Genomic DNA, 946,908 nt, shown 5'->3' with positions numbered 1-946,908 from the left:
ACTTAGGCCCATAAACTATAGGGAAATGTCCTGGTTTGCTTTAAAATAAGGTAAGAGCTGCTGTCAGGAAATGCAGAATACTCTTTACAGACATCAGTGTTTCTCTTCCTCCACTGCTCTCACTAAGATTTGATAGCTTCTCTGTTCCACTCTGCAGCCGTATCACAGGCTGCGGCTCCACGCTGATCTATGTTGACTGCTGTGTTTCACTCACTCCTCTCCTCTGTCATCAGTGGGAAGTTAGAGTGTGTTATTATGCGTGTGGTTGTAGCCTCTTTGAAGTGATGTGATAGTCAGAGTCAAGTGTGAGAATCTCTTATTTGTTCCATTATTGAATCTGACACCACGGATCCCTTGGCTGCAGAATGCAATATGTGCATTCAGAGCAAATGCAAATACCGGCACTGAGCAGCCAGTGGCCGAGACGTTGAGGCAAGCAGTGTATTGCAATGAATTAGGGCCAGTGCTACTGTAACATGTGAGACATTGAGATGTCAGGTGCATCAAACACTGAGGTCTGGTCCAGTGTGAATGTGTCAATATGTATTAGAATAATGATATTTTGACAAAAAAAACAAATAGAACATTTATTGACACGTAGCAGGAATGAAGGTTTGAACCGTATCCCTAATTAAAGTAACATGTTTTCTGTGTTTTGGATAAATTGTTGCACTTGACTTGTCGTTCAGAGTTGTGGATTTTTGAGGCAATGCCCTTTGAGATAGAAAACACAAATCTTGACAGCAAAACACAATTTAAGCGTGTGAATGCACCAAATAGCCGTTCGGCCAGATGCCGGAGACGCAGACAGGGCGTGTGAGGGACGGGATGCTAATGTGCGTTCGAGTGGATTCTCACTGCATGATGAGAACAACATAGGCAAAACTTGTGAGCCGGGCCCAAACAGCATCCCAATCTGGAAGAGAGGCTGTGAAGAGCCCGAATACCCTCAGATCACCTTATTTTACCCAGAAGCCTGCGCTCCAACCGACGTCGCAGACAGAAGATTAAAGGGGACAAACAGCAGATAAACACTTCTGGGAGAGCTTCGGAAACCGGAAAACAGAAGGTGTTTGCTTTGCAACGATGCAGCTCACAGTTTCACATACCCGACGTGGTCCAATGCAAATAGACTCTCAAAGCGTATCAGTATCCGTGCCAGTCTTAAGGAACAGCCTTCAAATTAACATTTAGATGGAAGCGACACTTCAGGACCTTCCAAGTCAGAGATCAGGGAGGAGTGGGCGGGCAACAAAAGTGTGTCCATCAAAGTCATTTTCCATGCCGCAAGGAGGAGGAGAAAATGGACTCCAACTTAAATCTCCCTTAATAGACTGGAGCCCATTAACTCAATTATTGACAGGTGTGTTTTATGATCCACCGTGAAACGGTCTGGAATCGTTATCCAGATCTTTCTATTTTAGCCCCCGTGTCGCCGCAGGCAGCGGCGCAGCCGGGACGGGGGGCTGTTCTCCTGTTAGCGTGTTCACACATGCAGACTGGCCTCTGGTCCCAGAGTCCAAGCTGTGCATCCACAGCCGCAGTCCGTTCGGACGGAGCCGAATCCACGCACGCACGCACACATGCACACACACACGGACACACACGGACACACACACACACACACACACACACGCACACACACACACGGACACACACACACACGCACGCACGGACACACACACGCGCATGCACGGACACACACACACACACACACACACATTTGTAACATCCTGCACACAAGGGCTGTGGCGTCACCGTCCCCTCTCGACTCCGGGCTACGACTTACTTTATCTGCCGCCTCTGAGGCCGCGCACAAATGGAGGATTGACAGCTCCATTAGAGCGACGGACGAGGAATAACAGCGACGCTGTTCTCCGGGCTCTATTTGCTGCGGATATAAGGCTGCACAATTAATTGTGTGTTCTGTCCTTGCAAGAACTCCCAGCAAATTGATGCATCAGACTTGAAGTCTGTCATGTTGTGTTTACAGTAGATCTTCCAAGTCTTTAACCGTCCTGAAGAGCTGAATAACTGATGGGCGTTCACTTGGCTGCTTAATGCATTTCCCATTTACATACATTTTATTAGATGTGTATTAACTCTCGGTTCAGTTGCTCAGTCGACCAGGGATCCCCTGCAGTCAGCAGGGCGTGATGCCGCACCACCACACTAAACTACTGTTTTCATTGTTATTGGAGAATGAACAGCATCAGGATGCAACACAGCGAGGTAACAGTCACCACTCGGGTCCACTGGGAGCCTGTTATGAGGAGCAGCATGTCTGCCTATCGCGGCCACGCTTCCGACCCAATAACCATTTGGCTCCTTTGGCTGTTTAAGCGCTGGCACACTGCAGATGAACGGGCCCTGGCCTCTTTCCCTGTGTTTTCTGTCGGTCTAAAAGCAGGGCGGCTTTGATTACCAAGGGAGGTAAAGACACTCATCAATTATGTAAAAATGCAATTAATGACTTCCCCGCTCGTGTTAGATCCCCCATCCTGCACTGCTGCTCTCTCCATCTGACTCCACCCTGACGGATGCAGGAACAGGGACATGTATGAGCACCGGAAGTCATCATTAAAACATGCCAGTATTAACCTTTTGTCAGTATCGCTGCTGGATCATCGCCTGGCGCTTTGTTCTCAGTGTCACATCCCCCTCTGTTCACTTTCCAAGTGTTGGTTCATTCGGCCTCCTTCATGGCTGCTCAAATATTCAGAATGCTTGTTCGCATTCCAATCATCTCCGCAAACATCAACACAAGTGTAATTGCCTGCAAAAATGCAAGTTAAATGATTGGTTTCATGTGAGCATTAGTGCTGTGTTCTTTTACTTGTTGATGTGGAGAAATACTCTCGTTTCATTTGGCACGTTGAAGATGAACTACTAGACAAAAACAAAACATTAAACCTGGTGGGATTTATGGAACAAGTAATTCAGTGCTACACATAAATGGTGACAAATTCCTACACAAGGCAGACACTGCGTCTCAGCACCTGTCAGATCTGTGTAGCAGCGAACTTAGCCACCGTGAAAACAATCTCAAGCGACCATCAGTCATTTGAAATCAGCCTCCAGATCACAACCCACGTACTAGTGTCGATACTAGCATGAGGCCGTCTGTCCCAGCAACACATGTCTGGCTTTTAGTGCTGACATCTCATCCACAGAACATCTACATTCACTGCTTGACTCCTCGTCTTAGCTACTAACAAATGGAAGAGCTCAGGAACTCCCATCGGTGGGACTCTTCCAATTAGTCAAACAAATGCAGTTTCTATTATTAAAATTCACTCAAAATGCTGGGAAATGAACGTGTTAGTGCATTAACTAAGCAAACGTGTTCAGGCAAGTGATCGAATCCATTTTTTTTGTATGAGTGAATATTGGTCAGGCGACAACATGCAGCTGTGTGGCCTGTTCAGTCACACGCATCTTCGCCTTCTCCTGTGACATGCAGAGGCAGCTGCTGTCTGCACGTGTACATAACGACTTCCTAAGGAGATTATTATGTTGACAGTGGCTTGATGGGAGTTGGTCAATGGAGTGGAACGGCACCTAGAGAAGCGCGTGCGTCTGACGATAAAGAGACGACAACGCTGTACTTTGAACACATCAGTTCAGCTTTTAACGTGGACGCCATGAGCGGCTCCAGTTGAAAAAAAAAAAAGAACATGAGCAGAGATGCTTGAATGCGCCTTCGTGACGTTGCTCGGAGCCTTTTGATGGTGCGTGCGCGCGCTCAGCAGCATCATGACCATCAATGGCTTGGCTACGTAGACTCTGGCACGGCGTGATATAAGATACCCCACCTACGCCGCGGCCGCTGATTGGCGTTACGCAGGTACCCAGCTAATATTTATTTCCCCATTAGCCGTGGCATCTCATTTATCCACGCCGCATCTCGCTGCAGGATCTAACGGGTCGCACACGGCGGAGTCTTCTACCAACTCTCCACAGAAAAGCAGGTAAACGCGCGCGCTGAACGCTTGAAGGGCGCAGTTTGGACACAGTGGATGTTTTATCAGTTGTCTTCTTTGGTTATAAATCGTGTTTAAGGTTTATTCTGACTTTAGGCGAGGGATTAGGCGAAGTTAATGTCGCTCCATTGAGCGTTTGTGATAATAATACGTTCAGTAACTACATCTGTCTGAGTCTTAAAGCGCACTTTTACGCACGAATTACGCAGTGACTAAGAGCAACAGGTCCAGTTTCAGCTGTCAACGTGTTGTCAGGGAACAAAATAGACTAACCTTAAATATCCTTTGACAGGTGGGGCTGAGAAAATGCGAAGAGGTTTGCTGCTCGTGACACTGTTCCTCATCATAAAACCTCGGTACAGTCATTCCAGATGCGAGGAGCCAGGGTCGAGCAGATCAACTTTAGACGTAGGTTTCCCTCCAGTTCTCTGGACAAATTTCAGTGCAGCTTCACACAGAAAGTGATTTTTTTCTTTTCACATTTGCAGCAGACGGAGGGGTCGGACAATCTCAGGCGCAACATCCTGAAGAGGTACAGCGATTTGGATTATGACAGCTTTGTGGGTCTGATGGGCAGAAGAAATGCGGGTGAGCTTTGTTTTTGACACAATAGTAATATTTTGAATGGTGAACTAGGAGGATTTTGGATCTATTTGTCTGTATGTTTTATTCCAATTCTTTTTTTTTCTGACCATCAGATGTAAATGCTGTGCAGTCACCACAAAAAAGTAAGACCTTGGTCATTTACTAAATGAGATGAAGTGTTTGCTTTTCAAAATACATCAATAGTGTCATTCGTCTCACCAGGGGAAATGCATGACATTTTTGTTGGTCTCATGGGAAGGAGAAACTCAGAGCCTGGTGAGTACAACAGCTCCGTCCTTCATATCAACTAGACGTTTGTCAGCACTTGAAATCAGCCTATCTGTGGTCATTATACAGACAATATAGCTTTATGGAGCTGTTCTATGTTCTAACGTCAGCTCTCACAGATAATGGTCCCTGGAGGAGAGACTATCCCGAGAGGAGAGGCATTTTTCTCAACAAGTGCAGGCTGAGGTGAGTGGCTCTTCTGGCTTCTTTTTTTCTCAGCAGTGTGCAAAAACAGAAAGTCATTGGAAAATGCAACCGTGTCAAAACTTTCAAAAATGTTTTTAGTTTGAAAAAATTGCATTTGATCAAACTAGTTATTTACTCGATCAACAAATAGAAATGCAAAATGTCTGATGTGTGTTTGGTTGCAGGTTTCTTCAGGGACTTTAGATGTTGAGACTGAAGCAACTCTTTTCTTCTCATCTGGCGACAATGACACAAGATCTCAAATGCACAATGAATTAAATGTCTAATAGAAAAATCAAAACCGATGTACTTTAAATTGTCAATCTCCATCTGTCTTATAAAAGTGATCATACACTACAGATCGCATTTATTTTCTTTGAAAGCAAAACTTTAGAAACATATTTCATTGTCATTTTATTCTTTTTCTTCAAAATAAACAATTTTGATACATAATTTATTCATCGGAAATGTTCCTGCAACTGTTCGAGTGGTTCATCATGACAGACTTCATTAGGTAAAACGAAACGACTGCGCACAGCAGGCGACTTAATGGGAACTGCTGACCAGATTTTAAAGTCTGGTCAGATTGCCAGCAATGGTGCCGCGTCAATGTTGGTGCACTTTATAATATTCCAACAAAAATCAAAGCCAAGAATACTGTGATACAAAAGTTAATCATTTTTGCATGTTGACTCTCAAAACATTAAAAATTCAAAACTAAAGGGGCTACAGCAGAATTTTGAGGTTGCTGTTGAAGTCTGCATGTGAAAAAAAGATAATGGAAGTGAAAAATGAAATAAAAAAAAAGTGGACAAATTATCCTGCATGTATAAATAAAGAATTGGTTATCTGCTTGTCTCAGATCAGGTACATAGTACTTCAGTCAAATACCTGTGACTGTGTGAATGAATTCGTATTAGTATTAGTTGAACAATACGCATCCATAATTTCAACCATTTACTCAGTGAAAGCAGCAAAAATATTTCAGATGTACTGTAGCTTCAGTATTAGTGATTCACAGTCCTGTTCCCAATGAGCTGTGAGTTCAGGCCATCTTTCGCGCCAGTGTGCGACTCCACCTCCACCTCTGTTTGGTTTCCACTGACCACGGTGCTCGTGCGGCTCCTTCCATCGGTCACCGGGTCAACTCCTTTGACCTGCACGGTCGTGGTGGTCTGCAGGACGGAGTCGAGGCGCACGGCTCGGCCCGTGGAGGGTCGGTAGCGGGGCAAGTAGCCATAGGCTCTGAGGTGGTAGGTGTAGTACTCCATGGTGTACATCAGCTCCGGCTCCACGTAATGAAAGGAAACAGCCAGGTCGGAGCAGCACTGAGGACCCTGGGGACGATAGACCACCACCCACATGACAAAAGGCCATTCAATAAATCTGCATTACATCAACTATAGCATTAGTCATTACATCTTCAAGCTCATTCCTATAACAATGCGACTAATTTTGAAGAGGCTATAAATAATAAGAACCAATCAGGGGCTCATTGAGCATTCTGCTGAGGATTAACACAGCGGAGCAGTGTGTGGGATTCACCAGGAAAAGCTGCCTGCGTTTATTTGACAAACCGAAACAGATCAGGTCTCAGGTCCACAGAAGATACTTGGTGAAAAGTGAAACGCTATAGAAAATCACCTGCCTCATCCTTCATAAGACGCCCTATGCTTACTGCATATCAAATATGTCCGTTTGTCCGAAAAACGTAATTACTTGACAATTATATTAAAATGTGACTTCTCTTTTAAAAGGCAGGGGACAAAGCCGCTCCTTTCACAGGCAGCTAATCTGACAGCATCAGTAATGGACCTGTCTCATTGTAATTGCAAAGTACAATAAATAAGTTGCATCATCACTGAGAAATTGACCAATTTTCCTTTTGTTGACGGCACATTGTTTGAGCTGAAATAATCTCATTTAAATGAAGTCATTTCTTTTTTAATTCACCTGCTGCATGAAGCCACATCATTTACATAAATGCTGCACATCACATATGAATTTATTTGGCTGTTATGCCACTAATGAGACATTGTTATCAACACCTACATGTTGTTTATTTACACAACAGAAAAATCAATATATTAGACTGAGTTACCTTTAGGTTCCTAGATTCCATTTTAAATTGGACACTTCTCTAAGTCAAGATAAATTTTATCAAGGGATTTTTTTCTAACTGGTTCAGCTCCTCAGCACGACGACCTCCTTTGCCCCATTTTAATGAGGATTAATCCACTCACAAGGCATCTGTTATAATCCTGGAACCGACCGGCCTCGAGCGACATGACGCAAAGATCGAACATGTACTGAACTGCAACGTCGAACAGAAACTTGCCTCAACAATGGGGTAGTAACAATAGCTCCAGTACCAGAAGCTTTTGGAGAACTTCCCCGTGAGATGGTGCTCGGGCACGAACGGGTGAAACGTCTCTCGATGCAGAGTGTCTCTGGAGTCCCCGGCCTTGACGCCCATCTTTTCCAGACACTGCCCCAGCGCCAGGTCCTCCACGGGAGTGGTGTGGGTGCAGGCTTTGGTCCGGAAGCCTTCCACAAACCTCCTGAGGGCCTCTTTGCTGAGCACGTAGCCTGCCCCACCGCTCATGTAGCCCTGCTTGGTGTAGGGCTTGAAGCGCTTCCCGAAATAAATGGCTTCGTCGGGCGTGTGATTGGACAGAACCCAGCGCAGGTTGTCCACCACCACGAACGTGTCATCGTCGGCTTTCAGGAACCAATCGGCTTCGCGTGCATGGTGCTCGTAGACGTAATGGAACGCCCGGATGGTCTTCCAGTACAGCTGGTCGCGGCCCTCCTTGGTGCCGAGGCCGACAGTGGGGAAGTCTGCGTCGTCCACCGAGCTCATGAACACCACGGCGTTGCAGTGTCGGGACCAGGTGGACCTCACGTGCCGCGCCCGGCTTTCTAAGTTGTACGGGCCGGTCATGACCCAGCAGAGAACACGGACCTTCTGGTACAGCACATCTGCCACCCTGCTGTCTTCATCTAGAGGGGCACAGAAATGATTATATTTATGATAGCACGGTGCAAGGTTAGATGAGGTTAGTGGTGCAGAAGCATTAGCAGCTCATCTGCTCTTCAATAAATGCCAACACGACACTGAATGTCTGAGTATCAGAGAACGACTTCTATTTCAGTGTCAGTGTCAAATATTTACTTAGCTGGAGCCCAGGATACACTTCACAACATGTGTGTGGAGTTGACAAGAGCTGTTTCCACGGACATCATAGTTTTATTATTATCTTCAGGTTACTTTTAGTAGGGGGAGTTAAGTAAGCGGAGTGAGTCTATACTATAGTCTTTACTTCTCTTGTCAAATGAGCTGGTTTATTTGAATGTGTTTTCTTAAGTTGCATTGATTAAGAAAATCAAATGTAGGAATTTAACGCCATGTAAAACAATGTTAAAAGTAATGTTATACCAAATTCAAATCCTATTAGTTCAGGAAATCCACCACCTGAGATGATCTCCCTAAACATACACATGTAAAAGGTACACGTTACCTCCCAGTAACATGATACAGTAAGTACTGTACCTGTGTGGTGAGGGTGGAGCAGGTTGATTAGAGCAGCTCCTTCTCTCCTCCAACTGGCTGCCGGCTTCTCCCAAACACTTGAAGCTCTCTCCTGAGCCTCTGACAGCACAGGGTAGCTCCTCTCAAACCACACCTGGTACCGGAAGAAGAACACGCTGCAGGCGCCCGCCAGGAAGCCCAGGCAGAAGGCCCATCTGGAGCCGGGTCCCTTCATGGTGCCGCGCCGACGTCTCGCTCACCACATGTCTACGCGGAGCCGCAAATCACAAGGTGTGTACGTGAATAAATGGAGGCTTACTGGGAACGCTGGGTTGGTTCAGAATGGTAGCGATCATATTATTACAAACCCGCTGCGTGCTTTAAAGATGGGTTGTTATACACGGATAGAGGCCAGTTTACAGCTGATTTATGCTTCATCTACTTAGTCAAGGCCAGATTTGATTTACTGCATAAAGAAGCATTACAGCAACTTCAGTTAAATAGGATAATATTTAAGCATTGCCTTGTACTTTGCTCCACGTGTGCACCGAAAACAACCATTTTGCTCAGTCATCACTACTGCTCTACTTAAATGCGTCTGTAGTTGTTGGTGCACTCACATAGATGTGGCTGCACGTGTGAACCAAGTCCTGTAAACGGGGACAGTAGGAATTACTGCGTTTGAAGAAACCTTGTTTAAACATTATTTAAAGGGATTTAGATCTATCTGGTTTGTACTAAACAATAACTTGACAACCTCAGCAAATTCAGTAGACGGACTTTAAACTTGCCAGTGTCGCAATGCCTCTGCCTAAAATGTTTATCGGTTGGTTTATACTACGGATCTGCGCGCTTATCAATTTAAAGTTACAAATTGTTCATCAACCTAATGGTGACGCCAACCGAGCTATTATCCGCTTACTGAGACACCTGGCAACCCCCGAGCCGCTACGGCCATAATGAGTCCAGGAATAACCGCAGCCCCGCGGATCCGCGTCGGTGGTGTTGTGTTACACGCGCTCGGCTATGCGCCCATTTCCAGTCACGGTGACAACAGATACAGGCGATGCGCGCGTGCTTTACCTTCGCCGAGTGACCGGTCGTTCGTGGGGGCGACACGCTCTCGACTCCTTGAGCAGCGACACATTTCCCGTCGCCCCCAGCGACGCGAGCCCTCGAGCACCTGCTAACACCTGTCAGTCATGTGGTCGCGCGCCGATCTCGTGCCCGCGCTGCGCTGCTTCGTGTGCGAATGAAGTCGCTCCGGTTACAAAACAATGAGGCGATTAGGGAGAGACCCGCTCCCGTGAACATTCGCATTCTTTAGCATCACGAGCTAAGCTCTGAAAACACGGTCTCTTATTGGTCGGCTGCCGATGACGTACAGAGGAAGTCGTCTTTTTTGCTAGAGTTAAAATGCGTTATTTAACCCCTGTGCTGTGTTCCGCTCAAATTTGGCCGATCTCGACATATTACTTCTAAAAAACGACATAATGTTATTAGACTGACCTAAGATTTCACATACCCTGTCCACAAATAGTATTTTAACACAAAAAACAAGCAGTATACATTTGCTTTCATTTTTTGGGTGTTATTCAACTTTTGTACACTCTTGGTGTTCCAGTCAAAAATGGCCCATCATTAGAAATGACAGGGCAGTGTCATTTCTAATGATTCTAATGACAGGGTAATGTAGATTCTCTCCTATGGGATCAGCACCTGCTGGCAGTTCTCACAGACAGTTGCAGCATGGTTTAAATTCAATATTAACGTTTATATAATGCTTTTTTGGGGCTTTGCTCACAGTTCATTGTGTGGCAGCACCATTGCAGACCAATAACACCCCAAGTGAGGCTCTGGAGTATATATTTAGTCATTTTTATGAGGAGCAAAGGGGTTGGGGAGATAAAACTGAAGAATTTAAGTTGATAAAACAATCTAAGACAAGAAATAGGGATAATAAATATAATTTTACAGTTTTGGAGATGAGTTCAAATGGAACAATCACTTTTGACTAGGAACACTAAATAGTTTAACATGAAACAAACAAGGGCGGCACGGTGGTGCACAGCAAGAAGGTTCTGGGTTTGATTCCCGGAGGCGGCCCTGGTGCCTTTCTGTGTGGAGTTTGCACGTTCTCCCCGTGTCTGCGTGGGTTCTCTCCGGGTTCTCCGGCTTCCTCCCACAGTCCAAAGACGTGCATTAGGTTGATTGGCTTCTCTCCATTGCCCGTAGGTGTGAGTGAATGGTTGTTTGTCTTTGTGTTGCCCTGTGATGGACTGGCGATCCATCCAGGGTGTACCCTGCCTCTCGCCCGTAGCCAGCTGGGATAGGCTCCAGCACCACCCGTGACCCCGCACTAGGGAGTAAGCGGTTAAGAAGATGGATGGATGGATGAAACAAACAAAACATGAGGGGTAAAAATGCTGAGCAAAAAGGCAAAAGACATAACTACAGCTACTACTTATGGCAACCCATGGATCTCCAACTTGTCCATAATTAGATTAGTTAGTAGAGCATTATGAAATACATTATATATAAATAAATGAGAGAAAAAATATAAAAACTGATTATTAAATTATCAAATAATCAAAAACATTTTCCAAAATAATCTTATTATTATGATAAAACTTGTCATTTTGCTGTAAAATCTGCTCATTGTTGTACAATATATTTCATAATGGGGGGGGGGGGGTATGTGTCTGCTTTGCTCTGGCATACAGGCAAAGGTATTCCATGTACACACAGGCACTTACTTAGAAATGCCCGAAGACCACAGGTGGAGGTTGTGCTTACAGCCCAACACAGTGCAGGACGCTTGGCATTTGCCAGAGAACACAAAGAGTGGCAAATTGGCCAATGGTGCCTTGTGATCCTCACAGATCAAAGCAGGTTCACACTAAGCACGTGTAACCGGTGTGACAGTGTCTGGAGACGCCGTGGAGAACGTTTTGTGGCTTGCAACATCCTCCAGCATGACCAGTTTGGCAGTGGGTCAGTAATGGTGTGGGGTGGAATTTCTTTGGAGGAACATGAATGTCTGTGTGGCCAGAGGCAGCCTGGCTGCCATTACCCAGATGAGACCTCAGACCCTTTGTGAGACCATATGCCCATGTGCTTGGCCTTGGGTCCCTACTAAAGCAAGACAATAATAGACCTTGTTAGGGAAATTGTTAGTTCCCTTTGTAAATCTTAAATAAAGCAGACACAATCAGTTGAGACCTTCTTCAGGATTTTACTTGCAAGGAGTGAGCAGTTTACAGCAAAGGCAACTTCCTCTCACTGAAGAGAAGACAAGGATTCAGCTCATAATATGTATTGCATTCTGGGAGGTGCATAGTCACACAGAACGTGGAAAATATTTCCTGCACAAGCATTGGGCTCATCAGATAAGGATGCTACACACCGGTACTCCCTATTTCTTGCAGAGCAGAAGAGAGAAAACTTCAAGGCTATAGCACAGCTAACGAGGCTTCAGCAAAATATGTTTCAATGATTGAATACAGTATTTTTCCAACAGACCTCAAGTGGCTGGAAGCACTAATCATATGGACTGGCCCGCACGTTCCCCAAACCTGAATCTAATTGAACACATCTGGGACATCATGTCTCGCTCCATGCACCACAGACTATCCAGGAGTTGGCGGATGCTTTTGTCCAGGTCTGGGATCTGCTGTTTGTGGCTGGTAAAACGAGATGGTTGTTCCTTCCAACAGCCTCTGTGACGATACGTGGCCGTCCGATATTACCTACGAAATGATGAAATGAATTTTTGAATTAGTACTGCGAGCCAAGCTAATGCACAAAGTAACATTAGCAACGTGAGCTAACACTTCACCCGACAGTCTAAAATGCAACAAGCAGCAGCTCGTAACTTTACTCAAACTTCACAGCATAAGCTAAAACAATAAAAGGTTGAATATATTACTTTCTCAGAGGTGCGTTCTTTCTGTCCTGTCACCAGTGTTGTCCAAATATAGCCTAGAACTTCAACTTTACCAAAGTGGAAACAGCAGCGGTGAAATTCAGCAGAGGTACATTCAGATGTTTACATTGGTGTGAGGTGCAGACCAGCAGCTGTCTCCTGCACAAAAAGTCCTTCATGCTGCATTTGGAATTTCAAGACGAGCACAGGAAACAAAACAGTTCCGCGTCTGCATATTCCACATGGACATGATGCTCATTTTATCTCAAATGTTCAAAAAACGGTGTAATTAATTTGAACATATGGAAGAGCAATTAACATCCAAGCATTTCAAAAATATTACCCAAACAACTGAAAACATCATCTGCTGGCAAATGATCTCTCTCTAGTTGGTCTTCTATAGTAAACAGAACTTCACTCAAGTCGGCCATCTCTCATAACTTCTTGTTTTTTTTATATGGCGGGTAACGCTCAACTTCTCACGAAAACGAATTGATGTGAAAAAGCCAATGGGCGTACAGGTCCCGCCCACCACCACTGATTGACAGACGAAGTCACTACTGAAAGTGGCATTATGTAATAAATACACCGCTGGGGAAAGGGCATTATGCAATGAACGCCGACTTTGGGGGGTAACACATTTTGAAATAAAAACTTCTAGATTTAAAAAAGGCAGATGTGATAATCTAAATGAAACAATGAAATAATGAAAATAATTACTATTAAATAAAATGTCATACATTTATTTTAAAATGCCATATTAACTAATTTAATTAGTTAATATGGCATTGTGACAGTCTGGACTTCCATAGAAATCAAACATACACAAATTAATTATATTATATAATGATAAGCACGGAACATGGGAATCGCCAAAAGGGGAGCTCGGCTTGTGGTCATCTGCTAAATATCCGACAGGGAGTCACATGTTGCTTTAGAATGGATACTAGCTTACAGGAAGTCGGCCACATGAAAAAAAAAAAAAAACCCTGCTGTCAAATCTGTCAGATCCAAAGCAGTGGAACTGGTTTTTCTAAAATTGTAGGGTCTCTCGCCGCAGCAACAAGAAGTGGACTTTGCTTTGCCAGCGAAGCTCATGCAAAATACTTGGGCAGCAGAGATAACACGCTTGAGGAGTGGCCATGTGTTGCCGCCGCTCAGAACTGAAGTTGACGCGGAACGTTCAGCCGCAGTAAGAACCCGCGCTCGTCTTCACCGTGAGTCTAGATGATCTTATCTATACGTTTGTATGATTCAGCAGCGACATTTCCTGCTAAATGTTTGCTTTTCCACAGCTGAACTGAAATCTAAATAAACCTCTGTTTTTACTTTCGCGTAAGAGCTAAGGTGTTAATTCCGAATAACCAATAACCGAAGAATCAGCTACAGTAAAATTGACAGTTCATAATTAAATGCATTATATTTTAGATTATGTTATAAAGCTCGAACGTAGTTCAGATCAATTTAATAACCATAAATAACTGTCGCACGTTTAATTTGTATAACAGATGTTTTACTCAATAGGCCATGTAAGGAAGTGGAAGTTTTGCTCGCAAGCTTGCATCTGTAGCAACACTTCTTGCGTATCAGCAAACCACAAACAGTCATACACAATACTTCAGAATCAGGATGCAACAAAACAAAAGCAAACTGAAGCAGAGACACAATGCACTTTGACACATTGTCATACAGTGAAATGATACAGGTCCAGATCCCTTCACTTTGTAATGACGTCCACAATCTGTGGTAATTTGAGTCTGCTGAAAATAAATTTGTAATATTGAGGTAAAGTTACTTTAAATTGCACAGTTCCCAGTTGTGCAAAACACTGTTTGTTTGGAAACTACAGCTTTGCACAATGTCTGAGTCCTCGAACACAGAGTTTATATGTAAAAATGGGAAAATATTCTACAAATCTACCAAAAGTCTCCTTCAGGGATGAATATAAAGTAAAAGTACTGCCCAGGATCAGTGTAGCTGAGGTAAAACGACTTCAGAGATTCCAGTTTAGACTTGTTTAAAGACTGGAAACCTAAATGAACCAGTTTTCACCGCATGTGGTCCCACGGGCACTTGGTTTTGTGCCAGCCTGTGCTTGTATTGTTGTGTCCCCAAACAGGCTTGGCCTTGCTGCTGCTGCTGCTGCTGATCTGCTGCTTTACTGTGTCTTCTGTGTTGACACTAAGGTCCAGATTGTTTGAGGCATTTATTGATTCTGCAGAGCACAAACACTTCAACTGTACGGACCTTGGTCATGTGGCAGAACAACCAGGCAGCTCTGTGAATAAAGCAGATGGAGGATGTCCTCAACTGTGTGCTCTTTAAGATAAGGAAGTGCACGTTTCTACGGCTCTGCATCTGGTTTTTGTTGAAAGACCAGGTGGTTGATATTCATCAATCTTCGCTGGCGTGAACATTCTATAAGGTTTTTTATGTTATCTTCCACACGGAAGGAACTTGCAGGCGAGTCTGCTGGTGGCATGGCTCTTTATCTGACTTTCTCCTGTGCATCACTTATGACTGGAATTCCTGCCTGCCTTTAGTCAAATCGCTCCGCGCTGAAGCTACTTGCTTGTCGAGTGTTCAACTTGAAGCCCAGAACAGTTTTTATCGATGATTCATGTTCTGAGCAGCTGTGTCTTTTTGTGTCAGTTCCTCCCATACGCCTCAGCCCCTAAGATCCCATGACCCATGTTCTTGGATATGTGACAGCTGGCAAGCAATGGATAATGGGACTGTAGCGCTTCCCTTTGTTGTCTGAAAGTCAATATCTTGCTTTGCTTTGCTTTTTTCATCCGTCTGCCAATATTATAGGATCCAGGATAATTAAATATTGTACTTTTGTACTTGTACCTACTTTAAGTGACTGGACCATTTAAAAAGTTTATAAGTATTTATATATAATTATAAGTGCTTTCTGGCTTTTGTTGGTGGGACTTTCTTTACCATAAAACACACAACACTGGAGCTTGTCACGCTCTCCACCCACACAGTATTTACACTTCTCTTTTCTTATTTCTATTTCTTCTGCATCTAACGAAACCAGAGGAGCAACATTTCTTGGAGGAACAATTATGTTGTGGCTCTTTGCCGACTTTAAATAAACAGTGACGCAGATGACAAAACTTATGTTTAGGGCAATGTGAGCTGGATAAGCAGTCCAGTGAAACGCTCCTCTTTTTGTATTGCAGATGATTAACGTTAACAAGAAGTGTCTTGGGCTGATTTTGGTCAGCTGTGGAATTCTGACGCTGGCACTCTTTCAACCATGGTCCAACGGGTCCAGCTTAACAATCAACATAGAGCCAAGACTGGAGAGTCCGTTAAATGCTCTCTTTGAGGAGAAGCTTAAAGATGGCATCCATGACAACCAGCACATTGGCTTTCATTTAAAGCAGAATGTGGCAAGGTGAGTTATTTCAGCTGCACGCTGGTGCAAGGTCACTGTCGTTCTCTAGCTTCTAATGTGTGTATTTTTATCTCTCAGACAGTTGGCTCACAACACGTGTGTGTGTCAGGCTGATAAGCAGACCGTCCACATTCCCTTCTCAGATCTGCTTTTTCCACGGGTGTGGGCCCACAGTGTTAACCAAGCGTTCTTAGAATCCCATCCCGACCCTGAAGGTGTGGCGCGTCGCAGAGCTCAGGAGTACAGCAGCTTCCAGAGGAGGTATGTGACGCACCCAGCGAACGCACCCTTCGATGGATTTGTCCTTTTCAGTCGACCAGTTGATTATTAATGCGTGGAAAGATTACAAACACTCCAAATCTGTCAGCTGATCGATTAACGTTTCACACAATTCATCTCAATGTACTGATAAGACGGCTCTCTTGTTACCAGTCCATTTACGCTGACATGCCTTAATTAGGACAAAAATTAGGACTAAATTAAACTTTTTAGAAACAATACGATTTCTGATTCATTCATTTTTGTTCGTGTGGTGCTGATCTGGGTTTTTAAGGCTTTAAAGACTTTAGCCTTCACTCCTGCCACCCTGTTTTTGAAGCTGCGTCATTCACCTCTTTCATTTTGTATCAAATGATTGTCCGCGATTTGTACAATATCACTTAAGCTTAGCATGTTCCACAAATCAAAGTCCTCCTGCTGCTTTTTTTTTTGGGAAACTTTATTTATCTCACGATGGGAAATTAACATCTGCATTTAACCCAATCCCTGAGAGAACAGTGTTAAGCCCCAGTCAGCGGATGGGAATGTTTAACATTCCCACTCCACCCTGTTTGTGATTGATTGGAGACCTCCCTACGCTTCACTCCAGCAGACCAGGAACGGTCTAGTCCCACTTTTCTCTTGAAATGGTTATATAAGGTATTGGGCCATTTCATTTGTTAAGGAAACAAACAATGATCATAAAATGTGGGAGTGTGTGTCTAGTTGTTTATGAGTAATGGATGACTTTGCTCTGGGTAGTTAGAAAGCTATGCATACAGTTGCTATTAATAAGCCTTGGCAGCATTCCTGGTTTGTGTTTGGGAAATACTGGTCACCTGACTGCTTGAAACACTTTTGCTCCGGCTGTGACATTAGACCTTAAACCAGAGAGGGGTTGAGGAAGGGTGCTGCATTTTAAACGCGGGCCTTTAACGCTGATGTGTTTGGGTTTTATGTGCAAAGGTCCTACAATCCTGCAGATTTGCCAATTATAGCTGAGGCGAACAGTCCCCTTCAGTATCCGACCCAGGGAGTGATGGTGCGACCCCTCAAGACCATCATCGTTCCTGGTAACGAATCACAACAGAGCCCATCGATCGCTCTGCTTTGGCTTCCGTAGTAATAATTAGTCTCTCTTCAGGTTTGGCCCTTAAAGAAGAAAAGAGTTCAGACCATATGGTATATTCATTTCTGATTTTACTGTTATGCTGCATTTCCAACAAGACTTCGGCTATTGACTTTTATTTCTACAAACTATGTCTCAGGTGTATTTAAGGGCGAAGCTGGGGACGTTTGACGTTGCCGCCACAGTGGAACAAGTCTCTGTTGTCGGAGAGGGAACGAGCATCATCCGTCTGTCCAGTCGTTTGCTCTCCAACCTGAACAGGCAGCTTCAGTTTGTCACATATACAAACACTGTTTTCCATCCCAAGACAGCAGATACAGGTCAAACTCTCGCTAGTGTGGCTTGATGAGCAGCTGCAACCTGGAGCTGACTTATAGTGTTGCTTCTTTTTTTACTCTGCAGTCGAGTACGGGTCCGGTGGTCATCAGGTGTTTTTCAGCATTAAGGTTGAACATGGAGCTGTCCCGAAACTGTACAACTCTGGATCCCATAAAGGTCTGTGAGCTGTTATTTAAAGTTTTTTTACAGTACATTAGGTGTATTTGATGCTAAATGTTTGAGCATTACATTGTATAATACTTATTGTGTGTGTGTGTGTGTGTGTGTGTGTGTGTGTGTGTGTGTGTGTGTGTGTGTGTGTGTGTGTGTGTGTGTGTGTGTGTGTGTGTGTGTGTGTGTGTGTGTGTGTGTGTGTGTGTGTGTGTGTGTGTGTGTGTGTGTGTGTTCAGAGTACAACATCAGTGCTCTCGTTACCATTGCCACCAAGACCTTTCTCCGCTATGACAAACTCCAGGATCTCATTCACAGCATTCGGCAGTATTATCCCACCGTCACTATAGTGGTAGCAGATGATAATGAGCATCCTCAGCCGGTGACCGGGCCGCACATTGAACACTACATCATGCCTTTTGGGAAGGTAAAAGCAGAAGATGCTGAAGACGTTTGATTCTGAAGCATGATCCGTTGTGATTGTGCAACGCGATGTGGCCCAACCGCTCCGACCTTGTGTCTGCAGGGCTGGTTTGCAGGAAGAAACCTGGCCGTGTCTCAAGTCACCACCAAGTACGTGCTGTGGGTGGATGATGACTTTATCTTCACTGCAAACACGAAGTTGGAGAACATGGTGGACATCCTGGAGAAGACCACGTTGGATCTGGTGAGTTGCATCGTCAAGTAACTTTTATAAAATTATTGGTAATCTTTTCAGGAAATTACCAGATCTGGAAAAATCAATTTGAAAAAATTTAATGCAATCTGACATTTTTTGTCATGAGGATCATTTGAAAACTTCCTGCATGGGTCTAACAAAACAAAATCATGGCACATGTGAATGAAGGCATGTACTGAAAACCAAATTTCTCTGTATTTTACCTTTTTTTTTTTTTCTGACCACTGCGTGTGTCTGGTTTTTGCTGTCGTACCATTGGTAGGTTGGCGGTGCAGTGAGGGAGGTGACCGGTTACACTGCAACATATCGTCACATCATTTCAGTGGAGGAAGGTGGAGAGGAGGGCAACTGCTTGCACATCAGGAAGGGGTACCACCATCTCGTGGAGGGATTCCCCAACTGTGTGGTAGCGGATGCTGTCATCAACTTCTTCATGGGGCGGACGGAGAAGGTGCAGCAAGTGGGCTTCAACCCCCGTCTGGCACGTGCAGCGCATCTGGGTGAGTTTGCTTCAAATAAAAAAAAATAAATAAACTGGTGAAACGCCAAAGCCGGCAGGAATTGCAGCTGGATCTAACTACAATCTTCTTGTGACGCCCCAGAGTTCTTCATCGACGCCCTGGGATCCCTCCACATCGGCTCCTGCAGCGACGTCATCGTGAGCCACGCGTCCAAGATCATACTGCCCTGGACCAAAAAAGACTCGCAAAAGGCCTATGAGAAATATCGGTACACGGCCAACGACGAGCAGAGTTTGCTTCATAAGGAAGTCTTCTACTTCACGAAACAGGTTCAAGTGCATGACGAGCAATTGAAGGCGCGTCTGTCTCTGTCCGAAAAACAGAAATGTTTGCCCGTCTCACTGTGTGAGGAGAGCGCTGCTTTATTTTGGGTTGTGAAACCCATTGTATGGTCCAGTTTTGTTCACTGACCAGTTACCCGACAAAGGAAGAAATCATCAGCAAATGCAGCTGTAATCTAATTTATTTCAAGTCAATGTGATTTGGAATCACTCAGGGAACACTGAACAAATGAATTTATTGTGACACATGCTTTATTGGTTAGCTCGAATTAAAGATAAAGGGAGTTTTAGGAGAAGTGAATCCAGATTTTGTATAGAGAGATTGTACAGTTATTAAACTTTTGATATGCTGTCAGTTGGACTTTGATTTGGAATAAAAAGTTTTTTTTTTTTATATTTGTTAGTTGGAATGATGCAATATGTTATCTTTCTGGGTTAAATTAGGCTAGATTACAGACTACATAGACAATGATCACCGGGAACCATCATTGCTCAGCATTGCAAAACACAGTATCCTTCTTTTCTAATGAAAGCAGGGGATTTCCGTGACTCAGGGTTTGCATAAAACAGCAGCAGTTTCATGAGAACCGGACGCTGCCCCAGCAGGTGTCTAAGACTGTGGTGTCAACGCCACAATGTGTGAATGTGAGGGCAGCTGTGCTCAGATCAATGTTTCTGCCCAACGGCAGCAACAAATTATTGAATCTTAATGAACATACATATTCATGTCCAGTTTTAGTTTTTTCTTTCAGCAAAATTGTTGATATCAAAAAAGGGAATGTTGTTAAATTATGAGTTTGTCAGTTATTTCTTTATATATTATATTATTTAAGAGTCGACATGCTAAACTTTGTGGGAGACTGTGATTGAAGCATTCCCCCACAAGATGGAGACAAATGCTCATAATAATCTAATGTTATCTGTTCTGGTACTAAGACTGGGTGAAGGTGCTAGCAGGCTACCGCAGCAGTATTAAACTGATTTATGGACACTCATTGAAATGATGTACATGATGTTCAATCCTGTACAGGTTATAAAAAATGCATATATTTAGAAGTACTGTATAAATATTACTGCACTGGTGTTTGCCTGATACATGGATGTGTTGAGAGTAAGACAATGATGGACATGACGACTTTGAAATGTTTTTATTCATTATTTATTGTTTTGCATTTGATAAGTAGTAAATGTAAATGGTGTAGAGATTAATTTTGAATTGACCTTATCATAAAACGCTGTTTTATAGTGAAATCCACTTAATGTCATTAGATGACGGATCCTTTTGGAGGAGGCTCTTTGGTTCATTCTGTTTGTGTTTGTCCTGGTAAATTGTGTCTTGGTAAACATTTGTCCAGAGCCTTGTGTACTATGTTCTAATTGAAGTGGACTACTTCCTACCAATTAGTGAAACACTCCTTGAGCTTTAAAAGGAAAACCCAGAGGGTACAGTGTCTAGAGGCCTCTTTGAAATATGCACTGGTAAAAAAAGGAGTAACTTGGCGATCCAACTTCAAGCAAGGAAATAATTAGTTTCTTTTTATTTTGTCCTTGTTTTGAACTCGGGCTGCATATAGTTTTATTGGGTCAAGGTAACAGGGTTATGAGGGAGACCTTTGACTGTTGAACTGCAGATACATGTAGCAGCATGGCGACAAAGGAAGTGACCCACTGAGTGTTTACAGCCTAGTAATACACACCTATCAAAATAAGCAATTATCTTGTTTGACAAGTTTTATAATGTTCCCTTATGATGTGTTTTACAGGCTCATAAAGCCTCACCCACTGTAAGCGTTCTGGTCTCTGCAGCGTCTGTTACACCTTAATTGGACCAGTTTTACGGTTTGTTGTGTTACTGTCCAATAATGTTGTTTGAACCATGATGCGGCTACGTTTGTCATTTTTTATATTCCAGTGCAGTCACGAATTTGCGGAGACAAAGACTGCCCTTCTTCTCTCTCTCCAGTGGAATGCTTCACATTCCAGGTTTGCCCCTAAAATGGACTCAAAGTCCACACAAACAGCATTTGTTTGTAAACCTATGACCCCTATAATAGATTTAGTTTAGATCAAGTGACAACGGAGATATATTTATTGTCAAAACAGGCGCTGGATGTTACGTTTGACATTTTTTATAGTCTCACTGGAGACATTTGCTAGAACATATTTGCATAAATATTAATAATAATTATTATTATAATTATTTTCACATATTATTCAGTGCATTTGGTATTGTGAACAAAGAACTAAATAAATAGGACTATTTTAATATCCAGCATATAGAGTAATGATAACAGAAAAATGTAACTGTCACATACAGTTGAACAGTCAAAAGTGAAAAAGCTACATATATGATGAGACTGTCAGATTAAAGCCTTTTGTGCTAATACCTGTGAGAAACCTGTTAACACTGCAACTAAATAGTCATTGAACATTATAATGTGCTACAACGGGCTACTGTGTCTTTGAAACAACTTGGTCCAATGTCCGAGGCGCCGTCCGGCCACCTCACACCCAGACAGTGGGGCTGGTTTCTGGGGGTTTTTCCTGAGACAGACACAAGCAGGAGCATCTTTCATTGAGACGCTCCAAGTCATTAGAAATGTGCACTGTGTCACACGTAGCTCACCTTCTGCAGCTGGATGTACGTCACAGCATCATGAACTGTGACAAAAATATGCTGAGGATTCATGTAGTTCATCAGTCCACTTGATGTTAAGATCTTTAGGACTTTCTCTAAAAAAGATAGAACTCATTGATCAGGTCCATCCGCTGATTTCATTTATGAAAGAAACATCAAGCATATGCATGAAATGGATTCAACAGAGAAAGAATTCCTAAATCTTACCGCTGCAGTTTGCCAAATATACATGAACGCCAATTTTTTGGCATTCAGTACACATCTGGAAAAATCCACAAGCAAACACGGTTGTTAAAGTGAGGCGAAGTGCAGTGAAGTGCAGGTCAGGCTTTCTTACACTAACCTTTGTGAAGAGTCTGGCTCCGGCAACGTCCACAAATACCACACTGCTGCAGTCGATCAACACGGCCTGGACCTCGCTCTCAGGTGTCTCTGCAGAGGAAGAAACACATTTACCTGCTCCTACCTTCATGAAATGACAACACTTAGAATGACTGTTCACCTGCACAGTCACAACTGACCTGATTTGAAGAAGTCATTGTCCGACGAAAACGATGTGTTTGCGATGCCTCCTTCCTAAAAACCGACGGGGGGAGAAACAATTAGACACTGGAATGTGCAACACTCTTGTCTACGCTCCTGCAGTGAGTGCAGCTTCTGCACCACGGTGTTGACGGCGACCCCTCTCTCCCGCTTCTCCAGGGCCTTCCTGGCTTTCTCCCAGCCGCGGATCTTCTCTGGCGTCAGGCCCAGCAGTCTGCTCATCTCCTCTCTGAAGAAGCTGCGGTTGCCATAATAAATAGGCCCGTTATAACTCAGGATCTTCACTCCAGGCACCTCGTGGCACTGAAAGGACAAGAGAATCATCAAACTTTATTCTACGTGATCTAATCAATAACAGGATAAAGTCTCACCTTGTTGTGGTTCTCCAGAGGTCTGTATATTTCTGTATTGCTGGCCCGACCAAGTACTGAGCAACCCGCCCTGTGGAACACGGCTCCATTAGAACATAAAATGAAGCTGTGCCGTGCATGAGCACGTTTTACCCACACACACCACAACATTAAACCGCACAGGGCGTTTTCATGCGTGGGCTCGCTTGATTTCACATTGAAACACAATGGTGTTTCTCACAGCGGAGATTCTGGCAGGGGGCCGAGTGGGCCGCACGTCAATGTACCTTTGTGTGCGACAGATGACAGTCATCATAGAGAACACCACCCCGATGGCAAGGCCGAGGTCCACGTTAAGCACAACTACAGACAGCCAGGTCACGACCCAGACCATCTGCACAAAGACGAGACCACGGCATGTCAGGATATCACTAACAATGAAGGGTGAAGGTCATTTATCAGACGCTGATGTGGAACACATTCATATTTCAAGTCAACTGTGGGTGAAAGACTATAAATAAAACCCCAAATTGCTTTCAGGATTCAACACTTTCCACAAAATAAGGTGAATTAATCAAGTCTGACCACAGCGTGTGGATACTGGAAAGCCCAATTAACTGCTTTATGGGTCAGATTCCAACCTAGTGGGGACTAGGGAGCTAATTTACAAGCCTCTATTATAATCTCTTGTGATTTCCTCGTATGCACGGGAACCACATTCCAGAGCACACTCCTGTGTCTTATATTGCTAAAAAAAGATCTCACAAAGTCAATTTTGCTGATTCTCCACAGATCGGGGAGGTCCTGAAACTGTAGGAACATCTGCCTGAGGCTGGTGACGTTGATGCACGCCAGGACCGCCTGCACGGACAGAAGGAGGGTGAGGTGAGAGCGTTCAACTCCTGGCGCTTCGTCCCGCGGCTGAGCCCGTCAACACACCTTGGGTAGGAAGTAGAAGAGCGGCCCGACCAGCAGAAGCACAACCAGAACCACCAGACTGGTGAACAGGCCGGAGAGCTGCGGGAACAGGGTTCAACGTGAATGCACGTGAAGGCGCAGACTTGCGGAAGCGTGTGCAGTTCACGCCACCTGTGTGTGACCTCCGGCGCTTTCCAGGATATTGGTGGTGGCCAGAGTGGCGGAGCTCGGGAAGCAGGTGAAGAAGGACGACACCGTGTTGGAGATGCCATGAGCCAGAAGCTCCTGAGATCAAACATCGAACACAAAACATGAGATCAGATTCAACAAAACCCCCGCTTTCATGCGTTAGTTACCTGATTGGGGTGTATGGAGTAACCGTGCTTATCGGCGTAAATCATTGCCAGCGAGACGGATACGGCGTAACCAACAAATGTGATGGCTACGGTGTCGCCAGCAATGTCGGGGAAGGTGTGCAAGGCGGGCATTCGAGGCCTCGGGAACCTGCGGATGAGAAGCGAGGGTCACGCGCGGCTGAGGCTGAGTTCATGCGTGTTTGCATGTGATGTGGCGCCGTTACCCGGCTGGGATGTGGCCCACTATCTCAATGGCGTAGGCCGAGTCCAGCGAGGAGGCGTAGGCCACTCCCGTAGCCACGATCACCTGGGGGGGCAAAGCATGAAGCCGTTGCGGTTCCGTCTAATACGCGCTCAGCATCGGGGCCATTGTGCCGCGTCTAACCGTCAGGATCTCCACGGGGATGGGCGTGCGCAGGCGCTGCCGGTAGCGCACGTTCACCTCCTTGACCGGCACCAGCACGGCCAAGCACAGCACGGAGATCAGCAGCGCCGCCAGGTTCGTGTGAGGCAGATTCTCCATCACCGACGCCAAGGTCTGAGGGCGCGCGTCAGCCGTGAGAGGACGGCACCAGATAACATATGCACCGTGTGCACGCAGCCTACCTTGAAGAGAGAGAAAGCCCCGGTGTGGCGAGGAAGCCGCAGCCCCAGCATGCTTTGCAGCTGTGACACGGTGACGTGGAAGGCAGCGGCGCTGGTGAACGCCTTCACTATTGGCTCCGACAGGTAAGTGGAGAGGAAGCCCAGCTGGAGGCCAAACATGCAGAGCTGCAGCAGGACGTTGGACACGGTGAGAATCGGAATTTTCAGAATCATCATGATGCGAGTTGAGCTTTTGAGATTGCTTCTTGCCATAATGATTCCCGAGAGGAGCGCCACAGCTGAGGCCACTCCGATCCTCTGAGCCTCCAAGTCGGCGGCTTCCGGCGAGCTGGAGTTGAGTTCCAGAGGTTTGGGAACCAGCTGCTCCACCACAGAGCCGGTCATGAGACTAACCACGGCGAAGGTTCCTGCATGGGGCCGAACCAGCATCTCAGCAACATTACAAAAGGACCTCCATGGGGTCCACGTGTGTGGGATGATGTAGACGTCTTACCTGTGGACACGTGGCGACCTGTGCCAAAAACCATGTAAAGGACCACAGGGAAGAAGGACGTGTAAAGACCAAATATTGGTGCCACAGATGTGAGCAAAGCAAACGCCATGCCTGAGTATAGAAGAACAAGGGAAAATACACTATTAAACATTTTATTTGAATTTTTGTACTGAAAGGAAAAAATGTAACACAATAAACTGAATAGCCTCGTAATTATGAATAGTCCCTAAAGACATTAGTCATGCTTAAAGTCAGAGGTTTATTATTTATTATTATATTTTATTGTCATTTAGTGGGTGAAATAAATGTGTCCTTATAGATGTAAACATTAAATAGCTGTACATTGTACATCACGTTATTAAGGGTTTTCAAGTCAATCTGAAAAAATAAAAAATAAACGCAGGCGTTTTGTGACGGCAGCATCGGATAAAGGCCAACATTCACGCACCTTGAGGAATGTGAAGGATGCCGACTGTCAGTCCCGCCACTGTGTCTCCTAAAATCCACTTCCTGAGCTTGTACCTGAGCAGCCAGTTAACGACGGGCACCCTCTCCCTCAACAGGTGAAGGCAGCCTCGCCTGGAGCACGTGCACCGGCCCGCGAGCCTGTCCCGCAGCCGCGAGCCGCGGCCGGCGCCGCGCTCGGTGCCGTAGGCCTGCCGGAAGCGGTCCTCGGTGTAGACGCTCCTGTACACGGCCACGGACGCGCTCATGGTCTCCGTCTGAGGGCGCGCGCCGCCGCTTCACGGCCGGTCAAGGTGCTGTCAACACTTATAACGGACGCCGGGGCCATGGCATCTTCCTGTCGCGCTGCTCTCAGCCAATGGCGGCGCTCGAAGCTGCGCACATTTTAATAACACCGTCCGGCAACTTTTTCACATCTTTGTCCTGCCGCGGACGACTCGAAGGTGAGCTGGGCCGTTTCCCCCCCTGGGTCCTACTGCTAAAAGGGTTTTTAATAGCAGTCAGTACGGCAGCACCGCGGCCCCTCCCTCCGCACACGCACCGTCCGCAGCACTGTCCCGCTTTGCGCCATGCGTGCGGTACGAGCGCAGAGGAGGCGCACAATGCACGGCACTGTGAAACACCCACAGGGATCAAAGTCGTAGAGTTGGTGCAACCTCAGATGTCTGTTAGCGGGAGGTCGCTTCCGAGGAGGATGGATGTCTGTAATGGGTGGGTTTTTGAGTCGCCCGGTGCCCGTGAGACACCTGTGAAACCCAATCACACATGGCCGCCTGGTCCATGGATCAAACATGGATGTGTGATTAGCCAGACGTGGCTCCATGTCGCGCTGGAGGCCGGGAACACAAGGGAGCCGTGCACAAGCGGAGCGTGAAGCGGGGACTTGGACGTCGCCTGGCTGAAGCTCATTGTTCGTGGGAAATCCAGCCCTCAGACAGGATCAAAAACACAAAGCGCGGCGACTGGTTCTCGCAATTATAAAACAAAGGAAACGGAGAATTTATCTGTAGCGTGAGCCCAGAGTTGGGTGCTGTGAATGAGCGTCTCCCATCCCACGGGACTACGTGAGGAAGTGCAGGCAGTGCCACCGATTTCTATTGTTGCTCGGAGCAACACCCAAGGATTTTGATGTGAATGGACTCGGACCTTGGCTGAAAGAACAGAAAGGTTCAAAACTATTTTAAGCCACATATTCAGTGAAAAATGTAAATAAACCCCAAACTCCAATTACACATCACCTACATATTTAGCAAACAATCACTTTTCCCAGTTTTCATACGTCCTACGTGCTAATAATTACTTGATAAGTTAAGAAATAGGCCGTGTTCAGACAATGTTTAGCTCATCTTTGGTCTCCACCAACTCAGGCACAGACGTCAGATAAGAGCTGTGACGCCGCAGCTGACAGCTAAAAGAGGTGTAGAGGTGAAAGGTCACATTCTGACACGATACCTGCTGTTAATATGAAACACGTCAACGCGGTGTGAATGCTCAGCGAATGAACCCATCAGCCCAGAGGACGTTCACATCAGCAGCACTGCTGCATTTAGCCCTGATAACGGAGCTGTTGTTGTTCAGAACCGGACTCAGACTGGGAGGTAGAGGCCTCGGACGCCATCCAAAACGCCCCCGAACGCCAATAAACACGCTCACGTGGAGAAGTTGTTTTTCTTTCAGTGTCATATTCCTAGAATGCCTGTGTCTCTGGTGGCGGAGACGCAGTGATATAAGTAACTTCCTCCGAGCGTCAGGAATGCGGCCTATTGTGTTGATCAGCTCCGCAGGATTTATGAACATACCGACGCGGTGCGTCTGCGGGCTGTTTAAACAAGATATTAATCAGTGGTAAAAGGAACAATGTGCTGAATGGAAAAGGATATGGAGCGTTAACCCCACACCAGACCAGTCTGACACCTGAGCGCCGGGCCCGAAGTTCTGCAGCCGAGCCCGTTTGAGTCCAAGTATTTAGACTCGCACCAGCGACACGTGACCCTTGGAAAACAGCTCAGCATCCACTTTTTATTTCCGCCTTTTTAATCAAACGATATAAATACCTCCTCTGTCCTGTCTCCTTCATGCTGAGTGTGTCCTGATTCCAGAGTCCATCTATTATTCTCATTCAGGGAGAGGCTCCAGTCATTTTGTGCACTATAGTTCCTGCCATTGTTCTTTATCTGCTTTATGGGATGCTTGTCCCGACCCCCCGTGGCATGTTACTCTGGCAATGACCTTGTCTGTGGGGCTGACAGGCTGCAGGCAGACAGGCGTCTCGTGTCACTTATTCACATTGTTTGATTTCGTGAGTGATGCCGCATCCTGTCGCTTCATGGATTCGCCGTAATTTGTCAGCGGTGCCAGAGGTTAAGAGGCGAGCGCGAGTCCAGGAACCTGTCTCACGGGCTCTGGTTCAGTCCGTCTGAACGCGATGGAAGGTTTGACTGCTAACTGTAATGGTTTGGTCTGAGCCAAGTGCTCTTTAAAGGTTAAAGCCTCGTCTCTACAGACACACACACACACAAAAGGAAACTGCCACTTGTGTTCAGTCACATTTGGTCCAATTTCTTTATGTTTTTCCACTTACCGATGATCAACTAGAGATGTTTTGACCCGCAGAGGCCCCGAGTTTGTGGGATGTGTCGCTTCCTGAGCAGCATTGTGCAGCTCGAGTACACAACAGCGACTCAGCCTTGAACCACATTGTGAGAGCTGCTGCTGCATTGTCTGCTTTTCACCTCAACACACTGTCGACACTACATCCACAGCCACCGGCCCGGTCCCTGTGTCAGGGGAGGGCTAGCGTAACATTCATGCATTCATCCATCCAAATAAAGAAATGAATGGTAAATAAATAATGTTTTAAGGTTGAGGCGACGTTGCACTGACCCATAATGGGTCCTCTAGGACTTTGTCTACGTGAGACTCTGATGTCGAGGGCCCTTGAGAGTCACCAGTGCAGTCAGGCTCACCTCACACAGGGTTCAGGGCAGGTGTGATGGAGTGAGAAGCTGTGCTCTCACAATCTATTCATTTATAAAGTAAGCAACTACGATGGCTTGACTGACTGTAAGTTGACACAAGAACATGACACAGAGTGTAAAACCCCAAAACCAGCGTTATTAATAGTAAAGGCCTCCAGCGCCGGCTTGGCCTGACGTCAGCGTGGGAAGCGCTCCAGCGCTGTCATCATCCGACAGCCTCCAGCGCACGTAGCAGACACAAAGGGGGGGGGGGGGCAGACGTGGACCCCAACCCGTAGCTGCCAGGCCGCCTTCCTGCCCGGCTTCATGCTCGCCTGACATCACACAGCCGGAGTGCGTTGTGTTATTCTACACTATGTAGCAACCAGTGGAACAACAAATGAGTGGGGCTCACATCCATGCATTGTTGGGCAGTAGTGGCTTGTGTTGAGCTACTGTAGGTGAGCGTCGCAGGAATAAAGTTCAACGTTTCATGCACAAGTGAGCAGAAAGACAAGTGATGGATGCATGATTGAACTTTAGTATACAAGTTAAATGAATAGATCAGGCTATTGATGAGTCAATGTTGATGTTGAACCGCTTAAACAAACACTGGTTTCCATATTTCTCGTGGTTTCTCGCTTTTGCTTTCCATTCCTCTGGTTTCCTCGGAGCTCCTCCGTCACCGCTCCTCCGGGATCAAAGGGCGCCCGTGGCTCCGGCTGGGTGGCCACCAGCTCCTCATTTCCCCTCGTGCTCTCCAGCCAGGCAGCGGCGGCGTGCTCTGTCGGGGCTGAGCGGACCCCAGGGAGTCCACCAGAAGCCTCCGCTCGGCGCTCGCCGCCACTTCCTGCTCATTTAAGAGAGCCCTCAGAATGGAGCGCCATTGTCCCGGCCGTTATCTGATGGCCCCACTCAACAGGCAGACAAAGCCAAGGGCCCGGGCCGCCCCCCACGCCCACCCCCACACCTCAGCCGCTGTGTTCAGGCTCTCCAGGTTTTTTTTTTTTTCCGTTTGTTATACATGTCAGTAGCTGCAGACAGGAGTTCTAGAAACACTGACAGACATGTGTTTTAGCAGAGGTTTTAGTCCGAGGTGTTGAGAATGATGTAGGTCATGGTAGGTAAAACTATAATAGCTGCAGTAACAGAGCAAATCAGCAACCTTTAATAAATTAAACTTGAAATGTTACAAATCTATTAGATTAGATTAGATTAGATTAGATGGGTAAATTTCTTTGCAGCAGCGATATAAAATTGACAGAAACAAGATTGAGCAAAAACAAGGAACTCGAGTAAAACTGAAAAACACAAAATGAGCATCTTTACAACATTTATGTATGGTGTGTTGCACATGTATGTTTATGGAGGTTTATGTTTACTACACAGTGTAGATTATGAGAGGTTGTTCACATTGGTGGTGATATTGTTATTGTGGGTGCAGGGACGTTGTTGCCTCACTGCGGTGTTACAACGTACAATAATGTGCAGATTCTGTCTGCCTGACACTGTGGTTTCCAGGTACTGCAGCCAATAGCAGCTGTGCCTCACGTCTTCATAATCCCTCACGTAACAATCTGCACCGACTTCAAGTATTCAACTCTGACTGAATATTTGCATGAGAGAAAACCTTGATAGACATTAGAGGCGTGAGTGAATCTGTGTTCTGTTCATATTCAGGCTGGTAAACCTGCTCATCATCACACTGACGCACCACAGGGGGGATAAGGATACGAGAGCAGTGTCCTCTTGTGGACACTTACAGTAAAGCAAATGCACCAAAGTTCTCGCTCTTGCTCCAGAAGCGGCTTCTTTTCCTCCCGCACTGGTTTCTCTTACTGTTCCAAACACACACACACAGACGCAAGGGACTTTCCTATAGAGACTCTTTTGTTTGTGCTATATCAAAGGGAGATTTGTTAAAGGAGCTCCGGTGTGCTGCGATATCACCCACATCAGTCAGGACTGCCCGTGCAGGTGCCTACAGCCGGGGGGGAGGGGGGGGGGGCGGCTCCGATTTCACAGGGTTCTGGTCTGACTGACTTTAACTGGCGGAGGATGGTTTCAAAATAAGGAATTTAACGTACTCCTCAGTGCAAACTATGAATATCTGACTCAGTGACAAAGCCGTGATGTTTAGCTGCGTTTCAGTGAGTTTTGTTGTCTCCTCAACAGCCCTCTCTAGTGGGGAGGCAATGAACTGTATGTAATAACGCTTCGAGGTGGGAAAACATGAGCTAGAGGATAGAACTTTAATATGTTACTCAGTTTAAACACGTTTAGAAATGTTACTAGATTAGACAATGCTACAATTTACAGCAAACATTTGCCTGCATCAGTATTTCTGCATTTATTCTGCTTATTATTGTAGATTATTAGTAATTACTGGTTGCTGTGAATCTAGAAAAAGGAGTGACGCTTTTGGATGGTCTGAAAAGCATTAATTGAAAATGTCTGTTTTGCTTTTACAACAGAGCTGAAATCCAGAGAAAGTAAAGATAAGAAGGCGAAAGCTCAAAAAACAACTGAGCAGCACTTCAACTCCAACTGATTCATCCATCTAGATCTTCCCTACTTTTCCCTCTCTTATTTTTGAAGATCAAGCAATGGCAAAAAGTTGAATAATTCTGCCTCTTTGATCTGCGCACACAAGTGAGAGTTCATTTCCATTTTTGATTTTTTTTTTCTCTTCCTTTCTGTAAGAGTGCCAGCATCAAGATTTACCTTGGTGTGCAAATGTGCTGGAATAGGTTAAAAGGAAATCTCGCAGCTCTCTCAAAGCACAAGTGCAGATGTTATGAAGTTAATTAAAAATTTAGCAATTCGTTTCTCCCGTCCCAATTTAGGCGGCATCAAATGGAAGAAAACAGACGGAAAAAGGACTTGTGAGGAGCCCATGCAGTCTGTCTCCTTACATGTGTGGCAACGTCAACAAGGAGGAACACGACTCTAATCCAAGATGCTGCACCGATGCGTTCGCCTTTTCCAACTCGTCACACAGCTCGTATCATTAGGAGAAACGCCAGCATCTGTATACAAGCATACAGTTCTATTTTATTTTTGTAAATGTCTAACTCTTCCTCTTTTTTTAAAATCCAAACAAACTGAAGGATCTGGGGTTGGTCCAGTCGGTTCTGATCTGCTTCCACACCACCTGCCTCATTTAGAAAACAACAGACTTAAACACATTTCAAGCCCCCCCTCCTCTAATCCGCCAATCTTGCCAACAAGTAACCCGGCGTTACCCGTGTTTACTAAAATTGCATCAGTGTGTTGACATAGGCCGCATCTCTCCTACCAACGCTTCCATCTCCTCCCAAATAACAGTGGCATCCACGGAAAGGATGTCAAGTCTCAAGGTGCTGCCCACCCCTCTCCACACCCCCTGTGTGGATGATGCTCCGGGATGGAGGGGGGGGGGGGGGGGGGGGGGGGTCTGCTTCTCTGCACAGGTGTTCCAGCTGCATTCGTACATAATTCCTTTCTGTGTGAGCACCGCTCAGCGTTAGCCTTTCTTGCTGCTTCCCCCCAGTGGGATCCCCCTCCTCCACTGAGTGATATTACAAGCGGCAGCCGTGCGCCTCTGATCTCCTAGCGCTGGGATCCCTTCTGGTCCTGGGTGAATAGCGCTTGACTTGTTCAATTTGTTTAGAAGCCGCGTTCGGCGCTTTGAAGCCACACGTTTTAGCATAAATCATAACCTGTCTCCGCGCGCGCCACTGCTTTGAAATGCAACATCTGCTTTTGAATCCCTCGCTTTACAATTAGTTAAGCAACATCAATAGATTGACTCCCGATCATTTTTCTTGATAATGAACTGGTTTGTTCGCGTGCGGGGGCATTAGCACTGGGCCCGGTTGATTTTCCGGGACCAAAGTCCTTCAGCCGGGCCGGCGTTCGCGGGCCCCGCGGTGGGAGGCCGCGGCGCCGCCGAGGTTCCCTGCGTCTTAAACTGGGTTAGCTTCCACGCTAACCTACTTAGGAAGTGTCATGGTTGTGGGGCATGTTAGCAGGCCGTGTTGTTTACTCTTTCATCACAGTCCTCAAGTTCCCTGTTTGTTGGTTTGTTTTGCAAAGCACAGCCTTCTGTTCAGCTGTGGGAAAAGTGCGGAATCAAAGTCCCGCAGAGCAGCCCGACGATGACACTGATAAGCCGGGCCTGTCATTACCCATTTGTCTAAATGACGCTGATGCTCGGGTTTGATCTCTGGAGGAAGTGGAACGCAGACGGAACCCAGGTGCGTGCGCGGCTGCTGCTGTTCCGCTGTAGGAAGAAAAGTCTACTTCCACTAAGTTCCGCTAAGCTTAATGAAGTTTTTATAGTTAACATCTTCGGGTTAATGGGACAAATAAAGGGGAATCCAGATAATACGGGCTGCAGTTGCTCAGTTCACACTGATCCATCAGTTTGAAACCTCTCATCAGGTGCATTAAGAATTCTTTTTGCAGGTTGAGGGGGGAAATAACAATCCCAAAGATTTTATTTTTTCAAAGGCAGGCATTTGATCAGTAGTCATCAATTAAACTTACTGAGGTGCAAATTACACCACGCGGATTAGATGAAAGCGCCTCCGTGTCATTTCCTCCCCTCCTCCTCGGAGCTTGGCTCGGTTCACGGTACACACAAACAGCAGGCTGATCCCTGGCATGGCGGTGACAGGGTGACACTTCCCCTCACATTACGCGGGCTGAGCTGACGGAGGGGCTTAACAGATAGTGGCATCAGCGGCACGCGTTCACCGCGCTGCACTCCTCTGCACATGTAGTCCTTGTATCTGCAACTCCTGCCTCGCATTTCTGAGTCGCGCTGGAGCCCTGCCACAAGATCCGGTTACCACAGCGGCACGCGGCCCGCTCAGATGACATGTTAGAACTTCCTGGCTAGTATTTATGACATGATTAGGTTAGAGTCTCTTTTGGAGGCCGTTACAGGCCCTCTGCATCACAGTACAGTCATTATAAGAGTTCAATAGGGTTACACACGGTTATTATAAATGCAAGCTGCTTATTTTCAAAAATTGTTTTAAAATTGTTTTAAAAATTGTTCTCTTTTCTGGAATCAGTCCCATCTGAATACAGTGTTTTAGATCAGACGCCAATATCATTATGACAAGTGCTCACATCTCCCACTGCCGCTGAACAAAGCTTTAAGATCAATTGGCAGGGGTCCCTGCATATTACAATACCCACATTAACTTGATGGCTGTAAATGATATTGTCAAGTGTTGCAGCTAATTATTTACTATTGTTTGTCTTTGTCTAAATGCGTTTGGAGACGCCGGATGATTGATAATCCCATTGTTTCTTTTGTCTCTGACGTTTGCTCTTTTATTATTCATTTTATGTGGGATCGTACAGACAGACAATTGCAGGGAATTCATCGTTTTAGGGAATTTACACAGCAATCCCTATGAATAAACAATTCATTTTCTAAGTAAATTAGTTATCATTAATTTTAAATGTCGCACCGCGGCAGGCAAACACAAACGCAGCATATGGAGAAAGGAAGGTGACAAAGAACATTTTAACCTACACAATAAATTCACAGCTTTATAAATTCAAATTTAGACAATAGGTTAAACATAATGTCCAAGTAAAGAAGTGTAGTAGAGAGATTTTATAAAAATTAATCTTATTTTGAACAATGTAGCAATGCTGAGAAAATTCAAGCCACTCTGGTATTTGTCTGCTTAGAATAAAGCTAGAGGCCATTAGCGTAGCGTAGCATGACGTGTTAGCGAACCTGAAGGTGACAGATCCACCCGCCTGCGCCCATTAACTCCTCCAACTCCCAAACTGCTCAACCATTGCTCTAAATACCTGCAAGTGACACCATCCAAATCCAAACAATCGCTTTGTTTCCTTCTGATGGTTTTCTCTACAGCCTGCACTTCTCCGCATGCTGTAAACCACACTTAGCACTTTAGCAGCAGCGGCGCTTATTATCTCTCACTTGACTACATGTCTTTTCCTGCAACTTTGCCACAAGTGTCTTTTGCAGATCAAACGCTGTATTTTAAAGGCCCAAACCTTCAAAGCATGACACATCCTGTCGAGATGATGAAATGATCATGAAGCTCCATGAAAGTGACATTTGGCACACGGACTGCATTCATCTTTAACTCTGCCGACTTCCTGTACTACTTTCTTTTGATAAAACATGAAACGCATCCTTTGCTCATATTTTCAGTCGGTGACAAGTGTTTTAGCTTCGGTGACGTTGCTGAGTGAACAAACAAACCCTTTGCAGCTCGTTGATTGAAACCTCTTGCGCGATGAAACTTGTGGACTCACGTTTGAGGAGGCATCGCAGTTGGTTGGATGTAACATCCCCGTAAAGGTGAACAAGGCAGTGACTTCTTCAATCCTTTTCTTCTACATGTACTTCCCGAACCCGCTCCATCTTCACTGGACCCCCCCCCCCCCCCCCCCCCCCCACCACCACCAAACCCCCCTTCGCCTTTCGTCTCAGGGAGCATGGGCGCATGTCAAGTGATTGTTGAATTGAAATATTGATGTGGAGTATCAAAGCTCGGTGTAGCACTCCTGTGTTTCCAGAACTAACCACGAAGCGCTTTGATCAGATACTCCTGTGATCTGACTTCTGAAGTTGTTAAGAGTGCTGGAAAACAAAATGCAAACAAACTTCAAGTGCTCTTGGTATTGATAAAAGTTTTCTTTGACAAGCGGAGATGCGTGCCGTCTGCCTCTGTCTGCCCGAGACTGGAGATTCTGGGGTTTTCGTACATGCTAATGGACAAGAGATGAGGGAATTATCCTCGCTTTTTGCCTCTCGCACACCCAGCGATCTAAAATTGTACATGAGTGGGAATCACCGTGAAAACATGGTAGGAACAGAGCAAAGCGAAAATGTTCCACTTATGTTAGTTATATTCTCACATTAAGATTAAGATTCTGACATAACATGTTTTAAACTACTGGTAAAATACCACTGATTAAATCTACTACTTTTTTTACTATTTAAAAGGCTTTAGACCAGTTTCTGGTCCTTTTGGACAAATAATAATATGTGTTAACTAAAATCAAATGAGAGGTTAATGATACATAATTGTTTGTCATGTTTGCCAAAAAACAATTTTTTGGATGTCACATTAATTATAGTGATAAGTGAAGAATTGGTTGGTTTAGCTGGAGGGAACGTCTGTTTCGTTTTCATGCTCCACAGTGTTCACCGGTGGGAGAGGACACGCATCGGTGGAGATTAAGTGGAACGGCGCAATAATATTTTGTCACTAGCATAAAGGGGCAACGCGGCTCTGCGGCGAGCGTGGGCTCCTAACTCGGTGGGAAGCAGGAAACAGAGTCCTGGATGAGGTTCTAAACGGCGGCGCTGTAAAGTCCAGCTGCTGGTGCCGCTCCCGTCCCAGTGTGGAGGAGTGTGATGCTAATTGCGGCCCATCTTGTCCTGTCGTGGATTGCTGAATGCTTAAAGAGTGGAGCGTCGCAGTTGGCAGCAGGCTTTCACATGCTGTCTGTCCCATCCATTAGGCCGCATTTGTCACATGAGGGCTATTGAGTCGGCACAGTGCTGTAAAATTGGCTTTTTGACATGGCCACCAGTACAAAGGCTGCTCTCCTCTGTGTCTGCCCCTTTTTCAGTGCAGATGGTCAAGACAGCTGGGACAATTTAGTGATCTGAGGCTTTTAAACCGCCCCCCAGGCATGATAAAAACAGCTTGAGCAGCCACTTGCATATTCTATGGTCTGAGCTTAAGATTATGTTCTCAAGGAAAACAGCACCATTTGTTTTCCACCGTGAGGCTAAAATCTCTTCCAGGGCCGTGAGATTTCAGGACGTTAAGACAAAAAAACCCCGCGTTGTTCGCGTTGGTCCTGGAAGCATTTTCCGCCTTGTTTTACTTGGAAATCGGCGCATGAGAGCGTCTGAATCACCGGGCTGGGATTCAGGTCCGTGTCAGTTTGGAAGCGGGAGCCGCTGATGTAGCCACCGAGTCAGAGCAGCCGGCAACGCGTGACAGAGCGGGGCCTGATTAGCGGCAATCGCACCAGCTGTTTAATGAACACAGGGACCTCTTTCTCTGGAAACGAGTTTTCCCTTGAAAACTGTGGAAGCCGTATCCAGGTCTATTTAAATGAGGTAACATGGGGAAGGTAAGCACCACCACATGAGCATTGTTTTCACAGTTCAAAGTGAGGAGAGAGTACTTTGCACTTCAAAGCCACTCATCTGGGAGGCAGTACAGTGGGGGTGGGGTGGGGTGGGGGTAGAGGGGACAGGAAATAAGAATCAGGGTAATTAACAACTTCTGCCTCGTAATAAAGCACAGACATAGCGCATCTCTGCCTGCAAGACACACTCCCGTTCCCACGTCCTGCTCACGCGTTGCCTTTTACCTTTGTTTGATTCCGTCTCGTCGCCGTCTGCTCAGCATTTATTTAGATTGAAAAATGAATAATTGAAATGTATTTTTGAAAATATTTAGATATAAGTTATAATTAGAAGTCATTGTAAAATGTGTGTGTCTTGCTTTTGTTCAGTCTGATCCAACACTTGGGAAATATCACAGCATCATCGCATCCCAGATCAACACATTAATATTCAGATGTTCTCAGATTTGTTGGTACCTGAAACAAACACATGCTTGTGTCATTTTAGGAGGCTGCTGCTGATTTGAGCAAGTCGTCTGTCAAAGGACGCGGGGTTTGTTACATCCGTCTGGTCAGCTTCTGCACCAAACTCTAGAAAAGCCTTAAGGAAATAAAATGCGATTATACTCAATGTCATTAAAAGCTGTTACAAGTGGGACAGACGACATTTACATTTGTGTTCAAATTCATTTGGAAGTATTTTTCATGTGTTTCAAACTTCAGCTGCTGTTTATTTAAGGATCACAGGCTGTGAAACATGGAGCGGTGGATGAGTGAGGAACTGGGAATTTACATGAGAAGCAGGTTCCCAGCCTGGATTTAAACTCTTAACATTGTAATGGTGAACAGACTTACAGAATGAGATTAAGCCCCAATCTGCATTTAATGGAGCAGATCTGAAGCAGCCTCTACTTGAACTCACAAATGTGAGATGTCACACAGGGCGGCCTATTTGACATGTCACCTACTGGTGAGAACTCCGAGGCTTTGATTGAGTTTTATCAGTTCGCTTTGTGAGGGAAAATACTGTGACTGTCCTGAGAGTGTGTGAGCCTCACGCCTGACCTGCCGGGGAGCCACTTACTGATGCACAGACACAAAAGGCTTTTAAATGTGTGAACCAGGGAAAAACACTAATAAAACAGAGAATTAAGTGGCATGTGAACTGATGCCCTGCTACTTTTTACATCCTTGATAAAATACAAAAGATCATCCAGCAGCTGAGTCATTTTCAAACATTCACAGTTTAGCGACTAACACTGGTGGCGCTGAGGGATTTAAATGAAATAAAACTGTTAATGCAGTTCCAAGACCAAGCAAAAGCTAAAAGTGTTCACCTGATTTTGTTGTGGTGTGAGTCCGTTGTTGAATGAATCATGATTTATATTGATGCTTGTCTCTGTATTCCTTGGCTGGAGAGTTTTCATTAAACATTGCGTCACTGGTTGTTGCCACAAATAAGAATCTATTTATCTACTGTCTTTACTTGAATTCCCACAGTGGAGCCGAGACACTATGCAAATGCTCCCAGAGTGAAAAACACTTGACTAAGTTGGCTGCGCAATTCTTAGATCTTTTAACAAACTAAGCATTTTGTTTGTGTGCACACTGAGAGCCTAAATGTGGAAACGGGAAGTTGCTGAGACACTAAATGTGAACTTCTGGTTTATTTTTCACAGTGACGCGTTCAGAGTCCAGGGAAATAGCAATAAAGTAGATAATGTGCTCTGACGAGTAAAACGAAGTGATGGATTTTTTTTTTTTTTTGCTTTTTTTCAGGACAATCGGAGGAGGAGTCAGTGCTCGAGGTCAGCATTTGGCTGAAATTGGGTGAAATTATGTGTAGCCCACCCCTTCGCCAAACAAGCCCCCCTCCTCCCTCCGTCACGTCTCTCAATTGACTGGTTCGCCCGCATCATGCTGGAGACCCCGTCGAGAGGATCTTTTCTCTCTATAAAGAGAAGATGCGGCTCCGGCGCCCGTGAGATGATCGCGAGGATTTACGGCGTGCGTTTCCCCGCTCCCAGCGCCGGCTGCCACGACACCGAACCGCCTGGACCGCCAGAACACTCCGAATATTCACTCCAGCGGATGACGCGGGATTTGCCGGTGCCGGACGGATCCAGCGCGCGCGTGTGAGCGTCGTGGGGTTTTTTTTCCCAGCTGCAGCCTGCACTTCGTGCGTCGTCGCCCGTCGGCGCAGTTTGTGTCCGCAGGTGTTCGCCAAAGCAGCGCGAGGACAGATGGCTGCGCTGACGATACAAAGGACTGACAACTTTTTACACACCTTTTTACAGGTTGGTTTTAAAATTAGCTATTTTTGCCATACTTTACGGGATTTATTTATGAGTTCACCGAACCAGTATTTGGCAAATTGAGCCTGAGGGAAAATGCTACTTTTTTATTATATAGAGAATAAATCCAGAAAATGTCTACAAGCAGAATTAATTCATGTTTCACATACATTTGTTTTGGATTTAGATCAGATAAAAAATTTTAAACTAGACGTGTAAACTTGTGTTTGTGAACCACCACAGGACCGGACGCCCAGCTCCTCTCCAGAGGGAGCGCCCAACGCCCTCTCCTTCCTGGCCACCACCTGCAGCCAGGCCTGGCAGGTGGGAGGCGCCACGGGCTCCGAGGGCTCCCAGTTCCCCTACGAGGGCGCCGTCAGCTCCACGTCGGGAATGTTCCAGCTCTGGAGCAACGAGATGCCGCCCAGCACGGCCCTCAGCACGCACCAGATGACCTTCACCGTGCCAAAGGTGCAGTTCCCCGCACACGTGCAGTCAGGCCTGGGCCACCACCACCACCACCCCCACCACCACCACCACGAGCTGCCTCTCACCCCCCCAGCCGAGCCGCCCTCCTCCTACTCCTTCGAACTGTCCCCTGTCAAAGTGCTGTCCTCGCAGCCGCAGGCCGCGGGCCCCTATTACCCTCAGCACAACGGCGTGGGCCAGAACTTCTCCAGCTTCCTCCAGAACTCCTCGCCCCGGCACCACCTCCCCGGGGGCCACGCGGACGACGCGCAGCAGTGGTGGAGCCTGCCCCAGACCAACGCCGCGCCCTCCGCCCACCCTTTCTCCCTGGGGCGGCAGCTGGTGCTGGGCCCCCAGCCCCAGATCGCGGCGCTTCTGCAGGGCACCTCCAAGGGGCTGCTCGGCTCCACGCGGCGCTGCCGGCGCTGCAAGTGCCCCAACTGCCAGGCCGGCGGCGGCGGCGGGCTGGAGTTCGGGAAGAAGAGGCTGCACGTGTGCCACATCCCGGAGTGCGGCAAGGTGTACAAGAAGACGTCGCACCTGAAGGCGCACCTGCGCTGGCACGCCGGCGAGAGGCCCTTCGTCTGCAACTGGCTGTTCTGCGGCAAGAGCTTCACGCGCTCGGACGAGCTGCAGCGGCACCTGCGCACGCACACCGGCGAGAAGCGCTTCGGCTGCCAGCAGTGCGGCAAGAGGTTCATGCGGAGCGACCACCTCTCCAAGCACGTCAAGACCCACCAGACCAGGAAGGGCCGGACGGGGCAGCCTTCACAGAACCAGGACCCGCTGCTCGCCAATATCAAGAGAGAGTGACCTCTCAGGTCTGTCCATTTAATGACTGTGACTTACACTGCCATGGGTTTGCACTAGAGCGGAGGCATCCAGCTCCCGGGACATTCAAGTAGTACCATGAAAGTATATTTAGAGATCAATATTGATAAAAAGTCATCGTGTGCTGTTTGAGTCAAGGCACCTTTAAAGAAAACTTGAATTCTTTTGTGGTATTGTGAGAGTTTTTGCTGCGTTAATTCAACAATTCCACAAAAAATAACACAGACTTCATGCCTTTGACAATTATTAGAAATTCGAGTCAAAAACTGTTTTTGAAGGTTGGTTATGTAAATATTTGAACCATGTGGAGGAGGGAGCGGTTCTCGGTGTTGCTCAGACTAAATGTATGCCTTAGTACAGCCAAAGTTGGCTGTGTGAAAATAAAAACTGCTCGCAATCAAGGTGAAAATAGGAAGAAAAAAAAAGTCGGTCGCTCCTGGTAATTAGGTTTTATTCCAAAGCTGATTTTAATTTGTCTACTTGGAGGTGGGGATCTTTTTGAAATGTAAACAGGAACGTCTTTGATCTACAGATAAGTCTCGTCTGCTGATGAGCCGCGATGTGAAGCTCCGCTGCTCCGGATCAGCAAGCGTTTGAAATCTTAGGTTCTTTGTAAATGATGTACAGACATGATGAACAATTTTATTGTGGTTATGGCCGCATGTAAATTTTAATAAACACTGTCCTGCTCAAACAACAATTTGACCTGTTGTTTTTACATTTGGGCGCTTGTCGTGTAATTTGGAATGAAGATAGCGAGAGAAGTTCAACCTTCTTAGCTCATCTGGTACAAGTGTGAATTTCTGAGCTCCTAAAAAGCTAACATTTTACTTAAATAACAATTTAATAGCCTTCAATAAAAGGGCCGCCGATTGTCCTGCTGGTGTGAAGGAAGAAGGTCCTAAAGAAGATCTAACATGGTGGGCTGTTCAAAGGCTTTCGCACCTCAAAGTAAATACTCATCCCATTGATGGGGCTTTTTGTCTCGCCTTCTGCAATCAAGTTCACAGTCATGTGGCTTTTTAATGAGTGTTTTCTTTCCCTCAATGGAGAAGATTGAGTCAACAGATGCAACAGGGAGCGCTGGAGAGGAATTCTCTGTGAATGGGACCCCTGTTGCAGAGACCCCCTCAGTGGTGACAGGAACTCCCTTTGATTTTGCACCCTTGTGAAAGTTAATACCCCCCCCCCCCCCCAGTCCTCACCCTCCATATATAACAGCCATGTTACGATCAGCTCGGCTTTACGGCCCAGAATGGGGCTTTATTCCGCGGCCAGCCAACCAGATGTCTGCTCATCCAGGGGTTTCTTTCCTTTGTTTTTAATCCTGTCTGAACTTTCTCCAAGGGGGACGCCAGAGCAAGCAAGAGGCTCTCCCTTTGTCTCTGCTCCCAGAGAGCCCTTCACGGCAAAAATAACGGCCGACTGAACTGTTAGTTCAACTAATTAGAGCTGAGGACGTCATAAAGGCCACATCTAATGTTGTGGTTTTGAAATGTGGTTACAGAAGCACCTGCAGTCCTGCACACTGAAGCAATAGAAGACTGTTAAAATCTAGATTTTGAAAGAAATGTGCAGAAAAAAACATTTTCAAATATTCCTTTTCAAAAAGACACATTTTTTATTTGATATGATACAGTTCCTACTCAGTCAAAATTGGCATTAACCAGGCCTCACTGGGCTCCGTGTCCTTGCTTCTGGCTCTCTGCAGTGGTTGGTGCTCCTTCAGCCATACGTTACATGCAAAACTGCCTCGAAGGCTCACCAGTTCGCAGTAACTGCAGAAGAATTCTGTCAAACGCTTCAGATTGCAGTTTGCTTTGAAGGATTGTGGATTTTGGGGCAAAATTATCAAGCTGCTTCGTTGTGATCACGGTAATGAAGGTGAGGCCTCTTGATCTTTGGTGAAGCTGTACGAGCCAGCTAAACTGAAGGGAAAGCCTTGTGGGGACCTCTACTGGCCACATGGAAGAACTAACCTGATGCTCATGGCCCGTTACCGGTGTCTCTGTTCTTTTTGTCACTTGGAATATAACCCAGTAACGCAGAGATAACTAGCTGTGTATTAGGTGCATGAAACGTCTGAGCGGAGAGTGGATGTGTTTGGCACTGTTGTCTGGGGAAAAGGCTGCATGCACATTTGAAAGCACTGGAAGAAGTCGCCCTTCGTTTTAAGCAGCTGGAAGGCTGGAGATGTGCTGCATGTTTGCCTTTGTCGCCCGTACTTTACAATATTTAATCCAAGAGGAAGAAACCCGCGAGAGATTATAGAACGGGTGCACAGCTTTGACGATGAGTGAAACACTGAATACTGGCCTAAACCGATGCATTTTGAGGACAACAAAGAAGGAGAAGGAGAAACTAGAACTGGCTTGATATGAAGACGTTTGATGAGGAGATGCATGCGTCGCTTTGGGTCAGCGCAGGTCTCCTGAATGCACCCACGGAGTTTCCCGAAGAGAAGAAAGTATGGCGCAGTGACGTCATACCCACAGAGAACCTCCAGGGGGCTCCCTCACACCTTTTTTGTCTGGATCAAAGGGGGGCGAGTCAAACAGAATAAGAGAGCACGCGCCCTCAGCAGTGTGGCAGGAAATAAAGTTCTTCGCTCTCACATGAAATCCTAGTGTTCACATCAAAATGTTCCGCCGCGCTTGTCGGCACAAACAGCTGTCGGAGGAGGAATGATTTGTCTTCACAACGGGGCGTCGGGACAAGGATAAAACTTGAACACACTCATACGCTATCACATGAACGCACATTCAGGCTCACACACGACTCCAGTGACCGCCCCAATTAGGAATGGATATTTCTTCATCAAACAAACCCCCCTTGCCCTTTGCAGCGGAGAAGAGTGTGGCATCCAAACTCTTGAAAAAGGTAAAAAGCACAGCGGTCAGAAAGTTCCCGCTCGGAGCCCAGTCACGTCTCATCGGGTGCTGCTCACGCACACTGACAGAGCTCGTATTCCCTTCACGCGTTCCTTCATTGTTCTGCAGACGTCAGAGTTGAGCCAGGCAGCCATAGTTCCGCCTGGCACGCAGAGAGTAAACAGGTCTGCCTGTCTCCACGGCGGTGGAAGCAGCTGCCGTCCCCCCGTCCCCAGGGGGCGTCAGGGTTCATAGGTCGTCCTCGTTCAGCTGAGCCAGGTTGCTGGGGCGTCGGCCGGCGGAGGGGCCCAGTAAGGGCTGGCTCCCAGTATCAGCGGCCTGAGTCCGTCGGCAGCCCTCTCCTGCTCTCTGCTGGGGAGAGAGGAGACGTCAAGTGCAGAAAACATTCAGTAGAAAACGTGGGAAGGGGAGAAAATGACTGCAATGACGGCAATGAAATGCAACGGCCCAAGTTCCACGCATTCACAGCAGCACCAGTAACGGGAAGCCGTGATAAGCATCTCTCTCTCTCTCTGACTTCCTGCTTTGGCTCAGTCTGCTTCCTGTTTGTTATGTGCTAAGCTCTATGCATCCTGAGTAAACAGAAAAGGAGGCGGAGAACAACAGCAGCTGACCTGTCAACATGACCGGTGATGACAGAGAGACACAGAACTGAATGACATCCAAAGTCCAAAACAGGATGCCGGCACTGATGACTGGACTCTGGTTCAGACCTCAAAGCAGGAGTGGATGGGCCAGAACTGTTTAAAGGCTGTTTTACACTTAGGGAGTCCAAACAAGTGCAGCAATGCTTTTCATGAATAACTATTATTATGTTTTCTCAGATTTCATCCAGTAGGGGGCAAAATAACTCAACAAATCCCACATTAAATGATCACGTTCACCTCAGTCTGTAATCTTTTAATTAATGCAGTGAGTGTTGCTCAATGTGGAACCAGGGCCTGTCAGTCCCTCAGTGACAGGCGTCCTGGGGTTTCCTCTTCCCAACGCTAGCCATGTCTGGCGACACGCGCTACCTGGAGCGCCGAGGGTCTAAACATGCAGACGCCGCACCTGTGCGCTTTGCGTAGCCGGCGCGTACAGCCCGTTGGACACGGCCGGACGGCCCGGCTGGTCCGTGAAGCCCAGCTGGACGTGTGACAGGGACGCGGCGGCAGGACACGGCTGGACGGGCTGCAGATAAAAGAGACAGAGCCGTTCAGCGGCGCCGCGTCGGTCCCAGAGGCCCGGTGGCGGTGGAGGTGGTGGCGGGTGTGGGGGGCACTTACATCCCGCAGGGAGTACGGCTCGCTGGCCCCCTGGCCCTGGCCGTGGCTGGGCAGGTAGAGCGCGGGCAGCGAGGCGTTGTGCGAGTGCAGGGAGGGCAGCTTGTGGCGGTCGATGGAGGCGGAGGAGTGGGGCCGCAGGGCGCTGGCGGCCGACAGCGGGGGCCTCATGCTGCGGCCCAGGCTGTTGGACTTGCTCTCTCGCCGCTGGTATTCGATGGGCGACTGTAAGGCTGGGGGACACAGAGAGGAATGGGTGGAGTTCTCCTGCAGGCTCCACGTGATTCACGGGGGCATTTAAAGGAGGACTGAAACGCACTCTGCTCCAAGAAACATCAGATGTGTTGAAAAAAAGGCATTTCAACTTTGATTCAATGAAGGAGAGTGATGATGGCGTGAATTTATATAACTTAGAGATTAAAAGGGACACCCCAGGGTTCCCCAACATTTCCCCACTAATGGTAATGTTAAGTATTAATAATTAATCAGCTTTATCTATAGAGGGGGCTCCCATAAACTAAGTCATTACACAGAGAGGACACGTCAATTACAGGGAAAACACACCGAGCGTCGGCTCCTTAATGGCCGAGATCAGCCGGGACCTACCGTTGAGGAAGTTCCGCTGGGTCTCCAGGATCTGGACCACGTCGTTGACCCAGGCCCTGCAGGTGTCAGCGGAGGCGGCCTGCAGCTGGAAGCGCACCACGCTGCCGTCGGGGTTCCGCGAGGTCAGAGCGAAGCGCGCGTCGTCGCCGTCCACCGTGGGCTCCACGCCGAGGCAGCTCACCTGGAGCAAGGCAGCGGCACCAGGTGAAGGCTTCACCAGCACACGGAGGCCGCCAGCGCCGGGTCACGTGACCCAAACCTGTTCCTCCTCACGGATTTCGGCCCATCCGGGCGGCACTCACCTTGATGCTGTTCTTGAAGGTGTATCCGGGGAGCGAGAAGCCTTTCTTCCTGTCAATGGGCTCGCTGAAGATCACCAGCTGCTCGAACAGGAAGACCCGGCGCTCCTTGGCTCGCGACAGGAAGCCGCTGTCCTGCTCGGTGACGGTGAAGGTGTCCTGCTGCAGCAGTTTGCCCTGAGCTGTGATCTTCCCCTGGCGAGAGAGACACAAGGAGCGGAGGCGGCGGTGAGAGCGCGGCCGCCGAATGGAGCCCCAAGAGCGGTCTACGGTCCCGGGCCGTACCTCGAAGCCTTGTAGTCGGCCCACATTCATCATGTCATTGCAGCGTTTTGGAACAAAGCACATGACTTCTACTGCTTTCTGTAAAAAAAAAGAAAAAGAGAACGTCTGGTTATCAAGGCACAAAGGCTCGTGTGGAAGCGTATGCGTGTTGGGACACCCACCTCCAAGTCCTCTGTGTCCATCCCAGCTTTGGTGTAATACTTCAGGAAGTCCTGCTCGAATAAAAACAGCACGGTGGGTTTACTGCTCAGAGTGAGGCGAGAACATCTGGAGGCCTGTTTATGTCTGCTGATGCCAAAGGGCGCTGCTCTAAATTTAGACAAAGTTCAATGCTGCGGATGTCATTTTATGATCGTCCTGAGGTGTGAATGAAGAATGGAGCCTTAGATGATGCTTCCATCTTCCCCTGTGCTTCAACGTGAGCCGGAGGAGACACCCACCCATCACATCCCACGGGGGGGGGGGGGGGTGTGAACGCACCCTGCTGTGTGATCAGCAGCGCCGCGCCGCCCTGTTCGTTACCTTGAGCAGCAGCTGGTACTTCATGATCCTCTGGACAGGTTTGATGAGCAGGTCGTTAAGTTGCAGCCTGTGGCGCAGCTGCTGTCGCAACTCCTGGAAGGCAACACGGACACGACAGCGCGACACGAGTCAACAGGAAGTCCACGGCAAGTAACATGGCGGCTGAGGAGCAGTAGGATAAATCACTGGGTGTGTGTTCGCCTTGGACTAAGAACCAATAGGTGAAGACTCCCAGTGTTACCTGCTCTATGCTACAGCACTGTCAGGATCTGAATCAATGATTTATTCATAAAATTGGCCAAAAACAATAATATTTATATTTATAGTCTACATACATAAAGTACCCACCTCAAAGTAGGTTTCGATGTACTCTGAGACGATATGTTCCGACTTGGGTTTGTTCTGACAGTAGACAACGTACATGTGCAGACGCCTTTCCTGCATTTCAAGCCAAAAAATACCCAGTCAGACATTTTATACAAATTAGGAACCACAGAGAAAAATCCTTATGTTTAACGTGAGCTTAATGAAAGCGAAGCCAACAACAGAGCAGCGTCGCCGAGCGCCACACGGCATGAAAGCAGAGAACTAATGATTAGTCTCAGACCGAGGACCCTTTGAAGCTGACTGTGTCTGGTTAGTGACTAATTGGCATGGGACTCGCTAATGGAGTTACATGTACAGGTTATGTATAATTTACCGAGGTTACCCTCAGTGTAACCGGAGCCTCGGAGCCTGTCGCTATAAGACTGTGCCTAGCAACAGGCTGCACGTCTGTGTAACCTAGAGACCAGCGAGCCGCTGCACCTGAACACGGCCGCAGATGACGGCGTGACGTGTGTGTGTGTGTGTGTGTGTGTGTGTGTGTGTGTGTGTGTGTGTGTGTGTGTGTGTGTGTGTGTGTGTGTGTGTGTGTGTTCTCATTAGGTGCGTGCTACAAGTCTGCTCGTTTTCAAGTTTGACACCGTGCTTAGATGCGGGTTTAAGTCTATTTTATTTCTCTACAGGCTTTTGTTCATTTTTCTACAGAGAGAGAGAGAGAGAGAGAGTCGCAAACACTCACGCAAAGCCAAGTTACATCACGCCCGTATGGTTTGCGAGTGCCACCATTAAAACGTGCACGTACATTTAATTTTGCTCTGTCATTAGGCAGCAGCTCAGGCTCTGCTTCCATTAGAAAACATATATTAATAGTCAATGCAATTTGCACTCTTTCATTCTTCCGTAAAGATGGAGAATCTGCTTGGTGTTTGAGGTAGAAACAAGCTGTTCAGTCCAACGCCCTGAGCTCAGGGTTTGTTATTTCTTCAACCTATTCATGTTGACTTGCCAACTACATCTCCCCTGATGCTTCCTGGCCGGTCCAGCACACTCCAGAAAGGGGCCAGTGTGCTATTTGTGAGCGTGTGTTATTGTTGCTGTAAAACTCTCCAGCCTCAACTGGGACCTATCAGTAACAGGGACGTGGAGGGGGGGACGCAGGCCAAATGAAAGGAGCATGTTACTGGGTAAACAGCAGCTCTGTATGTTTTCATAGCTCCTATTTACCTTTTGTCCAAAACTGCACCAGACCCAGGCACTTCCAGTGTGTGTGTGTGTGTGTGTGTGTGTGTGTGTGTGTGTGTGTCTGTGTGTGTGTGGACTCACATGTTTAATGAAGAGCTGAGCCAGCCTCTCTGGCTCTGCCAAGCACTTCTCCAGCTCCCCCAGGAAGTAGCTGCAGAGAAAACACAAACACACACACGCACAAGAACAGTCATGTCCACAGCAGAGGGTCACATTTGTCCTCTGACCCATTATTAACGTTTTCCCACTGAGCCACGATCACAAATCATCAAATTAAAGTGAAACTAATGTGAACTCACTCTTTGTGCCAGTCAAATATTTGGTGAATGTTCCCGAAGACGATCTTGTCCTTTCCCTTCATGTCCTCTGGGATGCCTTTGGCGCTCATCGTGCCCATGTATCCCTGCAACGTGGCGACAAAGCTGCTGACGTCCGCTCGCACCTACACTGTGTGAATCTCACCAGTAAATATTGTCAGCTTGTTCTAGCACATTGCCGCAATCGCACGCCAGCACATAACTCTCAGCGGGCGATAATTCCTCCCTGACCCGAAATATCTCCCGCTATTTAAAGCGCCAGGAGACAGATCACCGCGCGACATAACGCTGCTCCGGCTAATAATTCACCAAATGTGCTCTAAGACCGGAGACGCCGTCTGGAAGCAGACGGAGAGCGGAGAGGAGGAGCTGAGCTGCGCTGATGGGGCCTGAAAGGCTGTCTAGGCTCCCTCTGCTCAGAGCTTTACCTCCACTATGTATCCCAGGTCCACCACGTAGTGCTTCTCCGTCTCAATAAGCTCCTTCAGCACATACCTGCAAACATACAAATGAGAAAAGATTCCAGCAGAATATACATACTTTAATTGGAATAATGTGTGAAGCTAATTTGGTGCATTGTCTAACTTAGAAATAATTCTTGGACAAAATTCTATAAGTGCAGTCACATCTTGTGTTTCTCGTCCTGCCAATAATGATGAACTGTGCAGTTAGGTGGAAACACATACATGCTTTTCTCCAAGGCACTTCTCCTCTCCTCCTCGGTGTCAGCCGCCGCCGACCATTGGCTGGAGGTGTCGTCCGTCAACACGGAGCCATAGTCGTCTGGCAGAATGCTGTTGGACTGCGTGTCCTGAGGAGACAGACAGATAGAGAGGCTGCCCATCACATGTCCACTACCTGCTTCCCAATGGGACGGGTTGCCAGGTTGGCGCCGTTAACGAGCTGCTTGGAGCGCCTCGTCCGCAGATAGATGGAGACAAAGAGGGAGCGACAGGTCAAGTAAGGCCAGCTTCAAAATGATGGAGGAAATATATACGATTCCACAGCAACATGTTCTTTTGCTGCCTAAGATTTCAAACGAATAAATAACTATATAAGATGCCTTTTTATTTTTACTATTATTATTATTTCTGTAACACTACAGCAATATCTGCTTCAACACTTCCAAGTACTGCCCCCCAAAGAATGCACACAGGATAAACCCAAGGCTGTCCTGATCCAGTCCACTGTGTTAAATACATGAGAAACCTTTTTTTCATGCTTTTTCCTGGAATTGATATCATTTCCTGTGGGGGTTCTTGCACAAATATACTGTAGCAGCGACAAAGCAGAGACTGACGCCCTCATCGATTCCGTGGACGCGGGATCTGCACATTTGGAACCTGTTTCTCTCGGGACGTTTATACCACTTACTGGTTGTGAAATGGTTCACTTCCACCTCTCGGTCCTTTTAGTTTCAGCCATGTGCTTTTTTTTCATGACCGTGTCTTCTGCTGCACCTAAATTCATGTGTATTATTGTGCGCGTGGAGCAGAACGTCCCCACCTTAAACACACACACAGACGGGCGCATTCCCTCGGCCTCCTCTGGCAGCCAGATGCCCGATGGATGGAGGAACAGAGGGAGGGGGGAACCAAAACAACTCCTCTCATTCATCTCCTTCATTTCCAACTCGCTCACCTGCCATCTGCACAATAAACACGTTGCCTCCTTCTAGTTGTCGGCCATTATTCTGCCACAGAGACAGTGAATGAAAGTGGCAACGTGAAGACGAGCGTGCGGCTGGTGAGGACAGACAGCGAGGCTCCACGGAGGCCCTGGATATCCCAGCTTCACCCCACTAGGAGTGCCCGGACCGGCTGACAGGTCTCCCTGCTCCTCTGATCACTTCCAGATGCTCTGTGGTGAAACCCACAGGAAAAATTCCCTCTTGTGTCTCTGTTGCAAGTTTTGTTTTTCAACCCCGAGCGCTCACAATTTACAATCCCTGACAAAACGGTACAAACGTCAGACAAACAACCCACGTGTCTGTGTGAGCGCTTATGAAATGCTATACTAACACTCTGTTCACCGTGAGAGCAAGCGAAAATATGTTTCATTTAACGAATTGTTCAAACGCTGGCTTCACGGCAAAAAGCATTTTCGTTGTTCTAAGATAAGGTTCAGTCACTTTATTGTAAAGCGAATCTCATTAATCAGTTTTAGAGCTCTCAGAAACCACAGCACGTGACGTATGAACAGACAAGCTCAAAAGCACAAAGATGAGCTCATTCAGTAACTCACCAGCTCTTTTTACTGTGTTTTATAGATTTAATTCCTCTGGCTTCCTTAGCGCCACAACTTGATAAGCTGCTGACATTCGCTCCCTCAGTCTTTCCACTGGCGAAGACATAATAAACCTTGTATCGACGTAACCGTTGCTGTGAGATTAAAGGTGAAAAGCATTCACAGTGGACACGTAGCCAGTGGAGGTGGTGCTGAGAGACAGGAGGCACCGTGAAGAGCTGACTGACCTACATAATGGAATCTCCACCCCTCCCTCCCTCCATATCTTTGTCTTCCTCCAAAGATTGGCAGTAAAAACACCAAAGCGCTGACCTCATCCCTGTGATGTAACCTAATTAATGGCTTTTGATGTGTCGCTGAGGCTGAAATTAGAGTTTAAGGGCTCTGGTGTTGATTCACCAACAGGAGACACTCTAGCGCTCAGATTTCGGTCCCGCTCGGAAAATCCTGTTTCTGCCAGATTTTCATCTTGCAGTCAAAAAAAAAAAAAGAAAAAAGAGAAAGGAGGACCTGAACAAGCAGCATCTTTCCTCGGCTCAGAGAAGTGAAGTCACCTTTCCACACATCTGCCGTTTGCCGCTATTTCTACTTCCTGGCGTGACCTTTTGTCACACATTGAACGGGAAGCGTTCATTACGCGGCCTAGGGCCCTCTGCTTTATTGATCTGTAGGTGCTTTTACTCTGACTGAGCCTGCCTCCCAGTCGCTGGAGTCATGTCTAGATCTGACTCTACTGTAGTAGTCATGTCACCTCCCCACAAGGCCTGGCATTAGCGTAGCGTTGATCTCACCTCAGCCGGATGATGGATTGTGTGAAGCGTTAGCTGCTGTTGTGAGGGACCTGTCACACACCTGGTTGTTTGGCAGCGACGTGCAGCCGATCAGCGAGTCCGTGACGTAGCTGGGAGACTGCAGCGTGGCCGGCGACAGGTCCTCGGGGCTCGCGAGGCCGTCCTTCCACTCCTGCAGTCAGAACAGCACACAACGGCTGAGTGCATGGCGGCGCTAGCTGGCGGCGCTAATGCTACGTAGCCGCGCTGCCACCGGCTCATTTTTGCGAACCAGCTAATGCAAACAAGCAGCGATCAGGATGTTGGCTCGAGTGCGTGTTTGCTTCAGAACCAGTTTATATCAAGGACTCTACAGGGATTATTCTATTACCAAGGCTCCACATGAGGTGGCGTGAAAAGGGACAACGTGTGTTTGATTTGCCCATTAGAGCAAGACATGAAGACTAGATCCTTGTTATAGCGTCACTTCTCACCCCTTCTCTGTGCGTGGGACCCTCGTCGGGCCTCGGGGGGCTGCCGAGGTCATGGCTGTGGCTCTGGGACAGGAGCGGCGGCGGCCTCCCCTCCAGTTTGCGGACCTGGCGCTCCCCCTTGGCGGCGGCGCCGGCGCTGAGCTTGCGGACGGGGTTGGTGAGCCACTTCTTCAGGGTGCTGACGGAGCGCCTGGAGCCCGGGGAGCTGGGGGCCGAGCTGCCCGACGCCGCGGGGGGCAGCGACGCCACGGAGGTGGAGATGCTGCCCTCGCTGCCCGCGGCCGAGTACGAGTCTGCAGGGGGGAGGGCAGGAGACGGTAAAGGCCCGGGCTGACCATTAAAGGACAGCGGTACTGACGGCGAGCGCCACCGGCACAGAAGTCAAAACAAAGCGTGGATACATAAATAGGCTGTTCAAACACAGCTGTGCAGCTGCGAGTCGCACCATGAGAGAGATGCACTGTTCGAGACGGCCTTTATGTTTTTGGATGAGACTCCACTCACACACTGTGATGGAAGACAGACAGCGGAGGTCACGACTGCTGGTGTTTGCTATGAAAAACAGGGGATTTGCAGAGTGGCTGCTGCTCAGTGGTGTCAGGGGGACGCGGGAAGTCGGGGGGGGGGTCGGTTTGGTGCTGGGACCGGACGTACTTTTTTAACCTTTGTAGAGAGGAAGGCCCTGTCCTGTTTGGGACTGTTTGTTTTTTCTGCCTTTTCCTCCATTTCCATCCTGCTTCATTCAGCTTCCTGATCCCAGATCTTCCAGATCTCACGGCTTTAGCTCTAGTGCTGCGTCTAGAGTCGCATCTGTTAAACTCATCCCTCCTGTCAAGCTCCTGATCTTTGAAAACCATTCACCTACACTTCTTAAGACTCACTTGAAAGGTTTATCATTGTTCAAGTTTGGCAGGTAATTTAGGAGAATTTACAAAGGTTCACGTCAGCCATTTCTTGCATTCAGCAGTCGCGCCCTCCTCTCTTCACCCCTCCACCCCCATCATCACAGAGAATGGGGTGCAGCAGTAGATCTGAGATCAGTTATTTTCCTGTCCTCTGCACTTTTATGAAATCTTACACAATCTACTAAGTTTCTTACAGAAACAGCGAGGAAGCTGTAAAACACCAAAGGAAGGGATTCCCCTCGGAGCTGGTGCCTCTGTTCCCCCCACACACTGTGGGATGACAGGAGCAGATCATTATGCGCCCACACTAAGGGAATTAGGAAATGTCAAAAAACAACTTTTCTCTCTGTTTAATGCTGTTCAGTATAATGGCCCAGCTGAGGATCCAGAACCCAGGTTCATTTGGTACCTTCACATTTAATTAGGGGTGTGATAAGCTTCAACAGGGATCTATGTTGATCAGTTGATGCTGAACATTAGCTCCACATTGTTTCATTTCCAACTTTGTCATCTGCTTGGTGAGTTCATGGGGAACGAGGAGTCACATGAAGCAATAATCTCAGCAAGGTTGCTGCGTTTCAAAGCTAATAAGGCTAAAGAACGCATCAGCCGGGGTGTGCTACGAGCGGTGGAGTCTCCTTTTATTGATCGGCCGATAAGTGAATCCTGCCGTGCTGATGATCCGGACCGGCTGTAATGGAGCAAGCTTCATGCAGACACTCTGTTCCGGAGCTCTGTCAATCCCACTGGCCCACGGGACTGAGTAAGCAACTTAGGCATTAGGGGTTTACACACACACACACACACACACACACACACACACACACACACACACACACACACACACACACACACACACACACACACAGATAGACGTGCATTAGCCTCAGATGGGCTGACGACTGTTCACCTGTGATCTGAGCCTCAGCGCATCAGAGGCGGGCGACCCGCTGGTCACCACTTGTCAGAGGTCCAGCTGAGCCTAACAGGCTTTCAGAGCCGTCAATCAACACCAGCTTCCCGCGGATCGTAACCCTGGGGTTCCGAGGCTGCGGTGGTCATCACACAGGCAGCAGACGTGGTCCTGCGTCACCGCTAACATCGCTAATGCTTCTTTTCCTCGGTTCCATCGCCCTCCCACCTTATGCGTATCGGCCCAGATTCTGCCTCTATATTACATTTCACCCACTCAGAGTAAATGGACACTCTCCCCATCAACTAGCAGGAGCTGGGCTGCACTCAGGCTCCCTGATGTGTAGGCTAAAAAGCCGGGAGGTAATGAGGTACTTAGTACCTGAAGCCTGTGACCATAAACCCTTGAACTGTACCGAAGAACCTTTACTCACTCTGCATAACATTTACAATCTCATTATGCTCCTCTCAGCTCCTTTCTTCAATGAAAAGCACATTTTTGGACCTGTTACAAGTGGGATATTTCGTTATTTCCCCCCGTTCTTCATTGCACCTCACCAGTTTGGCCCCGGTCTGGTCTGTTGTGCTTGTGATTAACGTGTGCTGACGTTTGGCTGCTCTCCATTCATTCTCCTGCTCATTCCTCTCTCTCTTTCATCCGTTGCCACCCTGTGGTTCACACCTACTCCCGCTTCCTTCCGCATCACGGTGGATTCTGCAGCAGTCCTGGGTCGCGCCCTGGGATTAGGGCACGCAGCTCCTCTAATGTAATGATCGCTCTGGTGCAAAGCTGCTGAGACCAGCACAACCTCAACATGCAAAGCCAATCAACAGAAGGAGTCTCTCCTCCCCTCTCTCATTTTTCTCCATATCTCTTCTCTCCTGACTTAATAACAGTCATTTTAAATCACACTACTCAAAACTCTTGAGTCTTATAAAATGATCAAGCTGACAGGTCTCTCCAGGTAAAACAAGTGTGTGTACAGTATAATAATAACGACGTGTTTAATGAGCAGCAGAAGGAGGAAGAAGCTGCAGGACAAGCTGATGGGGGAGGTTTCCTGATCTAAGCAAGCAGTAAAAAAGGTTCAAGTTGTTTAAAGCAGATGGATGCGAGACAGACTGGAGCTAAAATGGGAGCGAGAAAGGGAGACACTAAAAAAGAACAGAGCGAGAAGACGGTGATTACGAGCCTTTCTCCACACTTTAACGTGTAAGTGTTCACCATCACTGCGATCGTCGCTGAACTTTTGCAGTGACGCGTCGCCGTCAGACGAGTGAGCAGAGATTTCCTGTCCTCCCACTGACCTACTTTGTGCAGACGCACACAGTCAAGTGCCATAAACGCATCACCTGTGTCCGTCTGCCTCCAGGAAACTCACACACGGGCCCGTTTTTCATCAGCGTAAAGCACGAAGCGGCCCGAGTCCACCGTGCCGGCGTTAATCCTGCTGTCTGTGGAACAATGTGAATCAAACACTTCTCCTGATGAGAGCTTACAGTGTGAGTCAGGTCAGCATGAGCAGTGGTGCTTTTCTGGTTCAGGCGGGAGTCTGTGTCATAGTCGCTGATTCCTGTTTTTGTATTTATAAGGACATTAGCAGGTATTACTCCTCTGGAGCGGCCTGTTCCTGTTCCTTGACGGCTCGGTTGCAGAATAACACGGAACTTCTGATGTCTCTTTAAGCTGAAGCCAGTTTTAATAACTTTGTAAACTGCTGTGAAATTCCACCAAGGATCCAAACGTCTTATCGTAATCCGTAATAATAGAACGTTACTCATTTGTTAGGGCTTTGCAGCCTGCAACTCACTGTACCATGTGCGATTAAACCAAATTAAGTAGTTTAATCTATTTTTAATTGTTATATTTAATCTGAAAGGTAAGAAATGTTTTCAAAAACTGAAAGGCACAACAGGCGAGCTACAGTACAGGACTAGAGCCTTTGACTGCCTGGTTACCAAACTGTGCGACACGGTGCATGACCCACTGCTGCAATGTCTACATGACACATGTCCCCACACAGTCACAGCGGTCGTCAAGCGTCCCCTGCAGCCTCGCGAGCAGCAGGTAGCGCTCACGCTGTGCACAAACACACACGCGCTAATGAAAAGGAGCAGCAACGTGTGACGTGATTGAGTGTCTCACGCTTCGGCTCGGGGATAAACAAGGCTGCAGCCGACCTCACGGCTCTGGGGTCACGCTGGGCACAAGGTCACGTCTGTGCAGAGCTACGAACGTGAGGATGAGGCAGCCTGATGTGACTGTGGGTCGGATGGGTTTCAACCGCCTCAGTGCTGAAGCTGCTGAACACTGCCTGTTAAAAGCCTTCAACAGACAAAACATGTGGGGCAAAAGTGTGCAGACAGACAGCGTGTGAAGTCTGAGTCCTGCACATGTAAAGATGTGCTGGTGCAGCGTTTCTCCCTCAGACTTGATGGACTTTCCATACACATTTTCATTCCTTTCCACGGCTCTCCACCTCTCCCCACGTTTGTCACCATAGCAACTAGAGAGAGAGAGTTAGGGACAGCGCACAAAAGGCCTGACAGCAAGACATGAAATCAACCTACACATGTGAGTACACACACACACACACACACACACACACACACACACACACACACACACACACACACACACACACACACACACACACACACACACTAAGTGCAATAATTAGCATAGATTTGCATAGATTTTTATCCAATAACTGTTTCTGTGCCTTGGGGTTATTTGTTAAACAATACTTTACACACAGATGGCGCCTTTGAAAAGCTAATTCCAAATTCCAAAAGCCATCTGCACCTGTCAGCTTTTGTCTACTTCAGATAAATCCTGCGTTTGGCGCATAGCGATGCAGGTTCCACCCGTGAAATCCAACCACTGGCACCGTCGACTGTAACGGTGACGATCGCCTCTGCATTGGTCAACTATTATTATGGTGATGAATGGAATATTGCCAGAGGTTACTGCAGCCTCATCCGAGTCCTCGTTTGTTCACTGAACCATTAAAAACCAAACCAATCATGTTTTTCTTGTTTCGTCATTGCCTTGAGGTAAAGTAATTACATGTACGGGGTATTTTGCTGCGTCTTTTATGCTGCCATCAACAAACCGGCTGAGTTCTCGTGTTCCACCTGCCCATGCAGACGGAGGTGACCTTTCCCAGACACAACAGGTCGCAGCGCTCAGCGTCAGCAAACCCACAGCGACTGTGTCAGCGGCTCAAGCTCCTCAACACTTGGTTGCGTCCCTCCCAATAATGTCACTTTCCATTTGTTTGCTTTGCTTTGTGCGCTGCATCTCTCTGGGGAGGACGCAGCCAGAAGCTCACAGAAGCCATCGCACGGACGACCTGTTGCTCGGACCATTCGGAAGCCACGTGAGCGGATGAGAATATGCTGCTGTTAAATGCTGTAAATTGTAAATTTAAAAAAAAATCGCGATTATAACACAGTTCCCATGTTAGTAGGCACCACCAAACGGCCCAAATGGGCTGAAAGTGGGGGTAGAAGTGCTGAGGAAAGCATCTCCCCTCGTCCCGGCGCCGTTGGAGAATTCTTTCTAAACAAGGTATGGAATGCACTCCTGTGTTTCATAATTTGTTCCCTCATTCTTCTCCTCTGCACGTTTACAAACAGAGCCCACGGGGAGAGAAAAAGGAGAGCGAGAGCGGCCACTCTGGAAATATATCAGGGAAAGGTCATCTGGCGGAGCGAGACCAACGGGAGAGTGAACTGTGAAAACAGAGACACGGCGAAAACGAGGGAAGGACATAATTAATAAGTGTGTCTGGAGGCCAACAGGGGAGAAAGGGATGCGGGAGCGGAAGAAAAGAGGGAAAATGAGAAGGATCGCGATGCTCCACTTGGGGATCACACGTGATTCAAGCTGGACACCTACGTCTACCTCATGCATGTGCAAGAAGGAAACAATATGGAGGCGATGAGCTGCAGAGCAGAGGAGGCCGGGGCCGGGTGGGGGGCGAGAGGAGACGATGGGGTGGAGGGTGGAGGGTGGGCCGGGGTTTGCAAAGTTTAAAAATATCCCCCGCTGCTGAACACAAGGCCGGGCCGCAGCACTCCAGCAGCATACCTTCAATTTCTGCTATTTTTGTTGCTTTTTCCATAATGTCTAAAGTCTGCCTTATAAGCTGATGACACAGCGAGCTCCACGGCGCAGACATAAAAAGACACATGGCCTCTCTCTCTCTCACGGCGATTTTCCCTCACATCTGCCAGCAGGACTGCTCTCTATCACAAGCACACGCCGCTTGTTATCAGGACCCAGTCACGGGGTCACGGGTCCGCTAAGGTTAGCTCGTCCTCCGGTCCACTGAGGTTAGCCTGTCCCCCGGTCCTATGAGGTTAGCTCGTCCCCCGGTGCACTAAGGTTAGCTCGTCCCCCGGTCCTATGAGGTTAGCTCGTCCCCCGGTGCACTAAGGTTAGCTCGTCCCCCTGTCTGCTAAGGTTAGCTCGTCCCCCGGTCCTATGAGGTTAGCCTGTCCCCCGGTCCTATGAGGTTAGCTCGTCCCCCGGTCCTATGAGGTTAGCTCGTCCCCCGGTCCTATGAGGTTAGCTCGTCCCACTGAGGTTAGCCTGTCCCCGGTCCTATGAGGTTAGCTCGTCCCCCGGTCCTATGAGGTTAGCTCGTCCCACTGAGGTTAGCCTGTCCCCGGTCCTATGAGGTTAGCTCGTCCCCCGGTGCACTAAGGTTAGCTCGTCCCCGGTCCTATGAGGTTAGCTCGTCCTCCGGTCCGCTAGGGTTAGCCTGTCCCCCGGTGCACTAAGGTTAGCTCGTCCCCCTGTCTGCTAAGGTTAGCTCGTCCCCCGGTGCGCTGAGGTTAGCAATGCGGGGACAGAGGGACGGCAAAATATATATATGTCATTAGGGGTTTTATTGGGAAATGATGGAAACTGCAGCATGTGCAAAAAATGAACGCTGGCAAAGCATTGGTTTAAGGACGACACTCGTCTGCAGCCCGATCCTAAACAAGCAGGTGATACAAACTTAACCCCATAAGTCTTCGTTAAATACTTGTACATTGTCTGATTATTTTCCGCCCGTACTGTCTTTGCTCTTTGACCAAGTGAATGTACTGCATGTATGTGCGTTTGCTGGGGGGCGTCCTTGTCCTTACTCAGTGCATGCATGAGTCAACACCAATAAAAAGCCCTCACAGACGCACATGGAGCTCGTCTCAGCGCTGAGTACAGTTATCAGGCGCTTTTCCCTCTTTAGAACAGGGGGGGCTAAAAGGAAATGACAGGAACAGAAAGTGGTGGGGGGAGACGTGGCCGTGTTGGCTTTTCTTGCTCTGTTGCTTTAGCTGCAGTCAAGTCACCTCAACCTGAACCCGACAAGTGTAAAGCCTCGCACTGTAACGGAGCAACACCATTAATATTTATCATGACCCAAAAAAGTCTGAACACACTATTATTGGGAATCTTTGCAACGTGGATCCTTCTATATATAAAAACATTTGCCAAAACACAACCCTCCAACGAGATTTGACCTGAGAAGTCCACACTGTTCTGAACACGGCTGCAGACGATACCATCTATTTTTAAATGATTTGTCAACAGTCTTTGCTGGGAAGCAGCCTCCACTAATGGGCCTCTGGCAGCCAATCTGCTAATGTGCAGAGCGTCGGGGCTCAAATAATACACGCTGCTCTCCCTCCACCTGTCCGTCCATCCATTCCCTGTGATGCTGAGTAGTGTTCAGATCCATAATCCCAAACCTCCCCCCACTCCACTCACATACACGCTAGCTGTATTTACCTGTTGCCAGTCCTCCTAAAAAAGCAAACTAGGACTCGTGAGAACGCTGGACAAGACGTTCTTCTGAGTGAATGGACGCGGACACAGGTGCACGTGGGCCTTTTCCAGCGTGGAAGCGCTTTTCTGCTGCTACGAGAGCAGGGAATGATTCATGCCCTGTAATTTCCACTTCCTCCTTGTGTCGGTGAATCAGTGGATGGTGTGGACTCACGCTTGTCCGGCTCAGTGGAAACTGTTTGATGTTACTGTCACAGAACAAAACCCCAGGCAGCTCATGGAGCAGAGGGTCCAGATGATGGTTCTCCACGGAACCACGCGTGATTGTTTCACACCGTGAGGTGCTCGACCTGCGAGGACAACGTGCTGCCTCCAACGTCTTGTCCAGTGAAGTCACCCCTGCATTGTTCCGCGTGTTTCCTGTCAGCACCACAGCAGAACCGCCCAGGTCCAACTGGACCCGGTCCAGCTGTGATTAGCAAAGCAAATGCATCCGACAGAATGTGAAAGACGGGACAAGAAGAGGAGGAAGTGCTGTTAAAAATTCCACCACGGTCGACTGTTAATTATAGAAACTGCTTCATGATGATTGAAGAGGCCTGAGCGGCTCGACCAATAGTAGAACGTTCTAAACGCGCTCTAGGAGATTCACATTAATAGTTAAGAGATCACTGGAGCTTCACTTTTGCTGCATCTCGGCTGTTTGACGCGCGGTGAGGTGAGCGTGCATGCGTTCAGCCCAGCGGGGGGCCGAGGGGGGCAGCGGGGGCCACGGGCGACGACGGGGAAGGAGAATATCTATTACATAAGAGATTAAACTGGAGGAATCTGAGGCATGTGTCGGCCGCTATTATGAAAGCCCCCCCACCACCACCACCACCTCCGTACAGTACGGAGCCCCAGCGCCGCCGGAGCCTTTGATGCTAACATGTGCCAGGGAACAAACACACAGCTTGACGGCGCACGGAACAACTGACAGCCGTGATTAAACGGACCGGGAGGAGAGGTTTGATCTCCCTGCGGCTGATGTTACAGCTCCGCCGGCCTCGCTCTTACTACACGCCAGGCCCCTGCTGCCGCCGCTCCCACCACAGACACGGACAGCACAGGAGGGGAAGGGGATTACTGCCGTTTAGTCGGGCGCTCGCTGTTCGGGGGAAAAGCAGCGTTTCATCCACGCACTCGCACCGCGATGAGGACGGACGCTTCCCAAAACCCAGCACACGCACACGTTCAGCTCCTTTTGTGTGATCCGAGTCATAGGCTCGGCTCCTAAACGCATGTCATCTGCAGGAAGGACTTTTTTCCAGTGTGTGTGTGTGTGTGTGTGTGCGTGCGTGCGTGCGTGCGTGTGTGTGTGTGCGTGCGCGTGGGACACATCTGTTGCCGTAGCTGGAGGCTGACGGAGGATTGAGGCTTACACTTAAAGCATTAGCATATGCTCAGAGGAATGGAAGGGGAGATAAGGGATGGGTGGGCGGACGTGAGGAAGTGTGGAGGAGAAGAAGAGCAAGAGAGGAGACGGCGCTCGCAGCCTCACAGAGAGAGGCTTTAATCTCCTAAGCCAAGTCAAAAGTTAAACAAAAACTTGATCGCCTGCAAAGAATGAATGAGAAGCGTGACGCCGCCATGTGTTTACGTGTGAGACACTGACCTCGGACCCGGGCATAGCAGCAGCCACACTTGGCCAGGACTTTGCGGAACAAGTGTTGGCAGCCGCAGCCTCGGTGGTGGCGCTGGTGATGGTGGCCCCCTTTCATGGTGCTGAACCATGTGCAGAGGTGGACATGGCCCGTTCGCTCGCTCGCTCGCTCGCTCGCTCTCTCTCTCTCCTGCTCTGTCTCTCTATCTCCCTCACTCTCCCTGTCTCACCTTCGCAGTAGTAGAGCACCGAATCCCCAAAAAGGTGTCAGCGGATCCTCCTCCTCCTCCTCAGCTGACTGCAGACAGAGTTAAAGCCCACAATGGAGTAGAGGAGTCCACAAAAGCGGCAGCCAAGAAGAAAATCCACACTCCCAGGATTGTTCAGCGAGTGACAAACAGCCAAGAAAACCCTCCAGCAAATCCTATCGCTTCCCTCGGGTCCCTCTGTTTTTCCTGTTTTCGTTTTGGTGCTCGGCTCTCGCCTCTGTGAACTGCCTGGTCAAATGACAGACTGGGAGACTGCATCGGAGAGCGAGCGGGCGAGAGACAGCGAGCGAGAGAGAGAGAGAGAGGGGGAGAGAGAGAGGGGAGGGTTGACAAGGGTGGAGCCTGCAGCTCTGGTTCTGGCTATTCCAGGATAAGGTTCCCACTCCCCTCATTCTCTGCGTCCTGCCCTCTCACCTCCCTCCTCTCAGCTGTTTTCTCTCCCTTCCTCCCTCCCTCCCTCCCTCCCTCCCGCCTCCCCTGTCGCCCGTCTCTTATCCTCTTTTCTACGTGGCTGAGTCTCACTCTGTGTGAACGCTTGAGAGACAGCCTCACTCTGGCCGCGCACCCTGGAGACAGCGGCGCTCGCCTCTTCTGATGATCCATTAGGCTATTTACGGAGGACGGGCCATGTTGGGCTGCTGGTGTCGTGTGCCTTCCAGTAAGACGCCCAGCGCATCGCCACAACGTGCAAGACCGATGCGCCCTGTGAATGTGGGCTCCCTTTATAGACTGCAGAGGCGTTTTACGGTCGATGCAGCGGCAACGTTGGCTTCTTTGCTCGTAAATGACGGCGGGGCCAGTGAGTGGTCTCCTGTTTTTCCATGGGGCGTGTGGAGAGTCTCCAATTTCACAATGTTGGCATTCCTGGTGTGTGTGTGTGTGTGTGTGTGTGTGTGTGTGTGTGTGTGTGTGTGTGTGTGTGTGTGTGTGTGTGTGTGTGTGTGTGTGTGTGGACCCCTGCGCCGACTATATTTAGACGTGTTTTCGCATTAAACGTAATCAACACTAGATTATGACTCATCATTTCTCCTCGGAGATCAAATCAGTGATGAGATGTCGGCAAGAAGGAAACGGCTCCACGTGTAACCGGGCACACGGAGGGAAAACAAAGCAGGTCGCTGAAGATGCTGTTATGAGACACAGCGGTTCTGGGACGCGGGCAATTATTTCTGACCAGCAAACCACGGCCTGTTGCTGCTGAGCTCATGAGTCGGCGTTTGATCTCACTGCTGCAGCGCAGATCACACGCACATCGTTTCCAGCTGCCGCGCGCTGGAGATGGCCGCCTGACCCCCTGCGGTGGAGGCAGGAAGCGTCGCGGGCTCAGGTGCGTCGGGCCATCGCCCGCGTGCTCGCTCGCCCCCGTGGCGCCGGTCAAGCGAGGGAGCGCTCGGCAGGCCGGGTGGCTCAGCGCTGACGGGTGGTGTCACGCTGCTCTCAGGGTGTTTCTGTTGTTTACAGGAGGCAGTCCGTTTCAGAGCAAACAGAGGAGCCCGTGACCTCACCCTTCAGCGCACGGACGCGGGAATCCACCCGTCCTCAACGCTCCCTTCGCTCGCCCACGGTGGGCGATCGACGGAGCCGATCCGCCCGTCTGATGCCGACACGTCTGCTGAACACGTCCCCGACGGCAAAGCCGAGGCAAAACAAAGACACCGAGTGACACTGTGCCTCAGTGGTTCCACACAAAGCCTGGCTGCACAGCCCAGGGCCGGTGAAGAATGCAAACTCCTGTGTGATCCCCTCAAACTGTAATTGAAGGCAGGGGGGTTTTCATGTGCTCTTTGTTAGGAGATTGTAGTTCTTCAAGGCTCCCAGCGGGGGGCATTTGTACTTGTTGCACAGGCTGTTATTGCGCCGCATAAAAGGGAGCGACAGACGCTCGTCTGCGTGACGGAGCGCCTCATTCACGCTTACTGTGCCGCTCTGTGTAAAAGCCCAAACAGATTCTACAGAACAGAATGTGGAAAATTTTCTCCTCCCCTTGTTCGAAGCGAGGAGCAGGTGATGGGGGTTGAGACCTGGGTTAACACCCGTTTATCTCCTTTTTTCCGACTCCCACGTGAGGTGCGTTCACGCTCAAAGATGATTCATCCGCACGCGTGTGCGCACACAAACAGGCGCGTGCGCCGGTTCATCCGCGGAGCTTCCGCTCTGCGCCGCATTCGCATTCAGGAAGCGCCGTTCACAGCTGTATGGATGCAGATGTGCGCACACGCGCCCCGCTCTCCGCGTCCTGCCGGAGTGGAGTCGTTCATTATGTGCGGCGTAATGCGCAACGTGTCCAACCCGTGGAATAACGAGCGAACGTGCAGCGTTCGCGTGACATAAGCGCGCACGCTAACAGCCACAGCAAGTCTCAGACGTGCAGCTGCTTATTCGCAGTGTGCTGCTCAACCCCCCACTGACATTAGCCTCTCCTCACCCCATCATCCAGCTGAAATTCTGCCAAAATATGCTCACATAAATTTCATTTTCTTCCTGCTCTTTCCTTGCTTCTTCCCCTTAGTTGCTCTCTCTCTCTCTCTCTCTTGCTCTCTCTCGCTCCTTTCAACCCTTCATCCCTAAGCTGAGCGCCAATTAAGGCAAACTGGCATTCTGGACAGGCCAGTGTGTGTGTGTGTGTGGGGGGGGGGGCTTCGGGGGCTTTCTGGCTGAAGCCCTGTCACAGAGCAGAAGACACGGAGTAACTGTCCTGCTCTGTTCTCTCCTGTCCAGCTTTTCTGCAGAGAGCTGCTGTTTTTGTCCAATTAGACCAAACTACAGTGCCGGCATACACAGTGTGTGTGTGTGTGTGTGTGTGTGTGTGTGTGTGTGTGTGTGTGTGTGTGTGTGTGTGTGTGTGGGCGTGGGGTGTGGTGAGGTGTGCGCGTGTGTGGGGTGTGTGTGTTTGTGTGTGTGTGTGGGTGTGGGTGTGTGAGTGTGGTTGTGTGTGTGTGTGTGTGTGCAAGCGTGTGTGTGTGTGTGTGTGTGTGTGTGTGCGTGCGTGCGTGCGTGCGTGCGTGTGTGTGTGCGTGTATGTGTGTGTGTGTGCGTGTATGTGTGTGTGTGTGCGTGTATGTGTGTGTGTGCGTGTATGTGTGTGTGTGTGTGTGCGTGTGTGTGTGTGTGTGTGTGTGTGCGTGCGTGCGTGCGTGTGTGTGTGCGTGTATGTGTGTGTGTGTGCGTGTAGTACTGCTGGTACCACTCAGTGCCTCCCTCCCCGCTGCTGCAGCTCGTGCGGCTCCCAGACAGCAGCTCGGCTCCTCTCTGAAGGGAAGCTGCACCTCCCATGGAGACTCAATCCTCAAAACAACATCCACAAAGCGCTCGCGATGCCGTCTCGTGATTACACGCTCGCACGCCGGGACGCACGTGCACGCGCACACACAAACACAGGACGCTGGTGACCGTCGCGTTTCTCCTCTTCGCGACCCGCGAGCTCCCGGCCCCTCTTTATCTCAGAGGACCTGGGCTGTGAACCTTGCCCCAGAAGCAGCGCAGAGACTGCGGCTGAGCTGAAACACCACCCAAAGGAGAAAGCGCTAATTAAACACAGCAAACCCCAGGACCACACACGGAGACACGCTTCATCTTTGATTAACAAATACTCGGAGCAGCGTTATTACTGTTAGAGCATTCTGGCACAACAGGGGATTGAGATGCTGAGTTTTATTAAATATGGCAACTAAAGGCAAACTAGCAGAACTCCAAATGTGTGGAGCAGCGACTGTTGCTGCCGTCTGTCCGTCCCTGCAGGTCACGGTCTAAATGTCAGCTGTTTTGTGGATCAGTGGTCTGTGAGGCGTCTGCATGATCTAACTGACCCGCGCCTCCCTCCCGGCCCGCTCTGCGTGGCCCACTTCTTCCCCAAACAACATCTGTGCTATTTTTAAAAACACGCAATAGAGGAAAGCGCACGGGCAGCTTCACGCGGGGCGCCGTGAATGCACAGATAATGAAGGAATAACGAATAGTAGCGCTGCTACGTCCCTCCTGTTACACACTGGGACCCACCAGGGCTCACAGCCACACGAAACCCCCGACCCCACGCCCCCGAAACAACCACTCTGCCTCCAGACTCAGTTCTCCCAGATGTGGCAGGTGGAGAAGACCTCAGCAGTCAGCTTTGACCTGAGGTGTCTGATATGTGTTGTTTCTAACCCTTTCCCACGTCTCCTACGGGAAGTAACAGGAATATGAATCTTTCAAATACAAAAACTGTGGGACAAGACATTTATTCATTGGCCTTCATATACACAGAATGCGCCTTTGACATTACTGGTGAGTATTTACGTCTAATCTCTGGTCCTTTAACACAACATGATGCTTCTTAAGGTTGATATCTGCCCATTTAAGGTCTCACACACACAGTTCGGTCTCAGGATCAGCACTTTTTCCCTGCATGGCACAGCCTCCCAGCCCCTCAGCAAACCTTATATGGGCAAGGCTATGCATTTTCTGCATAGTTTACAACTATATATAAAAATATGAATTGTTGTTACATTTCCCTATTTCTATGTGGAAAACATTTTATTACTTTAGAATTTTGTAAGTACACATTTATGACAACAAAGATTATTACCTTTTCTGTTGAATTTTTAAATTATTGGCAGAACTTTGTTTAAACCCCAGATGAGCAGGAGGTCAAATAGCTTGTAGTCGCTACAGACCAGACACAGCTGAAAAGTTAAATAAAGAGTTTTATGTCGAGGGCTGAAGGAGCTAAAAGAGAGCGAGAGAGAGAAAAAAGCTGTTAAGATTTGAGAGAAATATGATCAGCTTCTCTGCGTCGTCAGTGCGGAGGCCAGGTTTTAAAATTGAAATTCTCGCTAAGGACACACTTTGGGACAGGACGGGAAGCGAAGCGGTATTTATAGGGACTGAGAGAGAAAAGGAGACGGAAGAGGAGGAAAACAAAGGCGATCGGAACGAACTGTACAGAGACTCAGGAAGCGCGAGGTGGGGTGGAGAAAGTGAAAGAACTGAGAGGAAAGATGGGACTTTTGAACGTGTAGAGGCCTCGCCGTGTGCTGTGATTTCTGGGAAGCCGCTAGCAGGGATTCAGTTTCTAACGTGTACCAGATGGCGTTACGGCCTTATGGAGTGGGGGGGGGGGGGGGGGGGGGGGGGCAGCGCGGAACAGACCCGTCTCCTCTTCTGCTTGTTTCAAAGGGCTTGTTGTTGTTGTTGTTGTTGTTGTTGTTGTTGTTGTTGTTGTTGTTGTTGTTGTTGTACAAACACTGAGACATTGCACACGTGGAGCCCATTAACGACGCCGCAGCATGTCATAACAGCGGCGTTGCCCGTAGGTGAAGTGAAGTATTTATTGACGGACCCTAACGCCGCGCGACGACAGTTGTTGTTGTTGTGGTTGAGACGTTTTCCTGCTTCGTGTTGCATTGATTTTTACATCCAATTTCCCATCCGGAGGAAATTGGGCTGCGCAAAAAACAATTGAGCAGAGGAGCTGGTCTGGGACTGATAAAAACAATCATCCTTTCAGTCATCATCGCTCCTCGCGGCCCTGCATAATGAATAATGCATCTCCTGTCTTTTGCATTACTTTGGCTGTGAGCTAAAACAATATTTGGGAGCGCTAACCTCAGCAGCACAGCCCGTCTGAGCAGGACCACTGCAGATAAGCATCGCTGACAGCTTCCTCTGGCTCACTCACACCCCTTCTGTACACCATGTACTATTCTGCACCACAGCTAGCAGCCATATACTACTCACCATTAAAAGCTCTCACTCACACACACACACACACACACACACACACACACACACACACACACACACACACACACGCTTTGCCTCTAACCCAAACCCAGATCCAGCTACAAAGCCCCTTTTGTTTTATTGCACTCAGGGAAAGTAGCGACGCACGCAAGCCATTCACGGCAGAACCAGAGGACGGGCGACCAACAGTGATGGAGCAGAAGGGGAGCGCAGGCATCTGAACATGTTTCCCCGCCCCATCTGGAAAGGGTTGCTGTGTGCGCATAGACGCACAAGCACTCGTTGTTGCACCCATACTTGTGCATGGTACATTACAGCAAAGTCATTTACTGCCAACACACAAAGAGTGGGTTCAGTAGGACAGCACCCACACACACACACACACCCAGCACTCACCTGAGAATTCTGGTAATTGAGGTAATATTGTTTAATGACCCTTATTAGATGTGGCTCACACGCAGGAGCCAGACTACTCATATATAGTGTCCACACACACACACACACACACACACACACACACACACACACACACACACACACACACACACACACACACACACACACACACACACTCTCTAGAAGCCGTCGCGTAGCCAAACTCTCAGCTCACCTGTTCTTTGTCGTTGCTGGTCCCACTCCAGCCCCGTCGTCTCCCACTGGCCCTGCGCCGGCCCCTTCCCCTCGTCGCGTGATGGGAGGTCCGCCTCACCCCCCTCTGAGAGCTGCGCACAGAGATGCCTTTGTCAGTGGTGGGGCCCCGCGCTCCAAGAGGAAGCGATGGCAAGATTGTACACAGTACTTACAGTCGCACAACCACAAAACATCACACCACTGGCTGCCGTTTTTCCATAATGCTCTGCATCTTTTCATCCTTTCCTCCATTACACAGTGAACAAGAATGCAATGGAAATAACTGAGGTCCAGCTTTTACCGCACAGCCTGGATAAGTACAGGAAATAGGATGGCAGTTTGCATTTAAATGCAGCAGTGCCCGTGTGGGGGGTAGTTAACGCACACAGGGCTATCGTTACTGCCCAGGGATGGAGGAGGATGGAGGAAGATGAAAGACAGGGCAGAAAACCACTGAATCAGTGAGAAGCCTGGCCCCTACGTGTGTCAATGACATTTCCAGATGGGTCAAGACAGCGCTTCAGTTAAATGAAGGGGCGCCGTTAGAGTTGTTTTCTTGAGAAACGCATCTTTGAGGAAACCAGCAATCGCCCGAGAGGCAGAACTCTTATCTGTTTTAATGGGCTTCTTCATGCGGCTGTACATAAAAATGGGAGGGAGGAGAGGAAGGGAAAGATTAAGGCCGGGAGGGAAGACGGAAAATGAATTTGCAGGGGTGCAATGAGGCGTAAGACCTGCATGACTTTGTTTATAGTCAGACGGTTTAATCACCGCCACTCTGCTTCCTGTTCCTCGGAATCATCCAAGATTCCTCCCAAGCAGCGAACGGAGACCAGCAGCTCCTGCGAAACATGCACATGCACAGACTCCGAGTCAGGACTCACCCACTGCTGAGTGGCTGCAGCCGTGGACGGGGCTTCAGCCAAGGAGCCCAGCACCTGGTCGGAGCGCCCCTGGTTCTTCTGTAGCGCCTTCATTCTCCCCCGCTGCCGAACCGGACCTCCTCCCACAGAGCCTTTATCCACTGTGATCGCAGACCTCGTTCCTCTCTGGAGTCCCTCTGGTCCCCGGTGTTTCCTGACTCGAGGTCTGGCCTCACAGTGAGCTATGCCACAGTTCAAGCTGCGGTACACACAGGAAACCGCACACACAATTATCCTGGAAGAGGGGGCATGGTTCTGTCTGGAGCTGGGAATGCGCCGGGGCCGGAGCCGCGGAGCCCTTCCTTCCTCCAGTTGACACAGGTGAGCTGACGCTGGTTCACTCCGCTCAACGCGTCCACTTTGTCTTGTTCATTGAAGCACAGATAGACGATCTCGGGGCCTTTGGGGCAGAGTCGCCTCCTTAGCCTGTATGAAAGTCTTGGTACTTCAGCTCCCGCACTGACAAAGCCAGCGGTGACTTCAGGACTTTAGCCTCCTTGAAGTGCTCCTTTCTCGGTCTTCATTGGCCGTACAGGCTCCCCACCCCCACCCCCACCTCCCTCCTCCTCCCATCATCCTCTCCCATCCTTCAAATGTCCTCCTTGTCTTCGCGACCTGGACGTTTCCTGTTCCCTGACCACCTCAACCTTCCCTGCGTCTCCTCCGGTCTCTGCTGAACTGTCCGGGCACTCCACGCTCTCGCTTCATCTCTACCCAAGTCTCAGGCGGTGACACATGGGTTGTGTGAACTCCTGAGCAGCAGGGCAGCCCCAAATATGGTCTGGACCCACAGCCCATTAAGCTCAGTTATTTAAGAGACTGTCACCCGTTGCTCACGCGTTACACAACGTCTGTAACTGCAGAAGCGCTGATTAATGGCACCAGCACCGTTTGCTCTGGCAGTTTGAAATATCATTTTGCACACAACATATGGACGCACACTGAACAATGTCAGCGCACTCACACATTTCTCTCTGTCAAACCAACATAAAAAAGTCTAAATTTGACAATATCCAAAGCAAAAAACTCTAAATGATAATAATAATTTTGGTAAGATAGAAGTTTATTGTGTTTTGATAAATATATGGGAAAAAGGGAAAAAAGAACTGGATGCTGATGAAGGTGGAGGTAAAATGTGGGAGCTGGGAACGGATAAGACTGCTTGGTGTTCACACAGCGATGCCCTGTTGCTGCGTCTACACCAAGCGATGCGTATCTCCCAAAAAGCTCATTTTTCTCCCAGAAAGACTCGCCTGCGGGGCTGGATGCTGATTATGAACTGCATTTCCCTGACTCCCGTCTGCCGCCGGACGTTCGCCGCGTCTCTCGCCGTCATTCTTTGTGATTTAACGTCCTCACTAACTAATAAACCCACACAACAAGTGTGAAAAGGCACATAAAACTCATTCCACTTTGTATTGTAGTGCGTCTGGCCCGTCATTATAAAACAGTCCATTCAAATCCCTGTGCTCAGAAGCATGAAATGAAAGAACTGAATGAATATACACATTTTCATTCTGCACTTGTGTTTTATTGACCTGCCCTCAGCAAAGTTTCAGGAAACTTTAAACCTGTCTATTAACTGAATTCATGATGTGGAGTGTCCACTTCCCGTTTTGAAAAGGACAAGTGCCTGAATTCCCCCTTTTGTCCTGGGTTTCTGCCATTTAGCCCACTCTAGTGAAACCCCAGCACAGATTCACGGTGTCGGTGACTGCCAGCGCTCTAATATTAGCCGCGCACATGTCCGTCTGCTGGAATCAGCCGCTAAGCTGACTAATCTTAGCTCACTGCTTCCCAAGCCGCTGTCAGAGTCTCTTTAGCTGCGCTCACCGGCCCTCACAGCGCTGCCATGTCGGCAGAGACGCGGGACTCCCTTTGGCAGATGATGAGTGATGAGGAGCGAATGAGTCTGTGAGGAATTTGCGAAATAGAAGGAAAGTGAGTGTGACCCTAAAAGGAAAGTGTTGAGTACATCAGGAGGTGGAATTCAGGACAAAATGTTCTGCAGCGTGCACGCTGGCAGTCCTTTGGAAAATGGGTTGGAAGTTTGCTGCCACTTTGACGTTAAGGTTTGTTCCGTGCGCTCTGCTGCCATCGTCTGGTGAAAGAGTTGAACTGCACTTTGGAGCTAAAAGTTTAGGGGAAGCATTAAAATCACAGTTACTACAGTGTCCTGCTGCTCCGACAGACTTCCCATTATGTCCTATTGACTTTACGTATGTCTTGTTCTTGCAGGTTATAAATCTTTGCCTCTGTGCATCATTAGTCCTGCCTTTCACCTACCTCAGACTTGTGTATGTACACTAACACCTCTCCTTGGTGGTCAGGTGACCACAGAGGCAGACTCTCATGAGGACCTGTCTGAGGCATTTGATGGGATTTAGCAGGATTATGTTGCTGGAGCGGTTTGGGCTTCAGTCGGCTGCTTTCAGCAACATGTCTGTGTCCTTCAGGGCAGATCAGCAACTATGAAGTGCTTTATGAGATACCAAGTCTGCTGGTTCATACATAAAGAGTTCATAGTCACTTAAAGTAGGATGAATACGGTAACATGTGTCTTGTTCTGAGTAATGGAAACGGAACATGTGACCTGCAGTGAGTTTTGCTCCTACTGCTCCTTTGAGCTGCCTGAGTCGGTCTCTTCTCCTCTATGGAATATTGTTGCGTTTCCCACATTGGTCCAAAGGGGGCAGTCTACACTCCTCTAACGGGAAGTCTAAGGGGTGTTGTGCAACACGTGCACGTGCACATGCACAAATTCACAGACTGGCTCTTCTCCAAATCAGCATGAGGATCATGTGTTAACATGAAGCTCTGAGGCTCTGACTGATTTTTAAAAACACTTTGATTTGTCTTAGTTGAAGTTTGCTGAGACAAACTATTTAACCTGGTAAAATATGTCTCATCATGCGTTTGTTTGCTCTACATTCTAGAGAATTTGTGGGACTGTCTGCGGACACACAGACAAACACGTGTTACTGAAATAATTACTGAAATAATTACTTCCACGTCCTCCTGCTTTAGAGGAACAGCAAGAATAGTTTGTGGTCTCACCAAATGGATTTCCATGGGAAAACAGGCTGACCGTGCGTTGACCCAACAAAATACACACTGAGGTTGTTCAAACAGGGGGTCCTCAGGAGCAGCAGATGTACACAAATCAGACACTTGGTCTGACACAGAGAGTCGTGGATGGACAGACTGAGACAAGAGAAACTGAACAGGCAGCGAGAGGAGCAAGCTTGGCTGCTTTCTGTCTTCTCTTAAGCCGTAAATCTTCTGTAATCAGGATGAGAGGGTGAGAGCATGCTGCCTGACTTATGACAGCGGAGTCTATGTTGGGACCTGGACGGATTGCTGGCTGGTGAGACACCCGATCTGGCCACTAGGAGAGATGCAGGGAGGGGAGAGGCTGGAGCCGCAGGCACTCTGGGACAAATAACGACCAAGAGGCAGCAGGACGACCGCGGGTCAAATATGTGAGGATGGTTCACCCTCCAAGAGCAGATCCGAACAGAGAGAGAGCAGAGGACAGGAGCACCCAGTCTGGACCGCTTTAGGGTGAGACCTTAACCTTTTACTCTAATTCCAACACTTTAGAGAAGTTCAAGTTCAAGTCGTGTTCAGGAAGAAGGTGGAAGGTGTTGCTCAGCAGGAGGTCATGAATGTCAGAGCGTTTGATGTTGCAGGAGGAGGAAGCGAGAGAACTTTCACATTCTTGTGTGAAACAAAAAAATGTCCTCGTTGCATTAAAGAAGAAATAAGGATTTATAGTTCATGCAAACCCTGAAATGCAGAACCTGGCAGCAGGTTCGAGTGTTTCTCTCTCGCTGCCACGCGTCTCTAAGTGAAGTCAAGGTGTCGAAATACTTCGATAGCGACATCACTTTATGTGCACATGAATGTCTTTTTGTAGTCTATTGGAGTAAACAAACATCAGATTCCTCCATGTGCCTGTGACCCGTTGTCACTGACCAGTGTTTCAGCCTCCATATGGCCTTTCTCACCTCGCTGCACCTACTACACCTCCATTCATATTCATATTAACTTCTCCCGCTCATCACGTGTGTCTGCATGTCCCATAATTTAAAGTTTTATACATCATCCTGCATCTTTCACTGTTGTAGCATGTGTTTTCCCTACTCTGAGGGTTATAACAGCTACTCATGTGCTCCTCCATTCTATTTACAGCCGAGGCCACAAATAAACGCTGGCAAAAACATATAGAGGCGGCTTATCTGTCCTGTAAAGCGCAGACTTACGGATCAGGTGCTCTGACCTGAGGACCGGAGGTCAGGTGAAGCTTCTCATCCTCTTTAAGACCAGGCCTTTTTAGGGCAACAGATCTTTTTAACACTCTAAATGTAAAAGCCGCCAGTGTTTGAAAGTCAGTTTGGTTTAGTCACGTGAAACTGTGAGAAGTCAGGCAAATGGCAGATGACAGTCCCTTAATTGTGCTTATTCCAGATGTGGGTGGTGCACAGCAGACCCGACGCCCAGCTGTGATCCCAGGCGGAGGGGTGTTCAATGGCCGCGGCGCATGACGACCCCGACCTGGGCGAGGGCCCTTCGGACGACACCGACATCCTCGTGGACGACTACGACTCAGAGAGCCTGTTTTCGGAGGACTCGGTGCTTCCCATCTACGAGGACAATGAAAAGTACACAGAGCCGGCTAAAACGCTGTACGAGGCCTGCAATCGGAACGACCCCACGGCGCTGGTTCAGATCCTGGAGAGGGGCGTCACCAGAGACGAGGCCATGGAGCTGGACATCAACGGCAAGGTGGGAGGAAGCGCTTCTGGTTTTATTAGTGAAATAAAGCCTGCAAAGACTTACACAGAATCATGCTGAAGTTGAGTGTTCTCCCTCCGTGTTCCTTGACAGAACGGACTAATGGTGGCTGTGGGAAAGGGTTTCGTGGACATTGTCACCAAGCTCCACGTATGTCCGCTAATAGACATCAACCATCAAGACAGTGATGGAAACACTGCCCTCATGATCGCCGCACAGGCAGGTACGTGTGGAGACGCACTGTGCAGCACAAACCCTGAGCAGCCACTTCTGCCCTCTTCATGCTACGGCGTTTTTTCCACCCAGGCTTCATCACCATTCTCAACTACATCCTGAACTACTACACCGATGTGGACACCGAGGTCCAGGATCCCAGAGGCTTCACGGCGCTCCTCAAGGCGGGCATGCAGGGCCGCGAGGACTGCGTGTGCGCGCTGCTGATGCACGGTAGGCTAATGCTAATGCTAACGCTACGTTAGCGTAGCCATGAAAGCAAAGCCAGCTCAGGAATCACTGGCGTGTCTGTACGGAAGTAGTCAGCAGGAAGAAAGACGATAAGAATCTGGGTCTCAGTGCATCCATGGTGCAGTTCAAACTAATTAGAAGACAACTCAACAAGTCTATACTAGATATGGTACACGTGGCGTACAGGGTAATCCAGGACATCTAATCTGTGAACTAATCGGGTTCTCCTCTTGTCTACAGGGATTATTCCCACGTTAAACTGTGCAGGGACACATTTAGCATAGTGCTATTTAAAATCCACACATGTTCTATTAAAGGTTCCGTTATGTCAGAGACCCACTGACAGCATTTAACCAACAGACCTCTGTGAAGCATGATGAAGGTTATAGTGTGAAACACACACCTGACCGTCACCTACAATAATCTCACATGTTAATCATATCTATGATATCTCTTCACTTCTTCTACTTCATGTGTAGGTGCTGACATAAATGCGATGGACATGGTGCAAGGGAGAGGTCTGAAGGACTGGGTGCTCAGGACGGGCCGCTTCGAGACGCTGGTGAGGCTGCGGCGCCTGCAGGCCAAACCCGTCGCCGAGCAGTTCTGCGAGCGCTACGTCCTCGAGTGGCCCGAGCTCAAACAGCTGGTGGCGAAGGCCACCGCTGCCAGGACGGCCAGTCAGAGGCTGAGGCAGTGCCTGAAGGAGAGCCTCACCTTCAGCTTCCCCAAGGACCCCCAGGACGACGGGGTTCTGGACCACATGGTGCGCATGACCACCAGCATCCACAGCCCCCTGGTGGTCACCGGGTGCCGCCCGCTCTGCCCCACCAGCCCCCCCGAGATCGGTAGGCGGCGGTTCGCCGTCACGGAACTGCTGGAGAAGTACGACAGCAGGGAGCTGGAGGAGAGCACCGTATCCCACAGGAACGGCTCCCTGTCCTCGGCGTCCTCCACGCTGGTCTCCACCAACTCCGCCTCCACCACCTCCTGCTGCCAGGACTCGCAGCCAACAGGCGGCATGCGGAGCTTCATCCCCCGCAGCCTGGCGCACAGGAACAGCATCTTCCCCTCGGGCTGCATCCCCAGGATTGAAGTGACCAAATCCACGGACCCCACGCCCAAGAAGGAGAAGAAGAAGAAGAAGCAGAAGGGCTACCTGGAGCCTCCCGTGTGGAAGTACAAGGAGGCCAAGGAGGAGAAGAAGAAGGAGAAGAGGCGCAGCGAGAGCGACAAGAAGTCGAAAGAGTCCAAATCCAAATCACGCAAGAAGTGAGACTGACAAACAGGCAAAATATAGTCGTTCCTAAATACTGTGTATTTATATGAGAAGGAAGGCCTTCGGAAAATACTCAGTGGGGGTTTTTTGTGGTGGTGGGGGGTGTCTGCCTTTGCACCCAGTGATAAACGATACGATGCGAGCACTGACGCTGTGCAGACACGATCGGAAGGTTTCCTCCCGGCAACATTTTACAGATGTTCACAACGACTCAGTGTGAAGCAGCATCGGAACCTGAACACACCGCGAACGATGCTGCACAGTGATGTCATATCGACGGTTGTGCGACTGGACACGTCCTCAGGCCGTCTGTGCCGTGTGGACACTGGGCTTTTACACGTGCTGCTGGGAAAGAACAGAAAACCTCAACTATATTGGCGCTGTATGTTACTCAGGAAGTGTTTTAGTAATATGTCAGTATTTGTCAAAGCAACAATTCTTCTGTTTGTAGCTCAAACTGGTAAATACAAAAGTACGTAATAATCATGAACACAAAGCTGCAATATGTACAAGAAAATATATAAAAATGTTTGTTATCTGAAGAACAATGTAAATAAATCCTGTTAAGAATGATTATCTCTGGAGCTCAGAATAAATTCATTGACTTTTCCAAGAGTTTGTTTTCTTTTCTCACAGTGAACTGGTAAAAAATGTCACACACGTAACCTTAGTTACACATTAGCATTAGCGCTACTTTGAGCCTTTAAGACGCTTCTGCACTGTCACGGGACACTTTTGAAACGGCGCCGGTAATCTTTAAATCCAGTGTGAGCGATTGTTACACAACAGGTGGCGTTTAGCAGCAGTGACACAAAAATGAACTTTTAACAAACTAATGTTGTGCGTAACTAAAAATCTATTTTTGTTTTTCTGGGTAATTGTTTAGGTGTGACAAATAATCACTGTATATTTAGCCTTACTTCCTCTTTACAGTGGGAACAAACCTCACACTAAATATGAGACGCTAGACCTCTGACAGTGCAGTAATGTGACATGATGACACTCAACAGGCAGGACATATATATCTTCATCTGGCCTGAAGATAATATACTGACTTTGTGATAGTATTAAATTGCATGTGGGGTAATTCAAAATTCTAAAGAATCACATTATGATAAACTATCTGTAACATTATCTCTGCTGCAGTCAAAAAGAGGCTTTTGAGCAGAACCTTAAGGAAACACTGTAAGGCCATTTGACTCCTTTAATCAGACCGATTAACAGGAAAGAAAAGTGAGCGCTGCTCTAAAGAAGGGGAAAACAATTTGCCTACATGACAGTTGATGTGAGAGCTTCCAGCTGTGTCTGCAGCCATAAGCCAAAAACAGAGAGATTACAGGGCCTGAGAACAAGGAGGGAATCTACGCTACAGACAGGACGACGGAGGCTCTGAGGCCGAGCTGAATGCAGCGTTCTCATCCAGCGCTGTCTCTCTGGCATCTAAACCATAACTCTGTTTGTCCTCAGACTCTCAGACGTCACAGCTGCATGAACACGACTCATCCACAGTGTAACGTGTATACGTTGCAGTATTTACCCAATACATGGGGCATTTCGCAGTGTGAAGCCTATGACTCTACTCGGATGTGCAGATTGATGATGGAAAGCTGTTTGATTCATCTGCCTTCAACTTCACACAAACACCAAGAAGGAACCCTTCACTGCCGGAGGCGTGTCCTACCTGCTTTGTTTTCTCATTTCCAGCATCAGGGAGGTTTCACAACTTGTTTTCACTGCCTCCAAGTGGATGAAAATCTGTTCTTTATCAGCAGTATGCATTTTCACGGCTGGAGAGGCTCATATCCAGAAATAAGGGCAACTATCAACGCGGTTTTACGGAATTAAAGAAATTATTTATTTACTTATAGACAAACTGGGTCTTGCATCTCTGAAAAAGTTCCAAAAACGTTGTATAGTTCTTGTTTCTTTATACTCAGAAGAAAGAATAAGGAAGTAACTATAATAAAGTATATATATATATATATATATATATATATATATATATATATATATATATATATATACACACATATACATACATAGTTTATACATACAAACTAAAAAATATATAAATTATAATTTTTATAATTAAAAAAGAAAAGGGGGGACTGTGGGGAAACATTTCTAAACATGTATTTCTATACATTTATCTTATTAGATGAAAAGAAACATGTGGGTTTTGTTGTGTGTTTTCACGCATTCCTGTCGGGGCTGCGCAGACACCAGTCCACGGGGGAAAAGGAAAATGAGAAGTTTTAGCAACAGGAAAAGCGCTATGAGAACACATTCCAGGCCGAGCGGACCCCGTCCGGGACAATAAGGGGTGGGACAAGACTGCTCGCTATTTAAAATCTGTAATCTTGTCTCCAGATCAGACGCTGGAGCTACGACAAATGTTGATACTAAATGAAAGCGGACCTGCGGCGACTTGCGTTGACTTTTGAAGACGTCAAAGCGGAAGGAGCCTGGTGCGGGTCCGAGGCGCCGACGACCGGAGCTGTAGCATTCGCTTTATCTGCGCAGATTCGGAGCCAGATGCGATAGGCTCCGGCCGTTCGCGGACCCAGCTTCACTGTCATTTGTCCGAACTCGACGCACTCGGTTCACGCTTTGGAGTTCGGGAGGAACAACTGCGCGCGCGTTTCTTTCCAGCAGCGAAGGATGTGAGCTGGAACATCTGCACCGCTCACGGCGATCGAAGCGCAACTCCACGGGCTCGAGCTGTGAAATGGAGCCAGTCGTGGTTTAAACTCACGCTTTTCCCCGACGAACGAGTGAAGCGAACCCTGATATGCGGCATTTGCGTCTGTGAAGTTGAAGGACGAGCACAAAGCAGGTGAGAGCACGAGAACCATCAAATGTGTGTTTGGATGCTTTGCCTTTCTCAACGTATGACAGCGTCACGCCACGTGTTTCCAGATGTGAAGCCACAGGTTTCAACGCGAGGTCACCCCTGACCCAAACACACGTCCACCACTGGGTTCTGGATCCTCCTTTTATTAATCTTACATCATTAATACCAAGGTTTCTCGTGTCTATCAGATATCAGTTCTTACATTTGCTTAGTATTGATAGATCAATAGCTTAATCAATACGTACTAATCAGCCACTTGTGCTAATTAGCAGATGGTAACATTCCCTGCATTGCAGATGTTTTGCCACATCAACTAGCACACAATATTTATGAATTTAAATATAAAAGGACCAGGATTTGCCGTTTAATTCGCTTTCAGACACAGACTTTCTGGGCCTTTTCTATGATGAGGCCGGTGTGAGAGCTCGCTGCTCTGCTGTGCTTCGCCTCCCATCGTACCAGTGCAGCCGCCCAGTCATCCAGATGGAATGAGAGATCTGCCTGCGTGAGACTAAGCTGTCCAGATGAGAGGAAGAGATGACAATGCAGCTTTTCCCCTGGGTCACGCGGGTGTAGCGTTGAACAGAACTGAAAAAAAAGCACCAGAGAGCCTTGAGAGGAAGTGTGCCGGGGTCTAGAGTAGAGCTGCCGCGATGGAGGGCGTGATTACTGCTCGTCAGGACCCCGTTAAAGATAAGACCGTGGACAGAGAACTAGAACACGGTTGTTGAGTGTATTCCGAGGACAGAGTTTATGCAGAGCAGCTGCTTCATCCACTGAACTACCTCTGACTCTGACAGGAAGTGCGTGTTGCTCCTTATAACTCCTCCTTGTGGTTTTACCCATGTAGAGCGAATCGCCGTACTGTGGGCAGTACTGTGATAACTTCCTGTAGTTCACTCCTACAGAACCTGCTAAATATATATAGCACTGAGGAAATCCGTAACTTTCTGCTGACATTTACAAGATGCATCACCAGATGCGCCTGACAGGTTTCTAAATGTGGCTGCTAAACAGTACACTTATGCAAAGACTGCATTCATTTTAATTTCACAGATTCACAAATACATAACATGCTTATCTAAACCAAAGAGAGAAAGAAATAGGAAACTTGGTGTAATGGTGAAGTGTATGTGTAGCCTAACACAAGTTGTTGTTTTATGTCCCCAGCATAATTCACAGGAAGCTCTGCAGGTGCTGCATTCAAACTAGAACAGAAACAATGTCCTCCGACGGTTAAATGAATAGTCTGTAGGTCAGTGCAGAGTAAATGATACGGCTCCACATGCTCACTGTTTTTACAAGTGACGCGTTGTAGCTGCTGCTATTGCTTTTCCAGATTGTGTAACTTTGTCGGATGCAGTGACACTAAAATAACAGAAATAGAGTCCAAACTGCACAGAGAACATAAAAACCCAAAGGAGGTTTAGAGCCAATTTCTTTCTTAGGGAACAGTGTGTGTGTGTGTGTGTGTGTGTGTGTGTGTGTGTGTGTGTGTGTGTGTGTGTGTGTGTGTGTGTGTGTGTGTGCGTGCCATGGCTCCTCCGCTTGCGTGACCCTCGGCGGTGCAGCCCTGAACAATGAGCAGAGCCGAGTGTCGCCGGGTGGAGCACGCTCAATGGCAGGAAGCGCAGCCATCAATATTTACTCTGCAAGCACGGGAGCTGGGGAGCTGACAGACCTGGAGCCACGCACACACACACACACACACACACACACACACACACACACACACACACACACACACACACACACACACACTCCGGCCTGCTATTACAGCCCTCTTCCCCTAAGCCCCCTTTTCCCACCCGGCGCAATTACCACACAGTCAGACAGACTGGGACCTCAGACTGTTGTTTTTGACCTCATGGCTTCCTCTGACAAAGAGCCCAGATTTAACCACGGCTTCACTCCTCATGGACGCCACTATTAAGTTGGCGTCCATCACACAGCATTTCAAATGTCGGGTAAATGGCTGATTTTGCCCTGATTAAATCTCTGCTTTCTCATTATAACAGTTCGAATTAAACAGACAAGACTAACTGCGTTACCCTCATTTCATTAACCGCTGTAACTCATTATTCTGCTCCTGTTTGTAGCGATGGGAAGCTCTGCTCTCCTCACAGCGGTTGGAATGTGTGTGTGGATCGCTACCATCCACGCGGGTATGTTCGTTTTCCACTCTTCCGACTGCGACGGTTCATTCTGCAGCGCTTTCATATTGGTGCGTGTGTCTTTTTCCGGGCCTCAGACACCGAAGACGTCAGAAACATTCTCTGCGCGTGTGAGAACAAGAAAGGCACCTGCACGAACGGAACCTGCACGGGGCTCAGGTGCTTCTTCACCTGGTGGGACGCCACCGAGGAGAGAGGATGCTTCTCCGAGAACATCATGGAGCACTGCAACACCGCCTTCCAGGGCATCTACATCCACTGCTGCAGCTCCAACCTGTGCAACGCCGGCACCACGGCCCCTCCGGGCGTCGGTGAGTGGGCCTGAACAGAACCTGTGGAACCCGCGCCGCGACCTCAGGCCCCGCCCCGCTGCTGCTGGGGTCCAAAGCTAGCGTGACTGCACCGCCTGCTGCCGAAGCGAAGCCGCCGTGCCCTTAATAACGTGTGCTTGCAGGAGGAGGCACGACGACCGCCCCCCCAGAACCGCCCGGTCCGGAGCTGTGGATCACCGTGTGCCTGCTGCTGCTGATCGTGACCGGCACCATGTGCGGCCTGGTGCTCTTCCTGCGCTTCCGGCGTGCGCGCTGCAAGCTGAGCAAAGCCGGCGACCACGACACCACCATGCTGAAGGTTCCCTATGGAGACGACCCCACATACGGCGTGAGGGAGTTTTCATTGCACAATGGTAATGATATTTAAATGAATGCTGGCGTTTGGACATATGGATGTATTTTGTGTTCCTCCAGGAAATCTTTGATGAATTTAATGAATCAGGGAGTGGGACGGGGCTGCCCTACCTGGTGCAAAGGACCATGGCCAGGCAGATTTCACTCGCCCACTGTGTCGGTCAGTGTCCGATCACAGCTGCTCCTCCTTCATTTAACGCTTGTTGCTGAACTGTCTTCGTGCTGTTTCCAGGTAAAGGACGCTACGGCGAGGTCTGGAGGGGAACTTGGATGGGAGAGAGCGTGGCCGTGAAGATTTTTTCATCCCGGGACGAGCAGTCCTGGTTCAGAGAGTCGAAGATCTACAACACTGTGCAGCTGCGACACGACAACATCCTGCGTACGACGGCGCGTCTCCCTCTCCCCGTCCGGTGCCGCTCCCAAACGCACTAAAGCGCCGATCTCTGTTCTGCCCGCTAGGTTTCATAGCCTCCGACATGACGTCCAAAAACTCCAGCACCCAGCTGTGGCTCGTCACCCACTTCCACGAGCTGGGCTCGCTGTACGACTTCCTGCAGCACAGCAGCCTGGAGCCCGAGGGCTGCCTGAGGATGTGCCTGTCCGTGGCCTGTGGCCTGGTGCACCTCCACACCGAGATCGTCAGCTACCAGGAAAAGCCCGCCATCGCCCACCGGGACCTGAAGAGCAGGAACATCCTGGTGAAGCGGAACAGACAGTGCTGCATCGCGGATCTAGGTGAAGGCGGAACGGATCTCGTTTTCATTTAAAGAGACCCAGTTGGCACCAGTTAAAGAGCTGCGCTCCTCCTCAGGTTTGGCCGTGATGCACTCTCAGTCCCATGACTACATCGACGTCGGCAACAACCCCCGCGTGGGGACCAAGCGCTACATGGCCCCCGAGGTGCTGGACGAGACCATCCGCGTGGACATCTTCGAGTCCTACAAGCAAACGGACATCTGGGCTCTGGGCCTGGTCTTCTGGGAAATCACCCGCAGAACCATGGTCAACGGTAAAAAGGCCTCGCAGCAAAGCGTGTTTTTTCCAACGTGTCTGTCTGGTTCTGGCAGAGTGGACGTGGGCGGGAGCTGGTCCCATGTCTCTCAGCACTCCACTGTTTTCCTAGTCTGTGTCTGTCTCTGCTATCCTCTCTCGTGATTAGCGCGGCAGTAATTATAAACAGTCTTATCTGGTGTCAGCACTCGCTTGTACATGGTCCAGATGCCGGCGGACACAATTTGTAGAGACAAGTACACACAGACATTCATAACTTTGTGTGCGCTCCCTCGGCCCCAGTGTGGTCGCTGGGGGTTTCATATCGTGCTCTTTGCATGAAAACGACTGTATGTTGTAAGTGTCCTCTTACAGTGATCAGCACGGGTCCGATCGTCATGACTAACGTTGCTGCTGTGGTGTTTTGGGCCGTTCAGGGATTGTAGAAGAGTATCGTCCTCCCTTTTTCGACCTGGTGCCCTCAGATCCCAGCTTCGAGGAGATGAAGAAGGTGGTGTGTGTGGACCAGCAGAGGCCCAGCCTGCACAACAGACTCCATTCCCATCCGGTAGGTCATCTGGGACACACACAGACACGCACATGCGCCTCTAAACTAAAACATGCACTGAAAACCAGAAAACGGAATCTAAAGCCAGCACACGGCTCTAATGGGACACGTTCCCCTTGTTGTTGGTACCAGGCGCTGTTTGACATCTGTCTGTGTGCGTCTAGATCCTGTCAGCTATTGTGAAGATCATGAAGGAGTGCTGGTACCAGAGCCCGCCGGCCCGCCTCACAGCCCTGCGTGTGAGGAAGACTCTCTCCAAGTTGGACCACGACAGCGACTTCAGCACTGACAAACTCAAGCAGGATATTTAGTGCAGAGCACACAGGACACATGGTTCGTGTATCACCTTCTCACACGCAGCTACACAGCCTGCATCACTGCTAGATCTATGTGCATTTCTGCAGCCTCACCTTCACTCTCTGCCACATTAATGGTGATTCCAGACACGAAGCATCAAAAGAGAAACAATCTAAACATATTAAGATATTTTCCTTTTGCATTGTTCGTCTAAAAAAAACTTTGGATGTAACCTCTCACTGCATAATGGAAAACGTAGCATAACGCAATGAATCATCTTCTTATCTCAAGGAGGAGCTTTGACAGAGGATGGCAATGACACAATACAATGAAATTATACATGTGGATTTTTTCTATAGTGACCGAAGCCACAGAAAACTACAGAGATAACACACCCTGACTGTGGAGATGTGAGCACACACTCAAATCAGAGCACATCTGCTCTGTAACACAGAACGAACACACACTGTGCTATGTACATGTAGATATTCATACAGCACTTAAGCTGATATCTCACCTTTGGATGTATTGTAAATATATTTTAAAAGGTTTCTACTATAAAACACACTTGATATACTTTTGTAAGACATTGCATTTTTTACTTTTAGATATATATTTTTCTTTAGACCTGAAATGCACCCGTCACTATGGCTATTTCACAAACACGGGCGTGTATTATTGTATATGTCGAATAAAGGAGTGTATTTTTCAAGCGCCGTAGGTGTTGTCCTGCACCGTGTGTTTGCAGTTCTCTTCTTGGCCAGTAGAGGTCATCAGACAATAGACAAACGATGAACTATGTCTCAAATATAGAACACGCTTTGTGATACACTGTGCTCAGCTTCACAGCTGTGAAGTAAAGGATGAAACTTTACACAACTAATTCTCACTTAGCTCACAAGTGTTGACTGACAAATCAAACTAATAATTAAATGAGATGCAAGACAAGAGAATTATAAAAAAAAATAAAGTATAATTAATATGACTGAATGGAGAGTTGTTTAGTAAGAATTTAAAATGTAAACTCTTCATTATTATTTTATTATTTAATTTGAAATAAATTCATAAATTTGCTAATAAGAAAGGAAGGCTGACTTTGAATTCAATCTGAGTCAAAGTTTTCAAGTAAATCAAGATATATATTATTTTGTATAGAAAAATATAGAAATTATAGTTTGTTGTTAAAATTAAGTAAAGTAAAGCTTTTGTGTAATATCCAGATAAGTCAGACATTTGGTTTTTAACATTTTAACCTAGTCATTTAACAAAACACTGGTGGGAAAATGTGGTCAAAGCAAGTCTGAGTTCCTTAAAGACCACAAAATGTCCAACAACTATCAGAATCGAGCAAATAACTGTATCAGCTCCATCCTTTTCATGTAACATCTGCATCCCAGTGTTTTCTTTCTCTATCTGTCGCGCTTGCACTTCCTTTAACAGTTGGTGTGCATGCGTATCCATGTGTGTAGTCTGTCACACTGGTTGTTGAACAACCTCCAGAGAGATAATAGTCCTCAAAGCCCCAGTCTGTCTGGCCAGCCAGATGAAGCGCAGGTTATTTTTAACACTGCGGGGGGGGGCTCAAGTGTCAGAGAAGCCAAACTCCCTGTCGGTGACTGCAGCAGCTCACTCCTGCCTCAGTCTCCCTCCTCTGTGTATTCCCTTTCACAGTGGGATCATTCCAAATGACTTGATGCAGACAGACGGGTTTGTTCAGCAGACATTGTGCACTGAAGAAATGTGGAGATAAATTGGACAGAGCCAGTAAAGTGTAGATATGAAACCACAGAGGAGACGATGCAGACACAATTAGTCTTGAGGATGGGGGGTGGGGGGGGGGGGGCAGTACCTGGTTACTGCCTCGCTCACCTCTCACTGAGATTACCTTCTCTGTCAGAGAAGTGCTGGACATGTTGAAGTTGCATGGACAGGCCTGCTGTCCATGGACTATGTCTTATTTTACAAATTTTTAATGAAAAATCTGCCACACAAATACTGTAGTAAGAGACAAACAGGTTTTCTACATGCATAATAAAAGTAGAGTCTAGGAGTTACAATGACCTTTGCCTTGATTTGCATCACTATCACGCCTGGCTTCCGTATGGATGGACGTAGGCGTAGCCTAGTTTAAATAACGAGTTTGGCAACTTATTGACTGACCTTAATAAGTTACTGTGGATACAGTTTGGTGGTACAAGATATTACCAGTGTTTATTTATGGTCACTGGTAGAAGTTATAGTCCAAAATTCCTTATTATAATTTGTGGCTTTCCCTCGTTTTGATGTGGAATGTAGCCAATTAAACTTGGACTGCCGGAGTCTTTTCAGGAATACATGAACTCATTTAAACTAATCTTTGAAGAATAATCATTGAATCCCCGGTTACGTATTGAAGAGGCTACTTCTGCAACTTTTAATGCCATCTAAATGACTGCCATTTAAAAAAGATTTTCAGCAAAAACACCAGCCCCCGGTGGTTGATTGGATCCAGTTTGTTCCCTGAATAGGTCTTTGTTTCTTAGTGTTGCGTCATGACCTTAATCAAACTTAATAATAATAATAAACTTAATCTTCAAGATTTAATTTTGTAGCTTACAAACCCACAGAGAAAAACACTGTTCAGATTTTATGTTTCTTCTTAAACACATGATCAAATATAATATATTGTTTGTAATGTAATGTTTTACTCTGAATGAATGAAACGCCTCCTATAATGGTCTCCACAATTAATTAATTACTTACTAAACACTTTGTTTTAAATTATATAAAGAATTATTTAGTCGTATAATAGCATTTTAATAGAATTTTTGGAGAATCGGAAGTCAAGGTAAGTCTTAATATTAACTATTAAGGATCTGAAACTACCTCTCACTCCTGTATTTACAACACGCAGCCCTGACCTCGGTGGCAGAGAGGACGTGTAGCTGCCCTCCCCTTCACACACACACACACACACACACACACACACACACACACACACACACACACACACACACACACACACACACACACACACACACACACCTTTAAACGCGTCACCCGCCCGGCTGCCTGCTTAGTATCTGCCTGTGTGGTGCGTGCGGTCGGACTGTGGTTGTGGCGAGGACGACGCTCTTCCGACGCATTTCATCGCGGAGAGATGGGATTTTTGGAGCAATGGCTGTGAAACGAACGACCCTAGCGCTGCTGGCCCTGTTCGGGTGCGTGGCCGTCGGTGATGGTGAGTCGAGCGCGTCTCCGGGTTCTTGTCTCGCTGTGTTTTCCTGGACTGGGCATCGCCTGTTGTCGCTGTAGCGTCATGGCGCTCTGGGTCGGGGATTTGGCTAACCGTGTGTAGCTAACAGCGACCCGGACGCCACGGCTGGGTTCCAACAAGAGCCGCGGGCTCTCGGATAGTTTATTATGCTCGTATCAGGCGGCAGCATCCGGCGTATTAACGGTCGTTATTAGTCAAACAATAGACCACAACAACTCAACAACATGGTGGAGTTGTTTGTTTCGAGGCGCAGCTAACGCTTGCTAGCTACCGGATAATAAACTGTAAACTTCCAACGTCGCGTGGGTAATTGTTCTTTATTTGCGCGCTACAGGACTATAATATAGTGAGATACTAGTCCGGTGTTATTGATCCGTGTTGACACAACTGGTGAATCCTAATCTGCTGTTGATGTTGAACTTATCTCTCGGTGACTGTTTTGCTAACACGACGTTATTTACACAAACACGCTTATCGCCGCCGCTGATACAACGGCCCATTGTGGCGCGGCGCAGCCGGACGGGCCGCCCCCGGTGCGCGCGCGCGGCGCCCGCCGCACGCCGCGAGCGCCGGGCGCCGCGCGGTGGCCTCTCGGAGCCGAGGCCGGACCTAATTTGTGCGTGAAATGCGCTTGTGGGGGTGAAACACTGGCAGCTCCTCCGGTCGCTGGCCGCTTGTGAGCCGTGAATGGGCCGCTCAGTGGCCTCCGGCGGAGCGTGAATGCGACGGCGGCCGCGCATTCAAGCGCCCCAGACACGAGTCAGAGTTGAAGTCTGGCTTCATTGTGATGGAAATGCGGAGGCTCCAGTTGCGGGGCTGCTCCAGTCTGAGACCTCCGTCTGCCGGAGCTCCACCTCAGGTTGGGCACATGTTCCAATAAACCTGACGCTCCTCTGTTTGTTTTCAGACCCAAGCATGTCCCCGTCCTCGCGCTTTGTTGTGATCTGCATTTTAACGCCGGCAACTCGTTCCCCGGCAGTTAAAGTAAATAGGAGGAGAACAGCAGAAGTCTGGTCCCAGTGCCAGAGTAAATAGCCCGACTGCATTGTCATCTATTGATGTGCATGTTGCGCTTTAAACACTTGAGTCATCCCAGCGAGATTCGTACAAATAGTCCTCCCCCGCTTAGTTTAGATAAGGGTGCAGTGCACCAAGGTTGGTCTGTGCGTGAAAGGCATGCTGGGAAAAAATCTCACACCTGAGCGGCCAGTTTGTTTGACTGGGCTTTTCTAACTATAACAGAGGCCTGTGAGGGGCTGAGCGAGGCGGGCCCGGGTGGCCCGTGCCGACGGGGAGGGGGTGCTGACGGGTGCCCCGCGAGTCCTGTCTGCAGCCGCGGGTTCACGCCACGTAATGGGTCACAGCCCCGAAACCAGACGGGCCAGAAAGCAGCTACGCCACCGCGTCTCCTGGGCCGGCGCTGAGCGAGCGAGACAGCGCTTTACTCACGGAATGGGTCACGTGGCGTTGACTTCACACGGTTTACGAGTCACCGGCGCTATGGGCATTACATGCTTGTGTGACACAGTCGGCCCGGTTGCATTGAGCACAGAAGCAATGTGATACGGGTACAGTCGGCCACAGCGCCAGGAGGTAGGGTGCGCCTCTCTCTCTCTCTCTCTCCCTCTCTCTCCCTCTCTCTCTCTCTCTCTCTCTCTCTCTCTCTCTCAGGCCTGGCATTTTTATCACATTTGTTATCTGTGCTCGCCCTTCTGCGTTCACCAAGTCGCTGTCTCAGCATTCAGATTGAGTCGACCCGTGTTCTCTTCTTCTTGTCCCAGGCTTAAAAGCTGTCTCTGAGCTGCGTGTGTAAAAGCTCCGCACCGGCGCAGGTGCTACGCGTTGTCAAGCTCTACGTGACGGCGTTCAGGTGTTCACATTGGAACATGCTTACACCTGTCGATTAGATCAGAGCCGAGGGGAATGCACAGAGGAGCCTGTTGGGTTCAAAGGTGTGTGTTGGAGAGGAGTTTGGACAAGGGAGGAGGCGGCATTGTCGTGTTCCCATCTGTTTTTTTTCTTTTCTTCAGCGCGAGTAGTTGTTGAGACCTGTTGGATTGTGCCCGTCTGATCCCTGCAGCTAAAATTATGATCAAATTAACTCGCACGTCCGCCGTATACGGTTTCAGCTCACTTCCTGGCCCAGATAAATTCCTCCCAGGCTGTGTTTACCAACAGTTTCTCCATTCTGGCGCTGAGCCAGCGAGCGCCGGGTCGGGCCGGGTCGGGCCGGGTCTGGGGTGGTCTCCTTTTGCCCCTGTAATGTCCAGTGTCGTTAATGACCTCCGATGGCCCGAAGGCACAGAGTCCTAATTGCTACAGGAGACGGCGTACCCTCTGACTGACCCGGCGCCGCCATTAGCGAGCTGGGCCCACAGGGGATTAGTGCTGCTGCAGAGCCAGCCCGCTTGGCCCGTGTCATCACTCTGCATACGGCTACTTGGCCATACGTGGTTCTGGCCCCGGTCGGCCCAGACGGACCCTGTAGAGGAGCCATGCACGTATAAATCCATTACGCTCGTCTTTGTAGCCGTGTTTGAATTGCTTCTTTAGCTCCCGGTGGAATGCAGATCCGACCTGTTCTGCCTTGTAAATATCCATTCAAAGGTGTCAGCGCGTCGCGGTTTCCTCGACACTTGCGTGAGAAAGATTTGTTTTGACTCGTGTGCGTGATCTGGGCGACGGCAGTAGGAAACATTTAGCTATGAGGAGGAATAGTGAGATCATGACCTTAAATGGTTTTTGATCAACAGTGTGGACCAGTCCTGTGTCTCTGGCTCAGATAGATTCTGATTGTGGGTTCCGCAGCAGTGACGCTGTCAGACACGGGTTAACGTTATTTGCTGTGATTAGTGTGAGACTCTTAGTGTGGCTGCTGCATCATCGCTGGGTCCGGACCCGTTGACGATCAGAGGAGGCTGTTTTGGGGTCGTAACCTGTAGCAAAATGAGCAAACGTATCCCATGTGACACCAACAGACTTCTTTCTCTCATTTCTGGGAATCAAAGCATGCTTCAGCGAAAACAGTTAAAAACAATGGGACTGTTGTACTGCATTGAACTGGCCGGAGGACACACGAACGCAAACCGGGTTTTGCTCGGCTCCTGACACCCGATGAGGCCACTTTAAGTGGTGGTTGGTTCTGCACACCCAGCTGTTGACCCGTTCAGGAATATGAGCATCAGCGGCGAGTTCTAGGGGAAAACTGTGCGCACACTTGTGTCTTAGGACACAAGTCCTAAGACATCCTGTCATCCAGGACAAGAGACAGGATGGGATGTAGCCTTGAGGTTTGGTAGAAATAGTAGAGGCAGCCTCACTTTGGAATCGGATCAGTAATCTGACCCTGAGATCCAGACAAAGGTAATGACTCTCCTCCTTCCCTTAGCATTGATTAGGACACAGTTGTGGTGTGCGTGCGTCTGCGTGTGTGTTGCACTTCCACTGTCTGGTGGCGTCTGCTTGTCTTGATCAGCCCTCAGTCTGGCATCTGTACGGATCTAATTTCAGGTAGTGCATTTTGGTAATGGTGCTCTGCCGAGTGCCTCCGTCTGCAGCGCTCTCGGCCCTAGCGGACCCCCCCCCCCCCCCCGAGCGCCCCTCGGCCGCGGTGGAGACGTGGGCCTGATCTGCGGCGCGCACGCACACACATAACGCCGTCATCACGCGCGTGTACAGCTGTTTAAAGTGGGCCTGTGCTGCGGTTTCTACAGATGCTGATTATGACAACAATGTTTTATTAATCTCTTGCCGCGTCTGCCGTTTCTTGTCTTAACATGAACGGAATGAGAGGAACTTCACTCGCGCTGCACAAAGACATCACTTCTTGTGCTGTGTTTTCCCCCCTTTTTTTCCTGTTATTGACCCCCCTCAAAAGTCAAAGTCTAGACGGGGTTTTAATGACGGTCGCAGCTGGTCACTCTGCTAGTCCTCCATCGCAGCTGGGGGGCCGGGCCCGCATGTTACCCCCTCGGCCCCCCCACTCGCCATATTGTCCTACCCCACATGGGACCGGCCCCCATCCTGTCTGGCTCAGCGCAGCCCCCAAACATTCGGCCTGTTACTCCGTCCCCTGAGCGCCACCCATCCCCCCTCAGTGCTCAGCGCTCCCCCGCTCCACTCAGCTCTTTGTTCATGCAGGGCCAGTCCAATCCCTCCTCATGTTGTCTTAATCTCCATACAAAGGACCAGTGTAAAGACCACCAATTATGTGGCTACACGAGCAGTGTTGACTCAAAAAACCACACACCCAGATCTATGTTTATATGGCTTAACATTACTCCACATTAGTCCAACACTTCTGCTCTGAAGTCATGTGCAGCGCGCAGGTTAGTCACCATCATATTTGGGGAAACGCTGGAAGGCCAAGAGTTTGTACCTTACGTTCATTATGTAGTTATATACACTGTAATAGAGCAACGACAGGACGGCTTGTTTCTATTTGAGCACATTGACGTATTCGGTCATAGCTTGTGAACAGTTGACCTCCCAGATGGAGGTTGCGTGTTATAGTGGAGCGCAGCCGTTCTGGGAGGCGAGTTCTGCCACAGACCAAACTCTTGGTACGCCACAGAGCAACCACGGCGGCCTCCAGAAAGGGAACGTGTGTTTCCAGCCATGTTTGCTTTGCTTCCTGGGCTCCTGTCTGTGTGTCTGTGCACCATCTGTCCCACCACACACAGGCTCCATGATGGATATGTCTGTTCACGTCACGTCATGGTTTGCTGCTGCTGATTTATTGCTGGATATTGGTGCAATATGTTTATTGTGGGAAATCTTTTACAGGCTTCTGACATTTTTTTTGTTGCATGGAATAAATTTTAGTTTGTGGTCTTTCGTTCATGAAGGATTGGTCCAAATGACTCTTGTCTGGCCTCATGTGCTAAAAGCTTAAGTTTCACTAAGAACCAAACTAACAGACTATGATGATACCAGGTTTCTGCTCATGTTGCTTCCCTTTTTAAAGAATCGATGCTGCACAGTAGCGCGTCGCGGCACAAGCCTTGTGTTTTTTGTCTGCATCGGCCCCGGCCTGCTTCTCCTCCGTGTAATCTGCAGGAAATTCCATTTGCATGCGAACTTAAGTGAATTTGGACACATTCACCGGAGTCCCCCCCCCACACACACACACACACACAACTCGCCTCCTGGAAAGACACGCAAACGCAGAACAGATGAGAAATATTACCGAAACCTCCCATCAAGTGTTCCACGTTTCCAGTTACTAGTCATGGGACAAGCATAGACACATCAGCGAACGGTGCGTGCGAAAAGCGCTCCCACACACAATGCGGCCTCCCAGACTCCGTTCGAATGGAAACCACTCCTGAGACAGCGGGGACTGTGGTCTGCTGCATACCGATGGCACGACCGGTGCCGTGAGGTAAATGCCTCATAAAACGACAACTCAGCTGAAAAGCACGCTCTCCTGCAGCCGGGTCGGTGCAAACGGGAGCGATCAGTCAGCTCGTCTGGCCACCACGTCGGGATAAAGCGGAGGATTAGCCGACGCCTGCTACCCTTAAAATGGTCGGCTTCACCGTGGCCCAGACGCTGTCGGCGATCCAGCCACGTCGGTGCAGGAGGCCGGGCGTAATTGGCCTTTGTTGTTGGTGCGGTGGTCCCGTCTTCGCTCCGTCCACAGCGATTAGTCCTGAGTGATCCGGCTTCTGCTTTGACCGAGGATCAGCTCTCTGAGCGCAGAGCCGTGAGGCCGTCGGTCTTTTAACAGCTGTGCTTTGCCCTGGCGCTGGCGAGACACCTCGCCAGAAAACTTTTGTTGACTTCGGTCTAAATGGGAAGCATGTGCGTTGCGACTCTAAATCACATTTCCCCCCAAATCGCATCAGTTTGCAGTTTTGTTCTGTGTTCTTCCCGGAGAATGTGGGTTCGGTTTCCTATGTAGCAGATTTGTGCAGACTTACTGGAACGGACCTCATTTTAATGTGGACCACCATAGTTTTATGGCAGCAGCAGTTCCATTGTCGGCTTTAATAGGTCCCTGTGCAGGCGTGTGCTGTGTTTAATAAAAGCCCCGTCTCATTAGCTTAAACAGTGGCAGCTCTCTGTGTCTGTGTGATGGAGACGGCGAGCGGAGCAGAATGCTGCATCGGGGATTTGGCAGCAGCCTTTTCTCCCCTTGTTGGATTTCACTTTGTCCCAACGGGCAGGCCCGTCTCCTCCCTGCGTGTTTGGGTTCATCTGCAGTGAAGGATCTGATTTCAGGGCCATCAGGGCCGTCTGGCTGCTGCTGCTCAGCTCCAGGCACTGTGTGCACGTCACAGAATGCCTACAACTGAAGGGGACACAGTCTGGGTTGGACCTGTAGGGATAGTTTGCCCCCTACTGGCCACAGCAGAGACTCGCAACAGCTTCTTTGTTTTTCTCCTCCTATCCACCTATTTGGATATTGATATTTACTGAACTCTGTCTCTTCCCACAGCCCTGCGTTGTAACTGCACAAACTGCGAAAAGACGGGCTACGAATGCGAGACCGATGGCGCCTGCATGGCCTCAACGTACTACATCCAGGGGAAGGAGGAACACGTGCGCGTCTGTATAAACCGGGAGAACCTGGTCCCCCCTGGACAACCCTTCTACTGTCTGAGGGCTGAAGGGCTGCTCAACACACACTGCTGCTATGTCGATTACTGTAACAGTATTGATCTGGAGGTCCCTGGTGAGTCACTAGACATCTGGGTTCCTCCTGTTTATGGAACACAATTACTGAATGATTTTACGTTTGTCTTAATCCACTCTCCTTTTTATTCGGCACGCAGTTCCAACGAAGGTGGGCTGGTCGGGCAAAGGAAACCCGTGGGGGCCCGTGCAGCTGGTTGCCGTCATTGCCGGGCCAGTGTTTGTGCTGTGTGTGCTGCTGATGGTCGGCGTGTTCCTGTTCCAGTATCACCAGAGGGCCTACAGTCACCGGCAGAGACTGGAAGTTGAGGATCCATCCTGCGACCACCTGTACTTGGCCAAAGACAAGACTCTGCAGGACCTCATCTATGACATGTCCACCTCCGGTTCAGGCTCTGGTCAGTGCATGGCCATTGTCCAATTTGACACACAAAAACTAACAAACGGGACAGACTCAAATAGTTTTGTACGCCGTTCTCTGCAGGTCTGCCCTTGTTTGTGCAGCGCACTGTGGCCAGGACCATTGTGCTGCAGGAGATCATTGGAAAAGGGCGTTTTGGGGAGGTGTGGCGAGGGAAGTGGAGGGGGGGAGACGTGGCTGTGAAGATCTTCTCATCCAGAGAGGAGCGCTCCTGGTTCAGAGAGGCTGAGATCTACCAGACAATCATGCTACGCCACGAAAACATCCTGGGATTCATTGCAGCGGACAATAAAGGTGAGATCGTTACATAGTGAGAGTATGATGTTAAGTGTCTCTGAATTGTTGTTATTTGCTCTTTTTCAGTGTTGTGCATCCACTGATTCAACAGTCATGGCTGTTGTTGTGTTTTCAGACAATGGTACGTGGACTCAGCTGTGGCTGGTGTCGGACTATCACGAGCACGGCTCCCTCTTTGACTACCTGAACCGCTACTCGGTTACCATAGAGGGCATGATCAAGCTGGCGCTGTCGGCGGCCAGCGGCCTGGCACATCTGCACATGGAGATCCTCGGCACCCAGGGTGAGCTGAGCGAGCGCTCACGCAGGGCACGCGGTCCGTGTTCGCTCCGAGCGCAGAGTAACGATGTCCTGTCCGTCCTCCTGCAGGGAAGCCGGGCATCGCCCACCGCGACCTCAAGTCTAAAAATATCCTGGTTAAGAAGAACGGGATGTGCGCCATCGCGGACCTCGGCCTGGCAGTTCGCCACGAGTCCATCACAGATACGATCGATATAGCGCCGAACCAGCGTGTCGGCACCAAGAGGTAAACGTTTCCATAGTCGTCCAGGTGTAAACAGTGATCCATTAGCGAGACGGGTGAAAGGATTAAAACGGCCGTGAAGAGATGCTTAAGCGTCATTTATATTTAACACCAGCACTTCTAAAGCATCTCACCACAATAAAAATGATCATTAAAAATAAAAAGGTTTTAAAATCCTTAGCCTCTATTATTGACTGTTGTCCTTCATGTCCACTCCAGGTATATGGCTCCAGAGGTTCTGGATGAAACCATCAACATGAAACACTTTGATTCCTTCAAATGTGCTGACATTTACGCGTTGGGCCTGGTTTACTGGGAGATCGCGCGTCGCTGCAACACAGGAGGTGAAGCCACAGTGTGTTTGAAATGAAATGATGAGCTGGAAGATAAAGGCGGAGAGTGACGAGGCTTCTGTTTTATGCACCGCAGGCATTCATGAGGAGTATCAGCTGCCCTACTACGACCTGGTGCCCTCTGACCCGTCCATAGAGGAGATGAGGAAGGTGGTGTGTGACCATAAACTGAGGCCCAACGTGCCTAATTGGTGGCAGAGCTACGAGGTACTTGACGTTCAGCATCTTAAAACTCATAACATGAGGTTTTCCCTTTTTTTAAACACTAAAACGTTTCCCCTCACGTCCTTCCACCTGCACAGGCGCTGCGTGTGATGGGGAAGATAATGAGGGAGTGCTGGTACGCCAACGGCGCCGCGCGGCTGACCGCGCTGCGCATCAAGAAGACGCTGTCGCAGCTCAGCGTGGAGGAGGATGTGAAGATGTGAGCGGCCCGGCCACGCGCCCGAGACGCACAATCAGACCACACTCCTATAGGAAACGAACACTAAGGACTGACTGCGAACGAGAACCCTGCCAGTTTTAAAGCCACACTCCAAGTTGTGACAAGGCCTACCTCACCTTTTTAGCCAAAACTACTGAGAATCACCCCCATCCATCCCCCCCCCCGACATCTCTCCCACCGCCTCCAAGTGTACCTTTTGTCTCCTCTTTCTGTGAAGCCGTCACCCCTGACCCCATGGGCCACCACACTACACCACTGTTAATAACATCACACTGAGCATTTTTGTTTTTTTACATGGCAGGAATTACTATTGTACAGTGATGGGATTGTTTCTTGTTTTTAGCTCGCCGATATTCTCCCATGATGGACTTCCCATTTCCAGCATGACGTGGTTTTTACGTTTGAAAGTAACATTTACCTTCATGTTCTGTTGGCCACGCGACGTCCCACTACGTTGCCGTGTGTGAGGGAGGTGGGCGGCGCCGTGACCGTGCATGTGTAAGAGGTGTCTGGGCCACCAGCGCGTTTGCGGTACACTACAACGTTCTCTGGCTGTGGTTCGTTGGACAAATGCAGCCGTTGAACACTCGGTTTTTAGCGTCAGCGGACAGAATGTGCTCTTCAAACCCTCACCAACAGAAATGAGTTGCACTCAGTTTGTAGCTTCCTCGTCACATGAGACCTGCAGGTATCACTCAACGGATGTGGTCCCGTCCTGGTGTCCGTTTGAAATGTGGCAGGGATAAAGTTTGGGACGGGATGTTTTATTTATTTGTTGATAGTTTCCTTTTTTTTGTTTATTTCATATTGATGAACACTGTGAGATGTGACGAACTAGAATTGTGAAATGAAAGTGTCTGTTGTGGTCCAGGTCTTCTTCATCTGTCAGATGTTGGATTCCGGGGTTGTCGCATTCATTTAATAAGACACTCGGCTGATGTGTGGATGCAGCCAAACCCCCGCTGGTGATAGTCAAAGACATTGTGCACATTTAGCAATTAAGGGGTATGGAATGGCAAAAAATCCTATTTTTTAAAATAGTATTGTGTAATGACATCATGATTGGTGTATCATTCTGACTTGGACATTAGACACTACTGATGATGGGTACATATGATTTTGTATATAAAACTTGCTTATTTTCTCTTTTGGTGACATTTAAACAGTGACTTTGCTTGAATGGTACTTATCTGAGGGCTTTTTGATCAGTTTGTGGTTTTCTGACTGTGCCAGTAATTAGACCGGCATCAGCTGGAATGTTAAGTTTTTACTTGCTCCTCCCATTGCAATTTGTTGGTACTACTGATTTTATCGCAACCCCCTCTTAGTGGGTTTTTTAGGACATTGCATCCTCTGGGGTGACATCTCTGACACTGGAATATTAAGAGCATCGTCTTGAAATCTGACACTGCCAACAGCTGTTTGTTAACAAATAAAGAAAGCTGCTGACAGTTCATATATGGGGAACAACATTTTTCAGCTGATTAGATGTGGAAAAGCAATTCAGGGGTTTTTCTTCAAAAACTTTATTGCTGCGAAGCTGCACTTTGCCATTCTTCAACCTGACTATGAAAGTATTACACTGACCTTCGTCACTATTGGGCTCTGCACTGTTACCTCCACACGGACCTTAGTTAATGTTCATTATGTCATCACTCCATCCAGAATCCATGTATCATGTCTATCTATTTTTGCATGCTGTCCCAAACACTGGGTCCTCTGCACTGAAGTAGATTAATGTGGTTTCATTCTCCTCTTACTTTTCTTCCTTTGGGCCGTTGGTCATGTACTTCAGTTTTGCTGCTGCTGTTAACATGGGTAGAAGTTCAGCAGATAGAGCAGAGGAAGAGGTACGTGAGGAAATGGGAGACTGCTGTCATTTGAACATGATTGTCAAAAACACTCCTGTCCTTGTTTGGTTTGTTGCCATCGGTATATGACCATCAGACGTCCAGTTCATAGTTTCAAAAAATTGTGCAGATTTTTTCATTTACTTTAAAAGTGTACATAGATGATATACAATAAATTCCTCTTTCTTACTTGTGTCAGCTGATTTTATTAGCAGTCAACTCCACATAATAATCTGCAACACATGAAACCTCCAGTCAGGCACATGACTCAATGCAGAGTCAAGGAGGTGAGAGCCCACTGAAATGTAAGGAGAGTTTCACGTCAGTGTGACAGCACAGGAACTGCAACGAGTGTTTTCATATTAATGTGGCCACTTGGTTCATTGAGCCTTAAATGTGAAATCAGATCTGTCCTTCAGTAAGCAGAAATGAAAGCAGCGAGATGTGCCAGAAAGCTGCACAATAAGTGCATTAAGTGGACCTTGGGTTCAAGACAGAAATCTAAGTTCACCATTTGTGCTGATTGGACTAAAATGACTGAGCACATATTTAAAATGCATTTTATTTTCGTTTACAAGAAACCAAAGCAGACAAATAAGATGAAAGGGATTGGGAAAGCCGTATATAAAGAGATGCAACCTCTGGCGCCTTGAAAAAAATATGTACAATTTAAAATAATATCCATACAAAACATGCCACATACATTAAAAATGATCATTATATTTATTCATATTCCCTAAAAGTATCTCTGCTGTACAGATGCAATATCTTTTTAAAAAGTAGGTGAGGTTAAAAAAAACCTTCAATTTGAGCAAACTTTATTAAATTAGAAGATATGCAGAGAACTTAAATTAAGAGGTTCAGAGAAGTTAAAAATTACTCAGGCTAAAATCCAGTGAGCGGCGCAATGTCTCCTCATGGTCTTCCCTTGAAATAGAAACATACCAAAAAATATATATATCACTGCTTCAGAATATTTACCACTTTAGAGAAGGTCTCTGTTATACTATGAGTGCAATTCATTACCAGGTTAAGTATGGGATTAACTTTGAGTATTACATCATAACATACATTAGGCCAAGGAACCATTTCACAAGGTTTACCAACACATTCACTTCTATAGGGAAGATATTCAAAAGCAAAACACTAACAATATTCTAGGGAATTCAAGATTTTCCATTCAAGAGTATAATCAATCCAATTGTAGTGATCATGGGACAGGTTTTGGTAATCAACAAGCAGTAGCATAAATAAAAAGAAAAACAAACACAAACAATATTACATAAATACAAATGCTATGCACCATTGTACTGCTTTATGCAAGAAGTGATTTCATGTCTAATTATCCTCCTTCCATGTGAAACCAAGCCGTTTTGTAATCACCTTGCCTCCTTGTACTGACCGGAGAAGACCAGACTTGTTCTCTTAACCTATTTAACAAACTTGTCTCTGAGAGCTTATAGCAAAAACACTAATAGAAAAACAAGTAAATGCAAAACACTCTGGTTCATATACATAAAGATATTAGTTTGCCATTTTACATATATTTATATTTATTTACAGCTTTATCTTTGTTAAAATGATATCCAGTGGTTGATTTTTTTAATTTTATTTCTCTACACGTCTGACTGTATTGATTACAAAGGGGCTGGATAAACAGTTGCTGTCCCCTAATGCATATACTATATATACAGTTTGTACAACTTTGCATTTTTAAATCATGTGAGGTCTTAGGTTAGGGAAAGAAGGAAAGAAAGTAGTTTGGGAAGGAGGAGTTTTAGTAAAGCTCCCTTTAAAGACTTTTTTTTTTTTTCATTCATCTTACATAGAAATGAAATCAAATGCCCTTTTTTCCAATAAGTCTTTCCCTGCCATCAGTTCAGCCTCGAGAGGACAGTACCAGCACTAGAAAAAGCACATGACAGGGAGAGTAGAAACACTGCAGGCTGTACTCAGGCAGAAGAAGACTTACTACAGTAAAATTGAACAACAGTCCACTAAATTATACAGAGAGGAAGAGGCATGATTCAAAGCTTAAGGTTGAGTTGTTAGGGAATAAAAAGCATTATATTGGACAGTAGTCAAACATCCACCAGCTGTTTTTTTGACAAGTGGAACTTCAATGTATGAAGCAACAAGCAAATGTGTCCTTGGTTAATGTCAGACTTTATAGTCTTCTTCGAAGACCAAGTGTCCTGTGATCCTAGAGCCGTTCACTCACACCATTACTGCCTTCAGCAACTCATAAGTGGATGTCGTTGTGCTTTCACACAGCTAATAGCATGATTCCGAGATGCATAAATAAAAAGTACAAAAAAAAAAAAAAAAAAAAAGACGCTACATCAATATCAAAGATGATTTGGTGGCATACAGGACACCTGCTAGGCTTTTGATTGTGATTTTAATGAAATATCTTATCAAAACTGTCATATAGTTCCTCTGTATAAATAATTCATGATAATAATTATGTTGGCTCATTATTGTAAATCATCATCAGCATAGAGTAGATAGAGCAAACCTGCTGCTTAAGATTCCCTGCTTGTCCGAGAAGGCTAAGCCCATAAAAACATCCCTCCCCCCGTTCCACAGTAGCAGTTAACAGTTTTCATACAAAGCAGTCACTTCCCACTAAATCAATGAGGTAGACTGGGTCCAACTAACCCACCTTGGGACTCCACACAGAACATCTGGTGCGTCTGGAGCCCCGGATCAATAGCATCTCAAATTTTATATTAACTTACATCTTTCTTGTCTCCATCGATCATATGCAGTTCTTACACAGAGCCACATCAAGATTGTCTAGCTAGCCAAAATCTGTGTTGTCTTCATTGATGAGGGATGGGGAAAGTGCCTTTTGTGGGAGGTGAGGGGGAGGTGTGGTCAGGTGGGTCAGGAAATAGGTCCGACTTAAAACAAAAATGCATCATTAGTTCATTCTTAGTATTTCAAAATGGCTTTTTGATGAAGCTCCAGGGGAGCTCTGCTCTACGAGTACTGGTATCAGAGGGTCAGAATCATTTGGTAGGTGTTGAGGATTGTTTTCCAGCCACTGTAAGCTTATTGAGAACAGTCGAAAGGGGAAAAGGGTTTTGGCTGAGGAAAGGGTGATTCACGAGATGAAAGTTAGTTCCACCATCAAGCTACTGTTGATGGAGGTGGTCGGTTGCTTTTATTGATTAATGCTCTTCAAACCTTTGGCTACAGGTATCAATGCTTCAGTCTTTGAGTGACAGAGGCCAGCCTTCCTCCACATCTTACAGAACAGCTTATGGACTGGCTATGTAGGATTCAAGGCTTTGGCGCAGGAGTGTTCTGGCACCAGAGAGAGGAGACTTCTCCGCTTCTCCTTCTAGTTCATCCACTTTCTGCAATTCCAGGCTCCACAGTGGCAAGGGATCTTGTGCTGATCATCTTCAAAATCAAACTGGTAGTCATAAGTCAGCTGGAATGAAAAAGAAAACGGTTAATACCTAAATGTAAAAAGTAAAACCAAAACGCTAGACGTTTCTAATGCACTGCACCTCTTCTCCCTTGGGGATCCTGCGGCTGGAAATGATGATAATCTTGTCTTCTTTGTCAAATGTTACAACCTCTGCAACACAGTTGGGTGCACAGGAATGGTTGACGTAGCTGGAAGGAAACAGAACAGGCAGTTAAAGAAAATAATAATAATAATAATGGCAACAATTCAACACGGCAACGTCATTACCACCAAGTCAACACTCACCGTGCTGGGCCACCTGTCAGAGTAGCATCTATCACCTGCTCGTTGTTTATGCGGAACATGTAGATGCCACGGTTCTAAGAAAAACAAAAAAGTACAAAAATCAGAAAAGCTGACTATACAATTTATTTCATTTGCCCAAAGTTCTGCTTGGTTCTGAAATGTTGCTCAGTTGTAAAATACAGGCTTCCACCCATGCTAAACCTTCTTATACGGATCTTAGGCCTACCTGCGATTCATAGATCTTCTCTCTACGATTTGCCACCTCGTTCCGTATGACAGTTCCGATGTATTCAATGACCATCGTGTGCTTCTCCAGATCCTTGGCCGCGTACAGACCCAGACCCTGAATACGGGACCGTGCCAGATACACATTGTTCTTCCACTCAGTCTTTAGGCGCCGATACTGGGAGGACTTGGAGTGGACAAACTGCTTGCTGTATGGTGTGTTGAGCTCTCCAGTAAATGTACTTTGGTAGGCTTTTGACACGCTGGTGCTGTTTAGAGTGTGAGGCCTGAGGGCAAACAAAAGAGTGTCAATTAAAAAAGCCATTTATTTCTTTTCTTAATGTTTCTACGGTCAAGACCAGCCTTACCTCTTGCAGAGTGTGGGAACCTTGGGCTCAGAGCGAGCACAGCCAGTAGGATTGATCATGAGGGGGAGCTCCATCAGGGGGTGACGGCCATATCGAAACTGATAGTTCTGACAGTTCTCCACTCCAGGCAACTAAAACACAAAAAAACCCTCAAATACAATGAACTCTTACACACAGCAGGCACCTTATTGCAACAGGTGGTTGGTTACGCTCTTACCGACTCAGTGATCCGCATGACAGCATGAACTGTAAGTCCAAACATCTCTTCTCCTTTGACTTGTTCGGTGAAAAGCTTCAACATGGAAGATTCATCCCGGAGTTTAGCAACCTGCTTAACTACCTGCTCCCAGATCCCTATAAACAAACCATTGAGTAAGTGGTAAGTTGTTATTTCAGGTAGTAAAGGTACAACCACGACAGACACCATATAACCAATTGCGCCTAATATTAAAGTTCTTACCTTCAGGAGTAGTGTCACGGTACTGCAGGTCCTCCAGGCCGTGCTCCAGGACACGCACCTCAAACAGTGGACAACCTTCATCTTCGCTGATGCGGCATCGGTAGCGACAGCGCTTGTTGGGTACGCGCGTACTCCAATAGATCCGTGTAGCCTCATAGCCAACAGGAAAGATGGCAGTGGGAGAGTGGAAGTTGGCCATCTGGGAGGGCAACAACTGGCCAACAGCGTGAAAGATGAGGCCCCCAACGCGGAACAGGTGAATGCGGTCACCTCGCTGCAAGATGCTAGCAATCTGCTTCACTTCGTCACGCTCAATATAAACGCGCCGTAAGACGGCAAACGTGCTGAGCTCGTCTTCACTGGGGCCCTTCAGCTTGTGCTGAGTGCACAACATGGTCTTGTCCTTGAAGAACATGCAGCGTGCCCGGATAGCACAGGCAAAGTGGTAGACGTTTGGGCAACGCAGTCTGTTGCAGCTATTGGTGGCACCCGTTTTCTGGCAGAACGCGCAAAGAGTCCGCAATCCACGGCGCAGGGCCACCTCCACGTTGATGAGGGCACCGCCCTGGGTCTCGTACACTTCCGTGGACCAAAGGGCACAATTCAGGTGCACCCACAGGTCCACGTCGATGTTAAGCAAGCGGGCAGGCCCATCGGTGGCTCCATCACCTTCCTCGTGGCAGAAACAGCACTTGCGTTTGTCCCGGGGCAGCCTGTCCGGACGGAGGGTAATGCGCAGGCGCTCCATGAGCTCCGACACCTCACGGCTGCTCTCTTTCTTAGACCCTCCCTTACGTATGGAGATGACAATTTGAAGACGCTTCCAGCGAATCCCCTTCCATTTTTTCACTTTAGGATGTACAACCTCCTCATTAGGGGAGAGAGGTCTGCGCTGCTTCAAGGCTGCCTTAGGAGAAGCCTCCATGGTGTTTGGTGATGCTGGGGCCATTGCTAGGTTCTCCTCTTTGGTGGCAAGATTGAGGTCCTGCTGATCTTCACTAGGAGCAACAGGATCAGACACTACAGTAGCGGTTGTTGGATCAGTGACTGACTCTGGAGCATCAGGTTCTGACTTTGTGACATCAGTTGGTTGAGCAGCATCAGCAGAGGGAGAAATATCCTGATCAGGTTCAGTCTTGATCTGAGCTTTGGTGGGACTGGAGGGAGAAGCCAACTTTTTGGTAGGTTCAGCTTCAGTAGTTGGAACAGTAATAGATGGAGAAGGTTGTGGAGGAGGTGGTGATGGGGGCGGAGATTCCTCCACTGGTATAATAGGGAGGTGGCGCACGTCCAAGTCACTGACATTGGTTGTATAACAGTGTTGGACTGGTTTGTCCTCGTTTTCAGTGAATTCCTGAGAGAAAAATTACACACGGCTTTAAAAAACAATACATACACCACAAAACATGAGATCAGTAATAAAAGATCAACTGTTTAAAAACTCGACCTGTTTTATAAGTGCCAGGATGTCCACTTGTTTCTTTAATGTACAGCCTGGTAAAGACACATCAAACTGCCTGAGCCACTCATCCTGACTGGATGAAGCATCGTCCTTTGCACAAACTGCCCCTGAAAAGTAAGAACATTAACACTAGTCAGGTTGTCACCCTATTCATATGCTGTATTTTATTTTGTGTTGTGAATTCTGTGCTTCACATACCTGACTGGCCAAGTCCTTTTCCCGTCCCATCCACTCCAGACACATCAGGGTTTTGTGGAGGCAAAGTCACCTCGTATGAACCAGGCATTGTAATGTTAAGCAACTGGGCCATGGCCATCATCACATGGTTTAGTTTCTATGAAATTAAAGTCAGTTCAGGTTTTTAGTAATTATGCATGAAGATAGAAGCGATGAAGGTAAATGTTTCATGTCAATGGGTGACATTACACCATGACTCAATACCTTGGCTGCAGCAGAGGACAATGTGAAGGTAACAGACACCTCATTGCTTTTCGCTTTGTCCCAGTGGCCAGATGTGGAAACTAATTTGCCATCAGCTGCATCAAGTGGTTTGTTTTCTGGAAATGCTGTAAGAACAAAAAGGAAGCAATATTTGGGGTTTTTTACTACTAAATAATAATGTTTTAATAAAAATGTATCCTTAATGTTAAAAAACAAATTCTAGATGTTGCTACGACACTTGAATGTTGTGTAATACCTGGAATAGCAGTGCGAGGTATGAGCGGGATAATGGGGGATATTGCTCTCTCCGTCTCCTCCTCTTTGGGTTCCCTTAAATGGGGGAAACGTGGCATTTCATCCCCTACGTTGCTCTCGGGAGATGATGCTGGGATGATACTTTCTGGGGCATCTTCATCGTCACTCTCCATTCTGTAAAAAATAAAATAAAACCTCAGTTTATAGTCACTCTAGAACTTTTTTCAGGCAGTATATATGCTTTTTTTTATTGTACCTGATGTCCTCATTCTGGTTATGTGGTGGGGTTGGGAGAGCTGCTAGAATGTCTACACTCTTTACCTCCTGTGTAACGGAATCTGCAAAAACAATTTTAGAGAATTTAGAATATAAATACTTCACAAATATACACGAAAATGGAAGATCCTTCACTGCTTACCCATTGACTCGTCTGCTGCCTCTCTGTCTTTCTGACCTTCGGACAGCTCTTCACCAGAGGTAACACCGTTCAGCAGTTTATGCTGTACAGAAGGCGGAGGAGTAGGTGGCAGGGAGGAGGGTGGGGTTGGTGGATTGCTGAGGTTACTCTGTGAAGCCACAAAACAGCAGCATGTTAAAAACATGTAAGACTTCGTTCTTGAAAGAGTATTAAATATTCCACAAGCATCACAGCATGATATGGATTTTACCTTGGTGAGTAACTGTGAATAGTAGTCTGGGATATTGTCCAGCATTGCATTTCCAAAGGACCCCTTGAGCTGGGCTTTACCATTAGCAGGGCTGCTTCCAAACGGGGCAAAGAGATCCAGACTGGCAGTGATCGAGGGCTCCATCAGTGGCAGCAGAGAGAGACCCTACACAGTAAATGTTAGTCCACATAATACAGAAACACTTTCTCGCATCACTTTATGCAACACGCCAGGAAGTTCATTTTTCTCATCCATTTACCTGTTTGAGTTGCTTTATCAGGGCTTCAGCACTTTTTCCCACATCATCTTTTTTGTTCTTCTTCCGTGCATTAGGCCCTCTGTCTCCTGGTGGTTTGTTATTGCGCTTTGGCTTTTGTACAGGAGCCCTTTTTGTTATTGACTGTAAATCCTGTGAGGTTTGAGAAAGTCAGATCTGCCCCCTACCCAAAAAATAAAAGTGAATGTAAAAATAACTGTAGGTACAGCGCTTACCTCCATATTGCGTGGAGTCCCTTGAAGTTTCTGCTCCAGCATTGCTAGTTTGCTGTTGATGTGTCCATTAATCTCATTATGAATGCCTTCAGAAGGTCTCTGAGCACCAAGTTGAACATTCTTGGTTCTTAACAGTTTTTGAAGTAGTTGCTGTCCAGTCTCAGATCTAGGGCATTGGGAACTGGGGTCTCCAGTCATGTTTCCAGCACCAACAGAGCTTGCATTATTCCCAGTTGTAACCATGTCACCTGTTGCTTCTCGTTTTATGCCTCCAGAATGAGCCTCTGTCACACCATCGCACTGAACCTCCCTCGGTTCTTGTTTGATGTTCTGTAGCGTCATCTTGCACAGCTCCCCTTCTGCAGAGCCATGTTGTGTGTGAGAAACATGGCTCTCTGTTACGCCTTGCAACTGAACATTACTGCCTTTTTGTGGTCCATTTGGAATACTTGAGACCGTCTGAGATGTTTCACCTGATGTCTGAGCTTCTACCTTCAGACCTGGGCAATCAAGTGGACTCTTTGCACCAGGTGACCTGAGTGGGGATGCCTTGACCTGGCTGTATGGACTACCCCTTCCTGCCCTACTGTCGGCTACTGAAGGCGAGGGGACATGAGATGAATGAGGAGAGGCCGGATGGCCTGGACTCATACCAAAGGGACCTCTTGGAGAATACGCATGAGATGGAGAGCCCTGCAAACGGCCTGCTGCAGCTGACATTAGTGCTTGATGTTGGTTCTGAGTAGGAGGACACATGCCCATAGTTTGATTAAATGGGTGCCGCTGTGGATCCCCAGGAGAGTTAGTTAAAGGCTTACATGGAGATATCGGTCTAATACGGCCCTGATCCATTGGCGAACGTGGCACTGAAACCTGAGCTCTCATGTGTTGCTGCATCATCTCCCCTACTTGTGTTGGTTGTTGCCCAGGGACAATCATTCCTTGCTGCATCTGAGGTGGCACACCCAGCATACCTGACTGTTGCTGGATGCCCACTGGTCCTGACTTCCCCATAGCTCCATATGTCATCTGTTGGCCTTCCATTACTGGCATTTGTTGCCCAACTTGTGGCACTTGTCCAGGTGGCATGTGAGCTCTTAACTGACCTTGAGGGCCTTGTCCCATTGGCATTCGCATCATCTGTCCCTGCTGGAGCTGTCTCTGCGCAATCATAGCTTGGATGTGCTGTATTTGCTGGTTTGGTGGAAGATTGCGGAGTTGAGGATTCTGAGCAATAATAGCCTGAATGTTTATGGAGGTGCGGATCTGTCCAGGTGGAACCCCAGGCCTCTGTACTACCATACCTTGCTGCTGGGTTCTCATTAAGCCCATCATGGCCTGTTTTTGCTGCTGGGCTATGAAGGCCTGCTGTTGTGGATTATGGCCCATCATGATGGACTGTGGTTGACCAGGGTGGTTATGGCCTATGATCTGCTGCTGGGCGTTAGGATCTTGTGATGGCTGCATGGCATTTTGAACCGTTTGTTGTTGATGGGCTAGGAAATCTATTTGTTTTCCTTCTTCTTTAACAAGCATCAAATTTGGCTTGTCAGCACTGAGGGAGCCTTGCCTTTGGAGAGGCAGTTGTTGCTGTGGCAGCAGAACACCAGTTGGTTGGTTTCCAACCAAACCCGTTTGCTGCTCAGGTATAGACTGAGGATTTGATTGTTGCTGTTGGGCTATAAAAACCTGGTTTTGATGCTGATGCTGTAATTGCTGTCGTCCCAAGTCATTCTGATGGTCATTTGCAGAGCCTAGTTGGGAGAGCTGACTGGGAGTGGAGGGTCCACTATGCTGTGGTGGTGTTTTTGAACCAGGGCTCAGGATCCCACCCTCTTTGGGGATTGTGTTCTGGTTGTCGGGAGGTCCCTGTGGCTGCGGGGTTACACTTCCTGCTGAAGGGGAGGAAACCATCTGTGGGGTAGAGGGTTGGGAGAGACCTCCTTGTTCTTGGCTAGGCTGACTTATCTGTGTTTGCGGTCTCTGCTGTACCATCTGCTGCTGCTGAAGGTGGGCCAAATTCTTTGCAACATTCTGCTGCTGCTGCTGTTGAGATGCAAGCATGCGTTGGGCCACCATAGCCTGCTGCTGTGGAGTTAGTTGGGCCTGGGGACTCCTGAGGCCAGGGTGGACTGTAGACCCAACCATTCCCTGCTGACCCATCAAGAGCTGTGGCCGCTGTTGCTGTGACGGTGCAACTGGCTGGTTGGCCATTGTCCCTGGTTGTGCTGTCATCATAGCCTGAGCATGGTTAATGGGCTGCCCCCCTACAAGGTTTTGTGTTGGAGGGAGCACAGACTGGCCTCCAACAATTCCTTGTGGAACCTGCACCATGTTTTGCTGATTGGTCTGATTTGCTAGCATTCCTTGCTGAGCATTTCCTTGTTGCTGAGCCATAAGTGGGTTTCCCATCATAGCTTGCTGTGTCTGACCAATCAAGCCAGACTGCTGGTTTGGATGTGGCATTTGTTGCTGACCCATCATTGCCTGTTGCTGCTGCTGCTGGAATTTTGCCATCTGCATTCTATGTTGAAGCTGTCTCTCTTGTAGAAGTCTGGGGTCTGTGCCTTGCATCCCAGGGCCTTGAGGGAAAAAACCTGTCGGTGCCCCAGGAGGACCTGGTACCCTGACTCCAAGATTTGAAGGTAGCTGGGGTTGGGCTCCTCCATGAAAGGGCTGTCCTTGGGGCATCCTGACGGGCATTCCACTCTGTGGCACCATGCCAGGATGCTGGCCCATTACTGGTGTTCCCTGTTGTCCCATCATCATCTGGCCAGGCATCTTGGAAAACATGTGAGGGGGGGCTCCCTGTGCAGAGTGACCTGGGGTAAGAAGACCTGAGCCTTGCTGATGCTGCTGCTGTTTGCTTCTATACTCTGCGATAAGATTGGTGTGCTCCTTCTGCTGCTTGCGAACCTGAGGCAAAACATTTTTGAGCAGACATTGAATTAGCATTTAAAATTGTTATTGCCAGTGACAAGCTGAACAAAATTTAGGGGATTGAGTATAAAATTATTTACATCCACATACCTGGTCAAGCTGTTTCTGAATTTTGCTCTGTTCTTCTGTGATTAACTTTAGTTTTTCTGCCTCAACAAACTCCCGGCCAGCTTTCTTAGCAGTGCGCTGCTTAGCACATAGTGCCTTGCGGGATTTGCGGTGAACTCCTATCTGTTCCTCCAAATATTTCAACTGCATCTGAAGTAACTGTTGAGTGTGGAGAAGCCACTCTTCATATTGGTGCTGTTCTGCATCATCTGTGACAAAAGAATATATTCCAACTGAAAGCATTTATAAAACAAACAAAAAAAAGGATGCATTTCTTAACACATACTGATGATTCCTTGCACAAATTGGGGAGGGTTAGGTCTTGATTGAGTAGGATCACTTGCTTCTCCCTCCTAAGACAAAAAAAAGCATCCAAAGCAAAATCAATTAGCTATATAAGCACTAAATTGAAATCCACCAATCTGACAAACAATACACCATACCTTTTGAGATCCAGGTGCAATTTGACCTGCTTCTGTGCCAGGGGCAGAGGCAAGTTTCTGTGCAAGCAGAGAAACCTGTTGTCTGAAGAAAAAACAAAACATTAAATGCAAAATTACCTGCGGATTATAGACAGGTGCGGTCTATATAGGAAAAAAAATATTTAAAAACTAATGGGATCAGGTACGCTCTACAGCCCAGAAAATATGGTATATCTTCAGTTTACTGAACAAGATTCCACTAACTGTAAGGGCATGATAAAAAATGTACATGTTATCAACTAAACATAGTGACACCAGTTACTACTCTAAAATGTATATATATGTAATGTATATACACTAATGTATAAAATGTTAACAAAGCAAATTACTAGTAATAATACTACTAAGTACCTGTTAATTCCAGAGGGAACACCCATTGTTGGATCCTGTGCCAACACTCTCTTAATACCCTTAAGTGCCACCATTTTTGCCTTGGCAATGGGGTCGATGATGTCATCAGAAGCAAATTTATCTAAATCTGCAATAGAATATTAAAACAAACATGATTCAATAATATAAAAAAATATAAATTTTTATGTGAAGTAATTGCATTAAAAAGGAAAGGTCCCTAACCTTTATCAGGGAAGAAATTGTTGGCCAGAGGTGGCTGTTTAACCACTTGTGGCTGCTGTTGTTGTTGTTGTTGTTGCTGCTGATGAGTGAGACCAGGATGGATCCCTGGCTGCCCCATTCTGATTATGGCTTGCTGCTGGGCCATGTTCATGTGAGGTGGAGGGGCCATTCCAGGTCCCACAGGCCTCTGCTGCGGCAGCATGTGTGGTGCACGTTGTACCATGCCTGCCTGCGGCATCATGCCCTGAGGGGGAGGACGATGGTGTGGTGGCAGCATGATTTGCCCAGGGGCCTGTGAATTTGGCTGTTGACTTGGGAAGCCAGAAAAGTTAGATGCCATGTTTCCCTGTCGAAGGGAACTCAGCTGCTGCTGCTTCTGTAGTTCTTTCTTCTCATGCTCCAACAGATCCTGTATTAGAAGAGGCAATTCACCATCTAGAGAGCTCTCTACCTTTGCCAAATCTACTGCAGGGGAGTGTTCTCCTCCTACGTCAGGCAGACCCAATGGATCATCACCAATATCTGCATGTGGAGTAGCTGGAGGGAAAGGCAATGGATCAGCTTGGCCTGGCAAAGTGAATGGAAGACCTCCTAATCGTACAGAGCTCAGCGAAGCTGACTGGTTTTCTGTTTGAGCAGGCTTGGTTGATGGTGTGGGCCCACCAAGAAGCAAGGACACAGTCTCACCCATTTCACTTTTTACTACTGTCTGCCCTGGTTGCAGGTGAGGGGCCATGCTTTTGTCTTTTACCTTCACCTTGGATGCATCAGAAATTTCTGTAGAGGTTGGCAGTCGGCCAGCAGACCCCCCTGCAGTAACAGGGGCAGCTGTGAGAGGACACTGCCCCGTCTCCACCTTGATTTTATCTTCTACTTTAACAGATCTAAGTGCTTCACTTTCTGCCTCCATCAACCGAAGCTGGTCTGAGAAGGCATCTTTAGGGTCTCCTTGGTTCAGTTCAGGGTCAGTGTAAGCCAACAGGTCAAACTCATCACTGTTAAGCAAGTCATCTAGATGAGGATCATTGGTTTCAAGATTGCCCAGGTTGCCCAAGTCATCATCTCCTTTGTCGGTGTCCAAGTCTAGGGCTAAATCATCCTCATCCTCCACACCACCGTCACCTGGAGCATCCCCAAGCCCTACAAGATCAGGGTCTGGTAATTCCTCTGTGTTTTCTACTCTAGCAGTGTGGGGCTGTGCGACTAGGCTTGATTGTGCAAGCTGATGCTGCTCAGTAGTGGGAGTGCTGGTAACCGTCTGGGTCTGAATGTGGGGCTGTTGTGTTGCTGGGATTGTGGGTTGTTGAGGCAGTAAAACTGAAATTCCACCCTGCTGTGAGTCACCTTCTGTTTGAATATTACCAGCCTGAGCAATGGGATGTTGCTGAGCAAAAGAAGCTGCCATTTCTTGTTGTGGGACATAGAGACGAGCTCTGGGCTGAGGTCCACGAGGCATGAACTGGGGACGCAGAGGTAACCTCTGTGAATTGTGTCTCAGTTCAATGAACTGTGGTGGAGGCCCTTGACTCATTGGTTGTGCAGCCTCTCCTCCATGGGTTTGCATCATAGTATGATGGTTGCCCATGGTCTCTAAAGCTTGGATGTTGACAGCAGAATTAATATTAGGTCTGATGCCCATTCCCTCCATACCAGGCTGGGGGAACCTTCTTGGACATGGAGCCTGGCCCTGCCACTGAGGAGCAAATGGTGGCCGAGCAAACATGACTGGAGGTCCTGGGGGCCTAAAATAAAAAAGGAAATACACATACAATTTCTATATAAACAATGTTTAATGCAATTAGGAATTCTTGAGAGTGATGAGACCAACCAAAACAGCCCCAGTAATATCTTGAACTTTAATTTTGTTTGTTTATCGTTTCCTTTTTCTTATGGGTGTAAGCTGTGATTTATAGCTGCTAAGATTGAGATTGTCACACACACACAGAGACACACAGAGACACACAGAGACACACACACAGAGACACACAGAGACACACACACAGAGACACACACACAGAGACACACACACAGAGACACACACACAGAGACACACAGAGACACACACAGAGACACACAGAGACACACACAGAGACACACACAGAGACACACACACACACACACCTACCTTAGTGCACTATTATCCATGATTGTGGGGGTGCCTGGATGTAGTGGCCGAATAAGCTTATCCTCCATGCTACCAACAGCAGTCATGGGCATCTTCCCTGCCACAGGAGCCTGGGCTCCAGGAGTAGTTGCAGCAGCTCGATCCTAACAAAAGTACAAAAAATAAAAAGGTAAACGTGCCATTCCTTTAAGTTGTAACATTTCTAAAACTGTTCTTAAACCTTGTGTAATTTTTTCAGCATTCTGTTCATGCCACGTACCTGTGGATAAGGTGGTGGTGCTCTGTGGACCTTATCTTGTTGAAAGGTGCCCATCTCGCCTCCAGACCATCCAGGTGAAACATTTCCAGTAGCAGCAGCAGCAGCCTCCTTTTTTTGCATTTGTTGTCTGATTAAAAATTCCCTCAGTTTCTGGCGCTGCAAATCACAGGAAGCACAGGTCAACAAGACACCGAGGAGGCATACAGAATGACAGAATGACTTTTGGCTAACATTTTGATACCTGTTTATGCTTTTCCAGTTCAGAGGGGCTAAGGCCTACTAAAGCAGGGTCCTGCACGGCTGACATGTCGGGTATTTCTGCATTGCCTGATAAAGATGGCTGATGTGGTGTGTCTGGTGGGCGGACACCAGGTAGTTCTTGAGATCCAGTGGGATGTGGCAACCTGGAGTTGAAGCCATCAGCTCCCAGTGTTTGCTGTGGTTGTTGCTGTGGTTGCTGACTTTGAACCATCTGATTCGGCTGTTGAGTTATCTGGAAGCCTCCTGTGTTTGGGCTTCGATTGAAATTCGAAGCTGCTGACATTTTACCAGACAGGGGATCTCCCATGGAACTATTGGTAGGATGGACTGAAGGCAGCTGGTTAAGATGAGGTGAGCCTTTATAGCTTGTAGTCTTATCAGAAGCAACAGAGGGTGGACGAGGAGGTTTGTGGATATTAGCAAAAGGATCTCTAGACTGTGGCCTTGAAGGTGGTTGAGAACAAGGATCTGGAGACTGAAAACGAGGGGTAGAAGGAGACTGGACAGAGTAAGCATCATTGGAGATTGCACCGGGAGTATGGGGAGACTGAGAACTGGCTTGGGACTGTGGACTGGAGGGCACTCTGGGGCACAAATCTTGCTGAGCTACAGAGTGTCTCTGGGTTCCAAGAGAACAACTGTCACCCGACTGTGGTTTGGAAATTAGCATTGACTGACAGTGGGGGTCAGAGAAAGGGTGGGAGGGAGACTGCCTATAACCTTCAGAGGGATGTCCAGGGGAAGCTCCGGGATGAATTGCCCCACCCTCCCCTTGGTGCATTCTTGGTGTCATAGGGGCTTTGAATAAACCATCTCCAGACTCTAGCATCCCAGCCGGGGAGCCAGTGGAATGGTCGGGTCTTCCAAGTGCAGAGGAACGTGGAGAAGGTACATTGATATCAGCCCTAAGCTGTCCTGTGCTTGCAGGTGAGGCAGCAATTGCAGAGGGCGATGGGGACAAACCATATTCTGGCCGTGCCATCCCTTGCTGGGTTCTGAAGGTGTCTCCATAATGAGTATTATGAGTTGGTGAGAAAATGGGTGATTCCCTAAGCCCAGCACCTCTTGAATGAGGACTTTCTGGGTGGCCTAGGGACTCCTGAGAGCCTTGCTGTAATTGTGTTAAATGTCCTTGCTGCTGCAGCTGTGATCTGAAGTAGGGGTCAACCTGCTGAGCCCGTCTGGGGGTTCCAGGAGTTCCTAGTTGCATGTCTAATGGGCCAAGACTGCCTGGCCGTCCCTGAGGAGGACCCTGTGGACCGGAAGCGGAATAACCTGAGGAAGAGGCCTGTGAAGGACTGGCCCCAGTTTGAGAGAAGTGTTGGACTGGGTGGGAATGAGAATGGGGTGACTGAGGAGGAAGCTTGGCCAAGGGATCTGAACGAATTTCAGCTGACCCCGGGGTCTTAACAGGACCGTCTGAGAAAAAGACAGACGACGACCCTGAATCTGGAGGATGGGGATAAGGGCTTTCTGCAGAGCTGGGCTGGGAAGAGACTGATGTTAAGCCAGAAGGTGGAGGAATCTGGAGGTGTAAACTAGGTCTTTCTCCTTTCACACGTCCCATCTCTGTTTTGACTGGCCTACACACCTGACTCTCTGCCTGCTGTGAGAACAGAAGAGCACAGAGAAAACATGAGCAATGTGCACCACTAAAGTACATTTATGTTATTTACCTTGATCATAATCTATCTCACCTTCTGTGCCTTGTTGATTCTCTGAGCAGCTCTGTTATCTTTGGCCTTTTGCTGCAGAAAACAATTTTGATTTGAAATTGAAACGTTTGCTTAACAACATTAGACGCCTAAAATATTATTTTCAAATTGTTATAGCATCTTTTAAATCAAAAACACAACATACCAGATATGGAACCTTGTCAGCAGCCGACACTTTCCTCCAGATCTTCATTATTTGCTTGCAGCGACTAGCCCAGTCTATGACAAGAGAAAGATTTAACAGCTGTGCAATATCTGTGCCTAAACCCTTAGTTTGATAAATCATTACTGTTTGGCATAGTATTTCTTTTACACTCACCTGGATAGTCTTGTTTCAGAGTAGGAAAGTTGGTGTTGGCATATAACACAGGAGAAATGGTTGAGAGTTCTCCCAGCTCCTCATCTTTCTCCCAGCGTTGAAGACTGCGCTGGTTGTAAGACAGCCCATCACCTTCTGCCTCCGTGGGCGTTGGTGGGGAAGAGGGGGTTGCTGGAGTAGATGGAGTAGCCCAAGGGCTCTCCTCACCAGCTTCTGGACTGAAGAGCCCTCCTCGGTCCCTGGACATTATGCAAATTAGTTAAATGTCACATGTCAGCTTCAGATACGACAGGATGTGAAAAATACAGTAATGTACTATTCTAGGAGCGACTATTCTAAACTAAGATGTACATTATTAGTCCTACCGCATATCAAAGAAAGGTGACTGAGAGAGCCCAGGAAAGGCATCCATCATTCCAGCTGAAGGCAGAGACCCTGCACAAGTGATTTCAAAGCCCAACTTTACTCAGGATTTTCTTTCATTACTATTCTTTACAAAATCCTTAAGCACACAGCTCAATGTTTTATTTGAATCACGTTTTGTACACACCTGAGAGGAGAGCCCTTTGTGGCAAAACGCTACGATTGAGTTCTCCCTTACTGCCCTCCAAAATGGGCTTCATACTCCCCAAAGAAGAGCCTTCTGACACTCCCAAAACCTTTCTGAAGAACTGCTCGGAGTCCTGACTCTCCACTCCTTGTGGAAGACCTGTCACACAAAGACAATAGCATGTAATGTAACATGTTTGGGCACCAAGCTTTTACCTTTGTGTGGGTTCATTTAGGATGCCAGGGCCATACTTTTACCTTTCTGTGAATCGGATTCTTGAGGATCAGTTGTGGCCTGGTCCTTCAGTGATGAGGATGGTGCAGAAACTGCAAATTTACCAAATTGGAATTATGTTAGCACCATAACAATAACTGTAACATGTGTTCAAACAGATGCTTACCTGCACCTTCTCCCTGAGCGGCCTCACCCCCCTCCTGCTTGAGAGGAAAATTATTTTCCACTGTATGTTCATTGCCTTCACCTAAAGAGAAAAGCCGAAGGTCACACATCCATTATCACAAATTATTTGTGATTTTCAGGAGTGACAGATCAAGTTTGAGTCCTTACCTTCTGGGGCAGTGCTTTTGACCCCTGATGGAGCAATTAAAGGCTGAACAAGGCATGTGCCTGGCCTTTGAGGTGCAGGTGTCATAACAGCTTTCTTGCCCAAATCTATTAGTGTCTTTCCAAAGAAAGCCTCCTATAGGGAATACATAGGAAATATACATTAGACAACTGGACGCTACACATTTAAAATCTTGTATTGTGTATTGAGCATTGAAAATATTAAAAACCTGCAGATAAGCTGGAAACATGTCCTCAAGCTTGCTCTTCTTCCGGCCTCGACGTTTCTTGGCTTGCTCTTCACCCTCTGCTGGTTTAGGATCCATTATGTTATCCGTGTCAGGATGAGGTCCTACAAATATAGCCGTGAAATTCAGTTATTTGGAAAAAGGTTGCACTGCCACTAGAAAAGACAAATGTATGAGAGGACACTCAGACCGGAACAAACAATGGACATAGGCTCAAAGTTTGAGGTGATGACACTGAAACTTATGTGATCAAATTTGGGCACACTCCCTTTTGTTGCATCACTGCTACATTAACAGAATAACCTATTCAGATGAATGAACAAGGTTACAAGGCTAAGGACAGAATGAACCCAGCCTTGCAGAAAAGAAATCCTAAATAGAGGGCTCATGTTAATTGCAAGATAATGGCTTAGTTTGCACATCACAATTTTCTGAAGGCAATTCAGTCTTGACAGCATGTTGTCAATGCGGTTCTATAGGAGCAGAAAATATGAAAATGAACATGTGTAACAAAAATGGAATTTATTAGGATATTGGGTCACTTACCTTCCTCAATAGTTCTCTCTATTGGCTGTCCATCTAAAGTAGTCTCTCCAGCAAGCTGGGCAAAGAATTCTTTCTTCATTCGTGTGTGACATTTCCTCTGTCGCACCATAAAACCGCCAATTCCTAATTTAATTGAGGAAGAAAATATTGATTAAACTTTTGTGATAATTATTTTTCCATGATATTTTGACTATCTTACCTGGCCTGTAAGGTTTCCTCTTCTTTTTTTTGCTGTCCTCTGTCTCCTCTGCGCCTCCTTTGAGACTCTCAAAATCAGCCATGCTATCAGTGCCTCCCTCTCCACGTGCACCATCTCTATCAGGGCTCCCAGGGTTCTCCATTTTGGATTCGCATTCCATAGGCTCTCCACAGCCTAAATATACATAATTACGTTACGAAGAACATCCTAGAAAACAGTTAATGTACTAACTCATGGGAGAGAAGTGTGTCTACATTTTCCATCCTCACCCTCTCCTTCAATCTCTCTCAAATCCATCCCATCAGGACCTCCTTCAGAACACAAAGTGCCAAGTCGGGAGCGGCGCTGACGTCTCTTATGCAGAGGAGACATCGAAATGCTGCGAAGCTGGGACATTCCTGATTCTGTCAGCCACACACCCTCCAACCGGTAAAACTGAGGTTCTGTAAAAGTAATAATAGCAAATAAAAACAACTTTCACAGTATGCTTGTTAAATTAAATTAAAAAACATCAACTTTACAAACCTGGCTCTTTGATCTTTATTGAAGCCATAATAGCAGACTCTACTACTATGAACAAAGGCAAGAAGCAATGAAAAAAGCAAAAGAAAAACATTATCAGTACGTAATTATTCTGTATTTGTACATTTTAAAAGTTTTTGGTTGCGTGTCATTCTAGGACTTACCCACAGGTTTTGGAACAAATGGAGTGCAGGATGTGCATGCAAAGCCCTCATCAGATGCTTGTTCTACCTCATCCTCTGTATACAGACTTTCACACACAGCATGGACCCATCTGTATAGTCACAAATACAATGAAAGCCATATGTACAAACAAACACAAATATTACATAAATAATTTATTAATGTGACAAATAAAATATTTTCTGTGCATCTTCATTTGGGGGATGAACCGTCTAACAATGTGTGTATTTCTAAAGCGCAGCACCCACCGATCGCAGTATTGACACTGCAACAGCAACTCCTCCTCCATGAAGTTGTCTCTGCATACTGGACAGGTGACGAGGCTGGCGCAGGGACCACAGTGGGTGTAGTTGTTCTGCCACTCACAGTGGAAACCGGGAGAATTGGAACCACACTGCACACAGCACACACACCTGGGCAGAAGCAGCAAAGCACGGTGTCAATAATACGAGACAAAAATATAGATGCAATGGGGGTGTAACCATTCTGTTGCTATACAAGCAAGCAGCAGGGAAATGGGCCTTTGAATTGCTGATGCTGGGGCTGAGTGTTTTACATAATATGCAAATACTCATGTATTAATTTCCATTTGACCCCATTTAAAACTCCTAGGCTGAACGTAGTATTGTGCACTCAAGAGTTTTTATTATTTTTACCATTTGCACTTCCAACCACCCTTGGGTACAGTGTGCAAGGGTGGGTCCAAGCAGTAAGTGTGATAGCTGACATCACAGTCATCACACAGCAGCAGACGGGAGGGATCCGAAGCCTTTCCACACACCTCACAAACAATACATTCCAAACAGCGCCAGCCCTTACGTAGCATCGTCTTGGTGATCTAGAGAAGAAATGTGCTTCAATGTCCTTGAATTTAGAAAATACTGTAGAAGAAAAGTGATTTAAAAAGATCACACTGCTTACTTTGCTGTTCACACAGTAAGGATGGTAACACTGGGCACACTGAGCACAGGCCAACAACTGCCCCTCCACACCCTTTCCAAAACTCCCACACACCACACACATATCCTAAATCAGGGGACAAAAAAGTAACAAAGAAAAAAAAATCAGTCTGCAGTTCATTTACAAATAAAACAACTCTGGTTCTTGGTCACAGGGTTAATGAATATGTAACTACAATCAAAGCTGTACCTGAAGCAGGACAAATCTGTCAGTGTTTGAGAAAAGAACCACAGTGTTCTGCATGGTGTCATCCTCCTCATCGTCTTCCTCCTTGCTCAGTCCAGTGTCTGAAGTCATGCTTAACTATAGTTGGGGGAGGAAATAAAAAAAAAAGTTATGGAAGTGAGTATAACACGCACGCATACAAACAAACAAACAAAAGAAGAAGAATAGCAGAACAATGCAAAAGACAACTCACTAAGAAGGCATCAATGCATGAGGCCATGGCTTTGAGCCGTGACCTCCCACCACGCCCTCTGCCTCCACCGCCTCCTCTGGGTCTTCGCTTTCCAGGAAAACTATTGCTTCTTCCCTACAATTCGATAAAATAACTAAAAGTCAATATCACTAAAATGTACTAAACCTTTCAACAGCGTAATGTCCATTTGAACCAACATTCATGTACAATGGACAATTGTCCAGAAAATCCAGAGCGAATGAGTGGGTGTTCCCTTTCAGCTGTTAGGTTCAGCACAACACCAGAAAATATGGGATGAACTTAATATGCTTTATAGTGTGCTGCTGTTCTGTCCTACAGGACACTTGTTATAGACATTGAAGAAATCTGTCTTTTGTTGACATAATACTCAAAAGGTTTATAAGCAATGTACCTTTAGTATCACATCACGGCTGAATCAGGGACCACCCATCGCCAAAACCAATGACAGTTTGTCCCCAGTGAGAATGTGTTTGACACGGACAATCTCTAGCATGTTATAAACTATTACTGGCAGCTTAGGGAGAAAAATCACAATTAAAACGAAATAGAATAAAAATCAAAAGTGGTCATACCTGCTTGACCCTTGAACGTCCTGGGGACCCTCTGCGTTTCACCTTCTCTCTATCACTTCTGAGGGGCTCGAAGGGAAGTGAATCATCAGTCTCTGTGAGAAGGTTATCTGTATGTGAGCGGCCAGCAGAGCCAAAGTCAAGCTCCATGGATAGTTGAGGATCGGGTTCTCCTGGAGAACCCAGAAAGCCACTGCTGCTCTCATCTCCATGGCTCATATTGGACATCTCATCCATCAGGAAATCAGGCTTGAGCACTTGCATTTGCAATTTTCGTTTCATGTCCTCAAGTTCTCCTTCTCCCTTCATTTGCTCATCATCATCTTCCTCATCGTCTTCCTCCTCCTCTTCAGAGTGAGGTAGCAACCTACCCTCTGTGTTCATAACAGAGAGGGACTTTTGTGTCTCTATTGACAAGGAAAGGAGAGACTGAGGGTCCTGGCATGGACTTTGGCCCTGGTGATCAACAATGGGCGAATGTTCCACTTTGTTCACCGAGGAAGGAGAGGCTGGAATCATACTTGATGGCAAGCTGTCAGAGTGTAACTTCTCTGGCGATAGGTTTTCCTCCAATGAGGGAGTGGTCTCCAGATCCCTATTTTCCACTGTAGGGGTGTTGGACTGTGCCTCTGCGTTGGAGCCATGGGAAGGACTTGCTTGGGTAACATGGCTGACTGCCTCTTCCTCTGTCACTTCGTCAGCAGCCAGACAGGAGGTCCCCTGTTCTTTCGTTGCCCAATCTACATGAAAGTAGGGAATGCGTGCTGTTATGATTTATAAATCTGTGTTTAGTTAGGGCACACCATTACGCACAGAGTAAATTACTGTTTTGTGTTAATTTTAAATATAATGACACCATAGTTTCTGAGTTCACCTGTAGAATCAGATGGAGCAGCAGTAACCTCAGAAGTGCCATCTGTTGGTTCCAACACTGGATCCACTTCCATGGGTTTCTCCACAACATCTACAGCCTCCGCCACTTAAGTCAAAAGTTGTTTACATGAATATGTGTCAGACACATAAGCAAAACACCCTTTTACCATTTTAAAAAAACCTAATTCCTGCCATGTCTGGTAACTTACCTAAGTCTATGTGTGCCTCAGGTGTGCCTTCATTCTGACCCTTCAATGACATGCCCGTCGTTTCTGGTGCCTCTGACAAGTCTGTCTGTGCTTCTGTCACCATATCTGTTTGGATTGTCATCTCCACAAACTTCGTATGTCCCTCAGTATCCTCAGATGCCTCTTGAGTTTGGATTTCTATTGTGTGCAGTTGAGTGACAGGTTGCTGTTGCTTCTCTTTGCAAAGAAGGCAAGTGAACTTGGCTTCAGGAAGCTCCCTTGGTACAGCACACTCATTGTGCACCCTCCTAAGATAATAAGATGAAAGAAATTAATCTATAGGAACATCAAAGCATAGTAGCTACCGTCAAAGATCACCTTTTGGTTTGTGCACTGACAAACCTGTGGCAAATGGTGCAGCACTGCAGAATGACAGATGGGATAGCACTTTTGCTGCAAACCCCACATGTAGAGCTGCGCTGGCGCTGGCAATCCTCACACACAGCATAGTTGTCAAACCACTGGGCTGAACCTGACAGCACTAGTCCCCGGACACCACATTCCGTACATATACGACACCTCTGACAAAACAACAACAGTGATATATTGTATAGCAATTACAAAAAAAAAGTATGTGTTTCCTTCAAATATTTATATGTGACTGCTTTCACACGTTTGTTGGATAAGAGCATGTCTTCATACAGAGGAAAATGTCTGGCTTACTCTGCATTTCCATGGGTCACATGGAAGAGAATCCATGGCTGGCTGGAGACAGAAGGTGTGATAACCCTTATCACAGGCATCACAAACCAGCATTTTGGAGTCTTCTCCAGGTTGTCTGTGAAAATGACAAATAAATAAATTGCTTTTAGGAATGAAGAAACAACCATGAGGAACAACATCTAAACCACATAAACAGGGACAGGTGTGAACCAACCTGCAAGTCTGGCACACTTTACACTCTGGACATTGCCATCCTGCCCGCTGGATGGGTGTGGCACCAATTTCCAGACAGGCCGCGTGATAATGTTGCCCACAACCCGTACAAAACAGCAAGTCTGTGAGCTCCCCTGCTGAATCACACACTGCACACCAAGAGTCCTCACCTGCTGTTGGACAAATAAAAGCTTAAATGTTGTTAACATTGAACAGTGTTTTAGTGAAAACTAAATGGATCGTTAGTTGAATAGTGCATTTATGAACATATGTATGTAGTCTTACCCAAAACTTCTGCCTTGTCGATGTGCTCTGGGCAAAGGAGGATCAACTGCTTCATGGCCTGGAAGGAACCACTGGCTGCCGAGCAAGGGAAGTGGTAGAACCGTGAGCAGCCCTCAGCATGGCATCGAATGGTTGCACCAAGCCTTTTGCAGTATTCACAAAGCTGAAAGAAACAATTGTTACAGCTTGGATTTTGTCAAGAAAGAACTTAATCCCTATATTCACATCCAGTATAAGATAATCCATGTTTATGGATAGTATACTCACACGCTGCGTCCCTGAGATAACGGCCTTATCCACATTGTCCAGCTGTTCATTTTCCATTCGTTCCACTCCCTCAGACCACACGGCACACCAGTGATGAACCCAACAACCCCCTGTTCATTATAAAGTTCAACATCAGTAAAATTACTAACCAAACTTTAATTTAGCCCAGAATGTTGTATTTTATGGGCTTTTATTAATTAATTTATTTATATGCAATTAAAAATATCTTAAAACAATTTAGGATTGACCTGAGTTGTCAAAGAGTGCTGCCAGACAGGGGGAATCCGAAAATCCAATGGAAGACAGGTCATCATTCCCAGGCTGTGGCAGTGGGGAAGCTGATGGTTCGACAGTTGGCTGCTCGGGAAATGGCCCAAAGAGTCTTAGTTCCCGCTGTCCATGCAAGCTCCGCTCCACACAGTTGCAAAGCGCACAGGCTCGAGCGCATTCTCTGTACAATTAAAAACCATGTTGTATTTAAAATAACTAAAAGTCCACTATTCACTAATAGTAGGGTGTAAAGGTTTAGCATTAGACTTTATGATCTAAATAAATATCTTATAACTTACACAGGTGTACTAGAGGAGGCTTTTGTAGCACCAGACATGTCCGCAGCAGCAGAAAGGGTTTTGCACTCCTCCTCTGTGGAGACAGGCTCCTTTGCAGGGGCACTGTCATCAGCTAAAATATTTAAAAGAAAGAAAGAAAAGTTTTAAGAAAGCCCCAAAAATTATATTAATAATAATTATTATCTCCCATTGAAGCTAAATTTACTTTTATCAAACAAGAAAGCAATATTCTTATATATTCTGCCCACAGCTTACAATAAATAATTCGGCATGTTCCACAAAATAATACCATAAAGAGAACACAATACCTGTTGGTTCGGAATCATTTTCTTCGCAGTTTGATTTCTGCTCATCCATCCCCTGTACTGATTTTGACCTCCCTGACAGAGATCTGCAATTTAAAAACAAATGTTATCATTCACATTACTAACAGCATGTTCCCAATCCCCAGGCCTTCTATCGAATACTGAACATTTACCTATTAGCACCATATGAAGTATCACTGTAATGTACAACTACTCAATACATCACTCTTGCATATGCTCTTAAAATAATGACCTGTCACACTGCATGATGACTAAGTATATTAAATTAGCCAACATCATGAAAGGGAAAACCTTACAATGCATCTTATTTTCCTTTTGGTGACTACACTAACCAAATGACCTGAAACCTGAAACTCCTTTCCACATAAACACAACAAAATACAGCTGTTACGCCAAAACTTAACTTATTTCCTTATACTAATCTAACTAACGATAGTATTACTGTAATCGAGGTTTCTAGCAAACTCATGAAAATAGCGCGCGTATAAGATCAATCGAAACTACTTTAAACGTCCATGTAATTATTTACCGAGCAGTTCATAATCCAAATCGGTAAAACAGATCTTGGAAAAGCACGAAAGAATCTTACAAAATGTATGTTTTCCTAAATAAAACTACCATAAATCGGGATACACAAAGAAAACACAACTTCCGTGTGTAGAACTTCCTGTTGCAGCGGGGTTCCTTTCGTGCAGAACCTTTGTCCGCCGCATTATAGTTCCGCTATGAGATTAACGCCATTAACAGTTCCAAGACTTTACAGACTGCACAATTCCCCTCATTCAGCTTTAAATAAGATGTATTATTTTGTATTTGCGTGTTGTGGTAATTACAATTAAATCGATCGGCTTAGATTCGAAAGGTCTCTTTTACTTGAGGTAACGCAATATTGCAGCCCTGCCAATATTTATCAATTTTCAAAAGCTACAGAGTACAGAGACAACAGAACGTCGACGTGCGATATTTTATGCCCCGATCTTGTTTGCTCAAAAGACAAAGAAGAGGGCGGCTGGGAAATATATACCCTCACTGGCCACTTGATTAGCTACACCTGTGCTATCTAACGCCTCCTGTCATGTATTTACATTTACAAGCTCATAATTTCTTAGCTTTTGTTGACATTGTCAGAAGGGTGATATTTCTACAAAAGGGCTATTGCTAAAGATGGTGAAGAATGGCCGTACATTATTTTAGGAAGTATCCACCCTATTTACATAAACGAGGGAGCCAAAACAAAATAAAAGCGAAATTCATGGCAGGGTTGGTGTATATGATTCAATTGTACATATTAGAAAGTGGCAAATGAGTGTAGTTACACAACAGCAATTGGACCATCATATTTAAAAAACCGTTCTATGAAGTAACGTGTGTGTAATGTGTGTTATAAACGCACACGTTTCGAAAGGCTACCTACAGTACTGTAGTTCTCACCAGAGGACTGTAAGCAGATCCCAGTCCCATGACGGGGACGCTTTATAACTGTGTTTAATGCACATGTAGGGTGGATCACAAACGAGTGTGTACTATAAAGCGTGCTTGGCAAAATCATTAGGGGGTGTTTTGTACGTCGGATCAATTAGTAACCGCACATCGTGTGCGTCAGGTCAGAAAATAAAATGCTACATACACAACGTTAAACTATTACCCTGACATACACAACGCGTGGCGCTGCGTTGAGGTGTCGTTTAGCGAACTGACCCAACTGCGGCAAAAGGCAAAATGAATTATGAGCTAAATTAATTTCTCCAACGTTATGTCACGTTGCGCGTCCGTAATAACCGTGGTCGATGGCAGCAACATCGGGAAAGCACTCTCATCTCGCCAAAAAGCTAACATCGATCCCAAGCCCCACTAAAACTAGCCGATGTTATATCACAGTTGATGAGCAGACGAAAAACGAAGTTGGCAATGTCCGACGCAAAAGTGATGACATGGTGGCTAAGTTAACGTCTTAACATCCTGGCTAGCTAAGTTAACGTTCAAGTGTTAGCGTTACAAATTAACTTTCACGATCAACGTGTTTGTGTTTATCTTCTTGTGTAGATTCCATGTGACGCAACAAATAGCAGATCTACTTGGTGAAAGCTATCCGGGTTTTATAGTTGAATAATTGCAGCGCTAAGCACTATTTCTCAATGTAAACATCGACTTCAAAGGCTTGGTTACGCCCAGCAAATAGTCTTATCCACAGTACTAGCGACAGATTGGTGCCAAAAGCTAACAACTAAAAATTATGACGTAGCAACAAAGTATCCGGACGACGCTAAACATTTTGAAAATACATCTAGTATCATGCACAAGCGCATATACTTCAAAACACGTAAAGCGACTAGGCTGAATCTAGAATAGGGCACAAGCGATGTAGGACGTATTCCAACTCAAACTTGGCACCCAGGTATCGCTGCTAGTTCACCAGTAAGTAGACAGCCCCATCTCGTCGAAGCTAACCGCTAAATGTTACCGATAGCAGAGATATCATTACCCGGTCTAAGGTCAGGGTTGGTGTGTCTTTAGCTATGTCTCATGCAAGTAGTTTAAAGAAAGCATAATTAAACCCGCTCACCTTACGAGAAAAATGTCGTCTCCTCATACATCAGAAAAATCCAAATAGCCGCACAGCTTCCCAAAATGTTGATGGTCGCTTCATTTTATGTACCGGACTAACGATGCGGCTAGCCGGCTGTTGGGAGAGTGGGGGAAGTGCACGTCGGCGGAAGGCAGATTGTGCAGTGGTGCTAGCTAACTCCCCAACCAGATTGTTACTGCTATGGTTGGCTAGCGGAGTAAACCAGCAGCTTACAATATATAGAGAGTGGCCGTGTACTGGCATGGAAGTGTTAACCACCGAGGAAAGCTTAGAACCAGTACCAACTGACCCCCCACAGCTTCATATAGTGAATCCAAAAACTCACTGGATCTGGGTTGTGTTTAGCTTGAATGCTAACGAGCTAACATCACATAGCTCCTGCTACTCTGTGCTGGAATCTCGCTCGCGAAGTCGTTAATGCTGTTTGAAGTTTGCACAAAGGAATGCACCCGAAAATGACAGCCTCGAGCTTTGTCGGCACGCATGGAAACACGTGTTTCTTTTAGTTTTAGCCGACTTCTGGCATTCGTCTATCTAACATGTGCAGCTGAACTTTACATGGGTCCCCTTGTTTGGGTCACTAGCATCTCTTCACTTCACTGAACTGTGTTGTGTGCGCAAACGGCGGTTCCGCCAAGCGGCTAGCTACTGTTAGCCGCGCTAGCTACGTCAAATTGTAATTTTGCAAACATACGAGCAAAATTGTCTTTTTTTAACTACATGGTAGTAAACGATGAACCCACTTGAGTTCGGTAACGAACCACACTGTGTGAGTTAGGTGTTTTCGGACACAGCGATGTGATCTGAAAAGCGCGGACCACTGAAATATGGTGGATATAAGATATTAGGTCATTAGATTTACGGATCGAGGGAAGCCATTTCATTAGATTGTTATGATTGTAAGACCAAAGCGTCTATGACATGCTCAAGGATTAATGCATTTTAATATGTGTTTTGATCGGTGTTTAACGGCGATCAAACATAGATCGAAAATTAGTGCTTGCTTACGCAAAATAATCATATAAAAATCAAAAACAAAGGAAGAGCATAATAGTTTTAATATCCTGCTTTTGTACCGCTATGCGTTTGGTGCTATAGAGATGGAGCAATAGCGTAATCGTAACGTAAATTAGCTTTTGTATAAAATAAAGATTAATGCTGATTAGCTCGCCGAATATGTCTCATGACAATTTAATGTGCGTATTGTTAATTTGTGGTCATTTTGTTTTATTTTCCAGGGATGCATATCTGCCATTATCTATTTTTTAAAGTCTATAAAGCAAGGAAGGCATAATTAAAGTGAAATAATTATACAGATCTTTATTACACATAATCATAATCATGTTAAACATCATCATTAGCCATCCAGTATGAAGGTTGAAGTGTTCACTGGCCTTTGTTGATAATCACTGAATGACCGGACGATCATTTATAGAGGATAAATATTTGTTTCATGTAAAGTGAGTTCAAATCTGATCCTCAGCTGAGGTTACGGAGCAGTGGAGGGGTTGAACATAACACTGATCCTGTGGGGGTGGGACTGCGTTAAGCCTTCTTTATTTTTGCTTGCCTTATCACTGTGAGCTAATCACAATGGATAATTTCACGCGGGCGCCCGATCATCAGGAATACACTGTGCGCTCTTCTGTGGGCAGCGAACGAGCCCCTGGTGCCGAGGAACGACACTGCGAAACGTCCGTGGCAACGCACGTGTGCACCTCAGGGTCGGGAGGAGGCCGCGGGAGAGAGATGTGCCGACACAAGAACCTAATGAAGCAAAAAATAAATGTTTACTCCCACAGTAAATAACTGATACTGTGGTGTTTAAATGCTTATAAACACCGCTGAAATAGCTGGAAGGTCATCAGATCTGTTGCCATCAAGTCAATACTGACCCATTTTTTAGGAGTAGCTCATGAGAAATAATCTGGCAAATTGTTCTGTTTTCAAATTTAATATAAGGGCATTAAAATGCCCACAGGTTCAACAATTCAACTTTAGAACCTATTATTAAATGCCAGAAATATTTGTCATCAATGTCTGATGTCAGGCAATGGGTGAGGTTTTGAGTGCCTGAATGTGAGGTGTTAAGGTTTTCATTTTCAAAATAGGTTATTACTGGTCCCCCTGACAGGATTAGTTAACTCCGCATTCAGCTTTAGTGAGATTGGATTAGATTTCAGGGGGCTGAGACCAGTTGAAAGGCAGTAACTGATTGGCCTATGGATGTAAATAGAGGGTGGTATTAGGACACAGGCTCTCTCCTATTGGTCAGTCAGGGCAGCCGGTGCTTTTCCATCTGCATTCTGTATCTCAAGGATAATCCCCTAGAAAACCTTCACAGATGTTGTACAGGTTGGATGTTCAATGTTACGGTTGTAATGCTTAATAAAAATGCAATAATGTATCAATAACGGTAATATTTATAGTTGCAGTTCTGTGTGTGAAGAAATAAAGGAAGTGAAGTGCATTACATTTCACAGCCATGATATCACTTCTACCACAAGAGGGTGTGTAATCCCAGAAAACGTTTCCTGAACGTAACACCACAGAAACCATGGAACCTTTGAGAAAATGTTTTCTGTGCAAAGTACATTTTTATTAGTGATCACATGAAAATGTCAAGGAGTAAAACATAAACTGGTACAAGTTTAGTTGGGATGTGCCAAACAAACAAGGCTGTGGACAAAATGCATCTCAGTTTCAAAACGCTTGTAGATCAATGAGGCTGTGACATGAAGCCAAGGTGCTGGCACAGTGTGGGGAACAAGAAGTATCTCTGGGCTTTTCATTAACCAGTCTCTCCTCGGGGCTTGAAAACTAGACCGTACAGAGCATTATGTATAATCCTCAAACATTTTGATGCAAATAAACTTTCTGCTTATATTTACTTCCAAATATAAAAGTAGTAATTTGCTTAATTAAATGACGTTTATTTGTTTTTGACAAGTGGAGACACCTATACATGTAGTGGAATTTTATTAGGCTAAAACATTTATATATATATATTATGATTCAGAAAGTACAAAAATAAAAATTTTATTGCGGGAAGATTCCTTCCTATTCCCAAAACAACAACAACAATATATATATGTCAAACAACAGTAAGAAAAGTCAACCAGTTGTTCCAATGCTTTTAATATATTTAGAACAGGAAGTGTTAATGTAAGTCAACAGCTTTAGCTTTAAGTTTGGAATGAGTTGGAATCTAAGAATAAGCATCCCAGACTGTACAGTAACCTAGCATACCAGTGCACATGTGGAGTCTGCCTCCTCACGCTCGCGCGCTTCCTGTCGCCCCCCGTCCTCAGAGGCTCACTCAGATTGTCTCGTTTGCTTGCTGTTTGCTCACTCACATGAGCGTCTGCCTTGTCCTTTATTACCCGAGTGCTGCAAAGAAACGGAGTCCCGGTGCAAGCTGCGTTGCCGTCGCTCGTCTGCTGCTCGTTCGCCACCCCCCGCCAAAGTAGCTGGCTGAATGAGAGGAGAAGCCGCAGAGGTCCGAATGCCCGGTGAGCCAGTCTGTGGTCCTCCACCAGTGCATAGCTGGACACCAGCACTCCCTCAACGAACAGAGTTCCAGATTGCGTGAGGGGCGCATACACTCCCACACTCTCCTCCACGGAAACCGAGATGATTTGCGACGGGTGCACTTGGCCCGGTGCTGTGTGGATGAGAACACAGTCCCCCGGCCTGGCTCTGCTGGCAAACTGAGCCCGGTAGCCGCCGGTGTCGAGTCTGCACTGGGCAGCTAAAAAGACCAAGTGATTGGGGGTGAGGGTCAGTCTGTGGTTGTCCACCGTCTCCAGAGACAGAAAGCTAGAGCTGCTTTCTTGATCCCAGTGCAGAAACAGGAGCACTTGGCTAAACACAACTTGACCCGTCTCAGACACGGCCAGGACTCTGTCCCCAGGAGCCAGTGATGACAGACTCCTCTGTCTCCCTCCAGCTACAGTCACCCGGGCCCAGCCTGGGAAACAGCCTCCTTTTTCCACTGCAACCGAGTGATCTGCAGGAAGATGAATACACAGATTATCCTTCTCAAAAGCACCGTGATACCTACGGAGATATCAGATTGTCACCATCTTACCAGCCTTTACTGAACAGTGGACGTGATATTTGGACTCGTAGTAGACCCAGTCAAAGCCAGCTTCCACCGCCAGCTGGGCGAGGAGGCCGTACTTGTCCGTTTCTCGGTCATCGGTGGTTATGTCCACAGCCCGGCCCTCGTAGTGCAGAGAGCCGGGGGGGTGGTGGCCGTCCTCGTCCCAGGCCTCCGTCACACGTAAGTGGACCCCCGGCCACTGGTTCATCACCGCGATCGCCAGCCTGTTCAAACAGTCCTTGCATCGCTGGAACAGAACATACATCAGGCGAAGTCATTTAGTAAGTTGTGTATGAACATCTAGTAATTTATCTTAAACAAAGTGTTATATTTTATATTTTGAAATTAGTAATAAAAGAAGCTTTTAATTCAATGCTGGCAGAGCTTTATGTCTACCAGTGGGAATTATTTTTAGAGTTGTTTGTTAAAATAATAATTTCTATATACATCCATTGTTTAGCTTTTTAAATGCACTGTTGCAACCTGCTGGGAGCGAAGGAAAGGATTAGGGCGGCGGGTTGTTTTCAGAGGCAACAATACTGAAGTACTGGAATAAACTTCACATCTGAAAAGTTACCAGGGTATTAAAAAAAGAAGTGTTCACATTTAAGTAATAAAGTATTATCAGGAGGTATTCCGCTTGAGCGAAACTCAAATAGAAGTGATCATTTATTAACAAGGGTAATGGCAGAGCCCAAGAAACCAGGAGGTATGTGGAGTACGTGACTCCATCCTACACCTCAGTGCACAGACAGACCTCAGTGCAACGCTGAGCAGATTATGCCCAAATGTGAGCGTCGTCTCCCAGGTTATGAATGTTTGTCTGCTGGCATCATCACTCAATTCCTCCTCTACTCCGCTAAAGGCCATCTCAACCTTGCTCAAACAATCAGGGTACAAGAACAAAGCTACTGTAGCCAGTTTGGCACATTCCTTGGCCTTTTCGACAGGGTGACAGAATAATCAAGGCCATTCTCTGCCTTTCCAGATAGTTCCAGGCATGAGTTTCTCAGTTTCACCCTTGAGACATTTAATCAGAAATGGGCTCAGTGACTCCTAACACCCCCGTGGGCCATAATGTTACACAGACTGTGTCAGCATTGTCGCGAAATAGCAGGCGGCGAAATGATGACGTTAGCATCCGAGGTGAGACGCTCGTAGTGATGCGATGGGACAGGTCTTAAACTGAGCAGTGTTGATCCGGTTGGGACAGAAGTCAGATATAAAAAAAAAAAGAAAAAAGTGATGAGCATGAGGGGCAGAGAGAAAAGTTATGGGCAGGGTTAAAGACTTGGGAATGTGACAGCAAGAGTGAGAAAACGAGAGGCAGAAAACAAACTGGCCACGTCTCTCCGGCGATGCCATTGAAGAGAGGCGTTTCATTGTCACAACTACAATAGTCGCTTTTCCGACGGTGCCATTACTTCAGCAGGCGGGAATTCTGTATAGGCGACCCCTCGGAGTCCTGAGACGACGCACAAAGGGCGCCTTTCACATCTGGGCAAACGAGGGGCACATGTGCACTCAAACTGGGCATCACAGGGGCACACACGCGACCGCAGAGTTCCATCACAACCGCCCGCGGGGGGGAAACGCAGATTCATATCCTAAACAAGCGCAGAAAGCCACCGCATCCCAAACAGAGGCCACCAGCGCGAGTGCAGGTACAGGAGTGTAAAGTAAAAAGGCTTGAACCAGATTTATTAGCTACTCTGAGCTGAGACCATGTAGGCCACAAACAGTCTTTAAAGGATTCTGAATTTGCCCAGTAAACGGCCAGGATTTCTCCTGGTAGCCAGTCTGAGAACCTGCCATAGGAATAGTTGTACTTCCAGTAACAAAGACTTTGGTTAAAGATTAAAAGGAAGTGTTCCTGAAGGGGAGCGCTCTACCTCTCTTAAGGGCTAGTGTTGAATTACATCCTGATCTTCTTATCTCAAGAGAAGGGAGGGGATGTTTGGTTAAAACCTACACACTCTGTGGTGAACATTTGTTTTTCCATTCACAGCAGGTAGTGCAGCGCATGGCGAACAATGAATGAGGCCGTGCGATTTGATTTAAAGGCCCCGCTCTCCTCCCAGGACGGACAGGCAACAACCACAGCATCGCCCACGGGTCTCACCTTGGTCATGAAGCGGTCTGCGTTCGTGTTCTCCTCATCCTTGAAGACGATGTCCGGGTTGTAGTTGCACACGAGCTCGTTGAAGCGCTCCGAGTTGCGCGTGACCTTGCCCTCCGCTCTCCCGCTGGCCCCGAGGTTGTTCTCCGAGAAGTTGGGGAAAAACTGCTTGTAGTGCATGGCCGCGAGCTTCCTGTGCCGGGGCCGGATGCCGTAGCCAGGGCCCGGCCCGCATCCCTGGACCAGCCAGATGCAGGTCCAGGCAGCCAGCAGGCAGAGCTGGGCCAGGCGGGCCCACCAGGACTGCTTCATTGGGGAGGCGTGCGGCTCCCAGGAGTCAGTGGCTCACGTGAATGACGCTGAAATCTTGGCCCATACCAACTCATGGAGTGTCTGTGTTGAGGGTTTTATTTTGAAAATCCACTAAATGTCGCAATAGGTAAACTTTCGAAATGAGACTCAAGTCAAAAGGTCAATGAAAGGTGCTAAAGCTGACGTTCCAGCTGTGTTTACTGCACTGAGGAGCTGCAGCCCGGTGAGTGAGCAGGTTGAAGGTTTCTCATCACTGTTCAAAGTAAGACGGAAAAATGTTTTGTCCCAAGCGCTTCTAGTTCTGTGGGGAAGCCAAAGTCATCTTCGGAGGAACCTGTCCCGACGCAGGTGCTCCGGGGCTGCGGTTCACTTACCGCTTCTCTCCACGCAGCTTCCCCGTCGACGCACACGAAGCGACGCGCAGCTCACGCGCGACGGCTCCTACGCACGCTCGCGTGGCGCTCCCATCCCCGTCGTCCGCGCGGCTGGGCGCTTTTCTTCCTCTTCCTCTCCTTCAACCACCGTCTCCTGTCGCGTCCCGGCGCTCCTGGCCACCTTGCACCAGCCATTGGGTCTTATTAGCGTCCGGACAAGATTGCCCTCCCTTCCTCTGCGCGCTCCCAACGCTCCAGCACACGCCTCCAATTCAGCCTTACAATGGACACATGATTAGCTCACTTACGTTCACTCAGACCGCTCCACCTCATTCAAATGAGTCAGAAGCTGGGTTTTTTTGGTCAGCTGACAGATGAGATAAATTCCCAAAAACTTTTAAAAATAAATATTTAATGTAGGTATGAGGTGGAACCTTTCGGGTGTATTTAAAGCAATTCTTAGATTTCAGAAATGAATCCGTACATCAGCTGTAGTGTCTTTAAACCAGTAAGCATCTCTTTGCTCTTATTTGCTCCTCTCTCACCAACCAGAGTGGACGGGTCGACTGTAATCACTCTGTGCTTGTGATATTAATAGACCGAGTCAAAGGTGAGGGTCCGAGAGCGAACGCGAGCGTCCAGCCTTGACACCCCTGGCTGTGACTTACAGTGCTGCCTTCCTGTGTTTGGGGAGCCAGCCTGACCCCCCCTCGACTCAGTGCCCCCAAGACCCCTCTGCTGGAAACACCCGCCGACCACATCAACATATTATTTTTATCCATCCCAGAACAATAGCTGGGAGAGTCGCAGAACGTGTCTGATAATGTCGAAGACGAAGGAGAAGAGGAAGGAATCCTTGTGTCTCACGGGTCTGACATGTGTAATCACATACGGAAGCCTGAATTAATGACGGTTTAGAGGTTAAAGCGTGTCACCGTCATATCGCTGCCTTCCTGGAACACTTGAGGACTCAGTGCATCAGTGTTTCTGCAGCACTGACTTTGTGTCAAAGAATCTTTAGCCCACTCACAAAGAGCTACTCAGGGCTGTCTGTGTTTATCCACGCTGTTTTGTGTCAGGCCAATATCTCGGTGGCTGGCTGTGATTGAACGCTAAAGATGCTTCGAGATGAAGTCACTGCTACGAACGTACACAAAGCACCTCATCTCACAAGCACCTGGGGACGTCCGACGGCAGCAGCTCTTAGAGCCGGCTTTGCTGCAGCAGCACCGGTCACCGAGCTCCCCAGTGACCATGGAAAGGCATCCTTGTTATGGAAGTTACCCGAAGATCCCAGGATGTTGTCGGGAGGGGTGGCGGCGCAAAGCTGCATCTTCCTGTCCCTGCGATAAACATGGAGGAAGGTTCATGTCTGGCGCAGGCAACACAGATGGGAGATATCAGCCGTCATGACAAACGCGGAGCGGCTCAATCAAAAAAAAGCAACAAACACTTTCGTATCTGCAATTACCCACACAGGCGTTTTCTCTTCAAAGGGACGAGATTTCCATCGGACATGAAAGGGAAAGGAAGGAAGCAAACATCTGCAGGTTAGAGATGGAAATAAGGCCATTCTTATTAGTTTTTATTTTGGTGCCCCCATCCTCCGGCTCCTGCATCCTTTTGGCTCTTAACGCTTCACTCCCCCATTTCAGGATGGGAGTACATGACTGGGTGAATGGTTTGGTTTCCTGAAAAGCCACAGCACAGAAAACGAGATCTTTCCTGCCTGCGCCGGTCTGCCCCCACTTTGAGCCTTCCAGCAGCGATGCATCTGCTTGCACCTGAGCGAAAAACGAGTGCATGCAGGAGAGGTCTCCAAAATGGAAAACTTCATGGAAAAATTCATTTTAGGATTTTATAAAATATTTAAACTCTTTTCTTACATTTATTGTAAAACATGTGATTCGAGCACTTGCTGGCATGAATGTCTCAAGTGTTTGTCTCGTCCCTTGGAGCTGAATAGACACTCTGCAGGATCCACTTCCTCAGATGGAGGCCGTTACAGGGGTTGGGGGGAAAAGGAAAGTCAAGGAACTGACACCTTACAACCTCCCTCCTCTCTCTCTCTCTCTCACACACACACACACACACACACACACACACACACACACACACACACACACACACACACACACACACACACACACACACACACACACACACACACAAACAACCCTTCTCTCTGCGCCGCCCATTCCACTGTCTCACCGTGTTATCAGCGCAGGAAGAGGCAGGGTGGTGCATTCTGACATGGCTGCATTGGATGATTCTTGGCTTATGGATTTTAACTTTTAACCAGAGCACAATTTATACATACAGCCACTGCATGTATGTGCGTTTATCTCAGGTCAAACCCTTTAAAGTGAGCAAACGCAGCCCGAGTCCAAGTTTAAGGTGCATTGTTCAGCCCTGATACGGTCGTTGAAAGAGCGCAGCGCTGAGCTGAGGCTGAGGCGATGCTGCAGTGAAGTGGACAATAGACTGAGCAGGGTGGAACTTCCTGGTCCCAGACAAGCAGGTCAGAGTTTAGACATGATCCTATACCTTGTGAAAAAAAATATTTACATTGTATGGATTGGCACACAGTTCTGTATTAAACTGCAGGTTTACCCAATGAAACAAAGGCCTGTGTGGAGCGACCGGCCGAGTGTGAAGCAAGTGTGCCGCGCCGGATGGCAGGCGGCTACGGCGAACGGACAGCGGGAGCCATTATCAGTTGATTAGCGAGCGGGTCTCGCCTTTTCCTGACGGCGGCCGTGTATATGCAAGTGTCCAAACGCGGGAACAACAGCCCCTAATGCATCTGGCATCAACTTCAAACAGCCAACTGTCAGGAAGGCTAATCGCGGTCCTTTTCCCCCCTTCATTCTTATGTTTTGACAATAAAGATAGCCTATCTCATCCCATTACGGCTGCCCGGCTCCCATGTTGGCGCGGATATGCCCGACCGCCAGCCCAATAGAGTGTGATACCCAAAGGGACACTTTGATCACAGCGTCAACCTGTATTATGATGTTGTAGGGAAAGTTTCCAGCCTAGCGTTACCGCTGACAAAACAACAAACATTCAAACTTACGTTTACAGTGTAAATGTCATTTTTGTCCTCAACGACTCAACCTCACAGCTGAGATCATACAACCACACTAAACAATGTGCTTTTTAAGGCAATCATATCTTGCCGCTCTCTCACTCACACTGTATGCATGTGTCACTTCCTCAGATTACAACCAGCCTCCAGATGTGCAAGTAATGTTACAGCGACTTTGGAGTTCATTTCCTTTAAGCAAAAGGAAACAGAAAGCAAAACAAAATCCAAACCAAATAAGCTCAATTACAACATCTAACAAAACAAAACAAAAAAATGCAAACAAAAATCAAGTGGGAGAAATTAATCAGTCGGGGTTTTCTTGAACCAACTTCAGACAAGCCAAGAAAATGAGAGGAGAAAAAGGAACAATAGGTAGAATAAGAGGAGGTGGGTGGTGGTGGTGAGGAGACGGAGCGAATGTGAATAAGTGTCACTTGTCGTGATTTGCAAGGTTTTTATCGGACTGTTGGATCGGAGTGGGGAAAGCGTGGGCTGCTTCTGTAGTGGCGTCTCCGCTGGACCCTGGTGACAGACAGCTCAAAATATGGCTTTCTTCTACTGCTGATTAAAGAAGTGCAGCAAAGCGGATGGAGGCTCCATCCCCACCAGGCCACTCAACGCACTTCAAATGATGTAACAAACATTTAACAGCATCAGAGGAATCATTCGGAGTAAAAGCCACCTCGTGCATCCAAAGAGAAAAGAGAAATTCAAAAACAAGACACTTTTATTGCCTTCTGCTCAAAACAATGGTTAAAATTTCAGATGGAAAATATGAAACATTTTAAATGTAAACAATAAACACTTTTTAAAAAAATCTTTGAGAAAAACTCTAAAGATGTCATTTTTTTCAATTCACAATTGTAATAGGTCAGTATAGGAAGTATAGATACATAATTCCCCATAAATAATAACAGCCAACTATCAACTTTGTGTTAAAAAATCCCAGAGAATTTCAAAGTGGTAAACTGGTTCCATCGAGGGCCACTGTCCCTGCTGGTTTTCCAGCTCTCTGCTGATTACCTTGATCAGGTGTGTCAGTTGGCTTTCCAAGCTTGTCGTTCACTAACTACACCTGGTCAAGGTAATCAGTAGGAGTTGGGGCAGGAAGAGCTGGAAAACCAGCAGGGACTACGAGAGAGATCATGTTGGGTTTGAGAAACAGCGCCACCTGCTGGCCAAAGCAGCAGCCATTAACCTGCTAGTAACACGTTGAGGCGGATGCTGGAAATGAAAATTAGAATTTTGGTCCTTATGACAGGAAGAAAAAAAGAACAAAACACTGACATGATTGTCTCGACCGTTAGTCACAGTTGCATAATGAATAAAAATACTCCTAACTATTCTAAGCTTTCACCGAAAGTCCATTAAAGAAATGACTTCACAAAAGATTGTTCACACACAAATGAATGGAAAGCAGTTTACAAATTAATTCTAGTATAGTTAAAGTGTCTGTAGTAAATATTACATATTGCACTTCCCCATACAAAGTCTTAATTCACAGTTAAAGTGGTTCAAGGCAGATGTTGCTCTTCATGAGTATTGATAAAGTAAAGCTTCTGCCCACGTTTGTTTTTGTCACAAACTAGTCCACAGACTCCATAAGCTTGCAGTCATCAATGAAAAAAACGTCTCATAAAAATACCGTTGTTCCCTGTCTATCGGTTCATCTACAAACATACATTTTGTTAATGACTTTGTCTCATTTATTAAACAACACTAGTGCTGGCTGGATCACCAGACACACGGAAGAAAATTAAAACAGTGCTATGACCTAAGAAAGAAAAGCACTGGGAACCACGAAGAAAGAGAGCGTGCAACCGACCCGGAGGAGGAAGAGGAAATTATGTCACAGCTGCAGTGAAATATTTCAAAATAACTACCGACTTTCACCGTCACCGAGCAACGGTTCTTCAGGAGATCCTCTTTTAATAAGGCACCGTGTTTGCTGGACGTCTGTCGCTGTCCACTGAAGGCAACATGGCTTGATCCCTTTTTGCTCACTCCAGCCATAACCATGACCTGGTCAACTGTACCAGCACAGTGCTTTGCATTCAATATACTGGTCAAAGACTTCAGCGTCTAACAGTGCTCCCAATGTAAACAGGCTCATCACCGTCTCCAGTCTCACGCTGAAAACCCTCTCGACCCTCATCCACCTGGCGAAGGCCTTTAACCCAGTGGATGCACATCTGAAGTGGTTGCGCTTATGAACGGGGTCTGGAGGGGAAATCACTGGATTTTAGAGAGTCCACTGGCCAGTAAGAGTCTAAAAGGGTCGGCGGAGCGTGACACCTTTAAAGGCAGTCTGTGCAGACCTGCAAGACCAGAGAGAAAAGCACAACGTCACACAGTGTCAAGGGCAAGAAAACAAATGTATGGCTAAAAAAAAAACAAAAAAATAAAAAACAATCAAACAACTAGTGGTTTATTTAAAATGAAAGTCAATTAATCACAGACAAGTGTTTTGGAGGCAATGGGAAAGTACAGGAGATCAACCATGAAGCAGAGATGCTATCTGTACTACGTGTATGCGAGAGCTTGGTGTTTCCATGCTATGAAGGCTTGTTTGTGTTGGACGGAAGGTTAGAGGGCGTGTGTGTGTACGCTGTGAGGGGGTCTTGGGTGGTGTGCTTGAATATCCCAACGGGACCTGACTCTCCTCCTGTCCCTTTACGCTTTCCTGAAAGAATTGTATTCTTTCTATCTGAGGAAGAGACCAGCCCAGAGGGAAATGGGGCCAAAAGGTGGGAACCCTATGACACAACTATCAAACGCCTAATGCAATTCTGCACAACACAGTTCTAGAAAGGGAAAACGATGTGGACTGACCAAAGGCACGGATCAGCTCTCTCTGAACGGCCCAGGTGACGGTTTTGATCAGAGAGGCAGAGGTGAGACCAGCAAACAGCATGTTGTACAGGAAAACGATGTAGAAGTTCCCCAGCCAGTCATACCGACCAAAGTCTCCCAGTAGATCAAAGCGGGTGATTCCTGGCAAGGGAAGGAAAAATTAAGAGTCATGTGACCAGTGTTCAAGCCTGACGCTCTAGGTTTCATGGGACATGATTGCCCTCTTGTGGGAGGGATCGAAACTAGCAGATCAGTCAGCAACACATTTCAAATCCTGCTTCTGTTTTCTTTGAAGAGTTAAACTCAAATTTGAATGTTGGTTGATTTTGGTGCATCATGTTGTGGGACAGACGTGTACGGTATAACAGCACCGGCACTTGGTGTGTCCAATATATTTACATTTCGCTCCGTTTGGTTTAAAGTACAGTTGGGACAAATCTCTACACACTCACCAAGGGTGCGTGAGAACACCGGCAGTGCAGAGCTCAGGATAAGCAATGACACACAGTTAGCGATGATCTGAAAGGAACAGAAGTTCAGACATTATGACAGTTAGCAAAGCGAGGACATAACATCATATGAAATAAGGTTTAAGGTTTCTATCCTTTGAACCACTGTGATTTAAATGAAAACACTCAACACAGTTGGACACCAATTTGCTACAGATCATTCAGGAACTGCAGCCAATTTTAACACCGGACCAGGTCAACTCACATCTACAGCGTGAGGCAGAGTGCATTTGGCTGAATCAATGAAAACCCGTTCTAACGGCAGGAATAGATGCTCCAACCACAACACTGCCTTCACCAAGTCTGACAGATAACATAATACACTTTGGATCATTACTTTATTTATTATTTCCAACATATTCCAGATGTGGTCAGGCCTTTCAAGTCTAATCTGGATTTTTTGTCCATGATTGAACTGTTTGCATTTCTATTCATAGTCTCTTTACTCTATGCTGTGGCAATAACATGCCGACCTTCACAAAAATGTTCCTGAATTAACTGGGTGTTGTGAAAAGGATCTCGATCACTATGAACATACTTCAGGCATTCATTTTATTTGTCTTACGTGATATTTCAGGCATAGCTACCAGACGCATATGTAATACAGTGAATCACCTTCAAGCCTTTTCTCCGCTTCACCAGTAATGAGGGAACAGACCACCCATGAACCACGCAACTGCTTGTCAGCCACGTGTGTAATGAATGTCTGCGTTCACTGACTGATTAATGACCACCTTCAATTAAAACTCAGCATCCTGGTCACACAGGGTTTCATTTCAAAATATAAAAAAGGGGGGGGGGGCAGTAAAGCTCAGCTGTGATACCTCAGTAAGGTTGGTGTCTTGTGCACGGGGCAGAAGGCCAATGAAGAGGGGGGAACTGTAGAAACCCACCAATGAGGACATCATCAGATAGCTGTAGTGTGTTTTAAGGACAACACGGGCACAGATACAATACGACACATACAAATGACACCAACTGTCAATGCAGTGTCAACACACGCAGATGAAAAGGATACAGGATCAGGACCACTTGAATGGCAGCACCCAGGGAACCGAACATGGAGAAAGAGGCCATCCCAAGGTGAGGGTCCTGGAATAACACACGGGGTAATCAGCAGCGTGCACAGACGACTAGCTGCCACGCATCGAGCACGAAACCTTGTTTTTTCTCACCTCCATTCCTCGGGGCATAGCAGCCTCATCCAGGAGCAGCTCCAGCACATTGAAGCAGACCATGAGTACGCACACAACCTGAGGAGACAAACAGCAGTTAGACAACAAATACAAAAGATATTCTTAAATCACATCAACATGAAACCAGGGTGCAGTGATTTTGAAGATAAACATTTTACCGTCATTGCAAGGAGCATGAGCATGACCAGTGGATAGCCCACGTTTCTTTGCCATGGGGACGCTTTTCTGCGCATCTCTATAAAAATGTGAGCAGAGAAGCGACAAATAATTTACAGTGACACAAGACTATACTACATGAAAGGAGAAACCCAGCTAGCAGCAGCAGGTCTTACCAAGGGCCAGGCGTTTATTCTGGACCGTTTCATACTCTGTTTTGAGAGCCTCCTTGTTGACCTTGACGGTAAATGTTGTGCTGTCGCCTTCATTGAGACAAAATTTGACAGAGAACAAAGGCCAACGTGTCAGTTTGAAATTGGATCATGGGAAAAGGCCAAAGCAGGACGGTAATAGTGGTCCTCTTACAGCTCAGTTTCCTGGAAAGTGAGTCTTCCTCAAACGTGGTGCAGTTTAGCGTATCTTCTACGTCTTCCAACAGCTGAGGACGGAAGGATAAACACAGCCGTTAATAGTAGTTATTGTCAAAGCTGCTCAGAGCATCTGTTATTCCAGGCAGTCGACTCACCCGAGGCTTGACCAGTAGGCTGCCAATCACACTAAACATTCGTGACAACCCAAAGGGTGTGCACACTGAGGAGAGACAGAGACACAGAGAAAGCAATAAGCCAGTGTGATCCACTTTCTGACTGTTTGAGTAAATGAGACGGGGATATACGTACACAAAAACAGCAGCACTCCAAACAATGAGATGCCCGAGTAAAGGTAGGGAAGGTAATACTCCCACAGGTCTGGAGATTCAGAGCAGAGGAGTATAAGACAGACTGAAAAGCGACCTGACACTAATGGGTTTTCAGGTATAATACACATGACTCACCATAAAGGCTTTTTCTGGCTATGTTGTCGTGGAGAATGGCTGATGCCACCCACACAATGCCCAGCACAAGCAGAGCCAGGAGCAACAGCAGAACGACGGCTTCGTACACGCGGGCCATAACCCCCTTCAACAGAACACATGCTCCATTAGCTTTGACCTCCCAGTTAAAACCAAAGCCGGCTGTTGAGGTGATATTTGATTTGATGATATTTGCAATGCCTCCAAACCTTTTTGGACCCTGCGAATCCTTCAGACTCGGTGAAGAAGTAGGCAAAGGGCATGAGAAACACCAGGGACAAATTGGAGAACAGGAAGACTAGGTTCCACAAGCCTAAAAAAATCATTTCCAAAAGTTAGTTTTTACTGTAATGGCCTATTAGGAACACAGCTGCATTGAAGATATCAGTATTTTCAGTACCAATAAAAACTACCATGAGTCATAGTTCTGACATATACACAAATTAAACCGTGCACACAGGAAGGTCACGTCCATCCATTCTCAAAAACCTCATCGGGTTCAAAACAGTATGAACTACAACTAACACAGATAAAGAAAACACAGTACCGTGGATTAGAGATCCATTAAGCCACTGCATGTAGTAGCTCTGTGGGAATGTGAGCAGGACCTCATTGGACAGAATTGAGATTGGGAGAAGGAGCACAGCACACACGGCAACAGACAGGGTGAACGTACACAGCCACAGTCTGGGAGAGAGAAGAGAGAGACAGCTCATCAGTGTGTGTGTGTGTGTGTGTGTGTGTGTGTGTGTGTGTGTGTGTGTGTGTGTGTGTGTGTTCAGTCTCAGCCCAACACCACTGCCTAGTTGAAAGGTTAGGTTGGCCCAGGATGTGGAGCCAACGTGTAGGGACAAAGGGCAGAGTGACACTGAAATGAACATATCCCAACAAACGGCTGCATTAACACACGATCAAGACAGAGCCATAAATTTAGAAACAAATCGCCTCAGGCCACTGCACATATCACACTGACAAAGTTATCTGCTCAATCATTCACACAAACTAATCAGAGCGAGTGACGGAGGACAGATCGCTGTGCATTAGTTAATCATTGGAGGTCTGGACTTACGCAATTTTGTTGACTGTGGCGTCTTCAACATCATCTAAAAAGAGCAGGGAAACAAGTGGGATTGAATCAGTGAGAAAACTGCTGAGGCCAAACAGCATTTTTACAGTGTTGTCACGTCAAACACATTTGAAAATGTTAGAACTGGGACACTGCTTACATGTACAGCAACTACATAAAAAGGGATGTTTAGAAGAAGGTGTATGTACGAATTAAGAGAAAACAACCTTTCATTGGACTTAATTTAACTTTGACTACCTCTCCCTGCTTTAACAGGTGCAGTGCAAAATAAGGAAGTAATAAGAGTCATGGATTCATGCAGTAAACTGCACAAGTCTAAAATTATACCGTTAACACAGCTGTTTAATACCGAGGCAAAGCCTGAGGACCAAGAACCAGTTTCTGTTTGCTCCCAGTCGAAAACAACGCTGTGGAGTCGTATTGTGCAATCCTTTAGCTGCAGGATACAACTGCTCAGCTGTTTGTGATGCACAGGCGTTTAAAACGGCATAAAATATAGTAAAACAAACCAAAAAAAAAAAGACCTTATGTCCCAGAGCCCAGTCACAGAGCAGCACAGAGGCCCATCTAGCTGGGACGTCCCACATCTGCTCCCAATTGTGGCAGGTTATTGAATTGATTATGCAACTATCGCCTGAGCCTCACAACAACAACATTAAAGTTGAGTTATTACCAGAGAACAAGTGGTAAATCAAGGTTGATAGGGTCTTTTGAATTTATGCAATGACAGAAGATCGTTCTAGTTTCCCACTGAGAGAAATGACAGTAAGTAAGTAGGTTTATTTAGGTACTGAAAGAGCTTATGAGAGGTTTCTGTCCAAGCGCTGGTGCCTTAAACAGCGGCTCAAAAGGTGCAGTTTGGTTTATTCCGTATCAACATTCTTCACCACCACCCTAAATCCCAGCAATACAGTTTGAAGAGGTGGTTACCCGTTACATAACATGACATCTGAACGGTTCCAGCTGAGGTCCCTCACTAAGCTCAAGCCTCTAACAGAGCTACACATGCATTTTACAATGCATTTAAAACTATTTCTTCGAGCATAAAGCTAAACTTTTATTTTATAAATAAGTTTATTAAACAGAAAAGTAGGTCTATATTATCTGAAGATCCACATCCATGTGCAAGATCAACCACCAAATAAGACCATTTACCAATAATGCAACAGACGCTTTTGAACACAGTCTGTGTTTGGTTGAAAACTAGACTTCAAGAAAAAAAAATAAATTCCTAAACACCAGTGTCATCACTTCCTTGTCAACATCACCATTTTCCCCTCGCCGCCAGTCTCCACAAGCCTTTGTTGGAACGATTTCTGACACTAAATCTTTTTGTGCTGCATGCATTAAAAATCCTTGACAGCGGCGACATTAAAACTCACCTGTTGCAAACTCTGCATTCTTCTTGAAGTGGGTCAGTATGAGGTAGGACACTATGTAAAGGCATATGAAGAGGAGCACACATATCTGCAGAGGAGAAGAGAGTTGCATGTGTCATTTTCACATTCCACAGTTGGAGAGCACGTTTAAGCAGCTAATCTTAAATAATGTTCACCCTTCTGAAATAATCATGTACTATTGATGAGCAAAACATGCTTTTAGGTTATTTTTTCACATAAGCATCAATATCAAAAACATCCATAAGAGACAGAAAACATTATAGGGACACCTTCAAAAGATCCATTCTCTTGACCAGACCTGCACTGTGTATCGACACAAAAGCAAACAACTACGAGTTTCCCCACTTTGCCCCAGTTCAGAGAGGCAGATGGTATCTGAAGATTACCACTATATTCCAGAAGGAGAGTGAAATGGGTGACTGTGCTAACGCTTGGAGGATTAAAAGGGGGGTAACAGGAGAGAAGGGTTAATACAAACAACAGGGTGGCCCCATGCTGTTTGGCCTTTTAAATCCACCACTGCAAACTGTAGATGCTAAACCTTCACTATATTCATGGAGCATCTGTCATCTGTACACATGATAACCTCAGAACCACAACAATCACTGTTTTGCAAACCAGTTCCTTCAATGAGTTAAAAAAGTAAACATGTATCATAAATACGCTTCCGCATGTTTCACGTTGAACTCATTTGAACCAATAGCTTTTATTTCATGCCGTTTGCAGCCACGCTGTCACACGGCTCCTCTGCTAAAGGAAAAAAACAAAACAAATCAACTTTCATCAACGTTCGTCTTTAAAGTACATATAATATTTGGGGCTGACAGATTAATTAAAAGCGATTACCCAAAGCCCAAGTATTTATCAAAATATACTAGCATGACGGCTCAGGGGAGCCCTGTACGGGAGCATGAAGTTTGTTTCCATGGCAACAATAAACAAAGACAAAGGAGTTAAAAGCGCCTACAGGTATGAAACCTGTTTCTTAAAAGCACAATAAGCTCTTTAGACGAACAGAGTCTATAAATCAGTACTTTGTGTTTAGGTTTGTCAGTTTAATCCCACACTGTCCAGGACCAGAACAAATGTGTATCAATCATTCACATGGCATGAATCATTAATACAATGGACTAACTTCTAAATAAAACTGGGCTGTGGCCTACATCATGAGATGTTTTCTTCCATGTTTAAAGAAAACATTTTACTGTGCAAATAGAAATGGCACATTTTTTGTGTTAAACACTACACATTCAAACTAAAAGGCTCCGTCTGCAAAATAGTTCAATAGTACAACATAACTAGGAAAGAAGCTCTATGGTTAATTTAACCAAAAGGAGAAGCAGGGACAGGAAGGGTACTGGGTGAGGACTGGGCAGAATAACACCCACTAAGTCCACGTGTTGACTGGCTGGGAGTACTGGGAGCTGGCGGGTTAGTAGGCCGTGTATAAGAGCTCTCAGCATTCAGCAGCCTGGGCGTCTGTGTATGAGTCTCCACATTTTAATATTCACAGAGCAACATAAACATCTCTGTGCTGATCCAAGTGAAAAACAACGAGTCTCAATGTTTTCTTGCAGTCCCTGTAAAAAAGCTTAAACCGTAGAGACTGATCGCAGCCCTGGAAAATGTCAAGTGGACTCGCTCAGAGCGTGTTATTTCAGGGTCACATCTTACTCAGCTGAATAGACTCAGACAGGTCATGACGGCCTTTGTTTGCAAGTGAGAGGATGGAGGATGAGGCAAGACCTATTCAAGGTTTATTCAACAGCCAGGAATAACTGGATCACGCATTTATCACTTTCATGAACACCTACCAACCTTCCCTTCTTGTAATTAAAGCCTTAGAAAAAAGGGAAAACTGTCACGATGTGCTTGTCTTTTCCTCAAACTCTGAACCGAAGCAAAGCAAGAAGTCGATCTGATCCACAGCACAGTGTTCATGACAATGCATTTTGGTTTGAAACGTCAGGACATTTATTAAAGCAACCATTGATCATTCATGATCCCTCTAGGCTCAGAACAAGCTGTGGGTTAATACTCCTGGCTCATTTACAAAATATTTCCTTTCTTTCTCTCATATAGACCATATAGACCCTTTGCTTTGTCATTTGCCAAATGCTTTTACCCAAGACAGCTCAAACTCTAACAAAACCCAAGACCTGGCTCTTATGAAACCTTCCCACTGATTAGTTGTCCCTTTAAAAAAAACAGAAAACAACCACATGGGTGCTATTTGGTCATTATACAATTTAGCTAAACACGACATTTTTGCCCTTTTCTCCTTCTTCTAAATAAACTAGATCAATATCATCTTTAAAAAACATTTACACGCAGAGACCAATAGATGCAGATGCTGAGTACTGTTTGTCATAGTGAGGCATCTCGAAGCTTTAGATCAGTTATTGACTGCTTACATTTCAGCGTTTGCTATATTCATCCATTTGTTCAAGCACATTTAGTTACTCTTTATTTTATACCACTCGGGTTATTTGAAACAATCCTCTATCTGCCACTTAGCTTTAAGCCCTGCACTACAGTTACCACAAAACACTGCTTGCAATATGCTGACATTATTTCGACTGCATGTTTTGCAAAAATACTGCAGCGGTTACTTAAGACGATATCACAAATCCATTTTTTCAAAAAGAGCTGATAAATGCTAAGCTTGGTCTAAAGCCAGTATTAGGAACCGGTGATGCAGGCAGCTGACGAGCCAGAGCCAGCACTGGGAAGAGGTGGTAGGCTGATGAGAGGCCAGCAGTGGCTTAAGAAGGGGAGTCAACTAAGAGCATTAGATCTTTATGTGAAACAAGGACCATAAAAGGGAGACCCAAAAAGTTTTATCGAGCTTTTGAGGCCAAGTAACTTTAATTAAAACATCACATGTGATTACATAAGCCTTTTTACAGGAGGCGCCGTGACCTGTCATAGCAGGAAAATATCCAGGTATTAATGCTACCAATAGCGCAGTCCTGTGAATTGTGCAACACAAAAGCTCAGGTATTAAATGGAGCATCTAAAAGAGAGTGTTTGCCCTGAAAAAAGCGCTCACTGACTTCACCAGTTGCTGTATCCAGATAATAAACATCTTTGCTGGACTCAAACACATCTAAAGCGGTTATCGTCATCTTCTCTTGCTGCACGAGTAGAATTTCATCTTAGAGATTTTTCCCCTTATCTGGTTGCAGTTAAGTAACACAAGACAAACTGATAAATCGACCCGTAACTTTACAAGAAGCTGCTGAAAACACGCCGACGCGGTGCTTTAAAGCTCCCCGTATCAGTCAGGTCTCCGGTCTCAGGAAGTGTCCGTGGGTCCCGGCCCCCCGCGGGGGTTAAAGGTCGGTGCCCGCGCGCCCTGCTGTAACTGAACACGTCTCTGTGGCGAGTCTGAAGTTCAGCCGCGCCGTCGCAGCGTGTCGAACGTGGAACCGGTAGTAAAGCAGGGCCGCGTCCCAGCGGCTGCAAAACAACCGGAGCCCAGATGTTGCAGGATGTTCCAGTTCACCGCCGCAGCTGCAGCGGAGCGACAATTAACGGGCGGCCGCTCGTTTGGCCCCGGAACAAACACGTTCCACCACGAAACGAGCCCGAAGGGCCACGTTTACGTCGCGTGCGGCTGTTCGACGCAGAAACGGGACCCCGACGCAACTCACGGCACCTGGTTAAAACCCCCACAGTCGAGCGACGCCGCTAGCGTTAGCTAGTTAGTGCACGTCGGGCGCTACTCACTATGGTCTCCCGCACACGGTTGTGGAAAAGTTGCTCTCGAACCGACACGTCGTCCGTTTCCATCCTCCGAAACCATTACAGTGCCTCCGGCTCGAACGCGCTGCTGGGGCCGCAGTTTAAAAAGTTAAAAGTCGGCGCATCCTCTCGGGGGAAGCCGCTCGCCCAGCTGAGCCCGCACGCCGCTCCCTCCGCTCCCATAAGAGGCGGGGGGAGGGGCCACGCGGGGGGAGGGGCCCGGAGCAGCAGGTAGCTGTCAATCACCCTTGATTATGATATGAGTCAGATTTTACCTAATATTTAGACATTAAACGCCATATTCATACGCCGTGTTCATATAGTGCAGAACCAGTTCCATTAGGTTCCATTAAACTACAACGCAGGCAACAAACTTTCAGGCTCAAACTTCATTAGACTATTGTAGGGCTGTACATTTTAGATTATTGTTACACAAACGATACATAAAAGATATACAACTGAAAATAATATTTAAAAAGTTGCGTACATATAGAAATACTTGAGATACGAAGACCTAAGGGAAACTGAATGAGAGTGTTTAGATGTTTTCTCTTGTCAGATGGTATTTTCCTCTAACACACCACACCTGTTGGATATTAAGGTGTGGAGAGATCTTATTCCTCTTTGACGAGTGATAGTGAGAAAGGATCTCAGCACACACTGTACTTAATAACTGTTCTGAAGTCGAATGCACTAGTTATACCAGTTCAACTTACTGTGAAACAATAATCATTCAACACCACGGTGCCAGATGTCAAAGCAAGACGTAGCTGTACGGAAGCACGGCAGCGGGTATATACAATACACAATATCCTTCAAAGTGTCACCATAACACGTTTCCTTTATGGTCTCATGCGTTCATCCAGGGTTCCTGTGCCTGTATCAGCAAAACTGCCCCACAGCATGATTCCACCACCGTGTTTAAGTGTTGGCTATATTTAGAGGCCCAAGGCTGAGAAATATCTAATATTTGCTTTGCAATGATGCACACATTGCAAAGTAGCCACTTGGAAAGGCTGTATAGTATCTCACCGTGACACGAGCACCCACTATCTTGCGTTCCTTGCCATTCAGCATGATGTAATTACTTGTTATCAAGCTTTGAGGCTAGTTGCTCTCAATCAGATGCCACTAGACTGTTTACTGGAGTTCTTTAGGTAATGTTCAATGTTGATTAATTGATCAATTGTGTTTTAAACAAAGAAAAGATCAGGACAAACGTTGTAGATAAATATCACTCATTTGGTTTAAATCCGAACATTAGGGTTAATGTGTCATGATCTGGCTTTGTGTTTCTAGTTGTTTCCTGTTTTATTTTGGTAGTCTCCTGGTTTCTGTTCCTGTTTTAGCTTTACTTCCGGTTTCTTGTCTTGTCACAGCTGTCCCTGCTCATTACCCACACCTGCACTCTGTTAGTCATCAAGTCACTGTGTATTTAACCACCACCTGTGTCCTTAGTTCCCTGCCAGATTGTCGTATTCGAGTCCCATGAGTGTTCGTGTTTCTCCAGTGTATTCGAGTCTCATTAGTGTTTCGTGTTCCCTGAGTGTTCCTAGTTTCCCGTGCTTTTGTGTTTCGTGTTCCGTGCTCATCGTGCCTGTTCCTGTTTTGCCTTGCTCCGTTTATCCTGCCTGTGAAAGAACCTGGACTACTACCTGACCGTGAGTTTTGCCTGTTCCTTGCCTGTACTTTTGCCGAGCCATTCTTGTGTATGACCTGGACCGACTGACCGTGCCTTGGATAATAAACCTCTTTGATTATACCTCGCCTCCGTGCTGTGCATGTGGGTCCGCCGCCTGCCCGAGTCCCTGACAGAACAATCTGGCCACACTTGGACCCAGCCAGCACTTAGCCTCCGGTCAGGTCAGTGACTGTTTTTCCCTTGTTTTTTACGGCAAATATAACTCCCCCGCGGAAGTATGGTTTCGGTTTCATCCTCTCCGCCTCGTCGGATCGTCGTGCCTGCACCAACCTGCCCAGCTCCATGGTTATTTCCCTGGGAGGATTTCCTGCTCTCACGCGGTCCTCAGCCTCCAGTTCAGCCGCGCGCTGCTCAGTCTCCAAGTCAGCCGCGCGCTGCTCAGTCTCCAGATCAGCCGTGCGCTGCTCAGTCTCCAGATCAGCCGCGCGCTGCTCAGTCTCCAGATCAGCCGCGCGCTGCTCAGTCTCCAGTTCAGCCGCGCGCTGTTCAATCTCCAGCTCAATCGTGCTTTGCCCAGTCTCCAGCTCAATCGTGTTTTGCCCAGTCTCCTGCTCAATCGTGTTTTCCCCAGTCTCCAGCCCAAGCTCCAGACGCCGCGGCCCCGTTTCACCATGCGGATCCCGGTACAGAGGTCCGGTCCACACCGCGCCCAGCGCCTCAAACGACGGACAGTCGCAGCTGCTCCGGACGGCGACGGCGGCGGCGCGGGTCCAGGATCCCGGGTCCCGCGGTCTCGGTCATGGGGACCGAGCAGCCTTCTTCCCCGACAGAGGAGCCCCTTAATTCTCTGACTGACTGTGTCCCTCTGATGACAGGCATTCCAGACAGCGTCGCCCGACGGGTCCACCTCCTCTGCTCTCCTCCAGTTGCCTTTCTCTTCGCCCACCTCATGAACACCGCCAATTCGGCTACAGACCAGGGCGCGAGAGAACAACTGTTCGAGGAAGCAGCCGCTCTCGTCCGGAGGGAGCCTGTCCTGCGTGAGGCCCTGCAACTCCCGGGCCTGCAGCCAGCGGCCGCTTCATGTCCCACCTCTCAGTCGGGTCAGCCTCGCCATGCTCATGCCCTGGTGCAGTCCTGTCGCCTCCAGGCCCCAGCCCAGTCGAACCTAGTCCAGACCCCAGATCAGTCGTGTGTCGCCCAGACCCCAGATCAGCCGTGTGTCGCCCAGACCCCAGATCAGCCGTGTGTCGCCCAGACCCCAGATCAGCCGTGTGTCGCCCAGACCCCAGATCAGCCGTGTGTCGCCCAGACCCCAGATCAGCCGTGTGTCGCCCAGACCCCAGATCAGCCGTGTGTCGCCCAGACCCCAGATCAGTCGTGTGTTGCCCAGACCCCAGTTCCGTCCTTGTCCCCGTCAGAGGGCACCGCCCGTCTGACGATTGTTAATCCCACCCAATCAGGCCCGACGTCTTCCCCGTCGAGCTCGGCAGCTGTAAGCTGTCATGCCAGCTCCGGAGTTGACGCCGTTCCAGCTCCTGTCGGCCATGTTGCGGCCGTTCCAGCTCCTGTCGGCCATGTTGCGGCCGTTCTAGTTCCTGTCGGCTCCTCAGAGGAGGACGCCGTTCTAGTTCCTGTCGGCTCCTCAGAGGAGGACGCCGTTCCTGTTCCCGTCGGCCATATTGAGGCCGTTCTAGTTCCAGTTCCTGTCGGCTCCTCAGAGGAGGACGCCGTTCTAGTTCCTGTCGGCCAAGCAGAGGCCGTTCCAGTTCCTGTCGGCCATGTTGAGGTCGTTCCAGTTCCTGTCGGCCATGTTGAGGTCGTTCCAGTTCCTGTCGGCCATGTTGAGGTCGTTCCAGTTCTTGTCGACCAAGTTGAGGTCGTTCCAGTTCCTGTTCCTGTCGGCCATGTTGAGGTCGTTCCAGTTCCCGTCCCTGTCGACCAAGTTGAGGTCGTTCCAGTTCCTGTCCCTGTCGACCAAGTTGAGGTCGTTCCAGTTCCTGTTCTTGTCGGCCATGTTGAGGTCGTTCCAGTTCCTGTCGGCCATGTTGAGGTCGTTCCAGTTCCTGTTCCTGTCGGCCATGTTGAGGTCGTTCCAGTTCCTGTTCCTGTCGGCCATGTTGAGGTCGTTCCAGTTCCTGTCCCTGTCGACCAAGTTGAGGTCGTTCCAGTTCCTGTTCCTGTCGGCCATGTTGAGGTCGTTCCAGTTCCTGTCCCTGTCGACCAAATTGAGGTCGTTCCAGTTCCTGTCCCTGTCGACCAAATTGAGGTCGTTCCAGTTCCTGTCCCTGTCGACCAAATTGAGGTCGTTCCAGCTCCTGTCCCTGTCGACCAAGTAGAGGGCGTTCCCGTAGGCCAAGTAGAGGGCGTTCCCGTAGGCCAAGTAGAGGGCGTTCCCGTAGGCCAAGTAGAGGGCGTTCCCGTAGGCCAAGTAGAGGGCGTTCCCGTAGGCCAAGTAGAGGGCGTTCCCGTAGGCCAAGTAGAGGGCGTTCCCGTAGGCCAAGTAGAGGGCGTTCCCGTAGGCCAAGTTGAGGGCGTTCCCGTAGGCCAAGTTGAGGGCGTTCCCGTAGGCCAAGTAGAGGTCACCCCTGTCTCTGACCCTGTTCCTGTCGGCCCTGTAGCGGTCGTTCCATTCCCCGCTCCCGTCGGCCCTGTAGCGGTCGTTCCAGTCCCCGTCACCCTTGGAGCTGCAGCGCCCGCCGGCCTCCAGGAGGAGGTAGCACCTGCAGTTCCTGCGCGCCTCCAGGAGGAGGTCGCGTCAGCCGCAGTTCCTGCGCGCCTCCAGGAGGAGGTCGCGCCAGCCGCAGTTCCTGCGCGCCTCCAGGAGGAGGTCGCGCCAGCCGCAGTTCCTGCGCGCCTCCAGGAGGAGGTCGCGCCAGCCGCAGTTCCTGCGCGCCTCCAGGAGGAGGTCGCGCCAGCCGCAGTTCCTGCGCGCCTCCAGGAGGAGGTCGCGCCAGCCGCAGTTCCTGCGCGCCTCCAGGAGGAGGTCGCGCCAGCCGCAGTTCCTGCGCGCCTCCAGGAGGAGGTCGCGCCAGCCGCAGTTCCTGCGCGCCTCCAGGAGGAGGTCGCGCCAGCCGCAGTTCCTGCGCGCCTCCAGGAGGAGGTCGCGCCAGCCGCAGTTCCTGCGCGCCTCCAGGAGGAGGTCGCGCCAGCCGCAGTTCCTGCGCGCCTCCAGGAGGAGGTCGCGCCAGCCGCAGTTCCTGCGCGCCTCCAGGAGGAGGTCGCGCCAGCCGCAGTTCCTGCGGATCCCCAAGAGGGGGTCGCGCCCGTCGTAGTTCCTGCCGACCTCCAGGAGGGGGTCGCTCCCGTCGTAGTTCCTGCGCGCCTCCAGGAGGGGGTCGCTCCCGTCGTAGTTCCTGCGCGCCTCCAGGAGGAGGTCGCGCCAGCCGCAGTTCCTGCGCGCCTCCAGGAGGAGGTCGCGCCAGCCGCAGTTCCTGCGCGCCTCCAGGAGGAGGTCGCGCCAGCCGCAGTTCCTGCGCGCCCCCAGGAGGAGGTCGCGCCAGCCGCAGTTCCTGCGCGCCTCCAGGAGGAGGTCGCGCCAGCCGCAGTTCCTGCGCGCCTCCAGGAGGAGGTCGCGCCAGCCGCAGTTCCTGCGCGCCTCCAGGAGGAGGTCGCGCCAGCCGCAGTTCCTGCGCGCCTCCAGGAGGGGGTCGCGCCAGCCGCAGTTCCTGCGCGCCTCCAGGAGGAGGTCGCGCCAGCCGCAGTTCCTGCGCGCCTCCAGGAGGAGGTCGCGCCAGCCGCAGTTCCTGCGCGCCTCCAGGAGGAGGTCGCGCCAGCCGCATTCCTGCGCGCCTCCAGGAGGAGGTCGCGCCAGCCGCAGTTCCTGCGCGCCTCCAGGAGGAGGTCGCGCCAGCCGCAGTTCCTGCGCGCCTCCAGGAGTAGGTCGCGCCAGCCGCAGTTCCTGCGCGCCTCCAGGAGGAGGTCGCGCCAGCCGCAGTTCCTGCGCGCCTCCAGGAGGAAGGTCGCGCCAGCCGCAAGTTCCTGCGCGCCTCCAGGAGGAGGTCGCGCCAGCCGCAGTTCCTGCGCGCCTCCAGGAGGAGGTCGCGCCAGCCGCAGTTCCTGCGCGCCTCCAGGAGGAGGTCGCGCCAGCCGCAGTTCCTGCGCGCCTCCAGGAGGAGGTCGCGCCAGCCGCAGTTCCTGCGCGCCTCCAGGAGGAGGTCGCGCCAGCCGCAGTTCCTGCGCGCCTCCAGGAGGAGGTCGCGCCAGCCGCAGTTCCTGCGCGCCTCCAGGAGGAGGTCGCGCCAGCCGCAGTTCCTGCGCGCCTCCAGGAGGAGGTCGCGCCAGCCGCAGTTCCTGCGCGCCTCCAGGAGGAGGTCGCGCCAGCCGCAGTTCCTGCGCGCCTCCAGGAGGAGGTCGCGCCAGCCGCAGTTCCTGCGCGCCTCCAGGAGGAGGTCGCGCCAGCCGCAGTTCCTGCGCGCCTCCAGGAGGAGGTCGCGCCAGCCGCAGTTCCTGCGCGCCTCCAGGAGGAGGTCGCGCCAGCCGCAGTTCCTGCGCGCCTCCAGGAGGAGGTCGCGCCAGCCGCAGTTCCTGCGCGCCTCCAGGAGGAGGTCGCGCCAGCCGCAGTTCCTGCGCGCCTCCAGGAGGAGGTCGCGCCAGCCGCAGTTCCTGCGCGCCTCCAGGAGGAGGTCGCGCCAGCCGCAGTTCCTGCGCGCCTCCAGGAGGAGGTCGCGCCAGCCGCAGTTCCTGCGCGCCTCCAGGAGGAGGTCGCGCCAGCCGCAGTCCCGGCGGACCCCCAGGAGGGGGTCGCGCCAGCCGCAGTCCCGGCGGACCCCCAGGAGGGGGTCGCGCCAGCCGCAGTCCCGGCGGACCCCCAGGAGGGGGTCGCTCCCGTCGTAGTTCCTGCCGACCTCCAGGAGGGGGTCGCTCCCGTCGTAGTTCCTGCCGACCTCCAGGAGGGGGTCGCTCCCGTCGTAGTTCCTGCCGACCTCCAGGAGGGGGTCGCTCCCGCCGTAGTTCCTGCCGACCTCCAGGAGGGGGTCGCTCCCGTCGTAGTTCCTGCCGACCTCCAGGAGGGGGTCGCTCCCGTCGTAGTTCCTGCCGACCTCCAGGAGGGGGTCGCTCCCGTCCCGGCTCCGGCCGCACCAGCGTCGGTTCCTGGCGGTCCGGCTCAGGCCGCACCAGCGTCGGTTCCTGGCGGTCCGGCTCAGGCCGCACCAGCGTCGGTTCCTGGCGGTCCGGCTCAGGCCGCACCAGCGTCGGTTCCTGGCGGTCCGGCTCAGGCCGCACCAGCGTCGGTTCCTGGCGGTCCGGCTCAGGCCGCACCAGCGTCGGTTCCTGGCGGCCCGGCTCAGGCCGCACCTGCGTCGGTTCCTGGCGGCCCGGCTCCGGCCGCACCTGCGTCGGTTCCTGGCGGCCCGGCTCCGGCCGCACCTGCGTCGGTTCCTGGCGGCCCGGCTCCGGCCGCACCTGCATCGGTTCCTGGCGGCCCGGCTCCGGCCGCACCTGCATCGGTTCCTGGCGGCCCGGCTCCGGCCGCACCTGCATCGGTTCCTGGCGGCCCGGCTCCGGCCGCACCTGCATCGGGTCCTGTCTCTCGTCGCGGTGGTCCAAGGAGGACGCCGCTGGTTCCTGTCTCTCGTCGCGGTGGTCCAAGGAGGACGCCGCTGGTTCCCGTCTCTCGTCGCGGTGGTCCAAGGAGGACGCCGCTGGTTCCCGGCTCTCGTCGCGGTGGTCCAAGGAGGACGCCGCTGGTTCCCGTCTCTCGTCGCGGTGGTCCAAGGAGGACGCCGCTGGTTCCCGCCTCTCGTCGCGGTGGTCCAGGGAGGACGCCGCTGGTCCCTGCCTCGTCCTTGTCTCGGCCGCCGGACTGGTGGCCTTGCCCTCGGCGCCTCCTGCTGCCCGGATGGCGCTGCCTCCTGCGGCGACGCCCGCCTCGACTCCTCGGCCCTTCGGATCGGCGTCCGCCTGGAGGACGTTGCCATTCGGGGTGGCCCCCGGGGACATCGGTCCAGCCCAAGGGCACTGGGAGTGCCACCCTGGCTCAGCGGCTGCTGGGCAGGGTCTCGCCACGCCATCACCCTCCGTGAGGGAATCCCTGAACTTCGTGTCTTCCCTGTTCGTGGACTTTGTTGTGGACTATTGTTTTGGCCCTCCCCCGGTCCTCCCTCCACCCACCCTGCTCATGTACCGTGAGGGGTAGGGATTCGGTCCCTCCGCCTGGGACCACCCTCCGCCCGCCCTGGTTTGGGGGGGGGGCTTCCGTAGGCGCCGTGGAAGGCGCCATAGGGGGGGGGGTACTGTCATGATCTGGCTTTGTGTTTCTAGTTGTTTCCTGTTTTATTTTGGTAGTCTCCTGGTTTCTGTTCCTGTTTTAGCTTTACTTCCGGTTTCTTGTCTTGTCACAGCTGTCCCTGCTCATTACCCACACCTGCACTCTGTTAGTCATCAAGTCACTGTGTATTTAACCACCACCTGTGTCCTTAGTTCCCTGCCAGATTGTCGTATTCGAGTCCCATGAGTGTTCGTGTTTCTCCAGTGTATTCGAGTCTCATTAGTGTTTCGTGTTCCCTGAGTGTTCCTAGTTTCCCGTGCTTTTGTGTTTCGTGTTCCGTGCTCATCGTGCCTGTTCCTGTTTTGCCTTGCTCCGTTTATCCTGCCTGTGAAAGAACCTGGACTACTACCTGACCGTGAGTTTTGCCTGTTCCTTGCCTGTACTTTTGCCGAGCCATTCTTGTGTATGACCTGGACCGACTGACCGTGCCTTGGATAATAAACCTCTTTGATTATACCTCGCCTCCGTGCTGTGCATGTGGGTCCGCCGCCTGCCCGAGTCCCTGACATAATGATTCTGTTGGATTTTATGAAAAGGGTTAATACATTTGTATGCCTGAAATTTTGTACCTTCATACAAGACTTTAATTGACAGCCCTTGGATCTTAATGTCTAAGGAGGTATTCAATCAAACAGTACAGAACAAGCACTTTATAGCATTTACAAACATCTTTAACCTTTACCCTTATCAGGCCGGTGCATCAACTACGCGGATGTGTATCGTGCCTCGTGTCTGCAGTGTAATTTCATTGTAAAGAGCCAAAGTCCAACTATTGCAACAACATGCAGCAACGTCAACTATGAAACGGACTAGAAGGGATTTATCTGGAAAAAGAACCTGAAATAAGGAGCTTGGTAAGTAACGTAGTCTTCACTAGATAAAAACAAATGGATATTAAATGTAAATGGTCTGATTTAAACCTTTTTTTGAGCCTTTAAAGTATTTTTGTCTTCGGGAAAAAACGGGCATAATGACACAAACAGTTACAGCCTGTGCTCGCATGATGTAATGAGTTGAGTTAAAATGACAATGCCCATCATGAGCTAAGACAAATCCCTCTTATATAACATATTATTTAACAAGGATAGTGGGTTGGAGAGATTTGAGCCAAGATGACCAGCAGCACCCGGATTATAGGAAACAGAGCGTAACGTAACCTCGTCCTAAGCAGGCTCGGTGCAAAGCTGGCGACTAACATATTCACATACTTGTCATTTAGGTTAAAGTGAGACTAAACACGTGTCGCTGCCTTGCAGGTACTGATCCAGCATCACTAGCATGTTTCTGTACAGAGACTGAGCTACAGCCGCCACAGGATGGTAAAGAGCGTCATGGTGGCCTATGCGCTCTGGGCAGTGGCTGGACCGTTGGGGCTGCACCATATCTATCTGGGCCGAGACAGCCACGCTCTCCTGTGGATGCTAACCCTGGGGGGATTTGGGCTTGGCTGGGTCAGAGAGGCCACGCGGATCCCCGCCTACGTCCGCGAGGCCAACGAGGATGCTCAGAAGCAGCGGCGGAGGTCCCCCACCGCCGTTCCACCCGTCAGCCCCGTCAGATTTGCCGGACAGGTGTGCGTGGGGGTCTACTTCGGCGCCGTGGCCCTGATCGGCCTGCGCTCCCTCAGCTTCTTCTACCTGGTCGTTTTGCCGCTGTGCGTGGGCGCAGGGGTGCACCTGGTGTCGAGCGTTGGCCGACAGAGCTCCGATCTACACAAAACGCTGACGGCTTGCCTCGTGACGTCGCCGGTGTTCTACGGCAGCGCCCTGTCCCCCCTTCCTATCAGCCTGGCCGCCAGCGTCACTGCGGCGCAACACCGCCGCTTCAAACCTCCACACGCTCATGGAGGCACCCAGGAGCTAGGTGAGATCATCTAACGACTATGACATCACTTCCTTTTACTGCCTGATAACGTTTGCCCGCCCTGAACCTTGCCGTGCTTTGTGCAGGTCCGAGGCTGTACAGGCTGGGCCTGGCTTGGCTGGCCTTCTCTGCCCCCCTTGGTTACTGCATTTTCCATAACACCACAGCGACTCTGTACTACCTGTCTGACTGTGTGTCAGCGCTGCTGGATATGTTCTGGTTCCTGCCCTGGTTCCGGGGCGTGTTAGAGTACATTCTTCTGATTCCATATCGGATATTGTGTGCCCTTGCGGGAGGGGGGTACTATGAGGAGACTTGGAAGAAGCTGCTGGAAATACTGCTCAAAGAGTACACTGACAGAGAGAAGGAGGCCTTGCAGGTGATCACTTGAATATCTTTAAAAAAGTGACACCGTGTTCGTTAAGCGTAGTCGCAATCGAGAACCTGTGCGTGTCCAATTATGTGTGTTGCAGGTGTTGTCGCTGAAATCCGAGGCGTCTCTTGAGGAGATAACTCGAAGCTACAGGGAGCTGGCCAAAACGTGGCACCCGGACCACAACCCCAGCAAGGAGGCTGAGGCCACGTTTGTGAAGATCCATGAGGCCTACGAGGTCCTTCTACGCAGACACAGACCCGATCGCTTCAGATAGTTGCCCCGACCTTACGCTGGCTGTTTTTCAGCCATCAGTTTCTATTGTCACGTATTTTGCTGACACAGTCAGTTATTGGCGTCCTTATGCTTGTCAAATTTCACTGCTCTCATTGGTTGCTTGGCAGCGCGTTGATAAGAAACAGCACGTTGGCGCCACCTGGTGGCGCCAAAGGTGAATTGTCAGAATAAACTATTTCATCACAAGAATTTTTGTTTTATTTTCTGCTTTTTTACCAGTAAGCGCTGCCATTGACACGAATGTATGTCTCACCCACACAACATAAAGGCTGCGCATCCACAATAGGAACAATAGGCAACGTCACTTTGTACTGCTTGTTTTGACAAATGTCAAAGAGAAAGACACTAAAATAACCCGCCTACTTTATTCTCCACTAGCATTTCCGGAAGAGGCTTTGATCAAAAACTGTGCCTGAATCTTTAAAGAATTTCCACCGCATCCAGGATCGAGCCGAGCAGGTTTGAGGCAGCATTTCCTATAACAGATGCCCATATTCAACGCTCTGTGGCCGCTCTGCTGTCGGGTGAATCCAATGGCATAGATTTGGTCACATTTCCCCACCTGTACCCCGGGCTGACATGCATCGATGCATTCGACAATCGCTGGATCAGGAGCTCTGTTGTACAATTATTCAGTCTGTATCCCAGCATGGGCCCGGAAGTTGCTTGGGATTCCCAGGTAAAAAAAAATCCCGGAGATGCTGTCGTCGCCTGGGAAAACAAACAGCTTTCGACGCGGCTAAAGAGGAGAAGGCTGATCGGCTGCCAGGTAAGGAAGGGGCGCGTGGACCTCGCCGCGGCGCTCGCGGAGACCGTCCATCGCTGTTTCATGTGGAAGTGCGGCGTGTTTTTGAGTAGTTGATGGGGTGAGTGCCATTTGTCGTGTGGTCGGGTGCCATAGCAACGGCTCATGAGAAACACTATATAGCCCAGGCCAGCTCGGGGTGAGTGACAGCTGTGTTTATGCGGACGCCGCGGACGGCGGCGGCTCCCGCGGCAAATTGCCGCTGCGTCTCGAGCGTCGATGAACTGAGCGGCGCCGAGCAGCCGAAACAAGTGGACGCGGATGCGCGGGGAGATGTGGCGGCGCGTTGGAATCGTACATGTTCGATCCCAGCTGAAAGTGGAGAGGATCGGATCGTCAGGGGCTGGTGCGCGTCTTTCTCTTTTTTTTTTTTCCGCCGCCGTGCCCTGGTTTGACTGGCGCGTCTCCCGGCTGCTGCGCCTGTTGCTCCCCGCGCGCGATCACTGCGAGGGTATTAATTCATTGCCTGCGCCGCGTCCCCCCCCCCCCTCCATCCACCGGCTCCACAGTCTCTTATGTCCACTGTTGTCATCCATTAGAGCAAAAGGTGCAGCGTTAAATGCAGCTATTTTAATAACTGACGTTAAACACACCAGTGGTCATGTACAATGAGCACAGGTTGGACATGCGGAGTGTATCCTGCGTACCTCACTTAGTGGCAGCCTCTTATTGTTCTATGTAACCCACAGTAAATGTCGCCTATTATTTATTTATTACTGGCCTATTGCACACAAACGCAGCCCGTGGATCCAGTAACAGACAATTAACAGTAAAAGCTGCAGCAATTCAAGCAATACATATTTTATATGTTCAACTTAGCTGATAGTGTTATTAATAATACAATATTTATTTTAGCCCATATATAAATGTTGATATTTATGATATTATTAATTCTGCAGCCTGCATTGTTTGGTTTTTCAAATGTGATGCACTTTTGAGAGTCGTAGCAGCTTTGCATTCTCGTCTAAAGTGTTCTCCAGCTTTTTTTTTGTCCTCCCCCATGAATTTTAACTCCTCCTTTGACAGATTCTTTAAATGTGGCTCTTCAGTCATTCGCAAGCTGCCACTGCGACTGAGCCTGCGTGATTCGGAACAACCTTGGTTCACCTGATTACTTTATTACAGCGAGCTTGTTTCTACACACTCGCAACTGAACCTGTTTCATACTCGTATTTTTACGGTTTGTATCTGAAATATAACAGGTCTGGTGTTATATTTTAGATGTAGGTTTTGTGTAGCTGAGAATAATCGTTTTTTTAAATCATATTTCATAGGCATCTGGTCACATAATGAATGCTGATGACTGCAATGGCCGCTCAAATGCACAAGGTAAGACTATTAATAAAAAAACAAACTAATAATTTTAGTACATTATCCCTTCATCCATATTTGCGTAAATACTGTAAGAATTACTATTTTTCAGGGAACGGAGGACAGTCATCAGCAGAGCAGGAGTTTTACGGTGCGGTGCAGGGCCCTGCAGTGAGATCCCCAAACAGTCAGCACTCGTCACCAAACCGCTCGCTTAGTGGTCAGTCATTTTATTTGTCTGCATGTGGTCTGACAATAAGAACAATTAAACAAACGTACACGTGTTGGTCTCCACACAGCAAACTCCATCAAGGTCGAGCTGTGCAGCGACGCGGAGTCGCCGGGCGGTCCACCGGCGGAGAACCCGGAGCCTGAGAAGGACAGCGGCAGGAGGGATGACGGGGGGGACCCCGTGCAGGAGGGGGGCGCGGAGTTCTGCGGCGCCGAGCGGGACCGAGCGGGCCTCTACAACGAGGTGGGCGGCGCCAAAGCGTCCCCGTCCGGACCCATCCGCCTGCCCAACGGGAAGCTGCAGTGCGAGGTCTGTGGGATGATCTGCATCGGGCCCAACGTGCTGATGGTGCACAAGCGCAGCCACACAGGTGAGGCCGGCGCCCGTGCGTGCACGCAGGCAGGGAGCAGCCGCGCTCCGAAGGACTCACGCCCCGATCTCTGTGCCCGTCCGTGTTCCAAGGCGAGAGGCCGTTCCAGTGCAACCAGTGCGGGGCCTCCTTCACCCAGAAAGGAAACCTGCTGCGCCACATCAAGCTGCATTCGGGAGAAAAGCCCTTCAAATGCTCCATTTGCAACTATGCCTGTCGGCGGAGAGACGCCTTGGCCGGACACCTCCGCACGCACGCAGGTAAAGCAGCAGCAACACAATCGAACACAATCGAACGCACACGAGAGCCTCATCCAGATATTTACTTGATGCACGTTCCATATCAATATCACTACTTGTTCTGATGAGTGTGTGTAACAATGGTGATAAGCCGATGTAGGTTTCATTAGAATGGTCCAATCCCCCCCCCCCCTTCTGTGAAGCTCAGAGGAAGTAGGTGTCCTTCACCAGAATGTACAGAATGGCAGATCACAACACATGACATTTAACACTTTGTGAAAACAGGAAATCCTGCTGGTGCTTTTTTTTTTTTTTTTACAATTTGTGAACACACAAAGGTGCTCACGTTCAGTCTTGGTACAGTAGATCTTGGTCGATCCGCGCGGGTCCCGGTGTTGATTTTCGCGGAAGAAGCTTCTGGTGAATTGACGTCAGACCTTCCGATGGCTTACTAAGACAGAGCGTTGCGGTGAAGAGTTGGAAGGTTTTTTTTGTCATTGCGGGCGACCAACGCAAAATAATTGCAGGAATTGCCGATCAATGTGGAAATCCATTCTTTCGAACCTAGCCGGTGTTTATGGTAAACCCCTCCCATAGACTGTATCTGATGGCTCCGCGTGGCTTTGACCCGGACCATCCGCCCTGTTGGGTGAGGCGTCGCCTCCTCGGTCCGACTCGGAATAAAGCTGCTCGTTTCCCATTGCAGTCTCTTCTCCGACGGTGGGGAAACCTTTCAAGTGCAGCTACTGTAGTCGCAGCTACAAACAGCAGAGCACACTGGACGAACATCTGGAGCGTTGCCATAGTTATCTGAAGAGCTTGGACCACCAGTCAGCCGTCAGCACGCAGACAGCGAAAGGTAAACTCATGCCTGACCTCATGAAAACACACTGAAGGGGGGACTTTAAATATACTTATTCTTATATATTCTTATTATTTTTCTTGTTTTTATTCTTATTCTTATTCTTATTCTTATTCTTATTCTTATTTTTATTCTTATTCTTATTCTTATTCTTATTCTCATTCTCATTCTCATTCTCATTCTTATTCTCATTCTCATTCTCATTCTCATTCTCATTCTCATTCTCATTCTCATTCTTATTCTTATTCTTTTGTTTGCAGGTGTGGAGTCAATGACCATGGAGTCACGTGCAAAACCTGTGCTGCAGCCGTCCAGTGACAAAATCCAGTTTGTGGACAGAATGGCTATTAGCACCAAACGCAAGAGGTCAACCCCACAGAAATTTCTGGGTGAGCTTTTTTTCACTATATATTTATTTCTCAATTGTAGGGTAATAAGAAGAGACCCCGGCTCTAACTGGACTTTGCTTCCTGTAGGTGAGAAGCACATGCACCTTGACCTGCCCGAGGCCCCGTACGAATTGTCGTCTGGCTCTGAAAAAGACGGCGACATCATGGGCCCTCAGGCCGCCGGGGACTCGGCGCCGGCCGCCTCCCACCTCCTGGGGGTCCGGGGCAAAGGCGACAACCACGGGTCGCCCACCCTGTCTCACCTCCATCCCGTCTACCTGTCAGAGCTCCGCACATTTATGGGCTCTGTCAACAGCAACGCCACCCCTCAGGGCCCCCGAGGCCTCGCCGGAGGCGCGCTGGCGGCGGCCTCGCTCGGCCTGGCGGCGCGGGAGGCGGGCGAGGACCCGCCCTCGGCCTCCCCCAACGGCTGCCCCGACTCCACAGACACAGAGAGCACAGCCGAGGAGCAGAGCACAAGGGCTAGCGCCCCCACAAGTACCTCCAACAACCACCACCTCCACTACCAAACCCCAGCACTGACCCGCAGCCGCCCCACCTGCAGCCCCAGCCAGGCCAAAGACACGGACCCGGAGTGGGAGCGCGGCTGCCCGGCGCGGCCCGCCCGAGGGAAGGGCTCCCTCCCCCCCAGGGAGGCGGTCCAGGTGCTGGACCGGGACGGGAGGCCCGTCAGCTCCTTCCACTGCCGCCACTGCCACATCCTCTTCCTGGACCACGTCATGTTCACCATCCACATGGGCTGCCACGGCTTCCGCCAGCCCTTCGAGTGCAACATCTGCGGCCACCGCAGCCAGGACCGCTACGAGTTCTCGTCCCACATCAGCCGCGGCGAGCACCAGGTGGGCTGAGCGGGGGGGGGGGGGGGGGGGGGGTGGTTACGGGCTCACGTCTGCTCTGCACCAGATCACTAGCTTTAAATCCCCAGTAGAACAATTCGTCATCGCAGAGAGTATCCTATAAATTCAAGCGGAGAATCTTTACACCATTTAAAAAGTTAACGGAGGTAAGTTACGTTTAGTGAATAATTCTAATCATTCTGCAAAGTGCCTTTTTGGAGGATTTCCTCTCAGAATTCAAAAACGTGGGGAATGGTGCTCATAGGGTTTGACCCGCCATCCCACAGTTGTGCGTTTCCATCTGGTGCATCGTCTGCACTCAGTGCTTTGCTTTGTGGCGAGGGAAGGTGTCAGGGAGGCTCAACATGCACTGAGAGCTCGGCGCCTCCGGGTTTCGGAGGAGCTTCGGCGAAGGACGGAGCACAGAAATGGATTGCCTTAACTCCCGCCGCTGCAGCTACGCGGCGGCGGGAACACTTACTGTTTACAGCACGGTTCTACAGTGTGAAGCCGCCTCAGAGGAAAAGCAGACGGGACGTTGCACATGGAGACGACCTTCAGGGCAGAGGGGGTTCTGGCGGGTTTAAAGCGAGCCTTAGGAAGCTGGTGCAGATCAGAGCGTGGGCTGCGGGCGTGGACCGGAACCGGGGCCCGACCCGACGGAGACGGCCCGGGGTGCTAAACCTACACATTATTGCACTTTTGGGTTCCCTGCTTGTATACGAACGCCGTCGCCGACGCACCCGGCGGCTTCGCGACGTTCCTCCGCGATTGTTCTGCTGCACTGACCAATCACGTGACTGATCTCGGAGTTTCGCAACCCCAGTGTTTCCTTGGGAGCCGGCCTTCTAGAGAACCCCACTGCATTGCACTGGTTCTGCGGTCTACACTCAAGTTTGCTGCAACGTGTGACTGAGGATTAAAATATCAGTTCAGCTGAAACGCTTTGTTGTTTTTTTTTTGGTTTTTGCTCTCAGCAGCTGAGGCTGAGACCCGAGAAGATTTCCATCACTTCAGCAAATTAGCAAATGAATTAGACCTGTTGAGTTCATCACTTGTGATTATCTATTTAGTGTTGTTTGTTTCAGCCTTGGTGTATTTAATCAGCTATATTCCAAATCTTATCCAGCATATTCCTCAAGTCCATGAAATGTTACCTCCTGCTTCTTTATAGCACCCAAATACCTTATTGCTACAGTACGGTGAGTTATCTGATCATTTTAATATTGGGAACATGAATGAGACCAAACTCAGTATTCTTACTTGTTATTGTGGGTTTGCTGCTTCATAGTTTAACTTCATTTCCTTTAATCGCAGGCAAAATGTACTTGAAACTGTTTGAGAAAAAAAAAGTTATTTAAAAATGCACTTGGTTTGTAGAGAAGCGTGTGTGAATGGAACATAGCATGTGTGCTTGTCGTTTTCCGCTTTTACTGGAGTTGTGAATTATTTTTGAAATGTGAAGTAATTTTAGAAAGTGAAAACGAGGCATTGTTTTTGTCTCCTTGTGTGGACTTTTCAATGTTATATAATATTTTGCGAATGATACGACATGACAGAACACCTTACCTCAAAGTTTAAGATGTACAACTGCCTCATTATTTCAAGAAGTCATGTTGCTTTCCGAGATGTTCTTGCAGTTACAAACGCGTGCCCCTCGATATTCTCAAAACTTTTTACTGTCAATAAAGTTCAAGTTTGTTGTACAAGAGATTTTTCCTTCTAGTTTGACTCCAGTGGTATTTTCAATCGCCTGCATAGTTGTGGCTTAAAATACATTCAGAATGGTTTACTTTGTTAAAAAGAAAACACAAAGTATTTATAACTTGTTCTAACTTATTTATAACATGTAAAACTGTGATTACCACTACAACAATCTACACAATGTTATACAAATTCTAGTTCAGTCTTATATTTAGAAATTGTGCAGCAACATCTGCCAGTCTGAGATTTATACAACCTTACGTGACCTTCTGCCTGATAAAAAGGCTTGAAACTTTTATGAAAAGACAAATTAATACAATAAATAATAAAGATGCATCTGCTCCATATCTGCTAATTAAGATTTTTATTTCAGCACCTTTAAGGGCAACTTTTAAATTGATTTCAAAAACACACATTGTACATTTTCTACATTAAGCATGTAACTTGTTACAGCAAAAACCTCCATATGACATTTAAAATATGAAAAACACATTTTACAGCCAACCTGAAACCTAAGACTTAGACAGTTTGGGGTTGACATGACCCTTTGGCCTACGTGCGACACACATACCTTTGTTGTGTGTCTTTCAGGTTACTCTGACTTTTTTCCCTCTGCAGTGGAAAATAGTTTGAGTTCACTCCTACGTAACATTCCATGGGAAATTTTAAAAGCGTTGAATTTAACATGCTACACAGAAAGCGAAAACTAACCAAAGAAGCACATAAATCCCTACACATGCAAATTATTTGATTAATATACATATTATGTGTACTTTATTAAGCGGGGGTTCAGATTTCTGTGATTCTTCAGTCGAGCAGTGACTGTTCTTGCACATAGCTAATAAAAAGTGAGAGCTGATATGACGGCTGTCTAAGAAGATATTTCATTTATTTTATTGGAACAGATTTTCTTACCTGTACTCAACAAAAGCCAGCATTATAAGAACAAAGTCAATATTTCTACTCCGAATTCCTACTGTGTCCCCCAAAGTAGAATAGCTGATGAGCAGCAAAGCACTTTAATTGTGACATGTGTTCTGACTGTGTGTAATCCAAACCACCTGTTACCGCTGCTACTTGCTTTTTTTCTCAGTTTGTGGTAGAAACAGCTCATAAAAACACCCCACTGTCGTTCCCACCCAATGCACCGCCTGTGTATGTGTTTACTAGTGTTCGACCTGCGCGTCACTGTCTTGGTAAACCATTTACAGTAAGAAGACGGCTGTGGAACGGCGCGACCCTGTGGACCTGGCACCACTCGTGGAAGGCGTGCACTTCTGGTATGTGCAGCTTTTACAATTCTGAGGAAATAAATCTGCTTGAAATCCTGAGTTACAAAGAATTGCCCGCCACCTGTCATCAACAGGAAGCTTTCAGAAAGCGCGTTATTTAGATTTATTCTGCAGTTTGTTTGTCACACGTGTTTTATCCAAACTACTGCACATCACTAATGCTTAACAGATTAATACAGTTTCTTATTTTAACCAGACACAGCTTTTCAGCTCATTTCTGTGTTGCATAAAAAACATGCACACTATATTTAAGATCTTGAGCAGCCAGCTGCACTGATTAATCAACTAAAATGAACAACAGTCAGCTCTGAAAAGCAGATGGTGCGTTTATTCGACTTAAATATACTTAAACTTGTCATTTTAATTATGCTAGACACACAGTTAGTTTGCTGGTGACAGATTTTTATCAAGATCTTAATGCTGCAACATAAAACCAATCATAGCAGTCGTCATCGCCTGACTCTCAAAGAGAAAAAGATTTTCTGATATTGATTTTAATCTTTGGAAAGAACTTTACTAAAATCTTCTATTGTGAGCTGATGATTACGACATTGTGCTGGGTTGATTTTCTGGCATTTTATAATCAAGCCATTATTTAGGTGTAATTGCTGGTTACGGCCCTGTTACCAGTGTACGTATGCAGTCAGCTCAGACATGTAACTGCACACAAGTACATGTAAGAGGAACAAAAATACAGATACAATATCCTGTAGAAAAATGTGTAAAGATATAAACTACCGTATAAAAAATAACACTTAAAGTAAACACAACCCTAAATACGGCGCTCCTTTCCCTAAATGCCAATGCACTGTTTTATTAGATAAGGATAATTTTTTTTTTTTGTATTTTAGTCTGCATTGCATTTTAAGCTGTTTTGTGCAAAGGTTGACAACAATCTAACTTTTCTTTTTATTCATTTGTTTGTGTGGAGGTTTATACTCTCCTAAAGTTTAACGTAAGAGCGCGTTAACAGCTTGAGAGATGCAGTGACAGCATTTGCTTCTTCTCACCTACAAAACAAAACCAACAAACACAAATAAAACGACATCTAAACAAAGGACGCAATAAGATGCTGCAGTTTCGTTATTCGCCAGACGGTGGCAGCAGTCACCGCGTTCCTACTGACAGACATGCTCGTTTACTGTTTATCCTCTAATTTAAATGAGCAGCTATGGATGCAGAAATGAGCACAGATTTAACGCTATGGTTCCAGTGTGTAAATCCAAAACAGTTATAATGAGGGTGACAGGCTGCGTATCCAGGTGAGTTTCATTCATGTTAATAACTTGTCGGTCACCTGACGCCAGCTAACTCAGTAGCATTATTAGTTGTGACTTTCATTTTGCTTCCTTGGTAGATTTTTGAGGCTCGTTCAGTCTCGTGCTCAAGCTCAATTTGCGTCAGAAAGTCAACATGTTAGCTTGATTAAAGTATGAAGGACTCCTGCATTAGTTTCACTCAGCTGCCGCTAATTGACCGTCAAATGACGGTACGTGTAGATCGGCCTCTGAGCCGCTAGATGGCAGCATTTCACAGTGTCCAAGTCAGCTGTGGGGCCTAGTTAACGGTGCTCACAAGGTTTGACTTCTGTGATGACCCGTGATTTAAAACACACAGCGCCTGGGGTAAAAAGGCAATAGTGCACAAAGAGCTAAGAAAATATTAAATTATATGAAATCTTTCATCCCCTTACACGTTCGTACCCCCACTTCCTGTGGGTGTGCTCCAGATGCTGCACCCGATCACAGAAGAAAATGACAAAGAAGGAGGCCACTTCTACTACAAGCAAGACAGGAGACCCCGTCTAACACCTGCCCGTCCCGAACAGGTGAGTGCACACATCTTTCTACTCTGATTAACGGGCCCAGAACCTGACTCACATGGGCCTCGCAGACCACGGCGCTTCCCGCGCCCACTTGTTCTCCTAATTTCCAAAAAGCGAATCAGGCTGTAATTTAACGAACTTGTTTGTTTCCCTGAGGATCTGCGAGGGGAGCCCTTTGGCTGCAGACCAGATGTGTAGCTGGTGGCCTGTTATTCTATCAGGCTAACACGCCCATGTATCTCGTAGCTTATCCAGATGCTGGAAGACGTGATGCCGAGCAGCCAAGCAAAACAAAGATGTCTCCCCACATAATTGCTGTTTGGATAGACTGCTCCCTGCAGCTGTACACGGAACTGGCTGGAATATGCACGGTATTAATTAATGCACTTATTCTGCCATTTCAATTCTATAAAGAATGTTTATTTTGCGTTCAGGTGAATCTATCACGCATTGATCTGGCAGCTGTCGCTACCAAACCATGTTGAAGGTCCACCGGCCTTTCATCATTCACTCTCGTGAGCAGCTTCGGTCACTGTCCAAGTCAACAACATGCATCGTTTATTGTCACCAAATTAAACACTCTGCACGTGTGGCTTCTGTGCTGCAGCTTCATCCACTCAGACAAGTTTCGTTCGGGTCCAGAAGGAACTTTTTAGGCTGCAGAACGTATTGAAAGGCTCCTGGCGGGGTTCTGTGGGATGCTGCGTCTCTGGAAGCGATTAGCCCACAGAGCCGGGGTGAGTGTGTGTCAGCGAGACGAGGGTGGGTGGGAGCAGGCGTGTGTGGATGTGTGCGCAAGCGTGAGTGGGAGAGAAAACGCGTGTTTGGAGAGGGCAGGAGTGGGAGAGTGGAGGTGCTGTTATGCAAGAGGTCAATATGCGCCTGGAGCGGAAGATGTGTGGCTCCTGTGGCCGGTCGTCCCCTGTGTCACTGCCTCAGAACACGGTCGCCAGAGGTGTGTGACAGCCATGCAAGGGTGCATGCGCGCACGCACACACACACACACACACACACACACACACACACACACACACACACACACACACACACACGCAAACGCACACATGCAAACACACACACACACTCACACACATACACACACACACACACACACACACACACACACACACACACACACACATCCACGTTCATACACACACACACAAGCACACGTGACAGGAAGTTGCCGTTGCGCCAGCGTGCGAGTGCGACGCTGCGTCTGCGAGCGAGGCAGTGACACAGGAATGTGTCACAGTTCCTGCGCGGCGCTCGGCTCCCAAACTGCAGCAAATAAACATTCCTCGGCTGCTGTGTCAGTGCTGAACCCGCGCCCGCTGTCGCTGTAAAACACAGCGTGTAATTAAAACCAAAAACGGAGCGTTCCTCCTTTTGTTTCCAGCAGCGTTACTAGATTAGAGAGAATGGCCCTGTTCTGCAGAATCGGCCCGGTTCTCTGGTTCTGGTAACGTCAGGGAGTGGATGAAAACAGACTCATAGGTAATGAAAACAATAAATGAGACCTCATTGACTTTGTTTATTCAGATATTCACAGTGTTAACGTCCACCGAGGCCGGTTTATCGCTGACTCGTGTGTTTGAGCCCAACGAATGATGCGCAGACCTCTGTCATGTGATCTGCACCGCGGTTCTCGCTCCTGCACACGCTCAGATGTGTGTAAACACGCTGGCGTTGCAAGTCCTCGCCCAGAGCCGTTCCCTGTCATCACAGCTCTGTTTACAGGAGGAGCCCCGGCGTTTGCTGCCCTCAGGTCTGAGGCTCCTCAGATGGAGGCGCAGGTCCGTGGTGGAGGCGCTCACCTCAGCACGCGCGAGGTTAAGTAAAGGATTTCATAGAAGAAGAGAAGAGGAGCCAGAGGAGAAGCGCGCGTCGGGCCAAGACAATCACAAGGTTCCGCTGGTGGGAGGAGGCGGGTGTCGATAATCCGAAACACATTATCAGCACATGCGCAGGCGCTCTCCTCCACCGTGGCCTCTGTGCACGGGGCCCCACCGGGCACAGACCCCGGCTGGTCGCCCACCGTAGCCGAGCGGCCTGTCGAGCGAACAGAGCCGTGCGCCCGCGGTTGCGCGTCCGCGGGGACCTCCCCTCTCTCCCGCGTGTCAGGCTGTGGAGGCCGTGATGATGGAGCGACGCGCGGAGGCCGCGGCCATTGTGATGCTGGGTGGCTGTTACTCTGGAAATGCCATCTGCCAAAAAGGTCAGTTGCTAGGGGATGGACTGTGTCTGCCTCGCAGCTGCCACACACACACACACACACACACACACACACACGCACGCACACACACACACTTAATTGTTTCCAAGAAACCTTAATTGAATTGGAGTAAATATGACCCGTTGGACTGACCACAGCCGACCCACTGGGCGTAAAGTTCATCCTCAGCTGATTATAATTCTCAATGTGATGTATGTGTGAGGAGCCGGTCCATATCTCCTTACATAATGGCCGTGTGGTCACTGAGCGGCACCAAACAAATGCTTCTGACTGTTACACGGCCGCTGGAATGATGTTCCTGTCATAACAGCGCACTAATTAATTGGAGCGCGGCCGCAGTTGAACAGCGGGATTATAATAAAATGCGGGACCCGAGCCGCGCTGCAGCGTCCTCCATAACCGCGACTGCAGCGGCGACGCAGGCCCAGTCTCAAACTCCTCACCGCGTAGCCGCCAAATTAACGCCGGCTCCACCCAGAGGGCAAGTTCTCTCCCACAGTTCGGCAGGAATTTGAATGTGGGCTGCTCTGCGTCGTCTCTGTCGATGAACCCGATGGAGGCTCCTGTTCCACTTTAAGTCCGGCCCTTTGGTTCCACCCTGTTGAGCTGCATTAACAGCCAGTGACGTTTATAAAAGTATGCATTACATTAACACTGACCTTTATGTTGACGCTGCTGGTCCAGTAAAGACCAACGGCTGCATGTGTGTGTTTTTTAATGGAATGTGACGGTTATCTGCTACTGTCCAAAGCGAAATGTGCCACCTTTGTATCTATTCTTTTGTGTCTTCCATCTCTTCCATCCCCCCCCACCCCCTCCCTCCACAGCTTCACCTCCAGGCTCCGCTGGCCCTCGGCAGTCGCCGGCCGTTGTGCGCTCGCCCCTGTTTTTGTTGGTGCGCTCGCGGCGGCGGCGGCGTGCTCGCCGCCTGGCAGCCCCCGTGTGTCAAAGGTGGCCGCGGCAGAACAGACTGTGGGAACAGCCGGTTAGCCTCCCCTGGTCCCCCCCCCCCCCCCCCCCCCCCCTCCCCCAGCGGAGGGGCGGCCATCCATCGGGCTCTAAAACACAAACACACAAATGCCCGGCCGAGGACACACTCGCACAAAAAGCCTACAACGCTCACACCCTCTCCCAATAATCCTCGGAAGCAATTTCATCTCGACTCGGGTGGCGGCCCATTGTTGCCGGCCCCTTCAATCTTTCCTTATTAACTCTCGCTTTGTCCCGCATCCGAGCTTCTGGACTCATCTCTCTTACATTCCGATCGGCGCTGCTCCCAGCACTCCCGGGCAACCTCCACTCGCTAATCCCCCCCCCCCTCAGGCCGACCCTCCCCGAGGATCTGTTGCTGCTGCTGCTCTTTTTTTTCCTTCCCAACCTGCCGATCACCTACTCACAGACTAAGGTAGGGGCATTGACGCCATGGTTTGGCTGGAGACGGAGTGTGAAGGCGGGGCGGGCGAAGGAGGAGGCAGCCACAAAGTGACTCCAGCCTAGACAATTAGAACAATGAGCCGGGCCTGTAGGGGGCTAACTCGCTGCGTCACGCCTGGACGGTGGGGTATTTTGTCAGTTTAATGAATTGTCCGTCAGGCCAGGGCCACGTCGCAGGCTGTGCAGGGAGAGGCCAGCAGGGACCCAGACACTAAGTCGGTATTTATTACACTGCCTTTGTCACTAATTGAGCTAATTATCACTGACTCCTCAGCACTCCCACAGGCAGCTCCCCCTCTCCACTCTCCACCAACGCTCCCACCTCACTCTCACGCCTGGGATTTGAACCCTGTCTTCCCTCTCCTTTTTTTAAATTGTCGGCCCCTTGCGTTTCCTTTGTTTCCTTCTGTGTATCGATGCCATTGCCCATCAGTTGGCCCAGACACGAGGCAAAGACGGCCAACAGCGTTCAGGCAGGGCTCATTTTAGTTTGTCACTTATACATTAAGTCATATTACATTTCATGTTTACACATATGTGACTTCTGTAGATATCATACTTTTTTATGACCACTATCAGTTTTCTACTATTTATTTACTTTATTTCACTTTAGTTTGATTCGTTGTTTTTATTTTGGTTATCACAATCTCCTTTAAGATGCTAATGGAGGAAGACATTACATAACTTCTGGCTCTCAGTTCATGCCCCTAACTTTTTCTTATGGAACCTGTTATTGTGAACATTATTAACGCGTTCTCTTGCTCAGCCCTTTCAGATCTTGAGAGCGTTGTACTTCTGGGAGCGTGAAGGCCTCGCTGCGTCTGGATGACCCCAGCTGCTTGTGTGCTGTGGGCTAAAGAGAAGGCAAGAAGCTTTCCAGACTCCTGTGGTTGGTGGAGACTCTGGGCTTTCGTTATTTCTGATAATATTTCCTCTTGGCATTAAGACCGTTAGGTATAAGTGAGCATTTAATGGAGAAAATCCCGTATGGAGGTATGTGAATAAACGGAGGTCATTTCTGTGCTTGGCAGCACAGATGCAGAGATGTTTTGTGCGCTGGGGAAGAGGCTTTGGTGGTAATAGGATTAGGCACAGGACACCCAGGGACAGGCTTATATGTTCACTTGGTTGGCTGTCAAATCCACCTCAAACCAACAAACTCTCTTTGCACATATTCAGGAGGCACATTTGAAAATATAAACTTTATTGTCCTATAATACAAACCTAAACATTTTGCTCAAAATCTAAAGATGTCTTGACTCAACAGTATAAAAATTCCCAGAAATAAATATTTTCTATGTACACACACATAAAAGATACATATTCAGTGCACAAGGAAACAGTATATTTTCCAAAAAAACAAACAAGGTTTGTAGTAAGAGTCAGTTTTGTGCCAGTCGCATTAGACCAAAATGAAAAGGTTAAAGATCAGATCCTGACTGGACACTAATGAACAGATGCCTAAAGCATTCAGCAACGTTACAACAGACATCATTATAAATATATTTATATATTTCATTATTTACAGTATTTTGGTTCTTTTAGCTGATTTACAGTATCTGCAGATAAATTCTGCACAGGCTGTACAGTATCGTTCATCTCAGTTTCTGCAGCTTAGCCTGGATTAATAAATCTGTATCACTTGTTTATTGACAAACACTGCATTAGGTCAAAATGCTAATCAAGTGGCATTTGTTTTCATTTTGAGATCATGGTTCGATATTCCATGTTATACGTACCCCTATAATTGGACAGGCTACATATAGTTGTGCTGGTCAGCATATTCATAAAACATTCTGAACTTGGTCCCAGAAAGACTGGTTCCAACTCTTCCCATCTCCCCTGGCGAGAATCAGGGTCCTCCAGGTCAGTCAAAGCAGCAAATTAGGGTTGAGGTGTTTCATCTCCAGAGAAATCTAAATATGGTAAATGGTAAACGTAGCAGAGAAAGTCGGGGAACAAAGAGCTCGTCCACAGAGATAAACTTCTAATGGTTTGACATGAACGAAGCCAAACGTCTTTTAAAATAACTTCCCACTTTCTACAGATCTTCACCAGTTCATTAGAAGCTGCTTGTGGCTCTGACCACAGGACATCTGTGAAACATTCTGGCTCGTTTCTCACTGGGTCAGAGAGCAGCTTCTAGTACCTGGTTACAGTAATTCCTTCAGCCACATAATTTTGTCCCTCTACTGATACTTCTTTTTATGTATATATTCACAGTGTAAACATTTGAGGGACGCAGGGTTCTATAATACCATAAAACATCAAAGCAAGGAGCAAGCAAATACTCCTGCTGTACCCTGTTCATGCATTTGTGCTTTTCTCCATCTCCATGATTGAATCTTTTGTGCCAGTGACGTACTTGTGTCAGTTTACACATCTATTGTTTTCTAGCTTCTACCTAAAGTTTTGACCGCCCGCCCGCTAGTGGTTTCCTCAGCCAGCTACCTCATTTCCTCCTGAAAATGCCTAAATATTCACTTGGCGGCTCCCCTGGATCATAGACACTGGTGTAGGGTCCGTGTACTGGTGCAGTTCAAGCAGCTGACGTGACAGCACCAGTGGAAGGTGCAGTGACAGCGTTCGGTCACGCTCTCGGTCCGGGTCTTAAACCCACGTCCACAGCACAGCAGTTCACATCCATCCAGGCCCGGAGAGGAGCTGTTGCACGTTCTCCCAGAAGTTCCCAAAGTGCCGGTTTTTCCATTGTAGGAGCAGAAGTTTGGAGATTTCTCGAAGTAGACCAGGTCCATGGCGGAGGGGGGTTTGTGAGCCGGGTTTTCGGGCTCCAGGTGCTGGGGATCTGCTCGGTTGGAGGCGCGGTTGCTTCCCTTGTTGGCATACACAACCCGGGATGCACCATCGAAGCGGTCCTTCAGGAAGTCCCCCACTGTGCGAAAGCTGGGCAGTCGCATCCAACACGTGCGCACAGTGCACGAGCCGGACATGCCGTGGCATTTACACTCCTGCCGCATCTCTGACGCCACCGTCTGCATGGGGAAATACCAGCGGCTGCTGACGACGTCTTACGAAATGGAAATCACATTGGCATTGACACAGAACAGACGGACGCGGCTCCTACCATTCTGCCGGCTTCGTTGTTGTGCAGGTTGGTGAGGTAGCGCAGGTCCCTGCCCCTCTCGCTGGAGTCCACGAACTCTCGGCTAAACATTCGGCCAAAGTCCACGTTGTCGCTGCAGCCGCCCCAGTGCCAGTCCGGCCCGCCGGGCCCTCGGCGGCGGTAATCGCATGTGCACGACTCGATGGCCCCCTCTGAGCAGGAGCGGGCCACGGCGTGGGTCACGCCGGCGCTGGTGATGGCAAATACAAACGCTGTCTCCCGGCAACCTGAGGGAACAACGTCACACCCTCCCATTAGAGCACGACCCAGACTTTTAAACTTAGCATTGCCCATTTGGCTTAAATTAGAAAGTGTTCAGAGACTTGACTCTTTAGATGAGCACAGGAGATTCCATTGCACGGTGCCCAGAACGGGGCCAAACGTCGCCTGGTCAGATGAGAGACTCACCACGATTGACGATTTTGCCAAAGACGGCCGGACTGTGGGTGGTCGGGCAGTTCCAGCGGCGGTTGCGAAACTGCCACTTGCACTCCTTTATGGCCGTGTGCAGCCCCGCGGCGATGGCGTGCAGGATGCCGGGGTTCTGCCGGATCAGCCGGCGCTGGCGTCGACTCAGCAGGGCCAGGCTCGGGTCCAGGACCAGCTGCACGTTCTTAGAGTTGGTGAGGAGGTTGGAGGAGGAGGCCACATTGACGATGCCCCTGGTTCAAACACACGGACGAGGGGGTTCAGGGCCGAGGAGCAGGCAGTTCACATGTGTGAGCCTTCGGAGAGCCTCTAAACCCTTAAACTGGGGGTCAGAGTCAAAGGGTTTCTGCTTTGGAGGCCTGTATCTCCCTGTACCTTAATTTAATATCTATATACTTTAGTAAAATACTAAGACCCAGTCACACTGGTCTGCATCTGCAGACTCCAACTCAGTGTGAGCTACAAGGTTGTTTTTTACAGTTTGACAAAATATGCCATGTTTTAGGCAGATTTCCCTAAAATAAACCTATATTGTGTCCTTTATGTCAGAAAGTCTTCCTGTGTGTAACCAGTGCATAGGTGCGACTGGTGAGTTGTGTCAAGCATCGTTTCATTCCTTTGTACTGGAATGTTCGTGTCTCCCGTTAAAGCCTTGGGCTGTTGCAGGACTGAAAGCATTAATAGGAATTCCGTCCCTTGGATGTTTTCCCATAATTCCGCGGTGGCGCTCGTTGTTTTCCTGCATCTCGGGCAAAGTTTTAAATATTTGAAAACGCACAAACGCTGTGCGCAAATACTGTCCATTTGATGGCGCCGCAAAAAATGACTAACGTTCGTTAAGTCGTTCCCTCAACAAATCCTTCCCACAGTTTATGGATTTTTAAACAAACACGCCAATATTCCCAGTGACGCAAAACGCAAAACTACGCAGACCCAACTTTATTTTTGCTCTCTGTAAAAAGCATGAATGATGCTGTTACAGCAATGCGCAGAGAAATGCACAGAATATCTAAGCTATTTAATAAATTCACATTCTATGTGACAGAGGAGCAGAGCCGGAGAGTGAGCTCTGAATCTGGCGCAAATAAAAGGTGAACGTATAAACTCATCATTACGCATGCCAGTCGTTATCTTAAATACTATGTTGTGGCTAATGGCTAAAATAGTAATAAAATGAAAATGTTAAGTGGTTTATTGGAGCGGTTTAATAGTGACGGATGAACTCCCACAAGCTTTAATGTCGTGCGGTTGCTCTCTTTTTTCAAAGGCTCCGCAGAAGTTGTTAACGGTGCCAAGACAAACACAGAATTTCGAGCATGCAGCGAGGATTGCGGTAGCGCAATAACGCCGTGCGCGGCGGCAGGATGCCGATAACGGCACCGGTGATCCCGGAAACTCACCACCACCGGCCGCTGTTGTTGACGGCCCCCGTGCCCGAGAGCGAGGACACCAGCAGGATGCAGGCGGCTTTCACCCCGAGCAGCAGCGCGAGACTCCGCATCGTGTCTTCGGGTCAAATGTGAGAGAGAGGCAATGTCAGACTTCAAGCTCAGGCAAAGTTCGAGTCCAGTTCTAAACACCGCCGACGCGTATCAGCATAAACAGTCCAAGTTATAACTAATGTCAAATTACTTGCGTTCGGGTATTTATCATAATTGCGTCTTAAATTATTGTCAAAATGCAAGGTGCGCACACTCACCACTCCACGGTCCACTGAGAGGGTTTGATGGGCGAGACAACCAGGAAGCCCTAATTGACTTAAATGGGTCTTGAGTGGAGACGGGCTGCTAAATAATGTGAAGTGTCCAGGTGGGATGCTGCTGCTGCTGCTGCTGCAGTCCTCTTCACTCTGTCTCACTCAGTGATGCTCTGCACGGCGCATTGAACGCGTGGGACAGTCCCGAAGACTTGATCCCCTCGGTGACTGATAGGCAACACATTCTTCTCTTATTGAGCACTACGAGGGGAATAAAAAAGGGATTTGCTGCTCTCATCTCCCTCTGTTTTTCCCTGAGCCTTTTCAATAGGATTGGAGGGAGGGATAGTTAATGCTCTTCATAGGGCGCACAATGAATAAGGAAACACAACTGGGTGGAAAGAAAAAGGAAGAGAAAAAAATAGGGCAATCCACAGTGTTGCGCATATTACTACTCACAGAATCAATTCCCTGTAAACGTGTGCAGCCGAGAGTGCGCGCTCGCTTCCACCTCCAGGTTTGCAAAAAAAAAAAAAAAAAAGGTGCAGTGCTCCGTGCGACGCTCGTGCAGATGCTGTGGGTGCGCCCGGTTCCGTGCTCCCGCGCCGCTCCGAGCTGGTGTCACGGTGCAGTACAGTTACAGTGGAACATGAGCCATCGAAATGTGCCCTTTTTACCCGGCGGTTGGATTAGCCTACTCCCTAACCGCATCTCCTCCTCTTTTCTGGAAACGGGCTTTTAAAATGTGTCGTGACTAAGGACATTTCTGTGCTTCTACTCGATTCTTTCGAGACTAGTGCTCACCTATTGCATTTGTTTGTTCACCGATACATCGTTAAAACACCACTTTTTGAGACCTCACAGGATGTTAAATACTAATTTATGCTCCCCCAATAAATAAAACAATTATCACCAGACTTTATAGCCAGAGACTTGTGCTCTATGTCTTATTTCTATTGTGGACGCAGAAAGAAGCCGTGATAATAAACTCTTAGTTCGGCTATAACTCACACCGCCTGCTGGGCTATCTCAATACTATTTTGAATGCAGGGGAGATGAAATACTGTCTCCAATCAGAAGTCTGATGCATGATGAACCGGGAAAGGGGAACGAGCAGGAATAAAAACCATTCCAAACATCTGGCCTGCAGACCTCCCTCGACGCACATGGAGCCCAGAGTAATCACAGCTTGTGCCACTTTGCGGCATCTCCATCCGAGCCAGACCGAGCGCAAACTTCAGTGTCCCCAAACGTCTCCGGGTCGGTTCAGAGTTGGTTATGTGACATTTATCAGCTCATTTGCATGTAGCACATCGCGCATTACATCGGTCGTAGGTTGAATAGTCTTTCTGTCGTTCCCTTAGACGACAGTAAAAGGAAGTGGGCTTTTGTAATAAGGCTTTAATGACACCAATCCTACGTATACTCCAGCTTTATATGAAGGTGCTCAAACGGGTTTCCTGGAGCAGTCATGCGACACAGAGCAGATTAGGGCTTCAATCCGGATAAAGGGGGCCTTTTATATACAAATCAACTTCAAATCACTTTTAAGCCACTTAGATATACACGCCAAGGCAGAATGCTAATGCACTTTTCATTGCTGCAGCTTATGGAATGGAAGGAGATCAGATGAATCGGTGTCACTATGCGAACCGTGTTTGAGGGGGGTTTTAACTCAATTTAATGAAAGTAGCCCACATGCTGTTCCGATAGAAGTGTCTGCTTTTTTAATTATGATCGAGAAAGCATTATTTAATTTGTTGGAGAATTACTTGTCTTCCTAAAATGTGTAATTGAGCTGTTAAATCAATAGCAGCGATTGTTATGCTTAATTTAATATCCAAAACCAACATCCTGAAATCTTGAGCCTTTAGATTTATAGACCCACTGATTAGTAAACAGGAAAATCAAATTAGAATTTCTTTCTTCTTACAATGTCGGTAAACGCATCACATACCAGTTTAATTTAAAAGAATTGAATGGATCCAGATATTTGAAATAAGAATTAAGTCTTGGGAGGCTGATGCTATGCTCCTAATAATAATCTATAGATAATACTGCCACCAATCCGTGTATATATTTTACGCTATGAAATAAAGACTTTGAATTGACACAGTGAAGTTGTTTCAAACACAACAATGAGGAGCAGCCGCTCTGGTGGCGGTGGGAGGAAGGGGGGACCACATGACTAAAAACAGTATTGTTGGAGGGTCTGTTAGCGGAGCCGCCTGCCTGCTGCTGCCTCCCTGTCGTACAGTCGATCCTGCAGCTCCACCCTCCCCCCCATTCATCATTTTTAACTCACCCGTTTATGAACCAAATCTTCTTTGACTCATGTTTCGTTTACTGAGCTTCTTTTAGTTATTCCTCTTTTTTAAAAGTGGAAGTTTTTGCTCCATTTTCTACAGACCCATCAAAATGTAGGAATATTTCAATTCATATTCATATTTGTCGCTCTCTATGAAGTATGTTCACACTATTAGCTGTTTTTGAATACCTGTTCAATTTCTAAAACAGTTTTTGAAAAGTGGAGCCCGTGCGTAAAAGTTTGGAGACGTAGTTTTACGCTTAGACAAATGACCACGGTCCACGACGCGATGATCAACTGGTGGTCCAACGTTCATATTGGACAATATTTTGCAAACAGCCGCCTGTAGAGGCATCTCCTCCCCTCCCCTCCCTCTCTCCCCCTCCCGTTTACTCTCGCCCCCGAGCTCCTCAGCTCCTCTGTTCTCTGTCTTCACTCTTCGGTCGTTTGGCGGTGCATCGATAATACTCCACCCCGCTTCTTTTTTGTTATTCTCTTTCCAAATTAGCTTTTATTACGAGTGTTTTAATGTCACCTTGCGAAAGACGCTTAACGAAATGGAGCTATCAAACAAACTCCGTTGGGACCAATTCCTGATTTTGGCAGCAGCACTTATGTCACCTGCATTAACGTAAGTGCACTTGAGAGCGGCAGGAGAGCTGGTCTAGTATAGGATCCGACAGGAGTTAGAGAAGTTATTGTGTGTTGCCTAAAGTGTGATTTTTAAACGCATCATTTCCGTATTTTGTGAAAATGTGAAACATCTGCCCCGATTTATGAACTGATTTAGTAAATGCACCCAAACACTGGAATAAATTTCTCGTCTTAATGAAACTCTAAAAAATTCGTCGTAAACCAAGCAGGTATTTTTTGTCTATAAGATGTAATGGTCAGTTTACGTTCTGCTTCTCAGCCGGACGATGTGTTTAGAATTATAATTTTCACGAATGTAAAGTAGTGAATACTTGTTCAAGTGATGAACGCATTCTAATTTGCATTCAATAAAAAGCTAAGAATGAGGTGAAGTTTTGAGGATGTGCTTTTTGAATCTTCACGTTTGTTTAATCTTCTCGTTTTATAATATTTTCTTTTTTAAATCGCATCACCGTGTCCACGTACTGCTGTGGGTTTGACTAATCGACTCCTTCCAGCTCCGGTGACCCCATCACTTCTTCTCTTCAGGGTGCTGTGCAATGACATCCTCAGCCTGAAGGTGGCAGGAGATCCAGTGCTAACCCCAAACTCGGTGTGCCTGAGGTTGGCAGGTCTCAGCAAGCGCCAGATGCGGATGTGTGTGCGGAGCCCCGATGTCACGGCCTCGGCTCTGCAGGGCATCCAGGTGGCCATCCACGAGTGCCAGCACCAGTTCCGAGACCAGCGCTGGAACTGCTCCTCGTTGGAGGGCCTTGGCAGGCAGCCCCACCATAGCACCATCCTTAACAGGGGTGAGAGTCTGAGGCAAGATGATGACGCTGGTCCAAATGGGACCTGGCGTTGACAAAAGAAGGATATGTTTAGAGCCATACAGTCTGTAATGTTTAACTCTTTCATCCGTGCTTGCAGGGTTTCGTGAGAGCGCCTTCTCCCTGGCCCTGCTGGCAGCGGGTGTGGCTCACTCTGTGGCCTCCGCCTGCAGCATGGGCAAGCTGCGGGGTTGCGGCTGCGAGGCCAAGCGTCGCCAGGACGATGACAAGATCCGGCTGAAGCTCACGCAGCTGCAGCTGCAGACCTTGCAGAAGGGTGGGCTCGGCGTCGGCATGACGCGGGCCCTGCCCTCGGAGCTGGGCGGTCGCCATGGCGACCTGCCTGCTAACCTGCACTCCAGCTACCCGCCCACCCTGCTCAAGCCTTTACCGGACGAGCTGAGCTCCATGCAGGAGACCTGGGAGTGGGGGGGCTGCAGTCACGACGTGCGATTCGGGGACCGCTTCTCCAGGGACTGGCTCGACTCCCGTGGGTCCCCGAGAGACATACACGCACGCATGAGGATGCACAACAACCGAGTGGGGCGCCAGGTGGGTAGTGTACCTGTCTATAGTGTTCACAGAGGGATATGTATATATATATTTATGACCCATCTCTACACAGATAGTCACTGACAACATGAAGAGGAAGTGCAAATGCCACGGCACATCAGGGAGCTGTCAGTTCAAGACCTGCTGGCACGTGTCCCCCGAGTTCAGGCTCGTGGGCTCCCGGCTCAAAGAAAAGTTCCTGTCGGCCATCTTTGTCAACTCCCAGAACAAGAACAACGGCGTGTTCAACTCCAGAGCGGGGGGCGGCGGCCGCCGGCGCAGCATGTCCCGGGAGCTGGTGTACTTCGAGAAGTCGCCGGACTTCTGCGAGCGCGACGCCTCGGTGGACTCGCCGGGCACGCAGGGACGCCTCTGCAACAAGACCAGCTACAGCACGGACGGCTGCGGCTCGCTGTGCTGCGGCCGCGGACACAACATCCTCAGACAGACGCGCAGCGAGCGCTGCAATTGTCGCTTCCACTGGTGCTGCTATGTGATGTGCGAGGAGTGTCGCCTCACGGAGTGGGTCAACGTGTGCAAGTAGACGCCACCTGCAAGAACCCATCCAGGAGTCACGACGGGAAACCTTTTCCCAATGAATGTGTGTCCTTCATCCGGGATCTATTTGTAGATTGATCCTATTGAGGAGGGGACTCGTGTCATGTTATGCCATGGCCTCTCACCCTTGTAAATGATCTAAACCCCTTTTATCCTGATGAACATGGGGAATCGCTGACTCATCCTATTGTACAATATGTGTGTATTTACTGTGTACATGTATATTTGTAAATGTATTAATATTATTGTGTTGTGAGGTTCTGGTTCTAATTGATAACAGACGGGATGGGAAACCGGCGTGGTTGGACAGTAGTTTATTACTGAGTGCTTCTAATGATCTCCAAGATATTTATAACAGAGACAGATCCAAGAAACTTGTTTAGGAGCGAGTAACAAAATCTAAAATCTAAGAAGGCACAGTGTCCACAAGGACTGATGCACATGATAGAGAACTTTCATCAGGATGTTATTGTGATTATCGATGATTGTGCACTTGTGGAGATCGAAATGGGAAACTTTGAAGTCGCTTATGCTTGTACATCTGTATTAATAGTAATTAATTCCTGAGTGGTCACTAGTGCTGTTTTTATAATATAGAATCGCTCACTCTTGATCTAACTGTGATGTGATGTGTGTCATTTTGCCATGAAATCAGCCTGAGACTTTATTATTTGGCGCTTGCTTTTTTCAGGCCGACCACTGCTTAGATTCTTCCCACATGTCGTACATGTCAAAGTGAGAGATGGACCTGCTTTAGGCCTGAACTGATGCTTAAGGGCGTGCATATGTCTGCGTGTGTGTGTCTGTTGCTGTGTAAATGAGGGCTAAGCTCGGCACACTGCAGATCTGGGAGGTGAGAGCCGTTTTTATGGCTACTTCATGCTGAGAGAAGGACTTTTTACGGCCGCAGGATATTGTTTCCTTAAAGTATGACTTTTATTACTGGAGAGATGCATCAAGAGACCGTGGAGTGGGGGTGATTGTACCAGTCTTTGCTGTGTGAGCATCTGAGGGGATCATCTGTCCAGAGTTCATAGCCAAGGAGGGGACTTAGTGAAGCACATGCCACTGGGATGCTGGGTCCACGTTACCTGGGAGACAGACTACACAAACACAAACACAGCCGCATAAACACATGCATGCGTTTAGGTACAAATTCACTGACATGTAGAAATACCGACGATGATGTACAATCAAGAACATAAATGCTGGTTCACACACACGAACTGTCAGAACCGCCGGTGATGCAAGTGATTTGCATCCTCATTCCAGTTCGTCTGCAGATTTAGTGAAACGCTAATGTCAGCACCTGACCGGATTTATGATCGCAGCATTTCAACATCTCTTGGATGATCGAAACTGTCTACATGTGCAGTCTGCTGGAAGGAAAACCTGCCCCGTCATGCATTGTATGTGGGTTAAGCCTTGCTTCTTGGGGTTTGTGTAAATATCACTGGTGTCTTGTGGAATGGCAATGCCAGTGACTGAATCAACTCCTGTTTGTATTTTAGCAAGAGAATGTAAAAAAAAAAAAGACGGAATGATAACAGCCTGGATTTCTGGTTTGCATTTCTTTATTCGTTTATCATTTCACCCTGAAGCTGCTGCAAAGGGGAATTTCCTGTCACTGTCTCTCCCATGTGTGAGACAGAGGTTGGTGAAAAGACCGGGACTGCTTTTCTTCCCCCTCTGTGCTCTTTTCCTCTCGTTCCCATTCTCCCCCTCGTCGCTTAAGAAATAGACACATGCGTAGCAACACATTGACTGCCCCCTGAGTAATGACAACCAGACTGGGCTGAAATTAAAGAGAGGGAGGCAGAGAGAGGAAGTTAGGAGAGATAAAAGTTACCCGCTTTGACTGACAGAATGATTATATGTATAAAGTAAGGCGATTTTAGTGTGTTTAGCTGGATAGAGAGAAAGATCCTTTCTGCGCTGCTGCAGAGATGCAAAAGCAGAGGACAAACGGGGTACGAGGACGGGGGTGAATAAAGTGTACTCTGTATATATACATGCCTCAAAACATCTGCTTCTCAACTCCCCTTTCATTTTTGATGTGGGACAGGCAGAGAAGGAGAGCGGGAGAGAAAACACAAGGAGCCCAGAACATCAAAGCCCCTGCCCTCAACGCACAGGCCCTCATTAGTTCAGCTAGCAGAACCAACCAGACTTGTGATTGTGTTTGCTGGGGTGCACGCTGGCAGACACTTCAGAGGAAAGTCTCCTTTAAGTCATGATTCCCCACCCCACCTCTGCTGCCACCACCCGGGCCTGCTGTAACCCCCCTGTAACCCTCACCACGCTCCCCGTGCACAGAAACTCGGCATGCTTCCCCGCCATCCACTCCACCCCGTAATCTGGTCTGCAGCTGCAAACATCTGCTTCCCTCTTTATTCCGCTGCCTTCACTACTGAATTGATAAACACATCTATTACCCGACCGCCGACTGACACGCAACAGAGAGGAAGATCGAGGCGAATGTTGGATGCACCTTTGGATGAGCATGCGAGATGTGCCCTTTAATCACGCTGAGCTTTTTATATTTCCCTTCATTGGTAGAAAAAGAAAATGTATATTTATGTTAATATTTGTTCACCTGCAAAAACGTTTTACAAGAATCACCTTTGAAGCACACATTGCAACAAAATCATGTTAGAAACTTGCTGGAATGTTGATTCAGTCTATTTTTGTGGCCTCCTGTCACCTCATTATCTGTGACACACTGCTGCCAGGAAGTATCACTTGGCATCCTGTTACAGCCAGCCATTTATTTATTCATTAAGACCATTCCTGTTTTAATTATTTAGGCGTGTTTGCCTACAGAGTCTCGGCTACGTTTCGTATTGGTATAGTGCTTGTGCGCCTACTGTATATTAAAGCAAAGGCATTTAAAGTTATTTTTCAGGTGTTGAAATCATAGAATAAAGGATGTGTGCTCGAATACAATGTACGTCTCGCCGCAAACGAAGGCTTGTTAAATATAATTATTTGATAAAGGTTCAATCAAACCCGCACCTGCCCTCCAGAGGTGCTCTCTTGACTAATCGCCCGGGACAAGCGCGAGAGGCTTTCATGACACTACAACTACCGCGAGAATAGGCGCCTTCACAGTCGCGAACTATCGCGAGACTATGATCCAGTCCTTCAACTGAATCCAGCTGGTAGCCTGCCTTCGGTTGACGGGTAAGTGACAATGAGATGCAAATGGTGAAAATGAGGTGTGTACCAGTAAAACATGATGCCGCAACGTAGCCGGCGCTTTGTTTTAGACAAAATAGGGGTTTGGGGTGAATAAGCCGCTGCTAATCTACGTCACCAGGCCGACTGGTGCGCTCGTCGTGACTGTACGACGGGATTACAGAACACAATTTGACCCGGAGAATTTTTCGATACTCAGGACATTATCGAACTCCTAGCGTAGCCGACGAATAACCCTGAAAAATATCCAATATGAGGACGTGACTGTCGACGAGGTCCGCATGCTGCAGCACCAGCCGTCGTCAAGTCGTTTGTGACCGATGTGCGGCCGCTGCAGCTGGAACAGGCTCAACTAGCTAGAACCTGTGCTGTAGCATAAATGAATGGAAACGTAGCTACGGGCCCTGGCAGCGTCGGCTACACACGCTGAGGAAAACGATCACTTAAAAGACAGGGCTCGATAATAGGCTGATGCTGAAAAGCCCTTGTTCTGATGCTGCGATCCTGGTCACATTCACGCCTGGTGTCGTTCATCCTTTGCACCATAGTCCAAATGGACGGCACGGCCTCACAAGCTCGGATGGTGGGGCACGTAATGAAATTGACGGACACGTATTCAGCTGCCAGCAAACAGCATAACGGTGGTTAGTGTGCACCACATGAAAGCTGATCCGCGTGACACGGTTTCCCCAGTGAGCAGTCAGAGCCGGCTGAGGTGTGAGGTGTTGCTGGCTTTAAACCGTAATGGTCCAGAGCTGCTGTTTTGTTCTTCATGTGGTTTTGACTTTGACTCAGTTCCCTGTGACATTTCTGTTGCAGTCGGTGAAAGCTGCTAGTCGCCATGGGAAACATCTTTGGGAACCTGCTGAAGAGCCTAATTGGCAAGAAGGAAATGAGGATTCTCATGGTGGGGCTGGATGCTGCTGGGAAAACCACCATCCTCTACAAACTGAAGCTGGGGGAGATCGTCACCACCATACCCACCATTGGTGCGGGAGAAAATGACCCAATACTGGTACACACATCTGTCCCTGAGGTTTGTCCAGCTTACGTAACTAATTTTAACTGGCTCTTTATTCAGGCTTCAACGTGGAGACAGTGGAGTACAAAAACATCAGCTTCACCGTGTGGGATGTCGGTGGCCAGGACAAGATCCGTCCCCTGTGGAGACACTACTTCCAGAACACGCAGGGTGAGCCAGAGCAGCAGCCTCTTACATGACTCACTAGCTGGACATGTTGGAGTCAACGCGGCCTCTTCAGTCCTGTGGCAGGTCCTGCAGCACATGTTCGCCTGCAGCACATGTTCGCCCCCAGCACCTGAGGGCCTGTCTGACTAATGCTTCAGATGAAGTCATTTGCATACAGCCTCCAACTGTTTCAGATTTTTGCTGTGTTAGTTACGTGCAAAGCCTTCACAACAAATACATTTGGTGAAGCAAATGTTTTTCCCAAAACACTGATCCCAAAATTGTAGGATGGAATTCATAGTGAAGTTGATCATTTTCCCTTGTAGTTGCTAGGAAGACGCTGCTACGTTGTCTCCTGTCTCCATAGGTTTGATTTTTGTGGTGGACAGTAACGACCGTGAGCGGGTAAACGAAGCGCGGGAGGAGCTGATGAGGATGCTCGCTGAGGATGAGCTACGGGATGCTGTTCTCCTCGTCTTTGCCAACAAACAGGCACGGGCCTTTTGTGTATCCTCTTATTTAACCCTATGTGCACCTTGTTGAGCTGAGCCTCCACTCATATTCTCCTGTACATGATTTTGTTCAGGACCTGCCCAATGCTATGAACGCCGCCGAGATCACAGACAAGCTGGGCCTGCACTCCTTACGCCACCGCAACTGGTACATCCAGGCCACGTGCGCCACCAGCGGGGACGGCCTCTACGAGGGCCTGGACTGGCTGGCCAATCAGCTGAAGAACAAAAAGTGAGGAGTGCAGTGAGTCGAGCGGGGAAGAGCCTGGGTGCCAGCTCCAGGTAGTGGTTGTAATGGATCCATTGTGTTTACATGGAGAGGCAGTGCTGAAAAGCTCCCAGGGGTGACTCTCAATGGCCTTTTCCCCCAAATACGTCTATGTTCTTGCTTTACTTTAATTAATTTATTTCTTTCAATCTGTAGTGAGTGTTCTTGATTCTCTACAAACCAATGGTGTTACAGTAAAGTTGACCTAAACGACTTACATTCTATAAGATGAATACAGACATATAAGGATGAAATAGTATAATATATTCTTTGCAGCATATATGACCCTCAATCTCCCTCAATTTAATCTGTTGAGTGATGAGTGATGAGTTCAGACACATGGTGGTAGAATGACCTGACACTACATTTAGTATAGTGGGAGTACTATTACTATATCAGATCATTGTGTAACAATATTAGATAGGCTCATATTTAAACAGTGTTGTCATTTCCTGGCCATGCACCAAGTTATGGACTTATGAAATAACATATACATTTTGTTTAAATGTATTCAAAATTTGTTTTTTACCTGCTGACATTAATGAGTCTTAAATCATTTGCAGTTTTATTAATTGAGTTATTTATTTATACATTTCTTGTTTGTTTTTTTTTATTCTAGATGCATATTTTTCTCCCTTTTCTTGCAATATGCTAAGGCAGCTGGTAGAAAAAGAAATCGCAGTATTACTGTATATTACCGCTTCCCAATCTGCATGGAGACGTCCCACTTGCTCGTGGGCTTATAAGAGCTGTGTACTACTGCAGGCCGTTGCTGTAAATAAAGATGTGTTCTTAGTGGACTCGCCCGGACCGGTAAGAGTTTAGACAGCAGCTCTGTGACACCGTGTGGAGGGAAATGCTGCTATGGAGAGCATGTGACTGGCAATATTCGAGGGCTTTACATGGCTGTGAATGTTTACTTTTCAAGTCCGTTTGTACAAGCAGCTGCATGGTCGAAGGACCTCCCATCGCTGGTCATTCTGATTTAGTCATTCCTAAGTGACGTGACATCACACCGTACGTGTCTCTTGTGTTTACCGTTGCACAAAATAACTCTTGATGCATTATTGTTGTACAAACTGTAATGGCTGTTTTTTTTCTTGTACTTTTGGATGGAGTTTTATTTATTTCGTATCCAAAGGCGAGTTTTGGTTTTTATTGTCGTTCGCTAACTAAATCCGTCTTTTCCAGTGTTCACAAACCCCATAATTTGAATATTATAGGAGAGAAGATGGTACTTCTGCATCAAAAGGCATGTTAATACTGTACAAGACCTGTAATAAAAGTCAAGTATAATAGCCTGTTTCCTTAGACTATATTAGTTAGTCTAACTTCATGCTGCTGGTTGGAGCAACGCTGTACTGATAAATGTTATGGATTTTGTGTAAAGTTTACCGAACAACCTTCTAATATGCAAAAGCATGTTTTTCTATGTCAGCGCAACTGTATATATGTTTATGTATTAAGAAAAGTATATCAACATGAACGTGTTATTGACGCACCTGTAGATACTGGGACGGGTGCGTAGAACTGACAGCGGCTTGTATGTGCGACGTGCCCCCTGTTACACTCAGTTTGATGTGAGCATTGTTTTTTTTTTGTGGCCTTATAATTCGCCAGTGATTCCTTTCTCTTGGGTAACAGGTGTGTACGTGGGAAGTGTCTCACTCGTGACCCGTAACACTGATGCGTTTGCAGTACTTTGTGGCTACATGTCCGTCTTTTTACGACAGTTGGCGGAGTTGAAGAAGAGAAGCAGGACCACACGACATTCCAGCTGAGAGTGGTTTTCAGAATGCTGAAATGAATTTGTTTAACCTCGAGGAATATTGTCAAAAGGAAATAAAAGCAACACAAACAGATGTTATGTGTTAAAAGTGATGATTCTTGGCACTGCATCAATACAATCAATAAAAAGTCCAAAACACTAAACTGCTCTGGATTCACGTTTTTGTTTTTAAAAAGTTTTTAAACCAAAGCGTGTCCTTAGTGGAGGCCTCACAGCTGAAATCCTGCAAAGGTTAATCTGTTTGCCCTGTTCAGATTTCAGCCTTTAAGCAAGAAAATCCAAATCCCAGAGATGTTCTAAGATTTATATGAAATATACAATAAAACTATTAAACCGAATTCTATCGTGTGTCCAAGTCTTTCCACAAAAGTTGAATTCCCTCGCTTAAAAAAACGCTTTAAATTCACTACTTGACTAAGTTCTGAACATGTCAATGTTAATATTTAAAGTTAACCAAGACTCAAGATTCTAAGTGATTTTGTTCCATTTCCCTTTGTTCTACCAGTTGGCAGGTAATCAATTACCAACATGCTGCAGGGAGCGGGGACGGAGAAGGGCACATAGATGTGTGAGTCGTTCTTTACGGCCCTTTGCTAACTGCTGTCATCAAGACGCGTTTGGCACCGTCAGGTAGTTTCCCTGCACTTCACAGAGGCTCATTTCATCTGCACCAATCAGAGGCCGCCCCTCGGGGGAGCGCTGCTGTGTCTCCAGGGGTGTGACAGCAGTATGTGGGTCAGAGCTTCTCTCAGGGCCACCAGCCCCCAGGGCCCCCTGCAGGACGGCTACAATAGTAGCCCCAGGGCAGATGCCATAGTTGGGATTCCCACCCGTAACCGGGACGCCTTTACCCAGGGCACAGACACACTGGCAGCAGCCCCACAATCAATTCATCAATCTCTGAAGGGAGTGGCAGCCGCAAAAGGCCACGGCACTCACCCCCACGGCTCGCCTTGGAAGGGACAGGGCCACCGGGGCCGCCGCCGAGGCCGACACCACGGTGGCGCTGTGAAAGTGCCAGGCTGTGCAGAAACCATGGAATCCTCAGGTTTGGCCTGAACAAACCTCCAGACAATGTGAAAGAATAAGCACAAAAACGTGTTTGTTTGCCTTGGCAGTAGGGAAAACTCCACTGTGATATTGTGTGTTTTACTTTTCACCAATTTAATGAGAAAGAAAAACTGTTTGTGCAACTACACAACTGAGTCAAGTCATTAAAACGTCTTCCAACTTCCTGCGTTTTGCAATTCTGCAGGGTTTTCCAGCATTCAGTGGGCAAGCGCATAAGTGTCAGCTGATTGGGCCAAATACGCATTAGAGCAAAACACAGCAATCATAAAATACGACGTGAACCCAGACATGCGTGTGCGTGGGTCCATCGGGTTTGAAGTGGGTTCAGAGCATCAGACTCTGTCTCCTCCTGCTGGAGGGAGAAGGTTGTTAATAACTTAGCTTCTAAAAGAGACAGAAAAAAAAGATGAGCGAGACTGAAACTTTCCACTGAAAATCACTCAGTTAAAAATAAGTAATTTTTTTTAACATCCATATAAGGTTAATACCAAACAAGCACCAACTGTTATGTGCCTCTGTCTCTCTCAGCAAACAAGATTAACGGTCCGTGTGTCGGAAGCAGTTTCTGGTCGTCTGAGCTCTGTGTTCAGGAATCTTCATCGCTCTGAAGCCATTTACTCTAATTGTTCTTGCTTCGGGTTCAGAAGTCACTGGGACTCTGACAATGTGCCCTCTGTGGCATGCTGCTCCATACGCATCAAAGAAGTGATTAAGCAGTTGACAGGGCTGCGAGGACAATACTGCTCTTTACGGGGGAAACAGAGCAGCCACTCACAGTTCTGGGCTCAGACTGGGGCAGCGCAGCACTGCGTTCATGCAGCCGTTAAATAAAAAATAAGTGCAAGAGAAAACGCGAAAGATGCACGGTATGAACTCGCAAAAATCACTGTTCAAGTGTTTTTGGCTGTTATCGATTTGTTCAGTCAATAGGCAGTGAACGCAGCATAAACCGATGAATGACAGATTGTCAGCTTTTCATTTCTTAGACCTGCTCCGGTTTATTCTCGGACGGCTCTGCGCGTTCGTGCACCAACAAGGTGAGGCTGCAGCGCGCACGAAACGACGGACCGGCCTCTGATTGGTCCACGCGCGCGGCCGCTGCAGGAACACGCGTCCTCTCTGGGAGGGAAACCCCAGCATCCAAACAAACCGCCACTTGTTGCTCGCCCCTCGCAGCAGTTCGTCCGCGCTCGTTACAAATGTTTGGCGTGACGATTTAAAGGAGTTGCGTTTTCTCTCGCTGTTTAAACTAAATGGACGTGATTTCGTTTTCCTAGTGTGGAGCCTGAGCTGCGTTTTACTGCTCAGCGTTGATCTTTTTGCGGATCACACAGCTCTATATGATATGATTTTGCTTCTGTAAGTGAACTCGACATCAACATGAACCAGTGGCGACTTATTCTGCTGAGTGTGACTTTATGGTGCAGGCTGCAAACAGCATCAAGCCAGACCCACGAAGGTAAGTGCTTTTTCTCCGTTGCCTGTTCGTCGTCGCCATTAACCTCCAGTGTAGCACTCAACTGGCCGCGTTGTGTGGATACAAAGTGGTTTTGAGCACTGCAGGGAAACAGTGCGTGTTCTTTGGAGCTGTGTCATTGTTTATAGACATGGAAGCAGTTATGGACAGTAGAAAACTCAAACTACACCTTTCAGCTACATGAAATGTTTATATACAGCTTGTTAATTCCCAATTATCCACTTCATAATAAAAACACAGAGCCTCTGCAGATGAGCTGAGTTCCACACAGTGTCAATATTTGCCTGAACCATTGGAGTTTTTCTTTCCTGTTTACACGCACGTCTGCTGTTTTATCTACAACATTTGAGGCTTTGAGGGTTCTCTATGCAGATGCTTCGCTCCCCAGCCTCTGGTTGACGCCTCCTTCCCAGTGGAGGCAGGGAACGGGAGGTGTTTACTGTTGCAGGTGCCCTGCTGTTGCTGCTCGGTGCGTGCTGGCGTGTGCGTCTCCCTTGCTTTCGCGATATTTCCCCTGCTTGTGCCAGAATGTCCATCTCACACACGCTCCATTGTCTTTTGGTATGATCTCAGCGACGCAGACCCCTCTGACACACACATGCACGTACACACATGCATACGGACAGAAGCACTCTGTCACTGCATCACTCTTCAGTCACTGGACACACTGTCCACATTTATAGCTTTATTACAATGAGGCACTTTGTGCGAGAAAAGCCCTGCTCCCTCGACCCACGGCCTCCTCTCAACGGGCCCCGGGGCCTGAACTGCTCTGTGTAGCTGCCATGTTACGGCCTGCTTCACGTCCAGCTCCTCAGCCACCGGCGTCAGGAAGGAGCACCGGCCCTGCAGAGACAAATGCACGCTGATTCATCTGTTCCAATTCAAAGGAGCTGCATGCGTTGGATTGATGAATGTTAAAATCAAGCTCTAAGCTCATGTTGGTTGACACATACATCTTCTGCCTTCTCGCTGCCAGTGGTGTGTCCCGGCACGCAGAACGAGCTGAGCTCTACGGGCTCCCAGGAGAATCAGTACAACCTGATCAAGGACCGGTACGATGGCTGTCAGATCATCATGGGAAACCTGGAGATCACTCAGATTGAAAGCAACTGGGATTTCAGCTTCCTCCAGGTGAACGTGTGCTCATTTATGCCCTCCTGGCTTTGATCGAACGACTCAGTCAAGCTCCTACGGACCAGTAACTGACCTGTGGCTCGGCCTGCTACTGGTGTTCCCTGCAGACCATCCGGGAGGTGACTGGTTATGTCCTCATGGCTATGAACCACTTCCGGGAGATTCCGTTGGGGCAGCTACGGGTCATCAGGGGAAACAGCCTGTACGAACGGCGCTTCGCCCTCTCTGTCTTTTTCAACTACCCAAAGGACGGATCCAACGGCCTGCGGCAGCTGGGCCTCGTGAATCTGACAGGTGAGCGACAGACCCACCTCTCAGTGGGTTTATCTTCTTCAGAACAGCTGATTTAGTGCAATGAGCTTAACATTACACAATGACAACATAAAAAAAAAGTAATAATACTTACTCGTGTCATGTGTCTATTTCATCACAGAGATTCTGGAGGGAGGAGTCCAGATCATCAACAACAAGTACCTGAATTACGGCCCCTGGATCTTCTGGCAGGACATCATCAGGGACAGCAACGCACCCATCGACATCCAGTTCAATGGAGAGCGAGGTCAGTGTTGTCACCGTCCCACCACACAAGTCTTATCTCTAGTTGTTCCTGCTTTAACGTATTTGCCCCGTTTTTTTGTTCTGTCTCAGGACAATGCCATAAATCATGTGGCGACTACTGCTGGGGGCCAAACGTGGACCAGTGTCAGATCTGTGAGTGGCCTCTTTTCACGTCTCCCTCGTTTCCGGTCCTTGTTTTTTTCTTCCTCCTCCTTCTTGGACAGAACACACACACACACACACACACACACACACACACACACACACACACACACACACACACACACACACACACACACATACACATACACACACACACACACACACACACACGCGTGCGCACACACACACACACACACACACACACACACACACACGCGTGCGCACACACACACACACACACACACACACACACACACACACACACACCTCTGTTAACCGGGTCTCTCCTGCTCTGTCTCAGTGACTAAGACCGTGTGTGCGCCTCAGTGCAGCGGCCGCTGCTTTGGGACCAGCCCCAGGGACTGCTGTCACACCGAGTGTGCAGCAGGATGTAAAGGCCCACTGGACCGAGACTGTTTTGTAAGTCTTTCTCTACCTCTCGACTGGACAATATCGGCGTAGTCATTCATGAGACAAATTTGTCTTTCAGCTGAGTTACTTTTGATTTATTGTTTAACGGTGAAACTCATTTAGTGGAAATCTCTGCAGGCCTGCCGTCACTTCAACGACTCCGGAGCCTGCGTGCCTCAGTGTCCCCAGAATCTGATTTATAACAAGCAGACGTTTCAGATGGAGACCAACCCCAACGCCAAATACCAGTACGGCTCCATCTGCGTCTCCCAGTGCCCCAGTGAGTGAGCCTGCGTTTCATCCTATCTCACTGCTTCTGGTCATGATGCTGATTTGCTGCCAGTGGTTCTGAGTCTCCTGCCGTCGTCTTCCTCCTGCAGCTCACTTTGTGGTGGACGGTAGTTCCTGTGTGAGCGTTTGTCCTCCTGGGAAGATGGAGGTGGAGCGAGAAGGCCACAGGCAGTGTGAGCTCTGCAGTGGACTCTGCCCCAAAGGTTCGGACTGGTGGGGGGCTCTCACGGCTGGATTGGGCTGTGGGTCAGTAGCGCTAATGATGTTCTGGACTCGTCCCTGCAGTGTGTGAGGGAACCGGCGCCGAACACAGACAGACCGTGGACTCCAGCAACATCGACAGCTTCGTCAACTGCACCAAGATCCAGGGCAGCCTCCACTTCCTGGTCACTGGGATTCTCGGGTAATTGTCAGGACAGTTTCGCAGTGTGGCCGCGCATCGGTGACGGGTTCATGTCATGTTTTGGTTCTTCGCAGAGACGAATTTAAAAAGATTCCTCCGCTGGATGCCAAGAAGCTGGGAGTGTTTCACACAGTCAGAGAAATAACAGGTTTGTCTGTAATTGTTCTATAAATGTAAGAATCTGTAATGTACAGTAACTATTGATTTACTATATCGTCAGATATTAACCATGAGCTTTTGGATTGGCTACCTTTACATGCAGTCACATGGTTGTTTGTGAATAAACAGGTTAAATATGAAAAAGTCCATTTTGCTGTTTTTGATCTAACACAAGTTATACAATACTGGTGGTCGTTAATTTATGCAGTTTCATTCTAACTGTTGTTTTCGTCTGCTTGTTTGTTTGTCAGATATTCTGAACATCCAGTCATGGCCCAAAGAGCTAAATGATCTTTCTGTTTTTTCGAGTCTCACCACAATTCAAGGACGATCGCTCCACAAGTACGGCTTGGTTACACACCATACGGAACACTGTGCCTGAATTTAAAATTGAGTCTCTTTTCAAATCCATATTATTTTATTGTATAGTAAATATAGTTTCACATATTTTGTCTGTCTAATCGAAGGCGCTTTTCACTGATGGTGATGCACATCCCCTCTCTCACCTCACTGGGCCTGCGCTCTCTCCGGGAGATCAGTGACGGCGCCGTGTACATCAGTCAGAACACAAACCTGTGTTACCACCACACCGTGAACTGGACCCAGCTGTTCCGAGGCCGCAGCGTCCGGGTCAGCCTCAGCAACAACAAGCCGAAGACAGCATGTGGTGGGTAGAACGCTATTATCAATGTATTATTATCTATTTATTATTCTGTGACATCTGCATGCTAGATACGTATAAATAATATTGCAGTTTTGATCCTTGTGTGCAGTTGCCGAAGGCCGTGTGTGTGACCTGCTGTGTTCGGACTCGGGTTGTTGGGGCGAGGGGCCCGACCACTGTGTCTCCTGTAGGAACTACAGCAAAGGCGGCACATGTGTCGCCAGCTGTAACTTCCTCACCGGGTCGGTAGACGACACCCCCGACACCCTTTACATGAATGAACGTCTTATTGCTGTGATGTATTTACCACGTTGTGTCTCGCAGAGCTCCAAGAGAATTTGCCGGACCCGAGGGCGAGTGCGTGGCGTGCCATCCAGAGTGTCAGCCTCAGCACGGCAAAGCAAGCTGTACCGGACCGGTAAGCGCCGCTCGCTCCTGCTGGCGATCGGCTGCCCATGCACTCAAAGTGACGCATGTGTGTGTCTCTCTCTCCCCTCCTAGGGTGCGGACGAGTGCGTGGCCTGTGCCCACCTCCGAGACGGCCCTTTCTGCATGTCCTCTTGTCCCACTGGGGTCAATGATGGGCAGGAGGGGCTGATCTTCAAGTTCCCCAACAGAGAGGGCCACTGTGAGCCGTGTCATCAGAACTGCACACAGGGGTGAGTCTGGAGTCTGTGTATTTTTAAATGTTTCCATCCATGTAGGACAATATGCAGTTCATGCATTTAGACGATACCCACTTGTTGATCTGATGCAGATGTTTTGGCCCAGGATTAAGCGACTGCTTAGGGAAGAGTCTGGCAGTGAGTAGGTGAGTGTTTCCACCTGTTGGTTACGCTATGTTGCAGCTTGTTTCAGTTATACTACCCCTCTGCCTCCCTCTCCAGTGGTCAGATCACCGGCATCGCTTTAGGCGTCCCCGCTGGCTTGATCTTCTGCCTGGTGCTGTTTTTCCTGAGCGTGCTCTACCACCGTGGTCTGGCCATGAGAGCCATGAGGAGGTACCTGGAGAGCGGAGAGGTGAGGGTTTAAGCCACATTCCACTTGATTGGATTTGGTCGTTGCGGGACATGCGTTTGCTGATGACTTGGTTTTCGGCAGAGCTTCGAACCGCTGGGTCCCGGGGAGAAAGGCACCAAGGTCCACGCTCGCATCCTGAGACCCTCCGAACTGAAAAAGGTCAAAGCGCTTGGCTCAGGAGTGTTCGGCACAGTTCACAAGGTGAAAAGTCTTACACGAAGATCAAACGCTCAACAGAGAACTGCTGACTCCAGCTGTGTGTTCAATATGTCTTTAAGGGGTTCTGGACTCCGGAAGGAGAGACGGTGAAGATCCCTGTGGCCATTAAGACCCTCCAGGACACCTCAGGCCGTCAAACCTTCACTGAGATCACCGACGTGAGAATGAGGCCATAAAAATATTTAGAAATAATATCAGCTTGCATGAAATGTAACACAGGAGAAGCTAATAGGTGACTGCCTCTGTGTAGCATATGCTGGCCATAGGCAGCCTGGACCACCCCTACATCGTTAGACTGCTGGGCATCTGTCCTGGTGCCACCCTGCAGCTGGTGACCCAGCTCAGTTCACAGGGCTCCTTACTGGACCACCTACGACAGCACAGGAGCAGCCTGGACCCCCAGCGCCTGCTCAACTGGTGTGTGCAGATTGCCAAAGTGAGTGCTACCGGACTCATGGGGACATTTGGAGCCACGGCACCTTTCGGACGAGCTTCCAGGAGACACAGCTTTATTTCTGTCTTAGGGTATGTACTACCTGGAGGAGCACGGCATGGTCCACAGGAACCTGGCCGCCCGCAACGTCCTGCTGAAGAACGACTACCAGGTCCAGATCTCAGACTACGGCGTTGCAGACCTCCTTTATCCTGATGACAAGAAATATGTCTACAGTGACACCAAGGTTGCTTTGACTCTTTTAGCGACGTCACCTGTCACATCCAGTAATGGAACCAGCTTGTTTGACTTGTCTGAAATGTCTCTCCATATGCAGACGCCCATAAAATGGATGGCACTTGAAAGCATCCTGTTTCGAAGGTACACTCATCAAAGTGATGTTTGGAGTTATGGTACGTACGTTGAATGATGAACAGTGTGTCACAATAAATCATCTGAATTTTGCCAGTTAAAGTGAACACCTTCTCTTGCACAGGAGTGACTGCGTGGGAGATGATGTCATTCGGGGCGGAGCCGTACGCGTCCGTGCAGCCCCAGGAGGTGCCGGGTCTGCTGGAGAAGGGCGAACGGCTGTCGCAGCCCCACATCTGCACCATAGACGTCTACATGGTGATGGTGAAATGTGGGTGTCGTCGCTGCATCGGTGAGCACAAACACACAAGGACGCGTAGCGGTTCTGACAGCAGCTCCTTCGTCTCCACAGGCTGGATGATCGACGAGAACATACGGCCGACCTTCAAGGAGCTCGCCAGCGACTTCACCCGAATGGCCCGGGATCCACCCAGATACCTGGTCATCAAGGTCAGTCAGGGGCGGATGACGTATCCAGATCACTGACTGACAGCAAACCACAAAAATACTGCTCATCCATTTCTTTTGTAATCATTAATTGTGTATTGTAAAAAAAAGCATATGGGAATCACAATGAGGTTTACCTGTTCTGTCAAATAAATGATTACTATCAGGCAGCATTTTACACTTTTGATGAGCTGGAAGCATTTAAAAACATGCACTATTAGGGCGACTGTCCAATACCTCCTCTGTGTTGCTCTTTAGTTAGAAGGACGAGAGCCAGCCTCTACAGAAATCCATCGCAGAGAATCCGAGCGAGGACTTCTGGATGCAGATTTAGACCAGGATGAGGAGCGATTCGAGGATGCTTTGGCCACGCCTCCTCTTCAGCACTCCCCGTCTTGGAGTTTGTCTCAGTCACAGATGAACTCCTACAGGGTAATGACCCTTTGTTTGTTTGTACCTTTGTTTCTGCGTCAGAATAAAACACGCTTACAAATAATGATAGAGTGATACCTTTCAGAGCAGACCTACCGGATACCTGCCAATGACCCCAAGCCCCGTGGACAGCCTCCGCCAGGTGTGACAGACCCGCAGTTGTACAAAAGCATGCAAAGAAATACAGTTCAAAGCTTAGCAAAAACGCTGCTGCACCAGTAACAGTGTGCTCCTCTTCCTCAGCTGTGGTTCCAGAGATCTCGCCTAAGCTCAGTGAGGACACTGCCAGAAAGGTCAGAGGTCATGGGCGATGAGGGCCTGCAGCCTGGCGGTGCTCGCAGGGCCCGATTCGGATCTGAGACGTCCAGTGCTCGTGCAGCCGTTGGCCGACACAGGAAGCTTTCAACAGCTTCGAGCCCATCATCGTATAAAGTGTGGTCAGCAGGTGAAGAAGAGGAGGTGGACAACTATGGCTATGTCCTGCCTGGGTCGCCTGTCAGCCCAGACAGAGGTATGGCATTTATTTTGTTGACTTCTGAATTTGTATCATAAACATTTGAGAAATATTTCCTAATTTTCTTTTTCATTTTACACACTTACTGCTACAACTCACAGTCTCTAGACTATCTCACTCTGGACGCAGCACCTCAAGACTGAAGAACAACCTCTCTCTCGTGGTGATGAATCCCTCCCAGGAGTATGAAACGATGAGCAATGAGCCTTCTCTCCACGCACCCAGAGACTCCTCATCACAGGCAGCTGCCCTTTCAGAGGCAGTTTGCACTAACACGTCACCTTTACCTTCTCCAGCACCCATGCCTTCATTACCTGCAGAGCACATGGCAGATGCAGAAATAAAAACCCAGCCGGTCAGTGAGGATTCTGAGGTACCAGCACATAGAGACTTGACAGAGGAGCAAGGGCCAACTGGGGATTGTGAGAGTGGGATTAGAGCTGTGGAAAACGAAGGCACAGGAAGGTACGAATACATGGATATCAGACGATCTGAGTCTACAGAGGGGGAGGATCCAGCAAAGGAGGGAAGTGGGGATCAAGCACCTGCGGTGGAGACAGAAGAAACAGACCAGAAAGAGGAGGTGTCGATGAAAAACGAGCACGAGGACAAAGAGGAAGGAGCAAATCGCCAAAACACGAGTAAACAACCCACGCTTCAGGGGGATCTGAGCAGCACAGTCGTCCCAGAACCAGATGTGCCCACAGCTGGGGGGGACGAGGTGGCGGAGTACGAGGACATGACCAGACTGGAGGAGGTGAGCAGTGGGTGGGAGCGGGCGGACTACCAGAACCTCCCCGTGAAGGGGAGGGCTGTTTGCGAGGACAGGGGCGGCGGCAGGTGCATGGGGATCGGGGGGTACATCAAGGTCTGCGCAGGCATGGGGGATCCCAGCAGCAACACATCGTTTGACAACCCGGACTACTGGCACAGCAGGCTGTTCCTCAAACCAGATGCTGTACGTATCTAATAATGTGGACTGAGACAGACACTCGGCAGCTTAGTTCCTGTCATACGTACATATGATTCCCCTGATGTGCTTTCTTTGTGTTTCAGCGTCCATATTTGTACATCATACATATTTGATTCACATTGCACATTTATGGTGATTAAATAAATATATATGAACTGTAAGCTGTAATTGATGGTAGTCTTTTGTACAATTTAGAACACAAATTAAGAAATGCATTTCGTAATTAACCAATCATTTGTGTCTTTTATTTGTGCTCTACCACCTGTTATAATGTGGTTGCAGTGTTTATAAATAAAAACAATACTTATTCGAACATTATGCCCACTTTCTTTGAAATGTATACTATTGTTGGTTTAACCTTAATTGTTGTTAATGGCTAAATAAAAAAAGTTTAGCTAAATTAACATATACCTAGTTTTATCCAGAAGCACTGACGTTACTAACTTCAGCAGAAGGCGATGGAGGAACGTAAAAGCATCGGTGACGCACTGGCGCGCGATTTGGTCAAAGTCAGAACAAAGATGATCAGAGAACAAGAGAGTTATTATGCTCATCCGTTTTCGTGATTATATTCAGTTTGGGTCTGATTTAGCTTATTTCACTACGCTTTACCATACCAAAACAATATATGCTTCCCGAAATTTATTATTTATCGAGTCAAACTTAATTTTACATGTGCTATTTACATTTTTTTTACTTTTACAAACCGACGTTAGCTACATTTTGCTGCGTTACTGAGGTGAAGTAAATCAAGCAGCAATTAGTGATCATGTATTTTTATTGCTATAGTTTATTACTCAGGTACAGATTTTCAAAAACAAAACCATAACAGTCATTCTCGTATTTTTTAGGCAGAGTAATGCGCTGTAGTGAAGGCAGACTGGGATCTCTCTTGACTGAGCAGTGTGTCTTTGGCAAAAGGCGGGATCTAGTGATCGGAGTCTGCCGGACGAGCTCGGGGTGGAGAGCAGCGTGGTCCGTCCTGTGACTGACTGACACCCTCCGGGGAAAAAGTTACTCTGAGTTCGTGGACAAACTGCCAACATGTCTGGAGATGACGAGACACAGGAGCAGACCATCGCCGATGATCTGGTGGTCACCAAGTACAAGATGGGAGCCGAGATTGCGAATCGTAAGTGAAAGGCAGCGTTAAGGCGCCGTTTGTGTCAACGGTTTCTAAGTATCAGAATCCATCCACCGTTAGCTAGCCGTGTCAGCTACCCTGGCTGCAGCTGTGCCATGTGCCGCGGCAGTGTCGGCGATGGCGCTTATCTCAAACTGGGCCTTTGCCCGGAACACACAAAATGCCTATCTTGTAAAATATCAAACCGAGCACCTTTTCCTATGGCTCGGGTGTGTTTATCGGCGTGTGGCTGTCACATTAGCCCGGTGAGCTGGATAGCTAGTTGGCTGAGCTAACGAGCCTTAATAGCTAGCATTAGCTTGCTATACGTGCTAGCAGATAACAATGACAAGTGAAAATGTGAATGACAAAACGGCGCTTGTACGAAGTATTTCCGCCATTTATTAAGAAAAATTCCTATCCAACCAGATAAAGTTACAGCGTAAAGACCTGACTCTTGCGTGAATACATTAATATGTATGCAGTTTGACAAACCAGCGGCAGCACAGCCAGTTCTGTTTTAGCGTGACAAACAAATTTACTTTAATTAAAGGCTGTAACACAAGCAACGACTTGAAATGAAGTCAACATTACCTGTTTAGTAAATTTTGTACGCATTGTGTTATTTGCAAGAGGCCAGAGACGTTATTTATGGTCTAGAATATCAGAATTATTGATGCATTAATATGAACTCTCCTTAATCCAGGGAAGTACCAGTACACTCTACATTTCTATATTTTATTTTAGTAGTAATAGTTTTTGTGCTGTTATGACAATGATCGCATGCCTGGCACAAACTGCTGGGAAGGTGCCTGGCCAGGCTGATACACAGCTTTCAGATAGACTGTCATGTGGGTGTCTTGATGCTAAGATACTCAACAGCATCATAACAGCATCATCTTAAGGTTTAGCACAGGGAGCCAGAAGACCATCTATGCTAATTAATGGCACCTGGTAACCTTGAGGAAAGTACCACCTGTCTTTAAAAGATTAGTTGAATACATTAATATATTGAGAACATAGTGGATGGGTTCTTCAGTCCTGGATATAACATGGATGCAGTTTCTTTTTATCTGACTTACTCAAACAATTAACAATTGGTCAGAGACAATTAGGGTTTTAGGGATAAGGGTGGAATGGTCTGAAGCAGTGACAGCTTCAACAGGTGCACTGTACTGCTTTTCAATTTTAACCACATCATTGCCTCCCCATATCATTTTCTGCAGAGGCCCTGAAGATAGTTGTCGCAGCAGCTACGGCTGGAGCCTCTGTGCTCTGCCTGTGTGAAAAGGGAGATGCCTTCATTGTGGAAGAGACTGGAAAAATCTTCAAGAAGGAAAAAGAAATGAAGAAAGGTAAAAGACGTCAATTTATTTTGTCCCCATGAATGTGCAACGGCATTTCCTCATTCGTTGTCCGCTTCTCGCAGGTATTGCTTTTCCTACTTGTGTGTCAGTCAACAACTGTGTATGCCATTATTCCCCTCTGAAGAGTGACCCTGACATCATACTAAAGGATGGGGACCTTGTCAAGATGTAAGCTGCTGGATTTGATCCTGTCCATCCTGTGGGCTGGATGCAAAACTGTCCATATTTCATTTTCAGTGCACTATTTGTTTATGTCAAATTTTCCTGCTGGTTGTGCACAGTGACCTGGGCATTCATGTTGATGGCTTCATCTCAAATGTGGCTCACAGCTTAATTGTTGGGGTGACCAAGGTATGTTATCCTTGCTGTTTAAAAGTCTGATTCACAATGGGCAAATGTGTAGGTGTACCTGATTATTTCTGACCGTCACCATTAAAACCTTGTGATTTTTTTGTTACTGCAGGACAACCCAGTGACAGGGAGGAAGGCAGATGTCATCAAAGCTGCACACCTCTGTGCTGAGGCTGCCCTGCGTCTTGTCAAGCCAGGAAACCAGGTAAATATCCTGTCATCTACCCTAATTGTGCGTTAAGTCACTGTTTCTTTTTTTGTTTGTTTTTTAATATTAAATCTCTTCTATCAGAACACACAGGTCACAGAAGCCTGGAACAAGATTGCAAAGTCATTCAAGTGCGCCCCTATTGAGGGTGGGTGATCTGTACATTTGGTACTTTTAGGCTGATTTCAGCATCATACAGTAAAGCTTGAAATGTTTGACCCACCTTTGTGTATGTGAACAGGCATGCTGTCTCATCAGCTCAAACAACACGTGATTGATGGGGAGAAAACCATCATCCAAAACCCAACCGACCAGCAAAAGCAAGTTCTCACAGAAACTGATTATTGGTGGCCTGATGAGTTGGGTTTCTGCAGCTATGATAACTGTTTTGTGTTTTGCAGAAAGGACCATGAGAAAGCTGAATTTGAGGTACATGAGGTATATGCTGTGGATGTCCTCATCAGCACTGGAGAGGGGAAGGTGAGAGTTTGTTTAAGCTAATAGAAATCAAACATATAGTAATGTAGATTTTTTGTAAATACTTTTTCTTTTTTTTGTAATTTAGGCAAAAGATGGAGCTCAGAGGACCACTGTTTACAAACGAGACCCCAACAAAGTGTACGGTTTGAAGATGAAGACATCCCGAATGTTCTTCAGTGAGGTGGAGAGACGCTATGATTCCATGCCTTTCACTTTAAGGTAGGTTATACATTTCCGCTTTTCATTTTAGAATCAGAGGTTTCAACCCCCTAATTTTTATTTTTGTTTTGTGTGTTCGCAGAGCATTTGAGGATGAAGGAAAGGCAAGGTTGGGTGTTGTGGAGTGTGCCAAGCATGAGCTACTGCAGCCGTTCAACGTGCTGTATGAGAAGGAGGGTAAGTGATGTGGAGCTTTGACAGTTGTGCATTCTGGACAATTCTTGACTAAACACATAGTAGTAAATTATTTTTTTTAGAATGCACATGTCATTAAAATCTGATCAAAATCTGCTAGGTAACAGTCTGTTTCGGTTATAGGTTCAAGTAGTGTGAGTTTAAAGGACAACAGAAAAACTTAAAAGCCTCAGGGATGAAAAACCCTCAAAGAATGTTCTCCGTTCCACCCTCATACAATCAGTCTGGCCTATTAATGAAATATGTCATACAGTTAGCATCTGTTTCACTCTTCACTCTTTGTATTGTTCAAACTTCACGGATTTTCATCATCTCATTGTAACTACAAACCTACAGGACAGTATGCATGCAGTTTCCGGTGATCTAAGATGTTTGATGTCCAGATCATTTCCCAAAGAGGACTATATGCATCTACAATTTCTGTGTTCAGGTGAATTTGTTGCCCAGTTCAAGTTCACTGTGCTTCTCATGGCCAATGGTCCTCTGCGAATCACCAACAGCCTCTTTGAGCCAGACCTCTACAAATCTGAGTTAGAGGTGGAGGACCCAGAGTTGAAGGTAAACAGCTTTTGGTAGTATTTTTGTTCCCTACTTGAAAAAAAAATGGCTTTTTACTGACTTGGCATTTTTTCCCTTTCTCACAAAACAGGCATTGCTTCAGAGCTCTGCAAGCCGTAAGACTCAGAAGAAGAAGAAAAAGAAGGTGAGTTACGTTTTAAGAGTTTTTTTTAAAAGAAATGCACATAGGTTTCTTATAATCTTGATCTTTTCTGTTATAAAGGCTTCGAAGACTGTTGAGAACGCAACAAGGCAGGCGATGGAGACGGAGGCTGCAGAATAAATTAATTCTAGAAATTCTGATGACCCAAAGAACAGATGTCATTGATCGTTCGGTCCCAGCTGTCTGAGGCACTTGCAGGCAGAGCCCCTGTGGAAACCTCTGAATCCGATGTCAGTCTGGGATGATGCTGCTCCTAAATTTACTCCACTCCACTTTCAACACACGTGCACCCAGTAAATTTCGCTGTCCATGAGACAGGTTCATTCCCTTAACAGTGGACGTTATTCTGCTGCGAGAAGGGATATTTTGTGCAAAAGCATATCTTTAACATCGACCTATTTGACTGACATTGAGCCTTCATCCATTTATCCACATTGACTGTAGTGAAAGATATGAAAAATAAAGTTACCTTGATAGAGTGGCAAGGGATGATAAATGCACAATGTGTCAGTGTAACTGTGTGGCATTTAGTTAACTTCCTTGAAGACATAAGCCTGAAGCCATGCTGAGTGTTGACCTGTTGTGGGTTATGTGTAACACTTATTGAAACATGAAATTCACATAACTTCTAAGCATGGCATCCTTTAATTATCATTACTGATGACTTTCCTGCATTTATACTACTCTTGCTTAGGTCTGTCTAAAAGTACATTGTATACTTCTAGTTACTCAGCTGTCAATTTCTGAAACTGACATTTTAGGACCTACCAGCTGAGTAATTTAACTAGTTAAATATTTTTTTTAGGTTGTGGAGGGTCTAACTCCTGCCAAGGGTTTAGCATTCAGTCTTCGGGTGCCACCACTGAGTCTGACAGTCTGTGTTTACATAAGAAGTCCATACCTGTAAAATATATGGATGCTTTTGTAAAACAAAACCCACCTTCAGAGACTATTTTTGGGAACATTAAAAAGCCACCTGACATCATTTGTGTGATTGTGTTTTTGACTGTTTTTGCTGAGGCCTGTTATTCACATTCCAAATACTTTAGGTTTTAAATTAATTGTGCGCAATTAACAACAGAAGAGCAGATCATTTGCTGCACAGCTTGTCTTTCAGTTGGTTTCAAGGTTATTTTGTTTGACTAGATGTAAATACTTATTTTAGTTTACATGAATTCTCTTCTCAAATATATGCCTAAACGTCAGCTTACTTAAAAATAGAATGAGCTGTGGACTATAGTAAACAGAAGATACAACGCTTACCCCTAATACCTAAATGTGAATAATCTAAATCATTATAATAGCGGACAAGCAAATACATAATAATTAATTTCAACAACTGGCCGATCAGTTTCGCTTCTACAGCGGGTTTATTCTATATTTGGTATCTTTCATTTTTATAGCGGCATTCGCACCTGAAAATTTCCCATAATTCACTGCGGCGAAAGACTGATAAATTTGCCGTCGCCGGGTTATGACGTTCTTCGTGGAGACCATTCCTTAGCGATCGGTATGTGAGTTTGTGCTTGGTGTTACAATCCAAGTAAATCACCTTCTTTTTCAAGTAATCCAATTAATATTTAACGTTTTCTCTTTTGTTTGTAGCCGTCCAGCACCGACATGAGGGCTAAGGTTTGTGCTTTATGTTTGTATAACGAATTAAACACGGTTTTCCTTGACGCTAATGTCTCCTAGCATGCTGGAGCAACTGTTTGGTGTTTGTCATTGCAGATATTGGTCATTCAAAAGTAAAATACACACGTTTATTGTCTGATTCGGTTTAGTCTTTTTTTAACCGCGTGTATTTTCACAAATGCATAAATTATAACATTAAATTATCTTCGCTTTCTTTTCCGCAGTGGCGAAAGAAGCGCATGCGCAGGTGAGTTAGTTTCTCACATTATCGTTGAGTTACGATTTAAGGTGAATAGTAGTAAAGACTTTAATTAGTATAGCTCTTTAATATGCAAGCTGACCATAGCTGGTGACTTGAAGTGCCATACTACTTTTTTTTAATTTGTGAAAGGTAAAAGCTTAAAACACAACTTTGTGGCTGTAATTGATTTTTAATTTTGTGAAAACACTAGATATGTCTTTCACACTACTTTTATATGTATGTTTTTAGTTTTTAATAGTTATTTAATATTGTCTTTATAGGCTGAAGCGCAAAAGGAGAAAGATGAGGCAGAGGTCCAAGTAAACTGTCCCATTCACCATGGCTGTGACATCACCAGAAACGTGACCATTAAGCGCACTTGGAGACCTGTGATGCACCTGATGTCGTGTCTACGCCAGTGGCCTGTGTGAGAGCCTGAGGCAGTGCAACAGCAGGAACCAATTGATGCTGGAAAGCTGATTTAAAGATCTGCTGGGTGTCAGGCTTTTACTTTGGGACATTTAAGACCCTGATTTTAATTCCTGGTCTTTATTCCTCAACTTTTGTCATTTGTTTTGTTTATACTGTGATTAAAGGTTTTGGTGTAAAACAAGTTGTTACTGTTTTGATTACAAATGTGACCACTGAAATAACTAATCAACAATGATCCAGCTGAAACACCACATTCTTTGTATTGTAATTTACCCGGGCCCTCAATATGAAAGTGTTCAAGATTCAAAACTTTATCCCAGAGGAGAATTGCTTTGCCCACTTAGGGTTGCTTTCCCTCATAGAAATGAAATATTAAAAAAATATTACAAAAGTCCTCTTATGTGTACCTGTGCAGGCGAATGGTTTAAAATTCAGTGATTCATCTGTTCCATAAATTCATGACTATTTCAGGTGAATCTTAAAGCTAATAATTGATGATTGTCACTGAGATCAGTTGCAGTGTATTGAATATAGATATGGTTCTGTCTCCTAATGTCAGACTCTAACTTTGCAGATGCAGCCACTAAAATATTCAGCAGATGGCGTAGTTAATGGGTTTAAATGAAAAAAAAAACCTAAAATCCTTTTTTAGCCACTACTTTGCTTGGAAGAATCTATGATAACCTTGTTAAAAAATATTCAGCGAATGCCCAGAGCAACCTACAAAGTACCAAGGAAATCACAAAGTCTTGATTAATGGAATAATGGCCACTCTGTGCAAAGTCTTAATCACAAGCTACAGTAACATACCAAGCAAAGTTGGTATTTTCTTACTGCAGATGGATTGTTGAGCATGACTGTCAGTAGGTAATAGGACTAACAGTTTGAACTTTGACTGTTGTTATCAAATTTGCTCTGTATTATTTCTACATCACACACACATGAGGCTCATCATCCTGTGACTGCTACTTCTGCTTCTCCGCTCTGGGGAAGAAAACAGCAGTTTTTATTTGGTTAACTAAAATGTGCACATTGTTCAACATGTGACAACTATTGTGCTGGTTGGGGTCATTTTGGCCACTGTACAGACTTCTGGCATCCACAGCAATGAAGCCACAGTATTTCATTATTGTAATGCAGGAGTTTGACAATGAATAATTTGTAAACATTGTTGTTTATCGTTGAACCACAGTTTACTGTAGATAACTAGACAAATAAAGGCCTTTGTCTGTTACTGTGGGTGTTTGGAGTAGGGTTGTAAGTGTTAGACAGTGGTTTCTATTCACATAGGCAGTGGATTGGTGCACATTGTGAGAACAAGCTGACACAGAAGCTGGTTTTAGCCGCTCAGTCCTCTTTTTGTCACCTGTTTACAGACTAGAGGATAATCAAACAGTTCACCCTCTGAGCAAACAGCCTCTTGACATCCTGGCAACCAACCCGAGTTGTTTTATCTGCTCGGCACAATTTTCCACAAGCCTTGAGACCCACGAGACAAAACACAACCTCGCACGGATACCAGTGTACATTTCACCCCGAGGGAAACCTGGACGAGTATCTACAAACGGAATCTTCTCTTTTAAAGTACACACCGAGCCGGCTAGTGTATATATGCAGATCAATAAAGTAGCTATTAAATTGCTTGTACACCTTCGTGTCGGTGAACCTGTTGGCGCTGCAGCATGTTTGGTCGTAGAGCTGCTGCAGTGGAGATCGGCGCTTGCGCACGCGGGGGGGGGGGGGGGGGGGGGGGGGGTTAATCCGGGGTTACGTAAAGCGGACAGCGGGGTGAGCCACCTGTGCCGTGCGTTATTACGGTGTTTTTAGTTTACGACGATAATGATGATGATGATGATGATGATGATGATGATGATGATGATGATGATGATGATGTTACACTGCGCAGAGGCAGCAGCACGCCACAAGTGAATTCTTGGGTTTCCGCTGGCTTTAGGCTGAAGGAGGGCTTCGAGCAGAGCCCGCCCTCACGGCTCTGGTCTCAGCTGGCTGCACGCGCATATAAGACGCGGAATAGCCCCGAGGGAGCTCAGAAAAGCCGTGGCCGTGATCTGATTGGCCGAGGCGCACGTTCTATCGGCAATCGATCGATGACTCGCGAGGCACCGCGTCTGCCGCTCGGTCGCAGAAGCAGAGGTTGAGCCGGGGAAGTCCGACGGATCGCGCGATGCCCAGCGCGGATGCAGAGCCGGGTTTGGACGGAGACACGGCGGCCTTTGCGAACCGGGCCCCCGGTGAACGCGCGGTGACGGTGCTGTGGTCGTTTGGGAAATGCCTGGGCGCGCTCCTGCCGGTGTACCTGGCCGGATACTACGGCTTCAGCATCAGCGTTGTCCTGTTCGGGCTCATGATCTACATGGGATGGAAGCACAGTCGCCTGGAGAAAGTGATGAGGCTCAAGTCTGCAATGTACCTCCTGGAGAACGAGAGGGAGTTCACCACTGAAAAGGCTTTCAGGACCAAAAGAGACCTGCCTCCCTGGGTAAGAACTGAACCTAGGTCCAGATTCTCTAGTGTTGCCATGCAGTTTGCATTGGCTGTCACATCTGTCACATCTGTCAGGCTGAAGTTGAACTGCATCTCAGCTACTTGTGCACGTGCTCACCACGCTCTGTAAACCGAGCATATAAACATTTAAACAGAGGGACTACATACAGTACGTGCACGGCGGTCTCCCTCCATCCCCATATTTAGACATTCCCTCTGAGCAGTGCTGCGTTCTGCTGCTGAGGAATCTGAAGTTGAAACAAGTAACAAGGGAAAAAATTGAGGTTTTATGTCGTTCGGGATGAAAATGATCACACTGACACTGCAGATGGAGGTCACACATCTGGCGAGAAGATCTATGAGCAGTTTCACATGTGTGTGGTCATACTGTAGGTCTGAGCCTGAGATCACATGTCTGTGGTCTGGAGGAAGCGCTTCCTTGTACTTACACTTTATAAAAATACTCTGGCACCACAGGCACTTTTGAAATCACTAGGATTCTGTATCTGTTTCTGTTCTGAGTTAACTGAATTTATTCCTGACCTGCACTGTATTTTGCCCACAGGTCAGTTTCCCTGACGTGGAAAAGGTGGAGTGGCTCAATAAGGTATCATGCTTTTCACATCACATTACACATGTGCAGTTGATCTTCCAAACACATCCTTCTTTAGTTAGTGTGATGAGGTGTTTGCCCTTCGCTAGACGAACCTCAGTGGTGGTTTAAGTGCATCACGTCTAGTATTATAAAGATACAGAACCTTTGTGCAGACCGTTCAGTGACCAAGCTCCCGCTGCAGCCGTTCCATTAGGGCAGTCAATCTGCTGGTGTAATTAAGCGGCAGAGAGCCCCGGCTGACCATAGATCAGATCATATCACAGCCTCTTTGTCTCTGTCTGTACAGTAACTTTGCGTCCGTACAGGGCAAGTGTGGCCGTGAATACTAATGGGCCTGAGCACCGTTCTGGAGTGAGAAATGAAATGAACTCGCTGACTGCGATTCGCTGGGCTCATCCGTCACCAGGCCTCATCTCTCCTCCAGGCTTCATGAAGTGTGACCCGGCCGCCCACACACGCTGCACCACATAAATTATCCCCACACTCTTATTACACTGTATCATATTTGATGGCGCCACCTTTATATTTAGATTAGCATCGAATTATTTGTTATTTATTTTATATATAGCCAATACACATGTGTGCAGCCAATGCTTCAAAGCTGGACTTCATGCTCTGTTAGATGGGTTTTAGTTGAAGCCTGCAGTGAAGCGCAGCTCACCGCAAAGTGAAACAGTGTGTGGTCGTGGCTTTGTGTGCTAGTTCTTTTTAGCTCTGTTGATTACGGTTGATTTCATCAACTGTTTAACAGCTGTTATCCGTGTCCTTCAGTTCAGTTCTGTAGAGTGGTTGCCTTGCAACAGTATGTTGTGTGCCGTAGGTCTTACAGCAGGCGTGGCCCTTCATAGGCCAGTACCTGGAGAAGTTGCTGGTTGAGACCATTGCTCCGGCCATCCGAGCCTCCAGCGTCCATCTGCAGACGCTCAGCTTTACCAAGGTCAACATAGGAGAAAAGGTACCTCAGTGGATAAAACATACCTGCATGACTTTTCATCCCACTAAACTAAAGATAGGCAGTAGATTAACCAGTGAAACATCTGAAGGCATGTAAGTGTCTGTTTTGGCTCCAACACTTCTTTAGGTTTGTTTATTGAGTTTCTTTGTGTGCAGGCTTTGAAGATTGTTGGCGTAAAGGCTCACACAGAAAACGATAAGAGACAAGTTATCTTGGATTTATATTTAAGGTAAAGCATCACATCTATTATTTCATCATTCTGGGCTGTTTTGTGTCCTTGCTTGTGCATAACGACGTCATTAAAGTCAGTTAATGAAGTGAGCTAACATGAACAGTCTTCCGTATCTGAAACACAAGATTATTATTGACTTAACATCAAAAGGTAGAGCAGCTTTACACAGACACACGTCAGACGCTTCGCCTGATTGAACTCAATCCCGCTCCACTGTCGCAGCTACGCTGGTGATGTCGAGGTTAATGTTGAAATCAAGAAGTACTTCTGCAAAGCTGGGGTGAAAGGAATACAGGTAAACAGGCATTTTTAAAAATACACAAGTGGTTGGTCAACATCCTATTCACGTTCTTCATTAAAACAGTATTTGTTCCCTTGTAGCTCAGCGGGAAGCTGCGCGTTATCCTTGAGCCCCTGATTGGAGACGTGCCACTGGTTGGAGCTGTCACGCTGTTCTTCATCCGAAGGCCTGTGAGTGTTTTCTGGTTTGCTCCACTTTGTTATATATACGCTATATATACAACCTTTTTATATGTTATCTGCACTGTATGTTTCGTATGTGTAGAAACTGGACATTAACTGGACTGGACTCACCAACCTGCTGGACATCCCAGGACTGAAGTGAGTTTGTGAGGAGCTAGCTACTTAGCGCTAATGCACATGTGTCAAAATGCATTACTGATTTAAATTGCTGAATGTCAATGATTATAGAACAATGTCAATGTGATTTTGGCCCCCGGAAAACAAACCCCAACAATGAATTGATCTCACTGACACTTTTTCAGATAGATCATTTTCTAAACAAGATGAAAATGTTGATCCAGCTAAAGCCATGTCTTCATCTCGTTTAGAGGATGATTTAACGGAGCCACGTAAAAGCTCCTGACTGATCAAGCCTCGTTGGTTTTGTTTTCCTCCTGGTGTCCTCTGGCAGTCAGGCCTCTTCATGACAATGTCAGGACGTGTTTCATACTGTGTGTGTGTGTCCGGGACCACAAAGCTGCTGGAACGTTATGGTCTGACATTTAAAGTGTAACACCATGACTTCATGCATTTATATTCTGATACTTCTAAGGTCAGAATGTGGAGAATGCAGAACCAGCTGCAGCACAGCTCTAGTTTATAGTCACTGTGTTGCATTGTTGGCAGAATTAAAGCTTTGTGTAAATGTGTTGCTGACATAGCAAAAAGTACATTACATTGACCTTATGCAACATGGACTCGGCCTCATCTTGAGCCACAAGCTTTCTGTCGGCTCCTGGACGTCTCGTTATCTCTGCATGTTCACACGATCGGCCTGTTTGTCTGTGTGTCCGTCCCTTGTGCGTCCCCCAACATCGTCCTTGCATTCATTTGCAGTGCCATGTCGGACACTATGATAATGGATGCAATAGCCTCTCACCTGGTGCTCCCCAACCGCCTCACTGTTCCCCTGGTAGCCGACCTGCACGTTGAGCAGCTCCGCTCCCCTCTCCCACGGGTAACTGTCTCCGTACTGAACGGCCTCACAGCCTCACGGACCCGACGGCCCGGCTCCGCCTCACCGCGCTCTCTCTACCTGTCGCCAGGGAGTGGTGCGCATCCACCTGCTGGAGGCCGAGAACCTGACGGCCAAGGACACGGTCATCAAGGGCCTCATCGACGGCAAGTCGGACCCGTACGCGGTGCTGCGCGTGGGAACCCAGATCTTCACCTCCCGGCACGTGGACAGCAACCTGAACCCACAGTGGCGGGAGATGTACGAGGTGAGAGGCTGGAGAGCGGCGCTGTTGATCGCTGCGTTTTCCTCCACGTCGTGAGCTTCGAGGACGACGCTGCAGTTTCTCTCAGAAACGGGTGTTTGTCGAGATTTTATCGCCTTCTTTGGAAAGAGGAAGCGGCAGTTTGTGAGATAAGAAGTTCTTGCGCAACGTTGTTCAGTGATGCATCTATTTTGTGTTTAGTGAAATGTGATTCAAGTAACTTGTTGTTTAGGGAAATGACTAACATCTAACAAGCTCAAAGATGAAAATCTGTTTGCATGTGTGTTTGCTTGGATTATTGAGTCCCGTGCGTCTGTACTTATATTTGTCGTGTGTACCATGTATTTGTCCATTTGTGTGTGTGTGTGTGTCAGGTAATTGTCCATGAAGTACCTGGTCAGGAGTTGGAGGTGGAGGTGTTTGACAAAGACCCAGACCAGGATGACTTCCTGGGGAGGTACTTTACTCAGCCTCATCATTAACCCGTCCTTACGTGCTTCTCGTGTCACTTCCATCTTCGCCCATGACTCTGTAGAAACTCGCTGGTCCTGCTCTCGGTGATTTCTCTCCGCCTCGCTCTCTTTCAGGCTCAAGGTGGATCTGGACATTGTAAAGAAGAGCAGAGTGGTGCATGACGTAAGTAAAGCCGCTCTTACGTTTCCGGATCTCAGCTAAAATGATGAGCGGCGGACGCTGGAGCACAGTCACTGCATTGTGTGCACCCGGTAGAACTGCAGCAGCTCTGTTGTGCGACACCGCAGACCCCATGCTCCTCCTTGTGATCTTCTCTGATCTCACGTCTTTAATCCTGTCATCCTGTTCAGCCTCAAAGGAAGAACACGCGTGTTTTGTCCCTGTGTTGTTGTAAACAGTGGTTCAGTCTGAGGGACGTCCCATCTGGCAGCGTTCACCTCCGGCTGGAGTGGCTCTCTCTCCTCCCGTCTGCAGACAAGCTGCCCGAGGTGAGTCTGCAGCGCCCCCTAGTGGCGCTGGACAGAATGCCTTGTTGATAAATGCCTTGTTATCGCATCGCGTGCTCTCGTTCATTTACCAGGTTATTGAGAAGAACCAAACCCTGACGAGCAAACTGGGCGATCCTCCGTCTGCTGCCATTCTAGCCGTCTATCTCGACCAAGCATATGAGCTGCCTGTAAGAGCTGCTAACACACCTACAACTAACGCACAGTAATGTGAGGTGTTATGTATTTAAGTTTATTCTCTATTTCTGTTGTAGCTGAGAAAAGGTAATAAGGACCCGAGTCCAGTGGTGCAGATCTCCATTCAGGATACGACAAAAGAGAGCAAGGTACGAAGGGAATTCTACACATACTCACCAAACCCAGAATGGCTGATATAATGGAACCTCCCCCTCTTCTTCTCTAGACCTGTTATGGGACCAACCACCCTGTGTGGGAGGATGCGTTTACCTTCTTCATTCAGGATCCTCACAAACAAGACATCGATATCCAAGTAAATATTGATCAGCATGTTTAGCAGCATGTTATGTAGATTAGAGCATCTTTGATTCTCATTTTATTCCCACCAGGACTCTTACTTTGGCGACGTCTTCTTTCTCACTCTATGTCTACTGTTTTCTTGTCTCCCTCAGGTTAAGGACGATGACGGTGCCCTGGTCCTCGGCAGCCTGACCGTTCCCCTCAGCCGCGTCTTGGCCACCTCCGATTTGACCATGGACCAGTGGTTCCAGCTGGAGAACTCTGGCCTAGCCAGCCGCATCTACATGAAAATCGTTCTTAGGGTGGTTCAAATTCCCTTTTCTGTCATCCTGAAGTCCAGAAGCCGATGATTTCCCCAGTTCATCAGTGACTTACGGTCGTGCTGCTGCTCACCTGTGTCCTGCTAGGTGCTGTGGCTGAATGATGAAGCCACTCCTACCACTCCGTCTTCTCGCCCTTCATCCTCTGGGTCTGGAGTGGGCCTAGAGGAAATCACATCAGAAACAAACCCCATGGGGCCCGGTGGTTTAGCGAAACCGGCGCCTGGACGACCACCGCGCACCACCCCCGACTCAGAATTTGCCACAGAGGTAAAAAAAAAAACAGACGATCGTAGAATCAGAGAGCAGCAGACGCCGCTGAGTGTCGTGAACGCCTCGTCCTGTCGTTGTGTTCACAGGGAGTGTTGAGGATCCACCTGGTGGAGGCCCAGAATCTCATAGCTAAAGACAACTTCATGGGGGGCATGGTGAAGGGGAAGAGCGACCCCTACGTCAAGATCCGGGTGGGAGGCATCACTTTCCGCAGTCACACCATCAAAGAAAACCTCAACCCCATCTGGAACGAGCTGTTTGAGGTACGACTCTGTTGAACGCTCCACTGGTCATTAAGGTCTTCCACTCGTCGCCACGAAGTTCAATTGAATGCATTTCGCCTGCAACACAGGTAATTTTGACGCAGCTTCCAGGTCAGGAAATCCAGTTTGAGTTGTTTGACAAGGACATCGATCAGGACGACTTCCTGGGAAGGTCCGTCCAGACACGGCAAGAAAAACATGTCACTTAAAAAAAAAGAACAAATATTAACTGCTTGTTTTATCGCAGGTTCAGGCTCAATCTGCGAGATATCATCAGTGGACAATTCATCGACTCGGTGTGTGACGCATTTGAAATCATCTGTATGAGTGATTTCCGTTCGTACCGTGACCTGGATGCTTTTGTGCTGCTCCTCACACAGTGGTACACGCTGAACGACGTGAAGTCCGGCAGAGTGCGCCTGGTTCTGGAGTGGCTGCCCAGAGTCGCTGACGTGTCCAGACTGGAGCAGGTGAGATCCGTACCAAGACGTGTCTGTTTGCATCGGTGATCCGGTTACATGTACAGTGGCACGCTCCAAATAATGTGTGCAAGACATGCGAGGTGTGTGAAGATAGCAGGAAACGATAGGAGAATCGATGCCAGGTCATCCACATCTGCATCCATCAACATCAGCTGCTGGACTAGTTCCTGCTGTCACTTCAGCTGCTGAGTCGTCTAAAACGAGTGCACGCTCTCCATATTTACAGTCTTCTTATTATCAGGCTTCGTGCTGACTGTATTTCCTTCCTCAGCCACTTCTTTGTGTCTGGTGTCCCACTGATACAGGCGGTTTACTGAGGCCTCACATGAACTGTGCAGGATGATCTTTGTCGCTGGGTTTTGCCAGAAAGAGGCTGTTTCCCATAAAACATGGTCACAGCAACGTTAAAAACCCGTCCGTTCGATGAGTTTTTCTCGCTGACGTTTCCTTTCTAACGGCCGTTGTCCTGCAGATTCTACAGTACCACTCCCAGCAAACGTACCAGAACAAGGCCGTGCCGTCAGCGGCAGTGCTGTTTGTGTATGTGGAGCGTGCACACGGCCTGACGGTGAGATCCCAGCCCGTGCGGCCAAAGTGTAGAGCACCAACGTTAACGTGTGGGTGTCATTGTTTCTATATTACACGATTCATTTATCCTTTCAGTTAAAGAAGAGCGGGAAGGAGCCAAAAGTCGGGGCTGAGCTTATCCTCAAGGGCGTCTCATACAAAACCAAGGTAGGAGCTCGAATTCCACCATAAGCTCAACAAAAACTGTTGCCGACAAAATGTATTTATTTACGTGTGTTGCCAAGGTCTGCGAACGCTCCACGTCGCCCCGATGGGATGAGGCTTTCCACTTCTTGGTCCGTGACCCCAGAGATGAGATCCTGTCCGTGAAGGTGAGGCTCGTTAGTGCGAGCTGCTCCTGCTCTGGAGCTGGTGTGTGACCCTGTACGTGCGTCTGTGCAGCTCTCCCACAGCTGGGGCCAGGCCCTGGGCTGCTTGGCCCTTCCTCTGCAGGACGTGCTGGCTGAGCCCGGCTTGGTGCTGGACCGCTGGTTCAATCTGGACGGAGCTCTGCCAGAGAGCCAGCTCCTGCTCAGGGCCACGCTCAAGGTACTGATAGCACGCGGCTAATTTTAACTGTGGTTCAGGTTGATGTAGTACTTTACATCAACAGCCCTTTGTCAAACAGATACTGAAGAATTTGTGAGTGCATGCTAATCTAAAATAACTGTCCAATTTACTGTATACGTTAGTTTAATCTGTTAGCATTTGTTGTGCAGTAAAAACAACACAAACTGTAAAGGTGCTGTATAAACACAAAGTCACTCTTGACTGGAGATCTTAAATAAAATCCAACCATGTTCCACTTGCTCGCGTGCTCATAGTGATCTCCTGCAGCTTTTAGACACCCAGCTGGCCGCGTGCCGTCGAGCTGCAGGGGACGCGGGTCCTGACGGAGAGGTCGTGATCCCCCGGTGGGACCCGTCGCACCTAGACCTCAGGCACAGGCCTGGGTTCTCCATGTGAGTCACACTCAGCCGCCGTCCCGTCACCGCCGCTGATGGAAGGAAGCGGTTGGATGACGGTGGTCTTTGTGTCCACTTTAGAGCTGCTGAGAATAAAAACACGGCGGGGCAGGTGAAGCTCACCATCGGCTACTCCGTGGACGAAGGGCGACTTTTCATCACCGTTCACTCCTGCAGGTCTGGTTTATCATCAGTGCGTTGATGAAGTGTTTTGCCGGCGCCATCATTCATTGTGATTGCGGTCTGAACGCGCACACAGAGCCCTGAAGTCCTGCTCCAAGGACGGCGCCGACCCGTACGTTTCCTTCATCCTGCTGCCTGACAAGAAGGCCAACACCAAGAGACGGACGTCCACCAAGAAGAGGGAGCTCAACCCGGAGTTCAACGAGAGGTAACGAGCTGATGATGAAGAAGAAGATGACGATGAGGAGTAACGATGAAGGTTATTACAACAGCGCTCTCCCGCTGTCTATAGGTTCGACTTTGATTTGTCACTTGAGGAGTCCACACAGAGGAGACTGGAGCTGTCTGTGAAGAACAGTGTGTCCTTCATGAGCAGAGAGCGGGAGCTGATTGGCAAGGTGTTAATCACTTATCACCCACACAGACGTGTTATCTTCTCCTTGACAAGTCTTTAATTAATATTTGTTTTTGTATTTCAGTTGCAACTTGATTTGGACCAAATCGATTTAAAGACTGGTGTCACACAATGGTAATAACTGAAACAGCAGCAAACAATATGTTTATGTTTCATTATAAGTTTTCCACATCAAACCTGAACCTTGTTGTGTTTTCTAGGTTTGACTTGGTAGCAGAGACCAACTAGGAGAACTTACGCTTGCCCATCACTACTATATAACGATTATAGCTGTTGCTTTTGTGATGTGTGATTTGTGCGTTTGATCATTCAGCTTAAATTGAAACTTCCACCGTCACTGAAGACAGAAAGCACATCACACATGGCACATCAGCGCCACAAACACACAATCCATCAGTATTTATGAGGAGACCCACCACATGTAGCAGATCATTCATAGTGTTGCTTGTCTTCTAGCCTCGCTGTCACGCTGATTCTTCAGGAGAACAATTTTGCTGAATAGGTATTTGATAAAAATGCAACTATGTTGCACAGCCATGCAAGTTTCAATATATTTAAAAAGCATGTGAGTCCTCTTTGAATTTGATTTACCAAAGGACTTTTGCTGTGGTTTTTATCCAAAGGTATAAAAATGTTTGTGGATTTAGATTAGATTTTATTATTTTTTACCTTTGACTCTTTAAACTTTTCCAGATGTTTCCTTGTTTATATATGTTGATATTTTTTGCCTTAATTATTATAAAAACTGTGCACAACTTGTCAGTGTTGATACATTCAGTTCCAAATGAAAGTTACTTTTATAAATGGACGTATAACAAACCTCGACCGTTGCCACTGGAACCAGAGGTGACACTGTAAACGGAGTCTAGATCACTGTGCTTTAATAGACTTTGTAGGTGGTGAACACACATCACTGTGTTTTAATGCTTCTTTGTGTTTGCAGCGCTGCGTGCTGTTTAGTCAGACAGCATTTATGTCACCTCTACACAAAGGCTTTGGACACAGTTTGGAGAAAGGAGGAAAAAAACTGCTGTGCTTGACATGATTTGAACATATCATCATGTAGCTGCTGAAGTTGCTGATTAAATGCTAATTAAAGCTGCACTTTCATCAAAGCGAGCGGGTTTTGTGATTTATGTGTCTGGAACCGTTATTACAGCTCTGATAAAATGTCATAGTCCCGTTTCGCCACCAGGTTGCGTTGAAACGCTGACGAGCCGCGCAGTTTCCCGTTTCCCGTCCAGCTGCGCGTCAGCTCACTGCCTACAGATGTGAGGGGCGTGGCAACCGATGGAATGATCGACAGGCGCTGAGGCCAATGGAGGCGCCGCTCCCCTCAAAACCCGCCTCGCGGAGCGCAGGCAGCGGCGGAGAGCTTAATCAGGATCACACAACAATAATGAATGGAAACACGTCGTAGCCAAGAAAGTTGAGCAGCGAGCGAAGCAAATTGTTGGTGGCTTTTCGAATGTTGCGGGAGGAAATCTGCTGTGGGTAATGGGTCGGCCGGGCAGAGGACAGGCGACGCTGTGCAACAGAGAGCTGCTCCACTTTTATTGTTACTTTTGAAAGTAAGTTGAGACGGGCGCCTACAGTGGACTTCACTGTAAAACTAAACGCGTGAGTGTAAATGGCATTTGGGGAAAGTAAGACGAGCCCGCTGCGCCGTCACCTCCTGATCTCGACTCGGAGAAGTGGATTATTAGGCTGTTGATGAAACTCTTGGAATACTCGGGAGATTCTTTTTTGCCATTTTCTCGCGGATTATCATCATTTGGAGGAGCTGAAGGGTCGCCAGATTCCTAGCCGAGCACAGGCGCGCTGCCGTGGGGGAAAATGGGAAATCTCGAGAGCGTGGACGGACAGTCGGAAACGAAGCATCACATCATGCCCCTGAAGGTGCCCATGCCCGACCCCACCGAGCTGGAGGAGAAGTTTGCCATTGTGTTGGTGAGTTGCAGCCGTCACCAGTTCGTCAGAGAAACATCTGGCGCTCATCGTTTCACGTTTGCTGGCGGTGCGTTCACGTGCGTGCGCGTTTAAGTGTAGCCCTCATCCGCCAAACTGCCTCGTTAACTAATTCGCTCCACTCAAACTCGTAACAGTGCAAACGCAAACAGGCCTGTTAGACGGTGGCCATTATAGGTACTCATCATTATGATTCGGGTTCATTTACACGTGTCGGTCCCATTATGAGCTGTTTAAAATGAATCGACCTGTGCCATCCCGCCCCTCGCCCTCTGCCCGTTGCCCCTTCCTCCTCCTCCTCCTCCTCCTCCTCCTCCTCCTCCTCCCGGGGTTCTTTTGTCTCCTCTAAAGTCAGACAAGTCAGCGTTGGGCTGAAGAGTCCGACCCTGAGCGCAGCGCGTTGAGGGTGAACGGGGAGACGAGGCGTTTTTGCTCTACAACAAGGACGTTTTTACTGTACGGCACTCAGAGCGTCTCCGTCTGGGTTTGTTTAAAGTCTCTGAAACTGCATTTTCTGAATTCCCCCAAAATCCCACGCCGAACACTCCCCCCCCTCCTCCCCCCTCCTCCCACCGCGCTTCGCGTCAGGCTAAAATTGAGCTGTCTGTGCGCTTTGTAATAACGAACGTGCAGTCAACACCCACTTTTAGCGACTATCAGCAGTCAAGTGATCTGTCATCCTCCTTCAGGGAGACGCTTTTAGGCGAATCACCAGAGGGGATTTCACCAAGTGTCTTGTTTTGGTGAATAATCAGATGGAAATGATAAATAAATGGATCACAGACTTTATTAGTTTTAATTTGAAGGATGAAAATGATCATATCTTATTTCATATAAAGTCAATAGCAGGAGCCCTCAACCTGGGTTTCAGCTAAATAAATAAAGCTAAGGTTATAGTAATAAAAGTTTTCACCAGATGATCAAAATGACCCATAAATAAGTCAGCTACATCAAACCACCAGTAAAAATATTTTTCCATGTACAATCCCAGAAACATTTTTATGTTCTGTCCGTCATCATGAAAATATCTATCTTAATGTCCAAGATCGGCGTTATCTCTGTCAGGCCTCTGCCCGAAGGTTCATTTTGCTCAATAACTGTCTTAAAAACTGCCATCAAACAGCTGCGTAGCTTAGATGCTCAGTACATAAACTGGAAAAGTCCAAAATCAAATCAAATCCAAGCTGTGGTTTTACAGCATCATCATCACAGTGAGGTTGCTCTGCAACCACCTGAAGCTCTTCTGTTATTGGTGACACAAGCAAGAGTGATGCTCAGCTGACCACCTCACGTTGGGCAAGAATGCAGTGTCCATGTTACATATAGTGAAAGCAACCCTTTGAATCAGAGACGTCAGGAGGGGAAATCTTCTTTTGCTTCAACTGCTCATGACTGATGTCCCAACGGAGGCTGTAACCTGTGACGAAAGGAGGTCACGAGTGCTTCACTGGAGGTCACAGGCCACAATAAGCAAACGACTCTCTCTCCTAAATGGTTGTAGAATGATGCTTCTGTCCTATCTCTTGTGTAGGAAATCCAGCAGGACAGAATCAGATAAACAAAAGGTTTAAGTGGAGTTAAAATCGAGAACAGACGCCTTGTGGGGGTATTTTTCATCAAACAGTAGCATGACGACTTCTCACAGACGCTTATTTCGTAGCCCTCCCTCCGCATTTCTACAAAACCACACCCGGCCTTGATTCACAGCCGTTTAAGATCTTAATTGCAGCGCGTCCTACGCAGGCTAGAAGCCTCGTCTGAAGCGACGGGCACAGCCTGAGGCCCTCAGAGCCTGCCTGTCCAACAGCTATTATGACCGTCACACAGCGCAGCGACAACAGCTCGGCCTGTGTCGGGTGACTCACAGCCGCGTCGAGTGGGAAGTCAGAACGAGGCATTTATAGGCGACTGCGAGGTTGTTTCCAAGCACCAGCATAGGACGATTCTCACTACATTTCTAGTACAGAAGCCTCAATGCGCAGCCTGCGCACAGACTGTCTGCAGTTGTTTGACTTCCCTGCGACGCAAGCCAATCCCTGTTATTATCCTAAGCCGTGCAGGGCAGAGGATTTCTGTGCTAGTGGCAGCACACTCAACAGTTCGGGCTGTGTGTTTGACTGGGAAAGGTTGCGAAGCTCTCCCACCCCACCCACCAGCTGCACGTTTCCTCTACTCCGTGGGAAAGAACAATACACCGGTGTATTTCAGTCTGCTCATCAGACAGTGGTTCTGTCTCTGCCCTGTTTATCCCCCGCCACAAGATAAAGGTACCGCTTTGTGATTGGAGCGGTTCTTGAAGATAAGGCATCTGGCCGCTGACTCTAGCCTGAGAGTTCACTGTGTTGTTTCTGTAAATTGAGCGCATTTGTTTCCCCACTGTTTGTTATAAGGAGCCAACGTGACTTTTTCCTAACCTCAAAAGTCAAACACTCGCCATAAATGGCTTATTTTCCCGTGGCTGATTTCCCACCACTTGACTGCTGCGCTTCCTGCTTTCTGATGGCATATGTGTCTGCATCCACACAGTGGGACTGCCCCCACCCGGCCCACAGACGTCCCAGCGGACTGACAGAAGCCCACTATGATGTCATGGGGGCAGCAGCCTTTGCCAGTGTAGTAATATCCCTGAGCTAATGACTTTAACAGGAGAGGGCCGTGGAGGAGGGGCGAGGGCCCGCGCTAGCTGCGCTGCTAATGAAAGGCCTGGGTCAGGGCTCACCAGCAGCATGTGCTGAAGGCATCAGCGCTCATCTTCTCGGGTTCTTGTGTCTCAGCCTCGGCTCTGTCCTCGGACGCCTGGCATTTCCCTTTTCCTCGTTTTACAGGGAAAATTGCATCGTAGCCAGCGGCGGTTGTGGTTGAGTCCTGCTACAATGAGAAGCCACGTTCCTGCAGGCTGCCGGTGAAGCGGAACGTGTGATTAGTTCAGACGGAGATCATGTAGAAGAGCAGCGGAGACACAAGTGTGTCCTGAAAGTTTGCGGCGTCTCTTTGTTCCCGGTAATTTTTACCTCCTTTCTTGGTTTCGCACGAGTCCAAGATGGAAGTGGAACCTCTCATTCACTCACTCGCTCAGTGTTTCCTACTCCTCCATTCCTTGAATTCATTGTCCCAGTGGGTCTGAGCTATAAAATAACTCTCTCCATATGCCTCAGTCCGTATGAAATGATCTGGAGACGGGTGAGTGGCGCATTGGAAGGTGCGTGTTTGACCTCAGATCCTCTTTCAAAGCGCCCCAACACCGATCCACCGCTGGATTCCTGTGGTCTCGTCTCGGCCGAGGCCACAGGAGAACTGGGAGAGAGAACATTCCCTTTGAAATGGCGGCCTACCACTGGTCCTGGTTGCAATGATCTTAGCCACAGTTTTAACCCGTGCACACATATTATTATTTGTCTATCACAAGAGCAGCGTGGGATTATTTATACCACTTAATTGCACTGGAAAAAATATCCTGACGGAGCCGCTTACTTGACTCCACTGGTCTTTGACGCCCTGACGTCAGGTTGAATCCAGCCTTCGCTTTGGAGGTTTGACTCTTCCAGGGGAAAGTCTCACAAATAAGACGCGTGCACACGCTGGGAAAAATACTGCTAGCAGGAAGCCAAGCAGTAAAAGCAGACATGCTGACAGTGTATCTCCAGTGCCGTGTGTGAAGTCACCGTTTCTTGATGACTACAGAAAAGAAAGCTGTGTCTGATAGATGCCACTCAAGTGGAACTAATGGAGTCAAGCTGTGCAGTGTGTTTATGGCACACGGAGCCTAAATCATTTTCATTTGTTCAGCGGTGGTTTCGCCTTATTTACGGCCCCGATGCGTCCACCACTCCCTTTCTCACACGCGTCATCCTTCCCATTCGTCTTTTCTGTAAAGATAAAGCGTGCCTCCTACGTCACTGCGACTGGAGGCCGAATATCTGGCACAGCCACGCACCGCCGTGCCCCGGGAAAGGGAGGCTGATGGGAAACGAGCGAGCACGCGTAACTTGGTTTGGAGCAGCAGCACACGGCCGTCCACCTGGCGCTCCGCACCCTCGGGCTACAATTCCCCGTCTGGACCCGACTTTATGGGGCGTTTTAGTGCTTCTCCGTTTCTATTTTGAAAAGCAAAGGTCAAGACCACAAGTAATCTGCAATACGGTCGAGCCTTATATTAACAAGAGGGATTTTTATTAAAGGAAGCATTAATATGCAGAATGTCCTGAAACATAACGTCTTAAGCTCACAGATAAACACATTTGCTTGCATTTCTATATCGGGTGTCTACTCATAAATGAATCTGGGATGAGTTTGTGATGTTGTGTGCTGCTGGGAGGTCGTCGGGCGGAGAAGTGGTTTCCTCCTCAACACAATGTGGACTCTGTCAGTCAGTGTTGTTTTAGGAAGGGGGCCTCGTCCTCTGGTGCCTTTTGTGCCCCTCTGCTCTTTGTAGGTGGACACTCAGAGGAACAGCCTCTATTACGTTTGACTTCTGGATGTATTCTTCTCCCTTAAATGGCTAAAAACTGAGAACAGAAAGGGAACATTAGAAGAAAAATGAGCGCTTATGTCGTTTCGGTAAATTCCACTTTTAGTTTTCCTTCCTCCTATTTTTTGACCGGTCTTCGTAGAAGTTTCCCCACAGTTTAGGTTAGAAAGTTGATTTGGTTGAAGGCCTTTATTTGTACAAGGCTCAGACTTCGCCGCGCTGCGCTTTCTTTCATCTTTTTCACTTGGCTGGGCTTAAAAGAGGAATCCGTGCACCTGCATTGCTGACGCTCTCTGTGTGAAGCGGCGTTTGGCTGCAGCTTCACCACAGGAGAATGAACAGGATGTCGGCCACAGGAACGAGTGAACAGCACCGATTCCTTTATTTATAGCTCACTTATGTCTGTTTGTGCTCACGTTTCCTCGATACAGAGCGTTGGAAAACATGAATGAGGCTTTGCTGGTTGTGAAACGTCCTCATTTCTGAAGCTCATGTCGCTTTTGAGACTTCAGGAGTCTCTGGTTTCAGAACAACCTTGAGCACATTATCATTCAGCCTTTTACTTACGCCTTAACGAGCTGATGATACTGGTCTCTAGCTGAACCCTGCTCTCTCTCTTTGGACCCACCACTGCAGAGTCACGGGGCGAATGGTTTATCCAGCGGTTACTAGATGATGTTCTCATCATTTTCTCCAACTTCCCGTTTCTGTGTGACACGTTCCTTTACTGAAGAGGCAAAATTCCCTCTGAGCAGAGTCGCTCAGCGGTCACCGACTGGAGGACGGGAGTTCATGAGCGGAAGCTGAAACGGGTTTGAGGCTGAAAACATGACACCACAGCTGTAAACAGTGTTGCCTTGAACCCCTCGTTTCATGGGGATTTGTCTCTCCAAAGTAAAAGTTGTTACCTCCTACAGAACCTTTCAGCAGAGTTTTGACCTTTGACCTGCGGGCATTTACGTTTTAGCATGAATTCAATATTTATGTTTATACTGTTTTCACTAAATCAGCATTCACCATCTCTGATATTTTGGAAACGCCTCTAAGGACGGCTAAGGTTTCGCTTAGCTTAGAGAACACAGTTTGTCGACTAACACTAAATCTGCTGGTCACTGAGGTGCGTGGGCTTCTCCATTGCATTTAATGTCCTAATAAACAGGCATTTACCTGTTTATGTTTGCTTTGTAAACAAGAGGCCGCGTTTAAACCCCTTCTTTACCGCCTGTTGTTAAAACAGCTTCTTCTCCCTCCCAGCTCCGATCTGTCAATGGCAGCGCCGCTCCACCGGCCTCCTGTTCTTTTGGCATCTTTGTGCAGGACTGGGGCTTTGTTGTGATTGCCTGGTTCGAGTTACCCAACAAAGGAGCGATGTGGGGATTGGATGTCAGCTCAGAGAAAGGGGGACGGTGTTTTCTCACACTCTGCTCTGCTGCTTCCAGTTCGCTAAGGTTTCCCCCAGCAGCAGAAGAAGCCCATTTACCCGTCCACTCGTAAACACACTCATGTCACGGCTTCAGAACAGCCCGGCATTGCTTTTGTCTGTCTGTCTGCGTCTGTGACGGCAGCAGCGGCGCCTCCCATCCTGCCTCCACTCGCTCCGTGCCAGTTCGCAGGGAAAGGTGGGATTCCCAGCATTTGTTAATGAGAAGCCACAGATGTGTTTTGATGCTGTAATAAGCTGATTCACGCTTACGTTCAGCAGGACTGATGTCATCTGATCAGCTCCACCTAATGTTGTCATAGTCCAGTGTGAGCGGCTGTGACATGTCAGACGCAGGTCAGGGGCTTTTTTTCAGACTTCATGCTTTTAATGAGGGTGTGAGTGCGGATTTATTTCTTTATTTTTACTGGAGCATATTTGTAGCTATATCCATCCACTGTAATTAGTAAATAAGTCGCAGCGTCGACCTTTTATCAGACGATGAAATGACAACACTGACAAGTTTTGTATCCCAAAAGGATGTAAAAAAAGCTGATCCATGATTTTATATTTTGTGGGTGTAGCAACTGTGCTTTTTCTGGTCACAGCTGCTGCTGAAGTCTCAACAACAACACAAAGAACCAAAGCTGAACTGACAAACAGAATCTTCAGTTCAGTTTTAGGTCTTCTTTTAAATCTGTGTTTGCTCAGATCGCTGTTGTGTGCGTTCGTGACCATTGAGCTTGTAGAGGAGTTGTGTCCATCTTTCCTGGACTCCACCCTCGTGAGCAGACGTCTCGGGGGGTAAAGAGCTCCGTCCGTGCCTCAAACGCCACAGGCTCATAGGGCATGTTGAGCTCTTCAGCCGCCCACTCGGTCTGGGTTAAGGAACCATAACAAGCTCACCAAAGACAATAGTACCATGGAGTTAGCTTTTGCAGAATAAGCATCTGTGCAGGAGAATGGGCGACTATGGGGACATCGCTGTGACATCGCCGTGGGAACTCTGTCTTGTCTTATGGGGTCTGTGGGTCTTTCCCACTGGTTCCTCTGGGAGCTGGAGTTGCAGGTCATAAACTGGCATTGTAAATCAGCTTGGACCAGGAAGCTGTGCAGCGGAGGGCAGATGGAGGTGCCCTGTTGACTCTGGCCCGTCTAGCTGGGGCTCTGTGCGTGACCTCAGCTCTGCTGAGTCCCTGATGACTCTCCTGGACCTTCACGGCCTCTTAACCAGCAATCTGACTCGTCAACCACTTTAACCACTGAGCAGGTCTGAGCTGCTTAATACCTATAGCACCGTGGGGTTGTGCATGGTAACACAAACCCGAGCGATCCTGCTGGTTCTGGGACCGGCCCGCCCGGCTGCACAAAGGGCCTGAGTTGTGTCCGCGCTGCGTTCGACTGTACACAGTTCCAGGAGCATACGCCGACCCTGCCCACCAGCCATTGTTGTTGATTTTCTATGAGGAAAAGAAATAGCTCAAATGTCAAAGGATGGGTATGGCACGGCACCAAACCAAAACAAAGCTCCTCATTGAATCCTTTGTCCGGCCAGTTTTAGGTCAAACAAGAAAGGCCTTGCTGGAGCCGAGGGTCCGTGGGCATCGTGGCCCCAGAAAATGCCCCAAACATTGTTGGCATTTCTGTAGTATTTTCCCTCCGTCGCCCCCACGTAACCTCTCCTGATAAAAACAGGAAGTGCACGACTGTATCACTCTGGGAGAAAGTGAAATGAAATTAGCTCAATTGGGTTACTGGCTCAAATTACCCAAATCTAGTCAGAAAGAAAACATCCACTCGTAGCAGCAGAACCTCTCTGTGGTCCTGTGTCCGTCTAAGTCGCATCGGACCTTTTCTAAATGCGGCAGCACCTCAGAAGAAGAGGCGGAACCTCACCTGAACCTGGAAAATGTTTAAAACCAGTCGCATTTTAATTCGATCTTTATTATAAATGGATAAACATCTGTGTGCGTCTGGTCCACACGTCCTCCAGTAATTTGAAAATAAACGACTGCAGAACCCATCTCGCTTTTTGCCTCTGTGCCTTTTTGCCCCCGAGTTCTGCTTCAGTATGCATGACTGACCGAGACAACAAAGAGCCGGGCACTGGGCCTGACCACATTTGGAGCAGATACGTGAGCTTGTGTTTTCACTCACCGCTGCTGGTTTTGTCTCGTAAGCAGGTTTAGGGAATGAATTGAAAACATCCACTTAATATGACAGATACAGAGTTCAGATCATTAGTTTTACTACATTTTAAGCCTGAAACCTTTTTTGTGCTGCATTTTATTTTGAAGTCAATTGCTTTTTGATTTAATCACCAGTGAAATATACATGTGGGGAAAAACCAGAAGCACCAGCGCTTGTATGATCCATGACTGATGCTGTGAGCAATGCGCTCCCCATGTGGAAAACTCATTTTAAAATTCTCACGTGCTCCTGCGCCGCCACAGCAGGAACGTCCGTGTGCCTTTTCCATCTGGCAAACGCTCCGACAGCGTCTGGCCTGGGACGGGTTAATGGGACAGGGTTCGCCTGCAGGCTGAGTTATAGCTACAGGTTAAAAGTCGACCCGACAGCCCGTTTGTGGTCGGCTCGACTGTCGAAGCGGGTGAAACGAGTCACAGAAACACAGAGATGAGCAGTTCCACAGAGCGTTGAGCTCCCTCATGATTAACAAGCTCCTGGATTGGTCCAGGACGTGATTAATCAAAATGTTGTGTCATATACTTTGTGTTATTTATTCACATTCATAACGAGCACATAAAATGCTTAAGTGAATTTGTGTCTGAACACAAATTGGAGCGTTTAGGGTTTAGTCTGGGCCACAGTAGTCTGGCTGCCCGAGTGTTGAAGTGTTTTATGGCTAGAAGCGATGACTTGTGGGTAATCGGCCCGCGCTCTGATAGCGGCGTGTTGTGGTTGAAAGCAAAGCGTTGCCTGAGTGACACGAGGGCGCAGAGGCGACTCGGCTCATCTCCTGTGGCAGGAAGCCGAAAGTCAACACAGGAAGTGAGGTCACGGTGTAAGTCCCCAAAACTTCATCCGGTGCCTGGCCGTCGGCGCCAGCGTCCCATGAAGCTCCAGTGACGCACACTAAGTCACCGTGACTAGAAATAAATGGCGTTGTGTTTTCTATTGACAGAATTCTATGAACCTGCCTCCAGACAAAGCCCGGCTCCTCAGACAGTACGACAACGAGAAGAAGTGGGACCTGATCTGCGACCAGGTGCCGCCACGAACCCTGATTCACGCACACACGTCTGCACCAACACACATAAACACTCATGACAACTGTTGCTTCAGGAGCGGTTTCAGGTCAAGAACCCGCCTCATACCTACATCCAGAAGCTGCGAGGCTACTTAGACCCTGGAGTCACGCGAAAGGTGAGATTTTCACATGAATTTCTGTCTCTCGCTGGTTTGAAAAAAGAAACTGGCATCCCAGATCTTTGCAGCAGACTCTTTATCTCCTCACTCAATGCACCATACCAGGGCTTAAATGTGCATTTTAACAATGAGAGTTTCTTCCAGTAGATGAATGGAGTCGCTGCTCATCGAGCAGTTCATAACAAACCTCCGTCACATCTTTTCGCCTTCATTGTGTTGCAGAAGTTTCGCCGGCGGGTGCAGGAGTCCACGAAGGTCCTGAGGGAGCTGGAGATATCGCTGAGGACAAACCACATCGGGTAAATAGCTGTTCGGTTCATTCACTGGCGTGTGGGGCCATTGTGCTGCCTCGTCCACCGCTCAGAGTGGAGCAGGAAGCGCTGTTGTGCACGCCGGAGGGACAGGAAGCCGGGTCGACCCGGAAAAGCACAAACACACACGGATGCGTCCGTGTTTGCACATTTCTAACATGCCGGAGCCGACTTCATCCGTCAGCACTGTGTGGATGTGGCGTTAGGCCTTTCTAGACTTCGCAGACCTCATCCCGGACTCCAAAAATGTGCTGCATCGACTGAAATTCCCAAAGCAAGAAGGAGCCTTTGAACGGCCTCGGTTTTCCATAGCTCCAAAAATAACTCAAGTTAGGCTTCATCAATAAGGGTTTTGTTTCAGCGCTTTCCCCAGAAAAAGTCACAGGCGAAGGAAAACGAGAGCTATTTAAGACTTTTGTGGGTGGGATTAGTCGAAGCAGATGCTGGTTTATAGTGTGTCTGAATCCTGGGCCCTCTCTGATGTGTTATTCCTGAGATTGCCAAGAAAATCTGAAATAGCAACTGGTCGGAGGAAAGTGGAGGGAGGGGGCGGCGGGTGAGGAAGGAGCGAGGGGTCGGGGGGTGGCAGACAGGAAACTGATGATCACCCCCCCCCCCTTTTTCCCTCCTGCTCCCAATCTCACTGCTTTGTTCGCTTTCCTCCGTTCCTCCGCTCACCTCAGTCCCCTTTTCCTCCCTCCTCTCCTCTGTGGCTCCTGCTTGTTTTCCTGCCATTGGCTGCCTGAGCGTCTGTCATCGCACCCAGAACCTCAGGACTATTTTAAGAACCTTTTACCCCAATACTTCTCCCGCCTGGAGCTCCTTGGAGCGGGGAGGAGGTGAAGGGCTGTGTGGGAGGCTCACTACATACCGCCGACTGTCAGAGAGCGACCTCAGCTCCTTCAGCCATATGGCCTCCACATTCCTTCTCTCAGTGCAATGGGAATTCCTTTTGTTTGGAATTATTTCTGCCTGCAGAAAATGAGCGGAAATCTTAGACCTCGCTCTAGTTTTCTTTCCATGGCTGAGATTGTTCAGTCATGGCAGCTGCAGAGCTCTTCAGGGTGATGGACAGTTTTCTGGGGTTTATGAAAACTTTCTGATAAACTCATTAAAATACTAAGTAAACAACACAGTTGATAAACTAGATCATTGCAACATATATTGCTATAATTAATGTTTGTATTGAGCCAGATATTTGTGCCCTGTGTTTCTCATCTGACCTCTTTCTTGTCTCCTTGACTGATGCTTCGACCACCGGTGTCACACGCCCTCTCTGTCTTCTCTGTTTTGTTCATTATTGGGCGAAGGCCTTCCTGAAGGACCTGGGTGTGTTCTTGACTTAGTGCCCTGTTCACGTCCCTCTCTTCCTGCATCACAGGTGGGTGAGGGAGTTCCTAAATGACGAGAACAGAGGCCTCGATGTGCTGGTGGAGTATCTGTCCTTTGCCCAGTGTGCAGTCATGTGAGTACACACACACACACACACACACACACACACACACGCATGTCGTGACTGTAGCCAAAAGCTTTCCTAAGGAACTGGGTTGGGCTGTGAATCCGACTGCTGAGTTAACACAGCGTGTGCTGTAGATTCTAGCTTCTGGTGCGCTGCATCCTTCGACTGTGTTCGTTTGCCTTGTTGCACACTTGGCAAAGTGTGTGTGTGTGTGTGTGTGTGTGTGTGTGTGTGTGTCTGTGTGTGTGTGTGTGGGCAGATGCTGTGCGCTGTATTGCTGCAGCACTCCTTCCCTGAACGGGCTGAACCCTGAGCTTTATGGTGCAGCTTGATGACAGCTCTTGTGATAACCCTGAGCTGCCTCGCTAACGCCCTCCCTGCGTCTCTACATCCCTGTGCCTCTATGTCGGCTCGTCCGTCCGTCCGTCTGTCTGTCTGTCTGTACGTGGCCCAGGTTGGATTTTGAGGGGCTGGAGAATGGGGAGGATGGCTTCTTGGACAAGGCAAAATCTTGGAGCAGGTCTATAGAGGATCTGCACCATGCAAGTACCCAACCCTTCTGCAACACACTGGTGCGCTCTGCCCGTCAGTCTGTGCTCCGGTATGTATTGCCAAGCTAACTTCCCCGCTTGTACCTGTCCCACCCTCTCCTGTCCAATCCCATTGCCTCTCTCCGCTAACCTTGAGTGCTATAAAAATGTATTGGCATGCAAGCCAGTTGTCTCTGTGCTGTTGGGTTTCAGAACATAAACTAGGGGCCTCGCTGACCTTCCCGCTGACCCCAAATTTAATCACATGTTAAGCTGTATCAGACAAAGGAAGTCTGTGACCTTCGGCCCGATGTGTGTTGTCAGTGGTCCTTCCCCATCTGTCCAGATGTGCATCTGCACTGCCTTCAGATGTCAGCCAGCTGTGAGCAGAAGCACATGTTGGACTGAGCCACACACAGACAGGGGCTGCAGAGACATTAGCTGTAAAGTCTGATGAGGAGGATTAAAAAGTGATTAAGTTGGACAGTAGAAAATAGTTCACATTAATTTAATTAATAATTTAAGTTATAGTAATAGAATTACAGAACTTAGATTTTTCTTCACTACACTTTAAAGGACATTTATAAACAAAAACTGTAGCAAGATAAGCATGACTCAGCGCTACAGTTCCATAATAGCAGCCTGGGTGCACAGCAGCAAGGAAACCGAGCTCCCATAATGCATCTGTGACCTCAAAAGCCGTTGAGTTTTTTCTGTCAGACATCATTCTGTCATTTTCTCTCCCTGCATCTCTTTGTGTCAAGAGTCAAGAGTCTCACGAGTAGCAGATGCACATGGGGATATACATGAAAGCAGCCATGATTTACTGTCAAATCACTGAACCTCTACCAGATATTAACGGTGGCGTCTGTTGCAGCTACGGCTCAGTCTCAAACAGCAAAACCATCAAGAACTCCCGCCTCGTGAGCCAAAAAGACGATGTGCACGTGTGCATCATGTGCTTGAGAGCGATTATGAACTACCAGGTATCAAACATCCTCACCACACTGTGACTTCAACATGCAGGTGACATAGACTCTGTAATCAAAAGCGGGGATTGTGTGTTTCTGGTGCAGTCAAGTGCTGAACATAGACTCTGTTTTTTTAACCACATCCTGTCTCTCTCTCTCTCTCTCTCTCTCTTTTTCCCTCTACAGTACGGCTTCAACATGGTCATGTCTCATGCACATGCCGTCAATGAAATAGCCCTCAGCTTGAACAATAAGAATCCACGGTAAGAACCGAGGCCCCCGTCTCCATGGACGCAGGGCTGGGCCCAACAATAGGGGAAACCCCGCAGCCAGTTCATATGATATGCTCCCCATTCTCCACGGAGCTCAGCTCCTCTCTGAAGCTCAGGATCAGAGGTGTGGATACAGGCTGTTAAAGGAATGTTTACCAAAGGGGGAGCAGGTCAACTGTTGGGGTTGATCACTCCATAAGAAGGATTAGAAAGGCTGACGCTTCAAAACAAGAAGTCCTCCCCTTGCTTCAGACTCGGGTGTGGATTTAATATTTCCTCCAGGCTTGCTGTCCTGATCACTGTCTCCTGCTCTTCCAGGACGAAAGCGTTGGTCCTTGAGCTGCTGGCTGCCGTCTGTCTAGTCAGAGGAGGCCACGAGATCATCCTGTCAGCGTTTGACAACTTCAAAGAGGTGAAAATCTAAGCCATCACAATGTTAAATAGTGTACCTGACTAACCACCCATGGATTTTATATGGAAAAAAAGAAGTTTATAAAAAGGTTATCTGTAAATAGTTACCGTCATTTCCCACATCACTGGTGGAAAAGGTTCATGAACATGGTTAAAAGTTCAGGGGCTCTGGCAGTTGTTGTGTATATTGAGGGTACAAGCAACGTGAGGCCGATTCAAGGTCATTAGTCTCATTAAATCACGGGCTCCGAACCAGTCCCTGAACTAAGATAAGGATCAACTCCCTGATGGGAGCCGGCGGAGCACAAAGGTTTGCTTAGCCTCCCGGTTTCTGCCTGCATAGTCGTCTAAACACCGGAACCGGCCAATTACGTCGCGATCCAAAGCCCCAGAGAGACGCAAGATCTAATTAACCGAGCAGTCAAAACAAGACGGTCCTTCTGTGGCGGCGTTTTCCTGCATCACACGTTAATACGAGGTGACAGGTCTCTGAAAGCTCAGCGAAGGCCACCGCTGGTGTTCATCCATGGACGCACCAGTAAACAAGGATTAGGCTCACAGCTACTGTACAACTACGTCTGGAGCACAGATTATTATTATCAATTCCTTCTTGTTCCAATGAACTTATCCTGCAATAAGTTTATTAAACCACTACCAGAAAACCCTGGCTTTAATCAGCGTGTTTTCCATTTTAGGTGTGTAAGGAGAAGCATCGCTTTGAGAGACTGATGGACTACTTCCGCAGTGAGGAGGGAAATATCGACTTCATGGTGAGTCAGGCTTCATCTTCTCATTGAGTGACACTGCCTTCTATTCAGCTGTGTCTGTGGCTGTGCTCCAGGTTGCCTGCATGCAGTTCATCAACATCGTGGTCCACTCGGTCGAGGACATGAACTTCCGAGTCCACCTCCAGTTTGAATTCACCAAGCTGGGACTCGACGACTACCTGGAGGTGAGGAGGAGGAGGATGAAGAGGAGGAGGGGGACATGTCTGCGGACATGGCACCAGTTCTCACGCGTTCTTTTCCTCGTGTCAGAAATGCAAGCACACGGAGAGCGACAAGCTGTCCGTGCAGATCCAGGCCTACCTGGACAACGTGTTTGACGTGGGCGGTCTGCTGGAGGACGCCGAGACCAAAAACGCAGCGCTGGAGAAGGTGGAGGAGCTGGAGGAGCACCTGTCCCATGTGAGTGCACCACCCAGCCCGGACCACCTGCGGTTCGCCCGCTATGTACTTAAGTGGGCTTTTCTACGTGGTAATTAGAAATCTACTCAGTGTTTGCATTTCACAAGTGGTTGGGGATAATAACCGGGTGGAGAACGCTGGAAGACACGCCGCATGGAACAGGCTTAATATTGTTCCTGCGCCGGCTCGCTCCTTCTGGGCTTCGTATCCCACGCTGCTCTGCAAAGACCTCCTTCACATGCAGAGGTCGTGGGCAGCCCAGACATCACTCGAGGAATTTCATAACAAACTCTGCTCTCAGGGGTCAGGAATGATGGGGGAGGGGAGGGTGAAGATTCCCAGTGAATTCCTGGGCAAAATCCAAAGTGAAAGCTGTGTCATCCGGGTGCTGTGTCATGCTGCAGGGCAGATCCTGTTTCCTATTGATGATGCACAGTGTTTATGGAGAGTGGGAGGGAGCGCCGCGGATCAATGCCTGAATTCACCCCTCGTCATCCCTCCGCTGCTCCTCTCATTCGCAGGTGACGGAGAAGCTGCTGGAGGTGGAGAATGAGACGATGATGAAAGTTGCGGATCTGGAGAAGCTGCTGCTTCAGAAGGACAAAGACCTGCAAATAATACGGGTAAGCTGGCGTCAGAAAGGCTTCGCATGCAGAGATCCGTTTCAGATGCTTGTAGTGGAAATGCCGCGATAGCAAATGAGGTCATGAGGAAACAGGATTGGCCAGAGGAGTGACTGTGTTCTGCTCTGTACCGCCCCCTGGTGACCGCCCAGGAGACGTATGAGTCCACCAACACCCAGGTGCACACCCTGCGGAGGATGATCAAGGAGAAGGACGCCGCCTTCCAGCGGCACTTCAACATCGAGCGGCGGCTGCTGGAGCTGGAGCAGCAGGGCACCATTCGCCTGCACAAGAGGCCGGACGGAGACATCGCCATCGAGCCGCTGGGCGGCGTGGGGGGCGGGGCCCTCGGGCCCCCGCTGGGCGACGCCGGCCCGCTGGCGCTGGGCCCGAGCGCGGCGCTGCCGCCGCCAGACGCCGGTTTACCGCCGCCCAGCGAGGCGCCTCCTCCGCCTCCTCCACCGCCGCCGCCACCCCCTCCACCCCCCCCTCTGCCATCGGCCTCAGGTGACGCATGACTCGCAGTGTTCGCGTCTGGTGGCACATATGAAAGTTAACTCAGTTTGACTGTAGGCCCTCAGAGTTTCAGTTCCTTCCATCCTGACGCATCTGTGCAGTCAGGTGATGGGTCATTGCAGGTTTGTGCCCCAGACAGGAAGAGGAAACACCAGACGTGGTTTCCTCTTCACGCCTGCCTGTGGGCGGATGCGTCTCCTCATAGAAACATTATCCAACCTGAGACATGTTTCAAAACCGTATATAGGAATTAAATGTACTCACATCATTTGTCTTGCTTCTACTTTACTTCAGGGCTGAGTGCACCAGTCCCACCACCAGCACCTCCTCTGGCGCCGCCTCTGCCTGAAGCTTCTCCCTCAGTTATCCTGAGTCTGGGTCTGTCAGGTGAGGGTGGTCCCCTCATAGCATAAAGCGCTTATGGACTGATCAAATGTTCATACAGTCATGTTTTATTTTCCAGCCATCAGAATAAAGAAGCCCATTAAGACCAAGTTCCGCCTGCCCGTGTTTAACTGGACGGCCTTGAAGCCCAACCAGATCAACGGCACCGTGTTCAACGAGATCGACGACGAACGCGTGCTCCAGGTAAACGAGCGCCTGCGCAGTCTAACGTTGACGTTAGCGCAGAATGAGACCCGTCGCTCGTCCGCAGGAGCTCGATCTGGAGAGGTTCGAGGAGCTCTTCAAGACCAGAGCCCAGGGTCCGGTCGTGGACCTGGCGTGCACCAAGAGCAAGGTGTCTCAGAAGGCCGCGAACAAGGTGACGCTCCTGGACGCCAACCGCTCCAAGAACCTCGCCATCACGCTGCGCAAGGCCAACAAGACCACGGAGGAGATCTGCAGGGCTATAGAGAAGTAGGGCCTCGCCCCGCAGCCGCCGGCGCGGGCGCGGGGCCAGTCGCTAACGCTAGGCGTCCTCTCCCGCCCAGGTTCGACCTCAAGGCTCTGCCCGTGGACTTCGTGGAGTGCCTGATGCGCTTCCTGCCCACGGAGGCCGAGGTCAAGGCGCTGCGGCAGTACGAGCGCGAGCGGCGGCCGCCGGAGCAGCTGGCCGAGGAGGACCGCTTCATGCTGCTCTTCAGCAAGATCGAGAGGCTCACGCAGCGGATGAACATCATCACCTTCGTGGGGAACTTCGCCGACAACGTCAGCATGCTCACGCCGCAGCTCAACGCCATCATCGCCGCCTCGGCCTCCGTCAAGTCGTCGCCGAAGCTGAAGCGGATGCTGGAGGTGGGGGGCTGGTTCCATTCTGGGCTTTGAGCTGTGTTCCTTCCCGCGTCGTCATCCTTTTCTTCTGCTTTGCTGCAGATCATCTTGGCTTTGGGCAACTACATGAACAGCAGCAAGCGAGGCTGCGTCTACGGCTTCAAATTACAAAGTCTGGATCTTGTGAGTAACGCGGGTCTCGCTCGTTCGCCCGGTCGAGTCCTCGAACATGTTTGCTGACGCGGTTTTGTGTTGAACAGCTGCTCGACACTAAGTCCACAGACAGAAAGATGACGCTGCTCCACTACATAGCTCTTATTGTGAAGGAGAAATACTCCGAACTGGCCAACTTCTTCAATGAATTGCACTTTGTGGACAAAGCTGCAGCAGGTGAGTCTGCAAAACAGCACGAATCTGTGCACTGAGGATGTCATCAAAAGGTTTATTATTATTTTATTACACCTCGTAGCATAAATAACTGATTAAACCATATTGTCTGCTGGCTCTTCTGTGAAGTATCTCTGGAAAATGTGCTGCTGGACGTTCGGGAGCTGGGCAAAGGCATGGACCTGATCCGGAGGGAGTGCAGTCTACACGACCACGTGGTCCTGAAGGACTTTGTCCAGGCCACAGACGCGCAGCTGGACAAACTGCAGAAGGACGCCAAGACAGCGGAGGTATCCAACGCTGCCCTCAGCCCTCGAGTATCTGCTGGAACACTCGAACCTGGCTTCAAACATGGCTTCCTTCCATCCTCCTCTGTCCGTAGGAAGCCTTCAACAACGTGGTGAACTACTTTGGAGAGAGTCCCAAGACGACCCCGCCCTCGGTCTTCTTCCCTGTGTTTGTGCGCTTCATCAAAGCCTACAAGGTGAGCGGCAGCGGGAAGTTCCCGGGTCGGTCCCGCTCGGAGCCAGCAGAGAGTTCTGGCTGCGGCCGTGCCACAGGACGTGGCAGTTTGTCCGAGGCCAAGAAAACAGGAAGGGCCAGCTGGGTCCGAGTGCAGCGCTGCAGCTGCGGGGCTCAGACGGCTCCCTGCCTCGGCCGCGCCCTGCACCAGCGCTCGCTTCCTGAGATTGTTCTGTCGGGATTTATGGGATTCACTGGAGGAAATGTTCAGCACAAGGATTCCTGTATCTGTGCAGACTTAAAGGAATAGTGACATGTTTAGCTGATTCACTTTCTTAGGAGAAAGATGAATAACACAGTCATCTGACTGGGAAATCTGTCTTCTGTTCTAACCTTGAGCAATGAAAAATAAAAGAACGTATATTTCCTGAAGTGTTTAAACCCATCAGTCATATTGTTCCCAACTCTCATGAAATTCTGCGTTTCCTGATTCCAAATGAGCCACAGCTTCTTGACTCGTCACCTTTTTCGTCAACTCGACAGGATGCGGTGGATGAGAACGAGCAGAGGAAGAAGCAGGAGCAAGCGATGAGAGAAAAGCTACTGGCTCAGGAGGCCAAACAGCACGACCCCAAGGTACGGCCCAGGATCCAGCATGAGTCGCATCAGGTGTTTATCCGGTCCTGAGCGGTGCGTCTCCCCAGGTCCAGGCCCAGAAGAAGCGGCAGCAGCAGCACGAGCTGATCGCAGAGCTGCGCAGGCGACAGGCCAAGGACCACCGGCCCGTGTACGAGGGCAAGGATGGCACCATAGAGGACATCATCACAGGTGGGCCAGACCGCAGCCAGAACAAAACGGGCCCCAGCGGCGCCGGGCGGCCCAGGCGCAGGATGACCGTGGTCATCCACTGCTCGGCGCCTCTGAACTGCACCCTGTGCTACGTGGTCCAGACGCCGGCGCACGTGGAGCACGGCGGCTCCACGTGCGCATAGACGTAGAGACAGCAGGAGCATCGTGGGTTAATAATAGGTCACACATGATGCAGCTTTAAGCAGAGCAGGGTCCAAAGCCTCAGGACAGCACACGTGTTAACTAACGCACCAGAGCTTAAGTATAATTAATACAGATGTGTCATTTAATCACGCTCTCAGACTCGTCCTGTGTGTCTAATCTGGGGGTCTTAGAAGCTACGACGGCGGCGCCCCTCAGCCGCGGAAATGCCGTGTCCCTGGTGTGACTATGTTTTCTCCCCCCCCCCCCCAGTCCTGAAGAGCGTGCCCTTCACAGCCCGCACGGCTAAACGCGGCTCACGGTTCTTCTGTGACGCCAACCTCTGCGACGACGCCAACTGCTAGCCCTCCTCCTCCTCCTCCTCCCCCCCTCCCTCCAACGCCAAGGTGGTCCAGGTGTCTCTCGTACGCCTCCCGAGCACTGTGCATGCAGCATGCTCCCCGTCACCCCGACCCCTCCCCCCAACTACAACGCCTGTGAACTAACCCGGGCCGCCGGCGATCGGGGCTCCCATCAGGCGTCTGGTGATGGGAGCCGGCCAAACCTCTTTGCTTGACCCAGAGCTACGCGCTGGAAACAAACCGGACGCGCGCTGAGCGGCGGCATATTTTGCATGTTGTGGCAAAATATGTGGCTGCGCTCGGTCGCTGCTCGGGAATGACTGCGATTGGATTGAATTGTGCATGGCACCTGTAAAAAGCTGCTCATTTTCACGGCACATTTAAAGCCATTTCATTTCATAAGCAGCTGATTTTATCTTAACCTAAAGAGGTTTGGCTCATTTACTGGTTTAGAAATGCCTTGTTCCATGAGACTAACTTGTTTGGTGTTGGTTTTTTTCCGGCTAACGTGACTCTTCTTTCCTCAACCCCCCCACTGTTGATTCCACCCCCTGCAGCTGAGAAGAAGATTAATGACAGTATTTCCCACTCCTAAGCGAGGGTAAGGAAGGTCGGCCCGGCTGAACCCGGGCCCGCTTGGCCCTCCGGCCCCTGTGTGCCGCTACAGTGATGTCAGCTGCTTCAGCTAGTGCTTCGGATGCAAAGCGAAAACAAGCTTGATGCTTCACAGCACTGAGACCTGCTTCAATCGGATCATTTACTTAATTTATAAGCGCCGACAGCCATTAAAAGGTTAAATCAGCTTCAAACTCAGAACAAGTCTTTGCCTCAGCGATGACAAATTTTCTTTAGATTATTATTGTTCTGTTTTGCTGCATAAATGTACCATTTAATACCATCATCATCCTCACCTCTCCTGTTTTGTGTTGCATGTTCATTGTTCGTTCATGTCTCACCTGCAAACAAAGTCCACGTTTTTTTGTCTTCGCTCACTGTCGTCGTCTGTGTCGAGCAGCTGTTTGGTCAACAGGCTCTCAGAGGCGCAGAAGCACAGTCCAGTAGATACGAACTCACAGCCTGGTGGCATTTCTCAGAGAGATGAAGGTTTTGTTTCACTTTATTTTCACACGCGTCCCGACTGTTGCTCGGCACACTGAAGAGCTTGTTGACCACGGTGCCGTAGCTGTGGTAATATCAGCTTTGTGTTTCGTGCCGCTGCAGTATTTGTAAATCAAACTTACCACTTTCCCACAGCCTTAAATTTCACCACCACTGGTGAAATGCACGACTATGGGAATATGTCATCCACTGTTTAATCTGCATTATATATATATATATGTAATACTGGGCTTCTTACACAAGAAGAGCCAGATACAAGATGCACTCAGTTGTCAGTTTATTAGCTAAAGCGAAAAAGATCGCACAATAAATCGCACAGTCACAAAGGTTCTCATGAGGGTCCACTTCAGATGTTGGTGTTTTTGTGCTGCTGTTAAACTGTCCTACCAAGAAACGTTTTTGTTTTCTTCTCATCGGTATAAACTCTCCAGTTTATAGCTGATAAACTGGCAACTGTAGCGCACATCTGCTATGTTTAGGGCTTAGAACACATCACGGTAGAAAAAAGAAATAAGACATTTAAGTCAGTAGGAACCTGTTTGCCGTTTGACCTTGTGCTCCTCTAACATGTGTGCCCCCCTGTCTTTCACGCCTACTCACAGATCTCCGAAGCCAGCCTTTCCTGCGAGCTGACGCGTTGATCCGAAGCGGGTGGAAGAGACCCTAAACCACTTGTTTGTCTCTTACGCTCCTCTCCCCATCATAACCTTCCTCCCTGTGTCCCGATGGCCAACTCAACCCTGAGGCTTCAGATCACAAAGACTGATGAAAGGGGGAGGACAGGACAGAGCCCTTGTCTTAGCTGGGTAATTTATTTATTTATGGAGGCCCTTTACAGCCACTTAAAGTGAACGGGCGTCATTACAGAAGCACAAAGGGTCGTGCCTCTCTCACTGCAACCATGTGGCCAGACCCATTGGAGGACCACTACGGAGCCACAGGTGAAGGGATATGAGGAACAACCAATGCAGGACCAACAGTGTTTCACTAACTAGCGCCTGCTAACATAAGGCTCTCGGTCCAGAGCCTGTTGATGGACATCATCCACAGGAGGACGTCAACTCTGCTGCTGGGATGTTCGCCTTTCAGATGCAAAATCTTCCTCCGAGTACAAAAAAGCTTCAATAAGCCAATTAATTAATTTAATTAGGACTTAATATTGTTGTTTTATATTTTTGTCTCTGGATGGAAGGATGATCTGAGCTAGTCAAGCCAAACCAAAACAAACAACAGTGCCTTTTTATGTAACAGTGTTATCTCTCAGCCATCATTAGTTTTGTTTTACATCTCAACCCTTTGTTGAAGATAGCATTTTTATTGCTTTGTACTAAAACATTAGCGTTTCAGTACTGATGACGTACGGATTGAAGAAGTTAACATTTCCAGCTTTGAAGGTGTAAACAACTGGAGGAGAGAGGACCTTTAAGGACTGCTAATCTCTTATTTATATCTCTAGCACATCATAAACGTTGACATGAGTCGTCATGTCCCTGTGCCTTGTTACTAACTGAATGTTAGACGCCTCAACGACACTTTCTGTCACACTGCACGTGACATTTGTGAAGTGACAAACGTTTGAAGGTTCCACGTGGACTGCTCTTTAGGGGCTTAGATGATGCTAAAACTTTGGTGATGGATGAAGGACATTCCTATGAGATCTTGTGTTCATTGTTTTTATTTTTTACATCCTCAGAAAAGGTTGAATTTGTCTCCACCTAATGGTTGAGGCTGTGTTCTAATATGACGTTGACATAAAGGGAGCATAAATTTACACTACTTCATTTGGCTTAACATTTTATGAAACACTATTCTTTAAGTGGACATATATATTATTGTACACTGACATCATTTACTTTTTGGAAAAATGATATTGACTGAAAAATGACACTTCTGATTAATAAATAAGATGAACTGATATTGAAATTATAAGACAGACTGTGATTATAGTGAAGTGTGTAGACACAGTCTGGTGGTTTTACTTTGATGAAGCAACATCCAAACAAGCAGTTTCTGCGAAGTCATGATTTATTTTTTTTTACCTGTTATCTTACTATTTCGGAAGAACGAGCAACTTTGTATCCGCTCCATCTTTCCAAATGATCAACAGAGCCGCTGTACATTTCTACTATAAAAATCCATTTAATTTCTTATATCAAAAAGAAACTGAATCATAACAAAACAATCAGAACCACAAATATCCATGTGGGTTTTGCCACCAACAGAAATTCTCAGACTGAAAACTGATTGTTCTAATTTACATGGTCAGGTGGAAAAAAACCCCAACAAAACCAAAAAAGTGAATACTGTTAACAGAGAGGGGCGAAGCCAGAACGTTTCCTCTAAGATGGCTGATTGAGAGCACCGTGCAAAATGATGAGCTCAGACGCAGTGGCGAGCCGTGAGACACAGAGAAAGCAACACTCCCGAGACTAGAAACCAGGCGGACAGACAGGTGTTAGCATTAGCAGCAAAGCAAAGGAACTAACGAAGGAATGCTTATCAGGAAGATGATCAGGCTCCTTCCTGAGCAAGTTAACGATGAGCAACCTAAATTACATGTCCATGTAAATACATAGTACAGCAAAAACGAATCTCCCAGACGTCCGTACCATCAGTCTCCCTGGCCCTTCCTGACAGTACATTTACAATCAAAAGACAAAGAACAAAAGCGAAACGGAACCATTCTCAGCTAATAACTTGACGCGGATGTTTTTTCAGTGATGACTGGAAATTCACAAAGGTTCGCCATCACCCCCGAAAGCCTTTCTAGAAGTCTCAGAGCAAAATCCAGCTCCTGCCCAAAGTGTCCTGCGGTAGGCTAAACCAAGGCCACGAATATCCATCCCAGACTTGGAATGTGGATTTTATTACAATCATCTTCTTCCAGCGCATTCGCACAACGACTCATTCACTGCTGACACAAAGTACGTCAACTATAGAATTAATAAAAAAAATGTTAAAAAGTACAGACTGCTATTTCTTACTGATGTTGGTATTCCTGGGTATATTTTCAAGACACTTGTTAATAGGTTTATATATGCAAATATATATATATATAACTTTAGTCTGTGCAAGGAGATAAAAGACAATCACTTAAATGTAGTTGTTTGAGACAACAGAACAGATGCTGTCTGCGATGCCGAGTCCTCCGTGTGTACATGTGCAGTTAAACGTTAACTCGTTTCTCCCTTTAGACCTCCAGCAGCAAACATACATATACACACAATGTGAAAGACTAAGCCCAACCAGCATCCAGGAAGCATTCATAGTAAGCACTGACTCGCTCAGTAAAAACAAAGACTTGGCAACTCGTTCTAGGATGGAACAATATTTTTTTCCCCCTATACAATTCATACAAAAATAAAAAAATTTAATTGTTCCACTGCCAATTGTATCTATCTTTTACATTTGCACAGAGGTAGTGGCTATATGCGTGAGAAGGGAGGGAGAGTTGTGAGAAGGTGAGCAAAATTAAAAAGAACTGAATAAATGTCTATAAAATGGTTTCCTTTTTCATCAACAGAGGCTTTTTGTCAAAGAACAAAATATAATACTGCAATCACTTAAAAAAGTAGTCCTTCATTTTTTTTTTACATTTTATACAGTGTTCTCGCTTCGTTGTTGCTTTTCTTGTCAGTTGATAAAGGCATAAGATGATGGAGCTCGCCGGCTCAGCACTGGGTCGGGCAGGGCAGTATTAGCAGAGTTCAATCCGGGCCGAGCTCTACGCCAGCGGGTCGCTCATGTCCTCGTCGCCCTGGGAGAGCAGCTCCTTCTTCTCGTCCGTGCTGGCCAGAGAGTTGCGGCTGTTGTGGGCGCCCATGTACAGGGTGGCGTACACTGGGTTGGTGAAGTTGGTGGGCTGCGGAGCAAAGAAGACCACACGGCCGCTCAGAAGCTATTTCTCAGACAAGCCAACATTTCTCCACCTCTTCTTAGTTCACGGAGTTCAGGGGCAGAGCTTTTGACTGTTACCTTGTCTGGGTCCAAAGCAAAGTCTGAATCCAGGAGCTCCCCAGCGTCGTCGTCAGGGTCTCCTTCGTAGATCTTATAGGCAGGGTTGCCAATCTCAACATTCATGGCTCCATTTGTCATTCGGTGGTGCTGGAAGCCCTTGGCGCTGCGGAGGAAACAAAGGCAGGCAAGCCACGTAAGCAACAGACGGGGCGCTTGCTTTAAAGGATCATTTTGGGAGAAACCATAAATTAAACAAGTCACAGTGGCTGAAAGGTTGTGTAACTTTGCAAAAACCAGGCACTGACTCAGCACCAGCAACAGACAGACCAACACAACACACGCTAAAAGGCAGTCAAATGGGCTTTTTTGTGAAAAAGCCATTTGATCAAACCCAGAGAATAAACGGCAGCATGTCTAACGAGGAGAATGCTGGACTTTCACAAAGCAAACGTGTGTTTGCAAGCAATTCGGGTTTTTTTACGGATGCACAATTGTATTATTCACTATGCAAGCATATAACTCAACCGCAACATTATCACATGTAAACAAGGGAACGTATGGAAACAAGACAGTCCGTTTGTTTGTGCATCGCTGGCAAAATTGCTTCTGATAAGAATAGGTCCCTGCGTGGCTGCGTTGGAAACCCCGTAGAGGCAAACATGGCAGGCAAGGACAAAACAGACAGGTTCCTTCAGTGACCAACATAATGGACAAATGGACGGACAAAAGACATGTTAAATCGACTGGGTATTGGGGAGGAGTGGGGGGACAAGTGAATTATGTAACCCTATGGAGTTACCGCGAGGACTGAGAACGAGATTTGCCCGGCCATAGAGACCTGGGAGACAGGAAATAGGTGGTTATCAAAAGGTAGGGGAGAAAGTGAAGCTAGGCAGCAAGAGTGTGAGGAGCAGACGAAGCTGAAGTTGGAGTAAAATGCGCCTAGAAGCGGCGACCTACCCGCGCATTCTCCGCTTGTACCACAAGATGGCGCCAGCCGCCAGCAGAGCCAGTAATACCAGCAGGAGCACTGGGATGACGATGGAGGCAGTACCTGCGAGACAGCACATAATGGGAGCAAATGGGACCCCAGGGCATCATTTAACCGACAACCGCGGCAGGACGCGAGCGACTTACTTCCACTGGAAGTAGAGGAATCTACAGAGGCAGCTGCGACGTCGCATCGGTAGCCTGTCCATCCAACAGGACACCTGGACACAGGCAGCCGGTCACATGTGGCCGTTTATTGGACAGAGTGAAAGGCGGAAGGTACAAGAGGTGGGTGTCGGGTCTTACGTGCACTGCGGCAGCAGCGTGCGAGGGTTGACTGAGCATTGTCCCTTCGTGCAGTAGTCCAAACAGGAGTAGCAGCTGGGTTGAATCCGGCCGTTAGGACAACTGCACACAGAAACAAGCGGGTTTATAGCAGCATTATGGCCGTCGCCGTGGGGAGGAGTCAGGTGTTACAGGATACCCACGTGCAGGAAACCTCCGCTGTAGACGACAAACACTGCCCTGAGCCACAGAACAGACACTTGTCCAGCTCACACTGGCGCCCGATGTACTGGCGAGTGCATGAGCAGAGCTTGGTGCTGTTGGCCGTCTCCAAGCAGGTGCCACCGTTCTGACAGAACCCCTCACATTTACCTGGGGATGAAAGGAGAGGAATGAGAACGGTCACGCGAGCCCCGCGGTGCCGTCCCGGCTGGATGCGCTGCCACTTACTGAACTGGCACTGGTCTCCCTGGTACTCGGACGGGCAGCTGCAGGTCGGCTGGTTTCCCATGCTCACCGAGCAGTTGCCGCCGTGCAGGCAGTAGTCCTGACAAGTGTGGCGGGTGCAGGTGGGTCCCGTGAAGCCTTTGGGGCATCTGCAGGTTGGAGCACCTGCAGCACGGCATTAAAAGTAAATCTCGGGGCCTGTGATAGGGTGAGATAACGTCGGATCGGCGTCCTACCTGTATGAGAAGCAGCGCAGGTGCCCCCGTTCTTGCAGTAGTCCCGGCACTGGTTGATCTCACATCTCTCCCCCGTGTAGCTGGGCTGGCAGCGACACTTGGCGACCTGATGGGCATTGAGGAAGCAGCTCCCACCGTTCTGACACTGAACATCGCAGGGCCCTGAGGGGGGAGCTGGGGAACAACCACAAGCGACCGACACGTGAATGCAAAGCGAGCAGGAACGTGTCGCAGCGCAGGTCTACTGCCAGGAGCGCGCTGCGTGTGCCAAGGCTTACCGAACGGCGACTGGGAGGGGCTCGGCCTCTCTGCGCACGTGCCGTTGTCGGCCACGTAGTTGTTGGGGCAGGTGCACACTGGTCCACTGGGGCTGAGCAGACACAGCCACTCACACTTCTTCCTGTCGCACGGGTTGGTAACTGGTGCACAAAGACGCCATGCGTTCAGTAAGAAGCCTGCGGTATCCAACCATCACCGTGCATCAACACACTCACTCTCTGGCTGCTTGTAACGGTGGTACAGGACTATGTCGGTAGCGTGGTTGATGCCTGTGGTGAGATTCTCCATGGGGCCTTTGCCAAACTTGTTGACCCGGAAGACAAAGTTGTTGACATACGTGACCCCATAAATGTTGTCCTCAAAGATGTCTATGCTGAATGGATGCAGCAAGTCTGCAAATCAAAGAACATGGAACATGCTTAGAAATGTAAACATGTAGGTCAGATGTTAGGACTATTTTGCCCGCAGTTTGGTTTTCACTCAACTGTTTTTAATTCCAGAGGCGGCAATGACAGGATCTGAGCCGTCCAGACGCACGCTGCCGATCACTGAGAGCTTAGCATCAGCCCAGTACAGGCGCTCGTTGAAGTAGTCCACAGCCAAACCTGTGCAGGCGGAACGGAAGAGCTATCAGATCAACACATGACAAGCTGCATCAGAAGCTTGTGTCTCTGTTAGGCCTTAAGGGCAACTCTCACTCTGCTCACAGGTACCAACCTGTGGGCCACTGGATGTTTTCATGGACCAGAGTTTGTCTCAGAGTTCCGTCCATGGCCGCGGTCTCAATTTTAGGGTGGTTGCCCCAGTCTGTCCAGTACATGGTGCTGGGACAAAACACACGGTTTGAACATGAAATAAGAGAAAAAGCTGCAGAGTGAATGACATATTTATATGACGGTGTCATAATGATGACAAACCCTCTCTGTGGATCCACTACGATTGCATAAGGCTCGTCTATCATGCCAGAGATGAGAGTCTTGCAGTGTTGGCCTGACATCTGAGCAACTTCTATTACATCTCGACCAGAATCGGTCCAGTAGAGGTTCCCAGCCACCCAGTCCACCGCTATACCGCGAGGCATCTTCAGCTCTTTGATCTGGACACGAACAGGAAGGATTCACGTTTGTGTCTGAGACACCAGGGGGACGGGTTGTGTTTCTGCAGGCCAGCATTACCTCCAGGTTGGTGATCCTGCCCTCGCTCTGACGGCGATCGCGGTGGGAGTTGGAGTTGGAGGACGATGACGAGGACGTGGACAGTCCTGGAAGTTCGTAGGAGGAGATGCGGCCCGTGTGCCAATTGGTCCAGAAGATGCGGTTGGTTTTGACGTGCAGGTCCATGGCGTCGATTCGCACGCTGGCGTCCCCCTGGAAGACCTGCTCATAGCGCCAGTTGGGCATCCCGGGGTCCAGGCTGCGGATTTCATTGTCGTCGGCTATGTAGAGAATCTGTTGACTGCTGTTCATGTCTGAAAGCACAGGAGCAAAGGTCACAGAGTGTCAACATAGTCCGGTCTTTCTTACGTGAAGGGAGAAGCTTGTGGTCCTCACTGTCAGCCTTGCAGGTGTCGTGGATCTTGGTGAAGTGTCTGTGGCAGCTGCATTTGTAGGAACCTTTGGTGTTGTTACAAATGTGGGAACAGACGCCGAATTGCAGGCATTCATTTTTATCTGAAAGACACAGGTGAGTAATGTTTTTTAGACTTTGGATTAAACCTTTGACTTGACAAGGCAGGTTCAGCGTTTACCTCCACAGGTGCGGTACCCTATCTTCTGGAAGCCTGGTTTGCAGGAGCAGAAAGAGTCTGTGCCATTTGTGACACAATGGGTCTCATCTCCATCACCGCACTGTGTTCTGTTGCTCCTACAGTCATTTAGTTTCGTGTCTGAAAATACAAATAGAACTAGTAATGAATTATTTTCATTTTAAGCACCAGAGACCTTAAACTGTCACATCTAATAAATGAACAATAAAGGCACCTGTCTTGCAGTTCATCTCATCAGAGCCGTAGTCTTCACAGTCATTGAAGAAATTACAGCGCAGAGTGGAGCTGATGCATCTGCCGTTGGCACACAGGAACTCATCCTTCTCACATGTGGGAACAGCTGGAGGGGCCTCTGTGGACACGCAGAACCACATCGCACTTAAAGAAAGTCGGGGCTGACGTTCCCACCCACTCACAACGACCCTCGACCTACCGCAGTTCAGTTCGTCCGACTTGTCGCCGCAGTTGTCGACACCGTCGCACCTCTTCGACACCTGCAGGCACACGCGATCGTTTTGGCAGCGGAAAGCCCTGGTGGGAGGACACTGGAACTTCCCTGGCGACCAAGCGAGGACACGAAAGAGGACGAGGATCAGAGGAGGATCGCATCAGAGCGACGACCCAGCACGTACGGGAGTCAGCGGGGGCACTCACTGCATTGTTCAGGGCTCTCATCAGAGTTGTCCCCACAGTCATCCTCCCCATCACACTTCCAGGCGTGGGGTTTGCACAAGGTGTTGTTACACTGGAACTCATCATGGGGGCAGTAACGTCCAGCTAGAAGCAGGAAAAGTGGCATTTTATTACAGGGGCAACTTCAGGATTAAAAACAGAACTCATATCTAAATAAGAGACAAACGTGTACGTACCTGCACTGCCACAGTTCTCCTCATCGCTGCCGTCCATGCAGTCAGGATCAGCATCGCAGCGCCAGCGGATGGGGATGCAGTGTCCGTTCTTACACTGGTACTGGTCATTGTCACACTTCAGGTCACAGCCATTCTGTGCAAACAGAGGATCAGCTTTTAGTTCGACTCAATACCTGTAAGGTTTGCTTCCAATAATCATCATGAACCATGTAGGAACCTCATCAGATCCATCAGCGCAGTCATGGTCTCCATCACACTTCCACCTCCCAGCAATGCAGCGGCCGTTTGTGCAGGCGAACTCGCTCTCAGAACACTGCCGGGGCACTAGAGAAGAAGAGGAAAGGGTCACGTTCATGTGTTGCTCACATATTGCCATTAGTTTTGCAATGGATAATACATTTTCATCCACACCCATTTTAGCCACGTTTGATTTGCTGCTTTAAAACACATTAATTTAACTCATAATGTTACTGACACCCCCAGAACTGAAGCTGCCCCGAAATACAGAAATGAAGTAAACGAAGCACAAACACAAGTGTTAAATGAATAAACAGACTGTACACAACAGACAAGATGTTGTGAGAGTATGCAGTAAGTCTAGAGATTATTGTGTTTTGTTCATTTTTGACATGGTGTTAATACAAATAGAAATAGTGTTTTGTAGAGTCTAATTTAAAACTCAAGATTTGAGTTGCTCTGCTTGCAGGCTCTCACAGGTAGGTGGGGGGGGGTCACAGTGGGACAAGAGCATGAGAATGGAGGGGTGACACTGAATATGACACACATGCCTCTTTTAGGATGGACTCACTTACCTCTGGCTCACGCCAACAGGACAGTATGAAATTAAACAAATATCAGATGAGGTGAGATGCGTCAGAAATGACAGTGAGCAGATGTTAATGCCGAACACAATAGTATTATAAGGTTAAGGTGAGTATGTTATCGTTGAGGAAGCACACGTATGTGTAACAGGGTGAGATAACAGACGATGGGGACTTTGTTCTCAAGCTTAATGTGGCTCATACTGCAGTTGTCTTCATCCGAGTTGTCCCCGCAGTCGTTGTCGTAGTCGCACTGCCAGCGGCCGGGAACGCAGCGGTTGTTCTTGCACCGAAACTGGTACGGCTCACACGTCCTCTCAGCTGTTTACAGAAAAGGCTTTCTTTAGCACAAACAGTGCAACTTCATTCATTCATCACTTTCAACACTTTATTTTGCAGGACTTTCGTACCACACTCCTCCTTTGGTTCATCCGAGGCGTCGCCGCAGTCGTCCTCGCCGTCACACTTCCAGCGAGCAGGAATGCAGCGTCCTGAGTCTTTACACCGGAACTCATCCACACCGCAAGTCATCTGAGCTGCGGACGGGGACATTTTGGTCGTGGTGACACAGAGCACTAATCAGGATGACTACACGCTGGTACAGGAGAGGAGGCATACTGCAGTTGGTGGGCTCATCCGATCCATCCACACAGTCGTTGTCACGGTCGCACACCCACACGCGAGGGATGCAGCGTTTGGTGATGGCGCACTGGAACTGGGTGGACGCACACGTCACTTCAGCTGTGAAACCAAATAGGAAGAGTGGCGGCGTCAAAGAGAGAAGCAAAACTTGATGCACTGAGCGTTCAGTGGCACCAAGTGTTCTGCAGCTGCGTTATATGTGGCAAAGCCTCTACTCACGGCAGTCCTTCTCGTCCTCCCCTTCACCACAGTTGTCCTGGCCGTTGCAGCGGAAGATGCCGGGGATGCAGCGGCTTGGGTGGGAGCATTTGAACTGGCTGGGCAGGCAAACGTGAATATCTGCAGGGAAAACCATGCGAATGGCTCAACAGTCGAGCGGCGACGGTGCCGTTCAGGCGGTGGCGAGGACGGCGGGTACAAAAAAGGACGTACCGCAGTTGGCCTCGTCTGAGTTGTCCTGACAGTCGTTGTCTCCATCGCAGATGTAGGCAGGGTTGGTGCAGATGCCGGTGCCGCACTGGAACTGCCCTGGCCGGCATTTGAATTCAGCTGTCAAGGACATGAATGCGTAGGTGTTCAGAAATGACACTCAACTCATGTCACAGTGTTTATTAGTGCAGAATCCTCTTTTTGCGGGGGTTAGATTTAAAACTGATTGCACCATGCCCGCGTCTCAATGCTTACGACAGTCTGCTGGCTCGTCCGACCGGTCCCCGCAGTCGTCCTCGGTGTCACACTTCCACCAGAAGGGAATGCACTTATCATTTTTGCAGACAAACTGTAGCAGGGAAAAACAGATTAATCAAAAACCGGCTGAGAGGGCAAAGCACCAGAGACCTGCTGCCTAAGTGCTGTAGCACTGGGCAAAGAGCCAGATGTCCCCAGACAATCAACCGGAGTGAGCAGTTTATCAAAGACGCCACAGCCGCACATGAGAATATGAAAAGTCCCGTATCATGTGTTCATACTGAAGATGCCTGAACAGGATCCCCACCTGACTGGCTGTGCAGTTGGACATGCAGGTGCGCTGGTCGTGGGCGAGGTAGAAGTTAGTGGGACAGGCACATTTGTAGCCCCCACCAGGAGACAGGAGGCAGAGGTTGCTGCAGCCGCCGTTGTTTGTCTGACACGGGTGGTTGAGCACTGACAGACGGACGGAAAGGACACGTTTCAAGGCCTGAGAGCCGCGTTTGAACAGTATGACTGATGTTTTATGATACTTGGTTTGAGATTAGATCAGCAAATGATGCCTTTGCATTATATCTCAAATTGTAACTGAGCATCACTAGATGAAACACAAAACGCTCAAATAGAATCCAAAGTTAAATAGAATTTCTGTTGTTGGCCGTACCCTCAGGCTGACGATAGGGGTGGTAAATGTGGATGTCCATGGGCCGGTGCAGGGTGCTGATCAGCGTGGTCTTGTTGGTGCCCAGAGTCTTGTGAGCTCTGTTAATGGATTTCGTCTCCCAGTCGGTCCAATAGATGTACTCCTCGAACAGAGTCATGGCAAAAATGTGGGGGATGTCATTGCCGAGAACTGTGAAGCAACACAAAGAGAGCGTCACGTCGCTGTTCAGTCACACTGATGATTTACCACGTTTCTATGAGTCTCAAATTTGTATTGTCAACCTGTCATTTCTTATTCCTGCTGATGCTGCTGCCACACACACACACATGCTACTAAACACACATGGGAGCAACGCTGGCTCCAGCGTATCTGTGATGTAATGGGCTACAGCTCATTTGACTTTACACTAATTGCACTGTGCCCCGCTCCCATGTACCTGTCGTTCCATGTGTTTGCTCACAGTGTCTGATGCCGGGACTTTAGGGACAGCAACCATTGTGAGTTGTAAAGCCTTGCTATCCAACAACATGCACACGCTGAAGAATACGTACGAAGCACAAGCACCTTGTCATTAAGTGACCGCAATTAACGCATCGATTTTGAAGATTGGCTCCAAACAATTATAAAACAACGGCAGCGGTTTTACAACACATCAGTGAACTAAAATATTAAATTAACACGCCCTTTGGACATTCCTTATCTGAATTCAAACAGGCGGAGACTTGCGCCGCAAACACACTGACGTTGTGTGTTGTATGTATCAAAGGAGGGATGAAGCTAATACAAGATAGACGGCTTTGAACATTCGAATAAAGCTCTCTTTGTGTCGCTGTAGACACATCTCAAACAGTCTTACGTACAGTAGTGAGTCTGTGTCACTGTGTGTGAGCGCGCACTGCACCTATGTGTCTGCTGGTGCCGTCCAGACTGGCAAACTCGATGCAGTCCTCTCTGGCATCAGCCCAGTATATGCGGTCGTTGATGAAGTCCAGCGTGAGTCCGTTGGGCCAAGAGATCTTATCCTCTATGATGACACTTCTGTTGGTGCCATCCATCCCAATCCTCCCAATGTGCGGGTTGTCACCCCAGTCTGACCAGTACAGGTACCTGAGGAGCAGAGCAGTACTGTTGCAGTGGGGCTCATCAGCGGTTTACCAACAGCTGATAGACGTTCTTTCTCACCCATAGCGCACGTCCACAGCCACGGCGCGGGGCTCCCGCAGGCCGCTGTTGACCAGCATGGTCCTGTAGGCCCCGTTCAGCTTCGACACCTCAATTGTGTCCCTGCCTTTGTCACACCAGTACAAGTTCCCACCGACCCAGTCCACTGCTAATCCATCTGGATTGCTCAAAGAGGTCCTGTGTAAAACCTGGCAGAGCAGCGAATCACAGGGTTAAACATGAAGTCAGACGCTCACGCGACTGCACGCAGGTGGAAGCGCGGCTGACCTCCATGTTGCTGCCGTTCATACGCATGCGTCGAATCATGCTGCCCTGAGTGGTCACATCTGTCCAGTAGATCATCTGCTCTGCGTAATGGAAGTCTAGAGCCACAGCATTATTCAGACCCTGAAACACAGTATTTAGTTATTTAAGTTCACAGATGCTCAGAACAAGGAGAATTCACTGGGTGGTGTTGTTCCCACCTGTTTTATGAGAGTGTAGTTTGAACCATCCAGGTTGATCTTCCTCAGGTAGTACCGGTTAGCAAAGATCAAGTAAGGCTCCTCCTCTGCATTCAAGTCCCAGACACAAAACATGCTTTAAGTCTGAAAAGCCTGTGAGCTATCAGCAAAATGCAAAAAAAACACATGGCTGCTTACCAGATGTGGACTTGCAGATGGTGGGGTCATTGGGGCTGAGTTCAAAGCCATCCACACAGAGACAGTGGAAACTCCCGTGTGTGTTGATGCAGCGCTGGGAGCAGGGGTAGGTGGTGGTGCACTCATCTATGTCCACGCACGTCTTCCCATCTCGCTTCAGCTGGAATCCAGGGTGACACCGGCACTGAAAGCAGGAGACACACAGGGAGACGTGAGACGGTTCCCAGCAAAGCTGCACAAATAGCAACGGTTCTCGTTTGCTGACTCGCCCTGAAACTGTCGGTGAAGTCGCTTTATGTACAATCACTGCGTGAGTATGCACTTAAAATGTAGAGTCAAACATTGTTGCTTATAATAAGCTTAAACTCCAGCCTCAACACCACAGACATGAGGGTTCACACTGAGTTCAAGCTGCTGGAAGACCGCCCCCCGCTTTCACGAAACAGTGCCAAAACAGGCTTCGTCTTACATAACCACATGCCTGCAGTGGGCGCACAACTCGCTCTCTTAAGATCCTTCCCTCCATCGGTAACACCATGCGCAGCATGTGCCTTAAAGGTGACCGACTGCCACAAGACACATCAGGAAGTTTATGGAGCGTAGAGTATAGAGCAGTTACCTTGAAGCCGATCTTGAGGTCATCGCACAGCTGAGAGCAGCCGCTCAGCTTGCTGTGGAGACACTCGTTGATGAAGCAGTTGAGCTCATCGGAGCCATCGCCGCAGTCGTCGTTGCGGTCGCACAGCAGCGTCTCATTCAGACACTTGCCATTATGACACACGAAGGCTGATTCATTACAGGTCCGCTCTGAAATCATAAGCATGTCGCATTTTACGTTAGAGTCACCTTGGAGCGGGACGCAGCTCGTTTCTCGGTCCATCTCATCTATTTCTCATCTGATGAAATGTACCACATTCGCTTGAGACAGGAATTAAAAGGGGTGATTTTGATGCCTACCCAAGTCTGTGCAGTGAGGGTTCTTGGGAGCTTCATCAGAGTGATCTCGACAGTCAAACTCTCCGTCACACTCCCATTTCTTCTGGTTCAGGCAGCGGCCGTTGGCGCATCGGAACTCATCGGGACCGCACGTCGGGTATTCTACGGCCGAACGAGACAACCTCTGTTGGCCGCGCAGCTAAAACAAGCGCTAATCACACCCTCACGCTGGTCTGTTGGCAGGTTTCCCCCTTTTAAGATCCACACTCACCACATTCTGGAGATTCATCAGAGCCGTCCGAGCAGTCAAAGTCATGATCGCACACAAAATGCTTGGGGATGCACAGCCTGTTCTGGCACATGAACTCGTTGGCATCACAAGTGTTGTTGGTGTACGCTGGACCCAGAGGAGAAACAAGTTAATAAACAGTCCTGAACCTGTGTCGTGGGATTTTACATGTGTGGATCCCACTCACTGCAGCCGGCTTTGACGCTCTCGTCAGCTCCATCAGGACAGTCCCTGTCTCCGTCGCACTTCCAGCGTTGAGGCACACACATGTGGGAGCCCGGACACTGGAAAGCCTCAGGACTGCAGGTCTTGAATTCTGCAAACATTAGGGGTAATGTTATGTGATGACACAACATGTACCATCAACCACTGATTGTTAGAGTCACTTTGGTGAGTGCGGGCCACTTACTGCAGTTCTGGCCTTCATCAGAACCGTCACCACAGTCGTCAGAGCCGTCACACACCCAGTGGTTGGAAATGCAGCGGTGGTTCCCACATTCAAACTGGGTGGACGTACAAAACTTGTCTGCGGACGAAGCCAGAAGGATCTCAGAAATAATTGATACTGAACCGCAAGTAACGTTTTTCCATGAGCTGTCTAAAGAAAAACAATCTGCCTAATGTGATTTATAAAAAACTCTTAGAAAAACTGACCACAGTGCGTCTCATCGGCACCGTTCTCACAGTCATTCTCCTTGTCGCAGGTCCAGCTCATTGGAATGCAGCGGCCACTTGGACAAGCGAAGAAGTTGACTGGACATTTGAGCTTTCGTTTCTCTGCAAGACGACGGGAAACACGACATAGAAGCGTTTAAGAAAGAAATCAGGAAGATTCTAAAAAAAAAGTTAAAAACACAGCAGGAACCTGGGCAGTTTCTCTCGTCAGAAAAGTCTCCGCAGTCATTGTTGCCGTCGCACACCCAGGAGGAGAGATAACAGAGGGTGGTTTTCTCACAGCTCTGGAAGGAGGCTCCTTTCACACCCAGGCGGAAAAAGCGGGAGCAGTCGGTAGGTTCTGGGAATAACGGATAAGGAATTACACAAAGAATCGTGCAAGTGTTACTGGAAAGGACACTCAAAGAAAACATGGTTGAAACACACAAAGTCCACTTACGACAGTTCATCTCATCACTGGCATCCTCACAGTTGACCACCTGGTCACAGCGGCTGTAGTTAGAGATGCATTTCCCATCTTTGCACTGGAACTCTCCTACTTTGCACAGAGTCACTGCAGGACGCACAATTAATTATACAAATGTTTAGAATTTTCAAGGAGGATGAATCTGATATTATACATGTGATAGTATATTATATTATATTTTCTGTTGCATCCAGCATACAGTACTTACTATTACAGGGCAGTTCATCTGAATGGTCTCCACAGTCATCTGTGCCATCACACCAAAACTTGTGCTCAATGCAGCGGCCATTCATGCAGTGCCTGTAGCCTTTCTTGCAAATTCGATTCGCTTGAGAGGAAAAACAGGGATTAGAATTAGCCGAAGAGCAGAGTTCTGGTTTGGACTGTACCATCCGGTAACAACTGTGTAATAAACCATTACTGGGTCGATGAGCGCATAAAAACTCACCACAGTAAGACTGCTTCTCATCTGACTTGTCCTTGCAGTGGGCCATGCCATCACAGGTCAGGCTGTAGTTGATGCAGTCGCCGTTTCCACACTCGAAGTTATCCACACCTCCACATGACATGTTCAGAGCTGGTGGGGTACAAACATGTGGATTACACCCTATCCTATCTCATTCGAGTGGAGCTGGACTAAAGACCTTCAATTGTGGTTCTCTTACAAGAGCAGGTGTTGTCCTCCAGAAGTTTTCTGTCTCCACGGCAACTGCAGTTGACTCGTCCATCAGACGTGGGCAGACACAGGTCCTGGCAACCGCCGTTATTGGTTCGACAAGGGGAAAACTCACCTGAGAAACGCGTAACACAGGAGGGTGAAGAGTTGAGTTTACTTCACTTCTCAGTTGGACGAATGATCTTCACGGTAAAAACTACTCACAACTGTTGGTGTCATTAGCGACAGCGATGATGCCCATGGGCTGCTGAGGGATGTCAGCGCGCAGGACCTTCATTTCTCCTCCTGTGTATTTGTCGGCTCTGAGCACCGCCCTCCTGACCCAGTCCGTCCAGAAGATGTAATCTCCATACACAGCCAGGCCAAACGGATGGACGGGCTCGTTCTTCAGCAGGACCTGAGGCAGAGCGTTACAGGCATGAGTTCCCACAACGCTGAAATGCAACTTCTTCTCTTCATGCTTTTCTTTAAAGCAAAAACCGGATCAAATAACAAGCGACGCCTTACGTAGCGGTTGCTGCCATCATATTCGCAGCGCTCGATCTTGTCCAAGGTGGCGTCGGAGAAGTAGAGCTTCTCAGCGCGGTGATCTATTGCCAGGCCGTTGGGGGTTCTGATGTCACTGCCGATGATCACCAGCACATTGGCTCCATTCAGAGAGGCCCTCATGATGCTGGGGGCCTGCTCGTTCCAGTTGGTCCAGAACATGAGGCTAGTGGGAGCAGACACAGCTTTACAGAGGTGGAACAGAAGCTGGTGGAACTTAAAGAACTAATATTAGAACTGGACCCTCGATACAGAACAAGGTTCGCTACTAATGACTCACTCCTGACACTCGTCCAGGACAAAGGCTCTGGGGTGGTCGTCTCCAGACATAGTGACCACCGTGTTGCGATTATAGGCCACAGAGCGGTTCTGGTTCACAGTGTGACGAGTGATGGTGGAGGTTGTGTAACTAGTCCAGTAGAGTGTGTCCCAGCCACGATGATACGCCAGACCCTCCACGGACCCAACATCTGGGGAACAGACAAGGAAGAAGGTGGCATGGGGAAGATATTTTGGACACAATCAAAGCTTTAGGATAAAAAAAAGGCTTAGGAAGAAAAAATTACTCTTAATGAAGACATATATAATCTCTCAGGGGAAAGTGGAAGATATAATGAGGACTTTTAGTGAGAATTCAACAAATTGTCATGATTCATGTTACGTGTCACATCCTGTTTTATTTTGTTAACTTCCTGTCACGCTCCGGTTCTCATCATCCACACCTGTTGCTAATTAGTAATCAGCACCTGTACTTAACCTCCACCTCTCACCCACACCAGTCGCCAGATTGTTAGTTCATGTACTCTTTCCAGCATTCTATTGTAGCCATTCGTGATTTGACCGTGACCGCCTCGACCTTTGATTCTTGCCTGAACCCTGTTGATCCCGCAACCTGTGAAAGACCTGTGCCTGATAATCTGACCGTGAGTTTTTGCCTGAACCTTGTCTGTACTGTCGCCAAGTCTGCTCGTGTACCGAACCCTGCCTGGACCTTGATTCTGAGATTGCCTGCTCCTTTGTATATTGCCTACTGGAACGTACTGTGTTTGACCTGGACTGCCTGACTCTGATTCACCGAATAAACCTGCACTTAATCACATCTGTGTTTCTGCGCCGTGCATGTGGGTCCGACACCTGCCCAAGCCTGACAGAACAATCTGGCCAGAAATGGACTCCGCCGGTGCAGAGAACCTCCGTGCTCAGCTCATGGCTCAGGAGCAGCGCGCAGCAGAGCAGGAGGAGAAAACCAACGCCGCTCTCCAGAGATTGGCCGAGTATGTTTTGCGACAGGAGACGGCGATGGCAGGATTAACTGAGGCAATGAATCGCCTGACCCAGAGCTCGACGGGAGAGACGAGACCGACCCCGAGCGCCACTGCCGCGGCAGCGCCCCTGGCAGCAGCGGTTTCCATGGCCGTCGCTCCAGACGCCAGGCTAGGCGCCCCGCTACGGTTCTCTGGTGAGTCAGGAGACTGTCGAGCATTTCTCACACAGTGTGAGATTCATTTTGAACTGCATTCACCCGCGTTTCCCTCGGAGCGCGCTCGGGTGGCATACGCTATTTCGCACCTGACGGGGGACGCGGAAGCATGGGCGACAGCGGAGTGGCAAAACGGCTCTTCCTGCGTGTGCACCTTCGCCGCCTTCGCCACCGCATTGAAACAGATCTTCCAGGAAGTCACCCCGGGACGCGAAGCGGCTCAGCGGCTGGTTAATATTCGACAGGGCGGCAGACCGACGGCGAAGTACGCAATCGAGTTCCGCACGCTAGCCGCAGAAGCCGGCTGGGACGCCACCGCACTGGGTGATGTATTTATCCGCGGACTCTCTCGGCGAGTCAAGGACGGCTTGGCAGCGAGGGATTTGCCCAGCAGTTTGGACGCTCTGATCGCCCTGGCGATACAAATTGACCGCAGGCTGGGGAGCAACGAACGGGAGCACCACCGAGAGGAAAGCCTGCGGGAGAACCGTCGACTTCGCACCACGAGCCCCAGGAGGGGGCAGCGTGAGCCTGGCGGTCAGTCCGTTCCTCGGAACCCGGAAGTGGGACCGCAGCCAGAGGAACCGATGCAGATCGGCCGCGCACGGCTGTCAGAGGAGGAGAAGCGACGCCGACGCTCCCATGGACTGTGTTTGTATTGCGGTCAGGCCGGGCATCTTGCCCTGCGCTGTCCACTAAAAGACATGGCTCATCGCTAGCACGGAGGGTAGCGGTGAGCCGAACAATTTTAGGTAGCGCCTCCGCTCGCTCATTGCCTACGGTAACACTAGTCTCCAGTACCCGATCCGTCCAGCAGGCGGTCCTCATTGACTCCGGAGCTGATGCCAGTCTGATGGACGCCGGACTGGTGGAGCGACTGGGCATCGCGGCCATTCCCTTGGCGTCTCCCGTGGAAACGGCCGCGCTGGACGGACGACGGCTCTGGAGAGTCACGCATCGAACTGAACCGGTAATAATGACTTTTTCTGACACGCACACCGAGAAAATCACGTTTTTGGTCGTGGAGTCGTGCTACCACCCGGTGGTACTGGGCCACACGTGGTTGAGGCTACACAACCCCACACTGGATTGGCGCAAGGGGGAGGTGAGCCGATGGGATTCAGACTGTATGAACACTTGCTTTCAGCCCGCAGTCTCCCAACAGGCACCTGCAGGGGCGACGGCGACAATCGGTGAGGAGATCGAGCAGGCCGATCTGACGGGAGTCCCCGATTGCTACCACGACCTTCGCGCTGTGTTTAGCAAGGTCCGTGCGACCTCCCTTCCGCCCCACCGAAAGCATGACTGCGCGATCAACCTGCGCCCAGGGACCACGCCTCCCAAGGGGAGGTTGTATCAGCTTTCTCCCAAGGAAACCCGGGCCATGAAGGAATATCTGGACTCCGCGCTGGCCTCGGGTATCATTCGTCCCTCATCCTCTCCTGCAGGCGCAGGTTTCTTCTTTGTGGGGAAGAAGGACGGTTCCCTGCGGCCCTGCATTGATTACCGGGGCCTCAATGACATCACTGTAAGAGACTCCTACCCTCTTCCCTTATTATCCTCCGCGTTCGAGTTGCTAGCAGGAGCTACTCACTTTACCAAGTTGGACCTCCGTAACGCCTACCACCTGGTTCGGATCCGAGAGGGGGACGAATGGAAGACGGCCTTCAATACCCCGAATGGACACTATGAGTACCTCGTCATGCCCTTTGGTCTGACCAACGCGCCAGCGGTCTTCCAGGCGTTTGTAAATGAGGTACTCGGCCCCATGATAAATGACTTTGTCTTTGTATACCTTGATGATATCCTGGTCTTTTCCCGCTCCGAGGAGGAGCACATTGCTCATGTCCGCCAGGTCCTCAGGAAATTACTGGAACACCGATTATATGTTAAGGCAGAAAAGTGTGAGTTCCATGCAGACCAGGTCTCGTTTTTAGGATTTATCGTCAGCAGGGACAAGATCGAAATGGACCCAGCCAAGACCCAGGCAGTTCAGGAGTGGCCGGTCCCACAGAGCAGGAAGGAGGTGCAGCGCTTCCTAGGATTTGCCAACTTTTACAGAAAGTTCATCAGGAGGTTCAGCAGCATTGCCGCTCCATTGCACGCACTAACCTCATGTAAGACTGCTTTTCAGTGGACAGGCGAGGCAGAGGAGGCGTTTCAACGTTTGAAACGCAGTTTCGTCACGGCACCCGTGCTGCGGATGCCCGACCCACAGCGGCAGTTCGTGGTGGAGGTCGACGCGTCCAACTCCGGAGTCGGGGCCGTGCTGTCCCAGAGGGATCCCACGGACGGTAGGATCCACCCATGTGCCTTCATGTCCCGCAAGCTATCTCCCGCGGAGCGGAATTACGACATCGGGGACCGAGAACTGCTCGCGGTAAAGGTATCCCTAGAGGAGTGGAGACACTGGCTGGAGGGGGCAGACCAGCCTTTCCTAGTATATACAGATCATAAGAACCTTGAGTACCTGAGAACGGCGAAGCGGCTGAACTCACGCCAGGCCCGATGGGCACTGTTCTTCAGTCGCTTCAATTTTCACTTGTCGTACCGTCCTGGATCCAAGAATGTGAAACCTGACGTTCTGTCTCGTCTGCATGACGCGCAGCAGGAACCAGCAGAACCTGAGTCCATCCTACCGCCGGGATGTCTGGTGGGGGCAGTCACCTGGTCGGTGGAGCGTCGGGTACGGGAGGCCAACCGCGACCGTCCGGTCCCACGCGGCGCCCCGCCCAACCGGCTGTTCGTGCCACCCGACCTCAGGGGAGAGGTCATCCAGTGGGCTCACGCCTCACTAGTAAGTGGACACCCCGGGGTGGCTGGCACTCTGTTTAGGCTGGGGGAGAGGTTCTGGTGGCCGACGGTGAAGAAGGACGTCCAGGAATACGTCGCCGCATGCCCCACGTGTGCCATGGGCAAGGCGTCGCATCAGCGACCGGCCGGTCTGCTGCGTCCTCTGCCGGTGCCGCACCGCCCCTGGTCACACCTAGCCCTGGATTTCGTCACCGGCCTACCACCCTCCCAGGGGAAGACAGTCGTCATGACGGTGGTAGACCGCTTCTCCAGGTTAGCCCACTTTATATCCCGACCCAAGTTGCCGTCAGCCAAGGCTACGGCCCAAGCCATGCTCGAGCATGTTTTTAAACTCCACGGCTTCCCCTCAGACATTGTGTCGGACCGAGGGCCCCAGTTCGTCTCGCGATTTTGGCGAGAGTTCTGTTCTCTCCTAGGGGCTGAAGTTAGCTTATCGTCAGGGTACCACCCCGAGTCCAATGGACAGGCCGAACGGGCCAATCAGCAGTTGGAGGTAGGATTGCGGCTCCTCGCCTCCAGAAACCCGGGGTCATGGGCCAGCAAACTCGTGTGGGTGGAGTTCGCCCACAACACGCTGCCCTGCGCCTCCACCGGACTGACCCCGTTTCAGTGCGCCTATGGGTTCCAGCCGCCATTATTTCCGGCTTCGGAGGAAGAGGTCCGCGTCCCGTCGGCGCACGCCCTGGTCCAGCGTTGCCGTCGCACATGGTTGCAGGCACGGCGCACCATGTTGCGGGCACGGGACCAGTACAAGCGGGCGGCCGACCGTAAGCGGATACCGGGCCCAGAATACAAGGTGGGCGATCAGGTCTGGTTGTCCACCAGAGACCTCAGGTTGCAGGCCCAGACCCGTAAGTTGACTCCGAAATTCATTGGTCCATATACGATATCGCAAATTATTAATCCTGTTTCTGTGAGGCTCTCATTGCCCAGGACAATGAAGATCCACCCCACATTCCACATCAGCCGCCTCAAGCCCTATCGATCGTGCCCCATGGTTCCTCCACATCAACCGCCTCCTCCTCCTCGGATCGTGGACGGAGGGCCTGTCTACACGGTTCGGGACCTCCGCGACTGCAGACGTCGGGGGCGGGGCTTCCAGTATCTGGTCGACTGGGAGGGCTACGGGCCGGACGAACGCTCTTGGGTGCCGGCCCGGGACATACTGGACAAGTCCCTTATCAGAGACTTTCATGCAACACATCCTGAGGCCCCGTCCCCGGACGGGATGGGGCAACACAGCCACGGCTCTGCGGACGAGGAGGATTCCGGCGCTGGACCCTCCTCCTGATGTCCTCCCTCCTCCCACCCTGCTTCATCGCCCGGGCGAGGGGGGGTGATTCGAGCCCTCCTCCTGTTTCCTCCCTCCACCCGCCCTGGGCGGAGGGGGGAGGGGCTCGTTGGCGCCGTGGAAGACGCCATAGGGGGGGGGGTACTGTCATGATTCATGTTACGTGTCACATCCTGTTTTATTTTGTTAACTTCCTGTCACGCTCCGGTTCTCATCATCCACACCTGTTGCTAATTAGTAATCAGCACCTGTACTTAACCTCCACCTCTCACCCACACCAGTCGCCAGATTGTTAGTTCATGTACTCTTTCCAGCATTCTATTGTAGCCATTCGTGTTTTGACCGTGACCGCCTCGACCTTTGATTCTTGCCTGAACCCTGTTGATCCCGCAACCTGTGAAAGACCTGTGCCTGATAATCTGACCGTGAGTTTTTGCCTGATCCTTGTCTGTACTGTCGCCAAGTCTGCTCGTGTACCGAACCCTGCCTGGACCTTGATTCTGAGATTGCCTGCTCCTTTGTATATTGCCTACTGGAACGTACTGTGTTTGACCTGGACTGCCTGACTCTGATTCACCGAATAAACCTGCACTTAATCACATCTGTGTTTCTGCGCCGTGCATGTGGGTCCGACACCTGCCCAAGCCTGACACAAATCATTAATCACTGCCATAGTAGTAACATATTGTCCCAAAGGTCTGTGAGATGTTGTTAAAGAGGTGTTGGAGGCTTTCCTCATTTTCCAGCGTTAAAACAGAAACGCTGCCACACAGATCTGACTGTCTACCGCTCCTGTTGCTGCTGGAGCCTGTATCATGCGTGCTCATACAAATACACGTTGTCCTGGAAAGAAAACGTCCACTGGAACAGCTTGAGTCACTCCAGGGACACAAACCGGGATGAAGCCATCAGCCATAAATGCATAGCACCATGGAAAAGGACGCCGTACAGCATTTATGACCATGCACCTAACAATAAAAGCCCGAAGTCTGCACGTAGCTGTGTGTTCCTTTACTGAAAGTCAACAATTCCTCCAACGGCCGACTGAGACGAATAACAAAGCCACACAATCAGCGATGATCACAAATTGGAGTGGGAAGAAGAAATGAAAGTCTGTGTTGTCTCATGAAATGCAGTGTCCCCTCCCCTCGCCTCCCTCAGCTCAGCCCCTATTTACTGTGCAAATAATAGAGCGCCTGCTGCAAAGACCAGTCCCACTCGGCGCAGAGGCACCGGCGACATGCTGCTACTCAAGTGACTTCTCAGGAGGAAGCAGGCTGTGTTGCTGTTTATTTTGATCACATGTGGCTGAGTCCAGCGGTGGCCAGTCTCTGAAGAGCGTGTATCTGGACAACGTGATGACCACTTAACATCAAGTAGCATTGACTGTTTTTAAGTGGAATACCGGTCAGCGGCTACTGGGATCAAATTGTTTCTAAAAAAAAAAAAAAAAAAAATCAATACAGCCACAGAAGAACTGCTGCACTGACACCTCTGTGGTTTTGACTCAAACTGCTCCTCCATGGACCACAGGAGATGGTGATGTAGCCAAGGAACAGCCAAGGCCCGAGGACTGCTCTGTAAGGCCACACTCAGACCTTTTTCAGTGTAAGAGATGTTATTGTTAAGTGTATTGTGCGTGTGTTTTGTGACTGTTTTATCGTTTCCAGAAAAGGAAAGTGCCCTATTTGGTGCCCTGTTGTTTTCTTCAAGTTACAAAGCCAAGAAAACATATATTTAAAGGGATTTGGTCAGATAGAGCAGGAGCAAGTAGCAGATTCAGTGTTTACTTCCCGGAAAACACAAGCAAACAATGATGCGTGGTATGTTTACGGTTTACAGCCTCAAGATGCTCAAAATAAACTGCACGATGCTCTTTGTTGCTCCTCTATTTTCCTGCGACAGCTCCGACTAAATGAAATATACTTTACTGACGCGTCAGCTGACCAGTTTATCCTTAAGTGGTAACTAATTGCTATCACTGTGGGAGTAGCGGTCTTAATGCCATGTGGACATGCCTGAGACTAATACAAATTAAAACATCAGCTGGAGCCAATGGATGCATAACCCATCCCTTTAAACATGCTGATCTAATGCTTCACATTAATAGGCCATAAACCTATTCTCTCCACAGACTCGCATGGAGACAGAGGAGCAGCAGGGAAACGGCAGCGATGTCAGTGAAACAACCCGAGACGAGGCCTTCTTTAAAGCCATGGTTCCCGTGCTGGATGGGCTGATTCTGCTGACCGGGCTCGTGGGCCAGGCGCTGGTCATCAGCATCCTTACAGGCAGAAGGAGGAGAGCCAGTCGGCCGCCGCTGACGGACACTCTGCTGCTGGCTCTCAGCGCCGCCGACCTGCTGCTGCTGCTCTGCCTGCCCTTCCACACCTCCGCCATCGCCCTGGGCCTCTGGCCGTTCGGCAGCTTCATGTGCAAAGCCGTGAGCTTCATGGGCGTGGCCTGCTCGTCCGCCTCCGTGTTCACGCTGGCGGCTTTGGCGGTGACGCGCTACCTCACCGTGGTGCACCCCGCCTGGACGTACCGCACCAAGATGTGCAGGCACATGAAGCTGGCGGTGGCGCTGCTCTGGGTCGCCGCGGCGGCGCTGGCGGCGCCGCAGTTCGCCTTCCGGACGCTGACGGTGTCCAGCGCCGTGTACTGCTTCGCCTTCCTGTCGGACCTGAGCCAGCTGGTCTACGGCGTGGCCCTCTTCCTGTTCAGCTTCGCTTTACCACTGGGTGTCATTGTGCTGATGTACACTAAGATCTACTGCTTTCTTCGCCACGCGCTGCTGCCGGGAAACGCCTCCCAGCTCGAACGCTACCAGAGCCAAGTCACTCACACGTCGGCGCTACTGGTCCTGGTCTTCACCCTCCTCTGGTTGCCCTCCTACGCCCTCATGTTCTCCTTCATTGGAAGAACCATAACGAGCTCACCTGGCTACAACACCTTCGCTATTCTGGCCAGACTGCTGGCGTCCTCGGTAGCGGTGGTAAATCCGATATTGTACGGCCTGATGTCACGGAAGTTTAGACGAGACTTGTTGAACGTGGGAAGAGAACGCTGGACATGGTGCAAAGGCTGTGTGACTGGTTGCCTCCATGTGATGAGCAGGGACATGGTTCAGCCCTTTGAGCTGGACACAAGCTCAGAGAGAGGCCAAAACTGAGTCTAACCATGGAATGTGCGTCACATATTTTAGATGTTGTGTATTTTCTCTTATATTTTTTATTTGTTGTCTATTTTATAATTCCCACTTAATCTGAATGTAACAGTTTGTAAACATACAAACCAATTGCTTTGTGTAACAAAAAATAATGTTTTTTTAGCATTGTTTTAGTCCATGGCTTTTAAATGCAAATGTTTTTTTTTATTCTGGATGAAATTCTGCCACTTTCCCTTGAATCATTTAAAAAGAGCAGGACTTAAAGGCCTCTTCAGTGCTGAGCGAAGCACGGCCTGTGTGTTTGTGTGTGTTTTCTACCAGTCGGTCTCCTCTAGTTAAGGAGCTGCAGCTGTGTGTACATCACAGTGGATCCTCCTGGGTGCTTGTGTTGTCAAAATGTGTGATGATGGCTGTTTACAGAGCCGAGGGGCCGAGGGACGACATTCAATTATTAATGGAGATGCTAAAAGACACGGGACCCACCAGGCAACAAAGCCGTAATTCAGTATATGTCTACAGACCCAGGGAGGAGAAAGCTGCGGCTGCAGTGATGAGTGATGGTTAGTGCAGTTCTGTGGCATTTCTGAGGTTCGAAGCGTTTAGTGTGACTGACGACTGCGTACTTACTGTCCACCACTATCTTGCGGTCTGTGCCGTTATCGCTGATCTGCTGGATGTTGCCGAAGTGGATGTCGCTGAAGAAGATGCGGTTGGCTCCCTTCCCCCCGCCGCCGTGGTAGTCGAAGCTGAGGGCGATGACGTTTTTCATGTGGTTGGCGTCCTCGAACGGCTTTATGGGCGCGTTCAGGTTGGTCTCGTTGGACAGGTGGATGCTCTTCAGGATGGTGCGCTCCGAGTACAGCAGGTAGCCGTCGTAGTCGCGGCAGCTGCGGCTGTCCTCCGCCAGCCTGCCGTGTGCACAGGCGCAGGTGCGCTGGCTGTTGCCGCGGTACAGACACAGCTGTTCACAGCCACCATTGTTGTCTTTGCAGATGTTGGTGCCTGCGGAGGGGGACACGTTCGTGCTTAATAGCGAGTCTGGTTAAGCACCATTACATCAATTCCCAAGAGGGTTAATGACTAAATGAGGTAGTTCTGCCGAGGTTTAGAGTTAAAGGTAATTAAGAGACTGCACATTGTCTATTCCTACCTTGTTGTCTGGCCCGGTTAAACACTTTGATGTCTTTCAGTTGTACACCAATGCCTGTTCTGAGCTGCACAGCATCTGTAGCGTTGTCTTTGCTGCCTCTCTTAATGGAGCCATTGGCATGAGTCCTAAACACAATACATCAACGAACATTAAACTGCAATGCAATTGCTCATAAAATTAAAAGCTGCCGTGCATTAAAAGGCATTTGCATTTTAAACAGGACACAAAAAACGTATCCACTTCACCGACCTGTCGCTCCAGTAAATATATTCCTCAAAAACAGACACAGCAAACATGTCCATGTTATTGTTGGCCAGCACCAGCTCTCTGTTCTCCCCGGTCTCCAGGTTGATGCGTTCAATCTTGTCTGTTCTGGCATCACACCAATACAGCAGACCCTCCTGTAGAGAAGAAAGAATACTGGCGATTCTCGGGGGAAGGACACATCTTCGGAACGGATACAATTTAAAAATGACTTGGCAGGGGGCATTTATGTAACCAAAACCCCACGATGCTCCGTTTCTCTAAAACTACAGTTGGTGGAAGTGATATAGCCATCATAATCCTTCTGTAGCTACAACTGTGAACAGGCCAAACTAAAATTGTTCTTAATGTGATGAATACATTAGAAACTCAGTTAATTTTATGACCAATTCATGCAAAAAACGTAGTGTTGTGTACTAAGTGTAAGTGTTGTGATGACAGCTGTGATACACACCTCGTAGTCAATAGAAATTCCATTGGGCCAACTGATGCTTACGTTCACCAAGACCAGCCTCTCGGAGCCGTCCAACCGTGAACGTTCGATACGGGGGTACTGACCCCATTCAGTCCAGAACAGATAGCTGCCCAAAGGGACACAGCAGACATTTAAACACACGTTTTAGATCCCGCTGTAGGAGTAAACAGGTGAAAGGACGTCTTACCCTTTCACCGGATGGACGGTGATGGCTCGAGGTTTATCCAGTCCCTGGGAAATGACAACGTAGCGGAAGGAGCCATTAAGTCTGGCCACCTCAATCACATCGAAGCCCTGGTCGGTCCAGTAAATGTTTTCTATAAAGGTAGAGGCACTGATATCAGCTATATCCATCCTAACCTGGGTTTTTAGAATAAAATCTTGATGGATCTGGATTTACGATTAGTCTTAACCAGACCTGCTATCCAGTCAACAGTGATGCCTTCCACCCTGCCAATGCCATTGGTCACCACATCCTCTCTCCAGGTCTGATCTCGCTTCGCCCTGCTGATGGTGCTCAAGCCCATATCCACCCAGTAGATGGTATCATTCTCTGAAAAGGAAATCACCTTTACTGTCATTGTGGAAATGACTAGAACAATGACTCCTCTTTTTAAAATGTCACTCAGGTGGCGCCATTTGATACCAGATGTCCTCAGTCTCACTCACCAGCATGAAAGTCGATGCCGACTGCCAGAGAAGTGCCAGACACTGGCACCAAGGCGTCAGATTTGTCTGCTGGGTCAAGTGGAATTCCTCGGATTCCCTCATGAACAGAGTAAAGCAGGAACGAGCCCATACCTGCTCAGAGAAGGCGCATGGAGGAGACTGTACAGTATATGTGACTGCAGCTGAGAAGCAGTGTCTTACCTTCACAAGACTGCTGTCCTCTCTTGAGGCTGTACCCAGCGGTACACATGCAGGCCCTGGTTGTTGGTGAGGTGGGTAGACAAAGCTGAGAGCAGTCACCGTTGTTGTTACTGCACAGGTTGATACCTGCTAAAAGAAAAGAAGAAAATCAGTGAAGCTGAGGATGACGGACTGGAGGAACAATAATAGCAAATATGGCACAGTAGGAAAGCTAAGTGCATTTTATTTAAAGTGCCAATTGTGCCTAACTGTATAAACATTTTGCCTCTTGCTGTAGTTCTAGGCATATCTTACCTTTCTGCACATCCTCGTCGTAGATCCTCATATGCATCACAGGTGAGGTGTTGTTTCGCAAAACCTTCCAGTTTCCTCCATCCTTCTTGTCACATGTCCCTATCCGGTCAGTTCCCTGGTCTGCCCACCATAGCTTGTCTCCTACAGTGATAGAATATGATTCATACATTTGTGTGTTAGGACTAGCTACTGATCTAGTGAAAATATAAGAAGCAGTTGGCGTGTAACACAAATCAGAAGATTCATTAGCAGCAGTCTTATCTCCTCGATCTTACCCATAATAGCCAGTGCCGTGGCCTTGGTAAGTTTGCCTTTTACACCTTCCAGGATCTCCAGCTTAGACCCATCCAGCTGACACCGGTTAATGGTGCTGTTTTTTGAGCTGATCCAGTACAGTTGCTCTTTTTCATAGTCAATAGAGAGGCCTGAGTGGAGAGAACCACACATATCATGTTTACACACCTTGTAAAGGTAAAACACTGAGTATTTCTGAAATGTCTTCTCACCAACTGGTCCTTTTTGATCGGTGAAAAGCGTGGTGTGGTTGGTGCCATCCATGTTGGCCATGCTTATGCTGTCACCATCAGTCCAGTACAGTTTCCTAAGAAGATATATAAGCAGGTTGGTGTCTGGACTAGAACAGATTAATCACAGTACAACACATAAAAGGAAGAAGCAGGATGAGATTAGTTACTTACCCCAATAGAGGGTGCAACACCAGGCAGTGGGGCTTGTCTAAACCCTGGATGACAGCATTCTTGAAAGATCCATCTAGTCTTGCTACATTGATCTGCTTCTTATTGGCATCATAGCTGGTCCAGAAGAGGTTTCTGGACACCCAGTCTACCGCCAACCCATTGGCATTAGGAAGGTCTGGGTGAGGGGTGTCAAAAAAGGAAACAGTTAGTTTCCTGGCCATGAACAATTTCCTACTGAAAATATATTGATTACATGATTAAATCAACTAACCAGCAGACACAACAGTCTCCACCCCTGTGCCATTTATAAACGCTCTCTTGATGGTCTGTGTTCGGACGTCGGACCAGTAGATGCGATGCTCCACAGCATCGTAGTCGACCACGGTCACATTGTCTATGTCCGGCACAGTGAAGGAGATGATGTAGTTGTAATAAGGGTTGTCGATGTCTACGCCTCGAATCTCAATCTGACGAGCATAAAGGAGGAACTTGCGGGACTCTGAAAATAAATAAACAAAGTGGGTTTAAGGTTAAAAGGTTAAAGGTGTGCTTTCATGTCTGTGGCGAACAGTCTCTATTCCAACCTTTGCAGGTTCGCTTGTCTGGCTGTAACTTCATCAGGTGAGGACAGGCGCAGGAGAAGGACTGATTGAAGTTGATGAGACAGAGGTGGGAGCATGGACCTTTACCGTCCTCGGTGGCGCATGGGTTGGGAGCTAAATGACACAAAGGGTGATTCAGCTATGTAGTGAATACCAGAAAGACAGTCAAAAAGGGAGTTTGAATTAATTAACCAATGTAAGTATAAAATTATTATTTAGCTATTTCTTTACATCCACTAAAACTGTAAATCAGTGGAAAGTGAGAATGAGAAAAATATGCTGTTTGTCATGTATATGCTGTCAACACAGCTTGCTGTCATGGGCATTTATTGCAGCTGTCAGTCAGCTTTTCCTGCCTCCAATTACAGGCCCCAGTGCCTGTCTGGTGCCCACAACCCTTTGCATCTTGCAAAAACTGTCTACTAAACATCTAGTCATACGCTGTCAATCATGTGTGTCACCAAGTTCCACATTTGTGTCTCTGGAGGAGAGTTTTAGTTCCCACTGTGCACAAGCACACGTCAAACAGTCAAGCGATGTTTACTGATATCTGTGTTTGTATCTCTCTGCTAATGTGTAAAGTGCTTCCTGAAGTGCTGCCTACCCTCAGGCTGCCTGGATGGGTGATACACCTGTAAGTCAAAGGGCTGTGTGTTGGTGCGCTGCACCACAGTGACGTTGTGTCCGGTCCATTTGTTGGCTTTGGCCAGAGTGTTTGTCCTCCAGTCGGTCCAGTAGACCTCGCCTCCGTACATGGTGACGGCAAACGGGTGGGACAAGTATTCATGACCCCGCAGCACTTCAATCAGCCCAGAGCCGTCGTACATAGCAGAGTAGATGGCATCCGACCTGGAGAAGTAGAAATAAAATGTGTGTGAGCTTGGAAATATAAAAACTTAAATAAATCGTTCCTTTCGTTTTTGTATAGGCTGATCAACGAAAGACAATAATGTAATGTAATAAGGGAGTAGTGCAGTATAGGAGCTCTGTAAAATCAGCTACCTGGCATCAATCCAGACGATGCGTCTTTCCATGTAGTCCACTGTGAGTCCGTTGGGCCAGCCGCCGTTGCCGGTCTCCCTATGGATGGTGTGTCTGCCTTCACCGCTCATTGATGCTGCCTCGATTCTGGGCAAACTGGCATCCCAGTCTGTCCAAAATAGAATGCTGCCAACGGAGGAGGAAACATTGAGGCAGCATTAACACAGACATAAGGGAATACGTCACGTGATCTACTGAATGTCTCCTACCCATCACGAGGGTCGAGGGCGATGGCGCGGGGATGTTCCACCTCCCCAGCCAGCAGGGTGGTTCTCATGGTCCCGTCCAGTTTGGCCACTTCAATCTGGTCCAGATTGCTCTCCACCCAGTAGATGTTTCCTGCTATCCAGTCCACAGCCAGACCCTCTGGAGTAGCCAGTCCATATTGGATCACAACTTCAAAACTGGTCAGAGCTAAAAGACACAGCAACAGTGGGAATTAAAACAAGCCTGGAGTTTGGTCCTTTATTACGCAATGAATGAACCCCAGATTTCCCTTGGCTTTTACGATTTCCCAGAAACAACTGGCTCTCGTGCAAAAGCAAAATATGTGATCATGTCTGGCTGAGGGTGATCAGACCAGTTCTTCACAAGTGCTTCCAGTACCAATGTGAAGGAACTGTACAGGCCTTTCTGACTCCTGACATAAAGCGCTGCTGGAGTTATGGTCACCTTCCTGTGTGCATGTGTGGGTACAGGTGCGTTTTATACATTTGGGCACTGACCAGTGCACTGCAACAACTTTGGAGGTGCATGAATGGCTTCATTATCACACAGCAGGATCTGATTAATGAGTTGGTCACAAAATTTTGAGGGAGAAGTTGTGGAGCTGGGAACTGGAGCCACTGTGTGTTGTGCCTCCTGCTACCTCTGTGTCCTGGCTGCAGTCACGCACAGTGAAAACTGAGACAAATGCGAGGAGACAAAGCCTTCCGTACGCCCCCCAAGTGTTGTCCTGGGAACACAACCTTGATTGGCAAGGAGGCCTGGGATGTTGGAGCAGGAAATGCTGACAATGACCTGGGAGATTTATTCAGGGTCACAGACCATCAGTGCTGACCACAGTCTCCTTCTAAAGACATTTGGCTTTGGAATAAAGTCCAGTGGCTGTATTTGCTCAAGTTCCATGAAAAGCCCAAACATGATTCGCTACGATAGATGAAACAAAGCACGTACTAGGAACATGCATACCAAAAGATCACAATAACAGCGGCTGCACCATTCCACCACTTCGTGTATCGCTTAGCTTGACCTCAGCTTACAGAAAGCTGCCTCACCTCCATTGTCAGACAGTTTCCCACGGTAGATCTTGTCTTCCACTACATCAGTCCAGTACAGGGTGCTCTGGTTGAGGTGAAAGTCCAGGGCAATAGTGTTTCTCAGTCCTGGTACCAGCACACTGAACTCCCCCTTGTGCAGCTCAATCCTTCTGATCTCATTACGGTTGGAGAAGATGATGAAAGGCTTGAATGGATCTAAAGGCAAACATTTTAGTTAGAATAGTCAACAGAGTCAGGGGTTAAGTTATGAAGCTATTTGCTGGTCCTGGATCTGCTGCCTGAATGCTATAATCATCCACAAAGTCTCTACGTATTCTCACCAGTGCTTTTGCAGCTCTCCATGTCACCCTCAAGCTCCCAGCCCTTGTAACAGGAACACTTGACGCTGGATTTCTCCTGCTCGCACTTCTGGCTACACTTGAGGTGTCTGGCACAGAAGCTCTGGATCTGGCAGGTCTTGTTGTCAGCTCCCAGCTCCATGCCCAAGGGACAGGAGCACATGAAGCCCTCTCCAGGAATGATGCTGCAGTTGTGACTACAACCGCCATTGTCCAATGCACACAAGTCTGCAGTAAAGAGAGAGGAAACTTTGTATCAGACTAAACAGGTGTATATAGTGTTTGTGGCATTTTTAAGATCAATACAGAGCCTTCAAAACAGAAGATTCTGGCACTGGTACAGTTTTTGCAGTGCTTCCTGTGCAGAAAGGTATTTAAATATAAAGAATTCCTTTACCACAAAGTTTCTCATCGGAGCCATCTGGACAGTCGTCAGTGCCATCGCACAGCTTTTCCGCAGGCAGACAGATGGAGTCGTTGGTGGCACACATGTGGTGAGACAACTTGCACACCAACGCCTCGCAGTTGTCCTCATCTGAATTGTCCTCGCAGTCGCTGTCTCCGTCGCACACCCAGGCCTTGCTTATGCAGCGAGCTAACATGACCAGGGCGACGCAACACAAAAGAGGTCAAACTCACAAAGCTCGTCTTCAGGTGATATTGTTGTTGTAAGTTGGATCACTGCTCCTCCCCTGGTGTTGGAGGGGAACCCTTACCAGAATCTCTGCAGCTGAACTTGACTGCGGGGTCACATGTGTGCGTGACACCCTCACAGTTGTTCTCGTCGCTCAGGTCCATACAGTCTGTGTCGCCATCACAGCGCCAGCGCATGGGAATGCACAGGCCGTCCATCCGACACTGGAACTCATCCACGTGGCAGCCGCCTGGAGGACGGGTGGCTGCAGAGAAGACAGCAGAAGACGCACGTAAAAAAGGCAGAAAAGGACCTGGGTGGTTGTTTTCTTAACAACCTGACACAGAGCCAAGAAGAACAACAATGACACAGTGATCTCGGAGTGATGTCACTGGCAGAAGAATCACTGATGAGGCGCCTCATGGAAAAGGTCAGCAAATAGCTTGACCAAAGCAGGAAATGGGCCAGCAAGTAATACATTACATTCAGACAGGGACAGGGATAGTTTAACGTTTGGATTTCGGTTAATGACTTCCAGACAGTAAAAGAGAACGAACAAACACACACGCTGAGCCAGACACAGATTGCTCATTAGACCAACAGGTCTTGCTGGGCCCGATTCTGCATGCTGAGACCTGACAGCAGTTGGCTGCGTTTCTGCACGGATCAGACTTCACATACAACATCGGAACACACGCGGCGTACGTGAGCGATTGCTTCCATGCAGATCAGCAGCTTAGAAAAGAGAAGCACGTAACGAGAGACGGTTCAACAGGTACAATTCAATGTTCCACACCAGCCACTAGCATGTCCAGTCATCCTGGTGACGAATCTTTGCCACTTGCAGGAAACCAGTTTAATTCTTACGTAATCACATCCTGAGGGGATTTACTGTAAATGATAGGTGGAGGATAGGGCAGGCAAAGACATGACAAGCCCAGGAAACAGGACAGGGGGGAGGAAAAGCCAGACTTCCTCATGACAAGCTCTTGACAATTAAAATATCAACATGCAAACATAGTGAAATAAAATATATAGTTTAGTAGATTATTATGGGCTGTATGGTTCCCCACCCTGGTTGGTACAGTTGGCGTGAGTTTCATCACTGTAGTCTCCACAGTCGTTGTCGCCGTCACAGGTCCAGTATTCTGGGATGCAGCGGCCACTGTTACATTTGAACTGGACGCTGGAGCAGGAGTGGCTGCAGCCGGCTTCATCGCTGTTGTCCCCGCAGTCGTTGTCTGTACACGACACAACAGACCTCAGTCAAAAGGCGAAACCTGAAGGCGAAGCCTCGGCAGATGATACGCACCGTTGTCACAGCGCCAGTTGATGTTGATGCAGCGGCCATTGGCACAGGTGAACTGGGTCAGCGGGAAGCAGGTTGGGTAAGCTGGGAGGAGAAGCCATGTATTAATGAAAAGAACCTCTGTTTAAGTGAAAACAACCACACGAACTAGCAGGAAGCACTCACCACAGGAGTCTGTCTCATCAGAGCGGTCTCCACAGTCATCGTCCAGGTCGCATTTCCAGGAGATAGGGATGCAGCGCCCACTGGCACAGGGGTACTGGTTTGGTGGGCATGTGCGAGCTGGCAGGAGAAAAACCACAATGGGCTATAAAAAGTTCTCCTTTATTTAACGATATCTCTCGCTCAGCTTTGAAGCTTAGATTAACATCACAGCTAAAGAAGGCCTGCACCTCACAGACCAACGCCTAAAAATAGCTAGAGCCCCAAAAATTGTCCACTCACTGTAGTCAAGTGAAAGTCACTATATTTCAGAAAGTCTGAATTGCTCTAAAAAGCACAACGAGCTCCAACATTGTAGATACCAGAACATGTCGTGTTGGATTCGTCTTCATCGTTGCCACAGTCATTGTCTCCATCACACAGCCAGCGCAGTGGGATGCAGCGGTTGTTCTGGCATTTGAATCGGTCAGCTGGGCAGGTGTGCTGGTCTGAGAAAGAAAAACACAAAACCAGTATAGTTTAGTCCTAATTTTTAAAAAACATCCGCCACAGCACTTGACTTATGCTTCTGTATTTGATATCATCCAGCTGCATAATCCTGTAATCCCTTAAGTACAACATGGTAGTGAAAAGTAGAGCATCAAAAACAAATACGAGTCTCTGACTCTCACTGCCTGATGAGAAAGCGGCCAGAGAAATTACAGCCACATGCACAGACGGACACAACTTCGGAAACGCCTGTCACTTGGTCTCAGCTCAGAGACTTTTTGTTATTCCGTGTTGCTGCGTAACCATAACAATCAGGCGGCACACTTACGACACAGGTCAGGTGACTCATCGCTGTTGTCCAGACAATCGTTGTCCCCATCGCATTTCCAGCGCTCTTGGATGCAGCGGTTGTTCTTGCAGGCGAACTCCCCTGGCTGGCACTGGGGCGGAGGCACGTAGGAGGGGTTGACTGGAGATGAGATCAGGGGTCGCAGCAGAAACAGATGGGCCATTGAGACAACAACGAGGCACCACAAACAAAAAGCCTCGGTGTCAGTTTCAGTCTTTCAGGAAACTAAAATGTTGCTATGCTCTGCTGGAACTTTGCCCGCGTACCTTTGCAGGTGACATTGTCCACATCCAGGATTTGGTCGTCAGCACATGCGCAGGACCTGCCGTGAGGGACAGCAAGGCACAGGCTGCTACAGCCGCCATTATTATACCGGCATTTGTTGGTGCCTGTTAAAATGAAAACACAAGACCGATTGAAGACAGGAATTACATGAATCTGGATCCTAATTTCATACTTTAATGTCATTTAAATCTGGACATTGCAGACGAACCTTGCTGCTGGTGTGCATCGTACACTCTGATCTCAAAGATAGGAGGCCTCTCATTGCGGAGTAATGTGACCGTCTTAGTGGCCTGGTCCAGTTTATAGATGCTTCCTCCACGGTACTCATTCCAAAAGAGGAAATGCTTGTAGTGACATATGCCGAAAGCGTGGTTAAGCTCCTGGCCCTCGTACACCACCTGTTGACGGACAGCAGAGATTTGAATCCTTCCTGTCAATTCACATTGGCCTCTAAACATATTCCACGTCCTCACCAACCTTGCGCTCAGTGGTGTTAAGGTAAACCAACTCAATCCGGTCGTAGTACGCATCCACCCAGTACAGGATGCCCTGGGGAATGTCCAGACTCAACCCGTTCGGCCACAGCACTGTCTTGCTGGTTAGAAAAACCTGATGATGTGAACCGTCCATCCAAGCTTTCTTGATCTTGCCTCGGTTGCTCTCCGTGGGATCTTCCTCCCAGTCAGTCCAGTACATCCATCTGGAAGGCGAGAGGAGATATTGCTAAGTTGAAAAGGAATGCGAGATGAAAACATCTTGTGGGGGCTGAACGTGTCAAAATAAAGGCTTGACTTTTCAGGCTCCCCAGTAAACAAAGGGGCTTTTCCAGATAAGTCCCCTGAAAACTCACCAATGTTACCACAGAGCACAACAACAATCTACACAAGCAACACAGGCACCAACTACCATCCTCTCCCACTGCTGCACCAAAATATTGTAGCTGTATAGTCAAACTATCTTTAATGAGGAAACCCCCCCCCCCCAGTTTCTCACCCATTCTGTGGGTCAACCACAATGGCACGAGGATGACTCATCTTTCCCTCAATTAGAGTCTTGCGGGTCTGTGAAGCCTTCTCCAGCTTGGCAACACTGATAGTCTTCTTAGGACCATCGTCTGTCCAGTAGAGATTACCGCCAATCCAGTCTACGGCTATGCCCTCCACTGTGTGGATGCCTGAGATAAGCAAAAGCCGGCGTGAAAAATTCAGGATAATGAAGAGAAATTCTACTAAATCCCGACTACTGGTCATAGTAGTTAGACACTGTTTGATTAGTAGCAATAGTAACCAGACTCCTGCATAAAGGTATCCTTTAATCCTTACCCTCTTTCAGTATGGTATCTCTCTCTGTGCCGTCTATCTTCTGCCGGCCTATAATGTAGCTGGTGGCGTCAGCGAAGTAGATGAATTCACTGGCAGCGTGAAAATCCAAAGCTCTGGGGTTCATCAGGTTCTCTATGGGTATCATGTACTCATCAGGCACCTTAGCATTCATGTCCATGCCTCTGATGATTCCAGGACGACCTTTGCCGTACACCAAAAACAACTCGTGCTCTGGTTCTATAGACAGACGAAAAACACGTCAGGTCTATTATAACCACCTTTACTGTCATCATCCATTACGTCTGCTAAAACTAATGGGATACGGATTGTCTTTGTCAAACCATTTTTGCCCTCAGTCTTGATACTTACTCTTGCAGGACTTGCCATCGTTGCCCAGGCTGAACCCAGAGCGGCAGCGGCAGGTACGGGTCTTGTGGCTGTTGCTCAGCAGACAGATGTCAGAACAACCTCCAGGATTCTGAAACTGGTCCAGCGCACATGCATGACTGCGCACTAAGAGAGGAGGAGGAACAAACACAACACTCTTGTAAGCGTAAATGTTTTGAAGGGACAGGGATCAGATGAGTCAGCTAAGCCGTGACTTGCACCTTGAGGTTGCCTCCTCTGGTGGTACACGTGCAGCGCGGCTCCGCGGTCTACTCGCGTCACCACCTGGAAGTCGGAGCTGTTGAAGCGGTTCACTCGGATCACGCTCGTCTTGGGGTTGAGGTTGCCTTCGTCCGAGTTCGTGGCATACAGGTAGTTCTCAAATACAGTCAGTCCGTACAGGTGCTCAATCTGTAGTGTGAAATATTTAAAAAAATAAAACGATGAGAAAGAGGCGAACAACATTTACATTCTTTTCTAGCGTGAGAAAGACGTATGGGCTGGGTTCCCATTACCTCCCCCTAGCTCTCTGTCACACACAGGCACAAACACTACCTCCCATCCACTCTCCTGATTTCATTAAGATCATTACTCCTCTATAAGCGCGAGCCAAGATTCACAGGGGACACACTAATATGTTTAGAGAAGCGCCAGCCAGGAAAATAAAACTCTTTAAGTAATATCAATCAAGGCAATGAAAAGGACCTATCGCTAGACGGGGCAGACCGTCTACAGTCAGATACATCTATGCGTCGATGCTTCAAACCTCACCAGCAGACCCTGGATGATGGTGTGTCGGTTTTTGCCCTCATAGTCGACCACTTCAATGTAGTCCAGGTAGGCGTCAGCCCAGTACACCAGCCGGTTGACCAGGTCCAGGGTGATGCCATGCGGGAAGACGATCTTACTGTCCACCAGTTTGGTGCGGTTCTGCCCATCCATGTCGCAGCGGTCCACTCTTGGTGTAGTCCCATAGTCTGTGAAGAATAATTTGCTGTAGCAGAAAAAGACGGGGAAACGGGTTAGGAAAGATAAAGATGGTGTAAGAGACAAGACCATTGAATTAAAGAAAGGAAAAGAGTCCGTTTAGTAATTTCATTAACTCGTTATAAGGGATTTAATTTTATTTTTGTCTGAAGGGGAACTGAAAGTTTGGACAAAGGAAGTTGATGGGATACTGTTTTGTCTGTGCCAGGAACCTAAAACAGTGAACTAGACTTCATAAAGAGTTCATGCTCCAGTACTTGTCTAGGTTTCATTAGGTTTCCAGCTGGAGGAAGTGTCAGCATGTTGTCTGATCACAAGATTTTCCCCTGAGCCGTTGCTAAAAATGTACTTTAGGGTTCCTTTAGGTCAAGAAGCCTGAAGGGAAGTACCCACCCCATAGTTGGGTCCAAGGCGATGCCTTTAGGGTTGTACAGCTCTTGGTCCAGCAGGGTCACACATGTCTGGCCGTTCTTGTTGCAGACAAACACCCGGTCGTCCACATCGTCCACAAAGTAGAAGTTTCCGGTCAGCCAGTCAATAGCCATCTGCTCCACATCTGGGGGGAACAGAGCAGACTCATAGAAAACAGACCTTCAGACGAGTCATTTGTTAGTATGATTTCTATTTTGTTTACAGAAAACTTTAAACAGAGTGTCAGTTACCAGCGTGTGATAGGACAGCGCACAGAATTCAACAAAGATGGGACAACACACATCAGAAGAGAAAAATAAGGCTACAGCATCACTGCTACTCACTGAAACTGCTGTAACTGCTTTGTGAACCTATTTATTCAGCTTTACTATTTTGCTGATGGAGGCTTCCATAGTATACACACTCCCAGGAATACAGATTTAACAGCTAGTACTCATAACATTTACAGCATGACCCCCTGGGGAGTCTCAGCTGTAGGAAGGAGTGGGTGAGGTCCTAGGACACAGCCAGACCCAGCTGTGGGCATGAGGGCGGTGAGCTTGAAGATACATACATTCTTGTGTTTTAACAGCTGCTACAGCACTTCCTTTGCAAACAGCACCACGCAGGCGTCGCACTAACACACTTACTATCAAAGTGACCACAGGTGTCTTTGCACTTGATTAAGAGGGGGGCTCGATGCTGGGAACAGGTGTGGGCCATACAGTATACCACTGACAGAAAGCCTTCTGTCATCCTGTCCCAAACATTTGCACTGGAGCCAACAACAACAACTACCACGCTGCTCACAGTGAGATTCAAAGTCAGGTCCAGGGCACATATACATCACACAGGCCCCAGTGTAGAAACCGACCCAACCCACCTCCCAAACACACAGACCTTCAAAAGGCCTACGTGGGATTTGCAGTATAGAACAACAGCCAAATTGGGAGAGAAAATGAGAAACCGTGGGAGGGGACTGGATCAGGGGTCAGACAAGAAACACAGAACATTAAGTACTGACACCCCACAACGCTGGAAATATTTACTGAAAACTGGCAATGGTAGTCGCCATAACTCTAAATATATGACCTTTAAAAAAAATGAGACTCTTAAGAAAAGAAAGGGAGTGAAAACAGTGCAGGATTTCACAAAAAACAGACCTAAAATTCTGACAAAGAAAAAAGTTTGTCACGGAGCTGTGTCAACAGTGATACTCCCACTGGTGTCAGCTCGAAAGCCATGCTTCTCCAAAGTCATCCAGCTGGAAGCCTCGCCGCACAAGGCATTGATTAGACTCATAAAGAATAGAGAGCGAGTTGTGCAATCCTGTGACTATTGCGTTGTGTAACAGCCCCAAACTGGTGAAGCCCCTAATCCAGAGAGCCAGCCAGTCTACTGACGTCCGCGCTCATTCAGTTTCTGGTAAGTGGAAAGTTTGCTGGGAAACTGAAAGAACCCACCAATTCTCTCCGTTTAACAGCCCTGCCCTCACAGCCCCGGCTCACTTCCTGCCCCCGACACCTGCCAGCTCACACTCTTCTGAGGAAAAATATCGCAAACCGGGGAGGTCGTACTGCCGACACACACGCTCTCCACAGGGAGCACAGATATTTACATACAGGGCCACAGCCAATTAACTTCTTCACACTAGCGCCTACACTCTAAAGAGCAGTACTTTAATGTTATTTCCCCCATTTCTAAGTATGAGGGAGTATTACTACAATGTATTTATGCCTGAGCATAAAAGAGGAGATTTCTATATGGCTACATGTGCCATGTTAATCTATGCAGAAATCCTCTATTTTACCTCTCAAGAGATCAGTTTTAAAACTTAGGTAATACATTGGCACATGACCTCTATTTAAAAGACAGCAAACCCAGGCAGCCCACTGCCAAATCCTGCAATGCAGAGAGCGAACACCATGTTAGCCATGTGTTATTAGGTAGAATTTATTAAGAACAAATGCAAGAAAGACACAGAAAGGAGTACTGAATGCTGGGCACATGACGGCCCCCTGTGGAGTTCCACTTGGGGGGTGTAGAGGATGATCCGGTAGACTCTACTTTTCTTTTATCATCTCAGTTGAGGAACCGCACATGCACACACGGCAGGTCACATCTGGAACCCTCGTCTACATGTTCATTCCTCTCCCTCAGGATCCAACAAGCTATAAATCTTCCCCTGCATGAACCTCTACATGTTTAGCTCAATGCTCTCCCCACCTCCAGTCCAAAACATCTATGGTCAATCCCACTGTTTGAAATATTTTTTAGCACTGCACCTGAGCCCTGCTCGATAACAGCAAAACCTGGAGAAAACTGTAAACGACCCAACTTTCACTTTAAAGCTAAAGTAGTAAATGGCTTTGACTGATCTTAAATCTACTTCTGCATTTCTTATCACAGTTGAAAGTCATTACATCAATCAATCACAATTCAACTGCCGTTACAAAGAAAATGTTCCTCCTGTTCACTCCCTCTGTGACTCATGAGAGGCAGAATATGAACAGACAAGACTGGACAGTTTCACCAGTGAAGGTGAAACATCATATCTAAAATTAATAACGCTTTTAAACTCACTCAAAAGAATCAAATAAAAACTGAAAATGTCTTTAAATCTCCACTGCAAACCCTGTAAAATAAATGGCCATTAAGACCAATAGTCATTTAATCACATTAGATTATTACATAACTAATATTAGGTTGATCTCTAGGCAAATCTTCAGATGATACCCAGATGTCGTACTTAGCTAAATCTCTGTACTACGATTCTGTAGTAGATCGCTATACTGGTTTCAGCTGAGACTATTGTCCCAGTGAAAACATTTGGTGCATAGTAAGCAGGACGTTCCAAACAATTAAGCAGCTGAAATCTTTCAAATAAAAATGAAGAAGAAACTTTATGCTCACAGAATGTTTATAAACAAAGAGCTAACTTCTAATCAAACATGCGTGTATATGCTGGGAGCAAAGGAGCCGTTGCACATTACAGAGTTAACTCACATGGGATATGAAAATTAATAAATTAATAAAAGGTAATATGTGACTAAGTAATGGTGCATGGACCAACGGTATCTGGGTTCATGTGTGTGTGACCTGACTAGACAGGACCAGAGACGGCCAGAGGAATGTAGAGGCTGTTCAAGCTGACATAACCTAACAGAAGAATGTAAATACCATCTGCACGCACACACACACACACACACGCACACGCGCACACGCGCACACGCGCACACGCACACACGCGCACACACACACACACACACACACACACACACACACACACACACACACACACACACACACACACACACACACACACACACACACACACACACACACACACTTCTCCAAGGCAAGCAACAGCATATCAGCAAATCACCAGCTTCCCTCTCCCCCTGTCATGTTATCAATCTCGTCTGCTCCATCTCTCTTCCACCCCTCTCCTCCATTTAGGTGAGCTGGGATCGCTGCAGTAAATCAACGCCAGGATTCAGCGGGCGCCCCGGTCTCTGCTCTGCGTGGCCGAGAACGGTGGCGGCCGTTACACAAGCTCCATGTGAAGTCAGACACGAGATCTAACCACGCTGCAGGTTTTGTGTGCCACATTTCAGGATGTGAACACAGGGCTGCTGCGCTTGTTTTGTTCACGTCTGCCGTTCAAGCTCGGGGCTAGTTCTCAAGGGAACGCTTCCCACACTCACACCTATGCACACACACACCACAAACCCACACCTTCACTTTTATGTTTTGTCTAGATTTCTGTCCGTGTTCGCCTCTGTCAGCCAGGTGAATAAAAAAAAGCCTTGTCAGACTAGTAATCAGTGATGAATTATATGTCAACATTATATGACTAAGATGTGTGTGTGTTTGAGTTAGGGAGGGTTGCATAAGTCCCATAACTTTTTCATAAACCACGTAAACACATCCTGCTTCCAGCAGCACTATCTTCAATATTAACACTATCTAGTGGCTTAAACTCTGTAGTAGACCAATGTGTAAAGCTGCTGTGTCACACCTGTTTATCAGACCTCACATGTTTTGGCAGGTTTTGAAACTTAAACAGGCTGTTTGTGATGCATGTCGGACTTGTTTGCCTGTTGGCTGACACTGTTCGTGAGGTGCAACAGTCGTCATCTGAAAATTCTTGACTATGAATTAACTCTGATCATGTGTACTTACTTTTTATGCTAGCAGCCTGCAGTTAGTCTATTTTAAATCATTCTAGCTGCAGCTTTGATATGAATCCCACATGGATAATATGTTTCCGTGAATACCTAATGCTAAATGTCATCATTCTGTAATCCAGTGATGTAAATGTAATATATGGAAATTAATTCCAATGCATTAAACATAAGCCCTGGGCCAGTACATACATCAAGCCATGCAGTGGTTTGCTATTTGCCTGTCAAGGAATGACTGAACTAATGCCTGGAGTCATGCTGGCAGCCTTATATGTATCGTATCGCCGCAAGCGTCAGCGGCACACAAGCTGCCTCTATTGGATGATTTAGTGGTTTGTCAGGACGCCTCTGTTCTTTAAAGACAAGCCATTCAAAGAAATAAAGCTTGATTCAGCATTTCTGCTTAGCACTTTTATGCCGGTATGAGCTGGTTTAAGACATGAGGCTGCTTCACGTGTAACGTAGTCTGAGCTGACAAATGCAGAGGTTGACCATTTGATTCCTGAGGCAAAGTGCAGAAATTTCAAACGAAGAAGCGGACACCTGACAACATGACCACTGCTCCTGTGCCTTTATGGACACCATTCAACACAGATGAGCACATCCGCTTTGTCTCATGTATATCAGTAACTGGTACTCACGGTGCAGGCTGAGGGAGATGTTGATGGTACGGATGTTAGTGACGGTCTTGAGGTCTGGGATGCTGGCGCACTTGAGCTGAGTGGCAGCAGGGGTGTCGCCCACATCGATCCAGCAGACCGTCTCCTCTGCATAGATGAAGTCCATGGCCATGGTCTGCTTGGTGGGGATGGAGGGCAGGCGGGAAGTGGAGCCGCTTAGAGAGGTGCAGCGGATGTCAAGCAGGTTAGCGATCAGCAGCATAGGCAGACGATCCACGGGCACTTTGAAAGATGAAGGAGACGCCAAATAAGCAGGAGATAGTCGTATAATCACCTATAACATGTCATGAAGCTGTCGTAATCTGACATAATACAGCAAGGAACTGCATCCCCAGTCTCAGTTTATTGTGGAGGTGCACTCACCATTTTTGGCTTTGCAGGAGCGGTTGTCAGGCTGCAGCAGGTAGCCCTCCACACAGCTGCAGGTGTAGGAGCCCTCTGTGTTTGTGCACGTCTGACTGCACGTCCCATACACGCCGCACTCGTTGAAATCTACAAGACACAGTCAGCGACAAAATTCATGCTAATTATACAGCACTTATTCACAGCTTTCCACCAAACCCTGTAGCATGCAATTATCTCCTACCTCGAGGCAAGTGGTCTGATAAAAAAGATCTAAAGTGTCTCTACACGCTGCCCCACACAAATCTGAGCCAGTAAGCAGAAAGCCGGAGTAATTAGATGATTACTTTTAGTGCTGCTTTGGCCAAACTAAAATAAATCCCATCCAATGCCAAAGCACCCACTCACCTTTACATGTCTTTCCATCCGCCGCAACCTCATAGCCACTGCCACAGTAGCACTTGGGCCCATCATGAGTCACAGCACAGTGAAACTGGCAGCTCTGTGAGGCACAATCTGGTGCATGCTCTGAAACAGAGAAAAACAGGCAATGTTACATACTGTGTGGGCTGATAGGATTGGAGGGATGTACAAGTCAGAAGCTTTTCAAAAGCCTGGAAAACAAAAACACTACGGCAGCTTCATTTAACCTATTTAGGTAATTGCATACTTCATCAGGTTTCTAATGTTAATCTACATCCCGTGGCATTATTTAGCGAGACCTATTGTTAAATCCCATAATGTGATGCGGGTGCATGTGGGTGTTTGTTCTCTTGTGTATGAAGCTGACAGGTGATCTGAACGTGCACGCGTTGGAGGCCCCCCTTTTCCCGCCCGAGGGAACTTTGGGGCACATCATTTTGGCAGCAAATGAAAGAGGGGCATCCACACATCCCCCCACCATGCTCGCTTTGGTGTGCATGTACATGCAGGATAATTGTGGGAAGGGAAGCCCTTGTAGGCTGCTAATCATAGGTTGTGATGCAGCGAGGTCTTTCTTCGAGTCCAAGAAACTGTGAATGATGGTGCTTCACCAGACAGAGGAACTAGGCTCTAGGCTCTGAGACCCAACCCCTGGATGGACACGGCTTAAACTGATTTCTTTTTAAACACTGTGGCGTAAACACTGATATCATAAAACTGTAAATAACAGAGATAAAAAAGATCCTGCAGAAATAGAAATAAAGGCGGTGAACGGCCCATGTGTACAGTAGCTGGTGATAGCGTGTCTGTGAGGAGCAGAGACTGGGCCAGTGAAGGGCCCTCATTATATAAAGCTTGTGGCTTTCTGTGTGACAATGACCCTTTTGTTGTGGTCCCACTAAAAGGAAGAGTCCCCGCGGCAAACACTGTGGCCCATATCGAATCCATTCACCAAGCCTCACACTGGGAGTTACGACAGACCACTAGAAAGCTAAATTAGCCTCAGAATGCCGCTGTGCCAGGATCAAATAAAGAATGCATCATATACTGTGTCTGTTACATATTTTTTTTTAAATATTGCAGTAATTATTCATGCTTCATGTTTTATGAGCACAAAATCTTGTAAATAGAATTGTTGAAAAAACGTAAAATAGTTTTGGTTGTAATGTAATAATAAAAGTACTTTGATGTAATTTTTAGGGTTGGAAATAATGATAGGCTTATTCCAACCTTAACGTACTTGTGATATTATGTAAAGGGCAAAAAAAAGACACAACAAAAAAAATATGTTGAGAAAAAAATCACAAGACAAAAACAAGTGTTGTGATTTTTGTTATTTTACAACACAGGAAGAAGTGGGTACAAAAGAAGCCACAAGAAAGTTTCTGCTCTAAGCAAACAAGGTGCAGCAGCATGTCGGACATTTGACCAAGGGTTAATCAACGAAGCAAACACATCACACACAACACAGTGGAGGCCTTAGTCCTCAACAAGCACACCAAAGCCATTGATCTGGTCACTGCATGGGTGGCAGCCCTCAGTTTCACTAATCTATATGTCTTCAGGGGAAGACTCTGTTCAAGTGAAAGAGGAAAATGTGGGCAGGCAAAAGGAGGAAGATGAGGTGAATAAGTGCTCTTGGTTTCAGGCAGTCTATGAGAAAATGTATGAAAGTGGACATTGTGGTTTAGAACAGGGTCATGACCACGACATCTCGGGTGCAACGGGGAAACAGCACGTAGTTACAAAACTAATCGGACTAACTTCTATATAAAGAGCTTCGACATATTAACAGCAGAAGCAGGCTATGCTAATGTGAGGTATAAGCGAGACGCTGGCATTCCTGCCTTTGTGCTCTCACTGTTTGGAGCATGTCTACACATGCTTCTAAACTGGACCTGCAGCTGACAGAAGCCAAATTACCTGTCTGCTTCCAGCAGCAGGCTGGTTGTTTCTGAAGCCCTGGTCCTACACAGCTACTGCACATATGTCTACTTGATCCTGCTCTGGATTTTGTATGGATGCAGAGGAGACATAAAAACAAACCAGTTTGGTTTTGCAGTCAAACACAAAGCACAAGTGAGCTGCTCTAATGTGTGAACTGCTTAATGTTTGAGGCTAAATGCTGGATTAGTCAAAGTCAATCAGGCTTAAAGGAGGCGACGGTGTATATGGGAGGGCTGAGCAGTGCGTTTTTGGCAGTTGTTTGTGTGCTACTTAAACGGGGCAAAGGAACTGTTTGCAATCGAGCGGGGCAGCAACTTGAAAATGAGCAAACAAAAGATACCGTGGTCCCAAACAGTGGCAGCACGCTGGCCGTGGCGCCGAGACCCACAAACGCACACACAAGGTAGTACAAAGTGCACACACTGTAAAAGAACACAGCTGCTGCCCCAGAAAAGGTTAACAAATAACACTGTTATCTCTAGATGCGGGAAAGACCGACTGTAAAACTCTAAACAACAACTTAAATGGTAGACAGACAGTAAAAGAATTTAGGTCAAAACCACCGATGGAAACGTGCGTTTCCAGAGGAAGCCTCAAGGAACCTATGACCAATTCTCATTCCACGGTTAGTCGAACACGAAGGACAATGAAGGCACAATGAATGCATAAAACAATAGCTAAAGGCCACTGCAATTATCAGGGTTCCCTTTGAGATGGGAGGCAAACAGAAGGTTCTCAGGAGTATTGTTATGACCCTCTTTTCTCTCCCCTATTAATCAGTCACTTCAGAGAAAGGTGGCTCTTTGAGAGAGGCCTCATCACCCACAAACGACAAAAAGGACAAACGGGGGCCTGCAGATCAATGAATAGACCCAACCTTTAGCCATAGGAAAGTAAAACCCATATAACTGCTAATGATCTGGGAAGAATACAAATAATAGGCTGTTTTGAGTTTGGATCAAACAATAAAATAAACTTGGGACTCAAGTGTGACTAGTTATAGGTCAAAGGGGGACGTGTTGCCTGTATCACCACCCGGTTAAGTCTGGTTGAATGAATGGACTATTCCCACATTCACACATGCTCTGGAAATTGATTTGAGCCCGATAAAATACATAAAACCCCCGCCTCACCTACCAGGCTACAGTCCGCCATCTAACCACTCTTGTCAACACCTCGGGCAGAATTACTTGAGCACACTGTCTGACAAAGTGTGCTTTCAGACACCAGCTCCCAGGTATACTTGCAAAACCTGGCAGTTTGCACAAGCACACACAAGGATGCTTGTGAAAGCCCAGGCCTTTTCCTGAGAAGAGGGGAGCCTACAAACAGCAATGCCACACGTTGTGGACACACTGCTGGCATGTTTGCATGTGGCTCTGTGTTTGCAAGAATGCGACTGGGAGTGCGTGGATGCATTACAGGCACATGAAGGTGTAGGTGTGTGCTGACCACTGCCCCACTGAGGACAGCTGGACTTGTGTCCTTGGGAACAGGGAGTGCATGTTGCCACTGGATGACATCACTACTGTGTTGTGTAAAGGCCTGTTCAGTAGTGATGACCAGTGTGTGGGACAGCAAACACCCTCACCCACTCTGTACAACTGTCCCCTTAATCCGCCCAGGAAGCATTCCTGTTTTTCTGGCTGAATAATGATATGATGAACAAAGACCTTTCACTTTGCTCAATGAAAACTTAAAAGCGATAATAAGATGACTAATATTTGCCATGGCAGATACTGGAATAGATGCGCAGTAGCCTGGACTTTGCTCCACGCAGACTTTAGACTTTGATTGTAAAGATTTGATTTGAAGTGAATTCTCATTCCAGGAAGTGGATGATTACGCTGAGCAGCGTGGATGATTCACGCGACACAAGAGCACGTCATGAGTTCCAGGCAGAGCTGCAGAAAACCTACATGTGCCCATGCGGCGATTTCTGAAAGCGGACGATGTTTGCCGCAACAAAGACCAACACTACACAACCAAGTATTCCATTTCTCGTTCTTCTGTCATCTCTAATTAGTAGCTGAGGATTTGATGAGGATTGAGGATTTCTCCCTCAGTTGCATCCTGGCTGAATGCTCATCATCCCCGCAGGGATTGGTGGACACATAGTGGAGTTGATTGATAAATTAATGACTTTTTCCCACAGAACGAGTAATTCTTCTGTAGCGGCGGAGTCTGAAGCGGGCCGTACGGTACGTACGACGGTCGTAATGCTGGAGATCACTGGATGGTGATGGAGGGGAAGACATGGAGGAGCCACATCACAGAGACACTCGCGTCTACTGTATGTGACAAAGGAGATACAGAAACTGCTGTGAGTGACTGTGGGTTTGTTTATTACCTCTGCAGTGAGGCCCCTCATCCCAGCCGTCGGAGCAATCAGGGACTCCATCACACAGTTTGCTCATGTGGATACACACATCCAGGTCCAGGCACCCATGTTCATTAACAGGACACTGGTTCACTCTGTTGTGTGAGCCTGGAAAACAAACAAAAAAAAACATGTCAGTACAAAGAAAACCCAGCGAAAGCAACACATACTTTTTAGGGAAATAAAAGCAGAGTAGTTGGAAATTTATTCTGATGAAATTAGTAAGATCTTTATTTAGCCACGCGGTCTTATTGAGATCATCACCCTCAAGTCGAGACCTGAGGTTAGACGTTGTCTCATTTTCATTTCCTCCTTTGTCCGTGTTTGTCTGAGGCCGCTCTTGGGCTTGGAGTCGCCTTCAACCAAAGCCTGATGCATTTACACCACGTTTACGCAGCGGCTGTATTCTAATGTTAGCATCATAATCACTATCAGCTATTGCTCCATGCTAACAAACAATATTTAAGGCTTTGTTTCTTCAGGCCTGTGCTGACACTGAGCTTACGACTGAGCTGCATGAAGCGCACAACAACACAAGATCTCATTAGAAAACGGAAAAAAAAACATGACTGGGGGGAGAACCCGGCCTCTCTGGCGCTGAACATCACGCCTCTGGTTTTCTTTGGCTCTTGAAGGGAGCTAATTTGCTCATGTCAGGTGATAGCATCATTTCTTTAGCAACCTGGAAAGTTCATAAATTCAGAGACACATGAGCTAAACTGCTAACACTGCACATCAAGAATATCCCACAACACCGTTCACTGCTTTAATAGAGACTGAGAGGTCACATCTGTATTAGAGGCGTAGAAAATGGAGTAATGGATACAGGCTGTGACGTCCACTCACATACATATTTGTTTAATTAAATGCTGGCCTTGTGTAGTTACCTAATTTCACAGGCTGACATCATGATTGGGATCAGATTAATGATGCAGCACTATAAGCTCCTAACGTCAGTCTGCTGTCGCTCTCCATCAGACTATAATTACCTTCAACTTATTACCTTCAACAAATTATGATCAGAACCTGCGTGCGGCTTCGGGATCGCGTAGTTGTGAACCTGCACACGGGTTTTATGCACCTAATGATAAGTAAGTAGGGAGTGCGACGTCCACTGGTCCAGGAGCAGCGTTCGTACCAGCGTCACGGCAGAAGCAGCTCTCTCCCACTCTCTCTCTGCGCGGCCTCCACTGCAGCGCAAACAGTTTGCTTTGGCTGTTTTCTTCCTCCTCCTCCTCCTACACTCCGCTCTCCCTTTCTCTCGCGCGCTCCCTCGCTAACATCTGCTGACCCACTTTTGAAGAACACTAGAAGCAGAGAAAATAAAGTTCACCTCCTTCACAGGAAACGATCTGTGGCGTTCTGCAGGTTATGTGCCGCGCTTCCAGCCTTTGTGGGAGCGCTGTGCGCCGTGCACGGGCCGCAAACCTGTCTCACAGTCTCTCAGACACACACCTGGATATTAAGTAAACACAGCAGCCAAAATTAAGTTCCTTTAAGCCTAATTCGGACCGTGAACATAGAGGACGTTACACTGTATGTGATACAGATTCTAAGAACGATGAAGGGAGCACTAATGCTGGATGACGGGCATCTTAGTGGGAAGTTAAATTGCAATTGTTAAATTACAGCTACTTCGAGTCACCTAATACAAACGTAAGTATAAAAAAGGCTGTGTGCCAAAATCAAACAAAGAATAAGCTTATAATATACATATGTGGCTCATGGGGACGCTAATATGCTAGCATGTCCCAGATGCTAGCATGTTAGCTTATTAGCATTTTTTATAAGAAAAAGTGAAATATGAGAGTAACTAACATAACAATCGGCTCCGCACATTAACTAGAAACAAACACACACACACAGACACACAGACACACACACACACACACACACACACACAGACACACACACACACACTCCTACCTTTCCACTGGCAAGCGACTAAACTCAGTGTTTTTTTAGAAACACGCTAACAACTGCCAGCAACACACAAGCGGCCGCCACATTCAAGCCAGTAATGCCGTGGCAGGAGCTGAATAGGGAGAGCAGCGGGACAATATAGAGGATTAAATAACTGTGGAGGCATAATGGAGATAAACTTTTTGCTCTCCTGCTCTAGTTCAGGAAGCTGTTCGCAGAGTATTTCTAAAGTTGGCAGAAACCGTTTCCTGTCATCTGTCAGTGGAACCACAGCATAAGTGTGCGGAAAGAAAAATGCATATCTTAGAATGCTTTTCTATTCACTGACAGACTAAACAATGTTTAGAACGTCAGACGTTCCACAGGTACCAACATATAAGTTGCCAGTTCTGATTGTGGGCTCTGGGTTGAGCTGTGGCTGTTGGCTTTTGTTTTGGTGGCCATGCTTTTGACCAGTTCTACATTTAGTCCAGACGTGTCCAGAGACCGTTTTTCCATGTGGATTCCACCTCTCAGATAAGAGCTTCCTGGCAGGAGCAACCAAAACCTACAGACTGCCCAGAATTGCATTTTTATCACAAAGAGAGAGACCTACACCCTATCAAATGCTAATCACGCTGTGTTTTGTCTTCTGGCATTCGGCGTCTTTCTCTGTCAAACTGCAGATTTACATGGTGCCAGTGAAGCAACGATAAATAGAGTATTTCATCAAGTCTGCAGTGCAAAGTCTAAATGGAAACTGTGGAAGTCAGGAGGCACACTTCCCTCATACTATGATGTCATTCAGCAGAAATACAGATTGCTATTACTTCTGTATTACTATTTTTCCTATTTATGCACATCAGAAATCCCATTTGACCACATAAAGTTTTTATCTATCAAGAATAAATGACATTGTCGCAATCATTTTGTGAGAAGAACTAATTAATGGGCAACAAAATGTGAAAAGCTCTATCAATGCACAATGAACAATTGAACGTGTCACTTCTTTGAGGCACTGCACAGGTTCTTCAGTGGGTTTCAGCCTTGAGTTCACTGTACCTGAGAACAGTGTAAGGCATTTGGGAGTAGAGTGGATAACAATCAAGGAAAAGGTGGGACAAATTACAACCTTTACACCTATTACAGTGCGGCATGAGGATAATTACATTATTGGACTAACAGTGGTATTAGCACATCCTCACTGTGTCCTCAGAGACCTTCACTGTTTAAAGCCTATTCATTCTGCTGCATGATTCTCTCTCTCTCTCTCTCTTAGCTCCTTATATGAGTGAAGAAAGACGCACTGGGGCTCATGATTAAAACATAACTTCTCATGTCTCAAGTCATCATACAGAATCTATATTCAGCCTCACAGAAACAAGTAGTGAAGTCTGCAGTCTCGGGACTTTACCCATTTGCACTGACCTTGTGTATACATTGTGCTGTGCATCAGTGCATCATTGCATAGGGCTCTGGCTCCGTTGAACTAGTCTGACCGATGCTCAGAGTTGTGACAAAAGAAGCGCATGTTTCCCTCCAACACCTCAATCTCTGAACCCCACCATCCCCCACTGCTCAGCTCCTGTAGTTATGCAATGACCTTAAATTTGGATCCCCTGTCGCTCTTTTGTCCCAAGCATAAAAGCCCCCCTTTCTTCCTGCTCGCTGGGGTCCGTGGCAGCTCCTGACTGACTTCCATAAAGTCTACTGCCAGCTCGAATTAATATGCTGTGCAAGGTGACAGACAGGGACGCCCAGCGACTGCCTCCCAACACTGAAATCACACTATCAAAGCATCACAAGGAGGCAGCCTCAGCACACAGGACTTACAGCTCATCGTTATGATAATGAATTGTATGAATATAAGCAACAATACATTTAATAAGCCTAATGCTCATAAAGATGATAAATATATATATTTTATTATGTTTACTCGCATTCATAGGCACTAACAAAACAATGCGACAGTAAAACCTTTTTCCATTTTTATAGATAATTCACAGCCCTGCTTATACAACCACTTGTAGTAGGAACTATAACTACAACAATATGACCTCCACTGAATCAATTAGGTGCCTATCACTTCATAAAACGCACACCAGGACACTCCCCAAAGTCGTATATAAGCAGAGAGCCAGCAGAGACAAACCATAAGGTCACCATGAGCAAAGAGGACAGAAAAGTGTGAGGGAATTTCATCATGAAGAAAAGGGTGAAGCCGTGACTCAAGTCAAGAGTCAGTGGAGGTAAGACGGAAAAAGAAAAGAAGAAGAAAGAGAGAGAAAAGAGACAGGGTGTGGAGGAGACAGCAGAGAAAAGGAAGTGGTGCCTGTGTGGCGTGAGAAAGCCTCTGTTTTTGGTCTGTTGATAGGCCGGTGAGGCTGAGGAGGGCTCAGGGCCACAGACCAGAGGGATTTACAGGGCTTTGCTCCTTCCTCTGTGGAAGCAGTGTGTCAACCACTGCTGCTGCAGACCCTCCTGCCCCTGCATGGTGCCCCCCTGTGAGTGCAGCTACATGACTGATTATAGACTATGAAAGACCCCCTCCCCCCCAAGTCTACTGTAAAGGGTCGTTCAATATAGACAAAGGATCAGAGCCATCCAAAGTCATTTCCATTTTCCTCCCCAGACTAAATGCTAATCTGCTCATTTTCCTCCCCACAAAAGCTTTTTTTCTAGGATCATGCCTCCGTCCAATCGCCTTCATGCTTCCAACCATTCCACCACCTCCTTCAGTTCCTCCTGGTCGTCTTGGAGAGGCCGCAGAGACACAACAGGCAGATAGGCCGGACAAAGGGCGACTGGCGACTGTCCAGAGGGGCCTCGGGGCCAGAGATGGACTGATAACCTTGGTGTGTGGCCCATGGCTGACTCCAGCAGCTGCGTGGACATGATAGCTCAATCTGTGGTCCACAGCTCCCTACAACCCCAGCCCCAGGCCATCGCAGCCAGTGACATGAGCCAGATTGTGTTTGTGCCAAGGAACATGGTATGGATGTGTATTGGAAGCAGTTTTGTGGCACTTCTGCCACATCAGACAAACGTTTAGAAGCCCTATCTAGGGTACGAATCAAATACAGACCAAAACACTTTTCAGGGGTCCTCTAGTTTCATTATAATTCTGCATTCCTGGTTTATCCCTTCAAAATGACTTTGTAGCATGCACAGTGAAAACATAATGCTCGTGTGTGTCTGCAGATGCACATGCGCAATTATTTAGCATTTGCAAGCGTTTGCAAAACTACTTTAAGTTATCAGCTCGTTTTCTGCCTGAATCAAACGCTGCATGCAAAGCACAAGCTGGTGTATTTGCATGACTGAGATGCATTTACCCCCTGCCTGGAAACCCTCCTGTGGACATTTTCATGCTAAATTCAGGGCTAGAAAGTCTTACAGGGAATTAGGGGCAGACAATTGTTGCATAAGTGTTTTTGATGTTGAAAGGGATTCCTTCATGGCGAGCACTTCTCATGATGGAGAAAGTGCCTACATGCGAGGGCTTATTGTAACATCTGCTCCCTTTCGCTGGTTCAACCACAATGAATGTTGGTGAGTGCACACAGATACGGGACTTGGACAGGAAGTCGAGTCATTTTATTACAGTAACTGTTCCAAAATATCTTTGAAGAGATGACAGCTGTGACATATCATTTTAAATATGCAGCACTGCTTAAAATGAAAGCATGAGCTGTGCAAAAATGGAAGCCCTCGTTAGAAACAAGAGTTGAGCCAAGAGTCCAAACAATCGCTCCAAACTTTTATATCAGCTCTTCATAAATTAAGCCAGACAAACAAAGAGCTGTAGAATTGCCAGTCCATTCATGGTTCTCACTCCATTCTCTAAGCGCACCTACGTGCTCTCTCCCTCAGCTCTGACACTATACAACAACTAGCTGCGGCATTAAAAAGCATCACGTCTACACAGAATGTAAACTCCTGCGGCCTCTGGGCACATGTCGGCCACTTCCTGAGCTCTGAGCCTGTATGTAATTGATGTGAAAGGTTGTCTGAAGCCAGGCAGCGGGGCTGAGCCGACGCGGTCCCTGGGAGGGAACCACGGGGTCCCACCTGCAGACGGGGGGCCTGCGCGGGCACACTGCTGATGGCTATCTGAGCCTATGGGAGGTCTGAGGGCCTTGGCGACGTGCCCACATCCCCTCCAAATCACTTGCCATGTGAACCGGGCCAGATGCACGTGCAGGAACACGCACCCAGACTCGCCGCTGAGATAAGAGCGACGAAACACAACGGTGAACCCGCGGCGTCTGCAGCCGCCGCCACCACAGCGCGGCGACGCCCCGTATGACGCAACGCCACGGCCCCACTACTACGGCAGAAGTCTGTCTTTATCTCCTCAACATAATTACAGCGCAGATGAATAGGTTTGGAAATGACAGGCAATTAGACCTCCAGACAGTAAACTGAAGTGTACACTTTCTTCCTGGGTACTAGAGGTTTAGATCAAAGATCCTCACCAGACAAAAGGACATGTTTACAAGAACAAGCGAGTGAATTCATGATCATGGCAGGTGGCATTTTCACAGAAACCAAACAACTTCAGCCAAATTAGCTCCACATGTTTCGTGGCTTTGTTCGAAACACTTGAGCTGAAGGACATGCAATACACGCAAATCCTTAGTTTCACTTTGCGCAAGTGCCCTTGAATGATGTCTAAATCACCGAAGTCCCGTGTTGGTTGAACCACTGCCTGCGCTGCCACCGTCAACTGTAAGGAAAAAAAGCAAAACGCTTCTTCTTGTCAAATCTCAAGCACTACTGTGTGTAAACCAAGGCTGTAGTTAGTAATTAACTTGAACTGGAGATAACGTTGTAATTATAGGATGCCTCACTCTCTTTACCTTCAACAATAATACACACAATTAGACTGTGGTCTGGTGGCATGTTGGGACAAAAGGTCCAGGGAGCAGATCATGTGCTGACTTTCCTGAAGTTTGCTGGAAAGAGAACCTGCTTTTGTATTTCAGCTGATAAGAGACGGGACGAAACCCTTGAACTTGAACATTAGGAGATTGGCATCAAGTGAGAAGCCCACGGCTGATCCAGACTCAGACCCCCTCCAGGACGGATCGATGCTCAGCCTGCGTTTTTATTTACAGCTCAGAGTGGTGCTGTTTACAGCCGGCTGGTCAGGTCGCCTCCTTCCAGCCGGGGAGTAACCGGGCGGATGACCTCCAAACTGTTTTTCCAGCGAATGGAAAAGCCAGGATAAAAAGGCTTTTCCATTCCTCTGAGTCACAGCAGGATTTTAAATAACCTTCAGAATTATACTTCTCCAAATTCCTCTGTCTCCATCAATACTGGCTGAGCCTCTTTCACTCTGTGGCTTTATCTGTCGCCCTCCATTCTAAACACTACTCACATTTTAAAAGCTGGATCAGCTAAATCACCGCGGATAAAATCGCAGTCTGGCTGCCTTTCACTGTGACACTTAAAAGGCGCCTCACCTTTGAATGTGCTTGTTAGGCTGCGAACACAGAAGAGCAGCGTATTCCTCGCGCTATCGTTTATCATGGGCTGCCTTAGACTGAATGGAGGAGCACCTTGGCTTAAAGTACGGCGGCAGGCGTAGGACGACCCGTGGGAAGCGTGCAATTAAAGAAAACACGCCTGGACGCTGTGTTTAAACGCCGCTGTGTGTTTGTCCACGCACGGGATGAATCACATCATTGTCAGATACCAAACCACACAACGCTGCAGTAAATTCACTGCCTTGTAGAAACTGAATGAGTGAATATTTCAGATAAAAAAGCTGTAATTGCTGTCACTTGTGAAATTACAACTGATCCCTCACAACAAATTACTGTGAATAATAAATATTTCTGCAGCCAATTTAATGTCTTGTTGTGATTCAGGGAGGAGAACCCGACATTTGCATTTTTTCCATTTCAGGACTGGTAATTAATATTTTATGTGCTTATGACCGCAGCTTCATGTTACCCCCACATGCCTCACACATTTTTTAAACCTCAAGCCTTTGTGTGACTACTTAATTGTGTTTTTACCCACAGTTACAAGTCCCTTAATGCAGGGTGTCAGCTGCTTGTCTCTGCGTGCCAGACTGTCGGGAGAATGCTTGTGGCATGACAGATGTGAGGCGTGGCAGATGCAGACAGTAAAATCACCATTAGCGCCTGCATATAAACAGAGGGGAGGCTCTTTACCAGGGAGACTTTATGGGTGCCGTGGCCGGATGGGGAGGCCGGCAGATGTGAGCGGCTGGGACGGCATTCTTAGCAACGGCGTGGATCCCACAACAGTCCAGACAAGAGCAGACACATCCTTGAACATTCAGACTAAACAATGCCGCATAATTAAACCTATAATTCAACAGAGCACACACGCTGTGAGCCCGTGTCCTTCGTGGAAAGGGCATAATCTACCCTCTTATTCAAGCCTAAATTAAACTGTCTGGATGTTGTGCTGTTGTGATTTAGAGGTAGTGACGTCCTAGAACATCGTGTGTCAAAACATTAGGTGTAAAAGCACGGTTTAAAAAGTTTGCAGGAGGAACTTGAACCCGTAAAGGTTTGCATCACCCGGGACCAGCAGCCTGGACAACATGCAGTATGGGCTTACAGATAGTTGGCGATTCGTCGGAGCCATCTGGACAGTCCTTCTCCCCATCACAGTGCCAGCCTTTAGAGATACAGGTCACCTGGTCCTTACACACAAACTGCGTAGGGCTGCAAGTCTTGGTGTGGTCGTCCGCTTTCGGCGCTGAAAAACAGAAGAGCAAGGAAGGACAGGGATGTGAATGGGATCAGTCTTTACGCAGCCATTCCTTCAGGCATCATGGCTCGCAGCTTAGGTCGGCGCAGCAAAGCAACACACAGAGGTCGATCCGAGTTCACGTGTTCACATCCAGCAGCAGTGCCTTTAAATCCCGGGCTTGTTTGTTGTTCTCTCTCCTCGTACGGACGTCTCATTCGGCCCTGTTTTCTTTTTTTATTAGTCTTAAGGTGCTTTTCAACTCTGCCACAGAGGCCCTTTCATGTGTGGCAGCACAGGACCGGCCCCGCTCTCAGCCTGGGAATCTGCAGCGCCGGGCTTCTGGGCTGTAAGTCAGCGCAGATTGTTGAGGTGCACCACAGTCTAGAGGCACCGCAGCAATGCTCATGACCCACCAGAGGCCCGACACCGCTGACATGCTTCAGCGCAGCGATGCTCAAAGGCCATGCTTAAATCCTGCTGTGTAGTCATGTCAACACCGCGTTAGTCGCTTGTCTAAAAATGTAGCACAAGCGGTAGTTTCATTCCAACTGCTAAAAATCTTTTCTCACTTATCTGTTTTTTTCAGCACTTTTGCATGAATGAAAGCTATTTGCAGGAAAATGAACTGAACTGGATTCTGAACTTCTAAAAATTGGGTTATAATTATAATCACTTATTAGGTTATTAGGTGGTGGCATACATACAGGATTAATATATATATATATATATATATATATATATATATATATATATATATATATATATATATATATATATATTTATATATATATATATATATATATATATATATTTTTTTTTTTTTTTTTTTGTATTACCATGCCAACACATCAGCAGCATCACACACAGGACATCACAACCCTTTAAATTCTGCAAAAATGTAAAATGATTGAAAACTGCATGTAATAATTAATGTTTTATGCTCATTAGTGCTAAAATTGATCACAAAATGAAATGAAAATCCAGTCTGAATACCAAATAAACTGAGAAAGTCTGCAGCAAGGTCGACTCTTGTTCCAACTACATACGTTATGTTGTCAAACATGCATAGAAATGCTTCCTTTTATGTGAGTACTACACACAATGAAAAAAAAAAACCCACAAGAGCCATTATGGACAGGAGGCTGCTGTTACTGTACTGTCGCACAGCAATGCTGTGGGGAGGACGGCACCGAAGGTCTCATTGTGATTCTCTGCAGGGACTGAGCCCTCTCTCGCCCTGGATGACTCGCCTCCCTTCATACTTGGCAGGCAGAGAGGTGTTTGGGGTGGGGGTGGGGGGGGGGGGACACCGCAAGGGGCCTGGGATGTGACTGAAATCACAAGAGAGCATGAGGCTAGTGTATCATTGCAATCACGTTCCCTTTGACTGTGAGACTAAGAGGTTTGGACCCAGGTCGTTTTCTGTGTGGCAGCGAAGTGCATGTGAGGCAAACACTGAGACGTCTGAGTGTCATGTTTGTGCAAATACAATTAGAAGCTGAAGGGGAAGTGGGGCAGAATCACAGCTTTGCTGGTACATACTGGTAAGTTTTTTTTTCTTTTTTAACAACAGCAGAGGTAACGCTTACAAAATAAAATTCATGCCAGAAAATACGACTCAAACCGTAAAATAACCCGTAAAGCTCCGAGAGGGTAGAAATTTCAAGACCAGAGCTGTGAAAGGCAGGATAGAGGGCAGTGACTGAATCAGTTCAGACAAGATGCACACACCCAAGCCCTCGGTGCAGGAATGAGAGGGAGGCTGGTCGTGGCCCGAGGCCAACTTGTTAGTTTAGCCTCCTTTCAGTTTACCAGTGTCCTGATGCATTGGGTCCGGTGGTAAGAACACTGGATCTGACCACGCTTACACACTGTCATTTAATCTGTCCAAACAACCAACACGCAAACAAAGACGCCATTGACTAGCACTTAGTCAAGGTGCCGAAACCCCCGCTATGCGAAGGCATTCCCTCCGTCTCTCCGTCCCCGCGTGAAGCAGCTGGACTGCGCCAGTTGTTCCCCACGAGCGGCCGTAAAAACTGGAAATAAAACATTGTGGCTTCTAATTTTATCAACGCTTCACACACCAGCGCGGAACGACCGCGGAGGGGAGAACCTCGGAGCTTAATTGGAGGCTGTGGCCGAGGAGGGGTTGGAGGCCGGGGGAGCGACTGGCAGCGTTCCCCCTCGGCAGGCCCAGTTCAAAGCCCGCTGGAACATCTCAAACAGAGATGTGAATTGTTAATTCAGCCTGAAAACGTGGAGCCAAAAGGCGGACACTCTCTGGAGGCTTCGAATCAAGCCGGGGTGTAAAAAAACATATCAGCATATTTTAACCCTGAAACGAGAACGGGGAACACTTTTATTCATTTACCTGAGACGGGTTTAACGTAAGTAAGCGCTAATTTCAGTGTATTGGGTTACATAATCCACTTACAGGAAGTCCTCACCTCCTCATAAGGCCATTCTAAGGACAATATGGCAGCTTGATCCCACTGGTGTGACCACGCGGTCGGAAATCCCACAGCATTAGGATATTTAACCACTAAAGAAAGAGATTTTCACGTTTTGGGAAAATAATTGTCTGTGGTTATGACTTCTTACAAACCCCCAAATACCTTTAGGGCAATACTCCATGAAAATGTCATGAGGACTGAGTAGACATGGGATTATGGCTTCTACTCACCTACACACCTAATTAGCTCTTTCAATGGATGTTAAGCCTTTTCTTGGAGGGGGAAACTCCAGAGCACTGCACAAATGAAGCCATTATGACCCACCGGCAACTTTAACTTCACAGGTCTAGCGTTGTCACAGCGATGTGGCTGTGCAGCCTCCTCTGGGCCGCCGTGCTGCGATGCCAGCTGCGCGGGGCGCTGCCGCTGTATTTCCTTTCGCAGAACCACTGGAGCGGCGGATTGTCTAAACTGTGTACACTGACGTGCCCCGGAGGACCGTGCGTGGCAAAAGGCATTAAACACACGCCAACGAGCAGATGCATAATCGCACACGGAGCCCGGCTCCTGCACAGATGTCCCTCCTGAGTGCCCAGCAGAAGAAAAAGCACTTTTAAGGCCGCCGGTGAAAGGACTTCTGCTTTGTTTTCATCCAAGCCAAAAATAACTTAACAAAACAATGTGCATGGAATTTTGCGGCGCGGACGTGGAGCGAATGCCGCGGTGGCACCGGTTCGGTCCAGACACCATCACCAGCTGGGACACGACACTAGCCCACTTTGATCTGCCTCCGTCACTACGGCCAAATCAGCTCCAGATCTACGCATGCTGCACATTCCAGCACCTTCTAATTGATATCGTATGGACAGCGAGGCCTGGGAAGGACGATGCTCAGGCAGGTTAGAGGTCTGAAAACGACTTCTCCTCCAACATCGGGCACATCCCAGCGTCTGACAAACAGAGAAAAGAGCCGGATCCTATGAGCCAGTGCAGACGGGAAGTATTCGCCCCAATGAATAAATAGACGGGATAGAGCTGAGACTGTTTTTCATCAGCTACACGCTCTCCCCTGCTCGGTCCTCCATTGTGAAACTCTGGGCTTTCGGTGTGTTATGGGGGAGTGAAAAAAAGCCGAGTGCAACATGTAATTAGACCCCTGAGGTCAAGTTTGAAGTGATTTCTCTGTGCTCGGTTTAGCAGGGTTTGAAAGCAAGAATCCATGTATTATGAGAAACAATTAAAGCCAAACAAAGACCACAGGGAAGCGAATGAGGGCAGGAGGAATTCTTTAGTCCTTATTCTTGTGGATTTTCATTCTGTATTAATTATACAAACGACAGACAGACGCTGTGAGCGACTGCTTTAGATGTAGAATGTGGTACACAGTACGTTGGTGTAAGACAGAACGTGCCTCGTTTCACCCTGGACACCAGCTTCTTCAATGTGACGCTGTTCATCCAGTGGAAACAACCATTTAGCTTTGTGTCACAGCGAAAGCACCGAGGCGCTTTAGCCGGTTCACAGTGCACGTACACATGTCCACGGGCTGCTCGAGTTCCGATCCACAAAAGCCACTTTCAACGAGCAGAAGGCTCACTTTGAGGTAGTCCCTGCGCTGGTTCCACTGAGCGGTGGCTACGAGCTGCCTGATGACAGTCGTCCCACAGCCTCCCTGTAGCATCTGTGCTTCGCAGAGGGAACGTCACAATGAGGTGCACCAGGAGATGACTGGACTACACGAAAACAGCTAAAAGGCCCGTGGGTCCCAGCGTGCTGATGTCTGCTGAGGTAAAGCATGCTGTGAATACAGTAACTTACAAAGCAGGACGCCAAGCTTCACATAAGGTCAAATATTTCAGTGATTCGCCAACAGTCCTTAGATATTTTGAAAGTTCCATCATGGCTGACTTAACTCTGCTAATGGGCTCCTTTTATGTAGAAAACCAAATGCTGGATGCTGATTCAGGACAAACTCAAGGGTCACAAAAGACTATTAATAATAAAAATACATAATATCGCAAACAGAGGCAACTAGTGCTCACTATGTTTGCTTCCTTTTTGCCTCTCTTCCATATTTTCATGCTATCTGGGTCTTTGGTTGATTGTGTCTAATGTCTTTATAATGACCCTGTAAGTGATGTTTTTTGTGTAATTGGTTAAAGAGTAGGGCTCGTGCACCTGCTGGGCTCTAAGGATGAGCATTCAATTAACCATTAATGGGATATAGTCCATTTTATCACATTTTATAACCAGCCACAGTCCCTCCTCCTGCCCTTCTCACTGCCTTCAATGAGTGGAAGGCCCTAAGTGCAAGGATGACTGGACTAAGAGCAGGGATGTGTCACCCACAGCTAATCTACCTCAAAGATCCAGGTTTTTATTGCATTTTTGGCTTAAATATTTAAATATCCAATACTGCCGTACACGATTTGTGAAGTTCCTTGTGCTTTAAAATCCCAATCCCAAATCCCAGTTTAGCAGTAGTTGCCCACGTCTGCCATATTTGCCACCACAAAGGCTAAATAGCTGCACCACAGACTAACAAAGCAGATGCAACGAGCGGGAGTCAAAGTTGTGAATCAGTGCTGATTCTCTGCAGCAGTCCATGAAATCAGCTGAGGAGTTCATTATTAATGTTGTCAAAGTAAACAAGGGGCCACAAAGACCAGAGGTGACAAAGCTACAAGTCACCGTCAAAAAACCCCAACCCACCCCGTTTGCATTAACACGTCGTGTTCTGAAGAAGCCAAGTGGAGGTGACCAGGTTGAGAGTGATGCTGTTAGCACAAAACACCTCTGCTGTTCACACTCTGATCCTGTGGGCTCAGTTCTTCAGTCTGTGAGAGCTGAGAACACGGTTTCACCTTTTTCACCACGCAAAAAGGGCAATTGCATCAATTTTAACCTAAATCTATAAAACACTTAGTGTAGCGTATATAAAATGAAGGTAATGGAGTGCAACCCCAGTCTGCTGTACGTAACCTGGTTTTATCCTCTAGATAAAACAAGCTCTCTTCTGTCTGCTATTACACTTTCCCAATGTTTCCACTTTAGGTTGAGGCCTAAATGCAAAACACCTGAACATGAGCTTTATATTAAATCTTCATGCAGATAAGACAAAGAATGTCTGAGACCTGGACAGTTATACATCACCCCAAATATGATGTGTTTCTTTGAGTGGAGGCTCTGAACGGCAGAATCATTGCGGGGATTATCTGCGTTACCTGATAGGAGAGCGGTCGACGGACAGCCACTCCCCGGTGACCTCCGCTTGGAAGCGCCGGAGAGAGCGACCGGAGCTCTGTTGTTCTATGAACTGTTAAATGTGCACGAAGGATGGTGAATTCTCCCAGCAGATGTTTCCAGTAACAGTTACGAGGACGAGGTAAGGACAGGTCCCATTAAAGGGGTCGGGCAAACAAAGTGTGGGCTCCTGAGGAATTCAGCCTCTCGAGCCTCTGACCCACATCCACACGCTGCACCAGCAGGATTCCTCTGCCCTTTAAAGGGGTTTGAAAATTTTATGTGACTCAGCAGCTCACACAGCAGGTTCCATTCAACATGACACCACTTGGCCGCATGAAAAACAGAATGACTCAACACATTCAGTTGAAATAGTAAAATATCATATTTACTTTAGTGTCAAATTTATTAACTCTTTCTGTCAAAACTAAGGTTTTTTTAATTGCAACCAACAATTACTTTGCCTAGTGACTAATCTGCCTAAGGTCTGGGCTTCTGTGGCTCAGTAACCAGAGCAGATCTGACACTGAAGCCCCTCAAACCCAAGTCCTTCTGAATAAAAGCCCAGAATCAAAACTCAAGCGTCTTCAGTATCATTCAACCATTTTTAAAAGGTAGAAAACACCTGTTTATGAAAATAATAGCCAAGAATTTTACAATGATTGATTCACCAAAAACTCTGATCCACAACGCAACATAATTACATTAGACTAGAAAACAACTGTGTTTAGGCTTATTTCGTTATTGTCCACTTAACTGTTACTGATACTTGCACGTTAGCAGTCATTCTAATGAGAGCAAACAATCAATCGGATGTTCTTGTTTTACATGATGACTATACGTTATGAAGCTATTGTGGAGCCCTGGACTGGATTTGTCACTGTTTTTTACATTATTAAATCAAACAAGGTAAAGCCGCTAAATGGTTCTTCTGATCTCTCCACTAATCCTTCTCCAGCCTTTGGATCCTACATTTCCCCGCATCCGACTGTTAATAATGACATAACACATATATCATGCCCATCCTTGACTCCCGGTGATGTAACTCTGAATCCAAGCCTAGCGCTGTAACTTTATTTCACTTCACCCGCCCTCAACCCCAGCTCCTCAGCTGGTCCCTCCCCCTCATCCAGTCACATCTAAGTTGGATTAATGGTCTCCCTGTGTCCAGATGTTGCCTGTATTGATGGAGGAGATGGGTGGAGCTGTGACCTCAGGGATGGCTTGTACTCCGAACCACTTCCATCCGAACCTAATGAAGCTTTTATATAAGCTCTCCTGGCACTAAAAGGTGGAGGCAACGATTGTAAATACAAAATGCTGTCTTGTGCTGCTAAACATCAAACTAGTGAACTACTAAGACCAGTGTGAGGGAATAAATATTTACCCATATAAAGGAACAGTCAGGTCAGACAAGAACTGCTGTTTCACACCCACAAACTCTTAGGGATGATTTACAGTGTCCAGAGGGACGTTAAGAAACCGTGTAGGCCATCAGTCTAAATGCAGCATATGGTTCCTTCATCTAGGTCATATTATTCACATGTCATATGTCCTTTCCAGGTTCTTGAGCACGTAGCTCAACAGGTTCGCCATGCACGTGACGCCTCATTATTCCCGTCGCGAGCATTAGGGAGCACGGGGGGACGCACAGTATGAGGGTCGTTCGCGACCCGCCTGTCGCCAGACGGCCGTGATCCTCACGGGCGCCGCCGCCGCCGCTTCCGCCGCCGCGCACCGGGACCGGCCGCGCCGTTAACGTTCCACCGACGGAGCGCAACTGTTTTCGTGCGCGCCGACGCACTGAAAACAAACGGCACGAGCGGTGTGACAAGGCGGCCTCCCCCTCCACAGGTCTGAGAGCGAACTCAGGCGCGCTGATGCGGTTCGGGGGCAAAAACAGCACGTTTGGGTTTTTTTTTTAAACGTGAACAGCGGCTATGAGGTGTAGCCGTTCATTAGATACACGCTGGCAGCTGGATGCCTTTCAGTGAATGGGGAGAGAATAAAGCCGTTATGTCGCAGTCGGCGAGAAAAGGTGCCGTTTGGCGTGAATGGGTCGTTCATGCATGTGTTAAAGCAGCCTTTTACCTGCTGCATATTCCAACTGTGAAAAGCCTCACTGTCTGCCATCCCTGCAGACGGGGCCCATTCCGTCTGCTCACACACGAGCCCTGCTAAGGACGCAGACACATTTTAGGCCAAAATCAGCGGCTCGCTGCCTTTTCGTGCCGCACTTTCTCCCGTTCCTGGCGCTCATCGTCGCTATCGATGCCTCCCTGCGTGGAGCCCGCCGTGCCTCCCCGTGTTATCGCGTGCGCGAGCTATTTTGCGCCGTGGGCTCCAACTCTGGAGAGCGCAGGCCTGCGCGCGGATGATTCGCAGCCGGAGAAAAAGTGGTCATGCTCGAGTATCACAATGCGAGACAACGCAACATGCTTCTTACCTACGGTCGCACCGTTAGGAGGCACGTAGTCGCGTCGCGCCTCTGTACAGAGTATAAGTCCCAAGTAGAACAATCGCATCGCCATCTCCCGAGCAATGCCCGATGGCACCGCCGTTACGAAGGAATAGGGCAAAAGTTGGCCGGATTTCTAAGAGCAAGCGACCCAATCAGCCACCTCATCCGAACCCCTCCAAGGGTCCGGGTGCGATTGTCCGTTCAGCTGCACCCTGTGCCCCGCACCGTGTCCTCTTCAGGCGCGCTGCTGCGATAAAAGGAGACGTGCTACAGCCCGGCGAGGCTATAGGTGATGCAGAAGCTCAGTCATGTAGATTTCAATTGATTATCGGCAGTCGAACATGATGCACAGTGTATCCTCCGTGGCTGTGTGCTTGCTGGGCTCCCTGGTTCACCACACCATGCCACATAAATCGTCCAGTCGTGGAGAAGCCCTGCAGCCGCCCGGTCCGTTCAGCTCATTCCGCGAGAAACTAAAAAGAAAAAATTAAAAAGCAAAAGCCTTTTCCCCTCGGAGCGCCAATGTCGCCCCGTGCTTGTGGCTGCATGAGTGGATGGTGGATCTCTCAAGCCCCAGCACTGTGGACGAGTCCGTGACGTAACCGCCCGACTCCTCAAAAATGGGATAAGCGAGCGGCGCGCGGCCTGCGCATGCGCCAACACACCTCCTTTCTTCTCTTCCAGCGCTTTTTTGTCAAATGTGGAGGAGGGAGACAGAGGCGGCGCCGCAACTGGCGCCCGGGAGCGGCCATGTTGGCGCAACATCCCCACACAATCCTGATTGTTCGGTCGCTACGAAAACAATTATTGAACAGTCATGACCACGATTTACTTCCAGGCGATAAACATTATAAGCGACACCCAGAAACCAGCCTGTTGTCCAGAGCTGACAGTATTATTTTTTTAAGGTTTTCTTTGTTTTGTTTGTCAGCAAACAAAAGACAATAAAAACAAAGGATAATGAGGTTGAAAACAGCCTGGAAGCTGTTCATCACGGCTCTCTGCAGACTGAACAGAACTAATTTTTGAAAGTAGTGAATAATCCCAAATGAATGATATCATTTTTAAGATATAATGGCACACATCCACAAGATTAATTTGACTGTTAATATTACTTTGTTTCAACGCATTCAATGATAATGGCAATATATATTATATTGTGTCACCATCAAAAGCGAGTTTTACCTGCGTTTTATTTCAATGTTGTTTTAACGCTAAGAAATGAAGACACATGAATTGAAGAAAATCAGAGTACACGTAGGCCCTGCTTTGGGAAGCCGGTTCCACATTCCTCACTAAATAACGCCCTCTAGTGGCACATTAATGCTGTTTTAGATTGGATTTATAAACAGGAAAAATAATCCACCCCAACTGATCATGCAACTTGTTATCACAGGTATTAATATCGTTTCTGAAATATATCTGTTTTCCACAAGCCAAACTTGATGCAAATGTTACATGTAGCGGTTACAGTTGTTAACAGTGCGTACAGTACAACAGTTAACAGTGCGTAACGTTTGTAGCAACCCTCTGTAGTATTGTGGGCAATGTCGTTACCATCTGAACCTGCAGGGGGAGCCAAACACCTGCATTGAATCCAGACATTGAATGCAATATTTGGAGAATGTCACGGCCCACCCTTTGAGAAACTTTTGATCCAGCCGTTATTCGGTAAAAGTAGAGAGAGTATCAGATGTAGTTTTCTATCACCAGAGCTGCTATAATATAAACACTATTTATATTACTATAACTCTCTGTATGTCTGTGTTGTTCATGCATCCTTTTCCCACTACACGCACTAAAAGCAGCTCACTGCAACTAGTGTTAGGAATAATCATGTCTTTCAGGGGGCTTCAGTTTACAGATGTTTACCCAGAGCCTGAATCACAGAGGAGAATGTGAAGCATGTGGAGAATCTGTGAAAAACTTGCCTCTAGTGCTTGAATCTGAGCACATTTTCTACTCTAAATCCAAACAGCATAATACATGTTAAAAGGGAATTAGTTAAAACTACATTGTTTGAACATTCAGCCCCAAACGTTCAATCCATGTGTTTCAATGAAGCTGTTTTTGACCTAAATTTTAATGCAAGTACATTTGTTTACTTTTCAATTTACATGTCTCCTGTTTGTCGGCACAATTGCCGGTGTCACCTTCGACTGAAAATGCCCCCTTTTGTTGGAGGACGGCTGAGGGTTGTCATCCAGGAGAGAGCGACGCCAGCATGCTGTGTGGGAGATAGCTTGAAAGAATGCCAGCGTAAACACTCCCAGACCACATGTTCTCCCAGGGCAGAGGGCCTGGCCTCTCTCCAGGCACATCTGCACACAATCCCTCAGCTTCTCGCAAGCCAGCCAAGGAGACGGTGCGGGGCGGAGGAGGGGGAGGGAAAGCGTTCCCAGACAGGGAGAACCTGCTTCATCTGCGACAGCAGTGCCAGTGATAAAAGTGATGACATCCAACAGGAACAGGGAAGAACAGACGGATTAAGAATCCACTCCCTTCATCAAAAGCAGATAAAACTTCAGTGTGAGATCTTTGAAACATCTGTAGATTCAGATGCCAAGGTCTGCTAGACTTTAGTCGCTACCCAACCTGCCCGTATCCTTGAGAGAAGACGGATTGCTGCATAAATCAAGCCCCTGACATTGACACAACCCCAGTGTGTGTATGTAGCTGGAGTGCACACACTCGCTGGAGTGTGTCTGTAATGCTCCGACAAACATTACTCTGGTGGTTTACAACAACAACCAGTCCATGCCTGCATGCGGTGCCATTCGTCTCTGACAACCGCCCCCCCCTCCCCCCCAGCAGCCCTTCATGGGTGCTGCCCTTTGCTTCGCTGTAGCTGGTGCAGCGCGTGTTCATGTAAAGTGTGGCTTCGTGCGTGTTTTCACAGAGAGGTAATTACTGAGCGAGCTATGCTGACAACACCTGAGGAATGCCGAGCATGCACCAGCAGCCAGCGCTCCCCATCACTCACCCCACCTCGCTTCTCCCCCATCTGCAACCATCCCCCATGCAAACCGCAACCGAGAGCCCCGGTCCAACACAAAGTTGAGCGTGACATTTTCACAGGCGTCTTGGGTTTGCAGAAAATGCGAGTCAGACTTTATATAATATTTTCGTTATTCTACCTGGCAACTGTAGCTTATTCTGAAACTATTTTAATAGTAAAATATAGTAAAGAATACATTTACAACACATCGGATTGTTTTGCTTTCTGTCTGTTGGTGCAGGAAACCTTATCCAAGTGCCCACAGCTCCCAAAAGGCCCCACAGTTCCTGTTACTGGTGAATTCAGTGTGTGCTGGCTGGCTCGGGCCCTCTGCCGACTGAGTCACTCCCCAAACTGTCCTTGAGCTCTGCGGAACTCGCAGCCCATCTGGCTGAATACTTGCACACGCATATCAGAACACTGCATAGATTGAAACAGCGGGAGGGAACAACTCTGGGTGACCTAATTGTGGTCCAGTCGAACAAGCGTCAATATCTGGCTGCAGTGAGTGATTGCAACCCAAAATAACACTGGTTTTATGAAACGCTGGTTAGGACGCGGTGTGTGGGAAACAGAGAGAAATGAGAGATTATTAATGCAGCCGAGCCTCTGCCGTCTGTCTGACTAGACTGTCATGATGAAATCAGGATGAAATCCCTTGTGCGTGTAGATCAACATTAGTGTATAGGCCTGTCCTGTGCCGTTCCGTGCCGCTGAAGTTGGCTGTTAAATATGTCTTGTGCAAATGCTATGTTTAAAGAGAACACCCAGCATGGCTGAGTGAGCAATTGCATATGTTCCCTACACACTTGAGGGCTAATCAGTCATAGTACGCAAGACAAAGCAAAAGGGTCATGGGATTTAGTTGCCAAGCAACTTCTGTTGATGCAAACACAGTTTTATTAATATGATGGGGGATTGTTTAAATAACAGAGGCAGGATATCCCATAATGTTTGTTAGAAAGCTATCAATGAAGAATTTGTGCCAGACGGAATCCCAGAATTTAGAATTGTCGAGTTAAAGTCTGGTACAAATACAGGAATGGGGTCTGAAGTTATTCTGTCAAACCCTGTGGAGGCAGGTCTGGGTTTATTCATTACGCTCAAACTGAATCATGAACAGCAGATGCATTAAGGAGGAATTCTGGCCCTGTGGCTAATCTGCGCACCCAGTGTCCTGATTAAACGGGTTCGGTGCGTGGAGACACAGTGAGCTGTAGCGCAGAAGCACACGGCCGCTGTGGTGTATGGAGCGCATCACGGCGCTGGGAAGAGCGGCTCCAATCACCACCGCTGCTCCTGGCTGAATTTCCCTGGCTGACGTCAGCTGACTGCTCCGCTCTCCGCTCTCCGCTCCTTCGGACACAGCGCCGCGGTAAAAAAAAAAAAATGCTGCTCTCTGCGCCGCCACGGACGGGAATCAACTCGTATAACGGCTACGCCGGCAAAAACGCCAAGAAGGTAAGGAGCCGCGCCGCCGCCCGCCTCTCGCCGTGAAACTCTTGCGTAAAACGCGCGACGCGGTTCGTCCGAGCCTCTGCTTAAAGAGCGGCTCGGCTGTTTAAGCTGCAGTGTCCTTGAAAGTGGATCCGGGGCGACGTTTGAAACTGTGTTGCGCGCTGTTGCAAATCTTTGCCGTGGGTTTTTTTTCAGGGGGCTGTTTGACTGTTGGGAACCGCCGACACGGGTCCGTTACACTGTTGCCCGTGGATCTCTACTACGGTTTGCTGGCGTTCGTTCCCGACGCGGCCGCCGCTTTCTTCCTATTCCCAGCCTGCACGCGCGCAGTCCGGCGTCCCGACGGCTCGTATTCAGGCTCCTCCAACGAGCCGGTCGAACACAGACGCATTCAACTTTTAGCCGAATCCACCGAGTCACAATTTGATGCCTTTTCATTGAATTAACCACAAGTTAGCAAAGTTTTCTTTCCTCTTTTACGCGTACATGATACGCCCCACCCCTTTAGTCAAGCAAATTATGACTGAGAGGGTTTTACACTTTGAAAAGGAGGAGAATTACGGGGGCTGCGCGCTAAATCTAATATGGATCAGATATTTGTGGACGCGTTAAGTGTGCAGATGAGTACAGGGTAAATGATACGCGAGGTCCAGTATTGATTAGCCTTCTCATATGAATAATTCATGTGGTGACATTGTTGGCTGCAGCCAACCACTTTTCTGTGCATCCTCTCTAGGTTATTTCTATAGAAAGATATAAAGACTTAGACAAGTGTAAACTGGAGCAGTGAAAGTGTTAACGTGCTAAGATTTCATCCCCAAATGTCTTAAAAATGTTGCAGCTACTGTGACTAGAATTATATATGAGATGTGCCTTTTCCTTCATCCTCAGCCTTTATTGATTAGCAAAGCTTAATTTCCCTTCCCTGCCTCATGGCTGGCAGGAACTCACATTGCATAGATTAATGACCTGGAATTCCTGGAATCCTGGATTCAGACAATGTGCTCATTTCAGGAGGGTGTCTGCAAACTCCGGGCTGTTCCTTGAAAGAAGACGTGCGTTCACTTTTTTTTTTCCCTTGCACATTTCCCATTGTTCGAATGCCAGAGTCACAGAGGCAATGCTTGTAAATCCAGCGTCAAGGGGAAACGCCTGCTCTGTGCTTTTTACTACGAGAAAAGGGGTGGAGAAAAGAAAAGGATTAAGAGACCCCCCTACACACCACACGCCCCTTCCCCCTGCTTTCGATTACCCCCCCCCTCTTTTTTTCTTTCTCCCCTGTGTGTTCCACATACCTTGATTTCTTGTCAGTGCTTCAGTTCACATGGATAAGAGAAGCTGAACATTCCTCCTAACTGATGAACCTCTTGTGCCGAGAATTGACTTTCTGCTCCCATCAGTGCTGTGTATCTGCAGGAAAACTGACTCCGTTCATCGTTTCAGTAGAAAAGATTTTTCAGCTTTTATATCTCTAAGAAACTGGATTAAGTCAAGAGAAGGAAACCACAGAACGCAAAGGCGCATCATCATTTTTCTATTGGGTTATTTCCACTTTGCACCGTTTTCTGGCCGCCTGCAGCTGCACACATCACACAGAGGGATTGTGTTGCTAAACACCATGATCTTTTCCACGGTGCCTTTTAAGGTTTCCTTAACCAAGCAGGTATGACCTCAAAATTCTCACTAACAATATGTCCGTAGCATAGTTGTCAGAGTATAGTAGTAACAATGATCCTTTGACTTAATTATGTAATAAATGTGTTTAACACTTTCTGCTTCACTTGGGATAAATTATCTGAGAAAAGTTGTGATTGTCCTAAAATCCTCAGCGTCAGCTGGACACAGACAATCAGCCTTGTAACTTTTGTGCTGGTACACTTGGACGCATTACATCCTGCCCTACTTAGCACTTATTCTCTCTCAGATGTAAAAGTCCTTGAGTCACCTGCACTCCCCACGGGCATCAACCCTGCTCCCTCCAACTGTAATCACCCCATCGGTCTCCAGCCGCTGCCCGCAGCACCCTCCCTCCCTGCACTGTCCTGAAGGCCACTTGTATTGTGCACAATAATATTAGCGCAAAGTGATGATTTGTCTTTCTGCGACTATAATTGCATATTCCAAAAGCAATGGGGCCCAAAGCCTATGCACATTTCCAGGGAGACTGGAAGGAACCGATCACAGGAGGATTTCCTGTATTAGGCTTCTCGGCATTGACTTGTCTCACTCGGCTCCCACACAACGGTGATGCCTCTAAGAATGCTGTTGAGCCAGCTTGAAGTCCAGCGCAGCCCCCCACCCCTGTGAACACACACACACACACACACACACACACACACACACACAGACACACACACACACACACACATACACACACACACACACACACACCTGTCCACTTCAAGGAGAGAAACACAAACATTTGTGTATTGCAGAGGAATGCAAAGAATGCGTAGAGATGACACTGTTTCGTTTAATGAACAGTGTAAACACATATGTGGGTGGCTGTGGACTGAGGAATAACAAGCAGGAAGGAAATCAGTAAAATGCCAAGAGGTCAGGTTTTGGGCACAGAGTACCTAAGACTGCATGCAGTTTTACTGACTATAAAACGAGCTATGTGATTCCCAGGCATGCAGGTTGAGGGCCCTGCACTCGCTGACCCTCCCTTCTTAACTGCTAATGTGCTCTTCTGCATGCATGTTTGATTGTGTTTGCTCCGGTGTATGAGGCATTGCCTTAAATGGCTAGCAGAACATCTGGGGCTGATGCCGGGCACCGGGTCAGATGGGGAACAGGTATGGAGCTGAGTCATTGCCATCCTTTTGTCGGAAGGAGCTCAGTAGAGTGGTCTTAATGAGACACTGCCTTCTGACTAAAGATCACATGAGAGGGATTAGCACTTTCCACTAACAAGCTCAGATCCTAATTAGACAGGCCTCGCTAGCCAGGCATGGGCGCAGACTTGGTATCCTGTCAGATCCTATCTCCCCAGGACTCTGCAGGTGCATCCCTCCTGAAAGTCTGTGCAGGCCAGTGAAGCACAGGAAGCAAGCGGTGGTGATTGTGAAAAAGAGAAGATTGGAGAAAAACTTATTCCTCAGCTGGAGTAAAAACAAAGGGAGAACGATTTAAAGGCTGAGCCCAAAACAGAATGGTTGTGAAAGATTTGCAAAGGACGTGCTGCTCTCGTTGCTCATGTCAGTGGCGTCTGATGATCTGACACAGTGCTGTGCATTAATAAACTGAGGAGGCTCTAAAAAAGAATGCCACTAACTAACTTGCTTGCGTACACGTTGTCCTTATCAGTTTTGATTCTCTCAAACCTGATATGAGAAGGGCTTGATTTGCAAACATCACAACAGATATCTGATGGATTTAAGAAGTCAAAACCACTGTTGGACCTGTGTCTTGCTGGATGAACGGGATCATCTCAGTTAGTTTGGACACATTCCATAATCCGAGGAGCTTGTTCTCGTAAGAACCGTGGAGCTACTGCAGCCAGTCCAAAGTGAGGCGGTTCCACACTGGAAACACTTGTTTTAGCACCTTCAGCATCACTCAGAGACGAGCTGTGAGGTTTGGGCGTCAGAACTTCTCTTTTTGCGCTCTGTGGCGTTTCCACTGCTTTGGTTGATGTTCAGCCCCCAATGCCACCCCCCCCTACACACACACACACACACACACACACACACACACACACACACACACACACACACACACACACACAGAAATAAAGCCTGAATCCATGACACCCCTGATTAAACTTGAACAGATCTGCAGCAGAGAGAAACAAGAGTTGGTAATTAGCTTGATTCCAGCGGTCCTTTGAGAACTCCCGCTCCTTTAATAAGCTTGTGGTCCAGTTGTGACCTTGTGGCGTCCAACAAGCTGTCCTATTGTTCCGTGGGGCTGCCCCCACTGACCCTAACTAATCAAACACTTCCTCCTCCTCCAGCAGAGAAAGGGAGGCAACGGCAGCACCAAACATAGCTGACATTTCACTTCCTGGAAAGCTCGAGCTCAGTTTCTCTCATAACATGGTGCAAGATTTTGTTTAGTTTTTTATGTGAAAACAACTCATTTTTCAACTTAACTTTTCAAAGAAAGTCTCTTAGCTTTTTCTAAAGGAGCTGGAAAGCTTAATTCTTTTACTGTAAATTCCAGCAGCCCGAGTTGGTTTGGTCGCGTTGCCTTCAGGACACTGGAGGCCCGAGCACCTCCTAACATGCACGTTTAGTGTCCTGGAACAGATCAAACACCGCCATGTTGTTGAGACTAAATATTAAAATCTCCAAAGCCTATTGCTGCCTGACATTTTAGGCTGATGGCCGTCAACGAGAATTAGCTTGTTGCATCACTGTGAGTGAAGTCTCAGCATAGTGCTCCTTTCATTCGAGCACACACCTGTGAAGAGTATTTAGGCAAAGTGAGGTGTTGGGTGACGACTGGGTCAGCGCCGCTAACGTGAACATTATGGGCCTGTCACCCGGTGCACACGTTCATCATTCATTCATGTATCACTCATTCATTTCAGCTCATCGTCTTCTAACTCCTTGTGTGACATTGTTTTGCATCACGTACCCGTTTCTGTAAAATCTGAAATGTGACCGAGCCCCTTGTTTTGTCCTGCAGCAGACGTATGTGTCCCCCTCCAACCATCAGATGGCTCCTCCCAGCCCCAACACTAACAACAGCAGCAGCACCACCTCCATCAGCAACGGCAGCGGCGGGGCAGAGACGCTGAGCAAAACCAACCTGTACATCCGTGGCCTCCACCCGGGAACCACAGACCAGGATTTGGTCAAACTCTGTCAACCGTAAGTCCCCCCGAAAAACAATGGCTTCCGCCTCCAGTGGCAGGCCAGATAAGCATCTCCTGCTGGTGGATTGATGGGTGGACGGTGACGGGGAGCTGGCTGCTTGGCTGGAAGCCTGGATGGGTTGCATAAGTCCCTGAGCAAATATAGAGGCTGCACAGTTTGCTGAAACTCGAAATGTGCATGAATGCTAATGCACACCTTAGCAGGTACGCGGGAGCGGAGCAGGGATCATTCACCGGCCTTCTGGACAAACCAGCAGCCAGCTGGGATTTGAACCAGCAGCCAGCTGGGATTTGAACCAGCAGCCAGCTGGGATTTGAACCAGCAACCAGCCGGGCTTTAAACCAGCAGCCAGCTGGGCTTTAAACCAGCAGCCAGCTGGGATTTGAACCAGCAGCCAGCTGGGATTTGAACCAGCAACCAGCCGGGCTTTAAACCAGCAGCCAGCTGGGATTTGAACCAGCAGCCAGCCGGGCTTTAAACCAGCAGCCAGCTGGGCTTTAAACCAGCAGCTACGTACAGAATGTTTAGTCTCTGACACTTACACTGTTTATTATTTATGCAAGTCCCCCATTGCTCCTTTTTGAAGTTATGGCTCCACTCTGCTTCCTTTAGTAGACACCATATGATAACCTTGCTCTTGACAGTTTACTATATGCAAACACAATGTTGCTTGCACGTCTTGTGACTGTGTTGTGGGCAGCTTTTAGTCAGACACCAAAGAAGAGCATCAAGCAGTCCATATGAAATGTTTGTTAGGTCTGCTGTGGAACACATCAAAACAAGCAGGGCTCAGATGAATGATCTGGGTTCACTTAATTGAATTCTGGAGCCTGGTGATGAGAACCAGAGGAGCGGCGGGGGCCGGGTAAGAGAAAAGGAGGAAAAGGAGGCTCGGGGAGCGATTGAATAATGGAGAGAAGGGAGGGGTCTGGTATTTTACAGCTGTCTGGAAGATATGGCTCACATGAAGCTGCCCAACCCTACAGGAAACGGTGAACCCAGGGGAAAGGGAAAGACAAACAAGGGCAACGGCATGAGGCGGGGGAGGTAAGGGGGGGCGAATGGAGGGAGTCAGAGGGGGAGGAGCGATGGGAGGCAGTGGGGCTCTCTGCGCGCGGCGCTGCTGCTTGGGTCCTCGCCCCGGTCCGTCGCCGCTACCGGACTCGGCACCGGGCGCTTCTGCACACATGGCTGAGTCTGTTTTCACTACGCATCATGTGCTGCGAGACCTTTGAGCGCCGTTCGGTAAATGGGTGTCTCAACTGTGTGAGCGTGGGGGGGGGGTCAGTAAGCTGACATCTTAAGCACCAGTCATCATTCTGAAGCAGTGGATGGCAGTGTGTCTGTAATGATGCACATGACTAATGAGGAAGACATCTTTCCAGTCCAGTTAGTAGCAACTGGAAAATATATGCATGCAAATATACAGAAATATACAAAGAAATTAATATTATTTCACCTTATTCATGGTTCTCTCTAAAGCCATGAAGTACATGTGAAGCTACATTGAAATATTTATATTCCCAACATGTAGCAGTGTAGCCTTCCGTTGCACTATCAATAATTTATAATTGCTAGTTGTTTAATGTTTAAAATAATAATGTCACCAGGTGACCTTAAGTCATGTCAGTAAAGATTACAGATTAGATGTTTATTTCAAAAAGTAGTAGCAAACGGGAAAAAAATTTATTTCCAATTCAAAGAAATTCAACAGATTAACTGTGAGATTACATTTTTAGCAGATCATCTTTTAATCCTTTTTTTAAGTGTATTTTGAAAGTGACTCCTGATGAACAGTGTTCCTTATAAAAGCCGGGTGGCGATGGAGGGGCACTAGGACCCGGTGCTGGGCTCTAACGCTGCTGGGAGAGGAGCTGGTTAGTAGAATGGGAGTATGGCTGGGAGCCAGCGCTGGACGGGGCAACCGAGGAGAGGCGGATCAGATTACACTGCATGCACATGCCTGCAGAGATGGGAACGATAGACGCGCTGCGGCACTCAAGCACCGGCCCGAGTCACACGCTGTCCTGTGGATCCGCAGTACCAGCCCTCAGTCACACTCAGTCCTGTTGGACTCCCCTGGAAGGATTAACCGCGTTACGAATACCAAATGACTCAATATTTACCTATAAAGATAATATATGTAGAAAAATATTCAGTGTATTCACGTTCCATTTTCAGCTCACAGTCCAACAACAACTGTTAAGTGAAAGATGAACTGTTTTTCAGGTACGGGAAAATTGTCTCCACCAAGGCTATTTTGGACAAGACCACCAATAAGTGCAAAGGTGAGACGTGAGTAAGCGCTGCATTAGGCCAGAAGGCGCTTCCCCACAACATGGCTCCTTAAGCAGAAGCCCGAGGCCTCAGAGGCCTCTAGGATGCTTCCTGTCAGCTGACTGTACTCTCACCGCAGGTGAACAGCCATGACGCATCTACTGCGGGTTGTTGGTTCTAGGATTAGTGCAGCTCATTGACTCATTCCGGGGAATAGACTGCAGTCAGCAGCCATGTTGTGGTGGAGCTCTGCCTCGGCCCAAACCCGTCTGATGCCACTTTAAATTGCATACACGTGTCTATAGACTGGAATGCATATCCTACTGCTATAACTATGCGTCGGCTCCTGCAGGCTACGGCTTTGTTGACTTTGACAGTCCGGCCTCGGCCCAGAAGGCGGTGACGGCGCTGAAGGCGGGTGGGGTGCAGGCTCAGATGGCCAAGGTAAGACTGCACTTGAACCGTCGACACGCGGCGGCGTTCCTGTGCCTCGCGCTCCACCTCCGTTTTCCTTTCTCCCCGTTTTTGGTTTTTCCACGCTCTCCAAATAGAAGTCAATTTAAAAAAATGCCCCGGTTGATGCGAGTGTGTGTTTGTGCTGGGCGGTCCGTGAGTGGGGGTGTGCTTAACTCTGTGTATTTAAAGGTATTAATTCTCGGGGGCGTTTGTGAGCGGCGCGTGCTGGTCCGTGTGCGTGTGCGCGTCGTGCTTCGTCGCGGTGACGGCGTTGGGGGAGTGTGTCCCGGGGCCCGTTCTCCAAGCTGCCTGCACAAAGGACCTGCCTGTTCTCCCCAGTGGCATCTGAGTCAGTGTCTGAGCAGTTCCCCAGTCAGCAGGGCCCTGTGCCCGGACTCCCGCCCTGTCAACACACACACACACACACACACACACACACACACACACACACACACACACACACACACACAGAGGCGCACACACACACACACACACACACACGCACGCACATGCACACACACACACACACGCACGCACGCGCACGCGCACGCACACACACACACACACACACACACACACACACACACACATGCACACACACCAGCCTTGCCTCAACCGGATTATGACACACACGCACAAGCACGCACTCCACCAACACCCTGGGAAAGCTGATCTCCCGTTAAGCTGGATCACTGACACTCATGCGGCGTCGTGCTCGCGAAATAACTCGATTTCACTCACCCCCTCGCTCCGGTTTACGGCGAGCCTCGCATTTGCGTCAGATTTCTCTCTGACTCAGTCTGAGTCACTTACGGCCCAGCGCCGCTGCAGGTCTCCTCTGCTCCGGGCGGCTGCGAGCTGGCGACGCGGCCGCGAAGGAGGGAGGTGAGGAAGAAATCACCTTCAGCAAAGGTCGCAGCGATTTCACATGCATTATTCATGGGATTGAAATTAATTCACGCTGCATTTACAGCTTTTTAATCACATCTGCGCTCTTAGATGATGAATATGCATCATGGTTGGAGGGCGACACAGATCGGTTATCTTACAAGATACTGATGGTCAAATTAAATTTGTTTGAGCAGGAAGCACAGAGAAAAGTCAACAAGAAAGTTCAAAAGTGTAAAATCAAAGTGAAGCACTTTGAGCTTCTTTCAGGTTGTTTTCGAACTATTTCAAATTCAGATTCGCATTGAGAAGCTGCATAATGTGTGTGAGTTATGCAAACAGACAGCGCTGGTCCTGTGCATGCGTTCAAGGTCAGGATTACTACATGGAGTAACTGCTTGAATGCAGGCGTCTTATTATTTCCATGACCTAAGAAACAAGATTATAATGTTTGCCTTGTGGGGAGATTAAAGCACAATGCGTTAGATGTTCTTGAGATCATTTCCAAAGGTCTTTGTCCGAAATGTCTTCGCTGTAATTCTCCACCGAGCGAAAGCACATCAATTCCGATCATCCGAGGATGGAGCGCCTTTGGAAATGTAATTATGCTTTGATATCACATTACCTGGATCCTGTGCGTTCGCCCTCTTAAGAGGCTAGTCGCACACAATGGCCCTGTCTTCTGCTCCGCTGGTAATAACCTGTGAGTGACTGAGTGCAAGGGAAGAGTGTGAAGAAGAAAGAAGAGCGACCGGGATGAATCCAAGTTGAACAGATAGAATTAAAATGGAAAGAAGTTCAACTGGAGTTCAGCTAGAACCAGAAATGCCTCCAAATATTGAACATCTAAAAGTTGCTGTTATGAGCAGCTTCTTTCAGACCTCGCGGTTTTCTGACCCTCTCTCCTTTTGGCCTCTGTGCATTCAGCAACAGGAGCAGGATCCCACCAACCTGTACATCTCCAACCTGCCGCTGTCCATGGACGAGCAGGAGCTGGAGGGGATGCTGAAGCCGTTCAGCCAGGCCATTTCCACGCGCATCCTCCGCGACGCCAACGGGACCAGCCGCGGCGTGGGCTTCGCCAGGTACGAGCTCCATGGTGTGACGTAGGTACAGCGACGGCTCGTTTCCGGTGTGGCTCAGCCGGGAGGTGAACTCCCTGTGGAGGGTGCGCCCCCTGGTGGCCGGCACGTGTAAAGTCTCCAGGTGGAAATGGAGACGCACAGTGGGAACGTTTTCACCTGCTGCCGTTTAACTCATGGCGCTAACTCGTCCCGTAGGATGGAGTCGACAGAGAAATGTGAGGCCATCATCCAGCATTTCAACGGGAAATATATCAAGACTCCCCCCGGAGTACCAGGTGGGTCATTTAGTTCAACATCTTGATATGTTTTCAATTTTCAGTCTAAATTTCTAGTCCAAAGTAACACTCCAGTCCAAATGGCTTATATGACTAAAGTCAATGTTATTGTTCATATAATATGGAATATTTAATATTCTGCAAATCCCTGGTCCAGTGCCGTCAGAACCCTTGCTGTGTAAATTTGCTGATGGAGGCCAGAAGAAACGTCAGAGCCAAGGAAAATATCTGCAGAACGGGCGGCCGTGGACGAGGGACGGGGAGACTGTGAGCCTTTGCCCGAGTCTTATTTCAATATCTGGCTTTAGGCTTGGGGCCATTGATCGCGTCCCTAATTGCATGCTCGATGGTCTCTTTTCCCCAGGGAGGAATGACCCTCACCTACGACCCCACCACGGCCCTGCAGAACGGGTCAGTGCAGTAGATCTCTCAGGGAGTGGGCTCATGCTGCTGGGACTAACGACCTGCTGTCTCTTTCTGCAGCTTCTACTCGTCTCCCTACAGCATCGCTCCTAACCGGCTGATTGGTCCCACCTCCCTCTCCCCATACATGCATTCCCCTGTGTCCACCTACCAGGTACTGGAGCTGCTTCAGAGCCTTAAAGCTGCAATCAGCCTCTATGTTACTTAGTTGCTTCTATACGTATTCTTTGTATATTTTCTGTGGATAAAGCTGTTGGTTTAATGCAGTCTCAACCTGCAGGTACACAACCCATCCTGGATCCACCACCAGTCATACATCATGCCCCCAGCAGTGAGTGAACTTTGAACTTTGCTCTCTGCCATCGACGCTCTCAGTGCTAACGTGTGTGTGTGTGTGTGTGTGTGTGTGTGTGTGTGTGTGTGTGTGTGTGTGTGTGTGTGTGTGTGTGCTCTGCCGCAGGGAGCGGTTCTGACGCCGGGAATGGACCACCCCATGTCCATCCAGCCCACCTCCATGATCGGGCCTCTGACGCAGCAGCTCAGCCACCTCTCCATGGGCAGCAGCGGCGCAGTAAGTGGCCCAACTCGTAGCATTTAGCCGTCGCTGGTATTAAACCTGCTGAGGCTCCACTAGACATCCGGAGCAGATATCAGGTAATTACGTTTTTAGCGACGAGACAAATGATTCCGGTGGAGATAAGTAAATGAGGTTTGGCCAAATGGGGCCGGTAACAATAACATGTTGTGTGTAGCACAGCTTTATGTGACGTGTTGGTGCCAGTAGAGCTGTAATGTCTAATGAACTCATCCATCCTACAGTACATGCCTGCAAACACGTCTATGCAGGGGACCTACATCCCACAATACACCCAAGTGCCTGCCACCAACATCTCAGTTGAGGTGAACACATCTGCTTTTCGTCCCTGCAGCAGTTTAATGGTCCGACGTGTGTGAGGAAATCACTCATGTGTTTCCACCTCCCTCTCAGGAAAGTGCCGTCCAACAATCTGTTGCCATAGAGACGCCTACAGAACACACGACCTACTCCTACCAGCATAACAAGTGAGGAGGAGGCTGAGGTGGGTTTCCTCCTGCCGGTGTTTGAGTCTGTCTGTTTTCTCCTGCGCCGCGCTCCGCTTCTAATCGGCTGCTTTTGTCGCCCCGTGGCAGATTTTCCTCTGGAGCCGGAGACGCTCTCACGGGACCCAAGTGCTGAAGCTATGGTGACTCTGCACTCAGACACTCGGGAGGAACATGGACTGTTACACAGAAATGACAAACAAAAGATATTTTCTACAAACTCAAATTTTACAACAAACTCTTTCACTCCACACGAGCGCGACGGGACGATAGCGGGCGACGGGAAACGGAAGGAGCGTCTATTTTGATAACACTCACATGCAGACTCGCATTCTACACGTTTAAAAAAGGTTTTGTTTTTTTAAACACTATTTCGCAAAACTAGAAGAAAACAAAAAGAACATTTCAACACCATGTTTTACTTGGAGTCATGTCTTGTTTTGATCTTGTGCTGATTTGACTCTTTGTTTTTCCGTCTGACACATTTTGTACATACTTCTTTGTTTTGGTGTGTTTCTACAGTAGCTTCACGTGTCCTTTTCTTTTGAATAAGTGGTGCAAACATTTGAACACGGAAGGTAGACAGAACCGTCTGAGCTCATCCAAACAGCTGATGGCTCCCAGTCTAACCACACATGGTGCTGACCCGCATTAGTTTCCTGTCGAGTGGCCGCGACTTCTCCCGGGATCAAACCTGAGCTGAAGCGGCCTCGCTTCTTCTCGGCACTTGTTTCTCCAGTAACTTGTAGTTTCAGCAACGCTTCAGACAATCAGAAGATCACAGAGAACACGCAGAAGCAACGGCGTTTAGTGGCAGGTGTCTTCTTTAAACGAGCCGAATAGTTTTCAAGCATTCCAGAGATTAACAGAAATACAGACGACTCACTTTGAGCTGCTCCACTTGATGAAACCCAAAGTGCAACAGGGATCACGTCACACAGAGCTGCCTGTAAATAAGAGATTTAAATGGTTCTGGCTTTGTTTTGATGCGGTGATGCTTCCGTTGATTTGTTAATGTATCAAATTGTGTGATCGTCGCCAGAGCGTGTTCCGCAGCATGAATTGGATGCTCGTAGACTATGTAGATGAGCTGGTGAAGCATGGCTCTGGCCTGTGCTCTCAAGGCAGATTATTATAGCGTCACACATTCTGAAACACAGGCCACTCATGCATGTTTGCATTTATTTCCGCATTATTTTTCACCCACATTTTTATTTAAAGGTTCCCTTTTTTAAATTCATTTTTAATACTTTTAAGATTGATCTTATTTTTCAAAGAAGCGTTGACTTTATTTTTGATAGCGTGTTGTGTAATTCATAGAGAGACGTAACTTAGAAAGTAGCGATTGTGCGTTGGCAAACTTCCGTCCTTCTGGTTCCAGTGCTGTCGCTGAAGAGGCTTTAAGGTGTATTTGTGGCCGTTACCGTTCTGTCCGTGTCACCAGTATTGGCACTTTATGAACAGGACTCCTAATCGTGGATGAATCATATGCTCGGTTCAGATGCATTACTAGAGTTTCGACCCAAGCAGCTGGATCAAATGTTAGGAGGAATATATGTTGAAAACCTTGACGTACCTCATCCTGCCTGAGCAACGTGGGTTCAGTTTGTGTAAAAAGGTTCACCGGCAATAAACAACTAAGTTAGGTCTCATGGCTGTTCACAGCTGGTACTGTGTCCACTTTTCCGTCCAAATTTCGTAACGCATGCCCAAGGTCCAAGATCTATGCAACTAATTTATTATCCTTTTAAATGCAATATTACAAATAACAAAAACACCTCTTTCTTTCATTACGTACATTCAGACTATTTTTGGGATCACGTTGTTCATTGAAAGGGAATGATTTCACGCCACAGTTGTCGATACAACAGTGGGAAATGTAGCTTCTCCAAAAACGTATGTGGCAACTGCTGTGTGTGTGTGTAGGTGCGGGAGTCACCGGTCTATCCAGATTTTATTCTACATCCTGTTTGTCTTTCACCATTCCGTCCATTCGTGACGTTTATGTAAAAGGTTGCATCTTCTGAGTTCTGTCTGGTTGGACTTGATACCTCCCACCTTGCTGAGTAATTGAAAATCACAGAACAGTTTATTTCCCAGAAAAGAGTTTAACTTCACAGAAATGCCTTAGATTTCATGGGAAGGGATGGTGAAGGGCTAGGATTAGGTAAGCTTGACCTCTGACTGGAATTCTTTTCATACACTGCTAATGTTGAAAGGATTTTTATTACAACGAACTACTCTGAACATAGATATGTGAAGCTAAGAAATGTTTGCAACGTTGCTATTACGCTCCATTGTCATTCCGTTGTTTATCAACCACATTAGCAGAGAGGTGGTTTATTGACTTTGAAAAATGTTGCTGCTAATTCTGGACTGCTAAGTATTTAGAAAACCTTTAGCTGAAGCTCATTCAATATATCAAGTCACTTGGGGTTTGTAACTCGTGTTCAGTGATGTCCATGGAGTCTTCTGCTTGTTTTGTTCATCAAATAACTTCTCCTCAGTAAATGTTTGTCTTTCTGTGCCATGATGCAGGTCTTTGTCTTCTCCATAGAAAAAAAACACTACAGCTGTTAAACATTAAACTTTGATTTCAAAGTTGTCTTTTTTTTTAATAAATGTTTTTTTTTCCACTGTGGGTTCTGTACTTTTATCATTTACAAACATCTTTTACCAAAAAGCCAACACACACATTCTTCTCATACTTCTCAAATGTGTCTCTTCAAACCCAAAAGACTGATGTCAGTCACATTAGATTTTTTTCTAAAATGGCGTTTGCTCTACATAAAAAATATAGGAAATACGTAAAAAAAAAGTATATTACACTGTTCAAGAGGTTGTATATGTACAAAGTTCAAAATATACTGAATATGCCCAAATTTTGCAATTGAACTAAAAAGACTTAAGTACATAAAATAGACTTTGACAATTAACTTACAAGCTTTTTTGAGACATAGCAAAAAACAGAAAATTACCATGTTTTTGTGACCTGCTCCTCCAGGTTGAAAGTAGGACTTTGTCACAATTATGGGGTAAGACACAATGTTTTCTTCAAACCTTATACTCTAAGGCAATTTCACATTGAAGTGTTGTGCACTGAATCAAATTAATGAAATAATCAAGTTTTAGATGTAATGTTTATATTGCAAAAACATAACAGAACAAATCCCAAATTGTTAGAATCTTCGCCCAAAAACAGTTTGTGTGCATTGACAATTTTGAGGTAAACTGAAATTTTGCACGAGTATCAAATACTGAGTAAAACCAAAATAGAGTATTACTGTCATAAATATGCAGCATAACAGACTCATCTCCCTATGAGACAAAATCATGTAAACTGTGCCTTCGTCAGACTGAGGACACGGTCAAAGTCAGTACAAATGTAATCTCACCACCCGTTAAGGCTGCGAAATACAAAACGTGCAGCGTTCCTGCTGCTCTACTGAAGCCCCGTGACTGCACAAAGTCACGAAAACTACAGAAAACAATTGAGAGGCAGTGCTTGTGTTCTCTAGCAACTTCCCATCAGCTGATCAACTGAGGACTTAACTGAATGTAGAAGATGGAGAATTACAGGGCTGGTTCCTGATCTAAGGAGCTGGTGTACAAGACTTTCTCAAAACAGGACTTGTCCTGGAACTTGCAGCTGAATGTCAAAATTTGCACATATAACACTGCAAGACGATGAGAGACGAGTTCACGAACCTCATCCTGATATCACAACAGCTTGTGATGAAGAATCTCCCAAACCATTCTTTTCCTGAAATAGGGCATGTGTGTCTGGGAATAAGAAAAAAAAAAAGGTTGTAGGAGCGGTTCAGGCAATATTCCAGGTAAATTGTCTGCTTTATTGCTGGTTTTATTACCTGTGTGAATGTGATTGGTCTGTCTTTGGTAATGTAATCTGCATATTTGCAAGTGAACATTCCACAGTCACTACCATTCATCTGCTGAGGAATTTCCTGAGAGCAAATTAGAGATAAAAGTTATGATACAAAACTTAAGACAAAGTAAAAACACAAGGCTGCACTAAACACGGCTCCTATGCGTCTACACATCATATGATGCCTGTGTCCTTTTACATCTGCTACACAATTCTGGTGACTTGTATTCAGACACCGGCAACCATGAAATACAACCTGGAACCTTCTGATAACAGAAATCCATTTTCAGTTCCATAATACATGTAATATGATTACAACACATCAATTAAATTAAGATACATGATGGTCATGCGTTTAGAACTTACATGGCGCTTTTTGCTGTGCAGAGTCCAGCCTGAGGTATCTAGTTCTTTGCCCTTCTTGTCCTTACTTTCCTGCTGTAGGTATTCACTGGGGAAACAAATAGAAGCAAATATTATATGCATTAATTCCTTTTTATACAACATTGAAGTGTTTGCCATTCAAAAAATAAATCTTAAGAAAAACTTACAACAATATTTTACATGCTTCATCGTTGTTTCCTCCCATTGAATCAAGGTACATAATAGCCTTTTTCCGGAAATCTATGACCTGATAGGAAGTACCAAAAATGAATATAGAGCAATTTATGTGCCAGTCTGTTGTCTGGAGTTCACTGTTATGATGAGTAGAACTTACAGAGAGGCACCAGTGCACCCCCAGGTGGACAGGGATCAAAAGGATGTCCTTAGAAAAGATGTCCATCTTTTTGGTCCACCGGCGTACAGCAGAGTAGCCGCTGCTGCGCAGCTTTGGGTAGAAAAATGTGTTGAATGTATTGACTGATGGCAGGCTGGGGTCTTTACTTCGCTCAACCAGCAAATTCATGTAAAAGTTGATCACCTGAAAGATAAGCAGGGAACAAGTTATTTAACCTCCATGCATAACAAAATTATATCTAACTGGGGCAAAATTAAAGCATGCTGATTAGCACTCACTTCATCATTGAGCCAGTTAAGGTTGCTGAGGGTCTGCAGGTCTTTGCGTGTAAGGCTGAGACCAAAACCTTCACTCAGTACTTCATGAGGACTACCTCCTCTAAATGCCCTGTTGACTGCAGCTTCCATTTCCTTGGCAAAAAAAAAGAGTAAAAGCAGGTGAAAACTTTTAAATGACATTAATGATAATGATAATAATTACTTTTTATTAGAAACTGCTGAGAAGACATTAAAGTATTTGTATAATTATATACAGAAAACAATACCATTGAGAGTTCAGGAAATTCTGGTTTCTCTTTCAGAAGCTTTGATTCTTCAATCACAGGAGACAAAGGAACCTCTTTCTCCAAAGGAACTCGGATATGGACCTCAACGTCTGGGCTGCGATGCCCTTCTTCAGAAAGTCGCTGGGAAGCATTAACCATTTGCCACATGTTAGTAGAATACCTAGAGGTTGAGTTGAGCTGAATTAGAAAGAGGGTCTCGGTGGTCCACAGTCACCTGACGGAGCAGCCTGGCAGCCAAAGCCTCCTGCTCTTCAATCTGTCGCCTTCTTTCTCTTGCCCGAGAGTCATACATACTTGTCCTATGATGGATAAAGAAAATACTTTTGGGCTCTATCTGGACACAAAATTTAAAAAAACATTTAAGCACTTATGTGCAAGCATCTATTAACCATGCAAGCATGTACTTACAATTCTTTTATCCATAACTCAGCTTGGAAACACGGGACACTGTAACAACAGACAGTTGAGGATGACATATTCAAAGTCTTCTACAATCATTATCATAGTCTTTGCTTCATGTTGAGGGTCATTATTGGAAATTAAGGCAAAGTTTGTCAGTAAATACTAACCTTGAGCTGTCCTGCTTTTTTCCCTTCTGCTCATGCACAATAATTACAGAGTCACCATCACAAGCTAAACAAAAAAGGATAAAAAATAATTTACTTAATTATTACCACAACCAGTTTAACTGTGCTTAATGTAGGTTTGTAAATAAGTACCATACCTGATGACTGCGTGTCCTGAGAAGAGTTATCGTGCAGAGCAGGTGGAGAGGGAACTGTTAAGGCTGCTGCTGTACTGAAGCTCAGGTCAGTATCCAGACACCACGGTTGAATCACTGGCTTGCTGGACGTTCCCACTGGGCTGGGGAGGTTGCTGGAACTTTGACTTGACAACCCTCTTGGACTGGGGGGGCTACTGGGTTCCTCGGAAGTACCTGCTGCTGCTGCTGACCCAGGTGAGGACGAGAACTGCAGCAATCTACGGCTGGTTGTCAGAAAACTAGAGCTGAAAGATGTGACAGAGGAAAGCAGGTGAGAGAGCAAACATCATTGAAACATAGTCTAAAAGGTGTTAGATAATCACTTACAGTTGTGTTAATTGTATTCTATTCATAAAGCATACACCCACAACTCACGCAACTTACATTTCATCATAATTAGTCCGATGTTCTAACTAGACTATGCATAACTTTCTTACACATATTTTCTTAACAGTGTGACGCTGACATTAAAAATCTGTATTTCTATGAATACTTACAAATCTCTGTGTGACCTCACGAATGCATGTGAACCGCCATTGCGAAGGCATGCTGATTGGCCACCAGAGACCATGGTGAGAAGCTGCCTGTAGACCTCCTTCTCTTCTTCACAAACCGACTGGAAACACAACAGCAGAGCCATTAAATATACATTGTAATGCAACAACTGTAGCTGAAGCAATAGCATAGAAACTTATGGTGATGGCTGACCTCCTGTGCTGTGGAGTGAAGCCTGGCTCGATTTAAGCAGCCAGATGAGGTGCTGTGGGTCGGGCTCTGCATCACTTTGATGGGAAATGTCTTCTCATACATACTTGTGCAGGTGCTGTTTGTTGTCCCAATGCCACTACACAAACTACAAGGACAAAAATACAAACAAATCTGATAAACTGAACATGTTAATTATTCAAACTTCATACTACAACAGACATTTTAACAGGATTTAAAGCAGGATGTACCTTGGTGTTGCATGTGGACGGAGGTTTAGGGGCCTGCCAAGCCGTGGTGAGGGTTGCAATTTAGGCGTGATGGAAGGTGGCAAGTTAACTGAATGTCCATTTGTTTTTGGCACTTCACGATGTGTAGGACTCATACAAACTTGCCTCCTGCAGACTTTTGATCCCATAAAGGACTTCTCATTGCGTGACCATTCTGAAGTAGCAACAAAAATACAAAGCGCTACAATCATCATTGTGCTCAAGTGTATACAAACTCTGGCAAGCTTCATATGCTTTAAGTGTTTTTACACAAGCCATTAACAGGTGGGTTTACAGTTTCTATGCGCCACCCGATTTTGTTCATGTTAATAAACAGTTAGATTTAGCTTTGTTGGTCTAATTTAAGTGACCAGACATAACACTACGCAGGTGAACTGCCATGTGCAAATCTATAAAAAAATCTTTATCCACAATATTTTAGAAGCAATGTGTATTTGGCATGTTGCAAGCGTTGTGCTCTTGCCTGTATTAGGGAAAAAGTGGGCCATCTTTAAAAACACAAAGGAGCCGCATTCTCCTTCAAGAGAGCCAATGGCCTTACCTAATTTTGATGTTTTCCATTCCAAAGTTGAGGGAGCAGCGAACTTTTCGGTCACAGAGTTTCTTCCAACATCCTTAGACAAAGACATTTATGGTATTTTAAATAACAGAAACTAGTTCAAACATAATAAACAGTCAGGGACCAACAACAGGTTCCTTACCGGCCTTCCTGCCCAAACTGCTGCTGATGTTGAGGGCTGTGGCTGGGATTCTGGAGGCGGAGGACCAGGGGAGGCAGGCAGTATATTTCTCAAGGTAGGGCTTACATTCATCCTCATCCACGTAGCCACACTGGAACTATGGCTCTTAACCCCTTCAGCTGCAGTCTTGACTGTGTCAATTAAGTCCCCTATGTAATTCAAAAGCAGACATTAGTCAAGCAAGACTGCAAATCCTCACACCAACCGTCAGTGATTTGAAAGATGCTACTATTACCCATTCGTGACCTCTTTATCACTAAACCGTCTTGGTCGAGGTTGTGTCCATCTTCCAAACTAAAGCACAGAATGACGTTAGACCGTTAGTAACAAACGTTTCGGACAACTGAAATAACTTTCTTCAAATTATAAAATTAGGTTGAAAACGCTAAATGTCTGTTAAATGTACACTTCAAAATGTTATTTCAGACTAAGAAGCAGACAACCGGTTACACAAGAGAAAAGCCTTTTAAATCTCATACCATTCAAGCGGTCTTTTCCTCCTGATCGGACCATCTCTTGGCTCCCGGCGTGCATCTATGTGCTCTTCAGCAGGTACATCATTGCGTAAATTGGCGAAGTTTGTTTCGATCCATTCGTAGATTTTATTCAACATGGCTCAAAAGTTTTAGAAATAGCGCCGCGGGTTCAAAGCAAAACGGTTATAGTTGCTTTCTACCTGTCAATACACCGAGCCCAAGCTGTGCTGATATACCTAATTCGACCGAGGCGGGCTAGCTGGGGCTACTTCAAATGTTAACACTCCTCACAAATATCATTGTATATTCCCACGAAAGACGCTAACCTTTAATATTTGCTGCTTGCCTAGCTAGCACGCTAAGTACCCAACTACCTTGCTAGCTACCGTTGCTAGCCGCGCGGCTAATTTATGGAAGTGTGCCTAATTTCCACCAGGAATGCGATACGTCGCAGCCAGCACGTTCGGAAAAACGATTATCATTTTGAGTCACACCCAGAATTATTTTTATATCCTTAACGTGAATTTAAATAGCAAATAAACTCGCTGAAGAACAACATCTCCCGCTTCTTCCTCATTCAAAACCACAACATGGCTGAACGGGACGCTCCACCATTGCAGGCTGCGATTGGATGGCTGTGTGTTGTAAATCCGAGTGTGCCCGACGTCTACTGGTTCCCTGCGGACAGGGTCGAGCGTTGAATGTGACGTCACACCCGCCGGCATTTGACTTCGCGTATAAGCTATTAAACCTAAAACATAGCGCAGCATATTTATGAATGATTGAATAAATAGTGGCCTGTAATCTTAGAGACGCTATGATATGTTTACATTGTTGAGGTCAAGCTTCTTTTTGTCTATTCAAAATTAATATTATAAATGGATTATCTTGTCTTTAACACTCAGTAAGCGCATGGTTGAAGAGTTGATAAACCATTAATAAATAAACAAACCATCAAATAGCAAGAAACCAGTAATTGCATTCATATTCACCCTTTATTGAATCCATACATTAACACCAACACTAAAGTGAAATACAGGGCGCTCTTAAACAATAACTACAATATCAATGCATCATCATCAAAATGCAAAAGTAATTAAAGGTCACTTTACAAGACATAAATTAATCTTCCTGTTTAATTTCCCCTTAATATTCCACACACTTTCTAAAATATATTTCTATTGTACAATCAGTCTTTATCAATTTGTAAAGTCCATCTATTTATGGCACTGTCCTGTATGAAATACAAACTGATTTTTGTAAGGAAGTTTAAATTATATATAGTTCAATAAAATTAGAAAAACACTATATTTACACACACATTAAAATTTTTTAATACAATAAAAATTAAAAAATGCCCCAAAACATTCTTTACTGTACGTCTGTTGGTTTATAGCAATAATCCAGTCATGCATTATGTATGAGACAGATCAGACACCTATTGTCTGTCTAAATCTTGTGATAACAACAGCTTCACAGCTTTATATGCTTTATCTGAACACTCATCTTCACATCATCTGATTTTTTCTATAATGAAGCAAGGTCACAAATGAGGGAATGTTTCTACCTGGGAAAACTAGAAGGCTCCACAATGTGCTGTGCATTTGCATACAGACATGCCAGAGAGCAGGGTGTCAAAAGTAAAGCTTTTGCATTTGGAAGCACTGTTACCACAACGACCCTAAAATAAAATATTTGCCTACTGGTGCATATTATGTGTTTAGGTCAGTAATCACATGTGATTGGTTAGTCCTTTTTTCCTCCAAAGATCTTGAGGATATAGGGGAAGATGTAGATGATGTCCAGATAGATGCTGAGACTAGCAAAAATGCACTCCTCTGGACTCAAGGTTTATCGCTTGTTCTCCATCAGAAGCTGCGTGTCAAACGCTAAGAAACAAATAAAAACAGCAAGTAAGACATTGTGTTATATGGTATGATTTTCAATAATTATTGCTTTTAAAAAAATATCTCTTACCGTGGTAAAAAGTATGTCTCCCAAGACACTATAGGCGTCGTCTTCAATGAATTGTTGAGGACAGAAAAGGATAATGTTTCTTACCTTGGTTTGGAAGCTAAAGACTATAACAAGAAGACAGACTGCTGCTGTGATGCCCAGGCACAACACCACAGACTTGGTGGCATAGAAACTAAAAATCAAGAGACAGTTCAAACAGACAACAGTACAAAGTACAGATTTATTCAGATTAATATATGTCTGAACTCTCTAAACAGCTGTGAGCAAACAAGAAGTTCACCTGGACAGCATCCCTGTCATGTAGGAGAGGGACAGGGTCTGTAACAGGGCGGATGCACAAACTGCACAAACTATGGTTTGTGAAAGTCTTTTCACAAACCATGTGGACAGTTTAGAGATGATTCTACTTACAAAAAGGGCAAGCAGAATTGGGTTCCATGGAAATTGTCTCCTGTTGGAGCAAGTACACATAGATTGTTTACACATGGGTGTTTATTTGGTTCACTTTTATTCATTTTTGTTATGTTAAAATGTGATAATTTGTGTATTTCTTTTACCTTGGTGCAGAACAGCAAGAAAGAGTCAAGTATGTCACAAAAAATACAGCGCTGTTAAGAAACGAGTATTATCAGATACAGTATGTTGTTAAATAGAAGTGACATAAATCAAAGCTGCAACTATGAGACAGGCTAAACTGTTACTTACAAAGAGGCCCAGTGCCACGCAGGTTTATTTTGAATTTAGACCTTCACGGGGTCGCTAGAGAAACAATAGTCACTGTCAATAGTACCTCAGCAAACTGTGAGAACTATTGGTTGATTACTGTTAAATCGGTTATTGTACTCACCAGAATGTGAAAAGAGCCACAATAGCAAGCGTGACCAAATGCTGAACCATCATGCTGACCATTATATAATTGTATGTGTATGTTATCATTGTCCAATACACAGCATTCACTGCATTAATGATGTGATCATTGTAATGACAACAATGCTTTTGATACTTTCCGGATGAAAACCCTCCTGATGTTGTGGTCGTCCCATTTGAACTCTGTGAGCAGCTGAGCATCGCTGTAACACGGTGCACTGGTGCCTGAACAGCACATTTAGTTACAGTAAGACTTGTTGTTTGACTTTGATCCTTTTCAGCTGACTGGTAGTTCCCATCACAGCATGACCGTCACGTTCATTGCTTAAAATAACCAGCGTCCGGGTCCTACCTGCTGTGGCCTCCTCATAGATGGGCAGCGCTGGGGGCACTAAGCCCTGTTCACTGGCCGTCTTTAGGTTATAGCCTCTTATACGTTTAAGGTTGGACTAATGAAAAAACACTCCACATTTGAACCTATTTGGGCTCTTGTGTTAACAGTTTTCTGTGTTAACGCGCCATTTCGAGGTTTTGTTGTGCAGCATGTCCAGGTCATTACAACACTCTATCCTAAACACGTCACCTGCCTCTTCAACTTCTTTCTTTGATTCATTTGTGGCCTAAATATATAAAGTGGTAAATTGATTTAATTTTATCTGTATTATAGGTGTTTTGCAAACCAGAATATTGGGGAAACTATAAAGTATGCAGTTCATTTATTAAAATAGTTATCAAATGAATATATTTTTAAATCTCCAGTGCCAGTGTGGATGTGGTTCACACAGAGACAGAATTAGGCTTTAATGCATAGAGAAATCTAAGCTTTCTGGTTGTCATGCAGTTAACTAACATGAACTCTGCAGTATTTTAACGCTCAACCATAACACGTATAAAGACATTAGGAATAAGAAATTTTAATAATGAGCAGCGGAGGACTGAAAACTGAACAAACGGGCCGGACTGAAGCGGGCCCTCCTTGCTCTGTGTCATGATGCTCATCTTTCGTCCCGGCGGTAGTTTGTCCCACGCTATCTGACACCCGCTCCAAGCAGACGCAGTGTTTCCTTTCACGAGATCGTCTCACAGAGAGATGTGGGAACACTCCAAATAATCTCTGATGGAGCGATGCACAGCGCAGTGAGCGCTGGGGCGGGTCCCCCTCCCTCACCCATGGGGAGACGTTCTAGCAGCATCCCGGTGGAGCTGCGCCAGAGAGAGATGCTGGGGCTCTACCACAGAACCAGGGGAGCGGGGAGGACGGAGGCCTGCGTGGTGCGGCTCGGCTCTGGGAAGTTTGGTTCGCAAGCAAATGCAGCAGAGGTGGTTCAGGGGCTACGTTTACATCGCGCTACTAATATGCTTTAGCTACAGAAAAAGGAAAGAGGTTAAACTAAACACTTGTTGATATATTATTACCAAAATATTACTTACCTATATGTAAAATAATGAATGATGCAGGGTGATATGTTTGTGCAAATGATTCTTTAAATGAATTAAAAATGTAAATGACAAATATCAATATAAAACATACACATCACATGCATTTTTATTTCAAAATGTTAGAATGCTGGAAACCTTGAGAGTACAGAAAAACCTTGTACATGGTGCAAACACAGCAGAGAAAAACTGACCTACAGTTTTATTTAAATAAAGAGTAAAAAGTCAAAGAAACATGGTGAGAACTGACATTCACATGCTGATTATGACTGGATTTCTTTGGATACTCATTCAGTTGACTGTCCATGTTGTTTCAACATGGCCCCTTTTCTTAGAGCTGCACAAACCAAAGCAACAACATCTGAAAATATTAATGGAATGATAAAGTTTTATACAACTGATCCCAGCGATTTATCTGACAAATTAAAGGGACATTATGCCAAGATCCCAAAGTGTCGAAGAAGGTAAGTAAAACAAGTTTAACAATAGTTAAATGAGTAAAAAGAAATGTTGGTCTTTGATTTTCTTCATTGATGTTTGGCAAAAATACTTCTAACTATTCCTGTATTTTACTGTGTGTGTGGCCCAGCTCCTCAGAACATGTCCGCCTCCCCTCGGTTTCCCTCCAGCCGCAGGTCCGTGTCATTTCTGCCCAGGGTGAACAGGCTGACGACCGCCATCAAAGCCGTCAGCATCATGACTGCGCAGCCTCCAAACATGTGTCTGGTGCCGCTGCCACCCTCTCCTCCACCCGTGCCGGAGACCTCCCCGTGCAGGGCCAGCAGCCCAAGGCAAGCCAGCAGGTGGAGAGGCAGCCGGAACCAGGCCAGCACACCTGCCCGCTTCTCCTCTGGGATCACCCTGCCCTGGAGGAAGCTGACTGCAGGGAAGTAGAGGCCACAGGCCAGCTCCAGCAGCAGGAAGGCAAGAAAAGATTCATGAGCTCTAGGCTGACCTGCAGCGGTGGAAAAAGTCAGCATGAAGAAGGAGAAGAAGGCCATCAGCACAGCCAGGCACAGCACGTGGACAGGTTGGAGGTGGTAGTGGGTGGAGGTGGCTAGGCGGTACAACAAGGAGCCAGCCATACTAGCAGCCATTAGGCAGGAAAACACTATTCCTAAGGGAGGTCCATGAGGGTCCAGTACTGGGGTCCACAAGAACACAAAAATGTAGAGGACGCTTTCAAACAGAGCCTGCACTCCACCCAACAGCAGCACTCTCCTGTCTGAGAGCAGGCAGCGCAGCCCGTCATGACAGCTCCGTGAGAACCGGGCCTTTGCGGACAAACGGGTCGCACCGCCATTCTGTTGGCCAAGCAGTAATGTCTGTTTCTCCACTTCGGGACCTCCTTCAGCCTCTTCCTTCCCCCAGTCTGTTAGCACCAGCCAGGCACAACACATCAGGCAGGGGACCGCAAGGAGAAAGGGAGCCACCGGGCCCAGGTGGAGCCACTCGGCCAGTAGGTTGGCTATCAGCCCTGCTCCCACAGCCAGTCCGTGGTTCCAGGTAGCTGCTTTTGCGAACGTTGTCGGGATCCACTCCTTGGGGAAGTCATGGACGTCCACATGCTGATGGACATACCAGGCTTCAAATGTGGTGGCCAGCAGAGATGTGGACAGACCCCCCAGCACACGGCCCACAATCAGAACAAAGTAGTCTCTGGACAGCTTGGTGAGACAACAAGCGGAGTAGGACAGGCAGAAGAGCAGACATGTCTGTCTGCGGCCCAGGACCTGAGGCAGCCAGCTGGAGAAGGGCGCAAACAGCACGCAGGCCGCCAGGCCGCACACGTAGAGGATGGCGATCTGCGACTCCAGGAAGCTGTAGTGCCGGTACAGCTTGTAGAGGTAGGGACCCTGCAGCCAGTCTGCCCACAGAGCCAGGAGGTACGCCCGCAGGAAGACGGCCTGGAAGCGACGGAACGCCGGGTTGGCCACGGCCGTGGAGGCGGCCTGGGGGGGCGTGAGGCGGCGGGCTGTGAGCTCCAAGGCCACGCACAGGGCGAGCAGGACGACGATGGCGAGGTACGCCGTGACCAACATGGTGAGCGACACTGCACCCAGAGGCAAATCCACGGGTCCGGGGGCGACTTCAGCTCGTTTCTCTCCCTTTTATCAGCACCTGTATTAAAATGAGGTGAGTATGAAGGGACACAGAAACTGGCAGGAGACGCTATTTACACCGAACCACAAGTTGTTTCAACACGAACCTGTTTAGATTTGAGCTGCCAAGTTGTGCTACCGTAAATAACTTAGTAGCTAAAGTTAGTGCGAATTAACAGGTGATTGTCTGCAACGTGGCCAACAAGGCCACTCAGTAAACCAACACACACGGCGGCACACACCTACCCCCGCATACTGTTTATCGCTTAATATGTAGTCACATCTGACAGCCGGTATGCTGAACGTTTGATTTAATTTACCACGAAGCTAGTTTACGATGCTCAAATGTAACGTTGTCCTGATGCTAATGTTATTTAGCTACCATTAGCTTACAAGGTAACCTACTGCTAAGTAGGTCTATGTTCGACCTGACGTCGAATATTGAAATACAGAATATACTTCACCGTGTGTGTTGTCGGGCGTCTCATAGTGGAAACACTGCGTGAAAGGTTATAACATGAAACATAACTAATGTTAAACGACAGTGGAGGAGAAATCCACATAAGCAAGTGCGCCTTTACAAGCAAACAGCGCGTTCACTTCCGGGATGCGAGGTTCGCTGCTTCACCACTAGGTGGCAGCACCACGCTGCGTTTTGATTTTCAAGGTTGGACGAACACCCGGCATCTCTGTATGAGCTCTCACATGCGCGAGACTCTTACAGCACTCGTGTGGTTTACTGGGAAAGGCCTCACTGCTAAAGTTACACATGAAACTTATTTAAGCCTAAATATAGTTAACAAACTAAGTCATCGTTTATTATTAGTAATTTTATGTTACCAGCTGTACATAACCTGTTAAAGTCTGTTCCTCATTCAAACTACTTCAATATTAATAATCTGTGTACATTTCTGCATGGCACCTTTACTTTTAGTACTCTAAGTTTATTTATATGTATATGTGTATAAAGTGTATATACGTTAAATCAGTAACTTGAGTAGAAATCACTTATCACTATCTCTATAATATGTTTTTCCTGGTACTTAGTAATCTGTACTGTAAGAATATGAAATGCTACTTTTATTGTAGAGTCCTGAAAGTTTGTATATTTCTGCCAACTTGAGTGTCTGTATGCTGACTCCCTAACTACTTATCAATGTAATATAATCCTTCTATGTGACTCTAATATGGAGCAGTAATTGCGCAGAGTTTTGTTCCGATAATAAGACAGTTATAATCCTTTCAGTTGTATTATTATTTTTTTAAAATGCATGTCACATGCTCATTTTTCCATTAACAATTTTATAATTGTAATTTTCCGCTAACAAACACAAAACAATGACACACAAGCTGAATCATACATAATCTTTATATCTTTATGTCATTTCTATTTAGGAATAAAGATTTACAAAATGTACAAGATGTGCTCAATCATCCATAATCAAACAAGCTAACGGTGAGAGGACCAATCAAACAAGACCTCTCACCCAAAAATATCTCTTGTGTTTGTATGACAAACATTGGCGGGCAAAGGATGGGTGTGTAGGGTGAGTGCTGGTGATCTCAGGGATTACGCTGGTTGGTTACATCATCTGATAGCAGGAAGTGTTTAAGCTGTCTGAGAACCCCTACAACCATTCTCTTTTGTGCAAAGCCACCTTTGCACAGCCAAAGCCCCAGCTTGTACAGAAAACTCAAAATAGTCTCCTTTTATACCAAAAAAACATCTGTCTGCACCAATATATCATTATAATACACAGACATTGGGGTAATGTCATATTTACACCAACAAATAAACAAAGAAACTACAAAACCCAACATGTGATATACACAGACACATTTTGGTGGAACTGTTAGAAAAATGCCATTGATGAAGAAGTTGGCATATTTAAAAACTGCCAAATGTTTTCTGGAAGAATTGTCAAAAACAGTAAGAGACAGAACTCGTGTGCAGCCGACTCGTGGTGGTCTCCTTCAGTACTGATGCGAATGGTGTGTTTTTGAAACAGTGATGCACTTTTGCCGTAATACTTCAGGTTTCATCATGCAATATATACAGGTTCCCTTTCTGTGAAACTCAAACTGGCTTTAGTTATGGTCCCTACGTAATAGTCTTCTTGGATCTACTATGTCCGTCCTTAAGCCAATGCGTAGTGATGGCCTGCTAATACTTTATGAATTAAGAATTAAACACAAGTGAACTGGCTTTTATTCTTAAGTATAGTGGATATAATGAGCAAATGAACTAATGGTTTGTCCAGAAGGGTAATAGAAGCTCTACACATTGATTTATTTTTTTTTACTTGAATAATGTCTATGAAGAGGTGTTAAGGAGTATGTGTATCATTGAGTGTGTATGTATATATACTGTACATTTGTTCCAAAAAATCAGTAGTGAATTCGACACATGTCCACTACTGCCTTCATTCATCCTCATGAAATATATTTCTCAAATTGCACGTTTCAGTGGAAGGTAACGTGTATGTGTGATGTGCTTCTTCTGTTGAACTGTTCTTTGTGAGCCAGTGCCTTGCTCATGGGTCAATGCGAAAGGCCAACAGTTTGTCGGAGTGCATGTTGTTGAGGGTGCGCAGGTCGGGCAGACGCAGGAGGAGCTTGGGGAAGAGGGCGCTGTCGTCCGGGCGGCGCCGGGTGATCAGCGAGCGCAGGGCTCGGATCAGGCCCTCCTGGAGCTGCTCCACAGCTCGCATGTCGGCGATGCCGGAGCGGTCTGAGGAGCACAGAGGGGCCGGTGAGCGCGTGACACGACACAAACGGGGGGGGGGGTTCATGCTGTGGAGCCACACAAGAGCGCTCTCTCACCTGCAGACACCAGCACCACGGCCATGAAGAGCGCCATCTCATCCGGCTCCAGCCCCAGCGAGCCCAGCCGCTCGCTGAACTCGAACATGGCGTCCAGCAGCGAGCCCATGCCCAGGACCCTCAGCGTGGACAGGGGGTACGTCTGGCCGTTCAGGAAGGTCACCGTTCGATCCGCGGCGTTGAACAAGGTGCAGAACCTCACCATCAGAACCTGAACACAAAGGGAACGCAAGGTTTGAGAGTTGATCCTGCGAATACGTTACCAGAGCCCCATGTTTGCTACTGGACACATGCTGTAACTGTCCGTGTATCAGGTAGTACCTGGAAGGTCCCCGACTTCAGCAGCATGACCTGGTCTTGCTGGCTGAGCTCCTGGAATCCCGGGATGCCCTTGGCAAACTCTACCACCTCCTTGACGGCCGGAGTGAAGCACTGGGAGAAGGATTCCCATATCTCCTGGCTGGTCCGCTCGGCTCCTGATACGGGGCACGCGTTGAGAGGACAGGCCTTGGAGGAGACAGAGTCAAGAGTCAAAAACTTTCCGAAAATCACACCCGCAGGGTTAGTCGTAGCTACGTGTCTCCCTGCGCTCACCAGCACTTTAGCTCCAGGAGCCAGTTTCCACGGGCAGGAGGTGGGATTCGTGGCAGCTCCTGCACCGCGGAAGCTGTTGGAATGGGAGCAGGTGCCGCTCTGAGCTGCCGTGGCACTCGGCTGGTGGTGGTCCCGGCTCGCTGGCGCTAAGTATGCGTAGCGACTGTTGTCCACGTTATGGAACGCGGGCGGGTCGTCGCCCTGGGCGGCCGGGCATGGGGCGGCGTCGGGGCAGGGCTTGTAGCTCGGGGCAGACGTGGGGTGAGACGAGACCTGGGGGAAGCTGGCGTCCTGAGAGAAGGGGGATGCGTGGGGCTTGTCACTGTTGCTGGCGTGAGCCCTTTTGGCCGCTCGCTCCCGGCCGCCGCCGCCGCTGCCGCCGCCGCCGGTGAAGATGTCGCGGTAGGCTCTGGAGATGGCCCCGATGGCCTCTTTGGGGCCGACGTCTGCGGGGCTCGGGGGGGCGTCCCTCGCCGATGACGGGTCCATGTCCAAGGCTGCCGACTCGTTCAGACTGTTCATGTAGCTCTGCATCTCATCCAGGAGCCGCTGCTTCTCTCGCTTGGGGATGCGGCCGAAGCGCACAGCTAGGGAGGACACAATGATGCCAGAATGTCAGGTACTCGTTCAGGATGAAAGTGCATTCTACCCTTAAACCCAGTATCCTTCCCTTAACACACTTACATCAAAGGAACTAAACATTTCTGTAGAGTTGAACACTTTTAAGGAGACTCATGCTTCTTGTGAGATTAAAGCCTCCCCCTCCTCACCCGTCTCCCCATCCTTTCCCACAGTAACCATCAGCTGGAGATGCTATTTATAGACCCCCCTGCTACCATCTGCCTCATCCTCTCCTCTATTCACCCCTTTCTCCTTCCTCTCCCGCTCCCTCCCTCCTTCCGTAAGTAGGGCAGTGGGGCAACGTGAGCGTGATGTCACTGGCACTCAGATCGTTGGGGGGGGCGCGGACGAGGGAGAGGTGGGCTCGAGGCGCAAAAACGGGCTCAGAAGACGGTAACGAGCGCATAAAGGCCACACGAAGATGGGAGAGGCTGAGAAACATAGAAAGCGAGATGTAAGTTGGGGTTTGATAAAGACTAGATGAGATGGTAAAACTCTTTCAAGCATTAAGGTGAATTTGTGTAGCAGTAATAATTTTTGCGCAGCATTGACATGGGCAATTTTCATATAAATCTATTATTCTGGGTCAAGTGAGGCAATTGTCTTGGCCCCATTACAAGCATAGCAGCTACGTTCTATGCAGTAATCTGTAGGATGGGGCGAATAGAGGGCCACGCGATTCATCTCTGTCACCGATGTCCAACATATAGAGCCTAATGAGCCGCTGCCCTAAAAAGGTGCTCCATTTAGGCAGGACCAACGTGCCATCGCGCCGGCGGACCCGAATAGTCGACTACCGCCGCGCCAGCGCCACACAGCTGCCTGCTGTGAAATCAGGGTGCGCTGTTTATTGTGGGCTGCAGGCAGTTGCCTGCGGTTTTCCTGTTTTCAAAATGGTTGAAACAAAGCAAAAAGGGGTTTCTAGGTTGAGGTCCTCAACGCCTTGGAAATAAAGCTCCCCTAAGAGGGTCAGACTGAGTGTTTGATGGCTCGCCGGGCTGCGCTCTGCCACCCGGTTTCCTCTGTGCACCAGAAGTGTCGAGCACATGCAGAAATAACACTAACCTCTTTACTACATTTGGCGATGCAAGGTGCTGGAGGGTGGAGATAAGCAGAAACCATACGGGGAGGAAGAGAACCTGAAAACTACACCAAGTAGGTCATACGCACACACTATAGAGCCGATGCTGCATTGTTTTTCTGGGTCAGACCAGCTGGTTTCTTAATGTGTGATGATGGGTGATCAATCAACGTTCAGCTCTCTGAGCTGAAAACTGGGAGACGCGAGTGTCACGCCTGATTCATCCTGTCACATTGGCTCGTTTCTTGCATCTTTTGCTCAATTCCCGCCCCGTCCCCCATTAAGTGCGCTGCGATGTTCCACGGGCATCCACAATGTAATCAAGTCGACCCTGCTCCGATTTCCTAAAATAATTCTTGTGTTTGCTGCAGTTTTCCAGAAGACAGATAGCTTTGGGGATTTCAGGGCTCCGCTCCTCATAAATCACCGTCTGGGGGAAGGGGGGGGGGGTGCGAGAGGATGCTGCGAAGGGCGCAGAAACTTAAGCGAGCGGTGCAAGGTGAGTTCTGAGCAGACCTGCTGGCAGCTGAGTGACTGAGCCACTGGCACCATGACCTCAAAAGACTTTCTGCCTGACATTCTTCACACAGACCTACATAGCTGTACTGTAGCTCTCTCCAGCTGCTCTTGGGCCTATTTGGGGCACTGTGTGTGTGTGTGTGTGTGGGAGTCTGGTGTCTCACCATCTCTCGACATGCCGACCGAGAGGCACTTCTTGAAGCGGCAGTGCTGGCACCGGTTGCGGTTCATGCGCATGATCAGGCAGTTCTCGTTCTTCACGCACATCTTGTAGTTGATGTTCTGCTGGATGCTGCGGCGGAAGAAGCCCTGGGGAGAACAGGGAGAGCGGGCGTCACACCGGGGGCACGCCGCCGGGCGGGCGGGCGGGCGGGCGCCTGCGGGCTGGGGCCTTACCTTGCAGCCCTCGCACGCGTGCACGCCGTAATGGAAGCCGGACGCGATGTCCCCGCACACTTTGCAGAGCAGGACCATGCCGCCCGTCTCTGAGGAGAGGCACAGGCGCAGTTAGAGCAGCAGCAACCAGCTGGCAGCAGGGTTTCAATGCAGATCAACACGGGGAACACTCACTGGTGAAGGTTCCTGGAAATCCGCATGGCTTCTTCCCGGCGATGGGGTGCGCGTAGGCGTGCTGCGGCGCGGCTGCTGCCGGGGGCCCGGTGTAGACCTCCGGGAACTGGAAGACCAGTTTGGAGGACGGGGTGGTGCAGGCGGCGGCCCGCTGCTTCAGCGCCCCGATCTCCGTGAAGGTGACCTCCTCCGGGGACGAGGGCTGCGAGTGGGAGGAGGGCGACTGGGTCTGGTACCCGCTGGAGGGGCTGCCGGGGCTGGGGCTGGCACTGCCGGAGGAGCCTGCGTACAGGATGACGCCACCTCCTGCAGAGAGGGGGGTCAGCGAGGGTGAATTAAGATCCCATTAGTGGCATCATGAATCCTATATTTCCTTAGAAACCCTTGCGTTACTTTACAACAGTGGCTGTGATGTAATGTTGCCCAACATCGAACGGCAATGACAATTTGCAGCGCTGTTGCCTCATCCTGCGCGCTCCAGCAGATAAAGCGAGGTCTAAAAATACCGCTGGTGCCACAGCAACGAAGAAGACTTCGGCGGAATCGAAAGGCGCAACGCAACTTTCTGCAAACAACTCCTGCGTCATGCCAGTGCGGGATTTATGAGGCACCCCGAAGATGTGGAAGGCTTTTTTCCCCGTTCAGCTGTGCTACTTCACTTTCGCTTCCTTCGCGTCCTCTCCCTCTCTCTCCCCCTCCCTCCCTCGCTCTCTCGCTCCCTCACACTTGTAGTCATGCGTTGTGGATGAGCCGAGACACGGCCTCACGTGTCTGCGGGGTCTGCTGCCGCCTCTGCTCCAATAATAGCCTCGCTCCCCTGGCACCGTGCCCAGCGCCAGCTAACAGCACGACACCTGACCGCCGCCTCACATGCGTGGACTCCTGACACGGTTACTGGCCGAACCAAATCCGCAGTCTCGTGTCGAAGTGAGCGACGCTCTTAAGTCGGCGCGGCGGCTCTGAACGCGCGTCGACCGCGGAAGCTCCCCCCCGGGCGAGAGGTGGCACCGACTCATCCGCTGCCGTTCACGCGCCACCGACGCTCGGAGGATGTGAGTCACGTTTTTGCAGAGGAGAACACTCGACTGTACGAAGTGGAAGTGATGATGTGCAAATCCGAGTACAGTGGAGCACCAGCGAGTGACCTTCTGAATACGAAATGAGCCGGAAATGATTTTTGTAACCACACTAAAGAATTACAGATCTTTAAAACTGGGCTGCACGTGCAACTGGGGTGCAATTGTTGTTAAACTGAAGTCAATGCAAAGCATTAAATCCCTATTTTTGCATTGACTGAACCGAGGGTGCGTTTGATGGTGCAGTGGGCTGCTCCCTGTGGCTCACTCCGTGCTGCTCTCTGCTGCAGGTATTTGTTCAGCGCCAGTGTTTTGATAATCCCTGGAGCAGCACGTGTTGGTGGATTTGTTGACTCATGCCAGAGCCACAGACCGAGCCAGCAGATGCAGGCCCGAGAGCCTCACCTCTTCCGGAGCTCCCACGCAGGCGCCCGTGGCCCGGCCCCCACTCCACCCAAACACATTGCACATGCACCTGAAGCCTCACATGTACAGTGTTTATGAATGACCTCTGGAGCCACGGCGGTTAATGATCCGCAGCAGCGCTCCCGAGTAACGATAATGAAAGCTGCCACTGAAAGGTCAGTGCTGTTCATACAAACACAGGAGACTCCCTTTACTGTTTTCAGCAAAGTGCAGATCATGCACATGGTCAAAGAAGCGAATTGGGCTTAATATGGCCGATTATTATAGTTAAAACTGCTGAATGTTATTTGATGTGTAGCAGCATCATGATAATGATGAATTCCCTGAAACAATGTGGTTATTCTCAGACTAGTTCAGGTGTTTAATTGTTTTTTGGCTGTATTCCCACAAGAAAACCGCAACGTCTCACACGATGCCACGTAGTTGACAGGACTGCAACAATGTGGGTCAGTGCAGGCAGCGTTAACAGAGGAGTCGGCCGGTCCTCGTGGCCCGTCCTGACTTTAGCCGACTCGTGAAGGCGCTAATCTGCCTGGAAGTGGGGGCGGGCGGGGAAACGTGAGCAGCAGTCCTGCGCAGGCTGCTGCTCTCCGTTCCGCCTCACGCAGGTTCACCTCATGGTGCAGAGCCGCACGCGGGATGTCTGACCGCGTAGGTAAAAACGTGGATCATTGGCTCTGTGCACGTAAATGCCATGTACTATTGTGTCTCTGCAGAGGATGTCGTGGGACCGGTCTATGAGCAGCGCAGACTTCAGTTATTCAGGCTTGTGTAAGTAGGTCAATATCACAAGAACTTGATAGAACTGTGTCTGTGTGCCTCCAGCATCTCTCCAATTTGCTGCTGCCTCACTCCACGTCTGGCTCATGCAATCATCAAGAGGAGATGAATTGGATCAGTGCAAAGTTAGACTCTAACTCTATAGTTTTTGGTCTTTTGCTCCCATTAAATATGAGTCATGCCTGGCGTCCAGCATAAACTGCAAAACATCCGCTTCAGTGTCGTGTGAGCTGCAGCCCCTCGGTATTTTTTTTTTTTTTTTAAATCCGATACTGTTTCAGCCTCGTCTGCGGATGATGTTTTGCCGCGGAGTCACGTTCCAGCTGCAACACACCCTAAGCGGATGTGCGCCCTGCACCGATGAGCTGGGGACAGATGTTGCAGAGTTAAGATCGAGTCCGCTTCAACGACATTGCAGGGTCTCAGAGTTTCGTGGGGGGGGGGGTGATTTCAGTAAGACGCATGAGGCGGGGAAACGTGACGAGAGAGAGAGAGAGAGAGAGAGAGGGCGTTAATACATGGAATCGCTGACCCACTGACCAAGCTCGCTCTCACCATCGCCGCAGGCGGCATCAGTACAGAAGCGTCCGTGAGAGCTCGGAAGCGGCGGGAGGCGGGAGGAGGGTCCGGGCGTCTCACGCGTCGCACGCGGCTCTGCGAGGGAAGCCACGTGAGGAGGCTTTTGACGGAGCTTTCACTGGGAAAGACACGGAGCCGCGCTCCAGTCAGCAGCCAGAGCCCCCGCATTCTGCCACGGGCTAATAATTAAAGAGCCAAATTAAATAGAGCAGCGTGTTGTTGGTCTGAGCGTGCACCACCGGGAGCGAGGTTAAAAGCGCAGGGGTGATGCGTGTCCGTGTCCACACTTTGTTTCATGTAGTGAAGCGCACGAGACGACAACTGTGCACAAACCGCGCAATTATTAATAATTGATGGTAAAGTAGCCTTGTGCGTGTAAACACGCTGAAGGCAGTTTGCAGGAGGTTGAATGGGAATTACCTGTTTATCAACCTTGCAACCAACGTGGTTATGAGCAGATATTAACATGTGACTGACATGATTATTATTACGGGGCTGGTCTTAGCTTTGCAAAACGTGCTCACCGCTAACGGGTGTCGTAGGAATGTTTAGTGAACCAGACGAACTAGGTTGCGCAAAGACTTGCGACGTTGAGCCTGTTCCGCGCACGCAGAGAATGATGCAGGAATCCTCCACCACCAGGGGCTGCGCAGCGTTAGCGGCGGCGCAAAAGGGGGCTGCGCAGAGAGCAGCGCCAAATCATCAGGCACCACTGAATTATATCGACAGCTGAACGCAATTTACAGCAATAGAGCGCTAAAGCTGTTACGGCAGAGCAGCAGGTTTCATTGATTCAGATCTCCTATGGGGTCGCATTTGGAAAGGTCAAAGGTGTAAATATTTATTCTACCAACGTTTCCATGTTTACCTGTTTGAAATATGCAGATTTGAGCCTTTCTGAAACTTACAGTGGACTAACTTCTCCTTTCACTTTTAACCAGGTGCCTCACCCACTGATCTCACCTGTTCAGCCATAACCCGGTCAGCTGTGCAGGTGAACACAAACACTCGTGCAGTGACTCATTGCTCTCATTGACCCTGTCTAAGAAACCCCAGGCCTGCCCCAAACCTCAGTCTGACCTGAACCCTAAAGTCAGGCCTCTGAGGTTGTGAAAAGGGTCATTTCAGTGTCAACAGGTCTCACTACGAGGATTTCAAGCTGAAACCTCTCAGTCCACACAACCGCTTTTTATCTGCTGGAATCTGTGACCAGCCGCTGCAGCCACAGGTTGCCATGTTTAAGGTCAGTGAACCCTGGTGGTGGTGGTGGTCGCTTCAATTCAGACAGAGAAACGGATCACCGCGAAAACTGTGCCATTCAAAGACAAAGTGAAAAATCTACCTCAAGATCAATCTGCGTAAACAGAAATGAGTCGACATTGACCTCCCTCAGGTTCAAACACCGTCCAAAGCTGCTGGCCGCGTGCACGCGGTCATTATCTGACGACAAATACTACAGCTGTTATCTATGATTGCACGTTTGACTGCTTTTTCTTGTTGTAAAAAAACACTGGCCCATTTTTTATCAAAAATAAACACAGTCGTAAACCGATGAGTATATTTAGCGTGGCCCTCAGATTAGAGGGACATCCTGATGGCAGGGAGCGCCCGTCACCTGTGTTGGAACGTGACCGTGGCTCTTGTAAATTATTCACCGTCAATTAGGAGAGGAGCGCGTGTGCATCGGTGGCTGACCTCGAGAACCCCCTGCCAAATGCCGCTCAACGGATGGAAGTCCTGCGGTTATAAACTTTTATAGGCACTTCAGCCTTGAACACAGAACCGCACGCGTTCTTTTATAGCAGCGGCGGAGCTGACAGATTGTGATTCCGGTGTCAGCCCGTGCACTGTAGCTCCACGTGAGTTTGTTTACATGGAGGGAAACAGGAAGTGACCGGCCGCGCTACAACCATATGGCGCGGTTCCCAGCTGCAGTCCAGCAGCCGCAGTTTGACAGTTGAGCGCAGGGAAGCAACGGAGTCACTTTGCGTAAAGTTATTTTTACGCAACTCTTGTTAGACGGTTATAAACAAACTAACGTAATAAAATGACAAAAGAGGAAAACCTAGAGCTCACGAATTGGTTAAAGCTTGTGCGTAATGGTGATTTTTAATACACTAAATCGAGCATTGTGAGACGTTGATATAATATATAAAACATAAATGACAATTGCGCAATTATTACACAAAACGCATTTTGAATCTCGAGAGACAACCATTGTCACAATGAATGAAAAATGCATCATTTTTCATCACGTTTGCTGGGTCTGATTTAATCGCTGGGTAAATTCTAATAAATTACACTTATATAGGTTAATTGTGCAGCATCACTGAGTGAAATCTTGAATAAAATTGTTCTTACCTCCACCCGGGCTGTTATCCATATTTTCTGGTTGATGTTGAAGACTTTAAAAAAACTTTGGGTAAATATCAGCGAATGTCCTTAGACGAGCGCAAAAGTCAGGTGAGAAAGTCGATAAACGCCTGGTCCATGGAGCGCAAAAAGTGGAAACGGAGATTAAAATGCGTCCGGTGCAGGTGAAGTTTTCCCGTCGTCCCTTCAGTCGTTCTCTGACAGAGATGTGCGTTAGACGCGCTCGTCTCCACGAAGATACCTGGACGCCGTCTGAGCTGTGGATACTGCGCCCGAGCTGGAGCGTATGTGATGTTGCACAAGCCAAGATTAAACGATACTCATGAATTCCAAGAAAGTAGAGTCAGCACATCCGGGAGGGTCAGGCATGACACACGCACCCACTGATACAAACACCCACATCAATCACGTTTCCAGGTGAGTAGAAAATGTGACCGCCTTTCCGCTCGCGCCGGCGTGTGTTGTGTATGTTTGTGTGGGATTTAGCTCACTCTTTGTATCTCGCGGAGTCCGTTCTCGCGCGCGCGCTCTCTCTCCTTTTGTGCATTTTCATTGGTGGGGATCTGGGGCTGAGAGGAGTTTGATGCGCTTATTCGACCGTGCTGCGTGTTCAGTAAAGCCACGCTGCATGTGCGCTCTGCATGTGCAGGGGAAGAGCGCTGCCCTACTGATACACATTTTATGCAAAGCGCAGAGCGTGTGGTGCGGGGGGTGTTGAGACTGGAGGATGGAGCACATGGACAATAGGCGTGGCTCACCGTGACTGCTTGTTCTCTGACAAGCGGGGCTGCGAGCGGATGGTAAACACTTAGACATTCCGGGCATCGTGCGAGTGCCAAGTTCAAAGCCCATGTGTGAAAGGGAAGGAGGCGGGCAGGTGGACCCGATGACACCGCAGTGACACGCACCGGGTGGAACTGCATACGTCTGTTGAGAATTTACAGTGTATCACTAAACCGAATTATTTTGACGATTATTTTAGATTGGCACAAGCATGCATGCACTGTAAACAGTTGTGCATTGAAGATTGAATTCAGTTTGTACATCCATACACTCGAGTTTAAAAACGTTTGCGCAACAAGAGGTTGTCACGTTTTGCCAGGACCTAACTTCATAGCCTGTTTCCCCTTCTTGAATACGGACATAACGCGTGGACAGCGTGACCTCTAGTGGCCAACGGTGGTATTACACCTATCTGTGTCTGCCTGTCTGCCTGTCTATCTGTCTGCCTGCCTGCCTGTCTGTCTGTCTGTCTGTCCGTCCGTCCGTCCGTCCGTCCGTCCGTCTGTCTGTCTGTCTGTCTGTCTGTCATTTTTTTAAATCTATCTGTCTATCTGGTATTATTATTATTAATAATATTAACTATAAGTATAAATAATAATAATAGACGATGATGGTTATTATTATTATTATTAGTCGTCGTCGTTGTTGTTGCTGTTGTTATTATTAATTAAATATTGATATTATATTATTTGTCCTTCAGGAGGACTGTACTGTGTGTACTGTGCTCGTCTTTTCCACCACTAGAGGGCGTCACGGTGTCAGAAATCGTCGCAGACCGTAGCTCCCATCGACGCCCCTGTGCCGCCGGGACGCGGCTGGCAAGAAACGGAGGTAACGTTACAAATGACCGCAGTGATCTCCGAGGACCTAATGGCGCCTTCTTCGCGCGCCGTAAGGGAGGATTTGTCTCAAAGTTGCTATGATTTTGTTTAGTCGCCGCCACAGAAAAGTCGCGCTGCGCGTGCGCTTCCCATCCACTGTTTGTTATTTCAAACTTCAGAGGAGAACGCGCTCGCTGTCGAAGCCGAGGCGTACGCGACTTTAGGCAAAGAAGGTAGGAACTTTCCATCAATCATCGCGTGCCGCTGTTCGGTGAACGTGTCTAAGAATAAACGTCGGTCGAGCCGCGTCGACCCGGGCGTGTTTACTGTATGCGTCGACTCATCACGCGAACACGTTACGGCAGCGCACGAGATAATTACAGTCGGCTCAAACGGCCGAGGGGCTGAGTGGAACACGGTCTCTGCCAGCGCACACACCTGCGGAGCGCTGTTTGGCCCCAGGCTTTAAACGCAGTCCTCATCGGCGTCTGCGTGGATGTCACCCGGCCCCTCGGCGCCCCTCCTTTACGCACATGTTGAATGTGTGCTTTGTGTGAGCGATGACCAGTTAGGTGTGTGGCTTCGCCGCGTCTGTGTGTGTGTGCGAACACACCATATAGTTCAAAGTGTTTATTTGGTCCCAGGCTGAAGTCGGCACTTCGTCTTCCTGGATGATTGGCGAAGTTCAGAGACGACTTCAAGCGAGAAGCGGTGCGGAACATTTTCCACCAGTGGATTGCGTGGAATTAGCCTCGCGCTTAGCTCAGACATTCCTCGTCATCTGTGCCGAAACGCAGAGCGCAGGTTCCAGTTAAGCCCAGAACACCAGCCGTATATACACACGGTACACGCGTCATGCGCCTAAAGGCAGAATCAAATGAAAAGTTGTTTTTTTTCACGTTTCCTGCGCAGTATTTAGTGCCCAGCGTTCTCACAAGGGTGGTTTTATGTGCAGGGAAGGAGGCATGGAAAAGAAGACCTTTCCTTTTGAGCTCACAGATTTGCAGTAATTACAGAATCACTTCCATATGTGGCTCTGGCTGCCTTCTCTCTGCCCCCACCACCCTCTCCTCCCCACTGCTCTCTCTCTCTCTCTCTCTCTCTCTCTCCCCCTTTCATTTGCATTCTCCCCTATTCCTCATTTTTCAGCTTTTTTGTTTTTTTGCTACCCTCTCATGCACTCTCCTGCTCCCTCCACCCCCTCCCCTTCCCTTTCTTTGCAAAACCACAGCTTAAACAAAGTTTATGATAATCAGAACATTCTGGCGTTTTTGGCAAACAACTGTGCTTTTTGGTGATTCAATTAGGCCGTGGTTGCCAGAGAGGGCGAGAGAGAGAGAGAGAGAGAGGGAGAGCTTGTGCAGCTCAGAGAGAGAACCGAGACATGGATGGGAGAGGAAATGTTGAAAAATACGGAAATATAAAAAAGAGGAAAGCGAGAGAATGGGAGCGCGGTGAAGAATTCGAGAGGCAGGAGCGCAGCGCGAAGGAGGGAGAGGTGGAACAGAAAAGGAGGCAAGGAGAGGGAGGGCTGGAGTAATGCTCTTTGACAGAGGTGGGTTCAGGATGGGTTCATGGTGACATCATGGCTGATTTCTGAGGAGAGTATAGACAGGAGAGCCGTTCACCTTTCATTGGACGCACATGTGCAGCAGCCGGAGCGCTGGCACGCGCTGGTGGCTGCGTGGACCCCCACATGTCCACGGAGGAGGCCAACAGACGACTTTTTATTTTCCCCGTCGCTCCCTCCCCCCTCCTCTCCCCCCTCCTCATTTCTCCTGCGGTGAAAAACCTTTGGCGCTGTCCTCTCCTGCTTCAAGGTTTGCGCTCATTTGTTTTTTTAGGGAAGGACACAGTGGTGCGTGCCCTGTGCCCCCCCCCATCCCCCCCCGCCATGAGTAACGCGCCTTCCTGTGTGTAGTACTCCTGTGTAGTACTCCTGGCTGTATGTTTTTGCTTCGGTGCGGCTGGACTCTAAATGAGCGGCCGATGCCAGGCAGGATGAATGAGCCCCTTCTTTTCACAGGATGTGTGTTTAATTCTGTAACCAAGAAAGTGCAAGCGCTGTGTATTTGTGTGTGTGCGTTAATGTGCTCCTGCGTGCGTGCGTGTGTGTGTGTGTGCTCGCTCGCCCTGCGTCCCCCTGTCTGTCTCAGCGCGGCACCCGGCTTCGCATGACATCAATCTCGGCGTGGGGAAATAGTGATCTCATTCCGGGCGTCTCGTTACTGATTAAAACCTGCCACCACAGGCAGCGCTGCCTCTCACCTCCTCGCTGTGAATCCCATCAACCCCTCCGCCCTCTCCCCGTCTCCACCTTCAGCTCTGGTTCCCCCTCTCTCTCTCTCTCTCTCTCTCTCTCTCTCTCTCTCTCTGTCCATTTCACACCCTTTCTCCCACATTTCCTGTACCAGCGGCGCTCCTGACCCCCCCATCTCTTCTTTAACCCCTCTAACCTCACATCCTCCCTCTCTTTTCTCCCCTCTTCATCCCTCCGTTGCCCCCGCTCCTCCTCCACTGAGCCCCGAGGCCTCCGCTCCATAGCGGCGTGAATGCAAATATGGTTAAATCCAAAGTGGAAACACACGACCGAGCGCGACGTCCCCATGAATATTTCATATTTGGTAAGCACACCCGGAGACGCTGCAGAGCTGCGTGCTGAACAATGCCTGTGTTTGCGGATGACTTCCTGTGAGGAACGGCCCCTCTGCTCTGGACGTTTTGTCAGACTGCGGCGTGTTAGGATGGATGTCAGGGCAGTGTGCTATGATGTCACGCGCTGTGGTTAATGACACGGGAAGGGTGGGGGGCAAAAGGCCGCGTTTCCAGTGGTGCCCAGAGAAAGAGATAGCACCTTGATCTATCTTCATTATCCCCCACTCTGCAGCCTCCCAGACACAATGATCATAAATCTTTGCCTGGAGCACACTTCACTGACACTGAAACACAAACACTAGTAACCTCTGACCCCCTCGCTGCTACTGCCTGCACACGCTCGTCCATGCATGGAGACACGAGAGCGCACACGTTCATAACACATGCATGCAGAGAGAGAGAGAGACACACACACACACACACACACACACACACACACACACACACACACACACACACACACACACACACACACATATGCAAATACTTGAACAGCAACAGCTCACGCTCAGTGTCAGAATTTATTAGAAGCTCTCTCTCTCTCTCTCACACACACACACACACACACACACACACACACACATACACACACGCACACACACACTTACTTCACTGCACATCCTGACAGCCGTCGTCCTGATGGCATCATGCTGACTTGAAATTCACACTTCTCACTTCTGATCGCTCTAATATGGAGTCAGCCCTTCCTGCGTCCTGCATCTTCAGGCCCGTGCTGACATGGGACTCGTACGTAAACACTTTAGGGATTTCCATTAGCTAGAGTGGCTTCATGAGCAATGCATAAATCAAACGTAAACAAGATAAGGATCAGAAGTGGCTCTCGCAGCACGGCCCTGGATCTGGGTTTCCTGACTGTGAGGTTTCTGTGAGCAGTGAGCAACAGTGCCGCTCGCTGCTTATCTCCCGGCTCACCCCGCGCGTGCACGGCCAGATCCCTATCGAGAAACGCATTAGAGGACGTTTGTGTCCGCCGCTGTGAAACGCACAGCGCGCGGCAGTAACGACCAGGAGTAATGAGAGCAGCGCTGAGTGCTTGCGATGGCTTGAATTCACCCTGGAAGCAGCTAAAGATAAGATCCTGTCAGAATCAGCCATCGAGCAGCAGCTCAACGTACGGGTAGAAATAAGTGCATCCAGCGCTGCTTCAGTCAATGAGACCATGCAGTCATGTGTCTGAAGGGCTTTGTTTAGACCCAAGTAGTCTTTGCAGAAGCAAAAGTGCCCGTTGAGCCGAGGTTTGATGCTCTCCTCATAACCAAAACAAGCCGAGAAGCTTCACGTTCAGAGAAACGGGGCACACGCCCAGAACCACAAACACATAAACACACATCTCCACATGTGATCTGGCGTAGAGAGGGGCACGCTCAGGGGCACACCCAGGTCTGCCATCGCACACACACACACATACGCACACACACATACGCACGCACACACACACGCAGGCACACACACACACACACACACGCACACACACACACACATACGCACACACACACACATACGCACGCACACACACACGCATACGCACGCGCACACACACGCGCACACGCACACACACGCAGGCACACACGCACGCACACACACACACACACACACACACACATACGCACACACACACACACGCGCACACACACGCAGGCACGCACGCACGCGCGCACACACACACACACACACACACACACACACACACACACACACACACACACACACACACACCGCACCTCCTGCCACCCATGTGCCACCGCCAGTTTCACTTTTAGGAAGCGAAATGGGCCAGGCCCCGAAATCTGCACTTCTTTTGACTCAGTCTTTCTAACGGCGTGATGTTTTGCAGGATGTTGACAGATGTTGTGCATTTTTAAGATGTTAGCGTTGCCAAATGCTGGTTTTGATTTATGTTAAATACAGTGGATGTCTTAGATGGTCTATCAGCCGCCCTCGGTCCGCTACACCTTTAATTAAGTTATAAAAGGGTCCAGGGCGCTATCTTTAATGCTACTAGTAGCAGCATTAGCAGTGCGATTAATGGTTGCCGTTTATTATCACTGTCACAGAAACATCGCGAGCAGCGAGACGGAGCCAAACAAACCGCGAGCTACACAAACCCAGCACCTAAACGACATGTCTGCTCAGAGCGGGACACCGTGCATCGCGATCGCGCCATAAATTGATCACGCCACAAATAGAGGCCTGTGTGAAGCGTTCTTGGAAGAGCGAACCTGCTGGCGCCTCATTAAAGCCGCGCCGGCGCTAAATCAAAACACGATAATTGGTGTTGTTGAGGATCCTCAGACATCACCAATCATCGATTAAACCTGATCTGGAGATCGTAGCGTGGCTCAGAGGTGAACCAGAGGTTTAGTCATGTGGACGGGGGGGAGGAAAAGCCGTTTCACCCGAGAGACAAAGAGGGGAGAGGGAATTAAAAGCAGAAACCGAAGCTCTCTGGGCTTTTTCTCCCCCCTCCAGCAATTTTGTGGCTTGTGAAAAAATGCGCCTGCCATATGAAGTGTTGGGTCACGTGACAGAGGGAGGCTTTATGAATCAGAGAGGATAATTATTTCTTAGTGAGTGAGTGCGCGAGCGAGAGAGAGAGAGAGAGAGAGAGAGAGAGAGAGCCTGTGTTTGGGGAGTGAAAGACTGACTTTTAAGAGGTAGACTGCGAGGAGGAGGAGGAGAGAGCGACGGAGGGAGAGAGGGAGACGTGCGGCTGCTCTGTCTGTGCTGTCAGAAAGGCTCTGATGAACGTACACGCAACGTCTTTTCTTCTTCTCTTCGTCCGGCTCCGCTCATCAGGTCTGTTGAACCCAGCGCCTCATCCGTCCGTCCGTCCGTCAAAGCGAGAAGTGGTGAGTAACTTGAAAAGTTGAGGATCGGTAACTTTAGTCACTGCTGGTCCTTTTCCTCATTGACTCTCTGGTAACAGAGGAAAAGACAGAGTCGGAGTCAGAGACAGAGAGAGGCTGCATTTTTTTGGAAATAGCTCGGCAGTTTTTAATTGAAGACAGAGTCTGAGTGTGCAAGACACTTGAGAGACGTTGAGACAATTAATCATTGTTTTCCCAGAGTCCTACCAGATTTTCATGTGGAAACACTAAAGTGTCCCAGCACACACTTGTTTGCATGCAGTGCTTCAGCTTGTTTGTTTCCCTCTGCCTTATAAATGTGAGCAAGTCGCTGAGTTCATACGAAAACATACTGTGTGTGTGTGTGTGTGTGTGTGTGTGTGTGTGTGTGTGTGTGTGTGTGTGTGTGTGTGTGTGTGTGTGTGTGTGTGTGCGTGTGTGTGTGTGTGCGTGCGTGCTTATTAGTGTTTGAAGTGCTACCCGGTGCCCGTGGAGCTCTTTATTGTTAGCACATGTGCGTGTGTGTGTGTGTGTGTGTGTACATGCTCAGTGTGTTTTCACCAGAGCAGTCGCCGTCACCTGTGTTTTCACAACCAACATGTGGAGGAAGCAGCAGACGAGTGTCGCTGGAAGCGCGTCTGCGACTCCTCATAGTTTACATGGGAGTTTATTCATTTGGTTCCCATCGTTAGCGGCGTGTCGATGCAGATTATTTATCGACGCTGGCATGTGTTCCAGGTTAACAGGTTCCACTAGTTGCAGCAACACGGTGCGTTCAGTGAATGGGACAGGAGATAAAGATCAGACCTGGTGTCAGAGCGTCGCTGTCTGCGCTGCTTTGTTTTGGGCCGACAGGTAAAGCTGTGCAGACCCTGCACCTGCTGTCCACACATTGTTACCCTGCTGGACCTGCCGTAGGTGTATTATGGGTGCTTCAAGGAAATAAACAGACACAAGAGTCTGTACTCAGCGTTTGCATCCGGAGAACAGATCAGTAACAGTGTAGTAAAGTCTGCATGGAATCAGTCTGATTCACTCCCACAGGCCGAAACTCTGACATTAAATGTTTTAACGTCACCACATTCACACATTAGGACTGATTCCAACTCCCAACTAACAAAACCATGAGCGTTGCCTTTTACTCTTCACTCTTTTAAATTCCAGGTCCTGGTGCGTGAGTCGTCTTTTGTGCGACGGCTTTGAGCAGCAAATCTGGGAGTTGTTGATACCTGTCTTTTTCTGGAATTCCTGTAGCAATTAAGTGTGAGGGAGGGGCTGGACGGGCGGTTTTAGGGGAATCAAGGGGCTTCGCACTGTAATTAACTGGGAAACTATCTGCACTGTTTCCTGTGACTATTTTTGCAGGTGTGCCGCTCTGATAATTTACATCTCCGGCCTCCACTGCACGGTACTTTTGTACAAAGCGAAACCCGTGCCAGCGCCTGTTGTTTTGCATGTTGTGCTCGGACCTGCTCGTGCCTCGGCTGCTTTGACTCCCGAGGCCAAATGTAATGATGGTGGTGAAATGTGTCCATTATGCGTCTCCTCGCACAGAGCGTGGATTGTTTCCTCGCAGGGAAACACCTTCGTAGCAGCTGCTGCTCGTCACCGATAGGTTCTTCCTCAGTAATTACTGCAGGAGGCGACTTGGAGCCCCCCCGTACTCACCCTGGGCTCCGTCTCTGCGTTTGGGCCGGCGAACGCATCATGGAAACAGCGAGCAGTTAGAATGACTTCATTACGGTCACAGAGGGTTCTGCTCCTCGCGGTGAGATGTCACTCTTTCCACGCAGCGCGTCGCGTGACATAATGTTTAGCAGCACGGAGGAGAGAGGATTATGCTGGAATGAACGTGTGATGACTTAAATGCAACCGGGGTCATGAAGACGCTCAGCGGGGGGCATTCCTGGAAAACAATACGTCTTTAAGCGACAAACGATTACACGTGGGCGCTGCTTTGCAGTGTCGCCGCAAGCAAATATGTGCAGATGTCTAACGAGTCTGAGCTGAAGGCATGCGGGTCCGTTTGGAGGCTCCGAGCTGCCATTAAGCAGCCACTCGTTGAGAGACGGGGAGCTGTCAGTTCCGCATCAGAGAGCAGCGTTCAGACTATGTCGATGCGCCGGCAGCAGATCAGATAATGGCACACGATCCGGTTTAATGTTAAATGTCTGGGTCGCCAGCGTGCAGACGGCTGCTGGCGTCTCTTTGTTGAGCGCTGATGACACAACGTGGAGGCGGTTTAAGTCCGCGGGACGAGCCCAGGCTCAGGACGCATTGTCTGACTGCAGCCGTAGTATGACTTCACTGCCGGGCCAGAACTTCAACATAACTCTCCCTGCTTCAAGCCATTTCCTTTACAAAGTCTCCGCGCATAAATCACCCCGTGATGTTGACAATTGGGAGACGGTGCCTGGAAGACGTGCGCGGTTTTCTGTCAGAAAAGACGAAGCAGGAGCGGGCAAGTCGGAGGTGGAAAAAGCGCGGGAGGACTGTGATTGTGCCAAGCCGTTCCTGCCAGGACGCATGGTACAGTCCATTTACCTCCAGGCGCTGAATTTACAGTGCAGCTCTTCCAGGAAAGGTCTCGACTCGCGCTGTGCTCGGGCTGAGTGACACTCACGCTTTTATTTAGCCCAACAGAAAATATCGGGGAATTGAGTGTCGCGGCCTTTTGGGGAGTTCAGGAAACCCAACAACAACAACAACAAAAAAAAAGTGAGCAGAGCCGGTGTGTGGAGAGAGAGAGAGAGAGAGAGAGAGAGAGAGAGACCGACCACTGGCGAACATTTGCCTTCAAAGGCAAATATCCGCAAGAAAAACATACAATTATACCTCAATATAACATCACACGCAGTTCCTGTAAATTCTGTCAGCGGACTGGAACAAGAAGCGGCCTCCAGTAAACAAACTGGGGCAGCCGTGGCACCCAGAATCCTGCTGAGATACGCAGAGTAATCAACCTGTGGTTTCGTGCTCAGCGCCTCGCTCTCTCTCTTGGTCGTGCGGTGCGGCGTTTCCTGAGACGCACTGATTTATCTGCTGTTTGCCTGCACTTCTTACGGCCGGAGGGGCCTCGCGCCGCCGCCGCCGCTTCGGGCAGCGGCGGCTGTTTTGCTCGCAGAGGGTTTGATGGCCTTTGTTTGACAGACATTCAATCTGTGGGAACCGCTCTCTCTCTCTCTCTCTCTCTCTCTCTCCCCCTCGCTCGCTCGCTCTAATGCTTCATGCATCCGAGGGAGGCGTCCTCTCTCCCAGCGTGCCCCGTCTTGTGTCTGTCTCCCAAACGCCGGCTTGATTCATTTCACTTCATCCGCTCCTGCGCTTCGTTGTGGTTCCACTCAATGGCTCACCTCGAGCGTAACCGGCGTCTGCGCTTCACCTCTGTGAGGTCTGACACTCAAAGTGAAATCCCAAGAGCACCTCTTGGGCAACGGTGGAAAGTCCCGGCGGCGGCCGGACCCTCCCATGGCCGCTCCTGGTGCCCCTCGCCGCCTCCTGTGCCCCCCAGGCCCGGGGAAGTGAGGCCTCCGTGCCCATTTGGCACTGGCTGATGGGGGATGAGGTCACTCCAAATTCCCCTCATCCCCTTATAGCCCCAGACGGGCTGGCGAGGCAGGAGTACCACAGGCCCCGACATAAAACATAAATGGCTCTGTAAAAAGCCGCTGGGCTGATGTGACTCATTAAAAAACAGTGGCGCCAACTCCTTTATTAATTCATTATTGTGTTTGTGGAGCGCGAGGCTATTGGCTGCGTCTGCCTGTATTGTTTGGGTCTTTCGTAACATATTTTCTAACACAGACTCATGGCTTCTTCTCGTTTTAAGCTTGTCTTCTGGATGAATGTGCCGTTATTTCCTCCGGTGGGAAAACAGCAGTCGCATGCGTTCGGCCCCGCGTCTGCTACGAATCTCCTTTCGCTCACACATCTTCCTTTTCTTCATTTTCCTCCTCTCCCGGCACTCGCAGACAGATCGCGGGGCTTGGTTTGGGTTCACGAGGCAGATACCCAAACGGGCCGAACTCTGGCCAAGTGCACACGCGTAACACACACAGCCACTCATGCACGCACGTAATGAGGCTGTGCATTGCTGGCAGTTGTGTTTTTCCAGTCTGTGCCTCTTCTCCCATTAGACTCACTGTGAAATCTTTGGTGATGTTTTTGCGCGTTGGCCGCACAGTCGAACCGACGCACGGGGTCATGGCACACGTTGTATAAGCAGCAGAGTGATGGAGGTCCGCGGGGGGAGACGAGAGGGTATCAGGACTCGATTACGGAGACAAGATGGAGGGCGGAGGCGGAAAATGGGGGCGAAATTGAAAGTGGCGAAGAAGTTGTCGGTGGAAGCGGGGAGGAGAAAGATGGCAGCGCGGCCGTGTTGGCAGGGTGGGGGTGGGTGCCTATCGCTTGCTGCTCCTTCCTGAAACGTGGCCACCCGAGCCTGCCTGGGCCCTGGATGCACATGTGGAACAGTTTACTGTAATGGAACTCTAAATTAGTGGTGGTTTGAAGCTGCCTGCAGCAGTAGGGTGTAATTAACTGGCTCTGTTGAAAGAGAAAGAGCCAGAAAGAGAGGCAGGGAGGGAGCAGGGCGAGAGAGGTGTGTGTGTGTGTGTGTGTGTGTGTGTGTGTGTGTGTGTGTGTGTGTGTGTGTGTGTGTGTGTGTGTGTGTGTGTGTGTGTGTGTGTGTGTGTGTGTGTGTGTGTGTGTTCGTGTGTGTGTGCGTGTGTGTGCGTGTTCATGTGCGTGTGTGTGTGTCATAGGGCGCTCTCACACACGTGTGGTGATTCTTTAGGAGCTGACTGCATGTATGTTTTCTTTATGACTTTCTTCATGTATGTGATCCAGACCGGAGCGCGTGTGCTGCACTTTGGAGCCTGGCGTCTCCGTCCTGGCCACGGCGCCACCTCCTAGTGCCCCCCAGTGCCCGGACCCCGTCACTGTCCCTCTGTGCCTTTCTGCTCAGTTCAGCAGTTCACCAGTTCAGCTTTAGATCTTTTCCCCCCTTCATTTCTTTGTTTATACCGAATTCATTACCAGGATTTTTTCCCCCTGTCTTTTCTCCCAGATTCACAAGCCACAGCAGTTCCAAATTCCTTGGCTCTGCTCTTTTTCAAAGCCACATTTAAAAAACAAGCTGATCACACCACCCACTCACGGAATCACGCTATGGAAGCAGAAGGCAAAAGGAAAACATGAAAAAAGAAAATGGGAGGCCTCGGCACCAGTTCCCCCTCTTACATTAACAGTGGAGCGTGGGGCATGACTGCAGCCCTGTCCGCGCTCCGGCCGGACCCGTCTGGGCCGACGGTGCCGAGTCAAAGTGACGAGCGGCCGCAGGAGGCTAGCGCCAAAATGACTGTGTGGGATGGGAGGCCGACCTCAAGAGAAGATAGTTGGAAGTGACAGCAGCAGTTAGCAATCAGTGGATCTCATTTTCCCTTCTCCCATTGAGCCCCCCCCCCCACGCTGGACCCCGTGTCTGGGCCTCTGGTCCTGGGGGAAAGCGGCAGAGAGGCAGGCTGCTGTGCTAGGCTGGCAGCAGGAACAGAGGAGCTCTTTATATTAGAGTTCTGGTGATTTAAATCATATGGCATAGCCTGGAATCACTGTAGAAGTCTGGAAGCGCTTCAAAACTGCAAGAACAAGAGCTCTCTCTCTCTCTCTCTCTCTCTCCCTCCCCCTCTTCCTCCCTCCCCCCTTTCCTCCTCTCATGCTCTTCCCTGTTATAACTTTTTCCAAACCTCTTTCTTATTTTCTTTTCCCTTCACCCAGTCCCAGTTTTCTGGCTTTTCCTCTCACAGCTCACTCGTTTTTTTCTTTTTTTGTCTCTCGTCTCTGTCTGTTTTGATTCACGCCGTCCCGTCCTTCCTCGCTCTCGCTTCCTCCCTTCACCGCACCGTCTCATACCTGTTGCTATGGAGTCCTTCTTCCATTACAGCTGTAGGTGAACTGTTCTCAGAGTTGACATGTGGTGAACTGTATTTGTGGAGACAAATGGAGAATCTTAACTAGAACCGCTGATTGTTGTGTTTGTGCCATTCAGGATTTTCATTTTCATTTTCTGCTTCTCGTCCTCAGATAACTGAAGCGGATGACTTTTCCAAAGTGGATCCCGGCATTCCCTGAGTAAAACAGAGGCCCCTCTTTTCTATCCATCCTCCGCATCCCTGGAAGGACCTGGAAAGAGACTTTGCCAGGGATTTCCGGGTGCTGTGAGCGTTTTTCCTTTTACCCAGAAGCCCGCTGTGGACCTTTGGGTGCTGCGTCGCCATGGCTACCAACAGGGAACAGCAGGTGGGTCACATGACCGGTTTCCCACCTGCTGTCTACCCGTTTGCCTTCAACTCCATGAGGAGCCACTCTCCCTTCGACCTGCTGGCCAACAGTAGCCTGTTTGGGAGATTCGGTGCTGACCTGCCCAAAGAAATGGCTGCCCTCTGTAAGTCGTTTTCCCTTGTGTTTAACTTAACCCCCCTCTCTTGTGTCATTTTCCATTTCAGCTGTAACTAAATACAGCCTATACCATTATTTGAGTCAAGTGACATTAAACAATCTGGACATGCGCTGGAAAGAGGAAAATCTGGCTATTTAAATTACACTTCATTATGTGCAATTTTGTGGAAATGGAAAACCTAAAGGCCTGTTTGTGATATAGGACAAGTGGTAGAAAGAAAATCCCCCAAAGAAGCAATGAGAAAAAAATCTACTTTCATCAGTACAATGACTACTCCTGTGGTTTTCCTATAGATGCTTGTGTGTGTGCGTGTGTGTGTGCGTGCGTGCGTGCGTGCTTTTATGGGGCAGGCAACCCACAAGTCTGCAATTAGAAACAAAACAACATTCTTTGGGTGTGAGGTGATGAAGGCTCTGAGCATCAACAGATATTTCAAAATGAGCACAGTTGGCTTCTCTGGCTTTTTTCACCACGAGCCCACCGCACACCTTTTTGCAGTGAGAGGGGTGAAGTGGAGGCAGAGGTCAAATCACTAACAGAACCCCCCCCTCTCTCTCTCGCGCCTGAAGCCTGTAATTCTAGACTTGACCACAGGGGGCGCTGTGGGATTCTGAAGCACTGGGATGGGATGATGTATGGTGCACAGAGGACAAAGAGGAGATTGTCTAGAATGTTTTTTCTGTTATGTAAAAACTAGGCAGAACACACACACTGCTGACATACACGGCTCATGGTTCAGAACACCTTGTTTTAGCATTAGGCGTCAGGCGTCATTGGGCTGCAGTCTAATAAATATCATTAGAATGAAAGAGTGTAATTGCTGCGAGAGAAACTGTGGAACTATTTCACTGTCAGGGCATGAGGTAAAGGTAAGCAAGAGTTTGAAATCCTATCTGGGTGCAGTGCTAAAGGGAAGGCAGGTGGTGGTGGGTGGTAGGTGGTGGAGGGGCTATAATGGGTGTGGGTGGCAACAGCTGAGCTGTGCAAAGCCGGAGAGCCCCTCTGCTCTGCCTGTGAGTGCAGCCCCCCGCTCCCCCTCACCACAGCATGCCTGAGCACCTCTCCAGCCTTTCAGCTGTCAATCACCAATTCACCCCCCCTCTCCTTCAACGCTGCTGCTGCCCACCTAATCCTCAAGGTATTTCCACAGAGAGAGAGAGAGAGGAGAGAGAGAGAGAGAGAGAGAGAGAGAGAGAACACCTGGGGTAATGTCCTAGTGTGGTGGAATCCAAGAACACACCCTGCTAGAAAAACACACATACACACATGCAAACGCGCCACCAGAGACACACTTCCCACTCTCTCTCTCTCTCGCTCGCCCGCTCACACACAAGCACATGCACACACAGAGCAGCTCTTTCATGTAAAAACTAGAAACATACCCCTGACGCAGACCCTCCGCACTGACAGACGGATTCTTTTTGGTTTCTACACTGGCACGAGTTAAAACAAAGACAAGTATCAAAGCACAAACAGACGCAGGCAACCACACGCACCGCGGCCTCGTACGCGGCTGCTTGTACCGACACATCCACGCTGGCAGCGGGATCGGTCGCAGGGGTTACGGCCTGCACAGATCCAGGCTGAGCCCTGTGAGCGTTTAAGGCTGAGATTAAACCAGGATCACAGCGAGACACCTCCCTTTAGTTTGTGTATTAACGGGTGTCAGCAGACTCTAATTAGTGTCAGTGATGGCCTTATATTTATGACTTAGAGCATTAGGAAAAGACTGATATTAACTTGTTTCTTGAAAGTATTATTAATTAAATTTTAATTAAATTCACTTCAGTTGATGTCCTGAATAAGAAATCCGTTTTTGTACGTTTTCTTTCATAATCATTGACCTTTTTCTCAAATTTGTGCTAAATCTTCTCTAAACACCACTTTACGTCTCAGCCACGGTGGGAAGCTCTCAGCTGCTGGCACCGGCCTTTAAAACATCCTACTGCTGTAGTTCCCTGACGAGGAATGTTACAAGTCATTTTACTGACAGCGCTTTCATTTCCCGCTCTCTTAAACGTTAGCGAGGAGACAAAGGGCCTTGGTTTGGACGTTCCCCCGGCCCTGTTTTCTTTCTTCTTCCACTTTGGGCCTGACAGACCTGCTCATTGTTGTCAGCGCTGTCTTCAGGCCAGTTCTTCCGCACAAAGCCAGCGCCGCTGTGGATATTTGAGCCGGCGCGTATTCATGCAGAAAGGGCTGCGTCGGAGCCCCGTTCGTGACCGCGGGTCGGACGGTTGCCGCCTTTTGTCGGCTCCACCGTGTCAACGGGTTCAGAGCGCCGCCCACGGCCGCGCTCGCTCTGGAGCCACATGCGCTTTGGAAATACCTGTTTTGCGCGAAGCCGGGAGGAGACGGGCGCGGGGAGGGATGGGAGAGGCACAGGTAGAGCTGCATTCATTCCTATTGCTGAGCAGCGAACGTGGAGTCCGGTTCACTGGTCGTCTGTGGGGCTCTCACCCTTCACAACCACACCTTTATCTGTCAGTGTGCAGCGGCGTCTTCTCATCCATGAAACGGTCCGACAGCTCATCGGCCAGTGTATATTTGGGGCCGCTATCACTTGATCTCTGTCATTATGGGAGTCCTTCAAACAAACAGTTGGAAGCCCATTAAGGCCACTTACCATATGATAACATCAGCATTGAGCCCTGAAACACCTCTCTAAGCTTTCACCAATCAGCACAGGAGCCCTGGCCTCAAAGCCAGCCACGGGTTGTTTGGAAAAGCTAGTAGGTCATTTCCTTCAGCCCACACGGCTCTGAGCAAAATCAAAAACCCTTTGTCGGACCCGGACTATGATTTCTAGCCTCACGCTGAGTGATGGACACAGGAAACGCACGAGATGCTCAGCTGTGTGCGACTGCTGGATTGCTGTTGGGTGAAATTAAGCATTGTATTAATAGAATGGAATGAAAAGCCTGTTGAAACTTGTGTCAGAGCGGCCGGGGTCTGCTCAGCGGCGCCTCTGGTGGAGACGAGGGGAACGGCCGTTTATGTAAAGTGTGTTGGGCAGTGATTAATACAACACGCGGAAAAGCACAGACGGACAAGCACTGGCGGAGTCGCTGCCAAGCATTTATGCATTCCATGCACCTGCGTGTGTGTGTGTGTGTGTGTGTGTGTGTGTGTGTGTGTGTGTGTGTGTGTGTGTGTGTGTGTGTGTGTGTGTGTGTGTTCAGTTTCACAGTTAGTCAGGCTGTGAAAATAACTTAAAAGTTCCATCTGAAGAAAATAATATCCTCATGCAGGGTGACATAATTAAAACACTCATTGCATTCTTTAATGTGCGCGCACACACACACGCATGCACACACACATAAGGAGGTCATGTTGGTTTAGGGAGCTCGGGGAGTTGCGTAAAGGAGCCATTTTGGTGGGAAATGTGGTATGAGAGGGAATGTAAGAGCGAACCGTTAAATGGAGGAGAGGAGAAGAAGCGGTGCCGACCGAGTGGAGCTTTTCCACCGGAGGCGAAGCGGAGCCCGAACGCCAGCGTATTCGCGTTCCTAAAAACGGATGGGCCGGGTCGCAGCCCGGCCGTGATGGAGGTCGGCGCGTGCTAGGTGTCGAGATGCCGTCGCTCCGAGTGTCTGGGAACGCACACGTGCTTCATACTGTACGTCTGAGTGAAAGCAAGTAGAAAGATGAAAGAGAAAGTGAGCTAAGTATAGATATGAAAATGATGAACTCAGCGCTGCGAGCCCTCAATTCCCTGCATGCACAAATATCTCACACACAAGGACAAAACTCCCCACTCATTTTCTCTTCTTTTTCTTTGCTCCTTATAAGCTTTGAAGTTCACTCCTTTCTCTCTAAAAAAAAAAAAAACAGCGATCGGCCTCTGAGATGCCTGAGTGTTCACTTTCCTGTTTGCTCTTCAAAGCAGAGTCGGTCTGTCAATCTTAGCAGCATTACAGCGCTAGCTGATCGTGTTTTGATTCATTGCACTGAGCTTTACGGATAAAATATTACAAATAAAAACCATAAGGAGTGACCTGCATAAGATTAATGGAAACCTTGGGCTGCGGGGGGAGTGTGCAGCGCGCGATTCATAATTCATTTCATTACAAATGTGGTCATCACATATGGATGATTAGCATTTCAAAGAGGCTGCAGTGGAGGGAAGGGATTTCTTAAACCGCTATTGATGAATGAGGTGCATTTGCATACGTATAATTACTGTTATCCCCAAACACATAGATCTTTCCATGTTGTGTGAGACCTTGAAATCATACACGAGATCAGTTCTGGATCATTTTCTAACATCTGGATGAATGCATGTGTCATTTTATTTTAGGAGCAGTTTTACATTAAACAATATTTGATCCTAATATTCATTACATGTTCAGTTTAGACACTAGCGATTCTTCCAAACTCCATCAGAACCCGCCCAGTCTTAGCGCCGTCTGCCTGCTGGCATCTCTGCTCCCCTGGCCACGATCTACGCAGCGGATTAGCGATGCTGTGACTGCACCAATTGTGCGTATTTGTGCACGATGACAGCATGCGCAGCGCCGTTTGATGCCCTTGATCTAACAGCGAGACTCGAGCCTCCTCTGCATCGTCTGACGTCCGCGCTTTCATCTCCCTGGGCGACCACTTGCTTCGAGATGACAGGCCTCCGAGGCGTTCCACTCCTTTTTGGAAATCAATTCCCCGTCACATGGCTTCTTTTGCTCCTCAACGAGCGCTGGCCACGTTTCAATAGCTGAGGAGGGAAGTGGACGGAAAGGCCCACCTCGTTTTACTGGACCAATTATGCACAGAGTGCAGATGTTTTTGTGAAAGCGAGTGGAAGAAATGCACCTAAACCCTGCTGGCTCGTGCGCTCCTCTCTCGTTTCTCTTTTCTCCTCAGCTTTCACCTTGGATTTCCTCTGGTTATCCTCCTCTGCGAGTCGGAGCCAGTTTGCCTTAAGTGCTGGAAACTTTCTGAAACCTGTGTGTGTGTGTTCGTGTGATCGGTGTGTGTCTGCGTGTGTAAAGTTAGCCACGCGTGCGGGTAAAGGAGAGGCCGAGACCGTAGAGTTCTGACCCATTGACAGACGGACATAAAGAAGCTGCTGGGAGGCGTCTGTTTTCGGCTTTATGGGCAACGGGCACAGAATGGTGGGAAAGGACGGACCCTCACAAAGCACAGGGCAGGAGTATGAGAACAATATAGGGTGTCATGCAATGCCAACAAAAATCTATACCTGTAAAGATAGGTGGCTGAATGTCATCATAGCGCAGAGACGGAGCTGAAGGATGGTCAAGACCTGAGAAGCAGCTCCATTGGGCCTTTGTGCCACTGAGGAACAGCCTCACTTTCCCCGTCTTTCCTCAGTGACGCATCGGGCGCCTTCCAGAAATATGTCATAAGGAACTGAGGCAGATGAATGGACGTGATTACACACAAAGTCAGAGGCTGAACATGTGTAAAACCTGCTGCAGGTAAAGCAGTTGATGGATGTGAGGTGAGAGAAAAGGCTCTGATTTCACAAGCAAACATAGCGACACAGCCTCGCATAATTAAGGAGGGAAGGAATGTAGCAGAAACATATTACAGCGTCGTATAAATACCCGGCTCCTTTTTGCTTCGCTGCTTTAATGAAAGCAGTCCGTGTCGGATTGTGCGTGTTTCTGTGTAAACCGAGTCTGGCTGGAGTGGGAGGGCACGCCGGGCTGGTGTTCAGTGTCTCTATCATCACTGGCAATCTGTTTCAGCATGTCCACACACTGCACACATGCTCGCATCAGCAGTGGAAAAGCTCCGCATTCCTTTCAAAATCACCCCGCTGCATTTAGCACATGGGCATTAAAAACAGGCTGCCTTTATGGCCTCGCACACCGCGGTGTTGTTGACCGCTCGGCTGCGAGCTGAATGGCCGTATACAGAGGAAGTGGCAACAATGTGTTGTGTACGTCTTATCTGTAATTGGCATCGCGGTGTCAGACGGCAGTAAAGCCTGGTTTTTCCTGGGTGCCGGCCAACGTGGAGCTGTAAGCGGTGTCGAGCAGCTGATCTGCAGTAGTCTCCCAGATAGAGCGATGGGACATTGTACAAGATCCAGTGTAAAAGTATCACCTCACAGATGAAGTGTTAAAACTTTGATGTGGGAAAATTCTTCTAATCAGCGGAGTGGAACATGATTGAAAGCAGCCGTCACACAAAATGCCCAGTGAGTTGGCAGCCAATGAAAATGAAGGATTTTCCAAAGCGTGAAACAAAGGCAGAGGACTTTGTCAACTAAAACAAATCATGCAGGCAGGAAAAAGTGGCCATGGGGAACTTGATGAAATGGGGAGAGAGTAGTTGCAGAAACAGAGGGGGGGGGGGAATTAAAGAGAGTGATGGAGAGACTTGTGAGCCAGAGTGAGGGAGAGAAGGAGGGAGAGCAGGATAAGTTGGGGGGGAAAGTTAGTGGCCCAGAGGGGGTTTCTTCTGGAGTTCAACCTCTCTGGCTGGGGAAGGAAGGGGAGGGAGGGAGGGAGGGAGGGGAGGCAGCGGCCGGCCTGGGTCAACAGCAGTATGGAGAATGTGTAGATTAGATGTCTAAACTCACTCAGCAAAGCCTCTGAAGCGCTGGCGGTCAAGTCAGAGGCGAAAACAACACCAATATTACATCAGCCGAGGGTCCGATCGGGTCCGATTGGGTTCGTCGACCCCCTAGAACCCAACAGCACATGGTTTTGCAAATTGATGGCGTTGCCGCTCAGCAGCCCCGGCCAACGAGGCCGATGTTACACAGAACGCATGAAGAGCGAGGGACCGGAGCCAGTCTCCAGTTTCCAGGACGCTGCATGAAATGAGCAGCGAGGAAGAAAAAAAATGAAAATAAAAAAATAAAAACCGACAGGAAGGAGACGAAAGACGAGTGTGAGAAGAATGCATGTGGAGAATAGAAAAATGTGGCTTGGGGCTGTGATGATTTAATCAGAAATGCATCCAGATCAGGACTTTTTCAGATGATTGTCTAAGTGGGTGGAGAGGTGGGTGGGGGGGGCAGAGCTAGCAGGAGCGTCGCTAACAGATAACCTCATCCTTATCTGGGCTCACAGTTCTATTCTTGATGTCACTCCGCTTCCTCTTCGCGGCCGGACCGCGGCCGTTTGCTGCAGGACGGCGGAATGCGAGACACAACCAAGAGGAACCGCTCTGAGCTCAGTAAATATAACTTAAATGCTTCAGAGAGAGCATGAAACAGGAAAACGAGTGAAGTGTTAGACGGAGGAGGAGGAGGAGGAGGAGGAGGAGGAGGGCACTGTGTGTTTATGGAGAGTGTAGCCAGCAGCACAGATTGACAGGAAATGGAGTGTTTTTGCCTGCTGGGCCGTACCACTCGTACTGGTCTGACAGGGGGAGATGAATGTGTGGGTCACGCACACGGACGCGCTTCTATTATCATACAGCTCCCATTGTAAGGGAGTGTTTGCTTTGGCCCAGCCAGAGTCTACATGTGTGCTGAGCAACAGTTCGGCCCAGTGACCGGCTCTGATTTATTGCGTTTGGTGGCGCGTTGCAGAGCGAGCGGCTCGCTGCGGTCGGGTTTGAGCGAGTGACAGGTGACTCTGACTCCGGTCACATCCCCGTCCTCCGTCGCGCGTACGGGCGGCGTGGAGTGTGTTCCGCGCGTGGCGCGTTTGCATTCTGTGAGACGCTCCGTGGTTCATCACTGTCCAGAGGAGGAGAGGAAGAAATACCCGTCCTCTGCTCCCTCCAGCAGCCGGAGACGAGGGAGGGAGGGATTTACCCTGGCATCTGGCTTCTGGGTTCAACCCCAGCACAGCTTTCGTCCTCCCTCGGACTCTCTGTTTCTCACACACACACACACACACACACACACACACACACACACACACACACACACACACACACACACACACACACACACACACACACGTCCAGTGGCTGGACTTTAATATGGTTATGATTAGAGACGGAGGCTCAGGGAGGGGAGGGGAGGGGGCTCATATTTACTGCAAGGGAATTGGGGGAGGTGCCGTGTAAAGACGGAGGCAGATAGGGAGCGGGTCTGAATGGGACGCGGTGGGAGGGGGACCGAGCTCGGGCCAGAAATATGAAACACAAAAGCCGCACGGACAAAAAAACAGCGAGAGGAGAATGGGAATAAAGTTTTGTTCTCCAACCAGATCAGCTCTTCCTCCGGTGCAGGCTCCGTGGGCCGGCCCCCTCCCATGCCCCCCCCCCCCCCCCTCTGGCATGCTCTCTCACTCTCCACCCCCTCTCGCAGCGTCACGCAGAGGTAGTTGGTTCGCTCCGCCGTGTCTGGGGCTCAGCGCGAGCTGTGAGAGGCTGTTATTTAGGTCTGTTACAGCAGACAGGGAGCAGCTCACCCAAGGACCGGGGGGGGGAGCAGAGAGTCAGAGTCACGCTCAGCCCAGCTCAGCTCAGGCAGGCAGGACGCGCAGCGGCATTCCAGCCGACACGGAAGGAGGAACGGTCCGGCGTCGGCGGCAAAAGGGCAGCGCGGCGTCAGTGAGGGAGGGCAGTCCGCCGAGCGGCTAGCTGTTGCTGCTGCCTGTTGTTGTCATCGCTGCAGTGAGCGACGCCGGCGGCGCAGACGGACGGGGCAGGAAGCAGGCAGCGCCGGGGGCTCGCAGTGGTTCTCGCTGAGGGAGGGGGGGGTGCCATGTTCGACTGCATGGAGGCTCTGGGAATGGGCCCCCATCAGCTGTACGATGTGGCCAGCCGCGGCGCGTGCATGCTGCGGAAGGCGAGCCCCTTCTTCGCGGGGCTGGACCCCTTCGCGTGGACGGGCAGCGCCAGCGTTCAGTGTAAGTGGCCCCCGGTTCCTCCGGGTTTCCTGCGCGACACAATCGAGGCTCTCTCTCCGTCCGCCTTCCTCGTCGCTGGCTTGTTTACCCCTCGGGGCTCGGCCGACAGGGCTGCTGTCAGGGGTTACGGAGCAGCACAGGAAAAGACGGAGACAGTCTCCTCTGCTGTTGTCTCCTCTCCTCTCCTTTCCTCCGCTCCACTCTCTCTCCTCACCCCCCTTCTCCCCCCTCGCGGCTCACAACCTGTCTGAGCTGCTCAGCCATCTGAGAGGCGCTCCGCTATGATATGATATGCACTGTGTGTCTGCTATTGTGCACTGGTCCCCGTGTGAGCGGCCGTGTTTGACTTGTGAGTTTCGAGTGCGCGGAGTCGAGTTTCTGTGACACTGAGCCACCTGAGGCTCGACCTTGCCAGGTGCTCTATTCTAAAAACAAAAGTAGTCGGGGATGAAAGGAGGAGGGCTGGTGAGTGAGAGGAAGAGAAAACACCGGCGCTATGGAGACACTGTTTAGCTTAGACTCCATTCACGGGGAAGTTGAGCTTCTGATGGGCTTCTCATGAACTGCTAATGACGAACGTGGCTTGTTTATTATCCCAGATGTTGAAAGTTTGCTGTGGACGACCGCAGTGCTGCTAAGTTTGCTTCTGCCGCTACGTGGAAAATGATATTCTTCTGAAGCCAAACAGCAATGAATTAATAAGGGGATGAATTATTTAATGGGTAAATGGATGAATAAATTAGAAATGTGGAATGCACCCACGGACTGAGGGATGCTCGGCTTGCCTTTCTCTGCCGCGTCTCCCTCTGACTTCACACGCGGCTCTGACGCTGACAACAGGCCTGTCTCCCACAGACAAAACTGGGCTCCGTCTCCATACACGTCCAGGGGGCCACTGCTGCTGAGAGCGAGCGTGTGAGCGTGGGGTGTGTGTGGGGGGGGTGCATGCATGGTGCGGTGGGAGAAGTGTGGAGGGAGCCAAGCCAGACACGACAGTGGAAAAACAACCCGCGATGCACGGATCGGGGCGGTAAACAACTTTAACAAGCAACCGTGTTCCAGCTTTCTGAATCGAGCTCTGATTTTGGTTTTGTGTTTTGTGTTCGTCCTTCTGCTTTTTGTTCCCTTTTAACTGCCCCTCTGGGGGAGTCATCTGTCTTCATTAATCGTGAAGACACCAGCGTTTCAGTGGCTGTCATGCACACTGGCTAAGCTTTAATGAAGATAGATGCCCTGTCATTGGAGGCCGAGGCCAAGGGGGACTCCAGCCAGCCTGCTCCGCTCCGCTCCGCTTAGCCCGGGGAGCCCTGATGATAACAAGATGAGATTTGTTTATTTAATCAATCAGGCTTCTATGGCCTCTCCCTTTAACCCATTCACACACATGTTCACGTTTAACAATTAGGCCTCCAGATACCAGAAGTGCATTTTTCTTTTTAGCCTTTGTTCCGGAAAATCAAAGAGATAAAAAAAAAAAGTCCTGAGAAGCTGCCCCGAGGGCGAGGGAGCAGAGTGGAGGCTGGCTGCTGTGGTGTTCAGTTTCAAGCACTCTGGGCCCAGTAACCTTTGTAAACAAGGCGGCCCTGTCCCCACACGAGGAGCCACGACGCCTCTTTACTCAAACGCCCGTCCCTCATTGTCCTCGTCAATGAGGCTGATGAATTGACGTTTGAGGCTGATGTCTCATTAGGCCGGGCCCAGCTGCACCGCAGAGGGACCGGCCCGGCTGATGCCGCACGTTCTGCAGACCGAAACCAGCGCGGGGAAGAAGTGGCTGCGTTAATCCCTGCTGTCGGCCGTCTGACCAATGTTAGTTAGTAGTTGTAATAAATCCGTCCAGATTTCTTTGATAACTAGTGGAACTGCAGTGAAAAGTATTTGTGCCTCTAAATCTTCCACAAAATGACATGATCTCATTGTCTTGGCAATAAATTGCCCGTAGTGATAAGTGTTACTGCTGTTGGCTGTTAGCCAGGGACAATCGGAGGACTTTGAAGTGAATGGTCATTTCTCCTGTTTTTTGTTCACCAGTGTGAGACCTCATTGTCAGAGTTGAGCCAGAGGCTACAGCTTGGCCAGTGTCCGATCGGCACCATGTGTGGCAGCCTCGGTCCAAAACGCTCCGCATGTGTAACGCTCCTAAACGCCTTCTGCTGCGGCGCCAGTACCACATCTGAGCTGCCCCGCGCGTAAGGATGATGGACGCTGATTTAGTCATACGTCAATGAGAACTGAATTAGTCAACTGCCAGGGAAGCCATTGGAGAGGGCCTGTGCAGACCAATCCCCTCTCTGTCAATGTTCATTTGCTTAGAAGAATGAGACAATTACCCTTAGCAGTTCTCCAGGGTCAGAAGAAGGGGAAGAGCCTTTTTTCTCACCAACACAAACTCGTAGCTCCATCTGCCTGAACACCGCTTGAATATTAATCGCGATTCTCGCAAGCGATACCGAACAACAGCCCGACGCGGCGGCGACGGATCGTTTGTGCGATCCGCATGTATACGCGACGCGCGCACACGCCCCTTTGTTTCCTTTAATGTGCCGCTCCAATGTGGAGGAGCTAATTGGAACAGGGGTATGTGGCGGTGGAAAGGAAGGAGAAAGGAGAGCTTCCTGTGACCGCTGGCACATTCTGGCCCCGATCATTTTCTCCCTGATGGAAGTCCGCAGTTATTTCATTATAATTACAAAAGATTCAATTAAAAGATTAGAATGCCTGAGGGGGCAGGACTGGGAATAGATAGTGGTATCTTGGTTAGCAGAGCAGTGTGTGTGTGTGTGTGTGTGTGTGTGTGTGTGTGTGTGTGTGTGTGTGTGGGGGAAAGAGAGAGAGCGTCTTCTAGTAGCATGGTTCCAGTTCTAATGAGGACTTGTCAGTGCTGTTATATATACATAAGCCTTGTTGATCCTTTCAAGATAATGTCAGAAGAATGTGTTGAAGTTAAAAGGCTTAAGTAGTCAGCTGGTCCAAGGTCATTGAGTCGTAATTGATATAGCCGAGGGAAAAACCTTCGCTTGTCTCGGAAAACAATTAGGCCAGTGCTGCTAAATGAGCCGTTTGAAGAAGGAAATCAGTGAAATGTACAAAAGAGTGAAGCGGGAGATGAATCGTGTTTTGTCCTGCGATTCCAAACTGTAATCAAGCAAGCGCTCTAATTTTAGACCAGTGAGGGAGCAACACTTCAACCAGGCTGAAGGTTGACTCCACTTAGAGGTACATTTGTGTGTGTGTGTGTGTGTGTGTGTGTGTGTGTGTGTGTGTGTGTGTGTGTGTGTGTGTGTTGGTTGTGGTTGTTGACCAGTGTCGGTCTAATATACTTGTTAGTGGGTACAATGGTTAAACCTTCACAGCGTTTGTGCCTGGTGACGTTAGAACCGCTGTTGCTGCCTCAGCCCTACTTTAGTGGCTGAGCCCATTAATAGTCAGCGCTGCCTATAAATAAACACTGAATCCCTGCATAATGTTGGCTTTTACTTATGCATTAATAGGAGCGGGTCAACCCGCGCTGCCGTGCGTGTGATGTTTACCTGCTCGGCCGGCGCTGGGCGTCCAGACTGCTGTCGAACCCACAGACAGACAATGTGCCGGGCCGGATTCCTCACGGCCGTGCTGGAATTCAGCTCCGCTCTAATAGCAGTTTATAGCCCCCTCGGCGGCGTCAGTCGCACCACTGTAAATAAAACCCACGGCCGCCGCCGGGCCCGGACCCGTCACCTGTTTGTGTCTCTCTGCCCGTCTTAGCGAGGGTTCGCTCAGCGTTTCACAAGACGCGGCGCCGTCGTAAGAGTGATAGGAATCCCGTTCAGGGATCCGACATGACAGAACAGGCTGCTGTGAGGCAACTAAGCCTCATAATCAGCTCTGGCTGAGAACAAATGTGGACTTTCACAAGTCCTTTCACAAGCGTCCGCTGGCCACAGAGGTATTGTGGCTGCCACCGTGTCTGGCTGCTGCCGCTGTAGCTGTGTGCCCAGCTCCTCGCCTGCCAGGCACATTTTCTCCTGCGAAGGCGTGGGCATTTGGGAGGCCGTGCCTGTGCGCCGTGACATTTTTTGTGCGCGTGCTATTCTCGTGTGAGCACCTGTGGGTTTGTTCCACTGCTTTGGACGCTGCATGCGAGTGCGTGTGGGTCAGCGCGGAGCCTGTGCGGCGTTACTGATTGACAGCTTGGCTCCAGCGTTGCTAGGGGCCGCGCTGCTATGAGGCGAGGGGCGCCTGGCAGGGACCAGAAGCCCGGACGGGCCCGACCGTCCTCCTCTGGTGGCGTGTGAACGGGCCGCGTTGACGCTGTGACAGTGGTTGGCAGAAAGCGTTGAAGGTCGGTTGTAGGGACGGATCCAAGTGTTTTCTTTTTTAATTGTTGCCTGTGTGCAACTACAGCACTGCTTGCATTAATTCATTTGTTGGTAGTATAAACGTGTGTGTGTGTGTGTGTGTGTGTGTGTGTGTGTGTGTGTGTGTGTGTGTGTGTGTGTGTGTGTGTTGTGTGTGTGTGTGTGTGTGTGTGTGTGTGTGTGTGTGTGTGTGTGTGTATTACTGGGTTGTGTCACTGCCACAAATCAGGAAATAAGGTTAAAACAGGAAGTGTGTGTATGAGTATGTTCATATATTAAAAGCCTGACAGACAACTGTTCTGTAATCTGATTTCTGTCTTCTTCCAGACTTTTTTTACTCTTTTACTCAAACTCCACTTTTTTAATGTTTGTGCATTTTACTTTCACTAATTATACTTTTTTTAAATTATTTATGCATTAGCATGATTATGAAATCAGCTCTCTTCCAGGGAAGTGTATCTGTCTCAATCAGCTCTTCCGTCAGATGTCTCATCGCAGAGAATTATTTGCAGACATGTGCAGAAAACAGCGACCAGGTTTGGGTGCTTATGTGTGAATGTTCTGACCAAGTGCCTCCTCACTTACTGGCGATGACACATCGTACACACACTCTCTCCAGACTATTTGAGAATATGTGCATGCGCTCGCTGTTGCATGACCTGCGATTGAATGAGCGCCGGGTGTCGTCCTCCTGTCAGCAGGCTGGGATTTATCAGCTCTGGCTCCACTGTTTGAGCACCTTACGTTTGCCAGAAACACAGAGCGAAACACAGACAGACAGACAGACAGACAGACAGGCAGGCAGGCAGGCAGGCAGGCAGGCAGGCAGGCAGGCAGGCAGGCAGGCAGACAGACACAGACAGACAGACAGACAGACAGACAGACAGACAGACAGTGAGGGAGCGAGGTGCTGCCCGGGATGATTTAGGCCCGGTTCAGCAATGCTGCATGCGCTCAGGACATGCGGCTCCTGTGTAAACTCACTCAATGAGCATCGCCCGTTCCTCTCAGTGGCACATGTGACATTTTTACCCCATATTAATCTCAAGTGGAACTTCCAGCGCATCAAGAGGAAGGCAGAGAAGGAAATGAATCACATTAAGGCCCCAATCTGTATATCTTGTCAGCGCTCTGACAGCCTCCGCCCAAGCTGCGTTGGGCAACCTGCTGTCAGTTGGTTGCCAAGCAAAAGTGAAAAACTCTGATATGCATCATTTCCTCACTGAAACACTCAAAGCAGAAGTTTCTCAGGGAGACGTCGACGTGAGAAATGAGTGCGTGTTTGTGCCCGTTCTCAGAGACTTTGTGCCAGCGCCTGCGCGTTTCAGAAATCACCTTGAGGCTGTTGGTTGCAAACCACACAGGCACCAGGAAGGCACTGTCATTTCCTGGTTCCTCTCTGTCTGTTTTTACTCTTCGCTTTGGTTTTGTCTCACTCAAAGGTGCAGCCTTTGAAGATGGTCCAAGTAAACAGACGGAGGTGAAGCGTAGACAGAAATGCAAATGTGATGCTGGATAGGTGTGTGTGGCTCCAGTAACCTGTCACCGAACGACAGCTGCAGCACCCCAGAGATGATGGATGGATGGATGGATGGATGGATGGATGGAAGGAAGGAAGGAAGGAAGGAAGGAAGGAAGGAAGGAAGGAAGGAAGGAAGGAAGGAAGGAAGGAAGGAAGGAAGGATGGATGGATGGATGGATGGATGGATGGATGGATGGATAGATAGATGGAAGGAAGGAAGGAAGGAAGGAAGGAAGGAAGGAAGGAAGGAAGGAAGGAAGGATGGATGGATGAATGGATGGATGGATGGATGGAAGGAAGGAAGGAAGGAAGGAAGGAAGGAAGGAAGGAAGGAAGGAAGGAAGGAAGGAAGGAAGGATGGATGGATGGATGATAAGATGGATGATAAGATGGATGGATGGATGGATGGATGGATGGATGGATGGATGGATGGATGGATGGATGGATGGATGGATGGATGAACTGATGGATGAACTGATAGATGGGTGGATGGATGCATGAATGGATGGATGGATGAACTGATGGATGGATGGATGGATGGATGGATGGAAGGAAGGATGGAAGGAAGGATGATAAGATGGATGGATGGATGGATGGATGGATGGATGGATGGATGGATGGATGGATGGATGGATGGATGGATGGATGGATGGATGGATGGATGAACTGATAGATGGATGGATGGATGCATGAATGGATGGATGGATGAACTGATGGATGGATGGATGGATGGATGGATGAATGGATGGATGGATGGATGGATGGATGGATGGATGGATGGATGGATGGATGGATGGATGGATGGATGGATGGATGGATGAACTGATAGATGGATGGATGGATGCATGAATGGATGGATGGATGAACTCATGGATGGATGGATGGATGGAGGGATGGATGGATGAACTGATAGATGGATGGATGGATGGATGGATGCATGGATGGATGCATGGATGGATGCATGGATGGACAGATGGATGGGTGGATGGATTCATATATGTTGGACGAATGGATGGATGGACGGATGGATGAACTGATAGATGGATGGATGCACGAATGGATGCATGGATGGATGGAGGCCTGGCAGGGAAGCAAGAACAAAGGCTTTGTGTGCAGATGCTCGGGCACAGACATTAACATGTGGAGTGGGAAGTGAATGTCCTGCGAACTACAACTTGTGGGTGTGAATATTCTCTCCGGCGAGAGCTTTGTCGCAGCGCGCTCTGGTCTGCGGTGCTTCCCCAGCGAGCGGCGGCGAACACTACTGTTGTTGTTTACGTTATCCTCCTTTTCCCTCACTTCCTCTGACAGAGCGAGGCTGCAGCCACAGCTGGGCTACTTCTACTTTTGCAGGTTTCTATTGTTTTGGGGAGGAAGCAATAGCAATTGAACGAGCGCTGGCGGCCTCGCCAGAGACAGGCAGGTGAGAGGCAGAGCTACAGATGGTGGGAGGAAGTCTGGAGGGACGAGAAGCGGCCCCGGATCAAAGACGCAGGCTTTCCCTCGGTGGCCTCTGTCTCTGTCTGCTACTCGTCCCTCTGTGGGCTGGGACCAGTGGCCGGGCCCGCGCCGGATTGGGTCCGGGTTCACCCTGCAGTCAGCAGAGCTGTGCTCCTCTCTGTCTTCTGGTGGGCAGATGAAGAGTCAGCTGGAGCTCACCACAGGGACCACGGGCAGCGTTTCTTCCGAAATCTCTCCTTTTTTTTCCTGTGCTCGCAACAAAAAGCCACTGACTAAAATCCTCCCATTGAAATGATGTTTCCTCTTTTCCACTCTCATTTTTATAGCTCCTTCCTCAGGTTTTTGTACAAGGACGTTTGAAGGAAACCTATTTGGCTGGGTTCACGAGGGGCCGGGAGCTCGGTGGGCAAGTTGGTCTGTTTGAAGCCAACTTGTGTGCTTCTTGACAGGGTTGTGTGGTGCAGGAAAAGGGGGGTCTCTGCTGCCAAATGTTGACTTGGCTGACTCCATCAAGAAAATATCAAAAGGCCCTTTATGAGGTGCTGTAAAGAAGAAAGGGTGTTTTGAGAGTACCAGCAGACTGCGAGGGTAATTCCACGTTTTAAAACGTGCCCTGAGGATAGAGGCCGATCCCACCTGCTGCCGTACGCTTTCTGTGGGGGAGTCGCCGCTAACGGAGTGTGAAGGGAAGGCGCCGTGTCGCATTGTGTCACTGTCAGATATGCAGCGTTTCAGCGTTTGTGCTCGTTCATGGGCACTCGCCGAAACTTTCCCTAGCAAATATACATCTGGTATCACACACACACACACACACACACACACACACACACACACACACACACACACACACACACACACACACACACACACACACACACACACACACACACACACACACACATTCTCTCTTTGTGCTGCATGACATTATCCTGGTTCTAACACGAGGGTGTGAATTCCTCAGAGTGTGTGTGCGTGTGTGTAAATGTCTGGTTTCTCACTCTTCCTCGGCTCGGTAGCTTTTCGCTGCTCAAACTCCAACCATTTCCTGGTCAGCAGCCCAGATTTATGCTATGACTGTGATTGGAAAGACAGCACAGCACAGCTTTCCATGCACTTGTGAAAGTAGGTCTGTGTTATCAGGTAATGAGCTTCTGACAGTCGCTGAAAGCCGCGGCTTCTGCTCGGCACCTCCGACAAAGCATCGCCTTCTTATCGACACGCACCCCCCCCCACAGTCTGACTTCTACGCAATATTCCACTGAACTATTTCTCCCCGGTTGCGAGCAGGTTGCACTCTGAGCGCTTGTGCAACTCGCACGACGGGGCCGTGACAGACGTTCCAGTGGAGCGCGTGCAGGTGACTCAACCGCGTGCAACGCGGCCGACCTGAGGCCACGGCACCTGTGAGCGGGCGAGCGAGCGAGCGAGCGAGAGAGCGGGCGAGGCCGACAGAGGAGTGGGCACGAAAGCCGTGACGGAGATCCTCCGGAAGGACTGGCGCTGAAAAGGGGAAGGAAGCGCGCTCGTAGCAGCAGCCGCGGAGGGATGGCAGGAAGACGTGGGCAGAGAAGCAGAAACAAGTCGAGTGAGACGCGCTGGCACCGCTCACGCGGGCGTGGCGCTTTCTCTTCCTCTTCCGTGAAGCCAGTTCCTCTCTGCCACCGTCGAGTGTACCGATGGCCACTCTGTGGGCCCCCCCGCGGTGCCGTAGCCTCTGTGGTGGGGTCCGGGGCCAAGGGCACCCTGGAAGGCCCCACCCAGCGTGCCAGCACGTTTTCCAGCCCACTGTTCTCAATCTGCTCCCCTTCTGCCGCCGCCGCGCCCTCCTCCCACCGCGAGCCCCCTCCTCGCACGCTCGTTTGCTGCCCGGCGCATTCGACGGGAACACGCAGGCCTCACACGCTGCTTAATGAAGGCAGGGCCCGGGACAAAGGCCCCACCTGCCCGCGCTCGCCGCTAAACGCGGGAATGGGGAGCGCCGGGGCGTTTACTGCCCGCGTGGAGCTCCAGAGGGCGCGAAGGGCCCGCAGGTCGGAAAGACACACACGTAAACGGCATAAACGCGGCGACTGGGCCGTTTTGTGCGTCCGGGATTCACTGTCTTTACTTTCACATGGGGCGAGAATTCCAGAGCGACAGCCGAGCGAAGACTCACTCACACCGACAAGTCACGCAGACAAAAGCTGCAGGCCTGTTGTGAAAGAAAACTTGTTACGCTGCCAGAATGTCATATGCTGCTCAGTTGAAAGGAGTGTGTTGCAACACAAAGCACGAGCTGCACAGTCATGCCTTCGCTCACATACATTAGAAACACTCCTTCTTTCACTCGAGTGAACAACAGGCATCTTCTGTGGCACCAGGAAGTCCAGGCTCCTTCCTGCTCCTCGCTGATGTCTGCTCCTCTCACACGTGGTCTATCCTGGAGGGACACTGATCGGCCCAGTTGACTTGACCTAGAATTTAACGCAATTGACCCAGTTGAGGTCACCTTCAGCTAAACAGCTATTTCGGGCAAGTAATATCTAATGAGGTTCCGGAGAGCGAGGCTGAAGCGCTTCAGTATGGAGCAGGGTGGGGGTGTGAACATGGGCCTCCCGTGCGTGTAGTTTGTAGCGTATTGAACAGTATCGGTGTCCATATGTCACCGGGGGATTAGGTCTGGTCACTGCAGCTGGCCCACTTGTGCACAGAGAGCTCCGAGACCAGGGATTAGGGAGTAAACTGATACTTAGCAGGAAACCAACAGTGGCCGCTGATAACGCAACTATTCTTCTGTGCTGCGACTCCCATCCGCTCCTCCCCCCCCCCCGGCGGCAGCCACCCACCTATCCCGCTCGTCTCATCTCATCCGTCCGTCATCGACTCACAGGCCTCAGCCGGCGGATTGTCATGCAAATGGTGCCCTGGGCCTCGGAGCGCTGATAAGGAGGGCCTCTCATTTCACAGGGCTTTGTTTTCTAAACAGGGATGAGCTGAGCGGAGGCGACCGGGCCCGGGGGCGGTCTGAATGGGCCCTCTCACTGCGGCGCCCCGGAGTGAGTGCAGGGCATTGGAATGGAGCGGCGCCGAATGGGCCGAAGCCTGGGAGGCGCGCTCTCTGGCGGGAACCGGGTCCGGCGTGCTGACGGAGCCTGGTGCGTTCGCTGCCTCCCTGCCGTCGGAGGCTTCTGCGCTCGTCGGCCGGTCGCTCCATTTAGCCGGCGTCGGGCGGCGTCCGCTGCTTGACGCCACATGTGGTTTGTCCCTTTCTGACGGCTCGTCGGCGCCCGGTCTGGAGCCTCGTTTGCTGCTGTTATTGTTGCATAAACATAGAGGTTCATGGCTCGTTCAGAGAGTTTGTGCTCTGCCACTGACCCTGCTGCTTTGTTACATTCTGGCCAACGCGATATGAGAACTGCTGTGGAAGCGTTCAGCGGGTGCACACTTCAGCGTTTAGATTGATTTGCACATTTGGCTTTCGGGATTGGTCTTAAAACTAATGGAAAACATATTTGCCTCCAGCAAAGTGCGCCTTTCAGAGGAGGAATCTGAATGTAGGTTCTGTGTAGTCAAATATAAAAATACACATGAAAAACAGATGTTTGAGCGGCAGGCATGAGAAATGTCTGACGTGTTTCTGTTACTATCATTAATGAGGTAGTTGCTGGCCGGCCACCGCAGCTGTAGTGGAAGTGGTGGTGATGGTCAGTGTGGTCTCCAACAGGACTTGCCCTCCGGAGTAACTGTGTCCTCTCCGCCCCCTCGCTCCCTTTCTCTGTTTTTATCAAATTCCTCTTTTTATGCCCCTTTTTCTTGTTCGGTTTGAAGTCTCGCCTCTCTTGTAAAAAGCCAAGCTGGTGGTTTTTCGCCTCTGCCTTGGGTGTGAGACGGGGGGAGGGAGGCCGATGTAGGTTAAGTTTAGGCTAGCCCTCTGTGCTTTCCATTGAAGGTGCTGGGGGGAGGCTGGGGCAGTAAAACCTAGAAATTTAGAGCCTCCCTGTTTTTTTATTTTATGATTGGCTCTTTTTACAGGCTGGGAGCTACAGCTGGTGGTGTGAATAGCTGCCCAAGGTGACCGAGTCCCAATAAAGTCCAGGCCAGCCGGGCCGGGGCCTCCAGTCCAGCCATGGGACCGCCTTTATAGGCCGCCTTACGAGCCTATGCCTCTATTAAAACCTGGCAGGGCTGCACTGAGGAATTTAGGGCCAGGAAACAAGAGAAAAATAGGGTTTGTGTGTCAGGGGGTGGTGGGGTGCAGAGTCGGGGGGCTGAAGTTTGAGGGTGACCAAGGGTGAAAGTTGAAAGGAGTGCTGTTGGGTTGGTGATGGGTTGGGGGGGGGGGGCAACATGTGTGCCTTTGAGTTTGTACAGGCCAGTGTGTGCGACGAGGGTCTGGTCCTGTGTGAGCGGCAGCTTTAATCCATTTGCTGCACTCTTGAACTTCCAAAAGAGCCCGATTCGGTTCCACTTTACAATACAGTGAGGTTCAATGTAGCATAGCAGCTGGATGACTCAGGCTGGTTCTGACATCACCGCCGTGCCCCAGTTAGAGCAGTGGAAGGGAAACTTTCCTCCAGCTTCGCACGTGCGTCTGTCGTGTGTGTGTCTAATGTAAGCGTGTTGTCGTGAGCTGTGGAATGAAGACGGGCCGGTTCTGACTCCCGGCTGCAGACTGTGTCAGTCACCATGTTCATTGTCATCCTGCTTGTTCACACAAACTAATCGTCTCCTCAAACGCTGCTTCATCAGACAATCTGTGCTTAGACATAGTAATAATGAAGTCGCCTTTAGTTCGTATTCACTGTTATCTTCGACCCACAAGGTCGCACAAGTCTGTGAATATCAGCTGAACGTATCTATTATCCAGCATCTCTTCAAATCAAACAGAGAAAAACACAATCAATGTCAGTTTAGCTGTTATATCATAGTTTGAGGTAAACACGTTTGACAATCCAAATCTGGAGCAGGTAGTAGCCGTAGGACAACATGAGTGTGTGTGTGTGAGTGTGTGTGTGTGTGTGTGTGTGTGTGTGTGTGTGTGTGTGTGTGTGTGTGTGTGTGTGTGTGTGTGTGTGTGTGTGCGTGCGTGTGCGTGCGTGTGCGTGTGTTTGTGTGTGCGTGCGCTGGGCATCTCATGTGACCTGCTGTCTTTTTCACAGCCGTGGAAACCCAGAGCACCAGCTCAGAGGAGATGGTACCCAGTTCTCCGTCCCCACCTCCCCCACCTCGTGTCTACAAGCCCTGCTTTGTGTGCCAGGACAAGTCCTCCGGGTACCACTACGGGGTCAGCTCATGTGAAGGCTGCAAGGTGAGAAGCACCAGCCGGAGCCTTTGGAGCTCTGCTTGGTCTGGATTCACTGCACGCATCCTTGAAAAACACTGGGCTGCGAGGATTAATATTTAGTATTAGAGAGATTATAATGTTAAAGTCATTCGAATTATAAGTGAAAGGAAAGTGAAATGTTAAATGAGGTCACGTGAGAGAAGCAGTTCGATATCTCATCCTTGATTCGATGACTTGACCATAACACGCAGCTTCTCCCCTTTTGTCTGCTGCTTCCTGATGCTCCAGGGCTTCTTCCGCCGCAGCATCCAGAAGAACATGGTGTACACCTGCCACCGGGACAAGAACTGTCAGATTAACAAGGTCACACGCAACCGCTGCCAGTACTGCAGGCTGCAGAAGTGCTTCGAGGTCGGCATGTCCAAGGAAGGTGAGCGATACAGAGCCTCGCATCCTGAACGCCTGCGCTCACTCACACAGTCCTCACTTGTTTTCCAACGGCGTCAGGGACGCTGGGCAGGATATTTTACTTTCTCTTGGCCCCAGATGTGATTTTTAATTTTCACACGGTGTGAACTGCCATCGCCTACTCGATGTACTCGTCCTCAGCAGTGAACGGTGGGAAACTATGCAGCAGCGAGGCAGCGGCGCAGCACGAACGGGCCAGCGGTGGCGACGGAGGCGAGGCCGGGCACGCCACCAATCACATGACTAATCACTCCACAAAACCATTCCCACTTCCTGTTTCACCGCAAAGCCTCGCCCTCCGGCCGCCGCACACTGGCCTCATTCATGACGGCGAGCAGGCATAAAACAACTCGAATTTGGCCAAAGTCGATGATGGCGACGGGAATCGCGCTGCTGTGCAAAATCAAAGATGCAGCTTTAGCCCCATTTCACGTTGCACGCGGACGCCCGTGTGGAAGTGGCAGCTCCTTGCCCGCCGCCGAGCCCGCGGGACATGTATGTGGGTGTAATGTTTGTGTGGGATGTGTGTTGAGACTGGGATCACATTGTGCCTCTGCTATTACTGGATATCCTGAGAGGAAGGAAAGTAAGGGAGGGGGAGGGAGGGGAGGCCGAGAGGGAGAGTGCACGAGCGGCTGGTGTGCACCGGTCAAGTGGATAGTTAGATGGACGAGGAAGAGAGCACATGATAAGGAAAAGATAGCCGGCGTCCGCGCCGCGCTAAAGGAAACATGCTAATACTGTTAAGAGCAACCTCGGTGGCGGCCGAGCTCTGGTTTCCACGGGTGAACACTTTGTCCTTGGCAAGTAGTGAAAGACACTGAGCATGACTGCTGGATGCCTGAGCATGTGATCCCAGACAGAGAAGCAGCGCATTGTGTGAAGGCAGGGCTGTTTATGAAATAGCAGCGAATCGTCTTTCTAGCGATTGTTTTTATTTTTGTCTTGTTTGTAGCCGTGCGCAATGACCGAAACAAGAAGAAGAAGGACGTGAAGGAGGAGGTGGTTCTTCCAGAAAGCTATGAGCTCAGCGGAGAACTTGAGGAGTTGGTCAACAAAGTCAGCAAAGCTCATCAAGAAACTTTCCCATCATTGTGCCAGTTGGGCAAATACACCACCGTAAGAGACACACACACACGCGCGCGCACACACACACACACACACACACACACTGTGTGGCAACGTGATCGAGCTCTGCCGTCACAGAAGGCTCCGAAATTGCAATCAAAGACGCAAATTCACCGTAGCTTTCCCAACATAGTGGTGTCCTAACCTATTCAGTTCCCCATTAAGCCATCTGTGTGGCCTGTCAATGATTGATGTAACATGTAAATGGATTTTTTCCCCCCTTGATTGATGTAATGTGTAAATGTGTTGTGAGGCCGGACACCCTTGTTCTTGATGCGAACAGGGTTGCGTCACGCTGAACTGTGCCTGTGTGTGTGTGCGTTGTCAGAATTCCAGCTCGGACCACCGTGTGCAGCTGGATCTGGGCCTTTGGGACAAGTTCAGCGAGCTCTCCACCAAATGCATCATCAAGATTGTGGAATTTGCCAAGCGGCTCCCGGGCTTCACCAGCCTCACCATCGCTGACCAGATCACTCTGCTTAAGTCGGCCTGCCTGGACATTCTGGTGAGTCCGAGCAGTTATTTCCTCCTCTCATCAAGTCACGGGCCTCGTTCTCCTCATCTGTCTGCTCTGATAGATAAATCACAAGAGACAAACATGGTAGTCTGAAATGGGGGAATACTGACACCTGGCGGTGAAACCGTGTAACAGCACCCTAGTAGCTTTATGTACTATAAATGTGAAGCAGATGTACTTTCTATAGCGACTGCAGACTGTAGTGTTGTTGTTTCACTTTTGCATCACCTCCTCCATCGCAGATGCTGAGGATCTGCACCCGCTACACCCCAGAACAGGACACTATGACGTTCTCCGATGGCCTGACTCTGAACCGGACGCAGATGCACAACGCCGGCTTCGGGCCGCTCACGGACCTGGTGTTCGCCTTCGCCGGACAGCTGCTGCCCCTGGAGATGGACGACACGGAGACCGGCCTCCTCAGCGCCATCTGCCTCATCTGTGGAGGTACTGCAGCACGGGCTGTGAGGAGCACACGTGTGGCTCGGTGGGGGTTCATGGTACAATGACTGACGTTGCGTTGCTCCACAGACCGCATGGATCTGGAGGAGCCGCAGAAGGTGGATAAGCTACAAGAGCCTCTGCTGGAGGCTCTGAAAATCTACGCCCGCCGCCGGCGCCCCAACAAGCCCCACATGTTCCCTCGCATGCTGATGAAGATCACTGACCTCAGGGGCATCAGCACCAAGGGTCCGTATCAACAGACACTTGTGTGATCGTGTGTGTTTACATGGCATTAAACATGCCGCGCTGCTGCTTCTTGGTTTCAGGTGCGGAGAGAGCCATCACTCTGAAGATGGAGATCCCAGGGCCAATGCCCCCGCTGATCAGGGAGATGCTGGAGAACCCCGAGGCGTTCGACGACCAAACCGAGAGCAACGAGAGCCCGCCGCCCCCGCCTCCGCCGCCGCCCCCGGCGCCGGCCCTGGTCCTGAAGCAGGAAGCCGAGGACGAGGACGACAGCTGGGCCGCCGAGAACGGCAGCGAGCCGTCCCCGGAGGAAGAGGACGAGGATGACGAGGATGACGCCGGGGACGAAGAGAGGGACAGGGGCTCGGACAGTGAGGGGGAGGCCTGGGGGGCTCTGGATGGAGGGGAGGGACCCAGGAAGGGCCTCGCAGGGAGGGCGCAGTGAACAGAGCGTTTCCTACATATACACACTCATGCATATACTGGTTTACTCACACACGACCATACACACAAAAACATGCCGCACAACCCCCCCCCCCCGTTTCCTTACTGCACAGCGGTTCCTCCGCGGTCGGAGCACAGCAGAGCCTTGCAGGCCGCACGGTCCATGACGAGTGAACGACAGAAAGGTGAAGGTGCAGCCGAGAGGGAAGTTAGTGCGACAATAAAGAACAAAACCTCTTTGACAAAACTATTGGTGTTGATATCGAAGCAGGGGAAGCGACACGACCACGTGATTGAGCAGTTGATCCCGATGGAGTTCAGCACATTTATCAACAGAAAGCAAGAGTACAGGGCAAAACCAAATCAAGTAATCCTTTGTTTTTGTGGTTATTGCTTTTTGAATATTTTTCTTCCCAGTTTTTTCTTCTTTCCAATTTATGAATACGTCCATACATATCTATATACCATTATATTTTGTCTTTATTCGTTATTCTGGTTTTATATATGAATCCTATAATTGAGTTTTCTCTTTGAAGAGCTGTTCTGAGAAGAAATTCAGGGGGAAAGAAGGGTAATCAGAACTGTCCGAGTCTTCCTCACCAGCTACTACAGTAGCTGGTGCTTGTTGCAGTGGATGTCAGTGATAATCAACCCAGAGGACTGTCGTCATGTCGCAGTAACTTCATCAGTTTCTGTTGTCAGGGAATTGGCATTATTCTGCATAGCTCTCACGGCAGTCGACATTGTGGCAAGTGTCTTTGTGCCAAAGGTAGGAGAGGAGCGTGACCCCTGGCCACAACCTCAGCAGAGACCAGACCGCCTTCACAGCGTCCAGTTCCCACGCAGAGATTAACACTTGACCGTCTAATGTAGCACTTCTGTGAGTCTGCATCTCTGCATCCGCGCCCAAGCTGGTGACGTTGGACACAATCAACCCTAGCGCGCTCCCTGATGACAAATACACATTATGCATCCACACAATGATCAAATGAGACACGTGCGCGTCAAGGGCAGGAATTCTTAAGGAAGACATTTTGGAATCAGACTCAGGGCTTTTCAGTAAGGACCAAACCCTAGCTGCTTTCTGGCACGCTAGAAACAGGCAATATTTATGTGTGTATTCTTGACTCAGTTTTTTTGTTTGTTTTTTTCTTGGATCAGCTCGACCCCTCTGCGTGTACATAAAAGGTGATGAGTCTGGAAACCAGCATGGACGCCAGCGTGACGCTCCCGTAGCGGCGCCCGCGCTGGCGTGCACGCGGCGAACGCGCCTTCTCACCCCAAAAGCCATTATCTGGGCCTGTCTTCTTGTGTATAGCTTCACTTCTCTGTAAAGGAACCGCGGAGGATTACGTGCTCTCATGTATCGTTTCTTTATTGCCAAAATGTCTCAGCAGGCGATCAGCTGGGAGAGCGCAGCTGATCCACAGCATTGAGGGTTTATTTTTTCCTTCTCGTTCTCTCTTTGAAGCAATACGAACGTTCCTTCTGTAGCAGTGGGACGTCCCATCTTTTGAAAATGGGCAAGTCCCCTCATTTTAAGTTTGTGTGTGTGTGTGTGTGTGTGTGCGCGCGTGCGCTTGTGTCAATGTGAATGCTTTTTCAGCCATTGGGTGAATGTCCTCATTACGGTGCTGTCACGCAAAGACCTTGTGTGATGACCTCATCCTTTCTCTCTCTCTGCCAGCCTGTCATGATGGTAATGATGGTGATGCAGGCAGAACTTTGAGAATGCATTGTTTAGTTTTTGTTTTTCTGTGTGGCCAAGGTGTTGTCTACTCTCTGTTCATGTCAACCCTTGTCATACAAAAGCCATATAAACAGTAAGAGGCACAATAAACTAATTTTGTGAGATTACTGGACTTGTTTTGATTTGTATTTCATCTTGCACGGGTGTCTTGTGATCAGTTTTGCTGTAAATGCGTCAGTAGAGGGAGCTCTTGCACCACGAGTGAGCTCTATGCAGCATTCGTTGCTCATGGGCGATGACATCAGGGTCTGTTGGGTCATGGAGAGCTGTAGGTGCAGAGGCTTATATATCACAGTCTCCTGCTGAACAAGGACATCAGATAAAGGTCTGTTTCTAGGATCTCCTCTGTGCACCTGTCAGCATAAAAAACCCTCACAGTTAAAGTCTCTCTTAGTTTTGCCGAACACCGAAAGTGGTTTAGAAGTTTAAATGTAAATCTGTCATTACAAAAGAATCAAAACCAAAACGGGACAAATGCAAAAGATCGTGTCACACAGATCGGCCAGTGAAGATGATCAAGACAATCTCACCTGAAGAATGAGTAAATGATCCAGTTTAGATTCTATCTGAAGAGGAAATACTGTAGTGGATGCAAAGTACATTCAGACATCAGAGCGTTAAACACATTTGTCAAAGTAACATAGACCTGCGAACCACATGAACTGAAAAAAAAAACAGACTTATACAGAAGTGAAACCCTTTGACCCTACCTTGGCTATATCAATGTCACTGACGTGGTCGTCTCCTCCAGATATACAGATAGAGGGCCACTGATAGTAAACACGTCTCGTTTCGTCAGTGAGGGATGCTAATGCCTCACCCTGATTTTATTAAAAGAGAGAGCGAGAGACAGAGAATCAGAGGAGGGTGATAAACAGAGATGAGATTCTATCAATTATATGATTGCTTTAATTAACTATCATTAAAGACAGATCAATAATGCCAGGCTGGAATTAAAATAAGGTCCATACATTATACACTATTTTACAAGGAACAATCAAATGGCCTCATATATTGAGCCCCAGGAACACGTTGCCATGGGAACCTGAGGGTGGGGGGATTTAAAGGAGCCGGGCAGGTTTTCTATATACTCCTCCTTCCATGTGAGTGATACTTGATTATCTCATTACCTGAGGTAAGAAGGCTTCACTGGAAATTAAAAAATGATGAAAATATGTAAAAAAAAGGCCCCTAGAAAAAAGGTCTGACTGTACAATGAATCTATAAAAGCTAGGGAAAAATCTCCCTTGTAATATTCGTGCAGCCAGAGGACATCAATTATTCACAAAAATAGTAAAGAATCCATAAAAGTGGGTCATAACTGCAGCATAGCACAGAATTTCATTAGAATTTTTAAACCCGGCGCGAGCGAGTGTGCGGCACATCTGCTGAATCTGTCCCGAACACGAAGGAGCTGCAGCAGCCGCCACGCGGCAGCGAGCAGAGGCTGCGGGTCCTCGGAGAGTGATGGGCAGCATGAAGCTCAGTGAACCCAGGCGCTCCTGGCAGCGGTTAGGGACGGAGGCCCTTGGCTCCGCGTGTGATGGAGGCGCGTGCGATCGCAGTGCAATGAAGCCATACACAGGTATGAAATGTGTAAATGTCATACGCTGAACGCGCAACGCTGGGATCGGGGTCATAATGTGAAACAGCACATCATTTACCGTGTGTCGGCTGCTCAGGTTAAAACAGACAAAAAGGACACGTTCCTCATTTGTTACATATGCAATGAATCCCTGGAGGGCTGGGAGTCAGCCGAGGGAGCAGAGGAGAGGTGAGGAGAAGGTGAGCAACGTTTTCAAGTGCAAAGACCGTAAATTTAACACCTTCCTCCGTGAGCGGAGGAGCAGGGAGGCGATCTTAAAGAAAGGGTAATGGAGAAAGCCAGGAGGAAACGGGGAAGGTATCTGTGACAAGAGTGAGAATGGAGGAAAGGAAATAAACAAGGCCAGGTAGAGGAAGCAAGGCTGGGGAAGGCAGGCATCAGGGTCATAAAAGCTGGGAGATGTGTTCTGGCCTCTGGGTCTTCATATCTTTTACATTTCTAATTAAAAGAGATAAAGAGTGAGGGAGTCATCAATCCCACAGTGATTTCCCAGTTAAGGTTTTAGAGGAGGCTGTAAACTAGGCAGCCCGGCGTCATTGATTTTATAATTAGCTATCGTCACCCCAGACTTAAGATGGAGGGAGTGTGGTAGGCTTGAAAGAGGGAGCAGGAGACTGCCAGGATGACGATGGCGAGGAGGTCAGCCCTGCGGGTGGACTGTGGGAGAGCCGAAGGTGAGGGGAGAGAAAGTCCAGGACGAGGGACTAAAACAGGCAACGAGCCAGACGGGAACATGGGCTGTATAGTCCAGTCAAAAGTAATGGCACAGTTAATTACCAGTGAAATGTCATGCGAAGACCAAAATATTGCTGTGATCTTTGGCCACAAGAAGACACATTAGACACAATAATGGATAAACACGTCATTTTTATTGTACAGAACCCCACCCAAAGCCCTGTTAACATGACTGAAAAACACAGAGCGGCGTCATGTGGGAGAGCGCTCACACAGAGCTCCAAAACAAACCATAACCACCGGAGCTTTATTGCAAAGTGAGCCAGTGTCCTAACAAGGAGCACTCGCTGCAGAGCTCTCAGCGGAACGACAAAAAAAAACAACTTCCCTAAGACATAAAGTCAGATTACAACCAAAAACACGGGCTATGGAGGACACGCGGTCCGTAGTGTGCTCTTCTCTGGGAAAGGATTCCGCGCTCCTCGAAGCGCTCTGTAGTTGGAGAGTCAACATGGAATATTCAGACAGACACAGACAGACACTTCCACACGCCTTCGTCACAAGAGTCCATTTCCGGTTTGATCTGCATTCTCTCCACGTGCTGGTATCGTTTCCTAGCACCAATATCGTTTTATTAACCTCCACAGACTGAGCGTTTGAACGCAGAAGGCAAAAAGACACGCAGTACAAACAGTTACAAATATGGACGGAAGGACACGACAGACGAATCGTAAAGTCTCGGCTAAAAACTCTGGTAAAAACTTGGTGCAAATGCAGCAGATATAATCAAGCATCAAAGTGTCTAGCGAACTTTCTGAGCCATGCATGGGAACTATCCTCACACGTTACACAAACAATTGTGTGAAATCCAAACAGCTATTTCAAACTTAACCCCAATGTAGATTAATTGCAGCATAACTCAAGTTAATTATAAATAGAAAGTCATAAAAAATGTATACAGTATTGATTAAAAGGTAGGCAGCAGATTTTAGTAGGCAGTATATCACCACTCAGCTACACGTCATGATGAAAGGCCTATAAAGTTGCTTTTCTTTGACTCTGTTTTTATTATTTTAGGCACCAATTTAGAACGGCATGAGTGCGGTGTGAGACGTCTGTACGATAGAAACTCTAATAAAGATCGATGCTAAACAGCCAAATGGCCGGATAGTAAATTAACATTTCATTCCGATAATTATGGAAATCCACAATAATTAACAAGTAAAATCTGCAGCTGAGCTATAGTGAAAGGCTTACGAGCATTCATTTAATAATAACGATAATATTCAGCTGCTAAAGTAGAAATCTGCATCTGTCTATCTATCTTAATAAACTTTAAACACAATCTGTTCAATAATCTCATTCATTCAACCACTTGTCCGTCTTAGAAAAGCCCCCGCGTCGCTAAATCTTCTTTACAGGATCTGCATCCCAACAATCAACTGCTAACACGAGCGAGAAAGTGCATATCAAATCTCAGCTTTGTGTGAATGGAGGAGAAATATGATGTCATAGCCCTATATTACCGCAGTATAATTCTAGCACGACGCTGTATCATTTATGTTGCCGCGACTGGTGCTGCAGTGGAGAATTTAATGCAGGAACAGGAGTTTTGCCGTGATTTTCAGTGGAGCTGGGCCTACACAAAACATCATAATTATGGTGCCTGTCATGACTCCTAATCACAGACGTCATAAAAAACGACATAACATCCGTCGTAAAGCTTTTGATGTAGCAGTGATTTAACAGAAATCCTGCCGCCGCGGCCCGAGATCTCTCCGATGGCAGGACCCGCGCTTAAAAGTCCACCGTTTCGAGCTATGCACAAGTCTTATGTCCGCCATAAACATGGTGTTGACCTGGAACCGCACACCGGAACCCAAACGCTAACAGCTAAACGGCGCGGGTGTTAACGCGTGGACAGTGGAAAGGAGGAAACAAGAGGGTTATAGCAGGTACGGTGCCACTTGCATATTAGAACGTTGTGGGATATATGTCATATATACAAATGTGTGATGGGCAGTGGAAGGAACCTGGAGGCGCTGCTGGCAGCCGAGGCTGGACCCCTGCTGGTTACCACAGCGACGTGTCGGCCAGATCGCTGCGGAAAAGGACACAAAGCAGAGAGCGTGTGCATGAAAAGCCTGCGAAAACCCCACATTCTGCTTGAAAGAGGAGGTTGAGGCTGAAGCAGCGGACGAGTGCGACAGCGAAGGCTTTAATGATGCTGAAAATTGGCCCGTGGCTCTGGAACACCCGTCAGGTAAATCATTGCTACGGCCTGCTGTCAACTTATCTGTCCCCTTGTCCTCCCATGTCGCCCCTCCCATGTCCCCCCCCCCACGCCTTAACTTCTTTTACGACCACATATTCAAAACTTCTATCTCGGAGCCATATTCACCCCGTCGCCGTAAATAACCGCTCGCGTGCGTGCGAGCGTGCGAGCTTCGGATCCATGAAACGCGTCGGTGTGAGTGCAGAAAAGGGGAAAGTGGCCGAATGCGGGCGCGTCCACCCAGGTGCTTCACGACGCTGCTGACACGCTTCATGCTTCCCCTCCTCAACACTCGTCTTGGGGAGGACATACGACACGTCTCGCTCCGCTGCCTTCATGCGGCAGCTGCGGTCGCTAATTACTCTGGAGAGTGCGGTTGTACACAAATCAAGACAGGAGCTCTTTTAATATGAAGCAGTGCTGGAGTTTCAAAGCAGCCAGTGCAACATGAAGAGACCTGCGTTAAGTCACAATAGTGACTTTTAATTATTCAATTTACTAAAGTAAACATGCCAATAAACAATAAAATACACCATAAATGTTCTTCTTTAACTGACTTAATTAAGTGCATGAGGTTTTACCTGAGAACAGCGTCCGTGTGTTCAGGCAGCAAAAGTGCCGTTTCCTCCCCAGAGCTGCGCCTTGAACAGTCAAGTGGGTCTGATTCTTCCTCCTAAAACCCACACAGACACTTTACACATATCTGTCCAGCAGCGATTACAGTTTAATAACTTGGAGGCCGGTGGCCTAATTGCCTCTAGGAGATAATGTCTTTGTCAAACAATCTACGGCCCATGTTAAACGGGCGTGCATGACTATCGGCGTGACGGCGTAACTCATTTTCACTATCACACAGTTATGGCGCGGCTCAGATAACGCCTCTCACCGAGTCGGAACTGTGCGGCAGAGTGTCGGCTCCGGCTCCGGCTCCGGCCTGGTGTGGCGAGGAGAGCGGGGCCGGCTGGTTGATCACCACCCGCCTCCGCTCCACCTCCCGGGGGGAGGCGGGGGGGGTGCCCAGGAGCAAGGCGTCCGGCTGGCCCTGCTCACACAGGCTGTAGTGGCCCAGAGGTCTAGGCGGGCGGGGGGGCTGCAAGGCCTCCGGATTTTCATCCTCGGAGTCCGATAACGCACCGTCAGGGAGCCCTGGAGAATAGAAGAAGGAGCCGGTCATCAGCCGCAGACACAGGCCTGAACCATCTACACAACGCTTAGTGTTGAGTGACGGTTAACACTGTTATTGTTCACATCTGTGGCGGGGACAGTAGATTAATGTGGGGCTCCATTCACCTGTAGAGGCAATCGGAGCAGAACTCCACTTGGCACTGGTTCCCATCTTCTGCTCCAGCTGACAGATATACTCAATCAACTCCTGTAGTGGAGAAATATAACCGTAACCGTATATATCGTATCACACACCGGGGCAGGATTTTCATCATGGTTTCAGCTGCCATCACCCTCATAACCCACATGATATCTCACTTCTTCAAGCCAAGCCACATAAAGTGCTTATACAGTAAATACACAAACGTATTTGATACGGTATAAATATTATTATTATCGCACAGTAAACATTTGCTTGATTTTTTTCAGATGACAGATTGGTTGTCTATTCTGTGATTTTAAAGTTAAGTTAAACCCCATTTTAAAAAAACTAACAACAAAAACAAACACTGAACATCCACACTTTCAGTAACGAATAAATGTAAGTGTGAGTGGCCAACAACAACAATAACCAAAAAAAAGAAGGCACTTTAACAGCAGAAGCGCTGGCTGTCCTGAAATCCACAGGTTTATATTGCACTATAAACAATTTATATTGCACAATAACAAATAAGAAGACAACAACATAGAAGATTCGCAACAAATGGGACATTTACAATATCTGTATATTTGTGTATACTACATATTACATCTGTGACATTTAGGATGCCAATATATACCGTCATAATATAATATAATATAATATAATATAATATAATATAATATAATATAATATAATATAATATAATATAATATAATATAATATAATATAATATAATATAATATAATATAATATTTTACAAGTTATGTCCTGTTCAAGCAGTATTTCTGACCTGCTTCTCTGCATGTAGCTGCTCCTTCTCTTTTTGAGCCACCCTCACACTAGACTTCAGCTCCTGAAGCTCCCGACGGGTCTCACTCAGTTGAACCTGCAGGTCAGCCATCACAATAACACGCACCCACTATAACTACAGTGCATCAGATCCAAGTCTGTCTTTTCAGCAGCCTTGTACTTCTGACGTGAAAAAGGTGAAACGTGGGTTTTGTGTATTTGGGTACATTGACAACTCAACATCTGTCACATGGGTGTAAACTAATAACGCAGCTTTCTTACCCTGTTACAATCCTTTTCTCTTCCAAGCTCAACCTCCAGCTTCACTCTCTCCATCCTCTCCTCCTGCAGCCTCTCCTCCACCCTCTGCATCTCTGTGTTGAGCTTCTCCAGCTGCTCGTGGCTATTCTGTTAAGGTGGCACACGTTTAGTAACAAAAATCGTGCAAGTACATAAAATTGCCCAAATACTTTTATTTGATCTTATATGTGCATCCAGGCGGTACCTCAGACTTGCGCTGCAGACTCTGCCTCTCTTGCGCCCAGTGGGCTCTTCCTTCTCTAAGGGCCAGACTGGAGTCTGCAAGCTGGAGCGTGAGCTGGGCAGCCTGCAGGCGAGCCTGATGCAGTTCAGCCTGCCCTTGGTCCCTCTGGGCCACCATGGCACTCAGATCACTCTTCAAGCTCTCTGCAGCTCGCTCATTTGCGTTGAGACGCTCCCGCAGGCTCCGCATCTCCTTCATTGTTGCCTCGCTCTCCGCCTGATCATAAATTAACAAGACTGCATAAGCTGACTAAATGTCTGTACCTACAGATGATTTTCCTCTACATAATGAAGGTCCTGGAATAATGTAGAAGCATGTTATTTTTCCTGTGGGACTCCAGCAGGTGCCTGCCAGAGGGCAAAAGCTGGCATACAGGCATTATTTAAAACAGTAGAAAACAACCTTCTACATCTAATAACTCATTCAATGTGTTTACCAATAATAAATTCTGCTGTCAGGTACAAATATGTCTCCAGTCACTTGGTAAACAAGAGTGTGCAGATGGTTACGTCATTGTTTGTTAGCCTCTAGCGCTGCAGCTGTATCTACGAGCCTGTCAATCAGTTTGCAGTCTGCCTTTCAAGCCCATCCCTGTTTCATTTCCAGAGGAAGCACTGACCTCCTTCCTGTGGGCGATGGTGAGTTTCTGAGTAAGTGTGGTAATTGTGTTTTGAAGCTGCAGGACACTGGTGTCCCTCTGAGCTAAGGACGTCCTCAGGCCCTGGAACTCCTTCGACAGACTCCTGAGTTCACCCTCCGTCTGTTCCAACTTGATCTACGAAAGGCGAAACAGCAACGAGATGAAGATGGAAAAAAGGCAAGCAGAACAGATGCGTGTTTTCTTATATGTTTCATCTGAAGTGTGACCTGTAGATTCTTTCTCTCATTGTCCTCCTCCTTCCTCTGAGCTCCTGCCCTCTTGGCTTTTTCCTTCAACCTGAACACATTGATTTGTGATGAAAACCCACTTGTAAAACCAAGAGAGTAGGAGTAATACAAACAAGTAAAACATTGGACCTCTCCAGCTCTGTCTCTCTTTCCACAGTCCGTTGACTCAGGGTTTTGATGTCCTCCTCCAGTTCTGTGATTCGCACCGTACTCGCCTCCATGATATCCAACAGAGACATTTTCTCCTGGGCTAGTGATTTTCCTAAGGCCTGTTCCTCCTGATGGATCAAAGGCATTTAGAATTTTTATGGGGACCTTTATTGTTTCATGATGTTATTTAACCTACTTTAATAATACACCATCACTTAATCTGATTAAATTACTACTATTTTAAATATTGGAAGGAGTCTTGTGCTTTAAACCAGAGAGTTGGGGAACATGTGTAAAGAACAGTGCAGAAATATAACACGGTTGTAGTAAAGTATGAGTATAACAACCTTGTGTACTTGCTCCATCTCTCTGATCTTCTCCTGACTCAGGTTCAGTTCATCCTGCAGCCTGGTGGCGTTCTTTTCCAGAGCTTTACGTTGTCTGTCCCAGGCCTCGCTCGCCCTCTTGTACTCCTCTCTCTCCTTTGCCCTTTGCCTGTTTGCAGCCTCCTGCACATGCAACAGCTCAGCCCGCTCTCGCAGACATTCCTGCAGTCGGCTCTAGAGACAGGAAGAAGCAGGCAACAAATCATCCCTCGTGCGTTTCATCACAACTCATTACATTAGCAGAGTTGAAGAATACTCCCTAACAAGCTAATTGTTTAATGTCTCACCTGCAGCAGCTCTGCCCTGGGTATTACCAGCAGCATGTCTGTGCATGCTTCTTCTCCATGGGACTCCTCCTCAAGGGTCACCAGGTCCTCCAGCGGCTTCGGAGCACAAAAAGTGAATTTTGAGCTGCAGGAGCACACGCCCCCCTTGGCATCGATATATACAAACTCATATTCTTGTGAGCTGGGCTTGGGCAGATAGGAGGCTAGAAATGATATAAAAAAAAGATTATTAAAAACAATTATAATAAAATTAATTGTGTGGTTCAAACGAGGCTTGTCATCATTTAGTACTGTCTTCCTAATCCTCAATTAAGGTCACAATAAAACCTAATGAAACAGACATTTTGCTGTTTATAAAACAGCAGCTTAGAATGCATGTTTTATATTATGTAAACGTGTTATTTTAATACAACGACATTTATAAAGTTGTTTTATGATTTTGCATCCTATACACGTGACTAGTGCAACGCTATTTAACATCCGGCCAACTGTCAGAAGGAGCTTCCTGTGGCTCAGGTGAATCAAACTGACCTTATTTTAAACTTAACGTTATTATGAGTTTCCTAGGAATGCGTTTAAGTTTTAAACAGCTAAGTTAGACTCCTATTATAGCTTTGCAAAAATGTTCTCATTTTTATTATATTTAGATTACATATGTTAGATTAAATATGTTAATGAGCAGCGATTATTTGATGTAGGAGGGACACGGCAACAGGCCGCACACAGGTCAAGCTAATGGCAGGTTGCTGCAGGTTGCTGCTGTTGAAGTTGAGCAAAGTGAGCGTTTCAGGAGCTTCTAGCAGTTTTACAGAAATTGACACGTTTTTGAGTTTGGGCTTTTTATGTAACTGGTGGTTGAGTGAAACTATTGAGTTTTGTCTTTGTTCAGTGTAATAGGTAGCGCTAGCTAGCGCGCTCAGAAAGCAGCTAGCACGCGGCAGCTAATGTTAGCTAGCATTCACAGGTCCCAGGTGTTTGTGTCAGTTAAGAGTTAGCTGCTAGTTCTAATAATAACAATATAGCTTCTGCTGCTTCCAGGGATTGATGCACATCTTGGGTTTTTGTATAAAGTCTAGAACTAGCCTGTTGCATGCATTGCTCTCATGAAAACATCCTGTTTAGCACTTCTGCTTTCTATCAGTTAAAGCAGCATTATGCTAATGGGGAACTATTTTTATGCTAGTATTTTTTGTAATTGATGTAATTTTGCCTTTTATTTCATTTTCACAATTGCAATAATCATTTGTTAACTTTTATATTTCCAGGGACTGATGTTCTACTTCCTGCCTCACCACAGAGCACCCAGTCACAGTCTTATGACTTCAGCCTGCCCATAAAGTAAGCGCTAATCTAGCATCTGTTTCTCACACAGGTCATAGCATCATGTTCAGAGGGATTTACTTTAGATATCTGTTTACAGCACATGTGATAAAAGGGGAGATAGAAAACAGATTAGACAAGCGTACAACTAAGTTTATGAGCTGTGCTGAAACTTGCAGCACCAGAATGGGTCACAGTGCAGGTAACCTTTTTTTTTTAAATTACTGTATCTCTAGTGATAAGGAACCATCCATGGTTTCTGTAGACTCTCTTCCACTGCTCTTGTTTTGATAAAGAATATGTGACTGTAACCTTAGGTTAGTGATGAATCACTGTATGGGGTCAGTACTACACCTGCTGCCTATGTGCTCCTCAACGTGAATCACGCTTATCCGCTAACACAGATAAAATGAATACTGCATTAGCTTATGACTAATGGATGTCAGCAGGTTTTTTTCTCATTGCTAAAACTTGTGCACATTAACAGAATCATTCAAGTTGTCACGAAGTATATGTGGAGTTATTTAAGATTTGTCTTCTAAACAAGAGATTTTCTTTGTCAAAATTCAGATAAGAATGACCAACATTGTTTGCAGTTACTAGTTCTTTGTACAACACACCCATTAAGTTTACAGAAACATCAATCCCCTGCTGAAGGTTTTATGTGCATATATAAGTACTGTATTGTATAGATTTTGGCACACTGTGGGAGGAATTAAATAAAACTAGGAACCAACTACTCAAGTACCCTGGAAATGAACACAACAGTTGACGTCTGCGCCCTCTTGATAGTCTGCCGGAGTCAAGGCCCAGACAAAGGTATGGTAGTCCTTTACTGATGACCATCCAACCTGAAGAAGACAACATGCTCATGCTTTTTTTTTATACTTTTTAAAAGGGAGGTATACATTTATTCACTTAATTTTTGTAATAGCCATTAGGTAAACAATACCTTGAAGAGCCCTATCCAGTCACTGCTGGCCCACTTGTGGTCTGAGGTCAGTGTGTAGTGGCAATCGACTCTGCTCTGAGGGAAGTAACTGCAACCCACATTTCTAAACTCCACCCCGCTGGCCTTGTCCATGGCAACACAAAACAAAGACGGGCTGTTTTGCAGGAAGAATTAAAACACAATGTACAAACTTGAGTTAACTGTTTTTGAGTTCACATTCATCTTGCATGCTAGAGTAAGCTAATTGTGCAAGATAATTACTGTGTGTAAGACGATATCCTGGATCGGTATACCCTTGATAAAGGGATACCACAGAGTGAGTCTGGCTTAGTTAGGTCAGTAGTTTTAAACTGTTTACCTGCTTCACCCACAGCTTTTTACTTAATTTATTGTGTTCCATCAACCACAAGCTGGTAATTCACTTTTATGTGATCTCAGGAAAGTGAAGTAAAGGAGGACAAAATGAATTGAAGTCTTTCAGCTTCTGATTGAGTAAGCCTACCTAATGAAGGTAATAAACAGTGAGCAGGAATTCACTAAACCTGAAATTGTGTCTTAACAAAACAACAGAAGTATTTTGGTTTAATACATATTATCTAACAAACCACAATGAGAACTGAATTCACATTTGTATCACTGTCATCACTATTGACAGAAACTTTCATTCTGATATGTTTCAGAATAGGAATGTAACATCAGGAATCCTTTGAGACAATGATATTTTTGCCATAACCTTTTTATGTAGTTATTCCTTGTGAACTAAACATCACTGACAGCAAAACCTTTTAGGGGCATGACACGTGACCCACTGTCACTGGGGCTATTTAAGTCATCCTCAGAAAAAAAAAAAAAGTAAATGCCATTGTACACCATCACGTGTAAACATGGTCTCTGAAGCCTATGGGCCTCTGGCATCTGAGGGGCTCAGGTTACGCCTTGAAATACTCTGTGAAGTTTAAGGAATCTCTGCCTGCAGATAAAAATTGATTTGTAAAAGTGTTTATCTAGAATTGTGTTCCTTAACTGCAGTATGTCAAATATGTAACAATCTGCTAAACTCACTGTCCTGGCAAAAATATGCCTTTTCCCCAACAAGTGAGAACAGAAAGAAAACATAACGCTGAAGGAAGTCGAAAACAACTCATGAGGCTTTAGTTGAATGTACTTTGTGGATGTGCTCTAACAGCCTCACTCCAACATAATTATAGGTTTAAAAGTTGAATATAGAAAAGCGTCGTCCTTAACTGAGGAAAGAGGAAAACACGTTCATAGTACAATACAGTGACTTAAAGAGCATTTTATAGAGTTTCTAAATGCACAGTAGCTCCCTGAGGATTCATATTACACAGCATAAGGCTTGAGGCCCAACTGTAGCACATGTCATGAAAACAATGTGACATACACGTCGACGCAAGCTGGAAAGACAATGGTGTATTCAGCTTTTATACGTAGACCTTGATCTGCAGTGATTAACGAGGATCGTAGATTCTTGTGAAGTGCGTACGTGTCGGATGAGACGGCAAGAAGCCTACAAAAGACATCTGCGCACATTTTCTCCACAGTCCCGTGTCTGACTTACCTGAATCGCCGTCACTTTTCCGTAAACGGCCCAAACAGATGTTACCGGTGCTGGCTACTGGAGTCACTGTCCGCGAGAAAAACGAAGAACCGTGTGCGATAAAACGTGCTTTCCTCCTCGGGCTTTGTTGCTCCACTAACCCCAAACAATAACAAAAAACCAGAGCACAACACAAGCATGACAGCTCCACTTCCGCCGCGGAATGTTGGGAGTTGAAGTTCGCGGTGTCGGTTAAACAACGCTTCAGAACGTCAGTTTGGACTACAACCCCCATGTTGGAAAGTCGCACTGGACGTAATATGACTACTCCGTCAGTAGCCCTTGTATTTTTTTGATTTTAACTTATTTTTTTAACGATGACAAAGCACTGAGTTCCTAATTTCAGAATGACAGCGTTAAGGTAAAAGGACCTGTAGAAACAAACACGTCTTTGATGCATCCGAAATAACCAGCGGCGGGTCACGTGATAAAAAGGCGCTTGCAAATGTTTTCTCATCAGTACGTTAAATTAGAAATTGAATTACAGTGACGATACGAATAAAGCCCAGCTTCCTCTGGTCTCAGTGTGTTTGCATGTGTAGTTTGAGTTTGATGCTCATTCCAAGACTTACGTTTAGGAATAATATGTTGTCAGTCTATATTGTCATTGACTTCCCTATAAATGCTTTTTGTTTTTAATTACACAGGATACAGTTCTTCAAAAATCCACGAACAAAGTTTTTCTCTCTCAAATAAATTGTCCCTAACACATTTAACTTTTGTCAACTCTTAATTTTATACAAAAAATGGACTCCACATCATTAAACAACTTGACAATTAATGTATCTAAGGATTTTTGAATAATACTTTTTTTGAGAGCGACAGATGTATTTAAAGATCCTCAGTCATCCATGTGAAATTATCTGGAAGTTCATGGCATTTGGACTGCGAGAAATATGTCAGAGTGCCATGGCTTATCTTTCAGATATGCTGATATATAATGCAATAATCCAGCAGTTAAGGTGGAGGTGAGAATAATTAATGGTCTTGCTAGTGCATTAGGCTTCAGGTCACTGGACCCAGCCCCCTGCATGTTGTCATCTTGAGAGTCTCTGTGCACATTCAAATCATTGGTAATTTTTTTTGTTTTATTTATATTAGCCTGCAAAGAATTGTACTGTAAGTATTCCGCACTGCATTGCTGCTGTCATGCGCAATTTTGCATATCATTGGATGTACCCAGGTTTTTTAACAAGTGCATGTTTAACATTAGGAAATTCGTTTTTTTTTTTGTTTGTTTTTTTACCTTCCACTTATGTCAGTTTATGAAATGTGTAATCAAGTAAGTGCCACAGGGCCATGTAATATGTTTGAAAGCTGAGTAACAGCATCTTCTTTCTTTAGAGTGGAAATGCTTCCCCACCTAGCAACTATGGATGAGCACCTCACCTGGGTGAATGAGAGTCTTCACTGACATGGAGTATGTACTGCAGCTGTGTCTGCCATCCTGTTATTGCTCCAGACAGCAGATGGCAGTATACCATCTTGAAAACACTGCTTTGAACTTGTTAAACGCAAACCTCATTCTATATTCTATATTCTATATGTACAAGTGCTGAATTTGCTCTTCACCCGCACAATGTGGGAAAACTGACAGATAAACATTATATATCGATGTATTAGGCCACTGCATTAGATGCAAAAATGCAAAGTGCTCAAACTCTAAATGTCACAATTTTGTCAAAACAAAATATTTGTTTATTCAAACGCTGTCTTAAACAATTCAGATTTAATGAGACCTAATTGCAGTGCACGGCTTACAAGGCAGTTGTCTGTGAGCAGCCACAAAAAATCTGATCCTCTGTGGAAACTGAAGTTAAGATTTAAGACCCTAAGTTATCATGCCTTAGCAAGTACAGCTTAAATAATGTCCATCCTATTATAGTTATTGATGTTCTTATACTGCCTGGCCTGCTTATTTATCTGTGCTCATTACTGAGTCAATCCAGTCACACAGTACTTTACTCCTCCTCAATTAGTAAGTCCAGTTTGGCTAATTTGGTCTGTTGAAGACACTATAAGGACGCTTCATGTAATTTTATGCCAATGGACAGTCAATGCTTAGACCCTATAAATTGCGTTTAAGTGGATTAATAGTGTGCTGTGCCTGTGTGAGCAAAGTAGTGCAGGGGGTAGTGGTTCTCTATGCAATGTGATAATTAAATAAATTGCTCTGCAATGAGGACCAGCTTATTCAGTGGGATTTGTTTACTTGCATGTTTCAGGCTAGGATATTGGGAAATAAACACATTTAAGTACGAAATTAGATTTTACTGAGACTGTAGCTTCCAAAACATTCAAATTTTATATAAAGATAAATAGATACAATGCCATACTCTGATGCCTGCAGGCTTTTAATTTTATGGAACTGTTTTTGCTTTGTACAGGAAGCATTATTACAGTCCTCAGATAGCCTTGACTTTGAAGCGTCAGCGTGGTGTAAAATTAGAAGATAGTTGTGCAGTAGGAATGTGAGGCTTCACCCTAAATGAGGCAACACCGAAAGAGGATTGTCCATGAAACTGCTTGATCTTGACCTGACTGCCTGCTGTTATGGCTCCTCTGTTATAACACTCCCCACCCCAGCACATGCACATAGATGCACACCGTCACACCTCAGTCCCTTTATCTCTGGAAGGTGTAAAATGTGCTATTCTCATACTCCCCACACCTTTCAGCAAGAGAAAACAATTTAACCTGTTCTGGCACAAAAGTGTTGGCATGTTGTTTGTTTCTTGGATGTAGAACAAATTTTTTTATCGCAAGTACTAGTACAAATGTAATTTTTTGTACTCTGAATTGTGCCAGCCTGGCTTGGAATTCCTCTTAATATAAGAAAATGGTGCAGCCCCTAAGTGCTACTGCCGTTTTATTACCTGAGGTGGTCTGTCTGAATATAGCTTACCACATGTCTCATTCAAAGGGAATGGCAGGTATGTGTCACTAGTCATAAATTGCAACTTGCCTTCAGCAGTAATCAGTTGTCAAGGAAACCCCAAACGAGATTATGACCTTCTGTTGTGTATAGGCAGGGAAACTGTTCAAGCGATCAAGAAACGAACAGTAAAGATCTAATAGTTTACTGGCATAAAGATTTACTTCAGGAAATTATTAATTTCCACATCATATGAGATGAATGTGTAAAGACTAAAACTTTTAAAATGCAAATCAGTGCAATTTGTGTCTATTGATGTGTTTGCACTAAAGCATTTCACGGCTAAATCATGTGTAAGATTGTGGCGTTAGTGATGGAATCAGTGACCACATATTAAAGGAAATGCATTATAGTGGCGTAAAACAAAGAATGAGGGATCAGGAGCCATAGTGCCTGGAAGGAGGGCAGAGTGTAGGGAGGGTGGAGATGGAGAAATGGGGGACGGTGGTATTTAGTATGCACGGCCAAGCTGCCCCATCTGCTTAGCGCAGCAGTCCCTGTCGTATAACTGTCTGCGGGCCGTGGGCCACATAAAGAATGTCTCAGATTTGATGTAATTCCGCAAAATTAATGACAGCTTTACTCGGTATGGGCCGTGAGGGAATGATTAGTGTTTGATCGTCCATCTGATCAGTTCCCTCGACTGGCTGCAGGAGAGCTATCCCTATACATGACGGCATGGCGCCTGTGGCATGCACGCATTTACACACACACACACACACACACACACACACACACACACACACACACACACACACACACACACACACACACACACACATCTGCCTAAATTATTCCTGCGCCGCTGTGCACCTTTAATTTTACACTTCCTGTTTTCCTCAGTCGACAACTAATATTTTTGTTGTACTTTGTTCCGTGACACTTGTCACATCCAAATGAACAACGACTGATGGCCTGGATGAGGGTGTTTTGATGTTTGTGCACTGGGTTAGGGTTATGGGTTTTTATATCAGCTTGGGCAATATTTCAAAGGAAAGTGGGCCAACCAGCATCCAATTTAGAAAAATCAGAGGTCACACTATGACCTTTTACAAGATATGGTTTATTGCAGTTGTGATTGGAATTGTGTATTAGTTTTTAAAAGAGATGGGGAATGGATTGGAAATTTGAGTGAGGAAATTGATCCGCTGGATGGATTGCAGGAGTTGGACAAGTGGAATTCCTCTGCTCCCTTTAATTCAACCGCACCTCAGCCCGCCCATCCCCCATCCCTTCCCTTCCCTTCTCTTGGGCTGCTGCGTTTACAAGCAAAGGGGGCATTCTGTTTTACAAGTAAGCCTGGTGCGTCTCGGTGTGCTAGCAACATTAAAATTGAACCCGTCTTATCTGTGCAATACGTGAGGCTTTACATCAGCGGCTGTCGTGCTGCTGCCATGGGGCTCCTGTGTGCTTTTATGTAATGTGCTGCAGTCAAAAACCCAGTGGACAATTAAAGTGAGCTGATAGATAAACCCGTGATTGAAGATTGCAGAAAATAGATAGTGTAGATAGGTAGGAATAGAGGGATGGGAACGCCATTACTACAAAGTCAGATTATTGTTACCATGGCCAAGCCCAAAACATTACATGCATCACATTCTCACTTACTGGCAAGTAGAGGGGAAAATAAGTTTTCAAAGTTGTATCTATTTTATGCAGAGTTGCATATGGCAAAAGTAATTTCCCATCTGACCATTAGTGCTCTGGTCCACTACCGGGCATGTGAAGCCCAATTCAGCAAAGGCTTGGGGAGGGTTGTGTTTCTGCCAACACAGATTGTTCGACAGATTGGCAATTCTTCACTGTGCATGAATGTTGTTTTTTTGCTGAAATTGTTGGCCATTACAATAAATTACTTGCAAAAACACTGTTAAAGTAAACAGAGAGCGCTTGCATCTGTTTTGATGCTAGACTTGTTCCAGTTCAGTTGCAGCCCGGTTCATTATGCTCTCGGTTTTTCGCTTTTCCTCAGCGCTTTTCCATTTTTGCACTCCCTTCCATAACACTGTCTTTCCAAATTATTTGAACGTGTTTCCTCCTGCCTTGGTTCCCCCGTCCCAATCGGCATCCTCTGATCTCCTTTCATTTTGCGCTTTTTCTTGGCCCACTCCTCCTCCCCTGCTGCTTTCTTTTTCTTTTCCTCATTTTATATTTTTGGCTGAGCAGAGGACCTTTCTTAGTGCAGTGACCTTTCTGGTTTTAAATTAAGCCCCTCTGCGGCATGTCTCTCTTCATAGACCGCTGGTTACGAGCCTTCAGAGAACCGCAAAAAAATAACGATTCTGATGAAATGGCCCCTTTTAAAATGCTCTTCCAAATTCCTTTTACATTTTTCTTTGCTCCTTCCCCTTTTCTGGTCACATTAATATTCACACTAATGAGCAACATCCTAAAGAGCAGACCATGGAAAATGTGAGATTAGAGACATGCACATGCTTCCCGGCATAAACGTCATACACACACTGTTGCTCATTGCTAATGGGTTCTAATCAAATGCCATGTATGGTTGAAGTGATTTATGAATACTGGGCAGCCGATAGTTGCAATGTGATTGCTTAATCAGAAGGAGACCACTTTTCAATGGCTAACCCAGTTTGTGGCCTTTTAGAAGAGACCACATTTCCAAATGTGACCAATTGGTATCTATGAAAATATATTTACATGACGTTTTCTACCGTAGTGAAGTCAGGTTACCTGGATTTTCAATAATAGCTGCAAAACATCGGATGTTTACAATTTTACTATTGAAATTTAGTCATGAAGGTTATGATAAACCGCTGTGTCATAGCAATGTAGGACCTCCCAGGTGCTGATTATTTTACCTTACATTTAAAAATCTGTGGAATATAATATTACAACGAATATATATTTATAATCATAGTAAGTTGAGCTGTTTAGTTAAGACTTAACGGACGTCTGCTTTGGGCCTAATGAGAAATGCTGTATGTATGCTCAGCATACACTGAATTTAATTGAGCAACTGCAAACTTGAATTTAATCAATTTGCTTCACTTTTTCATTAATATTTTACTTAGATGTTTGTACAAATATTTTTTAAAGGTCCATGTCGTTTAGAGAGACGACATCAAAGTTTTAATTTATGCAGGAGAGAAGGTATCCAGAAATAAAAAGGTACAGTTTGTGACATCACATATTTTCTGTTCACTACCCAACAGATTGGTTCTTTCCACTAACAGTAAGCACAGTGTAGCCTTTAATATTAGTCTCCCCCTGGGCTGCATCTAACAACATAAATGGCTTCTGGGTTTCTTTCCTAAGGTGTTCCTCATAGTCTTGGTAACCCTAATGAATTATGGGCCAGTGTAGTTAAAAGATGTGTGGTATTATCCCATTCCAGGGTGTGTCCTCCTGGGTGTCTATGAATCACTGATCTCATCAGACTCATTCCTTCATTTTCTTCCTCCTACTCATCCTATCTTTTTCTCTTCCTCTCTTTGCTCCCCTCCCCCATTCCTGTTCACACTCCAGTCCCCAGGGTGTCTGTCCGGGATCTGCCATGCTCATCAGTGCAAGAGAGGAGAGGGCTAACTGGGAGCCTGTTCTGGCTGTAAATCTGACCAGGAGGGGAGGAGAACCTGCAGTAGCTGCACTTATACTGCAGCCAGTAAGCCCAGTGGGCTCCCAGTACACCTAAAACCAATTTCTTGCATCAACAAATGCAGATGAATACATGTACTTAACTACAGTTTCCAGTTAGGAATTCAAGTGCTCACTGCCATCAAAACTTATATTTTAACGTCACTGCATTTCACCAAACTTGTCTTAACATGAGAGCAGCATCCACCTCCCACGCCATTTCTTTCAAACACCTTTCTAATTATCAACAGGACTGCGTGTACTTGCTAACAGTGCACAAGAAAAATTACACAAAAGCTTCTCATGAAATATAAAAATACAAATATTATTAATAAACTGTCTTTTGCTATGATATTAAGCGTTTCTTTATCGTTTGGAAACATAACAGCAGGTGTTGGCTGCTAAGAAGGTGATGGGAGTTGGGTGGTATGCCATCGAAAACGTGAAAGGTATTATCTATTCCATGGTCCTATGCAGAGGTAATTTCAGTCTCTGAGTAGCCATAAAGCTTTGGGAGCTGGACTGCAATGCAGTGAGGTGGGCCCTTCTCTGTCATACATACATTTAGGTGGGTGTGATACCATTCCACACTCCCTCTCCTTATCTGAGAAATAAGCATTTTTACAGAGTTTGAGCTGTAAAAGGAGAGGAGCAGATAGCCCATAAATCTAGCCATAAAAACGTTAAGTTGTCAGAGGTGCCATCAGCTATCAATCGTGTGCGGCAAGCTGATGAAGGGGAAATAGGTGATAAAAAACAGCATTTTAGGGAAATTATGTCCAGTCTTCCATTTGCGAAGTGCTGCAGTCAAATCACGGCAGAATCTTAATGACTGGATGGTGTGGCCAGGGACTGCTCCTTGGTGTGACAGCGAGGAGGAGCACACCCTGGTGGGAGGGTGGAATATGGGGGAGCAAAGGAGAGCCATAGGGAAGAGGGGGGCGCAGTGTTGTAGAAAATTATACAACTGACATAAATCACTTCTACACTAGCGTTTTTTCCTCTCTCACGCATACTCTCCCTCTTCCTCCGCTCCTTTCTCTCCTTCATGGCCCTGCATATCTCTCTCCTCATTTGCACTCACTCTGACGGTCCCCTTGGCTTTCTGCCCTTTATTTTTCCTCCCTACCTCCCTGTGGATTATTGGAAGCACTGCTGGTCAACCTCACTATCCCACTCCTAATCCATTGCAACTTCATTTCCACTGTGGTTTGTTTACATGCTTTCTTTATTGATCGGCTTTTTGTAGCCTACCGAGGATTTATCCCCTGTCCATGGGACTGTATTAGCAAACCTTGAGGTGAACTCGTCTTGTGATGCTTCAGATATAGTATATGTGCTGTTGAAATAAAAGAAAATACTATCGGTTCCCGTGGTTATTTCACACTTTATCAGACAGCGGTCTGACAGGATGCTTGGTTGCCTTGTTGTCACTTTGAAAATTTTCTGCCCAAATAGAAAACCCATCCGGTGACACTTTTATAGCCAAAAGCATTTCAATCCAAAAGTAGCCATTTTTTAAATTAACGTCTATATAAAAAAGGCTTGTCAGCGCGCCGCAGGAGAGAGAAATTGTTTAAAGACATGATGTATAAATATTCCTGTCCATTGAGATGATAAATGCCCTTATTGTCTGATCTACAGCACACCCTTTAATCTAAGGTCATTTGTTAATTAATTTGAATAGCCTCAGATTCTGGTTGTGCTCCAGTGGTCACGGTTGAGTGATGTCATTGTGCAGCGAGTGGACCTGAAGCCCTGTGAAATGGATTCAGTGACGCATGTTCATCTGCAGCTTCGACTTTAGTATTATCACCCGTGTGTCGCCGAGCTCAAAGCTCTGCTCAGCAAGTTACAATACCAACGTAAGTGTCTGACACGTGCTGGTCATATGCATGGCGTGTATAATATATGTATAGCGTGAGTTTACTAGCTCCATTCGCCAAAGTTACTGTACACCCATCGATAGTTGTCTCTGGTGCTGATGGGTAGCGTTGACACATTAAAGCTGCTTCCTGCCAGTTATCACAGCTCTCAGGCCTGGTTTCAGGGCCTGTGCTGCCACCTTTAGATGGGCTCAGGTACTGTAATGCAGTATCTCTTTCCACAGCAACAGTGTTGTTGGGCTACTTTGCAGTTTGGTCACACAGCATGTGTTTGTGACAGAGGGTAGTTTAACAGCACAGCTAACCGTACTACATTGCAGCTAGCGTAGCAGTGGCAATGCAGGCTTTGTGTAAAATGGATTGCCACGAAGACATACTGTCCAGCAACTCTGTTTTCCTTTACATGTTGGGTTTTGTTATACATTTACCTCACTGCCTGTGTGCCATGGGCACTCCTGCCCATTGTCACCATTAAGCTTCACCTTTAGGGATCCAAGTCTCTTATGGCTGAAGTTCTGAGCATGTATCACCCCTCATGTGGAGTTGACATATTGGTTTGTACTCAGATTGAAGGAGCTCTCAATGCATGTGTAATCTTTATTCAACATTTGCACGCCACTCACAAACTGGTATTGGGTATAGTATACTGTTTACTGTAGGCTTTTAAAAGACAAATATTGAAGGATGCTGTCAGTTTTTTTGCTGTAATGTTTAGAGACCAGAAATTATTATAGTTTTAGTTCAGTTTTTGAAAGGCTACTCTTTATGTACCTTGTTTGAACACAGCATACTTTTATTTATTGTAGATCATTTAATGCATCTAATGACACCAAAACACTTCATGTAATGGGGTGTGTATGGCAAAATATGTAAGATACGTTGACCATTACCTGTTTTTCTGGGTTGTTCTGTTGCAGGGAGTGGTTTTTCTTGCTGATAAAATGCCAATGCAGTGACAGGTGCATCTGCCAGGGGGCAGTCGAGCTCACACATCGAGGCAGTAGAGAGCAGCAGCCCTGTCTCTGCACATCCCCTTTTCCTCCCCTGTGCTCGTGGCTTCTCCTATACCTTCAAATGAATCTTTAAAAAGGCACAAATTAAACATATCTATGTAAAGTTAGATAGATTATTAAGATGGGTACTAAAAAGTGTGTACATCATATTACATTGTGGATATAATTCTATGAAGGGCTTCTGTAATTACAGGCACTTAGTGGATTATATCACCTATTAATGTTCTTTTCATTAGCATTTAAGCTAATTAGCATTAGCATTTAAAATGTCAGTCATTTTCTATTTGGAGGTCATATGAAGGAAATTTAAGGATAAACTACAGATATAATCTAAAAGGCTGGAATATCTTGTCTGGAAAAAATGCAATGTCGAACATAACATGTCAGTAGCACAGTAGCAGTAAAAAAGTTCAAACACTGTACATTAAAAGAACCTTTATTCACTGTCATAAGTAAGTTTGGCAGCTACAGTTCAATGAATTCAAAATGTGGAGTTGTAATTTTATAGCCATAAAACTGTTGAAAGAATTTCATTCACCTCACAACTCACCCTATTTATGAGCAATAGGGAATAGATACATTAATGTTATTGCACGTTTGAATAATTATGCCGCACTACCATCCTCCTACTGAACATTGACCAAATGATTAGATTACTTAGATTCTAAAGTAAAATCAAGTTATCATTCCAGATCATTGATGAGGGTTTAGAGCATTTTTTTATTGTTTACATTTATTGTAGTGCAATAATATCAAATGTTGCTAATTGCTTTCCTTAAGTAGTTACCTCCCTTTCAGCAATTGCTCTGTGTGGTTAAAGATTAGCTTTTTCTGCGGCTGCAAAAAATATGCTGATTGCTGACGAATGGCTGCATCGCAAGCCGACCTGTTTGTTTATGTGCTAAAAGGTGACTGCATCCCAGGTTTCAACTTGTTTTTTAAGCCCAATGTCACTTCTGTTTCCTTAGCCCTCCAAAGAAGAAAAGTCATAAACTTTTTTTTTCTTCAAGCGATTGTGTTAAAAAGAACACCTGTAACTCAACACACAGGCCTCTCTACTCAAATGCCTTGGGCGACTTTATGACACACGGGAATGGGGACATGCAGCTAAATGGATGGTTTGTGTACAAGCCTACAGTATCTTTCGGTTGCACATTATCTTGGCTTCAAACAAAAACATGCACTTGGACAGAATCTGAATGGAGGCCATTTTAGTTTTGCCTGATGTTTGCACAGTCCTGGGATTGTGCAGGCACCAGTGGGGGGATGGGTGGGCTGCAGCTACCCTGTAGGCTCCTGTTAATGTTTTAGTCATTCTGGAGCCTCTGGGCTCAGAGACAGATTCAGTCAAAAAGCATTTGAGCTTTTGCACCTTGAAATCCTCCCTCGCTCTCTTTTGCTTCTTCTCCCTCGCCGTCTACCCCTCTTTGCATTAGTAAACCCATGGGAATGTTTTGTTATACTGAGTCACCTTGAAGGTATCTAAGGTACAGTCACTTCCTGTCATCCTCTCCTTCAACGATCCACCCTCCCTCCCCACCACTCCTTTATCTTACCTCATCTTTAAATCGCATTCAGACCATCACATTTATTGTGTGCTGCTCCTACGTGTGTACCTCTAGCTCTGCCAGCTGGACACATCAATCTATGTGATGGTTGCTTGTCAGTCTGCTCCTTACTGGGCAGGATCCCAAAAAGGAAACACAAGTCTCATACAGCACAACTCTACTAACACAAGATAAAATGTGCCAATATGTGAACACACCTTTATTGGTTGTCTGTCCTCACCAACGAGACAAACGTGGGGAACTGATCAGTAGATATGAGTAAGTTGTACTAGTCTGACACTTTATATTCCCTGCTTTGTTGCCTATGGCTGGCCACCATGATTTAAGTGAAGAGGAGAGCCGTCAGTGGTCATCAATAACAGGTCTGTGTGGTGTGGGTGGTGCAGGCTGTGTGGCATGTGTTTTAGAAATGATGGCCAGAGGCCCTCAGCCCTGAAAACACGGTGTCATGAGCATCTGTGTCTCTATAACTGGGACCGTTGCTGAAGAGGCCCAAACATATCTGGTATGCAGTGTTTAGGAGGCACGCAGACAGGATAATTGCTGGGCAGAATCTGTTTGCAGCTCCACACTTTCAAGTGCTCATTGCCTTTGAGCGTTTTACACCCCAACTGGCTGAATAGCTCAGGGGAAACAAGGTCTGCATTGATTTATTGCTCACCCTTCACTCCTTTTGTTTGTTAGGACCAAGGACAACTTAATCAGCCACCAAAGAAGTCTCAAACCAGTGTCTGTATTATTATTGTTCGACTGTGTAGCTATTGCCCATTGGAATCTGAAAGTTTTAGAAACAAAACAGAACTAGTGTGCTAAGCCTTTAGGTCCTACTGGTGCATTCCCTGAAATGTCTGGCTGCATTTCATACCCACAGCAGTCTCGCTGCCAGCACAGTGATTGAACACGAGAACAAAGTGTTCTCATTGAGGTGGCGTAAGATTTGGAATGTAGAACCTGCTCAAAGTCTTTATGTTCGCAATTCTTGGTTTGCTGTTAAACAGCAGTGGACAAACGTGTGTGTCAGCAGTCTGCATCATTCAAGATTCCTCTTCTAAAAATAATGTGTTGAGTAACATACTTTAAGTACTGCTTAAAATACGCTGAAAGATTAACTGTGGCGTGTGTCTTTCCTCGCCTCTCTCTCGCTTTCTTCACAAAACTGAGTTCATAATTAGTTGCATATGGTGCTCAACAGGCATACCCTTTATTTGTGTGTTGGCCAAGACATATTTACAGTCAAATGTTATGTCTTGCCATAAACATGTTTATTGTTATATTATACGCTTGTGGGGATGGCACAGTGATTGACACCACTGTGCTGAAAAAGAGTACAAAGACCGGGTAAAGACATAAAGATGTCCATTTTATCAAAGATAAAGTTTTTATAAATTAGCACATACAGGATTTAGCCTCTAATTCTTCATTGGAATAAAATTTAGAAACTGAATATAACAAAGCAATACCCATATAATGTAAAGCAAATGGGTTGTAAAAAGGCTGCCCTTGGGTAACTTGATAGTTTTTATTGTGTCACAGAGGGGTTGGTTGAATCTTATCCCGCATTCATTCTTCTGTGTTTGAAGACGTTTAACTCTTTAAATCATTTTTCAGTTTTAGCCAGTGCAACAAATTTGACACAGATCACCACATAGCGAAGTATAGGTCCTGTCAGCTTTTTTATAATAGGAAGATGTGAATAATTTAAAAACTATATTTATATTTTAGGAAACCACTTCTGCATGTCTTTGATGCTGAAAACAAATACATTCAAACAAATGTAATTATGTGTGAAGAATACATTTTATTGGTCCAGAAGCTCAGAAGGATTTTCCTTGTCTTGAGATTTAGTTCAAATTAGAGCTGGAATATTGGTCCGTCTGAACAGACCCCTGCCTGGTCCTGAAGGTATGGCTCGAAGTATGCAAAACCTCAACCAGCAGCTTCTTGCCAGCTCTATAAATGTCCAGATGCCGTCAGCTAAGCAATGACTGATACAAGGAAAATGATGAAACTATTGAGAAGTAAATGTTTGGTCGTCTTTTCATTAAACTACTAAAAACTGAAGCAGCAGCGTGCAATGATGACTTCATTCATGGGATCCACGATGCTCTACGCTTCTCAGATGCTGATGATTTATATGTGTATGCTTACTTTTTGTGGAAACTGCCAGTAACAAGGCTTTCTGCCTATTTAATTAGATGCAACCTAATGGCTTCTTGCTCTTAAATGTTGTCATAGTGGTCAAGCTAGAGTTTGAAGAGACTGAAAAAAGGTGAGGTCAGCATATAAGAATAAGAATAAGAAAACCTTTAATAGTCCCGCAGTGGGGAAATTACTTCTCACAAAAGCAGTACAGATGAGCGAGAATACAGGTACAGACCAGCTTGTGTTGGCAAGTAACATGTAACTAGTAACATGAAGTGCAGTTAGTTACAGTTGTAGTAGAATACGGTCTTGATGATAAAAGAACATGCACTTGAATGCCTTCACAGATGGAACGAAAGACAGAAACTGGTTTTGAGGATTTCATGGAAATACTGTGCAAAGGCTCCAGAAAGAACTTATGGGGGACATGTTATATGTTTTCCGTTTCATGAGAAGTAGACTAGAAAAGTTGTCTCTTTGGTTTACAGCTTGACCGTCGCCCACGTGACCAAATAAGTGCACTTTACCTGTTCTCACTACATTGCACACGGTTTAGTGAGATTTAAATAAAACAGATTAATAATAGTTTTTAGGGATTTTAAGAAAATTGTATGTGATAAATTAACTCTGGTGCATGAGGCTGTGTCCAGACAGAAAAGGAAACCTGCTAAAGTCAAGGGAGAGAACGCCTCAGAGAAAAGGAATTAAAGCGCTTGTCAAATAACCCTTAGCTCTACTCGCTCTGTAGCTGTAATAGTCAAGTGATGCACCACAGGAAGAGACTGTAGATTCACAGCTTTGGCCGTTTTAGATGAATTAATGGATTTGTGCCAACTCCAATAATAAATATACAACCTCCTACTGAAAGTTGAAGCAAGTAGTTGAAGTAAATTTTATTTAAAAATTTATTGTGCAGTTCCTTATACAAAACTGAGAGTAAATAACTCCTAAACAACATTAAAAAAACTTTTTATTGACTGTAAAAGGTCTTGTAAAGGAGATTATTTATTTACGATGTGATGAAAAAACTAAAGAAACTATGGCTCACGAAATATATATAAATACTCACAATCTAGCCAAACACTTGAGTTTAAGCCTTGTATAACTGTTCTTGTTGCACCTACTGTACTTTAGAATGGTAACACATACTACATACATCGTGTATGTTGTACTTCAAGTCTGAGAAACTGATTTTTATAGATTTTATTTATGCACAAATTGGTTTCTCTGTCTTTTTCCAAATAATTTGAGCAAATTAAAAGATTGTGAACGTGCAAGAAAGTAATTCTAAAGCTTTGTATGGACCCTGAACCTACTCTGGTAATAAAATGTAAAATACCAACACTGATCATGCACTGAGGGTTATCTACCTTTTAATGGTTTATATTCTATTCATGTTTTGTAGATGTCAAGATTTAAATTTTCAGGGATATAAATGTGGGGAATGCATTTTGTCCTAAACAGTTTTAAGTGGATAGGAATGTCATTTGGCTATGTTAAAATGTGTTGTTCTTTAATATCTCTAAAATTTCCACTTTTGGCTTGCTATAATTTGTAAATGCATTATTTTTAATACTTCTGCATTGTAATGTTATGAAATGAAGTATGAATTATTTTTATGTAGCCATATTAACACTATCATAATCATTCAATTTGATTAGTGACAAGCAACCAAAGAGTAAATGTAAATGTTTACTCAGTTTATAAATTCAGTCAAAAGCAATTAATTACTTAATACATTTTCTACAAATACTCCATAATGGAAGTACCCTTCGACTTAAATGCTTTGTGCTTACTTGTATGCAAGCTTTGACTTTTAGCTCAGCTCACAACAGTCTGATACGACGTTATTGCAGGAGCTGCACCAAACCACCTTAGTCTGTTACTCCATTTTCCTCACTCATGAGCAAGGCACACAGATACTTAAACTTTAAATGAGACACCAACACATTCCCAACTCACAGAGAGCAGTTCATTGTCAATGGACTCAGATGTAGACACGCTAACTCTCCTGACAATTCCTGTTTCCCTATTTTGTGAAAGGTAAGAATGTTTACTCCTGAGTTGTGTCTTAACAGTACTTGGAATTGAAGTGTGCAGTAAACACTGCCAATTTGTAATATTACCGTGCGTCATGCATATTAAGGCTTACACTGACGCTGCCAACATGGCGGAAAAACAAACCGTCAAGGGAAATCCAGATCTAATGGTTTGATGTTCTGTGTGAAACTATCCTCGAACCATGAGGATAATTTCAGTTTTCAGAAATTTGTGGAGTCACTGTATTTTAAATACTTAAATGTTGTCTTTGAAATGTAAAGTGTTTTTTTAATACTCTGTCCTAAAGGTATTCAGACTTCAGACCTCTCACTTGCTGTGCTGTAGGTGTAATATTCTCATTTAGCTCATCTGATGACATGAGTCAGTCTAAACTCAGTAAGTCAATGATTATAGCTCAGACATGTTAGCCTTCACAGTCTTGTTGGAGGGTTTGTCTTCATAAAACTCTGAAATGAATGGACATGAAGCTTGGATGGACATGAAGCTTGGAACAAGAGTCAAAGCTTAGAAAAGCTCTGCAAGGGTCTAATTCTGCAAACCTCTCGTACTGATCTTACCTGTTGCCCAGTAATCTCTGAATCCAAAGACTTCTGGTAAAAGACAAATGCTTGAAACTCATAAGGCACATTCAGAATGTGGCTTGTGTTTAAGCAGGACAACCCGTCCGAATTAGCTGCTTCCGGATAAAGTTACTGCCCGATCCAAAACAGTTAGATTCAGTTCCAGGTGTTTGTGAAATGCAAAGCATCACAGTTACACACCAACTCTGTTTACATTTAAATCAAGAATGACTTTGGATTGGACGATGGCTAAAAACACAAATGTAAATCTATAAAACTACAAATGTAAAGTTGAGCAGAGAGAAACCTTCACAGGCAGACGAGCATCTCTGTAGCACTTATCAAAGTACATTTGAACCACGTGAGAGTTGCATTGATTTGTCATATAAATTCCTGTAAATTCAGCCTCAGGATTGCTCATTATGTTACATTATTCACATAGTAAACAACAACCCGATCAACACAGCATTTAGCAAAGATTCCGTATAGCAACCGTTCCTTACTGATGTTGGCCATGAGAGAAGTCTGCATGAAACCCGTAAGCAGAGTGGGAATAGAGGGGGCTTCTGTTTTGGTTACCTGTTCATTTCTGCCCCAGCCTCAGACCATCACTAGCCAGTCTGGGGTAAGGAATTCACCCTACAGTTAGCTCCATTCGTGTGTCAAAGCTTTCCCTCTAGCTTTTTTAGATGGTCTAGGTGTTTTTCAGAGTTTGGTGGTTTGACTTTTAAGTTTCTCCTGTTGCTTTTGAGTTGGATCTTTGATAATTTTGTGAGAATTAATTTAGCCATGTTTTAATTTTCTGAATAAAGCAGATTTACCAATGCAAAATGGAAGTAGTTTACTTGAATGTGTAATAGGGATACAGAGCTAAAGTGCTGCAGTCAGATTAATTTTGCAGAACTACAAGCTAATAATACTTGTTTGTATGCAGGTTTCTATTTTATGGTAGTTTTAATATTTCAGAAAACAAAGAAAATGTTTTTTTCATATGCTTTTCATTTTTTAAGCTGTGCTCAGTTTGTCACTCTGGATATGAAACTTGAATTAAATTCAGGTCTGAAAATTGATTTAGCCATTTTAGAACATGCCTTGTTCTTAAAGGCTAGAGCTGCGTTCCCTTTATGCTTCAGCTCCTTGTTTAACTGTCGGTTAGAGTAGTTATGGTTACTGTGACACATCATCCAATTAGTCCTGAAGCATTTAGCTGTAATTATGCAGATAATTTATCTCTACTGCCTTGGTGTCATCATCAGCAAAGTTGCGGCTCTGAAGCTAACATTAGCATCTCTGCTGTGGCCCTAATTCTGCTCCTGCCGTTTAGCTGGGAGAAACCAAATGTAACAACACTGCACATTTGTACTGTTCTAAAAATCTGCTACTTATTCAAGACTCAAAGTACTGTGCACTGACGTCCCAGACATTTGTGTAATGTTGACTTTACAAGGATAGACGCAAAAAACGTGAACTTAGTGACCTTGACCCTTAACCTCAGTCCACTAGAATCTAATACGTTAATTCTTGAAACCAAGTAGACGTTTGAAAAAAATGAAAATACCACAACACTGTTGTGAAACCTAGTTGGCAAACATTGATGAAATAGTTAATTTATGTTCACTCATTCATTGTAAAATGCCTTTAAATATTAGTGCTCAGTAATTTATACAACTAGAGCCATCACATTTTTTCAGACCTAGCAGTTTTTTCAGACTTCACATTGTTGCCTGATTGATGCCTGCAAAAGCAACAGATCGTGGCTTAATCTCTGATTGCCTGTTTACAGGCCTCTGACACTTTTATAGCCCACCTAATACCATTACAAAGTATTGCTTCAACAGTGGGGCTCTCGCCTTTCCTGTAGAATCAAATACAAAAGCCTTTTTGGTGCAAACACTTTAGACAGTACAGCTGCGATTTCATTTAACTGCCAAAAACACAGGATATCGCAAAGATCAATGTAAAACTACGGTATACATATAATATAAAATTACAGTGAATTAGATGACATCTTATTTAAATTCACCTTCAGGCAAATGTTTGTATAGCAAGCATTGTGCAGAGCTGTGGCATATATGTGAGTGTGGCACTCACATATATGAATCATCATGTACACACTGCAGGCTCTGGTGCAGATCTGACTCCCTCACATGTGAGCAAACCTTTAATGTGTCCCTGTGTTTCTAGCAAGTCTCTTCATGTTTTTTTTCCAGTTTATACGACATTTCCACGTTAAAACACTGATGATACGCGGCTCTTCCAGTCCTTTCATACAAACTTAGTACACATTTCTTCCTGTCCCTTTGTGTTTGATTTAATAAATCCACCTTAATTGAAATTTCTTGGTGCACCTTTATGCAATCGCTTGAACACAATTCTAAATTTCTATTGTATTGTAAGTAATATTTGCTGTTATTCCTTGTGCTGTGACACTTGTGCAACCTAATTAGACCTTCTTCTTTACAGACTCTTAACAAAGCCACACAGTTGTTTTTGTGATTACTGCTGTTATTCCTGATAATATGCTTCAGATTTAGCTGCCATCTAAATTTTATTATCTTTTTTTGCTTTTTTGATCTGTAGATTGCATTTTGCTTCTTGTCCTTGTCTTTTATTTTAACATTAATTCCAGAAAGCAGTTCGATAAATGAATACGTTCTCCTTTTTCGTTTGGTTTGGTTTTGTAGATGCTGCCGTTGCTCATGACCCAGACTCCTAATAAGTAGATGGGCTGCCGTGTGTTTGAACAGCCCACAGATCTTCTACAATCAACATTCATCTTAACGGCATCTCATTTCTTCCTAGCGTCGACCTCCAACTGTATATTTGGTAAGACCTGTACATATTTCTCTTTTCATTGCCTGTACTGGTCGTTACCACTAAATTAGTGCGTAGGACAGCCCTAAGCAAGTACAAGTATGTTTTCCTTATGTCTTTTTGTGAGTATCTAGTAATGTTGGACAGTTAACATGTTTTCACGTCTCCTTCTCTCTAAAAAATACACAATTCATTCTGGAAACCTTTTTAATTAAACTCTGTTTAATACCCAACAGCTCTTTGGTAAACAATGTGTTTTTTTGGTTTTCCTTATGCTCACAAATTACTGTAGGACAGAATTCAAAGTATGAATCTTAAATATAGTTTTTGTCTAAGATTGCACGTTATGAGGCCTGAAGCAACAAAATACAGTGTATATTTATGGAAAGTGCAATTTATCAAAGCCTTATTCCTCCAACTCTCGCTACAGGCTGGGCAAGGAAGGCCAGCTTGCATATGTGCTCTACCTCGTGCTTTGGTATAAGGCAGAACAAGTTTTGAGGTAAGCAAAAAGAGGTAAGTTGAAGAGGGAGAGCAAACAAGTGGGATTTATTTGCCTTCCAGCCATAAAATTGATGTAAAACCTTGGAAAGACTTGGAAGTTGTTGTCAGCAAGGGATAACTCAGCTGCACTTGGAATACTTGAGGTTTGATGCAAACGCTCCAGTGAAATACAACATTTAAAAATCCTAAAATACATTTTTTCCAATTAACGGATGATGAATTTTACATTTGTGATGATGAAGCCAGTTACAGCAGATACAACTAATGTCTGGAAAGAAATGAGGTCGGTTCTGTGCACAGTATATATTCTTTCATTTGTACGTAGTGCACAATATTGGATCAGTTTATTAAAACTAACTCTTTATACAGGACACAAACATTGTTTTGTATCCTCTCTATTACAGACTTGCAGATGGTTTCCGTGTTTCATAGTTTGGTGCTAATTTATGGGTTGATTTAAATTGTGATGTGAACTTGGAATTTTTACAGTTGTAAACATTCAAAATTAAACCAATCCATATATAAATATGGTTATAAAGCTGTTTTCTTTTTTCCACCAAGTGTTTCCTTTTCATGCCATCGATGCTTTGGATGGAATTTCTCCCTAAAATTGCAGATATCTAATTTTGGAAAACGTCTCTCCTGTTATTATATGCACATGTTATATTGGTTCTAAAAACATTTTCCTCACTCCATTGACTGGGGGTGCTGTCATTCAAATCACTGTATGTGCACGAGAAGCATCAAGCTTCATGAAAAAGTTGCTTGTTTACGTGGATCTCGTAATTTTTTTTGTCTTCATACTGCTTGGCCTCATAACACAAGTATGACCTCACATTACTCATTTTACCAACATTTGTTTTCCAACCTCTACAGCTAAGACTCAAATATATTATAATTTTGTATTTTAGGTATTTTAAAATGATATTTTATTATTCAAACCAATAGAAATCTGAATAATATCAAATGAGTGTTGTATAGAATGTGTTTTCATGCCCTATACAGTCACAAATATTTTCTGGAAGTGAATTATTGACGCTTAATACATCTGTAAAATTTCTGCTGCCTTAACAATGACAATCCAGATGCCTCTTCATACAGCAGCTTTCTGTCTGTAGTGTTTTAGTAACTGCAGTTTTAACCAAGCACGGCTTTAACGGCGAGCGGCCCCTTGTCTCCTACAGTGACGGCTGGTGTTGATGAGTTGCAGGCATTTAGATATTGCAGATTTTCATAATCCTTGCGTTACATACCACATTCATGAACTCATAAGTTCCATAACGGCACAGTTTACATTACTTTCGAGGTATTTATATTTAAAGAGTAGAAGAAGATCAAGGAAATGCAACCCCAGCAGCAGCTGTAGACGAGACATTCCTTAAATGTTAATGTTCGGGTAGTCTTTATTCCATAAGCTTGAAAAATAGAAAGAAATGCAGTAATTGTGGCATGTGCAAATGTTTGGACACTGGACTAAGCCAGCACTTGGATACCACAGCTTGCAAACACTGTTTGTAGCCAGCTTACTGCCCTTCCACTGGTGATTTAGGATTTTTTCAGACTCTTGCATATTACTTGGGTTTTTGGATCAGTTTAGCTGTCCTGCACACACAGCACTTTTAGGACCCTACCCCCTGATTCTCTGCTGTTCAAGCTGGAGCCATGAGGGCTTTTTTAATACCTTGTTTCCTGAAGTGGTGTAGCTGTGCTTTTTGGATGACAACATGGCATCTGCATCCAATAGGCTGCTGATATTTACTAGAAGTCATTTTCCTTCTCTTTGAGTTTTCTGTTCAGCTCTTTTCCAGTGAAAAGTGATTAGAGATGCTTAACTCTGCTTCTTCAAATTTACATTTACAGTAAGTGCTGGGTGGATACAATTCAACTTTAACATAAATGTAGTAAAGACACAAACTATAGAGGCAATGGTACTTAAAACTGTGACGGTCATTTAGCAGCCTGCAGGTCACATCTGGCTCCGGCTTAGACGTGAGGGCCCCTCTCATTTTCTTAAAGCTTTAGGCGACAAAACCTCAGTCAGTTCAAACTGTACTTTTAGGGGCAATTTGAAATAAAAGTTTATTTAGATGTGTTGGTCAGACAAGCAACTTTTGAGTGTCTTGTGGTATGACATGCATCAGCAGACTTCCTCAGACTCTTGGAGAGAACTCCGAAAAAAACACAATGGTCTTTTTGAGTTTACTTTGCCCTTAAGTGAGGTCATGTACAAATACTTCTACTTGAGACAGATCCAAGGATCCTGGGCGGCCAGAACCATTTAAACCCCTTTTTATGCAGTGGGGTTTGCAGAACTCCAGTATTTATTATTACATACACCTCATTTTCTGTGAAGTATTAGAAAAACGAATCTGGTCAGAATCAGTTTATAAAAAATGTAAATATCTGCAGTAACTTCCCAGTAGTTTACTTGCTTTATTAAATATTTCTTTCCGGTAGAAATATATGAATGAGTTTGGTCATCCCTCTGTTATTTTTGTTACAAGCTGAGCTTAGTTATAATAAGTATTATTGTTTTATATTTTTCATTTATCACGATTGAAAAACAGTAGTTTTTCTCTCACATACAGATTATGTCCCGTTATTACATCAGAAACTGTTGTTTAGCTTGTTTCGCATCATTTATTTACAAAAGTAGTCTTTGATGCCAGAAATTCATTTTTGTAACCTAGTAGACTTTGCGCCATGTAACTTTATTTTAAAACCTCTGGAGAAGTTAACATGGTGCGTATTAGTTTACAGCCTCTTCGTTGTTAATTATACAAATAAAAAGAAAGCTATTCAACACGCTGAAGCGCCACCGCCGTTTTCTGGTAAAATATGCAGTATTTAGTTTTGGAATTGTGTTTACTTAATTAGGATAATAACAACTGCGCAGTTTCTTTTATGAAAGAGTGCACAGAAAATTATGCATTTTTAAAAAATCGGTATTAATCAGGCAAGTACGAATAAAGTACCAGTAAACACACAAATTCAGTGTTTTGGGCAACTGTTGAATTATTCTTTTTCAATTATTTTTATCGTACGTTTATGCTGTAAATATTGACACACGTGACTTTTATTCGCATCTTTCTGGAATTAGTTCATATTAACTTGAAATGTAATAACTGTCTAGCCAGGCTTAATACGACTTCACATTCTTTTATGGTAAACAGTGCATGTAAAAGGACAGGTTTGGGTTGAGACATACAATAATTAAAGACGTCGAATTGAATTAGACTAAAATTACTTAACTATTCCGTTCCTTTTAAATGTAGTGCTTCACGTGCAGCTACCAGCCTCCTGTTGAGACGAAATTAAGTCATTGACAGTTCGGCCTAAAATAGTCTAAACGACTGCGCGGAGTAAGACCTAATCAGCGTAATGCGATCATTTGCATTATTTATCTGGTGCATCACAGTGAATGATTCGACGGGATCGGATGTGGAGGCTCTTAACGCACGCGGCTACTGTTTTGGTTTATGAGAGAGGTGTCTGCTGTCCTCTCCTAAACACACCCAGTCTGTCTGTGCACAGACTTTGAACTTGAACTTCATGCTGCTCATCTTCATATACTGAAGTTGCAATAGATCGGGCTCCTTGAGCAGAAGATCATCTTGGCCCATTGATTAACCGTTTAGAAACCCATACCTTAAAAGTGCACATAGGAGAAATGAGGAGCAGGATGAGTTGTGATTCACATTTCTGTCGCGCGAACTTATACTCCATCCATCATTCGACTCTGGTTCTCCACTGTGCCTTAAACTAAAGGCACAGTGTTACTTTAGATTGCATTTGCCAAATTCTTCTCTGGCACAGAAAAAAAGAAGTGGCCGCAGGCGAGTCCTAAATGAGATTCTGACGACGTAAAGGCACCAAAGTCACTTTTACGCCACAAATGCTCACAAAGAAAATGAACCATATTTCAATGCGCACTTGTAAATTTAGGTTGGGACTATAATTGGTGCTACTTTATTTCACATAAAGCACTTGACATATCGGCTAGAGTTGCGTATAGGGTTAATGTTTGTAGGTAACACAGCTGGAATCCTGCGTTTTGCACACAATCAGATCTGTTGTTGCCGTCTGCTGGTCCAAAAATAACCATTTATCTTCATAGTAACGTCATAGTTAAAATTAAACGTGTGATTTCCGGTTGTTCGCACGTGACTGCCAACCCTGCACTAATTTTTCACTTTTAAAATACCTTAATTATTTGTTACCAGAAGCAATTAAATAGTGTTGTCATGGAGCAGCGCTGTCTCTCAGGGCTTCCGTCTACTGTGATGCACTACACCACTCACCAACAACAAGCAGGTGCAGGAACCATTTTCCAGTCCCTTTCAAACCAACAACTCGTGTTGCCTTCAGGCTCGTCGGTCACCGTTGGATTATTGCACACTGGAGGAGGACGTTGTTGCTTCTGAAGTCGCTTCTCTTAAATTTCATTGATTTTATTTGGCCTCTTAAACCAAACGGGGCTGATCACGTTTCACAAAATAATTTCCTTGTACAAAATTGTTGACTTTTTGCTTATGCAATTAAGAAACACAATGTTTTCCAATTCAGGGTAATGTTCGCTCATATAGATTCTGGGACGATTGTAGTTTAATAAGAGCATAAGTCTAGAAAATGCATGTTCCACTGGGTTGCGTTCAAGATTTAGGCACATTTAAAAATTAATAGACACTGCAAGAGCAGAGTTGTGTCATCTGAGGCTATAAAAGTGCTTTAGCAACAAACTTGAGAGATTGGGAATCCTGAAGAGATATGTTTGGCTTTTTTATATGTTCTGAATTGTTTTATGCATTTAGGAAAGACGCGTCCAAACCTTTTTACGTTTGTTGTGTCGTGTTTACCAACCTATAGCGCGCGTCTGCATGTCTGGACATTCCCCAATCTCGTGATCAGACTGTGGTATGTTCCAAATTCTAATGCACACAGCATGGGGTCAAGTAATGAGAAAGTAACGCATGGGTCAAGACGTGGGAAGGTACAAGCCAATAGGAATCTATTGTGATACATGTTCTACCTCTTTTACTTTCCTCCCGCAGCGCTGGAGCAAACATTCAACGCATTCAGTGCAGGAGCAAACAATAGTTTACTACATAATGAGTCTTGGGCGATTAAAACCAAGACCTTTGTGTTAATGTTCTAGTTTGGATGAATTTACTCCCCAAAACTGCATTTTACACATTAAAGCTGTAAAGCCTTTAATTTCTCAAGCTATCATTTATTGTTTTTGCTATAATCGCTGTTAGGATTTTTTATTTTATAATTGATTCGTTTAATGTGTCTGAAATATTCCCAGAATGTTTGACACACTTTGAGGGAATCGCCGCCATGATTAATGATGAACGTGTGTGTCTTTTGTTTCGCTGTCTGGACGGATGGAGCGACCGCCTCTCTTAACTTGAACTTGGACTTCCGACGGGACGCGTCAAGCAGTGGATTTATTCACTTTGCCTTCTCACGGATTTACTCCGTGGACAACATAAGGAAAAATGAAGATACATTTTTCACTTCACTAATTTAAAACGGTCATAAAGTTCTGGACAATATTTAAATTAGTCCGTTTGCCTTAATCTTAACAACATTAAGACTTTATTATGGAGACATCACATAAATTGTTCATACCCTGATCTGACGTGGTCGTTTTTTTCAGTACTTTCTGTCAGAACCTTAAAATTTAAAACACATTTTCTGACGTAAACACAACGGGTACTGTGCGCAAACAGCTGCTTGTTGGCACAGACGCACTTGCAAATTAGGATGGAAAAATAAGCTATAGTCTTCAGTTACTTCACCAATTTGATATGTATCATTTTGGCCATCAACTCACACAGAGCTCTGTGTGCATTTATAGCCTTATGTTCAGTGTTGGAGATTTCACAAATGTTTAAGAGTAAAGTGTTCGTCATTACACCCACGTCTTTAAACACATAATTAAAGTATCTCACTTTCAAATTTCTCACCACCTTTGGCGGAGACGATAGTAAACTGCTGAGAATTAATATTAACAAAAAAAGGCTGCCTTAAATGATAATGTTTTGTAGAACCTATAGTTTGTAAAGGCCCTTTGAAGCGATAGTCTGCCCGTCTTTCCTCTGTTCTCTGACGCAACCCCGCTTGGCCTTTGGCAGATTGCCCACGGCCATCTTCTGTTCCCTGGCCCATATTTGCTTAACCAAGGTAAAGCAACGCAAAGTAAAGCCATAGATGGAAAATACCATTCTCTACTTGAACTTGCAATCACACACAAGGCACCAGACGCACAAACGGGCTGTTCAAGGCACTATGCAATGTGAAGTATGGCCTATGACTTTTCCTATCCTTCTGGAAAGCGTCATGGCTGCTGCTCGACTTAATGCCACAAATGTTGCACCATGGGGCAGAAATTCAGAACGCCCCTACGCCTGAATGCAGCAATCGCGCATTTGTGACGTGTCTGTAGTAATTTAATTTAGGATGTTGAAATGTCACGTTTCAAAGTCTTGCTCATCTTGCGGATGGTTGTTTATTATCCATCAATTCTGTACACTTTCTTTGTGGAGCCTTAGAAAGTAAATGAAATCACATGTCTTCCAATAGTCCCACTTTGGACACAGAAGTCCAGTGGTGTTGGCTTCGAGCGTTAATAACTCTTTTGAATCATAAAGTAGCGCAAGCGGAAACCCCCGGATTAAGATTCTGTTTGGTAGGAATGTGGTGATGACTGCTGTCTTTTCTCTTACGCACACCTCAGGCGTTATACCCAATGCCAGCATAAAACGATAGGAATGGCTTCAGTAAAGGGAGAGTTCCCTCCTTTGCAGATAGTAGCATATTGAGCCTTTATTCAACATACATGGGAAAGTTGGTGACTGTGTTCAACTTGCAAACTAAGATCAGCCTTGATTTATTGAGAGATTTATGAATGCACAGCAGTCGGAATTTGGTCCATTAATTTAGTTTAAACAGCCAAATGTTTATTCCACAGAGTTTGACATGTTCATTTACTGAAGCCTTCATACTGAAAATGCAGCAGTTCCTCTGACGCGTATACTCTTAAATTGCGTAAATCCACATAGTTCGTGTCGTTCGTGTTGCAGAGTTACCAGTTGGCCAAGTTTGAATATACAACTGTTAAATCTAAAATCTAAACCCGAAGCTGAAAACTCGTAAAGATAAAATCGCTACCTAATTTCATCCCGCATGACGTAGTCTGTACCTGCAGGCTGTCCACACGTTCTTGAATTGCCGCAGTGTTTTTTTTTTGTATGCGCACGGATTTGCATCATTCTCAAAACAGGTGAGCCAGTGTAAGAAGTGATTGTAATTATAATTCACTGTTTGTGAGATTTCATTTATTTTGAAAGAAATGAAATATTATCTTGGTACATCATTGTACTGGAGTGCAACATGGTTTGCATTTGACGTTTGCATCTAAGGGCATATTCGGCTTTCATAGTCTTAATCACGCAATGCGGCTTCTTGAGAGCAGAGCACAAGCCGCAGGTAGGCAGCATTTCTAAGGGGAAGGGGAAGTGGACTGATGCTTCCCTTCCCCCACAAGCCTCCTCCTGAGACGGACCCTGCGTCTGACAGGGCCTGTCTGGGGGGACATGAGGTCTGCTTGTCAAGTTATTTACTGCAGCACATCATGGATGCTTGTCAAGATATTGATATGGTTTCCCGTAACAGTTCCTGAAACACCAGTGCGGTGAAATATCTGCCTCATTTTGCAAAATAATTTAGCACAAGGATTTTTTTTCATAAAAATAATTACCACGTGTGTCTGGTGGCACCAGGAGCACCTTGAAGTTTAAACGCTTCTAATGCAAAACAACTAAGATCGTATCAGCTTTTGTATTAATGACGTTTTCTGTGCTTTGGTAAAATATAGTTTCTATTGTGTCAAGTTATAATATTTGTATCTTTAAATTATTGTGATGTTATTTGCTTTTGGATTAGAATCAGGATGGCAGACACGTGGCTGCTGGTGACCTACAGCTCTTTGTATTGACGCTTATTTCTGGCCGAGTTGTAATCCGGTCTGCGCTGAGTAAATATGAACTGCGGCAAATTGATTTCATCTCTGTTCGCCCTTCGAGGCATAATTGAACATTTACAAATTACACAGGCAATATTAACGTTGCGCACTACTGAAAGGTTTATTGTGGATTATCACAGCATAGGAAGCCTCACATTGTGCACCAGTCAGTGATTACAGGGTCAGTAGACAGACTTATTTTCTAAAATTGTTTTGCTGGGTTGATTGTGACATTAGTTAATGAGAATATTATAACATCTGTGTTTGGAACTTGTTCTCAAGCTTTGATAAAATACTACTCTCTGCATCATTTTAACGTGAAATAACTTCTCCACACTACAGAGAGTTGTTATCGATTCAGTGTCAGTTTATTTCGCAGGATGTGCGTCCTGTTAAGAGGGATCTGATCTTGTAGGCCATTGCGCGTTTGCCAGTTGGGAACCTGCGGCTGATGGTTTAGAAAGATAACCTAATCAGTTTTTGACCGCAAACATTTTATTTGATGCTCAAAATAAAAAAGGGCTTTACTGTACGGGCTGTTGTGTTGTATTGCTACAAAATTTTAATATCTCCTACTAATAGATTACTGTCTGTTTAGTCACTTTGGCAAACACACACTTCACCATCCGTGTGTTTCAGGCGACGAAAGTATTACCAAAGCCTGGAAATAACCTGGAATGTGGGTCAAGTGAAACCAAAACGCGCCTGATTAATAATAACTTTATGACATATAATTGAACGAAACTATTCTATTCTCAAATCTGATCTCTTGTGGGGAAAAACGCAGGTTAGGAAAAGATTCCTTTCTTGTGGCGCAAAATTAGAGCCTTGATGTTTTTTTTTGTCTATTTTTATTTGACGTTTTCTCACCCTCTTCACACACGGCACATATTTTCGAGTAGGGGCTCTAAATAACGGCCAGTTTGCATGCATCCTCTAGTGTGAAGTTCATTCTTGTCTGTCTAGACTCTGATTACGACCCTGTTTGTCTGCGTTTTTTTACCTTGACCTTGGACTTCCGTGCAGCTGCCGTTTGGATGAGCCCATCTCAGTTGTAATTTCCGTGAGACAAAAGAACGTAAGTCCCTGTCCGGGGAAGGACAGGAGTAGCTTCCGTAGTACATGCACATTGGTGGCCTGATTATTCCCACAGCAACGCAGCAGTGCAAAAATGTTGATAAACTAGGCACCCTTTGTAGGGCAGCTTATCGCCCGCTTTATGGGTGACTCATGGGATAGGCATCACAAAAAGCCTACTTTATGGATGCGTTGTGAGCCTGTCACATCGCTATTATTTTAAACTAAAAAATACAGTCGATTTTTAAATATTAATCCAGTACGTTAGAGTAAAACGATGGAAGGACGGGACACAATTTTCACAACTGCTCTCTGTTTTAGGTTTTGAAAAGAACCTCTGTTCAGGGTCCTCTCCTTTTAATTTACTGATAAGATGCGTATAATATAGTAGCACAAGGTCCCGGATAAAATGGACCAGCCACTCTTCCATAACGTCTGCGTTAAATTAGTTTGCATTTTACCAACAGTGCAGCCGAAAGCGGTTCGAGTTTCTAAAATCTCGCCTGGACGCATCAGCGTGGACGAAAAGCTCACTGCAGCACAAACGGCACGTTGACCCGTGTAATAATTATTTTTGAAAAAGCTTTGGGGCATTACCGAGAATAGAACGTAGTGGGTTTGCGTACACTAAACACATCACGTGCAGGTTAAACTGGATCGAGGTGGTCAAATGCACTGAAACCTATCCCGAATCGACGGGTTCTTACCTGAAACGGTTTTCATCTCGCCATGTAGTTGTTACCGCTGAGGTAAAACGACTTTCATTCACCTCAATCAACTTTGCTAATACTAGCTCTTAGTTCTGCGGCACACAGATACACACACACACACACACACACACACACACCACAACATCCTGCAGGCACCAAACTGTCCTTTTTAAAGGATTAGGAATGTTATTTTGTAAAGGATGATTAAACTAAGAATGTAAGACTAGCTGCGTAAAATGAGTCACAAAATCCAGCCCGTTTAGAATAATTAAATTGAGTTATGCTACTTGAATAAATAGGTTAAATAGTTCTGTAGGTATCACTTAGTAACTACAGATGTTTAACCCCACCCTAAATTGTGATTATTGCATTTATTATTCCTATTAATCAGCTGTATCTTAGCTAAAGTCTACACTTTTACTAACTAAACCAAGTTCAAACCACGCTTCGTCGGTTGCGCACGACTGAGTAATGAAACCGTTTGACATGTCAGAATAAATCTTTTAATTAGAAATAAATATTTTTATTTATGTTTTTGCATCTACTTGTTGTGACATGTATCATATGCTATGAAATTCTGACAGCCCTCGGTGTCGGCCAAACCTCACAGGTTGTTTTCGTTTGCAGCAGTCCTGAACGTGTTGAAACTCCCCTTTAAGAGTCCGGCTCTGTGTAATTTAAGCCAATGATATGACTCGATGCTCTGCAAGAAAAAAATGTGACACGCGAGGCAGTGGATCTTTAAAGGGCTGCTCTGCCCCAACTCACAAGCACTGTCTCGTAGGACTTGTTACCGTATCACGTGCCAAATTCTTAATGAAGTGGACACACTAGGGTCTCGAGTGCGCATGCGCGTGGTGTAAAATGTAGTTGGAAATGAGGTGTCCGTCTTGGAGTAGTCGACTTTTAAAAAGCATCGGCAGCCCCTGCTATGACGACTTCGCTGGTTCTGCATCCACGCTGGGCGGACACCTTGATGTACGTTTATGAAAAAAGCCCGAATGAAAACAACCAGAATAAAAGCCAAACAATGGAGGGACTGAGCAGTAATTGCCCTGCGACCCACTGCAGGGACCTGATGTCGCACCCCGCGCTGGGACGACATTCTGGAACCATAGCGACCCACCAGGGCTCCGTTTACTCGGATATTTCTTCTCCAGACACCGGACGACAGTGTCCCGCTCCCCAAACGTCATCGAGTGCATCGTTGAGCTATGGTTATCCGTTTGGAAATCCATATTACGGTTGCAGATTGTCTCACTCGCACAACGTCAACTTGCAGCAAAAGCCCTGCTCGTATCACCCTGCAGAGAAATACGCCGAGCCCAGCACAGCCCTGCCCACGGAAGAACTGTCTACCCGGGCGAAGGAGTTCGCCTTCTACCCGAGCTTCGCCAGCTCCTACCAGGCTGTTCCTGGATACCTCGACGTTTCAGTGGTGCCTAGTATCAGTGCCCATCCCGAACCACGACACGACGCCCTGATCCCCATGGAGGGCTACCAGCACTGGGCACTCTCCAACGGCTGGGATGGGCAGGTGTACTGTTCTAAGGAGCAAACGCAGTCGACACATCTTTGGAAGTCACCTTTCCCAGGTACGAACAAGTTCTGCTCGTTTATTAAGATGCATGCACCAGATTGGAATTTATGAGATCCCACTTGATTGTAGCCTTTGAATACCAGTGTAATCACCATTTAGATGTCAGACAACTTCACTTGCTGAGATGTTATTGCTTAGTCTATGATGCTTTTAAATATAGTTCATTTTGCTTAAAACCTTTAGAGAAGTCTAGAGAAACATTACACAACACAATGTGCTGAATAAACATCTGTCAAGCGCCACACCAGTTATCACACGTCCTATATATTTATATTATAGAACAAATTGTTCAACTTGACATGTAACCACCGTCAATTTTATTTTAGAATTTTATATAAAGGTTCTAGCCTATTGAGCTTGAGCAGAGTTGCGTAACCCTTAAACAGTTATGTGGAGAAATTTGCCTTAGCACAACTTCAAATTCATGTCAAAATAGTTTCGCAATATGTCATGAGTAATGTTCAGACACTGTTTTAAGCACAGGAACTTTATTGTTTTTCTCTCTGTGACAATTCAGTGACTAAGCTACTGTTTCAAGTTAAGTCAATAAATCTCAGCGTCCCGCGAGGTTTACACGTCCCAATATGTCAAAATTCACATTTCTAAAAAGTGTATTTAATATACATCTCTGTCCTGTTACACAAACTTTTCACAGCCCGTGATCAGTTCGGTTTATAATTCTAGCTCCCCTTCCATTATATATTATGTGTGATATTTGATAATGGACAGGCCCGAGCAGTATGCAGTAAACGGAGTGTTTACAAGTCTGCTTCTTATAACATGTGGCTCTATTATCTTTGTGAAATTTGCAGGTATTTTAAGTTCAGGTGCGGAAGCTCTCAGACCCCTGCTGACGTTCGCACATGCCATTTGCCCCCCTTATATTGAAAATATACATGCGCAAGCCACGCAAGCACGGGCACGCCGTCAAATGCGCGCACCCGTACAAAACACAAGCACGCGCTGTTCATGCCTAGCTTCCCTCAGACACACACTCACACACACTCTTTCACACACACACACACACACACACACAGTCACAAATTAAACTATTTTCCCTATAAAATAATGAAAAATAAATTGAACATTATCTTAAAGTCCTTAGAACACTATAATTATAATAATAAGTTACCATGAAGCTGGAGCTTGAATTTCATTGGGGCTAATAAAATACTATAATCTTAAATGCACTTGAACTTTAGAGAAAAGCTCACAATCCCTGACTGTAAAAGTAACACGAGGGTAAGAAGTTTAATGTCCAACAGCTTGCAACTATTAGAGGTCCTGTTCTGCATTCAGTCTTGAGGCCAGGGTGTAATCCCATACGTTTGCTTACATGGACAAATGGGATACTTCACTTCCAAAGCTTAGTGACGTAAAAGGTTATTAAACACACTTCATATATTATTCACAAATTTCTCAAAACTCAGTTACTTGACAAATATGAGGCATTGATGTTTTTTATCGTTTTCAAACTGAATTGATGTAGGACCACACAATTAAACAGAATATTATTTCATTCATCAGATCATATAGTGCATTTAGACTTCAGTAGAGTGACATGCAGTCAGAAGGGTCGAATGCTCCATTGGGAACAATGCTCAAGTCTACAGGCTGGAACTTTGTGACGATTGGTTGTTTACGCCGTGAAACTACGGGTATTCGTGTGGTTCTCGTGTCAGGTGCAGCACATCTGAGGTTCCACACGCACGTACACACACGCACTGCTCGCGTCAGCTGCAGCATTGATGGTTGAACAGTGCGTAGGCTTGGCAAACGCTCCAATATTTATTCATATATTATGGCCCTGCTAATGTGCTTCCTCTCCTGCAGACGTTGTGCCACTGCAACCCGAGGTCAGCAGTTACCGTCGAGGGCGGAAAAAGCGTGTTCCCTACACCAAGATCCAGCTGAAGGAGCTGGAGAAAGAGTATGCAGCCAGCAAATTCATCACCAAAGACAAGAGAAGGCGCATTTCGGCCGCCACCAACCTCTCGGAACGCCAGGTCACCATCTGGTTCCAAAACCGGCGAGTCAAGGAGAAGAAGTTTGTCAGTAAATCCAAGAGCAATCACATGCACACCACTTGATACGATCAAGGACCACCTTGAAAACTGCAACACATACCTTCCGATGAATCCTGACGTATATGTACCTCTGCAATGAAAATCGTGGCTGAGTGTTTAATTTAACTCCCATCGACCATGCCTCCAAGTCCCCTGGTTCAATTCAGAGAAAAACTGTGAAAATGTTAAGAATTCACTTCATTTGTTTTATATGAATGTACATATATAAATATATAATATTTAAAACAATAACTGTATTTCAAATACAAGCATTGCGTGTCTTTCTTTTCCTTATTTTTTCTCAAACCAAATTACCAGAGGACTGGTGACATTTTTAAGACTTGCAACGGGCAGATGAGATCAGAACGGAGGACACAGTTCGTTTGATGCCATTTTAGGAGGGTTATCGCCATATGGAGGAATCGTGGCATAAAGACACGTTGAACTTGAGACTTTAACAGCTTCAATGACTTTCGTGAGAGACTTGTCTACGATTCCTTCAGAATTTCAAAAGCTGCGTTTCTCTCTGTGGGACATGTCCTCTTAAGCCTGGGGTAAAACAAAGGCTGCTATGTTGGTAATCTGTATAGTGCAATGCCTTTTATTTAATTCGTATTACCTAGTATGGCGGAACTTTAAACTGGAATATCCTAAGAACCTGTATGTTTCCTTTAACAGTGAAGGACTCTGTGATGCAACTGGAATGATTGTAACCGATTAAAAGTCAGCGAGTATTACACATAAATGCTCAATGGTTTGGTTTGGTTTTGTCTTTGTTAGTGTAGCATTGGAGCTGATCACACGCCTTGTACGAAACCTGTCATTTCTACTTCCGTGCAGTATGTGAAATGTATTGTGGTGTTGAATTACGTACTGGTAACGTGTTTCATAAATAAATAATTATGAAAATGCTCACATATTCAATTAAGCATCCTGCTACAAGCATTTCCATTCCCTTCAAGCAGCAGAGGCGGAAGTCATCGTCCTCCTCCTCCTCCTCCGAACGGAGAACTTGATCTCGGGGCATCTGACGGATGAATAAAGATTTTCTCTTGCGAGGTGCTTGATTATAAGCTACTGGGCGTTTTGGAGTCGTGTTAATGTTACCATCGCATGATCACAGACTTTTGCTGAACCTAAGAAACAAAGACCACTCCCATGAGAAGACACCGATAATCTGATATAGCTTTAAAAGCACGCACTGTGCGTGAGAAACACTCGCCGTGTCCAAATGTACCGCTCCAACCTAATACCAGAGACGTATTACCTGTTACCTGGCAGAGCCTCACTTGGCAGAACTGTCGCAAACAGGCCAAAAGGCAAATCAACCGGTTTATGTCTCTGCCTTCACAGAAACATTTAATGGCTTACCACAGAATATTGTTCTGGATCATTTTTATATTCCACAGGTACAAATTAATTGTAGTTGTCTGACAATAGGAACAGTAGGCTATAACCGGCCCCTATAATGGCGCAGGGAGCGTAAGTGTTACCGCGACACGAGTCTGTGTAGTCATATTTTGCAGGCAAGGCTTTATGTGAACTATTAACAATACATGAGTGAAATAAAATGATTCTAGCCTGCGTAAATGGAGGGTTGCAGCATGATACCGTTGGACTTTAATCTCGGTTGTTGAATATAAAACAGTATTTTTGGGACTGTGAACTTGGAAATGCAGTCAGTTAGGTCACAAACCCCTTATTCTATTAATCTGAACATGTGAATGTAGAACTACTCGTGTTCACACTCTGGACTGAAGATAAATCCGAAGATGCGTTTTAGATACTTTTTTATTTTTACGTAAATAAATACGCAGCGCACGCTGGCTCTAGAGGAGGGGAAGCTGTTTCGCCTATGCGCCAGTTTATTGACTACAAAGGCCCTAATGTATTATAAGAAAGCTAGGCTGCGTCAGCTGCACTTTTGTAAATGGAAACTATTTGGATAGAGTCGATTTTTGGGGAAATACTTTACACCGGGCTGTGCTGCAGAGTCAGTCTAGAACTTCACTAGAGAGTCAATCAAGTCCATTATCGTGATAGATTTTGTCATACAAAATGTATTTTTTTTCCACCTCTGGTCAAAATAATTATCTATGGAAACCTCGGCCAAAATAAATGTGACTTATCACATATTGACACGGTAATTCATACCGATGTTATCTCCAATATTTAGTTTTTGTCAGTGTCGGTTCTTCCACAGATCGTTCTAAGTTGCTGACTTTTTCTGTGTGTCTGGTTCTTGCATTTTCAATCGTCGAGGAAAGTTCTGGGTCTCCTGATTTACCCTTGACCATGACTATGCCGTCGCTTTGACCTTGACATCACAGCAGATTGTGAATAATAAATAGGGGGCTGGACACCAGCGCTGGCGGTTTGTTTGTAGGCAAACAAGGTGTTATTTCCCTGTCTAGACAGCCGAACTTAATGACAGGCCATAAATACATAAAAAGGAGAAGTAAAGCGATATCCTCTGACCTGCGTTCTGACCAACTCTCTTACGTTTGGACTCTGTTCATTTGTGTTTTGCAGAAGTCCTTAAAAAGTTGTCACCCTGTCCCGTGTGTCTGGAGCCTCCAATGGTTACATGCACATATCATGAGGTGTGTTATTGACCACGAAGGACAGGTAGGACTTTTGCCGTCTCACACCAACACCAGTAATCCGCATCACGCAGCCACTCAGTCTACACAGCCAGAGGAAACGATAATACGACTTCGCCCGCAATATAACAATTAAGGTATGGCAGTTTTCTTCCTATTATGGCAGTAGGCCCACGAGGACTTCAATTTGAGTTTTTAGCTCAAGCTCAGGGTTAAACGTAGACGATTGAATTGAATTTACTGCATAATATGTGGTGACAGACTCACTTGGAGCAAATATTTTAAACTATTCCAAAAGGCGCTGGAAGCCGCTAATGTTGAGAGAGACCGGCTGTATTTATATTAACGCTTGATACTTCAAAACTTCAAAATGAAATTTAATTAAATTAAGGTTATGTAGAAATTTTCCACATTGCTAATTGCTAACTATGACGCGCATATGAAATTGTTTTTATAAATACAAATTTATGTGTCGTGTCACTTTTATTTCAATTACATTTATATTTAATTTAAAAATGAAAATAACGTTACACTTCAATATGTGTAAGTGCAAGTGGAGTTAGTGCAAATATTTGTATATAATGCAAATGTAAAATTTAAACGGTCATACTGAAAGAAAACACTCAACCCTGCAAAAATGAAGTACATTGTTTTTCTAAAATGTGTTTTATTTCCTAACTTGGGCTACTTGTCACTTATAATAATCAAATAACCCTACACGCGATTAATATCATAAAGTTCAATACTGTCTATGTATAAAAAAATATAGGTTTCTCTTACTGAAGCATAATTTCAAATCCAACAAAATGGTGAAACGCTTTGGACACATCACAATGTGAAAAGTCAGTTTCTTTGCCTTGAAAACGTAAAGTGTTTGGAAAGTTTCATTGCTTTTGGCTGTGAGAGGCGTCACGCTGCGGGCCGCAGTAAGCGAGAGACATGAGACAGGGGGCTGATAACCTCTGCTGGTGATCAGAGGAAAATAACAGGAAGTGCTGCAACTGTTTGCAGTGTCAGGATCTTTCACTTGCATTTTGTCATATCTCTGCTTTTGCTTTGGACCCAGTTATTCTCTTAGTGTGTGTGCTAATCTATAAAAAAAAATATTTAATTGTGGTGATACAGTTTACAACTAAGCCTGCTGGTACTAAATATTGCTGCAAATGAAGAAGTTACAGCTGTGGACGTACGCTGTAACAGTTTTTGGCGTTTAGTTATGAGGCGCTGTTTGCATTGAAATGATTATTATTTCAGTAGAAGCATATATTAATTTGTATGTAATTTAATGGCGGATTATATGCAAAAACAATTGTCGAAATAATGGATTATTTGGTAAATGTACATGAACTTAAGTTTTTATTTTACATTCCATGTGTGAGTATGTTTATTTATATGTATCTATATAAAATCAAATATCATATTCAGATCATATGTTTAACAGCGCACAACTTCAGTGTTTAAGAACTGAATCCCACGAGACTAGACATGAGCCAAGTTTGTTTTGAAATTAGTTATTTAATGAGCTGGAAACTGGATGAGTTTTTGTGATTACATGTTATTGTAATATAACACATAACAGTGCACAGTGTGTTGTTTCCTCTGTAATTGTAAGGACACTCATATTTCTTTGTGAATATCATAACTGCCTCAGCGTCCTCCTGTATAATTCTGATGGTCGACCAAAATATCGGCCTGGCCTTAAAGCACCTACTCTTAATTGCTGCAAAAAATGTAGTTTTAATTCGGTCTAAAACCACAGAACGCACACACACGACCGCGCACGCACACACACACACACACACATACACACCCATAATGTAAAATAACTTTTATTTCTGTAACTCAGTCTGAGTTAGTACAAAGTGAGGGCCAAGTTTAAATGTTTGTATCTTGATTTACGCAAAGCTATTTCTTTGAACTGTAGCTTTGGTATTGATCCATATTTCTGATTCAAACCTGTTCATATTGAATGCATATTCAAGTATTGGTTCTATCCCTATTTCTAGTTAGGATATCCTTACTAGATTATATCTGCGCAATAGCGACACATTTAAATATAACCATCGCTTTAATTTGATTTGTTGCTAGGCCAGTTTCAATCATAAACTATAAAAGTAGAAATCCAGCCACTTTTTGGGCTCCTTGGTTTCCCTTGTTGGTGTGTTTTCCTTGAAGGCAACTTTAAAGGGTCACACGAGGCTATAACTGTGGCAACCTGCCTGCAGAGAATCAAAGAGAGACAGCGGGAAGAAAAGCCCATTGTTTAGGCTATTGCCCTGTCTGGACAGGACCAGCAGATTGCACGAGGGTAATTTCAATATCGAGCAGACAGTGTACTAGACAGTGACCTTGACAGTGCTATATGCTCACTTTACCAAAGCCCGTACGGCATATCCTCGTTCTGCTTAACAAGTGCACAACGCCTGCAGAGTGCGATTAGCTTTGACTAAACCGAGCTGAAGATGCGGCAGAGGAGCAGTTGTTTGAATGTGCGGCGCGGATCCGTGGGAGCAATGAGTCGGAGGCGTGGAGAGACGAGGCAAGGAGGCGCAACACATGGCCTCTTTCCCTGAGGTAAACTGGCGACTGAAGCCTACATGTTACTCTATCACTGAATGACTCTCCGAGCTGTTTTGCTGTAAACACCGGTGTTTCGCTTGACTTGTTATAATGCCATGATAAGCTGTGGAAGGTTGCTAGACGCCCAAATGCCGCTCATAAGACCGAGGCACTAGAGTTATACTGGGTTGACGTAGTGCTGCATTGCCAGACTCACTAAGTAGAACGCGCAGTGATATAAAAGGCGCTGCGTCCTGGACAGAATGAGGCCGTAGCGGCTCCTTCAGAGCTTCTCCAGTTCAAACATTTGATATTTTTCTTCTATCTATTTAAGGCGAGCGAGGCCCGGTGCCTTTGGTTTAGATGTGTGGTCACAAGTGACGCATGCGGCTATCAAATATCGACCCACTTGCAAATTGTTGTCGACCAGTGTTTAAATGAACGCTGATGTTCTCACATAACACTTCATTTGCGAATTTGTAGCCGGGAACTTGCGCAGTGCGCGCGCATGTGCAGGCTGCCGTAACTTGCACACTTCTCTTAATCAATTTCTTCATAATAAGTTATGAATTTATATAATTGTTTTTGTATTAGTATGTTTAGCTATTTCATTTTCAGATGCTATGGTTAAACACGAGATGCTTTTAGACTGTGGATAATAGTCACGTGAATTTATTCCAAGCTTTGTCAATAGTTTTATGGTTTAGTTTTATGGCTCTAATTTCACATTTCACATCTCGCACCACGTAGGTTGTTGTCCCGATTAGTTTTATTGTTTTATTTAATAATTATCTGAAGTATGAGTTCAAAATCAAGTTCAACTCACCGTGACTCTGCGTCCTGAACTTGAGTAGAGTGACGGCGACGACTGTGGGCCCTCGCTTTACACAGTATTTAAAAACAAAACAACCAAACTAATTGCTATTGCTCACTATCAATTTGTCCTTTGTGCTGTCATACCTTTAAGAAATACTATAAGCACAAAAGGCGACTTGTACAATAAATTGTAAATCTATAAAGGGAAATTGGGATGTTGACATTTGTTGCTGGTGTGATACCATACAGAAAGTTATAAGCAATTTTTAAATCTAACAATAATCCCCCGTTATGAGTCTGTGGAGGCGGCAGGAGGCTCATCTCAGTAATTGGAATATGACGATGATAGTGGAGCAGTCAACCAAAGGCCACATCAGAAATTCTTGCTCCAGCTGTTGGCAAAATGCCTGAGTCCTGTGTATATCACGGTGAAGTTTTCTGCAGGGAAGGTGCTCCGTGCAAAACTCTCTAAAAACTTTTATGCTTTCGAAATATGAAATATGGCGAAATATGAGTGAATATGGCACGTCACATATTTGTTCCACCGTCTTCAGGCGTGGATCAACAAATCAACTAATTAGCGAGATATAACGCGGAGAGACTGTCGGCTGATTGAATCAGTTAAGTGCCCTCTGATATCTTGTAAAATTCATATAAAAGAATTGTGAGAGGTATAACAGTCCCACCAGAGTTTGGCTGCTAACGTTTATTGGCGGTATCTGTTAAAGTTGTTCATGTGAGGTGTACTAGGGAATATTATGTGAAATATACCCTCTTAAAGTAACCTTGTACAATATCGTCCTCTTTTACAGAGCCAGTGGCTCCAACCTGCTGACCCCGTTACTGTAAATATGAGTAGAGTGCAGCAATGAGCATCAGTCTTTTCTTAAAACAAGCTTGTAAAATTGGGACATCTCAGGTTTATTTGACATGATATTCAACCATAATTTGCTCGAAAACAAGATGTCATATGCGCCCTCTCCTTAAAGAAAATAGTTTTCACAAGAAATAGTCTAAAAACTTTTGCCAGCTTATAAAGATATAAACGAGGCCACGGACAGTTCCGTCAGTGTAAAGGGAGAAGCAGCGCGTGCTGCTTCTGGACGCGGCATGGCTCGAGTGAAGAAAAACAAGATTCAACATTTTTAATAAAGGGTTTATAGTATTTTAAAAAGCACATAAACCTCTGTAATACTGAAGTTAACGTTTTGTTTTGTCTGAGAATGACCAAGTGGGTGGTACCGTGTGTAGCAGAAGTTAGCCTGGACACGTGGTTCGGGGATGACCAATCAGACGCCCCTCCAGGTTTAACTACGTTAAATGTCAGATTGCAATAAACTAGAAGCTGTTGGTCGGGCCCGCGGAAATGGGCGAGCATAATCTCCTTAATCCAGGGTTTGTGGGACCTTTGGTAAACATCCACACTGGAGACACATTTTACTTTCCGAATTTTAGAGCCTCAGGGGGACAACTGGCGGGGCTACCGTCTCTCTCCTACCCGAGAAGGGACAATGTTTGCTCCCTCCCGTGGAATCCTTCGGAGCCGTGCAACGGATACTCTCAATCTTACTTTAGTAGCCCCGTGTCTATTAACCCTTCTTTCAATCGCTCGTGTGAAATTACCAGACCAGATGAGGGCAAATGCTATTATAACAACGGCAGCAGGGAGACCTGCTCAGGTGGCAGCAGCCTCAAACGAGAGGACAGAGCGAGAGACACATCATCCCTAACATCTGATCACGGGATGCACAGCGGGATTGGCAGCGCGGCCGCCTTTTCCAAATACGACTACGGGACCGAGCAGCTAACGCAGGACCCGCCGTCCTGTCAGTCCATGGAGTCCGACTCCAGCTCGTCTCTGCTCAACGAGGGCAGCAAGCCGTCATCCAGCGACACGCAGACCCTGGTGTCACCGGGGAACCATACGAGCAACATCGCCGCAGGCGGAGGTGGGTGCGTTTCTAAAAATATCCACTGGATTTATTTAAAATGCAGCTTTGTTCGTTTCTCGGGAATGCTGTTTATAGCGTACACTCGAGGCAGTGCAGCCTCATTAGACCTTATATCGTGGTGCACAACTTGCAGCATAGGTTAGCCTGCAGGGTATGTGCGTGGTGTGAAAACGCCGCTAGGGGTTGCCCTAAAATACTCCACACACCATGTGGTTGTATGCAGTTATAGGTAACTATAGCAAAGCGTAGTGTCCAGCCTTAACAACCACAGCTGCCTCTGCATTTACACAGATTAGACTAATCTGTAATTCAGGCAGTGGTAATTTTGTAGGTAATTTTGGTGCATTGTTGCACTTTCCACACAAATTAGTGCTGTGATTTAAACGGGTGAGTCTCTCTGGTTGACTGCATCGAATAGAGAGAGTTTTCCTTTTAATGACTCGTAAACGGAATTAATATCTGTCGCTATGTGCTCAAGAGTCATTTAATATGCTCTGAAACTCGCAAATAAGTAGGGGTATTTGCAAACGCGACTTAATTATCACATTAATGCTACTTTAACTGCAACAATAAAACTTCCTGTGACACAAACCGCTGTATAGCTACTGGTGGTCGCCACAGAAGTAAAACAGTAAACACGTGCGACCAGGAAATTCTCACAGAAATGCATTCTCGCCTTCACAATGGATTTGAGATTTGAGATGTCCAGGCACAGACCAAAACAAATGCTTTTAGGCGGTTTGTGGTTGAAGCGACACATCTCTGAATTTGTAGTAATAACCACAGTCCGTCCGTTTGGGAGCGTTTGTCTTCGCTATTTTGGTGAAATCCAAATTTCATTTTCACAAACAATTAGAGCAGTTAAGATACGAATATAATATATTTTCTGGTGCTCCAGGAAAACGCTTTAATCAATTTTAAACTCTCATCTTAGTCACTCAAGCTTGCCAGAGCAGCGTCCTTGTAGGCTCCTCATAACCTTGGAGGTGACCGTGATTTTGCAACTGTGATGACTAATGCGCTCTATGCCCCCCACTCCCCTCCTCCTACACCCCCCCCCCCCCTTCTCCAGGTGCCCCCTGGTACCCGATGCACACTCGGACCAGAAAGAAACGCAAACCATATTCCAAACTACAGCTGGCTGAGCTAGAAGGAGAATTCATGCTGAATGAGTTCATCACCAGGCAGCGGCGGAGGGAGCTCTCTGACCGTCTGAACCTCAGCGACCAACAAGTCAAAATCTGGTTCCAGAACCGCAGGATGAAGAAGAAGAGACTCATGCTGAGGGAGCAAGCGTTGGCCTACTTTTAGAGATGCGGCAAAAGGTGAATCGATAGGCAGTTAAACCCAAGCCTTCTGCGCTCCCTTAGGTCGTCTTTCAGTGCATGCACTCGTCTATCAATACATGACAGTCCATTATTACAATATTTTCTGATATTTTTCTGAAAAGGTGCGGGTTATAAGCCCAAAGTCAAACAACTCTCCGCCATTTAAATGTGTGCTCATTGAGACTGCCTTCACGCCCGGTTGAATTGCACAAAAAGCCGTGAGAATCTTTTTCTTTTTTTTCTGTGTAGGCTGCATCCCCTACTTCTCCTGATCTGTCAAGAGAGTCCACGCCCTGTTCTCCAGGCCCAATGTTTTTATAAGGCAGTTGCTCAGTTTGGAATTACAGCGTTCTTTTTGTTCCCTTTTTGGTCATAAGGAGAGAGCGAGGCCACTTGGTTAAAAGTCTAGTGAAAACAATACGTGAAGTAGAGACAGAGGAGGTTGAGTGTCGGGCTTGGTCCCGCATCCGCGCAGTAATTTCTGAGGTTATGAACTGAAAGCCTCTCGTCCCTGTTGCTTTATTCCTCTACAGCCATGCACGGTCTGTTCTGTGAGAGGGACATCATCCTTATCTCCCTTCCGTAGTTTTCACCAGGCGGTTTGGACACGTTCATGGTCACGGGCAGGAAGTCTGGAAGTCTGCGTGAGGAGGGGAGGGGGGGCGGGGAGGGGTGTTGTAACCGTAATGTAATCTATATAAATATAAATATGACTGCGCATTGAAAAATTAAGTGCCATGACTTTGTTCATGTGCTAACACGTTTCTAAAGGTATTTTCTTACTTTTATTACCTTTCAACTTGTCTTAACAACAGCCACAGAACCCTGCATGGGTTGCAATTCTTTAGTTGAGTGACATCATCGCGTGAATACGGGTTTGAGCTGCTAATAAATATCCACATCCTGACTGTGCCAGTGAGAGTCTAGTGTATTACCACAATAAATAAACCTGTAACTAACCTATTCAACAGTATTACTGGATCTTAGGCCCGCTTTAAGGAACGCACCGGCCGGAGGTTTTAGCGGAGGGCCAGTAGGTTGAAGGGCAGAAACGGCGTTTCTGGATTTTGGTGCTTCTAAAGAAAACGTGTGTACAATGAAACAACATTTCCACGTGTGTTCTCCCCTTAATTCGGGGCGAGCGCAGTGCGTTATTTGTCATGTATAACGAGTAAGCTATAGCGGTGAAATGTATTTGCAGCATGTTGATGTGAAATTAGCTATGAGTCGTATGCGGGCCACGTTCTCTACTTCTTTTAAATATATTTTTCTGAATAAATCAAATGCCAACACAACCTAAAACGTTTTGACACAAACGTCTACAAAGAATGTATTAATATTATTATTATCTTCATTATTATTATTATGGAAGGACGAATGGCCTGTTAGGCCTATTTAATGTACTTGCTTCGTGCAATGTGCTCAGTGTTGTCCCTTTCCTTACGTTGTACTCGTGTGTAAGTTTGTAAATGAGATTTCACGTTACTATTTGCGTCCTATTTTAGGATCCTCTATCGCTATGTAATAGTGTTTTATGTTTTTGGTCGTCTTGTATATGCATTCCATACAGCCTATATGTGGTTGGAAACGTAGGCCTATTATTAAATCATACTGCCAAAAATGGGTATAAGAGATGGTTTGCAGGAAAATGTTCCATACATGACATTGAAAGAAACCCTGTTCCGGTGTTGTAGACTAGTTGTTACCGTTTATTTCGTCCGTCACTGCATTCCCTCCTTTGCGCTTGTAAGGATTGCTACGTTGTCTTGTAAAAGTAATAATGATATGAATGTATATGTGTAAAATCTTCAATAAACAGAATTATGAAACCTTTATTGGTGTTACCTAAGTCTGTCATTCGGTTTTCTAAAAGGTAAGCGGCGGGATTATTTTATTGGACGTGACCTGTAACGCAGTTAAAAAAAAACACCACGAGATCTGAGCATTAACAGGACATTTGGAACCATTTGAAAGGGGGTTTGTTAGCACATAATTGTACATGCTGTGAACTTTGAGCAATACTAGCCCACACAGGTTGGCCTCGTTTTATTGCGCTCGCTAAGATACAAAGGTAGGTTATAGGTACATTTACATGCAAAATGGCGACCAGATGAGAATAAATCGAGAATCTTTCCTCTTTTGTGGCAATAGTCTATAGAATTACAGCGAGTAAACAACCGCAGCATAGTTTTAGGACGACCCCCAGCTCAGAGGGTTCTTCCAAAGCCCTGAGGTTTTAGTTAAGGTTTGATATAATCAGTGTCACTTCACAAGCCCATCACTGCGCAGCTAAACACGCAATGGCTCTGTAAAGCAGTAATAGGGTTGCACCCCAGTGCTCTATATATCCCAGCCTCTCTGTGGCTTCTCCCCGTGCATCCTTTCTTTTGCTCTACAGTGGGAATTTCAGCACGTGGTAATTACATGGTAATTACGTTTCAAAACACAGTTTAATACACACATACACACACTGGTCAGAAAGACTTTCCCAACAGGCATACGCCTTTGAAGACGGCATGGCTGCTTTTATAAACCCATAATCCACAAAGCTCTCCCTGCTGGCAAGAAAGTGTAACGCAATACTGGGATGTGCAGTGTTTTCCTATCCGTTTACTAATCAGGCATTAGTGCGTTTGTCTTGTGTGTCCTGTGTGGGCTTTGACCTGGGGAAGGTCCACTGGTAACTGTCTCAATGTTGACATCAGAAGTTTCTTTTCAATGAACTATGACACCGCATATGCAACCAAACCTCTGCACGGCCCCGTTCATTTTTTTAAACATACGTATGTACTGACGTGAGCTGTGTTAATACAAGTAATACAATCTTTTTTTAGCACAATATAAGGTAAGTTAATTGTGGCAAAATGTAGCTTTAATTTGACCAAAACCTTGCAGCTCGTGTCTTTCTGTCTTAATCCTTTTCTGAATCTGACAGGAGCCTATTTGTTACCCGTCCTGTAAATATTCAACATCACCTGTTTGGTTGATTAAACCACTAATATCGTTTCCGTGTGATCTGCAGCATCATATGGTATTCTGTATGCGTGAATGCATTCGGCAATGCCTGGGGGAGTTCTCAGTGAAATTGAATGTATTACTAGACTCGCTTTTCAATCCGCCGAATCTGCAGATACCAAATAATATATGTAAATGCTTCTTTACAAAATATTCTCTACAGATGTTGTAAACAAATAATATGCTCGACTCAATTTCGCTTGCGTCTATTCAGACTGAGAGACAGGTATGAATGCTCTTAATGAAATTGTAATCGTAAACGTAGTTTGAATAATCACTTCAGTTCAGTGGCCGCTTATTTAAACTCCTATCAGGTGACGAACAAGCGGCTGAATTTGAATAGATTCCTCTGTGTGTTACTATAAACACAGGCCTGCTATTTTATTAGCTGCCCCTCTGCGCATTGACAACATTTCTATTCCTGTTTATGCTTTCCTCTAAGCAATTCGCAGTATGTTAGTTTTAAATTGACACTGAGCTCAAGCAAACTATAACCAGCGTTTATGGAAAGTATTTGTTGCAATGCAATATACAGTTATATAACAAAGTATGGCACGATATGAGGTCTTGAATTGCTTGTTTTGCGTTTGATCATCCAAGGGACATCATTTATAATTCCAGTATTTTGAGTCCATCAAACGCATTGTTGACTACGAAAGGGGATAAATTAGTGTCCTAGATTTGTGTGTCGCCTTGTTAAATGGATGAGAAGAAAATAATAGACGCAAAATGCACCGTGACGCTCCTGACTATTATGACTATTATTTCCAGGTTCACTATGCCACAATTATTTTTCTAAAACTCTTTTTGCCAAATAATGTAGCTTTACATTAGTTAACTTTAATCCGTTTTTTTGTTTGTGTAGCTTTATAGGCCTTTGATCTTGTAAAACAACCTGACGACAGAGCCACAAGGGGAAACGGATATTTAAAAAAAAAAAGAAATATAAAAACATCAAGATTGTAGCAGATTAACTTTAAGGCACCGGTGGAAACAGACATAAACAGCCAATATATTTTTGATAAATTGTGAATGCAGGTGCATTTTGACAACTATAACGTCTTTTGGAAGCGTCAAAACAACTCACAACATCAAGGGCAACGCCAAGCCTGTTTACAACCAGGACACAGACGCTGGCTTGTGTTTGAAGGCTGATGGGTGATTCTTATGGTGGCGGGGTTATTTGCGCTGAATAACATGACAGGCTGCTCTTTGAACTGTGCCAAACGGAAATCCCAACGTTCAGTGTTAACTTGAACTTCACAAAGGCTCCTGGCGTCGTGCGTGATTGTTCTGTGGGGCAGAATTCATTCAATAAACTCTTTTTTTATTTTATTTTAGCATGTCTTGTGACAAATTGCATTGTGAACGTGGAGCATCACGTCCAAAAAAACCCATAAGCGTGTAAACGTCACTGCGTCTGGACTGTTCCTTCTCAAATGCGAAGATGTATCACTGCAACTCCTTTGTTATTTAGCGAGTTTCAACTCGTCCGTATTTTAGTTTGCTGCATATTTTATAATGAGTGAATTAATTAATTGTTCCAAACAGGTTTCACCACAACACAAACAGTGATATTTGAGTGTAAAATGGATAGGATCTCGCAGAATTTCACAATAGGTCTTTCACTGCTCGTGTGCACTTTTGACTTTGAGACTGCCTAAATCTGTTTATGGCGGCCTGTCTCCGCGTCCCAAAGGTCAGGAAGCGTCAGAGTGCCCTTCGCAGAGAACTTGTGTGGCATGTGGTCTACGTCCCCCGCCACCCCTCTGCCGTTTATGGTACGAAGCTGGCTGGAGAAATAGAAAGCAATGTTATTCCTACTAGAGTGTATGGGGGTGAGGGTGGGGGTGCGGGCGTTGTGTGCAGATGTGTGTTTGTGTGTGTGTCAGTGAGAGTGAGAGCTCCTTTTGAAGCAGAGTGTTAATGCGAAGGAGAGGATGGGTACTGTAGAGTGCGTTCACTTCTCAGTCCTATTACATATTGATTTTGACACGACCTAAAACGAGTCCTCTGTGATGTGTAGCGTCTTATCAATTTGTTTTTAAATAGCACCGCGCGTCCAGCAATCCTTAATACGCGGCGTGATGGTTTCAGCGCGGTCTTAAAGCGTCCAAATTCGCCCTGGACGCGTCCTGGTGGGAGCAAAGGGGGGAAACATCAAAACGTCTCAAAGTGTCACATTCGTGGCCAATTCTTCTCACTTGAATAACCCAAAAAATCATTTTTCATTTGCTACTGCTGTAATGGTTGTCAGCGCCTGACGTGGGCCTCGGCTTTAGGTTTTGCTCAGAAATATTCATCTGTATCAATTATTCTTTACACCAGTGTGGTGTAGAAATACTACTGCATCTTACTACTACCACTGCATAGACCTAGTGCAGGTTTTCATGAATGATTAGTATTTTGGAGGTGAACTATCTTTAATAGACGCGGCTCCTCAAAGCTCTTTTGAATTTTAGATGGAAAATTCTGTCACCTGTTGTCCGGTGCCGGTTCCGTGTATATGCACTTTAGCCTGGACTATATTTTTTTTCCTAGACGATTGTCAATGTTTAGTTCAATGGAAGAATGAACTCGGAAAATCTGGAGCTGAGCCTGTAAAGCAAACATTTTAAGTACAGACATTTCAGCCATATTTGAGACTGTAGCGTAAAGCTCCGAGCTTCTGTTTCAGGTCCACACACTGAATGACTGGTTTTCAAGGCCGTGACAAACTAAAATAATATATTTGAATCCCTGGTGCGCACTTGGTCGCACATTACGTGATTATTCGTGCTGAGTTTGAAATAAATACTTTGCGATATTAGCAAGTAATTTCACCTGCGTTCACCCGAAGAGACAGGTTTGGAGCAAATAATAAAAACGTTTGCATCTATCATACACGCATTAGTTAAGTTGTTTAAAAGCATAACACAATTTTGTTAACGTAATATCGTGCTATGCCTTTGCATCCTTTCGTCACTTTAAATTCTCCAACACATCTTTGCGTAATAATAAACGACCTGTGCGTTATTCTCAGCCATGCCACGCGCTTTCCTGGATTCCTAAACGCACGTGTTATAGTGTAATAGCAAAGCTATGGTATTTGTCAACGGTCAATTGTTTTCAAAAAAGGGTGCAGTTTAACTAAGCAGTTTCAGTTTTCAAAGCGCAGTCATATGACGGAGCACGGCCTGAAGCGCTTTGTTCACATAAATAGTATTTATTTGGAGTTTTCTGAAATAATAACCCTGACGCTATAACAGCACCCCCGGTAGAATTTCTAAGAGGAGATTAACTTGTCTAAAATGTGTCCACGTGGGCCTTCAGTGTTTGCTGCGCCACTCTTCAAAGGACGTCCAGGTTTTTCCAGGACATCTAAATAGGAACTATAGTGTCAGAAGTCACTACTGGGCGATATCCTGTGATGTGAAATCATTTAATACTTCAAATAAAAAAGTTAACACGTTGTTGTGAAGGCTTTACGTCCTCGTGGTTGGAAGAAAAGTGCACTCTGGAGATTGCGTTAAATGATACAGCGACTGACATCCCTGTCTTCCAAGCCACTGTTACCGCCACACGTAGGTGCATTCACTGAGTCCAATGAGGAAAAAAAAACACAAGGCTCTTTAGTGTCGCTCGAAACTGTTCGCAGCTTACACAGCCAAGTTTAACTGCCCGACTTACATCCAATTAAACTTATCTAGGCCATGAGGGGACAGTAATATGATTACGCAGACTCCCCACATTTAGCTGTGCCTGTGTAGCAGTGCCTTAATGGTTAACTGCGCCCTTCTCTGTGCTTGTGTGGCGACGATTGTTTCATGTTTCGGCACAGACTTTATCACCAAACGAGCCAAACACGCCGTCTAACATTAAGGAGCGCCACTTTTGAACTGCGAGTTCTTTCTAACAACAGTGTGGCACAGGTTAAACATAGTAATTATGGCTGTAGGTAACGATACATAGCTTAAATTCCTCAGACGCTGTCGTAAAGTTTGTAGTCCAACAGTGACATTTAAGCGACGAATAGCAAATGTTTACACACTAACAGCCTGCTTTCTTTGGAGCAGCGACGCACGTTGGCTTCCGCTCATGCTGCAGCCTACATTGCCATTATTGTTGATTGTTGCATGAGTCCTTTTAATACAGCACAGCTTTGCATATGCTTAGTCTGCTCATTTGGTGCAGCCATCAGCTCGTCCCGGGTCCTACTGCTAGCAGAATATCAGCTGCTGTGAGTCGTCACATGAGAAACCTTACTCTTTGACTAATGTTCTGCGCGCACCCAGGCGAGAATAGCGAGTGTTTGAAGCCTCGGAAGGCGGATATTACTAAGTGGGGGACATTGACTGATCATATTTTGCCACATTGTGATAAACTCGTTCAAAACTCGTACTTCCCATTCATTTAAACGCCATTATTCCTGCTGTGCACTGCGTGGTCTTTAAACCTCTGTACATTTTTCCAGCTGTCTTGATTATCAGCCCTAAGTTTTGAATTTTATTAGTCCATCACTTATTCATGCCCTTACATTAATTATTGATACCGCGCTAATACGCATCATTGAAATTATTATGATGAGGAAATGGTTTGACAATCTTGTTTTGTGTTGTCTGTCTCGGTTCTATTATTGCCCGCTAAAAGAAAAGTTAGTAGCTTTTAGTTTAGAAGATGCAATCGTGTAATGTTAACATGCGGCTGCCTTTTAAACGTAGGTCACAATCGTTATTATTATGGCGTTTGTGTTTTTTCATTTCAAATTAAATATCGTTCTAGTTTATTTACACGATGTCGCCTATCGTGTATTCCGTAATGTTAAATTAGGCAGTGACATTTTAGTGTGCGCATTATTATTATTGTTATTTCGATGCTCACTAGGCTACTAATCCTGGAGCGTGTGACATGTGTCCACACACACACACAGGCCACCGGGCTGTTTGTTTGCACCATGCTTCCATAACTGCAGCCATTCATTTATATAGAAAAATATAAAACATACCGTGTGTGTGTATCACATACGTACTGAAATGTTGAGTATTACAAATAAATATGAAAACATAGAAAAAAATACTTTTATGATATTAAATTGCTCCATTTATATTTGTGAACACACGGCCTCGTGCTCGGTGAAATGTGAAGATTGTTGTTTTTGCAGAATATCTACTTGCTGAAATCCAAATTCCTCTCATTCTCAACCTTTATGGTTTTCTATAGAACAAAGGGATTTAGCGTTACTACAGCCATTCCCAGTTTTATGGTGGACGTAGAGAGGATTTTAGTGGTCAAATTCAAGTGCTGTGTCTGGACAGCTGTCTGCTTTCATTGTACTTGGATGCAGGATGCATCATGTGAGACAACCTTTTGTCTGTGCTGGTAGTAAACAAGCTAATGCCAATGCCACCTTTTTTTCACAAATCCTCCTGCGATGGACTGCCATTTCCACTGCTGAAGTCCTACGATGTTTACCGAAGGCGCTAACCTTGTTTTCTGCTATTTAAAACGCCCGGTGTCCTACAAGAAATCCTAGTTCACCAAGAGGTTGGAGTATTGGCTAATAATTCAAGGGTCTATTGGAACATTTAGGAAGTAGCTTGTAATCATAAACAATGGGCCATCATATTAATTTCATCTTGTGATACTATCAGTCTATAAAGGACCAGAGATGGCCCTCAGCAGTACAATTAAAAGTTTACAATGACGCAGGAAAGAACACACAGGCGCAATTTTTCTCCAAACCATTCGTTTTATTACAATTTAATTTAAAAAAAAAACATAACAGGGCGGACAGGCGGCTTCTTCTTTAACAAATGATCAGTTGGGACTTCATTAAGTGTAGAGGGAAGCATTGCATACATTCATAACGCTCAGTCAATGGGCCCAGGCTGAGTGCTTTATCAGCGGCCGTTTATATGAAGACTGTTTGTTGATCTGCTTTGAAGCTTATGGAAAAAACGTTGCATCCAAAGCATTTAATTTGATCGTCTGTGAGTTCAAGGAGATTTTACTACGTTGCATATGATGTGGATTTTTGTTGTCAGAGCTTCGACTTGCTCATTGGGGGGGGGTGTAATGGGCGGTGTTTTCGCCACTGGTGGTGGTGTAACCACTTCACTTTTTAATAATGTTTAGTCCAGCATTTGGCTGGAAAGGATTGTGTGTTTTTGCGTTCGTGCTGATGTATTTAAGGGCACATTTCTCTCTGAATGAGAAGCGTCGTCTCCAGGCTGCGCTGGTAGGTTTTTCTGCAGCAACTCCAGGAAGTGGGGTCTGGAAACGTGCAGTTGTCCTCTGTCATGATTCAAAGTCAAAGGCAATAATGAGAGTGGGTCGGCTGTGCTTTGGTTCTTCAGTCAACATGCATTCTGCGTCTCCCCTCGCTGACAGTTCAGCCTCTTCACAGCACGTTTACATACAGACATAGCAGCTGCGCACCATCCACCATGTGAAGAGTTTTCATTTGATGAAAAAAAAATCGACCAAATAAGATGCTTGACGAAGTAAGATGTTGCACAAGAGCAGCCCGATTCATCCGCACCTCTGATTATAATCACGTGTGCAACAGATTTATGCATCCAAAAACGGATAAAAAGAAATTAAATAACTGTAGAGGATCAGAAGTCATTCAATGTGGTCTGTTAACCTTTTTATAAATAGAGAAACGATCATCATGGGATTGCTAGTAACGAGCTTGTACTTGATCTGGGCTACAATCCCAGCGATTATTGTGCTTAGCGTCTATTAAATGCGGATCTTGTAGTGTGCGCAACAGTATTAGTGACAACTCCTCATTCTGTAATTAAGAAGCCAGTAGAGCATTAGCATTAGTGTTGGAATCAGTAGGTCTCGTCATATGCACAACAACAACAACGACTAATATGAATAATAATAATAATAACAAACAACAACAATAATAATGGTATCTGTGAAATTCCGCAACGCTGTGATTTGCATGTTGCTGAGCGCACTCTGCAGTTTGCACTGTGCCTGTTTTAAGGAGCTGGAGCTGTTAGCTAGCTTACCACCAGCCCATAAACATAAACACACAGCACATATCTCTTTAATTGTCATAAGCCAGCGACCAAGATTCAGTTACTGGCGTTCGGACTGCGCCCGCGATGTTGGAAAATTATTCGTTTGAACCTCCTCGATCTTACCTAAAGCCAACCACTCCTACACATCCAACTCTTCCAAATTGATATATGACAATATCTACTTTCGATCACGTGTCCGCGGGGCGACTTAGACGGATTGCGCGTCATCTCGCCTTCCCAAATTTTTCCCTTCTGCTGCAGCTCGTATCCAAAACATCTATCTATAGTACGGAGTACGAGAGAGAGAGAAAGATGTTTAACTCGGTGAATCTGGGCAACTTCTGCTCCCAGACGCGCAAAGACCGGACATCCGAGTTCGGGGACAGGACGGGCTGCGCGTCCAATATCTACCTCCCCAGCTGCACCTACTACGTTCCCGAGTTTTCTGCCGTCTCTTCGTTTCTTCCACAGGCCCCGTCCCGGCAAATCAGCTACCCTTATTCCACAAATCTGTCTCAGCCGGTACGGGACGTTTCATACGGCTTGGACCCTGCCAGTAAATGGCACCACAGAAGCAACTATGCATCGTGCTACTCGGGAGAGGATCTGGTGCATAGGGACTGTCTTCCACCATCCACCATGACAGAAATGCTTATGAAGAACGAGAGCGTGTACAGCCACCACCATCACCATCACTCCCACCCGGGCTCCAATCACCCGTCCACAGGTTTTTACTCCGGCGTGGGGAAAAACAACGTCCTCCCGCAAGGTTTCGACCGCTTCTTCGAGACCGCGTACTGCAGTAGCACGGACAATCAGTCAGACAATTGTTTACAAAAGGGCGACGGGGGAAAGCTGGAAAGCGACTCCCAGACGCAGCAGCAGCAGCAGCAGCAGCAGGAGCAGCAGTCCACAGCGTCTGTAGCCGGAGCTCCGGAGCAGGAAAAAGACCCGGAGGATGAGGAACACACAAATTCAGGCTCATGCACGTCTTCCTCCGCGACAACCAAGGACGGCAACGCCAGCAAGAGCAGCCACTCGAGTAGGTATACCGAAGCTGTAAAATGGGGGAAGGTTAAGGGGACTCGCCCGGTGTTTTGTCGGTCAGATTTTATGTGGAGTTTTATAAGCATTCAAAGGATTTTATTATAACCCTACAAAGCTCTTTCTTGCAACGAGAAGAATTTTTACGATGGGAAAGCGCTTTGAAAAAAAAAAGGATGTTATACACAGACGCCTCTATGGTGAGAGTCTGTGAAATTTTTAAGAGAGAGCTATTGTGACAAATGTTAACTTTGATCATGAACTTGCGTTGGGCATTTTAAGGGATTTTCTCGTTGGGCTGTCGAGAGTAAAAAGCAATTGGGCAGAACATTGCTGTTGGCGTCTTGTGAATTTTCTTTTAGCACTGAGTGAAGAACACATGCTGTAGAGTATTACACACTTCACGGTTAAATGCATATCTATCTATCTATCTATCTATCTATCTATCTATCTATCTATCTATCTATCTATCTATCTATCTATCTATCTATCTATCTATCTATCTATCTATCTATCTATCTATCTATCTATCTATCTATCTATCTTACGTCTATCTGTCTAAACTAAATAGTCAAATTGTTAACAGAAAATTCAGTATTTTTTGTATATATGTAATAACAATACTATATCTCCAGCCTGTGATTCATAGCTTTAAATCCATATTTATATACACCTACATTTAGACGTAAATGATTTGCATGTCAGCTTGGGGCTTGGTTTTAAGTTGAATTACCAAAGATGAATCCTTTATTTTAAGTGCTGAAGTGGGTATAATTGCAGTGCAGAGGTCCTGTTTGGGGCTCAGCTCAGGCAGGAGGCGGATACAAGCTAACGGGGGCTTCATGTTTGCTCCTCTTACACACAGAGAACAATAAAGTAATATTTCCCCAGTCACCTGTTTGATAATAAGTTGTAGGACCTCAGAGGTCTGAAGGAGCCACTGGAACGTGGGCAGTGCATTTCAAGTCAGTGCCCAAAGATTGTGTAAATTGTTAGTGCAGCTCCACAGGAATGTGACGCACATAATGCGGTGAAATACATTTGTTGTTGTATATTTATAACAGATAAACACGTACTTAGAGTCTGTAAGTTGATATTATTTGCTCGAGGTCATTCGGACATGTAACACTCTGGTTTATCTGATAGGCTCAGCTACTTTGCTTGATGAATGTTATCAATGCTAATGCAGCTGAATTCTCAGCATCTGGCAAATCTGCCGCACTTCAGCACTGAATCCTATTTTTCCCCACACTTGTGTCTAATATAGATGTTGTTGGTGCACGTGACGTTGCTGTTATTTCCCGTGACACTCTGAATTTATTTAGACATGTATTTCTCCTCCAGGCACTCCTCGCACAAGGAAGAAGAGGTGTCCATATTCCAAGTTTCAGATTCGGGAGCTGGAGAGGGAATTCTTCTTTAACGTTTACATCAACAAGGAGAAAAGGCTCCAGCTCTCCCGAATGTTGAACCTCACCGACCGCCAGGTTAAAATTTGGTTTCAGAATAGAAGAATGAAAGAGAAGAAGCTGAGCAGAGATCGCCTTCAGTACTTCTCTGGAAACCCCCTCTTGTGAGCAAGCGCAGAGAGTGTCACGGTCTGTGTCAGTGACATTAAGGCCTGCTCTTATCTCATTCAGTCGTAACCGTGGGCATAACCATTTTCTAAAGGAACCCATATCACCAACAGTGCAACGTTCAAGCGGACTGTGGGAGCGATAGGCCTGCATGGGATAAAGTCGCCATTTTCTTATTGCCCTGCGGGCGGCGGTGGATTTGTAGCAGATCCCTCCAAAGGCCTTCGTGGTCACAATAATCATTTATATGCTGTTCTTGAATATGTCCGTCTATTTATCACGGTCCTCCGTTGTGTTTATTCTATTGGTCCCGTAGACACATTTGTTAACAACACCAAATGTAAGAGTTTGAATCATTAATGCGCAGACATGGTTTACCCCCCCGCCCTCTGTATATAGCATATCATTATCTAATTATTTCCCGACCAGAGTATGAACACGTTAGAGAAAAATTTCCAGGCTGCATTTTTCGCCATTGAGAACTGTGACGTCCAATCTGTGAAAGTATACCCCCCCCCCCCACCTCTGTACAGAGTAGCCTATGCAATGTGCATTCGTGACTGTAAATAGGCCTTTGTTGAATTTCTTTTCTCCTTATCCCTGCTGCTATTTTTCAGTACGGTGCCCATACGACTTTAACGAGCTTTAATTCCTTAAATTATTTGCTTCAGACATTGGTGCTTTGGATATCAGAGAGGAGGAACAAATTGTCGGCCTGTGTATCAATAATATAATACATATGAAATACATATGAAATAAACACAAACGTATAGGCAAAACCCATGGACTTTGTGCTTTTTGTGAGGATCATCGCCGGTGTGATGTGCGTGTTCTCTTGACAGGCGTGGTGCTCTGTTTGTTTGCGGTGAGTCAGAACCTTTTTCTAAATAAATGCTTGTATAACCTAAACCTGATGACCCACATACACGGCATGTGCACCGGTTCAACCATACACACCGATTTGGTTGCGGTTGTGAAACTGAGGCGTTCTGTCGGCGGGCCTGCACTTGTCAGAGTTTAGGCTCTGCGAAGGTTACACCACGCTGGGAGATCATGTTTAAGCCGGGGCGAGCGCGTTTAACGCAGATACAGGCCAGATCAGAGAAATGCAGAGAAAGCGGCTGGAATGATAACCTCTTTTAGTGCCCACTAAATGGAATCGCCACTCTTGTAGTCTAGACACTGCCATAAAGACAGAGGCACTAAATAGCTATTTTTTCTCTTAATTGCACCGTCTGTTCGGGGGGGAATGGCGCTATTTCCGCACTAAATAGTAAACAAGTAGGCCTGGATGTCCGAAGGGGGGAAAAGTTGCCAAGAGTTTCGACGTGAACTCGGCCTGAGTCTGCAGAAGTCAACCCTCTGCATGGGGCGGTCCGGTTTTCTGTCCTTTCACCAGAACAACAGCAACAAACGCTTATGAGGAAGTGGATTTGCTTAAAAACACGTGTTATTGTCTTATTTCATTCTTTATTCATTTTCACTCATCATGTCCTTTTAAAGCCTTGCAGCATTCAGTCTTGCAGGCCTTGTAGCGCAGCATAAATAACTGTATTTGTTTGAGCTGACATCAAACTTCAGCCTGTTTCAACACATCGGCTGTGAATAAATAATTGTTGACTAATTGGACCATGTGTTGGGGCTTACAGTCAAAGATAAATAGGAGAAAGGAAATTATAACTGGCGTGCTGTATTTCCTTCTCACATGTGTGTGTGCGCGCCTTATGTGGCCGTGTGCGTATTATCAGCGTTTGTTCTCAACATATGTACATGATGGGAGCACGTGTGCGCTAACTACAATTTATAATTAAATGTAGTCTTTGAACTTCAATAATGTCAAGGCCCTCACCTTTAACCCGCTGCAATAAAGTGGAATCAAGGAGCCCCTTTAGCCCGGAAATGTGTGCTGCGACGGAACGAGCCAATGAGAGTGAGTGGGAACAGAAAAAGGAATGTGTACAGAGACCAACTTTGACCCCTCGCATTAAACTACAGCAGGTAACGTTGCCAGCTTTAGCACGCCCAGTAAATACACTTTATTGTCCTTGTAAAATGTATACGTTTTCATGCATGATACGTTTTAGAACACGCTGCTATAAGCTGCAGGCCTATATTTGTATAAGCTAAAGAGAATGGAAAAAAAAACACCAGTGGGTGTGAGTCTGTCGCAGTGTGCTTGTCGAAATGGGTGGTTCTGTAAGTGCAGACATGACGGTTTGTGAATCCGTGTGTGAATCAGCGCATCCTCTGGTTTCTGTCTATAAACGTGGCTCCTGCTGCGGCGGCTGCGCGTGGATCATCGGGTTTTCGTTGTGCAATGCGCTGCAGTGACTCCGATTAACGCTCTGGTTTGGGCCAGAGTGTGAAATATGCAACACAATCGTATAGAAAGCGGTTGTGCGTTTTTTCTCCACACTGGGTGAAATTACGCCCACCTTCGTAGCTAGAATTATCAGGGAGGACGCGGCGCTTTAAGGGAAAAAGGCGATGCAGACTAGTGGAGATCAAGGCTGTAGAAGCCCATCGCTCGCCACACCCACCAACCTTGGCCCTGGGACAGTGACGTGGGTAATTTGTAGTTTTCTCCAACACACAACGTCACTAACGGAGCGCTGCAGAGGCTCCTGCAAATGTTGTCTGTTAACCACACGGGGGCCATGAGCCTCTGCACTTTTTGTGTTTTCTCAACGGGATCTTGAAAACGCTTCCTGAGATGAATGCCTCGTGACATCAGAGTAGTATTATTAGTGGTAGGGACATCCTCTCTCCGTGATAAGCCGTGTGGCAGAAGGACAGTGAGCTCTGCTGGAATGCAGCCCCCGCTTTGCCTCAGTCTGACTCGTGCACTTGGGTGTTGTGCTGAAGGAAAATGGCGGAGAGCTTTATGTAGATGGTGTGAACCAGGGGGAGAAGACACACTCATGCTGGTAAAATGGAGAATAATTCATGTAGTTGCCTATGGAGGTATTTTGAAGAATGTATTTTTTCGATCCGATGTTAAAAAGCTTTAGTAAGACACAATTTCTTTTACTCTGACAAATACATATGCTATAAATAAATATTTTTAAAGGGAGCTGGCTTATGTGTGTATTTATATGGGAAGTGGCCAGATTATTCTTGTAGGTCTATAAATCTAAATCTATTAGTAACACAACATGGGAAATGACAACATACTTATGAGAATACGATACATTTTTTTCTGGCAGTAAAATGAACATCTAAAATCAGAAAAAAAAAAGTTTGTACGTGAAACATCCCTGAAGGTGTTTTTGCCCTCAGGGTCTTTTCTCAAACTTGTTTAGTAACATTTCCGAATATTTTGTTGCTCATTAAACCCAGCCATACAACAGTTTTAATTTATTAGTTGTTATTGTGTTGTACATTTAATTGTGGCTAAATGTGGGGGTATTGCTCTTCTTTCCTCTGCAAATACTAATCAAAGGGTTATGGGCTATTGAATGGTTTTATACTACAGTGTACTACTCTCATCTCAGCACCTACCCTGTTTCTATAGGGCCATAAAACTGTTCGACGCCGTAAAACGAGCTTCTGCTATTGCTGCAACCAAAGTCCCAAAACCCTTCAATTTACATTAGCGCATTTGTAGAGTTGTGTTTATTTATTGTTTCAACCAAGCCTATTCCTATTGTAACTTATGGGAAGTTTCCAGGCGACAGGAGCTTTGAGCTTTTAAGCCTCAGTGGTGATTTTTAAATACGCTGATTGCAGTTATCATTCTGTTTTTTAATTAAAAGCTTACGTGATTCTGGCAACGTAAATTCGCAGTTGCATCAGCATCAAATAGGATGCAAAGCAGAACCTCCACACAAACAACTGGAAAGATGTCTCACAATGACTGAAGGGAGCAAATACGCTACCGATTAGTGGATTAGAACAAGGAAACCTTGTGTTCCCACCCATACGTTTTTTATGCAAGATCAGTATCAAACAGAGTTTTAAATTAGACGAATGCAAAGATAACACGGTTGCAGTCATCCCAGTTTGAGTCTCTCATCAATTAAACACATTTGAAACTTAAAAAGTTACTTGCACGCTAAATGCGAGCTTTTCCTGATGTTTACATTATCATTTATTCGCAATACTCGAGTTACGTTTACTCGTTTTGCTTCAAAATAAAGTCATTGCAGTTGTTCGCTACTGCGTTAATCTACCTCGTGTGGTTGTGTGCATTCTGACCAAACTATCACCTCAGAACAGTTTCCAAGTCCAATTGCATCATCATACAAATTGTCTTGCATCTCAAAACCATAGATATGAAAACACGCAGGTGAGACTCAACAATCATTCTACAGTGACACCACATTGATGTTTGTTGTCAGTTGTGACGTCATGCCTGAAGTCTCTATTTATTTTAAATCTATGACATCACAATAGGCTTCATATTCGGCACTGATAGGTTCGTTATGACGAAGCTTGCGGCAGCCCATTATTTTCTGGGTCTCTTGTAAAAGGTAAGCATTATTTAGAACGCGGTGTTCCTTCCAAACACATAATTTGATTTTATCTACATGACTTTTTGTGCAAGGCTGAGTTTAGGGCAGGCTCTGGGCTAAGGTCATAAAGCAGATCTCTCCTGCTGGTGTTGTGAGAAGAAGAAATGGTGAGAAAATAATACAGTGCATTTTCATTCCAGCAAATCCTGTCCTTGGATAAAAATGCACATCTTAAAATGCAATTGTTTGTAGGATCACACGACGCTTGATTTACCGATGCATGCAAATGAGTGCAGAAATCCCAAGAGCTGACGTTGTGTTGTTTGTGGGAAAAAATGGGAATGTTTGGGAAGAAATACAACCATAAACACTGTCTGAATGTTTATTTCATTTGCACAGTGTATCACAGAAACACAGACTGAGAGTCGCCTTCCAGCAGCACGGTTTGTATGCAAACATAGTCAAACATTCACTGAAGTGCACTGATACACCTTGCTGCCCTTGCCTTTGAAAATGGTTCTGAACACACACGCACGTGCACGTCCTGCCCCAAACCAAACTAGTGGACACAAACAAGCTTGCATAACTGCGGTTCTCGCTTTTAGGGGGCATTTTAAACGCATCCCTTGTGTGTTTGCCAGATCACTTTTGGTATGTTGCTATGCTAATAACAGGCTGTTTTCGGTTTTTCTCAAGACAGTCCAATTACCTAGAAACCAAAATGCTGAAAGGACATAGTTTTGTTTCAGCCCAAAATTTCACAGAATTCAATAGAAACGGCAAATTAAAAAAAAAAAACAGGGGCCGAATTATTGCGCTACTAAATTCTGCGTAAATATAATATATAAATATATTAGCCTTGAGGTGAATCGACCTGGAGAATAATCCGGATCTTATTCATCTCTGACGCAGTGAAACTGTTGGACTTTTCTAATACTTGTGTAACTGCGGGTTCGTTTGAGCTACTTGCAAATAAAGCGATTGCATATACGACATTCGGGGCTCGCTAACACAACAATAAAAATAAAGACATGTAAAAAAAGAACATGCATTCAGTTAATATATTCACAGATATCGGTAGATGGATCCTGAACATTTGTCATATTTATAACTTGTTTTTTTTTCATTTGTTGCCTCTAATTTGTTTTAAAATATAAATTTGCAGTATTTTGTCCTACAACAATTGTAAACAAGATTTAAATACTTTATAATTTACAGACATTTAAATAATGAAACCAGGATTGAAAAAGGCTGGTCTTAATTACCAGAGCTCTATTATAATAAAGCCACATGACAAACATACCAAAAATAGAAGGTCATCATTTGACATACTGATGATTATGTCAACAGTTTAAAAATTAAACAAGCTAAAAACTGTTAGAATTGGCCTTTACATGCACGCGCCTTTTCGCCGCACACCATACCTTATAAATATCTCGGAGTAGTTGTCCTTTACTTAATATCGTTATTATATCATTATAAGGGACAAATGATCCGATTAGTGAACTGCAGTTCAACTACAAAGTTAAGACATGCCACGTTGAGTAAAATAATGTGAAACGACCAATGCTTTGAGTGATGCATGAAAAGTGCTACTGCAGTTCACAGTGTCACTCACATTTAGTAGGTCACGAGCAGCTTTTAATCTTTGATCATTTCAAAGGTAAAATCGACTCACCTTTGCTTTTTTATCTAAGAACACTACCCAGGTTTTGTTGCGCATAACACACCTGTGGCACTTCTTACTGAACCGATGACAACAACAAAGCAAACCGTTAAAAACTAACCAGCATTGGCACAAAACGCTCCGTGTCCTATATAACTAATCCTCGACGGTTTCGTGTCCACAGCTCTGGCGCAAAGCAAAGAACACTTACACAATAGTCTCCTTTCCAAAGCAAGTCTCTATTATTAAATGAATAATATTTCCAAAGGCCACGTAGTATGTGCCTTTAAAACCCTGGCCAAAGAAGCTTTCCTTTGTTCCTTCTCCTGTGGGCCCGCTGATTATAGCAGCAAATGGTCGCTAGGTGGCGCTGTTGCTCCACCAAAAACCTCCAAGTTTTCCAACTTGACCGCGCTGACGTCACGCCAGTCTGAAGCATCAAGGCCACTTCCACGCTGCTATTGGTCTGAAAATCACATGACATGTCTCCCAGCATCCATAATTATGTTACTGATATTTTTGCACCCCCCTCCGAAAGATGTCAGCATCTTACTGTCCTTATTCTCCCGGAGAAATCCCGTAGTTCAGACCAGTGGAACCCATCAAACGATCACTGTTGCCAAATGCAAAATGTCATGTCCGAATAACATAGCGCCCGGTAAGTTCTTGATGGATTCTGTAATAGGAGGATCATCTTCCTTCAGGGGTGAGGGTTATTCCAGCAGCCCCGGAATGTACATCCACACAGCTGCAGAGTACGGATATTCAGTGATGAGAAACATTGGGAAGGTTGGACCGTCTTCTCTCTCCAAAAGAGACGAGGTTCCTCCGGGCGGCCCGCCGCTCGGCGGCTTCCAGGATGCGCCCTACCTGTCAGCACAGATGGCCACATGGACCCCGGGCTGCAAAACCAGCAGGGAGGAACAACCTGTTGCCCAGTGTTTACAGCCGTGCTCGTTTCCAGCGGGCAACGTCAAAGAGGAGGCGTTTTGTTGCCTCTACCAGGATGACAGCAATAAGGGGAAGCAGACAACAGAGCCGGCCACCTACATCCGGCTTGGGGACAATAGCTGCCGGCCTGAGCAAACTGCCGCCTCGTCCAGCGACTGCTTCCATGTGTACAATGCGGAGAGGCCGCAACAGGACGAGCCGCAGTTCCCCTCCGGTTTCCCTCTGACCCACTTGGCGACATCTGTTGAATCAACAACAGAATCAACATTACGTTGCAGCCGGTCGGCGCAGGAAGCGGCGCGAGGGCTTTCACAGACTGACGAGACTCAGAGCAGGAAGGAGGAGAAGGCCAAGAGTGACAGCTGCTCAGAGAACTCTGACGGGGAATCAAAAGGTAGAGCACCATTACCCCACCCCGTCCACTCCCCCGGCACTGATGAACACATGTATACATGCATGCATGCACGCAAACATCAACAAACACGCACAGCGCGCGCGCACACACGCACAGGTAAATGTTACAAGTTTCTGTGACTTTGCGGTGAGATCTGATGTTGCGGTTGATTTTCAGAGCTGTGCGGCTGCATGAGCGCGTGACAGCAGCACCTAGCAGGGATATGGTGCCCGTGGCATTTAACACCTTTCCATTAATGTGAGAATGTGTGATGGGCAGTTATCATTGAAATAAACACGCTCCCTCTCTCATTCACTCGCCCATACACAAACACACACACAAACACACACACACGCTTCAGTGTGACTCACTTTCTCTCTTACATGGGTCATTTACGTTTCAAGACCTAGCAAATTTCAACTACACTATTTTAGCCTCGAAATTCTGATATTGGTCCCATAAAATTCGATGGTTTAGCTTCTCGGTAAAAACCTTTTATCAGAATAACCCGTCCTACTTACAACCCAGGAACAGAAAGTGGGTTCTTAAACACATTTACACCTATTTGCGTAATTGATGAGGAGTCAACCGAGTTTTTCTAGTACGACTATTTAAAATTATTTGTGAAAATGGACGTCTAAACTCAATTTTATTTTATGCAAAAAGGGCAAACTGGTTAAATAATTAGTTCATTGTTGGACTTTTCCTAAATCAAAAAAACTATTTTTTATGATGACGTAAATTTGTCTAGAACTAATATTTTAGTACCAATATTTTAACTAAATATTCAGAAAGCTAATTATTATTATTATTATTATTATTATTATTATTATTATTATTATTATTTAGCTCTACAAAGTCGATTTTTCCCATTTTTCATGAATTTAACACGCCATACATGATATCCTTTTTTAATTTCTATTGAATTATAGTGGGGAGGCGTGTGTGTGTTTGTGTGAGCTCTGTTAATTCCACATTACCGAATTAAATGTTTTAGTAATGATTAAATGTGGGACACACGCTGTGCTCACTTCAAGGTAATTATTACTGTAACTTGGTGTGTGTGTGTGTGTGTGTGTGTGTGTGTGTGTATCCCTTGAGTCTGCAACCTAATCAAGAAGTTAACAGAATGTACATCAGTGTGATTTTCCCCTCCTGTCGTCAGCAGGCCTCGTTTTTGTTTATTTAGTTTTATTTCCTTGACTCTCTGTCTTTGTCTGCTATTGTGCTTTAGAGACAATCTTTGTTTTGGGATAAACATCTAAAATGTTTCATTTGGCTCCGGTGTATAAAGGCAATAAAGATTTTACGAGAGTCTGAGGCCTAACATAGACAAAATAAGTGCTTACACACTCTAGGTTCATCTGATCTAATTATAGCTGTACATCACACAAAAGCAATTTGCAAGCACCAGTAACAATAGGTGTGACGCTCAGCGTTGGCCATTAGTTCAGTCAGACTCACGGAGAACACGAAACAGGTAAATGTTAACCTTCCTATTTTCCAAAGCAGCATGTTTCTAAATGTGATTTTGTTGAAAGGGCGTGTGCACAGAGAGCAGTGTGCTGATGGACGTTACAATGATGGAAATGTGATTTCGTGAGTAATCCTGCTTAACGGATTTGGCCACAGTGTCTCACTTGTAATTTCTCTTGCTCCGGTAGATGATTTATCCGCGGGAAAGACGACGGGAAGCTGGTTAAAAGCTAAAAGTGGAAGAAAAAAGCGCTGTCCCTACACAAAGCACCAGACTCTGGAGCTGGAGAAGGAGTTTTTGTTCAACATGTATCTGTCTCGGGAGCGCCGCCTGGAGATCAGTCGGAGTATCAACCTGACCGACAGACAGGTCAAGATCTGGTTTCAAAACAGACGCATGAAGCTCAAGAAGCTCAACAGAGAGAGCCGAGAACGGGAGCAGAGTGCAGTTTACAACTTCTCCTGAAGGATCTCACCCACGCAGACAGACGTTCATTTATGCACCCACAGATACACATACACTCACGCATAGCGGGGATGGGAACAAATATAATATACATGCATGTGTCATCTTATAATAACTGAATAGCCATTTATTATTTTTCTCCTTTGTGCGCGCGCACACACACACACACACACACACACACACACACACACACACACACACACACACACACACACACACACACACACACACACACACAGATGCCGCAACTTGCAACAGCATTGGAACAATTAGGGCAAAATACCTCGACACAATATTTAAACTATAAAATGAAGCAAACGAACCCTGCACGCGCGCAGGCCACTGTGGAGACGCTTAACGGATGTTTTGCAGCCTCCTGGTTGGTGTCTGCTGCTGTGTAACATGCATGCATACGATGATACTGAGCTCTGTCATGGCAAACGATTCCATAACAATAAACGGAGGAGGAAACGGAAAGGTATTACCAACTTTGTCCTTCCCCTGGCATAGTGTTGAAAATGAGAGGGAGGGAGAGACACTGCGGATGAGAGACGGAGATCATGGCAGTTTTAATAGAAGTGAGAGACCATAACGTTGATTTAAATATTATCCAGGTGACCACAGTAAGTCGAGGTCATAAAATTCTAATGTCAGGTTCGCCCTGGAAAGCGTTGGGGGTGGATTTTATGATCTGCAAATATAATGTGCTGCAGCAGTAAAGATGCATTTAAAGGTGTGCGTGGAGGAGGGCTAATCCACACAGCAGACACTGCGATGTGCGGGGTCCAGGCGAGGCGCTGGGCTGCGGGGAGCAGCCGCTTCCCCCCCGGGATAATGGAGCTTCATGGGAGCAGATGATAAGAAAGATGGTGGATGGGAGCAAAGCGGCGGCTGCAGGAGCAATAACAACAAGCATCACGGCAAACACGTGGATAACTAACGCACCGTGCGGGCGCGTGCAGGACGCAAGTGAAGGTAGGACTCAGATTTACTTTATTTCCTGTTCTGGAGAGTCTCCCATCTGTCAGAGGAACTTGCCTGATAGCTCTTGCTGACGCTAATGGTGCACGCTTGTTAATGTCGATATAGCTGATATTGGTTTCTGCGCTGGTGTTTTCTGCCTCTTTATCACTGCACTCATTGTTCGCTGCTGATTATTAGTCCATTGTTTCTGCATACTTCGCCTATTTTTAGATTGCTTATTTGGTGCAGCTGGAGACGTGGCTGTGCTGAGCTGCTGCAATACAGTCTATGCAATCACAACAATGGCATAACACGACTGTCACCGTTTTCTGCCAATAAAGCGCGTGAGACGTGCGGCTGTCTAAACTGCGCACTAGCAGCGTCCTGCTTGGTTTTAGCCCCGGCGCGTTTCAATGTGCTGGTACTCGCCTTGTCTCTTTGTGCTGGATAGTGTTAATCCTGACTTGGCTTTTGCATGCATGGTCCTTTCCATGGATTTAAACCCCCTTTTGCGCGAAGCTGAAGCGTGGTTTAGGTAGTTTCATGTTGTTGGGGTTGGCTTCCTGGCTCGGCAACAAGAAACTGCCTTGATTACGTCAGTTCGTCTTCATCAAGGGCACAATTTCCGCCGAATTACCCCTATAGTCACCAGGCTTCCCGCAAATGGCATTGTAAATGAACTGGGCTGCAATACCTTGGACAGAGACGTTTTCTTTCTTTGCTGTTATTTTGTGGTGGGCTGTAAAACCTTCCCAGAGAGAGAATAGGTTGTAAACAACATGGGGTAAAATTTTAGGATGTGTTGTATTGCGCCTGTCATCGCTGGCTGTCTGGTTCGTCGTGGTGTTCTCTGCTGCGTTGAGCTCTGATATGTGCGTTGATAGATGGATGCTTAGGTGTCACACATACGAGGCGTTTATCTGATCGTTGGACTGTGCAACAGGAAACTGATCTTAGCTGGACATGCGTCGTTTCAAAGGCTACTGTTTCCGGCCCCGTATGAAATATTTTATTCTGGAATTCCCCGAAAGCTCCACTTTTTCTAACTTTTTGGAAACTTCTAATCAAAAAATAGATCGAACATTAAAATACGAAATTATTTTAACAGGCAAGTGGGTGTATTAATGATGACTCCCTAATAATAGTTGTGCGTGTTTTGCGAGCATTATAAGCGTTATAAGACTTTGTTAATGGAGCTGGCTTTATTTTATGGTGAGGATTTTTGAAGCTGATTTTTCCGGCCGGTAATGAAATAGAATGAGCTTTTGTTTACTGTGCACTGAAAGCCATATAGCATCAGATTGAGCCTCTGGCGACTGTAAATACTAATGAACAATAAGGTTTTAGCAAAGGTACAATTAATCAAAAGGACCCAAAGAAATAATGAAAGATTTCTCTGAAAGAGAACAGTAATGTATTTATCGAACAGTCCATTCTCCAGTGTTTGCTCTGGTCACTATTTCCCCTTGTTTTCTCAGCCCCCCCTCCCTTTGGCGGCAGTGCAACTGGATGAGACAGTCTGGAATCCAAAGTCACTTTCATTCAGCTCTGTGAATGAGTGTCTCTCTTGGAATGCCCCACTAAGACTTTACAGCGCCGAAACAGCCCCGAGAGCTGCAGAGATGCGCCCTAAAACCATATACACATAAAGCAATTTATTCCTCTTTGTAGTGGCCTACAGGAACTGAAACCTGTGGCCAGCCACTCAGGGACAGCTCACGAAGTGTTACTGCCAACGGCTTTTCTCCTGTTTTCACGCGCATTCTGGTTTTCATGTGATACACAGGAACATGGACATCATGGAGTTTTTTATTAAATCAAACTTTTATTACCAGGGAAATTAACTTTTGTCACTTTCGGGAAATTTTCAAAAAGGAAAATAATTCTAAATTTGTAATATTTCGATCATTAACATTGAAAGGGGACCATATGTGTGGCTTGTAAAAACAACTTTTAAAAACATATTAACATTATTATTAATATCTGAAATAATTTTCTCCTATTGCATTGATTTTTTATTTTTCTCCACAGGGAAGCAACATTTATGATAAAACAAAAATCTACCTAGACTTTTGGAAAATGAAATAATTTTCATAGCAGAAATATTTTGCTCTTTTAGCTACGAAAGACGTTTTCGTATCGTTCTTCAGAAACTTAATCACAGGCCTCACTCATTTTTATTGAACAGTGGGCTTCTGAACTTGTACTATAGATATAAACAGTGTATGTGTGGATGGTTTTAACCAAAGTGCTAACGTGTAGCTGTAGCCTGTGGTACCGTTATAGTAGCAAAGATAAACACGTGGCTGCATCTCACTGCCTCGGTTGTGCGATGCTGTTCAGAGGACGAGCCTTTATAAATAAAATTAGATGTTCATGAGGATTTACCGTGTGTAATATGACTCGAATACACATTGATATAAGTCACTAATTGATTCATGCTGCGCCGTGCGTAAAAAGCAAGATTTAATTGAAAGCTTTGGGTTGTGTAGTGGTGCATTTATCGTGTTTTATTTAGAGAAAGCACATTCCCGAAGCTCGCAGCTTATGGATAATACAGCATCACGTCAGAACCAACACACGTCAGAACAGATTGTCTCATGCTTAGAGAAACACTAAACACTTCCGGTTGAGCTACTGTCTGTCGCACATCCGAGCAAGTTCGAGGTGGTCTACATTCAAAAGCAATATCACCACGGCGCTGCATTTAATATTTTCCTACAGGACTTTTTCAAACTTGGCCTTTTTATATGTTTTGTCAGCCAGGGGTGTGTTTGTGAGGGCGGGGCCATGTGTGGAGGCATCTTAGATCTGACAATATGTTCCATTACTCACTACGTTGTAGTCGCGTCAACGTGACAGTACGTGTCTGTCGGTTTAGGGAAGTTACGTTCCCGTGCATAGCTGAGGTCGTTTGTTTGGTTCATCAGGAAATACACAAACTGGTTGCGCTGTTCGCAGCAGAGTCCAAAGTTCAGCCTCACCTGACAGCGAGGATGAATCACTGTCATCTGTCTCTGCAGTTCATACGCTGATGTCTGAAGATTTGGTCTTTTATTACGTGCAGTTCCGTTGATTATCTTAATTTGCAGTTATTTTTTTTCTATGGGGAATTTGATATTGGACTGAAGATCCGTAAAGTCTTCCCTAGTAATTTATACTATGTGGCGTCAGTGCACCGCGGCACCTCGGTTACACCCAAACGGAGACTCGCCGTGGTGTTTTTGTCCGGTAGCGTCTCCTGAAATATAAAAATTTAAAGCTGTAATGAAAAAGATCAAATCTGAAACAAAAACAACCCTGTCCGCCTCAGCAGAGCTGCTGTAAACATGCGACAGAGAGCCCATCGGCATGTCGCCTGCGTCATGCTGTCCAAGCATATAGTCGTCTAAAATGGATTTGTTCTGTTCTTATGAATGGAGTGCTTTATCGAGTAGTAGACAAAATCTTGGAGGCGGCATTGTCCTTGATTGATCATCAGTTTCATGCATCGTTTCTGATTAATTGAACTTTCATAAACATTTGAATCAGTTTGCATTTGATGATTAAACATAACATCCAGTACAGACTTGTGTGACGTGATGCTTCAGAAGCAACTTGGTAATTTTGTATTATAAAAATAAAAAAATCTTCACTTTTTCATTAAACCATGGACGATGCTAAATTATTAACAGACTGATATTTTTAATGGCTTTTACTTGTGTGTTGTTGCTTTCTGTGCTAATTGTTATCTGCTGGTGGTTGTGCGTATGTTAAATCAGCGAAACATAGCGTTGGTTCTGTACGGACACGGATTTAGATAAAGAAAGAGGAGAAAATATGAACGACGAAGGTTTCATACGCATATGCATAAACGTTCCATGACATTATCATTTGAACGGTCTGTTTGTTCCAGTTGTGTTGAAATAAAAGCAATTGGAGGAAAAACGACAACAAACAGATGCTTATTTCTAAATATTTTATTGTAGCACATTAAATGTAAATGATCATGAAAAAATGCTTAATTCTCATGAACGCACGCGAACACACACAGAGTTACAGGCATTAAGTCAAACAGTAGAAGTTTTCTTTCCAGGCAAATAGTCTATAATGTATCTGTGTGACAACGTGCTGTGGTAACAGATTAGGACATTTTACTCGATTTAATGTCACGAGCGAATAAACGGACTAAGACCTTCAACCTACAGGAAACACACAACTTAAGGATAATCTGATTTAAGATCTGCTATATTTAGTAAATAGTCTCCTCTCTGCAGAAGTGGGGAGTTGCTGCATAGAAGCAGACCAGCGCATCCATCAGCTCACACACCAGGACAGCGTTCGGCGTTATCCGGGTTAAGGTCTGGCGTCTGGCCTTTTAAATTTCATGGTTGAATCTGAACTCAGCAGCCATGACAAACATTCCTCTCGCTGACGCCTGAACCGCTCAGATTGAGTTTTACGTGATCCGGTCTAACTAATGAGAAATGTAGCAGTTAATTCTGTAGCGTGAGAAATCATTTTGATGAATGTAGAGCGACTGATGACATAATCTACCCGTTTTAATTTGACGCTGACAAAGGAAAAGCTTGATTTTATTTGTCTACAGATGCACTACACAGTTCAATTATTTCATTTATTGACATTTTTTTTAATTTCCTTGTGGCCATTTTATTTTCTGTAATTCCTGGCACACAGGGCGACAGCTGCGCAATTCCAGCACAGTGAAATGTGGCATCTTCGTCTGCGCCACTAACATTTAATGCAGTTGCTTTTCTTTTCTGTTGCACTCGACGACTGTCATGTCTACACAGCCTGGAATTTAGCCTCTCATGAGTTTGTACCTCAACGCTTCTATAATTTCCTCTCCACCAACTGCTGTCCCTCATTACAAGAACGACGACAAATTGTCAACAAACCAGGGATTACGCACCACCAAAACCACAGCAATATGCGCATCACAGCAACATTCGTCAGTATCATAAACAAAATGCACAAACACTTCTGCACTACCTTCTCACACACGTATCGCATTTAGTAGGATTTACTAAAGCATTTGGCAGTTATCTCCATCACTCAGCGCGCACTTACGCATTAAACCTTCAGTGTTTATGCCACAGTTGGTCTAATTGTGTTTCATGTGACACTGCAGACGTCTTCGGCTGCTCCTGCATCGCCGTCTATTTGTATTGTTTTTGCTGTGTCGCTGCAGCCCTGCAAATGAGTTCAGGGTCACTAGTCGAGCTGCAGAATTACAGCAGAAAGCAGTCAACTTCAGCTGCAACATTATCCGTGTTATGATAGCGTTCATAGTCGACCCGTGGCTCGCTCCCCATCCCCACTCCTCCTGCCGCGGCCTTTCTCGTTTGATATGAGCGCCTTCACGTGCATACAACGGTGGTGATGATGATTTGCATGATGATTTTTTATGCCGAACTCTGACGCAGTCTTATTAACGACACGTTTATGAACAATCAAATGGTTCTCGTTAAAATTTATTGATGGGCATAAAAGCACGAACGGGGACTTGCCGAAGAGCCCAAAGCCCGCTGCAGTGGGCTACTTGTCCAGAATCACAACCCCCTCCTCTTCTATCTGCAAAGATCCCGTTTAGGAAATGTTTGGTGTGTTGCTCCCTCGTTAAAATAGTGCAAACTTTATTGTTGTAACGCGCATCTCTCTGTCTTCTGTCTAGTCTATGCAGCTACGGTGTCTTGAGAAAATAAACAGAAATTCACTGGAACTTATAAACATTTCACTTTATTAAATGCGCGGCTGGTTTAATACAGATAAGACGCGCCAGCGATTCCAGAATCACCCCGATGCTGTAACGCTATACATTGTAAAAACGTGGGACTACGATTTTGCCAGACACAGATTGATTACACCATCAAATAGTGCCTCGCTCGGCTTTAGTCGCAGCCCAATGTGCGCAGGTCTGTTCTGCGACGAGAGAAGGATTCAGTAATAAGACTACGGCAGCATATTATTGTCATAAAGAAGCAGGGTCGTTGGAATTACCTCTAATACGTCCAGGAAAACAGCAAAGAACACATTCTTTAATCCCATTTATGTGCATTGGTATCCCAGGATCAGTGGCGCATTGATCCACTGTACAATTTTTGTGGGGGTAAATATAATCACGTGTCAGCGGCGCAGCCAATAGCAGCCAAGGAAGCGCAGGGAAATAATTACCTGCCTTGATTGTTCTATGGCTAGATAAAAAAGTACACATACACTCCATATAATAATCGGATGCATGTAAAAGAGTCGGGGAGGCTTCGACATGTCGACCACGGGTCCCATAAGTAATTATTATGTGGACTCCTTGATCAACCATGAAAACGACGATGTCCTTGCTGCGACTCGGTTCTCGGCGCCCGTGTCTCACCCAGCCGGCCCTCGTCCGACGTCCCTAGTACCGGAGTGCGCCGACTATCCTTCCTGCAGCTTCGCACCCAAGCCACCCGTCTTCTCCACCTCCTGGGCCCCCGTACACACCCAGTCATCAGTGGTCTACCATCCATACAGTCACCAACCTCACTTAGGCACAGACTCGAGGTATATGCGCTCATGGCTGGAGCCGATATCCGGCGCGGTGCCTTTCCATGGCTATCCGGGAAACAGCAGGCACTATGGGCTGAAGCCTGACGCCTTCCAGGAGCACAGAGCCGGCGAGTGTCTCGGCTCCAGCGGACGGACCTACACGGACTATCTGTACTGCTCGTCCACTGACATACGAGACAAGACGCAGCAAAATATTCCGTCTCCCGAGTCGGAGCTCCTGGCTTCGGGGAAACATAAAGACGAGAAACCGGAGCTGGATCCGAGTAAGTTGAAGCCTCTACAATCTCTTACACGCGGCTGGGAGTTTTACTTTGGTTCTGTGTAAACCTGCTTTTGCTTTCAGGCACTTTATCGTCGTACATAAAGTCAAATTATAAGATGTCCCATTCTCCCTTTTCTGCTCAGCTCGGAGTCGCCTCTGCTTTAGGGGGGACGCTTTAGGAACTATAAAAGACAAACGCCACTAGGCTAATATTGGGGCTATAAAACCAGACGGGGTTGTAAACATGGACTCAAACCTACAGGAAGACGTTGAATTTGGAAGGATGTTACATAATGTGAAAAACACGCGACGTGCGTTTTTATTAGACGAACAAACGCAACGCGACATCTGAATCGATATTCATCAAAACAGCGTCTTCTGCTCCGTTTTACGGCCACGTTTTGACCCCGTGCCTGCACATCAAGCGCTAAAACGCCGACTTTCAGTGCTGTGTTTTTATGTAAGCCCATCCTGTGAGGGGAAAGCCACATTGGGCTCTATTTAATCCCCAGCTGTAAAACACCCTTATTCACACACACGAGAATGAGACTATGTGCATATAGTTACTAATGCAAATGTGCTGTCCTCTCTGGGTCCAAAACAAATTCACATGACTCTTCCAGTCAACTTGAGGAATGTAGGGACATACTCGACTTTCACCACGGACCTGTAAAGGCTTGAACCACAGGCCATTTTATGGGCCAATAAAGTGAATAAGCGCATTGAGTATTTTACGACGGTGTTACTCACAAGTTAAGGGACAAGAAAGCACATCACTGTAGGCTTTGGTAGTCTACGGTTGAAAATCCTTCTTTAAAATGTCTATTATCTGCACACATGTGTACGTAAACACTAAACCCCGTTTAATTTGAGATTGTAATTGTAGCATCTTCTCGTGAACTTGTTAAAATGCAGAGGCGTTTATTCTAAAAGCACAAGACTTATGGGAACGTCGTTTTCCAGCGATTCAGCTCTGAAAATGTCACAGCGTTGCCCCTGTTGCTGTTGTGTCTTCATGATTGTTATGGTTTTTATTTGCAGATAACCCTGTGGCAAATTGGATACACGCCCGCTCCACAAGGAAGAAGCGATGCCCTTATACAAAGTACCAGACTCTCGAACTGGAGAAGGAGTTTTTGTTTAATATGTACCTCACCAGAGACCGCCGGTACGAGGTCGCTAGAGTCCTGAATCTGACCGAGAGACAGGTCAAAATCTGGTTTCAGAACCGACGAATGAAGATGAAGAAAATGAACAAAGAAAAGACCGACAGCAAAGAGCAATAATTAGGACTCCAGTGTGAAAACAACCATAGTAACCACTAGTGACATGGACAACACAGATGTACCAACACACTCACATGCCTCCTACATATTTATCAGTTTGTTGGATTTTGTATTAATCCTAACTTCAACATTGTTTGATGCTCACTGTTATTTTCCAGCGCATAATTATGTGTTCAGCGTAACAAGAGAAAAAAACAGCTGATAATCTTATTACATTCTACTTTTCCTTCGTAATAGGCTACTTATGTTTGTCCTTTTGTAACAGAAATTGTAGAAGCGTCGTTCGGATGCGTTAAAACGGTCCGAAGAAAGAGAATACTTGAATTCTTTTGAATTTCACAAAGCATAATTTATGATGTGAATTTTCTTTTCCTTTCATGATTATTTCCTTTGTGCCTTGTTGTGCAGGTGCAGTATTTTGTACAGAAACAGAACATCTGCGGTTTGACTTGTTTGTCTTGTATTTTGTGATAGCTGTTGCTGTATTTGTGCATCTCTTTTTTGACTGTAGGCTACAAGTTTAATTATAGTGTAGAGATAGACGTCTGCAAATATAAACATAATCACTAAGTTCTTGTATCTGTATTTATTGTGACTCAGTGGATATCATGTTTGCGACCGACACACAAATTAGCACACGGCAGAGCGGAGGGCCCAACAAACAGAATGGGAGCATTGTGTTGGCTGAAAAACCACAGGAAGAAAAGTTTGCAAATAATTATTGGCTGGGCTGCATATTACAAACACATGAATGTTAAATATGCCTCCACGGTTCTGGCTCTAATAGTTTTAGCCAGCAAGCATTCCTCCAAGTACAGCTAAGGCCTAAATGAGCTCTGCCACTGCAAATAATAGCGTGGTGGAAAACGTAACGTAGGCAACTGAGTGAAGGCTTTAACAAGACGACGTTGTTTGAAATTTGCTGTGCGTTGCTATAAACCGGAGCCTTAATGAGCCTATTTTAAGTCTCACCCATCTACACGCGAAGTTATGCTTAATAATACCTGCACACGCATCAAATAAACATAAACAGCTGCGTTTGGTCTAATGAAAGACGGAGCGAATGTCTCCTAAAAGAATAGGCGTCGAGTTTGCTGTGAATAATTCATGCTAATGTTGCGTTTATGGTCTAATTAATGGGCGACGTACAGTATAGTTCATTTTAAAAGTACACAGAATATGTGGGAAAAGCAAAACCAAGCACAGGAGTAATTTGTGCTATTTCGACGTCCGCACTCTGTACGTGGTTGAAGTGTCTGCAAAGTATTTGTGCAAGTAATTTCAAGCTCAGCGCGTGTAAATACCGATCACAGACACGGAGTGTTTTAATAGATGTCCTGGAAACGATAAACAAACGCATGGATCGCCTCGTGCGTTTGCCAAGCCCGCAGACGATCACAGAATGTGAGACGCTCGAGGTTGAAGTGAGAGACAATTTCCCATGTCTCGCGTTTGTTTCCTGGGATCGGCCTAAATTGCCTTTTTGTGATGGCGAACAATACGGACAGGATGCAGTAATTTCAAAGGCCAATCCTGTGCATTTCCGCTCAACTCGGGCAAAAATGCCAGTTTTACAGCCCCTGTTGGAGCACGGCTGTTTGTCTCAAATGCAGACGAACAAAGCAAACTCGACTAACTGGCTAGACGTCTGGGCTAAATTACTTTATGGTTTAATGGACGCTGGTGGACGTTCAAAGGAGAGTCATGCGCACTGTTCAGGAGACTTTTTCCTGATCTGCCGGCCGCAACCCCCCTGCACTTCATCACAGAAGATGTCTATTAGCCTACAATTAGATGGGGAAACGTCGATAGTTATTATGCATAAACAGCGGTGCTGTAGCCATCTCCTGTGTGGAAGAGGGTAGCGGCCATGACAGGCAGGAGACGCAAAGCAACGTCCATTTACAGTCTGCTGGGAACCCAGAGGAGACTGACGCATGTAGTTACACATTTGAAGGTAAACAGCTGCTTTATTTAAGGAAAAGCCCGGGCGCACACACGGTTTGGACACACGGGGAGACTCTGGCCACATCGCAGTGGTTTCTGATTGGTGGATTGGGCTGAGGTTGGAGAGGCCTCTCGACACTAGATGACGCTGTTGGTCCACGTTTTGAGGAAAGTCTGTGCGTCAACGGGCTTTTTACAGCTCTGTGGCTTGGCTGAAGGATGAGGAGTAACCTATCGATGACAAAATGACAGATATGATCACCAACCGCATTTGGTGTAATAGGCCACAGAGCGGCACTTTGTATCGCGGTGAGCTGCTTGTTGTGTTCGGATAAAAACGTGCGTCCCAGCTTATTCTCTGTGTTTGCTCTCATTTCACTACTGTTTCTATTTCTCTTATGTTGTGAGGCTCATGTTTATTTACTCATGTTCATTTATGAGGCTTTATTTTAGTGAAATTGCTTACGTTCTTAAATGTCAGGTTTAATATTAATATTTTTTAAACGTGTTACTTATTATGAAAAAATATGAATTTTGTGCGGACACATTTTGTTTATAGTGAGGAAGACAGCAATTTCTGGATTAATACGGGGTAAAAATGCATTCAGTGTTTGACGCGTATGTGTATTTTTAGCACTGCGTGTTATTGGTTTTAAGGATGAATATTAAAAAATAAGTGATTGAAAATATATTATTTATACGGGAGTATAATAAATGACAAAAATACACGAATTATAGAACCAAATATTACACAATACAATAACTTAAAATAACAATAAATGCGTATGTAAATGAATAAAGCATAAGTGCTACACTGTTCGTTTAAGAGTTGCCGTTCATTTCTAGCCTCAATATTTGACGGTGGTAACATCTGTGCCAGCAGTTACAGTCCCCAAGAAATGTGCAACAATGATTGGCAATCTGCATATTTATAGAGTGTGAAAGGTCTATAAATTCGCCCAGTGCGCCTTTCATATTTTACGATGATGTATAAAACGTCAGTAACTCCACCAAAACCACGCCGGCATATTTGGAGAGGGAGCCTGTACGGATCCGGGGACTGTGCGCGCGCTGATTGTAGCTAAACATCCAGTGTAACATTTTATGAACTCCTCCATGTGGGAGATTTACTGCGTATCCTCGTCGGTTTTATAGGGTCAGTAAGTGGCACCTAGTATTCGTAGGTCGTGTTTATATTTGCTTGTGTCTGTGTTTTACAGCGATTGGTGCAAGTGGGTCGTGCTGGCCTTTACTCTATAACACCGAGGTTCTGTCTTAAAATCATTTCACTTGCGCACCAACACGCCGAAGCTTTCATTGTGTTATTATTGACATCAGGACGATGTTTTTGTGTTATATTAAAGATGGTCTTCGTGAGTCCCTCAACGCCATGTTGACCCAGTGGAGCCCATAAAAGGTCAAATGGGTCTATTTTGTAGGAATCGGTGTAAAAGCCTCGCCAGGGCCTGAGAGGGCAAACGCCAGCTCATAACAGCTTTAACCGTTTATAAAGAGGAAACCCTTCCAGCTTTTACACACCTCGTAACCCCCACGTAAAGACAACAAGCTAAACTATAAATTGAGGCTGTAGTGGAAGTGCACCATACTCCGTGGTCTTTCTATTCTAGCAGTTCATAACTCGGTCGGCTTATAAACAAAGCGTTCTGAAAAAGACATATCACTGATCATGATTAAAGCCTCTTAGGTTGTTGGTTATGATTAGTGCAGCTCCTCTCAAGGTGGATATACGTAGGGCCCTCGTCTGACCGGTCGCAGAAAGATGAAGGGGTGGGGGGGGGCGGAGGAGCGTGGAGGGGGGGTGCGCGCATGTGGTGGGGGTGGTTGGGTGGGAAGCTAAAAAAAGGAAAAAGACAGAAAAGAGCAGCGTCTGTGACTGTGCCGGTCGAGCAAGCCAGCTTTAACCTTAGCAAACGCACCGCCAAAGCACATGCCATGAGCCGGGTCTGAGCCTGCAAACCCAGGAAAACACACACACACGCGCGCGCGCGCACACACAGGACTGCGAGAGAAATCCGATGAGAGGAACGACTCAGAGAGAGCTGCCGTAGATTGTCCAAAGGGGCAGCGTTTCTCCCAGTTCCGGTTTGTCTGCCTGTGCGCGCTGTGCGAGTTGGGACCCCAAACAAAAGGCTGCCATCATCCTAAAGGAGATATTCTACCGCGAGAGAACCCGTCTGCTTGATGCTAACCAAACATGAGCTCCTATTTTGTTAACCCTCTTTTTTCCAAGTACAAAGGCGGCGAGTCACTGGAGCCAACTTACTACGACTGCAGGTTTCCACAAAGCGTTGCCCGCAGCCACACGCTCGTGTACGGACCCGGAGCCGCCGCGCCGGGCTTTCAGCACCCGTCCCACCATGTGCAGGACTTTTTCCACCACGGGACCACGGGGATCTCCAATCCCGGATACCAGCAAAACCCCTGCGCTCTGGCGTGCCACGGAGACGCGACGAAATTTTATGGATATGAAGCCCTTCCGAGGCAAACGCTTTATGGTACCCAGCAAGACGCAAGCCTAGCGCAATACCCAGACTGTAAATCGTCGAGCAGCTCTAACCCCGGAGAAGGACAAGGCCACTTAAATCAAAACTCCTCTCCCAGTCTCATGTTCCCTTGGATGAGACCCCACGGTCAGAATCATACAATTATTTCCTATTCTTGCTGTTAGTATGTGCGTGCGTGCGTGCGTGTGCGTGAGCGTGCCACCGGGTCTGTCTGCGTGTATGTGTTTGAATGCACGTGTGTTAGATATGCCCGAGTTTACACGAGCGACTCTCCAAACTATAAAACGAAATAAGTGAAGGAACATGATGGGGCACATACAACCTGCACTGCAGGCTGCTGTAACTCTGCAGCACATGTCCATACAGGGCTGAGTTGTTGCTTTCAGAGGTGTCTTTAAACGCTGAATTGCTGATCACAGCTTATGACACAAGCTCTTTGAAATCAATTATCGTTCACATTAGATATTTCACAAACTACGAGGAGGATGAATAAGTCATAGCTTTAAATATGATTGTGTCACACACACCAATAGCATGCAGAGTGACAGGAGGGTTAGCTGACACACAACATGCCCCGATTATCCACAATCCGGGTTTTAGGGCTTTGGGGGTAATTTGACCCAGAGGGCCAGTGTGGCTCAGACCATGCAGCTATAATCATAAGAGCTTTGTAGACATTACCTCTCCTTCACATGGATCATTCTGTTCAGGCTATCAGACTTGCATTAACTCCACACAGGTGTTAGCTTTATTTCTATCTACTCAGAGAGATATTTATCATTAGCCTGTCCACATGTGTTGATACAGTGCAGCTTGATCTCATCCTTCTCTGTGCATACTTTTGTTTCTCTCCTTATTTTTCTCCCCCTATTCTCTGTGCGTGCGCGCTCGCTCGCTCGCTCGCGCGCGCGCATGCACGTGTGACTCAAATTCTCAATCAGGCTTCTATAGGCCATGTCACTCATAGGATGTGAAGGCTCCTGCAGTTCAGAAACGAACCTGGTCCGAATCTGGCGTGGTTTAATTATGGGACATTGTATTTATATCAATATAAATTCTGAATTGCGATTTCACAGCAACCGCCCTGTTACAAATACGTTGTTCTGTCACAGTCACCCAGCAATACAAGATGGTTGATTGCTGCTGCAGAAGTGTAAATACCACAAACAGGGCATCATTCTAACATTAAAAACTATTATTTTGAAATTACACACGTAATGTGATTTTTATTGCTTTGTCTATGGGACCTTTATGGCCTAATAGATGTTAGTGTTGATGGAAAATCCAATATACAAAACTTTAATTAAGAACTTTCCTGGCTTTTAGAAGAGAGTGTTAAGTGACGAATGAAAGTTGAATTAAATAATTAGTATTGATGCTTGGGGGGGGAAGACGCGAATCTATAAATAAATAAAAGTTATGTGAATGTTTTTATGGGGGTCCGTGATCGGTGTAGCTAACCTCTGGCTTTATTTTATTCAAGCCCCAGGACGACGAAATGGGAGGCAAACCTACAGCCGCTACCAGACTCTTGAACTGGAGAAGGAGTTTCTTTTCAACCCCTACCTGACGCGCAAAAGGCGGATCGAGGTGTCCCACGCCCTGAGCCTCACTGAGCGGCAGGTGAAGATCTGGTTTCAAAACAGGAGGATGAAGTGGAAAAAGGAAAACAACAAAGACAAGTTTCCGGGTCAGAGAGGTGAGGCTGAAGCCGAGGCCGAGGAAGAGGGCAACGAGGACGGTGAAGGGGAAGAGGGCGAGGAGAAAGAAGCGGAAGAGAAAGAGGAGACCAAGGAGTGATTTTATGGTCCTTTTTATTGTTATATGGCTGAAAAAGAGAAAGAAGAGGGGGTCCCATAAACAGACGAAGAGTCACAAGGAGGCAGAAAGCACCAACTTTATGACCTCCCTTTCATTTTGTCAAGAGGGAACAGGAATCCCACTAACATTGCTGTCATAAATAGACAAAAATTCTCCTTCCTCCAGATTACCGTACCACGACTCGCATTTCCATTTGGATTTTCTGTAGAGCTACACCCGCTTGTAGCGTTTTTTTTCCTTTAATAGAAACGTCGTCCTTACCAAAAAAAAGGGGGGGGGGGGGTCGATTAAAACGCATGTTAGGTGGAAAACGGCGTAGTTATTTTTTACAGTTTTCATTTTTAACGATATCAGAATGAAAAGTATAGCCAGAACACGACTGACGCCGACCTGTGTTGTAAATAGATTATAGGCTGCATTTAAAAATAACACGGACGTCATTTCAGAGCCTATAGTAGTAAGTGTTGAACCATCATCGCTGCAGTGACATTGGCGAAGAGCCCATGTATAAACCACACGTTTCATTATTCTAATTGCTACTGTTACTGTTTTACTCGTTTTCATGTGAATGGCCGACACACACATAGCCATTAGATCCTCAGATATGTTTTTAGGATGACCAGGGAAATGCAATCGTTTGAAATCCTTTGATGCTACCTAAACCTGGGAGAATTGCAATAGAGATTTCTGAATATAGAGATTTCATATGGTTTTAATTTGAAAGTGTTCTATATCTTACCTTATATTATTAAGTTATGTATGTAGCATTTACCCAGTATACAGTATACACTTGTTGAAGACAATTTGTGAGTCTTTGGAAGACACTTAGCTCCAAGCCAAGCAAACCATTTTGAGATTGTACCACGGCACTACCTAAACTCAGAGCATTGCCTTTGCAGAATTTATATTCCACACTCGTGGCACAGCTCTGATTTGATCGCAAGCTATTTCCCCAACAACTAAAACTGCCTATGACGCACATTTACTGTGTATGATAATACCTGCTACAATTAAAACAATTTTAAAGTGAGGGAATTTTTATTTTAATGTGCTGGTGATATAGCGTAGTTGTTTTGCACTGAATATAACCTTTATGTACGTCTTGTTATATATTGATGTTAACAATATGCTCGTTTCCTGGTGTTTCTCCTGTGAAAGACGGAATTGTGTGTCCCCGCCATTGTTGATGTAAATCACGAATAAACAAAATGGCTCACAATCATTTCTGATTATTTTTATTATTATGATTTCATGGCTTCGGTCCGTGCAGCATTTCCTTTACCCCATACCTACTTACGCGCACCAACTCCAACACACACGTCATGAGTATTACTCTTAAACAGTAATTCGTTGTTTTGTCCCTTTTCGCGTTTCTCTTTAATTCGATATGAACTTTAAGAAGCTGCAGAAAAGCTCAAAACCCAAACGCTTCCCCGAGACACTTCCTGGAGTCATTTCGTGCTGATAACTAAATAATCAACGAGGAAGCGGCTAAATGTGCAACAATGGCTTGATGATGCCTCCGCTTCCAGCCCATGTGTGCCAAAGCATTTACAGTCGGACGCAGGAGGGGAAAGCGAGGCGTTGAATGGCCTCCTGACTAAAGTTTGCCTAATTTAAACTTTGTTATTGATTCGATTAAAAATCCGCCGACCTGCGTTTGCGGATGTATCTCTTTACCTTTTAAGGAAAGGCTGCGAATCCCATTCGCAGCAGGCGCACTCTCAAAAGCCTGAGTCGTATTTGATTCATCCTTTTAATAAGAAAGTTCCTCTCTTCAGGGAGGACGCGAAGCTTTTCTTAATGAATCTTGGAATGAATAATGGCTTTTTGAGATGAGATGAACAAACATCTGGCGTGTTATGTTAATAATCAGACAAAATAATGGCAAAGCATGAGGGAGGCTTTATCTGCATATACAATCCAAGGTGTTGGGTGAACGCCGGTGTCCACACAAGGCTCTGCAGAGCGCTGCAGCCAAGCCAACGGGGCCAAGTGCAGTTCTCACCTTGTATCTGATCTCCTCCAGCCCCGCCGCTGTATCTGAGATGGGAGAGGAGGATGCGAGGTGGCATCAAATCTCACCAACGCGCGAGCCCTGATGTCTCCACGTCACCGTGGGTCACTGGGAATGTCGCTCCAGCAAAATAAACACTCCGTCTGATTATTCTTTATTGAAATTTGGTCCCACTTTTCCAAAAGCCGTCTCCTGGCCTCCTCCTCTTCCACCTAGAATAGACTCTAGTGCACATTTCACTGAAATAACCGTTGCATTATTAATGTGAAGCCCAATACACACGATGTTTTTTCCTACTCGTTTCTTTTGCATTTCAAACATTTACAGTGTAAAAGTATTTTTATTACTTCATGAGCAGCTCTCAGCGCCGTTTCTCTGTGTGGTGCAGTTAAATTATTCAAAGCTCTTGGTTTGCCTTGTCTGTCTCCGTTTAATCCGCTCAGTTATAGACTATTTGAATAAGCTGAAGCGAGCCATTAAATGTTCATATGAGACAGTGTGCATACCAATACTTTTTACGGGAGGCTGTTATTGCATAAATCCATTCACCAGTTCGAAGCCTTGTCTTTGAATCAAATTACAAATTTATTTATATTTTCTCTGATCTTTCAGAGAATGAAGGCCTAACATGAACCCCGCGTTTCAGAGCCCGTAAACCAAAACAAACGTCACACTCTTGTTAATTATCTGTTTTATTTTTTTTAAATCGGGGTTTCACTTTTACAGTGTAACTACATTTTGTAGAGATAACAGTTTAACATTTATTCTATTTAATAGCTGCAAGTTTTACTCTATCGAATGAAATTTACGAAAGTGCACCAGCTCCTTCGTTCCTTATGTTTGAAACTTGTAAATAGCTGCTCGATGTCTTCTTAATAAAACCCAGTTACATACTAATGTCACACTTCTTGAATTAAAAAATTTCTTTTAAAACAGGGATGGTCCCGAAGCAGAATTGCTTCGGGGGATTTTGTTCTGAATTAAACTACATTGCGTCAATAGTAGCACTCTCGTTCAGGGAGTTTTTTTTTACTTTCTGTTTAAATTTGTTTAGTCTTTACAATATTGCGGATGTGACCCCAGTTACAGCTACTCTTTGCCACCGTTGGGCTCTTTGTGTGTGCGTCTGTGTGTGTGTGTACCTTTGACATTACCAATAAAGTTTAGTGTACCTGCCGTAAACTTTATTGGCGGTGTAAAGCACTTTTCACATGGGTCTGCATCCTTTGTTTGTGCACCGAGGCTCAGTGTGGAGACCACGGTCTGCAGAAGAAAGATGCACCACACAAGTATGTAACACATATTTATATTATTGACTTAGAAAATTGATTTTATTCTGTAATGAAATTACATTTTGTCTCATAGGTTAGAGGCCCTGCGCTATTTGGATTTGTTTGAGTAAACCTGCGTTTTAACCATAAATAAAATTATTTCTCCTCTGTTGCTATACTGCAACTGTATATAATGAAATATTTTCTATTAAATATTTTATCCTATTTGCTGCATATGAAGAAATTATCCAAAAATCCAAATAACTGAGATTTGGCTTCTCCAAGTGTAAATAAGTTCATGCGTTTTATCTTCTTCGCTGAAGAATTCTTTCTAATGTTTGAGCAGTGTATTTTGATTTCTTGTCACGAGTGTTGACGTCTCGTGCGCTCGGTGTGTGTGTGTGTGTGTGTGTGTGTGTGTGTGTGTGTGTGTATGTGTGTGTTTTTCTCTGCAGACTCACGCCCCACCTCACCTGTTTTTCAGGTTTAAACACTGGCATCATGGTGGAAAATGAGGCAATAATATGACGATGTCTGTAGTAGCTGTTGAGCGTCTCATTCGCTGCCACCTGACATCAGCTTCTGTCACGCTGCGCGTCGATGAGACACAGACTCAGTGTGAAAGTAGTTTGACCTAATTTAAGTGTAATTAGACGCCCGTGTGTGTTTCTCCCTTTCTGCCTCGTTCTTCCTCTCCCCTTCATCCATTTCAGCCTCTTCCACCTTTATTTCCCGTTTGACTTGGACACATCATGACACATGCTGCCGCTCCTCCGCCACAGGAACTGTCATGTTTTTGACGCACGTCTGATCTGTGACATTTCGGCGCATTTCAGTATTTCGCTCCAGTCTGTGGCCATTTTTAGTTTTGTGCAGTCGAAAAAAGAAAGAGGAAGATGGGTGCAAACATTCCTGGTTGTTAAAGGGAGAAATTTACAGCTGAGTAATAAAAGTTTACGACTGAATCCTTTCAGCGATTGGCTGCAGTGGGCCACGTGGCCCACGGTCTATGAACATGAACTTTATGCTGTTGTCTATTCTCTGGTCCTTCCCTTGTATCAGCAGCAGACTAAGCTCGGGCGTACAAACGTCTTTTTATTATTTTTTACATGAAAACATCGCTCGTTGTCATTCGGGGGCTGCTTTGTCTGGTATTTATGCGATCTCCGACTTCCTGACAGAGGGATCTTCGGGACAGTCGCCGCCTCTAGCAGCCGCTGCCTGCGTTTATCCTCCCCCCCTAAGGCAATAAAGCCGCGACTGGGAAGGGAAAAAAGGAGCAAGCAACCCAGCTAGAAAAGACTTTTCCCAGCAAACAGACACCCCGTCTCCATAAGCTCCTTATCACCGGGACGTGAAGACCGCTAGCAGAGCACTGGAGGCGCGCGCTCTGTTGATATTCCCCTTTCGCCATCGTGACCCCTCGGCTGCTGTGCTGGACCACAGTGGAGCTCCAAACCACGGAGAGGCTGCTGAGGTAAGCTTGGACACCCCACGAGCACCCTTCCTCAGTGTTTTGCTGTTGTGCTGGGCGATCAGCTGATTGTTGCTGGGCTGTGATGACGAACGTTACGCAGGAGTGAGTGTGTGAGATCATAATAAGGTGGAGGTGTCTGCCGTGTAGCTCTGACCTGACCTGTAGCCTTGGAGGCTGTGGAGCCCAGGGCGCACTGTCATGATGCCTCAGTGGCTGGTGTAGCAGCACCTGCGTACACCCACCGCTACAGCCTATATTATGGGAGCATTTTGGAGATGCCGTGCCAGCCTGATGTAATGAATGGCTCACGGATAGTAAACTTTCTCATCACTCATAGGCCCCTCTGACCAGGCAGTGACAAATTACATTCAGAGCTGGCGCTAATTATTTCTCCTCTCCATACTTGTTGTCACTTGTTATATCCAGTCTGTGCCAAGAGCTTGAATAACGTCTTTAAGCAATTCCATGCACGCGCGTGTCACACGCGCAAACAGCACATGCATATGTACACACTGGCACGCAGTGTGGGCTCGCGGCAGTGCCCCCTAGCGACCGGACGCGTCTCGTGTAGCGGTGGGCGGTGCTGAGGGTCGTTGTTTATGGCTGCTGGGTTTCGGCGGCGGTTCACTGCGGATGTCAGCTGACCCACGGACACGCCGCTGCCGGCGGGTAGCTGTGCGACCTGACGCGTGTTTCTGAGGCTCTGTTTTGTTGTTGTTACTTCGGAGATGGCGAAATGTGTCTGTTTCACTGTTGTGCTCCGCCTTAATGAGATGCAGCGGTTTGTATCGTATAAACATAGATCTGTGTGTCACATAATCACAAAAGACAGTCTGAGAAGTTAGTGTGTTATTTTATTGATACCACGAGCAAAAGCATCATGTCATTATCCAAACCGCCAACAGCAACAGACAAGTACCAAACAAGTGCATGGTAGCCATAGTCTACAGGAACGATGTGACACACAAATACACAATTAAATTCACATCTTCACATTTAACAAAACAAAATAAAATCTGCACATTATTTACAAAATAGCTTGACATTGAGCAGCACACAAGGATGTAAGTGTGTGTGTGTGTGTGTGTGTGTGTGTGTGTGTGTGTGTGTGTGTGTGTGTGTGTTTGTGTGTGTGTGTGTGTGTTTGTGTGTGTGTGTGTGTGTGTGAGAGAGAGAGAGAGAGAGAGACAGAGGGTTAGAGAGAAAGAAAAATATATTAGCAGTAATAGTGGATGTGGTTTTCTATTGTTTCCAAAATGAAATAGTTCCCAAACACAGTGTGTGTTGCTTGCGTGCGCGTGCACGCCAGACTGCAGTGCTTTGAACGTGCGTTTGAAATTTAAAGTGGTAGCTTTATCAAAGCTCAGCTGGCTGAAAAGCTCCCTCTGTGTTTTATTGTTGTCTGTGCAAAGGCAAAATATTGTTGGTGCTGTGAAGTGAGCGGGCGCGTGTGCGCGTCCTGCCTCAGCTACAGCTCAGCCGTCCCGCGTTTCCATCTTGTAAAATGCAATTATTGGCAAAGGCTCGTTGTAGAAGCCTTTAAAGTCTTATAACCTACTGTTACACACGTTGTTTGCTTTTCCCTTATGAAACATTGCTGTTTCAATGGCTCGTGTCCGCTGCTGCCCAGCACTGTGCCTGCACAGAGAGAGAGAGACAGAGAGAGGGGGGAGAGAGAGAGAGTCCATTTAATAATCCATCCAGCCATTTGAGCTGTTAGGTAAATCTTGGTTTAGAGTAAGAGGAGAAAACCACAGTCTATTGTTTTGCCCTGCAGTGTTTTTAAACCAGAGATAGATTCGTATAAAACTCCATGAAGTCATGAATCTGTCCACATCACCACATTTAGAATCTCACTTACAAATCCCGACAGGGCAAAAAATTTTGCCTACTAATGGTCATAATTTATGATGTGTGGATCAACATGCTCTCATTGGGCAACAGCTTTCTGAGTGCTTAACGAGCATAAAGTCGAACACTTCCGGACATTAATTGGGCCAGCCAGCGATGCTAAAGTGCTTATAGAGGGCTTTACATTGTTAGTATGTGAATTACTCTTTATTAGTAAGGCTAGAAGCGGGGGAGAGGAAAAAGCATCAAGGGCTGACCAGACTTTGCCTCCCTCGCTGTGTTTTTAATCATGGCTGATAATGTAGAAATTTTACAGGTCCCATATAACTAATACTGAGTTATGTTGTGATGCGGGATACAGATGCAGATCTATAAGCACACAGCAGAGGAGCGACGTGGAAGTAGATAGGCCCTGCTGTGCTGCAGAGAAGCAAGCTGGTGAAGTAAGGCCTGCAGCATGGGAACTAGAGCCCAGGGCGAACTTTTAATAGGTCAAAAAGTAATAATAATAATAATAATAATAATAATAATAATAATAATAATAATAATAATAATAATAATAATAATAATAATAATAATAACAATAATAATAATAATAATAATAATGAAGTCTTTCTTTGGTTATCCATAAATACATTATTTGTGGACCCACATTAAAGGCATGTGCTATTAAAGAATTGTGAATGATGATTACTGAATTGGATATTTAGCACTTACTGCTAAACATTTGTAGTTCATTTAACTATTTTCATCGTAGATTTTCATGCTTTCGTTCGTCGCCCTTTTAGGATCGTGGAGACCAAACGGCTTCTTCCCTTCCTGCATCAAAAGCCTCACATGCGATTTGCCTCACGGGCCGCAATAAAACACTAAAACGCAGGGGAAAGAATGACCTTTCTAAAACTACACACTGGCACAACCTCTGCTGCATTCCAGCCTCCTCGGTCCACACATTGGCTTGACTGTTCAGCCTTTATTTACAGCCTCAGTTCGTCGGGCCGGCGTGGTTTTGTGGACTGTGAATAACAATTAGGGAAAGATCTGGGTTTAAAACTTAAATTATTTGGAAAAAAAATCCAGTGAGAATAATTGGTTGCGCCGCTGAAAGCAGAATTCGTCATAATTAGACAAAGGCTTTCATATACCGATACCCAAGACGCATAAAAACGTATCACAACCAAAAATATGTTTCATCAAATGAAGTGAATAATGTGTTTTTGTATTTAAATTCAAATTTCATGCTGCAGACTTTGCAGCATTTCTTCAATCTTATTTAGTTTAAATTTAATTCATCTAAATTAGACTTTAGGTCGTTTCACGCTGTTATAAATTTCTTTTACCTGGCCATTCACAGATTATTTCAATATAATAAAGGCGAAGAAAAAAACAGATCTCATTATCAAACTAATCTCTGGCACCAGAGACACTATAGCCCACAGCTTTTCCGCGTTATTTGCCTGAAATCTTTGCGCCGAGGATGTCACATATGGCTTCGAAAAAGGTGAAGGGAAAGTTTTATTGCACCAGCTACTTCCTTCTCTTTGTTCTTGTCTCTTTTATGGGCTATTCAGGACCCCAAACAACAGACCAAACAGTGTTGCACGTTTAGGCTGCGAGTATTTGCCCTACTCAAAAAATCAATGAACTGAACCAATAGGCTGCTGCAACCAGCGCGACTGCGTTTTAACAGACATTTTCCATAATTGTATTGATTATTTTATGGGTATCTATTATGGCATGTTGTGAAAGTCCACGCTGATGTCAGTTGTTGTTTCAAATTATTATGCTGACTGCTATTTTTTTCCGTTCACTTTAAAACCGGCACCTTTTGACTTTGGCTTTTTTCGTCAACTGTATAAAAGGCCCTGTATTTAAATTAAAGACAAAACACTGAGTGTGAGTGACGGTGTCTTCCTTTAAATGTGTCGACGCATTTAGATCATCATCACAATTCCTCCATAGTCGCGCGCAGGCTTTGCTATAGCTTTGTAAAACAGCACCTAAAGTAATTTCCTAACCCATAATTTCCTGCTGAGATAATTATCAGTTCCACTTTGAGCTGTGTGTGCAAGAACAAGAAAAACGTGGAACGTCTTAGTAAGCATTTAAATATGTTATATTTTTACAAAACACAACTTTAACGTCTGTGCTGGATTTTAAATTGCATCTTTTCATGTTATGGCTGAAATGGACTTGTTCTTTATAGCTACGAACTCATGATGAACACCAGGCAGCGGCGAGCTTGTGACAGTGGCGTAACCGATTAGATCTATCAAATATAGTGACAGAAACGATCTTCTCCTGCGCACCGGCCAAGCGGACTTGTGCACGCGGTTCCCCTTTGCTTTATGCCTCCACATGCTGTGCAGTGCCTTCATTTCTGCCTGAAGACAGTGCTGCTCGTGTTGCAGAGCCCTGCTGCATAGATAGTTGTTGGTGAGCTGGGGAACGTCACTTGCTTTATTGCCCTCACAGAAGAGAGACCATAAACGCATTCTTAGCGTCCACACACACCCTCCCCCAGGTCACTGCAAAACGCATAGAAATTGCCCACATGCCGGATAATTCATACACAATGCAAACATCAACAGCGCGTAGGAAACTCTGCGATGGGACTGATTTAAGCGATAAATGCCGACGTTCGCGTTAGGTCCCACAAGCAGGCAGCGCGTTGTTTTAGGTGGGAGCTTGTGGTTATTGTTGCAATCTCTGCAGTGGTGTTGTGAAATTAAAAGTGAGTTTTCACCTACACACACACACACACACACACACACACACACGCACACACACACACACATACACACACACACACACACACGGATACGTGCGCGCGCGCACACACGGTAACACGACACACACGCAGAATCCCTGTCGCGGGGCTTTGCTTTAATCTCGCTACATATTCTATTTTATTTCCACCTTTTCCATGTGATCAGCCGCGAGACGCCTTCAAACACCAGCTCGCGTTTTATGCAAATCTTCCGCCTTCGACCGTGATCACTGTACTGAATGACATTGGCCACCGCGTGTATCTCACTTCCTGGTCGACACCACATCTGTTAAACTTTAAGCCAAACGCTTCCCATGCAGACGAGCCGTATGCTGTGCCACTCCAACTCTACGCTGTGTTTATCGGCATTTAGCACTAATGTTCAAGCTCTGAGCTAAAAGCTACAGTTTCTCCTCAACTCCTGCCTCTCAATTGGTGGAGAACGGTCAGCTGACATTGTCATATTGTCTCTCACCGAGCCAAGCCTCGGCTATAACACTCGGGTTTGTGCGTCTTAACCGGAGATTGGAAATTAATAATATTGAATCCTCAAAGTAGCTCACGTCCAGTTAGGGGAGCAGGAAAGTCGGGAGGAAAAAGAAGACCTTGGAGAAAAGTGTGGTTGGTGGACACAGACGGGAAGGAGATTTACTGAGGAGGGGACTGAAAAGAGACCGATAAAGAAGTGGCGAGAGTTGGAGAGAGGGTTACAGGCAAGGTATGAATTCTTATTTCGCAAACCCGTCGCTCTCCTGCCATTTATCCGGTGGTCAAGACGTTTTGCCCAACGTACCCCTAAACTCCACCACCTATGACACTGTCAGACATTTTTCGTCGTACGGTGCTGCTGTGACCCAGAATCGGATATATGCACCTTTCTACTCCCCTCAAGATAATGTCGTGTTTGGCTCTGGCAGGGCACAGTATGAATATGGCTCAAACGTGTTTCTCCAAGACAAGGACGTGCTCCCCAGCTGCAGACAAACAAACATGGGACTCAATACACAAAGCCACATTGCTCAAGAGTACAGTTTGGATCAAGGAAGAGCGGGAGCACAGGATCAGAAAAGCAACATCCCGATCTACCCGTGGATGCAGCGAATGAACTCACACAGCGGTGAGTTTTACTACGACAAATAAATTAAGGAAATGGGCCAGTTTTACGATATGTCTTACCAAGAGAGTAAGTTACTTTTTATGGCCCCATAAAACATTACTGTATCCCCTCCACTTGTAGATGGGCCTTTGCATGTGCAAACAAACAGCTTTCATTTTAAGAATGACATAATGGCCATAATCAGTGGCATGGGACAGAGAGAATACATTAGGATGTCTTTATAATTTTGCACAATAAAGATAACTTGCTCTTTGAGAAAGGATTTGTCTCTTGGTTAATTGTGTTACGTTTTACATCTTAAGTCAGATTCTTACAATGACGTAAAACTTGTGCCCGGCCGCCTCAAAGTATTTTCAGAGCCCAAACAGAGACAGGCGGTTAAATTAGTGACTTCTACTCTCTATCTCAGCAGGAGTGGGCTACGGGACGGACAGACGCAGAGGACGTCAAATATACTCGCGCTACCAAACGCTCGAGCTGGAGAAGGAGTTCCACTTCAACCGCTACTTGACCAGACGCAGGCGCATCGAAATCGCGAACGCGCTTTGTTTGACAGAGCGGCAGATCAAAATCTGGTTCCAGAACCGGCGCATGAAATGGAAGAAGGAGAGCAACCTGACCTCCACGGTGACTGGAAGTGAACAGACAGGCGGCTCTCAGAAGGAGGAGCGCACGGGTGCAGCAGAAGAGGGGAAGGAGGAGGACAATAAGAAAGAATAGCGACAAGAAGTGGAGAGAAAAACACCTGATGACCATTAAAACCCAACATAACTACCTAAATCTATATGGACTTAAGAGCGACTTCACTGCATGATGGCTACCCGCAGCTCTCCTACTTAAATCTCATGTTCACCACTGAAGTGTTGAGCCTTAGCAATCCAAATTATTTCAGCCACAGAATGGCCCCTGTGACATTCGGAGTTTTTTTTACTGCAATGTCACACTTGTATTGTGAAACTACAAAGAAGTATTAACTCTATGTTATTCCCTCGCCAGTAAAATCTGTGTATTTATCCCCCACACTTCATCTATCACTGTGAACCCTTTGATCACCTCACAAACTGCAGTGTTGGTCAGACTTAAGTCAGTATTGAACATGCACATTCCACGGAAGGAAAGCACCAGGCGGGCACTTAATTTACACAGTATAACCTACTACTTGAATTCCTCCGCAGAAAAGTGTCCCGCGTAAACCTGAAAGTTGCACGATTAGTCGCCACACACACACACACACACACACACACACACACACACACACACACACACACACACACACACACACACACACACACACACTTGAACAATGCCTGTATATAATCATCATATTATGTAAATCCAGTACGGACATATGTGCATTTAGCCGCTTGAATAAACGCTGCATAACGTACAGCTGCGCTTAGTCTCCTTTATGACCATTTGACACAATAGAATTTTCTTGTGAGGTCGATTTGTACACTAGTATTCTTCACTTTTGTTTGGGAATTCATGTTTTGTCATAACTGTGCATCATGGAATAAAATATTTGTAAAAGCTCAATCCACGTCTTCTGTTATTTGGGAAGAATTAAGATGAATTTGAAACACATCGCCTTTGGAAATATAGAATGAAATACGAGCTGAAAGGCGCGGGTCTGGATGTTTGATAGAACTAGTAATTTAAACACATTTTGTCATAAACCTACTGGTAAAATTGGACAACAAGACATGTTCAGCCAACTTCGACATGTAACACAATAAACATTAAAGTCTGGAGTTGGTAGTACAGTGCGCGGAAATGAGCCATTGAGCAACACGCAGACAAAGCCAACGCTCTCGCACAGCTTCCAGCAAAATTAACGTATCCACGTGCGATATGTATTTCAGAAAATTTGCCACTTTATACATTATTATTATTATTATTATTATTATTATTATTATTATTATTATTATTATTATTATTATTATTATTATTATTATTATTATTATTATTATGGGCTGATTGTGGACTCGCGGTTTGTCCGGGGCAGAGGGGTCTCTCCGTTTCTGACCGTCCTGCCCCATACCAGACACCAGATGACGCTCTTGTCTTGCTGTCCTGCCCTTTTTTCGCTAAAGATCCTCTCCTGGTCCTCGACACCCAACAGCTCAAAGTTTACCGGACACGTTTCTCCTATTCATCAATACCCCCATTGACTATCAAAGCCAATTTATGACTGGCCAACATGTGCACGTGATCCCATACAAATACCCCATATTTGGGCAGCGCCCGTCGGATCAAGAATTAAAAAAAGATACCAAAGCCTACTCCACCTATAAATCCTGGATTATTTTTTTAAGGCAGACAGCTCTGAATTTCCCAAAAGCGCGGCTACAAAGAAAAGCAATGATCAACAAAAACAAGGAAAAAACCGCAACATTCCGGCGACCCGGCAGCGCACTCTAGTTTGAAGAGAAAGTATAGGTGATAGGTAAAAATGAGCTCTTATGTTGACAGCTTCAACCTCGTGCAAACAAGCGAGACAACTTCTCCAAACACTATGTTTAGTTTCGATCTCTCTGGGCGCAGGTCCAGCCGCTATGAGGGTGTTAATGTGAACGGGATATTCACTTGTCCCGTCCCCACGACCTCTGTCGAACGGGAGGAGATGAAAACTAGCCTGCGTGGCAACGCGGATCCTCCTCCGCCGACAGGACCGCAGATAACCATGGTCTCCAGCAGCTCGTCGGTGGACGCGAGCGGGCTCGACTACTGCGGCAGCGCGCTGCTGGGACGAGTGGGAGACAGGGACGCGGAGAGGAGCGCAAAATCCGGCGCCAGCAAGAGCCAGGAAAGCGAGAGAAACGCGGAGAGCGCGCAGTCGAAACGAAACACAAACGTGAATCAGCCTCAGGACAGTGAGCAGCAGCCACAGATTTATCCATGGATGACAAAACTGCACATGAGCCACGGTAAAGTTTGCCTGTTTTTTAAAAAGTGCGACTAGGATGCTTTCCCTTATTCACGCTTTACCATGCAACACTTCTTTCTCCCGTTCCAGTTTGCCTCTTGAGTTTTATAGGCCAAACGCAGGAAATAATAAAAACTCGCGGTCATAAATTTTATGACAAAGGCATCCATTGCTCGTAAACCTGCTCTGTTACGGTGAAGAGGTGATCTCCGGCGTGATTTATGGAGGTATAATTGGATAAGAGAACAAATCTGTGATAAAGCTATGAAATAATATTACGGATCCAGGTCTAAGTGTTTTTTGACTTGCTTTGTTTATTATCTTAGTCAAACTTGTTTTGCATTCTGAGCCTCTCCTTGTGTATGTGTGTGTATGTGTGTGTGTGTGTGTGTGTGTGTGTGTGTGTGTGGGAGACAGAGAAGCTTTAGCCTTAAATTGAACTCTGGGAACCACCAGTGCCCTGACCCACTCGTGAACTTTTCACCTCTAAAACATTTCAATAGGCGTCCACCCCGGGACCATAATTCGACTGCTTAGGCTGCAGATGGACAGTGGGCACGTTTGGCGCAAAGTGCGCCTGTTTCTGTGCTGCTCCACGCAAACCTCCAGAAGCACACAGCACAGGCCTGTAGCGCGCCTCTGCACCAGCACGTCTATAAATAGGAAATATATCTGGAAAACATCAGTTTCCATTCTCCAACCCCACTCCTTCTCGTTTTACACCAGTTTTTCTCCCACAGTATTTAAACGGTATCAGGCTGAGGCCAGTGTTTATAGGCAGGCCAGCACATTATTAGTCATTTATAATAAAATAATATTTCTTAAGTAATAGTCTTGTGGGGTTTTATGCTTTAATGTGAAAGGATGTACAAGGTACTCTTTTAAATTGAGTGTATTTATTAGATCTCGTTAACCATCTTTATCAGCCTGACATCCATTTTTATTACAAGTCTATAGTATGTAAGGTTAAATTGGGCTTTCTAGAGATATTTGGTCTTTTAAATGGGGATGGGTTGGATGTAAATTTACTGGTTTTTACTTGTAATACGTTTTATGCATTATGTAGACCTTTAACGTGTAATAATATTATTAGTGTATTATTGCATTTCTTTAATTTTGTAATGTTGCTGAAAGTTAACTTATTTCAATACTACTTCAGAATCGGAGGGTAAGCGGTCCAGGACCAGTTACACCCGCTACCAGACTCTGGAGCTGGAGAAAGAATTTCACTTCAACCGGTACCTGAGTCGCCGCAGGCGCATAGAGATCGCCCACACCCTGTGTCTAAACGAGAGGCAGATCAAAATCTGGTTCCAGAACAGGCGAATGAAGTGGAAAAAGGACTCAAAGATCAAAGTGAAGGAGTAAAAGTGCAACAATGAACCGGGTGCATGCAGCACGTTTTCAGCCCCACACTGCACACTGTGCTGGAGTGCCGCCTGACCTCTGGATGAACTGCAAGGAGCAATGACATCATGACACCGCTTTGTGTGCTTCATCACCAATTATGTGTCACTCGCTGCAGTTTGGGACCTAATGTATTGAATATCACTCACTTTGATCAATCGGTTTACATTTCTAAATTAATTTGCTGCCCGTGCGATGATAACCTCACTTTGCTGCACGAAGGGGACAAGAGGTTGAGGGGAGCAGGGTCCTTCACGCCGCCAGGCTTAAGGCTGCCCAGTGCTACTAATTAGCCGTGGTTTTAATTAGGACGAGACTAGAAGAGGCAGGATACCATTTCCAATCACACTCATCTGATCAAGCGATGAATCAAATAAAGACGAAGCGTATTCTGACTCCAGTGGAAATACTAAACAGGTCCTGTCGCAACAGTTTAATTGTTTCTCGCCAGTAACAACTACTTTACTTTTTTTACATTTCTTTTTGTTTCATTAAAATGTTGAAGTGTGGCTGGATGTGCGATGCTCGCATCGACGTCGTTCACGTTTCCTGTCATATGTTTGTGAATATAAACCATTATGTATAATACAGCGACTGTATGTGATGATGTTGTGATGTGCAATGAAAGCATTTCTCGTTCGTGACGGTGCCGGGTCGACACCCAGCCTGAAATAACTGAAACGTGACCCATATGTTCACTGTAACTAATAAAGTCTCAGCATTAAAAGTGGGAACATTTGATGCACATTCCTGTTATTATTTCCTGGCGTCTATACTGAAATACATTTGCGCTCCAACTTCATGGAATTACGCTGTTTAGAAATTGTAATCTTAATCGAGAGTAAATTTGTTTCGTCGTGCTCCTGCTGCTTCTTCAGTCTGACTCGGAATCCACTGATTTCTCTGGCGGACAAACGCGCTCTGAAGTTTAAGGCCCCCGTAAAACTTTATTGCCCCCTTTCCGCCGCTCCACCACAGGCTCTGTTTCCTGTTTTGTCAGGAAAGGAAGGGACACACCAGTCTGTGATAACACTCGCCCACAGTATAACGTGGATGCAAAACCTTGGTTTCCTATGGCCGCAGAGTGACGCGCCATGTCTTTTGTGGCCATATGGTCATTTTATGATATCGCCCTGCTCTGTAATCTCGGCATCATTACAGTGTAGTTAAAACAACACTACCCGCTACTGTAGAGGACATAAAACGGTGACAGTTGCCGGATGTCTGTATTAGAAGGAGCAGCTTTAGAAGAAGTGACTATGACGCAGTACAGCCCAAGGTTATGAGCTCCTTTCTCCGTAGCACTACTCAAAGAAAATAAAAATCAACTCACCTCTCAAACTAAGCTTCCTATTCAACTTCCTTGATGGTTTTGAGAAGTGACCGGCGCAGCGTCCACTTTCACTGCGCCCTGTTGGGCCTAAGCTTTACGTGGACAATGTATTGAATCCCGTTTTGTATGTCTTTCTTTTAGGGTATTTTAAAGTTTACAAGGTTACATATGCCAATTGCCCCAAGCAGGCCCTGTGAATGGTGCATAGGAAGCACGTGGTGTCATTTAAGTGGGTTTTATGGCCTGGAAGAGCTGACAAACCTTCGATATATACACATCATATATAATCTTAACTGTCCGGAATCGCAGCTGCTGGCTTCCCCTTATCTGGGGAAGAAAGGGCTTTGTGGCAGTGAGGATGCAGTACCGTTCTCTGGACTGTGTAGTCGGGCTGCTGCGGGCTGGACGGACAGCATGCTGCAGTAAGTTGCTTTTAACTTTGCCTTCGGGCCCGCGACGCTGATTTCTCTATGATGAAAAAAAAAATGCTCGTAATGATGCGGCTTTCAATGCACGATTGTTTAGCATTAACGCTATTACTTTAGAGCGAGCATGTGCAGCCCGGCGATGATAAACACTCCGCTCATTTCGATCCACGCTGTGGTTTATTTGTCGCTGCGTTTAGATAATAGGGAAATGTTGATTTGCGTTATTCAATTATTTAACCAGCTTTATCTTTAATTTAGAGTGAATAAAATAATGGTTCCCACGCAAAATAATTTGATCCCAGTGGCAGTTTGTTTGAGTCATCATTTGTTTTATGTATATGAGGTAAATGTGACTTGAAGAAAATGAAAAGTCAGGCTGAGCTGTCAAATATCATATGGCGTCCAGTTTTAGCATTTACTCCACCCTCTCTCTCTGTGTTTGGCACAGACGCACAAAGGTGCCCTCTCCACACACCCACCTGTATGAAATAAAAAAAAGCTTTTCTATTTTCAGTAAGTTTGTAGTGTGTGGGCTTTTGAGGTTGTGTAATTGTTGAAATGTCCTAAATACAAAACGTGTTTCTAGTTGAGGCCACAGAACTCCAGTTGATACAAACACCGTGCTGCATCGAAAACCTTCAAATTAAAATCCTTCAGCCATTGTTTGACCTTGACGTGAGTGAGTCCTTGCTCATGTTCCTGTTGTTTTAGGGTCATGTCTGGGCCACAGCTCTTCACAGAAACCTAGCAGTGTCTTTGCATTCCTTCAACTGTTGCACAAGATGCACGTGTTGTAAAAACGCTCACCCACTTAAAGGAATATTTGTGCGTGTTTATTAGATTTTTTTTTTTATTTGAGTTTGCATTCTGCCCTGTGTCCCTCTTCACGCGTGTCCCGCACACTGCCGGGACAGATATTACTGAATTGATCAGTTCAGAGACAGATGATACAACGTGATGTTATAAGCTCGATAATTTTCTGTTGCTCTGTAGGGCACATCTTTTAATTGCCCATATGTCTCAGAAAAATGCTGCTCTATTCCAAATCAATGCGTGGAACTGTAAATGAGTAATTTTGATATTAGGCCTTGTTTGGAGAAGACAGAACAAGCTGCAGCAGGGAGTCACATCATGACTGGGACTCGGCGGACGGTGCTAAAATGAACACTCTGGGTTCTGTTCGTTCCGTTGTGTGAAATGAGGCTCACTTTTTGAGTCTCTGCACATTTGTCCTCGGTGTGTACGGGATCATCAGTTATACACTTCCAATAGGGGGCACTGTGTAACACGCTCTCGCGTGGGTCACACACTTTGGGAACGACGTGTCCAAGCCAGAGAATGGATTAGTTTTCCACTAATATTGTGCTTTGTGTTCCACTATTTTGGCAAAGACATAATATGATCAGTATGAAGCGCTAAAAATAAAATCAAGCACTAAAAAACGATGAAAATTTGAATCATGTGTTTAATCTGAAATATTTCCTTTTACCACATAAGCTGATATACCGTGTGCGACGTGAGAATCTTCACGGAGGCTCCATCATGCGTATTATCATCGGAAAGGTTCTATTGTTATTACATCACGGGAGGATGTTTGGCTCGAACGCGAAATACAAACACCGATGCGTAAAACAGTCTCTACAGTAAAAGTGAAGCCGTCTAAACTTCCGTTCTCTCTGCCATGTTCTGCTGCTCTTGTGTTTCTTTCTCTGACCTGTGGAGCTGACACTGTCATCATTCAATCCGCAGAGGTCATTTCCGGGTGAACACAGACTTCCTTTGTCCGAGCCCAAATAAGAACCATAAAGTCCAATTACATCGTTTCTGAATACAGTCAGAATATATTTACATCGCGAGGACTAAGTCGTGATGTTTTATTGACCGACCGTCATAATTCAGCCGCGCTCAAGTCCGGGGAGTTCTATTCATGGAGTCTCGCCCAAGGAAATACCAACACGCTTCTAAATTCAGTTTTACTGTCTGAAAATGGCCCGTCCCAAATTTCTGTTCTAGGTCCCAGTTCTGCAGGAGCCCACACATGTCAGAGCTTTTCTAGGGCAGCCTCCCCTCATTTAGGCTAAATAACAGAGGAGATCAGAGGGAAGGGGCAGACGGGAGCATCATTAAGATGAAATAATAAGGCGACAAGTCACAACGCTTTGTTCGCTGCGTTAGAAAAACTGAGAATTAAAAAAAATCTACACTTTCAAAAAATGGTTAAACAGAAATTGTACAAAACCTTTTTGAAAATGTATCACATGATTCTTATTCTTATATTTTTGAAAAGGTATCACATGATTCTTATATTTAATGGCATTATTTGTATTTGTTGTATGTTAATTTATATAGATAAAAACTGAAATGACTTACTGATAATGTATAATTCGTTAAGACTCCTGATTTTAAAAATGTAGTGCTTTTTCGTTGTTGTGGATCATATTCTATGAATTAGACGAATTAAAAGTTCAACATTTAATTATGAAGAAAAGTAAGTTATTCTTCGATGCATTTTTTTAACTTAAACTGGAAATATTTGGCACCATCTTGATCTAATTTTCGTTTTTGCTTTCTTCCAGACAACTCGTCGGCTCTAAAACAGGGACACCGTGGCCGTTTCAGTAAGTGCTGCCCACAGACCCGCGTGCATCCACCTGGCTGCAGTCAGGACGCGTGACACTGCGTGCTGGAGCTTGTTGTTGGGCTCTGAGTAAACAGCTGGCTCCACTGACGGCGCGGCTACCGATGCATGCGCGAATTTGTTTATGGATTATGGTGTTTGCAGAAGGACTGCGGTTTAACAATCACCGTGTTTTCACTTCCACGTACGCATTTGTTTTCTATTTAAAACATTGTGCTCCCAGATAAAACAAGCACTTAACATGGAATTACTGTCAGGAAACTCGCGCCACTGCTGCGCAGGTGAACTGGACTCTGAAATGAACCACACCATTGTTATAATGAACAACCAGCCAACCAATGGTTTCTGTGGGGCAACTAGTATCTAGAACCACCTCTGCTCCCGCGGAGGCTGCTTTTAGGGAGTCTTCATATCCAACTAGTCTCCAGTCTGTCCGCACTTCATTAAAAACTTTTTATTGTAACTGGACGACCCTGCCTAGCGTTATTACACCTGGGGAGAGTAAACGTGTAGAGGCTATTAGGTTAAGGGTTTGATTAAAAGCGCATCGCAGCCATTTTCATCAGGGAGCAGGAATATTGCTGCACAATCTGCATGCGGGTCAGGTGCTGCCGGGCCACCAAATTAAAGAACAGCCATGCATGGACAAAACAAGCACCTCCGCATAGTTTCGCGCAGATTTATTTTGCTTACTTATGTACATGTGTGAACACGCTTGTATGACTGTTATTTTGCAGGGAAGGGGGGGAAGCTTAACAATTTCTCAAATGAACAAATGAAACATCAAATTAGTCCGCCTGAGGGCCTCATTTTTTGTACTTCTACATTATAACTAGTTATTGAACTAGGTGCACGATCTGAAAGCCATTTGTGGGGAGAAGGAATTCATTGCTGTCTCTCCATCAATAATCCTTGGCAGTGAACTATTGGAACCAGTCAAACGCGAGGGGTGAAACGCGGGTCAGGCTGTCTAACTAATATTAAAATGCGTCCTCCGGAGCGCGTGGGGCGAGAGGGAGTACGCGGCGTGCGTGCTGCTCCTTCACACTGGTTGGGTGCACAGCAAACAGCATGTATTTAGACAAGCGTGTGACGAAGCCAAACACGCACTGCTCGATATTTTTTGCTGCTATTCCCTCATCACTTCTCTGTTTTTGTCTGCGGATGCTTTATTCTTCATAGCAAAATCTATGAAATTGATACAGACTGGGGAGAAATATGTAGATTGGGCTGTTTTTTGACAGTGCTCGAATCCCCCCTGCGCATTTCTACTGTAATCAATTCCATTGATTCACAATCTGAGCTTGTTTTCTGTTTTTAATAACCCCCCGAAACAGGTCACATGTCTGATGCTGCATTTTTCATCCGAGGCTTTTCTCATTAGCTTCCAGAGTGGCAGGAAGAAAGGTTAGCGAGCGGTCAGTATGGTAATAGCGAGAAGAAGAAATGCTTGGGAACAATAGAAACTTATTTTTCATCAGTGCTGTCACGCCGTCCCTTTGTATCCGCCGCGTTTGAGACTGAATATTCATATAGGAGCTACCTCAAAGAGCGAGGCTGAATGTTGAGAAAATGGACCCCGTTGTCCTCTGTACACCAGGAGTTGGTGTGTGCGCAGGCATGTTTATGTCCCGAAGGGTGTCACAGGAAGGAAAATGCGTCCGAGTGGTATTTCTTGTTATTTGCAAACGCGTGGAGCGCAGAGCGTTATGGATTTGGCGTTGAGTAACCCTGACAAACGCTTTCTGGTGACTTTTATATTTACAACACTCCCACCAAGGCGGCCCGAGTCACAGCCGCGTGCACGAAGGTCTGCCTGGACGATCCTCCTTCCTCTGCTCACTTAGAACCCAGTAGTTGTCTATATGTACCCTGTAGAACCGAATTTGTGTCAGGTGCAAACATTCGCAAATACGTCTCTACAGGAATACATGGGCAACTGAAAAACCACCAGCCACTGGATCCTCCGGCTTCCGCTCCTCTGCACGTCCGTCCAGGTTTCCCTGCTGCTGCTGCTGCTGCTGCTGCACGTGCAGGACTCGGGGATAAGAAGCGTGCATCCTCCATGCACCCAGACACCACCGATGCAATAACACTGTCACAAGGTGTATTCATAGACCAGACGGCAATAGATAGTGTCGGTGGGCCACAGAGAGTAAACGCATGTGAGCAGTGCGCGGCTACTACTGTTTCAGACCCTGTAAAACACGTTAGGAAACCAGGGGTCGTTTAAAAGTGACTGATTTACGGGTTTTATAGCTCTATAAAACGCCTCTAACATCCTTGCTAGGGGTAATAGAAATGTCTGCGCATTCTCTGCAAACTGGACAGTCAGAAAAGTGGCGTTTGATGTCGTTTATTATGTAATGATTGCTATGAAATGGGTACACCGTCAACATGCATTATTATTATTATTATTATTATTATTATTATTATTATTATTATTATTATTATTATTATTATTATTATTATTATTATTATTATTATTATTATTATTGATGTTGTTGTTGTTGTTGTTGTTGTTGTTGTTGTTGTTGTTGTTGTGCTGCTTTTATGGTGCATGTGAGATTCACGTCCACGTCTGTGTCTGTGGCCACAGCTGACACTGATGTAAGAATAGGAAGCCTACTGCCCATGACAAGTTTACACAGCCAGCCTGTATCATCTTACAGTATCACAGCAGAACTCCATTAATGGGGCCTGGTGGTCAGTGCCTCCGCCTGGATTAGCAGGCACACTTGCCGGCTGGACTTCCACCTATCAGGTTACTCTAGTCGTGTGCTTTTTATGGGTTTGGAATAATTGGGAGCTGGTCAGATTATAAGCGTGTTATGAACATGATGATGTGCAAATCGTTTACATTTATTTATGTGTATGCAATGCTTGGTTGTAAATGTGAGAGTGTCTTCTCATCCACTGATTGCAGTGCAGTTACAGTGTGCACACATTTCCCTTTCACTTTGAGCACATGTCTTCTAGAACCATTGTCTTCTTTAATCTTTATGGAGCCACATGGTCCAGTTTTGTCCTACATGCATTGTTAAAGAGTTTGAATTCCACTGCCTTTGTTCCTTCACTGTGAGCATGGCATCACTTAGTGGGACTGCCTGTGCATGGGAGGAGTCCTCAGCTTGATCTTAGGTTACACAACTGCACTGAAACTGGTGTTCAACAACTTGGTTCATGCAAACGTCACTGTGACTGCAGAGCTTTGAGTTCTGCTCCTCTGTCTCTGGGTGATGCTGCTCTGCCTGGTTGTCAGGTCTGTGACACCGCAGCGCTACTGTTGTTGCATTGGTTTCATTTGATGTCGTGCTGATGGAGCTGAGTTAGTTTGGATTGTTGTTTGTTGCACTATTGTTCAGTGTGTGGATTCAGCTGCAGCGTCTCACAGCTGCTGGACTTGAAATCTTTCTTTTCTTCCATCTTTCTTTTTAAATTTCTTGTTGCTTGGGACATGAATGAAATTAGACGCAAAGAAGGTGGAAAATTGTATTTTTGTTAATCAGCTTCTTATATATTTAGTTGTAGCAGGGTTTTTGTTGTTTTCTTTGTTTGTTAGCAGTTTAGTTTTTGTTTTTTTGCTGTGGCAGCTTCTCTATCTTTAAGCTCCATTCAGTCAATTCTGAATAAAATATGAACCTGCAGGTGTTTAAAGAACAAAGTGGAAAGACCAGGGTACCATTTCAAAACCGAGCAGATTTCTCATCATTGAAGGAAATCTTTTGTCCAGGCAGCCTGCCCCTGACTCCTGTCCACCTTTATCCAACATTATAAATTATCTGAGTGCTTTCAGAGTCCAACCGCACCTCCAGAGCATCTCTCCACCCCACTCCTCTGTGACATTTAGAGCCACAACAACCCCACACAATGTTAACGTTGAGAGGACGTTATCAGAGCCGGTCTCACAAATGATGCAGTTCTGTGTCCTGGGCTTTTTACTATTTCAAAGCTAAAGACTGTGCCCTCATTAATTAGCAGATAACCTTTATATGAGGAGTGCAGGCTAACAAAATGATTGCTTTACTATTGTTGCACCTTATCCTTGGCAAATCACCTATTGTCCCTTTGAATAATTGGGACGGGCGGATTTTGCTTGTTTTATTTTTTCCCTTGGTCAGCAACTAGGTACTAGTTTTGTCCCCAAGATCAATTGCCTCAGTAACACAACCAGAGAAAGAGAGATGGAGGGGGGAAGAGCGAGTGAGAGAGAGAGACAGAGAGAGAGAGAGGGAGAGAGAGAGAGAAAGAGAGATAGAGGGATTTGTGCCCACAATGGCGACTGTAGGTATGCTAAATACCTCTGGTTCCTTATCCGGGAACTACCTCTTACTCTGCTATTGGGCCACTGGGTCACGTGGTAAAAGTAACTTTACAGGGCTGCTCGCAAGTAGGAGGGCTTTATGGAGCAGAAAAACGACAAAGCTAGAAAAATTATTTTCCACTCCAGAAATTAATGATCATGAGCTCGTATTTGATGGAGTCTAACTACATTGATCCGAAATTTCCTCCATGCGAGGAATATTCGCAAAATAACTACATCCCCGAGCATAGTCCAGAATATTACAGCCGCGCAAGGGACACTGGCTACCAGCATCACCACCAGGAGTTATATCCTCCGCGGGCGAGCTACCAAGAGCGCCAGTATAACTGTGCAAGCATCCCTGAACCCGACACGCCAAGGGGACATGGAATACCCCATTCCGCGCACCTGCTGACAGGGAAAGGGCAGCCTGCTTCATGTGAAACCCCACAGTTGTCCATGTCCCCCGCCACACCACCGGCCGCAACCTCCGCCTGCAACCAAGCTACCCCGGAGCATCCAAACAGCACAGCCTCGTCCAAGCAGCCCGTGGTGTACCCGTGGATGAAGAAAATTCACGTCAGCGCTGGTAGGCAACTTGTGTGTTTATGTTCCCTGCTCTCCTCGTACTCCTCTCTCCCTTTCCCTCCCTTTATCAGTCCCTCTGACTCCCATCTCGTTGCCAGCCCCTGCTCCGATAGCAGGGAAGCCTTTGAAATGGCACAATTGAGGCGGATTTACGACTCGGCATTGGTAATTACACCCACCATAAATTTTATAGCCGAGGTATACTCAGGGCAGCCGTATCACCATGTGGCTTCTGCTGTTATGTATTGCGCGATAGAGAGAGGGGAGAAATGAATAAGAGGGAAAAATCGAGCTTTGTAATCTTGCATTAATAATTTAGCTCATAGTTGGGTGTGAGTGTCCTCTCATTACGCCGAGAACTTCTTAACTTCCCATTTAAATTTTTCAAACAGCTAAACATTCATATCCAATAAATCTTTGCAGCCATATCTCAGTTGAGGCCATTCTTGTTTACCCCTCCTTTCCTCCCTTCTCTGTCTCCCTTTCTCTCCACTTCTCCTTTATCCAGTGAACTCGGGTTACAACGGGACGGAGCCCAAGCGGTCTAGGACAGCATACACCCGGCAGCAGGTCTTAGAATTGGAGAAGGAATTCCACTATAACCGATATTTAACTCGGCGGAGGCGCATCGAGATCGCCCACACCCTGGTTCTTTCCGAGCGACAGATTAAAATCTGGTTTCAAAACCGCAGGATGAAATGGAAAAAGGATCACAGGCTCCCAAACACCAAAGTGAGATCCTCTTCCTCCTCCTCCGGGTCCAACACAAGCTCAGCAGCTGGCGCTGTTGCCGCTGCCTCGGCCACTAACACTGGGGCCCCCGACGAACTCACCGGAGCACAGCATGGCGAGGATATTACCAGGTTATAAAACCACGAACCGAGAGTGAGGCTAGAAAAGAACTGGTTATTTATAGAACAATTATATATTTTGTTTTTCGTAGCTATCTTGTGCGGTTTCCTTTGAGTCCAAAGTTATATAAAATGCATGTTATATAGCATGGATTACTGCGAATACCGATGGATTATTTTTACGTGACACAGGGTTTAATTTATTTGAAGCTCAATTAAAAATGATGTTTTTTATTAAAAATGTTTTGAATGAAGGAAAAAAAAGTAGAAAAAAATATACATTTTATCAAAATGTTATTGTGGGCCATTCTTTTGCCCTGCTGCCCAAGGTGAAATGCACAATCTATTTATTTCAAACAACACTGGAAGGAAATCAATATAATAATAGTTATTTTTGGTATAAAAGCTGGAACACACCATTGATCTTGAACTTGTGTGTTTAGGATGATAACAATGTGTGATTTACCTCGTGTAGTTCAGAAACAGGATTTTGATTTACAATTCAGTTTTTGTGGTGTTGATGTTGTGTTTAGACCGTTAAAAAGCAGATTATTGTGAAATGCAATAAACGGAGTTTAGTGTATTTGTGCTAATCATATTGGTCAATAAAACAGTGAGTGTCTACTAGTTTTACATACGTTTGATGGAACTTCATTTTAGGCAGGCTGAGGTCCACTGTTGCTCTGGCTGTTTGTTTTGGAGGAGCTTCCTGAACGTGTGAATATAGTGAATATTTCATGATGGCAACGAGACTCACTGTGTTTTTCAACCACGTTTATTAATCCTGCAGCTCTGTTGTCGCGTCTTTAAATTAGCAACGTGTACAGGGAGTGTGTGTGTGTGTGTGTGTGTGTGTGTGTGTGTGTGTGTGTGTGCGTGTGTGTGTGTGTGTGTGTGTGCGTGTTTGTGTGTTCACGTCGGCCTCATAATGGACTGAAGTTATTTCTGAAATCTGAAAATGAAACAGTTTTCGCTGTGCATTATGTGCAACCTCATCAGTCTGAAGGGCATTCAATTAACGCTAAAGACAAGCCAGTGAGGCCCTCACTCCACACGGCACTGCCTCTGCCACAGCGAAGCTCTGCTTCCTCCGTCCTGACTTCAACACAAAGCTGCATGCCATTCATTTAGAGGACGTTTGCAATGTGTTAGAGACTGTTGTGAAAATATTCTTATTCATTTTGTAACCTGAGTAGCCGCTGCTTTTTTATAGTCCACTGCGCCGTGAGACTGCGTTTTCAGATGTAAAATAAAAATAATAATAAAAAAATGAAAGTGGTAAATTGCAGATAGATTCACTGCGGTGCGTCCTGTGCTCCTCGTTACCGGCGAGGTGCTGATGCTGTGTTATCGGGCCGTGCAGCAGTGCTGGTGCTTTACGCGTTCACTCCTTGGTTCCAGTTGTGTAAACACACTTTCCACGCTGTCCCCCTCAGTGGGCAGCTTGCGCACAGTTTGTGCAGCAGCTCGCGAGATTACAAAAAACACTAGGGTTTAAAAAAAAGCCGGCGCTAAAGGCGTGCGACGTCATCGTTCGCCTTTCATCTGGCAGGAGGACCGGGTCTGTGCAGGCCTGTTTACAGCTGCAGAGCTGCTGGACTGACAACAGCTTGACTAAATATCACCTAACGTGCCCCCTCAGCTGAAGCGTGTGAAGATGATGTGCTCCCACACAGATGTCGTCATTTTTTATTTTTCTTTTCTTTTGGACGGACCGCTCCAGAAGGATTTTATTTTAAACGTGACTCCAACCCAGAGACGCGCAAGAATTTGATAGATTATTGAAATTGTGACATGAATGGGTTTTATAAAATGCCTGGCGTAGTGGGGGGCAGAGCGGCACAAAGGGAAGAGGTATTCTCCTCCATCAATCTTGCGCTACAGAGCTTTGTGTTGCGTCCCGCAAAAGCGCTCCGACAACGGCGAGTTTTGATTCCACGCCGAATATTCTGTACCAGGCGGTGGCATTCACCATTCTTCCTCGGTGGAAGAGTTAAACTGGACTCTGAAATGAATGATTTCACTGGAGCGGAGCGGTTGAAATCTGCTTTCTTGGACGCGGCCTTGGGAAGGCACTAGAATGGCGGTGAGACGGCGCTGAAAAATGAATCCAGAAGCCTTTATGTGGCTGGACAGATTAGGGAAATTAATGTGCTCGCCACAGTCGCAGCGTCCCTCCGCTCCCTTTCTAGGCCCTGTCGCCTCCATGTCGCGAGTCTGAAAAGGTACTTTATTGAAGTTTGGGGGCGAAGTGGGAGAAGGCCGAGTTCACCTCGAGGACACATTATCTGTTCCATTAGGCTCATTTCAGTCTGGATGGCCGACCTCTCCAACCCTTGTGACCCGACTCGCTCACTATACGTGTACCTTCTGTGTGCGCCCTCGCTGGTCCCCCCTGGGCTGCGCTTTCTTTGTGGGTTTTTCTGCGCCGCGCCTAAAGAGAGGCCTGCGACGGGGTCATCGCTGAGTGTGTTGCTTCTTTTGTTAATGAGAGTGACTCAGGACAGTGTTGAACTCAAGGACAGTCCAGATCTGAAGGACTCGCAGAGACGCGTCTTTTAACTGGGGAAAGCGCCAGGAACTAATACTTTGACAACGTGGTTATCACAATTATAATATTCATTATAAATCATATTCAGCAGTTTCAGCTGATTGAGCTTTAAACGTGGCAGATGTGTTAAAATTACAATAGAAATTATTCCGTATATCCAGGCGTTAGCTGTTTTGCTTAAAGCCTCCAAAATAGGCAGTAAAAATAGTTGCAAGGTCACATGACTTCGACTTGAGCGAGTAGCTGGTCTCAGGTCAGAACACTCAAAAGTAAGCTGCCAATTATAGCGAGTTGTTTGTGACAGTACTGGGACGGCTGGTCACTGCGAGTAGTTCACATCAGTGTTAGAGACGCCCCACTTCCACCAAACTTTCACCCTCATTGAGTTTTCCCTGTGATGGAGCGGAGTGAAACTTAAGTAATAATGAATTAAATGTGTAGGTTAGTTTTCCTTTATTCTTTAGTATTTCTTTTTTTTGCAAGCAGCTTTGAACGATTATTTATTGTAACAAGCCGGAACCATCAAACAACCAGGATGAAATAATCCTCGCTGAAGCAGCTCAGAACAGCGTCTGACGTGTGATATGCCTCCTGCTCGTGTGTCAGGGATTAAAGGTGCAGCTCGAGTTTCACCCCCAACAAAGGCTGCATCGCTTCTGCATTTAAGGCTTTTTGTGTAAAGTACAATCAGACACACGAGGCTTGACTCGCGGAGACCTCTCGTCCTCGTCTTTCCATCGACTTTGCTTTTCCATAGATTTTAAACACTCACTCATATAAGTACTGTTTGAATTTATTATAGGAAAAAACAAAATATGTGGTTTCAAATTATTGTTTAAACAAATGCTCGCGTCGTTTGTCACACACGTTTGCGTTTGTTATTAAACTTTGCTGTAACGCGCCCAGACGTCCACTCCAGCTTTTCCTAATATTTACATAGATATTTACCATCATAATATTTTCACAGAATCGCACGTTGTACTGTAAAGTTACAGGTTTACGTTTGTGTTCACACTGGATCTACAGCAAACAACAGAGTCCATTAACTCATAGATGAGAGTCTTACCTGTCAGAAGAGCGAAATGGACGAAACCAAGCCATAAAATCCACGGCTGATGGCTTCAGGCCTGTTTATGAATGAACCCATTTGCAACCTGTAAAATAATTTTTACGCAGCCCTGAACACGCTGAACAAATTTACATTTGTTTTTTTATTCCCAGTCTCGCAGCAGTGACTAGTTGTGTGCACGTGTATGTTTGAGTCCAGTGTTTAAATTCCCCAGCGCTTACTCAGCTCCAACTGGTTTCTCCTCGGACTTGAATCTGTTGAATCACACATGATTTTCAGCTCACATTGCGCCGCTGCAGGCTCCCTGTGATTTATGAGCACCTCGGGCGAGGAGTCTCTTGCAGGATGTATAAACTTTACACAAACAGCCATCGCAATGTTTGAACAAGAGCAAATACCAAACAGAAACGATCAGCTGTTCAGACGGTGGCCTGCTTTATTACCTGCTTTTATTGTCTGCAGGAGCACGAATGTGTCCCCGATCGTCTCAGGTGAGTGTCTTCCACAATCACGGCAGTTTGTAATGAACGGTCCGGGACCAGGGTATTGTTAAAGTGTGGTGTGTTTAAACTGCGTCCATGGCAGCTGCATAAAGGTTGAGAGTTGAAACAGGGGTCACGCTGCTATTTTCCAGGGACAGGGAGACGCTCTCGCATTGACCAGCAGTGGGTGTGTCATAAATCCGTAAATCTCTCCCATCCCTTCACTCTGGGAGCAGATGCACCACGTCTCTTATTTGTGTGCATGTGTGCGTGCATGATGGGGGGCGTGTGTGTGTGTGTGTGTGTGTGTGTGGGGGGGGGGGGGGGGGGGGGGGGGGGTGCACATTCATTTACATAAAACTAGTTTTTAAAAGTCCATCAGACATGTTAAAATGATTTACTGTCGGCGCTGGCAAACACTACAAGCAGGAGACGGGGAAGCAGCTTGGATCAGAAGACTGATATCCCACTGCAGACTTGAACATCGCATCACACAGGAGATGATGGGCCGGGTAGACTTGCCAGTAATACTTTATGTCATGATAACGCCTCGGTGAGAAATATTTCATTAGCCTATTTGCTGCATCGTTGAGGACCTCAGAAATTACAGTCATTTTCCTCCGTTCAAGGTGTCACCCGGGGCCCAGACAGTCACTAGATTGAGTTATGATTATGTTATTCACTTTTCATTAGCAAAAGTGATCTAAATATGAGATCCTGACACTATAGATCCACAATTATGTATAGGTTAAGTGAAAATGTGCTTTTTATTTGATTTGTTCTCAGCAATTGATTCTCCTGTGTTTATGCAGCCACCAGTTGCATCCTGCACTCAGAGGACAGCAGCTGCAGCATCAGGGGCGTGTTTATACATAACACCAGCTTATTGTTCTATAAAAGGCGACAGATGATTAAATCTAAAAACAAAAGTGTCACCCCCAGAACATAAACCTGCTATCAGCCTGAGCAACAAAGGCACGGCCAAAGTTAACGTGCACACAGGCTGGCAACAGAATCACTCCTATAATGCAGTATGAGCTTAGGTCAATAGATATTCAGGTAATGCCTATTTGCTCCGAGTAACAATAAATAAGTTTGTTTCTACATTTATAATTTCACACAGCACCTTATTGACTTGGAGCTGCAGGATTAATGTTTGCCTGCACTCTCCACAGACAGCCCACGATTTACACTGGGCTGTATCTAACAGGCCCAAATTAATAGGCCTGCGCTATGCTAATGCACGTGCTCGTGCAAAAGTCAGTGCTTGTTTGGGGAAACTGACAACGTGTGTCTTTTCCTCACTTATGAAGTGCAGTCTGCAAACTCTAGTCCTTTCATTTCACTCTGCATTGTTTACAGCAATATAGGGCACCGGGCCCATAAATCTTCTCCTTGCTCTGCCAAGACAGCGCCATTTGTATGCACCGTTTTAACCGACAGCATCCTCTGCCCATTAACGTCTCCTCCTCAGCTCTCTCTGCGTCTCCTCTTATCTGCTCGGCTCTCTCTTGCAAATACATTAACTGATCCGTGCTTTGTTGAGCTCTGAAAACCAACGTTTTTAAGTGTAACAAATATATAATTTATAGAGAATATATAAAAACCCAAGAACCGTGTTGCAGTCTCCAGACCTTTCCGCGTTTGCGCAGTGGCGTTACGCTTTTACACCTTCCGCTGCCGTTTTCCCCTGTAAGTTATTGGCATGGAAAAAATAAAAGTTTATCGACGATTTCGTTGGTTGTTTGTGTCAGCAGGCGAGAGAGCGCAGAAGGTAAGGAGGAATTGTAAAAGGGTTGACACCCAGAGCGACCGGCGCGCTTTTGTGTGAGAGAGAAAAATGATTTATTGCCGTTGAGACGGTTCAAACAGAGTTCACGGAGAACTGTGGTGGAGGCGCGGAGGAGCTAAATTATGGTCTTGCTGAGCTAGTATATCATAGATTCTATCTCCAATTCAGAGAGTGTGTTCAAGGGTGTGAGGTAAGGAAAACAAACCCGGTTTTAATCACTTTCCACCATTTCAGCCAATGCTGATGAATGCTGCCAATAATAATAATAATACTAATAGTAATTGATATAATAATAATAATAATAATAATAATAATAATAATAATAATAATAATAATAATAATAATAATAATAATAATAATAATAATAATAATAATAATAATAATAATAATAATAATAATAAAAATGTAAGGCTGGTTGTGTTTCCCAGTTACTAGTGATGTATGGAACAATCGTGGCTACAGCACAATATGCGTCAAAATAATTTATCCAAGAAAAAAAAAGGAAATAGAGAGCAAGGACGTGCCTCCTCTCTGGGGCTTCAGGTAAAACCTGGTGGTGATGGTGGCAGCAGCAGGGGTGAACGGAAAAGGGGGAAGGCTCCTCTCGTTCCAAGCAATGCAAGCCTGAGTGCATAATCCATCACCGCTGAGAGACATCTGAAGAGGGTTTTCTCGACAGCTTTGTTGTAGTGAAACACCAGAAGGAACTCATATCTGAAACCTGGTTCTACTAAGATTAATACGGGCGGAGGGTATGCTAAGATTATTGCCTGCAGAACTCTACCCTGTTAGGAGACACTTTTGGGTGCACTTTTTAAAATTTGGCGTTAGCTTCATTGTTCTAGTTATTTATCCACTTTGCATACATTTGTGCATTGTTAAAATTAAGCAGTCGTGTTTTATGGGCTTTTTCTCACAGTGTAACACAGTTAGGCCACAATTGATGTAGTTCTTAGTCTAAATGTTTTTTCCCCCAAAAAAATATTTATTGTGTGTTTTAAATGAAATTCATGTTTTATTTCAATGCTTTTCGCCGTCCTGGCTCTTTGTAATTTGCTGGTGTCGTGTTTGTGCCACGTCGTAGCTGCTGAACGGGCGCACATCGCGGCTCCACGCCGACCATCTCCCTCTGCTCTTTGTCCTTTCAGCCGTGCAGCAAACAGGATGTTTACCATCAAACCGTCCACAGTGTTTGTCTGTTGCCTCCGCACACAGGGACACTTGATAGTGCACAGTGATGCCTGATTAATGCAAATGCGTTGGATCGCCCTATAGAAAATTCTCTAATGATTGCCTCCTTTGTCTTTGTGTGGCAATGACTGTCAAGCCTTTGTTTGACCACTCCCAGTGAATCTTATTAACGCAAAGCTTCACTTCCACTTCGACAGTTATAAGCATATGTTGTTATTTGAAGAAAAGCCCGCCGATTTATAATGAACTGCTAAATAAGTTGCAAACCGAGTTATCGGAAATAATTGAATTAATTTATTTTAAAAGCTGATTTGCACATATTGTCACTAGACAAAATCGAAACCCAGAATAAAATTAAATATTTTTCAGGGTTTCATTTGTTAGAAAAAAACACGGTGCAAAATTAATTTTTAGCCATTTTCATCTGGAAAGGCGTCAGCAAAAATAATGAATTATGGCTGAAACCCGGTCATTAGGCTGTGCGTTGAATTATCCCAGCTCATAGACGTAGCCCGCAGTGGGACGAACTCCTCGCGTGCTATTTTGTTCTTTTTTTAAAACCTACCATCCAAAAAGTTGAGAATGTGCAGCTGCGAGCGGCGGCTCCGTATAATAAACGCGTCCTGTCCTGAGATTTACAACATTACAGGAAAACACTCACTCGACGTTCCTCACCACACATGTCATCTCTGCCTGTCTCCCCTTTCTGCCATTCCTCTTTCTCTCCGCATCAACACACTGACTACACAGCTGTCGGCGTCTCTTCATATTCCGTTATATTATTTTTCATCCCTAGGTAAAGAAACGCAGCCTGCGCTGAAATGTGGTCTGAAGAAATATCGCAAAAGCTTCTTCGGGCGCCCCAAGTTGCCAGCGGATTACTTTGCAACTCCAGAGCTCGGTCATTGGAGGACGAGCCCACGTGACTACGGCACCCTTCTGGTAAATATTATTCAAATGTTCCACATGGTTACGCCAAGTGCTCATCCCTGCATGGAGTTATAGATTCGATGTTAATTGTGATCGGATATTAGACACATAGAAGTCCCAGTCTTTATTGGCGGTGAGGGATTTCTGCTTTATTTGAGGCGCTTTGATGAACCGGGTCTATGGACCCCCAGCAGTCGGTCTTCCCACTGCAGCTGCATGGCAACATTTTCGCAATGAGCTCTGGACAAGTGCCAAAACTAAGCGCCGGATACAGTGAAGGAGGAGGAGGAGGAGGCCAAGACGCAGAAGTTAATCAGAAAAACATGACCTCCTGTGCCGGTGTCAGTTCCAGGCTGAACCCAGATGAACAGTTTGAGAGCCCAGTGGAGCCTCTGGTTCGCTGCCACGCCAAGGGCAGGCTGGACGTGAGGAGCAGGAGCTGTGGTCTACTCGCCATCTGCCACTCAGGAGTCATTTTCCCCTGGATGAATCCACGGACGACTGACTCCGGACGTTCTGGTAACTCTAGCTTTGTTTACTACACACTGTCACTTCATGAAGCTTAAAACGCGTGTGTTAAGTAATGTTGACCAATGAGTTCGATCCATAGATCACTATGCATCAGAACGCTCAAAGCTACATCTGACCTAATGTTGCATAGAAATGAAAACAGCTTTTGTTTTTTAAAAGACTAATTGCCTCTGACACCCTGAGGATTTTCATGCTTTACCATCTGCCAGTAACTGTCTGTCTAGTCAACAAGTCAACTATATGTTTATTGCATCGCTTTTCAACCTGGGTCAAATAGTTGGTGATGTTGCCCATCACAGCTTCAAACTGCACTTCTGCAACAAACAAGACAAAGAAAACATGTATAATAAATCAGATATTATCATTTTAAATGTTATTGCTTCATGTCACAAGCCTTAAGGTGGCTGGTGTGCATAATGTTTATTACAGGATTCAGTAACGTGTAAAAATGAATTACTGTTGTTTATTTGGTTCAGCAACAACACTCTTTGGATTAACATCCATAACCAGGAAGCCACAGCCTGCCGCTCAGCGGCCAGTTTACTCTGTGAGGTTACAAAAGGCCTTATTAAGTGTCCATTAACCCCTGTGTGTTAGATTCTTAAAATAGGGCCCTGGCATTGCTCATATACATGTCAAACGTAATATCTAATGGTGGTTATTTTCAGAGGTGGTCCCAAGGTACCTTTTAAGTGACTGAGATGGGGCTTTGACAGCTCTTCTTCCATGTGTAACTGTGATTAATGTGGCCTGTCAGGCAGCCGTAGTGGCGTCAGATGTTTCCCCCAGACTGTTTCTTCGGGAGGCAACTTTCCCCGAACACATGACACAGTAGACAGCCAGTCTCGTAGAGTGTCTCAAGCATGAGTGAATACGCAGGAAGAGCCGAGGGCCGTGCTTAGTCCGGGCCTGATTGGCCGAGGATTAACCCGGTCCTCGCTGGCACTTGGAGTCCTCCGTGTGGAGGTTGTACGTTTCAGGGTGGAGCTGTCAGACGTGCGGCGACTGCTTTAAAGAGCCTCTCTCCTTTCTGTGCCCCCCCCCCCCCCCCCCCCCCCCCCCCCATCAGCGGCGGCCGCGCTGTCGGGCAGGAGGAGGCACCGGGCGCGGAGGGAGCGCACCGCCTTCACCAACAGCCAGCTGCTGGAGCTGGAGAAGGAGTTCCACTTCAGCCCCTACCTGTGCCGCCCGCGCAGGATGGAGATGGCCGCCGGGCTGCAGCTCACCGAGCGCCAGGTCAAAATCTGGTTCCAGAACCGCAGGATGAGGTACAAGAAGGAGCTGAGATACGGCGGCGCGCCGGCTCCGGCCCAGTGGCCTCAGTGCGGCTGGGCCCCCGGCTCCGGTGCGGACCCCCTGACTCCCCCAGGAGCCCCCTCCTCCTCCGACGCCTACTTCAGGGACTTTGCTCCTGAAGCGCCCTCAGTCTTCAGACCTCAGAGCGATGGCAGCAGTGGTCAGTGTATTTACTCCAACGCCTCCCTTCTGAGTTGCATGTCTGCTGCTAGCGGCCCGGCGGCCTCCTGCGGTGCAGGCAGTCACCACCAGGCCGGCGTCCCGAGCTGGCCCTAGGGCCCCATCAGCCCATGATGCAGCCAGGTTAACCTCCTTATGCCAGACTGGGGGATGTCTGAGTAGCATCTCGGGGGTTGAAACGCACACAACCCCTCACCGTTTGCGGAACATTTTAATTAAACTATATGAACATATCTTAATTAAAGAAAAGCTACAACACCATCATTTGTGCATTTTAGGCACAACGATGCTGTTAAACCTGCTGCACAGGATATTTGAGTAGTTGATGCTGTTTGTGGTGCTCTTCAGTGTCTGTTCCATTTGTATCATTGTTGCATGTTTTATGCATGTGGGACTCGTGCTATGAGTGAGTTTTCTATTTCCCTCCGTTGGCAGATAATTGGTAAGTGGTTGTCATATTTTGTACGCGTCCCATCGGGCCTCTCTTTCATTATGGACTGTAAATAGCAGGTTGTTTGTGTAAAATGTTTTAGCTGTGAAAGTTGGGCCATGCCATATTTTTCTTATAGACATGAAAGGGTGCAGCGAGTCTTTGATGCTGTTCTTGATTAATTGAGATGTCATGTACTGTACATGCTTAATAAATGCATTTGGGAAAACTGTAGCTCTCTGCAGTGTTTATCTGATCTGTCCTTGATTGGAATTACATTTTTCCAGCAGTATTTATTTTCAGTATATTTGATTAAAGGCTGCTGCAATAGAATCCAAATGGGAAAAAATGAGAAAGATTCTATAATCTAATTAAAGTGTGCTTTGGATTCATTGAGAACTCTGCAGCATTGTGCATTCAAGTCTGCACAATCTTACCACATAAGCCTCTCCCTCGCTCCTGCCTCCGAGTTCCCCACCATTAATCACCGAGACAAGGCAGTCTTTCCAGCACTCCAACCACGAGCCCTGAACCCATTGGGCACCATGACAAGATCTCCTGCCTCCTCCTTCCCAAGACTCGCCTTTTCAAAAGCCAAACAGTGGAGCTGCAAGTTGGGACCGGCCTCCCTCCCTCTCGGGGGGCATGTTCACCGTGCAGCGCAGAAGCCCTTCCTGCAGCAGCGAGGTTCAATAACTAATCACAACATATTATCTTAAAGGGAAGTGAGGACCATCCTCCGTGGATGTAAATGGTGTCATGGAAGCGATCTTTTTCCTCTCTGTATTTTTGATGTAAGATTTTTAGTCTCTCTGAGCTAAATTTGAGCACATGGCACATTATGCATTTTTTGACAGAAGTGGGTCAGAGGTTCTCTTGGGTCTCTTGGTTTTCACGTCAAAAATAGACAACGCTCACGATAAAGCACGAGCCTCTAACTTGATAATATCAAGTGCAACTATCAATATTCTTGGCAAAACAGCCTTTAGGGTTTTTGCACGTGATGACAGTTTTATATGAACGGCCTTACTGTAAATGAGCTGTCACAGAGGCCTACTGACAACTATGAAATACAAAAGGAAACGAGGAGGCGGGTCCCCTCGTGGTCCCGGAGAGAACGACTTCCTGTCTCTAATTCATAACCCAATCAGTCTCTAAATCAGCTGTCGTTTGGGAGAATGCTTGACACCACTTGCAGCAGGTCTCGCGTGGCGTCAGGGGAGCTCTAAAGCTGCTCCAAGTCGGAAAAACGGTGAATGAAAGGAGGTAAGAAATGCGTCGCATCCGCGGCGGAGAGGTGGTGACGACTGGGTTATTTAAGAGAAGAATAATAACAGGCAAGAAACAACAAGAGGTGAAGCAAGAAGACGTTCTCCCACATCAAGTATGTTTGCTCTCAAGCAGACAGGGAGGTTGGGGTGGGGGGCGTGGGGGTGGGTGGGGGGCGACAGACAGTACTGGATTCCTGAGATTCTTGCATATGCTGGGTGATTTATGGTGTTGATGCTGCAGAGGCTCAACAGGACCTTTACCTCTGCTTCCTCTCCACATTCCCCTTCCCGGCGCTCGAAAACCAGAGCTGTAGCTTTGTGGACAGGGTCAAGGAGGATCCTCAAGGGTCAAGGAAAATGCCCCACCCCCCCACCCCCCACCCCCCCCACTGCCAGGAGGGAACAGTCCATTTCACCATTAGGTTGCTCTCACACTGTGATGTGTCTAGTTAACAACTAAAGTCATGACTCTGTCTGTCTCTGGATGACATCTGTGTTTGGTGGGTGGGGGTGTGGTGGTGGTGGTGGGGGGGGGCAAAAACCCCTACATGTTTTTGTATTCCGGTCTTTGATCAGATTAGTTAAGTGGATCTTTGGAGTGATAAATGGTGCCAACCGCCGTGGAATGAAACCAGCTTTGGTTACAGCCCATCATTAATTTCAACATTTTTGCGTCATGTCCTTTACAGTGACTGATGTTCCACTGTCCTGTTTGCAGCTGTTGTCGTGAAGCCGATTCTGGAGTTGGACCTGAAAAATGCGCCGCGCGTGTCACGACTTCTCCTCAGCCGCCGAGAACGCGAAATTAGTTTAACCGAGGCCGAGCTGCTGAAAGTGGCTTCTGTCCGTCGACGCCCGAGGTCAAGAAAGGTGAAGGCGGACGCTCGAGGCGTCGCCGAGAGGCAAATCCGCTCATCACACGGAAACAACAGCAGTAAAACTCTCTTTCCTGTAGCATCAGAAACCGGCGACTAATAAGTCTCACAAATGTATGAAGCGACACACACACTCCAAAAGTACTGCAGTGTGTGTGGTTACATCACTGTGCATTAATGTATTTATTCACCAGCTTGTTCCGTCAGATTACAAGGTCGGACTGGATGGAGCCCATCACGAGAACATACACAAATGATGATGAATCATTGGTGTGGTTCCATTAAACAACACAGACGGATGCTCCACAAAATGGTCTCCGCTGTGGCTGCGTTTGGTTTTAGCACAGTCAGAGCGAAGCCACGAGATGATGCAGAATGTGAGAGGACGGGTTTGACAGGACACACAGATGCAGACTTTTCCCGTTCGCTTGTGGACGGTCTAATTATTTTAGACAAGCTTTGACTTTAACGGTGTGTGCTGGTTTAAATGATACTCATTCTCATACTGCAGCTAAGGCCTCTATGAGGGGAACCAGCTGAAGCCCCTCACTCCACGTCTGCACCACAGACGCCGTAGCTGCTGTAAACTTCTGTGACCTAGCGACAGGAAGGGAACTTGTTTCTGGCTTCATTCAGCCTCTGCGTTTGCTTGATTCCACCTTTGGGTTTGAAAATGCTCCAGACCGAAAACACCGTTGAGGTAAAAGCTCGCAGGAGCGACTCCATGCATTCTGGTCCTCTGGAGGGTTTGGCACTTTTTATGACCCGTTAACCTTCTCGGCGTGACTCCCCACGCTGGGAACCACTGCCCGCTCTCTCCAGGTGCTTGTTGCTGGGGATGATTGTTAAGTGTCAGTTTCCTGTGTCACCTTTATGGGTTTTATTTATTTGTCTGCTCCTTCACATGGAACAGAGTCTGAGCATTACTCAGGTGGATGAATTATAACTCAACTGCTACGACTCATCAATCTTGGAAATTTGACTTTCTGGATCTCATACAACTGTTACTGTCATATTATGGCACGGCATTATCAAGATCAATGACATTTTAAATGCTTCCCAGTTAAGGATGATTGGTGACAATAAAAAGGTAAGTTGGTGATGTAAGTGCCTCAGCGGTGGTGAGCGGCGCCGTGCGGAGCGACCCAGTCACCGCTTCCTCCCCAAGACCAACACGTAAATGAATGAACCCGTAATCACAACAGTCACTGTGCTAAATGTCACGTGGTGACCCATATCGATCACTCAGGGATTATTTTACACTCAATGGCTTCATCTCACAGGATCTAATCAGTGCTCACCTTTTGTCTGCGCGGGTGCAAAGACTCCAGGTTTAGGTGCGTTCACATTACTGTACTTTTGTCTGAGCTGCTCTAATGTTATTATGATGATATGATGATACATGCAGAGCATTTTCAGATTTCAATCATTAATCATCAATCATTAATCATATTAATGTGTGTTCATGTTTATTCAATCTCAACAATCATTCAACTGTGCCACCAAATTAGACAGAAAACATTCAGTTTTATGAAGGGAGAAGTTTCTGAACAAATATATTTGGTCATGATTAGACTGTGTAATTAAAACAGGAACTCATTCATCATGGGTTATAATATTTATGGTCACTTATGTGTTTTAACCTGAAATAGATAGCAAATCAAATTGTTTTTAATTTCAGCAGTTTTATATATCAGCCGCAAAACCTCAAACAACAATGAACACAAACAACACAAAGGTAAATAAGTTGTGGCAACAGAGTTTTAAAATGTGTAAAAATATGTCAAACGTTGGTGGAGCAGGTTTGAAAAAACATTTAAAACATTTGCATTAAATTCTGTCAACAATCACAAAGTCTGGGTTTTAATATTCATTCATCATATATGAAAAACATAAAATGTGAAACAGTGATAAAAACTGTATTTCAACTGTCATGAGAAATAACAGACATTCAACTAATATTTAGATTTTGGTTATTTTTGTTTTTAACTTTCACTTCCACTGTGTTGACTTTCCTTTTCTCTGGTCCTGCAGAAGATTAGTCCTTTATTAATACAGTGCCATTTCTCTATGCACATTTAGCTATTAGCCATGATTAGCATGCACAGTAGACTACTGATCTTCATTGTGAACAAGCAGGGGATGTTTAAGCAAAAAAAAATTAAAAACCACCTCCTCTCTTTCCCTGCAGCGAAAACATTGCTGTGCGAGAGAGAATATTACAGAGCGCGCCGCCGTGATGAACATTTCCTCCTGTTTCATGTTTAACCCTGCTCATTTCCCACAGTAAGAACTCCGGAAACACACAAGTGTGCACAGCAGCTTGGGGGTAAGATGACTGATGGCTTGTTTTCATGATGTTTGGGATTCTGCCGACTCGTAGCCTCGTGGCTCACTGAAGCTGTGAGGCGCTGCAGTACATACTACAGGCTATTGTTGAAAAGTCCTCGTATTAGCAAGGTATTGCTTCATTGTCACACTGTTGAGCCTGCAGAATGCAGTTATCGGTAATGTCCCTGGCCATTTGCACAGTAGTTGCATTGGATTTATGATTATGGCTCATGCACTGTGACAGATTTCATACCACTCAACTATAAAGCAAGGACAATTATTAGAATTTCACGCAGTGAGTGGATGGATTTTTTGTGTTTTCAAGTCCTATTCCCTGGATTGTGTGTGGGCTGGGTACACACCAAACTGAATCTTACTTCAGACCTCACTATTTTTCAAAAATGTCAATATTTGAAAAACGCTGACATGCTCTATCAATCATATAGATAGCCATCTTTCAAGCGGTCAATGTGCCACTTGAATATCTGTGTCTGCTTCTTCCTGAACCCTGCTCTGACCCTTTCCATCTATCCTTTTTTATTCCTCTCTGCCCTCTGCTATTACAGCTCTATCACGACGCACCAGTGATGAGTCCCAGCTCCTTATAAACACGACATTGGTGGCTGTCAGCGTCCCCTCCTGCTACTGCATTAACGCCACTGACCTCTGGAGCTGGTGGCGACAGTCGTCTGTCAGCGCTGGTTAATTCCCGGCCTCGCGAGGGTCAAGAGCTGACACATAATGAGGCCTGACAATGTTGTGGGGCTAGACGGGGTCTGGTGTCAACAGCCGCTGCAGCGCGAGGGTTCAATTCAAGCCACGGAGGCGTTCTCGTCGCGACTGCCGTGATCCCAGGGCCTCGACTGCCTATTGACACAGATCAGAGTGTGGACGTAAAACAAATTAGCATCAGTCAATATCCTCTTCCTCCTCCTGACGCAGCCACACAAGTGCTGCCGCGTTCACCTCACCTCCAGTCAAAACAACAGACAAAAGTGAGCAAGATGGAGAACGCCTGCAGTGGGTTTAAAGAGGGGGTCTGGGGGCACAATAATGACATTTCAGGTCTCGGTGTAAATTAGTCGCAAGGTTTGGTTTGAGGGAAATCATATTCTGAATTATATTTGTGGGCTCTGTTCCCCCTCAGTTGCGAGGCTGTTGTCTTTTGAGAGTCCTCTGCTGCAGAATTTGTGGTTTAGGGGATTCAAGCTGTCCAAAAAAGGACCCACACACAAAGATCACTTGTTTGTGTTGTGCTGAATGTGATAATATAACTTCTGTTGCATAAAGGTGTTGGGCAGTGATGTGGAACAACACGTCAAATATGCTAATCAAACATATGGCACGTCTAAAAACAAACGCAATTGCTGTTCTTGTCCTACAAGATAAAAAGGTTACTTGGTTTTAAATGTAATTTGAATGCATCCAATGGTTGTAATAGGCTGAGGCTGCTGCATTTTTTAATTCGTTTGCATATGGGGAAGCAGAGATTGCTCACACCTGTTTTTTCCCCCTTCTTTCTCTTCTTTTCGCCTCTCTGCAACCCCTCTCCCGCCCCCTCCCTCTGCTGAAAGCCATTACAGAAATACAATTTCTAATACCTCCGCACAGGTCTTCGATCGACTGCAAACAAATTTATATTCAGGCGGTAAACAGAAAGCTGCAGAGATTTATTTATTGAGTGTGGAGGAGAGAAACAAGCTAGCGCGTGAACCCTGAGTAACCTCCGAGCTGACATGAAGATGGATCAGTGCACCATGCAAATGCATGGAGAGAAGGGATATATTGCACTCAGTCATTCAGCACATCGCTGCCTGTAGAATCCCATTAACTCCCACAGCTGGGACCATATTTCTGTGTTGTAAGAATGCAGTTAGAAGTTGTTCATTACGCCGAATTATTTTGTAATTACTGCAGACTTAAAAGACACAGGGAATATTGTTAAAATAAAACAAAAAGGGCATAAACACGAGTAGTAGTTGAGTTTTTTATTAAATGTTAACAGGGGTATTTTCTTACTATGACCTGAATAATAATAATAATAATAATAATAATAATAATAATAATAATAATAATAATAATAATAATAATAATAATAATAATAATAATAATAATAATAATAATAATTGCCCATGTATTATTTTTTTATTAATTGTGTTTCTATTTAAACTTATTGTTACAAAGAGAATAATTAATAATGCCAATCAAAAATAATTAATTAGTTAGTTTTAGCATGTTATCAACATTACCTTATCCAAGCCATTTAAGTTTTATTTTGTAATTATATGTTGTTTAATTTTATTCTGTTTTTGTAAATTTCAGCATGACTTCACTTTTCTATCTCTTCACTATTACTAACTACTTAATTTCCCATTGGAGGTTTGCGAGCAGGCTGAGCCACGCAGCGAATTAAAAAGTAGGTCAGCAAACGTCCGCTGCGTGACATTTCCACTGGCGCTGCTGGTGGAGTTCCGCATGTCTTGCAGCCAAACTCGGGGCAGTTGAGTCGTTTGCGTGTTTTTAGTTATTTATTGCTTTAGACTCCTGGGATGGAGACGTTGCTGTAGCTTTGGGCTCCAGAGTTGTGTGCGCGTGCACGAACCACATCGGTCACGGAAGCTCTTTTTGGGCGCCTTTTAGCACAGATGACGCTTTATTATCTGCGTTGTTTGCAGCACTTGCAGCAGAACTACTTTAAACTACTACTAGTTGTTTCTTTCCTGTCACTTACAACGTCTTGGTCTTCACTCTGAGCTGTTTTTTGTAGTTGTGTGAGGCTAATTACAAATCTGCTGCCACTGAACTTTTAAATGGCAGCTGTCACGACCTCTGAACCCATTAAGTGTGCCTTTCACATGACCTAAGCCCTCTGCTAAAGAGGGCCTCCAGTTTTTTCAAGAAGCCCTCACGAATTAGCATAATCCATTACCTACATCATTGTAGGCTTGTCTTTTCTGAAATAAAGGTTTTCATTGTTGTTTTGAAAAATAATCTTTGAACAAGAATTTGGCCCATAAGATAGTTTCTCTCAGGGCCAGGGTCATCCTACCTGTCTAAGGTGAGGGGCCCATGAAGGCCCAGAGTCCAGTGATGCAGAGGATCAACTACCTGCTCTGTTCAGCCTGGTGCTCTTCACTTTGCATGCTTGGACACCTTCAAAGCGTTGACCCAACGTGAGTTTCACTTTTAGCCGCTCGCTCGGCTTAATCAGTGTCCTCCCTGATGACAGAGATGTCCAGCTATTGGCCGAGACCAGGAGGGCACGTCATCTCCATCAATCAGCGGGCTGCTGTTTCTCCTCTGAGGAATGTCCCCACGGCCGTCCAGCCGCCCGACCGAGCCCCGCTGCCTGCACGAGAGGCCGGGCATAGGGTGCACCGACGTCCAATGATTATGCAGGGGAGAGGTGATAATGACTTCCTATCAAGAGTTAACGGCCGAAGAGCAGAGTAGCCCTCTGTTCACTGGCTGCTGCCGAGCTAAAGAGGTCATCAGCCGGGACCCGGGCGGCAGGACGCATCCTGAACTCGGCAGTCTTGAAGGGGAGGGGGAAGCGGAGCTGGAAGTTGCCTCCGGATTTCACTCCGCACGTAGCCGTTACTTGACTTTCTGTTCAGTTTGGCTCTGTGCACCTCTTCAGACGACCCTCCTCCTCCTCCTCCTCCTCCTCCTCCTCCACCGTGTGAGACTCGTGAGGACTTATCGACACCGGCCTGCCCCCACTCGTCCCGTGTCCCCCGGCGGCGCGCGGCGCGGGGCTCTCCGGGACGCGCGTCACATAACGGCGCACGGCCGTTTTCTGGATCACCAGCAGAGCAAATTCAAATCTGCGCCCATAATCGCCCCGAGATCCACGCCGTCGTGGGAAGTTCATCCAGCGTAACTGATGTGGATGAACGGAGTAAAACTTTTGAGCGGATGAGGGTGAAGAGGAGTCAGCGCCGGGCGGGTAAGTTTTTGTCAAGGAAGAGTGAGCACGAGGAGGGATGGAGTAACCTTGAGACATTAATGTTTGCAGGATAAATGGGTTTGTGTTGGATTTTGAGCTCTGAATAACTTTCGCTGATAGTTGAAAAAGTCAGATCGAAGTTTTCGCCTTAAGCAGGGAGAGGGTGGGGGGGAAAAGGAGCTGACGCGTTTGCGCGTCACCGCGAACATTTACCTCCGTCACCAATAAAAACAGAAGTCAGGAGAAAATATCCCACACTTTAAAAAAAAAAACACAGATCAGAAAGTGAGAGCGGAAGCACCGGCCGTTCACTCAACACCACATTTGAATATGCACATAAGGACTCGGTTACTATTTCCTTAACGGTCCATGCTAATGCCGGTCTGTTAGGTTATTTGGCGTGTTTGCTCCACCCACTGTTGTTCCACACGGACTCCACGGGAGAGCAGCTGCTTGGCATCAGCACGGAAAACCATCAATTATTTACCTTTGCCCTTACAAACCAGTAGCCTCTGAATAATGCAGCGAACTGCCGCCCGTCCACTCTCACGGGAAGTTGAGTAAAACTTACTCTTGTGAGCAGGAGTGGTCCCTGGGTATTGATTAGTTGTCTGTTTGTAATGGAAGCCCTTGTGTATTGATTTCAGTTTGCAGCACCTTTACATGTGTCCACCTTTTTAACATAATTGCTGTCACAGATCATCATTTCCCTGAGTGATGAGGCCTGGGCAGAGAGCCCGTAGAAGAATACACGCAGGCTCAGAAAATACCAATAGCCCACCGGTGTAAGAAATGCCTATCAATCCTCCAAAGCGTGTGAGTTATCGCAGCTTATGTAGATTCTTTATTTGATCAATACCGCCGGTTGTTGACTGACTGGCCACTGTACTGGCACCAGGATTCATGCATTTTACATGGAGGACGATTTACAGCTGTGGAGGTCCAATCTCCTATTTCCCCCTCTCTCTCCATAGCACAATCTCAATGTGCTGTGAGGGTGCTGCTGACCCAAATGTTCAGCGACCACAGCTCCAGCTTGGCCATTTACCCCACAGACAGGCGGCGGAACGGAGGCTGCAGCCTGAAACCGCCGCACGCTCGCTGACGATGGGAATACTCCCGTCATGCAGCCCACGAAAACAATTAGGATTAGTTATGATGATGGCGCGGCTTCGCACACGCGCCTCGCTAACGACGCCACGACGGAGAGGCAAAAGGTGACGGCGGCACCTTTGATCAGCTCAACCGCGGTCTGTTTGAATCCAGGCGCTGGAGGAAGCCGTTTGCCCCCCCCCCCCCTCCCCTCTCCCACGCACGCGGACGCCTCCGCGCTCTTAGCGTCTCTGTAACCTTTTCCTCTGTGTCTCTGAAGGAGATCATCTGTAGGAGTAACTCATTAGCGCCACTGTGTAACTTGTAAAAGAGTCATTAGTGAAAGTATGCTTTCCTCTGGAGCTTGTATTGGTTTTGGCACAAAGCAAAGCCTTGCGTATTCTTCCATGTTGAAAAGGCCTCCACTGACTTGCTGTAACCCGATCTCCTGGCTCAGTGTATATACTCCCAGTGCGTCATTCTTCAATTATGCTTTGACAGCACCTGAATTACTGTGGGCTGGATGCCCAGATGACTGAGGCAATGTGTATCGATCTATCCCCCTTTCTTCTCCTCCTTGGCTTGGAGAGCCCTTCCTCTCCCTTTGCTGGCTGGCTATTTTTAAGCGTGCAAGTCATTCCTCAAATATTTGGTTTGATTCCTTTATGCTTTCTGGCTGGCATCAATTCTATTATCTTTGCGGCCATTAATCAGAATGTGCATGCGATTTGCGCCGCTGAAAGCCGAAGTTCTTAATTACGCACCGTTCCTCTGTATTGGCCCTTCATTTTCGCTGCCCTCTAATTCTCAGGCTCGGTTACCTTGACATTCATTTTCTTAAAACCCAGATGTCGACATTTATCCTATCACTGACCTTTCCATCTGCTATGCTTTCCAAGTGGCTAGAGGCCTGTTAACCTTCCTCTCCATGAATTGTGGTGGGAGACATTGCACTACACCTGGCACGCTGGCTCCATTATGCAGCAGCAGCACATTTTCTCAGAGGCAAAGACACACACGGCGACTGCCCACAACGTCAGCGATGAAAAATCAAGATATAGCTGTGGTTCCTGTCATTCATTGCACATAAGTAGCACAGATGATACTTTAATGTGTAACCCAGGAACCTCAGAGGAAAAAAATGAAGACATTTGTCATTAACGCAGTGTTTGAAAGGATTTGTAAACTGTTAGACTGTCATTGACACAGAAAGGCCTAAAGGCAAATTATTAATGATTCCGATGAATACAGTTAATGGACTGTAAAGTTGTTTTGAATCGCCAAACATTTCCCTGTCTACTTTCACATACATCTGCAGAAGCATCATTTTTTCTTCAATATGGTGGCGTCGTCCCGGAGACGCTCTAAACGTTAACAGCAGCCGATGCTGCAGTGATGTGAAACGGTCCAACCGGGTCAGAGCTTTTTGGTTCTGCTGCTGTTCACGAGCCTGCGCTTTTAGGAAACACACGACTCCACGTTCCCCGGCTTCTACAGCACCAAAAGATTTCCCAATGTGCCTAAAGGCTATGGGTAAAGTTGATCCCACAGTGGTGAAATACATCTTTGTTACACAGACAGAAAAACTGCTCCCAAGTGAAGACTTTAAATCAACACTGGCTCAAGGGCCAATTCCTGTAATTTTATAAAGTTTCATATAAATTATTTGTAAGCTCATTAAATAGGTGCAGGTTTGTTGTACAACTCCACAACAAATGTGATGTGTCCAGTTCCTATTTCTCATCATTACGTGCATTAGTTTTCCTGGAGGATGTTTTATATTGTTGTTATAAAAAACAAGGCCAAAGTTTATCATAAACGTTGTTCAGCTGTGAATAATTTGGGCGTGGATAATTTATTTTGAAGGGGTTTGTGCTTCTTTTGTGGGGAACCTGATTGATCTCGCTGACGACTGTTTTCGTGTCCTCCGTTCCCAGCCAGGGTGCACATGACCTGTGGGTTCACTACTAGTTGCTGGTAACTCGGTGCTGGTGAGACTGGGAGCAGCAGCGGCGGCGTCTGCACGCCTGGACGCCACACGCCGAACGGAGCCCCCGAGGAGCGGCTGCAGCACCGGGCAGCCGACCGAGCTGCAGACGGAGCTCCGCTTCAACAAGTACCTGACGCGGGCCGGGCGCGTGGAGGTCGCCGGCGCCCCGCAGCTCAGCGAGACGCAGGTGAAAGTTTGCTTCCAGAACAGACGCGCGCGGCAGCAGAGATGACAGACGGCCCGGCTGCTCCCGGACCCGGGGCCCGCGGCTCCGCACTCACGCGCCGACACTCCGGACACCTGCTCCTCTCCCGGACCGACCCCGACGTGACACCTGCAGCTGAACTCCAGAGACGCACGCGCCGCGCCGCGCCGCGCCGCGCCGCGCCGCGCCGCGCCGCGCGCTCCGCGTCGACGGCGCCCGCCTGCAGATGTTTTGATTCGCGTTTGCATCGGTTTCAATCAGCCTTCACCTTTATTTGCTTATACCACGGTGGATGTTTATCGCAAGGAGCGCAATGGCAAGTTTCTTCATGCAAGAACGGGTCAAATCAATTTGTCATTCTCCCCGGCTTCAGACTGACGCTCTGATTTGAATATTAAAATTCAAGTCATTTCATTGCGCTCCTATCTACACAAGGCAAACGGAGATACAAAATTATATTAATTGTCCATAGAAACGGTGGCAGACTATTTGTTTATGCTTTCTGTACAATTTATTCGGGAACTGACGCTTTATTATATTTATCCAACAAGACACGTGCTTTCTATGTCAGTTTAAAATATGAATTTATTTGTAATTAATTGTTAAGATCTATATTTAATTATATTTATTTTATCAACGCGCATTATAAATAATCCCACCAACCTAAACGTCTGCTGTCTCAATGCAATGAAATTCAGCTTTATGGAGTTTTTTTCGTCTGTTTGTTCAAAAATCTATTAGAGCCCAAGTTTGAGGAACAAATTCAGATGCACCAACTAAGTATTTTAACACGTGTGCCCATCATTTGCCGTGATAACGTAGCAGCGATTCAGTCCTGCTTTAATATTCTACATTTTGTGCGGTTTAAAGTTTATTCAGGTCAGCATTTAAACTCCATAACTGACCGAAAGATTTATTGATCGCTCGCATTGATCCGCGTTAATTCTTCCGTTCGAGGCACAAACCTGTGAGCATTTGCATGCATCTGTAACTGCGTGTTAATGGAATGTAGAAATATCTCGACCGGGAGTTGTTGCGTCTTTTATTACCCCTATACGTGCATCAGAAAATGATAATTTAGCTCAAACACTCATGCGGGAGAGCAGACAATAAAACGCTGTCTGCGCTGTTCCGCAGATCAACCAATAAATTCCGTGGCACCAGCAGTTAAATATTCCTTCCAGAATCACGTCCCATCTCATGTAAAGCAAACGGCGGTAAAGTCGACCTTTAAACACTCTTACGTTCTATAGCAACGCGATTATTCCGTGTTAATGTCTGTTTTAATAAGAAGACGTGAGTCATCCGCCTTATTAATGTACAGAATGGGCAAAGGTTTGTTGAGCTTTCAATTAGGGTTGTTTGCACTTAGTATGAAGGTTAATACTGATCACAAACATTAATCTTAAATAAATAAAATGGCCAAAGATAGAACCTCCACTAATTACATTACATACATAGCCTAAACCTTGAAGTGCCTTCCTTAGAATGATAATATTATAATAATTAGGATGCAGGAGTGGACACGAGGGCTGCGAGGCCAAGCTAACATATGCAGTTACACCAGAGTTCACCCCTCACCTCTTGACCTTTGTCTTGCCTCGGGACAACCATGACCCGGTCAGCGGCTCCGAGAGAGCAGGATTCTCCTTTCATTTGGGTGACCTCCAAGTCTGAGCTTCTCTTTCTTTCTTTCTTTGGTTTTCTCCCCTTTTTTCCCAACAGGCAACTCGCATCGCCTTTGTTCTGCCCGTGGATCTGTGTGTCCACACAACAATATTTCATAGGGCTGAATAGAAGGGCGAGCAGGCCATGTGATAATTGTTCATATTATAATTCCATACTGAGCCACATTATGCATTTTCTCTCTCCACCTCGAGATAACCTAATTTTTGCCTCATCTCTTATTTTAATAAGCCGAAAATATGATGCTGGCTCACTTTATAAACTGGATGAAAGACTCTTTTTACCCAATAAGTTGGGGATACAAACTACAGCCCTATTTTAATAGCAAAGTCGAAAAATTAAAGCTACTTGAGCATACTTAGCACTTTATATGATTCCATGTCTGCGCCAGTGTAAACAGAATTTAGAGCAAGTATTCATTATACCTGCAGCTCATATTTCACCAATGTCTGCTTGAATATTTTTAAATATATATGTGTATATTTAATTCCGACATAAATCCTTTCTACAGTAAGTGATATATTTTTAAAAATGTTCACCTCATAAATATTAACTGAGCGGATGAGGAATAATTAGGTCCAACGTAAGAGTCACAAAAGAAGCTTTTGACAGTTAAAAGTTTTATTTGTAATTGATACGAATGATTTTTACATGTGAGCTAGACTGACTACATGTCAGAGACAATTTATTTTGAATTTGCATTTAAACAAAATGGCCACCATTAAGGCGGCCTTTCTCTAAACAAAATAGTACAAAGTGGAATGTTTAACAAAACCTTCCAATGTGTTCATCTTTTTAATGCAAATGAGTGTGCACTTGTGAAGGTTGTGGGGATGATGAGGAGGACGGAGAAGATGAAGCAACGTGATGGGACAACCTGTGAATACAAAAGCAGTCTCTAATGTCCACTGTTTCTCCTGAGAAGTGTGTCACGTTGACCTTATTAGAAACTCCTTCATCATCTTGTGCAAATTCGCTTCTTTGCCACAGGGCTTCAGGTTCAGGTGAAAACGTGCACGCGGGACGCTTCCCGCAGGTGCGCGCTCACTTTTTTGGAAGAAAAGTTACCTTATCACAGTTCCCACTGAATAATAGATTCACTTAGAAATACACAACAATTTAAAATAGCAGCATGGAAATGTGTGGGGAGCGAGAACGTAATGTGAATTATAAAGATGAGGTGAAGGTGAGGAGAAGAGCTTTATTTTTGGGTGAGTTATCGCCTCAATTTTATTGTGGGGAAGCTCCAGCATTTGCCTCTCAATTGATGAAAGGCAAAGCGCATTGTTTGTTCAGACCTGACATTTAGTTCGGAAGCATTTGAGTGTGACTGGCTTCTGATGAATTTGTGCTCTTCTGTAATTTCTCCCTGAAGATGTACGGTCGGCCGGCGAGACTGACAGCTGTGCTGCGCTTCTCCGCAGGCAAACACATGGTAAATGTGAGGACAATAAAAGCAGAATAACTCTAAACCAAATCTATTGCTGCCACAGGTAGTCACAGTGCTGACACTGAGGAAGTTACAGCTTCTCTCCCCTTTATGGTTCCCTCCTCCTGATTTAAGCAGCCATTTTGTCTTTTTATTGATATAAGCATTGATTTAAATCAATGGGAAACAACATAATGAAGTTAACATTATTTGTAAAAGTGACTTTTTTCAACTGGAAGCAGTAATGTAATGTGTGATGAATGAGACTATTGCGCGTCTCTGATGTCTTCTGCTGTCTCTTATAGGCAGATGTTTACAGCTGTGACATGACGTGCGACAGATCACATGGGATTCGCTGGTATTTTACGTTACATTTTGTATTAACACATATAAGTGGGCTCCTTTCCAGCTCGTTGTAATTAATACTAAGTTGATCTAAAATTAACTTAATGCATAATATGCATGTAATATCTTTTCCAGTGCTCAGGGGAATAAAATCAATTGATCAAGTTAAACTCTCCCTAACTCTGTGTGAAATCCTCATAGACGAGCTCAGCTGTTGTTGTAATTACATCATTTGAATGTTCTCCTCCCTTTGACTTTTTCTGCTCGTCTGATTTTACTGTTTTTCTTTATTTGCAAAGACTTTCATGCACTGCTAGTCTTTTCGATCGGTCCCTTTCACATATTTGACTACCAAACAATTTGTGCATCAAGAAACTTGAAGTGACGCGCACCTGTGTGTGTGTGTGAGTGTGTGCCTATGCATATCTGGATGCACTGTGTACAATTACACAAATATGTGTTTTGTTTCCTAGGTGCTACTAATAAAGCACTCAAAAAGATACAAAGCACCTATTTGAATAATTGTTCACTTACACACGCGTACGCACACTCATACAAATCCATACATAACACATTCTGACAGAGCCACACTGAACAACACACACACCAGTCCAGCCCTTGCCTCTCCTCTCCTGCTCCACTCCAGGGAGCAGATGTTTGGGGACAGCTTACACTCTCAGCGAATTTCTGTGTACAAAGCAAACAGCAGCACTCAGCACTTCTGGCTGCAAAGGGAAATTTGCTCTTGAAAGAGGGGGGAGGGAAGGATTTTGAGTCAATGTAAAGTATCACGAGGACAGAAGGAGAAAAAAAAACAGTAAGACGGGGGGTGGGGTGGGGGGGTGCACGCAGAGGTGAAAGTGTGTCAAGGTTGCGACTCCGTTCTCCTCGGGAAAATTCCCCATTTCCTCAGACGTCTGAAGCGGAGCGTCATGTCTGTTACATGCAGCTGCATCCATCAAATCAGGCAAAGTGGCTTCACTACATGTTTGATTACGCCTGACCTCTCGCTGTACTCCTCTGCGCTCGCTGCTTTGGACTGCCCTTTTCAAATTTTGCAGACGAGCCTAAAATGAAGGAAAAGCACGCAATGAGCCTTTACAGAGTCTGCTGATGCTGCATGTCGGACATCGGCTTGAACCCGGGGCCGGCAGAGCTAATGATGCTGCTGACAGAACCCGGTGATTCAGTGAGCTCCTCTTAGGAATTAAAAAGCACTGTCTTAAATGTGTGCTGTTTTCTGCCCTTCAAGATGTTTGCAGTGCAGCTTGATTACATATGCTCTGCAAGATGCTGCACACACTCATATGTAAATAGACCCAAACATACACACGCACTCTTGTGTCCAAACATGTGTGCGAGAACACACATTTTGACCTCTCATCAGTGTATTATAATCCCTAAACAAACCGTCATAAATGAGCCCTGCGATGCTTATTTGTCTGAACGGAGGCAGCGCCCTCCTCCTCTGCCCCTGGGGTGATGTTGCCATAGTGACAGATTCACAGACATATGGAGAGAGCGGCGAAGGGGAGCTGGGTGGGAGGGGCGGGGCTGCGGGGACAGAGGGGTAGGGGATGGGTACCAGTCTGAGGACGTTGGCGCGCTGCCTTTCATACGTGTCTTTGTGTTTCATCCGTCAATCAGTCGCCCGCGTCAGCCTGTGGGAACAGTTCACCAACTTCTGTTCAATCAAGCCCGCGCCGGGCGCCATCTTGGCCGTATTTCGGGAGGGGAGAGATTGATTCCTGGGGAGCGCGGCGTCTGCAGGGGAGCTGTAGGCAATGCGTTCGCTTGAGATGCACATTGTTAAATGAAACTGGAAGGCTGCGTTGACGTCTCGCAACCGTTCCGTTATTGATCATCAACTGTATGAGAGATCATTGGAACCGGATGATGTAATCATCCTCTCAGCCCGAGGACAACCTGGCGATGGAGAGGAAAGGAGGGAAGGCTGTTGGGAAGGAACGGCGGTCGGGAACGGCCTTGCTGCTATGAAAACATAGTTTTTTCACCGGGCATTTTATGCAAAAGGGGACGACCAGGTGCTCAATCACACCTCACACCTACTGTTTTATTTTTTTCCTTCTGCGCGTCTTCCCACCACTCGTTCTCCGCTCCTCTCCTCCTCTTCCCTCTCTCCCTGTCATCCGTCTTCCCGCCGGCCTCTCCGGGCCTGCTCTCCGGCTGATATGAGCGGGCGACCCGCGGGCCCTCGGGGGTCAAGTGATACAAGGTCATTGGCGGGTCATCTCCGCTGACTGGCTGACCTCTAAAAGGACGTCTGGAAGGAGCCAATGGGGTGTCGCTCGCTCCCCCCTAAGGCGGATCCCTCTCCCCAGCTCATCAGCCGCCCGCGTCACGTGACCAGAGCGGGGCGTCAGAGGGAGGATGATTAATGATGCTTTTAGTACCTGTTTAGAATGAAGCTGTCCACACCACACTGTAATTACCCACTCCCAGGCGGCAGCTGCCCAACATAATTGCTTTTTGTTTGTTGACCTGGTTTATTGAGGAGAAAGATGGCTTTGACTGTGACTAAGATTGTGCTGCGTACAGTACAGAGCGTCTGATCGGAGTCCGGATGACACCGTGCGTTTGGGGATCGAGTGAGCGCGTCGACGCACGCGACACGGGAGCGAGGAAGTTGCTGCGGGTTGTGAAGCACGGAGAAGTCAGGTCCAATCAAGTCAAAGCGCATACGTGTGGTATGAAGCCGCAGAGGCACGTGTTCAACACGTTGTGTTCAGGGTGCGGGTCGTGCATGCGTTGAGGGGACGTCATGCATAATTCATCCCGAAAGCACCGTGCGCTGTGTTGCTCTGAACATTCAAAGCTGAGTTCAGGAGGTCGCGCACGCAGCACCTAGCGATGCCGCCGCCACGCCCGCTTTGGCCGCGAGCCTCAGGCAAATATGGAAATCTCGGTACCTGCAGCGCCGCGCCACGAGGGCCGTGACAATGGAACCCAGATAAACAGCCCCTCGGCTGACCTATGGAGAGCATAAATTTAAGCACTATAAATCTGGGAGCGTTTCAGTGTTCGCTGCCTCCGCGCCGCCTCTCCAGCCGGACGCGGGGAGGCTAACGCCGGGTATCAGCGCTGCTGTATGAGCAGCTTTCATCCGGCTCCTAGTTCTCACATAACTCAGTCCTCCAGCCTTTATCACAGCCTCATAAATAACTAGCCCATCGTCTGATAATGTCCGCTTAATGCTTAGTCAATAAAGCCCACAGTAAGAGGGGCCTTTTTTAGCCTCTCTCCTGTACATAAATATAAACAGTGCAGCAGATTGATGTGATGGGCAGGATCTTTTTACACTGGGACAAAAAGAGGCAGCGTGTGGGCCCGGGAGCTGAAGGTGGGCTGCGAGGCTGCAGGTGTTTAGAGGAGATAGTGGGCTGTAATGAGGGGGCTGCGAGAGAAGGGCTGAGTGGATAGCCTTGACTGATCACCTGTGAAAGTCACATACACACAGTGATAGCACGCAGACAGTAGCGCACAAAGGCACATGCTCACATAGGGACGCTCATTCCCACACCCACACACACACTAATGTCATCATTAGTTAACCCATTGGTGTCGATGCCTGGTGCACAAAAGCTCATCCTCCCTATTTGAAGGGCATTAGAGCATTATGATAAAGAGACTCCACCGTGACCTGCTTTTGTATCTTGTTAGCATCGCTTCTTAATCTACTCACACATTACCAAAGGCAGCCGTGCGCTGCCGGTGCAGCATCGTGGCCGGGCGCGTTCGCTCCATTCTCCCGTGCACGTTGCAGGCGCCGTTATCGACCATTCTCACTAGTCATCACGCCATCCAATTCCAGCGCGGCGCCAGGGGCAGCTGTGGGGACCGCGATGACTGGAATGGGCTCAGACTGAGCCCTGGGGAGACGGAGTAGACTGACAGGGATGTTGCAGGGTTGAACCAGGGGCCTGATTGTGATTCATGAGTTAGGCAGCGCAGCAGCACCTGGGCTTGAAGCAGCAGCTGGAAGAGATGGGAGTGGGTTCAAAGCGAGAGGGATGATCCAATCAACTCCTATTGACATGGCTGGTGAAATGCGGTTGGGAGTTTTGTTGTTGCATGAGCGTCCGCTGTGCACACGTTGTCCGAGGTCATGTAGAGTGGGCAAATCACCAAATGAAGGAAGTTTTCCATGGGCCTGAATTTAGTCTAAATTCTGAATTCAGACATGTCAAAGTGTGAGTCAACTTCACACTTTCAACCGAAGCTCAACGAATGACTAGCATTTGACTAGCATTGTTACAATATAATTACTGTAAGCTGGCTTCCTTAAATATTTAATTCATCTATAATAACCTTTCAGAATAAAACCCAAACAGCAACTGCAAGTAAACAGGAGTTAGGACACTTTAAAAATGAAAAATAATGAAGCCATAATTTATTCATAATATTTAAGGCCATGTAATACAAATTAATGACTGACCAGCCAACCTTGAAGTTGCTGGAAGGACTATTCCTTTGCTTTAGAGATGCTCTTAGCGCGCACCCTTCTTAATATGCTAGGGAGTTAGCAGCGGTGCAGCGGCTATCTTTCAACAGAATGCAAAGAGATTAGATTATTACAGATGAGTTTGTCTGACTGGGTAAGTAATACAATAAAGTTATTTGATAAAATGTTGGGTTTACTTAAACACATTATAGCCAGCGCATCTGCAGAAGCATCACTGTCGTGTGCACACGGTGGACCTCATTTATCAATATTTGCTACAGTGAACAGTGCTGGAATTTTTAAGGAAACTCGACCAACACAGTGAATGTGTTTGTGCAGCCTCGCACAAGACTCAGTGTTACATCTTTAGTCACTTGTGGATTTTGCAACAACGTTTGTTGTGTATTGCTAAGTAAAACTTTTAAGCTGTCCAAGGACTGAGGCTGTTCACGACCTTAAACCTTGTGGAATCTGAATGAGAAAGCAGATCAGCATCTCAGGTCACTGATTTCAGACAGGTGCTGTCCTACAGTCAGTGGGTCCAAGCGTCGGTGGGGTCGGGGTCACATTTAGGAAGAAGGTGAATGAGGAGGCGCCCACGAACCAGTGGAGGCAACGCTCCAAACATTGCAGCAAATGAATCTCCTGGGTAATGGAGACAGAACTATTACAAAATTAGGAGAGACATTAACTGGGGTATCAATAAATAAAGCTCTAATTAGGAAAAAAGAAGCAGAGCGGAGCAGGAGCTGCGGCACAGGGGGAGAATATCAATGGCGCCCACATCTGTATGCAGCCACGGCTCTGGCGAGGGGCCGGGCCTCGCGGGGGCTCCTCCGATAGGTTGGCTCACCCATCCATCGCCGAGCCGCCCCAGCGGAGAGCGTGCCCACTCTTTGACTGTGCAGTGAACCCGTCGCACCCCCCCCCCCCCCCCCCCCCCCCCCCCCCCCCCTCAAAGCATGCCTCCGAGCGCAGCCCCCCGGTTCTCCGCCTCCTCCTCGCTTCCCCGCGCTTCTCTAACCGCGCTTATCTGCTGCACGGAGCCGCCGTGCTGCGTGTGACTCCGCCATGATTGATTGTTGTGAGGGTCCCGCACTCCCCCTGGTAGGGGAGAGAAAATGGAGGAGGGAGAACGGGCGAAGCAGCAAAGCCAGGAGAGAGAGTCTGTGAGGGGGAAAATTGAATGGAGGCGGTATTTATGTTTAAACGTGTCTGCACACATGTGTATGTGTTTGAACGCAGGCAGCAGACGGTGCTCATGTAAAAGTGCTCACTATGGTAGAACTGAAGCTGCACTAGTGGAGAGAGTGGACATCAGGTGTGTGTCACCAGCAGGGGGACATGGAGGTGCAGCCTAGGTGTGTGTGTGGGGGGGAGGGGGGGTGGCAGAGGGGCGCATCGCGCTGACCGCTCCCTGTCTCTCCCCCTCTGTTCCCTGGAGGGTAATAAAGACTGATGACACTGATGCTGTGCCATCCGGCTCCACAGTCTCCACTGCACAACCATTTGCGCCATCATTTATCCCCCCCCACCCCCCCACCCCCACACCCCCTCCCCGCTCTAATTCTGCTTTAATAACCGCCAGCTCCATTCATCAGGGTATTGACAGCCATGACAGGCGGTGCAGCACACACTAACTCCCTGCCCTTTACTCGCTCACAGCCGGGGTCAGCGGGAGGTCACGCAGTCAATAATCACAACACACCTCACTGTCACCTTGGAGCGACGGCGCGGCCGCGCGTCTGCCCGCCGCCGGCGTCCGAGTTCCGCAGCGACTCGCTGGGTCCACGGCCCCGGAAGGCGGCGGACGCATGCAGAGCAGGTGACGCGTTGACGCGGACGCAACGGTAGATTTGCACCTCGCTCCTACTGTACGACGTGTGTTTGGATAGGGGAAGTTTTGCAGGGGGGGGAGGGGGGGGTTACAGGTGCAGCCTCTCCTCTCTCTCCTTGGGCACTCACCTCTTCATATGCAAAGCGTGTCCTGCTGTCCTCCGCCTTTTTTCTTCATTTCAGCTTGACAGTGACATTTATGTTCATTTGCTCTGTGCGATTGTGAGGCATCTGGAGAGGCTGGTTCCCTGTTTTTTCCACCCCCCCCCCCTCTCCTGACAAAAATATTAATGCAGATTTGCATGCCACAGTGACTAAGCCCTTGATGAACAGTTGGATTTTTGGGAACACACAGAGGAAAAACACCTCTGCAATTATACATGGCACGAAGACGGAGGAGTGCAACGAGAGGGCTGGTTTCAGATGAATTACATTGTGCAGGGTGGCTGCAACGCTGAGAAGCTGCACTGCTCCATGAATCTTGCGGTGCTGCTGAATATGGGGGTGCTGGGAGTTGTGGTGCACTGGGGAGTTGAACATGCTGCACACTTGGCCAGGTGGCACCCACCTTTCCTCTTCCTCCGTGGTCACATGATTTATCCCCAGGCTCTGGTGTAATCCACCGTCCCTTTCATGACCCCTTCTTCTGACATGTAAACATTACAGAAGGACAAACAGGAGGCCCCGAGGGGCACGTGCATGCAGATGAACCACAACCCAGCAGAAGCAGCACATCCTGCACCTTCGAACGCCCACCTTCACCTATCCGGGCCAGGCAGCAGCTCCAGCGGCGGCGGCAGCCGCCAGGGGTGCGGGTGCTAAGGGCTCTAATCCACAGTGCAGGTCCCATCGGCAAGGATCATTGAGCTAATTAATAATGTGGCACAGAGAGGGATGGCAGTCATTAAGGAGCCACGGCTGTGTGTGCGGAGATGCTGTGGGCCTTTTGCATGTGTGTGTGTGGGGTGCATGGAAGGGCGGGTGGGTGTGTTGGGGGGGGGGGGCTGCAGACACGCAGGGGCCCCCTCCGTCACGCAGTCCTTTGATCCACAACTCGCAGACGCCATTACAAAATCAAACACGTGCACGCAAACATGGCGGTGGCTGCAGATTGCACATGCGTTAGTGGAAAGAAGCACCAAGAATCTGTGCGAGGGTCAAGCAGAGTGCAGCAGAGCAGGACTTTCCTCCCACCGCATCAATGAAGTCTCTGTGTTACTCCAGCTTGACCACTGTGTAACTCACACAGAACCGGAGCGGCACCACGAGAGCCTATCATTTCTGGGGTGCAGCCATATGTTAGGAGGCACTGTATATATGGCCAATATTTACTATAGGCTGGGGGAGCAGACGGCTAAGAGCACTTAGTTGTGTGAGGCAGCCCAATAGCTCAGGCTCTGCTAATGAAAGGAAACAACAGGAGCAATTAGCAGTGTAAACAAACAGCTCACTAAGGCCCCAGTCTCCAGCCTCCCCCCTGACAGCAGAGGGACTGGCAGCCTGGAGGAGGAGGTAATTGGGGGAGCTAGGAGCCGAGACAAAATCAATGGCAATGCATGCACAGACACAGCACAATTACTCACCGTCCGGCACCGAGGTCCCCGGGAATCACACAGGACAGGGCACCGTCCAGGTTTGACCCCGCCGAGCGGACAGTCACCTGAGGGGGCTGCACCCCGGCGGCGTCACGCAACTCTGATATCAGGCACTCACACTGAAAGCTGACACAGTGTTCCAGCATCGCACTTTGACCACGGCCCATACAGGGGCCTAATGACCTTCCTCCCAGTTTAATTGATCTCATCTCGGTGCCATTTATGCGTCTGCTTGTACGCTAATGTCTCCCACTCACTCACTCATCGGGAAGCATCAGCGTCCACAGTGCGACCATGTGGCTACGGGCTGCAGACAGCCACGCCGAAGCCGCGGCCGCGCGCGTCTCCCACGTCTGCCTGAGTGGAGCCGCAGGGCCGAGCAGCCGCGCTAATGCAGGAGGCTGGCGGGCGTCCGCCCTGCAGGACGCATTGGGCTGCAGGCGCGGCGCTTCTGCCGTCTGAGTGCGGGCCAAATCGCAATCAGGCGGCGGCGCTTTCCTGCAGAGTTTCACAAAAGTCTCCCATGCCTCCATTATGCGGCTCTCGCCAAAGTTTCCAGACTTCCTTCGCTTCTTCTGTCTGATTTACGCCGCTGATTTCGATGCCAAACTCTGCTCTTGGTGGCAGAGTTCGGGTGGAAAAACGTGCTAATTGCAGTTATTCCGCCTGTGGGGAGCTCACGGGCTGTTTGGAATCAGGTTTCAATGAGCATCAGTGTTAGCAGTGTGTCCTTGAGCAGGGCACTGGATCCCAGCACCTCCAGGGATTCAACAAAGTGACCGCGCGCTCTCACGCCCGTGAAAAGACCCATTTCTAATGTGACTTCAGGAGCATCACGCTTCTTATTACTTCTTTATTGTGTAATATCAGCGGTCGGATCCTGGGCCGTTTTGCGTTTACCACCTACAGGTTGAACCAGTTAACGCCACGGCAGCGCGCCGGAACTGCGAAGCAGACGCCGAGCTGTATTTCAAAGGGGATTCCACACGGACGTGGATTTCGAGCTCACAGCGAAGCTTAATCTGGATCTAAGAGACTTATTCTATCATTTATGACTCAGAAAATTGGGGGGGAACACTACATTCATCACATACCTCAGCCACAGGTCTGATTTAGTGATCGAATAGATGGATATTGCCTCTATTAGTCCTCATTATTACTGTAAATTCTGCAATACTGCCAGCTCGGCTCGGTGGGGATTATGGACCGTTACATGTGAGCTGAGCGGAGACGGAGACGGAGATGTCTTCTCCAGATGTGGAGCGGGCGAAGTGGATGGGCAGCAGAGAGGAATGCCAGCACGCTCCACGGGCCGGAGCCAGGACTCAGGCCCATTTAACTACACTTAACGGCCCGCGTTGATGCTGCCGAGCGTCTGGGAGCCGGGCGGCGTGCGCGCCGTGCCTGCGCCCCATAGACCGGTGCATTACCGGCCTGGCGCTCATTGACAGAGCTGCCACTCAGCACAGAGACGGATGCTCCTCCTGGGACGACTTCAGACCTCCTTCATTGACTCGTTTGTTTTGCTGATCTAACTACCTTTGACCGCGACGCCGAAGCAGCGTGTGCTCTCAAAGAAGTGGCGCGTGTGTGTTTTTGTGACCACAGCTCCCTCTACTCTGGTGAACCGCCCTCATGAGGACGGCTCGCAGTAATTAGGAAGCATTAGAAACCAGTCTTTTCTTTCTCTAACTCGAAACTAGAACGTACGCGCTGCAACACAAATAATTCAGCCCACAGCACATTTATGCACATTTTCCCCCAAGTTCCTTGATTAAAATCATGTAAATGACTTATTTAAGATTCTAGCTTCGCTGAGCGTGGATTAACCTAAATAAGCCCAAAATATGCACGTTATACAGTTTGAGGAGCCTCTTTTTACAAACAAACTCGCCGCCAATCACGCCTCCTTCGTGTGTCACAACTGTGTGCGACGCACATATTTCAGCCGGCGGCCTGCATTCATCTCACACAGCAGCCATGTCGATAGTCACAAGGCTGAGCGGCCCCGTAATGAATTTGAAGAGTTGCACACCTATAGCAAAGTCATTTACTTTATCAGGCCGATAAAAGGAAGCGATAAGATAGTGGCTCAGCACTGTAAGAGTATCAGCCTCACTCTGCTATTCATCTCAGCAGGATCTACAAATGGCAAAGCTCATCCCTCACGCCGGCTGCACTGAGCCTTTATCTATAGGATTTAGCGAAGGGCTGATATCTCATAAGAATGTGTGCTTATGAAAACCGTCATTTCCATATCATTATCGGAGCTTCTCTGGCCTCTGTGTGCTGCTTGTGCTTCAGGAACTGCAGGAAGAATACAGGTGCAAATATGATTTGGGCCTATTCCTCTTATGAAGTTGACCCACTGTAATTGACACAGACACACTGGCAATTTGATTAGCTCTTCCTGCTGCTCCAGGGCATTTGACCATAGCAACCCCATCGTCTGTTTCATGGGCATAGCTCCACCTATTGTTGAAGACCGGGAACAGCAGTCAGAGCGAGCTGATCCAGACACATGGTGTTTGATATAAGGTACCGGGCGAAATCCAAGAAGATTTAACAGGACAGACCACAGCGAAACGACCCATTAATAATATAGCTTCATTCTGCATCAATGATGCCACACAATATGTTTGGAAATGATATCATGTTTAAAATCCTAATCAGTTTTACAGGACATTATGTGAAATCTAATTCTAAACCTGCACAAACGCGTTAAACACGTTACACTATGTGCATGTTAGCGTCAGGATGCATGCGTCACTAAAAGTAGTCCGTCCTGTTACAACAAGGAGAACTGATGAAAGCCTCTTGAAACACTTGAGATAAGCATGTCGGCTTAAGTGCACTGACATTGTCACCAAACATGCAAAGCATAGGGTTGATGCCGGAAGGAAACACACACATGCACGCGTGCGCACACACACACAGGCATACTTCAATGGCATTTTTATTTATGCCACTGAACAATACTGTGCTCAAAAGCAAAACAGCCTATTACATGAAGTTAAAATTACTGTACATCCATTCATCAAGATACGTCATTTAAGCTGTCAAACATCAAAGGCTCTCTGATCACAGCTCATTCTTGAGAGAGACACCAATTGCCTCATTTATCATCTTTGAGCAAAGTAAAGCAAGACAGGACAAAAAAATGTAAATTGTTTAAGTCAAAAAAAGTCAAATTAACCTAATAAATTAATTAAGAAGTAAATTCAGTAAAAAACTGGATGTGACTAATGTTGAATTGAAAGCACAGAGATATTTGATATGATAACGATAAAAGTAGAATCAAATCCGATATAATTAATAGTTGGAGTTTTTCATTACCTGTGTTCCACTGGATCCTCAGCCCCGGGCTCAGTGAGGTGAGCATGCTCATTCAGAGCCTCACACACCTGTTCGCACTGGAAACCTTCCTACAACACTATCCCATCTAATTATTATTATTATTACCTCCACTCTCACCTTTATTTGACCTCATGAGACCTGCAGCACATCACTCACTTCAGTCCAGATTTATTGCCATGTATCATTTTTTGGCGACATCCTATTACTAATTTCTATCCAAATAATGCTTGTAAGAGGACATCTTTAAGGTTTATGTGGCTTGTGATCAAATGGTTTTTATATATCCCCAGGCTCTTGTATTCTCCAAATTGCTTCAATAAATAACTTGTAAGTCTAATTATGCAGCAATTAATTGCAGCCAACATGGAATGCTCATCAATCTTGTAACTTGAAAAAGTCTTTTCCAGCACAGCCTCGCAGTCCAAAAAGGAAATTTGATTAGATTTTGCGAGCACGTATGGGATCGTGTGTGTGCCAGGTTGCCGTTACGTGCGCACGCGAGTGTGTGCATGCGTGAACCCGAGCAAGTGCCCACGGAGGTTACAGCCAGATCACAGAAGCGAGAGCTCCATCCCGGTTCTCTGCAGTCTGCTCCCTCTGCCGTCTCGTCCAGTTGCTATGGCAGCAGCAATGAAGGCTGTATCCATGGCCAAAGGAGGAAGCTGGCATCCCCCAGTAACAGACCTCCCGCCCCTCTTCTATCAGCCCCCCCTCCCCATCAGGCTCCTGACCCGCTGGTGAACCTGCCTCGGGGTCGGAGGTCAATGGCTCAGAGCTGCCGAGTGACAGTGAGGGATGATGAGGCAGCGAATGAGAAAGCGAGGAGTTACACCACACAGATGGGGAGGAGAGATGAGAAAATGAAAAGATGAGACCAAATTTGATTGCTATCAAGAGGTGGGGGTGCGGGTGGCAATTCTGCATTTTAGAAAATGGCTGCTGTTTTGCCCGCTGCCTTTAAAATGGAGGTGGAAGGCACAGTCTATTGAGTTTGGTCGAGTTGGGCCGAGGGGCTCGAGGGACGAGACACTGGCTGCTCTGAGGAGGAGGAAGGTGGATTCCCAGTCACTTCCACCTTTTGTTCATTGATTCTTTGTGTGTGTGTGTGTGTGTGTGTGTGTGTGTGTGTGTGTGTGTGTGTGTGTGTGTGTGTAGGGCGACAAGGGAAAGTGTTGCCCTCTGTGATCGTGTACATGTCTAAGCAGAGTGGAGGTATGTGCAAATGGTCCTATCAGTATTAGTCAGGGGTTTATATGGTCAGGGGGGGGGGGTCAAGTGAGTTGACCCCTAACCTGACTGCCTCTGTGGGGTCAGACAGTCCTGCTCAGAACACGGCCTCCTCACCTTCAAGGCTTCTGTATTTCCAGACCTACAGTGGATTGTGGTTTGAACTTATGTGCACACAGAGGCTTTTGGTGAAATCCTGGTCAGAGCCCTCCGTCGTGAGCGTGGGGTCAGGAGAGGAGGGGGGGTGTGAGCATGAGCACCTCGGCTCCCCCGTCTCACCCAGACACGCGTTCCCCTCCACCAGCTGCAACGCTACAGCCGGTGATGATACGTTCCAGTGGACGCTGCTGCCAAAGTGAACCAGGAAATCACCACCGCTGTGTAAAATAAGTGGAGCCCCTTCAGAGAGCACGGTGGAACACTATGAGGATAACATTACCCCCTAGTGGACAATGACTGGAGCTGCAGTCTGAAACTCATCAGTGAATGTCAACAGCCATTAGCACAATTAGTCACCATCCATAACACTCTACTGTCTATACTGTAGCTAAGGATGAGAGGCTCTCATCCTGATCCTGATGCTTTATCCTATAAGTGCACTGTGTCAATATTATCCAACAGTACAATATCAAACTTTACCCATCTGTGTCATTACTGTTGACTGGTGGAGAGTCGGGGATCCAGGAAGCTGGAGGACTGTGGAGTGAGGCCCACGCAGCAGCCCAGAGGGCCGAGTGGGGGGTGGGTGGGTGCGTGCGTGTTGGCTTTAACACACACCGACACGCGTGTGCTCCGCACCGCGCGCACGCTTCGCGCCGCCGTCCTCTGCCGCGTTCCTCTCCTCCGCCGTCTTCTCCAGATGTCGTGTCCTCTTCGTCACCCCGTTCCTCCGCTCCGCTCGGTTCCCCCGCCCGGAGACTTGTCACAGCCCCTAACCGCATCAGGAGCACTGCTAGATTGGATATACATGATCCGTCCATCCATCAGTGGGATGAGGGAGAGGGAGAGAGAGGGGAGAGCGAGCGCAGTCTATCTGCGAGGGGAGTGATGGAGATGTGAGAAGAAGGGGGGAAACTGGGACGGAGCAAAGCTCACACACCAACAAAGAGATATTAAAAGCCAGACGTAAATATATTAAAATGCCTTCAAACACGCATGTACGCTCCACAGGTTCACGATGAGATGAAGAGAGGAATGAGTGCCCGACACGTTGCTAGCGACGCCGGGTCCATTTGTCTCGAGGCTGTTTGCTGGACTGAGTGTCAGACTCCTCGTCCCGGAGCGTGAGGCGGCTTCGCCTGCCTCTTCTGCACCGGATGGGGCTGAATCACCCTTTCCTGCGCGCGGCCTGACTCAGCGCACGCGCGACGCCCGGCCTCGGCGAGGCATCCGATCGCGAGCGATGCGCGCGTTTTCCACGCGAGCCGTTTACGGCAGTCGTCGCGTTGTTTGACACATTTTACGCCGACGCTTTCGTGCGTTCGTTCCGGATATATTATCCGTGATTATGGCCTATTCAAAATTCCCCACAGCCTCAAATGCCGGGCACGAGAAGAATAATTCTTGACAGACAACTGTCTCATCTGCGTGAGCGTGTTTTCAAACGGCCGACATTTTTTACTCGCGCTGTCAAATAAATAAATAAATCTTTATGCAAAACACTACATCGTGCAGCAATAAAAGCACAAGTGCTGCCTGCACCGCTGCCTGTTTCCTGCAGCTGCAGACACTGTACTGATGTATGAGCATATATGTTCCTAATGCTGAATATACAGTGTATGGAGGGTTCAACGTGAGGGTGCCCTAACATTGTTTTATCTCCTGATATTCATCTCTGTCTGCTCTTCTATCGTTTCCATGCATTTCTGGGTGATGCTGTATCACAAGCCCATCTGTGCGTCTCCCCCGTCTCCATCTTGCTCCATCCGTTCCCTCTGTCTCCTTCCCTCTCTCCTCTCTCCCTGGCTTTCCTCACACCTTTACCTCTGCCTGATCCTATCTTTGCCTCCATTTTCATACTGACACCTCCCCAGCGCCTCTCTCTCTCTCCCGCCATCCCTCTCTCCCTCTCCCCCTGTCCCCTCTCCTCTCTCCCTCTCTCTGCTGTGCTCTGATGAATTGCCTTCCCCTCCCGGTGAACTCGACCGATAATCCTGGGGAAGCAGTAAAAGACCATCGATCAGCCCTGCAGACAGGCCCACAAGCCACAGCACAGGAACAACACGCTAACAACAAGCCCCTGCACTTGGTCCTGGGCGTATGTATATAAGTGCATGTATGTGTGAGCTCGCACATGTTTACATGCCAGCGTATACATACAGGTGGAGCGTTGCTTTTGTATATGTATTGCTGCATTCCTTCACACACAAAACACGGAGCGCTGCAACGCAGTCAATCACTGCTGGTTGTGTTTCACGCGCTATGTTTAGCCGCACGTGTCACCAGCGAGCTTCTGCCGAGGAGCTCCCCGGCGCTTCTGCCGCTTCCTGCGATCTGCCCCCTGCTGCGTGTCATCCACATGGAATGCGTGCGTCTGCGCCGACGCCGGCGCTAATGCGCGTGCGCCGGCGCGCGGCTCGCGCCGGTGTTCGCGCGCAGGCTCGTCGGCGCGCGTGCGTGCGTGCGTGCGTGCGTGCGTGCGTGCGCGCTGTTTGTATATGTATGCAGCGCACACAGAGGCCATAAATCATCCGGCATTCTCCAGGCCCGTCCTGAAGGAGAAGGGTAGAAAATGCACATGATCTTGGGCAAAGCTTGATGGCTATGAAACTGACCAACTGATTGATTGAAACAATTAATTTTGTACCGTGCGTTCATGGCTGAGGAGCCCGGCGATCATTAGTTTGCAATAAGCAAGTGAAGACAGCTGGATTGTTTTATAATTTCCAGTGAAACGCGGCACGGGACGAGCCGCTGCTCCGAGCTCGGGTTGATGATAAGCTACCAGCTATTGCTTTAAGTTATATGACATGATACGATAACTCGGGACTGTACAAAATCATATATGAAGTCCATTCGTCTTCATCCTCCGGTTTGCACACAAAAATAAGCCAAGCTGAGTGATTCGAGCACGCGGCGGCCACTGGTCATTATTCCATCCCCTTAAATATGACAAATGGAGCCGTGCTTCTATTGAATCCCATTCTTTACATGCCATATTACAACGTACTGCTGTTCGCCATTGTCGAGGAGCTTGACCATAAAAAGCCAGTTGCTTGGAGGATAAATCTCCACGCTGACAACCAGCGGACTGCTTTTCATTGAGGAGGCTCACCATTCATACTTTATCTCCCTTTTTATTTTGGAGCGTGTTTGTGAGTTGTCCTTCAGTGCCTTTCTCTCTGCTGCCTTTGTTCCTAATGTACTGGCATGCAGGGCTTCATTAAGCCCTGCATGCGGCAAACACATTTATGTCCTATTTTCATTTTTCCTACTTCATTTTGCGGCGCCACGCCACAGCACTCTCGCCAAAGCGGAAAATAAAGCCCCTCTCAGGCTTGAAGCCGTTAGCTATTTGTGAGCGAGGCGACACCTGGTGGCCGCAGCTGGAAACTGCAGCGTCGGCGGCGCTGACGGGCAGCACCGCGCCATGCGGCGTGTTCCTGTCAGAGGAGCAGCTTGCGGTTATTACCCATTCTGAACTGTCAGAAAACACCCCGGCTGAGCGGGACCGAGGCACGTACGCCTCCCAAAGCTCAGAAGACACCTGCGACAGGTATTTGAGGCATTTCTCAAGTATGAGAAGGCGCTCCGGGCTCTGATTCCTCTAATACTTGGGAAATGACTTAATGTGAGGGTGGGTGCGAAGGTGCGTGTGTCCCTGTGTGTTTACCGAGAGTGAAACGCCACCGTGGACATTGACAGATCGCAGGGGAATGTTCAATTGCAGGTTGCTGCGTCCTGCTGTCACCGGGCTCATCTGTCACGGGGGCACGGCTCGCTGGGAGGCAGGAGCGAGGGGCGTCGCTGCGCGCGCGCGCGCACGATGGGCGCGCGGGGGCTCCTGCCAGACAGGCCGCTGGCCCTGTCTTGCTCCTGCGGTCCCTCGGAATTCTTCTTCGCAGCAGTGATATTAAAGCTTTGACGGAGCGCACTTCAGACGGTGTGAGGCGGAGAGGGAGTTTCCCACTCGAATACACCGCAGCTGTGGCTTTTTGTCTTTATCTCTCCATCTTTTGGCCCCATCGCCGCGTTGATTGCAGCAAAACTTTGTTGAGATTAAATTGGCAGCTCGGGGAACGGTTTTGGCTGGATGATGAGACGTTTCTCGACGAGTGCCACACACACGGATCCGTTTTTTCAGAGATGAGTCAATACAGAGCCCTGCAGGAACAGAACTGATCAGACCTGCTCTCTCTCTCTCTCTCTCTCTCTCTCTCTCTCTCTCCCTCTGTTTACCTGTCTTGCACTAAGGTAACATTTCCTTGCAAGCTCACCACTACTTGCTCATCCTTTCTCCCTGCTCCTTCTTCTTCCTGTAAAACCGATCTGCTGGCCGCACTTCCACGTGTGCGCCCTCTAGAGTCGAACCCGGGGAGCGCGCTTGTTGGTACACGAGAGCAGATACAAACAGGAAGGCCAATTACAGCCCAGCAGTCATCTATCTGTCAGCCATTGACAGGAACATAGCACAGCCAAATATATGACTCCCTCATAAATCACAGCATCTCACTCTAACTAGCCTGTCTTGTGTGAGTAATTAGCAGAATCATGCAGAAGCATTTCAGCGTCCCAAAATACCATTAGATCATTTTACTTTTGATTTTCAGTCACTTTGCTCCAAAACCCACACAGTCAAATAGCCAAATGTTCCTGAAAATTATATGCATAAAACTGATTTAGGAGGCACTCAGGAAATCGATCATGCAACAGAATCGTTTAATGTTTAAGGAAGGGCCCGGTGATTTGTAGATGTTGAAACAGAGTTCATATTCCACATTTAAAGATTAAAAAGAGGACCTTGTATTTTCATAGAGAGCCCTAACCGCCTCATACCCCCTCGCAGCGGTCCCACCCCGAGAGCTCCATTGCTATTGCAGATGCTTTATGACGGGCAATTTAGCTTCAGCTGCTATCTGAGCCATCTCAGGAATGGACGCGCTTAGAATCAAGTGCAATAAAGCACAGGGGCAAGTGGAGGAAGGAGGACGGGGAAACAGGCAGAGACAACAAGCTCGTCTGGACAGCTCCACCGAACAAAAGGTTTGGGGGGTCGGCTGCCCCGTGGACACACACACGCACACACACACACACACACACACACACACACACACACACACACACACACACACACACACACACACACACACTGGCTAGACAGGGAAGAGGCATCGCTGTTTGTTTTCACAGGAGCCTCCAAACAAGGCCAAGCATATGTGTGAGTGGAGGCATCTTCCACGTTAATACACCACCGTGTGTGCGTTTCTCTAGAGTTGCCCCTTTGTGCATGTGTGTATGTAAAGCATTTCGTCCTCCTACAGGCTTTGTTGAGTCTGCTGAGCTCCAGGAAATCTCCTGAGACGGTGAGACAGATTTACACCCATCCCCCTGAGCAGGCTTTACGGCCTGGGAGCCGGCAGTGCCATGGAAGGGCCAGGGAGCGAAATGAAGAGCAGGGTGATGAGAGAGAGAGAGAGAGAGAGAGAAAGAGAGGGAGAGGAGCAGAGGCAGGAGAGAGAGAGAGAAAGAGAGGAAGAGGAGAGGAGCAGAGGAAGGAGAGAGAGAGAGAGAGAGAGAGAGAGAGAGAGAGAGAGAGAGAGGACGGGTGAAATATGGCAGAGATGTGTGTGTGTGTGTGTGTGTGTGTGTGTGTGTGTGTGTGTGTGTGTGTGTGTGTGTGTGTGTGTGTGTGTGTGTGATGGTGGGGGGGTATCGATGGAATGCAACATGGATGCTATTTGCTTTCTGCCCTTCGCCTCCACTCACACACACTCTTTCTCTTGTACATTGTGTCTCTCGCTCTCAATTTATCCCTCCTTCCCCTAAACACACACACACACACACACACACACACACGCACACACGCACAGACGCACAAGCACAAAGCGAGGCCATAAATCTGCCAGTGAGTGCTGCTGGGATAGAGACACCTAAGACAGGCCTCTGCTGTGTTTGGAGAGAATGCAGATGTACCTGCCTCCAGCAAATCATCCTCTGTCCCTCTTCCTCTCCTTCATCCTCCTCTGCTCCACCCCTTCATTTCATCCTCTCAATCTCTCTCCAGAGTTCTCTGTCTCATGTTCTTAACCCCTTTCAACCTCGAGTCGACTCATGTCTCCTCCACTCTCCACTCCCTTATCCCCTTTGGTCTCAGTTTAAGGGCTGGTGCGCTGCCACTTAGGGGGAACAAAACGCTGCAGCTCGGTCCCACGCCATTGTTGTTCTGGGACGAGGCCGAGCCAGAGGACACACAATAGGGCGAACAGAAGGGGAGACGCGGCTCACACTACTGGCGGCACCTTGTGGGGGAATGACGGTAACAAAGACAGGGTCTCTGCAACCTGTTTGCTGCCGTCCCTCTGTCTGAGAGCCAGGATCCATCATCCAGTGACAGGTCTAACTACTCGCTGAGTGATACCTGATGTCCTCAGATGGGCTACGTTCTCAGTTATCTGGCTCCACATGATACGTCTGGGATAAAGACACACATGGATCACCACAAAAGGAACAGGCAGAGTCTTGAGTAGGTTTCATGTTTGCTAACTGTAACATATAATGGTGGCGACAGGTGCAGGTATCGGGGGGATGCTTAAGAAGCAGCTTTGTTAGTCGAGCAGCATAATAACGGTAACTGCGGGTGCTGCGGCCCATCTGCACCAGCCGTGATGGCCTCCAGACAGGAAGGACCCGCAGACACGCATCGCTGCACGCGTTATCGCATCCCAGCCGCACATGGGCTCCTGGAGAAAACAGACACACACGCTGGTGTAAACACACACCGTCCAAACAGACGTGGCCTGCGTGACCTGATTTACAGTGAAGTAAACGCTTTAAGCCGCACGTCTCACTCCAACACCTAAACACCTGACAGGCCTCTCATAAATAAGGCTGGCCAGAGACTCCCACATAATTTACACCTTGGCTATCTCCTAAGCTAACATGTAACAGGTTTCCACCCCGCGCCTCACCAGCCAGAGCTCGCCGGGAACTGGAACAGACAGAAGGGGGCAGGGAGACTTCAAAAGCACAGGAGAAGCTTTGGATTCGGGATGTTGCGTCGGGATTGAAGTTCTCTGGGCCGAGTGCGTGCGTGCGTGCGTGCGTGCGTGCGTGCGTGCGTGCGTGCGTGCGTGCGTGCGTGCGTGCGTGCGTGCGTGCGTGCGTGCGTGCGTGTGTGTGTGTGTGTGTGTGTGTAAATGACCCAGGCCTGGGGCATAACCCAGACTAGACTAGCCACAGCCCAGCTCGGATCAAGTGAATCAGGAGTTTCTCTTCATCGGCCATAAATCGCCCCCTGCCTTTGTCGGTTCTCTCTTTCACTGGGTGAAACTTATCCTGTTCCATTAAGAGTGATGGATCAGCAGATCTCAGGGCGAAAGAGACTTTGAGGTTACAGGTCCTTGCGAAGATTGTACTTTACGCTGCAGATCTGAAAGAAACACACGCACACGGATACGTCCACATACGCCCCTAGACCAGAAAGACAACACGAGACAGCCAATAAATTTCAAGGCAGGAACAGACAAAGAGGGAAAATTTGTTTGATGTTTAAACATTTTCATAGCAGCTGACATGCTTCTACATTAGTAATTCTTTTTAGTAGGTGTAAGAAAAATGGTACGATGGTGAAATGTGTTTGGTTGCAGCTTAATGGATTTTAATTATGAGGCCTTGGATTCGACAGCATCTGTGCTCCCTCTGGTGGCTGATTCCTGACAGGGTCGCTTGATGTGTTTTTTTTTTCCTCCGAGCAAAGATTACAACAACTCTTATCTTCATGAGGTTTTAATCAGTTTACACTTAATGTGTCATTCATAAATACAACGGTGTAATAATTTAAAAACAGTAACAAGAGAAGTAAATAATTGGTGTTTATTTTAGTGATAAAATGATAGACTGCAGATAACATAACCTACATCATATACTTATGAAGATAATGATAAAGCAGTTTATCAGGATGCAAAACATTTTGTGTTGTTTTTCTAGTTGTCTGCAGGTCTAAGACCAATTTTCCCACAGCATAAAAGGGTAATAATTTGGCAAGAGATGTTACCCAACGTCTCCACAAGTTACGACAACAACCTCAGACGAGCAGCTGTGTGTGGCTTGGGTGTGTGTGTGTGGGTGGGTGTGTTTATTTTAAAACTGTTTAACAGTCACACGTGAAAAGTGCTTTGCTTTGTTTCAGTTGTGGGAAAGATTAATAGATTTAATATCAGCAGACTTTTTATGTAAAAAAAACCCTAATACAAATTAGACGGCTCCAAAAATGCCTTAAACTGAATTTATTGCTGTGTTGGCTGCTGTGACACCTATTCCAACAAATGCAAAGACAGTAAACTCTCTTTAGTTGAAATGTTGTAACCGCTCAGCTCAGAGCACATTTAGACAATACAAGCAATTAAATACAATAAATAATTTTATTTTAAGGCTTTAGGAGCGCCGCGTGAGGCTGTGGCTGCACGGCCAGCTGACTGATGTTGCCCTCAGGTGGTGAATGCATAAAACAGCACCAGTGGATGTGGAGTCCATCAGCCAGTTGAAAGATTCACTACTGCTGCTTTCATCTGCTCGCTTGTATAGTGCCCCATTTGTGTTTGAATGAATCGTGTTTTTGATTTAGATTGTGTGTGTGTGTGTGTGTGTGTGTGTGTGTGTGTGTGTGTGTGTGTGTGTGTGTGTGTGTGTGTGTGCGCGCGCGCGTGTGCGGGCGCACATGCGCAATGCTGGGGTGAGCGGTGGCCTTTGTCTAGGAATGTTGGCCTTTTGCGCATGCGCGTTGCTCCGCCGGACAACGGAGGCACATAAAGCCTGGTAAATTGCACCAGGGCAATAAAATGGCAATAAAATGACAACAACAGTGCATTAATCCATCACCAGGGAGCGCTGAAGGTACTGTAAAGAGCTCTGGCTGGAGTCTCGAAGGATTTCTAGGGTTTATCAGCTCAGCGGCTGCAGTGCTGCTTCTGCTGGCCAGGGGGCGGTAAGGAGCCTGGGCCCTCCCAGCGGACTGGGTTTATATTAATATCAGGCAGATATGAAACAATAATAAAAGATGCAGCAACTTCAGACTAAACGTTCCGCTTTCTTTTAATTAGAAGGCAGACTTAATAAAGTGAAACGCTGCTGCAGGGGGCCCATGAAAATCCCCGGCTCTCTGCCTCTTTGAGCCTCGTCTTCTTTGGAGCTGTGTTTTCCACGACATGTTCCCACAAGAAGACGGAGCTCTGCAGATGTAGCAGCGCAGCCCCTCCAGCAAGCCGGCTCTCATCCGGCTCCCCGTGGCTCCGGGAGAAAGAGAGCTTTATGCAGGAGCACCTGGATTTATGCGGAGGGACCAGAAGCACCACGTGATGGAAACAGCTGGCTCAGTGGGTTGGCCGTGGCCAGGGGGTTCTGGCAAAGCAGTAAGTGGACCCAGTGGGTCACACTGTCATTTCCTGTTTCTTTACCCGTTTACTCTCCTTTTAGCGTTATTCTATCCCAGCCTGCCTTCATCTACTGCCTTCCTGCCAGAATCACTTCCTCCAATAGGAAACAGATGAGCAGCTCTGAGTCTGAGGTGGCCGAGCTTTGCCCTTCCCATCATCAAGGCACCACATCTGACATACATTTTCACATAGTTACAGCTAAAATACGCCTTTTAAAGTTGTCATTTTGAAGTAATACAGCCTCTCTAACACAAAATATCAAAGGTCTTCTTCCTGCGCCGTTACCACGTGAAATGTTCCTTTTTAACAAGACTGTGGCTGTTGCCTAAAGGTGAAAGCGTTCCCTTCAGGTTTCAACTCGGAGCCTTGGGTTTGGTTACCTGCCTCGCTAATTAAAGTGAGCCTGCATCCGTGCGTTGCCTCCGCTGACGGAGTCTGTGGCGTAAACAGATGAAACCGCCAGCCGCTTGGCCTTCAGCTATTCCACAGGAACCGTGTTCTAAAGCGGACCAGGTGCGTACATGAACATGCCACGGGGAGAGGTCAAAAGTGGAAACACGTGATCCGCCCTTTATTCTTCTCTTTTCTTCTTCTTCTTCTTCTTCTTCTTCTTCTTCTTCTTCTTCTCCTTCTTCTTCTTCTTCTTCTTCTTCTTCTTCTTCTTCTTCTTCTTCTTCTTCTTCTTCTTCTCCTTCTTCTTCTTCTTCTTCTTCTCCTTCTTCTTCTTCTTCTTCTTCTTCTTCTTCGTCTTCCCCTCATAACGACGGCAAAACTAACGCCGTGTGATAAAATGTGTGGTTACACCGTCCGATAATGCTTGTGTCACGTGTGTCGGTTCACGGTCAACCGATTTCAGCCCCGGGGGGCAGCACGAGTGCAGTGAAGGCACAGGCTGGAGGACAGATGGACAGACGTGTGACGGCGAGGACGGACGGACAGACGGCCGGCATGTGTTTGGTCTGCGCCGCTTCCCCTCCTCCCTGGTTCACCGGCCCCCGCCGCGCTCCTGTGCCTGGGTTTACGTCTCGCCCGCGGCCGGGATGAAGGACTCCGTGTTTAGACGTGAGCTCCCGGGATGAATTGGCTCCTGTGTGTTCCAGATCCCGTAAGTACGGCTCTGCATCACTCCTGCACCCTCAGAAGTGTGACACCAGAGACGCGCTGTAGTTCACAGGGATTCAGCTATGAATCAGCACGCGGTCCATCCTTCTCTATTACACAAAGTTTTATTACAAATGTATTTACTGCTAATCAGTGTAATGGACTCGACTGTGAGCACTTAAATGCGTGTTTAAGGTATATATCCTGTGGGTGTAGGCAGATGACAGGGCCCTTACAAGGATGGCGGTTGTAATATTGAATTATCAAACCTCTCCAGGAACCTGTCAAGAGCTCCTTTACCCTGTGTCTAGTGTCGTTTATGCCTCCCTTTATGTGTTAGATTTGTTATGCAACATGCCTTTATAAAGTATTTATCACGGCTTTATAAGCCCCTGAACCCATAATCAGTCCAGGAGCCACCTCCAGCACCACAGCGGCCTGTTGAAAGCCCTGTTTCCTGCAGCCTGGTGGAGCCTCGCAACTGATTCCTCCTGGATCAGTTCATACGGACTTCTCTCTCCTGTTGAAATAAATACCGCCGCAGAAAATCCCAGGGATTTCAGGCCCCCTTTGAACCCTGATCCTTGATGGAAATAGAAAAGACTAATACTTTATGTTCGTCTGACATCCTACGAGTAAAACGTGGGATTTCTGCAGTGGAGGGGTTTCCCCTCCTCTGCTGAAACCAGGCCATCGCAGCTGGACTCTCGCTCAGTTATAAGCCTGGAACACTGGACATGAAGCATATAACAGTGCACATTCATATGCAGTGTAACATTAGCTAGTTTATGGCACTGTAATAAGCCTGGTGGCTGTGGCTGGGAGGATGAGAGCGCTCAGAGCTGGACCGACGCCAGCCTCCGTACGTGTCCGCTCCGAATGTTAATGGATTAACGCCGGCCGCGCGTACAGCTACGCTGGGAAACACAAGATGACTTTTAACGCGAAAAGGTCGCCAATAAGTCGCCGTCGTAAATTCAGGGACACATGGTGTCTGAGGCGGCGCGGCGGTCAGACGTGTTTCCTGTGAGAGGATGGAGGCGTGGGGGGGGGGGGGGGCTCCGCGCTGGCTGACCTTGCCTCCAGAGCCCCACGGGGTTCGATCGGGCCACGCTGGCAGCTGTGGCCTCGCTCAGTGACGCACGGGGCATCGCGTGGAGCAGGTCCGCACGGTACACGCTGTCCACGCACCGGCGCTCGCGCTTTAACACACGCGCCCGTTCCATTACATAATCCCGCACTTAATTGCTCGCAGTGAGTAACGTGGGCTCGTCTAATGTGGATTTGCACATGGCACAGAGAGCTGTGGTTGTGGGGCTCAGACACAGCGCAGCGACTGCCTCAATTGCCATGTGCAATTTAGCAGCGGGGGACGATGAGCTCATGTTTCAGGAGAGCATATAGTCCCAATTTAAAATCAATCCGGCTCCATTTGGATTTTTAGGACCTCCATTTAAGCGCTGCTGTAAATAAGACCCAGAAGTTAGAGGCGCGTGATTGTTGTGTGCCTGCGTGGGGGGTCATTCGAAATCCACTGATGGATTCACAGCACATTTCACTGCAAAGTTTCACACACATTCAGACGCTAATATGCCCCATTTTTCCTAATCATTTCGCTGCTGCACTGCAAGTAATTAGGTGCAATTATGTCCACGGATGATTTCTAGCCATTACTCGAAGAAGTGACTCACAAGCAATCATTAGCAGCAGCACGCTTTTAAATACTTTAAAGGAAAACAAGTGGCACATGCGGGGACGGAGAAGTTATGGCGCTGGTTGCAATCCAATTATCTTATTCTAGTGAATGAGACACTGTGCTGGGCTTTTCTATGATTTTCTGTCTCCAACCACCGAGGACTTACTTAATGCCTTCAATCTTTCTCTCTCTTCTCTGTAAATTAATTTATGGTCTAATTACAGGACAAGCCTCTAGATATGAAGGAACACAAATCACCGGTCCTTACCAGATGGCAGAAAAACGGCACCGGATAATTGAAAATCTAGAAGTGGATCAATATTTAGAAGCCCAAGGTTACGAGAAGTATGACATTACTATTAACATGAAAATATGATGCATTATATCCACAGGCAAATTGGCTTCTGATATTTGACGGTGAGTGAGTAGTGACGGAAATGCTTCTCAAAAGGGAGCCATAGCTTTAAAGCATCACAGGTCGACGGCTACGATTTATGGCTCCACGGCCCTCGCATATCAAGGATGCACCGCTGCGCTCCGATGGGCGAACCTGCAGCGGGGAGACGCGCACGCTGTCGCACGGCGGCGGGTGCATCGGGTCCGGAGGTCCCCTGTTCGACGGGACCGCGCCACGAAGCCTCGGAGTCCACCTCCGCATCACCCGCCCCCCCCCCCCACAGCATTTACCTCTGGCCTGTTAAAAATGATATCAGCTCATGGAGGGCAAGCATTAGCATTTGCATTTTATTGGAAGCACAGAGATTTAGAGCAGAGGATATATCAGCTCTGAGCAGACAGAATTAGTTAACAATGCATTACCTGCCTTTTATGGCAGCTATAACTCTTTCCCCTGGTGAGGAGCGGAGATGAAGGAGGGCGGGGGGTGGAGTGATGGGGGAACACAGCCAGCAGGGTTGGCGGTGGGAGTTGTGGCGCAGTAGAGGAGGGGGGGGGGGTCTACAGTGAAGAAGCTTTGTCGGTGGTGTTTTACTGCACATTAAGTGTGATATCCACCCAAATTAGAGCACCACGCGACTACGTATCGCGTGCGTACAGAACAGTGCGTCGAGCCGACGTGCACACGAGGACGTTCTGATACAGATGTTGAGCAGCTGCGGCCACACGTGATGCACTGGCGTCCGCGATGCACACGATTTACAACGCTCGGGGGTGAATTTTGAGCCCCTCCGCGCCGCCGACTGGTGACCGCGCGTGCGTTTCTTCGTTGACAAGGCGGCGGCGTGCTGCGCCGTGCGCCCGCGTTATCTGGACGAGTGCACGTTTGTTTGTTTGTTGTCTTAGTGGCGTACGCGAACAAGCTGTGCAGCGCTGATGAGGCCCACTGCTGCAGTCCCTTCACGCGCCACAACTGCACAGTGGCTCCCCCGACACTCATTTGCTGTAATGGGTTGCAAGACGACCCACCTCTGCCGCGAGCAATACCCCGTGGAACTCATTTGCACTAGAAGTTACTGGTACAGAAGGAAGTGAGTGCAGGAGACCCTGCTTTTTATAAATAAATGAATACTTTAACACACTGCTCCCATTAACACAATAAGACAGAGCTGTTATTACACAAGTAGTATTCTTAGTTCTTTATAAAATACTACAAGGTACAGACATATTTATAAAAAATGATTTAGATTTGATACGTCAAATAATACGAATCATTCGCATAATTATCATGAAAGGACTAAGCTGGAGCTGAGTTTGATGCAGATTTTCCTTCGTTCAGTGCCTTTGAAGCTTCTCCGCGCACGTGTTGACCCGCTACCACACATGCTCCTACATCTGTATTTGCCACACACATCACAGACAGCGCTCCCATGAGTGCCACTGTGGTTTCCCCAACAAACCTGCTGGCCTGGGTTTGTCAGCAGGCAGCTCCAGTCTCCATAAAACAGCCTGCTGCCTGCTTCTTTCGCCCAACTTAATGGTCCCGGGGCTGGAAATTTACTAGTGACCTTTGCATTCCATTTGGAGAGTAAAAGCCTTTTTGCAAGGAAAATTCCATCACTTTTAGACGTCGCTGAGCAGCACTGTGTGAGTGTGTGTGTTTATGTGTGTGTGTGTGAGCGAGAGGGAGAGAGAGACTATAAAAGGCAGAAAGAAAGAAAAAGAGGGTGGCGAGTGAAGAACAAGGATTAGACTGAAGCTTCACAGCAATTTATTACAGTTATTGCAGTAAGCCCCCAACATATATTATATTTATTATTATCAACAACCCATATTTTCATAAATGCTTAAATTTTAAGCATGAGAGTTTTTCAAACGGTTGTCAGACTGTTACAAATGTGGGTTTGCAGTTAAACATGTTGCGGAGTAGTTTACTGTCTTGTTGCATTGAGCTACAAGTCAGTTTAAAATTAGAAAGAAAGCTTTGCAACATTAAATGATGTGTTTAAGGCTCCCTTCATTGTGTGCATCGATGTGTCTTTCAAACTACATATGAAGGCACCATGAAGTCACTATTTTTCACTCTAGACTAAACAATGTTTCTGAACTGTGTTTTGTACAATAAACCTGGGTGAGTTTGAACACTTTAAACTGCTCAGCATGAGACCTCAGGCCTACAGGAAGGTCCAACACATGCTGTGACTTATAGGACAGTTTAGTTCAAGACAAAACGCAGTGTTTACAGAGTAGACTTGATATGAATCCACATCCATCTAGATGATACATAATAATCTGAACATAATGGTCAGAAAATAGCAATGACTGACCTTTAAATCAATGCTGTTCAATGTCGCCCTCTGCTGGGTCACAGAACTCGGTGCTCAGGACCTGGAGATGAGAACGGGAACAGGAGATAAATATGATCCTTCAATAAATAATCTTGATAATGTTAAGGCATCTGTTAAGGAATACTTTTAAAACAGTCCTGTGTAATTTTTTTCTTGTATGTACATTTAATGTATTTTTTCCCTGCAAAACAACCAACCTATTAATGGCAACTGTAAATGTTTATTTAAGGTTCTACTGTACATATTCGTAATATTTAATACACACAAAACTGAAGAATTCGGCAGCAGCATAAAACTGAGGACAACAGTGGGACTTTAATGAAAAAACAAAAAAGGATAGATGGAGGACAGGGTTTATCGACTGTATGTGGAAAGGAAGGTTCACTCACGATGGCAAATAAAAAGGAAGGTTGGGGATTAAAAAAAGAAATTAAAAGAACTGATCTAGTCTGAACTCACTAACCTTTGGTCCTAAGAGCCCATAGAAACACAGCAGATCAAACTACAGAACAGGCCCCCGTCTTGTATAAAAAAACAACCTCTGCTCACCTGGTAACATTGTCCAAGAAAAGATTAAATAGATCTAACCAAGAACAATTCAGTTACTCATTGCTTCCAAACCCTGGATATTCATAATTTTATTAAACTACCTTAAACTAACAATCATCAAGAACACATTGTCCAATTGCCAAGTTGACGTGTTTTTTTTTTTGTTGTTTTTTTTGCACGCACACGCACAAAATACAAACCACAAGTAAAAAAAAACAAAAACAACAACAATAAAACTGGAGGGCTGTGATACACGTCAGTCACACGATCCAAAGGTTGATCTTCTAGCCACAAGGTGGCAGCCCACAATGACCAATCGACTGCTGGTTCTGTGAATACAGCAAGATTGTCTAAAATTCTACCCAGTGCCACTAATGATGCAGTTAAAAAAACATAAATCAAAAAATTACAAAACTCAAAACGCTTTATTTCATTTCTTAAATGGGTGATAGATGACAATTGGAAAACACCATATCAAGTCAATACCTTAAAATATGGAAATAATTGATAAAACAGCCATTTTATAAAAAGGGAAAAAGACAGAAATAATCACTACATTATAAAGACATAATTGGCCAGTGTCCTCCGCAAGCTTGTACAGTTACTACTTTTACATGGGTAAACGCAATAAACCAAAATAATAAAAACCTACAGGCGATAAAAACTTCATGCAGACAGGAAAGTGCTGCGAGAGTTGCTTCCTGTACATCAGGTGGTTCTTGAAGTTGAGCGCTAAACTGCTTGTAACGACATCAGTGCACAGCCCCCTTGTGACAAGCTCAGGGTTAACATGGCTTGCACAATCACTGGCTCTCATCTTGTGAGTTATTAAAAAAAAAAAGTCATGTGTACACGTGGATACATGTACCTTACAGGATAATGATTATGTCAGTTTAAGCACTAACATGACGAGGAAACACAAATATTAAAAAAGCTAAACAGTAGCACATCACCCACATTTGCTACAGCAACTCCTGACTGATGGATTCATCTCAGAAGCCTTGAGCTCCAATGAGGGATGGAAGTAATGTGACCGAGTTTGCTTTTTGTGTTATTGGACATGGGAAAGAAGAAAATGGGAGGTTTTGGGTGTGAAAAATGTCTGACTCCAAGTTGTCCCTGCAGTGGAGGAGGTCCCATTTCCTCCTGAGGTGATGCTTTCACGCACTGACAGCGTCCTTCTCCTTCTTATCACTGTCTTCATGCCAGGTCAGGCGCTCCTCATAGAAGGCTATGACAATCTGTGGGCACTTCGTATTGGCCTCCTTAGCAAGCACAAGATCAGCCTCATCAGAGTCTTTCCTGTAGGTGACAAAAACAGTTTGTCCTTGAATAAGCAAGTCACATCAGAAGGAACTGGGAGAGAAAAATGTCAAAAGCAAGTGCAAACAGCTTAAAAAGACAAAAAAAAGTCCTGCATCACATCCAGTTTCTTCTCATTATCCAAAAATAAGAGGAAAAAAAAAAAAAAATTGGGTCACGTCTGCATAACAACCACTACCTTATTTTGTTCCAGGCAGTAATCTGAGGTAGTGTATGATCAAGCATGAGTGACGAGCTACTACATATATCCATTTAGCTAATAAGTAAAGACATAAAATTTAATGGCGTGGTTTACCATTTGTATTTGAATGGACAGACAGGACATTAGTGATGGTAATGGCTAATTTCCAGTAGCTATCTGGCACCGAGAGCTGCCATTTCAAAGAGTGACACCATTACAATCTACATGGTGTTAGTAATACTACAAGCCACAGCTGCCGTAGGTCCCACCTACAGATCGAATGACTGACACCCAGAAAGCAGAGGTAAATTATAACAGCAACTAACAATGGAGTTCCTCAGTGTGAGGTTGGCATATCTAAAAGGAAACCTACCACTTCATGAGAAACATAAGGTCTCCACACGAGTCAGTTGCTCCAATAATCTTCTCTGGCTCAAGCCCTCTTTCGAAGCCACGGGCAACTAGAATATCATCCTGAAAGACAAAAACGGTGTTATAATGCAGTGTTTCATCCCAGTTTTAGAGTGGCGAGTAATGCAATCTTTTTAATTACATCATTTAAAATAATTACAACAATGTCAAAAACAATTATTTCAGAACACAATTTACTCATTCAACAAATATCTATTTTTATAAAAAGCGTCTTTATCAAGATGACAAACGACGACATCTACTGTCCACAAAGTCTGTAGCAATCGCTTGTTATGGTGCAGACAATTATAGGTCACATTTCTTACCTTCCGAATATAAACAGGATTCGGCCATTTTGTTACCATGTCTGAATCCCAACTACGGCTCCAACATTTGACCTACCTCTTTTTTCTTTTTGGGCTTACTTCCACCCTCCTCATCATCATCTGAGCTTCTCTTCTTCAAACTACTAGAGTCTTTGGAGCGCCCCAATGAGCCTGTGTTCGATTTGCTGGCTCCACTGCTTGGTGTAGAGCTCCCACCACTGCTCTTCTTGTAGGTCTTCATAAATTCTGCAATAAGCTCCGGGCAGTCTAGATTCTTCTCTGGCTCCCATGTGTTGTGTTTACTGAGGGGAAAATGACAATTCAGTTTTTTCAATATCAGTACAGTCTAAACTGATGATCAACAGGTATGATGTCTTATTAACTGAACACTGTTATGATCAGCGTGATGGCTCATAATGCATCACACAGTAATAGTTCTTGTGCTTAAATTATGCTGCGACTGCTGTTAAAGTCGTTAGTAAAATTAGGGCTCCAAATTTCCATGAAGACAACAAAACAGGGCTTAGTTTGTGGTAGAGGCTAGCACACCACCAAGCACACAACTTACTCTGAATATCCTTTCCATTTCAGGAAGAACTCGACCCGTCCCTTCACTACCCTCCTGTCCAGCACCTTCTCCACCACATATTCCTCCTCATCAGAGGATGAAGACGCCTCTTCACGAGACTTTTTGCCCATTGCAAAGTTGCTTGTCGTCTCTGCGCTGTTGCAGGCCGATGGCTCTTCCCTGTACAAGAAACGCAATAAGCTGGCGTTACACGGGCAATGCACGATGCAGTGGAGGCTACGCACAAAGCAGGAGCCTGTATTCACAGGCTGGTAAACCAAAACGCAACCCACTTCTTGTTTGGGCGATTAAATAATTGGCAACGGAAACGAAAAGGAGTCGGCTTAAAACCAATCTGCAAGTTGCATGAAAAAACCCAGCTGCACGATGAAAATCTAAACGTTGAATTAGACGGCCGACACCGTCCACTTACTGCTCACCCGCTAAAATCTGTAAATATCTCTAACGTTACCTGAAACCTCGGTAGATGCAGCTAGCATAGAAGGTAACATGCCTTGTTTGCTAATCGACTAGCTTACCAATGAGTTCGAAGCCTGCAAGCTAACGCTCAAAAAGGTAACACTAGCTAACTTCAGTGTTGTGCTATAAACGTACAAAGCTTTTACCAGCAGCATGGAACAAACTGATGCATTACTCTGTATCTTACCCCGTGGAGGTGTAGACCGCTGGTTCCGATCAAACGACTGCAACGGTAAAACGCGACTTTTGCAACCCAGTAGTCTGTGAGGCCACTGATAAAGCTACTTTAGCATCTAGCCCGGATGACAAAAAGGAGCCGTGCGCCTGGCTGCGTAAAAAGCGCGCGTTAAACGCGCACAATGAACGTACCCGCCCCCTCGGTCAGCTGATTACATATACAAACAGCAGAACGCTTCTATAATTACAATTATCGTTCATATAGAAGTAATTGTTTGCAATTAACCGCACGTTTTTTGAAATAATATTGAATTGATTTGCATCAACCGCACAACAATTATATGGGCATGTGATTGTTAGGTAACATCAGCTGTTGAGAGGAGAAATGGCGTTACTGCAAGTAGAGAGGCGCAGCTTCACCTCTACCCAAAAGTCACGAATCAGTACAATTTATTATTGCTTAATTTCTTGTCATTTTGTCTTATTTTTTTTATGCCGTCTTAGGCAATATGAGTGATGTTTAAACGACAATGTCGTCCATGTTTACTGACACAAAAACGTAGCAAAACGGCAGCAAGTTAAAAGAACCATTTCGCATAACCTATCCGCCATGACGTTCTGATTCACCGTGAAACACCCGCCCACAGTCAGATTACTGGAGGGAAATAATGATTGACAAGAATTTGGACCAATGGCATTTCAACTGCCGGTACCGACGCGGCATAGCGGGAACTGATGGCCAATCACATGACCAGCTAGGTGTACGTCTAGTACTTATTCTAGAGCTCAGAAACGGGCTCGGCTCGTCTGACGCAGTTCGTTTCCAGCCGGTTAGTTTTCCAGGCGCGTTCGACGAGTTCATCAGCAAAATGTCGAAAGACGTGAGTACTGTCCTTGAAAGTTGTTTTAGTGTATACACGGAGCCTGCAAACGCGAGGACGACTTAGATAACTAATGTCCGCTCTAGGCAGCACACAGCGTTTTCGTTAGCGCTGTTGCAGCTACATTGTGTTCCGCCATTTTATAGCATACGGGCCTCGTGGCCTTTTGTTTAATTAGATGTAGCGTTCCATTAAATTCGTGCTTTTTCCTAACGACAATAATCGGTAATAGCATCGAAATGCGAAAACACAACTAGCGCAATAATACGTTTAACGCATGCATTAATTTTAACTAAAGAAATGGCCATTTGATCCATCATCCAACCTTAATGGCGGAGACGTCTCCCTTCGACTCCCTGTCCCCCTCCCCCCCTCGTTTTTCATATGTGAGCATTGCATAAGCTAACTGCATAAGTGCACATATAAACAAGCGGTTTGTATCCACGGAAGCAGAAATGTCAGTCAGCAACATGTTTTAAAATGCTGATGTGTCCATTGTTCAGGTCCCACGCGAGCCCGAGCAGCTCCGCAAGCTGTTTATTGGAGGACTGAGCTTCGAGACGACAGACGAAAGCCTGCGAGCCCATTTTGAGCAATGGGGCAGCCTTACAGATTGTGTGGTGAGTGGGATTTACACTCTAGTTGTAAGCATTGAACGTCATTGTTACGGTAAGGCAGATGAGTAGCATAATTGTGATTCAGTAGTATTTATGTTTTTTGTTTACCTATTAACATCCAAACCACTAGGCTGCAGTGTATTGTACCGTTTTCTTTTCATTCATTTCTTTCTTTCTTTTTTTTTTTTTAATTTTTTTTACATGAATCTGTTTCTTTCAGGTGATGAGGGACCCAAATAGCAAAAGGTCCAGGGGCTTTGGCTTTGTAACATACTCATCAGTGCAGGAAGTTGATGCTGCCATGTCTGCTCGTCCACACAAGGTTGATGGAAGAGTTGTAGAGCCTAAACGAGCTGTTTCCAGAGAGGTATTATACACTTGACTATCTGGCTTGCATTGCAAAGCAGGGGCAAAGGCTGATAAAACGTGTTGTTGACTGCAGGACTCTAACCGCCCGGGCGCCCACATCACAGTCAAAAAGATCTTTGTTGGTGGGATTAAGGAAGACACAGAAGAGTCACACTTGCGAGATTACTTCCAGCAGTTTGGCAAAATTGAGGTCATTGACATTATGACTGATCGTAATACTGGAAAAAAGAGGGGCTTTGCCTTTGTCACCTTTGATGACCATGACTCAGTCGACAGGATTGTCAGTAAGTAAAATGGTGTTCATGTGTAATTATCACAAGTAATTCATCTGGCTGTCGGCTCATTGTCAACTATTAACAGTTCAGAAATACCATACAATCAACTCCCACAATTGTGAAGTGAGAAAGGCCCTCACAAGACAGGAAATGCAGAGTGCAGGAATGGGTATGAGAGGAGGTAGGTATATACAACAAAGTCACCACATCGTCTACTTACATGCATACAATCAACGCTTTTGTTTTTTTGCCGTTTTTATGTCCCGAAGGCCGTAGCGGAGGGGGAAGACCCTACGACTATGACAGAGGATTTAATCAGGGTAAGACCTCAGCTTTTGTAGACTTGTAAAATACGTAGATGTGGAAAATATGTTTATAGCTTGAGGTACTGATTGGTTTGCTGCTTTTAGGTGGCAGGGGCCGCTATGGAGATGGCCCGTACAATTGCAATGGCGGTGATGGTGGTAAAAAGGCTATTTGTTCTTGTTGTTGTTTTTCTCATTGCCATCAGAGCTTGCAGTATTAAGTATTTCTCTTTATTGTAGGCTATGGCGGTGGCCCTGGAGGTCCCAGTGGTCCTGGTGGATATAATGGTGGTAATCGTGGTTATAACCAGGGTTACAACCAGGGTGGAGGTGGAGGCTATGGAGGAAACGGTTATGACAGCAATGGTTATGGTGAGTATATTTGGGTTTTATAAACAACGCAGTTTATGCAGGGGAGTTGATAACAAAGTTTGCCATTTCTGTGTATAGGTAACTGTGGAGGAGGCGGTGGAAGCAATTACAATAACATGGGCCACTATGATCCCCAAGCCTCCAACTTTGGCCCAATGAAGAATAACTTTGGTGGAGGCGGTGGTGGTGGCAGGAACTTTGGTGAGTTTCTTAGCTGTTACTAGAAGGATCTAGCTTGTGGTTATGCCAAACCGGAACTAACGTAACGCCCAACTCCATTCAAGGTGGTTATGGAGGTGGTTCAAACAACGGTGGATATGGCCGTCCAGGACGATTTTAAAACCGGTAAGGGCCAGGAGCCATGCCAGCAACTGTCAAAGCTAGAGTTTACAGTTGCAGGGATTCGTTAAGTGCAGATAATGATCACTCTGGATGTCAGGTTATTCGAAAGTCAGTGCACAGTTAACAATGTTGTTCCATATTGTTCAACAGGACTGAGTACTTAGGAGAGGGGAGCGAGGAGAGCAAGCGAAGTGACAGGGCAGCTGCAGGTTTACCTCCTAAATCTGCTCAGCCAAACAGTTGTGGCAGGTTACAGCTGCTGCAAGAAGAGATGTACATTAGATAAATCATGGAGGGTCTTCATTTAAACGTGTCTTTTTGGTTTTTTTCATTGACGTGTATTTGGAAAGCAACCATTCCAATGAGGTTTTATGTAGATTTTTGTTCAGTGGTTTTTATTTGTAACTTCGTCAAATCAAGCTGAAATAAATGATCTTTCAGTTTTTTAAAAATCTTGTTAGCCTCTTTAGTGATTTGGGAAAGGGAGGGTTTGAGGTGTTGCAACAGTGGGAATGAAGGCCATATTGTGAACATGCAGTAAGGACAACCCCGCTTCCCACTACGTTGTCACTGCATTACGGTTTGAGCAGTAAGAGGTGAGGTCATCCTAAAGAGCCCGTCACACCTGAGTTCGGCAAACATCTTCTGGAGGATGCTAGCTTACATGCAAAGTCTTTGAGGCTAGCCATGGAAGCCAGCTGAGGGAGAGAAGTAGCAAAACCATCGCCAGGATCATTGAAGCAGGGGAGAGTGAGAACAGAGGCCTGAGGCTAGCAGGCAGCAGCTACCGAAAGGCTTAAGTGCTGTCTGTAGGTAAGACCAGACTTCTCAACTACTGATAGAATGAATATCTTTTTGCCATGTAGCTGATAGTGGGCTGTGCAGCCCTACATGTAACTCTTCTATGCAAGCACATTTGGACTTGCATTTGACTGGTAAATTGGCCTCTTAAATGTGCACAGGTCTCATATTGCATGCTGTTAAAATGAAGTCACCCTAGAGGTTTCCATTGTACTCATTTGCCTTTGCTTTATAGGGGTTTCTACGCAGGATCTCAAACCTGGCTTCATTTCTGTGACAATGGCTAAATCAGGTACTACCATTACCACTAGGACAACTTTGCAAACCTTTTATTTTCCTTTTTAACCTAATTTGCTTCCCCCCAGGCTTGAGCATCCATAAAGGTGCTGAAGATTTTAATGGAAGACTGCTGTGCAGTTTTTGTAAACGTTTTTTTAATAAAGAATTTTTACACGACAATCTTGTGCAGTTTCAGTTACACAGTTCATCGATACTTAAACATCCATTCAATGACTGAGTTGGCACAATTGGGCACTTTGCCTCTAGGAGGTGTATAAATAAGGATAAAACCCCCAGGTTTTTTAGCATTGCTCTCTCTTCTGCATGTTCGTTTGAGGTACTAAATATATTTTACCATCAGGTGTCTGTTGCAGTGAATATTCATTTATGGAGTATGGTTGTCCATCTTCATCTCTTAAGTGGGTAAATACTTCCGCATAGAGGTCTGTTAGGCGACATTTAATGAAGGCTAAGCTACGCTGGAACTCCAGCCGTTCTTGTACCAGGTGCTCTCGTTGGGTCTGTAACTGGTTCAGTTCTCCTTCAAGGTGAATTATGCTCTCGAGCTTCCTCTTCCTGCAATTCTGTGCTGCCACTTTGTTCTTTCCCCTACGTCTAATGTCCCTGACCAGTGCTAGCTGCGTGTCTGTCAGCGTATATTGAGTCAGGAGCTCGTTGAAGTCATCCACGGGTAGATTGATGATCTTGTCCATGGGGAAAGGGATCTTCAAAGCTATTGCCCGCCGTTCATCTCTGCTATGGGGAGCAGGACTGGAAATGCTTCCTTGTGGTTTTGTATAAAAGCTGCTCTGTGAGCTCCCCCTGCTGGAAACTCCGGCGTCATTGAACATGTCATTGTTTACGGGAACCTGCCCTTGTTCTTTCACTGCCTGAGGGTTTCGAGCGTTTGGTTGGGCATGTGATAAAGCAGCTTGAGGTGAGAAATAGGAGTGTGCGCCTGAGTATAAATATGAGTGAGAGTGACTCTGGTAGTCAAGTGAGTAATGTGCGTGTGCTCGCCTGCTGTGCTCAGTCATGTTGTCTGGTTCACCATCACTGTATGTCATAGCCATGTCTACGCTCCGGTAACCCGGAGCACCAACAACTGGGTTATCTGGGGAGGCCAAAGGTGGACTAGAACCAAGCGACAGGCCCGAGTCTGACTCCAGATCCTCGGCCGAACGAACATGTGAGCCATGTCCATGCGTAGTCCAGAGCGTGTGCCGATTTAAACCCTGAGAGAAGCAGGCGTTGGCCCTCCGGTGCCCCTGGCTGGTGCCTGAAATGCCCATCTGCTCCCTAAGAGCCATGAGCGAGGGCTGCGTGTGGGACAGGACGGGGGGCATCCGTTGATGGAGCTCAGACTCGGCGTGTCCGTACATGACCTCTGCGCCGCCGTCCTGCCGCTGACACACCGGCACCTCCTCAGAATAACATCCCTCGTACGCGCCGGCGGTGCCGAGCTCACACGCGTGAGGAGGCACCGGATGGGGCTGAGCCACGCCGTAAGCGCCCATAGGTGCCATGGACTCCATGGTTTGATACTGTGCTGTTTCATAGGAGCTTTGACTGGGAACTTCAAACTCCTGAGATAAAAACATAAAGCGCACACCTTAAGACTGACAGTACACACGTCAACAACAGAATTAAAATAACACAAAGTCACCACCGTCTTTGGAGTTAATTAGTGGCATCAAGTATTTTCCACAATTGAACGGAGGCCAGTTTGCAGCCACTTCAGCGTGCCACTCATAGCCAATGAAGGGCTCTCATAGATGTGGTCAGGTTTCACCGGGAAACAGATGGCTTTTGTGCTGCGCAGGGGGCCACTCGCAGCATACAGCACTTGCCCCTTCTCACAATCTCTTCATCCTGCTATCACTCAAATGGGCCATTGTTGCCTATCTCCGACGAGCATATATTGGTTTTTCATGTGTGTAGCTTAATGGTACGAAGTAGACACTTTGTAATTATTCATTCCTTTTCATTTAAATAAGTTGTACAAAAAGCCAACGTACGCTGGGGTTGCTAAAGACCCAGGTGAGTCAAAGAGTACGGATGTCACAATCCACTCCTCCTTCATTAGGCAGCAATGATGATTGCACAAAATAAATGGCATCTTAAATATCGAGACAACACATAAAACTATCTGGCATGGAACTCTGACCTGCAGCTCTGTGATGGCCATCAGCTCCTGCCAAGCCACGTCAATCTCCTGAGTTTCCTGAGTAGCTCCATGAGTCCTGGCTCCAGGGAAATGATTTGTCATGGGCACTCCTCCACACAGCCTCCCTGGAGCAGCAAACACCTTGTAATGAAAAGGCGAAGGATTACTGACTTTAAAAAAAACAACTCCTTCTTCAGTGTATTCTAGGCTGGAGCGTGTGCTCCGGTTTCGGTTCCTACCTCACAGGTTCTCCTCAGCGGGAGAACATAGTTGGCTGTTGAACACATTCAGGACAAGCTCTTGCTGAAAAAATTCAACCTGATGGAGACACAAGCAGTGACTTAGTCTCACCCACTGAGCCACCAGCTTCCGGCATAGTTAAAGAAAAGTCTGGGTCAAAACGTCATGGGCCGAGCCGTTAAGTAAAGCTAAATAAATGACTGTTTGGGTGTTGAGTCGGTTCTTGTGGTACATGAAGGGTTCAGTTCAGTTGAGATGACTCCTCCCATCAGCTGTAGCGGGGTGCAGCTATGCCGTCCACTGATAAGACAATCTGCGTTAAAACAGTGCAGTCTGCGCGACAGGCAGGGGCCTGATGGCTGCGCCGTATAGTTAACATGTGTAGTCATTGTGTTAATACTTGAACTAGTTCGGCTCAGCTGAAGATCATTTTCTAGGTTTAACCCTTCAACGTGTACTTCAGGGTTGGATATTTTTCAGGAAGGCTTTTACAACTATGTAAAGTCTCACCATCAGAGTCTAAAACATAGTTAACCTTCAAAACCTGTCTTAAAAAATTGATGTGAGCACTTTTTGTTTTGAAGCGATCTATTTGTCATAGGCTGTGCTGTACATACAGTTAAAGTAATGTATAATACACACAACCCCACGCGTATGAAAATGCAGGCGTCGGCCTGTTATACATTTTGTTGTTATTGGTGTTATTCATTTTATGAGAGTTTAATCGGAGCCATAAATAAAATGACAAATTATCTTGAATTATAGACGCCTCCAAAAAAGTAATTAAATAACAAAGCATTACTTGTTTAATTTCCTTGTAACACACTTTTAGGAAGTAAATGAACAAATAAATATATTGTTAGACCCCTCAACTTTGCTGTGGGACACTCATTAACCCATCATTTGCGTGGACTGGGACATTTTTTTTTCAACCATCACAGTAGAAAAGTCAGAACGACTTGCAAGTTTTATACTGTAACTAGTGTGTTCATAGTGTTGATATCACATCCTGCTACTGGTACAGTAACCGTTTCCTTACGGTTAGAAATCAAATTCACAATGTAAATCACAAATATGAAGCTATTGTCAAAAACGTGTCATAGAAGCTTTCAAACAAATGACATTAAAAATAAATCAAATTTGCCGAATATTATTTTAGAAATATGCTATTTTGGTTATTTTGCTACACCATCATTAGAAGTAGACCCTATGAAATACTGCTCAGCAAAGCATTGCAGGAGAAAAGCTCTGAAGAAATAGTAAAAAGTAGGAGAGTGAACATACCTGAGCACCATTCTCTGTCTCCAACAGGTGATGAGTGGAGACAAAACCTACAAACAACAATCCTGGTGAGAACAGGAAAAAACCTGACTGACAGGAAATTCTCTTCTTTTTGATGAGCCTTGCTATCGCTCACTTTTAGCAGGTCACGAGAAAACACACGAGGACTCTTGTTCTATTTCTTATTCGGCCGCCTGTCTCTCTCACTGTTGAGCTACACGCACAGCCACCGGCATAAATGGGATGGCTCTGTGCAGACAAACGCAATCTTCCTGTAAAGCACCCACACCACAGTTTTTTTGTGATCTTGTATCCTTAATAGCACACTTGCACCCCAGCCTCCAAATTTCCCTTTTGCCCACATGACAAACCACAAACCAACAGTCTGGCATGCACCACAACAATCATTGTGTCGGTCCACAGTGCAGGAGATGTTTAAAAATGTAAAAACACCGAAAACAATGTTGAGTCTAATTGTGAAATAACAAAAAGAATCGAGCCAAATCGCTCGAAGTGAGCAAAAACCTCCTATGGCCGCTTTGCCTCGGCCGAACCGGACAAGAGCAGTGTCCTTTAAAAATCCTCTAAAGTGAAAGGTATGAGGAGTGTGATGTGGATCACCTGGAGTCAGAGCCAGCACTGCAGCGAGGGCCCTGCTCTAGCGGAGGTGGGCTGGAGGCTTCAGTGAGATTTAGTTTGGAAGAGATGGAATGTACACCCTCCGACAGGTAAGAAAGACTACATTGTTCCACTATCTGGCAGAGCAACCGCCAAGGGAGAGAGAGGAGCAGGGGGAGAATGGAAGAGAGCGTGTCTTACATAGCTAGTGACCATTAAAACCCTTCACAAAAACCCCCTCGTTGCCCTGATCTCAGACTCTGAGAACAGTAAGAGTGTCTTGTGCATCAACGTTTTTACACAAATTTTAATAACAGATGTTGTTTCATCATTGCTGATTAATTTTGATGTAGATAAAAAATCTGTCTTTCAGTGACAATCATCATTTTGCAACTAATCTGTGACATAACTAGTGATAATAAAAGCTTAGTATGTGCTGGAAAAGACCCCCCACTGTGCACGTTGTGTACAGCTTAGTAGATAGACTTCCTCTTCCAAGTATCTGTTGAAGAAGTAACTTCTGCTTCTGCGGATCGAATCGTTGTTCTGGTCGTCTGTCTTCATAAAATCAGAAGATATTAAATGCATGTTTGTAAATTGACCTGCACATAAGGTTTGTTTTCTGAAAAGGAAAAATAACGCGGCATTTAATTGCACACAGAGGTCAACAAATGCATGCAGTGTTTTCAAATAAGCATGGAACCGCATAGAATCAGAATTCTCAGAAGCAGAAAGATGAACACGGATGTCACAAGTGTTTCACTGAAATGCACTGGGTGCATTAACACAGTTTTACATCCAAACCAAATCTCCAGTAATTTGTGCCGTTCTTCTTTTAATAGCTAATGGCCTCTCTTACCATTACATTTTTTACATAAAACAGAAGATAATACAGAAGAAATGTGACTTACTTATGACCTATGTGATTAAATTACAATGTCAACGATAAAGCTATTTTTGGCACAATTACACAGTAGTCATTGAAATAAATACTAAGACTCCAATTAGCCAATTATCCCCAAAGCAAACACATCTGAAGGACTCAATGTAAATGTTTACTCTATGCATCAATATGGATTTTTCAGACCTGCATGAAGCCACTGTATATATTTAAAAGCCATGAGAACATGGAAGATTTTGTCTGCCCATTTCAATATCACATCCCAGAGACATAAATTTACAATGTTTTCTCTGTCATTGTTCAGAGATGGAAAAAGTAGGTGGCTGACAGAGTCAGGAAAGGTGGATGTCTACCAGGAATCAAAGAAGGGACTTCCCAGCCCAAGTTCCTAGCACCCAGCCCCTGACTCAACCACTGCCACAGCATGCCAAAGAGCACCCTGTTATTACTGTGACCACAGCGGTTTTCAATCTGGACACAGTTCCCAGGTCAACGCCCACGTCCCTTGTTTATGTTTGTTTGCTTCAATTAGTCTTTGACATCTCTGCTTTCAAGCTGGCGCGAGCTCCTCCGGGCTGTCAGCCTGCACTGTTTTACACCTCATCGCTATATCAGCTACTACGAAATGAGAGCGGACATGTTGGCTGGGAACTGCCCGCAGTTGACTCACGTAGGGTTAGATTCTCCTAAAGGCCACTGCATTTTACAATAGAGTGTGTTCAACTGGATCTAAAATAAATAACTACATGTCTGTATATTTGGGCTCTATGTGTCCTGCCATAACCTCCCATTTGTTTATTAAAGATGAGGGAATGTGGCATCTTTGGTTTTGTCTTTACAACCAGGAAGCTGTATCAGACTCTAGTGGAAAAACCACCTCCCTACCAAACAAAATGAATGTGTGTTTTGGGTTGTGGTATCAAAAAGGGAATATTTTTAGAGTCGGCTTCTGGGAAAAGACAAAAAAAAACAGTCACGCTTTTTATTAACTAGCTGCAATATTGTTTAAAAATAAAAGTTTAAATATTGACACAATGTACAAGAATAGAACTTTGGGGCTGGAACGGCCGTGACTTTGATCCCACTGTAACATGCGGGTGAACTGTCTGACTCTTATCCAGTTACATCTATTGTTCTAGTCTCACTGTGAATGATGTTAAGATGCTCTGTCAAATTTGTAAAGTGAACATCGAATGCGCTGGGTGAGAATCGTCTTTATTGCACAGACTCATGCTTAGAGCAAACTATAGCTAGAAACTAGCTTGTCATGCAGGCGACATATAAGTAATATCTAAAAAAGAGCAAATGAGGAACCTGAACATGCAGCATCATTTTCTGTCTCAGTACTGTGTGCACATATCTCAAGATGTTTAGATAAAGATAATGTTTTGCAACATCACTATTTTGTATTTCCTAATGGTTTCCTGATAGCGTTCATGTGCCGCCTTATAGTATTTGTACATTCACACCTTTTGTGTGCTACTGCTAATAAATAGATTTATGGAAAATACAAAAGTGACAAAAGACTTTTCTCACTCGGAATATTGCATGCAATTTCATGTCTGAAACACGAATGTCAGAGCTGGTGCCATGCAGACACTCAAGAGGGAAGGTAGGAAAAGGAGGATGTTGGCTGCCAGAAGCTCTGCTTAATGCTGATAAAAGGACCACTTGGTTCTGAGGAAGGAAACTGCTAACTGTGGTCTCTGGCATTAGCTGCAGAGAAGGGAGCTGCCAATACGTTCACACTACTTTATTCTCTTGATCTGTTGCCGTGTTGCTAATTTCTACTTTTAAATCATTACATCAAACAAATAATATTTGGTAAATGTTTTCTTGTACGAGGCCCTTTGTAAAGCAGCACCATCAGTGCTTTGAGCCATCCACCAAGGTTACTATATACTTTCTTTATGTTCTTTTGTCATGTGTCAAGTATTCCGCATCATCGTCATTGCCACTATGATCCAAAATGTATAAAAAGTATGAATCAGTCTGATTTGAAAGGCAACCGCATCAGTGCCATCACTAAAGCTGGTAAACTCCTGCCCGAGCATGGCAGAGTGCTGTTTCCTCCACAGTTATGGCAATTTTGAAATCTTGGGGGTCGAATTGTGTAAATATAGTGTGGTATTGCAACATCTTATAGTTATGCTCAGAGTTGTTGTAAAGCCATGTCTGTCTGTTCTTTATATACAGTATATATTATGCAAAATACTTTTAATATATTTTATAAACACAATTGGTACTAAACAATACATATTCAAGTTTAAACTCAAGACCAACAGTATCTTCCAGTCAGGCCAAACTGTGATGTCATTTATGGAGTGAGATAGAGGGAAATCCCCATCAGCCTGGGTTTCCAAATGCTTCCCAGAAGTGGGAACTAAGATAATTGGGGTTGGTTAAATGTAGGAGGATCCTGAAAAAGGATGATGATGAGTACGAGCAAGCTAAATTGGCTTGTAAATGACAGATTTGTGCAGTCAAAGAAACATCAACAACCTTATGTTGCAAAATGGATGATTATTCATAATATACTGAAAGAAAAAAACAAAAAGGGGGATTTACTTATAAAGCCAATATTCCAAATCGGAAAATTGTCTTAAGGGGCTTTACCAGCACCACAACATGAACAGGAAAAACACATGTAAAAGATTCCAACAACATCAACTAGAAATTAAACCCGGGAAAGGCAAAGGCAATTTAAGGTGTTCACATGCTTGTCACTTCCACAATGTGGATGCTTCTTCTTTTACTTAAGATTCATCTTAAGCAAGCTGTATGATCTAGACCAACATTATAGATAGAGGGGTTTCTTTAACACCCTGCAATAAGATTGTTAGTTAGTTCGTTAGTTGAAAACACAAAACTGAAAACCCAGCACAATTAAATATGGAATTTCCTCTACTAATCTGATAAGACAGGAATTTCTTTAGCAAAAATGAAACCCCACTGTCAGTTGCCTGATGCTTTTTTTAAGCCTTACTGATGTTGGACCTGAAATTCTCTTAGAGGATCAGTGAAGGTCAAACTACTACTTAGGATTTTAATTTACTTTGAGATGCAATAACGTTTAAAAAAGTGAAAATTGGTTGAATTAATTATGAATTTGACAAATAAAATCACTGAACAATTTCTTTTGGGTAGTTTCCAAGCTGCTTTCAATGAACTGAGAAGGAATGCTTCACCAAAATTTTACACTTAGTGCTGTACCGTCAATTTAATGGTTTCCAGAACAACGTGGCGTGGCTGGTGAGTTTAAATGTACTTTTTTACAGACAGGCGTTACAATATTCAGCACAAATCGTCATCATGGAGGAGAAGCCCTCCTACCTGGCGCTGTACCATGACGCACGTCACGTGCTCCGCGTTAGCCAATGGGAAAGAGCCTCATTTACTGTACGTATTACGTAGACTGATGCTAAACAGTTAGCTGGTTTGCTAAGAACAAACAAGATGGATTCACCCATTCTGGTAATGTATTTATTTCTATTTATTTGACACTCGTGATTCTAAGTTGCTCTTGCGACTGTTGTTTGTTTATAATAGTTTTACTCAATTACCAAAATATGACATTTGTGCCCGCTGTGGAGCTAACCTTAACGGGTTGACTGCTAGCGGTAGCCTAGCCTTGTTAGCACCGTGTAAGTCTGATCTTTGCTGATGTGGAAGTGTCATGTCTTCGTTTTGATTCGGCGACTTAATGGTCATTTCAACAACAAAACTGTGATATCAGTCTGGTTTTGTTTATTATGCGTTTTGCTCCGCCGTCGCGGTTTGTTGCGGCCACTAATTTATTTGAAAACATCTGTTTGACGGTGTCGTTCAGTGAGCAATGAGTTAACCTACAGTCAATGACAAATGAAGTAAGTTTGCTGTCTTTGCAGGAACCATCCTTGTACACCGTGAAAGCAGTTTTGATTCTGGACAATGATGGAGACAGGCTTTATGCCAAGGTAAATTTAATTTAATGGAATAATTATTTTAACCAACCAGGCTTTATAGCATTAATTAAAGTATTGAATTAATTGTACTCAATTAATTGTATCATAAAATCCTTTCCACATTTATTTAATTATGTTAATCTGTAACTTTTATTAATAGTCATCAGTTTATGTTAATATTCATCTGTCTTTCAAGAAGATACCAATTATCCAAAAGAAGATCAATAGCTGTGTCTTTAAGTCAAGACTAAGCGTTTAGTTGTTGGTTTGTTTTTTAATTGGTAGTATATCCTTATAGTCATAGGCATTTGTTTACTGCAATGATTTGCTGATGTATTTGGGCCCTGTATTTGTGTTAATATTATGAATAATACTGATTGTCTGATATTGATTTTACTAACTTTTGCCCTTTTGCCAAATCTTTTTAATCTTAGTCCTCTATATTTGCCCAGGTTCAATGCATTAAAGAGCCCACACACCTGTTTGTATTTTGTCGGAAATATAAGTTAGTTTTAGCTTTTATATATATGTTATAAATGTAAATATAGTAATAAAAGTTTTATTTTGTTTTTACAGTATTATGATGATACATACCCAACAGTGAAGGAGCAGAAGGCATTTGAGAAGAACATATTTAACAAAACACACAGGACAGACAGTAAGATATTTTGTTTTACTGTACATAACTTTTCATCCTGTTTTCATTCCAAATGAATGTTTGATTTTTGGGTGTCTCTAGGTGAAATAGCATTACTCGAGGGCCTCACTGTTGTCTACAAGAGCAACATAGACCTCTTCTTTTATGTTATTGGAAGTTCACATGAAAATGAGGTAAGCTTCATTATTCTTTAGGACTGGAAGGACAACAGCAAATTATTTATTTTATCATTATTTATGAAATTATTGATATTGTCATAATTCATGATTTATGAACACACAGCTCCTTGAATTTGAATCACTGTAAAAAATAAAATTGTAGTTCTATTTTTATCTATTTTAATTATATTTCTATATTTTATTATTATTTGTTAGTGTTTACAAATATTTGTTTTTTAGCAAATCGTTTGACTTGACAATTTATGTTTAATGATATATAATAAAATGGTTCATTTAGATTGTTTTATTTTCAACAGCTTATGCTCATGGCTGTTCTTAATTGCCTTTTTGATTCGCTGAGCCAGATGTTGAGGTATGTTTTGACAGCTGTTATTTTTTTCAACTAAACCTTTTCTCACTAATAATTCTTTTGATGTCTGAGAGTTTAGCTTAACATGCATATTTTTGTGCTCTTTAGAAAGAATGTTGAACGGAGAGCTTTGTTGGAAAATATGGAGGGGCTCTTCTTGGCAGTGGATGAGATTGTTGATGGAGGGTAAGTAAGAACTGGCAGTGCAAGTCGTTTTTTATTCATTACATTGTTTATAGTGGAGCTTTCATCTTGGGAATCTTTTGTCTGCATCTTTGCTGCCTCCTGCAGGGTGATCCTGGAGAGTGACCCACAGCAAGTTGTGCATCGTGTTGCTCTCAGAGTAAGCGCCACTTCCTCTTTTCTGAGTAATATTCAGCAGTGTTTGATTTTGGTGCTATTTGCTCTAAATACAATTACTTCTGCAGGGAGATGATGTGCCTTTGACAGAGCAGACAGTCACCCAGGTGAGCCCAGCATGTCTGTCATGATCTTCTCTCTACTAATGGAGCTTTAAAAGCTCCATTAGTTTATTGAGTGTTAAAACTCATTACTTCACAACCAGTGAATACAAGGTCATTGTTATAGCATCGTTCTCCTCTACTCCTACATTGTCACTCACCTCTGTATTGTCATATATTGCATTGCCTTGTATGCAGGGCAGTGTATCCAATTAATAATTTAGTGGTATATATATATATATATATATATATATATATATATATATATATATATATATATACATATACATATACACATATATGTTTTACATTCTTACCAGAGTGTACTTGAGTGTGAGTTTCTGTTGATTAATGTCGTCATTTAAAGGCCTGAGACTGGCTACCACCATCCCTCCTCTGTTTATGATTAATGGCTGTCCCCAGTCTCATTGCTTTATGGTTAGGAATTGACTTTTATCCAATGAATTAAGATGATGAATTAGGTTGTCCACATTTCCCTTCATTTAAATCAGCTACCCCCATTTCATACTCCAGCCAGTTTGTTAGTGGACAATGTTATCGTGCTTGTTGTGTGAGGGACCTGTTTGGTCAAACCTTGTTTTCATTTACAGGTTCTTCAGTCTGCCAAAGAACAGATCAAGTGGTCTCTTCTACGATAGACTCACCACTACACCAGTGAGCCGCTGTTCAGCCACATGTTCATGGCACTGAGTCACACCGCCGCCTTTTCTTCCGAGTTCCATTTACTCAGTCAGGACTGTGAGGAGTATCACTGATCAGTCACACTCCCAGGACTACTGCTCAGTTTTTTTTGTCTTTTTACAATGCATAATATAATCAGTATAAGGATAATGTATAGTATACATTCCAGTATAAAGGCTGGCCTGTTTGTTTTTTTTCCTTTTATTACTGAACCTAGGTGTTAATTAAAGCAGTGTATTCCACTATAAAACAGTGATTAACCCCATCATTGCCTGTGAAAACATTCCATGTGTCTCCTTTGTCCATATGACAGAAATTTGTCATTTACATAACATTACTGTACAAAGTACACTATCATTTAATAAAATTTTGTGACGATGATGGTTAGCCATATTTTTTATTTCTATGCATTTCATAGAGTATTAAAAGCGGGTGTTTCCTTATTTCAGAGGGGTCATGCTATGTGGTATTGTCTCCTTAAGACCTCTGAAAGTGAGGCACCAATGCAAGAGCTCCATCTCCTGGTGTGGAAAGCAAAGTGCAAGGCTAAGGTACATATAGTGTAGACCTGGGCTGGCTAACACTGGTCTTGAAAAGCCACAGCCCTGCTGTTTTCCAGCCATCCATATGCATAGAGCTTCTTATTGGCTGAACACATCTGATCCAGGAAAACAAAAGCGGGGGGTGACTCTCAAGGGTCAAAGTTAACTACCGCTGGTGTAGAAGATTAGGTGGAGAAGGGATGAGACTTATTCATGCACCTATGAACGGAATTCTCCACCGTAATGTGCACTGTATGACTCAATGTTCAATGGAGGCAGACTTGATTCATTTTGACTCACAACATGAATTATGTTCTTCCAGGTGTGCTCGCACTAACCTGAAACAGTCATTTTGATGCAAATGAAGGATACACTTGAGAGAGATCTAGATGCCAGAATGGGCTGTGCATCATGTTGGTACCGGATGAATATTACAAGAGAAGAAATTATCTATCTGCATTCTTTTATCTGGGGATCTTCACGTGTTCTCATTTTCACCACCGGAGGGATTTTTTTTTGCCAGCACAGATTTGTGTTGCTTGCCCAACAAAGAAACGCAACCATGCCTAATTTGAACCACACTAGGTAGCAGATCTTATTACGGCTCATATCTCTTCCTTCCATGTCTTCCAGAGTAAAGAGTCATTAAAGTACAGTTGTAGTTTTTTCACAGAGTATCAGCTTGAAGAAGTTTACAAATTTATATTTAATTTCTCCGGTCTATACCTTGATAATAACATTTGACTTAGACATCACTGTCATATCGTTGAATGTTAATGTCTATGGCCTGAAGCAGTTTGTGGAAGAGATCACACACATTAGTGGTAATGTCAGAATGTAGAAGGTAAATTTAAGCATTGCACCATTTATTTGCCTTACAGGAAATTTCATACCTCCTCCATCGGCAAATAATCAGTTAAATCTTGTGGAAAATGGCCTTTGCTGTTTGAAATGCAGTAATGGTATTCTGAGACATGTAGGGGAAAAATCCTGCAATTTAATCAATTGTGTGCGCACGGTTTGCTTTGTGGACTGTTTCCACACACACGTAAAATACATTTTGGATTTTATGATTCAAGGGAATGTAATGTTTACTACTTTTAATGAGTTCTAAAAACACTTAAAAGCCTTAACATTTGTAAACATATTTCTCTGCCTATTGTGCATTGGTTACGTTTTCTCAGAACACACTTACAAAACAAAACAAGCTGTGTGTGTTTGCACATTCATGTGGGTTGATGTTTTCGCACAACAGAGAGGTGTAGTAAATGAAACCCTTATTGGCTCTGACCTATGGACCGATCTGGGCTGGGCTCCAGTTCGAGTCAGCCTTGGCTCTTTACGGTCGTAGAGATGCCATGAATGGAGGCTGCGGTGCGGCTACCTGTGTGCATTAATCACTGTAAATTGACAGCATTCGTTTGCCAGTTTATTCTTGCTGCACCACGATGCAAGTGTGACTTCTAGTACGAGTAGTAGATAGCAGTAAATGGGCTTGGATGAGATACCAGAGTGACCACAACAGTGATCAGAGAGGGTTAAATGATCCGAGCTACGGTGCCGGTCAGGGCTTTCTAAAGATTCCCACTGCTCCATCAGTAGATTAGTGTTTTCATCTTCCACCGACACATGCATCATTATAAAAAACAAAACCGCTAGGTAATTTATATTAATTATACAGGAATGAGTGTAAAAATTAGAAACGCCATGGCTTGACACGCTGTACATAACATGCAGTAAAATTGTCAGTTGTGTGGGCTGGAGCCTTGTAATTGATCGCTGCATACAGTGAGAGTGGCTCCCTTTGCCTTGTGTGTATGTGAATGAGTGGACTGTGAGTTAGAGTCAATAAATTACCATCATCTGTTAGCGTACAAAGTCTTTATGTCACAGTCAATGGGCCAGAGCACCCATCCAATGGCTTGCCCTCCACGAGAGAGACAACGCTGAGGAACACACTGTCAGGATTTTGGACCTAATACAGTAAACATATTAAAAGAACTGCTGTTGTACTGTCTGAGCAAGACACAGGGCGAGACCCACATGATTTTTAATGAGCCAGTGTATTAAAATTAACAAGGCCATTTTACTTGTACTGCTCTCACGTTTCCACTCGGTAATGTTAAGATTTCATTTGCAAAAAACAAAGACCTAATCTGACAGGAAATCACTTGTGCTCGACTTTTAAATGGCTCTGATGCTGGAAAATAAATCTGTGTGATATCTGCCGATATCGCTTTAAATCTTTTCACTTTTCAAAATCATTATTAGGTCCATGTTGTGTAAGCGCCTGCTAAGAGGAGGTGGTGGAGCTCGGGCCTGCTCCCTTTCCACAGCGGCATCTAGGGAGCGTGACATGGTTTATAGCTCCAGTTGCCCTCTGTGGGTCTGTTTATGGATTCCCATAGAATAAAGAATCATGGCCACTCCAGGAAAAGCCAGCCAAAAACAACACCTCCACCACTGCACTCCTGCCCGCCTTTGCCATAACTCAACGCGATCTTTATTTTCCTGGAGGAAAAAAAAGGGGATTCATAGTAATGACATAAGATGACTGAAAATTCTGATGCTAATGTTTAATTTTTTTGTTGACGTAACATAAAAGTGTCACCACAAATGTGGCTGGTTTATTGGACGTCGTTACAGGTTGGTGGAAAAATTGTGGGCTTTGTTAAGAGAAAGCTTTTTTCTTTGAGTTGGAGCAGAATTGCCTCTGCAGGACTAGTTTGGGTTTTATGAAACCGCTGAAGATTTATTATATGAAAATGTTTGATAGGATAATGAAAGTGCGGCACCAAGGGCATTGTTAATTGAGGAAAATCCCCACAGCTCTGAGCCTGTGCAGCGAATGGCTCTTTACGGAAGGCTTGCTCCAGAAGAGTGATGGTGGATGTGAAAACACTCTGCTCAGCGGTGGATGGATGCAGCAGAGCCGTGTGCTTTCCCTGCTCCGCTGCCTCATCCACATGTGGTTCGGAGCCGGTGTCCAGCTGCACCTCAGCCGACCGCCCGCTCAGACCCTCGCAGACGGGCCGCGACCCGGAGCTGCAGCCGCTCTGGCTGCTGCCGCTGCAGCGTCATGGCTGTCAGGGGTTACGGCCGGTATCAAGCAGTCAGCACTAATGTTTAATCTAAAGATGATGCAAGAGAGCACTAAAGAAGGGCCATCAGTCATTTTCACTGTACACCGTCAACATCACACAGCCATGCTGGCCATAAAGCTTTATGAGTGTTTCTCTTGCTGTTATTCAACTCCCACTACATCCATTTCCTTTTTTCTGGCCATGTTTAGTCTTGTTTTGCTCATAACATTCCTCTGCGTAATTTGGACCGTTTAACTACAGCGTGCGTGTGTGTGTGTGTGTGTGTGTGTGTGATTTAGTAAGCAGGAGTGAAAGAATCTGAAGAAAGGATTCCTGTGGCATAGATCTGAACCCTCGGCCTGCTCCCTCCTCCCTCTGTCATAGACTCTTTCTCACTTTCTCTCCTCTTTCCTGGTGGATTCCCCAACCACACCACAACACCGTTAACAGACGCGGCCCTGGCAGATTTACTGCCGCCGTCTTTCCATTGGCCGCCAGCGCGACAGCGGAGATTTAATGCTGCCTTCTCATTGGCCAAGACCTGACAAGCTAATTTATGGGCGTACTGTGATTTGATGCCTCCTGCCTTTGAAGTGAGTTACGGCTCTGTCGCTTATAGGACACAGAAACGTGTCAGGTTGCAATCGTAAAATCTTATCCCTGAAGGGAGGTGGCGCTGGAGCATAATGGTGCTGACGTCATGAGACGAGAAGACACCTTCTCGGGAGCACGGAGAAATGTGCACTGGGATGAAATGCTAAGTGTCTGTGGCGACTGTTACAAAGCTTTGCACAGGGTTGGCCCATTACAATGTGAATGCACGTTGGTGTAATGCGTCGTATTTCCACTCTCACTCCACATGAGATCCTGAACGGCTGCGTAGATCAGCGCCAAAGCCACGCTGAGGCCTGACTACTGTATCTGCTGGTGCGGGTGGGACCCCATCATCTGTCTGCAGCCTATCTCTTCATCAGCCTGACAGTTTATCCTGACAAGATCAAGACGACGTGGAGAGCGGGAATGTGGCCCTGTAACGGCCTTGACCCATGGAAGTCTTTAAGGGTAAATAGCATGACTGCCCCTGCCCCGTCTCTCAACCCCTTCATTCATGCACCGCTTCCCTTGGATATCAAATCCCTCTCTTTAGTCTTTCACTTCACACTTGAGGTCATCTGCTCAAGTGGAAAATTGTTGGAATATAAAGAGACGGAGGAAAGCCCTGGACTTGCCTTGTCTACTGGGACCGCATCATTTCATAGCAGACCTCGTCTTGAACTTGATAACTCGGTTTACGCAGCAACGCCGTTCCGGGGGAGGAAGAAGAGGTTTTACACGATCCCGCTGAACTCGGGGGTGTGACTGATCGTTGGCGGTGTGTTAGAAGTGGCTGAGACAGATGTGGCTGCATAGAGTGAACCGTTCCAGTGGAAGCGCAGTGTGACCTATGCTGCATAGACAGCCCTTCTCCTTCCTGGTTGAACTGTTTGTCCATTTGTTTTATTCCCTTTAGATCTCACCTGCTGGTGGACGCTGACGTTCGTCTCAGTGTCTTATCTGTAGTTGTTCAGGGGAAATGCTGTGTGTGAGCTGTGTTTGCTCCGCTCGGCCTTGTTCGCAGTAACAGCCCTGGTGTCAGTGACTTGTATAATCCTGCAGCCGATGCCAGGGAATCCTCCTAAATTATATCAAACTCTAACAACCGCGCGTCCGTGCCGAGCAAAACTGATTCGAAACCACTGTGTATGAAGTTAAATCAGCTCTTTCACTTGGCAAGTTGCCCCTTTTAAAAGTCGATTATAGGCGTCTGAGGGCTGTAGATTGGAGGAAAGAGAAGCACTGAAGCCTGTGGCGCGTGCACTCAGGGGACCCGTGTGGTGACCGGCGGCCTGATCACTGGAGTAGCAGTTTACCTGAAGATTTAATAAATGACATGAGGCCAAACTATGTAGCTGTCAGAACTGAACACTCTGCTGGACGCTGGTTTCTGCACAGTCAGCAGGACTGTGGTGTCTGTCACCATGTGGTTATAATAATAATCTTTTGTGTAGATAAAAAGGCAAATTCATGATGTGCTTCAGTCTTTTTCCTTCCTGTTTTATCCAACCTGTCCTGTTATTATTGTGCTTCTCTTCTGACTTTCTTTCAGGCTCATTAAGCCAAATTGCTGAAGGTGATACTGAACATTGAGGTTGCGAGTTTCTAATGATGCAAATACGCCAAACTTTACATTTCCCCTGTTAGCAGTTGGCAGCTGATGGCGTCTCCTCTGCGTTGTATTCTGAGGACTGGGAATCATGTTTGGAGGCTCATTAATCTTGTTGAGTTACACTAATTAGAAAGACTGCGACACGTGAATGTGGGACAGTTTGACGCATGATGTGACGGAACGCTCGCCTTCAGAGACGCTGTGTGAAGCGTCTGGTGAGTAGAGACCCCCTCAGTCACACCTCTGCTCACCGTGGACCCTGCTGTACCTTATCTTTGTGTACGCGTTGGAGGCCATTTTGTCCAGCGTTATAAAATGGCTCCTGTTTACTATAGGACACCCTTCACCTAATCCAGCTCTTCTCCAATATAGCACTGCTGAAGCTCTTTTATTGGTGCACGATCCCTTTTGGTTATAACACAAGCCACAATTCAGTCACATGCATAATTTATTCCTGAATAATTTCCCCCAGTATTAGAAATATTGCAGTATTTGGTAATCATTAATAAGTAATGCATTCACATTCTCCACTCATTGTTTGATGAGAACCTTAAATTTATGATGAATTCTTTCATGTAATGTCAAATAATTACTGAGTAAGTGTAATAAGTCAAATTGATGTTTTTACATTAAACCCACAAGTGAGTTCCCATTAAAATGCATTTAGACGGCACACGCTCCAACACAGACAGTTGGACCCGAGTCCGTTTTCACAGTTTTGCTTTCCTTCCTCCATTCCCTCATTTGTTATATCTTGATCTAAGGCTCCGACTGTTTGTTTCACCAAAGAGTCCAGGAAAATGTAGGAAACCCGGACAGACAAATTGAAATTTTAATGATGAGCGCCACCAGCACGTCGACGGCCACGGAGCAGCTCAGACAGCTTAAATATCACCGCTAATTAACACAGAGAGGTGGGCTGTCAGACGCGTGATGGATGCTGGGGGCAGATCGCTGCCTTCAACCTACCAGCGATTCCTGTATTAATCAAAGGCTGAGATGAAAAGGCTCTCCCACACCTCGGGGAGCGGCAGATAGCAGGAGCCAAATGATTTGCTGTGAACCCCTGATGTATTTGATCACGGGGATTCCAAACATTTGCCGGAGACGGAGCGTTTCTGCTGCCCAGCGCTTGTTTTTGTAAACCTCTGAATGACCCATATGTTGACACAACCACAGCATGCACAGTCGGCAGAGATTTACTGGTTGGAGGGGGAATTTCTGTTTGGAGGAGCTATTTTTTCATCTCGCTGACAGCAGAGGTGAGTGTGTGGAGAGCTGACTATCAGTCTTAAAGAGAGCTCTCTTCACTGATAGACTGAGCCAGGCAGCACTCCTACACTTTACCTCTGGACTGACTCCACGATCAGTCTGTCTCGCCGAGATGATTTCGAACCTGGATGATTTCAGCACTTTGTGTATGAAGATGGAGTGTTATCTCCCTCTCGAAGATCTCCTCCCCATCTACCTCACTTAAGGAGGTCCATTGTTAAGTGCCGGGGGCCTGTGGGTGCTGTAAATCAGGCTGCAGAGGGAGGGGATGTCTCCCGTGGGAGAGCGCGCACACTCCCAACAGCCTTGAGGCTGATCTCATCCTGCAGACCCTAATGCTTTAATTAAAGAACTGGTCAATAGCAAAGGAGAAGGTGCTAAAGGCTACGATCTCCTCTTCCTAAAGTGCGACCGATGTGGTAATAGCAACGCAGGCAGGATGACGGGGCAGCGTACTAGAAGAAATTCTTGCCTGAGGAATGTGGACGTCAGCCATGAGCAGATGGTTATGTCTGTTTGATTGTCCTTTTCACAATAATATTCCTTAACAGCAGCATTTAGAACAGATCATCATACAGGACTTACTGTTTTACACCAGTCAACTTAAGATTTGTAGTCTTAAATTCAAAAAATGCCTGTTTTGACATTTTCAGTACTAAATACAACATCACTCTAAAAACTACTGAAGACCTGTGTATTTTTACAAGAGCCTCTGAACAGTCAGCAATTTAGCACATACCTCCCTCTTGTGGTGCAGGCGAGCCTTTGTTCCAGCCAATAAAACTGAGCTGCCATGTGTGGCAGCATTAGCTAATTACAAAAATAAGAAATGTTCATAAATGCAAACATTAGCTCTTCTTTGTAGTTTCACGTCAAATATTTTGTCATAATTTTAATATGCATTCTAATGCTTCCTAACAAATGTTCTGTATCATAGTCACTTTAGACATAGACAGGACCTCAGGCCTTTACAACAGTAAAGTCACAGGCCGTGTTTTTCTACCTACCTGCTGTATGAAGTTTATTTGTGTACATAGTCTAATATACATTTATGTCGTAATTAATGTGATTTTAGCCAGACCACTGGGGCTTGTTAGAAGGGGGGCTTTCATTTTACTGTGGTCATGGATGCCACCTGCTGGCAACACTGTGCATTAAACATTTCTGAACCTTCTAGTTGTTTTTGTCTTTAGGAGCCTGAAGCCGAGAAAGGTCTGTATGTTGCCTATGACAACACACACCTATTTCTGAATTTCAGGAAGAATGACATACTGGATCTATTTGAAGATCTAAACTAATGTATATGAATCGAACAGAATAGAATAGTGTATTAAAAATGTAACAGTTTTATTCAGACTCTGGGCCTAAAGCTCCTTTCACTAGATCATGATTGACGGTGTTAAAACAATCTTCACTTCCCTTCTTAAATGACAAAAAGCAGGGAGAACATTGTTCATAGCTCTCTGTACCAAAACAAACACACAAGTTCTTTCAACAAATAAATGCAAAAAGGAAAATACAAAATATATATATTGACTAATTATTCTAAAAGGGAAAGAGTCGGCTCTTTGCCCTGCTGTAGCCTCAGTCATCATAAGAAATCATCAGACAGTGGATTATAACTCTAAGACTTTGATTCACCTCTGGAGTGTAGGTCCCGTACAAACTATTTTCTACCCCTAATACAATTTAAATATATATTAACTTCATAAACAGCAGACAGGTGAGTGATGGGCATCAAACTCCTTTACCACAATCTGAGGGTCTGGCAGCAGATGAACTACCAGTAACAACCAGTGCTGTTAAATGGTTTAGTCCAATCAGGTAACAACGGTCTTCAGTCCAGTGCTTACAAACGGACTCATTCCCACAGAGGCCTGTGAACATACAATAGAGTAATGTACAACTGAACATCTTCACTGAAGATGCTTAGAGGTGAACTGGAGGTTCAGTCATGTCGCCCGTAAAATATGTAGGACTGACAAAGACCACGTTCATGAGCACTCGATTGACAAAATCTCCCTGTAACACCAATAATGACAGATCTTTAACCATCAGTATTGTCCACGGTTCACAATGCAACATCTTTTCTTGGACTGTGGGTGTCAAAATAATATGCTGACCCATAATTCATAAAACACGATTTTGGAATGATGCCATTCATTTAAAACCATAAGAATCAGAACACTGGGGAAGATGTGGAAAAAAGGAAACATTTGTCCACCTACAGCCTGTTTACATTATAAAAGATAATACTTTAACAGCATGAAACTATTTGGGCTGTTCCTATAAAAATTATCCATGTGCTACTGTATGAAAATAAAGTAACTAATCCCCTTGAAAACAAAGAGCAGTGAAAATATTGTGCTAAAATAGTAGCGAATACCAAGATTAGCCCCAAATGGAAAATTGGGGCTAATGTGGTAGAAACTTAGCATTAAATCACCTTTAGTTATTCTAGAGTTACAGACAAATGGAAGTTAATACATTTTAGGACGATTTAAAACGTGTGTGGAAACTTCAAATTAAAATGTATGAGCGCTGTGTTAACAATATATATGTTTCGATGCGCTGCACACGGCACCCGTTGAATGGTGGCTGTTTGCCTTTTTTTTCCACAGCAGAACTGTGTCTGGTACATGAAAGGACACAAAGCAAGTGGGACTTAAAATATAAGTGTAGTGCATCTGTAGGAAGAAGCATCGCTGAAGGTGGTTCCAGGTCAGGACGGTTCCTGTCTACTGGTAGTCCATGCTGTCTAAATCATTCAACTCCTATGGCACCAGTACCAAAAATCCTACAAGCATTCAAAAAAAAAAAAAAGCAGATCTTTCATTCAGTTATTGCCAAAATACTACAATCTGCCATCTGGGGTCATGAATGAGTTCTTCCAACTTTTGTCTGTATAGTGACTAGAAGAGTAGGTTCTTTTTATTTTAAAAAGGTACAAACTTCCACAGTTGAATCTCTGAACGGGTGAAGTGTGGTTGTGTTGAAGCTAGGCGGGTTTTAACCCTACAGCTCCAGTGCTCAGTGTCCCTGAGCTGCAGGCTGCTGTTGTCCATAGGGTCTCTGTGGGAAGCTGAGGATCAGACAGTCAGACGGTTGTTGGAAGGCTGTAGGGGACTCCAGGAAGCTGGATGAGCAGATGCATCCTGCGAGTACTGGTTTTCCTCTTTGCTCATTCCAACTGTACACAGTCGTCTATGCCTCAGCAGCCGGTCCGTCCGCGAGAAGTTCTGAAGCCACAAAATAAAAAAGGGATGTTTCACATAAAGAAATGGAACACTGCATGCATTGCTGGTACAGCTGGAGAATTAGAGCCTCACAAAACACAGAAACCTACAAAAGCGTGTAAATGCTCTCAGATGATTGTGTAGATTTATAAAACATTTGACAGCTGCAGTCTTATAGTTTGAAGAATTCCCCACCATGGTTCCCCACATAATTACTAAAGGAAGGTAAGTGAAGTGAATGAAACATGTAGAACATGTAGCATGTAGAACGTGTGCCCCACCTGGTGGCAGCGGTCACATTGGTACGGTTTCTCTCCACTGTGCACCCTCTTGTGTCTGTCCAGGTGGTAACGCTGTATGAATCGCATGTCACAAGCATCGCAGGCAAATGGCTTCTCCCCTGTGAGCAGCCATAACCATTTATCAGTATTTAGAATGATTTTAATATTTTTTCCAAATACAGATGAGACCTGTTAAGAAAAATCTAGTGGGGATTAAAGGCCAGTGGTGAGTCCTTGCCTGTGTGTGTAAGGATGTGTCGTTTGAGGTGGTAGCTACTGCGGAACGCGCCATAACAGTGGTCACAGATGAAGTTCTTTTGCACTTTCAGGGAACTGTCTTCATCCATGTCGATTGGTAGCAAATGCTAAAGGCAATAAAAAGAATAGCAAAATAACTCAACTAGGAATTTAGGGTGCATCTCTGAGGGTTTTCAGTACAGCCTTTAAAGTGTTGTTACCTCCTCTTTGACTTTGTTGGATGAACCTGATTTTTTGTGCTTTTTCTTGGGTTGCATATTCTGGTTTGCCTGCATGTCCTTCTCATCCATCATTCTTGAGTGATAATCGCCGTCTTTTCGGATGAGCTTTTGAAATAAACACAACATGGATATTAGTAAGCAAAGACTTTGCATTAACAAACTTAAATTGTTTATTATCATGTGGAAGTCTGTTGTCTACAGCTACATTATACAGTGTTAATATTCCTATATTTTTAGATTTATAATATTTTAGTTAATAATTTCAGTTTCTTGTGCCACCATAAAAGTGGGGCAAGATATTTTAACAAACATTTTAAGTCGTCTTCATGTCTCCCTAAAGAACTAAAGAAGTTGTGGCATCTTTCTCACCAGAGGTGGACAGCTGCCTGCTGAAGAATGACCCATGTGGCTGTTGTGGGCTTGTGCATGGTGAACCTGGTGTCCATGGTGGTTGTGGCTGTGCTGCGAGTGGTTCTGGTGGCTATCAGGACTGGCCCGGTGCCCCTGGCTCAAGGGGGACATCATCTTTTTCTGGCCTGAGATGTTGTTAGCTTGCATCAGGGCCATGCTGGACAACACCGCCTCACAACCCAGCAACCCGGCCTGACAACACAAACAGCATGTCAACGCAAGGTGGGGTCCACAGGACGTGTCACAGAAGCACGAAGACAGAGGTGTTGCTCAACGAGACACACTAAACCTATGATGCTGATTCTGGAGGTAAGTTCCACTGACCCATTTCATATGATCTCGTACAGAGATGTTGGAATGGTGTGTCATCGCTGAGGTTTTAATGAGTGTGTGGGAAACAGAGAGGGTTCACTCAGGATGAATGGAGACTGAAGAGACCGCACACACCCAAATCATCAGGGGCCAAAGCCTGAAAGTAGAGGCATGACATCGTAAAGCTAACAATTTTACACACTGGAATCAGGGTCTGGAAAACCAGATCGCTGTTTAGGTCTCTCAAATCGTTAAATCTAGATATAGGACCAGAAATTTAGGTCCAGCAATAATATGAGCAGGTCAGGTGAGATAGCCCCAGTGGTTTGGTGTACACCAAATGTTTTCACAGCAAGCAAGTCAAATTTTATAAAAATGTATTCAAACAAATGGTGTAGAAATGTGGTCAAACTAAAAAACTGTAGGAAGCATTTTAGTTTGGCCATAAGGCGAATGTTAAGCGAACGCAGCTGTGAGACGCAAACCATGCAAAAAGTCAGGAAGTAAACATTTCACAGCTAAATACCAGAAAAGAAAAATATTGTTATAGGAGACATAGGAGTCAGGTATGTGAGAATTATGGCAATTACAGAAGAAAAGGACTGATTGCAGTTTCCCCTCCAACAGTTGCATCTGAATCTCAAACACTAAATATTCATCAATCCACTATTAAACATATATGGTCAATAAACAAACAGGATTTTGCACTGTGGGCACAAAGACCAGATCAGTAGGACTGCAAAATGCATAATGCTCAGGGACGACTGTGGTCAGGACACCAGGAGGAGGAAGAGGCCATCGCTATTCAAACTTCAATGTGGAAAATAAAAGCTGCAATAAGATAATTTATGCTTCATAATGGTTATTCATTAGCTTAGAAATGTTTTGTTAGCATTTACTTTTTCTGTAATTTGCCCTGCGGAGACCAGATTTGAGCAACCTACAGCTTCTACACATTGAGCCAAGTGAATATTAGTGTTAAGACTCAGCTGTTAGACGTTTATAGCAGATTTAGTTCATGCAACAAGCCAGCAATGACACAAAACACCACACGACGAATAACAGACTATTCACAGCATCTATCGTCGTACCTGATTATGAATTATCGCAAATATCAGCTCTATTGTTACCGGCAGCGACACTAAACATTACGATGAATAAATTAATTTTAGGTTCAATAATATGTATTGTGTGAACTTATGACGTCTTTATACCTTTTAGTTTAGCGTATAAGTCGGATTTGTAATGCAGGACTTTTACCTGCAACAGTATTTGTCCACTGTGGTGGTGGTTTATGATTTGAACTAAACGATGAGCGCGTTGACGTAAAAGTGATCGCCCTCTGCTCAACAGCACAATGGAGACGCAGCCCGCTGTGCGTAGCTCATACGCCCCGCTAGCACATGAACCGAAATGTGCGGGGAGCCTGAGCCGAGCTAGCCGGCTAGCTAGCCACTAGTTGGGGTTAGGGACAACTCCTGTGTGCCCGAACCCCCACCGACCCAGACAACACAACAACAGCAGGCAGGGCGTGCGGGCTCCGCTCCGTCCGGCCACAAAAACAACACCGCTCACCGGCTGCAGCTGCTACGCACCGACAACCGGCGGGTAACACGCTGACCACGGAGCCGCGAGTCGCGCGCACTGGAAACCAACCGCTTACCTTCCGATTCTCAGAGTTTGTTGGGTATTATTTCTTGTCGCACTTCCAATTTTTCCTCAGTTTATAAACACTGACAGGAAACGGCACCGGAAGTGCTTCCCGACGAGGGAGGTGATTGGTTAGAGGCCGAGGCACGTGACGGGAGCCGAGTGGCCAACGTTGGCGGCCATGTTGGTGAGGGAGCCACAAAGACTGCGTCAATACGCACATAGGATACGTCCGTAAACTTTTACATTTGATGCAATTTATTCTTTGTCAAAGAGTAAAGTTTAAACTTTAAAGACGTCTAGAGGTAACTTCTGTGCTGTTAGTGAAGGTTCTCAGTCATCTAGGTGTATTTCATATCCAATGATTCCCTATCCATTTATCTTTTAAATAAATAGAACTAATAATTTAAGGCCTTTGTAAAGCGAAGTGGTTTGGTTGAATCAAAAAAAAGCAGCTTTTGTGAATGCGTAGTAGACATATAATGCTTATCCTAATCCAAAGAAAAAGATAATTTATATTTACAATTTCTACAAATACTTCTCTTTAAACTATATAAACAGCTCAAAACATACCACTGAAATAAAAAGTTTAACTTAACACAGACAAACCATTGTTGTGTTGTTGTTTCAGGCTTTCACAAACCTTCATACAGATCTAATGTACAAGCTTACAAGGGTTTCATACATAGGAAAACTGTTAAACAACATTATCTAGCAGTTATTTATAGTTCTTTTTTATTCTTTGAAAACCTGTAAAACATAACCCAAAGCCATAGCTGTAAATGCAACCTTTTTGAGTTTAGGTTTTGCATTTAATTGATATCATATCATAGTCTTTATAAAAAGAAAAACACTAATTTTAACTAAAAATGTCCCCCTTCTCATCTCCCAACAGGTACTAGATTGTCTCTGATAGAACTTCAAGGCTTTCTGCTGGTAGTGCCAGCTCTCCCTCACTAAGTAGTGAATGCAGGCGAGCAGCGGTGGCGTTTTGCCTCCGACAGGTTTTCCAGTATCTCAGCATGGCAAATACGCGCTCCCTGTGGGTAGTGTGGTCCTCCTCAATCTGCTCCAGCTTTACAGAGGGGATGTCCAGAGACATTCTGCCAATTTCTCGCCAGGATTTGCCAACAGATCGGGCGACAATCATCAGCTGCTTCTCTGTTACTAAAGGACAACCTGCGCAGGACACAAGCAGATAAAGGAAGTGAGATAAATGATAAAAACACATTTAAAATGAATTATCTTTGAGTGCAGTGCAACTGACCTTTGGTTTGTTTTATTGGAACTGGCTCTTGTAAATCTGGAGTGTGATGTCTCTTTCCTGCTCCTTGTTTGTTTGTTTCACCTGAAAGTGGTGCGTTCACTTGAAAATCCTTAATAAAATGAAGCCTTGGGAAGGTTTCCTGCAGGTCCGGGTCTTTCAGTAGTTCTAGCAGTAACTGGGCTGCTTCGGTCCCTCTCAGGATTATGCGATCCAGCAGCTCTGTGACCTTCTCATGTGGAACACGACAAGCTTTCACGTGCTGGTAGCCATGAGGAGACAGCAGAGAGCGAGAATCTGCATGCTGCAGGATGTAGTCCGCATCGCTGCTCAGAATGTCTATTAGCTTGGCCTTCAGGCTTCTAAGCAGCTGGATTTCTGCCGCGGGTTGTTCAGCCATGGCTGAACGTCAATCACACAAGATCCTAAGAAAATAATGACACATTATTTTAATATGATTAACTTAAGCACCTTAAGACAAGGCTTAACAATATAGCCAACATATTTACAGTTTTTCTTTTAGAATTTTTCCAACTGATGACTGAGAAAAGCCATGTCCGTCCGTCCATTTAATGCATTTTTGTAACAATGCCTTACGTACTGTTTTTATGTAATATTGAGCTTGTTGTACCAAAGAAGGTAAGGTGGAAGTAAAATAGATAAATATGAATGAAATAGTATTAAATACGGTGAAGTATTTTTCTACAGTATAACCTCCGTCTTAGTAACCGTCTTCCTTCACACTCAACATCCAGCTGTTTATTACTGGACTTCCTCCTTTCTCGTCCCGCTCAGATGCCGAGAGCGGATTTACGTGACACAAAATGCATCAATGCGTAGACTCTTACCATTTATTGTAACATCAGGGGTAAAAAAACAACAAGACATTAAAGGCAAATTGTTTTTTAGGGAAAATTCTATTGTTTGTTAGGCTTAGGTCGTCTTTGTTTCACTTCCTTATTTCTCCGTTCGCGCTGTTTTGTCTTCTTTCTTTGGGTCAAACTGTTTCCTCTGTGTTGAAAATTCCGGTTTCCTAAAGCACCTGGTCTGTGCGCGTCGCCATCTAGTGGCAGAACAGCAGAAAGCCTCCATGGGCGCGTGAGTGACATCTGGTGGGAGCCACCAGTTTATTCTGCCATGTACAGATTATACACTAAGATACAGTACGATATTGTGAGAGGAAATAATCCAGTAATAGTTTCATCACAATGTATCAAGTACAGTCTGTGAACCTGTAAACACAGGAATAAATGTTTGATTTGTTCGAGTAAAAAATAAGCATGACTTGATTACCAAATACAGGCTGAGTGTTTGTGTTCGTCAGCTGTGTGTCCTCACAGTTACATGCAAAGCAAAGTGAAGAATTTAATTGATTTCATTTGATTTGTCATTTCAGTAAAAACTCAGATTGTTACTGGGCAACAATTATCAGCGACCACCTGTCACATGTCTGCTTAGCCTGTTTACTCAGCTACAGCTGTGGGAAATGACAAATCAATATCTTATTCCTGGACAGATATTTGCTTTGTGTGAGAGGAAAAGCCTCTCGAGCCCATTTCATCCACACACAGTATACACTCTGAGTCACTGTGTGCATTAGCTGTCTGAATAAATCCAGTTTTCTCTGCCCACAGAGGTTGGAAATAGAGGAGAGAACCATCATCTGTTCCTATTATTTATTCCCATCACCCAGGTGAGTTGGCTGTGTAAAAGAGAAACCCACAATCTATTCACCTTTAGTAATAACTTCAGCATGTAATGAATTTGCATTATACTCAAACCTGATGTTTGGAAGATGCAAAACACTGGGAGGCAGTGATCTACTGATCTGAAGAAATTATACACGTGTCGATGCTGTGGGAGCTTTCAAGTCCATGCGCTTGTGAAGTGTGCACTTAGTCATTTTGAATTACATCGCTGCAACACGAGTGGCTCATATTGTGCACAGAGAATGAACTTACTATGCTGCTGATCGAGCACAATCCCCATCAGGCCCTTGTGCTTTTCAGGCCCCATCAGCCTCTTTGTCAAGTGCTGTGTGTATGTTTGCATGTGGTGGATGATATAATAGCTTGGATGCTCCGCACTGCAGTTTCCTTGTGAGTGGCTCTGCCTCCATTCTACAGACTTCTGCACCTGGAAAATTGGGATTTTGGAGATGAGAGTGTGAGTCTGTGTTTGTTTAGGCATGTATGAAATCCAAGTGTGAGCCAGCAGCAGCTTATCCCCCTCCCGTGCCTTAACAGAAAAAAATTAGATTTACATATAAAGTAAGAGAGAAAAGCAAATCGCTCTAACTGACAGTGTTTAGCTCTTGGAGCCACAAGGGACAAAATGGAGCCGCATTAGTGGAGCTGAGCTCAAACATCACTTTGTGTACACTTTGACAATGCGTGAGTAAGGAGTTATGAGTACACAGACACACATGCACACGAACAGACTAAAGCAGAGTGGTTCATTTGAATAAAGGGTTTGATACACACCAAAACAAGATGTGAGTTTGCATCTGTAGTGATTCCAATGGTATGACTTCATGCGGTAAAATGCTTTAACCTTAAGGAGTCTGTATAAATAGAGCCTGGTATCGCAGCAACATTGATTTTTTTTCCTGTGTTTGATGCGGAACACTGTAGTTCAGCTGGGCCCGGGCTGCACACGGCGTCCTCTGAGACATGACTCCACTTCCACTCAGGCTGCAGCAGCAGTGTGGGGACAGCCACGCACCTGGGCAACCCTGACACGACCGTCTGTTTAACGGGCATTTTATATATATATATATATAAGGCCGGTGTGAGGGAGGACGGAGCCTGGGACCAGGGCAGCAGAGCAGAGAGACGCAGGATGACAGAGCTGTTGCTCAGCGGACAGACAGCGAGGAGGAGGCCAGAGGGAAGCTGCTATTCACAGCAGGGTGAGCGTGCACTGAAGGTGGAGAGTCTGTGTTTCCTGCGAAGAGAGGCCAGAAATAGAATTATGATGGGTGAACAAGAGCAAAGGGCAGCAAAGTACAAAGGTAGGAAAGGAGAGAGGGTATTATCCTTACTTAGAGGAGTGATGGGTGTAATAATGGCAGCATGGCCGTCCATTATCATTCACCATGTCATATATTCTCCCAAATCAAATATATATGAACCCATTGTTCATTATGGGAAGAAGGAGTTTGGTGGAAGGCCTATAGATTGAGGCCATAGTGTAATTGACGGATCCATTAACAGTGATAGAAGGGTAAATAATTTAAATGTGCCTGCTCCTGGGAGAGAATGTACTGAGAGAGGATACTGAAAATGGCAAACACATACACAGGCATTTTCCTACCTTTAAGTGTAATGAATGGAAAAGATGGTGAGCCTGACTGACAGAGCAGACACTTTCACAGACTACATTAAAGCCACGGAGGAGCCGGAGAAAATGGATGAGTGCAGGAGTTAGAGAGGGCGCGTGTGTGTGCGTGCGTGTGTGCGTGCGTGCATGTGTGCGTGCGTGCATGTGTGCGTGCGTGCGTGCGTGCGTGCGTGCGTGCATGCGTGTGTGTGTAAGCAAGACTGAGAAAGAAAGGAAGGAAGAGAAAGTTTGGAACAATAGGTCACGGGGTTGATTTATTAAAAAGGGGAACAGGCTGAAGGAGTTCAGCGGAGCAGAAAGGGTCACTAAACAAAGTGATGCTCTTATTGCATGACTTCATTGTGCTTCAGCTGGTGCATACACATACACGCATTGTGTTCATTACAGAAGCTGATCTAATTAAGTGAAGTCCTGTGTCGAGAACCGGTTTGCAGAACTCATCATTTGACTTTACTGGAGCGGAGGTAAACATGGGCGGTGACGTCCACAGCGGAGGAACACAGTGACGTTGGCTCCAGCTGCGTGGCTCGACCTCTAGAGGGCGCTGCAGCCATTCAAAAGGCAGCTCCGCAGCCTGCTTCCTGCCTCAGCTCCCCGTTAAAACCCAACCTTCTGTAGAACTCCAACCAAAAAGCTCAGACCTCCCTCAAGCCAGCAGCATCGCTGCTTCTGGACATGAAACAGCACAAGGTTTCCTGTTTCAGGTTTTCCCATCTCTCGAAACGGAGCCGCGCTCTGTGCTGGTCACTCCTTAACTGCGTCCTCCCTGGAAGCATTGCAGGGGTCCTGCACTTAGTAAAGTCTAACTCACACTGTCCTCGGAGGACTTTACTCACCGCCTATGCTAATTAGATCACGCTCATGTGTAAACCTATCTTGCTTTGTGTGTATGTGTACATGTCCATGCAGCAGAACCCAGAACATTAAATGGACCAAATACATGGACTAACGCTGTCATTTGTGTTTTGTTTTTATGTATTTTTATGCCAAACAGCGTCACCCATCTTCTACCAGACCCAGACCCGGGTTAACAACTGTGTGTAGGGAGGAATAGTTCAGAACTGGTTCTATGAGCCATTAGCCAAGATGCTGAAGCTGGTGACAAACCCAGGCGCCCACAATGAAAATGCACATTTATTAAATAGCTCCTGTTGCAGCGTTCAGAGACGTTACTATTGATCCAACTGGTTGCTTTGCTTTCAGCTGTATTTCTGGTGTTGACCACTAATTTTCTGGGCTTAAGTTATTGTCAGTGTTTGTCACCAACTGGACTTCATTGATCTGATCAATACACGTAAACAAGGCTGTATGTGATTAAATCAAACGCCGCGCTGGCCATTTCTGAGCCGTTAAGGAACCAGATGACATGTGCTGGAGCTGCCACATTAATAATGCCATTATTAGTGGGTAATATGAAAATGTGCCCCGTGTGTTGCTCATGTTTGCATTTTAATGTCATTCTCCTCTATATAAGCTAATTAAAGCATATGAGAGACAGGGGGGACACTTTGGGCTTCGAGTGTGTGTGTGTGTGTGTGTGTGTGTGTGTGTGTGTGTGTGTGTGTGTGTGTGTGTGTGTGTGTGTGTGTGTGTGTGTGTGTGTGTGTGTGTGTGTGTGTTTGTACAGAATGTGACGTCTGTGTGTACGTGCAAAGCTTTGCAGTCTTAGTTTGTCTCTGTGATTTTGTGTTGACAGCCATCACTCTCTCCTGCTGCGTTTTCCAATGCATATTGGCGTGAATATATGTGTTTGTGCCTGGGTGCATGGGTGTAAATAGTAATTGGTGCTCCGGATTTGGCAGTTATTCACACTGGAGTGTTGCATCACACCCAAAACCTCCCGGTGGGAGGAAGTCTCCCGTCTGATTCAATTAAAAAACAGCTCTGCTTGAGAGTCTTGGGAAATCTGATTCTTAATAAAATGTGCTGGAGTCTCTCATTCATCATTGCTTTTTAATATGATATTTGACAGCAACGATCAATAATACCGATTGGTTATTGCAAGTGTTTTGCCACAAATTCTATCAATCTATAAAGTTAAGTGTTTTATGTTGAGTGTGTGTGATTTATTAGCTGCACTGTTTAGAAACTATCTGTGCTTTATCTGGGTTATTAGTTCAGTCCAGTTGTTGCAGATACATAGTTGGACTCATTTTTAGTTTTTGACCACGTCATAGTCTTAAAGGCTTAAATAGTTTCATGAGAAGAGGTAACAAATATTTTATTCTTTGTGGGAACAGTCTAGTTTTCTGCCTCATGTCTAATAATTGACTATAAATTCAGGTGGTTGTATTTAATTCTCCATACATAGAACCATATTCGGACGCAGTCTTGTAATGGTCAGTATAATGAAAATGGATCTGCAGACTGTTGCGTTTGTCTTTACCCACACATCCAGGCACATCTCTTTCCACAGATCGCTGTTAGAACCGGTGCAGACGCCGAGCACTTAGTGTCTGGCTGTGGCCTGCATCATCCCCATCCCGGCCACAGGAATGAGTATTATGCAAAGCTCAGGTCATTAAGATGCCCTCGCTCAGCAGAACTGGCACATCTGCGTGCGCGGAGCAGCCCGGGCCTGTGGTTGGTGGAGGGATGATAACTGCATGCTAATTAAAAAGCCATTCACTGGAGTGAAAGGCCAATTAAAGGCCTAATATTTGATAAGGCTCTCTGTTCACTCAGCAGCAAGCCCACCTGGGAAGTATTTATTAGACGTTAATGGAGACCGTAATTAATATCCAAGGCGGATTAACATGCTACTGAATATCACTCTCATTCTGGAGAGGGGGAGAGAAATGGAGGGAAGGAGGGAGACACAACACGTACAAATGAGAGTCAGACACGAAGCTTAACTGAGTGTTATCCATGTTTGTCATCAGTCTGCCAGAGAGCATGAAGATTCTTTTGTTACGCTGCAAAAACTATTATTTCTCACACACCTTCAAAATAAAGGCGTGAGTCAGATCTTGGTAATTGGGCGCTTGAGTTTCTGTAGTTTGATATTTGCACAGACGCCTCCTGAGTGTTTGTAAATCTGCTTCATGTGCATGTAGACATTTTTGAGTAATTATTAGACTTTTTATTTTGTTTTTTTGAGCAGAACCGTGTTCGGATGTGACCGTCCCAGCGTTCCTTTGCCTCTCACCGCCAGGACGGCCCAGCTGAGCTGCAGATAGCGTGACTGGTGACATGTTTGCCCACTAGAAGAGGCCTCCTGCTCCCTCTCTGCTCTTACAAATGGCTTTGCCTGCTACTGCTGCTGTGAGCCAAGTTATTTCCCGGCTGTGATGGTGGTTATTGTGATGTCGTACTCTTGACCTTGTTTACATGGCTTCCAGAAGCCATTAGAAACTGTGCAGTGTGTCTTCATTACTGACAGTTGCTCTTTCAGCAAAGCTAATAGACACGCTCACAAAGCATGGACTCACCAATAGAGCTAAATGTGCTAAAGATGAACCTGTGACTGTAGTTTGGGGTTTTGTTGCTGATCAGGATGGTTTTATTCATAAAAAACAACAGGACTGCAAACAGTAAAGGACCAGTGACTAAACCGACACGCTGCATGGATGCAATGCTTTAATCTGGTTGTTAATCTGTGCTCAATCTGTGTGTGACACATTCAGATTTGAGTGTGTGTGTTTGTTTGAAACATGCTTGGCTCACGTGTGCATGAATATCGACTGGTATTTGTCATTGCAGAGTCAGAAAATCTAATAAAAGCGGATACTGTTTTATTTAACTCAATTAGAAGATAATTAGCTGATTTATGACCTTTTACTCGTTAGTCTTTTAAATGTCACTGTTTACTGTAAGACTGCAAACAACACACAGCAACAAACCAGGACCCAGTTAATATGAGGAGGAGCCTCATAGTAAATAGTGACTCTTTAAAAAAAGAGAGTGTGTGTGTGTGTGTGTGTGTGTGTGTGTGTGTGTGTGTGTGTGTGCGTGCGTGCGTGCGTGTGTGTGTGTGTGTGTGTGTGTGTGTGCGTGCGTGCGTGCGTGTGTGTGTGTGTGTGTGCGTGCGTGTGTGTGTGTGTATCTGTGTGTGTGAGGGGTCTTTATTGGCCAATAAAATTTCCCGGCCTGAGATCAAGTGCAAATTTATTGTTTTTGTGGTCAGCTAGTTGCATGCGCACAAGTGTGTGCGTGTGAAAGTGTGTAGCTGTATTAGGGACACAATATCCAGTAAATCAGTCAGACACAAAGGACAAAGCACTATGTTAAAAGTTGACTGTGGGGCAGCTCCAGAGCTAAGACAAATGAGTGGGAGTGGGACTATTAAAGGATATAAAGTAAGAACAGGAGGGAGGGCGAACGAGAGGAAATCAGCAGGAAACGACTGCTGAATGGCGCTCGGATCAATACTAATAACCACACACAGAGAATGACTTCCTCTCATCCCTAATAACTCACACAAACAGGAGAGAGATGGAGGCACGCATTAAGAAGAGAGAGGTGAGGCTGTGGAGCCTGTTAGAGCAGCGACGGCAAAAGGAGAAATTAGCAACAAGTCCAGATTTGTGTGCTTTGCCGCCGCTGTTGGTCTCTGGCGTCCTCCTTCTCCTCTCTTTGTGCTTAATAAGAGGAAAGGGCGAACAGACGGCCATGTTGGAGGTGCCACTTCATCACGGTGGAGGCGCGGTGCCTCCCGTCTCCTCCTCCCACGGCCCTCGCTGAGCTGAGTGTGTGTGTGTGTGTGTGTGTGTGTGTGTGTGTGTGTGTGTGTGTGTGTGTGTGTGTGTGTGTGTGTGTGTGTGTGTGTGTGTGTGTGTGTGTGTGTGTGCAGCGCTGGAGTGCCATACAATCGGTGGAGAATTAGATTGGTCTAAAAGCATCTCTCAATAAGAGGCTGGTGAATGCGCTTGCCCTAATGGCCTGCCATTTTATATTTCTTTAATGAAGTTACAGGAGGGGAGAAAATGGTCAACCCCGCCGTGCTCCTCTGCACGCGCGCGCGCACGTGCACCGTGCTCTCCATTTTCCTTTTTATACCGAGGCGCAGGCATTAACCTCAGCTAATTCTGTGTGCCAGGCAGCTACTAGAGCCGCATAATGGCCGATCTTCCTGCATTTTAGCTGGGGTCTTAGGATCCGTGGCCAGTTTTGTGCACATGACTGACAATTTACCAACACAGCATAGTAACAATAATAACTCGACTTTACTTTTCCTAGTTTACTTTTCACAACATCTTGCTCTAACTCAGATACAGTACTTGCTCTCAGGTTCAGCTCAGCGGAGCATGAAACGTCCCCTTGTGTATAAGAGACAGAGGGGACAGAACAAAGTAAGGGCCCGTCAGATGTCCCATAAAAACACATGGACACATGCAGATGATGCAGATTTGTACAGAATCCAGATTCCTTCTTTTGGTGTTAAATATAAGAACTGAAGGCAACAGATCTGTCCAAAGCGTGGCATTGTTTAAAGAACCCCTTTAGATAATTTCCAAAGCAGCAAGTGTGTGCATCGAAGTGAAGGCTTGTTGTGATTCCCAGATGGCAAACGGCTCATTGTCTGCCGCTGCGTACAAAGAGCCAAATTCTAGTACAGAACTTTCATAAGCTGGTCATTATGGTGGAACTCAGGAGCAGATGGTTCCCTACAGCCCCGTCCAGCATTCACTATATAAACCACCACCACCAGGACATATTGTCTGTAATAATTTCTATAAGCGATGACCCCTGGGTGTGGAGGAGCAACAAACGGCTATGAATCTTCACTTAAAAGCAATATGTTGCAGTTTATTCAAGTAGCGCTGGTTGATGGTGATTGAATCTGTGTGCGTTATCCAGACAATCTGGCTAAAAAGGCTGGAAAGTGCTAATCAACAAACCCAACTCTAAAAACAAAGGTTCAGATGCTTTGAGGACAAAGTTACCAAACTGTGACACTCAACTTGGTCAACTCTTCCTCTGACGTAAGTGATGAAGACTTGAATAAAAGCCAATGGGATATGAGGCCTTCAGGTTGATGATTTCTGATGAATGACATTATTCTGTACATGTCACTAACACACATTTAGTTGTCAGATATGTCCTGATCAATAGTCTACCCTTACCTATAGATTTTCTCTAGGGCTATCTTCAGAATGTGCTCGAGCTTATCAAACAACAATGATACATATCACCATCGACCCGTCCTAATCAATTATTCAATCCTAAGACCTGGGCCACACCAACATATTTTACAGCGCTTAATGGCCACATCTATCTGTTCCTGACTTTTCTGTCCCTCCATCTCCCTGATATCGACTCATCCGGAGCTGAGGTATGATGGCACTGATTAGTACAACGCCTGGCTAAAATGAGACTGACTTGGACAGTAGGTGTATATCAAAGTTCATACCACTGGTAATGAAATGTCTTCTGTAGATATTGCAAGAGCACAACACGCACACAAACATCACGAACAACTACAGCCAACAGGCTATAGGTGAAAAATTCAATATTTCTACTGTATATGCTGTATGTATATGGTGTCAGAGTAATGGTTTGCATGGGTTGAATATTTGGGATGTTTCTGAAGCTTCTTTTGGTGTTGTGACCTGTCACTATGGCCAAGTTAAGGATTTATAATAAGTTTAGATTCAAAGTCACAATAATAGATAATATGTGAATCTAATAATGTGAATTAGCATCATGTAAACTCATACTAATTACTAATATATTTTTAAATATAAAAGTATAATCAATTTAAGCATAGAGCTGAGGCTTTATAAGTACTGTGGTCTCTGTAAGATGATTTACTAAGATGGACCTGTCTCAATATGTGCTAAAACCAATATAATAGCATTTAGTGTTTTAATATTAATTTGAGTTGGTATTGAGGAAAACATTGCCATTCCCATTTCCCCCCAATTTTCCCACTACTTGTTAATAAACGCGCACAACGTTGACCGTAGGGAGAGGCCCTTTTTGACCCCGTACATGCTTCAAATAATGGGGTTTTAAAAACGTCTTGTGAATTAGAGTCGTTTGTTGATGGCTGTGAAAAGCCACAGTGTTACACAGCAAACATGCGTTATTAGTGGTGAATTCGGCCTAGTGGGTTCTACGTATTATTAAAGAATTTACGGTAAAACAGTTGGCGGCTATTACAAAACCAGTTCGTGTTCTACAGCATTTAGGCTTTGTCAACGTGCGGGCGTTTTGGTGCTAAATGAACGAACTAATGAGGTTGTGTTTACACACGTGGTGGCGCCGGTGGACACGAGGGGGCGCGTCGTACTTATCGTAAGTCTACAGATTCAAATTACTGCCCGGAAATATCTGAGAAGCTCAGCGCAGCCGGCGGGTAATGCTAAATATGCTAGCATCGTCTGCTAGCATGCTAATAGACTGTATTCACCAGACACCTGTCGCTAATTAGACTTTTTTAATCAGTAGTGATCTAAACTTTGAATCATTTAAAAAATGCGAATGTCAACAGTCTGTATGTCTTTATCTCAAAAACTGAACTGTTAATTCATTACCAGGTTAGTGAACTTGGAGAGAGACTACAAACGCTACGAACTGTAAGTGAAAGTCATTTGTTAATTTAATTGTCTGGACCTTTTTTCCATCATCAAAATAGTTGTGACGACCTGTTTAATGTTGAGAAACAATCTGTTGCTGAGTTGTTCATTAGAAATTGCCAATCGCTTCACTGCACCTTGAAACAAAGGTTAGTTTAAAATAAATGAGATAAAATGAATGCGCTTCTAAACCCATACATTAGTTGTAATGAATCACATCATATGAATAACAGCTGTGTTTCATGGTTCTTATCTGTTTCTGCGTTTGGTAGATACTTTATTTTGGCCCTAGTTGCAGTTTCTTTACATTCATTCATTCATTCAATGTAAATTCAATTTTTTTAATGCATTTTAAGTGACACAAGTTGCTTGTTTAGCTCTATTGAGTGGACGGAGTGCTAACCATTAGGAACTTCCATCACAGCTTAACACGGACCTTTTCCATGGTAGACATTTGGAGTTGTCGGTGCAGGAAAAGCACAGGTGTCCCTAACATCCATCAAGTGCCCCAGTAAAGCGTGTCAGTGAAGCCAGTACAGCACCAGAGCCCAGATGCTGGCCACGCTCACTATAAAGCAGGCAGTGTGAACATTTCTACTGGGTTAATTTAAAATGAGTGGTTTATGTAGTTATTAAACATGTAATAACCAGCTTTTGTTTTGCTCGCAAGCCTAATGTAATAGCTAAAATCTTTTTTTCTAAAACATTTTCTAGAGCTCGAGTGAATATGTATATTCGACCCTAACAGCCAGTACAGCTAAATAATATGGTGTGTGTGAGTGAGTGAGTGAGTGAGTGAGTGAGTGAGTGAGTGAGAGTGTGACTCGTGTGATCCAGGAACTAATAGTGACTTATTAACATCATAATTCAGCCAGGCAGGACAACTAATCACTGAGACCTCAGATAGACCAGCCACAGTAGGTGATGGATGAAGCCTCTGTATATGTATGTTTGTGTGTGCGTGTGTCTGTGTGAGTTCGTGATAGATGAATGGTGTTGGGGTCCTTTCACACTGAGATGTCTCCTAATCAGTCTTAATGATTAGGCTCCACTGACGAGGGGCATTGATGAAACTGGTTTTGTGGGTGTAGCAACAAAAGCCTCTGAAACAGTAAATACACCACTAACCATATTCTGAACAGTGTGTTTAAGAAAGTCAAATTGGAACGTCTTCATGTGTAATAATGATTAGTGTGTCCATTCCTGCCCTTCTGCATTCAGCTCACAGAGACTTGGTGTGTTTGTCACAGGGAGAGGAGGGTGCTGGCCTCCTTTCTTCTGTCTTCTCCTCCTCTGTCGGTGTCTTCATCCATCTCTCGGGCTCCTCTCTGGGTGATGCCAAGCATTCGTCTCTGGCCCAGTCAGGGCTGTTTACACTCATTTAGCTCCAACTGAGGTGTAGCTAGGGTAGGCTTTGAGGTTTTTATAGGCAGCAGGAGAACCAGGCAAGAAACAGTAGAAGTGAGTCGGGAAATGAATCAGCTTCATGCTGCTCTTCTGGAGGGATGGTTTGCAACTGGGGACGACAAGTTCATGTTGGAGTCGAAACTTTCTTGGCGACCAAGTGAGCTGCAGCTCCAGAGATGAAAATTGATTTGCCACGATGACTTTTTCTGTTTTAAGCTTGCCAATGTTGTGGCCAGCGTACGCAGTGAATTTATGTTGCAGCGATATTTCAGCATGTCTGATAGGCGTTATTCCTAAAACGGACACTTCCCCACCCTTCCTTGTTCTCATTCTCCATCCTCTAGCAAGCTGTGGGGGCCAGCGGAAGAGAGGAAGAGACAAACTGAATTAGTGTTCTTTTCATCATCCGTGACCAGCAAGCCGTCTGATAACCCTGATCTCATTAGGAACGCTAATTGTTAAGTTCTTCCTCCTCTGATCCTGGCTACATACACATCCATGGCTAAAGAACCATCCCTGTGAAAAGAAGCAACTTTCTTTTTTTTTTTTTTTTTTCGTGTGTATATAAGTATGTACTTCCTGCCTACTAATGGCACCAAAAACACCATCATCAGATTTGTTCGATGAATTTATTCTGGCAAATCTGCCAGCTTCACTTTTGAACCTTTACAGTTGTGTATTTCCTCCACTCTTCACCATGTTGTCTATTTTCAGTTCATTCTTGCAGTTATTGTTGGTTCCATCTCTGTGTATACGTTTGCTATAATTGCATGTGTTCCTCTATATTTTTTTTTATTAAGGAGCCAGAAGTGTTTTTTTTAGTAATTCTATCACTTTCAGCATGGTCTTTAACAGACAAAAATGTGATGTTCTTGAACTGTCTGAGACAAGGGAGCATTAGGCTTGTTTTGATTATTGGTTACGTCCATGTTTCTGCTGTGAATAATGACCAGGACTTTTAATGAGTGCCTTACTAGTGTCCTGCTATTAATTAAAGCTTGATTGGGAGAATAAATTAATCTAGCGGTGGTCGGCCTGATCAATAACCCATATGAGGGCTCCATTAAACACCAAGGACCGAGCATTCTGCTGTGATGTGTGTGTGTTGCAGGAGATAGGGAGCTCAAATGAGCCTGTTAGATTGCATGTGATTTTCACCCTTGTTAATCATAACAGCCTCATCAAGTCAAGGGAGCGGCGCGTGTCTGCATGTGTGTAGCGTGCAGCAGTCATCATTTTTTTAAATGTGAAAAGTGAACTAGTGGTATTTGTTTCTATTTTTGTCAAGGTAACCTAACATTTTTCACTTCAATCACATTATTCCCATGACACGAGTGTGAATTACACTCATATGGCGAAGTACACTCAAATGAAATGCTAATCCAGAATTAATATGCAGTCTCAACTTTGGCAAAACCTAATTCTGGTGAGGATGTTCATAAAGGTGGCTAATGGTGAAATCTCAGCAGGTTAGAGAGGCTCTGGAAACACAATGATTCAGAACTGTAGACACTGTTCCTGTTGAAGTATAATTAGATGTTTACTCGTGTGAAAATTAGAGATGAGCAGTAAAAGTGCTCACAAAATGACTAGTTTATTGCATCATTGGTGTAATAAGGCACAAGCAAGTTTGCTTTCTCATTAAGCATTAGGGAAATGTGCCCCTCCTCTGCCTGATAACGCTTTGATACGGTAAACCCATTACATTTTGACTGGGGTTCAGGAAGTTTTGAAAACTAAATAATTCATGCCCTTGAGAACATGTTTGGTTTAAAAAGGTTTATGGCAGTCGCCCAATAGAATCATGAAAAACAGTATATTCAGCAGTATGTTGACATTTTGGCCTGAGGGCGGAGAAGTATTGGTGTCAAAATGGAAACGTCTGGCCTTGCTAAAGTTCATTGTATTGTGTTTATTGCACCCAGTACATTTATTTATTTATTTGTTTAATGCCCAAGTAGAAAACCTTGACCCTTTTGGGTTTTTGTCTTTTGTGGGTGTGAATATTTTTACAAAGTTTAATGAACACACATTGATATATATCACAATCAAAAGAATTTGGATACAAGGCAACACTCAATTATGGTAATGATGGATGAAGGTAAAGGACGTAAACATTCTAAACGTGCGATTCTTTTGGCGTTTAACGATTATTAACTATATTGATTTTACTTGTGATTCATTTGTTCTGTCATCATGCATCATGGAATTAACATATGTGGCAGGTGATCTGAGTTGCTAATGCTAATCTGGACTCAGAGTTAAGCCCCGCATTTAAGGGCAGGTGGTCTCTTACTGCAAGGAATTTTCAGGGTACCGCCTTGAAATGAAGAGCATGAGGGAGTAATATTATGCTTGAGACACTCAGGTCTCAGGTCGTTTGTGGAAGATTAAAGACAGTGATCAATGGGTGTTTCAGTCTTGGTAATCAGAACCATTAGACCATTGGCATTCTGTTGAGTAAATGTGAATATTTACCTTGGTTTGAAACTTAAGTCTTAAGGCAGAGGTAAATGTGTGTAATCAGAGAGTGTTTATCTCTTACAGCTTAGTGAATACTTTTCTTCTACTCTCCTTGGACGTGTTTTATAATAAAAATAATTTGCACACATTTATCACATGTTGCTGTTGTTTCTTTATTGGATGTATCCTCCAACATACGCAAACATCATGATCTGCATTACAGTCTTTGTTGCACAGATTGCGACTACTCAGACTCTCACACCAAGCAAACAGCAGTGGGTGCTTGTAAATAAACTCTGTGTTATAGCACTTGTTAGGCTGGTAAATAGTTTTGTTTTTATCCCTCTTGCTAATGATTCATTTGTTGTTGGAGATGTTTTTCCTTGCAGCTCTAAAAGACTGATAATCAGAATCCCTGCTCTAATTCCATTACAGCTTTTTAACTGTGTCTGTCAGTGTTTTGCCGATGCAAACAGAAGTTGCTCTCTCTCCCCTCAACCTCCTGTTCACTGCATTGTATTCCATTTCCGAGTAAAGGAACCAATACAGAAGGCCATGCATAAATGAATTTCTTGCAGAAAGATGTCAAAAAATACAATTTGCTCGTACTGTTTCCCATTTTGCTTTGTCTCTTTTTCTATTGTGTGTGTGTCTCTGTGAACATTTATGCTATTGTGTGACTTTTCACGGTTTAATGGAAAACCTTGCTTGGCTTCCCCTACCTCATTATTTGATAGACGAGATGAGAAATAGATTTATGATTCAGATTAATAACGTTAGCCAGAGTTCATTGTTTCCGCCAGTCAGCCGAACAACTTCATATCAGTCCCACTAATGCGTCTGAAACACCAGTGCTGTGTGTTTAATAATATCAGTGTTAGAAAAGTCATTCGTTCTCATTTGAGCAGAAGTCTCATTTGGTTGGCAGGAGTAGCTCTCCACCTCACCAATCCGGCAAAGACTATGGGGAATTCCAGGCAAATGAAGGATAGAAATGGCAATATTTCTACTGTCTCAGTGTGCACAACTCCAAGCGTCTATATTTTAATATAAGAATAAAATATATTGAGAAAATAAATTCAGGCCTTTATGGAAAACAGATTAAAATAAAATCTTCTCCCAGTGTGCACATTTTATGCATCTGTGCCAAATTCTTGGTAATACTCGTACATTTATAAGTTAATATTAGAGTTGTGATAAAGCTACCGGGTAGTTTTTAGAGGAAATTGTAAAAGACATTAGTTGTTTCTAAATGGGACGTGTTTTATATGCTTTGGTACAAGCAAGCAGGCGCTGAGACTCTGCGTATTCAGCTATTGAGGATCAGAGTCCAAAGCTACAAGAGGCCTTATATTTATTTATTTATTTTCTACTTATAGAGTTTTTATATCAGGTTGCATGTTTGGTGGGGGGCTATGGGCCAGAGCTACAGCTGTGAACAAGGATGTACTCCAACAATAAATGAATGTGGCAGCAACGGAGCTAATCGGCCAAACACTGCTGGTCACAATGGGACGCCGGCAACCCTTAATCATCGAGCTGCAGCAAATTAATTACCACAATCATCTACCTACGGAAAATTAATTATCACAATCAATCACCCTAACTTAAACTGTGCCTTAAAATAGCCCCACGGTCAAATGGCATTCAGCACCTCTAAAACTTCACCCAGGACGAGGCTCACACACATGCAAGGACGTACACCAGCATACTTTGAAAACATGTTACACGTTGGCAGAATGCACGTGTTTGCTTCAAACTTCTGTTGCAGCGATTGGCCACAGCATCGAAGCCACTAAGATGTCCCGTGTGGTATATAAGGCAGCCTTACACTGACTCCATCTCCTGTATAACCATACCAGATGTATGGTTGTAATGATACCCAGGCTGACAGCTCTTGCTGGCAAGTGATGTGAGCAGAGATGATTTAAGTAAAAGGAAAAACAACAACCTTCCAGTGTTTCAGGTTGACCACAGGTCCAGTGCTGGTAGTGCTGTTGCTGATGCTTGTGGTTTAAAACTGGATTTAAAATGCAGTGGATGAAGCAAGGCTGTCCAGAGCCTTCCCAAACCTTCCTGCAACAGAAATAACAAATTTATATTTTTCTCACCCTCTCTGAAATCTCCAGAAATACTATGAAACATTGTAAATGAAAGCATATTGGTCACCATTAGACTGTAAATGCTCATCCTGTGACAAGGCGCTCTCATTCATTATATTCCTTATTGCCCACTGTATGGTGACATGCTTTACAGGACACCCCTTCCCCATTGTGCTTGTTCTCCTGTTGCTCTTCAGTGTCTACACTTCCTCCTCCGTTCTGTCTGTCTTCTGGTCCTCACCATTCGTCATGTGTCTCCACCTGGTGTCCCTTTTGTCTGTTTCTACTGATTCTGTCTCCATGAATTTGTCCGTGTGTGTCTGTCCGTCCTTCTTCCTGTCACTCGCTGTTTGTCCCTGTCATTTTGGGTATGTCTGTTGCTTCTTCTATGCCCCACTCCTTTCTGCTCTCTGCCTGGCTCTGCTGATCTCTTGCAAGCTGAGTAGACACTGTTCAGTTCCTGGGGGACCTGTGTTAGCCATATTGTGTAACACCCTGATGGCGCCTAAAGGCTGCTCGGTGCACACAAATTCAAACATATGAACACCCAAGATGTCTCTGCATTTCTCATACATAAGCATGCAGGCTTAATGCATTCAGCTCTAATACATCTGGTGGCAGTAAGCAGTGCTTTTTAGTGGTTTTTAGTGTTTTATGATGCATATAAATTTTGACATGCATGCATTTGCGTATGTGTCAAGGATTAAAGGGAGTAATTCATTGTGTGGTAGCTGGTCCCTTGATGGCTCTTAGCCCTCATCTGGGCATGCTCTAATACCACAGTCTGATTGGTCTCAAACCGTCCTGACAGGAAATCCATCTGTGTGTGTGTGTGGGCATGTGTGTGTATGTGCAGAGAGGGATGCTTCTGGGTGACAGCTAAATTGAATGCCAGGGCCAACAAGGCCACAGGATCACAATGAGAGTGATGTGGACAACTATGCACAGAGAGAGACTGGAGAGCTTCTGGCATTAAGCCCAGGGATGACATAGGCCGTTGCTGGGAGGTACTGTGTGTGTGCGTGTATTCGTAATTCATGTTTAATTGTGGTCCCTGATAAGGAACCTATGACATCAGGAGGAAAAAAAAAATGAGTGAGTGAGATGATAGTATCTGTAACTCAAAACTCAACACTCAACCAGTTGACTAGATTTTTTGTTTTGAAGATTGCTTAATCAAACTTGCACCCAATAATTAAAGTGTATAGGTCATACCCAGTGGCGTCATCTCCTAAATCTTTTATGCTCATCATGACTTACATTATACTATTTAATATTTTTGTAGGTTATTTGTTATCACACCGATCACCCTACCCCCAAACCATGAAACCCTCCAAATCATGTGCCATCTGCACTTGGCCTCTGGTTCACTAGAAATGAATAAGAAGTGACTTATTGGTTGTATTCATCCAACCATTCAAAGACAGGTATGTCTTCTGGGTATCAGCAAGTATTAAACAACTGTATTCTGAGGTGCAAAGACTTAGGCCTCTGTCAAGATTTGATTCTGAATCTAATAGTGATAAAAACCTGTGGTTCTCCGCCTCTTGTGTCTTTTCAAATGTATTATGAAAATCAAAAATCTATTGATAATTGTATTGTATATTTTTGTTTAGTTAAGTCAAAGTTACTGTTGATTTTAACAACTCTTACCTCATATAAGCCTCAAAGGCCTGTTAAGATTGTTAAGTATTCCTTCACTTATGCATTTTCTCCTCTCTCCTTTCAATTTTTCTTTTCTTTGCACTTCTTTGGCTTTCTTTCTTTTGCTCTCCTTCCCTTTCTCCTGAGTTGTTAGTGAGCATCCAAGGTCAACTGCTCTACTGTTGAGAAGAGCCTTGGTACTGACACAGCTCTTTGATGTTCCCAGGGAGAGGGAGGGGGAGAAAGAGAGGCATGCAAGGTTGGAACGAAACAGAAGAGAGGGAGAGATGTCTTGGGAATGTAAGAGGAGAGAAGAGAGAGAGAGGGAGATGGAGGGTAAGGAGAAAGCGAGAAATTATGGTATTGGGTCTGTAGAAATGTCTTGCGTTAAAACTTGTACTGCTCAAGCTGGTGAAAATACAGTTAGTGTGTGGATTAGTACTTTTTAAAGCTTTGAAAGAAGATGTAAATGTAGTGTCTTTTAGTTAAGAGAGAGTTCGAGTTTTTATCTGATAAAAACAAACTAATCTGATCATAGACAGTCTTATTAGGGAAATCAACCTCAGACAAACAACAACAAAACATTGTGCCATTAATTATTTATCAAAAATATAGACAAAAGGAAATGTATGCATGTGGGTAACTCTAAGTACCCTTCATGGTTCAGTACTAACTCTTTGCTTCTATAAAGCTCTGCACACTGGCTGATGTAATGAATCACGGCATGAGCCGTGTGTTTGTTTGTTTTTCGGTTTAATTTTTTAACAAATAACTACATAGTGAAAAGGTTACATGTTATTCATCTGGGGTTGTGTTTACCTAATACTGAGATTTGCCACAGTCAGATGATTCTGCACAATGCTGGCAATGAATCATCCCACTGGACTAGGCATCAGAAAACCCCCTGAAGATTCTCCTTTATACCATCCTCTGTGCCAGGGACCTTACCATTAAAACTAGATTAGTGACTGTTCACCAGCTTTTTGTACTGAGTAGTGTTTGAATGCATAAATATGTATATTTTTCAAATTTCTAATTACAGTAAGTGTGGCCAAACAATGACAAATAAGGCACGTGGCAAGTGTGATTTAAACAGCATACAGTACGTGTACATACGAGGGACTATAGGCATACAGATGAGTGAACAATCCTTGTGAAGAGCCTCTACCTTGCATCTACTGATCACTTGTCCTGTGCAATTTACTGTTACACAGTACAATGGAAATAGCAGTGCGGTCAGTGGCAGCAGGAGGGTGTAGAAAGAGACGAATGGAGAGTTAATTGAAGAACTGGAGACAACAAGGCAAAAATAAAAGAAGAATGATAAACAAAACAGTTACAGAAAGTCTGAAAAGTACAAGTAGCAATACTAAAGTTTTGTGCAAAGAAATGCAAAAAAATGGCAGCTTGTGAGTGAGCGCGAGGCAGGTCGTGTGGTATATCTGTGGGTGAGGCCCGTGCCTATTAGAGTGTATTAGCCTGTGGCTGATGTATGGAGTGTTGTCAAGGATATGAGGTTTAGATAGGCCACAGTCTGGGTTAGATAGAGTTTGTGTAATGGAATCCAGTCCCATATCACCCACTATGGGCCAGAGAGGGTGGGGCTAATTCAATTGCCCCCCTCCACCCCTCAGAGCTTGGTCTGAGGCTCGGGGATAAAGGATGGACTTTTTTACAGGTGAGTGCATGAGGTGTATCTATCAGTCAATCCAAATGCTGTTTTCATTCATGATAATTTGTGGTTGAGTACAGTGTGAGCTTCTCTTAAATTATAGCAGTCGATTCTATTTGTGCGGGACTTTGAGTGCCTCGATTGACTTGGTTCTTATTCAAATGCAATCTCTGCTTTCCATATGGAATTTTATTCTGCTTGCAATTCAAGGGCTTCTTGTTGTCTGGACTGTGCTATCAGTTTGCACTATTGTCAGTTAAAAACATTCCTAAAGAACAGCAGCTGAGAATTATGCTTCCCTCTGGACCTGGACGATAGATCTGATACACCAGACTAGAATTACAAAGGGTAATTGGCCTGCTTCTTATAGGTGACTTTACTCCACTCTGGCAAATCAATAGCAATATAGTTTTAAAAAAATCTGTTAATGTACAGTAAAACAAGATCATAACGGTTGTGTCACATCAAAGTGCAGGGATACTCACTAAAGGGAAGGCCTTGACATTTAGTGGTGAACTGGGGACTTTTCAACATTAGTGTCCACGGGGAAAAATTAAGTAGAGCTTCGTACACTTTGGCACAAACTTCAAATGTTGGAGCAAAGATGAAAAAAATAGATAGAAGACATGATTAAATCTGCTTTTTCACAGGAAGAAAAGACACGATTAATTAAGCGCTGCAGTTTCTGGTTTTCCTACTTTTTTATTATCATTCACATTGAAGCAAAAGAATAAGAAGAGAATCTGTTAGAAGGGTTGGTGGATATAGAGCATGACTTTGAGTTTAGATCTTGAGCAAATTAAACTAGGCTTGTTGGCAGCATGACTTCCAATTATTCCAATTAGAAGTGATTATAATATGGCAAGCAGTTAGTCATCTTTGGCACCTTGGAGCGAGGCTGAAAGCAAGTGTCCACTATTTGGCTGGAAGCTGCGGTCGGCCAGGACTGTTTAGAGTTTTTATAGACCACTCAGTGTTTTTAGCTTGGATAAAGAAGGTGGCTGGTAAAGCCCATTAAAATGCACTTAATGGGTGCAGAAGAGTTTGGCAGTAACATATGTATATGTATAACTTTGACAGAGCCTAGAAAACATTTGTAATGTCAGCTTTATTTGGTAAGTTCTCTTTTATAATCCATCCCGTTTTGAAAATTTGGCACAGCCCCTGTCGGAGCATTATATTCCTGTTTATGTCTTGCCAGTCGAGGCTGCACGTAATGAATGTGATATACACATTACCATTCTTTTTTTGGAAACACAGCTGGTGCTTTAAAAATTAGTTATTAGTTATTTTAATCATTACTACTGCTGCAAAGTTAACCCAAGGAAGTTGTATTTGGATATAGACAAGTAAAATAAAAATAATCAGATATGTTGGTCATTGTGTGACAGAAATAATTTGGTCAGTTTGTCTTGGCTATATATAAAAATTCCCACTCGCCCCTTCCTTGGAGTGGTCTTATTCCTACAAGCTCTGGTCCTCATCACTTATTGGTCAAGCCTAGGAGCTCAAGGGTCCTGTGCAGTATCTTAGCTTAGCTGTTAACAACATCTCTGCTGCAGCCAAACTCCCAATTTGGGAGTTACAGCCCACAGTGTTTCTTCCACATTTTTTCTGTCTTCCTGCAGCTCTTGGTACCTCTGTGTTTGCGTGCTATTTCTTTCTAATGTTGCTGTCACATGGGAATGCTATATCTATCACTAGAACCTTGTTCTCTTGTTTGTCCACAACTACTGCTCCTGGGCTGCAGAATTTGTATAAATTTGATGTCATCCATGTAGAGGAGGTGGCTGATGGTTGTGCCTTCCCATAGTCGGTATCCGTAGCCAGTCTTGGTGATGATCAGGCTGAGGGGGTTCAGGCCTCTGCAGACCAGCAGTGGGGACAAAGCATCTCCTTGGTATATTCTGCACTTTTTGTTGACTTGGGCGATCGGCTTGAAGTTGGCCTCTAGGGTTGTTCTCCACTTCCCCATTGAGTTCTGGATTAGGGTTTTTAGAGTCCTGTTGGTCTTGTTTAGTTCTAAGCATTCCATGATCAATTTGTGAGCCATTGAGTCATAGGCCTTCTTGGAGTCAGTACAGGCAGTGCATAGGTTGGTGTGTCTGGCCTTACAGTCTCGGGTGACTGCTTTGTCTACCACTAGCTGGTGCTTTGCTCCCCTAGTGATACTACTAATTCCTTTCTGGGCACTGCTCTTGTATTGATCCATGTGTCTGCTCATCTTAGCTGCTATGATGCCTGACAGGAGCTTCCATGTTGTGCAGACACAGGTTATTAGTGAGTAGTTGGATGGGACTCCTTCCTTCTGGGAGGTCCTTCAGGATCAGGCCTGCTTTTCGTCAGGGTGAATTCCATCCACTAGTATCTTGTTCATTTGTACCACCAGGAACTCATGGAGTAGGTTTCATGTTTATTATATTTAGAAAATACCTGTTTTTATGCTGGTTGTATCATTTCATTTTGTTGTATATTTCCACCAGACTGGTCCGTGAACATGTTGTAAAGTGTTCGGGGACCGTTGATATAAATTATACAAGGAAGTCATAGGTCCTTGTTAAGCAGCATGAGTTACCCAATGATATTATTAACCACTGTTTGTGTGTCAAGTGTTAGGACAACATCGTCTGTCTGGTACTTTTAAAAAGAACACTTCATTTATCTGGTTCTCAGGAGTCTTAGGTGTATATCATGTGGGTATGTGTGTAATTTGCTTCTAGCAAGCTGTGGGGCACCGAATAAAAGCAAAGTCAAGCCAGATTCATTGCTAGAAACTCTGCTGATTGTATTACTGGAGCAGATGGTATTTATAAGTAATGCATAGGCCTTTGGGGTACGCAAACCTGGCTTAGTAGCCCAACTAAGCAAGCTTGCCACATTAAAATGTGGAACAGTTTATCTGCTATGAGACAAAGTCTTTTTAAAAACAACAATTCCTGACTTCTCTGCAGTTTTTCTCCAGTCTGCTCCAACTCTATTGACACAGGTGGGCTCAGGCTGTCCTCTTCTTATTGTCATATTGATCAGTGGACACACCTCTGCCCTGTCTTCACCTGCATTCCCATCTTATCCATTTACTCTGCTGCTCTTCATCCTTCTCCTAATTCTATTTTCCTGTTTCCATTTTCTATCACAGACGTTCTGCTCTCCCCCCTCGGCTTTCTGCCCGGTCTGATCAATGAAGGAGAAATCTGTTTATGATGGGGTCTAGAGCGCAGGCATCTTCCACAATAAACACTCTTTATTGTAACCTTATAAAATGTGAAATGTGTATGTACAGTGAAGTTTGCTCTGCAATTTCCTGTTTCTGCATCTGTTCATTTTAGATGCCAGAGTCAAGCTGCTTCTGTTTATGATAAATGGGTACTAAGACAAAAAAAAGTTTTTCTGCAAAACAGAGACTGTTGTGTAGGGAGGGAGTCATTAAATACTAGCTCTTACTGCCACATACCTCCCTCCATCTTTGCCCAATCAGACTGAACTTCCTCTAATCAATGAAACTCAGTGGGGCTATTTGATTCCTAATGGAGCTGTGTATTCAGGCCCCAAATATCCTTGATGAAGCCTCAAATTGAAGGGTTACAGGCACATGGTGTATATATAATTTCCACATAAACTCCATCTCCTTTAAATGCCATCTGGCTTTGTAGTGACATATTGGCAGAGTGCGGTGTGACAGAGCTTTCCGTCAAGATAAAAGGTATCCGCTTGAACACTTGAACCTCTTTGATGGTCAAACAGTACTGAAAAGTGATCCACTCACACTCCGAGAACAAGTGTACGGTGAGTGCTCTCCAGTGTATTGTGTTGTTATTCAAGAGAAAGGGCAGCCAGACATCATAGACTGATCTTACAGTAGGTGGCATGAGTGTGTATGTTAGAAAGAAGAGGAGGCAGACAGACAGAGGAAATGACAATACACATGAGGGAGCAGGCGCGGCACTGCATCCTTGGCCTGTTTTCTAAAACATATTCTGACAGGATGTCCACTTGAGCTACGTTTTCCTCTGCAGAAGAACACCAAACCGACTCAAAGAGGTATGCTGTTCGCAGACAGCAAGTCTCCCTGGGTCAGATCTATCAGCTCATTGACTTCAAAGGGGGAGAGAAATATACCTTTGCTACCGTGGGCTCTGTCTACCACTAAGCACAACCCCCACTGGAGAAGAACAGGTCAAAGCTGCTGATGTTACCACAGGGAGCAGAGATGCTAATCAGATTGGATGCAGTGTAGAGAGATGCTAATTTGATTAGGCAGCAAGAAAGAGTGTTGCGTGAGAATATGGAGATTAACTGTGAGCTTTAAACATATCACAGACACCTCAAAAGAGCGAATTTAACAAACCATGAGTGTGCAAGTGTGTATGCATTACATGGGAGCAATATAATAACTGCAGCGCAGCTGGAGGGACTGTAAAGAAATACCAGGTGGTTTCAAAGAGCTGAAGTGAACGGCTTTAAACCAAGAGTTACTGTTAAAGCTTACAGTAACTCAGCGTGATGTCTTGTGCCTTATGTAGCTTGGCTATAGTTTCATCTGAAATAATCCGCTACTTTACCAATATTATTGTGATGAAGCGTTAACACTTAAGCGTTTGGATGATGTTATTGATTTCAGTAGAAATATCAGAATTAGATCCTCTAGACCACAGTTTAAAATGTAATAAAATGCTATTTTACAAACTGTCAAGGTGCAATATCAACAGTTAAAGAGGGGAAAAATTTTAGAAACATATAATTCAGTGTGTGGTGGTCTTCCAGTAAGTCCTAAATGCTGTGTAGTTGCTTTGTGTGTGACTGAGTTGGTTATGATGGAGCTGACACCCCCTGAAGTCAGTGACCTAGCAATTGACTTATGGGCCATTTATACCCTATTCCTGTCAGAAGCCATTGGTGCGAGTGTCACACAATCAGCAAGGGGTGTGAGTGTGTTGTACAAGTGTGTGCTGTGTGGCATGAGGGTGGCGAAGCTTCGGGTCGCTGCTATGGAGGCCTATAGCCTGAGGGAGCTCAACAAATATAGACTCAGACTGAGATGCACATCTGCCACAATTTAGTGCTGTGTTTATAAACAGAAAGCTTTTGGGATGGACAATGTTGGCAACCAGCTGTAAATATGTGCTTAATTTAAGTACTTGAATTAATTTTATCTCTGGATTAAACGTTGTGTCAAGAGTTATTTTGGCAATTTGACTAATGTTAGATCAGTCTAAAAGGTTCCATGCCGGTCCTTCCTCATGTGTCATTGCTGATAAGCATGACTGGTTCATCCATTCCTTATTCCAGTATTGGCCAATGAGTGATGTGGAGCACGTACAGGCTTTTAGAAAAGAAAGATAAACAAATACCCAGGGGTGAACGAGAGTACACGGTAATTTGAGTCTAATAATCGGAAGCCTGCTGATAATCTAAGTGGCCTGTTCCTGTTCTTTTGAATGGTTCTTAATAAGTATGACGTGAATTTACTGCTCGTGAGCTTTTTGTTGTTGTTTAAAAGGAGACACAGACGTGTGTTGGATTAAGAGTTTTCTAATTTTAACACAATAAATTATACTTCCTGAGAAATAAATGGAGTGTGGTTATTCAGTGCTAACAGCATGATGAATTAATATTGCATGAACATATTCAATAAGCGGTTTAGGTAAATGTCATTTATGCAGATAATACAATGATGATATGATTTTATTAGTCTGAAATTAAGTTGCTGCTTATAGATTTAAAAATAGATTTCAGTCTCAGTCAGACAGGGTTGCTCCTCCTTATACGCGTTTTGTATTTCCATCTTTGAGTATTGATTTGATCTAGGTCATCCACTTGCGAGATACCTCCTTGCTTGTTTGATATGTATGTTTAGGTGTCTTTTTTTCTTTGACACATTTTTCATTCCCAAAGTTTCTGTTAATAAGCCCCTCTAATTTGATGGAAAGCTCTTGGTGCCTAAAGCAAGGATTTGGTTGCTCACCACAGCCAGCTCTGATATCTGAGTTCGGCTGAGACAGACCAGGAGCCAATCTGAAATGGATAGGCTCCAGACACACACAGAGATAGTGTGTACACAAGCGCAGCAAGCTAATCTGCTATTTCAGAGACACTCTGTATTGTTCTAAAGCACAAATGTCATCTAAACAGAGACCGTGTGTGGGAAGAAGCAAGACTTCAAATCTTTGTTATTCCTCTCGCAGGCGAACACGTCAATCCTTTGTTCTAAAGAGGGTGCATACATATAGTGCGTGTATGTTAGTGGAAAAACAAGGGTGGGTGTTAAAATGTCAGTTCCCATAATTGCATCACTTATTACTGTCTCCTTATGCCCCAAGTAAAGCTTGCTTGCTTCCACGGTGCCTACACACACACAAATTGCAAACATTCTCCAACATTTTGCTTTGTGCAATAAAATGAGTGTGACCTTGGCTGGTAACTACAGTTCCCGTGATCCTCTGCTTTCCTTTTTTCCTGGGGCAAGTGGGAAAAGTTATCTGTTGTTGGGTAGTATTTAACAAGAACTGATTCGATTGCAAAAGTGCTGAAGGGATTTATTAGAGGAAGGTCCTGCATGTGTAGACCCGTGTGGAAATCAGATCAGTGTAGATCACAATACAGTTCTCATTGTAATTGTGTTTACGGACTTCTGTGCATCTAGATGTTCTCCTGAAGGTGCTGTTCAGCAACTGGACCTTCTTTTAGTTCTTGAGGAATTTCACCTCTCATCCAAAGGCTTAACCAGGTCTAAACTGACGTGAACAGCCCCTGTGGGAAATGTACGCATTTCTGTGATTGTTAACCTGCAGATTAAAGGTATGAGTGGGTTATAAACAACTGGCATTTTACAAGATGTGAACTTGTGTTGACAGTAGTTAAAATCTCTTGTTCTTCCGGTTCAGTGTTGGCATCTGCAGAACAGCTGTTCAGTCAGTTATTCATGTTTTAATATCTAGAGAGTGTGCTTTCCTTGGATAGGCCCAGCATCGCTGATCAGGCCATTTGATCAACGTGATTCTGAGGCACATGCTTAAACATTCATTAATTCTCACATGTTAATATTGATTTTTCCCTAGAACCGAAAATGGCCCGGGAGCCACAGACTTGTAGTTTCTCACAGCACGTCAACCACAAAATGATGTTTATTTAAGTATGACATATCTCTGTTTGAGTTGGGATGTAGTATATATCTACCCCCCTCCAAGTAAAACAGGTGTCATAGTCTGATACCCGGCACAGTTGTGATAAGAAGATTTATTGCAAACACAAACCGCTGCAGATGATTACAGTGGAGATTATGATTTATGCCTCCTTCATTGAGGCAATCAGCGTAATTTCCCTTGGTATGACACACACGCGCAGATAAATGTGCGGGGTACACACAGACACACACATGCCTAAATGCATGCAAATAAGCCACATACACAACATGCAAAGAGAGCATTTGCTATAATGATGTTGTTTTGTGAGAGCTTTTCAGTCTGAGATCGTATCTCTTCCAACATCAATACTCCCTCCTGTGAGGAGCTCTTTAAATATGTACCTACCACCTGAGGCTCGAGCAGGTAAACACCAAACACAGACACATGCTCACATGCACACGCTCACATGCACACGCTCACCCACCCACTCGCTCACAGAGGGGGAAAAACCCAATAATGCAGTTTTGATTAGTTTAAAAGGATTAACAGAAGTTGCAGTGCAGATTGATTTGCTACACTGTTGCTGTCTTAAAACCGTCCCTGCATTATGTTCTGCATCATTTCTAGCCACTAACCGTATTTTAACAAGAAGCATCTGCATGACTATAAACCATCTTTTTGCAGATTCAGTGTTAATCTCCTGCAGAATTCTCTGCAGTTCAATCCCAAATATCCTCTTCAGTGTTTTACTGTGGCGGATTAGATTTTGTTTTGATTCATGAGTGTCCTGCTTTTTTTTGACCTCTATTTTTGTGTCATTTGACTTGCAGGCCAACTTCCAATGCTGTTAAGCAAAGTCAACATGCTCATTAGAGACTTAATGACCTAACTGTGTGCTGGAACTTTGATCCATGGAAAAGCGCTTTAACTCGCGAGCTGTCCTATTTACTATGTACAGTACGAAGGCAGTTTGAAAGCAGCACCAGTGAATCCATTTTCTTGGATCCTAATTTAACAGTGAAACATTTATTTTAATGATTGTTTGTTTTTTCGTTTTCCTTTACATCCGGCTTGTTCTACTTCAATATATATATATATATATATATATATATATATATATATATATATATATATATATATATATATATATATATATATATATATATATATATATTGTTTGAATTCTCACTTTTTACTCCCTGAATCAAGTTTCATGCTGGAAGCAATGCAATTATACAACAGGTGTGTGTCAGTCTGGGTATGTTTACAATCTGTCTTTGTATTATCAGTTTCCATATTTTACCCCACCGCATATTCCCTTGATATTGTGTTTTCCTAGCTTCATTTGTAGCGTAACAAACATACCGTCAGCAATTCAGAATGAGTCCAGTTAAACATTACATTTTGCTGAATAAAACATTTAAGCACAGAGGTGCCATATTTCTGATCCGATTTGGCAGCACAATGACCCTGGTTTGGCTTTTTTCACTCAAAATCTGTTGTATTTTCAAGGCAGAGCCTGATTGTTATCTTACAATACAGTGTGGTAATGTTACTGTTCTGCTGTCAGCTTTTGTGTTTTATCAAGGACATAAGGTCCAATCTTGTCTGTGTACTGAAAATACATTCACACACATACAGCTCTCTTGTGCCTGTACAGCTCTGTTGTTTAAATTCATCCACTTTTCCTTCACAGGTGGTGGAAAGGAATCAGCCTAGCTAAGTGCGGAGTCAAGCACCACCTGAAATGTAGATGGTTTACTCTCTCTGCCTTTGACTGATGCTCTTAATGAGACACTATGTTGTGGCTCAATGGCCAAAAGCTTATATTTCCCTCGTGTGCTGTTGAGCTTGTTTGTACATGGTGGCATTATTTCACGATTTTATGCAAGTGAGATTACAGTAATATTTTACGAATGCTGTCTGTCTTCGCTGTCACCCATCCCATCCTTTCAAGCCCAATTGTGCTGGTTCTGTCATGAATACGCAAACACACACACACACACACACACACACACACACACACACACACACACACACACACACACACACACACACACACACACACACACACACACACACACACACACACACACACACACACCATAAGTCATCTTAACATGTTTATGGAAGCAACTTGGATCGATAGAAATCCAGCCTCTGGCCATTAGCAATCAATACTGCATCACATAGAGAGGACACAAGGCAAGAACAAAGCTGCACAATAGATATACATATACTCTCATACACACACCCATTCAGTACAATGCAGAAAACGCACATCTAACACCCCCCCCCCCACACACACACACCTGCCATACCCATTGAATGATTGCTGTAATGCTGGGAGCTGTGATAAGAGATCCATTTGGAGTTGACCTCAGTCCTGGCCTCCAGTGATCCAGATGGCAGATCATATGAAAGCAAAAGTGAACTGTAATGCGTCACTGCCATATATCATTTACACAGTGAACAGATACGAAGATGTAGTATAGAGTTTGCATTTGAAAGATAACGCTTTATTTCTCAAGAAGCAATGGAAAAGTTGGCTTGTGTTCGAAAATGGAATTCTGCTTTTCTTTAGAACGGTTGGTTTGCTGAGTGCATATCTGATACAAAAGCACATATTGACCTTATTATTCAAAACAGCTACTGATCATAATGTGACCAGCCCACAGTAAATCAAGTTTCTGCCGTATTTGCTCTAGCTACCTGGCATCATGTCACCTCGTATTATATGATCCATTGATTTTTTTTTTCCTCCCTGGTTTTTATATTTTAGAAGGAATGTGGTTTTGGATCCATGCTCAGCTTTTGCAAATGCCCTGAGATGAGGCATCAGAATCTGTATCAGGAGACCAAAAGTTGGACGTGTGCATCTCTGCTGTCCGTCATTCCACCAGTTTGGCCCATCTCCAGTAGATATTAAAAGAGAAAATGCTACGCAGTAAACAAACCATATATAGCCATCAGATAAAATACCTAAAAGTTAAAGGTAAATATTCTGGGTCTCATGTTTTTCTGGGACTATAGTGGATGGAAAAAAACTTGTTTAAATATTTTTACTGAATATGTCTCAAACAGCTGTATGGCACATCTGTCTGTTGGCTTACAAGCAGTGCAGCAAACCTGACTGAAAACGAAAGGCAGTTCATCTTCTGGAAATCAAGTGTGCTGCCTTATAGAAGAGAGTTTTTTTTGGGGTTGGGGGGGGGGGGGTAGATGCAGGGGGAGTGAGAGCAGGAAATCTACAGGAAAAAAAGCAATTAGGAGATAGAGAGGCAAAAAAAATCTATTTTGGATGATTTCAAACAAGCTTGTCACAACAGTGCCAGGAGACTGGAGCTGTCTGTCTCCCCTTGTTGCTACGCGTGAGCACACACACACACACACACACACACACACACACACACACACACACACACACACACACACACACACACACACACACACACACACACACACACACACACGTCAGTCTGTGTGAGTTTCTGTGACAATAGGATCAGTCTGCACCCCACAGGCTGCAACCCCTTTAAAACCTTCTCAAAACGCTTTAATTAAAATGTCTCCCACAATTACAGCACATCCCGATGCTTTGACCTTCACACCTCCCATGAATACTGTGTCATATGTCTCTTCCTCACCCGCACACTCGCTCTCGTGCACACAGATGCCGTCGGTTCACAATTCCGCATGTTTCGCATGTGAAAAAGCGAGAGCTGTTTCGATTTTCTTTTTTTTAAATGTTAAATAGCAAATCTATTTTTGTGTGAATGTGCGTGAGCTACCAAAATAGTTCTTGTTGTCTTACAACAAAAATGTAAGCAAGTGGATGGAAGTAATTACTTTTGTAGTTTCTATCAGAACATATCTCCAGCTGACTAATGGCAAACATGTCAGTATATATAATATATGGATATACTGTATGAATCCAATGCTGCCAAGCACAACCATAGCAACGTGGTATTATGACCATGTCCAGTGAGCTGTAGTGGGAGAATGGACCATATCATCGCCAGGTGAAACCACTGTGCTGACCTCTGCTTGTTGCCTTTTTTATGACGCTGACCTTAGCTGCTCTGTGTTCAGTCAAAAAAAAAAAAAATCTCCCACCCCATACGATAAAAAATCTACAGGTCAGCACAGTATAGATTAGATTACTTTTTAAGATGGACAATCTTTTTGCAGTGTGTGCGTCCAAGAGCTCCCATCTCTTAAATGTGCTTCAGGCTTGAAGATGCAGTTGCATTATCCAGAACAATGCAGACTTAAAGTGAACAACCTGCTGCTGTGTTGCTCATTCAGCGCTTCTCTGTTTCACAATAAAGACACAATAGAGGGGATCTAGTGCCACACCAGGATTCTTTCTCTAGTGATATCTAAGACGTGCTTGCGTCAGAATACAGCCATAGGCGCACACAGTACAATATGCCAATATGAAAGCACACACAGGGCAGCTTGCAGCTTGCTGTAGGGTAAAGTATGGGCACAATGTGCTGGGGCTTATCTGAAATGGGGAATGATGATGGCGGCCAAAGCCCATGATTGGTTATCCCATTTAGACTGGGGACTGCGATTGGTTGTCTTATTGGACTGGCTCCCATCGTGCATCACATAGATTCATCCGTTCCTGCAGGTTCGCTCAAGTAGGACCAATTCATCTCATCTGGCATCGCGCCTTCCTCTGTCCCCCCCATTACTAATCTGTCCTGCTCCCTCCATTTATTCCTCCATCTCCTTGCCCTCACTGTATCACCCATCCTTCCCTTGCTTTATGTATCTATCTCATCACCATCCTTTCTGAGCCGTCCTTCCACTCATTCCTTGCTCATTCACCTTTCTGCTGTCCATTCCCCCACTTTCTTCCCTCCTTCCTCACCCCCTGCTCTCAACACCATTCTGGTCATCTTTCACCTGTAGCTTTCATTTCCTCCCAGTTCTCTCCCTTTCTTCTCGTATGCTGCTTCTCCTCCTGGCCCTGTGCAGCCCTTGATAAAGTGAAGGGATGAATATGGTGGGCCATTTCTCAGCGACGTGTTTTACCAGGAGCCACCGTAGGGATAAAGGATGTGGAAATATGATTCAGATAGAGATATGAAATAAAGACACTGCGAGAGAGCAAAAGAGTTGCAAAAAAGTAGTTTCTTTTGTTTCTGTCATGTTCTGTAGATTGTTACAGTATAAATGTGTGCAAATGTTTCAGTGTTGTCAGTTTTTAGTCTAAAGTCAACAAAAGGCTTCCTTTGTTTTATTTTGCTTATGATTCAGTTTACCTCTGCTCTAAACAACAGTTTCATTCCAACCTGAGAAGTGCACAGCAGGAAACTAAACTTTGTGCTCATGTGAGTCCATTGTCTTGATTTTTGTGCGAGTTATTTGCTGGCTGCCTCTGGTAGCGAGTGCCCATTTGTCTTGAAGTCAGTCAAGTATCTGGGGCCTGTCCATCTCTTCTTACCTCAGTCTGGCTCCTTCCCCTTGGTTTTGGTCCCATCTTGTATTTTATTGCTTTCCTTGTATCTCTTGTCCCAGTGTTTCTACCTGCCACTGTCTCTTTTGGGAATATTGTTACGAAAACCCATAGTTTACCAACTGGAAAATAAGCTGCGTCTGCGGAAGTGTGCAGTGACTGTCGTCTCAAATTTTATGTAGATATGTGACAGTGATAAACAAAGGATTAAACTGATGGTGTGTGTGTGTGTGTGGGGGGGGGGGGGTGTGTAAGTAACCCCTAAAGGTCCAGAGTGGCCTCCTGTCACCTTGCCAATCATATCAGTTAGGTGTGGTGTGATAACCTTATCTCTGCATGGCCATAGGCGCCCTCAGCGCTACACACACACACACACACACACACACACACACACACACACACACACACACACACACACACACACACACACACACACACACACACACACACACACACACACACACACACACACACACACACACACACACACACTTTTACACATATCAAATCAAAGAGGCTGGAGAGCAGATAGGGATCGATGCTGCTAAATCAAGGACATGCACTATGTTGCTTCTCTGTCTCTCTGTGGCTCTTATCTATAATGAAAAAGCCATACGTTTACAGCTCCCTGCATACCTTATGGTCGCGCTCAATCACAGCATGAAATACTGCTGCAAAAGATTTCAGCCGGAGAAATAAAGGTTTTGCTGTTCAACTGGCAACGTGTCGTTAATGTTCACAGTAGGTGCCCAGAGAAAGGGGGAGAGAGAGACGAACAGGACTGTGCTGTGTAATCACAGTAATGTGAAGTACTTTACTCAGCGTTTCAAGCAATACAGTATATTGTTTTTAGTGTTTCGTGATCACAGCAGTCAGGGTGGAGGAGTGGCTGATTGTCATTATTGTTGTATAAACATAAAATGAGTTTTTGAATGAAAATATGAGAAGCTGTTATTATTGGGGTCAACCATGCATGTATGAATGAATTACCTATACACGAGGGGAGCCGGGCAATGATCCATCATGTTTCTTTTCCCCATTTTTCTAATTTGGAATTCCATATGCTCTGCATCTGCAGAAGTAAGCGCCTGCTAACACCAAAGGTAACACAACATAGATAACAATACCCTATGCAAAGACGCAGCCCAGAAGTAGTTGTAAGGGTGGTTTGAGACGAGCAGTTTAGAAATGTTATATCAGATAACCATCACATTTGTGGTAACAGGATTCTGGTCTAGTCTTTTACCTTTTATTGCTGTTTTTACTGTAAGTAAAGCTCCAAGTTGCAGATGTCCCCCTGTTGTTTTAATCTCTGTTGCATCTGTGTTTGTGACAACACAGTTATAAGTAAAGGAAAAAGAACTGATAATGTACAGTATACAAATAGACCAAGCCTTTGCAACGCCAAACCAACGAGTCTAGTATTGTCAGGAGGGAACACTACAACACAGCAACATTATTTAGAACAGCTTGTACATGTTTTCAGCATTTGGCTTTTATTCAAGGTGAGATTTACTGTAGCTCAAGCATCGCTACTGTTTAAAAGTGAAGTTATTACTACTATCTTTTAGTAAAAAAAAAAGAAATATGAATATAAAAATATTTTTTTTTGAATATTTGCATTCTCATTACTCTGTTACAGTACATACTGACCGGCCAGTGCCACAATACTTTCATTGTGCACCTGTTCTCATCAGTGTCATGAAATATAATAAGCACAAATACCACTTTATAACAAAGGTTAAGGAATTGTTGAGTTTTCCAACCTGAGGCCGACATGAGGAGAGATTCTAGCGTTTTGGAGATATTTTAAGATGCCTAATGAAAACAAGTTGATGTTCTGCTTCCCTGATCTCTGTCGGGGGGTAGAGGGAATTCGCTCATTGCTACAAACAATAGTGAAGCAGAGGCGAGAATTGTGGTTGAGGTTGTGTGTTTACCTCTAGATGTTGATGTTCAACATGCACATCAAAATCTGCCAGTAATTATAGAGAGTGCAAGCAATTTATCAAACCCCTGTGGATTAAGCAGAACATCTTTTTACAATTACCATTGCATTACAGCGTTCTATTCTTTAGCCACTAAACCTATACACCCACTAAATGATATCTGATTAAAACAAAACAATTAATTAATGTAAAACCGGGTATTCAGCTATTTATAATTTAGGTTTTTCTGAGACTGAGGCAGCAGCAGAGTGTTTTTAGAAGGAAGCTGGCATAGACAGTTAATTGTAAGAGACACGCACACAGTTTTATTAAAATTTTAAATTGCTGGGGTGGATTTCTTAAAGATGAAGGGCCATTGTATGTTGTGTAGTACTGAAATTTAGTCAGCTACATGCTACACGGTGGCAGAGTTGAGTTTGTTAACACATTAAGCTGTGTAGCGTTCAGTTAGCAGAGTTATGCTCACTAAAATCTAAACTTAAAAATAGAACTGTGCCTAATTACATCCAGCAGTTTGTCTTAATGCAGACTGTGAGAATGTCAGTGCCCCTTCAGAGTAAAAGCGAAGAGGAATCATCCTTGTAATTGGTCACAGTTGTTCACTGAAAACACTTAAGACACACTGCTGTGTGATGTTTGTAATGTCTGTACCAGTTTTTCTATTCAAGCTTAGTAATGTTGCGAGCAGACATGGCAGTTCTCAGAGTTGAGGTGGTAGATGTCCCCTCTAGTTCTTTCTGAGGAATGACTGCACCATGCCGGTGAAGTCACCACCCACTCACAGCTTTCAAGATGCAGCCCTGTGCCAGAATGTTTGTGTGAAAGAGGACTGGTCTAGTTAACCTGTATTGTTAAATGAGAGGTGCTAACTACATGGAGGAATGCCAAGAAACTGTTTTATTTAACAGTGTTACTTAAGAGCGAGGGTGTAGTTCTATTAGTTTTATACAGAAAAGATGCGAAACCTGAGTCCACTGCATCAGTGGATGCTTTCAGGCTTTTATTCTGCACATGCCGCAACAGCATGGCTTCTTAGAGCAGTTTTCACATGAGAGCTGGCTCTAAGTTGAGTTAACACAGATGAAAATAACCTAGTTCATGTTGATAGTTATGTAACCGACCTACACTCTGTACACTGCCAGATACATGCATCAAGTGAAGGATGGCAGGGAGGCAGGATGAGGAGAACTATAGAATCAGGAGGCAAATCATCAGTGACAGAAGCCTTCACATTTACCTGGAGGTTAACGCTGTGTAGCTGCAAAATCATCTGTTCACTTCGTCATTCACCACAAAAGAGACTGTGTTTGTACATGACTTTGCTCGTGTGCAGGCATCATCAAACAACATTTAGTTCCATGCACCCTTTTTGCCGTTACGCCGGATGTGAGGCAGGATATGAGTTTTAATCATAACCAATATTCAGGTTGTGTTGATTTGTCAGAGGTAGCTAAAAATAAATCCTTTTTTAAGTAGTTTCCTAATGGTTGTTCCATTCTGGGATTGTCTGTCTCTCCTGATATATCAGAATTTTATAAATTATAAATTATCCCTCACTTCAGAGCCCTGACAGAAGATTGTGATCTTGCCATGAACTGGTAGGATTTGCCACATAATAAAAGTTTTATGCCCGTCTTATCTGTATACATAGCACATATGCTCCTATTTCACAGTGTATGTTTCTTTAAACAACAAACAGTCCCCCAGCAGTGACTTCAAGCAATGGGAGACCTTCCAGAGAACAACCATCTCAGAACTCCATTAATCACTCCTACATTGATGGTAGAGTGGGTAGAAGTCAAACATGTCCAGTATGTGTAGTTTCAGACCAGGCAATGCTTGTCTCCCGGCTCATACAATGAAGGAATACGAAACATAATGAGAGCTCCTTGAAGAAAACTTGTTCCAGAGTGCATGATACAAATGGCAGCATCTGACTGTCAGAGACGAGCCCTAGGCACCAGAGGAACCCTGAAAATGACTGTCCGCAGTAGTGCTGAGCCATGAAGTATGAGATAATGTCTTTAGAATTATACTAGAATTAGTTAATATGTATATTCTGCCTGATGAATTTGAAATAATTTATATATACTGCAATAATGTTTTGTTTTTTCTCCTGGACCTACAGTATAATGAGGATTCACAAACTCAGAATGAACTGGTAAAGAACTGGGCAGTGATGGGTGCTTACGTGCCTCCATTAGTCTTTTGTGAGTGTAATCATATGTTCCCAACGTGCTAATGAGGCAACCGTCACCCTAAATGTCAGTTGTTATGCTCTTGATGTCAGCATGTTTGAAGTGTTCACTGTAGTGTGTGTGGGGAGGTATGGAGGGATGGGGCAGAGGAGGAGTGTGGGTGGAGGATGAGAGTAGGTTAATGTGCATGGAGCATCTCAAAGCTTGGATGGCTGAGATCAGACAGAATGCTATATTTCAGGTTTTATCCTGTATTAGGGTTGCTCTGCTCTCACTCCTCTCTCGCTCCCTCAGTCGCTCTCATACCATCACTGCCTCGTTCCGTCTTTTCTTTTCCTCTCCTTGCACATGCATGCTGCGTTTTACTAACACTTTCTTGCTCTCACGAACACTCTGTCTAGTGCTCTCTCTCCCTCTGTTTCTCTGGCTCCCTCTCTCCTGCCTATTACTTTAGCCAGTGAAAAGTCTTTGCTTCAGCAGTCCTCTCCCGCTGCTGCAGACTGTCTTTATATGGCCACATCATATTTGATGAGACAGGTAGGGGGTGGAGGAATGCAGCTAATATCTCTCCCTGGGTCTCTCTCATGGCTCATTCTTTCTATCCTGTTTATCGAGGATATGTGCGTGTTTTTGTGTTTGTGTGTATGTGTGAGAAAAGGAGCGGGAGAGAGGGAGTATGCATGCATGTATGGCTGCCTCAGGCCATGATGATCCATCAGACACGTACAAACTCTCGGGCCATAACCATTTTCTTCTATCTCATCGCCTCTTAACGCAAGGAAGCATATTTTAAAGATTCTGTCTCGCAGTTTTGCTGTTCTTTACTATTTCCTTTTAGATTAAAGAAAATGAAAGTGTTTAATCAGCTCCAGGGAGGAAGTGGAGCTTGTGTCAGCTTGCTGGCCTTCCTTTCTTTGCTCAGTCATGTAAACTGTGTGAGTCACGCCTGTCAGGAATAGTTGGTTTTTGCCGTTTTTAACACTTGCCCCCACCACCTGATTTGTCCTCAGACGCTCAGGACTGTAGTGGCACAGGAGGGTCTGAATGATACTTTAAACATTTCGAAATGTTATAACCACAGTGTCATTTCCTGTGTCCCAACAAAACAACTGAAAATTATAAATTGGTGCAATCACTGATTTCCTCATTTTCCCTGCTGAGTTTACTCCTGAGACAGCACAACTAATTAGCTGTCTCACCAGGACAAAGAACAGCAGAATCACACTATGGAGTAATTATATGCACACACGCACGCACCAGCACTTACACTGAAAAGACTGTGTTGATTTTGGCACTTGACAAGTCAATAAGCCAATGGCTTATCTCTCTTTCCCCACTCCTTATTGATTGCTTCCATAATTATTCACTTTATCTAAAGCTGGAGTTAGCCGCCATATAGCTGCCAGAACCAGAAACCCCTGGACCAGTGCGTAAATGTGTTCACGCTGTTACATTGAACAATAAGCACTACCAGGCTGTGGTTCGCCAAAGATCATTTATTGACGCTGGAGATGCAGAGAAAACCTCAGGTGGCGCCGGATCTACTCCATAGTGTGTGGTTGTCATGTAGCACCAACTCTTTAATAGAACAGATATGTATTAGTTAATCCCCAAAAGGTTAATGAGCACTTATGTGTGTTTGCCTGCGTGCGGCTGTCAGTGTTTGTGTTTTCCTCTTCGCTCTAAAAACAGTGCTTAAACACTCTAATCCATCAGAGGACTCAATAGGTTATGTGCCGATAAACAAGCTCTCCTCGGCTCCTATCAACATTATCGATCCACTTATCAATACCTGACACAGTGGAGGCCGTATGGTTCCATACACTTACAAATTGACTGATCAATGACTGATCAGTCAATTTGTAACACTCCAAGCAAATAATCTCTTAGAGAAGTGCGTAATTTGCTACAGGCTAATCTCGATTGGTGATAAAAACGACTATTGCCGATTGAAGACACAAATCACCAATAATCGGTAAGTAAGCAGCTGGTCTCTTTAATTTAAAGCCCTGTGTTATCTGGAAGGACCCCTAACGGCATTCTGCATATGCCTACCCTGTGTGGGTCTGTTTGAGTGCAGGGTCCACGGGTCACGTTCAGTGGTTTTATTAACTGCATCAAGTCTGATCCTTCCTGTCTGGTTTATTAATCTATGTATATATATGCTGTACAAACGTGAAATTGAGAGAAAAGGGCCAAGGCGTGAGGAACAAACCTGTATTGGTGCTGCAGACGATCTTTGAATATATACAGTTAATACAATCCTTTTTTTTAAATTACTACACAGACTGGTAAAATGACTTGCATTGTTGGCTAATAACGACTGTGTAAGATCAGCTACACTGACATTAAAGTGTCTGACGAGAAAGGAAATCGCCCCATTCTGCTGCCTCTGTCAGTGTTTGAAATGACATGATTGTATGAAAATGCATAGGATTGCCCAGCCCCATTGTGCTGTTATTACTGATGCAGCACACTGTTTAGTGCAGAAGAAATGTGCTTAAAGAGGGACGGGCACAAACAACATATGCAAATCCTCATACTGTCAGTGAGAGGTACAGTAAACTGCCAACTGCATTCAATCAGTGTTTGATTATTGATATTCCTGGCTGGGTTCATGTGTGAGCGAGTGCCTGCTCCAGTACTAAAGTGCATTATTAATAGGAGATAAATCCAGGCCCACACACAGCCACACAAAGCCCAGTGCTGCAGTTCACGCTCAAAACAGCTGTTTTGAATAACTCCACAACTGTCATTTTGGAATTTACTGTCACCGTTTCCGTGTTTTCAGACCATTTTTCACTCCATTCGATCAATTCTCATGTTCATTTCAAATCCAGACACACTCACTCTTTGGTCTTTGTGTTTTAAGACCCATCTGTCTGTTTTGCCTGCTCTGTTGGAGGAAAATAGAAAATATTGTCCTTTAATGTTTGCTTTATGGACTTCCCCCTTTTTTCAATCTGTCATATCAATCTTGCACCTTTTAAAATGGTAAAAATGACTTACCATACCCTCTAGTGTTCAAGGATGTGGCTTCCAATTCTGATGACACAGCTGGTTAGTTCCAGTGCTATCGTTAATCACATCTGTGTTGCAGTAACTGCACTGTAATGAGCGTAGTAAACTCCTGTGGCATGATCATGGCGGTTCACAGTCCCCGTCACCACTGCAGAGGGAAGATATGGAGATTCAGCAATCAGTGCCTCGCAGGGCAAATGACCTCTGGGCCACAGGCCTTGAACGCTGCAGGAGGGGTTGACTCCCATGGCTCAGTGTTTGCAAAGGGATGTGAGAGGAATGTCGAGATGAGAGGACTTGTGATGCAGTCGGCACAGTAGACGAACGCCACGTCTTTCCTTTTACAGCTCCCAAACTTTTGTTTGTGACACCGATGCCAGCGATGTTGTCTTAGTGTATAAAAATGATGAAAAGGCAGAACCATCAAACTCTAATAGCTGACTCCAGCTGTCCTCAAAACAATATTGTTACTGTGTGGAAGAAAGAAAAGAGCTCCTCCAACTGCCCTGTGGCACCAATGACCATGACCCAGATATGCTGATGGATGGTTGAATAGTTGTATAGATAAATTGATGGACTGGGAAGAAAGGACAGGGGATTATGAGTGGAGGACAGAACCAAGGGAGGGTCGGAGAACAGAGGAGCTGAGTTAAAAAAAAATCTGATTCTTCTACTCTGTTCTTTGCCCCCTCTGCCCCTTAGAGAAGATGAAAAGAAAAGTGGTGTCGAAAGGATGAGACGGCAGCGGAAAAAGAGCCGGACGGAGCAGCGTATGGCGAAAATCGTGAGTAGATGGAAAGAGGAGGAGAGGTGGATTAGAAAGAAGGGATCCAAGAACTGAGTAGGAGGATGGGAGAGATGTGGAGTGGAGTGGAAAGGTGACATTTGGTGACCAGGAGCTATTTGTGGTGACATTTTCACACCTCTGCTCATCTCTAATGCCAGGACAATGTGCTCCAGCTCGTTTGTCACCCACCTTCCTAACAAGCCGGCTACTGTTTCTGCTGCTCCTGCTCCCGCTGCCCTTAATGTGTGTGCATATTTGTGCGCGTGGAGTGTCTGATTTAATGCATCTCGAGCTGCAAATGCTGAATCTTCCTCGAGAAAGAAAATACCCACGAGTGCCATTTCACAGTATGTACGGTACAGTTTTTCCATCTTTAGTTTGCCGGCCTCAACGTGCAGGCTTCCAACAGCACCACGCACTGTTTCCAAACCCGCGTAAACAGGCAGACTGCGGGAAAGAAAGTGTGCCGTATTATCTCAGGTGACACATCTGCATTCCTACGCATGTTAAAAGCCAGAGTTTCAGACTAATTAAAGCACAGCAGAAAACTGACTTGTACTGTAACTGGGACATCGAGTGCTCACAGGGAGTAAGCATAAATATGTATGCCAAGAACATACCAACGTGAAATATCGTTTTACGCATGAGCAGAGCCTATAAAAAGATGATCTTGGATAGTTGCATCAATAAAAATGACAATTAAAGAACAGGGACAACACGGAGGTCAGCTGTAGAGAATGAACACTGGCCTCCACGTGTTTAACATCCCTCCACACTGACAACGATGGAAATACGCCTTAGGACATTTTAAGGGACTTTTACTTTGAAGGATACTGGGATGTGTTGTCCTGTCAACAGATGCAACACACCCCCCTCCTGTCTGTCGCATCTGTGCTTGACAAGGCTCACCACTCTCAGGGTGTGATTGTTCACGTCTGTTTGGTTGCTGTCTGCACGTGGAATGTCCTGCAAATGCCTGAGCTGTGCGATCGTGTTCTCTGTGCAAACCTGCCTGTAGTCACTCTCTCGTCACTCACAACAGTTTACACTATTCAGCTTTTTGATCAGACTGCTCAGTGACGATGATGGACTGTGAAAGGCAGCGAGGCTGCTTTGCAAAATGATGAAATCTCTCTTTATAGTGTTTCATGTTAGGGCGTGACACCATTCATTAATTTGAATTGCTGCTGTCTGAGCTGGTTGTGGAGTTTTGATGATGGGATGCAGAGATAGGTACCAAGTCTGAAGGGGATTCACTTCATAAGAACAATCACTGTAATGTGCAGACACCAAAGTCACAACATATTGAATACAAAATGTGATTCATATCAAGTCAGGAAGGGTAATTAGTGCAGTATGTTTCTGATTATGTACTATATCAGGATATATTGTTCTTTTTTGATGATCCTTTAAGTCACACAAATGATCTTTATGTTTGAAAACACCACAGCATCGTGCTGACAGTTATCCTTATGAACAGTGGATCTGCTGATGTACTGTCAGTCGGGTGATGATTGTGTGTGTGCGTGTGTGAGGGAGAGCGCGTCCCTCCACAACAAAGTATGACTTAGTTCCTTTGATGGGGTTAAGGGTGAAAGTCCGCTGAACTTAGTTGTTAGACTGAGTGAGGTTCTGACATCTGGACAAATGCAGCTACCTGCTACTGGTACTTTTCCTTCCAGGGGAGGGAAGTGGAGGGTAAAGCGTAACAGAGAAAACAGTGTAGCGACCAGCTCTGTAGTTTTATTTTGCTCTGTTCCAGTTAGTAGTTTATTTTCTTTCTCACATATAATTTTTCAACTGTAAACATTGATATTGGTGCCCTTAGTCGTCTCCCTTGTTTAATGAAACACAACTCTTGATGATGGCTCTGCAGAGCCTGTCATTGTCTGTCAGTTTAGAGGAACTGGATTCTGGACGCCCTCTTTTTTTCAAGTCAAATGCCTTTCTGAGCTTTTACCAACAGACGTCAACAGCTAAAGCTTATTTACAGTACATGTTCAGAGCGATTAAACAAATCTATCTAATCCACGGAGAACATCATTTAACATTCAGTATTTGGACATCACTGGCAAAGCGTTTTACTAATTCATTAAAGTGGAGGCGTTATGTAACCCAATTTAATTTCAAATCAAATTTAATTTGCTTCTATGTATTAACTTGTTAAATGAAATAAAAGCCAAAAGAGAACAAGAAAAACATAAACATAGCAACTGTACATGCTGTTCTTCAGCTGAGAACTGAACACATACAGTATGATTAAACTCTGTGTGTTTAGGAAACAGCTTTTAGAGGCTTTAAAAGCAAGAGCAAAGCAATGATTTTCTTTTTTGATAATCCATTTTCTTCTGCTGCTGCTTGGATGTTTTCTGAAAACAGTGGGACAATCTTTGCTTTGGTACCTTTTTACTAATACAACTATTACCAGTTAAACCAACACAAAGCACAAAATGTTTGACAGTAGAACATTTGTTATTTGCAAAATAATTACTACAGACCTACTGTATTTTCATTTCCGTACTGTTTTCATTGCTTTGTGTTTGAATGGCATCTGGAGGCCTCAATCTTCCTGAAGGCTACAAAATGAGAGGCCATTGTACTGACATGTTTGCTTGAAGTTACAATCTTTAAAAGCTAAACAATTACAGGATCTTTTTTTATTGTCACTAGGCAACCGAATCCCTGTCATTAGCCTAAACACTGTTTGACTGTTCACTGAGCCTGGTAGGTATTGGCTCAATGCTTCAGCCTCCTGGCAGAGGGAAGGTGTGGAGGTGTAGAGGCTGCTGGCCTTTCAGAGAACGGAGTTAAAGACGCAGCAAATTACACTGAACAGCTGCAAAGTGAGGGCTGCACAATATGCAGTGGAAGGTTGGTTGCATGCCACAGTCTCCTTGTCATTAACAAATTAAAATTATAACAAATGCAAAAGAAATACCACTGTATTAATCTACGGCGACGGTAATCATTAGTTCCAGTGCTATTATGTTGACATGAACATGGATAAATAACGTAATAAAGACTGAAGACGCCCTCCTCCGTTTCTCAGAATAGGAGGTAAGGAGGTTATAGGAAATGACTGAATGGAAGATAATGCTGGTCAATTTGCCACACACACACACACACACACACACACACACACACACACACACACACACACACACACACACACACACACACACACACACCTGAATGCTTTAATGAATTCTGTCATTACGATGGACGGGACACTGTTAAATTTTTTTATTTCTGCATCTAATTTTCTCTACTTTCATGGTCCCGGGCGGGGGAGAACGAGGAGCCTCATACCACTCCAATGAAAGGTACATTAATTAATTTTCAATTAAAGACATTAATTAAATCCATTCTCTTACCAAGCTCTTTTTTGAACTCGTCCTGTCTGCAACAGTGTCAAAACAGAGAGACACACTCTCATTTGAGTGCTTCTTTCGCTTTAAGGTTAAAGACTTCATGCTAAAGGAGATAATGTGCAAATACAGTATACGTACAGGCTTCAGATTAAACAATGAAAACACAGGACTGAGTACAGCTTCATGGTGCAGTGCGTGAGGTGACACCTGAGCTGACGGATCGCTCCACCAGAGAAGAGCGGCGACACAATCCAGCCACTGCTGTGGTGAACTTTAAATTGATATTGCTACCCTCAAGGCAAAATGCCAGTCTCATGGGCTCGCCTGGGTTCTTTCTTTTTAAGTCACTCAGTTTCTACCTACAGCTGTCGCTCTAGTAAACGCATTTAAAGGTTGACCTGTGTGATGGGATATTGGGGAATAAACCAAAGAGCTCCTCAACGCCCTGCTCCTTAGGGCTGATGAAGATAAGCACAGTGGTGTGTGTGTGTGTGTGTGTGTGTGTGAGAGAGAGAGAGAGAGATGGAGTGAGTGGGTGACTCGAGGAGAGATTTAGATGATGAATGGGTGACCTTGCCTAAAGAGATACATGTCCCTCTAGTCTGGCTTGATGGAGAGGCTGCACTGAGTTCTGCCGTGTTTGTGTGTGTCGCTGTGCGACTGTGTGTTGTCCTACAGTTTGTGCGGTTAAGCCGTGCCCATCTTTAAACGTACAGTATAGTTGAGGTGAATGCAGATTTAGCCACAAGGGAGTGAAAACACAAACATGCATCACATGGAGTTTCTAAAAATACTCGCATCCTTTGCAAATGCTTTTGTAAAGCAGCAGGGGGTTGAGGAGGATGTGTGATGAAAACATTGGCTGATCTCCAGTGTAAGAGGCTAACTGCGTGTCTGTGTAGCCGCGTGTGGTTTCAGCACTGTTTCTGCATCGATGTACTGGCTGCGTGTGTGTGGCACATGCTGATGCCTTGGTGTTTGTGCATATGATCAGTCTTAACAACTGATATGAGACACCTCAACTCCCCACTGAGTTTGCAGATGCCAGCTGGAAGAACAAGGCTTTATTGCCTTATTGAAATGTCAGTGCACAGCACGCACGTGTGTGTGTTTGTCACGCCCCAAGATGCTGGAAGGAGACTTAATATTAAATCGATTTCTCATTGCTCTCAAGTGGACACCATTTCAGATGCACCTAATCAGAAAAGCAAACCTGGCGTGTGTGTGTGGGTGTGGGTGTGGGTGGAAGCATGATGTCTGTGGTTCGCATGAGCAGAGCCGTGTGCGTGTTTGTGTCTCCGAGCGCCCAGGCTTGAATGTGAGCATTTGCAAATGTGTTGGTGCGTGATGGCACCTTGTTTTGGTTTCCTGTTGGGCATCACTCTTTATTTAAGGAATGCTTTCGTTAGTGCCACGTTGGCCCCGTTACCGTGCTCTGACGGGCCAGAGCAGCATGGCAGCATGCGACGCCGCGGCGCAGTGGACTGGATGTCAGCTGGTCGGCTGCAGGCCACTGGAGTGTAGCAGGAAGTCGTGCCAGTGATGACATGCAAACATCCACGCGTTGCAGTGTTTACATGCACACAACCTGTCTGCTTACATTTTCAGTCATTGCTACAATTACCACTTTTCTTTATCTTTCATTTCTTAAATGCCTTGTTATTGGCCTCCTCCTTCTTGTTTTTCTGCATGGAGCTTGTATCAGCTGTTATCATCTGCATGCCACTATGTGGTTAGGCTGCATTTGCGTGTCATAGTGTGAGCCCTGCCAGCAGAGAGTACAGTAGTCCGGTCGGGAGATGGTAAGAGCCTGGACAAGAAGTTGTGCCTTTGAGAGAAATGGATCGATAGATGTACAGAGTAAATTGACAGGATGGCACTTTGTCTGCAGTGTTTGACTAGAGTGGTGTTCTAGGCTTTAACAGTGAGGGGTAGAAGGTGGAGGAAGGGACTTTTAAAGAGGTTTTGGAACAGGAAGTTTGTGCTGTGAAATAACAACAACAACATTTATCAAAGGCAGAAGCTTTCATAAATTCATGTGTAGACCTCACGCTGTCAGAAAGAGATGTACACTTTATATGTCAGAGCAGGTAGAAGAGCGGAGCAGTGCTAAGAATTGCAACGGAGCATAAACCATGAGAGGCGATGACAGATCTGAAATGTTTTGCGTGAAAGGATACAAAGGGCAAAGCCTCAGGAGACTTCAGTTGAGAGGTCCTGCGCTGTTGAAAGACATCCTCTCCATGTTAGCTGCGAGCAACCACCCTCTCAACAGGAGGGAAGCCGCGAGCACGAACAGTCTGAGATATCCTTGTTGCAGGAAACAGGAGCCCGTCGTGTGGGAAAAGTGAGGCTGGTCCCAGGTAATGACTTGGGTTTCAGCCCTAGTGAGCACAGGCCTTTATGAAAATAACACTTAGAGGTCAAAGGTCGTATAGTACACTTATGTGTCTGTTTATAACAGTAGATACATTTCTCTCACATGCCTTGATTGAGTTCATTATTTGCTTTGTCTGTGAATCAAGTGGGCTCTTTGCTTTATTCATTTACAGCATGAAAACCTGCTTTTTGACACATAATCCCGATTTAGTGTTGGGATCTGGACTTGGAACAGTCTTAGTTTCAACAGACAGAGAATCTTGTTCCACCTCAGAGTCCTGCAGGTTTTCTTGCAAACGCCAAGCAGGCTTTCATGTATCATGCTATGAGTTGAGTAGAGCTTCCTGAATTCACTGCATATGTATGGCACAGGCATACGTTTCATGCGAGTGTGTACCTGTGAGTGTGTGTTTTCTATATCTACACACAGTATTCACGGATGTGTCCGCTAGTACAGGCCTGCCTCAACTGGAGATAAGTCACTAATGGCACTGTTACTGGAGGTCAGCAGGGTTCCACACACACACACACACACACACACACACACACACACACACACACACACACACACACACACACACACACACACACACACACACACACACACACACACACACACACACACCACATTACATGCTAGAGGCTGCACATTACCCACGGCTTACAAAGGTCCACAGGTTAATACCATGAAATAGAAACTCAGATTCAGAAGCATCTGACTGGCCACACACTAATGTGTTAACCCCTGCAGATTGTGGTAATTACCTAAAGTGATGTAGCAGTTATGGTTGCTTTGTTAAGTCAAGGACTGGGAGGAAGTTACAGTACTTGTCTGCAGCGCACTGGAGCTCAGTTGAGCCACAGTGGCTGCGGTACGTTGGAGCAGGTGTCCGAGAAAGCAGTTTAAATCTGTGATTAACCTGTAGGATGCTCAGACTTAAACCACTGGAAGTTAGTCAGACAATTTGACGATTTACAGACATAATGTTACAGTATGACAGTTATGAGTATTTAATATATGATAACAACAATTCTTGGTCCCATGCCTGTCTTTTTTTCTACCCAGCCCTATTTTTTAAATTTACCAAGCTCAGTACACACCATCTGTTTTTACACTTTTTTATTATTTAATGACTAGAGCAACTTGATGTATTATATACACACATTTATGACCATTAATCTGCATGGATGAATTATAATTAGTGTAATTAATGTCACTATAGCTACCATTCATACAGGATTGCTGTGTCTCTGTGTTTACAGTAGATTTGTCATTGTCACTATATAGAGTCTATGATAAGGTTTTAAAATATGAGTTAATGTATCAAATTTATGTAATATATCAAAAGTTGACAGAATCACTGGACACTGTGCTTACATACTGTATATGGATTTGGTACCAGCAGTCCTTGAAACAACAAAGCCAAATTATTTATTGATTTTAGGTCTATTGCTACGTCTAAAATATGTGAGCAACAACCATTTTATGGCTGTAGAAACATTTCTCCAGGGAGAAAGTTTTGTTTAGGAGAGTTTATCCCCCTAAATCTTTATTTTAGATGACACCCTGCTGCCAGTTGCTCCACTGCCTGTGCCAGTCCTGGTCCCTCACAGCGCTTTAACAGCAATACACATTTGAGATAGCTCACTTATATCTAATGTTTTAATTAACTTCAAGGTTGAACGTGTGGAATTTAATATGGAAAATTAAAAGATGTTAATTTCCTGCTTTGGAGCCAGTGTGCGGCCATGAATAAATTGCATTAAGTTGGTGTTCTGGTCTCACAGCTTAAGGCTTCTCTGAAAGAACTTCTGTGTTCGCGTGTCCTTATAAAACAGTAAAGGTAGGAGGCGAAGGAGAAGAAGGTGAGTACAGCTCGTATCAACACCTGACAGCGTTCTGTCTTCATCAACCTGCATGGGTTAGTATAATGAAGTGGTTATGAAAGAAGGAAGGGAATCAAATCAATGGAAATTAAATTGAGACATCGCCATACGTGTTTGATTTGGTGCATTTCTCCTCTCACCGTATGTGTTGAGTTGCTCATCTGTGTTTTATGAAAGAAACAATGCAATTTGTGCAACTCACAATTACTTGTTGACACATCCTCAATTTCACATGTTAGCGGTTTCTAATATGGGGCTAAAAATAGCGCGGTTTCATCAGGGTAACGTGTTCTGCATGGAGGCTTTACACTTAATAGGCTATGCCTGAGAAATTACACATTTAAACATCCACCTGCTGAACATTACTGTGCATATCACATTATGTGTGAAATATGAAATGTGGGAAACTGAACATTTCACTATTCCACTCTCATTAGAAACCGCTCTGTGGTTGATAGTACCGCATTGCTGTGTGTCTGATAAGGCAGCTGTAGCACTGTCCTAATTTTCTGACTGGATGCTGATAAAATAACAATCAAGAGAAATGGCCTGTAATATAAACTCGGCAAGCTCCGCGCCTGCTATGGACTCTGGTCCTCTGAGACTTTATTAGTGATCCACTATAAGCCTTCACAGTGGGAGTTGGCTTCTGATAGTGAAGAATGGATTCTAATCAACTAAACCGTCATTATAAGGGCCTAGTTTGGCACAGGATTACACAGTCTGGTGTTATTACACCTCTTCTCTCTGTCTGTGTAATGAACATCCCCCATCAGCTCCAGTAAACGATCCAAACTGCAGTATCTGCTTTTACAGGGTGTGTTTCAGCACCTGCGTGTTCGTCTTCCTAAGGTGTTGTTTTATACATGATCCGGTGCATCTCAGGTAGGTGGACATGGCTCTTGTTGCAGTCTTGCATCTGTTTAAGTCCAGATATGTTATACGTTTTAGACAGGATCCACCCAGAGCTCTCTGTCAATCTCCAGCCTTGTGATGACAGCAGATCCCGGTAGCGACAGACTGTACGACCTGAAAGAGCAGAGCAGAACAGGAGAGTGACAGTGACAACCGATTGAACAGATAAACAGGTGGACACAAAGGCTACCTGTTTCATCCAGATGTTGCATGTAGTGCATCTGTGCATCCGCACTTACAAAATGTGCCTGTGAAGCAGCATAGAGTAGTGTGTGTGTTTCCCCCTGGAGGGATTTTGCCCTGCTTTTGTCCCCACTACTGGAGACTCCTCCCCAAGGAGTGTTGCCTTCAGAGCTTGGGCCCTGCTGATAGATGGAGTTCCAGAAGAGGGGGGGGGGCAGAAAAGCTCAGAGGAACATCCACAGAAACACACACACTCATTGTATTAGAGGCTGCTTCCCTGCTTCCGTGTAGCTCGCGGTACTTGCCAGACCACTTGATGTACACTTATTTCCCCCAGAGTGCTGCCTTCAGGGTTGTTTCCCCAAACACGTATCTGTGTGCAGCCACGAGATAAAGAAAATTCATAAGCTTGCATATTGTCTCTGCCTAAATGACCCTGCATAATGGGAGTATGTAAGCCTCTGTATATATTAGTTCACGTGTATTCGCATAAATCCAAGTACACTATTAAAGTAAGTCAGGTTTCGCTAGGTGCTCTTTTCCAAATCCACAGCTGTGTAATTAGTCCAACCTTTCCTGTAAGAAGTTGGTACCATATTTTAGGACTAGACTGGCTCCTCTGTGCATTTAACAGCTTTAATTCTGTGAAACTTGCTTCAAGCGTATATTCTTTGAAGCACAGTAGCTCAAGGCTCGACTCAATTGTGTCTTAAAATTTCCCCAAAACATTTGAAAAACCAATCTAAGTAGTTTTGCTCTTGTTCATCCCAGTGCGACACCTTGCATTTTAATAACCCTAATTACTGTATATTTCTTCTACAGACTCCTTCATTTGTGGCTAAATGGGAGCCTAACAGGAACCCACAGGACAGCCGGTTGTGCTGCCCAGGGCCGAAGCTACCGTGCTTCATCCTGTCTACGTGAAAGGTTTGTTTACATCAAACTCTGGCTGAAACTCCAGTGACTTGGAGGCGGGTGGCTGGGGAGAAGATGCGTGCTGAATGAGGCTATCTGAATGATTTAGCAGACAAGGTGTGAGCCATGATGGTGTGAAGGTTAAAGCAGTAGTTCAGGTAGAACATTGATTGTTATACTCCGTCTTGCTGAAATAAAGAGGACATGGTTCAATATGGTTTTGTCTCAGGCGGCTTCCCAATGTGCGGGGAGGTTTTTGTTTGGCCTTCAACAGGTGCCTGATCTAAGTGTTACCAGTCATTACATTTGCTCCTTTACTAAGAGAGCGACATATGTAGATTCCTTGTGGCAGTTCTTCCGCTGACTTTTTTATAGTTTAAGAATTAAAACTATTCATGGGGGAGTTTTTTTTCCTGTTTTATAGCATCTGTGTGTATATAAGGAACTGAGAATATTTGTTTTGGTTGTATTGAAAGTTAAATTAAATTTAAGTCTGAAATAGGATCACATGCATTGGTTTACCTGTCCACTAAACATCACATTCAAACATCGGACACAATTTCATTTATCGGTTAACATATTAAGTCTTGTTTAGTGGAAATGGAGCCACAGCAAGTTGACAATCAACCAAACACAGGTTTAACTCCAGCTGTGTTTAGGGAAGAAATAGACTTCATTAAGACACTACAAAAACACATTCACATTCGTCAGTAGCTGAAGAAGCGCATGGCTTCTTGTCAACTGGTCAGTCTTGCTGCACCAGCACGACCAGTGGGTGGACTTTTACCCAGGTGGACGTCATGTTAGGAATGATTTCCTGTTGGACCCAGAGTGATGTGTCGTGCTTCATCTGTGTATAGGCTTCTTAAATGAATCATTAATCATTAATCAGTCTGTACAAAACAACATAGGCCCCTTAGGAGGCTGCTAATTAGGAAATAAAGCGTGAAGTATTGGATATCTGTTTGACTTTTACCAACAAGACTCTAACAGGGGAATGAGGTAACAGGCTCTGTTTCGTAGGAACGAATCATGATGGTGTCTATTTAATGTGTGTGTGTGTGTGTGTGTGTGTGTGTGTGTGTGTGTGTGTGTGTGTGTGTGTGTGTGTGTGTGCGTGTTCGTGTGTGTGTGTGTGTGTGTGTGTGTGTGTGTGTGTGTTCACCTTGCAAATGGATGAAAGCTGCATTAAAAGAGCCCTGGTCATACTACTGTAAAATGTGTAGCAATAAGCAACGTAAGGGAGGGATTCAGAGACAATTAGTGATTAATCTGCTTTCTTTAATATTTGTTTAGTACAGAAGATTAGTGAAAAGTGTTGATCCTAAATCACGATGACGTCAAACCCAAATGTATTTGAGATCATCTCATCTTGACAGTGGATCAACTTTAATTATAGAATGTTTATCATTTTCTTTAAGTAATAATATAAACAATCATTCATAAAAGCTTTCATTAAATGGCACATTTATTGGTTAATTTATTAAAATTTTCTGCTGTATGTGTAGTTGTCCTTTTGTGTTTTTATTGTAGCACTTTTTGTCAAACCAGAGAAAACCAGAACTTCTTTATTTGGTCATTCGCTTTGTAGCACTTCAAACCTCAAACCTCTTAGAAACAGTATTGCAGCTATAAAGAACCCGTGTCCCTTTGCTGCTCGACGATGGTGTCATCAACACCTGGCACTCGGCAGAAGCAACAGTTACCAGTACAAAACAGAAGTATCCTCTCCAATACTGTCTAAAGGTCACACGTTGTACAAACCTGCTGAAAGTGGGAATCTTCCTCTTTTTGGATGAGACGGGTGTTGTTTGAAACTGTTTCATCAGTATTTTGCAGGGATCGACCAAATGGGCATATGTGTGAAAGAGAACAGGGCTCAAAGCGCTTCACAACGGCTGCTTCTGTCAGCATGTGTGCATCTGAGCACCACCGGCCACGTCTGTTCGCAGAGCAGCAACCCAAAATTGGAACAAGTTACAAAGGTAGACAGAAATGTGATGTACTGCAAATACTCAAAACACACCAGGAAATGAAGCTGAGTGTTACCTGTTAAGCTAGTGTTTTATTTTCCACTTTCTGCTCATTGATCCTTCATGTCTACTTCCACTTCGTGCGCCCCTCAGGACGACCTGAACAAAGAAAAACTGTATGTGGAGCGCTGCCAAAGTTTGAGTCTGAAGGGCTTGAGACGCTTCATGTGATAAAACGCTCATATTATCGCTGACTTACTCCATGGTGGCCGTCAGATTTGTGGAGGCAGCGTCATCGTCTTGTTGGTAGATTTCAGAGAGGGGCTGATTTTTTGGCAGTGTCGTGTATTTTGATGTTCCGACATTGTTAGAGAGTTCACACAGACTCAACTTTTATGCTCAAATTAACACATGAATTTATTACATAGAATGAAATAGTACAATCACAGAATAATCATGAGAGAGGTGGTGGCCGAATTCACCCGCTTGTTCTTCTGCAGAAAGAACTGAGAGGTCGAAAAAGGTCAGCTGGGTGTCTGCAGCAGACCCTCTGCGAAGCACTCTAAGAAACATCTCCCAATGCCCACTTTTTAAAGCTGTGTTGTTTATGCAACCAGCGAGTGCCTACGTGTCCATCGAAAGTCCATGTTTACTCAGCTGCAGCAGTTTATTTGTTTTAGTGGCCAACCTGACACCACGGTCAACTTGACATTTGTTGCAATGGACAGAAATAACTCCATAGGAGGAACAGAATTTACCACAAACTTTCCCCCTCAATGGACAGACAAATGTCCATTAAAGCTAAGCCCAATTTACTTTACTGCCTTAAACCAGTGATAAGCACTAGCAAGGTCCCAACCCATTTTAAGTGTCGTTTAACCTTAGCAATGTGGACACATAAATCACTTAAAATAGCCAAATTTATCCTACTGCTAATACAGGACTTTTCAGGGCAGCCAGCTTGATGACCTCCGAACATTTCACAGGTGAATCCGGTACCTGCCTCTAAAAATAAACACAAAAACAAATTACTGACAAGTTTACAAACACACTTGGACCATTTTTACTAAACATCAATCTTAGGGTTCCCCATTTCCCCCTCTGATACTTTAACACAGTGGTTCAGATGATACCAGGTGGGGGAGCCTTTAACTTGAACTTCTCTTGAGGTCGTCTTGACCAACATGTTGGGACCTTCTTGTCGGGCATGGTCCCACGTTCTCCTAAAACCCCTTGATATACACCGGATCCCCAGGTTTCAACTTCAGCTCCAGCTCGTCCTTTGCCTAGGACGTCTCTTTTTGCCTAGGCTCTTCTTTCAGCTCCAACAGGTGATCCTCACACGCAGCAACAGTCAGTCTTGAAGGTCTGTGCTGCCACGTCGTTCCGCCTCCTATAGATGTGTTGGTCCGCGCAGCCCCACAATATTAGGTGGGTGAGAAGTCTTGGTCTAGCTGGAATTGGTTTAATTGGACTCTCCATCGGCTCCTTCGGCTCCAGTGGCTCCTTCCATCATGGTTGTTCTGGAAGTTGTGGCACTGCACCCTCTGCGTTGTCCTGGGAAGCCCATCTGATGCCTAGCCTCTCTGCTAGCCGACCCAGTTGGCCCAGCTCACTTGTGGCCCTCACACCAAGTCACTCACTTCCAGACTGTCCAGGGCTTCAGCACTCCTCTGCTGCGTCATCCTCTGTCCCCCTCAGACTGGTGCTCCAGCTTGACCTGAGAGCTGATAGCTGAGAGGCAGAAAGCTCTGCACCATAGTGCAGCATAAACCATCCTACAGAGCTAGGGTTAGAGTGAATAGAACATATGGTTTACTTTTTGTCCCAGGCCGTCGTGTAGAAATCAGAAAATGCGAGAATATAAAATAACCAATTTGTAGCAGGTCAGAAGATAGAAGACCCTCTTCTGATACTGAAGTAACCTGTGGACAGAGGTTAGGGGTAGGAGAGAAATTGGTTCGGTTAGGCAAGAAAATCAGTTTAAGCGAGGTGTTTATGCTGACACAGTTTCTCCACTGCTGCTCCGCCTAAAGAGAAGGGTTGAAGTTGTTAATGTGAGCTTCCTGTGTGCAACAACACTCTGAGATGCAGAATGAAAATGGTTAAACCCTCATTATATAAAATCAACAACAATAAACTTTATTGACATGTGTCATGGTCAGTCCGTAGAGCATATATCAGTCAGTCATGTCACTGTCGTGAGCTCAGGGTTTTTATCGTGCACGTGAGCTAAGAGAGAGCCCTCTTGCTCTATGAGAACTATAATTTAGAAAGGCTAGCCTGTGACCTTGTTCTGCTAAATGAGTTAGCAGTGTCACTCAGGGCCCATCAGTGATCCGGAGTTTGATCTTCTTTGACCTCTTCTTTCCTGCAATGGAACAACACAGCACTCCTGCGTTTGTTAATTATCTGTTTTACATAAAAACGTAGGTCACTGGTTGATGCATTAAACACTATTCTGTCAAGCAAAGCTTCATGCAATGTTAGTTTTATGCGTTCTGCATATTTTTTTTTACAAGCTACATCCTGAAATGCAAGGTTCACAGCACTATTTCCTCTCTCTATTGTCAACATTTACACTTTCCCTTTCCTTCACTCCTTGACCTCCTTTCCTCCCTCACATACTGTACCATGCTACCATCTCTTTTTCTCTCACTCCACTAGGAATCCTGCTGAGATCATCCTCTTTGCAAGCTATTTACACTCCAAGTTAACATTTGAACCGACTGAACCCCAACTTTTGAACCAACAGGCCTCCTTCGAATAAGTTCGCCAACTTGGGATGAGACACAACAGAAACAGAATAGAAGAATAGTCCCACAGCAGACGCCACACATACAAGTCTCCTGTCATTCATTTTCATACTCCCCATACACACATACTGCATCCAAGTGATTATACAAATTACTAATTTAGAAAGTGAGGACAATCGAATCGCTAACTTAAGATGGGCACATTAGTACAACCCCTAAAAATCATTTCTTACCCTTACTTATCTATCCTTACTGGGACTTAATAAACTAAGTGAAATTAAGAAACTTATACAGTATCTAAACTTCAAGGTTACACCCTCGATGTCAGCTGACAGCTAAACAAGAAGGATTGAGCTTTAGTGACTAACCTGATGAAGAACACAGAATCACTGCGATAAAACTTATTTAATTCAGGAAGTGCTGTAAATGCATGCACTAAGTGACTCTATGACGAAATTAACATACAGACTAAATAAGCTGCATTCTCACAACCTATCAGAGATGACACATTAGACATAACACAACCTGTTGAACCTGTTGCACAAAGCAATAAACCTAGAAACACAAACAACCCCACAATCACTACTGCATCTAATTGTAATTTCCCCCGTGATTATCTGAGTCTCTAATGACACCATACTGTAACAACTGTGGATAAAAACTACAACTAAAATATTTTAACTTACTAAAGAAAGTTCATATAAACCCACATACAGCCAAACCTCTTGGAGGATAAAACACAGTCAACCACTGAGCATCGGGTGAAGCATTTCAACAGTAGAGTGAGTGAATTGGGAACTTTATTTTGAAATAAAGTTGAACTTTATTTTGAAATATTCTCCATACTGTACCTCTCCCTTTCCTTGTAAAATTGAAATATTTTATTTTATTTTATTCATTTATTTATTTTAAGCTTTTGGCAGCTTTAAGGACTGAGTTATTTTCACCAATTCGACTTATTTATTTTGTTTTTAAAAATTTAGATATTTGTCTGAGTCTCAAAGTACTAAAGTGTGCAGCAAGGTGAGAACACAGATTCAGAGGCCTCTGGCTTTTTGGCTTTTGATAACATCCATTGACACAGTTCATATCTGACAGCCTGCACTGTCTCAGTGGCCCTGCTTGAGCCTCAGCCTTCCTTGGCCGTCCAGGTGGACTCTTGTTCCATCACTGGCTTTGCACATGTCCATACCTCCCACACTGGAAGCAGTTCACAGTTTTTCCACAGCATCCTCGTCTTGCTCCTCGGCCTGGAGGAGTCCCTCCTCTCCTCATAGGAGGTCGTCTTGTCCACCCTCCTGGTAGAATGTACATCACCTGAGGTGTGGCCATGCCTGGTGGTGTAGGTGGGGTCTGAGGCACGCTGGCTGGTTGAGCAGACACCATCCTCGTCTCTCTTTTCTCCCCCTCTTTTCGCTGCTGCTGGCGTGTTGCTTCTTTCACTGCCTTCTTTGCCTGCTTTTGATGCAGCTCAACAGCATGAATCACATGGTCAGTTATTTGTTCTACTGACATGTTGCACAGTCTCACAGTGTCATTCAGATCCTTCTGATCTGGTCTTGAAGGCCAGGGCAGATTTTGACGCTTTGCCCCTTTGACCAGCGGAGGACGTCCATCAGAAACCTCATTTACCCGTCCGTCACCCACACACACTGATTCCTCATCTGACTCAGCCCACAGTGATCTACCTCCTCTGTCACGCAGATCACTTTCACTGCAGGAATTTCCAATTGAAATTTTCAGTTTTTAAATAAACGTCGGGCAGTTCTAATAACTCATCCCTTTCCACTGCCCTGTCTGTCCCTTCTAGACCAGCTACTGGGTGAACTGGCTTCTTTGTCCTTCCAGGTTTTGTTTCTTCTGCATCCATCTGGGACGCATCTGAAAGAGACTTAATTATAGTGATATGATTAGATTGATTATTACAACATTGAGCCGTCTTTTTGCCCATCATTTTTAAACAGCTAATAAAATGCAACACTGCCTTTTCTCGTTCCCGTTTAAGGCCTAACTTCACAGATTTGATCTTAACCCACTGCGTCAGATCAAATGTCCCCTCTGTTGGCCAGGGTGACGTAGCTTTATGCGTCCGCTTATTCTATTTCTTCGAATACTTCTGAATCTCCTGAGAAAAGAGTATATGACATACTTAAATGGACCGACCAGGAATGAATGTTAATGGACTTATTATAGGTGTTTTATCCTACTTAGTTGACTTATTTGACTTCCTGCTCTGGGCAGTATTCACACACACACACACACATTCACACGCACACACATGAGAAGTGAATACGCGAAGAGGAACAAAACTAACGTCTCCGGGCCCAATTTGGAGTCCCAATTCACTCCTCCCCCCTTTTTCTTTTTTAACCAAACCAGGAGGCCGCAATCTGCACACACTCTGTGACCTGCTTGACCAGTCCCAACCACAGTGTGGAAACATCGTTCTAAAATATGCAGATTATTTCAAACAATGATTACCCCAATGTCCACACAGGACACTAAAAAAATATTAGAATTATCAAAAATGATAGAATGATCAAAACGTTCGAAAGTGTAATCTACACAGCACTCACCCCACGGCTCTCCCCAGACTGTTCAAAAACAAACAAACACACACACAGACCCTGAACAGTGAGGCTTTATCTCCCCCGTTACACACACACTCTCTGCTCCAAAGGACCAAAAGGGAACGCACACTGTCAATTATTAACACACACTCAAGGTTTTTTTTTTTACAGACACAGACTCAAATGTTATTACCTCGACACCTGTTAATTATTATTACACCGCAACAACTTAGCACTTATCACATTATCCTTAAATGCATTAACATATACTAAACCTATTCTCACCCCAACTTAACTATACTTGCGCAATACTGACACATCGACACACTGCAGTTCAACACACAATAAACAAAAAGCGCTTTTACCGGTTATCCCTATGTTACCAGGCCTCACAAACCTTGGGAAGCTCTACACTTGGATTGATCCGTTCCAAGCTTAATGTAGATTCCCAATACATTACACAAGCCTACAGTGCCTAATAAATTTTGATTCTATCGAGCAGGTCAAATTTACCGAATTTCACAACCCGTTGCACCGAGGCCGCACTGTCTACCGACGCCGGTACCGTACGTCTTCCCCTTTAATTTAACAGCCGCTCAACGAGGTATGGTTCAGTGACCCCGCTCAATACCTGGACCAAATTTTCCAGCGTCGACACAGAACTTACACAGCCTTAAATTTATTTTATCCGAATGCAGACTACAACGCCCGTACTTTAGATTTTTCAAACGTCGCCTGCCTCAAGTTAACCTACGTAACTTTTAGAGGTCAATAGGCCATGTCATTTTTTCCCCAAGCGCAAGATAGCACATACACACACAGCAGTTGGTTATGCAAAGCAGCTATTTACAGCAGTATAAGTAAGCACAGGTAAATTCTCCACCGCCTCTCTTTGTCTCTCCCACACAGATACTTTACTAGGAGCAGCCAAATCAGAATTTAATGATCAGATTTCTCTAATCTTACCAACATCTGCTCACACTGTCCCGAACACAGAGAATCGTCACGTAAAAGCTTTAAGCGCTATTTACCTTCACTGATGACGACGGTCGTGCGTCCGGGCCAGTCCGGACAAATGTTGGTTCTGGACAAGGCTCCTCACGCCTGTGTTCGTGACGCCATTCTGTCGTGTATTTTGATGTTCCGACATTGTTAGAGAGTTCACACAGACTCAACTTTTATGCTCAAATTAACACATGAATTTATTACATAGAATGAAATAGTACAATCACAGAATAATCATGAGAGAGGTGGTGGCCGAATTCACCCGCTTGTTCTTCTGCAGAAAGAACTGAGAGGTCGAAAAAGGTCAGCTGGGTGTCTGCAGCAGACCCTCTGCGAAGCACTCTAAGAAACATCTCCCAATGCCCACTTTTTAAAGCTGTGTTGTTTATGCAACCAGCGAGTGCCTACGTGTCCATCGAAAGTCCATGTTTACTCAGCTGCAGCAGTTTATTTGTTTTAGTGGCCAACCTGACACCACGGTCAACTTGACATTTGTTGCAATGGACAGAAATAACTCCATAGGAGGAACAGAATTTACCACAGCAGCAGGATAAAATAAGGAGGAGGCAGATGCCTCCTGATGGTTTGGTGATGGTGCAGTGTTAAATACAGACCTGATCTACTGTAATAGAGGTTTTGCGGGACTAGACCTCAATGTAAAGGGGAGTTGTCGTACACTCCTGTTTGCCTCAGACTCCATCCTGTATTTAAATGTATGCTCACACGTGGGCGTGCACACTTAGCTTCTGTTCTTGTTGTGAGGACATGTAATCTGTAGCAGAGTTTAGAAAAGGTCAGTCTGCTCTCCTGTGAGAAGCGTTGGCTGCTATGCATAAACAAAATGTCTGGACTGTGTCATAGGATATGAAGAAACTTCATGACTTTTAGTTTTCCCTGTGGAATAAATAATTTCTCTTTGCCTTTACTACTGAAAAGAACCAGCAACTTTGGCAGCATGTCTTTGAATTTCAACAAGTTGGTATTTACATGGGTTATATAATAAATGACATTCATCATATGGCTTTAAAACTCACAGAAGAGCATCATGGGACATTTGATATATGCTGAATTTTATTTGACTTTGACATTTCTACACGGCATTTAACTTAAATCACCCGTTGAAACTGAAACAATAAAGTTATGTTTCAGGTGCAGTTTGTCTTAAAGTATCGTATTTAGCATTAATGGTAAAGCCTAAGAAAACATTATTGAGGAATTGGTTCATCAGGTTTAGTTCCTAAAGGTTAGAATATTTGGCACAATTACATTTTGGAAGAATATTGACAAAAACAAATAGGTTAAATGAAATGGTTAGTAATTATCCTAAATATATAAATAATATTCTATATGTTGTTTACTGATTAATGTCTAAACATGTCATAATAAATTGGTTGTAAGAGAGAATGATGCTAATTTTCACCCTTTTCACATTGTCCTAATACCCATCAGCTAACAGACATGATTTTCCCTGGAAGTGGAAAACGATGAGAGTAATTGGCGTCTGTTCTTCGTCTCCTAACTGTGAGCTCAAGCTTGTCAAGACGCGTTTGCTTGGATGTAGATCAGAAAATATAGGAGATCACTGATTCATCAGAAATTCTAGATGCCTTGACATGTTTTTTTTAGGTGTCAAATTCACGTTTGCTTAGTGGGTGTCTAACTATAATCACAGGTTTTCAAGGATGGATATTGTTTTAGTTCAGAATAGACATTTTACTAAAAAAGCCAATTCTTTGAAATTACATTCAAAGCTAAAACTAATATTAAATGCAAATCAAGCAAAATGCATGTAGAGCTCATAACACATTATGACACAGTATGTCACAGTGACGTGTTGAATGTAAATATCTTGGTGTGTGGCAGCTGAAGCTGATGTGTTGTTCATTCATAGGAGGCGACATATTGAATGAACCTCTGAGTTCTAGAGTGAGGCAAAGCAATATCTCACAGTCTGAGACACTGCTTATGTTCCATGGCTACCACTTTTACAGGGGCTCCGTTAGATGTGAGAGAGTAGAAAAAAAAAGGGTTTTACGACTCTCAGAAGATAAATGAGCTTCACCACAGCAGTCCGCTGTCTAAGTGCAGGAGGCCAGCGACTGTCCCGTGTCACCGGCGAAAACCAGGGAAACACACATTTTCTTCCAGGCTCTGCAGCTGTTAATAGTTACCATGCCGCTTTTCGCCCACAATTACATGTTGACGAGCGAGAGCGCTGCAGATGCAGGAAGAAATGCTCAGGATTGAAGTGCAGGTGTGAAATCATTGTGCTCTGCCTAGAGCTACCACTTTTGCAAAAAGTCAACTTCAAACGGATTCAACCTAGCATGTAACTTATTCATATAACACACATAGCACATACATATTTCCAGTGTGATTTCATACAGCTAGGCTGCACCTCACCTATAGATCTTGCTACTGTATCTTATCTATGGTCACCTTTTTAGAACTCCAGTAGGGCTGCAACAAGTAATCAGCTACTCTGTATGAGCAAAGGTTAACGTGTGCTCACAAGATTCATCCAGATGATACAGTAATGAGTAATAACTGCTCCATTATTCCTGCCGTTGCAATGATGAATGGAAAACAACTTCGCTTTTCATTTCGCGATATCTAAAACGCATTTCTCTTCTAAAATGGGAGTCCAGTGGGTGTTCAGCAGAGTGAGCACAGCTTTGATAAATTCTCAAAATGGACCAAACAAAAGTGGAAAAAAACACACTCACAATAAGAAAAAAGTGTAAAGTTATTGGGAAAATGTCTCTATTATGCAATAAAATACCGTTTCTTTTTCAGAGGGAGCCAGTGTTCTCTCTGCCCTCAGGAGAAAATTACACAACTCCTTTGTTCTGACTTGATTAAATACATTTCTTCCAGCAGTAGCCAGTTCTTGCTTCTTTAATGTCTCTAAACCCAGTCTTTCAAACACACACACACACACACACACACACACACACACACACACACACACACACACACACACACACACACACACACACACTGAACTGCCAGAAGAGCTGAACAGTTAAAGTAAAACTTGAGGCTTAACCACCGATCCAGCTTGCTGAACTTTCTGCTCTATCGACACTTCTGCTGAGATTAAATAAAGCCTGGCTCCTTCCTCTCCCTCTCACTCCATCACTCCTTTGGCTCGTCCTCTTCCCTCCTTTTTTCCATAGCCCCCTCTCTACTCACGTACAAATTTTCCACGCGACCGCTCGTGTGTCCTTTCATATGCATTAACTTTTATTATCGGCCTCGGATTGTGTTTGTGTGTATGTGTATGCATGAGACTGTGCGTGTGTACTCGCTCATGTGCTTGCATGTGCAGAAATGCCTACTGAGATTACTATTAATCTCTCTGCTGATCACGTCCGTGCTGGGGAATCCACCAGAAGCATAAGAGAGGTAGTACGAAAGAAATGATGCCAGGAGCGCACGCGAGCTTGTTCACGTCTGACTTTATTGCTGCTTCTCTTTCTACTGCAGACTCTTCATTGTGAGCAATTGTAGGTTTTCACAGGAAGCTAGTTTTCAGTCTGATGAAAGCTTGCTCATGTTTGCATTGTTTTTTAGTATAGTCTATCACCACTTCCCAGTCGCATTGTGGTTAAGTGTAATAATAGATTCAAGGCTTTTATGATCCTTTTGGGTAATTGTGGTGAGATGACTGCGTTAGAGGGCCTGGGGTCACATCCTGGCTTTTATGGATGCCTCCTGAAGTTTGGGAAGTCTGGGTTCCGTGCTTGCACTGCTGCCCCATTGATCCGGCCCTAAATCAGTGGCCAAAGATAGATGGTTGGTTGTGAATAGTCCATTTTGAACCAAAGCACTGAATATCCACCAATGTGTGAGCGATGCAAACAGCTGTGCAGACCAGAGTTTATTAATGTGTGGATAGAAGCACATCCCACTTGTCAGTGACGGTGTTATTAGCTCGACTCTCGCTTGAGTGTCTTTATGTACACGCACATATTCTCCTGCATTACAAATGCAGTGAGCACAAGGTGCAGAATGAACAGGTAAATATTTAATGCACATTAAATTAAATTAGCGTTGTATAACACTAGTGCCAGGTTCCCCTGTTGCTCCTGTCGAAAGAGCACGGCGCTGAAGACGAGCATCACCAGGAACTGTAACTTTATCATTGCTGACAGACCATTAACTCCCCTCGTGTTTTAGTGCTGTGTGTTTGCTGCCCGAGGTCGTTTATTTATGCAACGTACAGTAAAATAAAATGAAATAAAAAGTCCTTCTAGACAAGCTTAGCTGTAACCGGCGCTAGCTGATGTCTTAAATTATACAAGTACAATAAATTCTTCTTCCTGATTCAAATGCTTATATTAAGACATTTATGCACATACTGTATAGTAGTTTTCAACTGATGGTAAATGGCAATTTTTAACACCCAGAGAGCAATTTCCAGTTTTGCTTCAGCTGGAGATATTGCGAAAAATGTTGCTGGAAGTGTGTTAAGATTGGAGTCGATTGAAAACCCTGTAGCAATGGGCTCGATAAAATGTCACTTATACTTATATTCGATGAGAACAGGTGAAAATATAGCGGTGGGAATAGAGAACATTTAGATTTCATCAAGTTCTCGTATGGTAATTGGCACAACATAGGTTAAATCAATCTTAATTCACAGAGCAGTCGGCACTACTTCTTCATTCATTCTCCGCTTTTCTGAGCCCACTCCCTCTCTGTAATAAAGACCTCTGTCTGAGCCGGTTAAGGGAGGGTGAAAGTCTGTGGGCTCAGGGTAAGCACAGGGAGGATTTCCTGCTCTCTCCCTGTCAAGCTGCAGGGTTATGTTGGCGTTATTGGCGTATTAGGCAGAGGAGAAAGGACTTAGCCATGGTTGTTCTCATCATAGAATACCGGAGGAGAGCAGAGAGTCGAGGAGTGAGAATTAACAAGCAAATAAACAAATGAAGTCGGAGAGAAAGGGCAGACGGGGGAAGGGGGGAGCAGTGAAGGCAGTGAGGGAGGAGAGAGTCTGGAGCAACTGGGTTTTAAACTCAATGATACAGTTTCTGTCACTGGCCTCCAGAATTATGATCTTTTGTCGCATTAATACCATTTATGGTTTAGTTAGAGCAAGTTAATGCACAAAACCATTATTTTTGAATGGTGTGATGCTGTTTTTTTACTTAGGAGGACATGCTTCCATGTACATGCTTGCTCTAGAATACTGAAGCCGGAACCCCTATTACTGCACTCTATGACACATGTTGTTTCTGTCATCATGGACTGTTTTCACCATCTCATCCTTTCTCTTCCAGCCCCTAATTGTTATGCATCCCCTCTTTGTGCTGATCTCCAGCCTGTGAAAAAAGCGTGAAATGAAAGCGTTTCCCTGCCACACAGGCCCCCGGGGGCCCCCGCGTCTGACTTTCAAACCTTTGGTCGAGTGAACAGTGCGCTTTCACTCTTGACGTGATAGCTGTGTGTCTTCAAGCAGGCCATTGCCAAAGAGAGGGAAGCCAGGCAGGCTGTGCAGCCATGTGGAAAAAGAGCTGTGTTTGCTGCAGACTTCCAGCGCTTCACTACAAGGCAGCAGAGGAATCTCTGTGCTTGGCCCTCCCATGACCTAAAGTTCCATCTCAAGACCCAGAAAAACCTTGTTACAGCTAATGTGACTCTGCAGGGCTCCTTAACCCTTTCATTTCCGGCCTCTTCGGCCTATTGTTACCACTCCTGTTACTGAGTAAAGGTTATATTTGTCAAGTTAAGGAAGCATTACATTTCAGTGCAACGTCTGACCTATTGTACAATATGACCACAGCCGTCGGTTGTATGAGTAGATTGTGACAAATGGCCTATATGAACGTTAGAGGATGTGTGGGTCACTTCATTTGTATTACAGGTCACTGATTCCATGGGCAGATGCTAATTTTGATCCGTCATAAAGGATTTCATTTTATAACGTGAATCTCAGCTTTTAATGGCGGAAAAGAAAAAGGTCACTGATTGTGGTCAATGTCAAAAATAGAAATTTTTAAAACTGTCTGTCCTTCAGAGCTGAAACTACATTTGCTCAGGTCCATTGTGCTGATTGCATTGGTGATTTGAAATGAATTCATTCCACATGTTTCATATTTAAATCTGCATTTGTTGGATTCTTCTTGGTACCTTCTTTATTTTCTAATAATCCTCTGTCAAATGTGTGATTATGCACCGTGTCTCTCATGAGGAGAGCACTGAATCCATCCCAGCAGACCACACCCACGTAGCCCTGTAGCCTCTACGTTTTGTGGGTTTGTTAAAATATAAGGTGGATGTTTATTAAATGGTTTAAGCGTGGTTTGGTTAATGACTTTAGGTCAATTCCCTAAAGTCACAGCCACAGCGTTACATGGCGTTAGAGAAAGGCTCTGCTATTCACAGGTAATGTTTAGGAACACTTGTACCCACAGACATCATCTCCATTTAATGGACCAAGTTAACATTCTCCACTGATGCAGTCACTTAACTGCGCCCCAGTGGCCTATAACGTTGCACAGTTCTCCAGTATCGATGCAGGAGAACGAGGGCTGTATTTCCATTGTGAGTCAGCAGAGCATGGTGAGCTATAGGGATGAGCACAGGCCAACAGCACTCCTGCTGCACACGCAGACGCTTCCCCGCTCCACCTCAGTTTAGATCATGTCCCTGGTTCCCCATTAGGGCCGTTTTCTCACTGTAGTCAGAAACCTGTGTGTGTGTGTGTGTGTGCTTGTTTGTTAGGGAGTCTGTGATTGTGTATGTGTTCATGACACACACAAGCCCACTCAGAGCCACAGCACCAGTTAAACATACTGTGTTTTTAGTTGCTATACTTCTTTTGAGCTTAACAATATTTAGTGTCCAGCTCTACTTTACTGTGCACTAAAGCCAATGTTTTGTTCTGGACATATTGTTTGGACTCATGCAGGGACAGCTATGATGAGGCAACGAGCAAAGGTCTGTGGCTGAGAATCATTTCATCTGCCATTTCTAACTTTCCATCTACAGATTTCTACTGTACACAAACAAACTGGTGTCCCGGGTCAACCTGTACAGTATCTTAAAGCCACACTAGCACACAGGACAGGAACCAGTTTGCTCTGCAGCAGCGGCTGGCGGTGATGAGACTCTCTGCAATCTCTGAATGTGTTCGTGAAAACTTTTGTTCTAGCTGCGTAAGAACTGGATCCGGATTACCAGAATCCTTAGGATAATCCAAGATACTCCCAGGATTAACGCAGATAACTTCCACATCGCTGCTCTCGCGTTCCTAGACGTAGGCCAGCACTTCCTCTTTACATATACGTTGTCCTGGAGGAAGCTGCAGACTGACTGTGTGACTGCAGGCTCCGGACCAAAGCTCATAATGAAGCACATAAACATTAAAAGTATGTTAGAGTGGACCTACTGGTAACCAGTTGCCTTTATCTGTTGGTGATCGCTGTCACAAATGGCACAAGCTGCTGTAGAATGCTAAACATCACGCTATTATTCCTGCCTAACATTGCTCATACATGTTAGCAGGCTAAATACTGTAGTCTGCTTGGAAATATGTCATCATCAGAGTTAGACTCATTTTTGACATTATCACTCTGAGGCGTGTTGTTATTATCGCTGCCTGGAGAGACAGACACTGATACAGCGAAGCCCTGAGCGATCGCGATAAAATATAACGATCAAAGAAAGTTTGCTTGTACCAATCTGTGCTTCGCTCTATTCGGGGGGCGAGGAGCACGCTTTTCATTTTGCATATCAAAGGCGCGCCGTTTGATGTTCAGGATATAGTGAAATATTTACCTCTGATGCCTGGAAGACAGCGCTCCTTGATTCATCTTCTCTCTATCCACAGCTTCCTCAATATCTCTGTTTTGATCAATATCTCATCTATCTTTTGTGTTAAAGGGAGTTTTATCACGTGTCATTATCATGTTTGACATTTGACCCTGTGAGCCCTTTGTTGTACTCTTTGAATGCCAGTAGAAGGTAGAATTCAGAGGAATCTCTCACAGGTCATGTCCTGATTGTGCTTGATAGCAATGGAGATTTTAAAGTCTGCTTCCCTATTGTATTCTCATTTCATCTTCTTTTTGTAACAATAACCTCAGTATCGCTCAGACAAAAGTAAGAACTGTCCCACTTTTACATTCACCAGTTATTGTAATAATTTAAAGCATATCCTTACTAAAAAACATGTTGATGCAGTTCTCCTACAGTTGACTGAGGCCTTAAAGGCTAAACGATTAGTCTGCAAACTCTGTTTTCATTTGAGTCATGTGGAGCTGAAACAATGCATCAACATAATCGATTATGTAAATACACCGATTTGCGGGGAACGCCTTAATGCATCACAATGTTCCACTTCTTCAACAAGGGCTGCTTCCACGGGCATGTGGAAAATATGCCAACGTGTGGGTTTCAGCAGAAGAATATGGAAAGTCAAAGACAAAATAAGGCAGCCGCACAACTGCTACGCTGCTACCAAACTGAAACTGACAACAGCAACAATATTTATTAGTGAGGTTTCTTATTCTTGGCCTGACTGTTTGAATTCAGAAAAGAACTTAATAGATGACTCCTCAGAGCAGGTGTTTCTGTAGCAGCCTGACTGATTTCCTACAGTAATTAGGTCTAGGTTTGTCTGCAACAAGTCCAACACTGAAATGGTTTCTTCATTCATGGTAAAATACAACATAATACATTCAGTAGCCTCTCTGACCAAATGTTTCTTAGGTGTCGTGTAATAACAGAAAACAAAGGGACATGCTTCCTGTCACAACTAATTGCTAAAGATAAAAGCAGCACTTCTGTTCACTTTTATAATTATTATTCCTTCAAGAAACTCTGTATTTGATAGATGTCAGCCTTTGTTGATTTTATATAAGTGTGAAACTGCATAAATTATGGCTTTAATAGTTATTCATAAATGCGTGATTATAAATATATCACTCCTGTGCACATCTGTTCATCTGCCATCTCACCTCCCCTCCTACAGTACATTTGTCGACAGGCAGACCCACACCACACAACCACCTGCAGAGACGCACATTACGTCTTAACAGCCCATTGTGGTGAACATTAATCATTTATTCACTCCCATTTCATTATTTTTTCATGCATACCTTTAGAAAAGGCAACAGTGGCAAAGCCCGGCGCTGGCGTCACGCCGTCTGACAGGTGGGAATGAGAGAACGGTGGCGAGGAGTGTAAAAAAGGAGCACGATAACGCAGAGCGAGAGGCCTAATGTGACAATAAGCTGCACAACAGTCCATTATGTTCTCTGTGCTCTTCGGATTCTCTGTAGCAATCGGCCGCTGAGTTTGAAGAGGGCGTTTGCAGAGTGAGGCAGCCAAACAGGCACGCGTCCACTGGAGGAAGCTGGAGCAGCCGCTTCCTGCGGCCTCCACGCGCCTTCACTGATCCACGAAGCCCCCGTGAGTGAGGGGCGGGGGGGGGGCATGTTGACTCCAAAGCGTTGACTAATGAGGAACAAGCATCGCTGATGAAAGATGTAAATGGCTTGTTGTTTAATTTGCCGACACACTTTTCCCGCGCAGGTTTCTTCCCTCCTCCCTCCGTAATCAGCCGTCCACGCACACAAACACGGGGGGAGATGAATAATTCACTGCTAATGCAGAGGTAAATAATCCCCCCATTTACATGGGGGGTAATTGATTCAGGGGAGTAGTTTGCAGCCTCATCCCCCTCCTTCGTTTAGTCCTTCTCCTCATCATTCCCACATTCTGTCTATCTGCGGACTGCTTTCCCCTCGGGGCATTTGTGTGTTCCATTACTGCTCACCCTGCCAATGACAGCTACTATTAACCTTGGACGTGTTCGTGTGTTCCTGTGTGTGTTTCCCAGTGTGTCGGTGTGAAGTGGATAGATTGCTCCTGGTTTGTCAGCGCGTGTTTCTGTGCGAGGACGCGTTGGAGAGGGTGAGACGGAGGGGAGCGTGCGACAGCCCGTTTGGGGATCGGCCTTTGTATTTGTGTGTTTCTAATTGTGTGTGTGCGTGTGTCTGAACAGGTGTGACACATTAAAACAGCCACGGGCAGCGGAATTGACTGTCGCTCTGCAAATCAGGACACGAGGTCGCGAACAGCCGCTCTCATGTCCACTGCTGCTGTGCTGCAGCTCCACATTCTCTCCCACTGTTTACGCTCACACACACACTGTCAATCTCTGTGTAGCCTCTCCTCTCATCAGCTTTCTCTTTATATATCACTCTGTCTCTCCTTTTTTCCGTCTCGCTCCCCTCCCATCTCACTCTGTTCCACCTTCCACTTGAGCCAACTCCCCGTAATGAAACTCTAATGGTCTGCCATTTGTTTCCGCTCTTTGCTTAGTGAGATGATGCAGCAAGTGCTAATGGTCCTATTTGTGTGCGTGTGTGCGTTTGTGCGTGTGTGTGTGTGTGTGTGTGTGTGTGTGTGTGTGTGTGTGTGTGTGTCCAGGACTGTATCACAAATAGGGAGGCAGAGGCATCATCAGCCTTTGGGTCCTGTAACATTTCACATGGCACTGCAGTGGCCAGGTGCCCCCCATAACTCTAACTAATGTCCCAATACCTTCCTATTAACCGCTGTGAGTTAAATTTATGTGCGTGTGCTGGGAGCGGAGAGATCCTCGGGGAGAGCAGATAGATGGAATAATGCATGTTTTGAATATTATTACTATGCAGAATCTGTATGGAATATTGGGAGGCATTCAAACTCTGATGGGACTCTGTAATGGCAGCGGTGTCTGGAAACTGGACTCACAGACTCATACTTTATCTCTCTCTCTCACAAACACACACACACACACACACACACACACACTGACAGGCATAAATGACTTAGATTAATGATGTTGCAACGTTGAGGAAATACAGGCGGTTCATTTTCTTCAAACTCCGCCTGTGTTCTCGCATCTGATGATGCCGGCCGCGTGTGCCCGTTTTCATGTGTGTGCACACACATGTGGAGGCCCTGGCGGCGGTTTTGATTATCAATGATAGGCACTGTAATGAGGTGCCATAAAACCTGATTAATTTGAAGCTGGGCGAGAACGCGGTGCCAGATGCTCCCTGCCAGCCTCGCTCGCTGCCTGTTATCCACACACAGCCACGCTTCACACGAGGCTCTGCTCCTCAGAGCAGAGGTGGGGAGGAAGCGCCTGCTTTGTCTGCGCACACCTCCGGTGTATGTGCATACCTGCATCAGCTCCTGTGAAAAAAACACAACTCTGTGCCGAGATCAATACTTCCTCTCACTCCGTGCACGCGCACACTCACATGGGCCCCGTTTGTGTGAACACGTTAATGGCCAACAAAATAAACAGGAATAAATAAAATGCGGATTTGTTTGTGTACGTTTTTCAAAAAGGTGTTTACGAAGATGTAAATGAAAAGCTTGTGTTTGTAAAATCGTCACTTGTTACTTCACTGCTCATCTATTCTAAGACCCATAATGCCGGAGAACTATTTTAAATGCAGCTTTGGCCACTTTCTGTGCTCGTTATGTTGCGGGTTGGTGTTTTGCTCATGCGCGTCTTTGTAAACATTTCAAACAACTGCATACCTACGGTGCAGGAAAATAAGTGCTTGTAAATTGCAGGGCTGTACGGGAGCCGGGGTTTGTCCACTTTTCTCCCTCCTTTCACTTTCACATTTTCCTGCGACATTTGAGAAACCAAATGTTTCTGGAGCCGTGCTGCGAGCCAGAGTCTGTCACATTAACGCAAACCACGTTAGCCTCAGCGCTGCGGTTTTAGCTGGGAACCACTGTTGACCTGGAGGAGTTGAGTGAACTTCAGAAGTCCATCTCATGAAAACTTAAAAGGAACTTGACTTAACAGAATCAGAATCAGCTTTATTGCCAGGTTTGTACAGGACAAACGAGGAATTTGATCCGGTCCTGTTCAAACGCTCTACTCAGAATTATTAACATATGTATTTTCAATTATTTACACTATATCACATTCACAGTTTTTTAATCAAATTGTTGTATATTTCTGATTATTGCTCTGACTTATTCTTCTGTGATTGGAGAGTTCAGCTCAGACACAGCCGTGGGGAAGACGCTGATTCTGTGTCTGGAGGTTCTGGTGGCCAGAGCTGTGTGGCTCCTGCCAGACGGGAGGACCTTAAACCGTCTGTGTGTGGGGTGAGCAACGACGGCCAGTTTTCTGAGTCTGGACCAGTACAGATGTTTGATGGAAGGAAGCGGAGTTCCGATGATCTGTGCTGACCGGACCCCCCGCTGCAGTCTGTGTCTGTCCTGCTTGGTGGCTGAGCCAAACCACACAGTGATGGAGGTGCAGAGGACAGACTGGATGGTGGCAGTGTAGAACATGGTCAGCAGCTCCTGGGGGGGGGTTGAGCTTCCTGAGCTGTCTCAGGAGGGGAGAGGACACGGCCCTGCGGTGCGCCGGTGCTGATGGTGCGGGTGCCATCAGGTCCGAATACCTGGAACAGAGGTGTTTTCTCTTCACGGATTTATATCTGTTTTACTGTGGCAACCATGACGTCATCTGTCGTCTGATGGGAGGTTAGATGTGTCAGCACCCCGTGGTTTATTAGCTCGTACGGATTGTGTGGTTTTCTCTCAAATTATTTTGTCTGTCCTGTACTGTGTCCAACACAGCAGCTTGTAAAGAACATAATAGTGGAAAATGAGATTTTTTCACCTCTTAAACTCAATAGTTCACTGTGTAGTTTGATCCTTGTTTTGTTTTTTGAATAAAGTCAGCAATTATTTTTGTCTCCATAATTAAAGTGTGGAGCAGCTGATGAGACATTTCACGGCTAATTTGTTTGTCATCACACACTTTATTTAATATTACTGGAAAAAGGTACAGTCCAACTTCAATAGCACCAGTCGAAACTAGCTTAAATATGATTTTTGACTTTTAATATTGCTGTATTTATTATAGTTGCAGTTTTGATTCCACTGGGTTTAGTTTTGCTTTTTAACATACAGGGAACAGACATTTATGTGACATGAATGTTGAACTGTCATCATTAAACTGCTCACTGTTCACCTGCAGCTTCGCAAGTGTGTTCTAGGCGACTGCAGATACAATTTAAATCAACTTGAAGGACTGAACAAATCCACACTCCATCCATCCCATCACACCGACACAGCTTTCACTGTCTGTCTATTTCCTGTCTGTAAGTTCCTCTCAGTATTCAGCTGAGATATAGTACGGCCTAAATGAAGGAAAAGGTCAATTGCTGTTGTCAAGTAAACCCTTATCTGGATTTATGACAGTAGAGTGTCAGTGGAGGGATGAGTGGAGTGGAGAGGGCCTTCTCCTGCCCTCTACATACACTGCCTCCTTGTCCAATTAACTGCACACTTTAGCCCAGACACACAAATATCCACACATGCAATCACACACACACTCTTTGTCTATTTTTGTGTCATCCGCCCACACACACACACACACACACACACACACACACACACACACACACACCTGCCTAATTAATGCAGGGACCTGCTGGCAACCGAGAGCTGACCTGAAAAGAACCCCCTCTTTCCACTTTTCGCCTCTTTCTGACTGCTCTCGTCTTTATCAAACTTTTCAGCTTTTTTTAAAATGTAGGTTGACGGAAAGTGCAGCTACCTGTAACCTCAGCCATCACATTTAGGTCTCGCCCAAGCGACTGTGAGCCACATAGACGCATCCTCTTTCTAAGTCAGTTCTTAGTGTTTCTTTATTCCACTTCCATTTTCATTGAAGTTCCAGTTCACTGCGATAAAACCTATTATTGCTTGTTTGCACACATACAATAAGTTGGTGCTTGTGGCTTGTGTCTTTGAGTGAGTGTGTGTTTGTGCCTCCACAGTAATTGCTGCCAAGAATCCCCATGCTGGCCCTGGCAGCCCTTATTTTGCCGAGGACGTCACTGAGCTGGATATTTCTGTCCTTACATGGGCAAATATTCCATCTTCGTCTGGTTCTGGTTTAATTATTTAAATATTTATTAATGATTGTCAACAGCCAACCTTTTGATTGCTCACTAATAATAACTGTATTATTGTGATGATTCTGTTTATCCTCTCAGTTTCAAACACAATGATTATTTCAGTCCGTGTACGAGTGACTCCAGCTTTTGGAAGACATTGCTGTGCCAAGCAGTCGGACGTGGACGCTGCCTGTAGACAAACGAACAGACTCATTAAAGTCAGGTGGCAGCAGTGCTTGACTGTGCATTCATGTCTGTGTCAGCAGGGTGAAGCTCAAGTCTAATTCTCCCGCCAACGTCTATCTGATTGCACGAAGCAAAGGGCAGAAGTTCTCCCTCACCTCCAGCTCGCCGTAATGAAAAAGGCTCAGATTATGAAAATAACCCCCTCCCACTGCCTCTAACACATCTCCGGAGCAAATAGGGAGACCTTTATTTCTCTGTTCCTTGCTCAGTTTCCTGTGCAGGTCATTGGAGTGGCCTGGGGGTCTGGCAGAGATGGAGGCGGCGTGGGCCTACGCATGGAAATTAGATGGGGATGATTAGACGCCGCTCTGGACTCCGGTAGAGTTATTGAAGAACTCGTCTGACTGACACTTTCCCTCATTTCAGTTTGATGAGATGAAGATGGTAGTGCAGTAAATGGTTACAGAGTAGGAGAAGCAGAGAACTTGTAGCAAATAGAAAAATGAAGAGAGAGACTCGCTCACTGCTGTACTTTTTTCAACAGGTTAGTTGCTAAACTGCGTTGATGTACTGCTACCTACTGCAAGCACTGGCATTAGTTGGATCTAATTAGATTGGATGAAATCTGTAAATAAATACTAATTTAAAATGCCGGTTTCCAGTGAAAGCAGCAGGCTGGAGCTGTGGCTGACAGATGTGCACTTTGCCTTTTTTAAAGGAAGGCGTCAGAAAACAGAAGGAAACGGAGAGCAGCTCGGAATCAGATCTAGATTTAGGTCTATTACATGTGTTTCCACATAGACCTAATGTTTTTATTGCCGTGCTTGTGGATTCCTGGTGTTGCTTGTCAGGAACCATGGATGAGGGGATCGGTCCACATCCTTAAACTCTGCTTACAGCAGCACTGAGCCGAGTGGTGCCTTGATACAGTGTCTGTTTTAGTTTTTATCTGTACAGTAAGTGACAGAATAATCTCTATGTCTTTTACATTTCGTACGCTCCAGCCCCTTCTGAGGACTTAAATCTGTACATGCCGAAGGCACTCACCCATAGGGACGTCTACGTCCCGATGACTGACAATGGATGAGGCAATCGGCTAAAGGTGGAAACAGCTTAATATCACTTCTGAAGCCATTATGTGAAGCAGCACTGAGGTGACATTTTCTGGGTCCATCCTGTTGGTCAATTAGCTAAGCGGACAGGAGTGCATTAGTGTGCAGACTGATGGTAAACATGTTGTACCTGACCGGAAGGCGACGTTGGTTCTGCACAGCCTCCACTCCTCTAATACGGACCTCCTGTAATTTCATTAATTGTAACAGCCTCTATTTCCTCTAATCATGGAAGAATCTGGCAAATCTGTTCCAACCTCCTGCAGCTTGAAGACAAATACGACTCTCTCTCTAAGTTGCCTTTATTATTATTATTGCAGCGCTGTTTGCAGAAGTAAAACACAGAGCAATAAAACCGGCTTGTATAGTTCGCTGCCAGCTAGAAACAGACACACACAAAGTGGTTAAACTCACAAACATATTTTCTTGCTTATACTGTGAAAGCACAAAACGCAAATATACCTACTCAGAGATATATACACAGTAACACAATGTAATGGCCCGTGGCTTCGTATCCGTCTTTGATGTGGACCCCAGAGACACACAGATTTATGACTGTTGTCTCAAAACTTTGTTGGGCTTTGCACAAAAAGAGACACAGCAGTGAGTCCGACGTGTCTGCGTCGCCTCATCGCGATGATGAATGTTTAGAAGACATTTAACAACACGTATAATGGACACGAGTCTAGATGGCTTCAGGAAGTGCTGTACTGTGTGAATGCCAAGTGATGCTGTTCTGTGTAGTATTATTTTATAATCGGCAGCTCACAGTTGTTGGAATGTCCATTTTATGCAAATGCTGTTTTGCAGCTGGTAAACTCAGTGCTACTCTATTTACAGCACCTTCACCCAATGTAGTGTAAAGATGTATTTTGTGGAGGTTTACTTGGGAGGTGAGATGCTCCCTGCATATTCCAGAACTCACCTCTTCATCACCTATTTCAAGTTACTCTTAAGTAGTTATTTATGGACAAAGATGGAATCGAAGGAAAGCAAAGCATTTGATCTGTAACCAGTCATGAACCTGAATGATCTGCCGTCCATTTGTCACTGATTGTGGCCTGTATATAGTACTAAGCTTTTGTGAACTCAGCAGAATTACTAGGTATTCTTGGGACAAATCTGCTCTAGGAATATTATAAGACAGGAAGCAAGACACGTTCCCATGCAGACGGATTGACTTTTCCGTTTAAGATTATAATAGAAATGTGTGGGCATCTCAATAACAGGGCCTCAACAAAAGTAATCTCGTTTTAGGGAGAATAAAAGGAGGAGGAGAGTGCTTGTTTTTATGACGCGTAGTTTACACCCAAGCTTTGCATCATGGACAGCATGAGCATGTATACACTTCCAGCCGCTGTGAATGCGGCCATAAAACACGAGCGCCGCGCTTCAGCCCGGCTGTGCAGCTCATTTGAGTGTGCATGTCACTGGGGCTGCCACCCGTGAATTAATGAATCAAGTTGAAAATGTCAGAGTAAGTCCCGGGTCGCGCTGCCGTGGCTCAGCTGCGCAGCACTGTCGGCAGCAGGCAGCTAACTGATGGTAAGAGGCCTAACATTGGAAAACAAACACACGCGGGGACGCACGCGCTCCGTCTGCCCGCGCTTCCATTCCCCTCGCTGGAAAAGGTCACCCTTGTCCCTCGTCCCCTCTCTCGCTCCAGTGGGTGGCCGAATGTCTGCACTCGAGCCCCCACCATGGATCCAGCTGTGATTACTGCGTGTGCGTGTTGCCACATCATTATTATGTATGTAATAGGTGTTGCTGACACATTTTTCCATCTTGTATATGGAAATGTTCTTTCTCCTGCAGCCAGATTGACATCCTGATCTATCAGTGCTCTGTATCCCGCTCAGATCCATTGTATGCCTTTGTAGAGATTGTCATTATTAGACAGGGGATGTATCTATTCGTGTATGTGTATCCCGGGGCAAAAAAGTCATCACACAGCTGCATTAAAGGCCAAAGGGTGATAATCTCCCCTTCACACACTTCTTTTGTCACCACCTCATCTTTCTTTGCCTTTCATCACCCTATCCTCCTCTGCGGGTGCCTGCAGCAACATGTGATTGATAAGCAGAATATAAACAGCAGGAAGTGGAAAACAGCTGAGTTCATAAAAACCATCATGCACTGATTGTTTGCAGGCTTCACACAAGCACTCGTGAACACACACTCCAGCCTCCACACAACCATCAGATTGGTAATTTAGGTGCGTTTAATAGCGTGACACGATGTTCTGCTTCCCACTTGTTTGCGTTGTTCTAATTGTTCTGACACTTGGTACAGTGTGATTTCATTATAAGCATTGATATCTGACAGGAGCATTTTAGTGTAGCAAACCCAAAACACTGGCCAGCAGTTCATCATTATTCATTATTTAGCACCAACATTAAAAAAAATCTTCTCCACTTGCAGTGATTATCATCATCATTTACAACTGTTACCCAGGATATACTGCTCGTGCTGTTGCTCACTTTCTTTCCTTTAATGTTCCTCCACACAGTAAATGAATATTTATGGTACACAAAATACTTTTATATAGTCCTATACATTCCACAGTTTATGCACTGGATCATTTTTATAATACCACACTCTATTCAGTTGCACTGTTTACTGTACTTTATATCCACTGATTGTGAGATTTTCCTTTCATATTCTATTCAAGGCACCCTTCAATTTCTCTTAAAAGTGTATATACAGAGGAGCATCGTAAAGAAGTGCTGTTTGCTCTTCACAACTTCTGTTCCTGTAAAGGTTCCTTGTACTTCTCGACTCTTTGTATATAGAAACACCTTATAAGAGATAAGATACATGATTTCTTATATAAGACAGGTGTTACCCGCTCCATATATACACTATAAATATGATTTGAAATTGTACAGTAGGTTGCAGTCATTTGGCATTTTTTACGTGTTCATGTATAAATAACTCATTATTTTTGCTACAGTATGTTCTGTGTTCATTTATGCCAGTTGTTACACATCTGGAGGTCACAGCCTCCACAGTGAACTCTGAGTTGATCAGGCAGAAACGGGAATAAAGGGCTACAGAAGGCCAGTCCTGTTTTTCCTGTTTTCAGCTTGTTTTTCAGAAACACTTCAATAATAAATTTCTAAATACAACAATCTCTAAACAGATGAGAAAATTGATAGGTCACAACCGACTAGATGTTCACAGTGAGACAACTCTTTATTAAGGCATCTAGAGCAACATATACTGTACGAGAGACAGTCCTAATGGTATTTGTCCCAACAGAAACTGAAGAAATAACAACTTTAGGTACATATTCAGTCTGTGCATGTCCATGAGGTCTGCAAAGAAGGATCACTTCAGACATTCAAAAGCCTAATGACTGGAACAAGTTGTACGTTCACTGCAGACTCTAGTTGGAATTAGACATTTCTTCCAATTAAAATGCTGAGAATAGATTGTTAATCGACCTCCCTGGGTTCAGGCCCTGAAAGCATTTAAAAGGCTTTTCCACTGCTAGGTTCAGATAAATAATGTTTCTGTCCGTTCGAACAAACAGGCATTTGTAAATATCATCTGTACTGAAGCCAAAGCTGCGTGAGCTCAAATGTCCTCTGACTTTACACGAGCGTGTGCTCCAAATGAAGCCGTTAAATGGCTGGAGTCTTCCACTGAACCACAGAACGTCTTGCCTTCTGTTGTACTTCATATCTGTCAGCAGGGGATGACTGTACTCGCTGCCAGAAGCTGAGCTTCATCATTTCCCTCTTTGCTGTTCCCTCTGGGACGCATCAAGCACCCGAATCCACACCTGAAAAAGTACAGTGCTTTTAAAATCTCTGCAGTTGGTGTAGTGTTGTTTAGCTTCATCTGTGTCTCTTAAAGTGAAATCAAGGATACACAAAAGAACAACAACAGGATTATTTGAGAGTTTGGTTGACTGAGTTTGAATGTTTCTCAGCCCAAAGCAGGTACAGAATGATCAGGTGACCACTGTTTGCAGACTCGTTTGACCCTTTCATTAGTGTTTACACTAATGTGTGTTGATGCTTTGCTGCCAAAGACCTTACAGGAGTTCACGTCATCTGAGCAGGATGAGGGTGGATGTTGTAGTGAGATCCCACAGGACCACCTGAGTTCCAGTTCAACTGCATGGGAGGTGCAGTCGACCCTCAGGCCTGTTGACGTTCTGTTGTCAGGTCTGAGTGGAAGTGACATAGCAGTAAAAAGCTCAACACAAGGGGTTTGCTGGACACCTTTGAGGTGCATATATTGGGACATGCTGGACTGCGATGTCATAGCGTCTAGTGGCTGCAGGGATTATTACATGGCCACACGCATGTATTAAAACCCTCAGATCAGGATGTTTGGACCAGAGGTGAAGACCGTTGTAAACAACCACTATACTGTAGGTATAACCTCATACAGTAATGTGATGACGTTCAGGTCAAGACGCAGGAATTTCACATTTTGACAGATGTTTTTTTTTCTTTAGTGCCTCAATTTAGCTAAATTTTTCAATTTAAATTTTTGAATCTAATCAAAATCACTGTAAATTTTTTATATATATTTTTATATTTAACAGTTTACCTCTTATTTGTCTTGGTTATTTCCTGTTTGTCAGTGGTTACATGTCATTGCAGAGGTGGCCAGAATTTAGTTCCTTTAATTTAGAGACATCTGCTTGTTTTACCTGTGGCAGGAGAATGCCTGATAAAATAGTTGAAATAAATCTTTTTAATGGTGAAACAGACCTTTTAAAGTCCTTTCAGACCTGGGGCCGATAACGCGGTGCTAAAAGGCTCACCCAGTAAAGAGTTACTTATCTAAGCTGGACAGACGACTCGTGGAAGCGCTGCTCCTGAGTGGAGGAAACAATCACACACAAACATGAGCACAATTATACACAGCATGATGTAAAGAAAGTCGTAAGCCTGCACTCTGGGGGGGAGGGGGGTTCTGGAAAACACATTAACAATTTACATTTGGGGTGTGAAGCTCCAGCTCTTACCATGACTCACCGGAGACCAGCAGAACTACTGCAGAGATGCTGCTTGAACTGGGGTCATGCAGCTGGATGTATGTATACGGAGCCCAACCTGGCTGCTGTTGCATTGTGTCCTTGAAGAGCCTACCTTTAATGAGCTCATACATCTTATGATGCACGTTTAGCATCGCTGCGAATGTTTACGCGGGCCTCTGCTGCTCCGCCGCCGCCACCGCGGACGCTGGTGTTACACTGCTTTATGAGGCGTTTGAGTTACATCCTTTAATAAGAAGGCGCTATGGGAATGTTTGGTGTCTTGGCTCGTGTCCAGAATTATAACCCGTATTCTGAGGTTGTGGAGTGATAAACTTGTCAACTTACTAGTACCCACCCAGTCAAGGATTTACTCTCCTTTAATGGGCTGGGAGTTGAGCCTGTGTTCGTTTGCTCAGTCTAGTGGCTGCACCACGACATTTACACTGGGTGTTATTTGACTGAAAGCACCTAATTGCATTTGCAGTCAAAGTATGTTCTACCTTCTTTTTGCTCTGCAGCAGAGAGATGCACGTGTTTGCTGTAACACTCTGGAGGTTCCTTCTCCCGCCATAAACATTTGCAGACACAGATGTACAGTACTAATGTCCCGGGTCGACCCACATTCTTAGCCCACATTTAGACCAAGCTGCCCCATCTGGCATAAGGGAGGTTTCAGGTGTAGCCCTGTTCTCGGACCACATCACTTATAAACTTTATGATCACAAAATTTGAAAAATAGTTTAATAGTGAGCTGCATGTTAACCACAGGCTCTCTCCCATCCCTGCATGTGGTAACAAGTTTATGATTATTATAACAATGTAGCAGTTATAATAATATGTTTTAAATTCAATAACTTTGATTATTTAGTAATGATTTCACCACTTTGTAGAAGCAACAAAGTAGCTGCAGCTAACAATTATTTTCACTGTCATTAATTTCTTTTTCCAAATTGTGGTTTTATTAATTTTAATATTAAAAATACTGAGTTTGCAATCAGACGAAGCAAAATGGATCATTCAAGAATCATTAACAGACAAATGCTTGTTATGTTTGACAAATACTGGATAATTTAATTTGCTCCTTTATCCCCGTGATTTTGGTGGCACTGTGAACTGTGACATGCAGTAGTTTGAGGCAAAACCACTGCTGACCTAGCAAGCTGCTGCTCTGCTCTGAGGCTCTGTGGCAGCACGGCGTGACTGAATATTAATGGGGGCAAATAAGACACAGAGAGGAAGGAAAGTTAGAGAAGTTTAACGCATGGTCCAAACGCCCTCAGTCCGCCACTAAAAGCCTCAGGGGATTCTGGGAGTTGGAGGCACTTGAGTTGCTTGACTGTAGCTTTTTAGCTAAATCGAACTCCGGTTGAATTCCCCTCAGAGGAGCTTAAACCCGCAGCTGGCAGTCACGGCCCCTGTCGGTTCAGTGCCCAGTGATAGCGTGGCAACGCTTTCACTGCAGTGGTGAGACATTATTCATAGGTCATCAGCCTTCCAACACCTAATAATGCTGACGTGAAGATGGACTTTGACTAGAACGTCTTCTGACAGCGTGTCTAAATATGTGAGAGATGGAGGAGAGAGAGGGAGGGAGGAGAGAGGGTGGTGCCGTTCAACTGTTTTAGTGAGAGACGAGGTGGAAGATCGGTCAGATTTTGAGTGAGTTCAAGCGCGTTGCTTATTGCCTGGGTGTGTGGTTTGAGGCCTCATCCAGAATATCGATTGCCTTTGTGTGTGTAACGCTGCGCTTCCTCCTACTAACCTTAAAAAAGTGACTTCATAACACTCCATACAACACTTTATTGAAAATGGCCAGAGAGCCGTTCATTATACAGTTCTTGTCTGACCAAAGACCGAAGCGCTAATCTGCTTTGGTTCTGCAGCTGATGGAGTATAACCCATGGAAAGGCAATGTGGCACCAACACCATTTTTATAACAATACATGAAAATGGTGACAGCTGGAAGACAACAGCGAAATCAGATTACCATGACAACGCAATCTGTTCAGTGTCTTGTGCTTTTGCATGCTGTAAACAGTTGTTTTTAATTAGCAGATGACTGAAGCAAAAATAATTACTCATGGTCACAGCTGCCACGTCCACGTTTGTGCAGTCGGGTTAATATTTTAAATGCCAGTTGAAAAAGTTGCATCGATACATTTTGTTGGTTTGAATCCTCTCCCGTGACTCTCTCCACCGCTCCCCGACCGCGTGAAGATGAGGATGCTCTGTAATCCATGCTGAGTAACAGCCGATGAGAGTCACAGCGCTGGATCTGACCCGCGTCCTGTCGCTCTGCTGCTGCAGCTCCTTTCAACTCACCTGATCTGCACAGTCGACTCCCCGCCGTGCGCCTGATTTGTCCACTACACCCTCTAAGTGTATAAAAGAGAGAGAATGTGCAGACGAGGTGAAAAGCAGCTAATTTTGTATCTGCGTGCACGTGGATGCGACTTGAGCCAACGCGCCAGTCGTCATTCTCTCTTCCGGGGAAAATGTTCCAGGAGGACTTTGTGCTAAAATTCTCCCTCCACTCCTACCGCGTTTTGGTGCTCCTCTTTGTGAGTGGAAAGCTGAGTGTGAAAAGCCTGGTTAACCTAAGTCAGGGCCTTAGGGGATAGTAGAGTGCTGTATGCTACATGTTAGGGGCTTAATGATGGCTCACAGTCAACTCCAGCTCCACTCAGCCCTCACAGTTTGAGCGCACGTGAACTGTGTGTGCACGCGGGTTCACAAATGTGTGATTACACATCTGAATGTGCCTCTGTGTGTGTTTCCAAGATCAGGGGTTAACTACATAGGGCATGATGTCAAAGGCGGGTCGGTGGAACACTGCTGCTTCCACTCAGCGGTTGCCATGGAGACAGCACTGCTAATTCTTGACTGTTCCTCAACAGCTCTGCCGCTGATTTAGGTGTTATCTGCATTGATTTGGTCCCTTTTGCCAATTTCCTTATGGGGAGGAGATGTTTTAGGTTCCAACGCATCCGTCATCTCAATCCTTTCATGTTCATAACTGATGTTCATCTTTCTACCACAAAACAGTAGCACTTCAGAGACACTTTATCATCTTCGTTTCAGCCCTGCACGAGCACATTTTTCACTCTCCCTGAATTATTTAAAAAAAATGCCTCTAAAATTAATTTCCCATTGTTTTCACACATTTAACCACTGCCATTGAATTAGTTGTCCAGTAGTGTTTTATAGTTCCACAGCTCAAAGCTCACTTCAAGTACAAAAGTACAGTAACTGCGGTGCCACAGTAGTGTTTCCCGTCTCACTGCTCAACCCGCTGCTAATTACCTGGATCAGGTATGTGGAGTCTGGAAGACTGAAGTAAAATACGAGCTCACTCGTTTGCACACGCGCTCGGAGGTTTCAGAGATAAGCTTTCTTGAACAGTTGAAATCTTAGTGGAACAAAGGACAGAGCACACACACGTTTTTCATTTGGCCAAAGTACTGAAGTTCTCCCAATTGCTAGACAAGAAAGTCATTAAAAGTGGACAGTGGAAGTAGCAATCTTTTAAATGGAACTGACTGCAAAAGTTATCAAAACCACCAAATATTTTCTTATCTAAATTGAAACACTCAAAGCTCAGCAAGACATGCTTTTAGATATTAGAGCTGTGAAATGACAAACTCAGGACCTTTCATCTGATATTAAATTTGATTTGTACGTTTTTTTCCCCCTCAGATCTTTCATTTTTATCAAAGGAGAAGAGCTGAATCAAAGTGATAATACTGATGCTCTGAGGACACAGAAGATCTCTTTGGCAGAGAAAATAGGATCTTTGAATGGTTCTGCAGACTTTGTGCGCTTTGTACAATTGCCTTGTCAGATCACATTGAATTGCTAATCTTACAGTACCGAGTGCTTTTTATGCAGGGGAGTTGCTAAACTCTAATCAGTTAATTAACTGATTGCAGTACATAAGGCTGTTTCTAGCATGTACACAATATCTCAGTGTCTGATCAATACACCATCAGTCACCATATACTGTACAAGCAGAAGCGCCAGTGTTCCTTCACATTCTCATTGGGTTCAGTTAGATTTATACTGGGACCTATTTGGCAGAACAAATGAGTTTTAATTGATTTATATTTAACACTGTTTTTGGATACAGGATTTGTATTAATATAACTGTTGATACACATTTGATGCCTGACAGTGTCAGGACTCGGGCAGGCGGCGGACCCACATGCACAGCACGGAGGCAGGATACGATCAAAAAAAGGTTTATTTCTTACGGCAGGGTCAGGCAGTCCAGGTCATACACGGAAGTGTTCAGTGAGCGGTAAACAAGGGAGCAGGCAATCTCTGATTAAATGTCCAGGCAGGGTTCGGTACACAAACAGGCTCGGTAAAGGTACAAACGGGGATAAGGCAAACTCACGGTCAGGTAGTTAGTCCAGGTTCTTTTACAGGCAGGATACACGGAGCAAGGCAAAACGGGAACAGGCACGAGGAGCACGGACACGGAACACGAAAACACGGGAAACACGGGAAACACGGGAAACTAGGAACGCTCAGGAAACACGGAACACTAAGGAAACTCGGACTCTCAAGAAACACGCGACACTGATGAAACACGACAATCTGGCAGCGAACTAAGGACACAGGTGGTGGTTAAATACAGTGATTTGATTAACTGATTACCGACAGGTGTGGGTAATGAACTAGGGAGAACAGAACTGATAACAGGAAGTAAAGCAAGAACGGAAACAGAAACTGGGAGTGCTACCAAAATAAAACCGGAAATGGAACCTGGAACCAAAATAAGACAAGGAAACAACAGGAAACAAAACCCAGATCGTGACAGTACCCCCCCCCCCTATGGCGCCTTCCACGGCGCCCACGGAAGCCCCCCCCCCCCGAACCAGGGCGGGCGGAGGGTGGTCCCAGGCGGAGGGACCGAATCCCTACCCCTCAAGGCACACGAGCAGGGTGGGTGGAGGGAGGACCGGGGGAGGGCCAAAACACGAGTCCACACGACAAAACCAAGGTCCATGAACGGGGAAAAAACACGAAGTTCAGGGATTCCTTCACGGAGGGTGAAGGCGCGGCGAGATCCTTCTCAGCCGCCGCTGAGCCAGAGTGGCACTCCTAGTGCCCTTGAGCTGGGCCGATGTCCCCGGGGACCACCCCGCATGGCAGCGTCCTCCAGGTGGACGCTGATCCCAGAGACTGAGGAGTCGAGGCGGGCGTCGCCGCAGGAGGCAGCGCCACCCACGCAGCAGGATGCGCCGAGGGTGAGGCCACCAGTCCGGCAGCCGAACCAAGGACGAGGCAGGAACCAGCGGCGTCCTCCTTGGACCACCGCGACGAGAGACAGGAACCAGCGGCGTCCTCCTTGGACCACCGCGACGAGAGACAGGAACCAGCGGCGTCCTCCTTGGACCACCGCGACGAGAGACAGGAACCAGCGGCGTCCTCCTTGGACCACCGCGACGAGAGACAGGAACCAGCGGCGTCCTCCTTGGACCACCGCGACGAGAGACAGGAACCAGCGGCGTCCTCCTTGGACCACCGCGACGAGAGACAGGAACCAGCGGCGTCCTCCTTGGACCACCGCGACGAGAGACCGGAACCAGCGGCGTCCTCCTTGGACCACCGCGACGAGACACGGGAACCAGCGGCGTCCTCCTTGAACCACCGCGACGAGACACGGGTGCAGATGCGGCCGGAGCCGGACCGCCAGGAACCGATGCAGGAGCGGCCGGAGCCGGACCGCCAGGAACCGATGCAGGAGCGGCCGGAGCCGGGCCGCCAGGAACCGATGCAGGTACGGCCGGAGCCGCGACGGGAACGACACCCTCCTGGGGGTCGGCAGGAACTATGACGGGCGCGGCCCCCTCCTGGGAGTCCGCCGGGACTGCGACGGGCGCGACCCCCTCCTGGGAGTCCGCCGGGACTGCGACGGGCGCGACCCCCTCCTGGGAGTCCGCCGGGACTGCGACGGGCGCGACCCCCTCCTGGGAGTCCGCCGGGACTGCGACGGGCGCGACCCCCTCCTGGGAGTCCGCCGGGACTGCGGCCGGCGCGACCCCCTCCTGGGAGTCCGCCGGGACTGCGGCCGGCGCGACCTCCTCCTGGAGGTGTGCAGGAACTGCGGCCGGCGCGACCTCCTCCTGGAGGTGCGCAGGAACTGCGGCCGGCGCGACCTCCTCCTGGAGGTGCGCAGGAACTGCGGCCGGCGCGACCTCCTCCTGGAGGTGCGCAGGAACTGCGGCCGGCGCGACCTCCTCCTGGAGGTGCGCAGGAACTGCGGCCGGCGCGACCTCCTCCTGGAGGTGCACAGGAACTGCGGCTGGCGCGACCTCCTCCTGGAGGTGCGCAGGCACTGCAGCTGGCGCGACCTCCTCCTGGAGGTGCGCAGGAACTGCAGCAGGCGCCGCCTCCTCCTGGAGGTCCGCAGGAGCTGCAGCAGGCGCCGCCTCCTCCTGGAGGTCCGCAGGAGCTGCAGCAGGCGCCGCCTCCTCCTGGAGGCCGGCGGGCGCTGCGGCTCCGAGGGTGACAGGGACTGGAACGACCTCTCTCGGGCCGACAGGAACGAAGACTGGAACGACCGCCACAGGGCCGACAGGAACGGGAGTGGCCTCAACATGGCCGACGGGAACGGGAACTGGAGCGGCCTCAACATGGCCGACGGGAACGGGAACTGGAGCGGCCTCTACTTGGCCGACGGGAACGGGACCAGAGACAGGAACGCCCTCAACTTGGCCGACGGGAACGCCCTCAACTTGGCCGACGGGAACGCCCTCAACTTGGCCGACGGGAACGCCCTCAACTTGGCCGACGGAAACGCCCTCAACTTGGCCGACGGGAACGCCCTCAACTTGGCCGACGGGAACGCCCTCAACTTGGCCGACAGGGACAGGAACTGGAACGACCTCAACTTGGCCGACAGGGACAGGGACAGGAACTGGAACGACCTCAACTTGGCCGACAGGGACAGGGACAGGAACTGGAACGACCTCAACTTGGCCGACAGGGACAGGGACAGGAACTGGAACGACCTCAACTTGGCCGACAGGGACAGGGACAGGAACTGGGACGACCTCAACATGGCCGACAGGGACAGGAACGGCATCTACTTGGCCGACAGGAACAAGAACGGCATCTACTTGGCCGACAGGAACAGGAACTGAAACGACCTCAACATGGCCGACAGGAACAGGAACGGCATCTACTTGGCCGACAGGAACAGGAACGGCATCTACTTGGCCGACAGGAACAGGAACGGCAACTACTTGGCCGACAGGAACTGGAACGGCCGCAACATGGCCGACAGGGACTGGAACGGCCGCAACATGGCCGACAGGGACTGGAACGGCCTCAACATGGCCGACAAGAACAGGAACAGGGACTGGAACGGCCTCAACATGGCCGACAGGAACAGGAACAGGGACTAGAACGGCCTCAACATGGCCGACAGGAACGGCCGCAACATGGCCGACAGGAACGGCCGCAACATGGCCGACAGGAACTGGAACGGCGTCCCCTCCGGAGCTGGCATGACAGCTTACAGCTGCCGAGCTCGACGGGGGAGACGTCGGGCCTGATTGGGTGGACCTAACAGTTGTCAGACGGACGGTGCCCTCTGACTGGGACAAGGACTGAGCGTGACTGGACCGGACTGGGGCGTGACTCGACTGGACTGGAACATGGGCTAGACTCGGCTGGACCAGAGCGTGACTCAACTGAACGGGGACCTGGACTGGGCTCGACTGGACTGGGCTCGACTGGACTGGGCTCGACTGGACTGGGCTCGACTGGACTGGGCTCGACTGGACTGAAACCTGGACTGGACTCGACTGGAGCGGGGCTCGACTGAACTGGGCTCGACTGGACTGAGACCTGGACTGGGCTTGACTGAACTGGAACCGGGACTGGGCTCGACCGAACCGGGACTGGGCTCGACCGAACCGGGACTGGGCTCGACCGAACCTGAACAGGACTCGACTGAACTGGGGACTGAACAGGGCTCGACTGAACTGGGGACAGAACAGGGCTCGACTGAACTGGAGACTGAACAGGGCTCGACTGAACTGGAGACTGAACAGGGCTCGACTGAACTGGAGACTGAACAGGGCTCGGCTGGACTGGAGACTGAACAGGGCTCGGCTGGACTGGAGACTGAACAGGGCTCGGCTGGACTGGAGACTGAACAGGGCTCGGCTGGACTGAAGACTGAACCGGGCTCGGCTGGACTGGGGACTGGGCAACACACAGCTGAACTGGGGACTGGGCAACACACGGCTGAACTGGGGACTGGGCAACACACGGCTGAACTGGGGACTGGGCAACACACGGCTGAACTGGGGACTGGGCAACACACGGCTGAACTGGGGACTGGGCAACACACGGCTGAACTGGGGACTGGGCAACACACGGCTGAACTGGGGACTGGGCAACACACGGCTGAACTGGGGACTGGGCAACACACGGCTGAGCTGGAGACTGGGGCAAAACACGACTGAGCTGGAGACTGGGCAAAACACGACTGAGCTGGAGACTGGGCAAAACACGACTGAGCTGGAGACTGGGCAAACACGACTGAACTGGAGACTGAACAGCGCGCGGCTGAACTGGAGACTGAACAGCGCGCGGCTGAACTGGAGACTGAACAGCGCGCGGCTGAACTGGAGACGGGGGACCGCGTGAGTGCAGGAAGTCCTCCCAGCGGAACAAACATGGAGCTGGGCAGGCTGGTGCAGACACAACGGGCCGACGGGGCTGGGAGAAGGAAACCGAAACCATCGGCGGTGCGACTGGCGCTGGCGTGGTGCGGAGCGCGTCGCTTAACTCATCGTACCTCACGCACAGCCGCTCATAGAGGCGACGAACACTGGGGCGCTCCAACGCGCTGTCATCGTCCTCCAGCGTCAATATCGCCACCTCAACGGCGCTGCGCTGGTTCCTCGGGTTAACCGCCCGTCGGTAATCCTCCGCGAGGATCTCGAAATAATCACGTAGGTCGCTGGGTAGCTCGGCGCAAGTGAATTCCATGCTCCCTCGGGAGAAGAATATCCGCCGTACAAAAACAAGGGAAAAAAAAAGTCACTGACCTGACCGGAGGCTAAGTGCTGGCTGGGTCCAAGTTTGGCCAGATTGTTCTGTCAGGACTCGGGCAGGCGGCGGACCCACATGCACAGCACGGAGGCAGGATACGATCAAAAAAAGGTTTATTTCTTACGGCAGGGTCAGGCAGTCCAGGTCATACACGGAAGTGTTCAGTGAGCGGTAAACAAGGGAGCAGGCAATCTCTGATTAAATGTCCGGGCAGGGTTCGGTACACAAACAGGCTCGGTAAAGGTACAAACGGGGATAAGGCAAACTCACGGTCAGGTAGTTAGTCCAGGTTCTTTTACAGGCAGGATACACGGAGCAAGGCAAAACGGGAACAGGCACGAGGAGCACGGACACGGAACACGAAAACACGGGAAACACGGGAAACTAGGAACGCTCAGGAAACACGGAACACTAAGGAAACTCGGACTCTCAAGAAACACGCGACACTGATGAAACACGACAATCTGGCAGCGAACTAAGGACACAGGTGGTGGTTAAATACAGTGATTTGATTAACTGATTACCGACAGGTGTGGGTAATGAACTAGGGAGAACAGAACTGATAACAGGAAGTAAAGCAAGAACGGAAACAGAAACTGGGAGTGCTACCAAAATAAAACCGGAAATGGAACCTGGAACCAAAATAAGACAAGGAAACAACAGGAAACAAAACCCAGATCGTGACAGACAGCACCTTAACTTAAACTTAAACTTCAGCACTGGCATCCCTATAACCACACCATCAGTTGTGCCACAGAGTGCATTACTAGAGGAGGCAGCTATATCAACCATTACAACCCTAAAGGCTATTTTGCTTTAGAGTATTGAAGTAATTAGTAAACACATACAATCTATTATTATTATTATTATTATAATTATTATTATTATAATTATTATTATTACCATATATTATCAGTATATCATGGGTATGAAAAACTCTTTAAACATGTTTGTGGAGGGGTGAAAGTACCCCTATGTTTATATATATATACATAGTATAGTATGGAGTGCAGTGCTTTTTAAAAAAATATTTTATTTACATTTTGAGAATCCCATGGGGCCCCATATGTGCTAAACTCTCCGGTGCCCAACCATAACATCCCCAAACACGCATACGACTATTACACAACAGCCAGCAAACAATTCTATTTGCCTTCCCCCTGACACGGCTTCTTTTGTTGCAGCATTAAAGGCGGAGAGATTATTTCCTCTATTTCCAGGGAAATGGATTTTATATCAGTTGTGTGTTTGTAAATCAGTCCTCCATTTCGAAGAAAGCAGGGGGTATTACTCTTATCTCCTCCACTGTATTTGTAAAAGCGCAACAATATAAGTTACAATTCCTCAGATTTCCTACTAGCTTACCTTGGGAGCATGTTTTTACCGCTACAACTGGCATATCTCAAATTGAATAAATCAATTATGGTTCAAAGACAGAAAAAAATAAACGTTTTGTGCCATTTTTAAAACCGATTTGCTTTTTTTTTTACCTTGTTGTGAGATGTTTCATGAATGATTATCATCCTCGGAACCTCCCAAAACTAAGGAACATGGTCATAAATCACAATCCATTAGAATTAGACAGTCAGTTAAAGCAAATGCAGATCATTACCTTCAACTGAATTAAATTCAGTTTTGCATGACTTTGTATTGCACTGTTTAGTAATGTTGATCCCAGCTTGCTGCGCTGTGGGATAAAAGAACGAACCCACTGGTCATTTCAGATTTATTAAATCGTACAGTGAGTCTGATCAGAGATGGAAATCGATGAAGATGATTTGGACCGAGGCAATTTGATTGAAATCTGTGGGGCTTAGGTCATTTATGAGATCTGCGAAACCTAATGTGATTACCCATACCTCCCTGGAACCCCCCCCCCCACCACCACCACCGTCTTCCACCTCCTTCTCCGTCTCTCGTTTCATTCTTCACTGGATCTGTCACTCAGTCCTGAAATATTCATGCCCGGCTCTGAAAAATGAATGCTTCTGCCAAAAGGAGCAGAAGTTGAAGAGAGAAGTTAGTGGTTTGGATAGATACTCTGTCATGATGAAAGTGACAGAGGGCCTTGAGTCAAACTGTTGCTTCAGGAAATGTGCAGGATGTGACGGCTCGCGGTGGCAGACGTGAGTGATTGTGCCTGTGCGTTTGCATGTGAAGATGTTGGGCAGTACAGTAGCGTTATGCTATTTTAGGTGAGGGGAGCTAATGGGAGCTAATAGCTAATAAGGAGACTCACAGCGCGCAGTAATGAATGAATGCTCAATTTGTGTTACTGTCACACGAATGATTGAGAGGAGAGTTCTCCCATATTTGATCTCAGGATTCTACAGGTTGACAAGACTGACAGGATTAGTACACAAGCGTCTGAGATCATCATTTGAGGCATCCATTCATTGTACATAGTGAAAATAATGGACCTTCATTAGAGGCTCTCTCTCCCCTCTTTCTTTCTCTCTCTCTGATCTTTCTATTTAATTGGCTGCAGAGTTTCTCGGCTCCGTCTCCACAAACTACATTCTGTATTGATCCTCCTTCCTTGGCTTCACAGGCTCTGCTTCCCATAGTTATCCCATCTACTGCTGGTGTCTCTATCAGCTGGCCTCACACGCATTCTCTCACACACACCCTGGAGAGCATGAGCACTTAAATAGTGCCTCTTTATGAAGTCTTGTATAAAGACGTGGGAAATTAAATTGGGCAGAATTCGTCACAGTCGATCCGGCAGGTCTTTTCTTTAGGTCTTCCTTTTTTTGGTAATAACTTTGGCACGACTTCTTTCAAATAAATAAATATTAAAAGCAGATTTTTATATGGTCTTTAAAAGTTTGATTCATAGGAACATTTCCAGCAGGTGATATTTCAGCAGTTCATCTTGGTCGCAATTTAGTCAATATGCAGCATGTAACTTTTGAGAAACTCATTTCTTCATGAGACTCACATTTAAATCTTGCTGTTGCTCTAAAATGCGTTGCATCAGTCCAAACCAGTCCAGTCAGTCCAGTTTCATTCACTGTGTATAATTCTGACTTTAGACTTTGCAAAAAACAGACAATATAGGAAATTATAACTTTTTTTATGAAATTAGCATTTTGAAAGAGTGAAGCCCATATTTAGTTCTACACTAAAGTAAGTGGGTGAACTCAACAAGAAATAAATGTCTGAAAGGCCCCTGCTGATGTGGTAATGGTGCTAAAAAAGGCAGACACTGAAGCTGGTCTAACCTTCCCCACATCACTTAGCTCTAAATGCCTGCTGATTTCCAAGATGATAGACACACCTCTGCCAAGCCAGAGATTTGTCGGACCTGTCAGGGTCACACAACCAGGAGCACTAATAAATAATGCACGCGGGCTGTGGAGGCTGTGCACAACGCGCAGCTCGACTGGCACACAGTCGACTTGTGTACAAACATACTTACAGCATCAGCGGGTCTGGAACAAGATGTTAGCATTGATATTCATGCTGTTCCACGCGCATACACTAAAACGCACATGCGCTTGTGTGCAGCGTCCCACAGGTAGCTAATGCACAATAACATTGTTTCCAGCACGCTACGCTATTAATCATGGATGAACCCCTGCATCACTGACAAAGCAGTCTAATCTCACTGGGACGGGTGCGAGCACACACACACACACACACACACACACACACACACACACACACACACACACACACACACACACACACACACACACACACACACACACACACTCTCTGACGGGAGAGTGTGAATATGTACACGCTCAGACACACATGAATTTTATCAGTCTAATCTCATAGGAAAGAGCATGCTCTGACTGGCAAACAGAGAATTAATGCAGAGCAGGGGCTCCCCTCCCCTCTGCCTCCCCCCTGTCTCAATCTTTACTTATCTGTCTCTCTTATGTCCTTTTCCTTCTCTCGCTCTCTCTCTCGTCTTGCCTCCTTTTTTTGTCTTTGTTTTTTGTGGAAAACAACTAGACAACCTCTGCAGACAGGCTGGTGACGCCAACAGACTGGTGTTCCTGGCAACAATCAACATTTTTTACCTCGTGCTTCCACTGTAATAACTGAAAAAAAAAACCCCAGTCATGCGTGAATACACACATAGACACACATTCAGTGACTAAGCAAACTAATGGCCTGAGGAAAAGCGAGGGAACAGAGGCAGCACTGGAGCCGAGCAGGCGAAAACACACAGTTGTGCAGTTTCCTGCGTTTGTGAGTTCACGTGTTTGCAGACTGACGACGGCTAATGAGAGGAATCGGTACCGAACGCTTACGTCTGAGCAAACAGGCTGGGGCGGAGGTTAAACGCCGGTGTGGATGGAAACACCTGTACGCATGCATGCATTCACAAATCACAAACGGCTCTTTGAGAAGCAAATCCTCCTCCAGCTGCTTCTTACACACACATCTGACAGCACTGTTGGAACACACAATGACATCCTGTCCCTTTAACGCCCACCTCTGTTCCAGTCCCTTCTCCCTTGGCCCTCTGACTGCCTGCTTTGTACCCTGACAGATATACAGCTCCTGGCTGCACTACAGGGCTCTGGGGAATGGAGATACAAATGTCACAGTATCTGCAGTATCACGGTCCAAAACCAGCGCTGTAGCCTGTGGCAATGAACAGCAATGAGGGCATTGACACCACAGTGGTTTGGATATAACCACACAAAACAAGACGAACCGAAATCACTCTAGACACAGCAAAAATTGGATGTGATGAATCTAACACTCTTTAGTTCTGTACAAAGCATTTAACTTCTGGCCTTCAGGCTAATCTCTCCCTTTTTTCTGCGGTGCAATCAAGGGGTTAAACTTTAAAGCCTCGCTTTAAAGTCATGAGTCTTTATTTCACTTCTTGTCGTGTAGGGTAAACTGGCCTCTAATCTCCGATACAAACATGGAGGACCCACAAATGTTCTTCCGTCTGTGTATACAGTATCTAACACAGTGTATCTATGTGTCCTTTAATTTGCCTGGCTAATGCAGCACTCTAGCATAGTGATAAGAGAGTGTAATCTTCTTAGGTGTGGCGAAAGCTTAATCAATATTAACATATTCCTCAGCTCCCTCTCCATTGAATAATTGATATCCCCACACAGTCTTGCTGAGAATGAAATAAGATGTAGGAGTATTAAAATAACTTCCCCGAGATAAAAGAAAATTGATTAAAAAAAGATGGCTGAAAATTAAAGAGAAGGAAAGGGAGCCTAAGGGATTGGACTTTGCATACAAATGAAGAAAAGGGGATGGGGTGGAGAAAAGAGGAACTTTAGGGAAGTTATGAGCCCATTTATCTAACTCCAGTCATTGCACACTCAGCTGGCTGGGTTTCACCAAACCAATCAAAGCGGTTAATCTGAGGGATCCACTGTTGCCTCACCAATCCCTGACCTCCGTGTAAAACACGTAGTTATTAATCAGCCGTTGCTCTTCTGTAATTTCCGCATGATTACCTCTTCATTAAAACTTGCAGCAGTGACATCTCAGAGTTCATCTGACGGGCTGCTCCTCTGGTCCTAACATCCTAAGCACATTCTCCGGGCCTAACGGACCGTGCCTGAGGCCTCTGGCCAACTTGGGTAATAATTCTCCAGCAAGACTGATAATTAGAATTAATTGATGTTTTTAAAAGCGGTTTCCAGTAGTTTAAGGGGTATATTTAAAGTCATTCCGGCCAGCAACAAATCGCTACACTACTGAGAAAAGCGCTGTACTGTACATTTAATCCTCTGCAGTGCTCAATTGCAGTTTAGGATTAAGAGGAATCATGTATTTGGACCATCTCTGCGCAATCGCATCACTGCTGACACCTACTGTACCACCCACGGGGCCGGCGGCACAGTTTGCAGGCTGAGGAGGCACCGGAGACAGGTTCTCGTCATAACGCACAGCTCACCAACGCCCCGAGCGTCATTAGACAAGGCACAAATTCAGGCCGTCTCCAGGTGGCTGCGCTCACATGAGCAACGCATGAAGGGCAAATGTTTGCAAGGCGCTGAGCGGCGTGTGCGTGACAGCTGTGCTCAGCCTGTGAGGGAAGAGCTGATGGGTGAAAATGAGATGTCAGCGCATGAGGAAGAGGTTTGTTGCAGCCGCATGCTGTGAGCGCAGCGCAACGCCACGTAAATACAAACACGTGTGTGTGTGTGTGTGTGCGCGTGCGTGCGTCTGTGCGTGTGTGTCTGTGCGTGTGTGTGCGCGTGTCAGCCTGAGTGTGCGTGTGTGTGTGTGTGCGTGTGTGTGTTTGCGTGTGTGTGTGTGTGTGTGCCCGCGTGTGTGTGTTTGTGTTAGTGTGTGTGTGTGCGCGTCTGCCTGTGTGTGCATGTGTGTGTGTGTTTGCGTGTGCGTGTGTGTGTGTGTGTGTGTGTGCGTGTGGGTGTTTGCATGTGTGTGTGTGTGTGTTTGCGTGTGTGTGTGTGTGCCCGTGTGTGTGCGCGTGTGCCCATGTGTGTGTTACGTGGCCCTCGTGTGCATGTGTCAGTGGCCCCCAAGCCTCTTCAGCTGGCGTCTCATTCATTCAGCACTGTATCACATTCCCTGCGTCTCCTCTTGACAGGCAGCTGACGTGCAGCGAGGTGAGATAGCTGCGCCGATCAATGTCTTCGATCTACACACACTGACAGTTACTAACGCACTCACAGAGCCATCATTCATGATTAACTATTGTTTTTTTTATTCGCAAAAAAATACAATTAAGCTCATGCTGTCTATCCTCCTTTAATCCTAAACAGAATCAACCATCTGTCAGAATTAATGGTTGGAGGATTGGCTCTAGTTGTTGAAAAGCTTTCATAGGTGGCTGTCACGATAAATTATGACAATGCAATTAAGAAGGACTGAAATCATTTCCATGCTCCGCTTTAGTGTTATTATTTTAATAGCAGACATTAAGATGTTGAATTCATTGCCGGATTCCAGCCGTTTGTGCTGCGCTCTCCTGCTTTTGACTAATCACACTCAAGCCCATTAACTGTCTGTCCTAATTAAGATGTGCTGATACACACACTGGCTTCACTGTCTGGGGGTCAGGTTCTGCTTGGTGTAGAAAAGAAGCGTTATGATAACTGAACTGAACTGGCTGAAAACAAATACCCGTGCCTCACACTAGGCAGGTGTCATTCAGGATGTGGAGAGCAGAAATTGATCAGAGGTGTTCCAGAATCAATGGAAGCTATAAAATGACCCCAGTCTTTACAAGAGTTATACACATGATACACCCCCCCCCCCCAATAGACACACACACACACACACACACACACACAACCCCACACACCACCACACACACACACACACACACACACACACACACACTATCGATAGAGATAGATAGATATATAGATATATATAGATAGATATAGAGAGAGATATATCTCTATATATATATCTATCTATATATATATATATATTATATATATATATATATACCACTCTATTCCACCCTCCGCGGGTGGTCTCATCCACTTTCCAAGCTCGGGTCCTCTACCAGAGGCCAGGGAGCTTGAGGGTTCTGCGCAGTATCCTTGCTGTTCCTAGGACTGCACTTTTCTGGACTGAGATTTCAGATGTTTTTCCAGGGATCTGTCGTAGCCACTCCTCCAGTTTGGGGGTCACAGCCCCTAGTGCTCCGATCACCACAGGCACCACTGTGGCCTTCACCTTCCAAGCCTTCTCCAGTTCTTCTCTGAGCCCTTGGTATTTCTCTAGTTTCTCATGTTCCTTTTTCCTGATGTTGCCATCGCTTGGTATTGCCACATCCACCACTACGGCTTTCCTCTGCTCTTTATCCACCACCACAATGTCTGGTTGGTTTGCCATTACCATTCTGTCAGTCTGGATCTGGAAGTCCCACAGGATCTTGGCTCGCTCGTTCTCTACCACCTTGGGAGGTCTTTCCCACTTTGACCTTGGGGTTTCCAGTCCATACTCCGCGCAGATGTTCCTGTATACTATGCCAGCCACTTGGTTATGGCGTTCCATGTATGCTTTCCCTGCCAGCATCTTACACCCTGCAGTTATGTGCTGGACCGTCTCTGGGGCCTCTTTGCACAGTCTACACCTTGGGTCTTGTCTGGTGTGGTAGATCTCTATGGCTCTGGTGCTCAGGGCCTGCTCCTGTGCAGCCAGGATGAGTGCCTCTGTGCTGTCCTTCAGCCCAGCCCTTTCAAGCCATTGGTAGGATTTGTTGAGATCAGCCACTTCAGTTATGTTCCGGTGGTACATCCCGTGCAAGGGCTTGTCCTCCCATGATGGTCCCTCTTCCAGCATCTCATCCTCTGTGCTCCACTGCCTGAGACATTCACTCAACACGTCATCTGTGGGGGCCTTATCCTTGATGTACTTATGGATCTTGCATGTTTCATCCTGGATAGTGGCTCTCACGCTTACTAGTCCTCGGCCTCCTTCCTTGCGGCTAGCGTACAGTCTCAGGGTGCTGGATTTGGGGTGGAACCCTCCATGCATGGTGAGGAGCTTTCGTGTCTTAACATCTGTGGTCTGTATCTCTTCCTTTGGCCACCTTATTATTCCCGCAGGGTATCTGATCACTGGCAGAGCGTAGCTGTTTATTGCCCGGGATTTGTTCTTGCCATTGAGCTGGCTTCTTAGGACTTGCCTTACTCGTTGGAGGTATTTGCCTGTTGCCGCATTCCTTGTTGCCTGTTCAAGGTTGCCGTTTGCCTGTGGTATTCCAAGGTACTTGTAATTGTCCTCAATGTCTGCTATTCTTCCTTCTGGGAGTGAGACCCCTTCTGTGTGGATTACCTTGCCTCTCTTTGTCACCATCCTCCCACATTTCTCGAGTCCGAATGACATCCCGATGTCCGAGCTGTAGATCCTGGTGGTGTGGATCAGCGAGTCGATGTCTCGCTCACTCTTGGCGTACAGCTTGATGTCATCCATGTAGAGGAGGTGACTTATGGTGGCCCCGTTCCGGAGTCGGTATCCATAGCCAGTCTTGTTTATTATTTGGCTGAGGGGGTTCAGACCTATGCAGAACAGCAGTGGGGACAGTGCATCTCCTTGGTATATGCCACATTTGATGGATACTTGGGCGAGTGGCTTCCCATTGGCTTCAAGGGTGGTTCTCCACAACCTCATCGAGTTTGCAATGAAGGCCCTTAGAGTTCTGTTGATGTTGTACAGCTCCAAGCATTCAGTGATCCATGTGTGTGGCATTGAGTCATAGGCTTTCTTGTAGTCGATCCAGGCTGTGCACAGGTTGGTGTTCTGCAGTCTTGGGCGACTGTTCTGTCTACCAGGAGTTGGTGTTTGGCTCCTCTGGTATCCTTACCAATGCCCTTCTGTGCTTCGCTCATGTATTGACTCATGTGCCCACTTATCTTAGCTGCGATGATGCCTGACATGAGCTTCCATGTTGTGGAGAGACAGGTTATTGGCCGGGTAGTTGGATGGGACTGTGCCCTTTGAGGGATCCTTCATTATCAGGATCGTTCGCCCTTCGGTTAGCCATTCAGGGTGAGTCCCATCCCTTAGCAGCTGGTTCATTTGTGCTGCCAGGCGCTCATGGATTGCAGTGAGCTTCTTTAGCCAGTAGGCTAAAGAATATAGCCAAGCACCTCTAGGATCACTGATGCTGAGGCGTATATCAGCTCATTATATAGCTCATTGGTTTCTGTGATTGTTGTGGTAGGGATCGCTCTCAATGCTGCATTCACATCTTCCATGAGACTTTCTGATGGTACTTCACTTAGCCGTTGTAGTGGGGTTCGGGGTTGCCTGTTCAATCTCGCCATGATCTTATCTTTCAGGTCAGTCGCTGCCTCGCTCAGCGTATCTGTGCTTATTGGGGCTTCGTACGGTTGGGGAAATGGTGAAACCTCAAATCTGACCTGGCGTCCTGGCTCCCCCTTGCCGTAGCATTTGTGTTGTATCTCGTCAATCTCAAGTTGTGATAGCAGTTGCCGTTTGTGGATGTTGGAACACTGAGCTACTAGTTGCTTCGCCGTCAGCCTTGAATGTGGGTTTCTCCGTTCCCATTCACCGCACATTCTTTGCATGTAACCCACAGGACTAGGGTTACTTGAGTAGTAGCATTCCAACAGAGCCTTGTTCTCGCATCTCAGCCATTTCTTTCTTGTTCCAGTAGCCCATTTCTCGTCAAGGTGCTCTGGTTCCCCAACACCTGACGCAGACCTTGTTAGACTATGTTAGAGTTAGAGTTATACATATATATATGTACACTGTAGGATAATATCTGGATCTTGTATGTTAGTGGTTCTGGATCTTGTATGTTAGTGGTTCCACCATATTTGGCTTTTGCCCTTTGTTCTGGTGCCGGTTTTACTCATTCAACCGTAGTTTGAGTGGGGGAGTTGTGTCGTGAGGCTCTGGTTTGGAGCGACTAGAGCCAAGCACAAACAAGGATCATAACTGTGATTCATTGCATTCATTCGCTTTGCGATATGAACAGGTTCTCACCGTTTTATTACTGAATATAGAGCTATTCCATGGAGCCGCCATATTTATGTTCCTGCACTGTAACTGTAATAATCTGGTGATGAGAAATTTAACAATGGAAAACGTTTTCGTAAATGTGCGTTACTTAAAGTGTAACGTAAATAAACTGTGTTGCTACCTTCAGCATTTCTGTGGGTCTGGAACCTGCAGTTCATTCTCCATCCAGATTGTAAACCTAGAATCAGTTCCACTGAGGTCCACTGAGTCGAATCAGGATTGTAGCTCCTCCTCCGTCCTGTGTGAGGTTCCACAGTGGGTCTAGAACGGTGTTGACTAATGTTGTTCCTGTCAACGCGTGAATCAGACGCCCAGCCTGGTCTCCTCCGCCTCCTGCTCTCACAGACAGCGTGCAGTCCTCGGTGAAGCCATCGAGGCTTCACGCTCTCAGTTTCCTGTGTTGTTCTCTTTTTGTGTTGCATTATTGTTGATTTCTAAGGACTTTGATCTGTTTTTACAGTTATCAGTCAACTGCAAAGTATAAAACATCTAACTGAGCTAATTTCTGTCCACGCTACTGTATGTCTGCAATTTCCCTTTTCACGAGGATTAAAAGGAGCGTCGTGAACAGTCATCTTGTTTTTAAAGAGGTTGATTAGTTTAATGACTCGTCAACCATGTGTTTAGACTAAGGTCAGCGTGGCTCAAACGGACGCGTGAAGCCAGACAGTCCAGGATTTGAGGGAATCTCGCCGGTCTTCTCTCGTCCAGCCCACGCTGCAGCTATTTTTGACTTGCTTGTTTTTAGTTGACATGCATTGGAGCTGACTTCTATCCTACATTCAGAAAAACACGGTCTGGCCCATCAGAGTGGGAGACAGAGAGGAAATGTTTGAAAGCACAGGGAACACCACTAAAAACTATTTTCCATGGTTAGATCCCACTCCAGCATCTCCAGCGTCACTCAGCGCCCTCCCCACGCACTCGCTGAAACATTTATACAGCCGTGCCTGTCTGCTGATGGCTCTGCATGTGAATTATTTACTAGTGGAAATGCTGGAACAATCTAATTGAAGGGACCTCCACTAGAGATTTCCTTTATTCCTTATAACATTAATGCTTCTCGGTTGATGTGGTCAGATGGTGACGCCATTGTCTGTGTCCTTTTCTATTCTCAGAGCTCTCCATCTGCAGCTGTCTGCAATTATAACAACACAAACGACTCCGCTGTGTGAGAACTATCCCAGAATAGGAGTTCTGCTAAGTATGCGACTGTTTGTATCACCAGCACTGAGGCAGTATGAATCAAATGATGTCTGACTCTTAGTTAACATCTGGCCAATTAACACTAGTTTGCTTCAAGGGAGAGCGTGAAAGAAGAAGAAAGAACTGTTTCAAACAACGTCCTTGTTATAATGACAGACCTGCACTCTTTGCAGCCAAAGTAGACTTTCCTTAAAGAAGTGATGGATGCAGTTTATAAATGTACTGTCTGTCTGTCATGAATGCATATCTCTGCAGCATTGTTAGTATGAAACCATAGCATAAAATTAAGTGGCAGGGTTTCTGAGTTTATTTTGGTCCTGGGTGCTCAAAAAAAAAATCACCAAAATAATTTATATAAATGTTCACGTACAGTTGGAGCAGCGTATGTAAAAAATGTGCTGCTAATAAAGGCAGGATGTCGCTGTCTGCAGAACATGTCCCCTCGCGGCTCAGTCAGACATATCCAGGCACATTTTTTTGTTCAAACTTTGCTCAAAATGTACATTTGGAAAAAAAAAATCCTAACATTTGGGGCCAATGTGAATGTCACTTCCGCCGGTGCTAACAAACCTACAGTGCAAGCAAACGTATTTGACAAGGAATCACACTGTTGAGCACAACCCAAGTTGCTTACAGCACATTCCAGATTAAGAAAAAAGAAAAACAGATTGCACACGCTGCAGGATAAATATTGGCTGGGGACATCACTGTTGTGTGCCTGATGATGAGATTCCCTGTACATCGCAAAAAAAAAGCTCTCACTGACACTGTATTGCATGTCTACACTCTCCCACGTTACACACACACACACACACACACACACACACACACACACACACACACACACACACACACACACACACATACACACATACACACGGCTCTCCCTCCTTTGAAGTGCTGCATCACTAGGCTGTAATGGAATTCTATAGCTGACTGCTGACTTGGAGGCTTTGGAGGGGGGTGGATGGAGGAATGGATGGATGGGGAGAGAAATGCGAGTAGAGGCAGGTGGAAATGTTGGAAAAAATTGATTGAGCGAAAATGGTGGACTGTTTTTGTGTTCATGCATTTGAAGAATTGTGTTGCCCGCTTTTGTATTTATGTGTCTGTGAATGCGTGTGACTCATAGGCCGCATGCACGGTGGAGATGAATGTCGTGAGGGATGTCGCCCATTCTGAAGCTGGTATGTGGCCCGGAGACTTATGGTCAGCTGCAGCTTTTACTCTCAGAGCCAGGACCTTCTGAAGAAGGCGAACGGGGCTGCACTTCCCTCCTGCTACAGAACAGGAGTCACTGCTAACTCAGTTCACCCATATGCACCTACACGCTTTGGAAACGGGTAATATTTGTTAATAATGAAATCATGGAGGACTGATATCAAGCCAATCAGCTCATGACATCTCTGCTTCTTCAAAGCTCACTTTTAGATGCTTCCACCTCCGTCACATTGTGTTAATCCTCCCACACCGGGGCCAGTATTGTTGTGTGTGACTATCTGGCGCACAAAAGTTCACTTTCATGTATTGGCTGTTCCAAAGCCGGGCTCCCCAGGGTGAGGTAGAGGAGGAGGAAGAGCATGCAGCGCCTCCTTCCCTTGTCACCCTATGTTTTAACAGGGGACAAGAGGGTGCTGGAAATTACCTTTTGATTCATCCCCCCTAATTATGCAAATAGACTTCATTATCTGCAGCGACTCTAAAGTGTGTGTAATGTATTCATTAATCTGCATGTACAGGTAGAGCTGTTCAGGCTTGTTTTTTTTTATAGGGGCATCATTACAACACAGCACATTCAACAGGGTGCATGCGTGCGTTCATGTGCATCGGCCCGAACAATGTGTACTTACTTGTTGAGAGTCAGTTTTTAATAAAAGTGAAATCAGAGAGTCCTCAGCCTCCCGCTGATTATGTGGGCAGGATATAATTACAAAGAAAAATGTAATTACATTCTTGAGTTTTGATTAGATCACTTAAAAGCAGGTGTGGCTTTGCGAACGCGGCGCTGGAGAGCGTTTCACCCGAACCTCCCTGATGTCGATTATGAGGAGGAGCCAATATGTCATTATTGAGCTGCTGTTTGATTTTGGTAAATGTTCACTTTAGCTTTTCCATCTCAGAGACTGAGCGTCTGAGCTGGACGTGGCTCAAGTCCAGGTAGAATATGAGTGTGTGTATTTGTGTCACACACATTAGGAACTGATGAACAACAGTGCAGAGGTACAGAACATGTGGCCTGCACCTCATAGAGCACATGTGTGAAGGTACATTTATTCGCTCAGTCACGTTGTTTTGGTTGAGCCTATGTTTAGAACGGAATCTCTCTTGAGTTTTGTCTCCAGCAGAAACTGTGTGTGTGACTGTAATTATGCAAAATAGGTCATTAACTTAATAAACAGAGTCTGTAAACAACAGCACAAAGACACTGTTTCCTTGGCTGCTCCCTTTTCTTCTCTCTCTCTCTCTCTCTCTCTCCCCCTCCACTCACCCGCTCTGTCTCTCTGTTAGTCGCCTCTCTTTATCCATCTCCAAATTGAACACAGGGATCCTTCAGTCTTGGTGATGAGCATCTGAATATGAGAGACGCATCTGAAGTCAAACAGGAAAACATCCGCACTGTCTCGGTAGCTAAATAAACAGCTGATGGCGCAGCGAGGGAGCTGAAGGAGTTTAATGAGTCGACCATGGCAGCGTGACCCAGATCGGGTTCTAGACTGTCACTAAACTATCTGCACAAACCCAACTGACAAGACTAATTTTGAGCAACAAGTATCATTAATTACAGCGCAGGCTCTCGCAGATTCGACCCAAACTCCCTTGTGCCCGCTGTACGTGTGTGTGTGTGTGTGTGTGTGTGTGTGTGTGTGTGTGTGTGTGTGTGTGTGTGTTTCTGTGTCTGTGTGTTTCTGTGTCTGTGTGCGTGTGCATGTTTATGTCTGTGTGTTCCTGTGTGTGTCTCTGTGAGTGTGTGGGTGTGTGTGTGTGTCTGTGTGCGTGCGTGCGTGCGTGCGTGCGTGCGTGTGTGTGTGTGTGTATGTATGTGTGTGAGTGAGTGATATCGTTCTCTATCGTTGTCTCTGTCTTCCCCTCTCTCCTCCTCCTCATCCTTCTTCTCCTCCATGTTCTGTGAGCCTCTCTCTCTCTCTCTCTCTCTCTCTCTCTCTCTCTCTCTCTCTCTCTCTCTCTCTCTCTCTCTTTCTCTCCCCTGGCATCGTCCCACCCTCACATCCTCAGCGCTTCGAACTAAATGTCAACAGCTGAATATTCATCACAACACTGACACCCCTCCCCTCTGTCTTTCTGAATTCATCCCAGACAGAGCATTCTTTGTGCGTGCCTCCTTCCCCCCACAGACTGATTAGCTACAGATTTGAATATTACCGATTACCAATATTAGAATAGACGTTTTCTGCAGTATTCTGCTTCTCCGCCCTCCTCGCAATTCAAAGCGATCAGGACGCTGAGCTAATCTGAAGGTAACCCTTTTCATTTGTAACCCCATTCAAAAATTCTTGTGAATCTGACTTGTTATGTGCATTCAGACACAAACATTCCTTGATAACATAGTTGACATTGCTAAAATCAGCTGTTCCTATTTACTAGAGATGCTGCGCGTCCTCTTGGTATTTGAATTACTAGTTGTCTTTTTCGTGCTAAACGTCTTTGTGAATGTGTTTTGAATGAATGACATGATTCACTTTGAACGCTATTAACTGAAAAATGAAATTCACAAAACCTTATTGGTGTCAAGGACACATCACCCACTGTGTAAGAACTCACCAAGACATTTTATATCCTAATTCGAGTCCTCTATTTTATGTGATGTGTTTTCAGCAGATGACAAATCAGCTAAAACGTTTTATTGCGTTTAATTTTTTACACGTATTTAGATTTATTTGACTGTTGGTGAATGGACCCTCGTGGCTTGCTCTCAGACGTGTCGGCTGCTGGTCTGGTGACAGGGAGGCCAGCAGTCACAGCCCACCCACCCACTGCAGGGCTGCCAGTCACTCGCTGACCAGGTGACACTTACCTGTCTGTGGCAAATGCCTCTGGGGCCTCGGCAGAGCACAATAAACGAAGCGCGTGGGCTGCTTTGTGAGGCTGTGTTTGTCTCTGTGGACACAAAGTGTCAGCAGCCTGCTAGCGAGCGTGGCTGTCACGGATATGAGTACCACGAGGCGCGCCAGCGCACACACATTATGCAGCAGACACAGGAGAGAGGTTGTCTTATCTGCGTGAGTCATCAGCGGAACCTTAATCACCGTGACTCATATTTAATGCCCATTCAGGAGCGTCTCGCGGGGAATAAAAGGGTCAGCATGCACCTTCTCTCATGCTTCCTTTGACATGAATGACACAGTCAAAGTTGAGGTTATTTGCCTTTGTGTGTATGTGTAGATATCACAAAGTGTGTTTGAGGCAAGTGACAGGTTCAGACCACCATGTAACGAGCCCCTTGGGCTTGTGCTGCTTATCAGTCTCGCACACGCTCTTTCATTCTCACATCCCATCCACTTCGCACATACACAAAGACACACACACACACACACACACACACACACACACACACACACACACACACACACACACACACACTCGCACCCTCCGCTGAATTATATGTCATGCTGATCTGTTGAGTTCATTTGTAACCTGCTCAGATCTGCTCTGTTCTCCAAGTCTCATGACAGAAGCCATATTATTTTTAGGTCATCATTTCGCACCAGCATCACAGGACTCCCCCTCCCTCCCCCCTCCCTCCCTCCCTCCCTCCCTCCCCCTCTTCTTTCTGTCTTTCCACCTTGCTCTCTCGCTTTTCACCGTCTTTGTAGAGGAATCAGACAAGTGAAAGGTTATGGCTGTACGCCTGCATACAAACTGGATGCTGCATTGCATCAGAGGCAAAGTGGATGCGTTGTAAAACAGCCAGTGTGTGATTGTAGAGCGGTGTGTAATTCGGCTTTTGAGACAATTTGAGACAAAGCATGAGGGGTCACTGAATAAAATCTACAGCATGTGAATGAAGGCCCTGTTTTCCCGAGAGTTTGTATAATCACGTAGTGGTCATTCTGCCAACAAATATTCACATCTGCTGTTTGCTCAAACACAAGTAGTTAATCTGAATTTAACCATAATTAATAACATGTAAAACACAGTACAACAATTTATTTTCTACATCATGTCTACAATGACAGTGTGAAAACAAACCAAATAGGAGGCTGCAGGAAGGTTTCAGGTTCAGTTAAGTAACGCAGGGCAGGAGGAGTCCAGGCCATTATGCTTGTTAGCCAGGAGAAGCCATAATAGGGAATCTTGTAATAGTTAAAAGGCTCTGATGCTCGTTTTTGCTGGATCTGTATCAGTGCTGCTGATCCTGATCCAATTAGGAAGATCAGGTACCGACGCAGCATTATCCCACTTACAGACGAGTCAAACGAGCGAGTTCATGAAACTACTGGAGTCAGACTGGACTTTTATTTAGAAATAACAATGTTTGCAATGAAAAAGTTTAAGCTCTATTTTTATCAGGTTGTCCAGGTTTTCTGAGAAATCCATGTTGTCGTCTCCAGGTCCCTGAGTGTACAACCAAAATAAAACCATGCCTGCTAACATCAAACAAGGCAGCACGACCTCCACAGCCTAAAGCAGCTGCCTGGGGAAAACCTTCATTATTCTTTCAGGCTTTGTTTTGTGCCCTTTTGTTTGTTCAGCCATCACACTATGCAGGACGTACAGTCCTGTACAGCTTGTGTCTGATATGAAAAGGATCATGAGTTCAGATGTCGGTTTCCATAATAATGAGGCAAAACTGGGCGTAAAACCATCTGTTTAAAAAGCAGTACAGTGTAAAATGATGGTTGCGATAATGCCCATGCAAATGTCCTGATTGACAGTAGACATGATGATCTTTCCATCCAGATCCTCTGTTCATCAGACCCATATTATCCGCTTGCGTTACAGTCTTTTGCTGGGAGTTTCGGTCCGGCTCCACGTGGACCATCCTGGTGATGCGTGATGGCACACGTCCTTTGAAACATTCTCGTGGCGTCCGTGCGTCAGCACCGAGGCCCATTTCATCATGGGTCCAGCTGCAGCATCTGCTCTGGCATCTGCCGCTGGTAGCGACCACTTCATCGCTACCGCTAACCAGAAAGCTCACTCCCTGACTAATCTCTGCCTCGTCTGGATATTTAGAACACAGTCACAGATGATGTGATTAGTGTTTAGCAGCTGTGTTGATGCCCTGATCAGTGCTGTCAGACAGGCACAGTTTGAGCCGAGCCTCATACTTTTTGTGAGCATGTTGGTTGTTATTTGGGTCCTGTGGAATATTCAGCCTCCCATGGCTGACTCACATAGTTGACTCATGATTTGATTCAGCAGCAGGTTGAGAAACACCTTGCAAGCAGTTAACAAGAGTACTCCAAAACCGAGGCTTTTATATGCCCATGTCAAAACCCTTTTACACATTTTCTCTCTTAGTAATTATAGCAGTCAGTTTCTCCTTTCACCTCGTGTGTGTGTGTGAGAGAGAATCTGCATGTGGGTTTATACTCTGTAATCTTTTAATGACATGCACTAACGACGCGATGAGGCTCCGACACAGCCGCACACGCACGCACGCGCACACACACACGCACCCACGTGCACGCACGCGCACACACACACGCACGCACGCACGCACACACACACACACACACACACACACACACACACACACACACACACACACACACACACACACACACACTCGGGCTCAGAGGAAGGCGTCGCGCTCCCTGAGGAGATTAGCCAAATCAGAAAAGCGTTTTAGAGAAAGGCAGCTTAAATGCAACACAACACAGAGAGCGCATGTGAGACGCTACAGACACAGATACTGTTGATGTCTGCAGCCTCCAACGCCAGGCTCGCTTTCACGGGAGCCCTCTCCTTTCATCTCCACATCGTCAGGTTGGAACCTCGGCCCAGGTTGATGGGGATGAGCATTTATAAGATTAACGTATAAGGGCTTATCAGGTTTATTAACAGCATGTGATCCCACCCATGATTCCATAAACCGCTACCTCTCCTACAGCCATGAAGATGGAGCCTATACGCAAACGTACCTACTGTAGGTCACTCACCGTGTGGCAGGAGTCGGCTCTCGTGGCGGTGGCTAAGTGGGTTTTATAATAATTACGTGCGCGGCATCTTGTGTAATATTCAACATACCGCAGGTACTTACCTGAACGAACCCAAGATTACTTCACTGAAACTCAAGACGTGCGGAGATGTACGTTTTCTTTTGAAAGGTTTTATTCGTTTCATATAATACTGACACATGTACTCAATAGCGGTTAACAGGCGTTTAAAAACACAGATAATAAAACCATTAGAGCATCAGTTTGTTTTTAGCCCCGTTGATTCCATGGACCATTTTTTACACGTTTACATGTTTCAATATACCGTCACATCTACTTGGTATTAGTCTAACCTCCCTGCTTAGGATTTTGTCCATTTCCCGAAAACCAAAGAGGGAAACAAAGACCCATCCTTTTTAAAAAAAAATGGCGCGTGGTCAGCCACAGACTAGTTAAGGTCAAATATCTTTCTGAAGGTGGAAAAAGAAAAGGTTTAGTTTCGGAGCATTTTGACAGCATACGATGTATCATGTGGCACAGTTAGATTTGAATGTGTCATCTCGAATACATGAGGCAGCCTTTCTGGAGTCGATCTCTTTTTTTGAAGTGACTTTGATACTATACTGTATGTAGAACAGCTATCTGAAGTCCAGATCCCCTTTATACTGTATGTATAGAACACAACTAAGAGAAAGGAATGATACAGGTCACTGTAAAGAAAGTCAGCTTTTTTCATGGTCTAATCCAGTGCTGTGTAGGTCGTAGTTCACTTTGTTGAAGGTAGTGTTTCTAGTAGCAGTAGGGGATTGTGGGTGATGTGGTCCTTTGCGGTGACGGGCCACAGCGAGTCAGTCGTGTTAAAGGTAATGGCAGGCAAAGAGTCCTGTCTCTCCAGCTGCCATTTCTAGGATATCCTCCCAAAAATGAATCAATTACTGCTTTCTCTAGTCAATCTCAGCATTTCCTCGCCACCGATAGGTCCACGGTTCCGTGTAAGTACCTTCATCCCCACTTTGTTCCGTTCTTGACTATCGGGTCACCTGCAACACACGGAGAAAAGAAGTCTGTTACTGACGGAGCCTCCAAAAAGGAGGTGTGTGCTGCTGCTGCAACCAAACAGATGCTTTTAAATACTACAGTCTGTTGCTGGACTGGTCATTGGACGTGGTGTTTGTTGGTGGAACAGGAACAACAACGTGGCCAGCGCAGTCCCTCTCTCCTGGCAAGAGACTAAACAAGACACAGCTTGAGTCGTGGCAGCGGGCCCGCGGCCCCTGGCCCGGCGCCATGTCATTTTGTCGGCTCGTCAAGTCCCGCGCTTTCCGTATCTCATCCATTCATCTTCCCACACTTTTGCCCATCTACCCGTTTGGGTTCATTTTCCGCCGTTCATTGAAGAAACCACACAATCTGCTGCGTAACTGCCGGTTCTTGCGCACATAACAGCCCAAACGGCTCCACCGCCCTCCTTCCTGCCTCCCCGTCTCTTGTGTTTCCCAGCGGCTCCTGTCCTTCCAGTATTTCCTCTTGAGGGACCCTTTTGTTCAAGCCGGGTGCCAGCGAGCAGAGTGTGAAGGCCAGTCATCTCAGAGCCGGAGAACCGCCTCCTCCTCCCGGAAGTAGGAGCACGGTACCGTACGACCCGTCCTGGGCCCGCTCCCGGTGCCTTCAGGCGCCCGCTCCCGGTGCCTTCAGGCGCCCGCTCCCGGTGCCTTCAGGCGCCCGCTCCCGGTGCCTTCAGGCGCCCGCTCCTGCGCTGATCAAACAGTCTGCAGGCGTCTGTTGTCACGCAAGTTCACTGAGCGCTCACGCCGCCGCGTCCCGGTCCTCGTGCTGCTTCAGCCGCCGCCGCTGTAGGTGCACGTCCCTTCACCAGTGCAAACACGCCTGTAGCTGGCAGTTCGTGCGCAATTAGAAAGCAGATTTAGGTCGTTAGAGCTCCATTTCCAAAGCACACAAGCAGAGCCTGACGGTCGTTTCTATGGGCCCTTCAGGGATGCAAGCGCCACATACTCTCATACTGTTGCTTATTCCACAAGCTCATATGGCCACGAGGCAGGCATCACTTTGACTCCTAAATAATACACGCACATCTCTGTGACTCACGTCACCACAGCAGGCAGGATGTGGATGTTGGGGGAAGTTATTACTCACTAACCTGAGTAATAATAGTAAGTAAGCTTCAGTTATCAGCTGAGTGGCCTCTAAAGGTTAAGCAGCTGTAAATAACAAAGAATAAGTTTTCTGTAATGGACCATCACATCTGCTTCCTGTTGATAACAGCAGTAAGTAAAACACACATGCGCTGACACCTCGTCGTTTATTTGTTAATGTGTGTCACGGCCGCATGTGCATCTACGCAAACGCACACCTACTTGTTTTCCACTCTGACAGCGCAGCGGCTTGGCACGCCGGCAGCATCTGTCTGCTCATCCATATGATATTATTTGGCATTGATCGAGCTGTCTTCCATCCCCTCCTCCTCTCCTCCCTCTGCCCTCCTCCTCTCCTCCTCTCGTCTGCTCCCAGCCAGCGATGGGGGGAATGGGGGAGCGGGTGCCAAAAGCTCTTTTGTGTTCTCGCCTGCTCTTTGTATCCAGGCACCAACATACGCCGCCTGTCAGTGGACCGGTCCCAATATTCTTATTTTCAAGTGTTTCCTTTATTCTTTTATCTACCCGTCACCTCTGCCTTCAGATTTTCCTCTACACTTTCCACTTGTTTTTTTCTTTTCGTTCGCATCCATCTCCACCTGCCTGTTTCTCCCTCAACCTCCGTCTCTCTCACTGTCGTCAATTTCAATTTACGAGCGAGTCTTAATGGGACTATAAGAGAACGTTCGATGCTATTGATCTGAATGCCTGTGCATCTTATCTTGACCTCCAGAGGAGAAGAAAATCTTTTCATCATCAGGCAAACACATCAGCTAACATGGTAAAATAGGTTCTACCTAAGCATTGATCAAGGACCTGAATACGGGAGGCAGCAAATATTTGTGACCTTTAAACTATGACAGAGTCAATGATAAAGCAATGAAACTGCTTTGCTTTGATCTTGTTCAGGAAATTATAAATGAACACGCGAGATAGGATAGAGTCTGTAAAGCAACTGCATTCATTTATGAAGATATTACATCATCTGCAAATCTAATCTTCCGTTATAAGACCCTTCTTTTCCTCTGTGTCTCTTTACTGTAGGTGCACCTGATGTGGGCCATGATTTGGGAAGGTTGAGCTACTGTAGACTTTGGAGCAGTATAACACAAGTGGAAGCTGGACCCAACACAGGAGAACACTATTTGGTATGAATGATGGGCTGTTGAGAAGGAAAGGAGGAAAAACTGTAACTTGTGGGTCCAAGATCCTTCTTGCAAGGTTAGAGGGCTGCAGAGGAAATAAGGCAAAGGAATTCTTAATGACTCTGACATATAGGAGACTTTTTCTAAGTGTTTTAGACTGAGAGAGTAAGAAAAAGCAGAGCATGTGTGTCTTTAAGCTTTTCTTCTCCCTCTCGTTTACCCAAGCAGATGCACTCTCTCCGACCATGCCTTCAATCAATTATTTAGGCAGAAAACAAAGGTCTGCACCCATCCATGAATAATAGAAGGTGAGAAGGCAGAGAGAAGGATGGAGGATAGAAACAGAAGCTCAGAGTGACAAGAGGTGAGTCTCGCACAAATTCCCTCCTATGACAGACAGCTCAGAGTCTGCGTAGGTCAAGCCAGTGGAAGAAAGCCAACAGGTGCAGAGGGAAGCTGAGCAGAAAAATATGTCCCGTGCATCTACACCTGTACACACAGACACACACACGACACGTCGTCCTGGAAATCCCAGGGAAACCAGCATCAACGTACGGCTCGTACTGTACTGTGGGCGAATCGGAGCATTAAAACCATCCGAGGACAATGCGGGGAGTTGTTTTTGCATGGTGTCAGATGACATGCCAGTCCGAAACAGGAAGCAGGGCAAGTGGGAGTAAAGGGAATTGTGATGTGTACTCTGTGTGTGTCTTATTTTCCAGTTGGCCTTGTTCTTCCGAGAATGTTTGATGTTAGGTCCAAGACGGGGCGGGAGGAGAAAGCAAAGAGGGAGAAACTGGGTTCGAAAAAAGATGTGGGGTAAAAAAAAAGGGGGAAATAAATTAGGAAGGATGGAGGCAAATAAGAAAAATAGGAGAGAGAGATGTAGTAACGTGGAGATGGAAATGGGTCAGTTAACAGTGGGTCTGACCATGTGTGTGTGTGTGTGTGCGTGCGTGCGTGCGTGCGTGCGTGCGTGCGTGCGTGCGTGCGCGCGCGTGCGTGCGTGTGTGTGTGCGTGTGTGTGCGTGTGCTGCCTGCATACAGACCTTCGTAGTCTTGACTTTGTTGCCTGTGCTGCAGCTCCATCCTGTGAGGTCTGGGAGAACCTTGCACTCCTCACCTTCCATACACGGCTGCATTTGACACCACCACTTCTGGGCTACGATAGAAGCTGGAGGACGAGGAACAGACAGGAGGCAGATATTTGTTATTCAAATGGGAAGGACACTGCTCAAAAGGGGCTGTTGCTACTCAAACAAGATAATACGGCCAAACGGAGACATGTGATAATTTTCTAGTCAATACGATGCTCCCACCACCACTTGTTGGCTTTTCCATTCCTTTGCCAACATAGTGTGGTCTCATCAGACCAAAGTACTGACCCAAACAGCCATCCTCAGTTTGACCGAGTCAGGTGTTCATGGGCAAATGTTCAACTACACTCTCACTTTTTACTCCAACAGCCAAGGTTCAATGCAAATGAAGTGCAAATTTCAAATAAGGTTGAATAAACTTGGCAAAAGAAAATTTAAATGAATGTGTGCTTCTAACAACTGTTATGCAAATACTGAGAGCTGAATAAATTAAGATAAACAGTTGGTAGCACTAAATCTCCAAGTGGGCGCCATAAAACTTAGCAGATGAAGAGGATGCAATGAGAAGATGCAATTAAAAAAAGAGCAGTCAAACGTCAGATGAACAGAAACAGTCAGTCAAACTGCAAATTGTTTAAACAATGTGGTCAGTGTGATAATATGGTTTGTTTCAAGTGTTCATTTGAGGACATTTACTGACAGTTTATAGAGATATTGATGTTTTCGTCTCTTCTGGTAGCTTGAGTGGGTGTTTAGCCACATGGTAACAGTCCTTTGTGAGGGAAATGTTTTAATACATTACAATTAGGTTGTTCAGGGTAATCTTTCAAAAATAGATTCATATTAAATTTCAAAGTCAAATTGCATTTTTATTGCACAACTCCGTCATTCTTTAACCACATTTAAGATACAAAAGCAGATGTAGTGGTTGGTTTCCTCTTTATGGTCTGGTTTAGTTACTTTCTTCACGTCACTGGACTTAACTTGACCCATTTATATAATACATTGTAAAGACATGAATATTGAGATTATTCTAATTTGGACATGTTCTGTTGCCCTTCATGGAGATACTGTAGGAAATGGTTCGAATGGGTGTCACGGGTCATGGATGTAATCAGTGCATTTGTGCTTTACCTACATGGTTATTAAAAAGTAAAACAAAGGACAAAACTGGAGGCAAGACATGGATGAAACCGCTGGTAAATATTTGGGTCTTTTTGAGATTTGGAGCTGATCTGTTTGAAGCGCATCAGATCAGTTACAGATGACGTGATTAAGTGCCACATCTGAACAAACACTGAGTCAAAAGAAAAAAACAAATCCAAGTGAACAATAGAACAGCAAAAATATGTATGTAAAATAATATAAACACTGATCCCCAGCAGAAATAGACTTTTCTGCATCTTAGTTAAGATGTGACTAATGTAAATGGGATGTTCTAGTTTGGCTGATATTTACTTTACTTAAGCCATATCTGCTCTTTACACCGGAGTAAAACTGAAAGCAGGGATATGATAAAAAGGAAACGTACCATCAACGCAGGACGGCATCGCCCGAGTGGTGCCGGCCACTTGTCCAGGGAAACAGGAACATTTGACCGTCTGAGATCGCTCCTCGATCTTGTTCTTGTTACAGCAGCGATGGGCAGCAATCACCTCGCAGGTCCCAGCTTTTACATGCACTGTAAAGGACACACACGCAAACCATGCGCTCAGCAGTGCTACTGGTTTACATATGAGTAGCTATCAAACATCGCTCTGATATCAAATCTAAATAAAGCAGAAGAAAAAAGGAGAGAACCTTTTATTCAGATTAGTTTGGTTTAGTTTGCATCACTTGTTCTCCTGCTCATGGCTAAATTCGTCTTTATTAGTAGAATTAAGAACGAGACTGTCACATTGTTCCCATTTAGCCGACACGTCCATACAGTCTGGCTCATGTAGACTTAAATAACAACACATAAATGAACCGTGACAGGACAGATACATCAGTTGCTGCCTGAAGGCTAGTACAAAAAACAGCAACGTTATCATGTCAACCTGGATAATGAAGCAAAAAGGGCTCGACTCGGTCTGTTCATGCTGCTATTAGCACATAGCCACGAGCAATGAAAAGGTACAGTTTACAATTAGAACAATTACACTTATCTGTGCAAAAATACAAGCAAACAAAATAGTAAGTATGAAGAAACCATCAAATGATCACATAATGAGAAAAATAGAAATAGAGATTTTTTTCTAAGACACATTCAGTCTTTTCCTGCTGAGCCACAGTTACTGCAGCTGAGTCCAGAAGTCGCTGTGTGCTGTATGAATGCTTGATTTTCTGTATTGCTACCTTTACCTTCTTCCACTTTAAAACACACGCCAGTCAAACCTCAGTGGTAATTAACAGCAAGTCTGCTTCATGCACACACGTCCCTTGAGTCAGCTAATAGAGAGGGGAACAAAGAAATCACTCCCGATATGAAGATCTGTGATGTCAACACATGGCCCTTTATACCAGGCTTTCATCAGAAACATGAAAATGTCAAGGGCAAACAATACGTCCTGACAGGAGCAGTGAGCGCCAGACGCACGTCGTAGCGCTGGATGTTGTACCTACAGTTTACACTGTGCAATGTTTTCATGTGGGCATGATTTTAAAAGTTCTAGTCTGGTTTCAGATTTTCACACTGTTGTTAGAAGTTCCTGTTATTTCCATTACAATAGAGTCCTGCCACAATACAACAAAGGCCGCACTCTGCATGGCAATGAAACCAAAGCAGCACACAATGAATGTGCTCCGTCTGAAGAGTATTTAAATATGAGGCAAGCGACACCAAAAGAGCCAGAATGAATATGTTAAACAAACTAACAGAGATTTGAAAAGTTCTTAATTTGCTCCGTTAATTAGAAAAGGACAAAGCAGCAATCCAGCAAAGCCCAGTCCAATTAATATCTCAGTGAAAAGCACATTGTTGTGTCTCACCCACTGTTTCGCTCTCATCTCTCTTTCATGTCCTGATTTCATGTTTCGCTTCTCAAGCGGCGACGGACCAAAGGACTGACCGGCTGTGCATCAGTCCAACTCATCATATGTATAGAGTTAACGTATATTATTGTGTCACAAATGTCCAGTGACTGTGGCGATCACCAGAAGCACAGTCTTGTTATATGGGAGCAGCCTGGTGGATAAACATGGTCCCCAGAGGATAGACCTCACTCACTACAGCTGCTATACATTGACTTTTATCCCGACTGGGTTTGTGTCCATTTAAATTCTCATAAGGCTTCTTCCTGAGGTTGTACACACATTACAGTAGGAAATGCTCAGTTTACAATGACACAGTTAGTTTTTTCATCCTCTCATGGTCCCAGCAGGATAAACTGTGGCCTCTTCTCCCCTTTCTCTACAGCCACTGACATTTCACAGAACTACACAGATACACAGCTCTGTAAATCCAACCTGCCGCCCCCTGACCCATTTTAAGGCTCGGCTCACGCGGCGGATTGATTATTTTTGTCTGGCTTGATAAGTTTATTTCTGTATCTGCCAGAACATAATTCTATTTTAATAAATGCATATTGTGACAGATCTGTGTTGAACATAAAATATTAAGGTGATGGGCTCCCAGCGGCTGCACATACAGTACTGCGACACACAGCGAAAGGTTTGGAGTGGAAGGAGCATCAGGAGGGCTTTGATTTCAGATATAGAAAAATGTAGAGTGGAATAAGACCCAGAGCACTGACCACGGAGCATGTTTGACTTGGCTCCTTCCAATGACGACCATTGTTCTCACTTACAGAGGAAGTGGTAAAAGAAGCAGGATGTGTTTTTCCCAGCACTGAGCCTCAGTCAGGATGTGATACCCTGTACGTCGAAGCTGCTGCTGATGTCGGCAGCATCGCTGAAAACCGACACCCAAATACGCACCTGTTACTGCTGCTATTGCTGGCGAACCTGTGGAGCACCAGAACCTGAGATTACTGTTCTATGAAGTATATGGGTGTCTCTGGCTACAAGATGCCTCAAACCGAGATCTTTCTCTTTGATGAGAAACAAAAATACAATAGAATTTCAGCACAGACACTGCACAAAGCAGTGTACACAAAGAGAAAGGTGCTCAATGTTCTGTATGTTGAGCACAAATGCTAATTGTAAAAATGCTACATAGTGAGTCAGACACAAGGAGTAAATTGTGTGCCACACACACACACACACACACACACACACACACACACACACACACACACACACACACACACACACACACACACACACACACACACACACATAAACAATTACTTTGCCACAACCATCTTTTTATCCATATATGGCATTTCCTCTCATTTTACTCCTCATCCACTTCTACTGTATCTGTTCCCCTCCTCATCTGCTACATCTTTCTCACCTCGTCCCTAAGCTATTTTATAAATGAACACTTCTTTTCTCGATCTCTTTTAGCCACTCAAACGCTCCATTTTTCCTCAGCTCTTTCTTGCTCTTAGCTCAGCACAGCAAACTCAGCAGGGTAGCAAACCATTATCCTCAATCACAGGCCCTAAATCACAGAATTTTTTCACTTTCTATAATGTGTCCTCCCTCTCTTTCTCCTTCTCTCCACACCTCCTCCCCGCTCCTACTTCGCTCTAGGAGCACTTGTTATCGCTCCCTCTCTTAACACAGCAGTGGTTGTTAACCCCATTTGCAAAGGAGGATGTGCTACTGGCGGACTGAGAGATGGACAGATCTCTCTCTGAACAACTAGTGTGTGTGTGTGTGTGTGTGTGTGTGTGTGTGTGTGTGTGTGTGTGTGTGTGTGTGTGTGTGTGTACTTGCATGTCTATTAAATTTGAGGTTTATGGGACTGAGGGCATTTTTGGCTGGTCCTTTTGGCTCTTTGAGGATTTAGACTGTTTTTCAGGATTAAGAATTATTTTATTAGGGGTTAGAGACGCATTATGTCAATGAGTGTCCTCTCCCAAAGATAGAAGGGCCAACGTGTGTGTGTGTGTGTGTGTGTGTGTGTGTGTGTGTGTGTGTGTGTGTGTGTGTGTGTGTGTGTGTGTGTGTGTGTGTGTGTGTGTGTGTGTGGTATCACCCTTGCACATGAATCTATAAGATAGTTCTCTTAGTTCTCTTGGTCCCAGCAGGGAACTTCTTTCAAATGTCATTCATTCCACTAGAGGCCTCTCTCTCTCCCTCCCTCTCTCTGTGCTTTCAGACACACACATACACACACGCTCGTTTAACATCTGTCAAATATTCCCACTCACAAGGACCCAACTCCACCAGTATTATTTTCCAATGATTCACTATTATGAAGTTGCAATAACGTGCAGGGCTGTTTGCGGACAAACAGCTGAGTTGAGTTGCCCACCACTTCAAACCATTAGTTTAGCTGCACTATAAATTATGCAGTGAGGCAAAGCAAATGGTATCTTGTGTCTCTCCTAGATAGAAATAACCACATCATCACTAACCAGTGTTTTTGCCAACTTTCAGAACCATCTATTTCACCAAAAGGAAGCTTGAAGCCTGCTGTGCAGTGCAGTGTGGGTAGTAAACCTATTTTTGGTTCTTAGCTCTGTCTTTCTTTTCTCCTAATGTAGACGTACAAGTTCCCTCTTTGTGTCTATTCATTTCATAATAATTCCATTAAGAAGAAAAAAGATGACACTCAAATCAGCAGGTTTGTGACAAGTTAAATAAATAATTTAAAGTTCAGTAACACAAGGCAACAGGAGAACATGCGTTGACAAGTAATTGCAGAGCTGCAGCAGTGCTGGACTGTCACCAAGACAATTTCCTGCTCATGAAATGCACAAATTACCCTTTGAATGATCTCAATCTGTTGATATATTACCTCCATTATAATTTCAAAACCGACGGCGTCTTATTGGGACATTGCTTTTGTGGGATTTGTGTCTATGGGCAGTTAACAGAAGCTAATGTATCTCTGAGTTATGATGAGCCTATAAAGCAGCCAGCACTTAAAGTGACTGCTGGAGAAATCGGCGCAGTCACTGTGGCAGCGACACTGACGCTGGATCCGCGCTTATGAATGAAATCTGTGCTGACTCTCAGACAGGCTCTTTTTTTAAAAGCCCAGTCATTGTGGGTGCACATTTAATGCCAAGTGTGTGTTGGCAAAGCAGCATCAGGAGCTGATGGTGCCTCATCAGGTCTGTTTGTTATGCTGTCATGATCAATAAATGGTGAGATAAACACACACACTCTGGTTTGTAATGTTTTGCTTTTGTTAAAGGCTTTTCAATACTATTAAAGTTGAGAAGGACAAATGTTTTCAACACATTCAATAGATCCCGTGGAACTAAAAACACTGATTCATCCCATCCCTAAATAACAGACACTGCTTCAAATTTCACAATTCATGATGCGTATGGATTCAATATAACTCACATATTTAGTATGTATAAATATTTAAGGATCTCCCCAAGGCTCCAAATCTTCTATTCACAAAGAGCATGTCTTGAAATGGAAAATGAGTTCAGAGCGCTTGCCAAGTTAATTAGATTACAATGTACGTTACTGGGCGCATGTGTGTGTGTGCCCATCAGTGCATGTACGTCCATGCATTTGTGTTAATAATTAGATTACACTGGCCTGTGAGATGGCACCATTCGTTATGAATTGTAAACACGGAGCAAATTAAAATTCTGTTTAAGAGTCAGCCAAGTATATTAGCATGGAGAGAAAGGGAGGCACGCACGCCGGACCACTCGTGTGCCGTCCCTGTTTGTCATTCCGTCCTCGGCTCCGGATGCGTTCTGCATGCCCACGGTGCTCCACGCCGCCGTGACACCGTCTCCACGTGATGCATCCATAACAGCCGCTCTAAGCCGGGCCAGAGCCGTCAGGGTGGACATTTAGCGCCGCGGCTTGATTGTTTGGGGCAGAGCCGGACAATGTGGCTGAAGCCCTTTAAACACAACCATATGTCTTCTTACAGTATATGTTGACGGGTCAGTGCATCACAGCTCGGTGTGTGTGTGTGTGTGTGTGTGTGTGTGTGTGTGTGTGTGTGTGTGTGGCGGTGGTGGCATCTGTCCAGGCCAACATTAAAACAGCTAGGCACTATTAATATTGATGAGGTGTTCAACTTACAGTCGGCTACAGCAGCGCTGGCCGTGGCAGTAGATCACGCAGGTTATTGCAGATTTGATTCAACTGACATCATTAAAGGAAGTTGCCGCTGAATATTTATCTTGAATGAACAGTGAAGCGGGCGCAACTGGAACATCTGTGTGTCTTTCCCCGTGTGCTGAGACGTATGACTGCAGAATGAAGACTCTTCCAGTGGATCCTTAAATCTCGGTTTTCGCAGACTACTCCTTCCTCGTTATGCGTTTTGTTGAACATGATGTTCTTTAGCTCGCTGCTGGGCGCCTCGTTAATGTAAGTTCACTGATACTTTCCGTGTGGTTTTATCCTGTGTTTTTTGGCTCCTGTTGGGATTATCAGGCTTTCGAGCCGCTAACAGCTCCACTATATTCACCAGCTTGTTGCTGACTTTTTATGCGCCAGATTTTCTAAAGCATTTTTACTAAATAACAAAATGGTTGAAAAGAAAATTACTGTGGTAAGTGGACTACAGAGAGATGTTAATTAAAGCTGGAGTGTAAGTGAATAGTGATACTGTATGTAGCATTTATGTGTAGTGACACTAAAACGTGAACTGAGACACAGAACTTGGACGAGCTCAGGAAAAGGACTGAGTCAATTCTCTGACCAGGATTCACACATTCTATTCTTCCTCCGTCACCCCTCAGCTCATCAGCCCAGCGTGAGAGGAGGAGTGAGTGAGTACAATTGGAAATTGTTTGCACACAGTGGCAGCTCCTGCTCATGATGTGACAGAAATAAAGCGCAGAAGAAAGAGAGAGGAAGAGGCACTGGGACCTGGCTCACAGCAGTTTGGATTTGAGAGGAAAACCAGCACAGAGGGGATCATCCCAGTCAGCCAAAACCCAGCCAACCCATTTAGATGCACTCAGCCAGCAGAGAAGCAACCCAGCCTCAGCGTCATCAAACTCTCCTAATGCCTGCTTCAGATTGAGTTTACTCCTAATTGTCTTCAGGATGTGCGTCTGCAGCACCAGCCGTCCTCAGGCCGCGCCTCTGCCTCGCTGTCACTGATCTCCATGCAGCTTTAATGCAGCGCACACACCACATCACGTCCCCGCTCCTCCACCTCCGTTCTCCCGCTCCGTCATACAAGACGTTATCTCACGGTGACACAGGCTGTGTCCTGTATTAGTAACCCCACCATCGCCCTCGCTGGCAGCCCACAGCAGATTTGTACTAATTTGTGCTTCAGGCAAGCTATTAGGGCAGTGAATTGGGTATAAATTGTTAATATGCTCAGATGTATTAACACACCATTACTGCTCAGCCATTAACCTGTGTGTGTGTGTGTGTGTGTGTGTGTGTGTGTGTGTGTGTGTGTGTGTGTGTGTGTGTGTGTGTGTTAATTGTTAACTGGAGGTGACTTTTCACAGGCTCTGTGAAAATGTCCAGGGCTTCGTCCTTCCTCCCTGTCTCCTCCTCCTCCTCCTCCTCTTCCTCCTCCTCCTCCTCTCCTGTCTCTCCCCTCCTCAAGCATTAGAACGCTCCACAGCTCATCTCCTCCTCCTCCTCCTCCCACAGCAGTTTATAACGTGCAGAGCGGCGCCGCTCGGAGCCTCACCAGTCTCACTTCATTTCAGGTTTCTTTCTCAATCCTTCCTCGCCTCTCTCAGTCTCTGTGTCATTCTGGCAAAGCGGTGGAGAGGCAGAAACACAATGATTGTGTTGAGGCCAAACAGCCCCCTCCGCCGGTTCTCGTTCTGTCAGTCAGCGAATGGAGAGCAGAGATCTATAGCACAGGAGCCATGTTGATGAGGATTTCATTCCTGCTGAATTCTCTCCCTGTCAAAGGAATAAGGACGAACACTCGTAAACGTCAAGCTCTGCCTATTTCACTTTAACAGGCCGCCGCGTCTCTGTGTGCGCACGTGCACGGGCGCGCGCGTGCGTGTGCGGGTGAGTTATGGTTGTTGTTTATGTCACTCGGTTGTGGAGGTGTCATTCTGCAGATCTAGATAAATGGCCCGCTATCAACCTGTTTACACTCTGTGAGAGGCCGGACAGTCCCATATGTTACAGGACGCAGGTCTGACGTCTGACGCTAGCGCTGCTTCACATGCCGTTCTCCTCATAAGCTTTTTTTTTTCCTGAGTCTGTGTTTAGAATGTTGCCCGCGTGGTTTGCATGGGAAACTGCAGCGCTGGCCGTGATTGACAGACGTCAGAGCACATACGCGTTGCAGCGCGTTGTGTACGGGGCCGTGTTTACACAGACCTGTCAGCTGAAAATCATTTCAGCCTCCATAGATCAGCGAGTCTTCTAGTGATGGAACCATTTTGCTTTGAAAAGCAGCCATAACACTAAATAATAGATGCTTCCTCTTAATACATTTTGTCATAAACAAAACTGGGCTAAAACCCACAGTAACCCTCCAACATGCTGTAACATTATTCACAAGGATGAACGACTTGAGCTTCAATTCATTCTGGTGATTCTGGTTAATTCTCTAAAGATAAAATCTGAAAGATCCGTTTAGCTGAGGATGATGAAGGGAAGCTTCATCACATGCTTTATCTAACCTGAAGGGACCCTCATGGATGGAATCATTAACACACAATCTGATCTTATGCAGGTACATAAATAAACAGCTCATGCTTATGGAGAAAAATAAGTCTCCTTCTCTTTATTCCCAATAGCTTTTGAATATATTGATGCTAGTTAATAATAAGGTGAAGATAAAATGAATATAAAGTAATAGCAGTGCATTTCTAAGCACCACTTCAAGAATCAATTAGCAGTTGTTATGTAGTCTGTTAAAGGATTCAGCACATTTGATGAAACTGCTAAACTAATTTGAGACTTAATGAACTATACTGCATAAGCATAAAACAACTTTCTTTTATTAGGATGCTCAATTTATATCCAGGACTTTGGTCAGCCATCAGGCAATGACAATGATCTGATGACGCCTGTGATTGGTGCATTCATCTCATCTCCTTTTCGGGCCTCGCTCTTCCATCACGTCAGCACTTTCTCGCTAACTGCATCAGGCCAGATCATTGCATCCTTCCACTCGTCTCTTGCCTCTCTGTGTCTCTCATTCCTCTAAATGAAAGGGAAACCCTGGTGCGTCTGAGGCTGGCTGGCAGCAGAGCCAGAGGTGGAAAGATGAGAAGCAGGAGGGATGAGAAAAGTGGGGGACAGGAGAAAACGTGCAGCCTGATCTGACTGTAAATGGGATGTCAGAGGAGAGGAGTTGGTGTTGGGTGGGGGGGGTTGGGTACTCTCCGTTGTTTGCTTGTGCTAGCTCATCTCAGTACAGTCAAATACAGCGTTTGCCTTATTCTCAGTGCCTGCGCTTCTCAGCTCTGCTTATTGCACGGTCAGCTTTTAATTTGTACAAACAACTTCTCATTTCATCTCAGTTTCTTTGTGAGACGTTTCTCCTGCCTTGCAGTTGACGAGTGTGTGTAAATAAATGCATTTAGATTATGGGATCATCATTAAACTGTGAAACATCTTTTTATTCCATCACTGGCCTTACTGACCTGGGGTCACACCATCCCGGCCCCGCGTCATCTCCACAGGCAACAAGGTGCAATGTATTCGCCTCATGTTGCAAACCGACCTGACTTATTCTTCAACCTGAATGAACTTTGACCTGTGACATCAGCCCAGGTTGAGTGGGGCAGACCTCTCATCAGGATGTTGGTGTGCAGTGTATTTTTTAATATTCTTTCTTTCGTTTCTTCTCTGACTCTCCAGTTAATTTGTCGCAGCTGTTCGAGCTTTAAAAATTGTACATTTTCCCATTCCCAGTAGAATACTGTAGGAGGGGTTTATTGGGAATCCAGCTGTTATCCAAGGTCATTATAAACACCTGTGCTGGTGTGCAGCGCCTTTGAAGGCCCTAAATGTTCACTGAATGCCCAATTAGCTTTTCTGATTTATTTACCTTCCCTGTGTGGGTGTACTTTATTTAAATGTTAATGATTGGCACCTGAAGGTGGGCCGACTATGCGTTCTCATCAGAGCACTGCCTGACAGCAGTGTGAGCAGACTGACAGCACCTTTGTGGGTGAGCATCACCTTCCAACGAGGCGTCCGTCTTCCTCTCCTTTGTGTTTGAACATTTAGAGTTTTTGTAAAAAGAAATCACACAAAATCTGTGTAGCACAACAAATGTGCTACGTTTGCTTCAGGCAGCTTGTATAATTAACGTCACACCCACTGGGGGAAATATTAAAGAACTTGGGGTAGCAGAGAAAAAAGCACACAGCTCTTATTTATGTGCTACACATTTTGTTTCCTCAGTTTTCTTAAAAACAGCATTTGTATCACTTCACAGTACGGTGCAGTCTGCAAACGTTCAGGGAGCCACAAGGAAATCTATGGACTGTGCTGCACACACATTAATCTATGTGTTTATCTTTACTCCTACGGTTTTCCCTAGTTACATCTTATTTACACAAGAACCAAGAACCACTCCTAATCCATGAATTCATGAATACCTGTAATTTAAATTCCACAAAAGCAGTAAGTTGACTTAAATACTATTTTTCTTAATTGTCAAGCCGTCACTCCCTCATGATTTCGGTTGTTGTTTTATTCTGGGATGTGCACTAATAGGCTGGTTGACATTCTTAAAAAGTTGATTCTAAACATCTAATTGTTATTAACAATCTAAACTAAAGAAGAAATCAGTCCCGTACTGGAAGCAAACAAACACTACATAGGAGATATCAGTTATTTCCAGGGCATGTTTATCACAGATGAAACTCTGATTAATTAATAATAAGTATTAAAAAGTCAAAAAAAGCATAAAATGCTTGGTGAGGGATTGAGTGATTTATGTTTGTAAGGCAGCCCACGGAGTATTTACAGCGGTGTTCTGCTAGGATTAGCTGTGTGAGAGGATTAGTGAAGCTGCATTACGGCTGTTTTATTTAACTCACAACAGCAAAAGACTAAAAATAAAAGCCTCTTAGCCACATTTAGGCAACATGAGAGGCCAGGCTGAACCGTCGGAACATGATGTTTGTGTCCTCTTTAAAGACCTGCGCTGGAAACGGATGTTCATAAACACAGTCCTCAACTTTTCCCGTGCTTAATCTATAATCTACTAATCTGCTGAAAGTTGCCCTGTGCAGCATACGCTCTGCCTGAAACCACTGTGTCATGTTGGTGAGAGTGTAGCGTATGCAGATGCCGGCGCGATGGAGTGAGTGGGAAAGTCAGCGAGAGAGAGAGAGAGAGAGAGGGCAGGATTAATGCACGGAGACCGGGAGAGAGAGGAAATGGGAGAGAGATTTGCAGAGACAGCACATTACCACTTCTCTCCCTCTCCTGCTCTCTGACTTGCTCGCTCGCTCTCGCTTTCTCCCTCCGCTCTCTTTCCTTGCATCAGCATTGATCACAGTATATCAGTAAAGTAAAGAGCATCCCATCCATCAGTGCTGGGCTGTGGAGCTGCTGTTAGGAATACTAAAGCTCCTCTGCGCAGTCAACGCACACATGAATGAGCACCTTCACATGCATAGACTTTATTATATGATTAAATCAATCATAATAGAGGCGCTGTCAATTTTTATGTTTGTGACTGCACATGGGTTGATCGGTTAAAATGCTCCAGCAAATAACATTTTCCACAATCATGTTTCTGGCGTCACAATAAATATTCAAGCGCGTTTTGGCTGCATTGATATTATTTTACAACCCTAATTTATTTCTTCCTACATTCAAATAATGACTAGTTTGTGCAGGACTTTATCAGTTTAAAAAGATCTCCCTCGCTGATGTTTTGTACCAGGAGCAGTCCATTATCTCTGCGTGAACCTAATGGGAACGCAGCTGAAGGTCTGCGTCTAATGGAATGTTGTGGAAAATGCAAATGAGAACTTGTATGGCTAAATATTTAATGCACACAAATATACATACTCTACTGTAAGCATCTACATATGTATGTACTGTAGCGTGCTGTATATGTTACATTTGAACATACTTTGTACTGTAAGTGCGCTGCCCTGTGGGAAGAACTAAAGAAAGAGGCTTTTCTACTTTCGATCCGGCCAAAGGACCAACAGTAAACAGGCAACTGCTGTAAATGTTCTATTTCTGGGTATTAATACACATTCTGCAGCAATAATCCATCCACATTATTCTTGGAAGGAATTTAAGCTTCAAGTGAATTTCGGCCTCTGCTGGAAGCAAGCTTCAAATACGTGAATGGTTCGAATGGTAAAATCCATTGATTTGTTTCACGTCCAAACATCTGGTGATTCACAGAATCTCCCGAGACTCTAAATCAAACAGCGGATGGAAGCTGGAGCAAATGGGCCCCAGTGAGGCCGTGCACAACACTTTGATGGGCTTCATACAAAGCCTTGAGGGAGTTTTACATTAATTGTAAAAAACAAAATATTACGTATTATATTTTAATAGTTATGTTTACATCAAGCCAAGTCATCTATCGTGGCCTCTTGGCTTTGTATTTGCTTGTTTATGGGTTAAAGCCACTTGTATTTTATACCCTGGAGTTACCAATGGTCTTTTCTGTCTGTTGAACCAACAACCTTCAAGTCTCAAAGTACAGTAAACTCCTCTGGTCATCCTTGACTCCAATGAAAGGAAATGCTATGTATTGATTATACATATTTCAGCACTTGCCGAGAGTTTACTTGAAAGGTTGATTCCCATCTCAATGTGACTTTCATGTAAAAGGAAGTGCACACACAGAATTGGAAATTCAAATGCACGTATCCGTAAGACTGTGTTCCCATGAATACCAAAGGCAAGTATTGTACAAACACACAGGAACAAAACCGCTGTGCCACCCACCAGGCAAATACCTCTGGAGGACAAATTGGAAATTGAATCATAAACTATAAAGAGCCAAGGTTGAGTTCAGCTGTGGAAGAAAAGAGAAAGGAGATGGAGGTGGAGAGGAGAAAAGAATGAACGGCTGCATTAAATAAAAGTTCACTTTCTCTCGTGCCCCAACAGAAATTCATGCTGTGCTACCTGATTGAAATTTCCTGGTTTAATAGCTGTGAAATAAAGTAAAAGTTGTGAAAGAGAGAATATGAAACAGAGGGCAAAGGAGTGGCAGCGTGACGACGAGGGAGAGAGAGAGAGACGTGGAAACTCAAAGATCTAATAGACACTGAATGAGCAGCGTTGACCAATTCTTCAGGTTTTAGCAGATCTCCCTCTTCACTAGTTCCTCTGTTAACAGACAGGTGAGCCACACCATTACTACCACCCCCTCCAGTGGCTTAACCAGAGGCACACAGTCGATACAGGCTTTAGTTCTGCTTAAGGAAACACCGTTGTACCAGCGTGGGTCTGTGTGGGGTTGTCTGGTGAGTTAGCGGCTAACGATTAACGCTAATGAAAGGATGCGAGGCCTCCGCACAGGTTATCTCCCTGTGCAGCCACAGGAAACGCTCCATTTACGACGGCTGCGCGGTCCCAGTGCTTCCACAGGAGCAGCTCACACCTACTGTTTGGACCCGCTTGGTCCCAACTCATGCATCGGCTGAGCTGGTGACTCCTCTGTCTCTCAGTTGAACCTATTGGCCAGCATCCAGGACTCCCATCGTAACAGGCTAAGCAGCGAACAGATGGAGGGATGTTGCAGTGGTGGACTGTAATTGGTTGAGTGGTATTTATTCTAATAGTACAACGACAGAGTACAGCATCACGAATGGAGACTCCATCATGTTGTGGCTTGTTTAGCTGAGGGACCTGTTCCAAGCTTCATCCCTGTAGTGAAATATCGCCGCATAACCAAAGTTATTAATGTAGATGGATTTCCTTTCAAATATTATGCAGACATTCAGTCCAGCTGACTTCGATGATCTTCTGACATTTCCTCCTGCACCACCCTAACTTTGACATTTTCTTTTTTGTGTGGAGTAACTCTAGAACAACTGGGTGGATCCCTGTGAAGTTCAGCAGGGCTAAAATAATTTAAGATGAACCAAGCTAATGCTTTAATCTGCTGCTCATCACTAATATTGTTTTATTTTATTTTATTTTCTCACATGGACACATTTTCAAACTGATTTCATAATAGATCTAAATCAAGCACGCCTCTGCTTCTTCATCTCACTGCTTCGCCAGCCGACGGCCCAGAGTCTCTGACCTCCGACACGGCCCAACGCCGCACACAGAGCTGGCTCCATGCAGCCGCGGTCAAGTCTTAGTAACCCGCTCACATCCTCACAGTCCGCCTTTGTTTGCGTGTCAACCTGGTTCTTCAGGCGTAGTCCATGAATCATTCTGCCTCGAAGCCCAGTGCATCCCGTTGTCTGGCGTCACCTTTCTACTCTCATAGATGTATTTATTTTCTGGTTTTGTTGAGGTAGAACAGGTGTAAACACCCTTCCCACTGGTAGAAAAGCCATTTTTGCTGCTTTGTGCTTGTCCTGTTCAACACATTTGAGCAAACAGGCATTCAGACACTAGAAAATACATTTTTAATCCCCGTGTGCGCTGAATATGCGATGGAATCAGATATATTAGCAAACACAGAGGATTCTCCTGTAGGAAAGGACACGGCGCCTGCAGCCAGTTATCAAACACAGTCCTGGCACCTTAATAACAGAATACATCATGGGTAAAACAACACATGCGTTACCAAGGACACGCTGATTGGGGAAGGTTAGCCTATGCAAATGTCCATCCTTGGAATTTGTCAACAGCAATTGAAGTGGAGTAAAAAGAGCGTGAGAGCCAGAGGCTGTATGACACATAACGATGAACGAACGGACAGACCATAATTAACAGCTATCTCGGTTACTGTGGGGCAGAGATTGTGGCGCGTGTGACGGCAACCAGCGTGATAACAACAACTGTAAATGATTAATGAGCAGCTTTCTCTTTTCTGTAAGCGAGCGGGTAATTCGTAGCTGTGTCGTTAGCTGCTCCGACCAAAACGTGTACAGTAGTTAGTAGGAACGTACTGTGACGGTAGCTTTGTCCAGGGTTTCATCCTGCTAATGCTCTTTAATGGGAAATATGGTTTGCCTGTAAAAGTCTAACTGGTTTTATTAGGAAGAACAACAAGGATGTGATTGGTTTGAGATGAATCTGTCTCCTGGTGAAAGTCAGATGTGGGTTTTCAACCCCTCCTCAGTTTAATAAAGCTAATTTGCTATTTACAATAAGCTGCAGTATTTGTAAATATTTTATAACATTTCTATATCCTGTTGGAAATAATGTACTTTTTGGGCTTGAACATTAGAATTCAATGTGATTGTGATACAGCGTGCTGCAGTTTACATTCTTTAGTTGTTCATTTCTGTAAATAATTAAAATATAATTGAAATAATAATTTGTAAATTAAAAAAGAGAGAACAAAGACGGAGTCAGACCACATACAATTCCTTGGTCGTCCTGTACAAACTTAGCCATTAAAGCTGATTCTGACTCTGATAATGTCTTTTTCATTATGTATAGAAATGACAACTGCAAAGTATTTGTCCCAGTTCTGATTTGTTGATTTCAGTTATTTGGCCTGTTTTTCTCTCTTGCTCTTTGACTTGTATGATCATAAGTGTGTTTGTCCGCCTGAAGAGTTTTGCATTGGTAATTCAGAGCATTTTGCAGGCCATGCTGTGGACCAAGCAAAGAGGGCAGCTTTACTCTGCAGCAGCCTCTAAGGAGGGCAGACAGCCTGTCTCTGCACATCGCACCAGAGTGTGTGTGTGTGTGTGTGTGTGTGTGTGTGTGTGTGTGTGTGTGTGTGTGTGTGTGTGTGTGTGTGTGTGTGTGTGCGTTCCCTGCGTGGACGACTGTGCTCCTCTAAGCTCATGTGAGTGTCTCCTCCCCGCATCCCTATGTGTCTTTGTCCTTACATCTCTATCTCCCCTCGTTGGCAGGCGATGTGTCTTTCACAGTGAGTTAAGTTCTTAGGAGCTTCTAATCAGTGGCGATGTATGGAGATTGCAGCCTATGGATTGAGAATCAATGACTCAACAGTGTTTGGTACAGTGATCAGCATAATCATTGTTCCGCTTTACTCGAAAACACAAGCCAAGCGGTTTCTCCGAGCTCGTTGGTGAAGCCACTGATGTTAAACAGAGCCATGGACTTTGTTGACAAATACAATTCGTTTCAAAAAATCAGTCGACCGAGAGCATCTAGTACCACCTCCAGCGTCTGGGTTTAGAGCCTGTAGTTTTCACACAGCTGTGTTCTTTTTTTGCAGGAGGGGCCTATTTTAGGGAGATGAACATGTGGAGAACAAAGGTGAACAGAGAGAACAGTGAGAGATAAATCCACCTCCAATCTGGACCAAAACAAGCTGCAGAGCTGTTTTCAGAGTCACTGACACGCGCTTCTGTCTAACTGCAGACGTAGCTGCAGCAGCAGCTGCTGTGGTAATGGTAGTTTTAGGTTTGCTGTTGTTTGTAATGTCTTCCATCATTTTTTAAAGATGCTGTCACAGTGTTTCAGCTCGGGGACTTTGCCTCGGTACTTTTTTTACTGTTCCCTATGAGCCTTGACTCATAGAAGCAGGAGGATCGAACGCGCACCCTCACAGCTTCCCAGCAGTCCAGCGTACGTGCACTATCTGCTGAGACACTTGAAGTCCTTCAGTCTTCGCCACAGACGGAACCTACGAGGAGGAAGTGTCAGAGCACTCCTGTAAAGCCTTGTTCCATTTGGCAAGAAGGTGGGAAGCTTTTACACTTGACCTCCAGGGAGAAGGAAACAGGAAGCTTTAGTTGAGGGAAACACTGAGCTTGGAGGTTCGAAGCCTTTGGGCTGTACTATACCTGCATTCTTGGCTTTCCAGAACCATTTGTACAGTTGCTGAAAAATGCACATGAAAAAGACAAATGTTCCAGTAGTTTAAAGGAAAGTGAGTGGCTGATAAAAACCAAGTGAAGCATTGCTTTGACAGAGCACGAGCATCTGCACACTGAGTCGTGTGTCTCTTCAGCAGACCTCTGCAAACATCTGGCTGGTTGAAGCAGGAGCTACAGTACACACCGCCCTGTTGACTCCCATGACTTTATCCGCTGTGGCAACAGACAACACCCGGACATCAGGAACACACACAGCTCAGCTGGTTCTGTGTGTGTGTGTGTGTGTGTGTGTGTGTGTGTGTGTGTGTGTGTGTGTGTGTGTGTGTGTGTGTGTGTGTGTGTGTGTGTGTGTGTGTGTGTGTGACCTACAGACAGTTTTTTTTCACTAATAGTGATTATTCATTTCACTTTTGCTGGACAATGCAGAAACGTGATGATTAGAACCTCCTGCAATCAGCCGCCCCTCACAGGTGTTACACCTACACACTTATAGAACCGTGTCACCCTAATAAAACGGATGACGCCACCATAAATGTCTTTTCTGCAGAGCATAGTGCGATAAAAGAACCGCGGCGGCTGAACTTATCTTATCGTCTGACTTTGCCATTCATCTCTCTCTCACCTGGTGTTTTCAGTGTTTTCATTGCTTTGTGCCGACCTCAGCACTTCAGTGAAAGCCCGGTGATCTGCCACAATAAGAGAGCCTCCTTCCTTCTCCGTGTCTTTTCACCATCCTTCCATTTATGAAAATGCCCTTGCCTTGTCAAGAATCTCTCTGTGAGAGGAGGAGATAATGCCTGGCAGCCGGAGAACAGCAGAGTCAATCTTACACACAAACAGACCCCCGCAACGCGCCGTTATAGGTACAGTACTCGCATTCCAGCAAGGACACACACATTTACTGCACACACACATGCACACAAACTGGCACAAATAACCTTGTAGTCCCCAAGTGGGGATATTGTTGTGAGAAATGTTCAGTTTAAGGCCAAATGCTATCTGTCCAAGGTGTTGCAGTCGTTTAAAAGAAAGAAACAAAAGGCTCATCAATCATTTTTCCCTTTCATTCTTCCACTAATGGAGCAGCCGCACAAAGCAGATGTTGAGACGTACAACGCTGGCTGCAGCGTAAACATCTTTAGCAAGTGTGACGCTCTGCAACAATAACAATGACAAGCGAAGCCGGTGAGGCCGGATGAAGGGCAGCTGGCGCACGCCGCCCTGTCATCACATGAATGCCGAAGGCAGAGCGTAACATTTCCCAGACATGGCTGTGTATCCTATGTATTCACACAGGCCACCAGAATCCGCTGTCATCCTGCCCGCGTTCTGTCCTCAGGTATTTTTGTCATAGTCAATTAGCTGTTTGGCTGATGTGTATGAATCATGAAATCACCATAAAATCTCCTGGAACATGCAACATCCACAATGTCAGGTCCACATTCACACAATTCACAAGCAGCGAGTTTAGGATTTTTAATCTTTGAATGCACACGATTTATCACTGTGAAGATTTGATTAACTTTAATTTAAACAAGTTTTTCAATTTAATAATAATAATCTAATCTAATAATATAACAATCTATTAATCTGGGACAAAACCAGTTTTACAAGATGGTGTCATCTGCATAAAGATGGACATTGCAGAGCTGAGATCAAAGATAAACATACACACGCCTTCAGAGAGACACAGCAGTGTTTCACGATTCAACAATATTCTAAATATTAGCAGCTTCACAAGGACGCAGATGTTCATATTCATGTTTCCAATGCTCGCATGCTCTCAAATGCGCCGCTTAGCCTCAGGCACCTGAAAGCTCTTATTCATATGCAGGTAGCAGGTACAATGTGCCCTCCATTAAAGCGTTTTTTCCTAGAGGTAGGTAATTTCCAGTGTCACACACAGTTGATTGTTGTGAACCAAAGAGGTGATGATACCCAACCTTCACACGAGAAATGAACTGGAAAATAGCAGGAGGCCTCCGGGCTCCATCCTGCTAGTCACTCAGCCCCACTGCCCACACTGGGAACATGTGGTGCAACCATGGATTTCTAATCCACAAGGATCATTGCTTCAACCGACAGCCATTTTTGTATCGCCCCACCCCGACCGGACTGAAAGACCTCAAAGTCCCTGAACTGAAAAGACTTTTTTTGTGGGATTACTCTTGCTCTCGGTTTTATTGAAGAACTTTTCGCGTGTTCTTCCTGGCAACCTGCCTCTGTGGTCTTGTATTTCATTGTGAATCCGACCTCTGCGTTCCCTCGGGTAACGCGCAGCCTATTCGCTCCAACTTTACAACATGTGAGAAGAAATTGGCTGCAGCGGCGGCGGCCGGCAGTGGTAATCTATGATCCAATACCGCACGCAGACGCCGCCTGATTCATGGCGACGCGCGGCCGCACATACAAACATGCATATCTACATACCTGTGTGGCTCCGGTGTGTGTGCGTGAGGGAGGCCAGGCAGAGCGACAGCAGGAGGCTCCACACACCTACTCCACAAATGCACGGACCCCGTTCCCGCATTCTGCCAAACAGAAGAGCACATTATTTCAGAGCATCCTGTTGATTCATAGTACAGTTTTAATGAGTAAATAATAAATTCTGTGGACGATGCAAGAAATTATTAGTCAGGAACTGACAGTAATTTAAGTCATTGTGGTGGTTGCAATACACTTGAAGCCAAGTAATACAATCACATGATGTACAGGACTAACTCAAACGGTGAACAGAGGTTAAGATGCTACAAGTAAAACAGACCCAACACTCGAGGGGCTTCACAGCTTGTGAAGATCAGCAGATACAGATGAGACTGAACGCTCCCGCACGGGTCAGAGTGTTCACCGGTGTGTTTGTTTGGGCACAGACTGTGTATCCGTGTGCGTGCGGCCTTCTGCCATGAGGTTTTTTTATGTGTGTTAAGCCCTGGCTCGACTTCTGTGCTGCGTGTGTGAGTCATCAGACGGAGAAGCCAAGCTTTTCTAGAACTGGGAGAAACTGCACAACCGGACGGGCTGAGCCAGGTCATTCACATGTATGCGTGTACAGTATTTCTCCCTTTAACCCCCCCCTCCACCTCCTCTTACCCCCTTCCTACTGTCCTCACCTATGCTCTGCTTCTAGTAAATAATTGGGAAACAAAGCAGAGATGCTGCCGGCTTCCTCTCCAGCTCATTTAGACACACAGCGGTGTTTGTCATGATGCGGCGCCACTTCATTATGGCTGGTTGTTTGGGCTGTCTGCTGCAGAATGAGTGGGTGTGATATAAAAATGGATTCAGAAGGGAGGGAAAGGCGGCGAGAAGGGGGGACGTGTGAGGAAGCGGCCGCATGCGCGTGTGCGTACGCGAACCTGCGGCTGCTCGGCGGATCGATAGCATCTGAACCGCTCGGCTCTGCATCGGTACCAAACCCAGCAGCCGACGGTGACTCATGTGCACGCACTCGCCAGCATCAGCAGCAGCTTCTCGCACTAGCAACCCCAAAGACTGAGTCAGTTAGTGAATTTTAAGATGTAATGATGCTCACGCATATTGTTCTCGTGCGCGTGTTTTTTAAATGGCTCCAAGTGATGTCAAATTGGCCTTTCTAGATTCCTTTGATCATATCTGTTGCTATGAATAGCAGTAAGACGGCAGCACTGGATTTTGTAGACCTGGATGATACGGCTTTCATTAAACGAACACAGAGGAGCGAGCGAGAGAGAAAGAAAGAGAGAGACTTGGAGAAAGAGTGGCAGTCTCTGATGAGTTCTGCAGTCTGTTCCATCCCTTTAATTAGTCCCATTGGAATGCCCTCCCCGCTCCACGCGGCTGATCAGCTTCCCCTCCATATCGCCGATCTGCGCCCGCGTGTGCACGGGCGTGTGTGTTTGTATGCGTCTCCGCTAAAGCCGGACAGACGTCTCACAGGCATATGAGCTCTTTGAGGTCCCAGTGGTCCAGGAGAAAAATGTAGTGGAAATGCATTAATATTCAAGGAGTTTCCGTTCCCACAGATATCCAGCATTTGGAAAATGGGAGGCCTGCGCTTTCTGCATCAGTCAGTGCAGCAATTAAAAGAAAGGAGAGAAATTGATCACCAAAGTGAGCTATTCTATACCTTCATGAACAGTTTGAACCTGTTGTTGTCATGACATGTTGTACAGTAAGAACTGGTGATGGAACGCAGCAAGGTCTTTGTTTGAAGGCTGCCGTTCATCAGAACACACACAGTAAATGAATGGCTATTCACAAACACAGCACTAAATAGCAACTATTATCAAGTTAACTTGCTAAAATGACTAAGCTGATGTTAGCGCTGAGCTCAAAGCGCCGTTGTAGCAGAACACAGCCTGAGAGCGTGAATGAACAGAGCACAATAATATAATGATTTGTCAGAGGAAATGTGTGCATTTTTGTGACTTAATGGAAGGTTTGTTTTGTAGCCAGAGCTAGGATCCAGACCTAATTGTAACCTCGGGAGGAATCAGCTTGATTAGGCCTCCCTGATCCAGCCTAGAGCGCGTGTGTGTGTGTGTGTGTGTGTGTGTGTGACTGTGTGTTTCATTAATGAAATCCACAATTTGGCCTTTGTGGATAAACTCACTCCATGTGACCTGTGGAGAAAGCCAGTGGCTCCAAATTAAGCCTCCAATTTAACAAGCATTGAGGAAACTCAACTGTGTGTGTGTGTGTGTGTGTGTGTGTGTGTGTGTGTGTGTGTGTGTGTGTGTGTGTGTGTGTGTGTGTGTGTGTGTGTGTGTGTGCGTAAATATGGAGAAAGGTAGAAAAAAAAGATGAAAATGAGAAAGCACGACGTGGAAAGCTTTTGCCCCCGTTGCTCAGCCTCTTATCAGCCTCTCACTCACATCACAGGCTTGACATCCCCATCTTTCAAATCATGTTTTGCCTGCTGCTCCTACATGTGTGTCCCCAGCATATCCCTAAAGCTCGATTCGACCCAAGGGTGTCACACTCCATCTATCTCCCTCCTCTGTCCGACGCTCGCCGTGCTAACCTGGAGAACTCGCTGCACCGCGAGGTACAATCCTGATGTCACTACAAATCCATCGGCACACGCGCAGCCCGACCGCCCCGGCCCAAACCTCCCCGGGTCAAACCCACGCACGTGCACACACACACACACACACACACACACACACACACACACACACACACACACACACACACACACACACACACACACACGCTGACGGTGCACATCCAGGTGGTAAACGCAGCGATGTTGTCTGAGCCGTTCTATATCCCATAAGTCCAACAGCAGCGGACAATAAAAGAAAAGGGAATAGGTAGTTTTCACCTGCGGGCGCCAGCTACACCCTGGCTATAAGCTGGCTTAAACTGCAAAAATAACATCAAAGTCCTCGCTCCATAGAATGCACCGTGCTACACATCTATCACAGTCTGACTACACTTCAATTTCCTGCAAGGTTCTTAGGCAATAACAGGAAAAACACTTTGAACTAAATAAACAAATGCAAAGTAGGGATCTCTTAAAGCTTTGAGAAAGAGGAAATATATTAAAGTAAAATGCTAATGGCCTCCACAGCGAGGTCCCTGACACAGAGAGAAATAATCCAGACACAGGAAATAACGGCTTTAATTAAATTTCAGTCCAGTTTTTTGATATTTGTAACCTCTCGGATGGGATTATTCCAGTGCTAGATTAGTAAGAGGAAATCCATCCACTAATATGAGCCTCTGTTGACAAATGTAGAGATTGCTCCGCAGTGAGAGGCACCGACGTTTAGCTGTGTGTTCCTGTATTAATGTCGGGCTCATGACCGAGGAGCAGTGCTTACACTTGAACCCGTCCATCCCCCGGACAGACGGGCCGAGCAGCGCTTTCAAACGCTCCCGTCCACTCTTCTCCCCCGTGTATTCTGTCCAGACTCAATGTTTGATCACGCTGTGGTTTTCAGAGGACCACAGCTTCGTGTCCTCTCCGCTGCCCTCAGCTGGAGGCCTTTCCTTACAGTACGCTGCCTCCCCCCTGGCCCTCGCTCCCCCTCACCCCCTCTGACTCCTCCGCTCCACACACTTATGTGTCAGCAGCGCTTTCCCATTCACGTCTTGTTTTTACACAGATGTAAATGAATTCAGTAGTAGCTGTACATTCTTGAGCTTTTTAAGATGCTTCACTTCTCGTCTGAAACAATTCATTGCTTTGACATTTTTTTTGGAGGAAGCACATTATGCCCTGGCTCCATCCTCTCATATTAAGGATTTGTTGTGTTTCTGCATTTACCTCGCAATATGTTTGAGCTGGGGCTCCAAACAAGACTTTAGACATGTAGAGTCTAGGACACTGTAATGGGTGTTTTTCACTATTTCATTATGTTTTGTAAACCAAACGAGTCCTTGTTCATCTGAATAGTCACGAAGCAATGAAAAAACAGTTTGCAACCCGGGTTTATGTATTATACATCGCTTTGGAAGTGTCTTCTGATGTAGTGGTACTCTGTGCATCATTTATCTGTGCCTTCCAAACTCCCCGCTGGTAAAGTAAATCTGTAAATGCTGATGATGGTACTGTATGATTTGACCAAGTTAAATGCGCCATCAGGTTTGGGGATAAACGTCTGCTCTTGATAATACTATTTATTAATAGACATGTTGATGGGAGGCACATTCATGTAGATAGTTTCATTTAAAGTCATGTGAGTTAAAAATCTAGAATCAGAATCATCTCTGTCGCTGGCAGAGAACGGCTCTCACTGCCTCGGAGTCCAAGTGGCCGACGTGCACACGCTGAGAGGTCGTCTTTGCTGCACAGCAAAGTCAGAGAGTCTGGACTCAACACCTGCCACCGAGGAAAACACAGTGACACTTAAAAGCCGCGCTGTGCGCTCAGTTGGCGAGCTTAGTGTCAGACTCGCACGCAATGTGTTGTTTAAAATCCATCATGTCGGATTAAAAGACACACTGCTGCCAATAGGGAACCTCAAGAACGTTCAGTCTGAGCGTGAAATCATCGTCCTGAAGTGGATTCACCCGCGTGAGCACAAATGCCAGTACAGTACAGTCCGTGTCAAAGTAAAGTGGTTGAGAGAGAGAGAGAGAGAGAGAGAGAGAGAGAGAGAGAGAGAGAGAGAGGGAGAGGGAGCCGGTGTAATGGGGCAAGATAAACACACAGGATGTACAGCATGCATGCGTTATGTGTAGAGGAGTGTGAACATGGGGGACGGTGGGTGTGATGATCATCCATGTGAGTAGATGAGCTACAGATTAGTGTCCAGGCTCAGAAACTACAGTCTGAGTTTAATGAATACTTAAAGAGGAGGGGAAGAGCTGCAGAAGTGGTTAAAGGCCATTGGAGCATCTTCTCCTGCTGCCTGCTTTCCTCCCGTCCTCACAGACTAACACAGAGATCACGACAAGGTGGCTTCAGACCTCAGCATCGCTCCTAAATTCCCCTGGTTCAGACCTATTTCTCTGCCCTAAATGCATAATTTTGTAAATGAAGCATCTGCTTGGGTGGTCCCAGTAGGCCCATGTGGGCTGACACACACACACACACACACACACACACACACACACACACACACACACACACACACACACACACACACACATCCCTTAAAAACGCAGAAGAATGTGCGACTGAATTGAGCGTTTAGTATGTTGATCAAGTAGCAGTAACTCTCTGTGATGTTGCCTCAGTGCATTAGATAAAATCTTACAACAGATGCTGCTGCACGCAGACAATGGATCACAATAGTGAAGAGGAAGGTTGCTGCGTGAACACAAACAGAAAGCGATGTGTTTTGGTTTTCTTAAATTAGGGCCGGCCTTTTTTTTTAAAAAGCGCGTATGTGCAGATCAACAGATTTCAGACGAGTGGCGCACGTGACGAATCAAAGACGCACTCGTCAATATTTATATGCGCAGAAACGGAGCTGAGCGTGTGTTACAGCCGGCGTTTGTCTGTGCAGTAACACAACTGACAAGACAAATTAAATGTAATGACAACAGAGTTATGGTGGAAACATCGATGCAAAGCTGCTTCTGGGCCGGTGAAACCGTTGTAGAAGCAGATCTGTTCCATTCAGTATTTGATATTACGCTGTGTGAAACCGTGTTTGATTACAAAATGTCAAAACTCCGTGATGCAACTGAGAAGCAGCAGGTAACAACCCCCCCCCCCACACCACAACCACACACACACCCACACACACACACACACACACACACACACACACACACACACACACACACACACACGCAGGCCTATGAATCTCTTCGGCTACGTTTTTTCACCTGTCCCCCCTTCTGCGCATGCTTCCATCCCTGCCTTCCTACTCCCTTTGAACCCCCCCCCCCCCCCCCCCCCCCCCCCCCCCCCCATCATCAATCCCCCCTTCCTCGTGGTGATATACTGTTGGAGGTCAGTGCGCGCCCCGAGGAAAAGGGGCTTGATGAATGGATCCATGATCACTGGCTGTAATTACAGTGTCAAATGAACTGTTAGCTGTCCGGCATGCACAGGTTCACCCTGTGTGTGTGTGTGTGTGTCTGTGTGTGTGTGTGTGTGTGTGTGTGTGTGTGTGTGTGTGTGTGTGTGTGTGTGTGTGTGTGTGTGTGTGTGTGTTTTCTCCTAATGCCCTAGTCAGCTCCCCACAGATGCAGTTGCCATATCAGCATACACAACAACAGATGGGCTCCACTTACACACACGCGCGCAGACACAAGCGTGAGTCCACGCGTCGCTGTGCAAAACCGCCGTCTCACAAACCATTCGTCAAAGTCTGGAGCAACAAAAAATAAAAGTAGCACATCCTGTTGGAATATTTATAACTGCATGTTTGCTTGTGTGTGTGAATTAGGGTCATGGTGCTTTAGTCCTCACCCCAATTATACCACTTCTGTACAGACGCACATCGAAACAGGCAGGTTAGTATCTAAACATTTAGCCACAATACATCCTGTCAGAGATGATTCTGCTCAGCTGGAGCCCATTTACGCTGCCTGTCTGACAGATGTGGGGTTGGTCTCACACACACACACACACACACACACACACACACACACACACACACACACACACACACACACACACACACACACACACACAGGTCAGGATGAGCTATTGACCTCCACACACACACAGCTATAACTGTTTCTTTCTGTTCTGTCTCACTGCTGTAGTGCTTCACACTGTGGCCCCACATCCGGTCCGGTGTCTTTCCCTGTGTTATTTCTTTCCTGGTACTCCAGCTTCCTCACATGCGTGCAGGAGCAGCGGAGAGAAGCCTGAACAGCTCCGTGGTGTCTGATGTCCTGTTAATCTGCTCAGACATTTTGCTATACTCTCACTGTAAGTTGGGTGAATCATTTATACCACTTGGCCTAATGCAGCCAAGTGTCTGCTGCACCAGCTAACACAAACGCATGCCTCAGTTCTCACAGACGCATTGTGTGCACAACAGGAAAACACCTAATCAAATTCAGAGCTACATCCACGGCAACAGTAAAAATTCCTGTCACGTGTGTGTGTGAGCATCTGTACAGTGTGAGTGTGTAGTTGATATCCAGGGTTTGCTGTGAGTGTGATTTCCCACAATTCTTATCAGAGTTGTGATCACAGAAAACTGGTCTCCTCAAATGGAACACATCCTACCCTCATATTATAGGACACACACACACGCACACACACACGCACACACACACGCACGCACGAACGCACGCACGCACGCACGCACGCACGCACGCACGCACGCACGCACGCACGCACGCACGCACACACTGACGCGTCCCTATGTTTCCTTCCTTGAGTCTAATTCAATCTGCAACTTATAACACAGCGCTGGAAAACACACAGCCATGAACATGAATGCAATTTGGAAAAATCTTTGGTGAGGGTGTCTGTCTTATAAATACATAAGTTTCTTTTGAAACTCCTGCTCAGAACCAGCGGAGGAAATCTGCCCGGGGATGGATAAAACAATTGCTGCTTTAGAAAATATGAAAGAATAGGGAAAAACAAATGGGAGAAAATGCTGCCACAAATACAATGCAGCAGAGAGGGAGACATGCAATATTCAGTGGGGAAAGCAAAGAGGTCGACATTTTGAGGACTGGTGGTAGTGGGGTTAAAAAATAAAAAGCAAATGGCTGCCAGGTTGTGTTTGACTTTGACTCCTTCATCCGGCTTTTTCATCTCTGAGATGGAAACACTGGTGCAATTGCTTTTTTGAAGATAGCGTCTAATTGACAAGCCAGTTAGCTGGTGCATGAGCCCACAGTACAGACGCTGTGTACTCCCATTAAAGCACCGCCGCCGTTCGGCAGCGGAGGTAGATCTGAATGCTGATACCGAGGAATGAATGCAGCGCAGTTCACGCAGAGGTAAAAAAGTGATGAGAAAACGCTTCGATACCAATCGCGCTCAGAATCGGGCTTCTGCTTTATTCTGGGAAATGTGTCCTAGTTAGCACCCTGCTGCTCAGTGTACACACACACACACACACTGATACACACACACCTACGCCGCTAATGAACACGCTGCTCTCCCACCTGGGATTTCTCCCACTCTCTCTTTCCTTCCCTCTACCTTTGGTCCGTCTCTCCATCCTCCCGCATTCATTCCTGACAGCTTCTCCTCTGCGGGATCTGACGTTTGTCACTCATACATATCCAGATCGGCAACACCCACCCACACACACACGCAAACATTTGCATACAAATGGCGCACAAAACGAAAACACAAACCAGCACAAATATGATAAATTCGCACTCTAATACATTTGTGAGCTCGCACACGTACACACACACACCTGCGATCCGGGGTCGGAGCTGTAAGTGAATACATTAGCACGCGTCGGTCTGACACTCGCTGCCACCTCTGCATCTGCAAATTGGATCAAATAGCAAATCTATAATTTCCAACATTACAAGCAGTTCTAAATGCGTCAATCCCCCGATCTGTAATAAATTGGCGTTATTCATCATGGCGCTTGCCGTACACAACCCCTATTATTCAAATACTTGTTTTCACATCTTTTTAATCAAATTTGCATAGATTAATTTCAGAATGCTTAAAGCCTGAAGAGTCGCCCGCCTATGGAACGCGCCGCATTCTGTTCAAAGGCTTGAAACACTTGCGTCATTTTTACATTGTGTGTTGTATGATATGTGTTAATTGAAGCAACTAGTTAGTTGGACTCTTTTAATGCAGGTCACAGTTATTTTTCATCAAAGTCTTACAGCTGTGAGCCTCAATGTCAACCGGGCTTCGTTTAAGGCAGACTTCAAACAGTTCATTTTTAGGCAGTCATTTAAGCTGTTTTACTCGGAGGCGGAAGATGATGGTTTGTTCAAACCAGGTCAAAAACCTTTGAAAATTATCTGGTGCATGGAGATTGGGTGTTACAGAAATAGAGAACAGAGAGAATAGATCATCATCGCTGGTGCCTGTGAACAAAACACAAGCGTCGCTGTTTGAAATCTCATTTTCAGTTTAGCGAATCCCCGACATGGGGAATCCTTGGATGTACAAAAGAGAGGTTGAATTTAACCTTTCACCACCCACCACGAAGCCTCAGGATGCTGGCGGACTCACTACTGGTACCATGAATACTTTGAGTGCACACATGACATGTGCCTGTGAACAGCATTAGACTCCAAACACTGCATATAATCCATGTGCTGCTAAATCGCACCCGCAACACATGATGAAACAAGTCCATTTAACTTTATAGCCTCACTACAGCAGCAAAAGCACTTTTTATTTGCTTTTTAAATGTTTTTACTGCAGCTTTTTGATTAACAATCCAACTTTTCCAAATGCTTCAGTGCCAGAGTTTCCCTTTTTAGTTCTGGCCTTGTTTTCTGTGCCAACTTTTTGTCTGGTGCCAAACGTCATTGTTGCTGTCGTTGCTCTATGCTGTATATGATCAGAGTAACTATAGGCAGACATGCAGATTAAAAGGACTGCATTTAAAAGGGGCAAGGACGGGATGGTGGCAGTCTCAGATTTGCTTGTAAATGTTTTGGCCATTCATAATTTTATTGGCAGCTTTATCAGACGAAGCCTAAATGTGGGCGGCTGTTGAATGATTAAAGACAGAAAGATTGTGTTTTCACACCATATGTGTCGTGTTTGCACACTTGTGCCAAATGGTTCAAGTTAGACACCAGACACCTAAAGAAACTCCCCGTGGTGCCAATAAATGATAGTGTTACATTTGGCTCCTCCATGCTTTTACTATCTAGCAGCTGTACTTAGCTGTAGGGGGCTTCTCAGAGACTTCATCAAAAACAAGAGCGGACAAACATTCAAATGGTCATATGGGACGTTAGACTGTGTGTGTGTGTGTGTGTGTGTGTGTGTGTGTGTGTGTGTGTGTGTGTGTGTGTGTGTGTGTGTGTGTGTGTGTGTGTGTTCCAATTAAGCTGATTGCTGTTTAAAATTTCACTTACTGTAATAATACACACAGAGATTCAGTGAACCTGTTAATGCCTGCCGGGTGTGTCAGCAATTCAGAAATACATCTCCACACACACACACACACACACACACACACACACACACACACACACACACACACACACACACACACACACACACACACACACACGCACACACACCCGCGCGCGCGCGCGTGCCCAGTGTCCTACGGCCCCATAACGGCATATTGCCAAAATAAACAGCATCAGCCCTGTCAACACCGAAATCTCTCACTGCAAGCGGAAGTCTTAAGACACACACCTGCCATCACACACACCTACACAAACATAAATGTATCCACACTCACTCAAACACATCTGTAGATGTTCACAGAGCGGGAGGAGGATCAGTGAGGTGCTGATATTTCAGACACACATCTATATATACTGGCTCTATCTCCATCTTTCTCATCCGCACACACACACACACACACACACACACACACACACACACACACACACACACACACACACACACACACACACACACACACACACACACACACTCCTCACCCCTGACAATGATACAGAGTGCTACTGACAGACCGGAGGACAAGTGATTTCCTGGCAGCCTCTTAATCCAAGCCGGCCTCCGTCGACATTTGAGACCCGTGTATGGGATCCTCTCATATCTGACCTTTAACACAGCCAGACCAGAGCAGGCAAAGGTCTACAGCTCCCCAGTGGCTCGCACAGATTTGATACACTACACAGGAGCAATCGCTCTGGGACGAATGTAGACTTGACTTAAACCATCACATTCTCCTAAAACCGGGGCTGGATTAGACCTTGTTCTCCCTTTGGACTCGATGGTCCTAACAGTCGACTGGTAGACCTTAAAGCATGCATTCGTTCTCCCACCCAATCTAGTGAGCCTCTCTCTTCTGCGGGTGCCTCAGAAAAAAGTCTGGGCCAAGACACATTTTTAACAAAGCTGTGTTTCCTGAAGAATTGGACCAGATTCATGGAGAAATGGAGAAACGTGTAAAAGTTTCATGCGTTTTCATGAGCCGCTGTAGATTCATGTTGGACGGTTTTGCAGAGCAGTAAATGATTTACACCTGGTGCTTGCTCCTGTACATTGAAACTGTAGCTAACAAAGCTGCAGGCTACGCGTCACATGAAGCAGGTATATACTGTATGCATGGGCCCACGTCTACATTCATGGGTGGAGGTTTGTGCATCTCTCTGCTCTGCGTGCCACAGCCTGTGAGTATAAAATGGAGTCGTATTGAAGAAAACCTGACACGCCACCGTGGCTTTGAGTCACGGAGCGTGGACCTCCCGCCTCCACAGCCCCCTGCCATGCGCGGGCAGATACGGGCCGGCGTTGACCCGCCACCCGCGCCCCTGACACCTGCCACACTGCTCATCCAGCCAGCGGTGGCGCGTCTGTCAGGGCCGGGGCGAGCGGCTAGCTGGTCACCAAGCAGTTTAATCTCCAACAGATCCCTACCACCTGGCTCTACTGGCACGGCACCAGGCCCTGCAGCCCTCCAGTCTGGCGCCTCCCGCTGTCATGGTGCAGCGGGTTCGGGAACTCAACTGTAAATGGAGGGCGCACATGAGGCCTATTTTTGGATCCTTTGCTTAAACACATCATATACTGTATTCCCCCAATGCAGCCTGCCTGCTCTGGGTGCAGCTGCAGCTGGAGCCCCTGGTGGCCCACGGGCTCGGTGCTGCATAAGTGTATGTGAATACATAAATGTTTGCCTCAGGGGAGGATTTGCTACTGGGTCTTTGATTATCAGTTTGCAGTCGGTCCTTTCAGAACGCCACAGTTCTTGAATTCCCCTTGAGCAACGTAGCATGTGGCCTGTAGTTAAACCCTCCATCTGCTGGATGAGCTTTTGGGCCTGGCTGTGTGCCTCCCCGTTCTACATGTATGTGCTGTACAATGCAGTGATGTGAGGTTAGCCAATGATGACGTTGCTTCAAAGAGAGGCCGTTGAATAGCGAGTAAATGCCTGTCTTACGTTTAAGGAACAGTGAATGGGATCGCATTTCGCGTCCCGCTGATTCACCGAGGTGTGCGTGCCTGCTCTGGATTGCATAACAAACCAGAATCTGTGACAACATTTTGGCCACAGCGGCTTAATTTTCCTGTTCTGCTAATCCTTCGCTCAGCACGTAATGAGCCTTTGCACACACACAAAACCCCCCCAAAGATGCGCACACTCTGCCCTCATTCTCCAACACACACGTCTGATAAAAGGCGTGAGGCTCCTTACATTTACAGTTCCACACGTGATCTGTGTAAGCTAACCATTTAGATTCACACAGGAAAACGCTGCGCCACAATAATAGGATCATCAGATTTAATACAGCTGCACTCGTGATTCAACCCTCACTGTAAATTAGGTTTGCCACAAAATGTACTGGAAACAAATCAACAACCACCAATGGAGAAACAAGTGGTTCCTTCAAATTCATCACCAAATGTACTTCTTCTTCCCTGCTACGGTCTCAGGATCATTCACTCCATTAAATAACCTCCCTCGTAAACACACACGTTTGAGAAAATCAGGCGTTCAGTCAAGCACACCTGCTGCAACCAATCAAGGGCTTAATTAGTTGAACCAGGTGTGCGTAAGATAGAACGCATCGAACACGGGCAGCGGCGAGGGGTTTGTTTGGTGTCATGTTTGACTGTGAGAACAGTTGGCGCCAATATGCTCAAAATCACATTAGTGACGCTTGGCGCTCCGTGGGACTCGGTGGAACGTTCGGGGGCGTCCGCTGTTCGCGGGGGGAGGAGAAATGAAGCGCGCACCCAAAGGCGCAGTGATGATGAAAACATCACGTGAGGAAGCTTTGGAACAGGAATTTACTTGACATCTATGATGATAATACCGTGATTTTGAAGTTTGGGAAACACTCTCCATTACAATTCATATCAGTTGATCACAAGGGAAGAGAAACGGGAGCGACACCCCAGTTCTCACGACTCCGGCCCTGAAGGAATGACACCGTCTGCTCCAGCCGCACTCAACGGCTTCTGCTCCTTTCATTTGGATGACTAATAACAGCCCGCGCTGCTCCATAAATCATGGTTATTAAGCACAGTAAGAGAAAAGATGTTCACCTACAGTACGAAAGCGCCTTCCTTATTTGTCACAGTCTCATTGAGCAGAGGACGCAGAGCGCTTGCTAACGCATCTGCTCAGCTCACGGCATCATCGCAGTGAGGAGCTCTCGTCCACCTCCATTAAACAAAAGAGCGGAGTCAGACAAAGGCAGAGAAGGGCTCCGATTGAAATAGATGAGCGTGAGGCGCGAGGCGAGAAGCCGGGAGCCGTGGAAGCAGGAAGCCAGACACTGGGAGGTGGGGACCCTGGGAAGCTTCTGTTCTCTGAACACGGAGGGTTAGTCAGGCAGCACTTGGCAGTTGGTTCAAAGCAGCAAACTCTAAATCAATTTTTCACAGCTTGTCCAAACACACACACACACTGGCGCGAGGAAGGATATACACACAATAGAAACCACAAACAAGCAGACAATGCCAAACACTTTGTAGTGGACCTGTGCTATAAAAAAGTGGGTGTCACTTCTTATGGCGCGCTTGAAACAGGAGCGAGCTGGGTTTGATACCAAGACCGTGTGTGTGTGTGTGTGTGTGTGTGTGTGTGTGTGTGTGTGTGTGTGTGTGTGTGTGTGTGTGTGTGTGTGTGTGTGTGCATGTGCGTGTGTGTGTGTGTGTGTGTGCGTGTGTGTGTGTGCGTGTGTGTGTGTGTGTGTGTGTGTGTGTGTGTGTGTGCGTGTGTGTGTGTGTGTGCGTGTGTGTGTGTGTGTGTGTGTGTGCGTGTGGGGCCAATGCAGTGTTTCTTTAATGAGCTCGGTTTACACACTCCGTTAATTGGCTGGCACAGCAAAGGACTGTCCAAGATCTACAGAGCAGCGTGCGCACACACACACCTCCAGTCCCACTCACACATCCACATCTCCATTTCACTGTCCTTATTTATTCATGTATTAGTTAGTTTGTTCCACTAGGTTCACTTGCAGGCTGCTGTACTAATTGCCACTATATTCTCTGCATTGATTTCTACTCCAGCGCGTGCACGTATGCGGACAGAGTTACCGAAACCGCTGGTAGGAGATTCTCGCGTGCAGCCGGGTTCAGATTCTATTCTGAGTAAATGTGTCCGTTTGCCTGTATCTCCCTAACATGCATTCATTCCTGTAAGAGACAGGTGAGATGGCGAGGAGTGCAAGTGTTCTAATTAAAGTGTCTGGGAGCGAAGGGAGCCAAGCTTTCTTTCAGCATCACTCTCATCACGCTGTCTGTAAAAATAGCATCAACCCCACAATCCCGGGCAATATTCTGTCGGCTCGCAGCTCAGGGCTTGTTTCTGGTGAGCAATAGGAGGTGCAGCGCGGAGATTTTGCTGCTGCTGCACTACAAATACGGAGCAGCCATACTTGGTCTGCACAAACATTCTGATCTCGCTGGGTGCGATAGTCCATTCAGACTGGGCTGTGTGTGTGTGTGTGTGTGTGTGTGTGTGTGTGTGTGTGTGTGTGTGTGTGTGTGTGTGTGTGTGTGTGTGAGCAAGCCATGCTAAACATGATTACAGATGGGGATGGCGTGTGTGTTTGTGTGTGTGTGTTTGTGGGTATGTGGGCAGGCAGCACAGGAGGTCTGCAGGGAGAGATAACTGTTCTGTAATCTGTCCTCTCCTTCTCACTCACACCCTTCTGCTCAGACCACTAAAAGCTTAGCCCTGGGCTTACACAGCACACACACACACACACCCAGCCACCCACCAACACGTGTGTACACACAGGAAACCTCATATAAGGCCCATCCCCGACTCCCATTCAGTCCTCACAGTTTCTTCCAAAGTCCAGAGCAGCTGTGCACAGAGTGACAAATAGAAAAGAAAAAGGGGCGTTGGGCCTGGACAACAGAGTGCATTAGCACAGCTCTGGCCAGTCAGGGTTTATTATCTATTAATGATGTGCAAGACAAAAGTCCACACATGCATGCGTATGTGCACTAATGCACTCACTTGCACCAGGCATTCAGAGGGAAAGAGTGAGAGTGAAAGCAAGTTGGACAGACGGCCATTTAATCTTTAAACAGGCTGCTGTAACGTTGAAATTGAATTTGGATGGTGCAGGAAGGCTGAGTGCAAAACAATTCCAGCTCTATGGATATATGTATATCTCCTATTGTATTTTACTGGTGATTTGTATTGTGCTTAACTTATGAATAAACACTGCTTCCTTCACAAATCTCCATCCTTTAGGTTCACATTTTGTTTTTCCAGCAGCTGCTCCTCCTCTGCTGTGACCCACTGCCCTTCCCTCTCCTCTCTCCACCCCCCATGAACAAACAACTCCTGGTCAGATGGATTTTCTCTGCACCATGTCTCATTGCATTTTCTCCTCTTTTCCAAATACCTCTGGGGGTGATGAGGAGCATGCTGTGTCAAGGAGATTCTTAAGATCATTGTCTCTTCATGCTGGGGAGTCTCAAATGTGAACAAATCTGTCCTCAAAGCAGCTGAACCCTTTCACCTCTGCCTCGTTCTGAAGGGAAAGCACAGCATTGTCATTACTGTGAGCAGGGTGGCCAGTAAGTGGGAAATGACGCGATCTAATGAGTTTATGTCAAGTGGGTGACCAGAGGCTAGAGGTGACAATTTATACAAAAACGTACCAGTGTTTACTGTGGAATGATGTGTACAGGTAATAAGGTAAGGAGGAGATTAATTATTCAGCAAGACACATAATCATACAGTAAAACATTGTTTGTTTACAGAAGGTTGTTTGACAATTTTACTCATTATTTCATTCTTTGCACTGACCTATAGAAGTTTTATAATTCGTGAATTTAATCACATACTTTAGATTTTGTAGATTTTTCCATTCTACGCAGAATTTCTCTGTCTTACTCATTTTTAATGAAGTGAGTCTGCTTCAAATGAGCTTCCAAAATGTGTGCATGCATGTAATGTTGATGTTTGAGCTTTTATTATGAAGATGTTTTATTTTGCTTGTGATGAATAAGTGGTACAGGCCCTGTAAAGACACTGCCATTTGTCTGCACCGACAGCAACCACCGCAGCAGCTGGGGAAGAAGAACTGATGTCTGCGACACAGGCGTAGAGCTACAATGAGGCCCATGCATGGTGACCTCTAGTCGTGTGCTGTCTGAGGTTTCCTGCAGCACCATGGACAGCTCCCTCAGTGATGCTGCTGCACCGGTCAGCACCGCGGACAGCTCCCTCGCTGAAGCTCAGTGTTGTGACACAGGACAGTGACTCTTAGCGGAGGTCAGATGGGTTCTAAGGAGCTGTTTGCAGTTATGGATACAGCTTCAGTCAGACCACGGGAAGAATACCTTCATCTCAGTCTGACACTAATGCCTCTGGCGTGAAATCTTACCGGATGTCTCACCAGTTTACTCAATTTAAGAAAGATTAATGACTTTATCTAACAGGATAAAAGCACATAAGAAGTGATGTCGAAGTGTTACACTGCAGGGTCATGATGAGATGTACTCAAATTAATATAGTCCTAATTCACTTAGTTCCAACCTCTCTAATGCCTGTAGCAAAGTCAGCCATTTTGTTCCTCGGTCACAAAAATCACGTGGGGTCACAGTGGATGACTTTAAATGACATCATCAATGTTCACGCCTTAAATTAGCAATTTAGGACTGCTTTGTTCTAATAAGCTCAGTATCGTGATCAGTATCAGTGGGAGTTCCAGTACAGTACACAAAACAGCCAAGAGCCGTTCAACCTCAAAGCGATGATAGAGCAACGTCAGTGTTTATTACAGTGACTTTAGTGTGAGTGCTGCCTGGTATCAGCGCTTAGTCATTACTACTGTACTGTATGTTTTTATTTGTTGTGTTATAGAACAAGCTAACAGTAATGTCTCAGTGTGGAAGCACTTTTATTACAAGCATTTACAAGCATTGCAAATTGAAAGTATCATATCATCATATGACATGACGTCGGCGTGCTGTACGTCAGTGTAATGAACCATTTGCAGATAAATGTATAACAGCTTTTCTGAGCACGGCTCCAGACAACCTTCGCAGCAGCAGTCGTTCGCCCTGCTTGCTTGGTGTGTTCACAGAGCATATGTTATCTGGTTGCTGTGATGATTACCATATTATTATACAGTAATAATCATAATAATTATTTTTATAAGGTAAATGCAGCTGTGATTTGATCTGTTTTCCACCACTGCCCTTCAGTTAAGAAATAAAGCAGACACTCTGCGACTGAGAAGTTTAGTTCAGCATTTCAGTGTAAAATAAGAGGGGAAAGCATATCGACTAAAAGTAAGTGACAATGTAATGCCTAGTGACCAGAGGCCCTAAAGCTATCGGCATCACAAATTAAGCCCCTCTTTGTGCCCTTCTCTGCCACAGCTGCAGCCTGAGCGAGGACACAAGGCCAGCTCTGCCTCATCACATAAAGGCAAGCGGAATGCTAATAAAGTTGGATTCAATCAAATTGAAAGCAGCCTTTTGGTAATTCATGGCTTTAAAATTAGGATTCTTGTTCTGCATTCAGAGCCTCTCTCTGTCTCTCCCACACGGCGTGAGTCTCATCCTGGCTCCAAATGAATGAGCTGTGTGTTATCTACTGACAGGACTGCACGGACGGCGTTTTCCTGTTAATTGTGTAAAAACGTAAACACTTCGGCGTCGTATGATTCTGTTTACATAACATCATCCTGGGGCGAAGTGATCACTGCACTGCTGATGCTCCATTTCCTAGAGTAGATAACATCTCCTCGCTGTGCCCTTTTTTTTCCCATCACACCCTTTGTGGATTAAGCCTTGTTTTCTGTCGGCGCTGACGCGTATCTTTGTCTCCTCTGCCTCGGGGACTATCGCTATAAGTCCAGCTAAGCAACAAGTTCCTATAACAAACAGCTCAGCAGCTGGTGGAGGTTGCTGCCGTCACCTGACCACCAAATGTTAATATTCCAAACCAATGCAGAGCCTGTGTTCCTGTGCCATCGCCTTCCTCCTGCATGTGCCCTCAGAGTGCTGCGGCTAATGGCAGTGTCATAATATTAGTCATATTAGGATGGGATTAGTAAGAGAAGCCGTCTTAAGGATGTGATCTCTACGAGGGGGTGCCAGATACTGCTTGTATTACTGTCAGCCCTGTCTCACACACACTGTGAGTGGAGCAGCCTCGCCTGCTTCCCTCAATAGGAGCTGTGGAGAAACATGACACACTGAAGCGCACCCCCTACTGTAGCTCATTCCCCTTCTTCCCCTGCGTGTGTTTTATCTCATCTACTGAAGTGCTGGTGTTTCACAGCAAAGCAGGAGAGTCGCGCGGGGAGGTGGAGGCGCCCGGATCGGGAGGAGCCGCTGCTTCGCTCTGGCGCCTCTTTTCACCGTGTTGCCTCGTAGCCTGGCACACAAAGCGGCTGCTCGCTGCTCGTGTGCCTGTTTAGACCTCAGAGCAGCTTCCGGCCCCTTTGGCCGTCGCCTGGTCCACTGGTCCACTGGTCCACTGGTCCAGGCAGATGAGGACAGGAGGCAGCTGCCACCTGACGTTATACATGGCGTAAAGTGAATAATCTGCATTACCCTAGCTGGATGGTTTATATTATTATATAGTGCATTCATTAAAACTCTTAAGTACTTTTTGTGCAGTTGTTGGTGTCAGTAGCTTTGGTGATCATCCCATTAGCAGGGCTTGTGTGACTTGTGTCCATTTGTATTAATGAGTAGAGCTTATTGATAGGTGAAGGTGTTTTTCAGTGGCACTACAGCAAATTTAAGAATATAATCGTGTCATTTCTTTTCTCATATAAAAAGTGTGGAGGCAGAAGCTCTATGTGCGTGCAGCCCAATCCAGATAATTATTCAGCAGCTGATATTTGGACACGTTTGAGTGTTGGGCTTCATCGTTTCCTTGATATTAGCCATTAGTGGATTTCAAACAAACACAAACACCCCAAAAACCTGCACGGCGCTAATTACTGCTTAGCATGTGCTCCGGCTCAAACATACCAATCTACGGTTTATAAAGCTCCGCGCTGAATCCATAATTACATAATTAGATATAATTGCATGTGCTGTGGGCATGTCTGACAACCTAATGAGGCGGCCGTGAAGTAGCTAGTGGTTCCACTTATAAGAACATAATCAAAGACAACAAGATAAGAAAGCAAACGCAGGCTGCTGCACTCCAGCAAAAAGAAGTCGAATTACAGGAAAAAAAATTAGTGACAGAGTGAGTTTACTGCTCTCATTATACTCTGTCAACAGTGGTTCCATTCATCAGTGACCGTGCTCTCTGCGGGTCCCATGTCACAGCCTTTGGGACGTCATTTGCACAACACATTCATTACTCTTCCCCGCTGAAGGAGTGACCAAAACACACACAAACATGCCTCAAGGGAGCAGAGATAAAACACACACACACACACACACACACACACACACACACACACACACACACACACACACACACACACACACACACACACACACACACACACACAAGGCCAGGCCCTAATTATGCAGGCCTAATGACCACGGTGATTGCTGTCTAGTTGTTGTTAATGAAGAAAGCTGCCGGAGCCAGAGGCTTGTGTGTGTCTGTGCAGCTCTAACTTCTGGCTAAGAGCTTCTCTTTTGCCGTCAGCCATAATGAGTCAGCCTTGAAAGTGCCAAAGGTACAGTGTCTGTGCTGGTGCGTTTATAACGGCTGCTGAAAGTGATACCACCTCCCGGCCCACACACCGGCGGAGGGGCCTGTCACCGCCGACTCATTAGCAGAAGCTATAGGCGCAGCCGACGCAACAAATCAGAATGCGTCCTTAAAAAGCGGCCAGATGTCGGAGGCTGGCTGCTGCAACAGTAACGGAAGTTCACTCGTAGACCATAGGTTTCAGCGGAGCTGTGCCGCAGCATGTGCTGCAATAGAAGGCGCCTGAGCGGCTGTGATGTCTCACTGAACCTGCAGGATTTGCACTTCTCATTCATCTGTGGAGAAAGTCTCAGAATAAGCTGCACTGCATCATGCAGCGCATCCTGTGTGCACGAGTCAGGCTAATAGAGATGACCTGTAAATGATGCCCAGCCCTCGATTAACTCAGACTCAAGCTAAGACTAGGATAATATTGTTATCTATAACTTGGACTTGACTGGAACCATGAAATGACATTGACTGTGTGAAAAATGACCCACAGACTGTTAATCAGCTACAAACACGCACCGCTGTTCTTGTTTTTCATGATAAAATACTTTGTGTTTCCAGCTGTGCTGTCATAATAAATAAGCTCTAATGAGCCATTAGCCTTTAACTTGTTTAAATTGCTTCAGCAAACACAAACCCGAGTTTTCTGAAAACAAGCCTTTTAGATGTTGTTCTATATAAGATACGATTTTCATGCTAATACAAAGACATTGGTAAACGACCCCAAACAACCGACGTCGGCAGGTTTTTCCGTTGCAGCTTCGTTTTCTGGCTTCGTCGGGTAATTTCCCAGCCTGTTGCTATATTTGTCTGCTTGTGTGCATCGATGGCAAGGCTGTGGTCGGCGGGTCAGTAACACTGTCAGCGGCTACTTTATCGGCCCTGGTGCTGAGATACAAGGCTAATGTTATATATGAGTGTGAGGAGACAAACAGCTAATGAGTGTGTTCTCGTCTCGTTTGTGCAGAAAGGACGGAGAGCGATGGAGCTCGGTTCACTGCAGTTCACAGCACTTCTCATCTTCACTGCGACGAATGAAAGAGCTGCATCTTAACGATCTCCGTTTGTTGTGAGAACGTTCATTATGTGCTAATTGTTCTAGGGCAGTGAGCCGCTGAGTTCACCTGTGTGTGAACGGATGGAGCCGCCGCAGCAGCAGCAGACGACTGGGGATGATAGAAAGGGCCTGGGATGTCACCACGGTATAAACAGCGACGCCGTCGCTCGCTGGTGCATGTGCGAAGGTGCGAGAGAGATGTGATTGGGGGGGGGGGGTGCGGGGGGGGGGGGGGGGGGGGGGGGGGGGGGGGGGGGAGCGGGTGGACAGTAGCACAGCGCAGCACACAGGCTGGTCAAGAGAGGCCATTAAGAGTGTAAATGAAGGGAAACGTGTAATGACAGGACACCGGAGTCACTGATGAGGGTGATGGATGGCTTCCAGCTCAAATACACGACAGTCCATCACTCACCTTAGACATACACACACACACGCACACACGCGCGCGCGCACACACACTCCTGTGCTGCATTTTCACACACTCGCCCGCGCTCCTCATTCTCCACCTTATTAACCTTCTCCACGCATCCACTCACAGTAGCTTGCTTTGCAGCGGCCCTTCAGCGTCGTGTACTGGAGTTGCACACACACACACACACACACACACACACACACACACACACACACACACACACACACACACACACACACACACACGGCGTCACTCAGCGCTGCCCCATCACACGCCCTCATTAGTCAAAGATGGAGAGCGCTGCAGCCGCGCTCCCCAGTCGGCGCCGGCCGTGTCGGCACTCAGCAATTATTAGCGTCTGTTTGCTTATTATCGCCGGTAAATAGATTTGTCGTTTAGTGTGCAAAGTGTCAAAAACAATCAGGAATTCAAAGTGATGAGTGCGACGTCCTGCAATGATCTATTTCAGACAATCAGGCTCCTTTAAAGCCACTGACTACCTTCATGCTGTTACTCATTTTTTCCTGTTTAACTGTTTTTAAAATCCCCATTTCGTGCAACAAATTGCCAAACGCTCACTTACTCAAATAAAGTTGCCTTTGTTTTCTCAAATGATGAATCCGTTAAATAAAGACTGTTGAATTCATCAGCCGGTAAAACGCATTTGGATAACTCACTACACGGCAACTGATTATTTTTTGAATAAACATTTTAGCATTTTCTCTCTCGCTGACTGACACAGACTGCTCATTTATCAAAAGGCCCGTTCTTCATTCTCTAATGATCGACTAAGTTGTTGAATAACAATTAGGCCTCTGTCGTTTGACAAACTGATTGTTTGTGCGCCGCGTCGCACACAAAGAGCGCCGCTCGCAGCGATGCTTCATATTTTACCCCCGGTGCCGCTCCGTCTTCTCTCCTCCGTGTCTGATCTTTATCCCTCCGTGGCTCTGTGGTGGAGGAGCGCGGGCACAGAGGTGCTGGGTAAACAGTGCTTCTGCAAAGTGCTTTTCCAGCCTCTGTATACCTGCGTAATAGAAGCAGTAATGGAGTTTGTTCAGGCTACGGTAATCCTGCAGCCGTGAGCGCGGCATCTGTGACGCCGCTCTGTTCCACAGCAGCTACTGATGTCTGTCGTGGCCGCCGCCGCTACTGTCCCACCGCAGCCGCTGTGTGTGAGTGTGCGTCCGTGCAATTGAAGCGTGCGTCAATAACGTGGATGTTTGTGTGCAGCAGAAATTGCATGAGAATATTGTTGGGTTTTGCTGTGAGGTGTGTGTCTGCGGGTGTTTGGGAGAATAAAGCCTCTGTGTGTGTGTGTGTGTGTGTGTGTGTGTGTGTGTGTGTGTGTGTGTGTGTGTGTGTGTGTGTGTGTGTGTGTGTGTGTGTGTGTGTGCGTGCGTGGGTGCGTGAGCGGGTGAAAGAATCTAAAAAATATATGTTTGGATGTTATAGCTCACCTTTGGGAGGTGGGATAAGAACAGGGCTGGCGGCTAGGAATGAATTTACAGGGCCCGATCTCCCAGAAACAATTTCTTTATGTGGGTTACACACATTTTAGTGGCCACTCGTCCCCCTTGGGCCTCCGTGTACCACACACAGCTACTGGAGATGGCCAATGAAATACAGAGCACCTTTTATAGGACACATGCTTTTTATTTATTGTTATTTATCCCCTGTAGCTTTCGTTCTTTGTTCCTCTCTCTCCCAGTTTAGTTCCACCTCTCTCATTCTCGTTTCTCGGGGCTTTTTTTGTTTCCGTTCCTCATGACGCTTAGCTGCGTACACGCGGTGGCAAATGAAAACGGGTGAGATTGCCTTTTACAGGACTCCTATTGTATTTTTTTTTGTGGCTCTCTTTCCCCGTCCCGCGTGTCGTCTTCTGTGTCCCCACACAGGAGCCCGGCCATTATTCCCAGGGCCCAGACAGCTTATGGGTCAAAGCGGAGGATGAAGGAGGTGAACAAGAGAATTCAGGAAAGTGTGTTAAAGGAGCGCAGGGAGACATAAAGGAGGTGTGGGATGTAGAGACATGAAAGCTGCTGAAGTGGTCTCACTGTGACTGTGGGGCATGTTTCTGTATGGAGTCATGGTGAAAATGGTCCAATAGGAACCAGCCCAGTTTGTTGAAGACGGGAGCACAGGACAGGAAGGTAATGGTTAAAGTCTTCCTGGACCCACAAAGGCAGTAATGAAATTCGTAAATTATTACCTGATCTATTCAAGTAATAACCAATAGCCAACGAGTGAAGGAGGATTCTTTCCCCTGCTCTTTTTTCACTGACATTAATTTTCCACCAGCAAACTTGGACTGGGGCGTCTCTGTGGCACAGGGATTAAGACACCAACGCTGACCTTTGATGCAGCTCCCTCCCTCAGTACCTGACATATCTGCACTAATTGCTACATAAAAAAACCCACACATGCACACACGCAACATTTTGAACCAAGAGCCAAGTCTTGACCTGAAGCACATTATTATGTTTGTGGAGATTTCTGTCTCCTGGTTTCCACTGCACACAGATCTGCCTTCTGTATCCTGACTTCATCTCGGTTTCTCGTGGAACGAAGTTAGACCTAATGAGCGTAATAATACTTTAATGCAACGATCATTTAGTCATTAAACAATCTGCCCGGTTATTTCCTTCTGGCATTACGTCATGCCTCTTCCTGTTGTTTGCCTCCATATACCTTCTGCCTTCCCTCCCTGTAACGTCTACGCATCTTCAATTAGTAATTTGAGCAAAAGCTGAGAGGCGTCGGCCGCTCGCTGCCTCCCGCATCCCCGTCCTGTCGGCCATGTCTCACTGTCAGCTCTGCAGCCTCGTCTCATGGTCTCAGAGAGGCAGAGCGGGAGCACGTCCACCAGGTATTCACAGCTGGGATGGTCATCCAACTGGTTTGAATCATCAGTGTCAATATGTCGCCAATAACAATAAGAGGTGCTGAAGTGCAGTGGTTCCACTGTTCTTACATCGTTCCCATCATTCATTCATCCCTACGGCACATCTGGTGATCTGGTGCAGGACTGAAGGCAGGGGCCACTGGTTTCACAAGGATGACTTCCCCTCACACGCTCCAGACGCACCTTCTCATGTCTAATCGCTAAATCCATCCTGCTCCCGTCATGTGGCCACGATAAAAACACACGTGAACCTCAAAAACTGTCTCTGATCTGCTGATGTAACATTGGGAGAGTCCGCTCCGAGCCCGGATACTGTGAGGTCGTGTACACGTAAGAGAGAGATGAAACCTATCCAGGGTGTGCAACTCCTCAAACAACCGCAACCATTTGTCTTTGCTATTAAATCACCGGCATCACCGCCGCCAACTGATGGGACCTGACCGGAGGATCAAATCCGTGTCTGTAATGGAACAGATGAAGTGTAATCCACGGCGCGCGTAAATGGCTTTCAGAGGCGAGAGAACCAGTAGCCCCTTAATACAATCACATTCACGCGTGACAGGTGCGCCACTAATTTAGCCTCCGTTTTGTCACGCACACTTTTCACACAGGCGGATTCGGCGGATGCGCCCCTGTGTTGCGCTCGCGCGCAGAGGCAGCGGTGGTCCGTACCTGTTGGTGCGTCGCGGTCTTGTTCTGAGCCCAGCAGGTGCGCCTCTCTCCCGCTCTGCTATCGGAGACAAGGGGCTCGCATCCCCTCCCCAGAACCATAAAACGGCTCCTCCGTCACGCCGGCCGCTCGGGTTCGACTGGAGCGGAAGAAAAAGTTACAGCATAGCATCCACCTCCGCAGCGGCGCCGGAGAGAGCGGCGGCCGACGGCAGACCGGGTCGGTGCGAAGCAGCGCGGTCCCCTCGGCGACTCCGGAGCGAGAAACGCTCCCCCGAAAGTTCCTCTCCTCTTTCGCACCGCGGGTGTGACGGGAAACTTATTGAGCCGCAGCGACACACGACGCATCCAACTTCCAGCCCTCTAATCGGACTTTTGTTTGCGCCGCTAATTTCCTCCGTATCCTCCCCGAAGGGCAGTGATGAGAAAGTGGCTCAGTGCGGCGGGACGGAGGTGCGATGCGGTCGGTGAGTCAGTCAGATTGTTGTGCGCTCGCGTCTGACCGCACGGAAGATGGAGAGAGCGGCGCTCGCGCGTCCGCTCGGAAGTGGAGCAGCGCTCCCTAGCGGCCGCGCGAGGCAACAGCTGCCTGGACAGGCGCATTCAATACGCCCGAGAAGGCCATATGCGCTGCGCCAGGACCTGTTGGATACACGATGTTAGTATCTTGTCTGCAGACAAACAGCGTGAGGCCTCGTCCAACGACGCGCGCGCACACACACACACACACACACACACACACACACACACACACACACACACACACACACACACACACGGCCACAGATGCCTCAGCGATGCCTCTCGGGGGGCTCGTTGCTGGATATGGGGGAAGTCTCAAATGTTTGTGTCACTTCAAGAAGGACAAAACAATATTGCCTCTCACTTCCACCCCTCCACCCCCAGTGTCTCTCTCTCTCTCTCTCACTCGCTCTATCCTGAGTGTGTGAAGTTCAAATTAAATTGAACTCACTTTAGCTGAGCTGGGGGCATTTCCCAGTAGACTAGACTAACACAAGCAGGGGGGTGATGTACACGCTGCCCTGCCAAACTGACCTGTGTGTGTGCGTGTGTGTGTGTGTGTGTGTGTGTGTGTGTGTGTGTGTGTGTGTGTGTGTGTGTGTGTGTGTGTGTGATCTGAGTTTACTTTACTGCCTGAAACGACCTGAGCTGAGTTTACTCACATCAAATATCTTTGATCAGTCTCTGTCACTCTGACCAGTGCAGTTAATTTGTGTCCACTGGCTCTGGAGTCTAACTGTGTGTGTGTGTGTGTGTGTGTGTGTGTGTGTGTGTGTGTGTGTGTGTGTGTGTGTGTGTGTGTGTGTGTGTGTGCATGTGTGTGCGTACATGCATGTAATGTAACGTGCAGCTTCTCAGCTGCAGTCGCAGACAGACAGTAATCGTATCAAGGCCGTGGACGTCTGGCAGCAGAGGAACTTGGTTGTAAAACACCAGACACACGCTCTGTGAAACAAAGTAGTGCTGAACTTCTGGTAGTGTGTGTGTAGTAAATATTGGCGTCAGCATACAACTGCCTGTGTGCGCCGTGCAATCGAGGTGATGATGTATGGTTGCACACATGGATGACAGGGTAATTGATCCACCGTGGGGGGTGTGATTGTGCGCGTGTGCGCGGAGGCCCGGTGCCAGTCATATATCATTTCACCCAGTGAGCTAATCTGTTACTCTGACAAAGAGTTCAGATTACTGATCTCTCCTTCCCGGGCCTGCAACACCATCGTCTCCCCTTCTCTCCCTTCTCTGCCGTTTCATCTCCTGACACCCTCTGTGTTTTCATTCCTCATTTTCTGATCCCCTCCACATTATCTTCCTAATGTATTAACGTATTCTCCCTCTCCCCGTCTGACTCGTCCCTCCTCACTTCCTCTCTCCTCCGTCTCCCGCGCTCTCTCAAGTAACACGGGTGAATCGTGGGTAACCCAGCCATGGGATTTGTCTTCAGCGCCGTTCTCTGGCAGCGCAGTTAAACTCAGCATGTGGACTGCAAGATAACAAATAGAGACACACATGAATGCAGTATACCAGGGCTCCTTGGAACCCGGCAAAGAAAAAAAACTAATTCTTTTGGGGTCTGTGGCATTTACACACACACACACACACACACACACACACACACACACACACACACACACACACACACACACACACACACACACACACACACACACCTACAGCAGCTGCTTACATGGCTTTAGGACACAAGGCTTCCAGTAACTTCCTGGAAGCAACTGTACCTGTTCAACCTTGACCTGAAACACATTGATTCATAGCATACAGTATAAAGTCGGGCTCCAACCTTATTGCATTAGTTGCGACTACATAGATTTATGTCCTCACAGCATGAGTATTACAAGTTCACACACAAAGGCAGGGATTAGCATGTGCCAATCAGAGGCCTCATGCGCCGCTAACACAAAATAGATTCAACAATTCCCACCAAGCGAAAAGATTTACGGAGCACGCGCAGCCTTGAAGGGGGCGCGTCGCGTGCAGCAAATGTGCGACGTGTGGAGTCAATATAATCATGAAGCATCTCAGAGCGGCGGAATCACATTCATTTTGTCCTGCATTTCCTTCAATCGCCGAACTGGGTTGGAGTCAGATGGGCGAAACGGAGACAAACGCTGGCGCACTGTGAGCTAATCCCTCCGCGCGGAGCGGGCCACATGGCGCCGCGTGCACTCAGGATAATCAGAGCAATTAATGATTGCAGGCGGGCGCCATGTGGCGGCTCACGGTGCTGATGGTGAAATACTTTCTATTAATTAGACTAATATTCCGCTGCAGCCGGTCAAATGTGCGGCTCCTGTTCAGACCTTGCTTGTTTGCTGCAGCTGTTTACATCTGTACAGTGGACACAGCATCACTGCTACACATCCGTCTCTATCATTTTACACCGTCCCTCGTGGTTACTGGTGGTGAGCGTGGTCGGGTCCTGGGGAGAGATCGGGCTTTGTTCAGGAGGCGCTCAGACACAGTCTCTGCGGGGGAGGAGGGGAGGAAGGAGGGGAGGCAGCCGTCCTCCACACAGACTTAACCCCCCACCGGAGAGCTCCCCCCCCCCCCCCCCCCCCTCCTCTCGGTGCAGCCGTGAGCCACGCGCTGATCCCTCCGGTCCGGACGCACCGCGGTCCCAGCGTGAAGATGAGCGGCCGCGCTGGTGATGATGCATGGAGGGAACAGAGGAGCTCTGCCTCTGCATCAAGGAGGATGTGTGACTCTCCTGCATTTCAGACTGTGGCTCAATCTGAAAACTTCATGAGTTGAAGATTGGTCCTTTGCTGTTACGTTGGTATTAGAACACACCCGGTGTCACACGGAGTCTCTGTGTGACAGCATTAATGCGACCACTAACGCTCTGTGTGTTTGTGTTCCATGCACCATGTTCCACTGTGCGCTGAGCATGTTCAGTTTGACACACACACACACACACACACACACACACACACACACACACACACACACACACACACACACACACACACACACACACACACACACACACACACACACACGCTTTGGCCTTGGTCTTGTGTGCTGTGTGTTGGCAGACAGTAATACCAGCATTAGCATATGAAAGGCTGCAGCTGGAGGACGTGTCTGTCACTGCTGCTGTTACTTGTTGCTCATTGTGTTTTCCATTTTGTTTGGCAGCTCCTCTGTTCATCCCGTCCTCCGCCGTGCCGCTTCCGCCTCTCGCTCCGTCTCCTGTCAGTCAAGCCGCTTGTCTTCCACTGATTCCAAGTTATTTCCTAAAAGTTCCCCCCGAATCTAGAAATCTAGTTTATAAAATGCTGAGCGAGCCCTTTTTTACTCGAGCGGTGCTTCATGAAAAGACCTTCGAATAATGTGAGTTACTGTGGAAAAAAGTTCCAGTAGATCACTTATCACAGGCTGTAAGTAGAGTTGAAAGACGGAGCTGCCCTCGGCAGAGAACACTTTATCTCAGATAGCAGCAGGGTGCAACCTAGCAGCTCATCTCTCTCTCTCCTCTTGTCTCTTTCTCTCTCTTCCTCTTTCACTCAAAGATGTAAATGTTCAAACGGACTAATTCCTTCAAAGCTGCGATGAGCATGAAAGCCCGGTCTCCGCCCTCATTGCTAATTGATGACCTTGCATAGCAGCATGAAAGCGGGTTGAGCCTTGCTTGAGTCTCTCATTAGCGCTAACGGCACTACAGTTAACTCCATTAAAATTACATTACAGACATCCTAGACACACCTTGTGCTGATCTCCTCACTTTAAATGTCATTGAATTGGGTGATCTCTGAGAGTGGAAGACTCCACTGTGTTCGTCTGACTAGACTAGTTTACTGTACGTGCGCCGCTACCGCTTCCGACGTCGCCGAATTTTACACGACGCTTAAGCGCGGCTGACGTTTGAGCTCACTCTTTGCTCAAAGCGCCACAGGTGGCGGAGGCGCACGGAGGCGCTCCCTTCCTCCGTCTCAGGCTGCGTCTGAGTGAAGCAGCTCATACAGAGTGACAGCGTGACTGACGGCCTCCTCCAGCTGCTGTGGCAGCACCTGGAGCTCCTCCGGGGCGAAGCTGCAGGACGCTGCTGCGGAGGGAGGACGCCTCCGCTGCTCCCGCTGCACCTTTAAACACCTCACGCAGCAGCTGGATGGCTGAGAGTGGGGTGGAGGCTCCCACTCTGCACACCACTAATCCACAGTAATTAGTGCAACTGAGATGGCACCTTGGGTCAATGTGGATGATGTACAGTATTTTATTATCCTTCACTATCGCCTCTAGTTTTATAAAAGGATTAAGCGGCTATAATCCATATTATGCTCCTCTTTTATTATCAACCCCCCTTTAGAGCGGGATCAAGGACTCTCAGGACAGTATTTTCTACCCAGTTTACTTTAATGAATCAATTGGACCAAACCTTGAGTCTTCACTTCCCCTCAGATGTATCTCAAGTCCACATGCAGACCAATAATAATAGATAATAATAATAGATAGATAGAAATAGCACAGTTAGATTTGATTGGTGATCCCTGCTGTTATGTTAATTGCCCAAACATTAGACTTAACATACTGTAAGTAAAGATGCTGTGACTTATCACATGTCTGCGTGTCATCCCATACATGCAGGATGACGCGCACGCCAGCTGGAAAGCTCGGTCCGTGCAACGGGAGCCTTCAACGGCAATGGTTGACTTTTTAAAATATTCAGTGGCGAAGGTCTGATCTGAGAGGCTGTGCAAATGACAGCTGTGTTTCGTTTCATTGCAATAAGCTCCACAGTACAATGTCTTGTGCACCAATTAGGTGATGCAGAGAAAATCTGTGTCTCTGGGACTTTAATTTGTGTAGGTTCCACTGGTAAAGCCAATCATTTTTACACCAACACCTTCCATCCTCCTCCTCCTCGCTTTCTCTCCTGCTTCGTGTCCTGACCTCTCAGCTCCACTCATCTGAGCAGCGGGGCTATGAGGTCATTTCTATAATCTCCTGAGGACAATGAGATACAGGCGTTATAATGCAACAGCCACTCATAATCCAAAAGCTTTTCAGGAAAAACAACGCCTATAAAAATCTGGGATTATGTTGTTCCACGCTACCGGTTCAGGGACAGGAATATCTGTCGCTCCTTCTGTCTTTCTTTTTTTAATCCTCTCTCGCTCTCCATTTTGTTCCGGGTGTTTTTTCTCTCCCCTATCACACAGCTGTGCTCCCTCGTTCCCGCTCCCTCTCTCTCTTTCTTTCTCTAAATCTCGTAAACAGCTTTAGTTCTTATCAGGATGGGATCAGACAGAAAAGGCTCTATTTGGAGGCTGGAGAGGAAAAGTTGTCTGCAAATGCATTTGTCAGGTTTATAGCGTTCTATAGCAGTTAGCACACAAAGAGAGACAAGTGAAGGAGAGGGAGGGAGGGAGGGAGGGAGGGAGAGCGAGAGCGCCTGGAGTTTCTTAGGTCTGAGAAGCTATTCCTCCGCATGCATTGAAAAGTATTAGCAGACACTGTGCCCTTAACCCATCCCTGGCTCCAACACCCTGCTACACTGTGGCTCAGTGTACATAAGCTGGATTAGAGTGTGACACAAACACAAGCACGGACGCACGCCTTTAGCTTTACATATGTGAGCAGCACAGCTGCATATCTGGCCCCAGTGAAATAGGATATAACTTTTACTCATGCCTCAGTTCCTGTTTTTTCTTGCTCAGCCGTGTAAAACCTTGCAAGACGGAGGCAATTGTTTTCAATCTCCTGCCAAACAAAGTGGGTCCTGCCTGGCTACGCGTTCTCTAGACGGCTAGACGCCACCCCGTCCATGCAGACGCGTGTCCATAATCCTCCGGAGGCATCGCTGTGCAGAGCACGACCACTGGAAGCCGTTCAGTCTGTTTGTTTCTGCTGCCAGTGGGAACACACTGCGTCCATTCATCTGTCTCACCCTCCCTCTGCCTCCCTTTCCCACCTGCTTCCCTCTTTCCCCCTAATGACAACACCTACGCATAATAAATGATAACTAATGCTGCCCATTGGCTGTAGCAGGAGGCAGCTTCATGTGAGAGTTTGCGAGGGGGGATTTTTGCTCTCGTCTCTGTTCCCAAGTCGTGTCTGTTACTTATCTGACTCCAGCTTACTGAGGAAAAAGACACCAGAGGGAGCCAAGATAAAAGACACTTTGGAGAGGAGAGAACCAGTGAGCCCACATTCCCTGCTACTAATAGCACTATTTTGAAGAAAAATCAGCCCCAAGCAGGAGTAGGAGGAGGCAGACAGGCTCTGTGGTTATAAATGTCACCGAGTGGAGAAAAATGATTCTTTATTTTGGTTTTGGCCTAGTTTAAAAACACTAAACTTGTCTTTTATCACGGTGTATGAAAATAAACAGTAGGTAGAGGTGGTGGGATTATAGGATGTCAAGGCTGGTAAAATCTGTCCTCATAAAACACTTTATATAAAGAAAACAAATGATTATGTAATGTTTAAAGATAAACACTACAGTAGTTCTGACTTGGTATCAAATAGCACTTTATGTGTGGTTTTAGGGCCCCCTAGTGGTCAAACCTATGTACACTATCTGTCGATAACTCTCAGACGTGGGTACGTCTTGTCTGGCAGGTATTGTTTTAACTTGGTGGATTACACATTCCTGCAAGATCAAATTAAGGACACATATTATGTAATCATCATTCATTTGTGTTTCCTTCTCAGTATTCTGGTGCTTTTTGTCATTTTTTACGCTCAAGCCCCTCTGTGTAATAATAATAATAATAATAATAATAATAATAATAATAATAATAATAATAATAATAATAACTATTAAGTATTCCTTAATATCAGCTATGACAGTAGCAGGTTTCATTTATCTGTACCACCACTAGATGTCCCTGTGTATTTGCTTTTTAGTCGTGAGAAGAGAACAACTCCTTTTTCTGGACTAAACCTCCCCAGAGACCTGACAAGAGACTCAGTCACATTCCTGTTTCAAACTTATCTTCTTTGTTCACGGATCCATAATTAAACATCTTTGGAGGAATAGGGGAAATGCAACTCATAGCTTCACAGAGCTTTTATTGATATTCCATTGCTGTGTCCTGTGTGTGAAGCCAGTGAAACCGCAGTCAATATAAGGCGCCACAGACCAGTGCATTAAACAGCATCAGGGAGGTTGATGAAATGACAGGTTTATACAAACAAACAGCATCAGAGCTCGTAGATCATCATCATCTCAGCTGCAACTAAAACACATCTCTCGTACCATGAGAAACTGCAGTGAACCATCCAAATCATGTCTAAACAAGTTAACAACAGAAGGTTTGTTAGGGTGGTTTTGTGGCACCAGTGCTGTAAACAACTAAGTCTTTATTTAATTATTTTTTTCTCATGAGAAGAAAAACTGAAGCACTAAACTGCATGTGTTTCCCTGAAAACAGGTTCCTGTCCTATAGCTATACTGTGTGTCCTGTGATTGTTGGTTCTATTATGCTACTGTGTGTGACTGCTGCAGTTCGTTAACTGTGTTCTGCAGATTTTGGCTGCATGGACTCATGGGAGAAAAACATGTTAGAAAATTCAAATCCCTCTTGTGTGATTTCCTGTTGCTCTGTGGGAGGAGTGCACTTGGGTCGAACTGCATTTAGGTGTAAAAAATATTTATAAAACAATAAACGCACACAAAGATTGAAATGGCTTTTAAAACTCATAAAATCCTAACTACTTTAGAAAATATTTGTGACAAACCAAGTACCGATATAAATTATGTAATTACTGTTTAAACGTAAGGGGAGGGGACGTTTTAACAGTTAAATACTTTCCTCCAATAACGCCTAAGCGTCGCATCGTGCGGCGTTAATGTACAGTCGGAAAACTCTGTTTTGACTAACTAACTAACTAACTCCTGTAAGAAGAGTTTCTGCAGATTCATTAAGTGACAAAATTGCATATGTTACAATGTATGAACTAGTATAATGAGAAATTTTAAGATGGAATTTAGTGACTCACTAAAAAGTTTTACCGTGAAATGTACATGTGTGCAATGTGCATAGAGCTTTACTATTATAAAAGACAAATTATTGTACCATTTTTATTGTACTCTATTGTAGTATTGTCCTATATTATACTTTTCCTTACAGTGGGAAGCCTGCTTTCGATTCTTTCTTCTTTCAAGTAAACCAGTTTTTAGGCGCTGTGTTTGGATGTTCGAGCGTCCGCGAACGCAGCAGCGTGGGAGGGTCTTGAGAGCCCCTGCTCGGCCGCCTCACTCTGATCACGGCCGCTTCCACGGAGGAGGACGTACGGAGCTCCTCGTTCACGCAAAGCACAGTCTTCTGAGGTAAGACCACCGTTTAACGCGCGTCCATTCCTCACGTCTGGCTGATCACAGCCCCGGAGGCCGCGTCGAGACAATAAAGCGAGTTTATCAGTTTGACGGACAACTCGTTGAGCGACCTTTGATCTGACGCGTTGACGAGCGGCTCCGCGGCTTGAAACCTGTTACTTGTTTAGAAGTTTTCCTGCGGAATGGCTGCAAAATCCAGGATGGAAGTGTCCCACGCCGGCGACACCCCCGGTTTCGCGTATCCTGTTGATCATATGGGTCCTATGGGCATTTGTGCCACACAGGCCCTGTCCCGTGTCCGCTCGTAATATAGGCTGCTTCATTACGTCATTTTATTCTTAAGCTGAGGAGGCAGATGTTGAAAGTAAATTTCCTCTTTCAGTAAGAAACGACCGTCGGGAGACGCAGCCCGTGTTTGGCGTCAGGACAGGAATTCCTGGAGAGCAAAAATCCCAGAAAGCGGTAGTTAAAGTATTTTTCTTGCTTGTGCGTCTTTGCGCCAAATTGCTGTCCAAACATTTGCGTGCCCGCTGCCACCCCTCTGAGCGCCACCACACCCTTGTTGTTCTGCGCTGCTGAAGCCCGGACCCTCGTATCTCGCATCAGCCCTGTCCCTCATCCTGGCGTGTTGCCCCATTACCAAGTCCAACAATGCCCGCACTGAGCCGCAGAGAAGTGAGACCTGCACAGCTCTGGTCCCGCACCCACCGGGTTCCACCCACTGTGCTAGAGTCCCACACACGGGAGAGGAATGCATGAAATACTATCCCGCATCCTCCTTACTTGTCTCTGTGTGTCTAAGCTTGCGTGAGAATGTCTCTGTGTGTTTTGTTTAGCTACAACGGGGCAAACGTGTGACGTCACTAAACAGCTGATCGCTGACCAGGCTGTTTGCAGGTGGTGGACAGACGTGAAGCGTTGCCCAGTGTCAGTGAAATGATGGTGATGAGTGTGGTCACTGTCACTGCACCTAGTGAGGAAGTATTGAGGTATTTATTGTACCTGAATATTATTTCAATATAGTATTTCAGACATGATACCTCAGTGGAATGCATGTTGAAACTCTTTGGACATGTAAATAACTACAGTAGAACCACGGATAATTACCTCTGGGATTCTTAATTGTTTATTGACTTCATATTTAAAGGCTCTTGAAATAATTAGATTTTTCCCCACTAATTCCCGACGTGTAAGAAGTCAGACGATGACCAGGACCGTTCCCCAGAGCTCAAACGCTTGTTTATACTTTTTAATAGAAATATGCGTCCAAACTAAGCGAGGCGCTAACCTACTGTCGCAGCCGCGGAGCGATTTCCTTCTACGAGCTTGTCGTTTGCAAGCAGGCAGATAATTTAAATGATTTGCCCTTGTTTATTTGGAGCATTTTTATGTATTGTATAAAGGCCCAGCAGAGCAGGGGAAGGAGCACGGTGGATTGATTTCAGTACTTGTGCTGGCGCTGGATTAGCTTGTGTTCCGTAGCTTTAAGTAATGAATTTTGAATCAAACTCAACAGACGTGTTTATTGACTGTGTGGGCGTCGGATCCTCCCGCTCCCATTCGTTTCCTCCCGCCGTATTGAGGACATCTCAGGAAACATCTGAATGGATCAGTGGGTCAGTGGAAAAGCCTTGAAGGAAAAGCATCACAAATCAAAAGCACCATAGTGTATGTGCATGCAGCGCCCGAGGCCGTTTCACCCTGATGAAGGGGCTCTTGTTCCTCCTGCCACCAACCCATATGTGCTTCACCCTCTGTTGTTTGGATTCAGAATGACTGAACATATACCCATACACTCCAGAGGCCTATAGAAAAGTCCTGCACAGATAGAAACCATGTCGGAGGATGACAAACGCCTGCATTGAAGTGGTGTTTGTAGTCTGTGGGGGGGGTCTCAACACACAGGCAGACAAAATATAATGCTCGGAAGAGTTTCCTGTTTGGTTCTCAGTGTCACAGTTTCGGGAAGTCCCTTCAAGGACAATCTAGGAAACATTAATTCTGAGTGACATCATCATCATCATCATCATCGGCTTCTGAGGGGCAGCTCCTGTTTTGGTTCAAACCCAGACACTAACTTTTATATACGCACAGCCTCAGCTCTTCTCTGTTCCATCACTTCACATGAATTTGATTAGCTTATTGGTGATTTATATGCGCCACTCAGATAAGAGCGTTATTAGCAAGTTGCAAATTAATTGGCTGTTAATATGTTTTTTGGAATGTTTCAACATTCATTTCAATAGAACAACTTGGCAGAGCTTCCTGTAGCAACGTTCGACATCATCAAAGGTCTTGTTTGATTAAAAGCATCTATAAATAGTTTGCTGGATCAAGCAGCAGAACAGAATGCACTTGTTTGCTTGCTGCTGCTCAAAGACAAAGATAATGGAGCCTCTCTCTATTGACATAACTCTCTATTTTCTGAAGATTCAACAACCTGTTGACCGTTTACGGGTGATTCACTATTTTTAAAAAGCTGAAACAATAAATTCATACCTGGACTTGACAAATTGAGTTGTTCTAGATCCAAAGTCTTTAATAATCTGAAAGGATTCGGATGTGCATTGTAAGAATGGACAGAGTGGGCGGATGGGAGCGATTCCCACCGTGTGTGCGACGGCTTTGACTGTCATATTCACTGCGTGTCTCCGTCGGTACAGAGGAATGTAGCATTAGTGACATCGCTGTGCAACACGTGGGGTGAAGAACAGGATCCTGGAGGAGGATGGAAGAAACGGTGTGAAGCCAAGGCAGCTGCTCCGTCGTGTGCGGCCAAGGCTACAACAGCGTCCGCTGAACACATGGAACATACAAATACATTCACCCCACCCCCCCCCCCCCCCCCCCCCCCCCCCCCGACTAATTCACTCACTCATTTATTTATTCTCACTCATGATATATTAATAAAAGTCTCACCAACTACGCTGGAGTATTTTTCAAGTTTCCGCCACACGCTTTTTTCCTTCCTTCCTTCCTTCCTTCCTTCCTTTCTTCCTTCCTTCCTTCCTTCCTTCCTTCCTTCCTTCCTTCCTTCCTTCCTTCCTTCCTCTCCATCTGTGCAACCCTGTTCATCTGTTCATTCAACAACGGGCATTTCTGTCTGTGCCTCATACAGAGGCGAAGGCTTCGTGAAGGTTGTGATTCTGTGTGATACTTCTCCCGTTCGTCCTCCGCTCGGAGCCGTCTGCTCCGTAATAAATTAGGCTGAGGGAGTCTCAATGGCTCTGTCCTATTTTGGGCTCCAGCTAGGTTCTCTGACTTTAGCCTCCTTCCTGGCCTGGATCCTGAGCAGCCACTTCCTTTGGGTTAACTTTGAGCTTGACTTCAAAGTTTTTTTCTGTTCCACACTCAAAAGGCAGAGTTTTTATAAAAGTATATGTTGAGCACAGGGGAGGAGGAAGCCTTTGTTAGTCATTATCACATTTAACCCCTCCCTGGGACCTTCCGCTCCCCAAACTAACGCTCCACCACTGAGCCACCAAGGGAAATATTATCTTTAACATCGTCTATGAACAGACTGATGGCGCTGAAAGCTCACCAGCAGCAGTGCGAACAGGTCGAGTGCCTCAGAAATGAAAGTGAAATGGATGCGACACCAAAGCGAGGAGGAACGACGCCCGCGGGTGCTTTTCCAACGCAACTGCACCAACTGCTGGACACATCTTGGGAACAGTAAACCAAACACGGAGCAGCGATATCCTGCGTTCACAAGAAACGAGGTGGGGGTTGAGGCCGGGTGAGACATTCCTCGTCGCTCATGTCCACATTTTTTTTTCTTTCCACAGACACTGTTGTGTGCGCGGCTCGTTGACCTGTTCTTAATCAGCGTGTGGAATGCATTATGCTTTCTGGGCCACGGGGCCGCGTTGTGAGGCTGGAACTGTACTGTTGCATCACATGCAGCAGCGCCGGCCGTGTCCCTCTTCCAAGGAAAAGGAAAAGGGCGTTTCCTAACTTGTGCTTGGATGTCGGTGGAATGTTGTCAGCTTATACTTGTAATGATTTTATTTATCCACTTTATTGTTTTATACAGAACTCGGTCAAACTTACCTTTTTTTTCCCCCAATAGTTTTGGCTCAAATTTGTCAAAATAGCTTCTTCCTTCTGTTTAAGTTGGACTTGGCACGTTTGAGGGAACCTTTTATTGAGATCGCTGCTGCTCTGATTACAGCTTTGACGCTTGGCTTCCTCCTCATCTTTCCTGTGGCTTAGCTAAGCATCCCTTTGTACTTTGATTTAAAACCAACATCTTTGTTTGTCTTTTTCATTTTAAGCTTGGGTCCAGGTCTGACTTCAAGGGGAGGTTGTCAAAACTGGTACAAGTGTTAAGTGTTTGCTGGTTTAATGAAACATCAGCAAATGAGATCAGACCTGATCTTAGTGGGTCATCGTCTCAGCCCTGTTAAGTTGGATCTCTATGTCTTATCATTTATAGGATTTTATGACTGTAGTTTAATAGGTCACTAATTACAGCGTTGGCATAAACACCTTGAGTTTTGTGGATGTGGTTGAAACCCGGTTCTGTCTCTGCTTACGTTCCCTCCTGCCGGGTCTGCTGAACATGTGGGGTTAATTCGTTGTGAGTCAGACCCACCATGGAGGCCGACGCAGAGGGTCGGTGCCTCGTGTGCGAAGGAATGAGAACTTTGTCCTTTGCAAAGAGGGCTAACATTGCGCAAGTCGGGACCATTCACTCTGATTCATGAACACAGTCTGCTGTAGCTAGTGCCCGTTTCCTCTGTGTGGGGTTTAATGAGTCTCCATGTAAACTCAGATAAGAGCTTTAATGCACTTTTAAATTCCTGCTCCTTGTAGTTTTTTTGTAAATTTATACAGCTGTGTTGTCATGAGACCTTCCTGCTCTGCTGCTCCATCTAATTTCTTGTACTGAGGCAATTGAGCGCCACGCAAATTAATTTATTCATGAGTGTATTTCAACATTTTTTTTTCCTTCTCCAAATTATTTTTCCCTAACGTCAAGAGAAGCCCACTTACCACAGTGTAAAATCTGGGGCACACTTAATTATTGATTGTTGAATATACCGCAGAGTAGAGTATCATACTTCAAAAGACAAAGGCAAAACGATGAATAACTCCAGACGCCGTCAGATGATATACTTAATTTAATTCACTTTTAATTAGGTTAATGCCTTTGTAATGTGATCATCGTTTGATCTTTGCATGGCGTTAACCTCAGCCCTCATCTGTTGCCAAGCAGCAGACTGATGTTTCAGCTCCTCCCTGTCCTGATAGAGCTCATTTTAACTGAGGGACAATGACGGGAAAATGACAGCGTGGATGAATTCCAGTTGTTTTTCCTGTCTGCTGCGTGTTCGGGAAGGCACCGAGGAAGGAAGGCCGCTGAGGACAATAGTGACGCGGGGAAAATCCACCAAACCCATGAGCACCTGACATGTGTTGACCTTAGCAAACCTGTTTCTTTAACTCTGAGGAAGTCCTGACTGTCTAATAGGAGCAGTCAGATGAATAGAGCATGTAGTGATGTCACCGCCTCCTTTCCCGGACACTGTCGAGCACCTGAACGTCTCAGAGTGTGGGTTGAAGTCTAGAGGCACCAGCATGTTTCTTCATAAGTCCCTGTCGGATGTGAAATGGCCCGAGGACCCGTCTTCCCTTCGCTCCACACAAATCCTCCTCGCAGAATTAGTGGAGCGCTTCAGAGTCTGACAACTTCTGTAAATTTGTGAAACGTGCAATCCGACGTTCGCACCCACTTCACGTGGTGGAATCGAACTCTGCAGTGGCGAGGACGGAGCCAGAGTTTCATTTCTCTCCCCAGCTGATCTCGACGTGGCTGATTCTATCATTTCTTCCTAGTTTCGATAGCAAATTCTCCCATAATCGTTGTTAAATGGATGCTCAGCGAAACGGCTGCAGACTGAAAACTTCAGCTGACTTTAGTCCAATGTAGGAAACCCCACTGAAGCAATGATCAGTAACAGACGCGACTGATGGATTGTTTTTTTTTTTTGTTTTTTTGACATTGTGTCTAAATCTAAGTTCCCATCTCGCCCTTGAACGGCCTCGTCCTCATTCTGGGACCGCGTACCTTCGTACACACGCACTGCGGAGGAAGGGCTCATTATCCCTCAGCGCCGCGTGGTGCCGTGGTACCAGCGACCCTCATCAATACGCCGCTGCATTGTTTTGTCACGGCGCAGGATGCGCAGGACCAGAGCCATTCGTCCCCCGGTGCCCGAGCTGCCGGTCACGTGCGCCTTCCCTCTGGCGCTGACAGTATGATGTATGGAGGAGCGGCAGCCTGCTATCACGGAGAACAGGTGGCTCTCCCCAGAGACGCCCTGACAACACACTGGCCTGGTTTAATGTGTGGGAGAGCAACACAAAGTGAACAATCCTCGTTTTGTTCTTGTTACGAGCTGTTTCTAGTCAGTGGAGGTGAGTGAGGGAAGCGAATGAAAAGCCTGTTGAGGGAAACGTGGCGCTTTGTTGACCAACACACTTCCTACACTGACTTATTGCCTTTTCTTCAGTAAAATCTATTGTATCATTTATTTTTTACACAAATGAGGCTTTCTAGATTCTACAATATTCTACTTTATATAAAGTGCAGCATGCATGATGTATGTACATGTACTGAAAATTTGTACAGTAGTTGGATCCCTAAATAAGTAGTACTGTACTTCTTTAACTTATTGGGGCCTTTTGAGTCATTGTGATTCTAAGTGTATCAATCAGGTGCTTATATACTGGTCCAGACCACATAGAGCAACATGATAGATTGATGACCTTTGACCCCTGCTGTGGTCATCTCTCTTTAGCTGCTGAATGCTCCACCAAAAAATTAAAGAACTTAACTATATTGTATAACACAACCGTGTTGGGTTCGCTGACCAGTTCCTGACCCATTTCACAATCTGCTCTGCTGCTGCCTCTAAAACCTACTGTGGTTGCATCAAACGTTGAGGCCTTGTTTAGTCATTGTCCGTTCGCCGGGTTGGAACCTGCGTGTGTGAGGTTTAGATATTTGGGAATAAAGTGTTTGTCCCAGCAGCGAGATGCCGCTGGCAGTCGGCCGGTGCGCCGCCTCATCACCTGCTGCCTTCTCTCTATTATTGTCAGCTAGCGGGAGTTGGCTATTGATCCGTGTGTGTGTGTGTGTGTGTGTGTCTGTGTGTGTGTGTGTGTGTGTGTGTCTGTGTGTGTCCTCGGGCAACCTCAGGTTACACTCTCGCACGCACACCTTTCAGGACTACAAGCAAAAGGAGAGATTTGTGCAGAGGTGTGAGAGGAGCTGTGAACCACACGGCCACAGCGGTGCAGAGGTGACGCATTAAGGATGAAGTTTTGTGTCTCCATGGCGGCGGCGGCCTTTCATGTGCTGCAGCATGTAGCTCTGAGGCTGCAGCGTTCCCATGTCGGCGACTCTCCTCCTAATGCTCTCGTCCCTCCTGCTTTTCCAGCCCGGTGCTGAACCCGTAGCCTGACTCTGGTTTTCACCTCACACTCAGGACTCGGGCCAGGAAAGGGAAGAGGGCGCGGCGCTAAAACAGATCATCGCCTTCACTCTTCGCCTTCACTCGCGTGGGGAAAATACGTGATTCTAGCCGGTGTCTGCTCTGTCGCACACGTCCAACACACAAAGGGATTAAGGTTACTCCTGTTTTGCAGATGGCGGCCATCAGGAAGAAGCTGGTGATTGTTGGGGATGGAGCGTGCGGGAAGACCTGTCTGCTCATCGTCTTCAGTAAAGACCAGTTCCCCGAGGTCTACGTCCCCACCGTGTTTGAGAACTACATCGCAGACATTGAAGTGGATGGGAAACAGGTACTTTATCATCTTACATTCTGCTTATTGGCTTCAGGCATTTAATCACTGAGGGATAAAATTTTGTACTTGAGTAGGTTCATTTTGAGATCATTTCTCATCCACTGTTACACGTCACCACAAACAAATCCCAAAATCTCAAGATGGATTCATTTAAGCAGCTAGTAAAGATTTCCATGTTTTGTTTATTCATCATTATCTTTTGTCACTCCAGATGTCTTTAGTGACCTTGTAAGAACGACTGAACCCCACGTTTGGCATCTAAAGGACAAAGCCGTTTATAAATTATGATTTAAAATAGCTCTGTCTCAATCTGCTACATCGGCAAATGGCAGCTGCACATTGTTACATTTTCATGTCATCATTTTTCTACATAACTAGAACCTTTATTTCCAATCTCTAAAGTTCCTTCTAATACTTTTGTACTTAGAGGCGCAATAATCTGAAATCTGCCTTGGAACAGGCAGATTTATGAAAAGTGCTAAAGCTGCAGCTGCTGTGTAAAATGTGACCCCGTTGGCTCCGGTGCGTAACACCACGTGTCATCAGGCCCTGTGAGAATAAGTGCGCATTGTTGGAGTCTTCAGGTCTTTTCATTGTTTTCAAGCAGCCAACAACAGGAAAGGGACCAGTGCCAGCTTCCTGCGCAGGACTGGAACCCACTCCTCATACATGACTAAATGTCCCGTTTCCTCAGACGGCTCCGCCTGCTGAACACACAGCTGACTGGCTGTGGTGTCCTCCTCTTGTCTTTAATGAGTAGTAATATTTAATGGCAGATCAGTGATGCTGTTCAAACATCACGTCGCCCTCACCCATACTTTGTTCATCATACTGAGCTATAAAAACTAAGGAAACAGGTTTGAAGGGACGGGTTCAGGCAGGCGTGATGGTGAGAAAATAAACAACTGGTGACATATTTATGAGCAGTTAAATAACTGTAGAGGACCAGACAGTGGCACCTAAGTTTGTCACGATGTGGTCAAATCACACCATGGTCTCAAATGAATTAATTAATAATTGATCCAACTTTACTCTGCACCACTATAGCTCCATTTACCAGCTGCGATCCCCTGTTCTTTTCCTCTCTTCAGGTGGAATTAGCACTGTGGGATACAGCTGGTCAGGAAGACTACGACAGACTGAGGCCCCTCTCCTACCCAGACACAGACGTCATCCTCATGTGCTTCTCGATAGACAGCCCCGACAGTTTGGGTAAGACTGAAGACGAGTCCTTTTCTCTTAGAGACACTGTGTAGCCACTGAGAAGAAGTAAATCAGGCTGCAGTCAGTTCTGTTGGCCCACAGGTACCAAATGAAGCATGTGAGAATTCTGCTGACTTGGTCTTTTCTTGTAGAGAACATTCCAGAAAAATGGACGCCTGAGGTGAAACACTTTTGCCCCAACGTCCCGATCATCCTGGTGGGCAACAAGAAGGACCTTAGAAACGACGAGCACACGCGCAGGGAGCTGGCCAAGATGAAACAGGTGAATATCGCTACCCAGACGGGTCGCAGGCATTCGCACCCGCAGGTTCGTTAACCCAGTCCCCACGTTAACGTCTAGGAGCCAGTGAAGTCTGAGGAGGGCAGAGACATGGCCAACCGCATCGGCGCGTTCGGCTACCTGGAGTGTTCCGCCAAGACCAAGGACGGCGTGCGGGACGTGTTCGAGATGGCCACCAGGGCGGCGCTGCAGGTCCGCAAGCGCAAGAAGCGGGGCGGCTGCCAGCTGCTGTGAGGCGGCCGGTCGGCACCTGCAGGAAGACCCCTCCAACACATTACAGTAGAGAGACCTTAAATCAATGGCTTCCTGGGACTACACTTAATTCACAGATGCAGATAAGCCACGGGCGAATATGGAAAGACTGACTCACCTGTTTAGAAGCAAAACAAAGCCACCACTAGTTTCTCAGCTGCACACCCACGGTCAGCTTTTGGTATTACTTGTATAATTGTATGTTTGTATTTATACGTGCATTATACTTTACAGATACATCAGGCTCGTGCCTCTGTTATGATTGTTTACAGTGCAGGTCGGTAGCTCGGTTCTCCCTCAGCTCACAGGCAGGTTTTAGATTTGCATTAATAGTGTTGCACCCCTGCTTCTCCTAAAACTCAGTCTTTTTTTCTGCACGCACTCCCGGCATAATGCATCTATTTGTCGCCCCACTATTGGTTTTACATCCTAAGTCAGCAGAGCTCAGTTTTCCTTAGATTCAGACAAGAACTAAATTTACAGGGAGCCTGCGTCGGCATAAACAGAAGCTGCTGCAACTATTTGTGTGGAGAGGCACTGGACCGCACCTTGGTCTGTCTCCTCCATGGCGATAGTTTAGACTGGCACTGGAGACAATGGTCTATTGTCAAGGACACAAATACACTCGGTCGCACTCGCTCTCTGACAGACGTCACCTACTCCTTTCTCCTGCCGGCCCTGCCTCCTGTCTGAACCCTGTGCTGTACCCGCTATGCAGTGGATTGCGTCTACAGGGTTTGGCCTCAGCACACAGATACAGCCATATTACTGTTAAGCAGATTTCAGACCAGTCCAATTAGCTCTTCGCCCTGTTTGCCACTGCAGCAACATTCCTTGGAGTGTGTGCACAGCCATCGTCTATTCTCTGGGGCCAAGAGTTTAAAAGCAAGGTGTGTGTGTGTGTGTGTGTGTGTGTCTGCAAACGTCCATGCTGCCATTGGCCTCAAGGGTATTTATGACCTAAAACTGAAATCACAGCATTGCGCTGACAGGCTGAGCGTAAACCAACGCGACAGACCCTGCGTTGATATTACCGCCACAATAAGCTATGAGGGTAGTCCTTTAAGATCTGAATGTTGCAGTCTTGGGCTAATTCCTGGACAGTGCCTATTTGTCTATTAACACCACAGTTCAAGAGCAAGTGTTGTGTGATGATGCTTTACAAACAGCAGTGGGATGTGTTGAATGTCTGGACGAGACAAAGATGTTAATAAAGTGTTTTTGAAATACTATGTAACCTTAACTGCTTTAGTTCCACCACTGATTCTGTGTATGTTGCATGTTCCAGCCTAACTACATACATTCACACACTACAAATGAGGTTTTCAGTTTATTACAGCATCTTGATGGGATTTTTATTTGTTAGGTACAAATCATGACTGAACAGAGGTGGAACAGAACATTTTGCAAAAATGTAGGTCACACCTCTTTAAGTTTAGAACCTCATTTATATTTTTTAAGTTACAAAGACTTAATAGATCAAAACTTTATAAAACCTTTTCAGTGAATGAGTTCATCATAATGTGATGACTCAAGAGGAAAATATACAGCCAACTTTAGAAAATGCTGTACCAGTTCTTTGGATGACACTTTTGGTCAAGTGTGGTTTGTGCTGCTCCTGAGGAATTGGTCTCTACATACTCTCACCTGTCCTTCTTTTCATATCTCTGGTTAAGAACAAATACTGTACCTGATTAAGATATTTTGGCCTGTTGTGAATGTGCCTGTATTGTGGTAAAGTGCCAGTGAGCCCTTCTAGGAAACCTTAATGCAAACATAATGAACCTTTGTCTAGGCTGATTTGGACCGTTATCAAAGTAAAGGCTGGATCGGTTTCTTCAAGGGACCTTTCAGCTCTTCTCTTCCTCACAGATCACTCCTCCACTCTAGGTGTAAGTGCTGCTGAACAGCGCTCTCTGCAGTCTCTAAAGTGAAGGACTCTATGGAGAGAAGGAGGTGAGCAACATTAGCATCCACGCAAACCGCTCATTCTGAGCAGGATCGTCATGAAGGGGCATGCGTTTAACCTTGAATGGTGACGTAGAGAGCGGAAAGTCGTAAAGCAACGTCGTCGACGTCTTCCTCAGAGGGCAGGAAGCCGGTGTAGCCGCCTTCGTCTTTGCAGTACGTGATGAAGCTGCAGGCGAAGGAGGACGTGACTACGGTGGCAGCAGGTGCTCAGTGGGGTTGAATGTGCAGCTTGATACTCACTGTGCCCAGGTAGAGTCCGCGCTCAGCACTACGGGGTTTCCGACCACAATCAGCAGGGCTTTGGCTCGAGTCACAGCCACGTTGAACCTCTGCACAGGAGCACAGCGTGAGGACGGCCGCTGGCGTTAACATGCAGAGTGTGCGCTCGTTTGGTACCTTCTCGTTCTTAACGAAGCCCAGGTTGAACTTCTTGTCCATCTCCACATAATCGGGGCTGCTGCGAACCGTCGACACCAAGATCACCCTCCTCTCCTGACCTTGGAACTCCTCCACTGAGCCAACCTGACCACACACACACACACACACACACACACACATGCGTATGTGAGAGACTGAGAATGTGTTTTAGTTCAGGGTAAAATGAGTTTTCTTACCTTAAGGCTATTCATGTTAGAGTATCTGAATTCCTTCCCAATTTTTTCTAGAGCCTTGCGGATTTTTTGCACCTAAATGACACAGAAAACAGATTATTATATTTTCACATCTATATGTTCAGTTGGCTTCCATTTACTCTCTATCAGCAGTTCCAGTTATCGGGTTGAGGCGATCCAGACCTGTTTCCTGTAGGGAGCAATGATGCCAATGTCGCTGGGCGAAATGGTCGCCAGGCGCTTCTTGCCGTGCGTCTGCAGCAGTTTCCTCACGTAATCCATGAGCACCTCCACCTCTGCGACGTTGAAGAACGAAGGACTGCTGGCCTCACGCTCATCACGACCAGTGACCCCATGGAAGATCACCGGGAAGTTCCCTGTGGAATACGCCTGCAGGGCCACGAGGTCAGTGAAAAACACAGTCAAGAAAACAGTACAGAGTCAGAAAACGTTTTATCTTTCAATAAAAATCATCTTTAATAGGCAGGAACAGCATCTGAAAGTAAGTATCATGAAAAAAGCATTTTTGGCCTACTTGAAAATCAAAAACTTAATAAATAAAGTGGTGTCATACTCCAATCTATTAAATGATAAATGGTTCTAATCTGGAGTTAATATGAAATAAAAGCTGACCTCCTTAGGAAGATGTTCCCATCCACAGTAAGAGTTGCGTAAAATTTCATCTGCGCATGCCTGCAGCTCCCCGTCGTAGAAGAGCTCGTTGGGAACCTTCAGGATGGCAGGATGGGACCTGCAAGAGGACGGGAGCCAGATAAGATGTGGAGCGGAACATGCGTCCGGGGAGTAAACCTGGAGCCGTCTCTTTTACCACACCTGTAGTTACACAGCAGTTTGGTGACAAAGCGACTGTTTAACACACCCTCATCCTTCTGATACACAGAGAACTGGGTCATCATCCGTTCCAACAGCGACACTCCTGAAGAGACAGTGAAACCTAAAGCCATGCACTGAAAGCCTGAAGATGTGCTGCGTGTGCGGAAGTACAAGTCTGCACAATGTCTGGTTCTGCTGCAATTTAGGATGATTCTCCTGCAATTTAGGAAAATGCCCAAAGGGGATAAAAACACACCTAAACAACTATTAGCATCCGATTAACTCACCCAGGCCGTACTTCTGTGCAAAGGGGGACCTGAGGATGGGTCCGAGCTGCTTGGGGTCTCCAGCCAAAACAACCTGACCAGACTCTACATCCAGGAGCCCTTAGAGCCACAGACAGCGAATAAGTGCAGTCAACAAACGGCTGGTTTATTACATACAACACTGTGGGGTTGTTCGTACCTGACAGTGGGACTAGACATTCCGTTTCCACTGCGTGACCGGCCTCGTCCACAAATATGTGAGTGAAATGTCCTGCAGGAATTCCTCCCGAGACCAGCCTGAGATAAGAAATGATTATTTATGGATGATTGATTGATAATTGGTCTGCGTTCGCCTCAGGGTGAGTCGCTCGTTTACCTCCCGGCTGTTAGCAGGGTGGTAACGATGACCTTGTACTTCATCAGCTTCTCTTTGTGAGCAAAAACGTAGCAGTCCCCTACGAGGTTAGAGCAGGCCTGTGGAAGAGCAAACATGTCCAACAACGTCCACTAGAGGGCGCCAACCTGAGCTGTGACTGAGCGAATGAGGAACATGATGTACGAGCAGCTTCCCTGACCTTTAGACGCTCAGGGACCGTTGCTGGGTCGCGGCTGCTGGCGTACATGCGATGCACTTTGAACTCGTCCACGTGATCCAGGATCTTCGTGCAGAGCAGGTCGGCAGCGCTGTTGGAGGGAGCGCAGGCCAGGATGCGGCAGTGGTCCTGCGTCTTCTCTATCTGCTTGATTGCCTCCACCAGAGTCACCGTTTTGCCTGGACAGACAGAGGCTTGGTGAGACTTCGGCCCGGACGAGACAGCGCTGAGAAGCACCGGCGGCGGCGCGCGGCCCACCTGTTCCCGGAGGGCCGAACACCAGGTAGGGGGCGGGTTTAGACGAGCCAGCCACGATGTGCTGCACGGCGCGATACTGCTCCGGGTTCCTCTCTAGCTTCATGTCGAAGAGCCTGTCGACAGGAGGACAGAGGAACAAGCAGGCGTCCCTCAGTCATCATGAACGGCTGACGCGTGGAGCTGCAGCTTCCGGAGGACGAGGCCCGACCTGAGCTTGGGGGGATCCGTTTGCAGGGGGGACGGGTCCGACGCGGCAGGAAACAGCACCTTCTGCAGCCGGAACGCGTGCGCCATCTCCGCCGCCCTGTGCTGAATGCGCAGAGTCAGGCGGTTGATGATGAACTCCACGTTGAACTTCATGTTCTCCACGAACACGTCAAGCAACCTGCGAAAGGGGATTGACACCTCAGCTACCAGACGCGAGGCCGAGGACGCGCGTGCGCCCGCGTCGGGCTGCGGTCCTACTTTGAACTGAAGCCCAGCTTGATGCGGTCCTGCATCACGTGGTGCACGTAGCCGCGGTACTTCACCCCCTTCTCTCCCGCAGGACACACCAGCAGCTCATCGCCCCGCAGCACGGACGGCCGGTTCTCAGACACGCCGGGGACCTGGAACAAAGGCATAGCATCAATGACATCAGTGATAACATCAATATGCACAGTCAATAAGCCAAAGACCAGCTGGGGGCAGGTCCCAAAAGGCCTAGGTCGCTCGTGGACTCGCTCTCTGGTCCAATCAAAGTGCTCATTACCACCTCATCCCTGTCGCCATAACAGGACGTGTTTCCCATTCCTACACCTGGTACCACGGGCGCCTCGCTATCGGAGGGAGGGGGCAATAAAAGTCAACAGACGAAGGCTTGTCGACCTTGGGTGTGGGGAGTCAGATAGGAGCCGGATCCAGGGACGGAACCAACCGTAAACTAGAAGCAGTATGAGGAACATGGAAGCTGAACACAAGACCTCAGCTATATGATGAGAGACACGATTTGTCCATTATAAGCGAAACGTGACGTGGATTTAATTAGTCTTTTTGCTTATTGCTGCACATCAGAGAACCTTTAAATTACAGTGGATTCAAGAGGACTGTATAGTTAATGTGTCCTGATCAGTAATCACGAGTAGCTGATGCAAATAATCATGAATTAGTGCTTGTATTACTGCTGTAACAGCTTGTAATTACCTCCATAATAAGAAGTTTCTTGTTGATCGGGTCTTTGGTCATGACAACGAACTCTCTGTCCTGGTTAGGAATGTTGTACCGTCTGATGTCCACCTCCATCTGAAGCTCCTCCAGGTGCAGCAGCATCTGGAACTTCTCAGCGTACTTCTCCCAGCTCAAAGGACTCTCCAGCACGTTCTTCCTAGAACAGAAAGGAGACCCGCTCAGCCTTGTGAGTCGCCTCCCTAAAGTGGGAGGGTCATTTAAATAGTGACTCACCTGTTGTCGTGGAAGTTGGGGCACTCCTTCAATAAGGCGATGAGCTGGTTCATGTACGGTGGTATTTTATACTTTTTCAGTGGAACCACAAGTTCGAGCTGCAACACTGACTGGCTGGTACAATTACACAGATACAAAGGGTTAAATACATGACTGTGGGACATTTAGACATTTGCTGGAGTCGGTGTTTGTATCTGCACCCTTCGGGTCGCTGCCCGTCCACGATCTCGCAGCTGCTTTCAGCTGCGGGATCCCATGCTGGGAGAGCGCGGGGTCTGTAGGGTGCAACCGGAGCCAGCTCGCGTCCTAGGGCGGTCATGAACTGGACCTCCATGAAGCGCACAATGTGGAAGGTCTGCAGGTCCGCCTTGAATTCGAAGGCCAGCGTAGCGGGGAAGAAGCCCACCGAGCTGCAGCTGAAGCGAACCTGGACGTTGTAGGTGTCGCCTGGGAGGAAACACAGCAGGTTGGAACGCTTAAGGTGTTGTTGCTCCCGTCGTTCCCAACAAACTGACTTGTGTTACCTGGTTGCAGTGACAGCGGGTTTGCTTTGGTGACTTTGTGCTGGTCTGATAGAGTGATGTATTTGAGCCAGTGCAGTGGGGTGTAGTAGGTGAAGTGCACAGGTTTGGTTCCAGTGTTTTTCACATTCAGAGTTATCACATACTGTTAAGAACAGAACAGATGTCTGCAGTGGAGCTGCGCGCTTGATCACCCGACAGTGCGTTGCCTGTTTGAGCCCACGCCGTACGTACCTCATACGAGGCCTCCACGCACACGGACAGCTTCCCGTCGTCAGCGGGGGGGTCCGAGGTGATGAGGACCCCGTGTTTGTCAGCGATAAACTCAGCCCTGTGGGTTCGTCAAGAGCAAAGTCTCTACATGGTTCACCTGAGTTGTGTCAAAGATGCGCAGGAGCACTTTTGTGTTTTACCGGTTTGTCTTCAGCTTGTTCATTAGGAGACTGGCCATTCTCCTCCGCGCCCTCACTCCTGTTTCTGCTTCGTCTGCAGATGTGGTGCCCTGCACGAACGCAGGACTGGACGCTCCGTTCGGCACCGGCCGCGGCCGACGAGGACTGGGACCGGGACCGGGACTGGGACTGGACCACTGGTCCACAAAGAGCGATGTGACCTGTGCAGAACCAGAGGGAACTGGGCTGTGATCGAAGGCGTGAATGGAACCGCAGGGTTTTACAGTCAATAAGGGTTTTGTTTAGTTTCGTTTCCAAGACTCTGACATGAGAGAAACGTTGTGAATGAAGCTTGACTCAAAAGCAAGAATAGGAAATGAAAGATGGAAAAAAACAGTATCACCACGTGATGGCGTTAAGGGGACTTTAACCTGGGACGTCCCAGAGGGCATCACAGTTAAATGAACGCCATAATGATCTTTGAAGAAAGAGGAATCAACGTTGATGGGGCAACGTGATCTCAACATCTTTCTGTCAATGTTGCATTGCATTAAACGCATTAAACGTTTTTCAACCTCACAAAAACAACTTTTACCGGTAAAGGGCGGCTGTGTGTCTGCTGGGGTAGAGCCTGTAACTGTCACAGGACATGCGCCTCATAAACTAGTACCGTCACGTCTGAGCATCTGCATGCACACGTAAAGTAATTTCTAAGTAATCAGACTGGGTGCGTCACGTACCGAGGATTTGAAGTTGACGTTGCCCTTTCGTACTGTTATTTTGTAGGACACTTTCAGGGCGTAAATGACTGAACAGAAGTTTGCGTCTGTGATACCTTGGTTTCTGAAATACACACGTTATCAAAATCAACAAAACAATAATTTTACAAATACGTGACTCTCGCTCATGGTCCACAGTGACTCGCCTCATCCTGAACTCGGAGTTGTAAATTTCCTTAAGCTGGAATCTGTCCTTGACAGATGTTCGCTCGGTTTCCTTCAAAAACTCGAAGAAGTCCAGGCCTGTTTGGATGAGTTCAGGAATCGTCTTCTTTCCCATGATTAAAGTTGAATGCGGTCACAGACGATCAAGCAAGAAAACCTGAACGCGGACGTCGCTCATAAACACAAGCGCTCGCATCTCAGAGGAAGCGACGGAGACTGCGGCTCGTTTTATTAAACGGCACAGCCCACGCGGGCGGTGCTCCTGAGTTTATGACGAGGAGCTGCGCTGACAGCTGCTCGGAAAAGAAAGCGGACGCACCCGCACAGACGATTATACAGAGAAACGAAACTTATCGCACAGCAAGACTAGGCTAAAAACAAACTGAATTCTAACAGGTTGGATTAGGATGACTCAGCAGTCAGCATATCGGCGGCGTGGAAGTCGTGTAAGGGCGGTTTAAATTGCGAGCAGGCCGCGCGTTGACGCTCAAACAGGTTGTGTTGCTCTGAGGAATTTATTTATGCAGATAGCAGGATATTAAAGCCATCGTCAAACGTGAAGAATGATTGCTTTAATTCATGTTTTTATATGATTTTTTGATGTGACACCGTCGTCTTTTGTAATTCCCCTGTCAGAGACACCGTAGCAGGCTTTGCATGACGCCAGACTCCCACGGTCACGGTGCCCCCCGTGCTGTACTGTATGTGCTGTTTTCTGCCTCTGGCATTGGATCAGACTTGCAAAGATAAATACTTCTCTGGGTTTTATCGCACTCAAACCACGGACGGGAATCTCATTTCTTCAGAACAGAACTTAACCCAGTTTCACATCCCCTGAACTGATCCATGTGATCAGAGATGGGTAGGGCAAAGGGAGTTGTAATGGACCTATAAACCTATAAACATTAGCATAATGATTGTGTCACACATTATATGATGTCAGAAAACTCTAGATATAATAATTTTATCAATTAAATTCTATGTATTACTGAGAGACTGTGTAATATGCATCTTTTCGAATATTGTTTATGGTAACTGCCAGAGATAAAGGTCAGAGTGTGACAATCACTCGTCACTGTGGGTTGTAGTGTAAAGTTGGACAGCTAAGAGAGAAACAAACGCATGAGCCCAGCATGAGTCCCAGAATGTTCAATGCTCCCATTTACACCTAATTTTCAGTCAAAGCACAAAACCTCATTTCAATACTGTTTCTAGAGGCGCTAAAATGAAATCATTTTTGTGAACAACTGTCCAGTATCTGCTTTTTGTTCGATCAAACATTTGACCACTAGGAGGCAGCGCTGACTCATTTTTGTGTAGTTAGTTCAAATGAGGACTGATGTTCACCAGGCAAATCTGATCAGTTCTAGTGTCCACGTCTTAATGTGTTACTTTTGTCATTGCCACGAGCGAAAACAAAAATAATTGTGTTATTAAATGGCTGCTTATGCAAATTTTCAATCCATGTTCTTGCTGGTTATAAATGTTGGGCTTTAATCTTGTGTGAGCGGAGGAGTTGCCTACTGATAAATATATAGTTAAGTGACCAATTCAGAAATAGACGGAACAGAAGGAGCAGAGGTGTGGGTTTATGGTCACGAGTTGAGCTTTGCCTGTGTTGGTTTGTTTGTGTGCATGTGTTACGTGGTGACTCGTACGTCCGTATTGTCGCGCTGCGCTATCTGTCATCGCCATGTCGTCAGTGACTCAGCGATCATCTCGCTGCCCTGTCGGTCATAGCTCCACATGAGCCAGAGTCACACCGACGGGCCCGTTTGCTGATATCAGCTGTGTGTTTATCAGACATGTTCATGCAGTGTGTGTGTGTGTGTGTGTGTGTGTGTGTGTGTGTGTGTGTGTGTGTGTGTGTGTGTGTGTGTGTGTGTGTGTGTGTCAATGACCCACAGAGACAGCAGAGCCAAGAAATGACTTAAACGGCCACAGCTGCATTTCTATGGCAACCGGGCGTTTTAATGGAGGGACATTATGGGCTAGAGAGCAGGGTAATGACCGCTCTGGCCGTCGGAATGCCTTGATCTTATCACCATGGCGAGAGGGGATGCTCCCACTTTCTGATGGTCTAATAGCCCCTGCTCCAGTAGATGGACAGCTTGGGCCACTGAGGTCACCCGGAAACACGGGACCAGCCTCCACACACACACACACACACACACACACACACACACACACACACACACACACACACACACACACACACACACACACACACACACACACACACACACACACACCTAAACTTTGCCACAGGAGCTCATCAGGGTCCTGCTGATGTGTCCTGCTCAAAGACTCCGACCTGCAGGTTGTAGAGGACCGGCCTGTCAGCGCCACAGACAAGTCCATATTAGTACAGTCTTCTTCTAATCTGTTTGTTTGAAATTTGTGATGAATCAGCAATTTATTTTTTAGGAGCCAACGCCGGCCTTATCCTCACCTAGCTGTCCGTGCTTAGAGCCGAGGCATTTCTCAACACAATTGGTTGGAAACAAGTGGAGGAGGAGTGTTGTGTAGCAGCGGCTGACCTTTGGTTGCGAGGCTATCTGGCCTCTTGGACACCCAATTAGTCTCTGTCACACACACACACACACACACACACACACACACACACACACACACACACACACACACACACACACACACACACACACACAAATGCCCCACATCATTATGATTACATTAATATTCTCAACCCAGCGTTCTTTTATTGAATCTCCTGTCTGTCATGACAGGAGGACGGACGGTGGGCGGAGGTGCACGTCTCGCTCCTTCCTGGATCCAGATAGGAGAGATAGTGCCCTCTTCATGGGTCTGTCCTCAGCCACACAACCTCTTAGCAGCTGAAGTGCTGCATGACGCACAAGGTAACGATCACGTTGGTAATATTAATGGTGATGATGTCCAGCCAGTGTTGACAGTACAGACTCAAAACCTGCTGTAGACATGATCTGAATGTTTGTTATTATAGTGGAGCGTCTTCCAAACTAACTACTAGTCAACTGGGTGTTTGAAATGCAAAAAACATTTAACAGTTAAAAGTAGCTGATGGATTGAGCCTCTAATTTCATGCTACTCAGAGTGGATCAGCACTTCTGTTGCTTTGAGTTGTGAATGAAATTAATTTTTATTTGAAACTGGTGGTGAGATCCTTGATACGGTTTATGAAAACCTTTCTGCCATTGCATCCTTTGCAGCTCCACCTCTCCCCACCATTGAGTGGTTCACACAGACCCAGCTGTGGCGCAGTGGTTAGCGCATTGTGCTCCTGTCAATCCCTGCTGTGACGGGTTGTGGCAAGAATGGCAGCAAAAAGAAAGTCAACACATGATCATCATGTGACCCCTGGTTAAAACCGACAGAAGTTTGAGTGGTTTCCGGTCTTCACATAGTACATTGGGAAACATTGAACCCCATGGATTACGCTTACTCTATTACTGCTGTTAATCTCTGTCTTTTCCAGCCTGTTCTTTATATCTCTTCCCATCACAGTGACAAATCAAAATAGAAACAAGGTTGCATGAAGTAGGTAATTGTGTTCTAGAGGGTTTTGATATACATTTAGCTAAGACACACAAACAAGGTGGACACTCAATATCTGCAAACCTAAATGTTTAATGCTGGAGGCATCTGACGTCTCTTGCAAAGTGCGTCAGACCACAATTGGTGTTTGTCAAAGGGAGACCTCACATCTCTGTTTTGTTATTGGTAAAGTATCGTTTCTATGTATTTATGAGCGCGTCTGCTGCTGTGGCTTTGCGTAGACGTGCAGACTTTTGTTGCGGTGGGACTGTGTTTATTGACACGTTTACCAGGAGTCCCAGGCTTTTGAGGAACACGCTCCCTCTTCCTCCGTCTGAACTGCGGCCTTAGAGGTACGACTCCCACGCTGGGTGGTCGCGCTGTCAGATCGGCCTTCCATTCCAGGACACAAACCCCTTCAACGGCACCCTCCGCTGCGACGTGCGCTTCCATCAGACCACGTTCTCGCGGGCGGCGCTGTTGTTGAACGTGGCCCCGGCCTCTGCGCGGTAAACAGCTGTTGGTGTGCGCTCGAGGGTCTGATAAACACATTAACGCTTGTTTACTCGTCCCTAAACTATCCTGTGTCTAGCACTTGATTGAGATGGAGCTTCGTGCCAGTAATGAAAATGAGAGCATGATTATGGCACTGGACTGAGACTGCACATATGTACAAACCTGCCTCTACTTCTGGTATCGTTTGACTTTTATAGGTGCAGACGGGATAATTATTTTCATAGCCATGTCTGAGGTGAATCTAAACAGTGTCAGCCCATGGCTGCCTGTGGAGCGGACACAATGGGGTAAATCCTAAACAAGGTGTGGTGTGTCCTGGGCTCCTTGGTCGACGCTGGGTGTAATTAAAAAACCACAGTTCCTTTAGGCACTGGGACCAATGTGATGCCACTGTTTTCCTTCTCTCCTGACCCAGTGTCTGTAATTAGCCAGGTGGTTGTTACTGCCTTCCATCTTAAATATGCTGTTTTTGTTGATCTATTCTATCATATTATGTGAGATATTATATAGAAACTATCAAATTCTTTATTTTTTGCAGGTAATTTCACACAGATTACTAATTAAACCTGATATTAAAAGCCACATTAAAACCTCCTATGTACTGATGTGGACGCAATTCTAAATATAAGACCAGAGCCCAGAGACTATTATGCTTGATTGAATTATCTCCGTACGCAGAGTGGGAGGCTGAGGCGTAAACAAGTCGCGCTGTCCAGGGAGAGTGACAGATGAGTTTCCGTCTGTTGTTTTTCATGCACCGGCACTTTATTGTAACGCTGAAACGATGTTGTTCCCTTGGCAGCCCTGTGTAAATGTTGTGTGTGTGGTATCGCTCCGTTTCATGCCAAGCGCTCGCTCTGTTTACCACTGTTTACCGGGCGACTGAGGCTACCGTGCTGTTCCCGCCTCGGCGCCGGCAGAAGCCGGTGCTGGTCGGGTCGAGCGCCGAGGCCTGTTGCTGCCGCGCTGGGCTGCGATTGTGAGGAAGATGCATTTGAAGATAAACACAAGCTCAGTTTTTTTTTTATATAAAGTAAGTGCCAGAGTGGAAATTACAGCTGAAGATGAGCAGAGAATTGCACATTGGTCAATGCTGCACCTCCAAACACAAACAGAGCCGTCTCCAGCATTCCACAAGCGGAGTGTTTGTTTGTGTGATGGGAGCTCGGGATTTGCGGTGCAGCACAAGTGACTTTAGTGGTTTCTTAGAGGTGAGGAGTTGAGCAGACTGGGAGACGTGCATGCGCTCCAGTGATGCAGGAAGCACATGTCTGAGCTCAGGTAGACGCTTGAGATGCTCACGTACCAAGAAGACGTCGAATCAGTGTTAATCTTTAAAATAACAGCGAACGGTGAGAGGATTCGGGATGAGCTGAGTTGGATCGGTCGGCGCGATTCGTCAGCGTCACTCAGGTCGTCATGATAGCGCGGCTCGTGTCAGCTGGTATCACTCACTGGTATCTGTGTCTGTGGGGTCTGCACGGGTTGACCCTGACCCAGTATCTCTCCCGTTTCCCACACCTCCGCCTGTTTGCGTGTGTCAGTATCTACTGGCAGCGCAGAACCCCGCATTCCCTGCTATGTTGGCGGAACTTTGACCATTTTTTTCTCCCCAGGTCACCGTTGTTTGTGCCTCGCGAGGTCTGTCTGTAAATTCCCACACAGGGGAGGGAGATAAACGCAACCTTGTCACATGGCACTTCACATGGTGTGTGGTAAAGAACTTAACAGACAACCCCTCACACAGAGACAGAGCTGAAGGGAAGAAGGGCGACAACATCAGTAGATACAGAGTGGGTCAGATTTGAATCTGAATCTGATTTGAATCAAAAGTGTTCTTCTAAATATGTCCCTAGCTAGCTGAACAGACTGGTGATGGTAAGAAGGTGTCTGCATTTGACAAATCGGCGGTGGTTGTTAATGGTGCGGAGGGTGTATGACCTTTGACCTCGATACACTCCACTTCTGAGAAAAGAAAATGACCCAGGTTGTACCGGGCCCGAGGGCTGAACTCATCCCACCACACACTCCCACATGTGCTCCCTGGTCACAAACACTGAGTGACAGAGTAGAAGGGGTCGCTGACATGCTTGGGGTTTGGCCAGACAGGTGACGGGCGTGGTGAGGGGGGTCCCATCCTGGCCTGCAGGTATGTACATGCGAATATGTGTGTGAAACAGATCACATGGCCGCCACCTGGACCACCCCAAGGTGAATGGAACCGGGGGAGTTGTTGGTGGGGTCTCCGGCTTAACTCCCAGGGACAGACGCCTGCATGAGGTGCAGGGAGCAGGGGGGAGGCAAAGGGAGGCGGAGGGGGGCTGTGTGGCAGGTGGGGGCGAGTAATGATGATGAATTGTGGGGAACGTAGTTCTTTCTGCTCAGATTAAGATCTGCTGATAAACATGCCCGCCAGGGCCCTGAGTAATCCTATACATTTCTCTCTCCCCTTCGCCCGCCCGTTTGACTTGTTGTTGTCTTCCTTTTCTGTCTCACACCTCTACTTCTAGGTGGTGGGTCCTAGCGTGTGCGTGTGTGTGTGTGTGTGCGTGTGCGTGTGCGTGTGCGTGTGCGTGTGTGTGTGTGCTTGAATGTAACTGCAGTGAAGTTCATCCTCTATTCTGAGTCTTGTTGTCAGAGTCTCACAACACAAGCATAAGGTGGATGAATACATACGTTACTGTCAGTACTGAGATGTCTGGGTCGACATCATTCATAATAACTGTGATGATGTTGAATAGTTGATAGCAACTGTGTGCAGTCTGAAGATACCACAGTTTAAAACATTTATGTTCTGGTAAACGACATTTAACTCGACTACAGTTTGACATGATCCACTCGTGCCTGTGGCTTGACACAAATAATAATTTGGATTTATCACACCTTTGTAACTTAGGCTGCTGTTTCTAATGGTTACAAAGAACCAGGTTAGCAGTGACACCATTTGGTAAATAAACTCAAATGGCACATTGTAAAGAAGCCAAAACCTTTAGCCAGATTGACTGAACCACAAGTTTGATGTGACTTTAATGATACCTCATAGTGAGAGAGCGCGAGCACTGCTGGTACACAACAGCAGGCCAGCGATGTGCCACAAGGCCACTGAGCATGTTTCCTAACCTGTCTCACTCTGATTATCACAACTAATAGACGATAGCTAAGCTCCAAGTTGTAATAAACAACAATTAGTACTGTATGTGAAGCAGTTGTGTTATTTGACTCACACGTGTACAGTCTCACGTCTGCCGGCTGTGAATGCTAACGGTTTGTCTGTGCTACTGTGCATCAGGAATGCTTCCAGCACGGCATCCAGGACGCCGACAGTAGAGTCTCAGTGACTGGAATGATAATATTACCAGGAGGGACAATAAAGCTTATCTTATCTAATGGTTCGGGTCCCCCGGGGCTATTAACAGACCACTCCAAGGATGTTGAGAGCTCTTGTTAGGGCAGATGAAGCACAAGTGGCCTAATATTAGTCCATTAAAATCTTTGATCATGAAGCATTATCACAAGAATGCGCTTGTACCGAGGAGAGCGATGTCCTGTGTCATGGAACCAGTGAAGCCCTAACATGGCAACGTCCTATATTGAGCTTGGGCAGTGGGAGCTGATGGATATAGACCAACACAACGCAGACAATTAAGGCCTTACTGTAACGTTAAAGGATCTGGCTTCATCAGTAGAAATAGTTATATGCCTCTGTGGGCTTCAACATAACAGAGACTGAACCTGGGAGTCTGAGAAACAGTGAGGGCTGAGGCAGAGATGATTGCTAGAAGGTATTCCCTTTGATTCGCCGGCCAAGGAGCCTTTGATTAAATGTTGTCCCAGCAGGAGCCCACACTAGCTCCTCTGTGGCACGACCACGTCCAATCACCAGCTATCAACGGCCCCGGGTAATTACAGTCATCTAGTCATTAGCCGAGGATCCACCTGGAATTCCACATAGCGAGGGGTGGGATGAGGCCAGCAGGGGTTGAGGTTTGGTTTGGGCCTTTAATCAAACACTTCCCTCCCCTCGACTGGTACAACACTCCCCACCCGGTCCACACAGAATCAGCCTTTGTTACTGACATAGATTGTATTAGTACTGCCCCAATGTTTCCCAGCTCACACTGGTGAGGGGCACTGGGACGGTGTGTGTGTGTGTGTGTGTGTGTGTGTGTGTGTGTGTGTGTGTGTGTGTGTGTGTGTGTGTGTGTGTGTGTGTGTGTGATGGGAATAGCTCGGCAGGTTATGACAGCAGTACAAGAGAACTTACTATCCTGCGCGGTCACACTGATTAGTTCTGCTCTGTCAGCGCTGGTCTGGCTGAACAAAAAACAAAGATTCCAGTGTCATACTAATGTGCCATATATTTCATATGAACATCTGTTTACGTAAGGCAATATACACAACGTTACACAAGCAAGCCGGGGAGCGGAGGAGTGAAGCATGTCCGGTGTTGTTACATGTGACCCAACGACCATCCAGGACTGCGTCTTGCGGTCGGGGCTCTTCTCTCTCCTCGTCCGCTGACGTAGTGCAGTCTCACTTTAAATAAATCTCTTCCAAACAGCTTTTTTTTCTTTTCTTGTTTTTTTTAAACAGTTTTATTAAATTCCTATGAGGCATCCGTCCATTAGTTCGTCTCCCCATCCTCCGGTAGTCCCGTTCCTGGACTTCTGCTCGGCCACAGAGTCAGACTTACACTCAGATGTCCACATCTCAAAGTGCACTTGTCGAGCTTCTTCCCAAAGTCCAACCGAGTTTTGTCGGTAGGTAAAAGTGTGTTTCCCTCCGAGAAGAAAGAAAATTGTAAATATATGGCGTTGTTGTAATGATACTGGTTATGTTTGAAGGTTCCGTTAATGAAAAAATGTGTCTTTAAAGCATCATGAAAGCAGCAAACCAGAACCAAACCCCCCAAAGTAGGCAGTCTGGGCTATAACTTCAATAAAGCTCAATTCACCCGAGCCCCAAAGTGTTCACTGGTTTCCCTGTTCATCGTCTGATCCCAGGAGTTCACAAATGGAGCTGGTGGGTTTCATATTAATGGGTACTGAATTCGAGTGCTTTCACAGACAGGTAGAGAAGCCATGCAATGATGAACTGAGACGGGGGCAGCGAAGGGCGGAGACACAGCACTTTCGGCCAGACTTTCCCAGAATGCCACGTTCCACAGGAAGTCCCGCGAAGGGGGAAAGGGGTGGGGTTGCATTGCAGGAGGCCGAGGGGTCCCTCCTCAGGTCTGGTCCAGCCACTCGGCCCGCTTGGGGGCCTTGCACGTGTGGATGTCCACGGCCTCCTCGCAGTCCTTGCACTCCACGGCGCAGCACCACCTGAACTTGCACTCGCACTTCGTGACCTGCTTGACCCGCGTGGTGTCGTAGCCTCGGCCGCAGCACATGACCTCGCAGCCGTCGGTGCCGCGCGACGTCTTGTTGCAGACGCGCCCGGCGGTGCCCAGGGAGCCTGCAGGCGGAGGGAGAGTGTTAGGGGAATGTGACTAGCTTAGCTTTAGCCACTGCAGCGTGTAGTCTGAGTCAGTCACCATCAGTCATCAGATTTAGAGCATTGAGCATTGAATCCTTAATGATTGAGCGTATTGTCGTGCGTTACGTGGATGTCGTACCCACAGAGCTTAGTGCTGGCATTTGGTGTGAGAAGATCTGTGTTTGAACTGCTACCTATCACAACAAGCTGCCCATAGAACAACAGACCCACACACACAACTATGCAGTGTTGGTAGAGCGGCCTATAGTTACACTGCCTTTCCCAAGCCACTGCTCCTTTTGAAGCCATATTGTGTGTGTGTGTGCGTGTGTGTGTGTGTGTGTGTGTGTGTGTGTGTGTGTGTGTGTGTGTGTGTGTGTGTGTGTGTGTGTGTGCGAGAGGGTTAAATGGACAGTGGAGCGTGACAGACAGACAGGCTCTCACACTCCGACGCTCACTTTGCCCTCCAGCTACGCTTAGTTCACTTCGGACAGAGACACAGAGCGGGAGAGACTGTGACGGACAGAAGCTATTTTCTCCTTTACGTTTTTTTTTTTTAAATTAGCTGCTCGTATCCCTAGGCTGTGGATTCCAGCGGGAAGGTGAGGAAGAGGGGGAGGATGCATGAAGGCATGAGGCAGACAGGAGGAGAGGGAGAAGTGGACGTGGCTTCTAAATGATGGGAGTTTAGTTAAATATCCTAAAAGTGCGTCTGCCTGTGTTTCATCCATCTGCAAATCCAACAGTGGTCGTAGGTGATGAGGTGCATTGTGCTAAAGGTGATCCACGTATCCTCTGGCTGTGGGTTGTGGATGTGTGTGTGTTTGCATGTCTGTGTGTGTTGACAGAGGCTGACAGAGGTCAGGTGGTCACAGATCCGACCGTGTCCCCAGGGTACAAGGATATTAGTTTCCACAGACATCACACAGGAGGCTGCTGTGTTATCTGCCATTAAACACACACAAACACTGATCTTCACACACACAAACACAGTAGTCACGCATGAACATACACACAACAAAGTCCCAGCAATCCATCAACATCCAGCAGAAACAGGCTCCCTTCCTCTGTCTTCCTTATCTCACCTGCCGCCTTGTCCTGCAGGCAGTAATCCGGGGAGTTCTCAAAGTAGACCAGGTCGGTCTTGGTGGGCTTCCGGAACGCTTTGTTGGCCACGGCAAAGCCCGTGCCGTCCTGGTTCATCGTCACCTCGATGGCCCCGTTGTACTTCCTCCTCAGGTAGTCGCCGGTCTTCCTGAAGTCGGCCATGGCCATCCAGCACGTCCGCAGCGTGCACGAGCCGCTCACCCCGTGGCACTTGCACTCCAGCTTCATGGAGCGCTTCACGGCCTAGACGCAGCGCAGAGAAGAGGCCGTCAGGGCGGAGTCGGCACCACCTCCCGCCACTGCGTCCGCACACACTTACTGTCCTGCCACAGCGGTTGTTGTGCAGGTTCATGAGCGCCCGAGCATCCCGCACCGTCCTCTCCCTGGCGTCGACGAAGGCCTTGGCGATCTTGATGCCGTAGTTGACGTTGTCGCTGCAGCCGCCCCAGTCGAACTCGCCGCGCTCGTCGCTGGTCTTTCCCCGCTTGCGCGGGTCACAGTGGCACGTCTTCAGCTCCCCCTGGCTGCAGGCGCGGGTGAGCGCGTACACGACCCCCGCCGAGGAGATGGCGTAGACGAACGCCGCCTCGCGACTGCCTGAGGGGGAGAAACAGCCGTGGGGGTCAGAACCTCCAGCTCGGACTCACGCAACACACACCCACACATGTTAAAGTGCACGGACAAATATAGTGGCGTGACTGGGGCTGGGTGTGAGCCATGAGGACATGAAGGTGCAGCTGACGGGGGCATATCAGGTCTGGTGTGACGTATAGGACAGCTCTGTTTAAATATTATCATGGAAGTAATCCTAGCCATGGGGCTCTCCTCTGCTCTCATACATTGTTTAAATACAGACACAGTGATACCCCATTAATCAGCAGCGGGGTGATGTCATGCCAGTGCTACGCTCATCTGTCCATTCGTGATCTCTTCAGCTTTTATTGCCGTTAGACCCAGCGTTTGGTCACAGCTGCTTGTAGGTGTGAGCGGCCACGGAGTCGCACATCTGGAAGCCGAGCCGCGGCAACTGGACTTCATTGCTCCTCATCCCTCAGAAGAAGCTGCTTGGGCGAGCAGCGGAACAGACAGGGATTCTGAGTTGCTCCTCCCGTTTGGTTTCATTCAGTTTAATACAGCTTTCAGTCTGAAGCATCTGTTTCTCTCACAATTGCCAAAAAGTTGCATATTCCTGGAAAACAACATCCTAATATTTATATTAGTGCACGCTGTGACCTGGGGCTAATTTATGTCTCGAAGCGAGGGTCACATTGGCTCTGGACACCTATCTGGACCAGCCATCGGCGCTTTAACCCGCGTGCATGTGTGGGGTGAGGAGAGGGAGGCCGTGGCTGCTGAGGGGGCTCACGCGGGGGAGGACGGGGGAGGAGGGCATCATTCAAACCTGCGCTGTTTGTCTGACAGTGAGAACATCTCTAAATATTTACATCTACATTACTGTTTATTTCACCCCAGCACACACACAGGCGGAGCCAGTATCTCCATATCTGCTACTCTTCCTCCACACACCATCAGCCCCCACACATGCTTCGCATGGCTGGGAGAGGGACGGTCACGAGCCCAGCGAGGCGCTGACATCACACAGCGAGTTTGTGGAGACAAACACCTCGTGTGTTTGCAGATCTGCCACCGAGGGCCAAATTTGGGTCACATCTCAGAGTCTGCGTCTTTACAGGTCGCAGCCATGTTCAGGGCGCATCCGCACTGGCTGCTGCAGAGCTCTGCGCAATAAGTGCATGCAAAGTGAGGAAAGCTCGGACTTACTTCGCAGCAGCACGCGTCCAAAGACGGTGTGGTCCCGGTCCAGCGTGCTGCAGTTCCAGCGGTGGTGTCGGAACTGATGCTGGCACTCCCTGATCCACTCCTTGGTGCCCTCGCCGATGGCCTGCATGATGTCCGGGAAGCGCTGGCACAGCTGCCGCTGCTTGCTGACCAGGCCGGGGATGTTGTCGCAGATCACACGCGCCCCCAACGCGCCGATGTACCTGCCGGAGCCAAAGGGAGGCGGGTCGTGAGCCGGATCAGCGCTGTGTCGGCATTCTTTGAAACCCAACACATGGCAGCGATCGATCGGGTTCATTCGATTGACGAATCGGCCGACGTATGAACGTGTGGACCCAGTGCAGTGGTGGTGGGTGGCGTGGAGCTGCAGCCACAGCTTTCTGTGAGTCAGAGTTCACTACACTTAACAGTTTAAGGTTTGTGTGTAGGAGGGGAGTGAAAGCCATTTACTCTGCTCTCCAAATAAATAAGCACTTAACCTCTCCCCACAAGACCCGTGTGTGTGTGTGTGTGTGTGTGTGTGTGTGTGTGTGTGTGAGCGCCCCAACGTCTCCCAACGGGACAGTTGAAACCGTGTCGTCACAAATCAGGGCAAGACGTCGGGGCCTCCAATAACCCTGTCAGACTGAGCCCCCGTTTACTCACTCCTCTCCTCCGTCCTCTGCCGAACTCGCGCTTCTTCCAGTCTCTCTCCTCGTCCCAATAAAACAGGCTTTTACAGCGTCCCGTCAGGATGAATGCTGCGCCCAGCTTTCCCAAAGTAAACTCCAAGCCTCCCCGTGGCACGCGGGGGGTTCTGCGGCGGGCGAGCGAGCGAGCGGGGGGTGGGGGGGGGCAGCGGGCAGCGTAGCTGTGTGGTCGTGTTTTACGAGGCCGGACGGACGGAAGGATCAAGACTCGAGGCACTTTATTCCCAAGAGTGGGATTAGAGAGGAGGAATAAGAGCAGAGTGCTCATCAAAGGGAAGGGCGATTCACACTTCATTCTCCCTCTCTGTCCTCCGCCCTCAGTGTCAGCAGGTCTTATGGCATTGTAAATCATTATCCGCAGGTCTAAAGCTACAGCCTGTCAAACGTTGTACATCACAGCATAAAGACAAGAGGGGGACAAATAAGGAGGCTGGTGGTGATGTAGCCACAGCTGCTGCGTTACATCCCCTGTCATGTCTTCAAGCTGTTCCGGAACAAACTGGACATTAATAGTCTGATCGTTTTATAACCTGCATCAATTAGTCGAGGCCAGATTTAGTTCGGGTAGTTAAGGGACTTTGAATGCACAAACTACAAGGGAATTGGCTTTTTTACAAATGAATGGAAGGAAAGTCAACACACAATTCAAACGTGCAAAAATGCCAATGTTATTATGTTTCTAGTTTAACTTATGCATGATTCATTGTAATAAATTAGTACATATGAGCTTTCTCATATTTCTCCATCGGCTCTAACATCCAACACTCACTGTTGCGACTTCCTTGGGTGTTAAAGCCACAGGTTTGTCCACATCATCACTTAGCTACTGTACGCCCACAGAAATCTGATGAACGCTCTAATACTGGATCCTCCCACACACACACACACACACACACACACACACACACACACACACACACACACACACACACACACACACTACCCACTGCGCCCCATAACTGCTTTTAATCTACACAAACTATTAGGCATTCCATCAGCCCCATGCCGCCCACACACAGACACTTCTCCTATAAACACTCACACACATGGACATTTTCACGTATGTTCCTGCGCAGGCAATGATTTCTTTTTTCAACACTCACCTATGCTCTACATGGCTGGTTTGTGGGTATTTTAGTGTGTGTGTGTGTGTGTGTGTGTGTGTGTGTGTGTGTGTGTGTGTGTGTGTGTGTGTGTGGTGAATTAATGACTGCTCTGCCTTGTCTAATGCAGGCTCCAGCTGAGCTGAACACGCGCTCAGCCAACTGCGCCGACATAAATTATATTTATCGCTGTATTATTATTGCACAATATGGCAGGCCAACAAACTGACACCAGGAAAATGCACTTTATAAACTAGATCCTACTGAAGGTTAAATGTATTCCTCAATCTCATAAATTAGGTTATTTCCACTACCAGTGGCCCACGGTGTTTCGCTGACGCTCCTCATTTTTATGTTAAAGTCAATCATAATTAAATTAAATGATGACAGAAGAACACATTTAGAGTTTTCCTTCACAGTCATTACCTCATAAAAGTGACAAGGCAACGCACTCACATGTGATGAATTGCAGACTGTCAGCGCTTTAATGCACATGAGTTTGGGATCATTTGAAGCAAAACCTAAATGCGCAAACTAGCGCGAGAATAATAAAAAGTCACTGTCAGTGCGATGTGTCCGCGATGGTAAATTAACTGATAAAAAGCCTCATAATGGTTTTGTCAGTGCGCTGCTGGAAAATCGCTGCTCTGAATTAATTGGAATGAGTTTTGTTTTCGTTTTTGGAAATGGTCATTAAAATAGTCACCATAAGTTAAATTCGTTGGCAGTTTAATTCCTGAACTTTGTAAAGACCCAAAGCCAGGCAGCAGCCCAAGCCTCGTTTAATAATAATAATAATAATAATAATAATAATAATAATAATAATAATAATAATAATAATAATAATAATAATAATAATAACGGGGTTAGTTCCACAGGTAGATTAGACTCACCACCACGAAGAGTCCGCCCGAGGCGTCACCAGCAGCAGCAGCAGACACGCGCAGTAAATCCTCGACCTGGCACCGGGGGTTTGGTTCGCTGAAGATCGTGATGAGAGTCTGAGTCTCGGCGAACCGCAGCTCCGAATCCGCGCTCCCTGAAGGCCCACGATCCTGTTCAAGCTCTGCATGGCTGCGCGTTTTAGTCCTCCCTCTAAATACAAACCAATGGGGCCGCAGGTGAAAATGAGATTTGACGTGAAGTTGTCTGGGTCGATCGCGCATTCGGGAGGTTATCCTCGTTATCCAGCGTGCGGCTCCATGCTGCGCGGCTGTCAGGAGCGTGAGGGGCGCGCTTTTTGCGCCATGTGCGCACCAGAAGCATGTGCGCACTTTTGGCTGCTGAGAGTAGGTTTACCTGAGCAACAAGTGTCGGTCGTCTCACCGTTTCACTCAGGACCCCCAGACACTCATCCCTAGTTGTTGCTGGGCTCAAATGTACGAATCCAAATGAAAAGGAGCCACAGGGTGGACGCCGCGGTTCGACGCTGAGCGGGGTCTGTCGGAACTGTGACTCTGTGGTCGCTCAGATGCTTGCGTCGGACAGCTTCTTTATCAGTGAGCGTTGGACTGAGTGAGAGCTAAGAGAAATGAAGAGAGAGGGAGGGAGAGAGAGAGAGATGAGGGAGGGCTCGCTGCTACAGATCCTCTCACTCATTGGGCAGATGCAGGGGTTATAGAGTCCTTCCTAGGAAGGAGATCTTGTAGAGGGATGGATGGTATGATGATTATGCGGCTGATGTGGAAACGCTTCTAATGTGAGGAGTCCATCTGGAACCACAGGGAGTAATTATTAGAATTATTACTGGCGGCTTCGCTTTAAACACAATAAAAGCGGACAATTTAATCACAAGGAAATCGATTTTTTATAGTTCAGTGATGTTTGCCCTTTCCAACAACCGGTATAATGGAAAATATTCATCATCTTCATTACCAATTCATTAACTGTTAAATAATATTAACACTAACATACTTACCTGTTGTTGTGTATGAAATAATAATAACTATTATGGTTATTAATCATTTTAGTGTTCACGCACCAGCTCAAGTTCAGCTAAGTTAAGAGTAAAAAGCAGGGAATGTGGGACCAGCAGATCAGAGCCAAATCGTCCAGTGGAACAGCACTATGGCTTAAATATGAACCACATGTGTATGAAAGCGAGGGCTGGGATGAAGCACACGCTCAGACCTTGCTCTTGTTCCCATGTGCTTGTTTTCGTGCCTTTGTGTTGTCTTCATGCTTGGTCGTGTGCTGTCATCAGATCCACAAATGACTTCTGACATATTAAAAAACGAGCACAAATACTTTCCTCCAGCACTATAAACGCACTGCGTCCGCTTCACAGGCTCCTCACAGGTTTTTACTAGACTTGAAAAGGCCACAGTTGGTTCAACTGACCCAACGCTGACAAGAAGTAAACAAATCAGGAAAATCCCTGTCGGAATTAAAACTATTGGCATGATGTGTAGCCGCTGTTACATCAAAGAGCTGGAGAAAAGGCTCACGGCAACGCTGCCGTTAAAGCCCAGCTCCTTTTAGACAAATTTGAATTTGTGCTGGGAGCTCAGCAGGCAAGCTGTGTGTGGTGAGGCGGGGGGGGAGAACCTGGAGCGACACAGAGGAGAAAAGGCAAAAGAAGCACAGCTCCGGTGACGATTTCTAACGCTCAGCTCACGCTTTTCTGCTAAATCAGAAGGAATTAGAGAAACACAAACTCGACTGAGTAAATGTTCCCTCGTGACGAAGGAGTTGGAACAGGCTTCGTCTTCTCTCCCCGCCTGTGAACGTGACCCCGGCTTGCTCCTCGTAAACAGTAACAGCATCGAGTGCCTTGTCGTCTGCAGGAGGGAGTTCTTGCTCTGATGCAGGGGTCCGGCCCGATACCCAAACAGGAAGCGGCGCCGATGGAATCTACCGCGTGCAAAGCATAAGGATAAAGGTGAGACTTACGGAGGCAGGGATGTGGAGCTAATCCAGTTGATTTCTGTGTCGATACGGTGTAATCACTCAGGATTATTTCTGACAAGGAAGTTGCACTTACACAACGGATTGGGCCCATTGAGAGGTGCTTTATAGGTGGAGGAGTTGGACTAAGCCCAGCGCTCTGGTTTGTACGCAAGGGGATGGGGCTTGTCGCTCAGCCAGGCAGCCTCAGGATGAGCTCAGGGTTTATTTCCGACCCCCTGGCAGCTCGGAGCCGGGGGACACCCTGTGCCGAGCTTCACCGATCCCGAACAGTTACCGCTGCAAATAAATCTGCTCCGTGACACATCCCTGTAAGTAAAGACTGGCTAAAGGTTTTCATAAGGGGGGGGGGCAGCAGCAGGGGGTTCGTAACTTATAGATACAGGTCACCAGTGAGTGATGTCTATAATAAAGATTCCTGCAGGAAGCGTTAGATTCGTTGTGTCAATATCTGTCAATAATCATATTAGTAATATTATAATAATTTCAAGGTCAGAAAACAACCCACACTGTAAAAATACAGCGTCATCCAGGGACAAACAAGCCCCAGTGAGCGTGTGACAGAACCACGTCTCCAACAATTTACTGCCTTGTAAATTTAGATTTGCCGACACAGATGAATCATCAAACACAGAGCGTGGCTCACAGAAGGAGCTCCCAGGTCAGCCTGTCATTAATAGACTTCACGGCTCCTTTGAAGTGTTTATAGACGTTATGTTGATGACTCTATAGCAGTGTTTACGGAGTTGCAGGAGGATGCTGTCATGGCCGCCAGATTCAGATCACGCACCCCCACACGCTGGAGCAGGTGATGCGGCCGTTAGCCCTTAGCTATTAGCATTCCCCGCTAACAGCGTAAACACTGGGACAACAATGAACTCAGCTAGAAATACTCACACTCACTGTATGTGTGTTTATGATTTAAAGCCCACGTCTTCATTCTGAAAACGTCAGACGCCCGTTGGACTGTACGTCGATGGACGCTGCTCCTCTGAGTGGAACTGAGTTTGTGCTGAGCAGTTTCCTGTGTCGGCGTGAGTGACGGGCGCTTGGTCACACGGCGACTAGCTGAGGTAGCATGTCTGGGCCTTTCAATGCAGCGCCGCAACGGCAGGGCCGCACGGAGCAACCACCGCTGCGTCTGTGGAGGAGTTACAGGATGGAGACGCACACTCAGCTGACCTCGGCTGTTTGTCGTGGCGGCGTGATCCCCTCTTAATCTGTCCTTCCGGTCGCACTCTCTGCGTGTGACGAGGGCGACAGACCCCCCTCGCCCACGCTCGGCTCCGCGCGCGCCACCTGTTGTTTCAGGCGGAATTCTTGAGCGCGGGCCGACCCGGCCCCTTGGCCGGCGGCCGCGTGCTGAGGGCTTCGTAGAGGTCCCTCCACACCCTGAGTGATGAGAGCAGAGTTTAACTGGGTGCAGGTGCGCTGCAGGGCCTTTGAAGTGAAGGCCAACTGGGACCCTGGCCCATCTCCACCGGCGGCCAGCACCGACCCATTCGCTTTCACTTAACGCTGCCTTCTCCCTCCTCTCTTCTTCTCCCTTGTGCTCATCTATAAGTCTTTAGCGATTTGTCATAATTCCAGCATCCTGCTCGCTGTCAGGTCAGCGATGTGTAACCGTCAGCCATAGGCCGAGGCACGAGGCCAGCAGGGTTCCGTCATCTATTTTATTTGCTTGTGGATGCATTTGCTCATCGTTCCACTTCCTCTCACGTCTCTGAATCGGAGCCACGTCGGGGATCCAGAGAGCTGTGAGTCCTCTGACAACGTGATCTGTTGTTTCACATTTAAATTTGTGATGAAATCGCGCATGTTTTACTGTATCATCAGAACAGGACACATCCTGCCTTTGGTGCTGCAAAAAAGCACAGCTCTACTGACCAGTAGTGGAGGGAAGCATACATACTGTCATTACATGTGTACGCATGCAGCTTGCCACAGAGAATTGAATGGCTGTTGTGATGGTACGCTCCCTGTGGGCGGCTCCATCTGGCTCCTGTTAACCACAAGCGTATAAAAGTCAGAAGCAGTTTAGTCGTAGTCGTGCTGCTATAGACACACGCACGTACTGGGAGGTAGGACACCAGCATGGTGGTCGCCTACTAAGCCCAGTCTCCTCTCCACCACCAGCTCAGCAGGTCTGGTTTGACTGGGGACTGGTCTTACTGGTGCAAATATTGACTATAACCCTTATTTAGAAGAACAAAGTGCAGGATCATTTAACATCTGTCCACTTGGTGGCACCACGTAAAAAGCCAAATCATATAAGTGTTCCCAGCTTATCTTAGCTGGACATTAAAAACAGCTTGATGGGATGGAGGAATGTTTTTATGCATTGTCTGTTTGCAGCATTGAATTGTTTTCCATTGTTTTTGAATTATTAGTAAATGTATCCAATAACATGTTGTGAGACTTGGAACATAATAGAAAGATACATCTCTAAATAATAAAGTTATAAATTAATCTTTACTGGAACTACTAGCAGCTACTGTACCAAAGACTCAGATGAGGTCATCGAAGCGTTTACGTAACATAAACACACACTCGTGACCCTGCAAACACGTCTGTGTACACTCACACCGAAACCATGAGTCGCAGATCGAACGGTGGTCAGAGCGAACGTGCCGACACGCGCTGAGCTGTTGTTTCTTTAATGTGAAGCAACAAACAGAACAGCAAAGCGAATAAGTGATTATTGAGGTTCTCCTCCACCTGATTATGGACCAGCATTCAATGCCATTCATTCAGTCCGTTTTCCTTCTAAATGTCATTGAGGTTAAAGGTGGTTCATCCTCTGGTTTCTTCCAGCCAGAAGTTTATCAGAACCAGTTTAGGATTTTAGTGCTAAAGGCTAAACTTGACTTGAGTTCAACCGTCACAGAGATCAGCTCAGTCATTTTTGTTGTGATTTGATATGCGCATGTACATGTAATGACAGAGAAAATTAAAATAATTTGACCCGGCACAGCTTGTGCTCGCGTCACCAGCAGCTTTATGCTCCTTTCATCTGGAATATTTGCACGACTGCTTTTTTTTTCTTCTTCAACCCAAACCTTTGTTGCATGCTGTGAATTAGTAATAGCACTTAACTCGCTCCATATATAAGCATGTGTTTCTGCCAGGCGGATGTCAAAAATGTGCAAGAGGCTGCGGGCATCAGAACGAAATCATTTTCTCGGTGAAGAACACCAGATTTCACGCCGTGTTTTTAACAATAGCTGAGCTGTGGCCGCCTGAAGCGGCCCAGTAAACGCTGGCATGGCTTTGGCAGCTGACTGGCACTTGTCCTGGACTGTCAGAGTGAAATGTTGCCTTTATGTCATCCTCCTGTAAACTCCACTATCTCTGACTGTGATGGACGGGCTTCTCGTGGTCTCTGGAGACCTGACACACACTGAGATACAGCGAGGCTTAGATCAGCTTCTGGACTGCTTCAAGGGCCTGGAAGGCGCCGCGGCCTCGTGGTTGCCAGGTTTGAGCTGATGGTGAGGATCAGAGAGAGGACTGGCTCTTTTTCATTGTTGCAGTGTCCTGCTGGCAGTGGTTGAGGAATTCACATCTTGTACATAGGACAAGTAAATTACAAGAGAAAGGTTCTGCATTCAAATTCCTACTCCAGTTAAATACCAAACGTATGCAGCTAAATTGTTCTCTGTGACTGATATATTATTACACACGGTGTCATTAATCGACTGTTGCGTTACTATGTGAGAAGCATTCCAGGAACTATTTGATCTTTTAATTGATTGATTGTTGTGCACTTTTATCTTCTTTTTTTATTGTGAAAGCTCTAACAAGGAAATAGTTGAACAGTTCAAAAATCTCTCTGAAACTGCTGACATTCAGTTCTATTCAGTTTTATTTATATAGTGCCAAATAAAATAAAACATCTCAAGCTCCTCACATTTTTAGGTCAGGACCTTGAAGAGACTTAAAGAGAGAAAAAGTCCCTTTGAGCAAACACTTGGCGACAGTCGGCAGCAGAACTGGGCTCCGAGTGTGCGATCATCTGCCTCGACCGGTCGAATAGAGGGGACATGAAAGAGGAAGACAAGCAAGCAATGACAGCATGATCAGGGCGGATGTTCCAGTGCTGCTGTCTGGTGCAGCTGCCTCACATGATGAAGACCTGAATGGACAGAGAGGGGAAACAACAACACGTTGGAAGATGCAGTGATCGTCATCATAATCATCTTAATCACCTCCATGGACCATGCTGTAAAACACTGGGTTTATTCAATCCACTGAGACTGAACCCAACACTCCAGAAACTAGGGCTCAGGCGCAGATAAAACCCTGCCACTAATTGAAGGTTAGGGCACATTAGTGAGTTTTAGGTTTGGATTTAAAGGCCTGTGTGATGTCAGACGGTTCTTCCAGGGAAAGGGAGCGTGGTTGGAAAAGGACGCTGCAGCCAGCGTCTGCACACGTCTATTGGACACTTCTTAACATGGGGATGAATCTTAGCTGTGTTGTACAGGTAAAAGAAATATTGTGGAAATGTACAGGCTTCAAGCAAATGCAGCTTTTAAAGGCTCAAAAGCCCCAAGTCATGATTTTTTTTCAGTTATTAGTATGAATACAGGGCCAATCGCTGATGAATGGAATAGAGCAAAAACATTTTATAGTGAAATGTCGTGGTACTAATATAGTAGACCCAGTTGGTTCTGACTAACCCAGATTTTCTACCCAGTGACAGGCTCACGCGGCCTTTACATGGCGTCGCATGGGTGACAAATTAGTCCTGTAAATCCTGCCGACCGCCTTATCGGGCCGCTCTCTGCCGGATCGGAACCAGATGCGCTGCTCCCCGTCCAGCGTGCGTGTGTGTCCCGCGGTGGACTGTTAGCAGGGCAAACACATGTCCGCGCAAGGCGCCTTCACCGATCGGGCTGGTGGCACCGCGGGTGAAAGGGGCGAGCGGGACTGGTGCCCCCCAGCGCCGCTGCCGCGAGCCGTCAGCATCAGCGGCCGCGGCGTCTGAGCGTGGACCTGGGTGTCAGATTAACAGCTGAGGAAAACACACGGAGAGGGTGGAAACCGCTGACGTAAACGGGGTGTTTGTCAACCAAATGATACATTTTTGTGTCAGGAACTCAAGGAACTTCACGAGGTTTTAGAGATGTCTCCAGAATGAGAGCAACGAGCAGGAAAGAGGGATAAGGCGTCGAGAGGAGGAGTGACTGATTGCAGGGCATCGGCCCAAATGGGAACCAGAGGCGGCGAGACGTCAGAAGCGCTGTGGATTTATACTTTACCTGCTCCCATGAGATCTGCCACACATACACGCGCTCAGAGGAGAACAAACGGAGGGGGGGGGGGGGGCGTGAAAAAGGATGGGCACCGAGTCACAGGTCAAACGGTGCATGACGATTAGTAAAAGACGCCCACAGAGATGAGTGAGCGCTAGGAGCGAGCGGGCCGGGTCTGAGCGCCGAACGCCGGCGTCAGCTGGCTCCCATTTGGGCCCGCGCGCCGAGCAGCGCCATGCGGGCCCGGTGGACATCTGCCCTCCGCATGTGCACTGCGATGGGTGGGCTGCCCTCCTCTGCCTTCGCCCCGCTCCTCAAACGGGGCACTGGACTGGATCCGCAGAACCGAGACGGTGCTCTCAGTCAGAGGCGCTTGAGATTCGCTGTGTGAGAACAGCAACGTGAGGCGGTGCCGTTACCTGGTACCGGACATACTGACATAGCAGAGAATCAGGCTGACTCAGACCCCATGCCCCCTTCAGGGCCCTCAGACCCTGATGCAGCTTTTAACTATATAAATCCTGGGGAGTTTCTTTTTAATGACGAGCTTATGGTTTTCTCTTTCACGCTCGCTCTGGCTCAACCAGGGCCGAGTTCAAACATCAAGCCCAGCCTCAGACAGAGACGCTCCTGCTGCTTCGCAGGCTGCGGACACGTCGGGACGCGAGATTGCCGAGCGGCAGGTGCAGTGCATTGGTGCTGAGATCTACCCAGGTCCGAGCGGCTCCGTCCTCAGGTGGGATTAAAAGGCTCCGTGTAGCTATGACTGTTTGAGGAGAAGCACATCCAGATGTGTGCATGCGTGCGGAGGCCTAATGGCCCACGGGGACCGGTCCTTATCAACACACAAGACACACACATCACAGCGATAGACGCATTGAAGAACCCCCTGCGGCCCCCGCGCAGGAAGACCCCATTACCCCGCGTGCACTGATAACAGCGGTCCCCTCGTTTGGCCTGTGGCTCCCGATAGCCATCTTTTCCCCTCAGTGGGTTCCTACTCAGGCTGCGCCGGTCTGACTGTGTAACGTACCCCCAGAGAAACCACATAATGGAGTTAAGAATCCTGTTTATGCTCCAGATACAACAAATTTACCCCTACTTATGCCAGTTTCCCCATTCCGCTGGTGGGCAAACAGCTTTTTGCATGCAGCATTTTCACTGTTCCAAAAGGCCTAAATAGTGGCACAGTATGTGTGTGTGAGTCCATTTGCGTGTCTGTTGCATTCAGCATATTTAATAACTTCACTTGGCCGCTCTAAAAGCTGGACCACGTCCCATGTTTGTGAAACTTTTGTGAACTTAGGAAGATAAGATTGAATTTGATACAATTTAACTTGAGGTAAATTCAATGTTTGGTGAATAAAACAATTCTAAATATGCAACATTTAGAATTACATGAATAAAAGTTGAAGATGCTCCTTACTTTGACACAAACAATCTGATATGTCAGAATGGAGTGAAAATCATTTCCAGATTATTCAATCCATCTACTTGATTAATTAATGGAAAACTCTCACAGTCCTGTATCAGAGCACTGTTGCTGCTCCATTAATAACAGTAGCTACTTAATATCACTCTTCATCTGATTTTGTATTTCAGTACTTTGTTGTGAGGACGTCCTCACCTCTATACCTCACATTTAAGAAGCCCGTCGCTAAAATCAGTGTGTTGAGTGTGTGACACTGCATCTGCCATAACAGGAAGCAGTATTATCATATAGACAAAATGGCCCTGATCCGGCTCCATCGCTGAAAATGGACAAGTTGTGTTTCGCCCTTGTGCAACTTTTGTAGAAATCATTGTGGATTTGAAGGCTGTGCTTCGAGACAGGCTTCATTTACTGAACTGACATTGTCCTACGGTAGGTGGCCAGTTTATTAGGTACACTTCGTATTTATCCAACTTTGATTGACAGCACACTAATACGATGCATTCCCTTGAATGTCATGCTGAATTCAGATGTCTTGTATTGTTCAGTCTGAAATGCTACTGCGTGTGCGATTGAGGTTTTTCGGCCTGCGTTTGACATCTAATTGTAACTGTCTTCTGAAGGAGCATTCGTGAGGTACGCCGATGCTTTGGTGTTGCCAAACCGCTAAAGTGTGGGAACCACTCAGAATTAAGCTTCTCCCTACACACTGAGTTTACATAGCGGAGTCTGAGTGGTTGGTCCCTCATCATAAACAACAAACATGCTGGAGGGACTAGAGCCGGCGGCGGTCGGAGTGCTCGCTCGCTCGCGCGCTCTCACGTGCAGCGCAGGCGCTGGCAGCGCCGTGTGCAGCGGTCCCTCTCACCGCGAGGGATAAACACCATGTCGTGCGGCCCGATCTGTTTACGAGTTGGCCTTTGGCCGGCCGGGGTTGGGGGGGGCTGAGTGTGTTAGTGTCTGAGAGTGTTGGAGAATGTGTGATAGAGGGATTACAGGCGAGCTGGCTGCAACTTTCATTGGAAGAAAACAAACACAAACGTTAGACACGTTCAGTGCGCGGAGGATTCGCTCGGAGGGCGTGTAGGTATTCTGCACTTCATCCATGGCTCCATTTATCTGAAAAACACTGTTTCCTTTGTTCTGATTTCCCCTTTTATCTCCTCTTCTTCGTTCTGGCACATTTCTCTCCTGTTCACCTGTCGTACTCCACCTTTTCCCAGAATGACGCATGTTGAACTCCTTAAAGAGGCTATCAGAGACCACACCAGCCCTCAGTGAAAGCTTTGGCTCCTGAGGTTGCAGATGTTCTCTGGACCCAACTGCTGGCAGATTGCAGCGCCCTGCTGGCGAACGTAGAGCGGTCCACGAGCCCAGGGATTCATGCTTCTGAATCTACCCACTGGGGCGTTTCACAAGAAGACAGCTGGGAAGTCGGTGGGAGCCAAGAGGAAGGTGAGGAGGTTGAAATAAAGGGTTGATTGGAGAAGAAAGGGAGAAAAGGTGGTATGAGAAACAGGTGGACAAAGATTAACAGAGGAAAGGTGCTTGTTTGTGTATGAGAACCAGAAAACTGTTCATTTTCATTCAGTTAATAAACCACTAATTAAAGTGACATAAACTGGCCCATAAACAGATATTTGCATTATATTATCATTTTACAAGTTGTCTTATCTATTGACCACTGAATACACAAATTGCAGCTTAAGAAACTGTTCACCTGCGTGGGGAAATTTCACATTACTACTGCAATTAGTCATTCTTACACACTCATGGTTCTACTAAATGAAATTAAAGCACGGCGTTCTAGTGTGATGACTTCAATTGGAGTTTTATGAACCTTGTCGCGAATCCCTGGGGACGTGAATGCTTCACAGCACTCACCTCTCTATACCTTATGCTAAAGCAAGCGTGGTTCCCATTATCCAGGGGGGCAATCTCATTAGTGTAGCAAGTTTATTGCCTTGTCTTGTCCTGAACAGGCCCCATATAAGAGGATAGATTGCATCCCAGATGACCTTCTTCCTCTCTGTCACACAGATACATGGTGCTTGGTCAGTGTCGTATTCCTCTGTTACACCTAATGGCTTCTAGTGTTCAAAAGCTAGAACCCTAACTCAGCATGACAGGGCAGATTAACACACGGGACTTAAACACGAGTGGTAAAAGGCAAAGGTCAATACACAGTCAGGGGTGTAAAAGACTGGCATGAGTCTTTCAGTATCTGTAACAGTCAAATAAAAAAACTTGTATTGAAACATATCAAATAAGTTCTCAGTATATTGTAGTGGATTTTTGAGTTGAGTGTACAGAACATTAATGCAGGCAGTAACAAAAAATATTCCATCGTACTTTTTATACCTCATCGAAGTTAAGGTCAATTAAGACCGAATACAAGACTGTTTCTCTTTCCCCATCATTCTATTGCTCAGACTAATTTATGTTCTGTGGACAGTTGCGGTCATCTTGGTCTTTTGTCTCCACCTGCTGGAAAATAAGAATAGTCTCTTACAAACAAAAGCTCCAGTTATGTCTACATTATGTTTAACTACATTTTTATATATTTATGTAAAAATTAAAATAGTGAAAACAGCTATTTGACATTAAACCGTCCTTTCTTCAAAGTTTAAATTAAAAAAGCTAAGCTTAAAAATGTCCTTTATACACCCTTTCTATTCTTTATTTAAATTCTTAGCTACTCTCTTTAAATTGTGAATATAATTTAATATTTTTTACTGGCTGTAATATTGAAAATAAAATTCGCATATCTTATAAATAATTATGTGACTTTACGTTTTGGCACCAGCATGTGGCAGTAAAGTGTCCTTAAACTGTTTTTAAACACCGTTAATAAACAGTAGAAGAAGAAGACGAGCGGCAACGAGAGAGACGAAGAAGGTGCGGAAAGCGGTTACAGTTTGAGTTTCTGTATTTACAGTTTATGAAATTGTGATTAATGGTCGACCTGCTGCCTACTTTCATACGTATATATCAGGTATGGTGGATTTAAATAGGATGTGTTTCAGGTGCAGTAAATAAATGCTGTTGTTTGTTTTGGTACTGATGATGCAGTTTTAGCTAGTTATTTAATCGTTTAACGGACGTTAACGAGCTGCCGTGACTTTCCTCAGTTTGACACCGTGAGTTTACTTCGACAGCCCGTTTCTACATGAAAGCATTACTAATAATGTCAATGACGGATCAATAAATACGGTATTTGTTGTTAGCAAATAACCACAGTTTTCCCAGTCCAGTAATGTGCTGAGTGTTTCCCTAATTGTTTAGTCTATAAAATATAGGAAACTGAATGAAATGCACACGTTTTCATTTCCCATGTCTCCGTGTGGTGTGTTCGTAAATGAACTCTGCGCTCACTATTTACCTGTTCATTCGGATTATACTTTATTACGCACTGCAGGATAGTAATACATTCTGATAGTTAGTGCTGTCACTATTGTTAAAACTCGGTTTTGTTAAATCCGTTTTACCGAAGTAAAATTACAACTGTTGTTTTGCTTTGCGTTATATTTTTTTCCAGTTGCAACTTCTTCCGACTTTTGCTTATTTCTGAACATAAAACAGGTTGTAAGGACCCTGATGGTATCGTGTTGGTTTGTTATGGGTGTATATATAAAACATATTGTATGTGTCAGAACATGATTATCTGTAATGTGTCAATGTTTTGTGCACCCAGTGATGGATCCACTTCACCCTCTAGAAACATTACATGAAAATGATGATGGTGACGATGTCTGTGTCACCTCCTGGGTGTCAGTATGCATGAACGGCCTCTGGAAAGTCCAGCAAACACGTGTGAAGTCTCAACAAAATGTTGCTGCATGTATGTTGGGCTTCTGCCATTGCTTTATTCATCAATATTACTTGACTATTTTCAGTACAGATTAAAAAATATATATTAAATAGAGCAAATACTAATTATACATAATCTGTTCTTTGTAGGTTCATCTGGTTACTATCCAAAGTTGGGTTCATTGTGTCGCGTCCGTGTGAAGCTGAAACCTAACAGAGATGAAACAACGTTAACAATGTTACCTGAGGGAAATGCTAAGCCATCAGACCAGCCATTGAGTGAAACACAGGTTACAGCCTTTCAAAGGTGTTGCGACTCTGTGCTGCAGGTTCCGTTGGGTGACTGGACAACACTTAGGCTTGGGGTTGGACAGTGTGATGTCACAGAGGCATGTTTGGAGCGAATGCATCCTGGTGAGAAATGTGAGGTGAGAGTGAAGATATTCTTGGATAGTGTGTGTATAGTATGTTTTTTTCTGCAAATATATTCAACTAACTGGCTACGAAGGTGTTTTCATGTCAAACAGCTTTTTCTCTAGAACGCTATGCCAGTTATGTCCAAATATGCTTTTGTACATCAGTGTTGTTGTTTTGTTTTTTTTGTTTTACACCAGGTCTAATTGTTGTATTTTTATACCCAGATACTACTTTCTCCGGTGATAGATGGACCAAATGACTATGTTTCCCAGCCTGCAGATGAAAACATGCTATTGTATGCTACTGTTGAACTCCATGCTTTCACCCCAGGAAAGGAGTCATGGGAAATGTTGCCTAATGAAAAATGGGATTGGGTGAAATTACACAAAGACAGGGGTGGTGCAAGATTCAAGAATGGGGATTTGTATGGTGCTGTGGACAGCTACAGCCGGGCCATGAAATTCCTTATCCCTCTTTATGGTCACATGCAAAATCTGGAGAATAAAGGACAAGAGCAAAAAGTGGAAGATCAGCTCGACACCGACGATGAAACCCGCCTTCCTTCAGCTAACAAATTAAGAACTGTCAAAGCAGAGCTACATTCAAACCTATCCTTGTGTCAGCTCAAACTCAACCAAGCAGAGTTGGCTAAAGCCAGTGCAGCTAAAGCTACTGAACTGGAACCAGGTGGAACCAAAGCTTGGTACAGACTGGGCCAGGCCTGCCAGATGGCTAATGAACTGCAGGAGGCCAAGCAGGCGTTCAGAAAACTCCTGCAGTTGCAGCCAGAATCACTTTCTGCTTTAAAGGCACTTAAAGACATAGCAAGTAGAGAGAAAGCATCAAATGCACAATTAGGGATAAGACTGAGTAAAATGTTCAGCTGAATGTTGAATAGTCACATCATCAAGTGCAAAATCCTTTTCCAATTATCAGAATGTAACTGATGAAAACTACAGTTACTCAAGTATAGAACTTGTTTGCTTCTGCTTCTGCTTCTGCTTCTGCTTTGATAAGAAGAGAGAGGGGGTTGTAGTGAATATATAATCCCACAGAACACTGAAGGACACATAATGAACTGTTTGTGTGTTTCCCTACCCTCTGCTCACAATTAAATACTGTTGTTATTACCGTTTTTCTTTTGTTGTTTGGGTGTGTAAACACAGCTCTAGCTGTTTGTGCATATTAAAACGTTACTATAGTTATTTTTTTTTATTTAAAATACAAAAGACTCCTATGCTTGTGATATCCAGGCTATGTAGTACACATATGCCTACTTCATAGGTTCCGTCGTCGGCCACAAGATGTCAGCCTTCATCTACCAAAACGTGAAATGGGTGGTCTGAGGTTTCACGTTCAAACAAAATGCCGAAACCCGGGATCGAACCAGGGACCTTTAGATCTTCAGTCTAACGCTCTCCCAACTGAGCTATTTCGGCGTGACGATTTCATTGAGTTTCAGCATTAAAATACTAAAATATGAATGAGAGTGAATGTACTTAAGATTTTTGAGAAAAAAATTCAAGCGTACTGTTATAATCGTTTTATGTTGCAGTTTCAGGTTCGTACTTATTAATGTGTAAGACTAGGTGAAAGTAACTTTTTTCAAAGCGTAACATACTATATATACGCAACATTGGTCAATTATAATTTTAATATCAAATCTGCCCTAAAAACGATAGCAAAAGCTGAAATTTAAACCTAACTATTGGTTGATTTATTGATTCCGCGTATAAAGTTTGTTTTACCTATATAAAAATATTATTTATGGATGTCATGTCATGATATAACTTTTAATTTAATCATAAAATTATGCAAAACAACAAATCAAACTTTTAAGAAAGCAGAATGTGTATTTTATTGTTTACAATTCAAAAAAGAGACGTTTAAAAATGAAATCCTCAAATTTACTGACAATTACTGCTATTATAATTCAAAGGCCCATAATAAAGCAGAACTAGCTCCAGACAAGTAGAGTAGATTTTCCTGTGTGTGTGTATTGTTTCCTCTCTTTTATTCCCTGTAGATGGTGTTTCTCTAAGGACCCACGGTCACTTCTTCTTGGCCTTTTGTGATTTTGTGCTGTCTGTGTGTGTCTGGGCTGCTGTCAGCTGTCTCCACGCATCTACGATGAGCAACAGCGGTATGACAATCCACAGGAAATTCATGAACACAAAGTAGAACCAGAAGTAGACTGGGTGTCCCAGTTCACTGTGGGTGTAACCATCTCTGTGCTCTGTGAAAAAGTAAAGCACCGCTCCGTACAGCTGACCTGGAATTAGATAGTGTGTTAAGACTGTGCATAATGAGATAATAATGGATTTTATTTGGACTGACATCTAATTTATTTGTTGGTCATCCGTTGTCTCACCTAATGAAATGATGAGCTGCAGAACAAATCTGTAGGGTTTGTTTGTTAGAAAGGCGATTACAGTCCAGAAGCTGAGGGGACCCCATAACCATGCTGTCACTGTCTCCATACAGACAGTGAAGTTATCAGCTCTACTCAGAAAAGGAAAAAGGAATAATAAAATATACATTATAATACATTGCAGTTGGTGTTTGGTTTAATCATACCAACGTTAAGCATGTTTCTGTACAAAGTAAACTCACATAACATATCGACTGTCACCTTTGGAGTACTCCTTCCCTGTGACAAAGAGATATGAAACACTGGAATTACCAGCACACTCTAGGATGGTTATGCAGTGGGGTTTTGTTGTGTGCACTTACAGAGTTGAGACAAAAAGCTCTGGTCTCCAGGAATAATGTCATAGTACAGAGAGAACCAGCCCTCAATGACGCTATGAATGAATCCACAAACAGCAAACCAGCACACAGCCAGACGCCTCCACGTCCCCAGCCTGCCTGCAGCCCCCTTCCAGCCAGTCAGCAGCCAGGTGACAAGCAGAAACCCCCCAGACACAGAAAACAGGAACACCAGGATCTCTGACATAGATCGGTCATTGGGAATATAGGTGGGAATCAATAGGTTCCGTGGCCAGTAAGGATGAAGAACTCCAGCTGCTGATGAGGTATCCATAATCTGTAGAACAGCCAGAAGTTCAGATTGTCCAGTAGAGATATGAAACTAATTCATTCACAGCAGTGTTATAATATTGAAAATGTTTAGACGTCTATTTATTTGGTAATGGTTATTTTTCAGCCTGATTTAACAGCAAAAAAGCAATAATCATTGTGTGTTGTTCTCACCGATACCACAATATTTCCAGCTGCAGTCGTGAACTTTTTTCAATCAAAATAAATTCAAACTTTTGAAAATTACTCTGACTCCGGTCCTATACTGCACTATCAGCACAGAAAAGCTCAAACACGGAACTTACTAGTGTAGGGGGTGGTTACTTGTGATTACACAGACCAATAATATAATAGTATTCGTAAGTCTTCACGCACATGCGATCTGTTGACTCGATGATTGGCTCTCACCGTCGGATCATTGACGGCAAACACCAATAAAAAGGTTTGCCTTCCTCCAAAAGACCGCCCCTTTCCATCTGCGCACAAAGTCAAAGATACCACGATCACTCCTGGTATCGAAATAAAACCAAGTGCTAAAGTACAACCTCAAAAACCGTCAATTTGCAATTAAGTTCATACAGCTAATATGTTTAATACCTTGTTTATTCTGATGTGGAGAAGTGAAGAACTTAATGAAACTACCAAGCAGTTAAGAGTGAATAGGAGATAAAGATAAAAACATTAACATGTAAAGGCGTGATACACGGCGGATTCAAATAGAGTTAAAGCCCTGAACATCTTCGTTTCGCTTTATTAAAAAGCAACGAAAAAACTCCTCCCATGCCGTGTCAGGGAATGATCCCTGCCGTGACCCGGATTCGAACCGGGGTTGCTGCGGCCACAACGCAGAGTACTAACCACTATACGATCACGGCGAGCTACTGGAAGGCTTGACGTGATGTTTCTCAGAGCGCCTTATAAAAGAATCAGTAGCTGATAGTAGCGTCAAGAATTGAGTTCTTACTTCATTGTGGACACAATCCTAACATTTCTAGCAGTCGGGGCGCAACGTTAATGCGATCTTAAACTTGAATGGACCTATTTTGATTCCTCGTTACTAGCTTTTATTGTTTGGTGTGATCTATTACAAAAGAATATGTTTTGTCATGTCGTGTCACGGTCCCATATGGTCTAGCGGTTAGGATTCCTGGTTTTCACCCAGGCGGCCCGGGTTCGACTCCCGGTATGGGAACTGAATTTTATCTTTCAGATAACTGGAAAGATTTGTCAACATGGTCTTTACACAAAAAACGGAAATATATGATAATTAAATGCAAGTTGGAATGACTGATCTTGTAGATAGTTTACATATACACTTTGTCAGTACAGTATTGGTATATAAGGACAGAGGAGGTGGGTCTCGAATAACGTTAAAGTACGTAAAACTGTTTATGCGATTATTTTGTTTCTCAGGTGGGTAGTGAATGCGCATGTGCTGTAAGTCATGTGTCGAAGTGTCACATGATGTTAACCGGAAGTAACACACGTCTGTCGTAGTTGTCCTCTAACGCTTTCTGTGGGAGTCATAGTAATCTTAAATGCGTGGTTTGTACTGAAAACACACAGGTTCAGTCTGTAGGAGCAAGAATCTGACTTTCTATCAATAGTAGACATGAGTGTGACAGAAATAGAGGAGTCTTTCCAGTTGCTGGATAAAAAGCTGCTCCAGTTCATGGACCAGCTGGAGTTACTAGAAGAGAAACGAGCCACTCTCAACTCCCTCATTGAGCAGGTAACGCTACGAATCCATGCATGTTTACATATAATACGCATGCCCTGTCTGACTACACATTTCTCAATATTATATAAAATATATTACTCTGTAGAGTATTTAGGTTTTGTACTGTGGCTAGCTAATAACTATGGAAGTTTTTCAGACTCAAAAAATAAAATCACAGTGCATTTGTCAATTGGTAATTCAATATATGCAATTTTGTGATTCAATTTGAAAAAGCATTTTGCATTTGGAAATTCAATATGCAATTTGGTTATGAATTTGAAAATGCCCACCTGGATCGAAGACTTAATCGCTATCTGCTGTCACATTTGAATAAAGAAACTCCTAAACCATGCGAGAATGAAATGCAATTGATTACAAATGTATATTTTGATGACACTGGGTATTGAATTGACAGTTTGTAATATTGTGTTGCCATTTCCATATATAAATATTAAGCAACCTGAAAAGCAATTGGTTAAGTTTTTATTTAACTTTTAATTAATGAAACACTTAATATTGAATTGCAAAATGTAATGACAATATTGCATATTGAATTGCCAATTGACATATGCATTACCATTTGAATTTCAGTCTAATAAATTTTCATATAAGACAACAGTTTGAGCTGCAGACCCATTGGCCTAACTGTCAAGATGAGACTTCCTCTGCCTCATTATCTTTAATTTCATACCCACAGGGATGGTTTTCCATATCCAAGGCACGGTATTCAATGGGAAACAAACAAGTCTCTGCACTGCAGTACGCAAGTGAGATTGAGCCACAGGTTCATGTCCATACCAGGTGTGCATTTACATATGTTTCATGGAGAGTATTGCCTCAAGCTGCATCTGTGTTAAGTGTTACTTTCTGAATAGGCCGGTGCATCAAGTCTACTTGTATTTTGTATCTTATAGAAAGCTGAGCAGTGATGAGTCAGTGTTCTGCACAGAAAGACTATCACAAAATAAAGAGTCTGATGTAGCATCTGTGGAGGATATTGGTTCTGAAGAAGGTGAGTCTGCTAAGGGCCTTTTGTGAAAAGACAAGGTTATCCTTGTGCAATAATGTTATTACTCATCTCCAGTATAACTTTTTTATATATTTTTTTTTAATTTTCATAGGCATCAGGAGAAGGAACAAACCAAAGGATTTTGGAGAGAAAGAGGCACAGCAAAAAACAAGTGGGGAGAAAGCTTCTAAAGTAACTCCAGGCAAAAGAAGTGAACAGAATCCTGATCAAGATCCACTCAGATGGTTTGGGATCCTCGTGCCACAGTCGCTTAAACAAGCACAGATGTCATTTAAGCAAGGTATGAGGTGAAATGTACTACAAATAGCTATGATAAATAAATACAGCTGTCTGTTACAGACACAGTGCTAGTATAACCACATTTCAGCACTTCACCAACACAACATATTCATCACTGTACTTGAATTTTATTTTCATGAAGTAGCATGATGATAGAAGGAAAATAAATAGTTGGTTATCTTCTATTGGCAGATGTGACTAATTTTTGAGTAAGAAGCAGAAAGCAAAGGGTTAGCTGAGCACATTCATGGGGGAACATCATATCCTTTAGACTTTCACTGAACCGAAAAGGAATTACAAGTATTAGAAGTAAAAATATTTTATGCTTATTTGTAATATTTGGTAGCCAGTAGTAAATGTAAATTGTGGTTTATAAAATGACTGTAATTCCTATTCTATTCATCTAATATTTAGAGCGATAATAAAAAGTCAATAGGCTACACTTGAAGCAATAATACAGTCTCATTTTAAATTCATTGTGGGCATGTATACAACCAAAATGAAATTGCATCTCTGTTCAGGTGCAAAACTGTAATAAGAGCATTGTATGATGTTCTCAGGGTAATTGTATTTTCATATGTGTTTCTCTACAGCGAGCAAATTTCATTCTCTTTTTGCTGTCTGTCATATTACAGTAATAGACCTGGCCGCTGAGATTGCAACGCTTCAGACTGCAGTTTTGAACACCAGGCAGCAGCTGAAGGACGACATGAAAAACAAGCCCATTCTCCAGAAGGAAGCCTCGGCAACTCAGCCAGACGGAGTGTCAGACTGAAAAACACAGCACTGTGTTCCGATTCTGTGGCCCATCCCTCAGGCTCTAATGGACCTCACAATGTTCCTTCTTGACAGTGAAGATTACAGATATAGCAGCTTTTACTGCATTATATCTTGATAATAGATTGTATTTGATCCTGTGACTGAATACTGTGCATTCTGTTTAGTTATGAATGCTGTCTTTGTGAACTCTCTGCATAATGAAATAAATTATAATTGTGTTTCAACAACTTTAAGAAATCAGGACCACTTAATTGCAGCTATTGGCCATTATTAAGAACCAAAAAGTCAAGGACCTCATATTATGTTCTTACTATGTTTTTTTTCTTTGCTAAACCTTTCCATCTTTTCTATTTACATGTGTTGGTTAATTTATAAGGCATTTGTAATCGCTATTTATATTTTGCAGCATCCCTTTTAATTACGATGTTTTTCAGCTACTCAATCACCCAAATGTCTTCTTTCTATTTCGGGCTTCTTCGCAAATCCACTTGGAAATGGTATCAAAGGAAGAGTGCCTCCTCTCATTACAGCGACATGAGCGTAATTGAAAACATTTGACCGAGCGCCACCACCCTGCGTCCAATCAGCACGAGCGGGGACAGCCGAACGTTACCGGGAACTGTCGAGACGGAGAACGCAACTCTCGCTTGTTGTGTGCACTTCCTGGTCCACATCTAACGCTGGCTACACGCACGCACGAGACGCGCCGCTCCACCGGCCCATCGCTCGCGTCCGATCGACAGATGGATGCGCAGCAACAGCGGATGTAGGCTCGCTATTGTCTTATTGATGTTTCCAGACATCCGCCGCAGCCCGTTCAGCCCGATCGTGGCCGATTTCGGACGTGGAAGCGGCGCCTGTAAAAAAAATCCAATTTTCTTTTGTCTGCGCGACTGGCAGCGGCGTTTTGGTTGATGCGCGGTCAGGGATTGTGAAGTAAACACGGTGGCCTGCGCTCATGATTAGAGGCGAGGAGAGACTGATACCTCAGACTCCCATTGCCCTTGATCGCAAGTTGTTTTCACTCCGGAGCGGTGAAACTGGTGGCTCCAATGGCGTCAGTTTCGAAGGTGTCTATTCTGGATTACTTTAATATTGTATTTGAAGGTGAGAATGGCAAAATCGAGTCCAACTGCAAGGCGTGTGGCACCAGGATCCAGGCGAAGCGGAGTGTCACGTCCAACTTCGTAACGCACCTCAAGGTAACAATTTCTAAATAAGACGTTATGGTGCCTGCCCTCAACATTAGAGGACAAATAATCCACTTAGTCTTAGTCATGTAGTGTTGTCACCATCAGCTGTCAGAGCTCGGCTCGGAGCATCCTTGTACCACATACTGTCAGCTGATCGTGAAGGCTGTTGCTTCTCTAGAAGACATTTTTTCCACAGATACACTTAAAAGTGCTCTTCCTTCCAGCTCATAACGTTGTGATCCTATCTTGTCTTTCTCCCAATTAGCGGAAGCACCAAGCTATGTATGATGACTTTGTAAAAAGGAAGGACATGAAGAGAGAGGGTTACTCCTCCAGTTCCCTCCACAGTGCCGCCACCAATGGAGATAGTAGCCGCTACGCTCTTCCCGTCAGTGCCGGGGCAGGAGGAGAAGGAGCAGGAGGTGCTGGTGGGATGGGAACTCCAAGTTTTACCAAGTTTGACCGACACGATCCACGTCAGGTCTGTTTCCTGGTTCATTATTCCTTCCGATGCAGTTGAGGGCCCCACAATTCAAGGTGTTTCTATGAAATCCCAATGCGGACGTAAACTTGGACTGTTTTGTGTCACCACAGGTGTTGATCTCAGAGTCTATAGCTAAGATGATTGTGCGCGATCTGCAGCCCGTGTCCATAACGGAATATCAGGGCTTTAGAGACCTGCTCCAGCTTCTGGAGCCGCGTTACACCCCAGAGCCCCAGCAGTACATCCAGAGCCAACTCCTCCCAGCCTACGCCTACCAGGCCCAGCTCACGACCCGCCAAGCCCTGGCTTCGGCACACACCCTCAGTCTCAGCTTGGATGTCTGGAGGGGTTTGTCTGGAGCCACTTCAGGGTAAGGAGGTAAAACAAACCAAAAGCAACACCTTCTCCACTTAGGGTTGTTCTCTGATTGAGGAGTCTGCTGCTCTGCTTGGCTCTCTTTGCAGCTACCTTGGTGTCACCGGCCATTTTCTCACATCTGACTGGCAGATGCGTTCAGCTCTCCTGGCTTGCCTCCCCCTGGCTGGTGGCAGCTCAGGGAGTCGTGTCCTGTCAGATTTTGATGAAGTATGTCAGTCTCATGGCGTGTCCGGGAGAGCATTTTGTGTTGTTGCCGACCCTCTCCTGGCGACAGCAACCGTAAAGCCATGCTGTCTTCCGGGTTTCCTGATTTCACCTTGCGCTGGTAACACGCAAGAGGAAGAGCTTGTACGAGATGTGGAGAATGGTAACGATGTGGATGAAGGGCTCAGCAACGGCCATGGAAAAGGGGGGGGCAGTGGGGAATGGGAGGACTCGTGGGAACAAGCTCTGGGAGTTTGCCGGGTGGACTGCTTCTCTCGGTCTCTTGGACAGTGTGTCAGAGAGGGACTACGCTCCTGTGAACTGCTCTCCTCCACGCTCGCCAAGGCTGCATGCTTCTACAACTACATTACCTCTGCTGTTCCACCCGAGAAGCTCAGCCAGGTGTTTGATGGTCCCGGGTTGATAACGGGGGGACTGGGAAATGCTCCTGCCGTAATAGACTGGTGTGCTCAGCTTAAGGTACATAAAGCGACAATACAGAGTCATTATATCAAGTAAATTCAGATTTTATTGTGATACAGACAAGTGCTGGTTGCTTCTGCTTCTTTTGTCACACAGGTGCTTCGCCGACTGCTGGACTCAGTGGACTTCCTGGAGGAGATGAGTGGCCCAGGGGAGTTGGCGCTGAGTGGATCTGATAGAGCCCTGCTTAAGGAGCTCACGGACACGTTAGAGCCCTTCACTGAAGCCTGGGACATGGTCCATGGGGACAGACAGGGTGACACGCAGAATGACAGACACGTGTCCATCAGCCTGGCTCTGCCCTGTGTTCTAGGCCTTCGTAAACACCTCTCTGAGACGTCAACCCCTCACTGTCCCTCCCTGCTCGTGGGCCTGAGCCAGGCACTAGAGCAGTGGCTGGCCCCTATCCTGGAGGACCCCCTCTACATCACCGCCACCTCCCTGGACCCGCAGTTCAAGCTGACGTGGAGCAGCAACCCTGACTGGCACAGACAAGTTCTGCTGGAGGAGTTATCCAAACACTGCAGAGCCTCTAGCCTCATGGAGCCTAAAACAGAGCTAAATCCTCAATCCCAGACTCCCCCTGCTCCAGCTCAGTCGCCCGTCTCCTCACTTCCTCGGCCCTGCAAGCTGTTCTCTTTCATTAAGCAGAGACCCATGACACAGGCCAAGAGTCTAGAACAGGAGCTGGCTGTTTACCTACGGGAGGAACCCACGGATGAGGAAGCTTTGCATTACTGGCAGCGTAAAGCAATCGACTTTCCTCAGCTCGCCCAGGTGGCCAAGAGGACATTTACTATACCTGCTTGTGGCACCATGGTGGACAGTATTTTCAGTACCGCCAGCCGCTGCCTGCGACCAGAGAGAGGCCGCGTCCTACCAAAGAACCTGGAGACACTCATCTACCTCAAAGCCAACTATACATTGTTGTGGGCCTAGGCTTTATACCTGCTGCAATGATATTCCTTGGATACTGAGCTAGCAGCATAACATAGTCTTCATACTGCACATTATTTGATGCCTTTGAATGAATTACCCAGTATATCTGAACCAAGGCTTGGTGTCTAAGATGTTTCCTGCTCTATGTTTACCGTGTAGCCTGCGTATAGATTATCATGTCAGACCAAGGTTCTGACGATACTGATCAATAATAAACATTGTTTTGCCCCAGAGTCTCTAGACAACCACAGAGCCATAAACCTACAGCAGCACTGATACCCCAACAATAACCATGATCAATAGATTAATTTTCTAAGAAAAACAATATCCATAAAGGTGGTGACTCACTTACAGTATTTGACTTTTAGTAAAGGAAGGCATCAGCTACTAAACACTAGGACATCCACTTGTGCTTTTTTCTCCCTGTATGTATGCCTCATTATTGGGACATTGTAATAAATGAAAGTTAAATGTGTGGTGTGTTAAATGAGTTATGAGCATCGGAGCATGTTACATGTTTCAGCATCTGCTGCACATGTCACATTTTTGAATTGCTTCACCTTCCTCAGCCAGTTTGTTTGTTCTGGCAGAGGATAGTGCATGTGACATCGCAGAGGCTTTTGCTTTGTCTGACTTTATAAAAATATTTTGAAACCACTTTGGAAAAATTGTTGGTGTTGCATTATTTCTTCTCCTTTGTTTTATGAGTGAGTGGTCCTACCCGTGCCAAAGTAATTGCATGTGATTGTATTACAGGTGAGGTGGTTCAAGTCAGCAGGCAGAAGTCACATTCGTCTCCTCTCACTGTCAATTAGCCATCTAACAAAAACATTATTCCCAAAGCAAACTGGCAGCAGAAAGGTTTAAATAAGATGATGAAAATAGGAAGAATTATTAAGACTATATCAGAGATAGTTGTGAAGGAATCAGAGAATCATGTCATCCAAGAAAGGTCAATTCGTTCAATTTGAAAATGCATTTTGCATTTGGCAATTCAGTATGCACTTTGAAAATGCATTCTGCAGATGAAAAGTGTTGATCCAATACCCAGTTTTATTAAAGGTTTAAGTTAAGACCTAATCAATTGCATTTCATTTTCTCGTGGTTTAAGGGTGTCTTTATTTGAATGCGACAGCAGAAAGCCATAATGCATTGCCTGATCTGTGAACACGCTGTAAACATTTAATGAATGATATTGGGTATTGAATGAACACTTTTTAATAACGCATTGCCAAAAAATGCATATTAAGATTGAATGACCAAATAGCATATTGAATTGTAAATTGCCAAATTCATTGCCATTTGAATAAAGACTACAAAAAACTATGACAAAGCAAAATGCAATTGATTAAGTGTAGTCAAAAAATTGTCACAGTATAGTATGTGGTAAAAAAACGTCATATTATAGTATTTGGTGAAAAATATGCCATAGTATGTTATATGATGAAAAAATGGTCATAGTATCATCTGTGATTAAAAAAAAACTGTCATAGTATATATAGTATGTGATAAAAAAATGATCATAATAGAGTATGTGGTGAGATTAAGTCATAGTATCGTATGTGGTAAAAACATTGTCATAATATAGTGTGTGGTAAAAAAAACGTCATATTATGGTATTTGGTGAAAATATGCCATGATATGTTATATAATGAAAAAATGGTCATAGTGTCATCTGTGATAAAAAAAAACTGTCTTAGTATAGTATGTGATAAAAAATGGTCATAGTAGAGTATGTGGTGAGATTAAGTCATAGTATTGTATGTGGTACAAAAATTGTCATAGCATAATATGTGTTAAAAAAAAACGTCATAGTGTAGTATTTGGTTAAAAATGTATGCCATAGTATGTTATATGGTGAAAAAATGGTCATAGTAGAGTATGTGGTGAGATTAAGTCATAGTATCGTATGTGGGTAAAAACATTGTCATAATATAGTATGTGGTTAAAAAATACGTCATAGTATAGTATTTGGTTAAAAATATGCCATGATATGTTATATGATGAAAAAATGGTCATAGTATCATCTGTGATAAAAAAACTATCATAGTATAGTATGTGATAAAAAATGGTCATAGTAGAGTATGTTGTAAACAAGGTCATAGTATAGCATATGATTAAAAAGGTGTCATAGTAAATGTGGTGCAGTAGTGTATGTGGTAAAAAAAAGAGTCATTACAGATCATTACAGATGATACTGTGACCATTTTTTCATCATATACCATAACACACATACTACACTATGACTTTTTTTTATAACATACTACAATGACTTTTTTCACCACATACTACACTGTGACCTTTTTTTACAAAATGCTACACTATGACCTTTTTTTACCACACACTATACTATGACCTTTTTTTTACAAAATTCTACACTATGACCTTTTTTTATCACATATGTGTGTACTATCACATATTTTTTCACTATATACTTTACTATAGGCCTTTTTCAAAACATACAATACTGACTATTTTTCATCACATACTGCACTAGGACCATACTATGACCATTTTCTTCACCACTACAGTACACTATACAATGACTTTTTTACGACATGCTATACTATGATAGTATTTTTATCACAGATAATACTATGACAATTTTTTCATGTCATACCATACCATAGCATATTTTTCACCACACCACTATGACCCTTTTACTGCTTACTATACTTCGACACTTTTTCACCAAATACTACGTTATCAGAATTTTTTTACCACATACTACATATTTGACCATTATCACAAGCTATGCGAAGGCATGGTTTTTCAACACATACTTTACAATAAGCCTTTTTCAAAGGCTATGACACATTTTCAAAATATTGTAGTACTGTAGTCATGAAAAAATGGTACTTTACTAAAAGAAATACTAAAAAGCAAAAAAAAACAAACTAAAAAACATCTCTAAAAAGTGTTTTCTCTCGCTCCGTCCTTGTGTTGCTGTTTGCGAGTGTTCCTGAAGCAGCTTGAGTCCTCATTCTCACTACATCTCATCCCCTCCTCTCCCCTCCCCTCCTCTGTCCCTGCCCCCCGGCTGTGACAGCTCATCCATTTGAGTTAGACCAGTAGGCTGGGCTGCCGTCCTTTAGGTAATTGCCTCCGAAATGAATTACTTGGCTGAGGGAAAGGAGAGAAGGAAATTGTAATTGAAGTGCCCTCCCCCCAACCTCTCTCCCTTATGCCTCAAGTTATTACATGTGCAGTGTAGAAAGCCATTTTCTGTACACATAGACACACAAATACGCACACATTTATAATCACAACCCCCCCTCCCCCACTTGGTGGTCTCAGCAGAGGGCTGTATTGATGCAGGATGATTTCATAGATTGATTATCTCTGTGCACACGCACACTGGGCCACATGCACCGCTAGACTCTTAAGCACCGTGTTTGTGTTGGTGTTGGTGTGTCCCGCCAGCTTCCAGGGTCCTCTCATCAGGGCCGTCCTTTAGCTGGGCCGGCTGCTCTGCTAAGGCCTAATGGGTAAAGCAGCATTAGAGTTGGCAAAAACAAAAGTGGTGTTTAGTATCCAGCGCACTGGTTACCCCATACACACAGCTAAGCACGGTTATTAATAACCTGCCTGTTGCTGGCTTGTTGACAGTTAAAGCCTGATGGATTAAAGTGCTGGTTTCAGTTTGTACCTTCATACACTGAATTAGTTTTTCTGCTTTATTACTATGGTTTAAAGTCTGCTTGGAAGGAATTTCGGTTCAGTGTTGGCTTACTTTATTTAGCTCATGGGAACTCAAACGTGTGTTGTCCCGTGGCCTTTTAATAGCCCGGCATGGAAAGAGGGGGATGAGTTAGCTGAGACACTCACCCCTGCTCCAACCAGACATGCACAGGCTGCGGCTCAGGCCACAGCACACAATAGGATCTATTTCTGTAAATGCACCAGGGTTATCGCTCCACTTAAACTATCTCTCGCTTGCTCGGCCATTTGCACAAAATCATGGCGGACAGAAACAGCCGGTTCAGTGCTAAGAAGAAAGACAAGAAGGTGGAAAACCAAACGAACGACGACAAGGAGAAAGTTGTGAAAAAGCCCGATAAGGCTGCGAAGACGCCGGAGAAGACGTCTGAGAAGACGCCGGAGAAGACCTCGGAGCAGCCCGAGCAGAAGAGGAACGGGGAAGGTGGAGGAGCAACGGGAGGGGAGGCGGGGAACAGTGAAGAAAATGGACAGTTTCAGCCCATTGAGCTGCCACCATTTGAGATCGTCACAGGGTGGGTACAAGTTAAAACACTGCTTTACCCTCAGCATGGCCAAATACTGGTGGTTTGCTTCTCCTCTTGTCTAGTTCTAGGTTTAGTACTAGGTTTTCATGCCCTAATGTAGGTCTCGATGTTCCCAGTACTAACGGCCTGCAGCTGTCACTGACAGGCCTCTATAGGTCTCAGTGCAGCATCTGCTGGCTTCCTTCACTGTTTCATATCAAAGCTATACAGTCTGTATTTAATCCATCTGCCTATGCTTGTGAAAGAGATTATTAAAAAGGCAGGAGGGATATATATTTTTGACTGCCTGATGCCCTCAAGGATTATGGGTTGACTGAAAGCCTATAATATCACAGAAGCATCAGTAGCTTGATTTTCATTCTATTTGTGTGTTGCCATCGTCTATAAGAAGAACTCACCCTCATCACCTGTTATTTCTGTCTGGATGCTTGGATGGATGATAAAATGAGTGAGTCATGTTCAAGAACGTCAATGGCTTCATACACCAATTAGCCTAAAATCCCTGTCAGAAGATACTTTATGCTGGTGTATCATGTTTGCTAAAAAAAAGCAGGCTTCCTGATAGATCTGTACAAACCCCTGCCTCCACCAGGGAACAGATGAGCCCGTTCTACTTCAAGTTTCAGTTCAGGAACGTCGAGTACTCGTCAGGGAGGAACAAAACCCTACTGTGCTTCAGAGTGGACACAGCAGGAGGCAGCGTAGATCCTCTAACAGGTTACATGGAGGATGAACACGCCACAGCTCACGTTGAACAGGCCTTCTTTCAACAGGTAAAGCCCGTCCTCAGCTCTTTAGCTGTAGCACCATCACAGCTGGCCAACCCTTGTGATTCTTCTTCTAACGACCCCATAAATCCTTCCCAGATTCTCACCAACCCTGCCCAGGAGTATGACATCACATGGTATGTGTCATCCAGCCCCTGTGTGGATTGTGCAGCCAAGCTGACCAGCATCCTCCGTCTGCACAAAAAGCTCCGTCTTAGCATATTCTGCTCCCGTCTCTTCGAGTGGGAGGAGCCGGCGGTCGTAGAGGGGCTCCGGGCTCTGGCGAGCGCCGGCTGCAAACTGAGGATGATGAAGCCGTCCGACTTTGTCCGGGTTTGGGAGACGTATGTGGAGAAGGAGGAGGAGGATCAGAGCTTTACACCCTGGGAGGACTGTCAAGAAAACTATGAGTACTATGTGGAGAAACTGTCTGAGATCCTCAAATAGATGTGAGTCTCTAACATTTTGAGTACGCAGTGAGTCAACTTTTGTCTGTCAGTTAAAACCATTTCCTATTATTATTACAGGTGCACAAGACCTCTGCACTGACTGAACCACAGATCATGCTACTTGGGATATTTCCATGTGTTTTTGCAGTCACACTTCATGGTGCATTTCATTATTAGTCTAATTAAACACTTGTGGCAACATTTTTGCATTTTTTCTGTTTATTTGTTTATTTATAAGAATAATTTCATAGGAAATTAAAATGCCTAAGTTAAATTTTAAATACATCTTAAAAGGAATCACTGCAGCAATTTACAACGTTAAATAAGCACAGAAGAAGTTATATTTACTGACATCTGGTGTTGGTTTGGAGAACTACAACAATCGTCATTTTATTTACATTTAATACAATGCCTGAACGTTAACAGTACCTGAAACTGTAAACAAAAACAATATAATAGTTAAAAGTAATAAAAATACAATTCCAGCATGAATGTTAGTTGGTCCATGAACACTTCAGTCCACAGCAGATGAATCCTGTCAGTTTTATCCAGCACTGCAGGAAAAGTCTAAATTTCCAACTGACAAACACGGGTTATAGCAGGAAACCCCTAAAACGATCTTTAACTTTTAAATACTGCTCATGTTGTACTTCAAGCGTAGGTGAACTTCAGAACATTAGCGTTGAGAAGAGTCAGGTGAGTGTGAGGATGTTATGATGACAGCTCTTCTCTCTTGTGCCGGTCTTCAGCCAACTACTCCCATTTCCAGACATTCAAGATTTTGCTAAACCGTGTCCGTGGAACTTTGGTCTGTCCAATATTATTCTTGTCAAAGGCAGCGTCTTGGTGAGCTATTGTTTAAAGGAAACCATCTCGCCATTGTTTTCCTCCTTGTCTTTATTCTCAGTTGTTGCATCTAGAAGAATGTGGAGAAATGGATTAGCAGTTATCAGCTGGAGGAAACTGGCTCGGCTCCATTTAGCACAGTGTTACTGTTGGTAAGAGCACAATGAATTTCTTACCTTTGTCCGTTTCGGTGGTGATTGGCAGTGGGGTTGTTTCACTGCACACGGTGCCGTTCTCCTCTTCTGAAGGTAAAAGAAATATTACATTAAACCAAAGGAACCTTCAGACAAATCACATCATATTGTGAGTCATAGTATTTTTCAAATATTATGATAATATTAATTCAATATATTTAATTTAAGTTCTTCTTTTAAAGCTTTTCTGTTTTCAAAGATTAACTTAAAATGCATCACATTCTGTTCTGGCAAACTTCATAATATAATATCAATATAGTTCCAACAAGTCCGTCCTAGACAAAAGATGCAGAAGTATCAATAATGATATATATATCTGTCAGTGAAGTCAAGCAGTTTTTAACCTAATCTGTTTTCAGGGCTCTCTACCTTTAGCTGGTGCATTCAGTTCTTCATCAGTGATGTAGGCGGCCAGTGGACTAACGGCATCTGGAGGTGGGAAGAAGAAATTTTAACACGAAACACTAACACAAAAGCTAAACACTAAGCTAAAGGCCAACTGTAAAGGTCAGAGCCTGCAGGTAGTTTCACGGGAAGTTGTAGTAGCACAGATTCCTGGTGAAGTAAATAAGGAAATGATGGGGACCACAATAACATACCACCACGGATCTTTAGCTCAGCCATGGTGAGAAACAGGTTTTCCTCCTGTCGCTCAGAATCAGGAGCTACATGATAAAAAACAAATGTACAGGTAAGTTTGTATAGTTGATATAATGTATTGTAGATGGTTTCATGTAGATTTGTAGGATAAGTAAGTGAGACCTGGTTTGCGTGTGACCCTGAGGACGATACACCCAATGAAGACAGCGATGATGCCAAAGAAGATACAGCCAGAGATGGAGAGAAGCACCCTCCTCTTCAGAACTAAAAAAACACACACAGTGAGTGTAGGAGAGAACTTTTGTAGGAAAAACACCTGACTTTCATTCTTTTCTTCAGTGGTGCTTACGAAGGTTCTTGGTCTTGAGCTCCTCACTCTCTTTTGAATAAGTCGGTCTTTCGGAGCGAACGCCCTTGCAGGTGTACCTGCTCTGCTCCGGGTCGTCCTGGGGTGTCACCGTATGTTTCTCAGACAGTGGTAAGTTGATTTCGTGACCGTCCCTGAACCTGTTGGAGACACGCGGGTTTTAATTTACAGAAAGAAGAGAAAACGCACCGAAAGCGTTTAGTCTGGTGGTTTTACCATGTGTAGTTCCACATGTGGGAGTCCTTCACCACACACTGGAGCACCAGGGTGTCGGTGGAGAACACCTCTGACCAGCCAGTTAACAGGGTTATTTCCGCCTGTGGCCGCTCTGGAGCAAACACAACCGAAGCGTGATGTGAACAGAAATGTTCACATATGGAAACGCGAAAAGGCAAGTGAACAAATACTGACCTTCAACTTTAAGATTTAAATCCAGACTGTCTTCCTTAAAGTCTGCTCCTCGTCTCACTTGGCATTTGTACAATGCTGAGTGGGACATCCTGACAGATTCGATGGTATAACTGGGCCCAGTTTGGGGGAGCGGCTGGTTGTTTTTGTACCACAGGTATTGCCATCCAGAAGAGACGTTGATGTGACAGAGAAACGAGGCCACGTCTCCGGTGTGCAGCACCGGCGCACGCTCAGGGGTCTGAATCAGCGTGACGTTGGGCTGTGAATCTACACAGATAAATACACCACTGATATTAATAGGACACAGTAGTAATGTTTTCAAGTTGAAGCCTTTCAAAATAGCTTTCATGTTATGTGTAGTTAAAATTTAAAAATATGGTTTGCTAAACCGTGTCAAAGCACGGAGACAGGAAGTCTCACCATAAACCTGAAGAGTGAGTTCAGAGCTGAAGCTGCTGCCGACATTCCTGGTTTTGAACTGTCCTGTGCAGCTGTAACTCCCACTGTCTGAAGACGAGACGGACTCGATGGTAAGAGACCCGTGAGTGTCCGGCTGGATTTCCTCTCCGTCCTTAAACCATGTATACGTCCAGTCGCCTCTGCTGATCTCCATCCCGCAGCTCAGCTCCACGGTCTCACCGGGAAACACATCCGACCACTGAGTTTCTAGCTTCAAGTGTGGAACAGGGATTTCTGAAAGTGAACAGACACGTTAAATTTTAAAGTCGGAGGAAAACTCTAGAGATGCATCTTGATTGTTGTAATAGTAAGAAACCCAGGATGTGAGATTTGGTCATAACTCACCAGAAACATATAAGTGCCGTTTCTCACTCTCCTCTGTGTTGTAGTTTGTCTTGTCTCTTGTGGCCGTGCAGTGGTACGTCCCACTCTCCATCTTGGTGGCATTATCGATGTTGAAATTACTGCTGCTTTTAAGAACTGGGCTTCCATCCTTGAACCAGTCATATTCCCAACCAGACGATTCTTCCACTTCACATTCAAAGGACACAGACTCTCCAACGTACAGCTTGTCAGCATCTGGCTTTTGAATCATCCTGGGCTTTGGTTTATTCACTAATCACAGAATCAGAATAAGTGTATTCGTGTGTATGAAAAGTAGTAATTTAAATGAACTGTCCGAGCAGCCAGGAAATAACATTATATAAAAATACAGTGAAACTTACATTGAACATCAAGATTTACAAACTGGCTGAGGTCAGTGGAGAAGGTTGAATTCCTGCCTCTTATTGCCCTGCACTTATAAGTTCCATCATCACTCTCTTCAACAGCGGTTTTTGAAAATATATTTGAAGATTGACTGAGGATAGAGCCATCTTTGTACCACTCAAAGCCCCAACCAGAGGAGACATTGATGTGACAGCCAAAGGTGACAGGCTCTCCTGGATACATCTTCTCGTAGTCAGGATCCTTTGTCAGGATGACAGTGGGTTTCTGATCTGAGGACACATTGACAATGATGAATTAGACCTAAAATTCATTCACATTCAGATCACACTGCCAGATGTTTTGCTATATATGTTAAGCATAAAAGTTTCCTTAGTGCATCGTAGGCTCCCTGTAGGACTGGCCTTTGGTCACTGAACCACAAAAAAGATATAACACAGCTCCAAGAACCCAGTTCCATTCTCTAACAAACTGAACTTACAGAGGCAGCCGGTAAAAGTGTCTACCCCCACCGTGTTTGGGTTTCAAATCTGCCGCGTCAGTGGCGGGTTTGTACTGCAGGAGGAGTGTGTTACGTCCTTCTGGCCTGTAGGTGGCGATTGACTCCCACTTTTGGTCCTGAAACATCGTAGTTGCTTACGTCATATAGGCTCTTGTAGAACAACCAATGATCAGGTCTTTGGTGGCCTAGTGGTTAACGTGCATGGCCACAACGTTTTTTTTTTGTCCGGGGTTCGAGTCTGAGTGGAAGCAGTTTTTTTATTTTAATTATTGGAAAAACAGCGTCTCATCATCATCATGTGATCACGAGATGACAACGTTGTATTACTTAGTGCATGAATCGCCAAGACCATGAACCGCTGGTCGCGTTATAGTATGAAGTTATGAACGTAAGTAAATTATGGCAAATTATGGCAGTTTAAAACCGAAAATAGGAAGCTGAACGGTGCGCCCTCCCGCGTGCAGCGTTCGATTTATGGCAGACAAGCTACTGTAACCCTGATTTCTTGCTGTTGGTACGGGCAATTTTCTTTACGTGGAATGCTTCTTTAATGCACCACACGGCAAGACAGTACGGCACATGTACACTTTTTTTCTTTACGCCGCTCTCACCCAACGCGCGTCACATTTTCTTGTCCCCCGTCAACAAGGACAGGTAGGAACTAATGTTGATGACAAATAAAATCACAGTAGCTGAAATGTCACGTTTCCCAAACATAAAATAAAAAAAATAAAAAGGAATACTAACTAAGGTTACACTACTACAATTTAAAAAAGTGAATAAGGATGATCTAGACCAGAGGTCTGCCACCGGTAACACCCACGTTTTAAATGAAAAAAACAAACACTGGGAGCCGCGGAGGGCGGCAATATTATATTATTTGAGAACATTCAACATTTGTTTTTTAATCCAAAGAAGACATAAAAGTCGGGGCTCAGAGATCTAACCGATGCTAAAACATTGTCAAGGCATCGACAAGGACAGCTAACTCGCTTTTCCCTGCTTCAAACAGCTGCTGTAACTGAGAGCAACCTGTGCGGCATCACCGGTCAATCTGTAAACGTATTCATTTTTTTTTGTAAATAAAAATAATGTTTGCCCTGTTCAAACCTGCATGGGGAATTCTGAAAGCGGCTGAGCAACTTCGTAGGAACACATTTCATATGGTACAGGTGAAAGGGAGACTAACAACACAACGCAGCCGAGGCTGTAGCAGCAGAGAAACGCAGATCTTTGTCCTGCGTGTTGATGAGCGTTTCCCATCCCCCAGTGTCACCGCTCTGGGACGTGGATGGCCACGCCCACTTTCATTCAACAGACGGACATGAAAGAGGGAATAACGAAATAAACAGCTGGTTAACTTCGTGGGAACATGGCTGTAGCTCTGCAATGACTTTATGTGGTACAGGTGAAAGGAGTAATAACGAAATAAACAGCTGGTTAACTTCGTAGGAACACCTTGTAGTAGGAACTGGTATATTTAGAAAACCCAGTAGTCCTAGTGTTAAGGTGTGTGAACTGGGGAGGAGACGGCAGCAGCGACTGAAGAGCGACTGAATAGAGTTGATGTCTTCCCCGCTGACAGGCGCATTCATTTGATAATGCACGTACCTTGGCTGACAGTTCAGTCAAAAACCATACTGAATCTTTATTAAACCGTCCCTGAATAACAAATATGAACTGCAGTTTCTTCCTTGATTATCCATGATTATTATGAAAGAAGCGCAAATCTTCGCCAGTCCAAATTGTGCAATTAATACTGTGTTTACAATAAAGGTAATAAATAATAATATTAGTATTTTCATTTTAAAAAGCACTGCATATTTTAAACGAATGTCGAAGTGCTACAAATAACTTAGACTACGCTACGATAAATACATACGTTTATTTTTGCAGAGTAAACGTATGTAGAACAAACTACTTGCTGCATTAATGAGTCTTAGACCTGCAGCTGATCACGCCGCCCGATGCTGCCCTGTCTCCCACGGAGCTTTGTCCTGGAGCTGAAGTATTTCTCACCTGCTGATCGAGTAGTAGCAACACATTAGCATGTCTATGCGCCTCTACGGGGAGGGGGAGGGGTGTGTAGATTTCCTTTGCCATCATCTGAGTACGAAACACATCACATTTCATTCGATCTCGTGTTTCATTCGAGCGGCAGTCGGGAGCTCTCTGCTACGACTCATCCACGGATGAGCTTCGATTAAAAATTAAAAGCAGAGGTTTTTTGTTTTTCGTTTTTCTCTAAACGAAAAAACAGCTTAAAATTCAAGTCCGTGTGTTTTTGTTAAAAAATATTTTTGTTCAGTTTATTGGTTTGTAATGTGGTGCTTTTATTCAGGATAGATAGACGGGTGGGAAATCAAAGTTTTGAAACGTACACGGGCGAATAAGTCACATCAGCCACTCATTCAGTTACAATGACACGCACAGTCAAAGCAAATTCTCGCTACATCTCGTGCACCACTCCCCCGTTCCTCTCGTAGCCTGCATTTGCACATCCATACATTTGTGTATTGGTCACTCTCTGTCTGGACACATGACTCCGAAACACGTCACGTGTTTGTGTAAGAGATTGATGTCTCCACCAAATTATATGCAGAGGTAACGAGAGAACGACTTTTTGTTTTCCGTTTGTCTCTAAACAATAAAAACATATTAACTCCAATTCCGTGTCTTTTTGTAAAAAACAAATATTTTTGCCTGTTTTATTGGTTTGTAAGGCGGTGCTTTGATTAAAATCCGTTTGCAGCTCAACGAAAGAGAAACGAAAACGCCGGTGAAAGTGGCTGGATGGACGGATGGGAAATGAAAATGTTGAAACGTACACGGGTCGAATAAGTCTCTCAGCCACTCAGTTACAATGACACGCACAGTCAAAACAAGTCAAACTGCAGTTCTGCAGACACAGAGTAAACGCGTAGGAACAAACATGTTGCTGTAATGCGTCGCTGTAGATCTGCTGATTTCTGGCGTCCTGTCAAAATTACGACCGACAACTGCTGTAAAACAAATTCCTATGATTATTACGGTTATTTACGTAAAATCTACGACTATTGGAAAACATTCATTAACAAGTTGTGGAAGTTTAAAACCTAAATAAGCGGCTGTAGTCGCAGATGGACTGCGCTCTACGTCTTTACTTGCGCATTCAATTATATTAATTAAACCGCGACGCATAATCATGGTATTATGTGAAGTCCATGTGTTGTATCAGATGTTAGAGCGGTGGGTGTGTACATATTTTTAAGAGACGCCTTCTATTTAAAGACACGAAAAAGCTGAGGAGAATGAAAACAAGAATGTGTTGCTGCTGTGGCGCTGCCTGTTTTAAACCACACAGAACAATTATAACTTCGCAGTGAACAGAAAACAGCTAAGCCATCAACAAGTTGGTGCCCTTCACACTCCCCATGTTTGAGCACACAACAGATACTTAATAGTAAAATAGGTCTGGTGTAATATATGTGTGTTACAGGTAGAAATGAACAGTCGGACCTCAGTTACGCTGTAGTGCTTTGGAGGCTTCTAATCAACGCTGCGCCACCTGGTGGTTAAAACGAGACTAGCGTCCTGATTTTTTTCAGCCGGCTGCAGGATTAAAAATCTTTAGTCAGCGACGCACTCGCTGCACCGTGGCGACGCGGCGGTACTGCAGTAAAAACCCTAGTCACTTTGAACCGCTGCCACTGTACAGCTACTGAGATTCAAACCCATCCTTCAAACCTCTAAACAATTAGTTTTTTCTGGTCAACCACAGACGTTAAAACCCAGGAACGTGGTACAAGGTTCAAACCCACTTTCTCAAGAGCTATATCGTGTTCTATATGACTGAATATAGTAAATATATAATATTAGTAAATAATATAGAAAACTCACCATAGACCGTGAGAGTAAGTCCAACGCTGAGGCTGCTGTTGACAGGCCTGTGCTGTAGGCGCCCCTTACACTTATAACGTCCTGCATGCGCAGCTGAGGCAGAACTGATGGAAAGAGTAGCGCCACTCTGTCTGTCCACGACCTCCACGTCGTCTTTGTACCATATATACGTCCAGTCAGAGCTGCCCTCCACTTCACAGCTCAGCTTCACGGTCTCACCAGGAAACACGTCAATCCACTCAGTGACCCTCCTCAAAGATGCGACAGGGATTCCTGAAAGTGAGCAGACACATGTTAAATGTGACCGACTTTTAAAGTCGGGGGAAAACTCTAGAGGTGCATCTTGATTGTTGTAATAGTAAGAAACCCAGGATGCGACGACAGCGCTTGGTCATAACTCACCAGACACGTCTAACTTCCGTTTCTCACTCTCCTCTGTGTTGTAGTTCGTCGTGCCCCTTGAGGCCGTGCAGTGGTACGTCCCACTCGCCATATGAGTGGCATTATTGATGATCAAACGACTGCTGCCTTTAAGAGTTGAGCTTCCATCCTTGAACCAGTGATATTCCCAACCAGACGATTTGTTCACTTTGCATTCAAAGGACACAGACTCTCCAACGTACAGCTTGACAGCATCTGGCTTTTGAGTCATTTTGGGTTCAGGCTTTTTCGCTAAACACAGAATCAGAATAAGCGTATTTATGTGTGTTTTATTATACCGACAAAAAAAATGTTGAGCCAGATATCTGAGACTTTAAAACTCAAGGAAAAGGTTTAAACCCACAGAGTTATATCATGTTCTCTTCATGGTTAAATTACAGAAATAATTAAGAAAACTCACCATAGACCATGAGAGTAAGTCCAGAGCTGAGGCTGCTGTTGACAGGCCTGTGCTGTAGGCGCCCCTTACACTTATAACGTCCTGCATGCGCAGCTGAGGCAGAACTGATGAAAAGAGTAGCACCACTCGCTTCAAGAGACACAGTACTGTCCACGACCTCCACGTCGTCTTTGTACCATATATACGTCCAGTCAGAGCTGCCCTCCACTCCACAGCTCAGCTTCACGGTCTCACCAGGAAACACGTCCATCCACTCAGTGACCTTCCTCAAAGATGCAACAGGGATTTCTAATGAGACAGAGAACACATTAGAAACACATCCTTAGACATATCTGCTTCATACTGTACAGAACACGCCTTTGACATATGTGTCAACTGACAACAAAGCTCCTCATTTAAAACAAACAACATAAAGGATTTGACAGAAAATCATTTGTGTAAATGGTATAATTCAAAGACATTTTCTAAACCAAACAATAATGTAAACAAAGTAGGTTTATAAATAATAAAAATGAAAGTGCTAAACAAAAAGAATCAGTGGCATGTGTAACTAGTTCCTTTTGCCTCTTTGTTGTTGTTGTCCATCACAAAACATCCCACTGCTACACGAATGCATTGTTATTTGTAAGCTTCATTCAGTGCTTTATGATTCCGTCTGGCTGCATTAATAACTTCTAAAGTATGTTTCAGTTTATTGAACAGAAGAAAACTGGAGCTGGAAGCAGAGCAGAGAGGTCCTTGTATAATTGTACACACAATGCAAACGTGTGCTTACCTGAGACGTGCAGAGACGTCCCAGCAGAGAACGGCCCGTCTAGCCCTGCTCTCCTGCCTCTGCATTTGTACTGTCCACCGTGAGAAGGACTGAGCGCATCTATCCTGTAGGAGTTTTCAGTTGATGCCTGGATTTCTTTGTCACCGTGATACCACACGTATTCCCATTGAAATTCCGGACTGACTTTGCACGTAAAGTTGACGGAATCTCCAGGATACAGCTTCTTAACGTTTGGACTTTGGTATAAAAGGGAACTAGGATGTTCTGATAGATGAGATAAAAGTCATCCATTTATTTGTTTCAAACTTATTTCTTCAGTACACTTAACTAACTAACTAACTTATACACACACATATATATATATATATATATATATATATATATATATATATATATATATATATATATATATATGTGTGTGTGTGTGTGTTTGTGTGTGTGTGTGTGTGTGTGTGTGTGTGTGTGTGTGTGTGTGTGTGTGTGTATATATATATAATTCAGTATATAGAACATACTGTATAGCACTTACCGTGAACTGTGACTTTAAGGGAGTTACTATGTTGAGTTTTTATATTGGACTTTGTTTTGTGAACACCTTGACAGTTATATTGTCCAGAATATGTGGGTCCTGCGGTGATTGTGAGCACCGATTTCTCTGAGGACAAAGTCAGATGGGAATCGGATGGTGGAATTTCTGTTCCATTGTGGAACCAGGTGAACGTCCACTCTGAGCTGTTAGTGATTTCACAGGTGAGCTTCACTTTCTCAGTTGGGAACACGTCCAGCCAGCGTGTTGTATTCTTCAGAAGTGGTACAGGAGGCACTGAGGGTTGATTCAGACAGTATTAGCTGCACTGATATAAATAAGCAGTGCTGTGAAAACTGTTCTCATTACAGCTATGTGCCATATATGTGTATCCATGTATTCACATAGCATTCGGCATCCGGTGTGGGAAATAATGTTACCAAGAAACAAAGTAGCAGAGTTATTAACGATAAAACGCCTACGATCCTATTCCTGGGCGTTGTCAAGAAGAAAAAAAAGACCCGCAGTCAAGTGCATGATATTAGTTCACAAGCCTCACACTTTAACAAACCCCAAACTGCTGATTTCCATAATTTACATATAGGCTGATATGAACAATATTCTTGAATTATTGCTTTATACACGGACTGATTTCAGGAAGTGGCACATTTCCATAATAAAAAAAACATAGAGGACTAAATAATAGGGAAGCTGCTCGACCGTTCTCACTCTGAGATAAGACTATGACTCTTGTTTTGACATTTGTTTTTAAAAGGTGCTCTCACCGTAGACGGTTGTAACAATCGTAGTTTGTGGTAACTCGGTGAAGGGCTCTTTAGTCCCTGGTGAGAGGAGAAAGTGGGGGAACACGTTTGTATTTTATTCACGTAATTCAGAGACTTTATTTCCTGCAGTGGTAACTATCATTATTAAACTACTACCTGTTCTCACTATTAATCATTGGATACATTCAAACGCTTCCTGGTTCTCAAATGTAAAAATTCACACAACTGAGGCTGTTGGTGGAGTAAAATGAGCAACTCACATCATTCATACAGCAATATTCACATTTTCTTACATCTTACTAAATCTTATGAGCAGAATAAAAAAAGAAATAAGACACAACAGATGTGAAACCAGGAAGAAAATAGAGTTCTACTTTACACTGTTGTGTCAGAAATAGCCAGTGATGAAACCTTCTTCTAGCACTGACCAGTACAAGCTGTGGCTTGGTGTGGAAGGTGTGACACTCACCGTGTGTTACCACCTGCTGTGCGTTCACATGTTAAAACCCTGCTACAGCAGTTTACAACATAAACCTGCATGTGTTTACAACATAAATCTAACTGTGACAACCGCTCAGCACTTTGTGTTCCTCATACTAACTTTACCCTTGTTCTACTTCCTAAACTGTGTCATGTCTGACTGTGCGACACTAGAAAAATGTATCATATAAATGTCCATTGTCCATTCTTTTTTCAGCATTTACAGATATGAGGCTGGAAACCAAACATTTAATCACTTTTATGCATCCCAGGAGTGTATGATACATCGACCCAAGGGTTGGATGATATGTGAATGTGAGCTGTGGAGCAGCGTGTCATACGTGTCCTACCATTTTGAAGATCCTGAGCTGTACAGACAGCAGCGAAATCTGCCAAAACGAAGAGGAAGGAACATTAGGTGGAAATCACAACTGAATTTATGCAAATATCCTAAGAGGTAAATTGAGGTAAGACACAAAAAATATTTGTCTAAAAACTTACATATGACACAGAGGACGTGGAGAAGCGGCATTTTGCTGTGAGGTGCACATGCAGAGGCTGAGCTGCTGGGTTGAGTCATAGATGTGCAGAGGAAATCGGCTGCAGTGTACACGGGCGGGTGTGACGAGATCACTTCAGAGCTCACCTCAGGACAGCAGTCTTCCTGTCACTTTGACATCTTTTTTTTTTTATTTTTTTGAAGCAACAGGAAATGAGTTGGTCAACCGCACTCAGATGTTCGTGCTCTCAGCATGAATTGGAGGAGCTGAATTCTGCTAAAAAGCTGCGACGTTTAGGGAATCGAAACAACTTGTCAGAAGCTGTTAGACGTTAGCGCTTGCTCTAGTTCAGACAAAGACTCTGATGAAGTTGAATTTGTATCTAGCTAAAAGGTGAAATTTTGAATTCACAGCTGACTTTAAGTTTCCAAAGTGATCTCTTTTCCAGTGGTGACAAATAAAAAACTGAGCTAAAACTGAAACTTGGTGCTTTTCCACTGCTCTACGAGTGGGTGGGACAGGATTTGGAGCGGAAACTAGAAGCTATTTTTTTGTGAAAATAGCTTATTAACCACAACCAAGCAACATCCTCCTGCCCTCAGCTGAAAGTCACTCGAGACATGCAAACGATAAACGCTCTCTGGTGATGTCACGCAGACATTTTTGCAGGATCTAACTACACACACAATTGCATGAGGAGAAAGTTGTGCCACTTTGTGCCTCCATGTGCGTCCTGTTGGGCTGCCTCATCATTCCTGCCATAAGATGTCAGTATAACACAAAGTGTCACACCTTGGGTGTGGGGGAGGCAGAGGAGGGGCTGCTTAGCTCTTATTACACTGACTCTGATTGTTCTAAAATCATTGTCTCGTTTTAAGACGTTGTCCATCAGTATAGCTACTATAGTATATAGTATATATATAGTATAGTAGTTAGTGTATAACTGTGCACAATTAGCCCACAGGTTTTGCTCTGATTCTATGAGGCATCGTTAGCAGCCTCATTCAGCTCCTTTGGTTTACATGTCTCCTATCACATGGTGCAAACACCTGAGCAGCTGGTATTGAGGCCGCGGGTCCAGTCTTCCTGGCCCACAGTCGTCGTTCTCTTTCCCTGCTCACAACGCAGCGACTGCCCAACACCAGCATCCTCTTAATTTTATGACCTACAGTAGCCTGTTTTGTTTCCGAATAGAAACACACAGAAACCCACACAGTATGTATTAAAATACATTTTATTAAAATCCATACAGTAATTTCAATTGTGTGTCTTAGAGTTATTTTTATTGGGTAGCACATGTTTTTAATGTCACGCTGTAACACAGTCAGAACGCATAACTGAAATAACTTACATTTGGCAAAGTGCAGGGGGACTTTTTCTTTTGTAATCTACAGGACTGGGTGTTAGTAGAGACGGAGATTCTGCTGTGTGGTTCTTCATTATGTACACACTGCTGCACAGCCAGCCGCGGCTTCTCTCTCACCTCCTCAGACACTGGTCAAGACAACAGGGTCACACAGAAAGCGTTAGGAGGATTCCTTATAGGCGGCTGCACACATAGAAACACTAAGACTCGCGTGAGCCCACCTTAAATATAAGACCTGGCCTCCTGCTGGTGCTGCACAGGAGCTGCTGGAGAAACAATTAGCAAAACAGTAGAGTTAAGTGGAGCAAGGATGAGATCCGCTGCAGATTTTCCGTCCAGGCTTATCTGGCTCAGGTTCTGCCCTCGCAGGCCGCTGCTCTGGGCCTGTTGACTCGCGGTAATGTGAAGCGCTTGGCTCCGTGTCACATCATCTGGAGTCATTTTTAGCGACGGCGGCGTGGTGTGATGACATCACCCCCATCCTCCCACGTGAAGGAGGACCCTGTCTGAACGGCCCGTTTTCCCCCGGAGGGGCCTTCCCATGTGAGGCTGCCACCTGCGGGACCGCATCCCGCTGCCTACGGCTTCACTGCACAGGCGCGACCACGTCATCGCTACAGTAAACACTCCGCTCGTAATGTGATCTGCTGTGCATGCAGGTGTGAAGGCACTGAACCCCAGTGGAAGGGGAGCAGGAAGGCGTCTGATCCCATCAGCAGAGCGGTGTGAACACACATGTGCCTGAAGGTCGGCTTTGTAGTGGGCGCGCAGCACAACCACGTCCAGCTGTCAGTGTCAAACACCTTGGACCAGGAAACGCACCAAGACGCTGGAGGACGTTTGACCACAGGTTGTCACCGTGGCCTCATAAACCCAACTATGTGTTTATCTTTGTTTTGCTTCGTGCTCCTTCTTAGGTGCTAAACTTTATAATTACACTGATGGCAAGGCCTCCTGGCGCTGCTTGAAAGTCGACACCACTTAAGCATCTGCACAGCTTAAATAAAACCCCCAGTAAAATGTGAATAGAAAGTTGAAAGCTGTAAAAACAATAGGTTTAGTAGTTCCAGGTGACTGAGTAGTCTTTGGCACATAAACACCTTTAAAACCAGAGCAGGTCATTTACAGGTGGGGGGGGGGGAGTAATGAGGCGTAGGATGGAGGAGGCACAAAGAAGCAGCCATCAGTTTGTCACTGACTCACAACAAACTGAGAGCAGAGCTATGTTCTATGTCATAGTGATGAGACAGTATGAATGCAGGCATAGATGCAGCTTCTTACCTCTTCACATGTTGCTTCATTTGCCTTTGCCGCTGTCTGGCAGAATAACCTCTGTTGGGAAAGAAGTGAGGGTTTGTTTGACTATTCCAATGAGACAGAATGAGCTCTTTCAGCGTTTAAGGCCTCACTGCACGGTGGGCGTGTGCTGTACGCACGTTTGACCTCCAGCTTGCAGGAGATGGTGGCCTCTCCCTGGGCGTTCTTGGCTCTGCAGGTGTACACGCCGCCGTCAAAGCTGCAGGGTTTGCGGATCTCGAGGGAGCAAATGCCCTGACTGGAGATCTGGCGAAACTTGGGGTCATCGCCGATGACCATCTGGTTTTTCAGCCACTCGATCTTTGGCTAGAAGGAATTATTTTTACAGACAAAGGTGAGGCTGTAGTCGTGTTAACCATGTGGCTAATGTCCACCACTTCGGCCCAGACTAAAATAACATCTAGCAGCAGGCCCTGACATTTGTGGTGCCCAAGGAATCCAGTTAACGTTCAGGGCTACACATTCTGCAGGCCTCCTGCTTTAGCATTTAGTCCTGTAAATTGGATCGGACTTGTTTGTCCAGCTCATCCCACTAATGCTCATCTGGATTAAAATTTCTAAATTTGGAGGCAACACTTCAAACTCGTGCTAATAAAATCTTTCCTGGGCCTTTTTAAAACAAAATAGCTATTTGTTCTATTTTAAGAATTTTACTAGGGGTAAAGGTTATTACTACTTCTACTACTGACACTAAAGGAGAGACATTTGTTCGAAAATGGAATATTAAAATAGCTCTGACAACATACAGTACTGCTGTATCGCAGCTTGTCAAACAGTAAAAATTAAGCAGTGCAAAGACACGCCTTCATGGAATCTTCTCCGTTTCCACCATGACGAAAATGAGGGCCACGCTGTTTTCCTAGGCAGCAGACCAAGAACACCTGAGACGTCGGCAGTGCAGGGAGAGCGAACCAACACCTCCAACACGTCAATGACGTGCGTGGTGTTATTTTGCCAGCCAGCAGGTTTTATGTGACACCGTGAGCTGGGTTTCTTATATCATGAGATCATAGTTTGGAGTGTTGTCAGACGGCACCTGGGTCACAAACAGTCTTCCTTAAAAGTACTCACACTCTAATGAAAGAAGTTCTAAGACAACATTAGCTTACTAATACTTTTACAGACATCAGTGTTGAGCACCAGGTTGTTAATTGACCTTGTGCCGATGTCCTGCTGAAGTCAGCATTTATGTTTAAATTTAGCTTCTCAGAGCTGCTAACATAGTCTTATTGATATAAATCTGCTATGTAACAACATCCTCAAAGGGATTAAAGGTTCAGCTGAGTCGGTATCACATTCTAAAGAATATCCATCTACTGGCATGTTTCTGCAGAAGGATGAACTAAACACAGACCAAATGGAAATCCATTCACTCTTGCTTTATCTCCTTCTGATGCTTTCAGGTCCCATCACGCTTCTATGTTTGGGCATCGGCATGAGCGGATGTGACTGGGAGAGAAAGGCAGACTGATAACAGCGCGGCCTTAGGTGGCAAATATAGCGGCTTCACTGCTACAGCAGCGTCTCTCAGCCACCGGAGCACACGTCTTATCAGACCCCGCTCTGTCTTTTGTTGCTCGCTCTCTGCCACTATGTGCAACAGCTCCTTATCAGAAGCAGACAGACAGCTCATCACGCCTCGTGTTGCTCTGCAGGACCAGCCACCGCTGAGCTTGATAAAAGGCCAAGGGCGGCTGAGACGCACTGTATGGTCACATCTAAGGAGCCCTGAGGATGCGGTCAGTCAGACAAGTGTAGAGACACGTTTAACCAGAGCAGTGACATCCTTAAAGTCCACACCGACATTCCAGCTCAGGTTTAGAGCATCGACCTCTATACATATATTTAAAATAGCATATCTTTAAAATTGAATACACGAGAAATACTTAGGACATATCTGGCATTGCTGCCCATAATCACCAGATGTTTCCCTGGGCACTCCTTGTTATGTAAAGTGAGCGTGTGGCCCAGGAGTCAAGGCTCACATTAAAATACTGGCCAATCAGCATGAAGTATAGGTGAGGAACAGTAGGAATGCGCAGTGATGCACTGGCAACAGGTGCTAGACTACTAATAACACAAACAGGGCTGCAGTTATTTACATTACTGATAATTGTTACGTTAGCGTCTTGAATGTTCCTGTTTTGCCCAGAGGCACTAAAACTGCTGATGCACTGCGTGTGTGCCTGACCTTGGGGGAGCCGCGGACGGAACACAGCAGCTTGGTGGTGTAGCCCACGGTGGCAGCGCGGTCGCTCAGCGGCGTGGTGAACTTGGGCGCCTCGCTGAAGTCGTGCTCCGGGTATTCGGGCGGCTTGTAGACGATGCCTGAGAACACACGGCCGAGGGTCACCGGCGAGTAATGCTGCGACCGCGCCTGAGTGTGGATCCAAAAATACGCCTGCGGGAGGTTTGGTAAAAGAAGCGGGACGAGGCGCTAGCCGCGCCCGGCGCTCAGGGTTCATCTTTCTGCCGGCAGCCAGGTCAGAGACAAGGACGGCTGGGCTCGCATGCAACACGTCAGCTTAAAAGAGTGACATGCATCAAGTTCTGCAAGTAAATATAGTATATATACTGCAAACATACATAAGAATGACCTATTGTGTTGCTATTTAGCACAAATATATGACTGATCGAATGTAGGGTGCAGACATAAACACATGAGCGACAGATGAGCACACACGCGTGGTCGTAATGCTGTCAGAGCCTCTTAAAGCTGCTGAGCGGTGGTCAGAGCAGCGACCGTGTTATGAGTGAAACTGTGCCAAGGCCATTCCTGCCTCACACGCTCCAACTTTAACCCGCTCATTAAACTTTAGGCCGCGGCTTGTTTCTGCAGATGTTTCTCTCCTGTACATGTTTGACAAAGACCACCTGTCTTCTGGATGTTGGCCACGTCTTTGGTGACGGCGCTCTTCTCGCTTATGCCCACTTGGTTCTCGGCGAACACCCTGAAGGAGTACGAGTTGCCCATGATGAGGTCGGAGACGGTGGCGCTGAGCCTGTGGTAGTGTTCCAGCACCGTGAACCACTCCTGGAGGAGGCGAGCCATCACAAATGATCAATATGTTATTCCGCTATAAACCTAGCTTAGCTTCGTAGTTAGCATGAGAAGGAGACAAGCGATCACAAATGATCACTAGGTTATTTTGCTATAAACATAGCTTAGCTTCGTAGTTAGCACGAGAAGGAGACAAGCGATCACAAATGATCACTAGGTTACTTTGCTATAAACCTAGCTTAGCTTCGTAGTTAGCATGAGACGGAGACAAGCGATCACAAATGATCACTAGGTTATTTTGCTATAAACCTAGCTTAGCTTCGTAGTTAGCACGAGAAGGAGACAAGCGATCACAAATGATCACTAGGTTATTTTGCTTTAAACCTAGCTTAGCTTCGTAGTTAGCAGTATGTGATGGATTACGGCCCATACTCCAGTCTTCCTGTCGGCCTTCTGGACCGTGTATCCAGTGATGTCCGTGTTGCCGTTATCCTTGGGAAGAGTCCACTCCAGAGCAGCGTTGAAACCCCAGGTGTCCACCAGCTTCACGCTGGCAGGAGGACCGGGCCGCTCTGAGGAGACACGCTGCTGTCAGGTATCACATGCTACTTGGAGGATGGACGGCCGGCCGGTGCGACTCACCCACGATCTGAAGGGTGATGGCGGCTTTGTCTTCAAAGCTGTCCACTTTAACGGTCATCTCGTAAACGCCAGAGTCCTCCCTCTCGGCGGTGCGGATGAACAAGATGCTGTCCTTGTCGGTGTTCCTGACGTTGACCCGCTTTGAGTCCACCGGCCGGCCGTCTTTGAGCCACGACACCGCGGGCTTTGGTTTTCCCTGTGGGAGAAAGACGGGGCACAGGAAGAAAGAGCGTCCAGACCACGTGTTTCGTAAAGTATACGCTGTGTGTACATGTACGTGCTGCTTACAAGGAAGGGGATGACCAAGTTGATCTGCTCTCCGACCTTCTTGATGTAGCGTGATCTGAGAACGCGAGGCAGGCGGATCTTGGGACGGTCTGAAAACCATGTCAAGCATGTTTATATTTCTGCTAAATACATTTACGCACCGGGTCTGAATGAAAGGATCTTTATCATTTTTATAACATACTGTACAGTGAGGCGTAGATGTACAGGCTAGTTGCACTGAGTCTTAGTAGGACATTGCTGTAGAAGAGCCAGTTTGAAAAGAGCAGTATCTGGGCAGAGGGTGGTGAAAGAGTCACAGTCTGCCTCCAGCAGCACCCGAAATAGCTCCGGCGACCAGAGGGTCCGGGATGCAGTCGGACACGTGCGCCTCCGTGTCGCGTACAAACAGCAGCAGGACGATGTCATCGCTTTGAGCTGACTGGGTGATCACAACAACTTAACTCCCAATGCACGAGCTGTGAAGCAGGGAACAGGGGGGAAACAGCCTCACCCCACGTCCCCACTCGCTGCGCTGGATGGTTTCATTCAGGCCAGGTGCTAAGCGTCGCTCACATGTTTCTGCAAAGGCAGCAAATGTCTGAAAATCCCTGGGGCTTACGTGATACAGAACACCATCAAGCCTGAGGCTGCCCTCCTTCACCCCATTTCTCCTCTGTCACTCCGAGCGCCCTCAGTATCTCCCTCCCTCTATCTCCTGTCCATCTTCATTTCACTGCCACGCCCTCTCACATCTCTGGGTTCATGCTCCTAACATCAGCTCGCCACTATCGCGTCCCCTGATGATCGGGCCTGACTCTAGAGTTGGCTCGAACACTAATCCCTGCTAATCAGCACACTTCCCCAAAACAATCCATCATCTGTCTTTGGCTCTGGATAAAGTGTCTTTGTGGGGCTTCAGCATATGCAGCACAGTGTGTCTTTCCTTTCCTTTCCACATGCACGTCTGCTCGGGACAGTGTGCGACTGACTCACTGCAGAACTTAACCCTCCCATCAACGCATGCGGCTCAAACAATCAGGCTCATGTTTCGCTCCCCATCACTTCTGGTCGCGGTGCCAGTGAGGTTTCCTGTTTGCTCTCCGCAGCCTAAAGCCCCCCACCAGGAAATGGGCTCTACAGACAGTAAGCCGTCCTGGGGCAGCTCAGGTCGCACCACAGAGGTGAGAGTCGGCGTGGAACAAATGAAAATTCACCAGAAAAGATAAACACATACAGTAAATGAGGACGGCGTGACACAAACTAAACCTGTGTTCTGGAACAAGCACTGCAGCTACTGTATCTGTGCATGTTTCTTCTGTCTCCTTGTAACATGAAACCTGCAAATCTACTGAGGAGCTGAACTCGTGAAAGCATGATGTACAGCTAATGAAAGCACTTGTCAGCGCCACGGGGACTGATGGGTGTACATCTGTGAAGTCCATCTCAGGGCCCAGCAGTCCACGCCACCTCTGCCTCCGTTGTTGCAACATGAGTATTTTAAGGATAGGTCATAAGTTACAACTCTCAGAGAGCGCCTGATAAATGGCCTGGAGACGGACGTGTCCATTATTTACCTTCACCTGAGCCGGGACTATCTCAGAGGCATTAAAGGACAGGAATGCTCTTGTATCAGCCAAGACGATGGCTCCTTCCAGACGCCTTTGAGTGTGGTGTTTGTGGAATGACTCACCAGCAATCTCACGAACCGGCACGGGCTCAGCGAGCGCCGCGGCTTCGCTGCGGCCGCCGGCGTTGACGGCCACCACGCGCACGCGCAGCAGGTCGCCGCTCGTCAGGTTCTTGATGCAGTAGCGGTTGGCTTGAGTCGGCTCCTCGTTGGCCACAGCCCAGTCCGATGCTGCAGGGAAAATGCAGAGAGCGATTGCTTCTTTATTTCCTCACCTGTTGGCAGGTTTGCACACACCCTGCCCATAATGAGTCTCCACTGGCTGCCGTGATGAGACCCAAAAGGGCACGCGGTCATCTGAGCAAACAAGCTCTTCTAAAAGCGGCGTCGGGAGATAGAGTGACAGCCGGGGAAGTGCCGCCGCCCGTATACGGCCTGACGCTCCGGAGACAGGTGAAATCACACATGCGTACATACAATACACACACATGCACACACTCACTGCCGTCCTTGCAGTACTCGATGATGTATCCATCCAGGCCGGCGTCTCCGAGGGTCTCGGGCGTTTTCCACTTAATGGTGAGGCTGGAGTCGTTCACATCCTCCACACACACAGCCAGAGGAGCGCTGGTGGGGACTGAAGGATGAGCAAGCACTTATTATCACTTGTATTATTATTGTCATCACTATTATTATCAGAAAACAGTGAAAAGACAAAATGTTTTGATAAATTTGTGGAATTTAGAAATTGTATGATCTTTCAATATACCTTGGGTGTAATAATAAACCCATCACCTGAAAAGACTCGATTGAATGGGAATGTAGCATCGGTTATTTTAATGCAGGGCCCAGCGGAGCATCGGAGCATGAGTGTTGGCATTACCTGCAGGAGGAGGGGGCGTGGGGGCCCTGGGTGGCTCCTCAACTACAACAGCTTCCGCAGGAGCAGCTGGCGTTGAACAAGCAAGATGTTAATCGTTTTAGCAACACGAGCAGCAAAGCCCTGATAAGCCCAGAATACTGTTCCCCTGACATTTCTCTTTTTAAAACTTCTTTAATTGGACTAGATCAAATTCAGATGTGCTGCTGCACTGGAAGTGATGCAGAGCACTTCAATGTTTTGTGATGACTCTAATTTGTCCTCACAGGTTGATGGATAACATTGTGCAGGAGCAGCTGAAGCGGAGGCAGTAGTGTTAGAATGCCAGTAACTAGTAACCTGCGTTACTGCAGGGAACCAGTGGGCATCAACCTAACTCGATTGCGGCATCGACACTGAAGCAAGCAGCCGATAGGACGGGCCTGAGCCAGAACCAGAACATGGACCATATGTGGAGCACACAAACACACAGCGTGAGTTACAGTTTGTTGGTGAGGACCACCTGTGGTGTACGTTCACTGACTGTGTGACTGAGCTGTCACATCGGCCGCCTCCTTGAAGGCTGCGGCACCAACTGAAGGTCGAGGTGACATGTTGGCGTCAGCGGGAAATAAATAACAGAGGGACACAGACGGACATCCCAGACGAGAGGAAGGAGCTCCTGTGAAACTGTAGCTACTGATATGACTGCTGGTGCAGGGAAATGGGCCATGGGTCATGTTTAGTATGAGGGATGAAGCTACTGGGAAGCAAATTACTGTATCTGTGATTATTGGTAATATGTTTACAGCCTATAAAAACATTTGAAGCCAAAGACACCATGAAAAAACAACCTAATGTTGCTACAATCTCCATCTCTAACATGGAAGCACTAAGCCTCACCGAAATCATGCACAAACTAATAAAGCTGAACTCTAAATAAAAGTCTAAATGTCATTATTTTGTGACGTTCTTCTTCTCTGCGCATCCTTTATGCTCCTGGTACCTGGTGCGCTCTCTTCAGCCGCGGGCGCTCCCTCCGTTGCGGCGGCGGGCGGTGCTTCCTCCGGGGCAGGCGGAGCTGCCGGCGCCGGTGCCTCGGGGGCGGCGGCGTCCACGGGTGGAGCTTCCGCAGGTGTTTCCGCAGGTGGCGTGTCTTTCGGAGCAGGCTGGGGTTCGGGTTCTGGTTCGGGCTGCGGTGCCTTCTCCGCAGCCTTCTTGGCCGGAGACTTCTTGATGGGCGCGGGTTTTCCGGGCATCGTGCTCACGCAACTCCAGTCTTCTGCGTGAATCAGCCCTGCGCGTCTTATGTACAGGGGGGTGGGGGGTGCGGGTGGGCTTGCAGGCTACTCCACCCATTCCATGTCCCCTCCCCACTTCAGTCCCATCCTTTTTCCTCCGAGGCTCTACAGTCAGGGCCACTCCAGGCTGGTTACAATGCAAATATTACGTGAGGCTAAATAAAAATGGCGCCTCCTACTGGACAAGATGGAAACAGACAACCAGGACAGGGAGTGATGTAAAGAATGGCATGACTTTATTGACTCCATTGTTTAATGTTAGACATATGGGATTTGATGTGGTTCTAGAGACATGCCATACAACCCTTAGCCCCCACTTTAAGCCAAGCGCTCCCTCCTGCTGGAGGATGACAGTAAAACCAGCATGTGCACAGGGCTGCGCCATCTCTTAAGTCTCAACACTCCGTTAGTGATTGTTGTCGCAGATGCACTGACTACAGTATTTACAGTGTTTACAACCGTGACTTCATGTACAAAAGAGAAAGAAAAGTTTACAAATATCCGCGTAAGAAAAAAACGAATGTCTGCTCGTTTTCAGGAGGTACGCTCTTAAAAACAATATTAAAAAACCTCCGTTGATAAGGATTCGGATCGGTAGGTCCAAGAAAGGAAAACTTTGGGAACACACCAGGGTACACGCGCATCCACAGTTCGCCTCAAGGCAACTCCTCACAGGTCACACAAGCAGCCTAGTCATGATACACATTCTCATCTACTGCAGCTTCAACCGACTCGCACGTCACCTCCACTATCAGCCCAGGACCCGAATCCATGAACCAACCGCTGAACCGGATCTGGGCGTCGAGGTGAAGACATGAAAGCGAGGCGACATCAGAGCAGGTGGGAGGAACTGATGCCGTTTCCTCTAAATCGAGGCCTCTATGTGGTAGATTATAGCAGCTTGGAAGCAGCTGTAGGCCAAACTGTATTTCAGGCACAGATAAACTTAGGCATCATGTCTCTACTTTCAACCAGCACCGTGTTTGGAAAGTCGAGTAACGTCTGGACAGAACATGGCAGTTTGAGGTACTTCAGGGTCACGACGGAACAGAGCTGAGAAGTTTGGGAAAGTCTCGGCTACCTGCACCTTCCTCCTCCTGCCTCTCCTTCAGCACATGAGCATAAATACTCTGTGATCCAACATGTATCATGTGCAAACTGATAAAGACATGAAATGAGTGGATGTCACATACAAATGAGGTTTAACCATTCTTACACCCAGCGCCCAGTCTTACTGTAACTCTTAAATGTATGTGTGAGAAAGGAAGTAAGTCCTGCTCTTCAAAACGATAGAAAGAGGAAGATGAATGTTGTATTTGTGCATCTCTATCACTTGATGACAACTTCTTCACTGGTCTTCCCCACATCCTCATGACTCAGAGTCATCTAACAGCCCCGTGGTGCCTGCGGCCGATGGTAAACGGCATGATCGGTTTAGCAGGTGATGGTATTTACTGTATACACACACAAAGTTGACCCAGTATAAAATCTTACAAAATCAAGATTTTCAAAGCTGTATCATGTTGTTTTTAAACCAGTATGTAAATACAGAATATACTTAAGCATAGGCAGAAATGGCAGGCAGGCTAGGTAGACAAGCAGGTCTTAATTTAGTTTTCTTTTAGATACAGAATGTTCAGAGTTGGATCAGTGTACACGTCCGGTGTTATGATATTATATTACGTATATATTACGGCAATATTCCACCAGATATCGAGTCACTCGTTTTCTGTACAGCTTGAGCCTGAAGCGGATTCGCTGCTCAGTTCCTTTTTCACCCATGCATGTTACTCTTACAGCTTCACAGTTATGGTATCTGATCCATGATGAATTTCTCTGAATGAAAAACACGATGAGAAAAACAAAAAAAACAAGCCTTCTAGGCTGTTGTCATAGTTGTTATTTTACTGACTGAGCACCTTTAATAAAGACAGAAATCTCACCAGGAGAGCGTAGATGCAGGCGTCAGGGTGTGTTACCACCCGGAGGAAATACTAATGAACTGCACCGTTTGGCCACACTGACAGTCTCTCATTGGACACACGTCCAACTTAAATCCTATAACCACAAGTATAAAATAAAGTGCATTTTGTTGTCGTGGTGGAGCGATGGTCCTACTATTTACTTGCGAGGTGAATTTCTTTCTGAAAAAAGCACATGCCTTCAAAAAAACAGGAAGCACCGGAAGTAAATAAAAAGACAAGTAGGAGGACTGATGGGTCTGGATCAATAGGATTATAGGTAGTATTTGACATCATACTAACCAGTTACCATGCATTTGCAACTCAACTGAGGGCAGGGATGAGACTAATGAATCTCTTTCCCTGACGTGATCATCACAGCTTGAAAGCAGGTTAATCATCTTTCCGACGTTTCCAGAACACAGCGAACCCTTTGTCCATAATTTACTCTCTCTGTTGATCCTCTGACATTTACACTTCTCTTTGTAACTGCTCACTGAGCACACGGTAAAATTTATTGTGGAGTCTTTAAAGTCTCGTCAGGACTGCCGTTGCCGTGTCAGCCATATTAAAGAGATTCCACTGGCTGTGGTCCTCAGAGTGTGGCCTGCAGAGTGGGATCCAGGCAGCCTTCCCGCTCTGGAGACTCTATGTAGTTGGCCGACTCCTGGAGCTTCAGCAGCATGGCCATCTGGGAACGACGCAGGCAGGTCAACACATTGGTCCCATTTCATCGGGTTGTACAATCAGCAGGACACCGAGGACAGTATGGACCTCGCCATCTCACTCACCAGTGGGTCTGACTCCAACGTGCTTGGTGGAGGGGTGTCTTTGGGGGGCTTCTTGTCCTCGCTGAGGGGACCTATGGTGGGGGGAGGCAGGTGAAAGAGCCTGGCCTGGTCCTGCTGTGCATTGGGCCAAGGGAGGGTTCCTCGCACCCAGTCCACTGGATCCTCCCATACGGCCTTCTGCCCGTGGACCTGAGGGGTCAGACAGGAATGCACAGGGTGTAACACAGCACAACAATAGGAAAAGGCTCTCAGTTTCTAATCATGTAGCGTTGGTGTGTGTTCACCTTGATGCCGTCTTTGGCTCCCTCCTGCAGGTACGGTATAATGGAGTGGTTCCACAGGTCAATAAACCACTGCCTGAACTCTGACACCGACACTGGGCATGACAGGAAGAAGCATGGACCTTTGGGAGGCAAAGAGTTCCGTTACTCGCTGTCAGAGAAACGCGACCCGTGTTTTCTACCTTACTGTAAGTGGATCGTACCTATGAGAAAGTCTGAAGTGCCGTGTTTTTCCAGGAACGTGTGGAGGTGGTACCAGAGCTGAGGGACCCAGTCCAGCACACGGAGAAGCGCTTGGTGGCGCGTTGAGTCGTGCTCTCCCTCCTGGTAGGCCTCGGCAGCTTTACGATGCAGGTACCGCAGCAAGAACCCGTTGGCCGGTTCCACGTTGTTAGAGAACATCACCATCCTGTGACCCAACCCAGAAACAGGTCACTCACACAGCAGATTCCCTTTGCATTTATTAATATAATGCAAGAGGACGCTAGCAAAGGTTCCCTGGGTTCGAGCTCACCTGAAGCTCAGGTGAAGGCTGTGGTTCGACGTCATCTTCACCGGCTGATTGGTCGTTCCAATGATGTAAGGACTGAAACACGCACGGCGGAAATCTGTTTATTTTCGTGAAAATATGGGATTTTAAAGTCAGACACTAACTGTTTGAAGAGACTCACCATTTGTGATGCTTGCAAGTGAGCGCCCCATTAACGAGCTCAGTGATGGCTCCCGAATCGCTGATGTCGTCGATGATCACAACCAGAGGCACCTCTCCCCCGCTCTGTCTGTCGATCTGATTCGCTAGATTGGACAGATACAGCTGCAGCTCCTGAAACCACAGACACATGAGCCGATTACGGACGAAGCTCGGGGAATAATGAGAAATAAAAAGCTGAAGCTCCTGCTGTCGGACCTTTGGCGTCTGACGATGCATGTTGAAGGTGACGGCGGCGCTGCGCCCCTGCAGACCCGACTCGTGCTCCGCCTCCGACGTCTCCGCCCGGCTGCGGTGCAGGAGGTAGTGGGCCAGGCGCTGAGCCAGGTAGGTCTTTCCCGTCCCACTGGGCCCAGACAGAACCAGACGCCTGTGTTTAAGCAGCAGGCTGATGTAATGCAGCATCATGGGCTTAGGAATCAGAGTCTCAAACACCAGGGAGTCCACACATTTTTCTCTGAGACCTAGAAAGAGGAAGACACAGGATCAGCATCTTTATTAGGCACAATAAACAATAAATACATACAAACTAGCAGAGGAAGCAACAATTGCCGCTTCCAGTCGGGCTCACTAACCTTTCAACGTCACAAAGACTTGAGCAGAGCCACTGCTGAGGCAGCGGTGAGGGGAGGACTGGGGTTTCTCTCCTCCTATCACCCTCAGCCCTGCCTGGCTCAGCTGATAGGCGTGTAAAGAGTCTCTGGAGAGACCCAGACTGGCCGTCGGGTCCACCTGAGTTAGGTAATCCTGGTGAACATGTGAAAGGACCATTAGTTAAATGACCTATTCATACCAGTAACCTTTACTTTGAAGGGTCTTCTTACTTTGAAGGTCTTTGCTATGAGAGAGTCCAGACAGGCCCAGTCGGTTCTTGCCCCGACCAGCACCGAGCCTAGGTAATAGTCCTGTTGCTGCTTACCGTCCTACACAGAGAGAGGAACTGTTCAGCTTTAAGATGCTGAGGTTATTCTCTTATGGCGTTCAGACCTGTGGGAGGTTTACCTCTGCTCGATCCACGCGAACCAGAACCCGTGCAGACACAGAATCCCGCTGAGACGACGCACTTGACTGCACGTCCACTGGGCACGCGTCTGAAAGAGGAGGAAGACGACGTGAAGGGCAAAAAGAAACGCCTGCGAGGTGACCGTCGGTTCATGTTCTGTTCGTGGCGTACCTGGTTCTTTACAGTCATTCAGACTGAGGCTGAAGGACTTCGTGAGCGACATGCTCACCGGCTGCCTCAGTGACGGCCCCAGAAGAGAAGCCAGACCCGACGGCTGGGAGGTGGACGCGGTGGGACCAGATCCACTCAGGCAGCCCTGACTGCCCGTTTTCAAATGGTCATTCTCCGCCTTCAAGTTCTCCACAGTCGACTAGAACACATTTAGGTGAAAACCATAAGTCTGACGTGCTTTTATTGTGAAGGTCCCTTTGTCTGCTTTAGGTAAACAAACCTGCATGTTGTTCATGGCTTCTCTGAGTTGCTCCAGTTGATGAGCAGAGTTTAAGGCCTCCAGTCGGATGTCGGTCAGCTCCCGCTCCTTCACCCAGAGTTCTGAGCGTAGATCTGACACGGCCGTTTCCTCACCTTCCCCCTCTTCTGTGGTCTCCATGATCCTGGAGGGGAGAGAGAGTAACGATCAGAGCCAGGCACCAGCTGCGGACCGGACTCGGCGCTGCAATAAGACGCGTGGAACCTACACAGAGGACGTGGCAGAAACAGAGGTTTTGAGGGAAGACGGCTCGCTCTCTCCTCCGTCTCCCCCCTCGTGAGCCATCTTTGGGGAGTTGGGAGCCGAGGAGTCTGGAGTGGCGATTTCCTCAATGTCCGAGTAGGTTTTGGAGCCTTTTTTGATGCTGAATGCCTTGTTGAAGGAATTCCTTAGCTATAAAGGAACAGAGAAGCAGAGAGACTATAATTTACTGTAATCAAGAAAAAGAGGGTGGTATTAGAATTGTTAATTTGACACATGCTAAACATTACAGGAATAGTTTATTATTTTACACTCTTTCCTTTGCAAAAGTGAAATTTGTTGTTCTAACATTGAAGGTGTTCAATCTTTGGCATAAATCAAATGAGCATATTCCCAAAAATGACAAACTATTCCTTTAAGCTTTTGGTCGTTTGTATGAGTCACAGTCAGTGCTTGTGAATGAAGCTTTAGTTCCCAGCTGTGGGTGAGTGAGGGTTATGCCTGTAAAGCCACAGTGCTGACTGCAGATCTTTAGACCTTATTCTGACACATAATAACGCAAATAAACTTTGATAAGTCAGCTGTGGTGAGTGTCATGTCTGCTGATTGCCACTCTGCAACTGAAGTACAGCCACCCATTCTAATGAAATAGTCACAGCCGATCAGAAGCGTCGCAGGTGAATCAGCAGAGACGTGGGGCACGTTAGGATTCATGTTGTCCATCATGCTGTACGACAGAATAAGGACACAACGCACTCACCTCAAAGACCTAAAGCACCACAATAACACAACAGAGGAGGAAAGACTGGTCATACTAACGGAGGAGAAGGGACTGAACAGACAAACGCCACGCTGCGACCTGGCGCCTGCTCTCAGTGCTCTTACCCAGCTTTTCTTCTTCTTTTTCTTGGCGTCCTGGTCCTTAAAGCTGCCGACGCTCGACATGCTGGTCAGGCTGTTCAGACTCGAGATGCTCTCACACGAGTTCTGACGTCGAATTCGCACGTCTGGAAGACAAGACGAGTCAACGTCAAACCACAGGCAGATGTGCAGGGAGAGACGTCGGCCGGCCGCGCTCCAAACCTTTCATGTTGTCTGGGTTGTTTAAGGCTCCGTGTATCACTGCCTGCGCTTCTTCATTCTTGGACTTCAGAGCCTCAATAGTCTCCCGCAGCTCCAACAGCTCCGAGTCCTGCACAGACGTTTCATTTCAAATGCCAGACTTGAGTTGGGGTGTTTCAAGAGTTGTGTAACCTTCATTATTATGATGCAGCAAACCCTGTCAATATGAAAAGACTAAAAGTCCGAACAATTATTACACATTTGCCATTGTTAGAGAAATTGTCAATTCCCTTTGTACTTCTAAAATAAAAGACACACAATCAGTTGAGAACTTCTTCAGGATTTCACTTGCAAGGAGTTTACAGCAACTTTCTCTCACTGAAGAAAAGTACTGCTCATCATATGGTTGGTTTCCACCCGGGGAGGTGCATGGTCACAGTGCATGGGAAAATATTTCCTGCACCAAGCACATCAGATAAGCCACACACAGGTACTCCCTATTCTTGCAGAGCAGGAGGGAGAAAACTTCTGAGGACATCAAGGTCACAGCAAATAATGTTTTAATGATTAACATGCAGTATATTTTCAACTGCCATTTCTTTATATTCATAATAAACACATGAATCTATTGCCAGGCTGTTTTATGAAGCGGGTTCTGCTGTTGTTTCAGGGAAGCTGTGCATTCGGCTCACAGACCTGCTTGACTTGATCCCCTTCTTGACTTTAGCGGTTCAAAAGGACAGAAAGTCCGAAACAACAGAGCCTCTCTGTGCTGCAAACTGTGCACTACAATCGATCTGACTCGGCACTAAGTGGATCTGCCCGGTCCGTCTCCTCAAGAGGCCGCGCTGCACAGGTCAGTGCCCTGGCACAGACAACAAAGGCTCGAGGAGCGGTCTAGACGGGGCTTTTTAGCCGGAGCAGCAAAGCATGAAGGCTCACTTTTTGGACACACGAGAGCACACTGAACACCGCCTTGGGCGCTGATCGGTTTATTCGCACCGAAACAGATACAAAGGCAGAGGAATGCAGGAATGCGATGTCCGCTGTGTGCACTTGAAGCTTATCGCTGGCCTGAAGTCAGGTTTTTCTCTTTACGCCTGACCCGCTGTCCCTGCACAAACTGGGCTGCAGCCCGGGCCTCTAACCTATATTCAGCCTCTCACCCGAGGCTGAGATCAAAGGCATCTTTTAGCACGAACGCTGGCCCGTCTGGAGAGCGGGCCGCGACAGTGGAATGCAGCTGGAGTCCAGGGCTGCGTGCGACTCCAAGTGTGGATGTGACAAGTGCTTTTACCTTCTGCTCGTGGCTAAACGACAGCGTCTGGAGCCGGGTCGTCATCAGCGCCAAGCTTTGCTCGAAGGCAGCCACCAGGTTGGCCTGTTGGGGGAAAGCGGACCAAATCACTGGCTGTGAAATCGATATCGCCTTAAATCTTTATTAGTGCAGCTGTGCAAAGCAGGAAATCTGCCGATTCGCTGGCGTTCTTAAGTTTGACTTTTCTACAAGGCGCCAGAAACCTAATAACACGCAAAAGCTGAACGGGACGTCTCCTGTGGAAAATTCACCTCCTCCCTAATCTCTCTCTCTCACATCCACCTCAGAGGAGGAAAGGAAAATTACTTTCCATTCTCGTCTATAGAGGCCATTAATACAGTCAAATAATGGATTCAGCGCAGCCATTAATCCAGCACTTTATCAGGCTAAGGTCTATGTAGCGCGCACACACACACACACACACACACACACACACACACACACACACACACACACACACACACACACACACACACACACACACACACACACACACACACACACACACACACACACACACACAGTCAGACCAATAAATATGCTGACAAACAACCTTGTAGACTGGATAAAAACAAGTGCAGCACCGGTGTGTGTGTCAAAGCTAAGTGGCTTGGAGAGAGGGTCAGCAGGAGGTTGCCATTATTCAAGCCCTTCTCCCATGTGAAATGTGCTGAGGGTGCACCAGAACCATCTACGGCTCACGCACCACGGCTTGCAATGCAAACCTTGCTGCTCTTGTGAAGCAGGGCACTGGATGGACAAAAGCAAGAGGTGGAGTGTAGGTGTGAACCCACTGCCTCGGAGGAGAGCGCAGCAGCAGTGAGCAGTCAATACGAGTGCTGCTGCTGGAGGAGTCATGAGTATCAGTAACCTCACCCCCGGGGCAGGTGTCACTCATGGATCGAACTTAAAACCTGTGACCGGAGACGTTCTTAGGTGCAGAATTAGAGGGAGGGGCTCCAGCTAATCCTTCACGAGCCATTTGAGTGACATCATGAAACTGACACCCAGTGTGTGGCTGCAGGGGGGTGTTTGTCATTATAATTTATTATATTCTATCTTAGAAGAGGTGCTGTTCTTTTATTATGTTGTTGACAGCTGCTGATTATCTTCTGATTTGGTCATTTGTTCATGTAAAATCTTTAATAGAACAGAAATGAATCGCTTAGAAATGTTGATCATTTTTGTTGCTAGAGAAATTTGATCCCACGGTTAAATTTGCTTAAAGGAAGTACTTTGAATGTTTAAACAGTTCTGATTTAAGAAGAACCTCTGATGTAAAAAATCAGCGGACAATACTTACGTTAGCGGTGAGCTGGGTGGTCAGGTTAGACACCTTCTCCTGCGATGATTCCAGTTCCCTCCTCAGCTTGCGGATTTGCTGTGATGATGACAGGAGTATTTTATTATAATACACTTAAAGGGTTCCTTAAAACTGAACTTCATCACACAAGTGATTTTAAGGGGAGACATATTCACCCCACACACAACGAGGATGAGACTTAAGGATGAAAGATAAGAGGATGAGACAAGGAGGAGGCAAAAGCAAGGAAGAACACACTTACCTCTCCCTGAATCCGCTCCTCTGCCTTTGGATGCAGGGGGAATAAGGTCAAGATGTTAGAAGCGATACGAGTAGAGCAGAGCAGAGCAGAGGAGAGGAGGAGGTACAGGATACACCAAGGGAAAAGGTTTCCATTGAATCACAACAATCCACACAAATATGACCGCACCACAACATATTGAAGCATAGCTACCTGAGTCTGCATGCCGCTCACACTCACCGAGGAGTAGCTGGATGAGGCATTGGATGCCAGCGAGAGCACAGACCCATGAACTGGAAACAAACAACCAATAAAGCAATAAATGCCAGATTTAGGAACAGACACAGCACAGAACCGGCATTACGAACATTGTTCTCACCCTCATCGGTCTCCTTGTCCCTGAAGGACCCTGAACGCACCATTCCCATGCTGCGAGGGCGTTCAGCTAAGGACAGCGTGCTGCCCAGGGGAGATGCTCCATACAGCTCCAAGGAGGCGTCGTGGGTGGGGATGCTGTTGGAGCGCGTCATCCTCGGGGGTCCGACGACGGGGCTGGGCACTAGTCAGAAGACGGGGACCGTTAACATGGCTGTTTGTGGCAACACACAGCACCGCTCTGGTCCAGGTGTGTTTCCTCACCCATACTGGTCTTGCGGGGCAGGGAGGTGGGCGAGGCCAGTGGAAGCGTGAGTGAGTCGGTCATACTGACGACGGTGTGAGAGTGTCTTCTCTCCCCCTTCTCCTTCCCCTCACCCTCGACCTGGGAGGCACCGTTGAAACTAAACGGGCCACACAGTATGAACCAAGTCAGTGAGGCTGACGGTGGGAGGTGAGACAATCTAACGAGCTGCTAGAGTAAAACTCAAAAAAAAATGTGATACAATTTTGTAATTACTAAGACAAGTGTTTGGAACACAACCGGCAGGAAGTACGTCTAATAGCCCAAAGGTTCAACACATCTCAGAGTGGATCTTATCAACAGGATCTGCATATGCAATGAAAATACTGAGGCTAAACAGGGTGTGTGTGCGTGTGTGTGTGTGTGGTGTATGTCTGTCTGGCCACCTACCTTAAACCTTTCTTTGGCAGCGTGTTTCGGTCTCTCTGAGAACTGTGGAGATTAAACAAAGCCATTATCTCAGCACCGCTGCAGAGACTTATTAAACTCCCAGAAGAGGCAGCGTGCACAAAGCAGCACAGTGAGACAGGCAGACAGCTGGTGTCAGCCTGTAATTATGACTTCACTCACTGGACCAGTACAACAATAATAGCTCTGCGTTAATGAAAGCTTAGCAACCTCACACTGCGTGTGTGGGTGTATGTGTGTATTGTTGAATTTGTGATAATATAAACCAGATAAAATGCTAGAACTCAAGTATTTTTCTGTAATGACAAAATAAAAAAAATATATAGATATAATAATTTATCTTAAGATAACTATATTTAAAATAATGTAAAATTATATATTTTTTCTATTTTCTGTTTAATTAATGTTTTTACCATTTTCTCATCCACTAAAATTGTAGGAGTGCAGGAGAACGACTACTGAAAAACTACGCCTGTAGTTTTTAAGCTGACCAGGAGGTGGTGCTAAAGGGCTGCAATAATGAAACCCGGGTGAAACGTCTGCTTTGCATTTCTAGCTTTGTAAATGTGTGCATAGTTAAAGGCAATCTGTCAGTGGAATTGAACCCACCTGTCTGTGAGATTCAGAGAAAGTTTACTCCCAGAGACCCAGACGGCAGCGGAGCCTCTGTCCTCCTGCCTCTCTTTGTCTCTGGACTCGTTGGCGTAGCCTCTCACTGCGCCCTCCCTCTCTCTGTCCCTCTCGCTCTCCTGGGGATCCGGGGCCAGACTCATCTGGAGCGGCAGCGACTCCATGCTCCGGTGCAGCCCGGAGAGCCGCGGGTAGAGCGAGGGGGACGTGCTGCCGCCGTTTCCCTCGATGCCGAGGGACGAGACCTGCCGCGGGCCCAGACCTATGGCGGAGCTGGAGAAGCAGGCTGAGGAGTTGACGTTGAGTAACGGGGCAGGGCTGGGGGTGAGGCAGGGGCCGAGGGAGCCGCCCGCCGAGCCGGCCAGGTCCTGCAGCTTCGAGTAGGGGGGGATCTTTGGAGGCAGAGAGTTCTGCAGCCCCACCTCCAGGCTGTTAGAGTTCAGCTTGTCCAGCTGAGCCATGGATGGAGGTTTCACCAGGCTACGAACTCCAGATAATCTGAAAGAGCAACAGAAGACAACGTTGACAGCAACACTTTCATTATACTTGGACTTGTTGTAGTGGGCTACGGTACCTGTGTGTGCCGGGGGACGGCGAATCCATGACCTTGCCACTGCTGGGAGGCCTCAGGCCCTGGAGCTTCCCTCCATTCTCCGATGGGGTCTGAGCAGGGCTGCCCTTAAGAGACCCCCCTCCACACTCCGAGTCCGACACCACGGCTTTGGCTTTGGCTCTTTCTTTCTCCTTCTCTCTGTCCGTTTGATTCACAGGACTGGGGCCTGGGATCCCACGCCCCCCAGTCTTACTCAGCCCCGTTGCAGGACCAAACCCTGAACTGGGCTCTTTGAGCCTCAAACCCTGGGCCGTGGTGGAGGGTTTGACCAGTCCAGAGCTCATGTCCATGGTGGTGCTCACAGGACGAGCCGAACTGGGCCGGGTTAGCGTCAGGGTACTGGTCTTGGCCGGACGAGGCAGAGAGCGGTACTGGAGGGATGTCCTGGCATTTGGAGACAGAAAACCACTTTGGTCGCTGTTTGATACATCCAGACTGGTCTTGCGCCCTCCACCTCCACCTGCTGCTGGCTTCACAGGAATCCCGGACGTTTTGGAAAGCTTCCCCGCCGCTGCAGAGCCGCAGGGCATCGCACTCCCCCCTGTGCTCACCACAGACGGCGCACTGGCATTGTTCGTCGCATTACTGGCAACTGTTGTTGGTCTTTTGAAGCCAAAGTTTCCACCAGTTGAAGGTCTGACCAGACCAGATGGAGGTTTGCGCTGCTCAGCAGCACTGGAACCATTCCTGTGGTCTTTACCAGCATCAGAAGATGAGCGCTGAAGACCCGAGGTTTTCACTGCCAGCCGGGATTTATCCATGGGCTTCCCCTCCGATTTGACTGTACCTGAACAGGGAGGCGAGCATAATAGAAATTAGTCAGTACTAACACTGTGACGCAGCTTACAATTACAAGGTCCGACTGTCCCGATAGAAGCTAATCTCGGGCTGAGCAGACAGACCAGACCATCTTCAGCCTCACACACTCTGTTATCATGCAGTTACTCCCGTTTTCCATCCTGACGAGCTAAAATAGTTCGCTCCGGCTTTTCCAGTAAGTCTGTGTGTCACAAATGTGAATTGCAGAGATTAGCGTGTGTGGTCGTGGAAAACTTGCGCAAACACTGATGGAGCGCGGGCCGGCGTAAGACTACACGTAACACGGAAATAAATGAGCTTCTCTACACGTCAAAGCTCTTTGGGAAAAAGGGCAAAGTCAGAAAATAAATTCGGGCGGGGGGGGTCTGGGGGGTCTTCACATGTTCAATTCCCAACTGGCAAATTAATTGGATGTGTTGGAAGTTATTATGAGTAAAAACTCTATTAGACCCATGTGCACTGTATGAACCACCCACACCAGAGCGGTTCACACTACCCACACTCTTAATTTGTATCTAATGGGAGTTATTATGGGAGGTTAATATACAAGGCATTAACAGAGTCAAAGAACTGCTGTTGAATGAGACCCACCGGCACGCTGCCCGGGGACATCTGGAGTCACTTAGGGGTATTTATAAACCCGCAAAAGACACACACAGCGGTGGACATATACAGTACAGCGCACACGCAGACGCACAGACACACACACACTGTCTGTTCTCACTTATCAGATCTTATAGGAATTTGACACATTGCACTTGTGTGAGAATTGAGTTTACATGTCAAAACATGAACCCAATCTTCTTCTGAGCCGAATGTGCAGACACACGCCCCGCTCGCAGTGTCACACTGGGACACGAGCCCGGCGGAGGTATTGATTTTGATAGAAGCAAGGCCCGAATCACTGACACAGGCCTGAGCCCGGTTCGCAGATGAAGCTGTGAATCACCATGTCTCACTATGAGAAAGGTCTGCATCTGTGAGGAAGCGAGGAGACAAGGAGACGAGGACGCAAACACGCAGGCAGCCAGAAAACAATTCAACAGCGCCGTCTCTGCATCTGAATGCAAAAGGGCTAATTTATATTCCCCCGGGCTTAGCCTTCGTCTATTAAAGGCCGCTGTGGGAGGATCATGGAAAGAAGACAGCCTGAACATGCACACGTATTTATATTGTACAGACACAGAGTCTGTAACACCTGTCCATCACTTCACCGCCTCAGCGCCTCTTCTCTGTCTGACAACCTGCAGCTTCTGATTCCCTGCGACAGACTCGATATCCCGCTCGCACCGCTGACGCCAGTGACGATGGCGGCCTGGATCACACATCACAGGCTGGTGCAGCTCGCTTGTTTGGCGTATCTGTCATTTCAACAGCTGGCAAGACAAACACAGGACAGTCCCACAGAAAGGGAGCTGTTTACACAGACACTGCCAACCCAGAGCGGCACAACAGCCCGGCTTGTGTCCCGTCGTTTTGATGGTGATGTGTGTGTGTGTGTGTGTGTGTGTGTGTGTGTGTGTGTGCATGCGCGCATGCTTGCGTAAACAGAACACAGATGGCGTTCTTAAAAGGCAGCTGCACAATCGCTGCTATTGTGCTCCCCGTGTGCGAGTGAGTGCATGTTAAGTGTAACGAGTGACACTCTTCAAGGCTGGCGCACACACACACACACGCCGTCGACGAACGCTCCAGCTGTTTTCAGGCTTTGACTTTATCCCTGTGAATCCTCTGTCCGGCGCAAAAATAAAAGCGTGGATAGGAAAGGATGGTCGGACAGGAAAGAGAGACACTGCAGGTTGGTTGTGTGTGTGTGTGTGTGTGTGTGTGTGTGTGTGCGTGTGCGCGCGTGTGTGTGTAGCTGGCAGGAAGGGAGTGGGTGTTAATGGGCGTTTGATACATGGCAGCGCTTGCTAAAGGCCCAGAGGGTGGGCTGCAGCTGTGGATGAATGTGTGGGACAGAGACAGAGTGTGTCTGTGACGGTGTGTGGGTGCGACTCTGCCAGAGAGAAGGGAATATTAAAAAAGACAGCCAGAGAAATGTGTCAGTCTGCCCAGGTTATGAAACCGTTTCCAGGGAGGCAGTATTTGTGAAACACCTCCGTGTGTGCGTTTCATCTGCTCACCTGCCACTTTCAGTCCACTCTGAGAGGTGTGAGTGATGGGCGATGTCACTCCCACCGGTGGGTTTCTTCCTTTCCTCAACACGTTTCCCTGCCCCAGGGTCTGTGGTTTCTTCAGCTCACCCTTCCCTCCCTCCACTTCGTCCGCCTGCGGCTGCGTCTTTCTCCATTTGTTGGCCGACTCCGACTTGAGGCTCCCGGTGTCGTAGCCGCTGCCGCCCTGGCTCTTGCGGCTGGGTTTGGTGTCACTGCTGTCCCAGGACAGGCCGTTCTGCACCAGAGACCTCTTTTCGGCATCTGTACGCATCTAGACAGGACAGAGGCGAGGTTAGCAGGCACCACCACCGTGTCATATGTTCAATTAAGTAACATAAAAAACCAGTCTGGTCTTTTGTGTGTGTGTGTGTGTGTGTGTGTGTGTGTGTGTGTGTGTATGTGTGTGTGTGTGTGTGGGCGGGCACTTCACGGAGGGAGATTATTGTCCCCCTGTAGGGGACTGACAGTTACACAATGTCTCAGAAGCGTGTGTGAAAGTGAAAGGGTGCGTGTGTGTGTGTGTGTGTGTGTGTGTGTGTTCTCTGCAGTTCAGGACATTGAACTCTATGGTTTTTATGAGGACTCATATCCTGAATTCCTTTTATATTAAAACCAATAGACCCCCTTTGGCAGGTTTATATCACATCTGCGTGTCAGTGCCTGTGTGTGTGTGTGTGTGTGTGTGTGTGTGTGTGTGTGTGTGTGTGTGTGTGTGTGTGTGTGTGTGTGTGTCTAACCTTGTTGATAAAACACTGTCATTTCCTAACACATTGCCTGACTATTGAAACAGAGTGGGCCATAGATCAACATATAGTCGTAACAAAACAGTGTTAAGAACGCAAACATGCAGACGGATGAGCAGACACCGCACACTCACAGACACACACAAAGCACGGACTACTATAAATACTTGATCTATGAGGAAGGTTTCTGTACCACCTACATACTCTTTTGGTCTTTGCGCTCTCCTTTCTGTAATACTCTTCTTTCCTCCACCTTCACATCCTTGCTGACAGTACGAGCGACACATTAGTTGCATTTGAGAAATAATTAAAAAAAAAAAAAATCAACAGGAGCCAAAAAGCAGAGAGGTACAGAGAGGGGGAAAACAGACAAAACTACCTTCAGGACACAAAGGGAAAAAAACAACAACAGTGAACATGGATCTATGTGCATTAGACAAAGTGAGGTGCATGATGTGGTTGCCATGGCAACGATGCCATGGGGGGTGATGGTTGCTATGATTCCTGCAACAAGGCGTGGAGGGAGGCGCCCCGGTTCTTCCAGCTCGCTGGCCTGGATGCAGGCGTGCAGATGGTCCTGTGTGTGTGTGTGTGTGTACAGATGGCCATGTTTTAAAACCTGTCCCTTAGTATACGAGAGCAGCAGACAAAGACCCACACGCTCAGCATCCTTGTGCTTTGGTTGCCATAGTTACGCTGATTCTCTCTCTCTCTCTCTCTCTCTCTCTCTCTCTCACCAGCACAGTCTCACAGGACTGTGGTCAAACAGGTTAATTATGTACTTACACATATTCTTTATTTCTATTAAATAAAATGGGTTTGTGGTTTACTGGTCGTGCCAGCTCTGGTGCCATCATCCTACTGACTGTGTGTGTGTGTGTGTGTGTGTGTGTGTGTGTGTGTGTGTTCATCGATTGACAGTGTGACTAAGTGTGTGACACATTACTCACTGGATTAAAAGCTTAATCAATACTGCGGTTAACCATCACACAGCTGCGTGTGTAAACGCACACGCCTGCCTGACTCACCACTATGCCCGAGTTTCTCCGGGAGCCGATGGGAGTGGTGGGAAGAGAGTTGAGAGTGGGACTGGTGTTGAACTCTTCGGAGCTCAGGTTGTCTGAGCCGTCACTCAGGCCGCTGCTGATGGAGCTGCTCTCGTCCCAGCTGCAGGAAAGACAAAGAACGCGACATATTGAAGCTTGTAGCTGTACGGTTTCGTCAGCAGTCCATGGGTGTAAAGTCCACTGTACTAACACACACAGGTTTTTCAGGTGTGCTCCCATTTTAAGTGCACACATTTTGGTTGGGAGTCTCCTTCAAAAGGGTCAACCTGAGTCTAGGTCCCACTGCAGCTGAGCGTCTATATTCATACACATGCCCTTGAACAAAACACAAAATACTAAACTGCTTCTAAACTTTGAACTGGATTAGATCAGTTACATCAGCAGTTAAATTACTTGACTCCACTTTGTATTTAGATTAAGTATTCATAGATGCAGGCCTTGTTTTGAAAGCTGCCTGCTCCATATACACCGAACCCCTTGCACTTGGCAAATTGATATTTGGAGCACTCTTGACATCATCTCAACCCACACGCACACAAAAATAGCAGCCAAGGATCTATACAGCGATGAAGACGCCCACGAGTGTGCGAAGGAGGAACACACTTGCTTAGCTGAGTCCTGTGCTCCAGAGCCTTACATTAATGGGTTCAGCACACGTTTAATATTTAACACTCAGTGCTAAATAATACATCTTCAACAATGTCATATAAAGCTCAGGGAATATATTAAAGGAATCTGTCAAGTGGTTCAACACAATGACATGTATGGATCGGAAAGGGGGCCGTGGGGGAGAGGAAGTGCATCTCTATAGGTTAATTCGATCATATACAGGAAATTGGAGGGTTTGCTCTTTTCAGGTCAGTCTGATGTGTCTCCACACTGTAAAATGAGCTAATGAGGTCATGTATGATGTCGTAGAGGAGTGTGGAGGGAGACAAGCGGTGTGGGCCTTCTGGTTGGGTGCCTGTATGGGTCACACTGGCCCCCGGGGGGCTTGTGATGGGCAGTGGGGGAGCGGGGCACCAGGGAGGCCCTCCCTGTCTAGCTTGTGGTCGTCTGAGACACAAAAAGAGCACACGAGACTATGCATGTGAAGATGATGCCATGCCAGTCAGTCCAAGTGCATGCTTGCTGTGTTCAGTCTACAAGTGAAGAAGGCCCTGAACACAGCATCACTAGAGAGGAAAATGTTTAATTCCACCAGGGTTTAGTTCAAATCATTGATTAGTGCAAAACAACTACCCAGGAAGATTAGAAATGATAAAAATTATTACATTCTTTATTATATTTTCACAGTTTTATGAGACACTCTTCTGTTTTAGGACTCAATTTAACACATTTAACACATTTTCTGGCAGGATGTTATTTCTTTGTAAAACCTGTTTATATTAAAACTCAAAAAAGGAGCTGATAAACTTTGAAGAGAGGTGATCTACTGGGACCAAATGTGCTTGTGTTCATTTCCCCCAGCGTGCAGATAAAGCTCCTTTTGGGAGACACAGCTGTGGTTGAACATCAGCACCTCACGAGGCGACGCCTGTCTCTTCATATCCTGTTAGAGCTATCTGCGTATCCACCCCGACTTCTGAATGATAATATCATCGGTGATGAATAATTCAAGTGTGAGAGAAAACCATACAAACACAGTCTGTGTTGGGCCTGGCTGTCACTCAGCCAAATGTTAGAACGGGAAGCCACAAAAAGAAGAGACGGGGTCAGGGGTCAAACATCGTGGGAGGCACGAACCGATGGATGAATAAAATCAAAAACAGAGGAGTTAACTGATAGCTCGGAGCCTCCAGAATTATCTTCAATCAGACTTAAATGTCATTCGAGTTCCGCGAGTCTGACTTTAATCCAGAAGACCTCAGGCTTAAATCCTTCATCAGAAAGAGTCTGGATTAAAGTTTAAGAAAGAACGTTATATCTGTCCAAGTCACAGAGGTTTTTTTTCATTTCTTAGTCAAAATGTAAAAATCCGCCCTCAGTGTCTGCACATCCACTGTCATCCAGCTCCCCTTCGCCGTCTATGGTCCTCCATCATCTCTACAGGGTGAGATAAAAGAAAGCTCAAGCAGAGGCCGATGAATGAGAGGATCCTCGACAGCAGAGGCTGAAGTGGAGAGGGAGGAAAAAGAAGGCCAGCCCGAAATCACAAGTGTGAGAGTGTGAGCGCTGTAATGGAAAGAGAGGGACTGACGGTGACACGGGGAAGCTCGACTGCTCCTGGGACGACGCTCAATCCTCCATCCTTCCTTCCTTCAACAACAGCTGCTGAACTCTCTCCTCGCTTCGCCTCGTCTTTTAAATTCTTTGGCAGCAGCTGCAGAGACTGAAGCATATTAGCGCCCAATTCATCTGCACCCTCGTCAGATAAGCTAATGCCTCGCAGCGAGCGGCACATTAGTGGAGTCGCCTCCCCGTCACTTTCATATTCATTCACAGTTGCCGAACCTCCAACCTACTTATTACATTTGATTTAACAGCAGTCAAATTATAGTGCGAGCTAAACATTATGGTGTCAAGTCTGGTTCATGCCTACGTGCTAAATGGTAAATGTCATGGTCTGACTTAAAGACAGAAAGAAAAAGCACTGAGACGCTGAATAATGATACCTCCACTGTAATATCATCAGCAAAATGAATATCAATGGTGATTCGGTTAAAGCTGCAATAAATGTCAATTAAGCTGAAAGGCGCTTGATTAAACTCATTCTTTACCTGCGGTTTATTTGCCCAGCTAAGGTCACAACCGCGCGTATCTGAGCCACAGCACACAGCTGGCGTCCTACTCCGCCCTCACAAGGAGTCGCACCCGCCGCTCGACAAGAATCAGTCAGAACCCGTCCGGAGTCTTCGGAATATTTCAAGCAAGCTACTGCAGAATGCTTTAAATGGCTGAAATTCCCGTTTCTCTGTCCTTTCAGGCTCCAACAACGTCCCCATCGCAGAGACATGGTTGCTTTGTTTCTCGTGATCTACAGAGTGGACCGGCACTCCCACACCAACACTAAGCCTCGCACTGTCTAGGGAGTCGCTGAATAGCTGCTGCAGCGTTAAATAGGCAGCTTCTACCAACAGTCCTCTGTGCTCCTCCACCGTTGGGACTGTGGAGCTAATTATGTGAATGGTGTTTTTTTTTTTTTTTTGCTTCTCATTGTGGGAACAGCACTTCTTTCTCCTCGTTCTGAGCTCGCCGAGGTTGAGGGAAGAGAGAAAGAAGGTGAAATACGCACAATGGACCCAGAGAGAGGAAAGAGCCGCTGCAGAGGCGAAGCAGATTTACCTGAGGTTGATGAGAGTGGTGAGTGCTGAAGGGGCAGAATTAGCACAAATGGCTGATAAACGTTTGCATGAAACAAAAACCATCATTAAAACTGCATGAAGGCAATTTGAAGTATAATTGAACCAGATTAGACTTTGCTGCATTACCAGATCGTGACAGCGATGTTGGATGGAAACAGACTTTTAAACACTCAATAGTACAGACAGGTGGATGCACTGATCCACATCCTGGGACAAATAAAAGGAGTTTGACCCTTCACAGAGTTAATGATGAGCTTCTGACATTGTGGTTCACCATTGTGTAATTGCATGGAAAGTGTTCTTGCAGCGCTACAGTGGACAGGAACTTTCCATTCCTATTAAAATCCACAGTGTCACATGGTAGAGGCCAGAATGGCTAAATCAGATGGGCTCCTGGTCGGAGCGATGCCTTCTGAGGCAAGTGGAAAGTAGGACGCTGCCAGCCTGGCAGCGGGCAGGCGGCTCAGGAACCAGAGGGGGGACGCATGGAGGAGCTGCTGACTGCTCTGAAGACTCAATGTGACACAGGTCCGATGAACAAGATGACAACGCATTGTTTGAGGTGTGTGTTTGGACTTATTCTTAGTCCACGTTGCAGCTCACGTAAAAATACAACATAAAAAGGAAACAAATGCTTTGAGTGTTCTGAGAATGTGAACGCATTAAACAGGCCGTAAACCCAGCGGGGGCCACGGTTTTGTCCGATGCGAATGAAAACGACACTGCTGTAAACAAAACTAAATGACTCGTAGCACAGGAGAGCAGCGTGACCAACCACGCCCATCATCAGCGTCTACTCTTTCCAACACAGACATGTGGGAAACAGAGTCCGGAATAACACGGCGATAAAACCCCAGGAACAAACAGGAGCACGGACGGCCCCGATCAAACCCAGCGAGGGCCGGGGGGGTCAGCGTGCACAGATGGACACGCGACGGGTCCCTGGACCACTTCAACGGCTCATCACCAGGATACAGCGCACAGACCCGTGTAGCACCCACTCTACCAAACACTGAACAAGCACTTGAATCTTCTGCACAGGCTCATCTCCCACTGCATAAAATAATAAAAGCTCAGCTCTGACACCTAAAGCCTGTACAGACATAACAGAGAACACGCAGCCACGCTGTCGCTATGGTGATGCAGTATCTTTATAGCCCTGGTCTCCAACTTGAGCCATCTGCTGTTTTTACCAAATCTATGCCGTGCTCACTGATAAACGACTGAGTCCAACACTGTTTTATGACACATTGTTGTTGAGGCACTTAGGACTCTTTAGTAATTAGCAACAAGTCTGTCATTAAATATGTCTATTAATTATCTTCCCCGGCCTGATTCTCTGTTGAGTTGTACTGTTAAACACTTCCAGTAAATCATTTACAAGACCCAATTATGAACTGGATTGCACAGGCAGCCAGCACACGCCCCAATTAATTTCCTCCCCGTTATTTATTATTTCCTCTCGCGACTGTTTCCATCATTCAAAATGGAACAATGCGCGATAGCTGCTTGGCCGCTCGCTTAAACACACGCCGCACACGGCAGTGGGATTAGAGGCGATTACAGATCAGGCTGCAGCTAATGAGCTCATCATTAATGCTAATTCCATCTGCCACCACAATCAGAGGCCAGGTACCTCGGCTTGAGCGGTGCGCGAGTGCAAGGAGGAGGTCATGTCCCTCGACGGCCATCACCGATGACAAACGATGCTCTGCCTCTGAAAGACATAACCCTGACTGCTCCGGCCTCTGGGTTCAAAACATACAGACTCACTAAGCGGTTACTGTGCCCCCGGGTGAAGCTTGAACATGCTATCAGACGTGTGCGGTGGTGGAAGCTGCTGGAAACTGTGGCTGTGCTCGAGCCGCGTGCTCCTTGTTCCAACATTTGTGCCAGAAAAACGCTCAAGTGCATCGTTCCGCCAAGTCGCCCCAAGAGAAGATGACAGATTTTACAGAGGTTTGGGGCTTTGTCTCTGGAAAATCAGAGCGCTGAAGATCAGTCAGGATTCCGGCACCGTAAAATGTTTCCTTTTATCTGCACACGGAGGAGTGAGACACGGCTGTGCAGCTTAATTGGAGGTGATATTGCCTCAGTCATTCTCAGCAGACAGTAAATGTGTCTCTGAATCGCATCTGTCCTTATGACCTGGGTGGGTGTATGGGACGAGGTCAACAGATCAGAAGCCACCTGGCTTTCAGCTATTTCATACCCATGAAATGAAAATGCAGCAAATGGCTAAAGAATTTTAAGTGGTGAAATACTCTTGGAACCAAAACTCTTGTGACTCTCGAACACGCTGACGCCCACTGGGTCGTCTTGATCTTTTCGTACTGGAAGGTCCCAAAAAGGAAAAGAACTGGAAGCTGGTGTCCAGAGGACTCCTTGAGAGGAGCCAGACACATGGTCGTCTCCATCTTCTTCTCCTCTGTTTCTCGCAGTCATTTCAATTATGCATTAAGACAAACCGTGCTAGGTTTAATCATATAAAATCTCTCATAAGTAGAGCTGTAGAGCCCTGCTGTGACCCAACAGCCCTTGACCTCCAAATCCCCAAAACAAGGTGAAACAGCTATATGTATATAAAATAAAAGAACGCTCTTGTAAGGAGTTGAGTCTGAGATCCAGTGTGCGGCGCTTCCTATAATGCACCCCAGCCCAAAGCAGGGCCTAAGAACCAGGGAGGAGCTCACAGGGGGAACCCCGGCATTTAGAGGCCCAGGACTGGGGTGGGATCCTGGGGTAGAATTACCTCTGGCCTTCCTCCAGACATGTCAGCTGACTTAACGGCTGCGCGAATAACAGGACACGGGGGATGTTTTGGTTTGAAAAAGGAGGACCGGCGAGAGGAGGAAAGAGGAGACGAAGAGGGAGGCACCTTCTTTTGAATGAAGCACGCTGCCTTCAGGTTGCCGTTAACGCGAAGCAGATGTGCGACGGGAACAAACGTCCAAACAAACAGTTGCTGTGACAGCCGCCTCTTAGTGAACAGAGACTTGTGGAGTTCCAGCGCCTGGAGCAGCAAGATCTGAACGACAGACAGCTGTAGCGCTAATAACCTGCTAGAGTGTGTGATCACCACAACACATCAGAGCGAACACAGGGCGACAACGTTACAAAATAGAGACATGTACAAGAGACATGTTGGCTTTAGAACTGACACAACTTCACTCACTGATGACAGCTGAGAAATGTAGTAGCGAAAGTTTGGGGTTAATTTACAGGCATGAGGAAGAGGTCAGTGTTTACAGTGGTATCAAATGCACCAAAACAAGGAAGTTGACAAGAGAAACACACATACAGCTTGAAAAAGACTTAGACTCTCAGCTGAAATAACTAATAATACAGTCAATAAGTAAATATGGTTTTAGAAGACATCCCGGCCCCTCTGTTCCTTTCTCCACAGCCTTGTGCACAGCAGCTCCACTGCTTGACTGTGTTAATCTTCCAGATTAGAGCAGCAGCTCCCGCATTGCTGTGAGATGCTAAATGTGCTGACTGGAGTAGATCCGTGGATTGTGGTCTGATGGTATTTAAGTGTCTAAACAATATCTCTTAAAGCTGCAGTGTCTGAAGTCTCCCAGAACGCTTATAGTTTGCCTTTCGAATGAATCGGAGAGGTTTACGGGCCTCGTGCTACGTTTCAGCACAAGAAACGAAAAGTTAAGCAGAGAGAGAATAAAGGGGACAGAGGAGATACATAAAGGCCGAATGTTGGCTTTTATATAAATTAATCACAGGTAGACAAAGACACCTCAGGTCTATATAGCCACTATAAAACACCCGCCAACGGTTCTCCAGCACCGCCCGAACAAGAGAATGAAAGAGCCATCGACTCGAGCAGAGATGTCCTTTCACTGCCGTGGACACAACAGGCAGGTCCCTGCGTGTGTGAGTAAAGGTGACATGTGGCCTGAGGTCCAATAGGAGCCATCACCCCCTGTCACTCATAACACACACACATTGTGCTTATGCCACTTGAACTGGGTACGGTGCATTTAGGAGACATTCCACACGCTCAAGCTGCTCAAAACACACACTTCACATTCCACGTAGTATATTCTGGGGTCCCACTCCCTAATCCTGCAACATATGCAGGCACATATACAAATACCAACGCACGAGGCTCCGTTATAACAGAGTTCTTGAGAGGAATCGTCTCACTTTCAACTCAACAGCCTTGGAAGTCTCTCGCCCTGTTTAGGTGCAGCGGCGTCCGACTCGCGGTCCCTCTTTGGCTTTGATGTAGCAGAGGGACTCGCTAAACGACGGGAGGCACCACCTCGTGAAAATACGAGATGTGTTTGTGAACGCGGGCTCCTGTGTGCGCGATAAAACAGCACAAGTGCACACGGGTTACAAGCATCTGTTGTTTCGCTCTCAGGTCTCCCTAATGACGTGGTAGGAAGGGCAGGCTAACGCGTGCACTTCATTAGAAAACATCAAGAGTCAGTGGCCGCAAGAAATGACTGCAGCCGTGTGTGTTTTCCATTCACGCCCTTCATCAAAACCAACTGAGTAAATAAACAAACATAAGGCCATTGGTGAATAAATCTGATAACAATAAAGCTTTGCTTGTCATGCGGCCGCCTGCCGGATACACTGACCTGCACACGCCCTGTGGAAAGATTCAAATGTTTCTTTATTTGCAAAGAGGAGCCTTTAACACACCTGGGTCGGCGGCTTTGAATTTTCAAATCTCATCTCTTGTGCGGACACGTTTGTGCACTCAGTAGGAAAAAACAAGGAGACCCGTCATGCATCATGATTCAAGTGGGTGAGATGGAGGCCGTTGACCCTTCTATCGCATCCAGTCACAGTCAGCAAAGTTTGTTTCCAAAACAGCGCCGTAGTTCACCGTGAACTCTAGCGCTAACGTCTGTAAAAACTCAACTGACATGAAGTCGTTTTAGCTTATTGGTCTATAAGACTGTACAAGAACAAACACATTATTTCTCTGCAAAGACCTCAAACAAAAGACACAGAGTCAGGTGTCACCTGTCAAACAGGTCTTTCTTCAGTCAGTGGCCCTTTCACTGCAACCATTGATGCAGACATGTATAACCACTCATCGTACGGTGGAGCCCCTCCCAGCTGTCATTTGGTTAAGAGGTGGGGTCTGCACAGGTCACCAGTCCATCACAGGGCCCATATATTTCATCCCATGAGTCATTGAGTGACCAACACCATGCACAGCTCCATGACATCAGAGGCCCGAGCCTGCTCCCCATCACACTGACTGCTTCTACGTTTTGATTCCATCTGGGTGTGACACACGCATCAGGTGATGTCACCAAATTGGTAACGGGCTGTTTGGATTAAGCTATAAATCAGGAGTAGATGGTGCTAAACGGGCTTTTTCTAGCTTTATGATCTCTCTGCATCACACGCGCAGTCAGAGGGAGTGAGGCGAAGTTGGTGTTGGACTGCTTTCAGGATGACTAACAGAGTTGATCAGATCTTTTCGTTGGCTGGAACAGCTGAGCTCATGATGCATGGTTTGTGTTTGATTAAACAGTCTCCAGCTAACACCCACATAGTGGATTACAAGTGCAAAGACACACCTCTGGCTTCAATCACAGTCAGGAGACTGTCTGAATGTTGCGTGTGCGCATGCCTGTCAAACTTCACGTGTTTGAACATTCACCGGCCTTTTGACTGCAGGTCCAAATCAAACACGCCGATAAAAAACACCATAGATGGTGGTGTGAGACCCAAACTGACAGCAGGTCAGAGAGCAAGCGCATTTCTGTGTGTGTGTGTGTGTGTGTGTGTGTGTGTGTGTGTGTGTGTGTGTGTGTGAGAGGCCACTCTAATGGGTTTACATAAGAGGGTCATGGATGCTACAGAGGTCAGTCAACCAAAAGGAGCAACCTCTCCTTCACTCATGAATCAATATACCAAGAACATCTTTGTCTGTCCATTATGTTTAATGCATCTGTTATATCAAATATGAAACGTTAAAGCTAAATGAAGCGTAGCATGTTGTTCGATCGTGAATACGCTATTTGTGCTCAGTCCCCATCAGCAGCCCACTCTTATCTTGGCCTATATTAGCCCACACATTAACACATGCAATTAGATAATTCTTGCACAGGAATATAGACGATGGAGGGAGGGATGCTGCGTCTCACCCAATCACGGCGGCCGCTCGGAATGTAGGTCAGCTGTTCGGCAGAATGCGGTCCGGCCCCGCACCGGATCGATGAGGACACGCCCACGCACTCACGCATACCTGCCTCCGCTCAGCCACGCAGCACCAGCGAGCGCTTGTCAGCGAGCCTCAACTTAAAACAATAGATGTGCCAGCAGACCGTGAAATAGTGGGGCACTTAAGGCGCGCGCGCACGTGCTGCGCGTACACGTGGCGCATTTAAATGCAATGGACACTGCTATTGTCATAAATAACCATCATCGTTATGTCCTCCAATATGCTCACATTAAGAAAAATAACCTGCTTTCTGGCTGCCGTTGTTGAACACCGTCTTAAATAAAATACAATGAGAGGCGCCGCTGATTCAACACATGGCTTTGGCGCATTGAGGTCTGAGCCTATATGCTGGAGACTATAGCTCCGTCTATGCGCGTCCCAAATGCCCTTTCTTTCGTCTGCGTCTGCGTCTGCACTGGAATACAATATCCCGTAACGCTCACAATAATGGAAGGTGCCACGATGCAGCTGTTGGCAGTTTTATCAATGAGCCACGCTGCTGATTTTTACGCACCGGTTCTGCAGCAGCTCCTAACAGCCAGTCACCGCTGACAGACACTTCACAGCTGTGTCCGGTTCCCCTAATCACGACTAATGTCACAGGAGTGTCAATTGGCTTCACGTCCGGCGTTCTCGGTCACATGCGCGCTTCGCTCTCATCCATTACCTTGACAGAAAGTGCATTGTCCTCCCTGCGCGCTGCGGAGCCGGCAGATGCAGCATTTTCCCGTTCAGCACGCGCCCGCTCATTCTACAACCGTCCAGGTTTCACGCCGCTTTGTTCCCGCTTGGCATTTTCCGCTGATGCGGCTCTGGGGAGAATGAGATAATCCACTCGGTGCCTTCCGCCGCTGATCACCGGGAACCGCCTGTACGAGTCAGCAGCGTCAACTGACTGACCCGCTCCCGCAGTGCCCGGGCGCTCGCTCGCTCGCTCGCTCTCTCTCTCTCTCTCTCTCTCGTGGATCGTGGAGGGAGGGAGGCATAGAAAGGCAACACCCCAAATTCCTCCTCCTCCTCCGGCCCCCGTTCCGCTGATCGCGACCAGCTGTGCCTTTTCCAAAAAGCGCACGCAGGCTTTAACGCGCATTCAGCCGCAGGATAAGCTCGCAGTCATCACATTCTCCGAAGCGACGTGTCAACGACGTTCTCGCACTCCTAAAGCTCTAATCAGCGCACAAGAGGCAGCCCACTGACTGACTCCATTCACTCAACAGTCACTTAGTAAAAATGTCCCTCTGCTCTGTTGCACACACGCGTTCACAACTGCCTGACAGCGCGTGTATTTGTATCTGGCCTAAATATATACCTCAAGTATTTTTATGTTAATGTTTTAATAAATTTGAGGATGGTCCTAATTATTTACTTATGCAGGCCATAACACTGTATCCTTGTTTTAATTAAATTATGCCTTGCACAAAATATATTCGACATAATTTATAGGCTGTTTAACATTATGCCTTCACAATGCAGTAGGTACTAATACACTAATGTAGATTCAATAAACTATTTGTAGGACTGAAGCTTACGTTGCCAGGTTGTAAACAGCTACTTTGGCCAAGGTCTGTCCTTCTTCAGCAAAACTTACTTTGCCCTTTTAGTTTTTTTTTTAAAATTAATTAGAAAGATGCTCAAATTGGACACTGCCAGGTCCATAAGTTCTGAGTAAGTAAAGACCCGAGGCCAGAATCCATGCAACACAACAGCAGTAAATCAATCATAATGCATTCATTTCTATCTTCTATCTATAAAACAAGGATTCTTACCCTTTCACTGTGTGTTGGCCAGTGGCCGAACCCTCGTGTGTCGATATGGAGGCACGGCGCGTAAATGACCCCAGTGTTTCTATTGTAGCAGAGTGTGTATTAGCTATTGAGCCTTGCAGCGGAATAAAGTGGGTATCATGTATCCAGTCCCCCCGGAGCTCTGCCCCTCACAACATCCAGTGGCGTTTAAACACTTTAAGTGCCGAGTGGACCCCAGTGAATAGATCTGTCTGTCTGCTGGGTTTGTTCAATAAGTGAATGAAGGCCGAGAAACAAAGAGGGACAGACAGTCAGAGGAGGTGGGGAGGGGGTGCAGATAATTAACAGTGGCTTTTCACTTAGGGCGGGAGAAAGAAGTGGTGAGAGCTGGAAAAGCCCCAAGACAAAACAGAAACGGAGCAAGTGGGAAAAGAGCCACGCACAGAGAAAATGGAGATGATTGAGAAAATCTTCTTACGGGGACAAAGACAGGCTTCTTCACACCGCTGCTCAGCCGTTACATGCGGAGCCAGGTGGGTGCGCGGCGTGTGCCCGCGGGGGGTCCCGCTGGCACCCTGACATGCATAAGCTGCAGGTGTGTGGAGCCGCTGCCACCGCTGTTGCCCGGCGTTACTGCTTAAAGAAAGGGAAACAGTCTCCATGCACACAAACACTCCCACACGGCTCCGCGATCCGTGGACGAGTGGGAGCTTTTGCTCCCATTCGTGTCAGCTCTCGTCTGCGTTTCTGGACGGCGCTCAGCGTTTGTCTGGCCAGCTTCTCCTTTGGCCGCTGACTCATGTCCAGACTTGCCCTGTTTGTGCGTCTGCCTCTGGTTGTTATGCTTCTCCCCCTCAAAGAGCATCTCTTTAGCCACCGCTGCCCTCGTTTTCACTCACCCAAGGCCACGGGGTCTGTTTTCTGTGTCTAAGTGTTGGAGCAGTATAATTAGGCACTGATGTAACTGTTTAATGACAGCACACAGACCGGGTCCACCATTCGACCCTGGGAACCTGTCACTCTGCCGCTGATGAAAGGAAAGAAACCTGGGAAAGCTCCCCTGTTATCAGACCAGGAACACACACACACACACACACACACACACACACACACACACACACACACACACACACACACACACACACCACAAAGGCCTGCATCCACATGCTGAGACACAAAATGCATATAAATAAACTCTGCTTCTCACACATGTAACAATCTGAAATCCTCCTCTTTTCTCTTTGAGCGCTTCACACTGGTTTGAGTGGGGTCAGGGTCCTTCAGATCAGATCTAACGCTAATTGTCGGCTTCATTTCTGACCTTAGTTTCACCTCACAGTCTGTAAGGTCTATCTGTATTCTAACTCACCATGCCTGCTTAGGTACAGTATGTGAACATATAAAAGGAATCTGTCAATCAACACGCACATAAATACACACATTCCTTTGTCTGCTTTTCTGGCACGGGGCCTCCTCCCCCAGAGGAAGAGTCCAACCACAGTTTGTGTACCAGCCTGCATGCTCAGTCTAGTCGTTCACCAACAGTGGAGCGCCTGCAGAAAGCACACAGTAACGCACTCCAGGCTAAACATCAAGGTGCTCTTGTGGTTAAATTGAGAGACCCTTCAAGCCCGGACCCCCAGGAGCACAGAATTAGGCTCCTGCTTGGAGAGGAGGCCCGTTTTCAAGATGCATTCAGCTGCGGAAAATATGAAGTGGAACAGCTTAAAAATGTTTCTCCAAAGAGCCAAAGAAAGGAGAGAACAAGAGAGAGCACAAAGGTTAACATGGTAGAGTTCAAACAACGCTCAACAGGTTCCCAAAGCCGGTTTGGCCTGTGTGTTCTGGGAAAGGAAGGAGGATATGTTCACTTGTGGTACTATTGTGCACAAAGGACAGAATCAGATTAAGAGATGGAGTAATGAGGAGAACAGGACGATGGAAGGGGAACAAGAGGGCAGAGAGAAAAGTGTGTGACTAATGTCGAAACAAGTCCAGAGAATAACACGGTGGGAGTCAATGGGAGGAAAGCGGGGTTAATTCTTATGCGCATTACAACCCCCGTCACACCCCACTGTTAAACTTCCATGGCTCAGCCCTGAGCGTGTGTGTGTGTGTGTGTGTGTGTGTGTGTGTGTGTGTGTGTGTGTGTGTGTGTGTGGTGCAGATTTGATGCAACGTCCTTCTAAAGCTAAAAGCTTGAAAAGCTTGTCCTGAACCGCGCAGTTTCATTTACCCCCTGCAGAGCGAGTACTTTAAAGGTTTTATAGATGTAGATGAAAGTATGAATGAGTGGGAGCCAGGTTGGTGTGTGTGTGTGTGTGTGCGTGCGTGCGTGCGTGCGTGCGTGCGTGTGTGCGTGTGTGTGTGTGTGTGTGTGTGTGTGTGTGTGTGTGTGTGTGTGTGTGTGTGTGTGTGTGCGTGTGTGTGGGAGACCTGTTTCGACTGTGGGAACCAATCTTCTGAGGAATGAACCTGATCATTTGCTCAAACCATTCTCGTAATAACAGGGAAATTACTTATGTAGCGCAGAAAACACCATTATCCATGAAAACACTTCAAATGGACTGTTTTGCCATTTTGCTTGTGCCGGGGGTTTGTTTTATTTGGAAATGTGTGTCTCTGATGTTGTTTCTGCTTCACCACTACAGTGGCCTAAAGACCTTACAGACGCCAGGCCACACAGTGTTTGGGAACAGGTGCACTTGCAGTTTAATGCTGATTGATGATGTTTCCCATGTAAAACGTTCTGCGTGTTCACAGTCAACGGTCTAATGCAGCAGGACGGCTCTCAAATATTTAATGATTAACTCTGAACACACAGTGGAGCGGAGGGTGGAGGAAACGTCCTGCGGCCGTTTGATCATAAAGCAAAAAGGGAAAAAACCTAATACAGCTCTAGGTTAAAGGTCGCAATAAGCAAAGCGCAGGAATATGGGAACAAACGGCTCATGAATGTTGAGATGTTTCTCTGTTTGTTCTGTAACTAATTCATTAAGGACGCCTGAACACAATCATCTGACGTTTGAAGCTGTGAGTAGGTGATGTCACACAGGCTGGAGGCTTGTTGGTTCAAGCGTCACGTTTCCAGGCCATTTCCCCCTTTTCATCGTTTCTGTAGGTCCAGTGTGATCATAACAACCGAAAATCACACAAATTCAAACCATGCACGGGGCGGATCCGTGTCTTCCCTTCAGGGAGACGGGGTGAAATTGGTGAATGGGCTGAAGTCGTGACATTCTGACCTCTGTAAGTTGAGAAGCTCCACTGCCACACACCGTTTATTTCTTTTGCACACTAATATTACCTCCCAGACTAACGCACACCTCTGAACTACGTGGTGGTCCTGCACATGAACACACACAGACGCACACAGACCCCCCCCATCCTTTCCCTCTTGTCCTTGCATACCACTGTCCACGTCTATGAGGTCTCTTATTTATTTCCACAGCCCCACCATAAGAGGAAGCCAGAGATAAGAGGGGATTATGCCACAGCGTCTCCGTGGGGATTTACCGGCACGGGGGGCTTCTGGGGAAAAAAACAGCCGCGACAGTGGTTTGGGCGTTCCGTTGAGCGGTCGGCGGCCGGGAGGTTGGACGTTCAGCTTCCCGGGCGCTTTGCAGGTTCGAGGAGGAGCAATGGAGGCAGCAGACGTGTTCCCAAGGAGAACGTGGGAAAAGTTGCGTGAGGGATGTTCTGTGTCCAGTGCTCTGATCCAGAACATGTGTTTGTTGCTCAACATCAGTGTGTTTCGCAATAATTAAATGGCCTGTAGTCAAACTAAACATATCTCTGGAGACTGACGTTAGTAGAAGACAAAAAAACTCTCCAAACAATGAGTGAGTGGAGGCAACTTGGACATTAACATCAGGCTGACTGTGAATGGGATTTCTGAGTGGACTGGAGAAAAGTGATGATGGCGCCGGGTTCTCAAGGTAAATTACATAGTGTAGTTCATTGATGAGATTAATGAGCTGCACAATGAAGCCATGTGGCTCAAGAGAATTAAAATGTACATTGTTCTCCCCGAAACAGGAGGCGTTTGCGAGGTTTCTGGGACTGCAAATCCCCCGAAGCCCCATATGTTAATGTGTGTGTGTTTGTGTGTGTGAGTGTCTGGATGCACAGACAAACAGATTAATGTCATGAATTATTGTTTGTCGGGGACGTTCTGCTGCTGCAGATAGAGAGTTAAACAAATACGTAGATACTACTTCAATATCTATTTAAAATGAATTATCCTACAGTGACTTTAGCTTTTACGCATTAACTGCCAGTGAAAGTGGGTCTGTTGTGTTCTTGGGCCTTCATGGGCGTTTCCTGCTGGTGCTGCGGCTGCACGTGCTGGAACAAAGACAGCGCGCGCTCCTGCTCAGTCAAGTTCGCTCCACAATGACAGCGAAGGTAATTGATTACACGGTGCGGCGAGCAGACGCGGCCGGCGCGGCGCTGCACAGGCGGCCGAGGGAGGAGCGGCACGCGGCCCGGCGCCCTCCCGGACCCCAGCTCATCACGCCGCAGAGGGAGGGAGGCAAGTGGAGCAGAGGGAGAGATGCCGCTTTTTGGTTTGACAGCGTTGCATTAACACGTTTATCATTTGAGCTGCTCCTGCTGTCACTCAACGCGACATAGATAATAATCGCCTAGAATTTATCTATTTCACTGCTGTTTCATTGCCCAAACCCCAAATCCAGTATGAAAAATAACTATTGTTGACTAGATTTTGTGTTAATAACTCTATTTAGTACATGCTGTACTGTGACTAAGTAAGAGGAGGGTGCTCTGCTCCTTTTGTGGGAGGGGGTCTGTAACAGGACCACAGCATGAGTCATGGGGTAATGATGTGGGTCTTAGTAACGGAAAAGCCCTGGGTGTGTCCAACGAGAGAGTGAGTGACCGAGCAGATCCATCACCTGTAAGGTAAATAAGATCCAGGTGGTGAATTCATCAATCAGTTGTGTCAGGGTCCATTAATATGCGTGTGAATGCAACTCCAGCTTCTGGTCAGTAGATGGAGTCAGAGCACAGCAGAAGTGAAATCCAAAAAAAAAGACTCCACTGTGACTAACGGTGACACACAGACACACTCACACTCCAGTCTAGACTCTTGGAGATGAAGGAATATGTGGAGTTACACTTATTTCACACTTATTGAGGGTCCAGTACTGACCGGCACAGTACAAAGGCCAAACTGTGTGTGAAAGCATGAGGCCAAGTGGGCGGGTACAGCAGCTCTTATTCAGACGTAATTTGTTTTCAAAACACATTACTTCTGCATATAAAGTTCCTCTTTCAGTTTCCCGTAGCTCACTTCAGTTTTTCTAAAACGCAGACAGTGCTATAATCAAGACATTTAAAGCAGCTCACTGGAAGCTCGTCAGGAGGCTTACACTGTGTGTGTGTGTGTGTGTGTGTGTGTGTGTGTGTGTGTGTGTGTGTGTGTGTGTGTGTGTGTGTGTGTGTGTGCGTGCGTGCGTGCGTGCGTGTGTGTGTGTGCGTGCGTGCGTGCGTGCATTTGTGTGTGTGTGTGTGTATGTGTGTGTGTGTGTGTGTGCGTGTGTTTGCTCAGCTCTAAAACGAATGCTTTCATAATTCAAGCGTTAAGTGCAGTGACCCATCTTGCCTCCCAGTGTTACCATGGAGACCGTAAGTTTACCAAGGGGTCGTCTTTGACGATAGAAGCTCATCCATCCAGAAATTAAAGCGACTGGACCCAGACAAAAAGCCACATACTGTACTTATCAACAAACACATGTTGTTCACTGAAACATTTGCCACAATGGCATAAAATCTCAAACAGTGAAGATCAGACGAGCTCAGACGATACACGACTACATGTTGGCTAGTGCTTATTTCATCTGCATAAATCACTGACACATACTATAAATTTTAATAATAAGAATAATATGCATAATAATAAGAAGAATAAATGTTGTAAATCTATAAAATCTATAACCTACAATGAGCAAGTGAAAGTGGTGTGTGTGTGTGTGTGTGTATGTGTGTGTGTGTGTGTGTGTGTGTGTGTGTGTGTGTGTGTGTGTGTGTGTGTGTGTGTGTCTCTTGCGCACTGGGAGGGAAGCAGTTCCAGATGTAAGTGAGACTCTTTAGACGAGCGGAGGCCCAGGAAGCAGATAACTGACACGAGGGTCCTGACTCAGTGTGTGTGCGTGTGTTTGTGTAGGTCTGTGTGTCAGCCAGGTCAGGATACAGTCACAGGAAACGTACCCTTGAGTGACTCAAACCCATACCATATAACTCAAGTGAGTCACACTAAGGCCAATAAGGAGTGAAACACTGCTCATCAATGACCATCTTCCTTTCCCTTGCTTTCCTCTATATCGGAACAAAGGCATGGGTGTGTGTGATGCATAATGTATGTGAGGAGGTTCAGTGAATAACGCTGCAAATATGGGATTGTAATGTAGCTCAAGCTCTGCACGACAGAGATTGTGGCTGCATGTATAATGGATAGGCATGTGTAATAAATAAAAAGATGGGGGAAAGTAATCCAGGACAGGTCTGGGTCAGGTTGACAGCGGTACCACGACTCCCTCTAGTGGTCAAGACGTGTAGTTCAACAGCTGCACCGAGCTAATTCATTTTGGTGGCTTTTAAATCAAATATCCTTAAAAACAATATTATATGTAAAAAGTCAAAACGACCTTGATGATGATGATGATGATGATGAGGAGGAGGAGGAGGAGTCGTCAACAGAATACTATTATTTTAGATTGAATATCTTCAGCTTAACAGATGTCACTGGTGAGTTACTGCAGATCATTTTATGAACCCATAGAGGATTTTATTTTAATCAAAGCATAAAGTAAATGTTAAAGCCTGAGCATTATGAGACAGGCAGCAGATATATGCTTAGAGCAGACGGATCAATACTGGGCTTGGAGTCAACCAATGAAGTTGTGTTTTAAACAGAGTCACATTCTAAAAGTGTTTTTAGATAAAGCAACTTCATCACAATCTCTATTTGTAAGATGCTTTTGTGTGAAGAAGGTTAAGTGTGTTTGAAATAAAAAATAAAGCTAATGTTTTCCTCCATGTCTGTGTACGTGTCAATCATTTATTTCTGTCAGATACATAGTAAAAGGGGAACTGTGACTGGGGGAGCTTTGTTACCGTTGCCATGGCGATGTCAAGCCATCGCCAGAATCGTAAGTCAGAATGAGATAATGTGTTTTTCTTCTCTGTGGTTAGACTTGGTTAGTGAAACACGATGCGGTGTTTGCACTCAAAACTGTTGTTTCAAACCACCTCAAGCTGCGATTTTTCCAAAACTAAGCAGGAAACGCCAGGAAACACAAGTCAGAGCCTTCAGCTGAGCCTCACACTCGAGCCCTTCTTTTCCTGCACTGATGGGAAGCGTCTGCTTGACTGGTCATCGGGTCACAAGGACGTGTGCTGTCTTATTGAGAACACTAACAAGCAAAGTACCGGCATGACCTCTCATGACTCATTCCTCTCATTCAATAGTCAAAGATAAACAACTTAATGTTGTTTTGGCTCATGGTGTTATTGTTCTTATGGCCCAGAGGACCCAGAACCCATGATCAGTATTCAGCAGGCAACAGCACCCTTCCTGCTGCTCACAGACCTAGATTTAGATCTAGGATTTAAAATGAAATGCACGAATAATAATAATAGGGAGAAACGTTTCTCACCAGGAAACGAGCACCGAAAGAACGCAGCAAACATGCCGGCGATGCCACATCCTGTGTGATCTCAACATGAAATCTCTGGCTCTGAGGAAGCTGTCTATTTTTAAACAAATACATTCTGACCTTGACGGCTCCAACTGACCTCGCGTCGATCAGGCACAACGAGCTATCGCTTCATCAAAGGGATCTGCGTCCCAGCAGCGCTGCAGGGGATCCTCCACATGGAGGATGCGTCTGCGGGATGATGTCTGAGAGCAGGCGCCGTGGTGCTGACATCACTCATGATGCTGACATCACTCATGACGCTGACATCACTCATGATGCTGACATCACTCATGACGCTGACATCACTCATGACGCTGACATCACTCATGACGCTGACATCACTCATGACGCTGACATCACTCATGATGCTGACATCACTCATGACGCTGACATCACTCATGATGCTGACATCACTCCTGGTGCCTGGCAGAGCGCTGCTTTCTGACTGTGGCAGGGCCAGATGCAGGGTCTGCGCCTGCCAGCGGCTGATTAATGGGCGTTAACAGCTGGCAGGTGGCAGGATTCACCTCGTGAGCACGGAAGGTAATGAGACGTCGTGAGGCCGAAGCGCAGCACCTCAAAACAAAAAGAGGACGAAACCTACCCGTTCCCCAGGTCGTCAAGATCGTCTTCGTCGTCGTCGTCGTCGTTCTCGTTGGGACTCTTCCCCCCGAGGTCGCTGTCGCTCAGGTAATCCGCCTTCAGGAGGGACGGGTCCGAGTCGTCCAGCGCCTCGATGAGGTGGATGCGAGAGGCGTGGCCTATTCGCAGGGGAACATCTGGCTGGCTGTGACCCGTGGAGGGCGCGTCGCCAGCCTGCAGACGGGGGCTGGCCTGACCCTGTCGCCATGACAACGGCGAGGAGCGGTTGGACAGGCTGGAGATGGAGAAGGCGGCGGCCTCGTCGCTGTCGTAGCACACGTTGCCTTCCACGCAGCTGCGGGATGGAAACGAGGAGCAGCGGCGAAAAGAAAACATATTTATATTCATAACAACGAGCAAAGGCTGAAGAAGTCAGATACTATTATAACAGCATCAAAGCGAAGCTCTGTCTTTAATTTCCTCCCTCTCTTCTTCACAGTTCATCCTCTGCTCGCTGGAAAATGCTTTTATTGATTCCAAGAGCCTGGGGATTAGCGGGGATCCAGGTGCCGGAGCCTCTGGGTAATTGTACACATGCATATTACTCATGCGTGTGCGTTGTCATGTCAGCTTCTGAGCAAACAGTCCTGCGGGAAACGCTGGCGTGCGTCTCAAAATCAGCACGACCGCATCGCGACCACGTGCGTTTCCTGAACGCGAGCATCTCGGCACGCCCCCGCTTTGTGCCACGTCTGACGATGATGCGCATTAGCATCGTTGAAGATGCCGGTTAAGTAAAACAGGCGAGAGGACAGATGACTGCTAAGATGAAACCTGTTAAAATGATTTTCTCAGGCTCGCTGCCTATTATGCACAGGAAAATATGCATAGATGAAACAATTTGTTTGCTCACTGCTCAATTCATGCAAATCACTATGACACATTCAATTTTCTGTGGAACTACGAGGATTTGTTTGCGCAGGAAGCTGCAGCTGTCGGACTCGAGGCCTCGGAGCCGAATGTGTCTTCAGGGAACGTCGCGAATGATTCAAGGTTATTACAGTACAATGAAAGTATGAATGGCGAAGGAAATGTCTCCCATCAGGGCACCATCTGCCAGTTTGCTCTTCACGCAGGGAGCTCCCACTGAGGGACGGGGAGAGGATACAGAGTGGAGACCTGGGGAAACGCTCAAGGACGGAGCCTCGAGATGCGCCGGGCGCGTCCCGAGTCGTTGGCTGGCGGACAGGAAGTGAGGGGACGCGAGGGGACGCGAGGGGACTCATGTACAAGTAATCAGAGCGTCTCGTCATGAGCGCACACGGACGGAGTTGGCTTTGAAGTCGTCTCTAATCCTGCGTCAGTGCTGAGCCCACTGGACTGAACAGGCCCGCGTCCATCAGAGACGCTGGTCGTCGGTCCGTCCCATCGCGTTCCTGCTCTGTGCATGCGTGGCTCACCTGTGGCTGAGCTGCACCCCCCTCAGGCTGGTCATGGTCTCTTCCAGGTTCTGTCGAAGGTCCAAAACGTTTTGCACCGTCCTCTTCCTCTGGGACTCTGGGTCTGCAGGGGTGCACACATACAGCAATAAGGACCCTGACCCGCATGCAACGTGCAAGAATCCAGTTCAAACCAGCGCATGAATGAAAATGGCAAAGTAGGAATATGATGATCATGATGTTGTCTGAACTAAATATGCTGCAGACAGGTAGTCACATACTGCAGCAGGATTAAAACTTGTCATCTAAACAAAGTGAGAGAATTCTAACTCGAAAGCATTTTTCACCTACACCCACTAGGAGCCACGCTGGAAGAACCCCCAGAGCCGATCATTGACATTTCAAGGCTCCCACAGAGTGAGAGGTCAGGTCTGAGCTATGGATCAACACACATAAATCATGACGTCTGAACAACAAGGTTAATCAAGAGTAAGCGTGACTTGACCCCCCACATTGTCTTCTGCTCGGTGATGTCTCACCGATGTTCACCTATGTGTGTTTGGGGGCGGTGATAAAAGCCTGATGGTCGGTTCAAAAAACTATTACAGCAGCTCAACCAAAAACAGTCTGGATGTGGTTGTAAATAATGTTTAATGAACATTCAGGATGTATGTTTAGCTCTTCAGCCTCACAGAGCTGCTGCCCTGCCTGCAGTCTTCTACATTAAGTCTCGTTAAGCATTTAAACAAAATGACTGCTGTTGCTTGACAACATATGTTATATACGGGATCTCTGACCCTCGGACCACCGCCTCCCTCCTACGAGTCACTCCAGCTGGCAAAGCTGAAGGAGGAGAAGCCGTTCTAATGAGTGAGGAGGAAGAATCACGAGCTGCTGTTGTTAAAGTGTCAGTCTGAACGACAGCTGTGGACAAAACGCTGCTTTCACACACACACACACACACACACACACACACACACACACACACACACACACACACACACACACACACACACACACACACACACACACACACACACACACACACACACTGACAACCCCTACACCTGATCCAATATATCAAGCTGGATCGATGTCTCCTAAATGGCCACATAGACATTTGATTATGTGGGCGTGGGGACGAAGATGATGAAGTCATCCTGAAGCAACCTTCTGTCGCCATACAGCAACAGTCAAGCACACACACCAAATGTTTCATAACCCAACAAATTCAGCTCCGTACAAAAATAGAGCGTCTTTGCTCTGTGTGGGTGCCAATACAAAGGATGCTGGTGAAAATTCAAGCTGCAAAGAGGCAGGTTCTGCCCTAAATGTTCAGTTTTGCTCAACAAATTGCACAAAGGAAACAGGAGCACAACAAAGGACCTTAACACATGCAGAGACTGACACGCAGGCGCAGGCACACGCACACGCACACATACACAGCTCTAATTGAGTGATTTTAATTACCCTAAACAGAAGCTTTGTTTAACATTGGCGTCAAATTGATTAGATACGGTTTGTATGACTGTGCACATGCTTGTGTGTGCGCGTGTAGCGCTTCCTGTCCTGCCCAGGCCCTGGTGGTCCCAGCTGGCACGGGGAGGGAGGGGAGGGGGTGCAGTGGCGACGGTGGTGGAGGGGGAATTAGAGATGCAAATATCCCTGTCAGGCCTGGCAGCTCCCCAGGGAGGCAGATGAATTACCATGATCTGGTTTAAACAGTGTGTGTGTGTGTGTGTGTGTGTGTGTGTGTGTGTGTGTGTGTGTGTGTGTGTGTGTGTGGGGACCAGACCACACCTGCCTCATCTCCACACACTGAGCACACACTCCACCTCTGAAGGGGCTGTAAAAGCAGCTGAGGAGCCTTTGATAATGGCCCACTCAGACTCTAGAAATGAGAGTCAGCAACTTAGTGTGAGGATGCGAGTGGACGTTTGCACCCTGATGGGTGATGCATCCTGGTCCAAGTCAGATCACGGGCCTGAACAGAACAGAGGGGCTGCATCCTGTCCTTCCATATGACAAGACAGCGTCTGTTTCCACCCTTAATGAAGGGACGAGCCACGCAGGGCGGCAGTGGCTCCTTTCTGTGGTTTTAATATGTTTTAGGACAACAGTCTTTGTACTGCTGTCAGGCTTGGGGAATCCTCTTGGGGAATCCTTGCAGGGAATCAGTCAGGTGGAGGAGTGAAGGCATTCTGTGTTTTATTGCAACCTGTGGACAATAAAAGAGGCTATAAAATATTACTGACCTTATGCGTAAAAGGAAGAGAAAGCGATAAGAGCGTGTGGAGTTGAATGTCTGATGGGTCGTAGATGCGTGTGCAAAGAAAATAGAGTGAAACTGCTCCGTTTCCCCTTTTATGTCACTTGACTCTCTCCTCCATTAGCGACGTCCCTACAGATCCACTAATACGCTAATGGCTCCGATGCTACGTGTGTGTACAGTCAATGTGTGACTGTGGGGGTGATCGCTTCCTCCTCTGAACGTATGGTTCTGTGTTGAAGCGTCACGTTGCAGCTTCACCCTCAGAGCAGCTTCTGCTGAAGCTTGGAATTATGTCCCATCAGCAGCGTGCTATAAGACAGGTGTATCTGACCTATGAACTTTCCCTGTCATGGCAATAATTATTTTTTAATGATTATTTAAATCAGATTAGAAACTTTTAGAACCACTTTACTCTCTGATCTAATAACTTCACTCCTCATCCTCTATCCTCACTCACCAGCGTCAGACAGTTTGCAAAACAGGAAGTGTTACAACACGCAGTCGTTCCTGCACATCTGGACAGCGTGGACAAACACACGGCGACGCATCCGAACGTGCATGTGCGCGCGCACGCACACACACACACACACACACACACACACACACACACACACACACACACACACACACACACACACACACACACCGAGACCGAGGCTGGACTTCGCATGCTTCCCCAGGATGTCGCAACAGGATATTGGAGCCCTTGAAGATCATTTCTGACATTCGACATGAATTGTTGATTTTGCTTGTCTGTGCACGAAGAGCACTTGGTTTAAAACAATGCGACAGGCTTCCCATGACAAAACAATTAGCGGGTCAATGCATACGGGTGAGAAAGAAAATATAACGAGAGCTGGTGAGAAGTGATCTGGTGCAGCTGCTAAAATCAATTTATGAGGACGGGCAACACACTGACAGATTTAGAAACACAGCTGCGGACTTCTGAAATATTACAAACAGATTCTTGACAGTCTTTACTGCATTCATGACCAAGTTGAGCTCCACGTTAAAAACGCAGCCCAGATGTCCTCTCTCTGCAAAAAACAGGTCCTCTGACCAAACACAGACCCGCACACGTAAGTAAACACAGCCACTATCTCCTGACGCACAGCCCGATCTGCTCAGAAGTCACTGCATGATCCTCTTAGTGGGGAAGATCAGGAAGCTTTAAGTGACTTGAGAGAAGTTTAAATCTCAGAAAAGGAGGTCGGGGCTTCGCTGACAGAGAGCATCGCACCTCGAACCCTCCTTCGGGTGCATGTGTGCGTTCATGAATGCACACCTGGTGCACAGATGAGTCTGTCAGAAACATATCACCCAGAGCAAATCTTCCAGTTTAAAGCACAAATATGCACCTGAAAGATTATCTGTTTAATCTCGTTTGAATCCTGAATAAAATAAAAGCTCAAATCCAAAGAGACAAAGTCTAAACAAGGCTTTCTCACAGTCGCGCAGCTCTCACACTCACACTAAACAAACCCCAATGAGCCAAGGCGGATCGTAATGTGTGGCAATGTTTGGGTGTATTTTTGTTCGAGAGAGCGGTTTCCTGTGGAACTGTGTTTTACGACGTGCTTAAAGCCAGCTGCAGCTCCGCGCTCACATGTCAGACAGTCTGCACGCGGCGTGGAGCGCCTGCTCCGCTAATGAGGCGACGGGAGAGACAGAGGATCCGATGACGGCGGAAATCAGCCGCCGGAATAATGAAACGTCACTCGGTCCGACGTGCTTTAAGCAGAAACACCAGGAGATGACATGTACCTACAAATCTACAGACGATAGCGTGAAGAGTGAGACCAGAAGGCCAGAACAGCCCTCAAACAACAACACAAATGCAGAAAGTGTTGTGTGCATAAGAGCTGATGAGACAAACAGAGAAGACTAATGTGATTTGGGATGAGGATGGCAGGAAGCAGACATCACTAATGCAATGGCTCCAGCATTAAGTCCTCAGCCTGACCACAAAGTTCTGCACTGAACAATGGAGAACGGTGGACAATCCTGCTCAGGCTCATGTGTGGGAGCAGTTTTTCTATCTGCATATTCTCAGTGACAACACTCCTGTCACTTTAAAAAAGATGTCCTCTGTCCTCCCGCAACATTGGTACCAAAAATATCCTCTCGTCTATCTGACTGGTGACAGAACACTGCTACCCGTCAGCTCACATCACAGCTGAGCGAGAGGACGAGGGCGACAGGGAGGGGAAAGCAGAGCGAGGGAGAGAGAGAGCGAGAGAGAGAGAGAGAGAGAGAGAGAGAGAGAGAGAGAGTGAGAGAGAGAGTGAGAGAGAGAGAGAGAGAGAGAGCGAGAGAGAGATGAGCGCTCTCGATCTCTCTCTCTTCGCGCGCTCTCTCCTCTCGCTCTTTTCTCTCTTCTCTCCTCTCTCTCTCTCTTCCTCTCTCGCTTTCTCTCTCTCCTCTCTCTTCTCCTCTCTCCTCTCTCCTCTCTCGTCTCCTCTCTTCTCTCTCGTCTCTTTTCTCTCTCTCTCTGATTGAGAGAGAGTGAGAGAGAGAGAGAGAGAGGATGGCAGCAGCGCTTTATTCCTCGCTTTCCTCGGGCGCTCGTATTTATTTGGCTTGTCACCACCTCCTCGATGGGAGGTCGACTGCCCTGGATCCTTCCATCAGCGACGCTCGGGGAACGAGCCGCCGCTCTGACCGCACCCGCGTCACATGGGAGGCTCAGCACGGCGATCACAAAGGGAGGACTGAAAAGTACCCTGTCACAGTCAGACAAATGAGTGCACGGGAGCTTAAACAGACATCAGTGTGTGTGTGTGTGTGTGTGTGTGTGTGTGTGTGTGTGTGTGTGTGTGTGTGTGTGTGTGTGTGTGTGTGTGTGTGTGTGCGTGTGTGTGTGTGTGTGTGTGTGTGTGTGTGTGTGTGTGTGTGTGTGTGTGTGTTTGTGTGTGTGTGTGTGTGTGTGTGTGTGCAGGAGCTGCGGCGCTTTGTTGTTATTTCTTGCGGTGCTGTTAAGTTCTTTTGAACAGGGCCGTGTTCGTGTCTTCTTCGGTTCCTCTGCAGGGCTTTTTGTTCCGCAGACAGCTGACGAAGATGTAAAAGTACCCATCACTACACACACACACACACAGTACAACACATTGTGTGGCACTAAGCTAACAAGCACGCTGCCAGTCCAGGGTTTAAATTAAGTTCTCCTCTGCTGAGGCTTCATCATCACATGCAAGTGACACAGTCCCACAGTTTCCACAATGAGCGCAGCCAACATGCGAAAGCTCCAGGCTTCTAAATCTTTATTCTCTAAAAGTAAAATCCTCCAAATGCTCAAATCTCAATCCAAACAGATGTCCTTTATGCTGTAATCTGTAATTCGTCTCAGGCTCGGTGGCGGGCCTTTTCCAGGGTGACAGATCAGTGATTAGTGGAGTGGAGGATCAATCTTCTCATTATCTTTATGCGAGACCTAATCCGGTGCTTGTTGATGTCTTCAGGCTGGATCCTCTTCAGCGCGATCGCCCCATGCTGGGAAAGGCCGGGGCTTTAGGCTTTAACCACACACCTCATTATAGGTGCAGCGATGGGGCCGGGAGCTGCCATTAGTAGTAGACATCTGAGGTCCTGTGCTTTCCGGGCAGCCTCTGCAAAGTCCCATCAATGGGACTCGGTCCATTACAAAGCGAGTTCATCTTTCTATTCTTCCACAGCGCTAATACGGCAAATGAGCTATTTTATAATACATGCTGCATTTAGGAGATTTACTGCTGCAGCCAGGGCCGCGGCCCATGGACACAAGTCAAGTAATTCACAAAATCCAATTAACTTTTTATCAGTCAGTGGTTAAACATGCATGTCTGATTAAGGAAAAACAGATAACGCTGACACTAATCCTAAATAACCTCAGCAGATAAACATAATCTTGACATATCCTGGATTTCTTTTCCGTTTCTGGATGGTGTTTAACTCTTTTTAGTGCTGCAGTCGGTGATTGGCTTAGGTTTTACATTCTGATTAGACCTCCTTGGTCTTTTTCATTATCTCAGGCTCCAAAACAGAGCGTCACACAGAAGGCCGCCGACTGTCATGTGCCATAAGAAGCACAAGACGTGGACACAAAGCAGAGGCGAACACGTAGCTTCTGAACAGCAGGCGATGCTGAGTTAACACTGAGTCATCATAATACACTTCATGCAGTATTCAGGGCTGGGACACATCTCTGTCACACATGCAGGGAGCTCATAAAGAAGGCAGGACTATGTATAGTGAGGACAATCCACAGAACATCCATAATCCCTCTCCCCGTGACAGACTGCATGGGGCAGGAACCAATTAGCTGCACGTCCCATCGGAAATGGAGACGCAGATATGATAAAGGACGAGTCCACAGCCGCCAGCTACAGGGCAAGTTACAATTAACCTCTTCCCAGTGCGTCTGCAGACGAAGGCCGAGGCCCAGAGCTACGTTTGGTCAGCGAGACCGCCACAGATCCAAGTCACTGGTTCCACTCATTATTCTCGTTCTCTGTCTCTCTGTCCTCCCGCGCGCTCGCTTCCGCCCATAAATCTTCAGTCTTGCTCTGTTCACCCTTCTATTTCCTCTCTGCTCGCTACCTGGGGGCCCGGCGGAGGTGTGGCATCACAACAGGGACCGGTACAAGGTCACACAACGGTGCACGCCGCCCCCACGCAAGCGCACACAGTGGCGCTGCAGGGGCATCAAATGTGGTGCAAAAAGAGAGGCCGCGAAGGGAGCGAGCTGATGATGGAGAGAAAATCATTTCCTAGAATCAAGTCCGATGGAACGACCTGCTACATTATTCTCTGCACATCTCCCTCTGATGCGATCGGCCCCTGCAGCAAGGGTGGGATGGAAAGTGAATGAGAGACGCTCAGAGTGGAGCACACACACACACACACACACACACACACACACACACACACACAGAGCGAGCGAGTGGGTTTAAATAAATAATATGTGCAGATTCACAGCCTGGTTTGACCCACAATCACAAACTCTGTCCCCATTCAAGCAGCGTCCCAGTGCGTTGATATGCGGCTACGCCTTCGCGGAAGCGCGTGATGACTACCTGCCCCTGCCTCCACCCCTCACATTCCCCTCCCTCCTCCCACACGTTGCCCCCGGTAACAGGGGGAGGAGGTGGAGGTGGTGGCGGCGGTGGTGGGGAGGGTTTGGATAGTGACCATCTGTCAGGGAATGGATCAATGGGAATGGAAAGGAGGGGGGGGGGGGGGGGGGGGGGGGGGGGGGGGGGGGGCAGGGGGTGAGGGGTGAGGGAGTGGCGCGAGGGTAAATACGTGACACACTGTGACCGGAGCCCGTCTCAATATGCCGCCGCTTTATTTACCCACACACACACACACACACACACACACACACACACACACACACACCCCACCGGTCCCACTCACACGGCATTTATTAACGAATGGCTGCTTTCGGTGCGAGCCAGAAGATGCTGAGGCTGCAGCTGACGCTCACCGGCACATATTCACACACACACACACACACACACACACACACACACACACACACACACACACACACACACACACACACACACACACACACACACACACACACACACACGTGTGAAAGACAAAAGCAAAGCAGGCTCATGACAGGCTGATTTAACAGGCTGAGTTGGGCAGTGGGTCAGATGCGACTCCGGCACCAGCGAATGAATCAACAACAACCCCCCAGAAACGTTCACTTCCGCTGCTCCACGAGGACGCTCACGGTTTAGTACAGTAAAGTACACAACGGGTCCGTTTCCACTGATAAACAAAGCCCACTACAGCCATGAGAGCAGAGGGATCGCCGTCGACAGAGCGAGGACACACTGGCATTACGCTCTGCAGCAACATAGGGCTCATTTAAAATGCACCGTTGATGCAGGCGCTGAGAGGCTGCGTTGGGTGTGGAGAGGGGAGCGCAGCAGAGGGAAGGAGGCAATGACACCCGTCCACACACGAGCACGCTGTGTTTTCATGCAGAAGAGCGACAGTGGACTCACCGAGAATCTGGCTGAAGAGCAACTGCTCCAGGTCCCCCAGAACTGTGACCACTAACTCTGGGTCCACCTTCAGAAAGCTCTTATCCTCCTCTCCTTCTATCTCTTTCCTCTCTTTCTTATCCTCCGTTGACAGACCAGCAGATCTCCCCTTGTTCTCAGCTTTCTTCCCATTAGTCCCAGTATTCCCAGCTCCATTGGGGTTAGTCTTAATCGGGTGGTCAGCAGGATCTGGGTCCGCGTTGTGGCCCGCGTCCGAGGCCTTGTTGATGGGCTTGACCTCAGCGTAGGGTCCTCGAGGCTTTCCCGGAGCAGGGATCCTACTGGGCTTCCCCACGGTGGAGGTCAAAGGCAGGGAGCTGACTGGCTTGGACTTCCCCTGGAAGAGAGACTGCTCTGACTTCGAAAGGGTCCGAGAGAGGGGCGCTCTCCCACCACCAGCCAGACCCGTCTTAGCTTGGCCCGGCTTGGTGGTGCCGCTAGTGTCATTCCACCCGGGAGACTGGTACAGGTGCAGCTTCTTCTCAGCGTCAGTGAGGACAGACAAGTTGCTAAGTGACTGCTGCTTGCGGAGCCTGGATGGATTAGGGACCGGGATGGGGATAGATCCAGAGGCGGGCCGGTAGACCTTGAGCTCTGACCCGGAAGGCCGTGACGGTCCCTGGGGCAGAGCGGAGGGCTTGGCCGACGGCTTCCTAGAGGCCATGGCCGCGGATGAAGTGTCCTGGCAGGAGACGGCAGCAGACCTGAGGTCCAGCTCTCTGGGCTTAGCCGTCACGCTAATGCTAGCCACATTAGCCTCCAGCATCCCTCCTGCAGACAGCCAAGCAACAGCATCAGTGACACAGTCTGAAACACACACAAGGCTGAAAGAGCGAGGGAGAACGGCAGAGGGCCAGGTGAAGGAGCACCTAAACTGTCTGGCTGCCCCCCCCCCCCCTCGTTTCCCCGCTGACTCCAGACCGAGCCAGACTCCCCGCTGTGCGTTCACCCTGCCGCTGAAAATGACGAGTTGGTGACAGCAGCAGCCACCCGTACTCACTGCTGGTGATCCACGGACGCCTCCATCCGCCCCCTCCGCCGCTTCCTGCTCCTCACGGATGACAATAGCGTCGCTAGAATAACACACGGCAGCGACCAGCTTGCTCCTCTGTCTCCCCTTGTGCGTCTCTCTCTCTCTCTTTCTCTCTCTCGCTCGCCCTGTCTCCCTCCTGCTCGCCAGGCCAGCAGCAGCCAACTGACAGGAGAAACAGTCGCAACAGCAGCAGCAGCAACATCCCCCTCCTCACTCCTCCCTCTCTCTCCTCCCTCGCTCACTGGTTCGCTCGCTCAAACCCCCCCCTCCCCTGTCTCATTCACCCTCCCTCTCCCCCCCTTCTTCCTTTTCCTCCCTCTCGCTCCCTCTCCTCCTACTCGCTGATTCACTCCCTCTCTCGCTGGTGAGTGCGAACATAAGGGCTCGCTGATAAATTACTTGTACAAACGCAGATCTCCCCTGTTGCGGCGTTGCTCTCTCAGCTCTCTCATTTCACCTAAATCCATTTAAAACTTCCTTTATTAATTCACTCCTCCCCGTCCTCATCCACAGCGAATCCCTTTGTTCATATCTACTTTCTTTCTTTGTGAAAACAAATTTATATTGAGCTCAGCTGTGTGACTTAACTGCTCCTGGGTCAGCCAGAACAAAGACCTTCTGCACGCACACGTGCACGCTCAATCTTTCATAATCACATTAACTGCTCCATTCATCTATTCACATTCAGATTTTCTTAATGTGTCCATTTAACAAAAGGTCCATTTGATTCAAGTGATCTGAAAAACAGCCATGACTGCGAGATCCGCAGGAAAAGGAGATGAGACACAGGCTTCCTCCTCTCTAATGGGTCAGTTACTAATTATGCGTCAATAAGCAGACAACAGACCTCAAACAATCATCCCCAAATTGCCTTTACACTGGTTCTCCTCATTTCCTCTCCTTTGCTTCCTTCCTCCAGTGCCTAGCTCAGCTCCCACCCCTTCCAGTTCATATGAACGCACCAGCCATTAAGATACCCGGCTATCGCTACATCACAACTTCATCTATCGCTCGGAACGACCATGACGATCCTTCGGTGGCCTGAAACGAGCGCACATGTGCGCGTGTGGGTGTGCGAATGCGTGCGAGCGAGTGTGTCGCCGTCTCTCCGATGGTGTCACATTGATGAGACATGTCCAGAGTAGCGGCTCCCATCCCGAGTCCGGGACCACGGGAAGCCGTGGCACATTCAGCTACGTCACCTCATCTTCCTCACTCTCATCCCAGTGTTTGTGCCCGCGATGCTGACGAATGGGGCAGAAATGTAGTATGACGTCAGAATGTCCCAACAGCCTTTATTCCCATTAGCAGTAATCATGACAGGGCATAAAATAAACTTAAAGTCCATTATTACCAATCAATACAGCTTGTGTTTGAGGATTAATGCTTCCTGCTCACAGGTGTTGTCACTCAACTAGTGCAGCGTTCATTCGATTACTGAGCTTCGGCTGCATTGTCTTTAATGCACTTCGCTTTCTCTCGCATGCAGTTGTGATGCTATCAGGCCTCGGGCCATTAGGAGACCTTTCCAAAGCAGCAGGCTGTTTTTTTGTTTTATTTGCATAAATCGGTTGATACTAAACCGGGGCAAGGACAAACGGCGCCCTGTTTGCTCAGGTCCAGTACCACAGAGCTGCGTTTTAACAGCTCGCTGTTCAACAGTTACCAAGCCGACGACGGGTTGAGGTCCGAGCACAGCAGGCGTCTCCCCATCATCCACCGGGCCTTGAATGCGCCACGCGTGACACCGGAGCTGAGCAGCAGACAAAAACAAAGACGCACATTGGCTGTTTTATTATGTAAAGGCCACAGCCATTAATTAGAAGCAGCGAGCGCTAATAAAGGGCCAATGTTGGGCCGGTTGCACCACGCCGGGACCAGGGGAGCGCAGTGACAGTTATGGGGGCTCTGAGGGCTGATAGCAGGCCACCAGGAGGGTAAGGGTGTAATTTAAGGCTAATAGGTGCTGTACGTCAGCTCTTATACCTCCCTGATGAGGGATTAGGCCCAGTCAGAGAGAGTGGCCATGTAAAAGGCCGTCTGTGTGGCACGCAGAAGGGCACGGGGGGCGAAGACAGGCGTCTCCAAGACACGTATGCGCACACAGGGAAAGTGTGTCTCGGCAGCAAACAGCCCCTTGTTTGTTCCAGCCCTCGTCTCCTCGGCTCGGCAGCCTGATCGCTTTAATATAAGGCTAATTTAAAGCCGTATTCTCTCCCGTCGGTCCCTGTACTGTACGTCTGCGGGCGCCGGGCTGAAACCTGGCCTGGCATCAGAGAGGCTGACCGCTCCAGAGACACGGGTTCACAGAGATATAGAGGTGAATGGATGGACTGGAAAAGAGGAGGGACGTGAGGAAAGATGCTGAAAGAGACACTGTCTCTTTCAGTGCAAGGTGAGTTATTTGCCTTAGCGTCTGTAAACAGCTTGGAACAGCTTCACCACTGTGTTTCTACGCAGCGTGTGAAGTAGCCGGTCGGACAAACACACTAGATGCATGTTTGCAAGGTCACACCAGGTCTCCAGCTTTTAAAGGAAAAGTACTGGCTGCCGCTCTGCAGGCGAGCAGCTCCTTCAACTTTTAGGCAGCTCCTATTCAGCATGGCAGGTGGCACACGCTGGTTTCCACCTACTCCCTGTTGTCAGTCACTTACTCCCTCTTGGCCTCGCTTGTTTTGTCAAAAAAGTTGCTCAAGAGATGAGCGAAGCGAGAAGAGGGCGTCAGAGTGAGAAGAGGAGGATGGGAGAGTGCGGCTCAGAATAGACGATGACAAAAGGGGAGTGAGTCAGAATTATATGGAGCAGATAACCCGAGAAGAAGTCAGGAACGTCAGACTTTAGTAAAACTGGGCAAAGAGAAAAGTGAGAGGAGGAGGAGGAGGAGATGGGGTGAGGAAGGATCTTTGTATTTGCGCCAAAGGAGCAGAGGAAGCCTGTAAGACAGAGAGGGGATATCCTGCTCCGCTGGCTCATGTCGGTCAATGCTGAGGCACGGGGTCCACAGGACGCAAACCATGACACACATGCTAACGCTCGCAAACACACCTCGCCGGGGCCCCGACACAATGACGAGGCCATCAGCGTCCTGTTTACACACACAACGCCGAGACGGAAGCCGGCCTGCGGCCGCCCGTCCCTGAGTCACATGCACGAGTTCCACCTCAGCGACAGCTCTTCGGTCGCACTCACGGCCCATGATGCACAGCGTGAGTCACCGGCCCGAGCGTTCGGGGTAATGGAGCCACTTAAAGGCTACCCATGAGTGTAGCAGTCATTATGGCCTCCGATTCAAAAACACGATTCACCCCCAAGGATGAACGCGTCACATGAATCACACACAGCTGAGAGCTGAAACCCACCAACTGTTGCCGCGGAGGCTCCTGAAATAGTGTGTTGGTTTTAAAGAGCGTTGCTCTTTGCAGACGGTCCCTCGCAGATGCGTCAGCGTTCGCATTCTCAGCACACTTCCCTGGGGTATCCCACAATGCAGTGGTGCAGAGGCTGGTTGCCTGGTTACAGCGTGGTGTGCGTGCAGCAGCGTGTGGAGGGAAACGGCTGCTGCCGAAGTACACACATCAGTACATAAACAAAGAGTTATTGTATTTAAAAATGTGAGATTATGTCATTTGAAAAAAAACACTGTCAAGCGACCGTTTGCTTGATTCTCCACGTGTGTGGTCCCACAGGGACACAGAGAGCTCACACACACCACTGACTCCATAACTCAGAGGTCAAAGGGGAACTGGAACGTGCACTCGTTTCCCAGTTCACCCAGTCCCGTCCTCATCTCTTTTGACCAGTGCAGCCACCACTGCATTGTAGGAAAATGTCCCGAGGGGGAGAGAGAAGGAGGAGGTGGTGGGTGCGTTCAAGACCAGTGGGACAATTAAGTGTTATTATGCCTTCGTTCACACAGACCTCTTGACAAAGTTAGGGTCAAACATCGAGCATGACATTAAACCCTAAATAGTGATTACTGCCTACTACACTTCTGGCCACGAGCGAGGGCATAATCTAGTCCATGCTTACGTCTGATCATCTGATCATCTTCCTAAATCTACTAAACCACTCAGAACAAGGCCAAACCGGCATATGTCTCCCTCTGATTAGATTGGCCAAAGAGGATTATGTACTGTCTAAGGGTAGATGCAGGACGGGGTTATCAAAATGCTGTTCGCTGGACCGTCTGCGGGCATTAAAGGGATGGAGAGCATCGAATTTATAAACTAAAAGCTGATTTGATACCTTGGATTCAAAGACCCACTCGTCAGTTGTGAGGCCGAGCTCAAGGTAGAGTCAAAGCCCTGACAGACACCACATCCATGCTCCCTGCATCTACCTCTGATGCTCCACAGTATATGTTGGTATTTTACATACAGTATTGTGTATTTCATCACATTACATTATGTATGACAAAATCAATCCCGTGCTTTTCCTGGCTCGCGTGAGGCAGAGCTGACAGACACTGAGCGGGTCCAGGGGGAATATCAGGCGCTCCCTTCGCTGGGAGATGAAAAATGAAATGGAGTCGCATCTCTCTCTGCGGCACCATCTGGGCAGCGTCGCACACGTGCACAGTTACACACTTAGACACGATCGCACACGGGCGCGCGTCTCCAGAGAGCCGCGAGGTCGGGAGGTCTGTGGTCTAATTGAAAGAGCACATGGTGCTTTTGGTGACATTAAACGTTCAGGGCTTCATTAGGGCCTTGGGCCGAAGATGGAAGAGCTGATTATGTTACTCCTGATTCCAGCTCCGTGGATGCAGGCTCATGGAAAACCTTCAATTTAGGGGCTGCATTTTTTTTTACAAGCCAGTAACCGTCACAAAATCTCATCATGATTTGACCTTGTGTTCTCAATAAGAACCCTTGGTGATAAAATAAAGAAATAAAGGACAACCATTCAGTCTTTATGCAAAATAAAATCCCTACTGACCTTTATATGTAGGTCTCGCTGTCCCTCCCTCCCCTCTAGACTCTTCCTCCTCCATTCCCTCGCTTCCTCTGCTCTCTAAATTACAGTTATTACGGCGTCAGCCCACCCTCCGCGTAAAAGCAGCTTCAGACGACTCAGAGACACTTTAATTCAGTTTTAACGCCTGCAAGGGACCAATTACAATGCCACAGACACAGTCCCAAGACAGCCAGAGGCCTTTAAAAGAGCAGGGCTGGCCCACCACCAGCTCCCATCCCCAGCTGGTTGAAGCCAAAAAAAATGTTTAAAGGTTCCATTTGGGAAGAAAATATTTGGCCATTAAAGTTTAATGCGCAGCAACTGTGGACTGGAGAAGTCCAAAATCAAGAAGTCCATCTCTTCCCATCCAACAGGCTCCAAATCATAAAGGATGATGCGCTAAGCCACCGATAAAGCCGCTACTCCGCATCTCAAGAGTCCCACTGCCTACAGTGATTCATGACGGAGGCTGTGGGGACTCAGCAAACCATTACTCAAATGGAGGGAGAGGGTTCATGCCGGGACCCTGGCTTTTTGGGTCAGAAGGAACGGAGAGGAAGAACTGAGCGAGCGAGACGGCGAGAAAGCGCGAGGGGAGGAAGGGTTCAACGCTCGGCGGCTCCTGCGGAGCTAAGTCGATCGTTTAATGACGGTGATGCGAGAGGTCCACTCCACTGACCCACATCACCGCATGGCCCCGAGCCGCCGCGCTCGCTCCCAGCATCTTACCCGGCGTCAGGTCGTCGCAGCAGACGTCTATGGATCCAGACGAGCAGTCGCTCAGCTCGTCCACGGAGAAGTCGGCCTCCTGCAGCCGCAGCCTGTGGACGCGTCATCACAACACAGCCGTCACACACCTGTGGCTCGGCGCATTACAATTAGACACACATATGCTGCCGCGTGTGACAGAAGAAGGGAATCTAATTGTGCAGCTGTGGTAGAAGAAGAAAATCAGAGGTAACAGAGAAAATACAGAGGCTGCAGTTTTCTGAGTCTTCATCCTGTAAAGCATTAAACACGACACATGAACCCACACTGTCAGTGCGTTTCTGACCACAGGCCACTCACCTGAAGCTAAAAGGAGCCACAGCCGCCATGTTCACCCTTTGAGCGTGCGCCTCCTTCTCACGCCTACCATCCGCGCTGAAGGTGATGGGCGGCATGGGGGCGGGGCCAGGGCTGGACGCCGGGCTGCCGTCCTCAGGGGTCTCCATCTCCTCATCTGATTGGCTGGTGGAGCCGCTGCGGCGCCCGGCCGCGTCCTCGCGGCTCCTCTGCGTGGGGCGGGGTTGGAGGTTGCTGTTCACCGTGCTGGAGCGGGCTGCCTGGGCTCCTGGACGCTCCTCCTCTCCTCCTTCGGCATCCTCCTTTGCTACCTGGGGTAAAGTGCTGGTGCCTCTGAGCTGGAGCGGTGGACGCCGGTTGCCGGATCCCCATGTGTGGTTGTTGTTGCTGACGGTGTTTCTGTTGCTGTGATGCAGAAGCGTTACCGCGCCCCCCGTGCCTTTGGACGCTGGCATCCGGCGCTGGCCCAGCGGGCTGCTGCAGGCGGAGCGGGACCCCTGGGGAGCAGGCGGCGCCCCCGGCCGCTGGAGGAGGGGGCTTTTCGGGCTGACGTCCCTCAGCCGCTCCCTGGAGGAAGGACCCGGGAGGCAGGAGCTCCGTGGGAAGGACGAGAGGCGAGCGGTGGGATCGTGGGTGTGGTGAGAGTGTGGGAGTGTGGGGTGCGTTGGTGGGAGTGTGTTCGTGGAGGTGTGGCTTGTGTGTGTGGGCGCGTGCGTGGTTGTGCGTCGGGGCGTGTGAGGCGAGGGTCTGGGGAGGTCACTGACCCGGTGGCGGGGGTCTGCTTGAGGGGACGACGGCAACAGGCTGCGAGGGAGGGGGATCCCTGAAGACGGACCGCGGGCGGCCTTCACATTAACGCCTCCACTCATCTTTTATCTAAATGGAGAAGCGAAAGAAGAAGCGGTTAAAAGGTGAACGTTGCACACAGACTATAACTATAACTAAGATATGAGGACATGTGACTGGAGCACATACACAAACAACACATCATGATGAACCACGAGGGCTTGTTTTCCAGTCATTGGATCAGTTTCGCCTGCTGGACATGTCGAAACCCAGCTCCGCACACACACACATGCTCCCAGATCAGCGTTCTTACGTTCTCAAATAACTGATTTTCTCCACATAATGGATTCAGACACGCTCGTACGCCAGCACATGCACATTCTGCTCTCACACACGAGGCTTCGTCAGACGTCTGGGACCGTTCCTCACCTCACGCGGGTTTCACTCACATTCATGAAGACCTTCCGAGGAAGTCCTGATTGATGGCGCTGCTGCAGTGAATCCTGGTCACATCGAATAATGGAGCGGCCCCATGCTGCTGTGCTGGAGGGTGTGAAGTGAGAAGAACGACAGAGATGGGAGGAAAGGAGAAGTAGCATGTTTACTGCGAACAGGAAGGAACAGATACCGAGATACTGTTTCATTTACTGAAGCCAATAATCCGTGTGAAACATCAGACTTGAACACACACACACACACACACACACACACACACACACACACACACACACACACACACACACACACACACACGTTCCTCCACTTCCTATAAACAGATTATAATCTCTCACTCACACAGAACATGTGCACAGACTTAACCCGACTTGCCCTTTCTTAAAAAGTGGGCAGTTTTCTGCCAGTCGACGTCTTTAGCATCAAGTCGCGCTGATAAAATGCTGGGTTATTTCCCAGCGTCGCTGTGTTCCTTACACACGCGCTGCTGCCGCATATGGAGACCTTCCCCTCACCTTTCTGCTGCGTCAGACATGCTGCTGTGCCTGCTGCTCTATCGCGGTTTACACAGAGTGACTGACAGCCACGCAGCGGTGATGCAGGAGAGCGTAAACAGACAGATGTGGACGTCCGTCCTCCGCTCCCCCTCATTTACCTCCTTTCCTCCACTCCTCCTCAATCCCTCTTCTGTCTCTCTCCGTCCCCCCGACTCTCCTTCCTTCTCTTGGGAGGCTGAGGCACTAATAAGCATCAGAATGTCTGTCCGCTACGATCCCTGCTTGGATTTGCACAAGCACAGGTGTCGTCTCGCTGCGCGGCTATCTGCATGGAAATTGGCCGCTCCCTGGGGAACCCGTACGACCCCCTTATGCAGGGGTCGTACGGGTACCGCGGCATTCCACGTGCAGAGGCTCAGCTGGTGGTAGGTAGAAGAGAAGAAGAGAGGAAGCAGCTCTAATTCCGGTTCCTCACACATAAAATTATGACTTAGAGCACAGCTTTTCACCCATGTGGAGTTCTATATGTGTTGATAGTGGCCTATAGGAGCATTACATGTTTGTTGTGTCCCTGAACTCTAAATGATCTTCCTCTTCTGTTTTCACAAGAACAGCAGTCACCTTTAGTCATAAGCAGAAGTCATAAAAATAAAACAGCCAAAAGGCCGTGAGTCAAAACAGAAAGAGGCACAAACAGGTTTCAACGTGACTGATGCTGTATATTAACTAAACTAACCCACCAGCGACAGACACACTTTCCTCTTCCAGTAACTATGACGGCCCGCTGGGAAACGGTGTAGGTGAATTAGTGTCACAGCGCTGCCCTCTGCTGGACAGAAAAGGCAACTGCACACACGACACTTTCATACATTTCACAGTAGAATATTTCACCAGCATGAAGTGATTAAAACATCAGGAGAGACAATCCTGGTAGGATGATGGTGAGGTAACAGACAGCATGGGAGCATCAGATGATCGCAGTGATGAAAATGTAGTGTCTGTCCCATGAGACATTTAGCCTGAAGTAAGGAATAATCACAGAACCCCTCTCTCTCTCTCTCTCTCGCTCGCTCGCCCTTGTGACTAACTCTGACTCATGATAAAATCAATACATGAGGTAGTAACACAGAGCTCTCTGTTTCACAGCTGAAGGACATCAGCAGCGTCTGTGACACCCAATCGGGAAGTTTCGAATAAATGAAAAATGTCAGTAATAACATTACCATCAGCAGCAGCAGGAGCAAGGTGCTGTCGTAGATCCTTGAGGTGAAGCAAAAACACTCAAAGGAGCTGCCAGGATTCCTGAAAGGCACAGGTATCCAACAGAAAGCCACAAGAGAAGAGAGAAGGAGGGAGCTCGGCCTCCTGGTCCACGCGTCCCCTTCCCTTCGCTGGGACTCCGTCCTTGGATCACGGTGAGGCCGAGCAGCCAGCGCCGGCAGGAGGGAGGTCACACTTTGCCAACAGCTCGGGAACAATGGGGTGTTTTTTCCTGGATCGCTGTTGCATCCTCACCGCCGGCCTCCCATTGGCCCGCGCCGCCTCTCCATTCATCGAGGCAGGAAGCTGTGACAAACAGGAACAATATTTGCAGCCAATCAGAGACCTCCGTGAGGAGGTGACTCACTTTCAAAGTCACTTTCTTTGATGATAACAGATTTCTCATCTTTGGGTATAAAAACGTCATACACAAATAAAGTGAACATGTTATAGTGACTATAGTGAGTATAATGAGTATAATGAGTCATGGAAACCTGGCTTATAGGGAACAATGACACATATTGTGTCATCTCCAAAAATTCCCCATCATTCTGTTTAAAAGACGTGAGTCTGGACACGACCGGTGCAATGAGGATGATGATGTTAAATACTGATTGGTTGTTAGCATCATCGCGATGTACAGTTGTGTTACACTACAGGGCTTTTTGCAACCACGTCACGCATCTAAAGCAAGCATCTAAAATAAGCACGTCACTTAAATGAGTCTGAGCATCTAAATAATAAGTCTCACACATCCAGCACCAGCACACGCGTCCCCATGAGAGTGTGTCCATGCCACGCTGGGTGATACAGACTGCTGACTCAGGCTGACCACATCGTGTCATCCCTGGTCTGGAACCCCCCCCCCCCCCCCCCCCCCCCCCCCCCCCCCCCTCCTCTTCCTTGCTGTTCACCCCACTTATGCATTTCTGTCCGTTCGCCTCTCTCTCATCTTGAACCGTGAAGAAAAAGGAGCGCTTTCGTGGTTGGATTTACACTGATGACACAAGGCGTCCACGTCACAAACATAAACAAAGAGTGCAGACGCGAGATTCACTCACCCGCCGCAGGTGTGAGGACACAAAGCGCGGAGGGGGAGCTGGTCTCCCATCTGTGCCGCTGACGTCCTCCGGCTCGCTCCTGCTGCTGCCTCTGAGGCCGCGGAGCTGCCAGCGCTGTGTATTTGTGTGCGTTTCTGTCCGTCACTTCACTCCTCTATCACGTCATGCCGCTCGGCTGCTGCCGCAGTACGCCTGCAGCCACATCGCCCGCCCCTCTCCTCCCTCCCTCCCAAGCTCTCTCTCTCCAGCTCTCACCCTCTCTCTCTCCGTCTCGCTCGCTCCGTAATGGACCTGTTGGCTCTATGAAATGTAACATGAGGCGGGTCCATTAGCTAGATGAGTGTGTGTGTGTGTGTGTGTGTGTGTGTGTGTGTGTGTGTGTGTGTGTGTGTGTGTGTGTGTGTGTGTGTGTGTGTGTGTGTACGCCCACATGGCTGCCTACAGTATATGATACACATTGTAATCAAGCACACACGGCCACACATGTAAGGAGGAGTCTGTCAGCATCTAATTGGAGGTTGGAGAAAGTAGCATGAAAAGAGAAAGGATGCTAATGTCAGATGTGACATGAATAAACACCCACAACCACACACACACACACACACATGGCTGTACATACACAACAAATGATCGATCACACCTCTGATGAAAGTGAAGGCAGAGTGATGGAGAGGAGGAGGAGGCTCCAGAGACCTAAACACACGCAGCGTAAACGCTCTACTGACAAATAGTGAAGTACAAATATACAGACATCCTGCTTTGACCTTGAACTCAGCATTTCCTCTATTCATTACCATAAACTGCATTCTGTGGCCACACAACCTTTTCCAGTGCAAAGTGAGTAAACTGGTTGACATGGACGGTGGAAGCTGAAAGCTCTGTGATACAGAGGTCTCGCGTCAGTTCCTCCCGTCTTCTCGCTCTGATCTTTTCTTTGTCTTTGTTTCTCTCTTCTCATATTTCTGCTGCGCTGGCTTTCAGTTCGTCATACACATAAGGGACAGTGCTGAATATTTAATGAATCGGATCAGGCTCAGGCCAATAAAATGGGTCAGCCACTTGATGTTTTTCATAGTTCATATTAAGCTGCTTGAAAACAATGTTTAATTGTTGTTTTCTGAAGTGCTTTTATCGTCTGCTGCCGTCTTTTCAATCTTGGGAGAACAACACGAGAGCTCTCTGCTTGATCACGTATTGATCAGGTATTGATCAGGTATTGACCGGCGAAACCCTTGACTCAACCGTTGAGCGTTCGCAGAAGAGATGCATAAATAGAGGAAAATGTGCCCATTTAAACCACACTATGCGAATAAACGCATCAACTGTTCAACAAAGCGTTACAAATTGATAAATGCGATTAGATCACAGCACACAGGAAAACCACACACACACGCCACCGTGCACGTCGTGCGGGAGATCACAATCATTTCCCAGCTCACCTCCAAATACTCACATATGTATGTTCTGTTCTGTTTCTCCAGCATCTGCTCCAAAACCAGACACATGCACAAAACACACTCACATGATCTGTTGCTTTGTCTTAGTGGCACATGACAGGGGAAGTGACTTGTAACAGAGGGATTGTGGGTAAGTGTGTGTTCATGTGTGTGCTAAGGGGCCGGAGGGTGGGGGTTAATGTCATAGATAATCTTCTAATGTCCCTGAAAGCATGTCCACTCCCCTCGAGAGGCAGACGGGCCAGACGCCGCTGTGACAATGGGACACTTGTGTCACTGTCACCCTGAGCAGAATGTGGATGGAGGGGGAGGAACGCGGGGATCCAACATGTTGACTGAGATGTGGAGCATCGGATGTGAAAATACAAAACCAATTCACAACAGACCAAAAATATGTTTTAGTTTAGAGGAAGTGAATACATCATGATAAGAATTTAGCCAAATATATCAGCAGCATGAGTTTGTCTCAGGAAATCCTACAACTGCGCGCACACACACACACACACACACACACACACACACACACACACACACACACACACACACACACACACACACACACACACACACACACAGTATAACAATTACAGGCATATCTTGTGGTGCATGTACCCAAAACGACCACATGGGGGCAGCAGAGGTCAGGCGCTGCAGAGTTTGGTCTCTATTAACTTTTTATTTAATTCCTCTCGCCCATTAAAGATGTTTGCGTGACCTTTACCAGCTAATCTCTAAAGGTCATTTAGGATAGTGGTCATAAAGTGTAAAGGTTAGACTGAGGTTGCAAGTGAAATAAGTTTAAATTACTTGTTGACTCTGATTATGTTAAGTTTGACTGGCTGCAAAAGACAAAGAGGTGTTTATAGAGTATGCTCTCACCTCCGGGAGCAGATCGGGATTCAGTTCTGTCAACGACCCTGGAACCAGGTTTAGCTGCAGGATGCGGGTCTGCGCCCCGGCGTCAGCACTGACGTCACCTCTTTAACGCGGCTCGCTGCCTGATTGTTTGCTAAATGTTCCCGTTTGGCTTGTCGTGGCCTGAAGGTTATACGACCCTATTATTCGTCATTATCATTTAGATGCTAAATGAAAAATAAAAGTTATTAAAGTTCGTTGTAAACTAAGAAAATTAGGACCTTTTTGAATGTAGTGATTTTACACGTATCTTTATAAGTTTTCCTTCCTTTTCTCCCTCTGACCACAGACTACCTGTCCAATCCCCGCTCTCCTGCTCGGCCGCTCGTTCAGAAACTGCCCTGTTCCTCAGCACACACGTTTGCGGACATCGAGGCTCCGCCCACCCAGCACATCTGGAGGAGCGGGGCGCCACAAACCACGACGCGACGCTCTCCGCGGGTTGAAGCGGACCGGGCCAGAAGCAGGAGCCCAGCCTCTCTGTTCAGAACGACCAGCACCGCTCCGTCTCCGCTGTGCGACAGCACCGACTCGCTGCAGGTAAGCGCCGTGGACGACGCGCTGTCTCGTTTCCGACTCTTTCTGTTAATGGTGGGAGAAACACGCGCGTGGTGGAAGTCCAGTGGAGCCAGTTCTTTGTTTAAGGAGCTGTGACGCCTTGAGTTTGCTCAGAGGTGTCACGGCAGCGGGTCAGAGCGTCTGCAGGCAGCAGGTCCATATGGTCACTGGGCTTTAAATTCATTTTAGCCTCATGACCTGACTTCCTGGTTGTGTTTCCTCACTTTATACTCCTTGCTTTGTTAATTGAGCATTCCTGTCCAGCTCTACGTGTCGAAACCTGCTGAGCCACAGCCCCGAGACGACTGGAAGGACATTTACTGTAGAAATGTCTATTTTCTTCCACTTCACAAAAATGTGTGCGTCAGGCCATAATTCTGTGACTCTTCCTCACTCTCCCTGTGGTCACATTGACAGTTACTCATGTCAGGACTCATGGCTGTGTTTACATGTAAGCGTCGTTATCTAAACCGTTTTTCCATTTGGGGTCGTGCGGGTGCTGAGGTCAATCCCATGTCTCATCAGGGGAGTCAGAGTACAGTGAACCCAGCACACACACACACGGGGGTCAGTGTGTGTGTGTGCGTGTGTGTGTGTGTGTGTGTGTGTGTGTGTATCACCTACCTGAGATGAGATAATTGTTTTACTTTGCGTCAGTTCTTTCTCACTTTCTGTCTGAATCAGCCCTCAGACTCGCTGCAGCTGCAGCCACACAACGACTCCACCCGTTACGTATTCACATCAAGACTCGTTCTGCGAGCAGCCATAAATACGTGCTGTTTAATTTGCGGCTGTTATATTTGTGTGACTGCACTTTTAGCTCTGACTATAAAGCAGGATGTGTGTAATAGGGCGATAGGAAATTACCCAACGTGCTCCTACTCTGCTCTATCAGCTCAACTCTATTGTCTGACCACTAGAAAACGGGGCCGACCCGGGTGGAGTCGCAGCGTCTCCCTCAAAATAGGCTCTGCTCAATAAAACGACATTAGAATTGAAATAAAAAGGTGCAGTGTGCAAACACTGAGGAGATGCAGACAAACGGGCGGGGTACAGGGAGGGAGGTGGGAGGGTTCACATGCTCAGGAATGTGAGTGGATGTGAAAGAATGGACTGGGAGGGTCGTGCTGGGAAACCCACTGGGCAGGAACAAGGAGGATGCCAGACTCTGTTACATCACAACAATGTAAAACACCTCAAATCACACAGTTCTCATTATTTCCACACTGGGTGTCTCCAGCTCGTATGACCTCCCTTTTTTTTCCAATGACACAGAGATGTGGAAAGAGTGAAATTACAGGGCCTGGGTCTGATTTAGGCACAAGTACAGATGTTTGGATGTGTTTGTGGGATTCATTTGTTCACAGAGTCCTCAGTTTGGTCAAAACATGCAAATTACAGACCTTTAAACCACATCAACACAACCCTGGAAGAGCGTGTGGATTTATGTAGACGACATCACCCCACGGTGACACCTCTGCTCATGACACTAATGTGGCCTGTGTTTAAACTGCGTTGTGTGAAGGATGCCGCTGGGCGGAGGGAACAAATGCGGACGCTGTCAGAAGACGGTTTACTTTGCAGAGGAGGTTCTCTGTGATGGGAAGAGCTTCCACCGCTCCTGCTTCCTGTGCAGTGAGTACCTGACCTGACAGACTATAATAATACACATTATAAAATGTATAACATGGCCTTTAAAGAGAACAGTTTGTTAGTATTCACTATCTGAATAAAAATCTAAAAAGCTTCTTCTTAACGTAAGGCTAAGAAATTGTGTGTCAAGAAGTGTGTGTTGGTGGGGTACGGGTGAGATTGGGAGTTATTTGTGTTCCCGTGTTGCATTTGAACATTCCTGTGATGGAATTTGGATGAGAACATGCTTCTTCAGCAGAACTGTGCCATAAAAGGAAAACGTTACGACTTATCCAAGGCGCTAACAGCGCGCGTGTGTGTGTGTGTGTGCGCGCGCGCAGTGGTGTGCGGTAAGAACTTGGACAGCACCACCGTCGCTGTTCATGGGGACGAGGTCTACTGCAAAGCCTGCCACGGCAAGAAGTACGGGCCCAAAGGCTACGGCTACGGCCAGGGAGCGGGGACGCTGAGCATGGACAGGGGGGAGGCTCTGGGCATCAAACCGGAGGAGTATGCAACGCACACACACACACACACACACACACTCCATCTCTCTTTATGGCTCCTCACCCATCGTTCGTCCTCTCCCTCTCAGACCTGCTCCTCACCGTCCCACCAACAACCCCAACCCGTCCAAACTGGCTCAGAGGTTTGGAGGGTCGGACAAGTGCCCTCGCTGCGGCAAGGCCGTGTACGCCGCCGAGAAAGTGATGGGAGCTGGCAGCGTGAGTGGAGACACGCAGACACACACGCTCACGCACGTAGCAAGCAGCCGTAGTGACTCCTGTCCTGTGTGTGTGTGTGTGTGTGTGTGTGTGTGTGTGTGTGTGTGTGTGTGTGTGTGTGTGTGTGTGTGTGTGTGTGTGTGTGTGTGTGTGTGTGTGTGTGTGTGTGTGTGTGTGTGTGTGTGTGTAGGCGTGGCACAAGGTGGGCTGCTTCACCTGCGCCGCCTGTGGGAAGAGCCTGGAGTCGACCACGCTCTCCGACAAGGACGGGGAAATCTACTGCAAAGGTGAAGGTGGACCCAGTGTCTCCTTATCGATTCTCACCTAGACCTACAAATACGGCCACATATATAGGTGGTTAACTACCAGAAATGACCTACTGTAACTGTTTTGATTTCTGGCTCAGCAGCCCTTGACTGAGTTGCAATGAGCACACGGATGCAGCAGGGGGCGCTTTAACACAGAAAAGCCTCAAGTCGCAACACATCCCAGGTTTAAACTTAAAGCTTGTTTGACTCCTGGTGATGTGTTGCTTCACTAGGGATTTTGTGCCAGTATCAGTCTGGGACATTTCTGCCTTTTGATGAATTCCTCACAAACCAGGGGAATCACATGTGACCTTAATAACGTCTTTCACGTCATGTCATTGAACTGAGCAATCGACAACCTGAATGTGCGATCACACCAGTGACACCAGTGACACCAGTGTCACTGGTGTCACTGGTGTCACTCTGTGGTTTAGTCTGGTCCCAGAATGCAGCTTGGCTTCTGACAGATGGGCCACCTTGTGTCTGGAGGCAAACAATATCTCATATTACTTCTTGTAAAGAATAGACGCCCTACATCTGTGAGCTCACCTCCCGTCACAGCTAACGAGCCACTGCTTATGGGCCAACATGATGACACAGTGAAGAAAATCAATTAAGCTGTTTACGAATAGACTGCACTAATAGGCTGCATCCATGAGGTTGTGTTTCATTTGCATTCAGCAAACATTTACACAAATCAGAGAGAATGTACGTAGCCCACATTGTTTACATTCTATACTGGAGGCCAACTGGGACTAGCTAATTAGCTGCGACTTAATTAATTATACAGTTATTTGAAGCATATGATCTAGTGTTGATTATTAACGTTACCGCTCTTCCCTCCAGGGTGTTACAGCAAAAACTTCGGCCCCAAAGGCTTTGGTTACGGCCTGGGCGCCGGAGCCTTGGCCCACACCCAGTGAGGCCCGCTGGGATCCCTGTTACTCTCATATAGACGCACAGCTCACGTCTGAACGCAACATGTACTTAAAGCTGCATTGACGATTTGCACTATCTGCTCTGAATAAACGCTCCTATTTCCCTGCAAATATAATAATGTGTAAAACAGTCACGGCATGTTTATACTTTACGCTCGTCAGCATGAAAATAAAGGAAAGAGAAACTGATTTTGAAGCAATGTTGTTGTCCTGGCTGGTGGGAAAATGCTGAAGAATCTGCGCGTGTCCTCGTCCGAGCATAAGGAAGTTCCCTCGGTCGCAGCGTGATGCTGTGTTTGGGTTTCAAGATGTGACACATGCTCATATCATCCATTCCTCTCATAACATGGCTGTGACACATCACGCTGTGGGCGCTGCTCATGTACACGTTAGGTCCAGCGTGTTGTCAAAGTGGGGATTAAGATTCACACCATCCATGAGTCCATCTGATAAATGTAAAGTTAATGAATGAATACTAAATAATTAATCCTATTATTGATTTTTCCTTTAGAAAGCTACTATAGACCATAATTAAGGAAATCACTGCACTGTGAACTGTTTGTTGCCTCACGTCTCATGAAAAACTCATTAAGTGGCCGTGAGTTTCCTCGAGACGTTTCTGTCTCACGTTCCCACACATTACATGCGTTTTTTACGCACACTCGCCTCCCACTCAAATTCCAACTCTCCAGAAGAGACAAGCGAAAGCAGCGACTCCTGAAACGCGGAGCTTTGACCGACAGGTGAGAGGAAGGTTTGTGAGCACCTGTTCTACAGGTGACCCGTAAACGGGACCCGCCTCACCACGAACCAACCTGCCGAGCTGTAACACGAATGTACCGCCCGCTTCCTCTTTCTCTCTCTGTCTCACACACACACACACACACACACACACACACACACACACACACACACACACACACACACACACACACACACACACGGGAATTTCATAAACATCCCGGATCTCTCCTCCGGGGCGTCACCGGGAGGCGGAGGCGGGTTCTGGCTGACGGAGGAGAAGGTCCAGACGCGAGCCGGGCATGTTCAAACACATCCAGGCGGACCAGCCTACCGACACCCGCGGCGCGTCGCCATCGCATGATTTTGACTCATTCGGTCTCTGGGAGCTGTGGTGAAGGCTTCTATTCATGTCACACCACAAACCGATCTTTTTATTCCCATTCGGGAGCCAATAACAATGACATTATAGCCTGTGATTTGTGCTACTGATGGATTCGTCTTAACCAACGCTGAAGCTGAAGACGTCGCAGGTTCGGCAGCGTTTCGCTCTGCGGCTCATGTCTCTCCCGGCCAAAGTCATGAGGGACGGGCAGCTGGAGAAGCGCAGCAGCGGACTCCTCCAGCTGTGGAAGAAGAAGCGCTGCGTGCTCACGGACGAAGGGCTGCGTCTGCACGACTGCAAAGGCGGCGGCGGCGGCGGCGGCGGAGACGGCGACGCGTCCGGCTCGGCGTGGAGCGCCAAAGCCAAGGAGCTGCGCTTCGAGCGCATGGCCACCGTGGACTGCGTGGAGTACAAGCGCGGGCTGGTGTACTTCACCGTGGTGATGGCCACGGGGAAGGAGATCGACTTCAGGTGTCCGCAGGACGGCACGGCGTGGAACGCGGAGATCGCCCTGGCGCTCGTGCGCTACAAGAACCTGCAGGCCGTGAGGACCGGGAGGAACCGGCAGATGTTTAAAGCGCACCTGGGAAGCACCGGGGAGGATGAGGAGCTTTGACTCGGAGGTGAGGACCGCACCAGTATCACCAGTATCACCAGTAGCAACTGGGCTTAGGAGGGAGTGATAGACCTCTACATCCACGCTGTGGAAACATCCAGACCACCATGAAGTTGTGGTCATTGTTTTGCTCCGTAGCCAAAGTGACGTCAGCGCGTCACCGCTGCGATCGTCAAACCAAACCAAACCCACTCTTCACTTCAGGACATAATTACGATGCAACATGAGCCTCCAAAATAACATCTGCCTGCCTCTCCCTCAGAAGGCAGCCAAGTATTTTTAAACACACACACACACACACACACACACACACACACACACACACACACACACACACATCCGTAAGCATTTAACTCACATTAAAGCAATTAGGGTCAACCGGTCTGCTTCTTAACGTTCAGGCCACAGTGTCACATGATCACTGGTATTCACTGAAACTGGTGCCGACGCCGTGAAATGTCCGTGAACAGAATGTAAGTCTGAACTATGAGCTCACGGACGAGGAATCCACAGCGACGCTTCCTTAAGAGAGCGGCACCAGTCAAGGGCTCAAATTAATTTAGTCGCCGTGGTAACAGTGTCATCTAACTCACTACAAACACGCTTCACGTGGCCGTCGTCAGCGTGTGAGTCACCTCTAAATGCTAAATGTTGGCTGCTTTTCTTTCTCCAGCCCGTCCTGAGATCCGTTCCCAGTGGAGGAGGGCAGGAGATGCCGGGTTCCCTGAACGCACCGCGCGGTGGGATGAACAGACTGAACGCGCGTAACAGACACAACCAAAGAAAGCGTCTGATTATTTGCACGGACCGATATGTGTTCTGCCATGAGCTGCGTGGAGCTCACTGCATGAGGAGACGGCGTCGCCTGGGCCTGAACCCGTTTTACCCCCTGTGCCTTCACGTAGCTTAGGGCACAGTTTCCAAACAACCCGCGGTAGATGGAGGGGGAGTCGCTCCGTTCTCTTAGTCCTGCTTTTGTTGGAAACTCATCATTCGTCCAGAATCCTTTGTCATCGACTGAAGCGAGTGGCATGTTTTTAATGATGATAATGAAGAAGTGTTCTGCTCACATTCGTTGCACATTGTTGTCTATTTACAGTTGTTTCTGCAGTATTATACGCTAAAAGGATACAATAAATGTTTTCAGCTGCTTCACTTAAGTTTCTGTTTAGCTCCACAGTGGAACATGTGATGTACTTTAATGCTACAGTCAGCTGCAATGCATTGTGGGTACAGAGCGCTAATTGCCGAGCTTATCCGTTTCTGTTTGTGGTTGTAACCTTGCATCTATCTGTACTGAAAAACGCACACACGCACACACATACACACACACACACACACACACACACACACACACACACACACACACACACGTTGAGGCTTTGCTCTTGCGTGTGTGCTGAAGTGAGGACACCTTTTGTTCAGAACCGTGTGGAGGACTAATGAGAAGCAGCCGGAGGCATGTACACACAGACATCCACCCACACACACTCACCTCACACACACACCCAGAACGAAACCCAGCACGGTCTCCATATCAGCACACTCTTATTAGGGAGGCCTAACATATATTGTTCGTTAAAGCTTGTTTGTGCACGGGTGAAGAATATAACTGTGTGTGTGTGTGTGTGTGTGTGTGTGTGTGTGTGTGTGTGTGTGTGTGTGTGTGTGTGTGTGTGTGTGTGTGTGTGTGTGTGTGAGCTTTGCGTAGCCATGGAGCTCAACGCAGGTCAGGAATAAAGGGTTGATTGTGTAGCCACTTCGCTCATTGCTGTGGAAAACCCCAAAGCTGGCCACACCGCATGAGTCAGCAAGGGCCCGGGAACAATGAGGGCAGAGACTCCAAGTGGCGGATCAGGATACACGGCACAATACACAGAGTGAGGAGTATGTCTTCAAAACCCAACAAAACCCAAGTGTGTATGCTCTCACCAGTCAATGGAATGCTCTGTTTAAACACCCCAACCACACACACACACACACACGGTCCAGCAACGAGCCAGGTCCTGGAACCAGACCCATGTAGGGTTTTAAAAATGCTGCTGTTGCAGCAGGTAAACTGGTTCGTCTCCCAGTGCTTATAGAAGGAGGACGTATGTGGAGCGTGCTCCTGTCAGGATTGTTAGAATGTTTGAAGTAACAGTTCCCAGGCTTTGTCAAGCGGAGCAGCAGCCCCAGGTTCAAGCCACTAGAGGCCGATCTTGCTTTGTGCACTAATGATCACGGTTTGATGCAGTGCAGGCTCCTCTGTGTGGCGTTTACTGAGCTCTGTTATCTCCTCCTTGTTTGATAATAATAACCGTGGGTTCGTTTTATATAACTGTGCTTGTGAAATCCACGGTCAGGACCGTGTTTTTAACTTTCGTCGTTGCCTTTAGTTTGGCCCTGGGTTCGTGCTTCAGTTATATCTGTGGAGAGAGTATGTCTGAGAGGCTTAATGTGTGAAGGAAGGATCCCAGGGGCCTCTCTGCTATTCTCTCTAGTATTTTGATCGTCCCTCTGAGGTTCAGCCGTGGTAAACAGAGCTGAAGTCCAGTCACAGCAGCTGTATTTAGGCACAATGATGCTTTAAGCTAACGGCTAACGTGGCCTCTTTAGATCGGCTCCAACAAATAAACAAAGGGCATGTGATCATTTTGCAGGGAACAATTACAACATACTAATAATTGTACAACAATAGTAAAACTTCCTGAAGTGAAGGTGAAGCTTTCATCTTTTTGGTGCCAGGCTCCTCTCCAGGCGCTCGAATGAATTTCGGAGAGACAAATCAACAGAGCAAGAATAGGCTGTCGGAGAGATGGGGAGCGCTAATAATAGCCTCCACTAACAAAAGAGGAAGAGGGAGAGGGACAATGGGCGGTGCAGTTAAATAGAAGGATACCAAATCTGTGGCCTCATCGGTGGTTTGTCCATCCTGCCTCTGCCTCGTCTCCTCTGCGTCTGACGCTGGTAAGGTCCCTTCATTGGGAGCTTTTTCATTCTCATGTGCATATTGTATAGAAACGGAATTGATGACGTCTTAATGAGATTTTTGACCTGCTTGATAATTATTTTCGGGTTTCAGTCTGAACCTGTTGCTTCCTACAGGGATTTGGCAGAAATACTGACACCCCGCTTTCAGTATCACATTTACATTTTTCATCCTCAAGACTCACTCATTAGAAATGTGTGCAGGAACAGTATGTTAAATTAAGACAAACCTGCAGCCACGGCAGTTCTGAGCGAATCCAGGGCGAACGAGAACCTTCCAAAGCACCACTGCCTGTTTTCTGTGCTGCCAAGTTGGCTGCGCGACAGAGGCCCATAAGCATCCGTGAGGTACAGGCGGTAAATCCATGATCCGGGCTGGGCAGCCCCCGCACAATCATCCTGCACAGCTGTCTATCAGATGTCCCCTGGTCTATTTGGGGAGACCGGCCACTCTAAATTCCTCTCCTCGAGATAATCCCGAGCAGAGAGACGGGGGTGATGGATGAGGGATGGCCGTCGCTCAGGAATCCGTCGAATTACATTAGTGTAGGTGCACCGTCCTGGGAAGAAGCAGCTCTTTAAATGGGAACGGGGAGGCCGAGAAGGGAAAGAAGTGGTGGAACTACAGGGATGAGCTGAATTAAGTGACTCTCAGTAATCCTTTTAAATATGTCTCAGTTTATGTTATTTTACACATGATACGATTCCAGAGTCAACTGTCATCAGACTCTTGCTGCTCTTCGCTTATGTTTCGATGTCTTAGCAACAGCGATAACAAACCCCAGTCTTAATACCGGACTTAAACCAGGATTGGAGCTCATTAAAGAGTTTTGCCCCGTGAAGGATGCCGTCACTGAGCTGTTGCGTGCGGCCATGCGTCCTCACCTGTAATCAGCTGGCTGCTTCATCTGCTCCTGGAAAGATGAGCGTCCTGCCAAGCGCCGCTGAGCCGGCGCCGGCAGCTGTTTGCCCCGCGTCTGTTTCTAACGTTCTCCGTCTCTCTCCTCCAGTGAGAGCTCGCCAGTAGGATGCCTGAGCACGTGTGAGTGGTCCGGATTTCTGCTCTTTTTATAGAACGCTTCCTCATTTGCCACACAGACACACGCACAAAGCTAACGTTTCTGGTGTTTGTTCTGCATTTTCTCACACTGTTGTTTTCTTTACAGGCAAGAGGTAAGGTCCACGTCTAGGCTTCACAAAACCATCCAATATGAATGAAACAGGTGATAATGCAAAGCTGTTATTGTGGTTACACTGATCTGAGTTATGCCCATCTAGAGGAAACCCAAGATATCAGCTTCAAGGAAGCTGATGCTCAAGGTAAGAAAAATGAAGTCTGATGTTCTGCAGTCAACCTGTAATGTCATGTCTGTCCACATGGGGGCGGTAGACACATATGAAGCGATTTGAATATTTATGTCTAAAAGCCTCTGTTAACCAGAGGCGCTTCGTGAGAAAGGAGCGATCTGTAATCAGTGATCACAACGTCCGCAGAGTCTGATGGTGGCAAAGGCCAAGGAGGAGCTGGAGCAGGAGATTGTGGAGAAAGAAGACGAGAAGCAGAAGTATCTGGCAGAGAGGGCTCCCCCTTTGAACACCAGCGGCCTGAGCCTGGCCCAGCTGCAGGTGACCTGCACCACCCTGCGCCTCCCTGCACCCGTTGTCAGAGCTTCAAAACTAATAAAAGGACACAAGGGATCCCATTGAAGCTCCTTTACGTACATTTTCTTCTTCATCGTTTTTTTGTGTGTGTGCAGGATCTCTGCAGGGAGCTTCATGCCAAGATAGACGTGGTTGATGAAGAACGATATGACATTGAAGCTAAAGTCATGCTCAACAAACGTGAGGTCCGTTTGTGATGTAAACACACATCAGATAGTCCTAGTTTAAAGACGCAGCAGACCTGTGGCCATGAAGACATCCTGCTGCACCGCTGCTAAACACGTCTTCAACCCCCTCCGCCCAGATTAAAGACCTGAACATCAAGGTGTTGGACCTCAGAGGGAAGTTCAAGAGGCCCAATCTGCGACGCGTCCGTGTGTCCGCTGACGCGATCCTGCGCTCGCTGCTGGGCTCCAAGCACAAAGTCTCCATGGACCTGAGAGCCAACCTCAAGTCTGTCAAGAAAGAGGACACGGAGAAGGTGCAGGAGAACGAGCACACACACACACACACACACACACACACACACACACACACACACACACACACACACACACACACACACACACACACACACACACACACACACACACACACACAAAGGGAGCACAAAGCTGACGCTGGGGTGCAGTATGGGTTTCACATGCACGCATGACATCAATGCTCCACTGAAAAGAGTGTGTGAAAGGTGTGTGTACGACACCGAGCAGGAGAGCAATGCAGGGCGGAAACCGTGTGTGTGTGAGACAATGATGCTATTGTGCACTTTGCAGCTTTTGTAGGTAGAGCGCCACACCGGTCAGTGTGTGTGTGTGTGTGTGTGTGTGTGTGTGTGTGTGTGTGTGTGTGTGTGTGTGTGTGTGTGTGTGTGTGTGTGTGTGTGCGTGCGTGCGTGCGTGCGTGTGTGTGCAGCTGTAAACCAGTTCTACTATGCAGTAATAATAAAAATGTCTGAACATGCTCTAAACAAAGACTGCTTTCCCCTCTCATACCTCCTCTTAATCCATCTGTCGTCATCTGCAGAAGAGGCCGGTGGAGGACAGTGACTGGAGGAAGAACGTGGAGGCCATGTCAGGGATGGAGGGGAGGAAGAAGATGTTTGACGCCGCTAAGGGTCCTGCTCAGTGAGCACAGAGGGGGGTCGGTCCTCAGGTTTGCTCCTGCAGGTCAAGACCTTCATACCTGCGTGTTTGCTGTTCCTTGCCTGTTTATGCAGTGTTGCAACAGGAGACTGTGGCCTATATCAGCATAGGACTAGTGTCAGTGGCGTGTCTGGATTATAGTGTTTCTTAATATTCTTTATTGGTAATAAACTATAAGCATGATCCATTCATTTTTTGGACTGTGAAACTGATTCACAATAAAATGCATTAAACAACCAATTTATTTCTCTGTTGTCAAATGTTGAACGTGAACACTTTTCAAATATAGAGTCATGCACAGAACAGTAACGGGCTCCGCTGATGCCTGAAAGCCTCACTTTCTACTCCATCAGCTGTTTTACTGGCCTCGCTGTACAAACAGATGTTGGGCGATAACAGCAGTAAATCATCTTTATTTCAAATGTGGGCTGATGAATATGTGACTCAATTTCATGCAAATAAAAGATTCTTTCTAGTTACCCTTTTTTGGGGAGCGCTGGTCTAAAATAGCAATGACATGTCAGTTATCTGTCCACAGCTGTAAAACAGTTCTCGTCGGCCTCCTGCTTTTTTGCATCCTCATAAAGCGCCCTCTGAGAACAGCGTTCGTAATCTCCATTATCATTTTATCGAGGTGGATGCAAAGAGCCTGAACGGCCCTTTCGCCTGCTGCGTGAGGGGAAAGTTTGCTCTGCTTCCATTTATGAGGAATTGGGATTCAAGCAATACTCCAACTTTCTCCAACGTGCATAAAGAAGCCTCAGGTTTGCACACGGACACTAAAGGTGAAGAGGATCAGATGCTACGTTATCAGTTGCGCTGATAGCTTGGATCACACTGGTTGGCACAGACGGAGTAGGCATAGGTGTGGTATACAGCCAAGTGTGTGTGTGTGTGTGTGTGTGTGTGTGTGTGAGCCTGGGTCAGAGTCCGGCTCCAAAGAAACAGGTGTGGCGAAGTAAACACTGCACACAGTGAAGTCACTCGCTGTCCGATGCATTGAAACCTGAACACACAGGAAAAGAAAGTGGTCCCTGTTTCGTAACAAGCAGTGAATTAACGACTAGTAACTATCATATTATTCAACTGTTATAGGAGCGACGCACGCACGACAGAAGGAGAGGGAGCGCTCTTTCTCTCTCTCTCTCTCTCTTGTTCTCTCTCGCTCCCTTTCTCTCTCTTGCTCTCTCTCTCTCCCTTTCTCTCTTCTCCTCCCTCTCTCTCGCTCTTTCAGGTGGGGAGCTCACCTTTGCGGTCACGTGACTCCTCCGTGAGCAGCACCGGGGTAAAGGTGCACTGCTTTGTTGCCGTCCTGTCTGTAGCTGACGCTCCCGCGGTGCCCGTCACTCGTCTGCTTCCTCCCTTTGTGCGCGTGGAAGCCTGACATTGGGGCTTTTTGGTTTTGTTTCTTCGTTCCAACATGTCCATCAGTCGGAAGAACTGGTCGGCGCTGTCCAGGTAAGACATTGTGCTGATGACTTTCCCACAGGGAACGTGACACCTGTGGGCGAGGGCAGCACCCGCAGAGCCGCGCTCTGACAGCTCGTGTCTGAGTCCGGCTCTGGACGCTCCGCTCGTGCAGGTTGAACAACCTGAGGTTGGACAAAATGACCAGTGACTTCCGGTGCTTGTGGTGAAGGATGACAGGAGCCGTTCTGTCCGTCGTCATTTGACATTTTAGATTAAAGACTTGGGCGCGTTTAACCTTCACGAAACGCGTTTGTTCCGGGGGAACTTCCGGCGCTTTGTTCACTGTTATTACCTGGAGCATTAGACGTCCACACGCGTCACGCATGACTCCAGACTGATTATTGTTGCGTAGACAAACAGCCCGCTGCGCCCTCACGCGCCTTTCAACAGCTGGTGAACAAGTAAAGCGGGTTTTGGGTAACGGTTAGGATCAGACGTCTGCGCGTCCACTGTCCCATCTGTACCTGAAACCTGATGCGCTCCTGCTTTCGTTTTTGTCCTTATCGCTGTGGCTCATGACTTTGGCATCAGCCTCGCGCGCCAGTGGACGATGGAGGACGAGGAAGAGGTGGAGCGAGAGAGGAGGAGGAGGGTGAAGAGCTCGAGCGGCGCCGACCCCGACTCTGACGTGGACCACGCATCCCGAGCGTCGCCCCCCGCTGGGACAGACCCCACCAGTGAGACGTCCCAGAGTCTCAGCAGGTAAATATTAAGATTTATATGAAGTTTATGAGAAACTGTAGCTGTCATTATAAAAACCCGAGCACATGCAGGTCTGACAGGTCCTGTCTCTGCAGACCACTGATCATGAGGCATTTATTCCTAGTGTGGAGCAGATCCAAATGGACTTTGTGGAGATGCTGCGCGTCCGCGATGAGAAGCGGCGGATGAGGCACGTGGAGACGCTGCGGCGGCAGAAGGAGGAAGGTGACGACGAAGGAGCCAACGGAGGAGGCGGCGCCAGGGTGGAGCTCCTGGGGGACGTGAACGAGGAGCGCGGCGGCGAGGCGCCCCCTGCGAGAGCCGCGTCCGGACCGCAGCCCCCGAGAACGGCCTCGTCCAGTCACAGCGGCAGCGGCGCCGGCACCAACGGCATCCCACACCGACAGGTACGGCTGAGACACGCGGCGGCATCACCAGGGTCCATCCTCTGGGCACCGTGACCTCAGAGCAGTCCAGCTTTTACCGGCCGACACATCCGAGCTATTAATGCGTCACTGAGTCCTGACTCTGAGCCGCCGGCGGTGCCAACCTGCGGAGAATCGACCCCCGCTGAGGTTGAACCACGTTAATCATTCTCCACACGCTGCTGCTGCAACAACAACTTCCCCCCGTCAGATAAAGATGTCACTGCTGTTTGAAAGATGCTTCACCGAGCAAAAACAACCCGTGCACACGCGCCATAAATTCACGAACCCGATTGTTCGTACTCTGTCAGTTTGAGGAAACTGGTGCATCCATCGGCCTTATTACGGGCCTGGACTCTCTCAGTAAATCAAATGATCAAGCGAATGCCCGGTGGACCTTTGATAGGACGTGCTTAAGGTCGCAGGCTGAGCGGGTTTATGGCGCTGCCAGGTCGCTCTGCTTTACAGCGCGTCCGACTGCACGCTGTTTCGTAACGCGAGGAGTGCCTCGCCGGACAAAAGCTCGTGCTCTGTGTGATTATGCTGATGGCCTCCACTGTCTTGTGTCTTTGTCAGGCTGAAGGCAGCGAGTCGCTGGGGAAGAGCCCTAATCCCTCGCCGCCGGTGAACCCGGCCCGCAAGTTCGTCAGGTTAGCGAGCGCCGCTCCTGCCGCCGCTGTTGTTTTTGTGGGCTAGTCGCTCGGAGGTTTGAGATTAGATAAAGGTTATTGATTCGGCACGGGGAGGTAACCCTCCGCTCTGCCGGAGCTGCTCCGGGATCAGCCGCTCACCTCTCATTCGTGCACCCCTGCCGTTTCAGCTCCGTCTCCATCTCGCTCGACAAGGGCTCCCCCTCGAGCGGCCGCAGCGCCCCCATGAGCCCGCTCTCTCCGGCCGGCCCCGCGTCTCCTCCGCCGCCCTGGTCGCCCTGCCAGAGCCCGCCCCCCCGCGGAGCCAAGAGCCCCGCTCACAACGGATACGCGCAGCAGGTACCTCGGCGGATGACGTCATCCGTGGCGGCTGTCTCGCCTCGAGCGTCTGCCACGCGTTGATGCCGTCAGCGGCGCAGCAGCGCATCCTGGTGTTTAGAGGGTGAAGGTCACTCAATAAATGCTCCCAGCAGGAGCAGGCCTTAGATAATGGTTGTTTCCCTCCACCTCAGACCAGTGACAGCGTCTTTTCCCCCGGCGGCACCTCTGAACAGACGACCAAGCCCTTCATCAGACAGAGCTCCAGGACTTTGTCTTTCAGGGTAAACTCATCCGAGCAACACACTGACCTTCGTCAATTTGACTGTTAAAGCGTGATGGAATCTCGCGTCGCCCGACGCATGCAGGCTATCAGCTCCGCTTCATTTGCTTGTGCCTATGCTAATAGCTGATGTTTACCAGCCCGCGCTGCTGACTGCTCGCTTTGTTAACGCTGCGGCGCATAAAACGGGTGAGAGGATGACGCTCATCAGCCGCTGGCATTCAGACCTGACTGACGCGTTGCTGCCTCGCTGTTGGTCTTTCACAGATGATGAAGAAGAAAGAGGAGGAGAGCTCGCCGCTGCAGAGGAGGTAAGAGGATCAGCTCGCTCCACGCTCGCTGCTGTTTGCGACGCGCACGCCTGAAGGTGAACACAAACTCGCTCATTTTTCAGTGCAAGTGTGAGAATGGCTACGAAGAAGTTTGAGTCCAACACAGTAAGACGACCGCTTTCATCTGACATGAATATGAGACTATTGGCTTTAAAGTTGTACATAGCATTGATGTAAAGTCTGATCATTCGTATATTTGGGTTTTGACCTGGTCCAGAATGAAAATGAAGAAAGTCCAGGATCTTTTCAACGAAAGTGAGTCACACTTTTGATTATTTCCATTATTGCAGTTTGACTCAGAGTAAGTAAAGACAGCGTCACATGGTCACACGTGTCCTGCGTTCTCCAGCTCTAGGCAGAGGATTTCATCCAGGTCCATCCAGGAGAAGATGGAGAGACTGGCTCAGGCTGCACAGGTCAAACTCTCAGCAAAGCAAACAGCGTACATCAGTTTCCTGATAGAAATGAAAAACGGACAACATTACTTTGTGTGTGCAGAAGTCAGAAGTAACGCGGTCTCCAGATGTGACTCAGAGGACGTTGTTCCTGATGGAAGAGGTGTCGAGGAAGAGAGGCCTGTTTGAGAAGGACCAGCAGACAGCGGCGTCCAGCAGCCCTGGAGTTTCACGACAGGTTTGTTCATTAGATACACACATCACACCCAAACATTCATTTGACTTGGCTTATTGTATATATTATTATATATTTTTAGTATTTTAAAAATTAAAACAACTCTATTGAACATTTTTTTGTTTAGGAATTTAGGAACTTTGCATCGGGGATGTCAGACCGGATCAGCCGCTGGCTCAACAAGACCAACCCAACTGGGTCCTTGCACACATCTGCTGTAAGCGGGCAGGTTTATGCATTATTAAGGAAGTAACTGTGTCACTGTAAAAAGTGGGAATGGCGGCCGGTGACCGCTAGAGGGCAGCAGTGCTCTTCCTGCGGGTCGTTATAGTCAAATTAAGATTAATTATTTACACATACATTAAACCTTTAGGCTTCTTTGTCTATAATAGCTTCGTTTCCTTTCTGTTCCGATTGTTCAGACTAACATGAACCTGATGCGATCCGCACTGTTTACAGGACTTGAGACACGTGGACATCGGCAGTAAGAGGAGTCTGTTTGAGGCCACAGCAGACGCCTCTGCCTCTAAAAGCAGCCAGACGAAGTAACGTACTGTCCAGGTAACTGTCCACAGCTCACACAGTAACACACAGTAACACACTGTAACTGTTATTTGTCTGTTCATATGGAAACAGATGTAATAACGCATGAATAATGTCGCTTTGTGAAATCAGCCTCATGTTCAAATAAGCCCTGTTGCTTTTTCCTTTCTGTGCCTGTATTTGTAGGATTAAGAAGAGAAGGAGACGAAGACAACTGGAAGATTAATGGATGTTGTGACTTGTGGTTTCTTTCAGGCTTTTCTTGTGTTTTTTTTTTACTTAACTGCGAAAACAAATAGAAGGAACAGACAAGAGAGACAAGCTGAGTTCAGCATTAGGAGAGAAAATGGAGAATTCTGCTTCGGCTCATAAAGGCTTCATACACGTCTGCATTTTCAGGATTAAGATAAAATATTTGTGTCACTTGTTTCCTCGCCGTTGAGTAGAAGGTAAAAAGCAAAGCAGACAGCGTGATCTGTGTAATGTTCCATGCACTTTAAACAGATGACGCCCGCAATGCTGCTGATGCTCACGTTTAATAAATCACAGCCACCGAAACAGCATCAATAAAACGTTTTCATCAAATCTGCCAAAACTGTTTGCTCTGTGAGTCACTGCGGGCGAGAGGCCGCTTGTCTGGGAGGAAATAAAAGCTCTCTCTACACCTGTCTGTCAGCAGCTCATTTCACCGGCCGTGCACGCGACGCCGGCGTGACGTGTGCCCATGCGTGGCGCAGATAAGAGCGGGGGTCTGCGCTCGGGCCGCGTCCGTCTGGGCCTCGGCTCCTGTTTGTTCGCATGAGTCACCGTCTGTGAGCCGGGGCCCTATCAGCCCGGCTCGCAGCAGCCTTTTATGGGAATGCTGATAGAGGCGAGAACACGCTATCTGGAAGGTTATTATTACCACAACAAGGGGTCCCGAAGCCCCTTCCCAGCTCCACAGTTCAGCCCTCCGCCCTGAGGCTCGCTGTGCTGCACGCCGAGTCTCCTCATCCATCCAGGTCAGGTACGTGTCACCAGCCACTGCGTGTTCCGTGGATGCCGGCGTGAAGGGGAACGTTGCCTTCAGGTGATTCGGTGTCTGTTCCATGCTCAGGTTCACCTGAACACTCGCCGCCATGTCCGACAGCGAGGAGGTGGTGGAGGAGTACGAGTAGGTTGAAGCCAGTTGTCCGTTTGTCTGTGTGAATGTGGAACAACTTCTTTATGTGAGGTTTCTGGAGCCGATCAGTAACTGTGTCCGTGTTCGTGTTCATTTCACAGGGAGGTGGAAGGTAAGAGCTCACAGCCATCACACCATCATTACAATGAGCTACTGTTGAAAGTAAAACTGCACTGTTTAGACAGGAGCTTACAATAATCAGCCGACACAATAACACACAGCATTAAGATGGCTTTAAAAGGAACGAAGAGGCCGTTTACTAATTGTGTCAGATGTCAGACTGATCCGGTTTCAAATGTTTAAGCCAGATTAGAAACTAGCAGCAGGTTTATTGTAAACAGGGACGAATGTAGTGGGTCGATTTACTCAGACGATGTAAAAACGTTACTTGTTCTGTTGACCTTATCTTCCTGTTCTTGTTAATGGTTACAGGTGTGTGATGTGATTCTAATGCGTGACTTTCTCTGTAAATTCTTGTCCTGTTGCAGAAGTAGAAGAAGAAGCGGCTGGAGGTATGAGGAACTCAATGTAGAAAAGCTTTAGTGCTGTCATTTGTAAACGCACCCCAGGTTCACAGATTGTTTTGATTGAGTGAATGGTTTCTGGTCGCGGTTCAGCGGCTCTAAATGCGAGCAGCAGGTGGAGTAAAGAGCGAGTGCAGTGGCTGAAACCCGACAGACATGAGTCACGACTCAGGAGTTCGACCCAGAGCATCTGCTGCTTTTCAGATTCCCGCTTGGTGTGTGTGTGTGTGTGTGTGTGTGTGTGTGTGTGTGTGTGTGTGTGTGTGTGTGTGTGTGTGTGTGTGTGTGTGTGCTCATCTGCCCTGTGCTTTGCTTAGCAGAGGAGGAGGAGGAGGTAGAGGAGGAGGAGCAGGAGGCGCAGGAGGAGGAAGGTAGCATTTCCTAAACTACAAGTAAAAGTAACACTGATGGCAGCTCAGCAAACTAACATCACATGGGCGCAAAAAGCTGAAAAGTGCACTATTGTATTCTATCTACCCTGTTTCCTATATTAATGTATTAAAAACAAAAGCAAGACGTGGAAACAGTGAAGCTTCATGAAGCGGTGGAACCACAACCATCTATTATGTGGAGACCTCTCAGACACTGTGTCATTTCTTTTCCGAACCAGAAGCCGTTCAAGAAGAAGATCAACCAGCTGCAGAAGAGGGGGCTGAGGAAGAGCAAGGTGAGGGGGGGTGGGGGGGTGGAAAACGTGTCCGTCAGGGTGTCATTACAACACAATAACGGTGATTCATCTATTCCCGGCCGCATTAATCAGACAGTCAGGTGAGAAAACGTCCACCTATCTCAGGCAGCCTTCACTGCGGTATGTGGCAGGCTGCCGTCAGCTGATAAGCTCAGCGCCGCGTCTGGCTTTGTCAGCCGCCGGCCTCTGGGTCGGAGCCTCCTGCTGTTAGTCAGAGCTCACGTCAGCATTTAGGCGCTCTGTCTGAATCAGGCCCATCCCCGCTTCAACCAGGCCGACGCCCTGTGAGGCATCTGTAAACAGTCGCCCCGCGTTTAGAAGGCGCCGCAGGAGAACGGGACCTTTTCACCCTCTGAGAATGCCTGTTGTTACAGCAGGTCTCAGGTGATTTATTCTCCCAGTCGTTTAAGGGAACCGATCTCCGTCTGACTAATGACAACTCGCAGTAAAAGACCCGAGACGTCATATTTAACTGTCTACAACTGATTTCACACAAAGATAAAATAACGAGATCTTTAAAGATTTATTTGGAATCATGACTAGAGTCACTAGCACTTACCACCTCTCAACCCTTTGATTCTAGATGAAGACGAGGAAGCAGAGGACGGAGGTGAGACACACGAACGCCTCAGTGATACTTGCATCTGAGCACATTAAAACGCAGTGTGACTGCAGCCTGTGGCCGGGACTCGATGCTTCCTGGTGTCGTCCACCAGCTCATATAGGTTCTCTCCTGTTTTTCATTCTCTCTCTGTAGAGGCCAAACCAAAGTTCAAGTGAGTAATGTGGAAACCAGGCATGAGAAAAACACTGTACTAAACTTCAGTAACTCCTGACACATTACTCAGAGGCCACTTATGGCCACTTCAAGCTTCCACTGACTGTAATTGACATCAAACATAATGTACTCTGACTGACCCTAAAACTGCATAAGCACGCAGCCTTTACAGTTACAACGAACTAAAACAACAAATACTGAATGAATGACATTAAACATTTACTAAATCACTCAGTTGAATCTATAGAAGCTGCTTCCTACAGTAACATGCACGGGCAGGGACCTGCCCCGATAAGCTGCTGAACCTGCTGAATGCAGATAATCCTCACGTCGTCATCCTGATGATTTTTACCGTTTTGCTTTTCTTCTCCAGGCCGTTTATCATGCCGAATCTCATCCCCCCCAAGATCCCCGATGGAGAAAAAGTGGATTTTGATGTGAGTCACAGGCTCAGGCTGACCAACTGCTCAGGAGTAGAAATACATACGGTGCTTAGGCTTTGTAGAATCTCTGTGATTTTAAATGAAACACACCCACATCCTCGTGTCTGCAGGACATACACCGTAAAAGGATGGAGAAGGACCTGATGGAGCTGCAGACTTTGATTGAAGTTCATTTTGAGAGCAGAAAGAAGGAGGAGGAGGAGATTATTCAACTCAAGGAGAGAATTGTGAGCCCCCTGTCCCACGACCAGCCCCGTGTTCACCCGTTCAGACTCACAGACGTGAGTTAAGCATCTGATGGTGACGGTGATGTCTGTTTTCAGGACAAGCGTCGGTCTGAGCGGGCGGAGCAGCAGCGGATCCGCAGTGAAAGAGAGAAGGAGCGACAGAAGCGACTGGAGGTACGGCCGCTTCCCTCGCGCTGCGATCAGTCGTCCATAAAGGTCCATTCACTGTGAACACGTGTCTGTAGGACGAGAGGGCTCGTAAGGAGGAGGAGGAGGCGAAGAAGAGAGCAGAGGACGACGCCAAGAAGAAGAAGACGCTCACCAGCCTCCACTTTGGAGGTTACATGCAGAAGCTGGTGAGGTTCATTCAAATTAAAGAGGGCACGTTGTGTTTCTCACCAATGGTGATGTTACGCATCATCAGCGTGGCCTTGAACTGTAACCGCTCGTACAGACTGAGAAGCGAAGCGGCAAGAGGCAGACGGAGAGGGAGAAGAAGAAGAAGATTCTGAGCGAGAGACGCAAGTGTCTGGACGTCGACAACCTGAGCCAGGAGAGACTCAAGTAGGTGGAGGAGCGTTAAATGGACAAACAGAATAACCATGAACATACAAACAACACAACTCAAATGTCGTCGTAACAGGGAGAAAGCGAAGGAGCTGTGGGAGTGGATGTACGAACTGGAGGCAGAGAAGTTCGACCTGCAGTATCAGTTCACCGGCCAGAAATATGAGGTGTGTGTGTGTGTGTGTGTGTGTGTGTGTGTGTGTGTGTGACATACATCAGGCATGATAGCATCATTTGTGCCTTTTCTTTGTTCCAGATCAACGTGCTGAGGAACCGTGTCAGCGACCATCAGAAAACGTGAGAACTGGCTCATATCACAGACAGTGTAGGTTCAGGTCCCCCCACGTGTCCCGACCCGACCTGGCTGCTCGTTAGGTCACGATAAGCTCTGACATCCTCTGCGGAAGGTGGAGGAATGTCAAACGTGCTCAACGTGTGTCGCGCAGACCTGCAGCCTCGGCTGAGCGCTTTCTAGATGCCTGTCTTAGCTTAGAGATGTACTTCCACTTCCACAGATCTAAGAGGACCAAGAGAGGCCTCAGGAAATAGATGCTGATGTGCTGAGCCAGGACAGGATCCACCAGACGACTCGCCTTGAGCCAGGCTCTCCAGCCACGCCCTGGTCCCCTCGTCGCAACACTAACCCGTTTTCCAGCTCGACCTCACGCTGATGTTCAACGTTCTGTATTTAGGAGTGTAAATAAAACCATCTTGTTGAAATCGCTGCTTCCTGATCGTGACCTTACGAGCACCGGGTAAGTGTTCGTTAAACAGCTCCATCATGAGTAACATGAGTCTAGGCCAGGATGGAGTCTGTGCTCAGGGACAGGCTCGGACACGATGCTCCGGGTTTTATACAGACACACTGAAACACAATGAATCATCTCCATTTACTTTTAATCCAGGTGGGAAAATCCTCTTTGTAACAAGAAGTTCCTCGTCCTGTTTTCCAACGTCTTTTCAAAAACGTAGCTCAGAGTGATTTCACATAACAACATTTTCTGGTCTTGATCAGACACGTTGATGCCCAATTAATCACTAATTAAGCCTCTGATGTGGATGTGATGCAGCACCAAACCTGCTGTAAAGGTTACAACTTGTAACAAGCGATTCGGTGGTAGTTGCATTTACGACAATGTAAGAACACAAAAACTTTATTGGCCTCTGTTAAAACCATGCATGACGCAGAGACTGTTTCCAGAGAAGTTTGCAGTCATGGGAATTCCAGCCAAACCCGTCGTTGGTGCAACCAAACACAACAGGCCACAGACGCAGACACGAGTGTGAAGCTTCTTCTACATAAACCAATAAAATGCTCCTTATTTGTTGTCTTCTAATAATTGTTTACAAGCGAAGACAATATTGTTTCTGCTAGCAAAAAAATATATACTAGAAGAAAGACAAACAATTATGCTCATGGCCTCTCGTGTTTTTCATAGCTGTTGGCTTAGTCAGAGAACGGCACGCACTCACGCACAGCAGCTCCCTGCTGCAGCGCAACTGGTTCCAGAGACCAAAGACGCACGGGAGGAACTGGTCAATGTGGAGAAAAGATCACCAATGACAACGGCGCCTGTGCATCTGTGATTTATTTATATACACATACTGTGAGTCAGGGAGTTACAATTACAGGCCACACACGATTCTCCAGAAATACATTCTAATCAATACTGACATTGTTCTTCTCCGAGGCACATGAACGTCTGACAAACTGTCCACTGAAACTCATTACCTGCCACGAGCTTTACGTATTTGTAACAATGTGTTTAAAAAGACCTTTAAATCCTGTATATGCAGCTCTATTGTAATAGCATGTGCTGTAATGACCCTTTAAACATTGACACAGAGCTTTACATGAAGAACAACATCTTTTTAGACAAATGAGCTCAAACACCATTATGTGTGTATGAAGGTGCACCTCTGGCCTGAGGGGGCGCGTTCTCAGGGCACAGTCCCTTCACTGATCCCAACACATGGACTTCTTTATGTAACTTGGCCTCAATTTTGCCATCTCCGTTTCCAACCCTTAATATCTGAAAAAAAAAAAACCCTGATGCGTTGCACACAAGCACGTTAGCGAAGAAGCGACGTAGCAGAACATGGCACTTGCTTGACATAAATAGTTAGTTCTGTTTAGTTGCGGTTTTGATGAACGATAGTTGAAAGGATCGATACTGAACGACTGAACTCAGAGTTTGTGTCTCTGCTTCTGTCATTTAACACGATATCTTGTTTGCTTTGGTTTCTGAACACTCAACAGACTCCAACATCATTTTGTTGCAGAGTAAGCGGTTCTGAGTGGAATAACCTCACTTTTATTCTGTTAACTATTTGGTTGATGAGAGTCGATGTAGGTTTTGATAGTGATTTGCATTAAACACTAGAAATGTAGCACTTCTTTGTTTTTGAGCTTTCGTTTCAAACTAAGTCTTGACTCTGTCATTTATACTGGAGGTATCTTCATAATAAACAAAACTAATAACTTCAACAAAACAGAATCAAACATTAAAAAAAACTGTTAGTTTACCTACAGAGCAAAAACATCTGATAGCAACAATTCAAAACTACACATACATTCTTTTTATTCCCCATTTTCTTTCCTATGACTTTCATTTTCAGCTGCTCCATCCTCAAGGCCTCAACTGACATTTTGTCTTTAGATATTTGACAGAAACGTCAACGGCAAGCTGTCTGCGCTTCGACTGGATGGCAGGTTTATAGAACACACACACACAGCGAACCGATCGCTAACACACACACACACACACACACACACACACACACACACACACACACACACACGCCGCTTTCTATATACACAGACAGAAACATATGCAAATTAAATACATGTGACACGGCAGGATTAGTTATGGAAATAAAGGCTTTTCTCTGTCTGTGCAGAATGGATGACTCGTAATTGACAGGCTCTTTCGACAGCTGTATAATTTGAAGACTTTTGCCCTCCGTGCTGCGAGGGTGTGGCCCAGCAGTGTTTTAACATGTCGGCTTCCATCTGCAAGCAGACACACGAGCACATGGAGGAAAACAGAGAGGGCTTTACGCGCGTCTTTGTCTGAATATGTGCAGCTCTGTGGGGGACTCATACCTGCTGTGTCACGCTGGGCTCCTCCAGACGCCCGCCGCTCACTCCACCACTTGGGTCGACATGTGCGCCTTTTTGGTGTTCTCGTTGACAAAGAACCCTTTGGTCATCCCATTCTGTGCACGGGGAAGACACACACACATTGTTTAGGGGCCGGCGCACAGACCTCCGTCCTCCACCCTGTCATGGGTGACTCGCATTTCCCCGCTTCCACGTATTACCCCTCCCACGACTGACTGGGAGCACAGAAAACCAGTCCTCCTGGATTCCACGGCGACTGTTTCTGTAGTCACTCAACTCTTGGGTGTGGCGGAAGAGAAAGTGAGCGAGTGCTGCAACACCTAAGCATTCAGTGGAGCCTCCGTGTGTTGTGCAAGGCTCCGCACACATGCGCCGCGCTTTAGCCCCAACGTAAATACAAAGGCTCGGGCTGCGTCGCCACACTGCATTTAATTCATAACCACACTTACCTTTTTCAGTACACTTTGCAGATTCTTCTCATACCATAGGCTATAAAGTAGCGCCGAGGCTGCGTTACTGCCTTTGGGAAAAGACCTAGACATGAAAACAAAAGAGGGTACGAATGAAGAGCAGCAGATGGAAAAATCTCTTGTTAAACTATAACAACACAAACTAATTTGCATTATGGTGAAATAAGGCCAAAATCACATATCTGCACGGAAAAATGTCAGAACATGACCAAACAGTCAAAGAATGCATTTAGGTTTATGACTAGTCAGTAAAAAACTCACCTGTCCTCACTGAGGTTAATCAGCGATGACACCATGTCACCAGAAATGCTCTTCTTGCTGACCTCGGTGTCAGATAGGATCAGACTCCGGGTCGTGTTGCAAACCGAGGCGATGGTGTCGTCAGACCGGCCCATGGCCTGGGGCCCAGAGGAGAGCAGGCTGCAGAGTTTGGGCAGGACCGGCTTTACTGCGGAACAGACAAAGGGAAACATTTCACGTGTTGAGTGAGCTCAGACCGTGCTTTTGGACCACAGTGAAACCCGCGTTCCGGCTCCTACCCATGGAGGCCTGCACCGCGCTGGTCCGACACATGTTGCTCAGCAGGGACAAGGCCACGCTCTGCAGTTTCTTGTTCTCTGAACTCATCAGAGTGGGCAAGGTGTTCACAGCCCCCAGCTTCTGAACCAGAATCTGGCTCATAGCACTGGACCCCTGGACAACATCACATGACTTCATAGCAGCACTATTATAAGTCCTGTTTGTATTAAGCTGACTTGGTAGCTGTTAGACAGTCAACTGGCTTACGTTCCTTTATTTTATTTCTAATTACAGATAAATCACCAAAAATCCAGCTCCACCCTTTGTCACAACACTAGTCAGTTCTTCAAGCGCCTCCCCAACTGTTGCTGCTCTCTTTAGTAATACTAATAATAAGTCTAATGAGCCAAGCCTAATAATTATGCTCTAGTTCTCACCGGTTTCTTGCTGGCAGTGAGGTTCTGCAGGGCGCCACAGCAGGCCTCCAAGGTGCTCTCATTAGTGGACGTTTCCAGCAGAGACAAGTACATGGCCATAGCTTTAGGATGGCACAGCCAGTTCACACCTGATGCTGTGCTGTCCTCTGGTACGTCATTGATGAAAATCTACAGAGAACAGGAGGAAAGGCTTAAGGAAACGCCAACCCAAGGGTGCAGGTGTGTGACTGATGCACACCTCTTTTTGGGCCTTGCTGCTCTTGGGGCTGAAGCATCCAACCGTAGAGGTTGTCTTCTTTTCCTCGGGTTTGAACTTCACAAAACACTCTGGGGACTCTTCCTCCAGCTGGTAGGTCAGGTTGTGAAGGATGCACGCACAGTTTTCAACAGACTGTCACAGAAAGGCCATTAATAACGTTACTGTTCTGTTGCTTCCTGTGTTATTCTTCTTTTGCTTGCTATTAAAATAAAAGTTATTGATTAGCTTTTTTGCTTAATGTATAATTTGTTGGATTTTTAGTTGTGTAAGGTCTTAAACCTTGTAAAGTGCCCTGAGATGACTTTTGTTGTGAATTGGTGCTACATAAATAAAACTGGACTGAATTGAACCTGTTCATCACAATTTTAATTGCATTAGTCAATTTATGTAAACAGGAACCACCATCGCAATTTATGTAAATTAATATAAATGCAAATTCAGAGACAGAGATTTATTGATTGCAAAAAATGTAGCTGTATATAATAATGTAGTTTAGATCTCTTACTAATTAAATAAAGCATTATATAAACATATATAATTACTCTTTTCTATATAAAGCTTGTGTCTTTACTTTAAAGGCACAATGTAAAATAAACTGACTATGTTGCTGCAGTTTAACTCTGCTTTTGTGCTTCGCTCAGACAAAACACCAATTAGACCTTGATCATACATTACACACAGCCTGTGTAAAAAGCACTAACTCAGACATAGAATTACGCGGAGAACCACACCCAACGCACCACTACCACATGAAACCACTGAAGGTACACAAGGTGATAACGCCACTGAAGTATTTACTTGCTTATCTTGTCTCTAAATATGTCGCTGTGCCTGTTCGTTCATTATTCACCATTCACTGTTAACATAACAAATACATGAAGTCGTATGCGATAGTAAATAAACAGTGGCTCCATCATAACAATTAGCTGATTAGCTCTGAAGGGGGTGAATGAGGGTGTAGCGGTGAGTGTTCACCTTGTCATTAGGAGTGTCCTCTGCCACACACGACTGCATGTAACTCATGAGGGAGTCGATTAAGCCGGGGCACTTCCTCATTGCCTTCCTCCCGTCGGTCTGGCCATAGCTCAGGTTCCTGAAAATCCAATGTTTCATTAGCACAGGGTTTAATTAAAGTGCATATCACAAACGGTCCATGTGGGTTTGGTCAAGAACTCAAGACTGAGGGTGAACGTCAGGGGATGAATTTATTCATGCAGACTGGAATTTAATAATTAATAATTGAATAATAATAATTGAATTCTTGGCGTAATCACAATGGTTGAGTTCCTGCTAACACTGTATGTGCTGGTCTTACCGCAGGCAGCCGGTGGCGTTGTAGAAGACCTCTGGGTGCACGTTGTTGTTCTTGATCTTGTCTGACCAGGCGGTGAACGGCACCAGCACGTTGTCAGTCAGCACGGGCATGGCCGTCGTGGTGAGTTCCCTCTTCATGTCGTCTTCGGAGGACAGGTTCCACAGCAGGCCTACGCGCGCCGCCAGAAGGAAGCCACAAACATCCACGGTGCTATGGCTGCAATCATCCGCAATCCTGAGCTCTGGCCTGAACAAAAGCCTTACCTGTGATCTGCTTCTCAGTCTCGGTGGACTCGGTCCCCTTCAGCAGCTGCAGCGCCCGAGCGATGCCCTCGCACTGCTGAACCTTACACTTGTTCTCCTTGTTCTTGAACACCAGGTTCCTCAGAGCCCCGGCGGCGGCCTGGCTCACCTCGGAGCCGGGACTCTGCAGCAGGGTCACCAGAGTGGGGATGCCCCCTAGTTGGTAAACCTGCGGGGCAGAAAGAGAGGCGGGGGGGGGGGATTTAGGCTGAGGCGCTTCGCTGCAAACGGAGGAGTGGCCGCTTTCTCCTCCCGCTCCCTCCAGGCAGATACAGCGGCCCGCTGCCTTTTTAGTTGCGTACGGGTGCTCGTGAGCGTCAAACCTTGTGCTTGGCCTCTTCGTCTTTGTAGGTGATGTGTTGGATGTAGTTGGCTCCGCACTGCTGGTAAGTCTCCTCACTGTGAGACAGGAACGCCACCGCTTGATCCAGGGTGATGACATCGGACATGTTCGCTGCGCTGCTGACTCTGCAGAAGTGAATACGGTGAATGTAAGACGATGCTTAAACCTTACACAGTAAAATGATGGACAGCGGGATGAACTCACCCTGACTGCTGCATCTCTGTCTTGGACACTTTCATGGTACCCATCTTGCCATCGGTGTTGGAATGGGTGGAGGGAGGGCGGCCCATGCGCGTCTGGCTGCTGGTCAGCTGGGTGCCGTTGGTTGCGGACTGGACGCTGTGTCTAGTTACTCGTGACTGCAGGGTGGGCTGGTTCTGTGCCGTCTGCCCTTTGGCTTTCTAAAGACAGCAGTACAGAATGTTTACACGACTCTGTGCTTAAATCCCTCAGTGATAGTTTGCTATTAAATTCAGCCACTCATTACCATAAGAGTTCCAGGAGCGGGAGAGAGCAGATTAGCTAATATCGGGTCGCTGCGACTGGGTTTGAGGCCGTTGGGGGTCTGGTTCCACCTGGAGCTGTTGACTTGCTGCTCTGCGACGCCCGAGGTGCTGAAATGTCTCCCCACAGTGTTTTTAGTGTAGAGACTGCGGCTCCTCTGACCATTTATCTAAAAGGAAACAACGTGAGAGTCAGTCAACGGCCAGTGACCTCGCCTCCAGTTACAACATGACTAATGCTAACAGGAATCAACTCCTCCACTAAAACAAAGCCTGACCTTTAGGCTTCTGCTCAGCAACGCTTGGGGGGGACAAGAATGTAGCGCAGCCATTTTCCACAAGAGCAGCTTTCAAAGACGCCCGGAGTGGGGAACTCAACCCAACACAAGGCCTGAGTGGCGTTTGTGTTTTCGAGGGGCAGCGGGATGCACCAAACCACCGCACAAACCACGGTAACACGACACGCGGTCATTTGAGACCGACTGGGGCTCGTCGAGCGCTACGAGTGCTGGTGCAGGAGAGCAGCTTCTCACAGAGGAGCTTTGTGCTCGGCACAGCGCCCGTACAACCTGTCCTCACCATCCCAGGGCTTGATGTGGCGTAATTATCCTTTATTAATCAATCAGTTCAGCCTCTCCTGGCTTTGTATTTGCATTTGTGTGCATGTTTGTGAGGAAACATCCCACCCTTCCAGCTTTGCTTGGGATTAAGTAAGAGAAACTTGTCACAGCCCGAGTGAAACGACAGAACATGTCCTCCCAGGGCTCTAACAATTATTCACGCTCATATTGAACTTTGTTTTTGAAAATATTTGAAAATTAAAAACCTGGCAGAGGGAAGGAAAATTCCGATTTGATTCTTTGGAGGAGCAAAAGTTTCCGCAAGCCAAACAAACACTGAAAGGAACAGATCATGCTCAGCGTAACAGAAAAATGTTCCCACAGTTAATCACAGCACCTGACGTGTCGGCATATGGATCAAAAAGGATTACTGCTAATGAGGAAGGAGAGACCAACAGACAGTGGTGTTTTTTGGCCGCCTGTTTAGCACCTCTCCTATTTCAAACTGGTCCGGTTGCTCAGTAACCGGCCTTACGTAAGTCCTGTTACTTAGCAGCACAAGCATGATGTTGGAGAAATCTGTCAACAAACACCTGACGGCATGTTCAGTCCCATCGGAGGCCGAAGTGGCTTTTGACCGTGGACTTTGAAAAAGTTGGAGATTCCAAAAATAACAGGATTTCCGCATCAAAGCACAAATTTTAGTAGATTTCATCAAACGTACTGTCGTCATTGTATTTGGATCACACAGGTATTTATTTATGTGTTCCTAATAAAGTTGCCACTTTAGCAAAAGTAAAGCATCTCTGCACACAGTCCTTGAGCGGACAACCCCCACCCACTCATCTATTTCCCTTGAAATTTCAATAAGGTGACAGAATCAACACTTACGATATAAAATAGCAGAGATGCAAACTGTGATGCGACAATTATTAACCTTCCCCAGGGAGCGCACATCACCACACTCCCCAAACATGCCTCAGCTCATCGTAAGTAGGTCAGGTCAGGCCAAGCATTGCATATACAGTAAATAATCTCTCTCACACACACACACACACACACACACACACACACACACACACACACACACACACACACACACACACACACACACACACACACACACACACACACACACACAGTCAACATTACTCCACTGTGGAATGTGGATTAGTCCAGAACTGCTAATGAGCTGAACACAGCCTGACTCTGAGTCTGAGCAGACACACAGCAGTGGCTCCATGGTTGTCGCTACGAAAGACACCGAGAGGAACAGACCAACGGGTCAAAGGTCGGGGTCTGCTGAGGAAAAACGAGCTCAGCGAGCATCTTATTTGATGGAATGTTTCACTGAGCGTGTTACTAAGTCACTCATACAGAGTGGGCCATCCTGTTTGCTAAACACACTCATAAATACAGGCCTGAATGCATCCAATACAGATTGTCTCATTTCAGGTCATGTACACATGAGCTGGGAGGGAATGTTGGCACATAGCTGAATTATTAAGCATTACTGGGGAGTGCACCACACAACGTGTGCTTGGGGGATTTGTTTTGTTGTTCTGCTTTCTTGCCAAAATTTAAATGAATGGTTGCTCCTCTTTTCTTACCACGTTTCACTAAACACAGTTACGTTGGTTCACAGCCTGGAGCCTGTTTTTTTTAGTTGTGGACACAACTCGTTGTGAAATCCCAACTTAACAAGTTTCCTGTGTTTACAATATGTGAACAACACCAAGAAACTACTCATTCAAAAGGGTTATCGTAATAACGATTTCCATTTTCTGTAAGTCATGTTGTCTTTGCTCCTATTGTACGAAATAAATTAAAAATGGGACCTGAAACAGTAAAACTCCACCTTTGACTATGAATCAAGAATAATAAGTGTGAAATGCCACAAAGGGCTGTTACAGAAGATTCAATTACCGCTTTCTTGAAGCCTCCTGACAGAGTGGAGGCGTTGCGGCTGAAGGTGCCATTTGTTTTGGACGGAGAAAACCTGAACGTTCCAAACTCAGAGTTGATTGTGGACGTCTGCAGATTCAGGCCTGTTGAAGTGAGGAGACAAACAGTGTGAGAGAAGCACAAAGGAGACAGGTCAATATTAATAAGGCAGGAAGTTACTGTCAAAATAAAATACCGGGGGATAATCTCTAATCTTGGGTGGATTTTTTGGTACAGGTAAATAATCAATATAACACTGGATTTAGATCCCCTGATTTTCAGCTTCTAAAGCGGTGCCTCATTTGGCTCAATAATTTTGAGGAAGATTTCCTTTTCAGTAATGCTTGCAAACAGGCCAGTGTGAAACAACGTGGGATTATCTGTTTAAAGGTAAAATCATGGCAGGTCTGACAATCAGTCCATCAGACACGCGACACCATGACAGTCACAGTTAGTGAGATTTGTGACGCTCGTTATGTCTAATCTGAAGGGAAACCAGCATGTTCTAGCATCCGTTTACCTCCTGGATGATTCATAGACAAATGACTACACATGTAAACACAGCAGTATTCTGATGAGGACAGGAAGAACCCTTCACTGACATCAAGACTTCAGGTTTGTGGGCTGAGACTTTTCAGGCATCTCTCCTTGAACCTTTTGTCACTTCAATAAGTCCGAAGTTAAAAGTCAACAGCATCAGTCGCATTAATGTAGCAGCATAAACAAAGCAAAACAAAGACACATTCAGAATTCTTAGGATGATTGAACTGTTCTTGGAGACTCTCACTGTTTTCATCTACTTTTACTTTCCTAATCACAGGAGCTGACGTCCAGACGAACATCTTCAATCGAATCAAGACAGCTTCCTGTTATTTCGTTCATCTGCCAGTTTAGTTTCAAAAGCACAGGAGCAGCTGCCAACAAGAAAATCTAGTGGCAGATGTTTGACTGTTGTTTCAAAAACATCATCTTAACGAGTGAAGCAGCTTTGTGTTAATTACTCTGAAACCTGACTTGTGATCCTGGTCTACTAATTGCTGCCTTATAACGTCAGGACTGTCGTTATTCCTTTTATCCTCAGCAAAATTCTACATCAAAGCTGCAGTTTTCATGTGGAAGCCATCGATGCTTGTAAGACACTGGTGTTGCTCTTGAAATGAAAATGAAATAAAGCAATCAAAAATAAGAATCTATACTTTTATATTACATATAAGAGATCTGTCATTAGAACCATTTGGTGCCATGGAAGCACCTGCACATTTCACAACAAACACTTCAGTTTCTCAATACTGGTGGATCTTCATAATTCCTCTTGCAGCAATGTCGAATACCAGAGTTGTTTTGAAAGACCAAACTCTAATGGAAGAAACGTGCGCGTGCGCTTTTTGGCAAGTCTGAATTCCTAACTTTGTCAGAGCGCGCGACACTCGCTTCTCACAGCGCCCGACAACTAAACGGATCGCATTTGACGAAACTCAAACTGAAAACCTTTACTGGTTTAAACTAACTTATAGTTTAGACACCGGGACTTGTACTAAGACATCGAACTAGAGCGCGCGCGCACGCTTGCCAAAGACGCAGTTGTTTAATGATTATGATGCGACACCTGAAAGACACATGTCCACATCAACACATTCAACATGCTGAGGACCACTTGCTCGTAACTTCATAAGAGGGTGTAAACAATGGTTCCTACTTGTGGGTGAAACGGTGGGCGAGCTGCTCATCCCGTGTTTGGACTTGCTCCTCTTGATGGTGTGCACTTGATCCAGCACGCGCTGCTGCCCCGTGCGCAGCCCGTTGTCCGAGGGCAGCGCGAGCGACGTGTCCTCCGCGCACCCGACGCCCATCGCCATCATCTTCCCAGGACGCTGCCCGTCTGGACCGAGGAGAAAAGACGCGGGCCTGGAGGAGGTGCGAGGTTCCACTGCAGCGACCTCGGCGGACGTGCCAAGTATGCAGACGGAGTAGACGTTCCCACAGCCGCGGCGCGAGACTCCGCCCTCGGGACCGCGCCCTGCGGGCCGGAGGTGGAACCGATGGGTTCACGTGTAGGTGCGACGCGAGGGGAGGGGGCGAGGCGGAACGTCTTCACTACTACTGTTATTATGCAGTATAGGAGTAGTACTACTGCTCTGGCCTCGTGTTTTACTTTACTTTTACTTAGCCCAAGGAAAAACTATTTTGCTTCAGTAAGCCGTAATTTGTAAAGAGAGCTTTGGTTTGTAATTTTGGTAACGACGAGAATCTTGTTTATGTTGATAATGTTTAGTGGGGAGTTTTTCCAGTTCCTAATTATATTTTGCAGCATAGTCTAAAAAGGCCCTTAAGGTAAATGTATGATTTTTGTGATAACAGGCTAAAAAACGCTGACCCGACCTGCTGCTTAAAGTGACGTTTAGAATCTAGACAACGTGCATTTGACACAAACCACAAAATAAGTGAAGACTCCGATTTTTAAAAAAACACGTTTTAAGTATATTTTTCTGTAAGCTATTACTCAGATAAAACCTGCTGTTAGGTGTAATGCACATTTTTAAAATACTAATACCAAATATACCGTTCAAGTAAATTTACCTTGTTACTCTGAATAAGATAAGTCATTTGTTAAAATTATAAAATATATATATTGTTTTAAATTATAGCTGTGACAGCCTTAGGACTGATCTGGGCTCGATGAAGGTTGAATGCTTTCTAGTAACCAATTTGCATGCATGCAAATGGATTATTAGGTGAGACAGGTAAAGACATGAGCAAGCGCTTGTCAACTTGAGAAAAGATATTAGGAGGGAATGGGGTGAAAAAAAAGAGAGAAAAAGAAAATGATGAAAGAAACTGAGCGGAAAAAAGAGGCCTTGCTCTCTGCATAACCGGATCGGTTTGGCTACGTTTGTGAAGGTGACATTTTCCCACCACACCCTTTGCTGCAGCAGAGGACTGCACACTGAATTAGCCAAAGTCATGTGACCGTAATATGTCCATGTGTCTGTGACAATGTACCAGTTTTATTAAAGACAGAGGGACAAACATGAGCCAGATACTGGGGCCGCTCATCATTTAAATCCACCCAAACAGGTGAGATTATTGGATCAGGACAGGGCAGTGCTGCCAAATCAGATTGAAAAGCAGAGAATAAAACAAATCCCTCACTAATCCAAATGTACCTTCAAAATCAGACTGGAAGCCGCTATCATGAAAGTAAATCTCAGGAATGGTCCGTGACTCATTAACTTATTAAATTTAAGTCAGAGCCGGTCAGGAGAGTTACTAGACTCTAACTGTGCTGCAGCGTTGGCAGGCGTGGGCCACACCCTGCCCGAGGGCTTTGTGTGTGTCACTGCTCACCACTTGGAGTTCAGGCTGCATGGAGATAGTGAGTGGAGCCGTCTCAGACGAACAACACTCTGACTAACGTCCCACAAAACACGGTGTAACCTGTAAAAGATTCGGAGTTGTTTTTTTTACAAACAAAGTAAAAAAAAAAATCGCTAAAGCTCCTGCAGCCGTTTGTACGTGCGGAGACCAAAATGCTCGTTTGGCAAAATGTCAACACGTTAAACATCCAACAGATCCTGTATAGGAGGCAGTGTACAATCTGAGGGCAAAACTCAGTACTTGTGGTTTTGCTGTGTAGCATCTGGAAAGTTGCCAGACATACACTAAGTGCAACAGGTTTAAGGATCCAAAACATGTCTGAGCCTTAAGATGGATGTAAAGACGCACACACCCACACTATACTGTACAGCACAGACTAGATTTCTAGAGGCTTCAAGAGGCTTGAAAAGTATCCAGCAGATTCCACAGAATACAAAACACGCCACAAAGTATCCAGTTCCCTCACCGCACACGGCAAGCTCACGCGTTTGAGTCAAGAGGAAACATGTTCTCCATGTGTGTTTAAAATACCAAATTAAAATCATGTGGTTCGTTGTGTTAGGGTACATCCTCTTTGATCAACACAGACGCATCTAGAATTAGTTTTCATGTGTCTCGAGCTGAACTGGATAATTGAAAAGGCCAAGTGAGGACAGAAACAAAGGTGAACAAAGGTTTGCACATAGACCCTCAGGGTGGCGTGTAACAGCAGTCATTAGCAGTTCAATGGCCCTCAGTAATGGATTAATGGGGAGCGTTTCCAATGGAAGTTAACAAGCGCCTTAACAAGGTTTGAGCCCAGAACATGAAACTCTCAAGGAACTTTAAAGCTGCACCTGTTGATGAAGCTTTCATATGGCCAAAACCCACAGTCGTCTGGTGTTGTGACCCTGTGTGAGTGTGCATGCAAACAACACAACACAACGCTTTTAACTGGTCAGTGAAGACGAGCTGTGTGACTGACAGCTCGACAGGAGTCCAAGAGGCAGCACGTTAGGCAACAGCACCATCTGGCACGGCAGATCATGAACTGCAGCCTGGGGCAGGAAACGGCTCCGACTCTGCACACACTATGTGACTTTATTGGTACAACAACAAAAAAAAGGCACAGATTGGATTCGATGAGTAGATTTGGACAAAGAAGTGACGAGGTGCAAACAACCAGCGTTCACTGACAGGAAAGCAATTAAAGAGACGGTGTGAAATTCCAAGATTGACAGTTTCTCTTATTTAAATCAAAATCAGAAGTCTCTTTGTTAAAAATTCAAAAACATGGTTAGAGATAGTCCTGCGAGGAGCGGACATTACATTACATTACTATAAAAACGCTGGTAGCCACGTGTACCAACAATCCACAACCTTACATAAAAACATTAAAACAGGTGCGAGCTGGATGGTTTGTTAGTGTCATCATTTAAAAATCTACCTCAGTGCACGGTGGCTGACCTTCCTGTGATCTGTACCATACATCACTTTGTATACATCAAACATTTAATAAGAAACAAAAACCCCACCATTTTATGCTTAGTGTAACACTTTGAGCTGTGCTGGTGAAAATACAAAAGATAGTTCATCTTTACAAAATCGAGTCTATAAACCTTGTTTTGGCCTCATACATTGTACCATTACAAGTGTAGTGTATATGTCCTATACATCAGTGCTCCTCAGGTTAAGGCTTTATGAACCAAAGCACATTCTTATACCAACTCATGTGGAGGTAGAAATACTGCAGCAAGCCCACACAGTTGGAGTAAAAACAGTATTGTGTCAACGCACAGTAAAATAATTAGTTCTCTTCTGCTGTAGTGTGAATGTTGTAGTTGGTTAAAACATCCCGTGAGGCAAACGTTTCGCCTTCTTGAGACCTGATCACACTCCCTCCTGCTGCACCATGTACCTTTAAACAGCAAACGTACACACGCACACACACACACGCGCCGGCGGCTGGCTCTCCGTGACCCCGCGCTTCACTTCAAACCTGCACATCTGTACTGTTACGCTGCGGCGGCCTGCGGAGAACCAGGCGCTCGCTCATGCAATGATGATTAAAGCAGTGACTGGAAATACAGCATTGTCGGCTCATTCTGTGTAGAGAGAATACAAACCATAGAAGACATAGTTATTGTGGCATCGTTATAGTAACACTGATTAAATGATTTGTTTGCCAGCCTATATTCAAACTCGCCTCACATCAGTCACACCTGCGTTTTAAGTTCTCTGCTTTCATTTTAGTGTCTCACCACATGTACCACCATATATGATGAACATCACTTGTTTGGACTGTATAACAAATGCCTGGTTAATCACTTTAGCATCCACGTCCCGGGCTCTTGCAGGAAGGTGTGCATGCTCTTCAGCAGCACACATTAAACATTAGGTGTGACTACAGTGCGACTGTTGGTCTGTTAAGAGTGTATGTGTTAGAAGAAAGTGAGGATTCTGTGTGCCGGGGCTGAAAATGGTGTTTATGCTTGATGTATCAAAACGTCTTTAGAGTCTCTGCGAGCACGGCAAGTGCTGCTAGTCATTAACTAGTCGATACACGTGGTACTGTGCTCCGTGTTCGCTGGTGGACACTTCAAACACGAAGGCGATGCACAGCAGAGTCTCCTGGGTTTCTCTGTTGGACACCACCTAGCAAGACACAAGAATACCGAGACATTAGCTGTATGAAGGGGGTGAGCCCTCTTACACGGCGGCCCGGCTTCAGCATGCTCACCTGCAGAATGGTGAAGTTCTCCAGCACGCTGTTCATCATGTATTTCTCCGGCAGGTGTTTGAGCTTGTGGATGAAGTTGATCATATATTCACACATGGGTGAACGCTGGATTCGGAACATGTACTTCCCACCTTCCATACGCGCGTATTCAGTCTGGACAGGGAGGAATCGGCACAATGAGCAGGACCGAAGCAGTAAAACAAGTGATTTTAAATGTGCATCTCTGTGTTCAGTCCATTGTCTCACCTCAACCTTCTCCACCACCTGTTTACCAAAGGAGCAGACCTTTGTTGAGACGCTGATCGTGATGTTTTCTGTTCCACTGTACTGACTGCTCACCCCATAGAAGGCACCAGAAGCCTCCTCAATGTCACCGCTCAGGTCGGCCTAAACGAGACCAGGACGGAAGGGGCAGATTCTGATCATCATAACTGTTAACAACCTGTGTACAACACTTCTACTAGCTGCAGTAAATCTAATTAAATGTGATATAAAACCAAGATGCACCTTCAATAACCTTCCACAGATCTCCAGTTATAAACATACTAATCTTCTTAAACACGCCTCTCCACATTCCAGGTATTTAAATCTTATCTCATTGCGAGCACTAGTCTTGTGTACTGACCCAGAACTTGACAAGGAAGAATGCATTGTGTGGCCCTTTTTCATACAGCTCCTTCAGACCTCCCTTCTTCTCAGAGAACTTGTCGTAAATCTGCCTCACGTCTATGGACTCCAACACAGGGTCAGTGTAGCCCGGGTTCGACGGGCTGATGTGCACAAACAGGTGTTTAAACTGTGGGGAGAGAGAGAGAGATTTAAGCAAAACGAATGAAAAAAAAAGAGCGCGGCAAATTCTTCCATTGCAAACGTATGCTCACCGTCTCTCGATCTCTTTGGGTCTCCATAAAAGCAGCATACTCTAGTAGCCGTAGCTTTGCTGAAGCGATGGTTCGGTCTTGCCACACAGGAGCTGCTATAGTGGCAGGTCGAGGGGGAGGCAAGGGCTCATAACCTGTAAAACATACGAAACAACTTACAAAGCCGTAACCCCCCAGCTGTTGGTCAGCTGTGGCCTGGTGTTCACACTTACTGATAGCTGCAGGGACAGGGGCCGGTAGTGTAGTGTACGGCGGCTGTGCAAATGGCTTGATACTGTTATCATTACAAAAACAAAATTGCAATTGTATGAGGCCAGTCCTGAATTTATTTCCACTGAACAAAATAACAACAACTTATCTGCTAGTGACACTTACTCCTGAGAATGTCCAGGCTGTCCTGGCATAGTGCCGGGCCAAAACTAAATAAAAGGAAAGAAGGGAAACAGGGGAGATAGTATTACTCAGGCTTATACTCAGAAGGTAGAAAAGAACAGATGTGTGTTTGTGTCTCACTCTGACTGGTTGGGGGAAGGGAGTCTGAGGTTTCATTACACTTGCAGACACAATCTGAGCTGACGAGAGGTTGGCTACTGTCTGCAGCGCCTTGTCTTTGGATACCTGGTCCTGAATGAGAGACAGATGAAGTAATAAGCAATCACAGTTTTCTGTCTAGAGAGACAATATTACAGCCTCAGCAAAAAAAAGTATTTCAAGGCCAGTTGAGACAGTAGGACAGCCAACTTACTTCAAATGATGCAGCAACTATTAGGGAAGACAGGGCAAAGTGCAAAGCAGATACAGATGGAGGCCAAAGCAGCAAGTGCACCAAGCTAGCAGCCTATGAGAGCTAACTGGAGCCATCACCAGTAACGCAGCTAAAGTCGCTAAAAACAAGAGGAACGAGCAGGGTCTTGGAGTCTGGCAGTAAAATGGTACCGTGGACTAGCGGTGGTGTGATGCCAACAACAAAAGCATAAAGCCTGAAGCAGAAAACTGTAGTTATTGAACCAAAACTTACCAAGTTCATGGCCTACAGCAAAAAAGACACGTTATTAATTAACTCACATTCAGAATCAAATCAGGTTACACAATCACTATTAGGTAATGAGGGAAAACACCTTGCTCACTACTTTGAAGTGTCTCTGACGTAAAGTCGAACACATTCACACTGATCTGATAAGAATCGTTACACTGACAGCACAAGCTACCTCTAAATACACGCTTGTTGTTGCAAAGTTCTGGCGTTGATACAATGGATAATGCAGCAAACTTCAAAACAGTGGCCTTCGCTCAAGAGGCATTATTACAGGGCTTGGAGAACCACAAGTCAAGTATGTAAATAGAAAAGACTTCAAAGACGGAGGGAAATGTTTAAGAGTAAGAATGTGGAGGTATGTGTCAAAGGGGACAGGTGAAATCCATCACGGATCAGAGACATGCCTCCTTCAGAACTCCCTGCATGTTTGTGTGTATGCAGGCCTTCATACATATTTCATGCACATGCGTTGGCCAACCACAACTAAATCTCATGCAATTAATTTGTTCGAGGTCACAGACCTCTAGAAATGGATCACTGCCATGCATTGCTCCCCCCAAAAATTCAGAAAGATGTTCATATGAACAACCAAAACACATGCACACTCGCCAACCTACAACCTCAAATATGGATGTAAGGCAAAAAAGTGAGATGCGAGATGCTTCTTAAGCTTAAAAGCTTGAATGTGATTAATAAAATGTTTTAGAAACCCAGGTAAGAATGCTAAAATGGAAACATTATGGTATAATTTTGCTCAGATAGCGAGAGTACCTCCAGAAGGTGTTTTTAAGTAAGTGCAGGCCCTCAAAGTAAGCACTCTAACACCTTGACAGAAGCATAGTCTCTGGTTGCCCTAATTAGGTTAAATATGGGCCACATGCAGAGCAAAGCAGCCAAACCAAAGCAGAAGCGATAGGCATGTGTACCTTGAGCTTAGACTGAATCTCACGAGACTTTCGCTTGGCCAAGACTTGCAGGTGACTAGAGACCTGAAGGAAGCCAGGAGGAAGGAAAGAGGATTCGGGGTCGGGGAGAGGGAGGAAAAGAAGAGGGGATGTGACTACAGAAGGAAACGAGCGTTGATGCAGCGGGCACCCACCTTGATGCTCGCCTGGTATTCTCGTACCCTCTTACGTGCCAGAACCTGAATGTGACTAGACACCTACGGGGGCGGGGATACCCCCATTAAAAAAACACACATTCACACGGTCATTGAACGATTTTAAAGCGCCTCCGTCCATTAATAACAATGACAAAACATCACAGGATACATACAGGACACAATAAAAACACTGATCTCCGTCTGTCCCTACCTGTTTGCGTGTGCGTGTCTTCCCCGTTCGCAGCTTGATATAACGCGCTATCAGCTCATTTCGACCTGAAATCGACAGAAGAAAGTTCAAAAAATGACTTTTCATGTTTGAAAAGTACCTGCGTTACGTAGGTAGTGATGAGGTGTGCGAGGTTGGCCTAGTTTACAGCAACACAACAAACCCCGTTTGTGTAGCACCAAGCAACACAACGAAACAAGACCCAGAGATGTAAAGAGTTTTTCTGTCCCACTGACGTGAGGCCAAGATTATTTCACAGTTTACTGCAACTGCGTGTTCACTATGAGGAGTCTTCAAGGTGGTGAGACTCATTAGTCTGCATTCCCACCCACACGGCCGGTCAAGCAAGCAGTTTACGCTGCTGTATGGCATTCACATTAAGACTAGGCTGGATTCACTTAGTCAGATTAGGCCTTGGTTGCTGGCAGAGCTCCTAAGAAGACAGGCGAGCGGTGGGAATGGAGGGAAAAAGAGGAGAGAGGACATCGTATCGTTAACAGACGTTCAAAATGTGGTCAGTGCAGACTGCCCGCTCAGCTCTTTCTTTCTGCCTCCCCCGGCTCCAACCCCCACCTGATTATCTACTCGCAACTGATGAGCAACAAATTGTTCACCCCACTGCAGATGTCAGAGAGCCTAAAGAGTTTAAAGGCAAAGTTCTATTAAAGCAGCTTTCTGGCTGTACTGATGTGATTGTTCCAGACACGCACGTATGCAGGACTATCACCAGCCTTCAGTCTGGGAAGTGCTGGGAAGTGATGAAACTCCATATGTACTTAGACTTGGGTCACATCGGGCTGAGTCACATCAGCTCTGTGGAGTTACCAGAACACAGGATTCCCAAAAATCAACAAAAGGGGCTGACTCAGACGGAGCTGTGATCCAATTTCCAAAACAGGATAGGCGCACTTTCCTGCAGCCCTCCACCACTCCACATAAGGCCACACAGTTTGTCATTAGGCCTCAACTCATGTTCCACTTGCTATAAATTACACATTTTAGAATTTAACATAAAAACAAGACACACACTGGAAAATTCCCTATGCAATAGTGATACTTGTTCTCAGTTATTTTATCTTTTAGTTTCTCTTCATCTGCCAAATAAATAAAGCATTTATCACACGATAAAATTAGAGACGTTATTACTGATAACGAAGAAGAAACACAGTGGAATCTGCGAACTATCATCCTGTATCAGGGCAATTGGCCAGGCTGTGGCAAATCAAGCATATTTAATGTGAGACCGGTGGAGTATGATCTCTTCACAGCATGAAGCAGAAAGCCTGACAAACATAGTTTATAGTAGGCATGCATTCATTTTTGAACATATTTGAGTTGGGCCAGTCCATAAACAAGGACCCCAAAAATCTAACCACATCCCCTGAACTTACTAAACTTTTAGGTTGTGTTGACTAGCGGCAGTGTTTATTAACAACACAAGTATAATTATAAGCCTAAGTGAACTTTCACTCATTGGGTAATCTGAGGATTTACGGGCTCATGTATGCTGGTTCAGAGCAGACTCATGATGGCAGCACCTGGCTGAATGGCTTTTGAAGAATGTCCTTTCATTTCCTCATCATATTATTGCGTCGATAAACTACAACTCTGGTTCGGCGGTTACACAAACCAGTAACCTGTAGGCAATTAGTCATTCAGGGAAATAGTCAGTCAACTTCCTATATGAACTACGACACTTGCCCTGCCCCTTGGCCTTAAAGGCAGCACACAGGTTCCTCACCGTACATCTTCCCCTCGTCTGAAAGTATGATCTTCCTCCTGCCGCATGGAGGGTAGATGGCCAGCGCTTCCTGAAAGCTCTGCTCAATGTCTGGACTCCACACTCCTTCGGGGTCGCCATCCAATCCACGGTCTGCCCCATCCCCCAGTCCATCTCCGCTACCACCATCCTCCTGAGCCCCGTCAGGGCTTCCACGGCAACTCCACTCCGACGCAATGATGACGGCTCCAGCCACAACACCCCGCACAGGACAGGAAAGGAACCAGCTGTGGTAGGGAGAGAATCGGAGAACATTTTGATGTGACAGATACTAAATCCTTTGATTGGTCTTTGCTCATTGTAATGTATATTATAAGTGATGATCGATGGTAAACTTGAAGCTGCAAGTTCTGAACCCGGGTTCCAAGGCAGGTTTCATCCCAGATTAAGAAACCTTTAGATCATCTACCACCATGTGAGAGCAGAGAGAAGGTATTTTCAGAAACAGCCGATGCATTAAAACAAAAAGACACAGCAATCAGTAATGTTTGAAACAAACTAAGGCCCTCGTCTTTTGCTGTATCAAACCCCTAACTCAGCAGGGATGGGGAGTGGGACCCGCACATTTGGGGATACAGTTAAGTAATGAAAATTAGCAGTGAACATCAGAAGGGCTGAGCTATAAAATGTGGTGAACTTCGAGAAAAAGATCATTGCTAAGTATTAGAGCATGGGGAGAAGGCAGAGGGGCTTTCCAACAAGTCAAATTGAAGAAATATTTTTTTTAATTGGCCAGGCTCAGCGGAGTTGAGCAATAAGACCATACAGTGGCTTCAAGTGATCATAATCAGATGAAGAGCAGGGGTGTGAAATTATTTCTAAAGATCAGAGTATTCCCATAGGAGCACCAGCATGAATAATTGTAAAATCAACGCATTACTGAAGAGACTCTTGTTCAACTCTGGCCGTCTTACTTAGTCGCACTGAGAAGGCCAAAAAGCCTTGGTCCATCCACATTACAGCTCCCTCCAGGCAAGTAACCAGGCAAAATGTGTGGCATGTGTTAAATAGTGTTTGTGGTACCCACCAGTCACTCAGCACGTGTCTAACACGTCTAAATGCCTTGGTTATAATAAACCGTAACTATGTTGGAGTTCATATCCACCATGGTAAATATTGTGGCTACTGCTGTGGTGAACCAATAAAAAGAGGGAAACCTTGTTATTTCCATATTGCACTTAATGAATAATATTTCACATAATTAGAAAAATGCCTAATGTCTTTTTCTTTTACAAAAGGTGCAGCGCGTAAGATTTAGTGACATCTAGTGGTGGGCTGCTCCTTGAAGGGGACCCGCAGGCAATGTAGGTAGAACAGGCTCATTGAGGCTTAAAGGATGACAGAAACCTCAACTTTTAGTGGCCATTAACAGTGAAAACGGTGGATCCTACCATCAGACTTTCATCTCCATTACCCCGAAACTAGTTCAAAAGGCAACACAGGAGCATTATGAACTTCACCAGAAGAATGCACTTATCACTGAGGATTCTCCAAGTCTACAGACTCAAAAGGCATACATGCGCATCACAGGCACGGCCCGGTGTGAAATTTTTCCACAGTGCGGCTAATATGGTCGCTCCCACAGTCAAACCAGAGGATCCGTGTTGCTGCTGAGCTTCCCTGCTGTAGTGGTCTCATTGGACACAATGTGCAGGGCCTTTCCAGTTTCAATCACTGCTGACTAGGGCTGTGCCGTCGCCTTAGAAATGAGATGGTTAGGAAAGAGCAAAGTCTAGAATACTATATCTAATAATCTAGTATCTAAGTATCTAATAATACTAATATTAGAGGGGAGGAGTTGTGATGGGCTTAAACGTTTTTTTCCCCCTCATGTGAAAGGTCAGCAATTCTAGGTTTTATTTCCAAAATACACCAGAGAGTTGTTGTCTATGCCAAAACATTGTGTGGCATATGATCATAGCACTGATTTTCTTAGGTAACGTCAAATAGACCTTAAATTGTTTTTCATTTTTCCACCTCTAATGAAAACACTTCATGTGGATGGGCTCTAAGTGTCTGGTCTGGGAGCTTCAACACTGAGAAAGCTAATGCCAGTCACACACAATTATCCGTATCAATTCACTCACTTTGTGTAACTTGTGCCTCTGATACTCAATAATAACCTGACAATAAATTAAAAGTAATGTGCACCCACTGTCAATTTATTTGAATCAACTGTAATATTAAATTAGATCAAATACATAAATACCACATTTAGAAACTCTGATTTGACACTGAGTTTCTTAAAAAGCTTGTTTATTGCAGAGTTTTGTATTTTGCAGCTGTTATAAAATACTTCTATATTAAGAAATGTCTAACGATTTGATAAGGTAAAGTAAATAAAGCATAATAATACAGTTTTACTACATCACTGGGAAGATTACATTTTTGGAACAATCCACTGTATTGACTTTATTTATTAAAGTATTGATGCAAAAACAAGGTCGTGTTTCTGTGAAGACACACGCACCTCCACCATTTTCAGTATAGCTCCCTGTGGCCAAAAGGTCAGGTGTTTAGTGCAGTGAGCTAAATAAAGCTATGAGCTCAGCAAACACTGACAAGACACACGCACGTTATGGGATGCCTCCTACTCCAGTAGGAACAACAGCGACAGAAACTAATCAGGCTTCATTTCCATACACAGCAGCACTAATGTCACACATATCCTCACTACGACCAACGCGGCTCACCGATGAAGCGAAGCCTTTGTGCTAACTTCACCTAAAGTCACCTCCGTCGGGGGCGTTATTACGATCATTTCTCCCCTGGCTTGTTTTGAACCCGTAAGACCAGTCTCACATGTTGCTGAAACTTGCACAACAAGCGACGAAGCCCGGCTGCTAGGTTAGCATGTAGAGGGAAAACAAATCACAGCCAGGGGTTGGACGTCGTTTAGCCAAGTGTGAGTTGGCAAAATCTGCCTCAGGTCCCAGGAGAAAAAGAGCTCCAGCTCGACTCAAAAACGAGCCCAGCGGTCGTTGAAACACTTGGGGAAGCTTTAAAGTGTAATTTAACGCTATATTACACGGTATCTTCCAGTAGCCGTGGACAGAAAAGCCGCTGCTAACATACTCGAGCTGACATGCTAGTTGTTAGCTTCTAGGCTAATAACACGGCAACAAACTCCAACCTAAGTGCGAAAGACGCCTCGAAAGTGATTTCATTCGCCGCCAGTGAGCGCGAGGAGACCGGGGAGGACCTCGCCGCGAGACACGGGAGGCTCTGAATCAGCAAAGCGGCAGCGGGAACACGCGAAATATGTCAAATATCCCAAAACTTCAACGGCGCACACGAAGCGCAGCAGCTGCAGCGGCACGAAAGTTGCAGCGCACAACAAAGAAGTATCCGAGAGCGCACTCACCTCCCGACGGCCCCGCGCTCGCAGACACGCTCTCCTCTCCGGCTCTCGTCGCTTCCACGGCGGGCTTTTTTTCGTTACTTTTTTAAAGCGTGCGTATATAAAATTACCGTGTGTGTGACAGAAAAAGGCGGAATGCCAAGTATGAAATCAACGCGCGCCGCGGAGGAAAACGCGCAGAGGAGTGGCGTCGAAACGCACGCGCACGCACGCAAAAGTTTAGTGGCTCCCAGCGCAAACTCCTCCCATGACATCAGAGCCCGGTTCGGAGAGCGGAGGCGATAGACGCCGAACACGAACGCTAGGCTGTCATTTTAATAATACGCACGCGACACCCCGAGTGTCTAAAGGTTCGGGTTTGTGTGGATTAAACAAATACAAATACGTGTATAAATGAAACAACTTGAATTGTGTCCAAAATGCATCAAGTAGACGAGTCTCGGGGCTGCAGCCTAGTTTCTGAGGAGGGCTAGTCACAGAGTCTAATAATTTCGGGCCTTATTTTCTATTCATGATTTAATTTGCCCGGTATATAATAGTTATCCAAGGCTTCATTTGGAATATTCTAACATGACGCCACAGGACTGGCAAACACACTTTTTTACTCTGATCTCAACTTGCCCCATCAGGTACTAATAATAAGTGCCTGTTAAGTTTTGAAAATCATGCGTTTACTTCCTGTTGCCTCCAACTGCTGAGCTCTGAGTGTTGAACAGTGATGCTTCATATTTAAACCTAATTTGCTGTATAATGAATAGGAAGCCGAACAACAGGAGGCAGAGAAAGGAAACGTTAAGCCCCGGACCTTCCAATGGGCGAATGTATTCTCACATATGTCCACTAGAGAGCAGTATTACCTTAATCATCAAATCACTCTTCAGTGGGCGAGTGGCGTAGATAAAGTGCGTAACACGTACACTTTGTTCGATTTCTTTTTAACATTTACAAACACGCCTACATTTCAAGTTATTTGGTGAGTGAGTGGAAACCGTTCATTTTCCTTCCAACTTTTTGGAACTCTTCAAATTTTAAAATGATGCCTATTGGAATAAAATTGATCAAAATGTGTTTTGTCAAGTACGATGAGACATACCAGGATTTCTTCTTAATGTTACAACGTATCTTGACACTGAATTAAAGTCAACCGTTTCAAATTTCATGTCAGCGCATGCGCCGGTTTCATGGCTGCATTTACACAGACCTGTCACTAGATGGGGGCCCTGAGCTTTATACTGTGGAAAACGTACTGTAATAGACGAAACAGTAGTTTGTGGTAAACCTTTTTGAGAAGATGGTCTATTACTCTAATGAAACCGTAAAGTCCATCATTTTTTCATTTCAAAAACTGTCAAATGCTATTGCTAATTAATTAAAACATATGTTTTATAAAAAGGCACTATATACACAACTGCGTAGGTAAGTCTTCACTCGTTAACCGGTCAACGAACTATAATAAATGAGGTTATAAAAGGCAATAGAAAATGCTTCGTATATTACTTGCATAAAACTGCATCTTAATTTTAAAATGCAATTATTTTCAAATAATTTAATTTTAATATTTATTTGTTGCCACCAGCCCACAGTGTTACTGTCACAAACTGTTGCCTCCGTCTGCAGCCACAGGCCCGTCAACGGTGGCGCCTGTGGGCACGTGAGCTACTCGGTCAGGTGAGCACACACGCGCACTCTTTTACTTTAAACTAGTCTTTTAAATCCTTAAATGTTTCTTGAAATCAAGAAGTCTCTCACTTATTAGCTTGTAGCTCGTACGCTGTGTAGCTAGAGTTAGCTAAGCTCATACTGCTATAGTTGCTAACTGACGTCACTGAGAGAAGCTAATTAGTTAGTCCGTTAGTTTTAGCTATTTGCTCAGCGGTTTTTGTTGTATTGTTTCTCTCTACTAACAACAGTAGGTGAGTTCCACTGGGCTTCTCTGTCTCACACCATCAACTAGAGCAACTAAATTAAAGTAAGCTAATTTCTAGCAATATATACATCAGTTAATCAGTAACAACGTATATTTTACCGTCCTGAAAATACCACTGACCCTATTAATCACATGGTGGAAATTACTGAAGCAAAGCCAAACATGAATAATTTGACACAGTTGTTAAACTGTAACGTGTGTTGGCAGAGGCCATGGAGGTAGAGAAGATAATAAATGATCAAGTTTAAAGGTTACTTAGTCCTGTAATCAGGTTAACTCACTGCACGCTGACTATATTTACTAGTATTCTACTAGTTCTATTCTATTCTAGTATTTACTAGTAAGTGTTAAATAAGTACTGAAGTGCATCTGTGTAAAGGACACTTCATGTGATGGAACAAACAGCACACTTAACAGCATGTAAATATTTGGTGTCCCATATAATGTCGGTTCTGTGAGTGCGCGCGTCCTCATGTGAACTGGGTGTGAGCACAAACACGCCGTTATCAGCGTGAGCCGTCACACTGTCTTAAAGACAGAGCGGCCTCTCCAGCGTCATGACCGCGCGGCCGGCCCGCGTTGTCCCCCGGCGGGGCACCTGCGCGCCGCGCTCCTCGCCGGGTCAGCGGCGGCGGCAGGATCCGCCCCTCTCCCCGCGTGCGCGGTGCATCTGCCCCGCAGACGGTCGCGGCCGCGACTATATTTGTCCTCCGCCGCCGCTTCTCCCTCTCGCTGAGGGGACAGGGGAGTCAAGGGTTGGACGTCCGCCAAAAGAGGCCGGGCCGCCGTGCAGCTGAAACTTTTACAAGCCAAGCAGGAAGAGAGAGACACGGGCAGCGAGCGAAGAAGAAAAGGAGGACAGCAAAAAAGTGAGAGAGACATGTGAGTTCCTTTCTCTCCTTCTCCTCAGCCTTTCTCCTCTTTGTGTCTGTTCGTCCCTGTCTCTCTTTCTCCTACTCTTTGTTGGACGCCTACTGTATTTGCTTGGCTTTCGCTCGCAGGGGCGAGGGAGGAGGGGGGGTAAGTGTGGGGCTGGAGGACGGCAGAGGAGGGGTGGGGAAATACGGGTTCAGGGAGTTCATCTGAGGAGAGAAATAAATTCATAAACAACAAAGGAGACGTGACGTCAGGTTGAGGGGCTGTCCGACCTGCTGGCTCAAACCGAGCCTCCATGGAAGAACCGGATCGCCCGCGCCGTGTGTGTGTGTGTGTGTGTGTGTGTGTGTGTGTGTGTGTGTGTGTGTGTGTACAGTGTAAACGCTCGTGTGTCTGTTGTCCTGTGTTGGAGGAAAGCCTTGTGCCGAGTCGCAGCAGAGAATCTGGACTTCTGGGTCTG

The 946,908-nt window shown here is 46.5% G+C and overlaps 65 protein-coding genes, 7 long non-coding RNA genes and 3 other non-coding genes across 128 annotated transcripts; 46 read left to right on the top strand and 29 right to left on the bottom strand.

Annotated features, from left to right (window-relative positions):
• Positions 1–3,764: 3,764 nt before the first annotated feature.
• Positions 3,765–5,495, top strand: tac3a (tachykinin precursor 3a). Of its 2 annotated transcripts, none has more exons than XM_029157120.3 (7): positions 3,765–3,971; positions 4,276–4,391; positions 4,472–4,571; positions 4,682–4,711; positions 4,791–4,844; positions 4,976–5,042; positions 5,228–5,495. In XM_029157120.3, exons 2-7 carry the CDS (start codon positions 4,290–4,292, stop codon positions 5,244–5,246), a joined length of 372 nt encoding a protein of 123 aa, XP_029012953.1. In that variant the 5' UTR covers positions 3,765–3,971; positions 4,276–4,289; the 3' UTR covers positions 5,247–5,495. The 2 variants fall into 2 exon arrangements, with proteins under 2 accessions (XP_029012953.1, XP_029012952.1); XM_029157119.3 differs by having other exon boundaries at positions 3,779–3,971; positions 4,967–5,042.
• On the bottom strand, positions 5,440–9,941 carry c1galt1la (core 1 synthase, glycoprotein-N-acetylgalactosamine 3-beta-galactosyltransferase 1, like a). Its single transcript, XM_029157117.3, has 4 exons — positions 9,658–9,941; positions 8,596–8,841; positions 7,381–8,045; positions 5,440–6,379 (listed from the first exon to the last, which is right to left on the bottom strand). The coding sequence occupies exons 2-4, from the start codon at positions 8,807–8,809 to the stop codon at positions 6,050–6,052; spliced, it is 1,209 nt and encodes a 402-aa protein (XP_029012950.1). The 5' UTR covers positions 8,810–8,841; positions 9,658–9,941; the 3' UTR covers positions 5,440–6,049.
• A 3,497-nt stretch (positions 9,942–13,438) lies between these two features.
• On the top strand, positions 13,439–21,145 carry b4galnt1a (beta-1,4-N-acetyl-galactosaminyl transferase 1a). The gene is given in 12 exon segments (XM_041071579.2): positions 13,439–13,691; positions 15,691–15,908; positions 15,987–16,169; positions 17,133–17,239; positions 17,311–17,348; positions 17,435–17,615; positions 17,698–17,790; positions 18,024–18,211; positions 18,311–18,451; positions 18,726–18,963; positions 19,066–19,244; positions 19,246–21,145. Coding segments are annotated over 12 exon segments (1,695 nt in total). The 5' UTR covers positions 13,439–13,595; the 3' UTR covers positions 19,279–21,145.
• On the bottom strand, positions 20,399–26,105 carry slc26a10 (solute carrier family 26 member 10). Its single transcript, XM_029156820.3, has 18 exons — positions 25,618–26,105; positions 25,170–25,280; positions 24,926–25,083; positions 24,677–24,841; positions 24,456–24,608; positions 24,295–24,377; positions 24,071–24,218; positions 23,886–23,999; positions 23,736–23,813; positions 23,562–23,657; positions 23,084–23,190; positions 22,818–22,887; positions 22,567–22,749; positions 22,425–22,479; positions 22,247–22,335; positions 22,111–22,165; positions 21,892–21,998; positions 20,399–21,809 (listed from the first exon to the last, which is right to left on the bottom strand). Exons 1-18 carry the CDS (start codon positions 25,880–25,882, stop codon positions 21,771–21,773), a joined length of 2,076 nt encoding a protein of 691 aa, XP_029012653.1. The 5' UTR covers positions 25,883–26,105; the 3' UTR covers positions 20,399–21,770.
• Positions 26,106–38,016: 11,911 nt separating this feature from the next.
• sp5l (Sp5 transcription factor-like) lies at positions 38,017–41,014 on the top strand. Its single transcript, XM_029157445.3, has 2 exons — positions 38,017–39,018; positions 39,259–41,014. Exons 1-2 carry the CDS (start codon positions 38,965–38,967, stop codon positions 40,294–40,296), a joined length of 1,092 nt encoding a protein of 363 aa, XP_029013278.1. The 5' UTR covers positions 38,017–38,964; the 3' UTR covers positions 40,297–41,014.
• Positions 41,015–41,911: 897 nt separating this feature from the next.
• arhgef25a (Rho guanine nucleotide exchange factor (GEF) 25a) lies at positions 41,912–68,827 on the bottom strand. Of its 3 annotated transcripts, none has more exons than XM_029156540.3 (17): positions 68,322–68,827; positions 67,418–67,529; positions 51,577–51,869; positions 51,165–51,275; positions 48,752–48,876; positions 48,494–48,560; positions 48,048–48,151; positions 47,830–47,899; positions 46,531–46,620; positions 46,183–46,275; positions 45,822–45,872; positions 45,661–45,738; positions 45,379–45,570; positions 45,077–45,257; positions 44,474–44,703; positions 44,259–44,378; positions 41,912–43,556 (listed from the first exon to the last, which is right to left on the bottom strand). In XM_029156540.3, exons 1-17 carry the CDS (start codon positions 68,412–68,414, stop codon positions 43,434–43,436), a joined length of 2,133 nt encoding a protein of 710 aa, XP_029012373.1. In that variant the 5' UTR covers positions 68,415–68,827; the 3' UTR covers positions 41,912–43,433. The 3 variants fall into 3 exon arrangements, with proteins under 3 accessions (XP_029012373.1, XP_029012374.1, XP_029012377.1); XM_029156541.3 differs by having other exon boundaries at positions 41,912–43,553; positions 68,322–68,826; XM_029156544.3 differs by lacking the exons at positions 67,418–67,529; positions 68,322–68,827 and adding an exon at positions 60,830–61,501.
• Positions 68,828–71,628: 2,801 nt separating this feature from the next.
• ankrd33aa (ankyrin repeat domain 33Aa) lies at positions 71,629–75,508 on the top strand. Its single transcript, XM_029156771.3, has 5 exons — positions 71,629–71,924; positions 72,831–73,148; positions 73,251–73,380; positions 73,464–73,604; positions 74,102–75,508. Exons 2-5 carry the CDS (start codon positions 72,891–72,893, stop codon positions 74,896–74,898), a joined length of 1,326 nt encoding a protein of 441 aa, XP_029012604.1. The 5' UTR covers positions 71,629–71,924; positions 72,831–72,890; the 3' UTR covers positions 74,899–75,508.
• Positions 75,509–77,165: 1,657 nt separating this feature from the next.
• Positions 77,166–83,186, top strand: acvrl1 (activin A receptor like type 1). The gene is made up of 10 exons (XM_029157095.3): positions 77,166–77,737; positions 79,855–79,920; positions 80,007–80,240; positions 80,384–80,589; positions 80,676–80,775; positions 80,848–80,994; positions 81,075–81,350; positions 81,427–81,624; positions 82,043–82,173; positions 82,338–83,186. The coding sequence occupies exons 2-10, from the start codon at positions 79,857–79,859 to the stop codon at positions 82,482–82,484; spliced, it is 1,503 nt and encodes a 500-aa protein (XP_029012928.1). The 5' UTR covers positions 77,166–77,737; positions 79,855–79,856; the 3' UTR covers positions 82,485–83,186.
• Positions 83,187–85,485: 2,299 nt separating this feature from the next.
• On the top strand, positions 85,486–96,443 carry acvr1ba (activin A receptor type 1Ba). Its single transcript, XM_029155042.3, has 9 exons — positions 85,486–85,690; positions 92,169–92,405; positions 92,506–92,763; positions 92,850–93,080; positions 93,199–93,366; positions 93,453–93,609; positions 93,826–93,950; positions 94,036–94,166; positions 94,262–96,443. Exons 1-9 carry the CDS (start codon positions 85,627–85,629, stop codon positions 94,385–94,387), a joined length of 1,497 nt encoding a protein of 498 aa, XP_029010875.1. The 5' UTR covers positions 85,486–85,626; the 3' UTR covers positions 94,388–96,443.
• A 355-nt stretch (positions 96,444–96,798) lies between these two features.
• kmt2d (lysine (K)-specific methyltransferase 2D) lies at positions 96,799–124,509 on the bottom strand. 3 transcript variants are annotated; one of them, XM_029155039.3, is made up of 55 exons: positions 123,922–124,509; positions 121,341–121,423; positions 121,033–121,144; positions 120,712–120,914; positions 120,464–120,573; positions 120,197–120,359; positions 119,913–120,084; positions 119,699–119,813; positions 119,378–119,556; positions 118,997–119,283; positions 118,789–118,893; positions 117,918–118,654; positions 117,325–117,438; positions 117,096–117,209; positions 116,868–116,972; positions 116,603–116,784; positions 116,195–116,359; positions 115,928–116,037; positions 115,767–115,811; positions 115,511–115,684; positions 115,242–115,415; positions 115,043–115,165; positions 114,479–114,600; positions 114,252–114,384; positions 114,085–114,165; positions 113,942–114,010; positions 113,685–113,843; positions 113,500–113,569; positions 113,135–113,373; positions 112,961–113,034; positions 112,798–112,848; positions 111,081–112,706; positions 110,840–110,995; positions 110,581–110,723; positions 108,456–110,197; positions 108,234–108,360; positions 107,844–107,925; positions 107,687–107,753; positions 107,383–107,609; positions 104,353–107,268; positions 104,120–104,269; positions 103,861–104,025; positions 103,611–103,758; positions 103,449–103,530; positions 103,194–103,366; positions 102,938–103,062; positions 102,695–102,830; positions 102,482–102,603; positions 101,035–102,388; positions 100,792–100,928; positions 100,575–100,705; positions 100,208–100,493; positions 99,982–100,055; positions 99,776–99,884; positions 96,799–99,696 (listed from the first exon to the last, which is right to left on the bottom strand). In XM_029155039.3, exons 2-55 carry the CDS (start codon positions 121,387–121,389, stop codon positions 99,604–99,606), a joined length of 14,907 nt encoding a protein of 4,968 aa, XP_029010872.1. In that variant the 5' UTR covers positions 121,390–121,423; positions 123,922–124,509; the 3' UTR covers positions 96,799–99,603. The 3 variants fall into 3 exon arrangements, with proteins under 3 accessions (XP_029010872.1, XP_029010873.1, XP_029010874.1); XM_029155040.3 differs by having other exon boundaries at positions 115,767–115,808; XM_029155041.3 differs by having other exon boundaries at positions 119,913–120,081.
• Positions 124,510–127,067: 2,558 nt separating this feature from the next.
• On the bottom strand, positions 127,068–131,128 carry dhh (desert hedgehog signaling molecule). The gene is made up of 4 exons (XM_029156881.3): positions 130,856–131,128; positions 130,173–130,734; positions 128,036–128,297; positions 127,068–127,954 (listed from the first exon to the last, which is right to left on the bottom strand). The coding sequence occupies exons 2-4, from the start codon at positions 130,479–130,481 to the stop codon at positions 127,131–127,133; spliced, it is 1,395 nt and encodes a 464-aa protein (XP_029012714.1). The 5' UTR covers positions 130,482–130,734; positions 130,856–131,128; the 3' UTR covers positions 127,068–127,130.
• A 3,527-nt stretch (positions 131,129–134,655) lies between these two features.
• lmbr1l (limb development membrane protein 1-like) lies at positions 134,656–145,923 on the bottom strand. The gene is made up of 17 exons (XM_029156880.3): positions 145,733–145,923; positions 141,983–142,067; positions 140,583–140,616; positions 140,061–140,200; positions 139,723–139,826; positions 139,496–139,619; positions 139,341–139,409; positions 139,187–139,251; positions 139,027–139,099; positions 138,837–138,923; positions 138,663–138,739; positions 138,484–138,561; positions 138,327–138,400; positions 138,133–138,223; positions 137,252–137,318; positions 136,779–136,940; positions 134,656–136,264 (listed from the first exon to the last, which is right to left on the bottom strand). Exons 1-17 carry the CDS (start codon positions 145,793–145,795, stop codon positions 136,179–136,181), a joined length of 1,479 nt encoding a protein of 492 aa, XP_029012713.1. The 5' UTR covers positions 145,796–145,923; the 3' UTR covers positions 134,656–136,178.
• Positions 145,924–154,392: 8,469 nt separating this feature from the next.
• dnajc22 (DnaJ (Hsp40) homolog, subfamily C, member 22) lies at positions 154,393–156,374 on the top strand. Its single transcript, XM_029157076.3, has 4 exons — positions 154,393–154,514; positions 154,917–155,523; positions 155,610–155,902; positions 155,997–156,374. Exons 2-4 carry the CDS (start codon positions 154,977–154,979, stop codon positions 156,171–156,173), a joined length of 1,017 nt encoding a protein of 338 aa, XP_029012909.1. The 5' UTR covers positions 154,393–154,514; positions 154,917–154,976; the 3' UTR covers positions 156,174–156,374.
• An 89-nt stretch (positions 156,375–156,463) lies between these two features.
• ikzf4 (IKAROS family zinc finger 4) lies at positions 156,464–162,969 on the top strand. Of its 4 annotated transcripts, none has more exons than XM_029157073.3 (8): positions 156,464–156,962; positions 158,273–158,327; positions 158,422–158,529; positions 158,609–158,911; positions 159,004–159,171; positions 159,857–160,009; positions 160,273–160,401; positions 160,489–162,969. In XM_029157073.3, exons 1-8 carry the CDS (start codon positions 156,843–156,845, stop codon positions 161,268–161,270), a joined length of 1,818 nt encoding a protein of 605 aa, XP_029012906.1. In that variant the 5' UTR covers positions 156,464–156,842; the 3' UTR covers positions 161,271–162,969. The 4 variants fall into 4 exon arrangements, with proteins under 4 accessions (XP_029012906.1, XP_029012907.1, XP_029012908.1 ...); XM_029157074.3 differs by having other exon boundaries at positions 156,819–157,059; XM_029157075.3 differs by having other exon boundaries at positions 156,819–157,344.
• A 1,844-nt stretch (positions 162,970–164,813) lies between these two features.
• Positions 164,814–166,751, top strand: LOC129604363 (uncharacterized). Its single transcript, XR_008695172.1, has 3 exons — positions 164,814–165,516; positions 165,984–166,082; positions 166,326–166,751. It is a non-coding gene; the product is annotated as an uncharacterized LOC129604363 (long non-coding RNA).
• A 4,179-nt stretch (positions 166,752–170,930) lies between these two features.
• On the bottom strand, positions 170,931–176,223 carry wnt1 (wingless-type MMTV integration site family, member 1). Its single transcript, XM_029156665.3, has 5 exons — positions 175,002–176,223; positions 174,703–174,808; positions 173,282–173,535; positions 172,835–173,100; positions 170,931–172,742 (listed from the first exon to the last, which is right to left on the bottom strand). Exons 2-5 carry the CDS (start codon positions 174,801–174,803, stop codon positions 172,251–172,253), a joined length of 1,113 nt encoding a protein of 370 aa, XP_029012498.1. The 5' UTR covers positions 174,804–174,808; positions 175,002–176,223; the 3' UTR covers positions 170,931–172,250.
• Positions 176,224–177,751: 1,528 nt separating this feature from the next.
• wnt10b (wingless-type MMTV integration site family, member 10b) lies at positions 177,752–181,416 on the top strand. The gene is made up of 4 exons (XM_029156664.3): positions 177,752–177,937; positions 178,489–178,751; positions 178,870–179,321; positions 179,395–181,416. The coding sequence occupies exons 1-4, from the start codon at positions 177,864–177,866 to the stop codon at positions 179,863–179,865; spliced, it is 1,260 nt and encodes a 419-aa protein (XP_029012497.1). The 5' UTR covers positions 177,752–177,863; the 3' UTR covers positions 179,866–181,416.
• A 1,529-nt stretch (positions 181,417–182,945) lies between these two features.
• On the top strand, positions 182,946–186,978 carry arf3a (ADP-ribosylation factor 3a). Of its 2 annotated transcripts, none has more exons than XM_029156667.3 (5): positions 182,946–183,062; positions 183,897–184,066; positions 184,159–184,269; positions 184,634–184,758; positions 184,853–186,978. In XM_029156667.3, the coding sequence occupies exons 2-5, from the start codon at positions 183,919–183,921 to the stop codon at positions 185,012–185,014; spliced, it is 546 nt and encodes a 181-aa protein (XP_029012500.1). In that variant the 5' UTR covers positions 182,946–183,062; positions 183,897–183,918; the 3' UTR covers positions 185,015–186,978. The 2 variants fall into 2 exon arrangements, with proteins under 2 accessions (XP_029012500.1, XP_040927491.1); XM_041071557.1 differs by lacking the exon at positions 182,946–183,062 and adding an exon at positions 183,079–183,097.
• A 2,071-nt stretch (positions 186,979–189,049) lies between these two features.
• Positions 189,050–197,891, top strand: erbb3b (erb-b2 receptor tyrosine kinase 3b). 3 transcript variants are annotated; one of them, XM_029157121.3, is made up of 28 exons: positions 189,052–189,365; positions 190,363–190,517; positions 190,628–190,814; positions 190,954–191,079; positions 191,169–191,231; positions 191,542–191,660; positions 191,790–191,931; positions 192,032–192,145; positions 192,228–192,345; positions 192,420–192,493; positions 192,756–192,846; positions 192,972–193,171; positions 193,278–193,410; positions 193,493–193,586; positions 193,670–193,827; positions 193,926–193,979; positions 194,056–194,188; positions 194,270–194,389; positions 194,467–194,565; positions 194,658–194,843; positions 194,932–195,087; positions 195,178–195,253; positions 195,337–195,483; positions 195,565–195,662; positions 195,918–196,091; positions 196,162–196,233; positions 196,335–196,602; positions 196,707–197,891. In XM_029157121.3, exons 1-28 carry the CDS (start codon positions 189,287–189,289, stop codon positions 197,573–197,575), a joined length of 4,305 nt encoding a protein of 1,434 aa, XP_029012954.1. In that variant the 5' UTR covers positions 189,052–189,286; the 3' UTR covers positions 197,576–197,891. The 3 variants fall into 3 exon arrangements, with proteins under 3 accessions (XP_029012956.1, XP_029012954.1, XP_029012955.1); XM_029157122.3 differs by having other exon boundaries at positions 189,053–189,365; positions 196,177–196,233; XM_029157123.3 differs by lacking the exon at positions 196,707–197,891 and having other exon boundaries at positions 189,050–189,365; positions 196,182–196,233; positions 196,335–196,545.
• A 600-nt stretch (positions 197,892–198,491) lies between these two features.
• On the top strand, positions 198,492–203,227 carry pa2g4b (proliferation-associated 2G4, b). Its single transcript, XM_029157220.3, has 13 exons — positions 198,492–198,710; positions 199,928–200,056; positions 200,131–200,236; positions 200,350–200,419; positions 200,532–200,624; positions 200,712–200,775; positions 200,869–200,947; positions 201,029–201,107; positions 201,193–201,326; positions 201,409–201,503; positions 201,952–202,079; positions 202,171–202,224; positions 202,303–203,227. Exons 1-13 carry the CDS (start codon positions 198,623–198,625, stop codon positions 202,360–202,362), a joined length of 1,179 nt encoding a protein of 392 aa, XP_029013053.1. The 5' UTR covers positions 198,492–198,622; the 3' UTR covers positions 202,363–203,227.
• Positions 203,228–203,648: 421 nt separating this feature from the next.
• On the top strand, positions 203,649–204,731 carry LOC114859420 (uncharacterized). Its single transcript, XR_003786519.3, has 4 exons — positions 203,649–203,752; positions 203,848–203,874; positions 204,102–204,124; positions 204,400–204,731. It is a non-coding gene; the product is annotated as an uncharacterized LOC114859420 (long non-coding RNA).
• A 1,599-nt stretch (positions 204,732–206,330) lies between these two features.
• Positions 206,331–216,640, top strand: esyt1a (extended synaptotagmin-like protein 1a). The gene is made up of 31 exons (XM_029156978.3): positions 206,331–207,050; positions 207,621–207,662; positions 208,492–208,626; positions 208,782–208,855; positions 209,081–209,153; positions 209,240–209,329; positions 209,424–209,479; positions 210,218–210,338; positions 210,427–210,603; positions 210,975–211,057; positions 211,188–211,236; positions 211,473–211,562; positions 211,655–211,750; positions 211,835–211,906; positions 211,984–212,070; positions 212,210–212,359; positions 212,465–212,647; positions 212,737–212,913; positions 213,003–213,085; positions 213,161–213,209; positions 213,294–213,383; positions 213,868–213,963; positions 214,059–214,130; positions 214,208–214,294; positions 214,365–214,511; positions 214,800–214,924; positions 215,009–215,104; positions 215,187–215,318; positions 215,403–215,508; positions 215,590–215,639; positions 215,726–216,640. Exons 1-31 carry the CDS (start codon positions 206,736–206,738, stop codon positions 215,751–215,753), a joined length of 3,231 nt encoding a protein of 1,076 aa, XP_029012811.1. The 5' UTR covers positions 206,331–206,735; the 3' UTR covers positions 215,754–216,640.
• Positions 216,641–216,904: 264 nt separating this feature from the next.
• Positions 216,905–239,500, top strand: fmnl3 (formin-like 3). 6 transcript variants are annotated; one of them, XR_003786509.3, is made up of 27 exons: positions 216,905–217,475; positions 226,527–226,610; positions 226,688–226,768; positions 226,994–227,070; positions 228,464–228,547; positions 228,996–229,142; positions 229,949–230,057; positions 230,229–230,305; positions 230,633–230,726; positions 231,421–231,495; positions 231,567–231,677; positions 231,763–231,912; positions 232,434–232,535; positions 232,688–233,042; positions 233,346–233,438; positions 233,515–233,639; positions 233,707–233,909; positions 233,984–234,287; positions 234,366–234,446; positions 234,524–234,653; positions 234,780–234,940; positions 235,033–235,134; positions 235,656–235,748; positions 235,817–235,940; positions 236,376–236,509; positions 237,022–237,065; positions 238,186–239,500. XR_003786509.3 is itself a non-coding variant. In XM_029157410.3 (26 exons), the coding sequence occupies exons 1-25, from the start codon at positions 217,362–217,364 to the stop codon at positions 237,057–237,059; spliced, it is 3,114 nt and encodes a 1,037-aa protein (XP_029013243.1). In that variant the 5' UTR covers positions 216,905–217,361; the 3' UTR covers positions 237,060–237,065; positions 238,186–239,500. The 6 variants fall into 6 exon arrangements, 4 of the variants coding, with proteins under 4 accessions (XP_029013243.1, XP_029013240.1, XP_040927661.1 ...); XR_003786506.3 differs by lacking the exon at positions 237,022–237,065 and having other exon boundaries at positions 236,376–236,518; XM_029157410.3 differs by lacking the exon at positions 236,376–236,509.
• A 198-nt stretch (positions 239,501–239,698) lies between these two features.
• Positions 239,699–304,085, bottom strand: lrp1ab (low density lipoprotein receptor-related protein 1Ab). 4 transcript variants are annotated; one of them, XM_029157402.3, is made up of 90 exons: positions 303,479–304,085; positions 295,199–295,339; positions 286,667–286,804; positions 282,355–282,474; positions 281,968–282,096; positions 281,566–281,826; positions 276,720–276,882; positions 276,111–276,333; positions 275,561–275,750; positions 275,322–275,465; positions 274,953–275,189; positions 274,624–274,804; positions 274,108–274,330; positions 273,839–274,028; positions 273,612–273,734; positions 273,325–273,465; positions 272,870–272,995; positions 272,511–272,627; positions 272,349–272,429; positions 272,110–272,277; positions 271,119–271,301; positions 270,800–270,997; positions 270,385–270,630; positions 270,062–270,259; positions 268,994–269,198; positions 268,746–268,910; positions 268,348–268,592; positions 267,726–267,857; positions 267,413–267,640; positions 267,142–267,316; positions 266,950–267,044; positions 266,719–266,868; positions 266,444–266,584; positions 266,150–266,278; positions 265,949–266,080; positions 265,698–265,832; positions 265,467–265,596; positions 265,259–265,385; positions 264,790–264,941; positions 264,541–264,665; positions 264,018–264,392; positions 254,917–255,106; positions 254,598–254,802; positions 254,295–254,487; positions 254,080–254,205; positions 253,863–253,991; positions 253,623–253,742; positions 253,388–253,501; positions 253,139–253,288; positions 252,928–253,050; positions 252,683–252,799; positions 252,461–252,589; positions 252,256–252,381; positions 252,006–252,146; positions 251,668–251,855; positions 251,049–251,232; positions 250,872–250,957; positions 250,675–250,794; positions 250,408–250,595; positions 250,127–250,332; positions 249,226–249,414; positions 248,869–249,017; positions 248,559–248,652; positions 248,307–248,423; positions 248,094–248,213; positions 247,851–247,973; positions 247,643–247,768; positions 247,437–247,553; positions 246,629–246,735; positions 246,412–246,544; positions 246,197–246,319; positions 245,976–246,098; positions 245,757–245,894; positions 245,525–245,662; positions 245,328–245,447; positions 244,953–245,245; positions 244,695–244,873; positions 244,495–244,601; positions 244,263–244,382; positions 243,993–244,169; positions 243,777–243,917; positions 243,499–243,672; positions 243,266–243,427; positions 243,019–243,187; positions 242,837–242,938; positions 242,678–242,751; positions 242,501–242,594; positions 242,340–242,378; positions 241,559–241,703; positions 239,699–241,445 (listed from the first exon to the last, which is right to left on the bottom strand). In XM_029157402.3, exons 1-90 carry the CDS (start codon positions 303,561–303,563, stop codon positions 241,308–241,310), a joined length of 13,713 nt encoding a protein of 4,570 aa, XP_029013235.1. In that variant the 5' UTR covers positions 303,564–304,085; the 3' UTR covers positions 239,699–241,307. The 4 variants fall into 4 exon arrangements, with proteins under 4 accessions (XP_029013235.1, XP_029013236.1, XP_029013237.1 ...); XM_029157403.3 differs by having other exon boundaries at positions 266,150–266,275; XM_029157404.3 differs by lacking the exon at positions 242,340–242,378.
• LOC114859345 (galanin receptor type 3-like) lies at positions 262,362–264,007 on the top strand. Its single transcript, XM_029157412.2, has one exon. It carries the CDS (start codon positions 262,362–262,364, stop codon positions 263,391–263,393), a length of 1,032 nt encoding a protein of 343 aa, XP_029013245.1. The 3' UTR covers positions 263,394–264,007.
• A 3,345-nt stretch (positions 304,086–307,430) lies between the features above and the next one.
• Positions 307,431–321,895, top strand: rbms2b (RNA binding motif, single stranded interacting protein 2b). The gene is made up of 14 exons (XM_029155541.3): positions 307,431–307,952; positions 312,585–312,769; positions 315,005–315,063; positions 315,405–315,496; positions 317,324–317,481; positions 317,677–317,756; positions 317,914–318,023; positions 318,121–318,167; positions 318,240–318,333; positions 318,460–318,510; positions 318,640–318,750; positions 318,999–319,079; positions 319,168–319,258; positions 319,350–321,895. Exons 1-13 carry the CDS (start codon positions 307,881–307,883, stop codon positions 319,243–319,245), a joined length of 1,218 nt encoding a protein of 405 aa, XP_029011374.1. The 5' UTR covers positions 307,431–307,880; the 3' UTR covers positions 319,246–319,258; positions 319,350–321,895.
• senp1 (SUMO specific peptidase 1) lies at positions 321,467–328,075 on the bottom strand. 2 transcript variants are annotated; one of them, XM_029155531.3, is made up of 19 exons: positions 327,427–328,075; positions 327,183–327,241; positions 326,909–327,096; positions 326,749–326,821; positions 326,169–326,361; positions 325,921–326,065; positions 325,710–325,828; positions 325,174–325,457; positions 325,019–325,082; positions 324,858–324,896; positions 324,664–324,748; positions 324,429–324,569; positions 324,163–324,294; positions 323,864–324,067; positions 323,697–323,776; positions 323,512–323,596; positions 323,129–323,224; positions 322,968–323,042; positions 321,467–321,805 (listed from the first exon to the last, which is right to left on the bottom strand). In XM_029155531.3, the coding sequence occupies exons 1-18, from the start codon at positions 327,558–327,560 to the stop codon at positions 322,980–322,982; spliced, it is 2,184 nt and encodes a 727-aa protein (XP_029011364.1). In that variant the 5' UTR covers positions 327,561–328,075; the 3' UTR covers positions 321,467–321,805; positions 322,968–322,979. The 2 variants fall into 2 exon arrangements, with proteins under 2 accessions (XP_029011364.1, XP_029011363.1); XM_029155530.3 differs by lacking the exon at positions 321,467–321,805 and having other exon boundaries at positions 321,836–323,042.
• Positions 328,076–331,782: 3,707 nt separating this feature from the next.
• Positions 331,783–334,447, bottom strand: mfsd5 (major facilitator superfamily domain containing 5). 2 transcript variants are annotated; one of them, XM_029155540.3, is made up of 2 exons: positions 334,271–334,447; positions 331,783–333,825 (listed from the first exon to the last, which is right to left on the bottom strand). In XM_029155540.3, the coding sequence occupies exon 2, from the start codon at positions 333,744–333,746 to the stop codon at positions 332,298–332,300; it is 1,449 nt and encodes a 482-aa protein (XP_029011373.1). In that variant the 5' UTR covers positions 333,747–333,825; positions 334,271–334,447; the 3' UTR covers positions 331,783–332,297. The 2 variants fall into 2 exon arrangements, with proteins under 2 accessions (XP_029011373.1, XP_055366227.1); XM_055510252.1 differs by lacking the exon at positions 334,271–334,447 and adding an exon at positions 333,914–334,263.
• Positions 334,448–335,157: 710 nt separating this feature from the next.
• Positions 335,158–347,669, bottom strand: nr1d4a (nuclear receptor subfamily 1, group D, member 4a). 2 transcript variants are annotated; one of them, XM_055510251.1, is made up of 8 exons: positions 347,466–347,669; positions 340,015–340,320; positions 339,841–339,929; positions 339,609–339,753; positions 337,224–337,810; positions 336,951–337,136; positions 336,630–336,840; positions 335,158–336,537 (listed from the first exon to the last, which is right to left on the bottom strand). In XM_055510251.1, exons 1-8 carry the CDS (start codon positions 347,572–347,574, stop codon positions 336,341–336,343), a joined length of 1,830 nt encoding a protein of 609 aa, XP_055366226.1. In that variant the 5' UTR covers positions 347,575–347,669; the 3' UTR covers positions 335,158–336,340. The 2 variants fall into 2 exon arrangements, with proteins under 2 accessions (XP_055366226.1, XP_029011368.1); XM_029155535.3 differs by lacking the exon at positions 347,466–347,669 and adding an exon at positions 345,237–346,402.
• rarga (retinoic acid receptor gamma a) lies at positions 346,883–385,301 on the top strand. 3 transcript variants are annotated; one of them, XM_029155537.3, is made up of 9 exons: positions 346,883–347,085; positions 358,459–358,819; positions 380,073–380,221; positions 380,486–380,627; positions 381,621–381,784; positions 382,122–382,298; positions 382,553–382,757; positions 382,842–383,000; positions 383,081–385,301. In XM_029155537.3, the coding sequence occupies exons 2-9, from the start codon at positions 358,651–358,653 to the stop codon at positions 383,443–383,445; spliced, it is 1,530 nt and encodes a 509-aa protein (XP_029011370.1). In that variant the 5' UTR covers positions 346,883–347,085; positions 358,459–358,650; the 3' UTR covers positions 383,446–385,301. The 3 variants fall into 3 exon arrangements, with proteins under 3 accessions (XP_029011370.1, XP_029011369.1, XP_029011372.1); XM_029155536.3 differs by lacking the exon at positions 346,883–347,085 and adding an exon at positions 352,160–352,377; XM_029155539.3 differs by lacking the exons at positions 346,883–347,085; positions 358,459–358,819 and adding an exon at positions 367,123–367,614.
• Positions 384,981–407,474, bottom strand: calcoco1a (calcium binding and coiled-coil domain 1a). Of its 4 annotated transcripts, XR_003786375.3 has the most exons (18): positions 397,952–398,147; positions 396,373–396,526; positions 396,169–396,271; positions 394,101–394,303; positions 393,775–393,987; positions 393,407–393,555; positions 393,257–393,326; positions 393,009–393,164; positions 392,351–392,605; positions 392,128–392,253; positions 391,847–391,942; positions 391,041–391,122; positions 390,637–390,896; positions 390,332–390,423; positions 389,509–389,576; positions 385,905–386,015; positions 385,725–385,774; positions 384,981–385,547 (listed from the first exon to the last, which is right to left on the bottom strand). XR_003786375.3 is itself a non-coding variant. In XM_055510250.1 (16 exons), the coding sequence occupies exons 2-15, from the start codon at positions 396,502–396,504 to the stop codon at positions 389,549–389,551; spliced, it is 1,965 nt and encodes a 654-aa protein (XP_055366225.1). In that variant the 5' UTR covers positions 396,505–396,526; positions 397,952–398,147; the 3' UTR covers positions 387,648–387,967; positions 389,509–389,548. The 4 variants fall into 4 exon arrangements, 3 of the variants coding, with proteins under 3 accessions (XP_055366225.1, XP_055366224.1, XP_029011366.1); XM_055510250.1 differs by lacking the exons at positions 384,981–385,547; positions 385,725–385,774; positions 385,905–386,015 and adding an exon at positions 387,648–387,967; XM_055510249.1 differs by lacking the exons at positions 384,981–385,547; positions 385,725–385,774; positions 385,905–386,015; positions 397,952–398,147 and adding an exon at positions 407,299–407,474 and having other exon boundaries at positions 387,648–389,576.
• hoxc12a (homeobox C12a) lies at positions 394,568–443,777 on the top strand. 6 transcript variants are annotated; one of them, XM_055510257.1, is made up of 7 exons: positions 394,676–394,877; positions 395,366–395,438; positions 416,437–416,578; positions 416,997–417,068; positions 433,085–433,292; positions 437,343–438,479; positions 439,555–443,777. In XM_055510257.1, the coding sequence occupies exons 6-7, from the start codon at positions 437,897–437,899 to the stop codon at positions 439,791–439,793; spliced, it is 822 nt and encodes a 273-aa protein (XP_055366232.1). In that variant the 5' UTR covers positions 394,676–394,877; positions 395,366–395,438; positions 416,437–416,578; positions 416,997–417,068; positions 433,085–433,292; positions 437,343–437,896; the 3' UTR covers positions 439,794–443,777. The 6 variants fall into 6 exon arrangements, with proteins under 6 accessions (XP_055366230.1, XP_055366234.1, XP_055366232.1 ...); XM_055510256.1 differs by having other exon boundaries at positions 433,085–435,729; XM_055510255.1 differs by lacking the exon at positions 394,676–394,877 and adding an exon at positions 394,568–394,616 and having other exon boundaries at positions 433,085–438,479.
• hoxc13a (homeobox C13a) lies at positions 427,319–431,480 on the top strand. Its single transcript, XM_029155545.3, has 2 exons — positions 427,319–428,481; positions 430,320–431,480. Exons 1-2 carry the CDS (start codon positions 427,818–427,820, stop codon positions 430,574–430,576), a joined length of 921 nt encoding a protein of 306 aa, XP_029011378.1. The 5' UTR covers positions 427,319–427,817; the 3' UTR covers positions 430,577–431,480.
• An 886-nt stretch (positions 443,778–444,663) lies between the features above and the next one.
• Positions 444,664–455,535, top strand: hoxc11a (homeobox C11a). Its single transcript, XM_029155543.3, has 2 exons — positions 444,664–450,883; positions 452,230–455,535. The coding sequence occupies exons 1-2, from the start codon at positions 450,010–450,012 to the stop codon at positions 452,460–452,462; spliced, it is 1,107 nt and encodes a 368-aa protein (XP_029011376.1). The 5' UTR covers positions 444,664–450,009; the 3' UTR covers positions 452,463–455,535.
• Positions 455,536–458,724: 3,189 nt separating this feature from the next.
• Positions 458,725–510,218, top strand: hoxc10a (homeobox C10a). 3 transcript variants are annotated; one of them, XM_055510253.1, is made up of 4 exons: positions 458,725–459,927; positions 461,592–462,844; positions 496,393–496,434; positions 510,078–510,218. In XM_055510253.1, the coding sequence occupies exons 1-2, from the start codon at positions 458,832–458,834 to the stop codon at positions 461,867–461,869; spliced, it is 1,374 nt and encodes a 457-aa protein (XP_055366228.1). In that variant the 5' UTR covers positions 458,725–458,831; the 3' UTR covers positions 461,870–462,844; positions 496,393–496,434; positions 510,078–510,218. The 3 variants fall into 3 exon arrangements, with proteins under 3 accessions (XP_055366228.1, XP_029011375.2, XP_055366229.1); XM_029155542.3 differs by lacking the exons at positions 496,393–496,434; positions 510,078–510,218 and adding an exon at positions 476,882–477,020; XM_055510254.1 differs by lacking the exons at positions 496,393–496,434; positions 510,078–510,218 and adding an exon at positions 464,311–466,581.
• On the bottom strand, positions 466,776–468,913 carry LOC129604325 (uncharacterized). Its single transcript, XR_008695128.1, has 2 exons — positions 468,833–468,913; positions 466,776–468,025 (listed from the first exon to the last, which is right to left on the bottom strand). It is a non-coding gene; the product is annotated as an uncharacterized LOC129604325 (long non-coding RNA).
• hoxc9a (homeobox C9a) lies at positions 468,943–471,496 on the top strand. The gene is made up of 2 exons (XM_029155552.2): positions 468,943–469,641; positions 470,682–471,496. Exons 1-2 carry the CDS (start codon positions 469,098–469,100, stop codon positions 470,924–470,926), a joined length of 789 nt encoding a protein of 262 aa, XP_029011385.1. The 5' UTR covers positions 468,943–469,097; the 3' UTR covers positions 470,927–471,496.
• hoxc8a (homeobox C8a) lies at positions 474,718–478,438 on the top strand. The gene is made up of 2 exons (XM_029155554.3): positions 474,718–475,524; positions 476,882–478,438. Exons 1-2 carry the CDS (start codon positions 475,089–475,091, stop codon positions 477,196–477,198), a joined length of 753 nt encoding a protein of 250 aa, XP_029011387.1. The 5' UTR covers positions 474,718–475,088; the 3' UTR covers positions 477,199–478,438.
• On the top strand, positions 480,921–489,258 carry hoxc6a (homeobox C6a). Of its 2 annotated transcripts, none has more exons than XM_029155555.3 (2): positions 480,921–487,722; positions 488,132–489,258. In XM_029155555.3, the coding sequence occupies exons 1-2, from the start codon at positions 487,326–487,328 to the stop codon at positions 488,440–488,442; spliced, it is 708 nt and encodes a 235-aa protein (XP_029011388.1). In that variant the 5' UTR covers positions 480,921–487,325; the 3' UTR covers positions 488,443–489,258. The 2 variants fall into 2 exon arrangements, with proteins under 2 accessions (XP_029011388.1, XP_029011389.1); XM_029155556.3 differs by having other exon boundaries at positions 480,939–487,722; positions 488,135–489,258.
• hoxc5a (homeobox C5a) lies at positions 489,679–492,785 on the top strand. Its single transcript, XM_029155557.3, has 2 exons — positions 489,679–490,649; positions 491,808–492,785. The coding sequence occupies exons 1-2, from the start codon at positions 490,175–490,177 to the stop codon at positions 492,014–492,016; spliced, it is 684 nt and encodes a 227-aa protein (XP_029011390.1). The 5' UTR covers positions 489,679–490,174; the 3' UTR covers positions 492,017–492,785.
• Positions 498,373–502,829, top strand: hoxc4a (homeobox C4a). The gene is made up of 2 exons (XM_029155551.3): positions 498,373–501,346; positions 501,854–502,829. Exons 1-2 carry the CDS (start codon positions 500,911–500,913, stop codon positions 502,213–502,215), a joined length of 798 nt encoding a protein of 265 aa, XP_029011384.1. The 5' UTR covers positions 498,373–500,910; the 3' UTR covers positions 502,216–502,829.
• Positions 510,219–510,254: 36 nt separating the features above from the next.
• LOC114858383 (homeobox protein Hox-D3-like) lies at positions 510,255–512,882 on the top strand. The gene is made up of 2 exons (XM_029155546.2): positions 510,255–510,730; positions 511,812–512,882. Exons 1-2 carry the CDS (start codon positions 510,391–510,393, stop codon positions 512,312–512,314), a joined length of 843 nt encoding a protein of 280 aa, XP_029011379.1. The 5' UTR covers positions 510,255–510,390; the 3' UTR covers positions 512,315–512,882.
• A 7,593-nt stretch (positions 512,883–520,475) lies between these two features.
• On the top strand, positions 520,476–527,991 carry LOC129604328 (homeobox protein Hox-C10a-like). Its single transcript, XM_055510265.1, has 2 exons — positions 520,476–520,807; positions 524,131–527,991. Exons 1-2 carry the CDS (start codon positions 520,538–520,540, stop codon positions 524,386–524,388), a joined length of 528 nt encoding a protein of 175 aa, XP_055366240.1. The 5' UTR covers positions 520,476–520,537; the 3' UTR covers positions 524,389–527,991.
• Positions 527,992–555,725: 27,734 nt separating this feature from the next.
• On the bottom strand, positions 555,726–559,660 carry cbx5 (chromobox homolog 5 (HP1 alpha homolog, Drosophila)). The gene is made up of 5 exons (XM_029156141.3): positions 559,455–559,660; positions 558,788–558,967; positions 558,296–558,521; positions 557,856–557,956; positions 555,726–557,280 (listed from the first exon to the last, which is right to left on the bottom strand). The coding sequence occupies exons 2-5, from the start codon at positions 558,916–558,918 to the stop codon at positions 557,139–557,141; spliced, it is 600 nt and encodes a 199-aa protein (XP_029011974.1). The 5' UTR covers positions 558,919–558,967; positions 559,455–559,660; the 3' UTR covers positions 555,726–557,138.
• Positions 559,661–560,166: 506 nt separating this feature from the next.
• Positions 560,167–563,865, top strand: hnrnpa1b (heterogeneous nuclear ribonucleoprotein A1b). 2 transcript variants are annotated; one of them, XM_055510283.1, is made up of 12 exons: positions 560,167–560,325; positions 560,829–560,945; positions 561,163–561,309; positions 561,385–561,595; positions 561,672–561,769; positions 561,849–561,906; positions 561,997–562,050; positions 562,132–562,263; positions 562,342–562,464; positions 562,548–562,608; positions 563,642–563,698; positions 563,772–563,865. In XM_055510283.1, exons 1-10 carry the CDS (start codon positions 560,314–560,316, stop codon positions 562,601–562,603), a joined length of 1,008 nt encoding a protein of 335 aa, XP_055366258.1. In that variant the 5' UTR covers positions 560,167–560,313; the 3' UTR covers positions 562,604–562,608; positions 563,642–563,698; positions 563,772–563,865. The 2 variants fall into 2 exon arrangements, with proteins under 2 accessions (XP_055366258.1, XP_055366257.1); XM_055510282.1 differs by having other exon boundaries at positions 562,756–563,698.
• Positions 562,983–567,574, bottom strand: nfe2 (nuclear factor, erythroid 2). 2 transcript variants are annotated; one of them, XM_029156138.3, is made up of 4 exons: positions 567,377–567,574; positions 566,092–566,170; positions 565,853–565,993; positions 562,983–565,271 (listed from the first exon to the last, which is right to left on the bottom strand). In XM_029156138.3, exons 2-4 carry the CDS (start codon positions 566,137–566,139, stop codon positions 563,988–563,990), a joined length of 1,473 nt encoding a protein of 490 aa, XP_029011971.1. In that variant the 5' UTR covers positions 566,140–566,170; positions 567,377–567,574; the 3' UTR covers positions 562,983–563,987. The 2 variants fall into 2 exon arrangements, with proteins under 2 accessions (XP_029011971.1, XP_029011970.1); XM_029156137.3 differs by lacking the exon at positions 567,377–567,574 and having other exon boundaries at positions 566,092–566,686.
• Positions 567,575–572,219: 4,645 nt separating this feature from the next.
• copz1 (COPI coat complex subunit zeta 1) lies at positions 572,220–575,566 on the top strand. Its single transcript, XM_029157459.3, has 9 exons — positions 572,220–572,366; positions 572,780–572,848; positions 573,413–573,494; positions 573,576–573,667; positions 573,970–574,025; positions 574,131–574,208; positions 574,314–574,365; positions 574,451–574,489; positions 575,095–575,566. The coding sequence occupies exons 1-9, from the start codon at positions 572,349–572,351 to the stop codon at positions 575,140–575,142; spliced, it is 534 nt and encodes a 177-aa protein (XP_029013292.1). The 5' UTR covers positions 572,220–572,348; the 3' UTR covers positions 575,143–575,566.
• Positions 575,567–583,143: 7,577 nt separating this feature from the next.
• Positions 583,144–588,788, bottom strand: znf740b (zinc finger protein 740b). Of its 3 annotated transcripts, XM_029156903.3 has the most exons (7): positions 588,671–588,788; positions 587,020–587,164; positions 586,654–586,887; positions 586,264–586,389; positions 586,044–586,170; positions 585,806–585,924; positions 583,144–585,527 (listed from the first exon to the last, which is right to left on the bottom strand). In XM_029156903.3, the coding sequence occupies exons 2-7, from the start codon at positions 587,062–587,064 to the stop codon at positions 585,378–585,380; spliced, it is 801 nt and encodes a 266-aa protein (XP_029012736.1). In that variant the 5' UTR covers positions 587,065–587,164; positions 588,671–588,788; the 3' UTR covers positions 583,144–585,377. The 3 variants fall into 3 exon arrangements, with proteins under 3 accessions (XP_029012736.1, XP_029012737.1, XP_029012738.1); XM_029156904.3 differs by lacking the exon at positions 587,020–587,164; XM_029156905.3 differs by lacking the exons at positions 587,020–587,164; positions 588,671–588,788 and adding an exon at positions 588,583–588,604.
• A 40-nt stretch (positions 588,789–588,828) lies between these two features.
• Positions 588,829–590,061, top strand: LOC114859051 (uncharacterized). The gene is made up of 2 exons (XR_003786454.2): positions 588,829–588,962; positions 589,553–590,061. It is a non-coding gene; the product is annotated as an uncharacterized LOC114859051 (long non-coding RNA).
• zgc:174906 (uncharacterized protein LOC571548 homolog) lies at positions 589,153–590,925 on the bottom strand. Of its 2 annotated transcripts, none has more exons than XM_029156906.3 (3): positions 590,770–590,925; positions 589,925–590,346; positions 589,153–589,836 (listed from the first exon to the last, which is right to left on the bottom strand). In XM_029156906.3, exons 2-3 carry the CDS (start codon positions 590,319–590,321, stop codon positions 589,556–589,558), a joined length of 678 nt encoding a protein of 225 aa, XP_029012739.1. In that variant the 5' UTR covers positions 590,322–590,346; positions 590,770–590,925; the 3' UTR covers positions 589,153–589,555. The 2 variants fall into 2 exon arrangements, with proteins under 2 accessions (XP_029012739.1, XP_029012740.1); XM_029156907.3 differs by lacking the exon at positions 590,770–590,925 and adding an exon at positions 590,431–590,563.
• Positions 590,926–692,904: 101,979 nt separating this feature from the next.
• Positions 692,905–705,361, top strand: LOC129604318 (uncharacterized). Its single transcript, XR_008695120.1, has 2 exons — positions 692,905–693,038; positions 699,881–705,361. It is a non-coding gene; the product is annotated as an uncharacterized LOC129604318 (long non-coding RNA).
• On the bottom strand, positions 696,837–746,667 carry LOC114858498 (chemokine-like protein TAFA-2). The gene is made up of 5 exons (XM_029155828.3): positions 746,164–746,667; positions 721,400–721,500; positions 702,610–702,759; positions 701,031–701,155; positions 696,837–697,723 (listed from the first exon to the last, which is right to left on the bottom strand). The coding sequence occupies exons 2-5, from the start codon at positions 721,497–721,499 to the stop codon at positions 697,712–697,714; spliced, it is 387 nt and encodes a 128-aa protein (XP_029011661.1). The 5' UTR covers position 721,500; positions 746,164–746,667; the 3' UTR covers positions 696,837–697,711.
• An 8,148-nt stretch (positions 746,668–754,815) lies between these two features.
• LOC114858620 (rho-related GTP-binding protein RhoA-D-like) lies at positions 754,816–765,784 on the top strand. Its single transcript, XM_029156070.3, has 5 exons — positions 754,816–754,975; positions 762,638–762,793; positions 763,888–764,008; positions 764,152–764,282; positions 764,361–765,784. Exons 2-5 carry the CDS (start codon positions 762,638–762,640, stop codon positions 764,532–764,534), a joined length of 582 nt encoding a protein of 193 aa, XP_029011903.1. The 5' UTR covers positions 754,816–754,975; the 3' UTR covers positions 764,535–765,784.
• Positions 765,785–765,869: 85 nt separating this feature from the next.
• On the bottom strand, positions 765,870–772,599 carry LOC114858619 (putative helicase mov-10-B.1). The gene is made up of 23 exons (XM_029156069.3): positions 772,364–772,599; positions 772,179–772,281; positions 771,460–771,659; positions 771,281–771,377; positions 771,050–771,191; positions 770,726–770,972; positions 770,526–770,639; positions 770,268–770,448; positions 769,551–769,693; positions 769,294–769,470; positions 769,086–769,198; positions 768,810–769,006; positions 768,611–768,708; positions 768,434–768,531; positions 768,256–768,354; positions 767,969–768,071; positions 767,768–767,885; positions 767,318–767,524; positions 767,138–767,209; positions 766,920–767,045; positions 766,764–766,852; positions 766,580–766,689; positions 765,870–766,492 (listed from the first exon to the last, which is right to left on the bottom strand). The coding sequence occupies exons 1-23, from the start codon at positions 772,495–772,497 to the stop codon at positions 766,419–766,421; spliced, it is 3,042 nt and encodes a 1,013-aa protein (XP_029011902.1). The 5' UTR covers positions 772,498–772,599; the 3' UTR covers positions 765,870–766,418.
• An 8,173-nt stretch (positions 772,600–780,772) lies between these two features.
• On the bottom strand, positions 780,773–789,590 carry LOC114859161 (protein Wnt-2b-A-like). 3 transcript variants are annotated; one of them, XM_055510581.1, is made up of 6 exons: positions 789,502–789,590; positions 787,503–788,131; positions 784,800–785,020; positions 783,337–783,614; positions 782,996–783,260; positions 780,773–781,889 (listed from the first exon to the last, which is right to left on the bottom strand). In XM_055510581.1, exons 2-6 carry the CDS (start codon positions 787,679–787,681, stop codon positions 781,660–781,662), a joined length of 1,173 nt encoding a protein of 390 aa, XP_055366556.1. In that variant the 5' UTR covers positions 787,682–788,131; positions 789,502–789,590; the 3' UTR covers positions 780,773–781,659. The 3 variants fall into 3 exon arrangements, with proteins under 3 accessions (XP_055366556.1, XP_055366557.1, XP_029012932.1); XM_055510582.1 differs by lacking the exon at positions 789,502–789,590 and having other exon boundaries at positions 787,503–787,704; positions 787,909–788,878; XM_029157099.3 differs by lacking the exon at positions 789,502–789,590 and having other exon boundaries at positions 787,503–788,878.
• Positions 789,591–800,295: 10,705 nt separating this feature from the next.
• fkbpl (FKBP prolyl isomerase like) lies at positions 800,296–801,569 on the top strand. Its single transcript, XM_055510586.1, has 2 exons — positions 800,296–800,430; positions 800,658–801,569. Exons 1-2 carry the CDS (start codon positions 800,395–800,397, stop codon positions 801,318–801,320), a joined length of 699 nt encoding a protein of 232 aa, XP_055366561.1. The 5' UTR covers positions 800,296–800,394; the 3' UTR covers positions 801,321–801,569.
• A 230-nt stretch (positions 801,570–801,799) lies between these two features.
• Positions 801,800–801,872, bottom strand: trnaf-gaa (transfer RNA phenylalanine (anticodon GAA)). The gene has a single exon. It is a non-coding gene; the product is annotated as a tRNA-Phe (tRNA).
• Positions 801,873–802,266: 394 nt separating this feature from the next.
• On the bottom strand, positions 802,267–803,780 carry ebp (EBP cholestenol delta-isomerase). The gene is made up of 5 exons (XM_029156515.3): positions 803,647–803,780; positions 803,167–803,479; positions 803,047–803,083; positions 802,805–802,935; positions 802,267–802,705 (listed from the first exon to the last, which is right to left on the bottom strand). Exons 2-5 carry the CDS (start codon positions 803,474–803,476, stop codon positions 802,485–802,487), a joined length of 699 nt encoding a protein of 232 aa, XP_029012348.1. The 5' UTR covers positions 803,477–803,479; positions 803,647–803,780; the 3' UTR covers positions 802,267–802,484.
• Positions 803,781–804,275: 495 nt separating this feature from the next.
• trnah-gug (transfer RNA histidin (anticodon GUG)) lies at positions 804,276–804,347 on the bottom strand. The gene has a single exon. It is a non-coding gene; the product is annotated as a tRNA-His (tRNA).
• Positions 804,348–804,592: 245 nt separating this feature from the next.
• Positions 804,593–804,664, top strand: trnae-uuc (transfer RNA glutamic acid (anticodon UUC)). The gene has a single exon. It is a non-coding gene; the product is annotated as a tRNA-Glu (tRNA).
• Positions 804,665–804,919: 255 nt separating this feature from the next.
• On the top strand, positions 804,920–807,508 carry ccdc115 (coiled-coil domain containing 115). Its single transcript, XM_029157571.3, has 5 exons — positions 804,920–805,204; positions 805,890–805,993; positions 806,107–806,204; positions 806,314–806,502; positions 807,137–807,508. Exons 1-5 carry the CDS (start codon positions 805,085–805,087, stop codon positions 807,274–807,276), a joined length of 651 nt encoding a protein of 216 aa, XP_029013404.1. The 5' UTR covers positions 804,920–805,084; the 3' UTR covers positions 807,277–807,508.
• A 396-nt stretch (positions 807,509–807,904) lies between these two features.
• On the top strand, positions 807,905–811,619 carry si:dkey-109j17.5 (zinc finger BED domain-containing protein 4). Its single transcript, XM_029157247.2, has 5 exons — positions 807,905–808,483; positions 808,740–808,955; positions 809,069–809,328; positions 809,423–810,020; positions 810,120–811,619. The coding sequence occupies exons 1-5, from the start codon at positions 808,334–808,336 to the stop codon at positions 810,960–810,962; spliced, it is 2,067 nt and encodes a 688-aa protein (XP_029013080.1). The 5' UTR covers positions 807,905–808,333; the 3' UTR covers positions 810,963–811,619.
• A 3,144-nt stretch (positions 811,620–814,763) lies between these two features.
• apobec2b (apolipoprotein B mRNA editing enzyme, catalytic polypeptide-like 2b) lies at positions 814,764–816,626 on the top strand. Its single transcript, XM_029157082.3, has 4 exons — positions 814,764–815,197; positions 815,802–815,982; positions 816,076–816,425; positions 816,504–816,626. The coding sequence occupies exons 1-3, from the start codon at positions 814,923–814,925 to the stop codon at positions 816,421–816,423; spliced, it is 804 nt and encodes a 267-aa protein (XP_029012915.1). The 5' UTR covers positions 814,764–814,922; the 3' UTR covers positions 816,424–816,425; positions 816,504–816,626.
• Positions 816,627–816,923: 297 nt separating this feature from the next.
• On the bottom strand, positions 816,924–828,491 carry LOC114859147 (B-cell receptor CD22). Of its 2 annotated transcripts, XM_029157079.3 has the most exons (19): positions 828,318–828,490; positions 828,167–828,205; positions 827,337–827,393; positions 826,555–826,848; positions 826,026–826,289; positions 825,251–825,538; positions 824,812–825,081; positions 824,410–824,682; positions 820,028–820,300; positions 819,648–819,917; positions 819,264–819,536; positions 818,844–819,110; positions 818,649–818,760; positions 818,415–818,572; positions 818,228–818,329; positions 818,065–818,130; positions 817,835–817,894; positions 817,448–817,513; positions 816,924–817,341 (listed from the first exon to the last, which is right to left on the bottom strand). In XM_029157079.3, the coding sequence occupies exons 1-19, from the start codon at positions 828,394–828,396 to the stop codon at positions 817,277–817,279; spliced, it is 3,276 nt and encodes a 1,091-aa protein (XP_029012912.1). In that variant the 5' UTR covers positions 828,397–828,490; the 3' UTR covers positions 816,924–817,276. The 2 variants fall into 2 exon arrangements, with proteins under 2 accessions (XP_029012912.1, XP_040927567.1); XM_041071633.2 differs by lacking the exon at positions 827,337–827,393 and having other exon boundaries at positions 828,318–828,491.
• Positions 828,492–829,531: 1,040 nt separating this feature from the next.
• Positions 829,532–838,822, bottom strand: mybpha (myosin binding protein Ha). 3 transcript variants are annotated; one of them, XM_029157644.3, is made up of 13 exons: positions 838,402–838,822; positions 837,420–837,485; positions 837,039–837,173; positions 836,600–836,767; positions 834,931–835,019; positions 834,643–834,838; positions 834,433–834,572; positions 833,874–834,033; positions 833,191–833,327; positions 831,119–831,305; positions 830,964–831,014; positions 829,904–829,948; positions 829,532–829,810 (listed from the first exon to the last, which is right to left on the bottom strand). In XM_029157644.3, exons 1-11 carry the CDS (start codon positions 838,652–838,654, stop codon positions 830,980–830,982), a joined length of 1,566 nt encoding a protein of 521 aa, XP_029013477.1. In that variant the 5' UTR covers positions 838,655–838,822; the 3' UTR covers positions 829,532–829,810; positions 829,904–829,948; positions 830,964–830,979. The 3 variants fall into 3 exon arrangements, with proteins under 3 accessions (XP_029013477.1, XP_029013478.1, XP_029013479.1); XM_029157645.3 differs by having other exon boundaries at positions 829,904–829,945; XM_029157646.3 differs by lacking the exon at positions 837,420–837,485.
• Positions 838,823–838,910: 88 nt separating this feature from the next.
• On the bottom strand, positions 838,911–892,129 carry LOC114859476 (neuron navigator 1-like). 2 transcript variants are annotated; one of them, XM_055510571.1, is made up of 30 exons: positions 891,542–892,129; positions 891,203–891,294; positions 884,446–885,255; positions 876,199–876,301; positions 874,761–875,093; positions 855,136–855,274; positions 853,332–853,635; positions 850,348–851,173; positions 849,753–850,271; positions 849,126–849,167; positions 848,696–848,835; positions 848,436–848,615; positions 848,270–848,349; positions 847,816–847,893; positions 846,492–846,575; positions 845,216–845,324; positions 845,018–845,139; positions 844,140–844,324; positions 843,893–844,055; positions 843,613–843,811; positions 843,441–843,529; positions 843,263–843,361; positions 843,014–843,185; positions 842,637–842,902; positions 842,401–842,552; positions 842,244–842,315; positions 841,933–842,138; positions 841,733–841,851; positions 841,449–841,637; positions 838,911–841,348 (listed from the first exon to the last, which is right to left on the bottom strand). In XM_055510571.1, exons 1-30 carry the CDS (start codon positions 891,991–891,993, stop codon positions 841,253–841,255), a joined length of 6,420 nt encoding a protein of 2,139 aa, XP_055366546.1. In that variant the 5' UTR covers positions 891,994–892,129; the 3' UTR covers positions 838,911–841,252. The 2 variants fall into 2 exon arrangements, with proteins under 2 accessions (XP_055366546.1, XP_040927566.1); XM_041071632.2 differs by having other exon boundaries at positions 848,297–848,349.
• On the top strand, positions 875,101–876,401 carry LOC129604400 (uncharacterized). The gene is made up of 3 exons (XR_008695224.1): positions 875,101–875,320; positions 875,721–875,791; positions 875,875–876,401. It is a non-coding gene; the product is annotated as an uncharacterized LOC129604400 (long non-coding RNA).
• Positions 892,130–892,240: 111 nt separating the features above from the next.
• On the bottom strand, positions 892,241–895,799 carry LOC114859478 (uncharacterized). Of its 2 annotated transcripts, none has more exons than XR_003786532.3 (4): positions 895,596–895,799; positions 894,498–894,840; positions 892,754–892,867; positions 892,241–892,414 (listed from the first exon to the last, which is right to left on the bottom strand). It is a non-coding gene; the product is annotated as an uncharacterized LOC114859478 (long non-coding RNA). The 2 variants fall into 2 exon arrangements; XR_003786531.3 differs by having other exon boundaries at positions 892,774–892,867.
• A 2,548-nt stretch (positions 895,800–898,347) lies between these two features.
• On the top strand, positions 898,348–902,317 carry csrp1a (cysteine and glycine-rich protein 1a). The gene is made up of 6 exons (XM_029155915.3): positions 898,348–898,507; positions 900,051–900,160; positions 900,499–900,667; positions 900,753–900,882; positions 901,073–901,169; positions 902,037–902,317. Exons 2-6 carry the CDS (start codon positions 900,052–900,054, stop codon positions 902,111–902,113), a joined length of 582 nt encoding a protein of 193 aa, XP_029011748.1. The 5' UTR covers positions 898,348–898,507; position 900,051; the 3' UTR covers positions 902,114–902,317.
• Positions 902,318–903,120: 803 nt separating this feature from the next.
• On the top strand, positions 903,121–905,030 carry phlda3 (pleckstrin homology-like domain, family A, member 3). The gene is made up of 2 exons (XM_029155917.3): positions 903,121–903,877; positions 904,544–905,030. Exon 1 carries the CDS (start codon positions 903,430–903,432, stop codon positions 903,868–903,870), a length of 441 nt encoding a protein of 146 aa, XP_029011750.1. The 5' UTR covers positions 903,121–903,429; the 3' UTR covers positions 903,871–903,877; positions 904,544–905,030.
• A 2,848-nt stretch (positions 905,031–907,878) lies between these two features.
• Positions 907,879–909,884, top strand: tnni1a (troponin I type 1a (skeletal, slow)). Its single transcript, XM_055510587.1, has 5 exons — positions 907,879–908,160; positions 908,335–908,466; positions 908,598–908,687; positions 908,807–908,983; positions 909,526–909,884. The coding sequence occupies exons 1-5, from the start codon at positions 908,152–908,154 to the stop codon at positions 909,628–909,630; spliced, it is 513 nt and encodes a 170-aa protein (XP_055366562.1). The 5' UTR covers positions 907,879–908,151; the 3' UTR covers positions 909,631–909,884.
• Positions 909,885–910,869: 985 nt separating this feature from the next.
• On the top strand, positions 910,870–915,661 carry lad1 (ladinin). Its single transcript, XM_029155913.3, has 14 exons — positions 910,870–911,102; positions 911,646–911,816; positions 911,941–912,223; positions 912,818–912,891; positions 913,062–913,230; positions 913,404–913,493; positions 913,760–913,803; positions 913,887–913,929; positions 914,042–914,079; positions 914,174–914,240; positions 914,323–914,457; positions 914,582–914,671; positions 914,914–915,015; positions 915,184–915,661. The coding sequence occupies exons 1-13, from the start codon at positions 911,065–911,067 to the stop codon at positions 915,001–915,003; spliced, it is 1,332 nt and encodes a 443-aa protein (XP_029011746.1). The 5' UTR covers positions 910,870–911,064; the 3' UTR covers positions 915,004–915,015; positions 915,184–915,661.
• A 1,369-nt stretch (positions 915,662–917,030) lies between these two features.
• tnnt2a (troponin T type 2a (cardiac)) lies at positions 917,031–919,687 on the top strand. Its single transcript, XM_055510588.1, has 11 exons — positions 917,031–917,054; positions 917,294–917,350; positions 917,955–917,981; positions 918,129–918,147; positions 918,523–918,586; positions 918,703–918,819; positions 918,916–918,993; positions 919,065–919,175; positions 919,274–919,383; positions 919,463–919,553; positions 919,643–919,687. The coding sequence occupies exons 5-11, from the start codon at positions 918,533–918,535 to the stop codon at positions 919,685–919,687; spliced, it is 606 nt and encodes a 201-aa protein (XP_055366563.1). The 5' UTR covers positions 917,031–917,054; positions 917,294–917,350; positions 917,955–917,981; positions 918,129–918,147; positions 918,523–918,532.
• Positions 919,688–920,957: 1,270 nt separating this feature from the next.
• On the bottom strand, positions 920,958–931,133 carry LOC114858542 (plakophilin-1). Its single transcript, XM_029155911.3, has 15 exons — positions 930,859–931,133; positions 929,145–929,266; positions 926,643–926,828; positions 926,360–926,556; positions 926,136–926,280; positions 925,774–925,981; positions 925,511–925,679; positions 925,171–925,288; positions 924,175–924,327; positions 923,937–924,104; positions 923,520–923,673; positions 923,242–923,428; positions 922,960–923,044; positions 922,493–922,605; positions 920,958–922,399 (listed from the first exon to the last, which is right to left on the bottom strand). The coding sequence occupies exons 1-14, from the start codon at positions 931,019–931,021 to the stop codon at positions 922,531–922,533; spliced, it is 2,130 nt and encodes a 709-aa protein (XP_029011744.1). The 5' UTR covers positions 931,022–931,133; the 3' UTR covers positions 920,958–922,399; positions 922,493–922,530.
• A 2,464-nt stretch (positions 931,134–933,597) lies between these two features.
• Positions 933,598–943,857, bottom strand: tead3a (TEA domain family member 3 a). Of its 7 annotated transcripts, none has more exons than XM_055510576.1 (14): positions 943,649–943,857; positions 940,246–940,511; positions 938,487–938,551; positions 938,273–938,335; positions 938,100–938,162; positions 937,156–937,167; positions 936,651–936,761; positions 936,513–936,556; positions 936,350–936,411; positions 936,138–936,271; positions 935,882–936,052; positions 935,503–935,643; positions 935,257–935,409; positions 933,598–935,171 (listed from the first exon to the last, which is right to left on the bottom strand). In XM_055510576.1, exons 2-14 carry the CDS (start codon positions 940,250–940,252, stop codon positions 935,058–935,060), a joined length of 1,140 nt encoding a protein of 379 aa, XP_055366551.1. In that variant the 5' UTR covers positions 940,253–940,511; positions 943,649–943,857; the 3' UTR covers positions 933,598–935,057. The 7 variants fall into 7 exon arrangements, with proteins under 7 accessions (XP_055366551.1, XP_029012742.1, XP_029012744.1 ...); XM_029156909.3 differs by lacking the exon at positions 943,649–943,857 and adding an exon at positions 942,978–943,537; XM_029156911.3 differs by lacking the exons at positions 937,156–937,167; positions 943,649–943,857 and adding an exon at positions 942,978–943,537.
• Between the last annotated feature and the right edge of the window lie 3,051 nt (positions 943,858–946,908).

This window comes from Betta splendens, chromosome 7 (genome assembly GCF_900634795.4).
Source record: "Betta splendens chromosome 7, fBetSpl5.4, whole genome shotgun sequence".
NCBI classification, from domain to species: Eukaryota; Metazoa; Chordata; class Actinopteri; order Anabantiformes; family Osphronemidae; genus Betta; species Betta splendens.
This window is presented reverse-complemented; position numbering and strand designations above follow the sequence as displayed.

Coding starts and splice junctions, on each gene's coding strand:
- tac3a (XM_029157119.3), top strand. CDS start 4,290: ATGCGAAGAGGTTTGCTGCTCGTGACACTGTTCCTCATCATAAAACCT. Junction 4,392..4,471: donor CGAGCAGATCAACTTTAGAC/GTAGGTTTCCCT, acceptor TCACATTTGCAG/CAGACGGAGGGGTCGGACAA. Junction 4,712..4,790: donor TGTGCAGTCACCACAAAAAA/GTAAGACCTTGG, acceptor TCGTCTCACCAG/GGGAAATGCATGACATTTTT.
- c1galt1la (XM_029157117.3), bottom strand. CDS start 8,809: ATGAAGGGACCCGGCTCCAGATGGGCCTTCTGCCTGGGCTTCCTGGCG. Junction 8,046..8,595: donor GCTCCACCCTCACCACACAG/GTACAGTACTTA, acceptor GTGCCCCTCTAG/ATGAAGACAGCAGGGTGGCA. Junction 6,380..7,380: donor GTTACTACCCCATTGTTGAG/GCAAGTTTCTGT, acceptor TATCGTCCCCAG/GGTCCTCAGTGCTGCTCCGA.
- slc26a10 (XM_029156820.3), bottom strand. CDS start 25,882: ATGAGCGCGTCCGTGGCCGTGTACAGGAGCGTCTACACCGAGGACCGC. Junction 24,000..24,070: donor ACTCCATACACCCCAATCAG/GTAACTAACGCA, acceptor GTTTGATCTCAG/GAGCTTCTGGCTCATGGCAT. Junction 23,814..23,885: donor GCGCCGGAGGTCACACACAG/GTGGCGTGAACT, acceptor CTGTTCCCGCAG/CTCTCCGGCCTGTTCACCAG.
- sp5l (XM_029157445.3), top strand. CDS start 38,965: ATGGCTGCGCTGACGATACAAAGGACTGACAACTTTTTACACACCTTT. Junction 39,019..39,258: donor TTTTACACACCTTTTTACAG/GTTGGTTTTAAA, acceptor GAACCACCACAG/GACCGGACGCCCAGCTCCTC.
- arhgef25a (XM_029156540.3), bottom strand. CDS start 68,414: ATGAAGGCGCTACAGAAGAACCAGGGGCGCTCCGACCAGGTGCTGGGC. Junction 48,561..48,751: donor AGTGCCTTGGAGAAAAGCAT/GTATGTGTTTCC, acceptor GTATGTTTGCAG/GTATGTGCTGAAGGAGCTTA. Junction 44,379..44,473: donor AGCCGTACTCCCTGCGGGAT/GTAAGTGCCCCC, acceptor TTTTATCTGCAG/CCCGTCCAGCCGTGTCCTGC.
- ankrd33aa (XM_029156771.3), top strand. CDS start 72,891: ATGGCCGCGGCGCATGACGACCCCGACCTGGGCGAGGGCCCTTCGGAC. Junction 73,149..73,250: donor AGCTGGACATCAACGGCAAG/GTGGGAGGAAGC, acceptor GTTCCTTGACAG/AACGGACTAATGGTGGCTGT. Junction 73,381..73,463: donor CATGATCGCCGCACAGGCAG/GTACGTGTGGAG, acceptor TTTTCCACCCAG/GCTTCATCACCATTCTCAAC.
- acvrl1 (XM_029157095.3), top strand. CDS start 79,857: ATGGGAAGCTCTGCTCTCCTCACAGCGGTTGGAATGTGTGTGTGGATC. Junction 79,921..80,006: donor GATCGCTACCATCCACGCGG/GTATGTTCGTTT, acceptor TCCGGGCCTCAG/ACACCGAAGACGTCAGAAAC. Junction 81,351..81,426: donor GTGCTGCATCGCGGATCTAG/GTGAAGGCGGAA, acceptor GCTCCTCCTCAG/GTTTGGCCGTGATGCACTCT.
- acvr1ba (XM_029155042.3), top strand. CDS start 85,627: ATGGCTGTGAAACGAACGACCCTAGCGCTGCTGGCCCTGTTCGGGTGC. Junction 92,406..92,505: donor TATTGATCTGGAGGTCCCTG/GTGAGTCACTAG, acceptor TTCGGCACGCAG/TTCCAACGAAGGTGGGCTGG. Junction 93,081..93,198: donor CATTGCAGCGGACAATAAAG/GTGAGATCGTTA, acceptor TTGTGTTTTCAG/ACAATGGTACGTGGACTCAG.
- kmt2d (XM_029155039.3), bottom strand. CDS start 121,389: ATGGATGAGCAGAAATCAAACTGCGAAGAAAATGATTCCGAACCAACA. Junction 113,570..113,684: donor ACAAAGGGCTCTCCTCTCAG/GTGTGTACAAAA, acceptor TCACTTGTGCAG/GGTCTCTGCCTTCAGCTGGA. Junction 110,996..111,080: donor AACTGGAAAAGCATAAACAG/GTATCAAAATGT, acceptor TGTGATTTGCAG/CGCCAGAAACTGAGGGAATT.
- dhh (XM_029156881.3), bottom strand. CDS start 130,481: ATGAAGCAGTCCTGGTGGGCCCGCCTGGCCCAGCTCTGCCTGCTGGCT. Junction 128,298..130,172: donor CAGACCGCTTCATGACCAAG/GTGAGACCCGTG, acceptor GTTCTGTTCCAG/CGATGCAAGGACTGTTTGAA. Junction 127,955..128,035: donor CCACTGTTCAGTAAAGGCTG/GTAAGATGGTGA, acceptor ATCTTCCTGCAG/ATCACTCGGTTGCAGTGGAA.
- lmbr1l (XM_029156880.3), bottom strand. CDS start 145,795: ATGGAAACGGACGACGTGTCGGTTCGAGAGCAACTTTTCCACAACCGT. Junction 140,201..140,582: donor GCCACAGTCAACAAAATTGC/GTAAGTCCAGAC, acceptor TCTCTCTCCCAG/ACTGTGGCTGTGTACGTTCA. Junction 139,620..139,722: donor GATTCGCAGGGTCCAAAAAG/GTTTGGAGGCAT, acceptor GTTCTGTTGAAG/GGGGTTATGGCCCGCGTGTA.
- dnajc22 (XM_029157076.3), top strand. CDS start 154,977: ATGGTAAAGAGCGTCATGGTGGCCTATGCGCTCTGGGCAGTGGCTGGA. Junction 155,524..155,609: donor TGGAGGCACCCAGGAGCTAG/GTGAGATCATCT, acceptor TGCTTTGTGCAG/GTCCGAGGCTGTACAGGCTG. Junction 155,903..155,996: donor GAGAGAAGGAGGCCTTGCAG/GTGATCACTTGA, acceptor TGTGTGTTGCAG/GTGTTGTCGCTGAAATCCGA.
- ikzf4 (XM_029157073.3), top strand. CDS start 156,843: ATGGGCCCGGAAGTTGCTTGGGATTCCCAGGTAAAAAAAAATCCCGGA. Junction 158,912..159,003: donor GCACAAGCGCAGCCACACAG/GTGAGGCCGGCG, acceptor CCGTGTTCCAAG/GCGAGAGGCCGTTCCAGTGC. Junction 159,172..159,856: donor ACACCTCCGCACGCACGCAG/GTAAAGCAGCAG, acceptor TTCCCATTGCAG/TCTCTTCTCCGACGGTGGGG.
- wnt1 (XM_029156665.3), bottom strand. CDS start 174,803: ATGCGGAGTCTCGCGCTGCTGCTCGGGGTGAAAGCCGCCTGCATCCTG. Junction 173,101..173,281: donor TGGCAAAATCGTCAATCGTG/GTGAGTCTCTCA, acceptor TTGTTCCCTCAG/GTTGCCGGGAGACAGCGTTT. Junction 172,743..172,834: donor ACAACGAAGCCGGCAGAATG/GTAGGAGCCGCG, acceptor TTCCCCATGCAG/ACGGTGGCGTCAGAGATGCG.
- wnt10b (XM_029156664.3), top strand. CDS start 177,864: ATGGAGCTATCAAACAAACTCCGTTGGGACCAATTCCTGATTTTGGCA. Junction 178,752..178,869: donor TAGCACCATCCTTAACAGGG/GTGAGAGTCTGA, acceptor CCGTGCTTGCAG/GGTTTCGTGAGAGCGCCTTC. Junction 179,322..179,394: donor ACAACCGAGTGGGGCGCCAG/GTGGGTAGTGTA, acceptor ATCTCTACACAG/ATAGTCACTGACAACATGAA.
- arf3a (XM_029156667.3), top strand. CDS start 183,919: ATGGGAAACATCTTTGGGAACCTGCTGAAGAGCCTAATTGGCAAGAAG. Junction 184,067..184,158: donor CACCACCATACCCACCATTG/GTGCGGGAGAAA, acceptor CTCTTTATTCAG/GCTTCAACGTGGAGACAGTG. Junction 184,270..184,633: donor CTACTTCCAGAACACGCAGG/GTGAGCCAGAGC, acceptor CTGTCTCCATAG/GTTTGATTTTTGTGGTGGAC.
- erbb3b (XM_029157121.3), top strand. CDS start 189,287: ATGAACCAGTGGCGACTTATTCTGCTGAGTGTGACTTTATGGTGCAGG. Junction 191,080..191,168: donor CCAGTTCAATGGAGAGCGAG/GTCAGTGTTGTC, acceptor GTTCTGTCTCAG/GACAATGCCATAAATCATGT. Junction 192,847..192,971: donor CAAGGACGATCGCTCCACAA/GTACGGCTTGGT, acceptor GTCTAATCGAAG/GCGCTTTTCACTGATGGTGA.
- pa2g4b (XM_029157220.3), top strand. CDS start 198,623: ATGTCTGGAGATGACGAGACACAGGAGCAGACCATCGCCGATGATCTG. Junction 200,420..200,531: donor TAATTGTTGGGGTGACCAAG/GTATGTTATCCT, acceptor TTGTTACTGCAG/GACAACCCAGTGACAGGGAG. Junction 200,776..200,868: donor CAAGTGCGCCCCTATTGAGG/GTGGGTGATCTG, acceptor GTATGTGAACAG/GCATGCTGTCTCATCAGCTC.
- esyt1a (XM_029156978.3), top strand. CDS start 206,736: ATGCCCAGCGCGGATGCAGAGCCGGGTTTGGACGGAGACACGGCGGCC. Junction 214,512..214,799: donor TGCTCAGGGCCACGCTCAAG/GTACTGATAGCA, acceptor GATCTCCTGCAG/CTTTTAGACACCCAGCTGGC. Junction 215,105..215,186: donor ATCACCGTTCACTCCTGCAG/GTCTGGTTTATC, acceptor ACGCGCACACAG/AGCCCTGAAGTCCTGCTCCA.
- fmnl3 (XM_029157407.3), top strand. CDS start 217,362: ATGGGAAATCTCGAGAGCGTGGACGGACAGTCGGAAACGAAGCATCAC. Junction 234,447..234,523: donor AATTACAAAGTCTGGATCTT/GTGAGTAACGCG, acceptor TGTGTTGAACAG/CTGCTCGACACTAAGTCCAC. Junction 234,654..234,779: donor TGTGGACAAAGCTGCAGCAG/GTGAGTCTGCAA, acceptor TCTTCTGTGAAG/TATCTCTGGAAAATGTGCTG.
- LOC114859345 (XM_029157412.2), top strand. CDS start 262,362: ATGGAGACAGAGGAGCAGCAGGGAAACGGCAGCGATGTCAGTGAAACA.
- lrp1ab (XM_029157402.3), bottom strand. CDS start 303,563: ATGGCGATGCGATTGTTCTACTTGGGACTTATACTCTGTACAGAGGCG. Junction 254,803..254,916: donor GTCCTGGACGAGTGTCAGGA/GTGAGTCATTAG, acceptor TGCTCCCACTAG/CCTCATGTTCTGGACCAACT. Junction 241,446..241,558: donor TTGCTTTGGACCCAGACAAG/GTAACAGTCAAA, acceptor TTTGCTCCGCAG/CCCACCAACTTCACCAACCC.
- rbms2b (XM_029155541.3), top strand. CDS start 307,881: ATGCTGCTCTCTGCGCCGCCACGGACGGGAATCAACTCGTATAACGGC. Junction 317,482..317,676: donor CGCGGCGTGGGCTTCGCCAG/GTACGAGCTCCA, acceptor CTCGTCCCGTAG/GATGGAGTCGACAGAGAAAT. Junction 318,751..318,998: donor CCATGGGCAGCAGCGGCGCA/GTAAGTGGCCCA, acceptor TCCATCCTACAG/TACATGCCTGCAAACACGTC.
- senp1 (XM_029155531.3), bottom strand. CDS start 327,560: ATGTTGAATAAAATCTACGAATGGATCGAAACAAACTTCGCCAATTTA. Junction 327,242..327,426: donor AGGAAAAGACCGCTTGAATG/GTATGAGATTTA, acceptor TCTGTGCTTTAG/TTTGGAAGATGGACACAACC. Junction 323,225..323,511: donor TGCACAGCAAAAAGCGCCAT/GTAAGTTCTAAA, acceptor ATTTGCTCTCAG/GAAATTCCTCAGCAGATGAA.
- mfsd5 (XM_029155540.3), bottom strand. CDS start 333,746: ATGTTGGTCACGGCGTACCTCGCCATCGTCGTCCTGCTCGCCCTGTGC.
- nr1d4a (XM_055510251.1), bottom strand. CDS start 347,574: ATGTTCCGCACCGCTTCTCGCTTGAAGTCGTCTCTGAACTTCGCCAAT. Junction 340,321..347,465: donor TAAACACTTTGAACTATATG/GTGTGTTCGCAC, acceptor CCCTCTCTGCAG/GAGGTGGCGTCATCCTGTAC. Junction 337,811..339,608: donor GGTCGGCATGTCGAGAGATG/GTGAGACACCAG, acceptor TGTCCTCCCTAG/CTGTGCGCTTCGGCCGCATC.
- rarga (XM_029155537.3), top strand. CDS start 358,651: ATGGCTACCAACAGGGAACAGCAGGTGGGTCACATGACCGGTTTCCCA. Junction 380,222..380,485: donor GCTCATGTGAAGGCTGCAAG/GTGAGAAGCACC, acceptor CTGATGCTCCAG/GGCTTCTTCCGCCGCAGCAT. Junction 383,001..383,080: donor CAGGGGCATCAGCACCAAGG/GTCCGTATCAAC, acceptor TCTTGGTTTCAG/GTGCGGAGAGAGCCATCACT.
- calcoco1a (XM_055510249.1), bottom strand. CDS start 396,504: ATGGACAAGGCCAGCGGGGTGGAGTTTAGAAATGTGGGTTGCAGTTAC. Junction 393,556..393,774: donor AGATGGAGCAAGTACACAAG/GTTGTTATACTC, acceptor TTGATCCATCAG/GAGGAACAGGCCTTAGGAAA. Junction 391,123..391,846: donor AGCTACATGCAGAGAAGCAG/GTCAGAAATACT, acceptor TCTCCACTACAG/GAGTTGATTGAGTATATCTG.
- hoxc13a (XM_029155545.3), top strand. CDS start 427,818: ATGACGACTTCGCTGGTTCTGCATCCACGCTGGGCGGACACCTTGATG. Junction 428,482..430,319: donor TTGGAAGTCACCTTTCCCAG/GTACGAACAAGT, acceptor CCTCTCCTGCAG/ACGTTGTGCCACTGCAACCC.
- hoxc12a (XM_055510255.1), top strand. CDS start 437,897: ATGGGCGAGCATAATCTCCTTAATCCAGGGTTTGTGGGACCTTTGGTA. Junction 438,480..439,554: donor CAACATCGCCGCAGGCGGAG/GTGGGTGCGTTT, acceptor CCCCTTCTCCAG/GTGCCCCCTGGTACCCGATG.
- hoxc11a (XM_029155543.3), top strand. CDS start 450,010: ATGACAATATCTACTTTCGATCACGTGTCCGCGGGGCGACTTAGACGG. Junction 450,884..452,229: donor CAGCAAGAGCAGCCACTCGA/GTAGGTATACCG, acceptor TTTCTCCTCCAG/GCACTCCTCGCACAAGGAAG.
- hoxc10a (XM_055510253.1), top strand. CDS start 458,832: ATGAATAATATTTCCAAAGGCCACGTAGTATGTGCCTTTAAAACCCTG. Junction 459,928..461,591: donor CTCTGACGGGGAATCAAAAG/GTAGAGCACCAT, acceptor TTGCTCCGGTAG/ATGATTTATCCGCGGGAAAG.
- hoxc9a (XM_029155552.2), top strand. CDS start 469,098: ATGTCGACCACGGGTCCCATAAGTAATTATTATGTGGACTCCTTGATC. Junction 469,642..470,681: donor GAAACCGGAGCTGGATCCGA/GTAAGTTGAAGC, acceptor TTTTATTTGCAG/ATAACCCTGTGGCAAATTGG.
- hoxc8a (XM_029155554.3), top strand. CDS start 475,089: ATGAGCTCCTATTTTGTTAACCCTCTTTTTTCCAAGTACAAAGGCGGC. Junction 475,525..476,881: donor CCCTTGGATGAGACCCCACG/GTCAGAATCATA, acceptor ATTTTATTCAAG/CCCCAGGACGACGAAATGGG.
- hoxc6a (XM_029155555.3), top strand. CDS start 487,326: ATGAATTCTTATTTCGCAAACCCGTCGCTCTCCTGCCATTTATCCGGT. Junction 487,723..488,131: donor GCGAATGAACTCACACAGCG/GTGAGTTTTACT, acceptor TCTCTATCTCAG/CAGGAGTGGGCTACGGGACG.
- hoxc5a (XM_029155557.3), top strand. CDS start 490,175: ATGAGCTCTTATGTTGACAGCTTCAACCTCGTGCAAACAAGCGAGACA. Junction 490,650..491,807: donor AAAACTGCACATGAGCCACG/GTAAAGTTTGCC, acceptor ATACTACTTCAG/AATCGGAGGGTAAGCGGTCC.
- hoxc4a (XM_029155551.3), top strand. CDS start 500,911: ATGATCATGAGCTCGTATTTGATGGAGTCTAACTACATTGATCCGAAA. Junction 501,347..501,853: donor GAAAATTCACGTCAGCGCTG/GTAGGCAACTTG, acceptor TCCTTTATCCAG/TGAACTCGGGTTACAACGGG.
- LOC114858383 (XM_029155546.2), top strand. CDS start 510,391: ATGGACCCCCAGCAGTCGGTCTTCCCACTGCAGCTGCATGGCAACATT. Junction 510,731..511,811: donor GACTGACTCCGGACGTTCTG/GTAACTCTAGCT, acceptor CCCCCCCATCAG/CGGCGGCCGCGCTGTCGGGC.
- LOC129604328 (XM_055510265.1), top strand. CDS start 520,538: ATGACTTCCTATCAAGAGTTAACGGCCGAAGAGCAGAGTAGCCCTCTG. Junction 520,808..524,130: donor TCCTCCTCCTCCTCCACCGT/GTGAGACTCGTG, acceptor CCTGTGGGTTCA/CTACTAGTTGCTGGTAACTC.
- cbx5 (XM_029156141.3), bottom strand. CDS start 558,918: ATGGGCAAAAAGTCTCGTGAAGAGGCGTCTTCATCCTCTGATGAGGAG. Junction 557,957..558,295: donor AGCCCAAAAAGAAAAAAGAG/GTAGGTCAAATG, acceptor TTTGTCTTTCAG/GATGATATTCTAGTTGCCCG. Junction 557,281..557,855: donor CTTATGTTTCTCATGAAGTG/GTAGGTTTCCTT, acceptor TGTCACCTACAG/GAAAGACTCTGATGAGGCTG.
- hnrnpa1b (XM_055510283.1), top strand. Junction 561,596..561,671: donor CTCAGTCGACAGGATTGTCA/GTAAGTAAAATG, acceptor AACTATTAACAG/TTCAGAAATACCATACAATC. Junction 562,051..562,131: donor TTGCAATGGCGGTGATGGTG/GTAAAAAGGCTA, acceptor TCTTTATTGTAG/GCTATGGCGGTGGCCCTGGA.
- nfe2 (XM_029156138.3), bottom strand. CDS start 566,139: ATGTGTTCAACAGCCAACTATGTTCTCCCGCTGAGGAGAACCTGTGAG. Junction 565,994..566,091: donor CGCTGAGGAGAACCTGTGAG/GTAGGAACCGAA, acceptor TTTCATTACAAG/GTGTTTGCTGCTCCAGGGAG. Junction 565,272..565,852: donor TGGCCATCACAGAGCTGCAG/GTCAGAGTTCCA, acceptor TTTTTATCTCAG/GAGTTTGAAGTTCCCAGTCA.
- copz1 (XM_029157459.3), top strand. Junction 573,495..573,575: donor CAAAACACACAGGACAGACA/GTAAGATATTTT, acceptor GGGTGTCTCTAG/GTGAAATAGCATTACTCGAG. Junction 573,668..573,969: donor GAAGTTCACATGAAAATGAG/GTAAGCTTCATT, acceptor TATTTTCAACAG/CTTATGCTCATGGCTGTTCT.
- znf740b (XM_029156903.3), bottom strand. CDS start 587,064: ATGACACACCATTCCAACATCTCTGTACGAGATCATATGAAATGG. Junction 586,390..586,653: donor CAGGCAGCTGTCCACCTCTG/GTGAGAAAGATG, acceptor TTATTTCAAAAG/CTCATCCGAAAAGACGGCGA. Junction 585,925..586,043: donor ACACATCCTTACACACACAG/GCAAGGACTCAC, acceptor GGCTGCTCACAG/GGGAGAAGCCATTTGCCTGC.
- zgc:174906 (XM_029156906.3), bottom strand. CDS start 590,321: ATGGCTGAACAACCCGCGGCAGAAATCCAGCTGCTTAGAAGCCTGAAG. Junction 589,837..589,924: donor TCCAATAAAACAAACCAAAG/GTCAGTTGCACT, acceptor TGTCCTGCGCAG/GTTGTCCTTTAGTAACAGAG.
- LOC114858498 (XM_029155828.3), bottom strand. CDS start 721,499: ATGCGGGAACGGGGTCCGTGCATTTGTGGAGTAGGTGTGTGGAGCCTC. Junction 702,760..721,399: donor CACACACCGGAGCCACACAG/GTATGTAGATAT, acceptor TGTCCTTTACAG/TGCATGTAAAAGCTGGGACC. Junction 701,156..702,609: donor GATGCCGTCCTGCGTTGATG/GTACGTTTCCTT, acceptor CTCGTCCTCCAG/CTTCTATCGTAGCCCAGAAG.
- LOC114858620 (XM_029156070.3), top strand. CDS start 762,638: ATGGCGGCCATCAGGAAGAAGCTGGTGATTGTTGGGGATGGAGCGTGC. Junction 762,794..763,887: donor TTGAAGTGGATGGGAAACAG/GTACTTTATCAT, acceptor TCCTCTCTTCAG/GTGGAATTAGCACTGTGGGA. Junction 764,009..764,151: donor AGACAGCCCCGACAGTTTGG/GTAAGACTGAAG, acceptor CTTTTCTTGTAG/AGAACATTCCAGAAAAATGG.
- LOC114858619 (XM_029156069.3), bottom strand. CDS start 772,497: ATGGGAAAGAAGACGATTCCTGAACTCATCCAAACAGGCCTGGACTTC. Junction 768,072..768,255: donor TGCACAGAAGTACGGCCTGG/GTGAGTTAATCG, acceptor CTGTCTCTTCAG/GAGTGTCGCTGTTGGAACGG. Junction 767,210..767,317: donor TTGCTCCCTACAGGAAACAG/GTCTGGATCGCC, acceptor TGTGTCATTTAG/GTGCAAAAAATCCGCAAGGC.
- LOC114859161 (XM_055510581.1), bottom strand. CDS start 787,681: ATGCAGAGCTTGAACAGGATCGTGGGCCTTCAGGGAGCGCGGATTCGG. Junction 783,615..784,799: donor TGGACGCGTGCTGCTGCGAA/GTAAGTCCGAGC, acceptor TCTCCCCCTCAG/GCAGTCGCGAGGCGGCGTTC. Junction 783,261..783,336: donor ACAACCGCTGTGGCAGGACA/GTAAGTGTGTGC, acceptor CGCTGCGTCTAG/GCCGTGAAGCGCTCCATGAA.
- fkbpl (XM_055510586.1), top strand. CDS start 800,395: ATGTCACAGAGGCATGTTTGGAGCGAATGCATCCTG. Junction 800,431..800,657: donor TTTGGAGCGAATGCATCCTG/GTGAGAAATGTG, acceptor TTTTATACCCAG/ATACTACTTTCTCCGGTGAT.
- ebp (XM_029156515.3), bottom strand. CDS start 803,476: ATGGATACCTCATCAGCAGCTGGAGTTCTTCATCCTTACTGGCCACGG. Junction 802,936..803,046: donor GGTGACAGTCGATATGTTAT/GTGAGTTTACTT, acceptor TTTTCTGAGTAG/AGCTGATAACTTCACTGTCT. Junction 802,706..802,804: donor GCAGCTCATCATTTCATTAG/GTGAGACAACGG, acceptor ATCTAATTCCAG/GTCAGCTGTACGGAGCGGTG.
- ccdc115 (XM_029157571.3), top strand. CDS start 805,085: ATGAGTGTGACAGAAATAGAGGAGTCTTTCCAGTTGCTGGATAAAAAG. Junction 805,994..806,106: donor CAGGTTCATGTCCATACCAG/GTGTGCATTTAC, acceptor TGTATCTTATAG/AAAGCTGAGCAGTGATGAGT. Junction 806,205..806,313: donor GGATATTGGTTCTGAAGAAG/GTGAGTCTGCTA, acceptor TAATTTTCATAG/GCATCAGGAGAAGGAACAAA.
- si:dkey-109j17.5 (XM_029157247.2), top strand. CDS start 808,334: ATGGCGTCAGTTTCGAAGGTGTCTATTCTGGATTACTTTAATATTGTA. Junction 808,956..809,068: donor ACCGACACGATCCACGTCAG/GTCTGTTTCCTG, acceptor GTGTCACCACAG/GTGTTGATCTCAGAGTCTAT. Junction 809,329..809,422: donor TTGTCTGGAGCCACTTCAGG/GTAAGGAGGTAA, acceptor CTCTCTTTGCAG/CTACCTTGGTGTCACCGGCC.
- apobec2b (XM_029157082.3), top strand. CDS start 814,923: ATGGCGGACAGAAACAGCCGGTTCAGTGCTAAGAAGAAAGACAAGAAG. Junction 815,198..815,801: donor CCATTTGAGATCGTCACAGG/GTGGGTACAAGT, acceptor TGCCTCCACCAG/GGAACAGATGAGCCCGTTCT. Junction 815,983..816,075: donor AACAGGCCTTCTTTCAACAG/GTAAAGCCCGTC, acceptor AATCCTTCCCAG/ATTCTCACCAACCCTGCCCA.
- LOC114859147 (XM_029157079.3), bottom strand. CDS start 828,396: ATGACTCAACCCAGCAGCTCAGCCTCTGCATGTGCACCTCACAGCAAA. Junction 828,206..828,317: donor CCACGTCCTCTGTGTCATAT/GTAAGTTTTTAG, acceptor TCGTTTTGGCAG/ATTTCGCTGCTGTCTGTACA. Junction 819,918..820,027: donor TGTAAATCTTGATGTTCAAT/GTAAGTTTCACT, acceptor TTCTGTGATTAG/TGAATAAACCAAAGCCCAGG.
- mybpha (XM_029157644.3), bottom strand. CDS start 838,654: ATGCCCGGAAAACCCGCGCCCATCAAGAAGTCTCCGGCCAAGAAGGCT. Junction 837,174..837,419: donor CACGCCCCCTCCTCCTGCAG/GTAATGCCAACA, acceptor CTCATCCTTCAG/TCCCCACCAGCGCTCCTCTG. Junction 834,034..834,432: donor AGGCCGACAGGAAGACTGGA/GTATGGGCCGTA, acceptor CGCCTCCTCCAG/GAGTGGTTCACGGTGCTGGA.
- LOC114859476 (XM_055510571.1), bottom strand. CDS start 891,993: ATGCCAGCGTCCAAAGGCACGGGGGGCGCGGTAACGCTTCTGCATCAC. Junction 848,836..849,125: donor CTGCCAAAGAAAGGTTTAAG/GTAGGTGGCCAG, acceptor TGGCCCGTTTAG/TTTCAACGGTGCCTCCCAGG. Junction 841,852..841,932: donor CACTTCAGACTTTCTCATAG/GTACGATCCACT, acceptor TGCCTCCCAAAG/GTCCATGCTTCTTCCTGTCA.
- csrp1a (XM_029155915.3), top strand. CDS start 900,052: ATGCCGCTGGGCGGAGGGAACAAATGCGGACGCTGTCAGAAGACGGTT. Junction 900,883..901,072: donor AAGTGATGGGAGCTGGCAGC/GTGAGTGGAGAC, acceptor GTGTGTGTGTAG/GCGTGGCACAAGGTGGGCTG. Junction 901,170..902,036: donor CGGGGAAATCTACTGCAAAG/GTGAAGGTGGAC, acceptor TCTTCCCTCCAG/GGTGTTACAGCAAAAACTTC.
- phlda3 (XM_029155917.3), top strand. CDS start 903,430: ATGTCTCTCCCGGCCAAAGTCATGAGGGACGGGCAGCTGGAGAAGCGC.
- tnni1a (XM_055510587.1), top strand. Junction 908,467..908,597: donor TGAGCCTGGCCCAGCTGCAG/GTGACCTGCACC, acceptor GTGTGTGTGCAG/GATCTCTGCAGGGAGCTTCA. Junction 908,984..909,525: donor AGAAAGAGGACACGGAGAAG/GTGCAGGAGAAC, acceptor CGTCATCTGCAG/AAGAGGCCGGTGGAGGACAG.
- lad1 (XM_029155913.3), top strand. CDS start 911,065: ATGTCCATCAGTCGGAAGAACTGGTCGGCGCTGTCCAG. Junction 913,804..913,886: donor AGCTCGCCGCTGCAGAGGAG/GTAAGAGGATCA, acceptor CTCATTTTTCAG/TGCAAGTGTGAGAATGGCTA. Junction 914,458..914,581: donor GCCCTGGAGTTTCACGACAG/GTTTGTTCATTA, acceptor TTTTTTGTTTAG/GAATTTAGGAACTTTGCATC.
- tnnt2a (XM_055510588.1), top strand. CDS start 918,533: ATGCCGAATCTCATCCCCCCCAAGATCCCCGATGGAGAAAAAGTGGAT. Junction 918,994..919,064: donor AGCGACAGAAGCGACTGGAG/GTACGGCCGCTT, acceptor ACGTGTCTGTAG/GACGAGAGGGCTCGTAAGGA. Junction 919,384..919,462: donor CTGAGCCAGGAGAGACTCAA/GTAGGTGGAGGA, acceptor TCGTCGTAACAG/GGAGAAAGCGAAGGAGCTGT.
- LOC114858542 (XM_029155911.3), bottom strand. CDS start 931,021: ATGATGGCGATGGGCGTCGGGTGCGCGGAGGACACGTCGCTCGCGCTG. Junction 926,829..929,144: donor CAGGAGGCTTCAAGAAAGCG/GTAATTGAATCT, acceptor GTTTCCTTTTAG/ATAAATGGTCAGAGGAGCCG. Junction 926,281..926,359: donor ACAGAGATGCAGCAGTCAGG/GTGAGTTCATCC, acceptor TCACTTCTGCAG/AGTCAGCAGCGCAGCGAACA.
- tead3a (XM_029156909.3), bottom strand. CDS start 943,045: ATGATCGTAATAACGCCCCCGACGGAGGTGACTTTAGGTGAAGTTAGC. Junction 936,272..936,349: donor CCCTGTCCCTGCAGCTATCA/GTAAGTGTGAAC, acceptor TATGTTTTACAG/GTTATGAGCCCTTGCCTCCC. Junction 936,053..936,137: donor CCCAAAGAGATCGAGAGACG/GTGAGCATACGT, acceptor CTCTCCCCACAG/TTTAAACACCTGTTTGTGCA.